At 37.9% G+C, this 978,290-nt stretch overlaps 65 protein-coding genes, 5 long non-coding RNA genes, 2 other non-coding genes and 1 pseudogene across 125 annotated transcripts; 34 read left to right on the top strand and 39 right to left on the bottom strand.

The window, feature by feature from the left end:
* The first annotated feature begins 57,647 nt into the window (after positions 1-57,647).
* Hem (Nck associated protein 1 Hem) lies at positions 57,648-62,168 on the top strand. Its single transcript, XM_066726000.1, has 2 exons — positions 57,648-57,914; positions 58,000-62,168. The coding sequence occupies exon 2, from the start codon at positions 58,137-58,139 to the stop codon at positions 61,503-61,505; it is 3,369 nt and encodes a 1,122-aa protein (XP_066582097.1). The 5' UTR covers positions 57,648-57,914; positions 58,000-58,136; the 3' UTR covers positions 61,506-62,168.
* A 93-nt stretch (positions 62,169-62,261) lies between these two features.
* Positions 62,262-151,836, bottom strand: kuz (zinc-dependent metalloprotease kuz). 5 transcript variants are annotated; one of them, XM_066725382.1, is made up of 17 exons: positions 151,407-151,836; positions 151,263-151,336; positions 150,923-151,080; positions 77,995-78,255; positions 74,665-74,859; positions 70,983-71,281; positions 70,404-70,550; positions 70,194-70,342; positions 69,866-70,100; positions 69,588-69,762; positions 69,337-69,514; positions 69,065-69,242; positions 68,757-68,990; positions 68,571-68,687; positions 68,324-68,488; positions 68,126-68,258; positions 62,262-67,384 (listed from the first exon to the last, which is right to left on the bottom strand). In XM_066725382.1, exons 3-17 carry the CDS (start codon positions 150,999-151,001, stop codon positions 67,224-67,226), a joined length of 2,706 nt encoding a protein of 901 aa, XP_066581479.1. In that variant the 5' UTR covers positions 151,002-151,080; positions 151,263-151,336; positions 151,407-151,836; the 3' UTR covers positions 62,262-67,223. The 5 variants fall into 5 exon arrangements, with proteins under 5 accessions (XP_066581479.1, XP_066581478.1, XP_066581477.1 ...); XM_066725381.1 differs by having other exon boundaries at positions 151,263-151,836; XM_066725380.1 differs by having other exon boundaries at positions 150,923-151,336.
* A 2,537-nt stretch (positions 151,837-154,373) lies between these two features.
* LOC136772423 (homeobox protein engrailed-2-A-like) lies at positions 154,374-157,773 on the bottom strand. Its single transcript, XM_066725385.1, is given in 4 exon segments — positions 154,374-154,709; positions 154,777-154,880; positions 157,078-157,236; positions 157,320-157,773. Coding segments are annotated over 4 exon segments (1,023 nt in total). The 3' UTR covers positions 154,374-154,403.
* A 3,441-nt stretch (positions 157,774-161,214) lies between these two features.
* Positions 161,215-163,187, top strand: LOC136772889 (uncharacterized). Its single transcript, XM_066726127.1, has 6 exons — positions 161,215-161,552; positions 161,676-161,876; positions 161,963-162,135; positions 162,224-162,501; positions 162,646-162,899; positions 163,013-163,187. The coding sequence occupies exons 1-6, from the start codon at positions 161,323-161,325 to the stop codon at positions 163,185-163,187; spliced, it is 1,311 nt and encodes a 436-aa protein (XP_066582224.1). The 5' UTR covers positions 161,215-161,322.
* A 154-nt stretch (positions 163,188-163,341) lies between these two features.
* LOC136772757 (carbonic anhydrase 1-like) lies at positions 163,342-164,756 on the bottom strand. Its single transcript, XM_066725884.1, has 6 exons — positions 164,684-164,756; positions 164,407-164,592; positions 164,145-164,286; positions 163,963-164,068; positions 163,675-163,899; positions 163,342-163,563 (listed from the first exon to the last, which is right to left on the bottom strand). The coding sequence occupies exons 1-6, from the start codon at positions 164,754-164,756 to the stop codon at positions 163,342-163,344; spliced, it is 954 nt and encodes a 317-aa protein (XP_066581981.1).
* Positions 164,757-164,905: 149 nt separating this feature from the next.
* LOC136772756 (MYCBP-associated protein-like) lies at positions 164,906-166,738 on the top strand. The gene has a single exon (XM_066725883.1). The coding sequence runs from the start codon at positions 164,906-164,908 to the stop codon at positions 166,736-166,738; it is 1,833 nt and encodes a 610-aa protein (XP_066581980.1).
* A 113-nt stretch (positions 166,739-166,851) lies between these two features.
* On the bottom strand, positions 166,852-169,439 carry LOC136772755 (uncharacterized; annotated as a pseudogene).
* Positions 169,440-169,816: 377 nt separating this feature from the next.
* Positions 169,817-170,943, bottom strand: LOC136772586 (carbonic anhydrase 1-like). The gene is made up of 4 exons (XM_066725651.1): positions 170,931-170,943; positions 170,722-170,859; positions 170,259-170,606; positions 169,817-170,176 (listed from the first exon to the last, which is right to left on the bottom strand). Exons 1-4 carry the CDS (start codon positions 170,941-170,943, stop codon positions 169,935-169,937), a joined length of 741 nt encoding a protein of 246 aa, XP_066581748.1. The 3' UTR covers positions 169,817-169,934.
* A 476-nt stretch (positions 170,944-171,419) lies between these two features.
* On the bottom strand, positions 171,420-178,392 carry LOC136772453 (tetraspanin-11-like). Of its 5 annotated transcripts, none has more exons than XM_066725461.1 (9): positions 178,138-178,392; positions 175,372-175,454; positions 174,905-175,117; positions 174,612-174,797; positions 173,743-173,865; positions 172,992-173,045; positions 172,826-172,918; positions 172,631-172,714; positions 171,420-172,567 (listed from the first exon to the last, which is right to left on the bottom strand). In XM_066725461.1, exons 2-9 carry the CDS (start codon positions 175,417-175,419, stop codon positions 172,505-172,507), a joined length of 864 nt encoding a protein of 287 aa, XP_066581558.1. In that variant the 5' UTR covers positions 175,420-175,454; positions 178,138-178,392; the 3' UTR covers positions 171,420-172,504. The 5 variants fall into 5 exon arrangements, with proteins under 5 accessions (XP_066581558.1, XP_066581557.1, XP_066581556.1 ...); XM_066725460.1 differs by having other exon boundaries at positions 178,146-178,392; XM_066725459.1 differs by having other exon boundaries at positions 178,150-178,392.
* A 2,614-nt stretch (positions 178,393-181,006) lies between these two features.
* Cad99C (cadherin-99C) lies at positions 181,007-305,905 on the bottom strand. Of its 3 annotated transcripts, XM_066726406.1 has the most exons (22): positions 305,107-305,905; positions 215,503-215,581; positions 209,560-209,625; positions 207,790-207,968; positions 203,733-203,855; positions 201,816-202,079; positions 190,645-190,794; positions 190,195-190,413; positions 189,704-189,898; positions 187,288-187,575; positions 186,729-187,046; positions 186,192-186,332; positions 185,651-185,935; positions 184,624-184,797; positions 184,276-184,485; positions 184,068-184,199; positions 183,875-183,991; positions 183,392-183,790; positions 182,659-183,287; positions 182,308-182,538; positions 181,662-181,891; positions 181,007-181,391 (listed from the first exon to the last, which is right to left on the bottom strand). In XM_066726406.1, exons 1-22 carry the CDS (start codon positions 305,122-305,124, stop codon positions 181,072-181,074), a joined length of 4,767 nt encoding a protein of 1,588 aa, XP_066582503.1. In that variant the 5' UTR covers positions 305,125-305,905; the 3' UTR covers positions 181,007-181,071. The 3 variants fall into 3 exon arrangements, with proteins under 3 accessions (XP_066582503.1, XP_066582505.1, XP_066582504.1); XM_066726408.1 differs by lacking the exons at positions 201,816-202,079; positions 203,733-203,855; positions 207,790-207,968; ... (1 more) ...; positions 215,503-215,581; positions 305,107-305,905 and adding an exon at positions 195,551-195,742; XM_066726407.1 differs by lacking the exons at positions 201,816-202,079; positions 203,733-203,855; positions 207,790-207,968; ... (1 more) ...; positions 215,503-215,581; positions 305,107-305,905 and adding an exon at positions 194,057-194,238.
* LOC136772650 (uncharacterized protein C15orf61 homolog) lies at positions 267,214-271,051 on the top strand. 3 transcript variants are annotated; one of them, XM_066725758.1, is made up of 4 exons: positions 267,214-267,414; positions 268,499-268,580; positions 270,086-270,329; positions 270,823-271,051. In XM_066725758.1, the coding sequence occupies exons 2-4, from the start codon at positions 268,530-268,532 to the stop codon at positions 270,948-270,950; spliced, it is 423 nt and encodes a 140-aa protein (XP_066581855.1). In that variant the 5' UTR covers positions 267,214-267,414; positions 268,499-268,529; the 3' UTR covers positions 270,951-271,051. The 3 variants fall into 3 exon arrangements, with proteins under 3 accessions (XP_066581855.1, XP_066581854.1, XP_066581856.1); XM_066725757.1 differs by lacking the exon at positions 267,214-267,414 and adding an exon at positions 267,431-267,523; XM_066725759.1 differs by lacking the exon at positions 267,214-267,414 and adding an exon at positions 267,756-267,871.
* A 407-nt stretch (positions 305,906-306,312) lies between the features above and the next one.
* On the bottom strand, positions 306,313-308,543 carry mRpL1 (mitochondrial ribosomal protein L1). The gene is made up of 8 exons (XM_066726410.1): positions 308,088-308,543; positions 307,780-308,004; positions 307,482-307,683; positions 307,244-307,417; positions 307,049-307,163; positions 306,858-306,976; positions 306,682-306,779; positions 306,313-306,620 (listed from the first exon to the last, which is right to left on the bottom strand). The coding sequence occupies exons 2-8, from the start codon at positions 307,998-308,000 to the stop codon at positions 306,464-306,466; spliced, it is 1,086 nt and encodes a 361-aa protein (XP_066582507.1). The 5' UTR covers positions 308,001-308,004; positions 308,088-308,543; the 3' UTR covers positions 306,313-306,463.
* Positions 308,544-308,732: 189 nt separating this feature from the next.
* LOC136773054 (modular serine protease-like) lies at positions 308,733-319,199 on the top strand. Its single transcript, XM_066726409.1, has 8 exons — positions 308,733-308,922; positions 309,723-309,798; positions 310,058-310,450; positions 310,567-310,991; positions 312,894-313,115; positions 316,484-316,782; positions 318,505-318,841; positions 318,947-319,199. Exons 1-8 carry the CDS (start codon positions 308,883-308,885, stop codon positions 319,189-319,191), a joined length of 2,037 nt encoding a protein of 678 aa, XP_066582506.1. The 5' UTR covers positions 308,733-308,882; the 3' UTR covers positions 319,192-319,199.
* A 5,566-nt stretch (positions 319,200-324,765) lies between these two features.
* DPCoAC (dephosphocoenzyme A carrier) lies at positions 324,766-338,722 on the top strand. Its single transcript, XM_066725816.1, has 7 exons — positions 324,766-324,954; positions 327,746-328,007; positions 329,034-329,362; positions 331,417-331,682; positions 334,321-334,501; positions 335,212-335,397; positions 335,852-338,722. Exons 2-6 carry the CDS (start codon positions 327,957-327,959, stop codon positions 335,336-335,338), a joined length of 954 nt encoding a protein of 317 aa, XP_066581913.1. The 5' UTR covers positions 324,766-324,954; positions 327,746-327,956; the 3' UTR covers positions 335,339-335,397; positions 335,852-338,722.
* Positions 338,723-340,556: 1,834 nt separating this feature from the next.
* On the top strand, positions 340,557-347,023 carry fmt (phosphatase 6 regulatory subunit 1-like protein fmt). Of its 3 annotated transcripts, XM_066725980.1 has the most exons (19): positions 340,605-340,622; positions 340,741-340,958; positions 341,031-341,110; positions 341,196-341,347; positions 341,904-342,025; positions 342,159-342,329; positions 342,421-342,599; positions 342,707-342,820; positions 342,948-343,074; positions 343,183-343,335; positions 343,430-343,543; positions 343,624-343,688; positions 343,894-344,113; positions 344,191-344,295; positions 344,367-344,470; positions 344,776-344,857; positions 344,954-345,230; positions 345,303-345,771; positions 345,842-347,023. In XM_066725980.1, exons 2-19 carry the CDS (start codon positions 340,899-340,901, stop codon positions 346,005-346,007), a joined length of 2,760 nt encoding a protein of 919 aa, XP_066582077.1. In that variant the 5' UTR covers positions 340,605-340,622; positions 340,741-340,898; the 3' UTR covers positions 346,008-347,023. The 3 variants fall into 3 exon arrangements, with proteins under 3 accessions (XP_066582076.1, XP_066582078.1, XP_066582077.1); XM_066725979.1 differs by having other exon boundaries at positions 340,557-340,958; XM_066725981.1 differs by lacking the exon at positions 341,196-341,347 and having other exon boundaries at positions 340,557-340,958.
* Positions 347,024-347,215: 192 nt separating this feature from the next.
* LOC136772824 (uncharacterized) lies at positions 347,216-349,003 on the bottom strand. Its single transcript, XR_010822515.1, has 4 exons — positions 348,874-349,003; positions 347,703-347,994; positions 347,524-347,616; positions 347,216-347,395 (listed from the first exon to the last, which is right to left on the bottom strand). It is a non-coding gene; the product is annotated as an uncharacterized lncRNA (long non-coding RNA).
* Positions 349,004-349,248: 245 nt separating this feature from the next.
* On the top strand, positions 349,249-351,582 carry asrij (OCIA domain-containing protein asrij). Its single transcript, XM_066725982.1, has 7 exons — positions 349,249-349,447; positions 349,701-349,787; positions 349,906-350,180; positions 350,264-350,397; positions 350,467-350,587; positions 350,664-350,821; positions 350,912-351,582. Exons 2-6 carry the CDS (start codon positions 349,722-349,724, stop codon positions 350,785-350,787), a joined length of 720 nt encoding a protein of 239 aa, XP_066582079.1. The 5' UTR covers positions 349,249-349,447; positions 349,701-349,721; the 3' UTR covers positions 350,788-350,821; positions 350,912-351,582.
* Positions 351,583-353,880: 2,298 nt separating this feature from the next.
* Positions 353,881-366,648, top strand: LOC136772902 (dendritic arbor reduction protein 1-like). Of its 2 annotated transcripts, none has more exons than XM_066726157.1 (4): positions 353,881-355,784; positions 361,480-362,545; positions 362,627-362,686; positions 363,164-366,648. In XM_066726157.1, exons 1-4 carry the CDS (start codon positions 355,383-355,385, stop codon positions 363,355-363,357), a joined length of 1,722 nt encoding a protein of 573 aa, XP_066582254.1. In that variant the 5' UTR covers positions 353,881-355,382; the 3' UTR covers positions 363,358-366,648. The 2 variants fall into 2 exon arrangements, with proteins under 2 accessions (XP_066582254.1, XP_066582253.1); XM_066726156.1 differs by having other exon boundaries at positions 361,477-362,545.
* Positions 366,649-367,960: 1,312 nt separating this feature from the next.
* LOC136772425 (armadillo-like helical domain-containing protein 3) lies at positions 367,961-372,269 on the top strand. Of its 3 annotated transcripts, XM_066725388.1 has the most exons (12): positions 367,961-367,987; positions 368,095-368,331; positions 368,908-369,112; positions 369,188-369,473; positions 369,568-369,701; positions 370,280-370,493; positions 370,569-370,881; positions 371,001-371,218; positions 371,277-371,509; positions 371,588-371,714; positions 371,786-372,060; positions 372,155-372,269. In XM_066725388.1, the coding sequence occupies exons 3-12, from the start codon at positions 368,966-368,968 to the stop codon at positions 372,233-372,235; spliced, it is 2,028 nt and encodes a 675-aa protein (XP_066581485.1). In that variant the 5' UTR covers positions 367,961-367,987; positions 368,095-368,331; positions 368,908-368,965; the 3' UTR covers positions 372,236-372,269. The 3 variants fall into 3 exon arrangements, with proteins under 3 accessions (XP_066581485.1, XP_066581487.1, XP_066581486.1); XM_066725390.1 differs by lacking the exons at positions 367,961-367,987; positions 368,095-368,331 and adding an exon at positions 368,403-368,518; XM_066725389.1 differs by lacking the exons at positions 367,961-367,987; positions 368,095-368,331 and adding an exon at positions 368,443-368,583.
* Positions 372,270-372,418: 149 nt separating this feature from the next.
* Positions 372,419-373,816, bottom strand: Hmgcl (hydroxymethylglutaryl-CoA lyase). The gene is made up of 2 exons (XM_066725400.1): positions 373,679-373,816; positions 372,419-373,558 (listed from the first exon to the last, which is right to left on the bottom strand). The coding sequence occupies exon 2, from the start codon at positions 373,522-373,524 to the stop codon at positions 372,559-372,561; it is 966 nt and encodes a 321-aa protein (XP_066581497.1). The 5' UTR covers positions 373,525-373,558; positions 373,679-373,816; the 3' UTR covers positions 372,419-372,558.
* A 385-nt stretch (positions 373,817-374,201) lies between these two features.
* On the top strand, positions 374,202-375,347 carry LOC136772430 (protein FRA10AC1). Its single transcript, XM_066725401.1, has 4 exons — positions 374,202-374,341; positions 374,574-374,742; positions 374,810-374,969; positions 375,046-375,347. Exons 1-4 carry the CDS (start codon positions 374,235-374,237, stop codon positions 375,342-375,344), a joined length of 735 nt encoding a protein of 244 aa, XP_066581498.1. The 5' UTR covers positions 374,202-374,234; the 3' UTR covers positions 375,345-375,347.
* A 1,568-nt stretch (positions 375,348-376,915) lies between these two features.
* Positions 376,916-385,684, bottom strand: Nt5b (5' nucleotidase B). 7 transcript variants are annotated; one of them, XM_066725397.1, is made up of 11 exons: positions 383,400-383,521; positions 383,143-383,218; positions 381,909-382,104; positions 379,148-379,221; positions 378,855-379,068; positions 378,308-378,731; positions 378,071-378,227; positions 377,744-377,984; positions 377,394-377,631; positions 377,193-377,318; positions 376,916-377,073 (listed from the first exon to the last, which is right to left on the bottom strand). In XM_066725397.1, the coding sequence occupies exons 2-11, from the start codon at positions 383,192-383,194 to the stop codon at positions 376,918-376,920; spliced, it is 1,878 nt and encodes a 625-aa protein (XP_066581494.1). In that variant the 5' UTR covers positions 383,195-383,218; positions 383,400-383,521; the 3' UTR covers positions 376,916-376,917. The 7 variants fall into 7 exon arrangements, with proteins under 7 accessions (XP_066581494.1, XP_066581488.1, XP_066581489.1 ...); XM_066725391.1 differs by lacking the exons at positions 381,909-382,104; positions 383,143-383,218 and adding an exon at positions 385,405-385,684 and having other exon boundaries at positions 378,302-378,731; XM_066725392.1 differs by lacking the exons at positions 381,909-382,104; positions 383,143-383,218 and adding an exon at positions 385,405-385,684.
* Positions 385,685-387,026: 1,342 nt separating this feature from the next.
* SecS (Sec synthetase) lies at positions 387,027-394,155 on the top strand. Its single transcript, XM_066725398.1, has 6 exons — positions 387,027-387,166; positions 387,717-387,872; positions 387,948-388,221; positions 388,304-388,679; positions 388,757-389,253; positions 389,321-394,155. The coding sequence occupies exons 2-6, from the start codon at positions 387,759-387,761 to the stop codon at positions 389,584-389,586; spliced, it is 1,527 nt and encodes a 508-aa protein (XP_066581495.1). The 5' UTR covers positions 387,027-387,166; positions 387,717-387,758; the 3' UTR covers positions 389,587-394,155.
* Tektin-A (Tektin A) lies at positions 393,773-395,966 on the top strand. The gene is made up of 8 exons (XM_066725881.1): positions 393,773-393,814; positions 393,903-393,950; positions 394,029-394,303; positions 394,409-394,718; positions 394,805-395,019; positions 395,117-395,339; positions 395,495-395,649; positions 395,743-395,966. Exons 1-8 carry the CDS (start codon positions 393,773-393,775, stop codon positions 395,957-395,959), a joined length of 1,485 nt encoding a protein of 494 aa, XP_066581978.1. The 3' UTR covers positions 395,960-395,966.
* Positions 395,967-395,969: 3 nt separating this feature from the next.
* On the bottom strand, positions 395,970-398,068 carry prtp (pretaporter). Its single transcript, XM_066725399.1, has 5 exons — positions 397,598-398,068; positions 397,354-397,500; positions 397,165-397,273; positions 396,799-397,089; positions 395,970-396,728 (listed from the first exon to the last, which is right to left on the bottom strand). The coding sequence occupies exons 1-5, from the start codon at positions 397,792-397,794 to the stop codon at positions 396,267-396,269; spliced, it is 1,206 nt and encodes a 401-aa protein (XP_066581496.1). The 5' UTR covers positions 397,795-398,068; the 3' UTR covers positions 395,970-396,266.
* Positions 398,069-398,449: 381 nt separating this feature from the next.
* On the top strand, positions 398,450-413,841 carry Slik (Sterile20-like kinase). Of its 2 annotated transcripts, XR_010822452.1 has the most exons (14): positions 398,450-399,345; positions 399,448-399,543; positions 400,584-401,158; positions 401,222-401,386; positions 401,464-401,662; positions 401,731-401,861; positions 401,947-402,270; positions 403,767-403,851; positions 403,921-404,081; positions 404,162-404,634; positions 404,705-405,201; positions 405,284-407,571; positions 408,001-409,300; positions 409,517-409,654. XR_010822452.1 is itself a non-coding variant. In XM_066725386.1 (13 exons), the coding sequence occupies exons 3-13, from the start codon at positions 401,000-401,002 to the stop codon at positions 409,670-409,672; spliced, it is 4,638 nt and encodes a 1,545-aa protein (XP_066581483.1). In that variant the 5' UTR covers positions 398,450-399,345; positions 399,448-399,543; positions 400,584-400,999; the 3' UTR covers positions 409,673-413,841. The 2 variants fall into 2 exon arrangements, 1 of the variants encoding a protein (XP_066581483.1); XM_066725386.1 differs by lacking the exon at positions 408,001-409,300 and having other exon boundaries at positions 409,517-413,841.
* Positions 413,842-414,200: 359 nt separating this feature from the next.
* Positions 414,201-416,663, top strand: LOC136773034 (uncharacterized). Its single transcript, XM_066726369.1, has 7 exons — positions 414,201-414,337; positions 414,445-414,811; positions 415,293-415,443; positions 415,536-415,669; positions 415,735-415,938; positions 416,008-416,293; positions 416,367-416,663. The coding sequence occupies exons 2-7, from the start codon at positions 414,594-414,596 to the stop codon at positions 416,661-416,663; spliced, it is 1,290 nt and encodes a 429-aa protein (XP_066582466.1). The 5' UTR covers positions 414,201-414,337; positions 414,445-414,593.
* LOC136773035 (trypsin-7-like) lies at positions 416,657-417,855 on the bottom strand. Its single transcript, XM_066726370.1, has 5 exons — positions 417,646-417,855; positions 417,495-417,583; positions 417,166-417,427; positions 416,943-417,098; positions 416,657-416,866 (listed from the first exon to the last, which is right to left on the bottom strand). Exons 1-5 carry the CDS (start codon positions 417,778-417,780, stop codon positions 416,657-416,659), a joined length of 852 nt encoding a protein of 283 aa, XP_066582467.1. The 5' UTR covers positions 417,781-417,855.
* Positions 417,856-425,553: 7,698 nt separating this feature from the next.
* Positions 425,554-446,611, top strand: pHCl-1 (pH-sensitive chloride channel 1). Of its 13 annotated transcripts, none has more exons than XM_066726362.1 (16): positions 425,554-425,804; positions 430,815-430,914; positions 431,036-431,401; positions 431,497-431,670; positions 432,486-432,574; positions 433,486-433,641; positions 434,184-434,248; positions 434,441-434,661; positions 435,060-435,142; positions 435,214-435,354; positions 435,800-435,883; positions 436,249-436,401; positions 436,927-437,141; positions 438,757-438,807; positions 440,947-441,120; positions 441,374-446,611. In XM_066726362.1, exons 4-16 carry the CDS (start codon positions 431,510-431,512, stop codon positions 441,506-441,508), a joined length of 1,728 nt encoding a protein of 575 aa, XP_066582459.1. In that variant the 5' UTR covers positions 425,554-425,804; positions 430,815-430,914; positions 431,036-431,401; positions 431,497-431,509; the 3' UTR covers positions 441,509-446,611. The 13 variants fall into 13 exon arrangements, with proteins under 13 accessions (XP_066582459.1, XP_066582456.1, XP_066582455.1 ...); XM_066726359.1 differs by having other exon boundaries at positions 432,486-432,739; positions 440,956-441,078; positions 441,377-446,611; XM_066726358.1 differs by having other exon boundaries at positions 432,486-432,739; positions 440,956-441,078.
* LOC136772753 (transmembrane protease serine 9-like) lies at positions 425,870-429,449 on the bottom strand. The gene is made up of 4 exons (XM_066725880.1): positions 428,960-429,449; positions 427,405-428,125; positions 427,061-427,167; positions 425,870-426,966 (listed from the first exon to the last, which is right to left on the bottom strand). Exons 1-4 carry the CDS (start codon positions 429,006-429,008, stop codon positions 426,224-426,226), a joined length of 1,620 nt encoding a protein of 539 aa, XP_066581977.1. The 5' UTR covers positions 429,009-429,449; the 3' UTR covers positions 425,870-426,223.
* Positions 446,612-447,261: 650 nt separating the features above from the next.
* LOC136773151 (U2 spliceosomal RNA) lies at positions 447,262-447,454 on the bottom strand. The gene has a single exon (XR_010822570.1). It is a non-coding gene; the product is annotated as a U2 spliceosomal RNA (small nuclear RNA).
* Positions 447,455-448,433: 979 nt separating this feature from the next.
* On the bottom strand, positions 448,434-448,626 carry LOC136773152 (U2 spliceosomal RNA). The gene has a single exon (XR_010822571.1). It is a non-coding gene; the product is annotated as a U2 spliceosomal RNA (small nuclear RNA).
* Positions 448,627-449,159: 533 nt separating this feature from the next.
* Positions 449,160-450,244, bottom strand: strat (RAB interacting factor STRAT). Of its 2 annotated transcripts, none has more exons than XM_066725163.1 (3): positions 450,096-450,244; positions 449,642-449,809; positions 449,160-449,505 (listed from the first exon to the last, which is right to left on the bottom strand). In XM_066725163.1, the coding sequence occupies exons 2-3, from the start codon at positions 449,771-449,773 to the stop codon at positions 449,272-449,274; spliced, it is 366 nt and encodes a 121-aa protein (XP_066581260.1). In that variant the 5' UTR covers positions 449,774-449,809; positions 450,096-450,244; the 3' UTR covers positions 449,160-449,271. The 2 variants fall into 2 exon arrangements, with proteins under 2 accessions (XP_066581260.1, XP_066581259.1); XM_066725162.1 differs by having other exon boundaries at positions 449,895-450,107.
* Positions 450,245-450,316: 72 nt separating this feature from the next.
* Positions 450,317-452,160, top strand: LOC136772282 (RNA-binding protein 7). 3 transcript variants are annotated; one of them, XM_066725159.1, is made up of 4 exons: positions 450,317-450,414; positions 450,492-450,905; positions 451,049-451,155; positions 451,231-452,160. In XM_066725159.1, the coding sequence occupies exons 3-4, from the start codon at positions 451,072-451,074 to the stop codon at positions 451,789-451,791; spliced, it is 645 nt and encodes a 214-aa protein (XP_066581256.1). In that variant the 5' UTR covers positions 450,317-450,414; positions 450,492-450,905; positions 451,049-451,071; the 3' UTR covers positions 451,792-452,160. The 3 variants fall into 3 exon arrangements, with proteins under 3 accessions (XP_066581256.1, XP_066581257.1, XP_066581258.1); XM_066725160.1 differs by having other exon boundaries at positions 450,321-450,666; positions 450,790-450,905; XM_066725161.1 differs by lacking the exon at positions 450,317-450,414 and having other exon boundaries at positions 450,657-450,713; positions 450,790-450,905.
* A 137-nt stretch (positions 452,161-452,297) lies between these two features.
* LOC136772281 (RCC1 domain-containing protein 1) lies at positions 452,298-454,143 on the top strand. Its single transcript, XM_066725158.1, has 7 exons — positions 452,298-452,481; positions 452,586-452,834; positions 452,907-453,097; positions 453,157-453,286; positions 453,373-453,499; positions 453,559-453,733; positions 453,800-454,143. Exons 2-7 carry the CDS (start codon positions 452,590-452,592, stop codon positions 453,967-453,969), a joined length of 1,038 nt encoding a protein of 345 aa, XP_066581255.1. The 5' UTR covers positions 452,298-452,481; positions 452,586-452,589; the 3' UTR covers positions 453,970-454,143.
* A 1,534-nt stretch (positions 454,144-455,677) lies between these two features.
* On the top strand, positions 455,678-491,765 carry orb2. The gene is made up of 8 exons (XM_066726274.1): positions 455,678-457,042; positions 461,052-461,163; positions 469,543-469,593; positions 475,036-475,284; positions 475,426-475,538; positions 475,657-476,049; positions 476,362-476,472; positions 476,597-491,765. The coding sequence occupies exons 1-8, from the start codon at positions 455,948-455,950 to the stop codon at positions 476,711-476,713; spliced, it is 2,241 nt and encodes a 746-aa protein (XP_066582371.1). The 5' UTR covers positions 455,678-455,947; the 3' UTR covers positions 476,714-491,765.
* Positions 468,298-469,174, bottom strand: LOC136772932 (uncharacterized). The gene is made up of 3 exons (XR_010822528.1): positions 469,038-469,174; positions 468,597-468,779; positions 468,298-468,505 (listed from the first exon to the last, which is right to left on the bottom strand). It is a non-coding gene; the product is annotated as an uncharacterized lncRNA (long non-coding RNA).
* Positions 491,766-491,906: 141 nt separating the features above from the next.
* On the bottom strand, positions 491,907-498,087 carry LOC136772979 (peroxidasin-like). Its single transcript, XM_066726275.1, has 10 exons — positions 497,996-498,087; positions 497,552-497,927; positions 497,068-497,371; positions 496,008-496,400; positions 495,333-495,711; positions 494,356-494,783; positions 493,770-494,017; positions 493,188-493,437; positions 492,823-493,101; positions 491,907-492,736 (listed from the first exon to the last, which is right to left on the bottom strand). The coding sequence occupies exons 3-10, from the start codon at positions 497,103-497,105 to the stop codon at positions 492,661-492,663; spliced, it is 2,091 nt and encodes a 696-aa protein (XP_066582372.1). The 5' UTR covers positions 497,106-497,371; positions 497,552-497,927; positions 497,996-498,087; the 3' UTR covers positions 491,907-492,660.
* A 24-nt stretch (positions 498,088-498,111) lies between these two features.
* Prp3 (pre-mRNA processing factor 3) lies at positions 498,112-501,060 on the bottom strand. The gene is made up of 5 exons (XM_066725070.1): positions 500,496-501,060; positions 500,167-500,378; positions 499,303-500,089; positions 498,879-499,236; positions 498,112-498,804 (listed from the first exon to the last, which is right to left on the bottom strand). Exons 1-5 carry the CDS (start codon positions 500,641-500,643, stop codon positions 498,405-498,407), a joined length of 1,905 nt encoding a protein of 634 aa, XP_066581167.1. The 5' UTR covers positions 500,644-501,060; the 3' UTR covers positions 498,112-498,404.
* A 413-nt stretch (positions 501,061-501,473) lies between these two features.
* LOC136772235 (progestin and adipoQ receptor family member 4) lies at positions 501,474-504,739 on the top strand. The gene is made up of 7 exons (XM_066725074.1): positions 501,474-501,979; positions 502,080-502,450; positions 502,844-503,202; positions 503,802-504,026; positions 504,112-504,215; positions 504,300-504,437; positions 504,512-504,739. Exons 3-7 carry the CDS (start codon positions 503,076-503,078, stop codon positions 504,704-504,706), a joined length of 789 nt encoding a protein of 262 aa, XP_066581171.1. The 5' UTR covers positions 501,474-501,979; positions 502,080-502,450; positions 502,844-503,075; the 3' UTR covers positions 504,707-504,739.
* Positions 504,740-505,203: 464 nt separating this feature from the next.
* Positions 505,204-507,751, bottom strand: LOC136772233 (F-box only protein 9). Its single transcript, XM_066725072.1, has 7 exons — positions 507,598-507,751; positions 507,232-507,447; positions 506,864-507,169; positions 506,571-506,734; positions 506,316-506,507; positions 506,002-506,248; positions 505,204-505,938 (listed from the first exon to the last, which is right to left on the bottom strand). Exons 1-7 carry the CDS (start codon positions 507,598-507,600, stop codon positions 505,750-505,752), a joined length of 1,317 nt encoding a protein of 438 aa, XP_066581169.1. The 5' UTR covers positions 507,601-507,751; the 3' UTR covers positions 505,204-505,749.
* Positions 507,752-508,226: 475 nt separating this feature from the next.
* LOC136772232 (probable basic-leucine zipper transcription factor Q) lies at positions 508,227-515,491 on the top strand. Its single transcript, XM_066725071.1, has 2 exons — positions 508,227-508,482; positions 512,426-515,491. The coding sequence occupies exons 1-2, from the start codon at positions 508,474-508,476 to the stop codon at positions 514,238-514,240; spliced, it is 1,824 nt and encodes a 607-aa protein (XP_066581168.1). The 5' UTR covers positions 508,227-508,473; the 3' UTR covers positions 514,241-515,491.
* Positions 515,492-515,634: 143 nt separating this feature from the next.
* LOC136772236 (coiled-coil domain-containing protein 12) lies at positions 515,635-516,416 on the top strand. Its single transcript, XM_066725075.1, has 3 exons — positions 515,635-515,914; positions 516,016-516,154; positions 516,226-516,416. The coding sequence occupies exons 1-3, from the start codon at positions 515,790-515,792 to the stop codon at positions 516,400-516,402; spliced, it is 441 nt and encodes a 146-aa protein (XP_066581172.1). The 5' UTR covers positions 515,635-515,789; the 3' UTR covers positions 516,403-516,416.
* Positions 516,417-516,653: 237 nt separating this feature from the next.
* Positions 516,654-521,015, bottom strand: LOC136772234 (carbonic anhydrase 7-like). Its single transcript, XM_066725073.1, has 6 exons — positions 520,877-521,015; positions 518,786-518,833; positions 518,543-518,704; positions 517,258-517,502; positions 516,960-517,196; positions 516,654-516,882 (listed from the first exon to the last, which is right to left on the bottom strand). Exons 1-6 carry the CDS (start codon positions 520,944-520,946, stop codon positions 516,664-516,666), a joined length of 981 nt encoding a protein of 326 aa, XP_066581170.1. The 5' UTR covers positions 520,947-521,015; the 3' UTR covers positions 516,654-516,663.
* Positions 521,016-522,501: 1,486 nt separating this feature from the next.
* On the top strand, positions 522,502-529,734 carry dmpd (F-box protein dmpd). Of its 7 annotated transcripts, none has more exons than XM_066725919.1 (7): positions 522,502-522,640; positions 522,735-523,037; positions 524,376-524,652; positions 524,725-524,973; positions 525,044-525,239; positions 525,333-525,697; positions 525,860-529,734. In XM_066725919.1, exons 3-7 carry the CDS (start codon positions 524,413-524,415, stop codon positions 526,238-526,240), a joined length of 1,431 nt encoding a protein of 476 aa, XP_066582016.1. In that variant the 5' UTR covers positions 522,502-522,640; positions 522,735-523,037; positions 524,376-524,412; the 3' UTR covers positions 526,241-529,734. The 7 variants fall into 7 exon arrangements, with proteins under 7 accessions (XP_066582016.1, XP_066582020.1, XP_066582022.1 ...); XM_066725920.1 differs by having other exon boundaries at positions 522,525-522,640; positions 522,744-523,037; XM_066725922.1 differs by lacking the exons at positions 522,502-522,640; positions 522,735-523,037 and adding exons at positions 523,078-523,943; positions 524,039-524,305.
* A 493-nt stretch (positions 529,735-530,227) lies between these two features.
* Positions 530,228-533,195, top strand: LOC136772694 (max-like protein X). Of its 2 annotated transcripts, none has more exons than XM_066725825.1 (5): positions 530,228-530,651; positions 530,725-530,906; positions 530,974-531,353; positions 531,420-531,533; positions 531,610-533,195. In XM_066725825.1, the coding sequence occupies exons 2-5, from the start codon at positions 530,771-530,773 to the stop codon at positions 531,664-531,666; spliced, it is 687 nt and encodes a 228-aa protein (XP_066581922.1). In that variant the 5' UTR covers positions 530,228-530,651; positions 530,725-530,770; the 3' UTR covers positions 531,667-533,195. The 2 variants fall into 2 exon arrangements, with proteins under 2 accessions (XP_066581922.1, XP_066581921.1); XM_066725824.1 differs by having other exon boundaries at positions 530,763-530,906; positions 531,610-533,192.
* Positions 533,196-533,412: 217 nt separating this feature from the next.
* LOC136772752 (short transient receptor potential channel 5-like) lies at positions 533,413-539,190 on the bottom strand. The gene is made up of 12 exons (XM_066725879.1): positions 539,149-539,190; positions 538,959-539,087; positions 537,363-537,694; positions 537,094-537,298; positions 536,834-537,010; positions 536,489-536,759; positions 536,304-536,409; positions 535,939-536,240; positions 535,618-535,869; positions 535,442-535,557; positions 535,227-535,385; positions 533,413-535,154 (listed from the first exon to the last, which is right to left on the bottom strand). The coding sequence occupies exons 1-12, from the start codon at positions 539,188-539,190 to the stop codon at positions 534,984-534,986; spliced, it is 2,262 nt and encodes a 753-aa protein (XP_066581976.1). The 3' UTR covers positions 533,413-534,983.
* On the bottom strand, positions 537,741-558,020 carry LOC136772693 (sonic hedgehog protein-like). The gene is made up of 3 exons (XM_066725823.1): positions 557,530-558,020; positions 541,539-541,800; positions 537,741-541,282 (listed from the first exon to the last, which is right to left on the bottom strand). The coding sequence occupies exons 1-3, from the start codon at positions 557,914-557,916 to the stop codon at positions 540,627-540,629; spliced, it is 1,305 nt and encodes a 434-aa protein (XP_066581920.1). The 5' UTR covers positions 557,917-558,020; the 3' UTR covers positions 537,741-540,626.
* A 12,938-nt stretch (positions 558,021-570,958) lies between these two features.
* On the bottom strand, positions 570,959-575,976 carry LOC136772838 (uncharacterized). 2 transcript variants are annotated; one of them, XM_066726001.1, is made up of 2 exons: positions 573,761-575,976; positions 570,959-571,100 (listed from the first exon to the last, which is right to left on the bottom strand). In XM_066726001.1, exon 1 carries the CDS (start codon positions 575,726-575,728, stop codon positions 574,097-574,099), a length of 1,632 nt encoding a protein of 543 aa, XP_066582098.1. In that variant the 5' UTR covers positions 575,729-575,976; the 3' UTR covers positions 570,959-571,100; positions 573,761-574,096. The 2 variants fall into 2 exon arrangements, with proteins under 2 accessions (XP_066582098.1, XP_066582099.1); XM_066726002.1 differs by having other exon boundaries at positions 570,963-571,100; positions 573,757-575,976.
* Positions 575,977-577,766: 1,790 nt separating this feature from the next.
* LOC136772852 (J domain-containing protein CG6693-like) lies at positions 577,767-578,774 on the bottom strand. The gene is made up of 2 exons (XM_066726033.1): positions 578,200-578,774; positions 577,767-578,086 (listed from the first exon to the last, which is right to left on the bottom strand). The coding sequence occupies exons 1-2, from the start codon at positions 578,297-578,299 to the stop codon at positions 577,809-577,811; spliced, it is 378 nt and encodes a 125-aa protein (XP_066582130.1). The 5' UTR covers positions 578,300-578,774; the 3' UTR covers positions 577,767-577,808.
* Positions 578,775-578,933: 159 nt separating this feature from the next.
* qless (decaprenyl diphosphate synthase subunit 1 qless) lies at positions 578,934-607,075 on the bottom strand. Its single transcript, XM_066725566.1, has 8 exons — positions 606,903-607,075; positions 591,750-591,902; positions 589,638-589,771; positions 588,826-588,967; positions 584,625-584,714; positions 584,363-584,494; positions 584,100-584,294; positions 578,934-584,026 (listed from the first exon to the last, which is right to left on the bottom strand). Exons 1-8 carry the CDS (start codon positions 607,056-607,058, stop codon positions 583,805-583,807), a joined length of 1,224 nt encoding a protein of 407 aa, XP_066581663.1. The 5' UTR covers positions 607,059-607,075; the 3' UTR covers positions 578,934-583,804.
* A 544-nt stretch (positions 607,076-607,619) lies between these two features.
* mRpL32 (mitochondrial ribosomal protein L32) lies at positions 607,620-608,773 on the top strand. The gene is made up of 4 exons (XM_066725569.1): positions 607,620-607,848; positions 608,034-608,297; positions 608,368-608,510; positions 608,593-608,773. The coding sequence occupies exons 1-4, from the start codon at positions 607,758-607,760 to the stop codon at positions 608,710-608,712; spliced, it is 618 nt and encodes a 205-aa protein (XP_066581666.1). The 5' UTR covers positions 607,620-607,757; the 3' UTR covers positions 608,713-608,773.
* A 146-nt stretch (positions 608,774-608,919) lies between these two features.
* On the bottom strand, positions 608,920-610,546 carry spn-F (Protein spindle-F). Its single transcript, XM_066725567.1, has 4 exons — positions 609,994-610,546; positions 609,641-609,920; positions 609,292-609,576; positions 608,920-609,232 (listed from the first exon to the last, which is right to left on the bottom strand). Exons 1-4 carry the CDS (start codon positions 610,213-610,215, stop codon positions 608,988-608,990), a joined length of 1,032 nt encoding a protein of 343 aa, XP_066581664.1. The 5' UTR covers positions 610,216-610,546; the 3' UTR covers positions 608,920-608,987.
* A 1,535-nt stretch (positions 610,547-612,081) lies between these two features.
* Positions 612,082-631,263, top strand: Cad89D (cadherin-89D). Its single transcript, XM_066725292.1, has 22 exons — positions 612,082-612,307; positions 616,979-617,123; positions 619,282-619,412; positions 619,492-619,650; positions 620,515-620,623; positions 620,696-620,898; positions 620,960-621,088; positions 621,506-622,469; positions 622,692-622,850; positions 623,159-623,336; positions 623,798-624,056; positions 624,356-624,659; positions 624,731-626,415; positions 627,342-627,554; positions 628,138-628,226; positions 628,310-628,393; positions 628,463-628,531; positions 628,603-628,806; positions 628,890-629,096; positions 629,321-629,485; positions 630,222-630,575; positions 630,688-631,263. Exons 1-22 carry the CDS (start codon positions 612,305-612,307, stop codon positions 630,755-630,757), a joined length of 5,883 nt encoding a protein of 1,960 aa, XP_066581389.1. The 5' UTR covers positions 612,082-612,304; the 3' UTR covers positions 630,758-631,263.
* An 8,118-nt stretch (positions 631,264-639,381) lies between these two features.
* LOC136773092 (neuropeptide SIFamide receptor-like) lies at positions 639,382-673,043 on the top strand. Its single transcript, XM_066726480.1, has 3 exons — positions 639,382-640,336; positions 661,726-661,825; positions 672,247-673,043. Exons 1-3 carry the CDS (start codon positions 639,817-639,819, stop codon positions 673,040-673,042), a joined length of 1,416 nt encoding a protein of 471 aa, XP_066582577.1. The 5' UTR covers positions 639,382-639,816; the 3' UTR covers position 673,043.
* On the top strand, positions 666,563-669,434 carry LOC136773093 (uncharacterized). 2 transcript variants are annotated; one of them, XM_066726481.1, is made up of 2 exons: positions 666,563-666,630; positions 668,808-669,434. In XM_066726481.1, exons 1-2 carry the CDS (start codon positions 666,619-666,621, stop codon positions 669,123-669,125), a joined length of 330 nt encoding a protein of 109 aa, XP_066582578.1. In that variant the 5' UTR covers positions 666,563-666,618; the 3' UTR covers positions 669,126-669,434. The 2 variants fall into 2 exon arrangements, with proteins under 2 accessions (XP_066582578.1, XP_066582579.1); XM_066726482.1 differs by lacking the exon at positions 666,563-666,630 and adding an exon at positions 667,467-667,493.
* A 9,565-nt stretch (positions 673,044-682,608) lies between the features above and the next one.
* On the top strand, positions 682,609-684,648 carry LOC136772750 (odorant receptor 10-like). The gene is made up of 6 exons (XM_066725878.1): positions 682,609-682,753; positions 683,193-683,445; positions 683,521-683,624; positions 683,708-684,052; positions 684,138-684,413; positions 684,497-684,648. Exons 1-6 carry the CDS (start codon positions 682,688-682,690, stop codon positions 684,566-684,568), a joined length of 1,116 nt encoding a protein of 371 aa, XP_066581975.1. The 5' UTR covers positions 682,609-682,687; the 3' UTR covers positions 684,569-684,648.
* A 17-nt stretch (positions 684,649-684,665) lies between these two features.
* Positions 684,666-690,041, top strand: LOC136772749 (uncharacterized). Its single transcript, XM_066725876.1, has 18 exons — positions 684,666-684,889; positions 684,969-685,268; positions 685,702-685,954; positions 686,046-686,149; positions 686,230-686,574; positions 686,651-686,926; positions 687,020-687,084; positions 687,148-687,230; positions 687,437-687,538; positions 687,656-687,675; positions 687,747-688,007; positions 688,167-688,419; positions 688,490-688,593; positions 688,691-689,020; positions 689,100-689,375; positions 689,456-689,610; positions 689,699-689,734; positions 689,852-690,041. The coding sequence occupies exons 2-16, from the start codon at positions 685,077-685,079 to the stop codon at positions 689,519-689,521; spliced, it is 2,730 nt and encodes a 909-aa protein (XP_066581973.1). The 5' UTR covers positions 684,666-684,889; positions 684,969-685,076; the 3' UTR covers positions 689,522-689,610; positions 689,699-689,734; positions 689,852-690,041.
* Positions 690,042-690,687: 646 nt separating this feature from the next.
* Positions 690,688-694,661, top strand: LOC136773136 (carboxypeptidase Q-like). The gene is made up of 7 exons (XM_066726567.1): positions 690,688-690,786; positions 692,559-692,922; positions 693,005-693,155; positions 693,229-693,490; positions 693,556-693,796; positions 694,037-694,219; positions 694,311-694,661. Exons 2-7 carry the CDS (start codon positions 692,573-692,575, stop codon positions 694,576-694,578), a joined length of 1,455 nt encoding a protein of 484 aa, XP_066582664.1. The 5' UTR covers positions 690,688-690,786; positions 692,559-692,572; the 3' UTR covers positions 694,579-694,661.
* A 153-nt stretch (positions 694,662-694,814) lies between these two features.
* Positions 694,815-714,473, bottom strand: unc80 (unc80, NALCN channel complex subunit). Its single transcript, XM_066726566.1, has 51 exons — positions 714,085-714,473; positions 713,918-714,004; positions 713,804-713,852; positions 713,414-713,443; positions 713,214-713,234; positions 712,888-713,033; positions 712,669-712,819; positions 712,342-712,564; positions 712,188-712,270; positions 712,029-712,112; positions 711,842-711,919; positions 711,647-711,777; positions 711,300-711,557; positions 711,032-711,207; positions 710,802-710,965; positions 710,591-710,733; positions 709,876-709,905; positions 709,217-709,346; positions 708,942-709,133; positions 708,707-708,842; positions 708,259-708,636; positions 707,740-708,169; positions 707,534-707,657; positions 707,272-707,455; positions 707,057-707,198; positions 706,868-706,977; positions 706,596-706,786; positions 706,297-706,512; positions 706,077-706,212; positions 705,710-705,985; positions 705,368-705,625; positions 704,804-705,287; positions 704,087-704,726; positions 703,807-703,987; positions 703,579-703,748; positions 703,257-703,505; positions 702,906-703,179; positions 702,513-702,817; positions 701,995-702,420; positions 701,687-701,905; positions 701,447-701,592; positions 701,051-701,378; positions 700,649-700,969; positions 700,326-700,584; positions 700,038-700,247; positions 699,592-699,942; positions 699,225-699,509; positions 699,022-699,114; positions 697,019-697,141; positions 695,756-695,904; positions 694,815-695,643 (listed from the first exon to the last, which is right to left on the bottom strand). Exons 2-51 carry the CDS (start codon positions 713,989-713,991, stop codon positions 694,966-694,968), a joined length of 10,635 nt encoding a protein of 3,544 aa, XP_066582663.1. The 5' UTR covers positions 713,992-714,004; positions 714,085-714,473; the 3' UTR covers positions 694,815-694,965.
* Positions 714,474-714,902: 429 nt separating this feature from the next.
* On the bottom strand, positions 714,903-716,705 carry LOC136772748 (uncharacterized). Its single transcript, XM_066725875.1, has one exon. The coding sequence runs from the start codon at positions 716,703-716,705 to the stop codon at positions 714,903-714,905; it is 1,803 nt and encodes a 600-aa protein (XP_066581972.1).
* Positions 716,706-718,776: 2,071 nt separating this feature from the next.
* On the top strand, positions 718,777-722,205 carry Mlc1 (Myosin light chain alkali). The gene is made up of 6 exons (XM_066725129.1): positions 718,777-718,908; positions 719,085-719,112; positions 720,009-720,317; positions 720,438-720,524; positions 721,015-721,094; positions 721,725-722,205. The coding sequence occupies exons 1-5, from the start codon at positions 718,906-718,908 to the stop codon at positions 721,056-721,058; spliced, it is 471 nt and encodes a 156-aa protein (XP_066581226.1). The 5' UTR covers positions 718,777-718,905; the 3' UTR covers positions 721,059-721,094; positions 721,725-722,205.
* A 12,835-nt stretch (positions 722,206-735,040) lies between these two features.
* On the top strand, positions 735,041-747,691 carry tau (microtubule-associated protein tau). 2 transcript variants are annotated; one of them, XM_066725429.1, is made up of 10 exons: positions 735,041-735,134; positions 739,200-739,333; positions 740,672-742,331; positions 742,486-742,523; positions 742,611-742,776; positions 742,867-743,075; positions 743,198-743,383; positions 743,987-744,031; positions 744,504-744,665; positions 745,161-747,691. In XM_066725429.1, the coding sequence occupies exons 2-10, from the start codon at positions 739,277-739,279 to the stop codon at positions 745,239-745,241; spliced, it is 2,604 nt and encodes an 867-aa protein (XP_066581526.1). In that variant the 5' UTR covers positions 735,041-735,134; positions 739,200-739,276; the 3' UTR covers positions 745,242-747,691. The 2 variants fall into 2 exon arrangements, with proteins under 2 accessions (XP_066581526.1, XP_066581527.1); XM_066725430.1 differs by lacking the exon at positions 743,987-744,031 and having other exon boundaries at positions 735,046-735,134.
* LOC136772442 (uncharacterized) lies at positions 746,060-748,459 on the bottom strand. The gene is made up of 2 exons (XR_010822454.1): positions 748,319-748,459; positions 746,060-748,146 (listed from the first exon to the last, which is right to left on the bottom strand). It is a non-coding gene; the product is annotated as an uncharacterized lncRNA (long non-coding RNA).
* A 688-nt stretch (positions 748,460-749,147) lies between these two features.
* Positions 749,148-751,720, bottom strand: Cdk2 (Cyclin-dependent kinase 2). 2 transcript variants are annotated; one of them, XM_066725432.1, is made up of 5 exons: positions 751,370-751,715; positions 750,078-750,273; positions 749,736-750,008; positions 749,469-749,672; positions 749,148-749,409 (listed from the first exon to the last, which is right to left on the bottom strand). In XM_066725432.1, the coding sequence occupies exons 1-5, from the start codon at positions 751,483-751,485 to the stop codon at positions 749,299-749,301; spliced, it is 900 nt and encodes a 299-aa protein (XP_066581529.1). In that variant the 5' UTR covers positions 751,486-751,715; the 3' UTR covers positions 749,148-749,298. The 2 variants fall into 2 exon arrangements, with proteins under 2 accessions (XP_066581529.1, XP_066581528.1); XM_066725431.1 differs by having other exon boundaries at positions 749,469-750,008; positions 751,370-751,720.
* Positions 751,721-753,521: 1,801 nt separating this feature from the next.
* Tsp97E (Tetraspanin 97E) lies at positions 753,522-758,010 on the bottom strand. Of its 2 annotated transcripts, XR_010822443.1 has the most exons (7): positions 757,768-758,010; positions 757,082-757,249; positions 756,885-756,983; positions 756,681-756,809; positions 756,495-756,617; positions 755,867-755,994; positions 753,522-755,599 (listed from the first exon to the last, which is right to left on the bottom strand). XR_010822443.1 is itself a non-coding variant. In XM_066725218.1 (6 exons), the coding sequence occupies exons 1-6, from the start codon at positions 757,825-757,827 to the stop codon at positions 755,501-755,503; spliced, it is 678 nt and encodes a 225-aa protein (XP_066581315.1). In that variant the 5' UTR covers positions 757,828-758,010; the 3' UTR covers positions 753,522-755,500. The 2 variants fall into 2 exon arrangements, 1 of the variants encoding a protein (XP_066581315.1); XM_066725218.1 differs by lacking the exon at positions 755,867-755,994.
* Positions 758,011-760,173: 2,163 nt separating this feature from the next.
* On the top strand, positions 760,174-764,437 carry LOC136773127 (facilitated trehalose transporter Tret1-like). Its single transcript, XM_066726557.1, has 3 exons — positions 760,174-760,316; positions 760,462-760,543; positions 760,958-764,437. Exons 2-3 carry the CDS (start codon positions 760,489-760,491, stop codon positions 762,328-762,330), a joined length of 1,428 nt encoding a protein of 475 aa, XP_066582654.1. The 5' UTR covers positions 760,174-760,316; positions 760,462-760,488; the 3' UTR covers positions 762,331-764,437.
* Positions 764,438-764,528: 91 nt separating this feature from the next.
* LOC136773128 (uncharacterized) lies at positions 764,529-791,657 on the bottom strand. Of its 2 annotated transcripts, XM_066726558.1 has the most exons (5): positions 786,747-791,657; positions 784,509-784,776; positions 777,696-778,006; positions 768,472-768,765; positions 764,529-768,220 (listed from the first exon to the last, which is right to left on the bottom strand). In XM_066726558.1, the coding sequence occupies exons 1-5, from the start codon at positions 787,168-787,170 to the stop codon at positions 768,141-768,143; spliced, it is 1,377 nt and encodes a 458-aa protein (XP_066582655.1). In that variant the 5' UTR covers positions 787,171-791,657; the 3' UTR covers positions 764,529-768,140. The 2 variants fall into 2 exon arrangements, with proteins under 2 accessions (XP_066582655.1, XP_066582656.1); XM_066726559.1 differs by lacking the exon at positions 768,472-768,765.
* Positions 778,677-779,389, bottom strand: LOC136773129 (uncharacterized). The gene is made up of 2 exons (XR_010822563.1): positions 779,073-779,389; positions 778,677-778,946 (listed from the first exon to the last, which is right to left on the bottom strand). It is a non-coding gene; the product is annotated as an uncharacterized lncRNA (long non-coding RNA).
* Positions 780,339-781,264, bottom strand: LOC136773130 (uncharacterized). The gene is made up of 2 exons (XR_010822564.1): positions 780,855-781,264; positions 780,339-780,739 (listed from the first exon to the last, which is right to left on the bottom strand). It is a non-coding gene; the product is annotated as an uncharacterized lncRNA (long non-coding RNA).
* A 1,989-nt stretch (positions 791,658-793,646) lies between the features above and the next one.
* Positions 793,647-799,693, bottom strand: LOC136772243 (urea transporter 1-like). 2 transcript variants are annotated; one of them, XM_066725082.1, is made up of 10 exons: positions 799,519-799,693; positions 799,301-799,423; positions 798,860-798,979; positions 798,032-798,183; positions 797,708-797,855; positions 796,708-796,791; positions 796,045-796,192; positions 795,764-795,948; positions 795,491-795,649; positions 793,647-794,938 (listed from the first exon to the last, which is right to left on the bottom strand). In XM_066725082.1, the coding sequence occupies exons 1-10, from the start codon at positions 799,555-799,557 to the stop codon at positions 794,864-794,866; spliced, it is 1,233 nt and encodes a 410-aa protein (XP_066581179.1). In that variant the 5' UTR covers positions 799,558-799,693; the 3' UTR covers positions 793,647-794,863. The 2 variants fall into 2 exon arrangements, with proteins under 2 accessions (XP_066581179.1, XP_066581180.1); XM_066725083.1 differs by lacking the exon at positions 798,860-798,979.
* A 361-nt stretch (positions 799,694-800,054) lies between these two features.
* On the bottom strand, positions 800,055-804,572 carry Mcm6 (minichromosome maintenance 6). Its single transcript, XM_066725081.1, has 12 exons — positions 804,043-804,572; positions 803,751-803,959; positions 803,383-803,526; positions 803,032-803,296; positions 802,739-802,941; positions 802,420-802,621; positions 801,811-802,341; positions 801,432-801,737; positions 801,037-801,352; positions 800,843-800,959; positions 800,633-800,775; positions 800,055-800,554 (listed from the first exon to the last, which is right to left on the bottom strand). The coding sequence occupies exons 2-12, from the start codon at positions 803,819-803,821 to the stop codon at positions 800,441-800,443; spliced, it is 2,412 nt and encodes an 803-aa protein (XP_066581178.1). The 5' UTR covers positions 803,822-803,959; positions 804,043-804,572; the 3' UTR covers positions 800,055-800,440.
* Positions 804,573-819,866: 15,294 nt separating this feature from the next.
* On the bottom strand, positions 819,867-943,435 carry LOC136772913 (uncharacterized). The gene is made up of 6 exons (XM_066726166.1): positions 943,327-943,435; positions 941,896-943,068; positions 860,814-861,016; positions 850,670-850,805; positions 837,435-837,568; positions 819,867-825,524 (listed from the first exon to the last, which is right to left on the bottom strand). The coding sequence occupies exons 2-6, from the start codon at positions 942,104-942,106 to the stop codon at positions 825,216-825,218; spliced, it is 993 nt and encodes a 330-aa protein (XP_066582263.1). The 5' UTR covers positions 942,107-943,068; positions 943,327-943,435; the 3' UTR covers positions 819,867-825,215.
* Between the last annotated feature and the right edge of the window lie 34,855 nt (positions 943,436-978,290).

Here is a 978,290-nt window from a genome sequence, read left to right as displayed (position 1 = left end):
ACCCCGCGTCGTCCTAATCATCAAGACGAGCTGGCTTCGTCAGCTCGCGAACTAGCCCGAACGCTCAGCCTGGCTCGCTGCTCGTTCGACACAGCCGTGTTTCCTCGCCCTCTCGATCTCGAGCGCCCTTCCAACTGGCGCACCGCGATATTTACACAAAAACGTTGCACATCCTCGAAACGCCAGCTTCCCCCCGTGCGTCGTGTACTCTCCGAGGGAGGTCAAACGTGTAGGCACGATAGTTCGCAATTAGTTCCAGCTGATCGTTAGGAGACTCTCTTTAATCTCGGCACAACGACGGAAGATCCTTTACCAAAACGTGGAGATGGTGTACACTGCGGTCGCTCTCTCCGCACACTGAGGACAGCTGACGTCACGAGCCCACCACGCGGAGGTGGTCTCGCGAGCAACCGCTTCGCGCCGGCGCTTGCAGCACCTATAGGAACAACATACATATAGAGCTATCTGGTGTAGTATACCTTGCTCGCTCGCTCGCACCGTCACCACACCGCGTTCGCTATAACTAGATATTCAACGATCGTCATCGTCTCCGCTGCTTTATAGCGCACATCCAACGATCATCGCTCATCTCGACGTCATCCATCCATTAATCGAAGCTTTATTCACGACCAAATTCGATAGACAGCTGTGTCGAGTCTACTTACCTTGGAAAACTGCAGCTTCAAAATTCTCCTAACTCTTAAATTAATAAAATTAACCAGGAAATCAGTATACCTTTGTATGTATGTGTGTATATATATATATATATATATATAGCTTTTAGATCCGCCACTCTTGGAGAGATAAATTTTTCCAAAGATATTCCGAAAGTCCCATTGAAAGAACGTTACGGGTGAAAAGTTCGAAAGAAAAAGTTTCCACTGTAACTCAGTTAACTCCATAAAGACGATGAAGAAATCGACGAATCCAGAATGAAAGATCGACAAGGTTTCTAAGAGTTTTTCAACATCAACTATAGAATCTATTGTTTTTTTCTCATTTTCGTGGATCAAGGATGATTTCCTTGAAACGACGTTTTGCTAATTTATATATATATATATATATATATATAGAACGAGTGAGAGGGAGCATTATTGAAAGGACGCGCAACGGTACGTGGGTAATATTCAGGCGATAAACCGAAAAAAAACACGTTTCATCGTAGTGTGCATGTGCTATATACATATAGTAAAAGTCGTGTGTAGAGTGGAAGGATACAAGGGCAAAGATCGACAAGGGTCGATGAACGAAGGTGGCAGTATGTGCAGTCGTCAACTCGTTGTAGGTAGGGCGTTTGGTTTGAGCACATGTCAGTCAGTATTTAGGTTGATGTGGTAGAGGCTGAAGAGAAAGCAGGAAACGCACGCAGATAGCGAGAGAGGGACAGATCGATGATGGGAAAGAGAGGCTCGATGATGGGGGAGAGGGAGACGAAAGGAGTGAGGGTACGGTCGCCAGTCAATCTCTCTCTTCCTCCCAAAGCCTCTCATTCCCTCTTTTGGCTGCTGGTGGCGTTGGATGGGTCGGTGGTAGGGGGTGGATGGAAATCAATAGCCCTGAATAATGAACCCCAAGGCAGCAGCACCCTCGCTCCGCTCTCCACGGTTTCGAGCAGTCTCTCATGCATCCTTTCGCGTCCTAGAGCAAGAGGGAGAACCTATCACTCTTTTCTCTCGTTCCTCTTTCGCATCCTGGCTATAAGCCCGGCGACTTCGGGGCCAGCCACAACGCAGTCCCCTCATCATCGGAACGAGGTGTTTGCGTCCTCTCCTATATAGTCCCCAACTTTGCTGTGCGAGAGACCCCCTCGAACCCAATTCGGATAACCGACGGAAGAGATGGAGCTGGAGGAGGGGAGGGGGGAGGGAGCAGAAGTACACGGAAAATGATTACCCTCCTTCTCCTCCATCCCTCCCCCACCCTCTCTCCACCTTCGCCGCTTCTCGGCCTCCTCCTCTTCGACGGATCGATGCTCGTCGAGCACCTTACCTCGTGATTCTCTTGGATTCGGATCAATACCTACTTTAGCATTGTAATAAAATGGTCTGCTGGCACTTTGTACGAAGGTGCTCCGACTACCGATCGCATTATATATAGTTGCCGAAAATACTGACTCCTTCGGGGCCTCTTGCTCACTTTCTAATTGCACGCCACACAAACTGATTATATACTTCCTACATCCTTACGACTCTCCTCAGAATCCTTCCGAGCGAACGGTAAATTCAAAGTTAACGCTTTTAATTCTGTATATAACGCGATGATATATCGAATTATAAATTTGTGATTTGATCGCTCCACAGTGTGTCTATATACATACTTAGAGAGTATTTTTTTAAATGGGAGGAAATAAAGAATGGAAGGTTAACGGGGTATTAACATAATGGGCGGTGGCAGGCGGGGACTGTGATTCTGAGAAATTGGCCCCTGATGTCTTCATCTGGCAGACTCTCGATACGACGAGTAGAATAAATAGACCCGTCAATTTACATAGTCGTTAACGGGCATGGCTGGCAAGCCCTTATCGGCTCTGCGGCTCCTGAACCTCCTGACCTAGCCAACGCGCTCTACCTTATATCACACACCTTATTCCCTCCTAGCCTTCGAGCCTTTCCGAGCATTCAAGGCCCCCCTCGTATACACCGCGTCTCGAATCCCTATCCAGCCAGCGGCGGAGCGATTATTAAAGATCGATCGGGGACACTGCGGCAACTCTTATAGATGCATTAACGAATTGAAAATAACTATATAGAAGAGCGAAACTTTTGGCTCGGACAACGCGTTCGTCTATCCTTCCCTTCCAACCTTTTGCAAATCTGCCAGAAGACGCACCGGCAGGACATGGCCCAATTTTCTTAAAAATTCCAAGAGTTCGTCAACCTTATTCTCTCTCTCTCTCTCTCTCTCTCTCGATTCAGATGTTTCGGAATTCGATAGTCATCGATCAAACGCAATTCTAAGGATCGAGTCTATTTCACGTAGGCTCCATGCTAAATTTAGCGATTTTAGCGGGGAGTTGGAAATATGCTTTGCTCGAGCAATCGCAATGGTGTAGCATCGGTCGTCTCCGGAAAGTAAAATAGGCAGAAGAGGCTTCGTCGAACAGCCCCTCGTAAAAGCGGACCGGTAATGACTATGCAAATTTCATTTGGCCCAGCCCAATTCTTCACACACGGAAAATTAAGACATCAACTTTCTGCCGGAACGTTATAGGCAAGCGCGCTCTCCGTACTTTGCACGCTTATGTGTGTGTGTGTGTGTGTGTATGCATTTGTGTACTTCGCTCACCATTGTAGACTTCGCTATGATATGACAAAGAACGATCCGGGCAACGAAGCTGAAAGTACCGACATCCTTCTCCGCTCCCAGATTATCAGCCATCAACTATGGAGTCATTCGGGGTAACTGTGCGCATCGCTATATCTTCGAAAGGAGAAGAGAGGGTATGAAATTATTCTGTCCGAACAATATCGCCACTACCACGATGTATAGTTTATGTATATTACTGCATCTTATAAGCGGCGTAATATTTGCGATTTTCAAAAAATTCTAGTTCCACGGATTTTCTCATCAGATTTTTGCATTGGGGAAAAATGTGTAATATTCAGCTTCTCCGATTATAAGAAGAATATTTTTATATAAATAAAACGGAAATGTCATTCACATTTCACCATTACTATTTAAAAGAGTGTATTTATGGTAATTCAACTTTTGTCTAAAGAGGATGTAGCCTTCTATACACATAACTCTCTTCGCACATTTAACAAATTTATTTATTTATTTACAGTTCTCTTGTTTCAAGTTATCTGATGCTTGTTTGAATACTCTTCGATAGGTGGAAGCACTTCGCTCGATTCGCACTGATATGCTTTTCCACGTTTTGTTCTTTGAATCTAATGTCTTTGTTTTAAGGATTCTATATAGATAACGCTCGCGTTATGTACACCAACTAATTCATGATCCGATAGCTCCACCTTTCTTTCTGCTGTACTATAGACAATAATGTTCTTCCATATCGAATATGTCTTGTGTACGGTGTGGCAGAAGGAAACGTACGGATCATGAATTAGTATGTATTCATACCAGCAGATCTATTGGAAGATTACTGGGAATAAATAGATGTTTCAAACGTTCAATAAGTTTAGTCGATACTTTTGTACGAAGAAGGTTAGCAGCATCCGTCGTGCACAACATATTTTTTAATAAAAATTCTTTCTTTTGACACAGTATCACTGAAAACCCCATTTACACCTATATATGAAAATCCTACAATCATATCTCAAATTTTACGAAATTTATTTTGATTAAGAGCTCAAGCTTTACATATGGAGCAATAATAATTTTCCGGAGTTTAGCGTCTCTTACTGAGGAATTTAATTTTGTTTTTATTTTAACTGGCATGTCGTGCGAAAGTGTAATTTTGGTTTAATACCGATGCCAACGTTCAGCAAGCCACTGTTTTCGATGTAATAATAGACCAGTAGGCAAGTAACCGACGAAGGGGCTGAAGGAACAAGTGTGGGGAAAGGGGAGGGGCCAGAAGTGGTGCAACCTTCCGCCAACACAAAGTATTTTCCTTTACACGAACTCGCCTAGTCCTCGATCGAGACAAAGCCGCACGTATTACCTTATTTCCCCAGCGTCTAACCCCCTACCACGGTCCAACAAATCCTTCTTACGCGACCACTCAGCCTCTCATTTTTCTTCCCATTCTCTCCTTACTTCACCCTTTTTTCAGCTCATCTTTTACATAACACTCACGCTTCCGCGTTACGCTTTTACTCCAAACATTTCCTGAAACCAAATCAAATTCTGCAAAATATATCTCAAATTATACAATTTACCGTATGATATCTGTTTTTGTCTACTAAATGATGAGTTGTCGAAGATTCGAGAACTGTTTGAATGGTTTGGACCAAGTTCGTTCAGCTGTTCGGTTTGTTCGTCAGGAATAAATATGCCATATTGCACGAAATGAGATAGCATGCTATACATATATGTATGCCTACATCGATAAGCGAGAACGAAAGGCAGTAGAGGCCGGTCAGAGAATAGTCGGGAGAAAAGGGTGGCAAGGGTGGCTGTGGTGATGGGAGACCATACAGGGGTCGAGGGGAGATGCTGGCCATTGTAATGGCGTGTGTCATGGCCTCTATGCGCCAACGTTACACAGCTGAGACCTTTGGTACAGTACACCGTTAAATACACACAGCACTGCAGCAGCTTAAAATATATTTTAAAGTAACGCTTCAATCGATATTCCTGCTAATCGATTAGCAAGCTCCATTTAAATTTCACCTATTATATACCAGTATTATACTTATCCTTTTTCCACTTATACTGACTTTTATTTAACGTTTTAATAAAGCCATGATCTTTTAATACGAGCAATCAACCGCTAACTATTTCATTAATAATAATATTCTGCACTACTACTAACAAATTCACTGTACAGTAATCGATAAAAGTAATTGAGTGAGAAAGCCAAGAATAGGAATAGGATCAATGAACCGTTGATCGAAAGGAGATTGCAGAGTTCACTTGAAAGTTGTAACGTACAATTGTTATTGAATTATAACCGAGAATCGTACAAGAGACTCATTGGTCACGTTTTGAAGGTTGGCTGATATCAATCAAAGCAGCAAGTCCAAAGAGTCACGACGCGCTGCTACGAGGAATTAAAAGGTTGAAATATTAGCATTCGCGACAAGCAGCTGAGAAGGAAGATCAAGTTTTGCCGTGGATGAAAAGAGAGAGAGAGAGAGGAAAGCACTCTTCCTCTATATATAAAAGGGGGAGGAAAACTGCGGCTGGACGAAATCGTGGTGAAGTGGATTTCGCGGGGAAGCAGTGCAGTTCGAGGAATCAAAATATAATTACACAAAGGCAGGCTGTAACACGGAGACAGAATCGCGGAGAAATAGACGGGTCTCATTAAAATTGGAGAGCTGTTTCGAAACTACAAGACTGCCGTGTCGGTTGCAGCCTCGTCGCTGTCGAGCACTGCTTTTCCTGACTTCGCTTCTACATCCAGCTCGGCTTCCACCACTTCCTCATCCTCATCCTCGCCCTCGTCCTCGCCCCCCCCCCTTCATCATCTTCCCGTTACCTTCATGGACATTGCGCGGATAAAACGAAAAACTTGTGCTCGCAGGGTACAGGTGCTGCCTGAAGAAGAAGCACCGTCGGTTGTGCCGGGGTGAGAGAGGCGCGAGTTGTTGAATGAAGCCTCGCGACCCTTTCAAATGTGTATTTTAATGAACCCACAGCTAACTCGCATTATGCACTCTCCCAGCAATATCGAATCTTCTCAACCATTTCGCAAAACATTTTTTAATCTCGATACTTCACTCCCACATTTCTCAAATTTAACAGAGATTCCTTGAAAAACCTTTATCACTTACATGATTCATATATATACGCTTCCCCTTGACTCGCGTAATTAAGTGTAAATCCATGCACGATTAAAAATAATGGGAAATTGCAAATATAGCATCGATAGTGGATCATCGAGGTTTTCTCAAAGTGTCGAGCTCGGCAAGACTATTTTTGGCCAAATAAGCTATCACAGGCATCCCCATATCCCCGCGGAAACAACAAAATATCGTTGACTCGTAGAGTCTGCGAGCACGGCCAAGCTGGAAGCGAGAATAATTCGAAAGATTAACGAGCTATTTCCTGGCAAAAACTCGAACGGCCATTCGTCAACCATAAATTTCGCATGCCTAGAAAATAAAAATGTGCTTGGCCCTGGTACACCGGCCGGCATCGTGTGTAGCTTATCGGCCGGATATTTATTGTAAAATACCTGCATTCTACCGTGCTCTGCCATTCCTGGTTACGGTCTGGCTGCATGCAGCCATTTCTCCTGCAAATTAAATAAACGAGACTCGTTGAAGAGTTCCGTCGTCGTCGCGTCGATCTTGACCATCCACTCGATCCACTCCCCCGTATCCACTTACCGCACGAACATATCTGTAACTTTTGCGGTAGTTCCATTCTCCCCCTCCCCATGGACTATCGATCTTTCTTCTATTTATCTTCAACCTCCTATAGCACCAAATGGACTAAAAACCAACATTGTTTCTCCCTCGAAGCAATTAATACAGTTCCTAACACAATATCTAAGCTAATCAATGAAATTCTATAAAATCGTCCTGTGCAGCATATATCCACTTTATACTCCTTAATTTTCCAGGCAGCATATCAGAGTGGGGCTCCCATCTGATTCTTCAACGGAGGATTTTCACGATAACGCGATGCATTTTCCATTATTAATGAGGGCCAATCTCTAACGTGATTCCTCCATTAGAAAATCGATGGTGGAATAACAAAGCCGCCATTGGAAAGCGAGTAGAGGCATGCATCCTGGGTAAAGCGCGGATTCTCGCTCGATGCACAATTCATGAAGAGAGGGTTCGAGCGATCTGACAGAGTTGTCTCATTTTTCCAGATATCAGACGGGGACTGGCCATGGACTTTTCTCGTCGTAGTAACTCGGTATTATATATAAACTGTGTGTGTGGGTACATGCACAGGGGCTGGATGGCTCTTTCGGAGGTATCGCGTGACGGGAGCAGATCCGCGCATCGTAATTCGAGCCCGAAGGATTGAGTGGAAGCCATCGGGGATGGCTTGGAGGAGGACCGAGCATGGGTGACGTCACGGAGAGCTAAAGTCTCTGTTTCCGGTAGAAGTTTCCGTAGCGGAAACAAGCCGGAACGTCCGTGAACGCTGGCCATTGTATCAGATTCGCCATGTAGCATGGTGGCTGCGAGGGTCTACGCGCGTTAGGGTAGGAAGTTGGGTGTTGGCGGGAGGGATGAGGCTTGTGAGGGGGGGGGGGGAGTGCAATGGGTGGCTTACGGCCGGCCAACAAAGCCTGTCGATCGTCGACGTCGGCTCATCCTCTCGATCGACGTGAATGCCCGCGAAATTTATTGTTTCGCCGGCTTAGCCCTCCCCTTGTCCTCTCTCTCTCTCTCTCTCTCTCACTCTCGTACACGCTCTAAAGTCCTCCCCTCCTCATCCTCCCCCTCCCCCTCACTACCCGACTCACCATCTCGGTCCTTCTTTGTCCTTTGGGCGTATTTAGGCCGGTGGCTGCAACTTCGTGAGACAAAAGAATAAATCCTGATTAATCTCTCAGTCGCGCTGTGAAAGCCTTCCACGTCGATGGTAAAGAGGGACAAAAAAGAGAGAGAGAGAGAGAGGTGTGCGGGCGGCTAGGTAGTAATAGGTATAGTTGATGCGTTTAGGTAGCGGCCGTACATATATATGTATATAGTAGCAGCGGAGCGGAGCAACCAGAGACTCGAGCAAAGGATGCAAGAGGCCTGTGCTGCGCATGCACAACTTCCTACCTCTGCAAAGGGGCTCTCGCTCACTCGTCTGCATCGCCATCATGGCCGGGATTAAGCTCGGTCCTATGCAACCAGCCTCTCAGTCTTTTTGCTGCGCGAAATTAATGCACGCTCGGCCAGCCCAAGCCGTGCACACTGCAGCGCTGGCCCGTTTTGATAAAACTTCTGTCAACGGCCCATAGTCGACGCGTGCCCCTGTTTTCCCTGACGGATTTTATACGAGCGCCCATGAAATACCTCCATTTTTCATCCGGACACGCGTCCTTTGTCCCTTCAACATCCAGCTTCTCGAATAAACGTTGATTATCGTTAACGAACGCTCGATCCTCTAATTGACCGTTGCCTTTGTTTTTGCCGAGAATATATAACGCATCGGCGCATTGCACCCAGCGAAATTCAAGCGTTCGATCAGCCGTCATCAGGCTTCAGCAATCTTATCATTTTTTCCCCACCTATCCGTCTTTTTCGCTCTATTCTTTCCTCGCCAAGCAGAACTCTCCCTCGAACCCATCTCGAAGCGTGTAAACGCCGCTGGATTTACCGGAAATGCACGAGGATGACGAAGAGTGGATTACGCGAGGAAATAAATTTTGATAAATTGAGTAATCGTTTATTTTCAAGGACCAGAAAAGTTGCGGGAGGATTTATGGAGGAAGTATGTGAAATTCGAGAGATCGACTCCGCTAAAGAATGATTTACGCAGCTTCCGAGTAAGCGAAGAAGTTTCTGAAACAACAAACTCACCCTTGTGCATTCCTGTGTACTTATCCTTCAGGACGGTGAACTCGTAGATCTTGCCGAACTCCTCGAACATCGGACGAAGGGCATCTTCTTCCAGATGCCGCGGTATTTGTCCAATGAACAGCTTAATGGCGCCGTCCCCGTTACTGGACGAAGGCGAAGTTGATACCGGTATCAGCATTTCGCTTACCAATACAAATAACTTTGCCACGAGAGTCAAGAATCTTTTATTTTTCTATACGACCCTCGCTTTCTCTCTTTAACACGAAAATTTCTCAGCTGAGTGTCAACAGCCGTCTACTTTCGATCAATTTCAAACTGCCGGCTAAACTTCTTCTTCGGCAAACTTCACGTCTGTCTACTGCATTCACTCTTTCTTCCAGATAGAGATCATACGATTCATTGATTCACTGTACTATCAGAAAATGCTCGTTCGCCTCGCCAGCTATTCTAAATAAGATTCTTATAACACTTATAACAAACATTTGTCTTCTCTTACTCTCATAAGCCACTGTTTTGTACTTTTTCTTTATCGATCTTCTCCTCCTCCATTTATTGTAATTTTTACGTTGCTTCGACTCGTAGGAATTAATTTGGTTACTATACATATATATGTGTAGTAGCGAATTTAATCAAGCATAATTCTGTGGTTATTCGCAGCTAGCGTAGCAGGGAAATCGATTGGATACCACGTGGAGCCGGCAGCGCATGTGATGCCTTATCACACAGGCGCCACGTAATGTCAGTAACAGTTGACACGTGAGAAGGGCTGACGACACGAAGGCTCTCGTTAACCTTCGTCTCCAAGGATATAGTCGTCTCAGCAACTTGGCCAGATTTCACCGGAGAGAAGCCGTTAAAGCTCTTTGCCAAAGCATCAACGTAAAAATGCCAAAACGCTGGATAATTGGAGATTCTCCGGTGTTAATAAGGCAGCCAATAAAAAATATACGGTGGTACGTAAATTTTCGTTGAAAAAGGAAGACTGGCCTGTGAGATGGAGATTGAGAATGGTGGGAGATGGTTAATGTAGCAGAGGGAAAAATACTTAACGAGAGAGAATTGTGGAAAAAAGAGGACCGTCGTGGAAAAGGAAGAAGAAAAGAGGGGAGGGGTTAGGGGTGGGGTGGGGTGCGACTGCAATAGGGCAGTCTGGGCTGCTTAGCCTTCTTCGGATGAGACAATTAATGATCCTCGAATCGCATTAAGAGCGGCTTCAAAAAATGTTCAGCGCGAAGAAGAAATTAAGCGCATGATCTGTAAGGGGAGGGATGAGGCAATAATGGCAAACTAATCAGTCGGAATTGCGCGTCCACGCGTTATACTTGGCGATTATCATCAATTGTGCAAGCGGCCCAGCGGTTCTAGCAACGTTTAGCTTTTAAAACGTACTTAGGTACGATTTATATGCTCTATCTGGCTACTTATCTCCTTGGAAATACGTAACTTATAGAAACTCGTATATTTTCAATTTTAAACACGCTCCTTTAGTCTTTTGTTATGCCCCTGAGATAATTTATCCACTGTATAGATTAGCCGATATTGAAAGACTTGGTTCATGCTGGTAGAGCATTATATTAAGTACAAGAGACTGATAGGCGTTCCTCAAGAAAATAGCTTCTTGCAGTGTGCTTCTTAGGCAACGGGATCGATATTTGGGTTATATATCTAACGATGAACTAATGCCCATGTATGTATAATATAATCGTCAAGAGAAGCTCAGCAGTGCACGTGCGCTGTTTGCAAACACCAGTTGCTTGACTCTGTAGGTAACTCTTGAAAAGGTATCTTCTTCGTGGTCTTGAAGGTTGCTGAAGAAAGATGTGCAGTGATCTTTACGGATTTTGATGAGGAACACTAATACACCTCGATGACAGATTTATTCCAGACACAAAGTCGATTGTAAAAAATACATCCAACGTATAGACCACATAGGACGCACAGTAGTCGCGTCAATGGTGATAATATGGTAAAAAAAAACAGTTAACACGCAAACACACCGAAGCCGAACACGAAACTTCACCTTTACGGGACGTGCACTTTTCCCATTGCTACAGCCACTATACCACCACCACCACACTAACAACAGCCAATTTCTACTAATATTGCAGAATGACGCGCAACGCAATTTAGAAAAAAAAAAATAATGTACAATGCACCTATATTGGCAGTGTGCAAGGTTACATCGCATCAATCACAAATATATTGCACCGAAGTTTTTGAATCTAAATTATACGAAGACAATAAATAAATATCGTAGAAAGAGTATCCACCAAACGACAAAATAACGATATATCGAGCTGTTATCCAAAGAAAGAGCTTGAGGGGAAAAGTTCAGAGTTCAAGCGAGAAATTTAGAGGGAGAAAAATTTGGTTTGGTCTCGAGTGTCAAGGCGGCCGGAAACGGATGTTGACGAAGCGTAATCGTGGAAGTGGGTCAGTACGCGGAAGGAAAGGGGTAAAGGAGGACTACTTTCTAAGCTAAACGATCACAAAGACAGCACGTTCACGTTCACGATCACGAGAGGACAGGACACGACGACACGCCGCACGAGACACGAGACAACACTGTTGGTTGAACGACCCTCGGGCTTGATCCGCACCACGCGCCCTGACGCCGCCGTCCACCGGGAAATTACGCACCCCCGACCTCACCCCCTGCCTCTCATACCCGCCCCTTACGACGTCACCCTATCTAGATGTGCGAAGGGTGCAGCGCCCCCTCCCCCCGCACCGCTTCGGAGCATAGCTCTTTGCCGGGCACGAGGGCGTCTTTGCACCCTCTTCTTATTAGCCTACCGCCATCATGCTCGGTCTGCTTTCCTGCCTGCCAGCCTTCTACCCCTACCCCCCTACCACCCCCTCTTTCCAGCCCTATCTCTCTCTCTCTCTCTCTCTCTCTCTCCTTACTTGCCTGCTTCATAGCATACTGCCAGTAGCTCCTTTTGCCACTGCATCATCCGTTCCCTATCGATCGCCCTTAATCTCTGGTGTCCCATTCACCCGAATTCCCGCCGAAATTGGATTCCGCTGGGCACGATACTGGACGGCGCTAAAAGCTCATTCCCACTGGCAAGTTTGTAATTCTTTCGAAGATTGAAACGCGTAAAACAAACTCCCGTCGCTTTATAATCAAGAACCACGTTTTCCCAATAACAACTCTGACTCTGAGAATATAACGCGGGGTGGACCATGACTTATTTCCGTGATGTGATTAATATAGAGAACTTCTGGATGAGATTCTGACGTAAATATGTAGCATTGAAACTAATTCTCAGATTCATTAGTGACGTTATTTAGGAAAAAGTGGTATTTTCGATTAAGAGAATTTCTTGCAGGGATTTATCGACGATAAAGCGTACGCGAGACTAAGTCGATGGGAGTTTTCGATGCAAATCCGGAGTTAATTAAATTACAGAGTGCTGTCGTGTATCTTAGTTAATTGAGGTGCTAATTACGGTTTTACGCGCAGCGTATCCATAATGAACGGTTTAGCTAGCAGAAAGATAATTTGCAGTCGGTGTTGGTCGAAGTTACACGCTTTAGTTTTGCCATTGGTGCTAAAAAGGGTACCTGGCATAATGGTCCCCCGATCGTAGGGGGACTGCCGGGCTGAGTCATCGCCTCGTGCGATACTCAATCGCGCCGAGCGCTCTACGTCCCACCCCTTGCGCATACAACGCACACAGATGCAGCCTATATGCACGAGCATCTTTGGAGCTCGCTACCCTCGTGTGTGTGGGTGACCCTCCGGCTCTACAGACCGGAATCCAGTGCGTGAATAAAATTCACACATCCCTGCCGACGCCAAAGTTTTTTAAATCGGAACTTGCGTGGTTTTTATAAAAACAAATCAATTATGCATATATAAAATTCTCCAATCCAACGAAATTACTTTACTTCGGCATCAAATTCCTATATATGTTTGAAATTTTTAGGCATAAATTGAATTATACAATTGATAAAACTATTAATAATCAACCGTTGAAACTGTAATTCTTTTATGCCAGAATGGACGTAAAATGAGTAATGCGACTATGCATTAAAACTATATTAAGATCTGAGAAAGAGTTTAAAGCAGTGCAAGGGGTTAATGAAGCTCCAGTAAATAGACGTGATGGGATTGAAAAGCGACAAACTTCAGAGCGGGTCAGACGATCTCGTCGCCGACAGTGATTTATGTCGAAAGGAAATTGGTAGAAAATATAGGAATTCCCCGACGAATGTCGATCGAACGAAACGTGATTTGTGAAAAATCGCATTGACTCCTCTGGATAACATTACGTGCTTTCAGGAAGAGCAAGAAAACCTTGTTTCTGCTCAAGTAAGCCGTGCTATCTGAGAAAAACAAAATGCTTAACGTACATTTGGCATTATAAACTTTGTTCATTAGTCAGCTGCCTTAGAAGCGGTACACGTTAACCGCAAATTTCTTTATAGGAATATTAATTAAAAGCTTGCTGAAATGGTGATTATTCAAAGTAATACGTTTTGAAATCTCATTCGATGCGTTTGTTTCGAACGATAAATCACTGCGCAGTTTTTGACCTATTTCTAAACGAGTTTTTATGGAAAAAGTTAGGCTTTAGATTGATGCAATTGAAAATTGAAGCGAAGATTCATAGAAATCGTTTCACAAGCGGCTGCTCATAGGCGTCCCTTAATAGTTACACAGCTCACGTATACTATGCAGGCCGTTTTCCGTACAGCAACGTGTTATTTGTTTTGCACAAACCGATATACGTTCGAAGCGAGGGCATCGAGACCGAACGAAATGGTTGAAGTGGGAGGTAGAGTCGTTTTTCAGGGAGAACTACTCCCGCAGGAGGATTAATCACCGCTTTCTTTCCCTATTCGTGCATGTATATCCAAAGTTCTTACAATCCTTACAAGAGGATTTCTGCGACTCTCCTATATATACGTATCGATCTATTCCCTCTGAAATCGAGTTCTTTCCTCATCACTTGTCCAAAGAGCAAACAAAAAACTACCCCCGCGCGTGTGCATGATTTATTCCAGCCACTCTGCGGACCAACTGCTTTTTTTGCCATTTACAAAATAAATGCATCATTGACTGTTCTCCTCAGATAATTTACCCCAAATCCCAGTTTCACGATATATATGCCATTCTGTAATATCATTGATAAATAACTATTCGCACGAACTCGGGAAAAAACTCTAAACTTTCAGGATTTATACCAGCTATTCCACCAACTGAATCTTTTTTAATCTTAAGATAAATGTACCATTGCGACTTATGATTGTACTTCCTCTCGTAATTATTGTTGACAACGTGATGCATGTGTCAGTGGTTCGTACGTAGCTTTTGAATAAATATGTTTTTCCAACAAATTTTTATCTTGCATATGATTTTCCCTCATTTATCGTATAGGACTGAATTACGAGGGTAGAAATGGCGATTGTACTGGTAAGTGCGTATAATATGCTTTATTCTAATTAATAACGTACTTGATTCTCCGTGTCAGCCATTTCGAATGCCCCAGAAATGTTTCCAGCAATAACTCACCCAGTACACAGGATACTTTTACCTTACCGATCCTTTAGAAGCCGCAACTACATATTCCAAGTTTGAATATAGTGTAGTATAGATATAGAAGCGCATCTCGTAATGCTTGCATCTGCCCGTTTACCATTTCAAGCTACACTACTATACTCTCAATATGGCATCTTGTATTGTTGATTCGTTCAAAATGTAACGGGATGCTCCACATTTCTGCCATTTTACTCCACTAGTAAGCTGAATTTGTCCTTTTCGCTGAATCTTTTAAGAATAAATTATTAAAGTTGTGTCTTTAAACAAAAGAGCCTATATATAGTGTTAATCGTATTTAATTCATTGGTACAATTATTACACTTTTACTATAAAATTGCAACCTCTTTCTTAAAGCCTCCTCTGTCTACGTACTGTTTACCTGAATAAATACTCTTTTTGCAGAATCCACTTAAAAACAGTATAGGCTGATTCAAAAAGGTCTTATCTGGCGGGTCCGCGAATTTTTCAGCGTCTAGCCGACAAAGTTTTACGCATTCCCTGGAAATACTGGCGGGTATAATAACTCAAACATGGCGCGATAGCCCTGCCTCGGCGATTCGAGCACCAGCGGTACACGCGAAACACGTCTGCAATATAGCTGGCGTGCACATATGCACGCATGCAACCTCGATGCACGTAAGTACTTACACTTAGTCATGCAGACAATCTGAAAATGCGTGTGAGGAGCAGCGTGACGGAGGAGCTGTGTGCACCAAGTACGACATAACTCACGTTTAAGTTCCAGTCCACTTGCGCCACGTAAATTATTAAGCATGTGTTTCCTCTTTGCTTATAGCTGGAGTGGGGATGCTGCTGGCTGGTTCGGTGGTCGAAACGGGATGGCACTCCCTCCCCCCTCCTTATGCAGTACAACTCACTCCACGAGTTGATACACCATTGTAATACCGTGTAATGCAATGCTATGTGATCTAAGTGAACTTTGGTCTGGTCAAAACGCATGTATATTGGCCTCATCGTCAAGTACAGTCCTTGCCCTGTCCTTCTCATTAATACTATACCCTTGTAATTTCTACCCATTATTTTTTTTTTCAATCTCCCTCGTGTCTATATTACCATTACCGAGTAAAAAATTTTTCTTTTTTCCCCACGAGACTGTTGTACATGCTATAATAAAGCCAAGGGCAAAGAGGTTTTCCAGCACCTTCGTGCCCTCGTCTAAGACCTACTTTAGTGCGCGAGGGCGCCATGGGATTTGTCGGATTAGTACGGAGAATTAGCAAGCAGACGCGGCAAGATGCTACCCACTGCGGCATCTTGAAAATTATTTGCCCTGTAGTCCTCGTTACCTCTATTATTCCCTCGCGCTTATCTTATTAAAGGTCCACTAAAAATCGTTTTGTGCCCTTAATTAAGATTTGTCGCCTCTCTCGCTAAAGAGCAGCATATAACATTATATTTCGTCTCTCCCCTAGGTAAAACAAAAATTTTCTGTTTGATCAAAGCTTATACTTTGTGTACAGTCGACGTTTCTGCTACTGCTGAAGTAACGTTAATTTTGCTATTGACTAATTTAAAATATAAAATTTGTGACGATGGAAAATTTAGTTTCGATTTTTAGCTCGCGTGACGTACGATTTTTGACCTGCCTCGCGCAACGATTATAATTAACTGTTGCTATTTGTCAATATCTGCAGTTTATCAATGTAAATCATATATATATGTATACACGTTATCGGAAATACTGTATATGATTTTTGGTGCGAAGCCCATAGTAATTTCTGTTTAAATCCCCACGCGTCTCCTGTTTTGAGATTCTCGGTCAATGATTATAACCAATTACCTTTTCTATGTATCCAATTAATGGCAGGTCAATTTTCAACGTGAATTGCTAATTAAGCGAAATTGCCATTTAATTTTAGAAAATGAATTCTTGCCGGTGCAAAAAACCGCAGAAACCATTTAGCTAACCGAGACTAGAAAGAGAGGGTTCGGGAGAAATATACGGAATAAAATCAACAAGCGGAAATTACATCGGGCCTAGTAATGGAAATGTTAATTTTAATAGTTGTAGCGTGAGACGCGGTCGTAATTGTTAAATTAGGAATAAAGGAAAGTCGAAATCTATTCGGAAAATAAATTTCTCACGCAGCAGGCTGCAAAGTGGATAATTAGAAGCGGTGTTGGAACGAGCCCATGAATTAAGGCATAAAATAAATAGGAAATAAAACAGTCGGAAGAGGAGGGCTGAGAATGCCTGACGTCTTAACAGAGATTTTCATTGAAACGACTTTGGCGTGATAAATTGAAATAATTCACAGTTTTCACGAGGCACAGTGGCTATATATCTATATATATATATACAGAGTTTAACGCAACGTTTACGCGGTTTACAACATCGCTCGAATAACCTACGTTTCGTCGTGTCTCCGTTCGATTATCGCGCCTTCGTCTGAGATATTTGCAAGTCGATTCCTTCCTTAAGACCGTGTTTTTACGAGGTCATCCGTCGTTCAATAATGGTGTCGATGGGCCAAATAAACACGAAGGGCGTGTCCTTCTCTCCGCGATCGACATCATTTCTTATTTCTTATGCCATCGGTCGTGCACTACGCAGCTGTCCGGGACAAATTGTTGAATATTAAAAGGACAATTGATTATAAAAAATCTTCGCCCCTATTCAGTTTCGACCTCTTCCTTAATTTAGGCGAATTGGTAGCAATTACCGATAATTGGTCGGATGGCACACGCCAATCGCGATGCTCGTAAAACACGCGATAACTGTCATGGAGCACGAGAATTTACGATTACAGCCAATTTGTTATGGCAGTACTACCTGCGTCGTGAATCTCAATGATATTTTTTTTCTCTTTTTTAAATCTCATGAAACTTCCAGTAGAGTAAATGGACCGGTGCGGTCAGGATGAAGCCGGAAAATGAAGATCTGTGCAGTGGGAGATTCTGGAGTGTGCATAAGTTCCGAAAGATATGACGCGGCGGAAGTCGAAATTAGAATATTGGCAGAGCTACAAGAATACGGTGACTACAAATGGTACCTTATTCGATTTATCATTCGATAAAAAGCACAATTTTATGATACCCTATATTTTCCACGCTTTATACGATTCTCATTCCTATTCCTTACCTATCCTCCTCGAAATATATTCCTATATTATTTTATTCCACAAAATTTCTTCTTACAATTTTGCGGAGTAATTACAATCATCGTGAGTGACTATAATCGTCATCCATCCAGACGGTTATCAGGATCATTATTTAATTTTCATTTAAATTTTTAATCCCTATTCACAGAAGCTGTTCAAAGTTTCCCAAAATTTACAGGATTATCGCGATGGATCGATGATCTTCGGATTGAGATTTGTCTCGGGGAGAATTGGCGGACACTCGTAAAGCAGAATTAAGCGCGAAATGCGCGGCTGCACGAGAATTTGGGATTAGCGTCAATCATTTAGGCGACACCGCACGTTCACGACTGCGAAAAGCGATCGCGCGCTAGGAACGGCCTCTGCCAGTTCCCAACGGATGCGCTTTACCTACCCCCATAGGAAGAAGATATATTTTGTGGAAACACGCATCCGGCGATCTTTCGCGCGTCGAAAGCAGGAGGCGCGGCAGGAAAAGTGAATTAGAACATTGGACGAGTCGTAAATCGGCACTGGTGGCCTCTTAACAAAATTACACGATAAATCAAATGCAGAAAAAAGGAGACAAGAAATCATCTGCTCGAAGAAAAGCATCTTTGCTTCGTGAGGTGTGATTCATTCCAAGATGGATGACGATGAGATTCAACGGCTATTATCAAACGGACCAATACTAATTTCTACAAAATTTAATCACTCGCGAAAATTTGAGTGGAAAGATGACCGGATGTTGATCGGAATATATACGAAAATCGTCTTTGAGAGACGAATAAGATTTTATGGTAAAAGTGTCAACCAATGTGATCTATGTTATTGATACGCGTGACTCAACTTTCATTGATTGTCATATATATATATATATATATATAAATTTACCTTGGTTCGTGCAGCAATGTGTGCACTCGCCCATTTGAAAATTGTTTGAACAAAAGGCCAAACAGAAATCGTGCAATATTCGCGCGCATGCTTTCATAACAGTACGTATAGGTATAGAAAACCGCCGTATATGTGTACGTGGAGCTTGTTCTCCTGCACGCAGTAGCCAAACAACAAATATTTATACATACTTGATGACGGACCGACCACGCGTGAGCGATTACCAATCAATTAACGTTATTTCGACGGAAAAAGGGCAGTCGGCCGTCGTACCGATCACCGAGCGAATTTGATTTGCCGGATGAAAATTTACTGGTTACCAGCCAATCTCCAATTCACTGCGATTGTATTGTAATCACAACCTTTCGATTTGCAAATACATATTGCAATGAGAAATACGGATCGTAGGAGAGGCTGACTTTCAGGCATTTATAGAAACTACCCCTAAATCCACTGATTTCTCGTTGTTTGTACTTTTATATTTCTTCGAATATTTATCTATGCAACGCTAACGATATATAATAATAATTAGATAAAAACAATTGGTATCGCAATCTTCAAACAATGAAACTATTTTTTTCATTTGTTCATTGGGCAGAAGAAGATTGTAAGAAAAAGTAAATTTTCTTATGCCTCAGTTTTACCACATTCGTTATATTACTTGCATATGTACAGATATCTACATTTTACTGCATTATTTTTATTTTGCACATAAACTCTTTGCAGTTAGAGTTAAACGTGATCCCTGATTGAACCTACAGAAAGACCTTTTACTTGTTATCTTCAATCAGATTTAGAAACGTATACCTCACCACTAAAAATAAAATGGCAAACGATTGATTTTTTTCCAGAGATAGCACACCTTTGGAATGATTTATGTTGTACCGTTATTGGCGTTTTTTATCTCTTGACAAAAATTCTGATTCAATTTAATACTACGACTTTTTTCGCAGCTACACTATGTAGCTCATATTTTAGCGAAACTGCAGTGCAGCTCATTAAATTCGTATCAAGCATCCGGTCCTTATTAACGAGAGCGACAAATGTATATATGTATATTTAATCGTAAAATATAGGTTAAAAGAAAATCAGTCATCAGTAGCAGGTATGATACGAGATCGTTGGGCGGATTTTGAAGGATAGAAGCGAAATGTAGGTAAATAATCGGTGATGTGGATTTTATTGGAAATCGTTAAAGCAACTATATGAATGCTGGAAGCGAAGCTTATATTATCCAAAAATAAGTAATATTTTATAGGTAATAGAGGCAGCGTCAATGGCTGCAGGTAAAATAAAAGAATGCAACGAGGAGGCAGGGGGTGAGACCTGATTGACATTATTTTCTATTTGTCAGCGCTGAAACTGAGTGATCGCTGTAAATCAAGCCCTATCCATTCTGTAATATCGTTAATTTGACGTGGTTATATCATTGGAGCAAGGAGTCTGGACGATGATAAATTTCTGCAGGATTGGCCGGCGAAGCTTCGCTGTAATTGATAAAAGATACATGAGACTTTGAACTTTTTAATTGAAGTCTAGACTTTCATTTTTGTTTTCGGTTCATCGATCGGATACGGGCAACGCGAGTGAATTAGCAACATTATCAGGACGATTTATGGACGCGATATCGAGTTAGTCCCCAGCAGCGTTGATGGGCCATTGCTAGCTATTTCCAATTGGTGGATATTACGAGAACCTCGTAATATCAAAGCCAGTTTTCGAAGCGGGGTCGAATATCCGGCTAGATTATGAGCCAACAATAGAATTGATCGTTTGGGAAACGCGCAATATTTGATCCAACACTGGTGAATAATGGGTTGAGGTTATGGGGGCGGCGTAGAAAGAGAGGCGCTCAGGGCTTGAAGAGAAGGGTGCGGACAGAAAGAATGTGCGCATGCACCGTGTATTTTTGCCAATGTATTTCGCCAGTTGGAAAGCTAGGGGTATGTTTTGAACTGGTTGAACGGTTTCCGGTTGGCATGATCAGCATTGCCAGGCAAGGCGCATACACACATTGGAGGGTCGTAACGTAGAAGAGAGAGAGAGAGAGCACTCTTGGAAATCGTGCGCCTATACCTTGCTACGTAGGCGCCGTATAACACTGTGCCCCAGCCTCCAAACTTTTTACTCCTAACATCTATATATATATATATACACACACACACACACATATACATATATATATATATATATATCTACTACTATACCAATAGAGCTACGCAAGCCACTCCACTTTTCATATTTCCAAAACTCTGAATCATTTATTCGTGCTCGGCCGTGCATGCTTAGCTGTCCCAGTATCCCCGTGTATATACGCGTCTCGCTCTCTCCTCGACCCTATCCTACCGCTGATTACATGGAGCCTCTGCAGCACCGGCTCCTCGGGGAAACATGCGTGGCTCGACACAACTATAGTTTCCGCACATTCTGAACATTCGTCTTCTTCGGGACACGACCCTCCGGACTTTGAGCAACGAGCGCGCAGAAAGCTCCGCTCGCACTTAAAATTACCATTAGGCGCCATTAGTTATATACTTTCGCTAACCAGCACACTTCCTTCCGTCATGGATACCTATATTGGTTACTGCTCGTTAACTTTGCTCAACTGGTATATATATGTGTGTGTAAAACTATTGGTATATCGATGTATATATATATATATATATATAGCAAATTTAGCGTTTCCTTATCGGCGATGCATCATCGCTGGCCCATTCATTATAGAACTGCGTTAATTCTACTTTGTTAAGCCCCTGTTCTCCAGCAGACTCTGAATTATTGAAGATTTCATGGCAGGACCATAAAATATGCACGATGTCGGATATTTGATGAAAAGCCGCAGGAAAAAACATTTTTTCGGATACAACAATTTAATGACCGTGGCTAAAAGCGCACTTCTCTATATGAATAAATAATAGAGCTTACCAACATTTAGTCTTGCTGGTAACATGAAAGTGCAGACACTCGGAGTGCTCTGAATGAAAGTCGACGTTACGGAAGAGAATCTGGGAGCGCGGACAAAGAGGGTGAAAAAAGGAGGGATGTAGAGAGATAGGGGGGGGGGATGAAGAGAGAGCGAGAGAAAAGAATGAGACGATTTTCCTGGCAAAATAAGCAGAGTGAAACCTTTCATGCGTCCTGACATTTTCGTGGTGCAGAAGGGCTTGTACCCCTGCGCGTGTTGCCGTCCACAATGCAGAAGAGGACCCCATTGTGACCTAGAAGTCAGTATCTCGGAGATGCTCCGCCGGCATCCGTCAGGCCGCATTACCAGCTTCCCATTCGCTTCCAGCCGTTCACCTTTACAGCTACAGTTACAGCTACACCAACACCTTGGCGCCAATACTTGGCTGGGGAACCCCCTTTCACTCCTGCACACCTCCATGCAGAACCACCCCCATCCGTCCCGACCTTCGCAAGACAGCCATTGTGTTCTCTATTAATTACATTGCTCTAGTGGTCCAACCTCCTCGTACCAAGACCCGCTACGGTTTAGGCCACGGTCTAAATACTACGCAGCGTGAGCTCCAGTCCCAGTAGACCTTCGACCGAACCAAGATAATCTATACCAGAAATTATCCAACTCCCTGTATCTATATAATTTTCCTATCGAGCACCAACTCGTTTTTTGATCCATTAGAGTTTAATGGGAATCCCGTAAGAGGGATAATATGCAGGCATTAAGGGAAGTGGGGTGCTAACCTTTTTCATCCTGAAACAATAAGGAAAGGTTGGATGGGCACTACCTAACCATCAGTGTTCTCCTCCAGCCAGGAGAAACGTTGCTGCTGATCCTCGTGTGTTTATCCAGCTTTCTAATTTATTCAATGTGTGCATTCACTTCGCATTGCCGCCCTGCTCGCTCTCACAAGCAGCGCAGTTAGAATTTAATAGCGCCGTTTCACTGACAAACTCGTCCGTGTACAAGCTACGTTTGCTACTGGAGAGGAAACTGGATTAGCGCCAGAAGACGCGGCGAAACCTGCGCTAGATGGGAAACCCGGATAAAGCGAGACGGCGAGTCTACCTAATCGTTGCACGGAAAAGATAAGCTGTGGAATTTCAATACTATACCTATCTACATATATATATATATATATATATATATATAAAGCAAGCATCAGTAACAACAATGTCCTTTAACAAATACTAATTATTTCGCCATTTCTTTCTCTGGACATTACATCGAGACCTTGAAATTGCATAATCTACTCGATAAGAGAATACAATAAATATAATATACGTAAGATTGTTTTTTTTTTCAATTAAATTCCTTCGACCCATCATCCCTTCGACCAAAGTCATATCCAGAAGCACTCGATGTTTCGGAAAGCTGACTCCAAACTGCTGTATGTGATTTACAGCGTTCGATATACGAATCTTGAAAGAGGGCCACGTGTGTGTGAGTATGTGTGTGTATGTATACATATATGAAGCACATGCGAAAGACAAAGAGTAAATAGAAATACGAGCCAGCGGGAAAGAAAGATCAGAGTAAAGGATGAAGATGTGGGAAAAGTGTCGTGGGTGCAATTCGCAGTCTGCCACATGTTGCTCTCTTTTAAGCACTGGTAAACGGATGCATGCCGATCTGTGATATAAAGTTGCGAGAGTACACCGCGAATATCGTGTAAACCAAGTCTACAGCTAACCAGAACAATACTATAACGACGCCTGCTCCCCGTTTTGATAAGGTATCTCTCGCTTTCAGACCATCCTGCTCTCTTATCTTCACTCCCTCTCGAAGCACGTTACATAATGAATCCGCGGGCTGCACGTCAGATTCGAAATTCTCCCCACCAACAATGACGCCCCAATCGTCTTCGAATTGAAAGTCGATATCGTCTCTAATTCCCTTTTAACGTAGCTTGATACCTTTAATAGCCAGTGTTCTCAGTTTTAATATCAGCCTTCACCCCAGCCCCTATATAATTTACGTTAAAATTTACTATAAATCACTCACTTTCTTTGTTCAGCTATATATTTAACCAGGGAAAACATTGGAAGCTTGCACGATTACATATGTATTTTCATGAATTCGTAATAACCAAATAAAGTATTCACTGACTAATTTCAATATTTATTATATATATGGGCAGACGTTGTTTGGTTCATGTGTTTGCAACGAGCGGGTATAATGGGAGGGGAATGGTTAATTAAGGAGTGATATAGACGAGAATAAAGAAAATTCGAGGTGATGGAAGGGTGGGTATGTGGTGAATGGGGCGAATATAAGGTCCAGCAGGGTATGTAGGAGGAGATAGGAGCGAATTTGTGCATTATGCAGTATCGAGTGATATCGGTTATAATGCGAGGAAGGCATTAGCATTAATTTGAGTTACCGTATATTTATAATGAGTTAATGTTAATTTACGAAGTACCCAGCTTCCCCTACTTTCCCACCCGCACGACTAAAAGCATTGTTTCGGGCCGTGGTTTTGCGCTCAATTTGCATTTCCCTGCTAATACATTACGGTTTATAGCCGCGCGCCAGTCGCTTCGCGGTAAACTGTGTAAAATACGAGGATTCGCTTCGTGTCCCGCGGCGTCAGGGCGGTGCCTGCGACCTGGAATGGACTACTTGCCAAAGAAGCGCAAAAATCTGTTGCATACCACAGTTTCACTTAGGACCCTCGTAATAGCTTCATATCTTGATGCCTCGTTTCATCCCATAAATTCCTCTATTCGCATCTGCTCCCTCGAGTATACATATCCGAAATATGTACTATATTTATATATTAAGATTCATAAAAAATTCTTCCGATTATACGACGCTTCGTAATGAATTTATTCAACGCGATAAAGAAATGTGTGAAAATTGAATATAAGCGGAATAAAAGTATTGTTATCGCAAGAGAGAACGCAAGAGAACCGCGTCGGGCTTATCATTTTCATCCACTACTTGCCTTCCTGCATTCGAGAATCGTCGGCTTTCGTGCCACGATCCCCTTAACCCTACGCCCGAGATAAATACAACTTCAAGAGGAGAGGCAATTCGACGTTCGATATTTATCACGAGAACGTGTTCGAGTTACTGTAACGTTAACACGGAGAACTAAAGTAACAATGGTACTACAGCATGAAGTCGGAATTACACTGAACAGAAAAGCATAATAGCTGGATCGTGAGATAAAATTGTTTGTAAAGAAGCTGCTTTTCCTTGGAATAACTCTTTTCAACACCCTATGAAATTTCGATCTGAATATATCGAATTAATATGGTATTCTTTTCAATTATCTTTTCTGTGTATATCCATATAATTAAATTTCAAAAACTAATATTATATGTGGACGTAATTGTACTTTTACATACGTATAATAATAACGCTCCATTGTTTAAACAATCTTTCATTGTGTATAATAAAATTGTTTAACAGAGTATACATTCTCTTTAATGGCAGTTTCTCATTAGCCGCATTGCTGCTACTGTATTTGTACAAACTTACAGAGGGTCTGTATTGTTCACTAGATCCATGCTGTTACAGAGACCAGTGTGGAATTAGTCAGCCGAGCAAAGTGGAAACCACTGATTGTCAAGCAACTCGATTTAAATAGGAGGGAAACTGTTAGCATTCCCTTATTATTGACTTAAATCGTCTGCTGTAAAAGCACTTTTGAGCGTTGGCACTCGAAACGCCAAATATCCATTACTCGTTCGAATAATTGGAAAAAAATCAATAATTATCCTCACTCATATATCATTCGTATAGGCCTTTCACACAAGCCCATCCGAGTGCAATTCAAGCTTCTTATATCAAAGCGTTTTAAACAGAGCTTTTCAATAAATTTGGCATTCCAATAAGCGAAGAGATGAAAAGCAATGATGCGAAACGACAAACGAGAAATCCGAATCTTACACCGAATAATCGCTGGCTGGTAAGATCCATCAACTACCATCGCGTTAAGCAACCAAGTGTGAGAATGGATTCTGTAAAATGAAATCGTTTCGTCTTCCAAACGCGAGAAACTCACGAAAATGGTGCAGCGGCCCAGGCATATTTCGTGCATGCTATAAGCCATTGCGTTTACACAGTTCCGCAGCATATTGGTAGCTGCAGAAACCGTAAAGATATTATTTTGATGCAGCTCCTCCTATATTATATATAAAAGCAAAAGCTCTAACAAATCTATTAGTATAATCACAGATTATTATTTTTTTATTTTGAGTAAACTTCTACTTAAAATTAAGAAGAATAATAAATTATCAATCATTTCAATTTGCTCAAGGATAAAATTAGTTCTTGAAATATTTAGGGAACAAGGGGGGAAATACACAGTATTATCGAAGAGACATAACATTTGTCGACAACTGTGAACACGAAGACACTCGCCTGCTGATCGTGCAACTTGTTCGACGATGCTTCCTGTGGACCTCTTGAACTCATCTCGCATCAATATTGTCTCGTTCAAGTGGAAAAAGATGACCGTATCCGATCTTCCGATAAGAGTCTAGAGATAAAAAGCTTTTCACAACGATATTTAGTCTTATCTGTATCCCATTTAGTATTTAAAAGTGCTGCTAACAACTGCACTTTAAAATTCAGTTCCCATTGTTTTTTGAGATATCAGGAAATGCTTGAGATTTATTTCGTCGCGGCTGGAAAAACTATAGTGCATCCTAGCATAGAGAGACACTTTTGTGTATATTATTCCATTTTTCCGATGTACATAGCATACACGCCTAGTGTACTATACACGTATATATACTTTTACTGTACTGATCCATCAGACTATGGTGAACGCCATCTTGGAGCCAATAATCTCGCATATAAATCACACGTCAGCCACTGTGGAGACAATGACGAATATCTGCTCGACCTGCAGATATTTGATGATATTCAGCGAGAAGATCGTCCTCGACGCAGCACCGCAACCTCACAGAGTCCAAGCTCGGCCAAACTAATATATATATATATATATATATATATCAAGCTCCATAAACTTGTACAAAAAACTCAAGTACCTCAACATAGTATATACCAAATATAAAATTTTTCCATCGGTTTACGTTTAGTGTCGCGTTTAACATCGAAGCTTAAATTATCGCGTAACGTTCAAAATGCAATCAAGTGATTCCGAATTAGGTAAATGCCTCGGAAGTTCCGGGCCACGGCGCAGAGGCGGAATGGCAAAATTATCGCCCATGCACCCACAGGCAGCCGAGTAGTCTTCGGGAGGGAGCTCGAGCGATTAACGAGTAGAAAAGAGTAAAAAGGAAAAAAGCTGCAGGGTAGGAAGAAGGCGAAGGAGGGAAAATAGGGGGAAAAGCGAGATCTGGAGAAACGAAAGTTGATTCTGGAACGCAGGCTCGCTTAAACGTGTCACCAGTTAACGGACGCTGCATGGGAGCGGAGTTGCGGGGGTTGGTCGATAAAGAGGATTTCTGGAGCGGAAAAGTATCCGGGGAAGTCCCGCGAGTCGTCCACCATTCCCGAGGCCTCTCACCAATTTCAGTTCCATTTTCTCAAGTTGCCGCTTCTTCTCTTTTCGAGCTGCAGCGCCCGTCAGCCGGAGAGCCATTATCGGCCAGTCTCGATATCTTGTTACGGGCATATACCGTCGCGACGGCAGCCGTCTCCTGTTTGCTCTCTTGCGGCCAAACTACCTCCCCCATCCCATCCACCGAGCCGAAACTAGCCTTCAAACCAACCACTCCAGCGGGGCTCTCGCAAAATATTTTTCAGCGACTCAGCATCCGTCCGACTATTCGATTATTGAAACGAACGTAAACACCGGAAACCTCGCTTTATTTCTCGTTCAGCTGCAAATTGCCGAGCGAGCACAAACCAAATGGCTTATAACTGTTAGAAAATTGTTTGTTATCGAAGTATCACTGGCAACGCTGTCAGAAAGCTTTTCCCGAATATCCTCGCAAACTTTACCCAATTATTATACCGTGTGTGTATATGCTGCTATATATCATAAAAAAAACAGAGAAACAATTAATCCACGGTAAAATCCGAATCGCCATGCCGCGCGTCTAATCCGAGGAATCCTCGATGACCTTCGTTGCGATTAGCCTAAAATATATATATATATACACAATTAAAAAATAATTGAATATCCTCCAAATTCGCCACTTTATTCAAATCCATTATATCGCCAGAGGATTGAAATTTGAAACGTTGATCCCGTGAAGGATGGCATTTTGGGGGATAATTTTTTCTACTTCCTCGCTCGGCAGACGCTGCGCGCGATGGACGGAGGGTGGCAGAAAAATCGGAGGAGGAAAGGCGAGACGCTGCACGTATGTTGCGATGCGTGCAGCTGCGATCGATGACTGTGGAAACGCCCGCGGGATCTGTCACGCACAAAAATATTACGTCATATATCTGTAAGGCCAGACGGCTCCGAGGTTGTTTACGACTTGCGGGATCGTTTCCAGAAGTCTCTCTCGCGCCATATCTATAGCATATAGTGTGGAGCGCCAGGCAGATACGGCTTGAACGGGATGACTGAGAAGTACGAGAAGCCGATCCTCCCCAAGTTAGCACTGCCGATTTATTTTCCTGACCGAATCTTGGACGGTCGTTTCTAGTTTATTGCGCGAGTATTGTTGCTGACGGTTAAACCCGATGCCTGGAGTAGAAATTTTTACGACGGCAATCACGAACGAGCATCTGAAGGCCGACTCGATCGAATCACGCGAGATCGGCAAAGTCGCGCTGGCAAATGAATTCGGAATTCACCTATAAACCCCGGCAATCTCCATCTCTCGATCGATGCGCGTTACGAGGAGGAAAATGATCCATTCGATATCGATCGAACGATACATACGATTAAACGGATCGATTCTTCGACCCAATAGCTTAATGTTTATACACCGTATTGTTGCTAAAAGCGATTAAGAGGGAGAAATGGAGCATCGGGCTAAAAGTGCTCGGTGCGAAGTAAATAGCTGTTTTTGTTTACAAGAGTGAGTAGGGGTGGGTGTAGGGGGTGTGAGAATGTATACGATCAGCGACACATTCCGATAGCCCGGATCCTCTTTACGCGTCGATAAACTGTTAGTGCATGCGTGCACGTTTTATGTTCCCCTATTTTTCAATCGGTTTGCTAACGAAATGGTCCTCGCGATGTAGCAGCAGCGCAGTGTTTCATTGAATGCGAGTACCAGCAGGAGAGGTAAAACAGGCCAAAGGCAAACAGGTAAGCGAAGCTAAAAGTCAGGCCGAGCTTGCGCGGTGTGTGAATGGTGCTTGGATATCAAACACCTTACCACATTTACACATGTATAGTACGCGCCACATTCGCGTTTGATTAGAGCCTAGCGACTTTACTATATATAGTCGAGCTACATATACTATTATACTCCTCGGCGCGCTCGTAGAAGCACGCATAAAGCCCCATTGCGGCCTCCATCATCAGCCTTGATCGAAGCATTCGACTGAAATACTCAGGATCCGTTAAACGTCGAGGATGTCTTGTTATACGTGCTATCCCAGCACGTTTCACAGTATCGAACCCTCGTCAATTCTCTATGATCACGTGGAGAAATCGCGAGCAACTTACCCTTTCGCCTGGCGGAACATTAATTCCACCAATATCACTTCGCAATCAGCATTATTATCGAAACAAAAGCAGCTTTGTTATCGTTACAAGGGCGCGCAGCCTTCGGCTCTGGAGTTATGTTTTCGAAATAAGCTTTCTTTATCGAATTATGCTACTTATATCTTTCCCGATGAAAAGTCTACAGCAGCGGCGCAGCGTAGGATATTAATTAAAACAGGGCGAAGCATGTGCTAGTTGTGATTAACGAGCGCCTATAGGCAGTCGTATAATCATCTTCTTGCTGTAATTTTAATATCTGACCTACATACGTACACTGTTACGTGTGATTTTCATAACGCAAATACATCATAAAGTATATAAACTCATCCATCCAGCATTATGAGCTATTAAATGTGAGCTCGAGCCTTCCCTTATCCACTGTTTTATTATGTAATTACTTACCGCGTCTGAGATACTTTCGAAATATGAAACTTGAGATTTACTCGATAATGAGAAATTTCGCACGTCATAAACTGATGGTACATGGAGCATGAGTTATTTCCGCTATGAATACGATCTGTTAGTTATAATGCTTTGCAGGAAAATTTTCCGAGGAAATGTCAGAACGAATATTATAGTTCGTGCATATACGCGGGGGTTGTATAAGAGATGCGAGGAGAGGTCGTTCGTTCGTACATATATAACGTATGTATACAGGGTCGAAGTTGCCAGGTGGATCGAATTCGACTCTATCGACCGAGTTCTCTCGCAGGCTGCGCTACGTTCAGTGGACTAGCACGATACAGCGCTATCCGAAAAATCTGCAGCAGTCCCTTTTGTGCTCCGGAGGTCGCGGGGCTTTTGCCAGCCAGCGCAGCATTCGTGTATTTCGGTATAGATAAACGTGTGTGCGCGCGGACTCCGGCGTCGAGTTCACGAGTTCTGCAGCCCCGCGCGCCCTGCGTCGATTAATTAAAATAGCGCGAACGCGATTTGGCGGCATAGCTGCGGCAGTCGTCGTGGGTAGATTTTCCATGGAGGGGCCAAATACGGCGGTGGTTGGTCCCTCTCGTCCCCCCCCCCCCCCACCCTCTTCCCCTCCGACCTCCGCGATCCCAAACCCATCAGCGCTGGCCAGACTCGCGAGGGAGGGCAGGGCAGGGCATTCGGCGTGGTTTACGCGCCCGGCATTCAGATGACCGCATTCGCACGAACCGAGGAATGTCCAACAATATCCGCATGGCTACAGCCACTGGCGACGAGCCTCCAGCACGGAATTTGCTCGTTCATTTTCCTGCTTCTTTCTTTCAAACCTTTCGTCATCCACAGTGCACGCTGCATTGGACCCGTTATTGCAACCTACCGCGCCATACCATCCTGACCATTCCTCTGCCCACGCAACCATCTCGACAAAAGCCTCATCCTGCACCCTACTTTCCTCGGTCCTTCGTTTCCTTTCGAACCCCCCCCCCCCCTCTGCGCCCCACTCACCCTACTACTCCCGGCCACCTCTCCAGAGCTTTTCTTCCTTCCTTCGCTCGACTCGGTCTTCCCTCGTTAATCTTGCATTTTCAAAGACTCCAACTATTCCTCCCGAAATTCCCATCTCAATGAAATATTTGCTGCATTTATTGTGAACGCGCGATCCCTTTCAATATCACCAAGCCGCTTGTAATAGCCTGAATTTTTAATATTTTCATTATTCATATCTTGCACCGCGCAACAATTTCGTATTATTATTTCACTGGAAAATCTTAAAGTTTGTATATTAAGCTGGCATACAGGGAATGTCCGATCTATAATAGATACAGTCACCATGCTTCTCCCGTACTTTGGAGTAATAAATTTGACAACCGTTTCGCCGCATGTGAATATTTTTAACTAAAAACCTATCTGCCTTGTTATTTTTGCCGAGAGACGGTCTCTAGGCATTCCCATCACGTACGAATAAGGACTAAAATGGTACGTGATAAAATTCACTGGAATCTATTCGAGCATATTAAATTTTTACAGTCTGCTAAACTCGAGTGCATTTACGATCATTATAAATCGAGCGATGCTTATATATATATATATATATATCGACGGACAAGAGCAGCGATCGATCCGCGTGATTGGAGGAGTTAAAGATTCGCGCGACCTTGCGGATAGCTGGAGAATAACGATTCGATAATAATAAGTAATCCGCGGTATGAATCGTGGTGGAGGGAGTCAATGGACACGATGATGGAGAATTGCATGGAGATGGATCAATGCGGAAGGTTTGGGAGGATTAATCCCCATTGTGCGTCGCGGAGTTAAAAGCACCGAGGGATAGGTCGGTTGCAGGACGAGCGCGGAATTCGAAAGATAAGCACGAGCATAACTTCCCTTGCGGTGGGGGAAGGGGGAGGGGGTGGTGTAACTCAGGCGAGCGGGCAGGCTGGGCCAAACTGTAGATCGTTATGCGTCCCCCGTCGCTCGTAACGCAACTATCTCGAAACTTGTTTTTCTCCTTTATTTTAATAGGTCCCGCCGCCACCTCTTCTTCCTTTTATCTCGCATTCGACGCGCTCCCCGGCGGCTAATTCGCCGCCGAAGAAACTTCGAGGTCCGAGTAATTGATGCAAATGAGGCCGGGTGCCCGCCGCCGGACTATCGGTTTAATTCCCTTGGAAAATTTAGCGCTGCCACCGCCTGCTCGCCCTGGCCTGCACTACCTACTCCCCCCTCCCCCGCCCGCGCCCATCCGCATCAAAGCTTTTCACAGGAGCGAGCGAGCGAGCGACCGACCGACCGCCCTCAAAATCCAGATAGATCGCCCCAACGGATGTGTTCGCGGAAAGAATGGCCCGCGGAGCGAGAAACATGGAGACAGAGTCAAACCGAGGCAGAGAGAGAGAGAGAGCTTCCCACTCGAAACTATGGAGAAAAATGCGCGGAAATTTACGGGGCAAAAATTCTTGTCAGCTTTTGAAAAAAGTTACGTCCCACTCTCGGCGTACGTACATTTTTCTATCACGGCTTCTCGCAGCGTGAAAAGAATTCGGTCGAGCGTGAGCTCTTCCGTTCTCACCCCCCCCCCCTTCTCTCTCTGTCTCTCTGTCTCTCTTTGGATGACTCGCCCTTCCTCTATTCCGGTCGGAGCCAACAACGAAACGCGTACGCGATTAAGTGAATGCAAATTAATGAAGGCCTCATGAATGAAAATTGCAGAAACGGTTATTGCCCAAAAAACTGCTCCTCGGTATTAATGTAACTGAATATATCAGGTTTTCGAGCTCATTATTAGAATAACTAGGCAGTATTTTCCCTCGTCTGATGTGTTTATATTGCCGCTATATAGCCCATTCGCTGCTCATATTAATTTGCGCAAATTTGCAGACTGAAATATTAATTTTCATTATCGTGCAAAATCTCGCAAAATCGTGTACGTTTTGTAATTAAATTCAATAATTATGTAAAGAACCGTAGGACAAGCAGCGCGTTGAATGAATTCGATTAAACGCAATGTTATACTCGCGGAGGGTATACCTATAATACGGTAATAGCATGGGCGAATACTCCGCGCCTATTATACGTCAGTGTTATTGAGAGAGGAGTCCAGATAGGTGATCTTGTTTTGATTTCATACGGCAAACTATATACACTGTACACTCTACACCCACGTAACAGTCTATCGTCAATTTTCAGAATCCCAAACGCACGCTCAGCAAGGTTGTAACCTAAAACATTTATCTCAGTATGAATCCGCGCAATATTCAAAGCATAAATCTAGCCACACTGCAGAAATCGATTTTAATCGGAGCGAGGATAATTATTAGTGCAATGAGAGCCACTCGCGGTTTTGTCCGTAACCGCAGACTATACACTTTTTCCCCTCAACCGCTGCAACATCCTATATACCGTTGCGAGAGAGAGCTAAAAGACACGAGCAAAACTTTCCACCGCTTTTCTAATCCAATCTAATTACGAAGAATTTTTCATGTCTGCACCGATTCCGCATAATCGAACCCTTCTTCTCCTCTCTCTCTCTCTCTCTGCGCACCGCTCGCCTACTCGAGTGTATCGAAACGGTTATTACACACCGAGTACTAATTACTGAAAAGTTCCAAGAGCCCGAGCCACGTATACGAATCTACCAACCAAGTCTACAAGTAGATTTCCGCTCATTCTCCACAACCCACGTGCCCCCCTCCCCCTCCCCCTTTTTAATCATCTCTCCCCAGTTGATTGCCCGCAACGTTAACTCAGCTATGCGCTTTACTTAATTTACCCAGACGCACTTCCAATGTCCGATTAGAACTTTGCGAATAAAACACGTAGCGTCGGACGGTTTCATGACGGATGCATTAGAGGAAAAAGTTTAGTTATTTGAGAAATTTCGCTAGGGTGGGTGCTGTGTAAAATGATTTGCGTGTGTAGGCGAGTAATGCAGGTGGTCTTTATATATATATATATAGAATGCTGGTCTCTCTCCCATGGCGTGAGTGACGTAATCTCCCGTGGATCCCGGCTCGTAGCGCCATTGGATTCGTCCAGCCCCTATATCCATGGACCGCGTATCCACGCGCTGCCCCACCCCGATTCTAGGCATATCCAAACTGCAACAAGATAAACTCCCGACCCTTGACTCCGCGCGCCTCATCAGCTACCATCTATGCTCTGCATTCGACCTCCCGCATTCATCTGAGTTTATATAAAACTCGCTACCATTACATATACCTCGACCATGGCTATACTCCAAAGTGATAGCATTTTACTCCCATACTGCTTCGCGAAGCAGAAATCAAGATAAAATCGTACGATCCAGCCAGCCGATAAAATGTTTATTACACGTTCGCACCGAGCCCTTTCATCCACCGAAATCCTCTCGCAGCATTTTTTCACCCTGTCCCAATTTAAATTTCGTCCAGTCGCTTCGTCTCTCTCTCTCTCTCTCTCTCTCTCTGCTGGAATTACCCGGACGTTAATCGGTGAGTTTGTGTACGAGAGCTAAGAACGTTCCAATAAGCTCCACTCTGGTACTTTGTTATCTTTCTCGAACACACAGACGCACACGTGCAGCACCGTAAACGTGCCTAGATAGAGGAGAGTCTATTCGATACGCAAAGTTTTGCCTGACCAATATATCTGGCCGAGTTAGCAGGTTTCTCGGATATATACTACATATAACTATATCTGTATGCACGTACAGGTGAAAATATATTCGACCAATCTCTCAAAGGATAATCTGGCTTAGGGACGCAGTCAGGACACCTGTGTAGGTGGTGGGGGTAGTAAGGTGTGGGTCGATGCTGCGGGTGGGGATGAGCGAGAAGTTGCCAAGGGCAGGAAAGGTATTTACTACTCGCGACCAACATCCTGGGTTGTGGCGTTAGCAAGCCGCTGAACTCTGCCTAATGATTATTTGTCGTCGTGGTAAGTGCTGCGCTTAAAACAACATTACCAGCCCGCAAGCTCAAGCAGACCACTGCCACTACCACTACTACTGCGCGCCACTACTACAACCTTCCCTTTTCCAGCTTAATCTCCCTTCGTCTCGAATGTACGTGCTCTCTTTGCTCGCTCGCTCCACTCTTTCTCTCAAGTTTCACGCCCATCCGCGACCACAGCTGAAAAGACTCCCCCTGACTGATAGGTTTCTTCAGTTTACCGACAGCCATCTGTATCCTTCAATCGACTCTAACCCGAGTCAGGCTAGCTACACTCCCGGATAAACTCTCTCTTCTGCACCAGTCAAAGTATATAATGCAACTTGAGAATCCGAACGATAAGACCACACGGTTAACGAACTCTGATTTTCATGAAAACTTTACCGCAGAAACGTCCTCGAGAGAATTTCCTCGACTCGACGAGTGACTTTTTTCCCACGACTCTCCATTTCTTCGTCGTTTATTGGAAAAGTGATATGCAAGGTAGGAGAGTATTTGTATTAACGCGTGTGTGACTCCCTCCTGCAACTATTGCCGGTAAAGCGAGGGCCTCCGTAACAACTCGAGACTAAGTAAGAGAGAGAGAGAGTTGCCAGTAGAAAGGGTTAAGCTGGCTACGCGTAAGAGCACGGGGCTTAACTATCCTCGTAATTATATTGTTGGCGCAAATTGAAACACAAATTTTCATTCGTGACGTGGAGAGGCTGGAGGGGAAAAAAGAGAGATCGCGCGAGCGAGGTGAAATTTAAGTTTGCTGCGATTTGGACTTGGGTCGCAAGAACCGAGCGTCATAATCCCTTAATATTCGGAATTTCGATACATTATGGGCCGGCTATTAACTCTGCGTTAACTCGACGCAAACGGGACTAGCCAGTTTGCCGGTTGGTTGGATTATGGAGGAGAAAAATGAGCGTATTGGTTTGCGCTAGGAGCGAGTGTAACGTGTACGCAGCAGCTGGGAAACGCGAGCCCCAGGCTTTGGAGAGTTGCAATAATGCGATTTTGTCTATCCTCTATCGGTTCTCTCGCACTGCCGTAGGTTCGCCCTACGCCCTTCGCCTTCCACCTCCTCCCTCTCCCTTTAACACGTTCTCTTTGGCCTCTCTTTTCCTCCGTGCAATGCTGCGAACCGTAAACATCGAACAGAAGCGAATAGACTGCAGCAAAGGGAGCTATATATGGTCTGCGCGTTATATATATGCGATTACGAGTTTCCGCGGCTCTTCTCTATACACAAAACACGATACCTATATATATATATACGTTTAAATACGTGACACGTGCATACGGTGGCTTCCTAGCGAAACTATACCGTGAGCGTAGAAAATGAGCCATCGGTGGTTCGCAGTTAGGAAGGTTAAAAGCGTGCTTTCTCGAGGCCCACTGTTTGCCCGCTTCATCGACCTAATCGAATTTCATGCATTCGCCTTAACTCGTCCTAGCTCCCTCGATCAGAGAGGAGCGTGTGCGGATTATTAGACTTGTAGCTCGTGCATCCGAACTGCGACCCGTTATCGTTACGCATATCTATAAGCAGTATAACATAACGTGGTATAACGATCCGTTGTTGGTAACTAATTAACCCCGGCTACACTGAAAATAATATAGAGATATCCAATATACCAGAGAGCCTGGTTGCTTATTGCACGCGGAATCGTAAAACGAGAAATTATCCCGTAATCTCGCTCTCCTCGTCGCGTTTCATATCTAACCCGGCAACGTGTTTATAATTCCCAGCTCTCGGTCTGCCTAAGTCAACTAATCCTGTATCGATTTGAAGTATGCCCCTCGTCTATATATATATATATATATGTGTGTATCTATATATATTATGTAGAATACTATCCGACAGAATAACCGCAGTATAAGCATACAATATATATTGATACGTTAATTACTCGGAATGTTCAATTATAAGATTGTTCAACGTATATATATATGTATATATATATATGTAGAAGAGGAAAGAAGTACACCACACATAAGAGTATTTTTCCAGCTTGCGAAGCATCAATTGGAGCAACGAGAGCAGCGAGAATTTGTAAGCGAACAACAGCCGTCCCATTTCGCTTACGGACGAGGAGGCGCAAAGTTTCCAATTATCAACGCTCATTAAACGAGTCGCGCCAGAGTCCCATTAGTTACTTAATTAATTACAGACGCGTGTGTTTTATATTATACGCCGAAACTCTGTATGCTTGTATACACACATGTATGTATACATATATATATATATATATATATATATATAGCTAGGGTCCAATAATCCGACCTTACATTACCAACGCGTCGCGTCCTCCTACACCCTGCTATTGTTGTTTGTCGCGAAACACAATTCGTAGCCGCTGGCCGCGCATGAACCGGCTGATTCTATTTCAACTATCAAATAAAATACGAGCGACATCGCAGTTGATGTTCATTAACGGCTCGGCTAACGACTCGATTGTCGCACGATTGCGCATTTAACTAGAGCCCTGCGCGCACTCGAATAAGTGGACCATCCACGGATTATAAATCACCAGATCACGATTCGCGCGATCCCTTTCCACTCCTATACCCTCCATGTTTAAAACCTAAAACCTATATCTGTATAATCAACCCTCGCTTTCCCATTTTTTTGTCTACCTATACATGCAAAAATCCCACTGGCAGCTGTTATTTTATTTAGTTATCCAAGCATCCACTCATAGTACGCGAACAAATTTTTTACTAGAATTATAATTTCCACCTTTCAATTTAAATTCATTCTATTAAATTTCATTTCGTGCTATTAACGCCTATCATTAATTAATTCTATTAATTAATTTTATGGTTTGCCTTGTATATATATTAGCTATAACATCGATGAATAATTTATATTGAATTGTGATGTTGGCTCACATTGCATGCAATTTCAACAAGCAGAACATAGGTACGAATTAGTGCATCAATTACCAATAAATTTCTGCTGATGGTTTGGCTGGTACGATCGATGTCGTAGTTAAATAACAGTTATTTCACTGTTGGTAATAGTAAAATTTTGTCCTTTTAAATTTTCATTCGATCAATTAGCAGAAAACTTTTTCAATAAGGATCTTCTATTCTTCCTGTAACGATTAAGGGAACGGTTTTAGGAATTAGAGGAATAGAATTTTTTATCATTGAGAACTTGGCATGAGACTGCAATTTGAGAATATTCTCAGTGTAGGTCTGCTCTCGTTCAGCACAGAGTACTCTCGACCTCTCACTCCACGCAATCTGCAATAACAACCCTCGCTCTCTACTGCAATCGCTCCCGCTCGCTCTTTTACTGATCAACTCTCTCTTTCTATTTTTCAAGCTCGTCAACCCCTGTGGATCGTCCCTTCCCCTTTATCCCTAACCTTTGGCCAGTCTTTCTCTTTAAAAAACACTGCTGTCGTTCCATCCCTCTCTTTATACCAACAACACGAGAGAGAGAGAGAGAGAGAGAAAAGTCGCATAACACGAACGTGTGATACGCTGAGCCAAAACCCTACGTGCATCGAATCGCCACCCCCTCCCCTCACCACCCTTCCCGAATGCACCTGAAATAGAATGGGTGGATGGGGTTTCCATGTAGGCAGAAGCAATAACTATCGTCTCTAGCGTGTAGCTACACCTTTTACTGGGTTTCGCAAAACAGAGACGTGATTTATCGTGGCATCGAACGGATGCGCTCCCGTTAACCCCCTTCGAAACGCGGGCTACGGCAGGATCAAACGCGCACTTTGATTACGCACCTACTACACCCAAAAGATTCACCAAGATCTCTTTTTTCTCACCCATATCCTACATACATATATATAGATATACACCAGGAATACATCAAATTACACTTTTTATGAAACAATCGATCCCGACTTTTTGTTGCTCATATAGTTTTATATTCTTTTATAGATTACCCGGCTAGAGGGTTTTCTACTTATACGTTATATATATATATATGTATGCATGTATATGTATAGTATACATACACACATGCAGACTTTGGAACAGCGAGATGTGGTACACGGTTCGATTCGGGCGAGATCTCGAATTGCAGCTGCGAGGCTCCTATAGTAGGCGGGAAAGGGTCGGTTTGCGTTTCCGGTTCAGAGGTCCCGAAGCTAGGGGTGCTTGGGTCATTTCCAAAGCAAACTAAAACTGAGCGCAGAATGGGCATCGAATCGCGACCACAGGTGCGGACCACCGCAAACGCGAACCTAACGCAAACTGAACGCGAGCGCGACAATCCGGACCACGCGAGACCTTTTAGCAGCTAACGTGGTCGTGGCCATTTGATAGCCTCTGCATAATGAATGGCTCTCGGAACATCCGTCAGCCAGGAGAATCCGATCAAGCGAACACCATGCAGCCTGCCTCGACCATCCTTCCTAACAATTTTCAAAGCTCGACCCACTAATGCCAATTCGCCAACCAAATGGAAACACCAACAATTCCATCGTAAATCCCTGATTGACGCAAATGTGGCAAATGCAAAATCATGGGAATTCACCTATTTTCGTGAAATTTGAATTTAAAATCCCTTTTTATTGGCGCGTTAATATAGTTTCCCGCACGGATCGAGAGACTTTTCTCCGCGTTTCGATATAAAATGCATCAGGGATATGTCGACTGAAATCTGCCGTGTATCAGGATAAACGTTGCATGGTTCGGGGTGACTTTTTCTTTTGTATACGCTTTGCGTAGCGATGATACACGTTACAACAAAAGGTATGGTATTAATGGCTCGCAGGTTTGCGCAATCGTGCATGTTATTTCCCGCTACCGGCCACTTTATTGTCGCTATCGGATTAACCGTTTTAATTTAATCACCCGTGTGCCGATCGAACGATAGCAAACACGGAAAAACAATTTCCGATTGACTGCTATCTCGGGTGCACTTGTCGCCTCGTGATCAACGTAATGAAAATTGTATTTTCTATAGCGTCCTATATCGATCACAATCTATTCCCGCAGATCTTATACGATGTAAATAACTCTCGACACTACCATTACCCTCGCGTTACGCTCTTTATTTTTTCCCGCGATCTCCACTTATTGTAATTATCAAAAAGAGCATTATAAGACCTCTCTCATCTCGACGATATAATATATAATTTTAATCCGACCGCGAATAACTTTTATACGAAATTAATTATGAAATTAGAGAGCTAGCCTAGTATGCTGTATCCTTGTCATTAATATTAGATTTACATAACCGAGCATAATTAGCCCTAATAATTTCACCTCCTGAAATTTTCAAGACCGCTCTCCACGCTCAAGTATTAATCTGATCCTGCAACATCGAGTATGCTCGAAGTAACGTTATAAAATTCTCTTCTTTTTCCACGGAATTTCACTGATAATTTCAAACTCAGCTTTACAAATGTCTATTTTTAAGTCCACGTTTTAAAAGCGGAGACTATATTCATTTAAACAAATATTAAATTACCCTTACAAATTAATATGGCGATCGATCGGTAGTAAATATAATTTTTAATAGCGATTTTATTTTTAAAACAATTCGGGAGGCTTTAGAGAAATAAATAATTCGCGCATTAAGTGGAAATACACTGAAATAATTATTATCGATAATCCATCATTCGTATTTTGGCTGTTTTAAAAATGGAAGAATCGATTTTCGTCGTGACCACGAGGGAAGCTGATCAGAAATACTTTAGCTGGATAGAAATTATTTAAACTACGTATAACCAGACTCAGCTTATATAGAAAAATCGAGAATTCTATGAGAAGGAATGAATCATGAATGAAGGCATCGAGAGGGAGAAAAGAGTATCATTGATGTTTCGTTATTGGTTTTTCGATCTCGCCTGAAGAGTGTATAAATGGTTATACAGCGAGGTGTCAGTGGGAGTGATAATATAATTTCCTAGTGACAAAATTGCGAGCGTTATTACACGTATAGCAATCAGCTGATGTACACGGTGGACGATGCACAATGGAAGGATATGCGGGTACCAATCCTGGCGTGGCTCAGAAGAGGCTTGAAAGGGGATGGGAGCAAGGGGAACGCGAGGGGTCGATAATAAGGACGGGGGCAGGAGGAAGGTTACCGGTTGCATTGTTATGCAAGCAATGCGACGTGTTATGTATTGTTATGTTATTGGCGCATAATTGATGTCGCATTAGCGTCGCGCGCACGTTTCTCTAATGAACCGACGCACATCGTCTGTACATCGTCCTAACCTCGTACATCACCGTGCAGTCTCGCGAAGCACCATGATCCGTCTCACACACTGTATACACGCTCAGCCTCCCTCTCAACATTATATAAACACAAGATTAAATTTATAGCTACCATTGAATTCTGGCAAAACTCAATCTAATTTGCATCTAATATAAATATAATTATTCCCCAATAGATATTCGCAGCATAAACGTTCCAAATATATGTATACGAACATTTAACGTTGATTGAATTCTTGTTAATATTATACTATTGGACTAGATAGATATATATATATATATATATAAGTATATTTACTTAATATATAAAGAGACAAGTCTTATATTTGATTTTCTTATTAGATCGCCAGTCTGTAAAACGTGGCACAGAGTTTATTTATCAAGCTACTGTTGTTTTCTCAAATACGTTATCTCTCGTAGTTATAAATAGAAGTCCCGGGCCGTTAGCTGCAGGAAAATCCTCTCGTATCAAAGGCTCAGGTGTTAAAGACGCTCGAGACTTCACCTGAAATCCGAAGCTTTGTTGCACGTCGAGGTTGCTGCAGAATCACCTGGTGCGAACGCCACCTGAGCCCATGGCCCTTGGGGTACTTGAAACCTTTTATCTTTTATTATCAAACTTTAAGTATTAGTACATGATAAATTTAGGCGATATACTAGTACAAGTACTCTTATTCATTTTCCACGATGTGAGTGGTAGATACTTAAAACAATCTTAAAGAAGTTGTTATTTAACTATAAGCATTATATAAACGTACCTCTATATTCTAGAAAATGATTTATTTCTATTGTACAATATGTCAGCAGGTATATTGTTAAAAAACGTAAAGAATACAGTACATACAACCACAAAATTGGATTACAATCTCACCCTGCAACTTGCATTAATTAATTTATTTCTATAATCAACATTTTTGTTATAGACTCTCCTTTACAAAGTTGTTGCTTACAAAATATAACAATTTTTATACATACAGATTTCATAAGCAACTGTAATACAACGTAGGCAGTTCATTTTTCTTTATCCGACATGAGCATAGCGGGGGCCTGTTAAAAGTTGGTAGGAGTTGAAAGAGAATCGATTGTATTTGTTTGTTAAATAGAGAATCGAGTACAAAAGGGAGGTTGGTTGAATAATGCGTGGATTATTCGGCATTGGAAGGGCATGTTTTGCAGCTGGTTAGCCGCTGGGCTTGTGAGCAACATTTACAGGAAGTTTCAAAGGGTCGATCGATGCCTGCGTTGGCCAGCATTCCACCTCTGCAACACAGCTTCCATAGAATTATTATTTATAGTTGAGCACTCGTTGTAATATAACAGTTTCTTTCCTATTATACCATCATTAACACCGAGAATCATCAAATTTAACTGCGAATACGTTGGCCTCTGGTACTCTCGTATCGAGAAATCTCTGTAATCCGAGCATTTCACTCTTGTAACAGCGTACCCCCCCCCCCCCTCCCCTCCTTTTCGACCACCCTGGATTCCCATTTTGCTTACCGACATATTTCATTAAAGAAAAAAAAAAATAGTTTTCAGGAGCTCGTAGGATAACGACCGACAGCCACGAGTACCGCAGGAAGGGTCTGCGGATAACGCTAGTCCAATTAAGCCGCGAAATGAACGCGTGTTACCCATTCAATAATGACCATTCGACGCTTCGCGAAGCGCCGCTAATGAACTGAACACGCGAGCACGCCTGTATTTTGCGGATTTACCCTAAATTCGTACTTGCCTTTAAACTCGCGCAAGGCCTCCAATTTCTCCACTAAACCAACCCATTACTCAAAGAATTATTAATACCGAAAGGCCTTTCAAGCACTATCCAATAACGTTCGTTAAACAATCATTAAAAACCTGTGCGAAAATAACAATTAAACCTTGATTACGGTAAACATCGTAGCGCAACGACAAAATACAAGTATATACACATATTGCACAGGAAATTTATAAACACACACTCACACACTTGCGTTGTACTTACCCATAGGCAGCAATCGCGGCGTACAATAATATGAAATAATTAAATCGAGCGCCATACTTATAGTACTTATTCACATCCGAACGTTATAGGTTGGAGTAAAAAATCATTAATGGAGATAAAGGTGCGCGCGCGCGCACTTTATAAAATAAGCATTGCTTAAATTGGTCGGATTAGCGATCGTAAGATAATCGGATTGGAGGTAATTTGGGCGCATCATCGAATCGATTGGAAATTTATTCGAACGTGACATGTAGCGTTGCGCGATTATAGCTTTGGTGCGCGACGTTCGGTGGAGTGGAGTGCGTTAAAAATAGGAGCAAGGTTAGGATGCAGCGACGGGAGACATAAAGCAGTTTAATGCAGGCGAAAAGGCAGCAGGTTGTCCCATCGAGAGGGAGTTAGGGGTTTACAGGTCTCGGGGGTGAGTTTATCGCCGAGTTAAGTAATACGAATGTGTCTGTGTAGGCTGCGAGTGCTGCTTCTGGGTGCCCAGACCAGAGTTATCTACAGAGGACAGCTTTACTGTGCAGGCTACAATCCTCGCGTCCATCCATTTGGATAAATATTCGTTTTCCTAGCGCACACTCCATAGCAGCAAGCTCTCTGCCACCATACTAGAACGCGGGATTAAACGATGAAGTCAACTCAGGAAAGGTGAATCACTAACTTCGCTACGGCTATGTTGCTGCATTCGCTGATTCACTTAACTCGACCCGGGATAACAACGTGAATCGCATAGTTAGCTTGTTCAACACAGCTATCGAATAGCAGCAACCTCATTTCCTTATTACCCTTTATTATTATCTCCTTGCACTTTCCGCGAAGACCAGCCAATTTCTGTCCACAGATTATAATTATTCGAGGGCACATATGTATATATATATATATATATATATATATATACTACATATATAATAATAAAAACTGAGCTATCTCGGTGATTGCGCCGAAGCGTGCAGTGTCTATGATCGAAAAATTCCAATGTCAAATACAGCGTTTAATGACTGAGATGGAATAGCAAAGTTTGCCTAGGATTATGGGAGAGATAGTTGGGGAAAGAAATTTCGGTGTAGGATAGTGCGGGAGAGAGGAAGTTGAGCGGTGTGGAATGAGAAGGTTCGAGGGGGGATGGTGGTGGTAAGCCGTAAGAGGGGTGGGCGTGGGGGATGGGCAAAGGAGAGATTACCGGGCATCATTAATAACGCGCAGCTACCATTATATTCGGGTAACTTTTACCCGGTTGGACGAGCCGTAATGAATATAGGCTCCTCTATCACGATCGAGTTATTTGTTCGTCGATCTATGTGCTCGTGTCGTCAACATTTTTATGATCGCCCAGCCGTAGAATGGATTCGTACGATCGGACTATTAATTATCCATCCCACCTATCGATCACTCTTCCTTCTCTTTCGTATTATCCTCGCGCGACCTACTTTTCATTATGCGTAACAAATGCAGCTATTCTTCCACTGGATGCCCGGCTCGATAAAACTCACCTTGATTGATAATACTCGTCTCTTCGCGTTTGCTCTGCCAATATCAGCCGCGCCAATATATGCTTTCGAAATAATCGCGCAGCTCGCTATTTCGCCGAAAATAAAAGCGTTGACTCTTCTCGCGCGGATATCGCTCCATTGATGAGCGTTGTGCGAGAAATCACTGCTGTTTCCTGTCGGGCGTCTGTGATACCGTGCACTTTGTATTGGTGCGTCGCGTTGGGCTGACTAGATTCACCTATGGTGGTGTGCGAGAGCTTTATCGCGCACCTATGCACTCGATCGTACTATATATATATATATATATATATATATATGCATGTATATGGTATAGTTCGTTCAACGCGCGAGTATTATAGCTGGAGCATCGTGTACCACCGAGATACTTCGAAATCCGATGGCCATACAGGTATATATACGTGTGCGAGCTATATGGTCCAATGGGCTCGCGTAGAATTATGCGATATAGCTGTGGGTTGGCAGTGAGGAATATTATTGCGCAAGAAGAGTCATTGGCAACAAGGTGACATCCTGTTGACCACTCGTCATTATCATCCAATCATAAAATCTATTATCGACCCAGCTGTTACTCTCCGCTCGACTACTCACACACCACTCGATGCTAAATAGCTATCATGTTGTTCCTGGATTATACCGTCGTCCTATTTTTTATCGCCTGTTAAAGCAACGGAGTTAATAATAACTTATAATCTCCAAGAGTCTTACTGTAATATAGGTTGCAGACTGTGCTCATCAATTTGTACAAAAGCATGGATTTAATGACTCGATGGAAATTGACCAACTATACTGATCAGAGTTGGGATTGTACTTTGCAAGAAAATTCGCAAGATTTTTAGAATTTTATGAATCATGGATTTTTTGTTAGTATAATTATAGCTGATACTTTGATAAATGTTGGAGCAGCTGTAAATGATCAATGACGTAGGCTGATTATAATTAGGTGGAATATAGATTTTTGGGAGGGTTGGAGCGTAATATAATAAATGAGTGCAGGATTCAGGTGGAAAATCTATTAATGGAAAGAACAGCGGGATAAGATTGGATATCGAAATCATAAGTAATCCTGCAGACAAGAGGCTTGTAAGTGGGTGGTCCGGAGTACAAGGAGCGAATAGGGGTTAAGGGTGGATCAATGGGGGGCATAGGTAGAGCGCAAGGATTGCTCGTGGGAGAAGGGACAGGAAACTAATTGAAATCCCGCGAGGACGACGCTTTCGGGTCAGCAATTCGGATATCCTGGTGTGTGCGAGCTAAACTTCCCTATAGTCCTACGAATCTCTCTCTCCCTCATGTACATACACCCACACAGTAACGAAAGATATTTCATTGCTCTCGTACACGGAAGAAGGATCAAAAGTTTGACTGCGCAAACAGCGCGGAAAGGGCCCGATTTAGGGTTTACGACGTCGATAACTTAACAGTAGTTGAGACTCACTACTGATTTGTATCGATGTCCTTTGAACCTTTTCAAAGACTAACTGCGAAGGAGTATCAAGGGCCAAAATCGTACTTCGTCCCTTTTTATAGACTCGATCCATATTTCCACGAAAAATACTCCCCCACTTTATGGATGCTCCGTTTGATCTTTTATTCCGAAAAGTATGTCGCGTCTAAAGTTTCATAAAAGGACTAGAATGGAAAATTATTAACGCTCCGACAATTTTCTCGCGTCCCTTCTTGAGAATCCTTAACCCTGCAGATATCGAGTACAGTTAAACTAGCGGAAAATCCTTAATGATATTTATTCGAGAAAGTGGATTCTATGCCGGGCCGTGTATAGCGGCAGCACTCTTGGATAAATCTATAATTTAAGCTTGAAGAATTTTATTTGTAAAGTCAGGCAGGAAGCGATGACGATATCGCATAAATCCAGGAAGACGTGGGGATTTGCTTTTTGCCAACGGTATACAAACTAATCCCGGTTAAAGGCGATAAAGTTTCTTCGACTTTTGGCTAAATTATCGCCTCGTATCAAGCGCGCGGGCAGACAACGTATATGATGGTAGATATGGAGGGGGGTGGAGGACGAGATAAAGTAGGAGAAGCAAAAGGGGCTAGAACTGCGAATGCTAGGAAAAATAAGATGATATCGCGACTGTCGCGAGGACCAACGACCAATCAGCAAGTTAACCACGGGTCTATAAGTGTTGGAATCGCGAAAACCATTCGTCTTGTCGTCGCCGCCGGCATTATCATATTTCTCGACGAGCTTCGGCGACGTATAACCACCTTCGAGACGATGGAATGGCTACTCCTCCCCCACCCCCTCCCCTCCCTTCCCCTCCCTTCCACCCCACGCTGCTCCATTCTCTTCTCTTTCTCATCCTCTATATTTCTCTCCCTCCTTTATTCAAGACCACCACCGTCTAACCGGATAAATCTCCTTCGAACCAATTTCGCGAAATTTCATTTGCATCCCATTTAAGATCAACGAAATTTGATTCGCCAGTGTCGGAAGCCGAGCTGGTAAACAAATCCACGTTATATTCAATTACGATCTATGCATCATATAGATTTTTATATGTTCCTGCAGTATAGTTCACACATAAGCTATATTTAAGATAAAGGCTTTAATTGATATAGCAATTTAAATTCTCAGTCGGATATTGATAACTGGAAGGTCCTTTAAAAGGGTTAAATCTATTAAAAGGATAGATGTTGGAACTAGAATTGAATATTTAAATAATTGAAATACTTTTTTTAACTTTTTATAAATTTTTATTAACATGCTTTGCATTTTTATTTTACTCCATTTATCTAACTGCATATATCAATAAATATTTTCTTTAATTCACTGTTTATTTTGAGGTCTTACTTCTTACTGAGACGATTTGCTGACAGTGACTAAACTACCTGGAGCTTAAGTAGCTATTGATTAATTACAAATAGGGGAAAGTCGAGTGATTTTTTTTAACATATCAATTATTTTATAAATTCTGTTTATAAACCTACCTTCACTTTCAAGTTAAAATAATATCCGTAAAATATTTATGCAAGCATTATCTATTTCCAAATGGATTAACTTTTATTTATTACTTTATTTGACAAAAAATAATTTACAGTCTCCGCACACAAACACCTATACATATATACAATCAGCAAAGAAATATCGTTAATAACTGTTCCTCGAAGTTAGTATATATGGAGGGTGCAAGACTATAGGGGGAGGGGGCTTACACAACGAAAGAAGAAACGATCGTTAGGATAATTTAGAATCTGCCAAGTAGGAAAGCTACTTAGCAGCTGGATTCGAGTAAGGAGGAATATAGATTGGGTTTAAACGGGATACTGTTGCAGCTTGTCTCCTGCTGAGATAAAAACGAAAACTAAGGCTGCTGAGGGGAGTGAGAAAGAGAAACAAGTAAAAGAGAATAAGAGGGAAGGTGGGGGGGGGGGGGGGTGTGGATCTCATCGGTGCTCCCACTCGCAATTCCGCTCACGAAGAGACCTTGGGAAAACGAAACTGAATCCCTCTATTTACGCCCGCAACTTTTATCACCGCGGATAGACCGGGCTACCCCTCGAGGCTTTCTCGCAAGGTTGGCTTGGGTAATAATCATAATTCGCTGGCTATTGTTTCACAGATAATTAAGTTCTTGCTGGGCGAAGCGGGCGTGCCGAGTCGGGTCGACTGGTGGTGGCGGTGGCGATGGAAGCCAAGCAGTGGCGATACTCTCTCCTACGTGTGCACACGCCGGCGTCTTTGCCAATTCGGAGAAAAACCATTCGCCGTTCTCATTCGGTTAGAACCGAATCGCCGGAGCGCAAGCAGGGGCGGGCATTAGGAGTCTCTTGCTCGCTAACAAAGCGAGCGTCCCCCGGAAATTATTCGCTCTTCCCTGCAAAACAACTGCTATCGATACTATCGATCCAACCCCCATTCCCATCTCGCGCTCATCGATTTATCGAACTCCCGGAAAACTCGCCGAAATCCTCTCTATCCCTATCCTTCCACCTCCCCCCCCCCTCATCAGCAATTTTACTTTTAACATTGCGCAACTTTGCCAACGTTTATCATATACTCGCGTGCATATGCTAAACACTTTTGGAAACAGTCACATTGCTACAGGAAACGGTTGGTTGTTAAAAATATAGTATAAATGAGTTTTAACTCATTTGTAAAAGGTGGTTGGAAAGTTTGGCGGATCAACGGGAGAAAGAAGGTTAGCCAAGGGAGTAAAGTTATCCTAGTAGAACAGGCTGGCTACTCGCCACACGTACAGCCCTCAGTCACGCCCCTACCTTGGATAAATTACGCCAGATATAGCGTACATTGTATCTGCATACAAAACGGGCCAGGAAAATTAAAATCACAAACATCTCGTGTACGGTCCCCTCGTCACTATACGTTCACTCGCCTCTTTCCACACACGGTTTTTCCTCTTTCTCTTTCCAATCGTATAGGTCACCACCACCAAAACGTTAGCTACCCTATCGCATTATAGTGCGAGGCCACCAATCTTGTAAATTGCCTTCCGCTGACAGTAGAAATCATAAGTTTACCGGTAATCAAATGATTCATCGTGTCGTGCCGTTCGCCGAACTTGCAGTCGATGCAACGTCAGCATCAAGAAGAGGACTCCTCTTATTCTGCACTTTATTCTCTAAGAAAAAGAAAATAGAGAGTAGTCGGGTAGTCAGTATAATATGCTGAAGAGGGATTTATTCGAAACAAGTGGCGAAAGACAATGATTGGTGAGACATCGGTTTTTATATACCTTTATATACATATATATGTATAGAAACAGATAATTTCCGTTAGATTTGGTAGAAAAAGTGAATTGGCACGTCTGGCAAGAAAGCTTAAAGGGATTTAGCGATGATTATGATTCTTGTTGGCGTGTTCAAGCGGGAAAAGCTTATTCATCTTTGAAGATTATAGAGTGGAGTAAGCTGCGGAGCCGTTTGAGTGCGCGCGCGGCTGAGTTCGCTTACGCCTCTCAGTTTCCGGTCGAGCGGCACACGTAAGAAATGCGATCTTTTGATTTATCGACCACAAATCACGCGGGCCAAAGAAAACGCTTAATTTTTATTGGCCGCAGCTACTTGCAATGCATCATTCGAGCCGAGCCGGCTGCTACTCTCGCGAGCAGCCGAGTCCAACTTTTACGCAGGCGCCATATCCTCGTCGCTTCTCGCGAGCTAGCTTGCAGCGCTTGCAAGCCCATTGCCTACCCGAAGTGCTCCATTCAATTATGGATTTTCGAGGCGAGCTATATGGAGTTGCCCGAAACTTTTCACGACTTTTCACGGAATAGATTGATACGTTGGTTCCCTCGCACCGTTATCGCGTCCCAGACCTAAATATCTCCTAACGAAATTCGATATAGCGTTGCATGGTCCTTGAAACACTCATTTACAAACGCATCGTACGATTGTTTCATCGTCATCGTCATACATAGGGAGTGGGAGATAGAGAGAGAGAGAGAGAGAGGAACACAGAGAAAATGGTTAATTAGAGCCGGGATTATCGAACGAAGGAACAATTCGAAGCGTGATGCAGATCGAAACGAAATTCTCTCACGCCGATTCTACGCCAAGGATATTCAATTAGAAAATTCACACATCGAGTGGAAACGATCGATAGATTATAAGCTCCGTGTATTGGATTTAGGATAATAGAGATATTCCCCAGCGTGCAATGAATGACTTTGGGAGTTAAAATAGGTTCTATCCTTGGAGTTTCGTGGCGGCTATGGTGGCTCAGAGTTACGGTGTCCACGTGACTATCGTTCTAATTGCATCCGCGTTGACTACTAAGAATGCATTGCTGAAAGTGCATAAACGCGTGTGTATCAGCCGATAATCCATCGAATAGTTATATACTTAAAAACATACACGTAGCACTATAACTTGGCGAAACTTTTAATCTGCTTGATTTATTTTCAGATCGAAATCACTATATATATATATATATATATATATATATATATATATCTAGGAGAGAGCGCGATAGTTATGATTGATTGCACGGAAAAGTGTGAAGTGCACTTTGTTGCAGTTTTCATTTTTCATGAATTATTTAGAGGCACGCCGCGAACACTCGCGGAACAAAATAGACCCTCGGAGTTTTTTGTGAGAAATGTGGGAAGGGTCCCGATGAGAATGCACATTAAAGAATTCATATGTCGCAAAGTTAATCCACGGTGGATCCAAGTACCATAGTGAATTTAAAGTCTAGCGACGGGTAGGTCTCATAAATACATAGTCGACACGTAACATATAGACACACGGGAGTACATACACACGCGTAACCGGCGCACGTACGCGTGTTACGTAACGACAGTCTAGGGAACTTTCAATTCACCCCCTCCCTCTCTCCCTCCATCCTTCCCTCTCCCTTATTCCCTAACTCTCCCCAACTTACTCACACACCTCTAACACACTATACCTTCTTATACCACTTTTTCACTTACTTCCACGTAATTCCTTGGGATAAGATTGTTTTAAATTTTACTTTAAAACAAAATTTCGCAAACTTTCAATTTTCAGCTTATAAATTATGCTCGCCCGCTCCTTAAAACACTATTATCCTCCGTGAAACCCCTAGGAGCTTTTTAAACTTTCATTACAGCTTTATTAGTAATCAACCAAACGAGACTAATAAATAGTATATATATACACTCAAAGAACAGTTGTGTTCGAAACAATCGCTACTGTATGACCTATTGCGATTTAATTCGTCCTCCGCACGCTATATGCACGGGGAAGAGTATATATATTGATTTAATCTCAGAGAGAGAGAAATAGATTTATTCGACGAATAAAATTATCACGTGTAATGTGCTTTCGAGGGTGCATTGAAATAACTTTACGAGTCCTCAACAATCAAGATATCAATTTCACTTTTTAAGATTAGCCGTAGGAATTACGTTATATAGATATGACGCGGTGCACTTAAGTCGGCTCTGTTGGCTAGATGTATTATACTACGTGACATGTGAAAGTATACTAAATATGTGTGTGCGTGTGTGCGTGTGTACATTTATGGGCGATATCACGAGCACGAGCAGGCAACAAGCGATAGCCGCCAAGTCCCGAGCACCGTAGCACCATGTTTTACGGTGGCCCCATTACAATCCGTCCTTTATATCAATTTCATTTCCTTAAAAGTATTTTTATTGGCGAGTCAGGCTACGCGGCTATCACGAACGCCATTCGTAAAACCGAATTGCAGCCAGCATGGTCGACGAGCTTTAACGTCACAAACGGCGCCGCTATGATCAGCCACGTTTTTCCACCCCAAGGTACTTGCGAAACTCGACAAGAACCTATACGATAAACGCTCTGCCTTTTTCTCTACCACTATTAGCCCTTTCATTCCCCTTCACAATAAAATTCCATAATCGACCTTTCTATATATATATTATTGTATATATACATATATATGTTTATATAGAAACTGCTACCAGAAGCAAAACACAAAACTGCCATATGCATTCGTCAAATCTTTTCAAGTCCACCCGATATCTTTCACGATTGAAAAGCACTTGTTGCTCGAAAATCCGATACATCATTGACGAGCATAATTCTCGCAGGCGAGATAAATAATCGCATGAATGGGTCGCGTTAAAAGCATAAGCTTGTAAGGGGGTATTGATTATCGTGGATCGGTAAATTCTTCAGGAGTGTAGTATCTCTAAATTTGTGCAAGTTTGGTCGAGCCACGGGGTAGCTAGTGCACATGAAGCACTACCCCATTGAACGAACAATGGACCAACGTTTCTGAATTGCTGCGCGTACTTCCGCTCGCAAATGTCGCGACAGAATCCGGCAGGCCCGATAATTCTCCCTGCAACACAATCAAATCCCGTGAACACGATCGCTAACACGTGTGAGTATATTACCAGGCCAGCCTTGTCAGAATACATGTGGCGCGTATCTGCATACCTACCTAACCAATTACCATCCCCGGTATCCGTGTGTATATATGTGTCCAGGTGTTACCGTGCATTTCACCTACATCGAATCATATGCCACCATATATAACTGTGCGGTCAGTCTCGTTAAATTCTACGCCCAGCTCAATATAATCTCGCCCAGTTTCATCGAATTTTCTTTCCTTCCTCCAATCCCCCCCCCCCCCCCCCTCCCTATATAGTTATGCGATACGAAAGTGTCCAGCCCTCCCCACTCTCATACACTCCCCTTATTCTCACTCGCGTATAATCTGTACGATGTGTACTATATAATAAATGCGATAGCTTAAACGCACCGGAAATTACTTCAGATTCATTATAATACACGCGTTGTTGATGTTGCAGCCCCGACACTTTCCAAGCAAAACTTACCTCCTTTATCCTTCTTACTTAATTCAGCTTATCTCGCATTATTAAGTACTCAGCGACTAACGCACTTATTACACGTATGCCCGCAGAGCTATATTTATCAGAAATGTCTTCTTTAGCAAATTAAATTCTCGCTAACGAATGGTTCGCTGTAGCATTGCACGATCGATGAAAAATTAAGTAGTTCGAGTCAATAATTTTAGAAGCCTTGTAAATGACAAACGATGCCTGCTATGTTACGATTCTGACAGGTAAACAGAAGCTTGAAAAAGTGCAAGATTAATGGTTCCTCGTGAGCAAAGAATTCCTGGCTCGAAGATCGTGCAGTTCGTTTCCGTTTGTCCGTCTTTCGTTAACGTTCTCGAAATGAAGCTGAAGATGTATAGCACGTGGCAAGGACATTGAACCGAACTGTTTAATTTTGGGAAATCTCTCATTTGCCTTTATGAAAAATGTACAAACGTCTGCCACGAGCTTGTCAATTTAACGAGTAGCTACATGCATAATCGTGAGGAATTACTCGTGTAATTTTATCCCCCTATATAGTACGTATGTTGAAATTCTATTGAACCGACTTGTCAATTTGTTCGATTACCTAACAGTTAATTATATCCAGAAAAGGCAATCCATCTCAGCTGGCTTAAGAACTATTTCTGGCATTATACAAACGAAATTCGACTGGTATAAGAATATATATATGTATAGGAGTTGATTAATGATAAAATACATTTAACGAAAATTATTAGGAGAGTAAAAACATTAATCGTAGTTTCTCCGATATCCTACTACAGAGGTGCATAACGAGTCGCTCAGTTTGTAAAGCAAAAAAAAGTGATTGGAAGAATTAAGAGGGGATAGAAAAATTATGTGACATTTTTGTGGTTCGGCGCACGGTATGGCTCTATCCAACTTTATGGCAGTGGTACGCGGGACATTCGAGAGATCGACGCATCGATCTTCAAGAGACAGAGTGATGGAGGGAAGAGGCTAGGGTAGATAGTATAAAGAGAGAGAGAGAGGGTATAGTGGGTCAAAGGTTGGAGTTGGCTTCGACGCGTCAGCACTTTAGTCTCGTTAATGACGTCATTTACCAGTCTCATGGCGCTTCACGTCCTTTATACGGATAGGTAGAGTAGTGTGGATATAAGAGACGACTGGTCAGTGAGGCCCTCCTATATGCACGTACTTTTTGCAAATATTCTCTCAAAAGGAAAGGAATTTAATCCAGAGAAATCCTTTCGAACATATCCTTTAATGGAGAACTGATTGACAATTTAAAATGCCACTTTCATTGTCCTATCGCCGATTATGCCAGAGTGCGTTGTTTAACTTGAAAACTGTGCAGAACTGCATCCATTTATATAAATTACATTTCTTAGTCATCCGATCCTAAAGACCGTTATGATCCTTTTGAGAATATTCCTTGAGCGCTTCAGCTAGCCATTTATTAGCAATCTAAATTTCGACTCTCATTGAGAAGCATGATTGCAGAATCCTTTTGGCTTTAAAGACCGCGTGTTCATTTAAAAGTATGATGTGCTAAGTTTTCAATGGCGCGGTAATAGGGGTGAATTTTAATATAAAAAAAATCTTATTAAAAGAACTATATATATACCTATATATATATATGTATACACGATACTTCACGGTGATAATAAAATGGAATGAAAAGCAGCGTTTGCACGAGTGCAGTGTATAGTAGCGAAATATTTCTCAGTATTTGGAGAAAATCGATTGCAGGACGGAAAAGCAAGTGATCCCTTTGTGCTTTGAGCGAGGCGGAAGTTCTATGTACTTACAAGGGAGGTCAACGCGTAACATGGATTCACCAAATTCTCTGGAGGCAAATTATCTTTGCGCGATTGCCGTTTACATCGGTCCATAACCTCCATAGCGCGCGAGAGTCCATAGCGTTGGAAGATTTTAGCTCTTGCCACGTGGTAGTTTGTAGGTCCATTGCTAAACTATAGCTTGCCTTTGCAGTTCGCCGGCTATTTCCCATTTGGCAGTCGAGCCAGACCCAGCACTTTTGGTGCCAACCGATAATTGGACGAATCGCAGTCATTCGCTTTGCACGAGCTAGTCTCTCTCTCTCTCTCTCTCTCTCTCTTTCTATTTCGGTTGTTCGTCGCTATCCAATCCTCCTGCACGTTACCCTCTCCGATTCTGCTTCAAATTTTCCCTCTGTTATCTCTTGCTCCATTCTTCTCTCTCTCTCTCTCTCTCTCTCTCTCTCTCTCTCTCTCTCTCTCTCTCTCTCTAATTCCCGATATAGCATGACTCTGCCTGCCCTTCGGTTCAGGCCCCTCCACCCTTCCTTCATCCTGCATCTCATTCCGAAAGGTTCCTGTCATTTCACCCTCCTCTCCCTTCCCCCCCCCCCCCTCTCTCTCTCTCTCTCTCTCTCTCGCTCCTTCCTTTTACCCCGTTTCTCAAAGCTGAGACCCATTCTCTCGAACCATGAAGCGAAATTTCAACCCGCGCAGTTAGAGTCCCAGGGATTCTTGGATAACCTTTGGTGATCCTGAAAGGGGGCCGGAGGTGCCATAAAAACTCGATATTTCCCGGTATGCAGGATGTTACGACTCTTGGCAACGTAACGTGATTTTCTTGGTAGCGCCAGGCGAGGCGAATCCGAAGAAAGAAATACGAGATCACCTCTAATTTTGATCAGATTCACATTTTTATGGCTCGTCTCGTACAAAACCGCGAATAATATTTGCGTTAAGCTTATGGAAATGTGGTGTGGCCGTCTATCCGTGTCTCCGACGCCTCCCATTATTTCGTCATTGGCTTGTGTCGCTTCGCCCTCGCAAAAGGAAATGGATCGAAAGAACTTTCTGCCTTTTTGGCACCCAAACCGACTCTGCCAAATTCACGAGCAAAATTGTTCGATGCAACTTACGAATGACTAACATGGAACAACTCTATATAGGTATATTTCAGCCATAATATGTATCTATTAAAAAAACAAATCGTTAAAGAAAAACTTAAGCATTTTCCATTTGTGTGTACTGCATTATATCTGCTTTTACGTAAAGTTTATCAGGAGAGCGATTCTACCACAATTCCCATCAGAAAGCCCAAGTACACTCGGAATAAACTTGGAAATTTGCATTAAGGGCAATCACAAATTCACGGAGCATTAGTCCCTCCCTCGCCCCCTCCCTGCAGTAGAGTAAATGTTGAATAGGCGTGCAAAGGTTACGATGAAGGTCTGCCTGCCGGTCGAAGAAGGATAGGAAGGATAGGAAGTTGGGATTGTGGAGGTAGGCAGGGGCTGCTGGGCATGGTAGGAAAAGGGCAGGTGGGTGAGGGGGAGGGGGGGGGGGGATATGCAGTAAATGCAGATCCATGCTATTTGCGCAAAGTGGCCTACCCCTTCCGGACGGCTCCTTATTCTATCCAAACCCTCCGCCTATGCCCGCTGTAACCATCCAGGACGTTTAGGCGGCCCAAAGAGTAGGTAATACATTGTTTGCTCTTCGTCCGCTAAACTAAACCACATTCGGAATTAATTGCACGTTAGGAACCCACGGGATAATTAAAGCCGTTCGATTCCTCGTTGGAAACATCTTATTCTTACCTCCTCAAAATCTCAAACATTTTCCGGAATAAAACGTTTTCCGTTTGATTTGAGATTTTTTCTACTTTAAGTTCAAATTCGATAGATAAGCGCGTTGCCGGTTTTCCAAACTTAACAGGAAATGTAATATACGGTGCACGAGATTGCGCGGAAGGGTTGGAGCGATAATCGGATCGATCAAACCCGGAATGACTTGCCTACCGAAGGAAATTGGTCGTTAGTCATTCCACCTGCGCTCTCTGAGCAGGAAACAATTAGAAATTTGAGAGCAACAAAACTAATCCTGTCTATGGGGCTAGTAAGCGCGCTCCCCGACGACTCTGCACGACAATTCTATCAAACTTTGGAAAAATATCATTTGGACATAGTGTATTTTTCCACTTTTCTTCATTTTTCTTCTAAGAATCTCCTATTTCTATCTTAGATTAATTACACGATATGTTCTTTTAATATTCAATAATATTTTGTATAATAACTTTATTTTAAGTACAATTTTCCTCCTGTAAAACTCACAATGTGAGTCTTCCTCGTAAATAGATCATCATTTTTTTGGCTGAGATTGGAAATGGAAGGAATCATAGGGGAGGGTAGCAGCCACGAAGCCAAACTTTCCGCATTCGATAATCTATAGATTTCCCCCATAACAATGAATCATGAACGGGGAAGATCAGCAAGAAGCCATTGTTTCTGTGTGTACGCTTGGTTTGATTGTGCTAATGAAAAATGGGAAAGTACAAAAAGCTGGCCAATAGGTTCACATCGAAGGGTGGTTATCGTTAGAGCTACAGTGAAAATAGGAGGCGAAGCTTGAACGTGGTCCAAGAATACTTATAAACGAATAACGCCAATAGAAGGAAAGATATCAAGGGATTATGTCCTTTATCATGCATCATGTCAAATATATATATATATATATATATATATATATATATATGTATGTATTCATTTATATTTCGTTAAACAGCTATTTCTTTTTTCAATTATTTTTATCGATCTTTCTGCAAAATTTATATATTCGTAGTAGTTTGATAAAAATAGTTTTAGGATTATGTTATATGGAATAAAATATGGCAAAAAAGATAGATAAATGATAATGTATAAGAAATCAAGTATAAATAAGTAGGAATGTATTTAAAGGAGAAGAGTGAGAGAGGAGGCTCTTTATAATTTGTATTTAAAAAGCGCGCAAGCATTGCGCCATCTACCACTAACGTCAGGAAACTAGTAGCATTGCTACCTAGGGATGTGACTCGTGGGTATTTAAGGCACTACATACTCAAGTTATACCGAAGCTGACCGGAGTTAAGCGAAGGAGGTCGAACACATACGTATCGAGGTAATAGTGTAGGTAACCAGCGTATGTAGGAGATGAGAGGGATGACTCACTGACGTGTTACTACCACTTTTGTTTTTGTGGTGTGTGCGAGCTGAGTAGCATTGTGGAGAGGGCAAATACCTATGAGTTCACATCGTTGTTGCTACTTGCTACCTGTCCGTATCGAACAGTATAATACCATTGTTGAATAAAGAAAAATAAAATGTAAGGAAAATTGGTACAAATTATTATTTTCAATATTTTGATTGACAAAGTCATATGTAATAAATACTTCAAACCGAATGAAATGTCACAGTTATTGAAGGAGGAGTATAAATTCCCCTTCCTTCTTACTCAACTACCGCACTGCAGCGCGATCTAGTATGAAAACAGCGTAAATCTTCTATAAGGAAAAACAAATTTATCATGCACTTGCTACGCTGTGTTATTTAATCTTGATATATAAACATGTAATTAATTGGTAAGCATCTTGTAAGACTAATTAACAAATTCCACTTTCGCAATATTTCTTCCATACGGTAAACGAAACTTATTTCTACTTTCAGGAGTAACTGGATAACTAATAACGAGGCGCGTCCGGTGTGGACACACTACCCCAGGGTGGGGTCGACTGTCATAGCAAAAAATTATATTTAGTTATGACAATTTAGCGGGATTAGTTTAATCATTAAGCAAAACAATCATGGCTAGACCAATTGTACCTAGCCAGCAAAAGTTGGCTGAAAAGCTGACTATTTTAAACGACAGAGGTATTGGTATGCTAACCCGTATTTATAACATTAAAAAAGCATGTGGAGATGCCAAATCAAAACCAGGATTTCTGTCCGATAAAACACTGGAATCGTCTATCAAAACCATTGTCAGAAAATTTCCCAACATCGATATCAAGGGACTGCAGACTATTACCAACTTACGTAATGAAATAATTAAGTCCTTGTCATTATATTATTACACTTTTGTTGACTTGCTAGATTTCAAGGACAATGTTTGTGAACTTCTTACTACAATGGATGCATGTGGTGTTCATATGGATATTGCAATTAATTTTGATGTTACAAAAGGATATTTGGATCTGGTAGTTATATATGTAAGCTTGATGATATTATTGTCAAAAGTAGAAGATCGAAAAGCAGTTCTAGGACTTTTTAATGCTGCTCATGAAATGGTTAATAGCCAATCAGATCCTAGTTTTCCAAGGTTGGGCCAAATGATTATGGATTATGATGTTCCTCTAAAGAAGTTGTCAGATGAATTTGTTCCGCATTCTAAACTTTTGAAGCAAGCTCTTACTTCTTTATGGGCAGTGTATCCTGGTAGAAATTTATCAGCCGATACATGGAGAGCAGATCAGAAGCTCAGTTTAGTTGGAAGTCCTGGACAAATACTAAAAGCTGCAGCAACAGATACAATGTCTTGTGAAACATTAAGCCTGGATAGAATAGAAAGATGGGTTATACTTGGATTTACCCTTTGTCATTCATTTTTGAGTCAGGAACAGCCAAATAAATTATGGATAACAGCTTTGGAGTCAGGTTGGGTACTTGCCCTATTCCGTGATGAGGTTATTTATATTCATCAGTATATTCAAACATTTTTCGAGGGCATAAAGGGATATGGCAAGAGAGTATCCGAAGTGAAGGAATGTTATAATCAAGCTGTACAAAAAGCTGGATATATTCACAGGGAGAGAAGAAAATTTTTAAGAACTGCTCTCAAAGAGTTAGGTTTAATCTTGACAGATCAGCCTGGACTTTTGGGACCAAAAGCTTTATTAGTTCTAATGGGGCTTTCACATGCTAGAGATGAAGTGTTGTGGCTTCTGCGACATGGAGACAATAAACCTATACAAGGGAAAGCAAAGGGAAGAGGGGGAGAGGATTTAGTTGATCGCCAATTACCAGAACTACTCTTTCATTGCGAGGAACTTCGAGCCTTAGTTAAGAAATACTCTCAAGTGTTACAAAGGTATTATGTGCAATTTTTATCAGGATTTGATGCTCCTGCATTACATCAAATGATACAAAATCTACCATCTTGCCCAGAAGACGAAGGATCGGTACTCAGCGATATGTGCTCCATAGTAGCAAGTCTCACTGTTAAACAAGTAGAAGACAATGAAATATTTGATTTTAGACCATTCAGATTGGACTGGTTCAGGTTACAAGCCTACATGTCTATTTCAAAGTGTAATATGAATCTAGCTGATAACAGAGAACTAGCATCATTTATGGATACAGTTATATTCCATACAAAAATGGTTGATAATCTTGATGAAATGTTAGTGGAAACTTCAGATCTGTCTATTTTCTGCTTTTATAGTAAAATTTTTGAAGATCAATTTCACATGTGTTTGGAGTTTCCAGCTCAAAATCGTTATATTATAGCATTTCCACTAATTTGTAGCCATTTTCAAAGCTGCACTCATGAATTGTGCCCAGAAGAACGTCATCATATTCAAGAAAGAAGTCTTTCTCTTGTTAATATGTTCTTGGAAGAGATGGCCAAAGAAGCAAAGAATATTATCACGACAATATGTGACAAGCAATGTCAAATGAGTGATAAGCTTTTGCCAAAGCATTGTGTTGCGTTAATTTCACAAGTAGTAAATCGAAAGAAGAAGGATAAGAATAAAAAGAATATTATTGAAATACATAAACCTGGTAGTGAAAGCTATAGAAAAACTAGAGAAGATTTAACAACAATGGATAAGCTACACATGGCATTAACAGAATTATGCTATGCTGTTAATTATTGTCCAACAATTAATGTTTGGGATTATACCTTTGCACCAAGAGAATATTTGAATCAGCATTTAGAATCAAGATTTGCCAAAGCTCTTGTTGGAATGGTTATGTACAACCCTGATACAAGTGCTATAGCTAAACCATCAGAACTTTTTGTCAGTGTTAGATCATATATGAATGTATTGCAAACTGTGGAAAACTATGTACACATAGATATAACAAGAGTATTTAATAATGCTTTGCTTCAACAGACCCAAGAGCTGGACAGTCATGGAGACAAAACTATTGCTGCACTTTACACACAATGGTACTCTGATGTTTTATTGAGGAGAGTAAGTGCTGGAAATATTTGTTATTCTCCCAACCAAAGAGCATTTGTTAGTTTGTCGGTGGAAGGTGCAATTCCTTTTAATGCAGAAGAATTCTCTGATATTAACGAATTAAGAGCATTGGCGGAACTAATCGGTCCTTACGGCATGAAAATGCTTAGCGAAAACTTAATGTGGCACATTGCAAGCCAAGTACAACAATTGAAAAAGCTAGTAGCGGGAAATAAAGAAGTTCTCATAGCGTTGCGAACGAATTTTGATAAACCTGAAGTAATGAAGGAACAATTCAAAAGATTGCAACAAGTCGATAATGTGCTTCAGAGAATAACCATTATAGGAGTTATTTTGAGCTTTAGGCAATTAGCACAATCCGCACTGGTTGATGTATTAGAGGAACGGATTCCGTTCCTATTAAGTTCAATTCTGGACTTCAGGCATCAATTACCATCGGCAGATCCCATGAGAATTGTTACCGAAATGACATCAGCTGCAGGGTTAACGTGTAAGGTGGATCCAGCATTAACAGCTGCATTGAAAACTCAGAAAGCTGAAGCAGATGAAGATGAGCATTTATTAGTTTGTTTGCTTATGGTGTTTGTCGCAGTTTCTATTCCAAAATTAGCAAGGAATGATAATTCCTTTTACAGAGCTTCCCTTGAAGGTCATTCCAATAATATACATTGTATGGCTACTGCGATAAATAATATTTTCGGTGCACTCTTTACCATATGTGGACAGAACGACATTGAAGACCGGATGAAGGAATTCCTTGCATTAGCTTCCTCAAGTTTGCTCAGATTGGGTCAAGAGGCAGATAAGGAGGCAACTAAAAACAGAGAATCTGTATATCTCTTGCTGGATCAAATAGTCCAAGAATCTCCGTTCTTGACAATGGATTTACTAGAGAGTTGCTTTCCATATGCACTGATACGTAATGCATATCACGATGTCTACAAGCTCGAGCACTCGCAGCCGTAAAGATTTTACGTGAAATAAATCATTATTTCACTGACAAATGTTGAATTTCTAGCTTGCCACTCAGGACCATATTTTCGCATCTTATATGCTAAACTCAGCGATTTTCTGATTATTTAAAAAGTTAAATTATTTGAAAATAATTTTTAAATTGTTAACATTACCAGCAATGATAATGTGATTAGGAAAATAATGAATTATATATATATATATATATATATATATATAAGTACATATGAATGTGTTACTAAAATCATTTGCCGTTGAATAGTAAAACTTCATTTATCTTTCCAAGATGTGGCAATGTTTGGAAATTTGGATTTAGAATCTTTATATTTAAAAAAAATATTTATGAAAATAATGGCGAACGAAACCTGCATAGTACATTTAACTTATAATGTATAAATAAAATATCCTCCATATACTTGGATGCTGGATTATTAAGAGACTTGATATTTTAAGATAATAGGTATATTTCTACTTCAGTATTTAGTACTATTAACGATAGGATTTCCATTTGCCAAGGACTCAGTGTAAGCCAGATCTTGTAAGAAGGATTTTCATGCTAATCAAATTAGAATATATCGTCATTTTATATCTACATCATTTTTTAATGTACGATAATAATTTTTGCAATAGTTTATAAATAAATAAAGTCGAATCACATGGATGTGTTTTTATTTGATCTTAAAAAATCTAATGTAAGCGTTAAAGGACTAAATATAGTATAGCACGTGTAAATGTAAAATGTATGCTTTATTCAGTTTTTTACAATGTTTTTGTTCTTTTTAATCACATTAACATAACACAAGAGATATTCACAATCATATTCCTTTTATTTGTAATATTCTTAAAACACTCGTCACGTTCTAGACATTCGGGGAAAAGATAGAGTGGTGGTCTGAAACTACGTTCAGGCAATTGGTCAGTATCATGCCTAACTATAATACATAAATTGAAAAATAAATTGATTCAATTATTCATTAATATTAAAGAATTTAAAGAAACCGATACGGCGGATCAAAAGCAAAGGCCACTTGGCAATGTGTGATATCCAAGCAGCACTTTCAAATCATTGTTATACGGTTATAAAGGAAATAAATGAGAAACTTATAGCGAATTATTTTTAAAAAGTTTCTTTAACAAGAGAGAAATAATCCCGGATGCACGATGTTGATAGGTCACCACGGTTTTGGATCGATAGAAAAAATATAATCTTTAATTTCTTTTTGTTCCTTTCTCTCTAACATTATGTACAAGTGATAGAGTAGTGCATCGCGTCATAGTGCGCAGCCCTACATTAAGGCGAAGGATGAAACAAATACCTTTTTTGAAAGCCGTGTACTTATTTAGTCAATCATTGGTTAAGAAAGGCTTACGATATCGCTATTTGCATAAAAAATACCGATAATATGGACAAAATAACTGGAATAATTAATACATCCTCAGACCTTAATTTAGGCACTGCAAAAACGAAGAAGCTTAAGCATATGCAGTAGAGGTCGGGGACAAATGATGAAGTAATATTTTATTCTCCTCTCATACGCATAAGCAACGTCCTTATCATCTAACAATGGAACGTTGGCCTCGCTTTATGTCTGTCACACATTTTTCAGAGCCGCTAATATTCTCTCACTTAAGAATAACAACTTGTACTTTTTACATTTTAATCATATCATAGGTTTTCAGTCATCCAAACTTTGTGGCAGTGAGTTGGAAGCAAAAGTAGATTTTTATCACGGTATTCAATTATAATTTAAGACGCATCTATCATCTAAACAAAAATAAGTTCTTTAAACCTAGCAATTATTTACCGAATGGCAGTGGCTCGGGAACATAGTGATGATTTCTCTAAAGGCAATTTATGATAAATTTAATTCAGTCGTCGAAAATAGACAAAATGCCCTCTAAAAATGAGCCGATTTCCCATTGTATCTACTGCATAATTATTCCTGTCCGTTTCCAACAAATAACAACGAGAGTATACAGCTAAAGCGATAGTCGTTTGGTCTGTGTGGCATTCTCGTTAAAATTAGTAAGCGACTAAAGCTATAGTTACGGGTCTTCATAGCTACCCTCCCTACATCACTTACAAATGGCAGTAGATTATTATATTGATCTGTACAGAAATTAAATTAATAATGTAATGATGTGCTTGTACTTTTTCGCTGCATTATCCAACTGGTACAATTAGTTGGAATAAGACAAACAAGTTTGCTCCCTCTAACTTATTGCACTAGTGCAGCAAACAGCGAAAAAGAACAGACCTAATGTGAGATTAGAAAATATAGCGGGGCCAACTAGACTTCCATTGTGATTTCTTTCGAGAAATTTGGAAATTTCTTAAATAACATAGATCGTCGTGTGCACGATCTTTCGGTCGGATCCACGCTGGATCAAAAGTCCTTTTATGAAGCTAAGTATCTGTTTATCGATTTATTCAGAGACTTGCTTGTTCTCCTAGCTTCTTCTATTCTGATTACAAAATACAGAATAATATTTCACTATAATACAGATTTGATATAAAAACAAGTATTTTCGCATTTGCTTTACCATCTGTTATGGTTACATATTTATCATATACATATTTTTTTATTTATAATATATATTTATATTAATCATTATATTTACACATGTATACACCCATTCGTTTTTCCTTATGCGCCCAAACCATTTGCTATGATACCTTTCTCCATATGCCTTTCTACTGAACTTATGCGCTTTCGTTCTTTCTAACATACACCCCTCGTACAATCCGTTCAATAATCACAATGCGTCTATTGTACATTTCCATGCGACCCGCAAACTCGTATTGCAGCGACTTGGCTGGCTCCTCCTCATTTGTTACGCCTAACTTCTATCCCTTTGTTTTTCCTTCTCGGGAAAATCAAGTTTGTTGAAAATAACGCAGACGGCACTGATTTGCAATAAAAAAAAAGCAACCGCTTATTCGAGGGATCTTCGATCAATGTTTTTCTAAGTTCGTACACATTCTTCGTTAAATTTAAGTTGAAACATTGGTGTATCATAATTTCTTCAAATGCAAACGACTAATACGGCTGACACTATCTAAAGTTCTTTTTGGTAGTGATACAAAAATCTGTAATATTTCAAATTTTCTGATTCTCAATAATACTTGAAATACAGCTATGTGCATATACATACTATCAGTGATATCTATCGGTAAATTTTTATCATTTTTGTAGGGCTTTATTGTTTACATATACAATCACTCATTCTCACTCCACTGTGTGGTGTTAGTATGCACATAGCGAATGGGGAAGGAGCTCTCTGATATGAGCTGAATTAAAAAGCAAAATTTATTTTAGGATAAGCCCGAATAAAGATTGACATTAGAATGAATATAAATGCAATTAAAAGTTAAAGCGCATGAATTTCAAAGGAAATATAAAAGTAATAACAAGAAAGTTAGTTTTAATAAAAGTATCAAACATTTTATTATATGAACTATCAAAAACTTGAGTGGCAAAAAAATAATGTAAAAATGCTTGTCAGCCTTTAAATTCATAATTTAAAGTAATAATTTAAACTTTGTTAAGTCAACAATGTTCTGCCACTTATTTCTATACTACCTATCCATTTTTAACGAGTCTAAAAATATTAGAAATATAGAGGCGAATAGTTAAATTTTAGTTAACAAAATATTATGGTTAAGTAGAATTAGGTCATAAACATTTATCATACTTAGAAATATTAATATAAGATCATTCGACTGCTCTGTTCTGCAACTCTGACTTGAAAATTAATAAATAATTTTCACGAAAGTAATAATGAAAATCTTCGGTTCATCCTGGTTTGAAATAGATGCAGAAGATGCAAAAACAACTTCCTCTATATACAGAGAACTGAGTTCTGGTTTCTTTTGCAAATCAATTTTAATGCGCCAATTTAAACGAGCATGAGTTTTCTTATTCGCATACGAGTAGGCAGATGTGCGCACTGCTTGAGCCCAGAGTCTGTAAACGATGTTAATATTTTAAACAGAGGACTCTTCTTTGGTCCGCTACACGTGTAGTAAAAGCACACGTTTACGGTTCGCCCCGAAAATTGCAAATTTAAAACCGCATTTAAATACAACTTATAACATTTGCGATAAAGGAGATAAATTATCATTTCAGTTTCATAACTAATCAATAATGGTAATAGCATTAATAATAGCAAGCTTATTCAATAGTGATCAATATAATCATCATCGATATATATCTTAATGGAATAGTGTTACAAAAAAACTGATTTTAAATCGTCATTCGCCTATCTCTTTTCTGTTTGTCCCTATCAGTCCCTATTCCATTGTTTCGATCTCGCTTTACTACAATTATCTAATAAAATTAGTATAAGAATAATACATATTAATTGCTATACTATTATGGTAGAGATCAAACGAATGACCTGCGATAGTTTGGTAATAGTTAACGTAGTTTCGCTCTAGAAAGTCGAATAATTTCTACAGCAATATAGTCAAACATTTCGAATGTAAAAACTAACGATCGTTACTAATAATCATGAAAAATATATAATACCTTCCAACATTACTCGACTGTTTAATTTACACGAATGGAACATTAGCTCAATAAAAATTCGCATAAATTTTGAATGTAAACGTCTCAATGCTTGCTACTGATCACGATATACTCACGCAATATTTTATGAAAATACTTTCGCAGTGGATAATGTATAGTGTTGTATTGATATAACGCCCTTGAGCAATGTAATTCAGACGTTTTCATCGTTAAAAAAAATAATGAATGATAGGAATAACGAGCATATTCTAAAAGCGAAATAACACCTTCTCGTCACAAGTTTTCAACTGATAAAAGTGCCTCGAAATATTGTCACGTTCGGTCTATTAGTGACCGCATTTAATCGCACCCGATTAAAGATCAAATGTTTTAACCCTTCTAGGGTCGACTTTCGAAAGCGAAATATGTATATACGAGATGACTTTTTAAAGAAGTCGCGACATAAAACTTATATGCAATCTTGGCCACAAATTCTCACAGTATCGAACAGTGATGATGACAAATGTCCAAAACTACATTCATCACTATAGTACAATGTTTAACTGCGCAAAATGCATTATTGCAGATCTGATCGAAGTAGAGGAAAGAACAAGGCAAGTTCCATCCCTTCGACCAACATAAAAACCTTAGAGTATCTCGTTGGAAGGAAAAACGTAGGAAGGTATTCTAAGGACTCATCGCGTAGCGCAAATATGCAACGACAAACCGAAGATTCGGCCAGGGAAAATATTTTATCAAAGAATTCACATCGATAATAGTTTTATGATGTCCAACGTCAATAAATAGTAGCGTCTTAAACCTGGTTTCCTCACGTCTAATAAAATTGCATAACGACAAGTTATTGTAATGCCATCCGTGAGTGTAAGTGTAATATCGGTCTTTGCATATTATTGTTAAAATGGTAATGTCGTTGGCGTGCATCTTCCTCCTACAATCCTTTATCTAATCCATGTTCTCTTATATACGTTACTTCCGTAAAAAAGGATGACCTCGTGTAGATTCGAGATCTGCGCTCTCCTCTCTATTCTTACGTAGGACGATGAGTATTTATTCTTCGAGCCCACTCTTAGCATTCTCTCGGATGCTACGCGTTTCACTGATTCTTGCGTCTTGAAAAAACGCCTAAGAAGAAACGGTGCTGGAATAATCTCTGCTTATGCGTTACGGTACTTCAGTATTATCACACTTTGTTATGATGCCTCATCTCATAGGCTGGGCCTCTGGCAGCTCCTCCGGAACCCGAATAGGCACCGGCATAGAGTTCTGGATGATTGGAGCGGCCATGGTTGACGGGTGTCCCGCTGTTGGGTGGCGCACTAGCTGTGGGAACCGAACGATAGCCTGTTTAAAGTTTAGAAAGGTATTGGGTATTAAACAAAAAATTACTAACACAAGTACTGCACTAAAAATGGGATACAAAGCTGTGGGTTAATAAGCAAATGCGGTTTTATAATGCGGTATTTAATGAAACTGTTAGCACGATAAACTTTTACTGAACTCGTAACTTAAAATTTAATAGGATATTTCGATTGGGCTTGCTCTACTGTGCTAAAATGCGTTCTAAACTTAAATTAAAAAAAAAAAATACAAAAATGTGCTTGATAAAAAGTTAAAAGAATTAAAAAATTAAAGCAGTGGAGGCAATTTACATTGTTTACTAGAAAGCAGCAATTTATGTAACATAGATGAATGAGTTAGGAGTAAATACAAGAATGGTATATTAATTTCTACCGAGCTAATTGTTAATATTTGAAGCTTGCTATTGTTGACAGGATACATTTATAAATTCCTGGATTTACTCCTGTTCAGATTAATACAATAAAGGCCCCAGCTCACCTCTGTAGGTCATAGAACGATAGTATCGGGTAGTGATGCGTGTCAATCAATGCGAGGGAGATGCAAACAGGAGAAAACACTGATGTAATTGCGGATTACACGAGGAGGGAAACGTAAACGTATTTCAAATCGAGTTTGACACATTATAGCTTTGAAGAAGAAGGGATATTTAGCAACAAGCTAATTACTATTACATCCAACTCGAAAAGAAATATCTAGACCGATGTTACCTGAAAGGATTTTTACCTTTTGGATAATACTGAGCTCCTCTTCCCTCTCCGTAACCGTGAGAAGGCCCCCGTGTTCCTCTATGTCCTCCTTGTGCTTGCGGTGGGGGTATGCTTCTCGGGCCAGCACCACCTCCACCATGGGGATGTCGCTGAATAACAACAAATCTAATGTTAACATTTTTCCTGATCATTCTATTCACTAGTTATCCCTTACCATTCGCCTGAGTGTATTCATGGGCCTTCTTAAAGTATCGCTAATACGTCTTGCTGGGGGCTTCTTAGGATTGCTAGAAGGAGTGTGTACTGCACAACATTTGATGAACAGTCCCATAAATATAATAAATGCAATGCCCATAAGAAGCACGGCCCACCAATATTCCTATAAAAATGAAACTTCAACGTTAGTATTCTAATTCTTAGCTATCACTATCGAATAAATGAATTTCAATTATATTACTCACAGTCACCCATTGTGCTACTGTAAGCAAAGTTTCTTTATTAAATAAAAGATTTTTTAGTCTAGCGAGTGGCCCTTCCGCATCTACCGCTCTACATTTCAGGAACACGTCGCAATAACCCTAATGATAAATATATTATTAATAAAGTGCGACAAAAAAAAAACAATATCATCTTTTAATGACAATTACTTGGAAGTTATCGCAAGGCGAGCCGGGCCTAAGACTGATCCCACCGTCAGGTAAGCCTACAACATGTGCAAACTCGCTGGTACTACGACAAGAAGACGTATCCGTCCCATTTTGGCATGCTAGCTCGCAGAGCTTTCTCTTATCGATATTTGGAATAATGCTACTCGTCAAGAAACACTCCGTAAGATTCCATTCTAAACATATTGATCCAGTACATTCGCCATTGATACAGAGCTATAAAAAATAGAGTAGGTTAAACCTCGTTGATCTCATTTAAAGGGAAAAAGTTGAATAGTCCATCTACTTACTTGAGTGCCTTCGTTACATCTAGTTTTATTTGCTCTTGGTAATGGTACTGGACATTCCGACGACTTCCCATTGCAAGTCGAATTGTAACTACAGTCAGATTCAGATTTGCATTGAACTTTTTTAGAAAAGGGAACAAATTGGCAGGTTTCGCTCGAACAACAAGGCCCTTGGCTAGGACTGTAAAAAGTAATAATTCAAATTAATTATGAGCACTATTTATTAATTTTATTGTTACCTAAGAGATTTTTATAATTAATCAGTCACTCCATACCTGCATTGTGTACCGTATTTTCTGCTACAACCTTTCGCCGTTTCATTCTTTATTTTGTCCAATTCGGACACCTGTCTTGGATAACAGCATTTATCCACGCACTCGTCATCGTCGTATCCACAGTCACATTCTTCTCCTGCTTCAACAATTTTGTTGCCACAAAATGCTCCGGCCGATGCTGAAAGGTATAATCAATAAGTAAAAGGGGCTTCGAAAATTGTTATCAGTGTATAAAGAAAATATTTCTTTACCGGTAAAGCAATTTCGCTTCTTGTTATCCTCGATTGCATCCAAAACGTTACTAATATTACCTACGCTGCACTTGGAAAATTTGCTGTTGTTGGGCCGATCACCACTCGTTGCTGAAGCGAACATAATATAATTACCATGTAATCCGCCTGGTCTGCATTCGGGTGGAAAGTCGTGCTACAAAGAAAAGCAGATTATTATCTCTAAATATTTAACTAGGCATTTAGTGATAAATTGTTTATCATGCAGGAATAAATTGAAGGGATCCTCGTTTTCTTACCGGTGAACCAAAGTTATGGCCTATTTCATGGGCCAAAGTCAGCTGGGAGACTTTAGGCGGTACTCGGCTGTTGTAATTCACGAAAGTGATGATGCCCGTATTGAGCGATCTTTTAGTGGATTGGTACATTCCGCCTACTGTCTCTGTATACGTTTTATATTTCTCACAGATACCGCCGGATGCGCCAGATGCAGATGCGACCCAGGCAAGACCCAGCGTGCCCCCAGTAAAGTCCCTATAAATATCCGATGTAAAAATTGAAATATTAAAAAATATTTCAGTCACCGAACCATAAAAATCTTCATCGAATAAAAGGGGTCGCACGAACCTGTACGTGAAAACATATGCGAGACAGAAGTCCTCGTGATTCCCAAGTGAATGCAAGTTCAAAAAGTTACTGACATCGATGTTTTCCATGCAAAATGGATTCGACTCGCCGTAGTTTTGAGGTCTCGAACACGCAGTATCGTCATCGATCTAAAAAGAAAAATTTATCATGTATTCAGAGAAGCTTATAGAATTATTGATTAAAAAATACCTTTATTCGCTGAACTTCGAATTTAATATTCCTATGCTCGATTCTGCCATCAAACCTCGTATCTCGATAAATGTAATTAACAGCTGTCACGTGGTGCGCGATTAAAGATAGAATTTCTTCCCTGGTTTTCTCGGCGTCGTGATGTAGCTGAAAAATATCGCTCGCATTAATAAAAAATGTTTCTGATAGAAACACGGAGAAAATATCGAAGTAGATTTTACTGTATGTGCTTAATTGTACCGTCATCTTTTCATTCCTATATGAAAGTGATTGAAGTTGAACTTAAAATTGTATGAACATTAAAATGCAGCTGAAAATCAATAATTTTTCCTCGGAATGAAAAGATATGACTATATACGAGTGAGAAGACGCACAATAAAATTTACTTTAATATTTTTTTCATCAATACTAGAAAAATTTAAATAGGACTATTTGGATAGGCTTTAAAAGATTTAATAAATAAACAATTTTATACAACTGTTAAGGGGAAATAAGACGATCTGGATATGAAATTTACAGAAAGAGGCGTGATAACACGTTTCGCCAGATTTCTACGGTATACATACTCTAAATATTTACCTGATCTGATATGTGTCGCCAGATGAGAGGATCCGTTTGAATAAACAAAGAGCACGTATTTTTGTTGTCTTCCTTCGGTCTGGTCGCTCTTCTAATTCTTCGATGACTAGGTTCGTTAGCTTCTCTTGTGTATTTGTGACTCGGATTCTCCCGATCACCGTTCCAAGGTACAACATTTGGCCTTTTTTCCTCCGAGCCATTATTGGCAGGTACAGGAGGGGGAGTATCGTCCCCCGAATTTTGAATTTTATTCATCCATTGAACGACATCGTCGTTAATACCACATCCGCTTGAGTCACCTGCAACAAACGTTTCAACGTTAAATTTTATAATCAAAGCTTATTCCTTCTCACAAAAACTTCCATCAAGCTACAATCTAAAATCGTATTGTATAATCGAGAGGGGTAGTAGTGAATTTTAATATCACTTAATTAGCTTTCATAAAAGACACTATTAAAAGCTCTTTATACATCATTATAACCTTATTGAATTTTTCTATGCAAAGCGTTGCATAGTACTACAATGTACTATGTACGACGTAAGTAAGCCTTTTACAAAATTTACTCTGTTTCTTATAATTCTCTTACTCTTTCCATAGTTTTTTATGAATGCTATAAAATATGGTAAGAAGCGTGATTTTACAAACTAAAAAAGTGGTGTCTGAAAAATTATTTATTTTTTATAGTCATCTTTTGAGCCGATGAATAATTAGAGGGTGGTTCGAAAGTAGGGAAAAGTAAACTCCGACGAGCATTATTCAAGTACTTGCTTGTAGAAGCTAAAAGAGTATAACTTAACACAAGTGAGCTTGGGAAAGCTTATCTTTTCACCAGAGTTTATGACAAAAAGGTGAAAGTTTTGCAGAATTAACATCGATTTGCCCTAATTAAAAAAAAGAATAAAAAATCTCAATTATCCTGTAGCAATATATATATGTATATACAATTTGTTTATACAGTGGAACAATAAGATGCAGCGATATACCCTAATGAATGCCTTAATGTTGAGCCATGGAAGGATAGCACATGTGAGAATCCAGTTGGCTAGTATATATGTTACTATACAGCTAACGTAATAATATTACGAGTAATGACAACCTAGGCTACTTCCCCTGAGTGTTGTTTCGTCGCTACTGGCAGACCCATTATTCTAACGATGCCACGAAACATCCACGTAAGGTAATGCAATTCAAGCACCACGATATGAAACAGTTTCATTTATTATTTCGCAAACGAACGATTGCTGCTCAATTAATCAAAGCTCAAAAATGATCGAAATCAATGTTTCTTTTAAAAATAATCAAATCAGGAAGCAATTTTCGATAGTTTTATTGAATCTCTGTAGTCTATATATATATATAAGATGTAACAATATCACCGAACAATTTTGATGAAAAAACTTTCATTGGTGAACCCTCAGGATTTTACCATTTCAAAATCACTGCATGGGTGATATTTTTATACTCTGATGTATATATATATATTAAAGAAATCGCGAAATATAGTTAAATCCTGGACGTCGCGCGATATTCTCTACTTAAGTTTAATTGGAAAATAGTAAAAAAAATACTGACGAGTCGTACCGTCAGGAATAAACTAGATAATGTCGTCAGTTGTTGTTAGCTTTATCGACAAGTTAAATGCGGACCACGAGGTTTAATGACTTAGCGCTTCAGCGCGGCAATATTGGTTATCTTTATCGATGTTGCTGTCCACGAGACAGCATTAATGGCCAATTGCCGTTACACATAAAAAGAAAAAAATACTCGCGATACGCGTACGAGCTTAAAAGCTCGGAAAAGCCTTTTCCACGATAAAAAGCCAAGGACTTATTGTCCTAAGCGGCTTGCAAAAATACACTTATCATTATATTCAAATAAAGCAACAATTTACTCGCATTTCAGCAGCATTTAAGCGTAGATATTGCTTTCTTGTTAATCTGACAACAACAATTGTTTTGAAAGTAAGCTATATTATTTTATAAGATTAAATAGTGAACAAGAGAAATCGCAAAATATCAAACGCATCTTTACTGTGTCTGATGCAGTATATTCTCCACATTTTCCACAACTGTACTCTGATTTTACAAAGATAAAACATGTGGTACACCGGTGTCCTTTGACAAGCAGATATTTATCAGTAATTTAAATGTCCAAGTATAATTACAGAAGGTTGCTACCAACTTACGTAACCCTTTTAACAATAAGCAACAATCATAAACGACTATTAAATTTTCAAGAGAATTTAGTAATAAACTATTCATTATATAACTCTGCTCGATTAATTTAAATTAAAATTCCTGATGATTATTGCAAGGCCAGCTTGATTCAAGCAAGCAAACAGTTAACTATGGACTATCAAGCGTTTATCATCCATGAAAATCTATTTCGCTATTCCATAATAGAAGTGCACCTTTGGTCCGCATCTTCGATTTCTCTGATTGGATATACCGTAAATGCCGTAAAAATAAAAGGAGGCTGAGAATGGGCGGAAAGGATGAAAAATTGAATCTGGTAATTGGCGAAAAGTTTTCAGCGGATTTTAGTGGCGCTACAAGTATGACCGAGCAGAGCAGGCGCCGAGAAAGCAGCATCGACCGGTCCCCGGCGACGCGACGGTGACGGAGGAGGCGTTTCTTTTTCACGACCTACGACAACAACGAGCATAGAAGCAGTCAGCGCGATACGCCAGTGGTGCAGCCGGCGCCTACTTGTTTCTATTTCCCTTCGCGAAGTACACGCGATTCCCTTTTGCCCGTGTCATGTTGAAATTCGCTGAATTTATGCCATCCACCGTTGCGCAGTGTATCGTTAATGTTACAGATTCATAACGACACGCGTATCCAGCAGTACGCAAACATTCCAAGATGGCGTGGCGACGTTTCCGTGTATGCACAAAACCACGATAAATATTACACGCGATACGCCCTTCTGTTTATTTAAGCGCGAGCTATTTGCACGCCTACCATAAACACGACGCTTTACCTCCACTACGAATCCTGCAGGGCTACAGAGCTCCTCGTCTCTATATGCGCTCCTCGTGTCAGTCTCACCGGTCAACACTAGCAAATATAGCATGGGATGTGCTCGACCTGATCGTGCCAAAACGTCCTTTACCACTGATTTCCACGCGAGTCTTCAATAATTTCAGTTAAATATCTCCCTCGTTATACTTACTCTTTGCCGTAAACGTATGAACAAACTAATTCATTGCAATCAATTTAATATACTTCTGCTATTGCTCTATCAAACTTCTTCCAATTATTTCTTCTAGCTAAATAATTAAACATACTTTTACACTCAGTTTACACCAGTTTTTCATTTGTTTGTAAACTTATGTTTTCTGATAAATGTGAAAGATATATCTGTTTTTTTTTTTAGCAGATGGTTGCTACAGCTTTTACACTTTGTGCACTTTTTACGGTGTCAACTTGTACAACGGATAAAGCCAGAAACGCCAAAAAGTGTAGAAAGGGTAAAAAGTTTTGCTAATGAAACTGAACTGAATTTTTTATATCAGATTTATATAAATAATAATTGATATACATATATATTTATTGTTTGATTAATTATGCGTATTATATTATTCGAAGGACTTTCATTGAAAAATTATTCTCATTCTAAAAATTGTATACTATTGTTAAACGAAGCAATTTTTCGTTTAGGGAGAAGAGTATGACTTACCTTGCCGAATATCGGCATACGGATCACCGACGTCATTCTCGTGATATATTACAGAGTGCAGCGTCTCGTTTATCTCATGAGGCGGAAAATAATAGTGAGCCTTCTCCACGTACCAAGCACCATTGCGGTGTGACACTATCTTTCCCTGGAAGACACCGTCACTAATGCTTCCGAACACGTAACTTCCGGGCTCACCTGAAAACGCAAACAAAGAAAGTGGTTCAGTCAAGTCGAGCAAGCTCCTCGTGGAATGATCCGTCGCGTTCCAATCAAATCATTTATTAGATTCATTTGTTTATAACCATTATTGACTATGCAATATTAATAAAATGCAGTGTAAATGAAAATTGTTTGGAATTAAGACGACGTTTGAATTAAAGCTAAAACTGAATTGAAAGTGGACGATTCTGGTTGATTCATACCAGTAGTTGAATAATAAGTAGATGGACAATTTTTATGAAAATATCGTCACGTGCATTTGTGCGGGATTATTTTTTTCGCTGGAGATGAATTGTTGTACCATGATACAAAAGCAGAGAAAAAAAAGAGAGATAGAGACAAAACATTGCTGGCATGTATGCAAAGCGTTTGACAATAGACAATAAAAATTTTACTTGCAACTTTTTTGTCCACCCTTTGAGGTTTGTATGCCACAGAAGCGAATAAACTAACCGTATCACCATGCGCATTCTCCGGCAGGTATTTGTCCCAATACAAAAACCTAATGTCAAAGCACGTTAATTTTAAATAAATTTGGCGCATTTCTTGCAAAGCCTAGCTATTTTTATTATCCTTTCCCTCTCAAACTTCTTCTATATGCGACTATATATATAGCTGGGTCACCTTTATACGTAAAACCATGCAGGACAGAATACAGGTTTTATTTTGTAGCCAGTTTGTCACATAGCTACACAGCCCCTCAAAGCAGAAAAAAAATGTTAAGCTTTAGAATTCATCGCTTTTCTATGTAAAATAATGGAATTTAAAGTTCGTTATTCGAAAACTTTTTCTAGATAAAGGATATAATACGCAAAAATGTAGAATGTTCCAGCCACTGAGCTAAAAACGATAGCTTGATAAAGGTAAATTTTCTTAACATTATTAAAATTTGTTTTTAAACAAGCGTTTGAAATTTAGCGTAAACAAGATAGGAAAGCTGATTAATTGGTCGAAGTTAATTTTGCGGCAATTTACAGTATAACGAGCTTGGCTTGGCATAACGTAATATTTATAGGAGAAAAAGGGGTGGAAATGGCGTTGGTCGGTCGAAAGAGAGAACAAGCGGGATAAAGTTGAAATACGGTGTCTTGGCGATAAGTAACATATTTCAGCCGTTGCACCATCACTTCCGCTTCCGCTCTAATACCAGAGGATGAAACATGGGGATCCGAATCCCACTTGCAGCGCTTTCGGGATTCCTTTTGATCCGGAAGTTAAAGTGGGTCGGTGGAGCTTCACCGAGACTTTATGCCGAGTACACTGGTACACGCGTAACCAGGGGCACGTACGTGCAGATAAACGGACAGGATCTGGCACGTAGACAATAGTCAGGGAAGCGAGAGAGAAAGCTATATATATAGCTGGAGAGTTTGGCTTTCTGGAATGGTCGCAAACACAGGTGAGAGAGATAACGCAACCCCCTATAACACCTCGGCTGACTGCTCGATCCATAATTTAGAAAAGCCCCGTGGATCAGGAATCGCTTGAATTATTGGACTGAAAATAAAGTTTCCACTCAGTCAGTATCTGGCATGGCACGCAAAAGTGCGTGCCACACCTGGTTATCGCCTTCGTGTGCGAGAAAAATACTGGCTCGCTCGATGCTCGAAAACTTAGCTCTCATAAAGTCAGGCAAAACCAGCCTTCCCGTCGACCAGCCACTACTTTTAGTTCCTCGTTAAAATTTTAAATATCCATAAAACATTTGATTCTTTATTATGTAAATTGATTCCAGACACGCTTATGCCTGTATTTCACGCTTCATGGATTATCCGAAGGCGTTTAGCTCCCTAGCTGCTCTAAATATTGACTCGTTTCACTGCGGCATAACAATAAATAAACCTATGCTATAGAGGTATTTGTATCAGAAATATATTCCACTGGTGCTTCAATTATCTTCGTTAAGTTTAAACGACGCCAACTTCAATATGTGACATTTTTTCTAACGTGAAAAATTTAACATCTCCATATCTGCTAAAAGCTTTCCACTGTTCAAGTGGATTGGAAAAGTAGATCAATCGATGGAATAATAATGATACTTGAATAGAGCATGGGTCTATACGGTCGTAGAAATATTATACTATAGAGAAATTTTAGAGAAGAGGTAAATGGAAAGATATTGGCAAAGTTATGGGACATTAAGACGATGGAGAATCAGGCAAAGTTGTAGTAAACCGATGATATAACGAGTTGGGTGGAAAGTTTGAAACACTGCAAGCACTGTAGACACGTTGGAGGAAGAAAGTGGGGGTAGCTTGGAGTGGAGAATAGAAGGGAGGCTAGTGGAAGGAAGCATAAACGAGAGGGTTTTGTAGGAATCGCCAGTCATGAAGAAGAAACCAAACGTCAGTCTATGTATAACCTTCAATAATTAATTCCCATTAATCTACAGATTTTCGGCTCACGATAATTTGCAAAATAAAATTCATACCAAACGGACTATGCTTAGTCCATTAATTAGCTAATCTCTGGGAAATTATTGGCAGTAATGACTCTAGTCACACTTGCAATTTGAATTTGTAGTTTTAGCCTCAGTATATAGGTGTCGAATGTGAGCTCAACTTTCTCCCTAATACCCTATATATTAAAGAGAAAAAGTAATATATACCCATGCAGATAATGTAAGAAGATTAGAGTCAATTTTCAGATCGTGAATTGCTACTGCAGCAAGACTGCCTGTGAGTCACTCTTTGAATCTATTTACTCCTACTTGATTCTACGTGTCTAAAAATTCTTCGCTCCATAAATAATTTACTTCTTTATATGGATTTTAAAATATGTGGTTTAGAAGATCCATGTGATTGAACACAATCGTAAAATAGCCATGTTTATATTATACACTCAAGTTACACCTATCTTTTAATTTTGTGAATATCTAGTCCACACCATATTTAACCTATTAAAGACCCAATACTTATTACAACCATTTGAGCAATTGCTTTTGGCCATTACTGGACCGATATTATCATTCTGTAAGTAACCAATTATCAGCCATAATGGTCACTGTTAATCGGCCATTAATAGATGCACATGGCCCAGTAATGTGCCATTACTGGGGTCATTTTCCAGTTTCTGCTTGGAACGAGTGAAAACTCTAGATTTGCTACTTACCAACAAGGTGACCCTGGTAGATATGCGATGTATCGAGGTCTTGCACGTTGCCCGAAGGACCCTCGATAACTAGGTTACTGCTAAAAGTGGTCAAGTCTCGCTTCAGGCGAATGTGAAAGTCCCTACCGTGCGAACGGAACTTTAAAGTCACAGAATTGTCTCGAATGACTGACCTCTTGGCCCTCAGGTGACCTCTGTGAACCTCTTCTGTGGGGTATGAAAGAGGCTCGTAGTGACGAATGTATTCGTTTAAACGGCGAGCTGTAACAGAAAGAAGTATATTTCGTTAGATATATATTAGAGCTCAAATAATTGTGTACTTAGGATTTGTATAGATTGCAAGAGTAATCCAGAGTTTTTAAAAACTGAACATTTTCTAATAATATGCACGAATCATTAGTAAAAATAAAAAAAACATTCGATTAAAAATATAAAATTTCTTTCTTTATCTACTCGGCTTCCATTATATATGTAATTGATTGATAGTATAATAACGTAGTATATATACATATATATTCGGATCTAATAAATAATTGAACCTAGACTTTTCACCAGACCAACTTTATCTTCTCTTGTCCATTCGTCATTCATGTCAAATAGCACGATTGTCCCTCAATTGACTCGTGTCGCTGTATTTCAAATCTTTTTCAATAAGATTCTTCGAAGTATGATCTTTATGGAAGTCCAAGAATTCTTTGATCTGGTTGCTTTAAGCATTCCATTAGCACTTACTAAAATATTCCGTGAATTCTATAGAATTCGATATTCTGAGTTATTGAATTGTTTGAGACCCACAATATTATATATATATATATATATAGTATACAAGATACCGATCTTGACTCTCATGAGAGCCACTTCCGGTTTCTAGCAGAAATATATACATATATATATATATATTTACTCGCAATAGCTAGCACTTCCAAGGGATTTCTGCAGGCGTTTCAAGATAATTATGACAAATTGCCGATTCTCCGCTTTCTCAAAGAGCCAAGTGAACGTTATCGAGTAACCACGAGGGAAGAGCCACCAATTAATTCAAGCGAAACATACAATACAGTATACTATAGATTCCGGATTGGACACTTATCCTATAGCAACATGAATAGTATTAACCAGAATGAAAGTCGAAATCCAAGAAATTAAGAGACACGGTAGTTACTTTCGCGCGTTAATCGCATTAATTAAAGCTAACAAGTAACATTTAAAGATAAATTATAAGCCATCGTAGAGTCGTAACTAACGTACTGAAAAGAACAAATAATGAAAACAGAAATGCGAACGATAGAGAAAATGCATTGATAAAAATAAAAAAGTAATAGTATTCATAGAAATGGATCACACAGGATTTGCAAGTATCCACCGTGAATTTTGCATCGATTTATTTTGGTTTCCACGGCATAACGGCTATAAGCCACGTGTAAAGTGTTTTTTTTTTATATTCCACCATTCGAACCACTCTCCAATAAAAATAAATGGAAGAATGATTTCGACAGAGTTTGACCACGATGGCAGTTTGTCTGCCCTAAACATTTGAAAAAATCGTACACGTTTCCCTCACGCGATTGCTTTAATAGAAGAGCGGAGTTTTTATAGGGATGACTTTTATTTAATCAAATTTTGGTGAATAATGCGTTGACGAAACTGTTCATTTAGGCTGCAGAGATGAAAACTCCAAGGAGCTGTCTGGTTTTTACTGTCGAAGATAGAGATCGCGAGGGGATTAAAAGGGGTGAGTGGCAGGGTTGTCTATTGTGGCCTGGAACCTGAAAGAAGATGAGAGAGGTCGTAGCGCGGATCCTAAAAAGTTGAAGAGTCAGCGTCGACTACAGGGATAAAGTTGCTTCCTTTATTATCCTTCTTCGCAACTCCTCTACCTTCGGCTGAGTCTACGCGCGATATATCCCGCTGTACATCGAGACAGTTGCTCAATCTTAAATTATCCTCTACAAGGTGACTTCTATTTCAATATAATAATCTCTCGATTATCTTGTAGAAAAAGAAGATAAAGAAAAAGTACGCAAGAAAAGTTGTATGGTTTCGAGGGGGATATATCATGATGCCATTATTTAGACATTTGAAGGTCACACGAAGCTCTCATCTTCAGTTTATTTAAATGGAGAGAATCTACTATTTTTTCTTTCGTATTCTCGTATATATAGCTTATCTTAACAGCTTTCCAAAGGATTGCATGAATTTGTCATTTTTCATCCAGTCGTTCATTTGATATTTAGATCTGAAATTGCATATGGTGTGGGTTAGGCTGCTAAAGTAGTGTTTACGAGCGCTACGAATTTATACACACATAGTTACTCACCTACTTATAATTTTAAATCCAAATATCAAGCAAAAGAATGGACGAATTACTTTTCATTCATAGAATGTTTTGAAAAGTTCTTCGAATAAGCTACAAGAATATTTAATAAGAAATATGGAGTTTCCATTTAAAAACTGAAGACTACCTTCGTGTGACCTTCAAACCACCCTTCGAGGTCAAATCGATGCCGTCATTTTATGTCCCCCTCGAAACCACATAAGCTCTTATTCTACATTTTTTTCTCTATCTTGATTTTCCCACAAGATAATCGAGATTATATATCTATTAAAATAGGTTATACATTGCATGTATAAAACTGGAATAGAGAGAAAATGTCTTTAATAGGAAACAAGACTAAAATGTAGCTTCAAGTTTTATCAAGGATTTAAATTTTAGAATTGTTTAACTTTTATTCTTTATAATATTAATTATAAGTTTTAAGTACTATTTTTTCTAAAGAGAGACTAGAGTATCTCTGAATGACTAATTATAAAGCGTAATAATTTATGCTTCTCAGTAGTACAAACAACTAATTTCATTGCTATAATTTCCAATGTTCAAAATTACTACAACCGGATTAATTCCCAAGTGGCATTGTCACGAGAATTAATTTTACTCATTAAGGTAAATAGATCACTGTACATGTCATTGTACTGAGGAATACGTCGTAGGCGTAAATGGGACACAGGAGTAATAACTTTACATTAGATGTATGGATGATTTGCAGAGCCAAGTTACGTGTGCTCTTCCAAATTATAATGTAATTATCACTGCAGAATATGCGGAGAGAGAATAGCATGACGACAAGAACTAAAATAGCAACGAAATCACCGTCAAGAGGGAGATCGCAGATTTCAATTATTAAAGTGATTATATAATTATTAACTATAGTTTAAAAATAGAATTCAACCATATGCTCTCAGAAGACAAAGAGACACAACATTTGGATTTTATCCTTTTTTCGTTTAATGTAATATTCATACTGCATTATTCAGGCACTTCATGATTATTCCTGGCGCAGAAATGATAAAAATCCGCACGATAAATTATTTGTTAAATACAACCGAATGGTCTATATGTAAGCTTCAGAAAATCCTATTTAATCTCGAGTATACGATAATCTATATTTTCGTCCTCTCGCCCTATCGGGAAACTAGTTTCCGGTTGGATCCGACAATATCCAGAGGAAGTGGTGCGGTTATGAGGGGAGCGTAGCTCGTTGCAAACCGTCGGATCTCTCGTTGCACGCTTTATGAACACATACGATGCACGTTCAACCGATATTAGTAATATACGTGCACGTATTATTGCATTCACATAGACAAAAAATGTTTAATTACCAATCTGTAAACAAGTGCGATAAAATTCATCTTGTAGACCAATTTGCAAAATTCAATATACCAATTTCAAGGTAATTTCAGCCTGCATATATATTCTAATATAATAAACTATACAGAGCGTCCTAGAAGTAACCAACCGAGTTTTATATCTCGATTCCTAAGTGATTACAAGCAATAGTTGGAATGAAAATTCGTGGAAAATGTAGAAATTAATATAACAGTTGCGCAGGTGAATGCAATGAACTTGGTGGAGCAGTAACGAAATGGTAACGATTATAATTCATTATTAATTACCAAAGCATCGTATTTCCGATTTACTCACCGACTACTTCGTAATAATAGAATATATATTATAATGTATGTATATTGAAAAAGCAATCAGCCCTAATTTTACAGATGGCTGAATAGTATATATTTAATCGATTTAAAAAATAAAGTATTCCTCTACAAAAGAAAAGTTAATCGTGTTTAAAAATTACCTTTCCCCAAGAAATTCTCGGGATTACTTTTATTATTAATACTTTTTTTCGTGAGAGAGGATATTATTTTGAGCTTCTTCCCTTTCCAGGCTTTTCCCAGTTTCATATTTTCTTTGGAATAGTGCGAGAAGGAAGTGTCGATGTTTACCGAAGTTCGCCCGGGGGATTGTGGATTTGCCGTAGCGTACCCTAAGGGTGAAAATGGGGTTGGCTCGGTATACTTTCCACTAGCCGACGAGAGAGTCTCAACGTCTTTGTACCACATGTAACATTCAAGAATTCTGGAATTTACTTGGTAATCCTGATAGAAAGAGACGACATTAGTCAAGTACTAAATCCAAAGAACACTTAATTCCATTTATCTTATTGCAGCGAACACGGCTTCATCTGTAATTGTAATACTAAAATCTCCCAAGTGAAAATTACATATGTTAATAATTCTGCGAGTTATCAATGAAAGGGTCTATTACGCATTGCTTTATTTTAAAGATATAAATCGAAGTAATAATAAAATTTAAGCGATAAATGGTATGTAGTAAACGTTAAACAAATTTGCATGTCGCACTACATGGTCATGAACAAGGTAATATAGTGCAAATTTTTAGCACTGATTTCCCAGGTGGTGTAGATATACACGATAGACACAGATTTTCAATATTCCTGCAGTGTCTGCGCCATATTGAAACAAACCACGAAAGTGTACCGATAAATTCGATTAGCGACTGACGACAGATGTTACTGAAATTAACTACAGGCATGAAACAAATTTGACTGCAACTGCATCTAGACGAATTAATTTCAATATAGTGATTCGTTACAGAAGTGATACTGGCTAGGCGAAGGAGGAATCAATTATTGATCCAATGTTGCACACCAGTCCAGTCTACCCACCTCTATTATTTAATTGAACAATTTAGCCAGCATTATCATGGACTAACGATAATACACCTACTTAAATAATGATTTTATACTTTTATATCGGAAGGGATTATAATGTCGATCGATTTAAATAAAAGAGGAGGGCTCGATAGGATCTCTGTCTCTCTAGACGTGTTAGATGCGTGACAGTATGCGTGTCCTTGGAATTTGGTGGTTGGAAATACGTGTTTCGTGTAAAGTTTATCGCACTCCATCTCACGTAATAGTAAAAATAGAAGGGAACACAAAACGAGTATAGTTGCAAGAAACCGTGACTATCATCATTTGCATCAAATGGTCCCACAATTATAACCTTTACAAAATCGATGCCTGGAACCAATTCAATATTGCTCCAACTCGTTATTAAACAATAACAACGTAGTCATCATCCTATTTCCTCATTAAAAACATTGAAAGCTGTCGTAACTTGCTTATATATAATTATAATAAAAAAGGTCCAGTTGACTAAGAACTGTTAAATTGGTCTAAAAAAATGAAAAAAAATGGACAATTCTCTTATCTTAGGTAATAAAGGATTCTCTTAAAAACGATTGTTTCTATTCAGTACATAGCTCAGTATATTCGATAGAAGTTGGTGAAGGAAAATATAGCGTACGCATTGTCTCGCGACAAGTAGAACAAGATGAAGGACGCATTCAAGATTTATTGTCCTTAAACGTGGTTCGTATACAAATAAGACAACGACAGCTTAAAGTCCTTTCTTCGGCTTTTCACTCATCTCGATGCTAACATAAACCGCCAAAAATGCTTTAAACGTCTAATTATATAGTAATAAAGTTTCCACTAATATTGTGTTGAAGTATTGTGAGTTTTAAGATTAGTAGAGTCGATGACTTTTCAAGCAATTTGACTTCCATTAGTATCATTAGGAAGACATGGAGTCTTCCCTAACGTATCGGGGACTATTGATCCGTTTATCGTCCAATTGGGAAATTCGAGCATTATCCGACATACTTACTTTCCCATTCAATAAGACAAACAGGGGAATTATCACTTTTAAGGACCTTAGGGTATTTGTGCAGTGCGATCGTCGGCCACTATTATAAAAGTAATACCAAAGAGCTATTGGATCATCATAATAACTTTTTCATGAGTACCAATATTGCCTCTCTCTCTCACTCCCAAACTCTAATCTTCTCAAACTTACCTATTGAAATGCAGCAATACACCGAAATTTAATTTTATTTATCCAGTAATTGCCAAATGGCTGAGATCTACAGCATTGTACTGGCTATTTGATGTAATATTAGGCTAGTGTATTTATGGAACGTTGAACGATAGGAATGGTGGGAATTCTCGTTGTGAAATTCGCAGACGCATCAATTACAAAATAACTGCTATAGGGCACCGTTCGATGAACAATATTTAATTTGCTGCGAATAGTTTCTGTTCTATTCATAATCCTTTCTACCTTTTTCTTCTTTCTCGCTGATACCTCTAAGCAATATGCACGTGTTCAGCTGTCATTGTTCACAAATCGACACTTTTCAACACGGATATCCAAAGCTTTGCTCAACTCAAGGTCAATCGATCTATAATTTCTTCAGGAGCAAACACAGCAGAACCTTGTAAATTAAAATTCCACAGCCAATATCGTAAAAGACACAATTTTCCAACGAAAAGCCTATCTGAAATCTAAGCTTTTATGTCGTAAATCAACTTTATCATTCCATTGTCAACAAAAATGAATTTCACTTTTCACTGCTACATGCAAAAACCTACTTTCTAATAAAATGTTGTCGTAAATTGGTCGTATAAACCTATTTTATCAGGAAATTAAGTGTACCTATAAACGCAAACGTCTTCTATGTAAAGTCATATCGATACTTTAACTGGAGCGTTGAATTTTGTAAGTGGAATATTATAGGTAATATATGAGAAATAAATTTCGTCAGTGATTGATATTGTACGATGACAGAGGTAGGTATCCCGTAAAAACGATTAAGCTCATCGAAACGGTGCGGCTATTCGCGTTTATCGCGAATGCCAGTCGCGCGTTCTATTTTATCGCCAGCCGTTATTGATTTGCCGATACATCGATTATGATTACACGACATGCGACCCTTTTCACCTTCTTCGAATAGGTCTACATGAGTTCCAGCTGAATTATTTCCGGCTTACTTCGATGGAACCTCATTTTCTTATCACGTGTCATACTTTACCTCATATATTTATCTATCCACTACTTAAGTGTATTTCATTATTGAGGATAGTCGAAGCTTACATTCTTTGTCCTAATTATAATATGTAATGATATAGTAAGGTAGCTTTAATAACTGATTAAATAATTAAATTTGAATTATTTTTTATTTCAAGAAAGTAGTGTTAATTGCATTTGTGAGGTTACCAGGCATTGATACACGTAATCAGTCAGTGGAGAGAGTCCCGATTTCAGCAATGATACGTAGGATTGTATGTGCTCGTGTGTGACAGCGACCCTTAGGTTCGATTAGTAAAGGCTGCACCATAATCCGACAGGGAAAACGCATTATTGTGGCAGCTTCCGTCAGCCTGTAACCGTAAGCCGCCGGAAATTCCATAGCGTTACAACTGCACTCCACCAATCTACTACCGGCATAGTATCCAAAGACCAGACTTTGCTCGATTACCGAATTCAATATATATGATACATTGTTAACAGTTTTAATTCCTACGTGTAACATAAATGATTTTATTTATCTTAACCGGAAAATAACAATTTACTGAGAAAGGTTATTTCTCTGCAGTTGATAAAAATTAACGCCATTTTCGTCATTTGTTCTGTTTAATTAAAACGTCATGAATTTTATTGCATATCATTAGTATTCGATTGAATTGGTAGGTAATTGTAATCAGCATTATCGATAAAAAGCTTAACGGGATTGCGTTTAATTCTACATTACTGCATGTTCAATAGGTTTTAATGAGTAGATTTTTATTGAAATAATTGGTCATAATAAACAAGGACTTTACAAAAAGTAAAAGCAGTTCCGTTAATTTGTAGCGTTGATGTCTTTGCTACATTGTTTTTTGATTCTTTGCGTTGATGGGATAAAGGGGGGAGGCGAGGGGGGAGGGGTGTTTGTTTATTTCATTTCTGTCTAAGGAAAGCTTCCTTACACCTTTCACAGTAATTTAGAGCGAGTGCAACAGCGTTTGCGATTCTGTTGCAAAATGGGCTTCCTGGTATTAGAGCACGGTAGTACGCGGAACAGCGTTTGGAGGTTAAATACTTCCCGAAGCAAATGGCTTCTTCGTCCTTTAATTCACAGCGAAGGCAAGAACAAAGCAAAATTTTAGCTTCCCTTACAAAGACGCCTCGGCTCTCTCGCTTTACACGGACTATTCTATTAAATCCAAATAGTGACTTTTAACGCATGAAACTTAACCCACGCATTGAAATAAAAACATTAAACTGCACTGGCATTAACTATTAGTCTACACTTTTCGTAATGTCCTTAAGAACATATATATGGAAAATATACGTAATGAAATATGTATATATATAATTACGTATCCAAGAGAGAGAGAGAGAGAGAGAGAGAGAACTGTGCATGTTAATCAGAAATGACGAACAAACAAGATAGGTAATATTAATTTCTATGCGAAGGATTTAAGAGCCGTTTGTGTGGAGTTGATGGTGATCGAGCCGAAGCATCCGCACCCACCTTCTATCCTCTTCCATTGACGGCAGCCTGATAAAAGCCTCGGCACTCGTGTCAATTAATTTAATTAAGGCCAGCCGTGCGCAAAACTTTCCCGATTGCGAGAAAATTCGTGAAGCGACCCTACTTCCCTCCCCCCTCCCCCTCTCCACCCGCCATTCCTTCCCAGCTGCTCTCTATCCACTTCGCCCCGGCAATTTCCTTCTCCGCTAGCCGAGAGCTTCATGGATACAGGTGAAAAAGCTCGACATGCCTGCAGTAAAAAAAGTGCTTAAAACTTTGCCGCGCAGTCGACTGCTGCCCGCACTATGACTTTAATTGTATACACTCCCCATTACTCTTCCCTTGCTCTCTACATCTCTCTCTCTCTCTCTCCCTCTCTCTCCCTCTCTCTCATCTCGCGACCAAAGTAAAAAATTACACAGAGTTTGTAGAATTTTCATGGAAATACCACTCCTTTTCCTCGTAAAAATTAATTTTTCAATAGAATCCAAGTGACGAGTTTCTTCTTCTCTATAATAGCTAATAGAAATGCATCAATGTTCTTACAGGAGAACGTTTCCAAACATTCTGTTAGATATCTGTAATGCGATAAAGTAATTTTGTCTGTTTTAATAAGTTAATCGATTTACTCAGTTGTGCATTTAAAGTTACGAAGCTGATGGTGAGAACAGACTTATCCGAGGGTGGGTGGGGGTGAGTTGAATAATTAAATTGAAATGATGAAAAACTGAGGGTGCAGGTTGACATGGTTTTGTGTCGGAGTGTGTGTATTATTATCGCCAGTAACTGTTCTGCAAGTTGTATTGACACGTCCAATGGAGTCTGCGCGTCTATCGCAGCAGTTGTAGTTGGTATCCCAGTCTGGTTTCCATCGATCTGTGAAATATACCGAAGCTCCCCAAAGCGACTGCAATAAATAAACGTCCAGAGTCGAGCTTCTTGGAAAGCTTGTCCTAGGGGGGGAGAGGGGAGGTGCAAGCTTTATGGCAGCCCGCTGATATACGACGAAAACGAAGACGAAGAGAAGATCCAGGGAAAAGCCATGGTGGTAACATTTTATCCGACGTACGAGAGAAGCAACGCTTTACCCATGGAAAGAACAGCAAATAACAAATTCTCGATTTCTCCACGTTCCACTGGCGACCCACTTCGTCATCGATAAATATCGGCCCGAGCACCATCGCTATTATTTTCTTCGCCCATCCTCCTTACAAAAAAGCAAACAATGAAGGATTATAAATACTTTAGAGCTTGAGATTCAATGCTTCCTTAAAGCTGCACTGGGCGAGTACGAATTTCTCCCTTGTTCTCTGCAGAATCCGACCATATTTTATTTTCTTTTCTCCAAGATAATCCTCTAGACTATAAAGTAATTACAGAATGTAAATGCAGCAATTGAAATCTCCAACTGTATAAAGCATAAATTAGTACAGTAGAGTCAGTCTTACTTGGTGGAGATCGATTAAATGCCCAAGCCAGAAAGTACAGTTCTTTTATCTTTACATTATTAATGAAATTAGACTGACATATATAATATATGCAATTTAATTCAGTCGTCCTCAAGCGTGTTTCATTGCGTTTGCGCCTCGCTCGGGTCAATAATTAACCATTACTTCTGAGGATGATCGAAATTCGGTTCAATGTTGGCTTAGCAACAAGGATTTTCTCTTATTTCTGGGTTTTTTTATTAAATGTAACTGTTAACTTTTTTTTAAATAGCACACAGAAGTTTGTTTTAAGTTTAAAGTAGTTTGATACAAATCCAGGAAAATATAATTAAAGTGGACAGAGTCAAACTCTGCAGATACCTGTCCATTACCACTAGTCGACTAATCGTAAATTGGAAAACGCCAGAAGAGTGTGTGTTGGATCAGTTTCAATTATCTCTGTAACAGACATTCAAATGAACGTGCAGGGAAATCGATGAATCAAACGGGATCGCATTTTCTTTAATGGAACCAAAGCCTGGACAATGAATTTTGTATAAAGACCAAATTAATAAAATCGCAGAAAATTTTAAGTTTTATCAATGTTAAAATGTCAACTAAACAATACATAAAAGCTCGAGAAATATTGATTACAATATTTAAATAAAAATAGTTGATTCTTGTAAACTAAAAAAAATGCTAATTTCATATTTCGAAGCTAGTATAAAATATTATAAAAAATCGTTTAAATAACAAATAAGCAGTCAAGGAATGAATAGACGGAATACTAGGGGAAAATCGTATTAATGACTATTTTCCACTAAATTTTATTTGTGTGTATCTAAGAGGATAAATAAAAGAAGGCTTATAGCGCGACTTTTATCGCATTTAATACCATGACCAACTATGGTAGAATTTAAAAAGCACAAAAATACAGATTTTCCAAATTTCCTTTAACTCATTTTTAACTAATCAGTTTCTATCTTTTTTTTTTTTCAAAAATACTAGTATCTAAATATTCCTAATTTTCATTTTTCCTAAACAATGAAATAAAAAAATGTCGGGATATCTATTGCGATCTAATACTATGCAGAGCATTGTTAAAAGATTTCTGAAAGAAAAATCATTACAGCATCGTACACAATTAGTGCGGAAAAAAGTTTGATCAAAGAATATGTAAAAAGTACAGTGCAATAAATATTCTAAAGGACTTTCCAGCTATCATGTCGAATAAATGGAGTTAAGGGATGGGAATAATTTAAGTGTCTTGCTAATGCATCTGGCAAAAGAAGCGCGAATAATACTAATGCCAAAGCTGAGCTATCTGAGCCGTGGCAAAAATAAAAAGAGAAAAATATGATGTTCAAAAAGAGAAGGTAAAAGAACGTAGGATAAGGAAAACACAATTGCTCTCTGCGATCCAGATGATATATCGTTCAGGCCAATTGGAAACTTCTAAAACCTCGGCACTCGCAAGAAAATGCAATTGGCAAATAAATTTGTCGGAAGCAATTTGCGTACACCTTAAATAATATCATATTTCTAAAATCCATCTTTAATATCCTCTGATAATTTTTAAACATTTCCTGTTCAAAGATTTTTAATTGCTTCTAAAGAAATTTCCTTTAACGGTATAGATTAGATCGAAGTGAAAGTTTCCGTTTAAAGGGACAGCATTATATAGATTTTTGCGGTTAAAAATAAGCGAAGTGTCGCTAAATACTGGTACAACTTACTAATTTCCGGAATGAAAGTACAAACGAGGTAAAATCAGGAAAGTTGGCAAAGGGATAAGTCGGGTTTAGTTGTGTTGAAGTAACGGAGGGAAATTGCATGCAGCTTTAGGAAGTGTTCTTGCGGGGAAAGGACATGAGAAGGAGATTTGTGCCAATGGTAACGGCGATGCTGATTAACTGGGTTAGTCTATATCGGACAGCAAAACGCAACTACCAGATCGATAAAGACTAGACACCCTGAATGATTCAAGTCGATCGATTGACTGCACTAGTGAACCAGAGATTAATAGTAATTAAGTTTTAACCGCCAATCAACTAATATTCTCGTCTAACAAAATTTCCCTAACAAAAATTGATTGGAAAGCCCGTTGCTAAGCGCTCCATCTGCTTCCCCCACATATGCAAAATCGGAGTCAGCAATTCGGTCATTTTAAATTTACAATGCGTCACTCTCGTGAGAAATCTACTGCCAGTTGTTTTTTTTTAAATCGTCACGTGTGTATAGTACTAATTTTCATTGCTGAAACTGATATATCGAGCACATTTAGCATTTGCATACATTCAAAATCTTTGTTAATATAAAACTTAAAAAAAAAACACTCCAATAGATGATAAAAATTAGTTTTCGGGTAAATGTAGCTTTAAGTCGGTCTCTTGATGTTACCTGACTGTTGACGCTGGTAGGAAGGTGTAAACTCGTGAAAGTGGTAAAAGGGAAAAAAAGAAGAGCTTTGGAAAAGCATGTGCCACGGAAAGAGTTTCGCTGGGTGATATAAAGTGAAGGAGACAGTCGGAGAGAGAGAAAGAGAGAAACTTGATGGAAAATTCAGGATATGAGGGGGGGGGGAGGCAATGGTTTGCAGTCTGAACGCACTTACGTGTGCATTTGCGTAAAAGGGACGATATAGTAGGTGAACCGAGACAGAAATATTATGGACGTGCTATGTTTAGGGTAGTCGGAGGTTTGCAGAGTAGCTGATAGAAGCAGGGCGAAATGAAAAGTGTATGAGAATCCCATGATGCGCGATATAACGCTGGGGTAAACTCGCGAACGTGTTGCGTCACGCCGTTAAAGCACGTTTCCCAACGAACCACGGTTTTCGTCCGTAATCTATACTACATCGTCCAGCCTTATTTATGCATCTGAGCCTACACTACAAAGCTCCATCGCCAAATAAAACCAGCCATTTTTGCTACCACTTATATTTTTGCTCGTCGCAAAAGCGTGAAATTGCCACAAGATAATCGAGGATCTCCCTGCAATAACAGTTATTGTTATGCTGTGCTGGTGCACCTTGCTTTTCAAATTTGTTCATCGCTATCACGTACAAAATATATAGTATCTCTCGCTAATGACCAGCCTCCCTTTAATCCTTTTAATCCTGATATAATATTCCTCTCATTACTAATTTCTTCTTAAATTTCATTCACAAAATTTTTTGCTCATTTTTTATCTTATAATCTTCTTTACGTTGTTAAGAAGAGCCAGATCTTGCTATTTCGTCATTAAGAATATTAGTTGTAAGAACATGAGTTTAAAAAAGAGTAATTTTCGTTTTAAAGCGAAATTAATAATGAGATACAATTTAAAAGTTAATAAATAGCCTTGGGTATTGACATTTGCTGGATTTTGCGAACGATATAGAGTACACAATTTTTCGATTAACGAAGCATTGAAATTTCATGATTGCTGGAAGCGCCTAGGACGATAATAACTAAAAAGAGTTACAAATAAATCATCGAGTAATCAGCGAAAGGACTCCTATTAACATAATAGATACGGCTGAAAATAGCGTAGCAGCGCTAATGCAATTCATCACTATTAAATTCATTATCCAGCAATCAAATTTATATAATAAGCTACAAAACCACCATTAATCTGGCGCAACGAAATACAACACGTACTATACGAGAATTACAAAATCAAATCTATCGTTTACTCCACAAAACGACAGGTACATGCATTAACAAAGAAATCATATATATATAAGAGAGACAAAAATAACAAAGTAAAGAATCGGAAGCAAAATGGTTTTATGATGAAAAATAAGAAGAATAGGTCAAAGCATCCGGAAGGTATTAATAAAATAATAAAAGTAGCAAGTAAAAAGAGAGTTTCATGATTAATGGCGAGTTTCCGGTGCAAGGATCGTAAAATCAAGTACTGCTTGAACAGGATGGAGAATTAATGAGTTTCTAAATCCATGTATAGTGGCGTAAAAGCTCAGTGTTGGAGGGAATCGTGAGGCTGCATTCTCTACTTCTGGACGCCATTGTAATTTCACAGGCACAGAAATGTACGCGTGTGCGTAGGCACGCGCGAGCAAGCCATGAGTGATAGCCAGGTACAGGGTACGAGGATAGCGATCGATTGTGGGCAAAAGGGTGGGTGGGGTGGTGGGCTCAAAGGGTTCGAGAGGAACGAGTTGAAAAGTGAGACAGAGAGACACGGAGATATATAGAGATGTAAATGGTATTGTTTCTCTGCGTTGATAGTGTTACTGGAAGGGGTGAAAGGTTATAAAGCCTCGCGCACAAGCAACGAACGTATCGTGAATGGTCAGATCAGGACATAATTATTTACGGAGGCAGAGAACAGAAAGGGGTCCGCGAGCCGAGCCCGGCCGATTCGATCGAAGCTTTTGCCTCCTCCTGCGGTTCTATGTATGTACACGCGTGGTCATGAGTGTCTCCATTATTGGCTGCTAACCCTTTAGTTGCCATGGCCCTCTATATAAACGACTGGTTGCTTGGCATGCTTATATACGTTTATGACTGCTTAGCAACGCTCTCATTAAACTCAACCCTCTGCTCGCTAGCTATTATACCTCTTCGTTCGAAACTCTATTCAGCATGTACATACAAGCCTTTTCCAAGGAATAACAATTAACAATAGAGGAAAATGTTTAATGCAATATATTTCCACTTCAGCAAATGCTTAGATTTTAATCTACAGTGGTGAGAAACGATAAAGACTCTCTTTGATCAGGTTTAATGATAACTGTTAGCAACTGGAGTGGGTAGGTGAACGCGGTTGAAAAGGCAGTTTTGGACCAATTGAGTCGGAACATCGGATATCCTGTGGCCTCACACGGTTCGACCTAAGCAGACCGATTAGTGGCTCGAGCCACAGCCATTTGTCAACGACTATACATATACTTGGCTTGCTTATGTCTGTTTACCAAGGTCAGTATTCATTAAGCTTCCAGATTCATTGACCCGTTCGATCTCGGGCGCAACGTTACTCTTTAAAAATGAGCAATATAATGAGAAACGATCCTTTGAAAAATGATTTCTTCCAGCCTATTAACCTTAGATTGGCACTAGATAAAACGTGTTGCAAGAGATCATCTCGAGTTACCTATAAGCATAAACTATCTCACTCGGCTGAAAAATCAGTGTTTCCCTATTATCATTTAAACTTTAGTTGAGATAATAAAAGTGTTAAAAAATTATGAGAATAGCTGCGGTTAAAAACAAGAAGATTTTCAATCGCCATAATGACACAGAAGAGTGTATGGTATATTTGTCCATAATCGAATAATTCGATTAAAACGGATAAAGCTAATTTCCATTGATCATATACGTAAATCCATAGATGACTGTTCACACACCTGTAGGTGAAATCGTTATTATTCCAATGAGATAATCCTGTGGAGCACAGTGGAAATAGATATCACGGCAAGGGACGATCACACTGCTTTGCGGAAATGTATGTGTGTGATAGATGGAAACAGAAAAAGTGAGAGATATAGAAAAGAAGATAAGGGTGTTACGGAAGGGAGCAAAGAGATAAAGAATAAAGAGGGTGAACTATATAGCTAGGGGATAAGGAAACGAGAGAAAAAAGGGAGCATAAAATAGGAAGGAGCGAACACGTAGTATTAAAATTTAGAAATTCAAATGAGAGATCGTGGCTGGTAGGTATTTGCAGGGGGTGTAGAGGTTGAAACTCGCGCGTCTTTGCGTTGAACGCCGGAATCTTTGTGCATTGGAGAGCAGGGATGGGCTTGCAAGAGCATTTCTGGCTTTCTGGCATTGTTGAACGAGCTTAGAGTTCGTTAGAGGGGATGAATTGGTAGGCGTGGCCGGACCGCGTGTCCCGAAGAAATAGGTTGATGCGAATATCTTGGCACAGGGTCCCAGCGAAAAAGGGGGGACCCCTGCAGTTTCACCATTATCGGCAGTCGCCATGGGTAATCTGTTCGAATACTCTACACTCGACGCGAACGGAATCCCTTAGATCTTTGATAAAAATGAAATATCCGTTCGATTCAATTACAACTATATTTCATAAATGGCTTCATTGGCACATAGATGACCTCGTTTCTTTATCCCTGACACTTTTTTAAATTAAGCTTGTTTAGACTACTTATAATATAACAAGAGTCACGTAGAAATTGTATCAATGTATGACTGATGGAAAAATTATGGATAGCAAAGTTATTTGCTGTTTAAAAAATTTCCAAATTCCTGCTTTGAAAGAATACTGTTAATAGGATTAATCAATCGTATGTACAAGGCTTATAATTATTCTAAAGCAGCAAAATATAGTAGTTGCACGTGTCTGTTTAATAATAAATTATTCTCGTGATCAAATGATAACCCGATTCTCTAAAAGAAACTGATATGCATGCTTTCACCGGACTTATCGTGTACCGTTAATTATTTAATTATATATAGGAAGCTCGTGGAAAATTAAGGGAGTGCGAAAAAAGGGACTAATCGATTTTATAGGAGAGTAGCAGGAGGTCGTAAGTCTCGTAAAAGAATTTATAGCGGCTTGGAAAGCGCGTCACGTGCGAGTTGGATTTTTTGGCGTAGAGGCGGATAAGCGCGTAAGACTGGAGAGAGGAGCTGTCGAAGGAAGAAAGAAGAAGGGGGGGGGGCGTAAATGCAGAGGAGGGTAATTTATGATGAGAACAGCTGTGTCTGGAGGTTTCGTGTAGGTGAGTGTTGGAAAGTGTGTGGGGAGAGGAATTCGTGCGACAGGTACCATTCTGACACGAAACGGGACTGCTACGGATGTATCCAATAGCCTTCGCTTCAGTGCCCATTGTACTTTAGCAATTCTATTTCCGTCGGTTCAACTTTCAACCCTCTCCTCCTTTCTTTGTCTTTTCAGCTCCAGCATGACCCGCTTCCATCGGAAATTTCGTCTGGCTGCATGCTCGACCTCTCACGTATACACGAATTCTGTATGTGTGTATACTTCACCCATTGGTCTAGCTGCGCCAGTTCTAACAATCTACAGTGGCAACAACACGACCAGCGTATCCGATCCGATCTACCTAACCGAAGAACTACATTTTTTCAATATATTCTACGCTTATACGACGCGTATATACTTCCGCTTGGTGAAATAGTCAGTCTGATATAGCATTCTTATTTTCTGCTAGATTCACTCGCGGAGAAATCAATAGCGTGGAGTATTCTTATTCATTGTATTATGTTACAATTTAAAAGCTCAATTGCATTAGTTTTTGAGTAAAATTAACCAGTTTTATTAAATTAATTATTAGTACGTATTAAAGACGCACTTACTCAAAGGAAATGATCGGTTAAACATTAACAAGTCGTATTGGCCGCAGGGAAACCAATCTGTACATAGTAAAGTTGAAAGAACTGTAAGTTCTATATCGCGTGCTAGCATCACTCGAAGGAGCGCGATTCACTGCTTAGATTATGATTATTTCAAGCGGTCTCGCAGGTTATAACTTCAAGAAGTCATTTCCTTTTATGCGAAAATTAGTTTTGCAAAAAAAAAAGTCGCATAGTTTTGATGGAATAAAATTTTGAAAAAAAAAAAGAAGAAAAAGAGACAAGAAGGGGGTTAAATTGAAGAACGAGCGTGTAATTCGCTCATTGGTGATGACTTTTTGTCCATCTACTTGTCTTTACAAGCAGGAAATTTAGTGCCCTGTGTGAAACAAGGAAGAAGGATAATTAGGTGGAAGTGGATGCACGAAAGAAACACCCTGACTCGACCTTGTTAATTAAATCGCCTATATACCAGCGTTCTGAAGCGACCATATTTAAATTCCACTCTGAGACCAAGCCAGAATAAGCGAGAGAAGAACTGTTGGAAATAAATAGGAGAGACGTATAAAAGCTACAAATATGAACGAGCAGGGATATTTATAAATGAATAGTTGACAAAAGTTTGAGAAAAATGAGATTAAAGTTTGCTCTCATGGAAAAACTCATTAAGGTCATTGGATGGAATGCAGCCAAGGTATTAAAATGATAATGATTAGGATTTGAAGAAACTCTAGGAAAACAAGTTAGTGCTACGAAAAGCTTCGGTTGAAAGTTCGATTGATAAAATCCGAGTTAAAGAAGAAGGATCGAGGGAAGGAAATAAATTGGTCTATTTGTAAAAGCAGCGCGATACATTTCAAAGGACATAAAAGACCGGAGAAATAATCCGGACGCATAGAGTTGAGGGCTGAGAAAGTGGAAAAGGAAATTCGAGGTAGAAGCAGGGTAGTGATGGTGGGTATAGTAGGAAAAGTATTGCGGCTGGTAGAGATGTCGAAAGAAAAAGAAGCGGACACAAGAGAGTGGCCGAAACACTTCACTAAGAACAACGATAATCGTCTTTACGATCGAGCACAAAGTCCAAGCTTTCGGTGGAGCCGAGCCGACATTCCCCTTTCTGCTGCCCCGTAATTACATCCATGGTCCCGAACGCGAAAAAGAGACCAGTGATAAGAGCACTCACTCTCCACTTATACAGGCAAAAGTGAACATGTGTACGAGCGTCCGTACATCACCGAATGCACCCCTGGAGCCAAGCAAACTGTGTTTGTGCTCTTCCCTTTACTCGGGTGCATTGCAAAATCGATGTATGCTTTCAGACGAGTGATTATCTCGGTGGAACAAAGAAAATTTTAAGCGTGGACTATTATTAAAGTTTAAGCTCGATATTTTTCTTCGAGAGGATGACGAAGAAGAAACCGTCGAAACAAGTTCTTTAATATGTACATTTTAAAAGAACTCAGCGACAACGTAGCAAGACCTAAGAGTATCAAAAGGGACCCAAGCGAGGGAGTACGTAGTATGCTGGATCCTTCCATTTTCCTGCGAAGCTTGCTTTATTATACTGCATACCGAGGTCAGGTCATCTACCTTTTTCTGAAAAGTTTTCGCAGACTTGTCGGGATATATATATATATATATATATATATCGTTTTCTTCTTTTTCAGTCTGATCCCACTTTGCGTTCAACTTCCATCTCTAAAGTCCAAGATTTATTGGCTTATCAGGCCAGTCGAAAGTTGCTCGGTAGCTAACAAACGCCCCGGAAAACTGTGTGTCGTGTCACGTGGTTCGTGCATCGGTTAGCCCCACTCTTTACATCATTCCAACCTTGGTGTAATACCAGAAAAGGATCAAGTCCCTTTTTTCCTTAAAGATAAGCTGATTGACAGTGAAGTTGATATGATCGTCGCTCATACATCGCCCTCATCCTTATAATGCTCTCCCCTCATCACCTAGATCCAGCCCAACCGCCTTACGACCGCCTCCATGGTAAGAAGATCCTAATCCTTTCTCAAAGTCGCTTGTCAAATATGGATAAAAAAACAGTTTCCTTTTTTCAAATACCATGCGAGCGTCCTTTTAAAAACAAATAAAATTTATTCTTTCACCTATTCCAAGCTACCTTGTTTCAGTGGAGTCACGTTGTTGAAATTTTAGTATTCATCTTTCCAGCAACAAAGTTCGGCTAGCTTTTGAGGAAAGCTCGGATAACTATACTGCAGTTTGGAGTCAAGAGTAAACACATACGTGTGTTCTTCGACACGAGAAGCTCGTCCATGTGAATTCGCGTTTGCGGTCGACTATCGAGTTTTAGAACGTTGCCAGAAGCGTTTGTGAGACCACAACAGTACGATATCAGAAACTTCCCCTGAAATTCCTTGACGGTAACGGAGAATCGTATGCTGAGTGGTTAGTCAAATCTGTGACCAAAATTTCCTCCTTTCTTGGCTTACGTGTGTCTCTCATTTTTGTCATAACTAAACGATACACCCACCTGACGCCTGTTATATAATGCATCTTTGCAAACTATGAATCATGAGTAAGATTACAGATATTTCAGTGAATGTAATATACGAATTAGACGACGAAAGATCATTCGAATGAAATTTATTTACTTACACAGACAAAAGACAAAGATTATATAATATATAGTACAGAAAATTTATTTAATATTCGCAAAGATGATGAATTATAAATAATTAGGTGTATAAGTTGTGTATATACATTTTAGTAACTGTCATATTTTGAATATTCACGTACGATACGTTGAGAGTAGTTTCTATTCAGGGAAATATCGTTACGGTTCAAGTTATGTCGGGTTAACTAATCCTCAAGTTGAACGTCGCGTCGGCCTGGATTGTGGCTAGTAGCATGAAGAGTCCCAGACCAGGAGAATATTGTGATGCTTCCCCTGGGTCGTACACCGGCAGACGACGAACCCGAATTAACATAATTTTGTGTTTTATAAGCGGTGTTCGCGGAATGCGTCTCCCTGGGCGACAAAGAGAGTGAGAAATGCGAGGCATTTTCCGAACAAATCTTGCGTTGAATCGGATAGTCTTTTGTCATTCGAATCGCTCGACAAACTTTTTCCCTTCGTTCCTTTATGAACTCCCTCTCAGAATTTTATCACCTTCGCTTCAAACGTTTCTCTTCATTCCTTTCAAATTATGTGGCTCGCACAAAAAACAGGATTTTAAACAAAATGAATAAGGTTCTTGCTACGCATCGTACCAATTTTCTAAAAGCTTTCGGAATGTAGAATTATTTTTATCGCAACATTGTCTCGTGTGAGATTAAATAATTATTATTAATATTCAGTGCCCGTAGAACTTGAGAGTAATATCCCTCGAGAATGGAAGAGCAATAAAACGTGATCCACATTTAGTGGTTACAGAAAGATAGAAAAAACTTTGAAACTTCTCGAGGTTTTTAAAAAGAATTAAACTATTTCTTTTAGTCTCAAAGGATTAACTGATACAAACACAACTTACACGCTTTTACAGATTTACATTGGTAGAATAACTTTGTTGAATATAAAATTGAATTTTGTTAAAAACCCGGCTTCGTCGCAAATTAATATTTCAGATATTTCGCACAGTTGCTCTCCCACAAAAAAGAAACATATCGCATAACAACAGAGTTGAGCGAAGAAATTTAATTAAATCTATAGGTACGGTTACGGGAGACAAAATAGGAATAAATAAAATGAGACGAATAGTGGGTAAAATAAGGAATATGTTCGTTTATGGTGAAGACAAACTAGAGGAAAGGTGAAAGATGCATCTCTGCGAAGCTGCCACCTCACCTACACTGGAATCTCCCAAAATAAAATACTGTTCTGAACGTGCCTGGAATACTTCTGCAATTTTAAAGTATTTTTGCCAATAGTTCTGTTGTATTTAGGCTCATAAAAATATAGTTTAAAATCCTACCATAAAAGACCATTTCTAACTTTAAACAACCAGCATTTTTCATTTTTCAAGAACCGGGATGATAATAAAAAATTTAAGTTGGTCGAATTCCATACTCTGGGGATGATCGACAAAATCAGAACTCCTCGGAGCTATCTTCGATGGATTTAATACGATCGACTAGATTTTTTAATCTTGTTATTGCTGTAAGGAAAGAGATTGAATTAGTGCTAAGAAAAATAGCATAGAAATATGTAACTTTATATATCCAAGAATCTACGGGAAATCTATTTTTTAAATAAAGATTCTAGTAGATAAGAGACTAGATTCAAAGAAATGAAAAATATATTTTTGAAGTATAGTTGTCTGCTGCAGTACACAGTTATGAAGAGAAGGCCCACTATAAAGCACAAAATAACAGAGTTGCGGTTTGTGCGACTCTATATTGATGCTCGGTGCAATATAACAGTGTTTATCCATGCCCATGAAAGGAAATGAGAAGAAGTTGCTTGTACATATGAACATAGGCATTTGCAGGTCACCATAGGAACGGTCATACTTAGAAAAGCTGCTGGCGTTATTCGTGTTGACAGCAATAAGATAATGATTTCGTGTTTGTTTGAATTGTAAAGCGGCAAATTGCTGGTATTGAGTCTTTAACCCATATACACGCGGGTGCAACTGGCACTGCCATTTTTTAATTTAAAAATGTTAATTATCGTGCTAACATGTGTCGTTAATAAAATAATTAACAGCTACAAAATTATAATAAATTTTCATATTATTTAATATGATACTATAAAAGAAAATAAAACCTATATATGGGGTCACTGTCTATCGCGTCTGTATTTTAATTCGTTTCTACAACTTTCAAGCACAAAGCATCGTTAGATTTGTGATAATTGGCGTTGGTCAAGTTTGGGAGGGGTATACGTCTCGACCCTTACTGGAGATTTACTCTCATCTAAACGGCTTACTTATTGTCAGTGTCTGTATACGATACACACAGCAGCAGAAGCACTTTGTCCATTGTGTTTTGTCCAAAACAATCGTCGTACATCAACCGTAAAATTTTAATTACCTATGCCATTGTTCACACACCGAATACCTTCGCGCAGAAACGTAAATATGTTACATATAATTTTATTAGTATTTAAAACTAATTGCTATGAAACTAAAAATATATTCTAAATCATACAGCAAATATAATTATAAAATCACTAGAGCTTCAATGATCATTATACTGGCATATTATTACGATAACACTCTGATAAATTAGCACCCTTTATCTAAAGGAAAACAAGTGCAATTTCAATTTCACTGAGCAGCAAAATGCACCTCGTGCTTTGTTATCCGATTCTCGGTACGATGCTCGGCGCCTCAATTAATTCAATTTGGTCGAATGTTCGGCCGCCAGTTAATTTCGATCGTTCGTTAAGCGGATAAGCTCAGCGGGTTCTGGAATTACACCGAACGTTAACACTACGTTCCAATCCACCGCTCGCCAAAAGGACAAGCGTAATCTGATAAATTGCTATCTTTTTTTACCGAGTTGAATACACATCAGAAAGTTCGACCAGTCAACCTACGCTTTGTTTGGCTTTTTCGGTTTTTCGCGTTAGCACAGTCAGTGGATTCTACGGAAAGTGGTTGATTAATCATCCCTTTTACCCAAATGCGATAATTGCAGTGACTGTAGCGTACAGTATTACGATTTTAATATAAACAAGGCACAAAGTGTATTTTACGTAATACATTATAATTAAATCTAGTTTTATTACGTTATCATCTTCATAGCATATATGTATATATTATATGCATGATTGGAAGTCGATATATATATAGGAATACAAGGGAGCGTGATTGGAACGGGATGATCCGATGATAAATCAGGTTACTTGAAATGTTGTATTCCAATTTATCTAGAATTCAAGTCTAGCATGAATAGAACGGTGCATGAGAATAGTAAAAGCAAAAACTTTTGTGGTAATTTGCCAAGGACTTGTAAAAAAAATTGAGGAACGGAATGTGACTTAAGTCTTAATGTGTCGAATCGTTGTCAATGCCATGTTCGCGGAAGAAAATAGTAAGATATGTACGAAAGGAGTGAACGTACAATTGCAGCTAGGCTCACCTGTAGAAACAGATTCGTGTTCTTTGCGTGGTAAATGGATCGAAACTTCTCTGAAAATCGGTCGAGTTCGGTACAATTTATACGGCATTCATAGTTGAATTGTATTTTTCAACAATTTTTCTCAGTTATCAGAATTCTCTCTCAACATAATTCTTGAATCGAATCATCCTTTCATAGGTCTGTCTGACAGAAGTCACGTACAAAAATATCTTTGAATACCGAAGAAATAAAAAATATTGGATAATATGCATGATTCGTATACATATAGAAGCCAGTAGGAAAAGAGTATAATTTGTGAAGAAGTAAATTAGAATCTTAGAATTAAGAAGAATAATTGGTCGTCAAAACTTATTATCTTTTTAATAATATTTTGTAATTAAAACAGCAATCTTTCTTCAAAATATTTTTCTTGCATAAAACGTAATAAAAAATACTTAACCTTAGTAATTTAATATTGTTATGAGCACTAAGAATTTAATATAGCATTAAATTGCAAACGCTGTAAGTATAACTAAGTAAAATAACAATGAGTTGCTATTATTTCAACAATTAACATTACATTAAAAGGTAAAAATATAGTAAATATTGTTATACAGATTAACAACCTGTTTTAAAATGTTATTTAACACTCTAAAATTATATTAATATCATATAGTATATACAACGAGGTATACAATTGAATTACTATAAAGGTTAGTAGGTTAATTAATTAAAATATTTTTTGTGGGTTGCCCGTCCGTGCTGGTACTGATATAAGAGGAAAATTATCACTCGAAGTGCTGGCGTATTAATCTCCATTGGCCTGGATAAAGGAACTGTTCTTGTTAACAAGGTGGCTTTCATTAATTACAATAGCCAGGCATCTGATCATCGAATCGAATATGTAAAACACTCATACATATGTATGTAAATTAATCACGCTTCGTCGAAGAGGTACTTATCTACTATTGAAATAGAGTTGTGTCAGGCTTACAATATAGCTGCATTATTTCAACAAGTTGATAAAAGATAATATAGGATATATCTCAACTAGCTAAATGAATCTTTACTAAAGTATACAGAAACGGATGTTTAGTGTTATTAAATCAGTGTTATCGCTATATTGGTGCAATTTCAAATGAAATATAATATCTGTAATATCGAACACGATTAATAGTCTATATCAGGGTTGATTTTGAGTGAAGGTTTATTAACACTCTGCTGTGTTTGGAGGATGATCTTGAAGGGAGCCGATGGATATCCAGGTAGACATGGACTGTCAAATCAGCGATATACCATAGTAGGAACGACGACGGGCTACGTCGTCGTCGTCATGCCTGATTCACGGCTGATCGATCATGGTCTCGCATGATTATTCATGGGCATTCAAGTGCAAATCCCAACGAGGCAGGTAGCAAATAGACGCACGAACTCGGTACCAATATCTGACTAATTGATTGGGAAGCTTACGACTTCCACATCCGCCGCTATAAAATTAGACTAGCGCATCTTGCAACGGATACTCTGACGCCTGACCAGCTAAAACTCATTCAGACAATCTGCTCTATCTACCAACAAACTTCCCAACGGTGCGCTCATCACATAAGATGTTATGTACCATTAAAAAGGTACCCACGATATTCCTTTAGTGGAAATAACTAATAGTATAATATATACACACTATACGATGCCTAAACCCCAAGCTAGTCGCGCGACTAGTGTTGTTCGATAAAACTTACAAGAAGGACAATTCTGGAGATCTCGGGATCCGAAGGGGTCGATCGGTCGTCGTCGTATCGATTCGGGTGGGCACGTGATCTTCGCTTCGTGAGAGCTAGCTGTCTATATAAAGGGTAGCAAGGGCGCGTAAAATACTTTTTCGTTCGTAACATTAACGACTTCACATAGATCTCCAGGGTGGTCGATAATCCACAAAACCGATCACACTAGAACAGTTTGAATAAAGAGGATAAGAAACATTAAATACAGTGTGAATTAATAAAGGAAGATCCACGCTGCCTATCTCCAGTTGACGGGGATAACATTTGGTGCCTCCTGTGAGGTGAACGTTTATTGAAGTCAAGAGACAAAGGAGACGAGCATAAAAGGTAGGTCATTCGGATCATTCTTATCGGAAAATGGCGGATCGCGTTAGACTAATTATCCAAAAACGGACAGCGCTAAAAGCACAAATGACAACAGTAAGCAACATCCTCGACAAAGACAACATAGAGAATACAGTGATAAAACTTCGTATGAAAAGGTTAACCGAATTGTTCCATAATTTCGAAGAATTAGCGGACGAGTTGATGATTCTAGATTCTAATGAAGACCACCAAAATGAATTAGAATCATTACAAGAAAGATTTTATACCCTCGCGAGTAGAGTAGAAAATATTTTATCATCCTCACACACAGATAATTCAAATTCAGTTTGTAGTGTTGCTAGCAATCATACACAGATAGATGCAACCTCGAGTTCAACGTGTACAGAAAAACGAATAGTCAAATTGCCACAAATTTCGTTACCAGTATTTAACGGTAAATACGAGGAATGGCTTTCTTTTAAAAATGCCTTTCGTAGTCTCATTGATTCTCGTACCGATTTATCCGATGTAAATAAACTGCATTACTTAAAATCAGCGCTGGTCGAAGAAGCAGCGAAAAAGATAAACATTTTTTCGGTAAGCTCAGCCAACTACACAAAGGCTTGGGAAATACTGGAACGATCATATGAAGTTAAACGTATTTTAGTATCTAAACATATATCCTCAATGCTAAATCTACCGGTTTTAGAAAAGGAATCCACGAAAGGATTATCTAAATTGGCGGACGACATGCAACAGCACATAGCTGCATTAGGAACATTAGGCGTGCATGTAACGTCAGAAATAGCAGTGCACATTTTGGAATCCAGATTGCCAAAATCAGTGATTAATCAATGGGAAGCGTTATTAACGCGAGACGAATACCCAGGTTTAGAAGCCATGTACGAATTCTTATATAAGTGTGCCGTGAACGCGTCGAGGCGCGAACGCGTAAGATCAAACGATTCCGATGTTGACGGACGCGACTCTTCCGCGAAGAAACGTCGTAAGTGTATTACTGGGCAAGTGTTTACATCCACAGAAACTCGATCGTGCATAGCCTGTCAAACTGCGTCTCACCCATTGTTCAGATGCGAAGTATTTAGGAAACAAACACCGATAGATCGTTTCAATTTTATAAAAAAATCAAAATTATGTTATAATTGTTTGAGATCACACAAAGGAAAGCCTTGTAAGCTATCGGGATGCACAATATGTAAACAGCGTCACAACACTTTATTGCACTTAAACAAAGAAGTAATGAATAGTGACACAAAAGAATCGAAGACCTCTACTGACGTAGTATCATGACTAGCACGTAAACGAACTGAATATGACAACACAGACCCAGTAGATTCAATTTCTACGTCACAATTACTACCAACCGCTCGTGTGATGTTACGAAATCGTCATCATGCATATATTTATGGTCGTGCTTTATTAGACACAGGCGCAACGAACAATTTTATTTCCGAAACCATGGCGAAAAGGTTAGGGATACGAATCGACCCATGCAGCAAAATGATTACAACCGTAGATGGCATGAATACCATCGCGCAAGGATCAGTAAAGGTGACTGTTAAATCATCAAATAATGATTATAACATACAGTTAACATGTTTACTTATGCCAAGAATATCTGATTCGGTACCAATAGAATCGTTTCCGCGCGAACTCATTAAATTACCAAAAAATATAAAATTAGCAGATTCAGAATTCCACATATCCAGACCTGTAGATATTTTAATAGGTTCAGGTGTAACGTTACCGTTATTCGCTATCGGACAAATAAATTTGTCACAAAATGATATCAAATTGTGTTTACAAAAGACACTTTTAGGTTGGGTAATAGCCGGTGGATTGACAAATTCGATGGAACATGAGCAGGTGCATTGTTCCACTTCTTTAGAAAATTTGATGACTAAATTTTGGGAAGTGGAAGAAGTTTTGCCGGTGAAATTCCTTTCAAAGGAGGAAACTGAATGCGAGAAACACTTTGTAAACACCGTCACTAGAGACAAAACGGGCCGTTATATTGTCAGGTTACCATTTCGTAAACGAATCGTAAATTTTGATGGATCTAAAGAAGTTGCCACTAAACGTCTTATACATTTAGAACGGCGTCTATCATCAAATAATGCTTTAAAGGAAGCATACACGAATATTATAAAGGAATATTTGCAACTCGGTCATATGGAACTGGTGGACAATGACGACAATACAGGCTTCTACATGCCGCATCATGCGGTGTTTAAAAGCGCAAGTCTCACTACAAAGGTTAGAATTGTTTTCGACGCTTCTACCAAGGACAGATCCGGGGTTTCGTTAAATGATGTCTTAATGACAGGACCGACGGTTCAAGATAGATTGATATCTCACTTAATTCGCTTCCGTATGTACAGATATGTACTCACAGCCGACATTGAAAAAATGTATCGGCAGATACTAGTACATGAAGAAGATCGACGTTTTCAAAAAATATTGTGGCGTCACGAGGGTCAATTGCGAACTTTGCAACTGAACACACTAACATTCGGAATTTCGTCATCCCCCTTTTTAGCCATTCGTACTATCCAAAAATTAGCAACCGATGAAAGTAGTACGTATCCAAGAGCTGCTGAAATTTTAAAGGGACATCTTTATGTTGACGACCTATTAACAGGTGCAAGAACGATCGAAGAAGCCCGTTCATTAAGGGACGAATTAATTTCATTGTTAGAGCGAGGAGGGTTTGCGATACGTCAGTGGGCATCTAACGACCTAAGCATAATAGAGGATTTACCTTCGAATTCTATTCATGCAAATTATATCTTAAATATAGACAATAATTTAAAAACTCTTGGAATTACTTGGAATGCACGGGACGACAAAATTTACTATACGCCTAATCCCATAGAAATTAACAAGAGTCTAACCAAACGGAATACGTTATCAAATATAGCAAAAATTTTTGATCCCCTCGGTCTGATAGGTCCTATAATTCTCTATTTGAAACGTATAATGCAAAATATTTGGCGGACGGGGTTTAAATTGGGATGAATCGTTACCACAAGAAATTCATACCGATTGGACGAATTTCGTAAATCAATGGCGAACCATGGGTTCGATATCATTCGACAGAGGATTGTTGGGGATTGATTGTCAAAATATACAACTACACGGGTTTTGTGACGCCAGCAACAATGGGTACGGAGCGTGCTTATACATACGATCAGTCGATATGTCTGGGACAATAAAGTCGAACTTAATTAGTGCGAAATCTAGAGTCGCCCCCCTTAAACCATTAACCATTCCGCGGCTCGAACTTTGTGGAGCATTTTTATTAGCACAATTGTATAAGGATATCATTGAAACCATCGATTACAATCAATTCGATCAGTGTATATTTTGGTGTGACTCCACCATTGTACTGCATTGGTTGGCCACTCCCCCACAAAATCTGAAAACATACGTAGCGAATCGAGTGAATAATACGAGGCAACTTAGTGCGCCTCACGAATGGCGTCACATTAAATCAGAGGATAATCCAGCTGATGCCATTTCTAGAGGCCAATTACCATATGATTTCATCGAGAATCATCTTTGGAAAAATGGACCTAAATGGTTAGTCCAATTAGAAGATCAATGGCCGAAGCATGTACTTCAACACATCGAAATTCCAGAGTTAAAGAAAGAAATTTGTTTAGCCGCAACGATAATGAATTTCGATGTCCTCCATAAGTTTTCGTCTTATGAAAAAACGATTAGAATCATAGCTTATTGTTTACGGTTTCGGAAAAATAACAAATTTGTAGGTCGGTTACATATCAAAGAGTTAAATAATGCCGAATTATGTGCAGTTAAGATAATGCAACAGTTATATTTTTCAGATATTATCAAGGCACTAAAAAACTCTGGGAATAAAAACTCCTTATCCTTCGCTAATTTGAGTCCTTTCTTAGATAAGGACAATATAATTAGGGTAGGGGGTCGTCTACGTAATTCGAGTTTAACATTTGACAAAAAATACCCCATACTCTTACCAAAACACCATTTAACCGATTGTCTGATACGTGAAACACACAATAAATATTTTCATACAGGAATACAATCCACGCTATACACTATACGTCAGAAATTTTGGTTGTTAAATGGTAAGAATTATGTTCGAAAAATAATTAGGTCCTGCGTACGTTGTTCTCGGTACAACCCTAACGCTGTAAATTATACAATGGGTAATTTACCATCTGTCCGTGTAACAGCATCACCTCCGTCTAGCCATACGGGTATTGATTTTTGCGGACCGTTTTTTATTAAAGAAAAAAAGTATAGAAATCGTAATAAATTAAAAATCTATGTTTGCGTATTTGTCTGTATGGCAATTAAGGCCATTCATTTGGAAGTAGTCACAGATATGACCACGGAAGGATTTTTAGCTGCCCTACGCAGATTCATGGCTAGACGAGGATTACCCAAACATGTATACTCGGACAATGGTACGAACTTTGTCGGGGCTAATAATACATTAAAGGAAGTATATCAGATGTTCAATACACTTGACGATGCATGCAAAATTGAACTAGAAATGAGTAAAAGGCAAATTCACTGGCACTTTATTCCACCGACCGCACCTCATTTTGGCGGATTGTGGGAGTCCGCAGTCAAAATATTTAAACACCATTTATATCGCGTTGTGGGAAATTCTTTATTTACATTGGAAGAATTCAATTCTCTGGTTGTCGAAATCGAGGGTGTGCTTAATTCACGTCCGATAATGTCCGCATCAACCGATCCGAATGACTTACAAGCACTATCTCCGAGTCATTATTTGATTGGTCGACCAATGACCTCTATTTTGGAGGAAGACTTATCTTCAACCCCAGATAACAGATTATCAAAATGGCAACATATATCAAAGGTTCGCCAAGATTTCTGGAACCGATGGAATAAGGAATACTTGCATGAACTGCAAGTTAAAAATAAATGGTTTAAAAATAGCCCGAATGTCAAGATCGGCGAACTGGTCTTAATAAAAACCAAATCACTACCCTGCTCTCAGTGGGTATTAGGACGTATCATTGAAACACATGCTGGCAACGATGGCATTGTGAGAGCAGTAACATTGAGAACTGCTTCCGGAAATTTAAAACGGGGTACGAAATACATTTCTCCATTACTAAATGAAGAATGAGCCATTTACCTGAATCATTTCATTAAATGAATGATCCGAAAAGATAATCGATAAACGAGGTTGTCCTCGACGAAAATATATAAAAAAAAATCATTAATTTTGTCATTAGCGCTTAAATGCGTCCACGAATAAATAAGGCAACATGCCTTAACATTTAAATTTAATTCATTTCTTTTGAACTTTGTAAATTTGTTCAAATTATATCTTGTGTAATACTCATAATACTTATATTATAATATCTTTGTATTTGTTTAATATTATGTCATAAATGAATCTTTGTTACATCAACCATTGTACTAACTATGTATGAACTTTTCATGTAATGGTGATTGATCGGTACCCTCTCAACGGGGGGAGTATGTTATGTACCATTAAAAAGGTACCCACGATATTCCTTTAGTGGAAATAACTAATAGTATAATATATACACACTATACGATGCCTAAACCCCAAGCTAGTCGCGCGACTAGTGTTGTTCGATAAAACTTACAAGAAGGACAATTCTGGAGATCTCGGGATCCGAAGGGGTCGATCGGTCGTCGTCGTATCGATTCGGGTGGGCACGTGATCTTCGCTTCGTGAGAGCTAGCTGTCTATATAAAGGGTAGCAAGGGCGCGTAAAATACTTTTTCGTTCGTAACATTAACGACTTCACATAGATCTCCAGGGTGGTCGATAATCCACAAAACCGATCACACTAGAACAGTTTGAATAAAGAGGATAAGAAACATTAAATACAGTGTGAATTAATAAAGGAAGATCCACGCTGCCTATCTCCAGTTGACGGGGATAACATAAGATTATGCACCAACTTGTAAACAAACACTAACAAAGTGATCATTGCAGTGGAATATATCATGAATCGCTATATATATATATATGAATCTCTAAAAGACGTTATTATAGTATATTATATAGCAGTATATATGTATAGCGAAAGTTATAGTACTACTCCTCTATTTCGGATTACAGCAGCAATCGATTGTCCCTTTCAATTGGATCGTAACTTCGTTGGTCGCTGTTCCCCGTAACACCACCAAAGTACATAGACTATACAGCAGAGCTTTGAAATCCATTACGGTTCATAAGATTCGTGCCAAGAAGCAGCCAAACGGTGGTTCGATCTTCCCACGTCAAGCAGAATTAAACGAGAGTGTTCGAATATGGTCAAACAATAACTCCAATTATTCACTACCATTAAACCGTTATTTTATATTTGTGACCTTACGATCTAGTCTGAATACAAATTTCATGACATGAGCATAACTCGTTTTTTATATTATTTAGATTTTATAAAACACGAAGAAGGAAGATGCAGTATTATAAAAATGAAGTTAAATCTTTCGACCTTAGTAATTCGTCAATTGGTCTATATGGAATTAAGTGATTTGGAATTATAGCCAAAATCAATGACTCGTAACAAAGTTGATTATTGGAACAGTGATATTAGAGGAATAATCAATTATATAAATGCAGAAAGCTTCTGAGATATCAATGTGTTTTATCGTAAAGAAATAGAAAAAAAGTTTTGTTTACTGAGGATTGTTTTCCACATAATTTGGTAGATAATTTGCAATTGTAATTTGAGAGTGGCTAGGTCATTAGAAGCTTCGAAACGTTTGAAGATTTATCGAGGCTTCTTGACCCCGTATCCTATTCGCCCATCTCATAAACTAGCGCCAATATCGATGCCTTGCTAAAAGTTGACGAAATTCTCCTGTAAAGCTTCGAAGAAGTGTGAAACTTTTTGCACTTCCATTAAAGTGCATTACTTTAAGCATTGGCCGATCAGAAATCAAAACTTTTCATTTATATAGTGGTATAGCTGTGAAATATAAGATATATCGAATGGTGTCAATCCAATCAATTTTAGCATTTGTTCACTCAAGTTAAGATTTCCATTCGAAAAATGAATGGAAGGATTAATTTTAATAAAACGTCAAGCTACCACGTACATCTTTCGAAGCATACATGACTGTTATACACCTTTGAATACTTAACCTTTTCTAAAGGATTTTAAGAATTAGAGTGCAGATGTAGCAGAGAGTAAAAAGTTCTAAGATCAGGGGGTGACGTTGAATCACGTTCTTAGCCCAGTTCGAGTTGGCTCGAAGCCAAGTAGGGCTGAAAGCGTCGCGCTGAAACTAGGATTCTATTCGTCAAACAATTGACGCTTGTTTCGTCCTTGACAATACATAATGTCATTTCACCTATTTAAAACTTCCCCTTTTTATCCGTGTTAATTTAAACTGATTAAAACCTGCCAACAGGTTTGTAAAGCTACCTAGTTCCGCCATTTTTCAGTAACAATGTTTTTTATCATATTTGTTTCTACTCGGTTTATAGCGCACTGTACAATTAGGAAAAAGTAAATGAAACTACTCTTTTAAAAAAAGGAGGGAAAACTGTTTACTATCCCCGCTCTAATTTGGACTTTTTATTTTAATTTTTAAAATGTTCTAGATTATACTTGACGTCGTGGATTATTGTATCGTTGAAAGAACTAGTATCTTTAACAGCCTTTGGATAAATTGGAACAAGATTTTTTACTACATCTCGTCAAACAAAATTATCAATTAAAATAAATTTCTTATACAATCTTATTTTGGATTGAATTTAAAAGAAATCTGAAGACGATCGAAGATACGATTCATAAAATAATACTTTTTCCAGTGGCAGGTATATGAAAGTACTTTCGTCTTAATTTTATGGACAAATTTATCCTTTTAGCAATTTTACAAGAGCAAGTTCCCCAAGATAATTTGTACCGAGGGTCATTCTACGGTATATTTTTCTACTAAAATAATAAACTTATTCATAATATTTCAAGCATTTTTCACTACATATTTTTACAAATATAAGATATAGACATATAGAATATAGAAATAAGAGCATTTGACCTCATTATCATGAATCAATGCATTCTCGACTGAGCAAAAGAGTTCCTCAATTCTGATGTGTATCAGGTATAAGAATAAGCGTGGAACGTCGCACAGTGAAATGATTAATTCCAGAAATAAATTCTTCCAAGAAAATTTCTGCAACCTTTACACTTCAGTGGCTTGCCAATTTATTTCTCCGTATCAAAGGGCATACTTGGTTGAACAGCCAACATTTCGAAATAAGCGGTCTTGAAAAATCTCGGAGAACCGTTAATTTTATTCAATGACTCGATTCAATGAACACCTCGAGATAATTCTCACGTGGTTACATGATTTTCTTTAACATTGCAGCTTCTGCTTTAGACGTGAGAATAATTTTATTTGACTATTTTCATTATAGTAGACATGTTGACAAGGTTGTGACTCGGTGGATGATAGTGTCTCAGTGTTGAAGCAACGCAAAAACTTGAATAAACCAGTAGCAAGGTGGGCGGATCCTCGTGTTGCATGAAAATTAAAATCAATCGCCTGTGCATTAAATATATATATGGTACCTAACCTCGATTCAGTAGATGATCGTTGCGGTGGCTGGTAGTGCCAGGTAGATAACGTCCTTCGGGAACGATGCAGCATAAATAATCATTTACTCGGTTACTCCACAGGATGCGAGTCCTGCTGTGCTGTCGATAATAGTGCACCAGCTCGTCAAATAGGATAGGTAAGTATTTCAATCTTATCAGTGAAAAGTACAACAATGCTTTCAATATTATGCATGAATGGACCAAAAATGTAAATTTCTTTATCATTTATTGCACATCGTTAACCGACAGACATTATCGAAACGAAATTATTATTAAGATTAGCAAATGCACATAAGGTAAATAGAAGCATTATAAAAGGATTATTATATATAGGTATCGGAATAATAAATCTAATCAATATTGACTGTTATGGTGTTGCTTCTTATAGCTTAACTACAATATTTACATACTATATATGCTCTATCATAATAACAATGTAGCATAATCGTTACTGGGATAAAAACTTTATTCACTCTATAATTGGATTTGGTTGACTTAATGGCATTTCATTGTAGTCTTTACCCAAATTTGAATATAGTGTACATAAATAACAAATAAAATGTAGTATATATGTTTATTACATTATCGATATTATAAACCAGTATATATTGCGATGCATTATTAATAATATAAAATTTACGAGGTAAAACGAGCCGAGAAAATTTTGCTGCAGAGGAAATTTCTGTGGATTAAAGGCGTTGGCACGAAGATGCATCAGATGCAAATGAAATTACGATCGAGATTGCTTTTGCTAGTCAGTCAGGTGTGCTTTTATACAGGAAATTAAACGGGCTTAATGTCGTCAATGCCAACAGCTAAAGGCAATCCGTTTTACTTACGAATCTTGCCTGTTTCGAGCACGTAGTTCACTGCTAAACATGCACAACCCATTCCCATTGCAGTTAAGCGTCAGCTCGACACTCGGGATTTCAAGGATTACTATATTTATACAACTCGCCAAAAGCACATGTGAATAAATTAATCAAGATCCTAGAGACATTGGTCCTATAATTGTTTTGCTTGGTCTTCGTGTTTGTAAGCGTACTTTGCAAATCGAATCAAACATTCGTTTGTGGACAATAGATGAAAAAAAAGTTGAAGTACGCAACGATGTACATTAATTTAAATTGTTTATTAAATAGCAAATACTGCTGAGATATATACTTATTCGTTCATCCTTATCAAATAATATTTTAACCCTTTCGTATAGTTCAGTAATTCGAAAATTCTCAAAATTATAGAATGTTTTATTTGTCATGGTATATTGAACGATTAAAATATTCTTGATTTTATTTTTTAGCATTATTAAAGCAATGATAAGATTAATTAAAAAGAATGATATTCTACAGAGAAAAGGCCTGCGCCAAGCCTGCGCCTTAGCGATATTTGAAATAATATGATATTGTTCTAATGACTGTTCTTTTAGAATAACGCTATCATATAGCCAAAGAGTTAAACTTATAATAAAAATGCTATCAAATATTTTCCAATGTAATAACAATTACACCGTTCGTTCGTTATCTTAATAAGACATAATATTTATACAACGCGAGGCATTTAAATAAATCACATCTCGTGCATATTAAGATTTGCAATTAAAATTTACATATGACAATAGCTTTTCATGCGCCACTGGGTTCATCACCCTCCGTACTCTGCGTCCCTATGCAAATAAGATACAACTCGTGCTTTAAAGAAGCATTATAAGCTCTAAAATGCGGACTATCAAAATATCGTCATAAGGTCTAAATTATAAAAGCATGAAATATGTATATGGATGTGGAGTTTTTGAATTTTCAAAAAGCATATGCGTATATTCTAAGGAAGAAAGCAGCAAAGAAGAATAATAACAGGTGAGTGCGTAACACATGAATCGAGTAAAAGCTGATGTATGGTGCTGGAAAATCATGACTGCTCTGCCATTCTCGGCTCGTCAGCGTCTCTTCGTCAATAGACAAGGATGAATTTCGGCGAAACAACAGATGAAACGGTAAATCGTGACATATCGATATCGGCGGACAGCCGTTGAGCCGCAACCATCCGTTTCCAATTTCCGCCACTCAGGTTAATCCCCACCATTTTTTCCACTATTAAACATATGGCAAATAATGCCGAATGAAAAATTTCAAAAGAGGAACAAACCACAGCAAAATTCTTTAATAAAGAAGCATGTATAAATATAATACAAATTCAATTTAGTTTACTTGTTTATACCAGACTCTTTAAATCACTAGAAAGCAGGAATGGAGTATAAACCAAACAACACTGTATTTGATATATGCTTAAAAATCGAGTAAGATCTGATTTTACGAATAAAGAACGGTAGCACATTCATCGTGTTAAATGAAATTATTTCAGTTGGCGATAGTATACATTCCGATGATATAGTGTAAGAAAAGCAGCAGAGTAAAGTCATGATGAATGCCTGAATTTTAACGTGCCAGCTCGCATAGGGCGAACCATGGGTGATTTTTCCTTTTACCGAATGCTTTAGTTGTATGTTTCAGCGGTGATATATTGCGCAGCATAGAAAGAAGCTCTTAAAACGTCGCGGCGGCCTAAAAGAGAAAACGAATTCAGGTCGGGGTGGCTAGCGTGCTGCGACTGCGCGTCAGTTTCCGCAAAGGAATTCCCCAATCCAACAGGAAATGGGTCGGTGAACGGGCTGAAAATTAATTCCATTTCGCGAATGTGTGTAGCAGCGGTGTAAGACCGCGGGTTGAAAATGTTGTCTCGTTAAAAGACACTGACAGCTCACCAACACTAGTTATCCCTGCATCAGTTTCATCACGCCTTCTCATAGAAAATTTATAACTGTAGAATTAATTACAGTCTTCGTTAATTAAATGACTGATACTGCTTTTTTAAATTTAATACAAAACTTACAACCATTTTTCACTATCAACGTCAATAACTAGATTGGGAAATATTTTTCTCGATAATTTTACACAGGCATGCAGAAAATTAATAAGAATAAGTTGATTTTAAAATATATTAAACCAATTAACGCGAAGTATGCCAAAAATGTTTGGTTTTACGATAAAGAATTAACGTCGGGGAAGAATTTTAATCAACAAATTTATTGCACGAGTTGTGTGCATTGTAGTTTTAATTGATAATTAATTTCATATTAATAACGCGAGGTGTAATTAGAGGAAAAAGTGTAACGCATAAAAAAAGCCAATATCGCGAGGCAAAATGAGAAAACAATATTCTTGTTTACAAACGGAAGCATGTTTATTTACATGGATATCAAGCGGGAGTACCTAATACAAGGCAACTATACTCGAAGCATTTGGCTACATAGAAAGAAACGCTACTTTACCGAAATTACTCAAAGGTTTTCTTTCCCGGCCTAAATGGATGTAAGTAGATTGGATGAGAAATACAGAAAGCTGGCCTTTAGCCAGATATCCACGGCATAAGCCAAGGATAGATAAGCATCGTTGGAGCTTCTTATAGTCGAACATGCTAGAAAAGTATTCAGTACCTTTCGCAATTTTATCGTTTCACCATAAATATTCATAAGAAATAACAACGTTTACGAAAGTACATGTATAAGCTGGATAAACGTATGTACATACATATATCGATGAGAACTATATTTACAAAACTTGGTGGTTAGACTTTTGAACACAAAGCACGAACATGCATGCACTATTGAAATCAAGATCAAGATCAAGTTGAAGTGCCGTTCTTGGCGTGCCTTCCCGCTCTTTCGAAAATACGATCGAAGCAACTGCATGGTAGAGGGAGAAGAGGGGGGGGGGGAGGGGAGGGGGCACAGCCAGCTAGTGAATCGGTCAGGATAGGAAAAGTTCTTCCTATAAAAAGTCAAGAGCCCTGTTTCTTTAGCACCTTTATAAATTGGCAAGTTGCTGCTGCAGTCGTGAATTACAAATTTAACGAACAAATCCTCTATTCGCTTAATTAATGAACGAGCAAAGTGAAAGGCAAAAAATACTTGAGCCAAGAAATACTTGAGAATTAATTACGCGCGTAAGAAGAATTCTATTTTAAAAAGGAAGGGGATAAGGGTCGAAGAAACAATAGCAAAGCTAACGAACAAAAAAATGGAATTGGTCGAGAAAAGGACGTACGTGCGACTGGAAAAAGTGTCCGTCCCCCTTGCTGACCCAAACTGTTAAAGCAATTTTTTCTAGGCGTTAAGTAAACTCCTCTGTCAAGGACTGCTGTTTGCACGTCGGTTTGCTTCCTGATGGTAGTAGGCGATTTTCTCGTGACAAGGGCGAGCAACGCTCACTAATGAACTCGATGAGAATGAACAAGACGAACAAAAACGTCTCTGGCTCGAATATAGAGGAGGATGGAATTTCAAGAAAAAACAGGTTCGATAACCAATTTAATATTTGTGTACCACAAAGTCATTGTGCAGTAAAGTTCAAATAAAACAGAATACTCCACCACGTGGAATAGGAATAATAGCATTAGTTCCGATGTTGTGCTTTATATATACGATCATAAATGGAAGTAGTAAACTGAGATAGATCATAGAAACGAATGTAAACTTGAATAAGTGATAGATATATGCATCGGATAAGACAGAATAAGATCTGCGTGGGTACACACCACTAGCTGACTGGAAGTGATCGTGAAGGGAGTGTCCGTGAATTATATCCGTGGCTAATGCTTGCCATTCCTCGACAGCAAATCGCTCCTAAATTATGCAGCAGAGGGGAAGTCTCAAGGATTTACTGCACTGTGATTGAACGAAATAGGATTGCTTATTGGTGCGATGTGCTTCGAATTAGGAGTGACCGATTCGCATTAAGAGCCCCCTGTACTCTTCTCTTTGTCATTAGAATTAAATCCCCGGATATACAGAATATACTCGCCATCCAATGAATACTAATTCGTAATATATATACTCCAGCCTCGATAGCAATAAGCAATTAAAAGAGAATGTATCTATTGTCGATATCACAAATATTGATCGGATACTTACCTCAATTGCCATCTGACAATTCGAGAAATCCTGGATTATCAAATGTAAACCTATACAGAGAGGAGTATACTGTTTTACTATTAACAAAAGATGAAGGTACTCGAGATGATTCTGGAGGTTTTAATCGATCGAGTAAATTAACCGTTTGCTATTCGCTTTGGGAGTTGAATTTGCCTAGTCAGTGTCAATTAAATAATATTTGAGCGTTAAGTGTGCAAGTGGTTCAAGCTAGCAATTGGTCCGGCAATACTCGAGATGTCACAGAGACCAAGAGAGCCAAGAGTAGTGCCTTACCACTTGCAGTAAAGCAGGACGTTGGGCTATCGGTTATGCTGCGCTATCCATATTCATGCCACCTCTGAGAAACGTACTACACGCTACGGTTGCTTGAGATTAGCTAGGAGGTTTAAGGTCGTAAGCCGCGTTGAGCCGAGAAGGATCTCCAACACTTGATGGCCATGTTCGACAAGCAGCTGTGTCGATATCTGTTTGCAAACTAGCCCACATATTCTTCAACCTGGCTATCTCCATATCATAACAAGAGTTCATCGGAAGCTACGGCGAATCGTTTTGTTCCATCGTTGAAAAACAATTTACATACCGTGTAACTTTTGAAAATTCTTACAGGAAAATAGATCAGCAAAAAGTTACAAAACACGCACCTACACTACCTTACTCCTTTTAGTTACAGGAATATTAATTTTAACAGCAGATGTACAAAAACACGTTCAAAGAGTCTCTCGATTTTTTGTCCTACGGGATACTCGACACTTTTTTCACGGCAAAAATTATCGGGAAACAGTGGTGGTATTCCGTCCCTAATAAAGCGACGTGATCTCATCCATGGTTGGTGGATCTCAGAGGCCACAAGGGAGTTTGGCCTAGGAACTGAGTGATCTGGGCAAGAAAAGGAAGAAAAAGAGGACGGGGTGAATCGACTAAGAACAAGCGTATATAGGTCTTGGTGATTCTTGAATCGTGAGAAGGAGAAGAATTTGCAGGAAGGAGACGCAGGCGGACAGAACGAAAGAACTCGAGGAACGATGGAAAAAGGAGGGACGGAGGGTCGGTTTCCACTCAAGCGTGCAGGATCATTGCCATATACCGCAAAAATACCATTCTATATATATATATATAAGAACGTCGAGTTCATAAAAACGTAATAAATCCTCCCTACTTAAGGACCTTCGTTCAAAGACAACCAACCACCGACGAAATCATATCCACCTCTTGCCGCAGTATTCAACATCTCAAGCATTCAATATCATCGTATTGACTGCTGCGTAACTTATTCCTGTACCTTCCTGAATCTACCACAAAGAGACTGTAATCTCTAGTTAATTCGCAATTAACCCACAAGCAGAGAATACTATTCATCGCTCGAGTAGCAATTAGGGCTTAACCGAAAAATGTCCAATTGATGGTGTCACGCTGCGAGCAAGCAGATGTCTGCTATAATTATTCGACTCACGGAATACGTTTAATGATGCTAGTAGATGAAGGATATAATTGACTTTTAAATGCAATCCTTTTTTCAACTATATTCTAGTGAGACGGAATTTCGATAAGTTAACTTGAAAATTGTTGGAGCTCTTCTGCTCCTCATCGAAATGCATTGACTTTCTAAAAGGATTCAAAGGAACTAATTACTATTTTAAAGAAGTCACGATAGAAAAATTTGCTTAATTTACAAAGAAATATTATTGCAGATAATAATAGAGATTCTTTTATTTGACGAATCTTATGGGTATAAATTGAAAGTATGATTTGGTGCACGTTTTAATATTTGTCAAAAGCCAGTAAGTAGTAACTTATTAGAATTAAGATTAAAAGGATATTCGACCCAATTTAACATGTTTGTCTGCCTAATATAAAGCTATATCACTTTCTTCCTTGCAACAAATTATTGTTTGTTTCTGTATAGCCTGCAGAACGATCGTTCCAGGTAATTTAAAAGCTTTGATGAAATGCAGATATATGACTAGAACTGTTTAACTCGTGAAGCACAGTAGCCACAAAATAATACATGATCGCTTTTCACTAGTCCTAACAAAGTTAACAAAACAGGTCAATCGGCTGGCTGCATCTTGCTAGATTCGCTTGGTACTCGCAGACAAACTGCTTTGGAATATCCCTACAGGAATTAATTTCTTGTACCAAATGCGTAAAGTGTATTACTATCCTAACAACAGAAATTGAGCTTCCACTTAAACGTGATAGAAATGAGAAAAATCGAAGCAAGTGCAGTTTATTGAAGGAATGTTGATAAAACTTTAATTAATTTGGATAAGTTAGAAATCGGACGTAAGAGTCAGAGTCGCAAAGTGGATTTAGCAAAGCAATGTCAGAGGCACGCGAAATTACGTTTAGTTGTTGTATTTCACGGTTGCCCAAAGCTCTCCCCTAATTTAGCTTTTGCGTTCTCGTGCAGGGTTATACACATCCCCTTATGGAACGGCCCTTATGGTCTTCGTCAGCTTAATACCATTAGCGTGTATTTGGTAAGCATCGAGTGAGAGAGAATAGAGGAGGGAGCGAGCCATCCCAAAAGAGCCAACGGGGACAAAAGCCTCAAAAGGAAGTTCACACCGATTGAACACCTCGGCTCTTCCCTTCTGTCGAACCGGCCAAGAAGACGTTCGGCTTTAATGGAACCTATCGTTGTTCGGGAATAAGCATCATTCCCCCCATTTACCTTTGTCAACTGCGCATCGTTACTACATTGCCCAATACGGTCCACTTACAGTTTCTCTATACGAGAACTATAATATTTATTTTATTAGCGCCACTAATTAATTAATAGTCAGCTATTCAGTTTGTATACATTCCTGCAATGTCGTTTAATTTACCAGCAAGCTACGTTGGAGCTACCGAATGTGCTTTATAGTAATAAAACCTGACTTATTATTGTTATTAAAAAAAAAAAAAAAAAAAAAAAGATAATACGGATGGTCGCTTTTTATTCCAAATGATGTACCGTCTTTAGGAAAAAAACTTGCCCTTTTCGTTAGTTGAGTAAAACGGGCATGTTTATCTACGTATAGAAGAAACAGAGGACGTTGGCCGCGCAGACCGCGTGGCTGGTGCTGTTTGGACATGAACAAGAATAGCATAGCTACTCGTGATCGTGGCACACACTCCGTGTACTCACGTAAAGGTGACTCATCCTGTAAACCAACACATATCCATTTTACGAATACTGCTGCATGGCACGTAGGTGAATTGAGTGGAGAAGTAAATACGGTTTTTAAGTCCCCCTGTGTGGTTGATTCTATCTCGCTGACCGACCGTAAAACGGTTTCTTAAATACATTAAGGTCTTCGTATATAGTAGTTAAAAAAACACTTTCCCTAGCTCCTTCATCATCACACTCACTATATAGGGGAATGCTCGAACATGTGCTGGTCCACTGTTAATACCATCGAGCATAATTAATCGTCTGTATTATTATGGAATAATATTAACCCATTGTCAAATATACTTTTGCATAAAGAATTTTATTTTAACATTTTATTATTGAATATTGAATCTTTAAAAGGACAGGTCTATCCTTGAATCGGGGGGCGTGGAGCGTTGGGTAAATCAACTAATAGAGCGCGTATCTAGGTCAGTGATTGTTAAAGAAGAAGGAAAGAAAAAGTTGTTTTTCCCTTACTTTTCCGAGCTAGACAAGAATAAAGCTTACGCGAGAGGAGACATAAGAAGTGTAACTCGTGCGTCTAACTTATATTCTCATGGGACACGGTATAGGTAAGGTACACGATAGGAGGAGGAGAGTATATAGAAAACCGTAAGAGTGGGGGTATCTTGCAGAAGCGCGAGTCAATCTTCAAGAATTCGTTATTAATGACGAGAATAAGTTTCCCCCCGAGAGTTCTCGCAGCCAGCAGTTAGGGTTTGCTAAATCGTTCTCGCTTTCCTCGAAATCGCGGAATGAGCCGGAAGAAGCATGCCAACGACAAGAAACGAAACGTCATTGTTCCAACAACGAAGAATGATGACGGCTCCTTCTCCAACGAGGTATTATTCTTCGGGAGAAAGGTGGAAACACTTCCTGCAGGCAAGATTAACGTTTCACGTGTTGCGCAATACGCGTACCAACAACTTTCGATGATGCTGATACATTAAGTAACTTTTTCACGCTTTTCAAATTCCCAGATGAATTTTAAATTACGTCACAAACATTCTCGCGCACGCCGTGTCTCTTTGTTCTAGGATCCCTCTGCGAAACAACTCGAGCTATACTTACAAGACGAACTATCTTATTACAAACTTTTGGTGGCTAATTACACCGTTCAACGAAATGAAACTTGAAATTCTGCAAACAAGTAGTTGGTTCCAGACTATTTCTAACTGAAAGATTAGCCGAGCCAAGTATAAGTACCTTTTTTTACAGTGTTGCAGTACTTTTTTAACTCTCAAGATCAGCACGCCAATTTTTGCTAAGAATAGAAGGCTTCCGGAAGTAGCAATAAAAGAGCCAGAAGTGTACACAGACATTAAGGACAATGTTGCTGGCAATTAAGATACCGTTATTTCGCTCAGCAACGCCGCATATTACACGAAGACTTCCACTTGCAACAAAAAGTTCGCGTCCTTTGCAAGTGAGTAAAACTTTAATTGCTCCTAAATCTTGTTCATCACGATCCAGTTTTCGTGCGCCAAATGGCCAAGTGAATAAAGCATCGTTAATTATATCGATCTTAGACAGGGGGGTCAACATTTCTTTATACTTTGGTTGCACCACAATTAAAAGCTGTGTATATATACATATTAATATAACGAAGGCTCTACATTTTCCCCGTTAATATCTGCTATATCCGACATAAAATATAGAAATTGAGATTAATAATAAAAATAAATCTCCAGTTTTAAAATTCTCGTTATAAATGGGCTGATAAATATTCCAGTCTACTGTCGTGTATTTCGAGTTACTAAATAATCCGCAGACAGCTTTTCACTTTTTCAAATTTATTGCTCTTTCAGCAATATTAGCCAGAGTGCCATTATTTTAGGAATTCAGAGCTCAATATATCGTACACATAAAGTGTGGATAAAACAAACTTTCTTGCAGTAAGAAAGATAATGGAGAACTATTTTTATCGTGTAACTGAGGATTGTGAAAGCGTTAGTGCATGGTTTCTGCTAGATTATTTATGATCCATGGTCTAATAGCGAATGATTCGATTTCGAGTCCATCAGGACCGTATCGCAACTTGCACCATGCGATTTCTCGGTATTCAATTTCTTCTACTCTAGCATAAAGTTAAAACAATCGAATACAAGCGAAACATATTTATTCTCTCTCACCCTATATATATATATATATATATACTTTAGGTTCTTTCTGGTGCGAGCATTCAGACGGTTATACATACGTCATCAGCTTACGTGTTCCATTGTTATTGATCGTCCAAGTCAGTAACCCCTTTGAGCCAATGCTGCTTTATCAGAATTTGTCGTTAAACGTGACATCGGTGTTTAACGAGACCCTTAACTAGTGACGTAAGTAGATTTAGCAAAAGTGCCTGTACTAGTGCAAACGTAAACACACAATAATACACTGTCACCCTTCCTTCGAGGAGCTAAACCCTCCGCGCAAACAATTCGGCGATTGTGTGGCGCCGGCTGTTACCATAATAACTATATATACAGCTTATTATTCCTTATCCCTGGAAGATTAGGAAATTTCTTTCCTTGCAATTTTTCCATTAGATGAAAAAGGAGCTCAGAAATAATTAAAGGGCTTACAGGAAATCACGCCCATAGTTTGAGAATAATCGTTCTATGAGGGCTCTATCGAATTAATGGGCCGGCAGGATAATTAGGCGCAGCTATAGGGAGGGACAGCAACAAAGTTGCAGCTTTTCATCAGCGTTATGAAATAATTACACAACGTGGTAAGCGACTTGAATCGCCGTCAGTTAACGAGCTGCATCGACTAATTGTAAGCAAGGGTTGAGGCTTTCTAAAAGTACCTATAATATGCAGAGTCTACAGCGGTCAAGTAGACCCCCCTAATGAATTTCCTTAGGTGTTTATACGATGTATAAATTTCTCAATGGTTGGCAAATACCGATAGGATCATGAAATACAGAACTCTCTCGGGATCCAAGGATTTTAATGACTATAATGGTCCTACGTTGATCGTAAATCCGTGTAGCCGTTAATAAACTTCTGTCACCCTCGTCAGTCGAGCTAACACAAGCCTGTAATGTGAAATTCATTACCCTCTTCTAAATACTGCGGCAAGAAGGTAAAAGCAGCATCACTGCCAGGAAATGCGCCAACATTGTTTCGGATGACTTTCAAACAAGTAGTCCTTTGTAAAATCATTATAGACATTAGAACGGAAATGTATAATGCTATCTTTTAATTTGTGTATCTGTATATATGACAATAAGACAGTATTATACTTATTTATCCTAAGAGAGGTTTATAAAGTGATTAATATTGTAGTTATGTTCTACCTATATTAAAAAATTTCCTCCGAAAAACCGAATAATAATTTTAACAAATATTACAAATAAGTGTGAAATTGGAACTTGTCGATTCAGCCAACACATGTTCTGTCAAAAACAATATTAATAAAAAAAAATATATTAAACCTCAGTATAAAAATCGGCACGACAGAATACGAAATGAACACGTATTATTTACACCATTGTGCTACATAAAAAGTGATTTTTTGACCAATCACGTCGCGATTGAGTAAAATCTAGGAAAGTTTTTAAAAATGAAATATATTTTGTTAAGTGTATCAATTCTTTAAATCTAATTACAAGAACGTTCTAGAATAGAAATTTGAACCTACAACCACGATCAAATATTTAATAAAACTATAGGCAAAAACAAAACTGTACTATATTTAAAATGTTATTTCCCAAACTAAATTCTGAACCAAAATAGTACATTGCAGTTATAGCCTATATGTATACAACACGTTTTTCTTTCAAGCTGTAATTAAAATCTCGTTTTCAAGGAAGCAGTTTTAAAAATAAATGTAGCTCTACACATGCAATTATCGTAAAAATGTCGAATAACTCACTAACTCCGAAGAAACCCATGATGGTTTTGAAGAAGTGTAACTTACCTGAAACAAAATGAGAAATAGTTAGATATATAAAGTAGAATAGAAATGCTATTGAAATGATAACTTCTAAATTTGTTTATGATTTACAAATGACCGGTGCCAAGGGTTTTTAAATTGAGAAGAGAATACTGACCGTGATATTCTCGATTATACGGTTTTATGAAACATAAACGGAAAACGTGGCCACGGATTTCTTTCAATCTACATACGCGCTGGTCGTGGCTGCTGTGCGCACGTTTTATCCCCCAAGCGATGTTTATTCATTAAAGCAATAACGCGTTCATTTTATTACTTTGCGAAAGCCCAGGTATTCGGCGGCCATCGTCGTTGAAATGTTATTTCATCGCGAGCTGTATTTCTGGTAAAAAGAGCGAGGAAAACTGGCCGACATGTACATATATATCTGCACTGAGCGAAGCTTAATAAGGCTAAAGAATTGGTACAACCGAAAAATGTAGAATCCTGTACTCTAGAGTACCCTTTTTGTGCCGTTCAAACTTTACAACAATATTGCGCATGCAATTATTCTTATCATTAATTTTTATTGTGAAATATCTTGAGAATATATATTTTTACGACACATGGCAGCATTCACGTAAGAAAATAGAAGTAGATCATTTTAATTTTAATCTCTTTTCTTTCAGGTTTTATAAATACTAATTAAAATAACAATATGATTCTGTAATCTAATATATAAACTCACACATAAGCACTGGTGCGAAGCTACATAATATTTCAATTGCTGGAATTTTAAAAAATAAAACCATAGTTTTGTTTATGTATGTTTTGGCATCCGCAATTATAGAGTTCCTGATACTTTTTAGCAATTTTCTGTGTAAATAACCAAAAACATAACGATATAAAAATTGATTGTTTGCTTTACAGAACAATTTCAGCAGATCATATTTCCTGAAAATTTGATATAATAAAATGTGTAGAGCTGACATTTAGAGTGTCTTGAATATAGTTCTGTTATGTTTTGTGTGTATCGTTCATCTAACCTTGTATTTACGAAACATTAGTAACACCTCCAAAGTGCTATTAGTTTTGACTTATTACGCACGACAGATTTAATTTCGATCGAATTTTGGAGTTTATAAAAAAATTTGTTTTATTGCATTTATACTGAAGAATAAACAATATTTTGTGGTAGCATCTAAAACCTTAATGAGTGAAATCATTTTCCCAATAAATGATAACTTACTTAAGTTTCTGAAGAAAATGTAAATCGTTCAGAATTCTTCTGGAAATGCTAAGAAACATCATAGCTCTCTTTACAATTTTTAATTTTTCAGCGTTTTCTAATACTTTATTTCTACGATTTTGTCATATATATATAACGCTGAGTTTTGACATATGCAGTTAACAACTCAATTTTTCAATGTCGATGTGTCTGGTTAAATAAACAGAACTATTAATGCGAAAAACTATCAGAAATTCGATCTAGAACTATTGTGGATGCAAACAGAACCCTTGTTTTTTTTCTTTTTTAGATTTCAGTAATTGAGATGCCAGCTCACACCAGTCACATAAGCGCCGCTCTTTGTTTCAAGTGCCCAGTATGCAAATGCAGTAACGTGGAGAGACCATTAATATCTGAGTCTTGCCTGGTAATGGGATTATTAAAACTATAATCAGAGTGATACAAAGCCACGTCCGCGAAAAGTTTTGGCAATTATTCAAAATTGTTTTCTAAATGGCCTATTCATATCCTTCAGTTGATCACTGTATTAATTTTTAATCATAATGTTATATATTTAGGTATAATTGGTTAAATGCTATATGTATATTTGTAAAGATAAAAATCTATAACAAATATCCAAACACAAGTAAGTAACGAATAAATCTTGAAAATACATGAAATATGTTTACTGGATAATCAGTATGTTCATGAGGGTATAAATTGATAATTTTGTAATTTCGAAAATGCATGTATTCTACTTTTAACTTGCAATCAAAATTTAAATCATGACTGTTATTTGATGGAGAAACACTTTCGTGAAAGCGATCACTTTATTTATTATTATTACAAGTTGTTAATTGAAATCGCAGTTGAACATTCGAAGCTAATGTTATATTTCTCTAAAAAATGAGAAAAAATAGAAATTTGTATAATTATTGCATGACCTGCAAACTATTAATATTCATTGACATATAGTAAAGCCTCCAACAAAATATATACATGAAATGCAAAGAAAATAACATAACAGAAATATTGTGCAAATAAATAAATAATCATACGATTACGTTCTAGATGTTATGTAGGCAATCTGATGAAATTGAGAGACGTATGATGTTGTCCACAAGCTTATGCAAGTTATCAGATAAAGTTGAAACACAAGCAGAAGAGTTAGAGTTTAATGAAGGCAGTAATTAAGAAAGTTTAATCGATGAAAACGAGTGTAATGTAGGGCAAATAAGACGAAATGGCGGTAGATGAAGGGTTGCATCTGCAAAATACAAGCAAAATAGACCGAAGCTACTCCGTTAGAGATGCGTTTGCTTACTGATGAGGGCTTATGCTCAAACGCATACATGAGTATAGGCGCGCGCGTTTGAATTACTAAAGGATTTTGCAGCATGCAAATTTAGGGGGTGTGGTGGAAATTAAGTTCGACGGAACAGCGGCAGCATACGAAATTAAAACGAAGTAGGAAACAAGATCCTACCAAAGTACGCTTTTAGTATAGTATAGTACTTGTACGCGACATATACATAAGTAATATGAAATCCGAATAAATTCCTTTCAGACTTTAGCACTGCCATGAAATTGCACGGATTATTTTCTTAATATCTTCCGTTACAAAATATACATGTAAATAAAGCGAAATCTTCGATGTAGAGGTCCTAACTGGAATTACCATATTATATCTTTATGTACACTCGAAATAATCCTAGTGAGTTTTCCCTCTGTGAAAATAAATCTGGAATCGAGTTTTAGGATTACTTAACAAAAAAGTTAATCATGCTTCTGCATAAAAGTAAAAATCGACATTTTCTGGGCCCATTCAATACTTTACAGGGAATCCTATCACAAAGGAGTCTGCCATGCTAGCCCCTACATAAGATTAAAATTATTTATTGATTATATAACATAGGAAAACATTAGGATTTATTTACGGTCTTATACTTCATTTTTTCAACCTTATTCCTATTTCTTGATTTTACTAGAAAATTTTTAAAATATACAAGTAATTACTTAAACAATTTTTTTCAAAGTCTGACGTCAGTATAAAAATAAAACCCTAACATCACCCGAATCTTCGTTTTGTGATATCGTGAATTCGGATCCTCCGAGGATATTGTAAATAGCGTGTTTTTGTTACTACCTCGTGATTATTTTTTCAAACTAAGAATGTGTGCTGGCGAGCGCGCATTTATGCTTTGTCACTGGACCTCAGCTCAGCTCGTACTCAGTTTTTCACACAAGGTGTATCTTTTTGCTTTCCTTTGAGCGAGGTCCTATCTTGACTAGCTGTGGTCTCGTCTGTGGCACTGTGTGAATCCTTATCCACAAGAGACCCTTTTTTTTCATTACCGAGACGTGTCTCGGCTTTATGAATAGCTCTAACTTTAATCACTTTTTTATATACTCAGCTTCGGGAATTATTATCAAATTCAAAAGCTCTCATTGTCCTTTCGTCTTTCCGACAAGAAGAAAGAATTATATGTTAAGCTATGTATATGCATATATATATATATATATATATACTTAAAGAAGTCCCCACTGCATTCAACTCACTGCTCTAATATGAGGACGCTTAGAACTCTGAATACGTGGATATAGCATATAGTGGGAGAGAATAATGGTAGCTGCGAAGAGATGGTATATACTATCTTTAGAGATGTAAAATTGCATAATTAGACGGAAATAAATTCGAAAGTTTTTCTCGTGCAAGTACAGATTAAAAGTCAGAGTAGACTCTTCCGCTTCCCGAGCTTCCTCTTTCTCGTTTCATTTTACCTTCATCCTCCCCTCGGCATTCAGTGCTCTATCCCTCCCTCGGTTCCCCTTCTTTAGCATCAATTACCATTGACTATCCCCATTTCCGCTTTCCTGCAGGATTTTGCGTGTGCCTCGGCTTCGGCCAAGAATTCACATCTTTTTACGTTGCACCGAGTAAGAATCATATCCTGACCTCCGTTGGATAGCTCAAAAGTAAATTTCCGCACGTGAATTATGCAAAGTTTTAAAAAGTCCGAAAAATTCATAACATTTTACAAAAAAATTCTTCCTCTTCCGGAAAGAACGAGTCGTAAATTGATTTTTTTTTCCTTTGCATGAAATTGCAAATAATTGGTCTAAGGAATAGATCGCATGGTCTAATAGAATTTACTTGATTCTTCTAATTCTGCTGAACAATTGTCATCGAGTACAATTATCTTTCGAATGTTTTGTTGTCTTGGAGTTGGATTGCCAATGACAACTCGATAATTAATTCTAATTAAGATGGCTATTGCTTGGCGCTCAATTCAGCCTCATTAATCACGATGGTTTCAATTTTCGCAAAAGAGCATCGACGACTAGATATAAGATTATTGTGATTTACCTTTGGCCGTTTATATCAATTGTTGACAAAGAAATCCAATACTTTTTTCAATGAAAACATATTCAATGGAGTGCTTTTGAAAAGCCAATATACAATATTTTATAAAGCTACTATTAATTAATTCACATTAATTTTGTTATAAAGTACGTTGACTTTTTTCTCCTATATTTTTATTAGAAGAATAGAACAAAAAGATCAACTGACAAGCGCCAAAGGCGATAACAATGATCGAGGATTTATATGGTCATAGGAAAGGAAACGAAAACATTAGACGTGAATTATGAAAAGCATAGCGTGTGTCATACACGCGATATATTAAGTGGTCCTGCATCAATCCTACACGAAATTAGTTGCTGTAATTTGGTTACTGGGAAAACACAGTACTTCCAGTGCCGACAAATTTGAAATTGCAGGGCTACTGCGCCAATTAATATTAATCGCATAGAAACTACTATACTGAAACACGCAAACCTACCGGTGAGACTTTTGTTGCGTGCAGTCTAAATAAGAATTTCGATGCTTGAATAGAAATGGTCGAACTTAGGTTGAACCTACGTTATTATTTAATATTTAGCTCTAGACTCTCGAAAATATCATTTTACATAAAAGAAAAAAAAACAAAGAATACAACTTCTCCCTAACTTAGATTTTATTCAAAAGCATTTTATTTTTAAAATATTTTACTGCATTAAATGTTTGAAAATTTCTTTGAATAGGTACAATAATTTGATTGCTGCAGATAATGGAAAATACGTGTAACTATTATATCTAAGAATTTCAACCCTCGTAATATCCATTACTGAATATTTGTTATTATTTTATAATATGGAGAGAATTCGAAGAAAGGAGAAAATTCTGCGAGTCAAAACCCTCCTATATCGAAATGGGGGATGGACGAAAGGACCTTACCGAGATGTATTGTGTTGCAAATGCGATGTGACTTGGTCCGCGATTGTAGCTGGATTTGAATGTGTCATTTGCAAACACCGATTGTGGAACTCGAAATGCTACAGCAATGGTGTGTGAAATATTATTATCCTGCCGAATATTAAATATTCATAGTATATATCGAGGTACATACACTTATATAGCTAGGTAGATATCCGCAAAATTCTCAATGTAATCTAAAAATTTAAAGAAATAACTTAAGCTCCATGTAACGCTATTTAATGAAAATCGATATTTCATTTATAACGAATATTCTCTATTTAAGTAATATAATGTAGAATTCAATTTAAAAGGATTGGAGATATTTACACATTTAAGTGCAAATATAATATATGTATATCCCTATATACATATACGTATACATATATACATGGAAACCCCTGATGGATCTGACCCTTCAATTTCAGCATCCATTTCAATGGATCTCACGCACAAGAGACCTGTCACTATCCAACTGCAACTAATCACGATGTAAATGGATCCTTGCTGCTGAACAAAGTTTTCTATAGTATACATATATAGACTCTATAATATATTATGTTACGTTGCACATATATTTTACATTTTCCAATGTCCAACTCTCTCCATTGTCCCATGTTCTTTTCTGGTATAAAGTTTTAGTAGCACATAGGGCAAGGGGGGGGGGAGGGGGATAAATAGATTTTGATTAGAGCAGCTGATAAACGAAATCACGAAAAAAACTACAATGTTAAAAAATATCAACGTCACACTATTTCAGATCAGTAAAAACCTTTATCTGATTTTCATTGGCGACGAGGTCAACTACAGCTAAAATGGAATTCAATAGTGATGGTTTGCTTACAATTGTTGGAAAGTACGAAAGCTTTTGCTTTTCAGATATTTTGCAATAAAAGCAACAAAGGCCTCTACAATAGTTTTGCTGATTCACAGTCAAAATCATTTGGAATTTCAAGTTATTTAAGTTGAAAATATATGTAAGAGACAATGCGAAAAGAAAACTGTCTATTCGACAAAGATCATATCGCCATGTAGACTGCTGCAGCATTTCTGATCTGCAATAGGGTTGCGATTGCAAAAATATCGAGTGCGATTATGTTCATGCAGCCTATAAAGATGCAACCTTTATGGTTCGCAACACTATAAACTTGAATTTTCCTAGCGAGAACTGCAGCTAAGCGCAGACTCTCTGCTTTTTCCTAAACTACTTCGTACTTTTCTATGTCTTTTCTTTCACATGGTATCTTGCCCAACAGTTTTCTCGCTCGGTGAATACTACCACTACTGCTAGCATCTCTTGTTCTCATAATATTCCCCACAAAATGGATTATGAAAATGTTTCTTCCCGTCTACGCCATATCTTCAAGGACGATTGCAAAACTATGATAACGCTTCGTACTGCAGGAGAAAATACGTGTTTAAAGTCATCACTTTAAATAGCGAAAAGCATCCACTATATAATGGCCCAGATTGACTAAGAATAAAAGATAAACTTTTGGAGGACACGAAAAGTGTACGGATATATATATATATATATGTATATATATCTGGAGTACTTTCAGTGTTTTTCGGTAAAATAGAAGAATTGTTGTATTTATAGTCGACAAATTGAAGCAACTGGTTGAATTTATGAAACGTTATAAATGACATGTCAAATTCACCTGCATGATATGGCTATAACCAGCAGCAGCAGCATATTATTCAGGAATGTCTATTGGGTAGACTAGACAGACTGAATAGGGAAAAGAGAATGAGAATGAAAAGCATGGAAGAGAAGATAGGAAAATGGAAAGGGTATCTGGCATTGCCAGAGATTCCAGACGACGATACGTATATAGTTGCGCCTATACTATAGCTCGTGCTGCAGCAATATACGTTATAGAATGAACAGATAGATGCAAAGCTTGCAAATTGCTTCTATTGCTCTTCCTCATTCGTTTTCGATTCGAATCCCCAACCATCAGGCCCATCAATTTGTTTTCAATGCTCAACATTAAATTCGTCAATCAATCATTTTATCACGTTGATTTTTTTATCGCGGATTTAACGCTTTTAGAAACATGACCTAATTCGGACTAAGTTTTAAAGAAAGAAACTTTCTGTTCGGGTGTTACCGAACGTGCAAAGGCGAAGCAGAATGCAAATACGATTTTGAAGAAAATAGAGTATCGTCTAAAGTCAGAATATTCGCACCAGGCTACTCGTGAAGCTAGAAATTCAAAGGATATATATATATATATAATGTTTCTTCCAATAATCTTTCTTCTTCCGTTTCAGTACTAGCCGATAAGCTTGATCTTCCCGAACGTGGTTTCTGATGAAGATTCTCTCAATAGTCCATCTGTTTCAAACTTATAATATCTCTAAACTCGTCTTACGGCGAGTCTATTCTCTTGGAAATAGTCTTGGCACTCTCATACTTCCACGCAAAAACTTTAACATAAACTTTCTTTATTTAAAATTTAATCCGGATTGAGGCATCATTCGTTAACTGAGAAACATAAAATCGAGCATAAAACATAGTGAGACAGACTTTTTCTTCAGCACGTTATGTAAGATGCCTCTGGAATTTATCACGCGAATCTACTAAAATAAGAAGAATGTCCATAGCTTGGAAATATCCACTTAGCGCGCGTTTGACTCTGCGCGTGAAATTGGCAGGGATTTACATAGTCCAGGTGCAAACGAGCCTTTCAGCTGATTGCTCATAAAGTCAATATTACATCAAAATTCAAATTCAACGAGAGACGAGAGAGACAATACGATCCCAATCTAATCTGAAATTGAATCCTGATGCGATGATCTTCGATGGTAAAAAGTATCGACCAGATATATGCATGGGTGGAATAGAGTAATTTGAAAGGTGAATCAGGGCTAACGATATTTTTCCTATCCCCGCAGAAAATCTTCATTAAATCTCTGATTCTTCGGATGGGGTTTAGTAATATCATTCGTAAATTAGAGAGCAGCTCTATTTTCTCGAGGGGAGATCAGGTATGCATGTATTGCGTTTATACGGACATGATACCACTATGCGAGGATTTTCTAATTAACGCTAAACGTACGAGCGCTGGAGGAAACTATGAGAAGGAGTCTCGCACCTTTCCCGCCAGGCTTCATCCCTCCTCTCTAGCTGTTCCACGTTGCACGGCTATTCGAGGATTATCGGTGTAAAAACAAGAAGATTCACAATGGAACTCCTTAATCCCAATTTATAAAAAACTTGAGAGTCGTAACTGCCTAACGAGACATTAATAGCGAAGCAATGTTCAAAATCCTCTTACCTCGTGAAACAATAATAAAAGTCTAACGTATATATAATCGAGATGAAAAAATTAATTATAGTCTACCTTCGAATCTTTTTTACTACGCTGTAACCATTTCTTTCAACTAATCGTCAACTTAAATACACTTACTTGTTATAATTGAAGCTTGAGCAGACTCCTGATAGAAAATTACGTTTTATGCCCTGATACTTTATGGTCTTTAAATATGTTAATTTTCTGTCTTAAACGAAGCAAGTACATAGTTTTAAATACTACGAATAAGCTTTATAAATTGAAAGCGTTTTTTCTCAACTTTCTCAAGTATTAAAAGAGCTTATTTTCCCAACTTACACCAATTTGCATGGCAAATAAGTTTTCTCGAAATAGCATAACGATTTCGTTAAACTCACAAACAGCAGCTTATAGTAAACAATAAAACATTGTGCTTGAACAGAGAACAACTGTATACTGGCAGCCTATTTAGTATTCATGAGAATAACTTAAGTAAAACGGTTCTAACGCGTATATTGATCGATCGTCTAAAATTTTACAACACCTAACGGAAGAGATATAGTAAAAAACGTCATCGATGACTAACGATCCAGTCTTGGACAGCTCAGTGACACGTGCATGCAGCAACAGTAGTATGTATAATACCACATGAAGCTAAAGCTATATACACATATCGAGCTACATATTAGAAACACATCACACACCCTACCTTTCTTCGTGCACGTGGCATTTTATCGATCAATGTTCATCCACCTTCCGCTACCACAGCTCACACGCAAATTTCATTTCTAGAGACTCCCAAATTCCTACCATACGAAATTCACAAAATCTTCATTCAAAATGAGTTGATCCTCTCGGCATTTAATTAACGAAGCATTATAATGTAATAGAACCCAAGCGTTATCTCGACACCATTTGAATAATTTGCTAGAAACACGTATTAATTTAAAAAAATAAAATAAAAATTATCATTGAAGAATACCAGTCGCTCGTGTTCAATTCCCCTTATGATACTGATAATACGTTCAGGCAAAGTCTGTATACCAAACAATGCTACAGTTTTACGGATGTTCTTGCAGGTTGCATACAGAAACGCGTACACACGAAGCACAGCACATTTGTCCTTTTATTTATCCCTGCAGTTATCTAGCTGGTAATCTGTGTACGTAGGCGTGATTTAGAGGGATCCGTACGTGTTGGGTTGGCAAGCAAGCTCGCAAAGTAACTTACCGTTTCCTATCTGGAGTAGTTGGCCGTCGCAGTGTAGTCGCTCGTTAGAGCAACTTTTTGCAGCCCTGCTACTCAACCCAAGAGAGACCGCACGCAATTCAGAAACAGACAGTCGCAATACGTTGTGCGAAAAAAGAAACAGCTGCCGGGCTAGACAGAGGATTGGAATTCGTTACAAAAGCTCTCGCAGCTTTCTGAAATTTGCATTCGCTGCTCTCCCGTTAAGCGAACGTTAAGCCTGTGACACATGTAGCACCCCTGCGCGACTAATCGATACTGCCCCATTCTTTGTCACCCATACTATACGCTATATATGTATATATAGCTTGCTATACACTCGACACACGACAATATACAAGTGTGTCCACACACCGCTTACACCCACCGTGCCAGCTGCTCATTAATATACAACGTGGCTGATAAATAGCCAACCGAGCATAGAAACAGAGAAGCTCCTCGACTGATTTACCAATCGAAAGATATTCTGCGATTAAACTTGTGCGAAGCCTTGAATTACCGGCTATATTACTGTTTGGATTACGAGCTTTGAGTATCATGTGACTAATAGCATAAATTGCTCTTGAATTTCCGTTCTTCTTCTTCCTCGAAACAGGCTCTCCTAATAAGGTCACGTGTTAATTTATAATACTCCAAGAATTGAGAAGTTGCAAAGGAAAACTGACCTAGAGTAATAGGTAGTTGATCGTAAAATCGATCGTTCGGCCAGTCACCCGTAGAATGCGTGTTGCGTGGGTTTCTGATGACGAGCGATTAGCTTTCTTTGCGTATCGATTGCGCCGTGTTACTTTTAAATGTTATATGGAAGGCTGTTAGAAAATGGGAGGAGGGGGGGGGGGGTGAGAAAAGAGGCGAAGATGAATGGACGGGGGAAGTGAAAGAGGAAGTGAGAAGGACTCGGGTGGCTGCTCTTCGGTAAATTGGGTTTTCGAACTGGGCTCGAGGGGTTCGCAGGAGATGCGATGCGAAGGAAGCAACGGCTGTCTGCAGACCGAGATTGGATGCCGACGAAATCGTCCCACGAGAGACGCGCTGCTACCCGAACCGAGCTTGTTGCATACTTTCGTCTAATGCCACTACCGATTGCCAACTTTGCTCCAGGGACATCGCTAGCCGATACTTTTCCAAGGACTCGGTCGCCATATGCAGCTTCCGAGAAGCCAAAGCTACCGCCAAAATCGTTTGTTCTTCTTATTATTGTCTTCTGCGACTTGTCCATCGAATCAATTCTTATCAAATTGACCACAACATTTTTTTCAAAAGATATAAGCAAACGTTGGTTGTAAGAACAGCTTAATGCTGTGTTGTTGAAATGAGAACTTTCAACTGTTTACGTGTTCACGAGAAGTCTTCTGTCAAAAGCTGTAAAATTGACTGATCGATGACACTAGTATATAAGTGGTACACTACTTGGCGTTCTCACAAATGTCATTGGTTTACTACATGCACGATATATATACCGCCTCGGTATACGCAGTGTATCTCTAATCTCTATAATCTCTAACTTAATATCTTACAACATAATTTTATGTTCTTTACTGTTATATATATTTAAATAGTGCCAAGTTTACAACTTTGTTCCTATACCTCTTCTTAAATGCAATAAAATAAACAATGTTATTTTTAAGTTTAGACAAAAACATATAGTAAGCGGTTGGTAAGCGGAGACAATTAATTCTTCCCCTTGGTCTCTTTTCGTCAGTTCGCTTGAGATCTCACTTGAGATTAATCATCTGGTCATACTTAACGTTGAAGCGCGTTTAGCTACAGAGGAACAAAGAGCTTTTATGCACGATAAAAGGAGCTTCGGCCCCTTTTAACGGGTTATCGAACCCTTTATACATGTATAAATGCATAACACTAAATCCCAGTAAAATCGTGGGATGTAAGTAAAGAGGAGGAGAAAAAAGAGATGAAGTAGAGTGAATTCCATGTATTATCGCATTCATAACGGAATGAATGCTTTGTTACGTTCTCCAATTTAGAAATGGAAACTTGAGAGCGTCTGCTTCGCAACATATATAGACTTATCGACCTTGCATGGAGCTTCCTATCGATTCAAGCTTTTTCTTAACCATGCAGCTATAAAAACGCGCATCTTTCTGGTGGATAGCGTATCCACTTTTATTTACAATGTTATTTATTATAGCTTGCGCGACGACACAATAGCATTGTGTGCATATTACCATGAAGAAAGGGTATATTTTACCCAAAGCTCCACTCTTCGTATTAATAAGGTTACATGGTTATGAGTCATATTTTTTCATCAGGTTTTTAAGAACAAAACATATCACGTTACTTTTAAAAAATCTGCACTAACCACTGAAGAAAATGATATGAGGCTCATTAACGAAGATAGAGTCTTGTGTTTCATAAAGCTTTAGGAGGTGTAACGCAATTTATTATAATGCTCCAACGAAAGTTATTGAAAATATAAATTATTTTTAAAATAAATTAAAACGATAATAAAAAAAACAGAAAAATCATGCAAGACCCAACGAAAGTGACCACGAAAAGAAATTGCAAAATATGCCAGAAATACTTATCGTTTTTAAATTAAGACTCAAGTTTACTGGATTTCGAGCAAAATATATAATAGTAAAACCAAAAGTATTTAATTATTAATCAGCGCAGCTTCTATTATCTTCTCATGGAAACGCTTCTAATAACGTAATCCAGCACGATGGTAGTTACCACGGAGCGTCACTAGAAGATGACAGTGCGGGATGAAACTAAATTACGTAATTAGCATGGACTTCCATTTGTGCATGCTCCCTTAGCGAGAAACGCGACTTTGGAAGCTGCTCGGCACGTCAGGCTAGTCAAAGACTACAATTGTACCTAAGAATTTATCATTATTCATCATCGGTTACCATATATATAGTACATCTCAATAATAGAAGTAAGGCCACCGAACGAAACGACAGACGAAAGCTGAATAAGTGATAATCTTGCAAAAAGAGGCATTGAAGGGAAATGCCTTAAATGTTGTCTTTCACAAAGCAATTCCAAAGTGCATAATTGATTGTGGATAAAATTTTAGACCGGAGCGGTGAGCGAATTGTGGGAGGGTGAGTAGGCAACGGGAAAACTGGCAAAGGGGAATTAAAAAAGTAAAAGGATGGAGAGTGAAAAAGCAGGGAGGTGCTTTGGTAGATTTAAAAAGCAGCCAGTGTAGCCGGAGAAACGCGAAAGAAGAGCGCAAGAGTTTGGTAAAAGCTAAAAGGAGGACAAGATCTCGTTCTCCCCTGTCATTGAATATTCACGCTTGTTTGAAATATTGATAGAGTCTCTTGTTTATCTTCTTCCTCCTTTATTCACAATGAGCTGAAACGTCGATACAACCAACGAAAGCGTATATTTTTTACTTTTCAATTGTCAAGACTTGAAATATACTCGGACAGTCGCTAAAAAGACGCTGAATAATGAAATGGAGAAACGTTTTTAGTACTTACAACATTCTAATAACATCTTTCGAATGATCAAAAGTTCTGTAGGGACTATAGCAGTAGTCGGGATAGACTAGGAAGCACGGAATAAAACTCACCATCCTATTTTAAGAGCACTGTATACCGAAGCAAATCTCAAGTTATGGGGATGAAGAAATAACCTTTTGTAAAGTTCCCACACCGTTCTACCTACACTCATATTTATAATTATGAACTCAAAACCCTCTACCTTTGCGTCCATATATCACAAGAATTCACTTTTTACGAGCATCACGTAAAATGTTCTAGCCAGACGAGTTTAAAAAATAAACTTTCCGTGATTAGCACTTACTCTAACAACTATTTTTAACCACAGTTACGCGCTATCCTAGCAAGCAAATGTGCTCTTCATTTAGAAAAAAATGAGAGTTTTAAATATTTTAAAAATTGTTGGGAATATAAATAAATAATTAGCAGCGAGGGATTTAAACTATTTCTGAGCTAGTTAATTATTTTTAGTTTACTTTGAATCGTACATAAAAGGCACGTGCACATTTTTTCTATAAAGGCCAATTCAAAATACGATTTTAGCTCGGCACTGCTGCTGATAACACACAAGAGCAAGCTAGAACCGCAAAAAATTCTTTTCAGGTCCACGCGTTACACTCGAGTAAACCGAGAAATTCTTTCTTACAAACAGAGGCGAATGAGAGGCACAGAGAAATGAAAAAATTGCTTCGAACCTATATACAATTTTGATGAAAAAGTGAATAATGCTGTTTTTTTCTAGTTATTTATTCCAGATGTTGGTGCTTTGAACCTTAGCCTTACTCATCTTGTACCAATTGCTTGGGACAAAAGTCTTTGAAAACGGTATGCGCAGTTATGAATAAGATATGTCGTTCATAAAGTTTAATAAAAAGGAAGTCGAAATAAAAGTCGGGAGGATGAAGCTTATAAGTTTTTTATTTGACTCTAGCAGGATAAATTCGAAAATTTGCTCGGCAAATGATTGGTACGACAATTGAAATGTCAAGGGAAAAAAGAATTGCTCCGGGAACAAATTTATTGATTCAATTTTGTTGTAGCATCCAGCCAGCACTCTCCTATAGCTCAGACCCTTTTACTTTGGATCTGCCAGATGGTGTTTTTCTTCAATGTTTCCGAATTTCCAAGCTCTCTTTCAATTTAGCATACAATTCGACCGGACCAACCGACGTAATCACTTTTCCCACGGAAAGACTATCGTGATTGGTTTTTCATAATATAGAAACCAACGAAATTACTGTTTCCAAGGAAATGCCCGTTGGACCAATTATCCCACATTATAATCTTTGCCTATGCATTTCAATAATAAAACTAATTACAGTGGAACAGTCGTTTTAAACAATATTACCCAGCAACTCTACTAAATTTTGAGATCATTAGCACTTGTCCTCTATAATTTTATACGAAAATTTCGGAATCAGCCAGCTATTTATTGAAAAATAATATTTTCATGGCGGAAAGATGCGCGATTAATTACTCACGAAAAGAAAAACTGAAACTAAAGCAGGGAGACCGAGGAAACACTCGGTTACTTTTACTCGGTATAAAAGATAAAAAGAAATCGTCCTCTTTAATTGCCGCAGCAAGAAGAACCACGAGCGGAAAAGTCAATTAGCAGCGACGAACGTTTGCGACTCCTTGACGTGACTTAATTTAACGTTCTGCCGCCGCTCGTCCGCTCTTTCCTGGCAGTCCTTATTCCTGTTTCTCGACACCGGATTCTTACCTAACTCAATATCGCCGCCACGTTCCGGGGAGGGACGCGCGACCTTAGCAGTCTCATTTTCCTTTAATAGGAAATCATTGAAATTCACTACTTACCTGAACTCTTCGTCATACGAACACGAATATTGACTCTTATTTTCAATAGCTGACGAAAGTCTCTTTGATCGTCAAGCATAAAACTCGAATAATTTCATTCTAATATTCTTGTAGTGAGAGGGGGGGGGGGGGTGGGAGTAAATATTTATTTTTTAATATTTTATTTAGAATTTTTTCTTTGGTACAAGGCTGTTGCTTCACTGCTTATTTAGTAATATGAGGATTCGACAGGTAAGATGCAACGGTATATGCACTATTACATGCAGCCACTTTGAATCTTCCAGTGTTTATTTTAAATAGGATTTTGTGCAGGTATAGAGAGAAGTGGAGAAACTGTTCCCTTGGTGGGCCTCGCGGAAGCTGCGCTATTGATTTTCCGTAGGCGCGTGCGGTTTTCCACAATTCAGCGTGCCTGCACGCTCCCTAACGACGCACAATCAGACCAAGCCAGATAAACGCTCATTTTGATTACACACATACACCCACACGCAGACACATTAAAGAATTGTAATCGGATCAGAATACATCACGCAGCAACGCAATGCACGACAGAATACCACAAAATAGGATTTCGCCCGGAACGCTTTTGGCATCAATATGCTGAATGAGCGAAATTTAAACCCAATTCGCATTACACTAGCGGAATATTAAAAGAGCTTCTATAACATTTTGCAGAAATCGTTGCTGCCAGAGCTGATTGTGTTATGTTATATTCAAATTGTTTAAACGTTGAATAATCGTATTAGGTTTTGAGTAATTGCAGAAAAAATAAATTTAATAAGCTATAGAAATAAGCATGAAATGGGAATAAATCAACGGTTCGCGCATCTTTAACGTTCGTTTGCGCCGAGGGAAATATTTTCACTAACAAACGTGAGACTCGGTTATCTTTCCAATTTCGTATGATCGAGCAGCTGAATTTGCGTGGTGGTGAGTCAAAACGTAAGCTGGGAGAGAGCTAGAGGAAAACAAGAATTTAATTAAATGCTGCCTACTAGCGATGGAACATTCAACCCTTCGTTTGCTGAAATCAAATTACTCCATCAATTTAACTTAAACCGTAACTGCTATCATTCAAAGTGGTCCTCAGAAATTCATGAAATTGTTTCATCCCAAAAGCGTAAAATAGGACACATGTATCACAGAGATATACGGGATATTGTGTTGCGCAGAATCAACCAGAGTCCTTTAAAAGGGATAATTATTATTATAAGAATTTCATCACAACGCAAATTAGAAATAATTGCGATTGTTCGTAATAAAAGGTAGGTACAATTTTTACACGGATTAATCGTTAAAGCTTTGTCTCTGAATCACTTAATCGCTTTTGATAAGAATAATGGAATCCGAGTTTATAGAGTGTGAAATAATTATTATACTGCTCAATATCATTGTTGGGAGGAAGCGTAGCGGCAATGAAATACCGTAAGAAAGAACGAGGGAATGATATATAGATATATATTAGGTAAGACGAATAGAAATGAGAAGTTAAGATAGCGAAGTAAGATAAGGGGGGTGGGGGTAGGAGGCTATTAAGTGGACAAAGACGACACGTCTCCTTTGTCCATGAATCGTATTATCGAGCTCCAACTCCGACATACCAGAGCTTTACTTACCTTATAGGGTTACGATTCAGAGCCAACAGAGTCACACAGCTAGTGCTGTGAGCTGCGAATAGCTCAAATTGCCTAATTGAAAATCGAACCACACGATCGCGTCCAAAATGCCTTCACCGTGAGCCAGCTATTCACGGGCCACCTGAGCGCAATAAACCTTGATCGTCTTTCAAGGAATCCAGGATTGCTCAAATCATTTCTATATAAATCTATAATACCTATTACTGTTTCACTCGTGCACTCTATCTTTAAAATCATATTGAATCTCAAGCATATCAAATATCCCATCGCTCTGTGTTTATTTTCTGCGGTATCATAAATTATCAGTTTAGAAAGATCTTTGAGTATCCTGCAGTTAAAACAATATATATCTTGTAAAACTTTACTTACTCTCTATTTATCCAGACTTGACGATATAGACGAATCGTGTGACTGGCTTTCACACGAACAAATGTTTTTAGACAAAGAGTCGATTTTTTCGAAAAAAAAATATCTTGTGTGAAAGGTCAAGATATTGTTGTTGAGAAAATTATATTTTCAATTTGTTGGTAAAATATTAACAACGAATGTAGCACTGAAGTCCAGTAAAAATTATGATTGTGTGTGATAAATATTATGAAGTGCTCGTTACGATGGGACGCAATATTTTGCTTAAGGTATATACATAGGTAAACGTCGTATCGAATTACTACGTACGACTTTTGCACAAAGGGATCAATAAAGGCGCTTGTACTGCGTTATTCTTGTAACGTACGTGACAGTAATTTTTTATTTCTTTTTTTTCTAAAACCCTACCACACATACGTATTCACTTGTATAATAACCTGAATACGCATTAATTTAATAAAAACAAACAGTTCTAAAAGATTGCAACATTTTATATTGAAAGTAATTAACTCGTATAATTAGAGAATTCTAAGCGAAACGTGTAAGCTACAATCGTTGTTCCGTTATAAGCAAAATTGATCCTGGTATTTTTCGCCAATAATAAAGAGATAGGAACCGTCAGGAACCGTAGAGTTTCGTTCACATAATAGCTGTATTGGATCTAAACTTGTAATTAACTGGTATCCCCTACAACACTCGTCCGTATAGCTCGCGTTAAATGGACATTTTAATATTCCCAAGAGATCCACGTCCCAACTCTGCAGACAACGTCACTACGTGACTACAGAAACCAAACTTTTACTACAAGTTAGGGCGTTGCGATTCTCTGTCGTTCGTTTTCCTTTCCGAATGTTGCTAATCGTCCTGACAACATCACTGCTCCGGTAAGTATTGATTGCATGTACGTATTACATATTTACATAAGATTGGTTCTGCAAACTCTCAAAACTCTTCTTTTTCTTTTATAGATGATAAATAATTTAAATTCATAGCGAATGGGTAATTATGGTGATTATATAGAACACTTTTCATTTGGAACTTTCAAAAGTGAGATAGTGCAAAGTGCATAGAGGAATAGTGAATTATTACGAGGTTGCTTTATAGAATTATGATGGTAAATCTATGTTGCTGTTCCAATGAGTACTCATATACATATGTACTACATGTGCATATGGTATACTGCTACTGCTGCAAACTATCGAAACTCTTGTTTTACTTTTATAGACTATAAAAGATCGAAATTTATAACGACTGGGCAGCTAGGGTCATTAAATAGAACACTTTTCATTGCGCACTTTTAAAAGTAAGGAAGTGCAAAGTAGATAGGGTGAAAAGCCAATTACTGCGAGTCTCCTTATACAGTCATCGTATAGTAAACTATTACTGCTTTTTCCTTAATACTAATTTTTCTGGTGTCAAATAGCGAATAAATATTTTTCAAGTTTTTTCACCTCCGAAAAGTAAACATTATTAAGCCATTAATGTCATAGCAGATGTAACTCTATGCATAAAAAGCTGTAATTTAAATCAACTTTAATTACCAGAAATAGAGTAAAATGACTATTATATAAACAGAGAAAACATTTTGTCCCTTAATATTGTACCACGTTCTTCTTTCTGGTTCGATTATTCTCACTGGAGAAATGAACTTTCCTCTCAATTTACTAGTCTAGGCAATAAAGGAAATTCACGCTAAAGCAATTGACTGACAGTGGCGACGAGAATACGATAAGCGTGCCGAAAAGACTGAGGAGGCTTTAATGAGTAAAAGCTCAGAATTACGAAGCTTAATACTGGAGAACTGAAGTAAACAAGGAAAAAAAATTAGAAATGGAAAGAGAGAGAGAGAGAGAGAGAAAGAGAGAGAGAGAGTCAGAAGAAAGGAAACAGAGTTGGAAGACTGATAGGACATGTAATTGTGATAGAGAAGAATGGGGAGAACGAAATTTAGTCGTGGTGTCATGGAGAAGATTGATAACAAAAAAAATAGTAAATAAGAAAAGACTAGAATGGAAAAAAGGATGCAGGTTGTCCACAATAACGTTTGATTGCTATTTCGTTTGTCCTGTCGATACAGTATCCTTCTGACCTTTATTACGATTCCACAATACTGCCAATCAGCAAATGCAGGTAAACAATTTACCGAGTTGCCGTAAAAATGTACAATTCCAACTCATTCTTCTAGCCTCTATTAGTTTTTTTTATCAACACCAATTTAGTAATCTTACACTTATCAAAATTACTCTTTGTTATTTAATTATTCATGACTAAACTGCACTTGGATGAAATTGAACGACGATTGAACCTCTTTTTTTCTAACCTATTAGTTTTTTAGTATTACCAGTTTAATAATGTTCTATCTCATGTTTTACCGATAAAAACTATTCTATATTACTTAATTAATCTTGACAATAAGAGACTATTGGAATGAAATTCGAACTCTTTCTTCTAAACTGTTATAGTTTTTTCCCTATTTCTATTTTATCATCACCAAGTACCTAATGTTGCAACGATAAAAACTAATTCGTATAATTTAATTATCCGTGACAAGTTTTTTATGAGTATGAACAATGTCAGATTTTAGATAAATTTACGGCAATAAAACTCCTTGGTGGTTATCTTGTAACGACTCCGATTTTCTTTGCGGAATACCACAAAAGCTTATAGAAAATATCTGTTACTTTCCTTCTTTGCTTGGTTCGTACAGGTATGCTTCGTTCACAGGGGGACTAAGGGGAAAACCGAGGTACTCTCAAGGATTTAAGTCGAGAACAAAGAATCTCGTTTACCCGCAGAGACACCAGTAGGATTTTTCGATTACGAGATAGACAGGATTTACATCGTCCTGATGGACCAGGGAGAACCGTGCGAAACTTTTCAGCATTATCCTTGGACCATTAAACCGCAAGGGCTCCAACTTGGACGATAAAAAAAGAAATATCCTGATTGAAGACACTGGCCTTTGGCTAAATCAAAGTAAAAAAACAACGAAAAAGAAAACTTAATTGTTCGTAACAAATCGAATGGATATTTTATATTGATTACAACTATGTGAATAAATTATTTTAAAATTATACTTATTTATTATCGTTACCAAGGTCTAATCTTTGTGTGAAATATTCCAAGAAGTTCCAACGAGTTATCCTTCGTAAAAAAAAAAAACAGTTTAATACGTTTATTTAAATGGCGAAGCCTTCAAAGGAGCAGCGAAGTAGAAACAAATCCTTGGCCTATGAATAATATAACGACTGTTGTTATCTAAGAATTCATGTCTAAATTTGCAGAGTATATATACTTAAATCTCGGTAATGAACGCTGAGTGAAATTAGTTGTTACTTTCGATATCCTTTTTTAATCCAACTCTGGTGATTTCTGTCAAGTCATGAGTGTGTTATTTGCTATTAACTATCAACCTGCGAAGCTTCATTTTTCTTCATTGCGCATTAAACTTTCCGACAGGTGCGTTATACAGAATGTCACAACTTACGTAAAAGAACTTACACACAGAGACAGAGTTATTTCCAATCAGTGGTCAAGCGGAATGGTCGAACGGTTTAAGGGTTTTATCGGCTCGAACTCTATACTCCAAGTAGAAAACTCTTTGTATCTTAAAATCAGCAAACCCTGAACGTGTTTATGTTTAAGTCAGAAACTAGTCGAAGTATTACGACAAACACGGCGAGAATTAAGTTTCCATTGACGAAGCAATAAAACGGTCCATCGTTCTGGCTCCGGGAACAAGAAAATCAGGAAATTTTATTTTTATGGAACTTTCGACGGTTAACTTATAAATATTTTAAAAGGGCCAAGAGAATCTTCGACTACTGCAATTTTTAGCGATGACATGTAGGTCGCAACGCATCATCTTAAAATATTATATATATAATCAATATTTCAGAAAAACGATATAACTACATGTGCTCGTTCGCAAAGAGAAATAGAGTTTACGAATCTAACTTTAACTTAAAATATAAAAGTTAGCAAGTCATTTATTGCGTTGTGTCATCTATCCAGAGACTGAGAAAATCTGTACGTTGGAAGATCGAAGGTGAAGCTACAACAGGGTGAATGAAAATAAGAGCAGAATACACAAGAAAGGGGACTGCGACCCCTGAAGAGACGACAACGATGCATCGCGTGTGACCAATATGCAGGATACGAGTGGCAGTCATTAAACCGGCAGCTCGGGCAGCTAGCGCGTGTAATAGTGCGATGGTCTAATGACGGCGCACATTCGGACACGCATGACTGCATCTACGAATGCACAGAAACATACGGTGATTCACGCATGACGTTCTCCTTGAAACGATAGCTATTTTGTGGCTACGAGCTCACAGAGGTGTCAAAGAAAACACATCTCCCAACAAAAAGAATAATATTCACACAAAAAGTCTCATCTTACATTATGGGAATCTCTGTCGATTAATTTGCCAATTGAAAAATAAACGATTATTGCATAATATAATCTCAGTACAAGAATATTTAATCTCAAACTTATATAAACAAATACCTTCGTTCTTAATACGAAAGATTAACGTTGTAAAGAACATGTGCACACACCGTGTGCTATAAGTATAAACTAGCAAAGTATTTGGCAGAGTTCCAGAAAGGTCCCAATCTGCTTTTACCTCTGATTGATATCAAGTTCTCGCATGGCCGATCGTTCATTGGTAGGATAAGAAGAAAAGCTCGTTGAAAGGGGAAAGGCCAGAAAAGGGCTTCTAACATACGTTAAGGCACCGTGTTGGACTAACGGCCTTATCTTTAATCTCGCGGATTCCAGACGCGAAAAAACCATCCCTTTTTTTGCTGGTCCAAAGCAGACTAAGAGGAAAGCTTCGGTGCTACTGCGGGGAAGAAGAGTGAGACACACCAGCGAGAGCGAGCAAAGCTGCTGCTAGCCACGAGAGAACGAGATCTCGGAGCGTAAAATGTGAAAAAGGTCAGCGTTCAGCGAGAGATAGGCCAGGCCAGGTCAGGCTGGCCCCGCAGACTTTCCTGCTGCTGGGTTACGCTGGGCTACGCTGCTGGCCCGCTTAAACTATCGCAAACGCTTGCATAGTCACGAGTTAAGCTCCCCCGGACCGAATTGCATAGCTGTGCTAGGAATGCCGAGTAGCAAGTTTTCTGGCGGCAAAACCATATTCCAGGAATACGGAATATCCTCCCTCCAACCTGGACACAAGATCCCCTTCATCTTTGGCGAATTTCAACTTTCCTCCTTATACAATTCTTAAACCTCCAAATTCTTCGCAAAGTTCATCCGGCTAAGAGTCGGAAACATTATACTGCCTTTTCCTTGGCGGAAATAAAGAAAAGCGAGCCAAATAACGTAATTTGTGTTCCTCTGGCGATAGTCACCTAAAACAAAGAAGAATTACGTAACAATTACACGGTTAAAACGAAGAGTATGTAATTGTATAAGGTATAGAGTGAGTTGTACGCGCGCGAGACCCTTGCATACTCGCTTCCCCAGCAACGCGCGACGCCGAGTCTTTACCGGATTTTTTTAGTCGCCCTGCGCTAATTAAACTCGCGTTTTATACCTTCGCTACTTTAATCTTCCTCTCCACCGAGCCTTTTCTAAGCAAATCCTCCTATTTTCTGTCGCACATTAATTAATTACCTCGCAAAAACTTCCGCGGTCGGATTATTCGCGCAAAAAATGATTATCTACCATATTTATAAGAACATTGGTATTATACTGCAAAAATTTGATTAGAAAGTTATTTTTTGCAAGATAGGTATTTACTTTGGCATATATAACAGATTGGCAATGATTTATGGTGTGCAGTAAGCTCTGCGAGGGAAGGAGTCAGGTATATATATATATATATACAGGGCGTAAGAATGCAGACTTTCGGAACGCGACAGGCTGACAATAAGCGCCCGTCTGACGATAAAATATAGCATCGACGATATATTTAAAAGGCCAAGGGAAACTTCATTCTTATCCGCGAGGTGGGAGAAGTTTGCAGTTGTTTCTATCAAGTTGAATAAAGAAAATTTTGAAAGAAAGTTGGAGTCACAGCGGCGGCGGCAGCGGCAGCAGCAACACAGCATCAGCAGCGGAGCAACGCAGCCGTAAATTTTGCTTACCGCCGCGCGCGCGCCACGGTGCAACGTTGCAAATGTGCAGCTATTCTCTCCCTGTCTCTCCTTACCCTACCACCTGACGCTCGCCGCGAACGTTCAAAGTTCAAGCTTCGGAGAGAAGACGCTGCCCGCAGACTGGCGAGCTTTGGGATACGCCTGCGAATTCTGTGGAGAAAATGCCTTTGCCTACCTCATGACCAAAGTTTCGCCAACTGCCCCGCGCACTTTCTCAGTTTCGGCCCGAGCAAATTGCTAAAAGGCAACGCTCATGGCGAAAGAGCGCTTTAATTGGCAATTCAAATGAGTCTCTCCTCTCCTGCCCTTTATCCTGCACAGGTTAAACTGATAGAAACCGATTTACATTGATTTGGAAACTACGCTAATTAAAAATCATCCTGCAATTAGTCATCCATCCAACCGCATTGTTTATGTCTTCCATTCAATTATCCCTCAAATTCATTAAGGTTGGGCGTTTGGGGGGTCCCAGTGCAAGATAGCAAATAAAGTGAGTAGCTTCGTGTTTTGTATTTTCTTTTTTTTTTCAGTGTAGACTTTTACAATTTTGATCGATAGAGATTGGTTTTTGCTGACTTAAAAAATTATGCTAATTAAACATTTTTTTTTGTTATTATAATCATCCACCTAATCGCATTGTTTGCGCTAATCACTAAAGTCAGGTGTTTAGGTTCGAGTGCAGATAATAAGTAAAACATGTTGCTTTCTTTTCTCCGTGCACCGTATTTCACGATACAGCAGTGTGCAGCACGATTCAAAAGACACAAGCCTAACGAACGCATGACGCAATGACTCAGTAACAACTGTTTCATCACGTTTCCGTCGCGTCTTGCCTGCCTGTCCACCATACGCTATACACAATCATGTTCAGTGCCGTGTCTATCTGATTTAAAACTCGCGTGAAACCGCGACGAGCTTCGCCAAACAATTCCATCAACAACTCTAGATTTTATTACAAGGTTAGGTCTCGAAAATCCTTTGCTACATGCAGCTACATTTTTTCATCAAGATTAAAAAACTCTGCAAATTGCTTCAAAGGCACCTGTTCAACATGATGAAATTTTTCTCCTACAAGCATGTGCTTTAAAAAACTTTTAGCATTATTAATAAAAACTCAATATCCGAATATAACTTTTAAGCTTCATTTATTATCCCATATAAAATAGTATTTATAGATATATATTTGTATATCGCTGTAGATTGGAACAAAGCTGTTTGTTATAAATGTTTTCACTTTGGTTTTCTCAATCCACTGCACGCGAGTTTGTCTCCTGTAACAAGCATCGTTACAGCCTGTTGTACAGAGAGCGCTAAATAAATAATATGTCACTCAAGCAGAACAGAACTTTCCTAGTGTTTGAATGAAACACCAGCGAACAAGGTCAAACTAATATGAGTCCTAAATTTAGCGTGCAGATTAGAAACAACATACTTGATTGGAGTGAAAATCCTTAATTGCTAAAGGTATTATTAATCAAACTTCCGCAATATGGTTTAGAGCTAAATGCTGATCAAATGCTGATGCTTATAGAGTTCTTTATACTATGCAGAGACTGACTTGACCCGATTCCCTTGTCATTTGTTTAACTGCAATGCTTACTTAGCATCGACGCTCTTGAAATCCCATTCTAGCTTGACGCAACACTGAATATAATATTTCTTCCAATAATTTGACCTCTTCGTAGACCGGATGAGACGATAATCCATTGCAGAATCATTGTACCAAAGTACATCAAACTGTCAACAATAATCGTTCCGCTCTAACTCTCAGGAAGGAGGGTGGGGTGTAAAAACTTGCGCTAGTTAGAAAATCATTGCGCAAACTTTGGATGGATTGGGTCTCTGCAGTGGAAAAGAACAATAACGTCTATTAAGCGCATTCTGAGAATACATGATTCATGCGAGGAACAGGTTTTAAAGTATCACATTTCAAGCAGCAATCTCAAGCAGTTGAAATAGTTCTTGATGAATTCGCAACTTTACAATGACACGCAAAAAACCTTATTTTAGATACCACCTCTTTCAATCTTTTATTTTCTTCTCGCCTTTATCTTCGTCACGCTTGATAAATTAGTGGCGAGGGTCGATAAACTGATAATTTTTTTAATTGTACGAATTATCGGTAAATCATCGGTAGTCCTCCGAGTAGTGCCAAATACTGTAACTAGCTCGAGTTTCGTCTGGAACACTGTTAAACGGAAGCAACAATCTAGAGGTGTTAAGGAGACAGGTGAATAATTACAGTGTTAGTTTACATTGGAAAAGCACGACAGCTGGTCAGGTATAGCGTACATTTGAATGCAGTGTCAGCAGCGAGGAAAAGAGTGTGTCGAGTCGGGTGGGACAGGGGGGACATGGGACGCGTTCTCCATGAAAGGATGATTCATGAAACTTAAAGGGTAAAGACAGGCGTGCACACTCACACGCTCGTTGCGTCGTGAGGTTAGTGTGCTGCTCAGGAAACGCACACAAACACCTTCTATTTCACTTGCACAAGCTTTATGTCCAATGCACATACATACGTATAGTTTAACCACTCGTATATCGCACGCATCTCTCATACGCCAACTGCACTGACAATCATTTTCAAACTCAAAACCTTCCAACGAAGATCATTTTCAATTCTTATTTCATATTCCAAATAACAGACAGAGTATCCTTGCTGATAGGTAAATGCTACTGCAAAATCTATATTACAAATACTCGTTGTTCCGAGATCCATGAAACTTTATCAGGAAACATTTAGAATCAGCAAAATCTTAAATAAACAGCCTTTTGAAAGTCACCAATTTAGTTCAATAAGTAAACAAACTGATATATCACGTTTCAATGCACCAAACAAAACAAACTAACCAGTACTCTGAAACATAAACTTGGCGAATTCTTGAGTGATAAAAAAATAATCGAGATAAGTTATGCATTAAAAATTATCAAACGAGTGGGCGCTCGGCCAGAAACGATATACTGTAAAATTGATGATCGTTTCTTGTCAAGCGTTACTCGTTTAAAAGATAAAATTTAATTTCTTACATTAATTTGAAATAATGTAATATGTTTTGAAGAAAATTACATAGAAGAGAACCACATAAGCTGAGCGGTTAAATTTGCCGTGAAAGTAGAGGCAGGGTGTCTCTTCAGAACTTTCCTCTCTTTTTTTTTTTTCTAATTACTTGCTACATAGACATGAAGGGGAAGTATATAGTAGACAGAAGTCTGCATATAACGGCAATGGTAAAATGAAATATGATTTCTGTGATGAAAAAGAGGGAAAATACTTACCGCTTTCGATATAGGGAGTCAGAAGCAGCAGCAGCAAGAAGGAAACGTATCCGCACGAATCACTAATCATCGTAACCATATTCTCCCCGCGGTTGTCAGCCGCTCTATCCGGGTAGCACCACTTTTATTAATGCACGCGCGGCAAATCCACACATAAACTAAAAAAGAAACAGAAAACGAAAATTGCGGGAGCAGACAAAAGGAAGAAGATGAACTCGCGCGGGCAAAACTCGTCCGTCTCTGTTCGGAATGTAGCGCCTCTCTGTCTCACACAAACACACACTCTTTCTCTCCTCCTCTCAATCTCTCTCTCTCTTTCTCTCCCTCTCTATTTCTCTACCTCGATCTCACTATTCCTTTATCCGTCTCGCTTCTCGATGAGAACAATAATTAGGTAATCCCTAGAACAAAATTCTGGAGAAAATGGCAAAAATTAATTGTAAATATACCGCACAGTGGCAGTGCACAAGGTATTTTCACTGACGTTTGGCAGTTGTACTCGGCTTGGACGCTTCAGAGCCGAAGAATCACTAGGGTTAAAATGAGATTTTTGTGAAAACAAGACTGTGCGTAATGAGCAAAAGATTGGGCCAGGACGATGTTGAGGCTCGGAGGGCCTAAATGGCTCGATTCGGCACTCGGCAACAGCCCTACGCCATCGTTCAAACGGTCATAACTCTCTCGATGATCTTGCAAACTTACGACTCGCGACCAAACCCCACCTTCTCTGTTCACTCTTTTCTCGCAGCTCGCGCAGCTCGTTCTCGTCTTATTCCCAGAGCTGAGCAATGAGTCTCTTCACGAGCGAAACAACGAGCGAAGATTTTGCAGATGCATCGCAACAACAAAACACACACGACGTCGGCCAGTCGCCACCGTCGTCACTGGCAGTCGTGCCACCGCCGGAGCTCGGACTTCCCTGCTGCGGCTGCCTCCATTCGCAAACATCTGCGTCAGCTTCGCTTTGTCCTACAGCTTTCGCTCTCTGCCGACAGATGACTCCCACGCTTGTTACCGTGTCGGCCATCTTGCCCTTTCTCCAACCCAGTTCCTACGTCATCAACCTCATGGCGCTTCTCATGGTGTGATATATATTTTTCTTTTTCACCCATCGTGGAGCCAAATTCAATTTTAGAATTCTCCCTCGAGTTACGTTACCGACATTTTGCCAATCATCATACACTATTTCTCTTCTTCCAAACTTTCCTATTCTTCACAATTTTTCTTCACATTTATTTTTACAACTAAATAAGCGCAGGGTAATTTTGAAATATAAACAAACTTATCGATACTTTCCTTCTAGGCTAAGTTCGGAACTTTCCTAAACCAGCGTTAATGCTAATGTTACGATAAATTCAAAATGATTGTTGCACGATTAGGCTGAAAATTAACAATTATTCCCTACAAACGTGAAAAAAAACTGTAAATTGATTGGTATATAAACTAATGAATTTATTAAAAATATGATTTCTAAGGAGTTTAACCTAAAAATTGATTGCTTATTAACCACGACCGCTCTTCATACAAGCGGATGAATAAATTCGTTACTCTGAAATACATGTGTGTTGTATCAGAAGAGGAACGAATGGAGCAGCATCGATATCGATTGAGTAAAATTCCTTACATCTTTGAATTTGGATAAAATAAATTTGTGACAAAAGGACAAAATCTATTCGCGTCGCAGTCTCATTTTTTGAAAACTAAAATAATAATAAAGCAAGGATAAATATAATGGAGGTAATAGTTAAAAATGAAAGCAAATAATAATGTGAACGATCATTTGAAACACAACAACACGAGAAATAAAAGTTCCTTTAAGAATGCATCAAAAAGGTACGAAAGTCAACCCAACGATTCCCTGGATGAAGATAACAGTAAAGTTGGGTGGTGTGGATTATGTTGTAAAAGAATTTGTCAAAACACCGGTTCTAAGGAGTCGAAGAGTAAACGTTTAAAAAAGGAAAAGAAGGACGGTGCATCGACTAGAGAAGCAAAGGGAGCCATTAGTTTATTCGATAGAAACAAGAAGCAGAAAAGAAACAAAGTTTCGAAGGAAATCCCTGGCACGTCGAAAGATACATTTCCAGAAAAACTCCGATCTTCCAAACGAGGGGGAAAGTTAAAAACAGAGCAGGACGAAAAAACTGTTATCTCGGACGAAGGGAGAAATTCCAAGAGAAAAAAAAGGGTTAAAATCGATCAAAACGAGAAAGGAAACTCTACTATCGGGAATCAGTCAGAAGGTCCAAACCAGTCGCGTAGTTTTAGAAGAAGACAGGAGGACACGGATCGGTTTTTTCTTGATGAATTCGAAAGTCCAAGGAAGAAAAGAACGTCGAAAGAATCTAATAGAGACATCTTTTTTATAACTGATAAGCAAGGATTTCCCGAAGAGAGAACCTACCAAGAAAATATAGTTTATACGAATGGGATGAAAACATCCAAGCAGAAACAGAACACAGATAAAGCAAATAAGGGGCTTCGCGAAAGACGTGGAATCGAACGCGAAGAGTTCGAGGATGATCGGGAAATTGAGACATTGAGAAGATCAGAGAGAAAAACAAAGGATCGTAAAATCCCTACGAAGTTTGACCATACCGAATGTCTGATGCTCCGGAAGAAAATGAGAGATGGGAGAATCGCCAGCGAGAGGATATTCGAGGAAAAATTAGATTTTACGAAAACGTGTTGTTACAAGTGCGTTCAAAATGCTCTGGCAATAGCAGCTGCGTTATTTGAAAAAGCTGAGACACTGGACGGCTTTACTCAAGTATCTATGGAGGCATTTGACCGGCCGAAATATGGCAGGAAAATTAAAATAACGAGAAAAGAATCGGTGAAAGTAACACCTTGCAGAAACAAAGCTTCCTGTCCTGTTAAATGCATCAAGCGACACAACAAGCAGGCTAAATCTAAAAAGAAGAAATCCAAATTTTTCACAAAGTTTCTACGTCTCTTTAAGAGAAAGAAGAGAGCTAAACCGAAAGAAAAAGTAGTTCCCTGTACGTCGAGACAAGCAAAATGTGTTTCAGAAACCAACCATCAATGTAGTTAGAATAAATCTTGCTCAGAACGCACAAGTGGCATTTTTTCATTAAACTCGAGTCTCGACTATCGTAATTTATTCTCTGTACCGGCAGTTAAGTCACCATGGGATTTTCTGTAGTCAATAACACAAAAGCGAATAGGAATCGCATTTAATTATTTAACGCGGTATACTGATTATTATTTAACAATTAAATACAGTAACATAGCGCTGCGTTTCTCATAATTCGTGAATAATTGCAGGAAAACTTAAAAGGCAATGAGAAATGTACAGATCACTATAATTATTGTTAGCCGAGGATACAGGGATTTTGTTTATTCGAGCTAAGTTTAACAGAGCACAGAAAAATTCTCATGGTACGTGATATCGTATTATTCCGTGTTCTCACGCTGGTAAGAAATTAGGATGAGAGATACAATTTTAGGGGTGAAGTTTTTAAGCCGTATCTGGTGATGGTACGACAGAGCGTGGCGGTATCGTTGCGACGGCAGCATTGGCGTCATCTGACGCAGGATTTCCGAACACTAAGGGTGCTGCGTAGTAGGGTAGCAGAGGGTACTGGCTTGGTGGAAAATAAGTCGGGGGAAACAAGCCCTGTCTCTGAGCGATTTTTAATCTCGACGTCAACTGTTTCTTCCACTTTGTACGTCGATTTTGAAACCACGTCTTTATCTGTACCTCTGTTAAGTTTAAAGATTTCGACAGCTCCATTCGCTTGCTAACACTGAGGTATTTGTCGATCTGAAACGCAAAAAAGAGAGTCAATTAATTAAACTCTTATTCTCCGATGATCTTTATTCTAACGCACCTTAAATTCTGCCTCGAGCCTCTCCAATTGCTTGGCGCTGTAAGCTTGTCGAGGTTTCCTATCGATTCCTGGTTTCCGCGATCGACGACCGCTTGGTTTTGGCGCTGAAAATTCGACACTATTGTTAACACTGAGCAAAGAACAATATTTCTATACGTAATGTTGAACAATACAGGAAAAATTTGATTATTGAAATAAAATAATCGTAGCCTGAGAAAGTTGAGGATAAAGTGACAGTTCCGAAGGGAGGAAGATTTATCGCTGTGATAATTAAAATTAAACATTATAATCACGCCTCTTAATCGTTCGGCAAACCTGGGCAGCTTGTACCCAATTACCACTTTCTCTGGATTCGAACGAGCAGTGTCTAGAATTACCAAACTCGTCTAAAACATGCGGGATTGTTTAAAGAACGCGTGACATCTTATTGTCAACACTGGGTAGAATGTGACAAAGAGAAGAACCAACAGTTTATGCCGAAGTGCGTTTGGGTACGATTATCATACTGGTGCAAAGAAGTATAGTACAGTTCCGTTCATGATATGACGCCAAGTATAATACCTTAAACATTAGTTTTGTCCAAGTAATACCACAATGTCAAATGCATTTTAAACAAATACCATTTATTGCAAGCTAAAAATGATCTATTTCCTGCCGAGGCTGCTACGCGCGATAATAACTCAAACATCTTTATTTCACATATAGCTACGACTTAAAAAAGTTATTTAACTTTGAACAATAAATCCACTTGACAATTTATCACCCAATATATATGAATAAATATACTTATACCGATTTAACGCTTGTTATTACAATTTTTATCCTATATACGAATTCCTTTTCGGTAAATTTGATCAATATTTTTATTTGCCAGTACTTGCAACATTTACGTTTTATTTGTGACGGAGTATTATTGGAATTTTGGGGAAAAACGAAAATCGTAGTATTTTTATGAGAAATGTGAATATATCTTTTTTTCTTATTTAGTCTATAGTTAGTTACTTGCCCCTTACACGATAGGTCAACAAATAGATTCATCTGTTTGTAGAAGACCCTTAGCTTGTTAAATACGTGTACCTTTCGAGTAATGTATACTAAGAATAAAACATTCTTGAATCCCATAATTTCAATTATTATCCTTCGAGCCCCTCGGACGAAATATCGAATACAACTATTCTTGTATCTGGAACTTCACTTATTCCCTCTATCAAGCATCATGATTTATGAAGCCTGTAGCATCTACAATGTATGATCGATTCTCAAGTACCAGGGCATCAGACTCGATAAAATTTTAGGGATACTCAAATTTACAATGAGTAATGTCTCTTTATTCTGCTTTACAAGCATGTTCTTTGACGAAATCTTATTTTCATGCCTGAAACCATACGTTTCATATTGAAAGGAGATTTGCGGGAATGTGAAAGAATGTAGGATATACGAATAAAAAGAATGAAGAAAAAATTAGTGATGAAGAAAATCCGGCGGGTCCAAGATTTACGAGTGTACGGAGACATTTAGCATCTCTGCGGAAGGTGGTTAGAGGAACGTAGCTGATAAATGAGCTCCTAACAGCATGGCGGACGACGGTAAAATAAGGAAACCACAAAATCTAGTGAATTCAAATTTTTGCTAAAAAGGAGAGAAGCCTTAGAAAATAATTAAAGTAGCTGCCTGGTGCATCAATTCCAGCAGACCCATTTAACAACAACGAATTTTGTGATCGATCATTAGTCTCGATTTTAGTAACATACCACATACGGAAGAATAAGCTATAAAATTCTATGTTTTTCTTCACCGAAAATTGAGAAAAATTTTTAAGAAACAGTATAGTGATAGAAACTGTTCTTTTAACAAGCGGTCGATGATAAAACGTTAAATCACAAAGGTCTGCAATTTGCGAACAAATAGCTATTTATATGGTGGATCAAATAGGTAGAATCGAGGGGTTGTTACATGCCCAGTTCTTGATGTCGTGTTCGCGTGTCGAAAAGCTGTTACCACAGGCGTCCGCCGTAATATCCAATATTCGTTTGAGTCCAAAAGGATCGGACCAAACTTGCAGCTTCTTCCTTCCATTGTTCGCGAAAATGGAATTACAACGATAAGTTATTACGAGTAGGTAATTAAAGGCTTTTGTCGTTCAGTGTGAAACCTTTCGTACGAGCAGGAAATATCACGAGGTTCTCAACAAACACAATTTTTATTTCTACACTCTTATACCACTTTTAGAAATTTTAATATTTGCAAACGAGAATTCGTAGAATTTCGATTAGGTCTGACTTTTAAAACTAATTTGCTTACCTTGTAGACCAAACAACTGTCCAGGTTTGGTATGAGAGAACCAGCTACTATAAAGCAGTGACGCCGAGGCAAGGGAGGTCGCGGTGTACCCAGGATCGGAGAGGTTCCCGTCAGAATACCCAAGACTTGGATGCGTGTATAAGCCCCCATCACCAGAAGCTGTATTTCGTGAAAAATTAAGTAAACGCTTAAATATTTCGAAAATCTATATTAGAAATATTTTCTTCCTTTATTCGCTGGACTTTATTTACCAGTGTGCATGGCAGGAACAGCAGTCGGTCTTAAAAAATGACTTCCTTCCGTTTCTTCGGTTCTCTCCTCTTGGTCTTCCTCTTTATCGGTGAAATTCTCCTTTCCATAATCCTTAGCTTCGTCACGCCTCGCTTTTCTACCCAGAATGCTATCAATGGTAAAAGCACTAGATATATTTACAGATGATGAACTGTTTTTTTCGTCCTGTGACCTCTGAACACCTTTGAAGCTTTCACTACTGGAATCCGAAGTATAATCCATTATCGTGTCCTGTCGGATTTTCGATGACTGCGATCCCCTATCGTTTTCGCTGCTGTGATCGTACCGATCTACCATATTACGAATTTCGTTCACTTCCTGAAGCAATATAACTTCCCGAAGACCATAGCCAACCTCTTCTGACTTATTATGACTCTGATGAATCTCCATTCTGGAAATCATCATTGGCACTTGACACTCGTTAGTTTTATAAACGTCACTTAACTGCATTTATTTCAATCAATTTACAAGATAAGACATCCTGTAGAGTCTTATCATCAGACGAAGTCCCAACAAATTGTTTTTTCTCTTTGGTAAAATCTCGATTTCATTGTGTATGTGTACTATGTATAACGTAATAACCTACCGGAAAAAGACTAATAAAAGAAAATATAGAAACTATCGAATCGCGTTCTTCCTATTAGATAGATAATAAAATCAGGTATCACTTGTAATAATCGTAGCTTTATCTTTCGGTAATCCCCTCTCAACCATCCGAAGGCAAGTACTTCCGAGTATATGACAGGTGGCACGTGTCTGTGGTCCAGAGGTACCTCCCAGCATCCCCACCTAAAAGTTTCGGAAGGAAGGTCATCCCACGAGGTTGGAGGAAAATCTTTCGCTCCCACACCCCCACTCGCCAAGAATGCTTTTTAAGAGTAGGGGACTGTATTTTGCCTTGTTTAATTCTATAGTCGACATCAATCAAATTTTCACCAAGTACCTGCTTCTTCATATTATTTAACATTGAACGGAAATACTCTAATCGTTTTAAAAGCAATTCTTAATTTTTAACGATTGGAGTTAAAAGACAGGAAATATAAAAATACACAGTTTCTTATATAAAGCAATATGTGTCAAATGACCAATTTAAGAATGATCATTCCTTAGCAATCAAGAGGCCTAAAAGGTGTGACGATCAAGAAAAATCGCTTAACTACCGGTTAGCACGCTTTCGCACCCACTCCCCACCCTTTATATTCTCTACCTTCTTTCCCACCTGAAAAATCACACACGATAATTGTCCTATTATTTTGCTATTTTTAGTTTTCTTTTACCGAAGGTTCGTGCTTTACTCTCTGATAGCTATCGCAAAATTAAAAATTATTTTATTTCCATAAGAATGCAAAAGTTACTCGCATCTGTGTGGGGTTTCTTAAATACTACATAATGGCATGACAGGATTGATTGCAAATAGGTCGATTTTGAAGAAGCAGATATTATTTACGAGGGTAGAAATGTTTAGTGTATTGAAGTATTCGTATATCATGGAGGATATAAAAGGAACCTTTGAGAAATAAATAGTTGGCAGATCATGATTTGCGCAGTGGTAGTGGTTTGGTGTCGGCAAAAAGGGCTCATCATGAATCAGACACGGGTATCCTGATTGGTCCTGGAGGCGCATGCTCTTCACCAAGTGTCCGCCTCCTTGGCACCCTATCTCAAGGCTTTCTGTCAGTAAACTGATGGTTTCTTCCTCTCCCCGCATATCCTACAAATGGATAAACGCCTTCGTAGTGTGGAAATATCGTGAAAAAGCTCTGCAAAACACTCCTTCACACCTTTAATATACTTCATATAGAACCACTCAGCTTGTAAAAATATTAAATCAAATATATAAATCATTTGCACTTTTTTTCTTCGGAAAACCTTTATCATACCCCGCATATCTCTTCTTTATAATCAACTCAATTACTTTGTTTTACTGCATTTATATTAACAAGCATTGCTCAGAGCTTTAGTGTAAAAAATGAATAACAAAATGATAAGAAAGATAAATCATTCATCTGAATGTTATTATAATTATTGAAGCTTTTTAATTAATATAATATTTGCTTTTCTTCCATTTTATACGTCTATCAGTATTTCGTTATATGTGCGATAATACCCTTTAGGAGAATGTATCGAGCTACTTTCCTGTTTATGAACTTAAAATGGCGGCCATTTCTGTGAATCGCGCTTCCATTAGTCTTCGGACCGCCTGCGCAAATCTCAATGTTCATCCTTACACATCGTAAATCCATTCAGCTAGTTTAACGCTACCGCCGTTAAAAGGACCAATGGCGATTGTGAAGCTTTTCTCAAAAACGTCTCATCATCAATCTTCCTTCACCTTCTTCCCTTATTTCATTATTTTAAGCTCTGGTGAGATTTACAATTTTCTACGATATTTTAAAATCTTTTAATGAAGATATTCATCAGATCGTTCTAAATTTTGTATATATATTTTTATATTTCTGATGTAATATAATGTTAACCAAATTTAACTTTTAACATGACATTTGTACGTGTGAATGAGAGAAAGAAATAAAGTAGTGAGATACAACTGTCTCTGTCTATGTAAGGACGGTGAGTTTTACAAACGAATTTCATTGATTCTTGGAAAGTATCAGTAAGCCTTTATTATGTCTTCTTCTTAAATATTGGAAATTATGCACGACTAAACTATTTATGAAGTATTTTCACCGTTAGAATCTTTACCTTATCGTAACATTAGAAAACCATGTGGACACATTTTTCTGCACCTCTATATATATATATATATATATATATATATGATCAATAAATTGTTCGAATTGGACTCTTAGAATGGCAAGAGTTTTATTTTCCTATTCGATACGGTGCACGCTACGTAATTGAAACAATCAATCAACTACCTGAGAAAAGGAGGCTGAAATCGTGCGTGAACAAACTGCTGCAAGCTTCTCGCACGATGCATGAGAGAATATCATATCTCATATTAGGAAATCTATCTGAAAACGCTATGAAAAGTCTTTACTCCAGTAAACCATAAAAATAGAAGAAAATATTCTTAAAACTTTCAAAACGATCAATAAATTTCAATTATACTCCGTTAAATCTGAAAGGACAAATATTAGTTTCACCTGCAGAAACTTATAATATCTATACTTTTATTTTATAATATAGAAATTAACAAAAGTTGCGATATAACCATAATAACAAAATTGTTCATCAAAGACTAGAATAGAAGTCACATTGCAACAAAGAATTAGAATTTGATAGCTGAAGGATTAATATTTAGGAAAGCTAGAATATAACTAGTCGGCATAGGTGTGTGGCACAGATATAGGGCCACACCCGCAAGATATTAGACAGGTGAAGCAGTTCCCAGGGGAACAAAGGCCCCATTACCTCGTCTTTCCAGCTCATGCCAATCCCGCTGGCAGACCCTCCATTTCTAAAACATTCATAGGACCAGTGTAAGTGGTTTTTAATAAAGGTATTTAATCATGGGTGTCGGATTTCGTGAAAATCGGCTAGCATGGTCACCAAACGATAGGGGATTATCCATCTGGGCTTTTAAGCAAACACCGATGTTCTTGCATTCAACATTAAAACCACTACTTTGTCCATAGTATTCCAAGCGTTTAACAGGGTGACTTTTGATAGAACTGTAAAAAAATAGTAACGTTATTCTCGCATTTCATAAGGATGAGCTTATAAAGAGTCCGAGATTTGCGAACTGTGAGAATTATTGTCATTATTTGAGTAAATAGTATATAGCACGGAATATAAACACGCCTTCCAGTAACGCAGTCTTGGCATCGTTACAGTTAAAGCAATTATTTCTAGCGGATGGACGGATTATCTGAGGAGCGTGTCGCCTTTTAGTCACAGTACTGTGGTACTCTCGGTGTTTCGGTTAGTGACCGTCGCTGCATTAACGCGTCTCCATCATTTCTAGTCTTCGGGTATCCTGCAGTAGCAAGTATCATGCTTCTACTAATCTTTCTCTCGCTGGTGAATCACGTCCTTTCGCAAGAGTGTTTTGACGATGGCAACGAATTTTGCATCAATCAGGACGATATACTTTCAATCGATTTGCTACCAGGATCCTTTTTGTTTCTCGACCAGTACGAGAATATCAGCAAATCCAGGACAGACGAGGAAGAAATTGCCGACGGTAGCTTCGTGAAAGCAATGGAAGAAATGTACTTTCATAGGTATAACTCATTTTTATTCCAATTCAATGCAGTTTTATTGTTTGCTTAATATATACGATCGAAGTGAAAGGAAAAATGTAATATTTTACGAGAGTTTAAACGACGTTGCTTGCTGTCCTGTAGACAAAGAATGAACGAATATCTGTGTCACGGTTACATTGCTGAAGAAATTTTCAAAGGAGTAGCTTCAGCGAGAGTGAAGAGGCGACCTGGTCCATCATCAACGAAAAATTTTGAAGATTTTTTGGATGATGATAATGTTACCATTCACGATAAACTACTATCGGACGAAGGCAGCTCCAAATACAAAGATTGGTTACAACGGTAGAGTAAAAGATTTATGTAGATGCTATAGATGTCAAAACTAAAGGTGCATTCGTTTATTGAATATCGCAATGTTTTGCGTTCAGTACAACTACATTGGATGACGTATATCGGCATTACGCACCTCATAAGAAGCTGAAGAAGAAGCAAGGATTCGAGGAAGAAACTTTTGAGGAATTTGATGGGGAAGTTACAGGGTTTGCTGTGCAGGCACCATTACCAACCACCAAAGTGGGATATTACGAACCTTCGGACGATGGTACTAGATTTTTATACAATTCTTCAAATAGAATTAATTTTATAAACTTAACGAAAGTAAGTTTATCATTAACCTATAAAATTCTCAGATATGTTATCATCATCCACTGGCCACCACCCAGGCTATGGCCCTCCTCCTCACTCATCGGATCATTTTAGTCCTCATGATTTTCCGCTAATACAACACGACGAAGTTTACGTACCTGCACATCCATACGAACACGAAGAAGAGTACCATAAACCTTTCTACCATGGGAAAGGAAAAGGACACGAACTCTCCATAAGGGACTTCTTCGAAATCGCACTTACCGCTCTGGCCTTCCTATCGTTTGGACTTTTTATTATACAACTCTTGATGAATGCCACGGTACTTATTTCACACTTCACACACAGTTTAACATCACTAGTACTATAATATTTTTCGTACTTACGAGGAATACAAGTTTCTACTTCTTCTTCCTTCACACTATTATATTTAAATTCAATAACGTTTTAAACGAATGAATTTTAGAACGGAAATACAGTAACTGTGATGACAGACACGACTAGAACTAGATTTCGAAGAAACGTCAATGGTATTCCTTCACTGTCTTACGGCGGAAACGAAGAATTGAACGAATTGTCTCATCGTGTTTTGAGATCCATCGAAGCAGCATTGGTGGCTGATATAGATTCGGGTAATTGCTTACGTAGGATGCTTTGCGAGGATAATCAGTACTCCAAAGAGACTGGTGATGGACGTAGAATTTGGATACCAGTATGGAGGTAATTACTCCATTTGTCTGATTAAATTTTAGTTATTTTCTCTGTTAATTATTGTTCTATTGAATCAATTAGTACAGTGATTGATTCGGTAATATGGAAATCCTACTTTTCAGCTTGGGAATGAGTTGGGTCTCTGGAAGGGTATTAAACGTGAATCCTTGGTCGGCAATGTTGGATTCTGTAAAAGCTTCAGTTCTTGGATTGGGTGGAGCGAACTGTGCTTTACTCTACTCCAACTGCGACCTCTGGAAACAGCGAGTAAAACGACGTCGTAGACGAAGAAAGTAATCAATGGTTATCATAAGCTTCAGCTAATATCTCTCCAACTTTCTTTCACACACGACGATACATACAACTGCTGTATATCATTGGATTAATATTACACTTTTATAGATATATTATTTAAGAATAATGCTGTAATCTATATTCAAATTACTATTTGTTAGCTCCTAATAAACTCTTTCCCTTTCACATCTTCAAGATTTGTATCTGTCGCGGCATCTACACGAATTGGATATTTTCTGAAAACTGGTAATAACGTTGCGTAGTTGGAACCCAATGGGGAGATGTAAAAAATTGTTCTATCTTGTTTGTCCTGCAATGGACGACAATTCGAAAGAATTGGTGTCTCATCGACAGAGCGTAGTGTTCGAAATTGCATTATCTGTATAAAGGAACCTTTTTTTAAAAATAATCCAAGAAACATAATACATATGTATATATATATATATATATATATATATATATATATATATTGAGAAAAACTCTTGAGTACCTGTCCAGATGTTATGCCAATTGGTTCCCTCGAAACCAGCCAAAGTACGCTGCAAGGACGTCTGTAAATTTTTATCGATCCCCAATATGTGAAATAATCATGCTCGAAAGGTTTGATTAGATTTGTAAGAGTTGACGGAACCAAGCGGATGGAAGTGTGCGCAGCTCTAATAAAATTCAGTGCTTGCAATATCTCGTTGATATACGGATTTTCCAGATCCTGTAGCTTCGGTGATTAAACATTTTTGCGATAAGCATATGTACGTGCTTTATTCTCGTTTGGTCTTACTTTGAAAAAATATACTAAAATAGCGATCCCATCCGGCTTGAGTAGGGCCTCTTCCTGCGATGCGTAATCACTTTTAAAATGCACTGCATGCAGTTCCATGGGCATCCTTTAACATTTTTTTTTACCTTTTTGTAGTTTGCAAATATGCTAATTGGAGAACGTTTAGCGGAATTTTCTATTACCTTCCACCGTCGACATAGTGCTCGCTTCCACTCATATCGTTTTCTCCCCAGTGGAAATGAATTTGAGAAAAGATGAAACTTTGCAAAAATGGACCACCGAATAAATGGGCCCGTTCCCTTTCCCATTTGGCGCTTATAATCACTGTTCAAACGGAAGAGATTGAAGAAATTTGTAATTTGAAGATCCTATATTTTTTATCAACAGATCATTCGGAATTAGAGTAAACTAATAATGGTGACGTGGCTTTGTTAAGAAAATTACCGGTTGAGCCAGTATTAGCGATCTTCAGCTTTTTCGGTGGTATTTCGTAATTGAGCCACTGCAAAGGTGGTAGTTGAATTTGCGTCATGTGAGACATGTTCAGATCGATGGGAGATTCTAACCTACCATCGGTACTAGCCAGCTGCTGTATATATTCGACACTTTCAATATCGATTTCGTTGGCATCTGAAATAGATAAGTCCAATGTTGCAGCCAGGTATGCTTTATAAATTTTTATACTCGCTTTATCAGCACTCGTTTTATACTTATTCTATACCTATTTTAGCATCAGCCATTGTTACTAAGATCAAACGATATCTCTGATGCGTACCAACACGAATAAGTAACATTTCAAGTTCGATTATCGATTTCGATTCATTCGCTTCACCATCAATATTCACAAAGTAAACGAGAAGAGTATGTCTCAAAGATTTATGTATATAATTATATAATATAGGTTTTATGAAAGATTAATCGCAAATAGATTTGTCGCTGCGAGATGAATTACAAGCAGAGTACTGGGAGCAGGAAGAATAATGATGGGATCATGATAGGACCGAATTCTTCGCAAGTAACGGTTACCCATAATTTCGTATGCAAGGAGTCATCAGAGATTGAGGAGGACAAACGTTTGGCAAATTGGAAGAAATGGTTGGCCAAGTGGAAAAGACAGAACGAGCATCTGAGAGTTTCCATTGGCAGAGATAAAACGGAACAAATTTTAAATTCTTGTGAGAAAGTACGGGAACATATTGAGATGAGGAATCTTATGGAGTATGCCACGGAAGGTTTACCAGTAATTCCTGATAAATACCGCGGTGGTCCAGAATTTTGGTTAACCGTCGAAAGCCTGCCTAACAGAGGCGACCTTTGCCAGCCAAATATTTCATTAGTACCGACCAAGAAACAATTGAACCTTAAACCAGAATTAACGTTCGTCGGTGTACCTAAACTTATACAAAAAGAAAAGGGTACTTTTAATGCAAAGCCTAAGAAACCTATGTGGAAGCGTAACTCTTACTTGGAGAAGAGAAAGAAAGAATTGACAAATGAGGTGAAAAACCTTGTGGAGAAGGAACCAGAGATGGATGATTTAGTAATTGAAAATTATAAATTCCCGAAGAAAACTAATCTTACTGAAGCTTTTACAATTAATCCAGTCGACGATCCACCAGTTAGAAATCCTTGGGGCTTACCTGATTCAGTGGTGGTTTTAAAGATACAAGATACAGAAATAGTTTGGGAGCACGAATTAATTGACGAGAAAGATGCAAAGGCTATTAATTGGAGTGTGAAATTTTACGCTAAAAACACTTCGTTAATTGAACAGGAAATTTTTTTTGAAAACAAAGGAAATCGCGCGATAGAATATTTTTGGCAAAAAGTAGAAACAAATTGCTTGGATTTGAAATTTAGACGTCGTATCAGTTCTTTCTTCTTCGACAAATGTAAATCAATTATTATGGCTGGCCAAACTGAGAGAATTCTTAGTTGGTACAAGCCACGTAAACCAGGGGTGACCTGTGAAATTTGGAAATTAATTACTATACCGAAGATAGTATCTTCTCCTCTTATTTTTAAATTTTGGGGCTGTGCCGATGTTGACTGTGATAGCGTTAAAAATAAAAAACTCAATATCGACAAATATTTAGATTCTCAAATACGCGACAAAATTATTCATGACCTTCTAGAAGATGTTCTTGAGAAAGTTTATCATCCGTCATTACCAGAGCCTCCGTATCAATCCTTATTTTTGGAACGTGAAATATTCAATGCAAAAAATCCTTGTTACAATTATCACCCGGCAGTAATTCAAAAGTTACGTGATTTGTACTCTAGCGTAAAAAAGGAAAGTGCATCAGAATGGAATTTATCCGTTATGGATTTGCGAGAAAAGTTGCTCCAGTTGAAGGACCCAACGTATAGGAAACAAATGTTTGATCAATTTTGCCATTTTTGTTCGCAATGTTTGCAACCAGGTGTTTATCAATTTAATTACATTAGTAAACATCAAATGGTGTATAATACATTGTGTTCATTTTTTAATAATTTCGAGACTGAATCTAAACTGGTTATTGACAGTTGTTTGTTAGGCGAAGTGAAAATGTTCGATAATAAATTAGATTTCATGGAAATACTTTTAAAATCTGAGGAGGAGAATGCAGATGCCAAAAGCGATACTAGTACGAAAACAAATAACTATGATATACAGCAGTACCATATTTACAGCCAGATACTTTATATTCGTATTTTTCAAAAGTTGGGAGATACCATTAAAAATATCTGTATAATTGTCGATTCTTTCAATAGGCTTCATACCAGCGTTAATTAAAGCACGCATCAATAAATATTTTTCAAGTGTGTAATCGTCGTAAAGAAATAAAACTTAACAATAAGTCAAATATAATTATTAAATATTTTATTTGATTTGTTGTGATTTGCTTTCTAATCTGTAGATACAAATATTCTTCTACCTTTTAGTAGTTGTATTTTCCTGTGATTCGATTTAATGCACTGGCCATCATAATTTTTTAATTTTCTAAATTCTGCCAGCTACAAAAGAAAATAACATTTGTTGAGGAAATTGAAGGATGATGGAGTTTATTGATGAAAAATTTACTTGGGACGAATGGATTGGAATCATAGCAGGGAAAATTATATAAGTATTGCACTCAGGGAAATCTCCTCTATTAAATGATCCATGATAACTATAATATCTACCACAGCGCGTTGCTCCCCGCATCCAAGCTAATGAGTCTAAAATTCACCAAATTAACAAATATCTCACATTTCATTAATTCTGCAAAACTTGACAAAGACATTCATTTACTTGCTGGTATTTTTTTCTGTGAGCCAGGCTCGATTATATACTTCAGATTTCCTGTAATTCTCTCGAGTTGTGGATTATTTCGAGTACAGTATCCAGCACGCACCTATGGATTGGAAAACAATTATATAAATAAGGCAGGAGTAGATTTTTATAAAAAATTTAATGAAGTATATTTTGGTAATACTAGAAAAAGATAAGTCAGCGTGCAAATGCCGTCCGAATGGTTCAAACATTCCTCGAAAATCTTGTATTTCCGATTCCAATGTATTGCTTGAGCTTCCAATGAGAACCTTAACGAAAATTCAGGTAAGATCTTTCACTACATTTCATCGCATCTCTTACCATGTATCATTTATCCTATGTTCCGCACCCATGCAATCTTCTTCGCCCCAATGAAAATTGGTCTCGTAAAATTCATACTCATCCCGCATTAATGGTCCACCAGTAACATAGGAGGGAATACGATTTCCAGTCAATATAACTTTCGCTTTAAAAAAGGCATGAATAATTTATAGAATAAATTTGTAAACTTTTACGAATATAGTTGAAGCTAAATCAGTGAAAAAAGTAATGAGATCTGATATACTCGTTAGATGAAAGCTGGCTAAAAAATTTTACCAGTTTCTCCTGTGTTAGATAAAACTGCATCTCCATCGTTTAGCCAATGTCCATTTAGAAATAAAGGTGGAAACCTTTTTTCACGAACAATATTATCGTCTATATTTATCGGTGATTGACCAGTTTTTACCAAACCTTGACATATTCCAATTTGTATTACGCAATTTAAAATTTCTAGCCTATAATCTTATTAGAGGTTAATAAATTGAAGTTTTTACGTACCAATTAAACCTGTATATTTAAAAGCCATTGTAACTAATCAGCAATAATTTACTAATAATTGAAAGTAATAATGAATTCTGTAAACTTTAAAATTTCAGCGAAAACCAAATTTATTTCTTTGCTTTTTCTTTTTTATTTGTTTTTACATATTTAAACTGTCAAGAGCGTACCATATTTGACGTCCATGAAGTGCTTGTTGAGCTCTAGTGTTTTCTTGTATATGATCCCATTTGTAATCATACAGTGACCTAAATGCTTCTACCTGTATGATTAAAAATAAACATTAATGGATAACTAATTAAACTAATTAATTCTTATAATTTTATCCTACCTGCTTCTTTGATATCCTTATTGGATTTGGCACAATAATCCAAATGGCACATTCCTGATATGGATAAGTCGGTAATGAGCCCATGTAAGTATAGTATCCAGAAAATGCACAAGCTTCTAACATCCAATGAAGGCAATCTATTAAAATAAAATAAAAATTTTATATTGAACACAGAATGTTATATTTTCCTTCAATTCACCTGGGGGAATTTGTGTTTCAGTACCCATTTTTCTAATATTCATTAAATTATCTGTAATCCGTGCAAAACCACAATTTGCTGGTGCATCTGGACATCCGACGGCCTAATAAAACAAATTATTACTCATTTGATCGAGAAAATTTTCTGTAAATTTTACTTGTAAGAAATATGACATTATGGCAAATCCATCAGGTTTTTTGTAACATTCTTCTATAGATTCATAGCGAGTGTTCCAGTGTAGGATTTGAGCTTCCATAGAGTACCTAATTTATCGTATTTTTTATATTATAAATATTAAAATCAGATATTTATTGATACTTGACAAGTTTTATCAGTTACCACATATTATTTATAGAATGTTCTGCTCCTTTACAATTATCTTGGCCCCAACGAAACTGTACTTTATCAAACATAAATCTATCATTATTTAGAGGGCCTCCATATATGCAAGGTAAATATCTATCGCTTAGCTGGATTGTAACTAAAAACAATTATTTTACTTGAAAATTCTTTAAGACATTTAAGAGATCTTACACTACCTAAGCGATTAAAATATCTATACCAGTTTTGCCAGTATTTGCCATTGTTGCCACACCATCGCTTAAATTGTAACCCATTAAAAGAAGTGGCGAAAATTTTTGGGACCATACAAAACTATAGTTTACATCTACCGGTGATTGTCTCCATTTTGGCACCCCAGAAGAAGAAGTCGAAATAGGTATAGTCAATTTTTCACCTTTAAATTATATAAAATATTTTAGCAAAAGGTAAACACTGAATACTATTTAATACTAACGTGATTTTTTTGACTTTTTAGATTTTTTTGGTGGCATTTTGTTAAATTTAGAAAGGGGCGAAATTTAGGGTTATATGTTACGAAAATTTTATCCTAGACGTGAAGTTACCATTATTTTATGGGTTGCTCGATTGCTTAAATTTGACCAACAAAACATATATATGTTTGTTGTAAATAAAATTAAAGCTCGTCATTCAAAATAAAATGAATTTTGTTATAAGGAGAGATTGCGTGCATAAATTAACGGCAACATTATAATAAATGCTTAATATACAGTAAATATAAAATGAATAATATTTATGAATATATTTTCTTTTAATCTTTATTATATAATTCAGCTAAGATTGTTATTATCTAAATACATAGTCAAAACTATTTGTAAATAGGATTTCCTAAGAATTTGTATAGCAGTGGTTCAGAAATTGATACAATCAAAACTATGGATATAATAATTTATTTGTCTATTAGCCAAGCATTACTGAACAGATATACGTTTTATTTTTAATATCAAAACAAAAATAACATGATATAATTAAGTGACATATTGTACGATCCGTCCATTCAGTTTCTGTACTTCTCGATAATTTTCACGAATACATTCCCCATGTTTATCGCGCAGCATTCGGAACAAACTAGACTGATGCGCCGATATTCGAATAGGCTCTGGAAAAACAATCCAAGTGACACACTCGTCGTAATGGAAAGTAGTTGTGGATCCAAAATATGTAAAATATCCAGGTGTACTGCAAGCCTGTCTCATCCACAACAAGCAATCTAAAATCATATTAATACAAATACAATGGAGAAATTGAAAGGTTCCAAAAATTACAAAATAAAGCAGGGAAGCAAATTTTACTAGCTGAAGTATCTATGGAGGAGAGATATTGAGTTATTTTGTGCAGATTGTTGGTAATTTTCGAGAACAATGGATGCTCATCCCACGGAGGAAGCTGGTAAACTTGTAGGAAATATGCACAAATGGCGAGTCCGTCTCTCTTATCGTAACATTTCTCGATAGTTTCATATCTGCGATTAAAGTGTATAGCTTGTGCTTCCATGGTAAACCATGTTCCATTTAAAGTATGCTCTGCTCCTTTACAATCCGAAGCACCCCAATGGAAAACTATTTCCGATAGTTCATACACATCATCTACGAAAGGTCCTCCTTGGAGAGTCGGACGATCACCTCTCACAGTTATTTGAGCTAAATCCGACAAACATTTAATAATTTTAAAGTTGGAATAACAGCTGTCATTAATGTTTAACAGTTGTACATACGTTAAGGAAACTTTTAACCTAGATATTTTATTATTTTCTACCTGTTTTGCCTGTGTTAGTAATTTTAGCCGTTGCATCTAAATTCCAATGACCACTCATAAGGAGAGGAGGATAGGTCGCTCTGATAACTTTTGATTCGTCAATGTCAATAGGACTTTGACCAACCTTTCGAACGTCACCTTAAATTCATGTTCACTTAAAAAATTATCTCTTTATAAACTCTATTTCAATAAGTAAGTATATGACTTACCAGCGCACTGCATTTTGATTATTCTCTACCACAGAATTATACAAAAAAAATACTTCGAATAGATTAAAACATTTGAATTTCATTTTTACTAATCACAGTAGCATATTTAATTGGAGCACAAGCATAATTTCGTATAAACTACTTTTTTTATAATTTTAAAAGCGTAGCTCACTCACCCTGCATTATTATTGATCATTTGCAACCATGACAACCTATCGACTGATAGTGAAATGTTTGGCAATGTGTGGTCCCAACAAAAGATTATAATGTTAATGGTGCTTCATTTGTATTAATATAATACAATTTGCATAATTTTTATGAAATCGTGAAATAAAAAGAGATAGAAGAAAATATTTTCTAAAAATAAAGTTTTTCGTGAATATGAATGTTTAGGGTAATATTATTCATATGAAAAAAGTCACAAAAATTCATTCTTCTATATGTAGTTTATGAATTGTTTAAATAAAATGGACGTTTCTTTAACGAACAATATTTTTATTATTGACATATGTTATTCTACGTGCGAACTGGTTATTAATTGTCATATTGTCGAGAATAAAAACTAGTTTCCAACGTTTCGATCGATGTTAAATCTCTTCATCTTTGCCAAAAGTCCTCGGAAAGAAGTTATTTATCAACAAATCTTGTAAACAATATATAGTTTGACTCTGTATGCTGACATATAAATATATATTTTTCGAATGCGAATAGTACTTGTACTACGGCGAGCCTCTAAACACATAACACGTACGTTAAATACACCCAAGCTCTCAATCATTATGCTCTAAAATATTCTGAAATTCCATTATTTTCCTTAAAATAAGGTGATTTCTTCATAAAATTAGGCAACGTATAAATCAGAGTAAAAAATTAGTTTTCCTTATAGAGAAGCATTGAAACGTGTTTTATCCCACGCTTCGCGCTCAATGTACAAATTAGTCCTTAAATAGATATTTTTCTAGCTTGGCACGCAGCTGAACAATCGTTAATTATCGATTTCGCGATGTCACCGCGAATATTTCTAAATGAGCACGATGACCGAGTATAATCATTATGTACAATATACATTTTCATTTAAACACTTTCTTTGGTACGACGTCCCACATTTATGTATCTATACAAAATGAATCTCTAACAAGGGAACATCGCATAAAGTAAAATTAAATGTAGACGCAATTCATTAATATTCTAATTACAATTCCCGTTTTACATGCTTATAGGTAGTATAATATAATATCTCTTCGTGTTCCCAACTTAGCTATTCACTTTATTTATACTATAAGGGACGGGAGTATTACGAAGATATATTGAACAATCATAATCTCTTGATAAATAAATTTCTACTTCGCAGTTTGTCGTAAAAATAAATTATACTTAATAATTTAGCCAATTTACAATATCCTTCGTTTTAACGAATATCAGCCTATTGTTATTTTATATCGATATAATATATTTTCTTATTCTTTCTTTTGTGTTACAAAATTATCGAGTCGTAGGTAAGAACGGCAGCACTTTTTGTTTGTTTTTTAATTCTTCGTGTGTCAATAATTCGTAATGTAATCCGAGTAAAAAATTCAATCGACGCCCATATCTCTGATGGTTCGACAAAGAAAAGCAGAAGTAATTATTCCAAAAGTCTGAAACATTATAATTGGTTTATTATAATCTCATGGTATTACAAATTAGTCATTTCTAACCACCTGTATGCCAGCCATCGCCATTCCCAAGAAGACCAACGTAAAGCTTTCACATTGAAGCCAATTTGTAACTTTAGTAAGGCAACCCTGTAAATGTATTATTTCCGTGTTTGTATTCATTTCACACAACAAATAAATATTAGCTCTTTAACATGATAAGATTAATGAATGGAGAATATTTTTTAAAATGACAAATACCTCTTTGTGCCTGAATCCTTCATGACCTGCCGGGTCTCCGATTTGACACGCAGCTTCATCCCTCGGTTGTGGGTGAAGCCACGGCTTTTCCGTCTGCAATAACTAGATTTATCAAAAATTTCGTAAGACAATATTACCTGATTAAAATAGAAATGGTTGAGCTTACGTTTTTATGAAAAACCCTCGATACAACACTCATTGGACTACCAGTATTTTTAATCTGTAAAGTGAAAATTTGCGAGATTCAAGAAGAAGAACATTGTTGATTAATTAATTTAGTAAATTAAAACATGTTCCTGTATTGAACTAAAAAATAATATGAAAAAACTATATAGTTAGCAGGATTACGCAGATAGTCATTATTTATTCATGTGAGTTGTAGTGAGAATTACACGAAGGCTGAATAGTCTACTCAAAGTACGTCATTTAATTTAAATGCTACCCTAAAGCAAAAAATCAGCGAAACCATTAAATATATTAAAAAGAGCTTGTGAAAGAAAAGATAGAACAAAATTATACGCACACATTAAATAATGTTGATGAATAATTACAAAAGCATGTTTTTAAATAACCATTCACCAATGTTTATTTTATACAAAATTTCTAGAGCCCAAGCGATGTTATTATTAGTTTTAATTGCCCTCCCGTCCAGTAAGGAATGAGGTAGATGAAAATTTCGTACGCGTATTGCCAGATTTGATTGTAAAAAGTTTTCCAATTAAAAACAAGTAAGCTATTCAGAATATTGTAAAGTCCTGAAAATAATGTAAAGCCCTTTTTTTCATAAAATTTTTGAAATTAAATGCTAAGTTTCATAACCATACATGTCAACATTTTAGAATAATCAATCAATAATATTACATGGTAGTTTATTCATAATTTTTGTTTTTTGTGTTAAAATTAATTGTAAACATTACCTCGGTATTTTTGAGAACACAACACGTGAGCGGAACTTGTCTTCTAACACCAGAGATTTGTCCATCCCTCCACCATGCCGTACCATTGTAGTCACCATCCCCGTGTATTCCACAGCAATTAAACTGAAATAGTACAATCCCACCGCTCTTTGGACCATCATAATACGCATTCATGAGCAAAATTCTTTCCATGCAACGTCAAACTATACATTTCATACAACATACAATTTATGATTTATCCCTGAATACAGTTCGTGTTTACATGCTTCAAGAACATTTACACTTTGGCTTTAATTGTAATTCTATTCTACAGGTAAACTAGTGTATATTTAATTACATAGATGTAATCTAAGCCTTTAATATTTTATCACATCGCAGATTATACGTTATTTAATAAAGCCCGTACCAGCCTAAAATCTATAATCTTTAACTAAAGAAAGAATTTAAAAATAAGCGTGAAAGCAGTAGTAGCTACTTATTTTCTGCAGTATTTAATTAATAAAAGTGGATGTAAGGTATTGATTTCAGACGCGAGTTATTATTAATTTAGCTAAAAGCAAGTGCTGAAAATATTACAAAAATAAATCCCCTAAAAAGAACAGAAATAACACGAAAGACCGCATATAACATTTAAACAAGTTCTGTTATTTACTCCGGAACATTATTTCTGGAAGGATACAGTTTATTAATAGAAATAAACAATAAAACATCGTCGTAAAAGTTAGGAGTATGTTGATTCGGTATTTTTACCAGGCAGGTAATATCACAAGGTATTAATACACTAGGGATTTGAATGAAAAACTGTAAGGTATAGTATAGCATGACTGCTCTGTAAATAAAGACTGTTGAAATAAGATCACATAAAATACCTTGTACTGTGCAAAATCGAAGCTGTGGGTGAAAGGGAGATCGCTGCTCACGTCGTGGCCATAATCTTTAGATAATTTATTGGTGAGTCTCTCCTCGAGATTGGAGAGTATTCGGAATGTCATGAATCCACCGATGGCAGCCGTCACCAATTCCGTGATGATTAGGGCGACCAACATACTCATATACTGCAGCAATGTCACGATAAAAATAGATTATCGACCCCTCTTCGGCATTTATATTGAAGTCACTCTTAATATACAAGTATAGAAGCTGCAAGAGAGTGATAACTTACCGTGGCGAGGATACATTGGTTGCCACGTAGAGCTGCGCGACAACCGAAGAATCCCACTGTCAAAACGGTGAATCCTAAACCTAATAGGCTGTAGGCTACTAGATTAATCGTCTCGTGTGGTGTCGTGTCAGGTACGAAAAGATTCAACAGATGACCTTTGCTTGGCTCCAATAAAAGCCAGGCCCCTATCACCAATACCGTGCATCCTGCCAGCTACGAAATATTTTCATTATTTTCAATAGCTTTGTCAATGACACTGACAACAAACGAATAAATGAACACTGACAAAGATCCAATAATAGCATAAAGTAAATTATATCGTTCTAGACAGATTAATTTTCTAGCTTTTTTTTTCGTTTGAATTTTATAAGATTTCATTTCATGTTATTTTGATTTGAATAATATTGCAATATATCCATTATAAGGAGATACGTGCAATGGATCAAATAATTGAAAGTTGCATTTACCCATATCAATAGGTTGAATGAGAATAGGGCAATTTTAAGGTATTTCATGCCGGTTATTCTCAAGCGTATAACGTATCAGCAATCTGTAAACATAAATAATTCATACATTATAATATATTTCCCATTTTTAGTGTTCACCTTACATGCAATTTTCGCCTATACTATGATATAACTATTTAATTTAGACAGTTTTCGTAAATACAATAATGGTCCTACTGAGAATTTTTCAGTAGGAGATAACGAATGAAACGTTTGATGTCAGAACAGGAGACATGATTCTAAATTAATCAGATGAATTCTCTTTGCATTCGGGAAATTCTTGAGACATCAAAAACTCCAGCAATGAAAGCAGTTGCCGCTTGGAAATTTAAGGTATTTTATTATTTCGCCGCGATAGCGTATAGGCCTTGATAAAAATATTTCAATTGCCCACATAGTGGTGCGCTCATCCATACGAAACGGAAATAATGGATCAAATGGAAGCGTTTAAGGAGGGAGTAAAAATAGGAATAAGGTCACGAAGCTTAAATCAGGTATTTTAAACTTACGCGAATGTGGTTGTGAATTTGCATCGTAAAATTCCCTTTTGAATGACTTTGCTACCTTCATTGGAGGTAGAACTGATCATTTTCGCGTGATATCGATCATTTTCTATAAATAATTACTATTATTATATTATTGTTATATATATATATATATATATATATATATATATATATATTAAAAAAAATATTCGACTTGTTATATAAAATGACAATATGCTATGTTAAATATTTAATTTGGAAAAGTTTAAATATAACTCACTGTATCTGATATGATCAATCTCACAGCTGAAGATCAATTTCACCCCGAATGACGGTACTTGGTTACTCAATATAAGAAAATCATCGCGCGAGGACGAAGATAAAAAAGCAGAAAAAAGTGGTAAATAGATGAAACAAAAGAATTACGCCGAGAGAAGTTTATTCCTTTGACTTTCACTCCTATTTTATTCATCATTTGCCGAGAGAGAACATTGGTCAAAGTGCTCTTTGCTTTACCATAAGCTCTGCGGAATACGTAATCCGCGACAAAACTATACAGAGACTTACTTTATTTAAGTTGGCAAAATTTAACTAATTCGAATGTCCCTATATATACTTCATCATTTCATGACTAAAAATTTTTCAAGTATTATTATCACCTCGTACGATAACAAATCAGCAAATTTCGTGCATGCAAATAGTTTATCGACTTCCCGATGAACGACATTGCTTTAATAATATTGCTGCGAGCGCAAAACGACATGAACCGGAAGCACATGACACATGTCTTCCATACGCTAATTTGATCAATTGAAAGAGTCAAGCTTTATTAAGGGCTGACCGAATTGCGACGAGTGGGAAATTCTGCTGAGCAGACATTTTCTTATGCAAAAGCTAAAATTTGATTTGTTAATTTTTCGCATAAATTGAATCGACTCATAGACTATAGGCTAGAATGTAACAGAGACGTCTGAATCATCAGTGCTTCATACAAGTACTATATATGCGTCTCACAGCGACTACACAAATGTGTGGGTATATTCAATGGATCCAATAGAATAGTGACTAAAACCTTCCATAATAATGTTGAATAATCGCAGATCTAATATCAGATGCTCGAGAAAATAATCGCGCTAAGGACAACTGGGACAGTACAAAAAGATGTATAAATCCAACATTTATATTATAAAACATAATTTGTTTAACTTGCGACACAGAGAAAAGCTTGCGAGTCAACGAGAAAAAAATGCAAATTTGAATAAGCGTTTCACTTACATTACATGTCGCCCAACTAGAAAAAGCAATCCACTTAAAAGCGACGAAATTTTCGTTAATGGTTAGTTGAATGTGCGCGAATTGAGAAATCGATGGTGGAGAATTCGAGGAGAAATTAATTGAAATAAAAGATCAGAGACGATAGTTAGGAGAGGGTATAGTCAACATAAGTGGATACGTGAGATTCTCCCATGCAGGGGTTGTATTTAAGAGTACGCAGGAGGATTGCATCAAGCGCACAGGTGGTTTACGGTTGGTACATCGCGTTTAAGGAATTTCTCAGGTGATAAAAAATTTAGCAGTGTTGTGTGGACGGTCACTGTTTCTCAAGAATGATCTACCGTGTTAAAATAGCGTAGAAAATATCACTGAGGCATCGGGACTCAGGAGGAGATGCACGGACAAATGGGAAAAGAGGGAGAGAGGGGAAAGAAGGGATAAAAAAAGAGGGAGAAGAAGCGAAGGATCAGGACGAGTCCTCTTTACGCGTAAGTAGAGTTGGAGCAAAAGGGGATGCTGCCCTCCCCGCGACCACTCACTCTCTCACGTGTTCGACAGTGGTTTAGTCCTGGAAGCGATCATACTTTTCCCTTAAGAGACACGAGATACTCTCACAGCACTCGCGAGCCAACAACTGTCGGAAGCAACTGCACGACTTTCCCTAGCCTGAGCGTCATCTGCTCCCGAAACGCACACATACACACATAATGTATATAGTATTCGTGTCTATATCCCTGCCTTCGGCTACCCTCACCCCTCACCCCTTTCCCCACCCTCGTCCCCATCCACAATCCTCGCCTCTCCGTCCACCCCCCCCCCTTTTCCCTGTTGCCGTCCCCAGCAGCTTCCCCTCCACGACCACCCCCACCCTCACCTCTTTTTCATCCCCTCTTCCCACAGCCCTATCCGATTCTCTCGACACAACATGGATCCTCGCGTTTTTCTTTATCACTATCCTGCACCGTACCGTATTACCTACTCCGTAAAATCTTCTACAGCAACATTCGACTCTAGCAGCTTCCTTTTGTTTTCACCAGCAGCTCGGTCCTCGATTTAAAGCGAAAGGCAAAACCACCCCCTTTGCCCCACTGCAAACGCGTCTTCATTTCACCTTCCATCTTTCATCCTTCCATCTATGCACACTGAGCTTGATTTGCTTTGGACCCTGCCGTGTTCCACGTTTATTAGCACAGACGACCACGGCTTCTCTCTGCCTTCTCTGCTTTCGGTAACGATGACGCTGGCCGAGATGCGTCTGCGTGTGCCTGATCCGACTCCCGAGATGCTGCACGCCGGCGCCCTGGCAAACCCCTTCAAAATTCTACCCCTTCAACCCCCATCCGCGTAAAGCCCTACGAACACCGTGAGTGCCGGGCCATGAAACGGATTGTTTTCATCGCGTCATTCCCAACATCACCGAGCTCCGGACTTCTCTCTCACTTTCCACTATTTTATTCAGTATATAAATTCGAGCCATTCCATAAGTGACTCGATGCCCGAGAAGTGACAGTTTCGAAGCTTCCTATACCGTATTGTACAAATTTTATTCCTACTTTTTAAAAATTATCAGCTGGGCTATATACTTTACTGATAATTTTGTGGCGCCAACCTCGTATAATTTTTCAAGTTTATTCAATCAAAAATTGCAGTGTGCCAAGAAGAAATAGCATAAATTTCATTATAGACTCTTGAAAAAAATATCAGTGAAAATACTATACTGGATTTGTATTATGTTTGTATAGGTATCTAAAATCCCATGTGAATAATCAAAGTAAATTCCGACGAAACAAAATGTTTACAGTTTTCTTTAAATTTTAATCGAATTTATAAATAATAATAGTGATTTGCGTGACAATAATTGAACGGATTTTTTATCTTTATTTAATTTTAAGTGATGTGGGTAACATTGTTACGTAACCATGAGTTTCAGAGTGCAATTGAAATATTATTAAAAATAATTAAGTTTCACTATTCATTTTTAAGGAAAAAGAATTTTGTCAGCTGCTCGCGCGAGCACATAAAATCTATTAACGTGGTACGGGAGGTTCACTGATTAACGTTACTCAGAAAATTGGATCTTCGATTAGTGGCGTAACAAGTCCTTAATGCAAATAGCTTGGTTTACCAGTGTTGGAAGGTTAAAAGTGATTTAAGATCTTAATTAATTTGGAGGCTATTCCAAATTGTTCGAGATTATCCTGTGCTATCAGTCTTGCCGCTAGGCTAAAACAATTTATTTCACAAAAATTAATTATGATTGAAAAAAGAAAAACATTTGTGTAAATATAATAAATTTATTATTAGATATTAACAATTTTTACAGTATCATTCGAGTTCTCGTTTATCTTAAATATTATTCAACCATGAGTAAAAGGCTTTAACGTTCTTAATAACTTTCAGTATAAGGTTACTTACATAGAATGGACGAATTGCACGTGAAAATCACTCTAAACGAACAACTAGCGTTGTAATGTTTTAATTTATACAAAAATCTAAGGGAGCTTATCTCTATAGGTAAAGGATAGATGAGAGGAAAGGGAAATATAATATTATATATGTATATTTTATACAGTAGTGGAGTGTAAAAATAAAACTGACAAGTAAACATAGAGCATTAACACCTAAGAAATATAATAATAATCGCTCGTTTAGTCCTTTTCACGTTTCTTTGCACGGCTCATCGCATAATCACACACAAGTAACAACAATTAATATGCATTATAGCTGCTGATCATTATTATAATAATAAAATAGTATGAGCAAAAAACGCAGTCGCATAAATAATAAAGTAGTATAATACAACGAATTTATGGAATCATCCTATACAGCTTCATAAATCAATATCACTTGATACACGCACAGATACAAACACAGGCTCACAATTATTTATTCTACGTCTTTATAAAATCTTAATTAAATTAGTATTGGACGGCACGCCAACAGATCTCAAACACGCATAATTACCTATTACTATCCAGTGATCAAGTGTTTATGCATTTTGGAATATCAAGGCTGCATGTTATATGTATATACGTACAAAACGAAGAACCAGACAATATTTCAACATGAAAGTAACAAATTGTCGAAAAAATGACTTTTAGTATTTTAACAAGAAGTTATTCTCATTGTCCACTTTACGACTTTTCACGAAAACAAATCAGTTTATTCTTGAACTTTTATCTCTAAAGATAATTAGAAACAATGATGTGTTATTAGATAGGATATCTTACATATTATTTTACCCCAAGGGAGGATAAAAGTTCCTCGTTTTCAATGATAAACTGTACTCATGAACCTACTCTTTAATATATTAAGCATATTTTTATTCGCTCTTTACACGTTATTTCAGTTTTGGTTAATCCCTAAAGTGAATATATCCAAGATCATCAATCAGACACTCTTTTTTCAAAGTAAAGTATTTTCTCTCTTCACAAAGTCATTCTACCTATTTTTCTTGGTTCGTGGTAATTTTTATCGGACTATCCAGTTGGCGGAAACGTATTATCTATTTCATTGTAGAAAGAATTACAGTCGTCAGTCGATAAATTCATTGAAAGCTATTTATTTTTAATTAATTTTAAATGGCAGTATCTTATCACGCAACGGAGGAAAATTTTCATTGTCAAACAATAATAGAAAGGACAAATTAACCGTTATGCAATAACCATTTTCCCTGAATGTATAAGTAGTAGTCAAACCTCGAGGAAATGCAGAATTATTAAAAACGGTTTAAAAGGAGTATGTGTCATTTCAAAATGTTTGTGGATATCAATGCAATCAGCATAAGTTTCTCCCTTATATTATAACCGTTTGCTGTGCTAGCTAGCTTTAAGGGGCAGTCTGAACTGGTAAGCTCGCAATTTCCTGGTAAAAGCTCACTGGCAGAATCATACTAATCCAATTACAATTCAGTCGTAGTTTCTACAGGACTTTGTTCGCCCAGATAGGTAAATCCGAGATGAGAATAGTCTTTTCTTTCTCTGAATGTGACGTTATCATTGGACGGACTGGTATTCATAAGATCCGCTACATGGTTGTATAGAGGATTCAATACAGGTGTTGACTCGTGGTTGCTGATGGTGTTTGTGTTGCTAGTATTGTGGGTCTTGCGACCTAATGTGGATCGTCGTAAAGAGTGAAGGTTTGATTCACCGTGATTACCCACTATGCTTGATGCACGAGCGGTTGTTGCAGCCTCCGAGCTAACGGGACTCTGCTGACCTAATTTAACAATAAATATAACGTATGAAAATAAGGTTATCCTGATAAGACAGAAATTATTCAAAAATCACCTCACCCAAAATAATGCCAATTAATCTTGCATAGAGATAACAGGATATAAAGATATGAAAGCACTTATACATTAAAGGAGCTTTTATTAAATATATTAAATTATATATACAAAGTTAATATTTATAATATTGCATTTCGGTTGCATTCCACAGGCACCTTTACTGATTTAATACAAAAAATTAATAGAGTTGAAATTACCTGTACTGCCTCCATGATCTTTGGTGATGTAACTAACGTTGTCTAAGCTAAATGCATGATTTTTGTTACTGAAGTCGAGTTGTAAATCATTGTAGCTGTCATTGTCATCAACAGGGACGCTCATTTGCAACACCTGTGTTTCATATTCCTTTAGATTAGGCTCCACATAAACGGGATCGTAACGAGGAACCACGTACATACGTTGCATTCGTTCTTTATACGCTTTGTACCTGTTATGAACAAATATTTCATATATTAAAAATCAAGTATTTAGAAAATTTTCGTTGACCTAGTATTCGTTCGTTCACAGGAATAAAAGTGTTTTGACTAGTCGCAGGCATAACTCTTGCAAATTAAATGTTGCGGAATTACAGAGGAATGTCTACTATAATTAATTGGATTAGAACTAATGAACGTTGTGAAGTACTAAATTGGACTAGAGCGTTGTGTGAAAGCACAAATATTATTTTATTATTTACCATTTAAACAAACGTACTTTCGTTCTTCCTAAATAAATATATTAAACGCGATCCACCAATGGCTCTCAAAAGCCGTAACGCTGATATTAAATAAACTTAAAGGATTTTAACTGATAGAAATGATAAAATTGCAAAGTTTACAAGTGAATGAATAATTTGAAACAAACCTGGACCACGAGATGCAGATGTAAATAATTCCAGCAACTCCGAGTATAAGGATTACGCATGCAATGATGATGAGAGCATATGGGAAAACCTCGCCGCTAAATGCAACTGCAGTTTGTGTGCGAACAGGCTCTGTTGGTACTACCGGTGCGTGAATTTCAATGGCATTTGCTCGAACCAGCGTAGACACGTCAAATGTGATATTGGACAAAGCTGGCTTCTCCATGATCGATCTATGCAGGATACATGAAAATTCACATTTTCAAATAAATCATTTCAACACAATACTGTCTATCGAAATAAAAAAGAAAAAAAAAATACTTGAGTCCTATTCTTTCTCTTATCAACGTTACCTTTGAATTCGAGAGTTGTTCCTGTCCAAAATGACTTCGGTATCCGGATCAACGGCATAAAAGTAAATGTCGGAGTCTTGCGGATAAGTCTCGAGAGTTCCGTTCTTAGTGAGACTGGTTCTGGTCACTATCTTGTCAATGCCAATTAAAAGGTCGCTCTTATCCTCGATAATTCTCGCTATCTTGTTGCCTTCCTTTTGCAGCATATCAGGCGCCGCGTTTTGCACCACCAGGATCATAAGATTCTCGCTTCCAATCAGATTAACGACGACAGGAGCCTCGATGGAGTTGAAATTCACGGTAGAATTTGGATTGTCACGGACGCGAACGCTAAATCTGAAAGGAAGCTCTTGCTGGTCGATGTTCTCAAAGGTCGCAGCTGTTCTAATTATTCCCGAAGAGCTATCCATGGCAAAGTATTTTGATCCCTGCCCATCGAGTATCTTATACTCAAGCTTCCCATATTTTCCATTATCTTTATCATGCGCCTTTATTTGGGTTACGGTCGATGCAAATTGCGCCTTTCTTGGTACCTCGGCAAAATACCGACCCCTCGTTAAATCTTGATTACCCTCGGGGAAAATAAACTCTGGTTTGTTATCGTTTACGTCCAATACTTGAATCTTTACCTACAAAAAAAAGTCAAGCAGAATTTTTAGTAACATCGTCCTACGTATATTTGTATATACAAGGATCCTTCAGCTTTAAAACAATATGCATTTCACTTGCGTACCATAGTAGTGTTCCGGTCAGAGTTTTGTAAGCCGGAGAGTGATTCGAGCCTAACTTTAATTTGATAGGACTCGGTGGTTTCGTAATCCAGTATACCCTTTTTAAGCCTAATGGCACAGTTCCGCTCCTCCGTGACGCTGGCATCGAACAAATCGTTCTCGTTTCCGCTATAAATTTCGCATTTCAGTGGAGACACGTCGTGCGCATGACTGTTGATGATGGTGATCGTCTTGATTAGCGTGTTGTCACCCGCGTCTTCTGGCACTTCAACGTTGTACGAGCTCTCGGCGAAGCCCAGACCTATTTCCGGTGGCACTGTGGCCACGTGCCTCACGAACACTGGCACTGTTGTCACAGAGGATAACTGAGGCTCACCCATATCATAAGCCCTTACGTCGATCTACAGACAAACCATATATGCAAATGACGTACATTTTCTCACCATATTCATTAAAATATTAATATAAAAATTAATGATGCATACCTGATACTCAGAGTCTGTCTCTTTCCTCAAATCATCACGAATCCTAATAGTTCCAGTGTCAGGATCGACGACAAAATATTTATTGGCGATTCCTCGACCGATGATTTCATAACGTACCTATGATGATAATTGATAATATCATAAGAAGAAGTTACGTAGGAAGATTCGAAAGGAGATATGAAAATTGATTTACTTGATTTCCCGGTGCTGTTCCATCGGAATCGGCAGCAAAAAGATTAATCACTAGAGTTCCTATGGGAACGTCGTCATCTAGCGTAATGGGACGAGGAACCGATGTGAACACAGGTGGAATGTCATTGACATCCTGCAAGTATTGCATAATTTACAGTGATATTTTATCAGACGCAACACGATTAGTGATGAATAAAACTGATAGGCACCTGAACGTTAACGATAACTTTCGTAGTGGATCCAGGTAAATTACTCGTGTTCTCTTCAGTTCCAATGATGAGTATATGCTGAGCATCTTTTTCGTAATCCAAACCTCGACTGGTTTTGATCACTCCTGTTTTCGGATCTATGTTAAAGAGTTCGGTGTCCCCTTGCTTGATGATGTATGTGATTTGCTTCTTTGTGTCTGGGTCATCAGCCTGGAAACAATTGAATTAGCCTTGGTTCAGGGCGAAGGATGCAGAATCTATTTTCAACGAGTCACGAGACTTTATTACTGCCTCGATGAGAAAACTGGCTCTGTAACCTTCGTTATCAATACTAGCGGTAAAACTTACGGTGACTTGAGTGACGATGTGATCTGGAATGTTTTCCTTCACTCGTGCCTCGTAGCTACTTTGATGGAACACAGGAACTTCGTCTTCCACGTCCAAAACTTTTACGGTCACGGTTGCAGTGGCCAATCGATAGTCAGGTGCGCCGTCTCTGGCAGTTACTACGAATTTGTATTCCTGCAATTATTTTACAGTGAGTATACAAAACTTATCCATCCAATTATATCCGAGCCCAGCGATCAAACAATTGCTGAAAGCCGTCAGACAACTATAAACGCAGATTGAATTATGAAAGCTTTTGGAGAAATGCCTCACTCCATTTGTTTTAGGAAAGTTTGTAAAAAAATAAAATCAATCATAATATGGTCCGGTAGTTATGACTGGTGTGCGGTCAGGTATATAGCAACGTTTTATTACACATAATGCGCACCTACCACCAATTACTTTTTTCTCTTCCATTATACGGCCAATTTACTTTCAAAAGCATTTCTCGTACAGTGCATTCTTACGCGATAAGATAAAGTCATAATACTCTTATGAACTTTCATTTCGTAACATTATTTAACTGGCGCTTTAGATTGCATCCGATGAAAAATATACATTCGTGAAAAACCAAAACTTGACAGGAGAAAAGTTGCTGCAATATTTGCATATTTTACGCAAAAACAAGGAAATATCTTTCCCTCTAAACCACTTTACATGAAAACAAGCTCGTTCAATCAAATAGGAAAGACATATAGAACGAGATAGAAATTTTCTGATGGACAAAATGAAAATTACTTTTTCCGAGTGAATAGAAATTGGTTAAAACTCCAGAAAAATAGCAATAGCTAATAAAATCGATCAAGAAAATTATACAGGCCGTGGAATTGGCAAAATGAAATAAAATTAAAGTACGTCGATGAATAAGATAGTGTGCACAAAATGATAGGAAAATTGAATAGTTTAAAGAGATTTCTTGAGCTTGACAGTGGATTTTAATTAAAAGCTTATATTGGAACGAGAATATGCGTTTAGAGCGTAAACTAACATTGTTTTGCTCGTAGTCCAGCACAAGTTTCGTGAGAACATCGCCAGTTTCTGGATCGACCGTGAATGGAATGTCATCCGGGGCGAAATATGTAATTTCTGCATTGACACCCTCGTCAGCATCTTCGGCGTGTACTCGACCAATCAGCTTTCTGGCTTCACCCTCTTTCACCGTAAACTCGTAAGGCAACCCTTCAAATTCCGGATTCTTGTCGTTTATATCGGTAACTTTAATGTTCACCGTAGCGGTGCTGTACAGACCACCCGAATCCTCAGCTTTTATCAGCTGCAAAAAAAAAAACAAAAAGGAAATGATAAAATTCGAGGGAAGAGTATCTTTATCATAACGGGATTAAATGGATATCGATTATCAATGAAACCCATACTGCATAAACCCATGTTACTATGAGGAAAATAAAAGAAGAAAATGAAAAAGAAGAGGAGGAGTTTGGATTGATATATAGTCGATAAACACAAGGTGAGGAATGCCTGTGGAGGAAAAAGAATTTTATGAGGAAATTAAAGACGAAACGTTAACTCACCAGCTGATAGCGCGTAAGGTCTTCCCTATCGAGTTTCCTTATAACCGTTATAACACCCGATTTGTCGCCAATTGCAAACTGTCGCAAGTCGTTGCCCGATACGATGTAGTAGGACACAGGATCATTCTCCGGATCGATGGCCTGCAAGATAAAGATAAATCGATCTTAATGATGGGTGCCTCATTATATACTGTAATTGAGCCCATTAATTGGATTTTTTATCATTGCCACCAGCAGAGTGGATCTCTCCACGTCAAATTTATGCAATGTTACCTGCGTACCGATTTAATTAGCTTCATCCGAGAGACGAGACATTGATGATCCATGCAGATCAACAATGATGCGTTTCCTCTTTCAAGCATTACCTCTCGAATTTCATTGAAAAACTTTAATTCTTTTAATCTCAATTTTCAGCCTTCTCTTTCCATTAATTATAGGTAACTACTTTTTCATACATTTCAGTTTTTTTTTTTTCAGAGAGCCTAGCCTCTGGGAAAATTGTGGAAGGTACAATTAGAATTAGGGAAAAAATCTTACAGCTATTGTGGCGACTGTGGAGTTGATGGACGCTCCTTCGCTGACTTGCACCTCGTAGACCGGTTGCTGGAAGACGGGACTCCTGGTGTTGGGGCCGGGGATCACATTAACTTCAACGATAGTCTGGGAGTACTTGCCACCTTTGTCAGTAGCCTGGACGGTGATGCTGTACTGCTCGCCGGCATTCAGCTTCCTCACAGACTCTATGACCCCTGTCTTAGGGTCGATCTTGAACTTTTGCAGTCCGTTGTTCGACACGTGATAAATACTATACGTTATCTCCGCATTCTCGCCTTCGTCATTATCCGTCGCCTCCACCTGTAATAAGATTTCACCTTGTGATTTGCTGCAAGCTCAATTACAGAATAGTATATTAATAGATGTGCAGAGACTATAATGAATGCTAAATGATATATCATTGCTGTTTAATGATAAAATGGATAGAATGTAAGAAGTATATATAGAAGGTAGGAAAGAGATGAAAGGAGAGAAGTATAAAGGATGTATTTGGCGGATCCTAGGGTAGGAGTGATAAGAGGAGGAAACGTGAATAAGTTACCTTCGTCACTTCACGCCTGGTCTCCCCTGCTTGCACGGTTATTGGAGACGTCATAGGAAGCATCGGTGCATTGTCGTTAACGTCGTTCAACGTGACGATAAAGGAGAGGGGGGCGGAAGCAGCTATTCCCGTTTTCTCCCTGGCCACGACTTGGAAACGAAAGCGTCCCGGACTCGGCGGATCCCTGTCCAAGTTCTCGTCGTTTACTATCAGCACGCCGGAAGAGTCGATGGCAAAAAAATGTGTGGTCAGCTCGAAAGTGTACGTCGGCTTCGGGTCGTCGGGTCCCTGAAATCAAAGAAAAAACTTTATTGCCGCACAGGTACAGGAATATTTAATCACGGTGATTCGTGTCATGGAAACACTTTATCACTATATATACTTTCGCCGATTTTTCAATCCACCAAGAAATCCTCATCCTCTTGATAATTTATGGAAATTTCATCTCGAATTAAGTGAAGCTTTCTAAGGAAAATCTAATTCCAATCGAGTTTGTCGTTTAACTGTCGTTTGATCAATGTTATATGGAAATAATTAGCAATTATATTATATAATTTATATTGTACAGCCATTATGACATTATCCATATAGTCATCCGATATTTTAATTTAATTATATTTATGGCATGTAGAATTAAATACAAGAAACCATGTTAATCATAATATATATATATATATATATATATATATATAGTAATTTTATATTATAAGGTATCAAAGATTCGTGGCACGAATGTTTGACGTAGAAAAGGACTGTATTCGAATGTCACGTTTACTAATTCTTTATAATACAATATTTTTGACAAATCTGGAATTAACCTGTATCTCCAATGAGGCGATCATGCAAGATTACTTAATGCGCGATATTGAACCGGATGCCCGTATATTCGCTTGGTGGGATATATTGCTTGCAGTGTTAGTTCTCGGAACGTCGAGTGACAAACGATATTGCCAGCGTGCATCCGAATGTTTCTATTGTCATGACGTACATATATAGATACACTTACAGAGAGGGAGAGGGAATGGGGTGGGGGGAGAATAACACGGTGCAGATGTTGAAATTATATCGCTTCGTTGCAGATTCGTAATTTCCGAATGGCAATCCAAAGGGATCCACGCTTCTGTGTGGCTGCATGAATCGAGAGCCGGTATAGCTCGTTAACCTACTTCTCCAGCCGGGAATTTTCACGGTCCATCGTGGCTACCTACCATTCAATATGCCTACTGGACATTTTATAACTCGATTAAACGCTCCGCTCCACGAAGACCCGTTTAATAATCAAGACCCTTCTCGTGATTATAGCTCCAATGAAATTTCACGAGGTTTTATATAACTTCGGAAACTTCAACGGCTCTTCTTTTCATTTCGCGTTACCGAGCTCACATACAGGACGTGCCCGTACAGTTTAAACCAGCAAACTTCAAAATCTTCATAATTCTCTTTATAATCAAATCCGTGTAACTTTGTAATTCAACTCTTTTAAAATGGCTACATAAGCTTTTGTAAAATGGACAAGAATTTATAATTTTTCTTTCATCTTAGACCTCGCTTCTTAATGCTCACGGTCCTCGCGTTTAAAACTGGACACCTTTTATATACAGCTATAGGCATGGCATTGCGCCACGAGGATAACACCTTCTTCCAGTCCAAAAATAACATTTCATTTCAGATAAGCATCGGCGTTTCGCAAAATTGATTAATAAAGCTTCGAATTATCTTTGAATTAATAGCCCGCTGCTTAATGTCGAAGGCATCCGTTTTAATCGATAAAAATAAATGTCGCTTTTTGGATAAATTCAGCTGTTTGGCTCGAAGCGTGCAATTACGCTTTTATTCTCACGCATCCTTCTCTTTCTCGACGCTGTGCGCCAAGAGGATTAAGACGAGCGAAAAACTCAACTTCAAAGTCCTGCAGTCCGGCACTTCCTCGTCCTTTCTTTTAACGGGAAGCGTTTCACGCACGCGGCGTCATTACCTAGCAAGTGCCCTCGGTTAATTATCGAATTACAAGTCAGATCGCAAAATGAAAGGACGAGGAAGCGAGCTGTAATGATCTTGCTTTCGCAACAAGGATCAAATTTGTTTCGAGTTTGCCTGGACTCGTATCTCTTTCACGAATTGTTCGTAAATACGAGAATAAATAATAAGTGATCTACCAGATTTTAGACCCTGCGTATATACGTACACGCATACAAAATATAGATACGTATATGTACAGGAATCGCGTTTCAACACTTTCATCTTGCTTTCTCTTCGTCATATGGTCTCGTTACTCGTTGCACGAGATACACTATACACATGGAATGACCGACTGCCAGGAAGGAAATGTGTCAGCGGTTTATTAACAATGACTAAAATTAAACGGTCCATTAATACTTTGTTCATGGCTCGTTAGAAAGGAAAGGGAGAGACTTACCAAATCGGCATCCGAAACAGTAAGGACTATTGGGTTTCCCGTGGCGTCGATGACCTTTGTACCAACCGGCGCATTCTCGTCTACAAATCCCTCGACTGCCGAAGCGATGATAATCGGCGGATTACTATCGACCGGTTTTATCGTGATCGTCAACTTGGCCGTGGCTGACCGTTTTGCTTCCGACACCTCAACGGCCTGAAACAGACGCAATCATACATTTATCATACTGTAAACCAAATAATGCTACATGATCAACCGTATCAACGATGTTAGGAGAATGAGACATTAGAAATATGAACGGTATAAGATGGAATCTTATCCGATTAGCGATCGGTGACATTGTAGTATATACTATATAGTAAATATACTAGATGGCTGTGTACTATGAATAATTCATGGTAGCAAGGCTTATGGAAGGACGATTATGGAGCCAGAGAAAATGAAAGAGAAGAAAAAATAAAAATAGGGGCGTAATAAATAATACGACTCACTTTGATGATGATATCAAACTTTTTGGTGACAGTAGTGTCCACCGGCCTGATCTGTTTGACGGCTCCGGTGTTGGGGTTGATCTCGAAAAATTCCCTGTAGTTGGGTGGACTGCCACTGAGGAAGGAGTAGTGGATAGGTGCATTTATGCTGTCCATGTCCACAGCCTGGATTTTCTCCGGCGATATATTGAGTATCCCCGATAGGACCCCGCTCGATACCTGACGAAAGGCGATTGCAGACATTACAGAACCAGTTAGATAGACGTTTACAAGCACGGGAGATTTATGGCACAGGGAACGATGCCAGATTACACAGTTTTTTCTCTCCTAATGGCGCGAATAACGAAGCAACTCTTTCGGTTTGCCCCCGCGACAGGCACGAAGGCTTCGGAAAACTTGCAAATCCTATTGCTTTATTATTATTTACTTCCGATATAGGAGTATACCCACCGATGCTGAATATTCAGGGTTGATGCAAGCACCATCCAGCAACATGCAGCCTTGATAAATGAAGGACGGGTCCTGATCGTCATCGTCCCTGATGTTCACTGTCAGCGTCGTCGTTGAGGTAAATCTTTCGGACACGTTCCTCGCCCGATCCTGTCAACAGATATTCGCCATTAACTATGTGCCATTCGCTCAATTATCATAAAATTCTGCTGAAAATTCTTTCGGAAATTAACGACTACTGACAACATGCCTGTTGCATTAACTTGACTCTGTAATGAACCAGCAAATTCTCCTGCAACATTGCACTTTGATTTTATAGCTTAATTTCGTTAAATTTTCATAAACATCCGAAAAGGGAGAGAGAGAGAGAGAGAGAGATAAGATTTTTTTCTTCCAGATTGCAGTATCAGGAGGAATCGTGCTAAAATAATGGAATAAGTAGCTGTTCAGGATTATGAGGGGTAAGAAGAGAGTAAGATGATTGTTGGAAGAGGAGTAAAAAGAATCGTGGGACGAAGCTGATGAGAGAAGGAGGGACAAGCAAGCATCAGCTATGGTAGCCCTGAGACGATTCTGTCCCATTACCGACCGAGTTGTGTGTCCATTCTTGCCGATAATACCGTATAATTTTGCGTCGGCTGGCCGGCACAAATTATTAGGTAACCCGGTCATCTTTCGCTTTGCCACTAAGTGCGGTCTCACCGATCTTCTTAGGCCCGGACCACGGAAGATCCTCGGCATCACCTCGCCGTACAACTATTCTCCCTTCAACCGTACATCAAGTAGCTCACTTCATATAGCAATCGTAGAGCCAAGCCGGAATGACGCACGAACTTTGACATTACTGCATTCTATCACAACGAACCGTGTAACCAAATTATCCCCTGAAATGAAATTGGACTCCTCCTCACCCATTCCAATCAAAGCCCGTAAGAGCGAAGCGTATTAGTGAATGAAGTTTCTCTGACAGTTACCTAATTACTGATCGAGTTTGTTAATACTGAAATATGATTAAAACTAAAATTTCGTACGTTTCATTACTACGTCAGCCAAATAAGCAACTATATCTATGTATTGTATATATATATAAAGCTCGCAGCTGCACAAAGTGGATATGTATTTCTACAACTGCAGAATCTAGACATCATTCTACCGGAATGGTAAGTAAATTTATTACAACAAGAGAATTCCTCCTGTTTCTGTTACAACGACCATTTTTGAAGTTATATAGATGAGAAAACATTGCTGGTGGAAGAAGGAACGTGTTCGTTTCATTAATCAACTAATTTTTGCGGAAATTGTAGTCGTGCTAAGTACGAGAGAGATTTCGCTGAAAGATAATATTAGCTTGCCAGGTTACATGACCCGTATTGGCATCTGCGTCTGATATTCTCGTTCTCGGCATCTCCTTTCACCCTTTTCTCTCAAACGGCGATGCGAGAAGGCGGGCGTGGCTTGCCATTCTCGATGCTGCTTCGCTTTGCTCGTATTTCGCATAAAGGGAGCAAGTATCCCACGATACCAACCATGAATCCCCCCTCCCTCACTCTTTCTTCATTTCTCTCCCTCCCCATAAGTAGGTTTGTCATGCGCCACCAATTGTATTCCTTCATCGGGCTTCTTTCCTCGATGCCAACACTAGGATATAAATATGTATATGCAAAATTTACTCAACAAAAAAGGACGACGTTTAATTTTTACTTGCTCCTTCGGAATTCTCGTAAATTCTAATTTCTGCTGGAGTACACTTGCAGGATGTACGCGCGAAGATATACCTATAGCTAATTAAGACGGCCATAAATTGGTGAAGAGTGCACTAGTGGTGCGTCTCTAATGTGTGCAACGCGCGGCTAAAGGATCCGTGCGAGAAGCGTGTGAATAAAAGTCCTGCATCGGGGCAAAGCGAAGGGATTAATTATGAAAGTCAAATTAAAGAAAATAACGCGATAATCCAGAGCTCATTAGATCCATGTTGAGGCGCTGTTTATGCGCTCGGTGCGAAGCAAATTCCGGCTCATTAGTCTCGGCTCCATCTGAGAAAACTGTATACGCGCTACGTATTTCGTATCCCATAAGTTTCTCTTGATTAACCGTAGAAAAAATTCGCTCGTTAACATAACAAGGAAATATACAATGCAAATGTTTTTCAAAACGTTATACATATATACCGCTACTCCTAACCTATAATTCAATCATGATTAGAAGAACAAAAAAATCTTTAGTCATTAAAATAACACGGAAACGCAGGAAACATTGCCTAGCCTCGTAAAACAGAGCTATAACTGGGAAAAAGCATGTCTTATAAAGTGGCAGAGTAATGTTTAAAGTCCGAATGAGGACGATGCACGAAACTAGTTTTGGCAATATGTGTGCCAAATGCTTCCAATGGCTAATGATTCGATTTCATCGATGAATAAAATAAACAAAAGTTTGGCAGTTAGGAGGAAAGTTTTGCCAAATATGTGTATATAGGAAATATGAAAATACCGTAAAATGTAAGGGAAGTACCGAAATAAAGTTGAAAAGAAATTTGAAAGTTGGCTAGTTATATCTACATATACGAATATTGCTCCAAAACTCTAAAGAAATCGGAGACATATTTTTGTATTTGAGTTTAAATCTAGAAAAATAGAGAGACAGCTATCTTTATCTATATCTAGAATCCCATTGGTAGTTGGGAGAAAGCATTAGGGGCAATAAGCATAATTGTAGCAGGCGCGTTGCAAATCGTAGATCCTGTTGCGACAGACCATAGAATACAGCTTAGCATTATCAAAGAATAAAATTAACCATATAAAATGCTGCATGGTACGCCCATATTATCTCACGAATCACGAAGGAGGCACGAATCTTAATTCTAGCACGCGCAGCCAATCCTCTAACATTTCTCCTTAATCCTATTACGATAACCACACATCATAGTTGAATAAAGTAATATTAACTTTATTTCTCTTCTTTTCCACAAACTAATCTATTTCTTTTCACTTTCACATTCCTATTGATATTTCATCAGCTCTCAATGTACTCTTCTCGCATCAAGACAATAGTAAATTTATCTCAGCAACAATAATAGTACATCTTGCATGGAAAATTCAATCCTGTGCAGATTGGTCCTATTGTATAATTACAGCATTGTAAGGTGTAATACGTACTGAATTTAGCTCACATTTAAATGAATCAATCTTCTGCAGGATATTGAAATGCAATTAGAACGTTTTGAAGGATTAATGGAAAAAATAGCAGTCATTATTGCAAAGTTTAATCTTTGGATATACATAGACAAGAATTCGATACGTATAGGTTATCAGGATAACATACTGCAAAGGGTACGTGATATATTGGTAACAAAAGTTAAGTTTCAAGATTCTGCAATTCGTTACAGTTAAAACTGGCAATCCTCGCGTTCACTCACCACTGAGTACCCCATAGAACCACGAACACCAAGCAGCCATGACATTAAAGCCACGACCAGGAGCACTGTCACCGTATTAAAGATCTCCATGTCTGTTCCAATAAAGCACCTCACTTTTATCACTCGCACCATCTTCCTGCATTGTTTAAAAACATACTTCTCCTAGTTTAATTATTATCCGAACATTTAATACCCTGTACAATCGATGCGACCACTTGTAGCACACAAGTGCGTTATCCTCTTTACATGTCCTAATTCACGTATTAGCAAATTTGCATTTCTTCATTAATCTATTCACAAGCTTTCCCATTCATGCAGAATAATTACTATAAATCTGTCTCTTTACAGTTTCGTTTTTCAATCTCGAATAATATAAATCTGAGCGCTAAGCTACCGCACACAAGACATTTTTTGACGAGGAGCCTGTAATTTCTGTTTCACTAACCAATTCCCGATGGATTAGCACATAATAAACAATGGCGACAGCAGGCGTGCCCTTTGCATACGGCCCACACTACAATTTCTTAGTCGTCAAATTGTTCATGCGTCCTTAGTAATGTTACTTTAATGTTCCTATAAGCTTATGGTATTTCTACGGAACACCATAAATTAAACTAGCCATTTTGGACTGTTCGAGAATGCAGCTCTTTCATATCTATAACGACTATGCGTTTTAATGATCGATAAATTTTTTAATGGTTTATATAACAGTGAGAGATATTTTATAATTAACCAAAAAAAAAACAAGAAAAGCTATTCATTTCCATTGGAGCTGTCATTCTTAATGCGATTTCATACATCTAATTCGTTTTACATACTGTTATTTAATATTTAACAGAAGAATTATAATTATAATAAATATTAGACACTTTTCTTTTTAGAAAAACTATAACTAATAATTAACAAAAATCATAAGCACAAATTCACATTTCCCTTTCAAATGTAATTGAACAATTCTATTAGCCATTGGAGAAACTATATATACCTATAGTGTCGTTTACCACCTATTACGAGTTTATCAATTCTATCCGTCAAGACTACAGTTGCGCAAAGTGCTGAAACAGAGGTGTATGATTAAAAAACAGTTAGCGGAATAGATTGAATATTTCATTGAAAGGCTCTGTTCCTTCAATGTATCACACAGCGAGTCTCGAAGATTAGATATGCTTTTAAATAACACACGTCATCAATAAAGTCGCTGTTACTTTTTAAGGAAAACGAACGACGTGTGGTTACTGACATGAAGTGTGGAGAGCATATGGTCTCAGGACCGATCGATTACCAGTTCAACTATGACGAATAGCGATATTACCGATTCGATAACTAGCATTTGCAAAAAGATCATTTGTAACGGAGGATTATCGAAAAATCGATGACTACCGTGCCAACTTTTTAAAATAGGGAATGTCGCGTATAATATATCATTGTACTATATAGCTACACTACAGGGTGTCTAGAAAATTGCAAAGTTCCGGAATCGCTTACTATACTCACACCTTACGAAGCCTGAATCCTATAGAGTGAAGTAAGCCAGGCCTTTGCCTCGGATAAGATAATTGAGAATCGAGATCGCTGTGTAATTTTCCACCAGCGATTCGGGTAATTCTCATTGCTTTATTTCACAGCCACGTTTTCCCTCCTTCTCCTGTCCGAGCGCACTTATTCTTAACGTCCCCGCGGTCCTACTTAATATTCTCGCTTTACAAATCACGGAAGAAAGTCCGACCGTCGAGGAGAATACTTATATTAAAGACGTTAGGCAACTAACGATCGATAAATTGAGACTCGAGAGAGTGCCAGGTATTGTTATAGGTATACGAAGGGACTCTGCAGCTTACACGATAAATCCTCAATCGAAACTTGTACGATGTAACTATATTAATTATCCTTTTTGCTCGAAAATCTATCAACAACGTTCGAAACTCCACACTTCGGGGATTTATAGTTTACTGCAACTAACTCATTAATATCATTTAACGATTATCAATTATTTATTTAACGATCATTCACCGACCTCTGTTAAAATATCATGCTTGCAATTTGCTAAAGTTGTTAAAGCATTCGAGCATCATATCGATTTAATAAGTCACGAGAATCTCCATTATAATTTGATTTTAGATTCTCTTAAAGCGAAGACAAAATAGGATATGGTTCTCAACGATGGACTTCCGGGGAAACCATAAGCGTAATTTATCACGATTTGCAAAGCGGTTGTCGAGGAATATGGCGCACTATTACAAAGATATTACGACACTGCGAAGATAAAATTTAGGTTAACTATAATCAGCGGAATACTGAAAGCTTCTCGACATAATGGTGGTACTTTGGATAGTCGTGACTACGGTTAACTGGGATATCGGTTCAATGAATACAACGACCTCAAATCCACTTCGCTACTCCAATCGTCTTTGGATTCAGAAACGTAGTCAATAAATCTGTCGTTGCTAATTTGGCTCCGAAGATTTTATCTATCCGATCTATTAAATCTACCAAATAAGACATAGTATGGTTATTGTATCGAATCTTAGCAGGGTATAAATAACCTATAATCAAGTTCATTATCAAACATTTAAGGTTAGAATAGACTTTCAATTGGATCTAATAAAATGAAGGAAGTATTTTATAAATAACTTATACAGTTACAGCTTTGAACTGTGATTTTTTTCTGAAATATAATATTCTATTCGCAGTAATGAGGCGAGAAAACATAGGCTGGTCAGTGGAATTTTACCGTTTAATAAAGTGCACCTGAACAGGCTGCACAGTTGAATCTAATGACTGTCAAGTTTCTCGCGTATAATACGCTGCAGGTGGCACGAATTGTACTCGTACTGGCAAACCGGCTCGTCGCGTGCAGCAAAAATGAGATTCGTAGCGTCAATATGCTGCTATATAGCATATATATATATATATATATATATATATACTCCGTAAACGAAATAATTCGCAGTGTCGTGCGTTCAATCGGCTAGAATTCGTTCGGAAATATCCATGCGCCACGTGATCCGAGATGGTCCGAGAATCATGAAAAGCAAATAAGGCAGAATGATTAAACTACCTGCAGCGATAGGAGAAGAAAATAACTTTGTGCCTGACAAATGAAATAATTGCACTTTCAAGTGAGAATATTAAATTCAAGATTTATCGCATTGACAGAAATTGAAACAAATAATCGAAGAAAGAAAAGTCCATTAAATCCTTGAAACTTATACTCGAAGAAGGTAATTTGGATAAGATAATGAAAAATGTCGAAAGGATTAAGCTCGATCGACTCGTAGAAAACATTACTCGCGCGATTATTCATCCGGCATTAGGTTTACTTTTCAACAGTGCCTCGTTATTTCACTCGAGTCTAAGATATTCATTGTTAGAGATAAAACGTCCGAGTGAGTTTAAAAGACGTTTCCACAATTTTGCAGCAATGTCCCATGTAAAGCCACTTTTAGCCATTTGCTCGACCGTTCCGTAATTATACTAAATTTTAAAAGCGAGCGGAAAAGTTTCGCGAGCATTCGCAAACTTTGAATACATTTTACACACTTTCGACTTCAATTTCGGTAGACGTCATTTGCACAATTCCGTCGTTAACGCGCGGGGTAAGGCGATTTCTACTTCGTCAGTGTTATGCTGGTTTTATCGTTTTTTAACTCACGACAAGCATAATGCAAAATTTCGCAATGCAGGATTGTAGGTGAGCAAAAAGTACGTGTGAATAAAATATTGCTTCGTTCGATAGGAAGAAATACCCGAATCCAAAAGAAACCAAACAAACTGCAAATCGAAGATTAAAAAATATTGGCACACGAATATATTTTCAAAGCTTTATCCAGAAGAGCAAAGAACTCTTTTCGAAAGAAAAAATATAATCATATTTCATTGAAGAGGTCTTTGAACACGGAAACATTGAGAATAAATTTTAAACAGACACTATAATGAAATCTGTATAACGATGTAAATTAACATTAATCTGGATGCTCCGTTACACACCCGAAGGACCATCAAAGTTTTAGCTGGAAGAAAATGTTGTACTTGACCAAATTAATGAATACAGACGCGTAAGAGTATACAGAAATGAAAGCGAAGACGAGGCAATTTCAAAGTGCGCAGTCCATAAAGCGGTGTAATTTGGTGTTATCGTTTGGTTGAAAGGCGAACTGTGACTAATGTTGTCAAGTGAAGGTAACGCAATACTAGCTGGCTGATATTAGCACGAAAACTAGCCAGGCCGGTCCGGATTAGCGTGGAAGTAAGTTACTAGCTTTGAAACGAGCTAGCCTTACCCAAGATTATAAAAGACGAGAAAAGCGACTAGGTCGAGCAGCAACGCCGTACGATCTGCCCACCACGCGTGGCCGGTCGATAGTCGATCCTATTGGAGGACAGCTTCGGGCAAAAAGCAGCTTTCTTTGTTCGCCGCTACGGCGAAGCATTTCAATGCCGATAAGAGCGTCAATGTAGTCTCCGCTAAGTACACTATGCACGTGGATAAGATTAGCTAATTGCGTAATCATAAAAACCCTCTTTGCAAAATGTACTATCCAATCTCGACTGGCGAACGGAAGTTGAAAAGAGCCAACGACTTTATTATAACCCAACTCGTTCCTAGAAACTCATAGTCAATTATTATCCGATTGAGCTTGATTGCAACAATTACCAATACAATCAATAACGATCTTACACGTGGGCCATAAATATTCTTTCTTGTAATTCAGCTTCCATATATATTCTACATATATATCAAAACGATGAATTCTCGCTGAGACGTCCGAGTAATTTCTAGACCGGATCTGGAAATTGACACCATTATTATTTAAGTAACAGTATAGTAGAAGTTTCCTGAGAAGCGATCGGAGGCATTAACGCTAACGATCGATATGGAAAAATGATCGGAATGGGGCGTTGGGAAGAGCGTAACGCTAATTCAGCATCCGCATTAGCGTTTCGATATAGGCCGGCAAGCTTGACACGAGTCGTAGATCAGAAGCAGTAATAGCAACAGCAACAGCATCAACGGTTGTTCCGCGATATTTGCATATCGTTCGCCACGAACGAACATTGTTCGTTCCTACAGTCACGGCGGATTAGAACTCGCAAATTGCCCGTGGCTCCTGCTATCGGTGCTTCCGCAATCGAACGCCGCGCTTATCGGCACATTTCCTCTTTATCCCAAGTGGCCCGCAAAGCCCGCAAGCTCCCTATAAATCCCTTACACCCTCGACACTCGATAAAACCAAATTGTTTATCCTCTCGTTACCATTGATCTTCGTTCCTCTGCCTTATTTCAAGTGTCGCGATGCGTCATCAATGTGACGTCAACAGATTCTTCTGCAAAATGGAATGCTAATTTTGTTTAAATAATTTATGCAGGTTTCTGTAGATATTTTTCTTTCATTTATACAACTAGATGAGAATATAACTGTTCAACGACGTTTCATTTCGAACGAAATGCTGAGGTAAGCCTGTGGTAGCATTCCCGCAATACATATACGACTCTCTTATCGTGCGGCGAACGCCGATTTACCAAAAGTGCCTGAAATCCCACCAGTGACACGGTGTTTTCGCTGCTATAAATTCAGTGTACATGCATCTACCACTCCCACGCGTTTAACCGACTTTTGCCGATCCCCTGCAAATTAGCTGGTCGAGGCGTTATAAGATGTTACATAACGCCACGATGTTGCACGATGTAACGGGGCAACCGTGCGTCGAACCATTTATAAAACAAGAAACTCACATTCGTTAAATATATGCCTGTTGGGACGTTATCCACGCGATCGTTAACACTTGATCTTTCAATTTCTCAAAGAATTACTCAGATTTTACGTGTTAATCGCACTTCCTTCTTGCGATAAATGTAATATATAGCAACGATTGAAACGAAATGCAAATTGCTCGATAATTTTTTTTTTTATCTTTTTATTACTGATTTGCTTACGAGCTTCTTTTGCAATTATCATTTACGAATGATTTTTAATTATGTCCATCGTGTATTGATTTCATAATTCACTTTGGACTAGATATTTTATCGAAGAACATAAATTGTGAAATATGTGCAGTTTGTGCTGAAAATTGATAAACTCTCCGGCGAGAAATTACTGTAGAATAAATAAGTGGAAGGAAAGAATCGGGGAATGCGAGGGATGTTTTTCCTCGGCACCCTAATGACGTTAATGACAAGGAGGCAGTCTTGTATTTGTAAGAAGGACAAGCAGGGACGATATGCTAATGCGTATATGGCCCGAGATCGGTGAGCAGGTGAAATGACTCACCGATCCTTGCCTCGCCTCGACCAACCTACACAAAACTGACTTAACCGACCAATGACCACTCTTTACCACTCCTGCCACATCTTGTCCTTGCGTGCACACCATTAAATTAAGGAAACACGCGCTTTATGTACTAACTGGCGGAAAAGAACTACGTAAGTCCCGCCTCGAGCAATATCGAGTGGGATGTCGGATACAGGGCGAGCTTTAATAAGCAAGTCGATTGCAAAAGTCAATTGGAAATAATTGTTTTTAATCGCCAAAAGACAAATCAATAAGGCCTGTGCACGAAGCAGCTCTAATCGCCTATATATACCTGCTTCCAACGTGTTCTTCGTCCTTACGTACCTATACTTGAATAGAACACTGAGTTTTAGACAAAATAATTGAGATCATTTTTATTGTCAAAACTACAAACTAACGCCAGGATGAAAATCATAGAGATATTCCAAGTAAATTAATCCTTTTCGCAGTTGCCAGTATGGATGGAAAATAAAGAGATAAGCCGTTTGATTTTTGTGGAAAGTACAACTAGTAGAAATGGTTGCATTGAAACTGATAACTGCTGACGAGAAAATATCATTGGCTTTTGTTGGTGAATGATATTGGCTTGTACGAAAGGTCAGGTCGGTCATTTGGAAAGTATGCTCGCCAATATAAGCACAGCTACCGTTACTTCACCCTGGATAACTTAAACATACCTACATTATATATATATATATATAGTATATGTACGTTGTAGCTAACATACATATTTAAGTAGCCCTCTGTGCCAGGTGATTTTCACCTATACAGTGAAAGTTGTTTAGAAAATGCACTGCAATTTTTGCAACGATTCTCGAATTCTCCCATCTCCAATGACTTTATCATCAGTTATATTTATAGTTTCTTGCATATACATTTATAGAAAATAAAAAAAATTTATTCATCGAATTATACCAAGGGAACTGCTGGCAGGTTAATTTGAAATATGCTAAAAGTTTTTCTATTTAAAGTAAATTGGAGTTATAGACACTATTACATGTGCAGTAGTTTTTGATTTATTGTTAAGCATGTGGGAAACGGTGGCATGCGCTACATAAAATATCTACGATATATACTATACAAGAGTTCCCAGTATGACTAACTATTACGTATATTGCGCTGCATGATTCATTCCCTTAAAGCGCTTATTCAAAATTGCAAGGCGTTCTGCTGTCTCATCTTTTCCACTCGTGCAACTCGATAAGTCCGACCAAATACGACAGGAGGAATTTTCATTGAAAAGATTATAGTAGTATCTTGTGATTTATCGCGCGTTTCATTCATCTTCTTTTATTACGATTAATTGCACTTTAAATGATTCTAATATTGAGAATTGTGCTGGATATAATTTATAGCTCGTGAAAAGTAGGTATTATTTATCAGTGTTTCGATACTCTTTCTCGAAAGCTTCTTTGATTTCGTTCGATATTTCACACGTAAATAACAGTATACCATATAGAGCCACTTACCGACGCCAGTATAGTGACGAGGTATCGTTGAGTCTTTTCGAAATCGAGAGTTCGATTCACGGTTACTTGTCCCTGGTGGGGTAGATTGATACTGAAGTAACTGTAGCCATCGGCGGTGGTAATTCTGTTGCGGCCAACACCATCATTGTTTCCAATTCCAGTTCCGTCACCGGGGGCTATAGAATATTCCACGATACCATTCACTCCAGCATCAGCATCCGACGCGACAATATTCTTGAAGATGGTAGAACCAACAGGTGTCAGCTGAAATCACAGAAAATTAATCGATGCAATTTGCAATTATTTATTATTAATTCAATATATTGTTTTTTTCCATCGATGGGGAATCACGCGTCTGACTATATCAAGATCGATTTATGCCTTACGCCTCGACCAACGCGTGCACTTGCCAAACTGTTAGTCCAGAATATTTACGAGGCAATAGCGTGGTGCAAACAAGCTGGCGTAGACGAAGCCTATATTTAAGGGCAAGACGTTAATTGAATACCGAGGGATCAAACGTCTTTGAACGCTTGAATTATTGACGCCTGACGAAGCCAGCTCAACGCGCAACAAGTTCTTCTTCCCTCGCCTCGTCTCGCCTCGCCTCGCCTCGCCTCGCTCTTCGATAATTCCCATTTAATTTGACAAAAATCCTGCGAATAAATAACTTTCAGCGCGCTGTGACGAAATCAAGTTAAAAACTCTCGCGCGTTTCTCTTATCCAAACCACGCCTCGACGATAAATCTTACTTCGCTTCGTTCGGGCAATATTCTTATCGCAATATTATAGCAGTATATAACAAGCGATTCAAAAATCCAGATATATATCGAAATCCAAGAGCCAATATCCATTCGCTCCAATCGCTTTCCGCAAAAGCAATTATCACTCTATGGTCTCCCCCATTTCCACGCGTTTGCTATCCTCACAACCGGTTTCGCGTTTCGTTCTGGATTAATTAGCCTAAACGCAGAAATGACGAGAACATCCATTAATTAGAATTCGATGGAATATTAGCGAAACCAAATATGCGCCCCAGATTGCAGGTATAATTATAAGGAAAAATGATAAAAGTGGCGATCATCCGCAGGATTATCTGATTATAGTACACGTGACGTCAGCAATGATCCTCTTCGGGGGAAATTGCAGACATGCATTGGAGCGTCTCGCGTTCTCGTGGCACCTGGCTGGATGTAGCAACGCCAGCCTAAGAGTACGCGCCTTTTCGCGTTATAACGGTTCACCGGCGTAGAAAACAAGAGAATTTACGGTACGTGCATAAACCAGTCGTTTTTCCTCTTTGCTAACGTTTGATACTGCCACATTTTTTTCCACTCCTCTGCCAGGATTTTTTGTCAGATTGGTCAATTTGCCAACAAAATCCACTTTCAGCTGCACTATGCTCTACGACGTTCGATCAAAATATCCACTTTTTTTTTTTTAAATCACCGAGCGACGAATTCCACATTTTTCCCTAAGTGTACCGAAAATCATGAATATTGCCAGTAAATTCCTATAGAAAATATATAATCTTCAGTCGCTATTAAATAAAATGAAGAATTTGATCAAATGTATATAGAGGAAAGGCACGAAGGATAAATAATTTCAGAAGCCTCGATGGATAAGACTGGAAGAGTCATTGCAGACGATCTTTTATGGAGAATCAATTATTTTTCCCATGGCGAATGATGATTCACGCCTGTTGGGTATAGCTGGAACTGTTATAAAAATAAGGAAGGCGAGGGAAGGGTGTAATAGAAACCTTGGAGGAGCTTTCGGGCGGGATACACGTACCTCATCGCTATCGATCGTACGATGAACGATACCTTTTATTACGTACGCGTAATTACGATATTCGATTCCGAGTTGGCACAATCAGCTTCCTTTCATCGATAGATAACCACCTAATGGCTTACCTCGGGTACTGTTGTTTCATACGGAGTATTGATGAACTTTGGTGCGTTGTCATTAATGTCGGAAACTCTTACGACCACAGGTATCGTTCTCTTCTTGTTGGTCGATTTCACCGTGCAGCTCAGCTGAAAATCAAATATCAAGTATCACTTTCCATTGCAACCTTAACTCGATCTATCAGATCTTCTGTACAGTATACTTGTATAACACTGCCTTTTCAATAGGCAAATTAAATGTTACGTCGACAGATACTCTTTTGGATTTCAAATAGCAAAGCTGTGATAGAACAGGCTGAAGTTTGGTAATAGTATAATCGGGACTATGATCGATGGGCTCAAAAGGAGCTCTCTGTATATAGACTACGCGTTTTGATTGGTTGAATGAGGCTTTTTCATCATGACTTATGGCGCTTGAAATACTTAGGGCAAGTACCATGTTAGATCATTAGTGTGTGTGGGGGAGAAAAAGTCGAGAGCGTTATAGTTCACTATCGGTTGATGCACCTTCCGAGGAAAGATTTAGTGCCTACTTAAGATACAGAGTGAAGCAAGTATGCGAGATTTTTTGAGTCTCCGTGACTTTTCAATAGAAGCGCATTATGATTGATTTATAGGAGTTATGATCCAAGCTGACGGATCCTATCGGGAGTAAAATCTCGCGCTCCGGCTTTCTTTTAACCTCTCCTTGCCGCGTTTCTATCCCAGATGATAAATAATATCGTCGACAGTTTCGTTCGATTTTATTGATACGCGTGTGTGATTTGAGGAAAATGTATCTATTATGGGCATGGGCGCTCCGGACCTTTCACATTCCTGCCACGGTGTCATAAGGCTGCTGCACAATATGAACATTCGTGAATGCCAAAGTAATCACTCCCAACGATCATTCTATACTCGTTCGAATCTGCGTATAACTATAAACGATTTTGTAAAATCTCGTAAAATCATTGATTTACGTGAATAAGGTGTGGATCCAGTTGTATTTATATCCAATTATAACGTAGAAAGGGATCACTTTTAATAAACTAATCTGTATATAAACTGTGAAGTATCGAAATATGTTAATTAAAAGGAGGGAACGAAGAATGCGATACCTACTCGATCAACGTCCGAGCCAATCAAGGAGGCCATTTCAAAGAAGTCTGTAAGAAAATTATGCCATTTGGATGGATTTTCACAGTAGCGGGTGTTGATTGGTCAATCTCGATGGCTCATGGCTAATCGCTGAAGAAATTGACTGCTTGGAGGAATGCAGTACCGTAGGCCAATTACGATCGAGCGGGATAAACACACGGGTCTAAAACTCTATTGGAAAATTGCGGTAAATTTACAGAGAAAATTAGATGAAAAAAAAAAACGCGCACAGTGCACACCGATGACTTAGGATGCACAAGTGGTCGCTAAACTATTAAAAGACCAAATTGCTGCTTCGGACAGTTTGACTTTCTTCCTCGTACACGTTGTATGTGTGTGTGTGTTTAAAAAAAGAAAGAAAAAACTTTTTTGCCAGGTGCCATTAAAACCTTCGATGGATTCATGCGACGATCGCCTTTGGACTTTACGACATCGCACTAGTTTTTCCTGCAGTGAAGTTTCTTCGTGCTTCTCGGTAGGGATCTCGTTATGCCCCATTCTGCTTTTTCTTAAACATCGCCGCGAACGAGGTATAACGAGCTCGCTTAAAACCGGAAGCTTCCATGGATCGCATAGATTCGCGCAATTAACTTTAAACGACCTAATAACCTACGAAACAAATAGAGATAAAATCACTCATTTAACAATACACCTGTGTGGATGGGCATTTTTTGCAAGAAATAAAAGAGTACATTTGAAAAAGTGCAGCGTTTGCTTGATAATCAGCGGCATGTCCGATAGCTATTCGCTTCGTTTATTTGCCGCGAGGAGATCAGTCACCATTAGAGGAATCTTCCGGCGTTATGACAAACTTCTGCCGTTATTTGCTAGCTGCGGCACGATCCATTTGAAACGGCGATTTGTAATGCGATGCAATTTGTAGTAACGCGGCGTGCCTCCGTTCTTATCGTAGAAAGCAGCTAAGTGATATTTCACGGTCCATAGATAACGCATGGCCAATACGAGATCGTAAACTTTCACGGGACAACATGTTGGCGACACTCATTCGTCAATCGATGGATCGGGACTTGTTTATTCTCTTTGAATATAGCAACGGCAACTGGAATCTCCTCCTACTATATGTATACCGTTAATTAATAAGCCAATCCCACGCCGGAAGTAGTACTTCGATAAGACTTTGAAAGTTTCCAAGTTGCACTCGGCACGAAATTAGCCATTATCATTTTTCACACACCTCAACTTCGATAAATGTTCATTGAAGAAAATCTGTAATTTGTTCTTACAAGAATTATAAATCTTAACGTGAATGAAGGTGAAACTATAATAACTGAGTTTCATTCATTTCATTAGAATATTAATTACAAGGAATCTTATTATTTTAGCTTTTATTCAATTTTATATCGTCAATTGAAAATTTCCAGATTGCATTTGGAATGAAATTAACCATTACCATTATTCGTACGACTGAGTTTTGTAGAAACGTTCGTCAAAGGAAATCTATATAATTTCTAAGAATTACAAGAGAGAGAGAGAGAGTCTCGATGCAAATGCAGATGGAATGTATACCTGAGTTTTATTTATTTCATTTGGATATTAATTACAAGAAATATTATTATCTCAGCTTTAATTTAATTTTATGCCACGGACCAGTGAAGCTTCGTAGGATTAATCCGTGAATGAGGGAAAAATGGGAATTGCAAGAGTTTCTATAATAAAATGTTTATAGGTTTTTTACAACCTCGCGATGCTATCCCGAGTAACAGTTTTTGCAGAAGGGAAGATATTTCAGGGACCATAGAGGCAAGTGTAGCTCTCGAAGGGAGATTTAGCGTGGTTATTATTAAAACATTTCCTGCCCTTGATATCCAATTATTTCGTGATTACAGAAAAGATTTGCAGCTCGCCAGAAATCATCGAAACAATAAGTGCACTGCGTATGGTTCAGCGGTAGAATGGGGATGCGGAAGATTAGCATAGCGGCATCGTAATGAAAATTAAAAAGGAGGGACAAGGGGAGATAAAGTGAAAGAAAGAGGAAAAATGATGCGTCGTTACGCGCTCCTGAAGCTTCCTCTATCGTTCTATAAATGGGAGAGCGAGCAGCCTACTGCTCCAACTAAACTTTATAGCTAACAAGACGAGTGCAACAGATTTTATACTATGCAGATCTTAAAACACGGTTGTCGTTATTATGCCGTAGCGCTCAGCGCTAACTTTATTATCTCCCTATATTGAAAGACGTCAGAGTAGAATATATATGCTGATTGCAATTTTCGCCTAGTTGCAAGGAGGACCCGTGTGAAAAATTCAAACAGCCCGGCCTATTGTAAATTCAAAATTGACAATTCCACTTGAGAATGACAAATGGTTCGTGTTGGAATAATATTTTTCAACGATACGTGTAATGAATGATTTAATCCCTGTGAGCTAAAATTTGCAAACAAAATAATCCCCTACACGTGTTTGATCCGTCAGTTTTCTAACCGGTTCATTCGTTATCTCGATTTATTCCTTTTTTACACCGTACTTTTACAATTCTAAATCGGATGTCAAGCACAGTGTTTTAATACTAATTGTCGGAGTACCGTTAACAAAAACCGGATTTAACGAGGATTTAATGCTCGAGTCAGAGTTCCCGTAAGCGTGAACAGTTCACCCAAAACTCAATGATACGAGAGCCTGAAACTTAGTGAAATCGAGACTTTCTCGAGTCCAAAAGTGAAGTTGCTCTTGAGACAAGTGGCGTTTAATGACGCAACCTCTCGCGTTCCTCGGGCAAACTGCCTTTGACAAACCTCTGGTTTTCTGTATTTTTTCGATTTATTTTAGTGTAGGTCACCAAAATATTTTGCTTTCACCTTGTAAACGTTCTCCAATATGATTTTTATTCTTTGTTTTGGGTAAGAAGTTTACTGTAAATACTTGAATGATATTGAAATTGAATAATAAAAGTAGTGACCGTTACCTGAAAAACAACGTGTGAAAGATTATCGGCGTCTCTGTCGAGTGGTTGTAAAAGCTGCAATTTCTTGCCATTAAGCCGGAAGAGTGGGGCCCTCCCGGGAAATATCAAGTCCAACGTTGTCTCATTATAAGGATTGCCAGAGACCGGAAGTTCCTCCGGCACTGTTTTTTGATCGATAGCTGAAAAACGAAAAAAATCAGAAACATTGTACACTATATATATACACTAAGCTCTCCTCTTCAAAGAGGATATAACTTTAAAGAACTCGTTAAAAGGTGCCGTATCATAAATAGTAGCTTCCCATTTAACAAGTATTCATCCCTATTTATATATACCAGATATTCTTTTAATCTTCTCTCCGTGCAGCTTTTACCAATTATTTTCTGCTGTTATTCCGGATAATTGAAAAAGAATTACTTTGTACGCGAGTTGGTGCAAATAAGGTAAGATAAAAAGCTGATTTTGCTAATATCTTAATTACTTATGCCGAGATCAAGAGGATCATGATTGCGCGTATCGAATATCAGAAAGAACACGTGTTAACGATCGACGCATGACGATGCATGATACACGTGATTTTTCTCTCCTTCCTTCCGTTTTTTCTCTCTTCCTATTGGCAAACGATCGTGTCAGCCACCGGCTTTCAAAGCCGGAGCCCAGCAAGCAGCTGGCAGCGATCGTTCACTCTAGCCATTAAGTTCCAACCACCAACTAACTAGAAATTAACTTCCTAGTGCAAAGTTTTTCTCCTCCGCCTCCTCCCAATACAATATAATTAACGTTATTCGTTTAAACTATTACCAATCTTGACCGAAAATTTCCCTACATGACACTCGCTCCTCAAAAAATACTATAAAAAAATATTTAATTTATTCAACAAATGAATATTTACATGAAAATAAAATTGTTGTTGGTGTATATTTTAAAGAGGTAAATTATCGAAGTTATATATAAAGAAACAATCAGTGCATCAGCAGCGAGCAGAGTGTTTGAAATGAAGTCGCGGAAAGATAAAAGGATGGTTAGGAAAGACATGGCATGCATAATGCATTCATCTCGTGGGTAGAGAGAAATAAGGCTCGCGGTTAAAATCACGAGATCCGACATGATCCGTAGGGGAAAGATTGTATAATGTATACCATAGGTACGCGTGAAGTAACGTATCTGTAAAGTGACTGACTTGCTTCCAATAGTCATCGGTCAGTAACGGTGTAATCGTCATGTAACCGCATACTATATGTTATATACCACACCGCAGCTTGGACAGATGGATCCGCCATTTGTGGTTACCACGTGTTTTACAGCTTGTCTCTACATACATATACGTAATTAATTTGATACTCCTCGGAAAACAACGATAAAGAAGCTTCCTGCTGCTACATACATTATTGTTATAATACCTATCAACACTGATCTAGGTTAAATCGACAAAATCATGTCCAAAGGTATAACGATTATTCGTAATAATATTTATAAAATAATTTTCTCGATAATCTCATGCATCCTCAAAAAATCATTATTATTATTAGCGAGTGAATCGTGTATTGTTTGGGAGGGGGGGGATCGAGTATATTTTCTATTCAACGTGTACACCAGGAAGAATTTGCGCAAAATCGAGTTTATTAATGATCGTGCGAATCGTGAGACGCGCGAACGTGATCCATTAATCATAAAATTATTTATCCCAGCTACTTGAGTTCTCCAAGGAGTTAATTAGCTGACGATGATCGAACCAGCGTATATATAATATATAATATATTATAAGCTCACAATTTCCTCTGCTCTCCTCGATGTCAAGGATAATGTTGGACTGACCCGTCTCCTCCTCACATAGACCTGAAACAAATACCAAAAGCCTTGTGTTAATTTCATCATGAGATTGAATCCCAGGTTATTATACATATAATATCCCATTGACCGATTCCTTTTTCAATTTTGCTCTGTGGCTCGTGCCTGAAGTAGACATGGAATGATAAGTTTATTTTAATTTATGTAAAAATATAATGTGTAACCGTGGCAAAATTACGCTGTACTTAGTTCTGTATTTATCGAATTTGAGTCAAATATGTAATTTATCGCCGCGAAGATTTCGTTCCTGTAATTAAATCCGTTACATAAGTACCGGAACGATGTTTTATGAATTTGCGAGTTGCATGGAGCTACAGCTGATTTTAGTGTTTCAACCGGCAATAGGCCGTCATCTTAGCAATAAAATGCGACTCTATTACTATCCTACAAAACATCAAATAACCCTCGCTTCCACATTCTAGCGCTATTTATCTCACTCCCTTATATATGCATCGCCTTCTACTTGTGTTATACCAATTCCACCTGATGCTCTTTCTTTCTACACCAAATCGTTCTCGCGAAAACTTGACAAATCGCGAGAAGTCGATTGCATCTCCGCACGTGTTTCGACAAGACAACGCAAGCAATTATTTAAAGAATTTATCGGTCAGCTTTTTTACCCCTTGTATTACATATATGCGTCACCGAATTGGCCATCAAATTAACATTTTATCGGAGAGAGATAGAACTTGTTACTCACTTTTATACCGAAAGTTATGAATAATAGATAGTCTCGACTGTGCTCGGAGCTTATACTATATCGCGTTACAAAATGGAACATGATTAGAGAAGCAATGCCTTGCGAACGGTATAACGTCCAAATATGGCGCCTCCTTTGCCATGCTGAACGGTCCGTGCGCGTGGAATCCTAATACAGAAGAACATAAAATACGTCGATTGCGCTTTGAAACGCAAGAGCCATCTTACGCCAGTCAGCCTCTTCGATGTGCTCTCACTTTTCACGAACCAAAAAAAAAGTCGTAATGTTTCTTTTCATTTTGCATAATTTTTAGAATTATTAGAATTAACGAGTATCCAAAATATATTAAAATTAATTTAGCGATCGAGAGACACACAGCAGTGAAATAAGTATACAATACTTATTCTAACAATGTATTCGATTTTTTAATGGTTTAATATTACTTTTACATTAATTATTTTCAGCCAACATAAAATATTAAACGTATTCTCTGAGTCCTCCAAATGCATGCTAATCTTTGCTCAGGGTCTGTCGATGAGTCTGTTCCTGTGCGCTACCTAGTGGCTAATATGTTTTATCAGCTGTGAGTGAACATGCTCGCACGTAGTCGAACCAATAAGGGGTTTTTATTTTTTTTGTCAGAAAGTCACCACGCTTTGTACATTTTTTATGATGTCATTAACTTATACAACAGGTATATAAAGATAGAATTACCAAAAGGGTGGAAAATGTAATAAATTTAGCTAAACAATCAAACTTAAGATTTTAGAGAGCATTGAGGCAACATTTTATCCTGCAAAATACAAATTCTACCAATACTATCAAGATGATGCATAAGGTTGTATGTTGTAATTTCCACATTTTTGACGACCAAAATGTTACGTAAGACTGGCAATTGCTGCTGATTAATAATTCAATTATGAATTCTTATCGTATCGTGAAAAATTTGATAATTTGGTCGTAAAGATTATCAATGAAAAGTTGGAACGAATTTCAAGCAAACTTAAAAGCACTTAATGTCAGTAAACGACATTGACGAGGGTCAATTCGATCTTTTCTCTGCACACTGATACTAACGACCATTTAATAAATCACCTAAATTAATTCTAAATGTCGTGCGATACGCAAATCGATTAACCAAGCCGTTTCTACTTTTAAACACATGACGTCATCTTGAATATTAAAAATTCCCAAGTATCGTAACTCATTGGTTTTAAATCAAAACCAAGTCAAAATCTTAGCTTCTACGGAATACCAATTTGAAGATAAACAATTCTTGGTAACTCGAGTTACATTGTAAATTTTTATTCTAAAATAACAACAGCCACAAATAAATTTATAATCAACAACTGATTAATCATTGTAATTTTAAAAATATTTTGTACAGCATATGTTTTATTATCCAGGTTAAGATTAAAGAGGATAACGTGCCTTCGCAAGATATCCAAGGAGTTTAGTTTTTGTAATGAAGAACCAAGCGGAGTAGGGGAAGCAAAGAGCAGGGTGGCTATGGTGGATCACGGACGCTTTTATGAATGCGTTCTCACCTGACGCTGCGAGGTCACGAAAGGCACGGGCCACCACCACCACGTGCCTCCTGGCAAAGATCTCTCTCCGCGAAAGGTTATAGCGTTAACGTAGTATATCGACAAGCCGTACTACAAAGTTCTTACCGTGAAAGAGAGAGGGGGCATAACCCAACTCGATGACATTTGCCTCTTAGTTCACTGCTTTGTCTACTTCATAAGAGAGATTATATCCAGCATCGTTCTCAGACAGCAATAATGCGAAGACACCCATGAATAAAAACACGCGGATCAAGATCTCAACCACTTCGAGTCCTGTCGTCGACTTGTTTACTCCAACAAACTTCAGATGAACGGATAATTCGAATCGATAATCCATATGGACAACGAGAAGAGCTCGATCAACCAGAAGATTCAACGAAATATATATATATAGCATATATACTCAGAAGGAAACGTAAGAGTGTTCGATGGAGGAATTTGGAATCGAGCACGAAGGAATGATTGAAAATTAGCACGCGTGGGCGTAGAATTATTGCTGCTTAGTTGAAAAAAAGTGGCAGGGAATTCCTGCAGGTATAAATGCAAGTCGTAAAACACGCGGACTTCTAGTCGGAGGCGGGCCATTACCCATGAACCCTGACCATTTCTTCGCACGTAGAAAGCAAGTGATCGTGACTACGTTAGAAAGTATAAACGAACAGAGACAGTCAGAGACCATATCTCGCTCGGTTGTAGCTATATCTTTGCCTGTTCCATTAACGCGTTTTAGAGCCTTATGTATCCACGAAACTCTACCAATTTCCGCGATACATCTAGATGAAACTGGCGCATGCATCGACTTCTTTCAACTTACAACACTGACTTTTTATTCCAAACTGATTTTATCAGCCACTCGGTAGTCCTATTAAAAATGCAATAACAATGGCATGGTAGACTGAGAGTTCTTTCATTAATTGTTTCGCTGATTAATTAAAAAGTAAAACGAGAAAGTTTAGTTGATTTCGAGTTGAATAATATTAGAAGAGATCATTTAAAATTGATTCGAAATCAGAGTATTCAGAAGGATACCATTGCGAAGTTGATTGAAGAATGAAAGTTTATATAAATTATAGCAGGTGAATTCATGGTGGAGAATCTGACGTAGCATATAATTCGAGGGTCGTAGAAATATTACCTGCTACCATTTTCATATAGCAGTGGCGTATTTAAAGCGAAAAAGAACTTGGCGCCGTTGTAGCAGTAGCAGATTTTCAGTGGCGATTCCCACGATTCTTGGCTTGACCATCTACAGACAGTTATGTTCTCGACAGTTACTCACTACATACCCAGATTCCCATCTTTTTCCTTCAGACACTCTCGCGCCAGACACCCTACCTTCTCCCTATATTTCTTTTGTCGGAAGCATCTTAACTCGTTCCCCAGTCCCTCTCGTATCCCTCCTATATTTTTCTCATTCAGACTCATGTACCTCTCTTTGAAAAACTTTTCATTTATTCTACTAAATTTTTCTCTATATTTTCTCCCACCTTCCATGTTTGATTACTACATCTCTTGCGTCCATTGCATTTTCCAAGACAATATAAGGGAGAACGGATTCTCTCGCTCTATTGTAACGTAACCGTAACTCTTATATATAGTGTATGAATATAAAAGTAGTTGAAAATGCTTTGGTAAAATGCGAGTATATGTTATCTAATGGTTAGCGTGCATTAAGAAATTACATTTACATGTAAATTAACAAAATAACAATGATTGATTATTTTATAAAAATATTACTCGTTTATACAAAATAATTGTATTTCTTGTAACATTTGAATATGTAATTTATCAGAATGATACTTAATGCAGTATGCGATGAATTATTGTTGATGCAATGGAAACATCTACCATTTTCCTATTCAATTAGCACGTTATAAATGACATCAGTTTGCTTGCTACAAATGAATGCACCTGTTCCAAAATACTACGCAATAAAATTTCATCAACATAATTTCATATTCAAAAATCCCTCGACATTGAAAAATTTACTGAAATAAATGACGATTTCAGTTCTTTTAAATTTTAATATTTACCCAATAGCTACCGAGCGATTCGAGGTTGAAAAACAAGTGAAATACTTACAAAAGAGTGAATAAGAAGTACACTTTAAAATTACTCTCCTGTAAAGTATTATATATAGTATCTTGAATAAATGAAGCGATTACCGATCAAACTGATCAAAGGCGACATTGCCAACTCTCCAAATGCTTTTTGCCATCAAATTTTAACTCTCTCCTTTTTTCCAACCCATTCATCTCTCTTCGAGTTTCTCTCTTCGATATCTCTACTCGACAGACTTTCGTTTCTCATATTTTTTCCCACTGACGAATGCTTTTATAAACAAATCATTATTTATTAAGTAACTATACTCATAACTCATTCGCAATCCATTCGATAGGTGCAGCAGAGTATCATTTGTCGAGCAAAGCATCTCCACGTTGGAAGGAGAGATCAACGACAAATTGGCCTTCTAACTTGATTCGCGAGAATCCATGCACGGTTTTACTTATAAATTATACACCACGGTGCTGTGCGACGTTATCTCTATACGAATTTGTATGCATTATTTCGCGAATGATTTTAATAAAACTGGTGATCCTTGCCATGGTACTGCGAATGCAAAGTCGTTGATAGCCATGAGGGAAGAGAGATCAGCAAGCAATTAGTCATGCAGCGTGATTTAAGAGAATATCCACGCACAGGTTTCTTAGAGCCGTCACGGTGCTATCTCGTGACATTTGCGGAATAGCAGGAATCTAAAAAGCGTGGTAGCAATCGTTGGAGCACGAGAACAATGCACGCAACGTTATTCGAGATTCGTGCACGACCAGCACGTGCTGAATATCTTTCACATCGACTGGCGGATAAAAGCAATGCTAAGCGACGCGACGCTGTCTATCGGACGCGACGTAAGTAATTGGCAATCAAGCTGGGTAGATTTATGCGAGTGGCCAATGCTATGACCCTTGCAGTTCTTTTCTCGACTCTTCTAACTCCTCCAAATTCTGTATAAGAGTACTTTTCGCTTCTCTCTCTTTAATAATATTTATGATTCAACAAAATCCATCTCTCCATTAAGAGCATTACAATTTTATTTTTACTCTGAAATTTCATATCGAAATTGCCAAAAGATTTTTACGTAACTTTGTCATTCCACTATAACTGGTGTTACGAAAGACTACATGGGGAGATTTCGAACAACACATGCAGGATATTGATTTATTACCAATATTTATTTATAAACCTCGTGCACTGATCGATCCTAATTTTATCAAGATTTTTAGGAAGCACACAATTAATCCCCATGCAGTTGCGTACATAGATTCGTAAAATTAATTGGGTGCAATTTTTATCGTATAGCTTTTGTGGTGCGCCACAGATGATTACAGATTATTGTATGCGCAATGGCACAGTTGGGCTTCGTCACGCAATATAATTAGCGAGTTTCGTGAAAAAGTACGTTGAAACAATGCTGGCACTGGCAGTAATATGACTTGTGTTAGTTAAGCTTGGAACAAGTCCCAAGTAAACTGAGACTGAAGAAGCGAGCACTAACGAGTTAAAAGTTCGTAACAAAGATTAGCTGGCTATACTCACCGGCTTTGGCGGCGACGTAATGGAGTTCCAGAAACACGCAGCACAGTAAGCTCCAAAGGAGCCAGACCCTCTTTCCTGCCTGCGAAGCAAAAAACCACTCTTAAATTATGTCCATCTTTAATAAAAGGCGTGAGAAGAAATACCCGTACCATTATAATCTAACGTTATTAGAAACCATGAAAGCTTTTTCTCCCTCTTAACGTTCATACTTACGAGAACTATTGGTATTCGTATTTCTTATCAAAGACAATCAACGCGATGTGCTATACTTATAAATTACACACATGGGAGGTATTGAATGAAAATTGACTAAAAAAGTGAAGCTTAAAATTAATAGCTCAGAGGAAATACTCGTACCATTATATCTAACGTTATTACAACGATAAAAACTTTACCTTGCTCTTAACTTACATACGAGAAATATTGGTACTAATATTTGTTATCAAGAATAATCAATACTGTGCTAATTAAAAATATGTAAATTATTGAATGAGAATTCATCAGAAAAAATAATGCTTAAAGTTAAAGAACTCCGGAGAGTTTTTTATTGCTAAAATTAAACGATAGCGTTTGTTGGACGAGAAAATTATTTTGATAATTATAACGGTACATTGGAAATTATATAGTATATGATTAAACAACTAATTTGCTGTTACTGTTTCAATCGAAGGAAATATTTGCGATGCCAGCGTTTAGGATTAATTGCAGATGGCATTGAAGTAGTATAACGTAATGATTGTGTGAAATTGCTGTTATTTGTTGTGATTGCGAAGGGGGAAGAGGGGAAAGCGAGGCTGAATAGAGAGAGCCTTGAAAGAAAGTTAATGCATATAGAGACGGCATCGGCATAAGAGCTTATAATGAATCCGTTATGTCGAGTCGTGTGATGCTAATTTTAACGTAATGCTTGTGCAGTTTCGTTTCGTTGGAACATCATATGCAAGTATATTCAAGGTAAGCCAATCCGAGGCAATCATAACGGTGCAAATCTGCATGTCGCGTTTGGTCTAACGGAAATACGAAGCTCGCAAAATTAAGGGCAATTTGCGCTTTAATAGAATCTCATTTTTAGCAAAACTTCAATTGGATTGTAATAAGTTGCCACCATGTATATTTTTACCTAACGTATTACAACACAATCCGCATCTACGCCTATAATAACCAATTTAACCACTCCAACATTCTGGATTTTCATAAACTGATAATTGATAGCTCCACAGAAGGTCTTTCCGTATATATGTATAACACAGTGAAACCGTAGGACTCTCGTCTTAAATATGAAAATGTTTCCGCTTCAGTCGAACCGTTATCGAGTTGGTATGAAAAATGCGCGAGAGTTCACAAAGTGAAAATAACGATTGATTTGGAGAGAAGCCGGTTAATTAAACGACTGAATTTCGAAGTTGATTGGTAAAAATATCGATTGCGAGGAATCAAGAGTTAATTAAAGAGTTGTCGCGTCCCAGAAAACTCGTGCTGCTGGTAATTAAAATAAACGATAGATCCGGAAATAATCGTAAATTCGAAATTTCATAAAGGAAAAAAAGGCATAAACTGAAATATTCTCCCAGATTATCTGTCAACCGATAATTTTATGCATGAGAAGAGAGACGGTCTCCGCGAAAAGTGGTAAATTAAAGAAGGTGGGAGGTTATAAAGCGCGAGTAATTTATAAATGAAAACGTCATTTGAAAAAGTTCTCGAGGAGCAGGATATATATACTAATTTATGGGCCTTGTTTCACAAGGTTTTTGCGGTTGTTACCGGTTCTGCTCCTACCAGCTTAGCCATTTGTTTCAGTATTCAGAAAATCCGTCTATCCATAATAAGCCTCTTCCGTATATGAAAATGGTCAGGAAACGCGCGAGTATAAAAACACGATATTTCCCAGTTTTTGTCGGATTACTCCCATTTCGCGATGGATGTCATTCGGACAAATCGACGAAATGACGAAACGCGCGTCCATCTCGAGAGTATCGCAGTGAAAGCTGGTTGAGTAAAATCGCGAATGCGTCGCGACAAAAATCGATCAAATGGGAGCTATCGGGGACTCGCATAAATCAGAAAATGACGAAACTCGTTGCGAACCAGAGGAGTCCATCTCTCGCACGTGTCAGTGAAAGCTAGCTGCAATTTAAGTAAGATGGGGACGAATTGTCGTGGTTTTTGACAAGAATCGGTTAAATGGGAGCAATCGGTGGCGCAGATCGTGCAAATTGTACATTCCAATGGATGTATATGTGCAGGTTATATGTAGAATCGAACAATGAACCGCAGAGGGATTCATCCGAGTGAAAGTTGGTTCGATCGCTAAATCGTATAATAATAAGATACATGCTCCCTGTATGTGTATATGGTATATGGAAATCAAACATATACGCTCCATCTAATAATTTTCCCGTTACAACACAAAGATTACGGTACATATCGTTTGAGAGAAATCGATCGAAAAAATTACGCAATTTCGACATAATTTGTCCATAGTGATACAAGGCGAATCTCGCTCATCATTTGTAGGTAAAAAAATTAGAATAATAATTTCACATTAATATAAATATAGTTTAGTCATGTGAGCATTGGCTAAGCTGCTTCGCAAGTTACGCTTAATTGGATTTATAAAAGCAGCTGCTTAAAATATTTGTCATTATTCTATTAAGCCAATATATTCATAAGCAGCGCAGGCGCCCAGCTGTTAAAAGTATACGAAATCGCTAAGAAGCAAGGTGTGGTTACGCTTAACTATGCCGAGGCTTTATTAAGTATCGCAATGTGTATCGGTAATAAATATCGAAACTAGTTTATCATTTCAACAATGAAACCGTGACTGAGCGGTCGAATGGCGGTATCCAATAAAATAGCAAGGCGTTCAAAATTCAGTTAAAAATGACATAAGTTATGTTGGGCATAACTGCAACTTGTCAGAGTTTTGCATAAAGCACGATCTAGAAATAGCTGCAATAACGTATCTATTTACGATAGCATAAAACGAATTTGATGTTGTGATTGATACGGGAATTAGAATTAAGAATAAGAAGAGAGGTCTGGATTAAATTCAACTGGAATGGAAACTTGCAATGAATTGACTACATATATATATATATATATATATATATATACGCGCGAGTGAGCGGCGAGTCCGATAAAGATAAATTCGAGTCGGGATTGATATTGAAATTGGAGAATGATGAAGGGGACTGAGCAGTGGAAATGAGGTGGAGGAATAATAAGAATATAGCGATAAGAATAATTCGAATGTCTATGAAGTAGCATCATGGGATGGGATCGCTAACGATGGAAAGTTCATTGCTTGTCGTCTCTCACGTTTTGTTGGAGAATTTTCGAGACGCGAGAGAGAACGAGAAGAGAAGTGAGGGAGGGGGAGAGGGGATGGTTGGTACGAAGTCTGAACGGGATGTCGTGGAGTATACAGTGTATGCTAATGGGAGACGTCTCTGTGTAATAAGGAGGGCCCGTGTGTGCCTACGCGAATAAAACTGCTGGACGAAGGGAAACAATGTTATCTGAGCCGTGTGATCTTCGACCGCTTATTCGATCCTCGCAAGCGTTTCTCACCTGAATGCCCGTGCTTTTCATAAGCGTGCACAGAATACCTCGCAGGTACCGTCCACGCTTGATAATGGCTTGCACCTTGCTCGCGGCCCCCACACATTTTTCACAATATACAGTCTCTTCCCTCTGCTTCGAGGAAAAAAGTCCCTAAGGCGAAACACGAAAGGTCTGACGAGACGAAGAGACACTGTGCTTGAAGGGGAGGGGGCAGGGGACCAGAAGACGCCACCAGGCAAACGGGACTTTATATTTCTTGGCGTGTTTATGCAAGCAAATTAGCCACGTGTGCTACACCACGAAAAAAATGTCACCCTTTGCTAACATGTCCATGTATATACGCCTAGAAGTTCCTTCCAAACATTTCTTCTCTACGCCACCATGTTTCATCCTTTGCCACGCAAAAATCTACCGAGCCCTCCGTATAGTAAAATAGTAAAGCAGCATTTTCGAGCCAGGCGAGTTACTCGGTTCAACATGTTCCAGCATGATTCTTCTTCTTCTTCTTCGGGGGAGAGAGGGGGAGAAGCTTTAAAGACCAGCGAGCCATTCCTTAGAAATTTACAAGGTATCGAAGGGAGTCCACACCGGACTGGATCTCGAGTTACCACGCTCGGCGAGCATTAATAAAGTAGCCGAACAACGCGGATCCCCCTGGAAGAGGTCGACCGATGGGAAATTGTTATTTAACTGAGGTACCTAAATCTCAAACTCAAAGCGTATATTGTAAAATGAGGTAAAAGTATGGGAAAACGAATTTTGTATAGAGAAACATAGAGGGTATAGGTATATATAGTATGGTACGTGTATTAATAGGTAATAATCTGAGACAGGATAATTTAACAAGGGACCAGAACAAAAGCATTAAAGTTGGAGGCCTTAATGAAGCAAGCGACATAATCAGGGGATCTAGTCTGAAACACATAGTCTGGCTGCAGTATTGTTTCGTTTAAGAATGATTTCCTGGTAGTGGGTGGTGTTCGCGTTGGGTGAAGGGGAAGTGGCCGTTAGCGTATATGCAGCTGATATATGTACGATGTGCGTGTGCGGGTAAGGTACACGAGGATCAAGGAAAATAGGATTCAATGAAATCGGCCAAGTTGTCCTGTGCCGTGACTAACAGAAGAACCTGTAATTGACGTAACGAGCATTGCAGTTTCCATTGAACCGAAGAGATAAGTAGGACCATCGCATCGGTCCAGTATATATATATATATATTAGATCTCGCGTTTTACCTCGACGGTTACGGTAAATCTTATTCGATAATTGAACGCCCCCTCCACCCTCGTTCCAACAGACTACCCTTAATGAGATGCCACTTCTCGCAGGTGCACTATACGCTACTCTCGGTCGCCATATAGTATATAAATATATATACCTAGTGTGTCTACTATTCCAAGTCCAAATCTCCTCAGCAAATTTTTCCTCCTGCTGTACTGTGCGTTGTTCGCATAATTTTCTCACTGGCAAACACTACTGACAGCAATGCATCCCCCCTCCATCGCACAGAGATGATCGCAAGTTTGCTAAATCTCATGGTGGATTACAAAGTTTTATGTTTGCCTATATGACTGTTACATCCATGAAAAGTTTGCTGAAAAGACAAGCCAGTAGTAAATCATGGCCCTTATCTAGCCAATCTAACTGGTATCCGAACACGTTATTTGCGTGGGTTGATAAATTTATAGTTGCAGTTTTTAGCAGTTTTATCTTCCGTTATGTTATGTTTTCCAGACGCGACATTGCTGTTTAATCGAATGTGCGTCGTCTTCACGGTCGATCGACGTCGAGTCGCTTTAATGAGACGGTTTTCTTAGTAGTTCAGATACAGTAGTGCTATTTAAACCTGCATCAATGAACCAAATGACTTCCTAGTGAATCCTCACCTTCGGTTTCCTTATACAAGGACGAAATAATGCCTCTAACCGAGCCAAATTACCTTTGACTATAGAGTATCCGCGAATGGTATTTTCATTCAATTTCATTCCAAACTACCATTTATTTTCTCACAAAATTACGATAATATAAATCAAGCCTTGACAAAGATTTATAAGACATTGTATATTGATAAAAAATCAATGTATTTAAGATTACATTTTTCTCTCCTCTACCTATAATTTGCATATTCTAGGAAGCATTGGCGATCAAGTATCCGAATTTATAGTAGGAAAATAGATAATTTTTAGATCAAATTCCTGTTTGATATGTAATAAAGGAAGCAAGGTAGTAAATCATTAAACTTTTTTAATTGACATCAACGTGGGAATGTAGATATTATTATTACTTGGCATAAAACGCTCAGGCACGACGACAATAAATTATTTATCACGGGGTTCTTACGAGAAAGTGGGTGAGAATATCATACAGTTGTTTGATTTGAAAAAATGTACGAGCTCTCCTTTAAAATAATACGTAATGTTTATATCGAAAACTGTAATATTTCATTCTTACTCCTGTTCTGTTATGTGCTCGTATAAACATTTCTTGTATGCCATTTAAATTTAATAAAATACCGTATTAAATGTTAAGTGTGGAATGATGAAAGTTACACGGTTCATTCAATGGTAATAAGCTCATCGTAGAAATAGAATTGCATACAGAAGGGCGGACCGTTATGAAACGAAGCTTCTTCATTACCAGGAACAAAAAGTAGAACGATCTTGCGGATTCCTGGGGTGCCTGTTATACGGACTCGAAGAAAAGAGCTCGGAATCTCTGCCATAAAATAAGCTTGATGGTCTGACAAAGGCAACGAATTATAGCCAGGACGAAGATAGCCATAGCTTATTATCAGTCGCTTCTTCAGGTTCGAACAAATAGATTATCTCGATGAGTTGAAATGCCGATCGAATTGTGCAAGACTGAAAAGTGTCAACAAACGCGAGACGACTGTGCAACGTGTGCTTATGACCGTCAGGAAACGAGCGATAAATCAAAGAAAATATTAAACTTACTTCCATTGAACTAAGTGGCGCATATGTCAGTTAATTTGCGACACTTTATATTACCATTAAGTTTATTCATCTTTTTCAGGGCTATCGATTTCAGCATTTTATCGCGTCTGCTTTCCTAGCTCGTTAGCGAAGCCATGTCCATGACGCAAGCTCCCTATAGGAGACTTACTTCCACACGTGAATCTGACAATGCGTGGGCGGCAAACCAGCGAGTTACAGTCATTTTGCATGCTTCACGTGTAACCACGGTTATATCCTGTCCTTCAAATTACTTTAGCACGGCGAGTGCCACCCAAACTTTGTCCAACCATACTTGACACTATTCCACTACAAACTTTACATTATCCCATCAAACATTAGCCAACTTCTTTAGAAAAATTATTTTATATCTTGCAATTTCCAAAATTAAATTTGTCCCAGCTACTAAATTCAATTAGTTCGTTTGAACAATCTAGGAATAGCTTTCGCGAGTACAAGAGGCGTATGTAGTAAGCACCAGAAAAACGGCTATAAGATAACAAAGGAAGTACGATATGCACGTGCTCATCCTACAAAATGTTAGGTGCACGAGCACTTTGAATTCCCTTTGCATATCATTGTTGCTCAGAAAAAGTCCGGCAACTCTCATCTCGTGAATAAGAATGCTTAATTTGAAAGTGTTTATAGTTGTTGATCCACCGTTCTTGCCGAATGCCTAACTCCTTTAGCACTTCAAGGATGAAACCTTGGGATAATATCCTTGTTTTATTTCTCGCCTAATCATGCAAAAATGTGATAATCGTTATTACGCGGAATGGGATAAAAACAAGCATTGCGAATAAGTTCCACGAGTGTCGAGAGGATAAAAGCTAATTAACACAGGTCACTAAAAGTGAGGAATTCCTCGAGAAGAAATAATTAACGATCAAAGGAAGCATCAGACGAGCTTTGAGACGAGGCTCATTGGCATTAACAATTAAGAAGCGGAACAATCTTGATCGATTAAAAGTGAAGCACTCTTGGAAGAGAGCGTCGAGAAGAGAATTTACGACTGAAACATTAAACGAGTCTGCTGAATTTTGTATATTCCTCGTGTAATTCAATTAACTGATATGGCCCTTATCGGTGCTCATCCTATGTGACTGTGCGATCAATTAATTATATTGTTTGATTATTTCACACCCGGAGATTCGTAATTAGAGGCAGAGCAGAAAAAAAACCGTATCATCCGTAAGAACAATTAAGTTGAGTAAGAGATGAAAGTCGCGTGGACAGTGAAGTAACGAATCAGAAAGGAGCTTTAGTATTTCTCAGGAGCACTAACAACTCTCATCCGCCGTGTACTTCCACAACAGCTGAATTACTTCACTTTTCGCTATCTACCTTATTAATCGCGAAACTATAGTCGTGCCTCAACACTATCTAACTCGGAAGTAAATCAACCGCTAAGCCCGGTGGGATGTTGCGAAACGGCACGGTGGTCAGCGATGACGATCATCGCTGGCAATCAGAAACGATTAAGATCTAAATGGCCAACTCAATCTACGATTAAAACCCCAAAATATTGACTCCACTTTCAGGCTGAACAAACTTGGTTACCTTGAAAAACACTCCTCGTTCCCATTTCTTTTCAAACATTCAATCCTTGCACCGATGTTTGGAAATTCGTATATAAATTTCACTCCACCAGCGTTTGAATATTATACCAATCAATGCTGTTTCATGAATAAATCTGCCACGTGACTCGATTTAATATTCGCAATATAACTAAATGCGACGAATCGTTCAACACCTCGTCCGTTCAGCATCCATTAATTAAACTGAAAATATATATTGTAGTGATAAGAGCTGGTCGTAGAATTGATGTATCAGGAAACGTTCGCCATTCTACCGTGTGTGTATAGTGTAAGAAACATAAGTAGCCAAGGGTACAAAGTATGACAAGTATACCTATCCGTTCTCCAGAGGTACATTAATTTTCGTTATCAACGGAAAAGGACTGTTAACGCGACTTCTCGATGCAAATCTCCAGAGAATTGCCTAATGGCCGACAACTCTAACCCACGCCCTTGATAGAGTCACGGTTAATCCGAGATTAGCTACCAGCCCGTCAACCAACTGTAATTATCCACACGTACGGTAAACACGAAGAAGAGTTTCCGGAGCTCAAGCACCTATGATAAATTTTGCTTCCGTGTATGTATACCGTCAAAGAGGTACACTATATATATAGGTAAAAAGAGGTTGCTGGGGGGATGGAGTCCTCTTCTTCGCGAAGCTTTTTTGAGCAGTGAAAAATCTGGAATTAAATAAATTTGGGTGAGCCGTGAAACTGAACGGGAGCTATTCACGTTCGCACTAGGTGCCTATCCTATACAGGAAGAGCAAGCTGACTGGTCGGCGTTCATGCAGCAATTATGCAACATTGTGCTGAAACGGCCAAGTGGAGACTGGCCAACGCGTTGTTCGTTTTACGAGCCAGTCATTACACTCGAGACGTGACCGCACAAAGCATCGCAGATTTTCTGCTGCATGTAGAAGCAACTGCAGCAAGTATCGGTCGGTCTAACATATTGCCCTAACCGCCGCGCCGTGTAATATGCATACATACGCGGCCATCGAGACCCGAAGATGCACCTGCCCCGTGCATCCACGCAGACCCTTCCGTTTCGAATACATCTGTTGCTTGCGAGAAGCTATACAACCTCTCCTCTCCCCCACCCCCTCCTTTTTTTATTTTTCATATACTTCAACTTATATTTTATTCCCCTCCTAAGCTTCCCTTCTTCCTCCCCATTCCCCACTCGCGAATCGAAAGCTCCCAAGGACCAAGGACTAACAGCTTCTCTCCCCCTGCAAACCGATCTCTACTTTATCGGTTTAATATCTTACTTTACGAGGCACAACCAACTCTTTAATGAAATACCAAGTTTTTCTTCGATCTTTCCAATCTCGAGCCAATTAAATATTTCAAATCAGGAGTGAATCGCTCTCGGTTAACTTAACATTTAGTACATTTCTTTCAATTCGATCTACTCCGCACTATTTATCGATCTTACATCGTTATTTACTATTGAGTATATTTACCGTTTCACTGGAAAATCTAAACTCGATCTTCACGCGTCAATTTGATCCTCTTTTTCTTCCGCAGTTACACCACACTGAGAGTTTTATTCCTCGTGAGTTTTTCATACGAATCTGTGGCAAGATTGACACCCAATGGAAAAACCATTTGAAGGGATAAGGTAAAAACTGTTTTCCATTACGTTCGCAGGTTGCCATCCTCGGATACGATTTTATTTAATCAGACTTGCGGCTTGGGGTATGGTAAATCAACAGCCGGTATTTATCCACTCGAGGAGGAAGCGCGCTGGACTCATAATATTATGTTAATACAAGAACTTTCATCGGATGACGCTTGATTATTTACGACCCTCTCTCTCTTCTCTCTCTCTCTCTCTCTCTCTCTCTCTCTCTCTCTCTCCCTCCCTCTGATACTTCGACTTTTTAACCGAAATTTCTCATAGGAACGCCATTATCCTTGAAGTAAAAAGCTGATATTTCAGAGAATTAGCTGCGGACTGGAACTCGGCGGAAGACGCGTGCTTACGAGAACGTGCTGAAATCGCACATTAAGTTTTTATCAAGCAACAGATGAAAGGAATGTATCTGAAACTCGTTGATTTGCTTCGTCGAGATCGTGTGAGTAATGTTAAGCAAACTCCCACTAGCTCCACTCGGAGTGTACTCTCGAGGGTGCGGTAAACTTTAAAATAGCCGAGAGACCAGAACAACCAGCAACTTCCACTTGTATATATGTTCCACGTACACCACTACCAATGAATTGTCGTGCATAATCCACGAACTTACCAGCATCGTTATTTCAATAAATATATATATATATATATATATACAAGCGAGATTCCATAGGAAAAAAAAATACAGATCCATACGTTTCTATAATTTAAATAATTGAAATCAATCGAGATGAGCGTTTAATAATGGTGCTTTGGAATAAATTGCGTAATTCCGAGCGTTGAGGGAAATTGCAATAGCTGTTGAGAGGCTTGATTCTGTCGGTTCGCATAAAAGGGTAGCGCTGCTTTCGCACGACGAATCCGAAATTATTAGGAGCAATATAGCGCAGGGGTATGAAAGGATATATTGCAAAATGACGGTTTTTCATGGACGAGGGCGATCTTCGTGTATTCGTTGAAGCTGAATAGTCGATCTTATCAGGGCTTAACACCCGCGAGACATCGACCTTGCGGATATTCCCGCCTGGAATTCGATGATACAGGATACGTTGGCTGAGGTTGGAACCAAGAGGGTTCGGGATGGAGCAAAGTCAACCGTGATTATTTATCGCTCATTATAATGCGGCTAGGTACTTTGCGGGGTTCGGGACGAGAAAGACCGCCACCCGAGGAATCGGCAGCGCGATCGAGATACGGATAAGATCGTAGCCAACGCCTACGATTTATTAAGTCTTGCCGTGTGGCTGATCCTTAAGTCTTTTCCTCTCTGCAGATCCTTGAGAACGAACGCTAATAAACATAGGGAAAAAATGCTCCTTTGAGATCCTGCAATGAAGCAGTTCAGAATAGGCAGAGAGAGAGAGAGAGAGAGAGAATTAGTTGAAGTGAAAAATATTTTATTAACACGGGTACATCATTAGTAACGATTTGCGTTCGGAAATTTGCAGTAGGTTGTAGAGTCGAGGTATATGCATGATTTATCGAGTCTTGAGTAATCCTCCCGCGACTTCCCGCTTGGACCTTGAGAGACCACGCGTTCACCTTCCTATATCGGGACAGCATGGCATGTACATTCAAATGCGCTGTGTATATATACCATACGCGGTTAAACTCCGTTTCTCTCGTGGCAGACAATCAAGCAACAGAAATCAAAGCTAGTACAATTATAGACTCCGACCGAGTCAATGACTGTTATTATTTGCTATCCTGCCGTAATGAAAATGTTAAGCCTATTGGCAGCAAAATCTCCTCCCTATCTTCTATAAACTTATAATTGTATTATGCGAAAAGCTTTAATTCACTCGATTACTCACCGTCGATTTTTTCAACTTGAACCAATACTGCCTATTTGCATACATTAGATGTTGTATAATTTAGAGCATACAAAAGAAATTGTATAAGGTGCAGTGTCGAGAGAGGCGAATGGAATTATCTCAGGCAAGAATTTTAAGCCGAGTAGCTCATTGGAATATTTCTGAGAAAAAGAGAATTTTTAATCGTTATAATGATTTATATTTGTAACATTAGCCACAGTTCGAAACCTGGCGAGGAACTATTTCTGCAAATTCTAATTGTCTTCTCTAGCACAGTTAGATTCTTGTAAGGATAGTGAAAATACCTTCGCCTCGCCTGTGTTTCTTTCCACCAATCTTAATTGGTTCGAAAACTCCGACACGCCAGAAAAATCGATCCTTTCACTTAGCAGACGTCTAGTTAAAAGCCGAGATGCTGCGATCGACTTGTTACAGAACCTACATTGTTCTGCCCTATCGTAAGGAGTTTATTCGGGATTTCTAAGAAACGAACGAACCTTATTCCCAATAGCTAAATAATTCATTCGTAACGTTCGAATCAATCAATTCAGCTGGGTGTAACATAAAATCTAATTGTTTAATCTGAAATTTTAAATGTCAAATTTTACACTCATACGATTCTTTTGGATATATATACTTTCCATGCACTACAACTCATTAACGAATTTTTTTATACAATTTATAACAAATTAGAAATGTACTATAAGCAAAAAACCCATTCGAGCAATAAAAAATGTGAAATTAAAATCTTTAAATTATGCAGAGTAATTGAATTATCTATGCTATAAAAAATCTACCTTGATTCATAGATTAATCTAGTGGACCAAAAACTACCGGTATATATTCGCAGATTCATTTGATAGATTCAATATAATATAATAATTCCTTATACAGCTTCTATCAGTGGAAAGTAAGTTTATTACTGTCGAGGCAATGAGGTATCGATCAATCATTGGTAGATATACTTTACTATTGGTTTAGCCAATTCATTGGATCGAGCGGCGTGGTTCTGTCGACGAAGCTACTCAATTCAGTGGTATAGCCGCTGTATCGGACCTCCGTCGACGATTCGGCCCTCTCCGCGATCTAATAATGAGGCAACGTCAGAGCACAGCTCGACTCGGTAATTGCGTAACTCAATTTAGCAAAGGATTGCCGTAACCGGATCGAGGAGGCAGGGACTTTCTCAACGGGAGGGCGAACTTTGTACGAATGTGGAATAGTGACCTAGCGTAGAGCTATAATTGCAATGTTCGTTCCATTCCCTCCTCGAGCCATATGTAATCGTCTTACGGAATTAATGGTCGACTGACGGCCGGAGTAGATAAACGCCGCAAAGATAGGGAAGTGATTTGAGAATTTCCCGATAGATCGACCAGCGATTGCTGCGAGACCTTTCTTGAGAATTTCAACTGGAATTAACACCAGACCTCATAAGTAATAGCACACGCCTAAGTATAGTGCGCCAACGCGCTTTGTCTCGTCCATTTTTTCCTACCATAAATTACATTGTTTCCCTATAATGAACTGCCAACCGAACACTGCGAATAATTACACCTATACAGCGATACAACGATCGCTCGAAGAGAACACGTAGGATCGCGAAGAATATTCCAGTGGAAGTGGCAAATGGCAATTGAAAATGAAATGATATCATTTCCAGGTTAATTTACTCCCGAGGGAATCTCAGTCACGGATCCTCCGAGTTCGGATCCAGACTCCGGCAGTTTCTTCTTCGTCTGCGATAGTCACAATTAAAGCAAAGCGTGCGCCTGATTTATGAGAATGGCAATCGCCACTGCAGAAAAATTTCAAGTAAATTTCAATTACTGTCTCACGGCGTCATTTATCAATTCGCAACTGCCGGCCGGAAAGGAGGTGAAACCAATTTGAACCGAGTCCAGCTGCAGGAGGAGTAGCTCGCATTGATTCGCACTGCTGATTTTCTTTACTTTTTTTCTTGGATTAGCGTACGGTAGTGGCAGTTGCAACGCGACTGTAACTCCTTTCGGCGTGAATTGGTTTACATCGCCGTGCTTCTGTGATTGTGGTCAACGGCCGATCCAATGATTGCAAGAAATGACAACGGTGCTCATCATCATCCCCTTGCACTCTTGCGAGCCATTAAAATTTTCTTCATCCACGATTGCACATTTGCATTTGGTCGACTGGTTCGCGAATCGCTGTAGTTTTTATCACGTGCCACGATATATACATATACTGATAATCGCCAGCGATGTCTCTACTCGAAATCCATTCTTCGTGTATGTATCCCAAAGCGGAAGTAGGATGACTAGCTCGCATCGCATATCCGTTTGTAGCTCAGAGGAGAGTCTATCCGTCATGATTCGCGATTGCATCGCAGCTATATGCATCGAAAGTGGCGTAGGATTTGAAAAGTGATCGCAGCCAATGCGGTAGAGATTCCAGGGATTCGCGAGTCCGTAGTATTACATGGATCAGCCATGCAAGGAAAAAGTTTGCAAGGGATGGTAAACACGCGGATGCAACGGTGGGTCCTCCGTGGAACGAGTCAGGCCGGTAAATCATTTTCAGAATCAGTTGGCGAACTCATAAAACAAACGGGCGTTTGCGCCAACCAACCACGTCACTTCCTGCCGACCTCAGACTGAAGCCACGCTAGGCTGCACGCTCTGACCGGGTTATCGTTCAAAGTCACTTCCGTTCGTTGCCGCTTCCTAATGAACTTGACTCGTCTGCTGACACCGATCCTTCACCTGTAAAAAAGCTCTCACCTCTGCCGTATATTACTTTTGACCTCGATGGAATGAAAAATATTTATTAGAGATAGAGCATAACACTTATACGTATATTATATTATAACGATTTCAGAGAAATAAAACTGCGGTGAATTTAATAATGTTACAGCGAGTACTGCATAGTACGCTTGAAATGAGTTATAGTATATACTATGTATATAATAAACCTCGGGAAGCTTTATTATAGTGGAGGATTGGCTGGCGATTTGCATGGTCAACGAAAGCTAACGGAAAATCAACTGGTAATGAGAGCTGGCGAGACGAGTCCTGGGTAGTGATTACACGTATATGTATAAATCCTTGCATTATAACGAGTAAAATGCTTTGAAACGCTTTGATGTGCAAAGTAGCAAGGACCTTAAAGATGAAAAGTCTACATTGTAAGCGAGTCCACAGATGTTGCTGCAAAAGGACACGAGCAATCTACTCTTTAAGCAGCTGACAGGAATTCTCAACATACGCTCTATCAGCGAAATCTAATAATGACTACGTTAATGCTTTTGGAGGTCTTCCTTTTTTCGACCATTAACCGAAGCACTAATGACACGTCCTGTCGATCGGCCAGCTTATCGAGCAAACTTTACAATTTCCCCCGGCTCAAACGCGAGATTCTCCTCTGATGAATTAAGAAATTAACGATAGCCCGCCACAGTCCCACCGACGACCAAGGGATGTATCTATTATTGAAACCAGCACACAATTACTGATGCTCGGTACAAAAAAGACTATCCCGAAGGGTGATCGATTTGATTGGTAGAAAAAGTCAATGTCCCTTTCGCAGTTTATAAGTACAACCATTGGCTCAATCGACAAACAGCTGGCAAAAAATGCTGCAATATTGCCAGGAAAGAAAAGAACTGGTTTTCTATGCGTGTCGCGTTGCTAATAGAATTTCTACAGTGCGGAAAAACGCTTGAAAGGGTAACGACGTTAAACGTTAAGCGGTGAGTAATTTTACGACAAACAGAGTGAATCGAGGATGGACGTCCGACATTGTTTGTTTAGGGAAGTTGACGGAAAAGGTGAGGAAAGATAAGAGAGATAGGCGATCGTCAACATTACACAACGGTGGGGCGAAAGCCACAGGAAAAACTTGACCCGGAATTCTCGTGGATTGTCCGGTGAGCGTAAATGTGATCCCGGCGACCGAGGAGGTTCCGTTGCAAGAAGTCATCCGCAAATGGAAGATTCCAAAGAGTATAACGGAATTGAGACTGCGGGAATGCACTGTACTTGATAATAATAAGAGGACAAATACTTTCGTTGCTGTACAGTACCCACTTGGCCTCTGTTGGGGAGAAAAAGGAAGAGGAAATCAATGTGAGATTTATGCTATAGGTATATTTGTGACTGCGAGGATATGTTATACGTTGGATGGATGAATGTTTTTGCTCTACGATAAACCTTATGGTGTAACTAGAGAGAGAGAGAGGGACTGAGAGAAGCTCTCGTTAAGCTGATTATCGCAGAAAACGCTTAATGCGCGACGGTCCGACAGGACTTATCGCTTACCACAGAAGATCCGTACGATCCCACTATGACGCAGCTAGCATTCTACAAAACTAACTATATCACTGACAATTGTGCAGCCGCTGATCTACCCTAACGGGACCACTCGCGTTTCTTATCTCATTTGTTATAATTCTATATAATACAATACCGCTCGCTCTATTCGACCTACATGACTTATACTGCCACTTTATCTAATTTAAAATACACGTACAGTTGTTACTATTGCTTTAATTATCCAATTGTCTATTCCACTGTTGACTTATTTCTCTCGTTTGTTATAATCCTATTACAGCGTTGATTAATAAGTGTAATAATAAAATGGTTAGGCTATGATCGATAAGTTTAGTAAGTAGACAATTTTTATAGATCACAATCATTGCTTATATAGGTTTCTATATTTTACCTACTACTTTTCAAGTCCCTTTCGTAGGAGTGGTGAAATCGTGTGAATGGCTGACGAATGTATGGATTTTCTGCATTCACACGTACGTTACATCTTCCACGAAGATTCCACGAACGTTGTTGCACGGAAGTTCTCCTGTTGCCATGCAAGTTGAACGATGTCCTACCCCACCGTGGCAAATTTCGCACTGAACAACGATTTAAAAAAGAGAAAAGAGAGAAATGAAAGCACCAACCACCGGAGAGGTAAGCTAAAAATAACTCTCGTATGCTTCGGATGAACGAATGAAACGCATGTTAACATACACATGCAGCAGTAAACTGTACACTGCGTATCTGCAACGTGACTGAGGTATTACACGGCAAAAATGTCATTTGACCAAACCGGTTTTAATAATTTAACAGCATTAGTAGGCCAAAGTTTATTAAACTTCCTTTTCTACATTATTCGTGGAAAATATAACTGGTGACTTCCTCAAATTAAAAAAGCAATTCCTAAAGGTGTGTCTAGACTTGAACATTCTACTGCCCTCCAGCCAAATGAATGCACTAATAATTCTATAGTGTGTACAACAATTAAAAGAATACAGAAATACTAGAATTTTATTGCATTTATTCGAATCTTGTGGAATAAGATGCTCTAAATTAAATCCGACCTAATACATACATAAAAATCGATTCTGTTACATGAAAATCAGGTTAAATAAACAGCATATGCTCGGATATGCAAGTAGCAGAAAGTTTGAAGGTTGGTAAACGTTGTAACTGATGAGAAAACATCGCAGCATACTCCATGCATAAAATCTGAAGACTATCCAGCGATAATCGAGCGACATCTGGTTGGCACTGTTGGCAGGTGCTGCTGGAGTTAATCAGATCGCGTTACCGCTCGAACGCACACGATCCTGGAAGCGCGAGTGAACGAACGTTGAGCTCGAGTGACTGGGCGAGTGAGTTAGTTCAGCTCTAGTCCGTTCTGTTGTGGTACACGCAGCAGCTTACTGGCAGACTGGCTGGTGCAAGCGTGGCGTAACTGTCTCTTCCGGAGAATTGATAGCTGTCCAAGCGCACTCCGCTATACCTGATAGAGTCCCACTTCTTTCAGGTTATACTAACCGTTGCGTGCCTAGCAAATTACGACCATTTTATCACAATACCAGAGAGGTTCCAGCGAAACGAGTGCAAAAGTGTTGGCGAGCAAATGTTCCATAGTAATATTTAAAATGGTTTAACGACAGTAGTAAAGTTTTTCGATAAAGCAGAGTCGCGTAAGTTGTACCATCGTCCTCTCAAAATGTGCGATTTTCTCGCGGGCTCGTAATTCGCTATAGCGTGAGAACGGGAATTCCGGACTCCCAGGTATCAGTCTTCTGCCTCTGTAACAATGGTCCCTACGCGATTACGTTCGGTAAAGCAACTCGAATCCCCGCGGGGCCCGAGAGACCACTTTTCTCCACCCACTTCTTTGTCTCCTTTCCCTTTCTCTCTCTCTCTCTCTCTCTCAAAAATAACTTCTTTAATCCAAGAGTCTGTAAGCAACTTTCAAGCATCTCTTCTTCTGCTTTCTTATCGATCGAATCTTCAAGAGTCATCAAAATATTTGTTATTCTATACACCAGTAGTTCCTATATCAATAAATCATTTTCAATCCTTTGCAACTCTTCCTATAAAAGAATAATTCTTATGAATTCTACTTGTCATGTGTATTTTTCTCAATGTTTATTTATCATATCAATAATATTTTGTATATTGAAAAACGATAAGTCTCATCGTTTTAATTTTATTTCTTCAGAGTATTACTGCATAGAATCATTGGAAGCGAAAGGACGCAGTATATAGTTCAATGCGGGTAATCGTTCAGTATGCAGAGGTTGAATTTCTGGCTGTGGGAGATTAAATGTGTAATTAAGAACGTTTTTATTCACCTTAAAATTATACATATAACCATAAAACCACTAGTCACAAAGTACAACCAGACGGAATGACCATGAACACATCCTATATATATATACGATAGGTATAGACAGATTAATTCCTACTGTGATTCGCGAAAGAAGTTTTAGCAGATATGCTTTGCTTCAGCGATTGAGTCAGGAATAATAAAATACTGTAAGTGTAACAATAGGCAGTTATACCTTTCTGCGGTGGCAAGGCATTCTCGGAAGGGAATCGACAGAAATTGTCTGATTCTGGGAACAATTTCAGATGTCTTTTGCACTCGGGATTACTCGAGAAGGGGAGGAGAGTTTTCTAGCGTATATAACCGAGAGAGCATTGGGGATCGCTGAGACTGACGAGAAGGGGGAGGCCCTCCGTGGGAAAGCATTGCAAGTAAACCGCGAGTGCCTCTTTCCAGCGGAAATATGTGTCCATGAAATCGAGTCGCCGACTTGGAAAGGAGCGGATTCGAGGAATAGCTATAGTTTACTTGCCTCGCCTTTGCCAGACTCACGAGACTTAAGTAAATCGTACTCGGTGCCTGATTCGACTCCCGGACTCCGCGATAAAATCCTCATCCTTCTCTTCTTCTCCCTTTCCGCGCGTCTACTCCGTTTTCCACGGTCGTACCAGTGCAAATCGTGCAAAAAGCGCGCGAGAAACGCCAGCTCCAAATAAACAACGGCAGGATTAGGTTTTGTGCGAGCTTGACGCCAGTTTTATGCTCTCTCGATCCTATCGACTACTCCTGCCCCTATAGCAGACCCGCCTCTTCTTCTTTTTTTCAACAATAACAAAAGGCACTTAACTTCAAATTTATAAATGCAGTCGATCCCCGATCTCTCTGTCTAGTGTCGCGTTAGTCGAGCTATAAAATCGTATGTATAATCGGAAAAAACTTTATTTCTTATTGCGCATGGCGACACAGTGCGAATGCAAAATTTATTTTTACAAGCCCTTTTTACGGTGAGATTAAACGTTTTCTTCGGAGTTGTCTGCATGTATGAGGGAACTCGTGTGTGTTTGACCAAAGATTTTATTGACTCTTCGAAGAAGGTTTTACACTTTTTGTCAGATCGGTGAGTAAACGCAGGGATGAATCGCTCTTTCTTTCACTCCATATATTAACAGGTGTTGCGTGTGAGTTTCCGACGATTTTATGTTCCTCCGGGGAATCGGTGATTATCCTAAGTGGGCGCTGTCCCCTCGGAGAAATAGATTTGAGACTGTTGAGCCATGGAACGCGTCGCGTCGTCGTTGAGCTTGTTCCACTGCGCGAAACGAGCGATACGTGCAATTACCAGTCGCTTACGACACCAAGACCGTTTGCTCGCTCTTCACTGTCACCGATCTCGAGCCAGATGCCTCGCAATCTACCTAACGAAAACATCATCCCTGCTCGATCATAGTAATAAATAACGTATATATATATATACAAGCAGAATCCTGGAATAGACTATATTGATAAAAGAAAAATATCCCAAACGTTCGACAATTTCTGTGACCATACCTACAAGTCTTGTCGAGAATCTAACAAAAATTTGCCAAATGAAAAATATCCAAATCGTTCGACAGGTTTTGTAGAAATCCTTGCTTCTCTTAACGAGAACTTGACACAAATCTAAGCCATTATCGAGGGATTAATAATAAAAAGAATCGTCCAAAAGTCTAACCTGTCCTTTAACAACTTTCAATTCTTTTTTTACCCTTCACGAGACTCGACCACCTAAGAAAAGTTCATCTCTCGTCTAAATCCTCGCGGTATTCTAGTCTGATATTTAAGAGAAAAAATCGTTAGGATAATAATAATTCTTTTTCATTAACAAAAGACTATAAGAGGAGCATTAATTATTTTAACAGAAACCTTATAGTGACGAAAGAAACGCCTCCGCACAATAACAAGGCTGATATTAATTCCTATTGAGAATGCACACAGTGATTTTCTTGCGAAATTTGCTATTTGGTGAATGACGGAGAGGTAATGATAGGCGGTGATGAATGATACTTGATACACGATTGGCTGTTAGCAACACAGCTGTTTGGCAAGATGGTTCACAGCAAATAGTGCGATACGGTTTAGTAATTCCATGGGTCTCTCAGAATAGCATATATATAGGTATACAACCAGAGGCTATTATTTCTGACTGCACTGAATTTAATGGGAGTATAGCAGGAGCGGAGCGGAGCGTGTGAGTCCACGTTTGGATATTCCTGCGCACTTTCACTCGTTATCTTTTCCACCTCCTTCGAACACCTCTGTCCTCTCCGATACACCCAGCATACCCACACAATATAATAAACCACAGGGATTGTGCGTGCTGACACCTGTGCGATACCTGGTCATTCAACGTCCACTAATCTTTACCCCTTTATGTTAAATAAAGTCGTAGGTGTCCACTCGTGTTCTCGTTCCAAACGCACGCACTGAAAATTATGAGAGCCTCGCGATTTAGCCGGAACACACGTGACATTTAACGCGTTTATTCACTCGGACTAAGGTTAAATAGCGCTTGTCTCGGCCCAATAATATTTATCGTCTACAAGCCAGGCTATAGTGGCAGAGTCATGGGAAGATTATATTCTCCAGCTGCGTCGAGTTTGCGATTTTCTGCGAATTAAATAGGAATTTTCCAGCCGCCTATATCACGATGTTAAGGCGATGAAAGCAGGAAGAAAATTCGTAGGGGATTAACGGTTTTGGAGGCAGAGAAGTGTGGTTAGCATAAGTTACGGTGACAAAGCCGTACTTGATGGCTGTGCCTTTCAGTGGAGCAGGCGTGGGCGGCACGAATCACAGGACACCAACACGAGGAAACAGCTGCTCACGAATGACTGTGCAAGTACCCTGCTGTAAAACGCACACCGAGACGCATAAGTCATGACGCGCGCTCGAGGGGTTACAGAGTCACTGGGCCAGCAACGCACACCCACATAAATTCCACGTGCGGCTAACCCACGATTCACCGAGTCCGAATATCATCCATGTGCGGTCAGCGATTTTTCAGAAAATCTCCAAACGCGCTCCATTAACCGAAACACCCCGCTATTCACCTTCAATTACGGCCGTTTGACCCATTTTACGCATCTTTCATAAACCTCATAAATAGCGAGGAATCATCCACTCGATTAATTCCTTTGATTTTTCCTCAAATTACGTTGACGAATTTTCAGCGATTCGATTAAATCCTGAAATATTTCTGTGTACTTGGGAATTTATATGTTTCTTCTGTCTATTAAGCGTGATTGTGGCCTTGAAATAATTTAACTATAGTCCATTTCGTAATAATTCTTGAAGCATTTTGGTTATTACCAGCGCGCAATTCCAGCTGGATTTTATTGCGTTCCAGTATATCTCACCTTGATATGTTTAGCTAATTCAGGTAATATTCGGTAAAAAGCTGAGTTGTTTGGTTTAACGAAGAACGCCGTGGTAGAAAATTGTTGAAAACGTGGAACTGCCACTGTGGCTAATAAATATTTATTAATAGGTAATAAATAACGCAAAGTGTTGAATGCTATACTATTATGTCAAATAACAGTCGTATAATTTTACTCGACGCATTTCGATTGATACATTTGCAATTGCAGCGTGCAAATGAGAGTGTAACAATTACGAGGCATTAGAATAAATTCATATTAATCATCGAACGCGTGTTATAAAACTATACAACTTTTTTGCTTGATTCAATTAAGAAAGCATTACAATTAATCTGCGAGTTAAAATATTACGAGTGCTTTTACATTAGCTGAATAGGGGCCTAAGCTGACGAAGGAAAGTTCGAGTGAAGTAAGAGAAAAAGACATTCAGTCTAAAGTGTACAAATTCTGCCCAAATTGATTTCAGAAACGAGGCAATTACTGGGAAAATGTTTCTCGTGTGGTTAAAGTGACAAAGATTTTCAGGGACCACGCTGCTGCGGCAGAATAAGCTACTTTCTAAACTGGCTTATGTGATTTTTATTTGGCCTTCGGAGGGAGAATGTCAGACATAATCGTAAAGATTTGAGCGTAGTCAAGGAGAGTATCAATGTATATACCACCTAATGCATCTGTATAATACGTGCGTATATACATGTAGTATATACATAGAGGAAAAGGTAATACGGTCACGTGTATTTTGCCAAGAAATTTCCCGAAGGCGATCCGCCGCAGCGTCTCTTCTCGCCGGCAATTTCGTCGTGGTTATGCGCTTCGCGAGAATTTGCATGCCGAGGACGAGGCTCGCTCGACCGTTTGGCGATGCCAGCCAGACGGCAGGAAGCTCCGCGGATGGAAATTGAACTCACGGTGCAGCGCGCAAACCGCTATGTACAGCCAAGATCCGCAACATTCTGCAACTTGCGGGTGGCTCTTCAAATATGAATTGCTAGCAGTTCAATTTTCAACGATCCAACGACTGTGAAACTGCGAAAAATGTATCTCGTAGAACTATATAAATATAATAAAATTAATTGTAGGAAAACGTACTTTAAATTTTAAGAATTTATTCTACTCGCATTATTGTATAGTGTACCAAATTAATTTTAGTAATTTATACACCCTATACAATCAAGAATTATCATTAATATATTTTCTATTCTCTTTCCATTTTTTATAAAAAGATAAAAAATTTAAGAGAAAAATCTTTTTTTATATTATAGCTGTTTTAGGAGCTATACGAATTATTCGGACAAAAGTTGGATGTATAGTTATAACAAGTATTTTACGACGAAGACGTTTTCATCGTTCTTGGAATGTTTCATGAAAGACTAATATTGGACGTAGAGGTGATAGAGGTAACGGCCAATGAAGCCTTGATAATAATCGCATCCATCGAGGTAAGTTTTCCTCAGGTAATAAAACACATACCGTAAGCTGTCCTATAGCAAGAATACATATCACGCGCATAAAGCATTCTTCCGTCATTTTATTTTGAAACTGCACATCGTACGAGTGTTAATTCTGTATGTGCGTGAATCTGCATAGTGTGACGTATAAATATACATATAGGGTCTACCAGAGAAAACGCGCTAAACCATAGATATAATAAAATTCTATTTAACGTCATAACCATAAACGATATTGATTTTTTGCATAATACCTTTTTGGATCTAAATAGAAAGTGCCTCTGGTAAGATCTTATGAAAATACTGATATCTCTTATATTTGTGAATATCAATGAAGTGTTACGCCTACCCTATGCAGCGAATTAAGTGACACGCCCTGTATATACATTATACGGAAAAAGAAAATTGGTCGTTTTGGCATCGCTCCGCTTGTTAACTTTCTGCTTAGCGAAATTTACGACAAACGCGGTACAAGTTGGGAAATGTTAGTACAGTGTGACTGATTCGGCAAGTGATATCTAAACAGAGCAAGTACATCATCATCCTTGGAAATTAATGTGTATGCATGTAGCTTGATTTAATAACGCACAAACTATTACGAGATATGCTTCGATGTTTCAAAGTTACTATCTAGAGTTGCTTATATACCTGCAGTTCCATCTCAGATTGCTCTTAAGTATTTATTGAATAGATTCCCTAATATGACGTACGAAGGACAAGAGAGAGAGAGAGAGAGAGAATAACACTTTAGTGATAGTGGGTGTATCACGTATTTAATCTGGTAAGTTAATTAATTGTACGATTTTTGTCTTCTCGGCAACTTGCCAGTGTCTATTAGGATTAGTTTTCGAAGGCCCCTTTTAAATTGTCTATTTTAAAAAGATTTATAAATGGGACAATTTACTTCACTGTTGGATAACTTTATATAATAAACAAATAAATAAAAATATATTATTTTTATATAATTATTGTGAGTTATAAAACCTAAAGAAAATATGTTCTTATGTTTCTTCTTCTGGAAAGTAATTATTTCCATATTTATATTTTTTATAGCGATAATAATAATAGTAATTATATATACCCGCGGTGCATTTGAAGTTGCAGTCGAATCAAACTCTCTCGATGGATTCACAGTACAGTCAAGTCATCTAAATTTCTGCTTTATACTCGTGCTAAAATTACCACTGTGATTAAAGCAAATCTTATTCCACAATTTGTCAGGTATTTAGATATATAATAAATAAACTATGCGATTGAATCGATTGCATGATTCGGATAGCTGGTCCGATTTCAGTGGACGTTATACGATCTATTAAATTAATTGAGTAATCGTTGGAAAGATCGTAATCAACGTAACGAGAGAGCTATGGCTCTAATTGTGTGTGTATGTGTGCGTGTGTGTCTCGACGAAAGAAAATAAGTGAGGATAGTCCGGGGAAGCGTAGGATTGATGTAGAAACGTATCTTCGGATTAGCGTGGGGGAGGGGAAAAAATGGGGGATTGGTTCGAGATTAATGATTGCATGGTAGTGCTGCATGGAGAGGTATGTATGTGTATCAGGCTCGTTGGGAAAATGAGGAATGGAAAAAAGTAGGAAACAGGTTAGGAATCCGCAGCTTCGGATTGGTTTTAGCAAACGGCGTGGTTCAAGTGCACGCAGAGCAGACGACACGATCTCGGAGCGGCACAGTGCGGCGCGGCGCGGCACGGCGCAGCGCGTGAGATGAAATTCCCGAAGGCCCGAGGCTTATTTATGTCGCGTCGTTATGTGAATGGAGGAAAAATAAGGATAGACGGTCGGTGTCCGGCGCGCGCGACCTGTTTGCTCCCTGATAAAAATACCGAGGCTTGGCCAGTCTGGAATTTACATTGAGAGCGCCCGCCGAAGCCACCGAGCAAGAGAGTGTCGTAATAATCCAACTGGATCAGCCAAGGATCGGCCGTTCCAACCTGCAAATCTCCGCCGTGCACAGGGATTAACCAAGCAGCGAGTATTACCCGATAATTAGCGCTAATTACGACGCCACTCCTTCGATTAATTCGTACGCCACGCAATATCTGCATATGCATGAGCTGGAAGACGTTTAACGAACCGTTCTGGAGGAAGAAAGGAGAGAGAGAGAGAGGCCCAAATCCACCCTTGTACCTTTGTTACTCTTCTTCTCTTAATTCTTCTTTTTATTCTTCTTCTTGCACTTGTTTCCCTCCTCCTCCTCCTCCTTCTACCCTTTCTTCACTTTTCCTAACCTAGACCTTATATACCGAGACACCACAGACAATGGCCATTCTCATGTTGCGCGCTTACCTTAATCACCATCCTTTATCCATTGGCCCTCTTCACAAATATATTCGTCAGCTCTAATTATCCTTTACCGTCTCCGATCCTTATCTATTAGAAAGACGCTCTACGTGTCTTCCTAATGTGCGAGAATATCCTTCACGCAGGATTTAATTAATCCAATTATCCCATAATTGCCTCCTATCCATTTTCTATGAATAATTTTATCTACGCTCACTTTCCGGTGTATCCGGAGCTGATCAGATTACTTCTCATATTGATTTCACACGACGAAGCTCGATCGCAAATTTTCTTTCGCGAATCTGCTCGACGCGACGGTTCCCATCTACATATCTTCTAAGGTTTCTAGTCCGGGGATAGCTTGTAATTATTTCACGGATTTCATTATTCCGCTAGGAATAGTTTTATCGAAAGTGCATAATTCATGGAAGAAGCGGGTTGCATTTTAAGGAGGCGACTAGATAAATCAAGCGTGGCGGTATAGCGAGGAAGAATCCTCGAGGGAAAAGTATGTAGGACAAAGAGAAGCGGTTAAGTTTTAGAGGGAATCCATGCGATTTCCTAAAGAACCTTAGGGAGATCTTTCAATGAATCTTATATTGTGCACGATTGTACAGTGACTATGGTCCGTAGTGGAAACGATCGGATGTATCGATCTCGTACGTGTTGGAAGGTAAACGACTTGTTTTCTCTGGAGAACGATCGATCCTCTTGCAGAATCAGGAGAAAGTAGCAGCAGGTTCCGGTAAAACTGAGAATACTGGCAGAAAATGGTAATATAAATGCTTCGACGAATGGAAGGATAAGTGTGTCATTAGAATCAAGTGCGAACGTCACCTAGCCTCTTCGTCAATGAAAACACAAAAACTATTCATAGAAACCTGTTGATCCAAGAACCGACCTTGAATACGCACGCTCTAAACCTTCTTTATTATTCGCCCTCCGGTCTTTCAATTCCACCGTTCCTCTAGCATCGAGTCATTTATTACGAATAAATGACACGACAAAGTTGAAACTTACCTTTAATCATAAACTTTTCTTATTTATTTCATCTATATACTGTTAATAATTCAACTTGAATTATTTAATCGATTATAAAGTATTCTGAAAAATTGCTATTATTAATGGTCCATTAATATCGACTATATATAGGTGTGAAGTGGAATTATATAAATAATTATTAACAGAATATGCAAAACTATATTTATAACAGGTAGCTACTGACACTTATAAAATTCAAGTTTTAGTGGTACAATAAATAAGCTACCAATTATTGTTAACTAGTTTAAGTGGCGGAGTACATTTATCATTTGCAACTTTCATTGGCGTATTATTTCAATATAATCATTTCCTGGATAGAGAGTTGGCTTACAGTTATACGTGTAGTGGCGGCGAAGACATGCCAAAGTATTTTGAAGCGATAATCGTTAACTGGGTAACCATTCAGTGTCACGCTAATGCACCAGAAATTCCGAAAGCGCGAGCTCCCATCCCGTGCAGCCTCAATTGGACTTGACCTCAGAAATCATTATTTAAACAAGACGTTACGGCAAAATAAACGATGGTTTCCTAACGATGCGACGAAAGTCGCAATTATCCTGGAGGCCTTACTCATTGGGAGAGGTACCTATGGGAGTTCATTGCGATTTTCCACATATTCCCATCCTGCGTTTAATTGCAAATAACGCTATTACAAAATTGCATATGGTTAATAGGAATAAAATAATATTAGTAGCTTAATGACAATTATGGGAGGAAATGAAGAGAATGTTGTTGTATATGTTTTCGTGATGCTTCAACCTGAAGGATAATATTAACGAGACAACAAGGTAATATTCTACAAAATCCCTAAAAGCTGACAACAATACAGCTGCGTCAACCCCTCTGATAATATGATAATTTTCGATACTCTTGCTCGATATAAACTTCGGGGCAAACTGCTTCGCTTCCTTCATTGTTTTGCATAATTACACGCACAACTTGGTGCAAACGAGCCATGTACCGAGAAAATTCTCTTTGCCTAAGAAAAATAATTGCAGTAAACATCCAACAGCGTAGCAGTCAAGAAATCTACAGATAAATAGTCAAATATATAGGAGATACTTAAATAGAAAGTAAACGATTCGAGGCTATAATAGCTTTCCTTACTGTATCATTAAAACAATAAAACCATCTACAACATTCGTTAAAGAAAGTTTTCCTTAAAAGAAGAAAACAAAACGTTTGATAAAAAATGGAAAAAATTAATAAATTAGTATATAGATTAACGTAGTTTACATTTCTGTCAAATATACACGAGAGCATTGGAAAGTCGCAAAGTTATTTCTGGATGGTCGTAGGTGTCGTATGATAAGAATATATGTTTTAACTGGTCTGGAAATGGGACAAGTGAAGTTAAAAGGGTAACAGTGAAGAAAGTTTAGCTTGCTCGTAATCGCACCGTAAGTGTTATTGCGATAAGGGTGAAGAAAATGGTCTGCAAATGAGTCGAGCTGAGGCAAAAGAGTAACAATTTGGAGAATTAACTTGTTAATAATCGCGTGTGGTTATTATACGATAGGAAATGGCGTGGCAAATGAGGCGGCGAGTCAAGTTAGACCGAAGGAATAAGGTAGGGATCAGTTATAGCATACATGGTAGACACTTATTATGCATATGAGGTGTAAGGACTCCTTCGGTATATCCTACACGGCGTAATGCTAATCACGCGTGGGTTGTCATGCACTGAATCTATCCTAGCTGTGCGGTCACGCTCTTCGACGCTTGTGGAACACACCTGTTCCCTCAATTGAGCAACCTACCTCGCCCACGGAAATTGCTGACTCTCCACCCCACCCCCTCTTATCCACCAACCCCAAAGCGCTCTCCGATTTCAGCCTTCGTGATCAAAAGCTATCCAATCAGCCTGCCTCTCCAATTACGATATTATCTCCTTGGAATTATTGAATTATATTGTATAACAACCGTCTATACAACCCAACGCACTTTTCCAACGTTCCATGCAAACCACAAGTAGCCAAAGATAAATTTCAATGTAATTGCACGATTTCTCCTTGCAGAGCAGAGAACGTTGATCATCCGGAGGCCCCACGGAGAGCTCGGAGTCCATCATGCTGCAAAAATAAACTCTTCGATAAAGATGCTATCAAAAATGTGATGTCGTTTCGCATTTTCCATCAACGCGCAAAATCTGAGCCGAGGAAAAGCACGTTAGCCCGATGCGACAGTGTTGTGTTTTTTCTAGGTTAAAAATTGATTTTCACCCCTCCGCGCGTATACGCCACTAGGGGGAAATATGCTTGCGTAAATGGGCAAGCGAGCTCCGAGGTATATTATGGTACAGTATACGTATATAGAGAATTTATGCACTTTGCTCGAAAGAAATGGGTACACCTATATCCGCGTTATTTATGTGGACTTAGCGTCGTAAATAAGTGTAACTAAGCGTGTACACATATACAATTCGCTTAAGCACAACAAGTCGCTTTTAGCTGAGCTCGCGACCCTCCCCCCCCCCCCTCTTCTGCCTCTCTATTCCTCCGATTCTCACAATTCGACCCCTTGCAACCCCTCCTCGTCGTTTCTAACGCACAACTCGAACAAACAAGCCCGCGAGAAGTTTTATTTATATTCCAATAGGCTAAATACACCTCGATGTATTAAGAGGATCCTGGATCCAATCGTGTTTTCCAAGCTGCCCACACTCGGAATGCAAGATCTGTAAAATAGTTAGAAGAACATCCTCTCCGAGGTATTAGCAGCAGTCCACCTCCATTGCCATTTACGAGCTTGTTATCTTATTTCCAATGGCTGAACTATTAGCCCTGCGAATGTTGAATTTGTTACTACGCGTCTCATTAACATCTTAATGAAGCGAAAGTTTGCAACAGTGGCAGAGCGTTTCTCTATTTGCTGTCTGATGTGCCAGAGGATTAGAAAGGGTTTAATTGCTCTGTCAAGAAAATAGCGCCTTATAATAAGCAACATAATTTCTAAAATAAACCATTACAGAGTCTGAATTCCCCATGCTGTAATTAATAGTCTAGGAACAATTAATTTAAAAATAATTGTTAGGGAAGAAACTTTAATCCGGCCATCTGTCTTTGGAAAAAATTTATGACGTGTCATCACGAGGCATTAAGTCGTTTTTAAGGGGGGAGAGGGCACAAGTCACATTGAAAATGGAAAGAAGCCGTCGCGGTGGTTGAGCTTCGCGGGACATTTGGAATTTTTAGATCCAGTTCTGCCGGCTCTGTATAAAGCATCGGCTATAGCACACATGGTCGACGACGAGTCACCCGTGCCATCGCGCAGCGGTGCAAAAATCCCGAGGCCTTTTTCGTTCCCCGTACATAAAGGAGCTCCGCGAACAAAGCAGGCGAAGATGTTGGCAAAGAAGAGTGGAGATAAACGAACAAAAGGAAGGTTCGTACATGTTTTAAGAGCTCGGCGACGATTTTTGCAGTGGATCCCGATAATAATAATTGCCAGGGTATATATATATATATATATATATATAGGTACATTGATTCGCGTTTGGCTATTATTAATTGCGAATCGATCGATGATATTAGCGAGTTTCGCACAAGGACGTGGAGAAGCTTTATGCTTGACCTTTCGTATTTGGCGTAAAAGGGGGTTGAGTGGCAGGTTCGTTCCGGACGTTTGGAGCCGTTGGGCCGCAAACAAAGCAACGATGATAGCGCGCGCTCGGTGTGGCAGAGTGGAGGTGGTAGAAAGGGATGCGTTAAAATAGTCGTGGGGGAGGGGGGAGGAGGGAGGTAAGTGGGTGGAAAGAGGCTGGGATCACAGTGGCTCCGCGAGTTACCTCGGCTTGGCTCTTTGTTCGACACGTACCGCAGGTCCTAAGACGCATGCAAAGGATCCCGGAGCCGCGCGGACACCACGAGAGGGGATCCAGCCGAGTCGTAAACGCTCGGTTTTAGTGCCCGGACCAGCCGGGACCCTGAACAACGCTTCCCTCGACTCTTTCGCAACCAAAGATCCTCTTACTCTCCGATCCATCCTCGGCGAACGCTCTCGCTTGATATAAAAAAAAAAGAAAGTCAAGCTGCCACTTACCCCATTAGGCGGACCACACAAACTGGCTTTTCTTAGGAAAAAATTTCCACCAAGGATATTCAAACTAGCATTCAGCTTGTTTCGGTCACAGAGGGTGTGAATTCTTGCTGGAGAAATTTGGAAAATTTAATATTCACACAGTGTGCATGCCTAATAAAAGCCAGTTTGGTATCTTACTTATCTTGTCCATGAGCCCGAAACGTACGTTTTCCGCCCGCGTCGAGTTTCTCCTTAATGAGGATGAGACTATTTTACTACCAGTCGTGCACAGGTTTTATTTTATTATTTCTTGTCCGCGTCACACCGGAATTATATACAACAGATCGGCATTTCCGCTATTCGCGCTCTCCCGCCAACTCCTCGGCTTCTCTTTCGGAGCTTGGAATTAAATAACTCGCTACGTAATTTTAACTTTCACTTATATAGCGCTCGTCTTTTCCTAATATAGGTAGAACAATAATCTAAAACTAGAATTACGCAGAAATTAGAATTTTTTTCATCAATCTCTCGGTACAGAGTATAAAATAAGAGTTTGTACTTTACGGGAAGCTAGGAGATCTTGTGGAAAGTGATGTGAAATGTGAGAAACTATGAATTTAATTACGATTGGTTGAAACAGTAGAAAATTCCTATATATATATATATATATGCAGACGGATAACTGTACTATGAAGCACGCCGCACAGAGGGTCCAACGACGTTGATCGAATAGCATTTCATGACTGAAGAGTCAATATATTATTTATGCAACGGGAGTGTTTACAGTCTTAGGGCCAGCGAACGAAGCCTCGGCAGCAAACACACAAAAGGTAGCTACTGGAAGACAATGCAAATAGGATGTAGCTTGCCTTGGAGGAAGCGGACGGTGTCTTCACCAATCTTTTAGTTTCCCTTCTCCGTATGTTTACCTTTCGATCCCCCAGGAGGTATCCCACAGCCATTGTATATGAGTTTCTCAACACAATCAAATCCCATCCCAGCGCGTTCCAATGAAAAATGATCAACTCTCAATTAAATTAATTCAACGGCAACCCTGCTGCATTTCTCGAAAACAAATTTATTACACCGCAGCATATTTTTATTATTCGATTAATGTTACTATTTGGCAAAAAAAAAAATGAAATAAACGGAACTGTTTCTACCTCTGGATGGAGATGTCCGAAGACTGCGATTCATTTCATGCAAAGAGAGTTTGCATGTTATTATATATATGTATATACACACACAAAGAGAACGAGAGACTTAAATGTAAATTGTAGTAAAAGCTTAAGTACGCTTGTAACGTGTAAGCTAATTCAGAATGGCATTTGGAGAGCAATAATTTTAAATCTTTGCTGCGAGTGTCTTGGGAAGGTTAGCGAGGACTATGAGCGTGAGATTTATGTCTTTATTCGGCTCGGTTAGAGGGAAGAGGCAAGAGAGGGGCAGACCACTCGGATTATGAGAAGTGGTATTCGTGGTGCCGCAAATAACTTTGTTCAAGCGACTCTAATAGGCTGCCTCGAATTGAGGATCCTCGCCGAGGTGGCGGGCCCGACTGATAGCTCCCCAACATTCTCCGCTTCCCCGAGCGAGTCTGCGCAGAGACAAACGCAATTGGCATCGCCGACCGGTAAAATGTTAATGCACGCTGACTGCATTTAACGGCATCGAAAGCAACGAAATTACTTCAAACATGCTTCTTGCCAAGCGAGACGAATGGCCCCCCTAAATGATTCCTGTCTTCACAAAGGCCACCGAATGCAGCTGAATAAATGGCCGGATTTACGACGCGAATGCAGAAAAACGCGCGAACGAAAGCGCGACGTGAAATTGTCCGTTGCAGCGCCGATCCGCTCCTTAACAAGCGCGCACCGCGCAGATTCCTTTACTCCCTTTACTGCCGGAATTCCGATTCTCATTTTTAATTAATGCACATTACAGCCGCGTCTCTCGAAACGAATTAAAATAGATTTAAGGATACCTCGAGTTATTAAAGAACGTTTATCGCCGTAGAAAGTACGGCCCACTGAAAACAGCTTCGAGTGACTTTAACGATCGAGGAACTACTTTGGAAATTTTAAAAAAGCTTGCGATTGCTATTGGAGCTTCGTGGATCTTGGATTTTTTAATTTGCCACATTTGGCTAATATTTTTGGGTGAAGCAAAGGGGGAATTTTCCAGGATTCTCACGATGCATGTATTATATACGTGCATCGAGCAACACGATCGACAGGGTGGATTTGCATTGAATGCTATAACTTATCGAAGCTTGGAAACATGGCGACGAGAGGCGTTCGATGTATCTTGATTAATAACAAGGAAGCTATGCGTAGTCTGGTTCAATAATCTATTCCCATGCCACCAGACCACGATGAATTACACTTCCAGCCAACGAATAAGCGAACAGCAATTTTCAGTCTCCTCTGGGACAGGGTCACCTTTCATTCACCCTTCACTATAGAAAATTCTACTTCGTCTACGAGAGACCTTCAATATTATCAAAAGTTCCGCGTACTTCGTCTCTTCTATGTGGTCTAATTACGAGCTCCCTTCCAAAAACCAAATTTTAAATTTTAAACTTTCGGCTTCTGAATGATAATACAATATCCTGCAGGGGACACGTTTCTCCGCGATATAGAAGTTTAACAATATCAGAATTATTCTAAAACTAAAATTGTCTATTACTATACAAACTTTCCGTCTCACCAAACTAATATGAAAAGTTATAATAAACCACGCATTTATCTAATGTCAAATGATATTTAAGATTCTTATCTTACTGAATAACTGGTTTTTTGCATTTTTTTTTTCTTTTTTTTTATGATTAGTGGTCAGCGTTGTAATAAGAGAACGTGGATAGGCAGCAGAATTCGCTTTCGGCAACGTTTAATAAAGTTGCAATTAATGCCGATGGCTTAAGAATCTCGTAATAAAATATGTACCGAGCGTATTAAAGACTGGGAACGATACGGCCGGTGAAAATCTCGGACTAGAACGATTGGTCACGGGTGGATTATTGCGGATGACTAATGTGTACCGCGAATCCACGACAAAGTCACGTGCTATAGGGTGATATAATTACGTTCTCTCGATTACATATAAACATACATATATACTAATACCAATGCGTCTCCTTCTCGTACGATTCCTCAAGAATTTCGGGTAAACTTTTTATGGTCCGACAAAATTACGCAAATGTTTTTATCGCTGATATTTTTATTACGTCCTGTTAATCCTGACATTACCGCGATTTCGCTTCTACCGGTTTTTGCCATCGAATGGCTTTCGTTTGAAAGTCGACTATCGCATCAATAAAAGACGGAGAGGAAAAAGAAGAAGGTGAAGAAGAAAAAGTTTAGCAGATACAGTCGTCGTAATTGGGAAACTGGGTCCTACGGGTGAAAAAAAAAATTAATTGATTTACCCGATTCAACCGTGGCATTAAAATAATTATCGAGTAATTTATACGCGAAATATAAATCAGCCGGAACGATTGCTGTTCGACGAAATGACGAAACGGGGAATCAACTACGTATGTATATATACATACGTATATATGTGTATACACAATTATTAAGCGTGCGATTGAACGAATCGAGAAGGGAGCAATAATGAGAGTGGCGAGTAATTAATGGAATTGCGAAGAGTTGCGAAAACAAGAATAGATTTTTAGAAATACAGGTACGTAGGGGGAAGAGAGGTGATTGGTGGAAAGCTTGTCTGGTGGGGGTGAGAAGGGACTCGGTAATTATTACCACGCTCTTGCAATAATTATGTATAGGTGATTTTTTCTTCTTTTCTTTTTATTTTCCGCTGATTTTACGATGCAAAATTGGCGCGACATTTATTTATATAGACTCTGCGAGATATTTTGCTGGTGGGCGAGGACACTCGTATCGTAAAGTAATTAATGACTAATTAGCAAGAATAGGGTACACCGCCATATTGTATAATGAGTATACACGGCTTCGTACGATTTGCAATCACCAGTAATATAAGGAGACGCTCGATAAACTGCAAAGTGAGAACGAGCAGACGTAAATTCCACAGCAGCCACGATGCCATTTTCTCATCTAGCAAGCTTCCATCGCGTAACTCTTCACGCAATTGCATAAAAACTATAATTGCCGGTAGAACGATTGTTAACAAGATTGCTAATGAATATACTTACACGCATCGCATATCGATAACTGGATTGAACGCTTTATAAATTGGGACACGAGCTCTTGTGCATAAGAAATTTACGGTAATTAGCGTGTAATTAATACTAGACCTGCATTTAACCACAATGATCATTTTCAACACTTTAATTTTTTCATGGAAACCAGTTTGATACGATTAGTATCAATATAGTAAACATGATTGTTCGACCGAAAGTAAAAGATTGCCGGGTTATAGTTTTGTGACCAGTGTGAAGTTAGCATCCCAAATTTTTAAAGCTGGAAAAAACCAAACAGTTCTAGTAGCACCCGGACAAGTTCTACAGTTCCTTGCTATTTTTCACAAAAGTTCTGCAGATTGAACTTAAAAAACTATAAAAAGATGATTTGGGGTGCTAACTTCACTTTCTCTAATATTCAAACGCTTATATCCTTTAAACTAAAAGTCCTATAGATAAAAAATATTAGACATATTTATAGAACTCTTTGGGGTGCCATCAGAACTCTAGTTAAAAATCGAAAAACTCTGTAGAATTTGTCCGGGTGCTACTAGAAATCTTTGGTTTTTTTAATAAGCGAAGATTCGGACAAAACTGATAGAGGGACATTTGCTTTCGTGGCACTGAAATCTTTTATTTCATCTTCAATAAATTCTTTAGCAAGTCCTGCAATTCACTTCGCAGAAATGAAACTACGCGGGCTGTAAAAAGTTACAAATGATGATAGCCTGATAAAGTTTATGCTTCACTTACATTACCCATTCTAAACGCTGAAAACAGTGAATATTTGCAACTCGATGGTTGAACTACTAGAATTCCAAACATCATCAAGTTCATTTCTCATAATTATTATAGGGCTCGTAAAGTACCACACACACATAAACAGAGTAAAATTATATTACAAATCTCTATAACGGAATAATAATTTGCAGATTCCACTGTAATACAAATCGATAGAGGAGTTACTTTTCACAGAAACTATTTTATTTCGTACGAATTTTTCGACACAAATTATACTGTGACGATTTACTCTTGCTTTTATATTCCGAGATAAACACCGCGAATGGTAAAAGCTATGCATATTTGATTTAAGATGCGACCCCACCGCGTATTATAACACTGTGGATATATAAAAAGACAACGGCATGAGTAAGGATTGCGTAGATTTTTTTTCCACGAGGGTTTAAAAGATTTATGGGCATTATTGCAGATGTAACAGCGTATATAGAAAGTGAAGAAAAGGAAAGCGGCAGGTAGTCGTAGATATATTCAGGCGGGTTCCATGTGTTAACGCTGTCGTTACAATGCACTAAGGAATTCCAGAAAAAAGAAAAGGAGTGAAAAAAAAGAAGAGGACCAATAAACTACGAAATAGAAAAGCCGATATATCCCGAAATTCCCGAAATTTTACGGTACCCATCATCATCGTCGAATCCGGAGTATTTTAATTGAGTTATGTGCGTGACTCAGTTGGAACTAGTTTTTAGCTTTTTTCCCCTCAAGACCGTTGTGATTGCGTGCTCCTACAGGATGTCGGAAGGGATCCGTGCGTGCAGGAAGATGATATTACACATAACCACGTATTACGTGTGGACCTTGCACATCCACGACAGTGTTAAACATACACGTTGCGCCAAGCGAAAGAAAGTGGAGTCACGTAAACCTCGAGCCCCAAATCGACTGTTTTACGCCTTTGTCGATTTCATTTAAGTAGAAAACGACCGTAGAGTATAGCGACATTAAGACTGTTTTATTATCAATTAAACGAAGATTCCACAAAAACTACAATTACCGTAGCAAAAGGAGAAAATATCATTAAACCACTCAGAGTTTTCATTACAATTCGACGAGATTCTCGCAAAAAGTGTGCAATAATTGCAGAGACTCGAAGAAATTAAACAAGCATAAGGATTTCATATCCCAGGAAACTGCTGAATTTGGGTTATGGAAAGATCTCTTTGTTTTGCAAGTGCAGAGTCTTGCTGGGAGTCGTTTGAGGAGGTTTAAGGTGGTTTCCTGGTTTCCCGGAGTGGGTTTGGAAAGAAATAGCTAATAGCCAGCGAAATATGCAGAGGCTGCGGTTATCTCATTCCCTTTTTGCCCGGTTCCCACTCCTACTGGGTGCAGCTAGGAAAAATAGTTGAAAAGGTTGATGGGTTGTTGGGGCTGGACGTTTCTAAATCCACAACTAACACACGCGTGTATTCCAACGTAATAGACCAGTATACGCATGTAAATGTTGCACGTGGGTAGCATAATAAACCGGCGCTATAATACACAACATGCATTAGAACGTGCGTGTGTGAACTTGAAAACGCAACGGTGCATCCCTGCACAGAGGAAGGCAGGTATGCGCGAGTACACTCTTACTCCCTCTTTCGAGTGTTTATCGATACTATCTATTCGTTCCACAAGCATTTCCACACATTCTCACGTGGATCCTCCCCGTGGTATTCGCGTACCTACCACACGAATCTCCACCGAGTACACGCGTATCCCTCTTCAAGTATTTACGTTAAATCGTTGATATTCTTAGGAATATTTGCCAATACACTTATGCATTGCAATGCTCTCGAGCGATAGCAGTACACATACACTCCAATCGTACTTGTGCATACACCTGGTTGCAGCTCCTCCAAATGGCCGAATGCTCGTGTTAACTTCAATTCTTTGGGATGCCTTTGCCTGAATTTATACCACTTATATATATATATATATATATATATATATATATACGTATAGGTCCGTCCTCTCTTGTACGAGTTTCAATAAGCACGTGCTCTTTTTTTTATTGCTCATTTTTTGTTAATGTAGGTACGGATTGAAGTTGGTTTATTTGGTCCTGTCTGTTATACGCCGCGTAATGGTACGGCGGAGGCTACTCGTTTGCGGTTGGCAAAAATGATATTGCGCGCGAGTGCATAAGGCACTAAGGTCTCGTGCTCGCACGTACGCCAATGAAGTACATGCCGACCCATAAATCACATTAATTCCTTAACGACGTCGAGAGAGCTACAAAGTTTCGTACCAAGGCCAAGGAAAATGAAGTAACTATACTACCTACCATTCCATGAACGAACATCCTCCACAGATTTTACCTCCCCGATCTCTTCGCACTCTGGCCCGGCTATAAGAATCGTTTCATCGTTCCAAATGCTGCAGCTCGATAATCGCGATGAAGAATAATCTATATAACTCACCGAATATAATTTGAATTTCTACCGGAGAATATTCCCTTGGACGAAAATCATATTATTGAGTTACTCTACTGAGAAATTGCTCTTGGAATATTTCTATGGAAATTATATTTCAAGTACAACTGATGGATCGATCGATATACCGAATACGTCGGATAAGGTGAACGATGATGTTTTGATAAAACTGTAGAGATTATCTTAAATCCGAAGCTATATACTTTGGCTTGACAATCGTTCATAGGTTTATCGTAAACAGGAATCTCGGATACATCGACCAAGTTTCGACGAAGCTCGGTGTAGCTTTACGCCTACAAAGTTGCCCATGAATTCCTGCCATCGCGAGGAGGCTAGGGAAGTTTTTCTGAAATCATTATCTTGAACTGCTAACTAGAAGTCTAATAGTCATCGTAAATTGCCACACCCATCATCCACGATTGGTAAGATCGAATTTATAACAAGCATGTAGAACGTCGGAAATGATTACTTTGCGAAATATCGCGAGTTACCGTTTAAACTATTTTTTCACCAGCTTTAATACTGGTAATCTATATTGAAGCGTGTGTAAGTTTTTGCCGGACATCCCGCTGACAATGCGGAAGCAAAATATGCAAATGCTTATTACAAGCTACTAGAGAAATATCCACAAGATAATTAGAAGTCGTACAATCCAAGCGTTCTAGTAGATCTTATTTCGTTAAACTGAAAAAAAAACACCAATGACTGTATATATATATATATATAATTATAGGTGAGCTTTCTGTCACCCAATTTTGCCTTCTCATTACACCAGCGTCTCTCGAAACAGGCAACTTTTACTATATGTGTATATTCAGTAGTTTTGATCTATCTCATTTTTGAATGGCGTTATAGTTACAGAAAAATCCTAAGTGTCTTGTTGAATGTGAATGCGTGATTCGATGTTATATATAGATGGTGCGAAGCTGCCAAGTGAGGACGTGAGAGGATTTCCTGGAATCTCGTAATGAAGAGGTCTACTAGATTGAGAATTGACACGTGATTCGAGAGGAGAGACATTCACGAGTATCGATCTCAACTAGTTGGGAACAGTGAGACATGCGATAGTCAGCGTCGAAGAATAAAATAAAGGTTGGAAAAGCGGGGACGGTGGGCCAGTAAAACACTGTAGCCGGCGGGAGTGCAATTAAATGATCGATTTATGGATCCCGGCAATCGTTACACAGCGGATATCTGCTGGACCAGCTCGCTAATGACGTACCAGCGGCGCATTCTCCGAATCCCCCGGTCTAGAACTCTCAATAGACACTCGCCTAGGAAACTCGTGCCTCCCTGTCTCTCTGTTCAACCAGCCGACACGCGTATCCTGTCCCCCGTGTAAACTTTTTATACTCTTCCCCTCCTCCTCCTCCTCCTCCTCCTTAAACCTCGACATAAACGCGAATACAGAGTATGCAACATTATGCTAAGCCTATATGGATAAGAATCCTGCAAGTACGACGATTTTCTTGAAAAATATATTTTCTTCTACCTATTTCAGTCAAATAAGTTTCTTCCTCAATCGCTTCAAGCTGATGAAAATGAAATATTTTTATATCTGTTTACTTTCCTGCATCGTACTTCTCGTGTAATCACTTTTAACACCGTGTCTTATTTTCCAACTAGATGGAAGCTAAATATTGCACTAATTCCGACGGAAATTATAATTATTTTTTAAATTAATGCAGTTTCTCGCAGAATTGCATAGCTCGATTCTTTTTTCGCGTTTAACAGTATGACTACATTTGGTAAGAGGCTATTATAATACTTTACTAATTTGATTCCTACATGAATCACCGAAGCGTGAAATAGTGCCAAACCACTGAATAAACTGTTTCGTGATGAAACTTTTCGTTTTTTGCAACGATAAGCAGCTTTGAGCTGCTGGTGGGTAAAAAATTTCAATGGGGACATATATATGTTTTTAAAGTTGCCTATATAGATTGTAATATCTGCGTGCTTATCAAAACACGCAAATGTTCGCTTAATTAGAAATTCCTGTTAAGTCAGTGTTAAGCGCGAACGCGTTTTCATCCTACGATGAATGAGACATATATCCTCCCACCCTCCTCGTACTTCCCTTTACCAACCTTCTCCTCAAATCGCGCGCCCCATCCACTCAAAGTACTTGACGAGTCTCGTAGTACCGGAAACAGGAAGGCGCAATTAGAAAGCGTCTTTATAGGACGGTACTTAGGGCATATTTTCCCATTAAACTCCGCGCTCCTACTTCGAAATAACCTTCACGCATTTCTTAAATATCACTCGACATTCTCATTTTAGCCCCTGTCTCTAAATACGATGCAGGCTTGAATCTTAATTTAATTATGATTAAAGAAAGTCGAGTGGCCTTTAAGAACAATAAAGCAGGATAATTGATATACCGAGGAAAATATGAGAATTATGAGTCTATAAGCCAATTTCGCTTGGTTAATTTGATTTGAGCGTAGGATAAAATGGTTGCGTGATAGGATTATTGCATCGTATAAACAGGTGGTTGACCCAGCTCAAGTATGTCTCGAAAAAAAAGGTAGTTAATTGGACTGAAAATGGGGTCCGTTTAAAGCGAAAGTAGAAAAAGTGAGAAGAATAGGGCTGAGTTATAAGCATGTAAACGGAAGAGAGCAATTAAACGTGATAGCGAGTCGATTAAGCTGACCAGTGTAACCGGAACTTCATTGAGCGAGGTTACCAGAGAGTTAATCGAAAATCCAGAGCCGAAAGTGGTCGTAAAGATGATATGTTCCCAATATACGAGTGATGCTTATGTGCAATGGTCAGCCTGCATCTGCATTATTGCCTGTTCCAAATTATACAATAAAGCCGAGTACCCTACTGGAGTCCCCATTGTCTCGCGTAATTTCGCGAGAATTACGCGCTTGACCTGTTTTTGGAATACGCGAGATTAAGACGTCTGATGAAACTCGCTTTGATAGCGAGACTACGCGAAGATTCGCGTTGCCCATTTTCCACAAGATTTCACATGCATGACTTCACGCTTCCCAAGCTTGCAATAAATATTTAAAAAAGAATTGGCGAGAATCAAGATTTGAGCAATTACCTGGTTAATAATAAAAATAGCAGTTACCGTAGAACTTATATTCGTATATATTTATTTAGAGGCTTAGAAGCTTCTCCTCTAGCCGAAGACTCATAGGAAAAGATAAAGAGGGGACTTTACGTGCGAATGAATAAGTTGTGCCTTTGGCTCCTTGGGATTTTTTCCACTTTGGATCGAAGGTTGTACGGTGCTCTTGGCAATCTTGCTGGCTTGCACGCGATCTCAGAACCATTTGGATTGGAAATGCTCTTTCCTAGGAATTGTCCATCGATATTGGAACATGAAGGTAACTATGTGAATAATACGAGCCTGCATCTTCAGATCACTTCCTGCTAACCACGATAACATCCATTTGTCTTTACCATAGGAAATCGTATTTTAACCTTTTCTTTTGCAATTAATGAATTTCTCTGCTGAACAAGTATCCATTATCTATCACTCGCTTGATACCATTGTAGTAAAATTTACCTTTGTCATCCTGAAACCATCCTTGAAACCGTTTTCAAACTTATCCTTTCACTACGAGTAAATGAAGTTTCATTTGGAATAGTCTCATAAACTATGCCTTGTAATGGACATTAGCTTTGTTCCCGTTATCTCTTAATCAGAAGAATCCTTCATTTAAATCAACTTATCTAGAGAAGAAAGCCTCAAGACTTTTTTTCCTGCCATACAATCCAGTCGTAGAGTTTATTAAAGCAAATTCATTAATTTTTTTGAATTTTAATTACATGTAAGTTCAACCTCCCTCGCAATTAGAGAACTGTTATTCTATATTTCTCGCAACGGATTAGAACCTTTTTTATAGTCCCTAATGAAAGCGTGGCAGGAATCTCATTAAAGCAGAAGCTGCATCATATTCGAGTTATTAATTTTCCTTTAGTGAAATTCATGTACAGTCAAGGCTTTTGAGCCATCTCTCTCTCTCTCTCTCTCTCTCTCTCTCTCTCGTAGTAGTAGTAGTGTAAGATTAATAAATATTATATCCTGCAGTCTAGATATACTATATACTTACACCACAATAAAATATCAAGCAAAGATTTATCTCAATTGGGTTGAAATAAAGCAACGATGCTTTTATCATACTCCAGAAGAGGATCCGTGAAAGGATCATTTCCCAAGTCATACAAGTAATGCGTTCACCTACATATCCTAGTGCCTCGATGCGTAGCAGCACTAGAAAACTGTTAAATATGATATTTTCGACCTGAATATACATTTGCGTGACAACGAGAGGAGCGATCACTGATCCACATTGAATTGAATCCAATAAGCTACGCGCCATATTCGTAAAAATTCTATGTGTATAGCAGCATTATAATTGCCATCGTTAATGAAAATTTCATATTGTTCGCGAAAAAAAAAAGTTTGTAAGTGCAGTCTCACTTGGATGACAATGGGATTAAATGTTCACCTACATCCGAGTGCTGTGACGTGCATTCGCTAGTAGAAAATTGTTAAATATGTTATTCGACCTGGATATGCTATAGTTGCGCGTGACAAAGAACCAGAGATCATTGATCTACATTGGACTGGAGCGAAGCTGTGCGATGCTGCTTTTGACGTTTTATGCAAAAAGTGTGAACTGCAGTCATCCCTTCAACACAATGTAACAAAGACTTATTGTCTGGTCGCGTAATGTAGTGCATCAGATGAATCACACGCAAGTCCACTTACCGCAAAAGCCGCGATCTTGCCTCTGTACACTGCAGCTAAAGCTGATTATTAGATTACATTGTGGCCTGGCTTGTCCTCGATGTTATTCGAGCCGTTTCCGTAACTATCCGATTGACAACGTGGAAAACTGATATTTGCAATATTACTGCGCGTTACGTAAAACGTGAGCCATTGAAATATCCGGCTAGATAATAAATTATTGAAAATTGTATCATGTATAAAGCACAGTGGAAGGTTATAAAGTCATGAGGCTTTTCTAGCACACGTGTATCGTGTACATAAAAATGTGTTATTGCTCGGTGGTAGGAGAGAGCAAGCTATAGAATTTTTCGGGAGTCGAGAATAAACGAGTGCTATTTGGCGGAGAGCCGGTGGAAAAGTAAAGAGGAAAATGGGGGAAAACTGGAAGAGCCGAGGCTCCGTGGCTTAGAATCAGTGGCACGGTGAAGTTGCTCTCGAGGAAAGTCGGAAAGAAGCGGAAGTACTTGGCAAGCTGGAGTGGTTGGTAGTGCGGTAGTTTGGCGAAAAAGAAAAGGAGCGTGACGCACTTGGTGCCGCCGTGAGCTGTCGGACGACGGATGCCCACTTGCCAGCATTCTCTGGTGATTCACGTCAGTCCAGTGCAGTCCAACGTGCGGCTGAAGGCGACTTGGAACTCCAAACGAAATCGTTAAACTCGCTTGTCGCCACCGAGCACGCATTCACCTACCAACTGCTGTCATCCGAATAAACCAACTTTTCTCCCCCTACACACACACACACACACACAGACCCTCCCGTTTTCTTCTCCCAAAGTTCAGACCGCTCTGGGCTATAATAACCCTCAACGCCAAATCCCAACTAATGACTTGGACGAGCGAGGATTCTCTGCAGGACAGGAAATGAGTTGGACCTTCCATGATTCACTCGACCACCTGTCACGCGAAAGCAAAACTTTATTTGCAATCCTCCGCTCTTATATCCTCGATACGAGAATTCCACGCGGAGATTTCATTAGGGGCTATAGGGAATCGATGCGTGGGTTGATGCTAGTCTGGATGGAGAACTCTCTTGCTAATGCAATAAAGTTAATAGAGATTTTTCCTTTTCGCAGGGATGACTCGAGCTTGCCTTCGAGTATTAATAGGACGATGATTGTACATTAGCAAGCACGTGCTACAATAATAACTTCTCCATCAGTGGTGCGTTATCAGCAGTCCCATTTCTCCTACAATCCATTTTCCAGACGCGAATAGTACACGTCGAGTTAAACTTGTTTATTGTTAAGCGTTCGTTCGACCAAAGTTTTACGTATTGCTCTCTTGGCGAACGACTGCGATGCATCGAAACGGTCGTTTATTCCATTCCTCGTGTACGAAGCTGTATAGATGTTGACCCTGAGTCCAGTTTTTTAATCGGCCAATCATAATTGCGTCTTATATCACGACTCGTCCGGTTTGCCAAAGACCCGTGCGCTCCGGAGTAGTCTCGACTCGAAAATACAATTTAAGCGACCAATGCTAAAAATTTCGAGCCCTCGGAATTTATGCTTTCAATTATTTCATTTATGTCGGGCTGTTTGAAATCATTAAACGATTATTTTTGGCGGGAAAGCAACTGTTGAGAGAAAAAGCTGCGGGTTGCATCCTGTGCAGGGATGTACAGTGTAGTGCGCAGGATTCTTTATGCGTGACTGTGTGTTCTTTGGTGGTCAATAAATTTCCTCGTAAGAAGAGGCATATAAATCAATGTTATTGAATGTAGTGGGGAAGATCGTTGAAGGAAGGACGGGCAGGTTTTGCTGGACGCAATTTGGTTGCTTTTTTCTTCCGTGCTGCGAGACGACTGTCACGGATAAGAATCGTCGGGGTTTGGTGAAAGCGACTGGGTCTTCATTGTCGGCAGAGAACGATAACCATCGGGGACACTTCCGATTGTTATTGGGCCGCGTTGCGGTGATCGTAAAGTCTCGCAAAGGCAGCCGCAAGTGCAAACCCTGCACCGATCTCTTTTGGCCGATTCGCCACGCATGGCCAAACGCGAAGATGAATCGACCTAACGCCATGCAAAGGACTCGACAACTATTCAGTCTGAATCGTCAAACCACCTGGATTTAATTGTCAATGGGTAAGAAGCGTGTTTACGAATAGACACGTTCAGAATTCTACTCGTGAAAAATTTACACCATTTACCATCATGAATAATTCACTCGTATTCCTATATTTCAATTATGTGCTCGGCCTATAAGGATCTTACATTGAAGAAAATTTCACAGTTAATTTGTTTTTCAAATCCAAGTCACTTTTCATCAACCAATAACGAGTAAAAGTCAAATTATAATAGTAAATATTTCAAGGAATTGCTTCAACCTAAATTAGGAGAAAAATATGTAGGAGGTTTAATTTCAGTATAATTCAACGGTGCAAAACAAGTTTGTGCAGTGATTCACCTAATATATTCACATTATTTATTTATACTTATATAACTCGAAAGGCTTTTAAATTCTATAGTGTAGGATTTCAAAATTGAGATTCCAATCGGGTGTTTCCGGGAACGATCGGCGCTCCAATTTGCGAGAGCAGGGCTTGAAGAAAGCGGAAGGACAGTGGCTGATAAACGAGTGTAATATAACGACGTATGACCGAAATACAGAGATTATTGTTAACCAGACATCGTGTGGTGTAATTCCTTTTTCCCTTCGGACCAATTCCTACAATAGGAAATTTCAAAGTCATCTGATTATTTTTCAGCTACGAGTAATTTCCTAACTAATAATGAGTGTAAACAAAAAATATAAATTATAACAAATAGTATAAATATTTCTAGGAATTATTTAAGGCAAAATTGTAGAAAAAAAATATATCGATCTATATAGATTGTTTATTTCGAGGAATTCAATTAATTGAGATTGGAGGCAGGTTTAGCAATGTTGGTTGAGTTTCTTGGAAGTATTTTGTTAATTCACTGATAGGATGATGCAGTGCGGTGCAACGAAGGTGGGGATGGAAGTTAAGACCGGTTCTAGAATTTTGAGATCTCACTAGGAGTTCTCGATATACGAATAGCGGGAAGGAGATAGCTCATGCTCAAGATGAAAGCTACATATTACGTTAGTGATGATCTCTCGACAAGATAAGAGATGCATCCCATTCTTCAGGGCGCCATACATTTCCGTATGACGTATGCGTTCAATCCGTGGCTTCCCTCGAGTGCTCATAGCCATTACGAATCGCGGAGCAGAGAGACACTCGGAACTCTTCGGGCTATCAGCGCGAATTGCAAGTCTTTATTACCGGCTAACCAAACCAGCATCAGCTCGGTAAAGTACCATATCGAAGGTGTAATCTTCCTCTATAGCAACGCGCTACTTTTATACCGCGCCATTTTCGTCCTTCTCAATGGGATACCTTGGATTCCGATAATTCCTCTTCATTAGAGACTCGGCAAATATGGTCCGAGCTCGAAATCCGGCCAGCAGTATTGCCGGCTGTTAAAATCCGTTAATTGGAGCGAGTCCATTGCAGGATGGGAAAAAATGCGAACGAGGGCGTAAATGAAAGAAAATTTGTCGGTGCAGCAGACGTCATAAAGTGAAAGGGATAATTTTCAGGGGCCCAGGGTTCGAGGATGCGAGGTCGAACCGTATTGTACGTAGGAGCGAGTATACATAAGTACGTGTGCTCGGGGTGAGCAGGATGCTCTTTGTGCATCCGAGTAATTATCTTCGAGCACTCGCTGCACTTACTGTATCGCCAATTTGCGCGATCAAATTCTGCCCTCGGCTGCAAATAATGCCTCGTCAAGGAAACCAACCACGAGTAATGGCATTCCGATCTAACCATAACACACCGATCGGCAAACATCCTGATACAGGAAATATATGCTTCCGAGCTACCTGCTAGAGACAAGAAATCTCCTTAAAAATCAACGTCAGAATTGCAGCAGTATAGAGGAAGTGAAAATCGTGACTTAACAATTATTATCGGCAAATAAGATGCTGCGAGGGAGAATTATTCAGGCGATAAAAAAAGGAGCATAGAAAGGAAGCAAATTTAATCTCGGTTGCTGCTTTTACTTTTATCACATTAACGCGCTTCATCTCGCTCCTTTTAAATCCAGTTTACACTTTGGTGTATCGAGCTACCACTTTCCAACGCTTTCGGTCATTAAGGCTTCCAACTATCAATCCAATTCCTTTCTCAAACTTTTTACACATGTATACGAACCGCTGTGTAATAATGCTTTGCTCATTTTCTACACAAAATTTCGCAATTTCAATTTGCTTCTGGAATATTTCTAAAGTTTATTCCTTTTCATTAAAATTTAATTCAATTTGATTTTTTTTTTTTTTTTTTTTTTTCGAGGATAAGAAATAGCCTTTACCAGGAAGGAATAACAGAATCAACTTATTGGTTAATAGCAGTGCTGAATGAATATTGGATTTCAATAATCCAAGTGTAATCACCGACAAAACTGGGTTAAGAACTTCGATACAGATATGGCTGTGCACACTGTGAATACAAATATTATACCGTATAGTAGTGAAAAAGAGTTTACAGGAGAAAAAGGGGGAGTCTCTTTAGAGCGCAGGAAGTAATTTTGGTTCTTGGAGAAGAATCAATATTCCGTAATAATGGCAAAGCGCATAATGCTGGGATAAGTATTGTAATTCGAGAATTAAGTAGCGAAGGAGCCGAGGGGGGGAGGGGGGCTGAAGATTTATACCGTGTTGGGTTAATATCGCGCATAATGTTGAACTTTATTGACTCCTTATGGGGATAGCAGGGGCAAAAATTATTCGAGCATAGCGTATCTCGGAGAATAATGCACTGCTACCACGGTAATCATGAACTATAATTCTGTTTACCGAGTTGGAAGATGACGGTCCGTAGAATCGGGTGTGAAACAAGCGTGAGAGAGAAATTCGGCCGAGTCTCGACAGGACTATACTTAAGGGATCGCGAAGAGCCCGAGGGAAACGTCTCTGGGTAAAAAGAAGAAAACAACGAAATTGAGAATACGGTGCAGGGTCCGAAAAAGAGACTCGAATTGGTACCGTAAGACAGAGACTAAATCTGCCTCTCGCCTCGCACAAATCCATTCTCGGCTCTCTCGCTATCTCGCAAGGCCCTGACAAAAAGATTTTGTCTATTATCCCATCTCGAGAGTCTTTATTAAAGATCAGAGAGAATGTCATTTTGCAGACTAAAATCTTCCATTGAAATTCAACCATTGTGCGCAGCTCGGTCCTTACAAATATTATCTCATTGAATGAAGTAGCAGAACTTTGTTCTTCGAGTCATTTCTCATGGATTAGCCGATTCTCGAAAGCGTTGATAGTCTGATGTAAATGATGAACTGACCGTCACCGTCTCTTCTATTGTTTCCTCGAGGTAAAAACAGAATTTGTTTTGCTCCTCGGTATATTTCCATGATTACCAAGGCTGATACCGTAAGTTCCTGATGGATCCAAAGAAATCATGCATTCGAGAATTAATATTTGCATAAGCCAATTGACTTTTTGCACTAGCCAGACAATCACCATTCCGACCATACTGTTTGCTGTATAAAATTCCTTGGGCTAATTTTAATTTCCTGGCAAAATCTTGTAGGTTTTTTCCTGAATAAGATCCGGTATGCGGGTAGTAAGGTGCAATTTGCATCGAGGAGGGTGGGGGAAGGGTCTTGAAGAAGTATAAAGAATAAGAAAGAGTGCAGGAGAGTGTGACAGGGAAGAAAGAGAGAGAGAGAGAGAGAGATAGAGAGAGAGAGGGGGGGGGAGGGAGGAATAAGAGCACAGTGGCAGTTTGTATAATATAAGGGTATAGAGAGAACGGGATGATGGAGCATTTGTTACCCGTATAGGTCTCATCTGGCGGGCAAAGTCAGTGTGTACACAGACGATCGAGTAATGAAATAAGAAGAGAACGAAAATGTTGAGAAGATGCGGCATACTCGAGTCTCTTCCTAAGGGGAGAAGTTTTTATCAGCCGGACATTTCCATGACGATAGTCGCCGCGGTCGATGGTTATGGGTATCGTCGCCGATATCGAAGTCCGGAAAACGCCGTGGCATCGACAAAAAGCACCCTACGGGAAAACATGGCGCAAAGCCTTCTTCGTATAAACGCTTCGGGGCGACGAGACGTAACTTCTTAAGATAACAGGATTCTAAAACGATTTCGCCGCAATTCGCACACCACCGTATTGATTTATTCATTTTTTCGCCTGGAAAGAAACTTATGGAAATGATCGTCGTACGCTTGCGAGGAATCGTGCAAAATTTACGATGGGAGTCTCTGTTATGTGAGAAAAAAACATTTTTAAGGGACAGCGTGACGAAGACTGGATCAGGATTGCCAGGGGAGTGATAAGATATCGAATATGTATACTAGAATAATCCTCGTGCGCGTGTTCGAGCTTCGTTGGAATATTTATAAGAGAGGCGAGTATAATCGGATATTTTTACCGAGCGATTGGAGATCCCGTTAGCCACGGATGAGCATGCGTAGTGTCGCACTGGCGACTCCAATCGAGATTCCATGTGATTATTTACGCACGATGCGTTTGCCTGTGTGTATGTATACGTGTATACGCGTGGCAGTCTGCTGGATCGAGTATGAGCGTGTAGGAGAGCGCGCCCCGTGCATAATGAAGGAGCAGGTTCATCCAGGCGGCAGGAACAGGTGGGGTGGGGACTGGTGGGGACTGTGAGCCGTTACATCATTTATCTCGCGGAAATCGTAGACTCGCATCGAAATAAGTAACACGTTGCTTGCACGCTTCAGCTCATCGCACGTATACATTTTCTCCACACCCCTCCCAACCCTCAACCTACCTTACCCTTGTCTACCTTCTTCCCTTCAAACGTTGATAAGCACAGGTGTCTACCTGCCCCGTAATCCCCACCTCACACTTCCCTTTATTACGTCATTTTCACAACTCCGACAATTCCTTTCTTTTCCACCACCCCCAGTATATATATATTAGAATTATCCTGTAACTTTTTTTACCGACAATTTTCAGTGTCGTTAAACGTGGTTGTAACGAACAATGCAACTAAGTGTAATGACAAATGTATACATAGCTATATATATATATTGATTTCGTTTCTTAACGATAACTACATCAATTGTCGTTAAGAGGTACGGAATACGATCCAGGATATACCCCGAAGAATTGCGACGCTGTGGAAACTGCAAATTGTTTCTCTTTTTCTTACATAAACCCATCCGATTGTAAGAGTTATCATCTTCGGAGGAATTCGTCGTAAGAAAATGCATTAAAAATCTTTAAGCTTTTGAGGCAAAGTTTGAAAGATGAAAAAATGGATTGGAATGAGAGATAGGAGTACGAGCAGGTAGTTATTAGGGATGAGATTTCCGCTAAGGTTAAATATACGTGTTGATAACTCAAGTATTGGAATGAGTTTGCGGAGGAGGGAAGAAATGATTTTTCCTTTACGCTGCAATGGATTGGCCAGTGATGCGATGATGATGATGATGATGATGATGCACGGTGTAATAGCGATATTTTAGATTAAGCGTTTCCTGCTCGGATTGGTACATCCAAGTAATCCAATCGGACATGGACGCATTTCTACGCGTCCTTTGGCGCCCGGCTCGCCATTTGTCGATAAACTCGGCCAGTTCCAACGCTCCCGGGGATAGCGTAGTTCGTTAGCCCCGACCGATCAACCGGCTTCTACCAATATATATATATATATATAAACATGGCGAAAAAGACATAAATTACATGGTCCCCGCCTGTCCCTTTCGCCAAAGGACTCTCTTGTAATAGTGCTTAACGGTTTATGCAGACGCACACGTGCTCCCAATATTTGTACATATATATCCCAGCACCACTGATAAGATTACACTCGCATACTTTTCCTTAAGGCTATCAGAATTTAGAAATCTTACAAGAAAGCGCATCTCTCTGCACCGCTGAACAATCTCAATTGCCAAGACTCACCTGGAACAAGTAAAAAAGGCAAATTATTAACCAACAGACTTTTCATTTGAATTTATATGGAGTTCAAAATAAAACGAGTTGTGTGCTCACAGCATTGATTGCTTGTACTGTATTATATATATTTATATTATAATATTATTTTTTTAGTAATAGAATTTTTAGAATTGGCTTGTCCAACTTCTAATTATTGTAATTTGCAGTCGCGTTTAAACGCGATGGCAGCGACTCGCGTTTCATAATTTTCCCAAACCAGATAGAACTGACAGAAATTGTTTATCTTTGAGGATCGCTCGGCTGACTATATAGGCTTACTGTGCAAGTGTGTCCGTGTGTTCGTGTCCGTCTCATGTCAGCAAACGTGCGTAACATCATGCGTGACTTTGCCAGAGCTATTAATGACGCTAATAGTGAGTGGTAAATCGTGTCTTCTGTACCGGAAAAGCGATATGGAAACCCGTTAAGCCATCAGACTTCAGCGTGAAATCTTATATTAAGCCGAAATCTGCAAATTATAAAATTGCAACAAATGTTTGCATTTTCCGCGATTTTTAGAGCTCTTAAAATTCGGCGCGATTTGTACATGAAAATAAATGGTACTCGGCAAGAGGGTCCTCGTATGTCAAGTGAGATTAAGCTGAAGTAGAATACTGCTTAGTTAGCGCGATAGTTCAATTTGGCTGACATAATTAGTCTATGCGTATATATGTGTGCCTGCAGTGTATGTCAGCTACTGAAATAACCTTCCACTTTGCACACTATAGGATCGATGTAGGATCATTCATTAGATATAGAGAGATAACCTAAATTCAAGTACGACCCAATGATATACCACAAATTCCTAATTAGCAGATGTCAAGAGTTATTGTAAATAATAAAAAACAAGTACTGTAAATTGCATCTTCATTCTGAATATGAAATAAATTAATTATAAAAGAATTTCAGATAAATCTTAATGTTATTGGATAGACTGTTTAAGATTTCCGTATTTTTGCAATAAAGAATAAATAAATATTCCTATATCGCACATGCTTGTGCTAAGATCATGTACGTATACATATTTTCAGAGTAGATGATAGAGCAATTTTATTTTATTTTTTTTAATTCATTGGAAGAGATTCGAATAGTATTCGAGATAAAAGTTAAAATTCCCGCGTGTTCGAATCCATAGAAATCGATGGCAGCGCCCTAGAAGCGTCTTGCGTCTCGGGAGTGACACGAAATACTCGCGTTTACGTTGTGTTGTAGTTGTACTCGCTTCTGGACAGGTTCCATTAACAGATGTGATACCAAGTATCCCGCCCTATAGACTGCAGATTGCCACGCATGGCTCCCTGCAAATCGTGTGGTGTTGTCTTCAACGAATTCACTCGTACAAGACTTTTTCTTCTCTCTCCCTCTCTCTCTCTCTCTCTCTCTTTGCTTCACTTGCGGCTACGAGAAGCACGCATGCGCTAGCAGTAAGTAGCAGTCGTGCCACTCGTGCCAATATTTAACGTGCAAATTCTTGCTTCTCTCCGTTTTTCAAGTATTTTCTCAGAATCTTTTAATTTCCACTAAAAAAAATAAGTATGTAATTTTAAATAAACTGTCCACATTTTCTTTTAAAGATATTTTTGATCAAAGCATCAGGAGAGAAAGGGGAATTTTCAATTTCTCGACGGTATTAAGGTTGCAATAAAATGTTGCAAGACGGCGGTTAAATTGAAATATAGACCAAGAGAATATCGCTTCATCAATGTGCCTGATCCGACTGTTAAAAGAGATGATATCAGCAAACAATAAATGGTCAATATCCTATCTGATGCATTGTCCTTCATTCGAAATACGCAGTGTCGCGAAGTTTGAAAAATGATATCGTGAACTTTGGCTCAGGGCCGCCAATTGTGCTGTGTTCATTTTGTTCTTCCAGTAAAGGTCAGGCGCTATAAAGCTGCTTGTGAAATACAAACTGTTTTACAAGCTTGCTATTTGTTTTAGCGAGTAAAGATACTTTCCCCCATTTCGATTCGTTATACATATTTTAGTGTTCCTTCTTTGAGTGGAGGTGCTAACCTTGGCTTGTCGCAAGAAATAATATAGCAAAAAACGCGGGACTTTAGCAGAACCAGCAGCTCACTTCGGAAGGTGACCCCGGATGAAGCAGCGACAAAAGAGAAACAATGAAATATTGTAGCGAACAAATTCTCTACCGTTATTCGATCGTATTGAGACTCGTTGACCTTGACATTTCACGCTGCGCTTTATCCATCTTATTTATTTTTCTAAAACTCTTGGAATTCTTGCGCAGCTGTACTCCGAACTTTCCGCCAAGTACTTAATACGAAATCTTGGGCAATATATACTACATATATAAATATATATCATAACTACAGTCATATAACACGTGCGCGAGTATCTCTATCTAGAAACGCGCCTCGCCAACACAAGAGCAGCGCCAGCGAGCGCGAAATATTCCAAGTGCAATAATATAAACAACGCCTGTCGAATAATTGGCAAATAGAGATAGAGTACTCCATAAGTTATTATTGATTTTGATTTCAGAAGCTCGAGTGGATGAAGATTTAGCATAGAAATGGGCTTTGGACGTTGGATATTTCGAAAAAATAAGCCGTTGGCCTCGGAGGTGAGTTACGTCACGCACGCACGATAGAGATCCTCTTTTTCGTCTTTTCCCGGTGCAACGAACAAAGTATCGTTAATCGATGTATCACTGGGCGGGGAGAGACCTGCTGGCTCGGAAATGCTCGGCTTAATTGACCGTTAAAGCGTAATTGTACTATTTAGCTCCCGCTCATAATCTAATCGATCGATATTATTTGTCAGCGCGACACTTTGCAGATTCCATCTCTCGACCGTACAGTTACGACAGTCGTTACGAAGCCAGTCGAATATAAATTAGATAACCAGATGAGAGACCTGACATTGCCCAACAGCAACTTCCGAGTCTCGCAAACTTTGGCTAAATTCGTAAAGCTCGAAAGTTTGTAACTCCACGCAAGTTTCAAACTCTTCGCATTTCCATATAGCATCATGTCCCGTTTCAGTCGACAACCTTGTATTTGTCCATTGTTATATTGGAACAACTCGTGTATCCCATCGATAGTTCGGAGAACCACTTTACAGTCACAGGAGATCAACTTTCCTCCGAAAGTGTCGTAATAACGTTGCTCGAAGAGCCGGAGCAAACTTCCTCGATTATGCCGATCAACTGCGTTTTCTCAAGGAACATTCGGCGCTTGGGAAAGAGTCGATCAAGCGAGGAACGATACCGCGTTATTTCCATCGCGAGCATATTTCTGATTTCTATCGACGGGAAGAATTCGTGGTAAAATATCAGCAGACTTTCTCGGACATCCTACGTGTAACATATATGTATATATATACATATATAGGAGCCGCGACTGCCTTTGAAATGTATAGGTTTTTAGCGCTATGATTCGCGGTGGGTGATAAGCCATTCGTATATATATATATATATATAAAGGAAATGACGCAACGAATATAACGGTGCTCTCTTATACTCTTTCGAGTCGATTTCCGAAGGGATATCAATCGTCGCTCTCACACCATGAAATCTCGACAAAGTCACTTCCTTTCGGCTGTAATAACGAGCTCCGTTTTGTAAACGTGCATATCCTTTTTACGCTTCGTGCTTTTTGTTGCCTGTCGGACTAAATTTTTACGTGAGATTTTCTCCAACTGTCTATATATACATAACGATCCGGGATGGACCAATCGGCTTCAGAGGAGGCATATCAACGCGAGTTAGCCTGTCGTGTATGGATCACGGTTTGATTACTCAAGAATATCATTGACGATGGATAAATGGCTGTGGTTCGCGTCGAAAAAGATTGATCGACGAAAATCGAGATGTAAGTGACGTGGTCGATCTGGTCTACTCGAGGAATTTGTTGAATTCGTCTGGTCGGTCAAGAACGACTCGAGTTCCCCCTACTGGGCTATCGTATATTGAAAATTATGAGTACTGCGGAGCTGTGATGGTAAAGAGATAAGGGGATATCGTTTTCAAGGGAAGAGAAAGATGATGGGAAGGAGGGGGGGGGGGGGGAGGTTGGTGGAAATCAGGTTTAACAAGGATGGTAGCTGAAATATGTTTGTGGCAAAAAGGTTTTAACGAGTTACTTGCTGCAAACGAAAGAGCCACCGTGGACCTCATACTTTGTCAAGTACGTCGACGTGATCAACGATCAGAAAGGGATGTCTCACTTCAATTGGCCAGTAGGCGGCTGTAACTATCACGTATTGCGAACCGGCTGTTTCCCCTACATTAAGTATCACTGCACCAAGAGACCCTGGCAGAACCTCACCATCGACGACAAATTCTTCAAGGCGATCAAGATACTCAACCTTGGTAAGCGATATGCGCGTGAAAACCATTGGACCACCTTATATAGCATCCACGGATGGACCTTCTTTCTTTATATCGATTCCTCCTAATCATCTCAGAAGCAACAATAGCATCCAGTCAATATCTACTGTAACGAAAACTCATCGACGATAGTTTAATCGCGTGTACTGTCCATGTGTGTGAGTGTATGTATGTGAAACAGATGTATCTATAAGTATGAATTTTAATAACAGTTTTAGTCGCGATAACACTACAGTTTACTCGTTACACGTTTTCTTGGAAAATTTCATTAAGATGGGGGGAGATATGCGTGAGAGAAAGGGAGAGAAAGATAACCAACGGACCACACGGTTGTCCTTAAGAGGTCAAAGACCCATTGCTCATTGACACTTTTCCACTTGGAAAATTCGCATTCCCAAGCATATAGCCACGCTAATTGATTGTACTGTTAGCTTTTTCCTCACTTGGTCACCCTCTTTGCTTATCTCTTCATCAGGTATTCCCACTCTGATGTACGGATTGGCGGCGACCATTCTTATCAGACACCATGAGATCGTCAAAACACCTCGGGGCAACGTGACGATATACTTTCTACTGCCGGAAGACAAGGGATCTCAATACTAACTTCCACTTACCATTACGGGACGCCCTAGTGAGCCAACCAACTCATCATCGCCTTATTATCATGTACATAAAGCACCCCATAATGCAATTTTTATAACCAACTTTGCATAGCATAGATCAAATCAAAGCTAACTATTATAAATAAAAATAATCTTAAGCAACTTTTTACTTCCATTCGCATATACACATAAATTCCTTTAGTTAATTAATGAATAATTACTCCCGACCTATTTATCATAATGACAAATCGTGCTATTCAATTAATCAAGCTTTTTTTCAACTGCATCCACTCTGGCTGGAAGAAAATAGAGTGGAAAAAAATGGAGATCCTCGATAAAGTCGAAAAACTGTCGTTGAAAGTATTGTACATATATATATATATTATTTATTTATTGCAGAGTAGTCATTAATAATATGTAATTATCCAGTTAAAAAGTATAGGAACGGTAATACCAGTTTGAAAGCAAGATAAAGTGAAACCTATAAGAGTAATGCATTATGCAAGCCAATTGCTTTTATCGAGAGAAATCTGTCACGTGGGGGACGCGCGACAGCTTCCAGTTGTTCTGTACACACCTACCACTGTCGTAGAATCGAGGATTTTTTCATTGGCGAACAGCAGCCTGATCAGCGAATATAAATCGCTAATAAGTTGGGCGATCGTAATACAAGAGTCACAATGTCACGAACTTATCATTAACATAGCTTTGTAATTAGCTACTCGTGTTCCCTACAGTGGTACACACTACACACTCTCGCACCTTTGTATGATAGATCGTCGAAACTGCGCTCGATAAAATCTCTCCTTCTTGACTATTGACATTTAACTCTGGAATTCGTTATTGCACTACCGTCTGTGCGTTCACGATGCATAATAATTCAGTATTAATTATCAGCAGTGATAGAGGCCAGCTGCTAGAATTCTCTCTGAGAATAAGTAGCACTGTAAGTGGATTACAATGTTCTATTATTGTCCATACCTATTATCTGTACCTCCCTATATATATATAGTCACCAATATCGCTAGTCGTCCATAGAGTGGATCAGCGAGGTAAGTTAAATTTCAAATTTTATTTGCCATACATTCAAACTTCTGCCTTTATGTTGCCTTTTTTTCGACCAACCTATACATGGCCGAGAAAACTGACATTTCCATAAGCGAATAAAAGGTGGTTCTGTCTTCGCCAGTAGCGCGTTACATATTTGGCAAGAGTGAATTCGCGTGTTTCGCGACGGCATTGTGTACCGATGGGATGTCTTGGGTTTATTAGGAATAGTCAGGTAAGCTCACGTGCACAGGTACGCTGCGATAGCTCGCTTGGCTCTCAAGGATAGACGCCCACCTGGCAAATCTGACGTTTATGGGGCTTATAGTGTTCTCCAATGAACGATAAGCGACCGAGAGATTCTACGCACTAATACGCATAAACTTGGTACTACACTATGTCGAGTGGGTCAATAATAATTGATTTAGCGAAAAGATAAAATGCGAGTGCTTCGCGTTAAAACTGACACTCATTGGGTGTACAGCTCCAGACGAGTTTTCCCTTCACCCTTGCTGAATAATCCTTATGTGAGCTGCTATAAAAGGTTCGGTATATGTACGATATACTGGACGCCTCCTCCAAAACTGCACAAACTTCGTGTTAACACGAGTCTTCTCACGGTGTAAAGAGCCATGTATCGAGTGATTGGTCGATAATTAAACTGATCTCTCATTATCGTACATGACGCTTCATTTAACGATCGATTAAAACACACAAAAGCTTTCGAAAGTCCGTTGAAAAAGTTGCTTAAAATTTATTATATTGCCAAAAGATTGCTTCTACAAGTATCTCACTTGATTTACGGAATTTGATCAACATTTGCCTAATCGATTTATTTACATAATTTATCTCGATCCCTCCAATGATTTATTTCCCTAAATGAATCACTTAAATAGTCTGCATAAATAAATTAGCCAATTATGATTGATTTCCTAATATGGTAATTATGCTGATTTTCACGGTTTGATGGCTCCATGAAGAAAATTTTCTGCGCGAATTACGGGACTGAATAAACAAAATTAATGTTTTGCTTGAATAGAGCGTCGCGAGGCCTAATAATATTTAACTAACCAAAGATCGCCGGGCGATAATGCATAGGCGGATTTTACAAGATTGTGTGTACGATCGTTTACGGCCAGCCAGAGTAATTACTCGAGCCACTTTCGAAACGAGAAATTAACATAAAATGCACTGGAGGGCGAAGGAACACGTGAGTCAATGTAAAAATTTTTTTCTCTTTCAATATAACTTTAACTTATCTAGACTTCCCGCAGGGAATCATAAGATATGCAGATTTTGCAATTGGCGAAAATATTATATTTACGCCGACCGTTGATCCGTGAAATTTTATATACATATATATAGTATATAGGTACTTAACCCTAAGCTTATATTCAATAAATATCCTCGATTTTTGATGTTTAGATGGAATTAAATAAAGATGTGTCAATCCCTGTTGATGGATTTGGTAAATCGGCATCGATTATACGACGTCCGATGGTCCAATAAAAATAATATAATTAACAAGTGGCTTTCACCTTACGTCAACACGAGAAGGACTTTCGCTGTACGGTTCCATCACGCTTTTCTTGCCGGACGTCTCCGTTATTTCGGTTTACTTTCGACCCATCCAACTATGGCGTGCAAATATCAACTACCTGTCACGTAGGGAATATGAAATTTCAATTTCAATCACGTTTACCAGTCTGCCTGCTGCTCGAAAGTGGTACACGAGTCGCTTCGGTAATAATTAATCGATTTCGGTATTGATCAACTGTCAAAATTCACACGCCATCTCTTAACCGTTATGGTTTATCATTAAGATCGCTTTCAATCCTGTTATATCTGATTTAGCATTATATGCGCGGCCATCGAAGATATTATAAAAATTTACATTTTTCGTTTAAGCAAAATTCAAGCGCAAAGCGTGAACGTTGAATTTTTACGGAGCCAGCGTTCTCTTAAACGTATATGTATATATATATATCTGTCTGGCAGGATTTCTTACAAATTTCCTTAATTCCTCGAATACTTATTTTGGCTATTAACCGCTAATGAGTACAGCGTGGATAATTCATTGATGCGCATGTTCAATAATCGAAGGGACAAAAAGGGAAACGAAAAAAGCAGAAAAGAGAAAGAGAGAGAGAGAGAGAGAGAGAGAGAGAATTGGTCCTTGATTGCGTGCCACCAACCGCAGACGGTGGCTGGGTGCTCCCAGGATGCTGGGAGCGTTGAGACGGTGGGAAAAAAAGGAGAGCAAGCTGAAATTTTACGAGAGTCGTTAGAAGCATCGGGGGCGGGCTAGTTATGCTGATTAGATCGAATTTACATGTAAGAGATACACGGACCCACATTAATGACGTCGCGCTAGTAAACGCGTACCCCCGATACTAACACGAACCAACTATACGCAATTTCTTTCTTTTGTATTTCGTCATTAGACGCGCGCTTTAATGCACCATTGGCCGATAGTCGCGTCATCAATTTACAGCAACAAAACCGTGTGCAAACTTGTGCTTAAAAAAAAAATTATTGTAGCAGTGAAAAAAATTTGTAGTACCGGTCTGATAAAATATAGCTTTCGCTCGTTATTATTGATAAATGCTTGAATATAACAAAGGAGAATGCTAGAATCGAAATAACGATAGATTTGTTGCATCGGCAGAGCTGATTCGTTTGGTCTTTGGGACGAGCAGGGGAAGATTGCTGCGATTGTAAATTCAGTGCTCGTCAGCGGGATCGTAGGTGGAGGAGAGCACGGTAGTTTTGCTCGCTTGTTCGTTCCCCCGTGTGGCGATAAGGATAATAGCCACATCGCGTATAATAGAATCTAGCGGTGTACCGCTACACTAGAGAAGTTGGCAGTGTCTAATCGCCTGCGGCGCGACCGCGCAGACCCGCGCGGAATATCTTTCGTTACATAACACTCGCTAACTACAAAAGAGGAAATGTAATTGGCGTGAATTTCTCCCTGTTTTCCTATTGGTCATATTCGCCTATATACTTTATTTTTTCTACCCTCCCCCCTCTTTTACTTCTTTCAATAGTACTATATATGTGTATGAATAGCAGTATCTACCGATCTAGGAGAATGCGTGTCCCACCTCGATTTTTCTATTGCGTTTCAACTTCGTGCTCAGGGAGTATCTTTAGAGAGCAGCACGTAGGAAGAGCGAGCAACTTTCTTATCGAAAACAAGCAAAGTCTACAGTAGACGGAAGTACTCGAGCTCCTGCTTAAAAGCAACTACCAAGCCTCGATCTTCAAATCTATAATAAACAAGCACAGCAAAAACCAGCTAATCTTGCATCTCGGAAATATAGACTCGGGACTAAAGCAGATGTCAACGGTTTTAGTATATTAGAATTTAAATTATCGAATGGAGATAAATTAAGGACTTGGAGGATAAATTTCAGTGGATTATTATCATTGAAGTGTATAATAGGTACAGGTTAATTCGAGATTCTAGTGGAGTGTATCTGGATGGTTATTTGGCGAAGAAACGGGAGAGATGCAGTACAGAAAGAAGTTGTATTTATTATATATTTATTTTAGAGAGAGCGAGAGAGCATATATATAAGAATTAGCGCGCGAGAAGACTTCCTTATCGAGAGAGGAGAACGAACTAAGCACTTCCGTGCGACCTGCCACGCGTGGGAGACTCAAAGTGCTGATTTTATGAATGGGAGGACCCGTGGTAGGTGGTTTGTGTTGCACTTTCAGCAATTATTCAAATCAACCGTGCCACGCATGACATCAGCCTCCCACAGAATTTGCTTTAATTTTCTTGCGGCTCCCATGCCTAGCCCCCCACACCCATTAATCTCCAGCAGATCTCCGATCAGTTCCGCTCTCCTTTCGTCAATGAGCTAACCTTACAGAAGAGAGAACCGCTGCTTCTTGATTTTGTTAATTATATAGGTAATTCTATATATTATATATATACACATGTGTCTGATATACGTCATATACGAATGAACGACCTCCCACGAATCTCCACCCCAATTCAACCCACTTTAAACACGATTTACATTGAAATGTTTCTAACGAGTGGAATAAATATGAATCTCCCTGAAACTACTACAATATATTAGCTAGGAAGCTTTTTTTATGAAATTAATCTCTCTCAATTTGTCGAGTTTTACACTTCACACACCCACACGCTGGAATCGTACAAGTTTCGTGAAAACTGGTTTCGTCCTATGAACGAAAGTGCTTGGAGTGCTACATTTGTTAATAGCTTTCCTAACCGGTGTTAAAGTAATAATAATTAAGTATGAATTAGTTGTAGGACGAATAGAGCTAGCCATTATCTTCCCACGTGAAACCTCGCAATTGGCCGGATTCTTTTGGTAGGGAGGGGACGTTTCTGCAAAATAAACGTCAAATAAATTCGAGACTCGTTCCATTAATGAAAGGAAACAATTAGAGGGGATAGCGTATATTTACAAAGCGGCATAAAATCCATGGAGTAGTAAATTTTAATTACGATTCATGCCACGAGACGGGAACAAAGAGCAGAAAACATTATATGTAACGCGTGTATCTGCATCGCTTCGGAATGGAATTGCTAATTAAGTTAATTCGTTGTCATTAAAAGCGAAATTTCACGTGTCTTTTTTATTCTTCTGTGGCCAGATCGGTAATGAAAGCTCTCTACGAGCCCTTCGGCCAACATTCTAAGATTTCTAATCGTCGGCTTTAGAGATGCGAGACGTGGCTTACGTTTACGCATTAATAATATAAGGAAGGTAATTTCCGCTTGCCCCGGTGGTCCCCTACCATGCAATTTTTTCTCACAGCCACGCAAAGCTTATACACATATCCCCTTTCAAAAGCCAAGAATTCACAGTATCCCACTGTACCAAGCTCCAAACCTTCAATTTCTAAATAATGCTCATCAATTAAAGTAGACCGCGGGCCTCGTCTAATCTCCAATTGTTTATGAAAATAAACCTAATTACAAGAATACTCCAACCGAACGAAACAATAACTTCCGGTTGCCCCGGTGGTCTCCTATCAGGTTTTAATGTTAAATTTAAAACACACAATCGTATATGCATTATATCTTTAAAATAGAGAGGGAAAGGGGTTTGCCACATATATTGACAAGGAGAAAGGAACGATCGAAGAGATTTTGCAATTGTATTCCAAGTAGGTGAGAAGGGAAGAGTATCGCTTGTCCATTATTAGCATACGGTGGTAATTCGGAAATCGAATGACTCTTCCAGCTCATATAATAAAGAAATAAATGGCAACGCGTTGCTCGAAACAGTCGCGGCGTTTGTTAGTGGGAGGTGGAGAACTCGTGGGTCTGGGCCTAATCTTTGCAAGTTGCAAAAAAAAATTGGCCATATCGCGTATCACCAAAGTGCGTCACGCGCAATTAAATTCACACGAGGACCGCGAACGATCGATTTGCATGTGGGATTGGTTAGGACGCTGAATTAGAGATGCTATCTGAATGGCGTTGGGACCTATTACACTATTAAATGCTTCAACAGGTTTCAATGGCCAGTTCCGTCCGGATTGTTGAAAAATCCACGTGCTTCAGATAGAAGATTGCGCGTCTACGGGGCACCGGAGGCGTGCATCTCCCTGCACCGGGCTCTTACTCTTGCCTCTTTCTCTCAACGCAGATACACGGGTACTATATATGGGAATACAAAATTAATCGTCCATAAGTGTGAGTAATAACCGTAGAATGATTAAAACAAACGAATACCTTCCGAAAATTAATGTATAATTAAATTAATGATAGTTCGATGAGTTTCTATATGTGAAAATACTTTGAAATTTATTGGATAATGCTGTAGGAGGTATTCCATAATTTTGTACACACCCTGTATGCAGAGGTACTATATACAAGTAGTGACGCTCTCGTGGATCTCACATTTTCATTCCATCTCACGTGAGAGGCCAGTCAGCATAAGATGCTAACAGCTCCTAGACGACGATGCACACAACTGGAACAGAGCAAACTGGAACCCCAGACCTTCATTTGCAAATCCTTACATTCCATTATTCTTCCCATCAAATTTGCATGTGCCAGGTCAATTACAGCTATTAATTACTTTATCGCATTCGTTACGATAATTCTCAGCCGGAACAATGAATTTCAATCAAGCAGGGCTTTCCTGTAAAGGTATTTCCTATACATGTACCAAGTTATACAGGGTGTAACATGAATAAATACTTATATACTACCTTGAAGCAGTTGATAGAAAACTCGATTTTGAAAAGAAAGCACTCGTACAATTTTGTAATATTGTCAATATTTTTCAAATTACATAAATATGTATCTAGTCTAAACATATTTTTGTTATGTAACTCTATGAATGTTAATAATATAATAATAATTCATATAAGGGTTTTCTATTGCCTATTATGATATCTACAGAAACTTATAATTTTGCTTAATACAAGTAGTATTTTCCGAGCTGCAAAACAATTCATGTACACTCTTGGCCTAAAGATATTATTATGTAACTTGGAAAATATTGACAATATTACAAAATTTTATACAAGTGTTTTCTTCTCAGAATCGGATCATTTATCCACTGCTCCAGGGACATAAATCATTGCTGTTATACCCTGTATATTATATAGGTATAGGTATATTATATATAAATATCATTTAATGATAAATCTCATTCCTTGCGATAAATTATCATCCAGGACAATGAATTTCAATCAAGCAAAGCTTTCGTCCAAAGAGAGCTGTCCTATATACATATACTATAAATTATATATATAGTTACATTATAATAGTATCATTCGATGATAGAGCTTTGTTCAATTACCATTCACACGTGCATTTAAAAGCAGTCCTACGCACGGATTTTCTCAGAAAAAATATGCAATTCAAGCAACTCTTTAATAATAAGTTTGATGATGATTACAGGGTCCTCAAGGTCAAGGCTTTACAAATGATTCAATTTTGCATGAATGTCCCTTCCGGTAGAGCATAAAGCACGAGGTCCGCGTGCATGACCAAGATACCCGCTCGGCCCGATTTTAACGCTCGCGCACCTTACCTTCATTACTCGCAGCTTCATTATCTCGCTGAAGCAACTAATTCCACAGCGATTTATAACCTACCATCTCCACTCGATTTACACGGAAGCAAACGTGCGATGGAATGGAATGCAATCCTCTCGCGAACAGATATATCCTGACTATACCTTTAGCATTTCAAGATTCGCAGAAACCACCCTTTATTTACAATTCGAGCATTTTTACGTACGCGATGAATAATTAATATGTCATTAATGAATAGCCACGACCCTTTTGAACTCTGTGCTTAATCTGTAAATACCACCAGTAGTGCAATTTACAATTTACTTTGATTAATCTTGCAATAACGCCAAATCCTACAAAAGAGGAGACGAATTAACTGGTTGCACGATTCACAGTGGTACCAAAAGTGGCGGTTGCAGGCTTCGGTATAATGTCTATTCGCATCACTCCATTTCGACAGCGATGGATGGTGATACGCGAGACGATATAATCCAATACTACAGGAGGACGTGTAATCTTCGGATAATTGATACCCAAGCCTGGATTAGCATAACGCGTGACCGCTTGTATCTACAATGTATCATCCTGTCGTGACTAAAACTGTAGCCTGCCTATATAGAAATGATTCCAAGATATGGTGCCTGTGTTAAAGGTCTCTGGTCAGATATGCATGTGTATTATTATTTAGAAAAGTTTTAATCCAATATTAGAAATATTGTAAAAATCAATGCCAGGACCACCAAGGTAAAGATTTTAGTAAAAAATGTATGTATATATATATATATATATATATATATATACGTTGAATGAATAGTTAATCCACGTGCGCCAAAGCTCACGATTTACGGATGTATTACATGCGAATCTGGCAAAAGCGCGAAGATACTTTACAGCGCTGGCATCAGAGACCGCATAACTCTCAACAGCTGACACGTAAGATTAGAGACAGCGTCGGGTTGACTAGAAAACCTAGTGGGAACTCGCAGACCATATGCGGTCCCTTAACGGTGGATTTGCTCTAAACGACCCTGCCAGGACTACCTAATCACGAGAAAGCACCTCCGAGATAACGTAATATTGTAAGATAATTTAGGCCGATAGATGGGTTAGCAGCGCTTCGAAATACGCGCGTATTTTAGAATGGATAATCGAGCTGAGGATCGATAGTGTGAGAGTTAGGATGTCGAGTAGTGGGCGCGAGGACCGAGCTCTTTCTTCCTTTTCGTGGATCCGACCAGAGCGGACGTATATATGTATATGTGGGTGTCGAAGAACTAAATAAAACTTGTTACGCGTTCATCCTCAGGCAGTTAAAATAACGAATTTCTTTGTCCTACGCAGTATCGGGGTTAAGGAGTAGAAATATGTTATAGAATTCAGAAGTGGGATTCAGACAACAAGCCAGTAAGTGAAGCATTGTTTGATAACGTGGCCATTGGTATACTAAGAAGACATTTTCTGAACCTCGAGCATTGGGTAGTTTGAGATTGTAACTGGCTGGGTGATAATGGCGTTGCAGAGACTTTCAGTTATACAATTGAAACAGTTACTACGGTTAGCTGATTTACCAACTAGCGGCATTAAAAACGAATTGGTCGCAAGACTGATGAACATATATCCAGATGGTATAGTTCCGGAGACAGTGGTACCTGAAATAGAGACCTTAGCTGATATACATGACCATGGAGAAATTCAACGAAATACGGTAGAAGAAGAAACTCCTATGACTGAGATTGAAATTCTAAGGCGTAGTTTGGAGTTGGCAAGACGAGAAGCAGAATTAGTGCGACGCGAGAACGAGTTGTTGAGAAGGACACCGAGTGTTAGTGAAAACACCCATAGTCATGTAAACATTAGAGCTCTAGGTGACCTGATTAGTGAATTTGATGGATCGAGTGACGCGTATCCGTTATGGGCATCACAATTACAGTTAATTCGTTCGACCTACGATTTGCCAGAGAAGGATTGCAAAATACTGATCGGTTCAAAATTGTCTGGACGAGCCCTCAAATGGTTTCATTCAAAACCCGGTTTTATTGCAATGCCTGTTGATGAATTATTAAGGTTAATGAGGGAAATGTTTGATCACCGCCCTACCAGACTAATTTGCCGTAAGAAGTTCGAAGAAAGAACGTGGAAGTATACCGAACCCTTTAGCTCCTATCAGCATGACAAGATCATTCTCGCTAATAAGGCTTCGATACCCGAAGATGAACTGGTCGATTTTATTATTGATGGTATACCCGACGTGAATTTACAGAACCAAGCAAAAATTCAGCAATTCAACTCAGTCTCTTCACTGTTACGCGCGTTTAACGGAGTAATATTAAAATCGACCATGAAGCCAAGACCACTCAATAATGTTCCCAGTGATCAGAAGGAAACACATAATAGTAGCAGAGTTAACAGTGTTAGAAGATGCTTTAATTGCCATCAAGAAGGACATCTATCGAACGTGTGCCCTAAACCGAAGCGAGCTAGGGGCTCATGCTATGCCTGCGGATCCACGGAGCATCTCATAAGAGAGTGTCCCACTAGGAAGAATACACATACAGCCAAAGCAGCGACTGATCATACGACAACAGCCCTGGTTGAGCCACCACGAACCAGAGGAGAGCTACCACAGCGCCATGAACCGTTGACGACAGCGACCCGCGAGTATTGTTTGTTAATCACCAGCTCGCAAGAAAATGACTATTTTGTAGAGGCCTTGGTTGATTCGGGTAGCGCGATCAATCTAATGCGGGAAAGTATTTATCTTACTTATTTTGGAGATTCCGAATTAGACAGAACCAATAATGCTACCACGTATGGTGGTGTGAACAAATCTCCGCTGGTTATTTATGGTAACATTACATTGAGTATTAAATTTCAACTATTAGAGTCTCGTGCATTTGACATTAAGTTTGCGATCGTGCCCGACACAACCATGACCTACGACTGCCTACTTGGGCGGGAATTTTTAACAAGACCAGGATTGACCATCAAATTTAATAGATCCGTTAGCATAGATTATAAAGAGTATAGTAACGAAGAAAATGAAGGGGAAATTTTACAGATCGATGTGATTAACGAATATAACGTAATAGACACTGTAAGCAATCAATTAGAAAAATCTCTTGCCCCTGGCGACCAAAATGCGGTAATACAGTTGTTAGAAAACTACCTGCATACAGACGGTAGGGCTGCCAGCCTAGATTACGAGTTTAAAATCTTATTAAACGAGAATAGTAAACCCTTTTACCATACTCCTAGACGGTTATCTTGGCATGAAAGGGGTGCGGTTAAAGAAATCATTGATGACTTGCTGGCTCGTGGTATTATCCGGCCTAGCAATTCAGAGTATTGTAGCCCTATTGTCTTGATTAAAAAAAAAAATAAAGCTTCTTACCGTTTATGTGTAGACTACCGTCAATTAAATAAGTTTACAATAAAAGATCGATATCCCTTACCTCTAATTCAGGATCAGATCGATAGGTTAGCTGGAACACGCGTGTTTACAAGCTTGGACCTTAAAGATGGTTTTCACCATATTCCCATTGCGGAAGAATGTATAAAGTACACCTCTTTTGTTACGCCGGACGGTCAATTTGAGTATGTTAAAATGCCGTTCGGCCTAGCCAACGCACCGGCCGCATTTCAGCGGTTTGTGCATTTGATTTTTAAACCCCTGTTGGATTCGGGGAAGATCCTCATATATTTGGACGACATCCTAATAGCCACATCGACGGTGCAAGAGAATCTACAAATATTGGAAGACGTTTTAGATTTGCTATCTAAATTCAATCTGTCACTAAATTTCGGGAAGTGTCAATTTTTGAAGAGTGAAATGGAATATCTCGGATACGTTATTTCCCAACAAGGTATAGTTCCTAATAAAGCCAATGTGGAGGCTATACAGAAATTTCCCTTGCCGAAGACTGTACGGCAGGTGCAGGCATTCCTTGGTCTCACGAGTTATTTTCGCAAATTTGTGTCTAATTATGCGCTAAAAGCAAAGCCGCTACATGATCTGACTAAGAAAAGTGTTAATTTTAACTTCGGTGAAAAAGAACTGAGATCTTTTGAGATCTTGAAGGATCAACTAGTTAGTGCGCCAGTTTTAGCTTTCTACAATCCTACTGCACCAACGGAGTTGCATACTGACGCAAGCTCCTATGGGTACGGCGCGATTTTAATGCAGAGGCAAGAAGATAAGTTGATGCATCCAATTCTGTACTTCAGTAAGCGAACTACGGAAACTGAAAGTCGCTATCATTCGTATGAATTAGAGGCGATGGCTATTGTCTACTCAATCGATCGCTTCAGGGTATATCTACAAGGAATTAAATTCGTTGTGGTAACTGACTGTAATGCGGTGAAGTTGGCTTTCAGCAAAAAGGATATTAACCCCCGCATAAGTCGCTGGTGTTTGTCGTTACAGAGCTACGACTTCAATCTAGAACATCGCCCTTGCGAGAGAATGCAGCATGTGGATGCATTAAGTCGCAGCATCCTAATCGTTGAGCCGTTATCGTTTGATCAAGTATTAGTCTACAAACAATTACAAGATCATAGCATACAAAAGATCCACGAGGAACTAGAAACCGCGGAAAGCGGGAAGTTTGAATTAAGGAACGGAATCGTATATAAGAAATGCAAAGGAAATTTGTTATTTTACGTTCCCGAAGCTATGGTGCCCGCCCTTATTCGAACTTGTCACGACGAAGTGGGGCACGTGGGGCTCGAAAAAACGATTCGCCTAATAAATAACACGTATTGGTTCCCGGGGATGTATTCGCGCGTGAAAGACTACATAGGAAATTGCATTAGTTGCATCACTCACTCGATACCATCTGGTAAGCAGGAGGGCTCCCTGCATCTCTATGATAAGGGAGATAAGCCCTTCGAAACTCTACACATGGATCACTATGGTCCTCTGGAGAGGACAAGGAAGGGAAATAGGCACGTCCTACTGGTGATCGACGCTTTTACTAGAGTAAGCGGATCATAACAGATAGAGGTAGTGCCTTCACTTCAGGGGAAATGGCGGATTTTCTAGTGCCGCTGAACATCGCTCACGTTAAGACCGCAACGGCTTCGCCAAGAAGTAATGGGCAGGCCGAACGGATTAACAGGTTTTTAAGATCTGTTTTAGCAAAGACAGTGGTGGAGGGTCAATGGGACCAGGCCCTGCTCCACGCTCAGTTCGTTCTTAATAATACTTACCACGCTTCCGTCGACACTACGCCTAGTTTGTTATTATTCGGATGTGAACAAAAGGGTTTATTGACGATGAACTCAGGTGCTATCTAGCCGAGGCAACTGAGACAACTAATGATCGGGAGAAAATTCGAACGAATGCGACGGAAAAAAGTAAGAAGAAACAAGAATATAATAAGAAGATCTTTGACGCTAAGCATAAACCAGCCCTCTGTTACAAACCTGGTGATTACGTAATGATACGTAATGTAGTCACGACACCGGGAGTTAGCCAAAAACTATTACCAAAATTTAAAGGACCCTATGTAGTAAGCAAGGTGCTGGATAATGAGCGGTATATTGTTAAAGATATTGAGGGATTTCAGCTGCATTCCAAACCCTTTACTGGTGTTTTTAGCCCAGAGAGAATGAGACCCTGGATCGCCTGCATCGAGCCTCAAGTTGGAGAGAGATACTATATTGATGAATCTGGCGAAGAAAATTAATGAATTTTATTCCACTTATAATGAAAGTAGTCTAGCGAGAGTTCACGAAAGTTACGCGATGGTCAATCGAATGGTCAGTTTTTGTAAATAGGGTAGAATAAGTGCGATTAAAAAAAAAAAAAAAAATACGATGATAACCCTGATAAACGAAACAATTATCATTTGTGGAATTTTGTATTTAAATATGATTGTAATCTGGTCGGTGACATGGAAGGAGGGATGTTAAGTTTAGTGCGTTAAGACAGCATCGTGTTGAGCGAATTATGGTACCCCATGTAAAACAATTATGATTCTGCATTGTCCGAGGCGTCCAATGGTCAGAATGGCCGAAGCTGTAAGATAATTTAGGCCGATAGATGGGTTAGCAGCGCTTCGAAATACGCGCGTATTTTAGAATGGATAATCGAGCTGAGGATCGATAGTGTGAGAGTTAGGATGTCGAGTAGTGGGCGCGAGGACCGAGCTCTTTCTTCCTTTTCGTGGATCCGACCAGAGCGGACGTATATATGTATATGTGGGTGTCGAAGAACTAAATAAAACTTGTTACGCGTTCATCCTCAGGCAGTTAAAATAACGAATTTCTTTGTCCTACGCAGTATCGGGGTTAAGGAGTAGAAATATGTTATAATATCTAATTTAATATCATATTTTACTCAACCATAAGCTCTTGGCGTACTTAAGCCTCGTGATAGAACCCACCCTAATCATCCAATCACCTTCCTTCTTCATACCACAAACGGATTATTCAATATCTAAACTAATAAATTTCACCCAACATTTTCGATTTATGATCCTCTGTCGAGAGTGTGGAATTATTTAGTTACGAAACTATTATCTAGCCGGTCAAATTATCTCATTAATGTGTTGTTTCCAGATAAGTGGCAATTAAGCTTGCGTATTGGTTCTCAATTGCATGCCTTTTTTGTCCTTTTACGCGTTTATCCAAATTCGGTCAAACTCGGATAATCTTGGAATGGCCAGACTGGATTTTATACTTTGTCAAAGAAACATGAAACGGCTAACTAATTGCTGCCATCGGCCAATTCGCATTTTAATCCAACCGGACCGACGTTTAAGTCCTTTTAAATCTAGTAATTTGATTTTTACTCAGATATCTCGGTAATTCAGAAGTAGCGGACTTTATATAATTGCTCGATTTCTTCAGATACAATATGAATTGCATTGTGTGGTTGAAATAAAGATTTGTCTACGTATAAGAATTCGCGTAATGATAGAAAAATTTGTAAACATTGACACATGCCAGGCGTATGTGATGTGTTTATCTGTACAGTATTTGGGTGCTTGCAGCGCCCAAGGGCAACACAACAGCTTCTAGAGACTAGAACTCTCGTAGGTTCTAGTCTGTCCTCCTTCGGTTAAAATTGTTTCTTTCTTTTCTTGCATGTTTTCCAGGTTCTTCACTGCAACTGTATCTATTTTGCTTATGCTTTTCTTCCAACTTTAGCTTTCCGAAATAGATATAGGTATTATAGCTTTCGATGTTAGGCAGGGTTTCTTTTTCAGGATCCTTATTGTACATATGGTTTTAATCATTCGATATAGTACATCTTTTATGTATATTTATAATATATCTATTTGAAAAATGGTTTGCATATACTTAAAAAAAATAAAAGTATACATTATATTTTTTTTATAAACGTTTATAACGAAGTTGAAGGAAAGCGTAAAAAATAAAACGAATTTTTTGGTAATTAGCAACGCCTATCGTAAATCATTCGCGTGTCTGAACAGATAAATATATTTGAAATTTTAATCTCGGAGCTTGAAGAAAGATAGCATTTAAATATTTCATTGGTAGTCTGATAATGTATTTGTCGCTTCCTAAAAGAGAAAGTGTATTTTTATCATCGACAAGCCATATTTGCATAAAAGATACAACAGCTATGGTTAATTAGTCGGTTCAATTAAATTATAAAACTTTTCTATTTAGTTTAATCTGCAGCAGATAACAACAAAGTTCTGATAAACTTGCTTTAAGCTGCAAATTAACTACTGCGATTAAATGCATATATGTATAGTTACATAAGAGAGAAATACCATAGAAATTGTAAATACCAAAAAAACTTCGATATTGAGACTATAAAATAATAATTACAGCTGTTTATAAATTTGTATCAGTTTGGACAAATGATCTTTTAAATAAAGAAACTTGTCAAGAAGTCGAGTAACGTTTCAATTAAATATAGGAAGGATACGCAGGATAATGATAAAATTAAGTCAAGAAGTGAAGAACGAGCGGGGGAGATTGAAAAATCGGATAAAAGGTATCACTCGCATATGATTACACGTGTCAGGATAGGGTTTACGCTTAACAAAGTTGCAGTATGATTTGACACAGGACGCTCTGATCACGTTTAATCACTACTTACATGTGTAAAATGACGAGAATCGCGGTATCCCGAGGCGGAAGATAGCATCTGAAGAGAAAGCCAAGGATTTTATTCAAAATCACTGAGGGAAGCGCAATTATTGGAGTATCTAGCGTTGAAAGCGCTTTTCTTGCTTGTTTTTCAGCCAACTGCCACAATTATCCCGCTTAAGATGATCGAGATAAGGTGTACGATGACTGAGAATCATCATTTGCTGAATTATAGTGCTCTCCAGTGGTTTTAACTCTCCTTTCGAGAATGAGTAACAAAAATATCAGATTTCGTGTCACGTGTTACATGTAAAAAAGAGATATCGAATATGTTTAGTGTGACACCGACACGATCGAAACAAGAGACATTTAATATTAGACGAAACAGCTAGATTAAATCTGAAATGCAGTGATTTCCTCGAATGATCAATGTATATAACGGTTGAGAACAAAAGACTAAAAGAGAGACAGGGAACGCGTGCATTGCGAGACATGCAATTACTTTCTAAATCAATGTCGAGGTGAATTTTTTCTCAGTGTCAAAGTCGCTCGGCGTTTCCGCGAAATGAGTTATATCGCGATGCTGGAAAAAGATTCACGGCGTGGTACTGAATGAATGCCTTCCACTCGTAATTCAAATGGGTAACGACAGAGCGGAGAATCGGATAGAGGGAGCGAGTGTGTGTCTGTGTTTGTGTGTGTGTGTGTGTGAGAGAGAGAGAGAGAGAGAGAGAGAGAGAGAAGGGGCGTAATTGCAAGAGGACCGCGTAACTGGTGGCGATGTAAGCTCGCAGGTGTCGTGACATATCCTCTCTTCTCGTCTTCTCTTCCGACCAAGCTTCCCCAATACCATCTCGCACGCACGCAGATTCCACGATGCAAAAGGAAACACCCGAGCAAACCTCGCGAGAATCCTGTCCGTAAAACGAAGCAACGAAGATTAGAGGACGCAACATGCAAATGATGCATATATGCAATCCTAAATATCTCTATATATATTGTATACGTAATACCAAGCCAATTTTAACAGTAACTTCTTTCAGTCGCCATTCGATATATATGCGTATACGTGATATAAGAATAGAAACATTTCCTATATGCAGAATAATATCGCAAATTCTAAAGAAAGTTTTCAGTAGTAAAAGGTTAATATACGAAGAGCTATAGTGGAGCAGGAAACGAGATGGAAAAACGAAACACGACGAACTCGAAGCGATAAATCCGAGGAGTCTTGAAATCTTGCTTACGCAACCGCACGTATTACAAACTCACCTGTCGGAATTATACCTACGGCTTTCTATTGAAAGGTTTTACCGGTAAATCGGCTCAATATTGTGGGAAAAAAATAAAAACTGGGAAAAAGCAACGCGTATATACACATACCGTGTTAAAATGGGTGGAATGATTGAAAAATAGGGGAGAAATATATATATATATAGACACATCGAAAGGGGAAGAAGTTGTCGTAGCTGCTTATGTATCGTTTTCGCGCACATAAAGCACGATGTGTCTAGATAGACTCGCGCTTATCGTGTAATCTCAGTGCCATCCATCCTGTTTTATTCCGGTATACAATGGTACATATCCGCGTGGCCCTCGAACGCAGAAATAATGGCATTGTCCGTGAAGCAATCGTAATAGCTCGACAGAGGTATTTGCGTGTGTTGAATATGCGCCTGTCGTTGATGGAAGCCTGACACCCACGTGAAGCGTCCGTCGTTGTAGCGAAGGAAACTCGAAGAACCGGAAGAATCCAGCTGATCGTGAACCAAGTGGCCGAGTGCAGGGTCCATGCAGAGTCGAGACTGAAGCTGATCGTGTCCGCGGATCATGCAGGCAGGTCCGAATAAAGAGACGCGCGTATTGGGATGCGAGGGAAACTTATGTACAGTGCACTGCCATGAAAACGACCAGTGTCATAAATTAGCTTCTTTGTTCCCTGCCAATTTGTAATACTTGTCTCCGTTCAAGCTCATCACGCTTGTCGCGCAACCCTTTCATGCCCTCCGTGTACCAATCACACGCTCCTTGTCCTTAACGTTTCCACGACAAAACCCTTTTTTTCACACCAACTATACGATCTACCTATACCTATGCTATATCGTTCTTGTCGCGCAACCCTTTCATCTTGCAAGTACCAATTATACGCTTCTATACGCCTCAACGCTTCCATGGAAAAACATTTTTCCACCAAGCTAAATATTCTTGACAAACTCTCCCTCCCTCTCTAAACTGTGCAATCTTTCCCACGAAAACACTTTTTTTCGCACCACTCGGCAAACTAATCATAATCAGCAGTACGTTTTTCGCGCCTTCTACTTCGGTAAATACTTATTGTATTTACTTGTGGAACTATGATGGGTCAATATATATATATATATATATATATATATTATAGGTAAGATATGTTTTAGTTTCAAGAGTGAATCAATGAAATGGTACAAGATAATTGAAAAATCGTAAAATCATAGGACAAAATAATATTAAATTTGTCGATAAATTTCTTATGGCAATTCCGTCGTTTTATCGTGTCTCGCGGAGGCCCTAACGCTCATATAATTTAATCATTTTCTCTTCATTCTTCCGCGATATACCGGAATATTCATTGAATATATATATATAGCTTAATAGCAATAGAAATTCAATAAGATAAACATGATATTGATTTCCCGTTATGTGGGCTTTCTCTCTCTCTCTCTCTCTCTCTCTCTATACAGACGAAAATAATATTATAGATAAATAAGACTATTGAAGCAACGAAGAAAATTCAATAAAGAAAACATAAATGCGATCTCGCAGTACCGTTAAGCGTTTGCTTTTCTTACCACCAAATGACAGGCTAAAAAGGAACAAAATAATACTATATTAAATTCCCCGATAAGCCTAACTTACATCCCTGATAGGCGTTACGGTATCGGAGATTATTCTTTGCTATTTTTGGCTATTAAACAATGATTAAATAAATAAATAAATAGTTATAGCATATGTGAGTTTTGCACAGTAACTTTATGATAATCCTTTTAATCGCCGTTTCTCGCATCATTGTTTTTACCCTCGGTGCTCATCCATCTTAATCCGGCTTTAGATAATAACTGGTTTGATTTTTAATCACTACTAAAAATATCATTTCGATCATCGTCAATGAATATTATAATTTCTAATTTCGCAACGCAGTAGTATATATACGAACTATCGTCGACAACGTCATACACCGTTTTTCAATTATTCGTCCGTTCGAGTTCAAACGTTAGCGAAATATTTCCATTGTAAAAAATCATTTTGCTATTTTTATTTGTCCTTTGTCAGCTGGAGAGAAAAACAAGAGAAAGATTGGCGCGATTGTGTGTTTGCGATTGGACGGGTGGTCCCATGATTCGTTTGTAGAGTGTACATATATAAAAAATGGGAATCGAAAGATCGAAGGAATATAAATCCGAAGGCGGAAGAATGCTAGATAGCAACGAGCCGTGAAACCAGAGGTTTAAAACATCTTGGCTGTGGTTAAGCGGAAGATAGAAGCGATTTATCTAAGCGGAAGATCGATAAGGCCATGCGTAAAACTATAAATGCTGATCGTGGGATGAACCAGTTTCGTGTTTAAATTTCCAAAGGCTTGTGTACGTCAGGAACAAGCACAAACACATGGAAAAGGCCTTGTTTCGATTATAACTCGCGCTTAAATCAGCCGAAGCTCATGGGCGCATCGTATAAATCATTATTAACTTGGGAAAGCGTATTATTAATAGCCGTTTAAGTGTCAAAACGAAAATGTGAAGCAGCGTCGCCACTGGTAGTACGCCAACGTGAAAATTACTTTCTAACCTGGCAATTCGGAAAAATTATCTTTTTCTCGCAACACGTATAATTATTATTCCATTGAAATCTCCTCCAGTATCAGCGGGAGTCCCTGCAGTAATATGCATGTGGTAATTTCGACAGTTTTTTATCCTTCAATTTTTGCAAATTCCAAGGATCACGATTCGTAAATCATTGTAATTTATGGACGCAGCGAGAGAGTGTCGTAATGTGTGATATAGTTCAAATGTCGATATCGAGGTAACGATATAGACATAGGGAAAGCCCAAGGGAGGAGAAGTGTACGTTTCTTTGCTCCAAATTGTATGCTTTTTTCGTGCGCCACGATTGCGTTTCAGCAAACAACTTTCCACGCGGATTTCGTCCTTATGGATGAAATTGAAACGTATACATGTTGCGGCCGCAAGCGTAATCGTGTTGCACGAGTTAGATATTAAAATATCGACGTTCAAAGGTCACTGGAGCTTGACCGTTGCAAATCGATCGAGATCGGTATTGAAAGCCTTTTAAAACAGGGTTTTACTGATGAAAAGTCAGTAGTTGACCAGGACAAAAAGGCGGGGGAGACGTTGACCTTTGGCAATCTTGCAAGATCGCTAGCTGTAAAAGGATGGGCCAATTACTTGATGGATGGCTTAAGTAATACTTGAGGGTAAACTTAATGACTCAATCCAGCTGTGCCATTCGTAACGATTTAATTAATACTTGCGAACGAGAAGACAGATCTGATCGCATTATGTTGACACTAGAAAATATATTTTCCATTCTACGCTTCCTCTCATTACAAAATTAATCTTGCCAGGCTGCGTGCATTACATTCGAGCAAAAATGGCCCGAGTATCAATTTTCTAGCTAATGCATGGTTTGATGTCCAACAAATTTATTTCATCATTTTTAGCGAAGAATATGAACTGCCAAGTTTTCGATTTAAAATAGATTCGAGTATTATATAAATTACTTATTGGTCAATACTGATAGACTTTGCAGTGGACGTGGGATAAGTTTCCACGAAAGATAGGCATAAAGGGTTTGGATTTGCCAGAAGCTATTAAAATAATTGTTTTCATAATTAAGACTGTACTAGAAGGTAACAGGTCAGGTCGTTAAGAGTTTGCAACAGTACACGGTGGATCTGTCTAGCTGTTAAAAGATTTAGTTTCATGCGTCGTTACGCCAAACATAATTGCGATTCCAATAGAGCACACGGGGTCTCGGCTAAAGCGATGTGTGCGTGAGAGCCCAATGTAGTAGTGGCTAAAGTAGCAAATAGGCGAACTAGCAATAGTACGACCTACTGCATTCCTCTTTGGAATTTACTCCAACTAACACGCCAAGTGTAATTGAAACACACAGTCGTTTTCCAGCTGCAACTCCACAGCTTCTACAAAAATATTGCATAATAAGATATATATAGAGTGTTTCGCTTAATTCGCTTCGGCGTTGAATATAAAAATTCATTTATCTTCGTAACGACGAAAGATATCAATTTTTGGCACAAGACCTTTTTAAATCTGAATAAAAAGTGCTTTCAGAAAAGTTTTATAGAAAAAATGTGTTCTTCTTGTGTTTACGAAGATGAATGAATGTTAATGTCCACCTTCTCCAAAGTGAATTAAGCGAGACATCCTGTATACACAGCCATTAGTCTATATTTATATTTTCATAGCTATGTCTGGAATAATTTTTCCTATGTTGCAAGAAAAAATTGAACAGAGTAAACGAAATGATTTTACGACTGATATTAAGCAAATTTACGAGGTAGGAAAAAAGTGCTGAGTTAACATATTAACAGGGCTGAGAAAGGAAATGACTAGAAGCTAACAGATAATGATATTTAGTCGATGGCGAAAAGCGTGTCCAACGATTATTTGGCTAATCACCATTTTAGCATAGAAAGAATGACTTAATTACGAGATAATGAAAGCATAGCAGGAAGGGGAGATTGGTGATTCGAGCGTAATTCGGCGAGGTTTATTAGGGATAATGAGAAAATGGCGTTGGATCATTAAAGATGCGATGAGTGGTATCCAGCACAAATTAATTCGCGTTTTAACCGCAAAATTCATCCGCAGCTCTGAGTAAAATTCTTGCGTCATATCGTTATCCTGCCGGTTATTCGCGAATATTACTCCCCGTTGAAGTCTCCCGCACAAGCAGAAAGCGTGAATGAACATTCCGAAAGCAGAGTTTGCTCGATAATTTCCGGCTTAAGCGTTGAAAATTTTGCTGGGATTGAAGCGCGAACAATGAAGAGTGAGAAAGAGGGCTGAGAGATTCTTGGCACGTTCCGCTTTTCCATCCAGTTTCTCATAATGATCCACGGTGAGAATATAGAGGTGAAGTATGTCAGAAAATATGAAACGAGCGAGCAACGGAAAAGCGTATAATAAATAACGTATGGAGAGCCTCATAAAAGGAGCGTGAAACGAGGCTTGCATGAAGAAAAGAATCATAAACTATAGTATATATATATAGAATGTATCTATGAACAATAAGAGTGTACATACGGTGTACTTATATGAATATTCTATGTATATACTATACCATAAGCACTTTAGCGTAAATCGAAAGCCTTGGCCTTCGGTTGGAGAAGTGCCAATAACTTTACAACGATATTCCGCGATGGCCCATGAATCAAACATGGGTTTGGTTGGACTACAATTTTGGTGGTTTCGTCGCTTGGATATATCGTCACCGAGTCACCAACCTGCTTAATATTCCACGCCATACGACAGATGGACTTTCCTTTAAACGCGTGTGTGCACCCGAGTCCCGTATAGATATAAACTTAGCATCGAACACGAGAATCGTCATCGAAAAAACATTTAACAGCCGCACTTGTAACTTTTTTTCTACTTTACCAATTCCATCATTTCAATAATTTCCAAAATCTCGATTACTCGTGCTCTAATTTCTCGGTGGTAGCACCAGATCTTATCAGTTTATCAATCGGCTGTATCGTTATTTCAGTCTTATTGGAACACGTGCATTAAATATAGTAAGGATTAATTTCAGAGAGAAAAGAAAGGATATTCGAAGAGTCTCGAAAAGTGGATGACTGTCCTGCCGCAAGATATTTCTCGGTTTTTAGCCGTAACGCTCGCGGACCGAATTAAATCGCCGAGACGAATAACAGCTGCTGCCGGTGTTGAGATAACATCGAAAAGACGGATTCCCCACGTAGAAGGGTGCATCGCGACGGAACGGTAAAGCCGAGGAACACGATCGTCTACGATATTACGAATTTCACATTCAGTATTATATACGTATATATATATATATATATATATATATATTATATTGGCCTACAGGCCTTTCCGCTTACCTTGGCAAATCTTAAATTATACAAACTCGATTATGCTGCGACTATACGACTTTGTAATATTCAAGCAGGAAAAACAGCTCGCTTAGGCGTGGACGTTGAAAATATTTTTTCTTTATTTTGCTCGATAGGATTCTCGTAATTTTTCAAGGTGCTTTTTGCAGAGTAGACGAAGCAACGAGTTGAAAAGAGGAAATACGAGTCTACGGGCAGGCTAGACGAGCCGTAAAGTTGTTTAGTTGTACATTTAGTTTTACTGTCGCGATATAGTCGAGATCTTGGCGAGTCCTCGTAAATGCACATCTGCGCTCCTCTAGCCGTAATGTGCAAATGCTTCGGCACGGCAAATGCCCTGAAAATGCACCGCGGCAGATTCACGCCAGTCGTTGATCTCGAATCCAACCGGACGCTGACGAGTGGGATAGAAAACGTGAAAAGTACTTGTGCACACTGCACACACCCCTTGCGCCTGGAATGTCCCTCCCTGCCTCTTCTCAATGACAACCACCATTTTTACTACCACCATCACCACAACCTCCAAGCATTCCTCGATGTTTCCATCCGCCTCCACAGTGTTTACTCCTTCATTTTTCGATCCACCAAAAAAATCCTCTCGTCAATGACTTACTTTGTCAGTGAGAACAGAAGTCCGGTATAAACGTATACCGGGTGACTTTGTTGTGAATATTCATCCTGAATAAATGGAGAACAGTAGTAAATGTTGAATTTTCTAAAGAGACGTCAATTTTTATTACTGTTCTCTATTTATTCATCATAAATACTTATAAAAAAATCACCCGGTATATAATTGCAGTCCTTATCCGTCCCGTAATAAATTTTTGTACTTGTCTCTTGCGTCCTTTAACTTACGCTTTGAGAAAAATTCACCGGAAGAAGTATGAAAGTTTTCTTTTTACCAGACTCTTTGTCGCCTTAGCGTGCTTCGGCCCGCTCAATGGTAGTCTAAAAAGCAAGCTAGAAAAATAAGTCAGTGGCTGTGGCAGGTGACGAGGAACTGGAACGTTAATTTCTTTTATCCAGGAGCTTAGCCGATACAGGTCCCGCCTCCTTTCGAGGATTTTTCGAGTCAGTAAGTTTTGATTCATCTTGGTTTCCTCGTGATTTTTTGCTCTCTCTCCCTCCCTCTCTCTCTCTCTCTCTCTCTCTCACTCTTGAAGCTGCCGTTTCATGGCGCCCTCCTTATCCCACGTCCTGCTCTGCACCTGGCTTGCCTGACTACCTGCTATACGACTTGCCGTGCGCTCACCCGAAGACCAGCAGCGTCTTCCATGGATGGAAAAACCGGACTTTGCCTGAAGCGCTCAGAAAAATTTTCCGTTTTCGGGAATAGCTCCGATTGTGAGTCTTTCAGAAATACCAAAATCGCTTCGTGTAATACAGAGACAAACGCTATGCTTCTATATAAATTTTAGCGAAAGTTTTCTTCATACACAATAAAATGTACTGAAATTTTTATTTCCTAACCTTTGGACGCGAGTCTGATACAAAACTCTCTACTCCATTAAAGAAAGAACATTACCAAAGAAGGTAGGAAAATAAGGGAAGGCAAATTAGCCCGTGTGGTTAGTGTGCTTTCAATAGCTATTTCAATGCAAACTTACGTAGCAAATGGTATTGCTTGGCTTATTTTTGCTGAATTTAAACCTGTACAGTTTACATCCATAAGTAATCGAAACAATACTTTGTTCCATTCTTATTCCAAGGCAGACCATTTTCAAATGGATGAAATTATTTGACGAGCTGTGGATTAGATTGAATACAAATTATGAATTGTTCATTTATGGTTTAATCGAAGCACGCGAGACACGAGTAAATACAAAGCTTGGTCGGTTAATAACTCGATCAGGAAGCCAAGTCGTGCTATGTACTACGCGGTGTCTAATGAGCAAACCCAGCGTAAGGTGATAATTAATTTGTCAAAGACGTTCGAGTCTTCTCTCCGACAAGGTATCTTTAGTCGGAAGAAGACAGAAATCCGTTAAGATCCGCGCAAGTCCTACTGGTCATTTTACAACTATACAAGGTTATTAAATTCGATGTAGAGTAAACCGTTCATTTTTAGTTTGATCGAAGCACGTGAGAGACGCGAGTAAATAATATCAGGAAGCCAAGTCGTGGTATGCACTCGGTGTCTAATAAGCAAATCCAACGCAAGACGATAATTAATTTGTCAAAGACGTTCAAGCCCTCTGTCCGACGTGGTATGTTGTTGAAGGCAGAAATCCGTTAAGATTCGCGCAAGTCCAGATGGTCATTTTTCAATTACGAGTTTACCGTCGCGTCGTAATTAACGAGTGCAGCAAGTGCGCGCTTCATAGAAGCCTTTAATTAATTAGATAAACATACCTAATGTCGACAGTGAACGAACGGATTAGATCGCCGCTTTTCTTCGTCCATTAATGATCATCAGGAATTGCATCGATGCTTCTTTATAATTTTAGCATACATTCTACGATTCTTCCATGTATAACCTCGATCAATTAACTCACATCACTGAATTTCATTATTTCAATCGTCCAATTACTCTATACAGCGGCTTCCAGAATTTTATCAGATCGCTCTAATTGCAGCTCCCTTATTAAAAATCATCGACGATGCAACGTCCACGCTTTCTTCTTATTATTATTATATTTCCTTAATATCAATCAACATCCGGTGTTTCTTCTTCTACCCCCACACATCCTTAAATTTGCTAATTTTTCAACAACCGCGCAGAGCACGATCAGTTTGCTTTATCATCGCTATTAAAAAGCTCAGGGAAAAATGGCGAGTGTCCGTTAAGGCGAGAGACTCAATTAGCGTGTAAAACCGTGAATTTCGCGTATGTTTTGCGTCTTTGGATTTTGCGTTTGAATGCCGAGTTGATTACAAGCGAGGCTCCAACGGTTTTTCAGCGAGCACTCCGTTGAGTCTCGATCGAGGTCAAGCGAGATACGAGGAGTCCCGTTCCGGAGGCTGCAAATTCCTGCGGCTCACGCCGAAATATACGGGCGCCGATGAGGCTTAACTTTAACGCCGGCCCAGCAGCACGCGTTATTCCGATGCAGGTAGCTTACAGAAAATCCCCAAAGTTTGCCGAGTCGGCCGAGCATCGTCACGTTTCCCTCGTTTGCGTTTAAGAACTTCCGGCAGTCTCCCACAGGAATGCACCGCAACTTCTATTCTACACCTGCCCCCATCCTCCCCTCTTTACCCCAAAGAAACGTTTTTTCTTCATCTTAGATATCTAACGGATAAGATGGACAAATAAAAGTAAACGGGACACTGGCTCATTCATCCTGGTTAAACCTTAAATTAATCACGACTAGATTTTTCTGTGTCCCATGTCACACGCTAAAGAGATACAAGCCCCTCTTTTGTAGCTTCTTCTAATTGCAATAATATTTCAAGCTCCTTACGGATTTTTGCCAAAGGGTAGCAAAGCAATTTCTTCCTGTATCAGCTGAAACATCAGTCAAAATACAACCAAGTTTTAAACTTGGAAAGTAATTTTCTTTACACTTCGAATTGAACGTCAGGATGAAGCTTCTCAAATTCTAAGAAAAATTTCTTTTGACACTTTGCAAGCTGCGCTTCTTAGTTTTTATTTTGATAAAATTGGGTTTCTCAGGACTGGTCACGTTTCAATTGGAATTTTTACCAGAGCCTATATACGTTTTTCCTGAAAAGAAAGACGAGATTTTCGATCTTGTTAAACGATTTTCAGTCACGACGATTGCCATTGCGAGGTCGTTCTGGGTAAATTCATTCGAGACGCATATAAGTGATAAAAGGTGAATCGAAAGCGACGGTTTTACGTATGGAAATTTGATATTTAAAGTTGGAGAAATAACAACTATACATTTATAATATAGGACGCTGTAATATATTCAAATTCGACAATATTTATTGCTATTGTGAGTTAACGTTCAGTGGAGAATTGTTAGTTTAAACTGATGCATTTATCGGTAATCAGTGATTAGGATAATTGTTCAGTCTATTACCGTAAATGAAAGCGCAATTTACCGAATAGTCGAGCTAATTTGGCATACAAAATAAAAGATTTTAGATAGTAAATGTTTGAGCATTCACCAACAAAGAGCGAGCATCAACTGGTTGAAACAAAGGGATTCCAACAGAGTCTCGGTTTGCAAATTAAATAGAAATGTTCTATGATTTACATTTAAATATACGTATTTCCATCTCAATGATATAATAATTACAGTTTTTTCGTATGCTCTTTAAAGTTTGAGTATATAGTTTGAGAATATCATGTACTAAAGAGTTCTATAGATTGAAAATCTGATTTTTAAAAGTAAAGATATCACGAATCACTTTAAATAACGAAAGTCAAGTATTTATAGGATACCTACGACTGAAAATTCGAGTGTAGGAGTTAGAAACAAGATCGTTTAACACTGATCAGTGGAAATGTAAGCTAACCATTCACGAGAAACATTCTGTTTGACAGGATCGTGAAAGGATCGATGTAATCGTGCGAGAGTCTTAAGCTAGTTTGACTCTGAATCTGCCAGTAAAGTTTTTCACGGGCCCAAATGGATCGACTTTCAAATGTCGTCATCGTTTGCCGAAAGATCCTCGATTGCAGTTTGCACCGTATCCCGCGGGAACTCGTGCCTTTCACAAATTTATCATTTCAGGTCAAACGAGTCACGTTGAAAAGCCGACCGGAGTTGCTTCTTGACATCGTTCGACTCTGCGCCTCTGCGAGCTTTCAAGGGGCTCTCGATTAATCCCGAATCAGCGTGAGAATCACGAACTATATCGACTGCCAATCAACAAACCTCAGTGAAAGTTTATGTCATTTTCTCCTCCCCACTACCAGATTACTTTAATTTTAATAGGTATATATTTTCATAGGGCCCCATGTATATGTATAGTTTCTAAATAAACGAAAGAGGAGTTTTCTCGAGAGGAACCTGTGAGTCTAGCAAAGGCCTCGAAGGTCCAATTAGCATTTTTTATAGGCCTTTTGTCCATGATTGAGAGATAGCGAGATCTATCAGTCGTGAAAGGGATTTAAGCTTTGGTGAATGAAATAGAGAGATCGTATGGTTTGTCAGGTGAGTAAAGGAGATGAGAACAGGTGAATAGCAAAGGTCGAAACGTAAGATCGAAATATATGCAGCATGGCGTTGAGTATACGAATGGGACTCGTGGTAGGGAGTTACGAGAAATAGTCGTAAATCGAGGTGAGACGAGAAGCATCGCCGTGGGCGCTGATATAACGGTGACGGTCGAGTTGCCAGTGGCCTCCTTTCTGTAGCCCCCCCCCCCACCCCCTCCTCCCCATTCGCTTCTTACAACGCCACTTCTCCTCTTTCACTCATCCTCCTCGTCCCAAACTTTAACACCATTCTCATCTTTCTCGTCTCTCGTTTCTTCTACTCCATCTCACTTAAATTTCTTATCACACCCCTATCCCCTCCCCCACCCCTTCTATCTTGCTCGTCTTATACGAGTCACGTTAACATATGTGTGTGTGTACACCAATTTATATAATCTCGTCGCTACAGATAAAAATTAGCATCGATGCGTAATTTTGTGTAACCGATCTAATGCAAAGCGATATTACCATGCAGATTATACACCATTCTGCTCGAGCTTTACTTCAAAGTCATTTGTAAAATTGAACGGCACTTGTACTTATATATATATATATATATATATATATAAATCGAATAATTCGATTAATCTTCGTAGGCGCTGCAAACGAGTAGTATTGATAAATCTATTTTTCTCATTCGATCCACGAGTGGGAAATATCTCAAAGATATCTGTGATTTCTTATGAATAAAACGACGAACGATCAGATTGGTCGAGGTGCATTAGTCATACTAAAAGTAGCCGAAAGTCATAGGTATAACCTATGATCGACCTAGCAGTATTTCTGTTTGCCTTCTATTTTTCATCGATGCGAATATTTTGAATAGATTAAAGCCTGAATCGATAAATTGGAAGAAATGTTATTTTTATCAAATTAATATTATAATTTTATATTTCCAAGTCGAAATTATTTGTGTGATATATATGAAAGGGGAAACCATATTCCATATCACTATATACATATATATTATGGTTGGCATATTGATAATATTAATAGACACTAATATTTAGAAACAGGAAAAAACATAATCTTTATCTTACGAGTACATCTATAGTTTACTAGTCGTCGGGCCGTCACATTCTCTTCCAAGTGAGGATCGCGCTTCTTAAACGTGGGAAAAAAATGATTGCGTTCATTCTGCCATAACTCTATTCCTGTGAAAAAATCTTTTCTTTTCTCTTTTCCCATTTCCCGATGAAATATCCTCAAGATACCTTCGTGCTCAACAAAAGCAATTTATTAAATTTTCCGCGACCAAACGTAGAGACTCGCAGCAAAATTGTTTACTTTATATGTGTGCAAAATGTAATTCTGTAATTTACAATTAATATATATTCGTTGGTATATGCTTTGAAATTGAGGGTTATATTGTATAAAAATAAGCATAGAGGAGATTTAAGAAATTAACATATATATAGTTACTTGTACTTTAGTTCTCAATGCTGTTTATAATTTCTGCCAATAAATGAATATCCTTTCAATATCTCAGAAGCTCTCTAAGATTTCTCAATGGATGTAACTTTTCTCTCGATTCATTAGTTCACCATTCATTTTTTCAATAATTGAAAACCAACAAGCGGAAAAAATTTTCTATATAAACTAAACTTGTTCAAAAAGCATATAGAGTATAAGTCTCGATTCTTTTCTGCTTAAGATAAATGAAAAGATGTAATTTTAATGCATGTATTGCAAATTGTAGATACAGTCCAGTAAATTTCTCGATCAGCAAATTTAATAGGAAGATGGTCGGATTTTCCTAATGGATCATATTAAGGAAATGTCGTTGAGTTGCATATAATTTTTAAAGGCAATAAGGGTAAAAAATAAAATTCTAATAAATACACGGAGAATAAACATTCCGGTTGGATGAGTGATCAACTACGATGTGGATAATTTTATTCCCGGTTGTTGCACCTTGCCGTTTACTGGAAACCAAGTGGGATTTCCACCAATCATATCACGTTTGTCACCTAGTATAGCTACGTTTACTGAAGGAAGTAACAAGAATAACCGGTCATCCGGTATAAAATAGCCACTTGTATCATTTTTCTCTACCAGTTTGCCGATCCTTTTTCTTTCTTCCTTTTCTTTTACCCTTGACTTTTTATTGCCACGTGAAATGCTTGTAAATACCTCTCTGGCTCCCCCTGCTTCTTCCCATTCGCACTAATAAAGTGATCCGATGAGCCCCAAACGAACTATATTTGTCTAATTTTACTGGAAACGCCGTAGACCGAAGTGCTCACGAGGGATATCAGTTTACACACACGCGTCTACGCGGAGGAACAAGTTCTTCAATCAGTTACAACACAAAAACCTGGATTTCTGGAGGAAACGCTAGCTCGACTGGTAGAAAACATTTGGTCGCGTTTATTTGTCCTACGTACCGTGTCCCTATAGCAATTCCAAATAACCAATCGGTAAAGGTATAATAAAGTTTATCTGCAAACCAAAGGTTCGAACTAGAGAGAGGAAAAATTTCTGACTAATTTTATTATTTCCCTCAGTCGATTTTATAACTCTCTTTGAGAACACAAACATCTCAAGAATGTCCTAAGAATGTCCACAGGTCCTGTGAATATACTTAGAATGTCCTTTGATCATCGTGTGCCATATTAGAAACCAGTCTAACATCGATCTTAGAAAACCATGATTGAGCTGCAAAGTGGAAAATTGTTTCGTACCTTTGGCGAGTTAACCTAAAACCGACATGAAATAATAACAACTAGAAAACAGAGCATAAAAACGTTAGTTTTAAATCAATCATCTTACTTATGCATTCTTTAATGTTTTCTCGGCTTAAAATTGTCTACTTGGCATTATTGTTTAATGTATTTCGACATAAATCACAGAATATATTTAAGTCGTTAAGTTATATTATTGAACGTTTTATTGTCCGCGCAATAAAATATAATTGGACATGAAGGAATTCCTAAGAAGCACAGGTGCAGTCAATTTTCATTCGACGGAGTTAAACAAGTATTACGTATTAGGTACAAACTACTTTATACTTGGATCGCAATGCCACTTTCTTGAATCGGTGACAAAGCTGGGTAAATCCGTTCGTGACAAAGATAGGAGATTGAGTTGAGCAAATCTAAACCAAACTCTGTTGCTTGAAAAAAGAGTTTAGCGAATGCATGCATAAAAAAGATAAGTCTAGAGGTTTACAAATGATCCATCGGTGACTAATGAGAATTACGACGAGACTATAATAAGCAGGTGGTTGTGGTACACGTATATACAATGGAGCTAGATATCAAAATAGGACTTGAAACGAGCGAAAGAACACCAACACAGGTAATTGCTCATATAATTGATTGAAATGAGAAACTTAGCTGGTGACTATTTAATTAATTACCTGTGGATTACGCAAGTCCTGACGCTGCGTTGAAATATGTCAAATAATAGAACCTTGGCCGAAATATTTTCGCGTCATTGGTCAGCGAGTACCAGGAAGCTTCGTCGATGTTGACTAATTGTTACATCGCGAACGATTAGGAATCGGGCATGTACCAGGGGAGTAATTATCGTAGTGCACCACGGGCAAAGAGAGTGTGTATCTACGTTATACCTACGCGTGTATAGGACAAACTATGCGATACAAAATATTCCATTGCCCCTTGGACGAATATTATAACCAACTCGCCTCAAACCACAATCTTACATCGCGACCTTCGATTCGTTGTACAGTAGTTTTTCAATAATCTTCTAGAATAAATAAAGCAGTTTTATGGTCTATTTTAATAGTTGGATTCTAATCTAATCAAGTTTTCGCACGGAACACGCGAATAGAGTCTCGTATGGCATATTAATAAAGCTACCATGGAGACCGAGGTAAAGCAAGTGAAGCAAGTATTGGTATACATATAATAACTATAGGATTGATAGGTCTCGACAGGCAGGTTTGATTTTGTCTAAGGAGCTACCAATTACCAGTTGGAATCTCGCTAACACAGTCGCGATATGATATTTATCGCCAGGAATGTAATTACAGCCTGTACACTTATCTCTTCCTCCCTCTTCTCTCCTTCTCTTCTTTGCTTTTCAAACCAACTAATGAATTTCACTTGGGACTTTTTCAAGCAGGCAAACGAAAAAAATTATAGTAGAGAGAGATCTTAATCGATTGCGAGGCAAAAAAAAATCCTATTACACAGCTTTACCCTTTTGCTTTGCGTGTCTGCATCAGCATTTCCTGAATACGAAGTAGTTCGTATACCAAAAAGAAAACGTCATAATACTTAATGTCTATTATTATAAAACTTTGATATCTCACTCTTATAGCTTTCCATGACTGCATTGTTAAAATCGTAATTGGCTATATGGGCGTTTTAAACTCGCCAAACATTCTTGAGACATTTTTTATAGATAATTTTTCATTTACGCTTGTGGCAAGAGACTTATTATGAAAGATTTTGGTGAAAAGTGACAAATGATAGGTTGGTTGTAAATGGAAATTCCTTAGACACTTTGGAAGTAATAGGTGCTTTGCACATATCGATTTGCGTGCTCTGTGTTTTTATCCAACGTGCAGTATAATTTTAAAGTCAAACGAATATGTTATAGTGCTATAGTTGAATTTTTAACAGTCTGAACGAAAGAACGCACTTGGAAATGTAGATCAAGGCACGAGAGATAACAGGCAGCGATTGAGTGAAATAAATTGTCACGACGAACTTTCAATATCCACTGTTGGCCTCCATCTGTGTGTGTGTGTGTGTGTGGCTTATTCTTCTCATCTCATTATCTATATAGGAAATTCCTTGAAATTTATTCTTTTCGTATACATTACGGCAATTATAAAAGCTTTTCTATCGAGCTACTTTTCAAACACTCGTTCCCTAGAAAAATTCAGTTACAAAGTTTCGACGAGACACGAAATACTTAAATTTACAATATAAATAGGAGAAATTGGTGAAGTAGAATAAAAAATTGAATATTGCTGCATGCATTAGATCAGGTATTTCTGGTAACATATCTGCTAACGAGGTAAGAAATTTTTTTGAAACTAGGGCAAGATAATGCTGATTCGAGACAGAGTTGTAATTAATTTAACACCTACAGGTGCATACCTTGCAAAATTACAACACCAAAAATGAAAACATCAAAGAGAGTCAAGAGTTGCAAACACACTTTTCAGCATCGAACGGTGCCAGTAACCTTTGCCAAGTGCCATTTAGTGCTATGGCATTCGCGAGGGATAGGCACTCCACGAGTGTTTATTCTCAAATAGTTTCTTATTTACCTATCGTGTAAATCATAATCTCCTGATTACATCAGAAACATCATCTTCTATCGCGTTCACCAATTTTTTCCTTCCTGCCTATATTACACGCTTCTTATACTCTTTCTTGCAAAGAAATCATATATATATATATATATATATATAGCTACAAATATATCAGAGAGCCTTTTTCGGAATGCAAAACAGGAAAATAATAAGTAGAAAATAGAGATGACATTACAGCATATCGTGCATACTCGTGCAGGTATGAGTAGTCGGTGCAGTGAATCATGAAATTTTATATCTTTCTGGAGTTTCGGGGAAACATCGTCTCTCTGCGCATTAAAGTCTCGCATAATATTACAGCTACGGGAAGACGTCGCGCGTCGTTCTGATGTTTTTCAGCCAAACGTCTTTTTTCGTCAGATTTAAATAATAGTAACCAAAATAATCATGAAGAAATGACGCTCTTTCTCTTGGAGCGTGTATTTTTCACGAGTGGCGAAAGTGGAGCGAGATGCACTTACCATGATAGGCATGTACATGTGCGCGTGTGTGAGTATCGCCTAATACCAGTGACTGCAGTTGGCTAGCAGTAGCATGCCGTCCAATACAAGAGGTAAACCTAGGATGTTGTTCTCTTCGACTAGGATCGAGGATCTAGGATCACCTTATCACCTTGCAGCACAAATCACCATATGTAAACACACTCAACATTCACAGGTTTTATGACGCGCGTCCGGCAATAATAATATAATTGCGCGCTCGCTCGCGTCTTTGTAGTACACATACACACTCACACACACATACTCTTATTATTATTATTATCATGCGAGGCTTCTCCTCTTATCGATCTCTGCTCGATCGAAACAACACCCTTGAATCCAATCGTAAATCCACTTTTCGGAAAATCCTCTCAGTGAAATCCTTCCTGCATTCGAGCGCAGCTTTTAAAATCGGCGGTGTCGATCTTCCGTTGAACGACCAATTTTTACCGGCTTCTGGATATTAGACGCCGGCTTATTGCGGCCACCGAGAAAAAGATCGAGGCTGCACGATGAATCCAACGAAGCGCGGGAACGCCTATCTAATACACCCACACTATCCTTGCACACGCGCTCTTTTTACAAGAAACTGTCTTGGAGCTGACGTAGACCGACATCCACGAAAGAACGATTTCCGGTTCATGGAAGAGAAGAAGGTTTGTGTCTTTTATGGGTTTCCCGAATATTTTAAGCGAAGCGTGTGACCGAGGAAAAATTTTAAGACTAATCTGAGCGAGGGAGCACGCGTGTAAAGAAGAGCACGGGAAAGAAGCGACGGATTTTCAACCTGGCGGACACCGACTGAGCTCTCGACCGGCAGGTAGGCGAGTCGCAATCGCCTTCCTTCCCCCTACCTCCACCAACCACACCACAACCACTCACCTCACCATTCTCCTCACCGCGAACGTTCTCTTTTGCTTCCTTCCTTCGCTTCACTCCACAGTCCACACACCGCTCCACTACTTTATTCAACCATTTTTTTCTACCTCTTTTCCTCTTCTTCATCTTCTTACACCTTTTCCTCGCTAAACTCCGAAACAACAAGACTTGATCCAAATCTAACAATTATCCCATCCCCTCCCTCCCCCTCTCGTTAGTTTATTTGATAAATGGCTAAACGTTACGAAAAATTATAACTATATGATTTATTTCTTTGGGCAGGAAATACCTCTAAGATCCAATTATAGCGTCGTTGTAAAATTATTTTAATAGTCATGTTGTATCATTAATTGATAAATAACAAATTTCGTATTTGCAATACATGGATGGTAAAAGCAAGAGATTTTTTATCAGTTCTCACTACTTAATAGTAGAAATAGTTTATTTCTTTATTATTTTTTCATTGAGAAGGAATGACAGCGCTTTGTGGGTCATCTTCATCTTCATCTTCATCATCCTCTTCCTCCTTTTTCTTGGATTGCTTCTCGTCATCCGTCAAATACTGCTTATATTCAATTTTCAATCGCTCAGGGCTTGCCGGGCACGTTAAATAGACCCTATAAATATCACTCACTCCATTAATATATAGCACTTATAGAATTACGTTCGTCAAATTACCTTGTAATAAAATCTCCTTCACGTTTTGGTTTAACAGTATTAATGTCTTGGAGAATTGCAGACAAATTGTCTTCTAATTGTTTGATTTCCATGTTTAACTAAAATTTTAGTTTTACTGTATTAATAACTGGTAAAGTATTTCATTACTTTTATCAATTTTTCAGTTGAAAGCTTACTTTTCCAATGGGTGCTACAATTGAACCATAATCAAGAAATTCTTCATTTTGAACAGCATTGTATTTTACACCATGTTTAAACTTATGAATTGCACTAGCCACATCAGGTGTTAATGTTCCTAAAAAGCTTAACTATTACTATATGTACCTTAAGAACAAATCTTTCTTGGATTGATAAGAATCAAGATTACCTTTTTTTAACATAGGAAATCTAAGTTTTAATATTCCTTTAATCAACAATAATTCTGCTAAGATTTGTGGATGTGCTATGCAAAAATCGTAAGTATTAATATTGATGTCACCCGTCTAAATACAAAAATAATATAATTGTCACTTTACATTTTTTACAATATATATTAATTTTATTTATTGTATATTAAACCCACTTGAATATTTTTAATTGTTCCTGTATCACCAAAGAAATCTGCTCCAGCATCCAATGCAATTTTCTTCAGAGAATCTGATTTGCCAAAAACCATTACTGATCTTTTATCACTATGATCAAATATATGTGGAATGGACACCAGCCTATTGAAAGGAGCAACATACTTTTTCTTATCCTATTAAATAAAACAAATCCTTTACTTAATATATTTTAAAGCTAAAATTTTCAATCAATCTTACCGTCATATCTAATTCTATAAAAGCACTTATCAATGCATTAGGCATATTATGCATTGTGGGATGATGAGACTCCCGATGGCAGTTTACAGCCTCCTCAAAAGAGTAAATTTTCCAACTGTAATACCTAGTGGCCCAAACATCATCAGTTGGGGCAGATTTATTTTCCTCTTTATTTCTAGGATTTGTTTTGGGTGCTTGTATTCTAAAAGTTTAGAAATAATAAGAACAAGATTTAACTATATTATTAAAACAAAATTCCTATTTTATAACATAAAAATTACGTTTCTTGTATCATTACCCTTTCTTTCTTAAAATAGGTGTAAACTCTTTTTTTTCTACAGCTTTTTTTTCCAATTTTTTCTTTGCTAATAAGGCCCGTTTTCTTTCTCTTGTACCTTTTCTTGCAGCATAATTTCGGAGAGGTACAAAACTTGAAGGATATACATTATTTCCTATAACAGACCCGTTCAATGACGAATAGAGGCTTGTAGCTAATCTTCCTAAAGATGGTAGAATCATCTTGCTACAAATGTTTTAAATGTGATATTATAACCTCTGCTGTAACAAGTAAAATAAATAATAAAAGAGGTTATAAATTTACATCACCTTGATTCAACTAAAATGTGTCACTTATGGTTTAGGAGCATAAACACATAAGAAAAATTTATTTAAACACCTCGAAATATCTTCTTTTTAAAATAGTAACATATTTTTTATTTCACCGCTATTAATATACATACAACTCCGTCTGCACATCATACATGATACCATACAACTCTCACTTAACCTCAACTCACTCAACTCAGTTGAACTCAGTCAACTCTCTCTCTCTCTCTCTCTCTTTCTTCTCACTGCCTCACGGCTCACACAACATTTACATATGTAGAGAAGTAGCTAAAATAGGTTTCTAATATACCGATTAATATAGTACTTTTTTCTATCTTTCTGTTAAATAGATTTGTGACGTTCAGGAAACTCCCAGCAGCACAATCTTTCTTGTAAATTTGCTTTAGTTACCTTACACTCCTTACGGCTTACAGGATACCGATTCTTGAAACCATGAAGAATCTGAAGAATTTACATTTTAAATATATTGACCTGACCTTGACAATCGACCCGTCAGCCAATCCAGGTATTTACTGTTTTCTGGTATCACTACCCATTGGTCCATATGGAAGTTGGCAGCATTGATACTTGACATTTGGCAAGGCAACTGGTAAAGAGTGGCAGGTGCTTTGCTAGCAGTGCTAGCACTGCTAGGCTAGCATTGCTGGGCAGTGGGCACTAGCTGCTAGGTAGCTAGGTGTATGTGTGCTGTTAGAATTCAGGGAATCCAGACTCCAGACTCCAGTTCTAAGATTGAGTTCAATCAAGTACTTGACAGTTGGATATTAGATTATAATGGATATTATATTAAAATCTATTTTTATATTTTTATATTGTAAGTAGTAACGATTGTTTGAAATATGTAATAAAATTAATTTAATAACTTTATTTTAAATAAATACTTTACGAAAGAAATCACTTTTCAGTAAAGATTAAAACCTTTTTTTTAAATCTTAGTGTATACTCAATTTTTTAAGATTCCCTATTTTACGCTAATTCGTTATTTTAAATTTAGATTTATTTTTCTGTCCAGTTATAATATTTAGTAAATTTGTAATACCTCGGTAGCAGATTTTTAAAGTTATTTACAACTGTATCATAGCAGTGCACAAAATAAAAAACCAATTTTTATTTATTTAATAAAGAATTAGCATACAATTGCATAAAGTTCTAAAATGTATATATAGTAAGTAAAATGAAGTAGCTACTTTATAGTTAAATTTAGCACATAATAAAACTTTAAATAAGTTTATAAGTTTCTCAAAATATTATTTTGCAAGTAATTACCAAAACTTATATTGTAAAGTTCTGATCAATTAATTGATTATATTTAACAGCAACAAGTAGTTCTGGCATATCTTAAATGTTCTGTATACATTTAATAAAAAATGTATTTTATTATTACTATATATTGATTTTTTTAATATTTGTTGCAAAATACCTCTTTATCATATATAAGAGCTGTAAATTAAGAAATAAACATCACCACTTTGCTATTAAATTATTTATTTTATTATCATATATAAAAAAAAGAATAAATTATGATATTAAATATTTAGCATATTTAATATATACATATGGCTGCTAAATATTTCATTATTAATATTAACATTTTGCTTTATAACTATTTTACAGTCTGTAATTATCTTGGAAATACTCAAAGTAATACCTTAGGAAGACAACAGTCCAATAAAATTACAAATAATTGTGGGTAAGAAAAACATTAAATCAATACTTTTCTGTTATCTTTTCAAATTTTCTAAATTGTTCAGAGAATGACAATATTTTTTAGTAAATGCTAGTCCTTGATGTGTATTATTGGTTAGATTTATCATTGTATGAGTGCTTAAAAGCAGTTTAGGTAAATAAGGAACATAAGGTTCTGAAATCATTATTATCTTATTAATGTATAATGGTGCAATCCTCTTTATACAGAGTATCTTATTTTGAAGAATAATTGTATTCCACAGCAGAGGAAAATTCCAGTGTTTGAATGGAGAATGTATAGCAAGTGAATTTCTTTGTGATGGAAGACCTGATTGTAAAGATCAATCTGATGAAACACAGATTGAGTGCACAAAATCAGGAATAATATGTTCTGAATATGCATTTAAATGTACATATGGTGCTTGTGTGGATGGAGATGTAGTCTGCAATGGAATTAAAGATTGCATTGACAATAGCGATGAAACACTGCCTAGATGTGAAAATTTAGTTCATGGAGTCGTAAATAGTACAGAGTGCTCAAGCTCTCAATTTCGATGCAATGATGGCCAATGTATTTTAAGTACAGATCTTTGTGATGGTATTCCTCAATGCAGAGACAAATCAGATGAAACTTTTACTACTTGTGGTTCATTTAGGTGTGTATTACAATAATAATAATATATGATATTTTTATACTAGAAATTTACAGCATTTTCAATAGTGTTTGCAGTATTATTCTCTGAAATTAAACATTTCTCATTGATTTTAACAGTTGTCCCCAGCTTGTTTTTCGTTGTAACTATGGTGCTTGTATTGATGGAGATTTAAAATGTGATGGAATAGTTAATTGTCAGGATGGGTCTGATGAAGATACTACGTTATGCAATGAGTCAACACAAGAAAGTGTATCTACTACAAAGTGGCCACTGATTACAAGACCAACACCACAGGTGACCACAATATGGAAGCCAAAGCCAAGAAGACCTTGTTCAAAACCCATTCCACCAGTAAATGGTTCCTATAAATTACATTATTCTCAATGCCCAACAAATGAAGACTGTGAACTAGAAAATGGAACAGAGTTTGAACCTGGAACATATCTTGTTTATAGCTGTAACCCTGGTTTTATAGTTCAAGGTTCTACAGATGTATTTTGTGGTCCTGAGGGAAAGTGGTTGAATATACCAACATGTTCAGGTGAGGTTTGCAATACTTTTTATTTATTTACAAATTTTATTCCCAACAAAAACTTATACTTTGCAATAAAAAAACAGCATTTATGTAGAAAAAAATATACTATTTCCTGTAATAATAAAGACTATATAAATTTCACTAATCATACTCTAGATTCATCTTAATTCTTCTAAATACTAAAACAATTGAAATTTAATCTAATTTCAAATGAGAGAAGCTTTATTATTACATTTATATAAAAAAATCGTTCTTAATTGATAAATATTATTTGTTTGCATGTTTGTAATTTTTTTATTACCAAAGTATTCATCTTTAAATGCCGGGAAAGTCCCATAAACCTAGATATTCCATTGGAATTTAACAGCGGTGGTAACTAGTTGAGAGTGGGATTTCCCACGAGTCACTATCCATGTGTCTCTTATGGTTGGAGGAAAAAGCAATCGAAAATTTTTTTCAAGTTAGACGGACAAACTTACTGTAAAACGGATAATAGTATTGGTAGTGCTTTGCGATTATATATGTATGTATATGAATTGTTGCTGCCGAGCCGAGGCACTGGTATCTTTTGATTTTGCTCACTGTGCCGAAAAGTGTGACGTAAAAATTGAGAAATACTCACTATCATCGGGCGCATGCGTTATCATAGGAACTTTCATATATTATGAAAAATACGCGTGTATATGAGTAGCGTCGTAGGTACCATTTCAGTCAATCCCATATTTATACGAACAGTTTTCAATAAAAATATCTCATAAACGAATAGGTTTAAAAAACTTAAGATGACCTTGACATTTGTGACGTGCCACCACCTACAGAATACTTATTTTTTACTAGGATATTATAGTTTTTTGAAATTATACAACTTTCATAATAACGTTATTACCATATCTCGAAAAATAGTAAAAATATTCCAGGTAATTTAAATCACTGTCCCACTTAGTATAATTATACAGTCTTTCGACATGCTCGTACTTACCGATGGAGGGAAAATGTGCTTCTGAACTTAATTTATGTTTACTTTCATTAGTCACTTTGCACCAAAATAGGTAATTTTTGAGATATTATTTTAATTTGCCAAATGCGTGAATTAAAATGATACTTTTGAATTGACATTCAGCAGATGACATAAACAACGCAGTGTTTTCGCAATCAAGAAGAAATAACAAGTACTCACTCAATAATTCCACATGAAAAATAGGAAATAATTAATGTTAATTTTGTTGGTTTTCCTTGATGTGTAATAATATCTTATTATAGCGCAGAAAATGATTTAAATGTTCTCCACAATATATAGATGTGTATTTATTATAAATACCATAATCTTCTTATTTTTGCATTATTAACATATTTTTACTTTCCTTGAGTTGAGTTAAATTGTATTAAGATACTCCAATTATCGCGTAATGTACTGATCCTTATTATTTTTTTTTTTTTATTACGACGATACTGCGTTCACATGTCATCCGGCAAAGTTGGTGCAAAATGCCTAATTTTACGTAATGAATTTAACAAAGTAGCGTTTCTATATACTGTGCAAACAAAATTCAGAAAAGTACCATCAGTGTGCCATTATTCTGCCGCTTACGAATATTATTTTCCAATCTAGTTGAAGTCAATCTGATTTATTGGTCCCAAATATGTAGGAACTATATATTTATATTACTCACCAGGAACAGCAAAAGGGTTAAAAATCTTAATAATATTGTAACTATAAAATATACAATATTAATTTATATATTACAGTTTTCTTATGTGTGTGTGTGTGTGCGTTAACTAATGATTTATCTAAATTTAGTTATTGCATTTGAGCTTTATTTATTGAAATCAGTAATTTGTTATTAAAATTTTACCCCGCCTTTATAATGTTTTTCTAAACCAACATCAAACAACTGTTTATTGTTTTAGAAATACGTTGCCGGGCACTAAGTTCAGCTTCAATTGATGCTCAATGTACATATAACGATGAATGGACATCGTGCGAATCTTCTGTAAAACCCAAGACTGTTGCGAAATTGACTTGTCGTAATAGTTATCGGCAAGATACAACACTTCTGACCAGACAAAGAGATACGGTTAAATGCAATGAAAAGGGACAATGGGAGCCAGATCCAATACGATGTATTCCAGGTCCGCATATAACTAATATTTTTTTAGAGGGTGGTGTTATTGCAATAGAAAGCTCAAGTGATAAGAATAGTTTGGTTTGGTTTCCAATTGAAATATTGTATAACAATGTTTTTATAAAAGTAAATCATACAAGTTTCAATATTCAAATAATAAATAATCGTGAAGAGAAAACATGAAGTAGGTGTTAGATTCTTTAAAACAAAGGCTGAGTAAAAAAATTTTTAAAGTTCCGTGTACTATATTAAATGATGCTTTTAAAACGGATTATCAGTTTTGATTGATAGATTACTATAAATAGAACATCCCATGTTCATTAAATCGCAAATGAAATCAGAAAAAAAAGTACACAAGGATAATTGGTTTATATTTTTTGAAAAAATTTCAGTTGAAAAGTAGAAACATTTAATTATCATTTTTAAATTCAATAGGAAATATGAGCAATACTGTTTGGTAAGTCAATTGATATTTTATTTACAAAAATGTGTTACGAAATTACGTTATTAATTCATTTATTCTTTCTTATTGAAAGTCCTTTTATGATGAACTGTCTGAGGGAGAAAACTCTGTTTTAGTTCATTTACTGATTCGAATTTTGTTTTAATCCATTATATACGTTGCAAATTAAAATAAAATTGCAGCTTGAAAACGAGAGAGTTAAGACCACTCTCTATAAAATTGTTGTGCAAATTTGATTAATATTAGAGTAATAAAAATAAATCTACATAATAAAAATATTTTTGTTAACACGTGAGGTGAAGAGCCTGTACTGGACAAAATATTTGCGCCTTTATTTATATGTAATAAGATCATTTTTTCATTAAGGAAATATGGTTCAATAACTAAAAACATAAAACTTGGATAAGAAAATGAGGTAAATGTGCCAAACAGGTCCTATGTATAATTATTTATTGAAACCTTATAAAAACATTTATATTTATTTAAATAATATTAGTATAGCTTTAAAAAATGTCACGTGACCGTCCCATGTAAGAACTTTCGGAACACCCAGTAAAAAAGTGCTATTTTAAACTTCATTTTCTCATTTCTGATTATTTTAAAATTCTGTAAAAATTTAGTATTTGACATTTGCAAAAAAACTTAAACAATCTAAATGATGTTAATAAATTTCTTAGTAATAAAAAAAAGTAATTATTAGAAGTTAAAAATTCAAGCATTTAATCTTTTATAGTTTGGGGATCTTTGATTTTGTTGAACTTTTGTCCATAGATAGTGTTTATTATTTACAAATAAATGAAAATCACAATATTTGCATAGACTCTTAAAGGAAATAACTAAAAATCTTTCTTTTCATCCACGATCGTTTCATGAACAGCGCTATAAAGTTTGATAAAAAGAATCTATTTTTTTTAGAACAGGGTATATAGATGATTTAAATCTCTGAATGGTTAATGTACCACACATTATAATAGAAAACAAAATCATATAAAATGTATCTGACAGTTGAAACGTCGAATACAGAACAAATGAGCACAAAAGACAATGAATTTACGATATAATGTTCTGTTACGCGCAGAGAACTGGATATGTTTTGAATATTGAAACGTGGTAAACATAACTTTCAAGATATTTGATTATTATAACCGCTTATGTATATCTATTAAATAATTACAATTATTTTAAAAGAGTTTGCACTAATTATCCAGGATATTATAATATTCGCGTTTTGTGCCACGAACAGGCGTTGCTGCCAAATCTACTTTGAAATTATCCTTCCTGTAGAATTTTGCAGTGAAATGAAAAATTGTTGAATTATTCAGGTTTTCAATTCGCTGTGTGTGATGTAACATTATGCGTTTGATTTCACGCTCAACGGAAGACTAGACACCACAGTGGTTACGCAATGGAAAAGATCAAACGTACTCGCACAATATTTCTACTGAAATATCATTAAATATTTGTTCCGCGTCAATTTTAATGATCTTCCTTTTTTTAAAGTGCGAACTTAATTAGAATCTTGTTCATCATATACACAAGTACATCAATCATTTAACTTTTCATCATAAGCTTAAAATATCACAATTACTTAATTCTCATTTTCCATAGTCTTTTCCATTTTTGTTACTGTTAATTAAATTTATTAGTATATTTATAGTCTCTAGATTTGCCTGAAATTAATGTGTGATTATATAATTATTATTTTTTTAAGAACGAACACGAAAGGCAAATATTTCTTTATTAATGATTACACTATTTGACGGATGTTTTAAAGTTCTTATTTGCACTGGACAATAAATTTAAATATTTTCTTGCTGTTCTTGATATAAAATACGATTTTATGTCGAGATGGTAGTGGTAAATAAAAAAGTAACAATGAAACTTAAGAATAATTTACATTTTTTTTTGGTATTTTGTGTTAATCATATTTTAAATACATTTAAAACACATAATATGTAATAATAACAATAATAATATAATCAGCAAGCACATAAAAGAAGGACTCCATTTACCCCTAATATTTATATTTCTCTTTTTCTCTCTCCATCTCTCTAAATTCCTAATGAAAACAATCACCGTATTTATCACTAACCACAGTACAATTATTTTAAAGAAAATTTAGATGACTAAAAAGAATCACATATAAATTTGTATAAAACGTTTACCTGATCTGATCCGTCAACGGTAAACATAAAGAACATGTTTTTTTATATAGAGGGCTATACCATTTATTAGCGCGAATAAATTTTAAGTCGCAAATCTGCGAACATAAATTAATAAACGATTGTAACAATGATTTTATCCTGGATACATTTTGATGATTACCAATGTTAATTACTGAATTAAATGGAGTTTTCCGAATTTTGAATGAAATTTTTTGAAATAAATTTTTTTTTACTGTATTGTCTAATGTCTACTAGTTTTCGCTATAGATTAAAATCGGGTTGAAGTCGGATTAGAATTAGAGGCTTAGAGCTCCTCTAGTAGGAACTGTAAGAATTGGACTCTAATGGGTTGAATCTGGAGAAGGACTAGCTGTCAATAGACCAACTCTAATTTAATTTAAATTCGTCTATAGGGAAATAATGACATTTAAGATAATTAATGATGCTATTAACAACTTCAACAAAAGGCAGTTTAGCTCTCAGACCTGGGTTAAATATAGCAATCACAAAAAGTCGGTAGTTTTTAAATTATTTCAGAGTAATTTTTATTAAGTGTAACATTTTTTTATTAATATCTTATACATTCATTAAAACATAAAGTCACACGTTTGAGGTTTCAGAGCCATTTGATACCACAGCATTTTATATGATGTATGAAATGTGTGTCCAGTGAGATGGACGACAAATCTGAAAGGGTTGATTTATATTAAGAATGAGAATGTTTAAATATAAAGTTAAATGTTTCAGTTTGCGGAGTATCCACGTCAAATACCACACCTTTAATTGTTAATGGAACAAGACCTTCGATCTCAGAGTTTCCTTGGCATGCTACGTTATACCGAGCTGATACGGATGGCGCAGAAAAAGAATTTGTATGTGGCGCAACTATAATTCAAGATAATTTACTGATTACCGCAGCTCATTGTGTGTATGATGAAGCCAATAAAAAACTTGATAATCCAAATAAATATTTTATATCAACTGGAAATATTTTTCGAGATTACGATTCTCCATTACACGATCCGAGAGTTGTTAAAAAAAATACGGTTTGTACGGTTATTTAAACAGATTTAAAGGAAAAAAGGCTAATTGTAGATGAACGCATAGATCACGTTGATTTATTTGTAGAAAATCTTTATTGAATTTAACGTAAAATATGATAAGAAAATTTTTTGAAGAACCGAAAGACTTAAGATGCTATCTTTAATACATATTCATAATTTATGAGTTATCTTCCAACTAAAATAGTTGAACTTTCAATTTAAGGGAAATGTATTTTCTGTTAATCCGATGAACGTAATTTAAATTGCTTAGGGGGAGGTAATCTTACTTTTTCAATAAGTAAGTAGTTTTTTCTGATGCAAACTTTTGATTACTTATTATAATTTGAAGCATTTCACTGAGATTATTGTAATCAATGAGCTTGTTTATAAAAAGCAATTCTAAAGTAAAAAAAAGAATCTGAAATTCTATGAACTTTTGTTCAAAGAAAGTTTACATGTATTATTTCACGCGTTCTACATAGTTATATTCATCGTTCTCATAAATTTATTCTCAATACTTCGGTTATGTAGAGATGCATTTTAGATTACACTTGACAGGTCGAGATTTGTAGGATTACATGTCGTTCGCAATGTAGTAGGGCATTAAAGCTGTATGGTGATAATTCTATTTCAGAGCCATAATGTTGTTCAACTGCTCCAACTTACTGCTATAAATCATTTTCAAGTTGTGTTTTCTTCAAATTAACTATTACTGTCTGAAGATGTTTTGTGTAATGTGTTGATTTGCGGTTTAGCTAGTTCTGGACTCTCTCATTATTTCTCCCTTTGGCTCTTTTTCTCTCTATACCTCTCCACCGTTACTCGTTGTTCTTCAAGATATTCTGGCTTAATTTGATTACTTTAACACTTTAACTGGTCATTTATGAGACATATTGTGAATGTTCCTAATGACCTTGAGCTTTAGTTACAACTTTAATGTATAATATACGTACCTATCAGTCTGTAACTATGATTGGGTATAAATATTAATATATGAAATAAATAAGTGAATAATCTAAACTTTGAAAAAACTTATTTTATATATCACAAAAAATTAATCCGTATAGAATAAATTCTATGATAAACGTACATATAGATTTGGGTCACTGAAAGGGTTAAATTTGCAAAGGATAATCATAGCCTATAATAAATACTGCCCCCATAATTACATCTTAACATAATGCGTAATAAAGTTTTTAAGCATCCTCTATAAAGCGACTGAAGCACCAGGTCGTAAAATCGTATATGATACCAAGAGCAGTATTTCTAGCGATGCTTAACAATCATAAGTTCTTGTGCTTTTCTTTTCTTCTACGTAACTTATTTTCCAGATACTTCATTTAAAAAGGCTAAAGATTCATAATTTAGGTAACCTCAGGAATATTACTGTTTAAAAGTTATCGGTTAACGTAACACCCTGTATATATGGTGTAAACAAGTATGTTATAGTCGATATTTAACTGTAAATTCCTTGGAAAATTGAAAATTAACAATTCTGATATTTTTTTCTATTGAGTGCCATTGTGTTGAATTATTAATTTTATAATTTTGCCAATAACAATTCTTAAGCAGTAGGAACAAGAAAGAGAACATATGAAGACAAGAAAGACAAGAGCGAACTAACAAACCTGATTTTCATAAGAACACACAAATTAGCCTTTTTTCCGTTAAAAATATTCATATTATCGTAAAGTCTGTTCTTACATATGGATTTCCTCTTTACAGGTGAAAAATATATACATGATATGTAATTACCTTGGACTGGAAGGCAATTATGCTTGGGATATTGCTATATTAGAAACCTCGCGACCATTCGTGTTTTCTTCGTTGTTAGTTCCTATATGCTTGGACACTTCATCATTCAGTGATCAGTCTGTACTAGAAGCTGGTAATTTTGGAAAGGTAGCAGGGTTTGGTAGAACCGCATTGGGTGCATCCAGTTTTGTCCTGCAATCTATTACAGTGCCGTACATTCCACTTAGTCAATGTAAATCAAGCAGTGTTTTATCTGACAATGAAAAACTGATCACAATTGATAAATTTTGTGCTGGATATTCAAATGGTAAACCTTACAAGAAATTTTATATTCAGTATATTACATATATTTATATTTTATTTAATTCTCTTTTTTATTTATCCAGATATAATTGTTTAATAATATTTTTAGGGTCCTCCGTTTGTGATGGCGATAGTGGCGGTGGATTAGTTTTTAAAACTGGAGGCTTGTGGTATCTACGTGGAATAGTTAGCGTTGGTATAGGAGTTACAAATAACGGTGGCTCAAGAACTTGTGACAGCTATTCATATTCTTTATACACTAGAATTTCTAGTCATATAGGATGGATTCAAGATGTTATTCTAAAACTTGAAGCTCATAAAGCGTTCTTATCCTGTAATAATAATGAAGGATAGAATAGCAGCTAATACGTTTGTTTTTATTTAAAATTAGTTACATCCTGGATTGCTTCATCAGATGACTATATACTCAACATAGAGAGCTCATAATTTTGAATTTCTTTTTGTCTAGTAAACTTTACATTCACGCCGTATATAACTTAGACTAATCTAAAGTAAGCCAGCAAAATAGACTTTTCTCATGTTGAATTATCTTAGCTATTTGGTGATTGTTATCCATGCAAACTCATAGATGTATAAATAGGATTGGATACATAGGTTAAAAAACTTTATACTTTAGCAATCTACGTACATTTTTTAGCCACTCAAGCAGTCTGGAAATAAAACTTCCATTCCCAAATTAATTCAAAAATTTATTTTTCCTCGGAAACCCAAATGTGTTCAAATTAGAGTCATTTAAAACTTAAATCTACGAAAGACGCATCTTTTACAAATGCCATAGCATCTTTCTATCCTATATTAGTTAAACAATTTGGGTAATGCTCTCTATTTATCCATGACCTAGTTAAAAACTCTTGTTAGTTTATATTAATTAGTACTTTTATAATATTTATATTACACCTGTATTCAGGGACCAAATTAAAAAGAATCTACCTTTTTTAAGCTCGACGTATCAATAATTCGACTTGTAAGGAAAATTTTACTATATACCCCTTACCTGCGCTTTGTTAATAATTTAGCTCATCATACTTCTCTAAATAAAAAGTAATTCTGAAGTAATGATAAATTCAATACAATATCAGTGTAACAAACCTATCTCATACATTTATGTTATGGATTATGATAGATCAGAAAATCGAACTTTACAATTCGCAGCATGTAAAATGACACGTCTGACGTGCGGTGTGGAGCAAATGTGCATAAACTGCTAACAACGAGAGGAAACTGATGATGATATGCCCAATGGATGACAGTCACACCATGTGACAAATAATCCACTCGTATGCAGAGCTCACACATTGCATGCAAGGCGCGTCGATAAACGCGTGATGAGATTGCAATTTAATACAGACTTTTAGAATGTACGCCTATTCTGCGTAGTTATGTAAAAACAACATAAGCCTTTAAATTGTGTAGTTTTGGTTGAGAACACAGGAATGAATACACCGTTGAATAACTAATGTGAGACTTGTATGATTTTTACACTACTTCACTAGGTGAAGGGTACCGTACTAGGTCTTATAATTATTCCTACTACTCTACGTATCGCACACATACATATTTAAATTTAATTTTATAATTATTATTTATGAATCGAATGTATTTGTATGATAAAAATGATTTTATAAACGTGAAATAAATACGATCATTTTGTTTTTAGTAAAATTCTTTAATTAAAGGTCATTAGCACTTTGCCATGAAGTCAAAATTTCCCTTGTATTCTGAATGTAAATTATATCAATTAAATCGATTCATTTCTTCTTCGAAAATATATAATAAACATATATACGAAGATTGTTAGTATTTAGCGTTTAATCGATATATATATATATATATATATACATTACTGTAATATTTTATATTCACCTTTCGAGCAAATGTCTAGCATGGTAACATATACCAGAGGTTACCATAGGCCTACTATATGATCTATGGAATCATTGAGTTTGAAGATATAAGCAAAATAAATGCATGGATACCGTTTATGAACAGATAGCCCAATAAGAATGTTGTCTATAACTAAAGCACCACCATTACTGCCCTAAAATATTTATACTGTTTTTTATAATCTTGGAAAGATTTCGCTAATCTTTAAAGAGTAAAGTTTTTGTAACACTTACGAAACAAGCATGGGGATGATGATTATTTCTGATACCGCATATGTAACGATCAGAATACTTCTGATTCGGCAATGATTCAAGCCACAGTTTACATGATTGCATTCCTAATATATACATTGGAATCTTTTGGAGATTGCTGAAATTTCTTGTTCTCCAACGCTTCCCCAGCCAGATAACGTTGCGTTAACTATAAATTATTTGTATTAATTATAGATGAGGTTTCTTCTATTAATTCATAACAAGTAACGTCAAAGGCTTGAAATTCACCAAAAATTGCAAAAATATTGGACATTTTTAACGCTAAATTTAATGAACTAGAGATGGTAAGACATAAGTTTGAATAAATAAATCGTTGTGATTGGTGAATTTTTTATATCAAGGTATGCCTTAAAATAATGTTCTTATTGTTAGTTACCTTAATTGGTATTTTATAAAAGAATTAAAATTGATTTTGGTTTGTAAAAGAAAAAAAATACATTATTTTAAATTGTCTACAATTTATGTTATAAAGTAAAAATTAAAAAAACAAATAAGAGTATTATTTTTATCTTGAGGCAAAAAACAAAAATCGACTAGATTGTATAATTTTGTCAAGTTCAGCCTAACATATTCATTTCATCCAATATTAACATCTACGATTTTTAATATTCTAACAGTTTGGATTTAGCCAAAAGAACCAAGACTTAATTCTGATGCTGGAAGTCAAGAGATTAATTATAATTCTAAACGTAAACAAACTTCAAATTGATTAGCTGCAAACAACACATTTCTAACTTATTATGTTTGTTAAAATAATTTAATCTCAACGTATAAAACCTTAAAGTTAAGATTCGTTCGTATTTTGAACACCAATAAAATAATAATTTAAAAACGTGTTAAAATGGAAAAGCGCCTAATAAGAAGTTTCTATTATAAATAACAAGCTTTTATAATTTCAATATATAATGCGTTCTTACTTCTTTGCACAAGTGGAACAAATGCTTTTTCGTACACAAGGTCTTCTGGCAAGAGACCAAAGTTGATTATTGGTCTCTGCGAATCATTAATCGTAATGGGAGTTTTCAGCTGCAAATTGAATATACTATGGTTAATCTTAATAAATAATTAGTTTTTTATTAATTATAGTTTACCTTAATAATGCCAAGACCAAGCCAATCCGGAATTTTCAGATATATTTTGAAAAACAGCAGCTTGTACTTCATGAGTTTCGCCACCATGCGTAAAATCGTTCGTTCCGGTAATGACTTTCAACAACAATTTATTTCCTGCTATACGAACGCAGTTTGACGCAGTAAGCAAAATATTAAAATTAATAATAACACCATTACGATGAAATGTACCATTTTTCATTATCGCTGCCATATAAGGAAACTCGTTAGCGCATTTGCTATCTCGTTACCATTTTTCAGTGTTATAGACTTCGAGGCTGAAGGGCCTAAAAATAATCATTTGTATAAACATTTTGAAAATTCTTTTCTAACGCTATATAGATACAGTAACTACAATTAGACTCTTGGGATCTGTAACAAAAATATCCGACTTTCAAATAACATAAAACTTTGTACACATTTAATATATACATATAATTTTATTGTTTGTTCGAAGGATGAAAAAATAATTACTCTCTACCGACTGAGCTTACTTTTCTTCTACTAGTCATATAGCAAAATATTATTTTCATCCCGCATAACACATGAACAATTATACTTTCACTATACGTATTATGAAAAGAATGTTTAGTTAAATTATTTCCTCTGATATAATGTATATAACATTTATATTTTAAGATTATTTATATTTCAAAAAGAAGTCGTGTAGGTTAATTATTTTTTATTGCAATTCTTTTTTATTTCTATTTCCAATAACTTATTTGTAAAACATATTGCTTGCGGAAATTAATTTGGTTAGCCTTTAATATAATGATTATATAATGTTGTAAGTACTTTCTTACCAATCAAAGAGATGACCAAAGTGACTAAAATTATTGCTAAACTGCTCTTCATTTTTTGAGTTTACTAATAACTGTTAGGAACCTTAGAATGGCTATTTATACACCTTAAAGCTATCATATTAATTTATTGTTTGACTGTGCTCACGATTCGGTGGGATTTATAGGATTTCGATTATTAAACTGCTATTTCTAATGTTTTTTAACACCACATATATTAAATTCTAATAGCCAGTAACTCACGACGCTATAACAATAAAATCATGTTATATTCTATATAGAAATGATCACATCAATATGATGAATCCAAGAAACGTCTAGTATACTTGTGTTGATCACACGTCCCGTTTAGTATATATGAACATCCTATTTTTACGTAGTTTATGCAGTTGTCCCTAAATACAGATTTGGAACCAAGAAATATACCGTTTTTAAACATTTTCAAGACTAGAAAAAAGAAGAATAAAGTCGATTGTAATCGCGTTGTTGAGTATGCAGGAGACAACAATAAAAATAAAAAAAAAATAAATAGAAAATGAAATATCATTTTATGAGAAATACAAATAAATGGTCACGTTTAAATATATTCGTCATAATTTTACGAATTTTGCGTGTTAACTTAGCTTCAAGTACTCATAAAGAATAAGACTTTGAAGCTATAAAAGCAGAAAAATTCTTTTTCTCAAATTCCATAATAAATTACCCTCTTAATATAACCATTTGAGTCTCAAAGGGGTATTAAATAAACATTATTGAAAAATCCTGAACAGCTCGACCGTGCTTTCTCTGAAGGAGTACGAGAAATCCCAAGCAATGCGATAGCACTTTCTTTATTTTATGTCGATAGATCCCAAGCGGGGCGATAGCGCTTCTTCTACTTTATGCCGGTACATACTAGGATTTTTCGACACAGAATCTGAAGAGCGCGATCGCGCTGCTTGGGACTCAAACGGTTAAAACGCCTAGGTAACTGCAAGTAACACAAAAGTGCTTAAAATATTCAAATAATATGTATAGAATACAGAATGCTTTATAATTACTTTTAGAATATTTTAGGTACTTTTGTATTATCTATGGGAAAAGTTATATATGATGACAAATAATATATATAATCAATCACCCTCTCCACCCTCCCCTCTCTTTTATGAAGGTGTGGGGGATAGAAAACATTTAAAAAATTTTTTTACATATATATAACTTATTACTTTAATCAACATACCATTCTGATCGTTTTCGAAAATTGAGAAATGAAATTATCATCGTCAAACGAAACTGCAATATTGACGTAAATGAAACATTTATTGAAACATTAATTTTAATATTAATTGATAAGATAAAAGGTTATTTCGTTTAACGAATGCTATCAATATCATAGATCCTTAAAAGCAGCGCAGCAGTTTTCGTACCTAAAAGTTAAAATGATAGAGCGATTTATGAGCAATTCTATGATCAGATTCACATTCAGAATGAAAAATTACATAAGAGATCATTAGTTACGTTCAGGGCCACCCAACGCTTATTACTAAACGTTGAGTAATTTGACTGAAACTGATTAGTAATCTAAAACATAATAATTTACTTAGTGCTTACTAAGCATTGAATTATCCGAACGCAACTATTATATTATCGACAATTTAAAAAATTATTCTAGTTATGTTTTGTAGAAATTATATGTGCTCTGAGACACTCAGAGATTTCTAGAGTAAAAGCATTTTTGCTTTCAGTCGAATCGCTAGATGTCGCCAAAACAGAATATATTGAAATTTCAGAATGATAAGGGTGGTGAGGTGAATGGTGAGTAAGATAAATACTTAGGAGTGATGAGGACGAGGAGTGGTGAGGAGAGTGCCGAGTGGCAGCAAAGAAAGATATAAGACAGTTGCGGTGACGGCGCCGATGTGAGAGGTTGCCGTAAATATCGTCATAAGCAATTGCCTCTGTTGGATTTCGAAACAAGACCGAAATCTCTAATTAGAGGACTGAACTAGCCTAATGATTCATTTTAAGTATTGTTATTGAATAATTAAACACGTACGTACTTTCCTTTTATTTTTATGTAATAAGGTTTTAAAATTTCATTGTGTCACAAGATCAGTTAAGAACTGTCTTTTAGGTTATATTTATATAAAGTGATAGGTTAACCTATATCAAACCGATAAATTCGTTAGATGGAATGATTTTAGGAATAAGATTCCTAATCAGTTTTATTTCCTAGCTCTTAACAAAAAGTTTTGAAGGATAAAAACTTCTTTGTATTAAAGTTTCCCATTAGACAGAGGATTGACTTTAATAATGCATAACCAAAAGGAGAAGGTCATCAGCTGGTTTTAACCTTTAATCCAAACACTTTTAATTCTAAATAACTATAATTTATAGCTACAAAAGAAATTAATTATATAAAGATGTCATCCTTAAAATCATTCTCTATGAATTTATTGGTTTTACATAAGCTAATCATGCATCTTATCATCTGTAGCAATTAATGCTCTTAAAATAACGATAAATGCTTGTCTAGTTTGTTGTATTAGAACTAAAGCACAGACAAGACAAACATTTTTTACATGTATCAAGAGATGTAAACCTGAGAAATATCAACAAATAACTATTATTTAATTTTCATTCCATAATATATATTCATATGTCATTGGCTACATTTACAACTAAGTTCTAATCATAACCTTGCGTCAATTTTGACACATACAACAATGTCTGCATCTTGACTGACTTGGTCATTATAATGAAGAAAACATAATTTACTTGACTAGCTTTAACATACTGCACCAGTTTAAATATGGAGCAATAGGAAACAAATGACTTAAGGAATAGTCAAAAATACTAAATATAATTTATTCATAATAGATTTGTATTTAAGGAAGTCGTTTCTCTATAGAATAGGGTAGAAATAAAAATCATGTTCTACAATCGTACAGAATCAATAAAAGATGAGTATATCAATGTTTGTATAATATACAATGTCTTTTTTTATGCAAAAGCAGAATAATAGTCAATGTATATTAGATAAGTTGTAAAATTTTCAATATATTAGATAGCTTTATCTATTTTATGTAATTGATGTGTAGTATTTGTAAGTGTAGTCAGCTAAACAAAAAATATTTCATTTCTGAATTAATAAATATACTTCAATTTTTAAGTAAAAATCTTGAAAAAATAAGATTACTATGATGGTAACTAAGATCAGATATATAAGGTTCTAATAGCTTAGAAATGTTGAAGAGTGAATTACCATTGATAAAAATATTGCTTTGCACAATTTTTATACAAATCTATATTAATCTAAGAGGAAGTTAAAATACATATTTTCACTAAGAGTATTAATTAATTCATTTATTTAAAATAATTAGTGCAATATTATATATACAATTATTTGAAGCCTTTAGCAAAAATTGCAGATAGCTGATTTAGTAATATTTATAAATGCTACGATAACATTTCATTACTGCTAGTATTTTGATTGAGTGATAGATAGTGATCCATTAAATAGTAAAAAGACTATTGATTTGGTCAAATGTTAGGTATTTAGAAATTTATTATATTAAGATTGAAAATTTTATATTACTTATTATTAATATATTATAAACAAATTTGTCATTGAAAAGTTTCATATGATATAATAAAAAATGACAGATTGCAATATTTTTTTACTGTTAATCTATAGGTACCCTTTATATCTGCTCTAAATTGTTATATAGGATTTCTTAAGAACTAATTAAACTTGAATACCTATATATTCCAAAGACTGAGAGCAAATCTTGTACAATGAAAATTATATATGACACAAATAGTGGAAACTGGGGTATAATATGAAAATATAGATTTTTCAGACTCCCCCCCCCTGCCAGTATTTCAAGATCATAATGAATTCTTTACAATAGAATCATTTTTTATAATAAATCTCTATTCTTTTAGCTGGTTTTGTGGGCTCTACAAAACTTTGTAGTATATATAAAAATTTCATGGATAGAGACAATTCAGCTTGCATAATATATTGTTGCAATTTAAAGAATATTATAAAGGTTCGCGTTAAATGATATAGTGGTATGGTGTTTTCAAATATCTCTAGCAAAAAACTAAATTTGAGTATACAATGAAAATTATAGGTTTCCATTTAAAAAGCTGAAATAAATTTTTCTTATAATTTTTAAAATTTAAGCTAATAGCATCATTTTACGCTTTCCTTACCTTCCATCCTACCTTATATTAAACAGCTTTTGATTACAATTGACTCTTATGTTGTATACAGAACCTAAAAGTACTCAGTCCTTACCTTAAATGAATTTTAAACATTGGTTAATGAAAATCCTTATTTCTACTTGAAAATTATATGTTCAATTAAAATTCAATTTTTTATTATTTTATTACATTATTTATCCTTCTATATTATTAATTCTAGAAAATATTAATTATTCTTGTTGCCAAGTTAATACGATTTAAAACAATAAATATGGGAACCGCTTATAACCGTAAAGTGCGTTCTCTTGATTTTAAAAATCCCATTCCATGTTCGCGACCTCAGTTTTTTCAAATACTTTGTTATAGACTTTATAAATCCGTTTAAAAAAAATTAATGATTCCATTTAAAAGCCATAGTTTTTACTAAAAAAAGGTTTCTTATGCTTTTCAAAATAACGAGTACATTTGAAGTATTATTAAATTGAAAATGTTTGAAGTTTTTTGGACCCCAAAATTATTATTATCTATATGTCACATGTATACATCATAAGGGTTAAGGTTGCAGAATATAATTGCTTTTTTTTCATTTAAAAATAATTATATAATAACCAAGAACAATTTTTTTTTTTAGAATAAAGTAGAAATCACAGAGGTTCCATTAAAATCAATTCAGGACATCTCTATACTATTCGATTAAGCTGGTTCTTATTATTGTTGATTTTATGCTTTTTTGAAGTATATAATAAGACAACTTACTAAAAATCGTTAACAATAAAAACAAACAAATAGACTTCAAAAGAGATTGATATCTTTTTATCTTCAACACCCAAGAAGTGTTTCAAATGATTGATACATCCTCCCACGTGGTTGCAAGAAACAATGAAGGAAATACTGTAAGAAGAAAATATATAACTTTATGAATTTTTTAAATAAATTTTGTTTTTCTTAAAGTAGAATATGATTTTGTATATTCATTATTGTTAATCAATCAATAAAGATAACTTATGGCATTAAACCATCATTTTCTAATTTTCTAATTGACTAATATTGTATATTTTGTCAAATATATTACTATTGTTCTCAAAAGCACTTCATTTTATATTCATTAATCTTTTAAAAACTAAGAAATTGAATATTAAATGATTTTCATTAAATCGGATAAAACGTGTCTCAAAAGTAAAGTCACAATTATTTTACAGTTTTCTAGAGATTAATAATTAGTTTAAAATTGATATAACTATGTTGCAAATAAAGCTATTTATAAAAATAAATATATCTTCAAGATTAAAATAAAAAATATTTAAAGATTATGTTAGTAAATTAACAACAGAAATATTATACACCTAATTATAAGTAAACAAAAAGTATTTATTTTCAAATTTCAACGTAGTTTTCTTAAAACTATGAATTTTAGTATAAAAAATGTAATAAAAGCTATTAATACAGATTTTATAAATACGAAAAGCACTTAAAACAAAATTTAATAATTGTAATTATTTTAAACTATGAAGGTAACTTTAACCTTTTTAAATGGAAACGTATGTTTTTTATTGCACATTATAACTATTCTCAAGTTATTTTTAAACCATAATATAGCATAAAATTTAAGTATGGTCGAGACTGTATTTATCGGTACGAGTTCAATGGTACATTAATGATATTTATGAAAGCTCTGGAGATAAACTATGGAATAAGCAATATATATTGGTTTCTATTTAAAAATTGCTGTAGCCTTCATAGCTTTTGAAATCATGATTATTGAATGTTTTTATAAAAGCTTAAAAGTTCACTAAGAATCACTTAAATATCACTAATAAATTTAGCTGAGAACATGACTTAGTTACGATTTATTTCAGTAGACATTTTTAATAAGAATCCCTGTATCTTATTACATTGTTAAATTTTTTAATTTATTATAGGAACAACGGAAGGAGCATTGCAGTAATATTAAAATTTCAAATACCGAAAAGGTATGGACAAGTCTGGTAGCAGGTGCAGCAGCAGGTGGATTAGCAAAAACTACAATAGCTCCTCTAGACCGCACAAAAATTAATTTCCAAATTTCAAAAAAACCTTATTCTGCAAAAGCTGCTATGAAATTTATTGTAAATAGTTATCATAAAGAAGGACTGATGAGTCTGTGGCGTGGAAATAGTGCAACAATGGTCAGAATAGTACCATATGCAGCTATCCAATTTACCGCACACGAACAATGGAAAAGAGTGCTGAAAGTAAATGGAACAGAAACGTGAGTTAACCTTTTACATTATTCATTGATTGTTCTTTTGTTGATATTCTGTTAAACACGTTTCCAATTTCTTTTCAATACAATGATAAACAGGATGTAACAGTATCACCGATTTCCTTGAAAATTCTCATGTTTTACTGTATCACATTTCTTATTTTTATAATGATTTAGTCAAGTAATTGTAACATAAATTTTAATGGGAGTAGAAAGGTTCTGACACAATAATCTTCAGAATAGAAGTGCTCTCCTTTAAGGAGATCGCACGTATAATTGTTACATTCTGCATATAGTCTACGGGATATATTTGTAAAATAAGTGAACTTTTTCAGTCATTCATAAAAAGAAAATATTTAGTTGAACAAACTTAGCATCTTGCTCTACTTTTTATTTAATTTCTAGACTTAACAGTATAACAAAACCTTAGAATTTTATAACGATACTCCAATATATTTGAGGAAATTAATGCTTTTCAAATAAAAAAATACAATACAAGGATTTACAAGAGTGATGTAAGTGAATACGGAGTAGATTCACGCAATTGACTGACTTTATCAATTTAGTTTTCCGTCCTCGTTTCCTCCATATTCGATTTCCGATTAAGCTGATAACGACTTTAGAAAAACTTGAAATTCATTAGCCAAGGGGAGCACGTCTCTTATCTACTTACATCATATTTACATTGCATCTGAGCTCCGAGTATTAATCCTAACACACACACACACAACTTGAAAATTGTTAATGTCCAGGAAGGAGAGTCGTGTTATACACTTTCTTTCTCTTTCTTCTTGACGCTCATTTGATTTTGATTATATACTGTGTACTAAATTAGTGCAAACTATTACTAACTTTTCTATTATTATATATACAAAGTTATTTAAATTAGCAAAGTAATAGAACATTTTACGGTAATCAAGTTGATGAAAACAAAAAGTTAAATGTAGCTATTTTAAATAAGTAAAGAAAATATAATTCTTTAATAAAACATCATGTTTATATTTTACCATAATGTTAGCTAATCGACAACGAAACAAAAAAGGTCATACGCAATATTGATCTAAATTTAAAAACAACCGATTTATCAGCTGAGATTAACTTATAATGACGCATCGGATATAATTTTTATATTATGTAGACATACACATCAAGCTTTTAGAAGATAAACGTACCGATAAATCACTTCTTTTCAATTTAAGGTCAATGTTGCATGTGACCCTTTTGGTTCTGCTGACGTTTTTCGAGCGTTATGGTGAAAAATGATAAACAGGGATTTTCATTGAAAAAAATTTCATTTTCCCCATTTATTCAGGAGTACTGTATTTTAATTGATTTTTATTTTTCTCGTCTTACTTAACACAGTAAATTCTAAACTAATAATAATAAAGTTGTTAGTAGTGATTCTTAATTGAATATTTTCTTTAAAAATTACTATTTGTTTTACTGTTAAATTTAACTTGAATTTCTTCAGTTAAACTAATTTTCCAATAGAACAGTCACTTAAGTCCTGAACAGGACTAGTCCTATGTGATTGCTTTGAAAAATAATTTTCTGAAAGAAATCTTACCTAGAAAAATGCCCAGTAGTGATGCTCCTTACTCTACTCAAATACAATATTAATGTCAAATCGTCATACCTCAGTTTTACCATAATATCTAGCTTACCTATTACAATATGTAAGTCTAGGTCCTCTTATCCCATTGATACATAGTAAAGCATTCATTGCTTTAGTTAACAACTCATCTATATACACACGATCATGAATTCGAATCATCACGTTTTAATAATAGTCTATCATCTTAAAACAGTGTCACTTTTCGCTTCAAAAATGGTCATGTACACTCATAATTTGGCTTCTTTGGTGAACTCCACTATATTTATGGTTAACTTAACTTTGGTTAACATTTAGTCTACATAAAAATTTATTTCCTAAAATTCCTTCCTTTAAATAAATTTTTCAGAAACCCTAATTCAATTTAACGCTCTATATAATAAATTGTATTTATTACGTGTTATTTATAATTTTAACATATACATAGTAAATATTATATTATTTGTAGAACAAGCACGACGATGAGGTTTCTCGCTGGTTCTTTAGCTGGTGTAACTTCGCAAAGTATGACTTATCCGTTAGATCTTGTGAGAGCAAGGATGGCTGTGACAGAAAAATCTGAATATAGAACTTTACGACAAGTATTTACACGAATTTATAGACAAGAAGGTTTAATGGCATTCTATCGCGGGTTTCTGGCAACAATTCTGGGTGTCATTCCATATGCTGGCTGCAGTTTTTTCACCTATGGCACTTTAAAAAATATATCGGCTGGTGAGTAAACTCTCAAATATTGTTTGTATATAGTACCGATTTAACATAAGCTTCAAAGGGAAAAAAATCCAAAGCTTATAAGTTTTATTTGCATATTTATTAATTCACACACATATATGCTATACCAGAGCCTCAGGAAAAATCCATCATCATAGAATGGTCTAGCAATTGATAAAATAATCAAGATTGCATAATTGTTGTGCCCAGATCTACAGAAATATATTTAGCAGGTTAATAATGGTAGCATTTAGCAGAGAAAATTTTGAGGGAGCGGTGTATGTTATTGGCTATTACTCTTAGATCCTATAATTTTATCCAATAGAAGTAGAAGTTTAAAAAGAAATCTGGTAACGTTACTGAGCTGCTACCTCTGCTGAATGCTACCAATATTTTACATTGATTTTATTTTGTACAATATAACTTAACTATAGACGACATAGTGTATCACGGTACCAATTGTCATAAACTGATAGTAAACCTACATTACGTACTGCAGGCGCGGCAAAATTAATTCAATCTTGCAAAGATTAATGAAGCAATGGTAAGAAATACGAAGATTAAAAATTTATTTTTTGTTAGTACGAGTGATAGTTTCATTTACTTTTATTAAAAAAATATATTGCGTTAATAACGGATGTCACAGTCGATACATTTCCAGAATACCCCCCTGAGATCTTGTATTGCATTGACCAGTATACCTTGGGGAGTACCTAGATGTTTGTAAAACAGAAAGAAAAAAACCGTAAAGGCCTAAAACAGGTGAGCGAACTAGCCGTCGTTATAGTCTCGTAGCAATACCAAATGTCATAGGATAAAATTCAATTAAATTGTGATTGCCATTTTATTATGAATTGATTTAATAGCTCCAAAGGCTTGATTATAAACTTTTTATGATGATTGACTCCTGATAAAACGATAAGGCAGATATTGAGGGATAGTCCACTTTGGCAGTAGCTGCTTTATGTGGATAGCAAAAGATTTGGAAAGATAGGATTGGGTGTAGGAAAGAATAAAAATTGTATCGAAGGGAAGTTCTATAATTGTAAGAGACATGATATATGGTAAGATTGAACCGAAGTTAAATGTTAGGAAAAAGAAAATTATGATTTAAAATAAGTTAAATATTGTAAAATAAACGATTTTTTTCTAGTTAGTTTAAAGAATATTACCCCCAAAAAATTACGCGATTAAAAGGCTACTCTGGATAAGCAAAACGTCACTAAATGACTACACTCAAGCTTTTAATCATATTTAACACTATAAAGCAAGCATTATGATAAATTTTTATTTAAAAGATTTTAAAATATGTGCTTTGAAGGATGATATTACCTATAGAATGCTATAATATTCTCGCACCCCTTCAAGGTTGGTACTTTTAAAAATATTATAAGCAAATCGTTCCTCCACCAATTTACAGCCAAATAAGGAGTATTTCACTTACCAAGGTTTCTAATTTGCTAAGTACGTAAAGTGAAATGACGCGTTGTATATCATGTTTTACAAGTGTGACGCAGACAACGCAAGGATCCTTACAATTCTTTTAAACTATTTTATAGACGGTGAATAATTTTCATTTTTTAAAAAAATACCTCACGTATCTTTATTACATATTTAGAGGGTATTCACCTATTCTTTCTTTCTTCTTACTAATACATACCGTAGAATTAAAAAAATAATAGATAATCTAATGCAATACCTTAACAGAGATATATGTAATTGAAAATCCTATGTTTGACTAAGCTATGTATTGTAAGACAATAAATCCTAGTACTGTGTTGTTATTGAGAGTTAGAATAGGATTTGATAACTAACTTCTTTGGTAAATTAAAACAGCTTAATTTGAGAAAGAAATGAATATGGTATCAATGAGAAGGTTCGTTCATCATAACTGCAGAAAAACATATGAATTCAATTGTCTTTGTTGAACTACGAAGGTCAAAAAATGAAAGAATAAATTTTACGTGAAATAGATTTTTAAGACTTTCGGAGCGATGAGACACTATTCCTTAATTATACATTCCCAGTTCTGTATCATTTGTCCTCAGTCCTATTTGCCCCCTCCCACTTCTTATAATCTCACTATACTGTTTCTTACTAACTCTCTCCACTACTACATTAATTATTTTCATATTAATTGTGAAGACACTTATAAATAAAAATGTACTTAGGAAATTCATTCATTAAAAGAAAAGTGAGAAAGTACAAAAAAGTGTTGGAAGATAAAATGGTTATAGTTGTAATGAGTGAGATTCCTGTATATGTTGAAATAAAATTTTCGATCATTTTTCACATTTCAAGTAATACCAAATTAATGTAAATATTGGGCGAGTACCTATTTTCTTTCTTTTTTTTTACTGTGACAGCACTGCGATATCTATACGTCATCCATTGAACGTAACGTTAAATGCATCATTTCACGTAAAAGAGTTAGCAAATGAAAAACCTTAATATCCCAGAAATTACGCTTTGCATTGTAAAATGATAGAAGAATTGTATTTCCAAAATAATTTCAGGAGTGCCTTCCCTTTAAGGGCTCGTACGAATATTGTAACACTCTATGTTATGAAACTCTCGGTAATGAAAATAATCCTTTAAATTTAAATTTTATTATTAATTATATGCATATATTAATAAACAGTATACACCGAAAATAGTCCTGGGCTTGCTGCAATCTCATCATTGGTTTGTGGCGCTTTAGCGGGCGCAGTAGGACAAACAAGTAGCTACCCTATGGATATTGTGCGAAGGAGGATACAAACTTCAGCCATCAAAGGGCAACATTACCATACAATTTATTCTTCTGCTACTAAAATTTATGCGTAAGACTTTTGCTTTTAATCAAATTAATCTATTTTAGCTTCGAGTAAATATGAACTTTTAAAATATTAAAATACTTGTTATTTTTTATTTGGTTATTTGTAAAAAGCTTCTAAAAAATCCTTGGTTACATCAATTTAAACTAAAAGAAGCTGACTTATTTTGAAACACGGTTTTTTTTAGGAACTATTAAAAAATTAATTCTTAATTACGATGCTCTGACTTGATACCGGATATGTTTGAAAGCAGTAAGCAGTAGTTTAGTGACGAAGTTCGTACACGTATACAGTTACACATTTTCACGTTATTACTGTTCTGTTATTTGCACGGTTCTTATAATGATCAAATATCAGCAACAGAATACAAATTCTTCCAATACTTGTCCAAGGGGGTGTACCCTAGCTTAATTTGTTTTAATTAAGTGATTTCCCTCCATACGTGATTCATTCCTTAATTAGTATCGATTACTGTTAGTCAAAAACAATTTCCTTTTTTATTTTATTCTGGCATACATAATTCAATTAGCTAGAAGAGTTTCTGCTTTATATTAGTAGTAATAATAAGACGAACCGAATTAGAAAATGCATAGGTAATAATTAAAATTAGAAAATCAATATTTTCAAATGATGTTCTAAACATTTTTTTTAAATTTTATTAATTATTTATGTAGTAACGTGAAAATCTATGAAACAGGTAATATATATTTTTCTAGAGAAGAAGGAGCTATGGCTTTTTTCAAAGGGCTAAGCATGAACTGGGTAAAAGGCCCAGTAGCAGCTGGAATCAGTTATGCGACTTATGATGTAGTATGTAATGGATTACGAAAAATAATCAATTAACTTATTATTTGTTATATGCACAAATCTCGTGCAATTGCCAAATAATACAATATACTCAGGTCTGTATAAATGTTCTTTTATATTTGTCTTTTTGATATTTTGCATGCTGAATTTGAAGACTTCAACAAAATGAATCATTTACACAATTTTTTGATGAAAAATCTGACATTACAAATGTTTAGAAAATTATACTATAATACAGGGTGTTACAATATTCGCTTACTTTATAAAAAGGATGATCCCTTTAAACTTGTTTTATAAGTCATTCCACTAACATTTGCAATAACATGCCAATTTTTTTACCCCTGAACATTTATAATCCACCATCAAAATCATTATCAGATTAAACCTTTTGTAGAATTTTAGAAACAATGCAAATTGAACTGTATTTTATAATAATTATTATTTAGTCCACACACACACATGAACGCGGATGTCATATATTTTTATTACTTATTATTAAGTTAAGTCTGTTTTGACATTAATAAAAAGTTAGTAAATTGTCGATTAAAGGTGCTTAGAAACGACCACGCTGTGTTAACAAGAACACTCAGGAGGACTGTCAATACAATCTTTTAAGTCCGATCAGCCAGTGGTTACGGAACTATAAATTTGTAAAAATTGGCGTTTTTGGAACAGTTTCGTTGGCTATGGCATAGCCGCCTCAACGGTGTAACGACGTCACGCAAGTACTTTATCACAGCCCTCAACTGCTGGCAACATCAATGGGCCTTACTTCGTTTATTACTATCAGTCTGCTGCCAGTACTGAAACCCTATTTTTATGTACATATTTTTGAATCTCAGTACTTGTAGCAGCTTAGGGTTAACAAACGAATAAAGCCGGAAAAAGAAAAGTTCACTTTAAATTGTATAAAATAAATTATGAAAGATGAATTAAGAAGGGAATACATGTAGATCGAAAAAGGCGATTTTTTCCACAATTGTAAATAGTGATATAAGATGTTAATATTACGCTTTCAAAATTTTACATAAAATTTGAAGCCCTTTTTAAGTTACAATCTATAGTAACTAACAGTGTACTCGATTAATGCGATACTCAAACTTTAAACGCATTTTTCTCAAAAATATATTGTCACAAATGACGGAAGGGATATTTAAAAAACTATTAAATGGATTTGGTTGAAGTTTTGAGTATATATTCATAATTATATTACCTTGTAGAAAAACCTTTGTCTTTTCAGAAATACTTTAAAATATGTTTTATTTTAACAAAACATATAGCCAAAATTTCGTACAAAATGTTTTTTTAAAGTTCCATATTTGACTATAAGGCTTTTTTAATTTTTATTGCTTCGCACATAACGTATGAATGTTAATAACAATAAATATTTTTTTATGGTTTTAGATGAATATTGCTGAAACTACCCTTATAAAAGAAAACGATAGAGAACTATAAGAAACGATCCAATTTTTATCGCTTTCTATTAATTTAATTGTTGGGTATATAGAGCTTACACTAGTCAGTCAAACAAGCTTCACATTAACTTTCAATAAGAAAAAGTGCAATTAATATATTATAATAAAATAACTAAATTCTAATAGCCTAAAATATGTAAAAATATTACTTAAAGTTTGAAAAAGAATTGAGAAGCTTTAGTGCTAAAAATAAAAATGGGTTTCTTTTATTCTTGCTACATGTATTTCCCCCCTTAAACATATGTAAGCCGTACGCAAAACTTATTAGAAACTTACAATTACTAATTTGTTAATGATAACTTACCTAATATGTGTGTGTAACATCGCTGCACTTGCTAATTGTTTTTGCTCGTCGTGAAAGAACTCAGAATTATACAATTTTTCATAGGAGAATGATATGATAGACCCTTTAAACGAATACGTTCATTCTAAAAAATATGTTTATTCTTAATGCTTTAGATATTCTAATATGAACGCATTCATTTGTTTGTATCAATGAACAGAAATGAAACAGGTGTTAACTGAACTTAAGAAAATCGGTTTTCAGCAAATTTATTCATAGCTTTGAAAAGGTCTTTTTTATGTTTTCCTATTCAACAGTTATCATGGTTACAGCTAACGTTAAAACAGCGCGTTTAAGCTTACATGCATTCAAACCTGGATATTCCATTATTATCGTAATCGAAAGTTCTTGGTAGATAGTACCTTATTATAATATTTTGAGAAATGTCCAACATAAGCTATACAAAAATGAAATAAGAAATGGACAGTTTCATCTAAAATATTCAAAGTTTCCTTCGCGTGACTTAAGTAAATTCTCAAAGTCACATACTTAAGTGACACTTTTATAAAAGTGTATTATTTTTATTGTCCCAAGCAAATATCTCAAAGATACTAAAAATTATAAAAGAATATTTAAAATGTAAATCGTTTGACCCTCAATGGAAGGAAAACATAAGGTGATGTCAATGACTTGGCATTGAATATGAATTGTTTGAAAGATATGTGAAAATCACCTTTAATTTCCTGAATGGAATGTCCTACTTTTTATGATATTTTCTTATATTTTAACCTATAGATTTCATGCTCGACAAATGTTTCCATATTTTGTCACAGATTAGAACATTTTATAAAAAAAAACTTGTTATTTTTTTAACATTTATTGAAGTTGTTTGTAAAAATAGATTCCAAAGTAGAGGGTCTTTATTATTTTATTAACACTTATCTATGGTGAGAAGGGTGAAAAGTAATGTTTTGTGCAAATATTAAATGCTTATACATAAAATAATATACAAACAAAAAGATAGACTGCTTCGATTTAGGCGAAAAGGTAATCTTTCAGAAGAAATGAATTTCCAGCATTTCTTAAAACAGTTATTAATTAATATATACTGAAAATTATTAGTTTCAAAACAGGGAGAAAAGTATAATTTCTATTAAAATTTACTATGCTACAATGCAACACGAAAAAGAAACGATTCAGTTTCCTAGATTGTAAAGTTATTACCCAATAAAAGGTGCTAAGAAGCCGATTGCACTGTATTTAGAAATATGAGTATAACCTCCTGAAGGTTGCTCGATGACAACCCATCAATACTCCAATTTTGAAAGCTGTATAATTCGGTAAAGACTGCATATATTTTTATAGGACTTGAAGGGATATTACCGGACAACCCTCAGGAGTGCCCTCCTTTTATATGGTGTGGTCGTTTTTTAACACTGTGTGTGTGATATGGGTTATGACCATTTGTAATCGCAACAGTCATCTCTGCTGAATGACTTTAATAGTCATTAGTAGAATGGATTTTACAATGGAATGTATGTAATCCAAATTGTTAAAGACGGAAATAAATAAACTGTTCATATATTAGAAAAATATTGTACATTGAAATAGATATATTTATATTATTGTATTAAACATGAAATATAGTAAAATTAACAATTACTAATGTACAATTGCTTTTTCTACCTTATACAATGAAAGTATTATACCGAGTGTTAAACTTGAAAATTATCGAGGAAAACTTACTTCTATTTTCATTGAAACCCTATTTTTGATGACATCAATAATTAGTACTAACATAAATCTGATCATTTTTCTTATAAAAATGTCTCTTCTATGAATTAAAGCTTTAATGATATAACAAATCGAACGCATCGCGCTATTTTGTTTAAAGGTATAATCATTGCGCTAGTTATCTTTTATACCATTTAGACGTGTCTAAAATTTGAAATTAAATCCTGTTTTGTAATTGAACAGTTAAGGCTATAATGTTGAAAAATAATTATATGAAACAAAATATTTCCTTTTCATACTTGCATCAGATGTCACTTTAATACTTAAAACAGTTATGAAAAATTCCTGAGTAAATTGCATGAATATGTGATAAAAAATAGGAGTTCCTTTTAACAAACACAAAGTGACCTCCGCGTGACCTTCAAATGACCTTCTAAGGTCAGGCTAAGATTATTGTTTTAAGTTCTCCTCGAAATTAATAAAAACTTTCGCCTGAAGAATTTTTCACAAAACGTGTATAATTATCAATAATTGTATCAAGTCATCAATTAAAATGGTACACCCTATGTGTTTTGCCATTATTAAGCCCTACACTCTACAGGGATTGAAAATAAGTTCAGCTTTAAACTCTTTACCCTTTACAGAGCTTTTCATTCAATTCTCTCTCCACCTATTACGTTTAATAATTCTTGTCCACAGTGCAACTCCATTGAATTCTTTTTGATTTGATGAAATTTATGACACGAAATTTAACTACCTTAAAAACGGTTGTCAACTACTTGATTCTATTCTATATTTTACCCTTAATTTCATTTTTAAATTTGGACATATAAATTGACGATGAAGGAGCCGTCTCATACCTTTCCCTCCCTAATCTCTACCAGTCTCTACTATTTCATCCAGATAGCCGATGCCCGATACACGCAACTCTTTCAAGCTATTTACTTTACACTACGGAGAGAAAAGGGAATTATAAAAATTTAAAAACAACAGCAGACCAAACGGGACATTGACAAATATGAAGATGATGATGTTTTGGACGTAATAAAAGTACTATCCAAAAATCATATTATTCATGTTGGAAGCGTCGGGATGTCGAAAAATGGAATGCAAAATAATGTAAATGTGGCGCATATATGCAATTATATATAAAGTGTAAAGGGAAGTAATCGGATGTAATTTTCAGCCTATAAAGAGGAAAAAGCATCAGATAAGTATCAGGAGCAATAATCAGAAAAAAGATTAATTTAACAAAGCAAAATATTCTTTAAAATTTCTTCTAATTTACTTTTCCCGATACTTATCTGATGCTATTTCCTCTTTATAGGCTGAAAATTACATCCGATTTCTTCCCTTTTACACTTTATATATAATTGTATACGCCACATTTACATTATTTTGCATTACATCTTTCGACATCCCGACGCTTCCAACATGAATAATATGGTTTTTGGATAGTACTTTTATTACGTCTAAAACATCATCATCTTCATATTTGTCAATGTCGCGTTTCGTCTGCTGTTGTCTTTAAATTTTTGCTATAAGATAGTATTTGGGAGTTGAAAAGTTGAAATGGACATGAATCAATTTTCCGAGAAGCATTTTTGCTACAAGATAGTATAGGGAAGCAGAAACTATACCTGTCTGTACAATTCAGTTTTGAACAGTGTACAGAACGAACAACATAAAGATGAACTCACCTAATTTACCCACACTACTTACCATTATAAATTTCTCACAAGTCGATTCGATCTCGCAAAAATGCTCTCCGAGTGCTTCTGTGCCAAACGTCAAAGCTTAAACTTCGTGTTTCTTTCTTTCAGGCTCTGTAAGATTGGTGACATATAGAGATTATTGTTTAGCTAGAAGAAAAAAATATTAATAACTGATTTTTAACATATAACGAGGACTGCTGTTTCCATTATTTTTTTTTTTTTTTTCGGTAGTATCATTCAGTTTGTAATACCTCCATGCTGCATGTTAATGGACTACTTTCCATACCCAACGGGCATTGTTATATTCCCTTACATAGTTAAATGTTTTAAAGTCTTGCTATTGCGGTAGATCAGTTTAAGACAAACGCTCAGTGACGTACGCCAGAAAGATGTTTTGGACGAATAATTATGCGACATCGTTGCACATTGAGGCATTGTTAAACAAAGAGGTATTACCGAGACCGTCAATGTGTCTTAGGTTCTGAACCAGATAAATTGTTATCAATTTTTGTAATTTTCAGGATGTTACATTGCTTGAATTGATGGACGAGGAGGATGTACTTCAAGAATGTAAAAGTCAAAATAAGAAGCTTGTGGAATAGTAAGTACTTGTTTATAACGTCTAACTTCAGTGTAGCTCGTGTATCGTTTAGTATTGAAAGATTGTAATTCATATAACTTCATAGTTTGACAAGACCCGAAATCATGGAAGAATTAGTTACTTTAACTACTAAGGAACCATCCGAAGATATTGAAGAGCGCTTGCGTTATAAATATCCTAATACTGCCTGTGAGCTACTAACTTGCGATGTACCTACATTGAACGAGAAGTTAGCAGGTTTGAGGATAAGAATGTCTAAAATCTTTAATTATTTTTTATTTACTAAAATTACATATTTCTTTTTTACATTACACATAACAAACACATACCGAATAATTCCAAACCTTCTAAATATTTTAAAAATGACAAACTTTACAGAAAAATGGTTAATTTGTTTCTCTGCTTAACTTAATCTTATATTGATGTTTAATATAATAAAAAGTAAGGAATCTCATTTTTAAATGGATATTATTACTTTTCATAACATATTTTTGTAGATGCTTTCAAGAGCTTACCAAAACAGCATATATTAATATATTACTTTTATCAAGAGCTTGTGAGATATTCTAAGGTTGAATCATACATAGGTGTGATTTTTTTTAAGTTTATACTCAATAGGATTATGTTATTTTAAGCAAAAAGGCAAATTTCCTCCCAGATTTTTTCTAGGGGGATTTTTTGTTTTAAATTTTCATAGAACAAAGAAATTTTTTGGAAGTATTACATAATCAATCTTAAAAACACACCTTCATAAGTTTTATGAGTAGAAGTGTCTAACAACATATTGTTTCAGGGGATGAAGCACTTCTAGCCAAGTTGTATTCTTTCATAGACACAGATCAGCCACTAAATCCCTTACTGGCATCTTTTTTCAGTAAGATTATTGGAGTATTAGTAGCTCGTAAAAGCGAACAGGTAATCATATTTTTTCACAATGCACAGAAATAAATTTAAACTTTTTCTCATTTTAAGCCTGATATATGATGAATGTTATGCTACAATTATCACAAGCTTCTTATTTATACTAATTTTTCCTTTGTTCTAGCAGAACTGGTATTCTTATCAATTTACTTGTATCCAAGTTGTAGAGTTTTTGAAAAGTCGACAAAAATGTGTAGACTTACTTTTGCAACATCTTGAAACATCAGCAATAATGGATTTAGTATTAAAATTGGTAACACAGGTTGAAGGAAATGACATTCGCCAGAATACATTAAATGTAAAGCTGCCTTCTAACAATAGAGCATAGTATTATTATATTATATATAATTTAGTTGTAATCCAATACATTTATTTAATCTTTTTTGAAGTGGCTGGATAGTCAACAATTGGTACAAAGGCTGGTTAAGTTACTTTCACCTGCATCGGATCCGGCAAAACATGCAAATGCTGCGCAACTTCTTTGTGATATATTGACCATGGCTAGAGAAAATCAAGATACGTCTACAGAACGTACAGATGCGGATCCCATTCTGGATACCTTAGAATCGTACGTATTTTATTATAAGGCATTCTAAGAGTTTAAATCTTAGATGGGAAAAGTTTTCTCAGAAGCCTTTTCAAAATTTAACCGTTATTTTTTTCTTTTGTTCTTAGAGAAGAAACAGTAGGTATGATACTAGGAACTATTTTACTTGGAGAAAAGGTTGAAAGCAGCATTGTTGGTGGCATACAAGTATTACTGGCTCTTTTGGGTCCAAAGTCAACAAGGTAAGTAATTATAGAAATTTTTCTCTCAATACATGAAAAAGAGAAACCAATGATGGAATTGATATAATTATAACTAAATTAAGTTAGATATAAAAATATATATTAATGTATCTATTATTTTTGCAAGCGCTTCTAAAAAGAAAGTATATCTCATGGGAGATGTATTGCGAAGTAACGAAAGACGTACCAGTATGATGAACGCTACGATTGGATATTTGGCAATGTTTCACAAGCTATTGTTAGACCCGCCTTATGTAAATATTATCACAACTATTATTTTATCATTTTTTATGAACGTATTATATTATCCATGTATTTTGCTTGAGCGCTTAAACAATAATTGTATACTCTTTAAACCTTAGAAACCGCCTGTAAAAACTACCGCTGGAGCCTTGGAATGTCCGTTGGGTAATACTCGTTTACACGTAACAAAATTATTAGTAACACTTTTATCTGCGGAAAATGTGAGAATTCATGAAAGTTTGGCCTACCAAGGAATATTTCAAACTTTATTGGTAAAATTATTATTTAAATTTTTAGATGTTTATAGAGGAAAACAAGGACGAAACAATATAAATTTACATGTCTGCTTTTTTCCCCCTATTATAGGATCTGTTTTTCAAATACTCGTGGAATAATTTCTTGCATACTCAGGTACAACAGTGCTTGGCTTTGGCTATTAACTGCGACTATCAGGGTGCCGATAGTATTATTTATGCAAACGTGAGTGTAATAGAAATTCAGTTTGTCGAGAAAAACAATGATGTACTCTATTTTTTAATCAAATATTACTATTTTTACAGATTTTTGTGAAAGGAAAGTTGATAGATCGAATAATAGAAGCATGGGAAACGAATGAAAATAAAGAGTAAGTAAAACCATATATGTTCTCACTTTATTGCTTTAAAATGGAAAAGATAATTTTTATTAATCATATATTTATGCTTACTATTTTTTAATGTATAATATCTAGAAAAAGAGTGTCTAAATTGTAAACTTATCTTTGCTGCCTGTACCTTACTGTATCATATATGACAAAAGAAATGAAATTCTTTTTTCATTTTATTTTTCAGAGATAAAGAGAAAAACCGTGACAGTGGTAACAGTATTGTGAGGCAGGGATACATGGGTCATTTAATTAAAATTGCAAATAACATCGTCAGTCAATGTGAAAAAAGCTACACTTTTGACAGGTTTTTGAAAAAAAATTTATCGTTCGAGACCCTCTCCAAATGGGAAAAACTTGTATCTACGCAATTGGAAGATATCAATAAAACGCATCACCTCTTATTGGTAAGAAGGTCTTTCCTTCCTCCTTCTAAGATTATAGTAATGATTGTCTGTTCACGGACATGCATTACCTTTTTCAGAGTAGTCAAACCTCAGTATACATAACCAATTCAGAAGAGAACCCGGATGAGTATAATTCCTATTCAAATCCCCGCGCCTTTCAGCAAGATACTTTTGTCGATCAGGTAAAAACTTCGTTATTAAAATATGCAAAAATTATAATAAGGAATGTTGCGAATCATTCATATATTTTTAGATGTATTCAAATTATCAGAGACAGCAAATGACGCCTCAATTTATCGATAACTTTGGATATTGTGATAACGAATTTACTGAAAGGGAGAAAAAAGACACTTTGCAGTAAGTGTACTTACCAATTGCTTGTAATTAATTTTCAGAATTAAAAACATTATGATAAAACCGTTAGTTAAGACACGTTATAAAAATAAGTCTTGAGATAATAATTCTAAATAGATAGCAAGATAATATTGCAAACCATAGTATAAAGTTTTAACAGCAATATAATGTGAAATTAAACTTGGATTAGTCCTTTAATTCTATAAGTTCGTTTTTAGCATACAGTTTGCTGTTGTCTTGACAATTTATCTGAATTTTTATCGTTTCTATGATTGCTGTTAGTTCATTTCCTCTGCTTACATTTACAGTAGCTCGGTGGAGCAATTAACAACGCTAGGTTTCAATCTTAGCGAAGAGGATCTGGATAAGAGGAAAGATATATTTAATAAGGTAATAAAGAAACAATATTTATTCTATGTACTTGGCATAATGTTTGCTAAGATTCATGTTAAATCGTTTTTAAAATAAATACACATACGTAAATAGATATGTAAGGAGAAACAGATTGTTGGATTGGAATTTGGCAGCGCGGATGTTGAGTGGGGGAACGGTAGCGAGCTGTCCTTTCAGAAAGTGTTTGATAAACGATTACCTGATTGGCCACATAACGAAGAGGAAGATGAAGAGGAGGGAAGAGATGAGCAGCAACGAAAAGAGCAACAAGAATTAAGAGAAAATGATTCAAACTCCTCTGACGATGATGACGACGAGGAAACCGATGATGATCCACAGGATATTCAAATGGAAATTGATGCGACTGATCGTAAGAAATGTTCCAATTGTTAGTTTTTACGAATATTTAAGATTACACTTAATAATTTATATATTTATGCAGCCTGGAATACAGGGGATTGCACATCCACAAATGCTGTTACTACTCCTACTACTACATTACCGGAAATACATCCGTGGGGAGCTCCTTCAGAACCCGCAGAATCAACTGGCTGGGCTAATTTTGATCATTTTGAAAATACATTAAATCTAGATAATTCTAGTACCGTAAGAGATAGTAGCAATCAAGATGGTTTTGAAAACAATGATCAAAAAGTAGAAATAGCCACAAATGTAAATGTGGCAAAGCCTACTCCAGATGAGGAACTACCTGTAACAGTTGTAGCTCCAAATAACGCAATTGTTGAAGCGAGGGAGATTACTAATACTACTACTACTGCTATTACTACGAGCTCTGTTAATGAAGAAACAAATCTTCATAGCCAAAATAACGATGAAGGATGCCTACCTGAAAGAGGTATTGCAAGCGAGGACGACAACGCCAATTCCTCTGGTCAGCCTTTAAATGAAAGGTAATATGAGCCCTAAATAATTAAATAAACTAGGTAGAATATGGTTTTAAAATATAAAATATTATTGCAGAAGATCGGATTGTACAGAAAAAAGCAAAAGCAATGACGACTTGGACAATAAATGTTCAAAAGAGAGAGAGACATCGTCGTCAATTGAACAGCAAACTACTGTTGCGGCTCCCTTAAATAATGAGACAACAGAGTCAATCGCAAAATCACACGAAGACCCAAAATGAAAATTTGATTTGGCATTACTCTTGGCACATTAATAGCCAGAGAGAATCATATCAGTATGAAGTTTGTGTTTATCTTCTCGCATTACTAGAGCACATTGTTTATATTTTATAGAATTAACGCGCGCTGGTTATCACATTTTTAACGCGGCAGGGTACAAAATTTTCCAACGCTCAATCTATAGATAACGAAGCTCTGACGTTTATACATCTACAAATAAGTTTGAGAAATATACCAGCGCTTGTAGATAGATTTTACAGATGTAAAATTTTATCCATGTTTTATTACGATTGTTAAAAAGATTTCATTTTGTATTTATACGTAATTAGCGTAATTGTGGATTGAAAAATTTATTAAATGGAGAACAATTTTAAACAGGTTGTCTTTTGCAAACTGGTGCAAATTATAATGTGTACAAATCTACAGTGAACATCAAATCTATATTTTGTTTGGATGGTAATATTTAATTCGCACATCAAGTATATATATATATATTACACAGAATTGTATAATAAGAGAATAGGGTAAATCGGAAGTAATGCTATTTAAATTGTCATTTTAGTACATGAAACGTTAGAGCTGATGCTTTTACTTCCAAATTTGGAGAGGTGAGAGCATGCGGATATATCGTGCCTATTATTTAATCAGGTCGAAATCAATACTATCCATTATAATGTAAACAAGAAAAAATGTCCTGTATTTTTATTATATACGTTTATTATTGCTCGATCGAATCTTATATTAAATGTAATGAGGATAAAGAAAACGATGTATATTAATTTGCATTCCAACAAAAATTTGTATGACGATAAATACCGGTGGTAGCATAGTGTCAAAGCGATCTTCCAACAAATAGTATTAAAAGGCAAAAATACAATTGGAAACTATGCTTGATTTACTACTCTACAGTTATCTAAATGGGAAATTATAGTAAACTACTTCTTACGTTTATTCCATCAATTTTCTCATCTGCCTCGAAAGTAATTTGCAAGTAGTAATGTGTTTATAGTATTGTACACGATTTGTTGTACATAATTATATATAGTAGATGATAAATAAAAACCATTGTGCTAAAAAAGTGAACTCTTGTGACTTTGAAATAATTAAAGGCGCAGCTTTTATTAGTACTTAAATTAGGGATAGGGATCTTTTATGCTTAGTAGGAAGCCTATATCGTATTACAGATGCACTTTTGATAAAAGTTAAAGGATATTTATTTTCTAATGTATTTTTTCTAATATGGTACCATATCAACTTCTTTAATAATTTTATACATATACTATATACATACTACAGTTATTCAATAGATCGAGATATTGAATTGTTCAGTCTGAGGTATCCGTTCTCATCATGAGGTGGATCATAAAACGAGATACTTATTTCTTCGTGCCTAAAATTAATTTTTTTTTTTTTAATTATAATGTATACACACAAGCAAGATCTCAGAAACAAACTACTAGTTAAATTCTATCTTAGTATAACGATTTTGAAGCGATATGTTGAAATAAAAATTAGTACCTTGCAGGGTTTTCACTCGTTGAATTGGTAGTACTATTGTCGGCGTCTTCTGTTAATACTCCAATCTCGTACACTACCGCTCTTACGACATATCTTTAATAAAGAGAAAAATAATTAAGAATCTACGAATACATTCGATTAAGACTAAATAATTTTTATTTACTGTTTCATTGCCTTACAAATCGTTACTGGTAGTTGTATTCTCTGTCGAATCGCTGTTTCTGTAATTATCAATAAACACGTCTTGCCCCCCACCGGACGGCTTTAAGGGTGCAGCAGCAGTGGTCGTATAATGCAGAAATGCTATTAGAAGCCACGAAACGTAAATCATTACGTTGACAATTCTTTGAGGGCACGACGACTCCACGACTTTTCGCTTGTAAAACATGTCGGATAATTTTTCCTTTAGAACGTTCCCGTAGAGTACTCTTCTTATATACCATAAAGATAGAAAAGACCAGAGAAAGCAAGCTGCAGGTAAGACAAGACAAGACGAACTGCACATATACATTTATATGCATTTATAATAATGGGCATGCATACAGTCATACAAGGCTGTTTTGGCGCTAATTTCCTACACCCCCTCCCAAGTTCCCCTGGAGCAGACTTAACGCATACATATGAATCACAAGAGCAGGTGGTATATGGATGCAATTATATATAGTATAAACAATTATAATGTATTTTCATCATTCTCACTTTGTTACTATGTAGGAAAAGGAATACCTGGAATTCATATATGCACCCGTCAAGAATATACATTGGAAAAAATATGGTTCTTCATCTCATTAAAAGACAGAGATAAACGTGCAGTATTGCTATATTATTACTTAAATACCCAAAATTACACGACTTCGATAGTATTAACACATATAAAGAATATATGAAACGACTTATGTATGGTCCTTGTATTCGATTTGGCTCTCTAATATTTAAAACAAACATCGAATACCTTGAAATGGTGACCTTGAATTTTTTGTATTACTCTCTGTATAGGACCCCATCACAAGAGCGATACTCCTGTCCTATCTTACAAAGTGTATATTTCGTAACATCTATAAAGGTCTATGTAATAATTGTAATATACTATAAAAATAATCAAACATAGAAACTATAAAGTACCATCGTATTCTTGTGTTGATTAAATTAACGTTGTAGAGTGAAAATGTATATTGTTAGACGTAAATTTGTTCGTTCATAATCCTGTTAAAAATAAGTTACGCCGTTGTGCTATTGTATATGTTTGATTTTAATGGATGATGTTTGATGCTTCATCTATGTTTCAAATTTTCAATCAATATGTAAATATTAAAAATAATCTCGGTGAAGAAATTTAGAAATATTTTTTACCTTTTTAATATCGTCCAGTTAATAAGTCGCGTCACTGCTTGATTAATGTATACGAATACAACATTAACCAAATTGGTCCATATCTTCTTTCACAAGACACCCCTACTATTTCTTATGCATATAAATGATATCTGCTTTTTTATTCAATGGAAAGAGCACCATATTACATAATTCATCTATTATATTTACTTGAATTATAAAAGTAAATATTTTTTAGGAATCTGTATTAAATTTCTGCGATTCAATTTATCCGGCCTGAAGTTAGCGTTTTTCTGCGAAAATGTCTTTCGGCGAAAATGTCTTTCGGCGATTTGGTCTACGACCTTATTTTTGCAATTTTCCTTTTTTTGAGTTATCGATAAAAAGAATTCCACTATAGAGTAACTGCATTATCAATAGCCACTAAATAAGAGGGAAGAAGAACATGTGATAATAACAACAACGACATAGTGGAAAGTGCGGAAACTAGAAATTAGGCAAAACGCAAGCCGTACTTAAAGACGACAAACAGACCAAACAGTAGCTGTTGAGTGCTGTTGAGTGGAGATAAATAACGATAAATATTATTTCACAAGTAATTTTGTTATTGTTTAACGATCTTTCATTCTCCGTTGAATTTTTTGTAAAACTTATCTACGGTTTTTCTTAAAAGAATTTTTATATATTAATCGCCTTTACAAATAATTAATTTCTACACAAGTATTATAACCTATTTATACAATAAAGTTTAAACCAAGTTTATATTCTTAACCTTTTTAACCATCTAACCTCCAATCATTTAAAGTGTAAAGTTTGGCAAAAGTTTTATAAAACATTCATATTTTTAGGAAGTTACTTGAATACCTAGTATGTCAGGCATATGTGATAAATCACCCTATCAATCTAATAGACCACTTTCATATCAGCCACCAAATGTAAGCAAAATATATAATAATTATTAAGAATGAATTTTTTCATTGAACAGATAGATTATACTAGAATATAAAAAATTATTTCATAAAATATCTATAAAGAATTTTCTTCGACTTCCAGATTCAGCTAACAGAATATGAAAAACAAGTGTTTGAAGATTGCATGAAAAAAGAAGCATTTTACAACAGCTCGCTTCCTGGTGCAATAGTTTTTGCTGCTATAGGATATGCTGCATATAGATATGTTCCATCAAAAAATCCTGTAGGAAAAGTAATTACTGTTGCCTCATCAGGCATTTTAGGATATTTAGCATGTAAAATACATTATGCATACAATGTATGCTTTCCAAGATTAATGAATCTTCCAAATAGTACTATCAAGTACCAGATAGAGAGGTAGGCTTCACTATTGCTTTCATAAGTCAATTATATTCGAACTGTCCATGAAAATAGACACATTTATATTTTTTTAATTCAAGGCTGCAAAAAGGATTTACAGAAGGTAATATCCATCCCCATGCGGAGTCTAATGATGATGCTGAGCTTATAAACAATGAGCAAACTCAGGAAGTAGATAGTAGCATTGATGTTTCTTCTGATATGTCAGGTTCATGTAAGTAAATTCCAACAAATTGATTTATATCGATTGATCATATGAGATTTAAAAATATGTTTTTTGTAGTTGAATACCCTGTTAAGGAAGAATTAGATTTAAGTAATCTGGCTGATGCTCGAAGTGGAATACTAACATATGATGAGCTGAGAAAAAAGAACAGAGAAGATTATTTAAAAAAACAGCAAAGGTAACACTATCATTACAATGTAGCATACATTTTTTTTCTAATGGTGATTTACAATTTGAAAAATATTATTTTCCAGTGATTATAAAGATTTCTCGAGCAAGTTGTATAATAGGAGGAAAAATATAGATGAACAAGTGCCTGAAACTGGTACTGAAAACATTACAAAACCAAAGAATAAATATGGAGATATCTGGGAATGATGAAAAACATTAAAAAATGATGAATAAATAACGAGTAAATTTTTGACCTGTTTAATTTATACTGGTTTAATTCATAATTAAAGTTGTTTTATAGCAATATTTTTAATTATTGATAAAATTACAGGGAATGTGTGTTACAGAACCATATTTCAATTGTTACCATTGATAGTTAAATGTTTATTAAAATAGCATAGCTTCAAAATATGTAAATACACAGGAAATTGAGTAAATATGAGAAAAAAATTAAATTTTGGTCGAGAATATGCTATACTGGATGTGAATAATAATATAGTAAAGGATATGAAAAATTGTGCGAGTAATACTTTGTATAGAACTAAAAAATAAATTATAATAAACTTATAGATTATAAATTCTTAATAATTATTGAGATAATTATCGGCGTAAAAAGAGAGTAGCACTTACAGTTAAATACTTTAAAGGTTTTAAAGAAACCTATATAAAAGGATCTCCCTGAGACTAACATGAGACCCAATTAATTTACCTGGAATGCAAATTCTTTTAGCACCAAGTAAAACTAATTTTTTAATTCCAAAATGACTTAATGCATAATACAAAAATTGGAGCTACCTATCTATTTTCCAGATTTTTTAAATTATTATTGCAAAAAAATTTCTCTACTTTATCATTATCTCATTTGAGTATTTTTTACTTTTAAGGTATAAAAGATAAAAAATGTTTTTGAATGATTTTTGCTCTGAGGAGTAGGGAAACCAAAAATAATATATGTATATTAAAAAATCCCATCCTAAATTTTCAAAACTAGCCAAAGTAGTTAACACAATTGTCCTTATAATTTCAACATCCGTAAAAGATTATTACTTTGTAAATATAATAAATAGTCAATATTGTATTTTATTATTACACAGGTATGTGAATATTTTAAACCAGCAATTATTACCTATCAATTACTTGCCGCAAAATTATTAAAAGATTATTATTAGCATACTCGGTCTATACCATAGTGAAGTAAAATTGATGGTCATTTTTCTGTAATTAGATAAATTACAAGTATTAACAAACAAGCATGTATGATAACAGAAAGTCGTACTGCTTCGTTCAATTTGGCATTTAAATTTAAAGGGACATATGTTATAAGGCATCCCATTTACATTTGTCCCATTCTAGTCAATGTGGGTCGTTTAATTACTTGTTTGAATCGTTGCAATTATTATGCCCAATTGCCCGTAGTATTTACACACAACTATCGCTAAACTTTATAGTTTATACAGGCAAAGCACCACTCGCATACACCTTCACTCACATGCCATACACTAGTATATCTATATTATATGTACTTACATGCTACATACTACACACATACGTACATAATCTATTGTACATACCACTACCATTAGAGTAATGTAGTAGTATAGTTACAGCAAGGGTCGTGAGGCAACAGCTATTGGCTATCAGAAGCAGCCAATAGGATCGTACTTCCATTCATAAGTCGCGTTGTTTGTGTAGTAACCATTAGTGGGGAGAGCTCTAGCTCCCTCCCACTCTGGTGTATATAAATCCCCCTACCCCGTGCGATAGAAGAATTTGGAGAATTATTACTAATTAACCACGCGAACGAATATAAATTCTTTCTCGGTTAACCAAACTGTTAAAAAGTTCATTGACTATTACTTAATTAATACAATGGATAATTGTTTCTGATCTGGTGTTACACTTGTGTATTTATTATATGGTGCGCCAGAGTTAAAACGCCCCAGACTGTAGATGTAAAAAGGCGCGTATCTCCGAAACTATAAGAAATATTAAAATTTTGCATAGGACCTTTTCGATACACCTTACTATCTGTAATCAGAGAAATCCTATGTAAAATTTTAAAATCTCTTATAGTTTTGGAGACAAGCGTCTTCTTGCATCTATGCTCCGGGGCGTTTTAACTGACAATCTATATAAATATTCTTGTGCGTACGAGAAAAAATAATCTAAATTAATGATTTAATATTTATTAAATGAAACAAACAGTATGAAACATAAAATTTTACTCTGAATTTTAATGTTATTATTATATAAATCATATCTTTAAATGTTTCGTTCATGCGAGAAGAGTTGATCTCACATGCAGGTGCAGGTCATGTGAAATATTTGCACTTTGTCGTAGTAATTTGCGTAATATACTGTATATATACCTATACTATAGATATAGTATAATAAAATATGTAAAGCTAAAGCGCCACATGGAAAATCGCGTTTCATAATCTAAAGAGAAAGGGAATCTCTGCGATGTAGGATGTAGGAGAACTGACTGAGGGGAGAGTAAAAGATTCTTAAGCTTTTCTTCACAACGCGTGGAGGAATATCACTACTCAGGATCAGATCTTTTTGTTTAGCTATGATAATCTGGCTAAACTATAAATAGTACACTGTACCAAATATGCATAATTTAATTTCATCTTAAATACATTGTATGTAGCTAGCAGAGGGAGAAGAGAGTGGCGCTGACTTACAATATTATTTAAGTATCATTATAGGAGCTATAGATAAAGTAGATAGATGAAGAGAGAGAGAGAGAGAGAGAGAGAGAATTCTTGCCAATGATGTTACCACCACCACCGCAATAGTAAGTCCTCCACCTCCAATGCCGGCCACTAGCAGCAAACTTGCCAGTTGCCACCTCCAATTGAACATTGCCGTAGGGTAAGAAGCAGCGCGTAGGAGAGCGAAGCGAACGACGACGACGAGCAAAGAAAGGGCTGGACGCTGGCATTGCTTGGTATCTGTCGTATCTGTGTCTCCGTATTACACTATACACCCAACAGTTACTTGAGAACCGTTGCCTTGGCGACACGCATTTACGCATGCGCAAAGGATCATTGCGAAACACCGTCGACAAACTGGTGTGCACGATGCACGAACAGCCCGTCAGTAAAATTGCGCGCGCCAGTTACATTCATCATCCTAAAGTCTGTCCCTCCCTTTCTACTTGTTCGTCATCATTGTCCTCCACCCTTCCCCACTGTTCCCCAACCAGCACCAAAGACCATCATTGCCAACGCCAGCCAAGCCCCCACTCTTTCTACTTGTCAACTACTACACTGACTGCTCTACTCTCTGCCAACCACCACTACCGGAATCTGTGTCTGCCGCTGAATGTTGCTCTTTTCCACCCCACCTTATACTCTCCTCTCTCAGCTACATAAGCGAACATCTAGTCCTTTCCCCCCTCCCTCATGGATTTAAATTTCCACCACTCCTCCCCTCTTTCTATCAGCCTGTAACCTAAGCGAGTCCTAACCTCTTCTTTTCCCATTCCCACACACGGCTTCTCCACCTCCACACCAATTCCACCTTTTGGACTTTTCGATTGTGTGACTTGACTCGGTCGAACGGTATGTGTGCGCGTGTGTGCGCGCGTGTGAGTCTGTCGATCGGTTCTCGTTCTGGTCGGTCGGTTCCGAGCAGTTCTGATTCCGAGTTCCGAGCTCCGACTCCTCGTGGTCCTCCCCCCTCTCTCACTCTCTCTCTCTCTCTCTCTTCCCCCACTCACCGGTTGGCAAAGCGCGCGCGAGAGAGCTGTCAGTGCTTGCTTGCTATTCACTCACTGCGAGAAGCTTTGGCATCGGTGCACGTTGTGTGTGTCGCGTTGATCCTCGCCTCGTAACGCGACGGAGGTGATATCGTCGTTCGATCAATCTTTGCGAAACTGTCACCGGACATCTCCAAAAGTTAATTCCTCGATAATAGAATAATGATGATTATACGAAACGCTTAAACATTGCAAGGATTTTCGAGAAAACGGGGAAGCGGTTTTAAAACGGAAAACGCGCATTGGCCTTATTTTCCCGACGCTCATCAAAGCGACTTGTTTCGTTTTTTACGCGTCAAATGCAGCATCCTAGCCGCTGCTGTAGTTTAGCGCTGTATCGACAGCGGCAGGTTTTACTGTTTTCCTTTTCACCAACGACGAGTGTGTGCATTCGTGAATATTTTTGCTGCTGTTGAGATGCTTCGCGTGAAAGTAATGTGTGTGTGTATGTATGTGGGTTTGTGCGTGTCTAAAAGTTAAGTGCGTTTGCATCGCGCGGGTGAATCGAGCGACATGATCATTTTTTTTGAAAATAGAGAGCTTATCTCTACACACGCACAAGCACAGCCGAGGTGTACCATGATAAGTGTAAAGATCCGTGAAAGCTCATTGAGACGAGAAGGAGTAACAATAACAACAAAGGGCAGATTCCGAAGAGCTTGTTGAGACTCGATGGATCACCAGCAGCAGCAAAAACAACAACAGCAGTACCGGCACCAACGTGTCTGTTCTGTTGGTCACATGGAAGAAAGAAGAGATGGGGGGATGGTGCAAGTTTTTCATCACAGTGACGCGAGTGCTGCGCGCATTATACTAGGTTAAGTTGGACATGTGGCGGTGACAACTGAGACAAATCCAGAGGCTTGATTTATCAAAGTGTACTATCGCTCTTTGCAATACCTCAGTTCGAATGTCTAGTCAGATACATGTGGAGATTTTTGCCTGTTATTGTTTAGTAGCGCACGAGGAGAGGAGATACTAGAGTAGAATAGAGAAAGGACACGGCGTGGCGCGGCAAACGGATATAGAATATTGAATGGTTCCACGAGGAGGTTTCTGGAGCTTTGGGAGGTTGACTTGGGAACAGCTTGAGCCGGAGCAACAACGGTTTTACGATTCGGCGACGCCACCACGAATGGACGTAAGCGTGTGCTGCTTACCCGCTAATGCCGGCTCGGGGGCTCAGCAGCATCCTCATCCAGCGGGTGGTGGTGGTGGTGCTGGTGGTGGTGCTGGTGCTGGTCAACCGACCATTCAACCGTCCTATCAGTATGCCGATCAAATAGTACCCGATCGAGGCCAGCCCGATGGACTCGCGACGGTTCTTGATACTGGGCAGGATTCTTGGCAACAGATCTCCTCCGGTACACCCACCGTCGCGGGTGCAGTCCCGCCGACGACCACAGCCTATATCGACTACTCTTGGCTGCAGATGCAGGTCAGTCGTCTCTCGAAAAACTCATCTTTAAAATTCTATGTACACGCATAAGTAATAAAGCTATGAGATAAGAGAACTCGACTCTATATTCTCCCCGTGGCAGGCTTTTTCCCATATGAAGCTTCAATGTTTACAGGGTAAATATGTTCTTTGATAGCGACGCCGGCGTCGTACGCTTTCTACCTCTAACGCATACACACTTTGTCCAATCGTCCGTCCGGCACACGCGTCTCTTTTACGTCTTACCTCCACTCGTTCTCTCTCCTTTACCAAGAGCAATATTTTTTTAGCATGCATCAATCGTAGCAATGTTTCGCACAATAAATTCCCTCTACGCATGCATCCGCGCGCGCGCGCGCGCGCTCGTACACACGCACACACACCAACTCTCGCGCGCGCACGAATGCACGCACACAATGGTGATTAGATCTCGACTGGTAACCGGTTTTTGATACCGTTACGAACTCTTCCGATACACAAAGTTTTGGTAAGCAGAGTGGTGTGTGTGTGTGTGCGCGCGTATGTGTGAGAGAGAGAGAGAGACTGAATGTAGTACCTGAATCTAAAATAAGCGTGGGCGAGTACAAATATTAACCGGTTGAAGGGAAATGGAAATATTTCCGCTTCTCGATCGGTTCACACTGCTGCGGTCAAGAACGCAAAGAAGACTCGTCAAGCTTTTACGTGTATGATTCTTTATTTGCATTCTGATAACTCGAACAACTTGAGAATTCCACAAACTTATGTGTTTATGTATAATATATATATATATATATATATTTAGTATACCTGCTCTTCAGAGAGTCTCTCAATCGATTTGAATTGTTCGTGGCTGTGTTTTAATAGACTATAGTTTAATTGATAATTGCAGTGTAAAAGCTAAATGTGTAATGTGTATAAGACACTAAGGGATAATAAGCGGACGGAAATCCACGATTATAGTGGGCAAGCAGAAAGGGCATGAAACGATCACCGGACGGACGAACCATTTCCACGGTTCACCGGCCTGCGTACTGAATTGCGTATGATTACCATTCCGATGATTATTTTGCTTTGCGTTGGAATGGGGGACAAGCCTAATTATACTACATATATAGTGTAGAATGTCTCATTGAGTAGTTACACAGTTAAAACGGGGAAGAAAAAAAAGCAGCAAACCGAAGAGTGTATAGTGTGGAAGATGTGCTTATTGGCATATTGGCACACATCGATACGCAGTCGCTAGTTTAACCGAGTGCAGCAGGCACCAAAGCAATGTTACGGACAATTTACTCGGGAAATTAGCTAGAAAATGCTCGACCCATCGCACAGCCACTTCCTCTTCCTCCACGGTCATTAAGTACCGAGAGTGGAGGCAGACAGACTTATTGTTGACGGATTGCCATGTAGTAATAGATTTGCTCAGCGGGTCCTAATAATGCTTTATAAAAGAGAGAGGGAGAGGGAGAGGGAGATAATTAGGTTATATCGGCTTCGAGGAAAGAGCACAGATTTTCATGGTGATTATTATGCTTATTAAGCGTCTCGACGGTTAGCGAGCGATCCGATCCGATCTACTATATATACTATAGGAAACAGGTATGATGCGCGTCACGAAGCATGAAAAACTTGAGCGCGCCCATCGTTTATTCTGATAGGTTCTGTGTATACATGTGTATTATATGGAGAAACTGATTTGTCGAATTACCTATATACTTGTTTTGTCGGTCTTCTCGGAGTTGAGAGGGCAAAGGAATAAACACAGCGGCACCAACAGCAGCAGCGACATAACCGTTATTCGCTCGACACGGGTTCCACCTATTGGAACTTTCTGCAAATACCGAAGATGATATTTGAATGAAACGCGATGAGATTTTCTGGATGGAGGAAAGAAGAGGATTAACATTGCAAATGTAATAACTGTGAATGATATTTTGAGGCTGGTGCGCGCATAGGCAGGCAGGCAGGCAGGCAGAGAGACGAGACAGCTCACAGCGTGCAGAGGCAAGCTGTTTTGCGCGATGTAATACCGTTATCATCCGTTCACGGCGGCGGCGCCCCGGGGAACCCTTGCCCCTTTCACTGACTGAGTCCTGAGTCGACCGAGGCCGAGGTGGGCCGAGGTGAGACGAGGCGGAGGCACTGCGCTTCTTACAATTGTCAAATCGTCAATCGCGCACAACTCGAGTTTTAAGATGCGTAGCAACGCGCATTCTACGTGTTCCTGGACTGCCTAGCAATCGTGTAAGCGTCGCTGCTGTATACATATGCTGTACATATATCGTGAAATGCATGAGAAGTAGATGGCGCGCAGCATTTCTCTCGCAAGGTTTCTACAGAGAAACGGATAAAACGAAAGATGAAAGAAAAGTGAGTGATCGAGCGCCTGTACTTGCTAGCTATGACGAATGGGGCTTATCTGGCGCAAACATATCTGTATAATACATAGAAATTTACTTAAGAAATAAGATATAGTATTGGCTAGATATTACGCCTTTGGCCAATGTCACATTGAGATTAAATTGTTTGCCATTACGCAGGTTTCGTGTTTGCCCGGTGTTATCGAAAATCCAAAGCAGCAGAAAACATCCTTCTTTCTTCTCGCGAGCTTGCGACTAGTTCTAGATGCTTTACAGGCTGCGCGCAACTCGTAGTACTGGCTGTCACTTTCATTGCCATCCACATGTCCGCACGCATAATAATTAATTATTGCGATCTTTGCTCGAGAGTAGGAGGAAATCCGAGTTAATTGTTCTATACTGCGTTCGAGATTTTAAGAGACTACTATAACAAGTTTTCCAGCTGAAAGGCGTGTATATCGAAAAAGCTGGTACGGTAGAGAGGCGGGCAGAGGTTAGCCAGTGACTCGGTATACTGTTGCGGAGGAGGGGGAACAGAATGCGGAATAGCCTAGAATGTGATGTGAGCAGCGAGCGCTCTCCATGCCGCATGCCGTTTCATTGCCTATCTACAGTCTCTCTATATACATAGACTGTGCTCAGTCTTTGGCAGAAAATAAGAAAAGACAAAAATCACCACTGCTGCTGCTTACATATTGCATAAATAGCATCTAGTCAAACTGATTGGAGCTTATGCTCTTTCATCCGTTTTTCTCTCTTTTCTTCCGTCGAGTTTTGGTATCTTGCAGAGATTTTTACCTGACTTGCCGGACGGAGCCAGGCTTGCCCTGCGTGACTGTGTACGTGTGTGTTTGTGTGTATGTTTGTGATTTATAACGGCCATTCATTCTAATCGTGCTGCATCTCGCGAGGCCGCCTTGCAGTATATGTATATATACAGCTACACTTTTGGAAATAGCATCCCCTGGACACCGTATCTAATTGAATAGAAAAATTCTCATATTTAGTCGTGGCTATAAACCATTTAATTAGCGGTCCTCGTAAATATTCGGTATATGCATAGCGGCCGTAAATCAGTCAATTATATCGAAACTTTTTTCTCTTTCGCATATACATAATATAATAAGGAAAATTGTTCTCGGTGTAAATATACAGATACATTAGTAGGTATCGTTAATGGTTAAGAGTTTGCACCTACCCTCACCGCGCCATAGCAGGCGAGACACGCGAGGTCGGCACGAGCTTGCTCGAGAAAGGGATCTCGAGAGCCATCAGCTCGTTTAATTAATTAAAAGTGCATTAGCGGGGGTCGTCGCTTTTACTGGGGTTCGAGTTATATTAGGCGATAGGTGGTAGTATGCTATACGATAGTCAGCCACGTGTGTTTGCGTGTGTGTAACGATACGCCATACGCCGACCGGAACAGCCTCACTACTATTTTACTTTCGTCAACATTGGAACGTTTTCGGCGTAGCCAATAATAATAATAGCAATAACAACATACGCGCAGCAAGAAGAAATGTTCGATCGTTGGAGAGAGGGAGAGGGAGAGGTGTATTCTGTTGGTTATTGGTTTATTATTCGACCATCTCTTTAGTGATAGAATCAAAGCAACACCAGGTGCAAATTACAAGGGGATCTAGGATCTCCGGCTGACTCTGTGTAATCACGCTAATGTGCCGGTATACCATAGGACGGTACCATAACCTAACTCGGAGGGAGCAAAGTATTTTTCTCTGTATTGCGGCGTGTCAACGAGAGAGAAATTATCCCGATTTGTGCGTTTTAAGGATGCACTTACATTAGCCGAATGTTATAGGTAGCACGTGCTATCTAATAACGAGGGGAGTGGATCCTTGGGATGTGCAGATCGCGTGAGACGGCAAAGTAACAATAAGATCGATGACGAAGTGGCAGGCGAACCAGTTCCGTTCCGTTCCGTTCAATTTCGAGGCGTTTTATAAGAAGAAATATAGCACACAAGTACAAAGTAAAGAATGACAATTGACGCGTGCTCCCTGCAGCGATGCCGTGGCAAGGAAGAGACGTGCCCACGCGCGCACGTGTCTTTTAATACTCTATAATGCATTGCATGTCCATATTCATTAAGTAATTTTCTCTCTCTCTCTCTCTCTCTCTCTCTCTCCTCTTTAAATTTAACGTGGATTTAAAATGAATTTGAGGCAGCAGTATACAAATACAACATTACCGAGGCTATTATATATCGAGAGAGGATGATTCCAGTCCCACCCCACGCTACATATTTATAAGATTTCTTTAAGTCTGACTGATGAGAGCGCGTGGTAGGTCCACGAGCATAAATTTCGTGGCCTGTGGTTACGGTAAAATCTTAACGCGTGTCATTCTCTCGGCGTTCTTTCTCTCCCTCTCTCTCCTTCTCCCTCGTACAAGCGAGTGTCGCATCCTCTCAATATACGTTGAAAGCTTCGGTCGAGGACAGTGCAATTTCGTCATTTGTTTTGCATTGTCTCACGCAGATTATCTCCACTATTTCATATACGAATTATAGGCTTTGAGCCGCAAGCCCGATTGATAGCTTGGATCTGTCTGCGGACACTATTATTATTATTATTACAGGAATGAACGCATTTTGAAGAAAGGTGGAATAATCTGCAATTAGTTGTTTTAACGGTATTATTGCCGAGAAGATCTGGCACGGAGCATGCAAAGCGCACGAGTGATCTATCGAATTGGCATAATGATATGCACATGAATTACACAGATACACTTTTAGCGTTGTAATGTGCGGTACAAGTGTTAGTACATCGAAGCAGAGTGAGCGAAGGAGCCGAGTTCTAAGATCAAGTCACGCGTAGCCTAAAGAAAGTTGTTTAAAGGTCAGTGTAGCTCGACTTACATCACAAATGCCAATCCACTTACGAAATCCATTTAAGAACAATGATAATACTATAGTATATACTCGTGTGGAAAATAATTCGTTTGTTCTACAACTGAAAAGAAGACGAAGAGGTGGAGGAGGAGGAGGAGGAGGAGGAGGAAGAGGAAGAGCGAGAAGAAGCTAAAAGCATATTATGGATTAGAAATAGCGCGACATTTTCTAGAACGTTTATCGTAAAATAAGATGGCCTTAGGTCAGGGGGTGTGGCTGTGCCACAGATTGATTCGGCGAGTACGCTTCTGCGCGTTACGCTTCAGCACCAGAAACAGCATGGCTGCACTGTCCCATCGTGATCGATCTCCAACTATCCTCTCTTTCGCCCATCTTGATAAGCTCTCTGCTATATCCACTCTGTAGTATATACACAGTGTGTCTGTTTTTTCTCATCTCCAAATTGTCCAATCCGACTGATCCCTCGTGTTTTTCTTTTCAGCAGACAACGGATCTAGATACGCTCTTGTGCAGACAAGACTTGGAACGACTGTCGAAATTGGAGGAAGATGAGTCTGAAAAGGACGCTAATAGAGAAACTTCGACGATGCACATGGAGGATTTCTTCGAGGTGGGGGGTGGTCCCATATGCAGGCCCCAGGTGAGCTTCGTGTCGTCGAGGAGTCAGCCGGCTAGCAGTGATGACGACGTTTTCCTCCGACCACCCTTGTGGGAAGACATCACGTCGAGCATCCAAAAATTGGACCCGGAGAACGCGGACATGCTCGGCACGAACGTCAAGCTGGAGAACGCCGTCGGGGACGTCACGTCCTCATCGTCGTCCTCCTCGTCGCCGTCGCCACTTCTCTCCCCCATCGAGATCAAGACGGAGCCACCTCTCTCGGCACACCCGACCCTCCACCTCTTGGAGGCTCCCAATTCAAACTCTCCGTCGGTCTTCTCGCCTCAACACGCGTCGGTCTTCAAGAACTTTTCGACAAACAATAGCAGTAGTGCTAGTGCTAATAGCAATAGTTCCGCAAATAATAATAGTAATGATATTAATTCTAGTAGCAGCAGCCGTGGTAGTAGTAACAGCAACCATCGCCACCACCATAACGATAACGATAATAGTATAAATAAAAGTAACAATAATAGTAAAAACAGCAGCAATAACAATAGTGTAAATAATGTAAATGGTAGTAGTGGCAACGGTGTTAACAACAACAACAACAATACAAACGAGAAAAACAATGGGAACAGCATCAGCAACAGTCATCACGGTGTCGCAACGAGTCACCAGCAGCAAGCAGGAAATACAACAGCGACGCTCTACGGTTCCATCAACAGATTAATGTACATTTCCCCGTTGACGCCACCGATTTCCGATCCTGGCTCACCGATCGCACCGGGTCCTCCCAGACGAACGCCTCCTCCACCGTACCCTCAGGCCAACATACTACTAAATCCGTCTCATCACCGAATACAGGCCTCGTCCATCACAGCCAAGTTCAATCGAAGAAACAACCCGGAATTGGAGAAACGACGAGTGCATCATTGCGATTTTATAGGTTTGACCATTCCTCCTTCTAATCTTCATCCCCTGCATCAATATGCTTCTCATCCTCGCTACATCTCCTCCTCTTTTGCAGGCTGCACAAAGGTTTACACCAAGAGCTCGCATCTCAAGGCGCACCAGCGTATACATACCGGTAAATATACACAAGCGAGACCATTCCAAATGACATATACATATATATATAAGCGAGAGACCAAAAAGCGGCATACTCCTTCTTCAGAACCTGCATATTATTCGCTTACCTTTACCGATTGTTTCGTGCGGTCATGTAAGAACGGAGCCAATCTACCGAGTATTGGCTAGTTTTGCGACCGCGGTATCTTCTCTCTGTTCTTTCCTCCATTGCTTCTGTACTCCTCCCTGGTCGAAGCTAGGCGCATGATTGCGCTAGAATACACAGGTGAGCGCAGTGCACTAGCACTACATACTGGCTGAGCGTTGCGGCATGTAGATACAGTTAAAGGTCAGGCTGCAGCAGCGAAGCATCCAGAGAGCCACTGCAGCTCTCTTATGTACTATTCCTATCGTAAAGAGCATCGAGCGCTTTTCTCCTCCGAGAAAATCTCAAACGCGCTACTACATCCTCCCGACATTTTTCCTTCTGTTTCAGGAGAGAAGCCTTATCAGTGTCAGTGGCCAGAGTGCGAGTGGCGATTCGCCAGAAGCGACGAATTAACGAGACACTATCGGAAGCATACCGGGGCCAAACCTTTCAAATGTGCGGTATGCGAACGATCCTTCGCGAGAAGCGATCATCTCGCGTTGCACATGAAACGCCATCTTCCGAAACAGCATGTAAAATGATAATACCATATTACTATTAACCTAGATTATTAAGCAACCTCACGGAGAGAAATATTAGCTGATCTTGATCGAAAATTTGTATAAATCGATCGCGAATCATCCGGCGCTAGGTAAATATCTGACCAAGAGCGGTAAACGTTATTGCTTCGCTTGACTTGAGAGCATTCGAGAATGAATTAAAAAGTTGATTATCCTTTTGGAAAGATTAGGAATAAATTCTATATTTTTCTCGGATATTAAGAAAATTATTGCCTTGATAATTCTTTCCGTGTCTGTCTCTCTGTCTGTCTCTCTTTCTCTCTCTTATCTCTCCTTTTTGCCATGTATTACAAATTTTGCACAAAGAATTAATATTAATATACATAGTATACATGGGAGGAGAAATATACAAATGTTCATCCTCACGTAAGTGTCTAATTTCCAAAGATCTCTTATCTATCCTATACTTATAAAATACTATTATTACTCTTTAGACGCAGTTGACTTACGCGGTAATTACTCGAATAACTTATAGAGCAACTTGTGTAAATCTCTTCCAATAATAAGGAAATAAATATATATATACATATATGTATAAGCTAATTTTGCTAAAAATCGATGGTTTAGTAGAATATGTGATCTTCTATTACGTGCCGCATGCGTAGTTTTCATCGATAAATTTATTTATTAGTTTGTCAAACTATACTATACCATCCATTCTAAATTAATGTTATAGTCCTATTCAAATCTAATACACCTTTAACGTCATTGTGTTTGCCGTGGCTGGTCCACTACTCTCTACAAAAGGTACTATATATTACTTACTGCTATAGTATTATACATAAACATAATCCTGCTGCACTATCCTCCTATCGAATTCTATCTTATCGTATTAGTCCTCTATGGATAATACTATACTATAGCAATATAGGTATAGCGTAGAGAGTATTGAAAGTTGCGCGGACCCACAGAGGGTTGAATCAATAATAATAGTCTTTCAGCTCTTTTAAATCATATTCAATATGTGTACACATCAAGAATCAACAAAATTTCTATGAAATTCGTGAAATGAATTGCGCTTAAAATATGTTAAGTATACTTAATTGACACGCGCACCAAAAATTTCAGCACAGGATGTTATCTGATGCAACGGAGTAATAATGACTATAACAAACACCGGAAATCACGGACAGATGAGATCGCGCATACTGAAAATAAATTATTGTTAATAATTAAATATTAACAAAGGCTCTCTGAGTGATTTTCATATAGTACATATATATATTATAAAACAAAGTAGGTATAGATGGAGAGAATAAAAGCTCTTTCCATCCGTCGCGCGTCGGTCCGTACAACTCTACGGTGCTACCCACTTCCAAATGAAAGTTTTCTGTTTCTTAAAATGGCCCGTCTACTTTCAATAGGTATATTTGTTCAAATTTTAAACACAAGCTTCTGGATTTTAAGTTTTTGGAATTTCTAAATAAATCATACTGTCATCTCGACCAAATACAACCGAGAGAAGTTTTAATATTGTTTTAAACGTGTAAAATTGTGGGAAAGATGATGAAATTACGTAGTACGTGATCGAATGTAAAAACATAGATTGGCTGTAATTCATCTTATATAAATAGATTAGAAAATTGTTAAACAAATAAGAAAGATGTCGAAAGCAGAAGAATGAATAACGCTACTCTGTGTTATTAGCGGCTACTTCTGGTTACATGTCCGCCATTTTATATTTATGAACAACACAACTCTTTTCGTATAAGAAATATTAGTCTAAAACACATCCAAGGTCCAAGACAATTACTTTGATCAAAGTTAGATCGTAGTTAAAATGGTACAGTTTGTGTCACATGAATTATACAACTTTAGTTCCAGTTTAAGAGAGGGTTTTTCCTGGACCTAGGTGTATTTCTCTCTCAATAGATTAATCCAAATAAAATGGAACTGCCCCTTACAGGACCTCCACTTGACACGACACCAAACGACCGAGTCACATTACTCTTTTTTTTCAAGCCTTAACATTTATTCAGATAGCATCCTGTATTTTAATAAAGTATACCGGGTGTTGCAAAATTCTATCAAAAAAAGACCGAATGGATAATAGTCAGCAGTCAAGGATTAAAAGATTGAACAATTCACTCGACTCCGACTTCGTTTACTCTGTAACAGGTTTGGACAAATCACAGAATTTGATTATAATTTCACATTAGACGAATTTCAAAATTTTCATTCGTTATCTGCTCTTCCTTTATTATCCATTATATCCTTTTTCCATCCAATACTTTCGACTCTATTTTCCAAGGAATACGTGAATTTCGTTACACCCAGTAAACAGTATACATTATACTATATAATAAATAATATGTGTTGAGGCTACGGGGAAAAATACGAATTTTCAAAAAACTCAATTTTTACCTTTTAACAATTTGCAATGAATAGTTGTTATGAAAAATAAGGATTCTCTGTATTTTGCACATGCATGCATGTAATGTTTATTTAACATAATGAAATAACATATTTAAAAGGCAGAAGTGAAAGTATATAAAGCTGCAGACTAGTGCAAAATAAAGGTCCAACTTTTGTGTTTTTTGATCAGCTTATTTTTTCCTGTACTCTTCGTATAATGCATAATATAATATATATATATATATATATAGATGCGTATATATATAATATTTGTACATGAGTGTTAAATAGTTTCGATGTAAATAGATGTTGATATTCTTGAAAGAGCATATGAATAACGATGTTTTACAAGGAATAGATATAATAAAATAAACTTGAAAAGCACAAACCATAATATAACACAAGTAGCTGCATAAAGAAATAGTCTGACTTAATTGTTGCCACAAGTTTCTTCTCCCCCTACCATACCCACCTCGTCCTCTCTATTTATTCAAGAATGAAAAAAAAAGTGTAACACAATCCTCGAAAAAGTACATTGAATGTTTTTCAATAGGCAATATTGATCGAGCGAATCTAATAAGGCCCTTACTATACAAAGGAAACGTTTGAGGATAGTGTTATTCTCTGACTATATAGATACTATACTGATGATGAAATACATCTCCGCTTGATCTTATACCTCTCGGTGTGGGCGGTCTCGAGGAAATGTTTCATCACAGCCGTGTTGTAGAGTACAGTCGCTGACGAGAAATTTATGTGATTCTTTGTTTAGTTATTAAATAACATCTGGAAGATTACTAATATTGATATACACATTTTGTCCATATTAATTCAAAGAAAAAATTATCTAATAGTGCAATTCGCAATTTTTTTTTAATTTGTTATAATAGCAAAATATAAAACTTTAGCAAAAGAAATTCGTTATTCCTTTTTACACTTGGCTAACTATTTTCTGTGTTGAGATAATGCCAATAGCTTCCCAGAGTATCTATGGTACAAGTATAAAAGGTTTGTTCATGTTAGCTGCGCTTTCTGAACTTTTTACGAAGTACCAATATGCACTCTGGAACCGTAGAAAGTATACTACATATACTACTTAGATCATGTGCATGGTACTCCTCACATTCCTCCTCTTCTTCAATGACTGAAATGGATTCCGCATGTATTCTGTGATTATCCAGTTATTGTCCAGCATTCCTTCTCAACACATACAAGCTAACCATACCACTTTGTCGATAAATAAAATCTCTGCATAAGCTTCCCAGCCAGCACGAATGTCTGATTTTTATTAATAGATCTATTGCCAATGTATTACTGGAGCAATATCGGCCATTTATAAATTAAACTTCGTGCTTACTGGCAATTGTGAATCCATCCATGATATCTACGACGTACTACATAGGGCTGTTTGCGCAGACTAACTTTTCCAGAATTTTGATTTAATTATTGCAATAAAATCACATTATGAAATCGTAGTTGCCTTAATTAGATGTAAATGAAAGTAGGCAGGTAATATTTACACCTTTTAAACGGCTGCGTGTAAAATCTTAATTAGTTATTGAATTTAAATATACATTCTACTCTGCATTTGATATTTTGATCGTGATCCTTACTTACATTAACTGATAGCTATCAAATGTTTCACTTTTTATAACTTTAAGTACACTAATAACTATAAATTTTAGTATGAATTGCGTACCTATAGTTGCAGTTGACGATTTTGAGGTATCCGAATTGACTGCCCACACGACAGAATATTATGCAGCATCAAGACCAACAAGTTCCAAATCACAGGAACTTTTTAACTGTTTATAGCAGTGATACGAGCACCAAAAAAATAAACTATTAGATACTTTAATTTAGTACACTCACAATTAAGCTTCTCTTTCCTTATTTCCTTTATTTAACCAATATACGCGTATATTGAAATATTTTCCGCGTTCGCTAATAGCAATAGGTATATCTCATATATAATTTATATTACTACCCCCTTCACGTCCCTTCTATCTTTACTAGCTTCAATAATAGGAATAACTGGCGGTAACAATCCATTTCCAAAAAATTTACCGATCGCTTTTCAGTTACCATCTGCAATTCCCAGCATTACAGAGGTCGCCAAAGAGCAGCGTCAAAAATCTAACGTCAAGTAAGAGAAGTCTGCGATCTGCGTACATACCGACCGTACAGGAATCTCAACCTCCGTACAACGAAAACTTTGTACAACAAAACATTAAATGTAAGCATCTGAATTGGACAATTTCGCAGGAAAAATTATTTTTAACCAATTAAATATGATTTTTTTCGTTCTACGTACTTATCCCCACCCACCCACACTATTGACAGTGGTGACACCCTGCGTACGAAAATTAATGATGGCGCTGAACGATGGGTGGATGCCAAGGCCTTTCATCCCTGTCATCCTTATATGAAAGAGTTCTTTTAATTGTTAAACAAATATTATTATTGCAAATCACTTTATTTCAATTGTTAGTAACCAAAGTTTGAACATATTTTTGTATATTACACCCTAAAACTTAGGGAAGTGGAAATGCGTTTTATTTTTTGGCAGTAAAACTGGCGGTACGAATTATATTTTAATATACTATAGTATTACCTAGCTCTGCTACAGACAGGTAGCAAAACTTTGACAGTATTGGATTTATTGACTTATATTTATATTTGTATTTATCCTTTAAAAGAAATTAAAAATTCTAAAGCTACATTTGTGCGAAGCGATCGTCACTAAAGATTCTCAGATAAACCTTATGTAAAATGGTTCTCAGAAGATTTAAATGAAATTTTGAGGAAAAACTCAGCTTGAAGCCCTTTAAGGTTATTATAGGCCCATCTCCATTCGAAGAAACATTAATCTTTTGAAACTTTCAAAAGAGTAAATTCACTTATTGATAAAAAATAAAATACAATGATTTCTTGTAATTTAATATATAAATTTTTTGTCATATACAACTTAAATGCAGCTAGTTAAACTCTGTTGTACATTACAGTTAATATGTCAAACTAGACTTCTTTCTAAAATTTTACTTAAATCTGCTGAGAATCACTTTCTATATGGATTATGTAAAGATTTGAATTAATAATGCTATACTTTAATTTCAGTAAACATTAACAATTTTACACAAATATGCTTTTTTACAGATCTTTAAACAAACCCTTTTTAGATAAAGGTAATGATAGAAATTAAATAACAAATGCAATGGCTACACGTAAACGAAGTGGCTCTGGCTCCAAAAGGCAGCATAAAGGAAAGATAGTTTCCATGTATGAAAGCCTTTTTAAAGGAGAAGATGTAACACTAAATGACCCAAATTTTTGGGACGAACTATTTCTTTTGAAGCCTATGGTATGAGAAAACTGAATCTTATATCTGTTTTTAAAATATTTCTAATATATATAAAGATATATACATATTTCTTAGGTTTCTCACATTGAAAGTGAAATTATACATATGACAGCTGAGCAATTGAACGTCAGTAGGGAAAATCTAAATGCTTTGGTTTGTCGTTGCATGGACTTTTTGGTCAATGAGAATTTACTTCGAGTTAGGCACTCACTTCAAACATTAGCTGCTGTTTTTCAGTCAATGTATAAGAAAGCTAGTCAAGGGGATTGTGGGTTTAATCTAATAGATATTTTGGTTGGCTTTGATTCTGCAGAACAACGCATGACAACTTTGATGCAGCATTGTAATAGCTTTCTCACAGGTAATATTAATAAGCAAGAATTCCTTTCATCACATTTGAAAATGTGAGATCCATTTGAACCCATTGCTATTAAGTAATTTTATCATTTTCAAAGGGGAATATGCTAAAATTTTCAAAGAACTATGTTTGAAATTGTTATTAATCATTGTAACTGGTATGGATGACATAAGTCAAAATACATTATTGGAATACTTAATGCTTAATAGCGTATTCGAGTCATTGATACAAGTAAGTATAAAAATAAAATTATTATACAAATAATAATGTATATATGTTTGATGAATACTATGTATTATAATATATACAAGATGTGTACAAATTTTAGAAACACCTACATTTTTTGAAATTTCATGTCAAACTCAAAAGTTCAGCAGCTTAAGAAAATATATTCAATTGTTTCATTAATTTGAGAATAATTGCAGATGTTGTAATTAAATGGAGACTGCATATTATCGTAGTTACTTTCAGGAGCTTTTCAAAACAATATCTTGAGGTATCATTATTTAATTCAAGTATAATTTAAATATCTTGTAATTATTTTTATGTTAAGTAATGATACATCAGTCTAGTGTTATAAAAGTTTGAAAAAAGAGCTACAAGAATGTGCAACAATAAACATAAAAATCTGTTTAAAGAAGAAAAGTTAACCTTATTTGAAATCTTATATCTTTTATACAGGATTAAACTATTATTACCATTATGTACATATTTAGAACTTATGAGACTTTTGTCGTTAATGTTTCTATGCAATGTTCAATATTTCAAATATTTGAGTTATTATAATTTAATTTCATATAATACTATAGCTATTGAGGGATACAAGCACACGAAATCAACTTGGACATGATGCAGTTTTGTTAATAACTCTTCTAGTCAACTACAGAAAGCACGAAAGCGCTAATCCGTACATCGTAAAATTATCCACTTTGGATGACGAATTAGCTCTAAACGGATACGGTCAAGTGATATCTAGTTCATTAATGAAATTTTGTAGACAATTTGCTCAGCAGAAAGCAGCAGGTACATCTTTCATCTTATGATCAGGTTGATGCAATAATAAAACTATTATTTTTTCTTTTATTTCTCCACCCATAGAGATTCAAGCATCCTGGTTATCGTCGTTAACAAGTATAGTTGGTAACATGTTTATTGGAGAGGAGGAAACCAAGACTCAACAAGTTCGTGCTAACAATGCTTTATTACTAGCATTGTATGAAGCGACTCATTTAAATCGTAATTTTGTTACCACTCTGGCTTATACCCAAAGCGATACCAGTGCCCCACCTTCACCGAACAATACTCTCGGATCAAACGTGGTGAACAAGGAATCTCTTTCCTCTTCCTCCTCCCAAACACCTGATGTAATGACGCAGCCATTTAATTTATTGGCAACCTTTTTACAGTATTGGTAAAAAAAAGTTTTGATTTATTTTATAAAATCTTAATCTCCAAAGATATAATCTTTATAGCAGTAAAACTTTGTTTAAGAGCTTTGGTTGCTATAATAAGTTTTTCATATTTTTTCAGTTCTATAGTTATGCAAGTTATCAGTACAGATGCAATAATGAACAACGTAAAATTATGTTTCCTTATACTGAACTGCATTGCCGAAGATCAATATGCCAATAGTTTAATGCATGATGCTAACTTAGCATTCAGAGTGCAACTTCATAGAGTGCCTATGCATCATAGAAAAATACAGGATAAAGTAGCGCCTGTTCAACCTTTGGCTGCTACTTTACTAGGTATATATTTTCTTATAACTTTTATTAATTCACATAAGTCACTTGATCTATATAACAGATTTGCTTGTGGAATTCATCACTTCGCATATGATGAAAGCATTTCCTCTCGAACTATATCATCGGTGTATCGGAGTATTGCAAAGATTACTCTGCTATCAAAAAAGGTGTGGTATTAGGCTCGGTTATCATTGGAAAAATTTGTGGACAGCTTTGATTAATTTGCTGAAATTTTTAACAACATATGAAAATTCTTTGATTAAAAAAATGAATATTTTTCCTTTGGCTATTCAGGTAAAATTTTCTCATTAGTTTTATTTTTGTCACCATTTATTGCGGGATGACGTAATATAAATTCTCTATATATACTAGGTTGTAAATATTTTAAATCTTTTTATAACTTTTGGCGATACATTTCTATCCTCACCAAGTAGTTATGATGATTTGTTCTATGAAATTATACGGATGAGGCATATCTTCACTAATCTCCATGCTATGGGTAAGATCAGTTTAAAAAATTGTTAATAATTAATTTGCTGTGATAATTACAAAATTTAAAATTGATTTCAGCTCTTAGATATTCCACGAATGAATCATGCGAGTATAAGGAGCATGCCCTTAAATTGACAAATGCATTGGTTAACATGAGAGATATAGCAAATCACTTCCCACCAAAAATAACCGCCTGGTTACATAAGGAAAGTTTGTCAACGCCGACGGAAGAACAAATTCTTGCTATTATAATTCAGAATTATGATAGTCTTCCTCTGAAACTCCAAGACAATCTGGATCAGTACGAGAGATATTCTGAGAAGCCTAGTCATACGGCCTTCTTCGAAGAAATGGTTCGTTCGCAAAGTTTCGTTTACAGCAATATATTATCTATTTAAAGCCGAATCTCTTAATCATATTATATTTTACTTTTTCTTCTTTTTCTAGGTAACTGGAGTAGTTACTGATACTCGTGGATCTATAGATCTTAGTACCTTCGATATCAAAACGATTCCAAGCGAGTTATAAATATTTTGTAACAAATAAAATACTTTATATTTTACGGGATTGCCTTTGTGAATAATCAATTAAATTTTTATGCGCAATGAATATAATTAAAAAATACTTAGAATCTTCAACTCCAGTGTGAACGTTTACCGAGAAACTATGAAAGAATCATGAGTATCATTGGTTAACGAATTAAGAATCAAATCCAATTTATTGCGTGTTTTAATTTCTATCCATAAACATTTTTTAAAAGTAATTCTCACTTTTATTAAAGTATATATAAAAATATTTATACATAAATATACATATATATGATTTTATTAAAATGTGGAGCGGGGAGGTAATTAAGATTTTTTCAAAGCCAGACCAACTTTTGATTGATTCGGTCTCTTAAGTTCCGCGCTGATATAATGACCGATGCGTATCATTTCATCAAGATCAACGCCGGTTTCTAGTCCTTCATTGTGGAGCAAGTACAACAAAGTTTCCGTAGAAATATTTCCCGAAGCTCCCTTTGCGTAAGGGCATCCTCCTAATCCAGCTACGCTTGAATCAAATATCCGGATATCGTTTTCAAGACCTTCGTAAATATTTACCAACGCCTGTCCATAAGTATCATGGCAATGCAATGCAAAATTACTCATTTGGGACACATATTTGAGCTCATTCAAAACTTGTTTAATTATTTTTGGAGTTCCAACTCCGATCGTATCCCCAAGAGAAATTTCATAACAGCCAAGATTTAACATTGAAGCGGCTAAATTTGCTACTGTACTTGGTTTAGTTTTTCCTTCATAAGGACAGCCGGCTATGCAAGATATGTATCCTCTAATTTTTAAATTATGCTGCTTAGCTTCTTTAAGGACTGCAGAAAAACGTTCTATGCTTTCCGCTATTGAACAATTGATATTCTTTAACGTAAAAGTTTCCGAAGCTGCGCCAAAAATGGCTATTTCCTTAACATCAGCTTTCAATGCTTTTTCGAGACCTTTTATATTAGGAACTAGTGCGGAATATCTTATATCGGGCTTCTTCTCGATACTGTTGTACACTTCAATGTTATCTGCTAATTGTGGAATCCACTTTGATGACACAAAACTAGTAACTTCAATCCGTTTTAATCCAGTCCTTGACAATCGGTTAATTAAATTAATCTTAGTGGCAGAAGGAACTATATTCGGTTCATTTTGCAATCCATCCCTTGGTCCAACTTCAACAATCTGTACAAAATTACTCTGGTTTCTTCGGTACATGATACCATTATTATTAAATACTTTTGATAAATTGGAAATTCTACTAAAATGCTTCATTTTATTTACACTACTCTCTAATGTTTTTATTTATCTATAAAAAGTGAAATATTTTTAAAAGGAGATTAATTTCTTTAACACAATTTTAATCATTCCTTAACTTTACTGAGAACAAAGAATTATATAATGATAATGGAAATTAGGAAAAACGTACTGTATCATGTCATTTCTCCAAGTGCTATACTGCACACTGATAACACGTATATTATCAAGAATAAATGTAATATAGTTTAATATTAGTGAAAAGTGTAAATTGGAGTTTGAGAATGAGTGGTACACGTTCGGCTATATTTGCATATTCTTTATGATTTGAGTTTTGTAACTTTATAAATACTAATAGGTATAACTGTTGCTGCTATGCTGCTAGCTATCTACAGGGCACATATTGCACACAACGGCAGCAACACAAAAATTGTATATGTCCAAACACAAATAATATACTTAAATTGTACTGAGCGAGCATGAGCATACATATGGTGTGAATCATGTGGATTCTGCTCATGGAACAGGAACAACATCTAGCTATCTCTCTTTAATCTGACATGATTCCCGGTGGCTCAGTCGTGGCGTTTATTTTGACTGCGACTACTGTTGAGTTGAGTGTTGAGTGCCGATTGCGAAAACTCCGAACTGCTGCGAGTAAACAAGCGGTTTAAACATACTACAGAGAATATGTTATTTGAGATATTTGGAAATAGTTTTGAAAAATAATGTTTCCAGCATACGCTTATTTGTCTGCTTACGATAGGCATAAAAAATTAATAAACGACTATTTTCTATTAAGAGGTGGCTCCATAACCTCATTGAAGCGCGATACGTAAGTTAAGAAAATTTTATTTTCCATATAGTTTTTAGATAATATGAATTCTATTTTTTCGACTAGGAGGGATAAAAGCTATACACTAAATTAAATTAATGTAACAATTATTCTTTGATAAGATGTCTTCATTTTATTATTTAAGAGATTTATTTAGAAATAGATATAAGAGATATAATATAGTTGGAAAACGAATGTGAACAGTTCTTGACGTTACGACCTGTATTTCGAGGTCCCGGGACAAGACAGACTACGATGTTCTTAGAGAGAATCATAAGTTTTTATGGGATGAGGAGGATGATACTCCAGAAACTTGGGGCGCACGTTTGGCTAAGAGGTATTATGACAAACTCTTCAAGGAATACTGTATATGCGATTTAACATACTACAAACAGAATAAGGTGATTTTTCTAAATTTAAGAGGGATTTGTCACTAAACATATTATTAAGGTTCTTATTGTTTCTTAGGTTGCATTAAGATGGAGAATAGAAAAAGAAGTTATTGTAGGGAAAGGTCAATTTCAGTGTGGTAGTAAAAATTGTAATGAAAAGACTGATCTTCGATCATGGGAAATTAATTTTGGCTATGTAGAGCATGGAGAGAAAAAAAATGCCCTTGTAAAATTACGTGAGTTTTATAAGCATTGGTAGATAGGATAAATTAGCAGTTTCAGTATTAAGTATGATGAGAAATATCTTTTTAGGCTTGTGTCCTGAGTGTTCAATAAAATTGAATTATAGATCACAAAAAAAAGAATTTAAAAAGAAGAAGTTAAAGCGATTAGATTCAACAGCAAAAACATTCTCTGCTAGCACATCTGGGGACACAGAAAGTAGAGTCAAAATTGAGGAAGTTGAAGATTTTATACCTGATAAGAATGAAGATAAGCAGCAAACTGAAGAAATAGAGGAATCAAAAATTTGGAAAGAAAAACCAACAGAAGCTGCAGAAAAATCTAGGGAAGAAGAATTTGAAGAGTATCTTGCAGATCTCTTTATGTAACAATTTGTCATGTAATATATTAAATATAACAGTTGTAACTTATTTTAATAAAAATTCATTTTTCGAGCACAGAAGGCTTATTTTCTCTTAAATTGAGATTTCCTAAACTAAATTGAGCATATCCAATCAATCGTATTATTCTAAAAATGTATAGAACAAAAATTTTATATATATATATGCCTTCATATATCTTACACATCAATGTGTATACCTATTACAGTCTTTAAAAATATGTATAGTATATGGAATTACTAGTAAAATTGCGCTTATCAAATATTCGTATTTTATTATTAATTTAAAATATTTCCTGTAAAGTCATCCTTACATAATACTTGTAACAATTTACATAAAGCCGACTGTAGCCATGACCAGTAATATTTCAAGCTTTTCATAAATCAGCTAGAAGGCTATTGCTAAACTTTTTCTAATAAATAAATTGGTTATAACATAAGCTTGATTGCTGCTTCGCTATATTAAAACTATGTTTTACTTTTTTCACTTAACTCCAGCACTTAGGCACATGTTTTAATTCATTTTTGAAAATGTATAATTTAGAAAACTGTCAATACTGTGATACTAGCATATAAAATTTCAAGTTTTACAAATGCATAGTAAACAGTATATAAAAACTACCTTGGCTAGTTCCAACTTCAGTTTTAACATTTCAACGTTCCTTGCAAGTTATGGCGTTATATATATATATATACTATTTTTATGAGGTTACTACCTATAACAGAGTCTACAATGTTTTCTACAACCTACTACAATTTAAATAAAAAACTTTCGCATAACATTTTCCTTAGATAAAAATTCGTTGATACAATATTATCGTTAATGTAGTTTGAATTAAAATATTTTATTAGCATAGAAATAAAATATTAATAATGACAAAAAGCAAAAAATATGCCTAAGAAAATTTGTTAATAGTTTAAAATATTTTTAACTTGAAATGGTTTATTTTTGTGCGACACCAAATGTTTTCATTGTATATTTATAATATATATTATGTAAATGTTGCTCTTTTTTCTGGAAAGAAACTTTCCACAATTTTCAAATAAATATTAAGATCTACTATCTACGATCAGCAATGACTATTATGTAAAATTTGTATCTATCTTTATATACATTATACTCTATATATGTTATATATTATATAATGTACACTTTACATATGTTTATTTATATAGTATATATTTACGGTATTTTTATGAAATATCTACATATATGCAAATTTAACAAGCTATATCCCTAAAAAGCTATTCATAATTTTTGCTTGTATGCAATTACTTTTATTACCTGTTCTTAGTAAACACAAAGGGACCATTTAATTCCTTAATAATTTTTTAAATTTTGCACGCTTACCAATTAAAACGCGATCTGAAAGTAAAAGAGAATGTGAAGAAGAGAACTGTAATCCTTTGTTTAAAAAAATAGATTAGTAGCTTTGGTTTTGTGTAAGTAGAGTAGTAGAGTATTTGGAAATATATAGCCAAAAAATAAGTCTCTTCTGGCCGGCCATTATAAGTGGTAAGGTTAAAGTTTTAAAGCAAACGTGGAGAAGTTTACGGCATTCTCAGTTAGCATTTTTTGTGCACGCTTTTCCATTGTTGGCATTTTTTTGGGAATCACTGTCATCATCGCTGCAATCTTCGTCGTGAGTGTGTGTCACATTTCGTGGAGTCTCTGGTCTTGCATGCGGAATCTGACTGTGGTCAATGATTAAATGTCTCTGGAATAATGAAAGTTTATGGTTAATATATATTTTTTGACAGCAGATATATTGTTTTATGGGGTTTAAAATTGTCTTAGGTAATCACTTTAATAAATATCATTAAAACCAATACTAACAGCAGTAGGTCTGTTGCTAATATCATCTTCTTCATCACCAGCAAGTTTGAAGGTTCTTGAACGACTGATCATCGGAGTTTCCATTACAAATCTCTGTTCATGAGCTACCGTACTTTCATGCGGCATCTAAAATAATCCATAACGAAAAGACGTGAAACAGTTTCAAAAAAACTCGCAAGAAATAAAAATTATGAAACCTACCAGCATTGCCGGTGCTCTAAACATGTAGGAGAAAGGATAGTAAATGAGATTAAGAAAAGACGCCGCATAGAGATCGGCGTATCTAACGACCTGGCTACTGAAAAATGTCTGCCTGCTTCCACTGCGAAATAGGGAGCCCATCATTCCGTAAGATAGATCCATTTTGTGCGTAACATCTCTAATTGCTGCTCGAAGATTCGATATATCTGGCTTTTCTTTTGTGCTGCTGTCTAAATTTCTACACAAGAGGAAAAACAGAAGTTTTAATTTAATTATATCGTTTTAATTATGTACGCAATGTCACACAAGCAAGCAAAATATAAAGAAATTATGAAATATAGAATACTTACTTGTACATCTCTCCAAGCATAACATCTAAATTCTGAAGCTCAGCAAACAATTGACACTTGTCTGTCCATACGTGCAATTCTTGAACTAATTCTGGCACGATCAAAAATGTTCTCCAGCCTCTGATTTTTTTGCTTTTTAAGATATCACCGAAAATATGATCTCCAATGTATAAAACGTCCTTTCCTTTAGCACCAATAAGCTCGGTAAAAACATCGCAGGATCCACCAGAGTACACCTCACCTATTTTTAATAATCATGTTAAAGAAAGAAGATGGATGGGGGAAGAGGATCAGATTAGTATTATTAATATTTCATTATCAATTTACCAGTATGGAGAGGTCCTTTGTGAGTCCCTAGCTTGAGAGCACCAGTTTTCGTATTGACTTGTCTTAAAATTGTACCTTCACCAAAGAACAAAGGCTTACTAGCATCTACCACAATTACATCAAAGTATGTCTTCCAATTTCTATGTGGCTCATCGGGCTATAAAATATATAAAAGTAATCGCTGATTATTTAATTAAACGTATTTATTAATCGATATGTTAAACTACGTACACATACCCTTGCACCATGTGGAAAATCGAACAAGTAAGTCATGATCCTATCAGTAAATACGTAATCACTATTAGTCAGCAGGAAAACTTTAGCACCGCTTTCTCTGATCCTCGTCAAGAACATAGGCAGTCTCTTATCTTTCTTCACATATTCGTCCAAATTTTCGGTGGTTTTCTGTTTCAAATCGCCTTGGATATGAATCCAATCAACTGCGTTTCTAACATCTTGGAAAATACTTTGATAACTCATAGTAAGATCTCCCTCCTTCACTCCGGTTTTTTCTGTGGTGTATTGAGGCGAGTTTGTGAAAAAATCTATCAAGCATGCTATCAGATATGTTTCTGGCAAGTTAAACAGCGTATTCAGCACATATACCCTGGATTCGTCCAGCTGTAGGAATTTGTTTGGATACAGCTCGTAAACCTGAGAACTGAAAAAGAAAATATTTAGTGATTCGTTTGTTATTACTACTATTACTAAACAATAAAAAAGTAAAATAAAGAACAAATCATATTGTAAAAAAGGTATGCCAAAGAAGTGTCACTTTACATACTGCTTCAAAAATTCAAATCCATGGACACAGACTAGAATATTCCCATAAGCATCGACCTTCAAAAGATTCCCGTACAAGGTATCGAACCAGAGTCCACGCACAGGAAAGCTGGGGTCATATTCAAATGCTTTGATCTCTTGAGGGTATCCCAACGATACCAAACGATCTTTCAAAAGATTGAATCCCAGTTGTTCGTACTGTGGTGATTTGTATTCTGAAAAAAAAAAGAAGGAATAAATGTATACACACGATAAGAATGATTTTTTCAGTCTCCAAATATTCAGTTTACTCACCAGCAAGTGTGTAATCCATATCGAATCCATAAAACTTAATGTTCTCCAAGTGCAAGCTGCGATTGACGAAGATTCTGCGACAATAAACAAGTCCAAGTGAATAAACAGAAAATAATACAAGACATTCGTAAACTTACTCATTGCGAACACAATTTCTAGTGTCTCGATATTTCCCTGACGAAAATTCGGGCTCATTTGCATTTTTTAGCCGCATTCTTATTAAAGGGTGTTTCCTATTTGCGTTTATTCTTATCTAATCGCTGATAGAGAAACGCGTTCGATCAATGGGATCACTATCGCGTTATCACACCCGGCAATATGCGACAGAGGGAGGAATATTCAATTGCGTAAATAAAATAATTCTGCAGATATGATACGAGCATTAACTGGTTTTATATAATACAAACTGCAATGGCTTAATTAATGCACAAAATTCTCTTAATAATTGCAAAAAATGAAACATTGCAATTGTCCAGTTTCTATTCTTCTCCATTGTTCCTGGTTAAATTTACACCAATCACGAAGTGGATAACATTCAATTGCGCAATTAAAACGATCCCAGAGACACGATACGAATATTAACTTGTTTTGTATAATACAAACTGCAGTGGCTTGGCTAATTGACGAAATTCTCTCTTAATAATTGCGAAAAAAGAAATACTGTAGTTGTCCAGCTTGTATTCGTGTCGATTGTTGTTGATTAAATTTATACCAACCGCGGAGTGGATAATATTCAATTGCGTGAATAAAATGATTCCAGAGAGATAATATGATAGAAATATTAACTTGCTGTGAATAATATAGTTACAATGACTCAACTAATCGGCGAAATTCTCCTGAATAATAATTGCAAAGAACGAAACAAACTGATGTTTGTCCCAGGGCTACAATAATAATGTACCACCTACGGATAATTACTCGTGCGATAATTGAATCTCGATAAAATTGCTCGCACGTTATACTAAAAAGCAAGAGATTACCTGTGGGTCACTTCGCACTTATCAGTTCGCACATTCTCCATACTTTCATTGTAGCTGTCCAGTTCACACTCATTGCGATCATTTCCGGTTAAAACTGTACAGGTCGCGGAGGGAGTAATATTTAATTATGTAAATTAAATAAATAGATTTCAGAGTTATAAGGTATAAGTTATATCTTGCTAGTGCACAATATGATCTGCAATGACTCAATTACTTGACGTAATTTGCTCGAATAACATTTGCAAAGAATGAAATATTGCAGTTGTCCAGCTCATACTCGTTGTAATTGATTCCTGGTTTAATCTAAACCAGTGGTGGAGGGAGTAATACTTAATTGTGTAAATTAATAGATTTCAGAGATATTATATAAACATCAGCTTACTCTGTGTATCATACAAACTGCAACGATTCAGGTAATTGACGAAATTCTCTTGAATAATAATTGCAAAAAACGAAACATACTGACGTTTACTCCAGGAATAATAATACTGTACTATACACAGATAATAGTTCGTTCAATAATTGAATAATTAAAAGCATTAACGTGTTATATGACGTCATACTAAAAGCAAGAGGTTACCTGTACGCCAATTTGCGTTTTTCAATTATTACATTTTGCATGTCTTTCAATAGCTTTACAGACTTTACAGGCAGCATCCTAACTTTCATTGATATTGCTATCGTGTGTGTATGTGTGAATTCAGAAATATAGAGGCTCTATTGACTCAAGCACCTACCTCGATCGTCAATTTTTCGACAGCATGATCGATGAAAGTCAGGGTACTCGTTGCGATCGTTCCTGGTTAAATTTACACCAACCGCGGAGTGAATAATATTCAATTGCATAAATAAAATAACTTCAAACATATGATATAAAAATTAGCTCTTATTGTCTTTGATACAATCTCCAGTGACTCAGTGTTCAAATAACGAAATTTTCTCGAATAATAACAATTGTAAAGAAGAAACATTGCACATATCAAATTTGCATTCATTGCGATCGCTCCTGGTCAAATTATTTACTGATACCAGAGGGATTAATATTTACTAGTATATAAATAAACTGATTTTAGAGATATGATATGAATATTAATGTGCTATTTATAATATAGACTGCAATAGATCAGCTAATTGACGAAATTCTCTTGATAATTGCAAAAGCGAAGCATTGCACATATCCAGCTTGTAGTCATTAAGATTGTTTCTGGTTAAATTATTTACTGATAACAGAGGGAGTAATATTTATTTGTGTATAAATATATATAAATAAAATGATTCCAGAGATATAATATAAACGTAAGCTTGTTGTGTTTAATACAAGTTGCAATGACTCAGCTAAGTGACGAAATTTTCTTGATAATTGCAAAAAAAAAGGAGACATTGTACTTGTTCATTCTTATTCATTGCGATCGTGTCTGTTTAAATTGTTCATTGATAACAGAGGGAGTAACATTTATTTGTGTATATCAATAAAATGATTCCAGAGATATGGTATAAATATTAGCTTGTTATGTTTAATAATACAAGCTGTAATGAGTCAGCTGAGTGACGAAATTTTCTTCAACAGTAATCATAAAGAACCAAACACACTGATGTTTATCCCAGGGCCAATAATACTAATCAAGACACATACGGTAGCATCTCGGTGGTAAGTGCATAACATCGTAATATATAAACACGAGCGCGAGCATTATATTTTTATACTATATACAGATAATAATTAGTCTAATAATCGAATAATTAAATTCAATAGCGCGTTATACTAAAATCCAAGAGATTACCTGTGGGACAATTCGCGTTTATCAGTTCGTACGCGGTGCATGCCCTCATTGTAGCTGTCCAGCTCGCACTCGTTGCGATCGTTCCTGGTTAAATCTACACCGGCAGCGGTGGCCAAGCCGAAATCGTGCATCGCTTGGTGAAGCGACTCCTCGGCAGTTGGCTGAGTTTTCTCCGCGAACCTCAGTCTGCAATTAGCTTTTCACGACCAGAAGCAGAGCGATAAACGAAAGGATATTCTCAAACCGATTGAACAGATGAAAGGGGGGGGGGAGGGAATTAAAAACAAAGGACTAACTATAAGAAATATAGAATATGAATATATAACAATGTATAAGAGAGGTAAAGTGCAAGATTTGCACTGTAAATATTCATGACGAATTTAACAGAGCACATAAAAACAGCTCTGAACCAGTGATTACTATATATAAGTGAGAGTAAGGTGATACCGGGGATTAAGGGAGGCAAGTGGCAAGTTGACTGTTCAATTATGTCGAGCGTTGGTTTAAGGCAAGTAACGTGGGGACCTTATCAAACTAATTCAATAAAAGAGAAAAATGACAGGGTGGTTAACAACAAAGAATTGGCTTTGACAAATAAATAATAATTACAATACATACCAACATCACTGGAGAGGCAAGGTGCAAGATTTGCACTACAAATATTCATGACGAATTTACGAAAGTAAATAAAAAGAGAGCTCTGAGAACGAGTGATTACTAGTGAGCAGAGTGTTACTGGGATTAAGGGAGGCAAGTGGCAAGTCGACTGTTCAGCTCTGTCGAACGAAGGCTTAAGGCAAACAGCAAGGGGGGGGGGGGGGCGTGCTGACAAATGAGAAGAAGACGAAAGTTGAAAGAAAACAAGCTGAGAGATAAGAAACCTGCAGTTCGGCTAAGGTCAATCGAATCATGATAGCCACAGAAACGCGTGATTTCGCCTGCCAGAAAATTTCTCATGTGACACTTCCTTCTTCTGTCTCCGTTACATTATTCTAATCTATTTTACACGATTTGTTATGATAAATAGATATTAATGTAAATGCAAATATTTTGCTCCGAGATTTTCGCTTTGGCGCCATTATACGTATATATACATTTGTCTTCGACCACTACTCTTATCTTTGTGCTTTTGAAATGAGAAATCTTCTTGTGATGATCTAACATGGTTAACTGTTTACTTTTGTGAAATTGAAAACTGAACGTTTTCAAGCAATACGTGTTTTGTATTCTATACCGTCGTTGTATATATTGTAACGTATCGCTAGATGGCACGGGAGTTGCGTCATTGTTTCCCCGCCACTGGAGCCAAACTAAAAGCACAAAGAAAAAACGTTTGCGTATCCCCGTGCGTTTAGAGGAATGATGGAAAATTTGTGGTTTTTGAACGCCTTCTCGGATGCTCTCGGACTATCGAGTATCGAGATATCTTAAACGACTACGTCATTGCAATGAAGAAACAAAATGAAACTCCAAAGAAAAGCAGTTACGAACCTTTGGCTGGCTTGTCGATACCACTTTTTGTGTCCACTGGGATCATTCTCGTACGGGCTTGTTGATGCATTGTTTATTCCATTATCCCCGTGCGAATTGCAATTATCCAGATCCATAATTAGCTGGAAGAAAGAAAGAAAGATAACGCAAGATATTTCAAGATATTTGTATAAGGGCGTAGCTTCGAGTACTATTTTAAGTTGCGAAAGCATGTTTCTAAAAATGACAAATTATACTATCGTTTTAAAAATGTTTCTTATCTAATTCAATATTTCCCAATCTGGAAATGTTTCTAAACGATAAGCTCCATAAATGGAATAATTATTGTAATGCATGTTTCAATAAGCATATGTTGCCGAGTTTTCTCCATATTTGTAAGTTTGGTAATTTTATTTTTAACCAAACTCAATAGACGGAATATTCGAAATCTAAGAGTACTCGGTTCACAAGTAATCTACTGAACTACAAAGTATACTATTTATATTAGTAGGCTGTAGAGTTGTTGAAAAAAGTTCTTTCGTTCTACTGTGCGTAGCGATGTAAAGGGGGCCTATTATTATATACATATACTATTACTACTACGTTAGACTTCGGCTTCTATTATACCTTATACTATATTTGTTTAAGATGAATCACTCCTTTCGTCCGCAAATTGACGAGAGGTGTGGTGTAATTTATTTTATACAAAGCTGAACAATGATATAATTTGATAAAAATCAGGTACTATGAATAATCGGCGATTGGATGACAGGGCAAAGAATCATTAGGGACACGAAGAAACATAAATGTCTAATGAATGAAAAAAATGTGTTAATGACAAAGGAGGGATCGTGTCAAATGCTGGTTACTTACGAATGAAAACGATTAACGATAAAGCTGACTCAATTCAGAAAAGTGAACTAAAAAGATCAACGCGATATTAGATAGGGTTATGTTGCTGCGATTTCTTTTTATCAATCAACACAAAGTTCACGAATCAAACTTGTAATGAATTCTTGTAATTTTAGTAGGTATAATAGGTATTATCTGTCAATTGTGACAAGTGTGTTGAGAGAGCACTTAAAAACCCACCGCACAGTGCAGCTGATACGCTGCAAAGGCTCTTATTACTACCACTTCTTAATAAAACTTATACCTTATACTCACCAACACTACTGTATGTGAGAGGGTCCACACACACATTAGTGTGAATTTATTTTATTACTTGAAGCTGAAGTAAGTTGCGTGTTGGTAGGAACTATTTGTCCAGGTTTGCCAATACGTTCGCTTTCTCTCAAAAAGTACCAAAAATCCCCATAATTTACATTTTTCTCTTTCTTTGCTTCCCCCGACTGCCTTCCCTTGCAGAGGTTATTTTTAATTTTCAAACGTCAAATTTTCCTCCAAAAATTGCATTCGTAAATGAAAATTGTTTACGTGACGACTAGAAGACCAAGGAAATACTTATATTGAAATATTTATGCCCATGTAGTGTAAATAAATCAAATCTTAGTTAAACAATATACATTTCAATCAAAACATAACATCAACTTATTACCAACAATTACCAGTAGATTTAACGAATAAGTAGGAACTGGATGGGAAGAACTACCAGTCCGTCTTGAGAAAATAATCGAAAAACATGAAAATCATAATTTCATTTCAATTAACATTAATCAACATCAGGGATTTTTTACACGAATATTTTATATATAATACGTGTTTTTCTCTATATTTTACACATTTGTACAATTTTTATTCGCGCACTTGATGAATAAAGAATTAATACGCGCAACATGCCATAAGTATATGAAATTAAAGGTGAAAAAGGGTATGTTTATATACGGACTTATAAATATTGGAGAGAGTGAAGGAACAAAGTGAGAAGAGATATGAAACATTAATCGACAAACATCTTGAAATTATGAGAATTAATTTGATGAATGCATTGTAATTATTAATTAACTTTTGGAAAGATATAAATATATGTAACGATGAGGGATAGTTGGGAATGCAATTGCAGCACCTGTCGGATAGTGGAGACGCGAAGGGCACGCGGTTCACTGCCACTACTATTGTTAGAAGACTTGGTGGTGAAAGTGGTGGCAAAGGTATGAAAAGCGCGTGGCGAGGGCGAAGGCGAGAGCGAAGGTGAGCATTGGCGACGTATTCCCCTGATGAAATTGTCCTTGCTCGTCGCTGTCACCGTTCTTCGTTGACCGAAAGCGATAATTCCAGGTAAAACTTTGCACTTCGCAGGTCTTCCGAACCTGCACACATTCGCAGGATTCATTGTTCACCGTACTCTCCAACGTGAAAAGATCTCGGGGCCTCCCTTTGAAAACGCAATTACGTTGCATCGCTTCTATTGCGTAAAATTAATCCGATTTAGCTGACCTCGACGAAACATAACCTTAAAACCCGTGAATTCCAATCGACTACAGTAGCGCGCGTATTCGCTACACCTCTCTCATTGGGATCGCGGTCTTAGTACTAAAATGATACTATTTCCCTTCCTCTCGTATATACTCCCTATATTTGTTTGTTTGAAGCGTTTGATCAAATCAAAGGATATTTTAGCCGTTGAATGTGTTCTTGAAAATGTTGATTACACCGTTAAAATTGCCAATTTAATTTCGAGTCTGTGTGTTTAGTATTATGCGTGGTATGTATCGTGTGTGTATACAAGTAGTGGTGTTCATATGTGTGTGTATGCAGTTTAGTGGTAATTCACTACTACTAGTACACTATTAAAGGTTTTTTTATCACATAACTATTTCGATTTCGCGCTACTAATGTTCTACTAGGCTGCGCTGCGAGCGTGAGCCGCGACACGAGCAGCTGCATCAGGCACTGATTGGATGGTGCATGGTAGTGGCTAGTTGGTGCGCTGGTGGTTTGTATTATTTTAACACGACAGGGATAAGAAGAGAGAAAGAGAGACAGCAAGCGCAGACCAGCGCATTTAAAAGGACAACAACGAGACATTAGAAAGCACGATCAGCAGCGTCAATAGTGACCAGGTCAGATGACAGCTGAGTGAAGCAAAGGGCGCACTAGTGTAGAAAATGTGCTGACCGCAGAGTTTAAAAGATCGAGAAAAGAAAGAGAGTAGTATGAGTGTAGTGCAACGAGTGCAACCAGTGCAACAGAGCAGCTGTCAGGCTGCTGGGTGTTGCTGTTGTTGGCTGTTAGGTTAGCAGCACTGAGCACGCGCGCGCGCACTAAAGTAGTCAATTGTCAAGTGAGTGAAGTAGTGACAGTGACACCAGCAGAGAGCAAAGTGACTAGTAGGTAGTTGTAAGGGTTACAGCAGGTTACAGCCTATTTAACTAGTAATTAATCGTAATTGCACGCGCGGGTTAATAGGGCTGATGTTGAATTTTGTTTCTTACGCGTATAGCAAGAAGCTAAATTACTGCAATTTGCAGCAACGTGCTCAACAGATCAGTGTGCTGCTGACTCGATTAAATCGCGTGTCGAGACGTGTGTGTGTTTAGCTTCTCAATTTATTGTGATTTGTGTGTGGGCTGTAGCTGGTTAATTGGTTGTTTTGTGCAAAATTGGGCTGGAGCTTTGAGGCTACTGAAGATTCAAGCCTAGAGGTTTTGGAGTCTGGATCCTGAACCACACTGGTGACTGAACTGAATACCAGGCGGACTGACGTCCTTAGCTCCCAATCAACCCCGATGAAACCATCCCGATGAATTTATCTGTTTATCCGATCCTGGCACTGTGGCTAATTATTATCGATAATTGACACGACTTGCTGACAGCTGGCTCACTAGGTTCAATTAATTCTTGTCGTATAGAGACTAGATTACAGCAACATGAACAAATTTGTTACTCCTGTCAACATAACCTGCAAATTTATCGACCGTTTCTCTTCTTGAGCAACTCCCTCGCAATATTTATGTTGCATTGTTTATTTCAATTCACTATCCTAGATTCTTATTATATTCTGATGAGCATGACCAACCATTACCATAATACAGCATACTTTCTTCGCATTTCATCTTTTTTCATATATTACTACTCGAATTTATTTGTACAATAAATTTTATAATTTAATATTTTTTATTTGAAAATAAATTTTTATGCAACAATAAATTGATTTTCTTTTATTTAATTTACTCATCGCGCTGCACCTCATGAGATTCTTTTGCAGAATGCTTAAGGAACAAAATATCGATGCACAGTGTCTACTACAGACGTAATATCTTATAATAGTAGCTTACTCGCAACATAAAAATGCTTGATACCTAGTATAAATAATAATAAAGAACGCATGTTGTAATATTTACAAAAACAATGGTGTACTGAAATTTCAAATCTCAGAGGGTTCCATAAGAAGGCGCTTGAAAATTACAAGGGGGAAAAATGAACAATCAGGCGTTCAGTTTAGCGGAGAGATTGATACCTGGAACTTACGTACAGCAAGGTTTGCACGCTAAAAAATGTCGTGAAAATCTAATACGTCATTTCATCGAGCACGTAAGTTGACCGATTCATGATTGTAATGTGGCTTAACAGGAAGGGTATTGGCGTGTTAATAAATCTTTCATATAGAGAAAATGGCCTGAGGAGGGTTGGGACGATGCTACTATTGAAGCCTTCCTATCGGACCTTTCGCATATGGATAGCAACAATTTTCCAGCTAATTGCAGTGTCGGCGAGAGAGAAGCAAGAATCGTTTCAAATATTGTAGCTAGACGACACTTTCGCATGGGACATGGTATCGGTAGGTCTGGCGACCTCGAAGAAGCACAGCCAAAGGCTGCTGGGAGCAGTCTTATGTATAAATTAACGAATTCCTTAGTACTCGAAGTGATCCGATACATGGGTAAGAATTTGTTCACTATACTAAGTATCATACTATTAGAGATAGATAAAGAGCCTAGCTATAAAATGCAAAAATCTTACAGGTGTTAAAAGTATAGCGGGCTGTTTCTTATCACCAATGGCCACAGGAATGAGTTTGGTGCTGTGCATGCTGACATTAAAACAAGACAGACCACGTGCTAAATACGTTTTATGGCCTAGGGTCGACCAAAAGTCAAGCTTTAAGTCAATAATTACAGCTGGCCTAGAACCTGTAGTAATTGAGATGCAAATAATAGGAGACGAATTAAAAACGGACCTGCAGCGTTTGGAAGCACAAATGGCAGCCCTAGGAGAAAGCGTTGCATGTGTTCTAACGACCACCAGCTGTTTCGCCCCAAGAGCGTGCGACTCTGTTGACGCTGTTGCGGCCCTCTGCAGTCAATACAACATACCCCACTTGGTAAACAATGCATATGGGTAAGCAATCAATTAATCTGCATGCCCATACAATTTTATGGAATTCAATCATTCTTATCATTCTTTATTGGTAAAAGCTTGCAGAGTACGAGATGTATGCACTTAATCCAAGAAGCATCAAGAAAGGGACGAGTAGATGCCTTTGTGCAGAGCACAGATAAGAACTTCTTAGTGCCAGTTGGTGGAGCAGTCATTGCCTCTTTCGACAAGAACCTTCTCGATTGTATATCGAAAATGTATCCAGGACGTGCTAATGCAAGCTCCACTATGGATGTTATGATAACATTGCTGAGTCTAGGAATGACTGGATACAAGCAGCTTATAACGCAGAGAAAAGAAATGTATTCCTATTTGAAGGAAGAGCTTGGCAAGCTAGCAGCTAGACATGGGGAAAGGCTTTTGGATACCAAAGGAAATCCTATATCGATGGGGATGACCCTTCAATGCTTGAGCCATCAACATGACAACAAACAAGTTACAATGCTAGGATCTATGCTGTTCTTACGCAATGTTAGTGGAACTAGAGTAATCACAACCACAGATTGCAAGCATATCGTTTCTCACAAATTTGAAGGTATGCAATTTCTTGTAATTGTGTTAAAACAATTAGACGTTTCCTCACATTTTTTTATATTTAACAGGTTGGGGAGCACACAACAGTAACTATCCAATCCCCTATTTAACAGCAGCAGCTGCTTTGGGAATGAAAAAGACAGACGCTGATTTGTTCATACAGAGATTAGACAAAGCTTTAACTAAAGTGAGAAGGCGCTCAGCTCCAGTAACTCCAACGGCTTCTCTAGCTGGATCGAGCATCAACGGGGATGCTGGAGGTTCTGGAGTACCCGGAGAATCCAGTACAGCGTCCACCAGTCGAGCAAGTAGTAAGGATAGCTTGAGAAAATGAACCGTGATCAACGCAACTGGACAGTCAAATCAGCACATTAATATCAACTTGTAAGCGAGGTCTTGTGTTTACCTCGTTACAGGATATGCGTTCATATCTCTGCACGATGAATATTTCTTTATCTGATACGGCTGCATTGTATACTATGTACACTATACTACATAATATACAAATGTTCCGTTTAAATCGAGATAAAAACTGAATCTTCTCCGTTCGGAGGTATAACGCATAAACAATAAATGTACTGACTTGTCTGCCAGTTTGCGTTGAGATAAATCTGTCAAGCGCTCGAAATTCAGTCTGTGGCCTCTAATAATGCACGGCATTTCTTCTTCTCAAAATTCTCTCTGCAATGAGCTTACAACCCAACGTTCTCGGTGCTAATATTGGTTTTTCAGTAGTTTATACAGGAGTTATCGAATAAATTATTTCGATATTGATTCTCTGCATATGTCTTGTCATTCTTCATTGCGTGCCTGTAAGAATGAGAAGTTCTGTTATTATTGCGATTAGAGATAAAAACAAAAAACCAAGAAATAATCGAGAGACAATGCAACATTTTTATGAGAAATTGTACATAAAAGAGTGTACGTATATGTCAAAATCTGCAAATCTATCCTATACTACGTTAATACTTCGCGAATATATAGTTTTTACCATAAATAAACATGCAAACATTAATTTGTTATATCAGTGATATGATTTAATCGAAACAATTTTCTTGATATTGCTATCAATTTTACTAAAGAGACAACCCCTAAAGAGCAATTTTCCAATAATTACATAATAAGTAATATCAGCAGCAAGTGAAATTAAATGATCGGGGTCGTTTGTTACTAATTAACAATTATATTTTTAAAAATTTACGTTTCTATTATTAAGGTATACAATGATTTTTCCGCAGGGGATTAACGATTCTGTAAATATTATTTTTCTGTTACTTCCATATGAGTATTGTCATTTGAATATAACATGTGTAGGAAGTGCTGCAGTTCGATTGACAAACTGTAATTAGAAAATGGTTTGTTAAATTATTAATTGATCACTTGATGGGAGAATATAAGAATTGGATAGTTTAAAACCTGTTAAAGGATAGCTGATAGAGATATTATAGATTATTAGAACAAATTTAAATTAGATGATCCATGTCATCACCTATAAAACACAATCATCTTTTCAATATAGCATAGTATAATACATATGTACATGCATCTCTACACTTACACGTATTATAAATGAAAGAAGATTATTGCTTCTATTATTAAGTAGCATAAAAATCGGAAAGTAAGAAGACAAATGTTTTGAAAGCAATTATGCGAGGTGTTCAATGATACTGAAAAAAATTCCTAGTAGATCAAAAGCTTTAAACTAGCTGTACTGAGCAATAGATGATTTTCTTCAATCTTCCATCCTACCATCTTTCATTATACAACTATAGATTTTTTATAGGAATGCAAGTAATGCATTGAACTGATAAGAGAACACAAGAGGTATTAAATAAAGTATTATATAGTTTAGTAAACAACTATCACTAAAGCTTTATTTAGCAAAAGCCATTAATAATTGAGCCCTAAGATTTTTTTATTTAAAGATAAACGTAACAATAGAAAAATAATTTCAAGGTTGCTTATTTTAAAGAATAACGATTATCTACTTCTTTCTAAAAATTATGCAACACACTCTCTCATATTATTAGTATTATTAATAATTCTACTACTCATTCAATTTTACAAAATACTCATTAGTGATCATTGTGAGCGTTAGTCGAGAAATAAATTCTGTACAGTATGGTTACTTTCAATTTTCATAATTAATAGTGAATTGAATTTGCTTATAATAATATAGATGAGAGGGTAAGATTACAATTAGCAGTTTACTTTAGTGCTAGAAAATGAAGATCTACTATAATACGGGACGTGGAACACATATTAGTAATTAATTACCCGCTTGGATTTTTATCAAAACCAATTTGAGACAAGTTTATATTGCATTTTATCCTATAAGTGATTTAAATAATATCATAACTGTATTGTGTTATACCTAAGATACCATCATACAATGCATCAATATAGCTAATATTGTGATTACTATGTTCTCTTACTTTAAATATTTTGTGCGTTATCATCGATATATAATTATATTAAATGTTTAAATAGAAATTTTATCAGACCATTGTAAAAACAATAATTTTGTCTGAATATTACAAGATGGAAACGATTGTTATTAAAGCTATAGTATACGGGGTATATTATCATGTTTTGATAAATTATATGAAATTGTTATTGATTGTTTATTTAGGATGAAAATTAATATAAGCTAGCCGCGAGATATATTGAGAGAAAAAATCGTAAGGCAGATTGTTATGATTAATTAACATTGCAATGTAAACTAATTTTGTTTTTGGAAATTTTAACCGAACGGCAAGAATGAATTGTTTAATAACAGGTACTTATAAAGAACTGAGTGTGGCATTTATAAACATATTGCTTGTTTCTGGAACAACGATCTTCGAGACCTAATAATAATTTATTCTTGAATAGTATATACTAATAATAATATTAATCGATCGATCTTTGCGCCGTAGTGCATTTAAGTTGCCTCTCAGTTTTCGTAAGAAACGAATAAAAGAAATAAATCTATTAACGTCTACATAATTATTATTCAATTTGAGCTGAGAATATGTTTGAGCCTTATAAGATATGATACTATGTATAATGATTCGAATGATTCATGATCATGATTATTCGATCTTCGCTCAATTTCACTAGAAATTAATTTTTGCCTCGAAATAAATATTAAAGGAGTTATACGAATATAGAATGATGAATCTTTAAAATACGATATACAGGTCGAGCCGTTTTAATAATATGTTAAAATCGAAAACATGGATGTATATGATATGTAGAAAAGTTGCTTAATTTTTAAACATTTTGATTTACTTTAATCATTTTTGCGAATAATCAGATATCTTTGTATTATCTCAATGGCTATGTTGACTGTAGTACAATCTATAAACTTTGAAGAATCAAAATAGCGGATGTAATACAGTTTTTTGGCCCATATTATACGATTATACTGATAAAGTATACCTTAAGTGGTGTAATGATTCGCGTATCTTACTATTATTATATTTAGTTTCTTTTATGATTTTCCATCATTTATTGATCACTTAAATATATAAGATGGAAGTGGGCAAAAATAACTTTGTGTTATTATTAGTTAATATTAGATTGTGCACCACCTATTTATAAAACTAGTTTTTTATAATGTAACTATAATTCTCAGCGCACCCATGGTGCTGGATTATAGCATATTATTAAAAAACGGCAATTCAACCTTTGTATGGTATGTGAAGATATTGATGCGATTTGGGAAAATTTATGTGTGAAGACGTGTACTACTATATGATATACTACGTACATTACATTCACACCATAGTGTATTAGTGTATTGTAATAAATAAAGAAATATTTTTATTGTTGTTGATATTGAATTGCGATCGATTGGTGTATGTTTTATTGTCATAGATATACATAAATTAATATGTTGAGTTGAAGGTCGAAGAGTTCGATGCTCTGAACTCTCTCCCAAGTGCTATTATCATAAGATGTGTTTTGACAGTTTCAAATTGTGTTTTTCATATTCAAAGACGAGGACAAATATTGTACGATGATGAATGTTTGATAATAATCAAAAAGAAGAGAAAAAAGTACTATCTACATATATATTATTATTATGTTATATTATACATAACAGACTTGAAACAGGAAAAACATAACAATTAAAAATACAAAATTGTATAAAGTGTGTAGTATAAAAGAGAACTCTTTCTCAAGAAGTAGTGAATGTCTATACATATTATTATATAGTTAATGCTTTATTTGTAACATAACACAAACACACGAGTACTGGATAAAATAAATTTAAGAAATGTTAAGGAAAAAAAGTTTCCCTTTTTTGCTCGTTTTGTGTTTATTGCACGCTGGTTATTGAATGTTGGATCAATAAGAATAACGGGGATGGTGTTGCTATGTTGTCCGAAGACTGCGGGTGCGGGTAGTCAGAATTGTCTTCTGGTATCATTGAAAATCAACGACAGTGGTTGACATTATTCAACCAAGAACGAAAAAAATTAGTTTTGTCGTAAAAGGTAATCCTTGCTACGCCTTAAAGGAATTCGTGCAAAATGCGGCTGACTAATGGAGATGAGCCTGATAATGATACATCGGTATGTAAATGCAATTTGATTATCCTAAGAAATAATAATTTGTACAGTGATCTACTAAAATAATTATTTTAATATAAAAAAATCGTAGTTTTCGGAATGTTATTGTCGAAAGACTGAACCAGATGATGCTAAACAGGTATAAATATTGCATATTGATTAATTGATAGTAAGATATACTCTTGTATAATCATACAATCTTATATCATTTCTGTAGACGGTGTGTCCAGATGATATTTTTGAGAGAGAAGATGAAATAGGACAAACGGACCCACCGCTTCTTAGGGGTGAATGCACAAGGAAATCCGGTATAAACGTGAATCTAAATGAACCACAAGCAATTGCGAAATCAGCTTACAGGCCCGTAAGTGGAAGAACGAATCTTCGGCCAGTCGTTGATAGATATTCGTTGACCCGTTATGCACCATCCGACTGGCGAGCACGAAATTCGTCATTGTTAATCATGTCACATGAAAAAACATCTCATTCTCAGTATGTTAATTAATAACAAAGTTCATTTCGAGCTTCCCGGTCCGGGGAACTGTCGCATAATCAATTAGGTTTAATAAAAATGGTACTTCGTTACGTCTTGTGCAGGCAAGCAGCCGCTGATGCTAAATCCCTCGTAGCTCGAATTTTCAAGGAAACAGATAAGGCGCAGGAGGATTCTCTGAAAAATTTGCAAGATTGCATTGGAATCATCAATGATTACAAAAAGGAATTGGAAATAGCTATTAAACGGATGACGGATGAGATAAACGATGCAGAGTCGGATAAGCGGAGACTGAAGATGACACTTTCGGTCTTGGCCATTATAGAATCGATAACTAGCGAATTTCTGGAGATTCGTTCAACGCGTTTGGAGCCTGATTTGGTTTTTGATGATGTGGAGGATGAACTCGTTAAGGTTAACCATCGCAGTTTTAATGTATCACCAGATTTGTCCATTTCTCACACTTTAGTCAAGGCGCTTAATTTTTATGAAAATTGCAGGAGCGGGCTTTGTGCAGAGACATACGTGATGTTTTTAATATGGCACGAGAACATTTGGAGAAGCAGTTGATCGAATTAAGAGCCGCAAAGGACCAGATGGAAATGAATTGGAGCGATAAATGTGATGCTTTTAGAATTGATTTGAAATGTACAAGGTTGAATATGGTCCATCCTGAAATTATATTTAAGCCTGGCGCTACGAAAATACCAGAAAAGTATTATTTTAGTTGTTCTTTGTTCTTATTATATTATATTGTGATTTATTCTTTTCATTGCATCGACGGTTTATACATGTATATATCTATTCGGCAGTCAAACCACAGCTGCTGTTTACGTGAATCACACTAATGGCATTCTACAGTCGGCGGAATGTGCCAGGCAGGACTCGATAAATCTTAGGTCAAACCTCAATGCGATTTATACCAATTCCCTCAAGGATCTTCATGATCAGGCAACGAGAATTGATATTGCATTGGACGGGAAAATTAAACTTACTGAGCAAGTCTTGTATCAGCTTGAATGTGAGCTTACAAGGGTAAGAGTACTACCTGTTTACATACCAACTATTCCAAATGAAATTAATCAGTATTGTATAATTGAATAATTAACAATTCATACTCAATTAACATATTAAAATGAATACTTTGTAATTATCCTACAATCGAATAATCTTATTGTGAAAAATTACAGGTATTGCGTGACTTGGCTAGCACGGAGAAGCTGATCGACGATTTGCGTACAAACTTTCTTGGTTTGGATCGCGCATTGAAATTGGCTCAGACTCGTTTGGACAGTCGTCTCTTACGTCCAAATATCGAGCAATGTCTCGACGCAGCACAGATTTCGTAAGTAGTTATATCGTATTACGTACGCATTTATCGACCAGTATAACTTATCAAATAAAAATCGCAATAAAAAACTGAAACTGTACACTACAGGTTGATAGAGGAAGTAAAAATGAATGGAGAGAGATCGTCAGCACTAAAAGATGAGATAAAACGGATTCGTGAGGTTGAGGCTAATCTTATAAAAGCTAAATGTGAACTCGAGAGGGACATAATGGTTAAAAGAAAATCTTTGTATGTCGACAAATTTCGTGGAAGAACTCTACGATCTCATTATCCATCGACCGCAGCTCTTACTGGTATAGAATGAGGAGTTTTTGCAAAAATATTTATAACTTTGGTTTTAAACACTTATTTTCTATGACAAAATTATGCATCATCGAATTCTCTTATATGCTAATGTTAAAACAATAATTACATCCTGATAATTAAGAGTCAAGGAATAATACCATGACGTATCAAACATAATTCTTGTGTGAGATTCCAAAATGTAACATTTCATTTAAATGCCTTATACTCAATATTACTATGTTATTGCTTTCTTGATTGTTGGGACAATTTTATGATGTAGATACAATTAATCAGAGCAAATTGTACACGATAATGATTCATGTTTCCTATAGCTCGTCATGGGTCTGAAGTTGATTCATCACAAAATCGTATAGGTCATCAAGATTGCGAGACCCATTGTACTCAGAAATTTTTTTACCATCACGGTATAAAAAGAGAGTTGGGAAACCATCGACCTCTTGCTCATTGCACAATTTTTTACTTACATCTAAAGTACAGTCTACCTTAACAATGTTAACGTTACCATTACTTAGAAACTTTTTACCGAGACTCTCCCAGGTTGGTGCTAGTCTTTTGCAATGGCCGCACCAAGGGGCAAAAAATTTGACAAAAGTAACACCCTTTTCGATACCATGATTAAAGCTATCTCCTGTTAGTGAGAGTACAGATTGCGTGGATCCATCTCTGTTTTCATCCTTAAATGCTTCCTTCTCGGCGCTTTTGTCCAACATCGTTTCGACATACAATTTGAGTTCTTCGTGATTACGCTGCCCGGTATATTTATCAATCTACAATGCACAAATTTTAAGGAAAATTTAGATGGGGTGTGAAATAGATTTTGGAATTTTGTATAATTACTTTTTTTCCATCTTCAATCCATAAAAGCGTCGGGTATCCTTTTATATCGAACTGTCCGCATACAGAACGGTGCTGGGTACAATCCACTTTGGAAATACTAATGGAATTATCATTTTTGAGACTATTAGCTAGTTCCTCCCAAGTTGGTGCTAATTTTTGGCAATGACCACACCAGGGTGCATAAAATTTTACAAAATGATGACCCGTTGCTACACGATCATTGAAATTATTTTCTGTCAATTCTAAAAGTCCATTTACAGCTTCTGGAGGTGATGAATTAATATCTTGCACCTTAGAAAAAAAAATGACAAGGCTAATGGGATAATTCAATAAGAAAAACTAGTAGGAATTGTTAATAATATTTACATATAGAGTACTGCCTTGCTGTTCATTAATAAAAGTTGTCAAAGATGGCAAATCCCTGGTTCCCCTAAATTTTATACCTTTCTCTTCCCCAACCTTAAAGAATTTGAGCCTGAAAATTATTAAAAGTTGAACGAAGATATATTTAAGAACAAAACTACTGAGAATAACAAATTTTAAAATATATCATACGTGGGATATCCTGTAACATCGTGTTCACTGCAGAGTGGCCCATCAATTGTACAGTCTACTTTTGCTATTCTTATATTACTATCATCTTCGTTTAACATTTCCGCTAATTGTTCCCATGTAGGACCGAGACGTTGGCAGTGTCCACACCTGAATTAAATATATTATTAGCTATTGAAGATTAGCTAATATAACGATATTCCCTTTAAATCAAACCTAATATTTAAGAACAGAATATACAGCTTACCATGGAGCGTAAAACATTACAAAGTGATTTTTTTTTTTTATTTCATCGGCAAAATTGTCTTTTGTGTATCGTACTGTGTGTACTACCTCATCTTCGTAACAAATACCGATTTCAGCTATGACGGATAGAACAAAGAATAAGATCATCAACAGACGTACTTTAAAAGGATTAAAGTATATAGAATTGGTTGGTTCCATAATGATCAGGCAAATTTATAGAAAATCGAAGAAGCTTGATGATAACCACAGAAATTGCATGCGTTGCGATGAGAGTATTTAATCTCAAACCTCTACCACACAGCAAATGTAAAGTTTGATGTTTTTGAATAAATTCAATAGACCAATATATTACGTGAATCGCCTTATGATATTTTCTTACAAACTGAGGTACTCGGTAATAAAAATCATGTTATTTGTGATTTTTATACTATGTAGTATTGTAGTACTTGATAAGGAAAACCGAAAACTCCGATTCCGCCCTCCACATGATTAAAAAACTGAACTGAACAATATTCAGTTACGACAAATTTAAAATAAGAAATTTCCCTATATTATGGGCCTATATTCATAAACGCGTTCCAGTTAGTTCTAACATCTGGTTCCAGACGCGAACGTTCATAAAATATATAATATGTGTGACACAAACTATATGTATATACTGCCGGAGCTTTTGAACAAACTGTGTTAATCTCTAATTGTAAAGCTTCCTTTATCAAAAAACTAATATTCAATAGGACAAAAATCATGAAGACAGAATTGGTTAATCGTTCAGTGTATAAAATTTTGTCGTATATCATTTCGTGTTATGAGGGATATAATCAAGTTATTATGTAGGATAAGTAAAACTACCTAGGTTACGTCACTTCCATCTCTGCCTCCAGTCGTGGTTAGTCGTGTTGAAGTGGAAAAACAGAAGAAGCAGAAAAAATTGGATTGAAAAAAGCCACTGACTGGCCTAGCCACATGCTTGATTTCAATCATTTCTCCAGGAAGACCTCACTGGACCTCAGTGGACCGTGGATCTATCTCGTACGTTTGTACAGCATTAAACAAAACTCGTGTCAGTCAGTTCTGGTCTTCTGGTCAGCTCACTCAGCTTAGCAGAGGTCACTGGACAGATCCAGAACATTAGAGCCCAATCCATAGAGAGCTGTGAGGAGAAACTGTGAGTGATCTGTGATTGCGAAGTGTGAGTTGCGACTTGCGGGGACTGAAAGAGAGACTGTGGCCACTGTGAGACGTGGATCCAGTGTATGATCAAACCAGAGACGTGTAGTATACATGTTGGATAATTAATGCATTAATACATACGTGGCGCGGTACATAATCGATTTTACAAATACAAGGATCTTCCTATGTTATGTAGTATTGTGTACTATAGTGTATCACTCTACACTACCGAGTACTCGACAGTCGACACTCGTGTACTGATCCATGTATCGTCGAACCTAGCTCTATACATACACATTATATCTACCTGGCTGGTCTGGCCTGACTCTCCTCCGGCTGGTTACGGTTGCCTCCTTGTTGTGCTTGTGGCAACTGTGGTTGCATTGTATTACTGTTGCTGTTGCTGTATCGACGTATCGTATGTGAATAGTGGATGTGTCCTGCAGGTCCTGCAGTGTATCTATCTTTACTGGTCCACCGTTTCTACCTATATACTGTCTATTTGTCTGCTGCTGTCGCCTGTCAGTGGTGTGCTCGAAATGGCCGTGTACTAAATACATGGCCGCGTATACTACATCCGTAAGTCCATTAAGATCCAAGGCCTGGGTAAATTTTTATGCGTTTCCTAAATTTGTTTCCATACTGCGCCTCTTTTGCGGTTTCTTGGAAATCACTCAGCAGCATGTTCGGAGAAAATATTCATTGTGAAAACTGGACGAAGATTTCTAGAAAAATTATGTGAAATCCTCTGCATGGCGATACTGGATTATCCCGAAGGTGAGTGAAAGATGTATTTAAATATTTTTATATTAAACAGATAGGAATAAACTGGAGAATCACACGTATAATTATAGTTGCAATCCGACCAATTCTTATCGGTCAGAATCCAATTTCTTAGTAAAACAAGTGGGATGGAAATTGCACTTTTCCATCGTTATTTGCCCCATCCTAATCGAACATAACGGGCCTTGGTGAAATCTCCAGAGGCAGGAAGAGAGAGAGAAAGAGAGGGGGAGGGGGGGGGGGGAGAAATTCACTTAGGAATTTCACGCGGAATTTCATTCATGCGTTGGACGCGCCCGTTTCTCATTCTTATCAGAATCTTATCAAGCTCTCTGAATCGGATTTACAATTCGTCGAGTGCATTTTATTGTGGTTTTTATTTCTCGAGTCTTACCATATTTTCTATTATTTTTACTCTTGTCAAGAGCAGTGAAATAGCGTATAAATTGATGAAAAAGTGAAAAACGATGGCGGCCAAACAAGATTGCCAGACAGAACCAGAGAGCATCCGCATGTGTAATGTAAATAGTATACTAGTCTATAGTATACTAATAGTTTGTCATTCCAGTGTCTTTTTTCTCTACCTCACATCTTTTTTTTTCTCCTCTTTTACCCTTTTGCGCGTATACGTAATAGCTTCGACCCGTGTAAATTCTGTAACCATCGTTCAAAAAAACCTACCAATTTGTCATGACCCCTTAATGCTATATTAAACAAACTTAAATCCGATCGTGTATCAATCATTAGTTTTTAGATTTGAACAAATAAGTTAAATAACTATCCACATTGTAACAAGCAAACAAAATAAAGTATTGGACTAATATAAAACAGTTATATCTTTGCCCTCCTTTTTCTTCAATGTAGCTTTAATTCTTTTTGTTTTTATTTTAATCTATAATCTACTAGTTACATATTATTTCTTTTAACATGTTTTCTTATGTTTGATTAATTTAAGAAACTTAAGATGCTTTTAACGTTTTTAATTATTGTTATTATCTTCTACAAGGTTATGTAAAGTTTTTATATTTTTGCAGATTTGTCAGATTACTACGCTCTTGTAAATGAGCAGCAATTTTATTGATGTGCGATATGAATCTTGCTGAAATGCTACAAGTCGAAGCCACAAAAAGTCTTGTTATCTACTGATAAGTGTTGATTGTAGTTTATCAAGATGAGGAAGAGATGTGACAAACCCCTAGCATATAATAGGGACTTGAGTATAGAAATTCTGACTGAAAAAAGATTGTAGAATATGTGAGATCAGTGATATGAAAATATCAAAAAAGTTGGAAAAAAGGACCTATTTTAGGTTTACAATATCAAATGTTGATAATCGTTAAAAAATTGATCATCTTTATTATCAAGGGAAAAAAGGTGTTCTAAAATAAAGTAATGACAGAAAGACCTGAAGTGTCTTATAGTAAATAAATTATAAGTAACAAGTGCAAGCATGTCGTTCTTGTCAAATTTGAAAAAGGCATTCCACTTTGGTGGCAATGATGCTAAAAAGAAAAAACTGTATAATAACATTAAAATGGATGTTAACCCAGAAGAGTTCTGGGAAATGATAGGTGAGCTCGGGGATGGAGCATTTGGAAAGGTTTACAAGGTGAGTAGAAACATTTTGTTTGGTTGTAAATTAAAAAACTTGCTAATATGATAATTTATTTAGGCTCAGCACAAGCAGACTCACCAACTTGCAGCAGCAAAAATGTGTGCGCTTGAAGGAGAAGATGATCTTAGTGATTTTATGATTGAAATAGACATTCTGTCTGAATTCAAGCATCCTAATGTTGTAGAGTTACATGAGGCATACTTTATAGAAGGCAAACTATGGGTAAACACGTGTAATATTTATGTCACTGAATAAATGTTTAGTTACTCTTACAACAGCTTGCTCATTAAAATTTTCAGATGCTTATAGAATACTGCGATGGTGGTGCAGTAGATTCTATTATGGTTGAATTGGAAAAAGCTTTGACAGAGTTACAAATTGCTTATGTTTGTCAACATATGGCTAAAGGTCTTGCATTTCTTCATAAAGCGAAAGTTATACATAGAGACTTAAAGGCGGGAAATGTATTACTAACAATGGCTGGTGGAGTAAAATTAGGTAAAAACTTGAGGGTTGTCAATGAGTTTTTCAAAGGAAACAATGATGAAAGTAAAATCTTTTTTTAGCGGATTTTGGAGTATCAGCCAAAAATAAATATACATTGCAAAAACATGACACTTTCATTGGTACTCCATACTGGATGGCGCCCGAGGTTGTCTTATGTGAAACATTTCGGGACAACCCCTATGACTTTAAGGTAAATTGTTATTATTAATAATACCAAAGTATTAATTTTAGTAAAACATTAATATATTATCTTTTTTACATAATATTGTTTTCAGGTGGATATCTGGTCCCTTGGTATAACTTTAATAGAGTTTGCACAGATGGAACCACCGAATCACGAAATGTCACCGATGCGTGTCCTACTCAAAATTCAGAAAGGCGATCCACCAAAGCTTGAACAGCCTGGAAAGTGGAGCAAAGATTTTAACGACTTTATTGCAAGAGCGCTCACAAAAGATCCAGCGACCCGACCAACAGCTGATGAATTAATGAAGCACCCGTTCATCAATCGCAATCTCGATTCAAAACCAATCAGGGACTTGCTATTGGAATACAAGGCGGATGTTGTCGAAGAAGAATTAGTCGACGAGGATACTGAGGTAAAAATATATTCCGAAATCTTTTGCCATTTTCGTAAAACGTCGTTCCACTTTGCATATGTCTTTTGATGAAAACTACATGCTTAGAGTATTGCAAAGTAATTGCATTTAAAAGCAAATAGCACTTGAGGAAAATAGAAAATAATAAAAGTCAGAAAATTCTTTGCTGAAACATTTCGAGGCATCGATATGTTAGGAATTTTCAATAATTTTAGCAATTCGATTTTATTAACTACCAAAATAACATGTATGTATCGGTATACAGTTTGTCGCACTTAATTCGCCCCAGAGCATGTACATATAAGACAATGTATATCTCTATAATTACGAGGGATATTAATTTTTTACATATGACCTTTTTCGGACACCTTTTAACTTGCACTCAGAAAGGTATTATCCAAGAGATTCATTTTCTATAGCTATGGTGATGAATTAATTTTTATTTTTATGCTTTGGGGCAATTTAAGTGTTTCACTCTGTAAAATACATATATATGTGTGTGTGTGTACATATATTCTTACACGCTTGCACCATGGTAGAAGGTCAAAAAGGCGAAAAAACACAGAGAACAGTATCAGCGAATTGGTAAGCTGCTTTTAACTGTATTGTAATATGTTAAATTATGTACATTTGTTTACACCAATTATGAAGAAATCATTGTACATTTTTAAGAGGGGATGCGCATTAAGCAGTGAAATATGACAAAAATACGCTAATATTTTAGCATAAGAAACTTCAATATTAGTAAATGAATTGATTTGGGGTTAGAAGAAGCATTTTCCTCCAATAGAGTACTGCGATTTCTTAACACTCGTGTTTGTATGGGAATACATAAATGTGAAATAAGCATGTGTTGATTAATAAAACGTATGTTTTTTCAAATTTAGTTAGATATTCCTCCAAATTGTAAAAATTTAAATATGTTGTTTTAAATATTAATATTTTATGACTTAATTCCTACTAAAATTAAAAATAATTTGTAGAAATTTATACATTTTTCCTAATTTTACTTTATCTTTAAAACGTAATAAATATTTTATCTTTTTGGGGTTTGAATGATATTGAATGATTGTTTGTTATTAAAATTTTTGGTTGTGCATGCGGCTCTCCTGGGCTTAACCAGCCCCGGAATCCCTGCGTTTGTCAGGTCAGTAGATCAGTTGACAGTTTGCTTCCACCAGGTATATGCTTTGTTCAAAAAATTATTTGTTATATAAATTATTTTCCTATCTTTCTCAATGTTTTTCTGTATCTTGTTCAACAGAAACATTTTACTTTATTTATCTTGGTATGCAAAGAAACGCCGTGAGATAAGTAATAATTGATTTTGTTTAACGTTAAATGTCTCTGGTAAAAAGACACGAGTCTGATTTGTAAGAAAAATTATTATTATAGTTGATGTATCCCCTTTTTACTCCCATAATAACACCTAAAATCTACATCTTATAGTAACAGCGTTAAACAGTTTTGAAATAGGAATATGCTTTTTTTTCTAGGAGCAACGCACGTCGCACCTACCCTTGGAGCTGGACCAAATCGGTGATGATTCCACACCTATTCGCAATGATGCGGATGTCAAGAGTAAGATTATTTCTCCTTTTTTTATTTATTCAGTAAATTATAAATATATTTAACAATGCTTATTTACAGCACCCGATAAAGAAAATATTGTACCAGTACCTGCACCTGTTAAGAAGGAGGAAAGCCACAAGAGAGAAATTAGTCGAGATGGTGAGAGGGAAGACAGAAATAAGAAATTGCGTAAAGTTGATTCAAAAGAAAACATACCTGCTACAGTGGAGAAGAAAATGGTACATGTTCTATTGATTTTTTTTTTCTTAATAAATGAAACGTTTATTAAAGTATTTTAATTATCATAATTGGTCCTCAGGCACCTAGACCGCCAATCACGAACGAAATTGGTGAACGCAGAATATCAAGAGATAAAGGACCGGCACCTCCACCACCAGCTATGCGTCAAGATAGCAAACCTGAGGAGAAAGATTCGGCAAAAGCATCTCAAAAACTAACTAGTGCCATGGAAACGACAGATCAACATAAGCAAGATAAGATTCAGGAAGTACCATCACGGCAAAAGATAAATTGCGAGGAGACAAGACTACCTAAAAATGAAAAGAAGGATGGGGATTTCCCAATGGAAAGGAAGAAACATGCAGATAACGAGGATGGGGAGAAGAAAAATATCGAATTGAGACAAAAGTCAGTGATTGACAAGAGTGCAACGTCGTCAAAGTATTTGAGCAATGAGGAAAAAAGAAAATCAGCACCAGTTAAGCCGGATGTAGCCGAGGATTGGGCAAGACATGTTTTTAATAAACAGTCATCATTGGAAGAAAAGCCACGGTACGACCAATTAGCGATATTCTTCATGTATAATAAATATCATGTAATAAAATTAAAAACAAAATTACAGGTTTGAGAAAAAGCTACACGAGGGGGATGAGAAGCTACTACCATCGTTGGAAGAGAATCACAAGACTTTGGAGGAAAAGCGTAAATCTGTGGAGGATAAATTGAACGCAGTGTTGGAGAAGAAAATTTCTGTCCATTCCGCTAAACAAAAAGAAGAGGCTTCCAAGGAAATTTCGAAAATGGATAAACCTCGAAAGCAAAAAGCAAGCTCGACGGAGGACATTCAAACGAATTATGGTTCCAACAAGTCTGACAATCTCTCCAAAAGTCGAAGCGAAGGCTTTTCCAGGAACGACTCGCTGGAGAATTTGTCCGACGATGAGCGTAAATGGAATAAGGAAGAAAATAAAGGAGAGGAGTTTATGAATGAAATGGATAGATCTTCTCGAGAGCGCAGTGGATCTGCTGCTGTAAACGTTTCAGTGGTTACATCTACGCCTGTGAGAAATCAAAGTACGTCAAGAAGAGGTAGTGGTGGGGATATAGTTGTAATTACAGGTAATTTTTATATTAATTTAATATTGATGAGAACTCATGAACCAATATGGATGAATTGAATGATATCAATTTTAATCAATAGGTAATACATCCCAAGCTGATCAAGATGTGCGTTCTTCAAACACATCGATGATAAGGATCACTGGGGATTCTCCTGATCCTTCCAACAGTTTGGCGAGCAACATTAGTCAAGTGACGGTAGTGACGACTCATCCGCCAGTTCTGGTGGACGCAGCAGCAGCGGCAGCGTCATCAAGCGGGTTGGTACGACGATCATCCCCAACGTCAGAGGTTGTCATCGTTGCGAACGAGATGAATAAGACACAAGTGAATGAGAGCTCGACCGACGACGATGGCGGCTTCCCCAGCCTGGACAGCTTAGAGTACACACCTCAAGAGCAACCAATCATACTTACTGACGCTTGTAGTAAAAGAATTGGCAAGAAACTGGACGAATCGGAAGTAATAATCGTTAGCCCTATCATCGACGAATTACAGGATACTAGTCATGTCTCTGTTGTAACAGTGGGTGACGATAAGGAGCAGGTGAAAGACTCCTCAATGCTGAATAAGCCAAATGTTGTCAGGACTAGCAGTTCATCAATTCCCACCGTCAATCACGTGGAGGAGATAAACTCTAAGGGCGATGGTGCCGGGAGATGCAGCAGCAGTAGTAGTAGTAGCAGCGATGAAATGGGTAAAGGCTCGTTATTCACTGGTAGTACAACTGTTGGTAATACTGAAATTGATAGTTGCGACAAAAATGCCAGAAAGATGAATGGAGTAGTAGTAAGGAGTGACAAGTCCAGTCACCGAATAGCAGAGGATAAGATGATATTGATTAAACGTAAAGAGAGTAACGTCAAGGGATCGAAGGAGAAGCGTGTTTCACCAGACAGTTTCGAAGGCTCGAGGTCTCAGAGCGACTCTGGATCGACCAGGTCGCATACACCCAGCAAGAGTATCGATCGTTCCGACGCAGAATCTATCTCTACGACAATCAGCCAGGACAGTCGAGGATCGAATAAAGAAAATCATCACAGCCAAATCCCATGTCCGGAAACCGAAGAGGAAGTCGTACTGCGACGGAAGCCCGAGTACACTCGAGACGTTCCTCGAAGAACGAAGGAGGACATACAGATGATGAATCTAAAGAAGAAGACACGAAAGAGGACGAGAAAATTCGAGATTGATGGTGTCGTGGTTACTACGACTACATCCAAGGTGATTTATGGCGATGATGAGAATGGAAAAGTGTACGACGATCAGATCTTTAGAAAGCAAGAACTAAGGGAGTTGAAAATGCTGCAGAAACTAGAACAGAAGCAATTTCAAGATCTTTCACAAAAATCGCAGTTTAACAAGGATCAGCAGGAGAAGAGGTTTGAGCAAGAGAGGCAGCTCCTCGAGAGAGGAGCGGAGGGTGATCTTGAGACCTTGGCAAGGCAGCAGAGACAGCAAATTGAGCGTGCCGAAGGTCAGCAGGAGGCTGATCTTAGATTGGCCTCGAAGAAAATACGTAGCGAGCAGGAAAGGGAATTAAAGCAGTTTAGAGAGGGCTTGAGACAAGAGTTGAGGTTACTGAAACAGGAAGTGGATCTAATGCCAAAGGAGAAGAGGAAGAATGCTTTCAAGAGCAGAAAGGAAAAGCTGGAAGCAGAGCATGAAGAGAGGGAAAAACTTTTCTTAGAGAAACTGGATAGGAGTCATGATATATCATTGAAGAGGCTTTCGGACAGTCATAGGGAGAAAATTGCTCTGATGGAAAAACAATTCCTTCAACAGAAACAGCAACTGATGAGAGCTCGCGAAGCTGCTATTTGGGAATTGGAAGAGCGTCAGATACACGAACGCCAGCAACTGCTTAAACGGCAACTGAAGGACATCTTTTTCCTACAGAGACACCAGATGCTTATTCGTCACGAGAAGGAACTCGAGCAAATGAAGAGAATGAATCAGAGGAAAGAGGAAGAATTGGTGAAGCGACAAACTGTCGAGCGTAGAAATCTTCCAAAAAGAATAAGAAACGAGATGAAGGCACGAGAAATGATGTTCAGGGAGTCAATGAGAATCTCCATATCTTCTGGATTTGCTCTCGATGCTGATGCCGAGCGAGAGAAGTTAAAAAATTTTCAGGAGAATGAAAAGAAGAGGTATAGAGCCGAGCAGCAGCGATTCGAGCTGAAACACTCGAGGCAACTCGAGGAAGTGCGGGCGCAAAGCGACGCAACTATTAAAGAATTGGAGCAATTGCAAAACGAAAAGAGAAAAATGCTTATGGAGCATGAAACTCTTAAGTTAAAGGAGCAAGAGGAAGCTTATGGCAGGGAGCTTCGCGAATGGAAAGCTCAACTAAAACCGCGTAAACAGGTATATATAATAATCGTACAAAGCTCTGGATAACTCTCTTTTTCAATAAGGATCATTATTATAAACGATAAAATTTAAGTTTAGGCTTAAACAACTCCATAGCTAAACTTTACTACGAGCACTTATTGATCTTTTAAACTGGTGTGGCATGTTATGCATTTAAGATCTAATAATAATAATTACTAATCCTATCAGTAAGCTCTTATGAATGCCACTGTACTCTTTCTCTTTTTACCGTTTTTCGGATTATTATTTCTGACCGTTATCCTATTGTAAATATAAATTCATTATTTCATATATCCAGTTCGATCAAATATACCAGAATTCAGGCGAACGAGAAAGAAGATATAGAAATAAGCTTTGCAGTATTAAATGAAAATTGTATTCAAGATAGCAAGAATAATGAGATGTTTAATGTACTTGTTATAGAAGTTAGAAGCGGAGATGGCATCAGAAATGGAGGCATTGGAAACTCAATACCGAGACTATTTGCGCTCTGGTCTTTCTGGTTTCGCATACTCTTCCTATGATTTATCTAACACATTTCTCTCTGATACCTGGAGAAAGTCGTCACACTTGTCCAGGTCTACTCCCAATTCACCATCTCCATTTACTATACCAAGGGTTTCGTTAAAGTTTGGTGGATCTGACACTAGTTCTGTGAACAGTTCGCTTTCACGCAGTCATTCCAAGCCAGAATTAGTCCCACCTTCTCCATCCCATAGATAGTAAAAGTGCTTAACTGTAATTCCTGCACTACTATGTTATGTCTACTCACAGAAGTTTTAAAATATAAAAAATTATATTATACTTCTATTAAAACAAGAGCAATGAATTTTTGTAAAAAGTTTTTGTTTTAAATTCTTACCTCTTTGTAAGAGGATTAGGAGTAGCTATGGTGATATTATACTATAATTAAATGCAATTGATTTGATATATTTTGAAACTTCTCTGATAGTCCCTCTTTCTTTCTTTCTCTTTCTTTCCTACTTCGTTTATCCCTCTGTATATAATAAAAATGTTAGTTACGCTTGCTTTTGCCATCATTGCTTCAAACAATTTATATTTTTGTTGTGATACATAATAAATGTATTATTCTTGAGGTTAATAGAATCTAATTCACACATTGAATACGTGTGTATATCGTTCATATAATTGTTATCTAAATGTTTAAGCTATTGAATTAGTTTTTAAGCAAAAGTTTATATTATATCTTTGCTAAAATTATACAGATATATAACATACGTATTTGCTAATGGTTCCCTCATGCAGTTTTTAACAATACATGTAACACCAATATTCGTAAAGCCTAACAATTTTATGTTAATATAAATTGACATTGAACCATTTTGTAGCTAATAATAGGGGTTGTATTTAACGAATTACAGTCTATCTTCATTGTTCGTATCGTTAGTCCGATTAAATTAATATTGCATAGATTTAGTTAGCAAGATTAATTAAATGTCTGTAGTGTTTTTTCTTGTTTATTGTTTGAAATTTCTGGAATGGAAATGGTTATATCGAGGGCTCAAACTCATAAATGTTTTTTCATTCAATTTTACATGTCATTCGTTGAGTGCTTGTTACGCGGTCTAAAGAAAAGGGGTATTTGTCTTGTATGGTATATATTATATATACACATTACATACACCTAAATTCCTATTATATTGTCAGAAATTTTTGTGAAGAGATACTAGTATTGGATTTTGAAGCGGATAAAATGTGCAAGGTTAGTCAAAATGAACTGAAAGATTAAATCGCAATTATTTCAATCACATTATAAGCACAAGTTTAAGGAATACAGGTCACCCTAAGATTTGCTGCTAACAGTTTAGTTACAGTGTAAATTTTACATTAACACAGAAACATTTATCGATGGCCATATAAATTAAATAGAACTACGATTCTTTCAAGATCAATAATAGTATTTTTGTATCTCTTGCAGAGATTAGAAGAACAATTTGCTCTTCAATTAGAAGAACAGGAAGCTATATATGGCCCTAGTGCTGTACCACTGTGCCTGCCAGCAGATCTTCCTGACCTTACTCATCACACCATTAGCTCTACGCGTAGTTCACTTTCTTCAGTTAGCGAGGGGTAAAGTGAGACCAGCTCATTGTTTTTTTTGGAAAACACGTTAAGCAATTTATCCTGATTGTATGAATAAATGAAAAATCTTACCTCTTTTATATATTACTTATATAACAAGATTTTACATTTATTCTGAACAGTTTGTAAAATTATTAACTACTAGGTAAACGATTCTGACGAACTTTTATCATATATGTATATATATGTGTACAAGATGAGTTGGTAGAAACTCATTAAATTCGATGAATGTATTACTGTGCACTATAAAATGATACTAAAATACTGATGAATAATTATCTGATTTTTATTCTTTTTTCTAGTTATAGCGGCGTTTAAAAATTTCTGCGTTAATATTATTTTAGCTCTTTACAGAGGATAATTAATGCAAAAAAGTAAATATATACATAGATTATAGGTTGACACAGAAAAAGAAAGGGCTACTGATAAAGTTCATCTTATAAATTTTAAAAATTTCCATTGCTTCTTTTTTCTACGAAGGATTAATGGCGGTATTTTTGAAGATTTATTAGACGGACCGATTTTAATCATCCTTTTTTCTTACAGATTAAGCTATTTCCAACGTAACTATCTTTTGTGTTAATTATCCTCCGCTAGGGATTAATTTGAACAATTTTGAGTTGGAAATTTTTAAATAACGCTATTGCTATAAAAAAAGAAGATAAGAATCAGCTAATTCTAAAATAGTATTTTAAGTTTATTATTTAGTGTACAATACAGTCCTCAAGTGGCAAATTGAATCGTTAATACTGATAATACCCGTTTACTTAATGTATGTACACTAATAATATATATACAATATTGGTAGGAGGTTACAGAAGCTGCTAGTCTTGAATAAGAAAGTGAATTATTGTAATATGATGTTTTCAAGACCCAGAAGGTACTATGTATAAAATTGTGAATATAATTAATCAAACGTAGGCCACAGTCATTGTGAGCGCATGCGTGTGTGGAATGTATGTGTATATGAAAGCGTTTTGTATATTGTATAAAATTTTATATACAGCAAAAACTGTTTCGATGATTAGATGAGAAAAATACGTTATTGTTTCAAGCTATCGACACTTAAGCCGCCCGAATAGAATATATTTAAGATACTCAATTAATTATTGTTTTTCAATTATGGAAAATTACTGTAGTTATTAGCAGCAAAAATTCATATATTCACGCTCATTTTTAATTCATATTGAAAGGTACCAAAAAGCATGCGAAAGAGGTCGAGTTTGCTAAACGTGTAATATACATATATTTTTTGTAAATCTTTTCTATTTGCCAATTGCATAGTGTAGAATTTAGTATTTAATAGCGAATGAATAAGTGAGAAGAGGACTAAAAAATTTTATTCTGTATATACACACAAGGTTTAATGAGAGAAACTTGCGTACTTCCTTGCAATAGTGTATAAATATGGAGTATGGAATCGCAAAGTATTGGGTCAAAACAGAATCCCATTGATGACAAGTGAGCAGTCAATGATTTACAATCTGTTAAAAAGAAAAAAATGCGGGTTTAGGTGAAGCTATATAAAAATTGTTCATGATCCTAGTCATCACTACTCATTTATTACTCACAGGATTCTTTTTTAAAGCAATATTTTTCTACTCCATTATGTCTTTGGCATCCAGTATATCATACAGGGTGTTCCAAAAGAACCAGAACGGTCGAATATCTCAAAAACTTAGCTGTTTTAAATGAGGGATCCCTAAGCATAGCCGTCTTCTATCGGTGATGAAAGGAAAGGGAAAATGTTTTTTCTATACTTTAATAATATCTTTACGATTACACGATCATGATACTCAAACTTAAAGTGTTGCACCAAATATTAAACAAGCTACAATTTTATTGCTTCCTACATAGCACATGTAAGGAAAAATGAACATTTGGGTACATATCCCTGAGATACCTCTAGTACATATGTACACCTCTTGTTATACTTTAAAGATATTTCGGGGGTGTATGTGTGCAAATTTACTTATTTAAGTACATGTGCTATGTGAGTTATTGGCAGGTTTAGAATTCAAAGCTATATAAGTCAAGGGAATTATATAATTTTCAATCTATATAGTAGATAATTGTCTATAACGCCCTGTTCTTGCTTATAATGACTTTTGTAATACCGTTTTCTTATTCTATTGCCCCTTTGATAATTCAAGTTTCTTTATATATATATAACATACATATATTCACATGATTAAATCTGCATATCGCTTCTCTTTTACACGTATCATTACGTGGATACAAAATGGTAGTGAAATAATGAAATATAAACTTCTTCCACAGAAATCTTCGTTTTATCATAATCAATGAATTGCTTTAATACGGATTATAGAGCTTTACTGAGATGAGGTGGATAGAAGAAGGATAAATTTATCAAATTTTTAATCGTCGTATTTGCATGCCGACAAGTAACTTAGCAATGCTGAACAATTTAAATGCAATTGTGCAGTCTTTAACGAATATTACTGCCTTTATCCTACAAAAAACTTTATAAATGTGTATAAACCACGATGTGGAGAAATAGATAGAAAGTGAGAGATTAACTCGTAAAAATTTATCATTGGCTATATAACTACCAAGAGGTCAAAATTGAATCAGAATCTGGTTAGAGTTAGCTTTCCATTAATAGACACTGTTGGAGTCCGATTCCGAAGATTTACATGGGCGGAGAACTAACTTTAACCCCGTTTCAACCCCTCGAAAGAAACATAGAGGGTGATGTAATGGAATATCTGATTTTTGTGCCAAGTTTGTAAAACAAGTTTTTGGAATTATGTCGGAATAATTAATGGATAAAATGCATATAATATGTTCAAGACTTGGCTTTGCTTTACTAAGTCCAAAGGAATGTTACAATCAAAAAATTATTTTGATACCATAGTTTTAACAGATATTATGTGATATATATATATCTTATACTGTACTTAGAGGTGAAGAGAAGCATTGATCAATTTTCTCGTTCAACAACGAAAGTCAAAACATCTATGGTATTATACGTATACATTATGCCTATAATTCTTATATTAATTAAATATATGTAATTATTATAGCGTGTAATGTATGTAATTACATATGTATAAGTGAAATGCATGTTAAAATATGAAAACGAATCAATTTTAGCAATGTTACTGCGTATAATGAGCAGCAAAGAGCAAGTAACTTAATAGAAACAAATAGATTAATTTTCCTTATGCGGTTTAAAGACTAACAGGAGCTTTTAGTATATTTGCAATTCTATCTTCCAAAAACCAGAAAGATTTCTTATTACAGCATCCTGTATTTCCAACTATATAATGAAATTTCGTGATGTTGAGCAATTTTTCATAATTTTGCATATATATATAGTATATATTAATAAACTATAATAGAGACTAAAAAGAGAATGTGGTATGAAAGAAATTGGTGTGTTCAGGACTCGATAAGCTTGTCTTAATCTTAAAATTAATTTGAGATAAAATATTTTTGTACATAATCAAATTTTCATTCACAATTTCAAGTACTAATTAGCCAGAGGGCGGCTATCGCCTATGGGAGGATAATGTTTCGTTATAAATTGTATCATGCGTTTTATTATTATATTATAATAGAGGGATAGATTTTTAACCAAATATTTATAGCAGCGTCCGAGACCTACGGAATTAAACAAATTTGTATAAAACAACTTTCTTATTGTTTATACATACATAAGAATGGATAATTTTATTTATAATTCTCGTACCCATTATTTTGCGCGTTAGTGAAAGTCTTTGGAGAACTTTAATTTTTTATGTATTCAATTATTATTATTATTACCGTCATTATTATTGCATTTTATCATATACTTTGCTTCTAGGGTACATGAGCCGTAAGCAAAGTAGCGCGCTTATTGTGCGACACATGTACTGCTGCACGTGTTTACTTGATAGGGTGTAAATGAAAAGTTATCGAATATAATTCAATTGTTTGTTATTGCGTTAGATATGAACGTGTGTGGGGATTAAAGAGAAATATTTGTTGTAAAATAGACACTCGTAGTATTATCATTATTACGATTATTATTATTCATAACATTATATTTGCTCAGAACTGGATAATTAAGTTTAACGTGACTTATGACTTGGACTGTATCTATAAGACCATGTTTACTTTGTCGCAGCATAATAAATATTTTTCTTCCAACAAGAACTTGGAATACTATTTTTTACCATTCTTTTACGGAAGTCGGAATAAACAGGACAATTGATCCATAGACATTTGAACTGTAAATGGTCTAATTGATCATTTTACTTATATGCAAAGTTCATATTTGCCATTAAAATAATAAAACAACCATTCTAACGTTAAAATTAAGATACTTCTAGTGGTCAACCTATACATACATACACATATATATATATATATATATTGCTAACTACTACAGAAGAAAATTTACAAAATGCTAAATATTTTAGAATATTTAGCAGGTAGGCATATGACCGATATCATCGTATATTGTGTATCGCGTATAAGAGTGTAATATATATAATGGGGAGATAAGTGTGGTAACTGTGGTAAGGGCCAACTTGTTTAAGTGTTATTGAAATTGAAGGAGCTATGCGGAAGGATGTGGAATTAGAAGCGTATATTACAAGTTTGTATTTCTCGTGATATCGAGTATTTGTTCACTATTGTGGTATTCGTGGTATGTTTATTTTAGTCTTCATAGTATACTACAATGGTATAAAAAATTAAGTTAGAATCAGTAGAAGGGGAAATCTTATTTAAAGTGAGAATCGTTGTGATTTTTAGAAATTGTGAAAGAGCGTGCAGGTTACGTTATTGTCGCCACTTTAGAGATTGATATTTTTACGGTGGACAACGCCCTCATACACCAGCGCCGATACTTCCCCTATACTACCAATTGACGTACTACTTCATATGTACTACCACTTGTAGATATGACGACGATAAAAACGACGAATGGTAAAAAAAGAGTTTGCGTTGTTGGTGCTGGGGCCGCTGGTTTGTGCGCAGCAAGACATCTGGCGGCTGATGCGAGCCTGGAGTTTTGCGTTTTTGAACAGGCCAATGATGTTGGAGGAACTTGGATTTACGAGGAGGATGCGAAATCTAAAGAGAATCAGCAAATTCATAGCAGCATGTACAAAAATCTCAGGTTTCCTATTTTTTTCTATGAAAGTAATTATTATTATACAGGGTCCACAACTAAAAAGTCGATTTTCGTACTTTGTTCTGTATATGTTCCATCTTCGATCTAATACTTTGATGAGAGATATCTTCTATTAAATGCAGAGAGAAACGTTTCCTTACGTGCATATTTTGGGTAATATAAATGACGGACCCTGTATAGATATATATACAGGGTGAGGCACTTAAGCCGCCCCAGAATATGGATGCAGAAAGGCGCGTATCTCTTCACCTATAAAAGATATTCAATTTTTGCATAGAACCTTTCTGAAAGCAAATAACAAGAGGCTTCGAAAATGTCCTATGGAAAAATTGAATATCTGTTATAGTTAAAGAGATACACCTCTTTCGGCATTCGTATTCTGGGACGGCTTAAGTGCCTCACCCTGTATAATATTATAATCATATGGCATTATATTTGCTATTGGTATTATCAATCTGTCATAAAGAACAAATCTACCGTCAACAATCATGAATTTCCCGGATTATCAAACAATGGGTAACCAGGATCATCAAACTTCTTCGTGTTTGACGCATCAACAAGTTTTGGGGTACTTACGAAATTACACTGAACATTTTAATCTACGCAATTTTATTGAGGTAGTGTAAGCCAATGTAGAAAGGGAAATTTTTATTTCAAAATTTAATTTGACAAACATAGTATATGAAGTTACATAGATATTTTTTTTCAGTTTAACACTAAAGTATTACAAATTAGACCAGAAATCAGCGTCGATAAGCAAACGTGTTGGCAAGTGACGACAGAGAATATTAATGACTCTGTAAGGAAAAATCTCGAGTTTGATTTTATCATGGTGTGCAATGGGTAATTACGTCAGCAGATGTAGCGTGATGAATTATACATAGAAATTATGTATATTCGTATTTCAGGCATTACTTTGATCCAAAGATACCAAATCTGTCAGGAATAGAAAGCTTTCCCGGTAGAATCTCGCACAGTCATTTGTACAGAAAACCTGATGGATATTTGGGTAAGATTGTTTTTGTCCTTGGTGCCTCTTCGTCCGGTATTGATATTGGATTTGACTTGAGTACACACGCGTCTCGTGTTTATATCAGTCACAATAACGAGAGGTAAAGATAATTATCTACCCCCCCCCCCCCCCCCCAAAATAGTGCATTTATGATGTGGAAAGTTTTTAGGCTTTCATCGAGTCTTCCAGTAAACGTCACCGAACTATATGGCGTTGAAAGAATCGAAGTCAACAAAATCTATTTGAAGGATGGAACACACGTTATAGTGGATGATATTATATTTTGCACCGGCTACAATTATAGCTTCCCATTTTTAGACAATAACTGCGACATACGAGTCGATGAAAATTATGTTACTCCACTGTACAAGCATTTTGTCAATATAAAACACCCTACAATGTGCATCGTGGGAGTTCCAAGTGTCATAGTGCCGTTTCCTTTGTTTCACATGCAGGTATAGAGAGTGCAGTTTATATTATGGAATTAAAATAGACAATTTTGCAGATATTCCACTTTATTATTTTTAGGTCAAATATTTTTTGGCTCTGATTAAAAAAAGTGCGTCGCTTCCTCCAGAGTCTGAAATGCTGGAGGACTCCAGGCTGAAATCTGGAGTGAAGAAAAGGCACGCTCATAAATTAGCTGCGGAACAATGGGAATACAACGATTGGCTTGCTACAGCGGGTCATTTTGAACGTCTGCCTTCGTTTTATAAAATCGGTTATACGATTTGGGGAAAACGAAAAAAGGCGGATCTTCTTCATTACAAGGATTCAAAATTAGTTTTATCAGATGATGGTACTGTTCTCTTGGTTACTCAATAGAACATTTTTGCAAAACGTTTGAGAGTTTTGTTGGGCACTTTATATTTATCGTTGTAAGGACTTATTTTGTTTTTGATCCAATCACTTAAATATACGGCATCGGTGTACACGCCAGGCGAAAATTCTTCAGCACATCCGTCGCCCCAAGAGGTAATGCCAATCAAAACGAAATCTCGATCTACAAGAGGACCGCCCGAGTCTCCCTAAAATTATATCAAGTCGTAAAACAATTGGCTTGACTAAGCAAAGAAAACGAGAAATAAATCAGATATTAATAACCTGGCAAGAATCTTCTTTCCCCTGCTGGTAACCGTAACAAACCTGACTATCTGTCACTGTGTACTCTCGGTTCTTATACTCGGCTCTACAAGTTTCCTTGTCTATTTTAGGAATCACTACGTATTGAAGATGAAGTGACAATTGCTCAGAATAATCCTAAGAAAGAGAGAATTTTTTAAATTGATACATTCTAAAACAGGATTATTAAAGAACTGATACTTACATTCATAGTTCCCCATCCGCTAACCACAGCGATATCTTCCGGAGGCTTTGAAGAATCTGAAGGTAGGTACAACGGTTGCGTTTTTTTGCCAAAGCGAAAAGGTGGCGAGACTTTAAAGAGCGCTATGTCATTGTTATTATCATCTGGATTGTACTCTTCGTGCCAGAACACGTCAGTAACGTTGTGAACGGTTCCTTTATAATTGTAATAAGTTGTACCGCTGAGAATCGTGATTTCCCTGTATGGATTACCCGGAAGAGCCCTGTTACAAAATATTAAATGCACAAATCTCTGCTGTCGCGAATAATAATAATTGCAAAAATACTGACGCTACGACACAGTGCGCCGCCGTGACACCCCACTCTTTGGTAAGCACAGCTGCCCCGCAAGCGTGTCGACCCTCCAATCTGAATGACAGCTATCATAAACAAGAGAGTTCTACGTTCAAGTGTCTCATTAGAGTTTTAACAAAAGTCCTACCATATAAGGAACATCTTCGACGTTGGTATCGTGTCCACCGACGATCCTGTCCAGTGTTCTTCCATCAGGAGTCAAATAACCATCTGTACATACGAATAAGAGGAAGAAACCAATTCTTGCAAAACTAGGCCACATTTCAAAGATTTTTTTCACCAGTGGCCACACGATGACTGAATCTTCAGTGTTTCTCTTATCGTTTTTAAATTATTCCATTCTTATTATATCTTATCTTTCCTAATTGGGCGTTGTAGTTACTGTGCAGCTTATCTGTACATTATTCTAGTTATTGCAGTCGTTAACAGGTTGAATGCATTGGTGGATAAAGACGGGAGGGGGGGGGGGGAGGTTTCATGTTTAAAAAAATTGGGTACTGTTTGGAACATCACTTGGGTCCATTCGAGTACTTGAAAGTCATTGTGAAGCATTCGTGAGTTATCTGAATTGTGGTCAGTAGAGCCACTCAGAAATTTTAGGTGAAATCTCTCGAGTAAACCTCGAGGGTATTTACATTTCTATAAAATATACTTATCAAGCTCCCTGTTAACCAGCAGTTTGTAATTTTATTTCATGTTATAAGATTGAAACGAATGGGTTGGGTAAAAGTAAAATGGCAATTTATTTTCTCAAACAAAAGTTGGCCAAGATTGTCAAATACGCGATTGTTTACAAAATCGGAACGTAAATCGGAAGCAGTCAACTTTAATTTTCTCGCAGTGTACAACGGCAAATGCCTCAGCAAATCTTATTGCTTTGCTACCAGTGTATAGCGTGTCTATAGACGCGCATAAAAAATTTACGATTTGACTTGTATTGACTTCAAATTCAATATATATAATGTTAGAATCACAAAATTAAATGCAGTCGTTCTACTATATGTGTGTGTGTAGTGGATGTTAATCAATAAAATAAATTCCGCTCCTTATAAAATCCAACTAAATCTTTTCCTTTATGTTAAAAATTATTTTAATTAATTTCATATTCGTTAATTTTCTTTGTGAAAGTTTATTATTTATTCTTGAGTATTTTCTTAATTACTTGTTATAAATGTTAAATATTTGGCAAAAGGATAATAACTTTGTAACATTAATAATTTTTTGTTAGAAATAGTCGGTTTATTTGGGTATAAATAATATAAATTGTTAACATTTTTTATATCTCATACAGAAATATATAGTTACTATTTCTACTCTATTATTCAGTTTGATCAATATCAAGATAACTGTTTACTGGGTTTGTATGAACTAATGTAGGAGGTCAAAAATTGAAAAGAAATTCTATTTATATTTAAACCTTTCAATTACGTCTTTTTAACACAGAAAATCAAACTATGGGCTGTAAAAATAGTATAATACTTGTTTTTCTGTTAAGGATTTTAAAATGTTGTGTAATGAGACACCTAGCCTAATGTCTATTTTCCAAAATTTTCAAGTATTTTAAATTTCTAAAGCATGATAAGTATTTATAAATACTTAATGCATACAAACAACACATTATGAAAGTAAACGTAGTCATTTAACTAAGGCAGTGATCAAAACAATTAAATATGTACTAATGTGTATACCTAATTGTATTTTGTTATTATAGGTAGAATATCGCTACAAAAAATTCTTAAATATGATATCTTTTTCTGAGGCTTACGCAAATTGTTTCTTTTAACCCGTTTCGGCTCAAAACGGGTTAATTTGGTAGTTTATTAATAAGCTTTAAAGCAAAATCACTTAAAACTTACAGGGTATATGATAGGCCTTGACCCTGTATCCTCTGGTTGCTGCACAAAAGCACAGGTAAACACGGCACAAAAACAACACACGCGCTTTCCGCTCCCCACGATACATTCACTACTATTTTGAATTATTGCATTAATTTTAATAAATATCAACACTTTTAATTTAACTGCACGTTGCACACGAGTATTAAATAAAATTTTGACAAATATATAAAAACTTTTAGTTTCACCAAACGCTGTACTCGAATCGTATGTCGGATTTTTACAAATAAAAAGTCTTTTAAATTCAGTAAACACTGCAATCCGCTGTATCACACCGTTTTACGAAAGATTATTGGACTATTATTGAATAAAAGTGCGAATTTCGATGAAATTATTGATGAAAATTGATTAAATTGCACTGGCGCGCGAAAAGTGGCCCGAACTCTCACTTTTTTTCGCGCGCGAGTGCAATTTAATCAATTTTCATCAATAATTTCATCGAAATTCGCACTTTTATTCAATAATTGTCCAATAATCTTTCGTAAAACGGTGTGATACAGCGGATTGCAGTGTTTACTGAATTTAAAAGACTTTTTATTTGTAAAAATCCGACATACGATTCGAGTACAGCGTTTGGTGAAACTAAAAGTTTTTATATATTTGTCAAAATTTTATTTAATACTCGTGTGCAACGTGCAGTTAAATTAAAAGTGTTGATATTTATTAAAATTAATGCAATAATTCAAAATAGTAGTGAATGTATCGTGGGGAGCGGAAAGCGCGTGTGTTGTTTTTGTGCCGTGTTTACCTGTGCTTTTGTGCAGCAACCAGAGGATACAGGGTCAAGGACTATCATATACCCTGTAAGTTTTAAGTGATTTTATTTTAAAGCTTATTAATAAACTACCAAATTAACCCATTTTTGAGAAAAATGGTAGAAATATCATCGTTTTTTTTGCGTTACTGGAAATGATAGGAAACCTAGAAGGATCTTTTTATTGCACGTAGTCTTATGATATTGGAATGTGATGTTTTAGAGCATGTCGTTATTTTTCAATATTACCGTTTAAATCTTGAAAAACGTGATATAGTTTCTAGATTATCCTTCAATCAGCTGTAATTATCGTTTGGAAAATGGGGTTTTATTGTACTGACACTTTGAATCGGGTGGCAATACAGATGTTTACTTTAGAGTCTAGAAGGTGAATTAGAAAATTTTTATATGAGATAACTAAAATTGCGACGCTTTAGTTAGAAAATGGTAATTTTTCGCTTATTGCGACATGTTCAATTAGTTCAAGGTAGATAGTTGCAAATATTATTAAAAAATCGGTATTCCTAATGTTGAAAACCATTATTTTGAATTTGAAGGCATGGAGTTAAATCGAATTTTTTTGCGATTATTGTATATTAGATAAAAAAAATAATTCTTGTTCAAATTAACATATTTTTTGATATGATAATTATTAATCTGAACTCGAAAAGGCAAAGTTAAAAGTAATGGATCAAACATGGTGGAATGTAATTTAACATATACAAAAACCGCGAAAAAACAGTTAATATTAAAAACAAGTTTGATTTAGCTACATGCCTTCAAATTGAAAGTAATACTTTCCAACAACAGGAATACCGATTTCTAAATAATATTTGCTAGCATCTATCTTGAAATTATTGAAAATATCGGAAAAAATCGAAAAATTACCATTTTCTTACAAAATATTTTTTCTACATTGGGTACGCCATTTTGAATTTTTCTAATTGACCTTATGGACTAAAGTAAACATCTGTATGCGACCAGATCTTATACTTTACTACAACACAACTCCATTTTCAAAATAAATTATAACTGATTGAAAAATAATCTGGAAATTTTCACGTTTTTTAACATTTAAACGGTCATATTGGAAAATATTGACAAATTCTGAAAGAGGAAATTCAGAAACCATGAGACAATATATATATATATATATGCGACAAAACGATCCGCGTCTATGTTTTTTATTATTTTTATAATAAAGCAAAAGGAAGATAACATTTGTACCGTTTTGGGACGAAACGGATTAAGTTATTGATATGAGAATATTGGATAAACACAATAATTTTTGGTATAAAACTTAATTCTTGCGACTTACAATCTATTATTCATCATAATGGGTATGAAATTCGACTATTTTGCATAAAAATGATCTGCCACTAATAAAGCTTGTTTTTTTCATTCAAATCTCTCATTAGCGTTACTACAAATGCACCTCACTGGTGTCCATAGCGTGCGAAAGAGAATAAAGTATACATCGTGGAAATTCCAAGTGTCACAGTACCATTTGCTTTGTTTCACATGCAGGGTATAAGAGTATACTTTATATCTAGTGATATGATTTCGCGAATTAAGTAATATAGATATTCAGTCAAAATATTCTTAAGTAACGTACGACACATTTAGTAATAGAAATTATATACCAAAAAAAAATTCACTAGAATCGATACACGTATTGATACGTTGTTTTCACGAGAACTTACTATACACCTCATTGTTTCACGATAACTGTTTATTCTGATACTTTACAAAAATTACAAATAATAGTATAATATGCAGAATAGATAGTAAAAAGTAAAATACATTAATAGGATTTGTGATCTGAAGAACTCGTAAAGAACGAACTGCGATATAATTTTCGGTATCTCCTGAATTAATCAACTCGCTATTGATCATTGATGTCAGTATCCGTTTTTGTAAGCCAGCAAGGTAATTCATAATTGAGTGCCTCGGAGCACTCCTGACTAAAAAATTCAATGGCAAAAGAATTCTATGGAGAAACGCACACTTGAATTTCCCACTATTATACAATTCAGTCTAGTTGTTAATTTTATTGATTTCACAGAGCAATATGGTACGGGATAGGGTGAAGTACAGTATGAGATAAGGGAATAGTATATGAGATGGACAGATTAAAGAAGGGTGGAAAGGGGTCAATGTGTTCAAATAAAATAATTAAAAATCAATAATATCATATGAAACGATCATTCCAGATCTTCTTCACTCGTTTACCTCACTACTTTGAGTGGCAATTAAAATATTAATTATGTAGAAAACTACATTACCGACTCACAGGACTCTCTATCATTCATACTATATAGGTCACGAAAAAAGAGTTTCCTAACGTTTTACCATGTTGCAATTTATACCTTGGAATTAAAAGAGAAAAATGTGCAGCTATTTCATTTTAATTTTTGTAGGTCAAGTATTTTGTAGCGCTCGTTAAAAAACGTGCGGTGCTTCCTTTAAAGTTATTTGAAATGCTGGAGAACTCGAGAAAGAATCCGAGGTGAAGAAAAGGTACAGTCATAGATTGGCTGTGGAATAGTAGGAATAAAACAATTGGCTTGCTATAATGAGTCACTTTATGAGCTTTTCTTGCTATTCTATAAACTCTGCTATGTCATTTGTAGAAAAAAGAGTGTATTTTCTTTACTACGAGAATTCAACATTGGTTGTATTGAAGGGGGAGAGGGGGCGATTGTAGCGTCCTCTTAATTACTTTATAGAACATTGTTGCAAAACAATTTGAGAGTCTCGTTAGGTATTCTATGTTTCTATAGCAAATCATTTGTACAACATCGTCTATCAATGAATCAACGGGTCTTGCAGAGTACTAATTTACCAACCTATTGGTATTAGTAGAACAAAGCGATTAATGGCGAATACCCTCGTTTCATACTAAAATTACCTTTTTATGCAATTTTTTGCCATTATTCCGGTTTTATATTCAAATATACGTTCACGCTTCAACGACACGTTATAGTTCTTTTGATCAACAGGCAACCTAGACTGAATTGTAAGTTTTTACGATCTGCGTTATAATTTTGCACTTTCAAACTTTAAGAATGCGTGTGTTATTTTTAGAAATTTAAAATTAGTTTTCTTGCAGGACTTGCTGCAAAAGGTCGGCTGTTATAAATTACTGCTTTCATTTTCCTAACAATATAAAGTTTATGATCTGTATAAATTAATAAACTATCTTTATATACGTTCGTCTATTTATTAAAAGCATTTTAATTACCTGATAATCGACGTTAATAAAAAGACGCGAAAATACGCAGTAAGTATGACGTGGTCTGTAATAGTTAAAAAAATAAAAAATAATTTTTTCTATGAGTCTAATGACATACCGGATGATAGGGATTCTGCAAGTGCGAAAAAGGGGACTAATGAGAACGAAGTGTGTTTAGTACATGTTGGATTTCACAAAAAAGATCTTTGGTTCAGATATGATGATGGATGCTTTAATTATGCAGTGTTGTAGAGAGCACTCGCGCAAGTTTTCCTAATTTACGAAATATACAAGACTTTCTCAAAGATCCGAATTCTTTAAATATTAAACTTATCTTCGCTTAGTCGTTACTTAACGTTCAAGGAAATCTTTGACAAAATAAATATGTTAATTTTCTTATCAATAATGCTTTTTTTTAAGTGTGCCAGTGCACCAATAACTCGCCACTCTCTTATCTATTATAAGTAAATCAGTAATTCTCTATCAAGGTCTGTCATTTCACTGACAAACAATATATGTTTCTATAGTAACTTGATCAAAATCGTTGTCATAAAAAATTACATTTCTTATTATTTATCTCTAATCCAATTTCATTTTTAAATACCTATAGTAATTCTAAGAAAAAGAGTTTGTTTTAAATTAGTACAAAATTTAGAATAGCATTTTTAAAAAATCTTGCTCACACTCAAAGCTCTCCATTTGCCTATTATATCAATGTATTCAGCAGAATTGGAAGAACCCAAAGGCTTCAGCTACAAATTTCACATCTTTGAATAAAAGTGAAAAAACATCAGACTCTGAAAGAGCTTTAGTTATTATTATTATCTTATATATAATCTGGATCGTATTCCTCCTGTTATAACGTGTCGATAATGATATGAGCGACTCCTCTCGAATTATAATAAGTACCATCTAGAATCGTGATATCTCTGTATGCATTACTTGGAAGAGTCCTCTCGCATTCATAAGTTATTCAACTGCAAACGACAGCGATGTCTTCAGAAGCTTTGTAAGAATCAGAAAACTTCAGGTACAACATTTACGTCTTTCGGTCAAAGCGAAAAGGCGGGAGAGACTTTGAAGAAACATAGATTATTATTATTATCCTGTATATCATCTGGATCGTCTTCCTCGTGCCATAAGGTGTCAATAATGTTATGAACGATTCCTCTCGAAGTTTAATAAGTTGTACCACTGAGAATCGTCGTTTCTCCGTATGCATTACCCAGAAGAGTCCTGTTAGAAAATATTCAATGAATAAATCTCTGGCGTCGTAAATAATAATAATTGCAAAAATACTGACGCTAGGAGCCAGTGCGCCGCCGTGACACCCCACTCTTTGGTAAGCACAGCTGCCCCGCAAGCGTGCTGACCCTCCAATCTGAACGACAGCTAACATAAACATAGTTCTTCCTTCAAGTGTCTCCTGAGAGTTTTATCAATTCGGCACAATAGTATCATTTCTATCGACGATCCTCTTCAGACTTCTTCCATCAGGAGTAAAATAGCCCTCGGTACCTACAAACAAGAAGAACAAATCAATCCTTGCAAAACTAGGCCAAATTTCAAAAAGATTGTTTTCACCAGTGCAGACTTTACAGTTATGACGGAAGCTCCAGTGTTTTTCTTACAGTTTTTAAGTTATTCCATTCTCGTTATCTCTTATCTTTCCTAATTGGGTGTTGTAGTTGGTGCGCATCTTATCTTTGCATTATATTCTAGACATTGCAGTATCGCGTTAACAGGTTGAATGCTTTGGAGAATAGGGAAAGAGGGGGGGGGGGGTAGTTTTTGCGTTTAAAGTGGTAGTTGGTCGAGTAGTCGAGGGGTGGCGGTGTTGTAGGGTTGACAGTGATATCAAGTAGGTGGATCAGTCTGAGAGCCGCTTCGAAGAGGCACGGACCTAGAGAGAGAGAGAGAGAGAGAGAGAGAGAGAGAGAGAGAGAGAGAGGGAGAAAGAGTGAATTCGTGTCGCGTGCGTGCATGGCTGATCCGTTCGGTTGGAACTCTTTCATATGCGTTTTTCAAAGCGAGTTCTCGAAAAACTGTTGCTACGAGATACGAGAGGAGGAGGAGGAGGAGGAGGGAGAGGAAGAGGGGGAGGAGGGGGAGGAGGAGGAGTGGAAGGAGCCAACGCGCATCTCGGTGAGTCTCCCAATTCACCGAACCTCTTTTACACGATACTCTGCCAAGTTTCGCTTTTTCTCGGCTTCTCTCGATACTCATCAGTCGAGATCGCCAGCCCCACTTGGCCAAAAGTCACCGCTAAACTTATCCGGCCGAGCCCCCGTTAACCGGCATTCTCCAAGTTTATTTCGCGCGAGGCGTAAACAACACTAGTGCGTAGTGCGGGCTTGACGGAATTAACCTTCCAATCCGGATTTTCACGGTGTTTGATTCAGGTGAGTCCAATCGAAAAAGGACGAGTGCCGTTGTATGTATCGACAGCCCCACCTTAGTCGTTGACTCGTATCACTGAGTTGATTCGATTAAGCGAGCGCGTTCAGTTGTCAAGGTCGTAAAGTAGAGATAGTCGTTAGTGGTGGTATTTGATTTATTTACGATCATGCTTTTTCCATCAATCAACATCCACACCAGCACGCCACAGCAGTAGTAACTATATATCGATTTATCGAGCGTGGCTACGGTTACTTTGGCAACGACATTCGTGGCAATGGTTTTACGAGACGCTTATTATTTTTATAGTTGTTATTGCGATTGACACACGCAATGAATCGAAAGTGACAGGGGAGTTGGCTACTTGTGAAGCTTCACCGAGTTTGCTTTATATTGCGTTCTACTACTTATTCGGGGAGTGCTATTAAATCTTGGTCTTGGAGGCGATCCAGTCTCGGAAGGATGCAACCTCGGTGTAGACACCTGGGTATCCTTCGCGGGCGCAACCATTGCCCCAAGAGGTGATACCAGCCAGACGACCCTCTATGGCCATTGGACCACCGGAGTCTCCCTGACACGCGTCCCTTCCTCCCTCCGGATAGGCTGCGCAGATCTGTCCGAAGGGGACTCCCCCGTAGCTCTTGTAGGCATCGCTACACTCTTTTTTACCGACTACCGGTACACTAACGATTTGCAGCACTTCCGCCGTAGATCCTCCTTCCCTCTTGGCTCCCCATCCACTGATCATCGATGTTATTCCTGCGACCGCTTCCTCCTTCGCGTCGTAAAGCTTGATCGGTTGTCTCGTTGCGTCCAACTCGAACGGGCTTGCCAGCTTCATAACCGCTACGTCGTTCTCCGGAATACCGTACTTGTTAGTCTTGTATCCCTCGTGACTGATTATCTGGGCAACCGCGTGCAGACTGCCACCCTGATTCTTCCTGTTACTGCCAGCCCGAATGGTGATAGAACTTGCTGGGTACATCATGCAGTGGGCAGCAGTTAGAACATAATCGGCCGAGATTATCGAACCCCCGCAGAAACCGAATCCGTTAACTTGTAAGGATACTTGATAGGGAATGTCTTCTATATTTGCGTCGGTACCACCGACGATACGACCGTTAGGCGTGAATGGGTTCAGTGGGATCATTCTGCTCGTTGGGTGACCTAAAATTTTGTACAATTATATATATATATATATATAACAAACGCATCATTTTATTATTATATTCATGTACCAATATAAATTTTAAACGCTTACCCAGAGCCAACACGAGCACCCATGCGAATGGAAGTACCTTTCTCAACATTGTCAGGCAGTTGTTCTTGCTGCTCTGAACGTCGAATCTTGTATTTATACCGAAATATCTGACATGCAGGATCGATGAGAGAATCAATAGCATATCTTCACATTAATCATTAATTAAGACAGTAATCTCGGCTGTGCAATCTGCGTCGACCAAGCGTGCATTGACCGGTGACAGATCGAAACGGATCGGTAGGATGAGAATAAAATTGTAAATGTTTATCTCAAAAGAGGGATTTATTATTAATACGTCATTATTTACAAAATAAATATTCAAAAAAAGAAGCAGTCGGTTTTAAGATTGAGTATGCTCGTCGATCCAGTCCCTGTACGCGGCTACCTTGGTGTAGACACCTGGGTATCCCCGTTCTCCACATCCTCTTCCCCATGATACAATTCCAGCGAGACGTCCTTCGACAGTCATTGGTCCTCCAGAGTCACCTTGGCAAGCATCCTTTCCACCTTCAGGGTATGCGGCACAAATTTCGCCTTCTGGTATTCCTCCCTTATCCTCGTAGTCTTTGTTGCACTCCTCGTGGCTTACCACTGGGACCAGAACTTGCTGCAAGTATACCGAACGCGATCCCCATCCAGTGATGGTCGCTACAGTTCCAGACTTAACCTCCTCTTCAGCGTTGAACAAGCCAATGGCTTTTTGCTTGTCGTTGTACTCGTAAGGCTTTTCCACCCTCATCAGAGCAATATCGTTTATAGGTGTATCGTTCTCGTTTAGCGAGAAATTCGCATGAACAATTATCTCTACTACATTCCTAAGCGTTCCAAAGCCAGCGACTGTGTGTTCGGTGGTACCACTACGTATCCGGTAATTTTCTACCTTTCTTTGTGCGCAGTGCGCAGCGGTTAAGATCCATTCCGGTGAAATAATGCTACCTCCACAATAGTGTTTTCTATACAATTCGATGTTCACTTGGTGAGGGTGTTTTTCGATCGTTGTAGCCTCGCCACCGACGATGCGTCCAGTAACTAATAGTTCTTCCTTCGGAATATTCTTAGGGTAACCTGAAGGTGTAAAATGGAACTAATTAGGCAATTATGTCAGTATGTGTATGGTGTTATAAGAATCTTGAGATACAAAGCTTTCGTGGATATATAACATTGTTATTTTAACCCCTTAACAGGCAGCGTCAAAGATAAGGCCAAGTCCAAAGACAAAGATCTTTGACTCTGGCAGTTAAGGGGTTAAGGGTGGATCTAGACTTGCAACGGAATAGTGTAACGTAACCTTATCGCGTTTCAAGTCTGTACGGTATTCCATAGGCACTTTATAACACTGTAAAAAAATTCTGTAAAAATTGCAATGACAGTCGTGGGTAATTTTTTAACTCCATCACTGTTGTCATAAACTTACGTTTTTAATTTACCAACCATTTTGCAGTAATAAATGTTAAATTGTTATTTCGTAACTCTGTGTGAATTTTCAATTGCAGAGGTGGATTACAAAGTTTTTAACGACTGTTGTCGTAGTTTTTCAAACAAATTTTACAAACGAGAAGCTTGATACACCACTAACCGCAATAGTTAAATTAAGCTGATCCGTTGCACATGTGGATTCACCCCGGGGGTGAATCTAAACATGTAACAAATTAGCGCAACATAACTGTATTGTGCTTAGCTTCGTATCAAGTTTTTCATTGTGATCGTGTTACCGCGGGTATATTTATGGAATACCGCTCAGACTTGATACGCGATAAATCTACATTGCCCTGTTCTGTTGCAAGTCTGAATGTTCATCCTAACGATGCTTGTTTAAATTTATGATTTCACTAATTTCATTTTTTTAAAGAAACTATTGTTCTTAAGGAGACCAATAAATTATAGAAAGCTGAAACTCACCAACTGCCGAGGCTATCAAAGCCACAACTGTAACTAGGAAGACCTTCATGTTAGCCAACTCTGATCGACTGTATAACCATGGCTAATAGTATTGTCGTATTTATACTAGTAGTTTGAGTGGCCAGTGTTTATCTCGTTTAATCAATCGTCAAGATTCAACGAGATGTCGCAATTTTATCACGATTAATAAAAAAAAGAAGCATCTCCAAATCTGGTTTTCCCTTCCGATAAGAGATTAGAAGATTTGGTACCGGTCTGAGACCTCGCCCAGCCTAGTCGGCCCAGAGCCACCTCGCCTGACCTGGTCCTGGAACAATGCTGCTTCACAATGACGTCAGAGAATCGCGGAGTGACGTAAAATAGGATAGAGGGACGAGCATACACTAGGAGAAGAGAGATTGACCCCATTGCATTTTTCTCCATTTCTATATCAATTAAACGTTAACCCATTCTAATTGGGATCTGCGCTAGTATACTAGTTTGAGTTATTTTGAGTTTGTACGAAGGACAGCTGACCAGAACCAGACTGGCAAACGTTTAGTAATCGGGGTCAAGGCTGCTGAGTCACGATCGTTCTGCATTTCTAGTACTACTAACAGTTCTAAAGACGACGTAAAGAATATATTTGCGAAAATATCAATTTCAAATTCATCTAATTAACAGAAGGGAAAGAGGGGGACGGTATAATAACATACACACAGAGTATTGTATCAAAGAAGGATTATCACGCCAATTATTGATAAGCACGTGCTCCTACGACGTGATCGATAATCTAACAATTTTGCTTTACAATTTATATTTTGAAAAATCATTGTGAATGTAGCATTTCGAGGAGAGAGACAACGATCGAAATTTCTTATCGGACACTCTTAATGATAAACCCAGTATTGCTCGATAGCATTTCTTAGTAGTAGTTGGAATAACTATAGCTGGCCTACAAATATAAATAAATAATCGATCTAGGAAGTATTACCTAGAAAGTCTTTGCGTGAATTATTCATGCTACAATGACCTTCTATGATCTTTGCTAATTTGCATAAATGTTGTATCGAGCAAGGATAATAGCAAGCTGTAATTTGAGGGTGAAATTTGAAGAAGCCGAGACATGACACGTCGACGAACGATGCCAAGGTGCGAAAGTCCGGGGAGGAAGTATGCATTCGCGAGGTGGAAGAGCCTCGTGGGTTTTCAATTATTGATAAAGCGTGCATGTGGAATAACTCGTGAAATTTGTCAATTTCTCTCCGCTCCTGGGGATCATGGGTCTTCCACGCTATGAATTCTAAGGAGTATTATGTAATTGATGCTCTTATGGAAATGGGCCGGCGCGGTATACAAAAATAGCGCGCGTCGATCGATGCGACAGCAAGCAGAGTGGTCGTACCGACGACGACGCTCGACGCTCGACGACACGACTGCTTAGCAGCTAACTGCTGACCCAGATCATCCCGAACCACCTGTGGGCCAATTATTGCATAGAGCTTTCATGTGCCGCGAAAATTTCTTCGACTAATGAAAACGTCAGCCGAAGGCTGCTTTATTATGACCTTATACTTATCCCTCTTACCTGCCGCAGGAACACATGCGTAGTGCAGCGCTGCGATGCATTGATCGCATAGAGTGCACTATGCCAACTATAAGCCTCCTCCTGTACAATACCTCACTAGCCATTCGTACGATATTTCTTGGGCTTTTTCTTTCAATGCCACGTCCCACCCCACCCCCTCGACCTTAATATCATTTTCATCGATTGCCATACTACAAAACTTGACGATCCTCGCGAAACCCTCCGCAGGGATTTGTACGAGACGGAAAACTTGACAAAGATGGCATTAAATGTAATCCTCGTTTACAGATGTCGAGAGGAGCTTGCGTCGAACATGAGAAGTTGAGGCGAAAGCACTGACTCGACCGTCGACGAACAGCCAGGCAAGCAGCCACGCATCTCACGTAAGGTCAGTTTACGATCCATTTCATCTTCTTCTTCTTCCTCTTCTTCTCGTGTCGTATTGCGTACGCCCTAAAACTTCAAAGTAGAATTTTTACCTAGGAGAGAACTTGACCGTTGAATTTCAGCGCAAGCCGCAAGGAGAAACTTTGGCGAGGTGGTTAATGACGGCGTGGCACGAGCGAGCGGAAGGAACAGCTGGAAGGATCACGCGAGCCTGTTCTGTAGCTTAGGGACGACGAGGCAAGGTTATGGCGAGGCTGCTGAGAGTGCGCTTGCGGTTTTCTTTCCAAATTAATGGTCGATACAATGAAATAGAATTTTCATTCTTCGTGTGACAGTAGAGCAGTAGAGCAGACCTAGCCACGTGACACACTTTGGCTGCAGTGGAACAACGCAACGCCTCGCAACGCCACCCCCGACCTATTGATCGGGGACCACGGACACCCCCGAGCATGAAGCATCGGCCCTGTAGCAGAGAAAACATTGCAAATGTACTGATCATGCCATTCCTATATACACGACGAATATAAATCCTGCTTAAACGATAACTACAGAGGATTATTTGCTCTCTCTCTCTCTGTTCCAGATGACATAGAAGAATGGGTTGGGCGGCGCTAGGGCGATGTGCGGGTGGTGGCGGCCGCCTCTCGTCCATTCTCTCGCTGTCTCTCACCTCCCTCGCAAGCTCCGTCATCTTCACCGTTCTTTGTATCCTCACGCTTGCCCTTACTCTCGTCACACTCGTACGTGCCGAAGATATGTATGTATATTGCAATAACACACCGTTACTCTTCGTAGTAAGGTAGTCGACGGATCTTTAGATGACCAGATTATTATGTACCAGCGGCGATTAAGAGGATGCAATACACACCGAATATATAGTATTACCGACGTTTTCACCAAACGAAAACACTAAGCGCGTCTTTATGTGTATGTGTGTGTGTGTGTGCGAAGAAGCCCGTACAGAGTCTATTCTGACAATTATGCATCTTCTCTTTCTCTATACCTATTTTTATCGGTAAAACGTGTCAAATCTAGTTTTTCTCTAGCTGAATTATTTATTCGAAAAAATCTTCTACAAATTTTGACGTATTTCTATCTTTCTGGTTTCAATATACTCGTTGGTTTATTCTTTAGAGCGGTACGTAGCCATTTTTTTCGATATTTTTTATGGAGAGTGAAATTTAATTGTTTATAATTTTGTATTTGTGTAATTTTTGTTATTTTAACAAAAAAAAAATGGCTCCGTACCAGCCTTCAACACGCTTGAACGAGTAAGTTGAATCCTCGCGAAGAAGTTGATATTGCAAAACTTGTAGAAGATATTTGGGAAATAAAATCGCCATCGGTCGTGCATCCATTTAAGCCTGCTGCTATTCTCAGATTAGCGAGAGAGAACCTCTTTACAATTTACTATTAGTTAGCGCTCGCCCGCGCCGCCTGCCTCTTTTCTACAGTTTTTTTTACAGGTTAGAAAGATACATTGTATACGTGTCTTCGCATGGTGACGTTAGGTTAGCTTATAGGTAAAGATGGAGAGAGGGGTGGTCTACGTACAAGTGGCTTGTGTTGCAGCTTCGAGGAGGGCAAGTCGGACAAGGAAATCCTGGACAACTTGCTGCTGTCGACCCGTTACGACAAGCGACTTCTGCCCCCCGTCCAAGGTACACTGAGGCCCCCACCCCACACCCGTCAAGACGACTACACCCCTGACCTCGAATCCAATGACCCCGACCATCCAGAGCACCTCGAACATCACCGGCACCGCTACCACCACCACCACACAGCACCACACAACCACAGCTCACTGCTCACCCCTCGTTCAAAGGGTATATCCTCCATGAATCGGCCTGTCGACGATATTTCAACATTTTATTCTCGTTCTCGGAGTACATTACAAAAAAAAAAAGAAAAGCTAGCCGGAAGTCTTTTCTGATTTTCATCTCTTATCGCTTTCCGACTGAGGGCAGAGAGACGAATCACGGATGGTCGAACCAGTAGGCCGAATATCATCTTCGAACAAAAAACTTCCATCTTCTCTCTACAAGACTTCTTCATATTAATCTATAATTCTCGCAAAGAAACAAGCCTTGTACACACTATCCGTGTCAGCTGGTTCGGCCACGTGTGTGCGTGTAAACGCGAAAGCATCTCAATGCAGCCTATACAAAATCGAGCAAGTTCTTCGACCCAGCAATACACAACAGAGCATTGCTTCTCGAGCTTTCAGAATTACTCATGACGACAGAAGAGCCAAGCCTGTGTAGCATAGATCACGAGCTGCTTTTTAGTAGCTGTAGCAACAACACCATAATAATATGTTTACTATTATATATATATATATATATATATATATATACATACATATACGCGCATATACGGTCCCTTTGAAACCGAGAGTCAGGCTTACTTTGCGGTACAACATCATCGAATCTTCATAGACACAAGATACACTGGACACATGATTTCTAATCTCATTGACAGCCTTTCCTATTTAGCATTTAACAGAGAGAACTATAGGAAAGATTAAGGTTTAAGGGAGGACCAGTTGCGGATATGCGATATTATATTACAGATGCGGATTTCTGCTGTGGAATGCGATGGCCTGGTGACACAGCCAGTCTGGCAAACCAGTCGTTGGCCTCCCATAACGACCCCAAGAACCAGAACAACAACAACCAGAACAATAACCACTACACGCCGCACCAATACCTTCGCACTCACCTTCGCGGTCCGTCCTTCAGCTTTATCGTAAACTCCTATATTCTATTAATAAATCAATCATATCAATCACGCTGCCACGGTTTGCCAAGCTGACCAAGCCAGAGAAACACCTATTACAGAGATTTTCTTCTCGCTGAAGCGCTTGCAAAATTTCTCTCGCGTATGTCCCACCGACCGATCACACGCACACACGCAACTTGCGATTCGTAAAGTGTTGATCGTGGCAGCGACCCCTCAATGTCATTGAATAATTGCAACGATGAATAGTGCGAAGGTGAGATGTATAGTGTACTATACGTACGTATATCCGCTGCTGTTCAACTTCCAGATAAAGGAGTCGACGATCGCACCGACCACCCCCGATCATCCACCCTTATCATAGTGTAGTAATATGTCGTATTAGCTTGGCTTGCCTGTTCGCATGACTCCCAGTAATAAGCTTATTATGGCAATAGTATAACGTTAGCTGTGCACTTTTTTATATACATATATGCATGCGGTGCGACTGTGATGCTTTCGCCGTCTTCTGATGATCCCGTTCTGTTTCAGGAACATTGACCGTGAACGTTAGCGTATTGCTGCTGAGCCTGGCGTCACCCGATGAATCCAGTCTGGTAACGTCTCATTTTTAATATTTCTCTCGTTTCTCTCTGCTTGCTACAACTTGTTACGATTGCCGATGCTGCTGCTGCTACCGCTATCGCTATCGCTATCGCTACTGCTACTACTACTACTACTACTACTACTACTACTGCTTGCCTTCTCTCTCCTTATACCTTTTCCTCGCATGGATTTTTTGCCGATAGAAATACGAGGTGGAATTCCTGCTGCAGCAACAGTGGTACGACCCACGTTTGCGATACAGCAACAGATCGCGATACGAGTTCTTGAACGCGATACACCACTACAACGATATCTGGCTGCCGGATACATATTTCATCATGCACGGAGACTTTAAGGATCCACTTATACCAGTTCACTTTGCCTTGCGAATATATCGCAATGGCACCGTCAACTATCTCATGCGGTACGGACAAATCGTGTTATAATATTTATAACGTGTGTGTGTGTGTGTGTGTGTGTGGGACATTGAATTGTCCTCTTCGTGCTGCTCGCTCCGTGCAGTCAAGCACGGTGACAGCTGAGCGAGAACGGTGTTACTTGCATTCATATACGAAACACTTTCAACCAAAGTGACATGAAGCGAAGATTGATAACGCTGCTAGAATGCATATACAGTATTAACATATTATCACCCGAATGTCACTGTGTCTTCAACCGCACCGAACGAATATCTAGTGTAGTATATAAATTTGGTAGATAAAGTACAGAGTAAAGTTGGTTGAAAGGTCGACGAATCAATTTCCCACGACTAATTAGCTCAATCCGACAAGATCTTAATTTCTCTCCTTCTTGTACTTTCAGGCGTCATCTAATCCTGTCCTGCCAGGGTAGACTGAACATCTTCCCCTTCGACGACCCATTGTGTTCATTCGCGATCGAGAGCAGTCAGTACTTTTATTTATAAACTTGCTGGAAAGAGAAAAAAATAGTTTAACAACGCGTATCATATTTACAGTATCATACGAGCAAACGGCCATCACTTACGTGTGGAAGAACGATGAGGGTACGTTGCGAACGAGTCCTAGTTTGACGTCTCTGAACGCCTATCTGATAAAGAACCAGACAATCACTTGTCCGATCAAAGTAAGCTGGCGAGGTGAGTGATCCATGTTTCATTCGTCGTTGACTCGTGTCACTGCAGCATAGTAAACAAGGTTCGAGAGAGTGCACTGCGCTTGTGTTACTGCTTCTGTGAGTTAGTGTGTGCGTGTGCGTGTGTATGTTTGTTTGTTTTAACGGAGACAACGCATCCAAACGAATTCCTCTCGTGAACCTCCCTTTACCCGTTACTCTATTGGCTTACTGACTAACAGGCGGCGCTACGGCAGCTGCGTGCGTGACTTTTCCGAACTAATCAGGCTAACCTCAACTAATTTGTCAGGATCATAGAGAAGAATTTCTTTTTCAGAAATGTACATTTTGCCTTTTACGTTTTGGTTGTCAGTGAAAAGCCTCGGTTGAATTTGTTGCGCAAGCAGAGCGCGATATCCGTCTCCCGTTCAGAGAATGGAAGAAAGTTCGTGGGCTGTGTTCTGTTACAGCAGACGAGTACAGCTTCGAGGAAGAATACAATGATTTTGGGGACTCTAAATGCTCGCTGTGTCAGCGCAGGTTTGAGGAGCAAGGTAAATTTTCTACTATTGTGCCCTTAGGCCCTAGAGTGCCTTAGCGAGTAAGCTCAGTTAGGGAGACAGGATTCGTTTCTGCAAATTAAAACTTCCCTAGAACGCGGCAACACGATGCGTTGCCTCGGTACGCATTGATTCTTTTCATTTTCTCTTCTCTTATTTATTCCATTTATATAATTATATTGTACGAATGCACAGTATGTATGTATCTTGTACTAGAGTATAATATATATATACTAGAAAGAAGTAATATTCAATCAGAGTAGGTATCTATGTGCTTGTAAAAACTCGTGCATGATTTAGTTTAGAGTACCGTCCAAAATTTGCGGATGATATTTATTGTTTAACGAATTTACGTGCAGGGAACTACAGCTGTTTAAAGGTCGATCTAATATTTACCCGGGATAGAGCTTTCTACTTCACGACAGTCTTCATCCCAGGCATCATCCTGGTCACCAGTTCGTTCATCACATTCTGGCTTGAGTGGAACGCTGTACCAGCTCGAGTCATGATCGGTAAATTCTAAATTTTTCAAAATACTGATTATGTTCAGAGCCATTCAACCTTTAGTAAGCGCTGAGTAAATTGACAGTAATTAATCAATCGTGATAAATATTTTACTCAAAGCTTAGGGTAATGGCTGATAAAGGGACATAAATGTAAACGCAATTCAATATACGATAAACATTATCGGGATACAAAAAACAAGCGTAAACGGTGCAAAATCATTGTAAAATCTATATATGCTTACGCTTTATTTTATATTTTGAATTACGTTTACCCATAATGTCCAGAATGTTTTCTTCTCGTTAATGGATTCTACCGTATACTCTTTGTTATTTGTTACACTGAATCTGTCATTACCTTTACTGAGGTCCAGCACAACCCCCCCCCCCCCCGGTTACAGTTAAACTACGGTTAATTAACTACACTTTAATTTCAACCATAGGGGAATTGTCCCGGACCTAAATGTTAAGCCTTACCTGAACGTATAACCACTTTATATCCGCACAAAACCATTAAATTTTCCATTATATCAGGCGTGACGACGATGCTCAACTTTTTCACCACGTCCAACGGTTTCCGATCGACGCTGCCAGTCGTGTCCAATTTGACTGCCATGAACGTGTGGGACGGTGTGTGCATGTGTTTCATCTACGCGAGCCTCCTGGAGTTCGTTTGCGTGAACTACGTAGGTCGGAAACGGCCGATGCACAACGTCGTCTATCGTCCCGGCGAGAATCCCGTCACACAGGTACTCTATCTATAATGTACACCATGTATACCATGTCGTGTCTCGTCTCGTTGATATTCCGATTCACCCTACCCCGCCAGAAAACATTTTAATTCTCCTACTATAATAGGTATAATAGACAACACTACACAATACACGACCTATTCGGCATTTTCGGAGATTCTCCTATTTCCTTTGTTCAATCCATCCACAATTGTGTGCACGTAGAACAAAAATCACCATAAATTACACTGGTTTTGCAACGGAGTGATTGTAATCGATGCTCTAGTTATTTCTTTCTACGCGATACGCAAATAAGCAAATAGTCTAAAAACCGTACGTCTCTTGAATTGTTTTCACACGAACATGGCGATGGTGCAAGCATCTTTGCTGTTGCTGGAATCTCTGGCGCGAGAACGCACTATGTGACAATCAGCACTATGCCATAAAATCATCATCGTTATTATCTTCCACACTGTGTTCGTCACCGCATTGCGGTAAACTAACGTTCGCTATCAGTTTTTTTCTCCTTCTTCATTCATTTCTTTCTTCCATTCAAACGACGCAACACCCTATATCTCTAATCGAACCTGGGTTATACAATAATCATTCATGACTCGACGAAAATTTCAATAGAGGCTGCGCTCTTTGCATGACACCCATTTTCTTAATCTCTCTATTAACCACTTTACCTCCCCCCCCCCTTCTCTCAATTGTCTATCTCTGGTTTTTCAAATTTTGCCTTCCTTGGACATTATCTTGAACGTACGATAGACTCTTTATTAAAAGATAACGGTGGCTGCCTTCTCTCATACTATACAATATATGCATGGGGAATTATTTATTTGAGCCAGTCTCATCGAGATTAAGCTTGGCATTTTGCTCATATATCGAAAAATTGTTTTTCATTTAGAAGTGTAATTTACTTTAAGAGAGCGTCGTTCAAATTGTATCGGTTGAACCGAAAGGCATGGATAAAAATAACAATTCTTTCTCAGAACTGGATTTTTCGTTTATTGGTAAACGTTTTGAGAACTTTATCTGTTTAGCAAAGTTTGAATTTCAATAGAATTTAATACGGTTGGCAATGTTTACCAAACAGATGTATTTTACTCCAGTTATTGGCAGAACCACCGGCCTTTACTGATTTTTCAATTTCCAGCCTGCAGGCATTTGTCGAACGTTTGCTAAACTCCAGTAGAAAAATTGGTTCCATTTAAGTTAAAATGATCGAATATCCAGTCACAATAGCGTAAAAACAACAAATTTTGCTAACAGGTTAACTTTCTTGGCAATTTTTCTTTTGAAATTCTTATTTATCCAAGCTTTTCGGTTTAGTATTAAAAATAGATACCTTATTCCGTGATTATTTTTGAAACGATAAAATTACATGAGTGCAGTCGGCTAAAGCTGAAGGAAGAATTTTCACGGAACACGGATATCTACACCACTCCGATTTTTTGAGGTTAGGATAGGTGATACCGGTAAAACGAACGAAACGAACACGCATATACTATAAATACACGAAAAAAATATATATATATATATGCCTACACGTAGCGCGAATTAGTAAAGAAAATTAGTTGGTGGAACGTTGGTGAGTAAGTCTCTTTGTTTGGTGTCTGTGATGTTGCAGCGACTTCCAGCGGTGCTCAACAGGATAGGGATAATATTGGCCAGCCCCTTGGTAAGATCCCTGTAACACTTTAGGCCGCGGTAAAGACTTGGCGCGTCCTCGATTCTCATATCCAGCCTGTATAGTCTGACTAAATGAATGATCGGAAAGCAAGCGGGGCTTTGTGCTCGAAAAATATGCGGAAGAAAGACGGCATCCTTCTTCTTTTCTGTTTTATTTCTTCTTTTCCTCTAGGACTGTTTGTACATACGTTAAGGGCTTGATTGAAAATACTGCGCACGTGCAAGGTCCCAACCGCGTCCTATCGAAAAAAGAAAAACAAACAAACAAACAAACAAACATTAACACACCACACACGCGCGAGTACTCTCAACACTTTTACGCCACCCAGCGGGCTTTCCTTTTTATCTCTTATCTTTTTAATTCCAATTACCTTATTATAGTCTTGATCTTGGTCTTCGTTTTTCTCTACTACTCTTTCTTTTTCTCCCTCTCTCACACTCTCGCTTACTGCAGGACGGTACCGTAGCTCTATTACATAATTTACAATAGGTATAAAGTGTATGCATGTGCATCCATCCCTTGTCAGCCTCTGTCCTCGACAATTCCATTGGTTTCCTATTTGTAAATAGACAGACAGTTTGGCGAACCTTCGCCTTTGGATTTACAAGAATTGACGTGGAGAATTTTCAACGGAATTATTATGCCATCAGTGGGTAATCTTGTAAGTCCAAATGAAAAGTTGTATAACTAGAGGCTTATTAGGTAGCCGATGGAGTTTTCACTCGATTCATGTGAGTAATACTGATATTAGTAATAATAAATCATATAGCTTATATACTTTTATTACTACTTGCCGCGAGACTCTACCGAGTTTCATAATAGAACTATAACTTGGCGGTGCATGCGCATGCGCGTCAGTCAGCCGACCCGACTCCATCGTCAACACATTCATGAATATTTACCTCCAAAATATACTATTATCCTTTGGAAAGCTATAGCCAATGAATTTTAAGTCGGTAACGAAAAATTTTTTTATTATCATTTTAACCGATTTAGTCGATTGAATGCCGTCTTCTCGCTTTCAAATGCATCACTAACCGTCCTAACCTTTTCATCTCACCCACTTTCATCCCAATTCTCTTAGACACGTAGGGAAGATTCAAACTTTTTTCTGCTTCTTTTCTTGTCCTTTCTAATAAAAAAAAATCTTGCAACATTTTGCAGCAACAGAAATATTAGAATAGAGCCGAACAGAATAAAAATGAAGAGAAAGTTATGAGTATGGTATATATATGTATACTATCTCGTAAATATCAGCTGCTGAAGATCGTTATTATAGCTTGTAAATGTATAGTATACAATATATACGATTGAAAATATATTTCTGCTAAATCCATTACCTTTATTTGTACATAACCATTGTTTCTAAAATACTTTAATATGTAAATATTATAAATATATGTACACTATACATATACTATTATATTGAATAGGGAACGATCCACTTTGCGACAAGCCTTCGAATCAATTAACACACTTAAATTTTATAAATTGTACAAAATTATATATATATATTTTTAACACGCATATTTACAGAACGCACACATTATTTGCTATACTATACATACTATATATTTTATAATCTTTTAAACTAAAATTAATTTACAAGTGTACACCCCACCCCCTTCTCCACATCTCTTTCTATATTGTTATGGTAGTACATTTATATTGCATACTGAACATATTATAATACAAGTATCAATAATGATCGTTTTTGTAATTAATTGCCTTGGTATTATACATACACATTCGTGCAAGCTTCTGTAGTGCCTCGAAAGCTTTCTTTCACATTACGCTTACTGTTACGTTGAGAGTTTGTTTCACCAAGTTACCACTCCGCTTGAACACGATACGCACGCAAACAGAAAAATACACATATACACAATGGCCATGAGAAAAAAAGATGTAATAACGATGATCGCGATGGAAAAACTTTCTCGAAGCCTGTAGATTTGCTTGCTTGTGCAGAAATGAAAATATGCAATTCGAAGAGGTTATAAAATTTTGGCGGTTCGCGCGAATCGAAGAGTGGATCGTTGGCCTATTAGGCAAACGCTTTCTACTGTATAGATACATTATTTACTCGTATACTATACATGAGTTACTTCCACGGAGACCCTGTCGCAGGGTAAAAAGAAGCGGGAGGGAGGAGCGGTCGTCAGTGGGGGACAGCAGACCGGACCGAACGAGATTGTCAGCTGTACAAACTGTGGACCCAATCCTTGCACGCACACCGCTACCAATGGATGTACTGCGGAGGTAATTCTTCAATTCTTATCAAAATGCAGAAACACGCCTTGTGCAGCGCCTTCTACTTCTACCTACGGGTAGAAAAGAAAGTGAAATGCGGAGATTCACGTTTCAAGTGTCTGTGTATAGGTAGAGCTTATACATATAACGGTATAATCCCACTTATATAGACACATGTCAAGAGGAGCTCCACTTCCGTCTTTTCCTAACCCTATCTATACACTCACAAAACGTATAAAACCACCACCCTTTACACGATACATCACTCGTCAACCTTATCTCTAAAATTCTTATGAATTTGCAGCAGATGCGAAAGAAGGAGCCACCTCATCCAATTAGGGTGGCCAAGACGATCGACGTAATAGCGAGAATAATCTTCCCAGTCGCCTACTTCATGTTCCTCACGTTCTTCTTCATTCACTACAAGGGTAGCTCGTAGAACGACAAATTGCGAGCAGAAGCAGCCGAAGAGGAAATCTAAAGAAGGAAACTGAGAAGAAAGTAACTCGACACAGACAAAATAATCATTTTTAACTGGCTACGGGGAAATACTTAGTTATTCGCTCGTTCGTTATCTCTTCTACTTAAAGTGATAAATATAAAGTAGGTATACTATAGTATTATGCGTAGTACACGTAATAGTCCATGCAAAGCCATTTTGTCTGCTGGTCAACAAAGGACAATGCTTAGTTAATTAGTCAGTTAGTTAGTTATCCAAAGTAAATGGATCAAATGTAATTCTATCGGATATATATAGTATATACATTAGTATATCAAGTTGCTAGTTTGTTTGTTTGTTTATTCGTTCTATGATTATTCACCGTTACGCAGAGAAATGTTAATAATTAATCGGCAAGGTACGGGCCTTCGTGCAAGAATATGTTACTGTGCGATAAGCCTTATCTTTGTTCTGATAAAAAACAGCAATTGCGTATCCATTGCTTGGTGAGAAACCAATGAAACGTCCAGCTTTGACGATAATCAACGATCGAAGAAGACTTATTGCGAAAAGTAAAATTCTATAAGGGGTTGTTATACTGTTATACGTTTTATTACTACGTTTAATACCCTTATTATTTCAACTGATTACGGATTCTATGGCTATGAATTCAATTGCATCGTAATGGTTTTGGATTTATCCCTGTGAAATCTGTAATTGGTGTTCCTATTGTTAACACTATACTCTATAGTCTATTACTATGTGCATTATTATCGTTGTTACAAATTCTACTCTACTGTTAACGCTATCATTATCTCGATATTATAAGAGAAAGTCGGACAAGGAAAATAAATTAAATCAATATAGTGTTTATACTATACAAGCGCATACGTAATATTAAATATTAAATGCTATCGCGTATACCGTTCCTACTCATCTATTTGCACTTACCTATTTAACAGCAATACTGCAGACCAAAACTCGTTAAACCTGAAATATTTATTTTAAATTCTCAACCGCTGATATTATAAGGTAATTGAGTTTTATCAACTGGTCAAGACTAGTCCAAAGTGTAGAATATTTTTCACGCTGTATAAGTACTACACCAAGTACGAGAGAAAACAATACTCACTCTTTCAGATTTCATCTGAAACCTGACTGCCAAACGTTTCTAGAGCAAAGTCTCTCTCTCTCTCTTCTCTCTTCTCTCTTCTCTCTCTATCAATCACTTTCTCTCACTTTCTTTCTCTTTAAATAAATAATAATGCTAAATCTAACGTTAGCTCCAACCTCACGAATGAAGTAATATATTAACAAGTTAATTTTACGACTTATTGACGGCCAGATTATGGGAAGGGTTGATCTATGCGTCTGTCTTCGCAGAAGAACTATTCATTGGTAAATAAAACAACGGTAACGAAAAATGAGAAGGATTAATAGATCCGATTTATTGCAAGGGATAAAGCGTGGGGCCATAAGAGAGCGTACAGTTTTTTAAATACAAGATTGTGCTAATATACGTATACTTATTTGCATTTCAAATAAGCCTATCGTTATTTAAATCATATTAAATTTTAAGGATGCTATTTTAATCGTATAACGCTTTGCATTAATAATTTTCTAAGCTATATAGGTGTATTAATAAAATCTCTGACTACAAAAGTTTAATACTAAATGCAATAAAAATTGACCAAACGACAATGGTTACAGTGTAGCACACTATCTACTGTAATACATTCTCAAAGCTATGTATAGTACATGATATTAATAGAGTGGAATCAATTATTCTTTCTACTAAAATAGTATATCCTATTTGCCACATAAAGCTTTTAAGAAAAGCGAAATGCCATGTGTATGCTGTAAAAAGTAAACAAAACGTGATTTCAATATATCTATCAGATTTAAATTAAATATTTATTAAGCAGTATACATTTTTCTCTGCGAGGGAGTATTTTTTTCTTTTGTACAGGTCGCGCGTCCAACTATGTATGTGTGTGTGCATGTGTGTGTATATGTGAAGTAAGAGGGGTGTAGGGCCCTTTTCGTTCTTTCTTTTTTGCCGGATGAAATTCAGTAAATTCAGAAAATCGTGTGTTACAATTATTATTATTATTGTAATGCAACACACCACACTGCACTGATAATAATAATTGCCTTCAAGACCCTTCTCTGAAGTATTATAGCGTGTGTTTTAAGATTCGTGCAATTGCCAATATGATATCATTAATCCCAATCATATTTCTCGACTATCGGTATAATGAGTACAATCTGTGTTAACGAGTCCACGGGAACGGGACCACAAGTATGACAAGCGAGTGCACGAATTTTCGAACACCTTAATTGTAATATTGTAACGTAGGTGAAATGATTAAGGCTCGCTAATAATTCGCACATTATATCAATTTCTCTGTAGAATCAACATTATCGACTATAATCTCAATGAAATTATACATATATACTAGATATAGAATATTAGATATTTTTTACGGTATTTCGTCCATATTTGATGGCGCCTGTGCTTCAATCTAGTACCTCGAGAATATGACCTCTTCTCACCGAATATTATGATTTGATCTATTTAACATACGTCTATTGTAAATTATTCATATTACTATTAACTAATATGCGTGCGAAAGCTGTGTGTAGCCGTACATAATTTTTCATATTTTATGCTATTGTTGCCTTCGAATGTACAAGTTATTTCTTGCTTGAAAAGGAAAAAGAAAAGGAGAAAAAAAGAAAAAAATACTAGCCTGCTGATTTTACGCTTCAATTTGCTGTGCATTCGACACAACGAATATTACGTATATGTAGAAAGATAAAAAGTTGCTTAAATATAAATACATAGTACTCTGCGAAATCCCGAACAGAAGAAAGAAACAATGAAGGGAACGAACGGACAGCCTTGCAGCCAATAATTAATAACAATAGCGGTAGTAGGTATTTTTTTTTACGGCTATGCTGATAAAGAAAAAAAACGTCCTCTGCTACAGCGGCAAAAAGTGATATATTCGCCGATAAAAATTGGCGTTTTAAGCTCCATGGACCAAACGTATACATATAGTATACATATATGTAATCATACGAGAATTTTATTATAATATTAGCTGAACTCGAGACGGTTAATTGCTTTAATATATTCAACAGGCATCTCTATTAACCGTTAATTGTAAAAATTGTAAAAATCTTGCCAGAGTCATTTCCTCAATTCCAATCTCGACAATTATATTATTATCAAAGTTAGGATTGGAAAGGTAATTTTTTATGCAAAGATTAAATAACGGGGACTCGATGAAACTGTTGATTGTTTGATTAGACGGTGGCACGCGTAAATTCATATTTTTGAAACGCACGTTCTCGTTTCTCATATGCGCCTTATTGCAAAAGTTTCTCGATTAAATTGAACTATTTTAAGTGATGCACGACTAATGATAGATCCAGGCAAAACAAATTTCTGTGGGAAACGTGTATGAGTTTACAAAATGAAAAATAACATTATATAGTCTTTGTATTAGTATGTAATACCATAGGCGTTAATAATATGGCGCAGCTTCACTACTTTTCTTATCTGTATGATAAATTCAGCACCGAAGTTGGATCACTTAAAATTATCTTGCAATCTCTGATAAATAGCTAAAACTTGCTGCCAACCTATCGTGACTTTGCGGTCGCTTAATGTAGTAGTAGCAGAAGAAAAATGTTTAGGTTCATTTGTTAAATTTTCATGCTATTTTTCGGTATGGAGAGTCTAATCTTTTTCTAATAGAAATCGACTGTTGAGATATTGCTCACATACTTATCCCACTGGAAAGACAATGAATACAGCAAGGCTAGTTTTATTACTTACCTCTTACCTCGTCTTTGTGCGTGCTGCTACTAATCTAGATGTTAGTTCACTTTAGCGTCTGTATGCTGCTACGTTTTTCTAATATTTCCAACTATGACATATTAACAAGTTGATGAAAAGCAATATAATTAATAATCAAGTTAATACGTGTTTAGAATCTTCAATTTCATTCTGTAGTAATAACAACCAACAGTTTTCGGGAGATAGTAAAATAAGCGATGAAAGCGATCCTTGGAAGGACGAAACTGTTATAGAGAGAAGTCAAGTGCTTTGTGAGACGTATTATATCTTTGTTATTTTTGTACACTTTCTCGCAATTTAAATTGCAAAGTGGCGCGATGAATTGATATTCGTCAGATCCCTTTGATCGATGTTATTTTTTATCAATTCTATCATCTTACATTTTCAATTAGAAATCCAGCGATTCTGTTACGAGTCTAATTGTATAAAAGCTGTGTTGAACGAACGTCAAATCCAATATAGCGTGTTTACAATATTATACTTATATAGTATATGCTAATGTGACAATGGCATTATTTGAATTATTATTATACGCTTTTATAAATATATGAATGCCATTTAAAAAATTTTATGAGGGAAAAGAAAAAATATAAAGAATTACTAATAAGCCTTGAGCCTTATAAGTATAAAATATGATGAGCGATAGTAGAGTGAGTAAACTGGAGGGATTTATGAATTCTCGTCGTTACTATTATTATTATTATCATCATCACTACTATGCTAAATGTAAAATGCTATAAAGCTTTAGCAATTGATAGATTCATTGGTGTATATATTAATAATATATACAATATCTGAAATAAGAGTATGCGTATGCATAGCAGTTGTGTTACGCAACAGCTGTAACGAATGAATAATCTGCACCAATGACTTTCCGCAACGTCCAATTTTAGGCTCGGTAAAAAGGGAAGCTATGATATTATTATAAAAGATGTGAAATTAATCGTACGAATATGCGGGTATTTATAATAGTTAACGACAAAAATGAATCTAACCCTTGATCGCAGAAAGGCTTTACAAAGTATTATTATATGTACACGTACACGTATATGTATATAAACGTATCTATGCGGAAAGTACATAAATGATGTATTAATAAAAAAGCATGCGGGTCTCACACAAAATGAATATTATATATTAACGAATAATTATCAATTGTAAGTGAATTATTATTATTGATCATCCGATTTATCGGCTGTGTTTGTAAAGTATATGATAAAACCTTTAATTATCAATTCACTTTGTATCATTACAAACCTTCACAATTGTTTTTAATTAACTTTTTTTTTAATTAGCTTAAATGTAACACTCGCAAAAATGCGACTTTTGAGTTTTTATTAGGAGTGTGCGTGATTAAATCTATATTGATCCAACAATTGCAACTGTTTAGAAAATTTAAGAGGTTACAATAGGAAAAACTGTTAGATTACAAAATTAGGAAGACTGGATTATTTAAAAAAAATTAAATGTTACACAACGATAATTATTTAAGAAGATATTATTTGTAAAGGGGCAAAATAAAAAGTTAAAGATGCTTAAAGAATGAACCTTAATACGCACCGAGTATGTGTAAAAAGTACTAATCGTAATCTTAAAAGCTTAAGGTGCAGATACACGGCGTGTGAAATACACGCACCGCGCATTTGCTCCAGATACGTGTCACGCGTTTACATCTCGCCCCACGTGTCCGCCCCAACACTGCGAAAGAATGTCGCATCGGGCGTGAGCAATTCATGTGCCGTGTACTGGGCACCTTTAAGTGAATCTGTTAGACTGCATTCATTTCGGACTTCGCCTAAATTAAAAAATTCTAGCGGTATAAACTGACTAAAACGTCAATTCCTCTTAAATACAGGTAATAAGAATAAGTATTATGCTTTGAATAATTATGTAGGCCAAACAAGGCGATACTGCAATGCCAAGCTGACCCGTAGCAGGTTCGGAGCAAGCTCCGAATACCCGCCAACCATCAAAAAGTAAGTTAATATACTGACTCCCTTATAGGAAGAGTATCAGATATTAAGCTGATAAGAACAGATACTACACTTTGATCTTAGCCATATAGGCCGAGAAGCGATACCTTACCTCTGAATCAAACTGTTCTTCAATACCTTCAACCACATTTTCGCTAGTGAGAGAGCGAATTTCATCGCTCGCCATCTAGCGGCTAAAATTGAAAAATTGGAAAATGTCAAAAATATCCGTGTTGCGAAAGAATGAAAGAGTCGCCTCATTAAAATTTCATGAATTTCCCCCATTACTGACTACCGAGTGCTTTATTGTAACAATGCTGTAAAATTGAAGTTTTCATTTATCTATAAAATGTATCATTTTCCCCTGTATAATTATTATTAAAGCTAATAATAAATGTATTACTTATGTGTCCTAGTAGCCAAGAACAATATAGGTACGTTAGTTTTGGAAAACAAATATTCTTTTATTTCTGCATATTAATTATGAATCTTGAGGATGTACGTCTACAAAATAAAATACAAATCCTCAAAACTAACAGGCGTATGCAGAAAGATAGAGTATTCTCTTTTTGAAATTAACATTCTAAGATTGACCATGTCAGTAGTTATACATGAAGTGTAAAAATGTAAGATTTTAGGATCTTCTTACCGACATACAAAGCAGAACACGTGCCAACGATACGACATTATTTTACGACTGATTCCAAACTCATTATACTATTTCAGTGACGTTGCAACCTGCTCTGTAGTAAAATAGTTAGATTTTCAAGAAATGCTATTTAACAAAAAATTTTTATCGGTTTTACAAAACTATGTTTGTTTCACTAGAAAAAGAGCAGCCGCAACGTCCACTGGAATGGTATAATGAATTTGAAATAGATCGCCTGACAAAGCTGGCATCAATCATTGACATACCTTTTCGGGTTTCTCGCACTGTAATGCCAGTGTATAAAGGATCCCCGCTAACACTAAACCCAGGTAAAAAGATAAAACTCTTATTAAAAGTTCATTATCAATCCCGTAAAAAAACTTTTCACTTATACAGTAAAAACATTTCCTGAAGATAATAATTTTGCTTTAATTAATTATGTAGGCCAAACAAGGCGATACTGCAATGCCAAGCTGACCCGTAGCAGGTTCAGAGCAAGCCCCGAATACCCGCCAACCATCAAAAAGTAAGTTAATATACTGACTCCCTTATAGGAAGAGTATCAGATATTAAGCTGATAAGAACAGATACTACACTTTGATCTTAGCCATTGAGGCCGAGAAGCGATACCTTGGCTTTGAATCATGGTATTCTTCAATACCTTCAATCACATTTTCGCTATTGAGAGAGCGGGATTTGTTGCTCGCCATCTAGTGGTTGAAGTAGAAAATATCCTAGATAGAAACAATATTTGGTAACGTACTGCATAGCCAGTCAAATCTAATAAATAAGAGCGTTTCAAGTATAAATTATCTTTTTCTATCAGCGTTAGAAGAATATGGACAGTTAATGCTACAGATATTCTTATTTATAAGATCTGACTATGAATATCGCCCTAAAATTAATGCTATCCTTACATTTATAAATCAACTCAATTCGAACTTCAGATTAGTAATTATTTAAGACAAAAACTAAGTTAAGCTTGTATTGGAAATTAAAATGTGAACAAGCTAATTTTGGCTAAGACAGCGCTAAGCTTAAATTAACTTTTTAAATATGATACTTACTGCTACAATCTAGCACATCACGAATATACGAATTAATTTCTAATCTAGCTACATTCTATCTATTGGATGAAATATGTTACAAATAACACTTGCATTTGTCAAAATAGTAAAAACTTTATTACCCATTTACATAATAATGAATCTTACAAAATCTTACATTAATTTATGTATACAATAAATGATATTAAACATGTTGTGTATATACATTATTGGTGTTTAACTCTAGACAGAGCAATATAAGATTTCTTAGAGCCAAGATCGTGCCAGCCTACTGGTCCTCTTTCGCAGTCTGCACATGCTAAGTATTTAACATTGCCGACTGTGTTAGATACTCCAATATTTTCAAAAGTAAACATATTTTCAACGAGCCAATAATCATTTATTGCTTCCTGCTGATCTGCCTCTGCAGTTTCATTCTTGTGTATGTAAGGTAAAGAATACTAAAGGAAAGAAACAATTTTGTTTTTAAACATTGGATAATGGAAGAATAATATATTCTTCTTTACACACAGACATGAATAGAAATTTATTTGCTTTTATATTTAAAGAATTGACATAGAGTTAAAAATTTGATACCTCAATATTTATAAAGGTTGCTGCTGCATCATTTAGAATTTTAGATGGACAAAATGTACAAAATATTTTTTCTTTATTTTTTCCATCAGAATCTACTTTGGCTTCTATACAATTGATTTTGTTTGTTGACATTCTTGGTTATGTCAGTCTATTGCATTAATCATCAATCTGAAATAATAGAAAATAAATGTTATCAGTGAGAGCGAGCGATTAAGTATATTATTTTGATGAAGTCAAGAAAAAAGAAATTTACATAAAGTCTTATACGTAAAATTTGTAGTAAATGTTTTAACACTAATTAATACAATAACTAATATGTATATTGTGCGCTATTTATAAAAAAGTATGAACAAAACTGGTGTATGAACCAGTGTATATACAGAATATCAACATATGAACTTGTGAGCCGTTTATGAACATTAAAATGGACAATTGTTAAGTAAAGTTTACTAACTCAAAGTGAACTCGGCGAAAAAGTAACGCGCCTGCTCACAATCAGACAAGTTCTCAGGTCTGCCAGCTGTGATGCCAACATTGATGGTAAATGGCGGGAATTTGATACCCACATTTTGCTCCTAATAATTATGTTACATAAGGAAGAGTAATCAGAGTGGGGACAATGAATTCCCGCTATTTACCATCACTGTCTGGCAGTAACGGTCCTCTGTAACTGTTCCGTTGTTCATATTGCTCACAACATTTTAGTCAAAGTGTCATGTGATTTTTGACATTCTCGGTTTCAGTATCTTTACTAGACTTTACTGATTTGTCCCGTGGGTGCATCTCAGCTCATTGTTCATCTCAATTTCACAGAATTCTACTGATTCTACTATTTCCACTGTTCCAGCAGAGGCGGGAGGCAAGGAGTCTCTAGGACAATTCCATTGTTCCATAGTTCCATTACTTCCATTTTCCATTCCAGTTCCAATCTGTTCCGTTCCAGTCGTTACTCGTTAGCGTTATAACAGGTTATAGCACTCATCCATCAGCATCATCAGTTGTATTGGATTGTAGGATTTGTGATGGTTTGTAGATTGCATCGTTTGCGTGCATTGAATTACATTTTTTTAAAGTAGTATTTGTTCATTGTTAGTTCATGGAGTTCATGTTTAATATAATTTGTAAATATTAATAAACTAAATTTCTAGTTCTGAGGCTTATAAATTTAATAAAAGTACCATATATTACTGGATGCTCCTTTAAATAATAACATAAATACTACGAACATAATACGTATGTACACTTACGCCGTTATACAATAAAGGTAAAAAAGCTTAATTATTATATTTTCAACATTTTATTTATTTGACTCAAACTTTTGTTTTTGGTATTCAACTTGTAAATAATAAGTCTTATAGTAAATAAGTGGAAATGATTCATATAACCAGAAACTTATTTTAATTTTAGGTTAAGTTCGCTATTTGTTTAAAATGGATGACGGAGCACGAACAATCTATTGTGGCAATATAAGTGAAAAAGTTTCAGAAGAATTATTGTATGAGTTGTTTTTACAGGTAGGTAAAATGAATTATGTATATAGATATGTAGGTAGAAAAAGTTTTGAAAATTAAAACATTGAAATGTTTCAGGGAGGGCCTGTACAAAAAGTACATATTCCTAAAGATCCAAATGGAAAGCAAAGAGCATTCGCATTCATTACATACAAGCATTCAGATTCTGTTGGTTATGCTTTAAACCTTTTCGAAAATACCTTGTTGTATAATAGGGTGATTCAAATTCAACCAAGATGTAATCCTGAAGTTTCACCACAGAAGCAAACAAATCCTACTAATCCATTTGCAATTGAGAGTGCACTGCAAATGGGTCAACAAATGCTGTTAGGCCACTCTTTGTCTAATTTGCAATTTAATTCTTTTAACATGTATCCTACACCTGCATTAGTTACATACCCTAGTCAGATCAGTGATCATCCTTATATGGATGACAGAAGATCTAGGAGAATGCATCCCTATCATAGAGACCATGATAATAAAAGTGACAAAAGTAGAGATGGTAGAAATGATAATAGAGATGATAGAAGAAGCGACCGTTATAATGATCATAGGCCTTACAGGAGTAGAGATAATCATCATAAAAATAATTATTCGAGGAATTATATTGGTAATCATAGGAAACAAAATTATCGTTAATTGCTTCAATGCATAGGAATATGCAAATAGTTAACAGATAAAATGTAAATTTAATACGTGGAGTTTCTTATTCAAACAATATTTCCTTTTGTATATTTAACCATTGTGCATTACATCTATAATTGCGCTATTATTTGTAATAATTTATATTTAAAAGCATTTCTAAGTTTACAATCTATCCAGTTTGCAGATATGATAAGTATCTTATTATTTTGTTAAAGATACTTATTTTTACAAAATACACATAATTGTCTGCAGAACCTGAGATAGAGAAAGCTATCAATGTTGGTTATTTAAAAAGCTGTTATAAAAATTGGAATGAATTGATGCTAAATTATTTTGAATGATATTTGTAGTATTTTTTAATTTTGATAAAGTATAAGTATAACTATTATCATATATATAAATATTTTGAATATAAATGTATTTATAAGTCAATAAATATATATATATATATATATTTATATTATAATAAAATCTATAAATTCTGAAACCCTGAGAGAACAGAGGAAGAATGTAGGGTAGGGGTAGTAGATAGTGGGGTACACAGGAGAATAGCAACTGCTATGCGAAGACATGTGTAAGTACGCAACGCAACTACGCAAGGCTGTTTGCACTGTTTGCAGTTTGACAAGGACTGCGTTGGGGCCGCGTAACATGCAAAAGAAACAGCTGATGTAGAAATGAGAGGTTATATTGGTTTCTACTTAAATAATCCATATATTAATAATTAGATTCGACTTATATGTATTGTTATAAGCAGTAGTAATAAAAATATTTAAAATTTTTTGCAGGAAGATGAAATTTTACTATGCTGGTTTAAATAACAGTTATTTGTTTTCTGAAAAGCACCGATTAGTACCAATTGTGGATAAATTTACAGAAATATTAATTGATGATATTTCTAAAGTAGAAATTGGATGGAACTATTTTCTTATTTGGAAAAATGAAGGATTATACATTACCCATTCAAATTCTGAAAATGTTACCAATGTAGACGAACTGCTAGAATTGTTACAATCACCTGATAACACAGGAGATATGTATGTATAAATAAATTATCTTATTTAGAAAAAATTTAACATTGTATTGATCAAAGTTTTACATATGTACAGTTTCAAGGACGCTGCTCCTGGTAAAGATAGTATACTACTTCTTTCCAATAATCATAAGCTTTGGCAGTACAAATATTATGAAAAATTATGGAAACTGGTTCCAACTTTGATTTCTACACAAAAAGATTCTGAACATGAATATTTAGTAAAAGTTGACCAAGGAAATGCTGCACTTGCTCTGACAAATTTAGGTTAGTTAAAGTTAATAATATGGTGTTATTGATAAGCAATAGAAGCATTTTTTTTCTAGGTCGAGCATTCAGTATTCCACTATTATTGGACATGCCAAAACGAATAAAGTTTGTGGATGTTGCTTGTGGGTTTGATCATACCATTTTCTTGACAAATAATGGAGAAGTGTTTTCTATGGGCATAGGAACGTAGGTATATAAATTGAAAGAATAATCTTAAAACCAAAAGAAAGTGGTTCATTCGTAAAAGATATAAAATTATTGAATTTTTATAGTCGAGGTCAATTAGGACATAATGATTTGGAAGATTGTGACAATCCAAAGGAAATATGTGCTTTAGCAGGTTTGAGGATCGTAAAAATCTCAGCAGGAGGCTGGCATAGCGCAGTGTTGACTGATCAGGTAATTATACAATTTTTAATGGAGGTGTAATATTATTTCTCAAAGAGTACGCGTTACAGGGGGATTTGTACAGTTGGGGATGGAATACAAACGGAGAACTAGGAATAGAAGGTTGTAGCAGCGATGTACAAGCAATTCCAGTACCGGTAGACTTTAAAAATGAAAAAGGGGAAATTATTGAATCAAATGTGAAAGATGTGCAATGTGGAAACGCATTTACTATTTGTTTGATGGGTGAGTTTGATCAATCGCTCGTCGGTTTTTAAAAAAGATTTCATTTTTAAAAGTATCTGTTTACAGAGGATAAATCGTTTTGGGGTTGTGGTTCAAATAAATACGGGCAGCTAGGGATGGATCGAAAAATGTTGACCAGTACGAGAAATTTTATAAAATTAGACGTCAATTTTGGGTCAAGGACTGTTAAAAATTTTAAGTGTCGTGAATGGGGTACAGTAATAACGGTGGACTGATATTGTAAATTTTAATAAAATTATTGCCAATTTCCATCCAGTTACCAGATAAATATAAATCATCTCGACTTTTATCCCTCTCCATTCGATGTGATGAGAAACGATTGGAAGGGAAGTGTATCAAGGAATGGAAGGACGAAAGACTACGTCCGATCAAATAAACTGTTAACTACTGATTCCCAACCTAATCTTTGCCTTGAAACTTCGAAGGTTTCCAACATCTTACAATCTCAGCGCGCGTAACCCACTTCTTTTGATTCGAAAGCTCAAAAATCTTTTTCATGTTAAGAACAGAGATGAGCCTAGATACAAAACATGAAAATACTCGGATCTCAAGTTAGAGGCAGCGAACCTAAAAATGGCAGAAGAGTATCCGTGGGGGATAGAGGAGGGGAGTTGAGTCTAGAGGCTCTAGCGTCTCTACTAAGTGAAAATAAATGTGTATACGTGTGCGCGCAGAGAGGTTTTTCTTTCGGTGAATGTGGAAAAATGGTAGAAGTAGTCGACGACGTGAGGTAAGTGTACTATACTATATACATGCATATGTGTATATATATATATATATATATATATATATATATATAACAGTACAGCGGTAGCAGGTCTGTGGAGTGGGAGGAGGCGAATGGGGTCGGATAAGGGGAAGAAGGGAAGGAGGGAGCCTGGGAAGCGAACGGTGGTCGAAGCGCGCTGGTTCGTGGTGGAAAGGGGCTTGAGGAGGGAGGCTGACGGGAAACGCGGGTGGTCGTGTTCGGCTGAGGGCGCGTGCGTGGGCGTTGGGTCGACAAGGGGGGCGTCCGCAGAGCAGAGCGCCGTCGTCGTGGAGGTTGTAGGCGAGGAGGACGAGAGAGGTTGTACTCGGCGCGGTGGGCGAAGATCGCCGAGCGACTCGGCACGGCTACGTGGAGGCTCAGGCTGTTATGCTCTGGCCCGCGCACGGTCTCTCGCAGTGTTCCCAAAGTCGGCACCTCGCACGAACCTTTAACGCCAGGCAAACCGAACGCTTGGACGTCCGGCGTCGTCGCCGCCGCCGTCGTCGTCGTCGTCGTCGTCGTCGCCGTAGCCATACTGATCCGTCGACATCCGCGCACGTACTATATACAGGGAGCTCGGATCGGCAGGTTGATATAGAGAGGATTAAAATGGTGAACCGGAAGGCCTCCGGTTGTAGGGTCGCAATCATCATTGGGAACGCGTGCCAAACGATATGTCGCGATTGAGACGGGAGGTGGTGGATTGACTCGCGAGGCGCTAACTCCCCCATCCATTGCTCTTTCTCTACCTCCACCTCTCCCTCTCCCTCTCCCTCGCTATCTATCCGCATCTATCTATCCATCCATCCATCCATCTTGCTCACTGTCACACTCGTTCTGCCCAGTGCTGCTCCACTCCGGCAGGGTTAAGCTCCTGGTATACGGTGCTACGGAAGTGTCACGCGACTATTTTCTACCGAGTGTGCGAGCCCAAACCGGAAGTGCCGTCGTTACACGCCAATAGCTAAATCGGAATTTTCAGTGAAGTTCCGCAGTGCGAGCCTCGGTGGATATATATTCGAGCTTGGAAAATAGGTAATCGAGGTCAGTGTCGATGAAATTATGATCGTGAGGGAGAAGTGATATCAACAACCCTGCACGGTGGGGAGGGCAGGGGGCGGGGGAGGGGGAGGGGGGCTAGGTTGAAGAGGGAAAAGGAACGATGCTGACAATAAGGTGCTGGAACGGAGCTGTCGAGTGCGGCTGCGACTGACGTTGGTAAATATAAGAGGGAAAAATAGGAAGAAAAAAGAGAGCAGGAAGGGAGACGGAAAAATCGATCGCAAGATAAGACGGTAAACTCAGCTTCCGGGGCTCGTAGTTGTTTTTACGAGTACGGAGAGGGCGATCGATAGTCGACGAGGACGCACTTGGACCGTCAGAGGTTCTCTTATATAGGGAGAAGGTGGCTGACCCCGGACGACAAAACCGACCACTCGCGATTTATGGGGGACTACAGCGCCACGAGCCTCTTCTCCAGCAGCTTGCCAAGTCCGAAAGCGTCGAGCATTGGCGGCGGGGGCAACGGTGGTTCCAACATGCAGGACGATCTGCTGATAGAGAAGCAGGCCACTGGGAAATCGACGCCCTTGTCCCCGGGCGGTAGCCTGGTGGATGTCGTGGCAGCTCAAGAAAAGTCCAAGGAGTCCGTCGAAGTGGACAGCATAGCGATAAGCACGAGCTCCTGCTCCTCCGGCGACAAGGACATTGGCTGCGGAGGAACTTCCTCTCTGCAGAGCTTCTCCGAGGCGGCCAGCAGGGTTCCAAGTTTGTGGGCAACGCCGGATGACAATGCGCTGCACAGTTTACCGGTCAATGGATCGATCGCGGCCTTCCAGAACTTCCCGACCGGTGGTCCTGCGGGACTCTTCGCCGGTTCCGGTTCGACAACAGCAGCAGCGGCAGCGGCTGCGGCGGCGGCGGCGGCGGCAGCAGCCGCGGTTGCTCAGGGCACTCGACGTGCCATCACAGCTAGTCACAATTTCTCGCAGCACGTGGCTTCCGCCGCAACCGGAAACCGTCATGGGCTGCAGGTCTCGTCGCAGCAGCAGCAACAGCAGCAAACGTCGCAGCAACAACAGCATCAGCAACAGCAACAACAGCAGCAGCAGCAGCAACAACAACAAGCGACCGCAACGTCGCATCCTGGCGTTTATCTACCTGGAAAAGGGTACGCGGCTTGGTCCGGTGGTCCACAAACGGGACAACAGTGGAGCACGGCTCCCCAGGCCGCTGCAGCTGCTGCAGGACTGTCGCCCTGGTCCCGAGGGCGCTCGGTACCCAATTTACCGCCCCTGCACTCGTCGCTGCACGCTGTGGCCGCTGCGGCCGCTGGTCTGCAGGCCCGAAAGACCAGTCCAACCTTCACGACGCATCCGGGCCCTACGGCCCATCCATCCTGCATAAGTCCCGCCAAGTTCCGCAGGAGCACGTCCTACCCTGGCAAGGCCAACATCTATCCACCCCAACCGGCCCCCAGCTTCGAGGTCACCGCCGCTGCCGAGGACAGGGACTTACTTCAGCTTCCGTTGTTTCAGCAGGTGAGCTGAATTTTTTATCGCTCTCGCGTGGACGTAGCGATAAGTTGAAATTTTCGTAGCGGTGTTTCTTTGTTCGCGTGATTCAGCAAGAATAGCGGAATAGCGCTCGCGGTGGCTTCGAGCTCTATAACTATACCTCTCTCTCTCTCTCTCTCTCTCTCGTATAGCATTGCGCTATCGATTGACGACGGGACGCGAGAATTGTAAACGCAGACACACATGAATATCACTGGCATAAAACTCCATTATGATACTGGCCGTATTAGCTTATCGCGTTACCCGTAGTGTTTCTTAATTTTACGCCGCTATATAGCGTAGCATAGCGCACAGTATGAGCGACATTTTTTTTCTTCCTTTTGCTCGTGTTTCGCGTCAAGTTATGCAACTGCTTCGAAACTGCTAGGTATATAAATTTAGCCTATGCAACTGTTTGAAGAGGCGCGCGCGTATCCATTCGCTCCGCTGCTGCTTCATTATCTTTCCTCCGGATCTCGGCAGTCTCTTATCGGGCGCATCGTTTCGTAAATTCAGAGATAACCGCGATGGTGGAGCGCTATGTAATGTAAAGCAAGCGTTTCGTACAGAATCCATCATTCTCCTCGTTGGAAAATGACAAGGGCCGACTAATTTTTGTCCATTGGTTTTATCCAATATGGATGCTTTCCCTGGGCGAGTATACATCGCCGTTGAATTCTGACCCAATTCCATTCGGAACTGCCACAGCTCTAGCAGTGTCTAGCGGAGGTTTAAGCTCGCAGCTATTTTAGACACCGCTCAAAAATAGACTTGCATACTAACCTGAGAGAAATGGCGAGGCTCGTTATGCGAGCCACCACCCTCTGCGCAACTTACCTAGTTTGACGTTTCTGCACTTTGAATCTGTTTTTTCATCTCGAGCTTATATAAGCCCTCGACGAGAAGCACGTGTAAGGGAAGGCTTTTCGATTTAATTATCATCGTAATTAGTTGGCTTATTGAATCGGTTATCGAACGCCTGGAACGGCTAAAAAAATCAAGCGTTCGTTATATACATTTGGAGGAGAGTGGGTAAACAGACATCATGTGCGATACATCTGTTATGTTAGGCTTTTATTATTACAGTACAAGTTATGGTATAATTTCTGCTGTTGCTATTATTATTCTGTGGATTCTCCGTGTAACGATAGAGAAGAATATGACTAATGCAGAAACACGAGCGCACTGTCAGGGGCCAATGTTTATCGATACGAGCGACCTCGCTGGGTCGATTGTTCACTACCCACGATTGGACGTCCAACACAACACACAGCAAGCATTTTTTTCCTACGCGCTATAAGTTTCCGCGATGAATACGAATAGTGTCCACGTGTTTATAGCAATATTATTATTCGGGCGAGCGTATATTTCAACGGCAGTTTTTTCCCCTGATTTCCTCGCCGTTTTGGAAAAACTCGAGGCACTTTATAGCATTTTGTGCGATTAGTATAGTACCACCGTGGTACTACGATTAAGATAAACAGTCAAGGCCCCGTGGCGTGGTCCCGATAGAGCGCATGTGTATATACATAGAATGGACTTAATTGAGGCCAGATAAAAATGTAGTGTTCGTCGCACGGACCTCCTTATTAGCTCTCTTTCGTAAAACACGCTTAACACGTGGAGCTGGGGAATACCCCCACGAGCGAATCAATTTCCAGCTTTGGATAATGGTGCATGGATCCTGAAAGCATTTGTCGCGCGCGTATTTAGGTTATAATAAGAATAGGACAGGTAATAAGAAAGTTGGCGTGTAACCCGATTTAAAATCCAATGTGCTCAGTTTGGGGATTGTGCCGATTGCGCCCGCGCGCCGGTGCAGAGTGACCTAGTACGACGGACGTTTATGGGTCAGTCCAGTTTCGCGCGATATAGATTTTTCCCCCTCTGCGCAACTCTGCTGCCACCTTCGCGGAGCGGTTTGCTCAAGAAACAGCAGCTGCAGCGAAGATCTGTCCTATCCCGTGCCGTGTCCCATCGGATTCGTGGAATCTCTACAAAACAGAGAAATTCGTTAGAAGAGTTCAGCTCGGAGTTGTTTGGAACGTTCGTTCCGTTCTTATCTCTCCTTATCTGTCACAGTCACGCACACTCCGCTGTACACACTGTACCTAAATTTCTCTTTTATCGTTCATTACGTGTGCTTGACTATGCTGGAAAAATCAATAATAAATTAGGAGTAGGATTTGCAGGGTTTTGCGCCTGGCTTTCCCGTTGTTTACGAAACCAATACTACATAGCAAGACTACAGTGGTGCATGAATATTTACAGAAGGTTATGTTCTATATATCTGTGCTTGGTTGCGACCGTCGCGACAATGCTTTGCTATTCATTCATTGAAATTACGTTTTATGCATCTACGCGTCAATAGCTCGCGTTGGTAAACCTTACGTTAATTATCTTTTATTGTATTTTCCCTTTTCAAATTGCGCAACCGGGGCCCGTTAATCAATGCTTGGTAGGCCGATAATCATTCGACTAAAAACCATTGCTCGTTATCATTTATTATTGCCGAGGTCTTCCAGCGTTTCTACCCCCCCCCTCCCCTCCCCTCCCCCCTTCCAACACGTATATCTGCTGAAATAAATCAGATTTAGGTTTGCCGTGGTTGGTTAAGCCTGGCAGCAGTGAGAAAGAAGCGATATCAGCGCCATCGCGTTTCGCGGACCCTGTTTCTCTCACCCTCCTCCACCCCTGTTGCCTGATACCGTATAACCCAAGCAAGCAAGCAACGAACCCCTGCCACAAGCAACAACCGACAACGAGGTGACCTACTTTCTCTCCTCGGCTCGGTTCGGTTGGACTCGGCTGAAATCGCGCTTCTTCCGTACGTGGTACACGCCCTGGGAGATCCAGGTTATACCTTCCACCCCTTACTGACCTTAGACCTTACCCTGTTTTAATGATCAACGGGTCATCGAGTCGAGCAACGTTGCATCCACCCTGCAGCCTCCGACCGTTTCACGCCTGTATTTGGCGGATTGAGAATTTTTGCGAGGTTAGGAAAGGAGAGGACGGTGCGCGCTAAGAAAAAAATCGTTAAGCGAGAAATGAAAAGGTCTGGTAGCTCGATGGGAGAAGGAAGGGGGAGCATTGTGCGTTGGATAGCTAGGGGAAGCTTCAAGGAGTTGTTTGCGAGTGCATTTTTGTAGGCTTTGCATTTGAGCACCTCCGCGCCTGCTGGTCTAGACACGCTGTTCTTATACGGTGTCTGGCCTGCCTCTATCCTCTTGTTCTATACACGGGGTTTTTTGTGCTCGTCGAAGCCCCCTCACGCTGTTCCTTTCATCCCTTAAAGTGAGATCGTGTCCGCGCATGCACGTATACGTGATAAGGACGCTCCGACAGACTTTTGTTAAACGCGCGTGTCTCTCCTCTCTTTGTAATCAAATAATCTCCGTAGTATCGCATAATCATTAATTATATGCAATGCGAGAGTAAAACACAGGAGAGAGAAACTTGCGCCAATCGATATAGGGGATTAATTGGGGACGCTGTAATTGGTATAGAGGTGTGAAAGGGAAGAAAATAGCGGAATGTTAGAATCGAGGGGGAGGAGAAAAAGGGGTGGTACTGGGTACTGGGTAGCGGTCGCTGTCGACGCCCTGCTTGCCGCCGCCGCGCTGCGCTTCCTGCTTTCCCTATATTGATTTTCCAGCGCACTCCGTGACTCCGAGCTCCGAGATACCAACGGAGTAGGATCAATTGCGTCGGCGCTCTCTCTCTCCCACTTCCCTCCTCTGCACACACACACACACACACACGTATGTGTGCGCACGCTCGCTCATTCCACGTATACAAATCTGAAATACCCTACGTATCCGCATTCGTATACACAGGTGAATCCTACAACAATACCCTCATAACCGAGAGGTTGGAAAATGCTGTCGTGTACGAAACATCGATTGCACAATGTTTCGCATTTCTCACTTTCGTCGCTTGATTTACCTAGCTGAATCACAGCGCGAGTCTGACGTCATTTTTCTTCTTTCAGGAACGTATGACAGCCAATGGAAACTCGCCGTTGGATAGTATGCGAACGTTGGAGCATTACCTGAGTGATATCATGAGAGTCGGGGCAGCGGACACACCGGAGCATTTGAAAGGTGAGGTTAGGTTAGCTTCGCCCTTGGCTGTGTTGCGGCTAGTTTTACTGTTATCGGCACGCACGCCGCTACTCTCTCTCTCTCTCTCTCTCTCTCTCTCTCTCTCTCTCTCTCTCAAGCTCAAGTTCATCCCATCCCGCATTACCTACGGAATACAGCATAGCAGTATAGGTTAATATACGTATACAATACTATAGTACGTTCAACGTCTCTCTCTCTCTCTCCTAATTCTCCCGCACAGATCATTGGTTTTCCGTTGACCGGTGTGAGGTGGCGCAACGGTGCCAGTTACGGAGGAAGGTGGCGCGCGCTAGCTATCCAGTCCCAGTCCAGAGTCCAGATATACGATATTGCCGCCTCCTGAGATTATGCCAAGCCAAGAGTATAGGATACCGTTCGCGACCACTATCGATCGCACCCACCGCTCCATGTGATTCAATAGGAATCACTTTCAAACGGAAAATCAAACTTTTAATCGCGTCGATGCAATAACACGGGACGTGCGACACGAAACAGCCGGCTATTTAGATAACCTATAACTGTGCTGAGGCGAGTATCGAGAGTTGGCCGTCTGCCTATTGACCGACCAGTAGAGGCAGCGTAGACAGCATTATGCAAGTTGACTTTAGGCTAGCCATGGAAACGCTCCTACACCCCGATGGACTCACTCAAGTGCAAGCCTGAGAAAGGGATTTCCGGCGTCGCGTCGTAGCCGGCCTGAGTTGCATTTCAAGTGCGTGTCGCCGCTCGCGTTCGTTCCTACCCTCTTCAGCTTTCCCCCTTTCACCGTTATTTTACCCTTTCACGCGTGCCTTTTGTCCTCCCTAGATATACATATTTGCCGAGCTTTCTTTCTTCCAAAGAGGCTTGATTTATAATTTACTAACGATTATGAAACTGTATGCGTTTCACGTTCCTGAAAACTCACTCTTCTAGGAATACGCTTTTAATCTTTACGTTACTTTCGGTAATTGAGAGAGAAAGAGAGAAAGACACTCGCTTTTCTCTTGCTTCCAATTGACTCCAATAAACTAGAGTATTTCTTTTTCACAACGGCATTATCGACTATCGGTAAAATCGCCGTTATACCGGTAGCAGTAAACAACGAATAGACATTAGCGACATCGTGGAGCGCTGCTCGAAACCCGCGCGTCTTCGGTACTCTCCAAGAAGCAAAAAGAGCCCTTTGCGTTACGTAATATAATTCTTAATTAGGTTATTTCGTTGCGTAGACAGAACTGGAAAGCTTTTCCTTTTTGTTCTTTGAGCCTGGTCGATCTGATCTCCTCGTCGTGCGATTGAAGTATATCGTAGGAATTTCGGGAGGATTCGGGTCACGAATGTAGAAGAGGAGTCGGCGGATTCCATCAATCACTTCGCAGAGAGTAGATCCGTCAGAAGCAACGTCATCGTTCGCAGGAGAATCGTCTGGGCTCCAGGGGTGCTCGTTTCCCAGAGTGCACTGACCTCTAATTTACGCTCCTCCCTATCAAAAAATACGTTGCACTAAATCCTTCAGTTTACGTAACAGTATTTTCTAAGTCTTCCTCTCCGTCTCCTCGAAGCTTGACTCAGCGACCGATTATTGTGCAACGAATAGTATATTTATCACCTGGTTTAATCTCTCTCTCTCTCTCTCTCCCCCCCCCCCCTCTCTTTCTATCCCTATCTTTATCTCTCTATCTCTCGTTTGAATGACCTTCGGAAAGATCACGTATCCTCCATCCTCTAGATGCGCTAATGAAAAACCATTTGGTTATATAAGGCAGGTGCCAGTACGCTAATTTCTCTAGAGACGTAGAAAACTAACTTACGACAGACGGTCAGGCAGTATGGGGGACTTTCTTGTGTGCCGTATGTATCGATTTTGCATTATTACGATGGCGCGTTTGATGATTTAAAAGTCAGAAGGGGGAAGAGGGGGGGGGGAGAGATAGGGAGACACAGCTACAGCTGTTTTGCCAGTCAGCTGGTCTGTCGTATGCCAATACCAAAGGCACCCCCTCCCCCTCCACCCTCTTCCCCTTACCATACCCTGCAACGGTGTATCCGTAAAACTTTTTTTTGCAGGGGGCTAACGCACACGTGCGCAATCTAATCGCGTGTGTCGTTATCCCCTATACACCACTACGCGAGTTTGGCGTTACGCGTTCGTTGCCCTCTTCTTCGGTGTATACATATAGACAAGTATATTATGTGTATATGGCGATGAGGCGTGGACGCGTAGCGCGCTAGATATGCAACTACCGCAAATGGCAAGCCGAATGACGAGGATGACGCGCGCACGAACGACACCAAGTTTCGCTAAATTTAGAGCACTCGCCTCGGTACTTCCGCTCTGCCGATCAGCGCGAGTGATGATGAAAAAAGGGAAATATTTCAAGCATAACAGACGCTGGCTGCTGTTTACCGAGCGCGATCGGTTTAAGGTTGCTTCCGAGACGATTTTCTCGGAGTTTCAGTCAGAGTGAAAAATGATTGGCGCACGGTTGGTCGTTGACGTTATGTAACGAGCGTGCGTCAGAAAACAGACCAACTCACATGGACGCGCGCAGTCTCGAGCACGTGTGTCGCAACGAGTCCGCGCGTTAATAATTATAGTACCGCTTAACCTTGGACATTGATTAAAGCATGATGGTTCGTCATGCCGGTAGAACGGCGACGCAACGGTACAGCGTTATAGCTGCTCTCTCTGCTGCAGTATTTCGACAGCTGTTCGGTTCGACATAAATCGGCAATTTAAATTCGCATGGAGAATGAAAACGATCGGGGACTACTGGGCTAGTGGGGTGTGGACTGCGAGGGTTATTGACCCGAGTTATATAGATTTGAGAAAGCTCGCTTGGGGGATAATTGGGCAGAGAGCAAAAGTACTCCTAATGTTGCGTTGGGCCCACACGTTTGTATTTTCAGTCAACGCGTTTCCCACTTTTAGTCATAGCTGTCTGCGAAGACTCTCACCCTGACGCTGACGCACATGCGTAACAGCCTCTCTCCATATCTCTCTCTCTCTCTCTCTCTCTCTCTCTCTCTCTCTCGTATATTTTCTCTCCTCTGCACCCTTTCCAATGGAGAACCCCACCTAAAGCGCGCAACCCCATGGCAACCAAGCCACTCAACGGCAAATATTCGACAAAAATTCTATCGAGTCGAGCCGCAACGATATACGCTCCTGAGCTACGTAGTACAAAGCTATATATGTATATATATATATATATATATATATCTCCCTTCGCCCTTCGGCTTATCTCAAACTCCCCCACTCCTTCTCCCGCGCCGACCTATCCCTACCTCGCCAGCATTACGAGGGTTTCTTACGATTCATACATGTATATATATATACGTATATACGTGATACAGGAAAAGACTGGTGCGTCGATAGAAAATATACAGGAATAGAGAGAATTTATGAAAAAACAATGCCAATAGACCGCCAACGACAAGATATTGACGTAATAAACTGTACGTAATGAGTAGGTGTATATATATATATATATATATATATATATACGGTATATTGTACAGACAGAGTCGAGAGAGTCCCCCACCACCGCGCGCGAAACACGCAGACGCGAACCCGGGGAACCCCTCACCTCGACTCGTCCCGCTTCCTCCCACGCCTCTGCACCGCTGGAGAGGCCTGCGGTGGTGTAGGTTTCTCGCGCGCGCGTGTCTGTGTGTCCGTGCGTAGTGGAGCCAGAGCCAGAGACGGACGGAGCGGCCATTCCTTGATCGAGGTTCGAGCGGCGCGGATATAATAGCCAACATAACCTCACTGTGTCGCGTGACCGCCGACAACCACGCCTTTTTCGGAAAAACAAACTCTGTGCGAAAGCAGCGGCAGCATTTGACTTTCGCCGTGCGAGCAAAGAAACGACAGTGTCATTGAGCCACTGGCATTGGCCGATTCTCTCTTTCACGGTTTCCAGGCGTGACGACGGTCCACCGCGTGACACGCAACGAAACCGAACGACGAGCGAACGGAGCAACGTGTCTTTGCTGGTGTTTAGGCGCCGCTCTCTTCTCCCTTCCATCCCCCCCCCCCCCACAATCCGCTTCTGCGTATGCGTACTCGTATGCGCTCTCTCCACCTCCACCTGTGTGCCGCCACTCCACCACCACTCTGCTCCGCCTGTTATTCGTCGTACTCCTCGCTCGCTAGTCATTCGATCCGTCCGCGCGACAAACGTACGCGCGTCGCCTCAAACTTTATGCACGGGTCGATCGGTCGATCCCGTTGCCGGCGAGCGTCATTTCCTCTTTTTTCCGTCTTCCCTTTTTTTCCTCCCTCGCACTCTTTCACTCTCGCTCTCTAGTGCTCTCCAGTGCCTACATAAATAGTGCATGTTTGTGTTTTTCTGTGCCTCCCTGTGCGTATCTACGTGTGCGCGCAGGAACTCTGAAATGCGTTAATCGCGCTTATCAGTCCACTGTCGCAACGAGTGTGAGAAGCGAGCGAGCGAGCGAGGGAGCAAGACGGCCATTGCATCTGTGGAAATTTTCGAGCGCCTGATAAGCGCGCACCGGAAGTTGCCAGGAGCAAGAAGTTTCCTGGGGGAAGATGTTTCGTGCGTACGGCACTGCACCAGCCGAGACACCTTCGGCCACGGATATCTATTCCTGGACCACGCCGCTCTTCAATAAAGGTGCTTTAGGTGTTTTAATCCGGTCGCACTCGAGTACTCTTCTATGCTCTGTACTTAAATATACGCTCTGTACACACATTTATACATATGTACCATAATTGCATTTTGCTCGAAAGTTCTTCGCCATCGTTTTTCGCCTCGCGCACAGCTGACCTCGTGGATAATCTCGTTTATCGTCCACTTCCGCGTGGGATCTCTGCGTCTTTTCCATGTACGCGCTTAGTAGCGATTCCATGCGTCGCGTTAAAGGAGCTATATATTGATTTTCTTAGGCTCGTCACGCGACGCAACGTCATGTCATGTAGGCCAACGCGTTGCGATGGCATCGCAGGCTACTGCTGCTGCTGCTGCTACTTTTCGGAGCGCCCCACGTGATTCTTCGTCACGACGGACGGACTCTTCTTCTCTTTTTAAGCCGTCCTGCATTTTAGAGAGCCGCGCGCAACGCTGCAATGACGACATTGGCGATACATACTGCGCCGCCGGTTATGGCGACGTCGTCGTTCCGTACACGTGACAGACACATTACTATAGTGTACTACGAGGTGGGGAGGGCAGCTCGCGATCTCTGCGCACACAATGCACTTTGGCGAGCATACCCACTACACCCAGTGTAGTTTTTCTTAAAATTAACGCGGCGCGACCGCCTATCGATTTCGCGCAATCTCAGGATGAATCGTGTTTGCGCGTGCGCGCTTCTACACGAAAGCTGCATGCCCCGCCGAAGTTGTACCCTGCAACAAAAAACAGAGGGGGTCATTTAAAGTTTAAAGAGTCCTCTTTGCGTCCTCCTAAGGTTCCACCGAACACACCACCCGGCCAGGCCATTCGCCGTAGAGTGCCTTGACCTCTGCTGCCTTCTTCCCCTGACCTGCGCAACTTTTCCGTCTACCCCTCTACCTGCATCCCTCCCCACGGGGAAGCCCCCTTAGGGCCTCGGCCAACATCAACCCGCTGCTCCTGAAAAACATGGCTGCGCCGAAGAGTTTTATCGAGCGCCCCGATAAATCTCCGTTATCGCTCCGGAGGACCGTGCAATCTCCTCGAAGCGTCTATTATTATTGACGATTCGAGCACGGTGCGAAACTCTTCGGAGTTTTTCAATCGTACCACCGCTGGCACGGACGACTTTTAACGAGGTCGTGAAACCTTATCGCGTGCCCGCGATAAGATATCGATTTGATGTTGTTTCTCGTAGAAGCCGTAAAATTTGTCTACGGGGCCAGGAGAATTATCTGTTAATTACTGGACTACTTTACCAGAGAGCCTGGGCCCGCAGGTAGTAGGAGGTGCGGCGGCTACGCATGTCAACTGAAGGGCATTCAACTATCGATCCGCTCGCGCTGCCTGAAACCCGCAACCAGCGGAGACACTCTTTTCTGCGGGCCAAACTTGGCTGTGCGAGCCATCGCCGAACTATATATTCCCTGCAATCGTAAACGCAATCGGTGAAACGAAAGACAGGAAGTGAAAGCGCGCAGGGCCAGGGGTTAAGGGCATGGCTCGAATTTTAATTCGGAATAGGACGATGAAAATGTTCGCGTCCAATCCACCATTAATTCCCATAACCAAAATTCTCCGAAGAGAAAGACTGACAGAGCGGGGATCAAGGATCAGATCGGATTAGATCGGATCGGATCGTGTCCGCCTTTCCATGCAGTCATTTTAAACTCTGTTTACACAAGGAACAGATGCAACGAATTAAAATGACAATGCAGGACGCTTTCCGTTTTAAAAGTCACATTTCACTCCCCTCACTCCGAGGTTCGATCTCATTTTACAAATTAGATGCGAAGCCCTGGCGCGAGGTTATAAGCTGGACTCACTCTGTTTAAAAAACAGGGTGAATAGAGAATGCTCTCCCCCCCGAGATGCGGGCCAGCTGATCGTGGCGTAAGGCAACGCACGTGCACACGCGTAGTGGTCTAGCTACTACTACTATATTGCCTTAGGGAGAACCGAAAGGGCGATATACATATAGCGTGTAGCATAGATCGGTACGCTTCATGTGGGTTCCTGATAACGTTGCTATAAATCGTTACACCTATATAGGATTTCTTCGTGTCCCAGAGCAACTTGCAAGCTGCAGCTGCTATAAATAAGTGTTGTATTATCGCGAGAAAACCTTGGCCGGCGAATCTTCCTCGCGCGTATAGCTTTCTCTCCATTGTCGATTGCGCAATCCTATAAATTCCTCCTCCGCCGACTATACGCTATATTTATAAGTCGACGAACGGAAAATTCCATCGGCTTACTCGCCCTTATGCCATTTATCTGTCCCGGCCAAGGTTTATTAATAGGATGCACCACTTAAAAAAGCTTTCTATATTGCCAAATTGCCGAGCAAACTTTCCTCTCCTTGCCATGCTTTTTCCTCCTCTCCAAGCAGAACGATGCGTTGCGTCGAGCTCTCCGGCAACGCATGACAACTAAATAGGTTAATACGTACATCCGTATCGTTGCCCCGCTGCTGCTGCTACTGCTGCTGTTATCTCTTATGTCACTGATGCCACTCTAATTCAATTGATCGGCCTCAGGCCGCGATGCGCGAGCCCAGCGTTCCTGCAAACAACTCTTTCCTGCCTCATCGGATCGGAAGCTTGTCAGCGGAAAAAGCCAAACGTGCATCGCTGGCATAAGGTCACGGTATTAGCTCTCGTGTATAAGGTTAGCGCAGTCGAGTTCCCACGATTGCTCTGAAAACAAGGAAAAGAAGTTTGTACCGCTATAGGCTTATAGCGTGTGTAGCCACACCAGGGGCCACAGTAAAAAACCATAAATACTCACGACTCGTCTGCTGTATTGTATACGCAGTATTACACGACAAGCTTGAATTCGTCAATGAATTGTCAAGCTTGGCGGAAGAGAGGTGGTTATCGCGGCTAACGGTTTCCGGCTTCGTAAATATTCTTGGAGGATGACGGGCGAGCAAAGACAGTTAGGCAGGATGAATGAACGCTTGCCAGCGAGCTAGACGAGAACGAATCGAAGAAGAAAAGGCGTAAGAAGAGCCGTAGTTAATGCGCCGAGATTTTCGAGAGGGGCTAAAAACTGCTGGAAACCGAGTTTCTTCGAGTTTTCCCACTTTTCCATTCTATAGCATTGTACACGCGAGCGAGGTGAAAGCGTTTGGCAGTTTGACAAAAAGTCAAGTCGTTCTCTCTTTCTTTCTTTCTCTCTCTCCATCTTTCTTTCCTTCTTCTGGGATTGATAAAAACAAATACATACCTTTTACACTCTTATCAGTCTCGACCAATACTTTTGGTATTCATCGGTTTTCTGACGATCGTCAACACTGCGCGTCTATTATTGGTTCAATAGTCGAAAGTTTAAACGAGCATGATGTAATTCGTCGCTAGATTGCTCGAGATCTCTCCGTGCAAGTATGGTGTATAGTACAACCCGTGAAACTAGATCGTATCAACGAAATCGAGAGTCCAAGAAGATTTTAGGTTAGGTTTTCTCTGCTGCTGCCACGTGTCAGGCCTACCGCCGCTTGAAAACTGCTTATTCCACAAATATCAAAAACACTTGTCCAAGATGGACAACAATAACAAGAATGGCAGCTTCGGCTTCTTCCCAATTCCCTAGCCGTAATATTCCATCTCTTGGCAAGGAACTTTCAATCGCGAGTTAACGAGCAAAAGCTTGAACGAGAAATGAATTTAAGCAATATCCTTCGTTTAAGAAACGAATGTCATTAGTAATATAACGTTTGGTATTTCTGTTTCAGGATTTATAAATTGCAATGCCAGTACGCTACAATCACTTACGCAGCTACACGGTGAGTCAAGTTACTTCCTTCCTATCGTTGAAAATCTCCAACTGAATTTAGCTAGCCTGGGATTGGTGCAATATCAAAGCAGACGAGCATTAAATTTTCATTAGATTCGTGACTTGGGAAGAAATTGCGCCAATGAGCGCGCGCGCAAATTGCCAAGTTTTTCAGAGTGGAACTTGGAGCGTGACTTCAATAAGCCGATAGCGAGATTTTTCCATGAGCCATTTTAATTTCCTCGACCGAACACGAGATGTCGCCGGACTTGATTTCTGATTTCCCCCTGGTGGCCGCGAAGACGAACACACAAACAGACGCATGTAACTGGCGCACCACCAACCAACCAATAACAAACAATCCATCCGACCAACATTTTAAAGGATTAAAAACAATTTCCAGAAAGTTTGCATTACTCGCTTGCCGTAGCAGTGTTTGGTAATCGAATCAGCCTACAATATACCGGGTGATGTTTGTTATATTCTTTTTGCTCAGCGATAAAAGTGAAGCGCTCTGCAAAAAGTTGTCACTGTAGAGCGCTGTCAAGCGAATTCTTTGAAACCTCAGGAGAAAGCTACAAAAATTCTTCTAATTGAATCGGCATATCCCCCCCCCCTCTCTCCCTCCAACCGTTATGAAGCTGATAGAATGATTTCGGAATGGGAGGAGGGAGGGAAGGTCGCTCGCGTTCTACTCTTTCTCAAGAATTTCCTCGTCTGACGAAATCATATTTCAACTCCGCGTTTCGTCAAGGTTTACAGCTGGCCGGAGAACGAACGTGCTTGGAAATTATACGAGCATGCACGAAATCACACGCGTGACAACGACATGCTCGATGTCCTTTGCTCGTGGAACGAGACTATTCTCTGCTCTTTGTAGTTTGTAGGTTATGTTCGTCCGCTTCTTTTCGTAGCGAGTTTCATTCGCGTCATCCCTTCGTCTTCTCGTCGCGTCGTCGCTTCATTTTAGCCAGTTTTCTTAACGTTTTTACCTCAATCGATGCAGTTTCCTTGCCCCAGATTTCCATCATCCTTGGCAAACTTTTCATACTTAGAAAATTAATCTCGTGATTCACTGTAGGATAAGCCATGCTGAAACTCTTTCCATAAAGCGTATTGATTGCGTTGATTCTTACAGTTACAGTTTCCCTGCACTAGCCACTGGCAACTCTCCTGAAGAGTCAGTCTTGTTACATTAATGAGAGAGAAAGCTGCTTTCTTATCGTTAATTGTTCCAGTCGCTAACACTATTATAACCAAAGCCCGAGCGATTGTATATCTATCATATGTTTACAACCACGTATCACATTTGATGTCTGCTTGACGATGTATCGATGGGTCTGTCAGAAGCGACCGTTTGCGAGCAGAATGCGTGAAATTACGAGAATAAGGCACGTACAGCAGTGCTGTTTACAGTCGTACCGTTCTTGGAAAATATATCATCGTGCCTGAATAGTACATTATAAACCGGTACGGACTGTTCTTTATTATTCTTCATTGCGTGAATAACTGGCTTGAGAGTGACTTTTCAAGATGGTGGGAGGGGGGCGTCGAGAACAATGCAGCATTTTCCATGAAAATTCGCGAAAATTCTCCAGCATTAACTCGTGCGTGAAATTGGCATTATTGGCAGTTTCTTTCTGGGCCGAATAATTATGACGTTATATTATGAGAAAAAGTCTGTCCGGATGTCATCGGTTGTCTTTCTCTTCGGCAACGCCTCCTCTCTCGCGGGTTTTCATTGCACAAGCCACCTCCACTCGTCCAAGCTCAGCGTCCACAAGGAAAAAAATGAAACTCCTACACAGCTCTATTTGCCATTTCCAGTAACGGCGAGACTTTCCACTTTTCTGCGTAGGTCAAACCATCAATGAGACAGGGATGTTTGCGAATCAATCTGGAGCGTCGAGTAATGGTGGTTAATTATAGAGTTGAGTTATTTCACCGATAACAATAATGCTAATTGGGGAAAAGCAGCAATTACCACACTTTTGCCAGTTTACACAGAATTACATGTAACGGCGTGCACACTAAAACTGTTAATAACGTTTGTCAATCAGCTGTAACGACTGTGCAGTTCTTGTATATATCGAGCTAAAAACAAACTCCGCAATCGCTCGTTCCTTATTCCACTGGCTGATTTCATTTTAGATAAGGGCATAGGCTTTGACGCGTCTCAGAGTTTTTCGTGTCTAGCGGTAGATCAGAAATTCAATCTTGGTCGTGGCCACAGCCAGTCCGTAAATTGAAGTTGCTCCTAACCTAATAAAATGTCCCCCCGTGTCTTTCTCCATTCGCTCCGTGAAATACTTTTCCACGAGGGTCTCTCAATGAAGCTTATATTGAAAAAATCTTGTAATCTAGGAGAGTCATGGGAATCGTTATCAGGTGAACAATAGGTATATCGAGAACACCGTACCCCCCAACCGTATATTCTTACGCACAGTGTTTTTCGACGAATACTGCTAATTGGTAGGTCCAGCAACATTTGCAAGATGGCAGCAGCTGGCTGGCAAAGGTAGGGGAGGGGGGGGGGGCAAACGACATTGGGACATATCCGTAGGGCCAGACCGACTACCGAGGCGGCCGAGAGAGGCGAGAGCAGCTATTAACGAACTTACGGCCGGTCGGGTACTCGAGGGTAAACGTGGCGGCTTAAAAGGGAGGAAACTGTTATCGTCTCGTATTCGTACGAACGTACAAGGGTGGCAAATGCTCTCGAGACGGAACTCGATGCCCCATTCTCACTCGTTGAAACACAATACACCTGAGTTGAAACGCTTCCGATGTGTCTACATATAGGAAAGCTTAATTTAATCGAGCCTTGATAAATTCATGAATGTGTTAGAGCTGCTGAAGGGAGAGAGACTAAACGGCGAGAGGTTAGGTGGCACATCGCGCATCGTGCCTGGAGAAAACTGAGAAAAGTAAAAGTGGGGGGGTTAAGGGTAAAAGAGGAGGGGGTAGTATGGCTGCGAAAGGGCATTCACCTCTGGGCCACGCGTACTACACTATTATATACTATATATATATATATATATATATATATAATACTCTTGAACAATTGTCATAATCGCAAACTTTTGGATCGCGCGACGCCAAGGTCAAGTGAAATTTCTGTCGTCAGCTATATGCATATAGCGACAACGCGACAGAAGGGATAAAAAGTTAAGGTTGGCAGCTGAATAGGATGGAGTGGGGGGGGGGGGGGAGTGGTCGATGTACTAAATATCAGTGATATCTTTTTTTACAATAGCTTTGACATATTTCCAGCTGCTGGATGGGGAGAAAAGTGGATATAGGTGGCGCGGCTACCTGTAATATTGATCCATGTAGCTTCTCCCTCCCACTATAGAGTCCACGTCGCTGCCATGCCGGGGGTGCTGTTACTTAAAACCCTTAAAACTGTTTCTCGTAAAAATCAGGCATGCAGACTCGGCTGGTCGAGCGACGGACCGTCGAATCATCATTAAGCTCTACGGGGATTCCCCTTGAGGCTCTCGGAATATCACGCCGCTCCTTTTTTTATCATTAGACCCTCCTCCTACTCCTTCTTCCTACCGATCCCTTCGCTAATGCTACCTATTCATTTCTCCCTACGCAATTTTTGTCCATTCTTCCAAAACTGCAGCAGCACGTATCTTCGGATCGATCTACGATTCCTCCTCTGCGCTTCTAGAAAATCCGATTAGACTCGCGGGTCAAATGCGAAATTTTACGCTCTCGCTATTCCCACGATTTCAGTTTGAAAATACTTATCACTAAAATCCGTTTTAAATTCGATTCGTCGCTTATTCGCAGACTTCCCCGGACGAGCGGCATAAAAGCAAATTTTCCAGTCGGGCTATATCGACTGGAATGAAGGGATTGAGGTTATAATCGCTTCGGCCATCTTTGGCCAGCATTGTTTTTTGTACCAAGGATCGCTGCTGCTTTTCCAACGCTCGTCGTGCACTCGTAAATTCTCAGTCGCTCTCGCAATGGAAATACGGGACACACTTTCTCGATCCTCCCCCTCTGCAACTGGCACTGATGACGGAAGACCCACGCGTCCCCTTCGACCAAACATTCCAAAATCACTGCAGACTGTCCAATTGGCTCCATCAATTTATTTTCAAGGGGTCGCGTCAATTCAAGTCTTCTATATATATACACACACATAGAGTATTATATAAACGAGCCATGCCGTTTTCCTTACGTCCCAACATTTCTCTCTTTCTTCGTTTATTCCTACAATCGTCGAGTTTTATCGACTGAATTTTTGCGTCAGGCTTTGGCTGCTCGTCGGGGATGATTGATGGGAAATCGAGACCCGGGAATCGGCCGGCCCGACCCGGGAAACGTCTAATCGATATCGCAACTAGAGTCCTTCCAGATCGAGCTCTCTCACACACGCATAGACGCGCGCAACCGTGTGTCCACGGATCAACTATTTATATCCCCCAATTAATATGGGAATAGTATATATAAATATAGACAGATTCCCCCCTTTATTATGTATACAGTCAATCGCTCAAAACGTCCCAAAGCACGCATGCAAGAAAACGTTTGTTTATCGATTGAAAGCCGAATGTGGAAAGTATCAGAATTTTCTCCACAGGAGCTTTTTCGAAGAGAAAACGAGGCTTCCAAAAAAAATAAAACGTTCTGTACGAAAGTTTGACATCTCTTGTAATTACGGAGTTGCAACAAATCTTTGTTGCATCTTCGCTCCGTAGATTTTTAAATGGCGGAGCCTTTATACCGGTATCCCCATCTCGCAGACTGCAACTTCCCCTCTCTTAAAGGGAACGCCGGAAATGATTTTTAGCATGCAAATTTGACGCTTCGCGAATTTCCTCCTCCTCCTCCTCCTCCTCCTCCTCCTCCTCCTCCTCCTCCTCCGCCACCGCCTCCTCCCCCGCTTCGCCGTCGCAGTACACGTAAACATTGTTGTACGTCGACGAGTAAACACGAACCGACAGGAGGGAATTCGAGAGACGTGTTTTTTTCTCTCTCTCCCTCTCTTATCCTCCCCCCTTACACCCCCACCCGAAATCGCGCCGACAACGGCACACAAACACGCATGCACACACCCACAACCGCATTTAATTTGTATACCATAATCGCGTGACGTCACGGCCAAAATGTCTACTGTCGGCTCTCGATTGTTTAGCTGAAAAATAAAATCCGTCGGCTGGCGTTGCTCTTGGTTGGTTGGCAGTTTTTTTGTTCCGTTTTCCCCTAACGACAAGGAGAAACGCGAGAGAAAGAGACGATAACCACGCGCGGTATTTCACTGCTCTGCTGGCTGCTCAATAATTGCCACACGCAAAGGAGTAAAAAAATCAATATGGCTGCTACCATAAGAAGAGCGAGATTTCCTCTGAAGAGGCGATACAGTGAGTCCGAGGGAGAGAAGAGTGAGAAGTGCCAGAGGAATTAAAGAGTGGTTTTTGTTTGTGTACAACAGGCAAGTCCCCGTTCTTCCCGAGCCTCGACGAGCAAGGTGGAAATCTGCTGGAGGATGCGAACGCTGCTAGTCAATTGGAAAACGTAGGAGTCGGCGTGAATGTCGGTGTAGGTGGTGGAATGACTGCGTCACAGGCAGCTCCACTCTCATCGCCGAGTCGCAGCAGCCCTCACAGTCAAGGCAGTGAAACTGGAGAACGGTTCTCCAGGAAAGTCTTCGTCGGTGGTTTGCCCCCTGACATTGACGAAGGTACGTCCGCCATTTTCCTCTTTTTCCATTTCACTCTTTTTACTCTCTCTCTCTCTCTCTTTCTATCTTTCTATCTTTCTATCTTTTTCTTCTCCAATTGTCTCTATCAAAGCTATTTACACGAGAATTTTCTTCTTCCAGACGAAATCACTGCTAGCTTTCGACGTTTCGGTCCGCTAGTCGTCGATTGGCCACACAAAGCAGAGAGCAAGTCTTACTTTCCGCCAAAAGGCTATGCCTTTCTATTATTCCAGGTAGCGTGTATATATAGTAGTAATAGTAGTAGTAGGTTTATGCAGCTATATATATATATATATATATATAGTATAAATGTTCCGATCTCAATGGCGCTAAGAGTAATTGCATTTTCAGGATGAAGGCTCGGTGCAACAGTTGATCGACGCCTGCATTCAGGATGAGGATAAGCTATATCTGTGCGTGAGCTCGCCAACGATCAAGGACAAGCCGGTACAGATACGACCTTGGCGACTGAGCGACGCGGATTTCGTCCTGGACGCCTCGATGCCGCTCGATCCGAGGAAGACCGTCTTCGTCGGCGGTGTACCAAGACCACTCAAGGCCGTTGAACTGGCAATGATCATGGATCGACTCTACGGTGGCGTATGCTACGCTGGGATCGATACGGATCCAGAGCTGAAATACCCAAAAGGCGCGGGAAGGGTAGCCTTCAGCAATCAGCAAAGCTACATCGCTGCCATCTCTGCGAGATTCGTGCAGCTCCAGCATGGCGACATTGACAAAAGGGTAATTACTCTGGAGTGAGAGAGAGAGAGAGAGAGAGGTTCGCGAATCTTAGTCACTCTTGAGTATTTGGCTCTAACAGTACCTCGCCACTACTACTACTACCACTACTGAGAATATTTCCTCGTTGAACCTTTTGCACGAATCAATTTCTTCTCTTTATTATTGTTATGTATATGTGACAAGGTTCTTCGAGTAGTGACCTTGAGGATGGGTCAAAGAAAATACTCACGTGTCGTATCATTATACAAGTGTATTTATATTTTGATTAATATTTTATACATTGCGTAATCGAGTTTATTTGAATTTGTCAAGGTCGAGGTGAAACCCTACGTTCTGGACGATCAAATGTGCGACGAGTGCCAGGGACAGCGCTGTGGAGGCAAATTTGCTCCTTTCTTCTGCGCCAATGTCACTTGCCTTCAGGTACGTCACTCTCCATCCATCGAGGCGAAACTAGCGCAAGGCGAGAGATCGAGAGAGCTAGGATTATTAAAGTACGCTTTGGTCGAGGACTTTTGTGAAATTGATGGCCTTTTCTCTTGCGTAGTACTACTGCGAGCATTGCTGGGCAACGATCCACTCTCGGCCAGGACGGGAGTTCCACAAACCGCTGGTGAAGGAGGGTGCGGATCGACCACGGGCCGTGCCTTTCCGTTGGTGTTAACCCCACCTGCGATTTTCCTCATTATCTCGCAGCCCTAGCTAATTAACTACCACTTTTACAAACACCCCTGTCCCACAGTCACCCATCTCACCCTTTATTACTGAAACTCATCTACCGACTACAACAACAAACTACTGTCACTGCTACAACCGCTCGTTTCGACACTATCAACACTACTCTACTATTACTACCCTACTATTCTGCTACAATTTACTATTCTACTATAACTACTATTACTATTACTCTACTACTACTACTATTACTATTACCACTACTACTATTACTCTACTTCTACTTCTACTACTACTACTACTACCACACTATTACTCTACTATAACCATCACTATTGCTACCCCATCACTATACTTGTGAAAGACGTCACTACTGGCTGGAAGAGTCATCGGTTAGCCGAAACTTCGCCAGTACCACATCAGTCAACAGTTTTTGCCACTTCGAGGGACGCTGGGCAACCGGAAGCGGAAGACAACGGATGAAGAACACGTGGATTTTCAGTATATCGATAGTACTATACGTTACACTTACAAACACACGAGCGATCGCATGCCCAATACACACACACACACACACACATAACAAACATACCTATCTGTCGCTAAAAGCGCCTGTTTTGTACCAAGTACCGATAACCGAGTATTTTTTCCTCTTTATTAATTTGCCCTTTTAAACAGTTTAGACAGTACACCTTTAGTAGTTACAAATTGTTTTAGCTATATATTTCTATTTTTGTGTATTAAATCTTTATGTTGCATTCCTTATAAAAGGTATGAAGTATCCGGCAGGCTTGTATCTTGGGCTTAGCTATATAAGGCTGCTGGTTTCTATCGGTCGATTAATAATCAATTTCTGGAGTTTCCAATCATGTGCATGACCTCTGTGGGGAGTACAGGTTGCATTGCCATGGAACATGGTCCAGAGTATCAGGAGCCCTACCACATATACAGTTCGTCATTAATTATTTTCATGCGTGCTAGAGAGGCCTCGAGGCTGTAGTGGTCAGCCCTGCATCTGTTGATTGTTACGATGCATTCTCTGGTAGAGCCATGGTCCAGGAACCAAGGTTTCCTCACCTTCGAGTAGCACTCCTTCAAATAGCTTTACCCCTCGATAAGGCCTAATGTCGCGATTGTTCCAACTGCTGATCACTATGCGAGATTCTTCGAGACTTCTCTTGAATCCATAAACGACACTCGTTGGATGTTTATGTCGTCGCTGCGGACGGCTTCTTGCCGGATATTACTGTAGCCTCGCTCCCTGTGATACCCATTTCAGCAGGTATCCAATATACAATCTGATCGAATACTTGTTACAGTTGGCCCGATGGAATTAAATAATTTCCTTTTTACATTTTATAACATTCGAGCTGATTGTGGCATCGACTTTGATGGATTTTACGACTGTGTGTATAGGACGTTGTAATTCTGATCGTTGTTGGATAGACCTGCTTCAAATGCATCATTAATCGCTATGCTCTTCGCTGCACAAATAGATGCTAGGTCATTGACCTTTTCCTAAAGCAGACTTTTAGGCAGATGCAGGCTGACCCCGCAATTGCGTTGTCAACACGCGAAATTTCGCTTCCATCTGTGAAGATGTATGGCGTCTTTCGTGTTTAAGTATTCGAGAAATGTCTCTTCAGGGTTATTCAATTTCTTCGAGCAATTGCCCATTGGAAGTTACATGGGACCGAAGTGTATATATTTCTATATCCACACAACAACGATAGTTGGTCATGTTGTCGTGCTTTCGATTTCATCCTTGTATTCCTCGATAATTTGCAGATAGATCTTGTGGGAGGCCTTTTTTGTCACTCTTGAAATTTTCGTCTTTTAATTGTACAGAATGTTGTTCACCAAAAGACTCTGGTCATAGAGTTAAAATTCCAGATGGCTTTCGTCTAACAGAATATGCACTCCGATTTACTAGTAACATCATTTTTGATTCGTCAATTAGGATGTTGGTGAGGGGTTACTATTTCTGTATTCCAAAGAAAATCTCTTGGCAATTTATTGTATTCTCTCAAGCTCATAAACTGCAAGTTTATAAAATGAGAAGCATACGCGTATAAGAACCAGAAAAAATAATGGTTTAGAAAAAAGCTCTTTTGTAACTTGGAGAACCATAAATCTCTTATGGTATCGTGGGTTTTGGAAAATGATAGCTCAATGGCCAGATCTATTACATGCGTGCAGTACAAATAACAATTTTTAATGGAAAGTTATTTCAAGCGACCTGCAACTATTTTTACCAAAACATCTTATATAACAAATTTCGATTCTATTTTACTATTCTCAGAGATTCTTTTTACGTTACAATCCAACGAAAGAAACGTGATTCCTTCCTAAGTTCGTGGAGAGCTCCACCAAACAAACTCCTTTCCCGTTTAGTGGGTCAGGAAACGTAAGGTTGAGTTCGTCGTCCAAGGAAGAGCGTGTTTCGATTTTAATTGAATTTTATTAATTGGTAGTTTTGAACCGAGTATTTAGTTAACGCGTAACGACAGAGACAAATGGCGATTACCAGAAAAGAACCATCGCCAATATCCCAAAATTAACCAGAAATCTTAACATTTCTGATCGGATTACTGCTGCTACACGGTTTCCTCGACTTTCACACTGAATTTTAACCAAAACACTCTCATTGGGCATTGAAAGTTTAGCGGAAGCTGTGATTCAGCCTCGTATCAGTGAGATTCATCAATTGGCATAACCGTTTATACGTAATTGCGTGTATAAACGGTGAGAAAAGCGAGTACCTGATTTAAGTCGAATCGAGAAGGTAGCGTGAGAAAAATCAGAGTGGACGAAGAACCAGCCGAGAGCTGGATGTGTTTAGAAAAAGTTTTCCAGGAGAATCGGCGATTTTCTGAGAGATTATTATTAAAGAAAAAAAACAATAATAATAATAATAATAATCGAGGTTCGAAATCGCTGTGTGTATTAGGTAATTCTCTATATCCGAGAGAGTCTCTAGGTGTAAGGACTTGTAGAGTAAAGTGTTATAGGTGCAATGTATTGTTTGGCGTGAGAAACGAGTCGTTGATTCTCCATAGGGAAGAGAAAAATTGGGGTGGGGGGAGAATGAATTTTTTTACCGATTTTCGTAGCTTATTGGAGTGAGACGAGTAGGAAAAGTAGCAAGAAGAAGATGGGTGAAGAAGGAAGCGCGGGCTCTGGGACACGAGATGTTGATAAACGGTCTAGAGGAGCCTTGTACGTCGGGAGAGCTGATCCTCTTATATATGCTCTTTGATCTCTGCTCTGAAGCATCGCTCGGACCACGAGGGTGTCCGAGCGACTCGAGACCTCAGCCCACCTGACATGAGACAAAAATCCATTTCTCTTCAACTAGCCCTACGAAGTACATACCAAGCAGTATGTATCTTGATTCAACAAGGCCTTAGAATAATCACTAGTCTAATTTTATTCGTTCTTCGTTAGGATGTTATAGTCCATTTTTCTAAAGTATTAGTGGATTGTAAATATTATCGTGCAAATATAGAGTTTTCATGTTGTTTTTTCTTCTCTTTAATTTTTTGTTGATTAATAATCGTTATTTTAGTCCTATCTATATTTAGACCTCGTGGAAGTATTTTGGGAAAGGTTGAAAGTTCAAAGTTTGGCTAAAGATTTTCGTAACCAGTGCTTGTGCGAGGGGTCGATATTCACCTGGAGAGAATCTTATATATATATAAATATATATGTATATATATAGAGTTGCACGAACGCTCTTGTAAATACATATACCGATCCTTCATTAACCAAACAAACAATCAGCATTAGCATAGGTCGAGGTGTCGCATTTCTTAATCGTTCGACTTTTCTCGTTAGGTGTACTTTTTATGAATCGAGAGGTACCGCGCCCTCAACGAGGCGGCTACTTCCAAAAGAAAATCTCGACCGCGCGACTAGAATGTTTTTATGCAACCCCCGCAAAGCAATGATTCGGGTCCGTCGTGTTAATTTTAAGAAGCGCGCTTCCCACACACGTTCGGCTCGCGACAAATTTTCGATCCCTTGAGAAAAGGTAGAAGAGTACGTATAAGCATGCATGCACACACAAACACACACAGAACAGACAAATTTTCAACTTGTTCCATCTCTTATTTCCATCGGGGGTACCAATTTCTCGACGGTGTCATACTTTGCTGGTTTTTTTTCTCTCCTTTTTTTTTACCAAAGTTTATTGTAAAATAGTCTGTAAAGTCACGCGAATTATGATACGTGTCAGCTTTTGCGCTTTTCTACCATTCGACCGATGCTGCTTGTGCTTCGTTGTGTACGCTCCTCCGTGCACGCGAGATTCGATTTTCCCTGCTGTCTATATATATATATATATATATATGTATGTATATATACATAGAGAGGACGGAGAGATCGCGACGCGAAGCATCGTGCTCGAAGCTGGTTCTGCATTAATATGCGTATTCTAAATAAGTAACACAGTTTTACAATAAACTTGTTCGCGTAAAGCTTGAGATACGCTGTTAAGAAAAAGACAGAAAAACCCGAGAATACGATCTATAATAGTATATTGATATATATATATAATATATATAGGAAGTTTTCCAATTAAACCGGAAGTGGACGTAGCTGGCTGCAATTGCTATAATTTCTGCTGAACGCAGTTTTGCTCATTTTCGGCTTAATTGGAAGGCCTCCATAGTACACACTCCCACACAAGCACACGTACATTGACACGAATACACGTATAGCGAGAATAATAATGGGACAAAAGTAATCTCCACGATCTATATATTATATACATATATATTTTTTTGGTACTCCTTTTTGTAAATATATATACTTGTCGCCGTAGAATATTGTGTGGCCTCCAGGCAGGCCACCACGATGATTCGAAAATTAGGCACGAGTAATGTCGTAGTGTCTTGCTAGTCGCGGCGCATCTGCCCACAAACCTTGTTTCAATAGTATAACTGTGTGTGTGTTTCTTTTTCCTTCGTTTTCTTCTTGTTTATTCATTGACGCGAGAGGATTTTTTAAATGCGGACGACCGTTAACGGTCGTTGATTCGCGCATGCGCGCGGGACGTAGTGAAAAAGTGAAGAGAAAAAACACTTTCACTCCCTGGGAGCTAGACAAGTACTACATAAATAAGTAAAATGAAATTAGTTAATATATATATATATATAACGAGCGTAAACTGAATTTTCTATTCGTTGCTATGATGATATATTCTAAAAACGATTAACCTTTCTTACGCACTTGAAAAGTTGGACAATTTTTTTTCTAGTGTAATAATAAGCAAGAAAGAGAGAAAGAGAGAGAGAGAGAAAGGAAGAGAGAGGGAGAGGGAGATAGTGGGCAGGAGTATATAGATAGATTGGGACATAGGTTGGGACAAGAGTGCAAGAATTCTCGTTAGTATGGGATTTTTGTGTAGTCAATCGCGGGGTGCGTGGGACGCGTAGAGAGCAGGGGCGTTTTAAAATTAGGAAAATGGATGTGTGTATAGAGAGAGAGAGAAAGAGAGTTGGAGAGAGTCGGAGAGTCAGGGGGAGAGAGAGAGAGAGTCGGAACGAAGCATTAGTTAGTGCAATTTTATGACGAAACAGCGTTTTCTTGTGACGAGCAAACGATATACGCGATTCGAGTGGCGCGCGGAGATAAATAAATTAATTGTCGCGCGTGGCGTCAGAGTGCGCTGATAACTTTATAATTACATACATATAAATATAGTATACTTACACATGGGAGCCGCGTATTCTTACGTTGCTCTCCTTATAGGATGCGTGACGTAAACACGTGCTTCGTGTATTAGGTGAAAATTTTCATCACACGCGAGCGATGCAGTAGCTTCACGTGGATATACCATTGCTCGTGCGCACACTTACACGACCCGAAATGTCTCCACACGCAAACATACCCACGCACGCATGCAGACCCGCACACGAACACTAATCAATCGATATAATTGTAGCAAAACTTTACTAGGTACCAATTTACCTAAATCAATTGATAGTTAAAATTATATATAAATATATATTGATATATTGATATACACATATATATAATATATTATATTATATAGGGAGTAGCGTTGTTCAGATACTTGACAAGCGAGTACTTGGACGAGGACCGAGACCGATTTTTCTAGACAAATTTTTCTAATGTTTAAATATCTCGGAATTTCCCACAATCGGCATACGTCACATTTTATTATACACACACGCACGCGCGCGCGCGCGCACTCACTCACACACACACACACACACACGACGAGACTCTCGCGCGTTTCAAAATGGCAACGCTGTAATCTGGAGCCTCTCGAGAACACACACATACATTTATATATATATATATATATATATATATATATATATATATATATATATAAACATGGGAAGAAACACACATTCGGAACTACGGTCGTGTCTTTTGGATATGGGTGTCTAGCTAAATGTTCAAATCACTGTGTATCGAATTCTTAAAGTTGATAAATGTGTGCTAATACCGACCGACGAATAAATAAGGAAAGGGTCGGTTGTGAAAATTTTTAAGCGTGGTATCGTTTTTCGTACGTACGTGAATCAAACTCTCTCGACATCGTGTACCTCTTGCGGGAGACACTTATTTTTGTGGTAGCTATTTAAGCGTGTCACGTGGGAAATTGGAAGAAAATTAATACATGAATAGATGTCCCGTAGTGTACTGTAACCGATGCTCACTTACTCTGTAATGTTAATTAATGTCAAAGCTACTTCTAAGCTAAACGATTCGAATGTTTCTACGGCGATAATAATCAAAGAAAAACGCGTGCGTGCGTGCGCGCGCGCGCTGGGAATGGCAAACGGAAAGCAACAAAACAGCAAACGTGTGTCTGCTCTCTTCTAGCCTGTACTACAACACAATGTCCGAATGAATCCATGCCAATACCTCGGCTGCTGCTTTTCTCGCGAGTATTTTGCAGCTGAGCCTATAAGTACATGCAAAATCTTCGACATATCACTTGACAGTTGGCAATTTACTGCAATCTTCGGCTAATTTTTCTCAGATGCTTCTACCAGCCCTAATAATATAATACGGAATATGCTTTCATATTAGAATCGACATACTATAGTTCCTCGAGAAAATCTCGCGCTCTTTGTATTTAACTCAAACTATACTAACATCTCTGTGTATTTTTTCTTCATGCTCTTATAGTTTCTCCTTCGAGACCTTTTATTCGTGCAATTTTCCAAATATGATTATGTATAGTATACCTTATAGAGAGAGAGACCTAACCTCGGAGAACATCACACAAGATAGATATATACTATATGTAGTTAGACTACGGAGAGAATGAGAGTGAGAGAGTGTGAGAAAGGGAGAGAGAGAAAGAGAGAGAGATAGGATAGATTTTTTTCTCCCCCCCATCCCCCCTCTGCCACGAAAAATACATACACATACACGTTGTTACACTACTGATATTATTCAGGACGCCCCGGTAATTACTTTATTACACCGTTTCAAAGCCGCCAGTAGCAGAGAGTAACAACAACAGTTAATAATAATAATATATTAGGTGTGATTCTTCACCTCCTTTGTAATTTGTGTGATAATGACAATTATACATATATATATATATATATATATATATATAAATATAAAAAGAAGAGGTACTGTCTATACACGTATATACGTATACGTGTATATACAATCGAGTACTAATATATAATTGATAATAATGATTAAAATATCTAATATATTGTGAGAGATTTTCGAGAAAAACGGATATAATTGCAATTAGATGCTATAGCGTTGCGCGTTGCGACACTAGCGCAACATAGCGTGCAAATGAGTTTTCGCTCTAGACATATATATGATTGGCCGCCGTGGAAGCTTATTAGTTCATTAAACGTAAATAAATCGAATTTGCACACGCTTAATCACGGAGAGGCGTATTGATCGATGATGAAGGGAAAACGAGTAACAATTGTAGTCATTTACGATAGATTTGTATTTTTCAGTGTTGAAAAGTTTTTTATACCGCTGTTTGTTATATTCTTGTCTGAATACCTACCTTAGTTTTTGCGAAGTTGCGTGAACGAATGTAACTATAGTGTGTTTCTACGTATGCTTGAGGGGGAGTAAGACACTGTGCATGGATATAATTCATACTGAAACGAGCAATAGCGATATACTCGGGAAGAGAATACAAGCAAAGATCTCATACACTTACGTATAGGACCAGGTTTCATTTTGTGGTCCTAGGACAAATATACATACAACAATTTTCAAAAAGAAACTTACAAGATTCACATTACTGCCCTGCTCCCGAGGGATCCTACTGTTCGTTTCAGTGATTCCTAGTAATGTTGTAAACAGAGCTCACCCCCCCCCCCCCTCCCCTTAGTTGAATGAAAACCTCCGGCGCTTGAGCCTATACATGTATACATATATAAATATATTTATACATACATATATATATGTATGCATGTATATATATATATATATTATTACGCGCGCACTTCTCGCTCACCCTCCGATGTATCGTTTTCCGAGGACACACTTTGATTTATTTTTATTTTTTTAAATAAAGGTTATTACTCTTGTGTATCTCGTGTCGTAGAGCAATTTTTCTTCGTATGCCTGTGTATACCGCCACTAAAGATCACTTGGAGCTAGCTACGCTGTCCGGAGGAAAAGCGGAGAACGAGTCGAGGTAAAATCCATTTCACGATACTGCAAAAATTCAATATATATATATATATATAGGTTGGTTTCTCCATCGCGAGATTCCTTTCTACGTTTATTATACTTTACAATTTTATCGTCAAGTCGTCATTTTCGTGATTTCCACGTTTACCAAAGAAGCTATGTACACATGCACACACAAACAAGGAAACACTCACGAAATGTAATAATTTTAAAAGGACAATCGATTAGTACTGCTTCGTTGTCAATCGATACTTTGCGTCGAAAAAATTCTATTCGCTCCGTGTGCGTGCCAACAGAAATCTAATCAAGTGAGAATGTGCGTAACTGTACATACATATACGTACACGAAGAAAGGTCAACGAAAATACCAAGTGTCCATGAGTAACACTAATAGCATGGATATACATACTCTACTAGATATTCTCACACTAGTTTGGTAAACACGGAGCAAATACGATCCGAGAAAGTACGTCTAAGCATTTGATTTGGCGTTGGCTGAATTTTCTCGTGACGAACGCAAACTTTCGGGTGTCGTTGATTCGACGTTTGAAATTTACGAGTAAGTATAGGCTATCGATTAAAATTTAAGGTTAAAAAAGTATGGTGAGACGAGCTGTACAAGCTATAAGGAGCAGCTGGGAGCAGTGCAATGTTTTTAAGCTGTACGGGATGGGAAAGAAATCGGAATAGGCTTTTATTTTTTTAAAGCAGGACGGTAATCGAATATAGTTTGTTGATATATAGACATAGTACATACGAGTGTATCATAAAGCTACGGTGAAAACGCGATTCGACTCGGAGCTATACAATGTATATCGCACATCTCGAAGAGCGAACGAGTGGGGAGGGGGGAGGGGGGGATTAAGGAAGGTGGGTCGAATCGCGTTTTACCCAGAACCACTAGTCAAACAAAAATGGAAGGAGGGAGACGCGACGCGCTCTGAACAAGACGCTTTTACACTTTATTCATACACTGAAACATTTAGACACGGACACATCTCAAATCCCAGTTGATCTTTCATAATCGCACGTCCCTTCTCGTCCCTTGGTTCCTGCAATTTTCTCTTAATGCTTTTATTATACTTTACATAGTATAACGTGGATGAAATGAATGCGTGTGTGTGTGCTTGACAGGGTAACGAAAGACAAAGAAAGAGAGGTTACGATGCATAATTTTTGACGATCGGACAAGATCGACACAACACACACATTAACACACACAGGAAAATCAATGCACACCGATTAAGCGACACTCGAATTATGATTGTTCTTTGATTCCGATAAAGCGGAGCTATGACTTCTGTGTTTTTATATAATCCACTGTAAATTTTTCGAGGGTAGTTCCGAATTTTGTAATTATAGGAGAAGACGTGGAGAGATAACTGTTTTATTATAATTACTCTTACAATTAGTAGTTAGCTTAGCGTCGATATTGATAGGGTATAAACTCGACAGCAAAGAGGAGATGAAGAAGATTACAAAGATTTGCTAGACGCGAATTTAGCGACTAGCTGTTACTAGCCAATTTGCTCCTACAGTCTTTTGTACCGTTCCTTTTCTAAATAATATCTCTTAAATAGCGTTAGTGTGTATTCAGTGCTTGGCGAGGGGGAAGATAAACAAGTGGTGGAGGGGGAGGGGGAGGGGGGGGGCTGAAAAGAAGAGAGTACATAATAATAAATATAAACACTCGCGAGAGGAGGACACGCGTTACGCGAAGCGTTTGTAGTAAATTTTGAACGGCCGGCCAGTCGATTAATTTTCATGCTAGCCAGTCGATTGGTCGGTCCAGATACATATTGTAGCATAACTTTTATTAACGTACTATTTTAGCAGTTCATGGGCGTCAACGTTTCTTCGAGGAATGTTATATTATAGTAGGCAAACACATATGAGAGAGAGAGGAAAAATGTTGAGGAATACGAAAGAGTGTGTGCGAGCGAGCGACGCGGCCGAGGGGATCAAAAGAATAATCTAAACAGCCTTCTTTCGTACATTAAATATTTTCGTAATTATCTATCCAGAGATCTCAAAGTATGTAACGACGTGTCAAAATCATTGAGAAGGCAGAGATATCGAGTTGGTATAGAGTCTATGCTGGATGAATTTTTTTCAGCAAAATTGGACGAATCGGCTTTTGAATACTGCGAGAGTGCGTAAAAAAAGGGGATAGGTTAGGTCGGTGATTTTTTACCTTTTTCTAAAAATGTGTCATTCAATTTAAGCTGTTAATAATGAGTGATATTCAAAGTATTTACACCGTCCTGCGGTGCGAAAAGCCAGCAGGACCGTGCATACATTTTATTCTATAAATCTCTCCTAAGCTGCGAGAAGACAACGCAATATTTTTTTTATATAGATTTTTTTCCAAATACACACATACACACGTATATTTGTAATACACGTCTACGCGACACTCCCGCACACACACACATACAAACACACACATAAACACTATTTTATCCTATACGTTCGATAAAGTTGCCTCTAAGACTGTAGATTTTTTCTTTCTTTTTCATGTAATGAAGATTTAGTCTATATATATATATATAATATTCTTGTTTTAGCGCTCATATGCGGCATAGGGAGACTCGGAAAATCTGTAGATTAAGAATTTGTAGGAAAACGAGAATGACGTCGTTGCAAAACTCGGTAGAATGTCTATTAGTCCTTTTCGACGATATTACTTAAGCGATAACGAGTTTATGAAAAAACCGTAGATAAACCAAGTTTTATTAGACCTTGAAAGAAGGGTTTAGAATGTTCGAAATCGAACCATGCTTTTTCGAAATTTTAAACAACCAGTCTGAATTTGACTATTCTCTAGTATATATATACATATATATATTTAATACGGTTAAGATTTAATGTTTATAATTCATATGCAGCTTGCCTTTTCTTAACTTTGAACTTGTTATTGAAAATACAAAAGGGGGAAGGAAGAATCTAATGGTATAAATATTTTGTGGAATTGTGGCGTCGTTTTTTCGGCCGTTCTAATTTTTCATTAGAAAGAGCAAGAGCAAGAGCGAGAGAGAGAGAGAATGTGAAGGGGAAAAAGCTGAACGTAGGCAGAAAGTTTCCAACCAAAAGAATGAAAAATGAGAGAAAAACACAAAAAAGAGAAGTAATAATCGAATTAGCATCATTATTTTATACTCATCATTTTTGTACGCACCGTCAATCGAGAGCATTTACAGATTCCAAACGGATACTCGACGGGGATGATGAAGCTGGTCTATATAGCATAGCTAAAATATAACTTATAGCTTCTCGTCAAAGACTTTTCTTATTTTTGTTGTTTGTTCGTTTTTTTTTCCAAGAAGAGACGATCGCTTTGTAGCTTTCGAGTTCGAATAGTCGCACTGTTCTACCGTAAGTTTTAAAAATTAAATATTTCATATAAGAGACGATTAAAATCTAAGCTCAGACCCAACTTGATAATCTAAAAAATCTACTTGAAACCTATCTGCAGTATTACCTATATATTTCTGGAGTTGTCATTTTACTGGCTCCATCTTATATAGTATTTCTATCGGGTCGAAAAAATAGTGCAATTTTTCTTATAACGATAAATATTAGTACGATCGGTGGTGCATTGAAAGAATCTAACGCGGCCTTTCGAGTACTTTGCAAAAATTTTGTAGTCGAGGTCGCGCTTAGAAGCGCTCTTCGCGAGCTAGATTAGATAAGAATGAGAATTTATTCATTTTCGCGTAGCATCTGCCTCGTTGGAATTTGCGAGCAATTATCAATGAGTCTGTAGCAAAACGTTCTTATATATATTTTTCCTTTTTCCAATTTTTAAACTCTGGCGTTGAGCCAATATCGATTTAGCGTTCCACGCTGCTCTTCTACGAATGATAGAAAATTGCTCTAAAAGATCCCTTTTAGAGCTAAATTAGATAAGAATAAGATCTTATTCATTTTCACGTAGCATCTGCCTCGTTGGAATTTGCGAGCAATTATCAATGAGTCTAGCGAACGTTCGTATATGGTTTTTTATGAAAAACTTGGCACTCGAGCCAATAATCGATTTAGCGTGCCGCGCTGCTCGTCCACAAATAAAACAGGTGAAGAGGAGAGGAAGAGTCGAAGAGGAGCATTGGATGGATCCCTGAGAAATCGTTACGTGCGAATAAATATTGTAGGAAAAGCCACCGCACTAACCAAGCAGCAACCTTGCAATGTAAATGTAGCTTAATTAGCGAAATAGTACATATAGAGTTTATTTTTTCGTCGCAGAATATTGTTATTATAAATATACATATAGAGCTGATTCGTGTATGCGAGAGAGCGAATGCCAAAGGACATGGGTGAAACTTAACGATTGATGCAAGATGCGTGTCTGCACCATGCGTTTAATTTTCAACCATATATTATATCGATAAACAATATATATATATATATATATATATATATTATTGGATATGTATCGTCTATAAATGTTAATGAATTACGACGAGTGGGGAGGAACCTTGACGAATGGTAAAAATAGAAAAATTACTCGTCTGATTTGTTTGGAGGAAGAATGAAAATTGGGCGGGAGTGAATTTTCATCGCTCGCGAGACAACTTATTGTTGGCTGTTGGATCGAATATACATGAAAGTAGCTTGATTCTCCGATGAAACGCATATTTTTATTTTCTTCGTTCTTTCGTTGTACGGTGCAATAATTATTTTCTATTTTTGACACACTCACATATATATACATATATATATATATAGTTATTATTATAAATACACGCAATTATCGTTGAATGTCAGCATATTCTTATGACGTGCCTCTCGTTAGCACAGAACGACTGAGAGAAGAGACATTGGAATGGTGCGGTGGCTATATTATAGCATCGTGGCATTAAAATAAAATTAGCTTACGTTGGTAGAAAAACTATCTTTTAATTTCGGCCTGCTGCAGCACCCCGTGCGCGGTCTCTCTTCACGATCGAGAACAGCTCCGACCGAACAATCCGATTTCTCGATAAGCGAAAGTACAACAGCAACCACCCGAATATTCTCTGTACTTTCCCGCTTATCCTTCAATCGTACTATTATAATTGCCCAAAAGTAATTTGTACTATGTAACTATTACTATTTTTATGAATTTTTCTACATTTTTCTAATTATTTTCTCTAATATAGTATATATGTATATTAGCGGAAAGAATGGCGAGCGAGTAGCCCGACACCCACCTCCTCCAAAGTGTTCACGCTGGAGATAGCCTGCAGTGGAAAAACGACGCGGTGTGAGAGTGTGCGTAGAGATTACACTTGTGTGCCTGTGTTCCCGCGCGTCTGCTATTCAATTTTTCTGCGCTTTGGCACGATTCGAATGGCCGAGGAGTTGGCGCGGATATCCATGGGACGCCACTCTCTCTCTCTCTCTCTCTCTCTCTCTTTCTCTCCCCCCACCCCTCTATCACTATTTCTCTCTTTTGCTCTTTGTGTTCCCCTCCCCCCACCGCCTCCTCAACTTCTAGCCCTCGCTACAGTCCAGATCTAACGTGAGAAATCTAAATTTTGAAACCACGTTACTCTCCTCGGAACGCTGGAGAAAAGGCGCCACTTGGATATCCGACCACCATCCGCGTGTGCCCATGTTCATGAAAGTATGCGTGCGTGAGAGACGAGATGAAAATGCGATAGAGGCAGAGCGAAGCTAAAGAAATTAAAAAGTCAAAAAAAGAGAAAAGAAAAAAAGTCGAGAGAAAGAGATAAATAAATTTTATCGTTTGTCTGTCTGTCTGTCTGTCCGTCTGTCTGTCTCTGTGTTAAGTTACTGGAGGGTGGCAATATATGATATACATATATACGTTTATATACGTACATTGTATATACTATACATATATATGTATATGTATATTTAAGCCCTGTTCGGTGTAGCGTTGTTTTTCTTTTGTAATAATAATAATATTAATAATAATAATAAGGATGAATAAATAATTAATAAAATATTTATAATAACGACGACGACGATGATGGCGATGATGATTTTGTATGTTTTATATTTAAAAGAAAAAGGAAGAATAATTAATGAAAAATGTTTATTAACGATGAGATAAAAAAAAGGAACTTAACGCGAGGATGACGAGGGAGGATCGATCGTGCGAGGCGTTGGAAGGCTCCTTGAGAGGCCAACTAGCGAGAGAGCGGAGATGAGCGAGGCTAGGCGAGATTTGTGGTTTGATTGTGTGTATTCGTGCGAGTATGCAGCGAGAAATGGTAAAGCTTCGCGTGGGAGCACGAGACTCGAGTGGTTTGGTGCGTGTACTTTGTGTGTGCGTGTATGAACTTTCTTCGTAATTGACGACGTGTTTGTTATAATTATAAGAGTCACCTTTTCTTTTATCTTGAAATGAAATGCTATAAAATAGATCAATTCTTTCATGAAGAATAGCCTCCTGTCTTTATCTGATCCTTCCTGCAGATGATCTTACGGCATATTCTCAAAGCGATCATTAACGAGCCTCTCCCATTTTAATTCCTCTATCGACGCGAGAGTCACCTCCATCAGCTCCATTCCCGTCCATTCGGAATCGAAAATATTATTCTATATAGGTACGTATATATATATATATACTACACCCGCAAAGTCGTCCAATGATAACACGCGATATGCGTCATTTCGCACCGCTAGTTTACTCTTACTACTCTTGTTATTTATATGTATATATATAATTTTCGAGTTTCTTCGTTTCCACCTTATTTAATACTTTAATAAATCAGTTTGTTAAAAATCATTCGGTCGGTTCTCTCTTTTAAACGAGTTTCTCATTTGCTTTCTTCTTAATCATATACGAATTGCTAATTTTATATCAATATATATATATATATATATATATATACTGGTCTAGTAGCTTCAATTAGAGACAGGTAAGTCATAATAATAGCTTACTACTATATTTAGATGGTAATACGTATAATGGAAGCTGCCAATAGCTTATTAATCAGCTGACACTGCACGTGATTGGAGCTCCTTGCGAAAGATCGTTGCATCGCCTATAATACGATCTCCAGGTTCAGATGAAAGCGAGTGGTTCAGCGTGGACCTTGATCCGTTGACCCGGCTGCTTCGCAAATGACAGGAAAGTCGACAATGCGAATCTTTGAACATTCTGCGCCAGTCTCTTCCTAGATTCATTCTTCCTATTAAAATTACCAATCAACGAGAGTTTCTTCGTGGATCGATATACATAAGACGGTACACACACCAGCAGAGAACAAATATTACAAAATATTTAATTAAATCTTTTGAAGTAAAACGTTAAAATTAATGTATCCTCTCTTTCCACGCGGATAAATTCATGCCTCCTCCGATCAAATTCGTGCAGTTCGTCATGTCGTTCCTGCAAAGAGTAGAAGATTTTTGTAAACTGCCACAAGAAAAAGAACCTACTACTACTATTACTATATTAGCACTATATTGCCTTACAAAAATGGATCTTTCAGAAGAAATGCTCTGGGCTGCATCCACTCAATCCGGTCTCCATTCTCGCACAAAATTTGTGCCATTGAAGCTTTACGAATCTCCTCCAGTTGTTGCAGACTGAAGGATCCTGGCGTTTTTCCATTTTCATACCAATACCTGTCACCTATCCGAACATTGCGAAAGGTACGTCCAAGCAGGCACTGAAATGTTGGTCCCAGAACTGAACCGGAAGAGGGCTCCTCGGATATGGCACCAGTTACTAAATCAATCTCGTCGACTTTTCTGCAAAATAAAGAACGTTAGAACGTGAGGTACGGTTTAATCTTGCGCGTATGTTGTTGCAATTAAGTAGAAAAAGATTGACATACTTGTAAGTCAGCCGGAGCTTGTCGATACTTTCCTTCGACATAGTATTTCTTAGATCGTCGAAGTCACGAACTGGTGAAAGATCGCAGAATTCTCGCCATCTTGCGTAGGCTGGAAGGCCATGGTCGCGACCCTGTTGAATGATTTGCGCGGCGTAGTCAACTGCGACATCCTTGCTCTTTCCATCGTGGAAATATCGATCCAGCAGGATCTCGCTGAGAGCTGGAGGCACTGGCTTCCTGGAGTGTCCAGCTAGTCCGAAAAACTCATCTCAGTAATCTAACAAGATGCGTAATCTACAGTCTTCACGAAAAACGTCCTAACTGCATTTTTAAAATTTTTAGATATTTATACAAATGACATTAAACTTGTACATTAGTTTAACAACGCCCCTTGGTTTAGACGGTTTGAGTTACCGTCGATACGCGTAAACACAAACGCTTTTGATTTTGTTATATATATAAATGAACTAAGTGAAGTGGTTTATAATGAGAAAGTCCCATTTGGCAGTTTCATTTTTATGTCAGTCAGAACGTGTTACGTAAGAATTGCAGTAATAGTACACGCTTTTACAATAAACTGACCTGTGGCACCAGCGATCAGCCTGTCGATCGCTCCAGCCTCGTAAAACTCCTGGGGGGCGTAGAACGCTGATAGCAAAGATCTCTCACCGGATTTGTGAGATGACCTGGAGTCGACTAGATCCAGTGTCTTCGGTGTAAGTGCAGCAACGAAGAATAAACCTGCGGATGCTGCTGCATTGGAAATAGTGGCGTCCACTCTGCTATCGTATCCAGTAAAATAACCGAGTGTCGTTGGACGTAAGTTATACCTGAATGAAGAGAAATATAAACTAGTATTAAACGCAAAAAAAATAAAAATTTATCTAATGAAGAAATCATTTGTCACTAAGTAAATATCTGATTAAAAATAGTGTGTTTATTAGATCAATAATGATTCATTTGAATCAGTATATTTGAGATTAAATTGTCAAATTAATCATTATTTTGGTAAGATAAATAATAAATTCAATATTTTAAATACCGAGTGAATTATTATTTTCTATAATAATATTTTCATCATTCTTTTTTCGTGCTATAAAAATATAGAGAAAAGAATCGCGACTGATAGTATTGGTAAAAATGTAGGAAGAAACGCAAAGCGACGCACTTGTCAAGGGCAGCTTCTCCAAGAGTGACAGGTAGGTACTCGTTAAACGTGATATGCTGCATCTCGGCTATAACGATCCTCCTGGCTTCTTGGTAGAGAGTCTCGTCGTCCCAGTGGGGATTCAGTTGTTCCAGTTGACTTGCTACCCGATTGTGCTCGCGCATCAATAAAATATGAACTAGAGTCAATCCTGGATTCTCGTTGATTCTGGAATCACCACTCAGGAAACAAGGGAACGCTTTGCTGCTGATTCTACAACTATTCGACTTGCTCGATGCCATTGGCAAATTTCTCCTCTGTGTACCGAACGCCCCTCCACTACCTGATCGCAGAGACGTCGAGACTTCCTCAGAGCTTCCATAAATCGGTGAAAGATCCAAATATGACGTCGCTTGGTTTATTTGCTGACGGGGACCCAATTTACAGCCCTAAAAAATGTTGCTAACTCAATATCTTTTGTCATATTGTGAATTATAATATTATAATCATATAAGTAATAATTTTCGCAAATTTCTTTTTTAGAAACGAGACTAATTTCTTCATATATACAGAAATAAACAGTCAACTATAGGTAAGACATCGCGTAATAACTAAAGTTTCTTGTGTAAAAATCTACAAACTTTACTGCACAAAATACTGAAAAAGTGAAGTAGAGAATTTCAAAAATACCTACAGGAAAGTTTGAAAAATTACTACTTTCTATTGCAGATTTTAGAAAAACTTTCTAAAAAGTGGTTTAAAATTATATCTCTTAAAGAATTAAAAAGTAGAATAAATATTGCCCTTCTGCAGTGATAAATATACCAATTGCAAACATTATCGTTAGAAATTATAAAATAGTATATTTTCAATTCTTATAAATATAATTATTTAAAATCCCTGATTCGATTACAAATATTCTAACGACTTATGACTACTTTGGTATTATACAAAATTTTCTATGAGACTCCGGTGCCTATGATTATTATTATTATTACCTGAACGATGGATCCCGGATGTGGTGCTGACCTCGTATACTCCATACAGCCAATAGCGTTATCAGCCTGAATGGGGAAACACTCGGGATGAAAATGTTCGTACTCTACGTCGCAACATTTCAACCTTCCACCATCCGGGAGCTCCATTTTGGGGGTATGCGACAAATCGTGGGCCAGAAATTCACCAAACAAGGCGGTCAAAGCCATCAGGTAAGGGTGTCTCAGGTCCAATCCACCGGAATGAACCCTCGTCGTCACTTCCCTCGCACTTGGCAAAGCCAATTTCGGCATCGATACTCCGTCCTCGTATTCCGGAGACAACATTCTCGTATAAGCCTCCAAGGCTGATCCCCAGGTAGGATGCAAAGCATTATTACATCTGAAATATTTTTAAAATTTAGACATATTTTTCTAACAAGAGATATAATGTTATTTAACTAAAGCACCAATAAATTTATGTTACAATATTATTATATTTAATAAAATATATTTTCAATCGCTTTTTTAATTTAAATATTTTCAACAATTATAAATAGGCCTTATGTCTCGAGTAATTTAGTCATACCTATGATTAACAAATAAATAAAAAACACAATATAGTAATAATAAGTACTTTAGTCAAATAAGAAATTTCGTTAGAAAAGTGTTTTGTAGAAGAAAATTTTCTCAACGAACCTTCCTGTATGCGTCCTGTAACGAGTATTGGTGCGTCTGCACTGAGACAGAATTTTTAAACAACTCGGTGAATCCGGGCACACTATCGTTCCAACCGAAGGCAAGACTGACAGAGCCTCCTTCGAAGACATGTTCAACGCCTCCACCAGCATCACAGCCATCGTCTCCATCCTCAAAGCTTTCCTCGACAAATCCTGGGCGTCCACGGTCATCTCGTGCGAAGCAGCCAAATAATAGGACGGCGAATCTTTGCCGAGTTTGGTTTTCGAATGCAAAATTGCCTGCTCGACTTCGCTGTAACGCTGCATCGATGCGTTTGTGCGCTGGTCCAAATCCTGCAGCATTCGAGGTGACAGTAGCATTCCGGAGGCCTCGAGGACCAAGCCATGAAGCCTGAAGGTAATGAGAGAGCGATTCTTCAAGGTTGAATCTCTAATTATTCCTCTAATTGCCATGTAATTATTGCTAATTGCTCGTGACATCTCTAGCAAGATTTTATTCTGACATTTAGGACCTTAGTCCTAGTTATTTTGCGATGCCATTACGTAATCGTACACTCTCTAACACGGATCACGCGCTCGCGAGACGTCATTGTTTACCGATGGATCTTTCTTTCTCTTCGAGTATCAAGGATACCCCCTGCCCTGTACTTTGCCCGGAAACTATACCGACATTTTCAAACAATTTTTTTACTTGAGCAACGCGATTCTTTTGTGGGAATCGGTGCTCTTTGTTTTCACATTGGAGTGGAATGACCCCACCTTCTGTCATAAAACAGTTTATCGCCAAACCTATACAGTAGGGAGAAATCTCTGGCAGAACAATGGCCAGAAATCTACACGTATCTATATATGTATATATATATATAGGTAATCTATTCGTAGCCAAAACATGGCGATTCGCTTAGATGCGCAACGTCCAGGTCATTCAACTGTCAAATTCGCTGAGAAGAAGCGTTTGGATAATAGTAAGGATTGTGTTAGGTGACATGTGGAAATTCTAAAGATTAGTGTTAAATAATTGTAGATATTAATGAGTTAGCAACGGTGTGACAACTTACTGAAGAAGACAAGTGGCCAGAGCAAAGGCGTATGACATGGTGCTTCCCTATGTGTACTACGATACAAAGTGGAAGAAATACTGTGGAGTTGTTTGTAACACGCGGTATTCATCCACTGGTTCCAGAGATTTCGCAAGAACCGCGCCGCTGCGGAATCTCTGTTTGCACGAGACGAGACTCCAAGTGGCGAACCTCGAGCTCGACTGAGCAGATACTCGAGCCTCGGACGAAAGTAAACCCCAGTCCATCCACATTCACATCCAGCCTAGGAGGCTCTGCTCGAAGGTGGGACCATGGGGACTCGCTAGAACCGTATCGTGTACATTGTAGAACATAAAACGATAAGGCGCAAATAGTATTTTCATAACAAAGCGGTTTTGGGTATTTGCACTATCAATTTGAAACTGTTCAGTGCGACCTCCCTTCCATTCAAAAAGGATAATAGCTTTTTTCTGCCAATAGAAAGACAGAATTGGTATTTTACCTGTCGGTAAGTCAATTCACACCTTTCTTCTTCTAGTCGATTTACAATTGAGAGGCTGCGTCATGGACGCGTCGGTTTGCATAATGCCTTGCGTTAGTCAAACACCATAGTAACCGTCGTAGTAGAACGCCTTTTCGCATATGGCTTTCATTTATCCATTCAGCAGGAAGAAATATCATTTGAGAACAAAAAATTGAGTTGCTTGGAATTTTCGCACCTACGACAGTCGCGATTCCCATCTTCTTTTGCAATCGAGATGTTTCTCTTCTTTCAATACCACCGGTCACTTTCCCTTCTGGGCGTGCAGTTACTACGCCATGATTTGCATGGTAATGAGTCACGTGGAATATTGGCGATGTTTGACTTGTATGAGAAACTGCAGAAACCCAGGGTGCATTAAGCTGTTTGTATTTATCGGGCGAGCTTGAAGTTATTTTTACCTACATTGTTGGACGCTCCTTGCATTTACTCGAGTGTCTACGGCTTCATCGATCATCAGCAGATTATTACCTGTACTCTACAGAGAAAGAGAGCCGCTACAGCTAAAAGAGATATGTAAATTATAATATATTCTTCAATTTATTAGGTCTTCATTCTTAATGTACAAAAGTATTTATGCTATTTTATTACTATAATTAAAGATTCTGCTTTGTGTGTCTATGTATATTCTTCATTCTCCTATGGTGAGCGATGACGATTGGTAGCACGCGGTAACCGAGGCAAAGCAAACCTTCATTAACATTTTCTCACTTGCGCACTCTCTCCATTACATTCATCTTCCAATCGCCAGTTGATTATCCGCGATTCAACACGAAAAAATTGAATTAGAATGTCTGGACCTAGAAGGTAATCTTTAAGAGTGAGCATCGTCAGTGTTGTCGAGAACCGCTCCACTGTAAGCGAGATCCCAGTAATGCTCGACTTGGTGTTTCTTAAAATGTTCACGCGCCATTTTTTCAATCGGACAAACTTTAAATTTGATTTCACCAAAATGACGCTGCTTGCTCGTACCCTCCCAAACAAGAACGCACTTGTTCGGCACATCATTTCCATCGTTGTCCTTCACGATGTCTTCCTCCCATTTAATACGACGCATCATCAGCCTTTTGTACTTGCTTAGCTGTTTCGCCCCACCCTCTATTACCACCACGTTGCAATCCCGGAACAACATTACGCAACCTGTAAGATATAGCTGTTTCGCGTTTGTTTCGACCTTAAATTTCTTGGAGGCGTTGTTAACTAGATCTCGTATTCTGAAAAAGTTAAACAGCAATGATTGTTAAATCAATAAACTCTGTGAATAAAATAAATGCATGTATATTTTCACCTGTAAACAGCAACGTGTACGCCGAGAGTGGTGTCTTCCTTGATTTTTCTCGCTTTCTTTTCTCTTCTTTGGTCAGCGGTCAATCTTCGAGCAGCATTTGCATCCTCGTGAGCCTTTAATCGTTTCGCCATTTGCTGCCTAACATGAGCCTCTATCTTTGTAGGATCTTGTACTGCTTCTGTTCCAAGGACTCTCATAAGATTGGAAATCCTCAATTTAGGCTCTGGCGGTGGCTCGAGACCCAATCGAATTTTTTCTTGCTCCTCTTTCCATGCTTCCCGCCTATTTTGTCTGCGTAGCTTCTTGCGTTGTTTTTTTGTTAAGAACAAAGGTATGTAAACCGGCTTCATAGGATCGGCTGAAATAGAATGAGCATCGTTAGATGGTATCCAGGCAATATAAACGCTTACTCCCTTTGACTTACTTGGAGGTTTCATTTGTGTAGGATGTTCGACTAGATTGGTAATAGTCGAGGTTTTAATAGTAGTTGGCTCGTCATCGTTCGGATATCCACCTGTTAATATAACAGAATCCCACCATTCCACGTTTGGCACATCCTCACTGAGAGCTTCAGTTTTTGGAGCTATTAGAGCTAATTTAGTAGCTGAACTAATACCAGTCTTCCTAGCAATTTGGCTGATCTCATTCTGTAACTTTTCCAATTGAGCTTTCATACGAATTCTTTCTGCAAGCTGCTGAAATTTTCCAGGTTCGTGGAACTTTAGTGCCCTTTTACCACGAATAGCTGCTTTGACACCGATTCGGTTGTCAAAAAAGCGCGTATCTTGTATCTCTTCTGGACCCTTTGATTCTTGTAACTGAGCCTTAAACTCTTCTCTCTTCTTGGCTCTAATATTTGCTTTTAACGTTGGGACCACTTGAGTTAACTGCACCTCTTTTCCAGTTATATCCACTGTTCTTCCTGATTCATCCAGAATTAAAGGAGTAGGCTTGTCTGGTATGCTTACATTAGATAATAAACCAGAGCTTAGTTTGTTTCTGATTTGTGCTTGAAGCGCTGCGATTTTACGAGCTTTATCTGAATCTGTTTTACTTAATAAACCTTGATTGTACATGCTGCCTAGTGTTGGCAATGAATCTCGTGCCTTGAACAGAGGCCTGATTGGTGGAACATCTTCTTGCTTTATAGCCTTCAGAGCCCTTTTCCTCTCCTCAATTTCTCTTTGAGCATTAGCCATCATTTGTCGGATCTAAAAACAGTTATGTCAGTTATATTGTTATACTAAGAAATAAGTCAGATAAAAGTAATGTTAAACTAATTCCATACTTTATCAGCAGAAAGCTGAGCTTCCACAGTCTTTTCAACTTTGATTTCACCATCTTTAAGTTTTGCTTTTTTGGTTTCCTTTTCCTTCTCCTTGTCATCGTTATGAACTCTTTTTTTATTCTTTTGTGCTGCTTTAGCATCATCATAGATTGTGAATATTTTCTCAGTTAGCTTTGCAGCTTTCTTATCCTCCAATAATGCGGACAATTTGTCTAAAAATTTATTTGGAACATGAATTTTATAAAAAATACAAATTATTCACACAGACATATGACTTAATGAGAAATTTTGAATATAGAAAGAAAATGAAAATTAATGACAAACATTACCTGCGGTTTTTCGCTTATCATATCCAGAGGTAATACAATTCACCGCTGTAGTAACAATAGACGGCTCACCGAAACCGAGGAATTTGTGAACCGCTTTCTCAATTTGCGGTTTCATTTCATCTATTTCTTTTCTCGTTAGATATGACATTTTACTAAGGGGTTAGGGTTTAAGGTTAGGAAGTCTTCTTAAAAAAGTGAGGTATAATAAATAAGCTGTGCTCGAAAATTGGTTGCGATCAGCAGACAATATGTTGAATGAGCGTATCAAATGATTGGCTTTTGCTTCCAGATCTTATAAATTGGACCAATGGTAGTACTGTTGTAATAAGAAATACAATAAATGGCACAGCACTCGAGCTTATCGAACGCAACCATCCCACGCTAGGCTTTAAGTTAAACTACGTACACTACAATTACTGCAAGCACTTTAACTACTGTAGAACTATTACAAAAGTTTTTGCATTATTTTATCTTAACATACGTACATTTAAAAGGATGGCAGTAATGCCAGCACGCCAATATAACCACAGATAGTGAATTTGAAATGCCGACATTTTCTGTACTAAGACGCCACCTACAGAAGGTTCGTTCACTAACACTAAAGAGCGCTCGATAGATTTTATTTAAATCTAATTTATCATGGTTTACTCTTAATAATTGTTCGTCAATATTATAAAATATACAAATTTTTTCAAAATAATCAAAAATGAACAACGTAGCTTACAAAAATTCAATATAACTTCATTGCAATTTGATTTTATTTATATATTATTCAGAATAGATATAATTTACATATTTATAAAATGGCTATAAACAATTAATTAAAATAGGACGTAATTGGCGTAACACAATAAAAAATTTCCAGTCATTACAATCAATAAGGATCACTGGTAATCGTCCATTGGCAGATTGACCAAGTTTTCCTTGAGAGGAATAACAGTGTATGTAAAGTAAATAAAACATAGTACTCTTACAAACAAACATTCAAGCAGCATATACATTAACATATATAAATATTTAGTGATAAATATGGGAATTCGTTATATACTATGAACCAAAAATGTATTATTCCAAGAAGTATAAGCACTGAATGGATCATTCGATGCCAAGTATAACAAAGAAAAATAAAAGAAGAATTGTTCTGTGTATACAATCGATATATATGTTGTGTTGAAGATTAAATGAAAAAAATCTTATACACAGAAGATTGTAGCAGCAGTTTTCATATTTATTGCTATATATTTTCTGATCGTTTGTAAGGTTAAAATCGAGGGTGGTTTGAAATGAGATCACGGGAGGAGCTAGGGAAAAACGAAAGGCCACTGTAGGACCCGGGGAGCTGGGAAGGAAGAATCGATTCGGTTGCCAGTGGAGACTGTGGAGGAAGGCTGCAGCTGAGGAAGGAGACGGAGAGAGTGCGACAAATTCATCGACGTATCGCGGTATCGCACCTATATCCAACGCAGCTGATGTCGCATTGAGTGGTAAGCTAGTAAGAGTGAGAGAGGAATAAAGAGAGTTGGAGGGGGAGGGAGAGAAAAGGAGGAGATTTAATCTTAACTCGTTCGTGTGCGTACCATATAGGATATAAGTAATCACGTAGGTTGCATCTCACGGTACGAAGTAGAGTGGAGGAGAGAGTGGAGACTGGAATCACTGCAATACTGGAGTCGTCTGGAGTACTGAAGGCAAGGAGTGTCAGAGTGTCAGACAGTCAGAGGCCAGCTGGCCAACCAGAACCAGACCAGTGCAGTGGCGAAGTTCAGCATCTTCTGTACGGTGATTCAGTTTATCATCCGTGTGCACAAAGACACACCTGCGCCTGCACTTCACTGACACGACTGGCACGCTCTTTTGACGAGGTTCATCGATTTGCATTATAACATTATTGGCAAACCAAAGGGATCCCCAGCAACATTTACGTCACTCTACTGGATTTTTCGTTTCTTACCAAGGTTTATATATATATATACCTAACTAGCACGAAGAGCTCTTTCAAACATGTTTTATAGTTCCATTTTTGAAACAAAAATGAATTTTTTTTAGACATTCATTAAGAATTGTAAGATATTTTCCAAACCATTGGGAGTACAGAATGAACTTATTTTTGATTTCATTAAATGAAACTCAATTTGTGCTAGCTGCGTATATATATATATACATAATTGAAATTGAATGCACGTGTATGACGTGACAATTAAAGGACATGGCTGATTTTTTCGATTAACTTAGACATGCCTTATAGAGTTTGTAATTTTATAGAATGTTGTAGAAATTATCACACTCGTATGTCTATAACAGTGTAGATGCGATTATTACAAAAATTCATTCCAATGAAACGATTTCAGGTAGAGAAGTACGGCGATTCAAGGTCATCGGTGATAGGGCGTCGTAGAAAAAAACGACGTCACGACGTCGGCCCAAGCTGAGAGTCAGGGCCGTGCGCACGTGCCGGCCGCAGTTAACCTTCAAAATGACAGCCTTCAGGATTCGACGGTGCGCTTTCGCTTGCGCAAGACCACCGATAAGAAAAGTGATAAGAACGGGGAATTCGCTGTGGCCCTTTTGACCTGGACCGAAATGCCTCTACATTTACAATTCAACCAGCACATCCACACTGGATACAGGCCTCTGTCTCTAACGCCTCGAGAAAGCCTCTCCACTATTTTCTACGTACACAACGAAACCGTCAATATCCTCACGCATGGTGAAAATTTCACGCAAATTTTGAACTTACGTAATTATAGTAGTATTGCTGTATAGAAACTTGGCTTGTAGCGTGCTGAAGATTGCAGGAAATATTTCTTCTTGCGACCTTCGAATAAAATGCTAGCACCTAAATCAATTGAAGCTACTAATAATTGTTAGGTCAAGCATTGGTTCGCTCGAAGCCAATTCTTATTAAGCCTCCGTTTTACTTATATATAGTCTTGGTGATTGGTTTTCATATAGATACCAGTCGTACAAAGTGCGCTTGACAGAAATATATTGCACATAGCTCTCGCATATTTAGTTCTATATATACCTGAATAGAGTCATGCGTCTTCTTCGCACAAAGATGCGGTTTAGATGAATATAAGTTATGCAAGTCGCTGCAGGTCGATACTCGAGGTAAGAAGCCGTGTGTAGTACAAATTTAGATACTGATCCCTCGTTTATAGATACGAGTGCACGAATGTCAATGTCAATAACTGTGCGTAGAAATTGATTATTTTCTGTATAGTAGAAAAGGCAGAAATGGTTTATTCCACTTATAGCAAAAAGTTATGGACTCTGCATACTAACATAATTATATGTGTGTTTCAGGTCTTGCTATTTTATATGTGTTACTTACGGTACCATTCCTACTTCCATGGGCCAAGCAAGGGATACTAGGAGTAATTTTATCACTCTGCCATTTGATAGGTGCCATCAGTCCGTGGATCGGCTCCTCCGTTTATCATATTTTTATGAATCTTGATTATGGCGTAGAATTTTACCGGCAACTCCTTCAAATTGATATGCTTGGTATTTGGCTCTGCCAAAGCTTTGGTCAGTATGAGATGAAAATTTATATGTTCTCTACTTTGTGTATTTACATATGTGAGTTTTCTTCAATTTTCATTTTTTTTCTCAGGAGCGCTACCAATGGTGATGACAGCAGTTCACTGTCAAACAGATAATGTGTGGTATTGTTGCGTTGGTGCTTATTGTATCCTTAGTTATTGGGGCCTCTTAAAGGTGAATTATTCCGTATTTCTGGCCCATTTTACTAGTTAATTATTTAATGAAAAAAAACTAGTCTCCTCAAACTTTTAATCATAGGCGATGCATGCGGATTCTCCATGGGAGAGACGTCTATGCTTTATGCCTCCGTTCATGGCAAGAATGCTAATCTTGTGCTTGAGGACTCTAGGTATTTCCGGTGGAGATCCGGAAGCTCTCCTGCATATAGTTTTACAGGTTAATTTAACAATACAAAATTTCTTTGTTTTTTAAGTTGTTTTGCTTGATTTATAGAATTCTTTTTCTTTCAGGATCTGTTAGCTGTGATAGGTGCAATAATAGGTGCACTTCGAGTACCCGAGAAATGGATACCGGGGAAAGTAGATTACATGATGAATTCCCACAACTTGATGCACGTTATGGTTGTGCTGGCTGTTTATTCGATGCACACGGCAACGATTCTAGATCTCGCTTGGATGGCAAATCCTTCCTCGTGTATCGCATAAACTACTATATATATATATATATATATATATTTTTCCATCGACAAAACGACCTAATCGTTTTAGATAGAGCAATCCATTATGATCTGTGGCAAAAGTATGCTGGCATATTTTTTACCACAGTATGTGATAAAATTAAGTCTACCATACCTCATCGTTGACACATACAAATTTTATATGGAGACGCTGGTGTGAGAGACAGTTAAACTTACGACCATAATAACATAAAGATTTTACCTAGTATTACACAGTTCTATAGAGAGTATAATTATTAGGTCTTTGAAACCTTGACAAAGATCAATAGAAGGTAGGATTTTAGCCGCTCTTCTTATCTAGGAGCTTAAAGTACAATCATTGAGTACAAACGAGACTTTCGTCATATCCAGTTGATCAATCTTACAATTAGATAAGATACGAGGACATAGTTAATAGATTACGCAGATGATTAATAGCTATTGAGAATAAAAAATATCATATTCATTAAAGCAATAGACGAATCGTAATGTACACATCAAAAATACCTTTATTATAAGATCCTATTATAATATAGTATATTTTAATATCATTCAACGTCTTTCATTTTAAAGAATCGTACAAATAATACGATGCTCCAATAAAATATATTAAATCCTATAATGTGGTATTATTGATTAAAATAACAAGCTGTATTTTAAACATAAATTAACTGCTGCGTCCAAAGTTCAGATTACCACACCTTTCCCTCAGGCATATAGTACACACTTTTTATTTTCATTAATATATTTGAAAAAATATTTCTAACTTAACGTAGCTTCAGACATTGCAGTAATCGTAATTGCAGCTTGCAGCTTGAATAACCGACGCGAACATAGTAATACACCGATAATTATCAATCGGTACTCAACTGATTTAGTAGCACCATCAAAATATACATTGATAAGGCACTATTAAGTGCTATTACATTTATAAATTATAGTATAGAAAATATCTATTGCAGATTAGAGATTTTGACAAAAATATATATTACAGACATCTACAGTATTCACCTTTCTGTAATGTTATTTAATTTATTGTAACGGAGCTTCGCTGTCCTGAGTATAGCTCTTCACTCGGCTAAATTTTAACGGTGGGTACCTGGCGCCAAGAGATAAGCACGTAGTCCCTTCCTGACCGTTTCTATATTTGGTAAAAATATTATAGCTCATCCATGCTAATTGTGAATTCCTTTTTCTATGATGATTTTGAATGTCAAATTGCTAAAATGAATGTTTAAGTTGATTAGAGATTCATGATACATTCGTTTTCAACAGCATACGAACCACGTGAAATGCCTGTTCTCCACTATCGTGAATTGCTTCTCCTCTTTTTTTCCTACGTGGCACTATAGTATTACCGTTGCCTTTAGTCTCTTGCTTCTTTAATACTAGCATAACGGAATTGTCGTGCAATCTATAGTGACCGATTAGGACTGACGCATTTCGTGGAATGCGGTATTTTAAAGCAGTAACACAACTCTGTGCTTCATCTGTGGATGTTAGCATCAAGACTCTACCCTCGGGGAAAAATCTATAAACAACGAAACTTTCGTACTTTAATTCACCAGAGCACTATTTTCATTATTCAATGATAATACCGTAAATATCTGAAGTATTCAACCAAATGCCAAGGTCTGTAAAATTGATCTTGAAAACTGTTCTCCCCGTGGCGTATATAAGTTGTTTTACTGATGTAGCATCCATTGTATCTCATTCTAGGCCGTTGTATATACATATCCCTCCAGGATTGATACTTTGGTCCAAAGTTACCGCAATTGACGCCCCAAGCTCTGAAAAATAAGTTCAAATGAAAAGATAATTTCCAAGCAAGGGAAATAAAATCTGGTTGTTACCTAACACATGCAAGTCTCCATATCTCTGAGTCTCTTGCAGATACGTAGAATCCACGACAAACTCTAGAAAACATTTCAAGAGACCTTAAATCCAGCTCGGAAGAGACAACCCATCTTAGAATATAAAAGACTATCTCCATAGGCAGGGCTGATATATGTGTTGTCTGAAATAAGGAATACCCTGGAATGTTCACCATGATATTTCGGGTAACAGTATTGTTTATTCAGTTACTGGTATAATTTATTTATTATAATTATTTTACATTTTATCAAACAATTTAATAAGTACTTACGCTTTGCTGAAATTTAGGAGTGCAAACCCATTGATTACGATTCACTATTCTTGATAATTTAGCCAATAAGTCTGTTTTTTCATCTTCATTGTCATCTTCATCTTTCTCATTGCTGGAGAATAGATCATTCTCTATTTGTTCATCCTTATCTTCTTCAAATCTATCTCTGGTCTTTAACTTGGTTGATTCATATAATCTAAACTCAATATCAGGAATGAGCGTCACAGCACGTTTATAAAATTGAATTGCTTCATAAAATTTTCTACTCTGCTCATATTCAATGCCTTTTAGAAACAGACTTTTAGCCTACAATGACACAAAAATAATGTTTTTTTTTGGCAGAAATACTAAGAAATAATAATATTTACCCTGTTCTCAATATTTGTTGTGTCATCATCAGGAGCTTCAGTATTAAGCACGGGAGTTGGTATTTTATTGGGTTCATGTTGCGGTGATATTTCTAACTCACGTTGCCATTGTTCCCTAAAAGACGTTAAGGCATCTTCAACACTAGTCTTCTTTGAATTGGAAGACCCTTCCTGATCCTCACCATCACCATCATTATTTGAATCACCAGAGTCATTCTGAAAAAAGTAAATAAGGTATGATTCGAAGTTTGCTTCATGTTTATTAACTAAAAAATAGGTAAAATTAGAGGTTAGGTTGTAAAACGGCAAATGCTTTACTTTACCAAAAATTAAAGTGACAACCTTCAACTTGAGTTTTGTACAAACCATTTTAATTGTTTATTCAATTTTGATGAGACTAGAAGGTTCAGCGTGTGAATTCTCGGTCAGAATATCGAACCACGCAATTCAAGCAGAATTTGGCAAGTAGAACCGCCGCCATCGCTCTATCGCTGTCTGTCAGTTCTGCCTGGATTCTACGGATTCTACGCTTCTCTCCTGCGCGTCTTACGCTATAATAACGAGAAGAGCTCGTTTTACTGTATTTTACTATTTTATATCTATTATACACTGCTCGAATATGACCTTGTGAAATATGAAATAAAAAAACCACATTTAAAGCGAAGATTGCATATAGGTAAGATGTTCCGTTGTAAAATGTAATTGTTCATCCCCCTCCTACACTACATGTAAGTGTTATAAATGTTTCTAAAATGTTCCCGTGCATGCTTTGACACGATTGAACATTTAAGAAAAGGTTTTTAATACTATACTTGAATTACGTAAATCTATATGGAGTTCTGCTTCGGTATCGATTTAAAGATACGCGTGAAGCCCAGAAAGTACGTAATTAAGACTGAAAAATTCATGGATATGTGAACGTATACACAAAACGGAGTACGCGACATAGTCGAAACGCAAGGGGAGTCGAAAGTAGCGCTCAATGGGACGCGACTCAATTAAACCGGTCATCTCTTTCTTTCTACAATAGAGAAGAGATATGTGTGTTTAACTAAGATCGCGCATACACGGCATACATTCATGTATACACTACACACGGGGTCGGGGACCCCACCTCTTTCACTAAAGTACCTGGATTGACTGGATCTTGGAGTTGGAGTTGGAACTGGAATGGAAGGAAGATGATCTTCGCCTTCGTCAGTAAAAGCGGAGAGCCGGCCCAGTGAAGCCACAGACAGCACCATGCGCTTGGTGAGTACGAAACACATCCACTACACTATTTGCTTAGTATGCATGGTTTATTTCGTTTTTTTTTGTATTTGAGGAGTGACATTTCTAAACGCAATTTTCCATTAAAAGAAAATGAAAACATTAAAAAGCTAAACGATTTTTTAAGAATATAAAAAAACGTGTTTTCAAAAGTCACTTCTCATTAACTAACTTTGCCCAATTCAACCGTCCCAAGTGAATTTTTCAAGTTTCACACTTAACACTGCGACGATGTTCTTGAATAATTATATTTTATTCTATCGCAATAGAAGAGTTAATCATTATGAACAAAGTGACAGTGAAGATAATAAGAGAGACTCCAAAGCGGAAGATTGATGGATATTGATGAATTAAGAGGCAAGATCTGGTCTCAGCCCTATAAGAGGAATGTGTTTCCACGTTGTTTCACATTAAGCTCATATTTGTTGTTACGTCGATCAGAAAGCGCGGAAGAGAGCAGAGTGTACCGGGTTTCTAAGAAAGAAGCGGAGACTGCGGAGACCCACGATGGGCATTTCGCGGAGGCGACTTTCTTCTTCCGTTATCCGCTACTTGTACTACGCGTAATTTCCGTGATTGATTCTAGCACATATAGGTTATTATGATTGATATCGGACGTTGAATGATCGTAGATAGAAAGTTGGTCGAAGCTATGTCGCAAGTGCTGAAACTGAAGCATATTCAGTGTCAGTTGACAATTGGATTGGGTATTCTGAAATTTGCTCAAAAGGCGGGCTTTTATTTATGAAGTCATTAATCATGCGGCGAACTTGATCAGAAGTGATACAAAGCTGAGAGTTTCTGTCCATTCGATCCGTGTGAGATCTCACCACGCATCTCTTCATATACACATTTATATATATATATATATATATATATATATATGTATATATACATGTTGAAAGATTGATGATGACTCGTGGACTGCAGCTGTTGGAATTTCTACGGGTTGATCCTAATTGACGCTTCAATGGTATATGTACAATAACACACGGCGCGGTTGGAAATGTTGATTCGATCTACTATGCTCTATGCATAGTACATATATAGTATACATAGATTTTGCTTAAAGCTAAGCGTACCGTGTACGTATACAATAGGTGAAATGAAACAGATGGTTTCTGCACGTCCTTTTTATTGTGTACGTACATTGTTTCTCGAGCAAAGTTCACCGTAACCGTTGAAAGGTTATGTCGGATTGTGCAGATTTTCAATTCCCGCACGCGTGCAGCAGCGGAGGAAAGTTTTCCCTTTTCACGATAAAATCGAATGTCAGAACACGCGATTCACTTTTCCTCGGCGCGGCCAGACGAAATTTTTCATTGATTATTCTTCATTTGCACGCAACAAACGATTCACTTGTTAGAGAAATGTGTTGTTTGTGCGCGCGCATGCGTATATAGTTATTTTCTACAGAGAAATCTTTCGTCTATCTCATCGGACGGAGGTAACGACACAAATTCATTCATCTTTGATAAATTTCTCTCGACCGGCTCGTCAATAACGCGTTTTGTAACACGAACCATTGTCGTTAATTGTAACAGGTTAGGCGTTCTTTCGTATTACGCAACGCCACAAAGGTATTCGATGCAGGTAACGGTTAGAGGTTTTCGGCGATGCATGAAAAAAGAATGCTTTACTGTGCCTCGTGAGTTCGACGAACTCGAACTCTCTGGAATAGGGCCTCCACCCGAATCTCGAATACCAAATCTCCATAAATAGTTGATAATTACTTTCTCTTTGATTCCATATATCTGCTTCGTGTCGACTGCTGAACACGTCCGAGTAGAACGCATAAATCTCTATTAAAAATGAGAAATTTCGTTTATTAAATTGAATAATATATGCTAATCGTATATATGGTCCATGCTAGGTTGTCGGTCACGAAGAAATGTCGTGTAGAAATAGGACGCCCGGGGCAAGAGAGAAATATTTGAGATTGATGAAAAAGGAAAAAGTAAAGCGAAATGGTATTCCTGGGCCGAAGCTTTCCAAATATACATAATAGGATTCGTATTTGGAATAAAATACGAGGAAATGACGAGTTTATCCAGCGCGTTCTTAGGAACGTCCGATTCGCGACTTACTACTGTTATTAGCCGTATACGTGTACATAACCTATACACACATGTGATGTTTGCGAGTGAAAGTGCTGCCGCCGCCTTCACCCGCGGCGGCGGCGGTGGCGGCGGCGTTGCGGTGTCTCGGTGTCCTTACTCCAAACTCACAATTGGCTCTCACGCCTCAGAATTTTCCCCGCAATCCAATAGGCAGCGCTGCATGCTGCATATGCCATGGATCGCCCGAAGATACGATAACGATTCTGACCGGGCGCCAATATAATTTCCTGTGATCTGCAAACCAAGTAGAAAGCAGATCGCTTTTACAACTATGGAATACGAGCATAATTCGCTTTGTCTGCTGTGTTTCTGCATCTATTGACAAGCGATTCATTCACGATCCATAAAAGGTAGAAAGTACAGTCAGTTGCGGTTAAAACTCGACTAAACGGATTTCATTGGCTTCTAACTGGAACGCGAGAGAAATTAACGCTCAACTAACGCATCAATCTTATAACGAAGGACGTGCAACAATCGGATAGAAGCTAATTGATTAATAAATTTATAAGCTGCCACGCCAAATGCAGAATTCAGCTTTCACCGCGTCATCACACGTAAATTTCTCGAATTTACGGCGTAATTAATCGGGGTAGAGGGAAAATTTCCTGTTTTTCCGGATGAGCCATCCAAAGTTTAGGTTATGTGACGTAACACGTGTATATAACGGTACCGTTCCATTCCTCTAGAGTATATTAACCTTTTTCGATGTAGCATGCCGGGTGCATAGCTCGCTCGAGCACCTGTGCCTCTATCATTAGCTATCGTTAACAATATTTTAGCGGGCTTTTGTTACTCGATTAAGTTCCAAAGCTATAAAAATGTGACACACGTGTGTCAGATGATTTTCGAAAGTGAAATGTGAAATGAGAGAGACACCTGCGGCTATACGTCCTCCCTGCGTTCCACGCTTAAATTAATGGGATGCTGGACGAGAGGATTCGGTGGTTTAGAAAGTTTCCAAGGATGTCTGCCTCCGCTTGTAAATATATATACAAATACAAATATATATATATAGATATGTGTGTTTATATACGCCGATGGGACGTCTGAAAAATAGGACTCGCAGCGATGTTTATGCAATACGACCTCTCCCAGATGCATCAGTGGCAAAACATAAATAACGTAATTAAGTAGACGTATTATAATAACAGATAGTCGTGAGAACTGTGATTGGAAGGAATTGGAACGTTCGGCAGCAGGTTCCATTACGTGGCTCGGGGCTCGGGTGCGGCTCTCCTTATAACTTTCTTCCAAAAGGTTAGGTTGTCGTGCGAGAAAGAACCTTCTCGCCTTTTCTCTTTCATTCGTTACCGCGTGCATGGGTCTTCTCTCCGCTCTCGAGTACCTCTCGCAGTCCTTCTAATCACGAGAACGTCGTCTACAAGAGCCATCAATGTACACAGCGGGGCTCATTCACGAATCAATCAAACACAACGAGCCGGCTATATTTTCAGAAAGCGCGTCCGTCCAAACTATTTAGTGCTATTGTTGCGAACGTCGTGCGAGAATACGCGAGTGTAATGTCTGCTTGATTTTACGACTCGCTGAAGATTTTACGATTAATTTCTCCAGCGGAGGATGAAAGTTGCTTGCCGACCTCCCGCGCGCGGAGGAGAGTTTGTAGAAACGTGCGAAGCCTCTCCTACGCGTACGACAATGCAACATGGCGGCCGCCACGCCATGGAAAACATCATTTTCATAATTCAACTTTCTACATTTCTGTCATTTGCATCGCGTATAAAACCGCAAAAGGATTTTCTTTCACGCCTTCTTTCAAACACGCCAATATAATTTGTTACTTGCAGGTACTAGTAGTAGCGATTGTTTCCTGCACGGCGTTGACGGCCAACTTGGCGTTGGCTGCAGCGGAGGAGGAGGAGGGAGATGAGGCGTTAACGGCGAGTCAGCTGGTGGTGCCGACGGCGCCGGTGAAATTGGACAAGGGCCTGCGTCGTGCACTCTTGAGGGCCTTGGCTGACCTTGAAGCCGAGTCTGCGGAGCAGCATAGGGAGGAGGAACAGGAGGAGGGGGAGGAAGCCTCCGAGATCAAGATGCACCTCGACGATGTCGCCAAGAAGGACCTCAACAAGGACCTGGGGGTCGCGCAGAAAGCTACCTTGTCCTTCGACAGCTTCCCCGCTGACGAGGACCTCCCTAGCGAGGATAAACTGCAAAACTCGAGTTTCGTGGAAATTGAAAAGTTCTCCACTACCAGCGCCTCTTCTTTGCCTTCCATGATAATCGAGAAGGCGACGAAAAACGACGCTCAGAGCTTTCACGCGATAATGCCCACGAGTAGCAACTACGAGACGACCACTCAGGTCATTGAAAATCTAATTGGTAGTAACAGCAATGGTATTGCAGCTGCCAATGCTTTGATTGCACCGAAACCAACGGTTTCCAGTCCCACAGCGTTACCGAGACCGACCTCCAATAAAACTTCCAGCGAAGCCAAGGAGAAAACCGAGGACGTAAAGATTTTTCAAGCCCCGTTGGTCGCTGCCTTCACGGTGCAGCAGGATGAGCGCGGTATTCCGAAAAGCGTTGTTCCCATTTACAGACCGTCCGGCGATGGTCAAGCTCTCACGCTTCAGGAACAATTGGAATTCAAGCAGAAGTTGCTGGAGAAACAACTGGCTGAGTTGCAGCATCAGCAAATTCAACAGACCGAATTTCTACTCAGGCAGCAACAACTCTACGAGCAACAATTGAGGCAAAAGCAACAGCAACAGTTGTATCTGCAGGAACAAGCGAGACTGAAGCAACTAGAGGAGCAGAACAGACTCAAGTTTTTCGAGCAGCAGAGATTGAAACGGTTGGAGGAGCAAAGGTTGTACCGTTTACAGCAGCAGCAGCAGCAGCAGAAACCACAATTCTTTGATCAGACCAATAATATTCGTTCCCTACAACCACCACTGCAGTCTCCCAACGTTCAGTTTCATCCTAGCGTTACTTTGGAAGTGCCCAATGCTGCTCCAGCCCAACCTTTTCTGTTCAATTATCAACAGCAGCAGCAACAACAATCTCAGCAGTTGCAGCAGCCGCAGCAATTGCAGCAACAGCAACCACAGCGACTTCAGCAACAACCACAGCAGCTGCAACAGCAGCAACTGCAACCACAACAACTGCAGCCACAACAACAACAGCCGCAACAACTGCAGCAACTACAACAACAAAGATTGCAACAGAGCTTCGGCGCTTTCCCCAACGATTTTCAAGGTTCCGTACAACAGGCAAATAGATTCAATAGACAGGAAGCCTTTAACTCGGTTGGAAATTTTGGTTTGAATTTTGATAACAAAGCATCTGGAAGCAGAAATAGCTTCGGATTTAACGGTTTGCCAGTGAGACCTCCGTTACAAGCACCGCCACAATCGCAAAATAATTTCATATTCAATCCTTACAACCAGCTGAGGCAACGACCCCAGCAGACCCCAGCTAAGCAGATACAGCATTTGCTTTATCAATCTGGAATCGCTGGTGACTTGGGCAGCTTACAAGGATCCGGAAGTCAGGAGGACCTCAACATCGTATCGAAAGTTCTTGCTTTGCACGTTGGCGCATTGCCGACGAACAACTTGCAAAATTCCTTACTGGCTAGGGCACCGGGGAGCGCGTGAGAAAATACACAAAGTGCCGCGAAAAGACTCATAGTAAATCGTCGGAGGATGATAAAGGGTAAAGGGGTCCGTACAATTCAAACTTATTTCCAACTTGTTTCTCCTGTATGCCAATAAGGATCCGTTACGCAAGACTTTGTAAATAATTGCACGATATTCTTAAATATCCTTTCAACTTCCTACAAACTGCATGGCCCCTTTCATCCTCCTCGTAGAATGCGCTCAATTGCAATGGAGGAAGTACACCTAAAGGTAACCGTAAAATAAAAGGATAAGTAGAGATTTGACTCTTCTTCTAATAATAATAATAATAATAATAATAATAGGGATAAGAATAATAATTATAATAATAATAATAATCCTTGAGAGAAGAGGCCCCTCATGGTTAATGAATAGTTCTCGAAAAACAGATAAATTAAACGGAGCGCGCAAGGTACATACTTTGACTCCGGCGAGATCAAAGGTCTTCCGAAGTCGTGCATCGGCCACGGCGTTCGAAATCGAAAACGCCACTCGGACTGCTAAATAAACTTTCCCCAATTGTGTACGGTACCGCACAATGCCGCAGCCGCGAATGCCGATAAAGATACGCCTAGCTTCTTCTCCGTGTATGTCCTCAATTTCACAAACGTTTGGCATAGATCCGTGTGATTTCTCTCGTCATCCTAATCATCGAATCATGCGCGCTGAGTGCCGACCAAAGTCTTGTCAACTACCAAGAGGTCCGATGCTGTTCTTGATAATGTCCACAACTCTATTTCACGCTAGTATTCATTTTCCAATTTACTCTTATACAAGCTATTAGGGTTGCCAGAACATTTATTTTAAATGGAACATGTGTGTCCTTATATGCATTTAATTTTCATGAATTTTTCCATTTTTATCATAAAAAGTCTTCAACCATTGATCCTTTTTAAAGAAACTATTTTTGTACCATTATTTTTTAATAAACGTTTTTATTGTATTTAATTCCTCTTTGTTTTCTTTTCTTTTTCGAGTTGCTCTCACTCTCTCTCTCTCTCTCTCTCTTTGTCTTTTTACGTTCAGGTATTTTCTGGCAATCCTACTTACTACATTATATCCTTTCACACACAAACATGATTAATATTTTAATAAAAGAAACAAACAGGGAATTGTAAAATGTGTGCTAAATGAAAAATATTGGCTCATTATTGCTGGACATATTTCAACATTCGCCTCGAAATACAAATGTACCTTTAATTATTTAATTTTTATAATCTTTAGGATTAACACTCTTATTATTTAGTTTTAATCGTATAATTGAGTACATGTTTAATACGCATAATTTATCTGATGCCGTACTGTATGGATTTTTGTAAAAATGTTAATAAACAATAAACTAATGTTTAATAAAAAACAATACAATTAGTGGAAAAAATATTTCCTTTCTTTGCCGCTTGGCGCGCTTGAAGAGTTGACTTCGACAGTGCGCGCGCGATGTGCGCAGTGAACCAGCTGGCAGTGGGCCAGCCAGCCGCCAGCCGGTCTAAAATGTAAACATTGTGCAAATAACGTGACAGTAAACACAATGGATGACAAAATAGGAACTCTGGAGGACGAGGCGCTAAAAAGAAAAGAGCGTTTACTAGCACTTAAGAAGAAAAATGAAGAAGCCAAGGAGAATAAATTTGATGTATCTGTTAAATTACCAACGTAAGCTTCACAGCCGGAGAATCAAAATCTAACCTAAAATACTCGTGTAGATACCATAAACGCTTACGTTCTCAATAGCGAGTATTCTTCTTTCTTTTCAGACCAAAGTTCAGGAGTTACAAGCCACAAGATGATTCTCTAAAGGAAAAGAAATTAGCAGATGCAAAACCGGGTGATATTGAATCTGAAGTTCAAGAACAATTAGAGGCTGCCAAGACTAAAGTAGTCATTGAAGAACTTGTAAGTAACAAATGATTTCTTTAATTTCTCATAGTCAATTACAACATTATATAAACAATATTTTTTAACAGGATATCAATAACTTAGCACCACGTAAGCCTGATTGGGATTTGAAGAGAGATGTCTCTAAGAAATTAGACAAGTTAGAAAGGAGGACTCAAAAAGCTATTGCAGAGCTCATTAGAGATCGCTTAAAGCAAGAGCACGATTTAGCAGCTGTTGCTACTGTTACAAATAATATGAATTAAACTCTAAATTAGACCTAAGTTGTAATTAGCATTGCTCCAAATACAGAGATTATCTTTGTCATATGTATAAATATAGAATCCAGGTTTTAAGTGTAGATTATAACCTGCCTTTGATCTGCCTTTATCGACTAGCATGGAATATTATTATGTGTACGAATACTCAGCCTGTTAAGTTAGATAAACAAAATTAAGACAGTATGTGCGATGTTTAACAGAAATAGAAAATCACAAGAATTGACTAGAGATTACAGGGCACTTTGATCAAAGTGCCAAAAACAGTAATGTAACAATTAGGGAAACTGATGCGGTAATAAGCAAGCCACCATTACTGTAGAATTTCGTGGGCGAATGTCGCGTTCTATGATGATCCAAGTAAGGCACATTGTGATAAACTATTCTTCCATCCAATGGTTGAACTGGTCGAAAGTTATGGGTCAGCCTATTCCCATCGTTGGAATCGATATTTCGAAAACTTTCCAGCTGCAGAATAAATTTCAATTTGTTAAGACTAAATTGGTAAGATCAATACATAGAATTTTGAAAAATTCTTTCCCTACCTGTTCATGAGATAACTTTTGTGGATACTTAAAATCTATCCATGTAACAACTTCCAGACAAGGTGGAGTGGTCAACGAGCCGTTGTACGTGAAATAGTCCTGAATCGATGTTTGCCTCGACTGTAGAATAGCATGCAAGTCCATCGGCTCATCGATCAACTTGCTAGAATCTACCTTATGAACATCGTCGAGCTCGTTCACGATTGGCTTGTAGATAATGTTCTCTTCGTCACCAGCCTAAAAAGACACTGTAGAATTAAGAATCAAAACGACTTTATAAGCTTTTAGAAGAATTTACCTCGAATAAATATGCAAGTACAGCCAAGCCGTCTGGGTGATTCATGGCCTCACCAGCGGAGCCGTATGCATTTTTATAAAAAACTGCATGAAGCTCCATGGCAAAGGAATGATTATTAATGAGATCTTCCGAGCCCCTGTCATCAGTGTCGCCCCAATGAAAATGCAGCTGCTCGAATACATAAAAATCTCTCAGGGGTCCACCAGCCAATATTATAGCACCAGGATCGTTCATCTTCAGCATAACTGATGACAAAAAGATGTAGCTCGGTATAATAGACTGGGGAGAAACAATGCGTGAGTCAATTTTCTTCCCTCCCCCCCCCCTCTCCCTCTCCTTTGAATTATTCTTCTTCTCACTTGTATTCTCTGAGAGCGTCGAGGGAATTTCCATACCGTTGGAAAAATCGTGCTTCCCTTAACAAATTATCCATTGGAATGATGCAACTGCAGGAGGAAACGGCTCTAACATGCTATTACAACAAAGGCATTGTTGGCGTAATCAAGCGATATATTTGCTAATAGAAACATGGAAATGAATTGGATTCCAGCAATCGAGTATGGTATCACTGTTTTAAATATCGTTTTATGAAATTCTGCACGAGTTACATTACACGGAACGAAGAGCATTTGGAGAATTTATTCCGAGTGCATGGAGAGGTTGAATAAATCAGCAGTAAAAGTAAGGACAAGGCATCGTAATGGAGCACGAATCGAGATTGAAATGGGGAAAAAGACAAAGTCACGGATAGGAGGACTAACGAGTCGTGACTAACTTTGAATAAGAAGATATTAATTAGGCGTGACTTTCTTAATGGGAATAGAAACACGCAGTACCATGATACACACGAGAAGATTCTCTCGCATCTTCGACTCGTGCCAACTGTCGACCGAAGCGTGAAATATCTTAAGCTGCGCTCGAGACTCGTCAAATTTATCTCGACTCGACTCGACTCGACTGGTACTTTTCTTACTCTCCTCATATTTAACTTGTTAAAGCGTCGGCTCAGCACCATTACCGTTTCTTTTTAATTGTTCAATTTACGGCTTCTTCAATGTTCCGTGCAATGATTTTCCAGATTTTCTTACTTTCTGTTTTTTATATCCATTTAACCATGAATGTCTAGAGTCTAGAAGCATTGTCCGCAAAAAACCAGCAGCAACAATCGATTACGGCGGAACTGCTAGGCGTCTCATTGTTCATTTTAGAATTGGAGAAGAGGGGTTACGTAAAATATTTATTAATTCAATATAAATGTTAGAATAATTGGAAAAATTGTGATTACCCGTGTGCCCGTTGTTATAAATATTCATTTTTCGAGGCGCTTCCGTTCCGGAGAATTGCAAGTAAGGCAAATCGACTCTCGTTACTCTGTGCTCGTCGATGTTTATCGGTGATTGGTGCTTGCCTACGCAGGTACTGTAGTATTTGTACCAATAGGAGGGTCCTAAATCACCGGGAAGAAGCGCGATATTAGATTTTCTTGGAAAAAAAATAAATTGCTCGAATGCTGCTTAATGATTCTTACCGTGGTCTCCATCGTAGCTGAAGTTATTGGCAGCCAGGCAGGAGGAACCTATAGTCGATGTGAAAAATAGAATAAAAGATTAATTAATTGTATTATTATTGGGTCAAAGAGGCAAATAGAAATCCACCTAGACGGCGAAAGTAGAGGAAACCGCCACTACGCTAATCACGTCTCTGACCAGTGACTTCCGGTTCTCGAGATCGGAAAAATTCCGAAAGAGTGAAAACGGAAGTGAAGTATACTTACTTTACATTGCGTTAGTTTGGTAATCTCACGATGCGAATGGAATATCTATTTAGCTTTTGTATTGACTATATGAAAAGCGGTGATTTATCGATTAATCGTGACAGCGGGAATGTATACCTTGTCTTTATTTACTATCGGAAAGTACTTAAAACATCGCTTACTCTTTAGATTAAGTCTGAAGCGTATAACGTTGCATCATGTTAAATTGACCCACCTATTAGCCAGTTTTGGATAATGTAGCGACTAAAACTTGTTTCTTCTATCTCAATATTTTAAGCAAATAATACAAATACTTGAATTACACGGACTAAAATGACGACGTTAGCCTTGTAGATTTAGCACTCGGCAGCCGACAATTTCATTCGCGAGCCAAACCGGTTATTAAAGATTTCTGGAGTTCTCCGAGTTTACTGGATCATTTTCTAGGAATATGTTTACAAGCTATTTATAGTTTTCAGGGTAAACGTTCAGGCTGCCGATGTTTACAGTTTCGGTTGAGAAGCAAGTTTTGTTAAGGATTCTCGCCTGACGATTGTCCTGTCCTCTAACTTTCTTAACACGTACGCAATATGATGCATTATGATTCAAGGATTGTACTGAAAATGGAACATCGTATTATCTGCTATTTGGTCTGCGTCCTTTTTCAACAAAACTCATTAAAATTAATTACAACGGCAAATTCTGTTGTGACAAGTTCAATTGGTCTTCGAGATATTATAAAACTTGGAAAATGATGGGAAGTCTTTTTTGTATGTTCACCTGACATTCGCGATACACTACGTAATTATAGAGAAGATTATAGATCAAACACGATAATTCGTCACTCATTGTTCCATCACGCATCCTCTCCTTCTGAAAGCAAAGTTGGCTGCGTAATTTTCATCTCATGTAAGTTGACTCTCCTACCTTCCGAGTTCCGCGGGCTAACTATAACCTCTTTTTCCGAATCAGCAAATCCTCGTATTTCGCTTAATCTTTTTCATTGTACTCGGGTTACCGGTACGTGTAACGAGAAAACCACAGAAAAAATCTTGTTATCTCTACGTAAGCGAGTAGCCCTACAAGTATTTCATTCAATTCTAGAGCTTATGTAAGGAAAAATTAGCTTTCTATTGTTTGTGCGCGCGCGAATTCACGAGAAGAAATTGAATCCGTGTAGGATTTTTAAAGATAGAAAATAGGAATTCTGTGGCGTTTATTCATCGCATGCTGAGCCGTATGAAAGAATCCAATTGTTTTCTAACGACCTTACCTTGGTCGTTCAAAGCAAGTTTCACGGTTTTTCGGTAACATTGAGAGCAGCGCCGCGCGGACGCGGTGGCACTGGTGGCAGGATATTACCATGCGAACAGACTCCAGTTGATTCTTCGGTGTACAGACCTTTTTATTAGCGCTCTACGGAAAAATGCTTAAGTAATCGCTTTGTATTAGCCAATAGAGTTAACACGCTGCAGAAATGCCGGTTATTGTGTTAGGCTGTAGAAAATTTCAGACGAATTTCTGACATTTCAAATGATCGGTTAATAAATGGAGAGAACGGTAGCAACAGTGACGCGATGTGCATACAAGAGTGACGAACACTCACGCTTCTTTCAGCTTTCGGTACGCTAGAGAATCGTTGCACGAAGGGGCAACCGGACGAACGGTACTGAAGTTATAAAATGCACGTGTCGTCGGTATGTTAAATGTGGCAAGCACATTTCATCGACATTAGAGCCCGTAATAATTATATTTACAGTTGATGTACATTTTTGCATTTACTTTATTACTACTGCGATAAAGTCTCATTGCGTTGATCGAAAAATTGTAGTTTTCAGGCTAAATGGAGAAAAAGAGTAAACTTACTGATAATCAGGAGGAGCCCCACTAGGGCGAGTATCTCGCGGTGATAGAGAGCTTGAGATTGACCGGGCATTTTGCACAATTGGAGGTTATCGCGTATTGCGATGATAGATCGAGTGTCGTCTGAGCTTTGACTGAGGATCGGAGGCCCGGTCGACCATGTTAAATAAGAGATAGCCGCTGAGCGCCCCCCGGTTGCTCTAGCTAAGCCCGCCGGAAGTCTCACGTCTCATTCTGACCACGGCCTATATCCTCTGAGGACTGAAGGTTATAGCAAATAGGGAAAAGGGAAAATGGGAAAACCCTTAAAATTACTTAAGTTTTTAAGCTCTTACTCCGCAGAATCCGCAATTTTTTGTCGCAAGGGGAGATCGAACGTAATCTTGTTTTACAGAAGCGCATCTTGCTTATACGTACCTATACATTTCCACCGGAAAAATTCCAAAATATGTTTGCTATAATTATTCATCAAAGATTATGACGGGAAATTAATTTGTTTACTCAGATGATTTAATGGTAAAAGACCTGATTATGAAAATGTTCCATTCAAATTTTTGATTTAATAATTCCTACTTGTTTGTAAGCTCAAAACATATCGCAGTATTATTTCCATCCGTTTTATTGTAAATTTCATTGCACATTCATTTTTTGATCTCTATATGCACAGTTTTCTTCAACCCCATTCGATATTAGCTTATCCAGTAATTTAAAAAATTCACCTTTATTATTAAAGCGATGACAATAAAAGGTCAAACATTGGAAGGATTTTTTTTCATAAAATTTGTTATAGAAAGAAAAAAAATTGGTTAACTACATGTTTCTATTTTTCATTCTAAAGCAATTTTTAGAGTAATGAGCTTGTCATCAAACGTAGACAAAACTACATACAGTATTTGTTATACAACCGAATAAAAGCCGATGATTAACTGGATAATATACCGGATATAATATCGTGATTCGCGACATCCATTAAAATCCCCTCTCACTTTGTTTGTTTCTTTACTAACAATCAATTGCCATTTAATACTACTGTTCAACGGAACAATGATTATTTTAGGCTACGATGGTTTCTTGTATTACTTTTTAAAATCTTAAAGTTTGTAGTATCATAACTTCAAAAGCTTTATTGAAATGATTGTTTGCTAAATTGATTAACTGCTTGTTTAGTCATGGCGTTGCTATTATTTGATATTTCTATTGTCTATTCAAATTTGCGATAGATGTCGCCACAATACAGTTTATTGTGTGTATTGTTTGCTTAACAGTTAACTCCATCTTTTAACTGCTTCAACTTTAACCATAGGCATAACGTTTCGCGATCGGCGCCATTTACAAATATTTCTAACGTATAGCTAGTGTATTATACGGGGAACACTTTACTCCTTCATATTTGCTTTTTTTCTTGTCCTAAATAAGGTACTATTAGACTAGATTACTCATTAGAACGACGTGGAACAGTGGAAACAAAATTGGGACACAGCAGTCTTGGTTGCTAAGAGAGAAAAGGGAGGGTAAGAGGAAGGTAATGATAGATCAGCGCCATCTTCTGGTTTTTCTCAAATTTACACAGAGAGCTTTAACACAACTCCTATCCTATCTCTACTACTACCTAATTTTCCCTAGCACCATCAGCAAAGTCAAAGTAACATTGCATTCATTACATTGCCAAGCAGGTAAACGGTGTTATACGGATTAATCGCGTCGATGACGGTTTAAGGTGCTATTGATACGTAACGCGTCCTCTGCTGGTTATCGACATGGCATTCAGTAAGTCTTGTGCGTGAAATTATAAGTGTAAAACTCTATCAAACATTTCTCCTGAAATAAATCAGTTTCGTGAAAATTCCTTGTTTTGGTTGAGTGTTTTCAGCTCTGTAGGAGACTTCTAAATAGAAGAAATACAAGACAAAATCCTATGCTGTTTGGGCGGGCTTTTTTCGGCTACGATTCAAGCGAGTAGCAAAATTCAGAAAGGCCTAGGGCAAGAGAAAGACCGAGTTTGAAAGAAGGATAAAGATAGCAAGCTTTTGTAGAACGAAAGGGAGGGAGAGAGAGAGAGAGAGAAAGTGCTAAGCAGAGACGCGAGAAGGAAGGGGCCGCCGTCAAAATGTCGCTTAAAACGCCAACGCGGATACAGTGATTGACTATCTTCATTATTTATCGGGTACGTTGGTTTCTCCGGGATTTTCTATTCTGTTACAATATTTGTCGATTGTTCCGGGGTGTTTGGAGCTAATGATGTTTTGTGCCAGTACAGGAGCAACAGGGACGGAAACAGATCTGGATGCATCGATTGCGCACGGTCATCCGGTTTCCCTCTGTTTATTTCGCTCAGATCCCTTGTTGTGTCGCTCCTCGCTACGCTACATCTAACAAGCTGCTCGATCAACTTGCGTAGCATTCTCCACCAACCAAATCTCCACCGAGCCCAGAATTCCGTTTTCTCCTTTTTTTCTCTTATTTTTCTCCGTTCCTCCTGTCTGTTTGTCTCACTCTCTCTATCTCTCTCTCTCTCTCACGCACACACTCTCTCTCCCCCATCCGTCCATCTCTGTCTTTCTCTCCTTCCCCCTCTCAATTCCCGACTCGAAACTTCCATCTTACCAGGCCAGAAGCCAAACCGATCGCGCACTTCAATAAACGTTTGGCGTAAATTTGTTGCCGAGAATGTTTATTATTTTTTCAAGTGCACTGTGAAAAACACATACTTTCCAAATAAGATCGGTTAAGCTTTTGGTAATTGTCGGTCCTAAGTGCTCCGAGGACAAATTAATCGCAGCTCGAGCTCTTCCGAACAATAAAGAGTCAATTGTTAATTAAGATTTTTTCTGTATTGTTAATAGCGATCTAGGTGATTCGTAATTTTAATACTTCGCTTTGAACTGTTCAACTTTTAAACACGTATTGATCTGTAGGGTAAAATAACGTTAACAAAGCCTCCATCGTCGTTCATTTTCGCCGAAGCTTGGAGTTATAAGCTGCCAGAGAATAATCGGAGCACATAAAGAGTAGCCGGTTCTTACAGATGTATCAGAATTTTCTGATGAGCTGAATTTTTCTTCATTCATTGGTTGATATAACCTTATAATTAAAAGGCAATAAAAGCTTTCTCTATTATCATTTATAATCATTGATTAATTCGTGAATAATTTTTTAATTTGGTAGAAAGTCTTATCTCTGAAAAGTTCATTTTGAGCTATTACTATTATTACTGCTTTTGCGCTGCAAGAGAGTTCACAAGTCTACATATTAAATTATATGGATCTTCGTGTCGTTTTAACTCCCTGTGACCCGAGCAGAGCTGCGCTTACTGCCATAAGCTACCATTGACTCCATGATTTTTTTTTCAACTTTGGGATTAAATTTATTTACGATATTATAAGCATAAATGATAATCGAGAGATCGATCGCATTTCCAAGAGAATCAATTCAGTTAAATAAGAGTAAATTTTCGTAAAAAAAAAAATTTAACGTATACTAAGTAAGTTCATTTGCTGCACAGGAATTGTATAAAACTATTGAATAAATACTAGAAGAAAATGGTATCCACTCGCCAATCAAGTAACATGGGAGGAAGTACTGGGAATGGTCCGGTTAGTGAGCTTGGTGAAGCTGGTCCATCTAGAAGACAAAACTCAGTACCGCAAGGTTCTGCATGTGAAGTAGTTACTTCATCAGAACCACCTGTACCCTGTTTAAATCTTCTGGATTTACCTGTAGAAGTTCTTAGCAAGATTTTTAGCTATTTGGATTACAACACTGTAGCTCATTTGCGCCCTGTAAGTTCAACTATAAACACTGTCTGCATCACTGTTGTTTGAAAAGTGGTAAGTTTAATTTATTGGTTACAGGTCAGTCACCAAATGGATAGAGTATGTGGCTCGATATTAAACTCAACTTTTCAAAAGTTACAAGCACAAATGTTTAGCCGTTTTCAAGCTATAAAGGCTCAGATGCCAAGACGTGAATCAGCTAGACGTAATCATCCACTAGCCTGTGAATCAGATATTATTGAAACTTTGCATATGCGTCTCACTTTGTTACAAATGAGTTTTGGCAAGCATATAGAGAGAAAGCATTGCTGTTTCTTCCCTGGGGAGGTAAGTCTAGCACACATTTAAAAATATCCTATCTTTAATTGGAATACAAGAGCAATACTTTTCTTTCCAGATATTGGATGAGGTGTATCGTATCCTGCATTACATTAAAGTTACTCCAAAGTTATCGAGACCATTCAAAGTGACAGATGAATTGTTTGATTTGAGCACTATGGCAATGGAATATTTCAAGGAGCACATTGAACCTAGATTGCCAGAAATACCATATTTTGGTGCAGATTTTCTTGATCTTACAGGAACATTTTCTTGTAAGCTGCTATTTTTCCTTTTTTATGATTAACAGTACAAACGCAATGAAGATTGGATAGTTTTGTAATTGATGTTTAATTGAACTATTACAGCTACTAGTAATGTCAATAAAGCGTTCATGTGTTTGGATTCCGCGCCCTCGAGTGTTGTGAGTGGGGAGACAGGAAACACGAGTGGTGAAGAAGGTTCACCACCGCACTCGTCTGATGTTCCCGGGGTTCTGGATTCAAACGTAGTGCCACCGCAATCCAACATGGTTCTACGAAAGCGTATACGTAAAATTAAACAAGGCATGAAGCGATACAACAGCCAATTGACATTAATGCGCAGAGACTTAAGGAGCTGTAAAGCAAAAATTGCCGAACAACAGAAACAGATTATCGAATACGCCACAAGATTAGACGATAATGACAAAAAGAACGAAGAAACTTCGCGAAAGTTCAGCACACTACTACAGGTATTTACAAAGGTATTCAATATACACGGAAGTGTTAGGACTTTTTTTCTGAGCAAAATAATTCATTTGAACCGTGATTTTTAAATTAATAGAATGGACTAAAACTAGACTTCGAATATCAATTTCAAAGGATAAGAGAAAAGAGAGAAATATTTTTTTCAGGAACTAAACAAATGTAAGACAGAGCTGCAATACTGGAGATCAAAATCGCCAGCGATTCCAGTCTGCGTTGGATGTGGTCAGTCGATGCCAGTATCAACAGAGGAGCTTCAAGCATTGGCCAATCAGGGAGTTATGCCAGAAGCACTAGGAGAGGGAATGGACTTTATCCCGATAGCAGAGGCTCACAGTGCAACAGAGATCAGTACACAACCAGTTATAACGCAAATGTTGACATTGCCCGTGGAGATGGCCCCCCCAAAGACTCCATTGCCTTCAGCGTCTTCTAAACGGAAAAGCACCACAGAAGAAACACCAAGTGACAACGTAAAGAAACCTCGGCGTGCTGCCAAGTCCCGTCAGGCTAAGCGCTCAAAAATATAAATTGATTCTGATAATAGTACAAATATCTATCTAATGCCTCCGATGGGCCAAACTGAGCTTTGCGTATTGATTCGTGCGATTTGGTCGAACCGGCGAGCAAGCTTTCTTTTAGAAAAGTACAAAATTTTATCTCTAATCGTTCTGCACCTTTCAGCAAAGAGCTTCATATTCTGGAAATACGGTGGTTCACGCACAAATCCGCCGAGTGACGAGAGGTTAATTAATTGATTTTCATATTTTATTATAAAAACGTGAATGTCGCTGAAAAGAGAAAGAGAGAGCGACTTTTACAAAATATTCTAAATGATAGTTGATCGCTCGTTCGCCGTTTAGGCTTACCGTATAAGCTCTATTAGCCAACATTGGGTGGATACATTATTATTATTATTAATTATTATTATTATTATTAATGTCATCGTCATCACCATGAACATTCGAGGTTATTATATCATTTAGATTAGATGAAATTAATTCTGTTTATGGATATACGTTTTATTTTGCCGCCATTGTATGTCAATCGGTCGGACTATACAATGAATTGATTTGTATAAAATATTGCGGCGAAGGATCTTGCGTTCTTATTCAACGTGAGAGGCATAATGCGTTTGCTTATTCAGAATATTATAGTAATTTTTAAAGAAAGTAGACTGATTATGAACGAACATCTTTATTGAATATTTGGGACAATATTGGAAGAAAGGCATGTCCATGATTATATTAAAAAATAACTGTAAACTGATCTGCGCGGATGTAAGAAAGCTGTGTATATAAAGGTAAAAACATGGCTTAATGCAGACACTGAGTGACCGCGATCAAAAACCTCAAGCTAGCTTTGATTTAAGAGAAATTTTTCGCTTGCTTTTCAGGGTTAAACATTGAATTTTAAAGGGAAAAGTTATACAGGGGCCTTAATTTACAGAATTGAGTTGACACGTACCTGAAAGAATTGAGTGAGATTAGTTCGTTCAGGTATTCTAAATTCAGCAACAATCATAACAATTTCCTTTCTTATTTCCTTTTACTCCACCTATGTTTTACTTGTCGGATGAACGGATATTTCGTTTTTTTTGTAGCGACCTATTTTGTCACTCATATTATCCATAGATATAATACCGTATGTCTAGGATAATGGAGGATCCAGGGCCGACTAAACATGAAGATCCATACAGTTGAAAGACAAGTGACAAACATAAGGAAACATGGCATTAATTCGTATGTTTTATTCGCTCCAAAATAAATCCTTGCATGCGCGCATTGATGAAATCAAAGCAGTCAAGATGATATGGATTTTAATAGAAAGGTAACGATTACTGTCTTGCTCCTTCCTTCCTTGTAGAGGGAAAGAAGGGTGAAGGAGTAAAGGATACAAATAGAAATGGAGCGTTGAATGTAATCAAAGATGTTTAGATAATTCTTTCATGTATAAAGCCTCGAGCGCGATTAGCAAGAACGGTACGCGATGCAATATTATTACATTTATAGATATTTATTATTAATACGATTCAAAGGTTGTCCACTCATCGCATTTTTATCGAAAAATTATAATAATCGTCTAATCAAATTAATTTATAATCAAATCGACGAATCTGCAATATGCGAGGTTTAAGTCGAAAACAAATTTAAATATCTAATCTGTTTTTCTTTGGGTCTCATCTTCTTTTTCTGGAGAAGATGAAAAAAACTTAAGTCTATCCTGCACGATGCTCGGTGGTTAGGATTGCGTAGGAGTAATTAATTGTCTTATTTGCACTGATCATCCGATTAATCTCGAAAGAATGTAGTTAGAAATATTGTGAGCTATTATTCATGATTCTAGTAATAAAATTTAAGATTACTGATAATAAACAAATGATACTTTATTATAAAATAAATATATATATATATATATATATATATATGAGTAGGGTACTTGCCAGAGATGAGCACGGAGCTCTACACGACATTTTAGTTTAAACTTTAATGGAACAATAAGATATAATTAATGAAATAATTATTGAGGTATACATATATATACATACATATATATATATATATATATATATATATATATATATAAAGTATACACTTATATATATATAATTTTTTTATCGATGTCTAAAGGGAATTAAGATAAGAAGGAAAATGTGTGGAAGACAGAGAGAATGAGAGTAATATGGAGGTAGTTATGGAATGTATGAAAATTAAAAACAAAAGATGAGAGAACGCGACAATACGTGTGTATGTGAATATATAAATATTGATGAAAAGAGAGAAAAGCTAAATTTTCATGAGAAAATATGATGTGATGCTTTACTGATTAAACTGCGGGAAAGTGACCTTTATTCAGATAAATACATGTGGGGCGTTTCTGATGATTATAGAAATAAAGACATGTGAATTTCACTTAATAGTTAAAAAAACTAGTAGATTTTGCGGGGGCGGTAGATATAAAATTGTCATGTCGGAAAACTTCTCAAAACGCTTAAGAATCATTAAGGAGAGAAAAATGTTAAAGAAATGAAAGTGAAATCAATTAATAGGGTCGTGTAGATTTGTGCAGTATTCAGGTAAATTGCTTACTACACTTTATGTATGCACCTTTACCGTTACGTGGCAAATTCATATTATATAACATGTGTACTTGTGTGTACAAGCAAATTCAAAGCTTTTGATCAGCCAAACTTTTTGTTCTTTTTTTACAGCAAATAAGGAGGACGATCAGAGTATAATATTTGTTTTTTGATTATGAAATTTATTTGTATCGGATAACAGCATGGTACATGCTACCAACAGATAGACAGTCCTTATAGCTTTTCCGACATAATCCGTCCCCGAAAAGTTATTACGAACTTTTAGCGATGTGTACACACACATATATATATAATATATTGGTTAAGTTAGATTTGCAGTCGTGTAAACAATGAAAATACACAATTATAATAAATTTTCTTAGAACTGTAGCACCATGCGTCAGAACAGAAAACCGTATGGAGTCCGCAAAGACTCTCGCTAAATTAACGAGAGGACTCATGATGGAATCAACTAAAATTACCTATTGAGTTCCACAAAGTTACAGTGCTTTTAACTGTTAATGGAAAGCTCAAGGTTTCATATAAATAGGCACACATACGTAAGCATATGCTAATGTGTATTATGCACTCTTTGTCAGTATATGGGAACGTTATTCTACTTTTAACACGACAAAGCTAAACCTGCTACATTTACGTGTATTAAAAAGCTGAGAAAATAATTCGTTAGACACACGATTGCCAGCGTTGCGGCCTAATGACCGTTTCGCCGAAAAAATATGAACATAATAATGATTTAAATTATTTTACGTGTAACAAAACGATTGTAAGTAAATATAATGTGTATGTATTTACACACACATAAGTATATCTAAAAAAAATATATATATATATGTATCTATATATATGTATATTTGAGCACGTGTTATATATATATATACTTATATATATATTAGATACACCTTATAATAAACCTAATTTAACATACATATTAATGTGTATTTGGAATTGTTTTACCTTCCATTTTAATCCGATTACCTTTTATTTTATTTACAAAAATAATTTTTCACATTTTTATACCAAATAATTTTATATTACATGTTTTTTGTATCATAACTATATTAATAAATTATAAAGATTTACCTAGAATGATAACTTCGTGTGTATAATATTTTATTGGAAATACTAACGTCTGCAGAAACATTTTCTAATAAAATAAAGTTATTTATTCAAAGAGATTCTTAATTTGCTTCATCATCTTGGAAAAAGGTAAAAATGTATTTTGGAGCAAAAATATCTCAGTATCTCCCTGACACATTGTCGTCGTCGGAGAGAGGTTTTTCTGTCTGCTAGGAAAACACGTGGTTTTGTTTGAGAAGTTAATTTGACAACTGGCCATAAGGTGGCGGTACGTTCGTGAATGAAAAAAACAGTGAAGCATCCCTCGCTCTCAATCCTCCTCAGTCATCACTCCTCACCTCTTGTGGTCCATGCCTCCTCCTCTCCCACCACATGGCCCGCATATGCTCCATCCTTCACTCTCAGCAACACTACTGTCTGAATACTTTTTAAAGATGGCGATATTCAAGGCCCTCGCCCCTCAGTCAGTGTTGTTGCGAAACGTACTCGTGGGAACTGTTTACTGCAATGCTGTAATTGCGTTTAATCGAATGCACAATTTTCATGTTCAATGCGGTTCTACCGTAGCTGGTTAGTTGCTTTTGATTGTTGATTTTGTCACAATCGATTTGCACCAATGTTTCAACTGTGTTTAAGCGTTTGATGTTTGAATGTAACCTCTCAAACTGCTCCCCTTCGGGATTTAAATCATTCTTAAGAAAAATCTAATCTTTCTGTCCATGTAAATATGGCTGATATATCTCAAAAGGAATCATATGAAACACGTAAGTTTAGTAAACTCTTGTGTTTCTTTATTCATCTAGTTAAAATCTGAATTGTGTGTATCACATGTTGTAGCTATCAATATAATAGAGTTCTCTTCTTTTCAACGCTAGAAAATTTAATGATGCGTGGTTCAGCAGCCGGAATGGATAATGATATGAAATTGGAACCATCAAGCCCAACAGAAAAATATACATTTTCTAGATGCAGCAGTACAGGGTCTATACATACGCCTTCATCATCAGCTCACAATACTGGTAAAAATGTAGTTTTATAACAAGCTTTAGTAATGCTTCTAATTTCCATAAATTGCTTTTATTGCAGAAGACGAAGATAGTGACAATAAGAATTCTACAATAAGCTACAAAGAACGTCGTAGAGAAGCTCATACTCAGGCTGAACAAAAACGTAGAGATGCTATTAAGAAAGGATACGATTCACTTCAAGATCTTGTACCAACTTGCCAGCACACTGATTCTTCTGGCTACAAATTATCTAAAGCTACTGTTTTACAAAAATCCATTGATTACATACAGTTCTTGCTACAGCAGAAGAAGAAACAGGAAGAGGAGCGCAATGCTCTAAGAAAGGAAGTTGTTGCTTTGCGTATAATGCAAGCCAATTATGAACAGATTGTCAAAGCTCATCAGACTGAGCCTGGACACGCAGAAATGCGAGTTTCCGACGAGACTAAGTTTCAAGTGGTAATTTCATTAGACAAGGCTGGAAATAAAATAGAGATACATGTTTTTAATTTTTTATTCATTTAGTTTCAGGCAATTATGGATCGATTATTTTTAACTTTCAACAACATTTCTGTGGCTAATTTTGCTGAATTATCTGGATGCGTATTCAGCTGGTTGGAGGAGCACTGCAAACCTCAGGTGGATATAAACAGAAAAGAATATTATAGGTTGTTAATCAAACAACATATTAATTTTAAATGAATGTTTCTTTCAGACCCTTCGCGAAGTAGTAGTTTCAGTGCTCCAGCAGTTAAATAGACAAATCAGCTAGTCAAAAAAAGAGAGTATAAGTCAATATGAATACAAAACCTGTGTCTCATTATATTATTAATATAGACAAGAGTTTTTCTCGGGGTTCTTGGGCCATCTAGCAACAGTTACCATTTAAGGAAAGGAAGTAAATGATTGATACGGGTTAAACGGTATTGAATACGCGTGTAAAACGTCTATGAACAGAGATTTATTTTATATACGATCGTAAATTTGATAAATTAGATATAGTATATCAATATATAGTATATGCATCGTAAACGTTGGATCTCCCATACGACATGTTGGCGATTGAAGAAAGTTGATTATTTTTATCAGAAAATTAGTTGGTTAAATGTTTCTATGACTTAAACGTAGCTGTTTATACCTAATTGAATCATTCAGGATTAATCAAAAATTAGATTATAATGTGTTTTTTAAGGAAAACAATTACTGATGATACAGTATAGCGGGTGCATGCAGATTTTTCACTTCAGTCTTCAGTTAGGATTCATTTTAGTTTACGGGAAAAATATTAAAATAATTGGTAGTGTTTGGTGTTTCTAAGAGCAACTCTTAAGTTTTATTATATAATTAGGTTGCTATAGTTTCTCATCTTCGGTGGGTATATTCTTTTTCTCTGCATAATATCAATTAAGGGAATAAAATTTTCCCTTTGCTTAGCCGAGTTTTTTGCTCGAGAACTTGGCTTGCTTAATCGGTGCCTTTTAGAACTTTCTACGCTTTTGCAACACAAATATCTAAAGATTCAAGCGTAAAAAGTCAACGTTGTTGTCATCATCATCAAACCTCCAACTGTTAAAATTACCACCAACAACATTTATAGTTTTTCTCTAATCTTATTGCACTAAATCGATTTACCTTTGATTTTGGTGAAAAATAAGAGAATACTACAATTATTCCAAACTATTAAGAAAAAGTTTTTATTAATTTTGATAACAATTGTGGCCTTGACTAAAGTGCAAATAAAAAACTTTTATGATAAATGAAAAAATAAATATTTTTCATCAAATTTTTAAGATTATATTAAGTTACACCATTTATCCAACGATCGATAAAAAATGTACAGAATTAGATAGATGCACAGACCTACTACAACTTTAAACTAATCAAGATTTGAAAAGAGCGGGATACCAAGATAAATTTTATATCTCCGGTCGTAATTTGTGCCCATTTCAGTTTCCAAGCGAATATTCTTAGTGTTCAACGGAAATATTTCAATTCTCATCAATAGTGACTTCAAATAAAGCTAAGGATTTTTTCAGATGCTTGAATCGCTCTGAATAAGCTTTGCACCAAATCGACAATATATGATATTTCCCATCTTATGTATTCCAATAACGCTTAAAACGCCTCGCATCCCATAATCAAGATAGTACATTATAAAAGAAACTCGTCATGATATAGCTGGCAAAATAACAAAAGGTCTACCGAATGTTATATGCAAAAATCACAAATAGATTGAACCTATCCGATGCTGTGAATTGGGGATTGCCTTTTGCCTTCTCTTTATGGATGAATTTTTATTCATAGGGATGAAAAATAATGTTAAACATTTTTCGTGGCTTGTATAAACTGATTGAATTTACGGTTTTATAATAAATATTTTATTTAAACAAAGCACAAGGAGAAGAGTTGTATGGAAAATTGATATTTCTTGTTTTTTTTAAGTATAACGAAACGATAGGTTCTGGTGTTTTGAACACGTTATCACAAAAAATTCGGTTCTTGAAGATTTTAAGGCAGGTAAATAAAACTGATAAAAAGATGTACTAGTCGGGGAAGTAGCTTTTTATAGACTATAGGTAATATAACGTGAATCTTGAGTTAAAGAAGTAAAGAAATAAATGCGACTTACGGTAAGGGTGAGTGAGCTCTGGAATCGAGATCTAGTCAAAGTTGTGCTTTTTCAGAGCTTTATATTGATTCTCGTTTACACACCATAACTTGTGTTGAGCTTATTTCTAAATCATTCCATGGGGATTGCAGTATGTTTTCAGACAATTTTAGCTATTCATTTTATATCTCACATTTACGATTTACACCCCTCGCATGCAAATGCTAAACTATTTACGATGGAGTTTGCTACCTCGGAACAAATATTAATACTCTTCATGAAATTTGTTACTGGAAGATGGTAGTATATAAAATTTTCTTTGCTATTTTCTTTTCATTTTCCATTACATCAACAAAGACTTGACCTGCTTTTACAGTTATTCTTTTAAAAATTTCCCTTTTACTTGTTTTGAAAAGCGCCACTTCCTGATATCTCATTGTTTATACGAAAGTGGTTATTACATATTTTTTCCTCTAAGACATGACGTATTTTACCAATTTACTGATGATAGAATTCGGGTGTACGTTTTTCTTGGCGAATAATAACGAAATCGTCAGAACTGGAAATTGAAGAATGTTTAAACCATCGATGAAAAAGGAGCAGTGTCGCTTTTCAGGTAGTCTGTTCCTTTTTGAACGTTGACTAACAGTTGAAAGCTTCGAAGGCGGTGCTCAGTAATCTCGTACATGCTGCACGAGCTGAAATTGCTCAGACTGAATTCTTCTGCATTTATTGTATGTATATGCACTGTCTAGCTAGTTCAGCTAAATGAGATTCATCGTGCACTCTCCAATTATGCATTCATCCTAGCAAAACAAATAAAAATAGGATTAAAATAAATCTTATTCTGAGAGTATATTAGAAAAAGAGCGAAAGAGATAGTTGTAGTAGTGGTTTTTCTGATTAACTTTAAAAGCCTAAGTGAGATGTGAAGGCCAGATTTTGATCCTCACTCTACAGCCTTTCCCTTATGCGCTTCTTAGGAATTGACCATAAGTATCTCAGGAGAATTAAATGAAAAGTTTTCTTTAAACATTATTTGATCCATAATTAAAGTTCTATTTAAAAAACCTAAAGCATTAAATATGCGTGCTTATACATGTTTATCTGCAAATATTCGTAATGTGTACGGCTTAATTATATTTGATAGTCTTCGTTAGGAAATTCTTAAATAATATTGGTAAACTTTCTGTAGATAATAATGTTCCAGTAATAAGTTGGTATACTAAGCATAACATCAGTTGGGCCTCAACCGCAACTTTATTATTATGCATATATTTGCTTCGGGGATTGTCGATAATTAAATTTTAAGCACAGTAATAGACCTTGTGTCCTATAATAATTTTATATAATTTAATTTAATTAGTTTCTTCAATTCTGTTTATGAGAAAATAGCAATAGCAAATGAAACTCTGCATACTAGCTTTTCGTTGGATGCCCCTGATAATTAAGCCGACCGTACAATTGGGAGGATAATTACATTAAGCCGAGGAAAGCGCCTCTTTCAGCTGATTTTTCAATTCCATCAACTCCTTCCTCAATTCGTCCATATCTGATTTCATAGTTTCTTTACTTTTTTGTCTCAAGTAGCGTTGTACCAAGTGTGTCGTGACCATTTTAAAATCCTCATTGTCGTCCTCTTTTAGTTTCTCCTGAAAAATGATTTGTTGTATGATTCATCATCGGTCCGTGAAAAGAGAACAAGGTGAAGGAAAAATGATAACAATATAACAGCAATTCTTCCAGTCCCATCTAGCTCGTTTGTCGTCTGGTGGTTTTATGAGAACTTTAATGTACTCGACCATGTTTTGGATACCTTCGATAGTCGGGATTAAATTGAAAGGTGGTGGCAGCGTTGTCGTTAGCATATAATCCACGTAAACCTGAAAGAATAATTTATAATTATCGCGTAATTCCAAATCTATTTTGAAGGACGAACCTCAGTGCGGCCGAATATCCATTCGACAATAACGTTATCGGTGATTTTGGTAAAGGTGTTTGACATACAAGCGATCATCATATTGAGGGCGACCACTACAGCGATGAACGAGTAACCTGCAAGACGTTTCAGGTTATCGTCATTTGAGTCCATTCTCATCTACGATTGATTACTACTTGCAAACGCTATGTATCCAATCGCCTCGGTGAAAGTGTGACGATTGATTATGGTTTCCGTTTCCGTCTCGCCAGGTAGATTCTCGATGATTACGTCAGCGCTCTCAATCGGACTCATGCAAAATATTGCCCAGAAAAGAGTCTTGAGGCTCGATTCGAAATTTACGAAGGAGCTGGCTTGCTGCACTTTGATCTTCGATTCATCGTCCGTCTGAACCATTTCATCATAATAATGGTAAAGCCTGCATGTTCCTATATGACAAGCGATAATGAAATGGCGCGTCTCTATATTTATTGCGATTAGAGAAATTTAACACTTACCGGCCGTGAAAGCTATTATAAGAATCGTGAATATCACGATGAATTTGGCAACGTCATTGATCATTTTTCCAAGGGAGAGCTGCAGTGGTCCGAGATTATAGTCGAGTTGGCAGATAAATAGCAGCCTGGAAAAAGCCATTATGGTGGCCAGACAGAAAACACCCTCGGCTATCAGGGTCGAGTCATATTTATGCCAATATTTTCTTTCCAAGTCTCGTTGTCCGTTTATTCTAACGTCAATGGCTGCCGCGATCCAAAATATGAACGACATGATGAACAAGGACAGCATCACAATCTCGTACCTGATACATTATTTGATTTCCTATCTTCAGTGTTCTTCAGTATTTGGTATAGCTCGAGCTTACCAATTCCATGGAGTTCTAAAGAATCTTCGTGGACCGTGCACTATGCATAATCTCGTGGATGCCCAGAGATAAGACATCACGTAAATAGCCAATATAAACTCGTAACCTACCAAGTTTTTAAAAACTTTTCTATCAGCCTTTTCTTAACACAATTACAGAAAATATACACGCGCACATGTACACACCTGTATTTGGTGGACCTCGAAGTTGTTCATTCTTGTTGATATTCGATTGCAGAAATACAAAGATTAAGAAGAGTAAATAGCTGGCCACTGACGATAGAAACTTATTCACAGGAATCTGCCAGAATTTGGCCCTTTTAGATTTTGGTGCTACCAAGACTACAGCCGCTATCACGGGAAGCAGAAATATCCGAGGAATGATTGTCAAGCATTTGAGCCACGATTTCCTCAGTTGCCACTCGAACCAGTCTCCAGTCCACTCACGTTCGATTACCTGAAAATCAAGTAAGAAGAAAAGGACCAAGGCAGAAAATAAAAAATGCGTTCGTGGTATATAGATAAATAAACCTGTTGAATATTAGAGTTGGCTACGAAGCTCTTTTGCTTCTGGTCTAGCGCCAACAACAATCGAGGATACCGAAACTTTGCGGAGCGTGCAAATCCTGACGATTGTCTGAGAACAAGCTCAACCTCATCGCTGGTTCGAGCGCACGCTATTAGATTTGTCGCCAGTTCGGATACTTGCTAATTATAAGAATCAAGAGAAAAACAAAATCATATTATCAATAGGAAATGGTGGAGGAAGGGATGAGATCGATAAGAGTTACATTTGAAAGACTTTTGTATACGTTGTAATATTCCCTGTCGAAACTGGCAGCTTTGTTCAGCTCCCTCGACAGATCGAACGCTTTGATAATTGGATCTGAGTCTATGTCAATGTTCTGGCATATATATATCGGATTGGATACAGCTTCGTACATGTATAGGCGCATATTGTCCAAAGTCAATGGATCTGCTTTTTCCCTGAGTGATCTAAAATCGAAAAGTTGTATTTGGCTGCCGATAATAGAGTATTCGTGCGGTGGTTCTTCTTTACCTGCATTCCTCGCATGCGCAAGATGGCGTATGGGGCTTCTCCAGAGTATGATCACGATTCTTTAATAGCGCGATCAGATCGTAATGGCCGTATCTGGCTGCCACTGACAAAGGCGTAGCATAAGCAGGAAACTCTGCGCTATCGGTAGGAGGTCCAATATGTTCGAGATTCTGTTCCTTCAGTTTGTCCAAAATCATCAAAGCGATTTTCGGCTGATTCTCCTTGATCGCGTGCAAATGGGTATCCTGGGGATCGATATCCGGCTGGGATAACAAGAACTGGATCATCGGTATATTTCTCTCGTGGACAGCTATGTGCAAAGCGGTGATTCGCTGAAAACAAAATGCACGGTGGTATAATGTAGTGTAGAAAGGACTGTAATACTGTAAAGCCAGGACTAGATGGCATGGCAGGGGGCAGGGTCGTTTTATAGGCCACTTAAAAACGGTCCATTTTCAACAATCGTGAAAGGAAAACACGCCAGGTAGTCCTGCTTCCGAGTCACTGTTCGACAACCTCAACGACCCACCATTATTTGCTAATACTTTCACGATCAAAGTCAAACCCTTCGTGCTTCCAATTGAATTTTTCAATGGAAGACACGTTATATGTAGCTATAGAGTACGGTGTATACTTTTGACTTTAGGAGGGAGGAAGGAAGAAGATAGTTGACAATGGGCCGGCCCCATTGACGCTGCACGGGTCTTGACACAGGTCGGGTGTGTCACAATATTCCATGATACGGCGGCTTTTCCAAGGGTCTCTGGGGACTGTGAACAGCGGCATCTTTACAATGACACAAAACTCACATAGTACACCGCAACGCCGTTCGCGCGCACAATCGCCAGCTGTCGTTTAACGCCCTCGTGACTCGGCCCGATTTCTCACCGGTACAAATATTTACTTGCCTCTATTCTTCTTTTCTTCTTACACCCGAGCATCGCCACTATGCAATTATAACAAGAGAGAGAGAGAGAGAGAGAGAGAGAGAGAGAGAGAGTTACGCGAACGTTTTGTCGACGAGGGGATCCACGAACAAAATTTACAGCGACCCGAATCATTTGAATAATTTTTATCGGGTCTCGCTTGAAACCATTGTCTTGTAAAAGACAGGCTGAAATATGGCCGGTAGATATGTACATGGAGCCAGTCAGCTCTTTTCGCCTTCTCTCTTTCTCTCTCTTACTCTTTCATTCTTCGTCTTGCCTCGTTCCTCATCTCCTATCCTCTACTTTACTCTTCACCTCGAGATTTAAGAATTTTCGCGGCGCATCCTGCCAATTTTCTTCAAAGTCCGTAGAGAAAATAACCTAGGGGAAAACATTCGACGGGGGGTACGTGCTTCTCAGCAAGCTAAAGATCTCGGATAAGAAAATCTCGCGTTGCTTGCTTTTCGGTGCCTTAGTCCCTCTTGTTTCTCGTGAAAAACCTCAAACCTATCTTCTTATACAATGTATTTAGTACTCACAAAGCTCTACCGACGCACATTCTGACTTATCGCGTCAACCCACTCTAAATAATGTCATTGGCGGTGGTCTTTCACATTCTAAGGGGTTGACAGCGAAACCCAACCTCAAAACAGTTTCTTGTTTTTACCTGTGCATTTTCCGTCCCTATGTATACGTTTGGATGCTGTTCAAGAAATTCCTGTAACTCTGTCACGTTTCCGTTTTCTACAATATCGAAAAATTTGTTTTGTTCATCCAAGAGATCCACGTAAACTCCCTAGAAGAAAAAGCAAAGATTATATTAGTAAACATTGCGCATGAGACTCTTCAAAACTAACCTCTTCAGCACCAGTTTCCAAATTTTCTCCGGGCTCGGTCATTCGGACAAATCTTGATCAATTCACAACCGTGCAATTATTGGACAATTGGCGATTATTTATCATCAAAAGAAATCTGCAGTCCGGAACTGAAACAATTTTCCGGGGTCTTCCCTGGCCAGAACAAAAGATGAACAAGCAAACGTGATGTTGTAACGACGAACCTATTTAACGTTAAGTCTTCAATTCTGTTGACAATCTTCAGTATTTCAAGGAATTTAAGGAGAGGCATTGAAAAATGCTTAGAATCGGAGTATGGTATATAAGGGAGTACAATAATTAAAGATAAAAGACCAATTTATGCTGTTGTTTAATGATGTAATTCAATCTATTGACGGTGTATTGTATATATATGTATATACATAATTTATAATTTGTTTTTCCGCTACATACACAAATAATGATAATAAAAATAATAATAATAGATACTAATAATGACAATGATATATAATAATGTTATAATAATAATAATATATTTAAAATAATTACTATAAAATAATATATAATAATAATAATATATAATTTAGTTGAGATATAACTTAAGTATGTCAATAAAAAAGCCGTTATATTAATAAAATAGAATAATTATATTGAATCTTTCTTAGTTCGGCCTAACTCTTTATCGGGTACAACGACGATAAAAGTTTCGAGACTAATAATTACTGTACAACAATTGAGGAATCGGTAATTGTTATTTCAGGTTACATTTGATTAAATAATAATAATAATAATAATAATATTAATAATAGTGGACACCTAATAAAGGGTAAAGGCAGGAATTGGGAATAAAAAGCTATTTACAACTTTTGATTATACATGTATACTATTACCTTTATAAGCATCGTTTACTTATAAAAGTACTGTCATAGTTTCGTGTTATACTATAATACACACACGTATGAAGCATTGCAACAAATAAGACTTTTAAAGGTTGGAACATTTGGATGACAATGAATACAAGCGTCTGAATAATTAGAAGAATCTGGCTTAAATGGTAATAGGGGAAGACTTTACAAGATCTACTATACTACACGTTATGTCACTCGGTGCACTGGCCAATTTCTTACTTAACGTCTTTGACATTAGGCACACTAATCAAAACAGAGTATTTTTATCCGTTCCCATTCCGAATTTACGTTTCGGAAGATACGTATATATATATACTATATAAAGTTTTCTACAAAGGGCGGTCAAAGCGTTTGATAGGACCGGCACTTGGTACCAGCGATATCCACACCAGACCCATAGCATGTAATAGGGTAGAATAATAATAATAATAATAATATTGAAAATAATAAAAAATAAGAATAATGAAAATATTAATAAAGATAATCGATTGACAATGGGATATGGTCGTACACTGGGCGCTGTCGCAAGGCTGTCAGCTAGGACGAGCTTCTTCGAAGCTACATCTCCTCACTACTGCTCCGCAGCAATCTTCAGTCGTAGAGCATTCTGGCGGGCAAAAAGTACGAGAAGACCGTGTAGAGCATGGACGCGTACCAATGAACACCAACGGGTTGATCGTCCTGCCTGATCTCGGGATGCCTCTGGACGACGAAGAGCGAACGCACGCGCGTCCAAGTTCTAAGTGGCCAGAAAGCGCTGTGCGCCAATTGCTGGCTGTCGAGCAGCGCGTAGCAAGACGCCACAACGTTGTCGACTACAACGGTGCCCTCTGTAGTCAAAGGAGCGAAGACACCTTCCTCGAGCACCAGTTTAGTTTCTACCACGACGTCCCAGCGTAGTCTGTCGTCCAACTGATTCGTCCCGTCATCTCGCACCAGGATTCGATCACCAGGCTTAATCTGGGCAGCGAAAACTGTCCCTCTGGACGACACTGGCACCAGGTGACTCGGGGTTAAGGTTAATTCCTGCTTCGACTCAGTACTCAACCGAACAAACTGTCTCCTCTCGGACGGCTGCCTGTCCAGGAAGGCGATCACCTCGCTGTAGACAATCTTTCCTCTTGAATCCAGCGCCGCTATCCTCTCTCCCACTTGAACCTCGTCCAACCTCTTCTGCTCCCCTTCCGACGTCCTCACCAGACTCCTCGCTGGGAAGCATCCTCCCGACTTTCCGGCCGAGGATGATTCTGTAAGAAAATTCCACCACTCTCTTCACAAGTCTGTGCTGGACCAAAGTTTCACGAGAGTTTTTAGCCTCGTTGGGATTCTACGACGTCGTTAACAGGCAGTAATTAGAATTTACGGCGAGCCGCGAAAGACGCTCGAGCGAAATTTACGCGACGTTTCCGTCTCGGGGTCATCCGCTTTCCATTAAACTGGAGGGTTTAGAGCTTCCACGAATTCCATAGGTGTATAAAATAAAATTATTGTTAAATGACTTACCAGATTTGACGGAACAATGTATGTGCGATCTGGATTCGTAGTAGACCCAGTCGAATCCAGCTTCGACGGCTAGCCTTGCCAGCATTCCGTATTTGGAACGGTCTCGGTCGCTGGTCGTCACGTCGACCGCTCGTCCCTCGTAGTGCAACGAGTCCGTCGCGTGTTTACCCTCCTCGTCCCAGCCTTCCGTCACTCTCAGTTTCACCCCTGGCCACTGATTCATCACGGAGATCGCCAGAGTGTTCAGCTTCTCCTTGCACCTCTGAAAACGAGCGAGTGAAACTGTATTTTTTCAATCTGTATAGTAATAAACATAGTATGTGCAGCACACATAGATATGTTTGTACATGTATGGTATGTATATGTATACATGGCGAAGAATAACGAGAGATCGCTTGATTCGCCACGGATCCGAATTCCGGGCCCCGAAAAGCCCCTTGACGTCCGGTCAAACGGCAGCTTACCTGCTTTTTCCGCACGCATCCGCGTGAAATCGCTCGGATTCCCGAAAGCCCGACAAATCGCGTTACGCGGAACTTCCCGGAACACCCCGGTAACCGAAACAAGTTTTCTCTCTTTCTCTCTCTCTCTCTCTCTCTCTCTATTGCTTTTTCTCTCTTTCCTCACTCCGCTCCCTAGAGAACAAACGCGCGTCGTATTCATGAATGAACCGGTAAAAAAGAAACCTGACCTATCTCGCCGGAATTCGATTTACTGGGCGTAAAACTTTATTGGATTGCTAGCATTGTGAGTGGTTCGCGAGTGCGGAAGAAGCCAATCCTCGGGATATTCCGAATCGATGACCTTAAGCCACTTTCTTCCATGGAACGGAATGCGAGCTTTGAAAGGACCGAGTTTTGCAGCAGTGCGTTCGTCAATTAGCCTCTATTGAGCGCGTGGCCGCAGGTCCACCGCACAATCGCGACTAATTCCCCCGCGGCCTTCTGCATCCTGCAAACTTTCAGTCACGCTAAAACCGCTCATCCTCTCTCGTTTCAATTTGACAAATAGCTCGCAGGTAAGATTTATCGTCCCCCGCCCCCCTCCTACGCCTTTCCTTTCCGGCAGTTGGTGAAAAAGCGCGACACCCACGAGAAGCGTTATTTTCGAGAAATCGTATCGATTAATCTTCCCGAGCTTCTACACGGTAGAATAATAAATAAGCTAACGCGGCTGGAGAATATAATATAACTATATATATACATATATAGTGTACGAGAGAAGTGAAAATTTCTGACTTGGTTGCATGGTGTTTCACGGGGTAAATAGTGAACGTTCTGCAAAGAAGAGCGGACGCGAGGAGGGAATGTAGTCTCACAGTTCCGCCGAAATGTTTGTAAATAGATGTAAAGTCTGGGAGGGGCAGTTTGGCGAACCCCGCTGAGCGAACAAGGTGCCCCATCGAGCCCGTGTATAGCCTTCGCCATTCTTCCCTCTCTTTATACGTGACTCCTCGGAACCTTTTCTATTTATTATAACCCCCCGCCCTCTCCCTCTTTCCCTCTAGCGGAGCAATCGGAAAAGCAAAATCATTTCTCCTTCGTATTATACACATTATATGTATAGTATAATACACGAATGCTCGCGCTAGCCTTACGACAGGTAGATGATAGGTGGAAAGGTGGAAAGCAAACCAGTTCTGGCGGATGATGAACTCCTGCTGCCACTTCTCCCATCCACTCTCCTCGCCCATCGATCTTCAACCTTATCGACGTCCGATCTCTCGCCTCGATACCCGCTAATTACCGAGTATCTATCACTTACACCTCGTTTACATACTTTGTATCTTATCGGTGCTTCGTAAACGCCTGTTAATCCTCGCTCGATCGAGCCTGTGTGCGATTGTGTGAACACACATGTACACATACACGCACAGACACACGTAAAGATTTTTATCTCCGCCAATATACACTTTATTTATATAATTTTCATTATCGAATTCTTTTGCTTGCGTGTGTAGGGAAATTTGCTTCTGTGGTGGGATAGAGAGAGAGAGAGAGAGAGAGAGAGAGAGAGAGGGGCCATGTTCCCAGTGAAAGAAGAGGGTTGGCTGGCCGAGATGCTGAAGCGGACCGAGTTCCATCCCAGGCAGCATCCGGACGATGGGACGCCCCGCCCCCACCCCCGTCGATCCCCCTCTCCCTGTCAGTCCAACCTTTTATTCCATTCTTCTTGTTTCAACGTGCTCGTTTTTCTGCCCGCCCTCACCCTCTCCTCGACTCCAACCCAAAAACGCAACGCCCAGTCCAGCTGAAATCAGCTGATCTTCCTGGAAGCCGCTTCCGGTTGCTCGGAGAACATTCTCAGTTTAAGGTTATATCTTATACGCATGTGTATGGTGCGCTAATGTTTTGGGAGCTTGTTTGATGAGGAGAGGGAGAGAGGAGGGGGGAGGGGGAGGGTTGTAGGGGCGCATGGTTAAGCACGAGGACGGACAAAGCAGGGAAGATGACACAGCAACAATGGACCTGGTGTTTGGAGAGAGGATCGCGCGAGGCCTCGAGTGTTTGTCGAGCTCTCTGGAAGCTTGTCCGGTGCAGACCGGACGGCCAGCCACCACGACTCGAGACGTCGAGAGAGACCTCGGCCTCGGATGACCTATCTCACGGTTCACGCCAATGTCTCAGAAAAATCACGCTAATTTCCACACCGATAAGTGTCCATATCGCGCACCGATGCGAAGATTGCGTTAGCTCGACGTAAATCCTGAAACGTCTGCTAGATGAAAGGGATTATGCTCTGCTGTGTATTGTATATATATATATATATATATACATATATTTAAACAGTATATACCGGAGCAAAGCCACAGGAATTATTATACGGTATACAGGGTGAGGCAGTTTACGCGTTTCGGAGCATAAGCGTCGATGCGAGGAAATGGTATTTTGTTAATTATATAAGAGATAACAACTTTTTATGTAAATAAGATTTTTTCAAAGCTTCTTTCTATTTGCATTCCAAGGGATTTTATGCGAGAAACTAATATATCTTAGAGTCACGCGCAGCTAAATGAATCTTTCCATCCACGCTCTGGGGAAAGATAAAGTAGAATCCTGTATATATATATATATATAGTGTGAGGCATTTAATACGATCCAAAGCATAGAACGAGGATATAAGGAAACTGGTATTTTGTTGTTTAATCATAAGCGAAAAATTAATATAGTCACGCATAGATAAATGAGTTTTTCTGTCTACGCTCTGGAGCAAGATTTAGTAAAAGCCTGTGTATACAAGGTGAGGTATTTAAAGATTTAGCACGATCCAGAGAGTAGAACGTAAATGCAAGAAAAAATGGTATTTCGTTAATTATAAGTATATAAGAGATAACAATATTTTACTTGGAAACTTTTCGAAACTCCTTTCTATTTGCATTCCAAGGAGTCTTTTGCTAAAAACTGTAAATGCATCTTGTAGTCACGCACAGATAAATGAATTTTTGTGTCTACGTTCTAAGGCGAGATAAAGTAAAGCCCTGCAGCGTGTATACAGTGTGAGGCATTTAATACGTTTCGGAGCATGGAAGCATAGACGTGTAAGAAAATGTTATCTCGTTCGCTATAAGAGATATCAATTTTTCGCCTACGACATTTTCAAACGTCCCTTTTTCTATTTGCATTAGAACAGGTCTCGCGCGAAAAATTAACATCCCTTGCAGTTACGAAAAGCAGCAAAATTGTTACGTCCACGTAACATGTCTCACAGCACGACACAAACGTAGACTTGATAAAACGTTATATCTACTCAACTACAAAAAATTTAAATTCTTTATATATAGAACATTCCCAACCTCCTCTCATCTAAACTTAAAAAGATCTTACACGAAAAGTTAACATATGGCATAGTTGTGGAAATAAATGAATTTTAAAGTCCACGTTTTAGAGGGAGATAAAATAAACACCCTATATTATAGAAAATACAAATTAGAATCTCGGATCGTCCTGGAGAGTTTCGAAATCGTGCGCCGGGTAGCCGCGTGTTTTGCCTAAGGATCGTGTTAAGGGGATTTACATTCATTTCGATCCTAAATAACCCGATCCGCGATTTGGAACACGATATCCATCCCCACCCCTCGCTCCTTTCTCCAATACTTTGGTCTGACATGCACTGACACCTCGAGATAACGCCTCCGTCAATATCCAGTGTCGATCGGTCCTCCCTTTTTCCATCTTACTCTACAATGCATCTCGCATTAATCCAACCAATTAATAACTATCAATTAGAGGCACTCGCCGGTCTTGCCTGGGTCATGCATGACTGGTGCAATAACGCCTGACATCTTAATTGCCAATGGATCATAGATAAGCACCAGCACACACACACACACACATATATATATATATATATGTATGTGTGTATAGGAGAGCCTCTTACAAAATCGTTTTATTAAGAGATAAAAATCAGAATGAAAATCGTCATATTTTACGAACGCTCGTAATTCTTCCATTCAACGATCCTTCGCATTGTCATGTTTCATTTATAATCCTCGAGAGAGCTTTATCGATTATAGATTCTCATTGATCCATTTATATACACGCACAAACACACACCGAGACGTCCGATTAGAGGCGAATGAAAAAAACAGTTGTACAAATAGAAAGCGAGTGATAAGGGGATACGATCTGTTCAGACCGGAAGTGCGATTGTAAATTCTTGGATAGCCTCCAGATATTGAAAAGGTTTTTGTATACGAGATTGTAATCCGCCTTTGGTATATACATGCAATTCGTGTGTTATTATTGCTATCTCGGTTGGCTCGGCGCAATCGAACAATCAAATATCGACTGGGTATTTTGCATTCAGTCACGTATCGATTATTATCGAGCTGTCGATTAGACGAAACAAACAGGAAAGAACATTCGAGAGAATTATAAGAGAGCCCCATAATCCGATATATTATATATGTAATAAACAAACATACATGCCTACACCCACACACACACACACACACACACACAATATATATAATAAAAAACGTCGCTACTCGAATTACCGGAGCCGTGATTCGAAAGATTTGTCTTTGAGGAATCTTGTTTACGAAAGCAGTCATGATTCGTTGGAATAAAGTTTTCATTATGCGATCGCGTTTACGATCTGACTCATTTGTACTCTGTTTTGGGTTTATAGCGATAACAGAAGCCGATGATCGATGAGAGTCTCCGGCATTATTCCGAAAAGCGTTTAGACTTTTGCAGACAGATGTTTTATGGTCAGTTGGTCTTTACCGAGTTTAGCTTTAGGCTTCACAGTTATTTACGATTTTCGATGTTGTCCGAGATAGCCGGAGAGCGGGCGGCATTTTCGCAAAGACGTCGAGGAGAGTCTCCGGTTGGCGTGCCTTGGGCAATTTACGATGCTTGAAATTTGACGAAAACCGTCGACTTCCCGATGACAGTTTTCTCGATAAGGATGATGAATAGCTCGAATTAACTAGCCTGTATCGAGTTACACGGGCCAGTCCGGCGAATTAGACTAATTGGAATATGTAGCTCGTGTGTACCGTACGCTATATAAATATGTATACGCGTATGTGTATTACAAGGACGATCGAGTTTGAATTGGTCATGCGAACCGGGGACAATTCGTTAAGTCCATTGTAAACGCATTACCGGACTGCAACCTGCAAGGGCCGAACAAGGAAGGAATTCGACGAGGGGTCGTCGTGAGTCTCCTCCTCGCTCCTGAGGCCCCGCGCGCCAGTCCACGGATGTAGATTTGTAAATGCGAGTCTCCCTCTCCCGAGTCATGAATAAAACTGAATAGCTGAACCGGTAATCTAAACCCAAAGGCACTCACCACCTGTTGCTTTTGTGTTTATACACGGCGACCGGTTATTTCTTTTCTCGAGGACCGAGCGCGTATTCATGTAGGCGATAAGTAATGTTTTCCACGTTCCTCATTGTACCTGAAAATCCTATGCACAAATTATGCTACACCTATATAATCTCTCTCTCTCTCTCTCTCTCTCTCTCTATATATATATATATATATATATATAACCAAGAAAGTTAGATTTTCAAAAAAGCACGCATCGATTCGACTCGTGCGGTGTTTCTATACACACACATACACAGTGACTTGTCACGGGGAATTAAGATTAACATACAGAAGTACCGTGGACGCGGTCGTTAGTGATATTTACAAGTATGTACACCGTGGTAATAAACTCGTTGCAGTTATTCTTGCCAACTGTAAAGCAATAATCGAGTCGTTATCCTTCTGTATAGCACAGCGTAGACCTATAACGGATTTTATTACAAGATTGTCGACGTTGCGAGATCGATGTAAGGATGGAATCGGATTGACCGGTCGTTATCGGTGTATGCGTTGGGATGTTGCGAGTGTGTTGGATAATGGGGAGGAGGAGGAGGGGGGGGGGGGGGGAGGTGGGCAGGTTGCAGCTAGCAGCAAGGAGCTAGCAGCTAGCAGCAGCAGCAGCAGCCACGACGGTGAAGAAGCATTGGCCTGGCAAAGTGTTTAAGAGCGTTATCTCCTCGGCTATTAGTCTTTCTTGGTGTGTGGCCTCCGGTCTCACCGGTCCTCCTGGAGGCTCGAGCTCGAGCGTCGAGCAAGGGGTTAAGTTTAAGTAGCCCCCTATCTCGGATCAGCATCTACACCCCGAGAGATTCATGGCGAGGATCAAGCAGAGCCAGGAGGACAGGAGAGACCGACGCGACGCCGTGAATTCCCGCGATCCACCGGATGCACGCCTCTCCTTGGTCCTATCGATACCTACTCGTGTCAATTCATTATGCTATGCATATATATAGTATAATATCTATAGTACAGGTACACCGCGCGGTACAGCTATACCTGCTGATTCATTAAGAGTGGAGGTTCGTTAACCTTGCGAGGTTATGTCATATAACGACGTCGAACCGTTATATGCTGTATATTTAGATATATACATATATGTAGTATACATACTCGTTGTTTCCATACGAGAACGACTCCTTTGACATTGGAAAATTCAACCGTGTGTAATGAATATATATATATATATATATATTCTTAATAGGAATCTTTATTAATAGCAGGTAGCACACACAACGCGGGCCTCCATAGGCATTGTCGTAGGAACGTGCGCTGCGCGTAATTCTCCCCAGATTGATGGGCGACCATTACTGGAATTTATCACGCCTGCCAGACGAGCATTGTGACTTACGTGTAAATAAAAACGGTCGTGTGGCACGATCGGTGGCAAAGCGTGAGTCCCGTGATTTGTCCCAAGTGGCGAGCTAACGGGGAGCGGATCCTAGCGGGATCTCACTGAAAAATTAATCAACGGCACGCCATCGTCGCGTGCTTCTATATATATATTTCAAGTATTGTGTGCTGTATATATTATATATATATATATATATATGCGTGTAACGTGTACTATATCGCCAACTCTAAACTCACTAGTAAGCGAGCGTGGAGGGGGTAAAGTTTCACCATAGAACAGCTCTTCCAGTTTATTGTCGAGATCGGACTGAGACGAATCTTAAAAGATACGCTGGAAGATTCGCAATTCTTTACGGTGCGGACTGGTCCGGGTGAAAAGGGCCAACTACCGTGCGACAGGGGGCTAGTTAAACGGTAAACAGAAGGTCCGTAGGCCATTGGCTGTACCGGGGACGACGCCCTAAATATTTGTACGAGCCGATTAGTTGCGCGTCCCAAAGCAACGAAACACCGACAGGTTTCTCTCTCTCTCTTTTTCTCCTTCTCACTTTTTCTCTCTCCGCTTGGCTCTGCTACACCGCGCCGTGGAAAAGTCCATAATAGTGGCGGAGAAGCATCGAAGCCACCTCGAGGAAAAAGTCCAATCGGTCACGGCTCGGGATTTCCCAAGCTCGAATGTGAGCATTGTTTAACACTCGACGAGGCTGCATCGGACATTCAAATGGGAAAATACTTTCGAGACGAGTAAACAGAGACGGTTCTTCCTTGAGGGATTTATTCTAGGGTTCTAGTGTGTTTACTATATATATATATATATATATATATATATATATATATATAATCTTCTGCTGTACAGCGCACGTTTCTACGTTCTAGAAATTTAGAATAATTAACAACATGTTACTGCGAGTATATATATATATATATATATATTTTCCCATCCATAAGAGCGGCACTGTTTTCACCGTGGCTAATCGCATCAACAGGCGTTTTCTCGTGATTTACGACAGTCGGTAACGGAACAAAAGGGGAACGCAGGCCTCGAAAACGGAAGCTTCTTCGCTGCAGCGGACCTTTGGTTCTCGGCGCTGTTTGCGCCACTTCCGAAGTCATGCGACCATTCAGTTATGTCGAGTGGAACGAAATTCCGGAATTTCGGTAAATGTGCACTGTGGATGGAGCACGGTTGCGCGAGGAGCTCAATGAGAGGCGCGGGTATATGGTGGGAGGAGGAAAGAGATTGTGCGGGACGCAAGGATGAGCGTGAGAGAGAGAGAGAGAGAGAGAGAGAGAGAGAGAGAGAGTGCGGATCCGTGCCGGCAGGGTTGGGAGTCTTAATAAGGTGGAAAGAGGTGCTTTTGCTTGGAGCACGAAGAGGAGGTGGAGATAGAGGGAGCCGAAGGGCGGCAGATTTCACACCTCGCCTTGAAAAGCCGCTCTTCCTCACCTTCTTCTTCTTCTTCTTCTTCGACTACCTCCTTATCTCTGCTGGTTCTCCTATTACTTTTATCCTTTCTCTTTATTCATTTTAACTCGTCTCCATCTTGACTGCGCGCGCTCTCTCTTTCTCTCTCTTTCTCTCCTATTCTCCCCATCTCTCTCTTCATAACTATATCTCCATCTCCCTCCCTCTTTCTCTTTCGTGTTTGCCCGCCTCGTTAACGCCTCGCGGCCAGAACGGACGCTGCACACGCAGCTATTTACTGGCCACCTTTCATTTTCCGTCTCTCCTTACCTGAGAATTGCCTCGGAGTATCGATTATCCTTTTTCATCCGGTTAACGCCGAAGGAGGAAGAACCGAAAATGAATATGCTCTATGGCAACTCGATTCGATCTATAGCCACCCCCCCCCCCTCCTCTCTCCCTCTCACCCCCCCCCCCCCTTCCCCACATCGTAATTTCTCCCTTACCCCTCGCGGATATATTATGTTTCATGCGCCGAAGCAACGCAACAGGAAGAGAGAATTATTATTTATTCGTCCGTTTGTTCGAGATACTCGCTGGAGGAATTTCACGGTGCGATGCGGCCGATTGATACGAAAGATTCGTTAAATTTCGGCCGAGAAATAATAAACGTGAGACGAATGCTTCTTCCGCGGCGGAGAATCGATGTACTTATTGGCTCCAGTTATGGAGAGGCGTGCCAAAAAGAGGGAACGCTGCGCACGCAGCCGCATAAATACAGGTCCGTTTTATTTCTTTCTCATTTCTAAGATGAAAGCGTCCGCGCCGGTGTACTATGGTAGGGATATATATAGAGAGCCACAGCCATTCAACTCCCGAAGCATCCCTCGTTATACCCGATATTTTTGCATTCATCGGCATTGAACAAAAACAACGTTGTATATTCAACGATTGTAATTATTCGTTAAATAAAAAAAATATGAGCCAGTTTCGTAAAAGACACGAGAATAGAGTTCACCGGAAACTCCGTGTAGAGTCTCGCGTAAAGCGTGGAAAATGTCGAGCCACGCGCGAGGCACATGCAGCCAGTGCACTCTTTGCCTCAGACGCACGATAGGCGAAAAAGCTGCGATGGCGGTCCCAGCACGATCGGAGCGATTTTTTCGATGAAAATGTGGGATTTTTTAGTCGGACTACGGTAGTCGGTGGGCGGTTAGTTGTAAGGCTGTGGATCCGCGGACAGCTCGGCGTATAGGATACAAGAAAACCATTAGCAGCCGCCATCGTCGGGGCAAGAAGTTAAATTAATTACCGGGGATTGTGGAGGGCTGGGCTTGTTCAGGCTTGGACGTGGGGCGCGCGGGCGGAGGAAAGAAATACTGGCGGCCTGCCAAGAGCGTCGTGGATGCCGCGAGACATTCCAGACTCGCTTCGAATTAGGACGACACGAATAAAAGACCGTGCGTAGTGGAAAAACCATGAGCGAACTTTTGCAACCTCCCCGATACGAATTCCAACCCCGCGTACCACGAAAAATACGGCTGGTTTTTAGAAAGCATCCCAGGATTGCCAATGATTTTCCCTCGAATGCCATCGCCGGGCGGTCGAAAGATTTTTGCCTCTTAAGAGACAGCTACTCTCCCTCCCCCCTATCCCCTACCCCTCAGCCTCCCCACCCCCCTCTCGCTCGCTCCCCCACCTCCTCCCATACTACCAAATGCGCTCTACGCTCTTTTTCACTTAGCACGCGTTAACTTGCGCCTCTCGCCGAACTGTTTACTCTTCTCGAGAGCACAAAGGAGCCCGAGAGTGTCAAAAAGACTTTTTACACTCTCTTTGTGTGTACGAAGAGAGAAAAAGCGAGAATTGCTTGGTAATGAAACTATTAGTTTCTTCCTTTTTTCTACTATCAAATATCGAGATTTGAATGGACGGAGAGAGAGGGAGAGGGAGAGAGAGAGGTGCAAAAGGACAAATTACCGCCCATTGGATTCCTCGGGTGTTATCGGCTATCGAGGATCTCGAGGAGGCTGAACGTAGCGGATAGAAACATTCTTAGGGCGGGTACACCATTGCCGTGTGGGAAATGTCTACTCGACGCCATGTTTTAGTTCTATCCACCCTATAACACGTGAAATCTTCAACCCTCGATACTATTTTTAATCAATTTTCATTATAATACAAAAAAAACGAACAATGGATGAATTATAAATATGTGCATATATGACTATTGTTGTATGGAGATTAATGAAATTAAGTTCTACGTGTTGATGATTGAATTAATATTGTACTTGTACCTATATATATATATATATATATATATATATGTTGTTATTCAAGGAGTAGTGTTCCGGTGAAAAAAAGAAATTGGTAAGATCATAAATAGGAGGACGATAAGAAGTTGATAAGTTGTACAAGGTGAGTCAGGGTGGAAAGCGCCGAGGCAAAGAAAAGAACAAAACAATATACATGAATTATAAATACTGTCAAGTATCACAGTCATTACATAGAATTATGGAAGTTAATGCGCAATCAAGCACCACGTGTTGATTAATCAATGCAACACTTAACTCACACTTATACGACCTAATAAAAACGTCATGATTTTCTGGAGAAAGATGCAAATGCGAACGTTAAAAAGAAGAGGAAACCACCAGGACCTTACAAGATATATACACGAAGTGAAAGACAGTGGAAAATCGACAATAAAATATAAATTAATCAAAGTATGAACAAACGTCAACAATACTACACGAAAATTAATACAATTAATCACCACGCGTTGATCAATGAACACTCAACTCACATCTATAAAGCCTTATGGAAAAGCCGTGATTTTCTGGTGAAAAAAGAAATGGGCAACGTTAAAAAGAAGAGGAGGACACGAGAAGAAGCTGATAAGTTATACGCGAGGCGAATCAGGATGGAGAAAGGGATGAGGAAAAAGCAAAAGCAAAAAAGAAAGAAGAAGAAGAAGAGGCATCGTCGATCCTTTCCCACGTCGGTCATCGTCGACCTCAAACTGGTCATCGGATCCTGCTTGCGCTTGGTTGCCCGAAGGAAGGAAGTGGTCGGTAAGATCACTTTACAGGCGGGAGCGTCATGGCACATATTTCGCCGAGGCCGCGTAGGCACATCGGAGATTGGAAATTGGCAAGATGTGTGAAAATTTCGAATGTGGCTGGAGAAGGGGGTGGGGGAGCATAAGCCGTGGGTGAGATTGATAGAGGCTCTCTCGTGCAGGAGTACGCTATAAGGTCCGCCATGGCGCGGGACGAGAAACGCCATGACGTTCTTTTGACCCGTTTGACCCCGGGTAAACTTCTCACGATGCATTATGGCGTCGGTTCTCTCGGGGCCCTCGGCCCTTCCTCCGGATCCTTTCCCCGCTCGAGAGCTCGAAGGACCGACCAACCAGATTACACCTCTCTCTCTCTTCTTGTGTTTACTACTCCTTCCTCCCTCCTCCCTCGTGTTCTCACCGCATTACTATATACTATATATATATATATATATGTATGTATAATCGAACGCGCCAACTTTCGCTTCAGGGTTTCTTCAGCTTTGGGCCTCGAACGAACCACACACCGGTACTACAGGAAGAGCTCCCAGATAAGATAGAGCGCAAACACCCAAGGTCTCCTTGGAAGCCTCTTATCCCTCTTATCGTCCCTCCCCTCGGAGATCGATAGACATCGAGCTCTTCTATAAGTCTTCGAGTTTTTCATCTTCTCTCTGTCTCTCTGTTTCTTTTTTTTTTTTTTTTTTTTTTTTTTGAGATTACTCATTGCAGACCGGTGAAAATGAGAAAATCATGCTTCATTAGCGTACGGAGGGAAAAATACCAATGGCTGAATTGTTCGTAGGGAAATATAGTATACACACACACACGGCGGCATGGGTAATAAATAACTCGTGAGACGTACAATCGTTCGTAGCAAATGGGCATCATAAATTTCCTCCTGGGCCACAAAACATCGTCTTAGATCATGAATGTATGTACTAAGCGACGCGGATATTTAATTTTCTTCAGTGCTCGGTTTCCCGAGCGAGGGGGCTGCATTAGTACAATGAATTCGCGATTAACAGAGTGTCGCTTAACGGGAATGCTGCAACAACATATAAAGCAGCTGCGTGGCACAGCTGAAATATGGGTTACTCGAGCTCGACAGTCTCTATGCATATAAGTATACTATATTGTACACTTTGGATCAAAGCAATCGTAAATAAGAGTCCTGTAACATGGTGATAATTGAATGTATTGTACAGGGATGCTTGCATATTGGTCTTTTCTACTTTTGAAACTTTGGAGCAGGTAAATCTAACGTTGGTAATCTGATTTATGTCGAGTGGATCTAGAGAATCGTTGATGAGAGTCTTGCGACGTGGTGATAATTGAATATATTGTGTAAAAATGTTTTTTGAAATTTTAGAGCAGGTTAATTCGGTGTTGTTATCCGTATTATGTAACTGTTGGATGAAAGCAATCGTATACAAGAGTCCTGCAACATGGTGATAATTGAGTGTAATATATGAGGATGTTTGCACTGTGGTTTTCTTGTATTTAAAAATTTTTAGAGCAGGTCAAAATTTAACGTTGATAAACTGTTTTATTTAGATTTAATGTAAGTAGTCGTAAATAAAAGATCTGTAACAAGGTGATAATTGAATATATTGTATAAGATTTTTTATAATGTTTTTTTTTGTATTTTTATGATTTTAGAGCAGGTTTATCCAGTGTTTGTAATCCGTTTTATAACCGTTGAGCGAAAGCAATCGTAAATAAAGGATGCTGTAACATGGCGATAATTGAATGTATTGTATAGAGTAAGGGAGGGCTCGCAGTGTTATTTTTATACACTTCAATTTTTAGAGCGGGTAAATGCAACATGAGTAATCCCTTCTATACACGTTGCATCAAAGCAATCGTAAATAAGAATCTCGTAACCTGGCGGTAATTGAATATATTGTACGGGCATACTCGTGGTATTCTTGTTGTGCTCTAGAATTTTTAGAGTAGGTCAATTCAAAACAAGAGTGATCCCTTCTAAATACGTCGGATTAAAAAAATCGTAATTAGAATTTTGTAGAGCGATAAAATTGATCATACTGTATAGGAGAAGGGGAGAAGAGGGTGCTCGAACTATTATTTTTGTCCTTTCGAGTTTTTAGAGCAGGTCGATCCAAAAAGTGAGTAATTCGCTTTGCACGCGTTGAATCAAAATATTCGTGAATAAGAGGAATAATTGAATTTGCTCTAAAGAGACATTAATGGTATTTTTTGTGGTCGTGTTTGAATTTTTTATATAGTAGGTCAATCCAAGGTGGGTAATCCGTTTGGGTTGTTTCGCGAGGTCGCAGTAACGTATCACGTGGCGCCACGTGCGCCTATCGTGTTACCCGCTTGTCCATCGTCGCCAGAAACCACCGCTGCAAGTCACTGCTTGTCGGGCGGGGGGCTACCGTTACCACCACCAATACCACCACCACCATCACCATCACGAAACTGCTATTCTCCGCTGGCCGTCGCTTATCTCTCAGCTTTTTGCCCACTTTGTTTTTCCAATGGCGCCGTACTACGGTTTCGCGTACCTTGTACCGGCGGCGTCGAAGAATCTATCGCTCCGCTCTCGGGCTATTCTCACTCGTTCAAATATTGTTGGAGGATCCAACGGAATCGTGGGGAGATAACGGTCTCGACGATTCGATAAGTCGAGAACGCGGCTCCGGGAAAAGTTTTCGGGAGAAACAGAAGATACGCTCGTTAACGGCCTCCGTGTCTGATGAATCGCTTCCTGAAAACTGTTAGAGGTCTACTCCACGCTTGATTAGCGGGAGGGAACTTGACGTGGCTGGAATCATTAATGGGGCACACCCGCTTTCACGGTTCTTTCTTCATTCTTAATATACGCTATAATATATAATGTATCGTAGAAATGATATTATTGAAATGGAGGAGCGATACGAGAAGGATAAAGGTGCGTTTCACGGAAGCGTGGAAATAATGACGGTCTTTGAAGAATATGTGTATAGTATTGTGTACTGCATACATATAGTGTACACAATGTGTAATATATAATATACAAAATAATATTATTGAAATTGAAGAGAACGATGGAAGGAAAATTGTGCGTTTCACAGAACCATTGAAATAATGAGGATCTTTGAACAATATGCGTTTACCTTGCATATATATATATATATATATATATATATATAGCATATATTAGAGAAACGATATGTTACACCGAAATGGAAGAGCGATAAAAGGAAAAAAGTTGCGTTTCACAGAAGCATGGAAATAACGACAATCTTTGAACAATATATGTACAGTATTGCGTGGTACATATATATATATATATATATATATATATATAGCGCGCATAGCATACACGTAGTACCTATACAGAGATGAGGATCTCGCATTTCACCTATCGATCTCTCGACGCTTCGAGTTTATCCAAACCCAATCAAGCCTCTTATCGGCCGGGCCGGATACTATTTCACAGTGAATCACCTGTCAGCATTTAACTACGGCGAGTCGTTAATTTGTCGCACGGCGCGGCTACAAATGAAAATAAATAACCTTCTTAATTGTACTCGACGCTCGAGATACGAGACTGTAAGTGGCGGCCATTAAGCCACTGCTTGACACTTGACAAATGAGCAGGCAGAAAAATGATCGTTTTGCCAGTAATCGCAGATTACTTTTACTCTCTCTCTCTCTCTCTCTCTCTCTTTTTCTAGCCGAATATATGATTCACTCGTGCCCTGTCATTATCGCAGTTTGACACGCGCGGTGTCAAATTATACGGACTCACCCGAAAGAATCATTAAAGCATCTATATATATATACCTACACTACTATAAAATAGCAAATCGCTGCTGGCCTGATTATACGTATATATTACTAATTTATTCGTCGAATCTCATCTTCCACAATGATCGCGTGGGAATAATAATGAGTCAGTCGAAGTTAATTTTAACCGATCTTCAGGTTCGCTCAATGTCAGAGGACACCGATGATGGGGACAAGCTCTGATCGATCGGAGGAACAACAGTCGATAGAGACAATACCTGTATGTATATACATATATACGTATAGAACATAAGGACAATGACTCTATAGCACGAGCTTCGCTCGGAACTAGAAAGCAGGCAGCGTGGGCCACGGTATATATGCTAATGACACACGCATGGAACGATAAATCAAGAATGGCGATATTCTTTTATTCGAATGTATGAAAATCTTGATGCATTACTCTCGGAGGATCAGCAGTTTTCGAATTAATCAAGAAGACCCACGCACGCGTCTCTGCACACGGTATGTATAGTCCGTACAGCGATGATGAGGAGACGACGAGGACGAGTACGACGACGGAGGTGAACGCGCGAGATTTGGCAAAGGAAGCTAACCTGCGTCATGAGCCTATCAGCACCAGTGCCCTCCTCATCCTTGAAGATGATGTCGGTGTTGTAGTTTGGCACGAGGTCCCTGAACCTGTTGTCGTGCCTGGAGACGCGTCCCTCGCTGAGTCCGCTGGCCGGGAGGGTATTCTCGCTGACATTTGGCACATGCTGCTTGAAGACGAGGGGCGTGAGTTTGCGGAGGATGGGCCTGCGCCCGCCGCCCCTGCCGGGTCCGCAGGCCAGGACGAGTCCCGGCCCGTCGAGCAGGGGCAGCTCCAGGGCGAGCAGCACCAGGAGAAGCCTGAGCGTCGCCGAAGATCGTGGGTGGTGGGTCCGGGGGGCCCGGGGCCGTGTATGCCCTCCGCATACGCGACGCCCGCGCCGTAGCAGCATCGTCCGCGTCCGCGGGCGGCCCGGGAGCCCAGCTAGATTCGCCCGGTTTCCACCTGCACCTTCCACGCTCTCCACTTGCCTCTTGCCTCACTCACCCTCAACCATAACCAGGGCATCACACACTAGCCGCCGGCGCACTAAAACCTTGCTGCACCACCACCCCCTCCCCCTCCCACACCACCCCCCTAACCCCAGGACACACAAAAATCTCGGTCGCACTGTGGCTGGACTCCGGAGCCGACGGTAGGCGCACAAAACTTCCATGAAATGCTACATCCTACGCGAAACGTCCCTCTTCTTCTTCTTCTTCTTCTTCTTCTTCTTCTCACCGCTAAATCCTGCCCTGCCGGCCACTTGCACTGTCTCCGGCCAATTGCTCACCGTGCCAATTCGGATCACGTCGCTGCGCGCTCTTCTCTTGTCGATGACGATCCAGATACGCTTCTATCCAATTATATATATATGTATATCTGTGTTGTCGTCGTCGTCGTGTAGTCTTATCGATCAGATATGTATACTCCGGCGTACTTTTGTCGGTGTGTGAGAGTTTGTGTACTGGTAGATGTGTCTGTGGTGGTGTGTCTGTGTGTGTGTGCGAGTAGTACGGAAAAGAGCAGTGTCTCGATCGGTTGCTTCGAGCAGAGTTACTTGACTGAGGCGAGATCGGTGTGATCGTCCGGAAGCAGTCCGGCACACGTTTTCCAAAGGAGTCGGTGGTGGGAAATGCTGCTGGATAGGATTCGGCGGCGCGCGTTGGGCTCCTACGTGTTCCCGGGCGCTGCCAGGGAAAGGAAGGAAGGCAGGCGAACCAGGGTGTCCCTCCGCGCTGCCCCCTCCCCCTGGAGGTAGCAGCCGCTGGCTGCTGGCCCCCTTGGGCTCTCTCACGGCCTCCGAGCTGGTGGTGGTGGTGGATGATCCTTCCCCCACTATACGGTCCCCAGGATCCCAGCTGTTGACGTCAGCGGGCCCCCGGAACGTCCATTGGTCGGGGCGGGGCGTTCACCAGGTAAACGAGGACAGGTGCACGCACTGCCGACTCTCTCTCTCTCTCTCTATCTCTTAAATTCTCTCCTCGAAGAGAGAGAGAGAGAGAGAGAGAGGGAGGGAAGGGGAGGGAGTTATACTAGTTGGTAGCTGAAGGAGAAAGCTAAAAGGTTTCCCTACTCCTCCGTCTCTTCCATCTCTCTCGCTCTCTATCCATCCATCTCTCTTTATCAGCACCACGTACCTTCCTCCCATTCTTCCATGCTCGCTCCTTTACGCTATCATCTTTGTTTCTCTCGCGGCGCTTCGCGGAATTCTATCGGCTCGTTTTCTTTCACCTCGTTATATACCTCTGCAACGCCACCCCATTCCACTTTGACGAGAGATTCTCAATGACTTTCTACCCTCCGGGCGCGCACCCCCGCTCGTCGGAAGAGTCACGCCACGCGTTGTGACCTTGGAGCGAATGGTTGTTTTGGTGGACTCCTCCTTCTCTGCTCCCCCCCCCCCCACCCCTCCTTCTACCCCCATCCCCTCCCACTTATCGTCATCATTCTCTAATCCGAGAGATGGAAGAATCGGAATTCACCGCTGATCCTACAAGGACGACGTAGTTCACTCGGCTTCCGCGTGCTGCAGGAAGACCCCGGGTCGCAGTCAGCCGGAGAGGAGCGGAGGACTCGTCTCTTCACAGCCGCCATTCATGAAACTTCTCGGTGAATAAGCGTCAAAAGCTTGGTCCTCCTTTTTAATGAAATTCGTCTTCGCCGATGGTATCGAGTTACGGGATGGTCGCGTTGGGCTGGCATCGCACCAAGATCCCTCCGAGTCGCTGACAGGAAGCGTCACACCGCAGCTTGACCTTGTCGCGTACCCACTCCGGGCCGTCAACGGCGAAGCTTCGATTCCTTCATCCGCGCGTTAACACGTCGACGACGACGCGTTTCTCCCGCAACATCATCCCCTGGAGCAATAGCCATTTCTTTCTTGTTTTCATAGCGGCAAAACGACAGCAAATATATAGCATAACCGTCGTAAATCGATAAAAACCACTAAAACTGCAATAACCGCAGAAAAAGCTGAAAGAAAATTTATGTCACTCTTTTCCTCCGGATGATTCTTAAGATAAGGAGGAATAAAATCGTTAGCACTTTTTCGTTCGGGCTTTTACGACTGTTTATCGTCGAGCGCGAGAAAATAAAGCCTGAAAAAGGCTTGTTTGCTCGGAAACGTTTTACGAGCTAAAACCTGCTGTGCTACGTCTGATTGATTTCCTTTCGCAGCTTCTGCTTTCTTCCATTTATCCTGCCACGAAGATCTTATTTTTCATTATCTTATAGGATTATTGTGTATATATATATATATATATATATATATATATAGGTGAGGAAGTCCGGCCAAACTGGTTTGACGATTGTTACTTTTGGTTTTAGCAGGTATCACGGATGACTATCCAGTGTTAATATCGCACAAGATATACCTTTTCCTGGCGGTCGGGTAACACGTGTTCGCTAGAGCGAGCAGACACTTTTCCTTATTTGCCTAAACACCCTAGACATTCCGAGCGAACGAACACCAGGAATCTCCGGTACCACGTACACTACCCATTGACAGCCTTGTCTTGTCTCTTCATTCTCAGCAACACGATAAATTCTACAATCGACTGCTTCATCCTGCGTCTGTGTGCGAGCTTACACGTTCCAATTGTTCATTGTAACAAACATCCTTGTAATACGGTCTAACGCAACTATGTCATAGGGAATCGTTCGAGAAATCAGAGTTATTGGCTTAAAATTACACCGAGACTTGGGTACGTCAATCTTTTATTATAAATGTTGTAACGCAAATCCTTTTATTACAATATATTGCCACCACGTTACAGGGAAATCGAAGAAATGAGAGAATTACTATCAAAACCTACGTAAAGACTCACGTACTCCCATTATTTATTTTAGTGCAAATTCTTATATATTACAATGTAACGGAGTCACGTCATATACGGAGTCGCTCGAGAAATTGACCGAAATTTACATGTTCCATTGTCGATTGTAACGCAGAGATCCTTGTATTACAATGTAACGCAGCCACATCATAAGGAATCGTCCAAGAAAGCAGAATTACTGGCCAATGAAAGTATAAACATCGCTCGTTAACGTGGCCGATGCCAGAATCGCTGAAACTCGCTGGCAATAAAAGAAAACGAGTATTCGCGAGCTGTAAACATGAAGCGATAGCGCTACTCCGGAACATTTCATAATCCTGTTACGAGGGGTACTTTGACTTTTGTAGCGGTTGGCGCGCGTTGCTCTTCGAATCGAGAAAAAAAAAAGAAAAGTCATAAATTGAGCATAGAGAAGTGTGATAAAACGCGCTGTTGCCGCGTTTTGGCATGGTCCTAAAAACTATCTGGATCATTGAGGAATGGAGCTGGGTGTGAAATCTGGTGTCGAGAAGCTTTTGGGAAACGTGATAAGTATAGCGATTGGTTTTACTCGAATCTGTATAATTTTTGGAATTGGGGTAAAAGGTGTTGAATTCTTATAGGAACTGGAGTTGAGTGTCAAATTAAGGATGGAGAAGGTTTTGAAAAATGTAACAAATGATAGGTTGAAATTAATTTTATTGGAATGTGAGTAATTTTTGAATTTTTAAAGAAAAGTAAAAAATAATAAGCATAGGGAGGAGTTATATTGAATGCACTGTGTTGCTCCATTTTGGCACAATCCCAAACAGTATTTAGATCATTTAGAAATGGAGTTGGGTGTAAAATTAGGAGTGGGGATGATTTCGAGTAGCATGTACGGATTGGTGTCCCTCGATTGTGCTGTTAAATGTATTTTTAAAATTACAACGACAAAACTGGGCAACTACGAATGTGCTGTAAATTTACATTTCTAATTTTACCACAATTTTATAGTAATAACTATATTAAATTGTTCTTTTGCAGTCCAATGTAAAATTACAACGACAGCTATGGGTTTCAAAGTTGCCCACGGTTGTCGCAGTAATTTTACAAAAAAATTTTACAGTATACGCGTCGTTTTTAGAATAGCGAGAAAAGGAGAAAACAATAAATATTTTACAGTAAGTAGTGATAAAACGCGTTGTTTTGCCACTCTTTGACACGAACCTAAAAACGACCTAAATCATTCATCTAACTGTGTATTAGGTTATGATTGGAGAAGACTTCGCGAGAAACACTAGACAGTATAATAAGCACCAATTGTGGTGATCCTCAACAAATATGAAAATCCATTTTTAGCGCTTTTCGAAATTAAGAGCGAAGGTTTTAAAAAACGCTAAAAACAAATTCCAATGAATATTTTATTACAGTGAATTATTCGAAATATTAACGAAACAGGCTACAAAACTATATCACCCAAAACGCGCGTTGTTTCTAAAACCATAAAGAAAAGAATAAAAAAAAAAAAAGGAAAAATAAGAAGACTAGACTTCGGTGGCGCAGCTCGAGGCAAAGCTAAAAACGATCTAAATCATTTATAAAACTCGAGCTGGGTGTGAAATTAGGAGTGGAGAAGATTTTGAGAGACGCGAGACACGACAGGTTTACAGACACGATAAGCACCGATTGGTGTCCCTCGGCTGCGCGTTTATGATCTGCCGTGGTGCTTGTGTCTCGCGTGGCCGTCCCGGTCTCCGGGGAGCCGGCTCAGCCTTCGGAGACCCTTCGCGTAATGGACGGCTCAAATATTTATCATTGGCCGCGTAATTTAAGGTGCGTTTAAGAAACGGAAGAGGACACGAGGGAAAACAAACAAGAGAGGCAGTGTTTCGTAGCGGTGAAAGGAAACGGAATGTTTCTTGCTCTTTTTCTCACTGTTCTGGGATGCGCAGGGGTACCGAGGAGGAGTCTCGTCGTCTTCGTCCTCGTCGTCTTCGTCGTGCACGTATATATATATATATATATATATATAGAAAGAGAGAGACAGAGACTATAGAGTACATATATATATAGTAAGGATGAGAGTCAGTTGGCCAGAAGCAGAAGAGTCTAGAGAGTGAGAAAGATGGAAAGAGTAGCTCAAAGGGACCGCCAGCCGCTCGATCCAGAGAGTCCTGTGAGAAGGCACAAACCCCAATAATAGCACCAGAATTTATATACCTGCACAAACTCTGTGGAATGGTTGTGGGTTGAGGGGGCTGAGGGGGCTGAGCGGTCCACGAACCCAGGGCCGATCGTCCAGATACGCCAAGCCTTCCCTTCCGCTCTCACACGCTGGACCATACGACGTTTTCTCGCCAAATTCGCGCCGCTTTATTAAACTACCAATTTCCATATACATACTCGCCTGCACGAAACACCTTTTATCATTAGCAAACACGACGCTTTGCTTTTATATACTGTATATTCGACTTTTCTCGGAATAGTCTGATATTCGTGCTAAAATTCCGTTTATCGAAGACTCGGATTTATCGTCACACGTATTTACGATATAGAACTATATATAGATTGGCACCGGCCTTATGATTTTCTCTCTCTCTCTCTCTATATATATATGTGTATATTCACTCGAAAAATTCCACTGATAGATTTTTGACGGAATTACTGCGTTGCGAGGAGAGGCGCCAGCGTGCGATAGATCTTAATGAACAGAGCAAATTGCTTGCGGTATAGCAGCAGCGTGGTGCATGGAAAAGGCTGGGGGATCGGACGAAATCGGTGCAAGTGGCGCTGTTTGTTCGGAAACTGGCCGGCCCTGGACTGCAGTTGCCGGTTGCGGCTTATAACATCCTCGGTTAGTTCTGCCTCTGTGTTTGTGTGCGTCTATCGATGTGCGTGTATGAGTGAGTGAGTGAGTGAGTGAGTGAGTGAGAGAGAGAAAGAGAGAGAGAGAGAGAGAGAGAGAGAGAGAGGCGGTTCATGGTGGGCCGAGGAGCGATCCATCCATCACCAAGAGCTCAAAGCCGTGTATCTCCTGGTGACCGGTACCCGCCGTGCGACCGGTGTGCTGGATGCCAAAGCACGGCCAAATATTGTGAAAGGTCCAGAAAAGGCAGGAACGTGAAATAAATTTGCCGCGCGGCGCGAGTGCAGGAGAAAGAGGTGGTGAGACAGAAACAGAGAGAGAGAGAGAGAGGGGGGGGGGGGGGTCGAGGGAGTATGGCAAGAGAGAAAGACGATGAACAAGCTGCGAGGGAATGGGAACGCTCGGTCTTTTGGTGGGAGATGCTCGAAGAGAGACGGATTCCAAAGGTTGCGCCTTCTACGTGTGCGTGACGCTCGAGAGAGAGAGAGGGAGAGAAAGAAGGCTCTTTAACCACTGTCGGCTCTTTGAACCCTCGCTATCTCCCCCCCCCCCCCCCCACTTCTCCGCGCTTCGCTTTACCTCCGCTCGCTTCTCCTTCCAAATCCTCTCTCTCTCTCTCCTGACTTACACGGAAAACTGGACTCTCGCCACAAGAAGCGCCATTTACATTTAACACGCAAAAGTATTACGCTTTATGGCCCGGGCCAATCGTTCAGGCTTTTTCCCCTGTGCAATATTCTCAGCATCCTGAATGGGATCCGCGAGGAGGAATGCGAGATCATGTCGCACGACACGCTGACAAGGATCGATAATGAGGCGCGTCCTTTGATTTGGAGAATGACGTTTTACGAGATTCCCGGGCTGGCGCGCTTGTTAACGTAGCAGCACCTTGACCGTGCTCCCAGGCCATAATCTTCGCCAACGCTACTCCACGGTTCTTCTCACTCTCTCAGCCTCCTTCCCCCCACCTCCTCTTTTACTCTCTCACTCTCTCTCTCTCTCTCTCTCCATCTGGCAGCACCGCACCACTGGATTAATAATCGGACCTGGATGTCGAGGGGAGCGAAAAACCGAGCGAGACGCCCGAGGGTGGAAGGAGGAGAGGAGGGGAGGGGGCGGTGGAGGAGGAGAGAAAGGAGAAACGTGGATCGTAGCTCGTAAGTTAGCACGTGGTCTCCAACCGAGCCGTGCGAAGGAAACCGAGAAGCGGCAAGGAGAGGTGGAACGATCCGAGCCGAGCTTACCCACTGACGTAGATACGCTTCTGTGTATACCAATAACGATTAACAATTATCTCACCTTGGTCGAATCTCAAATACGGCATACCTGGCGTGGGATCCTAGAGAACTGACCGATCGTAGGGATTAAAAAGTCGATTAATCGAAATCCTCGAGTCTGGGAATTCTGTCAAGAGTGGGCAAGCATATTTACGCCATTGGCATCGTTCTCGGGGCCCTAGACCTCTGCGAGTCGAGAGTCGACGAGGCACGGATAACGAAGAGGGGGGAGCTATCCCCCTCCCCCTTCCTCCCCCTGCGCCGACAACTCGCTAAATTCGTCGAAAATAGCGTGAAATTTCTGCCGCGCTTATATGGATGAGATAGCTCGATAAGGCCCCGGAAATGCAGGTGGGAGTGGGGGGGGAGGGGACTTGGCGAGAGAATTATGCGAGAAATGTGGATTTTACATGGATGTAGCGCGTTGTAAGCGCCTTGGGGGCCAGTTGAATTTAAGAACCTCTGTTGGGCTGACAGTGTTGGGCCCGTAGCAGGCTCCCGGGGACCACACAGGACGCGGCACGCGCGCGCTCTACCGGGTGGGCCGCACACGTCCCGCTCGGGCGCGCTCGGTGGCGCTCGGGAATCCTCGGTTGGGCCCGGTGGTCGATTCCAGTCGAGGCCACACAGATCGCGCACGCGCGCGAACGCTTCCTGGGTGGCATTCGCCTGCCGGCCGGCAGGCAGAGAGGAGAGCGTTAAGGTGCTCTCGCTCCGCTCTTTCGAGCCTGGTAAATCCGAGGGAGATCCGCCGGCTGGCCGCGCGCTCGCTGGCCTGCCTGGGCTGGGGTCGGGCCCAACCGTGGGCCGTCCGTACAACCTGTTAGTGCGTGCCATCCGCGCATTATGTTCCTCTTCTTTCGCTTCTCACTTCTCCCTCCCTTCTCCGTCACCCTTCCACCACCCACCCCCTTTCCACACTCGGAGATCCGTGTGTCGGCCGACTCCTCCTGTCTCGACTGTACCACCTACCACCACCGCTATCACGAGAGCTTCTCTAATAAGATTCCAATTTGTCAATTAAGGGGAGGATGGGATCCCGTCGTGCGATCAACCGTCCCCCCCCCTTTCCCCTTCATCGCTCTGCCCCCACCACATCCACACATAACCTCTCTCTCTCTTCGCGTCAAACATAACCCTACCTCTTCTCGACGCGTTAACGCGATCCTACGCTGGAAATTATGCGAGATATGGGAAATGAGATTTTAAGAAGGTTCGACTGGAGGCGCTGGGATCGCGCTGGTCGTTACGTCCCGGTACTTTGGCCAGGTTTACGATCCCGCGGCGAACGGTGGACACAGAAGGGACGGGCCACGATCCCGTCGACCGTGGGAGGCGCGGTGTGACCCGACACTTCTCGCGCGGAGTTAACGCACGCGCGCGCAACGTGCGGCAAGCCGCAAAGGCATTGCTCCATGCTAAGATCCTATCTTCCGTCACCCCGCCAGTTCGCCAGGCCGGGATCGGGACCGGGCCGCGTCGCACAACAACAGCTCCGTAAAATCTTTAACGTTTCGCCACATTCGCGCAATTCTTTCACTCGACTCGCTTCATTGAAAATCTGCCAGCGCCAACGAGAATCACCGCGATTCCATTCGTCATCTGCTTCTTGCAAACTTCTATACACACACACACACACATATGTATGAATTAGCAATAAAGCAGAAACTCGGTTCCTATTTAACACAGCGAGTCGAGTCCTCCTGGTTTTTTGTTTACCCTGCAGCAGCGAACTGGTTTTGCTTTTGGTGGTATCCTCCGCAGGATCCTCGTGTCTAACCTTCGGGGGGAGGGGAAGGAGGAGGGGGGAGGCAATGAAGGTCCTGGTTATTTCGGGGTACGCAAATACTTGGAGGGGTGCTCTCGAGTACTTTCGCCGAGTCGTCCGCTCGAATACCAGGGATTCCTCAGCAATATGGCGCTTCTCACCTTCGATAAGACTCGTCAACGCCGCTGTTGGCAACATTTTGGCGCAGGACCAGAGATGCATACTTGCGCGTATTACGGTACAGCGTATGATCTAGCTCCGAGGAGCGCAGCAGAGACAAAGGAATCCTTCCTCCCGCCATCCTTCGGCGTCCTTCTGCCTTCCCGAGCACACACACACACACACACACACACACACACACAGGGATCGGGAAGAGCAAGAGGAGGGAAGGGGGAGGGGGAGAAGAAAGAAAGAAAGAAAGAAAGAAAGAGGAATAAGAGGAGCGAACCGAAGGAGGAATAGGCCATTCCACTTATACGCTGCTTGGATTCAATTAACTCTCCACCTTCTTCCCTCCTTCTCTTGCTCATTTCTCGCGGAGCCTGGCATGCCTGCCCCTTCCACCTTATACAGGGTGTTCCTCCTGATGCACGTGTCCCATCTCTCTACCATTCTCCAGAGTTTACTCTCCATACACGTATATAGAAATCCCAGTTGGAGTCCCGCAGTACGCTCGGCAAACTTTCTACAACCTCCGGAGATCCTCTCCCCCAAATAGAATCTCAAGGTCATCGAGTCGAAGATACAAAGAAATTTCGCATGCGTGTCGACGAGAACGTAAGCAGCAATTAGTGCATAATTACGCCACGCATTCGGAAGCTGCTTCTGACTTACGATGGTAATAATAATAATGAGGCGGTTTACTGCTGGAATATGCTACACACAGCGGAACGTAACGTGTGACGCCGTTGACCAATAAGGCGACAACGAGATAAGAACATTGTTGGTGGACTTCAATACTCGCGAGAGTATCTCCGTATATATAACAACACGTGCAACATTATTCCATCCCTCTCCTTCTTGCGCGTTCGCTATATGTACACCTATAGCATACCATGTGTACTACACGCATGTATACAACTTGTTCGGTATTTCCTCAACTTTCTTCCTTTTCATTGCTTTCTTTCCCCCTTCCCCCTCACCCCTCCCCTTCATCCTTCCTCTTAATCCTACCCAGCGAGCGCACTCGCTGCTGGACGCCAGGCGCGGAAATAAAAATTCTTTCACCGCGCACGGGAAAACCGGGAAATAATTTATACAGTCGACTGCACGTGTAAGGATTTTATTTAATTACATACGGACGCCTCATTAGGGGGAAGCTAATTAGAGCCGAGTTAATGTCATTAAGCGGTCTTTAATCTCTTGTCGGCTTCGCTGCTATAATTTGCTGTAATACAGGATTTCTTTATGGGCGAGAGACAATTCGACGCTGTATGATGTATCAGTGAAATTTGAGTTTGCTCGTATCGGGGCGATAAAGAAGAGCTAGCTCGCGAATCCTGAGAAAAGCGTAGCTGGGAGGGTTGGAGGAACATTTGATACTGGTATAACGGTACACCCTGTCCGTAATTAGAATGCGTATAGGTTCTTTCGATTGGGCAGGATTTATCGTTGCGATGCTTCGAGCGTCGGGGGAGAGCGGATTAGTTGGCACGGGTGATATGAGGATGAGGATGAGGAGGAGGAGGAGGAGGAGGAGGAGAAGAGGGAGGACGGGGGCAAGGGTGGGGGGAGGACGTCGTTAAACATCGACGGAGTTTGCCGTTGAAGGTGAATATGCTGATGTCGGATGATGACACTTGGCGCAAGTTCATAAATTGGGCTCGCGCTCGCGGGAGAAGGCAGAAGCTGGAGTCTTCTGTCGTATCTCGAGAGATGAGAACGGTGTGCCTTAAGACTCTCGCAGCCTCTCCATGAGACGAGATCTCTCTCCTCGCTCTCTCTTTCGTTTCCCACGAGAACCACCGCCGCCGCCGCCGCCTTCTGGAATGTCGCTCTCCCCCCTCCTCTTCCCCCTTTGCTGCCTCACCATCTCCTCTCATTCTCCTCACCATCCCCCTTTCTCCCCCCTTCACCCCCATTCCACCACCAATATCACCTCAAACCCACCACCTCTTCTCCCGCCTCACCTCCTTTCATCCATCCTCTATATATACATACAACCCCTTCTTATTTTTATTCATTTCTTTCCTCCTTCCCCCAACCCCTCTCCACCCCCCTCCTACTCCTCCTCGCCACCTCGACCATGTTCCCTTATTATTCCAAGCAACTGTATTGTTGCGCATGTCCGTTATTATATCGTTGATAGACGAAAATTACAGGTGATAAGTCGCTCCTTCTCTCCTCCGAACGTTTTAAGGCGAACCTACAAAGCAAAAATAAACAGTTGAATGGGACACGTCAAAATATCAGAATAGAAAGAAATAGTACACAACCAAAGTGTGTATGACGAATATTACACAAATTCCTCGTCATTTATCAAGACGATACGAATCTCTGCTCGTTAAATGACTCATCTCGGGATCCTCTTATTCACTGATGAGAATTTCTTTGGACAGATCATTGATTGTTGAAAAACAGAAGAAACAGTAGCGATACTTTTTATCAATGTTGCAATCTTCTCGAATAAAGTCCATGGAAATTAGGGGCCAAAGTTTTCATACCGTTTCCAGTATGAATTTGTGTCAACGCAGTGATCCCCGTCGATGCCATACACGTTTATTTTTCAGGCTCGAATTACGCGTTTCGTGTTACGAGTAATTCCTGTATATTTGTCGCGCACATTTGTAACGAGATTCTGCTCGATCTGGGACGTAATGAGAAATTCGTCATTCGTATTATATATATGTAATATTTCGACGAATGATGAATTCGTCTTTCTTATTATCAATGTAACGGTGATAATGGCGCCGCGCCGTTTAACCCTGCTCTTTGCCACGCAGGTACATCAGCCTATATTTTTTCATAATATACTATTCATTGGATACTTTATTACCTTCCATTAAAGAATTCTCGTTTACACTTTGGTTAAGTGTGTGTCACCCGATGCGTGGCGTGTCGCCGGGTCCAGTCCAGACGTAACACGAGACTAGCCATACGAAGCGGTCACTTATGATGCCTAGCACCAATACAAATACCCAACGACAAGCAACACCAATACAAATTCCGAATGACAAGCATCGGGTTTTAATGCCTAATAAATAGTACCAGTAAGATATCTCCTATTAAGAACTGGCAACAAAGAAGATTTGGCAAAAAGAGTATTCAAACAACCTGATAAAAAAAAATCATAAAAACTAGCAAAGCGATTGAGATACGGATGATCATCATCGTGGACTTAGTAGAGCAATTTGTAAAAAAATTGTACACTTGTGCTCAAGTGACAGTTTATTGTATGTGGCGAATGACGAGTTTGACGATTAACGGGATGGCTAGACTTTCCGAAAATTATAATAACGAACGATATTAATATTTTTATTTTCCAGCAGGAATTCCTCAAAAGTGTTCATTGCACAAGGATAAAAAAATTATTTTATTCGAAGCTTTTTTTTATACCATTCACTGATAAGCTTCTTGGGGAGCTGATTGTTACCGATGGAGGGCAAAACAGAAACATTCCAAGTTGCGTACCAACAGTGAAACATCTCTCCCTCTCACTTTCTCGCTTCTTCTCGAAAGTTCGATGGAAATGAAAGAACGCCGAAGCTGTTGATAGAAATTTAATTATATAATCGAATTACAAAAAAATGCCACCTTGCAGGGCGTCTTCTGCGTGCATATTAACGTTATCATTTACTCCGCTAATTATTTATTAAATTAAAAACGCCAGTGACGAATAAATAAATTTGTACAAAATTTATCTAACTTTCTGGGTTTGTTTTGTATCAAAATTTACCCATTTTTTTGTTACTTCTATTTTACCATGATGAGTATTTTCGTTTTTTACGAAAAATCAACGACCTTAAATCGAATCTAAGAATAACAGCCACGGTTTAGAGAAAATCTAAGCAAATATTATTTAATGTTAGGAAAAACCATTATGAGATTGCGAAGGGGAAGAGCATGGGTAAAATGAATGAAGGAGATTAAAGAGTGGGGATGGATGTTCGTTCTTCTCTACGCCTTCTTCTTAGTCCTTTTCGTCGTTTTCGTAGGTGAGACTTTCCTGGACGTCGTTGCCTTTACCGGGGTCTTCTTTTTCGTTGGCTTAGCAGCTTTATTCGCATATTTATCGATCAAAGAATCGAAGAAACTATCGGCTTGGCTGCCTCGGTCTTTACCGCGGTTCTGAATTGCCAACGCCAGGTCGTTTTCCGCTGCGTTCTCTTCGTTTTCCAGCTTCAACATCTTCTCTAAACGCTCGGCATTTTGCGCCTCCTTTGCCCACTGCAATCAAATAAGAACGACAAAAAACATTAGACCCTTTTTATAAACCTGCCCTTCATATATCTCCTTCGTTAACTGGGGAGCATAAACGTGGGGGATCATGTGTTCGTCTCGGCAAATGGATCACGCTCTTGTTAGTAACATTGATTATGTCCACTTCATGACAAGGGCAAAAACGATAATCATACTATTCTATTTTAGCAAACGTATCGCACACGCATTCTTGAGATTATTACTAGCTGCGTGCACTTGTTGTTTTTCTATTCAATCTTATCCAAAAATCGTTGAAAATTTATCGATAAGAAAATTTAGACAAGAGGCTCATGGCCAGAGCCTTGAAAACTTGTTACATCAGGCAAGAGAATTTTCAGATGCTATAATCTTAAATTCCCACTTTATGAAGACCATTGGTTGGTCCAGTCATGATTTGGAAGTGTATCAAAGCAACCACGATGGTAACGCAACGATGCTCTCAAGAATGATGTACAAGGCCTTGAAAATGTGTTACACCGGACAGCTAAATATTCGTCGGCGAGAGAATTTGAAGAAGCATCAAAGGAGCCACAGTAGTAAGAAAAGTCTTCTTAAGAGCACTATCTAATGAAAGTTTCTGGGCAGATGAACGTACAAGCCAGTTCCATTTCCTAGCGTTCATTTTCCTTTGGAGCCGATACTTGAATAGCAGCAGTGTTACGCATTATGGTATCATATGCTCCATCCAAGCAACTTTAAAGCTCGCACAATTTTTTTAGTAACACGAATGTACATTGGTGTCGATGACGTGCCATATTGCGTATGACCTACTCCATAATCCGGTGCTGAGCAAATTCCGTTATTTATAATTTCTGGCAAGTCCACTCGAGAGACGTCCTAATGTTAGTGCATTGCACAACGCGATACGCGGAATTCTATTCACCTATTGGCAGAGTAGCATTCTGTACTCCATCGAGAGGAATCTTTCGTTTTGAGGGGAGAAGACGGCTAGATATGTATAGAAAACTCGACTAAACAAGCCTCTCATTTCTATCAAGATTGACTGCCGGTGCATCTCGGCTTCTCAAAGAGGCTTAATCATAAGTGATACGTTTGGTTATTCCTAATGCACTCGAGTGATTTGATAGGCCAGATAATTCCCATCGACAAACGGCTTATTAATAACTCGAGTAAGGGATTTATGTTCTTGTTGGATGGAGATCTAGGTGATGGCGATAATGTATAAGCAAAGCGTCCGTTCCTTTTCAATTATATCATTCATCCTCGTTAATTGACCAACGATTGAAGATGCAACATTTGCTTTCACGCAGAGGGTCCCTATAAATACAGAAAACTCTAGATTAGCAAAAATTTAGGTTACAAATTATCAAGGTAATAAATACAAGGATTAAAAGGAAATGAATACGCAATGGCAATGGGCCTATCGCTCCTACCGATCTGCAAGCGTACAGAGAACAATACTACGTGTAATAGACGATTGAGAGCCATAATTGCGCCACAAGCCCCGATTGCTATCAAACTTGAACGATTGGTTTATTCATGATGTCAGCTCACTGATGCATCTCGTTCAATTATCACGTTGGCAATGGATTACGAGCGTTCAGATAAATCTTGCCATAAGAGCTTCTGTCAAATCGTACATCAACTGGCAAATCTCAACTATTTACGCATCGAGCAGATCTTTTACACTCCGTCTAAAATATATTACCATGACTTCAAAGCTTTGCCACATGCTTATACGACCTATTACCTCATTGCCAAAACTTGGCTTGCTGTAACACATAGAAGAAATATTGGTCGAAAGCGGTGTTGAGGGAAAAATGGACTAGCTTGCAAGTTATGTAACGAGAAGAGTCATCGCGAAGGAATTTAGAGAAAATTCTGTTGAGAGGAAACACGCGAAAGATGCACGTGCGTGCAGAGATGAAGATAAATCTTCAGCTTCGTCCCAATAAACTGTTTCAATCATCGTGCCTCGAAATTCCTGCCAGGCTAATCGTGTGTTTTGCACGCTCGTCCAAGAAAATCCACACCTGTTTCTTCATCCAGCTTTTCAATTTTGCTATTATAGGCAGATGGTCACGGCTATAATAACAATTATCGAGCGGAATCAAACGAGGGTGCTCTCACGCCTCGATAATAAGACGAACGGAAGCAAGCAAGGTCCTCTCTTATCCAGATAGAAAAGTCCATCGGAATTGATGCGAGTGTTGCACAATAACCCTGCGCCATTTAGCGATGGTATTACTAATTATTTCATTACCACTGCGGATGCAATTCGACCCTCGTCACTTGTTAATTTCAATTGGTATATATAGTATATCATGCTGTCGGCTCAAAGGCAGGAGGTTTACTTGACCCTCCGTATCTCGTCGTCTCTTCACCGTGCCTTTTACCCAGTGTTAAGGCTAACGGTTTCTTAATTAAAGAGGCTCGTTGAGAAAATTCTTCCTCTTACATTCGTCGAATTACGTTACTTGAAAATTACGATATTATTCGTATTTATTCGATGATCCGTGCTCTGAAAATCTGAAAATCAATGTTACATAATGATTGAGCTTGTTAAGACGGTTAGTATATCAAAAGAAGCGGCTGAACACCTGTGTATCCCTGAGACCAAGTTCAGTTACGTCTTACGTTAATTTACTATTAATTAGAGTACCTACGCATCGTTAACAACCGGTCTCGCAGCCTTTAGAGAAGTAGAAGGAAAATCCTATGATCGTTCACTCGTGAATCTCCTTGAAAGTTGTTATCTATATCCGTTGATTATTCGCACGTTGGTTAATCGATTCGAAGCTTCGTTAAGTGATACTGAATGAGTCGATGAATAGTTACGATGCTAATTATAAATGCCCGCACAACTTTAGCAGATAAGTTCTTTGCACCCGTTATTTCGGTCGGTGAGTGATCTTCACAGTTTTTACATTTGCCTGATTTTTGATGCTCGTGGCACAACCTGCTGGAATCGTAGCAGATTGGAAGATGCACTAGAGGGGGAATTAAATATCCTCGAAGAAACACTTCAGCAATATGAAGATTATGACTAAGCGTAAATAGAGATTTGACGGTAAAGTAACGGAGCCCGATTTGCATGAAGGCAATGGTTTATCAGTGGTTGTGGGTTGAATGGGAATTACAGCTGTTATGTTCTGCATTCTTTGCCGATTGTCGATCTCAACGGAAGAAGGAAATTCAACGCTTCCAGGTGCCACAACTTCCGGTTTCGATGGTTGGGGATAAGGTCTGATCACGTGAGTCTCTTCCATCCTGGTTTTCTCCGTTGGCCAATGCTGAGGATAGGTCGAAGTTCCAGCTTCATAGGGATACTCGTTATCCCAATAAACTTCGTCCGAGGATGGCCTGTTGGTATTTGAATCTGTCCTTTCGCGCTGGTCGGTTGGACGAGGAAACACCTGGGGTTGATTGTATCTTTCATTAGGAATATTAGGTTGGTTCTCGATCCTAGGCGATGGATAGACGGAGATTTGAGTCCTCGAGGGATCGAATGACTCATTGGGTCCAGATCTTTGAGATTCCACATCTGTCTCGGGACGACTGATCTCTGTCGGTGTTACCTTCGTAGTAACGTAAGGATACCAGTGCGTTGGTAGAGCAGGATACTCTGGTGAATGTGTCGTTTCCTCGACAGGTGGACTCGGCTGAGTAGTTTGCTCCACAGGAGGGTATGCAGGGTACCAAGGAATGGTTGGTTCCTGTGGTTTGTAGTTTGGCAAGTATTCTGGTTGATAAGTGGTCTCCTCGACGACTACTTGTGGATATGTTGGATACTGCGCGGGTAGATAGGTCGGTGGATAAGTTGGAGGTACCACTGGGTATGGTCTGATAACTCGTCGTTCCTCCGTTGGTCTTTCGGTAGTGGACGTTGAGGTATAGTACCTTTCGCGGTAAGGTGGTAGTGTTGCTTCGTAAACTGCTGTCGGTCGAGTTCTTGTATCCTGTGTGTTCACCGGTGGAACTGCAACCGAAATCAAATCATTTGGTACTCTTGCCCATTCCGGGTCACGTTCGAAGGTTACTGAACGGTCCTCCAGAAACTTGCTGAGTGCATTGGGACACTTCATGTAAGGATTTTCACTGATGAATATCCTCTTTAACTCGCTCAGGTTCGACAAGGCATTCAGATTGATGCACTCCAGTCTATTACCAGATATACGAAAATCCACCAAGTTGGGAAGATTCTCAAATACGTCGTCTTCGATCTTGTCTATTCTGTTGTAGTTGACGTCGAGGAACGTTAGATATTCCAAACCTTGAAACCAAGAACCTTTCAAGGTGGTTAAATAATTACTGTCCAGGCTCAGTTGTTGGAGATTCACTAAAGTTTGGAAAGCTCCAGGCTCGATGTCTGAGATTCCACAGTTGGAGCACGAGAGTACCCAAAGATTGTTGCCAAATCGTGAAAAGGTATCTCTCGTTATTACAGGCAGGTTCATCCTGATGATGCGAATTTTCTCCACAGCGTCAGGTATGCTTGCTAGATCGGAGGCTCTACCCCCGGAGCAAACGTACTCCACCATATCCTGATTGCTTGAGTGTTCACAGGACGAGTTTACACCAGTAACAGCCAATAAGGCTGCTAAAACTACAAAAAGACCTTTCGTACCGGCCATTTTCACAAAACAAGAAACAGGTCTCAGCTCTGTTAAACTGCTGTACGCGAAACGCGTTTCATTCAATAACTGGAGTGTGACCGCGACAAACTATTAGTCCCATAGTAGTTATTGTTCCCTTGCGAGCTAAATTAATCCAATGTCAGTGGAGTCGCGGGTTAGAATTTGGCGAGCATCGTAACATTGAGCGAAGCTTCGATCGCGAGTGCCTGCAACGAATCTAATTGCTTCGAGAGACTGAATTCGCTATTCCGTTCCCTGGTTACTTATTTACTAGGATCCTCCCCTCCCCCCTCCTCTTCTCGACCCTATATATCGTGCCGTTATGACTCCCCTCCTACTGCTACCGATCAAGCACTAGTGTCTATTGGTAAAAATAGAGAAGCTTGAAAATAGCGCGGCAGGGACCTGTTTGTCAGAGGCGTGATTCGTTTGACAGGAACATAGATTAATAAGCAGATTGCATAGTTTTGAGTTAATTATACACTTTCATTCATACCTTTAAAAAGAATATGAAATTTCAATGATTATTTACCTTTCTTTTCCTTCTTTGCTTCTTCTTTTCATTTTCCTCTGTGAAAGCTTTGTATTCCTCTACTTCTCCGCTTTCTATCAGTTTCTGAATTATCTCGTGTAGTCTTGGCTCTTCTTCGCAGTTGGTGAATGGTACGGCTTCCAAAATATAATCCATATCTCCTTTACCTAATAGAATAATTCGAATTGGTAGTCTTGGGGGAATAATAAGAATATTTAACTATGGCAATAGTGCTCACTATCTATATATGCTCGTTTCAAATCTTTGATTTCAGTTTCTGATCCTTTGTAGCCCTTCTCGTAATTATTAATGTCTTCCACTGTAATTGGCTTGAAGAGAGAACGCCAGTAGTCTGCCCAATTGCGCATAATAACCTCTTCACTTTCTTCATCGTACTGGCCAGATTCATCATAAATTTTTCTCTTTTCCTTGTCACTGAGTATGCAATGAATCCGCCCTAATACTTTAAATTTTTCAGTTGCTTCGATTTTTTTGTCTTCCTCTACGCGATCAGGATGCACCAGTAGAGACAGTTTGTGATATGCTTTTTTCACTGTAAAAAAATTTATTTGTATCATATATTAGCCTTGTAAAAGTGTGTGTACATTAGTATTTTAATTAGTGTAAATAAAATGATAAGGTTAGAATGGAGAAGCCACGATTACCTTGTTTTTCATTGGCAGTTTTAGGGATTTCAAGCACTTCATAAAAATTTCGTGCCCCAAAATATTGTTCGCAGAGATCTAGTAGGCTTGCCATTTTTCTACTTAAAGTAGTTTTTATGTTTTTTATCACGGAATCCAATTTAGTAAAAAGAAAGGCGCGTAATTCACACCCGGTCGGCCTTTGAACTTGTAGTTTGCAGATTTGAAGCTAATATTGCGCTACCTTACGGTAAGAAAGCGTACTGCCTAGCGTATACATATATTTGCGAAATTACCGACTATATGTATATGTATACAGGGTGAGTCCGACCAAATCCTGTAAAGTAAAATTTTACAATGTAGGATTGCCAATTTGCTGTGAATTAGCCAATCAGCATACGTAATTTCGAAAAATTAGCAATCCTACATGGTAAAATTTTACCTTACAGGTTTTGGTCGGACTCACCCTTAATTTCATACTTTGTAGTAATTTATAGACGTTATTAATAGAAATAAAATTACTGACGATAGCTCCAAAATAAAGTGATTTTGAGATTGTTTGTTTTTGCTAGCAGTACATTTCAGTGTTTTCATTAACTTTGTTCTTTGTATATAGCTATAGGATTACTTTCAAATACAAAAACATACCTAATGATAGTACATACACTGAGATGAAGAATGTGAGAAACAATCGTAAAGCGTTCATTCACTCAACTTTTGATTCATTGATATGTTTGAGGAACATTCCTATCCCTACATAGGTATAATAGTGACATTGAGGTTAAAAATCAATCGTTAAACAATTTTTCTTTTCCAATTTATTATAAGAACATTTCATACATTGTATTATCTTAAAAGATATACGCGATATAAAAGATACATCTGTATATACATATACACACTATATTAATTTAATATCAAACACTAAAAAAAAAAACTTAATTAATATCAGTAAATCTCGCTTACTAATTGAGGGATCATGAATATATGTATCTATTTCGTAATAAATATATTCTATCAACATTAACATAAAATCGTAGATACGTCTTTTTTCTTTATCACTGAGTACGCAATATACACTGCGTAGTACTTTAAACTTTTCAGTTGCCTCGATTTTCTTGTCCTCCTCAACGCGGTCAGGATGGACCAGAAGAGACATCTTGTAATAAGCTTTTTTGACTGCAAGAAAAGTTTTAACAGTCCAGATAACAGCGTCATATAAGCATCAACATTGCAATATTATAATCACTGTAAGTTTGATTTTGAGGTTAAAACGATTCGGCCATGATTACCTTGCTGCTCACTGGACGTTTCGGGAATTTTCAACACCTCGTACAAATTTGCTTTTCCAAAATATTTTTGGCAGAGGGAAAGTAGTCTTCGCATGTTCATATATAACGTAGTTTTTACCTTTTTGCTTACAAAATAAAAATTAGAGAACAATGAAATACAAGAATAAAAATGCACGTAATTGAAATTCACAGTTCGTGCTGGAACTTCAACTACTTAAAAGTGTTTAAAGCAGTTTAAAGCATAATTTGAAGGGCTTGAAGTTATCGGTTGCATTCAACGTACTCAACAGTTGAGCGAGCGTCGAGCGATTAGTGAATGATTCTATCATCTGATTGGTCGAAGTTTCGCTGAAAGCGATCGATTGGTGTAATATTTAACAGAGACAACAGTATTGCAACTGTTGAGCAACTCTTTTAAAAAATACCTACTACTCTTGAATAACATTGTAGGATCCAAAGTAATAGCCAATAACATACATCGCCTCCTTAACAGTTGTCTCTCCTCAATGGCACTAATCAAAAGATAGAGTCACTGATCGCGCGCTCACTCATTGTTGAGTGCGATGACTTTTAAAAGATTTATGTATTACTTTACTGCTATCGAGATGTCACAATACGAAAACCCCAATATTTAAAATCTTTATTTAGACTTCACTCACCTAGCAGATAATATTACGCGGAAACTACTGCTGTGAGAATATTACACTAACAATATTCGACATCTTTATTAAAACTAAAATTTCTGTTCATTTTGTTAAACAATTGTTTGTATCACTTTAAACCATCAATATTTTGTCACATGGTATGAACGGGACTTAACACTACGTGGGAATAATATAGTTACAAGGATATGAAAATGATCGCTTAAAAATTTTATTGTACCAGTTTTATAAAAACATTTCATAACATTATAAGATATATACTTTTTTTATAAGACAGTGACTGTATGAATTCAATGAATTTTTAATTGGAAAAAGATAAGTCAATAGCACGATGAGCAGTGGTTTTTTCATGCAGCATAATTTTTCAACCTTGACTCAATCTAGCAAAGAGCCTTTAACAAAATAAACAGGACGTTCATAAAGCCTCCCTTTCTCCGACCCCATTTGTGTGTGCTTTTAGTAAACGATTCATTCCTGAAAAAAAGGAAGGAACGTCTTCTTGTACTATTGTTTTATTACACACTTTATACTACAGCTTACTTCAAGAACTTTTCAAGATAGAAAACAAGTGTATCGATCGATTCATTCGTTCTAAAGATAATTGGATTTGGAATTATAATTATAGTAATTAGGCAACTATGTGTATTTATACGCGTGTGGTCACACGCACACTACTTTGACTAAATCTACATCTATATGTGTAATTACAGATCCAAATATCTAGCTAAAGGCTAGATGAAATGATACATTCATACAGTGTTTTAGAAAGCTCTTCAAATAAGCTAAAGAATATGTAGTAAAAATAGGAGTTTTATTTTAAAAAATCTGGTCGACCTTCGTACAACCTTCGAAGGTCATATGACTGCCACCTTAAGATAATTTTGAAAATAAGGCTATAAACAACGCGTATCTTCATTTTTCTCCTAAAAACACATTGTTTTGAAAATATTTGGTGAGAGGGAGAACTATAAGAACACCTTGTGTATGTATTATTAGTATTGAAGATTCTTGAAGACCTATCGTATTGATAGGCCTGGTTTTCAAATTGATTTTATTACAGATATTTTCTTCACTTACATATTCATAATCAAAACCTTACGCCACTTATGGTAATTATATACATTAATCTGTGTCATAAATATAAGTTATTATATATTAGATTTTTATAACTATATTCTCAATTATAATAACGATGATTATTTTGAGCAGTTTGTTCCGCATAGAATTATAAGAGCATCTTATGCTCGATGAACAACGCTTAAAGCAGAAAATTACGATAAATTAACGATAATTAAACTTATTCTGAAATCTTTTCAAATTTAGAAACTAAAGTGGGCCATAAATTTTTATTAAAGAAACGAACGATAATAAATGGATTTGTATGAACAAAATTGCGAGGGGAACACCCCATATAAAACGCACTAAGTACAACGAATATACCGTTGATGTAAAAATGTCGTAATTAAGTTTCTTTAATGGATGAAGGAAGCAAGGTCTCTTACGAACTTTCTTCAGTAGTAATTCCTTCTGCAGTTAAAGTTGAGGTTAGTAAAATTGTGGATGGTAGCTAGTATTGGCTCCCTCGCGATTTGTGTATCCTCACCAGCGGCAAACTCGCGAGCAATAAAAAGAAAAAATGACAATGTAATTGCCAATTACCTTGGCAAATCTCTCTAATATGCTCTAATATAGTTTCAACCATATTTTATTTTATATTCAGGTATTTTACCATGCATACTATAAGAAGCAACTCCGCCAGTTTGTAGCAACGTATACTTATAAAAATTGTAATTAATCGTGTAATCCTGTGCGAGATATTAATGATATTATTTTTCTTAACACGTTAAGCGCCACGCCGAAATTGCGTGCCTTTCCGTTCAGGCCACAGTTAGCCGTCAGGCGGGCTCTGCCGGGCTGCTTATCTTGTTTCAATAAATTACATTAATGTTTTTAAGTATTATATTCTTTTCCTTGAAGCATTGACCAAACTAAAACCGATATCGCATAATTTAAATGTTCAGTCTCACAAGTATGCAAAGACGGACACACGCGCCGCGATAGAAGAACGAAAAGTCTGCCGTCGGTCCGTAGGGACCGACGTGGCCTGAACGGAAAGTCTAGCGTCGGTCCCTAGGGACCGACGTGGCGCTTAACGTGTTAACTACCGCTTTTTTGGTTTCATTGCCGGTCAGTGTTTGTCATTTTGGCATTTGAAGTGCTTGTTAAGAAGTGCGGAGAAAGGGAAGGCCAACCTTAATTCTCATTATTACTACTATCCCTATAAGTTATTTTATTTACAGTTTACGATTCGCTATCAAATAATATTCATAAAATCATCAGGTAATACGTGCTTTGCATAGCGGACGTGAGCGTTTTTGCGATGGGACAAATCACTCGTTCAGTTATTCTTTCATTTAATCTCGTCCTGTAAAGCATCGGAAAAAGAAGAAAAAAACAATTATAATCACTTTAGGCACTTATTGACGACAAGTCGTCATTACTTTACTTCTTCCTGGAAGAATTCGAGCTCTGCTGCGTCAATTCGATCGGAGGTTTATCAAAAAGCAGAGTTGGCATGGCAGTTACGTCGAGCTGGAGCTTCCCTATTATTTCTTGCATGAAAGTTGCAACGCGCGTACACGGTATATTATAACTATTCGATCTTTTCGCACCTCTAACGAGTCCTTCCATTCGTCTTTTCCTTAGAAGAAAAAAAGACAGGAAGGCAAATATATCCCGGCACCTTTTAATTCTTCAATAATTCAATATTTTTTCTTTCCCTTTCTTACTTTGATATAAAAACCATTTTTAACGAGCGACACTTTTCTCGACTTGTACGTATTGCGTACGATATAAAATCTACATAAAAATAACCATTACCCACGAGTGTCACATGGTTTTTCAACATTTTTGCGTTCCTTCGTAAACTTCAAGCTTTTAATATTGCAAGTTTATTATCCTAACTTGAAAAGCTGTTTAAATCACGCATGATGAAAATATGATTTAGAGGTTACGCCATCTCTCTCTCTCTCTCTCTCTCTCTCTCTCTCCCTCTCTACATTTTACATAGGTTTTTCCATTTTTTTTCTCTCAATCGGTTTTCATTCTTTTCTTAAGAAATACTAGATTACATCTTCCTGCCATTTTCTTATTCCTTGTCATCATGGTTAGTGATGCCCAAAATTCTCGATTTCGAGAGTCTCGTCTCAGTCTCGTCTCATTTTTAGACAAGACTAAGACGAGATAAATTAATTTATTTACAATACAAGCCAATACATTTTTTTCGTCTCGTCTCGAATTCTCACAATTTCAGTTTCTCAAATATTTAACCATTTAAAAATTTCAACTATAATTTTAAGCATTAATTTATAGTGCATGCTATGACGAACAAAACAAGCGTAATTGCGCTACGATGACATCGTGTTATGCTAAAAATCTGATGACATCTATTCATTTGAATAAAATAGACAAAATAATTTAAAAATGAAATTTTTGTCGTATTTAAATTGATCAACGTAAAAATTTGATGTAAAGAATGAATTCAGTTACCTGCCAGATTAAAATTCAGCGGAAAAAATTACACCGAAAATTGTGCTGAACTCTCAATAATAAAAATCAAAATGACTTGTCGATCACTGATACTCTAGTTAATATGATAGGTTTCGATATCTTAATTTGCGAAGTGGAGCCAGTGCAGCCACTCTAGGTCAAAACAGATCCTCCCCTCGGACTCTCAAGTCTGTACAACTATATAGACTTGTTGGTCAGAGTAGGGGCTTTATTTAGACACAGACTGTCATTACTGGGTGTAGGTGCGGTTGGTGGAGAGTAGGCTATATGAGAAAGAGAGATAAATATTTTATGCTAGGAGGGAAGAGGCGTATGCAAGGGATTCGTGTTGAAACCGGTAAACTGGTAAGACAGAATGAACCTAAGGAACACACAATTACTTATATTGTGACTTGTGAGCAATTCGACCTGGTATGAAATCCGGAATAAGTATCCAAAACAAAAATGGGAACGAGGGAAAGGAGAGGATGTAGACGACGTAACCAAGGCGGTATACACAGATGGGTTGATCATAAAAGTTAAGGAACAGGATCCAGTTTATAAGGTGAAGAGAGTGCTACTGCACTCCAAAACGGAAATAGGGTGCAGGGTCGCTAGGTTCGACAAAGTCGAGAGAACAACACCTGGCGCGGTTTGCCCGTTTAAGTACTGGCGAGTACTGGACGAGTAACTTTTCGTGAGCGAGAAAGCTCCGCGCGTCGGCCACCTGGCGGCGTTGCGCCGAATTGTGAGGAGGAAGCGAGACGAAGAGTGCGCCAGAGCAAGGCGGCCCGAAGGCCGAGAGTCCCGGACCGCTCGCACCAACTCACCCCAAATCTCCAACATGACTAAATTTTGAAAAACGGAAAGCAAACGAAAACAACACAGTGATTCTGAGGAGGACATATTAAGCTCTTCTAGTGATCACTCTATTAGATTTACTAATACTGCTGAACAGAAATCTAGAAGTAAATTTAATGAATATCAAGAGACATGGCAGTGGCTCGACGGCAAGTACATTCGACTGCAGTCGGGACACTACCGTGTCTCTTGATATTTTAAATTGAATAAACAACTTTATAAGATACTATAATTTTGTAAACTTTCATATTATGTAGAATTTATATTACATATCAATAGTTATGGAAATTAAATTTCAGAGTGAGACAAAGATTCGAGTTGATTAGTAAAACTTCTACACGAGACTGAGGCGAGACTTGGCTTATGTCGTTACGAGATAAGACGAGATTTGTATAATTTATTGTCTCCTTGGTCTCGTGGGCATCACTAATCATGGTTGCTTCAATCTTTCGTACTCTTGATTATGGGGATACTTATAGTTTGGCTCTGTGACTGTTATAATTTACTGCAATCTACGCGATCGATCGCATCGGTTATTTCAAACGATTGATAACTAAATCACTGACGATGGCCAGGCCCTTTTGATACGGACTCTCTGCCAGAGAATTGGCGATTCGAATTGCCTCGTTGCAGTGTTTCCTTGCTAAAAATCTTGTCTGCTCCAGTCCCTGGGATTTGTGCACTAGTTCAAAAGCCTTTTCAACGTCACCCGGTTCTTGGAATCGGCGCATTATCATCGCATTTAATTCTGGAAACTGAGAGAGGAGGGATAAATTGAGATTGCGATTCGCTGGCTGGTTAAGTCGAGTCAATCGTGCCAATACTTACGCGTTCGCAAGCGAAAAGAACCGGTGCAGTGGCTAGGCCAAGTTTAAGATCGGCCGCTGTTGGTTTACCCATGGCGTCTGATGACGAGACAAAGTCCAAAAGATCATCGACCAGCTGGAAAGCTAGACCAATATTTCTCCCATACTGGAAGGCAAGCTCGGTCAACTGCTCGTCAGCATTCGCGAGCATTGCAACCTTGAAGAAAAATCCGAACGTTTGATCCACTCCAGTTCAACTGGCAATTATATTCCACAGAAACTCACAGCTTTTGAAGAGTTTGCGATCAAGCTAGCTGTCTTACGATATGTCTTCGTGAGGTAGTGAGTAAATCTCTCGTTCTCCGTCTCTTTCGATCCAAGCTGCATGAACTCTCCCTGAACCAAATCCGTCACGACCTGAAAAATACTTTCTGTATAGTGATTCTTAACACTGATATATAAACAGCGAGATCCGTTTCGAGAAGCTCCTTCTTTCCCGATCTTTGATTCGACGATATATATATATATATATATATATATATATTACCTGACTTAGGGTGATTGTGACGTCATTGTTTCGAAGTCGGGCAATCATCATCGTGGCGATGGACAGAATGTAGTCGCCAGCCATTGTAGCCTGGAAGAAGAGGATGATAATTATAATCGCGAAGAGATAAGAAGAGCGGAGTATTGGAAGTGCAGTGGTGGGGGGATTAAGGGAACGTAGAGGGCGCTACGAAAGGTGAGCAGCGGTACCTCGGCGAAACAGCGAAGTACGTTTTTTCGCAGCGGCGTCTCGGATCCAGGATGGAAAGTAGGCGGAATGGAAACTCGCGTTGAGGCAGTATAACGAGTGGTGGAAGTAGAAACCATGGATTACAAAGTCTGAGAGACAATAAGCTGCTCCATAGGCGCATTTCGCCAGTCGTAAAGCGGTAAACCAAAAGAAAATCATTAATAAAGCATGGCTGGCATCGGACAACGCGCCGAAACCACAATTTCTTAATGACTCTTAATGGCCTAGACTCACTCGCCGTATTACTATACGCACGACCACGCGAATGCGACCAATAGTGCACTAACCCGCTAATTACTCTTGCGCCATTTTCAGATTTCTCATATTTTTTTCTTTCCACATACAATTACTTCTCAGGGTCTGTTTCTTGCAGCTGGATAAATATCGGCCTTTACTTGCTCGCTTAATTTCGCGCAAATCTTTAATAACATTTTCTCGGTTAAACTTATACCGATACATTAATTAAGCCATTATATTTGTTTTGAATTTAATAACATGGTAAGCGGTGCAGTAACCCAGCTAACGACTCTTGCGCCATTTTTACGCTCTTTTCTTCTGCAGTTTCACGGCCTTCGTCTTTTTTTCCCCTGCAAGATTACGTTTACTTCCTCTAACGAGCAATTACTTTGTAAAACGTAGTTATCACGATCGTTATTCCAGAACTAATCGTCCTCTGACTACGTTTGCCCCGCTCCACTTCTTTTTTCTATCTCTTTCCCGTAAGTACCGAGCATTATAGAGATATTCCTCGGGGAAACGATGGTCGCAAGAAAAGGATCGACTGGATGGATAAAATTATCGCTTCGGGATTATGTTACCACTCCTGCACACACAGGTGTTCGCAGCTTCGGTGAAAGGGAATCCGGCGAATGTTAAATCCAACAGGTGCTTCATCGTGGCGAACCAATCCATTAATAAATTATTATAATACAACAAGTTCGTGTACCTCCGATACGTCACTTTTGGTACATGCATGCCACACTATCGGCATAAAAATCAGCCATTGGCATAGGCATCGCTCAACTAAAACTATTTAGCATTCGGAATGCTAATCGATTCCACTTTCATCGATTACCTCTTTACTGCTGGCTGCGTTGGCACATCTCTATTTTATTATTTCCTTGGACATTTTTCTCTCTTTCCATATACATATTCCTATAAATTTAGCAGAGATTCGCTTATCGACGAAAAATCCAGATAAATAAGAATGCATGGAGTAAATTTGCTTATTGGCTGATCCATTCGTTCCTTATTCATTCTACTTCGTCGATATTCGTGGCTAAGGTTCGTCCATCGGCCACGATCCAGTGTACGTGAATGTCGCAGAGGTCGTCGAGGCTTTTTGTCTCGACCTCGCCAAGTTTGCAAGTTTCACATCCGGCATTGAGTCGCCTCTTTTTTTTCACGCCATCCTCCCAGGCTCCCACAGCGGGACACGCACAGTGATTTCTTTTCGAAAATCCGTCACGCAGCTCGTACTTATTCTCATAGACGATGGCCAAGCCAGAGTTCCGGAATTTCCCAAGAAACTCGTAAACAAAGCCGTCCAAAGATTTTCGTTTCCGATCTTTCAGAAGCTTGGGACAGTTGCGTCAGGAAAATCTATAACACATCAATCCCAGACATGCAATCACACTTCGTCGTGTCGAAATCGACCAAGTTGTCCTTGCAAGTATTTTTTTTTTTCCAACCACGGCACATTCGTTATGAATAATCGTGTAAGGTGCGACGTATGTGTGCGTGTGCTGTGATTTTTTCTACTTTAATAATAATCGTCTCGCTCGTTTTTCTTTCAGTCGAGAAAATTCTTCCATGGCTTTCTAAAACAATCAGAGATTCAGGCTGCGAGCTGGAAAAGAGAAAATGGATGAAATTCGATTCCTTGCAGTTTGAAGGATTATGGGATTGATCGTATGGTATGAGGAGTGAAGTGAGGGGTGGGGGTTTAACAAGGTGAAGAAAGGAAGTTATATAGAAAAATTGGTCGAGTGGTGCTCGTAGGATTTAACGAGTGTCGGAGAAAAATGAAGAGACGGAGACGTATGTGTCGAATGTTGTAAAAGGTGTGGCTTTCAAGGGGGTCCTCTAACGAATTGCGTAACCAGGTCACATTAGCAAAACGCTAATCGAGAGACCTCTGGTTAAAGTGTATATAATATTTATCGTGTTGCTTGCAACAAGGCCATCAGCACCAATATCGCGTTAATTACTACTCTTCTTCTTCTTCTTCTTCTTCTTCCCCCCCCCTTTTCTCTTGTTTTCTTCATTTTTCTTCGGGAATATTAACGACGTTTAAATCATCGCTCCTTGAAAGGATCGTCGACTTGGCGAACACTGGCGAGTAGCAGATAAATCCTCCGGTAAATTGAGAAAGACGATTGTGGATGCTCGATCGTCAATGGGAATCACTGGAAGCGACGAATCGTGAATGGTTGCGAGCTCGGATATTTCGTAAGCTGCCTAAATCATTAGCGAAGAAGAATGACGAATGAAATGTAAACATCCGAAAGTTATGGATCCTGAGACAATCGTCAGTCGTATATATATATATATATATATATATATATATATGCCTGCTTGACTTACCGGATTTTCAGCCTGGCAAATTTCGCAACGGTGCACGAAGCTACTCGCGCGTGTATACGCTTAGAAATCGGAGAACAAAAATTAAAGAAAATAGAAGAAAAGAAAAAAAAGCGAAGCTTCGACTGTCGGGCCACCCGAGTGACGCAACGCTGCCGCTCGGGGACGTCGAATCCGATCGGGAAAGTTGAGGACGAAATTTGAGAAGTTTCGCCGGCGCTTGAGTAAGAAAGATAAACAGAGCACGGAGGAGGCAAATATCGAGTGGAAAAAGTGATCCTGGGTCTATCGATATTTCGTATAGGCTCTGACGCGAACAGCGAGAAATTGTGCGACGCGAACCGGCAGGCTGGAGAGTGGTTTGGCAAGAGAGCGTGCGTCGAAATGGAGAATACGAGAAGGAAGAGAGGGCGAAAGGAACACGCGCGTGACGTCACAGCCGCTATTGGCGTGCACGTACTTGACCTAGCCAGTAGGCTCTACCGTACGTACTCTCGTTTCACTTGCCTGAGCCCCGGTGCAATGCACTTGCACTTGTCTCTATTTGCTGGCGATTAGCACCGCGCAACGTAATAATAAAACGGCCGGGGATAATTGGTCTCTCTATAAGTGTATATATATATATATATATATATACACGTAAACGCGTATCGAAGATAAGGGAAGGATCGTTATCGACGGGCGAGAAAAATTGGGTCACGTAGGCGCGAAAGCAGCGGAATATACATACGAGATTGCGTAAATCGTGTGTATCACTGCGACCTTTACGCATAAGCGCTTTGAGGATGAGACGCTTTGATCGGTTAAACTCTTGCTTTTAGCCAGTTCACTTTCTCCTTCCGCTGGCCACCGTGTGGTGCCTCGCTCGCTCGCAGCTCGTTTGCTCGCTTGGAAAGCACTCTCGAGCGTTATCGGCGTATCAAGAAACTCACTCTGTTTGTATATATATTATATGGCAGACAGAAAATTGGCAATCCGTCCATTCATCCAGCAGATTCCTGCGGATTATGCAACGAAGAATGTGCAATTTCGATTTTCGATCGCGCGTATACCGCCGAAAGTCACAGGGAAGTTGTTTTCGAGGCCATTTCGGGCGACTTCCGGTTCCAGGCTAAGAAAGCGCGAGTGGTCATTCTAAGCAGTGTGAATCGCATTAGCCTCCTTCCTGCGGCATTCCAGAGAGAGTTTGCCTTTCCATCGATCGCGTCGATCGAGCTCCGGGAAACCGAGCCTGCTTCCCTCCTTCTCTGACACTAACCTAACCTCGCTCATTCTTTCTTTCCACGTAGTTTCTTAAATTATTTATTCGCGTATACTGGTTCGTCGCGCCTTTAAAATAACGCCGCGGTTTGTACCAAGTAGTACCAACCTTCTTCTGGCTCCAGACCTCGTTGACCGATGGTTTGCCTCGTCGTATTGGTGACTGATCGATGACGTCATCGTGCAGCAAGGAAGCATTGTGGATCATCTCCGAGATCATCGCCACTTGCTTCTGCGATGGTAGGAGGTTGCTGAAATTCAACGAGCGTTTCTCATGAAAGTTCTCCGATGTATATATATATATATAGTGTTGTGTATATACCTACCAATATCGCGATCTAGAGAAAGCAAGCAAGTTCTCGAAAAGCAATTTCGTGGATACCTACGTTTAATCGGGCATAAAGGTATAATATTTGTGATCCCGATCCGATTGCTTGGACACTAATCGCGGTAGAACCATTCGAGCCACCAACTGCAGCGATTGCACTGGCTAATGCCATTTCGGGCCCTTCGAAACGGCGAAAGGAAATTGACCGAGTGAATTTCAAGATTTACGCGGAATTGGGAGAAAGCGACGATGTTGGATGGAAGAAAAAAAAAGAATAGCGTTTATTGTGAGCAGCTACGATAATTTATTACTCGACTTTTGTCGCCATCACCATTTTTTCTTTTCTCCAGCTGAGTTTTATCGAAGGGAATATTAATTTAAAGAACTGTATATATAGCAGGGTTGTAATACAGTTTCTCATTGTTATTTTTTGCTTCTTCCACTTGAGTTATATCGAAAGGAATATTAATTTGGAGAGCGGTAGCGGTGGGATTTAATATAGTTTCATCGTTCTAGGAAAGGAGATTAATTTCACTTTTAGCTTTCAGCGTGGCAAGCTGCGTGGAATGTGCACGAGTTGTAAACTGACTCACTCTCTTCCTTTGTGGTAATTGATGGCTCGTGACACGAGGATGGCCACCATTGGTCGCAGTGCTTTTCCCTGCCCGTCGAAGTAATAAGTCGATATGGTTTTCAGCTCTTCGCTCGTCCCATTTGCCAACAGTACCTGAAATACATAATTCGACCTTGACCTTAGTAGTCCTCTCATCATTCGAGATTATTCGATAAATCCTTTGTATATGTATATATAGTATATACCACATGCATCAGTCACAGTCAACAACCTCAAAAATTCCTGCTCCTCTCGTGAAATCTTTTCCGTCCTTCGTCTACGCTACTCTACGCGACTAACAAGTGGCTATTCTTCAGTTGCAACAGGTACAGTTAAAAAAGAGGCGGAAAGGTTACTGGCGCTGATTTCAAATTCCAGACGCTAAGCGAGCTGAAAGTTCGCACTGGAATTTGGCCAAAGTCGAAAGGAGCGAATTATATGCTACACGTGTCATTTCACAAGCTTACGTCACGTCTGATCCGAGCTTTGCCCCCTGTCCCCCATGAGACCGGAAGTCTGCCACCCCAAATACAAGAAAGAAACGAAGAGAAAAAATCTACCTTTACGCCCATATGTATCTATATATATATATACACACATATGTATATATAAATGAGCGAAGGACGCTCGGGCTCTTCTCTTTAGCGTACGCCATTCTTATGCAAAACTCATATTCGTGCGGAGACGCGCTGCAAGGAAGAAAAAAGAAACGGCAATGGAGAGATAAAAACCGGTCGGAGGGACACACGTATATACTATCGATAGCTCGCTCCAGTGAGAAAAAAAAACGTATATTCGATGAAGAAATAAGCACGCGTGTGTATATATAGATATTGTTTCGACGTTCACGCGAATTAAAGGAAAAGTTTATTTTTTTTTATACTGATAAAGTGTTACGATAAAAAAAAACAGATGGGTTTCGAGCGATTAAACAATTTATCTATCGTGAAAAGAATGAGTTTCGAGAGTCAGTCGAGATGCGTGATTATGGTGGTTGGGCGTTTGGCGAGCGAAAGCAACGCGACTTCACGGTCTGCATATGGCAAAGTGGAGAACTTTTACTCACGGACGCGCGATGCGTGGAATAGTGTACGCGGCATGTAAACTCACGTAGAAAGCACCTCTCTTTGCTTGCTAAACTGGCCGTTGCACTCGCACACGCCCATCACCGACGCTTCGTTACGGAACTATGAGCACCGGTCCTGCTGGTCGACTAATCGTCGTCTTCCAAATTCAATTACGTTCTGCCAATAAGGAATGAGTTTGATTGAATTTTTAACGCGATTTCTCCGTCATCCGGAAATATATTTTATTTTTCACCATTTTCCGATCGAAGACGAGAGGTTTTAATCTGGCTGATGCGAGCAGTCTTGAACACTTTTTTTAAAGAGCAGCTGCGTCCGCGCACAGTCGATTTGACGGGAATACAGCTTAAGTACATCACGAACAGTAACGTCGGTCGACTAATTGTCGTCTTGCAATTAAAAAGAAACTATATAAATGATGTCTCGACGGCAATTTTAACTCTCGAAACATTATATTTTATACGAAGATTATAATGTTTTAATTTTTCTATTCACTACTATTCTAAAATACGTTTATTTAATCGAATAAAACTTTAACTGTACCTGAATTACTTGATATAAATAGAAACTGAATATAGATCAGATTTTTGACGGTTTCCTTAATCGCGCACATTTTTAACTATTTTTCTATCGAAAATCACAAATTTCAGTGCTGTTGATAGCAATTTTCTTATAAGAGAATTTGCGCGGGAAAACTCGGCTAGTCGACTAAAAGTCGTCTTAGACGCGCCAAATGCATCATACAAGAATAAGTGAACAGAGAGAGAGAGAGAGCAGCAAGATTGTCCGCAGTGTCCGTCATCGGGATTCGTCTTCGTGTTCGCTCTTAGGATTTTTAGGTCGAGAACGACGGGTTTTCGCGGGTTATTGTGACGCAATATTTCTTTTATAGCGCTGCATCTTGCAAAACACGTCGCGTTTTCACGTTACGCGCGTGCGCGTCAACCGTGCAGCGGACAGATTTTGCGAGGCGCTGAAAGAAAAGTTGTCTGAAAACTCTGTCTCACCTGCCGTATGTCGTCGTAAATGTACTTGAGGTCGTCCTCGAGGAGTCGGTAAGGGTCCACTTGGTACTCCGGCAAGGATCCAGGCTGCTGCGTCTGCATCGAGCTCATCGCTCGTCCGGCTACTCCGAGTCTGCATTCCCGCGTACTCCTCTTCTGCGAGAGAAACGTTCGAGAGGATGAGAAAAATAAAGAAAGAGAAGAAAAACATGAAAAATGACAGAATGCAATGAGAATTGTCGTGCAGTAGAATTATCATGACGCGATCGGGCGGCAGTTACGCGTACGACTTACTACTAGTCCGACGAAGCGTTGACTTTTACCACTGAACGCATGACGCGGTCGCGCGGATCATTGACTTTACTACTTTCAGCTGGCACTGTTATCTCGCTGCTACTCTCAAACCGACTCTAATTTCTTGCGGCTGTTGTTGTTGTTGTTGTGACGTTGTTTTTCTCCCGTCGTTTCTCTCGTATAATTCGTTGGAGCGTGCAGCAGTCAGATTCTTTAGCTCCCACTCGCGCTTCAGAAGCAATCGGCTCGCAGGCGATTGCCACACGAAAGTGTGCCAATAGGCTTAATTAAAAGATACCTGCTTTAATTTCTGCTCGTGCGCCAGTAAGTAGCCATGTAAATACAGTTTCCAGTGAATTTCACGAGCTTTTTCTTCGTTGCTTTCGTAGTATTGTTGTTTGCTGATTCTAATGTTTGTTTACCTTTCGTCGGAATGCCGCGTGATTTTCCAAGCGAGCTCACTCGAGAAGCGACAGTGTGGCGGCTTCGCATTCTTCCACTCGAGAGTACACAACCGATCGACCTACCCTTTCGTAATATCCAGCTTTGCTTCTGATTCTCTCTCGACATTCAGTGCCGAGCGTTCACTCTTCGGATATGCTAACGAGGGAACTTTAACGGCGGAGAAGAAGATGGACAGTGGCACGGAGAGGGATAGACGGATGGACGGATAGATTTATTATTATATATATGGAGAGAGAGAGAGAGAGAGAGGGGGGGAGGGGAGGGGGGAAGGAGAGAGACGTTTTGATGAATGGTCCGATTGATCTTATTGCAGGTGGCAAATCGTTTTAATTGGCAGCGCAGTTTCACAAGTCTGTAGGATTGATCGAGGTCACGCCCAGCAAATGACAGTTTGTACACAGCCAGGCAGATTCTGTAATAATCCCGCTTGCGATCGTGATTCGCACGATATCTCTATATAATTATCAGTCGTTATGCGTTGGCGGTGTGTGGAATGTTATGTGATTACAGGAATGTGCAATTTCAAACGATTTATTATTCATAATGCATTATAACACTTTCGCGATGAGCTCTCGAATGGGAGGTCGAAGTTTTATCCATTTTAATTCCTATTATTTCTTATCGAGTGTATTTAGAAAATTTCCAGTCTATTGGAATCCATTGATCTCGAAGCGATATTCAAATCTTTTTTATTTTTAGCATTTGTTTCTTAGAATCAAACTAATAAGATTATTTACCGAAGAATATTTTCGACCGACTCGGTAAAAATATAGTTTTTACCGTATTGGTGTATATAATGCGAAGGGTAATAAACTATTAAAACGTGTATGTAATTTCAAATTATTTATTGTTCATAATACTTTATGTTTTCGCGATGAACTATTGAATGGAAGGTCAAAGGATTATCAATTAATTCCAATTAAATTTATCTAGAAAATTTCAGAGCTGTTGGAATAAATTATCTAACGTAATATAAAGGTCAGTTGATTGTTTATATTTTAGAATCAAGAACGATGGTGGCGTGAAGCATGTAATGGATTATTGAAATATGCTTCGGCTCCTAACGATTTATTATTCACATAAGTGTTATAATACTTTCACGATAATCTCTCGGATGGAAGGTCGAGGTGTTGCCAATTAATTTCAATTATTCGCAATTAAATTAATCCAGAAAATTTCAAGTCTATTGGAACTAATCGATTCGAGTGATACCAAGGTCCACTGAATACATTAATTCTAAAATCCAACTGTAAACCTACAGGATCGAATAATCTGGATCCTTTTTGTCCTAGTAGATCTTCCAGTCTCTTAATCGTATTGCATATGTATATATATATAACTTGACATTTCGAGAGAAGCAGCCACTCACGATCTTCACGACGATGACGAATGATAATGGCGTTGATGATCGTGATCATGATAATGATTCTCAAGCATAATAAAATTGCTTTTCACAGCAAAGAAAACGTTTACATTATTCAAGATAAAAAAGTGCAATGTTAAATGTTACTGGGCTAATGCTGGAAATATTACTACACACCAGCAAAGCTTGCCATTAAATAGGCATAATCGATCCCTCGAACTACACTCGTATTTTTTTTTTAATTACTGCATCTTGATCATCTCGGAGAACGCGTCTTGTTCTTCATCATCGCGATGTTATTTTCTCGCGCAGTTGTGGCAAAAGACGGTGTGCAACAACTTTCTCGCGAGAGTTCTCAGCCGTGACCGTCGAAACTGTTCACGCATTGTGACGACAGTTCATGAAAACGCTGGCTGCTCCACGGAGATGTTATTGACCTCGGTTTACGCGTTGATTGGCTCACTTGAAAATCTCATTTTAGATCTCGTAGATCGTGGAGGATCCAACGGTATTCGGGATGTTACGGAGAGCTTCGTGACAGACTTAAGGGCGGTTCATATTTTTTTATGAAATCAGTCAAGGATACGCAACACTGAACAATGACCATATTGGTTATTGAATGTGCAGCCATACGTATCCCGTGATCATTAACTCACTATTAAATCCTGTTGCAGATCTCGTGGATCGTTGGAAATTCAGCAATTAATGAAAATTGCATAGTAGACTTAAGGTCGGTCCATATTATTCTACAAAATCAGTGGATGATATTAACACTCAGCAATGACCATATTGGTTATTGAATGTGCACAGCCATACGTATCCCGTGATCATTAACTATCACTGTTAAATCCTGTTGTAGATCTCGTGGATCGTTGGAAATTTAGCAATTAATGAAAATTGCATAGTAGACTTAAGGTTGGTCCATATTATTCTACAAAATCAGTGGATGACATGCAACACTCTGCAATGACCATATTGATTATTGAATGTGCAGCCATACGTATCCTGTGATCATTAACTCACTAGTAAATCCTATTGTAGATCTCGTGGATCGTTGGAAATTTAGCAATTAATGAAAACTGCGTGGTAGTTTTAAGGGCGGTCCATATTTTGCTATGAAATCAGTCAAGGATATGCAACATTGAGCAATGACCGTATTGGATGTGTGGCCATGCGTGTCCTGTGATTTCACGTCACTCGCCCGGCTAAATGTGCACTTATTACATTCCGCAAAACTAGTTACAACGGCAGCAACAGGCAAGTTCACTGTATCCAACTTTTACCGCGTTTACGAATCACCGGTGGCGGTCCCAAGGCCACAGTCAAAGCGAACAGTAGCCGCATGCACTGCACTACCTGCATCTATCGAAAGGGTAAAATATTGCCAATACACGCCAAAATTAATCCCGCTGTTTACATGCTTTAAACGGTAGAAACGTCCCCCAACTGTATATATATATATATGCACATATATTATATATATATATATATATATATATGCACATATATTATATATAGTTAGCCTGAACGGAAATTGAAAGTAAAAGGATAGATCTCTTTCGTCTCGACTCGCTAAACGCACACTTATATAATTCTTAATTTTAACGGTGTAATTGATTATACAATGTAACAAACTATTCATAATAAAAGCTTGACTTTACATAAAAACTTGGCGGGAACTAAGCCGCTTAGAGGAATTTTATTGCATAAATGCCAGACGTGGCCGAAAATATTAATTATCATTGACGAGAGCCTAATAATTTAATAGATTAGCTTGTTACGTGAAATTGCAGAAATTAATCAGAATTCCTGTCTCTCGGAGTCTGACCGGAGAGGTGAAAGTGGTCCATCGCAAGGTGGCTTCGCGTGTCATCATTAATTGCAATTCCTGACATTCATCGGGCTTGCTTGTTAAATAAAAGACAACGAAAAAAAAAAGAACGTTAATTAACTAGTCTGAAAGTGACGATATATCGAGTCTTATCGCGGTGGTGTAAAGTAAGTAACCGGATGTTAAAAATTGAGAAAACCAGGAGAGATGGAGCAGGTTTCTGAAAGCTCGAAGGAATGCGAAAACACGTAAGAGTTAACGTAATAATACTTTTTGATGGCTGCAACCAATTAGCGCTGACGACCGGGCAATGATTTGCTAAATTCTTGTGGTTTCATTTCTCCAATGATTTTGTATTCGACTATAGAGGAACCAGCGGGAACCAGCTTCATTCGGCTCGACCAAATGTATTCAAGGAATTTATCAGTATTTCTGAGAAACTAGAAGTAGTTTTCTCATCTATCCAGCAGAGATTATCAGAACGAAAATAGAATTTCGAGTATATTAAATAATCAAATTGAAAGATTGCTTCATTCGCGTATAGAAACTGTCGAGGATTGAGATTTTAGGTGGAGGTTAAGAAGTTTTTCGCGGTTAAAAGTGTAATTTTGTTATTTAAGCGCAGTCCATTTTAAAACACAATTATGTCATTGGCGATGTTCTGCCACGTACACAGGGTCGAGTCGAAAATAGTTTGGATACATAACCAATTATTACGTTCACTTTTGGATAATTTATTCCTCGTTAAACGACGGTTCGTCTCTTCTTGTGTTTGAGCTTGTCGCGTGAGAGAACAAGACAGAATCCCGAAAATTCCAACGGACCAATTTGGAACCCGTGATTCACAAATTACAAAACGCTTCCGCATCGATTTCAATTTCAAATCACTTGGCAATTCTTCGCCGAACAATGTGCAAGCTTTTGCCGAGAGATTATAAGGAAGCTATATGTGCACAAAGACTCGTATATTGAACGAGAATTATTTAAAAGCACGTTCTTCAGCTTCTTCGTGGCTAACGAAACAATCGAGCTGATAGAAGAAAATGCTAGACGAGGCCTTTTCTGTTGTCAAAAATAAAAAAAGCATCCTCTTGTGCCCACACTTTATGACACACAATGTAAAAATAAATGATTTCCTGAGCCAGTGTATAAATTTTTATCGCGAATCCTAATTTATTGCCAAGGAGTTTCCAGTTTTCTAAACCAGACGAAGCCGAAAAACAGAATTTATCGATTCTGGATTGCAAATATTTAAAACTGTAAAACTGTTCGACTATTTAACAAAAGAATTCAAGGATATGATACGGACGAGTCTCCAACCGGGAAATGATTGATCGAATAGGAAATCGTAACCTTTGGGGTGCTATTTTTGGGACGAGCATTGAAATTATGCAAATCAAGTTACCATTTTTGTACAACTATATAGGATCGTCAGCAGAAAAAACGGACCTCCGCGATGATCACGAGTAGAAATTTGGATTAAAAGTTGGTTATTCATACAGAATTTCGAGAAAGGGTTGATCAGCTTAGAGAATTGAAATTTTGCAATTATTCGAATCAAGTTACAATTATTATATAACAATATAGGATCATGTAACGGATAGAAAAAAATGAATCTCCGCATTGATAACGAATAGAAATTTGGATTAAATATATGAATCATTGTTTTAGCATTTCGAAAAAGGGTTGGCCAGCTGAGAGAATTGAAAACTGGCGTGGAAAGTGAAAAAAAGGAGAGAAAAGAAAGTGCGATGGAGCGAACGGTGATCAATTTTGAGTTAAATTGTTGACTCAGGGGGGGGGGGGCATTGTGCAAGGAGGAAAGAAAGGATGAAAGTATATATTTTGGCAGGTGGCTGGCCGACAATGGGTCTTTCGAATTAAGGACATCCAGTCGTCCTTGAAGGTGGGTTTGAGGGTTTATTATGGCGACGATCCAAACATGTATATAGTATAGCTATGAGTGTACGTACACGATCGTGCTTTCGCAAGATCACATGTGCTCCATGGAAGTGTCTCTGTCGCAAGACACGCTCTTTAAGTTGCACCTGAGAACTTAAAATAGCCTTAAAGCCCTGTAAAATATGCAGCAACAAAAATGTTCTTACACGCGGATTCTTCGAATGAAAAATTTTCTTTGTAATGATCTCACTACATCGGAAGAATACACTTTATATATATATATATATGTGTGTATAAAGAAAAAAAATTATAGCAAGTCATGCATATATAGATATTCAAGTTGCACCTGAGAACTTGAAATAGTCTCGAAGCCCTGTAAAATATGCAGCAGCAAAAATGCTCTTGCACGTGGAATCATTGAATGTAACGTAAAGAAATTATAGCAAGTCATGCATATATCGATATTTAAGGTGCACCTGAGAACTTGAAATATTTTTAAAACCCACTAAAATATGCAGTAAGAAAATGCTCTTGCACGAGGAATCGTCGAATAAAAATGTTCCAATTGTAATAATCACTGCCTTATATATAGAGGAACACACTCTTATCTATATCTATATATACACAACGAAAAGAAATTATAGCAAGTCATGCATATATCGATATAAATATATATAGGTGGTCAGTTGAGTTGTTTAAATCGAACATAAAGTGACACAGGTCCGATCTTTCCGTAAGAGGAGAAAGTGAGGTTACGGGACGGGACTGACCGAAACCGCCGCGAGGAGGATTGTGGCAACCTCGAGTCAATTGGCAATGGTGTAAACTTGGACAGAAACATCGTGATAGCAGTCGACGATAAAGTCACGATCGATGACGTGTTTTTACTAATCTTAGTCGTGTGAAATCGTTAGTTTGCTTGCTTCGCGTCCTCGAAAATGGCCCACCAGTAATCAAGAGCCTTAAATACAGGCATATTAACCGTTTTTGAACAAGAATGTATAATTGGCCGAAGAGTGCGTTATCGAAAATTTGGTCTGTCGAACACATCTTCTTGGATCAATCGTCGGATAAATCATAAAAGTTATGGCTGAAGAGATCTCTCGCTGTCAACGTACAATATTTTTCTTGGGGATTTTATACATAGCGCGTACTTATTACATGGAGAGAAGAAGAGAAGAAATCCATCGAGTCATCTTCAAGGCTACTGCAGAGCAGCAGCCTTTTGATACGGTGTTCGATCGAAGAACGCGATAATCGTGCTTTTCACAGCAAACGCGGGAAAATAAGAACGAAACTTTCCAATTGAGCATCCTTGAGTTTTCCACGAAGGAGCTTGGAGGCGTTCTTTTGAGGATATGACTAATTGCTTATAAAATATGGTTATAATTAGTTTTTACGGTAGGCTCAACACGAGGAACGTTTTAACGAAGCGTTGAAAATTTCAAGAGTCTACATCGAGAGATAAAGATTGCGAATGAGAAACAATGGCCGATGGCTATGCGCATCTTTTACCACATTCGCAAAGCTGAGTAAGAAATCCAAGGTCGGATGCCTCGGAGTTTCTTGATACCGCGGTCATTGCATCCCCTTAAGGTTCAACATAGCTCTTGGCTCTATGAGCGAATTAAAAATGATCCCCTGCTACTCGTCGACCTTGAAGCAGAGAAACTGGATATATTTATTTCAACTCACCATGCTCACTTTACAGCGAGAACTTCGTTTAGATAGAAATCGCCTACTTACCTATACTAGCGAAATAGCAATGCACTTTATTTATAGCTCGGTGGGAAAGAATATTTTATTAATTTACTTCTGACGAGGCTGCCACTTCTTCTTCTTCTTTATTTATCGATACGTGGATGGAGCGAGAAAAGTGTTCTCTTGGTACATAGGCGAAAGTTTTCTTTTCGTTGCTCGAGAGAATTTGCTCAACTCACGCGGTAGGAGGTGGTGCGTTGGTTTAACACTCAAGAATGCTGTTGTTGCCAAATATCTTTGAAGCACCGAGGACCATCCACTGTTTATCAAACAAGTATATATACTATATATGTACATGTATATATATATATATATATATATATATACTTTCTCTTTTTCCCTGCGAAGATGAACGTAAATTTTCTTTCTTTTCCAAAAGAACTGCGTAGTTCGCCATATTTGATCGAAGAGTCCACTGAAGAAGAGTGTGAAACTGCTAAACTTGCGTATTATCGAGCCGAGCTTCCTCTAAAGATAGTGCGAGCAAGGTGATCTCTCGGAACGCTATCGAATGTCACGGTGGAATGAGGCAGAGAGGGGAATATACTTTCTCCGCATCAGCGTGCTCTCGGACCGACCCACATTCTGGGATCAGAGACGCCATGCTGATAAAGATGCTGATGACCGATGAACATTTACGGTGCACGCTTTGCTGTATAAAAATCCAAGGTCACACATACAATTCCTCTCTTCATCGATCTCTATCTTTTGGTTTAACTGTAACAGGATCAACGCAAGTACCTTCTCGGAAGTGAACATAAACAGAGTTTACTGATTGAAAAGTACCAAAACATAAAGTCGAGAAGTCACTTTGTACAAAACCATAAGAAATTCCAATCATTTCGCGAAAGCTTTTTAGAATATAAATAGAGAGAAAGATAAGAGTGAAAAAAGTCAAATGAAAACACAACTGATCTTTGATATACGCGTTCAGTTAAGTCAAATGGCTCTCTAGGCTCATCCTCCAGTGCACCTTGAATGGCACACCCTGTATACACTATAATATAGACTTAAAGCGAATTACTCATCCTGCCGAAGTTATTGCAGACGAAAATTTATGACTAATAACAACCGATGAAAAGTATCGCTAACGTTTTCAATAATCCTGCAATATATCACTAGCACGTTGGTACATAATTGGGGACGTAAACGTTGTTGCATATGGCTAACGTACAAGATCAAGGTCGCGTGTTGCTTGGAGGTAGCTGCGTATTTCTTTTGAATTCTATCGAAGAAACAACGTCCTGTCGATAGACCAATCGAGCTGGCCGGACTTAATCAAGGTCAAATCGCATTCCTCCAGCGTACTTTCCACGAGTGCCCGCAACAATCGTCGACTTTTCCACAGAGCGGTGGCGGCGGTCGCGCGGCGTCCTCAAGTGGCGCGTCGCTTAACTCGGTAAATAATATTTCGCCACACTCTCCTGTCGACGATAAAATCAATCCGCGCAGACATTTATCGGAGACTCTAACTCTCGCGCATCCTTTGATGTGTCTCTTAGACTGACAATCGTGACGATTACATCGGAGACACTCTGGAGCAATGGCGGTGGTTGAATAGGTGCCAAGACTGCGTGCCTTGACTTTGAGGGCCGATATCCTTGACCCAGATTTTTTAGTGCGTAAGGTCTTTGACCAGGAGTGCGTTAAACCGTTGGATTATAAGCTGCGTTCTCCATTGATAGCAGGATGAAAACTCGGTTCGGCCACAGAAGCCGACGAACGAGTCTGAAGAAAGTTCCTTATAGACCAAGAGGGGGGAGTGGAGGGGGGCAAGATAAGCGATAGCAGCCGCCGAGCGTTTGAGAGGAATCTCGAAGAGAGTTTCGAAGGTCTTTCTCCTGCTGCGTCTTGCCTACCCACCCAACACAAATCAAGCAATTTCTTCTTCTTTCTCACTGCTTACATATTCTTTCCATAGTATACACGCCAGACTCCGAGCTACCCCCCCCCTCCCACCGAATAATAAATTCCAGAATTCCAAATCCACTCGATGCACGACAGTTTTTCCAAGTGGCACAACACTGTTATTATATATGCTCTGTAACTTTTATGTAATATTAAGATGATTCGCGATGATGTCGTGTCTTCTGCGTTACACGCTCACTTGGCTTAGGTTTCGATAGAAAATTGTTTCAAGTCCAGCCCTCCCCGCACAGCTTTCACTTTCAGTCTCCATGCAACTCTTACACCCAGTAAACTCTCAATTAGCATTCGTCTATCTTATTTCATTTTTCCTATTCATTTATCATTGACTCTTGTATATATATATATATATATATTATACGTGTCACCCAATGACCTTTGTCTAGCAAAAGTCTGGTGAATCAACGCATGCTTATAACGTAATACAAAAAATATTCAGACACGGAGTATCGAGTTTCGATGGTGGTCGGAGTGTTTCGGGGGTCCAGAGGAACATTTGGAGATTCTCCGTTATATTATAGCGCGAGAGGAGTATAAGAAACGTGATTTCTGTAGGATTAAAATTGAAAGGATTATTACAGAGACGTTAGACGCCAAAGATGTTCAGGAGAGTGATGCTTTTTTTCTGATTCCTTCGACAAGCGGTTTCTCCGAGACGAGAACGGCATGCAGGTGGCCCCGATAGCCAAATGTGAGTCGTGGTAAAAGTTGAACGCGATTACGTGCAGCACACGCTTCGGCCTCACTGCTGCAGGTACATGTATACGCTGTTCGCAAGCTACAACGAATTTTTCCTGATCTCCCATCGAAGAGGCACTTTACATTTTACTTGTTTGTATTCCTCCGAGGGATATATATATATATATATACACATACATAAATATATATTCCTCGTGGAATTGGCAGACCTTGAGGCACGAATCGACTACCAATGAGATTATGCTTCTCGCGATCCCCTTAAACAATGGAGGATCCTATAATATAAGAAAAAAGTGGACAACATTCCTCGTGATGGAGAAGATTGAGAAATCCGAGAGAATCCTTTCTACGCGAGGCGTATTCTGGCGGGTTATAACACGCTTTCGTATTACTTTCTCCCACGAAGCGGCGCGGCTTCGTGGCACACGTGGTCGGAAAGTCCCGTCCTCTTCGTCGTGCCATTCATATCGATCTTACGCAATATATAGCTAATAAGATAGAATTCGTGGCTGATCACGCTTCCTAAAATATTCAATGGCCATAACGATGCAGGAATGGAAGGTTCGTGCACCGTTTACGAAAGCGATTCGCGCGCTAACTTCAAACTCTGCTATTTCGCAAACTCGCCTGATTTCCTTGTATATTATATGTATGTATATGTATATATAGAATCGATTATGAGATTTTACGCTTCGGCTGCTCCCAAATATTCGTCCGCGCCGGATTAAGTTTCAAATCGTTAGGATTTTCGGAGAGCACGAGTTCAACTTTCCCCTCGCGATATTCTTATTACTATATTTGCTCTCCCGCGGTAACAAAGTTGTGCCAGCCACCGGAATATTAGGGATGGGACTTTGGAGGACCAATCGTTCATTCATGCAGAGAACGTTCGATTGACGCACCGTGCGCGCACGAGTTGCGGATGAATCACGAATGTTCCATGAATGGATATGCTGTCACTGTAGGACTACGATCTTCTTTCCATAGAAATCTTTACAGGTGCTTGACGAGACGTCGACGACGAGAGATTTGCGATTCGCACGTGTTTAACGAGTCAAAACTGCCGTCTAATCTCGAGATCGACCTCAAACTTTGAATTAGCGTGAATTGCGCGTGTAACTACATGACTATATTCACGGGCAATTACATCTTGTATTAACTTCTTCGGTCTATCATAATTCTCTCATGTTTCTACAATCGTTCGATTGTTATATAGCTACGACCGTGGCCATTATAGCGAAGGCCCCTTTTTTTCTCGAGGATGACACTTGGAGTATTTATATATTATATATAAGTGGCTGCGAGTCCCGGTCGAAAAGAAAACGCTATGGTTTTTCGAGAATCCGAAGAAACTCGCTCCACGAGTCAAGTAGGCTAACCAAATATAAATGTAACGTAAAAGAGAAAGGATCGTAAGGATTAATTAATGGGTCGAGGTGCCTAATGCTGGAAAATTCATATGAGTCAGCTATTTAGTAATCCGCATAAACCAATTTATTACAGTTGAAATATCAATTATTGCTTATTGGGAAATTCGCGTGTTTTGCCTCTATTCTACTGTGTGTATAGATGTACAGGGTGTAAGTGAGGTTGTAGGAGAAATTTTGACCATGCATTTCTTTAGACCATTCTGAGTAAAAAAGTCTTATATATTTTTTTTTCTATCTTCTACCGTTTTTTAATTATTTCAATTTTTAGGTTAGCTGTAGCATTGCTCCAGCTGTAAGAGCGAGAGAGAGAGAGAGAGAGAGAGAGAGAGAGAGACAGAGGGTGTGAGAGGACGAGAGGAGCGAGCGATTTTCGCTCTTTCTCACTCTCACTGCTATAGCAATCTGATATGGAAAAGGAAAATCTGAAATAATTTTAAAATGTTAAGAGATGGAAAAAAAAGTTTATTATACTTTTTTGCTCTAAATGGTATAAAGAATCCATGGTAAAAATATCTTCTATGATTTGAATTGCATCCTGTACATATAGTGTATTATACTTCCGGAGCCACGACGCACGTAAATAAGAATTATTGGATTCAGGATTTATCATTCTACGTGTCTAAATATTTTTTTACGATTTATCGGATGAGTGCTTCTCTCTCTTTCTCTTTTTAGCTCTCACCGCTGAAGCAACATTATTGGCTAAACTAAAAATTATGTAATTTAAAAACTTTAAGAGATAGAAAAAATTTTATTAGCCTTTTTTTCTCGTAGTAGTCTAAAGCACCCATTGTGTTAAAATATGTCCTATGACTTGAGCTACGCTCTGTATATTGTATAATTTACTTCCGGAATCACGACGTACGTAAATAAGAATTATCAGGATCAAAATGTATCATTCTACGCATATTTTTGTACGATTCGATGGGCAAGTGTTTTTTCCCTGATTAGCTTTTATTGCTGGGAGCAATGTTATTGGCTAAACTAAAAATGGCGCAATTCAAAAACTTTACGAGTTAGAAAAAAATTTTATTAGACTTTTTTACTCAAAGTGGTCTAACGAACCTATGATGAAAATATCTCCTATTACCTGTATTACACCCTGTATAAAAGTGTATAGGATAAGGATTTATTATTCTGCGTGTCTAAATATTTTGGTATGATTTGTCGGAAGAGCTTTCCACACGACAAGAAAAATTTTCTATCGATACTATGAAGTCACTTAGCATGCTGGGCGAACAGTCGAAATACTTCGTGTGCTGTAAAGTGAATGAAAGTTCATTGAATAGAAAAGCATAGATAAACAAGCTGTCCACTAGGCTCATACCGTTGTATAATTAATGAGGCTTGTCGAATCGACTAAAAGTCTCATCGACGCGGCAAGATACAATTGTTTTATGCTAATGCGTAAATAAGTGCATCTAATGCAATTGACGGTAATTCGTTGCATTAGCGGCAATAATAGCATTGTGAAAATATTCATGCATTCCTGCGCGTGCGCGCAACTTTTACGGGGACAGAATGTCAAAAGAGTATATTGAGTGTGCGTCAATCAGGTGTTAACTATTTACCATTACGAAAAGGGCTGGAAGTTTCTAACGATGAGTGCGTAGTCGTTATAAAATTTGGATGATTGAAAAAATCAAGAGTAACGGCTCTCTCGAAATTACTAGAAAAATATCTAACGTCGTATTGGCTGACTGTGAGCCTTGTCAATGAAAATAAAATTATGAGAAACTTGCCAGGTAAAAGAGAAAGTAACTTTTAAAAGTCGTGGCATTTTTCAGAAATATTTTTCATATTTCGACATGAAAAATTTCTACGAGCTATCTTATTATTGGATAACATACATGTGTACATCTTGATATCCTTATCGTGTTATTGTTTTCCTCAATGAAATGAAAATTGTGAAATAAAAACAGATGCATGCGTATACATGGTTTTATACTATATGTATAGCGTGACGTGAAAGTATATATTTTTAAGAGTGCCTTTTGTTTTTACATATGTATATTGCTATATGTTTGTATGCACTATGCAAACGTGAACCGATAAATCTCTTTTATCGAAGTTTGTGAAAAATGTTTGTTTTCGCTGGAGATTGAAGGAATGGCATATAGTAAAAGTTTTAATCGAGCATTTCGGATTTGCAGGCAGTAACGTTGGAAGAACGTGTGTGTACGTGGATTACAGTCTGACAAGCCGAGAAAGTCAAGAGCGGGAGCTCCACAGGTCGACGTAGTCGAAGAAGGATCTCTCGCGAGCCGGTTAGCCTACTTACGAGAGCGGGATCTGAAATTCGTACCGTCTACGTTACGACCGGTTCTCACTGACCAATTTGATAATAATGATCTTCGAAAATGAAAGGAAAAGGACATCGATTGAATTCTCCGCTCCATCCAACGTATGCTTGGACAACCTAATTTTTCAAAAATAGTGTTTAAAACCTCCCCACATTAACATCGAACGTAACGCTTGGCTAGAAGTGAAATGATTTCAATTATTTATTAGGAATAAATTGTGTAAAAATGTTACGAGATATTACAAGATAAGTAAAGCGTAGAAAGAAAAATGTATATATGTATATATAAATGGGAGACACTTGATTATTTTAAATATATAAAATATCGTTTTCACAATTAATTTAGCGAAGAAACTGATAAATCGCTGAATTTCAATTTGAATTTGGCGCCCCTGGCTTCGCCAGCCATTTAACGCCGCTTCCATGATCAATACAACTGTTAATATAATATTTTGCAAAATGATATAATCTCGTTCCTAAAAACTTCATTAATGTGCTACACTTGAATTAACGGGAGCGCACAAGTGTATTGGCTACGTGATTACATCGTCGGATGTTAGGAGAAAGTGAAAACTAGAATATTTTTTAATCACGTAGTTAGCAGCTGACAGAGTAGCGTCTGCTACACTCTCTAGCAGACGACATTATGACCGAAAGTCCGTTTTTATCATTTTCATGTATAAGTACCACGTGAATTCCATCTTCCCGCCGCTTTCACAAATTATATTAATAATTACATTTAGTAGTCAGCACTCTATACAGATCTAAAAATTCAATTATGTTTTACGACACAGCAAAATTTAACCCCAGCATCCGAAGAAACTACCTTAAAATATCATTCGCCCCACATTTGACAGATATTATGTAAGTTAAATCGATACCCCAAAGGTTAAAGGGAAACGCTGAATAATTTTTGAATTTCACAATCAGCTTTGTTTTGACGATAAAATAATTTCTTTTATCACTAAATCATATCATTTCTTCCCGATCGGTAATCTGAATTTGTTAGGTTATGTCAGTAAAATCACGGGAATTTCACTAAAAATGAATGAAATTGATTATTTCATTCGCACAGAACCAATGTCCAAGTGTAATGTATAGTTCCGAAACTATTGAAAACATTTTTGAAGGTTGTCAGTGAGTTTTAATGGTTTTGATGAGAGATTGACAGGAGAAATTGTACCTGGCAATGCTGAACTAATGTGCTGGTAGATGTTGGAATTTCTGGTCGGGATTTGGTGCACGTAGTCGAAACTTTCCTCCGCAATTGGGCGAAATGTCCAAATTGGCACAGTTTCTCCGCACGAGCACAGAGCCTACTCGACCCTATACACGCCATAGCGAAAACTGTAGTGAGCCTGTACGCCGCCAAGTTCTCTTCTACGTTCTACCCGCAGCAAACACTTTCCAGATGCACTCAAGTCAGTCTCCCCACCGAACCTTCAAAATCCACCTCCACCACCTCTCGTCTTTCCTTCCCTTCCCTATTTCAATCTCATCCTCCCCGCCGCTGCCCGCGATGTCAGTCAGTCACATCGGTCAAATCTCACTCACATCCTGCGAGCTAGTTAGATTACCCTTGGTCTCTAATTTTTCGGCATTTGCGGATATATTTATCCGGCGATTATTCTCCAAAATCATGCTTTCGTCTTCCTTTTTTAATTAAGTTATTATTTATAATCAGGTTAACCAAGTCTGGTATGACCTGGTCTATCGTTTTCATTGTAACATTGTTCACTATATCATTTACACAATTCGCTTTTAATGATATAACATATATGATGATTCGCTATAAATAATTTTCACAACAATTTTCTTTTCTTAATTTTCTACTATATCGACACTTTATAAATTAAATTTTGTACTCCTCATACACTCTGCAACTTAATAATCCTTCGGAAATTTTGTATTGTTAATATCTTAATTTTTATACCACGTTTCGAAGAAAATGATTTATTGGTTTGTCTGCTGTTTTCAATGGTTTCAACAAAAATTGAGTTGACTACTCGAATCAATTTTTCCAACTTAACTCGCAAACATGGCGTTGAACATGATACATAGGTTAAGCAACGCATTTAAAAACTTTGAAAGAATGGTGGAAATTATTCTCGGCCGAGGTTTTCCGCCAGGTAACTAATTTATTTAACTGTTTACGTAATACTTGTTAATAATTCGCTACAATTGTTTCGTAGATAGACAATTATTGCATCGAAGTCATTTAAACTTAACCTTATTATTTTCTATGGTATATACTATACAGGTTTAATATGTAGAGTTGAAGATTAATTCTATCTTGTTTTTTTTCCTTAAATAGAAGCACTTTGTGCTGTAGATTGTTCAAATGTGCTAGGTCAGTCATCGATGGTACAAAAGAAAAATTCATGGTCACTTAAAGAAATTATGGATAATGGAATTTTATGGGCAGTTCCTAAATCTAGAAGAACTCTTGAGAAAAGAATGAAAAGAAGATATGGTGATCTAGAGAAATGGCCACACTCTTATAAATTTCCAGTAGCGAAAACAAATATTTTAAGTTGCGTGCATTGTGGTCATGATTATGAATATGGCACACTTTGTGGTAAGTATCGATGATGTTAATTTTATTATGGTGAAATACAGATTTCAACAACATTATTTTAATTCTAAAGGACATTGTTACGAAAGAGTAAAAATGGAAACAAAAGAAATGCAAGATGCTATTCAAAAAGAATTAGGATTGGAGCCAGTGGAACAAGATGTAGTTGTTTTGTACGAAGATGATATAGTTGATAGAGAGAAAGAATTCTGGAAGGTAATTACTTTATTGAAAATATTCATATGCTTATTATGTCTATCTTTGCCTAAACAAGTATAAATTTCTTTCTTACATTTAGAATCAACGAGTGGTGGAGCTAAAAAAGAAACGACCAGAATGGTTCCACAAAAATTTACTGCAAACATCAACTCAGGAACCATCTGACAGTAAAGAAGTTAAACCGACTGATTTAGCCTAAACAAAATATAGTGTATTTTGTCCTTAATATAAACAATAAATAAACAATTGAATAAAAAATATCTCCTGTATTGGAGTTTGTATAAATACAAGATGAAAGAAAGAGTTAAAAGCATTGTTTTATTCTTAAAACTAATTTGGTGCTATTTTTCAAAATTCTATTATTTACATATAGTTAGATTTCTTTTACCCTGTTAACAATTTGCTTAACCAACATTACATCAACAGTCTCAGGGAAGAACCACTGATATTGTTCTCCAGCAGAAAATTTATTGATTATTTATCGTCATGATTAAAATGACTCAAAACATGATGATAGAAAGTAACAAAATTGCCTGAATAAATTGCTCCACACATGGGGCAAACCTGGTGGGACTCTTCATCAGCATTCTGCCTTTCCATGTTTAATGGAATACTGGTTTGAACTCCATCTTCTTTTAAGTCACTGTTTCCATCAGATTGCGTGCCAACCTCACAAATTTTTTTATACTTGGCTGCTGTACAATTTCTACACATTGATGCTAAAAAGAAAGAAGTTATATAAGTATTTTATTAAACAGATAAATCATGTCTCATTTACCTTTTTGTGAGGTTTTCAAGTTATGTACAAGTTTCTTTAATCTATTTTGTAAAAGTAACAGTGATTCTTTAGTTTGGGAAAGTCGTATTTCATGCTGCTTTAAGGGATTTAAAGGATCTAAATCAAAATCTTCAGGATAAGTAAGACCAATTGTTTGTAAGTTTAATCCAGCCCCATTGTGCAATTTAACCATTTCTGCATATTGTTGTTCTAAATCAGATTTTTCTTGCATAATACTGTTTATTAATCTTAATGATATTTCCTCTAAACTTTGTTCCGAATCAACTGAAATAGAAAAGCCCTATGTAAAAAATTTTAAGTAATAATCCTATTTAACGTTATACTGCACCTCGCTCAGTAGCCAGTAAAATATTAGTTGTTGCATGTGGCTTTAGAGCATCGCATATTTCACTAAAATTATACGCTGGAACTTCCATTTGTTCATTAACTGGGTGTTGCTTCAAAGTATTAGATATTTTAGATAAACGTTTATTCAGGGTTTCATTGGCTCTTGTCAATTTAGTTAATCTTTTCCATAATTGATGATTTTCTGCAGCTAACATAAATATGTGATGGGTCAATTGTGCCTTTAACTCTGGTCTATTTTTGGTAACTTCATCGAGTTTGTCCTATAAATAATAAAAAAAAAGTCTTGAAATAAGTTATTCAAAAACTTGGTATTCATAAAAATAATTTGCCAACCTGCAAAGTCTGTGCCATTATCTTAACATTTTTATCCTCGTTGTGTTCAGCTATCACTTTGGAGTCCCTTGCACACTCTTGTCTCAAATATGCATTTTCTTCTTCCAAAGATGCTAATCTACTTTGAAAATGTAAGCATCTTTCTCTCATCGTCTGAAATGCTATGAGCAATGCCTGATAGGATCCAAAATTTTCAGTTTCAACATTTTCTGGTACTTCCATCTGACACAGGTACGTAACAATTGTAGAGAAGAGTTTCAAACTCTGATAAATAGAATCTAAATTATATAAATTAAGTATAGGAAACTAATAATTTTATGTATCTTGATTACTTTGTAATTTGTAAAATATTTCTTAATTCAAGTAAAATTTAAATCACTGTAATTAGTGCCATATAATTAACTGGCAAGGACTGATCACTGTTCACTATTAGTAAACTATTAGATATTTTGATTAAATGATCAGTGCAACAATTTGAGACGTATGCTTTAAAAAGTCATATGGCTTTGTAATAACGTTAACACAAAAGAGGAGAGAAAACACAACGTCAGTGTCAAAATAGGAGTTTAAGGGTAGAAAGGTAGATTACCAAATGATGGCTACTAGCTATTAGTGCGCGCTACTACTACAGATTAAATACCTTGGTAAGTTAGGATTTGGAAAACATCGCATATCGGAAGCCGGTAAAATAGGTTATAGCATTATCAAACGGTGCGAGGAGTGTGAGAAGCTTTGTCAATGATGAGTGGGATCTCTGAAGTTTGACTGAGATTTTTATTCTCTAAAGAGTCTGAAGGAATCCCTTGTATCATTATGCTCAGAAAAAAAAGAAATATTGTAAAAGCCCACCTTTAATAACCCCATCCGAGTAGTTTTAGATTGTTAGTAAAAAGTCTAGCTTAATCTACACACAAAGTGTCAGTAACGTTTCTAAAATGTTCTAACGTGTCAAATTGCGTCCGGGAATGTATCAGGAATATTTTTCACACTATGCGTGAAACGTTTCAGAAGATCTTTCGACAATGTTAATTCTGATTACAAAGAATCTTTTCCTCGGGGGTGAGTCTGCTTTCGTCGATACGATTTGGGTAAAATTAACTTTAATATTCACGGTGAGTTTGAAGAGAAAAGGCATGAATGCCAAAAGAGGATTCGATAGTCCCAGTTCTCTTGGCATTTGAAGCAAACTCTTTTCTTCAACCTGATTTTCACGTAAAACGAGCATTGTTATTCCGTTTTTCGATGCAGGATGGGATGTTCAATGCAGAATTGAAACGTTAATTCAATCCGTTTATGGATCTCCTTTGTCACAGTTTGCCGTGTGAGGGGTAGACTTGCATTTCCGGTGAATTTACGAGAAAACTTTTTCTCAAAAGTTTCACTGGATGTATAATACGTTGGGAAAGAATACTTTCGAGATCAAAATCTTAGTCCTTATTCAGTCAATCGTAAAAATTTTAAGAGGGATTAGGAGACAAAAAAGAGGCATTTATATTCAGACAAGAAAAAGTTCGTTTCAGTTATACGACACTTCATTGACGATAATGATGATCATTTGTCTGTCGATTGCTCGCCAAAATGGTTTAGCAAGTGTTTCTTCATGGCTTAATCGTATCGCAAGGGCGTAGTTTCTTTTACGCATAGCTACGAAACGATATGCAAGTCGTAGTATGCAAAACGATGAAACTAGATAAAAATTTTTTTCAACGTGCCTTACAAGAACTAGTTTCTATTTTATTGCGTGTGCATTGAATTTAATGAAGAAAATGTCAGATTAGTGAGTTCCTTTCCCTTTCACGCATTTGTTTAGCCCGTGTGTAACGGTACTGCGAGCAATGTTAGTGGATTGGACATGACGAAGAGAGAGAGAGAGAGAGAAAGAGGTTAGAACTTAGGATGTTGACGCGCGCGAGCCTGGCTGGAGAGAGGCGTTCGTACGGATCGCAGAACCCGGAAGGAACAAGGCTCATCTGTTGCGAGTGAATTCACGCTGGCCAGGTGAGCGTGAGCACGTCCAAAGTCTGAGGCTCGAGCTACGTTACGCGGTGCAGCACTCGAGAAACAGTGCACGGCCGGCCTTGGCGAGAAGCGGTTGCTACTTGCGACTGTGCAGGTTGTGCAGTTGCCACACTTGGTTTCCTCGCATTCTGCGTAGAGCAATAAAGTACGCGAAAGAGTGGGCATAAGGAAAGGGGAAGAGTGCGTTCAACTCAAGCAACTCTCATACCTATCCTTAACGTAAAGCCGATAGAGTGATTCTGTCAAGAAATTCATGAAGAAGGGGTGCCAATGGAAGATTGCCCAATCCTAGATGGTAAGTTGATTTTTATGATCGATCCTGTATATTGATTGGCTGAATACTGTGAGCGTTGGCGCGCACCAAGAGTCATGGGATGATTTCGCTCCCATTGGAAAGCGGGTTACGAGGTTGGTGTGAGTGCAGCTGGATTGAATAAGAAAAAAAGGAAGAAATAGCGAAGATCCGTGGGCGATCGAGCGTCGAGCTGCCGCGGCCGCGGGCCGCTTTGAATTTCAAGCGTCCGAGTTCCTGAAATCTAGTTCTCGTGCTCCATCGTTAAATCAGCACTCGCGCGCGGACCAAATTGATCGGTTTCATTTTCTTACCACAATTCCATTCCGAAGTCGCTGCAAATTCAATTTCATCCATTAGTTTCCGAGCTATCAAGGCTACGGTAGATATCCTTGAACTTGACGAATCCTTGTCTAGTTAATTCGATCCGGACAGAAAAATGGCCAAAATTGGCCGGAGGACCGTGAATTCCAACGTTCGCTTCCCATTTCCCTCGCAAATATTTTTCCAATTGTATGGAAGGCGCCTGACGAATAGCAATGTGGATATACTGATTCAGAAAGAGATTTTATTTTGAATCACTGGAATATTTTATCCTTCCGTAGCGTGTTTCTTCAATAACTCTAAGAATCGCTGTTAACTTTCAGCTGACATTGCGCGACGCGATGCACAAAGGTTGTGTTTACATGATGCATGGGGTCCATTGTATCCGCAAGCTTAAGCTACTTTTGCCAAGTAAACAGAGGCCGGTTAGGTTATGTGGTCAACCATAACAGAGAAGATCAGTAACTCCACTCTGGGTGCCTCAACGAGGCGAGCCAGAAAATTTACAAGAGAAAAATTCCATGTAAACTTCTTAGAAACAAATCTGACTCAAGTAAAATTAGCATTTCAAATACCTATACTACATTTCTTTCAGCTGCCAGGCGTTGTAAAAGTATATCCTGTCCAAATTGATTTGATGGATCTATCGAGATTCTTCTAGGTGCATTATATTTCAGTAATCGATATGCACTTCTTGAAAGATCCGTTAGTGGTTGTTTTGAGGTGTGTATCAGGCTGTGAAGTTATTGTTCTGTTGGTAAAATTTGCGTAGATTATTAGGAATGTAGAATTCAGAAGTAAGAGGATCTTATCGATTGCGTGGAATTTCGCGAATTCAGTGGAACGGAAAAAGTGGAGCAGAATGGTTTAGCTTGGTCCGGGCTGGAAGAATGAGAATTTTTTCTCAGTGGAAAGGAGCGTAGAGACGTGGAAAAGTGAAGCCTGCTGCACGTGAATTGACTGTACCACTCCCGCGTACGTTCTCGATGGATGTTAAAGTGCACGAGGCTTGTATTTCAATGTGCTGGGCCTCCTCGGCTACGCAGCTCACGACTCGCACTAAATTCAAGCAGGGAAGCTCACTTTGTTTTCCGTCCTCTGTGATATAAATGCGATTCATGCGGGCAAATCGCCGGGAACTGCAGTGGCCCTTTCAAGCGAAAACCAAAGCGTTCGGTTTCGTAGCTTGGAATCGTTTGTTTACGAAAGAGGGCAAGGTCGTAGGTATCGAAGAATGCTTCAATAATTCCATCAATGGAAATTTAGCAAAAAATCCATCAATAATGCGAATAAACGATAATTCGAGTTTACCGAGCGGAAATGCGCACAGTAAGATGGAAAGTTTAGAGCGGAAGTTTCATTATAATTAATATTGCTGCACTCACTTTGTAATCGGAAGATTTATCAGCTGAAGATTTCGTCATGCTTCGCTGAAAACGTTCGGTAGGTATCGAAAGTTCTTGTGCTCTACGGAAATATCAAATCCTCTGCACGGCTTTCTATACCGCAACTCGAGCGATTATAGTTAACAATTACCGCGGCCATTGTGGAAAAGTGTGAATAATCAGTAGCTTTATAGAAGAAAAAAAGTATCCGACTGGTCGATTAAACACATTAAGTTTGGGAAAAAGCGTGAATAATTGCTTGATCTTTAATAAACGCACGTTTCGCAGCTGGTATAATAAAAAACGCAAGTGAATGAAGGCATAGTCCCATACAGCACTAAGTGACTTAAAGACATCTTTTATACAGCTTTTAGTCAGCTGTACTGTATATGGTGTATAGGGAAACGGGACTCGAGCAGATCGATACATCTCGATTAAGCGGCGCTTCGAGGAGTCGAATTAATTTGCTTCTTGGCAAAATGTAAATCGAGACACGTCGCACTGCGGCTCGAATTAAGACACCTTGGATCATTTGCTTGTAATTTTCTCTCGTGTCCCACAGGTGCACGAGTTAGTCTGTAACGGTGTAAAGTTCGTTAGACGATAAATTATCTAAGATGGGACTTATTCAGGTACTCGAGCTAGGTTCTTTTTGTCTATTGTTACCTTGACCGTGCTTTGTGTGTCCCATTCTTGTCGCTGGAATCATCAGTGGTAAATCGAGAAGCTTCATGAAAATCAGTCGAAGCGGAGGAAAGAATCGAGCGGGCGAGCGAGCGAGCGACTGTCGCGTGACAAATGACTCGTTTGGAGGGTGGCTGGCATTGTTGTAGGGGGCGCTGCGAGTCGCGAATCTAACATGGCGACAAAGGGGGTCGAGATTCTCGAGAGTACTTCGCTTCGCCGCGCGCGACCGCGCCATTACAATTCGTCGGGTCGAACAATGCGCTTTTACATCGTGACGCCGCTGCTCCAATTCTTAATATAAGACAGCTCAATACTGATCCAGGGAACAATGAATAAGATACCAATGAGACGATTACTTGGCAAGGATCTTAAAGACGCGTGCTGGACGTCCAACGGCAGCTTTATCAGTATTCTCACTTTCGTTCGCCGAGATCTGGACCCCTCGTCAAACCTCTACCACGTCTATCGAAGGATACCTCGAGCAATTCCATGCTAATCTTGTTTTGCATCAATTATGCAATATTATAATTCGAAATTTGCTCGTCACGAAGGAAGGAGGCTCCTCGATAGTCTATCAATTATTCGACGAAAGATCAAAGTGGATCTGGTCGAGAAATCGATCACGATGACTCCGCGAGGTTAGAATCTCAAACATCACGCTGTCCAGGCAAATTCTAATGTTGTGAAAGCAAGAAAATTCGGGAAAGTCCACTTGAATTTTCTTCCAGCGTGCGTCCTGTGCTCTTTATTCTGATTCTTGCTCGCCAATCCACTTTCACTTATGTTGATCAGTCTTTATATATATATATGTAGATAATAAATACTCGTTGCTTTATTTATGTAGTGTTTTTTTTCACCTTTCATGTCGAGTCTTACGTCGCTTAGGAAGTACATAATCGAGGAGAAAAACTGGGAATCCATTCCCGGTTCGGCACAATGTAGGTCGCGTTATAAATGCGTACTTTATTATAGCTCGAGCGAGAAATATTTCTAGAATTACTAATTTTGATGGGGAAATGGTTTATTAGAAAATCTTTGAGAAGAGAGCCTCGACGCGTTTCATAGAAATTGTGCATTCGTTCAAGGTCCAGGACTCTTTGCGCGCTCCATTGACTTTCAAATGGTTCTTCAACTGTTCAGGAAGGTCAGGCCGAGGAGCACGGTGGAAGAGAATCAAAGTCGTTGTCCGCGTCGTTGTGCAATTATACGTATATATATAGAACACGCAAGATTTAGCTTGCCGATTGTTTTCTCATGGAAAGAAGAGGAAAATGCGGGATCAGGAAGGGATTATCGTATTTTATTGGTGGTCAGTGGCCAAAGCGAAAGGACGATCGTCCTGGGGATAGATGTTAGGAAGGGGAGGGGGGAACCTACATACGCCAACTTTTTGCCATCCCCCTTCGTTGCTACTTGGGCAAAAGCAACTTAACCAGCTCCGTGCACGTTTTAAACAAGTGCCGAATGCCGACTATCTTGGCTATCAAATGCCAGTCACTCGTGAAACGTGAAACTAGGCGAAAGTTCGCTTTCGGCAGGGCTCCCGCGCGAAAAGACCCCGGACAGTGCCGCTTCGAACTCGCCACTCGTGCAACTAGTCTCGCGCTGTGTCCTTGGACTAGGTCACACCCGTTGTTCTCTTCCGTCTCTCGAGGTTTGTGTTCTGTGTGATTTTTTCATCCGTAAACAATTAAACACTCCAAACGGAATAACGCTGTTATAGGCATTGTTGCAACGTTGGAGAATCGGTTATCGATCGCTATTACCAGTGGTGTGAAACTAGGCGAAAGTTTTGTTTCTGATTGGTTGTCACACTGATTCGAAAAAGAGGTGGGCGGCAAGAAATGCAAGCATAATTTTGCAATGACTCGTTTAAATGCATTAGTCTCGCTGATCCAGACGGTAAAGAGCAGGACAAAATTTTCTGATGATCGATCTTTCCGAGTTTGGTCGCGGCGATCGACGAAAGTGAAATCGCTGCTGAGGAGGGAAAAAGCGCAGGATTTTACAGTTAATCGGGCATCAGCACGATCAGTTCCGTCGATGCGTTGCGAAATGCATTTCGTAGATGGCGGTAGTAGTGTGTCTATGTATATAGTGTAATAAGATAATAATAAAAGAATAATAATAGAGTGTAGGGAAAATGTACGGTTGGAGATGTTAAGGCGACACGCGCGGCTAAGCTCAGAGGCCGATGCGAGAGACGCATCCGTTCCACTCGCGTACTTTCCCCTATATGATATCCGGCGACTAATGGCGTTTCAATCCACATTTGCAGATATGTTCGAGCCCGAGGCGTGAAGTGGGAAGCGTGCAAGCGGCTAAAATGTTGCACCGCTCGAGTAGCAGTATCTCCGCACCCACTGGCATCTTCCTCTCGACGATCTTCCTCTTCATCATCGGAGCACCGCACCAGGCATCGGGTACGTTGCACTTTTTTGACCTTCGAACCAACTTGCCGCCATCTTGACCCATTTGACAATGAACGCAGCTAGGAAGAAACTCTTCTATTGCTGATTTACGGACATGAAAAAACCTGTTGAGAAGAGACCACGTGAAGTTGGCGAGTATCGTCGGTGCAGCCGTGGAAATCAAGGAATATGAATTAATTCTCGAGGAAGATTCGAAGAAGAAGCATTTCGTTAACGCAGAAACCCGGAATATTGTCCATTTCACGGATTTTTATCCGTAAAATTGAAATGCGACACGGCTTGTCGAAATTATCAGGAATCTATTAGCTTGGCAAAACGGTGTACAGTCATGAGTAATGGGCACGGAATATACGGAAGCTTGGCAACCACTTCCCATCGTTACCATTTTGGATCGTGAGATCGGGGACTCGTCCGATTCATTCTTTTCCTCCTAACGCTTTGCGAATCAACTAATTAAAGCTAACTAATTAATTCCAATTTTTCTGTCCTTGAGAATTGGATCAATGTAAGTGTGCTAAATCCATACCGGATAAGATGATGCGATTGAAAGTGGAATTAAATGTGTGTATGTAGCATATATGTAGATAGGTATCGTATTATGTTATCACAGTAATCTTATAGTACGGATGTTAGGTTCTTTTGGAAAGTTACGTGTTTCACGTCCTTCCTGTTATTAGCGGCTTACGTATTATTGGAAATTTTCAACACGCGCTTCGACGAAGAACCGAAAATATTGTAAAAGGAAAGAATGAAAGGAAACTGTGTATAGGTATGCAGTGTTTATTCTTTCCTTGCCAAGAATTGCCAGAGTTTAATATATACAGCTCTCGGATCAGGTGAAAGTACTCTGTGATAAACGTTGCGTTAAACACCTGCTTTTACACTCTGGCATTCTCAATATTCTGGTCAATCGATCTGAGCTTATTGTGAAAATTAACTGGATCTGCTGCCCTATGCTCTGCCTTCAGCGGACTAAATCGATACTGATTTCGCCAGTAGTAATAGTAACAATTGTAAAAATGAGTAGGAAAACAGTAGTAGGAAAGAAATTGATTGCTTTATAATACGTGAATTGGTGAATATTGCGTACATAACGTGCGCGTACCAAAGTATCACGGATCGTTGACCGTCTTGCGCAATAATAACTCGCTTAGCCTTTGCAGTTCGTAGTCCGTATAGAGCAAGGTTTTCATAAGGCTGTCGACAGCAATGAAACTGACAAAAGAATATAGTTTAGCGATTAAGTAATAAGATATGCATGGAAACTCGAAAAATTTCTCTACGCAATGATATTGACAATTTTGAAGATTGGTACTATCGGAGCAGAGGTCGCAAATTACCAGATGCTTCCCATCTGAAATTTTCATTTTGGAATAACCTCGGACCCTCGCCTTTCGATTCTCGTCCTTTGACTCGATTATGCGTCTTTACGCCACTTCGACACGCTGATCTTACACCAAATTCAACCGATAAATCATATTTTACACTAATTTTTCGTAGCTCGTGCCGGATCAGTCCAAAACGTCAGATCTGCACATACAATTTCCTTTTTTTTTCGCTGCTATGACGTCACAAAAGTTTGTCAAGAGAATCGTGAAGCACGAATGGAGGAAACAATTAGTAAAAAACTGGAAAAATTCTTTTGTCAACGCCAAAGCGAGATAATTGTCGGTTTAAAACTGTTACGTTAATTAAAGAACGATTACTCTGTGGGAGGAGATATTGTCGCGTGCCAAGGCAAGAATAATAAGATATTACCTTATTCTTAATGGTAAGTTCCGTAAGGACGATGCTTACGTGCCGTATAACCACCTATCTGCCTCTTTTATTCGTTTGCATAACTCTGAGCTCAGTTGATGCCCGCGCGCCATTAAAACTTTCTCGGTGCAATTTACATGCTCTCAACCACCACGTATTTAAAAGCTCTTGCGCTTAATTGAAGTTCAGTCCGAATTTACCGTAAACCCATTACTCAATTATTTCCATTTTTTATTTGGCAATCAAATTGCCATTCGTGCAGCTATGAGAATGAAGCTGTTAATAATTATAATCAAGTCGATTCGTTTATCATTGTAGGATATTCTTGCATGATTATATGTAGTCGTTGCTCACATATCAATTTTACAATAGCGCATTTTTATCGTTGCAGGATGCCAATTTTATCCAATCGGCGAGTACCTGAAATTTGTAAGGGTTCCGGAGAATCTTTCGGTGGGCACGGAAGTCCTGTTACTGGAAGCCCATCCGAGAAAGCATTTCACGTTCCTCCCAGTTGACAAGGTATTATCCTCCAGCGGGAATCTCATTGACGATTCATCCAGCGTGGACCGACGACATGCACGAATTATTTTTATTACAGGAAGAAGACACCCGCTTCTTCGCCTATAAAGAAGTAAACAGGACTCACGTATCTATCATATTGTCCCAATCCTTGGACGATCTCGTCGACGCGGAAACGCCACGGAATCTTTTGAAATTCCGGATAGTCTGCGACTTCAGCGATGGCATCGATAACATTGTAAGCGTTGGTAACCAAACCGAAACGATGTAAACCTTGACTTTCGTCGATTTTCCTCCTGAGGTTTGAGATAGAGAGATTTATTGGCTAGGGTACCTCGATCGTTAATTCTTGGAAAGCAGAATCGATGGAAGTCGGGTTACAGGCTACTAGTGCCAGAATTGAGTCCGTTTGCAACCAAAAGACAAACGGAGGGGGATACGTATATCCATCGCAATCGAACATCTGCATAAGCACGTGAATCTAATTTTGTTGAAAAAAGGCTCAATTCTGGCGTCACTCGTACAAGCTCTGTCACTTTAACCACTCCTCGATACGGAAAAAGTCATGTATTTCCGTAATTATAAGAGTTATTCAACTTTTGCATAAGACCTTTCCGAAGCCTTTTACTATTTGCATTCAGGAAGATCTTACTGAAATTTTTTAGATATTTCTTATAGAGTCACGAAGATACGAGTCCTTTTCAATGCATACACTTTGGAACGTTTTAAGTGTCGAATCCTGTGTAGATTCACAAATCACACACTTTGCATTTAAAAATTTACTTACTTTACTTTCGACCTATGTTACTGCACTTTTACTCTGCTTACTTAATTTATCAAGGTTTATGTAACAAATTTCATGGAATGACTCGACTTTACGATCCGGGTGGCCTTTTAGGTGAAATGAAAAATCACTCTTTTTCATGCTGCTTATCCGTTTTTCTCGTATTTTCTTTACCCACTACTGCCACTTGACAGGATGTAGTAGGGAAAGATTATACGTAATGGCAAATACTGTATTTTGTGATGTAATAACTTTAAACGATGGAAGTTTTTAAATATTTTGTTTTAAGAATTATATTGACTTTATCAATGTGTTCAGGTATCGTCACATTTATCAGTAACAGTGTACGTGGAGGATATAAATGATCATGCACCACAATTTGTCGATGCACCTTATCACGTAACGGTGGATGAGCTCACACCAACAGGTAATACTTCTTACAGTAAAATCATTACGTTAATCAGATACGATCGAAAATTAAAAATTATGGTATCGATAGGTGTAACAATTTTTCGTGGAATTCATGCAATGGACAGGGATAAACCGAATACACCAAACAGTGACATATATTACGCAATAATTAGTGGCAACGAGCAAGGAAAATTCTCCCTGGAGTCCGGACACAGGACAGCCTTAATTCTGAGGAAACCGTTGGATTATGATCGTGGAGACCGTCAATTCAATTTGGTGATAGCAGCTACGGTGAGTCAACTTTAAATACTATTTTTTCATGCCAATTTTAATTATATTTTAATCCATATAGGATCGCGGAGTTCCAGCCAAAAGCACCAATACCACCGTGAGGATTTCAGTGCTGGACAACGATGACCTTGATCCAATGTTCACCAAGGACGTTTACAAGGCGAAGATTTTCGAATCTTACCCCCTTCAGGTTAAAAAACACTTATCAATGATGCAATGATACGTTTCAATTATATCTTCGTTTTCTACCAATAGAAAATTTTATGCGAAGTTTGTTGCAAATCGAAGAGATTCAAAAAATACCGTGAAATTTTCTCCCCTCGTCCAATTCCATTTGTTCAGCTGCGAAATGCTGATTGCAAAGTATCCTCAGTCCGCTCTTAAGCGAAGCTTCCACATTGCTCGTTTAACCAATGGATCGAACGAAAATGCTTTTGCTTTTCCATTGTCGTGGTCGATATCTCGCGTTCTCCTAGATTTTTCAATTAACAGCAGAGTACGTTGTAGCGAGAAAATATTGATGGTTGTCAATTGGCGAGTGGCAATTTTGAAAAGACGTGGAGAAGAGTTGCTGTAATTGATTATTTTTCTCTTGGTTTATATATAGGAAACAGCTGGGATACAGAGGAAAATAAATTTCACCTATCCAATTCACGCGGTGGACCATGACAGGGAAATCGACGTTCCAGTGAGATACGATATAATATCTGGAAACGAGAGGGGTTTCTTCTATCTTGACCCAAAGAATGGCAGCCTGTTCCTCAAGCGTCCAATCGATCTCGACGTGGAGAGGAATTTGCCCAGCAACACGTTCGTCCTTCAGATTCATGGATCCCAGGTGGACAATCCTCTGAAAGTTGCCAATGCCAGGGTCGAAATAGAGGTGATAGATCTCAACGATAATCTGCCAGAATTCGAAGTTGATTTGTACAATATTAGCATCGTGGAGAACCTTCCCAATGGATTCAGCGTGCTTCAAGTTATAGCTCGAGACAGGGACCAAAACCAGAATGGCGAGTTCGATTACGCTCTTCAGGATCCAAGTGGAGCATTTTCGGTGGACTCGCAATCGGGATGGTTGACCGTGAAGGATCAGACAGTTTTGGACAGGGAGAAACGCTCGAGTCTCAGCATGAAAGTCTTGGCTATCGAACGGACGCCCAGTGTGGTTCTGTTGAATGGTCAACCGCAGAACGGATCTTCGGTTGACGTAGAGATCACCTTACTGGATGCTAACGACAATAACCCGATTTTTGTCCCTGGAAACCTGTACGAGCTGGTAGCACGCAGCGACTCCAAGGTTGGCACGATTCTCGGTCAAGTTCACGCAGTGGACGATGATCTGGGTCCGAACGGGATGGTGAAGTACCGACTGCAAAGAACCGGAAACTCCAGCGTCCGCACGCCACCATTTGCAGTTGACGAGATCACCGGAGTAATCACAGTGATGGAGAGTCCTTTGCTCGAGGGAAGGCACGCGATTTTCGTGGAGGCTGCCGATCAACCGGCCAATCCCAGTGAAAGGCGATTCTCTCTTGCCGTCGTCACTATCGATGTCTTCCGGCCAAACGGTGAACCAATTTCTTCTCACAATCCACCTATTTTCTCCACTCGCTGAGCAATCTTATCCTCGCTCAAACACAGTGATTTCGCTGCTGCTTAATGAACAATTCCAAGTTCCTTAAAATATGGGTCGCTCCTTAATAGTCGAATCGCTTTTCTTTTTATGACAACAATGTATAAAAGGAGAAAAGTACGTTTACGTTTCTTAGTAAAGTTATTCTGTAATACAGGCGAGGAGTCATGGCAGCCAGATTTTATCGGAGCCCCCTATGAGTTCTGGGTTGGTGCTAATGTCCCGGTTGGTACCAGCGTCGGTCAGATTCGCGTCAACGACGCTGTCAAGACCAGCGATCTTATCTACGATCTTCTCCATGGTTATCACGATGGAGGTATGTACTTCTTAGAAAGTGCTAATTCTTTATTTATCTTCCACGAATGCAGTAAGAGAGTTTCTTACTTTCACGACAAACCTATGTTTCGTTATTCTAAATCAGAAAGGAGGACGTTAAAAAAGAGCAGAGAGCCAACTAATTTAACCCACAGTCGCTTATTATGCGATCGTAAGGTAATTTCGTATACTATATTAGGTAAATTTCTGCATGAGGTTTTTTCATCTGTTCAAAGTGTTGCTATAAGTATTCATGCATTATTCAGATTAATACGTAACACATGCTGCATACATATCGATGATTTTCAGTGCCATTTGCCGTGGAGGAGCGATCGGGTACAATAACGGTCGTGGACCAGATCGAAAAGTTCCAACGCTCCACTTACGATTTTGAGGCAGTCGTGACCGACGAGAGGGAGCTACATCTCATTACCAACGTCTCCATTCACGTGGTCGATCCAAGCGACAGGAGAAGTATTTTTGCCAAGTAAGTCTGAATTAAAATTCATCGAGATAATCGTCGATCCACAGGATTTGTGCTTCTCGTCCAGCTTACCAAATTTTCACGCAGCAGTGAAAATCCAGCATGTAACAGTAACCCGTGTAATGACTCTTAGGGGCCAAATTCAACGAACGAGTCGGAGAGTGAAATTTTTTAATGACTTCCTTTCTCTCTCTCTCTCTATCTATCTCCCCACAGCCTTACAGCATCATGATAATTGGACAAATCATCTATTTGGCAATATAATAGCATTCAGAATTTTCTCAAGTGGATATCGACTCGTCGTTGGTCGAGACTCTAATTGTCCGAGAATTTCGTCAGATGCCGAAGGCTGGAACAATTGGCGACGATGTAGCATATTCATAACTCACGACGAGTGGATAATTTCCGCTTTATCTCGTGTTCCCGTGGATATTGCTGAAAAAGTCGATGGCCTGTTATTGCAGGGGAACGACCACTGCACCGATTGTCTTTCATGCGAGGGAGAACGAGCCGGGTGCGTTGATCGGCCAAGTTTTGTCGCGCAACGGCACGAGTTCCGGCCAACCGAGCAGCTTCCTTATCGTCAATCAGCAGGATGTTCCTGATATCGCCATTACCGAGGATGGCGCCCTCTATGCGCCGCAAGGTCTGGACCGCGAGGCCAGACAAAATTACAGCATCACCGTTATTGCCGAGAACTCCAGGAGGGTTGCTGTTTTCCAAGTAAGTCGATCTCCTTCTGCAGCATAAACTTCGAGTTCCTAGCGTATAATCGTTACTCATCCTGACAACTCCTACGAGCTACAACGATATCTTGCTATGCTATACAGAGGCTAACCAGACTCTGCTATAATATAAAATCCTTCCTGATCGTTCGATTAAATTCCACCAGAGTCCTTGAAAATTCAATGCAAATTCTTGTATAAACTCTGGCCCAGAGAACGCCCTAAACTTTCCAAATACATGGAATGCTTTTGGTGGAAGGAGCTTTTGAATATTGTTTATCGATTTTATTTTTACAGGTGAAAGTAATTGTGGTTGATGAGAACGATCATGCGCCGCAATTCTCGCAGCCTGTGTACGAAGGAAGAATTATGGAAAACAGTGCGAAGGGTAGCGAGGTGATGTTGACGAACAGGATAACTGCCACGGATGACGATGATGGAGATAATCGTAAATTCGTCTTGAGTTTGCACGGAGAGGATAGCGAGATCTTCAGCATCGATCAGCCGACTGGTCGAGTTTATTTCGAGGCTACTGGTGGCCGAATGTTGGACAGAGAAGACCGAGATCGTTATGATCTTATCGTTAGGGCCAGAGACAGTGGTAAGAGTAGAATTGTCAGTGATTGGCGCTAAGACGAATGTCTACAAATCCGTTTAATCTTATGTGTACAGGAGGACTACAATCCGAAGCTACTCTCAAAGTGATTGTGGATGATGCCAATGACAATGCGCCGAATTTTATACGAATGATCGTTTTACCGGATCAAGGAGTTCGCGTGGTCAGAGACAATACTGCTGATTCGATGACGTCGAGTTCAGAGATCGAGCGGAGAGGACCAGTCGGTGACAGGGATGTACCATTGTTGCTGGTGCCAGAAAACGTCACAGTGGGTGCTCCGTTGATACGTTTAATCGCCGAGGACAAAGACGAAGCTGCCAGTGGCTCGATAAACTACATTCTCGCCGAGGAAGCTATAGGCACATCTGGTGGTGTTCGATCGGGACGACCCGATGGTCAGACGGCCAGACGATACTTCCTAATGGATTCTCGATCAGGCGAAATATCAGTCAGCCAGATACTCCCAGCAGAACAAGACATTAGCTTACTCGTGGTTGCCAAGGACCACGGCGGCCTCTTTGACAATATAACCGTCAGAGTGCACGTTGTCGACGTCAACGACCATCCACCTGTTTTTGAAAAGTCCTGGTACACCTTTGACATCCCCGAAGGCAATTACGTATCCCACGAGTTGGGAATTATTCGTGCCACGGACTCGGATTTCCGGGACAATGCTAATCTCACTTTCGAGCTGGCTGGGTTGGATGACAGACTCAAAGAGGCTCCTTATGTATTCACTATATCTCCGCAGAAAGGAGTTCTCAGGGTCAGCGGGACTTTGGACAGGGAAAGCACAGCTGTGCACAGATTCGCAGTGATTGCCAGGGACAGAGGACAGCCTCGATTGAGCTCCAGCGTCGACATCGAGGTGAACATTTTGGACGTTAACGACAATCCTCCAATGTTCTTCGGTTATGACGATCTTGCCGAGGACGAGTCCGGCAGACGACTTCCGGTTTACAGAGCGTCCGTTCCCGAAAACAGTCCCATTGGATCGGCTGTGTTGAAGGTATCTGCGAACGACAGCGACTTTGCCGGAAATGGCAATGGCTTGATCCTATTTGACCTTGGCCAAGGTGCTCGCGAGAAGCATTACTTCACCGTTGACAGCAAGGAGGGGCTCGTGACTACAATAGCCAATCTCGACTACGAAGTTGCTAAGACCCATCGACTGATGATCACAGCGAGTGACCTTGGCTCTCCTGTGAGTTTAACCAGCACGGCTCTGCTGGAGGTGACAGTGCTCGACGTGGTGGACGATGAGACGGATAACGAGATCCTGAAGAGTCCGACCTTCAAGCATCGCTATTACGAAGTGGAGGTCGACGAGAACTCGACGACTCCATTGTTGATAGCGACTTTGGACCTTGCAGAAGGCTATCGCAGCGACCACATCCGCTTCAGCATAGTCGCGGAAGGCAACGATGCCAGGGAGCACTTTGCGATAGACCCTAAGAACGGATCTTTGTACTTGATAACAGGCATCGATCGGGAGCTTAGGGACCGGTACGAGGCGAAGATTAGGGTCGACCGGCTGAAGACTGGGAGGGGTATGCCGGTGATGATCTACCCCGTTGTCGGCGAGAGGCTTAACGGACTGGCGCCTAACGAGGCCAGGGTCGTTGTCAGGGTCAAGGACGTCAACGACAATGCTCCCAGATTCAAGTCGAAGGGCAGACCCATCCTAGCTGCGATACCGACCACCGCCCATTACGGCTACGAAGTCGTCAAAGTCGAGGTTGATTTTTCTCTTCTGCACTTGTCACTGCATCTCGGCCTTAATTAATCTCTCCTTTTTTACTCGTCCTCACAGACGCCCCCTTCCACACATCTTCATTTCTATCGCTCCCTCCCTCCCACACCAAGCTGCCTTGCTCTTTCCACTTTCATTTCTTGTCTCTTTATTCCTTGGACCGCCTGCGATGTTTTCTATACGTCTGCCGAGGTTACAATAGAAATTTATAGCTGAACAGTTCGCTGATTCGGGATTGAAATGCGCTCGCCTTCATATTCTCCCGAAAGATAAATTTCTATAATCCCGGATCTCCCTGATTAAGACCATTCTGCTTTGGAATTTCAAAAAACCCATTTTACTGCGCTTCACCTTGCCCGATGAGTTTGCCAACATAGTAGCTCCGCTATTCGCAGCCTCCATTTCTCTCATGGCAATTTTATCAATGCGCGCAGCAACGCTTTCTAATTGAATCTCGTAATTCGCGAATGAAAGGCTGCGAGGAAAAGAAGTATACGGAGGATTTGCACCGTGTTGGTGAAGTTATATTTATATACCACTGAGAAAAAGAATCGTTTGCTTCGCGGATGAAAATTTCATTTAAATAGTCACAATTAAATATATTACTCGGTTTTTTTTTCACAAATATCTGAGACTCGATTGAACCAAGATTATTTCAATCGAGTCAGTTTTATTCCATATTTGATTAAATTCCATTAGAATATCCAATAAATACTTAATTGCCAATAATTAAAGTAAAATTTTATTTGAAACAAATGATAGTTTTCTTTCTCCACCGAATAAGCTGTAAATTAAGAGGTTGATGAGTTAGGTTGTCGAGTCCGTGATTCGGTTTACGAGGGGGATAGATTTTAAATTGAAAGCTGCAATTTATCGCTCCAGCTTATGTGTACAAATTGGACTGCTTGCAGGCGGAAGATTTCGACGAGGGACTAAATGGAGAGATCCGCTACCAAATTCTTGGCCGAGAGGACGCGCCTCGTTTCGCCATTGACCCACTGACAGGTCAAGTGCGCTCTGTGGCCAGTTTCGCCCGCGACGCTGGACGCGTTTTCGGTTTCGACGTCAAGGCCACCGATAGGAGAGGCGCGGACAATGGAAAAAGCAGCATCGCCAACGTCTTCGTAGGTTTATCCTGGTTTATTTTCTTTTTGCTCGAAGAAGAAGAAAACCTTCGTCCTCCGAGATCCGCAGCCGTGGCAACTTTGCGTCTATCGCAATCATCTCCTTTCCGTTATTTACTTGTTACGGAAATTACGAAAAAATACAAATAAATGGAAAAATCAGTAGAGATGGGAGACACGAGCAATCTCCACTTGCTTCTCGGACTTTAATTTTCCAACGTTTATCCGATAACTGCTGATCTCATTTTGCTGGGAAAACGAAGCCTCTTGGAAACTTCAGTGGCAGTGCGCGGCCTTGAACTTCGACCCGGTTTTCCATTATTGCCTTTTCACGCTGCCGCACAGGAACGACCGAGGGAGTCGGCTGCAGTTTTAAGGGAGTTAATTGAGCGCGCTCAAAGATTCCTCGCTTTAATACGGTTAGGAATTCGAAATGCGGGTATGCCGGAAAAATTTTATCGCTTCGACTATTTCCACTCGGAGCTCTAATTCGTTATTATTTTTATTATTATCAGTATCATATAATAATATAGTAGTAGCGTAATATATCGATCACTACAATTTCCCTCCTCTTCTTCTATAGGTGTATGTGCTGGACGACCATAAGCAACTCGTTATGGTAGTTGGCAAGAAACCCACATATCTCGAGCCAAAATTGGACAATATTACCCTGTAAGTCAATAAGGTTTTTTACACATTTTCCTGGCACGATATATCTATCGATTTAACTCTATTTTTCTATTTTCATTTTACAGTACTTTGAGAAATCTCACGGGATTGGATGTTCGAGTGAGAAAGCTCGAACCACACATTGAGAAGAATTTAATCGATACGGATTCGTAAGTGATAAATTTGTTAGTTCGTAAGGAGAAATCAATCGTTTTTTCCAATGGTGTTTGATTTTTTAGAACCGACGTCTACCTTTACGCGGTGGATCCGCATCGCAACGTTATGGTAGACATGGAGACTCTGCAATCGTGAGTTTACGCAGCTCGTTACAACAATAAGCTCGATTTGAACGAGTTAAACACTCTGTTTGCGTTTGCAGGGTATTTAACAAGAAAAAAATGGCGATTAAGCGTGAACTGGACGAGTACCGAGTGCTGGAAATTGCCGGAAGTGCGCCGCGTCGTGGCAATCAGCGCTACTTACTGTCGACCCTGGAGGTGGGCGTCGTCGTCTTAGGCTGCGTCGTTTTCGTCGGAGCCCTCGTCACTGCGCTCTGCGTTACCTGCGTTCGTCGAAATAGACGGTAGACTCGTCTAAATTTTTCAAAAACAATCTATCACACACGAATGCAGTTGTTCAGTTTGCTCTTTGTCCTCTTCTATATAGGAAACGTCGAGAGAAGGCTGTGTTCTCGACTGGTGGACCATTAGGATTCGCCCTGACTGATCCCAGTGGGACTCTGCAAAAGCCGCAACTTTTCCCAGCCTTCGTGACGGATGGTCTGCGTTACGATCCGGAACCCATGTGTACGGAACTACCAAGAAGATCGAACAGCATCTGCGACCATGGCGGCAATTGCGTTCGATTTCACACGTATGCACGAAAGCCTGAAATTTTCCGATAATAAAATTAAGCGGGAAGTGTTAATTTTAAGGGTTAAATTGCTTCTTCTCCTCCCGCCGGTACCGGGTATACCACTGTGATACGATAATGCAATAAGTTTTCGAGGGTCCTGAAAGTTGGTGCTGGAACAGCGATGAGTTTTCGAGGATATCCGAAAGTTGGACGTTGACAGAGGAATCTCGGGTTGATTTCAGGTTGGCCGGTGGAGTGAAGCACGCGGTACGAGCCACCACGGGCACGAAAGGCCTTGAAACATCCGCGACGTCCCTGCATTCCAGCGGTCAGGACTCGGGAATCGTCGCCAGGGCTTCTTGCCACTGTAGCCACTCATCCAGCCCTTCCAGCGGAGAGAGCAGCAAGTTAGTGTAACTTGGACTCATAAACGCTTCAAGTACCATAAAACTCCCCAATTACGAGTTTCCCGTTTATGCAGGCGGGTGCCATCTGAATTACGGTCAAACCGGTAAACCGGAAAGTCCTCGAATGACAGTCGAGCTTAAAAACTACGTAAAGCTCATATCTCGAGACTTTAATCATTGCACTAGTTTGCCCTGGTAATCCCAACGTAATATTGAATGAAGCCAAAGTTAATGTTTGTCGGAGGTTGATAAAAGTGATTGGCGAAAAGTACTCGAGCGGAAGTAGGGTTAAAGCAGGTAGGAGAGAGCTGGCCTTTTGTCCACGGGGATGGAAGGATATCTACGGTTTGTCTGTTTCACAAGAAAGCCGGAGAACTACAAGCTCTCCACTAATCCATTTTCTATTTGCTTGATCGACTCTAGCATCCCCCTCAAGGATGTCCGTGGCCTCAAGGTTAGCTTGGTTTCAGCGACTGCATGGTTCCACCTCTATCTTTTATAAGAGAGCGCAAGCTCGAGCTCGCCAATGGATGGGGGATAAAGGGAATAGAGGCTCGGAAATTATGCGGGTCCGATTAGCATATCTCTCTTACCCGCCAGTATCTATATGTACCAGGGAAATTATCATAGATCTCCTTTAAAAACTGTAAAAATTCAATGATTCCTTCGGAACGTATATGTAGTATGGATCCGCGTCTCTCCACGCTTCTCTTTCAATCAATTGTTTCCTTTTCAGTGGATACGAGGATTCTCTCAAGTCCCTTCGTCGTCGCGAGAGACACGTAGATGCTATGCGCACCATTCCGGACAGCTTGAGCGTCGGTGGACATCGGGGAGCTGCGGCAGCCGCGAGAAGGAGGCAACGCTTTCACTCGTTTACGAATATCGAATCGATGTATGCGCAAGAGATGATGATGCAGCGGGATCCTCGCTGCTGCACCGAGAAGCGAAGTAGACACGGGCCGCATCAACACAGGAGAGCTCACTCGGAAGCCGAGAACAACATCACGGAAACGGTCATTCACGAGCATCCCAGAGCGGAAATCCATTCCTCTGCCATACCGACCGCCTCTGGTCTTCGTGGTAAGTTGTGAGTCATCCCTCTTTCATATTTCATCATTATTATCTCATATCTGCTGTAAATCTTCCTTCGAACCTTCTTCCTCATTAACTAGACACTTTTTTCACTTTTCCTACGACAGGATCGACGAGTCACGTATTGTATTAGGGAGCCGAAAGCCGAGTGGAAAGTGCAAACTTTCGTATTTTTGAGAAAAACTTTCTCTCCAACGGAGGATGCATCAACGCCCACGGCATTCTTTCGTGGTCTTCGCCAGGGTATAATGAGCAAACGGGCTGAATTGACTTTGACCTTTGCCATGTTACACGTTGCATTATACGAATCACCGCTCTCCAAGCAACGCAACGTGCAAAATTCACTCGAGTCAACAAGCCATCTACCGTGAAACTTTTCACCCATTTTTTAACTTAAAAGTACATACCTATATCGTGGTGTCATCTCGTTGCCAAAGTACTCGCGCGTAGTGCGCAAAATACACCATTAATTTTTTATATCGATTCTATACTCTTTCCTCATCGGAGCTGCGCTACTTCTATTGTCACTCGCACAGTTCAACTTACCCATTTTAACCATCTTCCTCTCCCCTCTAAAGAAAGTAGTCTGTTTTATAACGTGTATATGTATAATTTGTGCAATAATTTATAGAATTTTGTAAAGATGTAATTATATGCGTTAGATTTATATAGTATAATATAATAAAGGCAATTTATGGATCGAAAGTGTCAATTGACCATTTTTAACGGCGCCCGGGCTGAAGATCTTTACATTTAATTTCTTATTAAAACCGTCGAGATCCTAAGGTCAGCCTCGCGACACGATCACGATCTTGACGGTGTCAAATTGCAATTTCCTGGAGCGTTCTGGCACCCTGAGAATTTCTTAGGCAGAATCAAATCAGTGTGGGTGTTTTAATTACGACTTCACGAGAGTACCGTATGAGCGGATTCCTAATTCCACCACTCGTCGTTATACCCTGCGTTCAGTCCTCGATAAACCGCACTTGTGCAGCAAATCGATTCCCAGCCTTTGCCACGAGAATCTATCGTTTTACTGCATGGATTTTTTCGTCGCACGTGAAAAAACAACGCGGTTTACAAGGACAACTGAAAATTAAAGTGTGTTACATCTAATCTAAATTTAAAGTTATGATAGGAGAAAGAAAACGACGATTCCATACTTGATTTATTTTTAAGTAAACGAGAATTTGGTACAAGGATTTATTACGGCCAATAAGATTGAATTTTCTCCCCCGAAAATCTCAAGGTTCATCGAGACAGGGATTTTAATAGAGTGTTACGAGACTATATGGCGTATAATAGAATATTGATATTAGCCCGAGGACATAGGCAGCAGGTTCGTCGTTATCTCCTTCAGCTCGTAGTCGTTTCGAACGCTTTGGGTGCTCTCATCAAACTCCGTTTCTTCCCTCAATAAATTGTCATCGCGTCAAATTTTACCGTGATTTCGCTCCAACTGCAAACTGTCTCTCGATATTCATCGGGTGGGGGTAAGTATTGAGGAGGGAGGGGAGAGAGTGGTGGTGTTGGATCTGTGATTCGCCTTGAAAGAGCTACCGTTCCTCGATGTCCTTCAAAAGTGATTTACGATCCCCACGACATAATCCTCCGGAGACTAGAAAAGGGTGAGGCGAGGCAAGAAAATGCAAGTTTTTAGTAGCTAAGACCACCAAGCGACACGTAATTTCGCGTGGCAAACTTCCTATTCCCTACTCCCAAGAAACTTTACTTTTGGCTGTAGTACACACTGAATCCTTGTCTGGATTAGAACAGTACCACCATTTCACATCCTCGAACATCCAGTTCTGATGAAATTCAACAAATCTCTCATACGAAATATCCTATTTCAGTTTTCTTTCGAGTCGATCGTTTTACGACTGGTAAATTGAAAATATACCAACTCAAAAATGAATATAAAAGCACAGAAAAATATTAGTTTCGTCGAGCCTGTGAACTTTATGCTGCTCTTGTTCCGGGCATCCTAGCTTCAACTTCAATAACGAGGTCAATATTTTCTTGCGTTTCATCTTGAAATAAGAAAGTTTGATCGACGCAAACCCAATACTAATGTGCCTCTGCGGAAAAGGGACGATGAGTGTTTTTCGTCTTTGCTGTGCTGTAGGTGCAGTCTGCACGAAATACAACGATTGTAAAGCGAAAATATATCGCTATATATGTGTGTAGGAATTTTCTAATGAAAAATTAACAACACACACAGCATTCTTATCAAAATGTTCACTGTATACTTTTCATATACATCTACACAGCAACACATTCTTACTTCGCTATATCATATAGTGTCTCTCGTACGATTCATTCTGCATGGTCTTTTATTTCCATTAAGGAGAATCTGCGAGTTTTCGTTTTCAATCAGAGCGAGTCGACCTCGGTGATGAGAAATTTCAGTGGGTAATTACAGCGAAGCCTCTGGTAGGTATTTAGAGGAAGACACATGGTAGTACGGCAGTGGTGTGGTGTGGCGTGGAGTGGAGGAGCTATCGCGTTTATGAAGATGACTCGCAGAAGAGAGAAAAAGTCTGATGGAGGAGGCCAAGCAAGCAAAGACGGGCAAAACGCGCAGACCGTGTGCACGTTGACTGCTAATGTGTCAGCCCTCCTATACGTATATGTATACATAAGGTAAATAAATCATCTGTAAATGGGACGGGGAACTATTGTAATTGTTCCAGCCACGGCACGTGACCTCCAAAGATGTCAGGGACGTTGCACGTGAGTCCTAAGGATTGTCACCAAGGTACCTCATATTTATTCCAAGGGATGCACATTCCGGTGATGAACAGTCTCGGCTTTCTTTAAAGGTGAAGAACAATCCTTGACTTTTTGTCGTTTGACTTACTTCTTGCTCTAATTCCCATCGCTTCGAAGGTACTTTCAAGCTCCGCTGGAACCTTACTCCCAGCTTTCCACTAATCTACCCTCTTCTTACAACTCCAAATTTATGATTTTCATGTTTTTAGCAATAAGCCCAGATTTTCCTGATAAATAAACTACTGCAGCCAGGGAATACCTTGAGATTTTACGCCAGTGGCATTTTTCATGTCGCCCGAAGATTCATAAAAGCATATTTGATGCATTGAACTTGACACTTTCCACAATGACCAGTGGTCGTCATCGGAGAACCTCGCCAAGGTCCATCGTTACCATCTGCACCACGGATTCATCATCCCACAACCGTAGCAAACCATATGTACACGCGTGTATATTGTTTCGTTGCCCGACTGCGTTGATAAGTGAAAAAGTATACAAACAGATCTTTTTCTCATTCACCAGCCATCCTCTCCCTATACATTTTTTCCATTTCGTATAATTTTCATTTTCTTTACATGGATTTAATTTTTGAGTGAACTGAATTCTGCTAGTGGAAGCGTTTCTCACTTGAAAATACGAGCATCGAGTAAGCACTCTCTAATTAAAACCTTAATGAAAAGTGGAGGTCTGCACTCACACAAGTCTGCGGCTATACAGGGAATATTTAGGTAATAGCTGTATAGAGAGATAAAAAATCGATTTGCGTTTCACTGTGAGATTCTAATTTTCCATAATTTAATCGTGTTACATTTGATGGGAGAGCGAAAGGAAAAATGGTAAAAGGGGAAAGGTTTTATTCCGGTATATGAAAAATTGGCTGTAAAGTCAGACTATGGATTTGATAACAGAGGGGAATAAGGGTGAGAAGGGGATTGTGTTGGACTGATTGACAGACGGGTGGAGAAAAGTGAAAATTTTCGGGACCGGGGAGGTGGAATGGATTGAATGATATAGTCGTTATAGGATTTGATTGGGGTGAGGTGTCGTTAAAGGTTCGGGCGATTAACGAGAGTAGCCTTGACCTTTCGGGGAGGGTTGAAAAGCGCAGCACGTTATTGGAACGAGCCGCATCCCTGTCAAGGGAGTGAAAAGTCTGGAAGGAAGAGGAGGGGGGCGGGGGCTGGACGTTGAAAGGGGAGGTAGAAGCGTGCCCTCGCTCCCGTCATGGATTAAGTAGCCAATATTTCACTGGAGTATTCGAATAACGTATGGAAGGGCCCCCCGTTCCATGGGAACATGCCTTCGGAGGCTGCAAGGCTGACCAACCAAGGTCAGCAAAGCCTTCGATTTTACCTTCGAGTCGTTCAAAGACACCTAGCCTAACCTGCAATTTAGATCAAGATGACTCCAATGTCCGGTTGAAAGGATGCACAGGGTCCAGGAATCCTCATCGTTGCGCAAACTTTCCTTGGTATTATAATATATATATATATATATATATATATATACCTCGTCATTGAACCTAGCTGGATTCTTGTTAAATGGCTGCTCGAAGAGCATAAATTTAATCAAATTTACAAAATATACGTTCTCTGCACCGTAGCCAACTGTATAGAATTCTGTAATTTATTAAGCGTTACAGCGCTTTTTCAGAAACATTCGACCTTAAAAATTCGCTTGCTCTTGTTTGGAAGTGTACTTTGAAGCACTTTGTTTTCCTAACTACGATTTTCAGGCAGGAAGCGATCGAAGGACACGGATAGAATTCTTTTGCAAAGGAAAGATTACAAGTTCCGGTTAATTTGTCGAAGAAATTCTTCAACAGAGAGGAATAGCCATCTCGAGAAAGTCCGAGATATCAAATAATAATTAAGCAGTGATTAAAATCCCATCGGTCCCAGGATGAGGTGGAGCTGCTGGAATTGGTATCGGTACAGGGTTTGTTACTCTCAAGGCTGCGCCAAGGCCTCATATACTGTCATGTCGACGCTGAGATTATCGACATTTTCGTTTCGACCGTTTCAACGCTCGAAAGCTGCGAAATGATGTATATAGAGCATCATAAGCGAGACGAAAGAGAAGAAGACACCATCCCCTTAACCTCGACCCTCGTGTAAGTAAAGAGAGCATCGTGCAATACCCACATAGGAAATCGGAGACCAGCCTACAGGATTGAACGCTCTAATGGCATCCTCCAGGGAGAAAAACTTCCAACATCCTCAATTTTACGACTTATTAAAATATCCAGTCTGCCGGGGTCAATGACCTCGCGAGAAACCATGCGTAATTTATTTTCCGATTTTTTGCCCCCAAACTCGAGAAAGGTAAGTTTCGTCATTGGCACGGCGAGGGGAGGAGGCTCTGCGTAAATATGAGCAGTTGTGAAAAGAGAGACTCTCGAAGAGGAGAAACGTATAACCGGAGGCGAGCACAAAACGCTAAATTCGGATGGACGAAATTCGTTTCGTCTGGCGAATCTCAAAAGTCAATGGATGAATCGACTCGAATCGACTTCGGACTCCCTTCGATACACAAAGCCAGCTAATTCACAAATTCAATAGATCGTGTTAAAGAGAAAAGTGTTCAATACTGGCGTACTTTGATCCTTTGCCTTATCTCGAATCTTAAACGATTAAAACTCGATTATTGGCTGGAGGGAAAAACTTGGAAAATGGAGCTTTGATCGGTTGCTCGGTAAAATTAAAAATTCTTCTACTTTCTTTGCTTCTAAGGATTCTCCGGACCTCGACTCAATGTCGAAAGAACCATGAATCTTGTCAAGGATTGCAAATAAATTCGTACCTATTAATCAAGTTTTTCTTCTTTTCCTCGAGAAAGAGGAAAATTATAACCCCTCCCTCCTCCTCCATAGAATTGTTCGTTTTTTACAGTAGTATAAAAACCTTTAATTCTCTTCTGGCGCTAAGCTGTTTATTTTTATTTCGTTGTTTACTTATAAAAACATTTTTATCGCTTTTTTCGGAGCAAGCGATTAGCTCGTACAAAGTAAACAGAATCGAAAGGGAGATACATGGGGTGAGAGAGACTTTATATTCGCGCTTTCTTCCTGATGGCGAAAGTTCACGAATGAACTCCGACGAGAGCTTCCTATCGGCCGACAATCTGCGGCTCGGTCTTATCTAGCGTGTATACTACACATGCACGCATATACAATCTTCCAAGTTGGCTCCCCGGAGTCCGTTTTAGCCAACTCTTCCGCGACTCTAGACCGAACGATCCCGATATACCCCACGATTTATTCACTCCATGAATACGATATCTTACAAATTTAGTCATACACACAAACACACATACATTTCCTTTCACTGGATTACGAAGGATTACCACCACGAAAATATATCATCCACGTTAACGCAATAACGCGAGATATAAATCACGTGGAATAAAAATATTTACGAATATACAACAAATATTCTTCCACTCAAGCTTAAACCTGGCAATAATCAAGAAGAGAAGGAGTGATGGATGGGAAAAATTGGTGATTTTCTAAAGTTGTTAACAAACTTGCTAATAATTGCATCACGATAAATCATCTATCTTTAAACACCCACTGGAGATGTACTAAAATATGACACAAAAAACAGTCAAGAAATTTATTCGTACAATTAGCGTTAACTATCGAGCAAAAACTGCATGGCTTTGAATCTCGTTTAATTAGAATGAGAAAGCCACTCGACTCGTTATAACGAGGTACTTTGGTGGACCGGAAGTAAGGCTGGGAGGAGGGGGGGGGGGGTGGTAGCTGGCTCCAGAGGTTTTTCATGTCGGAGCCAGTTATTATCCCGCGATCGAATCCCTTGTTCCTCGGGTCAAAACGGAAGCTGAAGGCTGAAACTGGCGATCGATAATCCAACGAGCACGTGCTTGCCAATGTTTCCTAGGGAAAATAATAGCCTGCAATGCAGGGGTGAGCAGTGGAATATAAAGGCAGGCGAAAGAAGCTCCCTGATGAGGGAGACTGATGGATAATCTGCAAAATCGATTTTAATATATAGAAATTTAGCCAATCGATTCATCGTGTTCCGCGCGATAAATCAGCTCTGCTCGAACGGGGCATCGCAGACCGGTGTCTGTCTGCTTCCTTTTCTCTCGCACCTCATCGTCTCCTGCACGGAGAGAAACTTTGAAATTTATCTCTGTTCGTGCGCGCATCAAGTTTCTTAGCGAGGCAGCGACGCGACGCCGCCGACGACCACTTTTATCTTTTCTTGCTCTCTTTTATTCATGAGAAGACGATATGGACGTCTCTAAACTCCTTTATGTATTTAAGGAAAAATGTTTGCCTGTTCAGGAATCGTTCGCTTTGGATGAAATAAAATAAATGAATGAGCCAATGCTATATGCTCTGTGCAAAAGACTTCCGCTCTGCGACAGGAAATATTTGCATCTCTGCTTTTCACTTATTTATATATATATATATATATATATGTACACGCTGGACATAAAAGTTTTACGATCAATTGGGTTTATGTTGATTTTCGAAATTTACAATTTTTTCAGTAATTGTAGAAACTGTTTTAATTAAGAGTTATATATATATATATATATATGTATAAATAGGGAGACTTTTATCAATATACTAGTTGTACATAGAAACGTTCGATCAATCAGATATAGCAGTATATACCTATACAGTATATGAATGATTTACATAGTTTAAATTGAACTTTTGCTCCACTAACGGAAATAAACAAATTCACAAATAGATCGACGAAGGCGGAAGGCTTTGCAGTGCGCTGTGATTGGATGAGATGAGATTTAAAGGTGTGTCCTTCTTCGCCCTTTATATAGAAACGTCGAACCTTAACTTACAGATTTATGTCAGGCTAGTCTCTCCTAATTATTCCGTCTCACGGTTTATTGCTTTTCGATGTATAAACGACCTGCTTGAAATATTTCTCGATGCGAGACGCTTCTTGTTTGACCAGATGCTCAAATATAATTTATACGTCGCTATGCTTTCTCTCAGTCGTATTATCGACTAATGGAAGAATTAACAATGTTTGTCCGTTTCACATTGATTTAACAAGATCGAGAAGATGAACAACAATGAATTCGCCTTGAAATTACATTTAGCCTAAAAACATTCGGCTATATTCTATAAGATACCAAAGAAACTGCGTAAATCAAATCGTATCATGTGAGCAAAACTTGTACTTTAAATTCTTCTATAAATTAACTTACGTAATTCTAAAGACACGAGGCGAACATCTCAATTAAATATCCAACGTGTACGAATTTCTTATCTCGAGAAAATAACGTTTTTACGAACATAAAAAAGAGACAAAAAAACTGCTATATTTTCTTGAATTCCAGGAGACTGTAATAACTTTAATGAATCATTTGAGTTACGTATATCGTAAAGAAAGAATGAAGAATCTCGAATGGTAGTATATACATATAACAAATGAAGATTTTATTTCAGATGAGAAATTTGTACCTAAAGGGAAGTTTTGGAGTTCTGTTTGGGGAGGATGGAGAGGATGATGAAGGGAGAAGCGGGAGGAGGGGGAGGGGGTGGGGGATCGAAAGGGAGTCTAGTTGGTCGTGAGAGTCGATATTATAACGAGAAGAAGACCGGACAGGTTGGGGGAACCGTGAAAAGCCTCTCCTCGTCTCTGCTCTCCTCCCCAACCCTTCCAGAGCTACCCAGACGGTACACCCCCACTCACACAAAGCGAGTACCAACGAAACATGGCACGCGGTGCATGTGCCGTGGGCAACGCTTGCGCAGACGTTGAGTTTTGCCAGACAGCTCGCCGCTTCGGGTGCATCTCACGCCAGTTCGCGGTCGTCCTTTAAAGCAGGCTCATTAGTCGCTGAGCATCCGGCTGCGAAATTTTCCTATTAAAGAGAGAAACTCGAAAAGCAAAAAAGAAAATAAATAAAATAGAGTGAAGGAAGGAGAAAGGTCGAAGGAAACAGGGGTGCGAGGGGGGAGAGAGAAAGGGGTGGAAAGTAGAGAAGATCGAGCATTTTAGAGTCGCATCTCCATTTACCGTATACACAATACATAAACACATATATATATATATATATAATACATGTCGTGAGAGAACGAATGAGGCGAAACATTCTCAGTGTGTCAGGGGAAGTCGTAGAAGAAGAAGAAGAAGAAGAAGAGGAGGAGGAGGAAGCGTTGATAGAAGAAGTTGATGGCCGGTTTCCGTCCGCGGCTGGCTGTCGCATCGGCCGAGATACAGCAGGGAGGTCATCGACGCCGTCACGCTCCGGGAACTTGAGCTCCCTGCGGGCGTAACCCCTTCCAACGTTGCAGCGTCTACCGGAAACTTCCCTGTTTAGCAGAATTTCCTGCGAAAGCCAAAAGTAAGTAAGAATTTTCTGCAGAGTAAATTCTGTATTTTCGACAAAATGGCGAGGATCGCCGTTCTGTGAGGGGGGAGAAGCAGTTGAGAGAGGAAAAAATTGGTGCAAAGTTTCCGATGCTGCAACCACCGTCCCCGCTGTTGGAGATGGCGTCTCTACGCCTCCCGGACTCCGAGGAGTTCGACGTTGAGACTCGTCGGCGTGGAAACGTGGAGAGTCTGGCTGCCTCCAGTGCAGCACCACCCGGGGGTGGGAATGGTCTTCTCCAGATGAAAAATGACCTTGGGGACTATCTAAACAGCCTCCTCACGGAGGCCATCGCCAGTAGCCCCAGGGCGACCCTGGACGACAACGCTGGACTGTTCAACGCCAGCAAGGCCAATATATCCGTCGTACCCGAACCAGTACCTGATAGACTCTACAGGCATAGTATGGCCATGTCCGCACTCTACTGTGTCGCCTACGTCCTCGTGTTCGTCGTCGGCCTTATCGGTAACAGTTTCGTCATCGCCGTCGTGTATCGTTCACCGCGAATGAGGACCGTCACGAACTTCTTCATCGTGAACTTGGCTGTGGCCGATGTCCTCGTTATTGTATTTTGCTTGCCGGCTACGTTGATGAGCAACATCTTTGTGCGTAAGTATATAGATATATTTCTATATTCTCTGCTTTGTTTTTTTTGCTACATGGACAAAGTCTGTGAAGAGATTCTCCTGTAATTTTCATTTATCTTCGGAGAGTCCATATAAAGATATTATAATATATTGCTTGAGAATTGTTTGGAATTTTGATCCATTTGATTTATATAGAAAAGGTAGTAATTATGCATTCATTGTTGTTATCGAGTTAAATGAATTTTGGTATAATATTCTCTATAATATACAGGAAGCGTACAATTGAAATATTATAGAAATTCTCAAGGCTATCGTTTCTTGGCGAACACTAGCTAATTTGTAATCGAAGCCAGTACTATCTTGTCCTTCCAAGGTCACGGTGGATCCAGCACGTGAGATATTGGGATGAGCGACGCAGCTGCTGCCTTCTTGGTCGTTTGAGAAAAAGTGTCGCGCAGCTTTCCAAGTCGCACGATTGCAATATCGCGGAACGATCGCGAAGCTATTGCAGCTTACGGTCCATTTGTCGACGATTTGTCTTCGGCTCGTATCTTTCTAGTGCTACGCGGAAGTGTTCCTCTGCTCGCAACCCTTGCCACTCGAGGATCGATTCGCGGCGCCCCCCGCTTTCTCCATTCACGCTTGATTACACGCCAGATTCGCCAGCTCGTCGAGTCCCTCGTACAAAAACTACGACTTTTTTCAATTCCGTAATCAACGCCGTGTGTAAACCAATTAATTTAAAATATTTCTTTCTCGAGAATACCGCGACCCGTATCTCCTCCTCCGCGATGCGGTTATTAGAATTGAATAATTCTCCGATTAAAAGAAACAACGACAAAAATCATAAACTATGTAACAATCGAGTCCCGCCGATCCTATAGCTCTGTTATTGTTTTCAGAGAGAATTTGTCGAACCTTCGTTCATCCGCTGGATGGTGATACAAGGGTAAAAGAAATTTTTCGTTCATTGTGCAGTAATCTTGGAAAGTTCCGCAATGTAATAGTTACGTGATATAGTAACGATCTATAAAATTGGACCATAAAAGAGAACTTTACGAGCGTTACACCTTTATGAAGATTTTCTCCCTCCCATCTGTTTATCTATCTATCCTAATAATGACAAAAAATCATAAATATATATTTCCAAAGTTGTAACAACTTTTTAACTGGTCATCGCGAGAAAACGTGTTTTGGAAATATAAATTCTCGCCGGAGATTACGCTTTATTATATATGTAAGTCGAGACGAAGATCGAGTACTTAAAGCGAGTAAATAGTATTATTGGAGTGGGCGTGAAGGATGGTGGTATTTAGTTTATCTGAGAGCCGTTCGCATGTAAATTGGATTTTCATATATTTCACGAATAAGCGGAATGAATGGAGGAATAAATCATGGAGGATCAATGAACAGTGGGCGCTTTGTCCGGAAAACAAAAATGTGCGCTTTGGGGATCAACGGCGCAGAATAAAAGGAGCAGTTTGGATTCGCTTTGAGGGGTGACCGTGCGTGGCACAGGCCGCTTTCATGCAACTAATTTTGTGCGTGGAATTTTTGCCAACTTTGGTCAATTTCTGTCCGAATCGAGAAAACACGACCCTGAGAATCTCCAGACGTGTTTTTCTCCGCTCGCATATCTAATTGTCCTGTATGCGCGGTTAAGCGGTACTATATACGTCGAGAAACAAGTATGCATAGACACATGCACACGCTGAAAGCTCGCAATTCCTCAAAACGAGTGCAACTGTTACCGATCCTCCGTTGTTTGCAGGCTCGTACATGCATCAACCATTCAGCGAGAACAAAGACTGAGTATCATTGCCGTTCCTTATAGCACACATCCCCCCACCCCCCTTCCCTCATCATTCTGGCGTCCCGTTTAAACTCAAAGCAAATCGACGAATGTCTTTGTTTACACCTAAATTAACATATGAAATCATCCGGTATTTAAAAAACGAACAGATCGATAAGTTAAATAATAAAAGCTATATGCTATATATAGTTTATTATATCGCGTACATTAAATTTCTTATCTTCCTCTTCGTATTTTCTGCGCCCTCCACTCTTCAGTCTGTCCTCTTTCCTCGTAGATCACTGCTTAAACGCCTTTATTTCAAATTTTATCTCGTTGTCATAAATTCTAGCCATCAATTCAAGATGGAAATTATACTGGAATAGAGCGTAGGAATGCTCGTGTACTACATGAAAGTATGCGAAATGTGTAACGAATTTCGGTGCTGGCATTCTCTATTTACCGATACAGCTTCGTCAGTTACTTCAGCTGATTTAACAAGCGTTGACATGCTGCAGTGTTTGCTCACTAAATAATCTTGTTATTCCATTTTCTTTTCGCATGAAATTGAATATTTTGAAAATGAGGCAATGAGACTGTGCTTTGTACGTACACTAGCATACGTGTCTCGCAGAAGAGCAGTTTAATTCATATTCAATTTTTAATAAATATCTGTAATAGACGTCTGTGAATGTTTCGTATTCAATTGGAATCCAAAGAAATTTCAAACGTGTGCTTCTTTCAGTCTAATCGCGAGAGAGAGAGAGAGAGAGAGAAAAGTTAACTTTTACAACGCCTGAGGATAAACACCTTGATTACGTTTCATGTTCATGTATCCTCCCTTTGTTCCAGATTAACACGAAACGAAGCTATATTACTCAGTGTCCAATCATCCCACGTTATGTAAAAATAGACCATAACGAACAATCATTTTCATTCGTATTTCTTTGTTAACCCGATTGCATTCGTGGCGAATATTTTGGTGAGAGAGTTGCTGGTGAATTCTTGAACTTTCACGACAAAATTTGCGCCTGCCATAAACCAGGCTAGATTGGATCTGGTGTCTAGCACGAATTTAGGTTCAAGGTTTACTTCAGTTTCAGAAAGGTGTCAGAGATAACTGTTTCATCCGTGTATTATTATATCTACGATAACGATCAAATCGCCAGTTTTATCTAAAGACGTGTCTCCTTTGTGGAGCAAATTTGCCGAAATAATTCAGGACAGTAAACTATAAATCAATTTTCTAGATTGATGGACAGTGTGGGTAAACAATTGCGAACGCATTAAATGGGATCATCCATTAAAGGTCTAATAACGATAAACGTCCATATTGACGTTAATGGAGGGGAAATTAATCGTAGTAAAAATTTTAAATCTATGAGGGATTTGAGCGCGAGGGATTGAAAGAGAAAAAAGGTGCAATTAAAAAAATAAGGAAGAAAATAGAGGACCACGAAGGACGGTCCCTTGGGACGAGTCAAATTACAAATGTAAAAAAAGGTGTGGATGGGATGGTGGGATATAGGTGGGAGATATAATTTGGCGTCTCTAACAGAATTTGGCTAACTGCGTATCGAGGGAAATCGGGGCAAACGAGCTACTGGCTGCATTTTCCTGGACACAATGTAAATGTTCAAACCGAGTATATCGGATCCATAGTAAATGGCGATTCGTCGTGTATGCAGGAGAAGATAGTATAAAAAAAATCATTAAACTACAAGAGACCTGAATGGCTGTTCTAGACACGATCAGCCCCGATAAAAAATTCACACACTTGCACACAGAGACAGAGAGACAGACATCGAGGAACACTATGGAATATATCCTTCCAAGGTCGGATCAAGGCTAAACGAGTGCTACCAATTAATGTTGAATAGAAGCTGATGGGATTTTGGCTGTAGGATTCTTTTGGATCTGGGAATATTCAAGGCTGTAGCTTCATGATCGTTTATATACATTTTGCATGAAAGCGTGTCTGTACACGTTCTCGTTCCTCGCCTTCCCGTTTGTTTGCTTTAAGATGGAAATTGGCAGCGATCTCGGGATTCTGGATTAACGACATGGTAAATCGAATTACGTCGCTTATACGGTCGATCAATTTGCCTTCATCGTCTCATATCCTTTCCATTATTCTCATGGGAGCATTTTTGGCCAGCAACCCACGCGACGATAACCCCTGTAGGTTCAACCTCACCTCGCGTTTGCTCGCGGTCGCTCCAGCTCGTCCAGCGAGCAAAACGACTTTCAGCTAACATGCTAAATGCATGAAACGATCAACCTTTCAAATATTTACCGCCCGACAAATTCGACCTGATTCGCGCGTTCCACCCGTCAGCTTTAACCTTGCGGTCGAGTCGATGCCCTGCTTGAAATCCTGCTGACTTATTACATTTTTACATCGGGAAATGGCCAGGTAGTACAAGCAATCCTTTACCCTTACACTCTGTTTCATTTCTCAAATTACTACGACTGAGCAACTTTGTAATATGGTATAACTACTGTCGTTGTAAATTTATATTTTTAATTTTACTATAATAATTTTGTAGTTATACAACTGTTAAATTATTATCCTTTCGTATTTTCATGTAACAACGACAATCGTAGATTACAAAGTCACCCAGGATCGTTGTAATTTTGTAGAAAAAAGTTTTACAGTGTACTTCGACTAATGTAAATCTCAATTTGTTCGTTACAACGAACGATTGAGTTGTAGAAACGCAGCTATAATGCCGCTCGATTAGATTCGTTTAAATACACTCCGAAGCGACTCTGGAGTATCGAAGGGTCAAGGTTGTATCAAGACTTTATTGGAAACATCAAACACATTTCTCGTTTATTCATCATCTACTTTGTGTGTGTACGATTTAAAAGGGCCTTTAAAGAATTATTTTTCCAAGTTTTCCAGTAAAGTCCAGTATAAGTATATACGTATATATATTTCGTATCGAAGCGAGTTACAAATTGTTCTAATAAAGTGCAGCGAGAGTAATGTGTTGGTCTCTCATTAATCAAGGCCACTGCCAAAGTACAGGCTTTAGATTTAAGGGTCTGGTGAGACCAGCCGGTAAATCAGTCCGGCACGGAAATCGAGTCGGTAGTAAAATTCATTCGTTCACACCGAGAGACACTAATGCATCGAGAAGAATAGTCTTCTTGAAAGAAATATGCTCAACGCGATGGCCCTTATATATATATATATATATATATATATAGACAACATATTAAATTTTAACCCTTAGCGATGACCCTCGATGCAAATTTTGTTGCACCTACCCTAGGTTCGACCTACTTGAAAGCTCGCGTTTCTCGTCCACGGTTTCCCGATCTTTATACATATATGTATATATATATATATATATACTTCACCATACCGTTGTTCTATTTTTGCAGCGATGACGGAAGCTAAGGCGTTTTTCCTTTTCAATTGGAAAGCTTTAATTGTCTATTCAAGCAGGTCTGGCTAAGTGCAGTCACGAGGGAGTGCACAGAGACGTGACTGCATCGTGATGTGATACCGCGTGACTCGCAACGTTTCGACAAATTTTCAATGGAAATGTTGCATATGTATATTAATTGAATATTAGTCTGGATTAAGATCGAGTAAGGTCGTTGGAGCCTAACGTTTTAGCAGGATGCATATGTTATATGTTGAAAAGGAGGAATATGAGGATAAATAAAAAACGAATGCGAGCGATTACGTTAGGAGAGGAGGTTAAGAGTATAGGTAGGGTGGATTCGGTGCAGGTGTGGCTGTACTACTTCCTATTCTAGGTCGTAGCTTATAAGCAGCGCTCGCACACACTTCTACTGGCAATATCGAGCACGCTGCACGGGGTGAATGCCCAAGGATGACCGCATCTCGCACCCTCCCACGGTCTTAATATCTAACAATTCACCACGTTAAATTATATCGATTTCCAACTTGATTCTTCATTCATCATCCTCCTCTATCCTTTTCGAGCCATGTAAACACATACATACACGCGACGTTACTTATTAACCGGGCAAAATTCGGCAAGACTAATAATTTAGGCTATATATAGTTTTTGATTCCCTACTTATCCAAGTGTATAAAGCTCTATTGATCAGAGGACTTGCCAGAATCACGCTGATTAGGGAATACAAGCACTTAAGTATGCATGTATGTGTCAAATCTGAAGCACGCTTCATGTGTATTGTATACTCTCTCGACTAACTGCTCAACGAACCACTTTACCACTTGACGTCTGAACTTGATTCACGCTGCCCTTGATATTACACGAATATCTCTGTAATCAACCATATGTTGCTCTGTTTGCACGTTTGCTTATATGTATGAAAATTGAGTGTATTTTTGTAACCTTGTCAATGTAGAGTTACCCACTCGTGTTACCAAAAATTCGACAGATGGTTCAGAGGAAACGTGTGAAGATTTTTATATAGAATTGTTGTAGGAGTAAACGTGATAATAGAATATGTATTACACTCTATAAAAGTATGTTGTTTTCTGGAGAAAGAAAGTAGTATAGCTAATTTTGTAAAGTTTGCTTTATATATTCTTATAGCTAGACTTTTTCTATTATTATAACTAGCTATGAGAGCCTAGAAGTAAAAGTTAATAAATGCAATTTTCTTCATCTGCCAAACTATAAAAAATGTAATGAATCCAGTTTTTAGTAACAATTCATGTGTGTGAATTAAAATTTAATAATTTTAAATAAAAAATGTCCAGAGATACAGCCTTCTTAGAACAACGCTATAAAGGGAATAATATAATTATCGTTTCAAAAATCTAATATCTTTATTAAATTCCATTGCCTTGACAGTATTCTAAATTCGAGCATCATGTATTCCTTTGGTTTTCGCTGCCACTGCTCGTAAAACGTTTTGCACTCCACAGCTGGAAACGTTCATCGAGGCGTGTCTTACTCGAACGCCAAGCATACTTCAGTTGTTTCTGATTTCACGGTCGAAACTTGTACCGAATAACGCACAACGTCGCGAGCAGCAATTCCTATGTTAGCATAGGACAAATTATAGTAAACCTCTTTTGACATTTGCTAGTGTCAGCAAATTCCATAACTAATTAATTTCTTCTCGTTATACCAAAAACTCTGTCAATGAGATTTATCGTTTGAATATCGTTGACTCTTCATTAATGTATCAATCCAATATCGGATTGGTCGTTCGTTCCAATGTTCAGTGGGTGTCGTAGCATCTGGTAGTTTTTTCAGGTGAAATGCGAGGCTGCCATGTGAAGACAACTGGTGCCTGTTTTATGTGCACGAGAGCTTGAGACAAACCGTTGGTAATTGGAGTCCCATTGTTATTGGTAAAATACGTCAGTTTGCGTCGATCTTCATATTGTTACGACAACGAGCGTCGGTATCTTCCGAGCAGATCGTACAATAAAGAGGATGAAAAATATCGTCGAATATCTGCGCGCACCCAGTTTAATGGGTCAGATATTCAACGAGGAATGGAAGCCTAGACACACTTTAGATATCAGCCGATCATTGGGAATCAATCATAGAAGACCTAAGGAGAAATTTGTCCTTCGCCGAGTCGAAGAAGTCGGCCGGTGTTCCGATTCCTCAAGCTCGTCCTTGGACCGGGACAGCAACGGGTCATCGCACATGAACAAATCTCACCCTTTCTCGCCTAACGATCCAATGAACCATGTTTAATATGCTGCTGTAAAAATATGAATATAAACAAGTTTTATCTTAAAAAATATACATATACAAAATTATTCAGATGGGAATAATCTTGTAGGTTTTAGGATTATATCGGGAATCAGTCTTGAGCCATTTTTATTGCCATGCAGTGTTCGGATTCCTCAATCTCGTCCTTGAGTCGGAACAGCAATGGTCATTTCTTACATGAAAAAACCTCACAATTACTTATTTAACGATCCAATGAACTATGTATAATACGATGCTGTAAAAAGATGCGTGTGAACAAGTTTTACCTTAAAAAAGTGTAAAAACTTATTCAGGTGGAAATAATATTGTTGTGTTAGTATTATATCGAGAACCAATCGCAAAGTCCTTTCTGACAGTGCTTCATAATGATTCTTGTGCTTGGACAAAAACAGTAATTGATCATTTTAAATGAAAAAATATCTCACCCTCTTTAGCTAACGATCAAATGAACAACGTGCAAAATAATAATATAAAAATCTACGCATAAACAAATTCTATCTCAAACGAGTGTAAAAAATGATTGAGGTATAGAATAATCTTGTAGGTTTTGGGAGTATATCGAGGATCAATCATGAGAGTCCTTTCTGCTGGTGTTCCGATTTCGCGAGATGCCCTTGAGGCTCGGTATAAGCAGGAGGGGGATATTACACATTAAAAATTCTCGTACCTAGTCTTTCGATGTATTATAGGTTGCAGCGCTTGCATTGGGTAGCGAGAGGGTGGGCCGAGCTTACGAACGGGGGGTGTGATCGGCCGATGTAGGTCAAGCGAGAGTGTTGGCCCCTCTTGCCTTGACACGAATACAGGTTATGCTGCTCTCCTGCTTTGGCCCAGGTTAACTTTGCCTCGCATCGAACCGCCTAAGAGGTGGATAGACGCGTGAGAACATCCTCTTCAGCTTTCGGCCTTTTCCAGCAGGTGGATGTTGCCTGGAAAATACGGAAGCTTCGGTTCGATCGATGCAACTTTCTTGACATTCCAAGACGAGAACTGCGCGATGGGCCGATCGAAAGAAAGTCTTATTAGGTCGCTAGGCTTTTTCGCGGCCCGTCGTTCTCAGGTAAACTCGCAGTCGGCCTGGTGACCACCTCCAACTCCACCAACCCCATCAACTGGGACGCTGACCCAGTTAGCTTACCTAGAGACGCAGTGTGCTAACACACACCACCCCCTCCAACATTTATACAGCTGCAAACCCTTCTGGCCGTGCAACCTCCACCAGATATCCCTGTACACACTCACCCCCCCCCCCCCTCCGACCTGATCCCAACACGCAATGCTACCTTACAATATCCCATATCCTGATTCAATCGTCGGTCTTCTCATTTTCCTGTGTGTACGTTGACAAAACTCATACTTTATACTTCCCATTGTAATTGGGCTATGCGATATTTCGAGCCTTGCTGTAAATTTTGTAAAAATCCTTGTATCACTTTTGTAACTTTCATAAATCGCCTAAACTATGCAGTTTGCTTTAAACACATGCACAGGGCGGTTGATTTAGACATGCGACGCCAAACAACAAAATGTTGGGATATAAAAGTTTATAAAAAGTTTCAATAAATTTTGTGGGTATTATTATTATCGATCAGAGTTATGTCAATGTAATTAAATATCTATTGTGTCGTTTCTGCTTTGGGAAAGGGATGGACTTATGTGCACAGAACGAACTTTTGGATAACAGAGTGGAGCAGACCTCGAAACGTCCTTGCACTGCCTTAAAATCATATCCACCTGTTTGCTAATATATATATATATATATATATATATATATATATATATATAATCGAGCGTCCTGCTTTCTTCCAGTTTCGATCACAGGAAATCCAAAGTTTTAGGTCAGATCTTGATACGATTCGTTGATGCTACTGAAAGATCCAGCAAAATTCGTAGTAAAGGTTGATTTCTTCTGGTACGGTGTTTCGGAAGCTTGGTGTCGATTCGATATAAAGTCGAATGGTTCAAGGAAGTCGAGACAGGTCGAGCAGGTAACCTGACAAACGGAATAGAGCTGGCAGACAGAGACGTGGCCCAGTTTGGACTCGGTTCGTCCAAGGTCACACCCTTTGAGAAGATAATTACGTATTTAGGTCGGACAGGCAAATGGATATTTTCTCGGTTCGCGAGTGTCTTATAGATATGGTATATGCTATATCACCGACGAATATATTTTATACGATGGGTGCAGCTAATAATGTAATTAATGAAAATTGACTTATGAGCTTCGCACCTCGAAGGACGAGCTTGCGGTGCTTTGATTTGGTATTTCAGAATGTGGAATGATCGATGTCCGACCCTCTCCTCCTAGCTGGACGACCCACGGCCCCTGGCGGTTTTCACTCAAGGTTTTACTGTGGTATAGTGGTCCAACCCGGTTGAAACACGACCTCGAGCCACGAGCCTCTAATTCATGTTTCTACGAATACTTTTCCAAACTCTGCTTGCTGTTGAACAAGAACAAATTTTCGGATCAATTTTATAATGTTTTTACGAGCTGCTCGACCGTACAATAAATTATTGCTTAATGCAAGTATTTAGTTTAGATTATTGATTCTGAGAAACAATTATCAGTGAGTCTTCTATTCTTTTCTAAATTCTGCTTGATGTTAAACAAGAATAAATTTAAATAATTTTTATAACATTCTTTGTACGAGATGTTTAACTGTATAACAAATTATTAGTTATTGCAAATATTCGGTTCAGATTATTGATTCTGGGAAATATTTATTAGTGGCTCTTCTGCCTCGATCGTCTATTCGGTTATCTCGAAGCGAATGTGATTTTAGCCTCATCAATTTCGGGGCACGGGAATAGTATGGCGTCCCAGGCCACAGCCTCTATAACCGACATCCTCGTTGCTATTATCCAAGGCTCTAGGTCGAAATTCACCCCCGATTGCTTAACCAATGGATGACATAAATCTCTAAGCATGCAGTCCACTCAAATGCTTATACAGATACCTTGAAATCCGTTAATGGCAATTATATCCCGAAAATAAATCCATCTCACCGAAGAGAACACGTACACACAAGGGGACACAGACTAGAGTTCCGCCACGATCGATTTAATTCCAAGAAATTTTTTATTGTGCAGATCCAATTTTAGCCGTTCCGGAAAACTCTGCTGGAATTGTATTGTTCGTGATATTAAAATCGTTCGATGTCGATAAATGTGGAGTTGGTCGGAACGGTGTACTTTATTCCATAGCAAAACTGCACAAGATAATCTACGATGTCGATGAGAGTATTAAAATATTCATGAACGCGGAATCACGACTTGATGCGAACGGTTGCGCCGGTGCATAAATAAATAAAATTTTGTCATTTCGTAAAAAAATAGAAAACAAAAAACGTGAAGAAGAGAGGAAGAAGGAACGAGGTGTGTGTTCTCTTGTGTGCGTGTGTGTGAAATTTGAGATGAAGTTCGATGGTATAATTTTGGTGGAAATTACTGGACAAATGGGAGAATAGGTGGAATGTTGTAAGAGTCACTACGTGGACAGTAATTTGTGGATTGGATGGGGACTTTTAATGGAACTGTCAACGCTTCGTGGTCATCTATGATGGGTAAACGTTGAAGCCCCAAGGGATAGATACGATATCTCCGCGGAACTGGATTGAAAGTCACTTGGGTTGTGTGGAAAAAGGGGTAGAGGCCAGTGGGACGCTACACCTGTACAGTACTGGTATTCGGGTCATGCATCTCGGCCACTTGTACTAGGTCAGTACTTCCCTCGTCCCGTGCCATCTCCCCCCGTCTCCCCCCTCCCCATCTCCCGCCCTCTGACCCCATCCCCATTCGACCCGATAAACCCGCCGCCCAGACACCTGCAGCCACCAACGACTCTTTTCTAGGTCACGCTTCAAAAATCCATGGCGCCCATACCTGTTTGCCCCGATTAGCGAAATACTCCGTGTGTATCTATACATACCATTTCGAATTTCGGGAGTAAACAGACGCAAAGAGAAAATGCGAGCGGGAAAGAATAATTCGTCGATATAAATTCTCCGGATAATTCTGAAATATCATCATCCCCTGATAGCGAATGATAAGCAGTGGATTCCCGATATTCGACGATGGAATTGAAAATGGTGATATTTTTACGAGGTGGTTTTTTATTGACTGCAATGGAGCGTAAATTGTAGAATTTGAGTGGGGTAGCAAGGGGGATGCACCTGGTAGCTGATGGATAAGCGCCGTCCTGGGAGGGGTTGGAATCCGAGACCTTGAAGGTATTCGAAACCGGAGCAGTGTCCCCGTAGGAAGGTAGAGCGCAGGCGCGTCTACGGCGAGGAGCAGAGCAAGTCGAGTCGAGTTGGCCTAGATCGGGGCTGCTTACTGAGCGCTGCTCAGCGCTAACAGTGAACTCGTCTTACTCGCAGTATTCGCCTTTACTCGTCATTGTCCCCGGCGAATCTAGAACAGAAAATGCTTGATTCCCTGGAGAGAGAGAGAGAGAGAGAGAGGATGATCCTTCATTATTCATAGAGAATTTCGTATAAATACCGTCTGATAGGACGCAGGAAGTATCGTGTTTTATATATTATATGTATATATAGTATACGTTATACTCGCGCGTCTCGCTACAGGCATCGTACTCCCCCCCCCCCCCATCCTCCTCCACCTCTCTTTCTCCCCCTTTAGCAATTATCTATAATTTTTACATTTTAATAGAGCAATCAGCTCCCCCTATGTGCCCACGCGTGAACCTGGCAAAACTAGAAATTAATAGATTTCATCTGGCACACTTTCGTCTCTTCCCAACACTTGGGCTTAATTAAAGTCTGCAATAATTACATACCTGCTGTGTACCGCACGTAAGCTGCTGATGAGAAAAACCAATATTGGCTGGAATGTATCGCTGATTCTCGCATCTGAACAAAAATAGTGATCGTATCTTCGTTAAAAACTTAATTCGACAGGGGAAACTTTTAGATTCGCCATCGAACGGTTTTTGCCAAAAGCAAATAATCAATTTATTGCTTTACATAATACGAGGAGTGACTCGAGTAGTAAAACCTTGACACAACAATTTTTGTTTTATTCTGCTATAAATAAAGTATGTTACACTGCACTAGTCATGGGGGAGGAAATTGTATTTTTCGTTAGGATTTCTGGTAGAATCGAAGGATAGGAATCTGCAGTGGTGTAAAGTATTTGTCGTTAATTCTTTTAACATAATTCACACTGCTGCGCACAATATTGATATCGCACACTACCTTGACATAATTTATCGTTTCGAAAAAATCCTCTCCTCTATATATGTGTCACGTGCTTTTCATAACGCTGGGATGCGTATCCCCTTTGCGTTACAGTTACAGCTGTTTCGCTACCGCTTTGTGTACCGATTAAGGCCATAGATCCTATTTGTTAAATAATTCAATCGTCAGCGCACAATGTTCAGTGAAATTAATTTAAGCGATTGTTGGATAATGCATCGGGTAACTCAAGGTGTAACTGACAACGTTTAAGAGCAGCCCAGAGGCGAATTTCGCTATAGGCATCAATTAAATCCCTAACAGCTGTTCAAGGTTTTTACGAGCTAATTAATATTTCGTGATATCGATTACCTTTACGCGTTACGAGTGACCAAGGTGGATGATATTGTGGAACTTTAATGCGAGCATAAGTTTCGTACGTACACTTGTAATTTCGTCGTATACATATAACTTGTATGGAATACCGATTGAACTCTCCTTTATCTATAACAACCCTCCATTCTGCAAAGGAGTGGTTATACACAGAGAGTGTAACTTTATTGCACCCCACAATACGTCAACTAGTAAAATTCTTTTATCTCTGTGGGGACATGAATTTTTATCAAGAGGCATTTTAGAAATTCTGTTCTACCGAGATTCTTAAGGTGGAATGTAAAAATTTGATGTTTTTAACAGTTACGAAGGTAAATGAATTTTTACCATCAAATTCTGGGACGAATTAAAGTAAACATTCTGATGTATAAAGAACCACATATATGGCATACCAATTTCATTTTTGATACTCCCTCTCATTCGCCTTATCGATTTCAAGAGCCAGAGAGGCTTATATATACATATACCATGTTAAATTCCAAATTTCTCTCAAGTATATACTAAGAGAGTATATACACCTATACCGAACCCGAATAAAAGCCACCGAGCGATTAATTCTCGAAAATAGGAATAAAAGCTGTTCTGCTGCTCTCGTAAATATAGGCTATTAAAAAAGAGTGTTTTAACGAAACATTACGAATACGATCTTTTTACGACAGTTAAAGACAGCTACGGAGAGATTTATTTTAGGCTATATACAAGTGATTCGAACATTTTTATTCAGTATCTTTCCCACGTTGTATTTTCTTGAAAATCAGTTTAATCTTTAAAGTATCATTGTGATGTAGATATTTCTTGAAAGTCAGGCATTTCGTCCAATATGCATTCTCTACTTCTAAGGTAGCTTTTTGGAGAATATTCTTACTTTTTGCATCATTAAAGTGCCGAAGGAGACTCATGACCTTAGAAACAGAGCTCTTGTAATACGTTGCAGAGGCACGCTCGTCTTTGTACAGTACTTTGTACATATACCGGTGAGGTGCTTCCTAGACAGTCACGTACGTATCAGAAATTGAGAAACGGTGGAAGACAAACGCTTAGAAACGTACGAGCTCCACGTCATTATTACTGCCTGGCTGTGGTGTGGTGTAGCGCCGCTAGGCATCGCAATGGTTTCTCGCGAAATAAAAACGGCTATGAGCCGCCAGGCTACAACTCGAATGATAACGACTACCGCAGCACGTAGAATCAAATCGAATGGGTATAATACGGTTGTGGAATCTTAATTTAAGATTATTATATTAGCAGTAAATGATTTTTAATTCTATTAATTAAGGCTCGCGTTGATTGTATGGAAGGAAGGATCGGGATTACATTTCTTGGCTGGATTAACCGTGGTTTTCAACGATAGGTTTGCATACCACGTTACATTAAACTGTTTCGTGGAGCTGTGATTGTTATAATTGATACTCGGTTAATCGATCTATTTTAATTACAATCGTGTTGGAGAAAGGTAGAAAATCCTATCTTTTTATTTAAGATACTTACATATTAAAGATTTAGAAAGCATGAAATTTTAATTTATTGTTATTATATAGAAATAAATAATTTGTAACCCTTAATTAGGCACTTGGGGTCACCGCCCATTCGATTATTATGGTAATTTTCCTGATGGGCCTAATTAAGGGTTAATCGTATTAATTAATGTTTTTGTTGACTGTAAAGGAGAGCTCGTGATTACCTTTCTTGGCTAGATTAACCGCGATGTTGAACGAAGCGTTAGATTGCACGTTACATTAAACTGTCTCGTGGAGTAGTGACTGTTATAATCTGTAGTCGGTTAGCTGATGCACCGTAATTGCAATCGCATTGGAGGAGGCTATAGAAAAATCGATCTTTCGCTTTTTAGATATTTATCTATCAAGATCCCACGAGTGGCAGTGTCGAATGGGCTCTTTGTAATACTCGATTAAGAGATATTATCAGTGTAGCAATAGTGGCCAAATAAATATTTCCTGACCGTATATCAATTTCCATACTGCAATTAACCCTAGACAAATAGTAACTTCTCGTGTATGAATTCTCAAATTTTCAAACGAAATAGATGCAATTTGATATTCCATGCAAGAATATGAATAGTTATTTAACTCACTTACCTTTCTTCAATTTTTCTCAACACTTTCTTTGTGTGTGCTTTGGAATTTAATTTTCAATGGAACTCTTTTGCCTTTTTTTTCGCCAACAACGAAGTTTGGGTAGAATTGAGAAGCTCGGTGAACAGTTTGTGTGATATCGATCAGGCTTCTTCCTTATCGAGGTACAATGGCTCGTATTATGATCAAATTCATTGGAATATGAACGAAGCATTTCAGAAGCTCGGATCACGTATTGATTTGTACGTGAGATTCGCGCTGCTTCCATTTAAAGGCAAGCATATTATATTCATATATAATTTACTTTTTTATTAGGAAATATAAGAAAAGATCTTTTTGACCAAATAGAGATAATTCAATTAATTTATACAACTACCTTGCGATTGATAGGAGCTATATATAGCTGTTCGTTTCTTAGTATAGTTATAGCATGGCGTTAACAGTTTCGGTTGGAAAAAAAAGTCAAGGAATTGTAACCACACGATGTTTGCTGCGACTCGAAGTTCAATTCACCTTGGCCAGTGGAACGTTTATTTTACTCTCGCCGCGGACGCTTTCAATGCTACCCGATTGATTCTATTCCACCCGGCCATCGCGCTGTTCCGTACTTTTCTTCTCTTTTTCACTTTTATTTCCCAGCTCCCAGCTATCCTCCGCTGCCGTTTGGTCCTTTTTCGCCAGCACAGAAGCTCCGATTCCTCTCGGCAATATTCACTGACGAATTGACTCTTTTGTTCTACCTTATAATCCCAACCAACTCTGACTGGACAATCAAGAAACAAATTTATCTTCGACTTTTATCATCGCAATAATGGATTTCGCAAAAATTTCATTCAATCATTTTATTTTTTGCAACCGTTTTATGGAGAAAAAAATGTACAAATGCTTTTAGCTAATTGGAACAATTTTAACGATGAGATTGCAAGTACGTATATATATATATATATATATATATATATATATAGGAAGAAAGTATACAGTTCTCACGCGAACCTTAACGGAATTTCTTCGTTTTTCTGTGGAAACTCGCGGATCGGGTGACTGAAAATTGAATGGTACAGAAGTGACACTGTGGAAAGGAGGGAGGGGGGAGAGGAAAAATTGCAGACCATCCCGTTTATGCGTGATTGAGCGGGGGGCTATAAAAGATATGGTCGGATTGTAAAACTTCGCTTACGAGGTCTCGTTGCTGCCTAAGATTGGAACCTTCTCGAATCGACCAGCAATCTTATCAAGCATGCAAAAACTAATCTTTATCACAAAATCGAGTAATTATATAAAGGAGGACCACGAGAGAACCGAACCTCTTATATAAATTGCTTGAATCTTTAAATGCAGTCAAGATTTGATAAAAACTTGTACTTATCAGTATACTATACCTATATATAGAGTTTAACATTAAAAGCTCAGTGTAAAGCGAACATAGAAATCATTCATCTTCGAAACTGTAAGACATTTCTATTTTATTCTTCAAATCTTTCAGAATGCAAATGAATGCAAATACTTCGAAAAAGTTATACAAAAAAAGGATATCTTTCACTGTATGTGTTGCGGAGATAAATGAGTTCTTACGTCCACCCTTTGGTGTATCTTCGATGGTACACACCGTACATTAATTAAACTTTAATCGAATCTCTGAAATTGATTTTTATCCAGCGTCGAGATAACGAAGCGTATGTTTAAGGCAGGTGTGTCGCTTAAAGCGGTACGTACACCACTACGACGTTATTATCCTCCCTTAGCTATAACTTTTTATAGAGCACAGCGTGTAATTTTAGGGGATCTCGCTTTAAGCCGAACGATCGTACAGGTACTTTATGTGCATGCAGGTATCACTTTAGCGGTGCATGCTTTTATACAAGTAATGTATACTCCCGCCAAGTCCAAGTCCAGTCCAACGCTTTCTGAATGCTGGATCTTATTGTAAAGTGTGCTTTTATATACATTCGACTATATTCAACAGTGGCCATGAACCAAAGTGGCGCGTAAATTTAAATTTACTCTACCTAATTTCTTTCGCGGTTACGAGTTTCCTCTTTCTTCTTTCGAGAGAGAAAAAAAACGAAGCTATGTAGAGTATACACACTGTACCTACTCACGTTAACACTCTCTCAATTTAGAAGTTGTCGAGAGAGTCGAGCTGATTTAGCGACTAGATCATTACGATTAATTTGGAATATATATTTTTAGTATAGGTTAGAAGAAAGAATTAAAATTAGGTTAGTATGGAAATTTTATTCGGTTATTATTTTCAGCCATCTTGATCGTTCCTCAGGGATTCTACGTGTGCATGGAATTCCTTTGGATGGTTATCCGGTAATATTTTCCTCTTATACACCAGTTTTTCCCTTACTCAGGACCCAGATTCGTCTTAGCTCGAGTGTACCACTGCTGCAAAAAGAGATTCCGGCTTCATGTGTCGCTTCACAAATGCTATATATATATATACGTTAAGAAAAATGCCCCTCGACCCTGGAATTTTCACGTACGTATTAACCTGGAAAATCTCCTTTTGGGATAATACTGGTAAATCTGCTTTTCTCTTACATCACAAAAAGTGAAAGTCTCGCTCGTCTACATACGACTAGTTTCACGTTTATTGTACATTATTTTTTATAATTATTAAGTCTGGACATATATTTTTCCAAACACTCGCATAAGTGTCCAATTATCTATGACATACTGTTTCAATTCTACCGAGTCTCCTGATCTTGCTCGCTTGTATTCATACAAATATAGTTTCACACACACACTTTTAATATATATATATACATTATTAATTATTACAATTTTACATATTTTTATCAAAACAGTTACATAAATGTAAAATAAAATATATATTGCACATATTGTATAATAAACTATATTTGATATTACGCAATGTCCCAGTGCGTACTCGTTCAAGTCGGAGGCGTGTGTTTTCGCGTTTGCCAGTGTGCTTGCAGCAACGAATACGTTCTGTCCAATAGAGCGTAGACAGTGAAAGTAATATGCAGAAAGCGAGAGAGAGAGAGAACCTTACACCAACACGTTCGCGCAATAGTAGCGTAGAATGTGTTGGTGTGAGAAAAATTTGGCATTTAAATTACACTTTACGGTAAATCATTGCCATTGCATGTCGTGCGTATTTAGGAATGTCTCAGGCTCCAAGTTTTCTTTCTCCTATTTTCATTTATCCACTGTCACGTGTCTGTGATCCGAGATAAGCGGTCACCGCGCTCGGACTAGTTTCTCTTTGTTTATAAAATCAGCCTAGGATTTACCGACTGTCTTGATCAATCTTGAGAGCTATTAATAAACGGTGGACATAATTATTAATTACCCCTTTTTGCTTTATTAAGTTTTTCCCTTTTCTTTAATTTGAAAAACCAGGAATAATATGAATTTATAATGGTGACATTTGAGAGTTATCGATAATTATTGGCTTTCGCAATTCGTCGATGGTGTAGTGGAGAGATAGATATTTCAATAGGAGATAAACAAGCTCGCTTATTAATGGCTAAGGGACTAGCGGGGAATAAATGCTGTTGTAAATACGGAGTTCTTGTGCGAGATAAGTCAGTCCATTGTGCACGTAAATGTATATACAGGGTGTTCGAGTATAAAACTTTTTAGCCAATTACTTTAAAAAAAAAAGTTTCAAACAAAAATTTTATGACTTAGAGAGGGACACCAGATGGTACCATTGGTTCGGCCTTGAAATGTCATTTGACAACTGCACGAAGGTCACCTTGAGTTTTTTTTTAATTGAAATACAATGTATTATACATATTCTTGTAGCTAAATTCAAAAGAATTCTAAAACCGCCCTTTCCATTCTTTCATTTTATTCAGTCGTTTACAAGATATTTTGATATGAAATTGTACATACTTGTGGGTTTGACTTTAAGTAGTGTGCGTGACCGCTCAGGATAAACGCGTGTTTTCGCTCAGCTATACGTATACTTTCAAATTGATATGCAGCGGTGGCCAAATAATTAAGGACACCACTTTTTTCCATATAAAGTCCATAGATAACACGTAAAAATAATAAAAAGAAGGGATTTAAGAATGGATAATTTTACTAGTTTACACGTTTCAACGGTTTTTGAAATGATCATTTTTTTAAGTCAAGGACAATTTTTGTATAACAAATATAAAGATATATATCTTATAGAGAGTAATTAATTGAATATTTGACAAAAAGTCCCATTAAAATTGATTATATATTTTAAAAGATACAGCAGTTCAAAGTTATTAAAAAATAGTAGGTTTTATATACGAATTATCAGGGAAATAAATGTTTTTAATTAATTTTGAACTGCTGTATCTTCTAAAATATATAATATATTTAATGAGGGTTTTTGCAAAATACTCAATTAATTACCTTCTATAAAATGTATATCCTGATTTTTTTCAACAAACAATGTCCTTCACTTTTTTTTTAAATTATTTTTACGTGTTAATGTATCTCTAAACGACTGGATGGAACGAAAAAGTGAAAACAGAGTTTTTAAAAGCTCTTGTGAGATCAGCTGTAAGTATTCGTAAAGATATACAGGGTGTTTCTTTTAAAAAAATCAATGTAATTTTGTGTGACCTTCAAATTTCATTCCAAGGTCAAACTAATGATACTATCTAATACCCTCCTTTAAGACATGCAACTTTTATTCCACACTATTTTTTCAATATCCATTCGTTTCCAAAATATAATCAACTGAAAATTTTGACGCGAAAACCCTGTATTATATATGATAAATTATTAATGTAGTATGGAAAGTTTGTTTTCAGTTTCCACGTGGAATTTTCAGAATGGCCATGAATAGTTTTTATATGATGTTTTTCGATTTTACTGTCACTCGTTGCGAGATACTTGCAAAGCGCTGTCGACAAGTTTTACGAATCGGTCATGAAATTACTAAATCTCTTATTTTATCAAAATTTTCGCGTGTCACGCTGAGAGGTTGTTCGTGAAGAAACTTGTGGGACCATTTCTCCTTGACAGTTTGCTGAAGTGGATTGTGCGAGGAAATCAGCGGATTGAACGCATTTGCAAAAGTTTCGAGATGATGTCCATCCCTTTGTTGTGGCCCACTCGCAATATATCAAGTCGATGCCTGAAATTTGTGCCTCCAGGAATCAATCTTTCAGAAAACGTGAAAAAGTTTTCATAGTCTCAAATGAATGTCTCCTTCGAGCCTCTCTGGCATAAACTTGTTATTCGACACTTTGTTTTTATTTTCAATATTTTCCTCCTAATCTAAGGTCCAAGTTCATTCACCGATATTAATTATGTTTCTAGTCACGTTTTATCTCTCCATGCGTATATACACGATCTACAAAACGATTTCAAAAGATACCATAGGTAGCCTGGATTATTAAGCATTTCCTCGTAAAATTTACTGCTGCTTGCCTTGCCCAGTATTTCGACTGGTTTTCAACCGCGAAGTGGACTAAATCAATTCAATGGTTAGCTGTACGATAAACTTGAATGCATCAAACGCATATTTATTATTATTGAATTATTATGACATTTCAGAAATTAAAAAGAGAAGGATTTTGTATTTGTGATAAATATACAGATTCTCTATCAAACTGTGATAAAGTTAACGTTGTTAGTATCGTAATATTTAATTACGTGCTTATATAGTATATTGTATTGTAATATGGTATATTGCATAACGTGAATTGATTCCTATCTCTATCGTCTCGTACTCAATCCCCGGCTCAGCCCGAAAGTATTGTGTGAAGTGAAGGGTATGCTAGCCTTATGCTAGAAAGGAGCTCCTGGCGTGTGATCGAGCGTTAAAGAGAATAATAATTATTCCGCCAAATCTATACATTCTGTGAATTATAATGAAATTCCGTTAATAACCATTTTCCACCCACGATTCGAAACCTCTGACTAATCGCCACTGTTTTATAAATCGGAATCGTTCGTTGAATTAAACGCCAAAAGCCGAGCTTATATTTCATATTTTAACCATTTTCTTACTCTTTCTTCCGTATCAAAAATAATTATTTCAAACTAAAACGAGAAGCAATTGATCAGACGAGAGATACTTGTGCATTCGTTATTATTCTGCCTGTAGGATTACTCTTTTTAACGAGTAAACCTTTCGTTATACGTTTACTAACAATAAGAGCCGTTTGCTGATAGTCTTATTGCATACCTGTATATATACATATGTATGTTATTTCAGTAAATGGAATTTTCTCCTATTTCAAGCATTTTTATCATTTTTTTTATGGTTTTTTCGTCTGTTGCAGCGTGGTTCCTGGGATGGTTCATGTGTAAAGCTGTTGCTTATATACAAGGAGTATCTGTCGCAGCTTCTGTCTACAGTCTGGTCGCGGTCTCCCTAGATAGGTAAGTCTCATATTGACGATCAATTTCTCTTTCATATATATATATATATATATATACACACAATACAAGCATCCAACAATTTCAAGCCATACCATAACAAGCAGCTAATCCTACACTTCTCGACAAACAACTGAGATTATTGAGCAACTCGTTACTTTATAATTACCAACGTATCTCACCTGAAATAAACACTGCGAATCGAATCCTGCAAAGAATTGCAGTGAGTTCTTACGAAATGGGAAGTCGTCCTTGTAAAAGCTTCACGCTCCATTCTGCACAGGGCGTTGTCTTCTTCCCGCGTTTGTGGCAAATGCTTATTAGTGGATTTCAATACGATAAAAGCTGCAAATTCATTTATAAATAATTGAAGGTTACAATAACGAACGCAAAAGGTGGCTCAAAATAATAGATCTTGCACACCATGCGGACATATAAAAAATAGAATCTCACTCGTACCAGCTTACTTATACCAATGAATATTAATGAAATTGCAAAAAAAAATCGACCTTACTCCACTTCTCTCACGATGAGCATAGGGAGAGAGAAAAATGTACCAATAATATTCGAGCGTGGAGATTGTTTCATCGAATAGATCGGTGAGTATTGTAGCAAACGTATGTATCTATAATATATACATAGACACATTTTATGATAATTAGATTTTTATGAAGAAATAAATAATATGGAGCATTAGCTTGCAATCAATATAATCGTGCATAAGTAGCTTTCATTGGCACAATTATTGATATAATAATTGACGTGTAAAGTACCAGGAATAATGTGAATTTTGATTGAGATTGAAGCAGGGAGAGGAGGGAGGCGAATCAGTAAAACCGAGGAAGGAGTATGACACGTAGCATTCGACTATATTCACGGAGTATAGCAAGTGTTCCGGAAGGATCAGTACAGCGCGGCGCATTGAAATGGCTGGATATCGACGATCAATGATTTCCTATCAATTTCACGTTAGCTGGAAATAAAAGCGCTGTCGCGAGTTCCGGAATAGTTTTATAAGATCTTTAGAGGGGATCGATCTTTCTGGAAATTGGCCGAAGAGTGGGACCGTCAGGAACTGGGAATTGTCTTGCCACCACCACTGCTACAGCCATTATAGTTTTCCTTCTTTTTCTACTTGGTTCAACTCAGTCTGGCACTCTTCAAGAGCTTATAAGAGCAAGAGATATCGCCCTGCAAAGGAAAGGATTGGCTTTCAATAGTGACGAGCGTCCAAAACTCAATCCGATTCGCGTATGGAAGAGTCAGAGGGAATCGTTATGATTTGATGACGTTTGCACTTTGGCCCCCTCCTCCCTAAATCTAGTAAAAAGAATCCTTCTGTAGTTTCATGTTGTTAAACTAAAATGGAGTTTTCTAAACTGCTAATGCGGTGGAAAATTTCTTCGAATTCTTTAAGAGCGTAAGATTTTTTTGGTTACATAAAAGTAAATTCCATAACCGTTCCAAAAGAATTCTTCGCGATATAGCTTAGCGCTTTATATGCATAGTATGCACACAGAAGCCAAAGCAAAGCTTACTGGAATCGAATGGAAAAATTGTGATAGCTTCGATTCGTGTAAAAATTGCTTCAAGGAACTGTAAGTTTTTATGTTAATTGGAGAAATAGGTTAGGGTCTCTTTCTTCCGAACTGAAAGCGATATTGAAAAGAGCGGGAAAAGTTCTGCTTGGTCGGATCTGTGGATACTCGATCTGCAGTCGTAGTTACGGTGTGAAAAATGATACGACAGTAAATATGCTGTTGAATTTTGCGAGCAACCCCCGACACACGCTTCATGTTTTCGCCAAATCCAGCCGCACTCTCAGAATTGAATCAGTCACTCGAGAGACGTGTCTGCGAAGTATAAAAAAATGTTGCTCGACGATTTATTTCCTGCAAAAGTTTCCCACTCTCCTTTCAAACGTAGTATCCGAAAAATTACGTTAAGCCGCCATCGCGACTCCTCCACTGGGAAGAACTCTTGAGAGTCACCGCGGAGTTGAAGAAATCTTTGCGAACCTTCCAAGAAATCTTATAAATATATATTTATATATATATATATATATATATATGTATACTGTAACTTGTGTGATATATCTAAATAAAACGATTTCTTCAATTCGTATATACTCTTTGAGAAAGAAATTGAAGTCGTTGATGCAATTTGAAAACTTTTATCTTTCACGTTTTAGCGATTCTTCGCCCACTGTATTATATATATACAGTGGCTATTTTTAATAAAAAAAATAGAGTAACGTTAAAGAGCGAATATAACAGTGTAATATTCTCCTATAGTATTAAAAGGATTTTTAATTTTCATCCAGTATACCATAAAATAGGTTATATATTTGCGGCATTACCGGCGTCGTAACAAGAGCACTGACTGCAGCAGACCACCGGCACTTGGCTCGAATTACTCGATACTACTACCACGAGAGAGCTGCCTCTGCCTGCCTTCAGCTTGGATGGTTAAGCGCGTACGTAAATCGGATTATGGGGGGCAGCTTTTTATCCCGCCAGTTAAGCTAGACTGAATCGAATTTCCGACGGCATTTCGACGCACGCGAAATTCACTCGATGTTTTTCCCATAGGAATTCGGATGGATTGCTTAGATAAACGAATCGAATACCACGTGGTTGGCACAATTCGAATTCCAGCGGATGCAGGGAGGATCCACAGAAATCCAGCATCGCGACCAGACAGAAATTTAGAATAGCCTCGCTGAAATCTAACGGTTGGCTAGTGTACGGAAAGAGGAGAGGGTCACCGCTGTGGAAACGATTTTGGCTACGTTTTTGGGAAACTAGTATCTGTATTACGAACGTGTATGTTATTTATATACATCCTATGCTACGGTATATCGTCTTTCACGCTGCTTCCGAGTTCTCGCGAGACGCTCTTTTTCCGGAATTTGGAAGAGTCGAAGAAGAGAGCTCTTGTTTGTAAACATTGATCGTTAGAGAATATTTACATTGTTCTCGATGCTCCACTTATTGTATATGTATTGATTACATCACTGTAGAAAGGATAAGGTCACCGGTAGGATAAGTTTTTTTGACCATGTTTTCAAGAAGAGTTTGTATTTTGAAAGACACGCGTAAATTATTATAAGCGTTCTATGCAATATTTTGTCTTTTAAGCTACTTTTCAAATCTTCCATGTGAGATTTTCTCTATAACCAAGTTTTGGACCAGTTGAGAAAAAAGCCTCTGCTATGCGAGTGTAAATTTACTTGGGATTTCTATAAGATTCTGATAATGATGTCTCGATTATACGCAAGGAAATGATGCGACTCCCGAGAAAGAGATACGCCGAGTTTTGTACGAGCCTGTGGATAATACATCGTCTGGGCCTAACGTGCGAACTAAATCATAACCCAATATAATGCTAATATTGTCCTTTATCTTATAAATGATACTAGGACATGCCACAGACGTATATACCAGATCGGTTCACATCCACAATGTTTATATAAGGAATCGATAAGGACTAATTTATTAAACTTGCTTGGCCCTTGACTTGCAAAATTATAACAATGAAAGGTCTATCGAAGTGAAAATCAGATCCTTATAAAATCTAGGGTGTTTTATAAGGATTTTCCACTCGTTTGTATAAACGTTGATTATCAGAGGTTAACTTTTTCTGATACTTTGCTATTTTATAGGTTTACACTAGACCGCTGAAATTTGATGGCTTGTTGATATAGAAAGAGGAGAGGGTCCTTCGCAAAGAAGGACCTTGGCTCTCTCTATGTTCCCTTAAAACCAGTTTTTATTTAAAAACACACATTTACCTTATTCACATACGTTATATGCAATATATCATTCTTTACGTTGTTTTAAAATCTTCCCTGTAAGTGTCTTCTTTGCTCGAATTTCGGACGACAAGTAGAAAAAGCCTGTGCTGTGCAGTCATTAATCACTCGAGCCTAATTGTAGCCAATGCTTTACAATATTATATCTATATATCGAAATATTCAGCGAACCTTAGCCTCCGAACACGTAGCTTAGTGCGTTCAAAAATTAAATCTCTTTTTTCTGTACTTCAAATTGTTTTAAAAACTATTCTGCTGAGGGGTGTGGGGTAATGAAGCACGTTCATTAAAAATAATTAATTACTCTGCTGAGTAATAACTCAGGGCTCTTCCATTTAGCGAAAACTTCTATAGTAATAAGTAGCAGCTTTGGGTTAGTTAAAAGATAGCATTGTGTACCGTGTGTAATCAATAGTAAGGGTGGAGTGGAAGTTACCGGATTTCACCCCTCTGAATGCATATAGAGAATTTTGGTTTTTTCGTATCTTCATTTGTTGAAATTATTACTATTGATGGTATAGTCTGTTAATAAGTAGCAGAAACATCAACATTTCTTATTGGAATAATTGTAAAGAACAGCTTCGCATAGAGAGCTTTTTTGGGGAGCAATTTTACCGATTGCTTAATTATGATTAATAGTCCTAAAGCCGCATTAGATAAGAGATACGAGCCTTCACCCAATTACGAGGAGAGGCAGTGTACGCGCGAAGGGGTTGAGAACTCAGGGACCGAGTGTTATAAGCGATATACAGTTGACGTAATTATCGACTTATCGGTCTCTCATTGGTCGAACGGTAATCCCACCCGCTAACGGGTTGGCTGACTCAATCGGACCCTGTATAACGTCAGACAGGCGGTCACGTGACCAAATTTGTTGGAATTTTTTAAGATCGGTATCGTATAAAAGAGCGAAGCTTCGCGATACGGCCATAAGTTCACTTAGTTTCAACAAGTAAACTACGATTATTCCTGAGATATCACAATGTTCAAGCTGGTAAGAAAATCACGATAATATAGAGTAACGAAAAAAATTTAATGTATATATATAACGGGTGACCCTTTAGATATGGCCAAACGTGTGAATTAAAATATTGTGAATAATTATAAGAAAAAAAAATCCTATACAATTTTTTAATTCAGTCCTTACCGAAGGAGTTGTTCAGAATTAAAGATTTTTTAGTTTGAGAATTCCTATTGGTCTAAGAATCCTCGGTCGAAGTCTAACCAATAGAATGTCGGCGAGATGCTCTTCTAATAAGAAGTATGGAATTAAACGATTTTTATATAATCCTCAATAGCTTTTTTATTATAGGCTGGTTTTAAAGTTGGTATAGGAACTTTTTTTTTTACAATTATTCATAGAATTGAAATTCATAGGGTTGGTCATAGTTAATACGCCACCCGGTAGAACGCAGATTTTCTTGTTTACAATATAACACACTAGTTCCATGGCAATCGCGGCATTTAAGTCCCGCATAATCCACGTATGCTCCTGTACCCCACACATTTCTTCGCATGTAGAAATCATTAGCATTTCACATACAACTATTGTAACCTCATTCTTTGGATTAACCAAAAGGGTTGAACGGCGCGCTATTGGTCGCTCGAGCTTTCCCCATGATCAGCTGTACGCTGTCATTGGTCGTTTAATTCCCCCACTCCTACACGCTTTTCTCCGATCGGCTGACTCAATCGGTTGTTTCATAACATCATTCACTTGCACTGTATACCACGTGATCACTGAGATTTTTACACTCGCACTCTTATTATAAAGGGACGAACGACCGATGATGTAGTATGATTGTACTTACTTCTACGAAGTAAACTGCACACACTCAACCCATCATGTTTAAGTTGGTAAGAAAAAGTTCTAGTCAAACGTGGACACATTTTTCACGATGCACCTTTCAAACGGTCTTGGCAATAGCGAAATAACACTCGGACATTTGGCGTTTTGATTTTGTTTTTTGTGATTCAACTGGTCCATAAGCACCGTCGATGACGAGAGAAACTTTTTCATAAAATGTGCCCGGTTCTTCAGATTATCTCCAGACCTCGGGAAAATTTTAAAAGTCCTTCAAACCTCTCTCCATCTTTCCTCTTACTGTACCATCCGTTCGTAGCTTCGGAGCAAATTGCTTTGCAAAATTCGATGGCTCCATTTAAAGAAATTTAAAGAAGAACTGGCGAAGTTTCCGTTTAGCCAAGTGCTGTACAAAGACTCCCCCTTTTCAATAATAGGATTAAATTTAATAGCTGGAAATTTGATAAATCGAAGCTTTTTTTGGAGAAGCGGAAAAAAGACTGTTTCACAGTGAGGGCACCTTCTTAAGTTGTGTATTTGTGTTGCTAGTGTGTGTGCGTGTGTGTACTCTGACCTTTCGACCGCGTAAACACGCGTGCCCTTACCTTCACTAGAAACCACTGGAGCATTCACAAATTGTTAGTCAATAACAGGCAAGGCACTCGCTTATCGTGCCTGTCTATTCTAGCACGAGCGTAAATTAATTTCATTTCTTCCTTCATTTGGCTTCAAACTGATCTTTACGATCAATTAATTTCTTTTCTTGTCGCAATATTCACACGCTTTTCCTGATTCCTCCTATCGACATTTTGGTACTATCGCATTTGATTTGCTCGATTTATAACGTTCAAAATATATTCCCACGGGGAAAATACTACAAATTTTTATCCGGCCCTTGTTTTTGTCTATATCGTTTATACAGTTGGAGAAATTAACATCTAAAAAAAAAAAACAAGAAGATTTCGTCAACATTGCTATAGTGAAAATCCTGTTACCAATTTTCTTCGATACTGATGTAGGTACTCGTGTTAGAAAAATCAAAGTGATTATTTAATTAGCAAACTCACTCGGTCTGAAATTTGCCTGATATTTTATTCCATAGAAATTCGTCTTTTTCGAACTCTTCGTTTTGAGGGAAAATCAGATTCGATTGTCGAATTTGGGCTGATTCGAAATATTGGACTAATGGCGTTATTGTTACTGTAAACGTTCGCCGATTCGAATGTATGGAAACCGAGCGTCCGTGAAATTCGTGGAATTGTTGGCTGTCATACGTATTTTAGCAGGAATATAGAATTAGTATTCTATATTGGCAAAGAGGGTGCCTCGATGCAAACTAGGATTAAGCTAAAGGATACCTTGTGCAGGCTGTTCTCGCTGCCGTGTTGGCCGTTGCTGTCGCAGCTCCAGGAGGTCTGACCGGAATCGTGCTTGATCATGGACTTGGACCAATTCACGCTCCTCAGGTGATCAGTCACTCTGCCCCAGTGGCCGCTCACGTTGTCCATCAACCTGTTGTGCATCAGCAGCCAATCGTACAATCCGTCGCACACGTCGTCCACGAGCCCGTGCACGTCGTTCACCAGCCTATTGCTCCAGTAGTCCACCGTCAACCAATCGTCACCAAGACTGTTCTCACGCATCCCGTTTTCCCATTGGTTCACGGACACGGACTCGTCCACTAAGCGACGCAAAGCCAAGATAACCTAAAAATTCCTGAAAAGGAGAATCTTCTGAAAAGAAAATAAGGAAGCAAGGAAGCAAAGGACCAATGCAGAAAAGAAGCACATCGACCCTTCACCACATCCCCCCCCCCCCTTCCCGTCGTCATCGTGAAATTTTCCTAATATACGCGTGAGAGTTGGGGATTCCCCGGGAAGGCGCAATCAACAGTGGCGCCACCTGGTACGCTCTGCTCTCCACATTTCTTTCGACCTCATCCAGACAAATTGGACTATCCACCTCGTCATTCGATCTTCGTCCCAAATCCTCGATCACGTGAAAATTTAATAAAGTTTTAATTGTGAATTTTCCAATTCTGCTTTTTTCTTCTTTTCTACCCTTTGTCCTCCGGGTCCAAAGGGAGATTCACGTTTCATTGCTATATTTCCGAGCTCAAATGGCTAGTGGGAAAGGGGTACGAGGAGAATATTCCAGATTATATAAGGTACGTTAGGGTTTTTATGCGTTTGTATATGAGCGGTCTCAATGCAGGTTCCTCGTTCTTCTTCGACTTACCATCCGATAGTCTGGCCAAGGGTACAATAAACCAGTCGGCGCATAAACGTACTACTTTTCGATGGATGATGACGTATATGTATGTATAAGACGCACGTGTATGTGTGTGGGTGTTAGCCGTATAACGAACGTTGTGCTGCTTCGCTTATTTTACGAGAGTTTCTGTTACCCTTCCTAAAGAGATTTGCTCTCCCTTCTATACTGTATATTATCAGTCTAGTCTGGTCTATTTAATTCGTCAGCAGGAGCCACTGCGCAAGGAATTCTTAATCAAGATTTCCACTCGTAAAAAATAGTTGTTAGTCGTGCGAGCTTTTCCCTTCCTTTTTTCAATACAGACCCACTGACTATTCCTCGCTTATTCGAAGAGTATGGACGATTTTAAGCCAAGCGCAATTTATAACCAACATAAAATCGTCGAGTACCAGCCGAATAGTCAACGATTGAAGAGAAGAGCAAGAATATTACAAGAATTTGAATTTATTGAGATTCGCAGTGAGATACAAAGCGAGAGGTGATTTGTAGCATTTATTAAACGATACATATATAAATTCTTTTGAGAGGTTAGTTTTTCTGCAGCCGAAGATAAATGGGGCCAAGGGGGAAGTGTGAATGGATTTCTGGTGTTTTTAGTACAGGTAATAAGGGCTGGGATGAATCAGCCTGTATCCATGGTGGTACGCAAATGGTACTGTTGGTGTATGAAGTATCTTTACGTAGGGGCTGTAACCAAAGTGGTATGGAGAGTAGTATGCTGGCGGTACTGGTGAGCAAACCGCAAAGGCGATGCAGAGCATTAAAAGAAACTGAAATAAAATGAAATCATGTTTAGTCCTTCATGAAAATTTGGCACAATCCTTCACGAGAGAGAGAGAGAGAGAAAGAAGAATTCACAGAATATTTCTCATTTCTGTGCAAATCTACTTTTCTTGAGTTATTATTATCTTTCTTCTCTCTTCTTCATATATAAATATACAAGACACAAATAGAGGAACAAAAATCTACGTAATTCCGTATGGAGTTATGATTTTAACAGTGAGATAAGTTACAGGACGAAATTTTATTCTCCGATAAAATCGATAAAGGTGAAGCTTTAACGGTTTACTATATAATTATTAATAAAGTACAATATTATTAGTTGTGTACTATATACAGTGGATATCATATATATTCTTACCAGCTTGAACATGTTAAACGTTTTATCGGCTTTCAGCTTTCAAACACGGTTGAAACACCAATCGATACTACTGTGAATACTGTGGAAAGCGAACCCTTTATATATATTTCTAACCGGGACTCGTTGTATTCATTGTTCTAAGCAGTCCTGATCATCTAACCTTCATCGACTACATCCGCGTTTCCCATCATTTATCCCCCGTTTTCGCTTCTGCACCTTCTGTTTTGCATTCTCTGCTAAGAAGCTGCGACAGCCGGAAGAATGTTCTCACAGATTCGTATCGCTTCGGCTGATTTATGGAAGGACTCCCAAGTACTGGCACAAACACATTGTAATATATTCTACTATAATCGAAGGACGAGACCGAAAGATAAATGATACTTTATTTCTAGGCTAATGAAATGAAGAGAAAAGAAACAATAATTTTTTTCTATTTTCTCACTGTATAACTGTAAAGTTATCGTTATAGTTAGAGAGAGAGAGAGAAAGAGAGAGGAAGAGAGAAAGGGGAGATTTGATTTATCATCTGCAATAGATACTGTGCGTTGGAAGTATTGGTAAAGGTATATATAGTTTGATAGGTTCAGAAAAATCGCAGGCTTTTCATATAAGTGTCGAGTCGATATTGCAAAAGTCGTCTATCGTTTCTCTCAGGCTCTCTTTACGAGCGACCACGCTATCGGATGGAATTGAAAACTTTAGCAAAGTTGCGTCTAAGTGGCACGAGTATAAATGCTGTTATTTACTCCCCGAACAATTTCTCCGATGGAGAGAAGAAGCAAAAAAAGGAGAATCCTTCATTAGTTATCGTTCGAGCGATCTCTATTGGCGCGTGCATAAATAAGAGGGATCCGTCGGATTGGAGCTATCGCATCATGTAGTATATGTGTGGATCGATATAAGAGATTGGGTCGTGGTGAAAAGATTTCTCGCGACAAATGGCGAAGGTAGGCATCAATTATTATGCCAGGCATAGCGTAATTCATCGTGTTGCGGTCTCGTACCTGTGCGTGAGTGTTGGCCATTAATATCACGAAATGGGAATGTTCAATTATACGGCTTTCGCCTATCTATATATATATGTGACTGTCGACGACAAAATCAAGTTACAGTTACGAATTATTCGAAACGTGATTTCTAAAGTACGAAAGAGTTAATAGAAAAGGTAGAAAAGTATTCTGTGCTCCGATAAAAAAAAATATATTGTAAAAATGTATAATTGCAACAACAGTCGTGGGTGACTTTGTAACCGACGGCCATCGTTGTAAATTTACTTGCGAAATTAATAAAGAGACACTTCATAGTTATTACTAAAATAATATTTTTATTAAATTGAAAATACAAAATTACAGAGTCTGGTATATACACTAAAAGGACCATACTGCTTTCAGGTTTCTCGCGATATGGTGGCCACTCAAGTGTCAAATCACGAAGCGTCGAGCTCGAATGATGATCGTGGTAATCTGGTTCGTAGCGTTAACGATGACGTCACCATGGCTGCTGTTCTTCGATCTGGTGCCGATCTACGACGACGATCCAGAGTTAAGACTGTGCCTGGAGACGTGGCCAAATCCGGAGGATGGTTCGCTCTTCTTCCTAATCGGCAACCTGACCCTGTGTTACGTCCTCCCTATGATCCTGATCTCCCTCTGCTATATCCTGATCTGGATCAAGGTCTGGCGCCGACACATTCCAACGGACACGAAGGACGCTCAAATGGAGAGGATACAGCAAAAATCGAAAGTTAAGGTAGTGAAGATGCTGGTGGTAGTGGTGATATTGTTCGTGCTGTCCTGGCTTCCTCTCTACGTGATTTTCGCCGTGATCAAGCTTGGCGGGGACGTTGCTGAGGGGGAAGACGATATTCTTCCGATAGCAACGCCGATCGCCCAGTGGTTGGGCGCCAGCAACTCTTGCATCAACCCAATCCTCTACGCTTTCTTCAACAAGAAGTATCGACGGGGCTTCGTCGCCATCTTGAAAAGTGGTCGTTGCTGCGGCAAACTCAGGTACTACGAGACCGTGGCCATGATCTCCTCGTCGACCAGCATGAGGAAGTCCTCTTACTACGTGAACAACAACAACAACAACAACAACAATAATTCGTCTACTCGTCGAACCTGCCACGGACCTCCCGTTCATCAAGACAGCAACGTATCTTACATATTCAAGCACACCGGCGTTTAATGTTTACCTCCCGGTTGACCCTCGGGGACGGCTGTCCTGCAGCGCCCTCGTTGATTCCGAACCAAAGTTTTGTCTGCGTTAGCTCGACGATTGCAGCGCACACCGGGTATCGTGGCTGGCTGCCCGAAACCGGGTTTCCACTGGTACGCGGTCCGAGATTATGTGGCTCAGCGATTGTAACTCGGATCGAATTTTTGCGATTGACACTGTAGCTTCGGTGCGTTCTTAGACTCACATTAGCGTCTATCTTGTACGGTATACGCTTCTTCTGCTTTTTGGCCGCGCATAATCGCTTCTAAGAAAGAAAATCTCGTGTACACCAATCAAAAATGGCCAATTGTTATCTGTATGTACCAATAGAAACTGCTGATGGTATACACAATTGTTTCCAAGTTTTGCCATTGTTCGAAGCTTGATCCTTCGGCCCTGTTGAAAGCAAGTTAATTGCGCGCTTGGAGGTGGGGATAAAAGTGAAAACGGAAGCTCTCCAGCGAATCAGATTCGGCCAACTCGTTGTCTCTCTACGGTACATGCACGGAATATAATTAGTCGCGTGATACTTATAAATGAAGTAGAAATGTAATTAAGAGGCAGGATGGAGCGGCTCGCTGTTCGTTCTTTTGTTTTCTGTGGATCATGCACCGCGGCAACGAGGAATATAATGACCTCTAAACGTTACTACTGTGACTTACTGTCTTATAGTTTTACGTACAAATCTTGTATAATACTATATTATACTATAGTATTTACTGTGCGCTAGTTTATTACTTAGACAATTTTAGCTATGTGACACAGTTTGTCCATGTTGCATGCTGCGTTTTAACAAAAATAAAATACATATTATATATTTATATCGTAATGCTCTAATGACTTGTACTACATACCTTACAGGATCACTCATTTTAATACGTAATATTGATTCTCTTGTACATGAAAATTAAGGTAGGGGAAAGGCGTGACATAAGAGTTATTCGCTTTTGAGGGTGACAAAAGATGAGTTTTTTTTTATAAATGGAATCCCATATTTTTTATTGCATATTCTTGTAGCTTATCCGAAGAGCTCTCCGCAGCACTATGAATTTATCATTTCCTCCAGTCGCTCAGTAGATATTTCGACTTGAAATTATAAGTAGGTGAGCGACTGTGTGTCTGTGTATGCGTAGCGGTCGCGCACACTACTTCAGCCAAACCCACACCTATATGCAATTTCAATCGGAAATATCTAGTGGACGACTGGATTAAATAATAAATTTATACAGTGTTTTGAGAAGCTTTTGAAATAAGCCACAAGAACATTCAATAGAACATAGGTGGCTCCATTTAAAAAACTCAAGATGACCTTCCTGCGACCTTCAAATGATATTTCAAGGCCAAACCAATGGTATCATCTTATGTTCCTAAAACAAATCTTATCGCACCCTTTCCTCCTTACCTTGTATTTCCAGCGAGCTAATAAAGTCTATATATTAAAATGGTTAAACCTGTATCGTATCAACGTAATACCGATATGTAATTCGAAAGCTGATATTTAATTTCTAATTAAACTAAATTTGATTATTTCGATTATGATATACTGATATATATAGTATATATCATAATATCTATCGTAATATACTATATCGTACGAATAATAATATAATACTTATACTATTTGCTATACGTACGTGTATGTTCGACTTCGTATATTTATTATATTATAATATACTATAATATAATAAATGTTAACTATACCCCGTACCATTAACATACCGAAATGAGAATAAGCGGATCCATTGGATTCTGGTATATTTGCATACACGCTATTATAAATCCACTACCTCCTTATGAAAGAGTAAAATGTACGACGCTCTACCTACACATTATAGCACAATCGGCTCTTGGTAGATATATATGTATACTATATACAATATATTTTCTTACTGGAAATTAGTCGACTTTAGACCTTTTGAGGTTCTTAAGGTGCCATATTGTATACATATACGAGAATGGATTATAAGAGAGTCTCACGCTAGAAGCGTGAAGGTTTGTTGCATTATTCGGACTGACTGTAATTAAAGGAGATTCTGCTACACTCTCTCTCTCTCTCTCTCTCTCTCTCTCTCTCTCTGTCCTATCGCTACTGCCACCTTGCGCTCGATAATGGGACTACTGAAGATTACGAGTAACCAGATTTGTCCACGAAATAGCAACGACTTAATTTGGCAATTTTTGTTATTCACCAAGCCATCCGTGTAAGCGCGAGCTTATAATCATTGGCTTGTGCGCGAGAATGTCTGGAGGAGGGAATGTAACGCGATTGTGATATTGTATGTGATCGAAGGGAGGAAACGAATGCACGAACGAACGCAGTCACTGACAATAATGATCTCGTACGTTCATCCGGAGAGCCGTGTAGCAGCAGCACTGGCAAAGCTTTCTTGGAGGGAGAACCAGTTCAAAGAAAGCTTAACCTCTTGCATAGAGTCTCAAAAGTTTACGCATTACTCTCTACGACTTAATCTGCTTTCGATGCACACGTCTGCACAGCGAAACTAGTCATTTTTTAATCAAAGTGGCTAATATTTTCTTGGTCCATTGTTATAAGCAAAATAAGAAGACGCCCAGCTATCTCGAACCTCTTTTTATCGAGTTTTCCATTGGACGTGGGGTTCGTCAGTGATCGACCTATATTGGTTGATGGTTCATAGCGATGCAATAGATAAGAAGAAGCAAAATGAAGAAGAAGTATAATCCACATGATTATCGTAATACCAAGAAACAATCGAAATTGAGGAGGTTCACGCAGAAGGCTCGAGCTACGTATCAACATTTGAGCTTCGGGGTCGATTTTTCATAATTGCAAGCGCTATTAAAAAGTTTTGAAGATTTATATACTGAGCGATTTGAAAAATTGCCAATGATGAAGAAAAAGTGACTTATATAGTATAGGTGTAATATGACGTAATATGTAAATGCGTATTATGTCTATTTAATAAGATTGCAAACAAGCCTTATACCGTTTGTGCTCTGATGGTTAGGAATTTGTATTTGCATTAATTGTAAAAGTTCTATGGAAAGAATATGATTAAAATGAGTATAATCGGTTTTGTTAAATATTCTACACGTATTATATTAGACATTGTATACTGAATTAGAGATTCGATTTTATTTCTCTATTGAAGGAAAAAAAGAAAAAGAGGGACAAGGAAAATATTATAATTATTGACTGTAAATAGATTAGATTTCGCTTTCCAAAGATGGGTGCCTATTGAGACAATGAATTTTCTTCTATATTGGAGCAGCACGGGTTTTTAGAATGTTATACAGTGACAGTTTTTTAGAATGTCATTTATAAAAGAATCGAATGATGCCAGGACGTTACTTAATTGTATAGATTCGAAAAGAACGCGTAATACCTTTTACTACGTAAACCTCCTCGATTTTTGTTGTCTTATATAATAGGAGACGAAAGGTTTTAAGAGGTTAAGGATTTAGGATATTGGCGCAACGATGAGCGATAAAAAAATTTAGCGTTCGAGTTTCTTTAAATTTGTAAAGTATAAAAGTACGCGACACGAAAATGGTGCGAGATTTTACGATAGAGCAATTATTTTCGTAAGGTTTTATACGTGAAATGAGAGTTTTAGCGTAAAGAAAACCTGTGGGTGAAGTACAGGGACGAGGAATATTTATTCATATCCATCGTGGGCTCAACGATGCGATCGTAAAGCGACGCATTTTCGAACAAAAAGGGGACGATAATAAAACATTGGAGTACACCTTTATAAGGAGTGAAAAATTACACGCATAAGTTATCCAGGCACATTTATAGCCGATATGTAATAGTATATAAAATAAGAGTAAACTTGTGTATCTACCGCCTGTTTATGTAGATGTAAATATTTAATTGTCGTTACCAACCATTGTTACTCTATTCGCCATAACGATTGTCGTCTTTGTCCATATTTTCATTGATTATTATATAATTTTTACTACGCAGCACACACGTTTCAACGCACACCCCTGTTTTTTATGAATTTTAAATATCCGGGTAGCACGAGAATTTCTTACAGTTTAATTGATTCTAAGCTGGTCTTCACGCGTCATTTGTAATTATACCAGAAACAAATAAACATTAGTTATTTGTACGTGTCATGTAATTTGTAGCTCAAGCAAGCATATACTGCAATTTTATTCTATAAATACATTAGGCTAAGTTTGCAATTGTGCAACTTTTTAATCCTCTCTATATAATCTAACGTGAAATTTTTTTCCCAGATTTCTACGCAGATAACTCATTAAAAATCTAGGCATATCTATCATTGTATTTAAGAAGTATACACGAAAATGCTTTCTCCTGTATTTTATTGTTTTTATAGAATAAAATTCTTTCGCCAAGTTTTTCGCATAACGAATGCAAATATTTTAGCGATTAAACTTGCTTTGCTTCCCTAGTTTTGGAAATAGTTTTAAGGTTAATTAGCTTCGATGATAAATATCAGCTGCACGTAATAACTGTGATTAAACAATACGTTTCATATCTAATTGCGTCAGAAGTTTCTTAGACTTTGTACATGCGGCACATAAATACGTATTTTATGGTCTTTTAGTTTCAACATTTAAGAGATTTTAGTATTATTTATTACCCTCTTGATAATTGTTAGATTTTTCAATTTTTGCCTCTCCTTATTAACAATTGTCTAACGAGCTTCTGAAAGTGAATCTTCTGAACGAGATTAATACATTTGTACTTCATAAAACAGCGACGATTAAATACTGTTCAGAATATGTAACGCAATTATTAACTGTCCATAATCATTTTTTCGATAATTCGGATAAAAAGTTCAATCATAAATATTTTCTTATGATATTGTGATATTTGTGTCCGAATAATAGAAAGTGCTTGTTTCCAAATACTAAGGTAAAGATGTACGTAAGTGCAATGCAATTTTTCACAAACAATTTTAACATCGATGAATTGTAAAATAAAATTTGGCCATTTTTAAACATAAACTATAATTTAACCAAAGTCCAAAATAGGTTAAAAGGAATATTTTCATTGCTCTTTGGGGTGAAACAATTCATTCCGAGGGAATTTTGCGAAAAGTTACAGCGAATATACTAGACTATACAGTACTATGTATTATTATTATATTATCGAAATTAACAAATTAATTGCATTCCATGTATTAAAATCCATTCTTATACTGCATACATATATAGTACATGAATAAATATATAAATGTAGAGTTTATACATATATGTACAATTCAATAAAATCAAAGATAAAACGCACGCATATCGTATGTGAAGTTTTAATGTCGTGACGTACTTGGCATACCTGCATATATTTAATTGGACATGTGTGCGTATGTATGCAATACAAATCCTGCAAACTGTATCGAGAAGATAAAAGTAAAACAACAAAAAAACTTGAACGTTCCCCTCATACGCTTAAATATGTGACGTCGATTGATTACAAATGGATATTAACCATTAACGTTGTTATGTAATTTGTGGTTGCTAAGAACTAACAGAGAAGAGGCAAATTCAATCATCCACTTGAATTAACTAATTTCTTTAATACTGTTTATCGAATTATGAATATTATTGGGCTTGTCCGAGCCTTTTAATCTTTAAGCGTCTGATAAAGCATATTGTCGGTGAACTTCGAATCCATTAATGTAATATCTAGTTTTTTGTATGGACTCCTATGTAAAAGATTCCAGAGGGGGTTTCTGGGTTTTTCGTAAGAATAAGAAGTAAGAAATTTGCAGTAAAGGGATGGGTCAACGAGCAATAAGGAAAAATATTCATTGTATAAATCGTTATTACGTTTTATATATATAATAAGCATATCATTCGATAAATTATTGATATGCTCTGTATTAATATGCGAATGCATCTTTTTGTAAAAGTATGTCGTTTCACACATATACTATACACTACATGTATACATACTATTATTTAAACCAAAGAAACACACCTCGGTAAAATTATGCCAGTCTAAGGCTACGAGCTCTCTCTGTAAAAGCAGCTACCAATTTTCAATCGTAACCTGCTTGATTATCTTGATAATCGCATAAAGATATACATAGAAATTTATTATCTTTCGCTCCAGAGAGAAGATTCTCCGTTCAAAAATTGTAATGCGAATCTTTAAAATTATCACGCCGCCGAGAAAAAAACAAGAAAAGACAAAAACATGCTTGACAATATTGAAAAAAAGCCGCCTATTTAATTACCTAACCTTGCCTTATACTTACTATCCGCACTCCGCCTGTACGCCATATCGAACTCTAAAACTAAATATTAGTTATCAGTTTTTGTCTCGTTAGAAGCCCAAGCTTTCAATATTGCATAAAAATTCGAATCACCCGCTTTATCTACTGAATTGTACCTTTAATTATTAAGTTTCTCTTACTTATATATATTAAGTGACGTTTAGCATAGAGTAAATTACGTTTCTTTCGATCCTACTTGGTATCGTTTTGTACAGAACTTGACTTGGACGTTGCGATATCGCGGGATTTTTGTTCCCCCGCTACAACCACGAGTGCTCACCAACGTAGAAATTGGCAGATATACAATGACGAAGCAAAAATCTCGCGATATCGCAACGTTGCTTGACTTGACAAAACTTGAATGTTCTTCGCTATTTACGTACCAACACGATAACGATCAAGTGAGAATGTGTGCTGCACCAAGTCGTACAAAAATGATAAAAATTATGGAAAGATACCGTTGACAGTATGCACATATACCAGTACACATTCTCACATTAATATTACTGTGTTGAGATATACGTAGCCAATACAATAGAGTAAGGCATTTCAAATTTTCTTTGACTAAAGGAATTTCGCTTAAAGCTGTTTGATCGAGGAACGTATTTAGTAGGTAAATGTAAAATCAAGGGTTTCCAAGAGCGAACAACAATCACGAGTCGAGCGAGAGGAAGTGCAAGCTTAATATCTAGATCGTAATACATATACTAATAGGAACTGGAGCCGTGCATCACTCTTACAAGTCCAGATGGAACAGAGCTGTGTACCTGATATTATTACCGCGTATCTTTAAACATTAAATATGTAAAAGCAAACGATTGAACTCTTATACCATGACCATTTGGGGATAAACCACGACTGCTACCACTTTGCTCTAATATTGTAGAGGTTTACATTAAACAATAGGTACGGTTTACATGCAAATTTTGTAAGGGCACGAAAGATTTCTTAAAGGATTCTCTGTACCGAATGCCCTGTATCGTTTTAAGATATTTCAGAAATATTTATCTACCGCATTGTCCGACCGTTTGTACGTTAATATCATTTTAATCTTAGCGTCAAAATGAGCTAGATGTAAGTTTATGAAATTCGCATCTTATCAAGATATTTCTCTGTAAATAATTCATGTATAAGATAAGCTAAACAAATGAAAGACGTAAAGTGAAAACTAAAGTACATTTCTACTCTCCTATTGTTTATCTCTCACTTTTCGGCTATATGTATAATTGTGTTGAGCCTAAAAATGGCTAAAAAAGAGAACAAAAGTTGATTCTGGAAGTCTAGTTTGAAATAGATCAGTCTGATCTTGTTTGTTGTGAATAAACAGGATTGTTCTAAAACTGGAAATCATTTATTCCATTTATTTAACTGTACTGTCAAGGTTAGGTATTTAGGTGGAGCAGAAAAAACACACGATTATTGATAATCAGCGGCTGTCTAAAATGTTTATATGTGCTTTTAGGCGTTATCGACATCGCGAATTTGCTTTGCTCTAATGTTCATTGGATGCTTAAGAAAATTCTTAATCGTTACGCGTTTTCCTCAGAGTGTCATAAATTAATTTGGGTACGTAGGCGTATAAATATATATATATATATATATATTACAATAGGAAACGTATGAAAGAATGTGGAAAGAGCGAAATAATAATGTATTTTGTTGTTTGATTATGCTCTTATGCTTGCACAATAATGAAAAATCAATTGTTATATAGGTTTGCAAGGAGCGTGAATCATAGTAAATTTAGAGCTAATCAATTCATCGAGTCTTTGTATAAAAAGATTTCACTGCGAAGTCTGAGGTGCGTAGAAATGCAGAATGAACGATATGGGTATAATCGCTTTTTTAATTACGATCGACTCGCGAAAAGATCCATTGTGCTTATAATTATTCACTATATTGTCTATAGAAATTCGCTTGGTAGACTACTACTACGATGGGAAAATCTTTTGCCACTGATAAGTTGTGTGTGATTTAGTTTCAATTTACTTTTAATAGGTACACGTTATTATATGGATAAACGCTATCCGAATAACAATGAAATAATAGAAACATACTAAATAAGAAAAACTGTTTGATGATGAAAATTGATAAGTGTCTAGCATTGTATCAAAGTGTGCATGTACCAAACAACGTGTTACCAATATCGATGCCTCTTAATCTTTATTCATCTATTGAAATATCTAATATTAGGTTAACTCGTGCAAGTAATACTATATTTAAAATAGTCCTCGTTTAATGAGCGATTTGAGTATAGTGTATGGATATGTGATGTGACGAATTGCGGTAATACAGTACAACCGTATTTCCAACATTTTTTTACATGCTTGTATTCACTCGTTGAAACTTGCAAGAAGTTCGAGTCGACCACACCGTGCGTATAAATTCACTTTTGCTTTCTGATCATCAGGTAGTGCTGCATTACCTGCCGAATGAAAGATAAAAGGTTGCGAGTAAGTATACTCTATACGTATTTTCTTAAGAAAGAAAATAAATAAATATGATACAATAATATTAAAACGTTCGTGTTTCCTTCTTACCTATATCAATTTAGCCTCAAATTATTATCCTCTTCCTTCATTCTTCTCCTATTTTAGCCTTTAGTTTTTCTTCGATTTTCATTCTGAAATTATCGATAAAAAGAAAATTGCTTGACTTAAAAATCTTGTTAACAAGAAAATTTAAATACCCGAGATTATACAGCATCGATTTTTATCGTTCGAGTAAGATTTCCAAACGTAGAATTTTTTAAACTGTTATTAATAAAATTGAGCGACCACACTTTATGCTACGCTTTGTTTGTTATTGTTAGAGTTCAAGACATTTAGTAGAGAAATGCTTCAACCACTTGGATCGGACGCTTACATTTAACGAGGCTGATATGGTGGAAGTGAAAGAATTTCTTCAGAAACTCAACCGATCGTAGATATAGTTCCGATACCTAGACTGGAGGACGCCATTATTAACTATTGGAAAATTAAAAGTGACGTTTATCAAGCAAGTCTACAACTGATCAAAGAGATGTCACGTGCAGTAACGTCACGTATAATTACGCGACTTAGCTTATTATAGTAGTATCCAGTTAGTAGGGGAATCGACTGTGAACCGGTAATTTCCTCCAGGGCTACTTAATTGCAAATCGTCAAGGGCTCTCTATTATAATCCATGACCAATCCAGCATTTTTTCACAAATAAAACTTCATGAACTGCTCAAACTATTCTTCAGATTAACATTTCTCTCTAATCTAATCACAGCATGCGAAACGACAAAGTTCACCCTTCCATCACCTTGGTTTCTTTTTATCTAAAATGTGTAGGCTTTTGGCTCTATTCAACGGAACGCGAACGTGTCTTCCGGCAAGCTACATTTTTCTACACGATTATGGCCCTCGTTTTTGCCGTTTATGTTGAAGGCTTGGATTTTTACTATTCATGGGGAAATTTCTCGGTAAGTTCCATTCGCCGCCAATAATTTATTTACTTTTATTATAAGTATAATTATTTTACGATGTAGAAACTAACGATTACATTATAAAATAAAACCATTAAAAAATCATTTTGTCCCTTTTTATTTCGGAAGATATTCACTTAAAAAAATCGTTTTCTTTTTGGTTTTCCCAAAATTTAATGTCAGTGATATTCACTTAAACATGAATGGTCTTACCAAAGTCATATTAATATCAAATTAATTTTTAAATGGAAATACCTTTTTTTTTATATTTTCCGAAATAATATAAGAGGGAGGGATATCATGAGCATTCTGTACAAGTAGAAAGGGTGTATGTGCCACAGACAAATGGCATTGGTCTGTATGTTGTCGTTTGAAAAACAGCTTGTGTGTTATATTCCACTGCTCCTATTTTCACTCGTTGTATATATATTTTCAGGATATCGTTTATATCGGTTTCAATCTAATGGAGGTGTCCATAGTTTTGTTCAAATTACTTATAGTATTCTGTTATCGGACCTCTTTTATCAATCTGATTAAATACACACAAAAACATATTTGGAATGGCGAGTACGAGGAGGAAGGTTACCAGCTCTATCGTGAAGCTAATTTTCAGTGCATGATCAGTCTTGGTATTTTTTGCTTCTTAACTCAGTGTACTGTTGGTTGCTATATTTTGAAACCTATTATCGGTAAAATTGACAAAATTTGACCATAAGCAGCTAAAATAATGTTTTAAAATAAATTTCTATACTTTCTCTTTTTAGAAAGTGCAGGCAGAAATAAATCCGACAGGGTTCTGCCATTTAATTTTAGGATCGATTTTCCTTTCTCCGAATCTCCCTATTACGAGATGACTTTCGTTATTCAAGTATGACTGGACCAGAATTCTTATTATAATTTTAATTCAAGTATTTCACACAATATTTAAAAAGAAAATTATTGTTATTTTAGGTACTATCACTGTACCACGTGGGAATCTGTTATTTTTGTTTTGACAATTTTCTCTATATTATAAACATTCATCTGGCATATCAGTTTAAGATTTTACAAAGAAAGCTGCCAAAAGTTTGCGATTGGAATCATGACACGAAAGAAAGTGAATTAGCCAGGGAGGATGAAGAATATGCTCTAAAAATTACTACACGAATATATGATGGTTTGAAAGATTGCATTCGGAGTCATCAAAGGCTTATAAAGTACAGCGAAGAAGTAGAGAAAATATTTAATTTTCTAAGCATGGGTCAGGTTTTAGTAATAAGTTTCGTCATATGTATGGTTGGCTTTCAAATATTTTTGGTAAATTTTAGTAATGGTTAATACCTACTTTTCACAAAATAGTCTTTATTTTCTTATATTATTAACTTTTTTATTATCTATATAGGCAGAAGGTCCACCAACAAGGCGTGTAATATTTATTGTACATATTATGGCCACGACTTTCCAACTATTTACCTTCACGTCCACTTGCCATGGCGTAATGGAGACCAGCAACGATATTGTTAGAGCAGCATTTTTCTCAGGCTGGTACAATTTGCCGATGAACAAGGCCGGAAGAATGCTGAGGAGAGACATTTTAATGATCATCATGAGGGCTAAACGTCCTTGCGTTCTCACCGCTGGCAGATTTTTCCCTGTAACTTTGGCCACTTTTACCAAGGTACAGCATATCTAAAATCAGAAATGAAATCATTTAAATTAATAATATATTTCATGAAATAATAATAATAATAACAACTGAAGGTGATTAGCACAGCAATGTCTTATTTTACGTTGATGAGGCAAAGCCTGGCAAAGATGGAGGAAATCCAGTAAAACCAACATAGAAATAATATAGTCTCGACAAAGTAGAGTATTCATAGAGTAGCGAGAGGTTTACTTGAAAAACTTTTCATTCGTAAATATACGATCAGACGTACAGAGCATCCACTTTAGGCTACGAGATTGGAATTACTTGGAAGACTCGCGTTTAATGGGGATCATATGATAGAAATGGATAAGTTTTTTAGAAGCCTGATGAATCATTGAAAGAGACTGCGGAGAACGCCACATATCGACTTGCGGAAAATTAAAAGTGGCGCTTATCGAGCTAGTCGACAACTGATCAAAGAGATGTCAAGCATAGCGAAACGTCAGGTATGATTAGGCGGCTTATATAGATTATTACAGTGTCCCGTTAATAAGAATTTGCCGCGTATATGTGATTTTCTTTCAGGACTAAGTTCTCGTGTCCCAAACCCTATATTATATACGATCCGTACGAGATAGAGTTTCTTGACTCTTTAGCTTTCAGATTAACTTAGAGCTTAAATCTCGCCACGGCATGCGAAAAAATAAAGTTGACCCATCCATCGCCTTAGTTTCTTTCTTCTTGAAATGTGTCGGTTTTTGGCTCTATTCCACGAAACGCGGACGCATACTTCGCCAAGCTACCTTCGTGTACACGATAGTTGCCATTCTCTTCGCTGCATACGTCGAAGGCTTGGACTTTTACTATTCTTGGGGAAACTTTTCGGTAAGCTCCAGTTTATCTACTTATTAGAATTCACGGATTAATCCTAAATTAAAACGATTACTGTATATTCATACTGGTACTAAGTTCTCCCTCATGGCCATTTTTAAACAAACACTTCTTGCTTTTAAAGTACTTGGTGAAAAACTTTGTAAAATTATAACGACTGTCGTGGGTAACATTGTAACCTGCGATATCGTTGTAACTATATATTTTTATTATTTTACAACAATTCCGCGGTAATAAAAATTCAATTGTTTTGTTCGCAGTCCGATGTAAATTTACAGTGACAGTTATGGGCTACTTTGTAATCAACGATTGTACTTTTAATTACATAAACATTTTATACAGTATTACACATCCATTCGTTTGATATTTTACAATTTTAAATTATTTTTTACGGGTTTCTCTTTTTTCACCGGAATTAATCTTTCAGGACCTCGCTTATTTGGGATGCAACCTCACGCAGCTCGCTATGATTTTATTCAAATTGCTCACAGCATTCTTTTATAGACACTCTTTCATGAATTTGATCAGGTATACGCAAAAACATTTCTGGTTTGGTGAATACGATCTGGATGGCTACAAATTCTTCCGTAGGGCCAACTGGAAGTGTATGCTCAGCGTTGGTACAGCTACCGTTTTAGCCCAGTCTACTATTGCCTGTTACATATTGACACCTATCATCGGTAAAACTTACTACATTCGAAAATAAATCATTCAAACGGCTGTTTTTATAACTTCTCAATCCTAGTTTATTCTTTGCTTTTCTTGATTTAGAAAATATTGGCAGAAACATATCCGATAGAGTCTTGCCATTCAATTTCAGGATCGATTTTCCTTTCTCCGAGTCTCCCTATTATGAAATAACCTTTGCTATTCAAGTATACGATTAAACTTATTACAATATTTTAATTAACGTGACATTACTTTCTTCTTTTAATCACTTTTCTTTGACTTTTAGATCATGTCGCTTTATCACGCAGGAGTCTGCTATTTTTGCTTCGACAATTTTCTCTACATCATAAACATTCACTTGGCATGTCAGTTTAAGATTTTACAAAATAATTTGTTAAAGATTTGCGACTGGCGTAATTATGCGAAAAAGGATTTCGAAGAGAAGGAAGATGAGGAAGATTGTTTAAAAATTACAGCGAAAATATACGATAGAATGAAGAACTGTATACGAAAGCATCAGAATCTTATCAAGTACAGCGATGAAGTGGAGAAAATATTTAATCTACTAATCATGGGACAGGTTTTACTACTCAGTATTGTAATTTGCTTGGTGGGCTTCCAAGCATTTTTGGTAATACTTGAACTTATAGAGAGAAAAGAGACTTACTTGTAATATATTGTTGATTTCTTTGAGAATTATTATGCAGGCAGATGGACCCACAGCCAGACGTGCCATATTTATCGTTCATATTATCGGGACAATTCCTCAATTGTATGCCTTCACCTCTACATGCAATGACGTAATGCAAACCAGCAACGATATTGCTATGGCAGCATTTTTCTCAGGCTGGTACAATTTGCCGATGAACAAAGCAGGAAGAATATTGAGAAAAGATATTTCGATGATCATCATGAGGGCCAGACGTCCTTGCGTTCTCACTGCAGCTAAATTCTTTCCCGTATCTTTGGCAACTTATACAAAGGTATAGATACAAATATCAAAAAAAAAAAAAAATCAAGAAATACGTATACATATAACTAACATATTTTTTTTAATTAAATTATAATTAATAAAGGTGGTTAGCACAGCAATGTCTTATTTCACTCTAATGAGACAAGGCATCATGAAAATAGATGGGGAGCTCACCTAAGTTACTGAAACATTGATAATCTTTTGAATATAATTAGAAAAATCACAAAGTAGCAACAAACGTCTTTTTAAAGAAAAAGAGAATGAAAAAAAAATTGATATCCTTAGATTTTGTATATTATTCATCGAGCTTTTGCGTAAGTTTTGTAATATTAATTATAATTATTATATATATCATTATTGTGCAATTGAGTAATGAAATTCAACGACTCTACTTCAAAATATGTCTAAGAAAATTATTAGTCAGACAAAAGTTACCATTTGTATGAGTAAAAGATATATTTAGTTTCATTATGAAGTTGAGACGCGTTGTCTGAACACTTTGCATAATAACTAACAAAAGCTACTGAAGCTACTGTGTTCCATGTGGATTTTTTTCAAAACTCGTTAGATCTTTTGACGTGGACTTACCAGGCTCTATTATTGACTGAGAAATGCATGAATAGTGAAAAGGAGAGAGAGAGAGAGAGAGAGAGAAAGAGAATAACTGCGGGAGTTGTACACCGAGTCGATAGATGATCAAAGAGATGCCACATAATAATGTAACGTCACGTATGATTAGATTGGTTATTATATTGTCTGGTTGGTGATTCGTGGCCAGTGGGCAACGGAACTTTTCCCGGGAACTTTTGTGAGGTTGGCTATTACGATAATGGCCACAATCGGCCATCGTTGGCAAATGTATCAAAGCTTGCGTGGCTTATCAGAATCCCACCGACATGAGGCCCGATATTACGAAAGATCTTTCCATCAATGTTATGTCCTTCCTTATGAAAATTGTCGGCTTCTGGTTGGCTGCTGATAGCAGCGAGAAACTTAGAAGAGACTTGGCGCTCTATTACACCATCAGTGCCACTCTTTTCGCCGTTTCCATTGAGTGTTTGGACTTTTATTACACATGGGGCAATTTTTCCGTGAGTATGTACGATTAGTTTTCTGAAAATCTTTTCGAATTTCCTCATCTTTTACCAACGCGTATATACAGTTAGGTAATGCATAAAAAACTGTATAGCATACTTTATAAAGGAGGAAAGATGCAGTAAAATATAAAATGACTCGTTATATGCATGCAGGATACGACATACGTTGCTTGCAATATGGTAACGCTAATTATGGTACTTTTCAAAATTTTAATTATATCCATCCATCGAGAGGACTTGACAAACATCATTCTCTATACTCTGAATAATTTCTGGATTTGTGATTACGATAACCATAACTACAATATTTGGGCCCAATGTAAAAGAAAATGCGTTGTCTTTGTTTGCTGGTCCTCGTTTTTCGTGCAAGCCACTGTTTGTTGCTACATAATAAATCCTCTTATTGGTAATATCTTGTTTAAAGTATTAAATTCTATATCGAGTGTGACAGTTTTATAAAAAGTACATTTTTATAGAAAATATTGGACGAAATGAGTCATCCAGAGTTTTGCCATTCTCAATGTGGATCAATTTTCCTTTTTCTTTGTCCCCTTATTATGAAATTACTTTTATTACTCAGGTATTAACAAAGAAAAAAATAATCAATTCCGTATATATATTGTTCAATGCAAATTCGAGAAACTACAAGATTAATGTGTAGGTTTGCTGTAATGCAGGTTTTATCTCTTATCCACGTTGGAGTTTGTTTCTTTTGTTTTGATAACGTTTTTTGCATTCTTAATGTCCACTTGGCGGGACAATTTAAAATGCTATACAGAAGATTTCTCACAATCTGTGATAGCCTGTCAGATACAAAATTCGAGATAAATAAAGGTGATCTGGACTCAACAGAAATCATCTACCAAAACTTTAGAGGTTACATCAGGAAGCATCAGGCTCTGATAAATTTTTGCGAAAAAATGGAAAGCATCTTCTCCTTAATCATACTTGGTCAAGTTGTAATGTTCAGTTTCTTGATTTGTTTGGTCGGATATCAAATACTTTTGGTAAGTATTTACCAAAATTGACGCAATTTTCTCCCAACTTTATCTATATAAATTATGGAAATAAATTAATATGATTTAGGCTAGTGGACCCTTGGCTCGCCGAGCTCTCTTCATAGCCCATATAACCGGAAATTTTTACCAGTTCCTGTTTTTCACGAGAAGCTGTCACAATATAATAGAGACCAGTGGCCAAATAGGCGATGCAGCTTATTCCGCATTATGGTATAAATTGCCCATGTCCACGATGGGCCGAAAATTTAGGAGAGATTTGATTATTGTTATTATGAGATCTCGGCGGCCATGTTGCTTAACTGCTGGGGGTTTCTTTCCTGTTTGCTTAGAAACTTATTGCACGGTAAATTAATAATATATAATACTCAATACTTGCTTTAAAAGCATAATTAAAATGTATTATAACGATAACATTACCATTAGATGTTAAGTACTGCTCTGTCGTACTTTGCTCTATTAAGGCAGCATAGCTTGAAAGTTTCGGCGTAATTGACTCGGCTGTTGCGAACATAAACCCAATTTAATTGAAAAGCCTCCAGACCACCATAATTAATTTTTTTACAATATATAAATAATCCGTAAGTATGTACCAGTTCTATTAAGAATTTTTGTACGAGCATTTTTTATTTTATTAGTGTATGATCATTTTATTTAATTAATTCATAGATTTATTGGTTGAACGAGGGTAATAGGATATATAAGGTAAATATTCCTGCACGATTTTAAAAATGAAATGTTACAGGAAAGATAGAATAGAATTATAGTTAAGTACAGGAATTCCTTTCCAGCCTTATAATTTTCTGTCATACTCATGTCTAGATCCTAAGGGGTGGGGTGACATTACGCGGGAAAGTAACATCGGTAGCGGCAAATTACAACGTTACAGTTCCAACTTTTTGCAGTGGTATCAGCTGATCCATTTCTGTTTTTTTTTACACGCGATCGTATCGGATTTTAAAAAAAAAGATTGTTTATATACAAATATATTTTTATTATTTTCTACAATGATTAATATGTATAGTGTTGATAGTCTGGATAGAAATTGAAATTGTTAACAAGAAATATTTTTGTAGCGCAATTTGAATTAGGTAGCAAATATAGAATAGAGAACATAGTTTTTATGTGCATAATATCTGTGAATTTATTGTCAACCAAAAGTTCCATTTTATCAAGTACCTTCGGTAGATAAAAAGATTTCTTCTTGGCTAGAATTATAAGGAATTTGATAAATATAGCAAGTGGGGCTTCTTCCGGTAAATGTTAAGTTTTTATATAGTAGAACCCTCTCCGAACCAGTACTCACTCTTTACGTCAGTACAATTATATAAAAATTTTAATTAATTCAACTATATGCAACGTAAAAATTATTTGAAGGATTGAAAAATACCGAAGCATTACAGATGCTTAAAGGAAAGCCTTCATCTTAAAGTAAAATTTCTAACCGACAAATGGTAAAACAGAAATATATTTTACTTTTGAAGAAAATTAACTTATCATCAAATGGTTAGACAACTTTTAATCGGTTTGTTGTTAAAGCATTGATAAGAGCTTTGATATTTTTACACAAGATGGGTGTGATGAGTATAACAGTTAAATTTCTTTGTTTTCGTGTTAACGTACGGAGGTATAAAATCAAGAAATCCGTACGTAGAGTCGTCAGTTTAATACTGTTTCGCGGCATGACTTCTGACTGAGAAAGCTAAGCTAGTATAAAGAGGCAGTATTAATTCTGGTAATAATTTCACATTACCCATGTAAGTAAATCAATTAATCTCTGAAATAATCATTGTTATTATTGAAATAAAAGGAAGGGTAGAGGAGAGACTTGTATCTTAGGGGACCTTTCTTTTGGGTGCTATAACTTACAGAAAAAAGTTTAATAAGACTACTTGATCTATTTACTTTATGCTTAAATTATTTGCCTTTTAAATTTAATTGGCTCTCACATTTTTTGTATTTATTTAATTGGTAGATTCTTTGAATTTACGATAAATTATAACAAATGTCCCAAGGTATAAACTTGACTTGCACCATAAGACAGAGTACTTGTACTTTTGGATAGGATATAAAAATTATGTTAAAACATATTCAAATAAAAAAAAATTAAATAAATTTTTATTTTCATATATAATAATATACTATACACTTTATAGAAAGAAAATGGAAATTTATCATTTGCCACATAAATCGAACGTATTTTCGTACAATGTGCAGTTTTCATAAATCCAAAATCCATAAATCATATTTTATCCAATCTGCAGTTGATTTAGTATGGTAATAACTTTGCCCACGGCCTATAAAAGCATCTTTCTTTTAGTTTTTTAGTATTTGTAATAATTTTTTTAACCTCTTCTTCGCTCATATTATTTTTTATGTGATAATTTTCTTCCTTAACTTTCTTTTTTATTTTTGTTGAATACGTTTTTTTTTCTTTCTCCACTAGTTTATTTATTTTAACTCCGTGATATCTTTAATATATGGTATTCTATTAATAATGTCGCTTCTTAGGAATACAGAGGACCACTGATTTTTTTCTCTCGCTTAACAGGTCCAAACTTCAAAATAAATGTGTTATTCGTCTGAACAAATTTTGTTCTTACATTCTATTTTATCGAACGTAATGCAATAATAAAAATTAAATATTTATACCTTAATATTGTTGAAAGGTAGACATTATGTTACATCTCTCAATGCACAAACTATGCTATGTTAGAATAAAAATAATCATAAAAAATATTGCAATAGTTAACTTTTATAAAAGGCAAAAGAATAAAAATAACCTAAAAGTGATAAAAATAATAACAAAAGATTAAAAAAATAATTTTTATCTTTCCTATTACAATATTAATAACTTAATAAAATTATTGATAAAAATATACTTCTCACGTGAAATCGAGTTAAGCATAAAAAATGATAATTTACAAAACGATGGTTAAAAAGTAACAATAATAATTAAATATCTAATCTCTTTGACAATAATTTCTGGTTCTTGAGGAAAATTATATTATACTTAAAATATAATATTAATCGTTCTTAAGATATAAGACTCTCCCTTATGTGCATTCTGTTTATAGCCGGATACACGGGCGTGTGTTGAGTTATTTAACAGCAAAGAAGAAAATTAAGTTTAACAATAAAAATTTGAATTAAAATTGTTATAAATATAAAGAAAAGTTTATCAGGTTATCACGACCTTTTTCACAATCATTTTAATTTGCAATAATCAGTATTGCTGATTTTCCTGTTTCTTTCAAAGAAACTGAAATGATTGCGAAATTCATATAAGGAAACTTTTCCTTATGTACAGAATATTTCCAAGATATTTGTAGAAATAATTAATTCATGTTAGAGTTTGTATAATCTGATTACCTTATCTACTCTAATCTAATCTAATTTGATGTTATGGTGAAAAATCTTATGTTAATTTAATACCATTAAAATTGTTATATACTTTTAATTTAAAAATTATGCATTTTTGGTTAATGTTCTATATATGTTTACATTTTTCATATTTGTTTTTAAATAGAATTCTAGTAAAACATGTGGACTTCTGTGAAATTTTTTATCGCTTCCGCGTTGCTGATTAATAGCAGTGTGTTAGCGTATAATATTAAAGGCAGTCGAACAAATTCATGTCCATTGTCTAATTCCTTAATCAACGAGATTAATTCTTACAAGCGACAAGTTGGAAGTATCATTTACATGGCAACAAATGGTTCTTACAAAGGAGTTACATGGAAAGATTTAGCATATTTTGTTGATACATTTGGGCCTCGGCATACCGGAACTCAAGCCTTAGAAGATTCAATTGACTACGTTCTTAACAAATCAATATCTTTTGGATTTGACAATGTTTACGGTGACGTAGTAAAAGTACCTGTATGGGTCAGGTTTGTAAACCATAAATATTTATTAGATAGTTTTCTCGTAATCTTATGTACTATAATAAATAAACTATTTTTAATATATTAGGGGCAAAGAATCTGCCACGCTTTTAACTCCAAGAAAAAAGAATATTAAGCTAGTAGGATCAGGATTTAGTATTGGAACTCCTCCAGAAGGCATCACAGCTGATGTAATAGTCGTAAACGATTTTGCAGAGCTCTATGCACGATCTGCTGAGGTATTTTTTATTCTCATTTTATTATATTTTTTAACTATCTCGCATATTAAAATATAAAATCAAAATATTTTAGGTACCAGGAAAGATAGTTGTTTATAATCAAGAATTTGTATCATATATTGACACCGTAATATATCGAGATCTTGGGCCATCGATTGCAGCTAAATTAGGTGCGGTGGCTGCTTTGACTAGATCTATAACACCATTTTCCTTTGCAACGCCACACGCTGGATTATTGGATTATGCATTCAACTCAACATTAAACGTAACGAAAATTCCGGGCGCAAGTATTACTGCAGAAGATTCAACGCTATTCAGAAGGTTACAGGAACGAGGTACAGAAAATAATAAGCTAACTTTTACTAAATATACTTTAAAATATCTTTTTTATTATTTTCAGGCAAAAGACTGCGAATTAATTTAAAAATGGGTGCTAAGAACCTTGGAGAGACAACTTCGCGAAATGTAATAGCTGAAATCCGAGGTTCTGAATATCCAGAAAAAGTTGTAGTAATATCGGGACATATAGACTCTTGGGACAATACAGATGGACCATTGGATGATGGAGGCGGTGCTTTTATCGCTTGGACTGCACTGAAGTTGCTCAAAACGCTCAATTATCGTCCCCGACGAACTATACGGTTAATAAAATAATAAACTATATTTATTTAACATATTGCACAAGCTATAATAATGAACACTCATTTCGTAAGAAAAACAAAGAATTTTAATTGAAGGCCTCAACAAACATACGTTCTACTGAGTTTTTATTATATTTAATCTTTGTTTCGTCATCACTAAAAACGTTTCCGTATTATAAAATTTCCTCACCGTTTAAAAATAAATATCAAACATAAAAGTAATTTCATTGAAAATTGCAGTATGATCATGTGGACAGCTGAGGAAATGGGAATAGTAGGAGCAAATCAATATATCGAGAGATTTAAAAATAACGAAAGAAATTTACAGTTTGTGATGGAATCAGATGTAGGAACATTTGAGCCTTTGGGGTTGAAGTTCAATGGAACGAAAGAAGTAGAGTGTGTCCTTGAAAATGTAATGAGGCAAGTGGATAGATGTTTCAATTTTTAAATTTCATTAGCTACTTTTCCCAAATCAATTTGTTATTTATGTTTTAATTTTCTTAATTCCTAGATTATTAACACCATTGGGAGAAATGAAACTAGATGGTCCAGCCGAATGTCCTGATATCGATGCTTGGATCGAATCTGGTATTCCAGGAGCATCATTATGGAATGCTAACGATAGATACTTTTGGTATTCGCATACAGAAGCAGACTCAATGTTGGTAGAAGATCCAGTAGCATTGGACAAAAATACCGCCTTATTCGCAGCAGTAGCATTCGTTCTAGCCGATTTGAGCGTTGATTTACCCCATACCCAAATAAAAAAAAATCAATGATAATATAAATTAAAACTATATATATATATATAAAATAATCCATAAGCGGGTAAATAGAAATAAGTTGGAAGAAATGAAGCAGCTATGCCGTTTTTTATTTGAAACATAATATAATACAGATAACCGTAGCATATAAACATTTAGGCCCGAGTATGCTTACAAACAACTAGCCACCATGATGATGATTAGGCTCGTAACTCTCGTTTGGTTTGGTCTCTCCGTTCAACGGATTAAACGTTTTATGCATAAATTCTCTAATTCGTTCAATGTCTAAATCCTACTTAAAAGTTGCTTGCAAATAACAGTTTTAAAATGCATTACGATTGCTATAATACGAAAACTAATTGATGATCATCAGTCTCATTACATCCAACTACTGGTCCATGATTATATCAAAGTGTCTTCGTCTTGAGTTGGAAAGATCATCAGCAACGAATGCTGAGAAGCCGTGCGTTGACTGGAGGTTATCAGTGCAGTTTTTTCACCTCCACTGCCATTGATGGAGCAGTCTGGTGAACTGCCATCAAAAGCCATGTAATTCGTGGTAGTACTGCTAGTCGAAGGCATATCGTTCAAGTCTGGAGAAGCCAAGGGTGGGGCTAGATCGCCACGATTATTGCTGCTATCGAGGGAAACGATCTGCATGCTGTAAGATTCACGATAACCGGAAGTGCTGGACGTGTCTTCATCGTAGGAGACGTCTGATGCTTGTGGATGTAAATGATAATGATGATGATGATGGTGATGATGATGCTGATGACCAGTGGCATAAAATTGATCACTCGTTGAATTATTGTTCTTCTCCCCATCCGAGTGACGAGCTGAAAGACTTCGCCTGGATAGAATGGAGGATGAATCGGAGGGGATGTTGAAAACGGAAGGATCGACAGCTGCTGATGTTGATGCTGGCTGTGCAATGGGTTGATTCGTTGGTTGACTCTGCTGGACAGCTATTTGCACTGGCTGCTGACTCGTTGCAGGCCCAGCTTTTTCTTTACTTGGTTGGGTAGTCTGACCAGCTATCAAGGGAGGAAGATGTTCGTGTTCTATCTTTGCTGAAGTTGGCTGCAATTATTTTTACAAATTTATTACAACATTTGAAGGTAAAATATTTACTGGATCTTTTTATTATAATGGAGTTTGTGTATTTATGAGTGTTAATTTAAAGCATGATTACCTCAGCGTGAGCTCTTCGACTCTTTCTCAAACGGAAGGTCCTTTTACTTTGGCCCATAGAGCGCTGTAACCGAGGCCTGTCTGGACGACACTCTCCTGAACTGTCCTCGGTAGGACTGCTCGGACTCAATTGACTCGTGACGGTCTCCCCTGATAAGAGAATCGTCCATCGCTTCACATCAATCGCTACGTAATGAAATCTACTCTATCTTTCTTCTACTCATGCGTGTTGCCTCGTTGCTTTGTAATTTATTTCGCACATTTCTTGCTCATAAACTATCGCTACTGTTATCTTTTTACCTCACTAATTTTATGTGCAGTGCTAATTTTCATTTATGGTACCTGATACTTTTAGAAAAAAAATTTCTGTTATTTATTTATAATGTGCTTCAAACCTAGGAGGACTATATTTGTAAGGACACGGGTTCATTCTTTTTCTATAATAATCTAAAATAAAGAAAAAAATTCTCATAGCAATTTAGTCTCGTTAAAATTGAAATTATGATAAGTGAAAAAATAGTTGCTTTCATTCACACGTGCGAAGAAATCTTATCAGTTCGCTATGGTAAGCACTGAAAAGCCGGTAACATCAGTAAAGAGTGGGAAGTGCAAAAGCTTACATTTGTAATTTGTAGGGGAGAAATATTACTAAACGTTGTAAAAAAAGATTTTTAGACATTTTCAGTGAATTCATGCCCGAAAATAATAGTATACCAGACAGAGAGTTTTTGGGGTACATTAAAGTTTAAACACATATTTATATACATATACACGTGTAGGCACGTTTGATGGAAGTTGTATATTATGTATAATGTTGCAAAAAATATTTAAAGATGGAAAGTCGAGAAATGGTAATATGTTATACAATAATGAATAAATAAATAAAGCATGCACGTGTTGATATTGGTTGTTGCCATATACATATGTGCCTCGATAGTCTTTGACGTATAGGAATTTCTAAATCATCAGGTATATTTGATACACATTCATATAAGGGACTAAATAGGTTAATCTATGAAGTAGTAAAGATAAATTGATTCGATGCGCATAAGGTCAGCTCTAATTTTGCAGATTAATATAAGAAAAATTAGAATTATAAAAATTGATTGTAATTAATTACAAATATTCGTCTAGCAATTGTATAAAATAATATTCCTTAATTGGAAAAAGTGAAGGAATAGAGAAAAGGAGATAATAATTAAAAATTGAGTATAAAAATATTATTAATTAAATCGTTATGTGGATGCAGGGATAGGGGATTTACCTGATGAGTGCCTAAACTCTACAGAAGAGACAAAGCGCAGTTTTGGCGTCTTTTGACGACATAAGATAGGATGAGGCTTAACATGGTTACTTTCAGCGCTAGTAGAAGGTGGTTGGGATCTATCTGAAACATGCCACATCGAACGTCTAATATGAAAGGAAAAACGGTCAATGCATAGAGAGACAGACCATTTTGGGGACCCATCAATGACATTGAGTACATTCAATGCTGTTATTCGTGGAATAAATCGCTGCTGCACGAAACAAGCGATAGCTAGAAGCACCGATTATTCTTTAAATCATTTGTGTGTGCAAAAAATTATGATAACCATGTGTAACTGATACGAAGATTTATGATGTTATGAAATCATGAAAACAACCGATCCTTGTCAAAGATCCAGTTGTAATCAAAATTTAATCAATTTAATACTGTTGTAAAATACGATAAATGAGCTATCAACTATGCAATGAGTTGCGATTTAAGTGTTTTGTATTACGACCTTTTTGTTATTAGGTTCTGCATGATTTTTCTCCTACGATGTTGCTTCGATAAATAAAATAAAAATAATCTTATATGTTAAAAATATTTCAGTAAAAAATTGTCATATCGATCTAGCAATAATGTATTTTTCCATTGCAGGGTATTTCAAGACTCTGGTAATATATGTAGAATTAACAAAGGTATGGTTTCCTTTACAGATTATATATTGATAGATGAACACACTAATTGATATGAATGAGGGGAATTTTTTCCTGTTATGAAGATTGCAGCGATATGTGATTAGTAAAAAAGCATAGGATAGTCGAAGCAACTACGTAGTAGTAGAGAATATCTACGCAACGATAAACGGGATACCAACTGTTGGACATTACCATTGTCTAAATACTGCTATATAATAATTTAGTACGTTTCCGTACAAGAAATGAAAGGGATACAGATAGTATAAATACAATACTAAAAAGGAAAGACGATGAAGTGGGAATTTATACCTAAAAACAAACTAAATTTTGTCTAATTTTATTCTTCTTGGTTCATTTTCATATTCAGTGATTAACACCAACTTTAAAATATAATAATACAGAAAGTTTCAAAAATTGTTAAATAAGAAAATGTAAACATAGATTCGTATTAAGAAAAGATTTAAGAACTCACGATACACATTACAATAAAAATTAGTTTTATTTGACTATACATAAGCTTTTCAAAAAAACAAAATAAGCTTTAAACTTTTAGTCAACTTTGTTAATTTTTGTGAAAAAGATAGTAGTTATAGCACGAACGAAAATTAAAAAATATTTTAGATATATGCGATACATTTCAGTACCCTGTTTGAATAATATTATATTGGAAAATGCAGCAAGAAGTTTATAAAATTGGCGTGGAAGAGGATAGAGAGAGAGAGAGAGAGAGAGAGAGAGAGAAAGAGAGAGAGAGAGAGTGAATAAAGTATAACAGAATTACGAAGTAGTGAAAAAGCGTGAAAGGGATACACAGCAGCAGGATGTATTATAAATCGTATCAGAATTGATTGTTGTGTAGTATCGATCGGCTTACCTCCGTTCCCTAGCTAGCAATGGAACCAACGCAATGATCAATGTGTCAATAATACGAAAGAACAGAGAGGCCCGAACGTCATACTAATTAAAACCAAAAGCCCCGGCTGATCAAACTCGATTTTTTAACGATCAAAACATAATTTAAAACGCTTCGTTGCAAGCCTCGCTGTAGAAGAATGAAGAAGTGATACGATGCGTTGATAAAAAGGAAAGAATTTAGCCTCGAGACGTATAAAAATTCTAGTCTTAGAATAATCCGCACCGAGAAAGAAAACTTGCCGCAGTGCCCTATAGACAATGGCTCGATCCAACTGTGGTAAACGACTTATTTATACTAGCTCATCGTTAACCAGGACAATGAAACGTCTGCGAGAAGCTTGCAGTTGCAACGATCGATTTTTAATTTTGGCAATATTTTTATTAGCTTTCTCAAAAGAGATCGAATACCTGTCGTGGTTGGTTGATCAGTCTGGGTCTCTCCTGCAGGATCATAGCCCTCTCGTAAAATGTTGGATCCTCCACTTATGCTAGATATGGATCCTGTGTTTAGAAGAAAAAAAACAAAGCAATTTTCATAGTTTTTCTATAGTTTTAAATTTTTAATGACAGCACAGTATATACTGAATGGTATTTGAGAATGTTCAACTTACCTCGTGGTATGCGATTGCCATTTGGTGCTCCGGTTACTTGACTAGGGAACGCAGCTTTTACTGTGCTGCTAGAATTCGATGATTGATAAGCCGAGTGTTGCAGCGATTGAGATGCTGTGGAGTGAGAGATTGGCGTTTCTGCTGGAGTTCGATTGATGTGAGACGATCTGGATCCCAAATCGCTGCCCTTCAGGAAATCTATCAGTAACGATGGCCTCTGTGTACGAGGCTGACCTTCGTTATGCATCTCTACTACACTTTTCTTTGGTTCTGACTGCATCTCATCTGTGAACGATTAATATCCATGTTACTTTGTTATTATTTTATTGAAAATTAAAAACAACTAATTTTTAAAGAAACCACTAACCGAATCTTCGATCCTCAATTTCTTTCTTCAGGTCTTTCAACTCGTGCAAAAGATCCATTAACAGAGTACTGCGAGATTTTGGTATCATTGTACCATCGCCTTGAATTTTTTCACGTATGATAGTGTGCATGTTTCTTTCGTGTTCTGATATAGGTGCTTGACCAATTTTATAAACAATGAATGGTAACATTTGAATGTAGAGTGCTGTACGATACGTAACGATAAATTCTAAAAAGTTCCAAAGGTATATAGAGGCCTCGTTTCTTTTGTTTAAAAGACGCATCGTACGTAAAATCTTTGGCCACTCAGTTTTTAATTCCGCCTCGAAGCATATTGTCATAATTTTAAGAGCTGAAATGATTTACACATGTAAAAAAATTATGACGCATTATTTCTATGATTAATGTTTATTAATTTGTTATTTTGAAGTATATTGAGAATTTTACCTAGAAAGGCCACTTGATATAACGTTAGCGATGTTTTTGTCAATAATTTAGAATCTCTTGCTGCAAATGTTAAACTTCCAGGTCTCATCTCTGTTGCTGTTTTTAAATTCTGGGCAGTCAATGGTACAGTCCTTGCTCCTGGGGGCCAAAGTGTGTTTAGCACTGCGGTTAATGCAAAGCTAATGTCATACTGTCTTAATTTAGGAAGATCTGAAAACAGCGTATAATTTATTTAAAAAGTCGAAATTCCTTGGTACGTATAATACACTCGTTCTCATCTATACATACCTTTTCTTCCAGTTCCAACACGTAAGAACAGCGGTATTAATAAATTCAGCAACATGTTCTCTGTTCTAGTTTGTGTGGCGAACATGGCCTGTCCACCAAAAACATTTTCTATCGAGTACCCTTCACCGAGTGAAATTACGTGCAACGCTATCAAACGCAATACTGTTGAACAGAAAAGTTGTGGAGGAATTTTGCTCATCAATGCCGCCGATGATCCGGATGTTATATCTTCCACTGGGGTATCTCCAATTATTAATGACTAGAATTTTAATTAAACAATAATGATTTTCCTTCAAGAAATGCATATTTAACGAAGCTCTTACCTGACAAGTACTCAACAATGTTTTTAAATACTGAAAATGAGCAATATATGGATATTTGACCAATGTTTCATAAATTCCTTTCAAAAGATCACTGGCTGCATTCCAATCAGTGTTTCTTCTAATAGAAGCTTTTTTGTGGATTTTACTAAAAGTTTTTTCTAATCTACGAAGAATTATAGTTAGAGCAGGTCGCATATCGTCGTTCGACCATTCGGTCGATGGTAAAATATCATTCATATATCTTCTTAAACCACGACAGCCCATCGTAGCTGGATCGTAAGGTGAGATTTTCAAGAGACTATGAGCGATATCTGCCAGGCGCTAAAATTACAACGGTATTATTTTAAATCTTAAAAAAGATAACTATTTGATTTAATAAGTACCAAATAGAAGCTTACTAACCACGTGACATTTTGAGTCCAGAAGTTCAATAGTTTTACCATCTGGTGATTTTTTATTCAGCTCTGTTAATCTTACTGAACAGCGAGCCACAAATTCGCCTACCATATTTAACAATGTATCACGAGGGCGTCTAAATTCATTTTTATGATAGCTTTCACCATCGTCATTGTCCCTTTCGTATAAATGCCGCATCCTTTGGTGTTCCAGAGACTTGGATGCATTCGATTTCTCTTCAAAATCAAAGCCTGGTGAACAAGGATCTTTGGCGAAATTTCGTTGACTCGATCCTTTATGCTCGGGACTAGATTTTTGGGGGCCATTGTAATACCTGAAAAATTCATTTTTGTATTAACTGGTTTAAATAATGTATGTTAAGCACAATAGCAATACACATACTTTGTTAATGCTTCCGAATTATTGACCAATGTCCTTACTGCAATTGCTAATTGATTAATTATTTCTTTCTCTGTTTTTCCTTCTCTATTGTAAGTTGATGACTGAATTTGTTGCACGTAACAAGGTAAAATTGCTTCCAGTATTGTCTACCATTAAAATTATACATATTTTCAAACCATAAAAGATTCTCTAGTATTATGCCCAACACACGCTGGCATTTTTTTGCTAGTAATTACTTACCAGCATCTGTTGTCCTCGAATGGAATCAGCTGCGTATGCTATAACCATAACACACAGTGATATACAATCTAAAACTGTCACCATTTCGTTCTCATCGTGATAACAAAAATCAATCGCTTTTAATGGCTTTTCTTCCTTCACTAATTCGCCAATATTCAGAGGATCCGGTGATGGTGTTTCCAAGCTTAGCAAAAGATTGAATAGACAAGCCGATGGAACCTAAATATTTTAAATAAGCTGTTAATATTTTAAGAAAATTATATAGTACATGGAAAATTTATTAAGCCATCCTGATAGGATAATATAACCTTGTGTGCTTCCCCATGAGTACTCGTTTCATCTGTATCTAATATTGTAGATACACTACCGAACATTTGTAGAATAAATGGTTTCCTATTCATTAGATAAAATTGCTTAACGGCATATTCAACTGTAGTAGTGACTAATTTATTAGTTTGATGCGTGGAGTAGAGTTGTAGAAGCGTTGGCATGATTAATAAATAACCATTAGTTGAGAAAATATTTTTAAAATTGTGCGCAGCATTTATGTATGTTGCAATTACGTAACGTAATATACAGGATTCTTCGCTGTGCAGGATTACTGCTCCATTTAAAACATTCAGAAACAGATGAATATCACCGGAGTAAGCAAAGTTTCCTGCCATAGCCTCAAACATTCGTGCTATAAGTCTGACCCACATAAATTTATGCATAACATCCAGTCCAAGTAGTTCCTGTGAATATAACAGTTATAATGTTCATAAATGACACAACAAATATTTAAATTTAAGCTCTTAAAATTTTTAATATAAAGAAAAACATTTACTCTTCCAATCTCTCCTCCTTTGTATAAATCCAAATCAGCTTCCAAGGCTTTTCTAGGGAAAGATGGAAGCTTCATAAGTTCCTCGTGAAGAAACACGACTCTTTGAACTACCATATCAACATTTTTTAAAATAGCCCAAGTCAGCAAAACTTTTCCTATCTCCACAAATTTATGCCTCAGCTCTTGTCTTTGCAATGCATTAAAGGCTTCTTCGGGCTTCATGTGAATTAATTCGATTTGAGGATACTGAGATCTCTTGAAGAAGTAATAATCTCTCACGTATGAGGAAGGATTGTGTATTTGGTCTGTACAAAGGAATAGAAAATATTTAAAAAATCATTAAATGTATTAACACAGAATGGTATATAAATTATTTAAGTATATAATACTAACGTGTTTTATGATCGACCAGAAAATATTCTTTGTGTTTAGCCTCTTCGATACCGAAGAAATCTAGAGATTCTCTTAGGATCTGACAAAATTGAGTATCTTCTTGCACCGGGAATTGTGAAGGTATTCCACCAGCATCGGGGTCTTGCGGTCCATGAACCACAATTTTTTTAGCTGATGGAACATTTGCGGTTAAAAGAATAGAAGCATCGCATTGTTCCTTTCTTAAAATTTGCTTTAAATCCTTAAACATTATTCCATGCACGCTATGCACAACCTATAAATTATACTAGTATTACAATGATATATTTGTTGTAATTTCTGTCAAAGTTTTTTAGACAATTAATATACTACCATCCATAATATTGAAAGAGCAGTTCCAATAAGTTTTTGTCCTTCCTCATGTGGTGTACGCACGTAAAACATTACATAGCCAATTATATAATTGTATAAGGCAAATGCAGCTTGTTGCGGGAGCTTTGGTACAAATCGAATAAGATGTCGTAAAATTTTAAACATTAACTCTTGTTTTTCTCTCGTCAAACGTTCCAAAACATAACGAAGAAACAAGGCGCTGTCTTCCACCAAACAATTCCAAATTACCTGAAAAAAAGTGTTCACAATTAATTCTGACATTCAGATTAATAAAATAAAAATGTTTGAATTTTAAATTAACCTGGTATGCAATTTCATAAACTGCGTTCCCATCATCAGAAACAGCTGCATCGTCTAATAAGTTTATAATTTGTATTATGGCGGAACATAAGGAAGAAGGAAACAGCGACAGAGCCGATTGACCATGATGGGAAGTGTTTCTAGGTATGGTGTCAGCCAAATCTTCGTCACCTGAAATTTATTAGATCAATCAGTTTTTTTCTTTTATTTGAAAACTACTGTGTCGTACCTTCATCATGATCATCTCCTGCCGGACTGGGCTCATAAGCTGCTTGAACCGTAATTGGTATAGTAGTGATCAAAAAATTTTCTCTTTCCATCCTTTTTTTGTCATCTTGAGCTTGAAGAGCTTTCTTAATAAGCTCAGTTTGCTGTTTCTTTCTAGTTTTTGTAGCAGTCACCAAAGATCTCTGTTATCATGCATTGGAGTATATTAAAAATAATCATTAAATTCTATACCATAACTAAAAAAAAGAATATATTTCTTTCAATATTTTTTATGTACTTACATGTCGCTCCTGATTGATCGTAACTTCTTCTACTTTGGTTTTGACTTGGGGCATCCAAGGTGGATCAACAACAGGCAAGGATTCAATACCAATTTTTGGTGAAGGCAAAGTGAATTCAATACCAGGAGGTGGAACTTTGAATGTAAGATGAGCAGCTTCTTCCATTCGTGGCCAAACTTGAAATCGCAGTTTCCACAGGACTTGAAATCTTAAAATGGCATTGATGCGAACCGAGGTGCTAGTGTGTTGAAGACCATGGTGCATCAACTCGCTAGCTTGAGTAGGGGCTCTCACAGCTGACACGATGAACAAGGCTGCAGCCGAGGCAGCAACTTCTTGATTAGATTCCAATAAAAGCTCCCAAGCCACAGGCAAAATATCGACAAACATTTCCTCCGTCATAACAACCGCTCCTTTCACCAAAGTGGCCAATGGTGCATGAAAAGCATCTTTAACCTGTGTCTTGATGTACTTCAGAATCGCTGGAGGTTCTTTTTCAGGTTCGCTTTTGGCGTCGGAATTAATTTTCTTTGAAGAATCTTTGCCACGTTCGGAATCTTGCTCTGCTAAATCCTTGGATGAGTCTCTTTGGCCACTCGTAAGTCGTCCGGATTGAGAGCCATCTAAATTCTTATCGATCCTAGTTAAGATAAAAAATGTAAAATTAAAAGAATATATTTTTTTTATCATCTCTTAAGATTTTGTAAAAATCCTTACTTATTCTTTCGTCCAACGCTATCCTTCCTTCGTACTGGTGATACCTGAGCACTAGTTTGCTCCGATATTTTACGATTACGTTTATCCTTCTTTCCATCATCTTTCTTATCCATGTCTAAGTCAAACATGCCAGCTCCATTCAGTATACCAAATTTCTCTCCATAAACCTTTCGCACTGACTTTATAAGCCTCCCAGCTGCACGCATTTGACGACGATGACAATAGGGATGACAATAATTTTGATGTGAACAGTAGAAATTAAATGAGCTGGAAACCTGCACGAGTACTTTCATCCATGGAAAGTTCTTATTTGTCTCGTCTGTTTCATTGCTATCACTGGGACTCTCTGGTGGTTGATCGTCACTGAGAATTCCTGGTGATTCTTCACCACTCACTTCACCACAAAGACCTGGCTCTGACGTGTAACTTCTATCTGAGCTAACTTTTCTTTTCGACTGTATGGAATCACCTCGCTTCACCATATCTGTTAAAAAATTGAGATTTTTTTTAACAAGTTATATCATATTAAATATATTTCTGTAATTGAACAAAAGTTTTACTAACAAGCTTCACACTCGGTATCCTTGCCCTCTTTCGTATTACGTCGGAGTTTTAAACTTCTCTTTTTGAAGGAACCTGTGGCGGTATTGCCAGAAGTACCTCTTCGTAATAAAAATGGCCTTGCTGCTGGGGCTTCCACACGTTTTATCCTTTCCCTTTCAATGTTTTGAACTTCTTCCTCTTGAATCGTAACGGTGGACTTATTACTGCCTTCCGATTCATTGTCAGGGTGATTTACCACGAAGCTTATTTTTCTTTCAGCTGTTTATAATTTTGAGATTATTACAGGTTATTGCGTACATATGTGTATTTTATAAAAATTATAAATAAATAAAGTCTGCTTACTATTAATTTCTCGTTCACCAACTATTGACGCGATACTTTGGGCTGATGCTTGAGACTGACCCATGGACGAAAGTGCAAAACTCCATCTTCGATTTGCTTCATGACTATCGATTTTTGTGGCCTCCCAAGGTGGAGAACGTTCCTTTGTCAACATTTTACTGGATTTTGGTAAAGTTTGATAGGTTTCCCTTAGAAAAGCAGTCACTTCCAATAATAATATGCAAGTGACTAGTCTCAATGCGATCGGACATTCGGATCCATATGCGTTGATACTGGCTAATTATTATTAAAAAAAACTTCATTTATCTTATTTGTATTTATTTATGGAATATAATATAAATTATTAAAAGAGCCAGAATGACAATACCTTCATCAAGAAAATCCTCTTCTTCGTCTTCTATGACCAAACTTCTTTGCTTGCTCTCATCCAATAACATTGTAAGAATTTGATCAGTGTGTTGCTTATCTTCGTTAAATAGTTCTTCCAATCTGTTACCGAGAGCCTTAAAAATATATAATTGTTAAATTAATTTATAATAAAAGGTTTGAAAGTGTTGACTTAATTAAATCATTGTTTAAGAAAATACCTCTGCCCATTGGTAAAAAAGTTTTCCTGCGGTACGTTGTAAAACTGGAATTGGCCGAAGAGTAGAAGAGCCAGATCGATTATTTATAGCCATGGATGGCCGGAACATAGGAAAATTGAGTTTCATCCATGTCGGCCAATGACCCTTGTTGCATTGGTGCACCAAATGCGCGCATTCAAGAATTAAACATGCTCGTGAAACAACAGGCGCATGGGGCTGCAATGAAAATGATTATCTTTTTTCTATCGCACAAAATATTTATAAAGTAAGATAAATAAATTTATAAAAAAAATAATTACAAGATCCAAAATTGCTGTCAAAAGATGATGATCTGGGACAGAACCTGGTTGGCAGGTTTCTAATAAAAAGGAAAATCTTAACATCCCTTCGAGGACAGATGAACGAGGCACTAATCTTCTCTCCTTCAAAACTACGAATTCTGATTCTCTTGATGCATCACCGAATTCCATGGAGTTTCTTCGACTGAAATCTATTAATAAAATTGTTAAAAATAATTTTACACTTTGTAGTAATCAATTTTATTGTTTTGCAATCCTTTCAGAATACTAACAAATCCCAGGAGTCTCCTCAGAACTCTCCTTTTTCTTATTTTTCCCAAATCGAATTTTATTGAGCTGATCTTCCATTCTTCGTTTGGCTTTCTGCAGTGTTTGACTTACCCTATAAAGAAAAAAAGTATTAACTAATTTGAAAATATGTTTTATATTTCTTTCGATTTGATACACTAGTTCAAACTAACCCTCGTCCGGTTCGCGTTGTACCACGATGATGGCCATAATGGAAACTTGGTTGTCTAGCAAAACTACCATCGGTTGGAGATTCGCTGCTTTCATGACTATCGGTGGAATCAGTTCTTCCGTATTCTTTACGAAACCAATTCACTAGAAGGTGATTAGATTACTACAACATAAGAGTATTTTTTTCTATTGTTCTATCTGTAATTAATAAGTTTACCGATTCCCCCAATTTGGAATCTAGTCGCTTTTCTTGTTTTTCCTCCACCAAAACACGGCTCCGATATTCCTAAGTTTCTTTCACTCTGTCTAGGTGTTAGTACATGGTGCTTTTTCCTTATATTTCCCAAAGGACTTTGGCTAATTTTGGCGTTCTCCTCGCTAAGCTCGGTGTCTAAGAGACTCTGGTGGCATAAAGACAGTGATAAGACATTGACTATTAGTATAACGTACTACATACGATTAAAAGGGCATTGACTTACCGCACAAGTCGAAGAGGTGCTTCTCTTCTTGAATAAAAATTTTCGCGTTCCTCTATCATCCACCGTATAACAGGTACCACCATGAATATCCGTGTGTTCCTCAACATCCGATTGATGAATGTGTCTACGTAATAAAAATTAAAATATAGTATTTAAATACTTAAAAAATTTGTCTACTTTTTTCAACACAATTTGCCATAGATTACCTAATCACCCTGGTAGTTTGTACGTTGCTATTACAGCGTTTATTAGGACGATCAGCGGAATCTAAAATTCCGCTTAAGGCAACTCGCCGAAAAACACCTCCATGCCACTCCTTCACGTAAGTCATAAACTGTCTCAAGTCGCAGTAAAGACTAATGTTTTCTTGAGATTTCAACTCTTTGAACGATTTAACAAAACGAGTAACAAGGCATTTGAAGACGCAAGACATAATTTGACTTTCAATACCACGTACTCCGTAACTACTGTACGAACCAGACGAAGCACCAATACCACCACCAGTGCTAGTTCCGGTTCCGGTACCGCCTCCTCCAGTTCCTGAAGGAGCAACCGCTGAACTACCAGCTCCAAAATTAGTCGCATATCCACCTTGGGTCGCTATCTCCGGCGATTTATTGGAGCCCCGTTTCTGGTCTTTAACAGAAAGCACGTAATGTTTAATAGCTGAATTGAAATTTTGTGATAAAATTGTTCGTGATGGAAAAATAAGAAATTCTTCTTACTAAGTGGCGATAGTATAGATGTAGGATCCACGCAAAATCCCACGTATGCATGGAAAAAGTCTAAAACTTCTGTTAACGGTTGATCACGAATCATTTCTCTAAGATATTTAGAAAACTGTTTAGAATTGGATCGATGTAATTTGGTAAGAATTGCTTGAGCTTGGATGAGTTCGTGTGATCTGCTGAAATCCGTTTGAGGACGACGAATAATATCTGAACACCGATGTGGACATCCCAAATGTTTAATTACTTTAATAACACAGTTCATTAATAAACTATGAGCATTGGCTCTGTTTTCGTCATTTTTGTAATCCATGCCATTTGTAGGAGAATCGTGTTTTTTCGAGAAGTCCGATTTTTCTACTCCTATGCCTGATCCTGGTTGCACGTGTAATTAATATTTATTTGCTAATTATATTTCCTCATAAAGATATGATAGAAAACGTACCTGCATTACTGTCAGCCTCATCACTGTGTGATTTCAATACACCAATATCCATCAAGAGTTCCACCAAATTGAGAATAGTCTCACAAACACGTAACGTGCAGGTTCCTGTATCCCTCAATGCAACAGAGTTTACTGCCTGAATATTTTTCAATATAAATAAAAATAATTATTAACTAAAATATTGTTATTTTAAACGATTATGTTAATGATGGAGCAACAGGTGCATTAGTCATACCTTTAAAACAATGAAACAATCGATATCACCATCTTTGGTGATGTAATGGGTAGATCCAGGTGCTTCGGAAGCCTCGTCACTTTTGTATGTAATATTAGAATCTGTCTGTGATCTAACTAAACTAGGTTTTCTGTCATAATCAAAGCGACTGCCATGGACACTAATGGCATCTAATTGACTATCTATCGATCCCTGAAAGATTTTTAGAATAATGTTTGAAAAATAAATGTTTGGTAACAAATGGATTGTTTAAAGGAAATAATCCTCTTATATACTTGTCGTCTTAAATAATCCGGTGATAACGTAGGTGTATGCTCCGTTACAGTAATAATCGGATTTTGGGCTGTGTAAGATTTGCTGTAGAATCGGCTCTCCTTCCTCTCCATTTGTGTATCACCAATGTACCTACGAATTACAATTAATAAGACGGTCGCCTTAACTTATTTCTTAAGAAATCTTCATGCCACTTGCTAAAATGATCCCTAGTCAAGCACTAGTCTCTACTATCATGATCTAATTTTTACGAGCATCATTTAGCTTAACATGCTCAGTTGGCAATCATTCTAAGAGAAATGCTTTAATTTAAGGCAGTGATTAATCCAGAGACTTTAACGTAAGGTTAATCTGTCTAGGTGCAAGTCATTAATTAATTTTATCATGCAGCTGACTATAAGTTTATCTACGATTCGCTTGGCGGAGAAGAAACTGCGATCTAAGTGCGTTAGTATTAAAGAAAAAGTCGTACTGTAATGGTAGGTACTCAGGGAATAGATGTATTTGGTAGGTTAATAACAATTTCATAAGGATCTAATATACAGCAGTTTTCATTTTTTAATATACAAGTGTGCGTCCTACCGAAAGCGAAAAGCTCTTAGAAGCATGTATATACCGAACTGAAGTACAGAACTTCTTTCGAGTGAAGTTGATGACTTACCCTACCGCGGTCAGCTCGTTAATCAAGCAGCTGAGCACGAGTTCGGGGTGAAAGGACGAACGAGAGAGAGAGAGAGAGAGAGAGAGAAAGAGAAAAATAAAGAGAAAGAGACACGCAGAGAATGAAATTACGATTAAGTTTATGTTGATAATTAAGCACCGGGTTAGAGAACTAATTACTAACTTGTACAAGTACTGGGTATACATATTATTACAATTATTCTATTGATGAATATGTACATTCTCAGAAAATTGAATAAATCTAGGAAACTGTGCAATTTTTTCTATAATATTAAGTACAAGATCTATTAAAACGTGTTATAGATTTATGCTACTGATCCTATTCTGTTTAAATCTCTAAGATTTGTTTTACTATTTGCAGTAAATATTTACATTAATTTTATTTTATATTTTTATTTTACTTTTGCTATAATTAATCCTACGTTATATACTTCTAAAACCCAGCACTGATCTATAAAAGCTTTTCAAAAATGACCATTCTAACGAAACGCTTTACTTTGTTTTGCTAATTTTCTAAAAAATTTTGACGTACATTGATAGGTACGACTCTATATATATTTAATATTTATGTGAAGTACTAGTATTTTGTTTATAACAAGAAAGATCTAGAATTAATCAGTGACAATACAATTTTTCTATATACAAATCTAAGATAATTTTTACAAAGAAAAAAATGTCTAGATATGTTCTAGTACCTCAGACTCGGCATGCTCTTTCCTTTGATTAGATTTGTTGGATGTTTCATAAAATCTATATCTTTTTCTTCAAAAATTCTCGAAGCTATCGATGGTTGTCTGCTTAAACGATCCTCAGCAGTATCGAGGCTTCTATGGCTCTCCTATTCAATAAAATTTGTATTATCATTTTATAGCGCCTTTCCCACATCAACTTCAATTTCACACGTACCTGTTTCTGAATTGGTTTACCATCTTCTTGACCAATCTTCTCAAGTGCTTTTTCGGATTTAGAAAGAAGTTTTGTTTCAACGAAGGCTTTCAAATCTGCCATTTTCATTCGTTTCTTCGATTTCTCGCTGGCACGTCTCGTATGACTCGATTCACTATCGTGTCCTGAATGAATGTCATGAAAAATTAGGGAATCTCATTCATTAACTCTATTTCTTAACAAATTGTTACCTGATAATAAAGAAGCGTCTCTAGTGTCTGGTACATCAGCAGTTTCCTTGACTTCCTCTTTTTTCTTATTTTCAGGACTCTGATAAATCGATACTTCAATTTTAGGAATAGGTAATGAACTGCTACGAGGACGAGAAACAGGCTGAACGACGGTAGTTTCGTTAATCCTACGTAATCTAAGATGTAATATAATGTTTTATTAAGGTTTTGACAATATAACAAAAAAACTTCAATAAGAAATGGATTTAAAGGTACATTTTTTAATTACCTGTTATAAAGAAACTGAAGAGCCCAATATACGCCTTCTTCTTGCCACTGAAGAATAAAAAGACAACGGAGTACAGCAACATCGAGGAAAGTTGCTGCTCGTACATCCATATCGACAGCAGCCACGTGAACTGTTGAACGTCCCTGAGATAAATTACGTGCTGAACTCTGTCGTTGAGAAGAAGATACTGTTTTAGACTTTAAAAAATCCTGCGATTCTTTTTCTTTATGTCCTTTATCGTCCTTTTCTTTCTCCACACTGGCAAAGATTATATTAACATTGTCACAAATTTGTATGAGTTATTTTTAAAAAATAGTTACTTATTTTTTTTAATCAGTATGCTTTACCTCTTTGAAGGCACTCCGCGGTATTGTCTACAAGAATCCAATGCAGATATTGGTGTAATTTTTTCTATCGTTAAAGATCGACTTGTACTAGTTGTTCTGCCCATTGCAACATGGTAGATACTAGCCTCACCCTAAAAAAGTAAAATGTGGCGTGTAATTTTTAATAATAGTTCAGAGAAATTTTTATTAACTCACTACATAAATGGTGGAAATTTCCTTTACCCCATCTGTTGGTCTATCCGATTTGCTCAATGAAGGTAATCTGAATATAACCTGGTAATATTATAGTCTTTATTGCAGTGATCAAATAATCCAAATCAATATATGTGTAAAACTACAAATTTTAAATTATTATTAATTTCTTTTAATTTCAGTGGCATACCATGTGCTCGTCTTCGGCTCCAGAACTTTCCTCCAATATTGTTTCTGGATAAGTAGGATCCTTTGGCGATGATACCCAGGAACTCTGAACGTATCAAAAGAAAATGGATAAATTTGTTATCCGAGTTATTTATTGATATAATAATTCGTTATATCTTACTTCTTCATCCACTTGTGGTTTCGATGGCTGCGAGACTTGATCGGGGAAAGCAGTAGCGGACGGATGTTGTGGACGCTCTGCACCTAATCGAGGAATTTAGTATTTAAATTATGAGTCGAGAGAAGAGAATAATCGTTTTATTTGAATATTATACCCGTGCCAACAAAAAGATCGTCATTCTGTTTGACAGTTTTGAATGTCCTGCCCCATAAAAATCTTGGTTTTGGATGGCAATGTGCAGTAAAACAGGGCGTGTCTGGATGACGACATTCGCACATAGCTGGCCATATCTTCGAGCCATTCTCCAATCGTAATTTTGACTTGAAATCAATGTCCTTTAGAAAATTGCACAAGGGAGCGAAAAGATAAACGAACAGCTAAAATAGGAAAGTTATGTATTTTATATTAGCATGGGACTTCTCTTTTTATTAGATCATAAATAAGTTCAATTTATGGAAACTATGTCTTTGTGAAGACTCACCGTCATAGAAGGTATTGAAAACAAATAATAAAATGGATTTCCTGGTTCAGCATTGCTTTCTGTACATTCATCCGCAGAATCTAATAGGATCCAATGCAATATGTAGAGAAGAGTAGTCTCCATAGCTCCAAGGGATTGGTGGAGATCCTTCCTTAAAATATAACAATAGAAATGTTGAATGAAATTTAAGGCGATGGGTTAAAAGACAAGTGCACTCACCTATTGTGGAGCAAAGTAGCGGTGGCGTGTAGAACATAAGGCAAAGCTGCCTGTATCAAACGCCATCGTGGCACGTTGCCCACTATTTCGCTGAGAGAAGGTGTTAAGTCATTCCGCAAATTTTGCACCAGTACTCTTTCCAGCGACTAAAAAATTCATATATAATATCATAGATATCGTATCTCAAATTTTAATCTTTCAAAAAGATTAATCTAACTATCATATCAGAATTTCATAATACAGAAATAAATTGTTATAATACTGCTCTATTTATAATGACTTTTTATAAACAGAAATTTTTTTGTGTAATATTATCGTAGTCTTACCGTGCATGCTTCCTTCATTTCCTATGATTGCAGCGTGAAATGTCATAAAATGTCGCGTGTTATTTTCGTCGTAGTTATACTTTGCAGTTTTTTTTTTTGCAAGCTAATATATCAAAATTAAATGAACAATTAACACTTAATGCTGGATATTATATATTACAAAAATAAGAAAAATAAGACTTTCATATTTAAAAACTTACATGATGAATTGCTGATGAATGTTCACAGGACTTCAGATGATAATGCATGGAGAAAACAGCGTGAAAGAAATTGCACTTTTAGTGAACATTCTACACACTTTTACATCTAACATTATAATTATTTAATTTATAAAAATACATCATTTCTCGATACTAATTATTATATATTTACTCGGATGAATGCACGAGTTATTTTTATTTCTTTTTTCTTTATTAACTATAAAAGTTACAAAAATTTAATTTCATCCTTATGCACTCAAATTTAATTATATAATTGATCTGTTTATACTCCTTTCTCAATTCCTTTTAATTAGTTACATAAGATTTTGAGAATTATTGGACCAGTATATTAATTCACTCTTATCATTAATAATAAACCAAGTTCCTTACCGTGCAGGATGTTTCGTGTACTTTTCCTAATTTTGCCCTGATAAAAGGCCTACAAATACAAATCTAGATTAGAGTCTATAAAAATGATGAATTCTTAACTCTAATTTAACTTACCTCAGTTTTCTCCAAAGAAATAATTGAACTGGTATTGGCAAAGCCTGCAGGCTGACCTCCGACGCTCTATCCATGTTTGCGTGGAAACTAACGACACTCGTTTTCATTATTACATTCGTACAGAGATAAACTTGCAGATCGACCTTGATCCTGGCCACGTGTTTTACCTGTCAGAGTAGACGTTTACCCTCGCTACTTCCTAATAAACAGTAGTAGCATCGTTGTTTCACAAATTCGCATGTTTGCAGCTAGTCGAAGGGTGGTTTTAGCCCTGATCCGAAATCTTCGAGTAAATAAAATTCCCTTCGATAGACATGTACTGGTACAAGTTTGAAAGGGCGACTTGCGCTGTGCAAAACAGGGCAAATGCACGCTTCTTCTGGACGAATGAAATTTAAAGGGCTTGACAGTTCGATTGGAAGTAGGTACGCAGCATTTTTGTAAGGTTCTTGGAGGGATTGGGCGGGATGGGGACTCCGTAGTATTAGATCACGTGCCACTCGGCCTAGTGACACACTTGCATTACGACGGAGGGTACACGGACCGGAAGGTGATGCAGCACGGTGTTAGGATCGTGTGTAACTGATGAGAGAGGCGAAGAGTGCTGTACGAGCCGTGCAAAGGATGGGAATGCGCGCGCTACGCTCGGAAAATCCAATGCGCCGGTCGTTTCATCGATCAGTCCAGGAATCTGCTTGCTGGACCACCCCTATTCTCCCGTCGACCCACCCTTAGTCCCTACCAACCCATTTACCCACCTAAAACGTCGCCAACACAGCTGCGCTGTTGCCCTCTCCCGAATACACCTTCACACTCCTTCTTCTGCAAATCAGACCCATCTTTTGTAATTTAAACAATTTTCCTTGAAAACTTTTATTTTTCAGTTATCATGCAGACTCGATGCTAATTTTTTAATGAAGTAGTACAATTTATAGCAATTTTATTGTCATATTCTATTTTAGCATAATCTTGGCAATAGTTTCGACTAATTTGCTTTTTCAAGTAAACCAGGAGGATCTGGAACAATCATATCCATCTCAAAGGTAATCTCGTTACCACGTGTTACCAGTTTGCTCGTCCTTTCATTCTTTAGAATTGGAGTAATTTCTATGCAAACTTCTGTAAGTGATCCACTTTCAACAGCGATTCTTTTAGCTTCGTTGCTGATTGCTGTGCAAATATCGCACCACAGATCCGTTTTATGGGGGTGTAAATCTTTGACTAATTTCTGAAAAGTATGCCAATCTATTTCTTTATTCTTAGTAGAGAGGTTTTCGTAAATTGAACAAATTTCAGCAATTTTGTCCTCTCTATTTTCCAGTTTTTCTTGAATCTCGGTATCTTCTAGTTGGGACATTTTATGTTTATTATCTTTTTGTTTAGGGAAATTGCTTGGTTTATTGCTCTCTTTTTTTTTAAATATTTTACTTAAGTTTAATAGTATTTTTGAGCGAGGAAGCGAGTTGGTTTTCTTTAATTTTCGACTCGCTTTTTTCTCTTTCAATAATTCTCTTTCACTGTTTCCAAGTGAACCGATAATTTTCATTTTAACGAAATTTATTAGATCGTGCGAGGTTTTAGAATTTAGTCCTTTTTTACTTTTTACAGTTTCCTTTGTTACATTAGCTACGTTTTTCTTTCTCGATTTCGTTCTACCTCCCATCATTTTTTCTATGGATGAAGTGCTGCATGCTGTTGTGTTACTGCCAGTTGTCTCCGTTGGAATGTTCGACACAGAATAATTTTCCAACGAATCTTTTTCCTCAGCATCGAAATTTTCGTTTATGTTCTCATAATGTGATTTCATTTTATTACGCTCTTCTGTACTTGGATATTTGCCAATTTTATTCGCAACAACGGAACTCGAGCTTTTCGTGTTCTTAGATAACCAAAATCCTCTACGAAAATCTACATCATGACTATTGTGTAAAGCAAAACTACTTTTTTTACGATTACATTTTAAATTAGTATACAAATGCTTTTCTATCTGCGAAGGGAATTGATTCTCTCTCTCTTTTTCTTTAGTGAAATCGCCATAAACCAAATAATTTACAGTATCAGCAATATTTAAACAGTCTTTAGATAATTCAGTTTGATTAAATTTATCTGGATTTTTGTTTTTTGTCAAGGATGCGTATTTCTCATTAGAATATGATACTTGCTTAATAATTTCTTCAGGATCATTGACACGTGGTGGTTCGGTGGTTCTAGTCAATCGTTCATTAGACCTTTGTTCATTTTTATTATTTTCAGCAGCATTGTCATTTTTTGGTAAACTTGGAGATTCTTTGTTACAGGGAAACTTCGAAATAAATCCTGAGAAAACTTTTTCTGTCTCTTTACCGGTATCATTAGCATTACAATGATTCGAAATATCAACCTGATGCACTTCTTTGTGAATCGAGTTGACTTGATTACTTTCAGCAGCAGTTTTGGCAGAATGACTTATTACACCGCAGGTTTTACATTTGCAAAGAGAAGAATTTTTAAATAATAAGTCTTCAATCGTAGCATCGTCTATTTGTTCTAATAGAGTTTGCAGGCTGGTAATAACCTCGTGGAATGGTTCGTTAATAAATGGAACTCTAAAATTGAATTTCCTGATTAAATTCAAAATCTCGTACACAGCACCTACCTCTATATAATATTTATTTATATCTATTTTGGAAAACAATGCAGCAGCTCCATTTCTCCTCGAATTAAATGTCAGCTCGTGCAAATGAAATCTCTGACCTGCACGGTGCATCACCGTTTCTTCACCATTATTTGTGATAAACGAAGGATACATGATGATTTTACAGCCACAGCTGTTTCAAACATTCTACCTTTTAGACTACAATTTGAGAAGAAATTATATAAGACAACAATTAATGCTAAAATGCATATTATTTCCAATACTTAGTCCACTGGGAGAAATTTCTATAATTTTAAAAAGTAATTGTATTTTATATGATAAGGTTATACATATCATCCATAATTTGAAATTAGCTGCAAGTAAATATTAAAGAATCGATAAAATTGATGTCGATAACACCTATACTAATTTATGAAATGACTATCTGAGCTTAAAGCTATTTTCAAAGTTGTATTGTTTATTTGGTTTGGTGTTCAGGTAACTAATACCAAATAACATCATGGTAGAGACGTTTGCCAGAGGACTAGTGAACAAAATAATGCTCGAAGCTTTCAACAATTTAGATAGTAATAAAACTGGTAAAGTAATTTATATTTGCACCATTAATCTACTTTACTACTGTTAAAGTTTTATCAGTCGAAAATAAATATGAGATATTTCTTAGGAAAACGTATAAGCAATAGCTGCCGTGAAGAAATGAACGATTGCATAACCGATACCATTCCCAGCTTACAGCGAAATGAAGATTCGTACAGCGAGTCTGAAGCTTCTGAAACAGTTCGCCAAATGTTACGTGGAATTGGAGATATCCATATCGGCGATTGGTCGCACGTCAAACCTGTTTTATCGTTGTTAGAGAAGCAGGTATTCAGATTTAATATTCAAATCGTCCTTGAAATTTCTTGGAACATTGTCTCTTCGTAATCAGGTAAAAACTGCAGTGAACGATATAGATAATATTCCAATTGGAAGTACGGTGGCCATCAACGAACAAGGGGATGCAAATCAGACCAAAACTCCTATCATAGTGGAAGACTCTGTCGCGGAAGAAGCACTTACTGCTCCTATAAATCATTCGGCAATTTCTCTGCTCCACCGGATGATCGAGGAGCTGCAAATCGAGCAAAACGACACGAGACCAAGATGCTTCGACAAAGAAATCGAATTGAACTCACCAACGAAATTGGACATTGCAGCATGGGAGGAGAGGGAAGAGGAGTGTGTGAAAATTATAGAAGGTTCCTCGAGCAGAGAAGTAGAAGACGATGCTCTGAATATGTCGATGGATGCGGAGTCGGAGAAACAGTTGTGCTTCATAGGCGATGAAACTGCAATATTAACATCTTCTCCATTGAGCGTGGTACCAAAATCAAGAAGTTTCCAAGAAATCCCCATAACCGACATCTCCTGCTCGGACGATAATCAGATTTCTCTTCCAGCAACTTCTCAGTCTCTAACATTAGATGTATCCTCAATGAACGAAATGCAATTGCTCAACTCGACATGGCCAAATAAGGCACGTAAGAGGGCTCTGGGAAAAAGAATCAAAAACTTTTTCCTCTCCGCGTTTAAACGTAAAAAGAATCGGTCGACCTAGACCGTAGAGTATATATATTACGACTTTTGTAAGGTAATTTTCAAAAGATAGATCTAAAATTGTATTTTTCATAATTTTTTTTTTCTATTGTGGGGATTTGCTACTCTTCGTATAAATTTATAATAAAGCTGGTCTCCTTAGCATTCAGCGGACAGAAATAGCTTACTTCATCGTGGTCAGGTACCTTAGTCACTAACTAAGCTACGTCGTCTTCGCCAAGACCTTCGTTTCAGGAAACATACACATTTGCTAAATTAATTTATGATTAACCGTATAGCTATATCGGTCCTTTTTATTAAATACAAAATGTAGCTAATTCGTGTTGTAAGGAAAGATTTTGTAGTAGGATATGATAAGGATGAATAAAAGGCTAAATTTGTATTGCACAAATGCTTTATTGTGTTGAGATTTATTAGAGTGTGCATGTGTCGGTTTGGGATAGTTAAAAGGTTTCTGCAGGTTGCTGTAAATTTGGCAACCCTGACCTAAGAATAAGAATGTCGAGAAGCATTTATCGTAACAGGAAGCAAGAGTAGTGTTAGGTACTCTCTCGAACTGTTTTTGGACCGCAACGTTGCCGATATCGCTGTAATCCAGATGAGTCTTCTTCGTCCTAAGCTTCTAGCGATTCGTGGATGCCCCGATCATCACGCCATCTGTAGCAATAAAATGGATAAATGTGGTAGCACCCAGTAGCACTCCTGGTTCAAACTTCGTTTGGTGAACATCCCCTCGTACACACAGGAATAAACAAAAATGGTGAGTTCGTATTCATACTTAAAACAATTCTACTGAAAGAGCTCTGTACTTCAATTAAATTTTGAACCTAAGATCATTTAATTTTCTTTCAAATTCTTTAATAATTTAATTATTTATTCAAGTAAATAATCAATGTAATTCTTTTTCTAATAAATATTATGTTTATCCTTTTATAGGCAGATCTCAGTGCCCGGGAAGTCGAAAGTGAGTAATAGATGATATATTATTAAACAATTAAAATAATTTGTGTAAATTAATAACAATACAATATACGAATGGGGCCTAATGAAATTAAATTTAGCGAAAAATAAGGAAATGATCTATTCAGAAAAGTGATTAATATGTTCAATAATATATAATAAAAATGGTTTTAAATTTTGTTAAGTCTCGTTGGATAGATGAATTAAAATAGAAACGTTTCGAATATATCTAATTGTTGAAGCAAAGTTGCATTGCTATGAGTTGTTAATTGCTATTTATTTATTGGAATGTTTGCACATTAAATGAAGTAATACAGGTAGCAGTTGCGTAAGAGACTCTCTCGAAAAATCATCGGGGAGGAAGAAGTCGAATTGGGAGTACCGTGTCAAAAATAGTTAGTGTGCTGTTCTTATATGGTTCGGCGGGGGTAATCTGACCCACTGTTTCTATCAGCGACTTCTTCGGCGGGCTTTAAAGTGGGGGTCGCTGCAGCTTAAAATAGGCCAATATTTTTGAAACCGGAATGCACGTATTGCCAAGCTCCTGTTGGTAATAACCTAGATTTAAAACTGCGGATATAAATTACCAGGAAATGATTCTCGTTACGATAAATCGAATATATATGAAATATTTTACCAATATTTTCACTAATTATTTAAAGTCCTTTTATAATTAGTATACATAGAAAATTAAAATTTTTAATCAAATTTCTTTAAGCTTTCGCGTTACGTTTATTATTAATAATTTTATTATCTACATGGTAGACCTAAAAATATATCAATAGTATATATATATATAGAACAACTATTACCTGAATGTGCAAATATTAGTTATAATTTAGTAAATGTGTTTCGTGATAAACGTGTGATATTAATGAATTTTATAATTAATTTAAATAGAGGTTGAGTTCGCGTTCTCAATCTACGATGCTGATGGCACGAACGTAATTGACTGCGTTGACCTTGGAAATGTACTTCGTGCTTTGAATCTGAACCCCACAAATGCCACCATTGAGAAATTGGGTGGAACAAAGAAGAAGAACGAGAAGAAAATGAAGCTCGATGAGTTCCTTCCAATCTACAGCCAGTCCAAGAAAGACAAAGAACAAGGATGCTACGAGGACTTCCTTGAATGCTTGAAACTTTACGACAAACAAGAAAATGGTACCATGCTTGCTGCTGAATTATCTCACATATTGCTAGCTCTTGGTAAGCTATAATTTTTATGTATTAAAATCTTTCCAATCTATTGAACTTCTCGCTGAAGTCATTTTTTCTCTTTCCTCGATCTTAAAGAAAATTATTGCAAGCCTTGATATATTTTTATAGGTGAGAAACTTGAAGATCACGAGGTCGAAGTTGTGCTAAAGGAGTGCTTGGACCCTGAGGATGAAGATGGTTTCATCCCCTATGCTCGTAAGTATCGAGGGCTTAAGCTCGACACAAAAATTTGAGTGCATCAGCCAACAAATGTAAGAGCCAACGTTTAAACTCCTGCATCCATAAATCTCAGTAGAATGGAAACAGATTAATTGCAGTAGAAACGTAAATTTACCCCAAAAATGTAAAATCCAACGTTTAAAGTCCTGCATCCGTAAGTCTCAATAGAATGGAACCAGATTAATTACAGTAGAAACATAAAAGTATCGATATTTTCACTTTACACGTTCTTTGAACCCCTTAGAATGTTGTCAATTTGAAGTAATTCTTCAAGTAAGATCAGTGCTCCTCTATCCTGTGTATGAATATATTTGTTTGGTAGAAATTTGAGAAATGTGAAAGTTATTTGTTAGACAAATTGTCCATCGAGGTTTATAGAAACGAATATGCTAGAAGATGTCGACAAGTGGCCAAATGTGAAATCCACATCCCCGTGTTTGACTATCCCACGATTTCTGTTTCACAGCATTCTTGAAGAAGATGATGGTGCTGTTACCTACTAAAGATTAAGCGAACCATAGTTCACCAACGGAGAGGTCATCAATCGTAAGTGCTCCCTCGTAGACCAATCCTTGTCTTTTGCGTGATTCTCTTCATTTCTCATCACTGCTGAAAATTTACATTATCTCGCTTGTTTTGCCACGCACATTCTGCACTTTATAGGATGCAGCGTTGCAGCGCCGCAGGGATGCTGAAATCGATAACCCGCTTGCCGCACTGAAACATGTAGGAAAAGCTTAAGGCCCATTCACACATATAAGCCTCATGAATCGTGAGACTCACCGCTTAAAACCAACGCTTATCATTTTACAAAAATTATTACGAAACTTTAGACATCATATATAATTACATCAACTGTTTATGTACTTTTAAGATCGTTATTTTGCAGACGCTAAAGCTTCTGATTAACAATTGAAACTTTATCTATTCTTTTTATTAAACTTAACAATCTTCATACTTTCATTAAGAAAGCAATTTTTACACATTGTAAATATATTACAAATTTGTTGCTGTTTACAAAAGTTTGCACTTTGTGGATTCAGAACTGAATGAATAGACATGATGGATCTTTAATTTTTTGGTACATAAGAAGAGGGATAATTTTACCATGGATCCATCTTGTCGTTAACTGTAAGTCGTAGAGAGAAATTTACTGATCAAGTGTATTATTTGCAGCGTTCCTTCGTCGACTGTGTGACAGGGCAACATCAGGAGGAGATGAGTAACACCTCGGCAGGCCCAATCGCTTTACTACCTATATATTTACTCCGCGGACTCCACGTCAACGAAGAACACGTTCGTCACATTCATCACATTCTCATCATCCTACTATATCATCATGCAGTTTCAACACACAAACGTACACACTCGTATCACAAATCTTGAAAAAAACATTCGTATAATAATGGGAAATGACAATAATCTAAAGAGAGAAATAAAGAATTCATATTATATATAAAAAAAATGCTGCGAAACTTCTGCACGTTGTCCACCAAATTACGTTCCTTCATTCCGGTTTGTGTGCTATTATATGGTTCTTCCAAGTTCGATATTGCTGCATAGTACGAAGCCGAATGAAACGGGCGGTGTCAATTCACTTCTTACTGTTAATTTAATAAACTGCACTTCTTCCACTACGAAGTGCTAAAAGTTATAAGCCTCTTATTATTGCTTACCCCAAATACTGTTTCACCACTACTGTTTATCTGGTTTTGTTTTCAGCAAATATTAAATCCTACAAGTAACAGGTAGAATATTTTTATATAAATTGAATAGTGCATTTTCTATCATTTTTGGTATTAGCAGATATTGTTTCTTAAGAATTGAAAAGGAGTAATAAAAATCCAGGCCAGCATTTGTAATGGCATTTATTTTCTTCAGACAAAATAAACTTTCGGTTGGAACGAGTTAATTTGATATTTTTACAGTTTTCTTAAACGTTTAAAATTATCATAGATTGACGTTAAAGTTCTTTCATTAAAAAACTAAAAAGTTTAGTACAGAAAATCAGGTTATTATTCTGTCATGCGACTATATCGATCGAAGCTTTGTAAACTATGGCACAGCACACTAATTATAATAAAGTCCATTGACCTTTGTTTAACATGTTAATTATTGTAGTTTATTTTGGTTAACATTAGGCAGTTTAATTTTCATTCGTATACCGATTAAAAAACTTGATTCTGCCAAAATGCCACATTCAATATAGTTATAGAATAAAAACTATAAAAACCGCATACAGTCTCTTTATTACACGATCGTTGTGAAATTTTAAAACGTTATCAAATTAGACTTGTAAACATAAGATATAACTACATTTAATTATAAATATCCTCGCACAAAGCTCCTAATTGCATTAACATTCATCAAGTCTCACTTATAATTTAACAATCAACTTTACAAATTTCAATAACGCTAGTTGCCAAAAATTCATAAAAATCAGTCCTTATATTTTAAATATTTATCAAACAATATAGCTATTTAAAAAAAAAATGAAAAATCCTTAAAAAATTGGGCGGATCACAGAGACCGCAATGACAAGATATAGACGAAGAATCTTCTCAACAACAAAGTTCCACTGTGCACGCAGTGTACACAAACAGCAACAAAGATTTAATCATCGTTGTAATCTGGCGCATCGCATCCAACATTCTAACCTAGAGCTAGGAGATGATATTATGCGAATCGCAGAGCTAGGCTACTGGCTAGACGATGTTGCGTTGGTTTAATCGGGCATCTCCGTGCATTTACGTCGTCGGGCGTGGGGACTTCGGGCAAGCCCGTGAAAGCCCGGCAAGCCGGTAGACCAAGGCAGTCAGTTCAAACCATTCAAACGCGTCGCGAGTCTCGGCTATCTCTTTTTGACCTGCGCTCTTGTTATTGATAAAACGCATAATTTTTTTACCATCGAGAGTAGGAAACGAGTGTGAAAAATCGGCTGATGTATGCACAGCCGTGAGTGCAGTTTGCGCGCTGGAACATTGCGCTTTATAACCGAGGATTTAATAAGGGAGGGTTCCAATAACTTATATTATATCAATACGAACACAGCGAGAGAATGACGGATGTGCAAGTGAATCCGCACAAGGACGATACTGGTAGCAGATTGCAAAACGCCGCCTCGCAACTAACAGGTTGGTGCAAATATATACACACAGCCTACTTCCTGCCACACAGTGGTCCTATTTCCCTGGGGGAGGACAGAAGCAGCGGTGGTTGACCAGGAAACAAACTGATTGGCCGAGGCGATCCGCCATCTTGCACTATTGACGTAAACCCACTGTCGCCAAAAATTCCTTTATATTCTCCCCCTTTCTCACAGAACCCTTTTTGATTCTCCCATGAGATACGTTTATCGTGATACCCCGTATCCGGGAATACGAGTAGCGCGTTGAATCGGCTTATAGCTACGGCTTTGCGCTATCTAGGAGGAGTTTTCTTTCGCGCAGTTGTTGTTTACATCTCGCTTTGGGCTTGACAGGAAAGAGAAGCCTCTGGAAAACAAGGATATTTAATAATAACAATATTATGTTAGATCGACAAATATATATTTTCTTTACTTTTTCCAAAATAGAGTAAAATTGGAACTTATCTGTCCACTGAAATAACTTCGTACGCTCGATCGAAATATTCGTGATAATAAAGAAAAATCTCGTCTTATGTCCGCCATAGCACTGGGTTTATCTACTTTTGGGGAAAATCACAGTAAAATTATGACCAAAGATTGTTTGTTACATTTTAAGTTTATTATAATACTTTATTATTCTTGTAGGTATACGAGTAAATCTATAAATACTATTTTATAATGATCCTATTTTCTACAAGTTTTAAAAATTGTCAAGCTTATGCTACGCGTATAAAATCTTTAAAGAGTACAGTGTGCGAGAGAGTATTGATTTTCGAGTCCCAGCTTCGTCTCCTCTGTACCGTTGACTCGGTACAATTAAAAATGCAAAAAAATGACAATTGGAAGAATTTTACAGTGTATCGCATCGGGATACAATACCCATTCGGTCGAGGGTTTCCTATTGCGAGTGTTTGGAGGGCATTAGACTCCCAATGGTGAGAAACCTTGGTGATGCACAGATTTCAGTAATGCTGGGAAGATCCGTTGATTACATCGTATATCCTCGGTTTAATATACATTCGTGCCGGTTTATGCAATGGACTCGAAACACTCTTATCGTCCCAGGTACTGAAATCTCCCATTCATCGTTGTCTGAGCATGATTACCCTTAACTACTGACCTTTCGCCGGAACGCAACTATACCGTATCTACTGGCGGGCTAGACACGCCATTCAATTGTGAGAACAGTGCAGTTTTAACAAGATTCAAATTACATTAACAGATATCCGTAATATTTAACTATGAACTTTAACTGCAAATTATTGATTTTCTATCAAATAAGAGGTATCAAGCTCACTTAAATTTTAATTATCGATTTATCAACGTTATTACTCATTTGTAGCAGCTATATATATATATATATATATATATATAAATTGGATTATCAGATATCTCTTTAACGGCCTATCCTAGCAACGCTGGATAAGTTTTATTGGATTAAGACCTTTCTAGCTTCTTCGAAAACTGTCATGACAATCAAGCTTCACGTGTGGGTGCACGGTAATACATAAACTAGCTCCAACGCAAGTTCCTAATACGAGTAGACATAATCAATACTTATTCTCGAAATTATCACTCCACGTTGCAAAAGGGAAGGGAACTGCCACTCTAAATAGTAATCAATTGCAGGAATTCCGAAAAAAAGGTCACGTCGAAGCAGCGAGTAGAAAATCAACGAGAGTCAATGAGCTAATAGTCGTGGGTGGGTGGGTAATTGCGGTGACTCGCCTTCGATGATATTACGACCTTAATCGGAAAACCCTTCCAATTCGAACGAGATGTTTTGGCATATCCTCTCGAATTATCCGGCGTTTCCGGTTTAAACGGATAAGTGGTCATAAACACTCGTTACAATACCCATACAAATATATATCGTCCAGAAATAAAACGCTCGATTGTATACAGTCACGTGACTCGCAATCGATTTAGCAAGATTTCTCTCGTACGATCGATTTAAACCCAAGCAATTAATCGTTGCGCGAGGGTTTCGGTGAATTTGTGGGCACCTAAGTCGGCTAGCGAATGCTTATCTCGTTAGACGAGTACGGGGCCAAGGTCCCTTTAGTTACCCACGTCCCGTTCAGACTTCATTATGCACCGATAGAGAATGACAGCGAGTTGCTATAAAATATGAGATGTTTTTCAACGTTTACTCGCGATCCAGTTTGCTGAATATCCCTTCCGTCCAAAAGGTGTACTATGCAAATAAACTGACACTGTTATTAAAATTGATATATTGCTGGTGAACAACGCATAAGTATCGACGGCTCTATAATTAGACCTTTAATAATAATTATAATGGAGTTTACCATAGACATTCGTTATCTAGTCAACTGAATAATAATTTGGGGAGGGAAGGATCAATGACACGGGATAATTAGTTATGCAGACTGAAATTGGTTTTTACACGTGTGTATCATAACACACTGGGATATCGAAGAAAACACGCGTGATCCCTACTTGGACTATAATTTAGCGAAAGCTGCTCGTACGACGCGTGATTAATCGCTCTGGACATCTTAACGCGAAGTAACTTTCCGTGGAAGCAGTTAATCGTCAGTAGATAATGGCTGTAAGGACCAGACACAACACGCTGCTATTTTCCCAAAGTGTGAACAGAGTATTTTTGACGCAAAAACTTTTCTAGTATTTCTAAAAATGACTCAGAAATGTTTAGATTGCTCGATTAGTTTCCAGAAATTAAAGTTTTTTCAAAGGAATCAGATAAAGTCTATAAATTTATCGTCAATTTCCTATAATCCCCATTTTATCTTACCAATCGATACAGAGTGATAAATCCATTAAAACTATCTTGAAAGATGTCATCAGTCTTGAAAGGTTTTTAAGAATTAATATGTAATAACACGAGAAATACATTTGACATTTTTAGAGCAATTCTATTATTAGAACACAATCAAATAAAAGATCATTGCGCGTTAAAAAGATAAGTGAGTTTTATGGGTGAGACAGTTATGGTCGGACGCATTCTGCTCTTACGATGCATGATTGACCCACGCAAATATCAAACTGTTACGTTGGAAATCCAATTAAGCGATGAGTAGAGGAAGACGCTATCAACGAGTACTTATAAAAGCCTAGACTTAACAGTTTACATTATAATGTCGCAAGTAGCTTGAAAAACGTTGGAGCCAGCAAAGTTGTCTGCCACGAAGTCGGCTGTTGCCTTTTTCTACTTAACAGATGTTAAAGTGGGAACCCCCAATGAGAATGGTGACATATCAACGACAGGGCTTAATTGTAAATTGTGTGGTTTGATTTGCATGTACAAGTGGTGGAGAAACCGTATACGTTGTCACAGTTTCCCTTAAGAGTGGCGTATGGAACGCTATCAGTGAAATGCTTTGGTGCCGTACTTGGACAGACGCCTATTCTCCGGTTATTCCGCTTTCTGTTCCCGACAACCGCACGCCGCAGAGTGCATTCCCCGCGCGAGACAACCTGCTGTGAGAAAACGTCGCGAACGTGAATCGAACATGCTCACCTGAGGCGTTTTATCCCCCCGCTCCGCGCAGACCCCCCACTCTCTTCGTCTTTGCTCTCGTACGACTCTCTCGGCCCCGCTCACTCCACTTCGCGTCGATTTAGTGCTCTACTGACTTGTGAAAGATAGCGTCTAGTCACAGATACCGTCAGCGTTTATTTTCATTAAACTTGCTTGAACCCAACTTATAAGGATATATGGATTTAGCAGAGGAAAGAGGGAGGACTTGTGATACTTTTAACAATAAAAAAATTGTTTCCCTTAAAAATTACCGGATTTATATTTATTTTGTTGCTCACAATGTATGCTTTGGTTTGTTTACTTTTCTCAATTCGGACTCTGTCGATTCTGATCTTGATCTTGCTATTATGGAATAAGGTCTTTGCAAATTATATAGTGTCAGGTACAATAATTATTATGGTTCAATTACGCAATGTACATTGTTATGTTAATCAGCTATACATTGGAGAGAAGCTGTGTATGAATTATGCAAGAACGATGAATTTTTATAGGTACCATATAGTAGTTTAAAAAGGAATGTGTAAATATACGTTCTTCGTATTTGCATTCATCGTAAAATTTCGTCATTATTCGTGTTAAATAAACTAAGATACATTTTGCTTTTTTTTTTAACTTGTAAATAGAGATGTTGATGAGAATAGACTTGGAGAAATCTGAAAATGTAGTAATTGCATCACTAGGAAGTAGAAAAAGCTGTCGTCTGACGTGGATGTGTGTATAGTAACAGCTGACGAAGAGGGCACTAATCACAATCCAGCTGAGGACGTAATTACCATAAACTTTACATACCGTCGAGGACGCTGGTGTGCATGCGTGAATTGCGCTTGTGATTCTCATTCATAAAAACTTTTCAATGTTTTCTGTTTCTACGATAAAATGTTTAAAAAAAGCCTGCTCTAGATCAGTCAAAGATATTATCTAACATTTGCACTTAGCAGTCAAGTGGTATTTAACAGTTGGTTATTTCTCACGTGCTAATATTGTATGTCTACATAAGTAGAAGTTCCAACAGAGTTTCATGAAAAAAAGAATATTGCTTTGAGAGAAAAATGTAGTTTTAACCTAATTTAATTATTACTGATTATAGATTATTATTTAAAATTGTAATTAAACGTTAAGTGTAATTACCGTATAAACAAGATAATAAGAATGACCCTTCTGAACGTACAACTGTCACATTGGTGCAGTTCCTATACAACTCTGCTCATGATAATCGATGATGTCATACTCTGGGAATGACTTGTCTACGAGCGTCTGGTATTTCACTACTGGGTCAGTGATCATTATTCATTTTTCGACAAACACAAAGTTCTGCAATCAAATTGAATTGCGTCATCGAATTGCATATATGAATCAAGGAAGTAATTTGTCTTCATAATCAATTTTATTTTCTTACATTTTTTTATTTAATCTGTATTTACAAATTAATCTCATAGCTATTGAAATTTTAATATGCATATTTATAAAGCTTTAAAAGATAAATAAAGATTACATTCGTACCCTTCGTAAAGTGTGCAACAGCCCAATATTACCATATCATTGCAGGTAATTAGCTCTGAATGCAAACCGGTAAATTCAATTCTATGGTAGAGTCTGTAGAAAAAGTGAGGCTTGAATTAAACGCAGTCTAGGTAGGAGTTACAAGTGGGAGTATGAATGATATGCAGTGTGTTAAGTAATAATTCGTCAGTTTTATAAGTCATTTGTCACGAACCTGCTGTCAACTAACACTTTAAACAGGCTAGCATGCTGTCCCTTTTGGTTTCGTGAGAAGTCCTATAATACTAATCGAATTTTCTTAAACGGATATTTGAAAAACCATGTTCTCTTCTCCCTCATATACTCGCTAAATATAAACTGAGTATAATCCGCACGAGTGCTGTAGTATGTTTTATCACTCATCGTAGCTGATAATGAATGATTATTTTACCTTGAGATTAGAGTATTTGCTAGAACAAGATTGTATAAAATTCTTATCCCTAAAATTCAAAAAATTGGAACATATATAGCTTCGTGCAAACTAATCTATTACGAAATAAATAAATAAGCACAATTAGCAAGATTACGAGCTTTGATAAATTTTAAGAATTAAAGTAAATCAAACTTGAGAGTATAATATGTCAATGTATAGTATAGTGCTGATTCGGTGAATAGAAGAAAGACGTACGTGTATAGGTTCGAATTTTCTAGAGGGGTGCGTGCTTCTTTCACATAGGCTGAGTAAAGGGCACTTGAAAGAAAACAGTGAATAAGAGAGTGGGGGAGAGAGAAGGACAGAGTGAGGAAAGGGAGAGTTCAGACGGAAGAGAGGAAGCGTTTGTTGGAGCCCTAGAGGTAGAAATCGATAATAAAATGGCGCGATGACGCGCAGCATCCATGCTCAGCTACGATACTATGGGAATGTCTGCTCTTCATTAATATTTCATGAAGTTGCTATATTAATCATCTCGCTACTTAATATAGTAACTTTAGGGATATCTTACACTATTCGGTATGATCTAAATCTTCAATTATGAAAATGTAGAATTAAAAAATACTTCATAAAAATTGACGATTAATTTGTTTCTTTTTCTCAATCATAAAATTGGATAAAAAATAGTATATTTAAAAAAAACACATCAGAATTTAGATTTTACCTAAGCTGGGAGCAAATGCTTATCGTGAAGATATAGCGTGCATTAAATTGCACATGCCGTGCAAAGTATGCACTTGTACAGAATTGTAGTTAGCTTGGGTGGTGGGAAAAATAATGGAGCAAATCGCTCAAGAGATCATAAAATTTACTGCTATTACTGAAAACGTAGTTTTCCTATCTATTTAAAGAATACAGCTCTCTGTGTCATTTTTGTTTGGTCCGCTAGAAACTGCAATTGATAAAAGTGCAATAGTGCACATTCTGTGGAGTAATAAAAAAACAAGATTTCGTGCCAAGCTGAAACCAAGGCATGAGTGGGTGCAGTCCTGCCAATCTTCGTTACGTGGCTCAATATCGAAGCGTAACTGATTATATGGCAAAGGCTGATCCGTGCTCACTATCCCTAACGAATCATTCTACGCTAGAATGACTAACTTGGTAAACGGTCTTATTAGTTCTACCATCCTTCCAATTAAAATTCAGGTCGAGTCAAAGGAATGACAATTTTTTCTAAATATTTTTCTGTCCTTCCTCATCAACAAAAACTTGTTTCTTCCTTTGTGTTATATTCCGTAGATTCCTGTAAATGAAATACTCGTCTTAATCATATGTTCGAGCTATACGAACAGAAATAACATCAGAGATAGCTTCGAAGTGTCATGAATCAAAGTGATTTAACGCAGATAAATTAAGAGAATAAGAATTATATCACTGTTGATAAAGAATTAGTGTAGGTGTATGTGTAAAGACCTTGAAATTCGGTCGCTTTGAAACAGGTAACTCCGAGATTCCAAAAATAGCAGCGTGTCACCTTTCCTTAACTAATTTCTTGAATTGCTATACGTTTCTCTAGAGCAATAGTTCTAGCTGGTTAATTTAATTATATATTTCATAGACGTGATTAATAAGGCAGATAGTAATGCGTATTTCCGATGGATACGCCGTTTTGATACCGACTACCATGTAGCAGTTCCATAACGACATATTGTCTGCTATGACGAGCCAATGAAATTTGTTTCGGGAAAGCGATCATCCGGTGCACCAATCCTAAAAGCTTCCATTACGTAAATCGATGACACTATAATCAGGCCTTAGACCAGTCTTCTATTTCCTGAATATATATTACAATGTAAATGAAGAAAATCGAGACATTTGCAAAAACTGAAGCTGCTAACACGTGGAATTAAAAATGTATCATCCGTTCAGTCAGATTTGCCGTGGACCGATATTTTCGGACTCGAGCCAACAATAGTTGTTTTCAGAGCGTTCGACGATCTCATTTACTTGTTCCATTTATCTAGAACGCTGCTAACGCTTGCGACTATTGGTGACTTTTCCCTCCTTCATAAAGAATATTCAGCAGAGTTAATTTATGCATTGAAAAAAATGAATAATTATTCAATTGCTAAAATTACATAGTATATACTAACAAATAAAAATATAGTTGATTCGGTATTTTTACAAATTTCAATGCAACGATCTATTTATAGACTGTGAGTATTTATGCTAATGAGAGTAAAAGTAATAATCTAAAATTATGTTTGCCTTGAACTTCTCGTCATACGAGGAAGTATGCAAAACCAGTCTGTGATAGCACGGGACTATACTCTGGAGCGTGCGTGTTTCTGTTTTTAATGGATCTTCTTGAGGGAAACCTAAGCAAAGAATATCAATTTTGCATTGCATCTTGGCTAACCACGTAATGAATATCAATGGGAGGCATATGTATCTTGTTGAGTAAAAAGGGATAGTTAGAGCTCAGCTAGAGCTATCGATCCCCCTCGGCCCTCGATATGAAACGCACCGCCTCCGGTTGGTCGTTCGATTCTGCAGGGGACCTTGCACGGCTTCCATCAGCTTAGATTAGCAGTCTTTCACCGAACATGTGGCTCCAATGAATTCACTTTAAAAAGAAGCATTCACAATTTATCAGATTTATTTATGCTGTTTTTCACATAGGCATTTGCTTTATTTTATTTACATGTGTTAATCAAAATAAATCGCATGATTTATTTATAAATGTGCTTGGGGATGAAAAGTAATTCCTGTAGGTAGATTAATAAATTGAAATTATTTACCTGCGAATGTGCGACAAAGTATTTATGGATTTCAGTCGATAATATATAGAAAAGTTAATTATAACTAGATACCAATAGTGGTAAAATTAAATTTCTGTTATTCCCACTTTTTACTTTTGTTGCACGGTCGGTATTATTCTTCCTATTCTTTTTCTCAGTCGGTAGTTGAAAGTAGATAACGCGCACTAGTTGGGTTGGGCATTTGGTAACTGCTGCATAGCACGAAATGTTTCTATTGATTCGTTCTATTTTCCAGTGGAAAGAGTAGATTTCTATTCAGCCTGGCAATCGATTAAAATCGTACAACTTTGAAATATATAAAATTAACAATTAATTGATAAATACAGAAAACTTAATATTAAACTAAAAGAATTTATTTATAGTTGTATGAAAAAAATAAAGAAAATAATATATATGCAACAAGAAAAATGTTTTTAAAATTATTTCATGTAACTTAGAAAGAACAATTTTTCATAAGTGTTATTTAATGAAGTTTAATCTACTAAAGTAAAATAGAACATTACGGTAAAAAAATTACACTGTGTCGCTGGGTCACAATATTAAGGTTATATGTATCTTAAACATTTGTAGTGTGAGTAAAATATTTCTGTGTAGTTGTGTATATGCCAAGTTAGTTTGCCTATGTGCTTTTTGCATGTCACTTTTACTGTGCAAGTAAGGCGGCATCGATCTCACCAATGTTAGCATTATTCCGGTTCGCATTTACGCTGAGTAATTGCTGAAACTTTATTTTGACTGTCTTGCAATATTTAGGTTCACAGGGACTAAAAGCTTAATGCATTTCACACAGTTTGATTTAGAAAAAGTCAATATTATTTTATGGCAAATATCATGTATAAAGTATTTTTAAACGGATCATGATTTTTAAATGTTATTTTCAATCTGAATACAAAATTAAACCCTTAAAGTCACACACAGAAACCAGTAAAAACGATACCTTACCAAACACAGTCTTAATTCATTAAGCGGGTGTGGTCAAATTTGAATTTACAGTCCGTTTAAAGCTTTGATACCATTAAAAATGTGTCCAGCTCTATAAACTGACGAGGCAAAAATTTATCACTGATAAAACTCAATTTACTGATTAAATATTAAATTAAAATTCTCTTTCACTTCAGACAACAGTAAAAATTAGTAGAATATAAGGTTACAGAACTTTACTTTTATTCACTAATTAATTAACATTATTTTACTTTTCTGTTTCAGGTAAGAATGGAAAAATAAGAATAAATATGTTCGAAGAGAACCGAAGCAAAATTATATCTAGTAAGGTTTAGTCTTTCTCTCTAGATAAATGTTTATCCATCTTTATTTTGAAAAGGATAAGGTTCTAGCGGTTCCAAGACACACCGCTTTTAAAAGCACATCGACCTCTTTTTTTCCTATTATTCAGCAATCTCTGCTAACTTGACTTGAAAATGTGTCTGCGCCCACAAGTCGTCGAGCCGATATCATCGGTACAAGAAAATCAGAGTGTTATGAATATTTTACCTGTCTGATATAAAAAGTTCGACGACTTTCTACAAATTCAAGAAACACGAGACGATAGTAAGATAACATCAAGCATCACGAGAGAAGAAAACCGATGAATGTTATTATAAAAGAGCGACAATATCAGTTAGTTTAATCTTTTAATTAAGCTTTATAGAATTTTTTAAAATAATAACATCAGATAATTTATTACTCTTATATACAATTAAGCTGTATAGAATTTCATAGTACAAGCTATACTATAAAAGTATTATTAACATGTTCTATTTCGAATAGAATATTATTAACCAGTCTCTGATTAAAGGGTTCGATTGATTGGTTTTCTTCGCCAAAACACGAGCTTTCTTCCGGCGTAAAGTCAATGATGCCGGCTGCATTAACTTAATAACGTGCAAATTAAAGTAGCCGCGCGAACGAGGGTGCGTCCGCCACTTTATTCTCTTCAGCACGTAGCTGTAAAGCCAACATATGTATAAACGTGTCACGCGCTAGACACGCGAAAAACTCACTGTAATTGAAACGAGACTGACAGTCGTGCTTAAACTTTGACTGCACTTTTGCCCTCACTGCATGAACTTTCTTACATACTTTATGTTTCTTCAAAAAAAAAAAATAAATTATTTTATTTAGTCAGATTTTTTTATAATTTTTATCCCTTGGGTCAGTTATAATTATAAATATATAAATAATTTCCTATAAGATTAATTAGGTTTTACTGTTGTAATTTGTCACGTTATCTATAATGGGGAAGCAAGGTGTTCTATAAAAATTCTTGTAACAATTATTTGATAAATTCATCACCCATAGTAACGGCACCGTTACGTCAACACATTTTCATTATTGTGGAAAGAATATATTGTCATCGTTTATATATGTGTACCAAGAGCTATTTTTGCTCAACTTCTTCAAACGTTACAACTATGATTATCGATTAGCAAGGGTGCTTTAGAAAAATTAGGATATGTATTGCTGGTATAAATTCTTTCGAGAGTATAAAAATGTACATAAAATTTAATCTAGAATTTTGTGTCAATTACCTATATATAAGTACAATTGCTATAGCCTATATAATTGTAGTATAATTATTACGCAAATAATACAAATTTTCAAATGAATGGAGGTCTATATCTCAATCAAATTTTTATCGAAGAAGTAAATATTATCAATAATTATTTTTGCAAAATAATTGTGGAATAATTTTTTACACTATGTGCTAAGACTCGAGTGTAAAAAGAGGGAATAAACAAGTGGTTAGTCATCATAGTGGACAAAAAATATTATCGCTGCTCCTGAAGAGAAGCCTTGGACGTTTCAACCCTTGGCTTAAACCATTGTGACTTATTGATTAAAGTCGATTGCTTCGAAAAAATTGGGGAATGTCAAGCAAACACAAAGTAGAGAGAGAGAGAGAGAGAGAGAGAGAGAGAGAGAGATCCTTCCAGACGATTTGTCTATTATTTATCGATAGATGCTTCCGTGAAGCAGCGTTCGTGTGAGTCGTATGGGATTGTGTGGTGTGTACTGGGGCGCAGGAGCAAAGGCACGGCAGGACAAACGGACTGCACGCCGATGTACAGACGGTCTCGCGTACCTTGGCGAAGAAGGACTTTTGTTACCTCGCGAAGGGTAGTAGCACACGAGAAACCACACTCTTAGCTTGAAATTGTAACGCGCTATTATAAAATTCCTACAAACTTTACCGTGGAAGCAGGTAAGCCGTGCTTATCATAAATCGCTAATTTCATAAACTTTTCACAAATTCGCTTCAAATTGAAACACCTATTAAATACACTTGTAGAGCTTTGTTCTATTCGTAATAACTTTATTAGTTTACTCTTTCTATGTTACTAATTCTTAATTTATATAAAAGATGATCATTCGTGCAATATTCTCGTAATTATCAACAGAAAATTTTGTAAGCTGTTCTCGTATTTAATTTTTTCGAATTCAATAAAATAATTACTTTTTATTATTATTGAATTCATAACTACTCGTTTATTTTGGAACATTAACTTATAATACTTTTTGAAGTAAAACACTACACAGCAGTATTAGTGCACTTAAAAAGAGTGAATAAAAGAGTTTGTATAGTTTGTGCAAATTCATGGAAGGAAAAAGATATAATGGATGGATAAGGAAATCAATTTAAAGTACACATATGCATATATATTGCAAAAATATATAGAATACACGTGAACGAACTTGCTCATTATCAATCATTAATCTCATTGCTGCAAGTAATGCAGAAGTATGGATGAATACGAGTTATGAAGGGACTGTAATAATTGTAACAGCAGTTTGTTGAAAACATAGAAATTCAAAGTCAATCTGCATCGATTATCGACGGTACCACCCTCCGTGTTGGTACCTAAACTTCTTTTTATCTTCTAACATAGCCTCGGGTAGAAGCTATAGTATCATCAATTTACCTTCACTATACTTATATTATTAAAACGCTAATCACCATTTTTCCTTGTCCCCTTGGTGCTCTCAAGTCAACGTACTAAACACTTCATCAAGTCAGCTTTCATTAGTGGGTAATTATTGGAAGATTGTTCATAATAGGCTAAATAGGCTGACGTTTAGAAAGAGTTGATGGCCTCTACCGATAAATAATGCCACGTGATAATTGCGCATCACTTCTGCAGGTGATCCGATGCTCCTCTCATAAAAGGCATCGCCTATTATGATGCCAATCCTCATTATCAGTCATTACCCTCGTCTGCCTCCCTCTTTTTTTACTTACTGACAGCTGTAATAAATTTTCAAATGCATGCAACGTAGATCCATAAAGCAATAGATTTATTATACAAGAAGAGCCTCTGCTTCCTCTTACCGATAATAACTAAATTACCTTTATTGCTATCTTTAATAGGTGTAACTTAACGACACACAAAAACACACACACATGCATAGAAAGTTAGGCTTTTATCAAATTTGCCATGTGCCATTTCCATTTCTACTTCCGATTTTTGTGTCAATTCCACTTTGAAAAAATTTAAAGAAAATTTAATAAAACTACTTTTCGTCTTTTACGATAGCTAGTAAGAAAAGTTGCAAATATCTGTATTCTGTGTCAGTAAAAAACAAATAAATTGAATAAGCGATATAAATATATCGACAATGATTGTTCCTAAGAATTGCAATCGTAAACTGATAGTAAAAAAATATATATTATGAGGAACGTGAAAAGAATAAAAAGGGAACAGCTATTATAGTGTTATCATACATCGTTCTACTTTTTTCGCACTTTACTTCTTTATAATTGACAATATACTTATCTGCGAAGGTTTACAAAATACCAAAATTGTAATTACCTTATCAGTATTGGTTAATCTGAGATAGACAGCCGTTCCTTACATTTCGAATCTATAATTCAATAAATGCCCTTGAAAGAGGAGTGTATTGCGTGAGTTGGCCGATTGGAAAATGTGTCCTGGCAATATCTTAATCTTAAAGTAAATAAATTACTAAAGAGTAGCAGGAGTGCTTCTTGGAATCTTGCTCTGCATGGAAATTTCTTTCTTCCACTTTCTTTTCGATGTACTCTTTTTTCTTAAAGTGTTAAATACTACACACCCAAAATTTCCATATAAGACAAGAGTCTAATTTCTTCAAACAGCTTCTATTTAAATAATTGTTGAACACCAAACGAAGACAGCAAAAAACTAATAAAATCACGTACATTGAAACTTCAAATAACTATGTGATATCCCAGAGGAACCTTACGAACCTACCTCCTCACTTCGAGCTTTAATAACTTTTCTAATCAAGGCTTGATACTCCCATCATACTCAATCATAATCTCTGTCTCTACTTTTTAAATAACTTTTATACAAGAATTATTATTAGTTCCATAAATTTCTGGATTTCCTTTGTTAGCGCACGTATCTAATAAAGTGCTATTATCCCATTTGTACAAAACTACAATCTCTTCTTTTCCAAAGAGCTTATGACAATTCGCTTGAATCGTTTGTCCTGAAAAGAGTTTAATTCGTTAATGTTTTTCAATGGAAATCGTATAGATACCGATCAGCCAACAAGTGAGAATCAAATTGACCCAGTCGCCGATCACTCGACTATCCTTTGCATCGCGCGAACCATTAGCGTGTTAATTTGATCATATTAAGCCAGTGATATCTTCGTATGTGTGCATCCCCATGTGCACGTAAACCATTGGCGTCAAACACGCTCAAAGGCCCTCGATCAATAACTAGAGGAACGTTCGCTATACTTTTAAGACTTGGCACTCCGTTTCTGGTTTTCCACTAGAATTATGACCGGAAGTCTCTGACGCTCCATCGAACTCTTGCCAATCCCCTTAATGCACGCATATTTTAATTGCGTGCAATTTTATCGAAAAAAAGAAATGTATAGCATTATCCTGTCTCATCCAATACTATCACAAGAAAATTTGAAAGCAATGTTCTTTTATCAGTATTTCTGTAGACACGATATAGTTGAGTTGATAAAAAAAAGAAAAATTATATTCCAATTAATTCGCCTCCGCAAAATACAATCCGCCCTGACTCAGCCACGTGTTCCATCGTGATAATTTGCACGATTTTCTCACAGCGTAGATTCCTATCCCCGTCTAGCCAGACTTATTGGTCAAAGAACGTGGCCATAAGGATTGGTTTATGTATATATATATATATATATATATACCCGTGGCTGGCTTCCAGAAATTTCAGTCTGCGAAAGTAGGGGTAAAAGAAATACGAGAGTTAGGCTCGCGAGTAAAAGACTTGGAAATTGTGGATGGAGGATACTGAAAGGATAACAACCCTCTGGCTGGCACGTAAAACCAAAGTATACTCGTTCTTCCTCCTCTTCTTTGCATAAGCACGATCCTTATCCATCACGCATAAAGAAACACGTTTTCGATTACCTTACAGATTTTTCATTTCTAAAAGAGATGAAAGAATAACTTTATCTGAAATACACAGTTTGTGTAAGAGAATTTGGTATATTTCGTGGTTCAAACACCTCCGAGGAGTAATATTTTAAAGCAATAATCTTGGCTGTCAGATTGTTGGATGCTTTAGCCAATTATGAGTCTTAAACACGAATTCGTGCCACTGTTTTGATACCTAGTCATCGGTATTTACCAAGGTTAATCGCCGCCAGAATATGGTAACGCGATTCTCAGATGTATATTCCTGCCTGCTATGGCCACTCGCGTGTCTCGCACCGTTTATGCTACGACTTCATTCTATCAAGCGCATTCTTCGTTTCTTTGAACAAATAATATTTTATTAATGTAGTGATCGAACTTAATATTTTTCCCAAGCTATTCGAAGATTAATAAAATATAACTATTGTTCGATTTTTTTTTTTTTTTTTTCTTAGAATCATTTAATTTTTTGTTACTCTGCAAGAAAACCTTTTGATATAAAATATATAGAGGTGATAACATGCAGTAGTTGAAAAAGCACCGATTACAAATCACTGATAACAATAATTGTATTTTCATCAAGCCAGTATATACTTTGTGCACTCGTAATGTAGACGTAATGCCATAGAAAATTATAATCGATCTTGTATTGCCTAAGGGAACGTAAATCGAGATAGAGAATAATTGAAGTAATCGAGCACGCATTAGCCCTAGTATAGATAATTCAGTACAATGTAAGAGCGATAAACGCTATTTTACATGGTAGTTTAACAGAGAATCACGCTGTACGGTCGATGCTCGCAATAATGTAGCCACAAGTTGAGACTAATTTTAAGAGCAAAGATTTCTTTGCTGACGTTATTTATTAATGCGCAACAGGTTAACCAAGAGTGGATTCGTTGGAATTTCGAGATAACCCGATTGATATAATTAATCTAATAAGCATATAGTACAAAATGGATTCGCAAGAAACAAACAGCAATATAGGTGACCCAGGACGTGGCCCGACTCCGGTAAGCGAATCAAATTTCAGTATGAAAAATATAAGCTCGCTTGAAAAACTATCTACATGCAAAAGAGAATTACTAGTAGGTTTAAATTCGACACACACGATGGAAGAACGATGGAATGAAGACAATCAAGATGCAGTTTCAAAATAGAATCATACGTTCAATTTCACAGTACTCTTAGCTTCATGAAAATTTTCAATTATCCTACTAGATATTTTTATCAGTTTATAAAATCAGTTAACCTCTTTTCGTATAATATATAACGTCCTATAAATCGGTTACGGTAAGAACATTGACATGACAATTGTCGTCACGAATCAGGCTTCGACCATATGGTGGCCCTTACGTATTCATTTAAGGCCTAACTTTAAAAGTTCTAGGACGAGATCCGCGAATCGTGCGACCTAAAAAAGACACAGCTTCGGGTCACGCCACCCTCCCGAGTCCTAAGCAATCGTGGAATGTCGATAGTAGCAGAGTTATTCGTGGTTCAATCCCATAACGAATGTAAAGTTAAACGGTTGGCAGGCACGATGAAACACTCGTCGAGACGTCCCCGTCTCGCATTATCGAGAGATCGATTGGCCCAAAGCCAATATCATTCATCTCGATTCCACCTTAAGCAATTTATCCAGTTTGCTGTTTCGCAGAAATAATGCCAAGTTCACGTGCACCTGGAATATTTAAATTCCCAAATTTGTTTTCAGATTCGTTTGATTAATGAATGGGACGTTCGCAGGGAAACGAGAATTTTCTCACAGCTATTTGTTCAACGAAACTGGCACGTTTCGTGCTATAGAAAATGACGATCTGATAGAGGGTCTTTGCTACTACAATATAATATGACGCGGGAAAAACATAGCGGAGGAAATCGATGACGAGAATGAACCATATATACATACAGTTTGAATGGTTCGTTTCGTGTTATGAGTCAGGATACTTTGGGTTAAGGATAGATAGGACGGGGTGAATCGCGAAAAGCTCACCCCTTTAGCCTCGACAAGGGTTGGAACGTGACTCTGAGTGCGAAGGGTTCATCAACGAAACCCATGAAACACACGTATGCTCATCACGTGAAACCAAAATCATACCTACTGTTTATTTATGAAGTATTTTATTAGTCCTACACACGCATCGCGATTGAAAATCACACGTGCCATTGCAATACATCTACTGCATTTAATTGTCGATGAGACGTTTAATGTAAAAGCGTTGTGTTTTTCGTACTTTGAGTTGAACGAAGAAAAATATTGTACAGTTATTTCTGCAAACATTTTATTTTCGATAAAAAGTCAAAAATACTGTATGGTATTATGTAGAAATGTGAAATATTTGTCTCAGGTGAAGCAAAATCCACCTTTACCGCCAGGTGCACAGTTTAGACCTCAAGGTCAACCTTCGGGGTCACCGAGACCACCCTTGAACAGTTATCCACCTAACGCACCTCGTCCCGGTGCACCACCAGCTCCTCTCAGACGTTTGGATAGTCGTCCATCTTTGGGACCACCGATTGGTCCAATACCACCGGGTCTACCAGGTCAACCAACTCATCTCAATCAACCGAGTCAACTTAGACCCTACGGACCACCACGACCTCCAGGAAATCCTTTTCCACCTCGATCCCCTCAACCCAATCAACACCCCCAAAACCTTCAGAATTTCGGACCCAATCAAACCGTCCATAACCAACCACAGCTAAATCCTCAAAACTTTGCGCCACGTTTTCCTCAAGGTCAAGCAGGTCTCAGGAGTCCTGGACCACAGATCGGACCTAGACCACCCTTCCTACCCAATCAACAGTCGCAGCAACTTCAACGAAACGGTAGCGAGCAACGAGTCTACTCTCAAAACGGACAACAACCTCACTTGGTGTTTAATCAGAGCGGAGTGCCAAATCAAACGAGAGCTGGCCAAGATCCCAGCGCACCGAGGCAAATACAGAGGAATGAATCTACCGTGAATCTTTCACGACAGAATTCTTCTAATCAGGAGGACAGGCAATCCACGAGACCTCGTATAGTGATAGAAAATATGACGGAGGTGGAGAAGCAAATTCCAGATAGCTTTGGCCAGAAGAAAAGGCCGGAAGTGCGCGATGATGATGATGATGATGTCGTGATGGACGTAGAAAAATCACCACGGTATATTGGTAGTAACAACGAAGGCTTGCTCGATCCGTCCAAATCTCCGTCGAATAAAAGTTTGGACGAAAAGAATTTTAGTAGACCACAATCGGCCAGTAGACCGTCCACAGCTAAATCGGAGGATAAGAATGTAGATCCTAATGTTGCGGGTGAAAAAAGAGAATCTTCCAGCAGACCAGCGTCCAGTAGGATTAACCAGAGAACGAGTTCACGTTCGAGTGATTCCATCGAAGAATCGCAGGAAGAACAATTACATGATGAGAGTAAAATTACTCCTGTCCGAACTAACTCATCGCCTGGTTCTGCTGTGCAGAGTTCTCCCCTGAGGGAACCCGATAGAGGGTCGTTGAACGATGATCAGCAAAGAACGTTCCAAAGGTCTCCGGAAATTTCAAGGTCTAGCACGCCAGGTACCGATGTGGTCGTTGGTTCCTCGAGATCGGAAACTCCTTTGAAGAATTTGTCGAGCAACGAGAATTCAGCTGTGAATTTGAGTAGACCTGCTTCGGGATTGGAAATGCAGAAATCACCGATACCTATGGCGAAATCGGAATCGCAGGAGAAAATATCGATGCTAGCCCCGAAATCCCCGCAAGAAAGCGTGAAAGGTTTTGATAATGGTCAGAGAAGGTCATTGTCCTCAAAATCCTCACCAACTACGCCATCTCCTCAATCGCCAAATCCACCCAATATTCCTAGATCGCTTCCTATCAAAGATATGACTGTTGAGGATGAAAAGGAAGAGGATACCTTTGTTGATGATAAGAGTGATAATGATAAGGAAGGAAAAATTCCGAAGACTCCAGAAGGATCAAGCAACGACTCGAAGCATCGTGTGCAAACACCTGATGCACCGGGTAAAGCAATATTAGATAAAGATTTCAGTTTTAATCTAAGAACTTAAAAAAGCCTGTATACAAATATATAATTTTGCTTCGGTATTATATTTTTTTTATTAATGATAATAGTAATAGTACTTTGTTGTAACATTTATATTTTGTATAATTTCAGAAATACAAAATGGTAGAGCAAGCAAGGTACGTGGTAATGTGAGTATGATGAATCAAGTTTATAATTATTTTTTTGAGAAATTCATCATTGTAAAATTATCCTCCCTGAACAATACATATATATAGCTTCCAATTTCGAATGGTATTTCGAGCACACCGAAAAAGTCTACGAGAGAGGGTGACAAAAAATCATCATCAGCTGGCTCCCCTGTAAAGTCTCCTAGTAAATCCACCAAGTCGCTGCCAAAAACTCCGGACACACCAACATCAACCGGCTCACAAGACAAAAAGAGTAAATAATTGAGAAAATATATGATTTAGAAAATACAGGTATATTTCCATGGAGATAAAACGTAAATATAATAATTGTTTATTTCTATAGAATTACCAATGAACAAAATTCAAGTCGGCGCTGCACCTTCGCCAAATTTGAAAGTAGTGAGATCGAAAATTGGTTCCTTGGAAAATGCCAGTCACAAGCCCGGTGGAGGAAAGATAAAAATCGAGAATAGAAAACTTGATTTCAGCAAGGCTCAACCAAAAATCGCGGCAAAGAACGATAAATATACGCCTAGTGGTGGTGACAAAAAGGTTATTTTGATTACACTTTTTCTCAATATTGACAAATATTAGAGTTTCGAATACGTAAAGTGCATGGAGAATAGTTGTTTCAAGTTTTGCTGAAACTTGCCTAAGTCAGATTTTTAATCCAGATCGAGCACGTAAAGCTTCAGTGGAATGCCAAGTCCAAAATTGGATCTTTGGAAAATGCGACTCATAAGCCAGGAGGTGGTGATAAGAAAATAGAAACGGTGAAGCTTGATTTCAAGGATAAAGCGAAACCAAAAGTTGGCTCCAAAGACAACGCGAAACATGTTCCTGGTGGCGGAGCAGTAAAGGTTAGTGTATTCTTAATTTCCTAATTTTTATGAAAAAGGATGCATTTATAAGGAAGTATTATAATCGATCTTACAGTTCATTACTTATTAATCCTTACATTTTAGCATGCCAATGTTTTCAATGTGTTCTCAAATTTAAATTTTATGAGTCTCGATATATCTTATTATTCGTATTATTCTGCATTAGTCTATGGAACATGAATAAGCGAGTAGCAGTGTTTGTCAGCTCAACGCATTACTTATAATGTCAAAAGCTAGTTCGCTACTTCCAAAAAATCATTAGCTACTAGAACTTTTTTAGCGCTCGCTGTTCATTTCGTTATGAGAATGTAAAAAAATTTAATAAACTGTTTTATAATGTTAATAGTGGCGCATGGGGAATGTCCATATAGATAATTAAATTTAAAAGATGAACTTTTTTCTGTACGCAATTGATTGTTTATATAATTAGTGATAATTATGTAAAAATATTATGTTTTGCCCCTTGAAAATGTCAGCCAAATTTCCACCTGATAAATGGTTTTAGGCCATTTTGTTAAAAATGTCAAGCATGTAACGTCACTCATCAATATTAACAAATCATTGTTATTTCTTGATGTTCAGTCTTCAGCTACTCCACCTAAGATACCACAGGATGCCAGCAACGACGTAAGTAAATCAAACAACTAACAATCATTTAATTCTCATATATACTTAGCTCCATATGTGGTGAAATCATCAAAAGACGTCACGACGACCAAAACGCAGATTTACAAATTTTAATTATTAATATTTCATTAACGCTTATTCTATATTTCATTAAGATCAACTACTATAATAAACGAATGTTTCTCTTAAAAATTTCTGGTAAAAGTAAAGTAAGTAAAATTGTTCTCTAAAGGAACCAAAGCATGTAGTTGCATGTTTCGGGCATTTGCTGAGAATTGCTAAAATGTTATATGCATTAATTTAGAGAAATATAAAAATAGAGAAATTTGAAAGGAATGTTTCGAAATGTATTATTTGCATCATGTTTTTCTACGATATTATAGGACTCTTTCTATTTTATTGGAATTATCTATCTCTATCTTGGTTTTCTATTTTATGCGCCATGAATTAATTGTTTCATAATGAATTACAGATTCCAACGCAAAAAATCGAAATCAAAGCAGAGAGCAAAATTGGGTCACTGGACAATGTAAAGCACAAACCAGGTGGTGGAGATAAAAAGATTTTTGATGATAAAAATTACCTGCGACAAACCAGCTCCAACGTTGAAAGTCTAAGTGGTAGCGGATCGCAGGTATGATATAAAATATTCACAAGTATTTTCTTCAACGATTTAATTTTGCTACTTATTTTCGGCTTACCAGCTATTCAGATGATAAAATCCACCGATCACTCAATAACAAATAATTTACAATAAGTAGATGAAAAGTTAATTTTATTAAAATATAAATTTTAATAAAATAGCTAGCCTTTTATATTTTTGCACTGATCACGCGAATACATAGAGCGTGTTTTGCACACACGCTACTTGCTTATTAGCAATAATTTTGAGCACTATAAATTCATACATTATTTTATAACAATTATTAAAGATGTTAACTGAAAATTATGAAACAAATTCAACAACGCTGTTCTCTTGGAATAAATAAATTGAATGAATAGAAACAAGACTGAAGCTTAGAATTGGATGAAATTAGAGAAGATTCGCTGTTGATGAGCGAGAGTCGTTAAAATGTACAGATGGAATTGGTTCTCGGATCTAATTGTGATACGTATCTTGTGCCCGCAGAGCCCCGTGCCTTCCGGCGCGTTCACCAATAGCAAGAATGGCCTGCCCACCTCGGACGAGAACCTCAACCAGGAATGCTAGGTCTCAAAACCATTTCACATTTACTTTTGCATAATAATCCAATTTTCCTTCCTTCCACGAGTAAAGAGGACACACAAAGTTTCTCCAACACGATAATAGGCATAGAACGTGTGTCGTCTCGTGTACACAAATGCCAGAAAAAGCTTACTGGAACAAAGAACCAATACTGATCAGAGATTATTTTTATTTCTCGAACGTCGACTGGATGGGATTTTTTTGTAATGTATCTCGACAGGGAGATGGAAAGATAGAGGAATGCGTTGAATCAAAAATTTTATCGTTTTGTTGAACACTGATGGAAAAATTTTATTCGAATAATTTATAATAGATAATCATATCTATGATTTATATCGTGACTAATATTGTGATGTTAACGCGATATACGAGATGCATACAGCGTAAGCATGGGACGTAAATTGTTAATCGGTAAACCTATATCGTTTATAAGCTTTTATTTGATCAATTATGAAACGATAGCAAATCGTAAGTGAATGGTAGTTGCGATGGACCATCGGATTTGAGCAACTGCAAAAATGCTGAATTTTTACTAAATATTTACAATTTTTGAACGTTTTATTCATTTTCTGCCTACGTATTTTTTACCCTTTCACTCATTGATGCACAATTTTGTTGTTGCATTAACAAACACAGCCAGTCAGGGTATAAGTCGCTTGCACTGTACTGATCTAATAGCAACGTAATGATAGAATTAACTTCGTGTAGCACATACTCTGACAAAAGATATGGATATAATGAATTTGTGTACTATGAAAAAAAACTTTCTAATTCTTAATTATAGAATATCAAAAAGCATTCGATTCATTGAAAACAATATATTTCCTAAGTTAAATTCATAATCCTTCTAGTAACAACACCGATCACTATCGCTATTCGTTTACATAAGTGAATAATAATTGATAAAACGGAAGTTTATATTTAGTATAGCTAATGTAGATTATAGACTGTGAAAAATGATGTACAATTTTTGTTACGATTTCTACTGAATTGCGAATAGCAGTTATAATAACAACATAAATTAATAATCGTTTAAGAGACATTAATTTATGAGGAAGAAAATCAGGCTATTTGTAGAATATTTATCATTATTTAGAAAAGCTTAGCTTGAGAAAAAGGGAAACAAATATTGTACATCGTTATAATGAAGTTAGATACATATGCATTATCTGGTAATGTTTTTGTGATAAATCCTAAAATTATCGATAATGTATTTCATCGAAGATCTAATGTCTCCAGAAATGTTTATAAACAATATATGTTGTATACAGTGCGCCAATGATAACAAATATCATGCTTTAATAAATAATATACAATATATTATATGGCGCCCTCCGTGTCTATATTGCACGTCGATTGCATTAAAAAATTCATTTTTAGAAAGATACAATGTTTGCCTTGACACGATTTAATCGTTAAGATACCTAGATCACTGCATAGCTAAAGGATCTTAATTTTTTTTAAAGAAATAGAACCAGCCGAGAAATAATCGCAAAGAGTATATTAGTAAATAGTATATTATCGTCGAATTTTTCTTCTTTGTATGCCATGCTTTGTCGGTGACGACATTATATTTTATTTAGATTTCTGAACATCAGGAAATAAACGTAAATAAAAAGAGTGCGCTGATACAAATGCATAGCGATGTCTGAGGATGTGTAAGAAGAAAAACTTCAAGGAGAATGAGAGTATCAATGGAAATCCCTTATACGAAAAGTGCATATAAATCGGAAAATCTTTAAAGATGCGGGATATCTTGAGATTGTATTTAAATAAACGTCGAATACGATAGTATTAGTAATCGTTATTGCGGATACGTAAACTAATTCTTATTCGTTTTATCTATAGTGTTCACTATTTACAGAATCTGTCTCTTAACATGTCCCAAAACATGCACGTAAAAAAACGTTTATCTTTGTAATTATTTGAGATATCAAATGTATAAACGTTGCATAGGACCAATCCAAATTTAAGTAGTGAGAGATTTCGAAAAGGTTCTATGCAAAAATTTAATATTTCTTGTAGTTATGGAGATAAAAGTCCATCCATCTTTGCTCTGGAGCATTTTAAATGTTTAAGACTTAATAAGTAATGGTGTGAACGAAATAAGAAAAAGTCTAGGTATCTAAAGTCATGTTTCAATCATGTCATAAAATCTCTTATCTATATAATCACTTTATAGAAACCTCATGCAATTTACACACATCGCTAGCGTACTATGTAAGACACATTTACATACATTGTATGGCTTCAACATTGATTAAAATGTACTTCGGTTCGGTTAACATATTATAATGCGCGCGAACTAATGTTAGATTCTTATTAATTATTACGAGTTACCACTTCATACAAATGCAATTGTGTAAAGACTACCCAGTGTATCTTTTAAAGTTTACTGGTCAGTCCGTATAATAATATTTTTGTTTTTAAATTTACTATATTATCTTTTTATTTTACCTGTATATTCCGATCCATGCTAGCTTAATGTCTTTTAAAATGTGAAAAAAAATGTTGAATTTTAGATGATAAAATTTGAGAAATAAGCTACTATTTCAGTGCACTACATTCATTGTAATACTATTTGATTTTGAAACAGAGCTTCAGTACACATTAGGAAACGTAGTATAGAATTATAAACCGTCACAAGGTAATACTTTGATAAATGCACTTTATATATACTTATTTCAGATGTAGATAAATTTTGGATGCTTCTTTAGTATTTTCATAAGATTAATGCAACTTGATAAATTCTCAATATTATTTGAAACATATAGTAGCAGCCAAATATACCTAATTTCATTTATATTTGATGCATCGTATAACGTTTTACAATCTGGCCATTTTTGTTGTTGTAAATATTAAAAATCAGCATCTGACAGCTACTATGTGCCTAAAATAAATAAAGTGTTAAAAAGTCTAAAATATAATTATAGATAGAGAATTAGATTTCTGACAGAATCTGTATATGATTTTGATAACAAGTGCGGATTTTTAGATTCAATCTCCAGAAGAAGATACGAGACATGCTGCGGAAGAGAAAAAGACAAAAAAGATAGAATTACCTCATCCACCACCATCAACACCCACAAAGACTCGAAGGCTTGCTTCTCAATTCTCAGCAGTCACTCCGCGATCTGTCAGGAGTAGCCTGGCAAAATCTCCAGACGCAACGACACCTGGAAAAGACATAGTCTCCAAGTCGGAGTATTATTTACACAGCGGAGAAGAAGCCCTCCAAAAAAAGTCTTCGGTCGAACCTACAGATAACGGAAGTGCGCGTTCAGCGGCAAAAAACAAATTGATTGCATCTCCTACTTCGACATATCCTGTAGAAAACCTTCAAATGACCTCCAATAAATCCTCATTAGTCACGCTTAGAAAGAATTCGTCGAAAAATGTACGTTTACCTAGTTTGGCTTCCTCACCTAAACAGGAGGTGAATCCTATTTCAGAAAAGATAAAATCCCCTTCTAAGGTCTCTTTTCCTAAACTTAACGAGGTACCCAAATCTGCTCGTGGAACGCACTAAGTTGCGAATCATCTTAAAAGAAAAAAAACTATTTTTTACTATGGTTTGGAATCCATATTCATACAAGCCCCCTTAAAAGCCAATTATAAGGCTTCTAACCATTTTATTTATCTTAACTCTTAGCTTTTTCATTAAAATGAATAATATCTTCGTGGAATAAGTAAACCAATAATATATTTGTTGTAATACTAATTTGATATAATTCACACTTTAAAGTAAAAATTAATGCACAAGCCACAACACATGTGCATAAATCTTAAATTATTAATACAAGCTTGTGAATGTAAGTAGAGATTTATAAAATTGCAAATAAATAAGAAAATTATGAGCAAAAAGGATAAAAATGTGTAGATTTCTTTATCAATAGATATAAATTTATTTTCTGCTTAAAATTGAACGTATCGATAATTGAACACGTTTCGGTATATGGTAGTAAAAATATGTCAATGTGTGTGCATTGTTTACAAGTGGTGAACACGTTATTTATTATATTGATTTTATATTTAATACTATTTAGCTCTTCTTTGGCAATGGTGGTGGAACCAGTTTAACATCGGAAAAATACGGGTGGTGTAAGGCCTTCATTGCAGTTAACCTTTGATTTGGATCATATGTCAACAATTTCTAAAACAAAAATTTATTATTTAACTGAGAAGGAAAGTTTTACTATATTCAGATCATACCAGTAGCAAATCTTTGGCTTCAGAATTGAACGTGGGAACAATTTCATCTAAATCACGCGCGTCCCATCTTGGAAACATTGATGTATAATCAGTAAGCTGTGATACCCCAGGCCAAATGGTCTCATCTGGTGTGCCTAATGTACGGAATATCCTAAATAATTGATCTATTTCAGAATCACCTGGAAATAGAGCTCTTCTGGTTGCCTGAAAATTCAGATTATTCTCTTTTATCCTAAGAAAAAAGTTTTTTATTTTAACTGTACAAACCATTTCTGCAAAAATACAACCAAGACTCCAAATATCCACTGCATTTGAATATAACTTAGTTCCTAAAAGGATTTCAGGAGCACGATACCATAAAGTTATAACTTCATGGGTGTAAGTACGTAAGGGTATACAGTATGTTCTAGCCAGACCAAAATCTGCTAATTTTATATGCCCTTCTTTATCAATTAATAAATTTTGAGGTTTAAGATCTCTGTGTAAAATGCAATTGACATGACAAAAAGCAATTGCTTTCAATAATTGGTATAAATAACTCTGTAAAAGAAAATTATACTTGTATCTTTTATAAAAATTCTTTCATATTTCTTCATTAAAACAATTTACCTTTACTAGTGGGGGTTCTAAGCCCCCTTTAATGGAATCTAATAATTTCTTTAAATCTTGTTGCAAAAATTCAAAAACAAGATAAAGATGCTTATCAGCATCTACAACATCGAATAGCTGTATAATATTGGGATGTGTAAGATTTCTTAATAAAGAAATTTCCCTTATAGCTGTTGATGGTACTCCCTCACTTTCCCTAATAATAAAAAATAAAACTTTATTAGATGATATCATAACAGGTTCAAAATATCTCTATAATAAGTTTGTCAAGCTGTAAATCCATTTAATAGGTAAAACATATGATATCAAAAATAAAGCAAACCTGATAAATCTATTATCCTGTAAATTTACTAATAAAGAAGATAACAAATCTAACATTAACACATCGAAGAAAGAAATCTTAAGATAATTAATAATACCTATTAAATATAAATAGAAATTAATAAAACAAAAATTAGTATATTATTGTTGTCTCATTAGAGATATTATTATACAATTGTGTTGACAGCTTTAGCATAGTGAAAAAAGATTAATTAATTACAAATGATTTTGGTACAAATTTATTATAATTATTAAAGTAAAATGATGCGAGCTCAGCACATTGGAGCCGCTGAATAATGTGGTGCTACGACAGCATAATGTAACGTGGCCCCTACAAATTCAGCTGACCCCAATGTCCATGTTAGCAGATGTTAGCGATGCATATTAAAGCAAAAGCCCAGCTGATTGGAAATTTTTATGATAAAAATATATGTACAGGAAAAGGTATCCACAATATATGATTTTTGAAATTGTTAAAATTATGCATTTCCCTTAAACCTTAAAGGAAAAGTCACAGTGAAGCCTTTAAACTGAGCAATTCAGTTCTGCATAGAATAGTTTAAGAGGCTTCATTTGATTCCATAAAAAAATACTTTACAGAATTAATCAAAAAATCAATACTATAATTAAATTATTGACCATTGCATTCAGAGCTAAGGTTCATCCAAAACATGCAAAATATTTTATAACAATAATTACCACAATTAACATATGTACCATTAATATAAGGAAATTATGCAAAATTTAATTGTTTGAACAATTATATTTAGGAACTTATAAATAGTGCATTGTTATTACAATAATACATGGAGAAAAATGAGTAACAATTGCATAGTGATAATAAACACAAACAGATTGGAAAAAGGTTTCTGTATATCGCGCCAAAAATATTGTTTACAAATAAAACATCCCTTTTGTTAAGAATATATTAAATAGATTGATAAGTATTTAAGCTGTAAAAAATTACGTACGTCTCAAGTCGAATTTTCTTAAGCGCAACGAGTTTTCCAGTCAGCTTGTCCTTCGCCTTATAAACCACCCCATAGGTGCCTTCCCCAATTTTTTCAATCTTAACAAAGTTGTCCATAACCTCTCAACGCAACGCTGAACGTTGCCGATACTTTCTTGACACTCTGTCTTTTTCAGCTAATGTATTCTACCTCCAGTATTAGTTGGTTTATCCCTCATTTAATTTATATTGATTATTATGCGTAGCAGTCACGTATAATTTCTGTGATCGCTTGTTTATCAACACCGGGAAGCAACTTGACATGACAAAGTGGCGCCCGTACAAGCCGTGGCGCCATATTTTACTTCCACTATGGTATTTTCGTTTTGTATTAGTGTTAGTTCCATTTTCCACTACACTCTACTTGCTTTCTTTTCCATTACACCTGTCCAACAACTCCCTAAACTGCCCAAAGAAGGATACAGAAGGATATGCCACCATAGACTATAGCGTCCTTCCTACCAAATCAAATGATTAATGATTATTATTTTAAAACGTTGTAATGGAGCTTCTGGAAAGTATTATTTTTCAGCATAGATTTCTCTTGACCTCAACTAAATGTAATTTTTTATCGAAACAATTCCTTCATATGAAAAAAAAAATGAAATTCATCATCACGCGGCAATTAGAAAGGATGTACAGTAAAATTGATCAATGAAAACTGCCTATCATTTAATTGCCATTTACTGTAATGACAACCTTTGTTGCACAAAATGACTTTCCATTGGTGTATGTAAATAAAAAACCGGATAATATAATTTCTTCGGATTGGTAATTTTGCGCCTAAATAATCCTGCTATCAAAGTATATAAATAGCGATCAAACAATGTACATTTATTTATATGTCAGGCCAACATTGAGAGAGAATTCAGTTTTTAAACATGCAATCTAACACGAAAATATTAACCAATCTCATATTAGTGTTTTTAGTTAGTGAAGTGTTTTGTGAAGATTATATTGAGCATGATATTGATCCTATTTATCATCGTAGCCTGTCTTTTGGACAGAAAGGATTTTTCCCCTATCTGAATCACTATGGATATGGTCGCAATTTGAAATATCCTTATAGCAGTTATACCAATTATGGTAATAATTTTAATGGATTGGGTTTAAATTACGGTGGTTTTTCACCTTTCAATTACGCACATAATTTAGAATATGGTATCGGTAGTGATTTAGGATTTGGAATTTACCCATACTACTCAAATTACTATAACTTAGGATTAGGACCCTTATATGGGCACGATTATCCTGTAGTTCACTATAAAGGAGACGTTGCGTCATCAGGTTTCGATAAAAGTCGTTTATTAAATAACGGAATCAATTATAAAGATGCATCTGGCTTAATTAAAGACTATAGTAATAAGGAGAAAGATGGATTCGCAATTAGTCATGATGCTCTGAAAAATAATCAGCATGATGCAGGCTTCTACTCTGATACTGGAGACATAAGAAACGGATACGAAAATGTAAACAAATTGGAAGGTGTAGAAAAATCTGCTCAAACTGGTAAGTCATAGTATAACACTATTTTTAATTATGATGTATAAATTGTGAAATAATTTTTTAGGTAAAAATGAGGAAGAGATAAAAGCAGTAATAGGCAGAAAGAAGGGCCATGTTACAAAAGGGTTTGAGGTGTCGCACCATAAGGATGAAACTGGGAAAACTACAACATATTACGACGAATCTAATAATGAAAAAGACCATTATGGATATGGAGGACAACATAAATCATTTGGAAGCTCTCAGGAAAACTTGTATAAGAATGGCCATGAAGATAGTAAGCTGAGAAATAGTCAAAATGTGCATAAAGGAGAATACGATAACGTGATTAAAAAGGACAACGAGAATTATGACAAGCTTCTTTACGATAACAGAAATATTCATGGAAATAATCATGAATTCGTAGATTCTATTGGCTCCAATAAAGCTATTATCAATGATCACAACAAACATCAATTATACAATAATTATAAACCTTATAGTTATTATTAAAATAATAAGAATATTTATAATCAAAATTTCAAGATCGACAAAATTATAAAATATGCAACATAAATAGTACTGAATGACGAATGTATTATCTTATAAGAAAATAAAAGACAGCTTGATAACCAGCGTTAAATTTTATTTCGTAACTTATGCTACACCGAATTCAGATATTTGTAGATCATAAAATGCTGATCAGCATACAAGGTGGGGCAATATTATTATCCATTGTTTTTGCACATTATTATGTCTTATTATTTAAGATGTGTTAATTCTTTTTTATAGAATTGGCAATATTTTTTCATAGTGCATAAATAAATTTTACAATCTTAGGATTTTTGATACTTTTATTTTTTTTGCATTATAAATTTAATGCACAATACTGCAATCACGTGTTATTAGTTAAGATTATGCATTAACCAAAAATATTTTGCAATTTACTTTGTATGAAGTAACTTCTATTAATGTACAATAATTATTAAGCTATCGTTCAGATTACTTTATTAGTAGGTCAAATGTGCATAATATTCAATAATGAAACTTTTTTATTGAACTGGAATGAGATTCACTGTACCTAATTGAAGACACACTAATTGTTGTAAACAATTAAATGTAGAGAAAGCACTTTTAAAGGTTGATTGATAGCTTTGTTTATTTTTTGGAAATATAATTACGATTTTACATTCATATATGTATATATTATATGCTTGCACATATATATATATATATATATACATATACGACGTGTATATATCCACATATTATCTAAACATTATTTGTTACTACCTTAACATTTGATTTTACATAAAGCGTATAGTATATTTATGATTTTGTATTTTATATATTAACTAAACCTATTGACATAATTACAAATTACATTAGAACAATTTATTTAGCACTCAAGATTTATGTCAAAATCTGTGTACTGCTCCAAACACTGGAAATGATTTTTGATAAATATATGCATATAGAAGTTTAAAGTGCAGTTATTCATTCAATGAATAATCAATGTTTTATAGAATTTAAATAAAAATAAGACTATGTAAAATAGCTTAATACTTTTAATTTTGAAGCTTATTATGGTTTATAATTATAAAATTTTCACAACACTTATAGTACATTTGTTATTTTAGCTTGATCACGGTAATCTACACTAACCCCAGAACATGTAAAGATATGTGGTTCATAATTTCCTTACTTTTAATGATGAGCTTTGATGTCAAATTAATTGAGGAAGCATTACAGATGGCCACATTTAATGATGAAGAAAATATATAACACAAATTAAATAAATATCTATAACATGTTCTTTTGTCAGTTTTATTCAATGTAAAATATTTTGCAATAAATAGTTGTAAATAAAATGCCAATGGAATGTAATGAAAATTTGTATGGAATGAGTTTAAAATCAACGGCGATTATTGGAGATTAATTATATTGGAAGTCCAGAACCTAATTACCTATTTTTGATATCATTTTAAATAACAGCTATTAAAAATTCCATACATGGATGAAGACAGTACATCATTACACCTTACAATATGAAGAATTTATAGGCCACTGTTCTATAAAAAAAAAACCTTGAAATATAAGGATATATACCCAGCTAAGGTATTATCTCACAGAGTATTATGATAAAATATTAAATCATGCTTTTAATGTTAAAAGAATATCAGGTATATAAAAAACGTCTTGCTCCTAAAACAGGTTTAAATAAAACTATATATAAAGACAGTTAATTCTAGATTTCAAGGCTCATTCAGGCTTAATTTGATTGGTTTCAGGGGATGACTAGAGCACACATTTCTACTACCACATTTGCCTAACAGGATTTGATGATGTATATTTGTCCAGTTTAGCGAAAAGATTTTTTTTTTTCAAGGTAAAACAATTTTCATATTTGTTCTTTGGCTCTATGCCATTTTTCACATGAGAAAATCTGGTACAATTAACGTTAAATTCTGAGTGCATATTTTCTTATATTTGCGTGCTTATTCATTAGAGTATTTATGTAGAATATATCTTTTCTGTTTTTATCATAAAAGCATAGATACTTGAGTTATATTAATGAATAAATATTAGATAGGGTATAGCAAAAAAATCAATAAACATAATTTTGATGCGGAAATATTGCTCTTGCAGCTTTTTCTTGTGGGTCTATTAGATTCCTGTAATGCCTTGCCAGGAATGCTGCAATCACCTGCAAAGGTGGAAGATTATATGGCTGATAATATTAATAATAGCAAATCTAAAATTTAATTATTTTAAGCCACATAAAGATTTAATGAAATTATAGAGAAGCTATTAACCGGAAAGACATCAACAACTATAAGACATGCAGTAAATAATATTTTTCCATAATTTAAATTACTAAAAATGACACTGTAACAAAGTTAAATAGATTAACGTAAGGAAAAATAAAGTACTGCAAACTATAAGGCCACAACAAACATATGAAACCACCCACCATCTATTAGGGGGGTCATGTGAGGAGATAGAGGACATGGCGATGATGTTAGACTAGAGGAAAGCACTAGGATTAGCTCGCGGATCTTTCTGGTTCCTGTAGCGGACGGTCAACCAAACACCAACAAACTGTAATGGGCACATATGATAGTTAGTAAATCAGTATTCTGCCGTACAATAGAAGAAAACCTTATGAGCAGTAAACACTTACCCCAGAAAATCAAAATTTAAACTATTTTTAAAATTTATTAAATTACTAATAATACATAGCCCGCATTTTTAAGATCTTCATATATTGTAAGTGTTATTAACATTGTAATAAGTTTTCATAATAATTTAACTTTTGATTTTATTAATTAAGTGTTTACTACTGACATGGTGCACTTCCTTTGCATGGGGCAATACTTTAATCAGTATTCAGTGAAATATTGTTTAATACCAAACCACATGTCATAATGGAGTAGAAAATAAATTAAGCTTAATGGACAATTACATCCTTATTAAGCTTTATCAAATATGTACTAGTTAGCACAATGCATGTAACGCTTCTTTTATTGATTAATATTTTAGTAAAATTTTTTAGTGTGATATGTTTTTTAATCATAATAATATTTTGCATGCAGTCATACCTCAGTGAAACTGAAAAAGAGTCCTATGCTACCACATAGCTTAAATGCATAATGAATAGTCGATTGTAGTTTTGTCATACATCCTGGGCATTGACAGTCTTCTGGGCTAGGGCAACAAATAAGCTGAAAAATAAAATATTAATAGCTTTATAAGTTAATAAGATTTGTTATTTAAAATATACTTACATGCAAATTGGCACAGGAGTCAGGAGCTAAGGTAGGAGCAAAAGTATCAACATCAGTACTATTAAAGCCACAGCAAGTGAATGTGCTTTGTACTTTTTCTTTTAAATCAGGTTCTACTCGTGCCCATCCCTGTAATTTTTATATTTGTATAAATTATTTTATAAGATTTCAATATGGACTGGTATTGTTAAATAAATTGTATACCTCTTGAGCTAGCTGCTCTTGCTGTTTGGTATTTACAGCAAGACAAGCGCAAGCAATGCTGAATTGAATTAAGAAAAGAAGAAAGAGGATAAGCATATACTGTAAAATATTAATTAAGGAATTTTTTTAGATAATCTCCATTCGACTAAAATACAAAATAATTGGAAATTTGTTTTGACATTATCAGTAAAGGATACAAAAAATAAAAGGACTTGATGATGTTTAACAGCACCAATCAATCCGAGTATTGAGATCAATATTAGGATAACTCCACATGCTAGTATACCACCAATGATTGGAAGATTTGTCACTAGTGCAGAAGCTCGTCCATAAACTGCTACTCCAATTAAAATAAATGCAACAACCTGTAAAACAATTTGCATTATTTAATGTTATATCAACTATTGACTATACTGTAGAATTGATAGCATATGAAGTATATGAAAAAAAAGTAATTGATACATGACTTATCTTCATAAGTCATAATAAGATAAGATGATACCAAACAGAAGTGTTCAGTAGGAAATGAAGATCACATTTACATATTAATGATATATTGATAATTCTAGAAGTGATGTCAAATAATCTTTATCAGACATGTTTCTCAAGCATACTATCAAGGTAGTAAAGCAGCTTTGATAAAATAGAATACTGCAAAGATTTCCTCAGAATAAAATAAATTTCGATGAATTCAATTAAAATTGGAATAATTATTGTAAAGTACTAAAACATTTGATTAATATTACTAGCAAACACATTCATAAGAAATTCTAACTAAGAGCTAACTTGAATGTAACGCATTATCTCATTGAATATTTTAATGTTAAAAAGCTAGTCTTATTATTTCAATCTAAATTGCGGAAATTAACTATTTTATACTTACTATGTAGAGGATATTTAGCGCTATCAGTGCGTTTTTCGAACATGTAAATCCACCACACATTTTTGATTTTCTGACGGGACTTATCTCGTATAACTTCTATCACTAATAAACTACGGTTGGGTTAAAAAAATTGCCTAATGTTTATTATACTAAAGTAGTAAATAATAATTACAAAAGGCAATGAAATAAATAGATTTATTGCACATGAAATCACACAACCAACGAATACGACCCTCTCTCACTGGCAACTGGCAGACAAGCGCAAATGTTTGTTCCAGCTTCACGTCATCACGTAGTCGAAAGTCGATCTATCGAATCTGGGATAAAGTCTTTTTAAGCGGGAAAAACAAAAATTAAAAATGCCTTTGCTTAAAAAAATGGTATATTTCAATTTCTAATTTTAAATTATGATATACATTTATATTATGATATTAAACGCTAATTTCAAAAATAGTCTTAATTGAATAATAGATCAATAAACTTATATACATATTAGAGCTTTTTATTACGAGGAATTAATATTAAAAGAATATAAATGCTGTTTTGAAAAATGACGGAATAGAAGGGAAGATTTTTTTACTAAAGCTATGTATATACAATAGGCTAATAGATAACATAATTTATGCACAATTTAATAAAAAAAAAAAGATTTACAAATATTATGGAATGTTGTATATCGTTTATATATATATATATATAGCTTCTCATAAAAGATTCAATCGATTTTCTGAAGGAATAAAGTAAAATAGATTTTCCGGAAAATTCTAGTGTGCCAGTGTAGTAACATTTTTTATAGGGAAATATGTCTATAAACGTTCCTCTATTTGAATAGATAACTGGTGTGCAAACGTGGTAGGAAGATACGAGAAGCTGCATGCGTCAAGGACGGTTACACTGTAGATGCAAGATTTTCCGTTTGTTAACAAAAACTGATAACATTGTGTGCATACGCACTTTGACGAGAAGAAAACAAAGAAATATTAAACAAATTATTTTGCACTAAATTCCACGTGTTCCTCATTTTCGTATGAGAATGAAGAAAACATTACCCTAAAGATTCCAGTTCTAATTTTTAATTTACTCCATCAATTTGCCATCTGAATTTCTATGTATTTAAGAAGACCAAAAGTAAATATATGTATACTAATATTTAAATAGAGCTAGAGAGAGAGAGAGTTTTAATAAATGTAGTTAATATTACTGATAACACTATGGTCACAGGGTGACTTGACTCAAAAATATAAATCTTATGCTGTGATTCTTTCTCAACTGAGGAAATTGAGATTAAAGGAAAGAGTACATATATATAACTTCCCATGGTGGCAAAGTCTTACATTAATGGATTATATCTATAATCACCTTTTCTCATTTTTCGATAATACAACTGGCTCCACGTTGAACAATGGTTCTACTAATAGATACTGTGAAGTTTGTGTTTCCAAAGCTGTTAATTTGATTTTAATTAGCTAAGTCAGACACCTTTCACAATCACTGACATTCTAGCTAAAGAACATTAATAGGCATTAAGAAATAATATTGAAAGTCTTTAATTCGTAATGAGATTGTATAGTAATTAATCGGTTCTTTCCTGTAAAGAATTTTATGCTATATCATGCAATTAGCATCTTCTTAACCAGACTTTACATTTCACTTTCCCTATGATATAAACCACAGACTCGTTGTTCAAAGACGTCATTAATTAATTCAATAAAACTTTTCGGTCTAGAAGTATTATTTAAGCAGATGCTGTAAAAACGACCATCTTTATGTACTTAAGCTGCTTGATTGCTTTTAAAAATTATTATTGACATCTCCAGCAAAGAGAATTGGCTAAGAATAATCAAAAATCACCCTATCGTTCTATAGTTAGAACATACAAATGTACGAACCTGAATTTTAACAATGATATCAATTTATTACTCTTTACCCCTTACGATTAATAATTTTTCTTTCATTAAACAAACGATTGTTAACAGTAACTAAAAGTAATGCTGTTAATTATATAATGCAACTAAAATAGACAGAATTTTAATCTATTTTTTCAACTAATGCATAAACAAACAGAGAGTTCTGCACATATCGTTTATTACGACCATGCCAAGTAAAATTTTGCAGTGAAAATTGAAGAAATGGAATATTTGACTATTTAATTGTTATATATTCACACTTTATACGTTTTGACGTCAATTTTAATGTTGAACATTCGACTGGCAGTCCGCGTCGGCGTGTTTTTTTCCTTTTTAGAAAAGCTCGTGCTCGATACTTTGTTTGATTTAAAGTTGTGTCAATATTCGCGACAGTATTTATCGTAATTGCCTCCTCCTCGTCTCTGACTCGATCGTAAGTAGTTCGCGTCTATTTCACGAGGCGGGGAATAAGAAGATTCGGCGCCGATAAGCGATCCACTGATAAACCGACGTATAAAATGTACTACGTCGCAAAAAAGCTTATCATTGTAACTGCAATGTGCTGCTGAAGGATCCGTGTGATACGAAAACAGCTTTTTTTGTTCCCGTTGGTGCCACTCGTAGAGTCTCTCCACTGTCTCTGTAAGAACTTTTAATAAACTATAATTTTCAATTAATTATAAGAGAAACTTTGTACAAAAATCCATAACGCATATATATATTGTGCTACTTAGAGTTTGACACTTTAAAATAAATTCAATATTGTTTTCTGCTTCCTTTTATTCAGTCTTGGTCAATAGAAGACATTAGAAGGATGAAGGAATCAAACAATGTTAGTAGATGGCCGCAATATATGGCAGCATTCACGTGTGAGTAATTTGTAATAAAATAGTGAAAAGTCTTTTACAACCCTCATTGACCATCACCCACTCTGAAACCGTTACGTTTAACACCACGATAAAGTTCAAATCACTCGAATATCGAAATGACAGATCTATTGCTTTTACATAGTACAATTCGGTAAATCGCTCACCTGTCAGGAAAGTGCACGATGATTTATACCAGTTTAACTTTCGCTACGTCTACGATCAATCACTCCAAATTGTTCGCGCACCATAAACTTTGAAGAGCACAATTAAAACTGAATAATTTGCACTACGAAATTCGAATGCCATTTTGCTAAAACTCGTAATGAACATGGAGGAGGCTTTCATGCATAAAACAAGCATAAATTCTCTGTTAAAATTCTATAGTAAAATTGCCTAACGGTGTATTAATCACAGGCACCATAATTCTGGCTACAACGGGAGCACACATTGGCTGGACATCACCGATATTACCAAAATTGAAGTCATCCGATTCCCACGTGTTGATTACATCGGACGATGCTTCGTGGATAGCATCGTTTTACCTTCTCGGTTCGATACCAGGGAACGTCATAGCTGCGTGTATAGTCGACTGGATGGGTAGGAAGGGGAGCTTGCTGTTATCGGGAATTCCTCTGACGATTGGCTGGATCTTGATCCTAGTGGCATGGAATCCTTACATTCTGTACGCATCTCGATTCGTCAGCGGTCTTGGTCAGGGAATAGTCTACGTCGTATGTCCCATGTACATCGGGGAGATTGCCGATAAGGAGATCAGAGGATCCCTGGGGTCGTTCATAAAATTGATGGTGACCTTTGGTGAACTTTACGCTCACGCCGTGGGTCCCTTCGTCTCTTACGATTGGCTCGCGTACGCCTGTGTCTTAATACCGATCGTCTTCTTCCTCACGTTCTCCTGGATGCCCGAGTCCCCCTATTACCTGCTCATGAAGAACCGTCAGAAGGCGGCCATGAAGAGCTTGAGGAGCCTGAAGCACAAACCGAGCGAGGAACAGCTGCAAGAGGACATGGACCTTATGCAGAAGACTGTTATCCGTGACCTGACCGATAAGGGTCGGATCTGGGACCTGTTCAACACCCCCGGAAACAAGAGGGCCGTTTTTATCTGCGTCGGTCTTCAGTTCATCCTTCAATTCAGTGGAATAGCAGCGATAGAGTCCTACACTCAGGAAATCCTTCACGAGGGGAGCAGCGGTATTTCATCCGGTGTGTCTGTGATAATCCTCAGCGCTCTTCAGCTCGTTGCTGGAATAGGGGCTGCAGTCTTGGTTGATAAGCTTGGAAGAAAACCACTTCTGATAGGCACTACTCTATTGGGAGGATTATCCCTTCTTATTGCTGGATTATTTTATTTTCTAAAATTCCAAATGTCTCTAGATATGACCGAGTATGGCTGGGTACTTCACAGCTCGGTGATTTTCTATGAATTAATCATTGCTCTTGGTTTAAATCCAGTGCCCTATATGATGCTCGGTGAACTCTTCCCGACCAGCGTGAAAGGAGCTGCGGTTTCAGTGGCAAATCTGGCTTCTTCTCTCCTGGCATTTATCGTCTCCAAACTTTACCAAGTGATCTCGGACTCTATCGGTGTTTACGCAGCTTTTGGCTGGTTCGCTGTGAGCTGTTTTATCGGCATCTTCTTCATTGTAGTTTTTGTCCCGGAGACCAAAGGCAAGTCACTGCTGGAAATTCAGGAGGAGCTTAACTGCAAACAGAAGAAGATCCCTACGAAGAAGGAGCAGCAGAAGGATATAAGTACCATCGCATAAATCGTTTAATCGACGTCTGTTTGGGAATCGAGGACTTCGCTATGTCGACCAAGGCTACGTATTGTAAAATGGATCCATTTCAAACTCAATTGCAATATCTGGTAGATTGATATGCTAATAATGAATTGATTAGGTATAGAATTTTTTTCCTTTTTTTATTGAAACACGAGAGTAAGGATTTTTCTGTTAGGAGTTGTCAAGTAAATTGTTTAAATTTTGCTATATCAATCTTCGGATATTGTTAACGTTAATTAGCTCGTAGTAACAATTAAGGCGAAAACCACTCATTAACGAGAATCTCTATTGTCGTTTTTTACAAATCTTTTTTCTTTCATCGGAATATTCGACCGTTCTCTATTATTCTAGAGAAAAGCGGAGCATTGAAAAAATATCGATGCTTTTAAAGAGATAGCTATTTTCAAATGCCACGAAACAGATTTTGGAAAAACAGAGATATTTTTCAATAGTTTTTGATCTATTGTACATTAGTATTTAATCAAAGCTTCTTATACTCCAGTTTGAAACGGCGCATGTTTGAACACGGAGATTTCCAGAACAAAGCACTTTTCAAGGCTCCTGGCAGTAGTTCGTCGCGTGAAACTTTTGACACGAGTTAAATTTGTCTCTCGTCACTTGTGTAAACGGTAATTCTAATAAGCTCTCGCAGTCTGACAAATTTTCTGTTTAAATTTGAATGCCATGCTTGCTTTTTTTTTTTAATGTTAATTATTCTATGCATGCAAATGTCACGGTTGGAATAAGCCTTTCGGACAATTGAAATCGCTGAAAAGTGCAATGTTCTGGAAATCTCTGAAAAATTATGTATAAGTTTACAATGACAATGATTTCTGGAAAATCCAAAGATAGAATTATCGATTATCCAGAAAACATTGAGTAAACTAGGTGCCAGTAAGGACCTCAATGTGTCAGAGCAAACTAGCATGACCATCTTCTCTTCCCTTTTAAGCAGGGTGTAATAATAAGCTAACTGAGACTGATAGTTTTATATTAATCGTAAAAAATATTTATTTATCGTTCAGTTTCCCTTAACGGCAGAGTACAGAGATCATTAAACCAAACATACATCACAGCTTATGGTGTATGACGAATCATCAAACACTAACACCTGTCAATTTCAATATTATTATCTGCTATTTTTGATTATCTCGCATCTTTTTGTTGCTCGAATGTATAATACATAGATACGATCGAGAAAAATGGCATGGTATAATATTGGGAAGGCTGCTCTCATTTATGTTTTTCGTTATTATTTTTTCTTACTGCGAAGGACTGTAAAACTAGATCTTACTAAATCAGTATTTTGTTCAATACTCTGACCGACTAACTGAACGATTTCGAAACATCTTTATCCCTTTGAGGCAGGGTTTAATGTACATGACTGATATAACGATTACGATTAAACGTTATAAAAAATCACAGCGCATGCCAAGGCTTAAAATCAGAAAACACGAAACTAGGATGCGCATGGCCCTGATGCAAGGTTTAAGATGAGCACTGTAGCATGACTAACTTATTTTTCCCTTTCAAGCAGGGTGAAACAAATGACAGTATATTATAAGCATAGCTGCGGCATCGATTATTACTGGCCCAACTATATTATAGTAAATATTACAACGAAGGCTCGCTATAAATGTGTAATCAACTATGTAACCGTAAGAGCCTTTTGATGAACGATTGACCAACGCCAGAACCAACATTCGTTAAATATTAACTGCTGAAACTGTGTAGAATGCTTCAGCATCTGCTTCATTCCACCTGATGCTGAAGCCAAAGATATTCTTAGGGCTTTCGGTCAAATGCAGTTTTAATTATAGTATTTGAGGTAGATTTAAAATACTATATCTATAATAGCCGGCGCATTGGTCAACTATATTTACTATTATACTGCGTTATAACCCACATTACTCTTGAATGAAAGGTGATATAGTAAGCTGCGTTAATGATATTCACCCATCTCTGCACGACTCTCTACAGTTCCCTTTTAAGCAGGGTGCCAAATATATGAAATGTATTTTTTTTTGTTTAGATTTCTACAGTGTAGAAGTTTGCCATTAACGCTAAACAATAAAACTCACCTTTTCATCGATGTAGTTTCTTCATGATTTTACCTGAAAACTATACCATCCCTCCCACTTCCCTTTTAGATTCATCAAACAAAGAAAGGTAGAATTTGGACAACTATCATGTATATTTTTGCATTATAATAACTGTTATACATAAATGTTATTACAATATAGAAACATAAATCTTATTATTTCATTCAATAACATCTCACAACATTTTTATGATACATAGGATTTCTTGGCAAAAAGTTTTTCGTGCACTTTGTCTTCCTTCGCGTTTCTACAATAATATACAGTATTTGTTGGAGCATAGCCTTCGCGAGATGTGTATAAAATTAACATTGTTTTATTCTGCTTTTATTACAAATTTCATAGGAATAATAATAGGGAAAAAGTTAACGTTTTATTCGTAAAATTATCTAGTAAAGTATTCATTTCTTTCTTCGTTCCTTTTTGCTTTACACGTAAAATTTTTATTACGTGACGAATCTACATCTAATTCCTCTCTTTTACAAGTATTTTTATAATAATATAATATTTTTATCTATTATCGCACTCCCTCGTACATTCTTTGATTTACGATTGTTCAAAAAACCAATTTGATTAACATTCAATCTTTTCTATGCACATATGCAATTTTGGCACGCACGCTAATCTCAACACAACCTATATTTATTAAACTAAAAACTTGCATTGAACAATTATTGCTGCTTATACTTGATAAATAATAGTACCAATTTGTAAATTCCAAAATTATAATAATGTACCTCTAAAACAAAGCTGCTAAGGTTAACAACTACGATGCACAGCAGCATCTTATTTTATTAAGTTTAACGAAATCACATTAAATTATTTACCACCTTAATATTACTTGCAATATACTAGAAGTGACATTTAGCATCACAGTTATTAATGTAATCGCTAAAGCTGTCCACCCACACATTGTAATGCTTTTAAAACTTGTCTAAAATATTTATTCAAATTGAAGCGATTTTATGTTACTATATTATGATGAACACGCTTTTATTATTTCTCAAAATTTGTTTATAGCTTCGTTTGGGGTTACGTGGGAGCGTGACGGGTGTTGGGTCAAAGGTTTTATACATATACATATATATGTACCATGTTTCCCCTGAATTGGACAAAAATGCAAATTTAATAGGACTTTGTAGGTTAGTTATTAAGATTTCCTTTAACCAACAGTCAAAGTAGTTTTGCTGGTGCATGTAAAGAGCGGATCGATGTTTAACGACTAAAATAAAAGGAGTAACCAAATGACTAAAGTTAACTGCGCACGTCGCTAAAGCTGCTGTCCGCAAATGTAGGACATTTGCAAATTATGCAAAACCCCGTGCATTAAAGTCATTGGTATTATTTTCTATTTTCAATAGTAAATTTCAATTTTCGGGACGGGAGCAATTGAAATTGTCGGAAATTTGTATATATAGTTGTTGCTATTGAATTTAGAGGAAGAAAGTAGGAAGAAGGGAGAAAGAATAAGAAAATTTGTAATTTTTTTATTAAGAATTACATATTTAAAAAGATATATTGTTTATGGGTGCAGCAGATAGTAATTCCAATTGAAATTAAATGCATTTTTTGCCCTAGTATTCCATCCAGAACTTTTATACTCAATAAGAAAATGAAAGCAATTAATCATTTAATCTTACATTATTAAATATTAATCAAACTATTTTGATTTTTTAATGAAGTCATATGACAGACTGTTTTTAAGTGCGTAATTATTTTTATTTGATGAGAAGTAGTAAAGCTTATATTCATAACGGAATTTCAAATTACGTGATTTTTAATTACGCACTAATACATTCTTGCTGAATATAGGAATATAAATCAATTTTGTTAGATTATACATACATATGTAGTGATTAGCAGTCAAGCTCCTATCGTTAAATATTACTGCTCAGTGTGGAAGAATTTTATTCGGCAGAAGCCATCTAGTAATTTATTGAATTGAGCAGATTTCTTTTATAGCTACAGCCGAAATAAAAAGACTGTGATTACCTAGAGCACGCTAGAATTTTTAGCTTCAGACCAGTATAACTGTATAGAATGTGAAAAGGATTACCTGAGCTTTGTGATTATTGTAGTAAGATTAGCACGTAAGTATTTATATCAGACTATAAGTGACAACAATCGAAAGAAAAACTAATTAAAGAATATAAAGAATCAATTAGTTATACTTTTTGTCCTTACTTTCAATACTGTGATCGAAAGCGAGAGTGAGATATCAAGAAAATTAAGACGGATTTAATGAGAATCATAGTTTTGTACCAAGTTTAATTATTACGATACACATAGTATACTATAAGAATGATGAAGCGACATACTTCGAGCTTGAGTGAAATCGAATGCACTTTCAAGAATCAGAGAACCGTTTGCATTTTATCAGTAAAGTAAATATAGTGTGTTTCATTAACTAGAGAATTCGATTCATGCTGCTCACTCATTGCACTGTACCTTCACTGTAATAAAACAAGTGAGAGTTAATTTATTCGATTTGAAGATTAATTTTTAAGATAATGTACAAACATGATAACGTATTTGTATTCGCATATTATAATAATTCATATTTACTGATGTACTTAAGCTTAATTGATTGTTGACAGATAAATCTATTCTCGACTGGCACATTAATACTGTATAAATAGGTTACCTCTGTCACCAAGTCATAGAGAAAGATATTTTACAAACAATTGACAACAACGATTTGGCCCTTATTACTTCTCTTGTTAGCATTACATATTTATAGTATATTTATACAATTTTATTTACACGCTATGCTTTCGTACATACGACCACCTGCCATGCCAATAAAGTACACGAGTCTGCGGAAGAAAGACATCCAAAGGCTGACTGAATTTTCATTTCGCAAGTTTTGTGTCTCGTAACAATTTATTCACGAAGTGTGTTATCTTTTGTGTCTGACACAATTTCAATAAAAAATTGAATGAGAAAATAAGGTACGCTTGGATAACTTTTCCTTCCAATTCAATGCGGTAATTTACGCACGTGGCTTCTAATTTAATATATCGTTCGTTGTCAACACTTAGCACGCAAACAGTCGCAAGCGAATTAAGAGCTACGGCACGTCACGTCATGTCATGTCTGATATGTCGTTCTCGTGCTATTATCGTTTCGCAATCTAGATCCATCCAATAAATTATTTCTGCGCAGTTCCTCGATGCACCGAGCCGCAATGATTAAGCATCCTCCCTTCCGAATCTTTAATCACCGCTCTTACTTACATAATTCGACAATTTTTTTCATTTAATAAAGGGAGCACCCATTTAATTCGGCTATTTGTCATCCTAGCGCATCCTCGATGCTTTAGCATTATCGACTATCTCTGCACTATATATATAGATATATATATACTATATATCGTAGTAGCTAGACTGATTATTTTAAAATTCAACGCAGGAAGCTTTAAACGCGATCACGATCAGTCCTCTCGACTTTCTCCTTTGTAAAATCTATAATTGGACGACTGTTAGCAGCATGGTCCAATCTGGTCAAAATGGTCGAATAAAGTCTTTCTTTAAAATCGGACAGTAAAATCGATACACAATCGTTTTTCTTCCCTTTGTTCAGTGACAGGTTTTGTCTGTCGTGCCGTGGGACAATTCTGTGAAACAGATTGCACAGCTAACCTCGAGGCCCTTGAAAGACGAACGGAACGTGTTTCCTTCCTGAAGCTCTCTATCCTCAGGGAGAAGCCGTGAAATTTGTAGGCACTGAGGAGTCCCGATTAAGGGAATTCAGCAGCTGCTCGTTCTCCTTTCGAACTGGAACAAAAGCGTGCACCGTCCTATTAGCATAAAATTCTCTCTCACGCTCGTTACAACAATTAATTTCTATGGCAAATAAACGACTCATAAACGTTAAGTTTCTCTCTTATTGTCATCAAACGACAATGCGATCTTTCGGTTTTTGTACACTAATTTCTTCTCTCGTTACAACTATATAAATTACAAGAGTATCAAATTTTCAGAAATTTTTTGCAAACACGATTAGTGGTTTTATTTGAAAGATTTACGCTGAGCACGATGTTCTGCGAGTTCCTTAGAGCCCGTGGCAGGACTTAAGAAGGAGCTGTGCGTTAAAGTGATCACCACAACAAGCACGGAAGCTGTGAGGAGAAAAACGAACGTTCCCAGAACGATCATGGCAATTCTCCTGTGACGCCTGGTTTGTTGCAGCTCTTCCGCTTCTTGAATCACTTTCTGAGCTTCCTTCTCTTCGATCCTCGTTGGCATCACCGAATCTTTTCGCCGACTACTCACCCTCCGTGGCCTCGGCTTCTTGCAAATGCTAGCCCTTCGATCATCCCCTAGAGCGCCATTCATCCAAATGTTCATCAATCAAACAATAAAGCTTAATATTATGATACCAGTTAGGAATTCTTTCGTTTCGTCTACGTCAAATTATATAGCGTTAAATTTAGTTCACGTGGCAAATGGATAATATTATTATATAAACAATTCTAATAAAGGATGATTATTTAGCGGCAACGAATGTATAAAGTGGATTATTTTCGATACTAAAGTTTGTACGGTACCCAAGGGAGTTGATCTACAGTAGCTGTTAGTCCTGGATCGAGTGGAGTAAATACTGGAGCGTCTACTGGGTCGTTGGTCGACGTCCAATCCACCGTTGGAGCGTCTCGACCCACCGGCATGGGAGTATATGGAGCTGCCACGACGAGGTCTTTCATCAAGACTCGAAGGATATAGGGAGGCTCGACGATTGTCCATTCGAAGGATAATGCTATCAGGGCTCGGTGGATACAATGCCGAGCGGTCATCCAAACGGAAATTCCCTGAACTCGGCAACCAGAGCGTGCTCGAATTCCCCCCCTCGAGATTATAAAAATCTTCTGGCGAATTCTGGCATTCCACCGATGCTTCGTCCACGTAAAACATTATTCTTTCCGTAGAAAACCCGGAGGGACGTCTACTCGATTCCTCCAACTTTCTTGGATCCATATTCATCCTAAATTTCCCTTTTAATCAATAGTTATAGATCTTCTCCAGCTCTCCTTATCACTAGCATTACTTTAGAGCGAATCTCTTAGCGCACATACGCGATTCTTATCGATCCTGAAATATAAGAAATATCTTGGGTAAAATTTACAGGATATTAGCCGGAGCCTGTGCTTTAATCTCTGTTTCGTCGATAAAAGGATTCTCGTGTACCGTAATCTTGACAATGCAGAGATTCACCGTTGTATTTAAATCTGTTAGGGTCTCGATTTCTCTCCATAAAGTTTAAAAATTCACGAATTCCAGTCAGACGCGCGAGTTATCTCAAGGCATGTATTTATTCAATCGTAAAATTCCAACTGGCTGGATTATCCGTCTATATCATATTTTCTTTCGAAAAGTTTGCAGACATCAGAATTTTTGTAGCCTATCATAAAGCAAAGGTTTGTTATCGCAACGGTTCAACCATCTCGCGTTTGCCAACAATTGCAATCTTTATAAAATCGACTAGCTACTGTGGTATGTAACACAAACTACTATATAGTACATAATGCAAAAGTGTTTACAAATGACAAAGAAAATCAATTGAAATTTGAAATACTAGAAAGTGTGTTTGCAAGTTGAGCAGAGAGAAGTTTTCATTATTTTTATGAAACCAGTGACCTCATTTCTGCCTTAGTACCGAAGTCAGCTGGAGGCATCGGAAGATCCGATAATTATTCGCGTTTCATCATGAGTCTCGGCAGATGCTCTAGGCTAATAAACTTTTAAAAGGTGCGAGTAGCAACACCAACGCAATTGGCTCTGCAAGTGTACAGCTTTCGGCAGCTGAGACCGCGAATTATTGGTCAAAATTAAAGTGAAAGTGGAAGCTCTCTCTAAAAAGGGATTAAGGCTATGGCTGGTGCAGCTCAAACGGAGATTTTATTATCTAGGCTTCGAGCGAGCTCCCTTGGATTTGTTCGTTTATTTTTAGCGACAGAATTCAACAGTCGACCAATTTCTGCTTCCAATATTTCCTCTGGTGGTTCCTCCTATATCGGACCTACGTCAATGTGCCCGCAATTTCTCGCACTAACACGTGCGAACACGTTGATAAATATATCCCAGCAAATATTTAGAGATCTTGCACCCACGACCCCATCGGAAACCATTTAGGCTCTCAGAATTCGGTGAATAGAACGATGCATGGAAGGCCAATGACGTTTGCTTGTCTGAGCCAACATCTATCTCTTGCACTTTTAACTCTCTCGACTTTAAATTTTCTCCTTCGATTGAAATAATAATTCAGAAAGAAACGCAAAAAAAATATTTGCGGTTTATTATACTTTAATTCCAATTACTGTCATGGAACTGGTGGAATAGTTTATGGAAAGACAAATAATTAACAGGTTTATTTATTGCCGGATGCGGTGGATGGTATATTTTTCAAACAACGAAATGGAAGCATCAATAATCCATCTCTATCTTCTGGATTTTGTAACTCGTACACAAGTTCTGGCTCGGAAACGAAATTTCACTCAACTCGCGGCCGTGCGGAAAATATATACCTATAATTTTACAATAGACTACCTTTCGTGCTTATAAATTATCATTTTTCCAAGTCATACTTCTTCGTTTTAAACGCACGAGGATTATTTAGTAAGCTCCATGAAATTGAACCTATATCCAATACAGGACTAGCAATTCAGTTATTGAACTAGTGGCCACATTCGCATATTCGTCCGCGGAGATTACTTAGCCGGATGAGGAAACGAGATTTGATTGAGTTGTCAGGGTTCGCCTTCTAATCTCGACTAGAATAATTGTGAAATACGAGTTAGCTCTGCTTTTGGCCACAATCAAATTAATGAAGCCATATTGTGCGAATATCCAGTTCGTTTAATGAAAACCATTTGGAGTTTATTTATAAAGCATTGTGCAACAAGCTGTATATGTATAGCGAAGCATAGAACGCGAACAGCTACGATAACGGGATTTTATTACGGTAGCCATAATTTCAAGTGACAAATTCTACTCATGCAGATCTGCCGTATCATACAAAGCACGTTGTGGATAATCTATACAGCACTCGTCAGCTATATTACTGTACAAGCTCTCAACGGCATATAAGGACGTCCGCATACTAATGGCTAGCATATTCGGAAATGAGGATGCAGCACGACTGGTGTAACAGGTGATAATATCGTCAGGAAAGCTATATATATGCATAAAGATTCGTCACAATACCATGTGTCAATATATTATAATTTCCTTGTTTTTATAGCAAATAACTAAATGTATTTACACGTTTCACTGCTCATTGACAGGTTTTCATTAAATGCTACACTTTTTAGAATAGCTCTTCTAGTTTTATACGTACTCGAGGCTGTTAAACACCTTTTTGCTGGTTTGAAAAACGGCATATTCTGTCGATCCTGGCTTAACCGACTTTTCTCGTGCGAGGCATCGACACATCTGATATTTGTACGTCACGTAGTCAAGTGAAAATGATCCAGGAAGAGCGATTTCCTGTTCAACCGTGGAAGCTTCTGGTATATTGCACTTTGCCTCTATAGATGGGCCACGGATACCGAAATCTATCGTACACTTGTAAGAACGTACTTTGATATTATATGCTTAAGTTTTGCCTACAAGGTGTACAGTAAAACTTTATGCATGGCATGTTTGCATTTACAGATAATGTAATTTTTTAATGTGAGTTTTAAAGTTGTATCTTTTCCTTTTGGTTCTGTGGTGTGTAATTTTAAATTAATTATTGGTTAGATCTAAGATAGAATTTATTTTTCTTCTTTGGAAAGATAATAGGAAGGATGTATTTAGTTAACATTTTTGATTCTTGCATATTTTTCTGTGGCATTAAAATAAGAAATTTCACGAGGTTTTAGGATTTTATGGCACGTTAAACCGAAACTGCAGAGAGTGAAGCTATTTCGTCGAACTTTAGTGGCAGAAAATCGTTCGTAGCAACGACAGACGTCATTGGAGTGACTCACCGGCAGTTTCGGAAACGCCAAAATTTCGGCTCACTTGTTAGGGGGGTACTCGTTAGCCGTTAAACTTCTTCTGCCAAGCAATGTTAATTGGATAGCACACTGCTTGCACATTCTATAATACTGTTGCAAGTACTTTAGTTCCATCGACCATGAAATTCGAGTAAACCACCCGGGCGTGAAAATCAGGAAATGTATAAACCCGTGAAATCTGATAAGTATCATAAACAGCTTGAAAAATTATTTTGTTTCGTTCAACATTAATATTATTATTTCTAAAATAATACAAGTATAATTAATTAAATCAGAATTAATTACAGCAAATAAATCATCGTCTACATCGATAGTCTCTTTAGCATATTTATAATGCTAAGATTGTTGGCATAATAAATGACTTTATTGGCTTTGGATTATTATAGACGATGCACACGGACAAAAGCCTTAAAACTTTGTATTTATAGAACGAATAAAGAAGGGGTATTCAAAGCTGGTTATTAGTCCAACACGGGACTATCTTCGAGAGGACAAGTCTGGTTATATTTTCTTTTAACATTTCTTCTTCAACGATATTTTTCATGGTTTTATAGTTACTAATCGAAATATTGATATATTTCGTATTTCAGATATCGAAAATATCACATTTTTCACTTCAAGATAGAAAAGAAGGAATATCGGAATATAATGGGTATTTCGTACAATTGAAGCTGTTCTCTCGTGTTTCGTTTCATCTGGGAAAAATTGGATACTGGGCGTGAGTAGAGATTGATGCGGAGATTAAATTAACACGCAACTTGAAGAAAAATAGAACTGTTTGGTATTTTTTACGTGGAAAAAGCGAGTAATAATTGCTGTGAGAAAAGTAATGTCTTTACGTCATTGTGATTTGAAGAGGGGAAATGCAGTATATATAAGAAGACTTCTCTTAAATTTAATCTTTTCAACGATACTCTATATTTGCCGTGCTTGGCTGGAAATAAACTGATCCGTTAGATCGTATAGTATTTTTGTACCTCCTTAATTTCGACAAAGCTTATACGTCAGTTTACATTAGCGCCGTGCGCTTCCCCTTTTTTAAACTCCTCTGACGTAATTCCGTTTTTTCCGTTCCTTGCACTCAGTACATGTTTTAATTCCGTGTATCGCAAAATATAAAAAGCTATCTTGCCTCCTCGCATTCTGTCACCTACTTTAAACATTTTTACGTTTCACAGCCAAGAAAGAGTGCTCTATAAATTCAAAGCATTTATTAAATTTTCATTTCAGCTGTCTTTCTTTTCTTTACTCCAGTATGTTTACCGAGGTCTTTAATAAATAAGGTCTTATCAAGCAGAGTGGAATATGAAAAAAAAAAAAATTTTTTTCGAAAGGTTAAAAAAGTCTTATTGGTGTTTATCATTGAAGGTGATACCAAATTTTGCTATGACGATGGGTCTATATTTGTCCTTTTAATAACCTACGTCAAAATCGAGTCTAGGGAATGCTAGTCATGAACAAGCTTGACCTGCTTTTGCAAGGGTTCATTACGATGTAAACACAACGCGCGAAAATCAATATAAGGTTTTGATGCCTTATAAAAACTGTTTTAGGCACTGTTTCATCGACATGCAGTTATACATGCGTCGAGTCATCCGAGAATGAAATTAAATCGATACCTGGATGAACACAAGTCTATTGAATATTATTAATAGAATTCTCCAAAAATATGCTCCATTTATTCTACTAAAAAGATAGTGAGAAGAATTTTTTTTATCCTAGATACCGAAATATAATCAAATAAAACAAAAAAAATACTTTGAGCAGTAGGATTTGTTCTAGCTTTGCCCAAACAAAAAAGTAACAAGAAAATTTGATTGACTTCCAAATGGATATAAGATTTATATTGCGTCGTGAAAATCTATTAGTGTCCGAGCAATCCATTCTGTTTATCACTACCTTCGGGAACAGACTCAACAAATCACCAACCTTCCTTTTCTGTTTTTCGTCTACTTTTTCATTTCTGTACCTAAATTTCCATTTTTCTGTTATTAAGGCACGACTGTCTATTTATTCTTTTAACATAGAATTAGGTCAATTCAAAAGCTAGGAAATTCATTCGATAAAAGGGAGCTTCTACTTTAGTTAAAGATTTATTAATTTAAAAAGCAATATCGACCAACACAGTGATAACGTAAATTCTCTGAACAAAAGATTCATTAACCTTCAAGATCAATAGTGAGACTAGTAGGATTTGCCAGCATTATTTACTTTAGTAAAAAGCATTCATCTTTATTAATAAAGCGAATAATTGCGTTGTGAGAATTTAATAATTAAGTTTGCGAATTTATGATATTAGGTTATGAGCGATTTTTTGTCGCATGAAATAATGTTCTAGGACTCCAAGTGTATATATATACTAAAAAGTTAGTTGAAAAGTATGTCTGAAGTATATGCATGGCTCCCCTTGCATACAGAAATAGGGGAGCTATACCACAAAGCATAATATAATATAGTACAAATGGAAATAGTATTACGATCCAGTTAAAAACTTTCTCGAGTTATGCTGACACTTGCAATTTTCATGTTTACTTTCGGTATATGTACATATGCGAAAAAAGTCAATCCAATTACAATACTACACTAGAATACAATCTTTATGATATGCGTCAATCAACTAATCAATTTGAACATCAGCGTATATCAGTGATTTTATTCTGGACTCTGTCTATATTTATCACACGAAAATCATCTGATATACCACGATGTAATTATCGAGAATAAAATTACAGAATTATTTCAAAATTTTGGTAGAATTAATAAAAGTCATTGGTGGCAAACTGGTAATAGTATAAAGTTACTTTTTTCTATTAAAATCTTAATAAGTATAAACAATTTTGCACTAGCAATGTGCTATAAAAGGTTATAAAACTTTTAAATCTTCCGGAATAGAATCAGGCTTCGTTTTACAGATCTTCCTCTGCTTTCTTTACTCGATAAACTTCGACAGCTGTTAAAGGGACTTTATTGGCGTCGTAAAGATAACTGACAGTGCGCGACAATAGAAACATCGGTAAATGCTAGAAAAACCGAACTTAAGATTAAAGAAAAAAGCACTTTGATGTGCATACAACTCACGAATTCAATTGCGTCAGTTCCACTTGGTGTGAAACTATAAACTTTATCTGAGCAGGCCAAAACGTTTATTCTTATTTATTTTAATATGCTTGCACAGATAAGCATAAATTCTACGATAAATAATATACGAATTTGATGAATTTAAAGTTCAGAAAATTCATGTGTGTAATAGAATATGCAGTGTGTATTATGGGGATAGGTGAAGGCAGAACGAAGGGGAGGACACTTTAGAGGCAAATGTCACTTTTTGCACTAAACGACTAGGGGTTCTATTTTTTTTTTTTGTTGTTGTTGAAATTCGACGGAATTGGTCACGACTGAGAAGAGTTCTGAGGCGGCTTTAGCACGGAAATCTGGCGGCTGACTGGAGGATTCGCAGACGTGCGCCTTTAATTTAGAATCGTGGAGCGCACTCGACCTCGCACAACTCTGCCTGCACGTCTTGTATGTTATATTGTGCATGTGCAGGTGAAGCTGTGCCACGTACACATATTTACGGCACAAGCACTTTTCAGCCTGGCCACAGCAGTGCACAGTTAATTGGCCGAAGCCAACCCTCTTTTGCGCCAACTCAACAACGTTTAGCATCTGTCAGCTTGTCCTCTATCCAAGATCCTATCGCATCGATCCACTTCTACTTTCAACTTTCTTGCAAATTTACTCTTGCCTGCATTCTTTCTCAAATATCTTTGTTGCCGTTCGCACTCACTTAACTTTATACCACTTTACAAATATTCGTCTGAAATGTTATACCATACGAAACGCATTCGTGCGGTACTTTAACATCTGTGTACGTATGTATGATATGCTCTTAAAGCTGCAATGCTTCAACGAGGTAGATGAATTTGGGAGGATACGTACAGTTTTAAAAACTGAGTAATGTAATTGAAATTTTTCATGACAAAGAGAGAGATCTATAAATATGTATAGACGTATTTTTCATATTTTTTTTAATATACTTTTATTGAGTTAATTTTTCTTTACTGATACATTTGTGGTAAGGAACGTGAGCAATAATTTTAAATGGACCACGTTACATTTTTAGGAAGGTCGATAGTTCGAAAGGTAAGGGCAAATTAAAAGATTAATGAGACGCCGATCTCTCTTCCAATATGAATATTTCATGGTAACTATGTAAACTTAAAGCTCTCCGGACTCGGCCCCGAATAGCTATCGCTGGTCTTTTCAACGTCTGACTTTGAAAATACGTATTATCAAAGTTTTAAAACAGAGACCTTTTGCAACGATACAGAGTCTATTTTGTATTTATATCATGTTGTATTCGACCTACAAGACAATCAACCAACCGAATAACTTGCGAATTCTATAATGGAAAAATAACCTGAAAAACATTCTGACGAATTTTCCTAGCACATTTCGTCGATTAAAAACTTTGCAGATGAATAAAAGCTCTTTGAGACTAAAATAGGATCATATTTAATAAACTGTTATTCTGTTATATAAATATAGCCGCTGTATAGCTGGAAATCTATAAGCAGTAATATTATCGAAGATTGTGTGTGTATGTCAGTCCGGCGACAGGTAGTTATATGAAGACCTTTTCGTTCAAAGTTTCTCTCGAGGCATTTTTGGCATATTTTTCTCAACGGTATTCATACGGGTCACGTACACTCGGCTACCTCAGGTTATCGATCAGACGTTGAAATTTATTACCGTTATATTACTGCATCGACCAGCAGAAGGCATCGTAAAAACAAACAAATGAAAAATAAATAGACTGATAGATACAGAAAAGAGAAGCAGATCTAAATGAATTGAAAGCTGAAGGTTTGCTTGTAATAAATATTCGAGCAATCGAATCGTTTAAATGTGAATTATACTCTTAGATTGATTTCAAATCTATTGTTATCGAAATTAGTATTTCGATTGGATATTCTATATTTGGCAAAATAAAAACTGAAAGTCTGATACTCTTATTCAACATAATTACACAAAAGTGCTTTATTTATTATTCGCACAATTACAACCTTTTACCCTAATTTTGCTTGTTCCGTGATTAATGCGTTTCCTTGAAATTTAATACAGGATACATTAGCGAAACAACTGAACATGGTTCAAGTTTTTAATGCATAAATATAATTAATTCCAAAGTCTTAGCTCTGCTTTGGTAAATAGCTAATATTGAGTATGAAGAATTGTTTGAAAAAACTTACCCATATCATCAATGATAGGCGCCATTCTGAGTGTAACGCCTACGAGAAGAAGAGACATAGCTAGAAGAAGACAAGCTGTAGCAACTATAGTCCATCGCGCACGTGGTGGTAACTCCTCTGGATCTGGAATCTCCTCTTCCTGATCCTCGATTGGATCGATCCTTTGCTTGCGTCGTTTCCGCTTTCTTCGAGGCCGATGGTACCTCTCCCGGGAAGCGACAGCTTTTCCCGGTCTGCCCATCATTTCCTCTTCCATCTCGTCTGCCACGTGTAGGGTTAGGTAATCATCATCATCATCATAATGGATTTTTCTGAAATCAAAAAGGCATCCACTATTATCTTTATGTTTCGTCTTTTTTTATATTTCTATAATCTTTGTACTTTTGTATATTTATTTTTTTAACCCTTTTAATGCCAAACTATGATATATCGTCGCATTCGATATAGCGTCTTACTATTACTTTGTTTTAAATGTTTAAAAATTTAATATTCATACTTGATACTGCGCGATCTACGTAAAACAGTGATCGAACGATAATTATTCATACGTGCGTGCGTAAATATTGTTTGTAGAAGAAAAACTGCAGTGTGATTTCTACGTATTTGATTATGGTTTATATTGACGTTATATTCGTATTATTTTCAACAATTATTGAAACACAATTGGCATTGCTTTATTCTTTCTTGATTTCTCGTTGCTTTTTGAATTTTGTAAACATCATTTTTAATTCAGTTTTATGAGGATTTTTGCAAATCTTCGGCAATTCGTCAAATTAGCCTAGTATTCTTCGCATAGGAACGATATTTCTGCTGATCACTAAAAGGGTTAATTCTACATTTCTTAAAAAGGAACTTTTTTATAGGATAGACAATGTCTAGTATTTGCAAAGACATATAGCCATTCAATTTAATATCACAGAATTGAAAAGTATATATTAAATAAATTGTATTATCATAATTTAATGGATTACAACTATACTGTATTGTACAAATATGAATAATTTTATTTGAAATACTTTGTACTATAATTTTTATTACATTACAAATAATATTATTACGATATCTCTTTACATTACAATGCTTAATAATTAGAGGTTGATTCTAATACAATTATGATACAAATTATCCTGATCGACTTGGGCCGGTGTAAGTACGGTCAACCTGTGCTACGCAAATACATGTACTATCTGGCTTGTGAGGACATGCCTTTGTACCAAAGTATATGGTCATAATTAGGTGTAGGTTTGGTTGCTGTAAAAAAAGGATATAGTATCATTAAGTATATTTTGCAATATTCAATTATTATATTAAACAAGAATAATAATTATGTATAGGAATTATTTAATTAGAATGCTACTATGCTTTAATATTACTTACCCTAATCTCTTTCTTTTTGCCAGGACTTTGTCTGCAGTTAGGGTCTCGGTCCATATCAGCATTCACTACGGAACAAATATCTGACAAAATTAATAATGTTGCAAAGATAAATCCAATAAAAATATACAAATTCATGTTTCTTTGATAAAAAATATGCAGAAACAATGAGCAAACTTGGATAAAATGAGAGATATTTTGATGCACGTGAATTTATAAACGGCAAAGTAAAACGATATCAGACCATAAAAATTTAAGCGTGACTATGTAGGAATCGCTATATTTTCATTTATCTTTAACCAACATAATTCTACTTTATCATTAGTATTACAAATAAATAATTCTGATTGTAATTTAATAGTACTATTTAATAAAAATTATATAGCCAGTGTAAATCTTGTTTAATTTTATTTGAAGCTTATATTAAATCAACAAAATATAATTTAAATATCCGAAACATTCATAAGATCGTCTATATGAAAATATACTTATATTTACGAAAACAGTTTTTAACATAATACAATTTTTTATAATTTGAGTGAAAGATTTATAAAACTGATTAATAATAAACCTAATCTCATTTTATATTTTATAACATGGTGAAAGATTCAACAATATTTGTTTAAATTACAGTCTTTCAAGAGACAATTAGGAAAATCCTTTTTTTCTACCTTTCTTGCCGTAAATATAAATTATATCTAGCTTAATATTATAATCTATATTCAATTGTGTATATTGTCTCATTCAGTTATTTTAATGACAAATTTTCACTTTTAGTTCGGTTTTTATTTAGGAGAAGCTATTTTATCTTGAAAATATATTCTATAAGTTCATGATCTTGATTTCCGGAAAATATGGGGAAAATGTAGTTTTAAATCTTCCTTTAAAAACAGAACTCAGTTAATCAAAATAGAATAGCCTTTGACTCAGATTCTGTAGTTAATTTAGAAAAATTAAGATAGTTATTTTGTGGAGTATACTCTTACGGACAAAATAGCTCCTTATAAATTAAAATAGGATCTGAAATATAAAATTTTCAGTAAAATAACTGGTTGAATAAATATAAAAAAATATATAGGATATATAAGATTGCATTAGTGGATTTGAAAATATTAGTCAAATTTCTTATTTTCTTTTGTTTTTTTAAAATATTTATGAATGTTTCACGATTACTTATTCAATCTTCAGTATTTTACTGTTGCCATTTATAAGCAATACTTATACAGCATTTTGTAGGTAATAAAAGGAAAGGTCAGAAATAAAATGAAATATCTTTATTAATATTTATTAATTAAATAAGTCCTACTAGTTTTCAAATAATGCAATTGATATACAAACCTTTTAGAGAATAAAGAGATAATGTATTCCATTAAGTTTATTTCACAGAACACATAACTACTACTGACAATTTTTTAATTATATTTTTCATAAACTGTTTTAATTACAATATTTATTAACTAACTTATTTATAATGATAGGATTTATGATACTCGTTGATGTTTGTTGGAAGGATTGCTTGTGCCTGAGGGTCCTGCAACTGGACTACCAGGTCTTTTGAAAGCACGTTCAGTACGTTGTATCTTCGAAACGCATATACACTGCCTATTCGGGTTGAAGGTGCATGGCATTTGACCATATACCACTGTCATATCGACTGTATCAAGTCTAAACTGGAATAAAAAATTAAATTGAAAACAGAATTGCATAAATGGAAATTTTATTTGAAATTATTTATAGCAATTGGGTATTTTTGTTTCAATATAAATGTTATTTTACTTTACTTACTGATTTTACTATCATCGATCCTTGACATGGTGCGTTCAAAGCAAATACAGCATCCGATGTAGGCAAAATTGCTAATGAAGCCAATAGCACTACAATGCAAGTTCCCCAAAGCATATACGGTTTCATTTTTATTTAAACGGTAAATCCAAACTAGCTTTACCAAAGTATAAAATATCTTACTGAACGTATATATATAAGGAACAATGTCAAACGGTATCGGACCCATAAACCATTAGAAATGGCTATAATAATTTATTCTTTTAAATATCTTATAAATAACATTCTCGCACACGTGTAGTTCTATGCTTTATGTACTTATTTTTACAACATTTCGTATTGATATTCCTATTTTAATGTTTTGTGGTAACTTGAAAAAATATATACTCCTCAAAGCTATTAATATTTAAATAATTGTGCTAATAATTAGTCTGTTATTAGCTCTGAAATGTTTAAAATAATTTTATATAATAACATATATTGATTTCACGATAATTTATGTAGTTACATTGGTATGTTTATGAGAAATTTCCACTTACCTATTGTTCATTCGTACGTTATCATAGCAAATGTTAACAAAATAATGTTTCTATAACTTTAATATGTCATTTTTAAAAGCCTAAGTATTTTAGATAGCTCTCTATGGTTGATTATAATTTGTAAAGAAAGACACGTCGTAGGTGAATATTGGTTTTCGCGAGTGTCTGTATTGTTTACGAAACTAGAGAAGGGGCTATTTGCTACTTGTCAGAAATGGAGCAAAAGCTATTGTTATTAGGCACGTACACTGTGGAATCCTAAATACCAAACCAGCTTGAGTCATTAAATTACCCTGATTATTGCTCTTTAACAAATACGTTGAACTCAAAAAATATTTTTCTATTTCTTGCGTGTTAACTCTTTTATTCTATGTGCCAATATTATGAGAGGTTGAAGCTTTTATTCCTTGAAACGCCTATGACATTAAAGTTTATTTACTCGGTTGATTGAAAACATGACAAATATTTGTGCAATTTATGCTAAAGTATCGAGTATATTTTGGAATTTACTAGAAGTTCAATATCCTTGTAATAGTTTAGGTGCAGGAGAATAATTTTGGAAAATATTTTCTTATACTAACTATAGGCAATTAAAATTACATCTATAGTACCATGACAATACATATAGTCTACAGATTTTTAAATTTACATAAATATTTTCCTGGAATAATTAGAGACATGTTCGCATCAAAGAAGAGCCTTTACTGTAATCAAAATCAATAGGAGATTATATCAATAGAGTTTGGTAACGTTCAAACATGTGTCGAAGTAGTTGGAAAATGTGATCCGCATATTCCACGAATGTCAAGAGCATGTGTAATATAAACCTGCTGGTACACGTTTGTGCTAAACATTAATTGTTAACTTCTAAAGCTATTTTAAGTTATAGCTGATTGTACCTACATTATTCTGACGACTAAGTTTCGAACACCCGCCAGCAAGCCCTTGCTTCTGGATATCTCTCCTATAACTACGGCTTATATATTAAATTTTCTGAGTACAAGCACCTACAAAATAAATTTTTCAGTCAATAAAAGTCTAAATTAATTTACGACCTGTCTACATTAATAAAACATTTTATCTGCTGCAAAAACTTTCATAAAAAAAACCTCAAGTAATACAATAATGTATCATGATCATAATTTCATCCATCATTCAGGTACAAATTATACATTAATTATTTTAATCAATTTAAATATTTGATAAAGGAATCAATTTGGAAATTACAATATTAATTAAGGAAGACGCTTTTAGATTTTTTTTGCAAAGAGAATTAATTAAGCATAAACGATATTTATGCCCGCTCTGCCATTACAATTATCGTTTTCTTTGAACAAAGTTTCATCGTACCGTTATACCTTAGGAATAAATATAAAGTTGTAACGTAAATGAACGAACGTCCGTTCATTAGGAGAATTCAACGAGACCGATTGGCATTCTTATTAGGTCACACGACGTTTATCCTGGTACTTTCTTGTCGATGCTGCTCAGTCAACAAAGTCGTATTGTTCGGTTGCTCAACGTACAATGAACGTAGAGGGCAAAAGCGCGAAACTCGTTGCATTGACCTACTTCAGTAGTATTGTTCATAGTCTCAGGGATCGGGTCGTTTTCTTCATCGACACATTACTGAATTTCCGTTTTAACCTATCGTCATATAAACACAAGAGAAACATTTTGTAAATGTGTAAGTATCAACTTAGGTAAACAGCAAGATTCGCAGTGCTCGCTGCATTTTACTTCTCTATTTTCTTAAATGTTTTTCCCATCCCACGAACAAAAGATTCCTGAATTTTTCAAGGAGTACTCTTGCAATGATAATTATTATTCAGCTACTGCAGTGTGTACTTACACCGATGTTTTCTTTGCTTTGTGAGTTAACGTTTTAACGCGAATCACTAAAAATCTGCATTTCCAATTGTGGGCCAAATATGGTTTTGTCATTAATCTTCCAAATTGGAAATAATTTATTGCTCGGCGAAAATAACGAGGTGAATTTTGAGAGATTATGGAAAGTGCTGGGGCCAAAGTTAAAAATTTTTAATGAGATTCGCTGTATTTTTTTCAGCTGTCCAATCATGTAACGTAAGTGCGCTGCATGCAGCAAACATAGTAGCGCAGAAGCGCTGTACTCTGACCCAGTTTTACAATTCCGTTCTTACCACGAAAGCCAGTTTTCCATCGTCATCGCGTTGGCAGATTTACGTTACGATAGCGTAGCGCAGTCCTTATACAGACTTATTTCTGCCTTTCTACATCAACTACTTGCAAGTAGAAATGACGCATGTTTGATCAGACAACGATCCGGAAAAATATATGGACTGGATCTTTTATATCAAGAAGAGAACTCTTTCTCTCTCTCTCTCTCCCAGGTTTACTTTTAAAAACTTTCAACCGTTGTCGAGCTCTTGCACGATATAAGTAATTGCACTAATAGTTTAAAAGTCGGTTTGTTTTGGACACACGTAATAGGAGAGCAATATGGAACATAATAACTGCTTTGTAAAGTTTAAAGTAGACTAAAATACATTTTAAAGTAAAAGAGAAATTGCGTTTTAATATATTTTCACGAATACCCAGATCTAAATACTGTCAGAGATTAACTGAAAAATAATATTTGTTCGTGCACAGAGCCATGCACGTTTCATTTATCAGGCTCTGAAAAATATCAAAGAAAAAAGATGAGTGAATTCTTTTCATCTGCTAATAACAGCTTCTTTCATTTTCCTCAATGACGATTTTCATCCGTATCTAAAAGCGATGAGGATCGTGCGGTAGAATTTTCTATTTTTCACGAGACGTCTTCTTCGGTCGGCTATCAATGAAAAAAGTGGTGCCATAATTGAGCCCCAGTTCTCTACTTTTAGGTCATATTGCTCTATTTTTCCTTTTATGCAGAAAACAATACAGTTTCCTTGTCAATTTACACTTATAAATACTCTCCAGTCAATCCGTTATTTCTTATTTATAGATGATTGAAAAAATCTTAAAATTATATCTTAACAATAGTTTTATTTGTGTTTCTAATAATGCTTACAATACTGTTTGTGTGGAAAATTAGCGTTCGTAAAAATTATAATGTGTTAATTAAATAATAAATTGAGTGACTCGTACTTACAATTGAGCTGTGCTTTGGGAAAAGTAGCAGGCACTTTGGTGAAGAGCCGGATACTCGCAGGTGTCGCTTAGAGCTTCCCTCGTGCGCTCGTAGTTTATCAGGGCTGGATCGTGATCGCCGTCTATCCCCAGCAACTCGAAACGTGAATCCACTCCGACAGGATGCATATCTGGTACAACGCTCTGTAACAGGTGAGGACTCTTCGAGTGTCTTCGTTTCTTCTTTGGACTCGAGCGTGGATTTTCCGATGCTCTTCTTCTTCCTTTTCCTACAACCACAAAGATATTCTCATAAATCAGTCATGCTATTCTTGAATCAAATATTCGCTTGAAAATTCCACATTTTTCCCAGGCAAGCATTCTTTTCAAAGCGAATATAAACCATTATCTTAAAGTTATTGTTATAATTCTAATAACTACAAATATAATTTCTATTTCATTTAAACAAAGGTATATTTGTTTTTGGTATCACCAAAAAAATGTATTATGAAATAATTATCGATCAAGTTTCAAGGATCGTTTATTTTTTTTTTTTTTTTTTAAGAAATCATTTACTATACTTTTATAAGAAAGTTTAAGTTATTATATCAATAATCTTAACTTTTTTTAGATCTTTTCTTAGACACTTGATAGAAATTAATTCTAATATTACAATATGAGAATTAATAGCGTTATGTTAGTAAATTAATTTTTCGTTCTGAAATTGGTTAACGTGTGTGCAATAATTCCAGTCCGTTACTCCAATTATTGATTTTCAAAATGGCATTCAGGAGGCTGCTATTAAAGCAGGAGATGAAGTATAAGTATAGAAGGAAATTTAATTTAAGTTGCTGTTTGATTGACAAGATTAATGGAATCTCATAATGAAATTCTGCGATTCCAGAATTTGCATTATTCGGATATAGATAAAGTAAATACGGATAAAGTAATAGCGTGACATGACGAGGAATGAAGGATATCAAAGTTGATACGTGCCTTAACGGATCTTCCCTGCTAATTGCACCATTTCAGATTGAATACCTTTAACGCAAACCAATCGTTATGTATGCATGTAATGACCAGTCAGTATAGGTCACGAAAATCAATTAACGTGCTAAAATGGCATTATATGATACGAAATTATCGCATTACTAGTCCCTGTGGCCGGGAACTGATTTAATTTAGAAGATAGCAGGCTCGAAATGAGCGTTACCCAGCTGAATAAAGATTCGTCTCGAACATGTCGATGTGTAAAATAACATCTCTCGATATATATCGATATAGGTACGCGAGAAGGAATTTAATTACCGCTCTAGCTTAATTGGAAAGCAGTTGGATTGAAATAAAATAACAGGTATCATTCGGTCTGCATTCATGTTGGAAAATTATATTGATTTAGCGTGATTAACTCATTCAGCCAAATAAACTAAATGTTACTATACAAGGTCCGGAAATACTGACTCTCGATTAATTGAAAATACTCGTACGTGTATATCTAGTACACGATTTCAATTCTCCGCAAATCTTTTTAATCCAGAAAACGGTTTATATGCATCACGCCAATCATGAAATTCCATTCGAAGCATGAAAATAGAACTACGCTCCGCCTCTATAGAAACCTCGGGAGATAATTCTACAAGTTTATAATAATGACGTTAATTGTCGATGACATCTTGCTCATTTCACTTTCGGTTATACCAGATGTTCGGTTCGCAAAGGACAATTATCTTTCGTTTACTAAAATGTGTGAATTATAATTGCTGTGGACGAAAAAATATGATAGGCTAGGAAAATATACTCGAATATCTGTCGAACATGTAACCCATTAACGGTAAAATCATTATAAATACGTGAGTTTCTCAATTTTTCAGGTGTTAAATATACTGCAGTTTTCAAAGTCATCTTTCATACGATGATACGAAGGGACAAACTTTCCAAGTTTTCTATATAAGTTTAAAAACTTTATTGCGATTAACGACCTCAGGCTTTGTTCACGAATACTCTCACTATCTCGCTGAGGTAGAAACTTGGAAAACTCATTTCTACCGTCTTCGTGCTATGAGAATTCTTCTCTCCAATCGACTAAAAGCTAAAAGACCAACAAGAGATAGTCATACTTATATACATACATATAGAATTCAACACACAGGGTTCGATATGTCGAATTCTTGTAACACATTTATCCACCATTTAAATTAATCCAAATCTTTAATAAAATACACTGGTCAAGAAAATATAGAAAATGTAGAATAAAGCTTACCATGATGATAAGGTTTATGCTGATGACTCGCGAGGTCTTCGATGTAGTCGCCACAGGGTGCAGAGTCGTGGCGCTTTTTGCGATGACGATGTAGATCTTGCTGGTCGTAATGGGGGTAATGATGATGATGATGATGATGACTCTTGCGTCTGTAGGGGTTTTGTTGGTCGTGGTGGTGTTGGTGGTGATGTTGGTTTTGCGAAGAAGAGGCCGTCGAGGTCGAAGTGAGTCTGAGGCGATGGGGACTGGCAGGTGCACTACCAGAACGTTTGCTAAGATTGGAGGAAGCTTTCATAGCTTCGACCTTGGCTTCGACGAGGGCGGCAAGGTAGGCCTCGAGGCGAGAGACCTCCACACCACTTCCTCCATCGTCCGTCGAGACTGCTTTATCAGCCACCTCGGCGCTCGACGGCATCACCGTCATTTCGACGTCTCTACTTGTCACATCACGCTCACCCCTTTCACCCAGTCCTTCATTCTTCGATTCCGCACTCAGTTTGACGCTACTCTCCAACCGATTCCTCAACCTTATCCATCTCTCACACACTGCAAACTACGAACTTGCCTTTTTCCCCAATTCTTTTATCCCTCACCCTATAAGCCACTCCCCTCCACTCTTAGTCAATTATCTTGCACAAAAACCAACTTCAGAAACTCACTCCCCTACCTCCGATCCGATCCATTTGCTTCATGCCAATTATAAATGACCAGGGAATTCCTTATTTCTTAGTATTCGTACCCCACCAACTATAGTTTATTTAAAGACTAAGTCAAAGCTGTCAAATATGTTGACTGATTCTATTCATCAATCAGCACAATCACCTACAAAAATAACTGCCTTCAGTCAGCTTACATTTATTCATTTATGTAACTTGGAGAAATATACAAATGTGCTTTTAGTTTTTCCTAGGACTGTTTCGTCTCCTCTGATTACGTAATTATAAATATAAGCAGAATTCGTTTTAATTATTGGCAATAACTGAAACGTAAAAGAATGTATCGATTTGTCTCTGCGCGATTCTAAATGGTCCTTGCCTACTTTACAAGATTATCATTCAAATGGCGAATTGTAACGAGCTAAGAAAGTTTTCCACCTCGTTATCGTAAAAACTGTCCGTGCTTCCTTTGGAACTATACTTTTACCGATTCCCTCGTGTTTCGAGTATTAAAGTACGATCTTGAAATTCACCAATAAACATCGATACGAAACGTCTCGTTTCCATCAACCGTTGTGGCTGTATATCCGTTATTAAAATCGAGGCGAGCCTTTCATTAAACAACAGCCTTTTTCTGCAATCGATATTTTTTAACGAGGACTGTTAAATGGCTTCTGCTTTCCTCGTTTGTTATTCCGAATTTAAATGCAACTTTGTGCAACGTTCGACATTAGGCTACAGTCTTCCGTGAAAAATAATTTGTAATCCAACGATCTTATCCTTCGATCTAACAAAATTCTTCCTGAAATTGCTGCTCGTTTCCTAAGAAGGTAATAAAATAGCACTTTTTTTTCTCCAACGATCCGCAGCTCTAGTTCTACTCTAATCTAACAATGACGTCACAACCCGAATTGTATCACGTCGATTTCTTGAGCACGACGACTACTACTTTGACGCACTCTCACTCGATTGTCAAACTCGCAATGAATAAACTCGAGCCAGCTGCGGTTCTTCCGCTGGAACGTGCAAAGTCTTAAGCTGCACTCGCATAGACTTTCATGAACTTGGAGAAATCATTCAGCCATGCTGAAGAATATCGTGCATACCTAAGCAGAAATATTTCAATCCTGCACGAAACTTTTGTTCGACGAAAAGCAGTTGGGACGATGATTCCTGGTCTCCAGGTGCTGGTATTATCTAACGATAAATTGCAGTCGATTCAGCACATGGTGCAATTCCGGAGATCTATTCAACCCTCCGACTTTGCTTCCCTTTAATCCAGCCAGTGTTCTCGGATTCATTATTGACAATCTCGTCGAAGACGAGTTTTTCGCACCGAAGATTTACGGACGCTCTCGCGCGACGTAGCCAGTCCATTTGGCAGAGCCTCAAATGGCAGTAACGAGAGTCAGCCCATCGCGTTAGCTCGTGTCGACTACCGGTCGTATAATCACGTTTCGACGACAATTACGCGTGAAAGTGGGGCGACAGGATGCCCAGAAAAAATAGCGCTGCCTGCATGAGGCAGGGACGTGATTTCGTCGATTTATCTCAATGTTTATTTATTCGTCTGTTCCCGGAGCTTTCATTAATCCACCGAGGCTCTCGAGACTCGTCCATCAGGGCGTCCGAGGGATCGATTTTGAGGCTGAAGGGACAAAGGGTGAAGAGGGGATCTTTCCGAAAGCTTAGGCTTTTGAGCAGAGCGTGAGATAGCGTTAAATCGAAGGTAGCAACGTGTTGCGTTGAGAGCTAGGAGGGATCGACCGTCGCGACGCCCTTAGCGAGCAAAAAAACATCTCGCGAGGCGTTGCTATGAAAGCGTATTCTCATTCGGCCAATCTCCCTCGACCCTTTCCGGTGCCTGCTGTAGGTAACGACCTCGTTTCCCCGAGAAGCAGAGGAGTAAGGGCACCACGGATACGTGGCCATGCCAAGCTTTATACGTCCACCTGCCCACATTGAAATTCTTCTCTCTTTCTCTCTATTTTATTTCTATTTTTTTTCCTTTTTTTCTTAGAAATTATAATCTTCCTTTTGACTGTAATTTTATGAACCAAGCGCAAAGCCCTTCCTTCGACAAGATATTCCTATCATCCCTTCTTCTTTTTCCATTAACGTCAATCAATTCAATCTATTGACCTTATTGGAGAGAATTTTTTGCATACTCCACAGTTTCGTCAGCGTTGACAGATTTTAACAAGATTCCTATTGACCTCGATCTGGAGGGAATTTTAATTATCCAAAGTTTCTCTAATATTCGAGTCGTAATGCCCACTCTTTCCTCGTTTATACTACTGGCTCTGATGGTGATTAAAATTTTATCCCAGCCATTTTACCTTATTACCACGTTTCACCTCATTAATTTCTTCGCAGGATCGAATATTAAGACTGCTCTGTAATCCTTGCAAAAGAGATGTTACGATAATAATGGATCCTCTTTTTGCTGTTTCTTTGTAATTTTCGCTTTGACACGAGACTCTCTCCTGCACGATCAAAGGTGTATACCAAACCTTCGAGTTTATCAGTGTTGGCATTTTTTAACGACGAAACATCAAATAAGCAACTCTTTCGCAAAGCTCCTTAATTGTTATTATCGAAATGTGAGCAAAAATCATTTAACGTTCTGCAATATAGTCTGCGTTGTAACAACGCTGAAAAGACTTTTAAATTCGTTTCATTGCACTTGATGGATAAAAGCTGACCCAATTCGTCTTCCATAAAAATGTAGTTGTTTCGTGTTTCCGACGATATTTGCCATACTAAATTTAAATGTTCAACTTGACGATCGACGTAGACAAGGATACAAAGACAAGTAAAAGCTTAGCCTTGTAAAGCAAGCGAATGCTGATTGTCGGGGAGTACCTTCCAGTCTATTGACTACATATTCGCATCATTAATTCTAATGGTTGCTTTATACACTAATTCTTAACAAAATTCAGTGTTCTTGCACTATGTTATCTTATATCTCATTGTCAAAACTTTTAAACAGTGCTTCACAAATATTATCATGATTTCTCTGAAAAAGCTCAATCCTCCACAGATCTTTGCTCCTGCATAAAACATCAGTCGACTCGTCTATAATTAATGATTTGTACTTGTCATCTTGATTCTCCACGATCCGTATCGCTCTCCGAGTATCCAAACACTGTATTCCCTAGAAAAAAGCTCCGCAGTCTTCTTACAAACAACAAAAGAGAAAATGCAAGTGCCAAATGGTGAAAAGAAGTAGGTGCCTGTTTGGCAGTTCCTACTATTCAAACATGTACACATACGAATCCGTAGAATCAACAAACGTCTCTACATCTTTGCATTCTGAAAGTGGCCAAAAAGCTAGCACGTGCAAACTCGAGCATTTACACACATATACCTGCGAGTTTCCAAACTATTCTTGCCTTATCGAGCAATCGTTCTCTACGTGTCCAAAAGAGAATCGAAGCACACAGTTTGAGTAATAATAAAATCTTGCAGGCCAATTTTCACAACTGGTGAAATGCTCCGCGTTCACATATATATATATATGTATATATATACATGTACGAAATTGCGCTCGTTAAAATGAATTTCGAGTCCTCGAGACGAACTACGCTTGTTCTAGTAATTATTGAAATTCCTGGTTTGAAATGAGATTCGTGCTGGGATTCTTCGCAGGCATAAATGCAGCGTCATTATAGGATGTGTCCTGGCTGAAGAGGTCTGGCATGCTTTCAGCAGGGAGGGTGAGGCGGAGAGTCCTGGTAAGAAAATGGGTGAGCGCTAAAAGTGCGGCTGTCGACTCGGTTCGTTGAGGAATCGCGCATGTCGCGCGCGTTTCACGAAGCTCGCGCTCCCTCGGGACGACGCTCGACCGATCCCCCGGAAAATCAGAGGCCAACAGCTCGCGCTAACCTAGCCTGGGCATCCCGAAACAACGGACACTCCCGCACCACAGTACGATATAACGATAGAAAATATATAATGAGATCGACGAAAAGCTGTCGCGGATCAGGATCAGTCTCTGGAGCGTTTAAAGGAGTCCCTGGTGGTCCCAGGGGAGTCCCAGTGCGACTCCAGCTTCATCCCCGTCGAGATCGAGGAGAAAATTCTCTCACACTGACGAGCTACTCGGAATGTTTCGACTGACACAGCTTGCTTGGCTAGAATGGTATGGAAGTAGATAGCGTGGACCAACGTGTCGTAGTTAGGGAGGCCGCGACACGGTGGCGCGGTGAATTCATATTTTCCAGCACGCGAGATGATCCTGCGTGCGCGAGTGCTAGCGATCGGCCAAATACTGGGAAGCGTAGAAGAGCGAGCAAGCCAGCAAGCAGGCAGGTAGCCGGTCTGGCAGGGGTGATTTCAGCCCTGCCCCTACCCCGACAGCCCTACACCACCCCTCACACCCCCAATTTACGCTACAACCATCCATCCCCTCCCTTTTCTTCCCTCCGAGCCCCCTTCAACCCCATCCGAGAACCCCTCCATCCCTCTTCCACCTCCCTTCCTCCTAACAGCCACCACCACGCACCACCACCACCACCTTCTTCTCCTCCTCATCCCCCCCCCCCTCCCCCACCCACCTCCTCCCGCTCGCTTCTACATAGGATAGCTAATGCCCTCGAGAATGAAATATGCTGCTGACCAAATATCGTTCAATTTCAAACCCACTTTGACTAATTTTCACTTGCCTCTCTTCAATTATTTTCCAGTTTTTGTTGAACTTGTTCGAATCTTGTTACAGATAGCTTTTTTTATGTTTTCTGCCTCTCGCCCGTTTTTCTCAGTCTCTCTTTTTTATTGTAAGAATAATTTGCTGATCTTTGTCGAATATTTGAGTAATAGCCGACATGCACTTGCTTCAACTTTTATTATCCTCTTAAATTAATAAGCCATAAAATCCGTCGATTTTACGGAGGATAATGGGAAGTTTCTCGCATATATTAAATGCTTAATTAAATTCTGACTTCGATATTTAATAATGACAGGACGCTGTTACTAATGGTTCAAGTTAGGAAATTGATCAATTTTGTTATTTATTGTAGTGTAGTAATATCTATCCGACAGTATATAATTGAAGAATTATGTATTCTTTTTTTCAAGTATCTTTTGTGTTTTGTAAGTCGCTTGTGCGGCATCCTTCTTTTGCTTTTTGTTTTTACTACTCTGATAAGGAAAGTGAAGGTTGTTAGAGAGCCCAACCCCCTGGCAAGATTCGTCCTTAATAAAGTCCCAGCTGAACAATTTCTTTCATAAACTTGACAAAGTGGAAACTTCTCACTTTTTGAAAGACTTCAAATTTTTTGCAAGTAGAGCATGTAATTCTTTTTTAGTAATCGATTATAACTTTGGTGCGCAATGATTTAAAATGTAATAATAAAAAGTTGTACTTTTCTTTTAGTTTAACTACTTTGGTATATTACAATAAAACATGCATTGTAAAGGTTTTTGTGAAAAGTTATCAATAAAACAATTTTTTTTGTCTATTTATCTGAAAAGTTCTACACTTTTATGCTTTAATTTTACTACATTTTATTGGCCGTGTATATAACTTTAACCATAAAAAATGTCATAAAATTGTAATGAAACTTTTTTATTCAATTAAAAATTTTTAATTTAGTTATAAGCTTAGCTATAAAATTTATCTTTAATTTGGAATATTGTGTTGTTGTAAGAATTAAGGCTTTCTAGGAGTAATTTATAAAACGTTGTCTTTTTATAACGATGTATTATAGGTCGAGGTACAACGATCCAATAGAGTATAAAGCATTCGAAGTTGCGTTCTAATGACGTGACATAACTTGGAGTGATGCTTTACCGCGAAACGATGTGATAAAGCTTAAGCGGTAGGTTTATCGTGCACGAGAAGAGCAGTGGCGAAATAAATTTCATCGATCGACCTGTGGCTTTTCTTTCACGAGTGGAAGAAAGAAAAAAGGTTTCACTAAACGAGATTCCCTCTAACTAAGACCAGGAAAAAACCAATCCCCGCGAAGCACACTTAAAAGCGAATTGCTTTCCGCCCAACTATCTTATGATTAACATATTATACCTGCATGCATTTCAAATTTACCAACGTTATTAGAAATTATTTACAGCAGGAAAATTTCAGTCTCTTAGCTAGGCTGAGAAATTTTGAAATTTATCCACTTTCTTCCCATTTCTCGACTTCGTGAATGGTTGAATAATTTGCAGTAATAAACACATTTCTTACATTTTAAGTAAATAAATTTAAACTGGTTTTACGTATGCATGCAACAGTATTTTCATTCTCATTTATTATTGTGACAAATATATAGTATAATATATCATTGAAATATTATTATTTGAGAAATGCATATATACAAACTAGTAGCTGCAGTGGACGTTTTGAAAAATCTAGGGAAAATACTTTAGAAAGATATAGAATTATTTATTGATAGTCATGAATCTCAACGATAACTTCAGCTCAAGGGTGAAGAAATTTTATGGCCCTTGCAACAAAACAAACGATAAAGGGTCCTCGTTCATTCGGCTGGCGCCGTATGAATTGATACCTGGGGCTTTAAATATTGAATAGTTAATAAAAATTTGAATATTTTCTTGGTAAAGTAGATTGGGTCAGAAAAGAGCAGAATATGCAGAGAAAAATAACAGCTAGAATGCTATAAAATTTATGAAAAATGGGAAAATGTCTGGTAGTAGATTATCGAAAAAAATCTGTTATATAGGCTTTTGTTCCGCAGAGGCATTGAATTTCGCTGATCCTACTGAAGCCGTAAACTCAGTGACGTCACGCAATGGTCCGCAATGTGCGCACATTCACAAGAAACATCGATACTCATGGGTAAAGCTCGCAGCTTCTACACAACGTAAACATCATAAAATTCCTCCAAAGTGGATCACCAAGAACTAAAAGCTGAGATAAATGACCGCTTTACTACTTTTCGTACTTAGATTGATTCTACTTATTTGGACTTTCTCCGCTTTCTTATAGAGGCTATCCAAATCACTAGCTTTGTAATTTATAGACAGCCGATTTTTCTTTCCAACTTCTATTTTTCAAAGTAGGGAATGGGCTCCAGCCTAAATCATCTATACTTATTCTTCCTGTAAATATCATAATTTCTCGTTTTGTTTGACTTATTGTAGTAACAATAAATTTCAAGTTAATTTCAAGAATTAGTTTGATTTATGCATTATTCTATTTCTTAATAGTATTCACAAATCTTATATATAAATTTCACTTTTTATTTAATCTCTTATTAATTATGCGAAAATGCTAAAAAGTTTTTACCGATAATTTATGAAACAGTCTTAAGGGTAATCAAAGTAATCCATAAAAGCTTTTAATGGGTTGTAAAAACTGAATGCCCTAAAGGAAACGTTAAGACGATTGAATTAGCTAAAAGCTGATTATTCGCTTCTGAAGTTTCTTTACTTATCATTTCCTGGATATTTTAACCAAATTCCGCTGTATTTATCCTCTTTATCCAATAAAATACATCAGCAACTGATTTCTACCTGTGAAACCTTCTCTTCCAAGCACTTCTGAGTTTCTGATTCTGGTTCTTCCTCATACTGAAAAATATAAGCTTTTATTTATTTTGTTTACGTAACTTCTTACAAATATTATAACTATCTCCATATTCTCCATCGCATAAAAACTGTAATGTTTAATTTCCCTTGGGAAAAGTTGAAACTTTGCTTTATCGTCTTATACTCAAAGCGAAACAACTATTAAGTGTATTTTAGATTGGTTAGAAATCAATTTGGGTCATCGCTATAGGGCATGATTTTCTATCTCTCGAAGTATTTCTGTCTTTGTGATACCGACACCCCGTTTGATCGCACCATCAGATTCCCAAGCACTGAAATGTGTTTATTTAACTTAAGGGAAGCCCGGAACTTTCAGCCCATGATATGCGATATCTATACACACTTCCGCAATTAACGATAATCGAGTCTCCCAAGTCCATTTCCAAGGAAACTTTCGTAAGATTTGAACTTTTTGTTATCAACCACAAATTAAAACCATGACAATTGCACAATCTGTACACTCTATTGTTTTTTTGTTTCAATTAATTCCTAATAATATTATTCAGTATTTATAAAAGTCGAGATTAAGCTTACCCGAGTACAATGGTTTCTAGTATAATATTCATATCGTTGCTTTTCAGGAAATGAATGAGATACAGGTCGCGGAAATGTAGATCCGTCTGTTGATTCTCGCAGTTTCGCGAATAACGAAACGACAATGACAAAAGGTAGCGTCAGAATTGGTAAATTTATCTGAAATTGTATAAGGTAAAAATTATTTTTCACTTTAATAAAGCCACTATGCAGTATTTGCTCAAATTATGCATAAAGGGAACACGTTATCAAGAATGAAATTGCATAGCTTACTTTCACGAACAAGTAATGTATAGCATACTGTACAATTGTGGTATAAACAATAGCAACTAAAGTAGCTGCAGCTGTTTGGAAATTCAGTACAATCAGATTTCCACCTAAGGCGGCTCCAGTCAAAAGACTATTGAAGCCCCAAAGCCCGGAATATATCTCTTCATTGGCCACACCAAGCTCTAAACCTGCGAGTAGTAAATGTCGATAATTTCTTAGACTGATAATATGTAATTGATAATAATCGGTGGTAAAGCGGTTTTGATTTATTTAGCGTTAAATACCGGCAAAAGCACCGATCAAAGAGCCCAAGAAGGAGAAGCCAGCTGTAGCTGGCGAGTATATTAGTATAGCCAAGTAGACGATGGAGGCAGTAGCAACATTATCCACTGCATACACCTGAGACGCTGAAACCACTATCCCACGGAAAATCTAAAAATTCCATTTAATACTTTAACACGCTACTACTTAATATCCGAGCGCAAGATAATCTCATAAATGTATTATACCTGTTTAAAAAAAAGATAAAAACATATTACCTATATATACACAAATATTTTTCAATAATTTAAGATAAACATCCGGATAGACTGAAACTTTTAAATTCGTTACACACTTGAGAATGAATGTGTATTAGGCAAACCCAGGCAACGCTATGGTACGAGTGTTATCATTGATTTTGAATTATGGACAGCCGAATATTTGCAGACTCACTCTGCCTCAGCTAGCTTGCTTCGTGTACATTCGTGGTCAAGTGTGTACCCAGCTTTAGACGTTGTCCGAAAGATGATTTTAAAGGCATAAATAGTTTATGAAGGTGGTTGCTTGAAAGTAAAAGTTGTTGCACGATGTGTTAGAATTGTTATCACCTCGCATCAAATACTATTAGAGTATACAAAATAATTAACATGTGAAATATATAGAATGCATTCGTAATTACACTTTACCATCCCCCAATCGATTCGTGCGACCGTGGAATTATGCATTGATAAAACGGATGCGTTTGCAGCATCCTGAATAGTTGCATTTTCCTACAAAAAAAAAATGGATTGAATAAATTGTTCATATTCAGAGAAGAATATCTAAAATATTCAATAATTTTGGTTTATAAAATAATAAGTTATTATATAGCTAATATGGCAAGATTTTTAATTAAATTTTCCTATTAAGTTTAACAAAAAATTAAAAGAAGATAGCAAGAAAATGATTCTGCTTTGATAATAAGAGTTACATTAGAAAATGAAGATTTTCCTCTTGAACGTTCGACCTTTATTCATGCTGTTAAATTATTTTTGTGTTTCTTTTTAGAAGCGTCTCGCGCAGCGAGAAGGTAAATTATGGTCCAATTTTCTCCGGTGCTAAAGAAAACTTGGCAGTAAATTACATATGCCGAATCTCTTTGTCTCTGATTACATTTGTTATTAAAGCGAAACTTTACACTTTTGTAATGAAAACTTTCTGTTTTATCTCGTTTAACTTTATAAGCATCGCTAATAATAATACCGAGCTGTAAAAAATTTCAAAATATATTTCAGAAATTTTAGCTTAGTAAAAAGAACATTTTATATTTTTACTGGTTTAAAAGGCAAGATTAATATTATAATAATTCGTGTTGTATCAACTTTTTGTCTGAGCCTAATCAATACAAAAGAGAAAACTTATATTGCACGTTACTCTGTCATGTGGATTTTTGCTCCCAAAAGTACGTAAATAATTTACATCATAAATAATCAGGATAAATTTCCTAAACAAGTTACATTTAATTTTTATGAATATGAGTGGACTTATATGTACTTATAAAAGAATTTATCGTTCCGCTGTTAAAAAATCTCTGATATAAAACTTTCATTTTTTATATACCAAGTTTTTTTAAATTAAATGAGAATAGTATATAATCTTCTTTCTTAGTAAAAGTAGACTTTTATTAAAGTGGCTCGCTATATTTACCATGGTAAAAATCTTTGGAAGCAATTCTGTTCCGTCCGCTAAATTATTCTGGGTTGCTAAGGCGAAGAGCAATGCGAATTCCGTTAGATTAAAAGGCCATGTTGTGCACGGAAACTTATCAGTTTCCAAAGACCGCATTAGGTACACGCTGAAAACATTACAAACCAAGACTACTTACACGTGCTTCTGAATAATCAAATAAGATATCATGTTTATTCCTACGATTAAATCAACATAATCTTTGGACCAATCTAAGAAACTTTTGAGAAAAGACAGTTTAAACCTTTATTTATCCTTAAAACACGTTTGGTACTGTAAGCTTACCTAAGGATTGTTCCCAACAGAATAAGAAGAAAACTGAAGGAATCAAAAGCTCCATAAAATTTTGGTACCAGGGCATAAGAAACTACGCCGATTAATAATGGATTATAAACCGTCAAACCATTTGCCACGTGTTCCTCCGAGTCTTTCATTAGCTGCAAAAAAATAATACGTTAAAAAAATATAGCGACCCTTGTGTATTGAAATCAAGGACTATTTAACATACAGATGGATTCTATGGAAAGCATAGCAGGCAGATTGAACTCATAACTGCAAATGCGACTACTGCATTGCAGTGAAATAGCTTGTATAACCGTGAACGACTCGTCACGTCAAAAAAGGGACGGAAGAGAAGAAAAGGAGTATGAAAAATAAGGCACCACGAAAGTTTCAGTTTTGGAAGAAATGATTCTTTTACTTGATAGTGGATAAAAGACGGAAAATATTTTCCTGTTGTTAAAATTCTATATCTTATTAAATTCTTTTATTCATCGCTGACTAATCGAATTAATTTTAATAATGCATTAATTTATTTAGACATCTGAGAGCGAAAGATGAAATAATATTCCAACTACTGAAATTTTATAACAAGTTTATTTGATCCGATAATAATTTGATTTTTAAAGAAACGAGATGTATATAATAGTCTTTAATACTGAGTTGTGAAGTTAAATTTACAGAAGCAACATGTGAACAAAAATTGTTAAACATTTGATAAAAATGAATAGTAATAGCATGGAAAAAATAACTGGAACAATTGCCACATTGCTTAAACACAGTGTTGGTTGTAGAAATAAGGAGTAAGGAGATATGAAATTTTTCTGTAAGTACCACTGATAAGAGAAGTCCGAGGATGGCGGTAGAAAGACATAAAGCAAATGCCGCAGGTACTGAGCTCGCCAAAGCGCTAGCTATCAAAAATCCACTTATTGGATTATTAGCAAATACAACCTGCAATATTTCATGAAATTTTTCATTTATCATATCAAATATAAAGGGGGAGTCAAAATAATTTGTTCTGCTAAAAAATACCTTCAAAAAATATAGTATAAGTAGTGGAAATATGTTATTTAATAAGTTTTTAAATGTACAAAATAATTCGCCTAATTATAGTTGATTACATTAAACAAACATACGATATTTACGCGATTGTAACATTATACAGTAAAAAAATTGGTTTCGGTAGAGCGATTCTAACAAAGCTATAAAACTGGTTGACCTTCCTTTCATTTTAATCCACATACTTTATTGGTATATTAAAATTCATCTTACTTGACCAAATCCACGTAGTAGTGCATCCAGTAGTTGAAGTACCACCCAAGAAGGCGTGTTTTTTTTTGCGAGATACTCTTTTAACAATGAAAAATCACCGACACAAGCTGGCCAAGCATATTGCTGTTAAAATATTATTGTTTTACTAAAGACTTTTTCCTAGATTGATAAAAGCTATTGTCTTATTGTTAATAAATACATATCAGCAAATTACTTACGTTATTCTCTTTTTTTCGATTATAGTGTTGCGTAGGCATGATAGTTTCTTATGAGGCATCACAAAACGCTGGCTACAATAAGACTGAGCCGTAAGCTAATCACTTTTGCAGATCACCCCACCATGAGAAGATGAACATGTGCACCAATAAAATGAAGAATCTCGTTTTATGATGAATGTTTACACAAGTTACTGATACGTTTTATAACTCAAACAGGTTGGCTAATTTTCGTATCAGAAGATTTCACGCAGTTTCTTTCATCAAGAAAGATTATGAAAAAGTTTAAATAGCTTTTCTGGCAATTCTTATCATCTCTTTTTTCGTTGAAGCTGTCGTGCATGAAACGATTTGGTTGAATGATCTATTTTGAACGTCTAGCATTGTATCTTGAAGACTGTGATAATCAAAGTGATTAGCTAAGCTCCGATAATTGTTATAATCAGTTTCATTTTAATGAAAGATAACGCAACTTTTTAATGTTTGATTTAATTTTTAAATAAATTAATAACATGAATAAAATTTGTTATTTTATTAAAAATTATTATAGTGGAGAAGTACAAAAGTTAAAAAATAGCAGACTTGATTTAGAAACATTATACGGAGAATACAAAAATTGATTTACTTTCATGGTGTTTTTAAATTAAACATTTTACAATTCAATTCGAATTACAGAAAACACAATAATACAATTACACCAAGTGTAAATATTAAAAAGAATTGTCTTTGACGGAACTGAATATTAGTTCATTTTTACATTTTTCGTTCTATAATTTGCGGAATACAATTAATATAATAAATATTGCAAAAATTTAAAAATACACTTGATAAAGGAATTCTAAAAAAAATAAATAATTCTTAAAAAAGACACATGTCGAAGGTTCAATCAATTTTTGTCAAGATCAGGAGCAACGCAATAATACATTTAGACATCAACGACATAATTAGGATGGACAACCAAAAGAGTGTCTTCTTCTGTCTCCTCAGTTTGACCTCTAGTTTTTAAATCTTTCGTTGTCAATGGTATGATTATTTGATCCTTAAAAAACAGTAGATTTGTGTTAAATGTATTGAAAAAATAGTTCATAATAAAAATTGTGAAATCGTTTAAACTTACATAGTAAATAAGTCTGTCAATAATTTTTTCAATGAAACTCTTTCTTTCCAAAAGTTCTTCTTCTGAATCGATTTGATCTTGTATTTGATCGAGATACCAAGCGACTAATTCTGATTTTCGTATTCCACCTTTGTTATCATCATCTGTTAATTAATTATGTTTTAATTGTTTGTCAATAATAAATCGAGATTATGTTGTTACAATGTATACCTGCAGATTCTGCTCGAGTTTCTTCATTTCTCATGTACAAAATCAACATATTAGAAAGACTTTTATATTCGTCATAAGACATAGTGAGTTTCTTATGTGTTTCTGCTGGTGGATCCTCTGTTAAAAAGTAATAAGGTTACGAAAAGTAAAAGTAAGTTAGACAACGCTTAATTTACAAAACAAGTTGAACATACGCGAAGGTATTAAGCCATTTTCGTCATTGGAAGGAGGAGGATCATCAACTTCCATTTCGTTCTCCTCGATAGTTTCCATGTTTTCTTCAAGATCTATATCCGGTTGCTCCACAGTTACAATACTCTTACTCAATAGACGTTTAGCTTCTTTAACGTGTTTGACTAAAACCTTATCACCACATTCTAATTTGGCCAAAGCTTCTGACAATCTGATCAAGCTTTCTAATTGTCTCACCGTTACCTTCCACTTACCGGAGCCTGTACCCGTCCTTTGTCTTAAGGCCGTATAATAATCCACTAATATTTCAGAAGCTTCCTATAAATAATTATTTTAGTACACAATTATTAAATAAAATTTATACAACCGTGCATGAAACACAAACATGTTTACTCACCGGACACAAAATAGGTTTAAAGTGCTTAACAAAACTGATGTATTTAATAATTTCTTGATGCGTATAAAGCACTTCTAAATGTTGCCAGTTATCGCAATGAAGATCAACGATTCTTTTTGCTATAGCAGTATCTACTAAATCATTACATTCATCAACAATAATGAAGAACAAGTCAAATCGAGACATGATGGGTGCTGTTAGTTGGACATTTTGTTGCAGAGATTTTTTTCTATCGTATCGACCTCCGATAGGATTTGCCGCTGCTAAAATAGACGTTCGAGCGTTTAGGGTTGCTCTCACGCCAGCCTAATATAAAGATAAATTATGTAATTAAGTAACACGTCACAAATTAATCAATTTTGCGGATTCATTAACATACTTTTGCAAGAGATATGGTCTGCTGCTCCATAGCTTCGTGAATGGCCACCTGATCTTTAGGATCCATTTTATCAAATTCATCGATACAGCAAATGCCATGATCTGCCAACATTAAAGCACCAGCTTCTATAACAAAATCAGAGGACTCCTCATCGCGAACAACGGCAGCGGTTAAACCAGCTGCACTAGATGCTTTTCCAGACGTGTATATTGCTCTTGGAGCAACATCCGCAACAACTTTTAATATTTGTGATTTTGCTGTGCTTGGATCCCCAACTATACAGCAGTTGATGTCTCCTCTTAGGGAAGTACACTCTACTGTGGTTTTTGGGACCCCACCAAAAAGCATCAGCGTTACACCTCTTTTTACTTCATCATTCCCGTGTATCGAAGGAAACAAACTTTGAGCTATATTTTGATAAAGATTTTTATCTCGGCTCATTTCATATAAACGATTCCACTCTGCTTCAGATAATACTTTCTTCATTTCTTCCAGAGTCATTTCTTCCATTGATGTCTCGGTTCCCCCAAACTAGATTTAATAAGAGAAATTAATATATTGAGCATTGTATATTGTTCAAAGTATAACAATATTTTAAGGTATATTCACTCTTGAACTAGTCGCTTTAACACCACTTGCAAGGAATGCAATTTTGTAAGTTAGATCCCTAACTCCAAGTGCTTTCAATCCTGTTACACCAGAGCCTTGCTGTTCGCCAGCTTTATGCCTTGACCCAGGCTCTGCTTTTGCACTAGGCAATGAAATTGCTCCTACATCAGGAACAACTATCAGTGTACCAGTAAAATCATATCTAATATTGTAAAAAAAAAGAAAAACTGTTTATAAAAATAACATTATCCTAAGTTTTCATTTCAATTATAGCTTATACAAGAGATTGAATTTAAAAATAATTAAAAAATACATATACCTGTCTCCAGGCTGTACAGTCTCAACAGTTTCAGCTCGTAAAATAACTTCCAAAGATCTTGGAATACAACCTCTAGGAAGTTCAGCTTGGGTTTCCTGTATCCTAACTTTTTGAAAATCAATAAATATGGAATTGTCCACGTCAAGCATAAAACGTCTTCTATTATTACATACAGGATTATTACAGATTGTAGGATTTGTAAACTGAAAATGAAATATAATTAGTATAAAATAAAGTTATAACTTTTGTTATAATATTAAACTTAGTATGTAACACTTAGTATTATTGATTACCTTAAACTGCTGTTCAACATTTTTAATTACTGCATTACAATCCATACAGGCAAAAGTACCTAAAATTAATTCTGGATGAACAGGATGAGTTCTTACGACTTGTCCAGATATGCGAATGAGAGTTCCTAATTTGGAAGTATTAAGTTCTCTTAATTTATGTCTTGTTGGTACATCAACAAAACTAATGTAACATTCCTTATCTTTTCGAAGTTCTCCAACATCTTTTACATAATTACTCAAAGCTTGGCACAAGTAGGGATAAACTCTGTAATTAATCAAATTAATTAATAGTAAGAAATGTAAATAATATAAGTAATAAAATTAAATAATACAGCTCTTTTGTTATTATACCTGTAGTACTCTTCAATTATTGTTGTTGAAAGAACCTGATTGTATTTATCAACATCATCAAAGTAAACTTGCAGGATACTTCGCTCAGGATACATAAGCTCTTTGGATGGTTTGAAATATTTAATTTCACCATCCTCTTTAAATCTAAAATGATAAGAATAAGCATTAGAAAAAAAGTTATATTAAATTTAATAGTAATTAAAAATTTATATCAAATATCAAAAATCAATGGTGGGTGATAAATCAATGGTGAAAAATCAACGGTAGAAAATAGGTATTGGGTGAAAAATCAAACATCATAAATCAAAAATCAAATATCATATATCATAATATTATAATGAATACAGTATAGGAATGAAAGCACATACTCCTCTAAAAAGTCTTGAAATAATTTTTGGCACTTTACTCCTACTTCGTCCGGCACACGTAGGGTTGCCATCCCTTTTCTTTTCCCTGAACACTGTCCTCTTTTTTATTAACTTTGCAGTGACGTCCGGGAGGATTTTTAAATTTATCTGGAATTTTCGAATCGCCCAAAAAAGTTATATTTTCCTAATCCGCTATTATCTGTAAAAGACTGATCAATAAATATTGTTAAAGATCGGAGATGTGTCGCATGACGAGCGGTGTGGGCAGTGGGACAGGGGACAGGGGACTTACATTTTGGCGGGATCCACCGGCCATGCTGTTTAGAGTATATACCAGATACAGTCAAATATACCTTTCTGAACAGACTTAAACAGAGGGTATGTTCTTTTTCGCTGCACTATTGAACTTATGCAATTAGTTGAAATAAGACAAACAAAATTACCCAAAAAACATACTCCACTATACCCCAGTCGACCATTCGGAGTCGGCTCAGTTGGTTGGATCTTTGGATCAGCTGTAGTTGCCTCAGATGGACAATCCTTATTACAGTTATCTTATTAAGTTTGGTATTTATTGTTATAATTCCACGTGCACGACCAACCGAGGTGAACAGGGGAGTCCGCTGTTACCATCTTTAACAAACGTTGATAAAAAATATGAACGAAAACTCTTTTGTTAAGTTTTACCGAAGACAGATAAGTGCACCGAGTACCTCCATCATTCAGCCCTATCCAGGCACACCCAAAACACTCAAGAGCGCCATCTACTAAAGGTTATAAGCAAAAAAGAGATTAACTGTACCGACTCGAATAAGTGGCTAAGAAACGTCAATAATTTTTATCAATAGTTAATGTTATTTATAATAAATAATAAATAGATCATCTACAATAATCGAATTAATTTAATTAGTAATGATTAAAACAATATTTTATTCATGATACCGCTAAATGTATTAAAAATAAATATCCTAATTTTCTTTGATACAGAAAAAAAAATATTTTTAATTCCTAGGAAATTATTTATGATGAAATATCATTATTTATTCAACTACTTTTCTTCTACTTATAAAGATTTTTTTATCTTATTATAATATTGTATTCGTGTATTTTCCCCAGTTCCCGCTTAAGACATCCTTAAATTGTAGTTTTCTCAGAGTTCCTTGTTCTGTTACCCCGTTAAAGATAGCGAGTTTGTCAAAGATCTTAGATAGGACACGAGAAGTAATTTCATTCGGGGGAAATCGAGACAACGTGTCACGCAATAAAATTAGGGCAAATTCTACAGGATATTCGCTATCCATATACCACTAATTCTTCCTTATCATTTTAGTAAAACTTATCTGACTGCTTTTGCAAAGGATTTATTAGCTCATGGATTTGCAAATAACAATATTACGCTAATCAGAACATATAAGATTATTTTTTGTACAGAAAATACTTAATTTTATTTAGGAATTTTCAGTGATAAATATATAAATTTAAATGCAGTTTAAATTTTAATCTTTAATTATCCATTTATTTTGCAATAAGAAATAAAACTATCTTCGATATAAAAAAAATGCTTTGCATTTTGGATTCAATTAATAGCGATTAAAGAGATATCAATGTAAAAAATAATTGCGTTTTAAGAAATGAATAATACACGCGTGGAAGTAATAATAGCTGAACCATATCGTTTATTTATAGCTATTTGTATACGATTTAATTGATACAATACGTTACTTATTTAAATAATAGATATTGCTTGACTGTTTATCTTTTATTGTGCGCTGTGATTATATAAAACCGGTATAATAAGTTATTTAATTAACATTACTAGTTTGATTAATATCAGAGACGTAATTAATATTTGAAGACAAATAGGAGAAATATTTTAGCACACATTTTCTAGCCACAGTTATGTTTGAAATGAAAATATTTTGAGGAAAAAGTCCATTTCGCGTGTCCTATACTTTTTATTTGTAATTAATTGGATAGTAGCTGGGCTTTTGCGGCTTTTGTGTTTCCTTCAGTCGATACAGCGCGACCTCTGCGAAACTCGGCCAATATTACGTGTCCTGCGAGCCCGGAGGCCCCTTGCGTTAAACACACAAGCCGAAAGTCGGTGAACGTAACACACGTAATGTGGAAATATGCAAACTTGCGACGAACGTGAAGCAAACATGGACCGTAAACTGCTCTGTTTATTTCAAGGCCGGTGAAATGACGAGACGCTAGCTGTTTTAATTAACTTTGCTGGGATGCTGGTATAATGTATTATGATTAAGGATTATATGACGGCGCTTAAAAAACTTTTATGCTAACATCACAGCTTTTATCTGAAAAATAATACACGCTACAATAATCAATTCGCATAATGCTGTTTATACCGATTAATAGGAGCAGGATACCGTTTATTTTCTTTACATGTCGAAAACACAATCTCTCTCTCTTTCTCTCTCTCTTATATTTAATTGCAATATCGTATCTTTATTTAAAATATAAAAAATAGCAGTTTTTAATTTTAATATCTATAAAAAACTAAAACTTTTACTTTTTATTCTATTTATGTCATGATAAAAGCATAATAAACTTTTAAAGTGAGGTTAGGATGAGAAAAAGGTAAAATATAATTCCTTGACCAAAATACCGATGAATTTCTTGATTTATTTGATTTTTCACGACCTTTCTGGAGCACTTAAATCACTTTAAAGACAGATATATGCTCCGAAGCGTGCTATCAACATCGATAGGGCGTAAATTGACAAAGCTTCGCGAGCTTGTCATATTATACACAATTACATTCGTAGAATAACTTGGTTACAAGCTATCATTTGAAATTTGACGCTCGGCCAATTCCATAGTTATTTAACTACCGATATTTTCCATGTACCAGGAGATTCTGTTAATAATTGAGAAATGCTGAACAAATAATTAACCACGAAGAATCAGAAGCTTTGCATATTGCATGAGCGAAAAAACACAATAAGTATAATATGGATTAAAGCATTACGCTAGATTTTGATGAACCAATCAAGCTGTATATATTTTTCCATATAAATTTTAAGACGCATATAAATTAATCTCACGAATTGATTAATTTTAATTCGATGAAAAATGGAAAGCTGGGAATACTAGAATATTGCGCTTTATATATGGAAACTCTGTCAATATAGATGGCGTTGTACGTTATATAGTTGGAGTTTCTCAGGATAAAGGGTCACGTAGAGCTCACCACTGCTCACTCGAGGTATGCTGCGAAAAGCTTGCCGCGTTAGAGAATGCATCACCCCGTGAAAGAACATACTTTCAGCCATAAGCCTTTGAGCGCATTTTGTGTCTCGTAAAGTTCTCGTAACGCAAAATTTACTCTTGCATATGCATTTAAACGCTTGTTACTCATTCCCTCTCAGAAATACGTACGTTTCGAACTGAATGCAATTTTAATTTTGTCTTCTTATAAATTCTAAAGTAACGAAAAAGGCAAAACAGAAACAGAAGATTGTGGTCTACATGATGAAGTGACTTATGCTTTTGTTATTTATGGATTATTGAGGTGTGTCTTGTATATACATATATACACAATATTGTAAGAACGGAATAAAGGAGGGGGGGGGGGGGGATACTTGAATGGAAGAGAATTGGGAAATGACGAAATAGGATCGGGAAGTAAAATGGGTGCGGGTGAAGTGTGCAGGGCATGAAAACCATCGGTGACATTGGTGGAGCGCGACTAGAGCCAGCATTCTATGTAAATAGCAATCCAGTTTGCTCGAGGATCAGCGACCCCCAGATTTGGAAGCTTTGCCTGAAGGAGGAGGTTTCCGTCTTTGCGCCTCCGTTCTTGATCCTCCCAGCTTATCTCGAGCGTCTCCAGCTCCAGCTCCAGCTACCCTCCAACAGACCTCCTGGCTCCTACGCTCTTCGTGCCCTACAATCTCACCTTAAGACCTTACCCCCACCACGCAGCACAGATCGAATAGTTTTTAATTCCCTCCAATTACCCCATTACTCTGCAAATTCTCTTTAATTAGAAAAACAAATCAATAAACTTTTATTTTTCCCGCTGTAAATAATCCTCCTTATATTTAAATCCTTAAGAAATTCACAATTCTATTATATATATATATATATATATATATATATTTACAGCTTTATCTCGTTATTGCGACAATACAATTTTGTTTTTATCGCGATAGCTATGAGTTCTGCCATTTGTCAAAGCTGAACTTTTACCAGAGGAGAAGTTAATCGTTCTTGCAGATGTCTGGTGAAGAAGTTGAAAAAGTTTCTTTCTATTTTCGTAAGATTTGCCTGCTAATGAAACGAACGAGGGGAAGTAAGCTTGTCACGAAGAGTGCTCCCAGTGAAATACTTTCATTAAGGTGGAAATTTAATTAGGGCTGCGTCTGACTTAGCGAAATCTGCACATTTTTCCTAACGAGTGTGGGATACCGATAAATATAACGATGTCAAGGTGTGTGATATCGATCCTCGATCGCGTTGCGATCGCTATATATATATATATATATATAGAGGTCATCGATCGTTGACGGAAATTCTTATAAAAAGCTCAATTTATTTCAGACTTGAATAATGACTGGGCTCAATTAAATAATTTATCACATCCGGCAGGATTTAGCAGGTGGAAGTTAACGAGCAGCAAACCGGCAAAGTTTGCGATGATGTCGCGTTCTTTATGAAACTTTTGAAGTACAGAGTCCTACGTTAAAAGGCTTTCTTGCGCGCACGACATTATTCTCTGGCTTTTTGCAGTGAGAAAATAGTGTCTCGCGAATTTAAGAGGAGAGCACCGGAGCACGCGAACGCGAAGAAGGGCAACACTTGGCAGAATCTTGTACTGCTCTACAGGGAAATCAAGCTATCTCACGAGTTTACCACCCATCTTCCTTCAAGCTACGCATGGACTGTGTGTATACCTTCTCGTGTTCCGTCCAAACACCTATGCTACGATTAATCTCAAAATGTCACCGATTAATCCCTTATTCAAATTAATTATTAATATGCCGAGAGGGAAGAACTTAAAAACAATTCGCCCATTCCAGGAGCGAGCTTGAAGAATTACTGCAGTAATTTTTCCAATCAATCTTTGGTTACCAGCACTTACATCTTAGCCCGGAGCAAATCCATGAGTTGTTTCGCTTGTAAGGATGATCGATCACTGGAATAGTTAGGGAAGGATAAAGGTTCAAGGGCGAATTTATCAAGTCCGTTTAGAGGGACGAGAGTAAATAAGGGTCGTGTATATATATATATATTGTATAAGATGGAGCAAATTAAATATCGAATGGGTAAAGGAAAAATTCCAAGAGGATTAATTATTTGGCTTTGAAGATGTGCGTTGTTATGGAAAATAGTATTAAAATGATAGAAAAATCCTGGTATTGGCAACCGGATATGCGATTGCTTTGTAGAATGTCAGCAAGATGGACGAGAAGATTCAGGAAGTGGAAAGAATATTGTTGATGTCAGAACGCAAGGAGCACTGACATACGAAAGCTTTTAACTTGTCTTCTATTCTCCATTTCTCGACTCTTATGTACCCGATATAAACTATTGGAATAGTAAAACGAAACTTCAACCGGCTAATACCCTAAAGAGTAATATTCTTTCCCTTAAAAATACTTTATTTTCCCTTTCCAACCAAATATTTGTGTACATTTAATGATTTAGAAAGAAAAAGAACAATATAGCTATTTGCTTTGATTCTCTTTGAATTTAACAAAATATATATTAATTAATTTTTTGTCAAGAAAGATTGATATTTCTATATAAAAATAATGGCAGGTTATAACGATGCGTTTTCCTGTTGTTAATAAATTAATACTCCGTCTAATCCTCAAGATTCTCCAAAGCTTTATTCATATCTTGATAAATTATACCTCCGCGCTTATCAAGAAATTCGGCAGTTGCTCTCAACAATAGGATAAATAAAAACAGGGAAAAATTAGTCGAAAAAAGTGACACGAATTAATTGGTCTATTAATTTCGGTAAGCAACTGAGAATCGTTTATTTTATCCAGTGGATAACACCGTGAATAAAGGTAACAGAAATTTTGCCAACTTACCATAAAACTTAGCCTCTGAGAGGGCTGTATTTTCGGAACAATTTGTATTTATAGAACAGTCCGCATATTCAACGGTAAAGTTGTGACGTTTTATGAACAAAGTCGGAATGCAGGAATGTTAAAATGGACGAGAGGCAGCACACGAAGCGTTGCGTCAGAATGCTTAAGGCTCATTTTCACGCGGATGCACTTCTCTGGAAGGAAGAATCACGGTGCTGGGCAAATTTTCCCAAGAAGTTTCAGGTTCCGTCCGTGACGAACTACCTGACTTACTCCGCCAAAGTTGTCACGTTAGCTACTGCTATAACTCAGCTTTAATTTCAACTTTGTTGTTTTACTTCACTGCCAGCCTTGTATTCTTATTTTCAAGCTCTTATTATTAAACTTACAACCTTCTATTAATACAAACAATATTTACATATATGTGGTTGATTCAGTCTCCACTTAAAAATTGCAATGTTCATGTAATTAAAGAAGAATTGTAATCGTGAGAATTTCTCTATAACTATTATTAAAAGAATACGTATGTTTGCGAGGATGTAAAATTTTACGTGAAATTGTAACGCTACGACATGTTACATTGGCTGGAATTTTACTTCAGGATTTAGTGTAGCTTTGATATCTATTGGTATTTCGAGAGGATTCGAACATGCGTTCAATTTCTAAGGCTGTCGAAAGATTTGTGGTGGGAAATTGACGCTGTACATCCAATAGAGAGATTGCTCTGGAATCTTCAGCCTTTTTTAGAACAATTCTAATCGTGAATTTGAATTAGAAAAAATGTTCTGTAATAAATATAATTTCTATCAAGTTTTTTTTTCATAGAAAATAAAAAAAATGTGCAGTACCTTTACAAATTAGTTTTTGCAATGTTTTATTATTTCGTAGAATTAAATATTGAAAAAAAAATGTAAATAATTTGTAGTTTTACCATAAAGAATTTATAAAATTCACATTAAATCGACGCGGGTTCTATGTAAAAGGGGATGTAGCTACAGTAGAGAATTGTGATTTTTCATTTTACTATTGTGTTATTCGAAACAGACTGTATGCAAACTCTATTATTATAACGTCAATTGCATAAACGCATAACAATGCTACGCACGATAACTGTTAATTAAACCACATTATGGTTGAACTATCTCTACAGTTTCGTTTGTAGTAAATTTATTTTGAAAACAAGAGTTATTTGTACTTAGCTCGTATAATAATTTCGTAATCATAAAATAAAAAAAAATCGGTTTCATTAGATCTGTTTAAATGGTAGCTTATAGTATATACAAATTCTGACATAACCTGTTATATCAAGGATTTTTTTCTACAAAGGAATGTAATTGTATTTCTCTATTCTTATCGAAAAGGTACAATACGGTTGATATTGGCAATACGCATATACGTAAAAAGATCTAAAATTGCCCTGACAAAAGGTCTCATTCAAATGCGCAGCTTATAGGAAATAATAATATCGCACGACGAGGGATAATTTATGTAAACGTGGCTGAACGTTTGAATTCGCATTCCAAGCGTAGTCCACTGACGAAAATTGTGTATCCTATTGAAACCTGCTTTGAACCAAACTACATTTCCAGAAAGATGCCGCTCTGTAATGGTTATTGCACACTGGTCAGAAAACTTTATAAAGTTTTTGTTTAAAATTGGATTCTGACGGAGCAAAAAGCTCAGCAATAATATAGCAAAACTCGCGGATAACTATTATCTGTAACAATAAAGGCTTTAAATTATGATGGTAAATCCCAAGCATCTAATTTAAAGTAATTATAAGTTTCATCAAAGGTGCTATTAGATGGACTTAAAGTTGATTATGCTCCATAAGCGTCGTTTAAAGACTCCACTAGGGGTTGATATTTGTAGAGTGCAAAGTCATAAGGATCTGAGTTCAAAAACAGACTAAGAAATATTAATCATGTTTCTCTATAAAGTCTATTCGAGAAAATATAGACTTTATATATTACTGAATAATATATACTTATATAAATAATTCTATTATCAAAAATCTATTGCAAAATGAATCGAAGCTACAAATGTTTATCCACTAGTGGTAATAATTATACAAAAAAAAGTCAATTTTTACATTTGGATCCTTATATAAAATTCCAGTCCATGTTTGTTTATTGTTAAGACTTTTGCTATTGCAATAGAAACGATGCACCTCGCCGGAAGATCAGCGAAGGAAATTACAATACTTGGAACGAGTTTTGGCCTCGTTTTCGATAGGCAAGCAGATTGCATAATCCGGTCTGTCGTAAAGCATGTAACGGAAAACTCCATTTCCTGTACAGGAACGGAAACTATATCGGTGTACTATATCGACCGTATCATCGTGAGTTGTGTCCGTCGTACGTGTGCCTTCGAAGATGCGCGATAATCGCTTGAATTATGAGCCCGTTTACGGTCAGTAATGTTGCACCATTTGCAGTTGACTGCTATGAGCGTTGTTTGTTTATACATCAATCGTAATAGCACCTGAAATATTGGTCGATAAGCCACCGATCGTCTGGAAGAAAATTTACGCATCTCTCTGACTGCCTTTCGGAACCCATGACTAAATTAGACCAGTTTCCATTAGATCTGCAATATTATCCAAATATTAAAAATCTTGAATAGAATAAATTTTGCAAATTACCACAAAATATTAAAAGAGAAATATCAGTATCACACAATAAATATGATAAAAATAAATATATAAAGCACATAAAAATATACACGTGTTAGGATAATTTTTGCATGATTAAAACTAAATAAACTGTTATTGTCACGATTAATGATTTATAGTTCTGATACCGTTCGACGTTATTCTTTATAAATATATTGAGTAAGATATTTTACACTTAGGTAATGTTAGTTAGGATTTACCGTTTAACTAAAAATGGAATTGTTAAGGTTATGGGAAATTTCTGTTTTACTGCTATTAGCTTCATTAGCGATTTTGCCCACGTTAGATGCTATGCCTCTTTCGGATGCGTCACAGAACATGCTTTCGTCGGAAAAAGAAGGTTGGGATGCATCGAAACCTAAGGGAAAGGAATTAAAAAAAGTAAGTGAGATAAATAAATAACTTTAAGAAATGAGAATATCCTTTAGCAATTATAACTAACATCTGAGTGTTTATTATTTTATACCTATTAGTTGAAGGAGCCAAAAATGAAGCCAGAAGTTACGAAGCCTACATTTGTGCGATGCTCCAAGAAAAAGTATAAGGAATGTACTCCTGGACAGAAGAGAGCCCAAAAGAAAATGAACAAAGAACTAAATACGAAGGCCTAGTCGCAGAATCTTCAGGCTCAAGCAATTCTGCCGGTAAAAGCCCTTGAAAGTCACAAATTCTATTTTTGTAAAAAAATTAATTGATAAGAGTTGTAATTAAATCAGTTTATGGAAAATATAATTTAATAAATATCCGTAGAAATTATGCTCGATTTAAAAGATTTTACACAAACGATTAGATAAAACTCAGACTATGTATAAATTGTTCCATGTTAATTTTTTAGACTTATTTAGCATGAATTTCGCGTGAAAGATAACGTAGGCTGCAATGAGAGGAATAATGCTGAGCAGTCAATCTTTTATAACTGTATTCGGGCACTTCCTAGATCAAATTCCATATAATACGTTGATCTTATTTTTTAATTAATCATTTCGAGAATCATTGAAATATTCTTGAAATAAGTATTCAACTCTTTATAGCATACTAATAGTTATTCCCTATTGTATTGTGTATTCACAATATAGCATCATCAATAAAAAGAATAGCTACTCTATTAATTTAGCTGAGCGTTCTAAGAATTGGCTAGTAGAAATTTAAAAACGGAGTTAGATTTGTTAATTTTTGGAAATATCTTCATTAATAAATTTATTTTTTGGTAGCAATTAAAACATATTATTAAGTAATTTATTTTTTATTCAAATCTCAATTCCTAATTAACTTTTAGCCGCATTTATTTTAATGGTTTTAATGGTTGGGTGGATTAATCTATAGAGTCTAGATTACAAAAATACTAATGGAGTATTTGTGTTATTCTATTCATATAAGGTTAAAAATTATAAATTGCGAGCACTCGTCTCGATTAATATTCTTCCAGATAGGTATAAATCTTTATCCTATATTCTAAAACAGAATATTATTTAGTGCACCGAGGATCCCTATTTCACAACTCATGAATATTTATGTTCTAGAGCGTAAACTGCTAATAAACTACGAACAATCTGAAATTAGAAACAAGCGTTGTAAAATTACAGTTTTTCAGTATTATCAATTCTACTTTATACGACAGTATTAGATTCAAAAAATCCGGAGAAACTGATCTAGGAAAGGGGGACAAAGTTGAAGAATTTTTGTGGCCAATTTATAAGATGAGATTGAGTTTTGATTGAATATACTAGGTTGAATAAACTTACCTTTGCCCTTTTTTACAAGAGTTAGTCGTTCTTAGCTGGTGGTTCACTGGACACTAAAAGTTGGTCCTTCTAGCATTTCTCGCTGCAGCATTTCAACCCTTTTCCCCCTATAGTTTAACTTCACCATCCCTTGTGACTTCTCTCCGCGATACTAGATTCCGACAGACTCCGGGAGTACGTAAATTTACGCGGGAAACAAGGTAGAGGGGTAAGAGGGACCATTCTCGCTGGTTAGCCTGGGCTGGGAATGGCTCGTTAGGCATTTATAAATAAATAATTCATTCTCCCTCTCTCCACCTTTTTCTTCGCCGACAAAATAAATACTCCTCGAAAGTACATCCTGTGCCACCGTAGATATTCAAGAACAAAGAACACCCGCCCTGAGTTCTAATAAGGAGCCCAGCTGTATAAGAAGCTGCTGTATATGTATAATTGACCCGTTCCGAAATTGGAATGTAAAATGAGATCCTGGTATCATAAAAGCAGCAAACTATCTAATGCGCAGCGGATTATTTGCATTATTACAATAGTTGTTAGCTTATATTGTTATCTTGCTAATCTCGTAAAGCAAACGCTACTTGCTCGACATTATACCGAGACGAGACGAACTTTTATCATAGCCTGAAAAATTTTTACATCTCGATCTTGTTTGAACATTCAAGTTTTCTTCTTCGAAAAGATTCATCTGCTACCTACATCTATTTTGCGAGGAGTGTCTTCGGGGCATTAGCAAGAAGCTCCGTTATCACGCTGATGCGGTAGTAAGTTTTATACTTGGAATCCAAGGGTATTCCCCAGGTATCTAGGAAGCGTGATAATGTGAAATAGTATCGACCTTGTTCGCGTGACTCCTGGTTATTTTCCTTAAAACCGGAGGCCCTACGTGAAATTGATGATACGTGGTAGGATAAACCTCCTTGCTTTCTGAAATCTACAACGCATCGAATTAAAAGCAGCTTTTGCTTTCATCCTGCAGGAATAAGCAGTATGTACAACGGAAAAATATGCTAACGTATCTTACAGACGTATAAGCCAACTTGTATATATCTGGAAAGGGCCTGGTTTAATACGTGGGAAACGAGAATCCGTAATAAACAGTGATCGATCATTCGTTTCATTTTGAGAAACTTTGGCAACTGGCAGCAAAGTTGCCATAAGTTTCTCGTCGGCCATTTCAGCTTGGTGACCGATGAATTCATTGGCCGAGTAATGTTGGGGAGGTCAAAGAAGGTCGAAGCTGCACGATGGAAGCTAGCTTGGCGATTGTACGTTGCGAGGAAACTCTATAACGTCAGGTCAGGCACGGTGTGTTCGTCTTACAAGAAGGGTAACAGTGACGAAAAGAGTGCATCAATCTTTCGACACGGCCAAGAAACTCACGTAATCCAAGCTATTCACTCTCTTACGCCCAATTCTCTTTCTCTCTCTCTCTCTCTCGCCAATTTTCTCTACAATTTTTCCCTTTTTCTCAACTCGCATCAACAATCTCTCCTCCCATTTTACTCTCTGCACTTTCCACTCTCCTACCAACTCTTCATAACATTCGACGTTTAACCAACTTTATCCCTCTTGAGCTTTTACGGTTGTCATTTTTCGACGCTTATGAAGCTACACTTTTTGCATTAATCTTGATTTATGGTTATTTCGTCATTTAGCTCGTAATAAAATCTTACGTGCTGTAACCCTTTCTACGAGATGCCTTATCAGTTCCGATCATCGCCGTGGGACACTTATTTGCTTGTACACTTGTAAATTTTATAGAGAATAATCAAAATGGTTACTCGCTTCGTAACTCTGTTGTAAGATTTGAATATCATGTAAGAAACTAAATTTTAATCTTCGAGAAATATTAATTTGTGCTGTACTTGGCAAATTTACAAGTTTATTAAATTGATGTTGATTGAGCTAAAATTATTATCATAATAATAATGGAAGTTTGTCAAATGTTCATAAATTTACGTTTATTTTTATACATTTTTTATAAATTATTAAATGTGCGTAGTTGAGTGCATACAGTGCATACAAGGTTTGGTAGAAAAAAAGGGAGAAAAGATAAAAAGACGAGAACCTTAATTTCTGGCCGATTTAGATTTAGATACCGAATTTATCTCTATAATAATACCCGCGTGTCCCGACTGGAAAAGCTGGCACGTATCCAATCTTCACGAGGACAAATAATTCTAGGCGTTTGCCAACATCGCTTAATCTCTCGTGACGTTATCAAATATATCCTACAAATCCTTATACCGCGGTGTTAATTCTTCCCAAAACAAAATGCACCACGACATCTCTCAAGTGACAAGTAATTTAAATGACACCTGTAATGATTCTCAAATTTAATTACCGATTATAACAGTTAAACTATAGCGAACTATGCAAAACTGTGACTTTTTTATGTATTAATTTAAGATATTTTGAAAAGGAATTTTAATCGTATCAGCAGGGACAAGACTAGGCTGTCAAGCCCTTGTACTATGCTTTACTACCCAGAGCCACAGAAGGGAAATTAATACTGACATGTGAAACAAGCCCTAATGGCGTCGTGTGTGATTGCAACTATGGCTAACCACGTATCCATATTACCATACTTTATCGACACAGCTGATGCATTTCCCTATAATTCCCACTATGCTACTGAGACCTTCATTATTCAATAAACCAAATACATATATTTACACACACATATATTGAATCTTGTATGGCCGCAGCCTTCACATTATTAATAATCAACCAACAAAATTAATTATTTAATCGATTAAAGTTGGTCAACTAATATATACGAATTTAATTAATACGTCAACAATTTTAATAAAATATTTATTAGTAACTGTACAAATATATGCATACATATATCTTGAAGTATATCTATGATATTCAAGAAATAATTAGTAGTAATTTACAAATTAATTAAGTTTTAATTAAATCTTTGAAACAATGAATACTGAAGATTGTGATTTGGCAGTAGAGAAAAGTTTGGAATTGTCAGTAGGTATGCGTCGCAGTTTCCGTGAGCAGTTTGCTGCCATTGGCGAAATAAGCATGCTCATTCGGGTAAAAGGGAATTCGAAGACTAAGGATGGTAGGTATCTATGCTTTAGATTTTCTGCTACGTTCAGACTGGCAAATTTATATAGAATAGCGTCCGGTATGTATGTGCATTTATTATCTAAAGTGATGTATACATAATGATGCACTACCAGCAACAATATGTCGTGACTTTGCACATGTATCTTTGGTTACTTATACGCCATAGCTATACATGCATACTGATATTATAAGCATATAAGTGCACCCCTGCATCATGATATACCTTGGTTCTCAGATTCTGGCGAGCATATGCTCGTATGCATAAAAGTGAACGTCCTGCAATGCTTCTAACGGATAGTAGCAAAGTAATCTTTGCAAGTATTAGTATGTCAAGCCCCGTTAAACTGAATTGGATTTCACGAACTTATATTTATCATACTTTCGTTTTGCTTGAATTTTTTAAATTTGCATTTAGGAATATGACGCTTTTGTCCGCTTGGAAAATCCTGGTTCTGTAATTTAGGGCTTAACTACTTTATTTATTTTTTTTAGAGGGATAAATATGTGAAAAGAAAGTATTTACTTTCAAAATTGTAGTAGATGCAGTAAAATAATTTCGTTTCAATCGATAGAAACTTTTGCAGTTTATATTAGTGTTTTTAGTGGTAGAATGAAGAGACAAATAAATTCATTTGGTTGTAGAAAGTTTTCGTATCCGAGAAATGTTAAGCAGCCAATCAAATTAGAGTAGTATTTGAAAGAAGGTTAATGTAATAAAAGATTAAGGTATTCTTTGTTGTTGCGAGAAACGTTAAAAGAGTTTAGCAAAGCATAAGAGAGTCTCATAAGTTTCGTGGTAAGGTAAACCCAAGAGTGTTGAACTACTGAATACTACGAGTTTTTGTCTCATTGACGACTTTCTCTTTCTCTCTCTCTTTCTGTAAATTAATTCATTGCCGAAGTACCAGTAGTAGAACTTGTGCCGAGACAAATTGCCTAGCGTTACTTTAACACGAAGAACAGTAGAGAAGAGGCCTTTTCTTTCTTTTATTTTACCTCCCTTATCTTACTGCTTCTTAAGTAGAAATTTGTTGAAACTGCAGCAAGGGTCGATTTAGGCACATCATAGTTTTCATAAGGCTTTGGTAAAAAAGTTGACAGAAACATCAGGCCCATATTTGCATATAGTAATATAAGACTAACTGTGCTAGGTTAACTTTGTCAAAGCAAATTAATATTATGGGCTAGTAGAGTGATCCTTATCAGGAGTTGAAATGATTAATTAGATTCAAGCCTGAAGTATCCTGAAAAAGTTGTGCTCCGGTAGAAAAAAAAACTTGAAACCCAGATCTGGTATTCACAGGGCATCCAGACCTAACGATATCCGCCCAGGCCAGATCACGCCCTCGTAAGGGTTCTTTTAATACAGCACACCATTTTACAACCTGATCCGGCCCAGGGTAAAATCAGGCGTGCCCCAAGACCTTTCTCCTTGAGTTACTGCTTCTCTTTCAGCTCCTCATATATTTTTTTATGACTCCACTTATCCAGTAAAACTTATAGTAGCACAAATTGAAACATTCGGAGTAACTAGAATGATACATAAATATAATTCTATTGTTTATTATCAATTTCCCCCAACATTTGATATTTTAATTGAGTATTTTTACATAAATATATATGCTGCTTATGATTTGTACAGAAATATTTAAATGAGGTAAAAAGAAATGGAAATTTAGAGTTAGGCTATACAATAATATGGAAAACTGAAACACAGACATAATGGTATGGTATGTTAAAGAAAAAAGTTAGCTGTTGCAGTAAAATAGACCGATCGCCGAGTGCTTGGTGAGAGAATTTTCGAGCGTCTCTTTCTCTGTTTTTAATTAAATTCTAGGATATAGTCAGCTTGTGCTGGCGAGTTATTGTTCGAATTGGAGCGTGGTGCAGGTACGAGGGAATGAAATCTTGGTCTCTTTAGAAGGTCCTCGATCCAGTACCAGCAGGTGCTTGGAAAGCCTTCTTCTTTTCAGCAATGTCGTCACGTTCGCGTGCTCAGATTTGAAATTCGGTTTATCGGACCGTACCGCTCGACGCTATTCCATTCCTTATTTCATGACTCGTCTCGGCGATATTGTGGAATCCAACTGAGATCTTCGCTTAAGATCTATTCTCTGGACCAGCGTAAAATTTTCATCCCTCTTCGACATAGTAGAAATATATATTACATCGAAACATGAACTCATCCTGCCGCTCCAGTTAGGTAGAGAATTTTCGCAATACCCGAATTACTTCGTCTCATAATATCAATATTGCTGGTATAGTGTATCGTTCACTGAATTTTGTAATTTCGATGATCCAACGAAGATATTGCTCGTGTTTCAACTTGTTTTCAAAGTTAAACTGGAAGCTTTCACTTTTCAGCGAAATAATCAAATTTGCAATATAGTACTATATTATTTGTAAACGTATAACAATAAATTTATTTTGCAGCTCCAAATTAAAGCACGTGCTGACAATCGAAACTAAAATAAACAAAAGATGAAATTATTTTATTAAAATGTCGAATGTAATTTTATTATTTATTTAAACAGGCACAGTAGACATAATAAATTTGTTTATTAGTGATAAATGTATTGTTACAATACAGGAAAACAAGTATAATTTACAATGTTTGTATTATTAATAATCTTTCTTAGCCAGATTTTACAATTTCTCGATACTGCATCTAACCATGCAACAGCGTTTTTCATTTCTCCTCCATTGGATAAAAAATACGTATGATCTAACCTAATAAATTTATCAGAGAATTTAATATACACATTTGTATACGCGTGAAACACTTCGACAATTTACAAGAGCAATTATTGCCATATATGTACATTTTATAGTAATTTTTTTTTTATCATACCTTTGTAAACTATATCATAGTATATACATATATTTGATTAAATATAGAATTTCTCTTAGCTAATAAAATGCCACTAAATCAGTATAAAAAAATTGTAGAACCTGGATTCGAATATTTTTCCGGTATCTTTCTCCCGTTTAAGAAACGTATTTTAAAATTCTCCAATAATATAGTTAAAATTTCATTTCTAATGTTATGGTTGGGTTAGAGCTGAAAATTCTGATAATGATAAAATAATTTTTAATACATTAATTATCGTTAAAGTAAATTATAAGCATCGAAACACAATTTTAATAACAGAAAATCAGATTAAATTCGAAGCTTCAGTATCTTTTGTCAAATTTGACAAACTATGACAAGCTTCGTGCAATCTTTATACTCATTTATAATAAAATTTGTATGGATCAGTATATTGTTTTACAATAGCGCGCTTAAACATACAGTTATTCAAATCCAGTATAATTATTTCACACTTTAAACATTTATGAATTCAGCCAACTTCACAGTCCACGAAAATGTAGACTGCCTCGAATTGCCGAAAGTGTTTCACTTACACGAGTTAACGCATAGAACTCTGATAAACGAATTAATCTGTACATAGTCACTCTTCGCACATATACATAGTCTCGATTTAAAAATGTTCTACTTGCACATGGTCGATAATCATTTATGAAAAAAGAAATATTCACCGAACACTTGGATTGGATACATCGTGACACTTTTACAATGTCTTTTATATAGTCTGTACGTAATATCTTGACTTTTCCAACAATCACGATTACTCTAACTCAAAGTCTGGTGCGAATATATTGCAATCCCCTGCTGCTTTCGTTTAGGGCAAACTACGAGTGCGAAAATTCAAAATGAAATATATCATTCGAATGATATCGCTAAATATGGTAATAAATACTCTCTTTTGCTGGCTATATGAGCGTTCCCCTTTATCTCGACGAAAGTTTCGAGAATGTTGCGCAAGAACGGATATATAAAATTATGTCACATGACCCGTCCTGAACTTTTCAGATTTCTGCACGTTTTTACGCTAATTCTCCTTCGCGATCTACGAAACTTTTGCTTAAAACAGTTTCGAACAGCTTTATATCTACCAACGGATTTTCGTAGCTCGCGAAGGATTTTTTACGATAAAATGTATTAACAGGATTTTTTTTACTCGGTACTTTAGGGGCTTTTACATATTTTAATGAATACCACAAGAGCGTCTTGAATTTCTTCCCTATTGATCATCCCTGCTCTCTCCATCTCCTCACTGGCATTATGTATTTAAGCATGTGTTGTATTCGTACGATGTGTTATACAGAGGGATAACCATTATGCTACATATTCATAGACAATCGCTTCGTTTCTTAGAAAACTTTACCATTTTTACAATTCAAACGTATATTCACCAAATTACCTCGATACAATAATATACACGTGATATCTTGACTGAAAAATATCCTAAATAATAAATCATTACGATCTGGTGAATAGCTCTCTTCTCGAGGATTTGCAAGAAAATTCCTGTTACTCGTACATCGACAGCAGAGAGCACGGAACAACGTTCTTAATATTAGAATTATCTCTAAATCATTGGAATTACGAATTTTCGTAACAATGAATCACTTTTATTTAATTAAAATAGTAATATTCTTACAAGAGTAAAAAGTCTTAATATTCGATTACTTTCACTTTTCCTCGCAATATAGCAGAGCTTGTCTTTAATCAATAATGGATATACGAGGCTGACAGTTTAAAGGATTCGACGAAGTGTACGCGATAAAGTTTTGAATCTCCTGTTAGTTAAGTAAGTGAGGTAAGAGCAGAGGGTGCGTGAGAGCGAGGTGTACGTTTCGGGGTAGGAATAATGGTTATCCAAGGTGAATTGGTGCGTAGCCGGTTGGAATTTGTCTTCTTGTCTCGGGAATCGGAGAAATCGGGGAGTCCCGACGCTGGTGAGACGGATTTGCTGGCGCGTCTCTCAGGGTAATCGAGTCGAGTCTGGTCGAATCGGAGAATTTGGGACAAGGATTCGGGATGAGGATTCGGCTCCGGGAAGAGGATCAGGGCTGCCGCGCTGCTTTTCGAAAGTGGAACTCTGTGCGTCTCTGCAGCCTTTGGCGTTCGACGGGCCGTAAAATTGAAATATCGATCTAGCAAGGCTCCGGATTTTCACGAAAACACCAATAACGTTCGACGAATGTAAGATTTTTCGTAAATGCTTTTGCCTCGGTTGACCGATTTCCAAGCGTTATAATGCACGCGAGAAATCTCAAACCCGCGCTAATACAATAATATATATACATATATATACATATATATATATATATATGTATATATAAGAGAAACATTGCACAGATTTGATTGGACGCTCGTCTACCAAAACTATGAATAAAATATATATATATATATATACATATAATAAAAGAGCAGCCCTAGTTAATATTCATTAAAATCTCCGCAGCTTCCATTGCTGGGAAAAAAATATTTCCTCTCTGTTTCTTGTTTGGTGGTTTATTGGTAGTGCAAGCATGACGCTGGAAGGAATCATAAATCGTTGGGGAAACAATTTTTCTCGAACTTCATATATTCTATAAATATCTATCGCTGCTATCCATAAAAGCTTGATTCAATATGCTGCTTTAAGCAGCATTTATGCGCGCGGCGGTGAGCCGAGTAAAGTCATAAATTCCAGTAGGTAATAAATAACGGTTGGGGATCGATGAACGATGGTAATCAGAACAAGAACGTCCGTTGAAATAGCGCTTCCTGCACTGCAGCATCTCGTTTTCCCTTTGATGAAGATTTATCATTGAATCTTATGCAATACCAGTGAAATTTCTATTCGAGTTTACACTTTGTGATGAATGGCAGGGTAACAGCATATTTCACGCAATATTTATAAGTTTTAACAGCCTTTCCCACTTTACATTATACAATATCCTCTTGAACATTATATACGTAACACTAGTTTTATATATAGAATAGTATCGTACTTGTGATATTAAAGAAAGGGGAAACCAATGTGATAACGTTAATGGTAATTTTCACATTATATTAACATGTATGTGTGTAAAGTGTCGGTGATGTGATATGTGCATCGAGCCCATCCAGTCTCGGCTTAAAGTCTCTTATTTTTTTCATTTGCACCTACTATAAATACCTTGCTTCCTTTTTTTCCTATCTAATTCTGCAGCTATATTATTTATATTCACTCTATAATTCCATTGCTCATATTCCTAGCTCTTATTTCACACGCTCATTAAATCTTCCTTATAATACTTGTTCTTCATTCAATTTACATGCTTTTGCTCGCACGCACACATACACACGCTCACGTTAACTCGCCTATATTCCCGTAATGCCTGTGTGTGAAACGCATACGAATAATTCCACTCGGAATGGCCAGCCAACGCTTTTCGCTCTGGAGAAATTCTCTCTCTCTCTATATATATAAATGTGTGTGTATATAGCTACTTCTTTAAATTAAAAAAATTCTTTTAACATAGATTCACGAGGTAAGGTTTGATGAACGAACCGAGACAAATTAAAGAGTGGAAAGGGATTATAAATTGATAGATACACAATCACAAAGTACCTTCCGTTCCTAAAGTTAGATGAAATTTTTTTCATCAAATCGAAAATCAATTTTATCAACAAAAAGTTTCATCGAACATTTTATAAAAGACGTTACCCAGCTGTGTGTACTATAGATTTGGATTCATTACCGCTTCTAGCGCGCTGCCTGGACCAATTGTGACTACTTCCGATTGGCAATTGAATCGATATTCGATTAGCCATTAGCAGTAACCTTAAAACTTTAACGAGAAACGAAGTGACGGCCGCAAACCTCAATCCAAGAAAAACTTTGAGGATCCTTCTAGCTGGACTCATTAAAAGGATCAGGGGTTAAATATGATAAGAAGAAATCTGAACGTAAGTAGCTCATCAAAAATTACCAAGTAGTTTGCTGAAAGCATTACTTGAACCGATGAAGGCATCTTGGAAGTTTCTTCAGTTTTCAAGAGCATTCTAAATACTTCTGGAAAGATAACGTTCTTCACGTATACACACGATCACCTTTGTTATCAGTATGTATCTTACTACTTTCATTTTATTTTTCCAACCTCAAATATTCTTTCAATTATTTTCAATCTGTTCCTTTTATTCTTTCTCAAAGTCAGAGGGAGGCTCCGCTTTGCATCGAGTACTGCGAATCGACCAACGCCGTTCAGGAAATTTAATTGGTGTTTTATGTCGCCTACTGAAATATTTAAAGTAAGATCCACCTTTTTTATATACTACTTTTCAGGATTTTCCGTGAATCGTTCCTGTTTTCTCAAAGTAACGACCATGCCGAGCCCATGGCTTTCCACCCTGCTCACGAGGCTCGTTCTTTAGGCGAGTTCCCTCGCACAAGCAAAATAAAGCTAAAAGTTCCAGAAGAACGCGGCAGCTCTGCCAATTTAAATGGAGATTTTTCTTGCTTGAGCTTTCCACCGAGTCCTCGTTCTTGTTACTGCTAGGTTATATTTCCTTACTAAAAATCGACTTTAACTTTTCTAAAATTCAATAGTAACGCATGAATTTTATGACTTTCGATTCATCCACTCGATTAATTTTACTCGTTTTTATTATATCACAGATTTCAATCACCGTCGATGCATTTATTGTGCACGTTAGAAACTAAACCGTGCCAGGCTAATTAGACTAATAAACGCTCTATTGGATTAAAAATAAATAAATAAATAATACTGAGCTTATATATCGATTTTAAAAACTGGCATAAGATTTATCACAGGTGACAAATGAGCACGTGATTGGTTTTTTAACAACTGGTTTTAATGAATGTAGCGAAAAGCGTTGGCCTGTAGACTCGAATGGTGAAAGAGTCTATTAATTATTGATCGACCGCTAACTTGGGAATACCTTCAAGTTTAAACTATTACGGATAAGGATCGGACGATTGTACTGGTTTTCTCGCAGCGAAAAAAGCGCATCAATGACAAAAATAGCGTGCAAACGTATCCCTTAAGCGCCCACTGGTCACGTTGCAACCATATTTAAAATGAAGACCAGTAAGGGTCCGAAAAAGATTGCGCCAAGATTATTGGCTGAGCCCCGCAGCATATCACCAGCGCTAAGCCTCTGATTGTTCACGTAAGCCATCAGGACTCTTTTTTCCGTCTCAAATTTCTGCGAACCGACCTCGGCGATGCATTTGATCCTGACCAATCCCTCGCCCCCTTGGAAGTGCCTCGATTCAGCCTCCAATAATAGCCCCAGGCTGTTTGGTATTCCCAAGGAGCTGATTGGCTGCATTGGTGGATGCTGTACAGTGTTCTCCGCTGCTACCTGTAATTCATAGATAACCTATTTTAATTGAGAAATTAAACTGACTCATAAATTACTGTCTATAATCTTAATTAATTGGAATTATATTTAAATTTTTATACTCTATGGCTATAATCATAGGAAGTTTAACGAAGATTAGCGAGTCGTGTTATGTATTTAAGTCAAAGTTTTTCTTTATTGCAGTATATTAAACAAGTGTCCCAATTAATGCATCAAAGCTTTATTAAAGGATAACTACAAACCATATACAGCACGTAACAGACGCATTAAGCAGCTTAGATCCTGCTGCAACCCCTTTGAGATCAAAACCACTGCATATATATGTATATACGTATACTGCACTACAGAGATTCTACGAGACTGTTCATGACCGTTTAAACTTCATAGTTTCATCTTTATCCTGTTTTTAATTACATCCTATCCTCGTGATGAACTTAGCAGTAATTGTACATGCGGTGCTGCGACTAAAACTGTCCCTTTTTGGTCTGAGTGGTAATTCTTAAATTGAAAATGAGTGATTTTAAAAGGTTCGAAACATATTGTCCAAAAAAATGATGATTTTTTCCAATAATATAATCCAGTTTATATATATAATAAAAGCATGAGATGTTGTTTATATCCTGTTGTAGGACTATTTTGGTCAAGCATCTCTATAATAGATGGATTACTGATACTATATCAATCATATGCGCCTGTCCATAGGGATACCGGAAGATCATTGTTCGTCATTCACTCTGGGAGCATACTCATATACCTATTCAGTGTTTGTATACTTGCAATACACATCAGACAGTGAACAATCCTGTCATACGTGTTAATGGTCGATCATAAACAAATATTAATTATTGAATGATTTAATTCACTAAAATTGATGATATCGTTTGCTTGATTATTTTAATGTTAAAGGAATATGGGTTTAAAACTACTGTGTAAAACTGTAAAAAAATCCTTTAATAACTAAGGCATATTTTTTTCACGAGATGCTAAAGTTATAGAAACTTTTTTCATTTTTCTCCTTTAGTTGAATAAACATTTTGTAACTGGAAGCTGTTTGGTGAAGCCAACTTTAAGTATCTTTTATGAAAAATATTAACGCGCTGTAAAAATAAGCTTATTTTAGCGGAGACGAGATGAAAGAGAACGAAACTCGTAAAAGTGATGTTTTCCCCCTCGTTTACCAAAGAATTACAAGTTATCTATTTGCAAGGGGAAATTATTTCACGAGTATTAACTTGAGTGCAAATTTAGAAATGTTAAATAATATCGGAGAGTTGGAAATTGTATAAACTTATACACCATACATACATCAGTATAATCTCTCTCATAACATTTAATTAAATTACACGAAATATTGTAATATCGAGAGCTATATTTCCAAATAACACGAAATCTCTTGCATAACACCATTGGAAAAACAACTTGTAGGTAATTATTATAAATCACACTAGAATGAAAGTGGTAATCATATTTTTGCTCTTGAATATTTTGGTAAATTCTTTCATGAAACTGTTGCAATGAAAGTCCTTGTAAATTGATAAAGTGTATTCTCTTTGTTATCAACGTGTTTCTGTGTTTCAACCGAAGTTTTACCCAAGTGCTATTTGCTACTGACAATGCACTTGTACGAGATTTCTTGATAACAAGTATCTCCTTTCTACCTATTTTTATTTCCTTGAACTATTATCAGGTTTTTGCAACGTTTTTCTTGTAAACTTTACCCATACTGTACCCAAAATCTTGATCTATAATGATAATAACAATTGAAATCACAATAATGTTAACCATATAAATTATCAAAGCATATATTGGCTTCTTTTTTTCTCTACGATCAGTTATTGTATAAAATTTATATCGGAATTTATTGCCCGTAAACAAAAGTGTATTAAAATAAATATTATATCCGGATAATAAAATAACAGACGCACGAGTTTTATTAGCATATGAAAGGAAGAGTATAGAGGTATTCTCGATTTGGAATGAAATAGCTACATGACTGATTTTTCATTAAATTTCCTCAATCGAAGTCATTGTAGTGTAAACTCGTCAGAGGCGACACTTCATCGTTCTCCTTCGCTTTTTCCCGGGACGAAAAGAACAATTGCCTGGCGTTTCTATTTCTGATTACACGGTTCGCACGACATCGGCTTCTCGTCTCTAAGGTAGTAAATGCAAGATTTAATTTTCACCACCCTTGAATAGTCGGGGAAGTGCAATGCGGTTGCCGCTAGAGATTTGTCCACCGACTACTGCTCGCTTCGTCTTTTATCTTTCTACCACCCTCCCCCACCCCTACAACCCCTTTGTCGTCCAACATTCACGACTTCTTCTCATTTACTCACTCGTTTCTTTACTTCACCGCTCCGTTTATCTTCTTTCCTTCTTCCCACCCTTTCCACTCATTTCCCTTCTCAGCTCGCCTTTTCTCCGCTTCTATCTTTTACTATTTTTTGTTCAACCCTACTATATAGCCTCGCTCGAACTTCTCCTCTCTCCCTCGCTCCCTTTCTCTCTCTCTCTCTCTCTCTCTCCCTCTTTCTCTCTTACTCGATATTTTCTTTCAGCTGGTAGTTCCTTCTCGCTTTTTCTATTAGAGTCTGCATTGTCCTACGTCTTCCATCCTGTTTCCTCCTTGCTCGATATTCTTCGAGCTCCGTGGATGCTAGTTTACCCCCTTCTCTCTCTCTCTCTCGCCAGTTTCATTATTTTTCACTAGCTTTCCCCCTTCATCCCCCCTCCTCTTCCTTCCAGCATCCTCATTGGTACGGCAGAGATTAAGTGGTCGAGCGGCGACGCTCTGAACTTCCGTACATTATTGACCCTCCTACCCTCACCTTTCGCGGAGTCCCATTCCAGCCCCCACTCAGCATCACTAACTCCTTCGAGTCTTCTTGCTTTTATTCCAGCTTCACATCCGGTAGCGAGGTTCGACTGGAATCCCGAAGGAGGAAGCGATCAAAGTGGCGCACTTCGCGTGATTTCTCTCGCCTCCCTTCCACCCGTCTTTTCTTCTTACAAGGCAGTCTCAACGGCTGACAAAGCTCGATTTTGCTCCTGGATTCTACAAAGGAGCTACGATTTTCTCCATGGAAGCACGTATGTCGATGTTTAATGGTTTGCCGATCTTTCCATGTAATTTATCTTCCGCCTTTCTCTCCTTACACCTGTTTATTTGCCTTTTTTCTCTCACCCTCCCCGCCCCCCCCCCCCTCTTCTTACACACTCATACCACTATGTCTATCTGGGAGACCTCTTATTTATCACTGAGAAATCTGGTCATTATTGATTTTATCCGAGGAAGTTTTAAGAAGAAAGTAAATTAATATACACTGACAAGAGTTTGACAATATTTTGTTTATTTCGTTGATGAGTCACGATAATTTACTAGAGCTAATTACAATTTGGAGGACTGACATTTATAGATTATTCCAGTTTTCAATTGATTTTTCATAGCATAACGTCTTTCTCAGAAATTAACCTCTTATTTATCAATGAGAAATATCGTCATCATTGATTTTATCAAGAGAAATGTTATGAAGGAGGTAGAAACATACGTTATATACGAGCAGAGCTTGAGAATATTCTGTTTATAGCGTTGACGATTCGCGATAATTTACGAGAGGTAATTACAATTTTGAGAATCGACATTTAGCCATAGATTATTCGTGCTGGTCAATCAGGATTTGGGCTGGTTTGATCATTTAGTCGTTGCATTAGCAGAGCGCACGGATAGGCATTTACAGCTTCGCGTGTACGTTCTCTTTCCGCGAGTGGCTGTCTATCCAATTCTACCATCTATCCCCCTGCCCCTCTCCAAATCTCTCTCTCTCTCTCTCTCTCTCTCTCCATCCCTCTTTGTCTCGTTACTCAATGTGCAGACATGCGTGTATGTTTGATGAGTTGCTTGCCACGGCATGACACACTGCATAATTCATCGAGATGCGCCATTTGCGCGATGGTCACCAGTGAGGGACCATTTGAATTTTGATTTGCGAATAGAAATAAGCGGACTGACGGAGCCAGCCAACTTCGTAGCTGAAAATTGCTCGCGTCACTTGCCAGGATACGTGTGAAGAATGTGCCGCGATTTCATATTACCACAGCGAGACGACCGTCCCGGATCCCACTCTCCGCTTTGTTCAAAATTTCATTATATGTAAAGCGCCCCTGCGCGATAAATTTTTCAAATACAGTTTACGTCAGGATCTTATTAAAAAGAGAGGTCCAGCTTGGGCGATGCGTGAAATAACGACGTAATAATTTGGTGCGTGGCAAATGTAGCCTTAAGGGGGTTCGTAGCCTCGCGCGCGGGGAAAACACTCCTCTTGCTTTTGATGGGAGTTCCGATAAAAAAAAAAAAGTGTATTCCGATGTGGGTGTAATAATAAGGTGAGGGCTGACGTTAAAAGGGAAGTAACGCGGTAGGGAGTTTTATAAAATAAAATCAGAACGAATATCTGGCAATCGTATCTCAGATCGTTATCCGACAGGTTTTCCAATGAGAGATAAACTTTTATTTCGAGACGCGAAAGGTTTACTGCTCGCTTACAGTCCGTGTGCCCGATCGACAGGAGTTTTAAAGCTTGTAAATCTGAGCCGGTGGTTGGCCAGCTTTCGGTTTATTGCTGATTTTAAGCACCGCCAATATACGCCATATGAGTGCCTCGTTACTCGATCGTCTGTCGAGCATTTGATGTTCCAGTACTCGCACCGATTGAACTCATTTCCAACATAATTATTTCCACCACTGTAGTAGCTATATATCGCTCTCCTAATCATACTCCACGATTCCCAGTGATATACCTGCAAGCGTTTTTACTTCCCTCGTTGAATCGATCAGCATCGCATTTACTAATCCACAACCTCTGCTTGGCTATTGGTTAGAATTAATTCGGACGTTCGAAAATGCTATTTAATTTTTCTACGTCGAACTGCGATTTATAGCTAATAAATTTACTAGGTATACGTACTACCAAAATGTTTGCTATCGATCCGGAAATACGTTATATATATGCGTTTCATCATTCCTCCCTTTTTCCCTTTCGCGAACAAACCGGCAAACTAATTTCTGTCGGACGGACGTGACACTGAACATTTTTCGCGAGTATGCTCCCTCTCGGTCGGTTTGTAGTTTTTCGAAGCACATGCAGTGCAGGTACATCGTGACTTATTACATCGCGAAAAGCAGTCGTGCACATACAATCCTCGTAATTCATGCACCTCTTTTACATCCTTGCCAAAAACGATTTTTTATGCAGTACCTATCGTATAAAATTTCAACTTAAAAACCCTTTGTATTAACATAGTCATACACTGTATTAAACAGATAAAACCAATTACAGTTTGTAAAACACGTTCACCCTTCTTTGCTGCTTGGCATTCTGCGGGAAAAACGACAAAAAAGCTAGTCGAATCGTTTTCTCAAAACATCCTATATTAAATGGCTTACAGTATAGTGGCTGTAATGAGGTAACAGCTGTCATTTTTTGACCTCTATACGGATCATCGTGTTTGCCAGTAGTAAATTTGAAATTTTTGCTCATTTGTATTGCTCGGGAGAAAGCCAAAACGATTTATCTTGCACACGAATAGTATTATTATCACACTATCATATTGTACCATTAAACCCTGTAAACACTACCCTGTAATGTGAAATAAGCTCTCTCCGTCAGGTAATTTATCAAATTGCATGTTACTAATCGTTATTACTACACGAAGTATTATCGCGGTTGAATCTATATCCATGCTGCCTCTTACGGTAAACTAATTATAACGTTAACGAGCCATAATATATCTTCCTGGTTTCCAATTACTCGGCTTTTATTCATCATATTATATTTCCTATTCTTAAACTTGAAAAAAGTCTCAAGACCCTTTCGCTCCATAAACCATCCAAATGGAATGTACCTGATGTGAATTTTCTTAAAAATAATAAAGCACCAACGTTACTCTCTGTCTGACTGCAAGTGGTGCCATCAAAGTGTGTATGATAGAGCAACTGTAAGTGATAAAACATGAAAATAAACCGACAACTGCGGAGAATATCAAACGCACGCACTAGCTACTCTATTAAATTTATTCTTTAATTGTGCCATTATTTATTAGGAAAAAAAATATATACGTATATATATATATATATATAACACGAAAGAATCGTCGAGTTAAATAAATGAAAGCTGAGATCCACAGACGGAAAGCACTTTGAAGAGCAATATTTGTGTGAGGAAAAAGGGAAGAACGTTGGATTTGAAAGGAAATTCTTTGGAGATAGGTGTAGTATGGGAAAAAAACGTCTAGGCTGGAGGAAGGAATCGTTTTTCTCGTGCGAAAAGCGTACACAAACGCTTGTTCTTACACGAGGGTATCATTTCCGCGGTAACATATGTATCTCGTGACGAAGGATATCGATAAGTGGATATCAGGGGGGAGGGGAGAGAGGGAAGAGAAGAGAGAGGAGAGAAAAGAGAAAAGGGGTTCTCTGGAGAGGGGCAAAGAGGGGATGTTGGGATAGGCGAGGGAGAAAGGAAGAGAGCCAATGGGCGTGTCCCAAGGGAACATCACGTTCGGAACGTCACGTATCCACGGGTACGTATGGCGAGAAGAGTTTTTCTCCATTTTTCCTCCAGCTTTCATCCTGCAAAAGGTCGGATTACCGATTAACTGATGTCTGCAGCGAAGCAGCGCGATTCCTCTCGATGCTTCCTCGATCGGCTTCCCAAAGAGCATGCTATAAAATAGGAATGGAAGAATCGCATTTTTCACTGGCACCCCCTCCCCCCTCCGCCCCTCCACCCAGCCTTCCATCCTGCACCCTCTACCACACTCCTCCCTACGCATAGCACGTGCTCGATCATGTTCGACATTCTTCGTCTCTGTCTCGAATAAAAAATTGGACCAGCACAATAGCTCGATAGAACCTCTGAAATTCGACGATTATCAATAAGATTCACCTTTCATCGATACAGCCATCAAAATTTGTCCAATCATTTATTTCGTGCAATGGATATCAAAGCTAACCGATTCGAGGAATTCATCCCTTTGAAGGTGATTTTTCAAATGGTTATATTCTATTTTTATATTTATTTTTCTTATTTCGATAACGGCCGATTCAAGTCGTATATTCTGTGCGTTAATAGTAAATATCACTAGTCCTTATAATATTGGAGTATGTGTATACATTCGTATTGTGTTTATTGAAACTGCTTCATCATTTGATGGTATTTCAAAATGGAAGAAGATTGACAGCTAGATTGGCATGGTATTTGTGTTTGGCTATTGTCTAGTTCTATAGACGATCGAATGACTCGAAGTTTGTTTTGCTCGGAACAAACGCATGCGAAATCAGCATCGATAGTTCCGCAAGTGGAAAATCAATGGTCGGATACATAACAACTAGGCGAATAAATCTGCCACTTTCTCTTTTTCAAACTTTTTTTCAGCTCTTGCTCCCTCTCCTTTATTTATGCGTTCTTCTATCTTTTGCATTCCATTCCTCTGTTTTCCCTCGTTTCTCCATTCTCTTTTTCTTTAACATACGTTTTCCATCGGTCGTTCCTGCCGCTCTGTACGGTTATCTTATCACAGTCACGCAAAAAATTCATAGCACGCGTTTGTTTAGTACGCAACGAAAGAACAGCCCAGCCGAAGAGTATTTCTGTCAGTTTTTATTCGCTGAATTCACTATTGGAATATAAATTTGCTAAAAAAAAAAATAGTTAAATGGAACAGGCACATCGCCGCTTATACACAGTACACATTGCTGGGTAATTTATTTTTTCAAATAAAAATTCTCCTAACTCTTTCAGCGGTAAAAATAAGTTTAGAGGAAAACTTTTGCAATTTAAGCTACTTTTACAATAAATTGAAGGCACCGATATGGAATTGCTGAATTAAACGTCCTTATTCTGAATATAGTTGCAACCGGAAAAAGTTTACCTATAATCTACTGTAAAATACCCAGATAAACTGGAGTTAATATGGATGACACAGTGTTTCGAGTGATCAAGATATATTAATTCTCGTAATCATTTTTTTTTTTTTTTTAAATAAAAGATTCCTGAATAACTTCAAGATCTGCAGTAAAGATAAACACATATGCAAGTTGACCGAAATATTCACTGAACCATAAAAATATGATTCTCCGTTAAGATCGTGTACATGTACGATAGGAATTGAATTTGAAATCAATATAGCGATAGCTCGAGGGTGCAAGAGCAAAATCTTATTTAATCTCTATTACCTATTTATCTTACAAAAATCTGTAAAAAATAAATGGTTATTGCAATATACAAATGCAAAACTCGTATCAATAATACGTACTATAATATTTAATCCGTTTAAAAAATATTGACCATTCGCGATATTATTCCAAGCAGCATCGAAGAAAGTTCGAAAAAAGTGTTTACAGCAGTGATATTTCTTTTTAACCGGATGTAGCATAATGGCGTTGACAATAAAATGGGTATTTAATATATTGTAAAAGCGGAAGCAGACCGTCAGTGGATAAGGTGGAGGTTGGCGTAATCAAGGTAGGCACGTGTGTGGATTAATGGTTCCGGCGATTGTCGCTCCTTTCGCAATAAAGCGGGAGCGGGAATCGTGATTTCGTGTTTACTTCCGGTCACGTGCCGGGCTACGGTAAAATTTGCCGCGGGTCTCGCGTAATGTGCGAGCGTGCGCGCATAAACTGGCCGCATACAACGCAATATCGCTAGCCATTACCAGAACGTTTACGGGTGGGGCTTACAGCGACTAGCCGGACCGAAATGACAGGAATTACCCTGCAATATTGAGTGAATTTAATGAGGGTCATGGCCTCCCGCGCGACGTTGTTAATTCTACTTATCAATTAGTTGATAATCCAAAGAGCTTAAACGCATAGCCTATATTAATGACCAACCGTCTACATGCGTCTTGATAAATGGCCAAATCCAACGAGTCAACCTGAACAGCCTGGCTCTGACGTGAAAATCCGCAAAGTTATACAAGTGTTATCTTCGACCTTAAATTCAACAACGAAGGGAGAGAGGGGTGTAGATATAAGCAGAAGAGTCCCGGTACGTTGCAGGGGTTGGTTGCTATTGGCGTGTACTAGAACGAGAGGAGCTTTAACTGGGTGAGAAATGGGACCACATAATTGTATATAGAAAAGAAACTGCGCGACGTGTTCGGACTGTGCGTATAAAAAAGCTTACTTTTACCTCTGTCCAGTTTCAATATGTAACCGAAAGCAAGAGAAGCTACCCAGGGAAATGAAACGCGCTGCCGTGAAAATAGTTCGAATTTTACTCATCGACAACACGATCAAAGCTGTCCCCGGTAAACAGCCCTCCTGGGATAGCGACCTCACCCTTTTTCCCTCTCAATTCACCATCTCCACACCCCTTTTTTCCGACCACACTCACACCCTTCTATTATTTGCCGGAACACTATGAATTTCGTGAGGTAGTTTCTCCAATGAGGATTATTGAACAGATACGACGGTTTCCCTTAATGAATCGTTAAAAAGAACGTTTTTCGATTTCCGATTGGCTATAAAGATTAGTCGTGACTTAGCCAACTGAGATTGGAAGCTGTTGGATTAATCTGCTTTAGATTGCCCTTTTCTATGACTCTCTGTTTTTAAATTCCACACGTTCGACTGTTAAATTTCGTCGAACAATCGTCTCCGGTAAGATTCGATAAAATGCTTCATTTCTTTTTTCGAAAATTGGATTATATTTCAAGGATGAAGAGTGAAGTTTTGATCAGAAACTCTGTCGAATATCGGGACTCTTGGTAGGATTTATGTAACCACCATTTCGAACGTAGCGGAGAGAAGGAATGAAACGTATATTGGATTGGTGTTTGTAACGCGACATGTAGAGGATTCCCCGGGGTTCGTTCGACGATATACACGAAAGCACATGCTGTTTCCGGTTTCGGCTGGCGCGCAAAGGCTCCAATGTCTCCGGAGGTCCAGTCGCAACTATCCCAGACAATTTTCTCCATTTCTCTTTCCACGGATCGAAAACCATCTGGCTTCCGACTGATCAGCTTGATAACGCGTTAACCAACTGTACGATCCTCCCTGCAGGGAATCCATCGGAATTCCGCGGGAAACTTTTAGGCTCCGCTCTTGAAACTCTAAGTCAAGTCGACAGTTTTTCGCAATATGATTCCTGGAGCCTCGTTCCCATTGGGATTAAATACGTTGATTGGATAACTTGACTCATCCGCTGAATTACTACACCGATAAGCCCCTACGAACCCACATGAACGCGAAATAATATCTCAAATTGTGTTTTAAGCAAAATTCGGATTTAACCTTCTAATTTAGCAATATTTTAAACGTTTAACCAAATTTCTTTTTTATTTATATTTCAATTTGATACATCCTGCTATCGTTCGGATCATTGTTTTAATTATTAAAAATTTTAATAAAAATTTCATATGCGTTTGTTTGTTCTTTCGATAGATACGTCGAGTTGAATTTTATTTAAAGTGTTCTATCAGAAAATTGAAATCTATTGCAAATACTATTTTGATATTTCATTGATACTGAAAGCTTTTTTATTTAAACGGAATATGTCTCTGCAGGAATTTTATTACAACTGTGCCTTTGATAATAAGATAAAGTAATTGTCTTGCAAGAATTTCATTAAATCAATTGAACAACGCTTTTATAAACGTGACTTACAGCAAGGATTCACGAATATATAAATGCTGATCAAATTAAAATTCTAATGGAATGCGAATGATTAAATCATACTTTATTCATAGAACATTATTATTATTCTGTAATATTTCGTTGCAACAACAATATCATTCAAGGTAAATTAATAGCGTAGCTTATAAGATAAAGGCGCGGTGAAACAAGCTGGAGCTTGTTGCCTGGTTTAAAATACTGTTTTACAAATACCGATCGTATTCTATTGGAAATAAAAAATGTAAAATATGGCATTCAACAGATTCAAGCCATCATGGTAATAACGGTGTCTGAACGGTTTCTACTGGGCAGTATGTCACTTTATCGACCTCGATTGAAAGTTCATATACGCTAGGTTCAAAGAATATCGATATATATAGGTAAAGTGATCCCAGAAATGCATTATACACTTTGAAGCCCTATTCAATTGCGACTAATAACTTTTAATAATTTTTTCAAAGTCTTAAAAACTTTATTTAAATTATGATTTGCTGCCAAGCCATATTAAAAAATTTCTCTATGCTGAATAAACTTCCAGCAGGATAAAACTGTTGAATCCTAATCCCAGCGCTATCTCGATCGATTGGAAGCCATCTGCTCTTTTTTATTCTGCTTCATGATTTACGATATCGCTGTGGTAATGAAAGAGTCACTGCTACTGGCAAGAAACAAAGGGACTAGGAAAGTATTATAGTATCATTTTATTATTAATAATAGTGTATTAAGCATTTCTTTAGCTTGAAAAGCAATTGATGGTGATGTATTTTCAGAAAAAATACTGTATTCTTTTGCATAAAGCGTACTTGTCCTTTTTAATGTCTTTTCAAAGTACCTTTTCATGACAAAGATATAAAACTAGAAAATTTTACCTTTTTGTAATCAAATTGAAGCTATATAATAGACTCATTACGGATCGATAAGGAAAACTTGCCAAAGAACTGAACAAATTAATCAATGAACTAGGAGGAATGGTGTTTAATTTGCCAGTCGAAACACGTTGTAACTGAGCAATTGTTTGCTCTGTAAAGGGAGCTAAATCTGTTAGCGCGTTACCGCGTATCTCAAAGTTACTGCCAGTAGTATAACGCAGAAATTGGTCCGACAATGTGGTCGTATTGATTTCTACCGAAGCCAATAATGTTTAAAGCGAGTATTATGATGAAAAAGCAGTTAGTGAAAATGACAGAATTTGATTTGTTAGGAGATAAAGCGAAGTAGTGACTCACCGGCTCGTTGTTGATGGTCCAGCGAAGATTAGCCTTTGGCACGGATGGCCAAGCTGTGCAATTCGCTGTCACATTCTCCCCAACGGCGTAGTGCGAGGACAAACCAGTGATTTCAGGTTCTCGTTCCGGAAGCGCTGAAAACATAAATTCTCAAGTTAGAAAACCACGTGGAAGTCAGTTGCAACCACCGAAGACGCGACTGCAAAATTTATCACCAATTAGAATCTTAGTTCATGATTCTACTTCACATAATTAATGCCATCTCACTCCTCAATTGTGTATACCCAACGTTGTCATAACTGTAGTAAATTGTTTGTCCCTATTTTAAGCAAATCTATGAAATACGCACGCACATACATACATTATATAACACATTTTTTCCTCAAATTCGATTGCTATTATCACAATACACATAGGGAAGCATACTTGAATGCAATAAGCACTAAAGAGTTGTTATCAACTCTCGTAACTTTTCAGCAATTACAAAATTTTAGATCAACTAACTCTTGCGGAACTTTTTCGAATTATTGTCATAGCTTGGAAGAATTTCAGTAGCAGCTAGCAGTAAATAGTTTATTGCCAAACGCTAGTAGAAGGAAACTTCTTCAGCAGCATTTTCACGGTACACGTGCCATAAAAATACGTTTGGTTGGAAGTTATTTGTGCTGTAATAATGATTATTGCTGAAAGGACGGTTATCGAATAATAAAAGTATAAAGAGATTTTAAGGCGCATCATTATATATATATATATATATATATATATATGCACACCACATTTGTATAACGACAACTGCGCATCGTGGATAATCGATTATCTAGTTTAACATGCCGAGTTAGGCATGTGGAGGTATTCGCATTCGAAATAGTGTGACAGGATGCTCGATTAAACATCCATTTGATTGTCTTGCACACATGTTTACTCTACCCCCCCCCCCTCCCCCCTCCTATCCCTCTCTAACTCTCACAATTCACTATTATAAATGCATCACATATTTATCGATTTTCTTTCTTCTTTTTTTTTTGTATACACATATTCAGGTTTTACTGCTTCTCTTTTTAGTATATCTCACATCCATTCTCTCCCACAATTCTATAGCGACCTCGTTTTTTCATACCCCTCGTCTTGCACTCTCTTTTCACAAAAATTGCTCCATTAATGCTCTCCATCACCAGAAATATACGGTTCGCAATTAAAAGCAAGCATTTCTGACGTCACGCACGAAACATTCTGTCTCAGCGGCACGATTCTAGGAGATCGCTCGAGTGATTCTGTTACCGTTAAAGCTACCAGTGAGAAGAAGCGGAGCAGCAGAGGAGATTTCCTAGCCATGAACGTTAGTCGGAAAAATTGACTTTACTCAGGGACCTGGCGTGCTCGCTGTTCGTAGATAATACGACCGCTTGGAAAATTTCAGCGCACCGATTTTACCGCAAAACCTGTTAAAGGAATTCACCTCCTTCCCCTCCCTAACATCCCTTTGGCGTCAGAGAGAGAGAGAGCCCTGTCCCTCCCCATACTGCAATCTTAAGCGTGAGTGACTTTATTTCTCAATTCCCTTGAGTGAAGCAATTTTTACCTATTTTCCTCCTAAAATTTTATACAAAAAATTAATAATTTTAATACATAACAATAATCTTCGAATTGATCGAACTTCATACATTTCTTCAAGTATTCAGTTTATTTTAATAGCCATTAGATCATTTTTGTATCAATTGCCTCTTATGGTATTTTCAATGTTTATGTTTGTGCGAATTAAGATGGACAATGGAGTGAATTTTTTTTAAAATCACGAAACAGACAAGAATCGGTTAAATTTGTCCTGAAACTCTGTTCGTAAAAGAAAGTAGTTTTAGTTCCTTGTTTCCCGGCGTAACCTTCTGGATAGGGTTGTACAGTTACTTCGCAAATCCACTTGGTGCACGCCCGTACAATAGTTGTCGAGAAAATAAACTTCCTTTAACGAGAGTCCGCGGCATGCCATCCATATTTTAAAGTTAGAATAGAGACTCTTCCAGGTACAGGCTCGGTTTTTTGCGATCACTAACACGAGAACTCTAAGAGACGAGAAAATGGATGTTCGAGAACGATCTTTAACTAAAAATTCATGCTTTACATTTATCTCCTATACTTTAACTTACGCCATTATCAGTACCAGAGAACCAATTATATTAGAAATACTGTAATTTACTTGTACATTCCATTAAGCAAATTTTAAGATAATGGAAGCAAAGATGGTTAATAAAATCCACATTGGCTTTCAAAGAGGCAACATAGTTATTGTATATAATATAGATATAAAAGCTTGTAAAATTCAATGAGATAAAATATTTCTATTATATTTATACGTTTAGAAATAGAGATATATATATTATAAAGAAATAATTATACTTTTATAGAGTAGAAGCTTTATAAGGTTTTTCGAAAATTGATAATGTGCAGTTAATAATTGTAAATGGTTATTTATCGATCAGAAGACAACCTACAATAAAATACTTAATGCCACAGATCTTTTATAGCGAGACACACAATCCTTATGACATTTATGAAGTCTATTTATGGGTCTGTTCACGATGACCAGATCGTTTCTTCCCCTTTAATTCACCTCTGGGGTCTGCCCCTGAGAGTTTCACATAAGAGACACTCGTAAATCAAAGAAAACGTTCATCCACGATCGATTCTCTGCTTTATTGCGAATTCTCCTTCGATTCAGTCTCCTTGGTGGACAAATATTAAAGACTCATTACTAAATATAATTTCTATGGCTGCTGTATAATTACCTACATATGGTCAAAAGCATTGTTCCTGATGCAATTATATTATAGAACTCCAATCTATGATGAACTTAATAAATAGATTTATTTACTATTGGGTGTAGCTTTATTGAATGTAAATTATTTTCGAATTAATTACAGCTTGTACCGTAATTAACGGAATGATTGGATTTTGGCTAATTGTTTCAATTTCAAGTTTGACTATACTGCTTATATTATACTATATATACTAACTATGATAATGATACTAGTGTTGCCTTTTAAAACTTAAAATTAAATATTAATCAAAATGTTATCCATTAATTATCATAAGTATATTTTTTCCCATGGTTTAGAGAATTTTTATTCTCAAAAACTATAATAAGTAAATAAGAGGAGAAGCACGATGAATATTTATATAGATTCATGAATATTAATGATACTTAAAGGAACACGTACGATGTAACGTGCAGTTTTATACATGCGTGAATCAGGCTGAAAATGGAAATATTTTCGCATAGGGTAGTTTGCAAAACAAATGTGCTCGCCCAGGGTATCGTGCGATTAACCCTTACACTAATCGCAGTTGGTCTTTTTACCACAGATTCCTCGATTAGCTCACTTCTCAGTAAAGTACACACAAACATTCACGTGTATATATATATATATATATATATATTTGCTATAGCTAATCCCAGTCACGATACTTGCCAGACCGTTAGTACTTTGCAACTCAGTTATCTCTGCTTCCTGAACTGGAAAATCTATGCAATAAATTTGTAATAAAAAAACGCTTAAAGTTATTTGGTTAAACTTACCTCGCTTCTCATATAAGGTGATTTTCGCTATTAAATTTTTCGGAACTTTTTTCTATGCATTTTTTAAAAATCTTTGAAAAAATCCCTATCACGAATGCCTCGCCATATTACCCTGTACTATATAAAATTCAACTTGGATGATTGAAAGAAGATAGCGAATCTTGAAGTATTAATTTTACTTTTCCACTACAACGCGTAGAGACAAATATATGAATTTTTGCGTTAGTTAATATATTTGAATAAATTAATGCAAATTCACAATTTCTAGCAACAATTAGCGAAGATCAAAAAACCAAATTGTTTTAAGAGTACATTTTTTTATATATTTCTCCAATGTACGTACAGTATAAGTTTATACGCGTCTCTTAGATCAAATATTTCACTTTTTACGACTAAGAATATGGGAGAATCTTCCTCGAATTCTGATAAAAATCCATATATCTTGGGAAATACGTTGAAACCGACAATGAAAAGCAGATTAGAAAAGTAAGAAGAATCTCATGGTAGAGCATACTATAATACAACGCTGTGTTATAAATGTGTAGAAAAATATGGTGCCAGTCTGGAACTTTTACGGTTTATAGTATCTACAGGCACAAGTATTGCAAACAAATCTTTTAGAACTGTACCACTCACTGCATTGCCAGCACCATAACTGACATTTCTACTATAGCCTTTGGTTTGCCTGACATTCTACGTAGTTTTCACAGTGGCTGAAACGATTTATGGTTGTCCCTCCCCATCATTCGAACGTTTATCTCGTCTTTCAACTTTTATTTTCACGATTTCTCCAGATTTCCATGATTCTCTTCGTGCAGTTTCTCTTAGCAATATGAGTTTTACAAGAAAATCGCTATTTACCAGCTGGTTCCATTAATTATACGTAAAGCTTACCACACGTTAAAGCCCTACTTTGATTTTTGCGAATTATCGCTAAGGAATAATCTAATATGTCAACCTTTGATATTTCCGCGCTCGCTTCTCCCATAGATTCAAAGCTGTGTACAGCGTTTCCCAGGCAGTGATTACTCGTTCTCTTTGTATCAGAGTCGGCCTTAATCACCGAAACCACATTTCTCCTTGCAGTCAGTTAAACAGCTTTACTAATCAAGATTTCACTTACCAAATCGACTAAGGAGAGGCTTAACGGTCGAACGGACATTGGAGCTTTCAAAGTTCAACGAGTATAATTTTATCGATTCAGCTGTAACGCCAATTCACTGATTAGTAAATAATGTAAAGGCAATAGAGAAGCTTATTAATTGGATATATATATATATAATTCAAACTACAAAATAGCCGTGGTATGGAATTGGTCGAATTTCGATTACGCGAAGGAGCAGAAAAGGAGTATTTAAGAAAGAAGCTTTCAGATAGGAAGAGTATCTTTAACGTCGGAGGAAAAAAAGACTACGGTCACGTAGAGGAAACGTATGAAAGGTTAAAGAAGCGGCAGAGCGCAGTCTTCTTATCTTGGAAATGCCTTTCATGCAGGCCACGTAAAAACAAACAGTGAAACCGCGAATTTTCTTAGAGGATCCAGCGATCTTTTCGCGAACGACCGCAGTTCCGGAAAGTTCAAAAGTTTAGCGAGAAGGGAAGAGATGGATTTTAAGAGTAACGTTAAAGGAAGGAGTAGCCGAGGATGCGTTGAATATGCAGAAGGCTTTCAGAGCTTCCAATGAGAGATAGATTGGAGTCTTTCCTCTTTGGGACCCTTGTACAGCCTCCCCCTCCCCCCTCCCCCTGTACCACCCCCATCACTCATACCACCAGCCCTTTTCATTCTCTCTCATTGGTCAAAATTAGTAGAACCCTCACAGGACCTGCAAATCAAGTTAAGCTTCGAGGCTATTCGCTTGGTTGAACCGATTCAATTATTTGTACGGTGACCCGGATATTCCAAATAGCTGATTCGCGTAGTACTTGTTTGCAATTCAAGCTGAATGAGAGCCGCGTAGGTCTCGCGTATTACTACCCCCCTGATGATAACCTCCTACGTATATAAGAACCTCCAAAGAGTGGATTGCGAATTCAAAGCTAAATCAGGGTTTGTAACGACAACATTATGGTAATTGGAAGCTCAGGTTCAAAAGTCTGTTCAATAATGGAGTCTCCGGTATAAACCAAATCTTCATTCTCCTGATTGGATCTTATTTCAGGAAAATATACAAACGTATTGCAGTCTCGTCAGGGACTCGAAACTACTGTAATAGGATTTAATTAAATTTCCCATGAAATTTTCTATTGGGGACGAAATTGTTGCCTGATTTTTTGCATTTTATTATACGGATATAATTGCGTAGAAGAGTTCATGCAACTGGGAATAAATAGTCGAGGCGCAAGTTCAAATATAAGAAGGAACAAACAACAAGTAATGTATATTATCACAACCGAGATAAGTTCATTCGAATGTTTCTGTCCTCTCGAGCACATAATCTCGTTGGGGCGGCTTCGAAGTTCTACCTCGGAGTATCGTTATCATAGAAATCGCAGCATTACGCAGCATATGGCCACGTTGTATTATTAAGCAGAAGCCGGAGCTCAGTTACGTCGGATTTCACAATTTCTTTGCCTCCCTTCTTTCCAACCATCTCCCTTTTTCCAGTCCCATCATTTTACTCACCCCCCCCCCCCCTTTCCACAGTTTTTCTTTCTTCAACCCCCGCAGTTCATCTCTTCTACTGCGACGATTCTTGCCAGAAATTTATCCGCTCACTTATCGGGCGTGCCGCCTGAACTCAAGAATCCCTTTCTCACTCGAAAATTCAATCTTTGACTGTTCGACAACTTTATAGCATCTCCCCGAGATTCTTTCACCGGCGAGAATTTTCGACTGATTCACGAAGGCAAAATCGACGGCCGTTTCACTTCGTCACGAGGCTTTATTTTAAACTGATTTTTCCGCTCCGCAGATTTACGAACTCTCGCCCCTTGCTTCATATACGCTTAGAATCCCGATTTTTTCTTCCTTCCTCGGCTTTCTTTATCTACAACTGCTGTTCCCGTAAGCCCTCTACCAGTTTCATCTCATTATTTTAATTCCGCCTCGGCAAAATATTGCTCTTTGAAATTAATAAATCAAACGGAAATACTCCCCCGTGTTTTTTTTTAATATTATCCTTCGGATTCCCCCGGACGTTATTTCGTCGACTATAGCTCGCCGACTGACGTCATATCCTTTCGATAAATAATCATTTCTCCGCCGCCAGACCCGCCTGAGATTTATTCGTTTCGTAATTCTGCACTTACGAGAAAATATGGCCGAGTCTGCCTGCGTTTTTACCGTACGTTATACGGTAATTTTTCCACGGAGGTTCATAAAAACTTTTGAGCTACTGGGTCAGCGCATATTTCACTCACAGATGACATTAATTTACAGCATTATTTTGCACGATGACGAAACTCCGGCAGGAGTAGTTCGTTTCATGCATGAGTTTCTACAAAACACGAATTAAAATTCGGACAACCATATATTAAGTTGAAATTGTAACGGACTTTGGTAACTTTCTGTACGCGACAAATGTAGCACGAATAACGAATTACGGAAGGCTACAATCGTCCAGTGAATTTCCACTTTTATCGAATATATATTTCGTTAATAATATATATATATACTGCAGTGCAAGATTATTAGTATTTGGCAAATATAACAGAAGCACGTGCATTCGTGGTGACGCTGTCCTGGCCGCAGGGAATTGATCCCTTCCGGGGCAAAAAATCACGGAAATTCGATAGTTGAATCGAATCTGTGAAAGAAGTTGATCGAACAGTTTTTGGCTTACCAAGTGTAATCTAACTTTCGCCGAGTCAAACCGAAGACCAGTTGACTATGAAGGCGGCATGACTCGCGATTCGGATTCCCCCTAACATCGCATCCGATTCTATCTCTATCCTCATCTTTCCATTCTTTCTTTTCTTATGCGCCAGCTTTTTAACAAAATCCTCTCGCGGTGCCGGACAGGTTTTGGAGGTTATCTACTGTCGATTGACCGCTTCTGGAGCAACGCCAAATCCCGTGGCTATCCTCGTATGCCTAACGCTCTTCTTCCTTCTTTTCTTCCTCTCTCCACCCATTCCTTAAGTTTCCCTTGCCCAATTTCTTCCCTCTATTTCCAACGATTCGTCGTTCAGCCTTCCCTTACCTACTCTTCTTCATTTTCAACAGACTTGCACTCCCCCCCCCCCCTCCCCTTTCTCTATTATTCTTTGCAACCATGCTTCTATCCTTGTTCACCTAACTCACGCTCAAAGGTCCAGCAGCTAACCCTTAAACTGCAGCTCACTCTTTTTATTCTCATCCCTCAGAAGCAAGGATACGCTGACGCAGTCACTTGGCTACTTCCCGCAAAACTTGATAAGAGTCACGACTCTTTCCACTTTCCTCCATGATCATTTATTTCTTTTCACTCTATTCGTCTCTTATACACCATTTTTTTTTTCAAACAAATTACTTCCTTCAAAGATAAGCCTGAATGCTGATCATTTCATAAAGAGAAGGATGACCAATTCGTCTTTATACTACTTGCGCAAAGATGTGTTGAATCTTCTTTCGCTTTATTCGCCTCTCGTACACCATTTCTTTCAAACAAATTGCTTCGTTCAAAGATAAGCTTGAATGCTGATCATTTGATAAACGAGGCTAACCAATTTGCCTCTTGACTACTTGCGGAAACAGAATTTTGTCTACAGTAGAAATTTATATTGACATGTATCACTTAGTTTTTCAAATGTTTATTGCATCGCATGTGATGAGCGGCGTTTTCCAGTTATGGCTCGCTCGATAGCTCGCTACAGAATTGAAGTCTCAGAGGGATTCTCGAGCTGGACTGTATTGTCCATTTTCTTCGGCCATTCCAAGAGTCAAATATTCGAGCTTTTGGTCGAACGGTCTCAATGGCAATGTTCCGTGTCACCGCTCAAATACCCTTATCTCTTATTTCCCCCTTCTTTCAGATTCCACAGCCTTATACCTTCCTTACTAGCCGCAGCAATTTTTCCAATAACAGTATTTATTTCATTTAATTTCACCTTTAACTGTTCGTTTCCTTATATATTTATTAATTCTACTGTCGAGCAATATAAACATATTCATTGAAATGGATTTTTTTTATCGGGAAACATTACGCGTTCACCGAGGTGTACAGACATTTGCCCTTACCAGCTTAAAACATATTCCTGGCAATGTTGCATTCCTTGGGTAAAACACACCCACCGTTGAACAAACGTGAATAGCAGCACACATTGAAACAACTTATATTATCCATAGCGCAAGAATACATTTTACATTTCCAGAAGTGTACGCATTCACCGTAAAGCTTTGTTGCTGCTTCAGTCATGGGGGAGACTGTCTGTATATATTCTTTCTATTCACCTTTTACCATCGACGCCCATATAAAAGGTGCAAATAATGGACTTGGCTTGTTTGCATTAAAAAAAAAAAAACATGATCTTTAAGGTTGGAATAACTGGAGAAGAATTTTGTTTTCAGTGATACAGCTCGATATTTGTTATTTTATAATTGCGACACTATAAGTTCTATAGTAATCTGTATTATTTTATACATTCCGAATCGATTATGAGATTACTGTTGCAATTGAAATTTTAGTTATCAATGGAATAGATTTACAGTTAAATTTAATTGAAAATTTGGCTGCCCTTTATCAACTATGTAGGTTGATCTGTATTGGATTGGAATTTGGTATTTGCACGTATTTAGTACGTGAGACAGATAATTGGCTAGGACTTGTGCACCGCGTGGCATGCTTCGTGTAAACCGAACTGTTTAATAAAGGCCGCTACGTTACTTTCTAATTAACAATTAGAAATTCTCGCAGGACGGTGGGCACAGAACGATGGTGAGCTGATAGGTCCAACAAGGGGGCAAAGAGAGAGCCTAGAATTAACCCGTTTGAAATAATTACGAAGGTGCCTTGGGATTATGAGGGAACCAACGAAATGGGTAACGGCTTCTCGCAAGTTTCCCTGAATCCTCTCCTCTTACATTTTCATTTGGCCTTCCATTGCTGCTTTACCTGATTATGGTCCAATCTACACTTTTTTTATAGCTATCCTTCCTTCATAATCCAGACCGAAGCAAGCTCTCCTATCGCTTAATATAACAGAGAACATTTATCCTTTTTTATATAAGTCCTTCGTGCTCATTGCACTTATTCGATCAGCCTAGATCCGAAGATTAAGGCAAATAAATTTATGTAATCGGAGCATTATCAATTGATTGTCGTGTAATCACCTGTCGCACGTTTTGTCTTCGCTTAAAGAAGCGAAAACTTATCCTCTTTTCTCCATTATCCCTAGCTATATATGTTAAATAATTTTAACTTTGAAAATCTCCTTGCCTTCCGCAAAGCTTAAAGCTTTCCATGCAAAGTTTCAACTAGGCTGATTGGACGAGTGCTATATATAGTAAAGGCAAAACTTCGTAAAACACCAAAGCCAGTCCTCCATTGAAATTATAATCAGTTTGAAATCGGAGGCACGAATTATGAAAAGGTTAAAACGATTTTCGATTTTAATCGTGAAAGGTGTTTCTACTTTTTTTCGGTCTAAAAAAGTCAACAATTTGTACACAGATGTTACACCTGCAGTTACACAGCGACGTTACGGCAGCTTATTTGAAATAATATCGTGTTTCTGCTACCGGTAGAATTCGAGGGCAATGCGCAGTACACTAATTACGACTAATGGTGCAATATAGAAACCAGCTTCATGAAATATAGTTTAATAAGACCTTGTGTTTATCAGACGAACATTTAGCGAGATCGCTATTTGTACTCTACACGAAAAACTTACAAGTCTTATTAAATTTTCTCTGATAATGAGATTTTTTTCTACGATATTAGAAATTTTATCCAAATAAGAATAAGTAAATATAACATACAACGAGCTTACCGAAATATAACATATATATATATATATATATATATAAAATAATCCAATTATTTTTTTGCAATTTGCTCCAACAAGCTAATTTTCGTGGATAACGATTTCAAGAATGAAAGAATATCGTTAAAACGGAAATGGAAGAGGGAGGCGTGTGCCTAGGCAGTAAGAAGGAGGAGAAAAGTAGGTTCGCTTGGATTATAGGAAATAGCGGATGACTCGAAGAAATTGCTTAAATGCGCAGTGGAAATAGTAGGATCGCTTTTGGCCACGTTTCCATCGATTCAATTCGCAGCCTATTTTCCGTTCGAGCGCGGCTGCTGCATTTCGCAGAAAATTATAAGACTCGTGGAGATTTGGGGGGGGGGGAGGTAGAAATGGCACAGGAGGAGTAAAGGAAGGAGGGGGAAAGAGGGTGTGCATCGCAACGCAGCAAAACCGCAGGGATCGGCAAGAGAGTGTACAGGTGGAGATCGATGGTTTGCGGAAGGACGAGCGGGTTTAATTAAGCAATCACAGGACGGCCACAAATGATCAGTCCGAGTGAAACTACAGATCAGCCAGGCCGGTTTTCATGCCTGCCGAGTTCTGCCCGATCAATTGAATACCTTTAATCAATTGGCACATTGAGATGAGAGGGCCCTACTCTGCGGCCTGCGAGCCCCATTACAAGCCCATAATGCCTATTTGTTGTATTCCAATTATGCACTTTGCTCGAATTATACGCTCCGTCATCGGCCGTACCGTTATTGCCCTACGTATATCCGGGAATTCGTTACTCGGTACATACGCCTTGTTACGTGAAATTTAACGGCGAATTAACATACGTATGCATGACAAGCGGATTAAACACGTTCCCGTGATTGCCATCCCACTTTTCATCATCAAACGAAATGCTTTCTTCCCATTTTCCTCTAGCTATGATTCTCTCACTTTCTCTCAGTATATAACATCGCCAACGTGCGAAAACTGTAATTATACATCCCAATGGATTATCAATAATATTGTTACTTTCATTTATTTCGTTATTGTTTTTACTTTAATTTATGAAAACCTCTTATGCTAATGCCCGGTTGAATATTAAAACGAAGCATACCGAGAAGTGAATGGAAATGAATAGCAATGAATGGGGATGCATACAATTGCTTTTCATTTGAGACGAAAAAGCTCGTAATTGATTCAGATGGAATATCTTCTATTTCTCTCTCTTGCTTCAGTCTCGATCCCTTTTTATACGAAATTTCGAAGTTAAAATAGACTTGGATTATATAAGTGCAAATTTTATTTTTATCGTGCTCGAAAAGTGTCCATCGAACAATTATCGCAATTCATATTATGCACATGTGCCATGCGTTGTTACTAATAGTTTGGTTTTATTCGGCAAAAATAGAGAAAGTTAATGTTCTGTTTGTTCCCTGCTTTGACAAAATACTCGGGCAAAGTGAAAAGGAGGGTAAAAGTTTTGCCAGCGGAGTATGACGAGTTGCCGAACGAGCTATCGTGTAGAAACCAAATCCTGCACTGTGCGCAGCTCATACATAATCCAGGAGTCTGTATTTTCCCGAGAAAAGCCTCTCCGCGGTGACGCCAGAAGACCAGAGCACTGGCATCTGGGATTACGTAGATATTTTTGTTTCTAGATTCATGATATTTTAGCTGGTGTTTCACTTTTGAGGAACTTGCTCGAATTACAGCCAAGACAGCCACTAACACTTTTTTCCACTCCTCCGTTATAAATTAAGAGCACACGCGTTGAAAAATATTTTTGCATTCATGTCTAGAATAAATTCAATCATTTAAATATTACTCGATTTGTTAACATTTTTCAATGATGTGTGTTTTGGTTATGCTATTATGAATTTTGGAATCTGTTTGATGTTTGCAAATTTGTACAGTACAAAAATTAAGCGAGCCACTTTATCAGCTCAATTAATTTTGTGGTATGATACTATTTTCGCTCAGTTAACAAATGTGGCAGCAGTGAAAGTTTTTATTAAAAATTTTGAAATTGCTTGCCCAAGAGAAAACATGATTGCATACATACAAGTAGTGTGTGCAATGCACGGTATGCTTTTGTCAAAGCTTTTAATTATGGATTTTGTCGATTGTAGTGATATACAGCAGATCGGGCGAAGCTCCTGCAAAAATATTTGATATGGTACAGCAACCGGGAAATTCGCTCCCCAATGATGAATGGTGATAAATGATGAAAATTTTTTTCGAGAATATCCTTTGGCTCTGGTTCGAACTGAAACAAATTTTGATAGCAACTCACTTTGAAAACTCGATGGTCAGGCTCATATACTGTTGGGTTATTCTTTTCCCTCTTGCCCCTTGACGCTTTCTGGGTTTCTGTTTTTTTCGATAGCCTCGTCACTCTACACTGATTTACGTTCCGTGGAGAAGAATCAAATGTGACACGTGCGATAGCGTGAATCGCAGGTGTCAAAACCCATTTTGCTTCCTGACTTATTTATCCACATTTGTCGTCGTTCCAATTAAAATGACAACTCGAATATTAATTACCCTAATTATTTCTCACGTTTCAAACAATCCTGCGTAAGTCAAGTTGTCTTATCTCCTACTGAGACCCTCAAATTTTCATTCTTATCATCGACTCAACAATTTACTTTCACCATACTTTGCTACAATTCTAAGAGAATAAAAGCTACTCTATTTCACTTTGGTTGAAACAATATTTGTTAACCTATCAACCCTCCGTAAACAATTCATGTAATAAATGGACTTTTGCAGTACTTACAGATAACAGTGAGATTCGCTGTTTGATAATACGTAGCGAACGATGGTGCCTCTGTGGAGACCTCGCACTTGTATTGTCCAGATGTTTTTAGACTGAGATTCTGAAGTCGTATTGAGTTTTCGTTGTTTCTCTCCTTCTGCGGACAGATAAAAATGAAAACATTTACTTTCGTAATGGAAGACTTTTGTACTAGGACATATCGAAGTAGTTTAATGCAGAATCCAAGACTTTCACGGTGCAGCTTCTGCAAAAGTGATACCAGTAGTGCAAGAGCATCCGTTTTCTCTCTACGCATACTCCACGTGCCAAAAGATACCAGCTACTTTACTTTCGAATCGCCCAATCGATTTTCTCCTCTACTCGAGACACACACCACGCCATCATAAACTAAACAAACCCCGAGATCCCATGAAATTTTCTCTATCGTTCTTAAGTATGTAAAGCGAAGTTTTTATCGCACACTGACATCATTATAATGCCTGCCATCAATTCACAACGTTTTAATGCGCATTGTAAATCATTTCGTAAGGTTACCGGATGCAACAGATTTTTTATAAAGATAAAGTAGCAGGGATATTCGCTCCCGCAATGCATAACCGTTTAATCGTTTTCTCCGTTGAAAATTGCATGCAATTTTTGGCAACGATTGGAGGCGCCAGCGAGCTGATGCAGTGCATAGCGCTCGAGCCAGAACATCCATACTGCAGATTCGAATTGGTTGGAATGGGACTTTGATGTCTACTCCCTTACAGCCCTACACTTCTACGATTCATTCTTACATTCCGATGCTGTCCGTCCTTCCAGCAAATTATTCCCCGACATTCCAATCTGCTCCAAGTCAATTTCTGCCCTCATCGAAAATTATCCAAGCGAGTGATTTCATTCACATCAACGTTCTTGCAGAGATTTTATTAATTTTTCGGATGGTTTATTGTTTTACATCTTCTTATTTAAAATTGCAAACACACATTTTAACGAATGATTATCATTTATATTTCATTTTTATTTGCTACAAGAATATTACACAAAAAAAAATACTCCATCGGGTCTATTGAAAATCTGTGTGATTCTCTGATATGATTTTTGATAGTATCGCTTAAATTTCGATTTGTTACGTGGATAGCTATAGGGAAGACATAGGACAAAGCAGTGTGGTATCGAGGGTTCTACATCAGAGCCGATCGCTACACTCGCGGTTGACTTAGCTTCAAACCTGAAGCGTGCAGTTTGGTTAACCCTGAGTCTTCCTGCGATCTAGCACAGCTTAATTACGAGGGAAATCGTGTACCTCGATCAATAATCTATAGACCTGGTGTACCTTGACATACTCTTGTAACTTTAAGTGTGGTCTCGAATTACGTCGGTATCCGTTTATTTACATTATATTAAAATCAAAATTACTTTTTTATTTTTTCACTAATATTTCTTGCAATAATTTTCTTAATTGACTACTATATAACTTTTTCTTATTTTTTTAATATTTATCTAATTGGCATCAAATGGTTTGTTGCATTAAAATTTAACCAGCAGGAAAATATTGTAGTGTAAAATATTACAAGATCGTGAATTGTTTATGTGCTTGCATATTCTATTGTTAATATAACCACCAGAATTATATTTATTATAAACTGTTGAAGGCATCAATGATGGACAAACTTTTGTTAAGTATTAAGATTGGATTAGACATGGCACACCTGGGGCTTAATTAGCTCTCCATGATGTGCAATGGCTACACATCACCTAGCCCAACTGCGTAGCCTGGCTACCTGCTCTCTCACGTTTATGTCGGTTTCTATTACAGGAGAGAAATTGAGCATCGATAGAGATCGATGGGGGATGGGATTATCCGATATAACATCACGGAGGCCACATTGTTTCATTAATACAGGCCGGTACCGTGCACAAATATAGAAAATTAGAAAAAAATATCTAAAAAACAAGCCATATATTAAGGTTGAAAAAAATGCTTTTTACATGTCGATTTGATGTAATTAAGTTTTTTCTCCAAAAGACAGAAAAACACTTTTATTTTGTCCTAATGTAATTTCATTGCAAATCGTAATAAAACTGAATGCAGAATATTCATACACCTTGAGTCGATCGTACCGAAAATCTCATGAATACATTAAATCATGATCAAATATTGCAGGTCTACCAGTATTTTGTCATAACTTGCAAATTTCCCCTGTAGCAGCACTAAGGGAGATCGATCATGGCCAGGGTGTGTTGGAGGACGGTAGAACTCATGTTTAGCGCAGTGCTCGTAAGGTGGCTTTGGTGAGGAATAAATCAAAGTGGCTGACCTCGTTGACACAACCACTGTGTGCATTTCTTCGTAGACGTGCCATCGCCGAGTTGGTTCTGGTTGATGAAACAAGCAAGCTTTGGAATGTTCTTGGTGTTGATGCGGTCCCTTGGCATTCGCATCGTAAGATTTACTGTTTACCTTAGTCAACTGGCTCCTGTTTGCCACCAACTTTGCATCATACCAACATAACGCATACGTTTACTTGCCTCCATAATTTGATTTCATTCGATTCGCCAAATATTTCAATCCCTGGCTTCAATTATACAAATCAAATCCAAACAAATGTTAAATGCAATTAGAAATGATTAAACATTTTATATTATAACAAACTATGACCTTTGTTGCAAGAACAACTAAGAAATTCTTTGCAAATTATTCTATATTGAAACTATACATATACAAAATAAATCACCCAACGAGATACTTGCAAATAATATTTGTTCGATTATTTTGACCAAACTCGTTCAAATTCAAGATTCCAAATTGAGTTAAGCGAGAATCTCGTTATAGATGAGCAGAATGGGGTATTCTTTGGCTAGAAAGGTTTTAAAATATGACAAGCTGGTTACCGAAGAGAGAAATAAATATCGTCGAATCCTATTAGTATCGATGTAATAACTCGTGGACAAAAGCGTCGGTAGCTGGGTGTATCAGGGACGTCGTTGGGTATTTGCGTCGCGTTCGACTTTAAGATGTGCCGTAAATATATAGGGGGTTGGAAAGAAAGTGGTGGAAAAGAAAGCAAAAATTAGGGTGTGGGAGAGTGGGATTGGGATGAAAAGAGAAAAAAGGGAATAGTGGCGCAGATCCGGAATGGGGGTGGTGGTGCAGCCGAGTTGGCAGGGAACCAATGAAAATTTCCGAACAATCTGACCAGGGCTCGAGGTCGCGGTCTTCCGCTCCATAAATCGCGCAGCTAACTGCGCCGCTACTGTGAACCTTGCAGCGTGCATGCATCGAACCCTCACACGCTCCCCGCATTCTGAGGTCTCTTTGCGAAATATCATCAACGCGAGAACATATCGCTCAGAGGCCAGGGGGACGCAGGAAGCATTTGGCAAGCTCGCCTGCGTCGTGTCAGATGATATTATCCCTTCTTTTACTCTTTCCCCACCCTTCATTCACCCCTCTTTCTTTTTCTTTCTTTCCCTCTCCCTCTATTTTTCCATTCTCTTTCTTCTCACCATCTTCATTTCTTTCCCCATTTATTCAACGTAGCCCCAATGAAATTCTCAACGAACTAACCACAGACTCAAAATTCTATCCAATATTCTCTCATCTATTTTTATTAACCTGGTAAATGCCACTTTTTCAGTTTCAATTTTCCATCTCAATATCGAAAAAGATTCTCGGTATTTTGATTAAAAATTTATAAAACGTTTTTCATTTTGCAAAATCTGGTGGATCAGGTTTTAAGATTTTTATGAATTTATATACAGGATAGTTGTACGCGTATATATATACATATATGTATTATTCGGGATGCTTGAAGATCTTTGCTGTTTGCGTTCTTGGTGAGTCTCGATGTTAGTTTTGGTTTTTCTTTTCATGGATGCGCGATCAACGTCAGGTATAAGTCGCGCATACGAGAACAGAGTGGAGCAAAGCATTTGGCAGCGGCTGTGTGATGTCAGCTGAGATTACTAGTTCTGCATGCTGAGTCAGGAGAAACGATGTACTAGAATTCTGATACGAAAGTGCATCATCTGCCGTTACTACGACACTCAAGTTTCTCTCTCGCATTTAGCAATTCGATACTTTTAAACAAACGCGCGATTATTTTTATGCCAGCATGCAGCTAGAGAGAAATCGCCCATTGCGAATGGTCGTTCACGCGTTGTTTGGAAGCTACGAGCACTGATCGATGCAAAAAATTAATGGAAGCAGAAATGGCAAAAGTAATCACCCAATTTCTGTGTTGCCTCTAAGAATTCCTCGTTCAATCTGTCTGGGTAATAAGGCACTCCTCTCCTTAATCTCTTGCCGGAGGAATATATATATTCAACTACAGACTTTCCAAGCGGTTATCCTGCTTATCCTTGCGAGAGACGAGGATCAAGACTTTAGTTGCTTCAACTCTTTATTCCGGGAGATAGAAAATTGAAAGACTCGCCTTTGCAGGGTCATCCGCTACGAGACGAATTCGCAACATCCATTAGATGTCCGCATCCATCCATTAAGCGTGCATCTATAGACGCCGTTTGGATACCTTTAATGGATATTACGTAACAACTAGGATAGTGTTAATTCACGATGCTGGCATAAGATGAATGGAACCGGAGAATATTGAGGTAAACCAAAGGTTAGCCTAGGCTTACCCTCCGCTTCTTAAGCTTCGTACGCTTTTACGTATATAGGAAACTTCTTGCCAGACTTAAACGCATGCAAAAGTAAAAGACCAAACTTATTCATTAGGTACACAGTGTTTCCAATCTAGATCATTTCATCAATCATATACCATCGTGTCACACTTCCACTCAATAATAAATATCCAAAGTTTGCTGTATCGATATAGTAATACTATATATACGTACACACACTATCAACTTTTTCTTATCAATTAAAATGCCTGACTAAAATGTTTTTCTCATTCAGCAGAAAATGGTACACGCGAAACAATTTTCTAAGATTAAAAAAGTCAAGCTTATCCAAATATCCGTTCGCCAAAGTCGTTGCATTGTGCTCAAAGTACAGCTATAAGTTTCACGATGCCATATCGTACGTTCGAACGTGCCCTATCCACCGAAATGTGCCATGCGTATATAAAGATTTGCGTTTATAGGTTATTTAAAGTTAATGTCGAGCTACAGGTACGTGCATACTTATCGGATTCTTTGCGACTTTTAGGAAACGCCATCTAGCTTAAAGGATTTCTAGGGGAAATTTAAAATCGTGTGTATAAGATAAAAGTGGTCAACGGACGGCTAAATATATATTTGAATAATTTAAATTAAATTTATATCTATCTATCTATATATATATATAGACACAAGATTTCGTATATTATCGAAACTTGTTGTAGAATTTAATGAGAGAAGAATTTTGCGAGTGAGAACGAGTAATTAAATGGTAAGATCATGACGAACGTTGGCTCTAATGAAATTTTAATTAATGAAGGAGGAAGTGACGTAACGGGGAGATTTTACGTGGTGACGCGTAATTGTCAAAGATGCTATATGTATATGGCGTGCTTATAAAATAAGATAGGTAGCAAGTTTTCTTTGTTAGACAGGCTATGGTATTGTAGTTATCGCAAAGCGTAGGAGTAATATGAATCAACGTCTCGTTATCCTCGGCTCGAGAACTTGGAGGATGTCTTCCGGTCGGAAGTACCTCGCACAGTTTCTCCAAGGTAGTGGCGCTCTTCGAAAAGCCAGCGTCTCCGGCTCTCCTTCACTCTTACTTCCTGTAGTTTTCCTCTTCCAGCTCTATACGCTCGTGCGCCGTATCCGATACGCTATATATACAATTTCGAACTTAAAGGACGAAGTCAGGAAGGCTCCGGGCGAATTTACCTAAGTTCGCCAGACTCGCTTCTCGTTCCACGAATTATTTCGAGCTTCTATCCTTCGGTAAAAGTAATTTTGTCCCTCAAGACCCACGGAGTCGGCAGTGAGGCTATCCGAGGAAAGATGCTTTTAGTTTATTACCTCGAGAAAATTACTACGTCCGCTCTCTTCAACCCCTCCCCCCTCCTTCTTGTCTCTATCTCTTCAGCTCGACTTCATTATTTTTTTTCTCCCCCCTGACCAGGCACAGAAGAAAGAGCGACGTTTCGCACAGTCCATTCGTCATTTATCCTCCATTTCTACACTTTTTTCTCCCTCGAAAAACTTAAGCCCCCACTGCAGCGGGCTAATAACGTTAATGCTATTTTGCATTCATCAGGGATGAACCATATCGTTTTTCTATTATACAGGAAATCCATAGAAAATAACGCTACCTGGGTGGTTTTATTTCATTAAAATATCGATGCTTGTGTAACGTATAGTGATTTGGAAGACAGTTCTTTTGAAAGAATTTCCATTCAAAGAGGGATAATAGCCCTCGGATGAACCGCTATTAAACCCTTACATTCTGACTCATCAATTATTTGATCAGTTGGGTAACTGTGCTTCGGGCAGGTGCTATAGAATTTTACCTCATTGAGGGGTTCACCAGGACCTTCTATAGTATGTTTAACTCCGGCACGTTTGGTGAATCTATTGTGCAGAACGAAACGACTTCGCGCCAACTATTAAAATGTCGCTCACTCCGTAGACTCCGCTGGAGATTGCATTAATGTTGCCGGAAATTATGGAGCAGCGAGTTTTATCGTAACTCTTGTGTGCACTACCAACACCGGTATGAATCAGCAGCAGCAGCAGCAGCAACAACAACGCAACGGGGCTGGATTTTTTGTTCGACACCCAGCAGTTCGATACCTCCCAGTGGGACGGGTAAAGCAACGTCACTAACCGAGAATCAAATTGAAAGCGTCGGCGTTGATTATTCTTTTTTCCGCTCCCTCGAGTCTTAGTCAACACGCGAAGAATTTAAAAACGTTCCTGTGCTGCCTTAGCCAGCTGCGAACTTTCTGAAATTGAAATATAGCTACAACTTTGCAAGTCTCGAGGTACTGAATTAAGCAATGTTTGACGCTGATGCGTTGTTAATACTGACGCGCTTGTATTATGTGACTTTTGCCGTCGACTGGGAATATGACAAACGTATTTTTCTTCCAACCCACATTCTTTCTGACACGTTCCCAGCCATTACGTTAAAATGTTTCCGGATCATATTTATCTAGCGGCTATTCTCCACTCGAATCGCTTGAAAAGTTCTATTCCATTTCTTCCTGCTCCCATAGTTCTTTCAACGATCAGGTAAATTTCTTTCGTGATGATGGTATTATATAAGAGTCCTGATACTGTACCAGGTATTATCGATTTAGGTATTACCTATATATATATATACTGCGATATATATATCGCTCGTATCGAAATCATACATGGATCAGATGGTTTTATCCACCTTTGGGGCGAGACACATATTGAAATTTATAGCGCAAAGGCAATTCTGTGTCCATTAAATCAATTGGATCAATGCAAAGAAATTGAAGAGGTTGAAATGGATGAATGTATCAAGGATAACGATGCAGTTTTTTTTAACAATGATTTCTATCCATAGGTAAAAAATGCTGTAATAAGAAAGTAGAGATTGGGAAAAAAGTTTATAGAGTATTCAGATATTTCCATGTTTGCAAAGAAGATTTGGTTTCTTTGAGTTACAATGTGAAGATTCCATCTATGCGGGCGAAGATCGGAGTTCGTGCTGACACCGAGAGACTTGGCAAAGAAAAAGATATATCAAGGAAAAAGTTCGCTCATTCCTGAATCGTCCAAAAGTTTTACAAGAGTGACCCTGCACAAACTAAAACTGTCGTCAAAGTATTGAGTCCGGTGACCTTCTTCTTGATTTAGAAAGATCTACATGTGAAAAATTTATGAAAATCCTCTGTACCAACATGTAGCTAAATGCCATAAATGATGTTTTCCATTTTTCTTTCCGTTAAATAACTTTGACCAGTGCATCTCTGCTTGGATATTGGAAAATATGAAACTTGACTTAAAAATATACACGTCATGTCAACTGAAGCTAAAGGATAAATTGGAAAATGGTATTTCACAACTACATGTATATACTTGTATGGCACGAAAGACTCGATTGTACTTTCTAAGGTATCTGCTTTTCTTCAAAAACCACACGAAGATGTCTTGATATAGAGAAATGTCTTGGAAAGAAAGCAGAACAACAATCATAGCGAAGAAAGATTGGGTGAAATATATATATATATATATTTATATATATATCTATAATATAAAATAAAATTACGAATAACATTGTAAAGTTCTTATTTTTATTCGCACAATGTTAATATTTTTTGCTACACAATTAAATTGGTAGCTCAGGTGGGTATTCGAAGTTTAAACGAAAATCTGAAGATAAATTCGCTTTTCGAGCGAGCGGGTTGGAAGAAATCACACGGCAGTATCGGCATACAATCTTATGGATTGAACTCTCTTTCGAGGCACCTCGTTTCTTTTGGCGAATAGTTCCGTGAGAAGATACATTGGCCGGTCGAAGATTCCTATAGATGGGGTGAGAAGATGACGTATCTTCACGTCTATGGAATGAATTTGCAATACGTTTGTATGGATATGTAAGCGTCTGCGGGAAGATATATGCATTCGCGTCTACACATAAATCCACGCTTATACGAAAGGCAGAAACAGCTGAGAACGTTCCTGTCAGCAACTTAACTCAATTTCAGTTTTAATTCGTTACGAAATATGTTTCGTTGCGCGAATAATCTTTTCTAATTTTCCAGTATTTCAATTTCATAGATGCAATTGTATTTATAATTTACCGATATCGCGCTCTACTCGTAAATCTACAACGGTACGCAGTAGGGATATTCAAAGCTATGCAATACACGCCGATAATAGGGGTTTGGGTGGGGAAGAAAGTGTTGAAGAATCGAAAGGAAGCCCTTGGGAGGGTGACGGGATTGGTGCGATTTGAGTTTGTCGGTTGTTTGCTGGCATGATGATCCGGGAAGGTGCGAGTGGCGTCTGGATAGATGCACTGGCCGAAACGATTCGCCAGTGAGCTCTACATCAGCTCATGCGGAAGATAAATTGCATCGAATCTTAAGGGGCGCGAGTGGCGCACGCGCGACTTGCGAACATCTACCTCAGATCGAAATCGAACAAGTTGTATGCATACCGACGCCCGACTAACCCGAAGGTTTCTTCCTTCCCAATTTCTAGTTTCCTGCACGTCGTTTCTACACCCCGTCATGCCAACCCCAGCCCCAACCCCTCGACGACCCCCGCGCTTCTTGCTAGTTTCTCGTTTTCGGTTCCAAGTTTCTCGCTCTTAGCTCGGCTCGTCTTGCTCGATTTCATAGAATCGCGCGATGTGCCAGCTTGTGGCTTGGCGAGGGGAGCGGAAGGGATGGGGGAGGGATGAAAGTGAACAAGGGAAGGAGCTATGGTACATCAAGGAGCGGGCCAAGAGAGGGAAAGATTGATTGCGACCAAACTCCCTTGCAGCTAGCGAAAGAACCCTTAAGATCCCACACCACTTTAGGTAATACGTAGCTTGCATCGTTGAATCCGTGATTCGCGCCTGGAGACTCGCATCGAGCAATGTTACTAAAAATAAGCCATACGTTTCATCCAGATTCTTCTATAACTGTGAAAAAAGTCTGTCTAGACAATTGAAACCTCGATGTAATTCTTATCGATCATCGACTATTATTGTTAGTGCTGTGGAAAATTCAAATTATATTTTCGCTTGTCTCTATTATATAAGAAATTTTTATGATTTTAAAACGTTTTATCGATTTTTACCTACGCATTTTCATCAATGAATATCAAAACTCTAATAGCATTCGGCTGTAGTCTACTTCAAGTTTTATGTTTTATGCTTTTATGTTCATAATACAGTATTTATGATGATGCATTCCTCTCATACTTCCTGTCAGAGTCATTTAACCGAGCATCTTTGCGAAATTCCAGCAAAAAAGCAGCTTTAAATTAAGATACTCTGCACTTCGTCTAAGCTAGTTAAGAAAAAAGAGGGACGTAAACATTTCATGAGTATAATAGTTAGAAGCAAGGAATCTGTCTTTTTTATGTGGTACGCTTTACTTAAAAGTACCTAATTTTTGTATTAAACAAAAATACTCGAGTAACTTGATGGGACAGAGAAATTTACACTCTTACGAGTGTTATTTAATTAAATGATGCAATTTTTGTTTAATATAATAAATAGTATTGTTATACTCACGTTGAGAAAAACACCAGGCTGTTGAAAAGTTTGTATCGCTGGTCTATTGTCTGGCACGTATCTGAAGAATTCGTGGTCATCCTTGTACCATTTGACGGAGTACAAACTGTTACCTCCGTATAATCGCCATTCGCACCTCAAGTCTACCGAACTGCCAACCTCTGCCTCTCTTGGTACCTTAACCTCCACCTTGATATCCCCACCTGCAGCACAATAATAACACGTTTCTATTAACACCTTGAAATGTAAAAGTTACCGCATCTTGCTTCATGAAATTTAATGTCGGAGCAGCAAATGCCCAGACCTACCATCTGTACCATTTAGCCCCTATTTTCGTTAAATCATTTGTAACACTGAAACTTAATATTCGCTTGCTTTCTCGAATATTTCGTTATTATTAGCGCATTCCTGTTTACGTTACAGTCCACTTCGTGGTGCATTAGTAAGATACAAATATAAATGGTATCCTTTGAATTTCATTGTTTACTATTATTTGAACCCGTCACTATATACAAAAGGATTAATAACTACACTACAACCCTTTCAACGAAAGTACAACTTATGATAAACCCATTCTGTAAAGGGTTTATGTTTTATTTTATGTAATCTATTCAAAAGTGATCCAGATTAAAAAAAAGCTGAATGTTTTTATTTAAAATTTAAAAGAATGGCATATTTAGGTTTGGGGGAAGCTAGCAAAAAGTTGTACAGTAATCTGCCAAAATATGATTAAATGATTATTTATTAAAAGAACAGAAATTCTGTATTTTCACTGCTCTAGAGAAATATGGATGTAATTATACATATATTATATATACACAATGGTCGGAAAAAGGGTTAAATTCGTAAAAAAGCGAATATACAAATGCCAATGCTGGGCACGAGAAAGTAGTGGCACACTGCAATTAGGACCGAGAATGCTGCATTTAAGTGCATACTCTGCTGCACTCGCAGGATGGTCATTAAGGGCCCATCGAGTGGAATGCACTGACTGCTCTTGCTTTTAGCTACTATACGCGGCGTATGATTCTTCCTGTCAAGGATCAATGGCTCCGACGCTTTGAAATTCATCCTTTAATACTTTCCACCCATCTCTCAATCAAAAGATACAAATGTGTGCTCTTTCATCCAATGATATTTCTAACTTGCTATCACGATAATCTTTCAATCCTGTTAATGAGAGAAACTTTCATCCAACGAAATATGAACCGGACATTGTGCATTATTATTAAAATAATAAGATACATCTTAAAAATTGTATGCTTCTGTGGTATCAACGTTCACTTTATTGACCGAATTTGTACAGTGTTTCCTTCTCAAAGGGACAACAACTACTGCCCTCGAAAATTTCGGCAGGTCCCCGCCTATTGCCACCTCTGATACATACATATAAATATACACGCTTATTAGAATACATTAGCACGCATTCGCCGTTATACTACAATTCGGCCATCCTGGTTGAAGATCTGCCCTCAGATGCTTTCGTCTATATCTTCTTCACAGCTATCGTAGTCTACCCAAGGCTTCATGAACTCCACCATAGTAGTTGTCTGCATGGGACCCTCGTGCTCACCCACCTTCTGCACCACATAACGATCATTTCGTAAAACTTTGATCACCTGATATGGTCCTAAGTATTTTGCAGCTAGCTTCTGGCCCGGTTTTTGTTGTGTACGCTTTATAGCTACTAATTCATCCGCTTTATAGCGATTAGGTTTTTTCCGTTTCTTGTCAAATCCCTTTTTATTTTCACATTGGACTTTACAGAGGTTTTCCTTGGCTTTGTTCCTCAATTTATCACGATCCTCTAAGAACATTTCGACCCACTCTTCTTGGATCATCCGTATCACTTCTGGATTATTCTTCAGTCGAATATTGGCTCCAAATAGTAGAGTGAATGGGGACACCTTCGTACTTCTGCTAGGTGTAGCATTCAGATATTTTTGAGCCGTATCTAAATGTTTATACCATTCCTCGTGTCTAGGAAGCGATAGTTTAGTCAGCAGCGGTATGAGCGTGCGATTCACGCGCTCAACCTGACCATTAGCTCGAGGGGCACCGGTCGTGATCAATATATGGTCGATGTCCTCCTCTCTGCAGTAGTTTTGGAATTCGTGGGATGTAAAGGCCGTTCCACGATCCGAAATTATTCTCCTGGGATTCCCAAATACAGTTGATTGCTTCTTTAGGTGATTAACGACCTCTGCCGTACCTGTGGATTTGGTTGCGTACAACCACACAAACTTAGTGAAGGAGTCAATGACAACGAGGATGTGGCAGTAGCTTTTCTTAGTCGACGGCAGTGGCCCCAAGTGATCGACATGATAGGCGTCCAATGGCATGTCCCCCTTTTCGATCGGATGTAGAAAACCTTCCATTTTTCCATGTTTCTTCGCAGACAAAATGCATTCCACACAGTTTCGGATAGCCCTTTCGATCTTTGCTCGCGCATTTGCGATCCAATATTCCTTCGCCAATAGAGCTTCTGTTTTATTAATTCCGAAGTGACCCAATTCGTGTACACGCCTTATAATTTGCGATTGTAGCGGTTTTGGCACCACCAGCAGAAGTTCGCCGTCACATTCCTTAAAAAGCACATTATCCCTCAAGATAAAACCTTTAGCAGATCCATCTCTCACCTGTGCAATTATTTTCGTGATATCTTGGTCATTGTGCTGCGCCTCTTTCACCCTAATCAACATGCCGTCCCTGTCATCTTTTACTATCATACACGTAGGCAGGGGGTGCCTACTAAGAGCATCGACGTGGCGCATGCTAAGCCCCGGCCTATGTTCAACTGAATACTGGAATTCCTCTAATAACAACGCCCACCGGGCTACACGGACACATAATTCTTTCTTTCTCATGGTCATAGTGAATGCTTGACAGTCCGTCACTATTTTAAATGGTATGCCCAAGAGGTAGACACGGAATTTCTTCAATGACTTAACTATGGCCAGCACTTCCAGCTCATAACTCGTATATCTTTCTTCTGCCACATTGGTTCTTCCACTCGCATAATATACCGGGTGAAACGCTCTATCGCAACTGTCTCTTTGTAATAGTATCGCTCCGTATCCATACATACACGCATCGGTGTGTAATTCGGTTTCGGCTTTAACATTATACAGCCGTAAAACTGGCTGGCTAGCTAAACAGTTTTTCAATTTATTAAATGCAAACTTTTCATCGGTACCAAATTTACAATAAGCATTTCCCTTTAGTAAATTAGTTAAAGGTCTTGCAGTTAACGAATAATACGCTATAAACTTTCTGAAATAACTCGTTAATCCCAGAAAACTTTGCACTTCTTTAACAGTGTTCGGCTGAGCATAATTCATTACTGCTCTAATTTTATTTGGTGAGGGACTTACGCGTCCATCTTCGACAACATGCCCTAAGTATTCAACTCTAGTTTGGAGGAAGCGACACTTACGCCAATTGATTTCTAGACCGAATTCGCTAGCCACGCTAAGTACTTTTTCTAAGTTATTTATGCCTCCCTCGAGGTCAGTCGAAGGCACAATTAGGTCATCCATATACACCAAAACGGTTTTCTGGGAGACTAATTCTTGAAAGACTACATTAATGTATCTTTGGAATACCGCAGGTGAATTGCATAATCCAAAGGGTACCCGCAAAAATTCATAATGTCCGTCTGGTACAATGAATGCCGTGTAGCCTCGACTTTCCTCACTAACCGCGACGTGAAAAAATCCACTCTTTAGGTCTAATGTACTAAAGAACTTTGCCCCTTGTAGTGCATCTAGCTGGTCTTCAATCAATGGCAGCGGGTATCGGTCCTTTACTATTTTCTGGTTTAGCAGCCTATAGTCAATACACAGTCTGTTTGACCCATCCTTCTTTTTTACCAGTACTACCGGGCTTGCATATTCTGATACGGACGGTTGAACTATCTTTTCGCGTAGCCATTCCTTAATTTGAGTATTGACTATGCCTTTCTCTACGTTAGATAATCGCCTAGGTCTTTGATGGACTGGTTCGTCGTCTTTTAAAACTAGTTTCATTTTTACATTAGTATCCCTTATTTTATTTGGCTTATATTTGCTTATAATATTTTCTACGCGCTCCCTTGCCCCCTTATTACTAATGTGATATAAATCAGCTTCGTGATTATCGTGTACGTCGTCGATAACCAGTATTTCAGACGGTGCCGGATCCTTGTTTATGTTACCGCTAGGACAAAGTTTTATAACGTTTCCTTTGTCTATATATAAACTAACTCTATTCAAGAAACTTGTGCCAATCAAAACATCGTTTGTCAATAAGTCGTTACCTACTACATGAAAGGTTATTTCATATGGGACACCGTCAATAGTAACTCTCGTTTGATATTCGCCGATAGCTTTAAAATTTTGTAATCCAACACCCCGAAAAACCGTATTCGAGATCTCTAATGGATGCACAGCAATCATTCGGAAAACGTCCTCACGCATCAGACATAGATCGCTACCTGTATCGATTAACGCCTCTAGTTCGTAATCTGCAATTTTTATTACCGTTAGACATTTTTTCTTAATCTCATGGCTTACTGAGTTTACGCTCGCATCCTTGCTTACTTCGCTCGCCTGTGCTTGTATACACCTCGCCGCGACATGTCCAAACTCCCCACATCGAAAACATTTGAGGCCTCTACTTTTTGACGGGCATGCCGCGCTGATGTGACCTTGCTGTCCACACCCGTAGCACGTCTTGGCAGCGATGCTCTTCCTGTCGTTTTTTGTTCCCTTGATGTTTCTTCTCTCAGCTCCACCTTCCGTAGTTGCGCCTGATCGCTGACCCGATGACCTTAGAGAGACCTTTTCAAAAGCCCTCAGTAAAGCTGCTGTCGTCGTGAAATTTTGAATCCTTGCTTGATCTCGCAGTGATGGGTCAGGAATTCCCTCAATTATGTATTCAGTTATTTCAGTATTGTCTATAGGTACTTGGTTTGCTAAAATCACTTTCGTGTGAAAGTATTCTGCAAAAGTTTCGTCCTTCAACCAGATGCGATCTTCAAATTGCTTGCGCATCCTAATTTTACTCGGTAAGTGAGGAAACATCTTTTCTAGTTCCGTCAAGAGTTCATCTGTCGTCATAGTTATATGCTCAGGCCTAGAATGCAGCCAGTCCAGTGCTCGCCCCTTTAATCGCGAGCCAATTAATACTTTTGTTGTATTATCGTCAATATTGTAGGTGGATCTCAGTAGCTCTATTTGCCTTCGCCATCTTTCGAATACCTCGCCATTTCCTTCAAAATGGCCGATGAGATCGGCTACAGCACTCACCTTAATTCTTGGTGTAGTACTTATATTTCTTGGATGGTTTACGTCTACGTTTGCTCCCGCTCTGAGTAGTTCGATTTCCCTTCGAGCCAGTTCCAACTCCCGCTGAATTAGATCTCTTTCTCTTCTAATCATTTCCATTTCGCGTTGTGATTCTGTACCTGCCACCGTTACACTAGGCCTCGTCAATCCGGTCAACTCAGGCGTCTGACTCGCCTCTATGTGTCTGCTAATATCGGACAACGCCCCGCAAGTTGCATCACCACCTTCTTCTCTTCTTATGTCGTTAAATCTCATCCATCCTCCCGCTGGATCTGCGGACATGAGTCTCGTGATCAATTCCGTCTTGTTGCCTGTAGTACTTTGGCCCATGTCCTTTAACTTCTTTTTTAATTCTACCACTGAGAACTTATTTGGACTTTCCGACATTTGCACTTTACTTCACTCCGGGTTTCAGTTCCTAATAATTATCGTTTCTTTATCCCGGCTGAGCCCCCAAATTTTGTGGTATCAACGTTCACTTTATTGACCGAATTTGTACAGTGTTTCCTTCTCAAAGGGACAACAACTACTGCCCTCGAAAATTTCGGCAGGTCCCCGCCTATTGCCACCTCTGATACATACATATAAATATACACGCTTATTAGAATACATTAGCACGCATTCGCCGTTATACTACACTTCTTCCCAATTTAATAGCTATAGACTTTGGTAGTAACTTTGATAAAGCCTAATATTTGATTGAGTTTTTGTTTGCACAGTTAATATATAATTTGAAGAAGTTGCTGAACCGCAATTAATACATATATACTGTCAGTCAATTAATCTAGAGCGAGTTTGCGGAATGCAATTGGTACGGAGTATCATTACAGATATATGGATAGCTATATATGTATATTTGATATCAGGCTGCTCTGTCACACTGATGTCCTGCGGGATTACTCTAACCGCCGTGTCAGTAACAGCTGTTTCCGGTTACGCGGTCTGCGCTCCAGGGCACCAAATTCTCCAAGTACCAATTCTCCTACGTTTGTCTCTTTAGCCTCTTTCGCTCTTTATCTCCTTACCTTGAAATTTTAGCAGTAACAACAACAGTTAAATCATTAACTCCTCGACGAAATTTGGTATTCTCCAGGCCATTGCGCTACTCTCGTCTTCCCGTCATCGTATGCTATATAATTTCTCAGGAGCACCTGGTGCACCAAAATTCTTATACCCAGATGGAATATCCGAAAAAAATGTCCACCCTATCCCGAAGATTGACGACCTGATGAAAAATGTATGAAACCCGAGACAAATGCTCGATGATGCTAGGGATTTCACATGAAATCGTGCGAAAAAGATTGTCCGAGTGGTTTTATGGTCTCTTTCGTGAGAGATTTTTTTCCAACTGACTTGTGACTCTGTCACATACTGGTTTTCCATCAAACTTCCAAACATTGGCAAGAAACCAGAGAAATTTGCGAAATTTTGTGAAAATTGGGATTTGAAACAAGCTTTAATATCAAATAGTTCGATAAAAATGCTTTCATTAAATCTCATTTTCCGTTCATGCATTCGCAATACATTTTGTATAAGGCACCCTTAAAAAGGTTGTATGAAGTCACCCTCCCTTTGTGAGATTTCCTATTTTTGTTCGTTGCTCTTCTACGCTCTCCCAATATTTTTCCCTTCCTCCGACTTCCTCTGTACCATTAAAGAGAATTGTTTATTGGCCATCAATTTCAAAGCTCGAAGCTTAGCATTCTCGTTCGTTTGAAAATTTTCCTTTGAGGAATGATTTCGAGCAATTTTCAAATGCAAGCCATCGTTAGGTTTCTCATATAATAAAACTAATATTAGAAAATACTGAAAGAAGAAGGCGATGAACTTTGGCTTTCGCAATAAATGGAAAAAAAAATTCCAAGGAGTTTTTATAAAATTAGCTACGAGCTCGCTAACCTTCGTTTTTGCTCCGTACCCTCGTCCAATAAGCTATTGAGGCGTGAGTAGCAGGCCTCGGCTCTGATGCCCATTTCCGGTTCGGGCAACAGGCTACGCTATCTTCCTTTATGATCAGCCTCCATTAATCACGACTAATAAACGTTAAGTGAATTAAGGCTTATCGCTATATTTTCATAATAGCAGCAATTTTCTTGTCGCTCCAGAAAATAACTGTGATTCTTGACTGTAATAACAAGTTTTTAAGCATCGAGTATCATATCCTCAATTACATCGATCCACGAGTAATTTCTACGATAGGTCGATTAAGTTCTTCGATGGAGATAATTCGAGTAAATTTATTCTTGTCTCAGATCTACCTCGTTTTGCAGGAAATTCTCCAGCAGCTCAATCGTAGCTAACGAAGTTTGTTCTTCTCGGTCGGGGAGCAACAGTCATTAAGTCCGCTAGTTCTTAACGAGTAACCGTCATTAACCTTCGCGAACACCGCGTGGAATTCTCAGTTGCAGCAATTCGTCTTTTCCGATTTGGATCAGCGAGAAAACCAATAGTCAGGCACTACAGCACTTTCGAGGATACTGGGCGATTTCCGGTCTGCGCGCTCGTTCAAATTATATTATCGAGAAAGGGATTGAAGTGGCCATTCGAGGGGGGGAAAGGCTCTCGTTCGAAGAGGACGAAGGCTGAAACAATTGTGTATTCCTTGCTTTTATCAGGGACGTCGAATATTTCCAATGTTTTTTTTTATCGCAAGATTATGCAAACGAAAGCGTTTTCTCCGAGAGAGGGGTCGAAGAGACAAGCTACTTCGATGATACGTTTAATAATCCGTTGAAAGTTTTTTTTTCTTCGAGTAACCACAGATATTCGCACCTTTTCGAGGTCGTACGTGTCAGCTAAGACGCCAGATGCGCAAAGGGTCCAGAGAGTGCTTTTTAATATTCTTCCGCGACAGGCTTCGAATCGCTCCTTCGGCTGATCCACCCTGGAATAACAATACCTTTCTCCCATGCACATATACTTTCCTTCACGCCCATCACCATATATTGTACAATCATCTCTATAAAATACTGATGATAATCGTAAAACGAAATGGACGTTTAGAAATTTCGTAATATTTCTTGATGTGCCACAATATTAGTACAGAGATGAAAAGCTTACTTAAAAAGCTCCTACTCGACGTGGAAAATTAATTTACTTTCGTAAAGGCTTTGTTTATTTGGTGGAAAAAAAACACGATATAAAACATAGAAAACGTACGAGGGCAAAAGTTTTGATTGCTACACATTGTATACATACATTGGCAGAAGTCGAGTAGAGAATCGATAAACATTGATTTGAAACAAATTTCGATAAAGTGCCTTACTCTTTTATATTTTATGCCAGAAAAAAATCTTCTTTTCTGTATGCAAATGTAACTATCATTTCCAGAGATTGATCGAGTCAACGTAAACAGAGGTTATTTTTGATTTTACGCTTTGAAACTAGCCGTGGTTTCTAAAATTTACATTTCTGTGACTCGTGTTATTGAATTCAAAATTTCTCGCGTTCCGCAAAGAAAAACTAAAGTATCGTATTTTTCTTTATTCATTTAGGTTATACAATTTTTGTCGCCTCTCCACATAGGCGCGATTCGCGAATGATTTCTTTTATATAAGAATCATTTTATTCATTGAGAATCGGAGTCTGCTTACGACACTTGAATACACAATAGCCGTAAAAAGTTTCAGAATGAAGTAATTATGAAATATCTTTCAGGGAGGCGATTGAAAATAGCATTCGCTGAACTGAGTTGAATAACAAGGTGGCGAAACGAAGGAAAATTGCATATTCTTTTTTTTGCACTGGTCGACTCTAGCAAGACTTATCGTTGAGTTTCGAGTTCTCGGAATCGTTTTTGCAGGAAACCGAATAGAAAGGGGAGAAATTGCTGAATGTCCGCGCGTTGGAGCGGCTTGACCTATCCCTCTAGATTTTTTTCTCCAACTTGGCTTTTGTTCGCTATCCTATTTCTTGTCCCAAACATACACCGTAGCTTAGGTAATTGCTGTTGCGATTCTCAACTCACAGTCCGCTTCGTTCTGGCTTTTATTATTATCCCCCTAGTACTCCAAAAATAAGAGCTAGGTCATGCGAGGATTAAATTTTCGCTATTTTTTACTCAGCCATGCGTTTCAACTCTTATAAACAAATAATTGCAAAAAAGATTAATTAACGTTTATCCCTCCCGTAATAAATTTTACATTATTCCATTGTTTGCACGACTCACACTCTACAGTAGTTTCACAAATTATGGTTTGATAATCGTCGAGTCGTTTGTAATTACTCCTCGTTCTGTAAATATGATACTCGCCTTGAAAGTCCTTTAAGCACCGTATATCACTCCTGTTACTTTCCAAATTTTATGATTCAATTCTGATAATGGGAAAGTCGACTTCTCTTTCATAGTCTACGATCAAAGTTTCTTACATCTGTGACCAAGAGGAAGTGGTTTGACGACTTTGTGTAATTTCTTAAAGTGGATTTTTAATTTCACTGAAAGACGCCTAGGCTCTCGAGATGGAAGGTATTTCTATAGCTATTATTATGAAATCCAGGACAAGCGAGTTTCCTACGTTGATATTTATATCCAGACGAAATCTAAACGTCGTAAGGGAATATATGTGCTGCGTGTCGTGCCATTATAAAGAATATTATATATACAAGAATAGAAAATTCCTGATGAAATTCGAGAGGCGAGACTGGGATAAGGGATCGTGAGTGATAATTTTAAAAATCGTATAAAGGAAGGAAAAGTGGGAAAAAGCAATGATGGGAAAGCAAGGGTCAGAGTAGTAATTTAATGACCCGTAGAGGGAAAAGTAAGGAATGCAAGATGAAAAATCTGTGCGGTGGAATGGGAGCATGAAGAGAAATGGCAGCGATACGTCAGGAGATTCCTGAGTATTCAGCGGTCATTAGCATCCGCGCAGTGGGCGAATAATTACACACCGAACTCGGACTTGTTCATCGTGTGGTCAGGCGAACGAAATATCACGAGCAACACTGCAAGAAGGTCTGCTCTGTTTAGCGTATACTGTCGTTGAAGCTTGGTCGATGTCGCATAATTAAAATCTATGAGCCACACCGTGCAATATTCTGCCCTCTGCCACCCCCACCCCGCCCACTATCCAACCCCAATCCCCCTCCTACGCTCTTTCTCTCATTGTCACGAAACACACACACACGAATTTAACTCGTTCACTTCCATGCTCTTGTACTTTCCGAATTAACACCCACCATCAGAAACCCTCGCGCGAGATACACGAAAGCCACCAACACGTGTACTCGCTGCAGATGTAATCATGCTCACGTATTCACGTGTACACAAAACACATAATTTCGAGAATATACGTACACGAGTATTATTGTATGTATAAGCAACGTATAGTAAAAACTCGTGGGTATAGCTCTGCAATGTACGACATAAATAACATTTTCGTGCATGTAGAGTTTCAACAGTGCCACGGACGTTATTTACTTTACCAACGTTAAACAGTGAATTGTATACAAATATTTATACTAGCCTTGTTTAGATTGTTTATTTGACGTATCATGATTATTTAAGTAAGGAATCGTGTACGAGCGTATGCATGGTGCTCTGTGTGGTATGGTATAATGCTGCATATGTATGCTACATAGAAGTTATCAGACTATCACGAGCACATGTGCAAGCAGGAGTTATCCGTAGTTAAGGAAAGGAGTAAGTTTCAAAGATAAATTGCTAAGAGTATCAGGAACGAGCTGCTTCTTATACGGATACATTCTCCTCTATATCTATACACAACTACTTCCGCCTTCGATCCTATTTACTGGTGATCAAAGTTTTTGATAAAGCCTCCAGCAGGCGTCATCCCTCTTCCTACCGTCTGTACTTCCCATTTACGAACCTGTAATTCACCATGATCACTCATCTCCTCGGTTGAAAGCTAAAATTCGCCGATAATTATTATCTTCCAGCTACTTTTCACCGATAAGTACCACCTCGGCGCTTCCTTTGTTAAATCCAAGCAGCCCAAGACCCATTCCCTTAATTAAATGAATTTTCGTTGAAAAGCAAGAAAATCCGAAAACTTTATTCCAAGTATAATCTCACGATCAATATTGAAACATGCGAGAAGTATGTATAAAAGTTATTTCCAGAATTAATATTTACTGGCATTTAATGAAATTGACTTTGAAATGTTTGTTGGCTTGGTATAAGAGGTTTCGTAAAAGATAAAAGCAAATCTAAATAGTTATTAAGAGACCTTCACTTGGGCATTAAATATCAAAGATATTTAAATACAAATTTACAAATATATTTTTACAATATTACTAATAAGAAGAAAATTACAGTGTTGAAAATATTTTCAATTATTTGTTATTCGAGTGGATGAAACTGAAGTATTTCATAGCAATAAGTGGGGGTTAAGACGGAACAAATTGTTAAAGTAATTCGTTCTGGAGGCGAAATTTAAAAGTATTCAGCGGACCTCTACGACGTTGTCAGAATAAGAAGAACGCGGGGGTGTGAGTTGGGGAAGCGGCGTCGAAACAAATGTGGCCAGAGCGGAAGCTCCATTTATTTCGGCGCGAGGTAGCAACGTCGCAAAGGTTTACATTCCCATGAAAGCGGTATCGTTCTTTCCCTTTCCACCATCTACCCTGCCACACTGACTGTTTCTCATTCCCTTGCATCCCTCTCTCTCCCTCTCTTTCGCTTATATTTTTCAACTCTTCTATCTTCACCCTTATCATTTCCTTGTTCTTTCTATTCTACGTCCTTAATTTATTTACTCCTAGAAGAAACTACTCTATTTTAGCCCAATCTTAATCTAGTCTCCGTAATTATTCCCATCCTTCGTTAATTGCTTTTTTCATCCTTCATTTTTTATTCCGTCCATTCACTCATATTAATCTTACCCAATTCCCATTCTTCTCGTTTGTCTCTCTAGATTACAACATTATTCCCTTCTCCTCTTCTTCTTAGCTTGCACTCCTTTCAGTTTCCATTTTGAAAGGATTTTGGACATCTCGGAGAGTGAGAGAGAGAGAGAGAGAGAGAGGAGGGCATGAAAGTAAACATTCTCTACTTCCAAGCTAGCTCTATACTTATATACATATCCACACAAGGACATATGGACATATACGCACATGAATATATAGAACATACACAACTAGACGCACATGCAGCTTGGCGGATATAAACTACTCTTCTCGTATAGCGAACATATCCGTTTCTGGATTTTATTCACCAACAGCGAAAGGAAACGTTCGATCGAATCTCGTGGAGCGTTGTCCGCAAGCCGATTCTATGTCACAAAACTCGTTCTCGCCCTTTACGATGATCCAGAATCTTTCCAGACCATCCCCCTTTACCCTCTAACCAGATTCACTGACGTCACAGCGATATGACTATCATCCAAAGACCCAAAAAATCTCCATACATCTCTAGCAAAGTTATCTTCGCGAGTGATCTTCCTATAAATTTCGAATTTAAATAATTTTATCCCAAAAAGACAAATTCATCTGTTTACTAGAAATTCTATATACATTCCAAAGATAGCAAACTTCCGCTATTAAAAAATCAAGAAAATAATACCTGAATCACAGCGCACGATAATAAAACTTTCATTGCTGTACGCCGAAAGAAAGACAAATAGGTAGAACCATTTAGAAAATATAGCCAGTGTAAGGGTTACTTTCTCATTAGACTTCTTTTTACAATTAGCATGAAGCCAGAATCTCGAACGTGGGATCTTGTCAACACGAGTAGTAAAAAAAACAATTTCTCATTTCACAGTGGAACATAGCAAATCGCAAGCAGAGTACACGTACAGTGCAGAGAGCATAAGATGAGAAGGGGTTGATCGAGGGTGGTTAAGGCGAGGGTAACAGACAGGAGCTAACGGAGAATACGTGCACTCTCCTAAACTTATTAAGAGTTTGTAGGTAGCCCATGGTCCCAGTGCTGTCGTGTCTATTCAGCACCCCCACCCCATTCCATCCCTCCCTCCTCCACATACCAACTCCCAGTGTTTTCCTCCATTTTCCTAGCGCCAGCACTCAGCCATAAACTCATTAACGTCGACTTAACGACACTACGGCCGCAGAGAACCTGGTTCTAGCACGCGTGGCTCACAGATAAGGATTGAGGGAAAAGGGGCTTGGTCGGATTGTGGGTCTCTCCCTTTCACGCCCTCTACCCCCTCGCCACCCTCTTTAACTTGCCCTCACCTTCTTTGTATGAGGGGAAGCGCGCGGAATGGAAATTGAATCGTATTATCAGTCCTCGCACGCCCACTCGCGAGACGCCTCTTACGAAACTCGCTCTCTCCCTCTCCTACTGTATTCCCTATTCTCCCTCCACCCCTCCCTTCATTTCCCTCCCTTAACATACTATATACAATGTAAACCTACGTGTATGCCTAGGTGTGGTTCATTACGGCAAGTGTACACGAAGTTCCGGTAAATTGAAACACTCTTGGCCCACACCCACCCCTCCTCCTCTCCCCCTACCATCCCTTATTGCACCATGCTTCACTCGTTACTCTTCCTAATCCTCATCCTTCCTTTTCAACTCTGCTCCATACCTTCTTCCTAATGCCTCACTTTTCCGTTTAAAATCCTCCCCCCTTCGCATTTCATTCTTCTATCCACATGCTCGCTATTTTCACTGGCATTCTATCTCTTAATCCAGCATTCTCCTCTCGACGGACTTCTTTTTTCCACGGAAGCTTCTCGTCCTAATGTCCCTAACATTCGTTCATTCTTCAACCCTCTCGTGAGATCCTTATATTGCTGTACTCGTGTATCTATCCTGTAGATTGAACTGAGAAATGCGGGAATAAGAGCATGTAGGGGCTTAAGGGAGAGGGGGGAAGTTTTGGATGCGTGTTTCAAAGGTAAGAGCAACGGCTAGGTGGGAATTCACTCGCAGCTTCCGCCTATCAGACAGTCGCACTACTAATGATAATTGCTGTAAATGAGATGTAGAAGATAGACACGATCACTGTGATTATTTGGAGCTTAGTGTACTTCAAAGCGCAATTTCCTCCGAGTACCATTCTCGAAGGAAATTCGGTTCCTATGATAAAGAGCATACGTGCACTGTGGCAAATATTTTCCATGTAATAATACGACACGTTTAATTATCACTGTTCTGGCGATTATATACGATAACACACTTCAAATATTAAATTAACCCTCTCTGGACTCACGTAACTTTCAGATAATATGCTAATGTATAGATAGATACCTTATCAAATAATTTCTTTACTTTTTTCTCTCAATGGCTCTAAGTCTTAACAACTGTATATAATATTTTTTAAATAAGCAATAACAATATTGATGACATTGTAAGCTATTGTGACTTCGGAATTACAAAGTTACATGATTATTTAAACATGTGGGGAAAAATTCGAACCACGAAGGATTAAATTTGCAACATTTATATCAACTACGATAAATCTTGATAGGTCATATATTGTCGTGGCTTATTTGTCAGGGGTGCATGTTTAGGTAGTAACGTATTAAATTATTGTGTGTTAAGGTATAGTATTGAATAGCGTGAAGAATGGAGGAAAGTTTCGCTTTGTTTGATACACCATACCGGAAATGATTAAGAAGGACCGTAACGATGTGAGGGAGCTGAATCCACGGGCAACTTTTTACAATCCTTAAGCAGTGTCCGAAGTTCGGCAGTTTGCACGGTTTACTGCAAACTTCGTAAAGTTTGGTCACGAGCGACACAATGGCTAATACATAGAGATTACGCGCCTTCATCGGCAGAGGGTGTAATAAACCTTAAAGCAAGCTTTGCTGCAGCACGTAAGACGCCGCGAGAATATCACGAGCAACCGTGAAACAAGTTTGCTGCAAAATAAGGTAAATACGTCCACGCCGAGGAGAAATGCTATAATGCAACGCCTCCGAGTTAATAGCAAGCGCCGCTGCTCGTTTCCTGGCAAAATCGAGCATCGTAAAGACAGCGATGAGTTTCTCAAAGCCGTATCGGTCCATAGACACGGGCTATCCATTACGGTCAACTGAAAACTTTTACCGCTAAGTTAGCCGGCCGTGTTTTGTAGTGTGACAATGTTAAGTAGTGCGAATCAACGATAAAAAAGATTTAGTTGTGAAAATAGAATGAACAGCTCTCGCAATCTTCCTTGTAATCTCTGTTTACTTAATTTCTTGAAATAAGGTACGAAAGATTTTATTTCAGCTTCGAAAAATTTATTTCATAATATTCCCCCTTATTACGTGCACGTGAGAACTATATTGTCGTGCTGTTTTTTAATCCACTTTAATTCCTTAATATCTCGAATCTAAACTGCAAGTTTAACCGTGCTGTATATGAATTGTATTTATATCCGTTCATAAACTTTGAAATTTGTTCGAAAAGCTTTATAATATTCACGATCCAATGGGTATACATATATATATATATATATATACAAAGAAAAACGATCGTTAGTTTGGACGAACAGAAAAAGCAGCGTTTTATTAATGATGAAAGCCACGCAAGGTGAACCGGACACAACTTGCAAGTTGAATTCTCAACACTGATTATATTTCCAGCTCACTTTCATTTTATCATCAAAGGCGATCGTGAAAAATGGAGCAAGCAAATTTGCAGTAAGGCTTAAAAAAATGCAAGGCTAATAAAGTGTGTGCGTATATATGTGTGAGGTATGCGTCGCTGCAAAGTGGTTTAAAGATTAAAGAAACAATGCTAATTTACTTTCGATGGTTAAAATTGAGATAAAAGTAGCGAGTGTAGTTTGAGAGTAAACACGCGTATTCACGAGGAAGTTTGCGATTAAAGAAACAAGTCTGGTTGACTTTTGGTGGTTGAAGTTTGGATAAAAGTGCTCGGAGCGATGTCTGAAGGTAAGTACGTGTACTCTTTGTAGAAGAAAGACGGAGAGGGGGGGGGGGTATGAAGTGAGTGAGATAGTGCAGTGTGTGTGGGCTTGAGAGAGAGAGAGAGAAAGAGCAAAGTCAACAGATAATCACAGCGAGGAGAGTAGAAAGGAGGTCACGTTAGTCGCTCATGTGGAGCGACTCGGCTCGGACGAGCTTAATAAGAGCTATGCCAACAAGGAGTAGGCAATTCCTTTGGTGAAGCGATGAGCTTTCGCTTTGCGCCTCTTAATCCCGTTTCCAAGGCTCCAAGTTTCAGGAGTTATGCCTCGAGTTCTATCGAACTTCGGTCCCAGAATTGGCTATACAGGCAAGATCGCAGGATTACAATTTGGTTGGAACTTGTCCCCGGTGGTGAGGAACGGTTTGATTTGCACCACCGCGCCAACCGTCCTGGGAACCCCAGGGCCCGATACTGACCTTTTCCGAAACCTCCCAGTTTCCCAGAGTCTCCTTAAAAACCACTACTGCAACGTCTTACAGATAAAACAACCATAAAACTTTTATCCTTAATCTTTTACCAAGTTTATTTTCTCCATTGTTACAGACACGCACACACACACACACACACGTATAAATTATATCGGTGTGGTCAATCTATAGAAAAGTTTGATTATAAAGAAATTTTGTGCCAGTTAGTACTATATATATAGATTTAGTTCTTTTAGTTTTTATACAATTGAGATTTTGAAAGAAACAGTGGATAGTGTTAAAGCTTGGAGCATTGGTGTCTACTGGTGTCCCAGAGGATACGAAATTGAGGCAGAAGTGGTGATGGCGGTGGCCTCGACGGCACCATAGCCCAAGGCAAAGCTTATTAAGCTCGACTAGCTGCTGCTGCTGGTGCTGGTGCTGCTGTGCTGATGCCTTCTCTCCTCCTCTGTCTCGGAGAATGAGACGTCAGCCATTCCCGTCTCCGTTCTTCCGAAAGCTCAGTTTGAATTTCCTCACTACCACTGGGCTCGGATATTTGCACACTGATAAGCCCAACGTAGGATGCCGTCGATTTCTACATATATACATATATATATATATATATAATATTCGGATTCTCATCCACAAATTCATGCGTTTACAATCCCCAATGTGTGCAACTCTCGTCGAACCAATGAAATTCACGCATCGTACGCAACTTCCCTCAACATTTCGAGAAACAGTTATTAGGATAATGTAAGCTCATCGTCCAACATGCTAGCAGATAATATTTGTTTCAAAAGCATCAAATACTAGCCATGACGTCCGTGAGACTACTATGCAACTTCACACAGACTCATCCTCGTATTGCCAGTCATCGTACATTCAATCCTCAGCTCGAGATTCTCCCTTGAATTCCATTTCCTGGGAAAAAGGTCCTGTTTGATTTATCTCGGCATGATTCCAGCTTCGCCTGTTTTCTTTTATCCAAACTAGCGAATTTCACCCTTTCCATCGTTCCTCTTTTGGTTATATCGGTAAAGCGGATTCCCCCGCCCGAAGCAAGTGTTTGCGCTTCGAGCTCAAATACTCCAATTTACCTTTCTCCTTTTTCACACTTCAACCCGAAGCCTTCATGTTTTTGCAACTATTCCAATAATTCAGCATCAATTATTATTGTCATTATCGACAAATTGGCTTGTACTATTTTGAATTGCCGATATTGACATTTTTTACCTTATTATTTGCTAATGAGGAGCTTTGAAACCAATCGATGAATTCATTTGTTCAAACATAATGATATAAAGTAATAAATTTTTAATAAAAGAATTAATTAGTTGATTTTGCTACAAATTGCTCAGTTGTTCTGAACTTCGATAAATTATTCGATAAACGCATATCTGATACACTTGTTCATAAAGATGAATTTATTCGGATTCGCTCCAAGGTTTTTCAATTGCATGATAAATTGTAAAAATATATGTTCGTAGGTTTTTAAATTGACGTAAAAATTTTCTTTAGTGTTTTATAGAAAACTTTAGCAAAGTTGAAAGGTCCTACTGCTCCATAATCTTTTATAGTGCTCTTCTAAATTTTGGTCAGCTGCCGAGGCACTTTCCTTACTCTTGTTAGCATGCCATTCAACTGTCATGTTGGACTTCTAAACGAATCTGCCAAAGCGCATTTATCCTCAAAAAGGACTTCTTGGATTGAACAGGGGCTGATTCCAACTTCAACTTTTTTTTCAGCTCTCCATCGTACTTCACAGTCTTCTCCATTCTTTGACCAAATTGGTAAAGTAGGATTGGTCGACGATGGCCCTCACCACGACCACTTGAGGTGAATAGAAGTTAAATACTCTCGTTTTGCTCTATCACTCCACGAACTTTTACCACTGTGTCTAAAGATGTTTAACTCTTACAACTACAGACACTCGCTACTTACGTATACCCACCAAATATATATAGCTTATATAATTCTCGCCAACTACATCATTACATTCCACGCAAAATACCAACACTCCAATTCATTCGTCGATGAATTAAAAAAATTCTCGATTCTTCAAACAGAAAATATGGCTCTCACGAAACGTCACTACTAGGTGGCAATATTAAATCTCATTCTTTTTCTCCACTCCATAACACGACGTATTATTGTTATTAGAAAAGGCGTCATGATTTACTATACAGGTCACGTTTTCGTGCCAGTTTTAATTATCAGGTTTGCCTGGTACAATGTATCATAAAAGTTTCTCACGCGCTAGTGTAGAAGTTCGCCATGGCGCAGATATCATTGCTGTGCGCGAACACGAAGCCAGGCTAAATCACGGAAAGTCCCTAGCCCACTACTTACAGCACCCTCATCCACCTTTCCACGACCAACCAACCATGCTCAGCCTCTATCCACGCCTCTTTAGTTTTCTCTATCTCTTCTCGAGTCTTCTATATCCTCTCCCTCCCCTCATTTCTTCCTCTCTCTCTCTCTCTCTCTCTCTCTTCTCATCCCTCATTCAGTATTCTTTATTTATTCCTTTTATTGTTATCCTTGCCTCGCAGAGCAGAGCCTATATATTCCTCGTATTTTTTCTCTTGCTTCGCATGCCTTTCTTACCATCCTCGAGCAACATTCATTGTTATTCTCTCGCTTTCTCTCATCTCGCCGGAGTGTTACTCTAGCCATGACGACGTGAATCCTATGGAATAAGGATTATCCTTTTCTTCTACTCTCCATCCTCTCTCAGGACTCGGGTCAGCTAAAGGATCTGCAGAGCGCAATCGTCCACCCTACCGAATGAGAAATTTTCGGTTTCGCGGAATTGGACTTACTGCATGTTGGGTTAAAGGATTTTCTATCATGATCCGTAGAATCGCTTGCCGCTGATAAATGTAAAGCAGGCTTAACTCGCCCTTAATCGCCATGAAACTCCAACCCTTAACTACCCCCCTCTCCCATTCTCGTCTACTTCGCGCTGTATAACGGAATCAGTATTATTGATATAAAAATTTGTAATTAAATCACTCGTGTTAATTTTCTTTGTAAAACGTATAACAAAGCGAAGGCACAGAGTAATAAAAATGTAAAAGTTGCTTTGACTGGTCTTTTAAATCTCCGAGCTGAAATAATGATGTAAAATGGACAGTTTGGACAATTAAGATAATTAGCTTTCAGATTATCAATAGTTGGCAATTCCAGGTTGACTTTCTAATGCGGGGGAAGTTGATGAGAGGTGAATGAGAGCATCAATCTTGCGGGAAGGAGTTTGAGGAGTACGCGGGTAGTGATTGGTCGGGGCTTACTAGTGTACGTGGGTATGTGTTATTCGTGAACGCGCGCGCACGTATACGTATAGATGAAAGTGGACTTTGGTCTGCCCGTAGCCGTTCGTGTCTCTGGTATTGAGACTGGCGGTGTTATCCTTAGGAAATTAGACATTGGTGATTTACGTTGGTGCCGCCTCCACCGACGGGAATAGAGATGTGCTCGGGGCGCAATTGAATCGGTAGCTCTCGGTGGCTTTCCAACGACGTTAGGAAATTACACGCTGCTGATTTACGTTCGGCTGCGATACATCGCCAACTCCCCTTCTGTCATTTATTTACACACCTATAATGTAAGGAGGAATTTATTCGACTCTGTAAAATAAATGCAAGGATTTTTAAAATACACATACTAAGTTTTCGAGAACGTCCAGTACATAAAATTTTCAAAAATTCAACTGGACATAAAACGTGAAAAAAATTGGTTTTTGTGGAGACCGCATAGAGGATGTTGTGTGCATGTACGATTGTGTTTGTCCAGACCGGTAATGGTAACGGAAGAGGAAGGAGGATAAAGGTAGGGGAGGTGTGTTACCGTGGCAGATAACGCTAGACCAACAGCACGATACTCTAGGGAACACTAGCAGGACCGTACCAATAGCCACGACACAGATAGGATGGTCACCAAGTCATTCTGGCAATGTGTGGCAATCCTGCCAAGCACCATCCAGCGGCTTTCTGGATATTGCATGGCGGGGATCTCGTCAAGAATGAACGACATCCTTTCGTCAAGAATATACAGCAGCGCGAGAGGATATCGTGTAATCGAACTTTCTCTAAATTTCGATAAGCTCCGGTCAATTTTAACGCGCCATTACTGCACTATTATACGTGTGTGTAATTTATTTATTTTTTTTTATTATCCACTAATCATTATATAGTGATGGAAAACTCTAGTGATCAGTACAGTGTTTAAGATGGCAAGTACACTGTTAGTACATACCGGGAGTAAACAGAAAAGCAAACAGTAAGTTTATGGTATTGGTTATAAAGGTCTTGTAACGCAGGACCGAAAGTTCATTGCGGTATTGGATATATCGGTTGTAGTGCTCGATACTAGACATAGTGGCAGACGGTCAGAGGGGTCCTAATTCTGAGGTCTCAAGTTTGTGTAACTCTGATGAGAAGCGACAGTGGCGGATATATGCTCGTAGTATGAATACAGTTGGGTTACTCGAGAACGATGCGTTAAGTGCCAAGAATGGAAACTCGCTAACTAATCGATCGTCGTAGCTGGCTGGACAGGTGGCAACTTTGTTCCGGCTGGATCAGCCAATGTCACAGGATACTTTAATTGAAATTCAATTAGTCGTTTCGAAGCTGATACTATTTCGAAATTGTATTACACATGAAGCCATCGCTTAAAACATTTGTATTTCAATACGAATTTGAGAAACTATTCGAAAAACATCCAATAAAATTTGATACAAAAATACGTCATTTGCTTTAAAAAACGTGTTTTTAAATGTAAGCTTTTAACTAAGTTTATAAACCATCAGAAAGCTTCTATGCACTTTCGGATAGATTAACAAGATTTTTCTGCGCATTAACTTTTATCGTTCGTGATTATACATAAATCTATGAATATAAATATTCATGTATAAATATGATAAGGCGAAGTAGGTACGCGCGAATAATACGAGTTAACTTGGAGATCAATTATTATTCAAAAGCATTTAATGCCAGAGGGTGCCAATGGAGTTAAATTAGCATTGGTGCATAGCAATTTTTGAATAAGCTAAGATACGGTAGCTCGTATATTCTATAGTGCTGTACTTGGTTGCAGATGATTCTTATGCTTGATTGCTTTTACGAAATATTTTTTTCGTTTAGCCAATCTAGTGAAAACTGAACAATACAATCTATGTAACAAAATATAAAATTTAATTTAAAACTTTTTTCGTCAATTTTTTTTAAATCAATCGTTTTGGGATATATCATTAAAGGGTAGAGCATATCTGTAACCTTAACGATATCCATTCAAGCCAATATCAAACTGAATAGCAGCGAATCGATGACTAGTGGTTTAGCGGTCAATCAATTTGGGGCTACCATAGTTAGATGAGAGCTCTGGAATTTCCTGAAATCCGATCTCACTTTTATATTACAGCGAAAGGGGAATTCAACCTGTAAATCACGAGTGACAAAGGACTTTTGCGTGTAACTTTCAATTAACTCCGGTTAAAGATAAATTGTACTAATTTCTTAAGTGTCACAATATCAATTGTGACAAAATGATATCGATTGTGATAAATACAATAAATGTAAACTTCAATTTTGGATGAGTTTATCCAGACAATTTGGAGAGCACGATTTGTATAGTTACTATAGTTGGTTGCTGAAACAAGCCACTGTCACTGCGAAAGATTTAATAATTGTAGGTATTCGCAGGGCTCGTGTAAAAGCTCACTGTATGTTTCGAGTCTAGCGAATTAGCTAAATGGATATGTATTAGCTTTTCTAACTGCTCAAAGGCGTACCCGTTAGTTACGCAGGCCAAATTAGTAGGTTATTGCATCCCCTTCAGCTATCACCCATGGGAAACATTCACATTTATCCCCTTTCTCTAAAGGGCTATAAATTCTGCCTAACAGTCAGTTGGATTATGTTTTAAAAGGAAAAATTACCTAAAATGTCAATCCGTTATTCTGTCTGCTTCATCTAATTACAAACTTTCAACTCCACGAGACATTTGTAGAAATGAATGTAAAAATAATTTACACTTGATTTATTTGATTTTATTACCAACAAACTTTATTAATACGCTCTAAAAATTCAGTTTGGTCAAGCTTTCGTAGAATGCTCTCGTTAAAAATTTATGACGCAATTATGAAAACTACGTTTAAAGCTTGATAAAAAAACGTAAAGGGGGGTAAACAATCGTAAGGCAAGTGAAAAGCCGAAAATGCTTAAATTTCCTTGCAATTATCATGGAAACTTTATTAGTTCGTTCTGTGCAATCCATTCATTATCACAGAGTGCCCTTGTGGACGCTTGAACATAAAGCGAGGAGAGAAAAAGAGACGAGGGACAGCGGAGCGAGTTACAACAAAATGTAACGGTAACGAGGTGTGTAACAATAATGCCAGGGGCTGTTAGAGAGTGTTCTGTTTAGCAATGACTCGACTGTTTCTTCTGGATGGAATGACGGAAAAAGGAGTACTCTGTATATGTATATATAGTAGCAGTGGTGTGGGTTTGTGTAGGAAAAATGAGGAGGCCAACGACAGCGGACACCATACTAATCTCTGCTGTATGAACGATATTTCGCCCGGGCCTCATAAATTAACCGGAAGCCCACCGGCAGCGCCACCCTTTATCACGCGATACCTCCTGACAGATATATACTGTTCGCGAACTTGTACACCCGTAGGTGGTACCGCTGACATTCCATTTCACTGCACGCACATACGCACAGGTTTGTATATATATAATATTCCCAGCCTAAGTCTGCACCCTCCACCCTTCCATCTCATCCCGTGTATGTGGCATCCGAGGCAGACAACCACCATTTACCTCCTACAACTCTGAGATGTTACTTAGACCGTACCAGCATTCTCATTGTGCTAAACTAGTTTCCTATAATCAATAGAGATCCTCCGTGCATGCATTATATCTTTTCCCTGGGCTATCTTTCCTTTTCTAGTTTAGTTTCAACCTAAAGGAAAACAACAAATTTTCCCTCTTCTCTTTCCAGACCCATATATACTTCTATAATAAAATTTCTGGACTTTTCACGCGATACGCAAATATTGCTTTTCATTTAACGAATTTTTGCCAACCGAAATAAAACAAAATAGAATTAGCTGTGTATACATACTGAACGTACGTTTATATCAGTGAAATATCTCACGAATATTCGTATAGTTTTAAAGCTGGCGTATTTGCAGTTGCTATTATTTCGAATAAATGAAATCCCTCTTGCTGTTGTGCGTCGATAGTTTTTACAAATGAAGCATTATTACGTGCAGATTAATTGTGTGAAAGGGGTAAATATAATTTGCATTCATTGAAAGGCAATATTTTCTTAGCAGCAGAGTCTAGTCGAGGATAAAAAGCAGGCTTGATTAAAATTTAAGGTAGTGCTGGTGAAAGGATTATTGAAAAGCATCGGTACTAGGAGTTTTGTTGGCAAGAGGAGTCGACAGTGCGCTAAACGAATAGAGAAAGAAAGAAAGAAAGAAAGGGGGGCGCGGAAAGCGAAAAAGAGAAAATAGCAGGGAGACCGCGAAAGTTTCGAGGATTACCACCTCGAGTCGTGGAAGTCTTGCGTGCGACGGTGTCCGCATTCAGGATTCATTCAAAGAGGACTTTTCTAGCACGGAGCCCGGTCCTGAAGGACTCGTCGATTATTTCCCTCGTTGGTTCGTAGGTCGATTCGAGTTTGCTCAGCGAAGACAGAAGATCCTCTCTTCTATCCTTTACCCATCCTCTCTGCTCTCCGCAGCCTCCTATATTCTCCTTTTCCCTTTTCTTTTTCCCATTTTCTTTCGACTTCTCTCTGTTACCCCCCCCCCCTCTTCTCCCTCCTACACAACTTTTCCTTCCACTTTCCTTCCTTCCTCTGCTCTACCACTTTGCCCCGATCTTTTCTCTCTTCCATCTCTATCTCTCCATCCTTCTTTCTTTGCCGGGAGAATTCGCCATCTTTATTCATGAGGCGAGAACCATCCTCAGGGGTGAGTGGACGGGGTAAAATGCTAAACTGCTTGAATCTTTGGGAGCGAGGGGCAGGAGGGGTGGATGATTGCCAGGGTCGGTACTGGCGACTCTCTCATCGTGCATATTTTCATTTTTATCACCAACACGCTGCAAAAATCTTCAACGCTTTGCTTACTCTTCCTTTTTCCGACTTGACTCCTTTCACTCACCTCAACTATTTTCATGCACCCTTTTCCGCTTCCTTTCGCCACGATATATGTGTATCTAGTTGACAATAACTTATTTCTCCTGCCTCTATTTACTTATATATATTACCTCTGCGCCTGTCAAGTGCAAAACTAATCCGATTTACATATTTATAGAGCCACTGAAAGAATACCAGGGACCTTTATACCTACCCGCTATAATTTAGAATACTATGTACACTGTATATAAGTATACTACCTAGGCATTTTTTTCATTAAAAATCCATGCATAATTTTATCAAATATAATTGTGTGATTAACATACAGATTTTATAATCTCAGTTTCTATAGCTGAATGTTCCAGTAGCACAATAATCCTTTGTTTAATGATAAAGTATCTAATGTACCCCTTGAAGCGAAGAATAAGAGCAGCGAGATGAAACCACTTGAATCTGAAGCAGCAACAACAGCAGCGACGATATAGTTTCGCATCTTGGTAGAGCTAGTGCGACATTCAAAGAGTGTCTTTTGTTTGAAGAAGCGCAGCCACGCAAGCTCCAGCATTTGTTTTACTTCGTGACCTTCACTAGTCACTTTTTCATTTGCGCTCAAGCATCCGCTTGCGAATGAACAGGGCGCTGTTCATTGGTCCGAGGATCCATTAGGATTTCTAGATGGTAAAGTGCTAAGAAGGGCTTTTGAAGTCTTCTTTGGATCGCACAAAAGCGCTTTAATAAACACCCGACTTATTTTCACAACCACCGCTCATTTCACACCTTCGTGTGCTTTGTATTTTAAAATAATCTCGCCAAACGCCAAACAAAGCGTTAAGTATTATTTTAATTCCGAAAAGTATCGCGTCCTTCGCCTTTCGGTAACTGCTATTTCATTATTCCCTTGCGTAGTACGTACAAACGTCTTTTGGCAATATACTTCTTTCGTCGTAATATTTACCCAAAGACTATATATACCTTCTTTAACCACGTTTTTTTGCTCGAAATTATTGCATTCTGGGATTTGTTGTTTAATAAATAAAAAGCGACGAGGCTTTCTTTACGATGTAATAAATTTACTCCTGACTTTTATACAGACCTTATTACGCGTTTTAGAATCTTGAGAAATATTCGTAGATTATTCTAGGGATTCATTAAGATTGTGAAGTAGAGAAGATGGGATTTTATAGTCGTCATAATAATAGTTAGTATATTACCTTGAAAGATTTTTATTAAATACAGATTATACCTATTCTCTTGTATCTGCAATTGAAGCAGACTCGACATAGCTCTATGAATAATTCCTTTGTCTGATTAAAGCTGAGCTTTGACTACTTGCCTCCTTTTATTAAAACCGTCGGACTAATTATTTACCTCTACTCCCATTGTTTGATCAATATTCTATTAGCATATCGTAGGTATCGTCTACGAATATTCAGCTCGATTATTTAATAAAATAGTTAATTGAGCAAGATAAAATGGAAATCAACTATTACACTGATATTGTCAGCCTTAAACAAGAGCGGTCATACATATGTATTATTCGAGTTAAATTACACGTGGCGAGCGATCGGGAAATAGCGATAAGAGTGTAAATCACCACTTAACTTTACGGACAAGCATGCTTCGGTTCTTTACCAGTTGTCGCATAGAGCTAGTATCGAGCAAGATTTTTATCTCCCGTTTTATGATCCTTTCAGGACGCTTCTCTCTTTAGTCGCGAAATTTATTCTTTGCCTTTCCGACTCACCAGCGTAAAAGACGTCCAATAGAGCCGCTCAAGGGGTAACCTTGCTGGTTGGGAAACATTTTATGGCTCGGAAAAGCTGGATAAAAATCCGACCAGCGAGATTTTGCTGATAAGCTTCGCTCTGACCACTCATCCAAAGACTGACGTATGTTTTCCCCTGGTATCACGAATTGCCTGTGCGCGTGTCCTGCAAATTTCATACGTCGACACATGCCCAATAAGATAGGAGATCTTAATAAAATACCTTCGCAACGCGGATGGGCCCGAGGGTTTTATGTCTGCCTTATGCTAGACCTATTCTACTGTGTGCTTATATTATTTTATAATAAGCAATACACCGCGTTATTCCTACACAATACAGAAATTATTTCTACATCGCAAGGTATTCTCATTCGTACATTCTTTAATTCGGATTTAAATGAAAAATGGTTGAACGTTAAAAAGGCTCCGCTGGATAGTCCATAAAGTGCATACTTTTTAACTGCGTTTGAAGAAGGATAATGATTTTTAAATTTGATGTTACATCGATTTTAATAGTATTATGTGCTGGCTGGAGAGCATAAAGTCAATTTTGCGTTAAGTTATAACGCAACGCCAGGCAGCTTAACGTTTGACCGTCGATTCGACGGCCATTACAACGCGTCGACAGTTAGTCGTTGAGCGTTATCGATACTATAGCTATAGTGTATTGCACAGTATTGCACGACTAATAGAAAACAATGTGCCGATCGAGATTGTAACCCGTGCATGCCAATATCAGTCTTGATTTAAAAGACACGCTCTATGTCGAAATTGCTGCGTGGATCTACAAATTTATCTCTTTTCTCTCTAATCCAATAACAATCCTGACCAGACAATCGAGGTAAAAAAACCTTTAAGCTCCTATGAATTAGAATTACTCCAATTTTTAAACCTCTCAATCTGCACCGACGAGTATATAAAAGTGGTAATAAACCATAATCGCAATTGAAAAATACCAATTTAGGTATAATTTAATTTCTAGTGTTCTTGCAGAAGAAAACTTAATAAGTGTCTTATCCAAGAAGTAATAAGTGGGAGGAAAGAAAGAAATATTAAGGTAAGTTTCTATCGAGAAGAGCTATACTATATATACGAATGGTGTTTATTAGAATTGGTTGGGAGAAATATCGGATCGAGATTGATGGAAACCTGGTGATACCTCAGCTAGGTTTTATCTCCTATGATCAAGTTTCACGTTGGGATGAAGCGAGATGAACCATCAGGAAAGGACTAGAGTAGTAAAGAGGAGAGCGAGGGGAGTCACCAACCGCAAAGTTCCTGGCCAATACTCAGCTCACGTTCTCGCTATGAGAAGCCTGCCACAATTATTTTCGGCTTAGAAAAGCGCGATGCGAGATTTCTTGAATCCTGTGCCACTGCCACTCCAGGATCTACGGAAGCCACGTTCGCGTCTTCGCGTGAGATTAAACGAAAATACTGCTTTAAGCTTTTCTCGAAATGAAGATGAAATCTGCAACTACTATATAAGTTTTAAATCAAGAATTTTTTTCTAACATTTCCACACAATTATACCAAAAAAAAAAAACTATAAAACTCAATTTAACCATGATTTCTTCCAAAACCCGTTAGAAAAATCACAGCTAACGTCGTTCACTGTAATCCACGGTCTGACCATAAAGTTTTATTTCTACTTCTCAAATCAATTTCGCTCGTAGCTGTCTTCATATCTGTATTCTCCGAGTGAACGAGCGATTATAAGTAGCTCATCAAATTGACCAACAATAAAATATCAGCTCCGATAAATCTCATTTCACGGGAGAAAGTTTCGTGAACCCGATAAAGTCTGGCAACTTTTATAAATCATATTTTCCGCAACGAAACGAATTGAATGCGCTTGTTTACGTATATCAGCGATATGTGAGTTAGTGTGTGTGAGTTGTATGGGATTCGGGTTTGTCGAGGAAGACAAGCGAGCTTGCTAGGTAGAAAGAAAGGAAGGATGGTGAGCATTTGGGAAGGGAGTTGGGATGCGGTATGGCTTGTGGATGTGGGAAAGGGGGAGGGGGGAGAGGAGGTGGTAGAGGTTGCAGGAGAAAGAGGTAGGAATTGAGGAAGTCGAAGGGGATGCCGGGGCTGAGATGAAGCTGAAGCTCAATGGGATTATCGCGACCCCACCCATCATTCTTCTCCTTTTATATCCTTCCATGAAACACTCTCCTGGCAAACCTGAAGCCGCAATGTGGAATCGCTAGAGCGCGCGGGAGAGCTGTACTTCCGGCGAGCGTTACGCTCCTCAGTCTGTGATCAACGTTCTCCGGGCTTTAAATACACCGGACGTGACGGGGTTTCCTTAGCCATCCCAAGCCCTGATGAACAACCTACCTATCGCGCTATTTTATTTTTCCAACATTTTTTGCCCAAGCCTCGCTTCCTCGCTTCCTCCCGCCTCCCCCCTCTTACTGCGTTAAGCCAAACGATTATTTTTGGCGTTTACTCCGATACAATTAAATTAGCTCCTTGCCCACGTGATACAAATGTAGTACACCACCGTGACTGTTCTCCTGCTTTATCTTTACTGCACTGTCTGAATATTCATGACGATAAGTGAAACTGATTACGCTTATTCGTGTCGAATGCTTCTCTGATTTTCTTTCTTTTCTCATTATCGTGTTATGATAGTTTGGAAATTAATTGAGGAGAAATATTTATTCATACATATAGCGAATATTTAGCTACTCTGCTGTATATATAAGGTGACGTAAAAAATTGTGGATATATACAGTTATTATATTGAACGGGGCTTTCCAATACTCTACAATGCACTTGTGAAAACAGGAAAAACTGTGACTGGAAAAAGTAGTGAATTATCTGTGTTGCTGGGATTTCCAGGTAGTTTTTGAATGATTTTAATGACCCGACGGGGAACAATAAGGGTGTTTCGACACATTGAATACTAACAAGGGATAGTAGTGTAAAAAAAAAGTAGTAAGAGTAGCTGGAATGAAGTAGCAGTGAACTGGTGAGGGTATCGACGACGGTAGCCAAATGGATACATTGTTAATGACTTTGGCGACAGAACTGTAATTACGTTCGTTTCCCGGATTATAGGCGTGTTCATCGAGTTTTCGTTTTGTGCCTCGGCGCAATGAACATCGTTCAGCCACCTCGGCCCCTTTTAAATGGAGCGAGGCTATAGTATATGTGGCTGTGGAAAAAAAACGACAACCACCAGCGACGAATGCTAAAATATGAAATAGTGGGCACAAAATGGCGTGAAAACAAATTTGCTCCCTTTGTGATTGGCGAAAAGTCATAATAACTGGGTGCGATTAAAAATCACGAAACTGATTTAAAATCAGTTCCTTCCCATTGCGCAAATCCATTTACGATTAATGAAATTGGAGAGTGAGAGAGATTGCTTGATGCTTTTAAATTTTTAAACTACCCATCAAAACCCTCCAGAACAAATAATCGAAATAAACTTGTTTGAGAAGTTTAAGCAACGTACGCGCTTGATGAGAATACTTGAAATAGATTGAATAGATTAATTTCATGAAACGCTAATTGGAGCCTTTCAAATTATATTGCGTTATTTTTAAATATTTAGACAGGATAAATCCCCCCCCCCCCCCCTGTTGCTGTAAGAATGAGATGAAAACATTACGTACGGCATATCGTCAGAAAGTGCCAAGTAAAAGAGAACTTTGCTGGATAAGAGGCTACGCTTAATATCTATCACGTTATCTAGAAATGCGTGTCTTATTATTAATTTACACAAAATGGTGATATTTTAAAGGGGACGCCTCATTTTATGCTAATACCTGGATACGTGCAGCTAGAGATAGATTTCAATCTGATTACAGTAGTGCTGGAGGACCGAATATTTAACTAAATGAAAAAACGCTAAATACACAACAGGAATTTAAAATGTTATACGCAGTAAAAAAAACTTGGAGCAGCAATTCGTTAGAGAGGCAAAAAATGGAGGATGGTCGAGAAAGGATGATGGTTTTTCTCATAAAATACACGTTATTATTCTAAAATCGGAGATGAAAAATTGTAACAAGAGAATTTGTAATATTTGTTGGATAGCACCGGAGAAGCATGAGGTTAATTAGTGTGCAAAAAGATTCAATTATACAAAGGATAATAAAGATCCGTCTGTGGATATTCATCGAATAACAACCAGTTCGGAGTTAGGTGGAGGGTGGAAAGGGGTTGAGAAGGGTTGGAGCTGCTTTATGAGCACCCTGTATTCCGCTAATTGCTATGGCCGTAGCTTCAGCGTTATCTTGGTACCCTACTCACGTTCCTATTACGTTCAGTATCGTTTTTACTGCCCCTCTCCCCCACTCATCCCATCCCATCCCTTTCTCTAGCCCATGGCAAACGAATATCACTCCAGCCAACAACTCGCATTGCAGACGCTCTCATTACGAATGACAAGTTTTACGAGCGTTTTTTTCTTATCCTGAATATCCTTGTTTGCCAGACTCTGATGGAGCTCAGTTTAAATTCAAAATTTTGATATGTTGTTGCTTCTGTACAGTCCTATATATCAGATTCGTTCCCACTCCTTTCGGCGAACGATACGAATAGGCGATAATCGAGACTAGTTATACCTATCGCGGTGCATCTCATTACCATATTAATTACATCTCGTAATTAGTGCACAGGTCATTCTTCAATCTAACCAAGTGTTAAATTAGCGCTAGAATTATTTGATAGGCCGATTACGTCATTAGCCCTTCAGCCCTATCGATCATTTTCTATGCCTACTTTCTATACATGGAGATACCATTCTTTTGTACTGATAATAATAGTTTTAACACTTTTCCTGATCGTTTTACTTAAAATAAATATATGGTGGAAAGTTATTTAATGATTTGATCACACCCAATAAAGCTTTCTCGTTATTCGACACTGGAGCGAGTGCCAATAATACGTGAAAAAAGTACTTTTTGAATCAGTGAAGCAATTCAATGGGGAGTTGCGCTCAATTTTCCTACAATCGAAATCAACGGAGAGGACCGAAGGTTTTACAAACGGGTGAGGCTTTTACTTTTCAGATTGCTGGTCAATTTGAAGCCGCGAAATGAACACCGAGAGGAAATGAGTAGTGGGCAGGATTAAAGGGCGCGATTGAGCTCGAAGGTGGGAGAGGAGGGTGGTGAAGATAGGAGGGAAGTGGGGGAAACGATTGAGAGAGCGAGAGAGATGGAGAGGGATGGGGAGGGGGGAGGATGAAATAACTGAAGCGTCCAGTTAGGCGATAGGGTGTGAGTACAAGATAGGCGTGTGGCAGGGGATGAAGAGACTGGTACGTGCAGGAGGAGGCCATTTACACAGGATATTATTTTCCACGGGCCGTGCGCCTCCCGTGAACGTGGCTAGAATAGAAAAAAGTTGGGAAGAAAAAACAAACGCTTCCTCTCACGCGCAAATGCGACACGGCCCCAAGCGGTGCTTTGGCACATCGACGCTTTTCGATTGAGCGCACCCATCACACCACTGTGTTTTATCTTTTATTTATTTATTTACTTATTCTAAAGCTTCCAAAGAATTGGCCTATTTATTTCTCTTAGAAATAATAGTAGTTTTGGCAGTCTAAACGTGTTTGTTGACTGTCGTTAATTATTACGACTAAACAATTGAAAATATACATATATAGTGTGTCAGTATTTCGAAAGCTGTGTAAGATGTTTATTTACACTGTATAAAATAACAGGCAATTTGCTGCGAATTGCCTCTCGTATCCAATGTAGAAAACAAAGAAGAAATTTAACGAGACATATTGCTTGTTATAATTACTTCTGAATAGTATCAGTTACCTATCCAACTAATTAAATTTATGCCTAGCGCTTACAGTGAAAATTTCGCTGAGGAGGAAAAATTTAAAGGCTATCGTGATTTTCTGTGCAGGGTTTCTGTGCAAACTGACTAGACTAATTAACAAAACGTGAGGAAACAATGATTTAGCAAAATTTTAACTGGGCAAATAGGATGAATTTTTTTTTACAGATTCTAATTTTACAAAATAAACATGCTTAAATATCTTTCGTGCAAACGCCGCAATCAATGCATCTACTTTAATTTTTTAGGAATTTTGTAGCTGACAGATTAATTAAGAATATTGATCCGAATTATTCATGATCTACAATAGGTCTGCGGATGAAAGGTTTAGCGTGAAATGATCTTTGGAAGAAAACGAAGAAATTAAAATTCTATTCAGCCAGGTCGTCAAGCTCCCTGGCCCTTCTCCCATTTCTTTCTTCCTTTCTTAAAACTTCTGAGTGAATGAAAAACCTTGGACCCTGTTAAAAGTTGACCTAATTACGGGACAACAGCGCTTCTTCATCGATTGTTCATCGAGTATACAAAGATACTCGAAGGTTTAGAGCGTTCGGGGGATAATTACGTTCTCTACACCCAAGAACCTTTCTCAAGAACGGTTTAATCTTTTTGTCAAAATGTCTCTTATTAGCCAATTTCATTTTCCACTCTCTTTATGTTTTCTTTTTATTTCTTTCTCATACTATTTTATTTTCACTCTAAAAGCCTTGACTAAAACTTTAATTTTTGCAATTTTTAATGTATGCCAAGAGCAGTCTCTGTTTAGCATTTATTATAATTAAACTGGAACTTTTATTTTTTCCAAGGGTCCAAATACGCACAACGGATATTATAGCAGGTGGAAGATGAAGGTAAAGAATCGAGTATCACCGTAGAGCGTCATCCGAAGATAGTACTTAGCCGTAGGCATTCGAACTCCAGAATTCTACAAGATGCTTCTTGTATATGTAGATTTCAACGTTGTATCCATTCTTCCCGTGAAAGTGCGCGTATGATTATACATTTCTGCACACGAATTTGCCATCTTCTTCAACCTCAATCTTCTCCTTCAACGTCGAATCGGAGTTTCTCAGAGGAGGAATTCGCGAGTCCTCCTTACTTCCAAGAAACTAGTTACCCCCAAGCTATAAATTTCTATACCATTCAATCTTAACATCGTTATAAAATCTGAATTTATCAGTTGACTCTATACAATTGTCCGCAACGGCAAATTTTTATTTATCGTTATTTATAAACTGAAATTGCGATACTATATTCATAAGATAAAACTGCATTAGAACTTTTTTTTGTTTAATTTGCAATTTGTAAATTTTAGTCAGTGAAGACAATTTGAGCAAAGAGTGATTTATGGATCGCACGGAGGAGACTCATGGACGGCTACTTAGTTTATGACTGGCAAATACAGCGAACACTGAAGCTTGCAGGAAAGTTCGATTAAGGTTACACAGTGTTGGAGAAATCGCGGGATTTTCCGTGAGCAAAGACCCTGCTAATGTTCCAGTTGTATACAGGGTGTCTCAGTAACTCTGTTAAGAGGTGATATCTCTGTTATGATTATAAACATAAAAAATGTTTCAGGAGTAAATTTTATACTTTGATAAAAAGCATGGTGTATAGTAAGAATGCAGTTTTTCCACATTTTATCTCTTAAGATTTCAAAGTTATCGATTTTTTCAAATGGAACAATTTATATTTTATTGCATACTATTATAACTTATCTCATTGAGATCTACATGTAATAATGTAAACAATTTGATTCCCAATCATTCACGAGGCATTAATTGTGTTAGGAAACATCGTTGCGGTCTCTACTTAGACTCAATGAGTCTTCAAAAAATAACTAACGAAAGAACCAAATATATATAATTTAATAATAATAATATTATTATAATATATATTTCAATCTTTCCTTCAAGTATTAATGAAAAAATTGAATTTGAAATAATATTTGCGTAAGCGAATACACGTTTGTATGCATAGTAAATGAAAAAGCTTTTATAGAGAAACACTATACAATTTCCTATTTAAGTATGCCTCACGCGACTGGTTAAATCAGACAATAAACCATTATAGTTTTTTATCAAGTTCTCGATATACCATACATAGAAATATATGGTAAAAAAATGAATAGTAGTTCCATTTACAAAAACATGCACGATCTTGAAAAAACTGTATTCTTACCGCAACATGCGTTTTTCAAACCATACGATTTATTGTACCTGAAATATGTCCACGTATCTCTAGCAGTAACGGAGATATATCGCTTTGTAACAGAGTTATACCGAGACACCCTGTATACAGATGTCTCTCTGTGCTAACGTACTTAGAAAGAGAAGACGTAGCTCCTACTTCTAGTAAATAAGTACTTCGAAAGCTTTCTAGCAGCAGGAAATTACCTTTCGCATTAGAAACGCCGAACTTCTGAGTCCCTGTTGCCTTCGACCTATAACATCGTTTCCTAAAACGTGAATTCCTCCACGTGATACAATAGCAAACTAACTTTAAACGAAAAATATTTATGTGCGATAAATGCTGGATCGTTCGCAAACAAAATATCATTATTAATATCTAAAACGCGTCGCACAAAGACAACTATTGTGTGTATACCTATGTGGTTATGTATAATAACGTAATAAAAATCTTGACTCGTGATTTACGAATATAGCGTTACTTTCAGTTATTTCGAGTAACACTTCTCACACTCTACTAAGTCATTATCGCTGGGCTGCCTTATACGTCAAAAAGTATTTATGACGTAAACCGAGAAAGAAAATCGAAGCTTTATACAACTCTTCGGTAAAGCCACGTAATATAATCCGTTGCGAGATAATGATACAACTCGCAAACTTTTATCCCCCTTAATCAGCTGTAAAATACAGTCCAATAACTCCGTTGGTTTCTTATAGATTAATTCAGATCGGCAGAGATTGCGGGAGGATTACGAAGAAATATTTGCATTAAAAATGAGTAATGAACAAAATGTTACATTTGAGTAGATAAAAATATGGTTTTTTAACGATAAACATTGCTGAATTTTTATGCAATTCTTTTGTATTGATTATAGTTTTTGTAGACAATATTCGAGGAATCCTGTTAAAAAACTTAAATATCAAGTAGTAAAGGTCAAGGATAACTTACTGGCTGATCAAACTCTGCATCACGACAGCCTTTTAAGTTGATATAGTTGTAATTCATACACTCTGGTCTCACGAGGGCATTAATGTTTACTTCAGTCTAATCTCACCAGTCTCAGGGCATTCGATCGAACGGAAATTACCCTTCTCATGTGTAATTATACTGCATTATGCTTGCCGGAAGTTTATCTTCGTGCGTGCACAAACTACGATAGAATGCTAACGCTCATACCCACACACACACGTAAATATATATAGTTGTTACTAGCATTAAATTAGATAGCGAGTTAATTATGGGCAAACAAATACATGGTGCTTCAATCATCACGAATAATAATAAAAATGATATATACTGCGCGTCTAAGCAATCTCACAAACACACGGATATAGAATTTAATCGTACTTTGGGAAAACGAATTTTAGCACAGCACAACAGAATAAAAGCTTTATTTGTATACCACCGAAAATCTTTATAAATTGCGATTTCATATGGTTAAAAAAATATATTTTATAACCCCACGCAACAATAACTTGGTAACGGCGTTAAAGCTCAAACTGTGTTAAAGCGTGTATACTGGAAACTAATACGCTTTCAAGCTATTTTAGAACGAGAGTTTTTAACGATTCCATTGTTTGCACGAAGTTAAAAAATGATGAATTTGGTCTTTATTATAAGTAAACGGCGTGCATTTCAATAGGCTTCCTAGGGGGTTCTCCCGTTGCATTCCCAGTGGCGTCCAGGGCACAGCAGGAACTTGCGGAATAATTATCAGCGTTAATCAAGCAATTTAATTACCGACTTCTCGCGGCAGAGTGTCCTATCCGGCTGGTTGGAGGACGGCGGCGCGCTAATAATCGAAGGCAACACTTTAACGCGCAGCGAAAGGATAACTTTTCAACGCGAGAGGATCGTAAATACATTACCCATCTCTCCGCAGATAAAAGGAGAAGTTTTAATTCGTCCTGCCATCCCTCTTTCTATCGCGGTACAGGCTACGTTTTATCTGCTTTTGCATTTTCGCTGGAGGCATCTCTGCAATGTTGAAAAAAACTCCTATAAAGCATCCTCCAACTTTCGTCTTTACAAATTACAAACAAGCCGCTTCACCCTTTCCTTTTTCCATGCCTGGTAATTAAATTCAATTGTACTCGCTTTGACAATAAATATTCCTTTTTGTCTTCGCAATGTCTTCTTCCCTAACTAATACTGTATATATACACACTACAATCTATACTATTATATACTAGCATTCTTAGGTCGTAAAGAAATTGTAATACTCCAACATTGCATTAATTTTGTGGAGCGAAGCTTCGATTAATTGTTTGCTTCATTTGTGATTAAAGAGGGCGACGTGGAAAGGATCCGAAAATTCTCTCGAAGGCAGACAAGAGATTTCCACTGTTTCTTGTGATTGTTTAATTTTCGCCTGTTTCACTTTCGAACGCGCAGTTCCGAAAATTCCAAGGCTTCATTTGTTCACGTATAAATTGCTTCTGTCGTTGGCAGCAAAACAGCGAAAGAAAAAAAATTCCCATAAAGTACTCAGGGGGGGGGGGGGGGGGGAGTTTTGTTTCGTACCAATTACAGCCTCGCTATATCCCATCATTCTGTTTTGCTTCACTGGTCTAGCCACCCCCTCGTAAGAGAAAAAATAAAGCCTTAGCACGCTACAATTTCCCGAGGTTAACCGATTATCCAATATCACACATTAGTCATCATCATGGCATTATACATGTACAAGTTATGAAAACATTGCATATGCTCGTTTCGAGTCAAATGACTTTACAGTAATTAATTACACTTATCTTATCTCTTCTATTATGAAACATTTCCTTTTCATTATACACAGCACAGTTTACTGACTTTTCATTCTTCCCTCGGTATCTCTCGACATTAACGAGCTTTGCACGAACACGTGGCATGATAAAATTAATAGGCGATTATCCCACGGGGAGTAAATAGAAGAATGATGATTTCTTTAATTACGAGTCAACTGTTAGTAATATTTGTGAGCGGTGCTATTGTTTTACTGGTGAAAAAGGAAGCTTAACACGATGTGAGCTCGTGTTTGGAGGTTTGTCGCAGGATATTTCGTGATATAAGGTGTTAGGAGGCAGACTGTGCGGCGTCGTTAATCATTTGTGACACGTACGTGGTGGGATTTAGCAAATAAATGAAATTATTAGAGGGAGCGGCTCCGGGAGAGTGCTGATCCTGCGGTAGACAGGAGCAGAAGCCGGGAAGGAGGAGGGTGCGCTACCGCCTCCCCCCCCCCTTCCTTCCCAGCACGAAGGAGAAGCAAGAGCAGAAGGACGAAGCGTCTACGTGGAAGGATCCACCGGCGTGTTGAGCTGGGTTATATACTGGAGCGTGATGAGCCACCATTTCTGCTTGTGTGCCGCCTGGAAACTCCCATTCCTCCCGCTGTTGCCCGCCACACCCGCGAGACCAGCTCCCTATCCGAGCCCAGCCGAGTCGAGTCAACCCCGAGGGGAGAAATAATTCCCGGCCACGGACGATTAAGTTTTTCCTCCAATTGGTTATATATATCTTCGACTCGCTGCCTCGTCGGCCAGCCATCTCGATTTTCGCGATTCTTGCACGTGGCTTTAACCCCTTACTTTCCAGACCCTCCGTGATACTCCTCCCTTCCTTCGCTCTCTGTCTCCTTCCCTCTCTCCCCCTCTTCACTCCTATCTCCCTCTATCTCTGACGCTCCACCTCGCTCCAGGGCTACGACCAAAATCTCCAACTTGGCCAGCTTCAATGTATCTAATCCAACTCACCATCATAGCTGAGAAACTATATTATACTGCATTACACCACCGTGAAACTCCTACAACACAATAAACGAAATACCGGAATCACTGCAGCAGCCAAGTTTATTTGTTCATCGTATACTACTACAATTTGCCTCCTCTATTCCTGCCACTGCCAAATGAGCACAATCGGATGAAAGTAGTGTACTTATTAAGTGATACACTATTTACGTGCAAATTAATTGATCTGATTAAAATTTTTGTGATTTTACTAATTTTGAAAATCATTGGCCGTGCCAAAAATCAGCACAGATAAGTTAGAAAATTCGTTGAAATTTATGATGCTACTAATTTAAGGGCATTATTACTTAATGCTTTTTTGTATTACTTAATTGCTTTGTATCACATTTTTTTAAAGGCTTTTCTCCAGTTTCTCCTCTAATCTGACGATTTTTCACAAATGAAAAAATTATCAAATTTTTAATTAGTTAATTAGTTAGTAAATAGAAAATACAGGATTAAATTAGTTGAATCTTTACTTTTTAACAAAGCTTTACTTTGACTGTGCTCAATTTTCAAAATCTAACACAACTAAGGTTTTCTTGAAAAATTAGTACGTGCCAATATCACAAAATAGATAAATTAATGGTTTAATTGGATTATATTTCTAATGATTTTTTAGCTTATAGAAGTCAAATTACCATAACTTTTATTACTATAAAGTTTAAAACTGACCAACTTACGAAGGAATAAATATATTATAATATACATATAATAAATAGGCGACAATTTCATGGAGACTCGCTTTCCAAAATCCGACGCAATGTCCTTTAATGTATGCACACCCGAGAAATGGAGAGGATTGGACAGGGTAGGGATGGGGTGAATATTCTAACGTAGGTGACAGTCCAAACGAGAGATGAATATTCGAGCGTCTCTATCTTGCCTTCTCAGCAGCTTCCCACACTGAGAAGAGGAAGAAAAGAAGGAAGTGGCGGTGGAGAGATGGTTGCGAGTAAGCAGAATCCTGTCAGAAAACTAGGCCACTGGATGATTCCCTGAAATATTTTCTTTACTTCTTTCTCGTCACGTCGCGCATCTGTCTTGGGAGTAGCCTTTATATTACTTCCAGAGTGATGTTTATAATCTGTTATATTAACCTTATGGGATTACCGAGTGTGATAGCCAATTCGCTAGTAATCGAAGGTAATTGGGTTTAAATGACACTGTAAATCAGTATCACCAAACGTTACGTGTAAAATCTAATTAAAAAATGTTTCCGTTACCTCCATTCCAGCACGAGTCCTGTCTGAGGTAAAGCAATAAATCTTGCTTCAGGGAATAAAAGTAGAACAGAATAGAGTACTAATAAGATTATTTACCTGGAAATGCTATGGTGCGTTTGGTTATACATAAATATTTAATTATTTTAAACCAACGTAAATCTTACACGAAGTCGGAGAGAAAATATCCTCGTTGAAATGTGACTGATTTCTCTCTGCAACATAAATTATTTTCAGATAATATGCCAACGCAAAATTTCTATCGAAATTTGATCAGTGTCACGCATCTGCATGGCGATACTTTAACGATTTGCCACGTTTCTCTCATCATTTTCTAGCTAACGATACATTTTATGGCCTCGAAAAAAAAAATACCTACTCGATTTCATAGAACGCCGATAACGCAATTTACGTGCTTTTTCGCATAGCCACCGGAATAGACACGAGCGAGTAATTAATTTTTGTATGGCGCGAAATCTGTCGAAATTCGGTCCATAAAAATCACTGATACTTTCATCAAGTCAGGTGTCATAAATAATTTAACGCATGGATGACTTTTATTCGGGGCAAGCTATCATGTGGGTTCACGCGTTTAAACTAATTCACTTGAAATTGTGGTAGAAGGTGGTTGTTGGTGTTGAAGGTTCAGACGCAATGGTATGGATGGAAAGCAGAGTGAAATGCGGACCAGATAGTGCAGCGTCCAATTAGACGCGAGGGACACCTAGCGTCTAATTGCGTGTACAGGAAGACAACAGGGACTAAGAGAGACTCTATGATATCTCTCGTTTAATTCCCTTGCACTGAATTCTTTCTTTCTCCGATCAAACCAATTCAATTTTCGACAAATGAAAATAAACTTGTATAGCATCGATGACCCGATGCAATAAACGACGAAAACACTTTATATAGTGTAGTAAAATATTTTCAAACGCATCTATATAAATATATGGAATTAATTAAAGGGCAAAAAGGGAAGAGATGGAACTGTATATTTTGCTTTAGTCGACTGCAGAGTCCCTAAAGAAGTAGGGGGAGTGTTAATAACGCTCCAGAGCTAATACGAGGTAAGTGATAGTAATGGTGACTTGCTAGTGTGTTCGTGACTTGCATCAGCAAATATTGCTGCTGCAAGCTTTTTTACTTGTGTAATTGATCCACTCGAAATTTAAAGGAAAACACTAAAGGTTAATTTATTTCAGGATATTGTACTTTACCTTGAAAATTTGATGAGAATAGCAAACAGCGCATTTCTGGAACGTCGACTCGATTGAACTATGACGAGAGTAAATTTCGTGGATCGCACGAGTAATTTGATACACGTTCTAATGGAGATAACAATAAGTCAGGAGTATTATATTGTCCCGCTGCGAGCATCCTTGCACGTAGGCAGGTATTTTTGTAACACGGGACGAGTTCACTAAAATGCGAAACTTTATCGTCGCACTACACGCTGTCAAGCCTGAGTGATGAAGACGGAGGAACGCAATAAAAAGGTTGGGAAAAATTTACGGGTAAAGCGAGGCGACCGCCCGAAGCACGGGACGGAATTCCTTCGTGAAAGAGTCGCTGCGGGAGTAATAAAGATGATTGTATATTTCGATAAAGTCGACTTAACGCGATGGTGACGAGTGTCGGTGCTCGTATGAGCGAAATGAAACTACTCTGTCCCAACCTTGTAAAACCTCTCCGAGTTTTATCACAAACTCATATTCCAACATTGTTCTCCCTAATCTCTCTTGTATCATTCTTCTCTCGCGACCCTGTACTCTTTCTACTTTCTCCCAGATTTCACTATGTAAATAAAGTTAGGCGTTTCAAAATTTGATAACAGGTGAATTTTAAAATTGTACAATTTTTTTTCGAGATAAATGAAAGTAAGACTCGTAGATGCATCAGCTGTATCACTCAGAATCCTCGACGTTTGATGCATCGATGTCCCCAGGGAGGTACATGAAATTTTTTGAAAAGTAAATTGTCAGGCTGCCGAAGTTTCATTGTGAAAAATGAGAATGATATCTTTAGATATATATATATATATATATGAAAGTGGAAAAATAACGTGTTCGCATTGGACAAGGTGTCAGGGCGGGGCAGGTGAATCGTTAGTTCTGAGCTGTAGCGAGACAAACTATTTGCGAGGTGGTTAAGAGGGTGACGAAGTTTCGCTATTTCGCGAGTCGTAAAAGCGATCGTGAAAGCACGCTTTTAAGGAGAGGCCGGATAATATTGTTGGGCTGGGTAATACGGTAATGAGAAGCCTTTATCTTTGAATCTTTGGCTGGCTTCGGCGCATGGTGCACTCCGCTTAAGAACTCTGCCATGGAGCTTCCATTTCCGGCTGTGCCGGAAGCCAACCGTTACATCAACCAGGCACCAGCAAAATCTCCGTTCTCCCTGGAAGCTGCGATAGAATCTAGACTACTTCGCTGCCACTCAGTACTTGCTGTCCCGGAACCTCCCACCCCCTCCTAGAAACCTCCCCCCTCCCCTTCCTCCTTTATACCCCAAAGTCTATAATCTATACGTTACTCTTCGATCTCCTAATCCACTTGTATTCACCGTAAATCAATTTCAACTTTCCACATTAATCAATATTCTTATTCGGATAAAAATACGCGGAAAACTTTTATATCAAGATTTTACGGTAAAATGTACTTTTGAACACCCCCTAACCCTTCGAATTCACGAACTTTGCTAACTTTAATTATAGCTGATTTGACAGGTGAATATTTATCAACACGTTACTTCTGAAATTTAGCTCATTATTTTTAATAATAGTATTTCAAATAATAGTTCCATTTTTCATATAACGTTATAGCATTTTTTGCTCGAGCAAAGAACACGCAGACTACTGCACACAGGATGCGATCAGCCCTTTAATGGGCGTGAAAGTGCGTAGGAGCATATGCACGTTAAAGCCTTCATTGAAGCACGTAAACTGCAAACCCTTGGAGAAACTCACTCTCCGCACGTATTTGCCATTTCATGCGAAAGATAGGAATACACAATTAATATAGTGTCGCTTTTGCATCTCGCCTATCGCAAGATGATCAAGAAAAGCAACTACACTATTTTTAACAAAGTTATCACTATTATTTACGCTTGTTAGCGAAATGTGAAATGACTCTGGTGAAACGTGCGATGAGGTATGTACGTTGGGTGATTGAGCCAATTTGACGTTTAAGCAAACGAAGTTCTCGCATGTACGGTTAATCGATAGATTGCCGAGGGCGAATCGCAGCAATGACAACAGTCACAGAAACAACAAGGAAGCCAGAATGTCAGGATTTAAGCGTACCGAATTAAATTCTGTCATTTCAATTGGTCGTTGCCACTAAGCTCCTGGATATGTTTGCACAGTCGTTGCTCCTTCTACATTAATGAGACGATCAATAGCAATGGGCTGTTACAAAATTCATGTAATACTCGTACATATTTTATTATAATCAATTATGGCTTTCATGTAAATAATCTTCCATATATTATATTTCGATATTGACTTGATTCAAAAGTAAGCTTACAGAGGGTAGAGGATTAATTTAATTTTGCCGGAAAACGCGCAAGGTGATAAAATGAAAGACTCGCTTTCTCATTTTAGAGGATTGGTTCTACCTAAAGCGATTTGCTGCAAATAAAAAAAATTTGCAGGATTTGTGACACAGATGTATACACTTTAATTCTATTTTAGATTGATAGCGGTTAAGCTCGTATTCTCTCCAAAGCTTAATATCGCTAGAGTTATCAGTCCTTAAATCAAAGTCTGCTAAATAACAAAATATATCTTTTCGATGCTTTAAGATTAATGTAGGAATAGTTTTATCACATATCCAGCATTTCATCGGTAGTTTAGTGTAAATTCAATGTTTATGGGTAGCCAATTAGCAGAGTAAACGTGTCTTTATTCGTGACTCGTAATTATACTTGGATTTTTAACGAGAGCAATAAGCTGATAATCTTGTTTGCTTAAAATTGTCTTACATGCATAGTTGTATCTGGTGTAAACCGTATATTCCAGCAGAAATTCGCACATCTAATCATAAATTAGCCTCTAGTAGAAATATATTTTGTAATTATTAGAACCTACAACCAGCAATTATTTTCATGTAACTTCACAACAATTACGGATGTGGGCGACATTAATTATTACTCTAAATAATTAATATTTATTTCTACCGTACTCCAAACAGAGGTTTTGCAGGGTTAAACTGTACTAAAATATCAACAATGATTTATACCCCAGTATTTCGTACCAGCTCCGATGATTACTTTTCATTTCAGTAATTATCAAGTTACGTCCGAATTGAATTAATCCTTGTTTGCTGTACTTATGTATACTATATAGAAACTCGAATAGGTCGCGAACAGGAATATAGGTGATAAAGGTATGAGAGAGAATATCGTTGACCTTATAAATAATTCAAAAGGATAATTCACAATAACCACAAAACCGTATCGACTTAAAAGGAGTTTTTCAGATAGAAGCTATATTTTATATTACTTTGAGTATACAAAAGAAAATATAGAAATAAGAGAGTAAATGGAAGAAAATAATTGTGGCAAGAGAAATAAAAGGGAAGACGCAAACAGATAGAAAGCTCAATAACGTAAGTAAATAAAAGTTTAATATCAAGCAGGAGGATCAAGAAAGAGAATTAGGGGTAGAATAAAAGGAGGGAAGTGTGGTGGTATTTAAAGCTTTTTTAATGGATCCTAGAATATCTGTGAAGGTAAATGAGTTTGAAAATGGAAGAGAGATGTCTAACTTAATGTTGAAGGCGAAGATAAAGAAGAACCGGGGGGACGTAGGAGAGAGACGAATAAAAAAAGGGTAGTGCGACAAGGTTCATAATAAATTTTCGAGGCCCGCCTCTGTCAACCCTCGTTGCAGCGAACTAGTGAAACGGCTGGTGGTAGAAGTGCAGGATGCGGGGAGGTTAATGCACTTCTGCCAGCTTTTCTCCCTCTATACCCAGTCGCAGTTTCCCCCGCAATGTGCCGCCCCCTGGCGAACCCGCCAGAATTGTTGGATCCCATCAAGAACAGAGTGCAAGTCCATTCGTTGCAGGATCCAGAAGGAGGAAGAAGGTGGGCGGTGAGTGGCTGATACCGGATGGAGCAAGCGGGATGAAACGGAAAGAAAGGCTAAAGAGAAAGAAAGGGAAAGGGATGTATATATGTATAGTGTACATACCATACCTGCACTGTCGAGTGCCCCCGGAGTTGGCCGAATACCGAGGGCGACGATCCGTATGAAAAATTGATGTTATTGGACTTGGAAATTCATCCATCGCCCATTCCACGTGGAAACCTGGCTGCTGGTATAAAACGGACGAAAAGTTCGGTTGGACGAAAAAGGAAGGACAGTACTTAAACGGAAATGAGTGGTCTGTAGTCTAGCAAAAGTGTCAAAAAGTGCAAAACAACCTGCTTGTTCGGAGAAAGTTTAAAAATAAAAGAACTAATGAAGTTGGACATAGAGGGACTAGGAGATGTTAAAAATCAGACAAACAGAGAGCCATTATCATAACTTTTGTTTTTGTTTCAAGTAGCGGAGGAAAGTCAATGTCAAGAGAGATAGCAGGAGCGTAGCGAATAAAAAGTAAAATGCAAGATTAAAAGAACCAGCAAAACTGTAAAGTAGAAAAAGTGAAATTCAGTGAAAAAAGGCACATGGCTTGTTTGGGAAAACAGAGACTATGCGAAATGTCAGAAGCAGGTAGAACGAATGAAAACCGAGGGATACTAATTGTTGTGAGTTGAAATAAAATAATTGAAGGAAACGAGAAGGACATTATTTATAATTTCATAATTGGATTGACCGTTCGAATGAGCATTTTGAAGAATTTGGGACAAAAGTTGGGGTTGATAGAAAAAGAGAAAAAGAGAAAGAGAGAAAGAGAGCTGGGGTGTGGAGAAAAGAATAGAAGGAGTAGAGGTTTTGGGGTAGAACGAGGTGCAAGCACTGTCGTTGTTATGAGGAAGCAGGGAACATCCGTCTGAGCAAAAGCTGCAGCAACCCTCTTATCCTCTAATGGTTTACAAACAACAGCGATGCCGCGGGCGGCCTTGTCGCAGCAGCGAAACAAAGCACATCTAATTATTAATTTACAGCTGGACTACATTATCGGACCACCAGCCGCCCCTGGTACTCAGAAACCATTTACGACAATCGCCAAATAGAAAGGACGGAACATCAAATGCTTTTATTAATCGTTACGGCTTCTATTTGTGCACTGATTGCTCCATCTAAAATTCTATTCTCATGCTGCATACATATGCTTGGTAAATACAAGCGATATTCTTTTGTTATTCTACTTTTTAAACGACCGAACCACCCAAGGACTTACGTTTTTACAATTGATATTTTTAAATTGCAAAAATACAATTTATGCAGTGTACCTAGTCCAGTGATTGCATAAATTTTGGCGAATACAAATTTGTATTAATTTTTCTTGCTGTAAAAAACTGAAAATGCGAGCAGAATTTTGAATACGGAAACCGGGTACAATTCTGCAGCAATGATTAGACGTGACAAAAAAAAAATGCGAGTAGACGCGCCACTCAAATTTATAGCGTATAAAGCATTTCATCGTTCAATGCCGTTTTACAAGCGACGAAATGGATAGAGAGAGATAGAGGGGTGCTGGGGGAGAGAGAAGGCAAAACATCGATTCAGCATTTCTCTGTATCGAAATGTGCGCGAAAAAGTACGCGCGAGATATCGGAAATCGATTTTATGGTGGATAAAATGTTTTCAGTCTCCTACTCGCACGAATGGTGGCAAGCCTACCTGGTTCTACACTAGTGATTTTTCAAGTCCGCTACGAGGACAAGCGGACTTGGCAAATTTACAGCCAATGAAATTCCTTTGCACTGTACTTGACTTTAAAATCAGATGTGAATTTTACAATCGAGCTTATATACCCAGCCCACGGGAGCAAACTTTGCTTCTGAGCTAAATACGAACAATGTGGATAATTGGTCTCATCGGACTCTTCATGATATTTTTGTTTCTCCGAGGAAGATATTGTTCTATCGTGTTCTCCACATTATTTTATTCCCCTGTATTTACCCTGATATTTATAAATATGACCCTAAAATTCTCTTCAGTTCAATATGCACGATAAATTATAACAGAATTTAATTATACTTTGTTAGCTTTGCAAGATTTTAGTATGCTCCAGAATTTTAAATAAAGTGTATTATATTGTTTATTTATCGCTACGCTGTAATGTAAATATATCGATTAATTAAATCATTAAAATTAGAAGATAATTGAAACAACCCGCACTATATATAGTATGGTACAGAGTATTATTAAGCTACTTCATTTGTTATACAAAAGACAATATTTAATTTTAATAACCATTCACTTTTGAATAGCAAATTATGAAATGAGAATAAATCGAGATACAGTATTTGTGTTAAAAATAATATTTTATACGAGGTAAGTTACATGATATTATATCGGTGAAATAAAAATATGTTTAAAGTGCTTTAAAGGGCGTATGTAGAAAAAAATCTGTTTTATAGAATGGTCTTTAAAGCAGTCAGAAGCAATTTGTGCATTGTAACAATTCCTCTCTTATTCACGATAAAGATTATTTCGAAGGGAATTAAATCATCGGATGAGATCGGGATCTGACACGCGATCGCGTCGAATCACGTTGAATTGGATAAGCTTTACTCTTTTATACCGAAGGATCGAGCTGGTCTCTCGCGCTCGTGGTGAAAATCAAACACGCAAATCCCGTTTTTGCAAATCGAATGTATCTGCAGCGGGGAAAAAATGCCCTATCACTAGTTTTTCAGCGCTTGTTATTTTCCTCGCAGGCCTCACGCAACCTCCCCATCCCCTAATATCACTCTTCGCGTCCTACCATCTCCACTGATTCGAACCTCAACCACCTCAGGCATTGCTGTTCTTCATCGATTTCCTATGCTCGAATTCCCCATAAAACTCTCCAATCTTCCCACTTCTCCTCGCTGATTACCACAGCTAAATTTCGTCGCACCGAAGCATCCGTTCCTACCAATTTCAACGTGTAACGAAAATTTGATTTCAGGGGCAACGTTTATTGCTCTTCGCTACTGTAACCGTTACTATTTTTGGCCAATGAATTTTTCAGTGCGGAAATACCAATTTTTCAGTTAATTTTCAGCCGTATATTAAGTGCGAGAAATCTTCCATAGCTCTCAATACTGTATTCTATCTCCTCCACTTTATGATCTTACTTAATTATGGCCAAATGTATTGCAGAAGGGTTATTGTTTTCGGATATTAGCCCATTCTAAGCTTATTACGGGTAATCAAGCAGTGTGCAAGGCGTGAGACTAGTCGCTTCGAAGGGAAACTATTGTCCAATTGTAAGTTAAGCCCAGTTAATATTCGCCACTAGTTTCAACTCCAGTTCGATGATATTATTCAGTCTAATAGTTTGACATTTGTATCAAGAGGATGGAAAGAATAAGATAGATAAGGATAATTGGCTCTGAACGTCGTTAACAATTAAACTATCATTACCAGAGAAAGTTCCTTCAGGAATTATTAACCTTTCGCAGCATTAAACTCCGGTGGAACCGACAATTTCACGCGTCTCGAATTTTTAGCTTTCTCTCATAAAACTATAATAAATTTCCATTTCTAAGTGGGCAAATGCGCGCGTGATTTATATTACGATACTATAATAGTCACTAAGTTTGATGTTACAGCGTCCGCTCAACTTGGAAAAGTAGCGCCAAAGTCAGAAGATACACGTAACTTTGGAAAAGAAAGCTGGTAGAAAGGGGCGGCAGCTCTAGCGAGCGCTAAATGCAACTTTCGCAAACTCCACGAATGGATACAGAAGAATAATTTGCAAAATATCTGACTTTGCACTTTTCTCCCACTGTCGAGGAATTCGGTCCCAGGAAGGAGACACGAAAACAATGAAATCCTATATGACGATCTGCCTACAATATTATCGGAAAGATACCCTTATATTTTCCAGAAAAAAAGTTAACAGTAGCTATTTCTTATAATTTTAAAATAAATTATTCTAATATAATTATAGCTATCTTACAGTATTGAATACTAGGTGTAAAAATTGAAGAAAACAATTTCTAACGTTCAATTATAAAGGATGCATGGTAAAGTGATAAACGTATAGCTCCCTTTGTCAGAGTATTTGTAGAAGAGTAAAGCAAGGGTAGGGGTAAAGACTGGTGGAGAAAGGGCTTGAAGATGGTAGAACTCGTGGTAATATTGCAATATCGTGCTGCTGCAGCATCCGGAAAGGTTCGGTGTTGGTAGGGGTAGTGCGGAAAGAAGTAGCTTGACAGGGGACAAGCGAGAATAGGTGGGGGTGTGGGAGACTGATGGGGATGCGAGGCGACGGAGAGGGTGAAAAAAGAACACGGAGAGAGACAGCTCTCGCTAACTGGAAGTTTACCCATCTCGTGGCAAAACTCCACCCACGATCCGCCGGGCTCGTTTATTCCTCCTCCGGACGATTCGCGCTTGCTCCCCATCCACTACAACCATCCTGCCCCCACCCCCCCCCCCCCTCGCGCCATCTACCCCTTTCCACTCGATTCCCTTATTTTCTTCTCTTTGCTGACGCTCCGTGATTATTCTTTCGCTGCATGCGAATTCAGACCATTAAACTTTGCCGAGCAATTTATGCTTCGATCTTTGGAACTAACCCAATACTTTGACAAATTAATAATGCAAGCTTCGAAGTAGCCTTGTTGTGGTCAAGCACGGTTTGCTCGATAGATTTCATTTACTCAGTTAATTTAGCACAGACAGCAATTTTATCAATGTTGTTTATTCATTTGTTGAAATAAAAAGTTTGGAAAAAAAAAGTATCTTTTATCCTAGATCTTATAAGCACTCGGAACTACTCAACGAATTCTGTCGAGGGCACGACGGTTTGGGTAGAAAAATATATAGAAACTCACTTTTTATTTACACTGGAGCACGAAGTAAAAGTGTAAATAAAACTCGCGAATTTACGGATCAAATGTTTTCGTGCTCGTCTCGTCCGATACTGAATTACAGCTGACCGCTGTCTCCTAAGTCACCACGACTCTGTTGTCCGTGCTACAAATCCAAAATAAAGTTTACACTGGCAAAATAAACCCCGGTCTATTTATTTCGCGTTTTAATATTTTCATGTCAAGCCGCGTCAAAATATTAAAAATTATAACCGTCGAAGATTTAATGAAAATATACCTCAATAAAACATGAAATACACAGAGTGAACATTTTTGTACAGTTCACACCAAAATACCGAGTTACAATAATTACGAATAAGCTTCCATAATTATGCATAGTATGGAATTCAATACATATATCGAAAAAATGAAATCAGTCAAAAAATATGGAAAATAAAAATTTATTTCGGAAGATCATTATAATGTACAAATCGCAAAAAACTGCAGTAATCCTTATTCTTAAAAGTTTTTCTTTTATTCATACTATCATCAAAGGTGCTTAGTCTGTCCATGTTTCCGGTATTCAAGCATAATCCTATCCGGTCACCTCCTTCTCTTTGCTTTTCTCTTGGAAGAATTTTTCTCCTCGCTCCAATACCCTGGTGATTATTCTTTCATTACTCGTCACTGTATGGGAGTTGAAGCGATTAAGAATACTTGGGAAAGAATGAGAGTCGGGCGAGTCTAGGGACCAGCACCTTTAGCCTTGTTGCAACGGTAGCTGCGAGAACGAAAGATGAATCCTCTTGAAACAGAATACGGAATAGTGAGAGGTCGAACGTTAATAATCTTTTACCAGGGCATAGTTATATTCACCTTTCCTGAAGTGACTTATGCAATCGTTATACTAATGAAAGGTGCTTTCAAGAACTTCACTCCTCGTTGATTTTCACAAGTATCGAATAATTCACCCAAGTAATAGTAGGGCTTGATTTTGAGAAAAAGTACGTGCTTACTTACCTTCCAACAATTCTTATCGAAATTATCCCCATCTTCATTTGATTATGCAAAATAATCAATTTCCTTTCACTTATTCGACATCCACTCGATTGCCAATGCAAATAGCTCCTATAACGATATTAAAAACGGCCCAACTTTCGATAATTCGTCTACAAGAATAATCGAACGAGAGGAAATGTCATTTAATTTGCATGGAACAAAAAGAAATCAATTGAGCATTCAAAACACGATTCCTTTTCAATATTTCCAAAACAAATGTCTCGTGCAATAATTGTATGCGAGTTGTGCGAGCTAATGTATATTAACGCAATCTAAATTTTTTTTTCAGTTACCATAAGTTCTGCAGGATTATTATTCCCATGAAATAACGTTATTTCATGACCATTCTCAGTCCTCGGAGTTTCATCCGTAGCTGCACACGGCTTCCATTAAGCAGTGTCACACTTCATTTTGATGTAAAAGTGGTAAAAGTACAGGACGCGGGAGGGCACTTTTTACGTGAAAGGAAAATTTTTCTTTTAACAAAGTGCTCCATAAGTACGAGGCAAGATACGATGCCCGAAATGATTTCATAATTCATAAGCGGTGGCATGGCAGCGGAGGTTTTGTAAATCTTGCCGCCCAATAGCGCTGGCCCCGCGCGCACATTCACATTTTATGGTACGCCACGTTTCGACCTTAAAAAGCTCCTCGTTCAACGCATTACAGCGAGAGCTGGGTTGAGAAAGTAAAAAGATTGCATTGAGCTATACGTAGGGAAGAGGTGAAAGGACGTGTTTTGCGTCCTAAAAGAATCCCTCCTAAATGCACAAGGAGCCCTTACTCTTGTCTTTCAATTTCCTACGAAAACTTACATGGCTAACCATTAACTGTGCCTATTACATCGAAGTCTCTGCCCTTTTCAACGAAATAGAGCATATATTTGAAAAAAGTGTGATAAAATATAAAATGTCACGATAGAGTCATCCACGCATACATCGCAGTGTATATGTGTAATAATTTCACCCAACAAACTGATAATTATAAACTGAATGAGAATTCTTATGTTTGTTGACTGATACTTAACTTTCGAGAATTTTCAAACAATGTAAAAGTGACGCGACTGCAGGTAGAATGATCGCTCATTAGGAAAATTTAAGTGAAGCAACTAGATATGACACTGGAAGATAGTTAGGAAGGGAGGGGAATTAGTGGGGGGAAGGCAATGGGTAACACGGAAAGGGTTTAAGATTAAACAAGTTTGATAAAGCGACGAAGTTTTCTTAGACACGATTGGCAGGCAAAGGGTGTGAAAGAGACGCTCAAGGGTTGCAGGCAGCTGCAAAGCTGGCGTCGACAGCTGTCGTCGACACGACAAAGCAGAATAAAAATAAAAAGATGAAAAAGAAGAAGTTGAAATAGTAGTAGTAGTAATAGTGGTAGTAGAGTAAGTAGAAAGGAATGAAATAGGCGAGGAATAATAAGAAGATACGAAAGATGAAGAGTCAAGGACTATAATTTGGCCAGGAAAGTGCAGAAAAGGGGACTGTGGGTGATATACATATATGTTCGAAACAAGATATCTATCACGCAGTTATAGCGTTACGCCGTTTACGGAGCCATACTTCACGCAGAATTGAGTTCGGACCTCGTTCATTGTGTCCCTCACAATAGTCGGATTATAACAGCCACTGAGCACTGACCATTCCTCCTCGCACCCCTCGCACCTTCTATCTCTTTGTCTCTCTCTCCTCCTCCTCCTCCTCCTCCTCCTTCTCACCTCAACTCAGCCATTCTCTCGTTCATCTCGTTGCATCCGTATATGACCCAGCGGGATTACAGCTCACTATCGCGTCAACCAGCGTGAAAAAATCGAAATCCAGAAGAGCAGCCACAGCCGCCAGCCACCAGGAATAAAAGCCACATTATTTATGTCACTGAAATATATTCATGGAGAATATTTCACTCCTGATCCAACCTCCGATTATTGTTCATAGCCAGTTACCTTTTGGCATTGATCAAGCTTCTACATTGCCCAGGTCTATGATTTGACGTAGCAACTCCTATCAACTCCATACACGAAGCTAAATCTGATACTTTGGATAGAACTCAAAAGTTCATGGCAGAATCGTACCAGCTAGTATTCGCGTGATACGTGGTTAATATTAGTATATTATATAGCTAATCATAATTTTATATTTTAACGAAAATCTTCATTTCATCGTTGTTATATTTGAATCTGTCACATGCCAGTCTCTTCATAAAGAATAAATAGAAATTTTCTTTTACAATTTAGAGTAGGAGCTGTCAAGTGGGAAGATAAATTTGCAGAGATAATTTTAAAAAAAATATGACTCGTGGCTCAGTAAAAATTAGGTTCATCCGGAGCTACGTCAGCTACGATCAGAATCCCAGCCCACCCTATCGTTGAACGTATCTTTCGGCATTCTCTTGCTAGTGACACGTCTCAAATTCTTTGTCTAGCGAATTTTCACTTGTCAATAGCACACGGTTGCATATCCCATCTGGAAGGAAGAAGAAAATTGATGATCTTTCGCTAGGAAAAAAGATCGGTGGGGATAAAAACAGAGGCAAAAATGAATTTTCTTTTGCATTCTCGGTTTATAAGTGTGTCCAGCCCACTTGCAAGACCTTCGGCGTTATATATATATTTTCACTTGTGGGATGATCGAAAATTTCCATAAAAGTATAGATAGATCTAACCTTCGTAATTATTAGCGTATCATATAAATCAATTTACTTATACAAAACTCAGCATACATTTTGTTATTAAAATTTATAGAACTACTTCATAAAATTAATCCGCATGAGAAGCAAACGAAAGTAAAAAGTGTAGAAAAATAAATCAAGCTAACGATAAGAATGAGAGGGTAGCTCAGCGATGTAAACAGACGTAATCTGCTAAAATCCCAAAGTAACTTTCATGGTTTCCCTTAAACGAACGTCTCAGAGACCAATTAGTTTGTTCGCAAGAACATGATTTCGCAAAGAAAGTAATTATCGTATGTAATTACCTACGGACATCCTATATCAAACTGATGCTTTAGTCAATTTCAAGAGTTCTACTTGCAAACCTTATCGACTGCCAGGTCCTTTCCTTTCCTTTTCTCGAATGGACCAATAAAACCACTTTCAGCTAACTACTTTAATCTCTCGTTTTAGGGTGACATCTGCGATAATAATAATAAATCCACCCTTCGAAAAATCATTATCATTGTACCAATCCACTAAAACTTAACGGCAAGCTGTAAAAATAAGATCACTTTTCTTCAATCTTAAAAGCCCTTTCAGCATGGCAGTGATAGCTTTACCGTCGCTGTTACGACACGTGCAAGCTTTGGATCCAATTTGTGCTAATAAGCAACGATATTATAGCCGTTTGCATACAATTTGTAGAGCAACATCCATTCGATTCTACACAACGATAATGATTTTATATTTTTGTACCGAATAATCCTTTTCAATCCATTTTAATTGCACCAAATGGAAAATCATAAATGCTCTGATATATATTATTGCGTGTTGCATTTGGAGCGTAAAACAACGTATCTATGCTATAATAAGTTACGTAAACAAAGATGACACGTTTATCGTTTCCGTTCAACATGCACGTAATCTCGCCATACTCTTTCGTTATTTTGCGAAGCCAGCTATAAATTGATCTTCAAATTTTCAATATTATCAAACAGGTAATCGAACGCGTATATTCTATCCACCAATTAGTTGTTACGAGCCGTGCAAACGGTGCTTGGTCGAACGATCCATTGCCTCAGCATATATCGATCCTTTTCAATAAATAACCCGTATAACATTAACAATACGGAGGATATTTATTTCGAAAGCTGAAAACTGTAATTAATATTGATCAAGAATAAAATTTATGAAAGGGGAACAAAGTTTTTAAACTTACTTCGATGAGTTCGTGCCACGCCCTTCAGTTGAGTTACTACTTTTCTAAATTCAATCGTTTCATCGCGTTCAACGAAACTCATTTATTTCTATGAATTTGATCAATTTCATCTGCTGATCGATCTAATAAATTAAATTTATTTTATAACATGATAAATGATATTGATTGAATTTTCACCTCGTTTCATTTTTCACCCTTTTATTTAATTATATAATTATAGGGTGAAAATATAATTTAAAAAACTCTGTAACGATGCTGAATCCAGTAAAATTTCTATAGCAGCCACATCGAACACATTTCAGAGAATCGCGCACTAATTATTCCTACACTTGATTAATGTCGCCAAACAATCGAGTATACAAATTACAAAGTAAACATAATCTCACTTACGATTGAAAATACCAATTGAGCAAATCAATTGACTTTAATATTATATAGATGACGTGCTATTTTAAGGGAGAACAGTATATAAGACCATTTATAATAAAATGCAATCTAATAAATCGTCAGCTGACGAGGATTGATTTGACGAAGCTTGGCGATGCACATTTTATGGGTTGGAAGAATTGATAAGGTCGTAGAACTAGAGCAGAGAATACTGCTGAGGAAGTTAAACACGTTATTAATAGAGTGGCTATTCTGGCAGGGATTTGTCGATGTGTATTTTATGGGTTTGCGTGGAATTTGGCTGCTCAAACTTCTATGCGAATTGGGTATAGAGATCGGGAAGATCCTTTCGAGTAAATTGGTAAGAAGGGAAGCGAGGAGAGAGCTGGGGGAATATAGAAGGGTGGGTGGAATGTTAGGTTGGTTGTTAATAAGGCATCTGTCTAGTTCTGGCGCGCTTAGAGGAAGTTACGACGCGTCTCGGTATAGCCGGCCGTTGGCACGGAGTATTAAGACGTAATAGCGTATCCGGAGACCAGTCCCTGGCAGAGACTCAAGTGCCGAGCTCTGAGAACCCGCGGCAGGCCAACCCAGAACGGCCCACGAATCTCGAGAATAGCCATCGAAGCTAAATGTCTTCCATCCACCGGGCTCAACTGCTCCCTCGATTACCTCTCCCGACATTTCTCTCCTTCCCCATAAAATACTTCCTTTCTTCACGTATAAATACACCTATTCCCCTTATCTATATACCTCCTTCAATTGCACATACTCCATCTACCTTTTTATTTAATCCACCAGTCCTTACGACACCCCCCCCCCCCCCCGCCACCTCTATCACTCATTTCCGTCTTACTCTCTGCTCCAGACTCTATTCGGTTTTGGCAAATCGAAATATATGTATACTCTTGTAAATGTATATATGCTGTACTTGGAGCAATCGTTATTATTTTATTTACATTGATTTTACACGACGGTCTAACATTTATAGCCCCCTCTAGTTTGCTTTTCCTTCTAATATTCGTACTTCGTTCGAGTCCCTTTATTGGAACCGCCGTTTCTTCTCTGCTGACCCACATTTAACCACCTACTCCCTTTTAACCGCAGACTCTTATCGGAAAAACCTTCCCAAGGCTTTCAATTGTTTCGTGTTTATCGGAATCTCTCTCGTCCAATTGCGAAAATACTCTCCCTTAGCTTCGATCCATTTCCAGGATATAACGTTTATAGTCTAGAATGCTCTCATCAATTAGAATGACGCAAAAACTCGTAGATTTATCGATATAGGAACGCGTATAAAACTTATACGACTTGCTCCGGAGTACTTGAAATCCGTATATAAATCCTGTTAAACGATAAGGAATTTTAATAATGTTCTCCATTGAAATGATAATTTCTGATTTTTGATTCGTCCTACTTATTTAATGCAATATCAATGGCCATAGATTTGGCAACCTTTTATCGTTCATTTCCGTTACCGAGAATCGCTGGACCGTTCAGCAAGCTCTCAAAAATTCCTGCAGTGCAGGATAAGCCCTCCGATATAGCGCCAACCATCGCACGATCATCGGAATCAAATTAACATCAACGTACATATGTAATTAAAATTTTAACCAAAGTAACTTTTAATTACGCGAAACTTTTTTTTACATTTACACAAGCACCGGTTTAAATTATGCAGAGATGCAGCGACATTTCTGACTGTTTCGTGCTGCAGGAAAAAAAAACTACTTCAATTATAAAAACATTTTTACGCAAAACAGGGTTAAAGCACAGTATTTATCAGGATTGAAATTCCAGTAACGATAATTTTAAAGTTTAATCATCGAGCAGACGTTAGTCGTATATAGTACCCATCGCAAACTTGATTACACATGGACGAAGACTCTCGTAGTTTAATATTTCTTGTAAATTGCCAGAAGTTTATCATGCATACGGAGCAGCGCGCAAAATATGCGGCAAGAATTGAATATAATATTTAATTAACTGGTTAAATTTAATAACCGTAATCACGGCCTCGCCTCGTTCCGTACGGTCTATTTGCAATTTAAATCGTACATCCTGCGGCTGCAGTATCGTTGCACAAATATTTGCACAATGCGCACGGACTACGCGTGACGCCTAAGGAAACTTTTCATCTCTCTCCACATTGGCTTTTCTCCCGCTCCTCATTTTTACCACAACGAGAATCGAGTCTTATCCGACACTGAAATGATACTGCTACCTTCCTACGTATTGGGATTCTTCATCTAAAAGCTGAAAAACGATTTCGATCTCCAAAGCCAAGTCCCATTCAAATATACGAGGTTGTTCGATTGGAGCAAAGAAAAGGATTTATTATTTTTTTTACGATCTTATAGTTTTACGTCTCGCAATACCTCAGTGATATCCCGTATATCCTTATCTTGACAGTGTTTCTTTAAAAATACATTACACGAATTGCATATATTGTATATATATATATATCGCTATACACTCACCCAAATTGAATAACCTTGATTCTTCTAATTACTGAATTTTGTAATTCAATGATTTCGCATAATTTTCATTTAAAATGCCAATGATTGGTTAAAAATTAATTACCGTTAATTCGTGCATGCATTTCAAACGAACCGTCAAAAATATTCCCAATATCATATCTTTGGTTCGGCACGGACGATTAAACACTTGGCGAAAACAGTATTGGTCAGTCGGTCGGATCGGATTTAAAATTCCCTAAATGAAAGTCGGAGTCGATAACGCGAATAAAAATAGAATTTTCCATGCTTTGCGCGCCAAAGTCCGATCGTACCACTTTCTACAAGGATCATAACGGAAATGTTCAATTCTCCAAATGAAGGCTATTTCCATGTAGCAAAAAAAGAACAAGGAAACCTACGGAATCCTGGAGCACTGGGATCAAACAGGCTTTTGTTTTTTCTCCCGGAAAGATAGAGCAAGCAGCTATACGAGAGTGAAACATTTTCAGCAGCCGAAAATGGAAAAGACTCCGAGTCGTTCTTGCCGGTTCATTTTGCACCAGAAACAGCAGCAGCAACCACCCCCACACACACATACACACACACACACATAGATACAAGTACACCCACGCGGACAAATTGTTTCACTCCGTGCGACTCGCAAACGACATACATTCCTGGAATTCGACTGAATCGTCAAGTTCAATTTCCATTTCGTTGGTGCTATAGCATTTCCAACATAAAAAAAGGAGTAGCGAAATGCTTTCAAGCCAAACGCGTTATGGAATCTATTCCCTATCGCCTGCTGATTTAAAAAATTATAGAAAAAAGGTGCAAGATCCGCGAGGGGGAGGTACACGGAGAGAGAAGGAAAAAGCTGGAAAAAAGATAGAGAAATTACGCGAAAGGTATCGAGTGAAGGGTGAATTGGATGAATATGAAATTAGGATAACAAAGAGCTGTGGGACGGGCGCGATTTAAATCGAGGAAACTGAACTGTGGTGCGAATTGCACGAATGGAACTTCCCTCTCGGGCGTGGTAATTGAAATCGGTGGCAGTCGAAAAGTTGCAGCAGTGTTCGGGTAGAACGGGGAACACATCGAGGGTTCTGTCAGTTTACTGGTCGAGTCCCGCGAGTTTTCGCTCGCTCCGGGAGAGAGGGAAGGAGGCCGAACGAAATTTAACACGAAATCGGGGGAGAAGCACATCCCCTGGGACGATCCGCCGCGCCCGCTGGACGATCTGTCCCTTTGGTTTACTCGTCATTTTAAAGCCGCGCTTCGTGCCATCACGATCATGTAGAACCAATTACATGCTCCGGCGACTCGTACCCAGTCAATTCAACCTCCTCTGCACGGTCCAACCCTTCGAGCCTCCTTCGCCAAAAATAATCCACCCATTTCCGTCTACGCTCAACCGTACCGCACACACTCTCTTCCTCCACGATTTTTCACTCGTCTTACCAATTTTTTCTAATAATTCTTATACAAATTTAGAAATTATTTTTACCTCGATTCTAAGATTTTACGCTATGGTATAATATTCTTTTGAAGAAAAAAAAACAAGGGCTGGATGAAGTAGCGATGAAAGCGGTATAGAAATATAAGAGGATCGTGAAAAACAGAAAGCTTCGTGGGTGGAGAAAGGGAAGTAATTGGAAGCATAAAGGCAAAATGACATGGATGTCCTTATGATGTGCTATTGAGATACGTTTATACGAAATGTATGTTTTATCGTCCCTCCTCGAGTATTCGCATTATCCGAAGGAATAAAAAATACCTTCGATCGCTCTTACACAGAGGCTTCGCCCTATTAGACATGCCTTCGCTTGGTCCTTCAATGGAATACGATTTTTCCAAATAAGTTTGTCCCATTGTTGCATTGTGTGTGTAAAAAGTGAAATATATAGATAAATTCCAGAAGGAGACTCTTTTCCAACGCTCGATCCCAAATTTCACCTGTATTTCATCACTCGTTCAAATTTATCCCGCATAATCTGCAATTATTCTGTACGAAAATCTCCAAATGAGTGTTTCGTTCAATCGTGCACCGTGTTACGAGGGATTAATAAAAAATGTTCGATCAGATTTATCGTTACAGAAATATCGCTGGGACCGAGGGACGTTGGATCTGGCGTAACGAAATGTTTAAACCGCCCAAAGCTGCAGTTTCTTGCACAGTGGTGTAACGTTATGTAGTGGATTCTATGTAGGGTCGAAGGAGAGGGGGTGGGGGAAGAGAGGGGTGAGTGAGTTTGCGTTGGGAGGGGTGATGTTGGCGTGATGAGAGGAAACGTAGGGAAAGAAAGCGGAGATTGTTGATTTATGCGCTCGATAAGAAGATGCGAAACGTTGAAGTCTGCGTGCGCCATCTATCTTCGTTGTTCGCGGCACGGTGGCTGAGCGGAAGATGCCCCGAACTTCCGCAGTCCGGGAGAAGAATTTCCCGTGGGATATTTCGTAATTTAACGGGTGAAAGGGCTCATTCGAAAGAGAGCATCCGTTCAACGTCTTCTCTGAGCCGGCCGAGTTTCCAACTTTCTCAATGATCCCCACCATGAGATCAAACTCATTCGTCCCAGCCTTTTTTCATTTACCTCTTTCTGCCATTAACGTGCCCTTTACCATCAAAGCCATCCGCAACGTGTAAACCACCCTACGCCGGTACCCGCAAGAAACATTCAATTTTTCCTTCGTAATCTCTTGAAAATAATTATTATTCCCCTCAAATGACAGTCTTTGACAAAGCTAACGCAATTTCTCTTTTGAATTAAATCTCCCGCGAAATGTACACACTCTCTCTCTCTCTCTCTCTCTCTCTCGATGAATTTACAGCTTCGGTTCTCGCTGAAACGATACGCGAAATTACACAGCAAAATATATGAATTGTGATAATTTTGTAGAATGAATAGTTTAATTTTTCAATGAGGCTTCTTTGCGATGCAAAGTGGCACGTTATAGCTTGGCACATCCCAACATAATTGGAGTGATGTATTAAATTTAATGAAAAACTTGGCTATTAACGTTGCAGGAAAATTACAGCAATTACATTCTGAAATTGTATTAAGAATTTCACTAAAGTTTTACCAACTCTTTATCGCTTTAAAGTTTCGCAATTTAAATTTGACCTTGTTGCAGTGGTACATTGCTAAAGAGAAGGTCAAGGACCGGAAGTTCTCGGAGCTTTAATGGCGTTCGACGTGGAACGCTTTGTCTGAAGTCAGCCAACAAGATTCAGCGAGATCTCAGAGATGGACCGTCTCCTCGCTCTGGCATGCTGTAATTCGTAATCCCGAGCTATGAAAGACGAGAGTGGACTTTCATTCATCTTTAAATCAGCGACAGACTTGGAAAAGTGTGCACCTGACAGCCACCAGCACGGTTTGCCAAGCAAGCAAGACTCCTCAAAGCCACCAATCTCTTTACTCATATATACGTACACGTCCCTCTCTCATTTCTCTTATATATTCTTCGTAATATACATACAGTGGCTCTCACCAAACTATTTTTTACTCCTCCTCCCACCTCCCTTGATCATTTTATTTTCCACGCCACCTCCCTTTATAACATCAACATATATCCCCTCTAATTCTCTCATAAGAAAAAAAAAGGAAAGCAAACAAGAAAAAATCTGAAAAGTCATTCCTCCATATCCTGCACAGGAGCCAGCTTTTTTCCACGAAAGTACTTTTTCTACGATTCATTTTAGTCTTTCACTTTCAATTTTGTGGTATTCTTCTTTCTTCTTTTATAAAGCTTCAAAACTTTTCTATATCGCACGGTTATATCTGGACTTTCCTCTTGTTCTTTTCAAGAAGTCTTAAACTTAAATTTTCCTGTGGCTTTGCGTAGCCTGTAACTTTCGCATGGTTTTCCTTCGTTTATACAATTCATTAGGTTTTTCTGCACTCTCGCCAAAATTCTCTTTCCCTCGTTTATTTCGAGTCTTCTTCTTTATTTGTCCAATACGACTTCTACGTAAACGAATTCTCCACTTTTCAGCCTTGCTTTGATATTTGCATCTTTCTTTCTGTAGCGTCTTCCGCTTTCTCTTTGTCAGACGGTTCCTTCGCTGCACTGCTCCATTATTTGATTCTGTCGCTCAAAGTGGCACTCCATTCTCCATCTTGACCAATGGCATAGTCGCTACGACTAACGGTCTTTAAATTATACCCTTTATTTTTGGCGACATGGTCGAGCGACGGCGTTACGTTCGTCGACAAATTTTTCTTTCATCGCAAGGAATGTCGCGTCAGCCAGATGATGTAGAGCTACACAAAAGCTCTGTCGCTTGTAAACGGAATATTCGGTTGACGTCATAGCCAGAATTTTTCCTCAAAAAGCCATGTATACGTCAGACAAATACATACAGGTATACTGCACAGCGTCTCGTTATAACTCACCCTGTTTTCCTCGCCTATTTTTTCCATTTTTTTTTTTTTGCGCAAATTGCGTCCAACGGACATAAAACACTAATTATCTTTGCTAAATCATGTGAATTTTATTTGATTAATAACGCGCGAATGCTCCCAGCAATTCGGAAGAATTAAAATGGCATAAGAATTTAATCGTTGTATTATCCTTGCGCGTTTGGTTAGTCCATTTAATCGAATATAACGGACAGGACAATTGCAGATTTGGGTTAATTCTCAGCGATTTATGGTCTATTCGTTCTCGTAATCAAATAAACTCTGGCTGCAGTGATATTTGTATTATGATTATTATGTTTACATTGAGTTGGTAGCAATTGATACGCGCATTAATAGATTCGGGGATTAAACAAGTGACAGATAATGAGCATCCTGGTACGGTTGGGGGGCAAACGAGTCCATGTTAAAACGAGCTGCTGAATTGTAATGATTTTGTAACTCATGGCTTGCAGGACACGTGTTTTCGATCGTCCATTCTGTTTTCATAGCGGCTGACAAGCAGTATCTCTCTAATCTTCATATTGTTCGAAACAAGGATTACAATGGCTTTACCGTTAGTCTACCGGTTGATGATGTAATAATGGCTGATGTTATAACAGGCCAAGATTGGTTCCGTGCTAAATATCAGCTGAATATAAAATGAGAAATTGACCGCAAAACATCCGGTCCACTAGCTCCTGCTAAACAATTTAGCTTTTTTAATATTACAAATGCAAATGACCTCTTCTGTCGCTACACGAGAAATTCTACGCTTTTGTTATAGTAGTGTACCCCCCCCCCCTCCCCCCTCCATTCATAACTCAGTCAGATAAAACAAAAGAAGAAAAAGCGTAAAATAGAATTCGAGCAAATAGAGAAAAGTATGCGTTCCGACGGTCTAGCATAAATATTAATATTTTTCTAAATTACAATGTTTTATAAAATTCTTAGCGAGTACTGAAATACAATAGCTAATGCATTACAGCAAGAAAGAGCAGCTTATATTTTATTCATTAACCGAGAAACTGTATACTGTAAAGTCGTAGTCACGGATTTTAGCATAATAATTATTTGCAGTATTAAAAGTCCTCGCACCCTCATCGAACACCAACTTTTAATTAACACAGCTGACGCGGGGGGTGTCAGGGTGTTAAGGGGTAGCTGAGAAATAGCAGAAACCACTTCTAAGTAGTCGCGTTGGAATAAAGAGGGGAGTGAAGAATACGAGAGGGTGATGGAAGGGTTTTAGATTTTATGCCGGAGGAAAAGGTCATAAATGGTATAACGGATTCTGTGAGAGGTCGAACCTTGTGCAATGCGGCTTGTATGCTAGCGGGGACCTTCGTGACCAGAAAGCTTTGAAGGTCTTACCGTGTGTGCTAAAAGCTTCATTGACGGGCGAGTAAATCTTTTGATTTTACATCAGTTTTCTCAACCAACTCAATTTACCATTGGTTGACCCTTTCTTTTGAAACCAACCTTTCATCATGCAGAGACACATTTTACTTCGTTTTAGAATCCTTTTTCACATATGCAGCATACAATGAACACATTTTTTGAAATAAAATTAAATAAATTGCAAATTTTGAAAATTAAGAACTCTCGTACGATATTTTCGAGAAAATAATTACATCTTGTCAAACCTAACTATCTAATAGAGAAGTCGAAGAAAATACGATGACAAAAAGAATAATATATTTTAAAACATAAATAAATGCATAATAAATTTTGAAATATGAGAGTTTTCATAATGTCTTCGAGAAAAGCCGATAGCTCATGTACTGATTCTCTTGTCAGACACAATTTTCAGAATGTAGAACCCGCAGGAGAACGTGATGATAGGGAGACTAATGCGGGTATAGCGAATCCCTGAAAGAATTAGCATTCTTATCGCAAATGGCTAGCAAATTATTCCCTTTGGAGACTGGTCTGTCGTGGCATTCTTGGAAGTGTAAATTACGATTTGGACTTAAATTGAAATCGGCGAGCAAATCAGTAGTCTTGCTAGTATTGATTTAAGAGTTTCAAAGAAGTTCTATAGTATCTGAAGAGGCCGCGTGTAAGAGAATTGGATGAAGGTACTAGTGCGAGGGGAATAAGCGAGAGAGAGAGAGAGAGAGAGAGAGCGAAGAGAGACATACACAGATAGAGTATAAAGCAGAGCAGCTTTAACTGGACATTAGAAAGGGCAGAGCAACGCAAGGCTCACAAACACCAGTCAAAGCTGTATAACTTCAGACATTTGAGATTGCTTTCCGTTGCCCTTCTGATTCGCTCTTATTGCCCGAAATTCACTGCACGTTTGGTATTCAGCAGCCAGCACGCGCCATACTTGAAGCTACTCAATCAGGAGTTTAGAGCCGAGTCCATAAATGCTCGTGTGTCAATGCTAATCTTCCTTCAATGCTTAATAAAACCCTGCTCGATTTCCCCAGCATCTCCTATTTATACGAGTGCTCGTAATAAAGGGGCTTCGCGCCACCAGAAAATTTTATCCTCTCACGATGGAATGCTTTTAATTCGAATGAAAAGTCTATTTATATTAGCAATCTGTGCAGATTAATTTCCCTGGCATTGTTGCACAACTGTCCTCTACAACTGCTTTTACAATTTATTTATCTACATCAACTGCACTCCGCGCCTGCACCTTTATATTTATTTCATATCGCGTTGTTATATATTTTACAGGCAGGACAATTGGTGAGTTTCGCACGACTAAACCGTAGCAATTTACGCATTCTGCGAAATCTGCCAAATAGCAACTACACTATAGATTTAACTAGTATTTTTATAGCTCCCGTTACGCATAATTAATTCTTTAAACTGCTGGAAAGCCAGGGAAATTTTTCGTGCCACGTGACAGCAGCATTACGCATTACTGATTCGACAACGATGCAACTTGCGGTAGGTGGGAATTATATAGGGTGGTGATGTAATTAACGTTAATCAAATCTTGTCCCAAACAGCCGCTATTCCATAAGTCCTGCTATCACGCCCACGTACAACATCAAGAACTAAGCAAACTCACATCTATATATAATGCATAGCGACCATTGACCTCGGATTCCTCTATGCGTGCTTAATATATACCAAATTCAAACCTTAAACGCGTACATGCAAAATAATATAATCAATATCTTTACAAATTTTGAAATAACGAGCACATCCCCTATTTTTTTTTTTAACTCAAACATTTAAATATCGTTCTCTCAATGGATGGAACAACTCTACACGAGTGCACTCGAATCTATTAGCTACTAAAAATAATATTACATAATCATATTACTAGTTCAAAGTACGAGAGGTTCGTAAAAAAGAGATAAAGCTGAGACATCAGAAGTTGCCAGACGAAGGGAAGGAAAATCCGAGTTGGAAGCAGCTGGAAAGTTTTCAGCTTTAATCAGCCATAAAGCTGACGAACGAGCATTGAAAATACTACGCGTATGAAAATTTGAAGACGAGGGAGAAAGTGTTGGCAGTCAAAGGAGCAAGTAAGCACACAGCTGTGTGGCCAAAGGATTTGTCTGATGTATAGTGTATGACACGTAAACTAACTCGACTCGATGCTCGGTGGGAAGCTTTAATATACGATCCAGGAATAACTGCAACTGGCGTACATATACATATATGTATATGACGTACGCGCGCTCTTAATCAAACGGCCGCCTGTAATCAACGCAAAGCAACACGCGTATTTAGGCAAAGAGAGTACATATATATCGAAGGAGAAATCCTTAGCCTCCCCCCCCTCCCCCCCCCCTCATGCCAGTCCATCCCTTATCAGTATGATCGCCCTCTACCTTACCCCTTTTAGCAATCACCTCGCGCATGAGCGTCTCGCATCGAGTAATCAAGGAAAATGCAGCCATGTTGGGACTTTTCATGGGACCTTTGGGCCATCGCGGTGGAGAAAGATAATGAAACGAAGTATCGTTAACATTTCCAAAGCTCTCCAAGGGCACATTACGCAACGTCAGATAACTTTTTCTCGAACTCAACTTTATTTCCCAAACTTATTCTCGACTTTTCACAAAACTCCTCCAACCTCCTCATTTATATTTATAGCCATATATAATTACTATGATTATAACAAAGTGCTGATACCCAGATTATTCTCATTTTTGGTAAGAAATTTCAATTCTCGAGCCGAAGGTTGTACACTTCGCAGAGGTTCGTTTAGAAAATTTCCGTTGAAACTGATACGAATGGGCGACGCCTCGAAAGGCGCTGTGTAATACAGCGTTAATCTCAGTTAGGTTTGAAAACTTGGCGAGGATGGGACTAGGTGGGTACACCTGCGGATGATTTATAGTCCTTCGCCTGTCGCACTTTATCAAGAACTATGTGACTTACTTCATGGCGGCATGCTTTTGGTTCGAAATTTTCGGAGCATATGTCATAGTTATTTATTTATATCCGCCGTCCAGCGTTGGATCCCGCATTACTCGTTTTATCATGCCCCACTATTGCCCGCGTTCGTTCGAGCGTGGAAGCACGAAACAAAAGTTGCTCGACCGATCGATTTTACATTATTTCCCAAAGAATATTAACATATCGAGATATAACCATGTAGTAAATTTCTTACAAGCTCCATGTATTCTTTATCGAAGCTGTGTTATCGATATTGAAAATAGAAAGTACGTGGTAATAGAGAATCGTGTTAGAGTTTTTTCTTTTCACATGCTGAAGATAAAAGATCGTAAGTGGGTGTAGATATATCGGACGCGTTGTACCGGAAGACGACATATATCGCGAATCGTTAATTCCACTGACTATGTCCGTTTGAATCGTCAAGAAGAGAGTGCAGTTTCTTAACAAGCTCGATGAGCCATAAAAATATACATTACAGTGTATTCTTTATCGAAGCTTGTAGGCAGGAATATTGAAAATGGAAAGCACGTGGTAATTGAGAAACGTTTTAGTTTTGTGCTTTTATATGATGGAGGCAGAAGATCGTAACTGGGTGATTATACCGAACGTTGTACCGGAAGATGACATATCGCGAATCGTTAATTCCACTGACTATGTCCGTTTGAATCGTCAAGATGAGAGTCCAGATGGATCGGATATCGGATCGTGCAGCATGTACGGTCCGATAACTCGTTATCGGTACCATTGTTCGCGAACTATAATCTCGATGAGGAATAGCGTGTGAGGCACGATGCAGAAGTGAGTCCCGTTTAGCTTCTCTCTCGCGATAGGTATGCTGTTCATCGTTATAGATCGACTGCCCGTTATCGCCTCGTCGATATCGTTATAATTGTCATCGTTATCGTTATTACAAACCGTTACCTAATTACCGCGTAACACAGAAATCCACCCTTATCCTCTCTCCTTCAACGTGGAAAGTCGATATCGACTTACTCGACTCTCTCGTAGATTTTACTTTGCCATTCAACGTTTTCAACGGAGACAGAGCAGGGATGATTCTCAAACGCTGTAGTGGAAAGTGGAGTGAATAAAGTTTGGATGAAACATGTAAATATATGAAAAGTATAGAGCGATGATTAATTTCCAAGTACAATTTGGCTTGTTTTATGCATGCAGCTTTAAATACTGTCTTAAACTATAACAATTAATCATTTTTAAACAATGGCTAAATATAAGCAGATACATGGGTATACAGTTATCGATTAAAATCAAGATAAAGGTTTTCGTTATTAATTAATAATTTATGAGCTATGGCATTAAGTGCAGGAACAAAGAGAATTTTCGTCCTAATTGTTAACTATTCGCTTTAATGATGGGCCGGGAGACCACAGGTAATAAATTAAGCATTCCGAACTGGCGTCTCTATAGTATGTCGACGTTATCGCATTCTGTCGCCATTAGCGTTCAGCCGCAAAACCTAATTATCCTAGGCATGGTCCAAGATTTCTCTTCTTCCTACGTAAAACCATAATCAAGAATTATTATCACTGCCTTGAGTCGAACTTCAAGACTGTGATACTCATATATATATATATATGTATGAATTAATATGAACGAATAATCGAAATAACTCAGAGTCCTCTGTCCCTTTGCTGTAAACTACCAACTATTACAGCATAATAGGGACAAACTGTTTAATTGTACTGGAATTAGGAAACCTACCCTTATCTTACGTTTCTGACGCAGACGTATTATGGCTGTGGTAATTAACCTGTGAACTATTTCCAAAGAGAGGGAATAATAATTTAAGTACTTGCATGAAAGTTTCCATAGTGTATAGCAATCCAAACGTTATCTTCGTTGGTGAGAACATTGTCTCTAAGCTATGCGAGGTAATTACTAGTTTACATAGTATACATGCGATTACCATTATCTCATAATTCTCCCCATACAACTCGTATATATACACCCTACAATATAATTTCCTAGTCTACAAATCTTATAAATGTTCCCTCTTGCCCGAGCATCAGTCATCTGCAATATCCCTCAAAATTCACGTAAAATACATTCTATGATAAATTTAATACGTTTTTACGATTTGCACGGTTAACAAGGATACAGGCAGCAGGAACAATTATAGAATTAAAATGTAAAGAAAGCAAAAGCCATGCAATCCGAAGCGAGCATTTTTAATTAAAAATATGAATGATACGGTAGGGTAGGAGAATTCGTCGAGTTATTTTTCATCAGAGACATTAGAAAATTTTTAATAGGCAATTCACAATGGGTGGAACATTCATGCGGGTAAGAGTGGTATCCCGGGGATAGCCTTCATCAAGTCGGTTAACAGAGGGTTGGTTAAGGGGTTGGTGGGGGATTTAGAGTTTGCGGGACGTAAGTGTACGCGGACGTAATTGCGACAAGGCAATCCTTAGGGGATACGTGTGCTGCGGCGCCCAATTCCCGTGGGAAGGAAATTCAGGTGGGGTCGGCGAATAAGAGGGGTGACCGTGAGATGGGAGGGGGGGGGGCAGGGGTGGAGGGTGAGGCTTGCCGGATAGAGAGTGAATAACGATAAATTCAGCATTCCGCCGGCGCGTTTCCGTGGCACGTCGAGCCGCTCGTTATCGCGTTCTATCGCCATTGTTGCCGAACCGCACAACCTAATTACCGCGGAAGCCAGGCGTCATCCCTTATCTTGGCGTCGATTAACTTCGTCGCCGGCGGCCGAGCCAGTCAGCAAATCCTTCTCCAAATGCACGATTTACTCGTCAACGATCCGCGACAAGCCTGCGGCTGCCATCTTTCCTGCCTGTCTTATCACGATATGCCTTCCTCTTATACATATATGCCTATCGGATTTCTCCAAACCATCGTGTTCCTTGTCTACCAAAGCTTCGTTCGTAATAACATGCCCCATTTCTAACGATACTCAATATTTTCAAGCTTTTAATTTTGCTATTATTTTATTTATTTATAAGTATACGAGTATACATAGAAATTCGAAACCTTCGCTGTAAGAAACTCCTACTTCTGTGTGTGTACACGTATACTTTTTTGTTGACTAACATATTTTTAATATCACGACTTTTATTTAACCTTGTTAATTTTTAACCCATGCACCCCTTACTGACACAATTATTTATTTGAATGAAAAGCCTCGGTTTTGTTGCCCATATATCCTTCAGTGCACTGGCTTGATATGTTTTAAAATTACATGGTCCAACACCACCCCTTCGCAATATGTATGTACATATGCTAACAGTAGACCTCTATACGTGTACTGAATAACTCTCCAACAACGAAACGCGACCTTGTTTAAAGTTTAGTTACATAGAAATCTCTGTACGTGACATAAATTTTATAAAGTTTTACGTTCGGAACATTTTAAATCATGCGATGTTAATAAAAATCTATGAAGAAAAAGGGACGAGTTGAATTAACAACCATACAGTCTTTCGTAAACGGAGATTTTTCAAGAAGTTTTGATTTCCGTCAACTCTGTGACAAGTAATTCATTATTATTTTAAAAAAAGACTGATTGCTGGCAGGTGGTAGCTGATGAAAGAGCTGATAAATTCTCTGTTGGTCACGAAAAGTAGTATACTACTATCACAACAGTCAAGAACCCCAATAGCCACCCCAGCAAGGGGAAATAAATAAAGGCAGTGAGACCAAAGGAAATGGTGATAAAGAGCAGAAAAATAATGTGTGTGGCAGGAGAAATGAAGAGAAATCTTTTAGGTAGCGTCATCCAAGCTACGAACCGTGAGGATACACGAAAAGAATAATAAAAACAAATCTACTAACGATGAAAACTCAATCATTTAGTGGTTTATTTACTGTCACGTAATATTAAAAAACTACTTTATTTAATTTTGATATCACTCCGAGCTCGTATTATTTAATTTTTCAAGAAAAATGTTAAGGCGTTAAAAGCTAAATAAGCACGGAAGAGAAAGGAAAGCTTATTATGTAAAAAGGATTTTATGTAGGTGGTGTGAAAGTGAAGAGTCAAAATAGAGGGTGACAATGATGAATTCATGAGTAAAAGAGCCTGCAGGTATCATTGTTAGGCCTAACATCCCTTAATTTGATATCCCGAATCAGGGTTGACGGTTCTGTCCACCATAGAAAAGGTTTTGCCAACCGGAACACATTGATGACATTGTTAAGCCTCGCCCACATATATCTCCCCTCCTTTCTCCCCCTATAGAACATACGTCGGGCAACCCCAATTTATCGGGTTGCGAAGCATTCGTGGGTTTCGTTGGAGAAGCCGGTACTTCTCCTGTAGATATTCTCCAAATATTCTCTCCTATTCAACCATACGAAACTTTCCACTAGCCATCCTTGTCAACCTGACTCATTGATTCTACGTCGTTTACGCGAATTTAACTTGGTCTCCAAGATTTTTCTTGTTTGTATTCAACCCACATTCTTACTGAAACTTTAGATTTTCTATCGAAAAATACTGTAAATTCCTGTCCAATAATTTCAACCGTATCTTGACTGATTCGATCACTTCAATGAACCTTTAAGGACTCCAGACAATGAAAAATATAAGCAAGAGAATATTCATATAGTCGGTCGAATTTGTGGAAGGAATTACCTTGCACCAACAATATTGTTAGTTTAATTTTCTGTTACCTACATTTTTCATTCATTCCTTCGTAATTTCAATTTTTAAATATCAGCAGATATGACTAATAGTGCGGTAAGTTTGATCCTGCAGAAATTTCAAGTTTCGTAACAGGATAGTTGCAGATTAATCAAGAAAGCTTTTACGCAGGAGCTTTGGAGTAGATGAACTTTCGTCAAGTATAATTAATGTATAAGTTTAAGTCTATTGATAGAGTCATATGAATCTATGGTTGCTACCATCTTTATCGCTTTTTGGATTATCACCCCAATGCATGACGTACGCAATTGACTTAGTCAAGGCTCGATGGTTGTTAAGCTAAATTATGAGCCTCTCGCATAGAGTGTTGGTTGGCTATGCGATAGTTACGCAGCAGTGGCGATGAAAAGGAGTTTTCCAAGGACCACTTCGCAAATTAAGTTATGACTATTCTCAGGTTGGCTTTCTGTAACCTTATTCTTCTCGCATCCTTTTTTGACTCACTTAACCTCTGTACATTTACACGTATTTTTACCATTCATTCATTTGTTTATACATGTGTAACATACACTTATAAATGTCGTTAAAAGTTCAGTATATCATTTTACCAATTGAAAAATATCCTGACTTATAACCTTCTAATGTTGAATTACCTTTCTACTTTTACACTAAGGTCAGAGTTCATGTGTATTATAGCATCTTCCAATACTTCGTTTGGTACCTTTTTGCGAATGATATTATATGGGTTTTTGTTGGTTTAAGTTAATGCTCAAATACTTCAACAACTTTTACCCTCAAAATTTTTTACATTCTTTCCCTTCACTGAACTTTCCTAGTAGCTAATGCGTTTTCTTATGATTTTCTTTTAATTCTCTTGGTCTAAGTTAACAATAGTTTTGGTGAGTCAAGAGAAGCATAAATATCTTCGAAGTTTTCGCGACAACAAAGAGCAGCTTTCGAACGAGACTACTTTTTTATTTCGAGCTTGACGAATATGATGTTTCCCAATGGTGAAAATCAGTTTTTATGAACACAGAGTGTATTTATATATTTTAAATATGTTAAAAATAAATTTATCACAGAAGGGTCAATCTTTTATATGAAAAAATCAATTTTTAAAAACATACATTCTTATAAGAAAAATTATTTGACAAATACAGCGGACCTTTCTGTATCCCTGGTCTATCAACTTTTTATAACCTAGGTTAAGTTTTTCACATCTGTCAAATTTTACAGCAAGATTCAAGAATACAGACTTTTCTTATAGCCAAAATCGTAGATCGTACGATTTCTTCGTTCACGTGAAAAAGCTCGCTCTCTTCCAGGTCTCCCCTGCAAGTTCTCCTACAAAAACTCCTGCGAAGCACTTGGGGCGAATAGTATCTGAAATAAAAAAATGCCAGGACGCGACATCCTGCATGCGAAATATATTCGTCCTGCATATACGGTTCATTGAGAACGAGAAATTCCAACGAGCATATATCTCGCTGACGTTTTCCAAAAGAATTGCGTTACCTTGATTGCCACCGGCTATCTCGATAAAATTATATAACTTTTCGTGATAAATTTTCATACGAAATTTATTTAACGATCCAATTTTGTAAAACGTTGCTACACTATCATCTCCCCCTGATTACATAAGCCACGGTTTATCTTAATTTTATTCATATTTTTCTCAAGTAATATACAAGATCTAAATAAATATCATACACAAACAAGTATATTAAGTGATAGAAGTAATAGCTTCAATTTGATATAGCTATATATACCATACTATTTTATCATTTTCATGAAATCTATGAAGTAATGAGATCATCATGTAAAAGGTATTCTAATAGATACATTAATAGAGTTAAAGGGAGGCTTTTAAGTTTATTTGATCCAAAAAATCTCATGTACTTTCCTATCCCATAATTTGCGGGGTTATTAGCGTTTTAAGCGATATTCGAACGAACATAGAAGGTATTATAATGGACAATAATTAAACAGAAAAAGTAGTCATTTAGCACGAACGATCGAAGCTCTTCGCATTTTTATATATGAAAATCTTTTTTCGCTTTCTTTTTAGTTTCATGCTTTTTTAGAACCTGTTAGCACCTAAAAGTTCGAATTTATAACTGGTGCGGTTAAAGGGAGAATTTACGTAACCCATACATAAATACGTGCTGGAAATACCTCCTTTGAGAACTTATACATACATATATGTCGCTTGTTAATCTTCCATTGCGTACATAGTAATCAGCCCTAAGGCTGCTACCTCTTTACCGCCATACATTAGTATTTAATCAACTGCGTACCACAATTTTCTTTGAAGCAATATGACATTCCTCTTTACATCTAAACTCATTTGCCAAAGGCTTATTAATCGTTTGATAATTGATGCGCACTGAGCAAAATTTAGCCTACCAAAATAGCTACTATTTAATATATATATAAGAAAAATTGAATCTGTCATAATTTTATAAAAATTATATTCTTTTTTTAAATTCGAGAACTATATATACTTGTTTAAAGAACAAAATTGTATTTTTGTTAAATAATTCATTATTAATTATTTCAGTTGCACGACGCTTCAGAATTGTGCACGAACACCTTCAACAAAGTTTAGGAAAAATTATCATGGTGGCTTTTTTTGAATGACCTTCAGAAATCAAGTGCTGTTTTTTCTGTATAGTGGATACTTGAGTATGAGATCATTGCAAGTTGTTTGAAAGTTGTTCTTATAATAACAATAATTGTTTTATATATTATGCACATATGTGGATCTTTTATTTTCCGCTCCATTAAATATTAATAATCAAAATAACTAGATTTTTATGCTCTAGTTTATTGTTCTTATTTCTCACGCAGATATCAAACTGTAAAGTCTGTGCTGTTTATCGTCCCTAATACGAAGCACGGAAGTACGAACAATAAGAATAAAATCGTGCGTAAAAGGAAAATACCACAGAACAAGGGTTCAATAAACGAGTACACCGGCTTTAATAACTGTACGTATAGCATATACACACACCCCTTATTCCTTCGCTCATGTTAGTTTATAATTTTATATTATATTTGAGTATTCAACCTTCCTATATTTTTATTTATACTATATGCTACTATCATTCTACTCTTTCTTAATTAAAGTTATAATTTATTGTTAACGTTACTGAATAATCAGTGCACGACCGCACAGAACACGAAAAAGCTTAAAATGCAATCCTATTGGCAAATATTGTCGCACACAGTTGGAATATCAATCTATAAACTGGAATTTTAATAATACTAATTAATTAGAGTGTTTGCGTTCTGACTAAGCGAGTATTAATTTTGATAAAAATATTATTTTGGTATTCATGAAAAGAATAGCTTCATATAAATTATGACCGGGGAATAAAATAATTTGAATTTAAAAATTCAAATTTTTAATGCCTTTATTGCATAGTATTTCTATTATATGTATAATATAATAATGTTTACAGCAAATCTCGAAGTACTCGTTCTTGACTTAACATGTTTTCTTCGGACCTCAGCCTTCGTAAGCAGAGACGGAATAAATTCTCTACCTCACTGACTAACTGCACTATTTATGCTTAACCCATGCATTTACTGAAGCAGAAATTTTATAATTTTGAGTAGTCAGATTCTATCCACAAATTTTTAAACTGCATAATCAGATGTACCAGCAAGGTACCCTCACACGAAAACATTAATAATATATACTATGTACATTAATCTTGAGTATTTATTTAAAATAGAAGCTTAAAAAATTAGAGAGATTAGCAAAGAGGGAAAATACGAGCACGTGCATACGTTCTACATTTAGAACGATCGCGTGTGGCCCCGTAGTTAATATTATATATACTATTACGCAAACATGTAGTCCCATACGGGGTTATTTAACCCATCTTCAAGCTTCGTTCGTTTTAGTATTTAATCAGCTATGTTATTCAATATTGGCGCGGTAATATCGTGACGTGTCCTGTGCGCATGAGTAACTCGCCAGGGATCCTGCAGGATCTGCAAGAGAAATGGGAGCAAGCGTGCTAAAACTTCAACGCGAATCCGAGGGAACAAGAAATATACCTCGCAGCTCATCCAGTATGCAGCACACATTATCTTCTCAACTCTAATTATTAATATAAATAATAAACCATTAAAATTATTAACGTTGCTATTCAATTGGAAAATAATAAAAAAAGATTATAAGTTTAGCTATTAAAAACTGCATTAAAAGTTAACGACTTTCTGCTCTTGCAATTATCGCAGAAACAAAGGAAGGGAATATTTTCGGATTTTAGAGGAATATAATCTACATACATACGTGCACGTGTTCAGCCATGTATACTGGTCACGGGTATAGAAATAAATTAACGCAAGTATAAATGCGTGAAGATTGCGCGAATGTATCGCAACACAAGCTTATCGGAAGAGTATAAAAGCCCCCTTCGTCTCTCTTACAATAGAGCAACGAGTAATATTTCAAATAATTCAAATACACGTATTTTAAACACGCCATGCATGGATTTCGCACGAAAACGTATCACCAAACCTAACGCCCAGCGCTCAAATAAATCCTCCAAATCGGATTAATGTAATGTTAATTTTATGTAACGAAATGTCCCCGATAAACCGGCTTGATTTCACGAAAAACACTCTCATTTAGGATTAAAATTTTTGCATTTCTAGTGTCGAATAATCATATATACGATATTATTACAACGCTATAAATCATAAAGCAAAGTGATTAATAATTCGATAGGAAAAAATCCTACAAGGCCATTACTCAACTTCGACTGCATTCACACGCATCATCATAGTTGTATTAAATTCTATTAATTAGCGGCGATAATGTTCCACGAAATTTTGACAGGAATCTAATAGTTTGTCATTTTCACTATTGATTTATTGAAAAACGTGTGGCATCTGAAAAAAAAAGAAATTCCTATATAGAGAAAAACACCGAAAGGTGGGAGGAGAGAGCAGACTGATTTGGTATCTGGGAATTGATAGGGAAAATTATTATTCATCATGCCGGTTGGAATATATTTAGTGGATTTTGTGTGTACGTGAGTGGAAATGCGCAGGCGCGTCAGGTGGATAACCGCACGTACATATAGGACCATTGCGTAGAGGCGATATTGGTCCGACATACCAGCGGTTCATCCACACATCGGATAACAGAGAGAGGCCACACCTACACAGTCGCGTACACCCGACACTTTGGATCGGTGCACAATGAGAGCTGATCGTGGCTACGGCAGATCGTATCCACTTTGCGCGACGAATATTAATGCCGTTTACATTGGCCGCACCTGGATATTCGCCACTCTTCACCACTCTGTCCACAATGGCTAATTAAAACTGATGAGCTTACCGTAGTTAACCCATAAACGCCATTTAGCTCAAACTTTCCTTTCAAAACATTCTTCGACCTCTTCCTCAAGAGTCCCTCTATATTCTCTCGAAAATCTCCGTTTTTTATGAATAAATTCTGATCAAGTGGTATCGCGCGTTCCGCGGATTCACGAATTAAACTAGTATTATATATATAGCGTATGAGGTACGGTAGAAGGTTATTTTATAAGCAAAATAAGATACTTGAAATTTAATAATTCAAAGTTCATCTATCGAGCGTTCGATATAGAGTTTCTTATATAGAAGTATAGAAGTTGCACTCAAACAATTCTGGCAGCTTTAAATTGCCCCCTCCCCCCAACCCTTGTAAAGGGTTGCCGGTTACAATTTACTCGAGCTCGTAGAACTTGCAGCGTATACGTCGCATCTTACTTCGTAGCACATCAGTCTTTAGTTTCATCCCCTTCCGTCACTTTGTACTGCTCGTCGGACTAAACTGCTATTCTACTACTGTCCTTTCAAAATCTGTTACTGCTTCGATAGACGTCACCTTTTCATTGTTATTGAATCCGTAACCGCTGTAACGAACAGGTTCCACAATGCTCACTTTGCAAATATTTAACAATTAGTACGTGTAGACAAGTTAACTGTCATCCCCAAGTTTAACGAATCGAAAATTTAATTGACGGTATTAAATGGCTTTTAAATTCGGAGGAAGAGTATAAGAGTCTTTAGAATTAATCGAATTGTATTTCATATTTGGAGTCATAACAGTATCGAGTGCTATATCAACTTTATTTTTTATTCAATATTTTACAGGCCGCAGGGCCGAACGTGAGCAGGTTGCAATGAAAGGTCCGGAATAAACTTTTCCATAAAAATACTGGACAGAAAGCTAGCAGTAGGAGCCGATATATTTGATCCTATCCCATTTCTGGTGGGCGAGTGCTCCATATGCTATCGGGCATTATCGATACGAGTTTCGTTCTCGTGAATAGTTCTTGCCTCTGGATTTTGACCATGGTTAGGAAACTTCACACCTTCAACTAGCTGACTTTGTATTTCTCGAGTATTTCCGCAAAACACTTCTAGATACAAAAGAAATTGTTATCCCCCTAGAGTTCCTTGGTCGAAATGAATTACTTAATACTACTCGAGAATAAACGATTTCACGTGCTTACTTATCTTCTACCGATATACAGAAACATTCATACTTCGTACTGAGAATATAAAAGCATACCAAGCTTTTATATATTCTCTTTGATAGTTTTTTTTTAGCCTAAAAGGCTAGCTAGATGGCACAGTACATTTAAAAATTTACTTTCTCTACATGGATTTATTCTTTTTGTGTATGTTGAAAATAGCTATAATCCATTAGAACCACTTGACTCAGCAATCTCTAAGGTTGCAATAAACATAAATTAATCCAACCTTAGCAGAGCTATACGATCAGAAATCTCCCTCACTTCAGTAGTACAAGCTACTTTATCTTTCACATTTGTTTAACGTAATTGAACGAATGAAACAGCAAGGCTCTTAGCTTCATGAGAATTAGATCCAATTGCATAAAAAAAGCTGGAGATTTTACCAAAATTGCTATTTGCCAATTTACCAAAGAATATTTCGCGTTAATTTATAGTTCATCAGTTTTTTAACATATATTCTACAATGAATTTAGCTGTTTTTTTTTTTTATAATAAGTAAATCAACAAATTGTTATTCTGGTTGAAAGAATGACGGAGACTATTGTATTGTAAAGCTTTTATAGCTGTATTTACAAGAGGTAATATATCATTGGACAGGGCAAGCAGGGTTGCCCTTTTGGGACCCATAATAAAAATTGATAAAACATACACGTATAATTTTGGACGCTAGTACGATGATGGCGGAGGAAGGGAGGGGAAGGGTGGAGAGGGAGAGGGGGTAGTAAGGGTGTAAGGTTGCTGCCTTTAGAGAATCAGAGATCGCTTCTCAGGGGATGAAGAGGATAGCGTACGTTACGTGACTACTGTACAGATATCGCGAATCCTCGCGGAAATCTTAAAGTGTTCCATGAGTTTCTGTGTATCCGCTTTCGCTTAAAGCTTAACTCGAACGCGACTATAATCCTAACGACCTGTACCGGGTTATCGCCCGTGTTACTTTCTTAATATTGCCTCTGCCCCTTAATTACGAAGCGAACAAGGAGTGCAAGCTCAACGAACTATAAAATCCCTTCTCTAATTTCAACTTTTAATCTAAAAAATAATGCCAATTATATGAACGTGCTCTAACGATACACCTCATTAAACCTACTATTACCTACAATCCTATCCTTTAATAATTGAACTATTATGGAAACTTTAATCCATACCCCTCTCTCTCATGAAAACAATGGTTTTCAATATTATTATCTCTTGAATTTTACGTTTTCAGTAGGTACATAATGTTACGATGTAAAATTTTTCACAGATCATTTCACACCGTGTTTTCTTATCAATTGACTGTCAAGAGCCGTGAAACTAACAATTTAAATTGTAGTTTCGCTCAAATGCCTCGCCTTCGAGAATAATGTTGCGAGTCAAAGCTCAAAGAATATTCAGTATTCAGTTTGGGGAAGAATATTTCTTGGCATTCGTACTATAACTTTTATGCAAGTTATTACGAGTCTGTTAACTTTGAATTATTTTACCTTGTATGACTTAATTTTATTCGACTGTAAAATAAAAATCAGATACTTGATAAAACTTTGCATGTAATAAAAAATTTCTAAGCTACTTCGACTTTTCCAAAACCTATCACGTTAATAAAATTGTTGATCAAAACTTGAAGAAATTCATATCGATAAAAAAGTTTCTACACTTTAAATAATTTCCACGAAGATGTCTAACCTGCATTAGAATTATTTTTGAGTTAATTTAATACGGAATAGAAATTGTATTAATTCGTATAGCGTTAAGTGATATATTTTTACGAAAAAATAAATATTACAAGTATACTTTAAAACAAGTCATAGTAACAGAAAACGTAACCACAAGATTTTAGAGGGTGAAACGACTTTTTATTTGTCACCCGACGCATTTTTAATCATGTTAAACCTTCTGTTATCGCCCTCAGTCACGCCCCAGCCCATCCCACCGATCCCCGGTCACCCCTAGCCACTCTTAGAGTCGATCCTCCCCCAGCACGACACACTTCCTCTGTTTAATTAAAAGCAGATCAAAATGACGTCCGGCACTTACACGCGCGCTTGTAACTCACCAAGTCCAGCGGTGTGTAGACTTTCAATTAATTTAACGTCGTCGCCTTCATTGTTCGATGCTCGTCGACGAACAGTCATGCCCCTACCCCTCCTACCCTCTTTACACTGGGAAATTGCAACGGCAAACGCCACCATCGACACGTAAGAGCTCGTTCGATCGACTGTCGACTCTGATGCTCATTTATTTCTGAAGACACCTCCTTCACCTTGTACTATGTCTACCCTATTTCATGGCTTTCTGGAAACTTATCTCCGCGCCACGCGATTTCCTCAAATTTCGATCGCAAAATCCTTCAACACTGCTCAGATTCGCTCGAATTAAAATCCTTATCCCTGACTTACCCAATAAGCTACCAAAAAATAGGCAGAATAAACTCAGAAGTAGGTATACTGTAAAATCTTTATAGTTAATAAAAGAATGAGAACCTTCGAGTTGTATGAAGTTTCCGACAGATTCGAGTACGATCTACATAAAAACACACAAGCAACCATAACTCTTCAGCTTGATGAAAAACCATTTCAATCTTCAACCCTATTCCGAGTTATAGAATTTCTTATTTTTATAAATGACAATATTATATACATTGTTAGGTAATGAAAAAATATAATAACTTTCAGTGTTTTCACATACAGATATTCTGATGCAACGATAAAAACTTTTACGTTAACTTTATTATGCGAGTTCAACAATGTCAAGGCAACGAATCTGATGACTTTATTAGAATGAATTTCAGGAAAAGAGGAAAATTTATTTATTAATTTATTTATCGAGTAGCTATTGCAGTGTTATATATGCAATATTGGAATTCGATTGAAAGGACGTTTCAAGTGTTACGCGTTGAGTATAATCAGTCTTTGAATTATTTCTACGTCATTACGCGTGGGGACTACTGGGGACTTTGGTAGGAGATCGTTAGACGACGCGCCAATTTTTTGCCGGCGTACGAGAGAGCCGGAGCAGCTAAGAGGAGTAAAGTAGGAAATCAGAAAAAAGGCCGGAGATAAGGGAAATACCGATCGGATCCTCCTTTTCCAGTCATTTCGTATGCGTCTTTGAGACTCCCCATTACTCCACCGATCTCTTAAATCCCACACGCACTTATACCAATCGCCCTCGACGAATACCAAATCGTCCAGCAGCTCCGCGAATCAAACGTCTTCCTACCCCAACGCTTAATTTTATTAATGAAATTCTCCGTGAAAACTTTCTTCCCTACATAAATCTTCCAAGGAACAAATCAGCAGATCTAAAAAGAATGATAGGTTTTATTGGGATCCAATGGAAACGATCGACGTTCGTATGACGTTCACTTTTTATCAATCATTACTAACGGATCTAGTTTCCAGAAAACTGCTCTCTATATTATGAAAGCCTATGTTAACGATTCAGCTCGGGTATCGTTTCATCCGTGATCCCTTTTTAAAACACCGGAACTTAATTTTATCGTTATTCGTTTTATTAACATCTCATTCGCCCTTCTGATCAAACTTCTAAATCGTAGGGTGTTCAGTTTCAGGAATTCCATCCAGTTTCAAGTACCTGGCGTAAATTTCTACTACTCCAAAAGTTTAATATAAGAATAAATTTAATTTTATTTAAACACGAAGCGATGTTTTTCGTTAAGTGATATTTTCCTCATTGAAAAGTCGAGGCAAAATAATTAAATATTATAAATAGTTTTATACGTTGAAATAATAAGCGAAGCATAATATCTCCTGGATATTATTTTATAGAATTTAAGGTCATTAATATGAGTTATTTTATTAAACAAATAAAATTCTATACAAGCGAACCGGAGTTTGGCTTACTTAAAAAATTAGCTTCAGTGCAGTTGTAGAATAGAATAGTATTTTTTAAATAAACACGAATCAATAAAAAAGCTGGAAAAACATACCTTTGTTGAATGCGAAAGATTCGACAAATTGAAGTGAAAGAACGATGAAGAGTCCAACCATGCAAATGGTTCCTGATATGCCGTTTCTTCCCACTTGTATTCCTCTCGTGGTTCTATTTTGAGTACTCCGGCAATTATCGCACTGTTCCAACCGCTCATCCATACTTCCTTCGTAAGGTCGACACGACAGTGACACTTTAAAAAATACCATTGTAATATTCACCGTCACCTTCACACTTTCCTTTCAGCTAAATAGCCACCACTCGCCTTGATAAAAGCTTTGCTGTCTTTTGGTCAGTTAACTTTATAGCCAGGGGAAAGGCTGAGGTCAGCGTTAACCCTAATTAAACCCACCAAACTGCATTGTTCAGGATTAAAGCGACACAATCCTGGCAAGTACACTATAATCTTACTGCACTTTTAATCACTACACACGAAACACAATGGCCTTGCATCCTTTAAGCCTTTTATAGAATTCTTGATAACAATTATTTCAAACGATAAAATCGGTTTGATCGGAAAGCAGCAAATCACACCAAATTCTTCTTTCGAACAAGCAGAAAATATTGCAAAATAGTTAAAAATAAAACAATTAGTTTTTACGTGATAAACCTCTATGAAAGTTATCCATCAATTATTTAAAAAAGATTAATAATATTATTAATCTCTATATATGATTATGCTATTTTGATATATAACACTCGTCAGTCCACTAATGTTTGCAATAAGATTTGCAAAACTAACTTCAAACGAAAGCTCGCACTTTTCCAGGTTAAAACTACACTTACGAGTAAAAAGTTTATTGATACAACAATCGAATTATCATTAAAAATGATTCCATCAACGCGAATCACATGGCTGATTAGTAGCTACCAGTAATGACTACTGGTAAAATTTTCTTCTCCAGTTGCAGACTGTCAGATTTTCCAAATAATCCTTTAATGGCCTAACTAAAAACTGAGGCGAAACTTTAGCACTCGAGAAGAATAAAGGACTAAAATGATCATTTCGCCGGCGAGAAAGTGGTACAGGTCTATACAAAGGCTGCCAGAAAATTCCACGGCTTCGAATGGCAGAATGAGCGCGAGTGCCTCTTACTCTACACGGTAAATTTCCAAAAAGCCTCCCTCGGGATGAGCGAGGACCGAGAACCGGACACGATCTTTCAGGGAGCTGAACAAAAACAGATTGTCTTGTTTATCATGGCGAAAGTTGGCGGTGGTTGCACGGATGAGAGAAAAAAGTTTTGTTGCGATAAAACGGCGATAAAAGAGAAAAGAGCGAAGGGGGAGAGAAAGAGCAGAGAGGGTGGATGAAGATAAAGTTTGAAGAAGAGAGAGAGAGAGAGAGAGAGAGTGCAAGAGAACAAGAGAGAAATAGAGAGGGTGGTAAGGGTAGAGGGGAGCGATTTTGATGGGCGGGTCCGTTTACGGGTGAAGTGGGGGTGAGAAAGAGGTTGGCGGCTCCGGTGCAATAGACGCGGTGTGTCCGAGACGGAAGCTGAGAGAGATCAGCAGGCTCCCCGGTGCACGTACTGCCGCGTTGAGACGCCCGGCGCTACTGACTGTGCGAGGTGAAGGAAGCATCAGGAGAACCAGGCAATCGGGGGTTGCCGGTTCTATACGCGAGCCAGGAGGTGGTGGAGGCGCCGAAGCTCAACGCGCCACGACGCAACCCTCTGCTCTGCCTCTGCGCTGCGTGTCTGACTCCACCTCTATCTATCCACTTGCCGCTACTACTGCTCCTATTTCCCTTTAGCTACCCCCCCCCCCTTCCCCCATTCCCCCACCTCTCCCTCTTCTCTCTATCTTTCTTCCCTGCCATCCACGGTTCTCCACTCGTCCCACTGTTATTGTACTATTCACTGTGACTTTCCCTCAATGCATCGCTTATTCTTCCTTCCTAAAAAAATAATTGCACCCTAATTTCATATATTCGACTAATCACTCTTTTTACATTCACGTAGTACTCGAGTGACGTAGTAAAACGTTTTAAAATTCTTTACTACTTTTAATATGCTTTTAAACGTAATCACGTCTGGTAACAATTTATTCTTTTCAATTACCTGATTGGTGTGATTTTTAGTTTTAGTTTTATTAATGTTAAAACTTTGGTGTAGAAAATAATTAGTTGTATTGTAATATAATAAAGGAAATAATCAAAGACGTTTTGCATGTGTAGTTGAGAATGAAACAAGTTTTTCAGTCTGTTTTCATTTTCTATAATATATTACTTCGTAATAACAAGCTTATTACGAGCAAACATCCAACAACATGGACCATTTCGACCTTCAAAAGCATCTAAGGTACTGGATTTTAGCATCCGTCTTTCCATTATGCTTCTAATTACTTCCGACCGTTTCTCTGCTAATGAAATTGAAAAGCTTTCATTCGTGTAAAATTAATATAGTCAGTTAGGAATTGAAACGTAAAACCATATTGATCGCTGGAGCACGTGATATCATAATTGAATGTCACAATAAACGACAAACTAATCAATACACTTGTTTCAATATTTGATTATTCGAAAGGTAATAATTCCATGAATAATATTCTCACGTGGTAATAAAGTTCTGCATAGGAAATAAGTAGGGGAGTAATAGGTATTTAATATTCGTAACTTATAGGAAGGGAACAAAGCTATCCAATTTCGAGCTCTAAAATGTACTACGACTAGCAATATAAGTACTGCTAATATCGTCACCGATGCTGGTTGTGCCCATCACGCTATTTCCTGCCACCCTACTTATCAAAAAATCCCCCTACAATGATTTCCTTTTTGATGGAGTTATCGCGCGCATGCTCTGTAAAATATCACAAGTTCGTTCCACACGACAGACTATGCTACAACTGTATTTATCTCAAAATAATAACGCTAATCAATTATATTTATCGTGCACGCAGCCCTTTAAAAAGTACAAATTATACTTTCATTTTGCGCGTATAAATCCTTCCAGATAAAGATTTCTCAGCAAAAGTAGAGTCTGATATTTATTTGTTTATCTCAATTAATTTTCTAGATTTTCTTTTGTTAATAATATCTCCATTTTCAGTAACTTAAGAAGACTGAATAAAATACCATTGAATACCATCGATAATACATTGTAATTAAATTGTATTTTGAATTATATTTAATTTAATAAAGTCCTACACATCTCAGGAGCAAGTTTTCTTGATAATTTGTATTATTTCAATAAAATTAACGATGCAGTATAAAATATGTGCTCTATACAAGGGTAATTTACAATGAGACTACTTGAAGCTTGAAAATGAAATTAAGGTAAGTTGAGATTCTCACTTCAGTGTGAATCAGAGGAAGCGAATGGAATATTGTCGACGTTATTTTGGCATTATATGAGGCAACGTGATAGTTGTGTACATGCACGAGTAAAGGAGCCCCTGACTGTAGGCAATCTGCGACGTTAAAACGAGCACAGTCACTCATAGCAAGCTCTAATTGAAGTTGAAACCGACCACGAGGTACGTCACGCACCACATATTGAACAATTTTTTTGTAAAAGAAAAACCACGTCTGTTTATTACGTTTAAAATTCCATTCCTGGACCTTTAAATTTGATTATTTAATATAAAAAAGATACACTACCAGAGACTTTCTATCGATGTAACATTTTCTTTCTTTGAAAGCGCTTGTTTCGACAAAAATACCTTTAACATTTTCGTCTTTACCAAACGGTTTAAAGTTCCTCCGATGCTTTAATACGTTTAAAGCTGCAGAATCGAGACACGTAGACTGAAATTTAAAAGTTGCACGTTTAATTTTATAACATTTCACAATCCTTCTGATTTCATCATCCAGTTGCTTTTTTGGAATATAAATACATATTTTCCTAACGCTGAAAATTAAAATGAGTGCGGAAAAGAAATAAAATAAAACATCGCAATCGCAATTTCAAACAGCAGATACCGGATAAAAGACTGCGCATGAAGAGTACTGTGCAGACGTACTAATAAAAAAAAAAAAGATGTTTCAATAAAAAGTATCGAAACACGGCTTATGTTTTTAAATATAGAAACAAACCAAACTTGTTTATCCAACGTTCGCTCGACGACAGATTACGACTGTATGAGTGGAGAAATCAGTTGAAAAATTTAACGTAATATCGTCGTGAGAGATTTCGATGAAAGGATTGGGATTTGAATGAAAGTGGGAATGTCAATATTTTCATTGTTGATCAGAGAAAGCATTTGAAACGCACAGAAAGCTTACAGAGCTGATTATATAGTTGTCGCTACATCAAAGAGGCTCCGTCGCTTGTGTAGCGATGCAGCGACATCTAATCCCACGAAAATCAAAACTCGCATTAGACAGGCTTTACGGGAAGTAATGCGCGCAACCCACTTTCCTCTCGCATCCTTCGCAACAGTAATTTGTGCTGTCGTCCCATCCCTTGCCAGTCCTCGACTACCCGCTGCATTCCATCCAGTAAAGGTACGCTTCCTTTTGCCACGCGAAAGAAGAGGGGACGATGAAATATTATATGAAGTTTCGTGGCGTCCGGATGCACGCATCGCGAATTCCGTAACACGAGACTGCTAGAGACCCTTTTCATGTAATTTAACCATTGATCGCCTTGCTGCGTACCGTAATCATCTCGCTGAGTGTATTATTCGTATGCACCTCTCCAAAACATTTAATTAATTGTCTCCCACACATTTTTCCTATAAATTTTCTAGCAACGTAACTTTTTGCACAATACATATGTTATCTGTATAGAATAAGCCATGTATGAGCCAAGAATATCAATTCATTTTTAATGTATTGTTAATATTTAATTTATTGTTTTTTTTTTTTATAATTGCTTATAATAAGCTTATATGACGCTTATGAAGATTTTTAGCTGGATAACCTCTGATCTTTAATGGGTCAACCGTCTTGCAGAGCTAACGCCAGACAAATGGATGCGTTTAATAGGATAAAAAGCTTCCTTCGAACTTGGACGGTTCAAAGATGAGACAGCAGTCTCGTGGCCAGCCCGTTTAAACGCTCTACTAAAGGAAATGGAGATCTTTGGGCAATTCGAAACTTCATTGGCTTCGGGGAATGTTAAACGATAAACTTTTCGAATCTCCAACGAGATAGGAGAATATATAGCTCACCTATTTTATGCACAATCTTCTCGTAAAACGTTGCTCTAAAAACAATTTTACTATTCTTCATTGGTAATACCGAAGGAGCACTGCAAAAATCGTTAAAGTTAAAAGCAACTCGAATGGTCAATATTAATTAGCGAAAAGCGCGGATTAATCGGAGGGAATTGTGTATATAGATATATATACAGGGGTGATGAAACTCTAGATGATTATCGCATTGTAGTTTTTTGTCGCCGAAAGAAAGGTAAGCTAATTGAAAAAAGTCATTAGCCACTTGTGTGAGATATCGCTCGTGGTGCTTTTTCGTCATAGCTTCTTTTCATTTTGTTGCGTGTGCCCACGAAACAATGGTTCTTCGTGTCTTGCTGCGCTGTTTCGTGAGGAAAGAGACGCATTGTCCTTCGAGGGTAGGTTTATTTAGGAAGGTATGCGTTGGCGTGTACGGTCTAGTAATTTCGTATACCAGCGAGAATGGTCCAAGATCGTAAATAAACGTGAACGAGACAAGGGTTCTTTGAGCTAGAGGAAAAAAGGTAAAACGGGCGATCGTGCCCGCTTAACAAAAGTTACAGCCACGTTTCGGTTCAATCGAGAGCACGGATGCTTATCCGATGTTACGTCTTTTCAATGAATTAGCGTCATTTGCAAAAACAGTAGATGGAAATGTCAGAAACAACGTGAAAAACTCTTTAGTGCGTAGTTTCAGTATAAAAAGCATAGATTAGAAATATTTCGAAAATTATCTCGAGCTGCAGAGACTCTACTATGGTGAATTTAGGGAGAAGAAGTATAAAATAAAAAAGTCTAATGGTAGTTTGCAGAAGAATTATAGGCAAAAGGACTATATGGCAGGCCAATCAGAGAGAGACGAGAGTTCATTGATCGTAACGAATAAAATCGAATTAATGGAATCGACGTTGTCCATGAAATTCCTAGTGCAAAGTGAACAAGCTAGGAAAGATAGAGTTTGGGGAAGAGAGTGCTTATGGGTCAGATTACTAATTAAGCGAAATCAACGAGGGCCTGGCAATTTACGGCTAAATGGGGCTTAATTAAAGGTTACACTCGCGAGCCTTGTAAAAACCAAGGAAAAATCTTCGTACGCCAATCACCGTTTGACCATTTAGCAAAAAGCATTTTCGCGAGGCAAAAGAACAGAAGAAAGTTAGCTTCCTCGATAACGAATGTTTATACAAGGATCGTAGATACTCGCCGGAAATATCCAGCTTGAGCACGAATACGAAAAGGCTGTAAATTTTCAACAGCACGATTGGTCGAGCTTCGTTTTCAGTTCGCGAGGGAAGATTCGTAAAGTAACCGCAAATCCGATCAAGGCCCTTCACCCACTTTCTCTCGTATTTAAATAAACGTCACGTAAAACGGAAATTTCACTTTATTTTATCTCGCCAGACTAAATTTACAAATGTGTATTCGCTATAAAACGTGCATTGAGATAAGTATATTCGATCCCTTTTCGATAAACAAATAATGGTATTTGCAAACTGTACAATTTTTAATCGTCTATATATATATATTATGTAAACCTATATATACTATATTATATTTTACGTGAAATGTACAAGCTAAATAAAGAAGAAAATTATGCAATAAAGGGTCTATAAGTATAGAATTTAATAAGAAATAAATAATAATTGCTGGCACGCGTTGCCTACTTATTTTTATGGTAGTAATATTCTATGATCGTTCAAATTTTATTGGTCAATAACTTATAGCCAAAACGTGCAGAATTATAGTCATAGCATTCCTGTTACGTCACGACACACTGGCCTATCACACGTGTAGGATTATATCTACCGTAAATCAAGGGATAAAAAGGAGAATGTCTCTAGCATGAATCATGCATACATCGAAAAATCATGATAAAAATAAAAGCTGTACGAACAGCTCGTAAGAAAAACTCGTTTCGATTGAATGCCTCGCAGACGTCTTTTTCTCTTTTCTTTCTCGTTTAAGCTGGATCGAAGTTATTCATCCCTTATTAATCGTTTTAGCGCAGCGTAGCGCGATCACCCTGTTCACGTCCTTTTTCCACTGCGGTTACGTCGATTAGCAATATTGATGGAAATATGAAAGCGCTGCTCGGCATTTTTCAATATCGAGTTAAATAAATGCAATCGTGCATTCGTGTCCTGTAGTACTCGTTCAGATTGACTCTTAAGAGGTTGAAAAATTTTACTCAACTATTATAATAATTAACACTCTGTCATTGAGACAGCATTTTAATTAATTTTAACAAAATAAAAAGAGCAAAATTTAGTTTTTTTAGGAAGATTGAGACATTTGCGTTTAACATATAAATGTTCGAAGCTCTTATTGTTATCATTATAAAGAAAGAAATTCGCTTTTGAATTAAGAACGTCATTTTCAATGACGCCTCCGACAACAGAAGGCAATGGCACTTTTGCGTGTCTCTTCAACATCACGCGAGACTCCAGCGAAACACGCGATTTCCTGTAAGAAATAATTTCGTGTTTCTCGAACATTGGAACCTCGTAAAAAGGCGCGAAAAACTTCATTCCAACGAATTGAAAACTATCTTCTTAATGCGATTCATAAATTGTGTACGAAAACCTTTCAACTCTCAGTAGTCAATTTCTAATTATTCCTTAGAATCTATATATATATATATATGTAATAACCTTGTCTTCATTTGCATAACGCTATATTTTTTATTACTCTAGTGGAAAGTTTTTGAAATCACAATGTCGATAGAAAGATGTTGAACGTTCGTATATTTACATAAGGCACGAACGCAAACTTCGACTTCTCACACCTGAATGCCTATCGGATGATTCTGCTTGACGGATCGAAAGAATTTAATGCGTATGGCACAACATACTACGTGCTTATCGTTCCTATTATGCTTAATAGAATCATTAGCTAAAGAAATTTAATTTTTCTTGCAAAATTTTCTAACCGTTTCTATTAAATATATATAGTTTTAAAACCATAAAAAGTAGAATTTCACTGAAAATTCTAATGATGTATCTTTACGAGGTCGTTTTCCTAAGCAATTTGCATAAACAATGAGAGTCATAATTGAGAAATAATGCATGGTTTGGTGTTTTGGCTTATCAAACGAGTAAGTGATTAAGGTGGCGAGCCATGTTTATAATAGAGACGAGGGAAGTTGGGTAAAAGTGAATAGGAAAGACGGGAAGATAGAAAGGAAGGAGGGAAGGACGGTGTATGGTCAGACGGGGTCTCGCGGGAGAGCAAAAGAGAGTCGATCGCGAGGCTGAATGGTGCGAGTCGCTTAGAGAATGGTCGCCACTGCGTGATTAGAGTAGCTTGGCGGTTGTAACGTCGGCCTGATTACACGGAGGAAGCTAAACTCTGGCCATCCCAACTTCGAATAACCCCATTCCACAACTAAGCCACGTCTACCCCTAAGCTTACATATGCTCCACCAATGACAGTAAGCATTTCCGCTTCCACTATTCGTGCTTCTCCATTTAAATGCTCCCTGTTTAATTCCTCGAAGACGAGATTGTGTGAAACTGATTACGCGTTTAGTTTCAGCGAATCCCAATCTCTCTTATCAATTATGCCACTCGCTCAAAAACGATACCAGCTACTCTTACAAGCATAACGCTTATGAGAAATTGTGAATAACGCGACAAACGAGAATCGTCGAGTAACGAAAAAGTGGCCTATAGACAAATGAATGAGTAACATTATTTTTTGGCAAGAGGCGATTTTCAAATCATCAAGATAACGTGCTTTCAACAATGTGATCTATATTCGTATTAAAAATTCTTTCTTCGATTCTCTCCTTTTATTCTCATTCAGTTGAATTTATAGATCTCAGTAATAATTTTATACAGTCGTAAAAGCAGCTTTTCATGAAATATTATATTATACTCGTATTTATGGGGAAAGAGAATTCAAAGTATCTATGAATGAAAAGGCGCAATTTTGAATTTTATATCGTGTGCAATAAGCTTCCTTGGACTAAGGGAAGAAGCTATGAGAAGTGGGGGAGGGACTATCTAAAGTTTGTAATAGTGTTTTAACCAGCTTCACCGGTAAGGACAAAGTCAGGTTGCGTTCAGTGGGCGAAACGACTGGAGTCACTTACTACGGGGGCGCTAGATTAGGGCTTCCCGGGGCGATGCAAACCGCGAGATTATACGACGAAAACTAAACTCTAGCTATCCCAACTAGAGTATAACCCTGTTCTCTTGAATGAGCCATCGCAGAGGGTCAAGGTTTCATATAACTACCTTGTGCTACCAAAAAAGTGCATTTGCATGATGAAAATACAACTAATTACAGCTAATAGCGCAAACTCTTATGGTTAGAGCACGTTTCTTTCATTATAAAATTAAATGATTGTTTGGTTCATTCTTTCATGTCTATACAAACAATAATATTTTAGCTGCTAGTAATAATAATAGAATAAACATGGTTTAAAAATTAAATTACTATTTTTTTATATGATTATTGCAGTGGTGTAAATGTAAAATATATTTGTTATAATTTAATTGTTGCGGCAACATATTTTGTACTAGCATGGAGTATTACTATAAAGGTTGACTCATGATTTTCTGCTGCTTTTGATACTTTGATTGAAATATAATACGTTAAAGAGAATTAAAGAGAAAATACTGTTCCCGTGACTGTCATTAGGAATGGGTTCGTAAACTGAAACGACTCAAGTGACTCACACTAGCAACATTCCACGATTAGGTAGCCCCAACGGTATAACTCTGCTGATTACACAGGAGAAGGCACACAGTAGTTATTTTAACTTTGATGCAACTTCCTAAACGACTGAAATACAACGCAGGAGCGCAAGGAAAATTTAAGAATATTTTACTGAAATTTGTATTTATATTAACTTTCATCAGGATAAAACGCCTTCCATCTTGGCGTGACATAGTAAGAATTAAAATGTGAAATATTTATTCTAATTGAAAGGGCTTGTATAATAAATAGGAATATATAAGGGTAGTAGAATAGAGTAAAGCTCAAGAGAGACTTTAAAGTAGGAACTATAAATCGTTAACAGCTGGAGTTTAACGGTTAACGATTACGACGAGGACTCCTGAATTTTTGCTACACAAGTTTTAAGCCTGGTATTACCTTTCGAGGCGTTAATTAATAATTAAAAATGTACCGAGTACCCCATGATGGTGAATCCGCGTTAGATAGAGAGACCCGAGGTGAACCGAGCAAACAGGGGTAAACGGAACATCGGTCCGTCTATTAAAGTAAAAAAAAAAGAAGTTCCGCCTCCCGGCGAGAAAGAGTCAAAAGCTTTAAAAACGAAAGCCAAATGCGATTAAGGAGTAAGTGACCGTAAAAAATTATTTAGTCCTCATGTTGATAGAAGTTATACAAGAATAAATTATACCGAGTGAAAACTTATGATAAAGAATGCTAGTAAAATTAGACACTAATACACTCTAGGTACTACAAAAATGCTTTAACAACGTCAGAAAAATTCTATAATAATTACATCCGTAAAATTTGTATTAATCGATAGCACTACGACCTCTCGCAAACTCCAATGAAATTCTATTATCGGGCTAACGAATTTATAATAATTTTACAAGTAGCACTCCTATATTAAATTTGTGGAACTTATACCGACTGACTCGAGAAATAAAAATGGAAAGGTATGCGAAGAATTTGCTACTTGCCGAATACATTTTAGGAAAGTTGGACGCTGCTATAAAAGAGAGCGAGATAGAATGGTGAGATGTCTCGGCGATAGAAATATGAAATTGAGTTTAAACGCATCCCTGGGCGTTCCGAGGGAGGCAAATACTCGTAGTTAAACGTAAAAAGGCGGCACAAACGCGATAACGCGACGTACGAGATGCGAGCTGGAGGCTGCAGGCAATGCAATAAAATGCCACGGAGAGAGGGAGAGAGAGAGAGAGAGAGAGAGAAAACAATAGAAGAGAGAGTAGGGCGCTGGTGGGCAGAATATAAAATTGCCATCGCTTTCATGCCAACACGTCGATGACGCCGTCGCTTGGAAAACTTTGCTTTCAAAAGAAGAGGCCAACGTCACGTCCGGCTTGAAATCCCTAATGTCAGAGAAAAGTCCTGGAACACCCGTTATATACATTCAATACATGAGCTCGGTGAGCTACCTTACTCTCTCCAATAGGAAATCTTTATCCTCCTCCTCCTCTTCTTCTTCTACTTCTTCACCCTCTTTTTTTTTTTAGTTACTTTAACCCTTCTTCCACTTCATCATTGCTTCTTCGTCACACCGTGCTCCTCTCACTTTATTCTTTTATTTCTCTACTCCAAAACATTTTATCCTTCGGTTATTGTACTCCTTTTATCCATTTATCTTTCCCCTCCACTCTTCTTTTTACTCCCCCAAGTCACTTTTGCTTATATAAGCTAGTTTTCTCAACTTTCAACCCTCTCTCTTTCTCACACACACTCCACCATTTTCATTATCATTCTCTGCAGTATCTTCTCATATTGGAGTTCCCCCCGAAAGTATGCGTTTAATTTGATTCGTTTGATTCGATTTCACCCAAGTGTCTCCGGAAAAAAAGCCATTTAAATAAGAGCGGCTCGCGATAGTCCACGATCCACTTGTGTTTCTTCTTGCTCGTCTCTAAATCTCTCTCGCTCCCTCTCTTTCGCTCTCTCGTATCTTTATCCTTTTCCGTAACTGGAGATTCTTCGTCGATTGCCATCTTTTTAAGGTCGAGTTGCTGCCGTAACTCGATTTTGAGTGGGCCGCTTTTCGCCCGTCGAGCCCTTCCTTCGTGCCTCTATAAAAGAGCTCTCCTCCTTTTCGTGACATTATTACCTTTTTCCTTCTCTCGCTCTTCTTTCTCCCCCCGCCCTACCCCCACCTCCTCCCGAATCACACCACGCCAGCCTGACTGCGACCCTGACACCCAACCCTCTTTGAAGGATTCGACTGATTTATTTCGCTGCCGATCTATATCGAGACGACGTCTGTCGGTGACCTTTCAGCCGGTGCACACGGATTTACGGTCGTAGTTGCTTCTATATAGTGCCGGATCCTCTTGAAATCGAAGCGGCACACGCCTGCCAGCAAGGAATAGAGCCAACTGCCATAGGTTCTGCCAATAAACTGTTTGATTCCAGCGTTAAATTACAAGGGAACCGACTTCCATTCACCCCACAGGGTGCGTGATCCTCCCAATGCTGCACCTAAAATCCAATAAACCCAACTTATTTTATCTGCTCCCTATGCTTCTTTCTTAATTTCAGTTATTGCTTATAGCTATCGAGTCATGATTATTATATTTTGCACATATCGATTTTATGGAAACTTAGCAACTCAAATTTTCACTATGTTCTTACGATTTTTGAATGTGCTCTTTCAGAATCTGTGACTAATCTTTACCAATTTTACCGCATTTTTTCAATATTACCATTTAAATATTAAATAGCACGAAAATATTTATTATATTTCGAACGGCTGTAATTGTAGCTTAGAAAATAGAGCTGTGTTGCATCAAAACTTAGACTAGTAATTAACATATTCAAAAATATGTAAAAATTGAACAAGAATTATTTTCATTGATAAAATATACAAAAAAACAGTTAATATTAAAAAAATATGTTTAATTTAGCCTCATGCTTTCAAAATGAAAAAGTAACACTTTCTAACAACAGGAAAACCGATTTTTGTGAATAATATTTACCAGTATTACCTGATAATAATTAAAAATATCGGAATAAAGCGGCAAATTATAATTTTCTTAAAAAATCGTTGTAACATTGGGTACGTAGTATTAAATGTTTAAAATTGACCTTGTAGACTTTAAAGTAAACATTTGTACATGCCACCCGATTCTAAGTTTCAGCACAATACAATCCCCTATTCCAAACTAAACTTACAACTGATTGTAAACTAATAATAAAATTTCCATGTTACTTAATATGTAAACGGTCACATTGAAAAAATAATTTAAGATGAATAAAGAAAAATGACAGATCCTGAAAGGGTACTACACTCAAAAACTGTAAGAATACATACGACAAAAAGATCCGTCTATGTTTTCTATCATTTTCAGTAACGTAAAAAAAAAGATGAAAATTGTTGCATTTTCCTCAGAAATGGATTAATTTGATAATTTATTAAGCTTTAAAATAAAATCAATCAAACTGGCCTAGGCTCTGAGTTTCCTTGACGCTTTTGCCTTTGACCGTTGCAAGCACAGAAAAACACAGCAACAACACGCGCGCGCTTTCCGCTGACAACATTCACTATATAGTACCTTAGCCGTTACATGAATTTTTACATATGTTAACACTTTTAATTTCACTACGCACTTAACATGAATATTATATAGAATTTTTACAAATAAAAACGCTTTTGAATATCACCACATACTGCACTCTTATATTATATCTATCGAATTTTTACGAAAAAATGCTTTCAAATGTCACCACAGTCCATGCTTTAATATTATATCAAATTTTTGCAAATAAAAAGGCTTTTAATTTCACTAAATACTGCACTTCATTATATTATATCGTTTTTCGGAAAATTATTCAATAATATTAGAAAATATTGTGAAATAGATTAAGCTATAGTGAATATCGTCAGTACGCAGCGCGTGTATTTGTGTTTGCCTTGTAAATTCGCAATTTTCTTAATTAATAATTGAATAATCTTTTATAAATCAATATATTATTGAAATGCAGTATAACTTTGCGTTGATAAGTATATACATACTTCTATTGCTAAGTTCTTAGAGGCAGTTGAACTTAAACTGAAATAATGTATGATTAAAATTTATAATATGAATTATGAAGCTAGATTAAATTAATTCCTAGCCTACTATTAATTGTATTATTATAATTTAAACCGATAAACAAGTTTTATTAAATATATTATAAACAGATTTTGACTCTATTTTTAAAAACATATCGATAAACTATTTCGATCAGGAGACTGAAAAGAATATTGCAGAGGAATACAAAGTAAAAAATAATTAAAGAAGAATTTAGGCAAACACTTTGAGTACTTTTTATTGTGCTGGAAGATAACAGTATTCTAGTTACTGTCCATTACGGACCACGGTGACACTAGTTGAAATTGTCTGCTTCTTGGAAACAAGAGCTCGACTATTACACCATTTGGGAAATGTAAGAAGACTCGAATATTCTTTAAGTAGTATTTCTAACAATCTGCAACGTTATAAACCGTCGAATCTTCATTATTCGTAAAACGGAAACAAGAAGCCCCTACAATAAGAAGTTTTCACGTCTTTTTTATTCCTCGACGAAACTACTTTTCTTTCTTATTCACGAACAACTATAACCCTCCACAATCGTAACATAGCAAGTAAATATCCGAGGTAAATTGCATACAATCTTTATGCAAAAAACCAACTAATCATCAGAATCTTAATGACCAATGTAAAATTGTACCAAATGTGAAAAAAGTAATAATTTATTTTATATTTATTATTAATCTATATAATGGTAATAAATAACACGAAATATATACGTACTTAAATTTGTATGCGATTATCTTTTCGAAAAATAAATCTAGGATTTGTTGGTTAGTTTTATAAAATAAGGAAGCTCACGTATTTGAGGAAAAATACGGATAAATCGATGGTCAATTCAGTGAACCATGCTCTTTGTAAGAAAGGTTTCTACAGAGTGGAAAATCATTTCACTCTAGGACTCGAATTACTTCCGCAATTTTTCCGATCATACCGCAATCTCTCCATTAAGTGCAATCGGTTCTACGTGGCATAAAGTTTGCCTTGAAGAATTGTTCATTTTTCAACATAAAACTCTTGAGCAATCTACTACAATTATTATTTCTTCTCACACCCTAACTTAGCTTTAACTTGTTATCGTTGAACGTTCTCTGTCTCGTGCATTTATATTACAATAATTTTTATTAACTATGTTCAAGAAGCAAATATAATATTTTTATTCTTCTATGTCTTACATATATTTGCATTCTGTATTCATTTCCAGTAACTCGTTATTCATTACAAGCAAAATGGTAATCTTCTGAAGTAAAACTTAATCTTAGCTGCTGATATTAAATGTGGCATGCATACGACGTGAAAGTCCACGAAGCTAATTATTTTTCAGTTTAAAAAACTTTGTGAAAAATTGACCCATCAGGAAGTATTGTCATTGTTCAAACTCTTTAATATTCTTCCTGTCGTTCTTTTTACCACCAACTCCATTTCACCCATCCCCCTTTACTTTCAATTAATTTCTCCCGTCGATTCTGAAACTAGGAGGTCAAGCGTAAAGCAAAGTAATACAGACACTTATTTTTCTCAGATACTCTCCCATTTGGCATTTATTCTTCGACCTCATTCATTTTTTACAAATACATTAACTCGCTAAATCGATTTCAATTAAATATTGAAATAAAATATAGACTGTCGCTGAAGATACTATACATTCCTATAATTCATAAACAAAATTGAACTTACATAGTCTTTTAAAATAATTGAATTCTGAATGCTTTCAAAGAAATTAATAGTTATTTAAAGCGTACAGGGAATATTGTAATGTTTCATACCTCTTTTGATCAACCAACACATACAAAACAAACTAACCAGCAGGATTAGCCATACGTTACTTTCCTTTGATTTAACTATAAAACTACCAACATTATTAAACACAGGAATTTTATCCTATACGTAAAAAATAAATAATTAAAAAACTTGATAGCATAATTAAATATTAAATTTTAATTCTTTATAAATATTATATTTCTTTGGGTCTTCTATTAAAATAATTGACCAATCATAATCTCGACTGTACAGCAAATTATAAATAATAATCTCTATGAAAGAAGAAAGTGTAAATAAAAAATCTGATAAGTTGACAGCCTTGAAAAAGGAGAAGGTGGTAGCTGGTAGAATCGATTCTCGGTTAATCCCATCCATACCAAAGATCCTGAGGACTTCTTACCTATTTCACCGTTTTTTAATATCCTTCTCACGACGAAGCGATACTTCACTCTCCCATAGAGAATCCTCTCGCGTCGTCTTTCTCATCCCGCAGGTTCATCATGACCCCCTCACCTTACCAGCTCGCACCTCACCTTTCTCGCGAACGATCGCTCCGCTAGATAAATTTTGGTTATTATTAAGTCGCTTCTAGAACCCCTAAAAAAAAGTGATAAGGTATCTCAGTCCCACCATCCTTAGCATCGCATCCCTTAAATTCGCCTCCCTCGACTCATAGCCGCCATCAACCCCACTTAATGAATACATTCTTCAGCCCAAATATTGCTAAATTATTCTTCCTAAAATTTCTCATATACTTATATTCAAGTACGGATGCGGAATCTCTGATTATATTTTATACATTCCACGAGTTGGGCCTTATTTTATTATCATGACTCATTTTACAGAATAATTAAATAAAACGATTAAAAAATAATTTTCATTTGATTCGTCGATTCATATTCTGTCTACTACTCCTTATATTTTACTGTCTGAGTATATAAATCAAGGTTTCTCTCTATATAATATTTTTTCAAATGTATTTATCTGTATATAGCTTTTCAACAGGCTATTTTTTATAAGCCAATTCCTTTGTTAATACCTAGTGATTGATGGGACTTGCAAAAAAGCGCCACGACAGTATTTGGACTAGGTTCAGGTTTTAGGCTGCCAACTTCTAACTTTCCATTGATATTATCGAGTTAGTGTTAAAAGTTTTCAGCACTCCAAACAGCGCAAAATTTAATTTGCGAGGTAGTGAAGTTCACTGCTCACAAATTTATTTTCTACTTTCAGTTCCAAAAACTTTGATTTATTATCCTCTAATAAACGTGCCGGATAAAAAAATACTCGCAGTCGATTAATTTAATGGCGATAGCTCACCATTATTCAAAAAACATGAATTTTACTGATACCAATAAAACTTTCTTTTCATTGTGTATATAGGAGCTCAACCATTTTTTGTTGCGTTAAACATGATAAATCTGACTTTCGATGCTAAGAAAACAGTTAGTTTACTGTGTAACTTAGCAAATTTATTTTAAAATATACTTACTTTTAATAAGTTTGAATTTTTTACTTAAAATAAGTCACGTGATCACTACCATAAGCTATCCTTCTTCAATTTTTACTTTGCCTGTGTAGATAATGTACAGTAATAGACCCTAGTTACCAGTCTATTTACTGCCTCGTCAAGTAACAAGATAGTTCCCCTCTGTTTCGTTGTAACATTATAAGCCAAGAGAGTTGTTAGAAGGTGCGACGATATGCTTTTAAAAAAAGCTACATTTACCCTTTTTCTTAAAAGTCACAATTTTTATATTAATAAGTGTTGAAATATTTTCCAACGTTTTATTCATAAACTAGTAAAATTTAAACTAATTTAATAATATTTAAATTTTCAACAAAAATTAGAGGAGAACAATTAACATTAGCTACCAAAGGTGATTTATCTTATTTGCATTTTAAATTGGAACCAAATTGAAGTACAAATTGTAAAAGTAAAATGCATTCTTTACATTTCGATAGTACAATTAACCGCGCATGCAGTAATTTAATAAATTAGGGTAATCAGTATACAATTAAAAATAAAACACGAAGGACAATAATTTAATTATTTTTTGAGGTAATCAACTGGAATTGCAATATAAAAGGGTACTTTATTTGTATCGATATAACGAAAATGTTAAAGGTTTCCAAGTAATATAGCAGAAGTACTAGAAATTCAAGCCACATGTTTAGTTTGTGTTCTCTCTTGTAGGTTAATGACGCAATTAGAAGAAGAATATTTGAACATTTGAGTGAAAAATATATAGCAACACCTGAGAGTCACATTTATTTTTGCGTAGGTATTTATACATGAATGAACGTGCACTTGGAAAAATGCAGGTCCCCTTTAACATTTGCATATATGCAGCTGTAGAGCGTGCATACGCATTGAGTTTATGTGTACATACATATAAGCGAGTTTGTAAAAGGACAAGCCAAGTATTTCCGTAGAATAACTATATAACTCTTTGACTCTACTCATTTCTGGGTTGCCACATTCCACGAATGATCAGAGTCAATGATAATTGGGGCTTGTCACTTATTGTCTTTAAAACTTTACATTTACCTCTACATACATAAACCTTTTAAATAACATGCCTCTTGTTACACTAACACATTTAGAACACAAGCATAATCGTGTTTCATTCAAAATGCAGAGCACACATTTGGCTGGTCATTGGATTTTCTGAAAATACATAATTAATTCACACTGTAAAAATACTGAAGATCAGAATACACACCCCAATTTACACACACAAAAGTATAATTAATGTTATAGATAAAATTAAAATCATTTTTCTACCAAACGTTGAGATAAAATATTAATAAATATAACTTTACATGAATTATTCCAATTAGACTAGCAAAATATTTTTCACCGATTTAGCGTTTATTCTGACCTTAGCAGGTTCTACCTCCTCTCTTCTGTTAGCTGCTTGCATTTTAGTTAATTAATCTGATTAATCCGCTTCATTACCCACGCGCACGGAGGAATGAAGCCGAAGGTTTGTCTAGTTTAGCCTGACATTATCCCTCAACGTTACTGATAAATATAATACTTTCCTCGCGTGTACCCCTAATCCTTGCCTAGCTACAGGTTTATTAAAGACTTTTACCAACAAATTAATTTAGTCGAAGGAAAACCAAGCCAAGGCTTCCCGTCTACGATTTTTCCTTTATTCAATTCCTGATTAATTTCTTGCCCAAGTTTTTAATAAGCTCTCCGCTGATAGTTTGACTTCTTGCTATTAGCATTTAGGATGGCAGAGAGAAACTGTTAATACTGTTGGCATTACGCGGTTATTGTTGTAGTTCCATGCGAATAATACAGCAGCAGGTAGATGAAATGCTACGGCAAGAAGCAGCTAATACATACGTATAAAGGCTTATGTACAACTACACATAACCAGTATCAAGCGATCTGAACGTGTTGGTTCACGGACCCCATTTCAGCTACCCTTCTCAAATTCAAATTACACATTTTTTCTGTAACATATACACTGAATTATATTTTAACGAATGAAAACGCTCATTTCTTTGAAAAGTGAGTGATGAAACTCGGTCGAATAATATTTACGAATCTGAGGCACTCTGCAACAATACTTTGCACAATTTAAAGAACAGTGCACAATATTTTTACCCGAAGAATAACTTGATATTAGGGTCAAGTAAGTTGCTCGTATATAAAAATCAATTGAATTTCTGATATTTTTATAGAGTGTGAAATTAATTTCTCGTGGTAATTGAAAGGGCTTGCTATTCGGAAATGAGGATGGCATTAAGCACTGTTGGTATAATGCAGATTACGGGAGTAGGTAATTTATTCATTGGCGTGGGTAGCATGATTGTTACAGTAAGACAAAGTGGCTTAGTGAAGAGGTACTAGTGGATGAGACTATAGGGCACGGATAACAGTGGAGCCCACGTGGCAGCTCTCATATTTGAGATGGTGTAATGCACGAAATCGGTCGCGCCTGTGTGAACATGGCAGCAGTGTGTTTAGGATAGGGTTAGTTTGCTTTGGTCGAAAACCAACGTCCAGTTTTCGATTCACTTTACAGACATTAGGTTTATTTACAATTGACCGTCGTTACACAGACACTCGCGATCCAGACCGACAAATACCACCACATATTCCGGTTAAATGAATAGAGAAAGCGAATCTGCAATTCTCAACTGCTTGATCTTCGTCCAAGATTAGAATTCTCGTGCAGTTCACTTAGCACTGCACTTGGATTAATTCGGATATTACCGTAATTCTAACAGCTTTTACGAATCGCATTAAATCCATTGCGAATTTCCATGCGATAAAAGTTTCATAATATGATCATCTATGTGTGTATATATATATATAGTATGTCTGTTATTTAATTAGAGATTAAATCGAGATAATATTAAAGCCATATCGAGGTTTGAAATCGACCTGCATGCGATGACATTGATCGCGAGGAGGGAAATTTTCAACGACGAGGAAGACTCCGCTCATCAAATAGAAGGCTTATTCTAGCCATGTAATTTCTGATGGAGGCATTCATCATCATCACCATGCGGTGCTCGTAGTTTGTGTAATACTCGACGTTATTGGAGACCCCAATGGATATACGTCTTACGGATCTCGAGAGGAGGGCTTACCAACCAAATCCTTCGTGGCTTCCACGGATGGATAGCGTCGATCGGGAGGAAATTCTCTGGCAAGGTTGGCCCGAATCTCGAAAAGGAGAAAAAATTTTCGGCCAGACAAGGTGGCTGGCGGGCCGCTTGAAAAATGATCCGAATCGGGGGATTCCAGGAACAAGCCAGACCCGGCACGCCGTGTCACTGTCTTTTTATTCGCATCACGAAAAGCGTTCGCGGCCAAAGCCGATGAAGATCCTTTTATATCATGTCGTCCTTAAAAGCATCGACTTGCCCGAGCTGTTAATCGCACGAATGTCTCTCAAAACCTACCACTCATGAATACAACATTTATACCCTCGACTTTTCCACCAGGTCTTCCCTCCTCTTCTAATTGAGCATCGCTATAATCGTCTTTTTTTTATTTACGTCCATCAGGCACAAAATATTATTCGTGCTTGGCATCCATCATAATTTATATCTTTCCAATTTTATACCGAATTAAGAAAATCGCGCACTAATGACTTATCAGTGTCAAAGGTTGCCTCTAATACTCACCTATCTAATTTTAATCTCGATTGTAACCATTACGACGATTTTCATCATTTCACTCGTTGGCTCGCGTAATACGAATTGCAAGAGTTTTTACATTTGCATACATCGTACTACTAATTCCATTTAAATTTAAATCTTACGGCTCATCTTCGCGACCTGCTGCATTAAAGTTAAAAACTTTGGCCGAAGACAGAATAATAGACATCTGATTTAATCGTCCAATGAAAATCCGGATTACACTTAGTCGGTAGTTCGCGAATGACTTAAAACCAGGTTTACTTTCCACAAGAAAAGCTAGTCAAATGTCTTTCTCCCCACTGCTCACCTTTATTATTTCAACAATCAACGCGAAGCAACAGCAAATATCACATAATTATACTTTAAAGTAGTTTATAATATGCTTGCAATTGGATTTCGTCACTTTCGTGATTCCATTAAATGTACTCAGATGCTGTCTATCGATAATCAACAGTAATAATTAAACAAAAAATTATAGTTTGACTTGTATAAAAAAGTACTGTAATAAATATGTATTGAGGGTAAGGACATATTAGGACGAAACTGAAATCAGCATTAAGTCGATGTCTTTTCTTTGAGTCTACTGTTTACCTTTAGTATTTCAACAATCAACGTTAAGCAAGAACGAATATCGCATAATTACACTTTAAAAAGTGGTTTAAAATATATACGTTTGCAGTTGGATTTCGTCGCTGTTGCAATTCCATTAAATACAGTCAAAAGCTGACCAGGTAAGATTATCATTAATAATTAATTAAACAAATGTTATGGCTTGACCCGTGTAAAAAATACTTTAATAAATATGCGTTAAAGGTAGAGGCAAACTGGGAGCAGACTGAAATCAGCATTAAGCCGATGTCATTCCTTTGAACGCACGTACCGTAACGTAGCCGGCAAGAAAAGCTGCAATTTAATTTCACTCAACGCCTATTAGAGAGGAGGCTATTAACCTTAAAACGGTTGGCATTTGCAAGCTCATTTGTAAGCACTACGTGATGTGACGCGTACCGTAACTAAAGCTTTCCACGCACCTTAAGCTTCGTCAAGCAGTTATGGTGTTAAGCAATACTTCTAATTGTCACTCGCACAGCACTTCACACATACGTCCTAAATATCACAATTCTAAACGATAAAAGCAAGCCTGCATAATGGAACAATGGAATTTCTTAAACGTCGGGCAATTTAAGTTTACCGAAAAATAAGGTATTTTAAACGAATAGTATAGTTGTATATGCAATCGCGACAGTTTGGCTTATCATTTATTCATTCTACTGCGCTTATTCCACTCGACGCTTTGCAAGATTTATCCGGAGCAATGTAAATCGACAAGTACAAAATAGCACGGAATAAAATATAGGAGTATCAAATGGAAAAGAGGGAGCAGAGCAAAGGTCGGAAATAGGGGAAATAACGTTGTTAAGAATAGGATATGACTAAAAATACTAAATTAAAAATACTTTTAGGTAATTATATAATTGAAGAGGGATAATTTTAAAATTGCGATCGAACGTGTACGCGAGGGGAGCGAAGAAATAAAATAGAATCAAGTATTTGAAAGAAGAAAAAAGTGACTGAGGTTTGGTGGAAAAACTTGCTTCCTGTGCTCGTTCGCTGGCGTAATGAAATCGCCGGAAGAATCAAGGATGCGGAAGTTACCTCTTTCCCTTCTAGTTAAGCGACATAAGGACTCTGCAGGATGACATAGACCAGACTGGATCGTAATTCCGCCTAATTGAGGAATTATTCAAGAAGCCACCTTGCCCCATCCAGCCATCCGCACCCTCCTCATCCCCTTCCTCTATACCCCTCATTCTTCTCTCATAATCTTTTTTTCATTCTTCTCTCGTCTTACATCTCTCGCCTCTCTCTCTCTCTCTCTCTCTCTCTCCGCCCCCAGCCTCCCCCCTCTTCAGTAAAACTATGGCTCCGCAATTCTTCTTCCAAGCTACCCAGCATTTTCATATAATCGCTAAAACGAATTCACCAGGTAACGATATTACGTAATGAATACCAATTAAAGTAACGGAGCATAGTGCATCTGAAAGGAAAAATTTCCACTTGACATTAAAGCGCAAGGCCTAAAAATTTGATCGATTATAACTTGGAGCTTTCAATTACTTAGTCGCCGCTCGCATAACCTACTTTTGTCTATACATTTATTTTCCACCAGATCATTTCCTTTTATCAGCCTGAATAGCCACGTCGATGCGAGCTCTTCCTCGTCTTCCTCGAGTCTAACACCGTTTAAGCCAGCCCTCGTGAAAGCCCACCTGCGCTCTTTATTAAGGGCTCAATTAAAACACCCCCGCTTGACACTCTTAAACTTTTTCAGAAGGCTACCTCGTGACAAATTACACCTAGTATCATTATTTATCAAAACATCTTATTCGCAACGCTCGAATCAGGCTACGATCGATTATACATTATTTGTTGTCTTTAACTTAAAAAAGAGAGCTAAAAAATACTCAGTGACACCTTTTGCAATGGATTATCGATCCCGAAACGACAAAAACAATGGCACGATGGATAGATTTTCATTTCTGACGATTCTTGCTGCTATTCTCGTTTTTAATGTCCAAAAACACAAGTTAAATGAATTGAATGTTAATTAGAGGTCTGGATGCTTCAGTAAGCCGAGGTATTTGAATTGCAAATGTTAGAACGCTTCACTTGGTGCGAATCATTCCACGTTCTTAAAATTAATTTTCTCCCAAACAATCTTTAAATGTGTTTTACACGAATTCCTCTAAATCTCTGAAGACAAAGCATTAGGAAAATTCTCGTAAAATGTACATATATTACTCGTTATATCCATTACAAATAATATAATAACACACTTAGCATTAAACTCTTAACGAAACAAAATCTTGTTTATACCAGCTTTGGTTAGTTGCTATTATTCAATAAAAAGAGTTTGTAAAATATGAAAGGGAAGAAGTTTGAAAAAAATAAATCTGGCGCTATGAAAATGACAGGGATGCAGGTAAGCTTTAAGTGACACGCCTTCGTTATTGTGTAACGTTGACTGGCGTAAAACAGAAGTGGCCAGGCCATCAGCAGTGCACGGCTCGCCATGAATTTCCATTGAAGGAACCCTTCTGTAATTTTAGGTCAGGTCAATCTACCCCCGTAACGTTCGTTAAAATGAGTTGAACTGTAACTCTCTCTTTCTCCCCCCTCCTCGTAAAAGGGACAACCACTGACAAGTTTGATAACGAGATTCCAGGGGATCGCAACGATGGAAGATTTACGACCGAGCAAGCCGGATTTGGTTAGGATAGGTCGCGCATGGAGCATTTCTTGAGATTGTAGCCTCCAGGTGCGATAAGCGATTTGCACAAGTGCAAATGTGAAATTTTAAACGGCGAACCTTCGACCATCTCCGAGGATGATCGCTTAATTCATTGAACAAAAATTCGGTTCCTTCCGGACGAATCATTGAGTTTTCTGCGCGTACTACACTATATATATATATATATATATATAATGTACTGGAAGACTTGTAGTCATTTACACTGAATGAATTATTCGTGAAAGAGAATCGATTTAGGCGAAAGCTTCGTAAATAATAAAACGAGTTTAATAGAATACGCAAATGGCGAAGTTTTAAATTGTTACATTAGTCAGTTGGCAGACGCGAAACAGACATGTTTGCTTTGCAGTGCAATTTCGGTTCTCCATGCATTTCCGTGCATTATCTGCGAGCGGGAGGAATGCCGGAGAGTCATTTCGAGGAAAAGTACGAAACGGAGGTAGTTTCTCTGAAGAAGAAATGCCGGAAGAACCGTTAAGATAAGTTCGGTCGTTCGTTCGCCCTCGTAAAAGGCACGCATCGATAAGTCGAATAAGCTCAGCGCCAAGGTACCTCTAGTTTCGTCTAAATCTCTTCTGCAAAAGCAACTTAGCTCGTGCGTTTAATAAAATCAATACATTCTGGCAAAACCGCCAGTCCAGAATTGCAATATAAACAAGATACTTTTTGGTAAAAAAAAATTTCAATTTTTATCAGTCCAACATTCCTGTAGCTTCCACCCCCCCCCCCCCTCCTCCCCGTCTCTTTTATAACCAATCAGTCAAGTTTCAAACTCGAAGAGGCCTGCAGCTCTGCTCGGACCACTCTCGATTAATTAAACGCTTACGTCTACTAATATTATAAATTTTCGTTCGGCGTATCTCTGGATAAATTATTCCATCGCGTAACTCACGCGTTACGTCATCCAATAATAAACAGAGAGCGCGTTTTCGGGCGCAATAAATATCGTAATAAATGATACAGAAAGATATATGGGTTAAGGTATGCATTAGTGAAAGTGTAGAGATCGGACGAAGAGTATGTATGGGAGTGCATTAAAATTGCTGTGTGAAGGAGAAATTAAATGTAACTGGGGGAGAGAGAGCGGCTGAGAGAGATAGAGATAGTAGTGTGATGCGTGTAGTGAATCAGGAGAGTCATATTATTGGCTCGTTGAGCTTGAAAATCGACCATAAAACGAAGCCACGATGGTAGCAGCAAGTGGTCCCACCATTTCGGACGATAATGTAATGCGTCTGTGAAATGTCTGTAGCGCTTAATCTTCGCTCAACAAGATTTGCAACCGTACTCATAGCCGATGAATAATTTAACAGAGTTTACGTGCCTTGACGCCATCTTTACCCGCGGAATACATTCATCGGCCTGGATGTATTACTTAGAATTCACTAATCCCCCCCCCCCCCCTCCACCCTCACTCCCATCTCTCCCTCTGTCTTTCCATTTCCACTCGGCCAATCTCCCAAATTTCATTTCATGCTGTCGTAAGCTATTGTGACGTTGTAATCGCAATTATAGTGTTATATATTATATATACGTGCAATTAACGCGTAAATATTGGGCTTTCGTAAATGTTTCATTTATATAAAGTTTTTCTTAAAAATTACTTTGTTTTACCTTCGATCGGCAAAAATGTAAAGAAATTTTTTGCTTTTTTGCGTTAGGCTAACAAGTTTTATACGCGTGTACTTGCGAAAAGTTTGCTTCGCCAAATTCCCTTTCTCCGGCACTTCTGCAGAACGAGCTCGCTGATTTGCTCCTGAATTTTCGATTTTAGTTTCAAACTTTGCGGATTCTAAATTTAAATCTGTTAATGGATGAAAACTTGTCACTCTAGAAGCCTTCGTTTTCGTCTCATTTTATTAAGTTCTATTCCAGGCTTTGTTAAAACTCGATATTACGGAAGGCGAGAGTTTTACAACATTTGTAATTTAACGGTCATTTCCATCGCACGAAGAGGAGCTAATAATGTTATCGAGCTGGAGGGTATCAACGATTTGTCTTGGGTTGATGCAAAAAATAAGGGTAAATGTAGCGATGCACCGAAAGAAAAGGACAAACGAGAAAAGGTAGACCGTTAAAACTCGCTCTTCCACTACCGGAAGAAACACCGCCGAAGGGGCTTAATTCCGGTTTCTACGACAGAAATCGAGACTGCTCCTCGTCAGGCGTTGAAACTTTAATAACGTGAAACTGAAAGTTTTGCGCTGTTTTCTTCACTTTTCATTTCCTACCCCTGTTCAACAGCTGTATTATTCAGACTAAACATTTGGACACGATAATCGATAATTCACATACTAAAGAAGGTAATATAAAAATATATATCAGCAACGAGAAGAAAATATAGAAAAGATTTCTGTATGAGAAAATGTTACTGACGAAATCGGAAATTACTGTAGGTGTATATGAAATTTGAAAATGCCTGGGGTATTAGGATTTGATGAATAGAAGCTGGCAATGACATTTGATCCGTCGCGATAGTCTTGGAAAGAGCTCCATCGAGCCATAATCGGATTTGCAGGCGAGAAGAAAGAAAGACAGACGAGTCAAGCAGCAAAGTGGGAGGGGTATGGGGGAGGTAGAAGAGAGAGGGGAGAGGGAAGAGGGAGAGAGAAGGAAATAGGGAAGGAAGGAAGGAAGGAAGGATCAATGGTCGTCCCTTAAGTCGACCGCCGCTGCCGAGACAAGAAAAGAAGATTGGACGCGAGCCGATAGTGAGAAGGAGAGCGTCGAGATAGGAAACATAAAGATGGCCAGGGGGGAAACTATAGTGGAAAGGAACACGACCCTGGAGACCGGAGAGTGCACAGTGTTGCAAGTCGCCAGTTTGCACGCGCTAAATTGAGAAGTATTGTGCCGTCGACTGAAAATTATTAAAGACTTCGACATTTCTCCCCTACATGGCACAAAATATCCTGTCGAATTGCAGAAATGCCTGCTAAAAGCATCAAAGGACACGTTAGAAAGTTCATCGACTTTCTGATAAGGTACCACTCATTGTTTAACGTTAATTACATGTACTCTATACACAGTGCTATTTATCACCTCCGCATTGTCCTTAGGGCGAGTACGCTTTTAAAATGTTTTTCTAGAGTTCATAACTGCGGAACGGTGTCTGACATAAAATTTACCATTTCTACTGAAAGCTCCCTGATTTTTATTTTTAAGAGAAATCGTCGGCTTAGCAAGCGTCAAAAGAGAAGTGAGCTCGTGCAAGCTTTATCACCGTACAAGCAAGCCTTGCTCGTTCTGTATTGTCTCCCTGGGTCCAGCTGAAAACCAGTGCAAACTATTTCGCTCAGAGAAATTATTCTCCCCGTAAAGAGAAATTTACGAAATGTCCATGGCAATGCCCTTTCCCCCAAAGCGCCTGCCAAAGCTTCCACGCGAAACAAGCTTTCCGCTCTATCCCACCGTGTTCTGTTATATTTTCTTTAGCTTCGCCCAGCAAAGCTTTTAAATTACTTATAAACAAGGTCATGGGTAGAACTATTTTCCCAAAATATTTTCCTTAACAACACACTCATCTTTTTCCATACTGTATATTACTATACTATAGCCGCACAATTTTTAAAAATATCTATTTTAAATTGCACATTGCTCGTACTCTAGTGGGGAGGTTACGTCACGCGAACATTTCATAAAGGATGATTGCATGTACGTTGTAAGAAGCTTTTATGGAGTGATCACTCGTCATTATAATAACATGAGCTTGTAACGATATGATAATGAAACGATGCACATTTATTCCTTAATTCTGAAATGTATAACCTGCACTCTCGTTAGAATTTTCTGATTTTTATCAAGAGAAAGTATGTCGATATATAATATAGCTGACTATAGTGTAACTCTTTCTTAATGTATCACAAAATTCTTATCGTTATAAATATTCAGCGCCGATTTATCTTTCAACATTATTTTTGACCGATTGTCTGTCACCGAAAAACTTTTGGTAATTAATTTTGGCCCAACACTAATTTCAGATACGGTGACGCCGGAATTAAATGGACTTACGACGAAATCCTTAATTTATGTCCTGCAAGTTAGACGCCAAGCTGCAGCATTGTGCAGCTTGCATAAGATAATTTCTATCGGAGCTCGTCACCTGTATTATTAAATGTAAATGTGAAAAATTATGCTTTAAAAAGCACATAGGAAAACTCTATTAAACCAACTAAATTCATAAATTTTGTGTTACTATTTTGAATATTCAATAATTCAATAAATCTTATTAAAACACAGTTTTAAACCAGCTATACCATCCGTGGATTTGCTTCGCGAGAAAGTATAATTCGTAAGAAGCTTATTAATTTTAATTAACACCAATTGAATCTATTTAGACGCAGCCTCGTATAGATATCCAATCTTAACCAGTACAAAGATACCGAATACTCTTCTTGGATACTTTCAAGCTAATACTTAGTAACTCGATTTAATTGGTTCTGGAGATCCGATTATCAGCTCCAACCATGTCCGCGATATCAACGTTAATTTATTATGGCCTGCAGTAATTAAACGCTCGCTAAACCTTCCAAAGTATTTGCTTAATTTGTTTCTATTAAATTTTTTCATAAGACTCTTCGCCGTCCTTTATATAATTAACGTCCGAAAAATATGGAGTAGTATGAATTAAAAACATGAAGAAAAAAAAGACTCTTCGTGAAATTCATCAGTAAAATAATCACAAGCTTCAGAGTTACGCACTGAAGATTTGCGCGATGTTACAGAATATATCGTTTCTATCTTGTTTGGTCATGTAGAGAAGGATTTAACTGCCAGAAGTATAACGCAGCATTTTTCAGCTCTTACTTTCGAATCGGCGACGATATGGAATTCACAGAACGTTGCCTAAATTCGCATCCGTTCGCGTCAAACGGAGATGACGCCGGTGGAATATTAAAAGGGACACTCGGTATGTCTATGGCACGTAGCTGCCGTTCGAAAACCACGACGATGTATCAACTGTCAATATTAATATCTTTGCCTATTGTGCGCGTGGAGGTCTCTGTCACTGACCTAGACGCACACATAAATATCGCCAGATTCCAGCAAAAAATGTCAAACATCAATTTCAATGAACAAATTATTATTGCTCCTTCTCTCTTCTCACAAAATTTTACCTGTGTACGAAAACTTCTTTACTATAAAAACTCGACGAGCATTTTAATTTACACCACCCTTATTTTTATGGACTAAGTAAATTAATGGTCCATCGAGAAAAAGACTATTTGGCGCTGTACTGGCTCTTAATTTGGTTAGGTATTAAACAGTAGTTTAGCTTGTTCATTTAATTACTCCGATCAATTTTACACGAGAAAGGGGTGAATTCAAGAGACAAACGTAGACATTAAAGAGATACTAAGATATTTATTATGCAAAGCGGAGCTTCTGTTTACATGCAAAAATCAGACCAAATTCCCAAGAAAATTATGCAGAATTGTGCAATGCGTCTAAGAAATGTGTAAAAATGTAATAGATTTAAAATAGTTTAAAATGGATATCACATTTTCAGTTTTTAACCCAATGCATGTGAATATCTAGGTAACAAATGGCTGTATGGTTTCCTGATTCAAACAATGAAACACTTTGGTAAATATATCTTGTTAGGCTAAATGTCATACGCTATGTACCAAAGGACAGTGCTTTTCTGGTGGTATAATTTTCAAATATTTCACAAATGCTTCGAACTTCAATATGGTTTATTTTTATTCGCAATACGAGTTAATGGACTTTCCATACAACTGATATTAAAGTTTCCATTACGCGAGTATCTAGTTTTACTTTATTTACAGCTATACGTGAGTTGGAAAATATACAATATTGGATGGAATTGGAGAAAGAGCTCAAGTCTGCATTATTTTAAAGTAGCGATCCTATACACAGCGAGCAAATAATCTCTACATGTTAGAGTCTGTCTATCAGACATTTAATTTGATTTATTAATGAACTTCTTTACAATGCGAAATATGACAGGAAAAAGTTAACATTGCCCAGAGTTTCTACTAATATCAAATGAATATACCTTATACATAGCTGTGGCACAAAATAAATCAAGTAACGGTTAAAATATCATTGAAGGTTAAATATCGCAAGCAGTACAGCTAATAAGAGGTTTGCTGTCGTACGCCGTAATTAATTGTTACGTGGATGGAAGTTTATTTTCTGGTAGAAAACACTCTGAGATAATTTGGGAGAGAGCGATCTTCTCTACCGTTCTATTATCACCTTGGCGCCTTTGTGCTTTTATACCGTAGCCTCTAGAGCCACCTAAGAAAACACGAAAAGGGAGAAAAAAGAAGAAATATGCGTCTCGCAGTAAAAATAAAGATTTTACGAGGACCCCATGAGTAATACGATAAAGCAGAGCACTGACACGTTATAAAATTATGTAGTACCGATAAAGATATTAACCTTCGTTTGCACTAAAATCACGAAAAGGTATTTTAAGTAAAAATTACGCAGGAATATATTTAGCACCCACGCTTCTGCTACTTTTCTACGCGCAATATGCTCCACTTCCGTCCAGCTATCGCAAAACGTACATAAACTTAAGCCGGCCTTCTAAATAAACGTCTCTATCAATTATTAAAATTTATTTGGAAAATTATAGTTATTTCTGCGCATAATCCGAGGCAAGCAAGAGTGAAAATAATTTGCAGCTTTTAATTATCGCGAATGATTAAAATATCAAGCATTATTACACAGTAATGAAACGGTACTTCGCCTCCTGGCTGGAAACATTTAGCACGAAGCTGGGGAAAAGGAAGGATAGAAGCAATTAAGATATTTCCTTGCGGATGTTAGACCCTCATTGCTATTTTTAGCGAGCTTACCGAAAAGTCGTTGCAGGAGAGTTGGTTTCTTTACGGCTGGCGCCCGATAAGTAAGTGTGCGATGTACTCAGTCTACGGAAGAGTGAAGAAATACAGTGAAGACGGTAACGAGGCGGGAAGAAGAGGAGAACGAGAAGCACGAGGTGGGGGGGGGGGGGGGAGGGGATGAAAGAGAGCGTAATAAAGTAAGACAGGATAGGAGTCGTCGTGGAAAGGGGATGAAAGTGGATATTGTTGAGGAGAACGGGATGATGGTTAGAAGCTGGGGTATAAATGGGTGAAATGGGGGTGGAAGAAAAGAGGGGGGGGGGGGTAGGACCGCGAAAAGGCAAGACAGTGCTGCGGTCTTGCCGGTAGTGTGTAAAGAAAGGTGGCATGTCGGGGGGAGGGGGGGGGGGATGAGAATTGTAGCGGAGCAAGACAGAATTGCGCGGCTTCGAGTGAAGAAAAGGGGGATGCAGGCCAACCACAGACCAACACGCCACGAGTCGTTAAGTCCATTCCGTGGTTCTAATGTCAGTACTAACTTCCCCCCGAGCAGTCTCCTCCCCAGCCGCGAACCTTCCACCCTTGTCAGGCTCGATACGCGCGAATATTTTTCTCCCTTTGGCTCAGTTACAAATTCACCCCCCCCCCCCCCCCCCCCATTGCCATATATACATATACAGCACAACCGTTCAAATTTCAACACAACGGAGTTTGCTTGGCCAAATACACTCGGCACTTATTCGCGTGCCTGTATTTTTCCTAATTTATATGGAGAAGGAGAGAAAAAGGAGTTATTTTGGTGGAAAGAATGTTATTATTACAATGCGAGAGTGTGGAAATTTTAATATCGATGCCAAATGAATGTTGCTGAAGGCCAAAATGGTCAAAGGATTGTGGCAAAGGGAAAAACAAGATCAGTCCGTCAGGAAGTATCCAATATTGTATTGGCCAATGCATGGATCGCATCATTGCCCACGGCGCTTGCAGAATGCTGCTCAATTTTGCGCAATTCCTGCCAGCTACATGACCAGTTACGATATATAGCGCAGGATCCCCCCCCCCCCTCCACCGCATCGGTACCTGGCCTCCTTCATACGTTTTCTCTATGCCATCTTTTTCCATTGCTCCACTGTACCACCAGAGAGATTTATGAAGCTTGCAATAAAATTCTCGTTAACCCATTACCTACCACCAGCTTGTAGCCTCGCAATCTTTCTTTTAATTTCCACTTTAACCCCCGATTAATAAATTCGATATAAGACGAATATAACGACTTGAATTTAAAACATAATAAAAGAAACTAATAAAATTATTACGGACAACTTACTTTGGAAGATCGTGGCGAAAACTGCACCGAGATTTATGCTTTTCTACGATTTACAAAAAGTTTACAGATCTCGGGAAATTTCAGAAGAATTTTCAAGGATTGCAATGAGATTCTCGTTAAAATGATAAATTCGTCGTGGAAGAAGGGTATAGGTATAGGTACCGAGTGGTAGCAGGACTGGTGATGTATTCATCTTCTAATATCGTTACTTCAAACTCCTACGTTTCTACCTCGAATTTATCGATTCTTACAAATTGACAAATTTTGTCGAAATCATTTTTAAATGTTTTCAGTGTAGAATATGTTCTCGCGGACACACAGAATTAAAATAATATTTATATTACAAATTGTTTTGGTAGAACACCAATGTTTTTTTAAACAGTTTACTTTAAACTTCCGAGCTTATATCTCGAGTCTAATATTGATCCTTCCAAATTGACAAATTTCGTCAAAATCAATTTTAAACGTTCGAAAATTGCCCTTTAAATTCGCTCGTTAGGCGAAATCAAGATCAAAGCTGTTATACTACGGTGTTTAACGCCAGTCTGAGAAACGTGCTTGATGGTCCAACTGGGGGATAAACGCGATACGAAATAACGATTTGCAAACGGATTACAATGCTGGTAAACCGTAGACTATCTGTTGGTAACGTAGCAAGGACCCGTAAAAGCTCATCGAGTGTGTTCGGTTAACGTGGACGAAAGGAAAGAATTAAATTGAAGCAAACTAACGAGCTCTATCGACGTCCTTATAATCCGGGCAGGAAAAAAGTGGGCAAATCAGCATTTAATAATAGACGAGGGAAAGATCCTCGAGTGCTGTTGAAGGAACGGTAGACGAATAGGAAATTGCGTTATAAATGGATAAAAGACAAAGCTGGCCCGTAAAATATTCATATACATTTAATTGGCGCTTCCGGGGGGCTTTATTCGACTGCTACGGCGTTAATTAAAAGGTAGGAGAGACTAGGCTCTCTCCCCACCCCGGTATATCGGCATGCAAATAAGCCTCGCAAGATTCTTCCCAGCGTCACGACGCGACGGGACGTTTAATCGTCCGACGAGAGTCTCCCATTGCAGCAGCATTCGATCGCGATAAGGTCCATTTGGCCCTCTCTCCCGTGTGCGGGCTTTAAAACCAGGGTTTTCGACGAGGTGCCGTGCGCACGTGTATACGTATACGTTTGCCAGGAGAAATTAAGCAATGGAAAACCGAGTGCAGGAAACGGGGTGGAGCCGGACTCCTCGGCCGTTTCCCCTCATTAATCATTCGAGCCTCTTAGCTTCTTCGTTGGTCGGCAAAAAACTCTCTTACGAGATGTTGAAGCCCGGAGCGAGCGGGATAGAACCACCCTGGAATGGTGATAAAAAGGAAAAAGTGGACTGATAGCGATCGGAGGAGACGCGTAGACTTGGGGGTGGTAAGGGGCGTGGGGCGGGAGGGGAGGGGGTGATGCGAGACTCGAAGGAGAAAACTGAGTATGTCGCCTTTTTGCGAGGAGAAGCACCGAAAGGCCTCTTCTTTAAAGATATTTCCAGAGCACGTGAAGGAGCAAGATGATGTAAAAGCGGAAGTAGCTGGCTCGGCCAATTTCCCGACGGAACAGAAGAGCCAAGGGTGGAGAACGTAATCTATATACTATATATATATATAAGACTCGAGAAGTAAATTGCAAATATTAGCAACAAGACGCTCTCTTTGCCGTGACTACTCTTTCAGGAGATTCAGACCTTGCGATAGCTATTCGAGCGATAAATCGTTGCTGAATAGCGCCGGAAGCTAAATATTTCAGCCTCTTCAAAAGTAGACTCGGCGAACGACTTTGCAAAAATTATATTGTGCAGAGCTAAAGTGATTTTTCACTGGTAAAGATGAGCTATGTTATAATAATTATAGAATAATAATCATGGTTTAACGATAGAAAGAGTAAATTGCGATTACAAAAGGATCAACGGGGGAACATATTTTTCACTTGGAAAATGCGAAGGAAGTTTTAGCCGACATAACGCGAGATTGAAAACGTCTAAAAATAGCTACCCACGGATCGACCGATGAACTATCGTCGGATGAGAAGGAGCGTGAAAATTGAAAATTCCAAAAATTCACACGCTTCGACAAGCTAGTTATTCGAGTATAAAATGGCGCGAGTCTCGGATATTTAAATCCTTAAGCCCGACCTTAATGGGCCACGTACTGTGCGATTGATGAGCTCATTTTTCACCCAGTTATCCCATCGATAATCGAACCGCGCATCATTTCTGCTTTATAAAAATTTATTACGTTCTATTCTTATAAATTTATTAACTTAGCAGCCAACAAACTTTTACCATTGCGGAAATTTTATCACCTTGCGTTAACTGCGATAAATAATGATTTATGCACTTTGGCTTCGTTCTTCCATCAACTCCGCTTTAAGAAATATTACGGAGGATTTTATTGGTCGGCTAGCATTATCCGTTGCGACCAAGTAATGAAAATAATTTTATACTTAACAATTTCCATGATTTTTCTTACCCATTGCCGAAGAACTATAAATCGATCAAAATATCGTGGTGTTATTAGGAAAGTACAGTTTAGTCGATAATCCTTGCATTGTGTATTTTCTTGTTATCTAAGCAGGTGAAGAATAATCTCAAAGAATGCAGTTGCAATTGACATATAGAGATTAAATAATTGTTATTGATTTATGTTACGTTTTAAGGGATATTGTTATATACTGTGACCACATTTAGTTATATTTCTCAAAACGAGATATTACATTATATATTTTTTAATTTAGATGTTACCAGAAGAGGCTGTAATTGGTTTTTGTTAACGTTTCTCAATTTTTGCAAATATCTCAAGACGAGCTATTCCGGGCTCTCGAATCTGTGCTTTGAGAGATTGAGGGAATTAAGGTACATATATACCTGAAAATAGGACAGCCCGTTCGAAATTGAACGTATAGTCATGCAGTATAGCCAGCCAACATTTAAAAAAAAAGTATTGACTATATAACTTTAGTTTAAAAGGAATGCTAACTTTCTTCGATCGTGACTCTTAATTCAATTGGCACTATAGAACACTTGGAACAATTTCGAGAACACTCGTTCAAGAAATTCAAGTGTATTAAACAAAAGTAACAAGGTAAAATAAGTTTATTGGTGAATCGTGATAAAAAATTACAAAAATAATCATCATAAATAAATATTTATTTTTCGAAATGAGGAAGAGTACATGTTATTGTTTATAACATGACGTAGTAGAAGGAACGTGGAGTTATCGGATCATAAATTAATATGAATATATATACCAGAGCAAAAAGAGAGAAATGAAATAGAAATGGAAGTAAAAATACACAGCCTTTTCAAGTGTTTGGATATTTGACTGCACGAAGGTGAAGATGGTTAGCATTCATCGCAGAGAAAATGTTTGTTGATAAAAATTCTTTCCGTCGACCTCCTTTATAACTACTTAAAACTTGACCCAGGGTCAATGACACATCGTACAAACTCTATGTTGTAAAAGGTCTCATCCTGGAAATAATATACTTATAGGGCTAAAAGCTTGGTAGAATTGCAACGCATGCTCGTGTTGGTTTGTTGTCGCGAGTCGCTTAACGCGAAAGCTAAATAGTCACTTTGGAAAGCCCTATCTAGGTTGTCTATACTTTGAAATAAAGCAATTACGTTGTTTCGAGAACTCCATTATGTGGAATCCGCGTAAATGGCTATGTGCTTGCTCCCATTGGAAATAATCTTCGTTAGAAGCGGCTGAAACAGGCAGCAGCGAGCCGCGGAAAACGCTTTGTCAATGCACGAAAACAGAACACCTCGCTCTACCACCTTTCGGGCTTTTGCAAAATTTCTCAAGCGTTCACTTTCAAGAGCAATACACATTCGCAACGTACAGCCCTTTAGGAATAACAGCTCAAAAGGGAGAAATCCATTGTTAGCTTAGGCCGCGGACAATGAAGAAAACTGCCAAACAAATTTCTTAGAAAATTGCTCCTCTTTATTCTTTCAATTTACGACAAATAACATACGAGCAATATTGCTCTTGCAAAATTTATTTAAAATACCTTTATAATTCCGAATAACAGCGTAGTTTCGCGAAACATATGCATCTTCATGAAAAACAGAA

The sequence above is a fragment of the Prorops nasuta genome, unplaced genomic scaffold, assembly GCF_024137725.1.
Source record: "Prorops nasuta isolate Cenicafe-Biocafe unplaced genomic scaffold, Cenicafe_Pnas_1.2 PNAS00004, whole genome shotgun sequence".
Taxonomy (NCBI): domain Eukaryota; kingdom Metazoa; phylum Arthropoda; class Insecta; order Hymenoptera; family Bethylidae; genus Prorops; species Prorops nasuta.
This window is presented reverse-complemented; position numbering and strand designations above follow the sequence as displayed.

Bases quoted from the DNA above. Each gene is read 5' to 3' on its own strand.
- Hem (XM_066726000.1), top strand. From the start codon at position 58,137: ATGGCTAGACCAATTGTACCTAGCCAGCAAAAGTTGGCTGAAAAGCTG.
- kuz (XM_066725381.1), bottom strand. From the start codon at position 151,001: ATGGTTACGATGATTAGTGATTCGTGCGGATACGTTTCCTTCTTGCTG. The intron at 71,282-74,664 runs GTAAGTCATACT...CGTTTGTTGCAG, and splicing joins GTATGCCGATATTCGGCAAG to GTGACTCAAGCGGATGTGGT. The intron at 70,101-70,193 runs GTTCGTGCGACC...GGATATTTATAG, and splicing joins GCATATGTTTTCACGTACAG to GGACTTTACTGGGGGCACGC.
- LOC136772889 (XM_066726127.1), top strand. From the start codon at position 161,323: ATGCTTCTACTAATCTTTCTCTCGCTGGTGAATCACGTCCTTTCGCAA. The intron at 161,553-161,675 runs GTATAACTCATT...GCTGTCCTGTAG, and splicing joins GAAGAAATGTACTTTCATAG to ACAAAGAATGAACGAATATC. The intron at 161,877-161,962 runs GTAGAGTAAAAG...TTTTGCGTTCAG, and splicing joins TACAAAGATTGGTTACAACG to TACAACTACATTGGATGACG.
- LOC136772757 (XM_066725884.1), bottom strand. From the start codon at position 164,756: ATGTTACTTATTCGTGTTGGTACGCATCAGAGATATCGTTTGATCTTA. The intron at 164,593-164,683 runs GTATAGAATAAG...TATCTATTTCAG, and splicing joins AATGGCTGATGCTAAAATAG to ATGCCAACGAAATCGATATT. The intron at 163,900-163,962 runs GTAAGACCAAAC...TAATCACCGAAG, and splicing joins TTTTAGTATATTTTTTCAAA to CTACAGGATCTGGAAAATCC.
- LOC136772756 (XM_066725883.1), top strand. From the start codon at position 164,906: ATGAATTACAAGCAGAGTACTGGGAGCAGGAAGAATAATGATGGGATC.
- LOC136772586 (XM_066725651.1), bottom strand. The intron at 170,607-170,721 runs GTAGAAAATAAT...TGTCGGATTTAG, and splicing joins TACTAACACAGGCAAAACAG to CTCAAATAACTGTGAGAGGT. The intron at 170,177-170,258 runs GTAAAATTTGCT...ATATGATTTTAG, and splicing joins CTCCATAGATACTTCAGCTA to ATTGCTTGTTGTGGATGAGA.
- LOC136772453 (XM_066725461.1), bottom strand. From the start codon at position 175,419: ATGAAATACCTTAAAATTGCCCTATTCTCATTCAACCTATTGATATGG. The intron at 175,118-175,371 runs GTAAATGCAACT...AATATTTCGTAG, and splicing joins CATTCAACCTATTGATATGG to CTGGCAGGATGCACGGTATT. The intron at 172,568-172,630 runs GTGGTTAGAAAT...ATAATGTTTCAG, and splicing joins TGGCGATGGCTGGCATACAG to ACTTTTGGAATAATTACTTC.
- LOC136772650 (XM_066725758.1), top strand. From the start codon at position 268,530: ATGGGCTTTGGACGTTGGATATTTCGAAAAAATAAGCCGTTGGCCTCG. The intron at 268,581-270,085 runs GTGAGTTACGTC...TGTGGCAAAAAG, and splicing joins ATAAGCCGTTGGCCTCGGAG to GTTTTAACGAGTTACTTGCT. The intron at 270,330-270,822 runs GTAAGCGATATG...TCTCTTCATCAG, and splicing joins GATCAAGATACTCAACCTTG to GTATTCCCACTCTGATGTAC.
- Cad99C (XM_066726406.1), bottom strand. The intron at 207,969-209,559 runs GTGAGCTTATAA...TTCGTTTTTCAG, and splicing joins CGAGGAGAGCAGAGGAAATT to CTATCGATCAAAAAACAGTG. The intron at 183,288-183,391 runs GTACGCAAGTGA...TTTTTTTTGTAG, and splicing joins CTGACCGGAACACTACTATG to GTAAAGATTCAAGTATTGGA.
- mRpL1 (XM_066726410.1), bottom strand. From the start codon at position 308,000: ATGATTCTACCATCTTTAGGAAGATTAGCTACAAGCCTCTATTCGTCA. The intron at 307,164-307,243 runs GTGGGTTTAATA...TTTTGTATTTAG, and splicing joins GAACAATTAAAAATATTCAA to ACGGGTGACATCAATATTAA. The intron at 306,977-307,048 runs GTAATCTTGATT...TAAGCTTTTTAG, and splicing joins ATTTCCTATGTTAAAAAAAG to GAACATTAACACCTGATGTG.
- LOC136773054 (XM_066726409.1), top strand. From the start codon at position 308,883: ATGGATATTATATTAAAATCTATTTTTATATTTTTATATT. The intron at 310,451-310,566 runs GTGTGTATTACA...TGATTTTAACAG, and splicing joins ACTACTTGTGGTTCATTTAG to TTGTCCCCAGCTTGTTTTTC. The intron at 316,783-318,504 runs GTTTGTACGGTT...TCCTCTTTACAG, and splicing joins GAGTTGTTAAAAAAAATACG to GTGAAAAATATATACATGAT.
- DPCoAC (XM_066725816.1), top strand. From the start codon at position 327,957: ATGATTGATACATCCTCCCACGTGGTTGCAAGAAACAATGAAGGAAAT. The intron at 328,008-329,033 runs GTAAGAAGAAAA...AATTTATTATAG, and splicing joins GAAACAATGAAGGAAATACT to GAACAACGGAAGGAGCATTG. The intron at 331,683-334,320 runs GTGAGTAAACTC...ATTAATAAACAG, and splicing joins TTTAAAAAATATATCGGCTG to TATACACCGAAAATAGTCCT.
- fmt (XM_066725979.1), top strand. From the start codon at position 340,899: ATGTTTTGGACGAATAATTATGCGACATCGTTGCACATTGAGGCATTG. The intron at 343,075-343,182 runs GTAAATATTATC...TTTAAACCTTAG, and splicing joins TATTGTTAGACCCGCCTTAT to AAACCGCCTGTAAAAACTAC. The intron at 343,689-343,893 runs GTAAGTAAAACC...TTTATTTTTCAG, and splicing joins GAAACGAATGAAAATAAAGA to AGATAAAGAGAAAAACCGTG.
- asrij (XM_066725982.1), top strand. From the start codon at position 349,722: ATGTCAGGCATATGTGATAAATCACCCTATCAATCTAATAGACCACTT. The intron at 350,398-350,466 runs GTAAGTAAATTC...TGTTTTTTGTAG, and splicing joins TTCTGATATGTCAGGTTCAT to TTGAATACCCTGTTAAGGAA. The intron at 350,588-350,663 runs GTAACACTATCA...ATTATTTTCCAG, and splicing joins TATTTAAAAAAACAGCAAAG to TGATTATAAAGATTTCTCGA.
- LOC136772902 (XM_066726156.1), top strand. From the start codon at position 355,383: ATGGTTCCACGAGGAGGTTTCTGGAGCTTTGGGAGGTTGACTTGGGAA. The intron at 355,785-361,476 runs GTCAGTCGTCTC...TTTTCTTTTCAG, and splicing joins ACTCTTGGCTGCAGATGCAG to CAGACAACGGATCTAGATAC. The intron at 362,687-363,163 runs GTAAATATACAC...CTTCTGTTTCAG, and splicing joins GCACCAGCGTATACATACCG to GAGAGAAGCCTTATCAGTGT.
- LOC136772425 (XM_066725388.1), top strand. From the start codon at position 368,966: ATGGCTACACGTAAACGAAGTGGCTCTGGCTCCAAAAGGCAGCATAAA. The intron at 369,702-370,279 runs GTAAGTATAAAA...ATAATACTATAG, and splicing joins TATTCGAGTCATTGATACAA to CTATTGAGGGATACAAGCAC. The intron at 371,219-371,276 runs GTATATATTTTC...TCTATATAACAG, and splicing joins TTTGGCTGCTACTTTACTAG to ATTTGCTTGTGGAATTCATC.
- Hmgcl (XM_066725400.1), bottom strand. From the start codon at position 373,524: ATGAAGCATTTTAGTAGAATTTCCAATTTATCAAAAGTATTTAATAAT.
- LOC136772430 (XM_066725401.1), top strand. From the start codon at position 374,235: ATGTTTCCAGCATACGCTTATTTGTCTGCTTACGATAGGCATAAAAAA. The intron at 374,342-374,573 runs GTAAGTTAAGAA...CTGTATTTCGAG, and splicing joins ACCTCATTGAAGCGCGATAC to GTCCCGGGACAAGACAGACT. The intron at 374,970-375,045 runs GTGAGTTTTATA...ATATCTTTTTAG, and splicing joins AAATGCCCTTGTAAAATTAC to GCTTGTGTCCTGAGTGTTCA.
- Nt5b (XM_066725391.1), bottom strand. From the start codon at position 385,671: ATGAATCCTGCGAATGTGTGCAGGTTCGGAAGACCTGCGAAGTGCAAA. The intron at 378,228-378,301 runs GTACGTAGTTTA...TATATTTTATAG, and splicing joins CACATGGTGCAAGGGTATGT to CCCGATGAGCCACATAGAAA. The intron at 377,319-377,393 runs GTAGGTTTCATA...GGATTATTTTAG, and splicing joins TTAGAGCACCGGCAATGCTG to ATGCCGCATGAAAGTACGGT.
- SecS (XM_066725398.1), top strand. From the start codon at position 387,759: ATGAACAATCAGGCGTTCAGTTTAGCGGAGAGATTGATACCTGGAACT. The intron at 388,222-388,303 runs GTAAGAATTTGT...AAAATCTTACAG, and splicing joins CGAAGTGATCCGATACATGG to GTGTTAAAAGTATAGCGGGC. The intron at 389,254-389,320 runs GTATGCAATTTC...TATATTTAACAG, and splicing joins CGTTTCTCACAAATTTGAAG to GTTGGGGAGCACACAACAGT.
- Tektin-A (XM_066725881.1), top strand. From the start codon at position 393,773: ATGCGGCTGACTAATGGAGATGAGCCTGATAATGATACATCG. The intron at 393,951-394,028 runs GTATAAATATTG...TCATTTCTGTAG, and splicing joins AACCAGATGATGCTAAACAG to ACGGTGTGTCCAGATGATAT. The intron at 395,650-395,742 runs GTAAGTAGTTAT...TGTACACTACAG, and splicing joins CTCGACGCAGCACAGATTTC to GTTGATAGAGGAAGTAAAAA.
- prtp (XM_066725399.1), bottom strand. From the start codon at position 397,794: ATGGAACCAACCAATTCTATATACTTTAATCCTTTTAAAGTACGTCTG. The intron at 397,501-397,597 runs GTAAGCTGTATA...TATTTAATTCAG, and splicing joins GTAATGTTTTACGCTCCATG to GTGTGGACACTGCCAACGTC. The intron at 397,090-397,164 runs GTAAATATTATT...TTTTTTTCTAAG, and splicing joins AGCAAGGCAGTACTCTATAT to GTGCAAGATATTAATTCATC.
- Slik (XM_066725386.1), top strand. From the start codon at position 401,000: ATGTCGTTCTTGTCAAATTTGAAAAAGGCATTCCACTTTGGTGGCAAT. The intron at 401,862-401,946 runs GTAAATTGTTAT...TATTGTTTTCAG, and splicing joins ACAACCCCTATGACTTTAAG to GTGGATATCTGGTCCCTTGG. The intron at 402,271-403,766 runs GTAAAAATATAT...TTTTTTTTCTAG, and splicing joins TAGTCGACGAGGATACTGAG to GAGCAACGCACGTCGCACCT.
- LOC136773034 (XM_066726369.1), top strand. From the start codon at position 414,594: ATGACGACGATAAAAACGACGAATGGTAAAAAAAGAGTTTGCGTTGTT. The intron at 415,939-416,007 runs GTAAAGATAATT...GAAAGTTTTTAG, and splicing joins ATCAGTCACAATAACGAGAG to GCTTTCATCGAGTCTTCCAG. The intron at 416,294-416,366 runs GTATAGAGAGTG...TATTATTTTTAG, and splicing joins TTCCTTTGTTTCACATGCAG to GTCAAATATTTTTTGGCTCT.
- LOC136773035 (XM_066726370.1), bottom strand. From the start codon at position 417,780: ATGTGGCCTAGTTTTGCAAGAATTGGTTTCTTCCTCTTATTCGTATGT. The intron at 417,428-417,494 runs GTCAGTATTTTT...ATTTTGTAACAG, and splicing joins GCGGCGCACTGTGTCGTAGC to GGCTCTTCCGGGTAATCCAT. The intron at 416,867-416,942 runs GTTATTAATATC...ATATAATTTTAG, and splicing joins GGAAAGAAGATTCTTGCCAG to GGAGACTCGGGCGGTCCTCT.
- LOC136772753 (XM_066725880.1), bottom strand. From the start codon at position 429,008: ATGAAGGTCTTCCTAGTTACAGTTGTGGCTTTGATAGCCTCGGCAGTT. The intron at 428,126-428,959 runs GTGAGTTTCAGC...TTACACCTTCAG, and splicing joins TTTGATAGCCTCGGCAGTTG to GTTACCCTAAGAATATTCCG. The intron at 427,168-427,404 runs TTAAAACCGACT...CCTGCATGTCAG, and splicing joins ATCGACGAGCATACTCAATC to ATATTTCGGTATAAATACAA.
- pHCl-1 (XM_066726356.1), top strand. From the start codon at position 431,510: ATGGGTTGGGCGGCGCTAGGGCGATGTGCGGGTGGTGGCGGCCGCCTC. The intron at 434,249-434,440 runs GTAACGTCTCAT...TTTTGCCGATAG, and splicing joins CACCCGATGAATCCAGTCTG to AAATACGAGGTGGAATTCCT. The intron at 441,079-441,373 runs GTAATTCTTCAA...ATGAATTTGCAG, and splicing joins CCAATGGATGTACTGCGGAG to CAGATGCGAAAGAAGGAGCC.
- strat (XM_066725163.1), bottom strand. From the start codon at position 449,773: ATGTCAACAAACAAAATCAATTGTATAGAAGCCAAAGTAGATTCTGAT. The intron at 449,506-449,641 runs GTATCAAATTTT...TCTTTCCTTTAG, and splicing joins CAACCTTTATAAATATTGAG to TATTCTTTACCTTACATACA.
- LOC136772282 (XM_066725159.1), top strand. From the start codon at position 451,072: ATGGATGACGGAGCACGAACAATCTATTGTGGCAATATAAGTGAAAAA. The intron at 451,156-451,230 runs GTAGGTAAAATG...GAAATGTTTCAG, and splicing joins TGTATGAGTTGTTTTTACAG to GGAGGGCCTGTACAAAAAGT.
- LOC136772281 (XM_066725158.1), top strand. From the start codon at position 452,590: ATGAAATTTTACTATGCTGGTTTAAATAACAGTTATTTGTTTTCTGAA. The intron at 452,835-452,906 runs GTATGTATAAAT...ACATATGTACAG, and splicing joins CCTGATAACACAGGAGATAT to TTTCAAGGACGCTGCTCCTG. The intron at 453,734-453,799 runs GTGAGTTTGATC...ATCTGTTTACAG, and splicing joins ATTTACTATTTGTTTGATGG to AGGATAAATCGTTTTGGGGT.
- orb2 (XM_066726274.1), top strand. From the start codon at position 455,948: ATGGGGGACTACAGCGCCACGAGCCTCTTCTCCAGCAGCTTGCCAAGT. The intron at 469,594-475,035 runs GTGAGTCAAGTT...TGTGTACAACAG, and splicing joins ATCACTTACGCAGCTACACG to GCAAGTCCCCGTTCTTCCCG. The intron at 476,473-476,596 runs GTACGTCACTCT...TCTCTTGCGTAG, and splicing joins CCAATGTCACTTGCCTTCAG to TACTACTGCGAGCATTGCTG.
- LOC136772979 (XM_066726275.1), bottom strand. From the start codon at position 497,105: ATGTCATACGCCTTTGCTCTGGCCACTTGTCTTCTTCA. The intron at 494,018-494,355 runs GTGCGTCGCTTT...CTCTTCATTCAG, and splicing joins GGAGAAGCTGCCCTTGACAA to GTATAACTTACGTCCAACGA. The intron at 493,102-493,187 runs GTATGTCAATCT...TTTATTTTGCAG, and splicing joins AAGCTCCGGCTGACTTACAA to AAAAGTCGACGAGATTGATT.
- Prp3 (XM_066725070.1), bottom strand. From the start codon at position 500,643: ATGTCATATCTAACGAGAAAAGAAATAGATGAAATGAAACCGCAAATT. The intron at 500,090-500,166 runs GTATGGAATTAG...AACTGTTTTTAG, and splicing joins CTCAGCTTTCTGCTGATAAA to ATCCGACAAATGATGGCTAA. The intron at 498,805-498,878 runs GTGAAAATATAC...TAACTTTTTCAG, and splicing joins GTACACGTTGCTGTTTACAG to AATACGAGATCTAGTTAACA.
- LOC136772235 (XM_066725074.1), top strand. From the start codon at position 503,076: ATGCCTCTACATTTACAATTCAACCAGCACATCCACACTGGATACAGG. The intron at 504,027-504,111 runs GTCAGTATGAGA...TTTTTTTCTCAG, and splicing joins TTGGCTCTGCCAAAGCTTTG to GAGCGCTACCAATGGTGATG. The intron at 504,438-504,511 runs GTTAATTTAACA...TTTTTCTTTCAG, and splicing joins TCCTGCATATAGTTTTACAG to GATCTGTTAGCTGTGATAGG.
- LOC136772233 (XM_066725072.1), bottom strand. The intron at 507,170-507,231 runs GTAAATATTATT...GTGTCATTGTAG, and splicing joins CAACAAATATTGAGAACAGG to GCTAAAAGTCTGTTTCTAAA. The intron at 505,939-506,001 runs GTTCGTATGCTG...CATTCATTTTAG, and splicing joins GAGAACAGGCATTTCACGTG to CAATTTGACATTCAAAATCA.
- LOC136772236 (XM_066725075.1), top strand. From the start codon at position 515,790: ATGGATGACAAAATAGGAACTCTGGAGGACGAGGCGCTAAAAAGAAAA. The intron at 515,915-516,015 runs GTAAGCTTCACA...CTTTCTTTTCAG, and splicing joins GTATCTGTTAAATTACCAAC to ACCAAAGTTCAGGAGTTACA. The intron at 516,155-516,225 runs GTAAGTAACAAA...ATTTTTTAACAG, and splicing joins AAGTAGTCATTGAAGAACTT to GATATCAATAACTTAGCACC.
- LOC136772234 (XM_066725073.1), bottom strand. From the start codon at position 520,946: ATGCCCGGTCAATCTCAAGCTCTCTATCACCGCGAGATACTCGCCCTA. The intron at 518,705-518,785 runs GTAAGAATCATT...CCGGTGATTTAG, and splicing joins CAGCTACGATGGAGACCACG to GACCCTCCTATTGGTACAAA. The intron at 517,197-517,257 runs GTAAATTCTTCT...GTGTCTTTTTAG, and splicing joins TACTTGCATATTTATTCGAG to GCTGGTGACGAAGAGAACAT.
- dmpd (XM_066725923.1), top strand. From the start codon at position 524,413: ATGGTATCCACTCGCCAATCAAGTAACATGGGAGGAAGTACTGGGAAT. The intron at 524,974-525,043 runs GTAAGTCTAGCA...TTTTCTTTCCAG, and splicing joins GCTGTTTCTTCCCTGGGGAG to ATATTGGATGAGGTGTATCG. The intron at 525,240-525,332 runs GTAAGCTGCTAT...GAACTATTACAG, and splicing joins TCTTACAGGAACATTTTCTT to CTACTAGTAATGTCAATAAA.
- LOC136772694 (XM_066725824.1), top strand. From the start codon at position 530,615: ATGGCTGATATATCTCAAAAGGAATCATATGAAACAC. The intron at 530,652-530,762 runs GTAAGTTTAGTA...TTTCAACGCTAG, and splicing joins AAAGGAATCATATGAAACAC to AAAATTTAATGATGCGTGGT. The intron at 531,354-531,419 runs GTAATTTCATTA...TTATTCATTTAG, and splicing joins ACGAGACTAAGTTTCAAGTG to TTTCAGGCAATTATGGATCG.
- LOC136772752 (XM_066725879.1), bottom strand. From the start codon at position 539,190: ATGACCGAGCCCGGAGAAAATTTGGAAACTGGTGCTGAAGAG. The intron at 535,386-535,441 runs GTTCGTCCTTCA...TTATTCTTTCAG, and splicing joins GGATATTCGGCCGCACTGAG to GTTTACGTGGATTATATGCT. The intron at 535,155-535,226 runs GTTATCATTTTT...ATCATTTTTCAG, and splicing joins GGAAGAATTGCTGTTATATT to GAGAAACTAAAAGAGGACGA.
- LOC136772693 (XM_066725823.1), bottom strand. From the start codon at position 557,916: ATGCTGCTACGGCGCGGGCGTCGCGTATGCGGAGGGCATACACGGCCC. The intron at 541,801-557,529 runs GTTAGCTTCCTT...GCTCGTTTTCAG, and splicing joins CTGATAGGCTCATGACGCAG to AGGTGCAAGGAGAAGCTGAA. The intron at 541,283-541,538 runs GTAAGTCATTTA...ATTTTCTTACAG, and splicing joins ACATTGTTCCGTCAAATCTG to AATCATCCTCGGCCGGAAAG.
- LOC136772838 (XM_066726001.1), bottom strand. From the start codon at position 575,728: ATGGCCGGTACGAAAGGTCTTTTTGTAGTTTTAGCAGCCTTATTGGCT.
- LOC136772852 (XM_066726033.1), bottom strand. From the start codon at position 578,299: ATGAACATGCGAAGACTACTTTCCCTCTGCCAAAAATATTTTGGAAAA. The intron at 578,087-578,199 runs GTAATCATGGCC...CTTTTCTTGCAG, and splicing joins AACGTCCAGTGAGCAGCAAG to TCAAAAAAGCTTATTACAAG.
- qless (XM_066725566.1), bottom strand. From the start codon at position 607,058: ATGGCGTGTATAGGGTCGAGTAGGCTCTGTGCTCGTGCGGAGAAACTG. The intron at 584,715-588,825 runs GTTGGTACTACT...CTCTTCTTCCAG, and splicing joins AGGTCTGGAGCCAGAAGAAG to GCTACAATGGCTGGCGACTA. The intron at 584,027-584,099 runs GTAAGTATTGGC...CTCCTCTCTCAG, and splicing joins TTCTTTTCGCTTGCGAACGC to TTTCCAGAATTAAATGCGAT.
- mRpL32 (XM_066725569.1), top strand. From the start codon at position 607,758: ATGGCGTTGAACATGATACATAGGTTAAGCAACGCATTTAAAAACTTT. The intron at 608,298-608,367 runs GTAAGTATCGAT...TTAATTCTAAAG, and splicing joins TGAATATGGCACACTTTGTG to GACATTGTTACGAAAGAGTA. The intron at 608,511-608,592 runs GTAATTACTTTA...TCTTACATTTAG, and splicing joins GAGAGAAAGAATTCTGGAAG to AATCAACGAGTGGTGGAGCT.
- spn-F (XM_066725567.1), bottom strand. From the start codon at position 610,215: ATGGAAGTACCAGAAAATGTTGAAACTGAAAATTTTGGATCCTATCAG. The intron at 609,921-609,993 runs GTTGGCAAATTA...TATTATTTATAG, and splicing joins TAATGGCACAGACTTTGCAG to GACAAACTCGATGAAGTTAC. The intron at 609,577-609,640 runs GTGCAGTATAAC...TTTCTATTTCAG, and splicing joins TTTACTGGCTACTGAGCGAG to TTGATTCGGAACAAAGTTTA.
- Cad89D (XM_066725292.1), top strand. The intron at 623,337-623,797 runs GTAAGTCTGAAT...CTGTTATTGCAG, and splicing joins AGGAGAAGTATTTTTGCCAA to GGGAACGACCACTGCACCGA. The intron at 626,416-627,341 runs GTTGATTTTTCT...GACTGCTTGCAG, and splicing joins ACGAAGTCGTCAAAGTCGAG to GCGGAAGATTTCGACGAGGG.
- LOC136773092 (XM_066726480.1), top strand. From the start codon at position 639,817: ATGCTGCAACCACCGTCCCCGCTGTTGGAGATGGCGTCTCTACGCCTC. The intron at 640,337-661,725 runs GTAAGTATATAG...CGTCTGTTGCAG, and splicing joins GATGAGCAACATCTTTGTGC to CGTGGTTCCTGGGATGGTTC. The intron at 661,826-672,246 runs GTAAGTCTCATA...TACTGCTTTCAG, and splicing joins GTCGCGGTCTCCCTAGATAG to GTTTCTCGCGATATGGTGGC.
- LOC136772750 (XM_066725878.1), top strand. From the start codon at position 682,688: ATGGCCCTCGTTTTTGCCGTTTATGTTGAAGGCTTGGATTTTTACTAT. The intron at 682,754-683,192 runs GTAAGTTCCATT...ATATATTTTCAG, and splicing joins ATTCATGGGGAAATTTCTCG to GATATCGTTTATATCGGTTT. The intron at 683,446-683,520 runs GTAAAATTGACA...TTCTCTTTTTAG, and splicing joins TATTTTGAAACCTATTATCG to AAAGTGCAGGCAGAAATAAA.
- LOC136772749 (XM_066725876.1), top strand. From the start codon at position 685,077: ATGCGAAAAAATAAAGTTGACCCATCCATCGCCTTAGTTTCTTTCTTC. The intron at 686,575-686,650 runs GTAATACTTGAA...ATTATTATGCAG, and splicing joins TGGGCTTCCAAGCATTTTTG to GCAGATGGACCCACAGCCAG. The intron at 686,927-687,019 runs GTATAGATACAA...TAATTAATAAAG, and splicing joins CTTTGGCAACTTATACAAAG to GTGGTTAGCACAGCAATGTC.
- LOC136773136 (XM_066726567.1), top strand. From the start codon at position 692,573: ATGTGGACTTCTGTGAAATTTTTTATCGCTTCCGCGTTGCTGATTAAT. The intron at 693,156-693,228 runs GTATTTTTTATT...AAAATATTTTAG, and splicing joins TCTATGCACGATCTGCTGAG to GTACCAGGAAAGATAGTTGT. The intron at 693,491-693,555 runs GTACAGAAAATA...TATTATTTTCAG, and splicing joins CAGAAGGTTACAGGAACGAG to GCAAAAGACTGCGAATTAAT.
- unc80 (XM_066726566.1), bottom strand. From the start codon at position 713,991: ATGGATAGAGCGTCGGAGGTCAGCCTGCAGGCTTTGCCAATACCAGTT. The intron at 713,034-713,213 runs GTAAGACTACGA...TGAATTTTTTAG, and splicing joins AAATGAAGGAAGCATGCACG to TCGCTGGAAAGAGTACTGGT. The intron at 708,843-708,941 runs GTATGACTAATG...AAAAATATTCAG, and splicing joins ATTGTTTCATTGTTTTAAAG to GCAGTAAACTCTGTTGCATT.
- LOC136772748 (XM_066725875.1), bottom strand. From the start codon at position 716,705: ATGTATCCTTCGTTTATCACAAATAATGGTGAAGAAACGGTGATGCAC.
- Mlc1 (XM_066725129.1), top strand. The intron at 719,113-720,008 runs GTGAGTAATAGA...TAATTTAAATAG, and splicing joins CAGTGCCCGGGAAGTCGAAA to AGGTTGAGTTCGCGTTCTCA. The intron at 720,525-721,014 runs GTAAGTATCGAG...TCTGTTTCACAG, and splicing joins TGGTTTCATCCCCTATGCTC to CATTCTTGAAGAAGATGATG.
- tau (XM_066725429.1), top strand. From the start codon at position 739,277: ATGGATTCGCAAGAAACAAACAGCAATATAGGTGACCCAGGACGTGGC. The intron at 742,524-742,610 runs GTGAGTATGATG...ACATATATATAG, and splicing joins CAAGCAAGGTACGTGGTAAT to CTTCCAATTTCGAATGGTAT. The intron at 743,076-743,197 runs GTTATTTTGATT...TTTTTAATCCAG, and splicing joins CTAGTGGTGGTGACAAAAAG to ATCGAGCACGTAAAGCTTCA.
- Cdk2 (XM_066725431.1), bottom strand. From the start codon at position 751,485: ATGGACAACTTTGTTAAGATTGAAAAAATTGGGGAAGGCACCTATGGG. The intron at 750,274-751,369 runs GTACGTAATTTT...TTTTATTATTAG, and splicing joins AAGAAAATTCGACTTGAGAC to GGAAAGTGAGGGAGTACCAT. The intron at 749,410-749,468 runs GTATGATCTGAA...TTTTTGTTTTAG, and splicing joins AAGCCAAAGATTTGCTACTG to AAATTGTTGACATATGATCC.
- Tsp97E (XM_066725218.1), bottom strand. From the start codon at position 757,827: ATGTGTGGTGGATTTACATGTTCGAAAAACGCACTGATAGCGCTAAAT. The intron at 756,984-757,081 runs GTATCCTTTACT...AATATTTTACAG, and splicing joins ATCAAGTCCTTTTATTTTTT to TATATGCTTATCCTCTTTCT. The intron at 756,810-756,884 runs GTATACAATTTA...TAAAAATTACAG, and splicing joins AAGAGCAGCTAGCTCAAGAG to GGATGGGCACGAGTAGAACC.
- LOC136773127 (XM_066726557.1), top strand. From the start codon at position 760,489: ATGAAGGAATCAAACAATGTTAGTAGATGGCCGCAATATATGGCAGCA. The intron at 760,544-760,957 runs GTGAGTAATTTG...TATTAATCACAG, and splicing joins ATATATGGCAGCATTCACGT to GCACCATAATTCTGGCTACA.
- LOC136773128 (XM_066726558.1), bottom strand. From the start codon at position 787,170: ATGACGGTGATGCCGTCGAGCGCCGAGGTGGCTGATAAAGCAGTCTCG. The intron at 784,777-786,746 runs GTAAGCTTTATT...TTGTGGTTGTAG, and splicing joins GCATAAACCTTATCATCATG to GAAAAGGAAGAAGAAGAGCA. The intron at 778,007-784,508 runs GTAAGTACGAGT...TTTTGATTTCAG, and splicing joins TCCCAAAGCACAGCTCAATT to AAAAATCCATTATGATGATG.
- LOC136772243 (XM_066725082.1), bottom strand. From the start codon at position 799,557: ATGCCTACGCAACACTATAATCGAAAAAAAGAGAATAAC. The intron at 798,980-799,300 runs GTAAGATGAATT...GAAATATTGCAG, and splicing joins TACTACGTGGATTTGGTCAA to GTTGTATTTGCTAATAATCC. The intron at 794,939-795,490 runs GTAAGCTTAATC...TATATTTTTCAG, and splicing joins CTAGAAACCATTGTACTCGG to TATGAGGAAGAACCAGAATC.
- Mcm6 (XM_066725081.1), bottom strand. From the start codon at position 803,821: ATGGCAACCCTACGTGTGCCGGACGAAGTAGGAGTAAAGTGCCAAAAA. The intron at 802,622-802,738 runs GTATATGTATTT...TTACAATATTAG, and splicing joins ACTGTACAGCCTGGAGACAG to ATATGATTTTACTGGTACAC. The intron at 801,738-801,810 runs GTATGTTAATGA...TCTTTATATTAG, and splicing joins AGACCATATCTCTTGCAAAA to GCTGGCGTGAGAGCAACCCT.
- LOC136772913 (XM_066726166.1), bottom strand. From the start codon at position 942,106: ATGGTATTTTTTAAAGTGTCACTGTCGTGTCGACCTTACGAAGGAAGT. The intron at 850,806-860,813 runs GTGAGTATAACA...ATCTGTCCGCAG, and splicing joins AGCCTGGTGTTTTTCTCAAC to AAGGAGAGAAACAACGAAAA. The intron at 837,569-850,669 runs GTAAGTACTGCA...TTATGTTTTCAG, and splicing joins AGCGAATCTCACTGTTATCT to CGCTTCCGGAACGAGAACCT.